The sequence below is a fragment of the Triturus cristatus genome, chromosome 9, assembly GCF_964204655.1.
Source record: "Triturus cristatus chromosome 9, aTriCri1.1, whole genome shotgun sequence".
In the NCBI taxonomy this organism is placed as follows: Eukaryota; Metazoa; Chordata; class Amphibia; order Caudata; family Salamandridae; genus Triturus; species Triturus cristatus.
This window is the reverse complement of record NC_140592.1, coordinates 661,432,306-662,424,789: the sequence shown is the minus strand read 5'-3', so window position 1 is coordinate 662,424,789 and position 992,484 is coordinate 661,432,306. Positions and strand designations below refer to the sequence as shown.

The following is a 992,484-nucleotide window of genomic DNA, read 5'->3' as shown; positions in this document are numbered from 1 at the left end:
GTGTTGCAAGGTTGACTTAAATTATGCAGAAAGAAAAGGCAAATTATGGGGCATAATGTGGTACATTGTATGATAGTATTACCTCACTTTTTACACGTTAACACTGTCTGGGGAAAGGTTTCACCTCATTAATACCAGTTTGACGCCTAAATACAGCAATAAGAATGAGAACGGGAAAAGCCTCACAGTAGTGAAAAAAAAATTTCAGAGTTTTTCACTACCAGGACATGTAAAACTTAAAAGCAAATGTCCTACCTTTTAATTACATAGCACCATGTCTTATGGGTTACCTAGGGCCTACCTTAGGAGTGATATATAAGTAATAAAAGGGGAGTTTAAGGCTTGGCAAGGGGTTTTAAATGCCAAATCGCCTTGGCAGTGTAAACTGCACACACAGGCTCTGCAATGGCAGGTCTGAGACACGTTTAAAGGCCTACTCAAGTGGTTGGCACAATCAGTGCTGCAGGCCACTAGTGCTATTTAATTTACAGGCCCTGGCTACATATAGTGCACTTTACTAGGGATTCATAACTAAATTATATAAGCCAGCTGTGGATAAGCTAATATTACTACGTTTTAGGGAGATAGCACAAGAACTTTAGCACTGGTTAGCAGTGGTAAAGTGCACAGAGTCCTAAAGACAACAATAACAAATTCAGCAAAAAGGGAGGAAGAAGGCTAAACATTTTGGGGTGACCCTGCAGAAACTTCCAACACAACCCCCTCCAGGCTAAAGCCAGGGTAGACTAATCACTACCTTGATAGACTTCCCAGCTGAGGTGATTGAACTTGGACAAATGCCCACTACTGCAGGGGCACTTGTCAGTTCTACACCTCACTGAACTCCGTTGGATCCTTCTGTCTATACTCTCCTGAGCCACTAAACTGACCCATGGGTAACCCTTCTCCTTACCTGTGGACCTCATTTGTGCAGCACCTAACCTTAATTTGCTCACAGATGTATCCCGGTAGGCAGACAGTACCACAATGGCCAACAAAGTGATGTGGCCCGTTCCACCCCTTGGGTATGACTTCTGTCTCCAACCCAGGAAAAACTCTGTCCATAAGGACAAGAACCAACAGAGGCCACTGGCAGCTGTCATTGTGAAGATCCAGACCCCTAGCCTTCCAGGGGGCTCTGACCTTTGTGGTTTCTCAAGGTGGGGGGGAGGGCAGTAGTCCCAGGTACCTTGCACCCTTTTTCCACTTCGCCTCCCATCAGTTATGGGATGGTTTCATGAAACTGGCTCTTCAACCCAGTGTCTGTACCCTTAGAGTAAACATGTGCCTTCCAAGGGAGTACCACTACCCCCCCTCAAAGGAGCCACACTGTGTGTGTGTCATGCAAGAGTCTGCCTGACGTAGGTCCCCAGCCCTCTATCCCTTTGACAGTGCATGGAGTCCCTCCAGCGAGAAGTGGCCTCACCATGCTTATCTTGGGGTGTTCTGTTCTCAGAACTGTCACTTTGGGGTAAGTGCAACCCTTGACTTCCACGACAATAGTGTTACACTGAAGAAAACTTCTCAAATGAATACATTCCAGTTTTGATTAAGATGCTTCAGAAATGGTGTTTGACGACATTGAATGGCCATACTTGTTCGCTGCACTGGAAAGGTTGGGATTTGGCCCTAAATTTTGTGCTTGAGTTCAAGTCCTGTACACAAATCCACTAACTAGGGTGCGGGTGAATGGGGTGGTATCAATGACAGTCATGCTACACAAAAGTACGAGACAAGGATGTCCACTCTCCCCTATGCTCTTCGCCTTAGCATAAAAGCCCTTGGTGGCATGGGTCAGAACAGACCCACTAATCCAGGGAATTGCGGGAGGAAACAAGTGGGAGGAACAAAATATTGCTATATGCCGATGACATCTTGCTATATGCCACTGATCCAAAATCCTCGATTGGTCGAGTGCTCCAAATATTCTAATTGTTCTGACGTTATTCAGGATACAGGATAAATTTAAACAAATCCCTCCTCTATGTGTTGGCAGGGGAGGTTCCGAGCCTACTAACCAGTCCACGAACACTAGTGATAAAAGCTAAATTTAAGTGCCTGGGCATAGTAACCTCAAAGACACCCAGGGAGTTGTTTGGAAGACAATTTATTCCCCCAGCTAGATAGAATGCGTAGGGAAGTAATGTATTGGAGAAACTTACCACAGTGCTTAATTGGGCCTGCTGCCTTATTCAAAATGATGGCATTGCCCAGATTTTTATAAATTCCTCAAAACACCCCCTGTAGAATACCGCCTAGGTTTTTTTAAAAAATCAACAGCGAACCAGGGGGAGATTTTCAAAAAAGTTGCGCACTGCAGCGCAGCCCCCCGCGAGGCTGCGCCGCGTTGTGCAAGAGGGAGGGAGCAGGAGAGCGCTATATCTTTGGAGATATGGCTCCCTCCTCCCCTTTCCCTTGTGCCAGCGCTGATTTCAGCTGCCGTGCGCCGTGCACACACCTTAGCGCCGCAGCCCTAGGGTGTGTGCATGAGTGTAGCATAGGTTTTGTACAGGAAGGATACCCTTCCTGTACAAAATACTATGCAAGGCATGATGCAAAGCTTTTCCCACTTTGCATACGTGCTGCACAGTGCAGCACCCATGGAAAGTCGGAAAAAAGCACGGAGAAATGAAAGCATTTCTCATGCTACCGTTTCCTTTGAAGGGGCGTTAATTTTTGGTGCAAAACCATGTTTGAAACCTTGAAAACAAGGAGAGGGAGCTCTCAAATCCAAAAGGTTGGAGCACCCAAAAATACAAGTATAAAAGTATATGTACCTTTTGGAAACTAATCTCGAGTTGTTACTTGTCACCACACATATTCACATCCATACTTATTCAACCCCACCTCTCGCTAAATATGTTTGAAGCACTTATCATGAAGCCGATTTATATCAAATATATCTATTTTTTAATAGTCAATACAAATTCATATAAAACATAAATCATCCGGAATAAAAACAATGTTAATAAAAACACAAAAAATTTTCACATTGAGTCGGTTATGTATCCAGAAAGGAGAACACTGAGAGACAGACAATGTGTCATACATATGTTAATTTGGATGCACAGTAGACGGTGTCAGACACAAATCTCCAATCCCTGTCTATCGATAACTGAACCAAATTTAACTTAAAGCAAAATGAAACAGGCGTCGACGCGTTTCGGTGGCAGAAATCCACATAGGACCACCTTCTTCAGGACACAAGATTTTTTCTCCTTAATGTGTATATTCAAATATGGCACCAATTTCACCTATTAGAAAAACATATTTATAAAAACTATAAAAACCCACAATGACCAATAAAATTCACCCAATTCAATATATACAACTTATTGCACATTCAGATGTATAATCTTCATGAAAGTATTCTCTATCAATGTTAAAATCATAAGTGCTCCAGACACTTCGGCGAGATCCTCATATATCCAGAGATAATACCTCCCTCTCTATTTTAATAATTTCTTCCTCATTCATCTTGCTTACATTCAATCAACAATTTGTTCTATTTTGTTTTACAACTCTGTCAAAGAACTCACCGGTGCTGCAGCACTGAGGTAAGGATGTCTCCTCTCATTGGGAGTGCATTTGAAGTGCTTCAGGGGAAGCTGAAATGTTGCAATAATAGCTGGAATGATAAAACACTGAGGTAAATTCCTTCAATATTGTGCGACTTATAGTACCTACAATAGTCTATCTGGTTTTACATTGTTTATAAGTTGTTTTATCGTACACTTTAAAGGGAAATTGTACCCCTATTTTTACCTATTGACATTATATTTCAAATTTTGTTCTTATCCAATATATAAGCTATAAGCATCCCTATTCACTTATCCTCCATATCGATGTCCTCTGAATAATAGGACTAGATTTAACATGCCCGTCTCCATTAAACATGACTATGTCTCTATATTTATACTCGAGGATTGAGCCTAGTGCTAAAGCTTAAAACCCACCTTGCTTATTCACAATTGAAGCATAAACGATATTTTCTTTATTCCTCTTATTCTTTCATCAGTAATTTTGTTGGCCGGATTCAATCTCGGTCTCTAAGAAAGTATGATCAAAAGGTTTTGGGGAACAGCTGTTATTATCTCTATTTTTAATAATACGCTCCTCTAAATAGTACCCCTTGATAAATGTGCCTTATCATAAATCGCTCACCTTTTTTGTCTGGAATCCCACGCAATCTCTCTGGGTTTAAAAACAATGTCTCTCGTTTCCTACAATATATCATTGATATATTAGCACAATCCCTTATCTATTTTGGAATTTTTATAAAAGGAACTTTAGCAAACACCCCTCTCTGCTGTGTCTCATCTTATGGCATCTAGGGGCGATCATTCAATCTATCGTCTCCCTGGATCATCAATAAAATAGATAAATATGTGTTAACTACCGTGTTTCTAAACTTCTTCATTCTAGTAACTTATTGCATATAATCCATCGAAATTTATACTCGATACTATATTGTTAATATGCTGTGACTGTTTATATTACCTGCCCCTCGACGATACTACCCATATCAACATAATCGCTTAGTAACTATTTATCAGTGTTCACGCTTAGATTATTCATCTCTTATTGAGTTGCCCCCTTCGTTTTGTTTAAAACCAAAAAAGAATTCTATATACGTCATACTGCTTCTCTCATAAATATTTTTAAAATATGGTCATATTTTCTAAACACACATCCAACGCTAACACGTTGACATGCTATGAGTGCTTAAGTTGTCCACCCATAATGGAGCATTACCTATACCGACACAATTTGTTAAAAGGTAGCGCCCCTTATTTTAACGCCAACTCACCGGTCGTCAGGATCGCCTATCCGTTCCGAAGTTTGTATCTGGTCGTGGAACTTAAACCCGACCCATTCAGAGTCGCTCCATTTTATCTGGTGGCACAACGTCACGTTCCGTTGCGTTTGCCGGTTACGTGTGTGTCACATGATTCTGACGTGACAAACGTGCCATGCGTCACTGCCATATTGGAGTGGGGATACCTATTTTATATGTTTGTTAGTCATTTAAAATATACGGCCCCGTGTTGTTATGGGTATTAATATCACCTATGTTCCTTATCTACTGTCCCTTAGTTTATATACAGATCGCCGCCATATTAAAATACAGTTCAGAATATTATGTGCTAATTCCAATTTGGACTATATCGCCGCCTTATTGAATTAAATCTCTATACCTCAAATCGATATCACGGTCCCACGTTTATGTTCCTAACTTAAATCAGTTTCATCCTACTACCACCTCAACATTAAAATTAACTCAGCTCGCCCTGTCCCCGTGTTTGCAGTTTATTAGGATTTCTATTACAAGGATCAAACACTTAATGAGGAATTTATACAACAAGTTTCATCCAGTCCTCTTTGGAGTTAAGTCCCTTTTGGACAGTGTCTAAAGTGAAAATGTACCATTGTTCCCTATTTTTTCTTTTTATTTCAAGATTACCTCCTCTCCTATTTATGGTAATCCGTTCTATAATGAACCATTCAAAATCTGTGTATTTATGATTCAATGCATTAAAATGATCTACAAGAGGGGCATTAGGTTTATTCGTTTTTAAGGCCGATCTGTGTTCTAACAGTCTTAGTCTTAATTCCCTCCCTGTCTCACCCACATACGCTAATCCACATGGGCAGCGCAAAAGGTACACCAAATTCTTGGTTCTACAGTTGTTTAAATGTTTCGAAACCATTGTGTATCCATTGTGTGTTAAGGATTTGGTAACCAAACAATTACTGCATATGGAACAGGTACCACATTTGTAGTTTCCCAGAGCCATATTCCCTTCAATGGTTTTCTGTGTCAAAGGGCGTTCCTCCCTATATGTCATCACCAAATTTTTCCGTATATTATCGTTTCGTTTGAAGGCAAACAATGATTTAGGTAACTTAATCTCATTATCTTCATTTAAAATACACCAATTGGAATTGACTACATTCTTTAATTTATTTCTTATATTTGAAAATTGTGTAACAAACACGATTCTATTTTCGGTGCCTACTTTCTTTCTCTCCTTGTCATTTGCATTGGGATTCAGCATGCTATTTGAGGTATAGAGATTTAATTCAATAAGGCGGCGATATAGTCCAAATTGGAATTAGCACATAATATTCTGAACTGTATTTTAATATGGCGGCGATCTGTATATAAACGAAGGGACAGTAGATAAGGAACATAGGTGATATTAATACCCATAACAACACGTGGGCCGTATATTTTAAAGGACTAACAAACATATAAAATAGGTATCCCCACTCCAATATGGCGGTGACGCATGGCACGTTTGTCACGTCAGAATCATGTGACACACACGTAACCGGCAAACGGAACGTGACGTTGTGCCACCAGATAAAATGGGCGCTACCTTTTAACAATTTGTGTCGGTATAGGTATTGCTCTATTATGGGTGGAAAACGTAAGCAGTCATAGCATGTCAACGTGTTAGCATTGGATGTGTGTTTAGAAAATATGACCATATTTTAAAAAAAATTATGAGAGAAGCAGTATAACGTATATAGAATTCTTTTTTGGTTTTAAACAAAACGAAGGGGGCAACTCAATAAGAGATGAATAATCTAACCGCGAACACTGATAAATAGTTACTAAGCGATTATGTTGATATGGGTAGTATCGTCGAGGGGCAGGTAATATAAACAGCCACAGCATATTAACAATATAGTATTGAGTATAAATTTAGATGGATTATATGCAATAAGTTACTAGAATGAAGAAGTTTAGAAACACGGTAGTTAACACATATTTATCTATTTTATAGATGACCCAGGGAGACGATAGATTGAATGATCGCCCCTAGATGCCATAAGGTGAGACACAGCAGAGAGGGGTGTTTGCTAAAGTTCCTTTTATAAAAATTCCAAAATAGATAAGGGATTGTGCTAATATATCAATGATATATTGTAGGAAACGAGAGACATTGTTTTTAAACCCAGAGAGATTGCGTGGGATTCCAGACAAAAAAGGTGAGCGATTTATGATAAGGCACATTTATCAAGGGGTACTATTTAGAGGAGCGTATTATTAAAAATAGAGATAATAACAGCTGTGCCAACAAAATTACTGATGAAAGAATAAGAGGAATAAAGAAAATATAGTTTATGCTTCAATTGTGAATAAGCAAGGTGGGTTTTAAGCTTTAGCACTAGGCTCAATACTCGAGTATAAATATAGAGACATAGTCATGTTTAATGGAGACGGGCATGTTAAATCTAGTCCTATAATTCAGAGGACATCGATATGGAGGATAAGTGAATAGTGATGCTTATAGCTTATATATTGGGTAAGAACAAAATTTGAAATATAATGTCAATAGGTAAAAATAGGGGTACAATTTCCCTTTAAAGTGTACGATAAAACAACATATAAACAATGTAAAACCAGATAGACTATTGTAGGTACTATAAGTCGCACAATATTGAAGGAATTTACCTCAGTGTTTTATCATTCCAGCTATTATTGCAACATTTCAGCTTCCCCTGAAGCACTTCAAATGCACTCCCAATGAGAAGAGACATCCTTACCGCAGTGCTGCAGCACCGGTGAGTTCTTTGACAGAGTTGTAAAACAAAATAGAACAAATAGTTTATTGCATGTAAGCAAGATGAATGAGGAAGAAATGATTAAAATAGAGAGGGAGGTATTCTCTCTGGATATATGAGGATCTCGCCGAAGTGTCTGGAGCACTTATGACACTTAACATTGATAGAGAATACTTTCATGAAGATTATACATCTGAATGTGCAATAAGTTGTATATATTGAATTGGGTGAATTTTATTGGTCATTGTGGGTTTTTATAGTTTTTATAAATATGTTTTTCTAATAGGTGGAATTGGTGCCATATTTGAATATACACATTAAGGAGAAAAAATCTTGTGTCCTGAAGAATGTGGTCCTATGTGGATTTCTGCCACCGAAACGCGTCGACGCCTGTTTTTTTTGCTTTAAGTTAAATTTGGTTCAGTTAGCGATAGACAGGGATTGGAGATTTGTGTCTGACACCGTCTACTGTGCATCCAAATTAACATATGTATGACACATTGTCTGTCTCTCAGTGTTCTCCTTTCTGGATACGTAACCGACCCAATGTGAAAAATTCTTGTGTTTTTATTAACATTGTTTTTATTCCGGATGATTTATGTTTTATATGAATTTGTATTGACTATTAAAAAATAGATATATTTGATATAAATCGGCTTCATGATAAGTGCTTCAAACATATTTAGCGAGAGGTGGGGTTGAATAAGTATGGATGTGAATATGTGTGGTGACAAGTAACAACTCGAGATTAGTTTCCAAAAGGTACATATACTTTTATACTTACAAAACCATGTTTACAAATATTTGTAAATATGGTTTTGCATCAAAAGGCATGGGTGGTTGCATGGGAATGCCCATGTACCGCCCATGTACCACCCATGAAACGCCTCATCGGCGCAAAGTAACGCAAAGCAGTGCCTTGCGCTACTTAAAGAGTGCTTTCCAGCACAAAACAAGTTTTGCGCTGGAAAGAAAATAGCAACAAAAACATTTTTTGCTGCTTAGCGGCATTTTTGTGACGCTAAACCAGCGCAATAGTTTTGAAAATCTGCCCCTAAGACAGCTATTATGGGATGTAGGACAACCTAAAATAGCAGCCCTATACAAGCTACAACGGAGTGTACTTGAGGGTGGACTGGCAATTCCTGATATCAGGAAGTATTACTGGGCAGGGCAGTTAGTAACTATTAATGATTGGGTGTTCATGGGACAGAAGGATCCAGCATGCAGGGTTGACCCCCACTCAGTGGGACAGAGAAGCTACCAGGCGGCACTGTACCGCTTGGCAAACGGGAAATGTGCACACACAAACAATTATAAATATATGGAGGACAGCAACACTATTTCTGGACTGAATAGGGAAACTGATGGGAAGGACTCGGCCGTGAAACAGTGATCTCCTACGTGAGGTTGGCCAATTAAAGGGCTTTCGTAAATAGGGAGTTATAGGGATCAAATACTTTTTGGATGTATAGAGGGGACAATAGCTAATAGATTTTGAGAACCTAAAACTGGAGTACCAGATGGCGCACTCTGAACATTTTCAATATCTACAGCTCAAATGTGCTGAGGCGGCACATTCCAGATGATGAACAGTTAGCGGAATACGCACCACTTGAGGACAGACTAGTTATAGACCCCTTGAGAGCCAAAGCTACTGCCCTAGTATACAGAAAGATAATGAACAACTCCCCAGACCCGCTCTGGACTCTAGGAGAAGCCTGGACAATCGAACTGGGTGCACTTGATGACAACTGGATAGAAGCACTACAGAGCCCTAGAGAGGTGGCTACTAAAGCAAGGTTTTGCCTTATACAATTGTGTATATTACATATATCATACACTTCAAGGACACTACAACACTGAATGGGATGTAGTGACATAGACCAGTGCGTAAGGGGCTGCAGGGAGGTAGGCACCTTCTTCCATATAATATGGTCTTGCCCCCGAATTTAGCAATACTGGAGAGAAATAATCAGGGTAATGTCGGAAGTGATAGACCAAGAGTTCACCCTGGGGGCCAAATGGCACATTCTATGTGTGACTGGAAAAGATAACTGGCCCAGATATTCCAAGCTAGGGCTTATGCTAGCAGATATAGTAGCAAAATAAATATAGCAAAGGCGTGGGGGCGCATCAACCTCTGAGTGTGGAACAGTGGAGCACAAAAGTGGTGTTACAAGGCAGGGGGTGCCAGAGGAAATAGGACAAAATCTGGGGTCAGTGGGTGGGCATGCTTTTGAGGCATCTGAGGTTACTCTGGTGAAGTGGGTAGTGGGAGGAGGGTGGGATACAAACCCCTGCACTACATAGGAATGTACCTAGAACTGATTGCATTGATCCAGTTTGAATTGTGATCTGTTAAGACTCACAGCTGTTATGATGGATAACCTAGAGGAATATGTATGGAAAAGATTTGTTAATGGATACACTGCTAGGTTTGTTTGTTTATTCAATTAACAGATTTATACATAATAAAAAAAGTGTTTGACATTCACTTGATTGTGGGTCTTTCTGCCCCAATCCTTTGGTGTCTCCTAGAACTTTTGTGTCCTGATGATGGGGTTGAAACGTCGAAAACTGACATATGTGGACTGTGTTTTAAAAAAAAGTTTGATGGTAGATATCAACACTCGTTACACGGGTGTTGACTTCAAACATTCTATTATTACAATCTGCCACATGTATATATTTTTATACATAGCATGTATGCACTTTCTATTCACTATATATCACTTTCATTGCGCCGTCACTGTTAGGAGCACCTTATTTCTAGTAAAGTATGAATACTGCATTATACTATTAAAATCGATCCATAAATTCTGAAATGGGACATGTATAAATGCACTAAATGCAAAACTGGAACTTACTCATTTGAGAAGTTTTCTTCAGTCTCTGGTGTAATACTATTGCCGTGGAAGTCAAGAACTACACTTTCTCCATAGGGACCACTTTTTTGCTAATAAATTGTTCAGCCCAGATCCCTGGGTTACTGGGTTGCCTCTTTTGCTCTAATAACCTGACTGTTCTTAGAGCTAGCATCCCCTGACCCACTGGTCTTCCCACTGTAGACTGTTTCCACATCCTGCTCCTCTATCTGGGCCTCTGTACCCTCCACTGAGGAGTTCACTCCCAGAATTCTACACTGGCAGGGCACCTGTGGCGGCCGCCCTACCTGCTCTCCTGACATTGGAGCGCCCATCAGTGAATGGTCTCTTGGTACAGACCAGGTTCACCTGCTTGTGGCCCAACTGAGAGCAATCCAAGCACTGGGGCTGGAAATAGGGCACCCTAGGTCTAAGTCCACCATAAACTCCCCTCCTATTCTTAGAAGAGACCCCTTTCCCCCACACAATACTGGGACCTGTCTGGGTCACTGTGTACCTCTCCCTCACCCTGATAGGGGAACTTTAGCCACCCTTCGTAGGATAACTCTCCGATGCCTTCCCAGACACTTTGCTACTCACCCAGAGGTCTGCCGCCTTTGCAAAACTTGCAATCAACCAGGTGTTGGCGTAGCTCTGGAAAACAGTGACTGACATAGGCTTTCTAGCAATCAAATTGCACAGCCCCTCTAACGTTTTTACCTCACTACCCTTCACCAAACCATCCAGTGCCTTGCAGAAGTACCCCACAAAATACCCCCAGGACTGGTGGGACAGTTCCTGACTCCCCCTGAATCTCAACAGGCACTCTTCTGGGGTGAATCCATATCTCTTTACAAGGATCTCCATCATGGTGGGATGCCTCAGCCTTCCCCCTTCTCTAGGGCCACTAGGGCCTTCCTACCATCACTAGGCATATGTCTCCAAATGCTAACACCTCAATCCTCCTCAGGGATCCTGTGAACCTCTAGAGTAACCCCATATGCCTCAAACCACCTTTCTAAGTCACCCCCACTTGAAGTCAGGCGCAAAGTTCATGGGTGTGTGGATCCTTCCTCCACCACTGGACACTGTTGTTTCACTGCCCCCATTCCTCTTAGACTCTACCAGCTGTTTAGCTTTCAAGTCCAGCTCTCTCAGACTCAGTTCATGAGCCAGCAAGATATTTTTCTCTTCTGAAGCTCTTTGAGCCTCAGCTGCCTCCATGGCAAGTTTTACTCTGGCTAAGGCCCTCTCAGCCCTCCTCTCCTCCGCCAGGGCTTTGTCAGCCTCAGCTCTTCTCTCCTCTGCAGCCTGTTAGGTCAGCTACAGCCTCAGGTCCCTCCCAGTCTATCTGTCCTTTAACTCCTAAAGAGACAGGTTTTGGGAGGAGACACTGCTTCCTGCACTGGATCCAGCAGGGGACTCTCTCTCTGTGGGCTCTCCTTCCTACTCTGGAGCCTTTGGTAAGTCATTTTTGTGTTCTCCTCTTCCTCCTTGTCAGGGCCACTGCCCCTTGGAAGTCTGGCGGTGAGTCCATACATAACCAGGGCGCTGCATTCTCTAGTCTTCGAGCTGCCAATAGGGTCCTCCTCCTCAAGCTCTTCCCAAATGGTCCTCTGTTGAAGCCTTTCCCAGTGTGCCTCCTCAAAAACATACAGGGATGCCTGAAGATCCTGCTTTGTGGCCCTCCTATTCGCAGCCAGCCCCCTCTCCAAGCAGAAATCCTTCATATTGTATAATGATAGGAAGTTGAGATCCAGAGCTATTTCCATTCTGGCAAGGTATCACTGGTGCAACAACAAAAAAGAATCCCGAGTTGACGAAGGTGAAGTAGGAGTCATATTATGAAACATGATCAATTGAAAGAAAAGGATAATTTAAAACTCAGTGATCTTGGATGTGAAATAGTAGTGCACACCAAGTTACTGTATTGTAACTGCACAAACACAAATCCTATCCCACCGCTGCCACCAATGTTAGAAACTGGGTTGTTCATTGGCAGGGGTAGGAGCTCAAGTCAGGCAGCAACCACAATCCTAGTTGGGGTAAGAAGCAGGCAAACCCTAGATCAACCAGTGCTAACTCTGTAGTAGCTTAGCACAGAACAGTCAGTATTAACTTGGAGGCAGTGGCGGTTTCTGAGTGAATGCGTCTGGGCTCATCCTCTTTTACTTTCACCCCCGCCCCCCCCCCCCCCAGGGTCGACCATTGTAAAAGTGAAAACAAAGTCTTAACCTGTTTTAAAACAAATTGATGACACTCCTCTTGCTTGGGGCCAGAGCTTGTTGCTGTGATGACAGATGAGTCTCACACACTGCCAGTGACACTGATGCATTGTATTACCTATAGGTGGGCCCTGAGTCCACAGTATTAGCCGGGCTGACAAGCTCACAGCCCTGAGGCCTGTGCGGTCATTAGCTCAGCAAAGACATAGCCTTGAGGGCCAGTCTTCACCCCCTCCTAACGTGAGAGTAAAATTTGTCTTGGGCACTTCCAGCTGAAGCCTTGTAGCACCAGGGGCCTCACGTTGGTCAGGAAGTGGAGAGGATGGTCACCCCACTCATTCCAAACTCCTCACAGGTGGTGGGTCTTGCCCTGTGACGAGTTAGAAAAGAGTGTGGTAGAGGTAGCAGGTAGACAGGAAGCTGAGAAACCGTTCTCTGCAGCCCCCAACCGTGTAGAAGACCACGGTGATGGGTACGTTAAAAAAAAATCCTAGCAGTTGGCCCAGCAGAACTGAGTTCCAGGCTTTAAGTGGGCTGAGTCCTTCCGGTGTAGATCACCAACAGTTCTGATAAACAGGACTCCAGACAGGTCGCTTTTGGGCTCTTTTGGTTTAGACTTTCCATTTGTGCTTCTAATCAAAAGTACAGTCTAACCAATCTAGCCAAATGTGCCCTAAGGTCGAGTGGCAATCAGATAACAGATCTTATAAAAACTCACACTGAGCTTATTCTTATCGCCAGCTGCAATGAGTAGGGCAGTGCTTCATTTTTGCCTATAGTTTCCGGTGCTCAGCACCAGCACTTAATCGTCAATACCAGTGCTTATGACACTCTGCCACAAGGTGGTGCTGGCTGGCCAACTTGGAGATGACCACAAAAACAGTTCATTATTAATTTAATATACATTAAAATGGCTCTTAGCTGGGACCCAAGTCATTCTTTTGGTACCTGGAATTGTCTGAATTGTCACACTTGTATGTGATGGTTAGTAGTTGTGTTGTTACTATCATTGGCAGCACGACGGGGCAATGTGTGGTGCAAGCTGCAGTGGCCTCCTGACGCAAGCCCTGGCACTAATTTTCTTTTACAAACTGAGCACTGGAGTAGGTAATTGTGTTTGTGCGCACTGCAGTACTGACCTGGCAGTGTTTGTAAATAGCTAAGCAGCAACCTTGTCCAGTAGGACATTTAACAGACCTCAAAGTAGAGCAAACTCCCTAGTTTAAAACAAGCATTTGCAATACAATAGGTTTTGCATTTGCGAGAGTTTGAGCTATTGGCATTGTAAATGACTGGCCCACATGCATCGAAGGAAATACCGGTCGCAAACTAGCAGATTCGTAGAAAAAAATTGCGAATGCATTTAAGGAATCGCAAATAGCGATTCCTTAAATGCAATGTAAGATGCCTTTTAAAATAGCGATTTCGGTATTTGGGTCCGCTATTTACCGAGAAATTAAAGCAGATGGTAAATAGCGGGACATGGGACATGTGTGTGCGCAACATGTGTGCACATGTGTGCACAGATCAATTTTAGGGGTGCATCAGGGTGTCCTTTTGACACCCTTGCACCCTTGAAATTGCATGCACAATTTGCGAGTACCTATTGTGTACTCACAAATTGGGCATGCAATTTCCCATTCATTCCTATGGGCCTGCAGGCCCATAGGAATGAATTGGAAGCCATTCCTTAATTGTGACTCCCAATTTGCGACTCGCAATTAAGGAATATTTAGGAATCGCTATTTTTATAGCAATCCCTACATGCATAGGCTTTTGCGATTCCTTAATTGCAATTCCTTAATAATCCCAATTAAGGAATCACAAAAGCCTACCTTGATGCATGTACCAGAATGCCTTTTATTTATGTGTTGATTTTCAAAACAGATAAATAAAAGCCATTGTAATTTACGATGCCAATAGCTTAAACTCTTGCAAATGCGAGACCTATTGCATTGCAAATGCTTGTTTGTAAAAGCGTTCCGTGCCGCACTTTCATGTTAATGCAAGCTGTGCCCCTTTCTTTAGACGAGCCGTATATAAAGAAAGGGGCGCAGACGCTATTAAAGTGAAATCGCTGAATGGGACGGTTGTAAAAAAACAAAACATTTGTTTATGAAGGTAAATACGGCGAGCTGCGTCTAAAGAAAGGGGCACGGCCACCATTAAAGTGAAAGCGCATCATGGTGTGCTTTAAAACAAAAAAATTTATAAATAAAAAAATAAACGCGCCCACAAATCACACACCAAAGGCAAGGCCCTCATTATATTAGCTAAGGTGTGCCGTGCTATGAAAAAAAAACTTTGTGAGTGAGAGTGTCCTGCCTGCAGCAGGCAGGAGAAAACCATTTAACAAAGTAGTGGTCGGCGGCTGTAAATAAAGCCTACCGAGTAACAACACATGTAACAGAGGGTGTCCTCATGGGAGGTTACAAGACGAGAAAAGGTGGTACTAAGGAAGGACTGCTAAGCTTATTGATCTATGAAAAGCCACAGTTTACAAAGGAAAGTGACAGGAGCCAATTAAAAAGATGGGCGGAAAGTGTGCGGAGCTTCAAGCCCAAACCTGAACACAGCATGTCTCGAAGAGACCGTGCAGGCGCTGCCTAGGCGAGAACTAAAAAAGGCCAATCTTTCTGATAAATTCCTCAGAGCTGCATTTGATTCGCAAATGGTCTGTTCTGTTTAATCATTTCCATGTCACCCTGAAGTGGCACCGTTTCTCTTTAGAAATGTAATGTTCAGTAAAACAACAAAAGAGTGTTCCTTCTTACAAAGAAGAGCAGGCATGAAGAATCTTACTAGTAAGGTTCTTCATGCCTGTTCTTCTTTGTAAGAGGGCACACTTTTTTGTTGTTTTCATTACCTTGATTGGTCCTTATATAGTTTTCCCTCCCTCTCCTGTTGATATTCAGTATTTGAGCTGGACAATTATTTAGATTTTTTATGTTTACCTAAAGTCACAGTTATAAACCCATGATTGAAAAGTTTGATGGGGTGATAACGTTTCGTGAGCAGTTTGCAATCACATTTTCTCTTGTGAGTTTGGATGCATGGTAAACATGAATTAACGCTCATGGCAGTCATATAAAATCAGTTCACAACATGTATTTTCCAATTCATTTATAAAGGTTGATCCAACTAGTTGCCACAGCCTTTTTTGGAAATAAAGCTGTGCTTTTAATGTTTGTACCTTTCTTATTCTGTCACTTTATTTTTGGATTGACACCATTGACTTATAGCCGAGGAGAGACACGGGCACGGTTACAACAAATATAGTCCTCATTTTGTTTTTACTGTGTCTCAGAAACACATATGAATACATGGCTGTGCTTTGCCCCCTAGGCACTTCACCCTTTCTTAACACTATTATCCGTGAAGGTCTGGGTCCTATTATTATAAACTGAGGAGGGCTTCACATGAGGTGAGCCCGGAGCATCAGTGTCTCCTTTCACCTGAATAAAATCAGGAGATTTAAAAAACTCGAGCCTTCAGAGTCCATAGAAGCGGCCTTTGATGGGTTTGAGAAAAAGATTTCCTTTAATGACTGCTGCCTGTTAATCAAGCCTAGCATAATTCGCCATAAAAGCCCGGTGATAATTCATTATATATACGTGGAGAGTTTTATAAAAGCAAATGTATCCATTTAATAAAAAAGATAAGTGTTTTGACCCAAAAAGAAAGTTTTTAGCCATTATACTTTTTTTAAAAGCTGTGATACTTTTTATAAGTAAATTAGTACTGGAACAGACTAACATTGAGGGGCAGGGTATATCAGTGAGACACTGCTTGTCTTAAGATGTGAAGCTTGAATCTGCACAGTCAGTGCTCCATTGTGTGAGACTCTAACACCCAACAATTAGACTGTCTCCATTGTCTAAGACTCGGTGGCTGTGACTCACTGGTTCATGTTGCGAGTTTGAGCTCCATGAGAGACCTGACGGAGCCCCAGTGTGTGAGAATAGGAATCAGGGGGTGATGCTATGCACTGAGGTGTGAGATGCAAACTCGCTGCATGATCCTGTACTAGTGAGTTGCAAATTGGTTCGAGGTAACTCCGACCATATCCAATCGTTCAGACTTTTTCCCAGGGAAAAAATACGTGAGTGAAGCTGTACCTTAAGGCGTAAGGCTCTACACTCTGCACCATAAGGCGCACTAGAAGGTAGTGTCTGCCTCGGTTTCTGAGAGCAACATCATATTTTGAGGACAAACAGCTATTTTTAGGCACTGCACACTGAAATAATTTGAGGTAGCTGTCAATGTTCACTCACCGATCACATATTATTATTTTTATTACTCTTTGTATTATAATTATCAAATGACATGGAATCGTATGGTGGTGAGAGAAAAAGAGTCAGAGGTCAATAGAGACGAAAGACTTAAAATTGACAAAGATGAGACTGGCCCCAAGAAAAAATGCACTATATCAGAGAAGAGGATTAAAATGCCTCCCCCCGCCCTTAATTTGTGACAATAATTATTTTGTAAAATCAAAGCCCTCTATTCTGAGAGGTTTCTACTGGCACAGAGTTGGGTTCATATTAAACTTGACAATATGTCATGAGGAAAAAAAATCACAGCTCAATTTTTAGGAAAAATCTATTGAATAGCAAGGCTACACATTCACACATGCTTTATATACTTTTTTGCTTTCTCACTAAATTCTTCATTACATTTTGCTTTAAAATTCAGCATTTGCCATTCTTTTCCCAACATTTTGTAAGGGTGTAGGATGAACTAGAATATCCTACATCAGTAGGGCTCGCTAACTTCGCTTGCTACTCATCCCCAACTTTGTATGCCCCACCACTTTGAAATGTCACCAGACATCACTGCTTAGAGGCAATGTGTAAAGTTTGTGTGCAACACTTGAAACAGTAAAATGGTGAAAACACCACACAAAAAGATTTAACACCAGGTTAGAAAAACAGAACCTAATTTAATAAATAAAACAAGACCTAAATGACAAAAATCCAAAAGGTAGAACGCAAGATATTATTTTTTAAAGAATAAACTGTAAAACAAGACTTTGAAGTAATAAGGGATTATCTGGGATATCTGGTCACGCCGGAGGCGGTCAAGGGAAAAAGTGCAGGCCAACCGCGAGGGAGTGCGGGCCAGATACAGCGACCCAGTGAGGCCCGCTGAATGAAAGTACCATAATCCAGGTTGCGTCGACAAAGATGCGGGATGCAGCCGAAGGGATGCAACGGTGTTGATCCCGCAGCAGCGGGGAGGTGTCAATTTTGGGGGTAATGCGCTGGTTCCGAAGGTGATGCGTCGGGTCTGCTCCAGCAACAGCAGCATTGATTCTCTCCTGCTCTCGCAGCAGAGGATGCATCAGTTCCAATGCATTAAACACCTGGAAGTCTTTTATGTCCCTGAGACTTCAGATCGGGAGACCAGCTAGATAGCCCTTGGAGTCATTCTGGGTTCAAATGATGTAAGTCAAGTCTTTATCACCCAGTCCAGAAAGGCAGCAGACAAGTCAGCACATCACGAAAGCAGTTCATTCAGAGCAGCAGTCCTTCGAGTGGCAGTCCTTCGGCAGCACAGCAGTTCCTCTTTCTGGCAGAGTATTCACAGGTCTAGAAGTGTACTGAGTTAGAAGGGTCTGAAGTCCAATTCTTATACCTAGTGGGGCCTTGGAAGTGTGGGAGACTTCAAAGAAGGGCTTTGAAGTGCACAGAGGTCGTCTCTTCCTGCCCTGGTTCCAGACTCACTACGGGGGGTAAGAAACCCTTTGTGTGGGGGCAGGACATAGCCTATTCAGTTATAAGTGTGAGGCTGTGCCCAGCTACTCCCGTTCACCCTCCCAGGATGGCCCCTCAAGTCACACCTAAACTCCCATTGTGTGTGGCTGTCTAGAGGGAATACACAAAGCCCAGACATGCAATCAGATACAGGCTGCAAGCACACAGGTATAAGAGCAGGAACATGGCAACTTTCTAAAAGGGGCATTTTCAAAATTGTAATGATAAATTCAACTTTGCCATTAAAGAGGATTTATCATTACAATTCCAAAGGTACCAAAGGCCTACCTTAGGGGTGACTTGTATACAATAAAAGGGGAGTTTAAGGCTTAGCAGGGGGTCGTAAATGCCATGTCGACATGGCAGTGTATTCTGCACACACAGGCTCTGCAATGGCAGGCCTGAGACAGGTTTACAGAGCTACTTAACTGGGTGGCACAATCAGTGCTCAGGACCACTAGTACTATTTAATTTACAGGCCCTGGGTACATGTAGTGTACTTTACTAGCGGCTTATAAGTATATTAAATATGCCAATTGTGGATAAGCCAATGTTCTCCTGTATATGGGAGAGAACACAAGCCCTTTAGCACTGGTTAGCAGTGGTAAAGTGCACAGACTCCTAAAGCCAACAAAAATGATTTCATTAAAAAGGGGAGTAAGGCAAAAAGGGTGACCATTCAGAAAGGGCCAATTCTAGCACCTCCGGGAAGTTAAATAAGATAGGAGAGGGCACGTTGGGGTAGACAGCATAATGTTATGCTATGTTTTGTTACCGGAATTTATTGAGCGCACGTTCACCGATCGGTTTCTTGGCGCTGGTGATGCAGCGCAGCTATTATAAAAACCTTCCATTATGACACCAACCTAGAAAAACCCTAACACCACTCATTCATCGCTGGGCCCCATAACACCGAAACACACATCCACTCAGTTTTCTGGATCAGTGATAACTAATTGAGCTGCAAGACATACGGGGTACCTTGTTAAGATGTTTACCTAAATAATAACTATATACATTATTTACATTTGATTCTAGAATTGTCGGTTCTAAACATCAAGGTACTCCGCTATTTAGGTCGATGGACCAACTAGTAGGAATCAGTTGATGGTGATTAAGTCCAGCTCAATCACAATTAAAACCTTTTAACAATTATTGATCATAACTTTAATTCTAATAACCACAGACTCAGTTTTGAGTTAGCATGAAATTTTATCTAGATTCATTGAATAAATTGAAAAAGTAAAATTTTATTCTACAAATATTCTAGATATTATTTTCATAAGCATTTTAAGTAAAGATTCAAATTGAAACGGAAAAAACTCATTACCCTTGGCCTTAAGGCGATGATGAGAATGGTTCACCAGAAAATGAACCGAAGACCACAGGATAGGTTCCCAATACTGACTGACTGACTGTCCCTCTAACCTCCTCGGATGTATTCCCTCCCAGGATAGAATCCCGCGACGGTCTCGTTCCTTTTCCCCATCAATGTTCAAAGTTCAAAATTGTCAAAGTCTTTTCAGCATCAGAAGGAAAATCCCCTCAACAGACAGCGTGTCGTGTTGAATAGATCAATGTAGAATAACAAGTGACACACGTCATGGTAAGCACAACTCTTTTGTAACTTTTCACTAACTTGCTGCTATACCCAAAATTGAAACCTTTTTAGGGGCTACATTTATTCTGATTGGTCCGTTGGAGGGGTGTTGATGGTCACCTCATTGTCCTCCTGGCCTGAACCGGTTCTGCAAATAATCCATTCACAAAAAATTCTCGTGATTTATCAAGTCCAAATGTTCTTTAACTTTGTTAATATATTTGCAACATTTTTTGATAGTTATGAATTGGTTCATCTTCTGGAGTTCGAGTCTCTCATCCGTTCCCAGGCATTCATGCAGAAATGTTGGCACAACTCTAGTCTTAGGTCAGTCTGACCTTGACATCTCTCACTCCGGACATAGGCCACACACTCGTGACTGGAACTTCCACTCTGCTCATGCGCAGGGGCCATCTTTATTCTGCGCACGCAATCACGTCTCTCGACAGCAGCCATTTTCCCAGCGAGGTCTAACAGGCCAGAACGGAACTAATATGAAAACAACATAGCAGAAATTAGACATAGAAAATTAGCCTTTCTGTTTACCACCCACCATTCTAATGACCCGTGTTAGGTATTACCTAGCATAAGCCACATTTAGAGCCATTTTACTTACCATCTGCATTCTTTGCCACAATATAATTTTACTACAAACGAAATACATGCAATTTACGTTTTCTTTTTATACGAATCACAAACTATGTTAATTTAATTCCACATTTGTAAATACATTAGATTTTTTGGAATGCCAGTTAGTTTCCTGTGAGTAGTGTCTAATTAAAGGTGCATTTATTGATTAATTCATGCATTTAAACAGTTAGTATTTTTAAAGTTATGGGGTCATTAACTTCGATGGGGGTACAAACATTTTTGTATTTTCCCCTGATCCATCACTGGCGCTGTGCATAAGGCACAGAGTTAGGTGGAGACTGATCACAGCTGGTGTTAAGATAAGGAAAGACAACACCTGTGGCACAGAGTGGAGGGATTCATTGAAGCAGTTGTTGGTAGACAGAGAAGAGAGATGCTATCTGTGGCACAGAATGTCTGGAACACTTGGACGATTCAGATTGTGAGGGAAAAGAAAACGTATGAGGGAATGAATGAATTAATACATTTGTTGTATTTAAACAAATTAAATACAATAATTAATACAATTAAAAACAATGAAAAAATGATTCAAAGAAATGTGGGGATTTCTATATACAAAATAGCATCAATCTTATATTCAGGTGCTACAATAGTGTATCGCCCACAGGCACTTGGATAAGGCAGTTGGGTTGGCGGTATAGAGAGGGTGCAGAAAGAGATGCATACTGGTGGTAATTAGTATAAGGTATAGGGATATCTAGGGCTTGGGCAAATGGGTTCTTAATGGTAATTGGTGGTGTCAACACATTATCCCCAGTGCCTTGAGACAGGTGCAGATAGAGGGATGCATTGGGATAAACAGCAGTCACATGCATGGGGGCATCGAAAAAAGGCATCTAAGGCCTGGTAGGGGATACCAGAAAGCACTTAAAGAAGGGAGTTAGGTGCAGGTGACCTGGTGAGGTGACGTTTGGAACATGGAAAGTGGGCATTCAGAAGCACTTAAAAATGCCAACTAATAGAGGAGGCAGCAGTGGCAGACAGCAAATAGTGACAAAGTAAACTTAAAATAGTTCTTTAGTGTTGTATGGACACAGACAGAGAGCTTGTATAGGTTAGTAAAACATTTAAAAATATATTTTTTGCTGGCGAACTATGGCCATCCGACTAAAAAAAAAGTGTGAGCCATATTACAGCCTACATGCTAGAAACATGATTGACTTAGGCCCAGAGGAGATAGATTTAATGTACGTTCTAACAACCCTATTTACCTACCTGCAAATAAAGACCAATTTATTTTCTATGTAATAGCACTGACTGGACATTTAGTTTATTGAGGTATATCAGGGGTAGCAAGCACTATATAAATGCAATCCTTTCTCCCTTCTCTATCCCTCCACTATCCTTTTCAATCCAAATAACTGACTAACATATCCACCACTCAAATCACTTTCATACTTTCACTATACTAATTCACCACTAATCCTTTATCGGTTTTGGAGTAGCGTGCTACTTGCCGAAAAGCGCTTCGATGCCTCGACAGGGGTAGTAAGTGCTATATAAATGCAATTACAATTACATAATTGCATCATATATGTATGAGTTTGTAACTCCCACTAGTTTTTAGGTCTTGCCTGGGAAGCGCATGCGATGTCTATCCGAGACATGGCGTATCAAATTGTGGGGTTCAAACACTTCCCATCATTATGATTGGTTCCTGTAAATGCCATTCGAAAATGCTTGATTTTGTTTGGTGAATTGCTACTCGCTGAAAAAGCACTTCAACACCCCATCAAGGGTAGCATGCGCTATATAAATGCAAACCTTTTCCCCTCTTCCATCCCTCCACTATCCTTCTCAATCCAAATAACTGACAAACATATCTACCACTCAAATTACTTTAATATTTTCACTATACTAATTTACCACTAATCCTTTATGGGTTTCGGAGTAGCGTGCTACTCGCCGAAAAGCGCTTTGATGCCTCGACAGAAGTAGTAAGTGCTATATAAATGCAATTACAATTACATAATTGCACCATATATGTATGAGTTTGTAACTCCCACAAATTTTTAGGTCTCGCCTAGGCAGCGCAAGCGCTGTCTCTTCGAGACATGCTGTATCAAATTGTGGGAATTCAAACACCTTCCATCTTAATGATTGGTTCCTGTAAATGCCCTTCGAAAAGGCTTGATTTTGTTTGGTGAATTGCTTTATTAGTCCCTCGTTTTAGTGTTTTGGAACCTCCCATGGTGACTGCCCTGTTACTCTTTTTGTTATGCATTTTACTTTGTGTGCAGTACTTTTTTGTCTCTACTTTTGTAGTGATTTGTTCGTGTTTTGTTTACTTCGCGCCGGCTTGAAAAAAGAAGCGGCTGCGTTTAATCTTTTTTCACAGACGCCAAGCTCTCTTTTTTACTTTGGGTGCCGCGTTTCTGCTTCACTCATCCTCCCCCATGTCCATCCCCCCCAGTCATTATTTGTTACAGTAATGCCTCTGGTACAAGAGATGAAGACATGATAGCGTGCATTCCGGAGTTTCAGTGGATAGCATATTTTGCGCATCACATCAACCAGTCTTGGCTAGTCATTCATAAATCTCTTCATGTTCCTATTTATACAGGAAAAAACACAGGAGGACACCTTTTAATCCAGTTGAGACCTGGGTGACATGTGTAACGAACAACGTCTAAACAGGTAATTTTAATGGAGAAATAAATAGAACGAAAAGAACCAACTGCAACACAAAGACAGCAGGGAGACAAAACAATTATATTTGAACAAAGTGGTCTGTATTGACATTTCACAATTATAAACGATGAACTTTTTATCAGCACTGTTATAATGTTTATAAATGTAATCCTAAATAGTGTGCACAATGTGCTTGAACGGAAGGTGAACGGCGCAGGTGAACAAGTGAGAAAGGGAGAAAACAGTGACAAAAAAGCATAAGGATATGGCGGTGTGTGCTAGCCTCTCCTATTCACCTAAATCCCTGCTCGTCCTGAACCATCACCTCTTTCTTCTCCTTTTCTTCCCACTTTCACCCCGTTGCTATTTACTTATTTCATTGCTTATCTCTGAGCAAAGCCCTGCATACTTTCCTGTATTCTGCTTAACATATGGTCCTTTCATAGTTACTGCCACGAAATCCATGCTTTAGCGTCCACCCCAGAATGGATATTTAGTTTGCCTGCAAATCTTGGACCATAATGCCTCTGAGCCAGATTTTGCGCTAAGCTGTTAGCCCAAACTTTAAAGCCATTCACTTCACTCATTTGGGTGAAAAAGGGGGCAGTGTAGCTATCTTTTATAAAAATGTCCCTCAGCCCACCAAGGATAAACTTGGTCCTTTCTCTCTTTGGCAATTACACCGAGCTGCAATCTACTCTGCCTGCTTCTCTACTGGCCCCTAGGTACCTTCTGTTCATTTGGTTCCTCCCTCAGATTTCATTTTACCCCATTTTCTGACCTCCTCACATTTCCTACTTTTGGACGATAATAATGTTTGGGTGGATGTTTCTTTTTGCCCAGATACCACCCTGCTCTTCGAATCTTGAAAGTCTTCTCCAATAATGAGTCCATCACAGTTTCCTCTTGTATACCTATCACCTGAATGGATCACTGTGCTATTCCTTGTTGTTTCTCCCCTGCTTCCTCTTACTCATCACCCCTCATTTTCTTTCACTTTCACAAAACCCGTCACTGGGTATACTTTGCCCCAGCACTTTGACACAAATTCTCACCTCTACCCTTCCCACTTTATGGCCTCACTACTGGAAGCTTATCAAGTCAACTCTTAGATCAAATCTTCACTTGACCACCTTACTCCTCCTACATTTCATATGAAGAATCACAGCTGCTGTTCCTCTGCACCTTGGTACTCTCAGGAGTCAACATCTTCCAAATAAATTACTTTGTACATAGGCAGACTGTATTTGGAGACACTACTGCTTCCTCTCTACATGTATTTCTTTCCAGTCTCCCTTGTGTTCTTATATGGCTCTTCCATTTACACAGGCATCTTTTTACACTGACAATGAGATAACACATTCCTCCAATTCAGCTAGAGAAGTCTTTTCTATTTCGAATTCCATTGCTAATCCAGAGTGCTCCTCTCGGATTATCACACCATCACTGCCAGTCTTTGATTTACTTTCCTTCTTCTTCCATGACACCATCACTACAATTTACCAAGCTTTTCTTCTGTTGTTTTCCACAGCTTTTTCTAGTGCGGACTCAAATCCTGTTCCTCTCCCTCCCGATTCTGCACTTTCTCAGTTCTCTCCTTAGTCTCTTGAGAAACGATTAACCTTCTCCTTTGTATTAAATGTGGCTGCCCATTAGATCTGTCCTGCCACATTGGGCATCTTGACCCTTCTATAATAAGCTCAACATTTATAGAACTCTCTAATTGTTCCATCAGCTAAGACATAGTCTTCTTCTGTTCCAAACAGGCACTACTTGTTTCGGCGGTGTCCCACAGCGCTCCTCCCTCAGCCCTACTCTTTTAAAAATGTATGTTGGTCTTCTGTCTCAACTTATATGTTCTTTGGGCTTTTCGCTTTCATGCTGACCACTCCCAAATTAATTTCCACCTTGACAGTCTTTCTTCTGCTAATCTTCATTAGTGCCTTCTCTCTATGGTTGCTAGGGCGACCGCTAACCCCCTGAAAATGAATACAGACAGAACAGAAACTCTCCTGGTCAGCACTCTCCAGCAGTCATTTATCACTTCCCTTGTGGCTATTTAAAGTAGCTCCCCCTCTGACCCTCTTTGGGTGTCTGGTTCAACAATTCTCTCTCCCTTTTCACTCTAATAAATTATTCTTCTCCTGCTTTCATCATCTTTGTTACCTAAACAAAAAAGTCTTACTTTCCTACCTTTATCGTTCCATCAACATGAGGTCCAATCTGTCATTCTTGCCAGGCTGGACTACCACAGTTCTCTTTATCTTGGTTTACTTTACTACCTCATCCATATCTTACTTGCATCCAACTTGTGGCTTCCAGACTCATTATCAACCTTCAAAAATCTTCCCAGATTTCCCGAGCTATTTTCAATGTTCATTGGCTTCCTGCTTGCCCACATACTTTAAATCCATGTGCTTGGCTCATAGAACCATCATAGATTCTGTCCCTCTCTTCTTAAAAAACACAGTTTCTCCCTGCTGTCCCTTAAGCAATTTTCGATCTTCTTCCTATTGTCTTTTGACTACCCACAAAATCTATCATTTTAGGAGAGGAGGATGGCTCTTCTTCTACCTTGCACCCAAAATCTGTAACTCTTTCCTGCTCCCATTACATCTAATTGATAAACCTTGTGCCTTCCACAAAGCTCTTTAAACCTATTTCTTTTCATCTCTTTGATCAATTGCTTCTTATTACCAGTTGTTTCCTCTTAGCGCCATAATACTCTGCTGGGTGATAGTGAGCTTTATATGTGCACTCATTATTACCATCTGGGAAGAGTGAGCTATGGAAAGCTCAGTAAGCTGTACATATTGCTGTAATGTGGTCTTTGTTACAGGGAGCCGGTGTTGGGAAAAGAGGCTAGGTGTGATTTGGGAAACAAATAGTCGGTTAAGCAGCTGTTTGGCAGCTGCATTTTACATTCTCTGTAGCTTCCGCATTATTAACAGAGGTGCCCCAAGGTACAGTCAGTCCATTGATGTAGTCAAGGCGGGAGAGTACTACTGTGATGGTAGCTTGGATCTCGTGTGGGAATACTATGAATGGGAAAACTTGTCAGAGTGAGCTCATCAGGCAAAAACTTTGTTCAGTTATTTCATTAACTTGTGCCACAAGGAATAGTTTGGAGTACTTGATCACCCGAGGAATTGTTACTTTAGCCAAGAATGGAGGCAGGGATCCTAGTTTTTGAGGACACTTGGTTGGAGTGCGATGATTCGTCCAGCTGCTACACAAGACCTTCTCTTCTCTGTTTTGGGCTGCTGAGCTGCTTGAAATAGCAAACATCCAATGGTCGACTGATTTTAAGCGTTTCCCTAAGGAACAAGCATTGAGGGCAGTTGAGCTATTAAGCTTTAGAATAATCTGAGTGTTGTTGGCACAGTTATAGTAGCTGAGATTATAGGAGGATAGGACGTCTGGTAGTGGACTGAGAACAGGAGGGAAGCAAGGATGGAGCCTTGTGATACACCAGCTGTGGTGTGGAATGGATCAGAAGAGAAAGTGATACATGTAATAGTGAGCATGTATTTGAGGGTGAATCCTTAAATTCCTAGGTTGTCAAGTCTCTGGAGGAGAGTGGGTGTACCATGTCAAAAGTCAATAAAAGATGCAATATTATATCTGCTACTCCTTTAAAGCCATCTGTAGTTTTGGTGTTAGTTTTGGTGTTATCCGATGTTGCTATCAGTAATGCCTCAGTGCCATGTCCAGGGCGGAATCCATTCTGGTAGTCTGAAAGCCAGTTATTATCTTCAAAAAATAACTACAAAGGGACATTCAATGTTATTAGTTATTAGGGTCTACAGGATCAGAGTCAGGCTTTTATGTTTGATTTTCTTTTATTGAGTATTAAGACACTCCAGTAAATGTATTGCTTCCTTCGGATGATAATTCGGCCTTGAGATTCATGCGACTGGTAACCTCCCGTCCCTCCCTGCAGCAAAGATGTCAAGATGGTGCCGGTATCAGTTTCGAGCAGACAGTGGGTGATACTGGTGTACGGTATTAGGTGGTGGAAGTGTGTGGGTCCGGTATAGGTGATGGGTCTGCCAAGCGGAGGAGCCTCAAGTACTTGGGGCACGTGAGTTCTGTGAATTCGGATGTCAGCAGCGTGAGGAAGGGTTCCCATAGGTCATGGAAGGATGCTCCAGGATGGGCTAAAGAGAGTGAAATTTTCTCCATCCCCAGTATCCCCACAGTCTGTGAAGCCAGCCTAAACGCGTGGGGGGCGTCGTGTTTCCCCAATGTGTGAGTACATTCTGGACCGCCGTCCCTAGTGCTAACGCTGTTTCCCCCGTCGGGGTTTGAGGGGGAACATAAGAGCGTTCGGAAGTCCTAGGACGACATACGCAGGGAAGCGTGGGATTTGGGTATCAAAATGGGAGTTCACCTCGTCCATTATATGTTGCCAGTAGCCCCCAGGGCCGGGCTCTCCCAAAGGAGGTGTGTAAGTGTACCCAGAGAGCCGCAAGATCTCCAGCAGTGTGGGCTGCGGGAGGGGTTGCCGCTGTGCAGTCAGACCGGGGTCAAATACCAATAGGTGGCCACTTTAGTGGCCGTTTCGGTCACGGCCACATTGTGGGCCGTATGTCGGGCCCTATAAAAAATATCTGTCCACTCTTTCAGACTCAGTTCCCTGCCTAACTCCTCTTCCCAGCGGTGCTGTCCCAGAGTCTTCCCACACGCGAGAACCAGAATTTGTATAAATCTGAGGTCAGACGAGCGTCTGCATGTCGCGTGAGGAGCCATTTTTCAAAGGGGGTAAGGTGTCTCTCTGCGCCTGCCCGCACCTCTCTCTGTAAAACCCAGTGCCTAATCTGCAGATAGCAGTAGCGCTCAGTCTCTGGTATCACTTGGTCTCTCTTACATGTCTGTTAGTGAGCGTGGGCCCTCAAGGTCAAAGAAGTGGCCAATGGAGCGGCATGTTTTCCCCGCCAATGTTGAAAACTCAACAGGCCGTGACCCGGCGTAAAGTCGGGATTGTGCACTATCGGTGTAATAGGGGATGGGAAAGTCGTTAGTCCTCGGGCAGTGGCCACCCTATCCCAAGCCATGAGAGTGGGGCGACTGACCTCAGGGAGGTACAGGTTCGGAGGCCGTCCTGCACGGGTAAGGAAGGGGACACCCCATAGCGACTGACCAACAAGAGAGCGGTCCATAAAAAGGGAGTGCTTTTCTGATTCCGGGCACGACCACTCCACAAGGGTTCGCAGCTGGGCTGCTCACTAGTAGGCCACCAGGTCAGGAATCCCCAAGGCCCCCTCGTCTGGGTCCCTACAAGCCAGTTCTCTTCTCAACCGAGCCCTCTGATCGTGCCAGACAAAGCGTTCTATGTCCCCCTGCAGCAAATGCAAAACGCCCGTCGGGGGTACCAGTGGCAATGTGTGAAAAAGGTAAAGAATTTTGGATAGGATCACCATCTTCACAGCCGCAATGCGGCCTAGCCACGAGAGCGAGTGGGGCCTCCATTTTCGGAGACATTCCCGAATCTGTTGCAGCACCGCTGTGCAGTTGAGCGTTCTAGTGGTGTGTCGCACAGATTTGCAGCCCCAGATAGGGAAGGGACTCCCGGGCCCATTGGATAGGGTACGATCTTTGCAGCAGCACTAGTGTGTCTCGCTCTAAAGAGAGGTCAAGGGCTTGAGATTTGTGTACATTGATTTTAAATCCGGACACTGACGCAAATCTATCCAGCTCCACCAAAAAGGCTGGGATGGACTATCTAGGCCGTTTCAGCGTGGCCCCCACTTCATCCGCGTACAGGCAGAGCTTGTGTTCCGTCCCCACAAAGAGTGCCCCTTTGATGGCGGAGAAGTGTGGCTCAATGATTAGAGCGGCAGACCCTGATACAGAGGTCTAGCCCGGGACCAGGGTTCAATTCCCCGCCTCGGCGGGTCTTGGGCTCAAAAAATTCCACGGACATGATAATTCTCGCCTCGGTGCCTATTCCAATCATGGAGTCCCACTCTGCAACTCTGGGCAATAGCTTGCTTAATCTCCACAACGGCCCCCACAATGCTAAGGATGCCTGGCCTCCATATGTGGGTGCCCAGGAGTGGACGCCTCACAGGGAAAGCCAGGATGGGTTCCACAGCGGACGCCTCACAGGGAAAGCCAGGATGGGTTCCACAGCGGTATTCGTACAAGCGCCTTGAGACCCTTGCGGGTGAATAGTGCGCTATACAAGTATCAATTTACATTTACATCACAAACCCTCTGAGCCATAGGCTCCATATACAGAGCGAACAGCAACGGTGACAGGGGGCCACCCTGCTGCATCCCTCTGCGCATTGGGAAGGATTTCGAGGCGGTCCCGTTCACTCTCACCGTAGCCGCGGGATTCACATAGCTACAGAACACCCATTGGATAAACCGGTCTGGGAGGCCGAAATGTGACAGCGTCGCCAGGAGATAGGGCCAATGGACTCTGTAGAACGCTTTTTTAGCGTCGACGGAGAAGATTATGCTTTCCGCCGGGAAGCGCTCAGAGCGGTCAACGAGATGGAGAAGCCTTTTGGTGTTATCCGAGCACTGTAGCCCGGGGACAAACCTCGATTGGTCAGGATCAATCAACCCAGGTAGGTGAGAAGAGAGCCTCTGTACTAAGATCCCCGTGAAAAGTTTTAAATCCACGTTGAGAAGAGAGATGGGCGAAAAGAGGCACATAGACGTCGGTCTTTGCCGGGCTTGGGTGTGACCATAATCAAGGCCTCCAACATGGCAGGGGGTAGAGATGACTCTGGGGACCCCCCCAATGGAATTAAAAAGACGCGTCAGGAGTGGGGTCAATATCGGGCAGAACATCTTATAAAAGACGGAAGGGAAGTCATCCGGGCCGGGTTACTTATGAGATTTTAGGCGGGAGATAGCCGAGATAACCTCTTCAACACTAATGGGCGCCCCGAGCTCATCAGCTTGCCCCGACCCTAGCTTCGCCGTGGAGGCCCCCTGTAGGTACTGCACTAAGCTATCAGTGGGTAGTGTCTGGGCGGCATATAGGTCCTCGTAAAAGAAGCGAAAGGCGTCCGCAATGTCATGGTCATTTTTCAGCTCTTGTCCCTGCTGGTCCAGGATCCCCGACAAGCGGGATGCCTGACGCTGTGTTCGCAACCTGTTGGCGAGGAGTCTCCCGCATCTATCCCCCACCAACATAGAAGGCATGCTTCAGACGGAGGGCCACGTACTGCGCCCTGTCTATATCTAATCCCGCCAGCTGTGCCCGTGCCGCTTTAAGCTTCTTTCACACTCTAGGTGCTCCCGTCCGTTGGTGTATATGCTCCAATTCTGTCACCTCGCCCATAAGGCGTTCCCTCTTTTCTCTCCTGCTTTTATTGCCCGCGGCTGCAATGCCCAGAAACTCCCCCCGGAGAATGCCTCCCATAGGGTGGTCGCCGATGTTGTGGGGATCTCATTAAGGTCGAAATATGTAGCAATACATGAGTTAATCTGTAGTACAATCGAGGGTCGTTAGAGCAGGGTCTCCCGCAGACGCCAGAATCTGCGGGTTGGTCTACCGCTGGGAAAAGCACTGCTGAGTGGTCGGAGAGAGGGCATGGGAGGATCTCAGTCTCTTGAAGCTGCTGGGTCAGTGTGTCCAATGTGAGGATATAATCGATCCTGGCATAGGACTTGTGGGGGTGTGAGTAGAACGTGTATTTCCTGGATTGCGGGTGTCGCAACCTCCATACATCCGTGAGACCTGCCTCTCCAAGTAAGCGCTTCCCTGATGGCGACAAGGCCCCCGCCTGTGCCCATCTCTGCACTGTGTCGTCAAGCACCAGGTTGAGGTCCCCCCCCAGGAGCATCGACCTATCTGGTAAGCTGGTCAGCTCATGTATCACCCCTCTCAGAAATCCCTCCAGGCCCTCATTTGGGACATAAACAGTGGCGATCAAAAGTGTGTGTGTGCCCACCGTGAATGTGTATGCCAGTAGTCGACCCTGTACCTCGGCCTGCTTGCTACCAATGCAACCAGGAAATTTAGCAGATACTAAAATAGCCACCCCCGCCTTTTGGTCGCCCGGGAGGAGAATAACTGATGGGGAAAGGCTCGGGAGCGTAACCTGTGTGTGTCGGCGTGGAGAAGATGTGTCTCCTGCAGCAGGCAGATACGAGCATCCAAATTCTCCAGGAAGGATAAAATGGCCCGTCGTTTGATGGGATTGTTACGCCCCTTTACATTTAAAGACACCACTTTGATGTCAATCGTCATTGGGAAGACCACAGGAGCACCACGTTGTATGCATCGTTCCCAACTGTGCTAAGCCATGTGTTATGTGACCCACCATATCCGAGTCCCCGCTAAAGCAAGAAGACGGAGGAACAAGAGAACCCCAAGTTAACTTGAACAAACATAAAACCAATATTGGAAGTAAAGAAAGTTTACCATTGTCCTTGGCACTCAGCCCCATGGAGAGACGTGAGATGGATCGCAGGATCCCCCGCAACCCCAGCCCCGCACCAGGCCCAAGAACTACAACAACAGATTGAATCCCGATGTCTCAATAGCTATAATGCCAGATTCCAATCATCTCAGTCAGCCGTGTTGGAGCCGTCCGCCAGTGAATCCAGAACCGCTTTGCGCTCCTATGCCATGGTCTCTGGATCGGGTCGCAGACGAAGTGGGGACCTCCCCACCCGCTGCCACCCTGCTGCTCTGTGTCGCCGTTCCGCGGGTTCCTCTTTCTCTGAAGCGGCCTGGTCTACGCCCGGTAGGTGCAAGAGAGATGATGCCTCTCGGAGAGAGCGAGCTTGGCGCAGCTTGCCTTCCCACTAAAAGATGAGCCTAAACGGGTGCCCCCAAGAGTAGGCGATTTCCTTTGCGAGAAGAAAGGTTGTGACGGGTCAGCACTCTTGCCTTTTCTGCAGAGTGGAGGCAGCTAGATCTTGGAAGAGGAGAGGCCAGCAAGGGTGAAATTCGAGGGGGTGCTTGGCTCTGGCTTCGTGCAGGATGCGTTCCTTAAGTTGGAAATTGTGGCCACAAGTCAAGATGTCTGGGGGTGGAGCAGTCGCCGGCCATCTGGGACCGACCTGGTGTGTTCGATCAAGTTTGACCCGATGTTCCAAAGGCACCCCCAGGATATGTCTGAAAAGGTCCTCAACAAAGCCCTCAATATCCTCTCCCTCCAGGTCCAGCGGAACCGCCCGGATCCTGATGTTGTTTCTACGGAAACAGTTCTCAAGGTCCTCCGCGTGGGACTGGAGGTCAATTTGCTGCTCTCAGAGGCGCAGCAACTCCTGTTGAAGCTGGGACACCTCCTCGTCCTTTGCCGTCATTTGTGTCTCCAGCTCATCCACTCACTCCCCCACAGAGTCAATGTCCCTGCGCATTTGCGAAAGCTCGGCGGTCAGTTCCCTCTTCATGGTGTGGAATTCGCTGGTAAGGGTGGCGAACAGGGATTTGAGGACGCTGCGCGTGACCGGCCCATCAACTTCACTCCGACTCTGATCTGTCGGGAAGCCCCCTTCACCCTAGGGGATTCTAGCCTCCCCATCCCAGGCTTAAGAAGGAGTTCCTTCACTGATCGCTCTTTCCTGTGCTTGGCGGCCGCCGCCATCTCGATAGCACCGGGTAAAGGCAGTACACTGACACCCCGAGAATGCTCCGCCCCAGGCACCAGCGGTGACCCACCCCGGAGTCCGCATGTCTCAGTGGGATTCAGATCAGAGAGGGTGCCACGACGTCTTCTGGTGCATATCCATGCAGAGCCCCCCGGGGCCGCCGTCGCCGCTTCTGATTAAGCCCTCCGGACCCCTGCCGCCTCGGTGATGGTGTGTCAGTGCTAGCACGCAGTCAACTCTCCAGCACGCAAATAACCCCTTGTTGTAGGGCGTCCCCCTGCGAGTGCTCTCTCCCACACTGCTGCCACTCGCCAAGCGGGCTGTACGGGGCTGGGGTAGATCCCTTCTCCGTCAGGATGCCAGTGGAGGTGGGCCCCGCTTATGGCGCCGACTGCCGTGCTCCTGCACCAGTGAGTAATGGGGGCTGTCGAATCTCGCGGCGTGGAGGGGCCAGCAGGCCTCACCTCGAGGCCCCGTGAGGTCAGGTGCACACCGCCAATCTCTCGGTGAGAGGCCCCGAATCCGCGACTCTGCTTATCGCAGCAGGGGCGATGCCTCTGCTTGTGGGGGCCCGCCGTGTATCCCAGGTGGCCCGGGCTCAGCGGCCTGCACCCGGCTGCCAGTAGGCCTCTCCTGTTGGCGGTGCGCAGGAAAACCGACTCACCGCTCCCTTCGTCTGCTCACACCGCTCCTGGCACCAGTAGCTGTTCGCACCACGGTGGGAGGTTTCAGTGCGCCCCGGGCGATTTCCGGACTCCGATGCTCCCCCGGGTTGCCGCCGGACTCGGGCTGCTGCTTTTCGGGATCCAGGCGGCGTGTGGTGGCACCTCAGCGCCCGATGGCTCTCCGCCACCCGGGCAGGTCTCCGGCCGTTCCGACTCGCTGTAGGCCTCGCGCTCCACGCCGGATTGCAGAGGCGGGATGCAGGCAGACTCCGGCGGTCTCCGGGGACTCCCCCAGCGTGGGGCTGTATCTGGCGTGCCGAGTAGGGGATTACTCTGCTGCGATGATGGTGCTAAGGATCCCGGCCCTAGGTCTAGAGCCGGAGCGACAGGTAGGCACGTCCTACACTGTCACCATCTTGGCCACGCCCTCCGAGCCAGGCTTTTAAATATAGGTTTGATATGTGTCACTTTGAGTTTATATTTGAAGGCTCCAGTCGCCAAAGAGTGATTGATTATGGATGTTGCCAGAGTGCTTTTAAGGATTGTGTCCTGAAAAATATGTGCATGAATCCTCTGAGGAGGCACTGGCTTTTGTTGTGTCTTCTAATGTGAGGGTATTGCAGTGGAGTAGTTTCAAGCCATGGTGTACTAGGAGGTTAGGTTGTGGGTGAGGCATTTATAAGATGCTTTTTTTTTTTCTTCAAGGATGCAGCACATCAGCTTCCCTGGCCCTCAGAGAACAATTTATTTCAGGTTCAGACGTTCCAGGCAAAACAACAATTTATGCTCCTTCACTCTTCACCAAGCAGTTGGAAATTCTTCCAAGCAGATCGTCTTCTTTCTTTTCAGTCCCTCTCATCTTGGGAATGGTTGCAGCAGTTTTTATAAGGAGAACCCAACTTTGAGTGACAAGATTCCCCAAGTGAAGTTTTTTACACAACAAAATTACCCAATTGCCTTTTTCCAAGGATGATGTACTGCACAAACGTCCATCATGTTTTGCTCTCCAGTTTTCCAAAGTAGCAGAACGAGGTTTAGCTTATGATTCAACTTCCTCCTCTGTTTCCAAGTTATTACCAAGGTCAACCCACTACAGCCCCACAGGACCAAGCCCAACCCAAGCCTTCTAGGCACATTCGCTGTCCTCACCTGCAGAGAAAGGCTACTCCACACATACATGATCCCTTCCCTTCAAAGAAGGTAAATGCCATGGGCCTCAACTGATATGATGGCCAATTTACAGAGATGCTCTTTAATCTTAATGGCATACATATTTTCAACCGCTTGTCTTTTTCATATCTCGTCAATGCATCTCAATCTCCCTTAGGGGCAATTCAAAGAGTCAGCAGATATGTGAAAATGAGAAGTGGTTGGAAACATGTCAATAAACTGATTTTAATAAGGAAACTACTAGAGGCCAATCAAATTATAAATCTATTGCGTTTGACACCCATGGTTTGATTTCCTGCCATCGGTGAGTCTCAATGATTGGAGCATAGTACCGAAATGGGCAATTATGTTATGAATATTTTGGTTATAATTTTCGAATTTGTGACTACTGCATATATGGGCTTCTTTCATTTTTATTTTTTTTATGATAAACGAACAAGTTACTTACCTTCGGTAACGATGTATCTGTAAGAAACATTAGTTAGTTATATTCCTCACCTTAGAATATCCCCTGGCGTCAGGCTGGATCCGGAAAGATTTTTCATCAGCAATACCCCTTGCGCGTCGCTAGGCGTCGTGTGTGGCTCCGCATCCGTCGTCAGCGCCATGCGCCGGAATGACGTCAGAGTACTAAGACGCCGCCCTAGCGCGCTGACGTCAGTTCTTGTACATAGCTTTCCGCGCCAGGAACGCAGAGCCATGCAAGAGACCGACACTGGTGCCAAAAAAGTCTAGGGCCCTGAAAAGGATAACCTTAACCCTAGATGTCGGTTCACAGAACGGGGAGGATGGGTGGGTCTGTGAGGAATCTAACTAACTAATGTTTCTTACAGATACATCGTTACCGAAGGTAAGTAACTTGTTCATCTGAAAGAAACACGTTAGTTAGATTCCTCACCTTAGAATAGATACCCCAGCAATACCAACCCCGGTGGTGGGTCTGCGAACCAAGATCACACCAGAAAGTCCTGGAGAACAGAACGGCCAAAGAAGCCATCTCTCCGGACTTGGCTGTCCAGGCAATAATGCTTGGCAAACGTGTGCAGCGAGGCCCACGTTGCTGCCTGACAAATGTCCTGCAAGGGAACGCCCCGACCCAGGGCAGTCGTCGCCGCCGTGGCCCGAGTGGAATGGGCCCTCAGCCCAACAGGAGGTTCCTTTTTAGCTAAGGAGTAAAAAGCTTTGATGCACAAAACGACCCACGAGAGATGGTCCGCTTGTGCACCGCCCGCCCCTTCTTAGCGCCCACGTAGCCAACAAAGAGTTGGTCGTCCACCCGGAACTGTTTTGTGCGGTCCAGATAGGAGAGCGCACGTTTTGGGTCCAGACGGTGGAGCCTCTCCTCCTCTTTCGAGGGATGCTGTTAGACCTGGCACCTTGGCGTGAGTCTCCCTTCCTCTTTTTGTCGCTGTGCCTCATGTGTTTTTATGGTGTTGGCCGCTCAGCGCGCTGTGCCACTGCCAACCAGTGTCACGGTGCGAGTGCTCCCTATGTAAATTGTATATGTTGGTTGGATTCCATGATTGGATTGTTTGATTTACTGTCAGACCCCAGTAAAGTGCGCCGGGGGCGCCAGGGCATGTAAATACGAACACCGCTGGTGGGCTTGCAGCACTGGTTGTGCCACCCACAGAAGCGGCCGGTAAAATATATCCGAGGTCTGCCATCGCAGAACCTGCGTGCAGTCTGGTACTGACATGCTGACCGGCAAGTGCCCACACTTGCCAGTCCCTAAACCCTTCCCTTAGCTGCATGTTAGTCACCCCTCTGGTAGGCCCACGGGCAGGGTGCATTGTACGCCTAAGGTAGGACAAGCCTGGATGCGTGGCATGTCCTAGTAGTGAATTACCGCCATCTTATTGTTCACTACTGCAAGGCTACCCTGTTCCCATAGGCCAGTATGGGCGGCCTGGATTATTACACCCTATGATCCTAACCGACCCAGGGAACATGGTAGGAGATCGAGTTTAGTATGCCTGAACTCGGAATAATAAGGTACATCTTTTCGCAAGGTTTATTTTAATATTCCGGGTTTGCAAATGCCGCTTTTAGAAAGTTGGCCTTTGCTTGCCTAAACCTTTCAGCCGCCTCTGCGTGTTGTGTATCTGATGTCTGGCTGGTGTGAGTGACAGGGCTGGGGGAACCCAGATGGGCAGGGCTAGGTAGCCTGGTATGAATAGGACGATCGACAGGTAGATGGGTGGGAGGAGTGCTCCTAGGTTCTGAATAGGACAGTGCTCCGCTACCTCGATGCCGGCTCCACCCCCTGTGGAGCGTCTGATGACTCTGCCCTGCACTCTGAAAGGAGAAGCCTGCATCACGTAAACAAAGTGCTCAGAAACCGGACTGAACTAGGCAAGGGCCCCCCTGGCCTGCGAGAACAAAAGATTTGTGGTATAAATGGAGGAGCCCTGCTCCTAAGAAACTAGATCCGCTTTTGACCAAGAAGAATCTCTGCCTGAGGAGGAGGCACCGGGAAAGCTGTAGGAGGAAGACTGTCCCTATCCTGGGGGATTGGCCTACAGTGGTGACCTTGCTACCAAAGGAGAGAAGAGAAACTGTTGCTGAAGACTTTTACTTTACTTTTACTTTCAAGACTTGTGCTTTTCCAAAACGATCTCCAAGGGCTTGGAACTGAGCTTGCCCCCTGAACTGAGCCCCAGGACCATTGGGCTCTACCTGATCTTCACTCGCCTGCTGCTGGACTGTGGTGTCCTTTCCCTCGCCGGAGCTGTGACCCTCGTGCCCCAGTCCCTCCTTGAGCCGTGACCAGGACTGCTTAGCCGCCCCCGCCTTGGGAAGAGCCTCGCTCGATCGGAGCCGCTCCCCCTACGCTGTGCTGGGCTGCCCCGTCACCTCGCTCGTTGGAGGCTCGCTGTGCACCTTCACCCTCCCGCCGGAATCGGCGTTTGTGAGCATCTCCAAGCCTCGGACGGCCCGGACGCATCTGCGTGCCCGGCTGCCCCGCTTTGTTCACCCGCCACCTGCAACACCCCGCTCTTGTCGTGAGCCTGAAGATCAGACCCCCATCGTGAAGTGTGGGAGCCCCGGACGCCGCCTCGCTCTTCGGTCGAAGAGCCGCTGAAATCCCGCACCCGCCTTTGCGTCAAGAAACAAGGTACTGTACTTACGAACTCGACCGCGAGCTCGCATCGGATCCAGGGTCCGCAACGTTCTTATTTCCCTGTCATCTGCTGTGTGCTCCCTGGACGCTGCCTCAGCACGAAGTACGCTGAGGCCTACAGTTACCTTGTGCCCGCCTAAAGAACTTTCCGTAAAACCAAGAGAACTTGACCGTATTTCCGAGAATTGTGGCCCCATCAGTTCAACGTTACTGGGCCTTGTATTTGAATCTGCTGAAACTACATAAAAGCTTATTTTTATATACTTCCTGATTGGTGTCCGTTTGTGGTGCATGCAAGGGGTTTACTGTATGTGTAATTGCATTTGCTTAACCGTGTACGCCTGAGACTTAGCCTAGACTGCTCGCGCCACGCACCTAGAGGGTGAGCAGGGGTTATTCTGGGGAGTCATCCTTCGCCCTGACAAGAAGTAAAGGGTCCCTGCTTGTTGTGGGTTCACACCTGCGTCAACCAGAGCCCCCTCATTTCTAACATTGGTGGCAGCGGTGAGGATTTACGGATTTGCATTTGTGGTTTGCGTATAGTGAATCACTGATCACCACGTAGTGAGAGCAGACCAGTAACACAGCCACAAGGCTAGCATTTGTTTTTGTTTTGCCAAGAGTCTCCGTTGCTAGAGCCATGCCTGGTTCACTTTGAGCCGGAAGGGCGGCTTCCATAATCTCTGGATTTGAAGACGTAGATTGGGACGAAGACGCACTTCAGAATCGTACCAATGACGACTTGAAGGGTCTTTGCTCCAAGTTCAGGATTGCCCAAACTGGATTGAAAAAGAAGGAACAACTTGTGAAAGCGCTGAGGGCCTGGTATGAGTCAAAGGCACCAGAGAATCAGGTGGAAGTGGTTCCTCCAGAAAGTGTCCATGAGTTTGGCAAATGCCTGTCGCCAGAAGAGTTGGCGGACAGGGCTGCAACCCGGGCACACGAGGTGGAAATGGCAAAACTTCATGGGCAGATGGATATGGAAAAACAAAGATTAGCCATGGAAGAAAAGAAACTACAATTAGAGCATGACATGAAGCTGAGGGAGCTGGAGCTGAAAGCAAAAAGTTTGGAGCTTAATCCCTCTGGTGGCAGCACACCGCCAGTACCGGCGGAACCAAGAGTTTATATTCCCAAGGATGTAGTGAAGGAGTTCTTCAGGAATGACGACATCGGGCAGTGGTTCAGAGCCTACGAGGTAGCCATGTCTTCCCACCGGGTCCCTGAGAAAGATTGGGGAGCGGGGTTGTGGGGAAGGTTTCTGAGTGAAGGGCGGGACACACTGTTAGATTTACCTGTTGATGTTCGTAATTCTTATGCCCATATGAAGGAAGCATTGATGGCTAGGTATGGGTTGACCCCTGAGTTATATAGACAGAGGTTCAGGGGTTGCACTAAGATTCCCCATAGTACGTATGTGGAGTATGTGACTTTCTTTCGCAGAGCACTGGACGGTTGGGTAAAGGGTAGTAAGGTAAATGATTATCAAGGGCTTCTTGATTTAATGGCATGGGAGCACTTGTCCAGTAATTGTTTTCCTGAGCTACGCCAGCACCTGATCGATAGTAAGCTGACTAACCCGAGGAAGCTTGCTGAGGAGGCGGACCGCTGGGTCAGTACCAGGGTCCACAAGGGTACCGTGGGAGATTCCGCCAAAGGTGGGCAGGGTCCCCAGCAGAAGAGTGGGGGGGACAGGGGTAAACAGAAGCAGTTCCAAAAAGGGCCCCAAAATAGTCCCCAAGGGAACCAAGGGAAGGGTTCTCAGCCTCCCCCACCCCAGAAACCGACCGGGGCCCCGACAGGTCCTCCTGTTCCAAAGGGGCCCGTAAGATGTTACAGGTGTAACAATTTGGGGCATTTTGCCTCTGATGTAAAATGTCCATTGTTTGGTAAACCAGCACCCACTGGTGCTCCATCCCGGCAGGTGACTAGTGTAGCCTTGGGGGAGGAGAGGGATGTCCAAGGTGGGTGGGGTCCCGCAGAGATGTCCCTGGTCTCGCTAGGAGACCGTGAAGTGGTCCCTCCAACCCAGCTGCCTGAGAACACTAAGAAGTACAGGCAGTGGGTGACCATAAATGGCCATAGAGTGGAAGCTCTTAGAGATACAGGAGCCAGTGTGACAGCTGTCAGGTGTCACCTGGTGTCTCAGGAGCAGGTGGTCCCCAATGCATTCTATCCCGTTGTTGCCGCTGACAACACAGAGAGACACTGCAAGGTGGCTCAGGTTCCCTTTGAGTGGGGGGGGGTCTCTGGTACTCTTCAGGTAGCTGTGAGGCCCGCCATGCCTGTAGACTGTTTGTTAGGGAACGATTTGGAGAGCTCACCTTGGGCTAAGGTGGAGCGGAGTGCTCACCTGGAGATGTTGGGTATGCCGGATTGGGCGTGTGTCACCACACGGTCCATGGCAGCCAGTAGAGGTACTCAAGAGGTCCTGGAGCCTGAGAGGGAGGCCCAGGAACCGGCCTCAGAGAGAAGGAGCAAGGGGCGCGGGAAGCCGGCCCCTGAAGTTCCCACGGTCCAGGAGGAAGCAGACCTTGAGGGGGATGCCCTGGAGCCTACAGGGGAGCAGATAGCTGAACTGGGAGACCTGCCGGAGCTGACCCATTGGCAGCAGGAAGGTGGTCCCACCAGGGAGGACTTTTGCAAGGCACAGAAGGAGTGCCCTTCTCTCGTGGGTATGCGGCAGCAGGCTGCAGACCAGGCCGCAGGTGATCAGTCAGGATCACATTTCGTTTACTGGGAGAACGACCTCCTATATACAGAGCCTAAGGTTGCTGAGCCTGGGTCAGCCCGTGCGCTGGTGGTACCCCAGGACTTCAGAGCCTTCCTACTGGGGCTGGCTCACGATGTGCCATTGGCAGGGCATTTGGGGCAGGACAAGACCTTTGAAAGGCTTGTCACCCACTTTTATTGGCCTCAAATGCGCAGGAGTTTAGATACTCACTGCAGGACATGCCAGACTTGCCAGGCAAGTGGAAAGAGTGGAAGGAAGCAGAAGGCTCCACTCCAGCCATTCCCTGTGGTCGGTACCCCATTCCAGCGAGTGGGGATTGACATTGTAGGGCCACTGGACCCCAGGACAGCGATGGGCAATAGGTTCATCCTGGTCCTGGTGGACCATGCCACCCGGTACTCGGAAGCCATTCCTCTAAGGACAGTGACGGCCCCCGTGGTGGGACGGGCACTGATGGGAATTTTCTCCCGAGTGGGATTCCCTCTAGAAGTGGTGTCTGACCGGGGTACCAATTTCATGTCCAAGTACATGAAGTCTCTTTGGCAAGAGTGTGGTGTAACCTACAAGTTCACCACCCCTTACCACCCCCAAGGAAACGGGTTGGTTGAGAGATTCAACCGAACCCTCAAAGGCATGATAATGGGCCTAGAAGGAGCCATGAGGCGTAAGTGGGACGTCCTCTTACCATGCCTTCTCTTCGCTTACCGTGAGGTGCCACAGAAGTCTCTGGGGTTCAGTCCCTTTGAGCTTCTGTATGGTCACCCAGTCAGAGGACCTCTAAGTCTGGTCAAAGAAGGCTGGGAGCAATCTCCCAGGAAGCCTCCCCAGAATGTATATAGTTACATGCTGGCCTTCAGGAATCAGACTAGGCGATTCAGGCAACTTGCTGAGGCAAATCTGGAAGCCAGCCAGGAGGAGATGAAGCGGTGGTACGACCAGAATGCCACTCTGGTAGAGCTTCAGCCTGGACAGAAAGTATGGGTCTTGGCCCCCGTGGAGCCGTGTGCGCTCCAGGATAAGTGGACCGGTCCCTTTGAGGTGGTGGAGCGCAAGAGTCCTGTTACCTACGTGGTGGACCTGAAGTCTCCTAGGAACCCCTTAAGGGTCCTACATGTCAACCGCCTCAAGCCCCACTTGGAGAGGTCCCAAGTGGGCATGCTCTTGGCAACAGATGCTGGAATGGAAGAGGAGACAGAACCTCTTCCTGACCTCCTGTCAGCCAAGGAGCAAGATGGGTCAGTGGATGGTGTCATCCTCTCTTCCACCCTGACCCCTGAGCAACAGAATGATTGTCGCCAGTTGCTGGGACAGTTTTCTGACCTGTTTTCCCTGGTCCCTGGTGTCACTGATTGGTGCATCCATGATGTGGACACTGGGGATAGTCCACCTGTGCGGCACAAGGCCTACAGGGTGACTGACAGGGTGAGGACATGCATCAAGGAGGAGGTCTCCAAGATGTTTGCCCTCGGGGTAATTGAGTCTTCTAGCAGTCCTTGGGCCAGCCCCGTGGTCTTGGTCCCAAAGGCTGCAGCGCCGGGAGCCACACCCGAACTCCGGTTCTGTGTGGACTACAGAGGACTCAATTCGGTCACTAGGACCGACGCACACCCCATCCCCAGAGCTGATGAGCTCATCGATCGGCTAGGGGCTGCCAACTACCTCAGCACGTTTGATTTAACGTCTGGGTATTGGCAGATCGCCTTGACCGAGGGGGCCAAAGAGAGGTCAGCATTTTCCACCCCAGATGGGCACTACCAGTTCCGGGTTATGCCATTTGGGATGAAGAATGCCCCTGCCACCTTCCAGAGATTGGTCAACCAGGTGTTGGCTGGGCTGGATTCGTTCAGTGCAGCCTATCTGGATGACATCGCCGTGTTCAGCTCCACTTGGGAGGAACACTTGCGTCACCTCTGGGAAGTGTTGATGGCGCTGCGCAAGGCGGGCCTCACGATCAAGGCGAGTAAGTGCCAGATCGGGCAGGGTTCCGTGGTGTACTTGGGACCCCAAGTTGGGAGTGGCCAGGTGGCACCCCTTCAGCCCAAGATAGAAACCATCCTGAATTGGGAGGCGCCCAAAACCCAGACGGAGGTGAGAGCCTTCCTAGGTCTCACCGGGTACTACAGGAGGTTTGTCAAGGGGTATGGCAACCTGGTTGCCCCCTTGACAGCGCTGACTTCGAAGAAGCAGCCCAGGAAAGTGATCTGGACTGACACCTGTCAGAAAGCTTTTGAGGCCTTGAAAACTGCTATGTGCACGGCGCCCGTGCTCTTGGCTCCCAACTTCTCCAAAGAGTTTATCGTTCAGACAGACGCTTCAGAGCATGGTGTGGGGGCTGTTCTTTCACAGATTAATGAGGAGGGCCTAGATCAACCCGTAGCCTTTCTTAGCAGGAGGTGACTTCCACGGGAACAAAGGTGGAGTGCTATTGAGCGTGAGGCATTTGCTGTGGTCTGGGCGCTGAAGAAGCTAAGACCCTACTTGTTTGGGTCTCACTTCCGGGTTCAGACGGACCACAGGCCCCTCAGATGGTTGATGCATATGAGGGGTGAGAATCCAAAGCTGTTGAGGTGGTCCATTTCCCTACAGGGTATGGATTTCACGGTGGAACATCGCCCTGGTACAGATCACGCCAATGCTGACGGTCTGTCCAGATTTTTCCGCCTTAGTGATGAGGAACTCCCTGGGGTAGGGTAGTTCTCCCCACTTTTCAGCTGGAGGGGACACGTGTTAGACCTGGCACCTTGGCGTGAGTCTCCCTTCCTCTTTTTGTCGCTGTGCCTCATGTGTTTTTATGGTGTTGGCCGCTCAGCGCGCTGTGCCTCTGCCAACCAGTGTCACGGTGCGAGTGCTCCCTATGTAAATTGTATATGTTGGTTGGATTCCATGATTGGATTGTTTGATTTACTGTCAGACCCCAGTAAAGTGCGCCGGGGGCGCCAGGGCATGTAAATACGAACACCGCTGGTGGGCTTGCAGCACTGGTTGTGCCACCCACAGAAGCGGCCGGTAAAATATATCCGAGGTCTGCCATCGCAGAACCTGCGTGCAGTCTGGTACTGACATGCTGACCGGCAAGTGCCCCCACTTGCCAGTCCCTAAACCCTTCCCTTAGCTGCATGTTAGTCACCCCTCTGGTAGGCCCACGGGCAGGGTGCATTGTACGCCTAAGGTAGGACAAGCCTGGATGCGTGGCATGTCCTAGTAGTGAATTACCGCCATCTTATTGTTCACTACTGCAAGGCTACCCTGTTCCCATAGGCCAGTATGGGCGGCCTGGATTATTACACCCTATGATCCTAACCGACCCAGGGAACATGGTAGGAGATCGAGTTTAGTATGCCTGAACTCGGAATAATAAGGTACATCTTTTCGCAAGGTTTATTTTAATATTCCGGGTTTGCAAATGCCGCTTTTAGAAAGTTGGCCTTTGCTTGCCTAAACCTTTCAGCCGCCTCTGCGTGTTGTGTATCTGATGTCTGGCTGGTGTGAGTGACAGGGCTGGGGGAACCCAGATGGGCAGGGCTAGGTAGCCTGGTATGAATAGGACGATCGACAGGTAGATGGGTGGGAGGAGTGCTCCTAGGTTCTGAATAGGACAGTGCTCCGCTACCTCGATGCCGGCTCCACCCCCTGTGGAGCGTCTGATGACTCTGCCCTGCACTCTGAAAGGAGAAGCCTGCATCACGTAAACAAAGTGCTCAGAAACCGGACTGAACTAGGCAAGGGCCCCCCTGGCCTGGGAGAACAAAAGATTTGTGGTATAAATGGAGGAGCCCTGCTCCTAAGAAACTAGATCCGCTTTTGACCAAGAAGAATCTCTGCCTGAGGAGGAGGCACCGGGAAAGCTGTAGGAGGAAGACTGTCCCTATCCTGGGGGATTGGCCTACAGTGGTGACCTTGCTACCAAAGGAGAGAAGAGAAACTGTTGCTGAAGACTTTTACTTTACTTTTACTTTCAAGACTTGTGCTTTTCCAAAACGATCTCCAAGGGCTTGGAACTGAGCTTGCCCCCTGAACTGAGCCCCAGGACCATTGGGCTCTACCTGATCTTCACTCGCCTGCTGCTGGACTGTGGTGTCCTTTCCCTCGCCGGAGCTGTGACCCTCGTGCCCCAGTCCCTCCTTGAGCCGTGACCAGGACTGCTTAGCCGCCCCCGCCTTGGGAAGAGCCTCGCTCGATCGGAGCCGCTCCCCCTACGCTGTGCTGGGCTGCCCCGTCACCTCGCTCGTTGGAGGCTCGCTGTGCACCTTCACCCTCCCGCCGGAATCGGCGTTTGTGAGCATCTCCAAGCCTCGGACGGCCCGGACGCATCTGCGTGCCCGGCTGCCCCGCTTTGTTCACCCGCCACCTGCAACACCCCGCTCTTGTCGTGAGCCTGAAGATCAGACCCCCATCGTGAAGTGTGGGAGCCCCGGACGCCGCCTCGCTCTTCGGTCGAAGAGCCGCTGAAATCCCGCACCCGCCTTTGCGTCAAGAAACAAGGTACTGTACTTACGAACTCGACCGCGAGCTCGCATCGGATCCAGGGTCCGCAACGTTCTTATTTCCCTGTCATCTGCTGTGTGCTCCCTGGACGCTGCCTCAGCACGAAGTACGCTGAGGCCTACAGTTACCTTGTGCCCGCCTAAAGAACTTTCCGTAAAACCAAGAGAACTTGACCGTATTTCCGAGAATTGTGGCCCCATCAGTTCAACGTTACTGGGCCTTGTATTTGAATCTGCTGAAACTACATAAAAGCTTATTTTTATATACTTCCTGATTGGTGTCCGTTTGTGGTGCATGCAAGGGGTTTACTGTATGTGTAATTGCATTTGCTTAACCGTGTACGCCTGAGACTTAGCCTAGACTGCTCGCGCCACGCACCTAGAGGGTGAGCAGGGGTTATTCTGGGGAGTCATCCTTCGCCCTGACAAGAAGTAAAGGGTCCCTGCTTGTTGTGGGTTCACACCTGCGTCAACCAGAGCCCCCTCATTTCTAACAGATGCGGAGGCGGAAAGAAGCTGGGCAGCGTAACAGACTGCCCGATGTGAAAGGCAGTCACAACCTTAGGAAGGAAGGAAGGGCGAGTGCGGAGCACAACCTTGTCCGGATGGATAGAAAGGAAAGGAGGCTTAGAAGAGAGAGACTGGAGCTCGCTCACTCTTCTAGCAGAGGTGATGGCTACCAGGAAAGCAGTCTTAAGCGTCAACAGACGAAGAGGACAATTATGAAGTGGCTCAAAGGGAGCGCACATCAGATATGTCAAAACAAGATTCAAATCCCACTGAGGCATTACGAAAGGGACAGGAGGAAACATGTGAGTAATGCCCTTAAGGAATCGAGAAACAACAGGGGATTTGAATAGAGAAGGCTGATCAGGTAGCCGGAGAAAGGCAGAGATAGCAGAAAGATAACCTTTAAGAGTGCCCAGAGCAGAGCCCTGCTGGGCCAAAGAAAGAAGGAAGAGAAGAACCTTAGAAAGAAGGGCGGAAAGGGGATCCACAGCCTTTGCTGTGCACCATGCCACAAATTTGTTCCACCTACAGGCGTATACCGTTTTAGTGGAGGGACGCCTGGCTCCCAGAAGCACATCGCAGACTTCAGGAGGCAAGTCAAATGGCATCAACTGTTGCCGCTCAATCTCCACGCATGGAGGTGGAGACTGGACAGGTTCAGGTGGAGGACAGTCCCCTGCTGCTGCGACAGAAGGTCCTCCTGAAGAGGCAGTCATATCGGGGGATCGATTGGCAGACTGAGTAGCTCGGGATACCAGTACCTTCGTGCCCAATCCGGAGCCACCAAGATGACTTGGGCCCGGTCGCGCCTGATCTTCTTCAGCACTCTGGGCAGAAGTGGTATAGGCGGAAAGGCGTACAACAGACCGCAACTCCACTCGCGACGAAAAGCGTCCCCGAGCGAGTGCCGCCTTGGAAACTCCAACGTGCAGAACTGCTGACATTGCGCGTTCTCTTCGGTGGCGAATAGATCTAACCAAGGCTCTCCCCACTGCCGAAAGAGGCCTTGCGCCACGTCCAAGTTGAGACGCCATTCGTGATCCATCATGCACCGGCGGCTGAGTTTGTCTGCTCTGGCGTTCAGAGAGCCCGCCAGATGTTGAACCACCAGGGTGGTGCCCTGATGTTCCAGCCATGTCCAGAGGCGCAGAGCCTCCTGACAAAGGGTCCACAACCCCACCACGCCCTGTTTGTTGCAATACCACATGGCGGTGGTGTTGTCCGTGATCACCTGCACCAGACTTCCCCGGACAACGGGAAGGAATGCCTTCAGTGCAAGTCGGATCGCTTTCAGCTCCAAAAGGTTGATATGGAGCCGAGACTCCGCCGGAGACCAGAGTCCTCTGATCTCCGCCTCCCCCATGTGGCCCCCCCATCCCAGGAGGGACACATCCGTCACCACTGCGTGCTCTGGGTGGGGTAGGGAGAGAGATCTGCCGCTGACCCAATCGCGGTTCGTGAGCCACCACTGCAACTGTTTTGCAGTGCCCTCCGAGATCAAGACATGGTCGGACAAGTTGGCCCGATGCTGGGCCCACTGAAACTTCAGGTCCCACTGCAGAGCCCGCATTCGCCAACTTGCGTGATGCACTAACAGGATGCAGGAGGCCATCAGACCCAGAAGCCGCAGCACCAACCTGACTGAAACCCGGGATAGAGGCTGAAAGATGGGAATCAGAGCCTGAATATCCCAGACCCGCTGCTCCGGAGGATAAGCCCAGAACTGTGCAGAGTCCAGAACCGTCCCAATGAAAAGCAGCTTCTGGAAGGGACTCAGATGCGACTTCGGCACGTTGATGGAGAACCCCAGCAAATGCAGGAGGTCGTCCGTAGTCTGGAGGTGGGAGACGACTTGCTGGGGCGAGCCCGCCTTCAATAGCCAGTCGTCAAGATAGGGGAAGACTGGAACCCCTGATCTGCGCAGATGAGCTGCGACCACCGCCATCACTTTCGTGAACACCCGAGGGGCACTGGTGAGGCCGAAGGGGAGCACCGTGAACTGAAAATGCTCCTGACCCACCGTGAACCGCAGGTAACGCCGGTGGGCCGCCAGGACGGGAATGTGAAAATAAGCGTCCTGCAAGCCCAACGCTACCATCCAGTCTCCTGGATCCAGGACAGCCAGAACCTGAGCTAGGGTAAGCATCTTGAACCTCTCTTTCCGGAGGAAGGCGTTGACGCTCCTGAGGTCCAAGATAGGGCGTAGGCCCCCTTTGCCCTTCTTGGGAACCAGAAAGTAGTGGGAATAGCAACCACGACCTACTTCTGGACCAGGAACGTGCTTGACGGCCGCCTTGGCCAAGAGGGCTGCAACTTCCTACCGTAGAAGATTCAAGTGATCCCCCGACATGCGGTGGCATTGCGGTGGCATGGCTGGAGGGGTCGTCTCGAAGGGGAGGGGGTAGCCCCTTTGGACGATTTGCAGCACCCACCTGTCCGACGTGATGGAACGCCAGTGGAGCAGGTGATGGCGAACTCTGCTTCCCACTGGCGTGGAATGGGCCTGAAAGCACGGACTAGGAGGACTTTGAGGCGGATGCTGCAGGGGTTGATGTGGACTGACCGGCACGTTGACCCCCGGTACCGCCTCGGTGGAATCCACGTCCGCGACCGCGTGCAGGTTGGTTCTGCGGCCGGTGGCTAGGCGGACGTGAGGGGGCGCCCCTTCCTTGGCCACAAAAGGGACGAAAAGCGGAAGTTTGCGGTCGCGGCCCCGAGAGGCCCAATGACTTGGCCGTAGCCCGGGAGTCCTTGAAGCGCACCAGCGCAAGGGTATATCCATGAGGGTGCTCTGGACATCCCCTTAGAAAGACGTAGACCGCAGCCAGGCGTGGCGGCGGAGCGCCACCGTGGTTGGCATCGCCCTACCCAGCAAGTCCGTAGTGTCTAGTCCACATCGAATAGCATGTCGCGCTGCATCCCGCCCGTTGGCAAGAGCCTGGGCGAGCCGCGTCCGGGCCTCCTCCAGACACTGGGGCAGCACGTCCTCCACCGTATCCCACAGAGAGTGAGAATAACGGTCCAAGAGGCAAGCGGTGTTCAAGGACTGCAGTCCCAAACTAAGGGAAGAGAACAGCTTCTTACCGAACTGTTCCAGCCTCTTGGATTCCCGATCCGGGGGAGCGGACGGGAAGGAGAATTAAGAAGTAGAGGCCTGGATAACCAGGCTTTCCGGCGTGGGGAGTTGGGACAGAAAACTGGGGTCGCCCGGAGCAGAGTGGTGGCACCGGGCCACGTTCCGATCCACAGGAGGTACTGTGGAGGGCTTGGACCAGGTGCCCTTCAGAACATCCACTAGTGCCTCATTGAACTGCAGCAGAGGCTCCGAGGAGCTTGCTGACGGTTGAAGCACTTCAGTGAGGTTAGTCCTCACAGCCACAGCAGGCAGCTCCAGCCCAAGGGCTTCGGCCGCCTTGCGCAGCACCACGGAAAATGCAGCACCTTCCTCCGAAGCCACAGTCGGCGGAGAGATGAAACCAGTGTCCGGGGAGGTGTCCAGACCACTGGCATCCCCCAGCTCATCTGCCCAGTCCTGAGATAAGTCGGCCTGCATGGCCAGAGAGTCCTCAGACCCCTCCCAGTCGCCCCCGTCATCCGATTCCTGATAAACAGGGGGAATAATCGGAGCTGGACGGTAGATGAAATTGTCATCCGTCGGCTGCGGCGCCGGGCCCGGACCGGGTCTGAACCGGGGAACGGCGTCGTCCGGAGACGGCGATGAAGGTGGAACCGGTGTCGGCGCCGGCGGAGGAGGCGTCGTGAGGTCGACCGGCACCGACTGAGATCCAGGCCTGGATCCCAAGGGGACCTGCGGCGTCAGGACCGAAGTCGACGATGGCGCTGGAGCCGCCGGCTCGTTAGACCGCCCAGTCGAGCCCACGGGGCCCGGAGGCACACCGGCAGGCGTCGACGGCATAGCCAGGCCCCTCATGGCCGAGAGGAAGGCACTGATCTCCGCCGGAGTCGCGTCAGTCCCAGGGACCGGTGGGTATAGGGATGGACGCGGCGCCTACGGAGCCCGGACCCTCGACCTAGTCGCGCGACCGGCGAGGGGAGTCCGAAGAGCGGCGTCGTCTCTTGGACTTCTTACCATGCTTCGACTTACCCGAAGACTTGGGACCCGACGAGCAGTGATGGTGGCTGCGGCTCCGCGACCGGTCCTTCGACCTCCTCCTGAACCGGGACCTTGAACGGCGTGGAGCCGAGTGTCGGAGATCGAGCAGCTTGCGGGACCGCTCCCGCCTAGCCTTCGAGGTCAAGGCCTGGCAGTCGAGGCACGACTCAGCATCGTGGTCGGCCCCCAGGCAGTAAAGGCACCGGCGGTGGTGGTCCGGCACCGACATCAGTCGGTGACAGGAGTCACAGGCTTTAAACCCAGGCATCCTACCGGCACCAGTTTTGAGTCGGGTAGACAAAAGAGTCCAAAAAGTTTTAGTCAAAAAGTGACTAAAGGGGTAAGCTCTTCCGGATCGGTTCTGTCTGGCACGGAAAAAAGAAGAACTGACGTCAGCGCGCGAGGGCGGCGTCTAAGTACACGTCATTCCGGCGCACGACGACGGACGCGGAGCCGCAGACGACGCCTAGCGACATGCAAGGGGTATTGCTGACGAAAAATCTTTCCGGATCCAGCCTGACGCCTGGGGATATTCTAAGGTGAGGAATCTAACTAACGTGTTTCTTTCAGATTCTTATTTACTGCGGCCATGGAAGTTCACATATGTATGTAAATTGATCACCTTGTGGTAACAACGTGATTACCTATCACCTAGGATATGTTTTGTGTGACTAAAGCCATCTTAAAAATAAAGTACGAATAATGAAATAAATCAAGGTCAGCATCTGAAATAACTACAGATGGCCATATTTTCTAAGCAAAATCAATCTGTGGCACAATGAAAGGCTATTTCTTTCTTTTACAATATTTGCAGTCTATTAAACTGGACCAAACTCCATACTTTTATAAGCTAATATTTGCACAAAACAGCACTCGTACTGCTGCTATACGGTGTTATACTTGCCATTTAAAATTGGTTCACTTTTCACATCTAACACCCAGACACGGTCTCCCTGTGCTATCTGTGTGCATTTTACAGCTGGTGTCTACTAAAGTGAAACGTGCAAACTTAAAATCAAAAACGGCTTCCATGTATTAGGGAAAGGCTGCCTGCAGGGGGGAATTGTTTACAAGTTTCTCTACACCCAACAGGCCAAATGTAAGCTAGCCAGGGTCAGAAGCAATTAAAATATATTTGTGGAAAACCCTTAGTAGTTTTCAAGTAAAGGGGCGATTCCCTAAAGTGAAATCAAGCATGGAGACTTCCCATCAGGGAGAACCTAATGTCGGTGGAAGCTCAAATAGAAGGGTTGGACGGACCATGATGAATAAAGGCAATTACATTATTTGGTGTGCCCCTAAGTATTTTTTTCTACTGAGGGAGCTCTAAAATCTTCCTTCACTGTGGCATTATCGCATAAGTTACTTACTTGTGAAACGATATATCAGTAAGAGACATTAGTCAGACTGGATCCGGAAAGTTTTCGTAAGCCGTACCCCTGCGCGTTGGTAGGCGTCGTCATGCCGCTCCGCATACGTCGCTGGCGTCGTAGTCACCAAAATGACGTCGTCGGAGCTACTTAGACGTGCCCACGCGCGCTGACGTCAGTTCTGTACATGACTTTCCGCGCCAAGAACGCAGAGCCATGCCAGAGACCGACTACTGGTGCATTAAAACTAGGGCCCTGAAAGGGATGACCTCAACCCTAGAGATCAGTTCGCAGAACGGGGAGGATGGGCGGGCGGTAAGGCATCTATTACTAACTAATGTCTCTTACAGATATATTATTACACAAGTAAGTAACTTGTGCATCTGAAAGAGACACGTTAGTGATAGATTCCTTACCTTAGAATACATACCCAAGCAATACCAACCCCGGTGGTGGGTCTGCGAAGTGCGATTACACCAGAAAGTCACGGAGAACAGAACGGCCAAAGAAGGAGGTTCTCCGGACTTGACTGTCAAGGCAATAATGCGTAGTGAAAGTGTGCAGCGAGGCCCACGTGGCAGCCTGACAGATGTGTTGCATCTCTTGACTGGGGGAGAATGCATGCATTGTCAGCATTCCGTCCATCATTTGTTTGTTGTAACGCTTTTCGCCCTAAGTGGGATGGGTATTCCCAGACGTGGGACCCGTGCTCACTACGCCACTGGAGTCAAGCTATCCTGGCTGATGACGGCTGATAGCCAGAAACCGGTCCTAGGATGCTTGATTCCGGTCCAGGGAAGACATGGCTTGGCAGTTCGGGCTGGACTGTTCCCATGAGGCACAGGGTCAAGACTGATTTGCATATGGCCATGTCTGAACTGGGGTGGTGTAGTGGGCAAAAGAACGATGGATTTAACCCAGATCTCTTGACTGGGGGAGAATGCATGCATTGTCAGCATTCCGTCCATCATTTGTTTGTTGTAACGCTTTTCGCCCTAAGTGGGATGGGTATTCCCAGACGTGGGACCCGTGCTCACTACGCCACTGGAGTCAAGCTATCCTGGCTGATGACGGCTGGTAGCCAGAAACCGGTCCTAGGATGCTTGATTCCGGTCCAGGGAAGACATGGCTTGGCAGTTCGGGCTGGACTGTTCCCATGAGGCACAGGGTCAAGACTGATTTGCATATGGCCATGTCTGAACTGGGGTGGTGTAGTGGGCAAAAGAACGATGGATTTAACCCAGATCTCTTGACTGGGGGAGAATGCATGCATTGTCAGCATTCCGTCCATCATTTGTTTGTTGTAACGCAGTGGGACACTGCGTCCCAATGGGGTAGTAGCTGCTGTCGCCCTTGTCGAATGGGCGTGCAACTCTACTGAAGGTTCCTTTTTAGCCAAAGAGTAATAGGCTTGAATACACAAGACAACCTAGCGTGAGATAGTTCATTTGGCACCCACGTAGCCAACAAAGAGCTGGTCATCCACCCGGAACTGTTGTGTACGGTTGAGGTCGAATGAAACCGCACGTTTGGGTCCAGACAGTGGAGACTCTCTTCCTCTCATGAAGGGTGCGGAGGCGGAAAGAAAGTGGGCAGAGTGACAGTTTGCCCCAGTTGAAAGGCAGTGACTACGTTTGGTAGATAGGAGGGATGTGGTCGAAGCACAACCTTGTCTGGATGAACCGCCAGGAAATGAGGTTTACAGGAAAGATCCTGGAGCTAAGTCACACGCCTAGCGGAGGTGATAGCCACCAGGAAGACAGTTTGTAAAATTATGAAGAGGCTCAAAGGGAGCGCACATGAAGAATGTGAGAACCAGGTTCAAGTCCCACTGAAGCGTCACAAACAGATTAGGTCGAAAAAGGTGAGTAATGCCTTTGAGAAATCTATTGACTACAGGGGACTTGAAAAGAAAGGGCTGATCAGGCAGCCTGAGAAAGGCTGAAAGAGCAGAAAGGTAGCCTTTACTAGTGCCCAGAGCAGAGCCCTGCTGGGCCGAAGAGAGAAGGAACAATAGGACCTCAGAAAGAGGTGCAGAAAGGGGATATACAGCTTTCGCTATGCACCATGCCATAAATTTGGCATAAAAATGGCAGGCGTATACCGTTTTAGTGGGACGGACGCCTGGCTGCCAGAATGACATCACAGACCTCAGGAGGCAAGTCAAAAGGAATCAACTATTGCTGCCTAATCTCCACGCAAGGAGGTGGAGGCTGGACAGGTTCGGGTGGAGGACCGTCCCCTGCTGCTGCGACAGAAGATCCTCCCGAAGAGGCAGCCGGATCGGGGGATCCACGCTCATACTGTGTAGCTTGCGATACCAAACTCTTCGAGCCCAGATCAGTGCCACAAGAATGACTTGGGCCTGGTCGTGTCTGATGTTCTTCAGCACTTTGGTTAGAAGTGGTATATGCGGAAAGGCGTACAACAGACTGCAACTCCACTCGCAACGAAAAGCGGCCGAGCGAGGGCCGCCTTGGAAACTCCAACGCGCAGAACTACGACAGTGCGCGTTCTCGTCGGTGGCGAAGAGATGTAACCAAGGGTCTCCCCACTGTAGAAAGAGACCTTGCACCACCTGCGAGTGAAGACGCCATTCGTGATCAATTATGCATCGACGGCTGAGTTCGTCCGCCCTGGCGTTCAAAGAACCTGCCAAGTGTGGAACCACCAGGAAAATGCCCAGGCGTTCCAGCCACTTCCCGAGGCGGCTGAGCCTCCAGACATAGGGTCCACGATCCCACCCCGCCTTGGTTGTTGCAGTACCACATGGCGGTGGTGTTGTCTGTGAACACCTGCACTACTCTCCACTGGACAGAGGGAAGGGATGCTTTCAGTGCAAGGAGGATCTCCCTGAGCTCCAAAAGATTGACATGGAGCTCGGATTCCGCCGGAGACCAGATGCCTCTGATCTTCGCCTCTCTCATGTGGCCCCCCTATCCCAGGAGGGACGCATCCGTCACCACTGTTTGCTCCGGTTGGGGAAGGGAGAGGGATCTGCCTCTGACCCATTGCTGGTCCGTAAGCCACCACTGCAAGTCTTGTGCAGTGCCGTCCAAGATCTGGACGTAGTCAGACAGGTTTCCATGATGCTGAGTCCACTGGAACTGCAGGTCCTACTGCAGAGCCCGCATATGCGATGTGGCATGATTGATCAGCAGGATGCAGGAGGCCATGAGACCCAGCAGCCTCAGTGTCTTCCTGACCGCAACCCAGGACAAGGGCTGAAAGAGAGAATAAACCTGAAATTGCGCCGTGTCCCGAACCGCTCCGATGAAGAGGAGCATTTGTGAGGGGATCAGATGCGACTTCGGCACGTTGATGGAGAACACCAGCAAATGCAGAAGGTCGGCCGTTGTCTGGAGGTGGGAGACGACTGGCTCGGGTGAGCTCGCCTTTAACAGCCGGCCGTCGAGATAGGGGGATCTGCGCAGATGAGCTGCGACCACCACCATCATTTTCGTGAACACCCGAGGGGTGCTGGTAAGGCCGAAAGGGAGCACGGTGAACTGAAAGTGCTTGTGGCCGACTATGAACCGCAAGTGACGCAGGTAGGCCAGCAGGATGGGGTTATGAATATATGCATCCTGCAAGTCCAATTGTACAACCCAGTCCTGCGGGTGTAGGGCAGACAAGACCTGACCAAGCGTGAGCATTTTGAACTTCTCCTTCCGGAGGAAGCGAGTGGCGTTCCGGAGGTTTAAGATAGGACGTAGGCCGTGGTCCTCCTTTGGAATTAAGAAGTAGTGAGAGTAACAACCATAACCTACTTCTGACGTTGGAACATACTCAATGGCCCCCTTGGCCAAGAGGGTCGCATCCTCGTGCTGGAGAAGAGTCAAGTGATCTCCTGACATGCGGTGGTGCTGAGATGGCATGGCAGGAGGAGTAGTGTCGAAGGGGAGGGAGTAGCCCCTTCGGACCATTTGCAGAGCCCACCTGTTCAAAGTGATGGCACGCCAGTGGGGGGGGTGATGGCGAATCCTGCCGCCCAGTGGCGTGTGGTGGGCCTTGAACAGTGAACTGAAACAGCAGACTAGGAAGGTCTTTAGGACTAATCTGGCCGCTAGGCCCGGGACCCATTGGTGTGGGTCCCCTGTTCGCGGCTGCGCTGCTGTATGCAAATTGCCCTGCCTATGGAGGAGGCAGGGTCAAGACCACAATGGATGGTGAACCTTGCCGCATCATTGCCCTTGGCAATTGCTTGGGAGAGCACCTTGCAAGCCTCCAGTAGATACTGAGGCAGCACCTGCGCCACTGTGTTCCACACAGAGTGTGAATAGAGGTCAAATGGCACTGGGAGAGGCAGAGACTTGGACAACTAGCCACTCTGACGTTAGGTGTTGGGTGATGAAACTGGGATTGCCTTGTATCCACAGGAGCCCCGGTGTTAGATTTAAGTGCGTTATTGAAGGGTAGTAGAGGCTCAGTGGAGGAGGCCGCTGCTGAAACACTGCAGTCAGGAGAGCCCTGATAGGCTCTGTAGGGAATTTGAGGTCAGGGCCTCCCCTACGCAACACCACAGAATGAACCAACCACCTCCGTAGCTACGGAAGAAGGGGACAGTGTATTAGGGTGTGGAGATAAGTCCAGCTTGCTTGGACTCTCTGTGTTGCCAACCTAGTTTAGTACATCCTCCCACCGAACAGCGAGAAGGTCCTCAGACCCCTCCTAGTACCCCCCTTCGGTCCCTGGCCATCTGAGAGGCCGAGAAGGACGAGGGGCTCGGGGAAGGTGAAAATATTTCCACCCTCGGAATAGGAATTGGAGAAGGGAGGCTCGATACAGTCTGGCCCTGGAGGCAACGAAGCCGTGTCCGGCGTCGGAGGCGGCGCCGAGGTGGGATGCAACAGAGTTGCTGAGGCCCATGGCCGACAGGAAGACCTGTATTTCTTCCAGAGTCGCGTACAGCCCCGGGAAAGGCGGGTAAGCTGCAGGCAACAACGAAGGCTCCACCGGAGCCGCGGGGGAGTGACCACCTGCCCCCTCCACTGTGTACCGCAACCGGTGAGGGGTAGACGAAGAGCGACGTCGCTTCTTCAGCTTTTTATGGCGCCTGGACTTACCTGTCCCCGATTCCGACAAACGGTGGTGACGGCCTCGCGACCTATCTCCCGACCTTCCTTAGGAGCGGGATCACAAGCGTCGCGGAGCCGAATGCCAGGCCTCCAACAACTTTCGGGAACGCTCCCGCAAAGCCTTTGGCGCCATGGCCCGACAATCGGGGCACGCCTCGGGGTCATGGGCGTGCCCCAAGCAGAAGAGACACACGGTATGTGGGTCCGCCACCGACATGTTCCGATGGCAATCCCGACAGGACTTAAACCCGGGCATCTCTACTGCACCATAAGTCGAGAACTCGACAAAACAAGAGAAACTAGTCTCAGAAACCAAGTTAAAACACGAACTAGGGGTACTGCTCTCTCTCGGATCTGCGCTTACTGGCGCGGAAAGAGAAAGAACTGACATCAGCGCGCGTGGGCACGTCTAAGTAGCTCCAACGACGTCATCTCGGCGACTACGACGGCAACAAGGTACGTGGGGCCGCACGACGACGCCTACCGACGCGCAGGGGTACTGCTGACGAAAACTTTCCGGATCCAGTCTGACGCCTGGGGATATTCTAAGGTAAGGAATCTATCACTAACGTGTCTGTTTCAGATCCCTTTTACTGCAGGCACATGGGTATTCAAGTCACAAGGACGGAGGTGTTTGCTTAAAGCTGCAACAGAACTCTGTACACTTGACACTTGTGACAGATCTTGGGTTGTCTTTCGCAGGGCAATTTGAAGGACGTTTAGTAGTAGGGGTGCAAGCACATACCCATTGTGAACATTTAGCAAGATCAGAATATGGCCCATTTGGACATTAACCTGCCCAAGCACTATTATTCCTATAAATGTTTTTAAATATTTTAATCAAGGGTCTGAAAGCCATGGTTCATGAGCCATGCCAAAATCAAACCAAGTGATGTAAAATCCAAATTTTGCTGGCATTTATCAAAGGGTAGTCACAGAGAGAATTATTTTACATCACACATCTAGCAAGTATTAGGTTAGCATCATACACTTTTCCTTAGTATCAGGCTCTTCTCTGAAGCCCGTCAGCACATTCTCCAACATACTCGCCTCTTTCTCCCCCACAGCTGTATCCTGGATAGCAATACCCTAGCAAGCACATTGGAATGAGCATCCAATCGAGAGATTGGCCAGTAACAGGCCTGGTCAGGCATGTCCCCTCTTTATTAATAATGGTATTATTATTGCCAATCTCATCAACCGGTAGGAGGGCAGAAGGAGATATTCTCATTGCAACACAGAATTTGATACAATGGTCAGGAACAGCTCTCATAGGTCAGGGTTTGTCTTATTCAAGTCTATAGTAAAATCAGATTTACTAGGTCTTGAACCCTTGTAGACGTCCTCCACCTCCCTTATGGTTTAGGGGGCCACAACACACAGAGAGCCATACTACTCTTTATCACATCATCCTCCGGCTTAATTTGTTCATAGAGACTAAAGAAAGGTAAAATTCCAATATCAAACGGCACACTAGTGGTTGAATACTTATTGGGGACTACATCTCCTGTGCCCACTCTTCTCTAAAACATTATAAATCATTTCCAGCAACTACGTCCCTCGATCTTTACCAAGTCATCTGTTCAATCTCAACCTTCATTGTCTTAACTAACTTGTGGATGCCTGTCTCAGGCCTCCCATCATTTCAGATTGTTTTATTTTCCTCTACCACTGGCTGCAGAAGGTTTTCATTCCCTGCTATCCCGATCATTCCACCCATCTAAAGATATCATTGCATCACTGCCTCCATTCTTAGTGACCTCCTGAAGGCCACCAGAATAATCCCTACATATACTGTCCATATTTTACTAGGGTCTGTCTGAAATATCAATTCCGGATCCATGCAGGCGCTAATAACAATCCATAATATTGATAACATTGTGCCCATTAATGCCCATTTAAGCGGACAGCATGACTATTCTGCACCAAAAAACAACCTGTATCTTTCCTCTATCTGGTGACCCAAACAGTTACTTCCTCAATACTAGAACTAAGGAGTTGTGTTCAAATTCAATCCTTTTCCTAACCTCCAGTGCCAAATTAGCATTCATTGGGCAAAAATGTAATCATCCTAATAGCCGGCATGCTGGAAATAAATTCCATGGAGGGAACCTGGCCAGGCCGTTTGGGCTACACTGTTTCTATTCCACAAGGAACAATGTCGATTTGCACAGGGTTGATCACTATCTTAAGTGGCACATTGGGAGAAAAAGAATGGACGGGCATGCACCCAGAGACCTCACCAGTAACTACATTTCATTTAAGAATGGTTTACATCATTTAGTTGCTTGTTGGAGTAGATACCCTAAGTGTGACTGATCATGTTCTTATTGGTGGTCTTCGACTTTTAGCATAAGATGCAAACCGGGCTGAATATAGCATATGAAGATCCCCCACCCAGCTCACCCTTTCCATATTTGTATGTTTGTCTGTATATGCATATAATCACATGAATGTTAAATGCTAGCTATGTTTTAATGGTGGAAATTCCTGACAGATTGTGGGACTCCATGCTATGATAATGCACACTACCAACCCTTGAAATAATGATAGCCCCGGCATGATAGTAGTAACTCCTGCCATACTGGGGGCATCAATGACGTGATGGCGCCCAGCCCCAGAATAATGCTGGCCCTTGTATAATGGTGGACATTTCGAGTATAAATGTGATCCTAGCATAACAGTTTTAATCCATTGCATGAGACAATAAAAGAGGGGCATAGGAGCCAGGATCTAACAATGTTTTATACTAGTTATTGATAAAAATGACTAAATGATCTTTGGGCACCGAACATTTATTTGCTAAAATGCAAAACTGTTTAGGCAGCTGGAAATTGGTCAATCTGTAACAGGATCATGGTTTACCGAGTTTCGTACCCAAACTGACCACCACAGCATTCATTATTGTGCATAATGTGAAAATTCAAACATCATTTATTTGTGAAGAGGCAATATGTACACAAGTGAGATGTCAAAAAGATATAAAATGTATCCTTTTGTACACACAAAGGCAAAAGAAATACTCTGCCTGAAGGTGGCATACATGCCTCTGTATCATCATCCACTCCACGAAAATGTAAATCCCTTTAAATGCTGTATTTTAGATACAACCATAATCTGCTTTGAAAATCGCACACAGAACCCTGAATCTAATGTTCAGAATTATTGCCAGCCAATGAAATCTCTTCGAGAGCTGGGGATATGTGGTAAGACCACTTCAAGCTAAGACAGAGTCTGGCTACTTGGGTTTTCATCCACTATTCTATGAGAATGTCTTTTGTGTGTGCTACTGAATAAACTGCCTTCCAATAGCCGAGCTATTAGAGGATCACATCAAGTCAAAGTGGAGTCTTACATAAGAATGGGATGATCATTAAAAGGATCATGAGTTGGAAATTGATATTTTTTACAGTTGCGGCCGCTGCAGGTAAGAGCGGTAGGGCCAGGTGGGGGGGATTTCGACGGATGAGGACGAGGGAAAATTAATTATTTATTTAATTTTCCCTTGTCATCGTCCGTCGAAATCCCACCGCACCTGGCCCCACTGCCCCATCACTCTTACCTGCACCGGCTGATTTTTGATGACTATTGCAACCTGCTGTGCAAAAAAGAGGCCTTGGCCACACCACACACAATTTGTTTACTGTTAGAGCTGGGATGCTTCAAACTCCATCAGCTAGTGGAACGGAAGATTACTTGGAACAATATCACAGGTTCTCAGGATTTTACCTTTTATTCCATTCAAATGAAGACAGCTCAACTTCAACCAAGGGTGGATGAGTTTTGGGGACATTGTTTTACTGACATCCTCATCTGATTGATTTGCCCAGGTGGAGTAAATTTGAATGTCATCAATGTACATTTGGAATTGTCAGTAATAGGTCATGATTTGAGCTAGAAGTCTTGTGTAAAAGTTAATAAATATTGGAGAAACTGGAGACCCTTGCCTACATTGGCTTTCCAAGTGGAGGAAGATGATCCCATTTTAATGTGGTACTGTGCTGGATTCTTGATAGCAGTTAACAGGCAAGTAGCAGTAGTTTTGCAAATATATTCTTTATTACTTCATGTTTCTTGGTACTTTTGCCTTATCAGCAATGAAGCCTCTGCCCTTCTATTTCTTAATAACCCTTTGATTGGGATTTCAAGTCTTTTTACTGAGGGGGGGGGAGGGGTTAGATTATTATTCCTCCTGTGAGCCTCACGGGCTGCAGCCTCCTAATCCTTTGCTGTAAAACAGCACCTGCACCTGATGTGTGGTGAACACACCAACATCCACGTTTTAGAGCAGACAGGCATCTCCAGTGTACTTTTGCACATTTATTTATTTATATTTATTTTGGTGTTTTATAGAGCGCGAACTTGACCCGTTAGGGTATCAGAGCGCTTTACAGAATCATAGAGTTGAACAAAAGGCATGGAATCATAAGAGTATACAATCGATTGGGAGGGTGCTGGATATATAAGGGATAGAAGGATACATATGTACAGTTTACATTACAGTTACTCAAGCAAGGCCCCAGGTTTCTTGGTGGGGTGACTAGGTCATCAGAGGGAGGCAATTGCCGGAAATTGATCAGGGTCTCTGTGGTGGTTGAAGGTAAAAGTTTAAACGAGGAATTTACCCATAATGAAGGTTTTGGCCTCCTTTTTGAAGCATGTCAGAGAGGGGATTCTTCTGATGGCGGGTGGGAGAGAGTTCCATATTCTTGGCGCGGCCCCAGCGAAAGCTTGATTGTAAGTTTTTTCCCCTGACAACGTGCAAGCTGGAGCAAGAGGTCTCTGGCGGACCGGGAGTTTCCGATTCCTCCGGATACCACAACTTTCTGTGCAAGATATGCAGGGGACTTTGAGTATAAAGCCTTGTGTGTGAGGCATACCAGCTTAAGCTGTATTCTGGCCTCGAGAGGAAGCCAGTTCAGCGCTTTCAGGTGTGGAGAAATGTGATTGAATTTCCTTGTGCCGGTAAGTAGTCTAGCCGCCGCTTTAAGGCAGGCTTTTAAAGGTGCCAGGGAGATCTTGGGTAAACCCGAGAGGGTAGAACAGCCATATTCAAGTCTAGAGATGACTAGTGCTTGGACTGCTATTTTTAGGTCGGGAGCATCAAGGAAGGGTTTCAGTTTCCATAGGTAGCTCAGGTGGAATCTGGCTGATTTGGCCATGGAGTTGATGTGGTCCCACATGTTCAAGTTGCAGTCAAGGGTTATTCGCAGTGATTTGGCAGAGTTCACAATGGTTGGTGGCCAATTTAAGGCTGTGATGGCCTTAATCCATATCTGAATCTTAGGGTTGGTTTTAGGAGGGGAAATTAGGAGAAATTCTGTTTTCTTTGCGTTGAGTTTGAGTCGATTGGAGGGGAGCCATTGGACGGTCAGCTTCAGGGCCTCATTCAGGGAGAGAATCTCCTCGAGGGATGAGATTTTGATGTAGATCTGAGTGTCGTCAGCGTACATATGGTAGGAGATAGTTGCAGTACGTAGGACTTTGGCAAGCGGTTCTAGGTAAAGGTTGAAGAGGGTGGGGGACAGCGTTGATCCTTGAGGGACTCCAATCGTGACCGGAGAGGGAGCAGACAGGTTGCCGTTAATAGGAATTTCTGTGTTCGGTTTTGGAGGAAGGATCTAAACCATTCTAGGACAGAGCCACCCAATCCCATCCTGAGTTTGAGGCGTTCGAGTAGCTTTCCATGGTTGACCGTGTCAAAGGCCAAGGATAGATCTAGGAGGATTAGGAGAAATGTTTTGCCTTGGTCAAGGGCTTGGAGGGCATCATCAATGATGTGGAGCATGGTGGTTTCAGTGCTGTGTCCAGGTCTGAATCGGATTGGAAGTCATCGAGTTGGTGGAAGTTGTTGATGTGTTGACTTAGCTGCAGTTGCACACACTTCTCCAACACTTTAGCTAAGAGAGGGATGTTGGAAATAGGTCTGAAGTTGTCAGGGGAGGCTGGCACATGATTTCTACCACAAAATAAAATAAATATTAAAACTACATAACTGTAGTCCTATATGTCTAATTTCAACTCTTGCTACCAATATACTTAATTTAAATTCCACCAGTACCAACATTGGAAATTGTACCTCTGGTATCAGCCTCTTGATTTAAATAGTTTTAAATTATATATCAATATCTTTCCAGGTGTCTGAAAAAGCTGGAAAACATGTTTTTGCGTTTGGCCTTTCGTAATCTTATGAGAAAAGCATAGTTTCTACCACCTCCTGCAACATCTATACCATCTTCAGAGAAGTCTCCTACCATACAATTTCTTCCAGTGGTTCCCTTTTCGCAGCACATCCATCTGATGGTGTCTTCTTTAAGCAGTTAATCTTTCCTTTTTCAACCTCGATATGCAGCTTATCTCCCAAAATTATTCCCAGACTTTCTCCTGCAGAAGTTCTCTTGGGTGCTCAGGCATAAATTCTGGTTTCTCATAAAAAAAGAACTTGCCCCTTCTTCACACTAGGGTTCCCTTTCCTTCCTTTCTCCTTTTGGTTTCCATTAAAAGCAGTTCTCCATCGTCACACCAGTTTCTTGCACTCTTTCTAGTTTCAGGAACAGGAATCACAACAATATTCTAATACGGTATTGGAAGTTTCCACCACTCTCTGGCATCCTTTCTAGCAAATCAATCTTTTAGGGAGATCCTTCTTTTCTTTTATACACCACCATCCAATAAAAATGTAGCTTGTCTCCTTTTATGACCCTGACTCTGTAGGTCTGTGCTGGACCTTTCAATGGTTAGCAAGACCATGGACATTTGGAATGACCGTGCATTCCATTCTGGCAGACCCCCATATTTTCCTTAAATACCTGTTTTCCTCAAGGCTTCCATAGTATGCTCCTTCCTTCATTCTTAGGCACTGTAGAGGTTACAGCTGGAAACGCACCATCTATATCAAACCAAAAAAATCGAATTTCACTTTGCAAAGTGCTCTCTCTTTTATCTGGGCTGCTACGGATCCACAAAGAGCCATTCTTGAAGGTATGACTTCCCCAAGAGGCATGCACAATAACCTCCTCTAATACATCTATCAATAGACTTTCCATTGTTACTCTAAATAAATCTTAAAAGGGTGATAAAATGAAGGTATACAGGATTAGGATTATCAAAGAAGTTGAAGGGAGCCATTTTATTTCCAATTTAGACTGCAGAACAAATCACATTGTAGCGAATACAAGATTGCCCCAGAAAAATTCACCACTGGGCATCACGACCCTATGTAATGCTTTAGTGCAATTATTTTACACTTTAACAACATCAAAACATGAACTGCCACTAAGTTTTTTAAATGACTTTTCGATACTGTACATTTCGCAAGACATGCTCCTATGTTGGTGGTTCCGAAATTAAATTGTTTACCCATGTAGATTCACCAATAAAAGCAGCAAATATTTCAGAGTATACATTGTTATCACGACCGTAGACAAATAAAAAGTCACAAGCAAAATTAAAGGCGCCCCTTCCTTGCTTGTATCATAGGTGATTGAAGTTACTATGATTCAGCAAATAATTGGCTAAAATAGCTATACCAAAATGTCTCATGAAAATAGTAAAAGCTTATTAATGAAGGCGCAAACATTGAAGTTTTTTAGGTGCGAAAGGCCATCTCCTATAAAGCGGACATTAAGTTCAGCAGGGGAAAATAAACCCTTCATATTCTTATAGCGAGAAAGTTGCTTATGATACTTCCAACATGCACACACAAGCTTAACTGGTCTACACATGCTTACTTGGCTTACTAACTCACTCTGGAGGAATGCGCTTTGAGGACCAGTGTGACCTGCGGTAGGTGAAATGGAAACACCCCCCCATTATAGGGTTCACTTGACCAAGTGAATGCTAGAATTATGGAATAGCCACCACACTTGGCACTGTCCAAATACTCAAACTAGTGCCCCATAAGCTAAGCGCGATAGGGATCGTCAAAAAGCAAACACAATTTATTTTAATTCTGCTTGACAATAGAGCCATGCAATAGACAAACTCGAAATGAGTGCTTATTTATCCCATCAAAGAAGATTTGCCAAGTCAAAGGGATGACAATGGTGCTTTAAAGGTTCAAGCAAGGTAAGACGCAGTAATTCTGACACAAACATTACACACAGCACATGATCTTGAGACACTCCAGGAGAATGCATAGTGTTTTATCCAGGGCAACGCAGAAGGTAAGCTGGACTCGATCATTTAATATACAAAAATGCTTTGAAACCAACAGTTAAGGATACACATTGACAATTTTCTCATTAGAGTCCTAATGTGGGAAGCAACATAGACAATCCAATTGTAAGTGGTGCCCAGAGAGACTAGGGAAAGAGCACCAATCTTCCTCAACGGTAAATAACACTAAACACAGACTGTTGAGTCTATCAGCCAGTGCACAAACAATGTTACAGGCAGCATCATAACCTCAGGCAAGACACCTGAAGCATTGAGGGACCAATTCTTCAGTATCGTTTTGGGTTTAGTGTAATTATTGGCGGAAGTTGTTCATGTGTGCTTTAATGGTCAAAAGGCTGTGGAGTATTTGAATCAGTCATCTTTACAGGTGGTAATGCTGAGTAGAGTAGGTATGCGAAAATACCTGGAGGGCAGTCCCAAAGACAAATGCCGCCTCTGCATTTCCTTAGAGTGGGACCTTCTAGTATCTGGTTATAATTATCTTGCCTGCAAAAAGCTGAGTCCTCTTAGCTTGGATTGAAAAACACACATCTGGAAAACCACTGTGGTTAAAATGAACATTTTTAAAGTGCTATGCAAAAAAAATAGAATGCCCCCCCCCTGAACAAAATGCATAGTTCCCGATTCTAGTGGATGACCAACAAAGACAACAGAGATGGGAGAATATATGTGAGAGGGGCAGGGGGATGATTACATATTCTACTCCAGCAAACATAAAATGTTTAAGCATTCAGAGTAAGTGCAGAATCTAACACAATGAGCTATACATCCTCAGCAAGTTGGATAAGTTAGAATACATGTGGAAATAAGAGAACGGAGATAAAACTACTGCAGACCAAAAGAAGGTGGTTTTGATAAGCAAGTAGAAAGTCACCACGCCAGGACCCATATAGCTACGGTTCACACTGCAATCCCTACATATATACATTTTAGTCTGCTGATTGTCTAGGATGATCATTTGCTACCATGGCTTATCAAACTACTTAGGTGTGATGAACAGCAGCCAGCTCCCTTCCTTTAATTAATAAAGCATACATATTTCATTGAGTGCACTTAAAAGTTGTGGCCTTAATGCACTGGAAATGCACGTCCTTCATTTACCCGCAGTACAGGCACAACACATTCAGGCACAAAACCGTCTTTCCTCCTCCCAACGTTTTTTTATTCTTCTCTGGAGGGCTCAACACTACCGATAATAAAGGCACTTATGGTCCCTTTTAAGAGGCAACATTTCAGCACGATAGGGAAGGTTAGGGATATGTCTAAATCGTGGCCTTCAGAAGAGAACAGTTTCATCTCCATTTTCTTCTTCCTAAGTTTTCAAATCTGTGTGTGCCTATAAATACGTTACTGGAAATTATTAAATTATTTTAATTTAAAACTGTGATCGAAGACATAAGGAAACAGATCTTAAGATCACAAGATGATTAATAGCATATACATATAGTGAACACACAGAAAGGAAACAGCAAATTTACACAGCCTAGTAGCTTGCAGTGATCCTAAACAAAGATCTGAATAGGCCACTGAATGAAACACAATCCAGTAACCAATTTCCATACCATGTACTGCCCAGCAAAGTAAAACCTCCCATCACCTTGGCCAAAGGGGCTTATGTTCCCAGGTACTTTGTACTAATTGTACTGAAGGGAAAGCTTCTGTCTCGGGTTAGCGTTTTGGTAGTAGCCATAGCGGCAGTGAGGTCATAGGTGAGCAGCTTTGGAGCCACAGTTTCACATGCAGAGTTGCTATTGCTACGTTAGTTCCTTCTGTTCTTGGTGCTCCAGGCATGGCTGGAACTCACAGTCCTCCATCTTGTACTGACTTAGAAACATGCTGTTGGCTATGAGGCTTCCAGTCTGGAGATGATCTGCATCACTGTTTAATGCAGTGTTCTGGGAGGATGATTCCATCCCAGGAAGAAGACACTGGGATGGCTCAAAGTCCAGAATGAAGTTTTGAAAGGATCCAGGGAAGTTCCTCATTGACAAATCCAGGTCAGAGCTCAGTCCGTTGTCTTCAGAGTGATAAAGGTTCATGTGATCCGAACCGGAGAAATCGAGGAAATCCACTGGCCCTTGGTTCATAATGTCCTCAACATGGCAGAAGGCGTCTTCATACCCTCCGGAATTAACTGGAAGTCCAATAGATGGCAAACACACTGAATACAAGAAAGGAAAGAGAAGAAAATATGAGAGAGTGGACAGACAGTAGTCATATATTATTAAATCGTGCCTGGAGTAATTGCAATGTGCAAAGGACCTTGAATAATAAGACCTGTATCTGCAGCCTTCACAGAAACATTGACATGAATTACTAATGACCTGATCATGAGTGGGCTTATATTACCGCTCGTATTAGAATTCAGAGCACCGGTGGCTGTCACTACTGTACCCCATCTGCAAGTTTTCCCTGTCAACTTTTGAAAGGTCAGTCTGCAGACATTTACCAGAGGAAAATACCAGGTGCATGCCGATACATGTGAAATTCAATAGGGTAAGCACTAAACTACATGTAATGCCCCATTTTGCAAGTGAAAACTCAGAATACAAGGCATTCCCTCGAGGTGTCTGTATTTACGAAGTGCACTAAATACCCTATTCACCTCATTCGTGATCATGGTCGAAAACGTGAAAACTACTCAAGCAAAGAGAAGGGACGAAAAGGACGCCCGTTTAAAAACATACATGGCGAATGAACAATGAGCCACCTGCACTTGCGTCCAATGGAACATTCTGCCTACATTCTGAAATCTTTAAACCTAGGGAATGAAAATGTTACTTACTTTGTGAGCATCTGTTTGTAACACATGCTCTGCAAAATCATGCCATCTAGTGTTGGGCTCAAATGTTTACAAGTTGTTTTTCTTCTAAGACGTTTTTAGGTCTCGCCTAAGCCAGCACATGCGCTGTGAGATATTTAGTAGGTGGGTTTTCAAAGTGCTACCCCACGCTTTGGCTGGCCTAGCGCTTGCGTTCACGCGAGCATGCACGTGCGCAGCCGCCATGTGGCTTTCATGGCTCATTAAGCCTTGCTCTCCCAAGCGCCTCGCTCTGCCCCTCCCCACCACAGAGCGCGTCCTGCCATCACTTTCGCTTTCTCTGTGTGAAAGTTCTTAAAGATAAGCAATGAAGAGAATTGTTGCTGATTTTAAAAAGGGGCTCCTATTACCAGATAAAGTTTCACATTTTGATTAACGCGAACACACCCGGGTGGCCTCAAGATCTGGGAGGTAAACAATGCTAAATCCACAAAACAAGGAGGCATTTTTACAGTAAGCAAACTAAGGATGGGGCCTGTGTAAACAGGCATTGTTTAGGGGGATAGATTAACATTTTGCATACAGTGTTAACTCCAGGAAAACACATTAAGGGATTAACACCTCTGATTTATGAAACTGAAGGGTGATAGGAGGAACAATAGACTGACAGCTTTGTATAAACGGCAGAGATTCACCAAGGAAAGGGCCTGTTAAACTGCTCGAAATGAAGAATTACACGGAAGAATGGACTCTCAGACACTCTCTCACAGACACTCGCAGACACTCTCTCACAGACTCTCAGACACTCTCTCACATATTCTCTCAAAGACACTCTCTCACAGACACTCTCAGACTCTCACACTCTCTCAGACTCACAGACACTCACTCACAGACACTCTCTCACAGACTCTCACAGACACTCTGTCACAGACTTTCACAGACACTCTCACAGACACTATCACAGACACTCTCTCACAGACTCTCTCACAGACTTTCACAGACACTCTCACAGACACTCTCACAGACTCTCACAGACACTCTGACTCTCACAGATACTCTCACAGATACTCTCACACACACTCACTCTCTCACATACACTCTCTCTCAGACACTCTCACAGACACACACTCACAGACACTCTCTCACTCTCACAAACACTCTCACAGACACTCTCTCACAGACTCTCAGACACTCTCTCACAGACACTCTCACACAGACTCTCACAGACACTCACAGACACACTCTCTCAGACACTCTCACAGACACTCTCACATACACTCAGACAGACTCTCTCTCAGACTCTCAAAGACACTCTCTCACAGACTCTCATAAACACTCTCACAGACTCTCATAAACACTCTCACAGACTCACAGACACTCTCACAGACTCTCTCTCAGACTCTCTCTCACAGACACTCTCTCACAGACTCTCTCACAGACTCTCTCACAGACTCTCAGACACTCTCTCAGACACTCACTCACAGACTCTCTCTCACAGACACTCTCTCTCAGACACTCTCTCACAGACACTCTCTCTCAGACACTCTCAGACTCTCTCACACACTCTCTCACAGACTCTCACAGACACTCTCTCAGACTCACAGACACTCTCTCACAGACTCTTACAGACACTCTCTCACAGACTCTCACTCTCACAGGCTCTCAGACACTCTCTCACAGATTCTCACAGACACTCTCTTACAGACTCACAGACACTCTCACAGACTCTCAGAGACACTTTCTCACAGACTCTCTCAGACACTCACTCTCACAGACACTCTCTCAGACTCTCACACACACACTCTCATAGATTCTCACATGCACTCTCACAGACACTCTCTCACAGACTCACTCTCAGACTCTCACAGACACTCTCACAGACTCTCACAGACACTCTCTCACAGACACTTTCTCACAGACTCTCTCTCACAGACACTCTCTCACAGACACTCTCTCACAGACTCTCACAGACACTCTCTCACACTCTCACAGACACTCTCTCACAGACACTCAAACACTCTCACAGACTCTCACACACACACACTCTCACACTGTCACAGACTCTCAGACTCTCACAGATACTCTCTCACAGACTCTTACAGACACTCTCTCACAGACACCCTCTCACAGACTTCCTCTCCCGCTCACTCACTGACTGACTCACTCTCACTGACTGACTCACTCTCACTGACTGACTCTCTCTCACTGACTGGCTCACTCTCTATCACTGACTGGCTCACTCTCTATCACTGACTGCTCACTCTCTATCACTGACTGCTCACTCTCTATCACTGACTGGCTCGGTCTCTCTCACTGACTCTCTCACACTGACTCAGCGCCACCACAGCATCACTCAGCAACATCACAGCATCACTCAGCAACATCACAGCATCACTCAGCAACACCACAGCATCACTCATGGCCAACACAGCATCACTCACGGCCAACACAGCATCACTCAACACCAACACAGCATCACTCAGCACCAACACAGCATCACTCAGCACCAACACAGCATCACTCAGCACCACCACAGCATCACTCAGGGCCACAACAATATCACTCAGCGCCCCCACAGCATCACTCAGCACCACCACAGCATCACTCAGCACCACATCAGTATCACTCAGCATTGCCTTTGCAATAGTACACCACCACATCATCACTCAGCAAGACCTAAGTATCATTCAGCATCGTCTCAGCACCAGTCACCACCACCACTACCACCTCAACATCACTCAACACCAACTCAGTCTGCTTTTGGAATCTGCCATCTGTTGATTCTCCCCTAGCGTCTGGCCGCAGCTAGTGTTATAATACAGGTACTAGTTCACAACCTTCAACCTCCAATTGTTTATGCCCCCTCAAAAAAAAAGAGGAATTTTTTTATTGTACATACATTTTTTAATATGGTTGTTCTGTTGAACATAATGCCTTCTTGGTCATATATAAGGTAACAAAAATGCTTCTGGCACTTTTTTATTACAACTTTTCAGCATGCTGCAAAGCAGCCACACTTTTCTACAGCACAGCTTAAACACATTGGCAAAGTCCATCGCTCTGCCTAAACACTTATAAGGCCCCAAAGGCGAGACCTATTGGCTATGCCAATGCTTGTTTGTCATGAAATGTGCTATCACTCCACCCTTGGTTCTCTTGGTTCACAATGCACATGAGCACCAACTCAATCATGGATTGTTTTTCCACAGAGGGTGAGTGTGTGTATGGAGTGTGAAATGGAGCATAGCTTGGTGCACCACACATATTGTTCAGTGAGAACTGGGTAATAAATTAAGAGAAATGCAATCATCACTAGTTTCTGGGGAAAGGTGTGACAGAATGTGAATGTACAGCACTACGAACACATGCTTAGAGGGTAAGTACCATATTCCATTCGTAGCACGTGTGGCTGTGGATACACATGCTCTGCACTGACGGTAAATCTGTGCCATTCGTAAGGGGTGATTTGCAAATAAATAATGCACGTCTGGAGGAAAGTCATTAAAACTGTCTAACCAGCCGTAGCCTACAGTCAGACTATGATGCCCATGCAATAGTGTTTGGTAAAAGTGTGTGGTGTTGCCCAGGTGGCCACTTGGCAGATGTTAGCTACCAGGATGTTCCCTGCTATCCGGACCTTACCTGAGAGAAAGGCCCCGGGTCCAGATGGCATTCCGAGGGACCTGTTCAAATATGAGGCGGACTTATGGGCACACTTGCTTATGCAGCACTTTAACGCGGCCGCTAGAGGGAAGTTGCTCACTAGCTGATAAAGTTCCATTATAGTACCGGTTTTCATGAATGGGTGCAGGACTGATCCTGCCTGTTATCGTCCTTTATCTTTGGTGGCCAGTGAGGTCAAGGTCCAGGTAAAGGTTTTGTTGGACCGCTTGGCATCGTGGACTAATCGGAATATTCTCACAGAGATTCAGTATGGGTTTAGACATGACCGGGGGACAGTAGATCAAACCCTTGACCTCATGTTGTTACAACTAAGTATACTAGAGCAAGAGGTGGGTCAATTCACCTGGCCTTCATGGACCTTAGTTCAGCCTTCGATAGTATTAACAGATCTAACCTGTGGGCTGTACTTGGGTCCATGGGGGTCGAGCTGGCTGTGCTCTCTTTCTTGAATGCCCTTCATGAGGGCCTGTCCGTCACGGTTAGATTTGGACCGGAGGGGGAGTGCACTTCGCCCCTGGAATTGAATAGAGGGGAGCGCCATGGGGTGTATTTTGGCCCCCTTTCTCTTCACTCGTTACTTTAATGGTTTGAAGGCGGCTTTGTTGGATCAAGAAATAGATGTTCCATTAATAGGTGCTCACTGTTTACCAGTTCTTTCATATATTGGATGATGCTGTCCTCATATCTAGGACTGCTAACGCATTGCAACGATCGATAGAGCTGTATGTAGAGTATATGGAAGGTCTGGACCTCACCACAAATCAGTTTAGATCCCATGTGATGGTGGTGCGTCCTAGGAACATCAGGTCTAAAAGCTTTGCATCAAACGGTCATCCTATTTCTAGGGTGGAGCACTTTTCTTATTTGGGAATTCTGCTAGACTCCAGGCATTCATGGCAACCACTGATGAAGATAAACTCGCTTAAATTCAAATCGGCTACTGGGGGTGTTGCCCTTTTAGCTAGACGCTTGGGCCAAACTAACGTAGTAACAATGTTAAAGGTCTATAAGCTCAAATGTGTGACACTGGCCAGCTATGGTTGAGATTTGGGGTTCTGTATCGTGCCCTCAGCTTCAGGTGGTTAAAAAAACTCTTTTCTTAGGGGCCTTCTCAATGTTCCTCTAAGCACTCCTTCAGAAATGTTGCATGAGGAAGTGGGTGTTGGTTTGGATTGCCCTTAGTCCCCTAATTTTTTGGCTATCAGTCTGGTTGAAAGAAGAGCTCTCGCTTAACCCCTTCAACACGCATGACGGAGCGGTTCCGTCATGCATGTCGGTTGCGCTGTGCGCATGACGGAACCGCTCCGTCATGGCCCCGCCCGCGCACAGAACCTTCAGCGTGGCGCGGAAATCCGCGCCGCGCTGAAGGGGTTAATAGGCTCATAATACAAGACCATATGGTGTTGGTTGGAGCAATGAGTATTACTTTGTTAGCCTATATCAAGCATGCTTTTAAGTCTTTGAGTCGACCTGAGCTGTTCTCCAACCCTGAAGGGATAGTCAGGAGGGATATTCCCTGGGTAAAACAGTATTTTTTCGAAAATTGCAGCTTCAGAGTGGGAGATCCTAGCCCTACATAAGCGCTTCATGCATACATTTATTATAATTAAGACAGTGCAGGGCATGGAACCCTATTTATCTCGGGAAATGTCTAATTATCATAGGAGGCTCCTGACTTACTCCAGGTTTAACATGTTTTATCAACTATTGTTTTCTAGAGGGGCTTGATGTACCGCCTCGGATCTTCCTCCTTGCTCCTGCGATACTGTGTCCCTCCCTGATACTTTCCATATTGCTATGCTATGCCCCAGATTCAACCAGTTGCACCATAATCTAGTCCAGCCTCTTCTGTTGAACCAGAATTTTCATCAAGTTCAGCCAGTCTTAGGATGCTTGTTTCCGGTTCTGGGAGGACCTGGCTTGGCAGTTCGGGCTGAACTGTTCCCATGAGGCACTTGGTCAAGACTGATTTGCATATGGCCAGGTCTAAACTGGGGTGGCATGCTGAGCAAATAAATGGTGGATTTAACCCAGATCTCTTGACTGGGGATGAATGTTTTGATATGTTCTGCATTCCGTCCATCAATTGTGTGTCTTTTGCTTTCTTGCCCTAAGTGCGCCAGGTATGCCCAGACGTGGTTCCTGGGCTCACTGTGCCACTGGAATCAAGCTATCCTGGCTGAAGAGGGGTGAAACCCCGAAACAGGCTTGTTTCCAGTCCAGGGAGGACCTGGCTTGGCAGTTCGGTCTGGACTGTTCCCATGAGGCACAGGGTCAAGACTGATTTGCATATGGCCAGGTCTAAACTGGGATGGCATGGTGATCAAAAGAATGATGGATTTAACCCAGGTCTCTTGACTGGGGGTGAATGTTTTGATTTGTTCTGCATTCTGTCCATCAATTGTGTGTCTTTTGCTTTCTCGCCCTAAGTGTGCCAGGTATGCCCAGACGTGGGTCCTGGGCTCACTGTGCCATTGGAATCAAGCTATCCTGGCTGAAGAGGGGTGAAACCCCGAAACCGGTCCTAGGATGCTTGTTTTCAGTCCAGGGAGGACCTGGCTTGGCAGTTCGGGCTGGACTGTTCCCATGAGGCTAAGGGTCAAGACTGATTTGCATATGGCCAGGTCTAAACTGGGGTGGCATGGTGAGCAAAAGAATGATGGATTTAACCCAGATCTCTTGACTGGGGGTGAATGTTTTGATGTGTTCTGCATTCCGTCCATCAATTGTGTCTTTGGCTTATTATTTTCTGCAGATGTTAAAAACACCCACTATTTGTTATTATTTAGCCCATTTTTTATCAGGGGTTGTTAATGGGCATTGACAATGTATTATAGATTGCTTCTTTTAACAGACAGGAGAGCTGACCTTTTTAATTGATGAGATGGTTTATTTTAATTTTATGTTTTTATATTTTTTGTGACTTTATGTATATACTGTATTAAGTGTTGGGAGATTTGGGATACTGACCGTTTAAATTGCCTGATGTATTTTCTATGTACTTTTTTGATTTGGAAGAAAATCGAATAAAGTTTTTTACTTACTTACTAGCTACCAGGATGTTCCCTAAAAAGTCAACATTGCCCCTTTATTAAGGACAGGTAGGACTTTCCCAATTTAGAGAGCAGTGAGTGCTAGCCTTTTGCTACACTAGATCTTCCCAGTGACCCTGCCTGTAACCATTGCCTTGGAAAGCACTCTTTTAGTGGGTGCAAAGGGAGCCTGGCATGGGCTACGATGAAGATACAGTAGACAATCATTCCTTGGAGACGCATCACCGTGAGCTGATGACTGGGCTGAAAAAGTATCAGCAATTTCGATTGTTTGGGGTAGTCTTTCCCTGCAATTGTGTTCAACACATATCCCAGGGAGGGCTGAACCTGCTGTATTAGTAGGTAGAACTTGGTGACATTTAAAGTAAATCCCAAGCTGTGGAGCATGGAGATTGCTGCTCGAGTGTGGGCTAGGTATTGCTGCCTGCTATCATTCTTGACCAACCAGTCTGAGGTAGGGAGATGACGCATTAACTGCCTTTTCACATATGGGCAGCCACTTCTGCTAGGAGTTGTGGTGATCCCAAAAGGAAGTACTCTGAATTGGCAGGGATGTCCACTTACCAGAAAGCGAAGGTACAGCAATCAGCAAGGTGGATGAGTATATGAAAGTAGGTGTCTTTGAAGAGATCATTTAAAAAAATATCTGGAGTTACAGAGGATGCCTAATGGTGCCTTCTGTGATGTGCCCATCACTTATCTCTACAATACCATAAGGTTGTCTTCTAGAGGATGGTGAGGCAGGATTTAGGTAAGGTGAAAGGGACAGAGAACAGGCATGGTGATCTGATCATGGATACTTCGAATTGCATAGGGTGCAACTTTGTTCAATCACCATTTTGGTTTACATTCTCCAGTGCTGATTTTCAAAGCAAGATACACAGTCCACAAAGGACACGGGAGGCCTGGGGTGTTGAGCGGTGGTCAGCATTCTCCTGAAGGAGCTCAGTGCAGCAGCACGATGGAGAGTCATCTAGACGTTGACTGTTCTGAAAATGTTTGTATCAAAACTGAACTGCATGGTTCAGAAAAATGTGTAAGGAACACAACAAAGTTGGATTCCTCTTTGTGTACATCCAAACCTGATGGCATACAAAACAACATAAGATAGAGTCGGCACCCTTGCACGTCGTGAACCAAGGGAGGAGCCACAGACTTGGGACTGGAAAGACTTCTTTGAAGAAAAACATGTTGCAAGCATCCATGGCCCAACACAACATGGCAGGAATATGTAGAGCCTGTGTATCTGCACCCACACATGCTACGAAGATATATTTAGCTGGAGTTGAACCCTGCAAAGTAGGAGATCTCTCTTAAAGTGAATTAATCCATTGACAAGAATTGGCATATTTATTGTGAATCGGGATAATTTACTTCACTGTGACATTTTTATCAACCTGGAACCTTTCATACGTTCTCATGTGTTGCATTACACCGCTACCTTGTGGGTCAATTGAGAACAGCCCTTTAAATATTTTTAAATAACCAATCAGGGAATTTCTGTGATCAAATGTGTATTATCTGATAGTTTTATTAACTTCAAATGACCGACCTTGACCTCTGCAGTGGACACACAATCCATAATGTAAAACACACTCAATAGTATCTCCGAGTTTTGCAGTGTACATTTGTTCAGAGGCATGACAGCTGGACCCACTGAGGTGATAGGTTGGATGGATTATTTACTATTTAGATTTCCTCTGCATGCTTGAGTCCACAAGAATGTCTTGGAGGAGGCCATATCTCACAACAGTACCAGATTTAATACGCTATATGATGATGGAGTCAAATGGCTAATGCTGGTCACCTACTCTGGAAATGGGGAAGGAAAAAGAGTGCATATACATATGTAGTTCCCAGTTTGGAAGACTAAACACCTTGGAGCTTATTATGTCGTCGGGCGGACAACACCGTCGCGATAAGGGTCCGACCAACTGCCTATTTATGATGTGACCGCACCACTCACATTGCCTTATGGAAGCATGTGCAATGGCTATAAATGGCTGTAGCAAAAGCTCCCATAGGGAAATGGGAGGTTGTGTTCTTCCATGCACCGCGTGGCAGGCATGTCAGGGTGCCTGCCACACAGTGCAGGGATCAACAAGGGTGCACCCGGAGGCCGCAAACAGAAGGGGGCCCTGCTAGGGGCCCCCAAATTCGCTTTCCAACTGGCTTTCCATGTTTGAAAGCCCGCATGGAAACCCTGCCGGAAATCGAGCATCGTGATGCGGACGGTGTAAAACGCCATACACATGGATTACGGGCCAGTCTCCAACTGGCTGACAGGCTCCTTGAGCTTATCGGAATCCAGCCGGAATGGCAGGTCGGTTTCACTTCCGACCGCCTAAAATGTAATTAGGCGGTCGGAAGTGAATCCACGATCTTGGTCAGAAAGCCTCTGACATAAGGTCGGAGGCTTTCCAACCGAGATCGAAGTCAGCCCCCATGTGTTGTTTTTATGTGCTTGGTAATAAAATTAACAGGGGTACATCGATAATGCAATTCCTAAAGCAGGAACACCAAAAAATAGACAGACGTCTATAGAGTACTAGCTACAACAACAGATAGAAGTTACGTTTTTAAACCTGATATATCTAATATCATAGTAGGAAAAGGAAAACAAGCAGATCAACCTTTACAATTATAACCAAAGATTGATAACTTGGGCCGCTCTAGGGCAAGGCAGTACTAGACACCGGTGTAGCGCACCACTAAAGTAACAATATTTGTAGGGCGCATAGAATAATCCAAAGTACATCAGTAAGGTTAACTCCTTTTATTTGAAATATAGAACTCTTATGTATAAACTATATATTATTGTCATTAAATTAAACATTCATTCTGGTATTAAAACAGGTAGCAAACCTTTATGAGTACAACATGAAGATACCTTAGTATCATACTTTCTATGGAGCCAATTTGACAGCTTTCAGCTAACATGTTTTTTAGGCAGACTACGCCGCTTCTTCGGGGCTAGTTACATGTCTGTAGTGTATCATATGAAAAAGGTTTCCCAATACACATAAACAAAGAAGTTGTGTGTGGATAAGTTAATTATATGTAGAGTTCAAAGTGGTTTCCCAGGTACTCTCAATCTAGGTAAGAAGAGGTCAGCGTAGATCAAGAGGGATTCAAAGTTCAAATCAGGATAGAGGCGGAAGCTTCACTAGGAATCGTCCTTGCAGCTCGAACTACAGTTTATATGATGGGGTGAAACTCCTGGTGAAATTCCTAGCAGTAATGCTCAAAGTGAGGACGTATGTGTTTCTAAGAGGATGGGTAACCGTAATAGTGCAAATCACTTGTAGACCAAACGTACATCAACTGGGGTATAACAGGCTTAAGAAAATATAGAAGGAATGTTCTCTAAGGTGTCCGTAGCGATCCGGTGCTTCACTAGCTAAATGGCACCAGAAGCCCACCAGGGAATAAATGAGCCCCAAACATTGGAGGAAATTGGAGGCCGAGTGTCACTTCACCATTGAAAATCCTAGCACCATACCTGTCCCGCTAGAGGCAACTAGGAACCAGAAAATCTTTTTGTAAAATTCAAATAAACATTAGCACATCAACCCAATATTTGAGGATCTAAATGCCAGATGGCAAAGTTTATTCGATGCACCTTTGGCATACCAGGATTGGCTGGATCTGGGAGAGGATATACTTTATCAATCCTCTCCAAGAACCACCAATCCTCCCCTTCAGCAACAAATGTATTGGGGGAACAGCATTAATCTGGTTGGTCACAATAAATTAATGAAAATCCTATTTATTGTGCGACTGGACCAATCACTTTTCCCAATAATGTGTGGAACACAATGGATCCAACTTGAATGCGAATAGAGAAAGTCTGAAGCCAAACAGTGAAAATCCAAAGTGTTCTCTCTTCTACAACCTCAGTGAATGCAGGTGCTTATGGTTCTCTGCTCCTTCTAGCTACATCTCCCTCAAAATGTTAAAGTGCTTGCAGTGTTAACATCCTGCCTTGAAACTTGATGTAATTGTGATTTTGAACACTACTAAAGACTGCATATATCAGAATGCGTTGGGAGGAATGGTGCAGGCAGACCAGATGTGTTTTTTTCCTGCCCTGATTATTTAAATTTCTTAAATTTCCTAAAGAATGTTAGGTTGACTAACTCTGGGAATGCACCTGAGTTTTTTTTTTTTTTTTTTTGAAAAACCTTTATTTGTGCATATTAAAAGAACAAATACGGGCCTACAACCATCAGGCCGGCCACAAAACGGTTAAGCACTGAGACAAACATTACATCCCCTGTGCATCAATGGTCAAGATTAGCAACGATTCAGGAGTTATACACTGGAGAGATCCTTGACACCAGGGGAAGGAGAAGTAAAGGTTAATTTTAAGGTTTTCAAAATGATTTTATCGAGGAAAAAAAAAGTCAGTAGAGGATAGAACCAAGGAGATTCGAGTCCGCAGGATGGCTTCATCACAGAGGAGAGCAGCAGCATCATTAGAAACGGCCATAGAAAATCTCAGACAGTGAGGCGTTGCAATTATATAACAGGATAGTCACATGAGTAAAAACGCACCCCTCCAAAGCCGCCCCCACTCAATCCACCCCACACCCGGACCCCGAATCGGAAACAAGGATAGCGCAGAGACATAGAAGAAAAAGGCCCATAGAACTAAAAAGAAACAGTTAATTACCCCCCCACCCTACACCAATGCGGAGGCTACGGCCTGCCCCCCCCCCAGCATAGTGCCTGTCGCCCAATGAACCCGAAATATAGACAAGAGAGAAAGTAGGAATAAAGGAAAGAAAATAAGAAAACAAAGAAGAAAGCGGGGAGGAGCCCACGTAACCTCGGAGCGCCCGAAACCACCGGCCAACTACGTCTCCACACACTGAGAACCCACTACACCCAAAGGCGGTCGTGTGAAGATAACGTGTCACAACAATATAAGGAAGGCAGACAAATCGCGACGAGTGCGCACAACCTATGCAGACAGTTCCAGTCCCAGTCCAGCCCATCCGTGAAACCATGGTGATAGAAAGCAATCTAGCCCTGGCCCGATCGCGGGCGTAAGATTAGACTAGCCCCCACATGAAGGCCCCGCAGCCCGTGCAAACAAAGACAATATGGCCGCTTGGGAGAAGATGGAGAAGTAGAGTCACAAAATGGCCGCCGATCATCTATTGAGGTCCCCTTGTGCACCATATAAAATCCAGACCTGGCCTGTAAAGTACAGGAGTTCCACAGAAAAGAAGCCGTAGGCCACCGTGAACAGTTCCTCGAGGACGTCAGGTGTCGCTCGGCTGGATACTCTTGCGGGCGCGGTGAGGCAGGCAACAACAAAGCAGGCAGCAATGAACGGGGAAACAAAGTGTCCACAATTGAGCAGGAGATCGATTGATCCTGGGTGCCGGGAAAGCCAGAGGCAGACACCAGTGCAGCACGGTTATACCCAGTCGTTGCGTCCCCGCAAGAGGACAGAAGCACTGGCAGACCCACGTCTTGTTGAGAACAAACGGGGCGCTCACGACCCGCAGCCGACAGTATGGAGTCGAGCCGCTCACTCAGCGTTTGCACGCCAACACACAATTGCAGACGAAAGTCCCGCAGGGCAGCCAGAACGGAGCCGTATGTCAGCGGAAGCTGCGCCCCCACATCGGCAGCAATCCGGGACGGCACTGTGGAGCTGGAGTCTGGTAGAGGGAGGGCGAAGCAGGCAGCGGGCGAGACCGGAGCATCACCCCCCAGCAGCGAGCAGGCAATCAACGCCATGTTTTACCGCTGAACGGTACAGTGGCCAGGGGGGGGGGGTCGTAACAAGGAGGCAATTCCCCGCAGGTCTGCGCCGCAACAAGTGAGAGCCAACAGTCGCTTCCCCTCTCTCGGACTCTCTTTGCAGCCGACTAGGCAATAGAAGAAGGGGGTCTGCAGCCTTCCACAGCGCGGGCCACAGAGCGGGGCAGGAGACCCGCCACACCGGGGCTTACCCTGTAGCTCCAGCCCGTCAGGTGAAAGGTGAAGGAGGTGTCCGGACGTCTCTCCCCCAGCTCGTCTGGCGACAGTCCGTGGTGTGAGGCGGGATCGGGGCCGCGGGGCTCTGATTTGCGCCGGAGGTCCAGTGACTGCGGAGCTTCCAGGGGGCCGACCAAGGCCACAATGGAGCAGGGGTCCAGCGCGGAGAACAAAGGCACCAAGAGCTCCGGCATCCGGGCGGGCTCAGACTCCGGGAAAGCGGCGGCGCGGTCAGCGCGTCGTCGCGCACGTTGCACCTCGAAAATCGGCGAGGATAGGAATCAGGATGATAGTCCGAGGCCAAGGGCCGGCGGAGCCGGGCGCTCAAGCGTCTGCTCCGGTCGCCATCTTGGCTCCTCCCCTGCACCTGAGTTTTGAGTGGGACAGAACTTGAAAGCGCTTGCCAAGAAACTACAAACCAAAGGATTGCTCCTTGACGATGAGTGCCAATAAGCACAAAAACTTGTTCAAGAATTTCCAGCACCCCCTGTGCCAATTCTGGATGGCAAACACTTGATTAAGTGTGAGTATGAACACTATTGAGTACAGCATCTAATGGAATGCACTCAGAGGAACGGTGCCTGAAGGCAGTGTACCCCTCCTTCACTTCTTACATTTCTTAAAGGATGGAGGGTACACAAACCCAGGGAATGCATCTATGAGCTTGGAGTGGGACAGCACCCAATATACTGAAAGCAGCTTCCCAAGCTCCCCCAAACTAACGGGTTGCCGCTTACTGATTAGTATAAATTAGCATGAAACACATGTCCAAGGATATCCACAACTGCTGTGATAAGGCTGGGTGGAGAACACTTGATTAGCTCTACTGAGGACTGCATCTACCAGAATGTATTGGTGCACGTAGACAGGCAGTGCACTCCCCGCCACTGATAAAAATGTGCATATTGGTGTATCAGCTGTGAATGGTTGGTGAGAAAACAGGAGCACCAAATCAGAAACTGACTGCATATTAATTCGCTGCTCCAAAATAGAGATTAGGCTGATATGATCAACTGTATTGAAAGCTGCCAGGAGACAAAGTGCTACGAAACGACAGTTACTCCCCAATACAATACTTGATGTACACTGTCTTACATTTTTAGAGTGGCTACCTGTAGGAAGGTAGGATCCTTCTGCATGGTTACCCCCACTTTTTGCCTGGTGTTGTTATGGTTTCTGATTAGTCCGACTGGGATCCTGCTAATCAGGACCCCTGTCTCTGTGCTTCCTCCCTAATTTGGACATGGTGAGTACTTTGGTACACTCCAGATTGGCTACTGGTGTACCCTTGTAAGCCCCTAGTATATGGTACTAAGGTACCCAGGGCATAGGTACACCAGGGGGTCTCCCATGGACTGAAGCATGCATTATGCCACCCATGAGAGACTTCTCAAATTGTGACTACAGGCCTGCCATTACAGCCTGTGTAAGCTGGTGCTAGCACCGCTGACGACAGTTATAGGTTTCTCTATACCTGAGGTCACTACACTTAAATCCTAAAAGTCACCCCTAAGGCAGGCCTTTCAATCCTGAAGGCAGGGTGCTGGGTCCTAAGTGCGAGGGTGCCCCTGCATGATCGGTGCACCCCTACAACCTTCGGAGTCCATTCTCCCGGGTTGTGAGTGCAACAGCCATTAAGACATTTAGAGGGGCCACGCACCATTACACGATGACCACCTCTAAAATGGCTGTAACAAACCCTGTCATTTTTGTTATCAAACATGTTGGAATTATACCCCCACACCGTGAACGGTGTGGGGGCATGATTCCATGCACTGTAAAGCTCCTACGGGAGGCCCTCAGTGCTCCTGGTACCAGTCTCCAGAACACGACAGCAAGCTAGGGCTGCTGCCGACCAGAGACACGTTTCTGCCCTCCTGCTGCTGAGCCAAGCTCGACCAGAAGAAGGCAGGCATAATAGATATCCAGTCACGAGGAGGTATGACCACCTCCCAGACAGGGTTTAGTGTATTGGGACAGGGTGGGGGCTCTTGCCAGTGCCACTAAGACTGCTTGAAGGGCACATTTGGTTCCCTCCTTGCATACTCCAGTTCAAACCAGTTCAGGGAGCGTTTGGCTCCCACTCTGGTGCAAAACTGGACAAAGGATATTGGAGTATCCTCCCCACTGTCCAGCTCCTCCTCTGGGAAGAACCCCTGAATCGTCCCAACGCTTTCCTAAGGGTACTTAAGGGCTTACCTCTGGGTGGGTCCCTAGATTCGTCATGGGATAAGATTCAGAGCACATACCACTTCAACTTCGACCGTCTGCACAATCAGGACTTCGCTTTGGGAACCAAGACTGCACCGGGGAATATTCCTGCTGCTCTTGGTCTCGTTGTCCTGCTGATCTTCTGCAGTGTTTGTGTCCATGCTCCACATGGCTTCTTCACCAGGCCCCTGGACATCTAACACACCCTAAGGAATACCCCTTGGAGTGAAGGAGTCACTCCTCTGCATCTGCAGGCAACGCAACGCAGGTGACCGGTCTGCTGATCCTGGGCTCCCACGGACTCCGAAATGCTCAGCAACACAGGTGGTGGTTCTGCAACTCCCTCAAGGCCTGCACTGTCTTCATATCGAGATTGAGGACAGTATCCCTCGGTGGAACCGCTGGAACAGAACCCCTGTGCACCATGTCGACTCGGCCTTGCCAAGGCTTTTTGGCTCTCTCCTTCAGAGATTTTCGGGCTCCAAGAAGCTCCAGTCTCTAGCAACTCCTGCAGCCAAGATCTTCACCCTCACCGCTTCCTCGGCACCGTGGACCTTCTTCATTGGTGAGCTGCTCGAGGTCCTCTTCTTTGGCTCCAGTGGGCTCCCCTTCTTGCTAGCGGCCTGCTCTGACTTAGCTGGTTGTGGTGATTCACTTGGACCTTGCTGTTCCTGACACTGCACCTTTTTCATCCACTAAGTTGTTTATTGCTGCCAAGGCTTGTTGGGGCCCCTGCTGGTCACTGACCTCCTAACTCTCGACATCCGATGTGGGACAGCTCGTAAACAGTTCCTGGTCTTCCACAGCGTCGCCTGGTCCGCACAGCTACAACTTGAAGGGCACTGTCAACCTCTCCTGCATCCCGACATTGGTGGGCATTCGTCTTCCGTGCCAGCTGGTCACTCCTAAGTAGCATGGACTCTATTGAGTTGAGTAAAGGTAGAGAGGAGACAGTGTACATTTTAAGTTGGAAATCAATTGAAGTATATTTTGCCCGGGATTGTACTGCACTACCCTTACATGTTTACTTATTGATTTATGATGTAATAACTTTCTTCAGAGTGTAAATCTTTCTATTCTTCTTCTTTCAGTTGTAATAATACAGCAAGTACACAGTGATACATTTGTCCTTTGGTGCTTTATAAACAGCTTCTTGCTATATACAGACTCCTGTGCCTTTTGCAGAATGGACCATTCCTCTCAACCACTCATATATAAGAGGAGCCTTGTATAGTCCCCAGTGGCAGGCAAAGTCCCTCTTAAGCAGACCCACTACTGTCAGTAAGCAAGAACAGTAGGATGCTTCCCAATTGTCCATTAGTCCCATAAGTGCTGTTTTAGAGTCTGCCATTATTGGTTTCCTTGTGACCTGTGCTAATGTATTGTTTGTGCATTCCCAGTAGCATTTAATAGTGAAACATTTCCATTTTGAATGAACGCAAGTGCACATGACCATTTTACATTTCAAGCAGATAGGTGTATGGCATCTACCGATTCCCCAGAGTCTTTCGGGATTATAATAAACTCTATGGATTGTCTTAAATTGGATCAATCGAAGATGACAAATATCGCTAATACAACTTGCTCTCTGAGTAATTAAGATTGGGTGGTAGTGATCAACGATTAAAGGTCGCACATCACATATAAGGGTAAGTATAGAACCAAACAGAAAGGAACGTGTGTGCTATACAGGGATTGGTTACACTATACCACCAACCTAGTGTTGAAAGGTATAAGGTAATCCCAATACTTAATACATAATAGTTCATCCCAAAGCACCACCAAATTTCGCAGTCTTGGTCTGTCAAAACAACAGGTACAAGTGGTAGTTGACACACACAGAAGACAAATTGGAATTATGCAAAAGATAATCAAAGTCCAAGCACATCTAGACCTCTGTCAATTTCTCCTCTTCCAAATTGTGCAGGTTCTTCTCCTAATGGGCCCAGAGATCTTTCAGGGGGAAAGGAACGTTTAGTACTAGGGATTTATAAAATCTGCAAATACCTTACTTTCAAGTCTTTGCAGTTTTGGTTTAAGTTTTAGGGGAATAAATTGGGGTATAGCTACAGCTCGGTCCCTATATGCATCAAGGGCATGTTATAACTGTAAGTATCGGAAACATTTACATATATAGGGAAAGAACTCTATCGACAGCTACTAAAAAGATTTACCATGAATGAGCCTTGGTATGGTGCTTTCAGGGTGCCAACGATTTGGGTGTATGAAGACTCCGCAGAGTTCACCCTAAGTCCAGAGGCATCACTGACCTGCAACATTTGCATCAGTCTTTGTGCAGTACTGTCAGGTTTCTTAATGAAAACGAGCATATAATTTGCAAATAATGATGCCATATCCTAGTAACTCTTTTTCCATTTAAACTCCCAGGTCTGAGCATCTCGTCTAATCCACTCAGTGAGCAGCTCAATGATGAGCATGAATACAATATATGATAATGGGTAACCATGGGTGGTACCTCACTCTGTGGGGAGAGTGGAGGAGAGTATTCCAGGATCTGAGCCATAGACGCTCTATGTAGGATCCAAACCAACGCAATAATGTGGGATCCACAGTTAATTTTTTCTAGACCCTTGTGGAGAAAGGGCCAATCAACCCAGTCAAAAGCCTTACCAAAAACCACCAGGAAGGGTGTGGTGGATTACTGAAGCTCTTTTGCTTTTCCCAGTGCTTGTTGTAGGTATCTAATGAAATAGCCAGCTATAAAGCTATTTCGATCTCTGTGGATCAAAGATCAGATTATTTTAATTAGCCCACAGGCAAAAATTTGAGTACAATTTGAATTTCTATGGTAAAGAGTCATATGGGTCGGTACAGGACACATTCAGTTCGGGAGTGCCCAGGCTCACTTATAACAGGAATTGTGGCTAAACGGAGATCACATGGCAGGGGCCTAGTCAGCAGGGTCTCCTCGAATACAGCCAATAAGTGTTGGGTCAAAAACAATATATATGTATGCAAACACACACACATATTTATATACATACATACATATAGATACATATATATTACCTACTGGCAGTCGCCAGTAGGTAGTTATAATTAGGAGCTATTTTCCATAGGAAATCTGCAACATTCTATTAGGAATAACGTTGGCGCCGATTGACAAATCTTCACGAAAGTTTCCAAACTTTTGGCCAGCTCCGGTCCGCTCCTATCCTGCAAAATACACGGTGATTCGTGTAGCGGGAGCAGAGAAAAAAGGGGGGTCCCAAAACGCATTTTCCCCATGCATTTTCCCATAGGACCTGTTGACGCAGCTACAGCCCGAACTGCTGAACGGAATTACACCAAATTTGGCAAATATGTAGTCCTCAGTTCAGACTCGTGCCTTTTGCTTAAATAGTGTAAATCCGTTTAGTATTTCATGAGAATATTGGAGTTAAAAAGATAGATATATCTGGGTGGAGCCTAACCACACATCTCATCGTGAGATCTGATTGGCTGTCAGTACTTCATCCAAGAAGTGTTGACAGCCATCTTGGGACCAATATACATGATAGCACCTCATTAAAAAGCATTGCAGTTAATAGAAGGCTTTATGACTTTAGTTACATTATAAATCATTTGTTGATTGTACCATACTCATTTTAGGAATTGTGGTGTGTTCTAAGGTGATTTTACCATGTGAAAAAGCCTTCTGCTGTGATATCATGAATCATGTTTGAGAGAAAACTATTTTCTCATGCTTTTCCCACAGAGGTTTGGAAGGTGATCTATAAGCTAAACTGAGAGCATATTTTTTGTAAATTCACATTATCTTTCTCAGTCATGTGATAACGAAGTCTGACATTCTCAGTAAAACATGTACATCCAACAAGGGCAGTTGATTCCTTTGTGTTCTACTGCAGCTTCCCAGAGTGTTCTAAAGGACAACTAGAGCGCTAACAGTCTTACTTATGACAAACGTATTGCACACCTGAAGCCATCTTGATTGGAATAAAGTGGTAACTCTTAAAACATTTAATTTAAAAAGGAACAAAGTGAGGGGGTTCATTTTGCCATAGAAAGTATGATTAGTGCTGCAGAAAGAAAAATTAGGGCACATTTTGAGTGACTTCTCAAATCCTCTTCTATTTCATTAAATAATTCTGACATGCAGACTGAAACATGCAGTTAAATATACCAGCAGCAGACTTCCCTGGTGAGCAGTAGCTTTACTACAGTGATCTAACGAGCAACTAGAGTGCTAACATTCTGAATTTATGGCAAATGTGTGACACATCTGAATGCCTTCTTGATGGATTCAAAGTACAAACTGAAAGTATTTCCTACTGAGGAGACTGTAGTAAATGAGGAAATTAGGAAACTTCATAACAAATAAGTCTCCCAAAATGGCCACCAGAGACAAAAGAGCCCAAATGTAGCACAAATATCACCCAGATGTAGCCCAAATATAGCCCAATGACAGAATGTCCCAGAGTGTTTTAACGAACAACTAGAGCGCTAACAGTCTTACTTATGACAAAAGTATGGCACACCTGAAGCCATCTTGAGTGGAATAAACTGGTAACACTTAAAACATTTAATTTACAAAGGAACAAAATGAGGGGGTTCATTTTGCCATAGAAATTATGATTAGTGCTGAAGAAAGAAAAATTAGGGCACATTTTGAGTGACTTCTCAAATCCTCTTCTATTTCATTAAAAAAATTCTGATATGCAGACTGAAACATGCACCTTTAATACCAGCAGCAGACTTCCGTGGTGAGCAGTAGCTTTACTACAGTGATCTAATGAGCAACTAAAGTGCTAACATTCAGAATTTATGGCAAATGTGTGACATATCTGAATACCTTCTTGATGGAATCAAAGTAAAAAACTGAAAGCATTTCCTACTGAGGAGCCTGCAGTAAATGAGGAAATTAGGAAACTTCATAACAAATAAAACTCCCAAGATGGCCACCAGAGACAAAAGAGCCCAAATGCAGCACAAATATCACCCAGATGTAGCCCACATGTAGCCCAATGGCAGAAGTGTGCAAAACACTTATTTTTTGGGTATTTGCAGTTTTATATAGTGCAGACTTGTCAGGTATTGGAGTCCTTTACATGAACATTGGTTACATCACACAAGATCAAATTCATTTTGGTTGTAGACATGGGGAGATTAAGTGATTTGACCAGAATCATAGAATGTTGAGCTGAAGCAGAAACTCCAACCTGGTTCCCCAGTTGCAAAGTCTGCAGCTCTGGAAGTAACACCACATCCTCTCCCCTAAGTGCAACATTTAATCAAGTGGTCAACTGGATAACAAAACATAAAAATTACAAATAATTTAAAAGTTCTTTGTCTCTATTTGAAAACTCAGAAAATATGTCCTCATTTTAGTTTTTTAGAGCACTAACCATAATTTTGATGCAAATAAGACCCTCTCATATATGTAATTTCTAAAGGAAATGCTCTAGGTATTACAGTTCTGATTACATCAAGATGACGTCAGGCGTTCCACACTTTTGTAATAAATATAGAATGTTAGCAATCTAGTTGTTCATTGGGATACTGTTGAGAGGCAGAGGCCAGGGGCACGGACTCCGAAAATTGAAGGCAGGTAGGAGAGTGCAGAGGCAACAATTTGACCACACTGGGCAGGCAGGAAGGGCAGTGGCAGCACAACAGACTATGGAGGGCAGTAGAAAGGGGGGCAGGGGCAACAAACCAACAATACAGGACTGGCAAGAGAGGCTGTGGCAATATAATAGACCATTGTGGGCAGAAGGAAGAGGCAGTGGTAGTACAACCATACATGCCAACAGACCCGTTTCAGCCAGGAAACGTCCAATGTTTTTAAGCTCAAATGGGCTTTATTTCATCTGTCTCCTGTCAACAATCTCCTCTTTTTCAATGTAACTCAAAGGGGAAAATCAATACCCCAGTTTTTTTTCAAAATCTCCCTCTTACCATGTTCAAAATGTTCGCAAGTATGGTACATTGGATCATGGTAGGCAGGAGGAATTGGGTTAGGGACATGGACTCGGATAACAGAGGACAGGAGGGACATGGAGAGGTGCACCAAACTTACCCTACAGGGCAGGCATCAGGGTTTGCAGCAGCACAATACATGACACAGGGCATGCGGGACGGGAGTGCAGCACAACAATCCATAGAAAGCAAGCAATAGGGAGGGGACAGGACCATGCACATGGACAACAGAGAACAGAGGGGAAAGAGGCAATGGTAGCTATCTGACCATAATGGACAGACAGGAGAGAAAGCTGCAGCATAACAGACCATAAAGGGCAGGAGGGACGGATCAGGGGCATTACAATGGAACAGACAAGCCAGGAGGGAGGGAATACGGGTCTGCACATGGGAACAGAGGGCTGGGCAGCAAAATGACCATGGAGGTCAGGCAGGATGGGCACTAGAAGCAAGACACACCATGGAGAGCAACAGTGAGACTATGATGGCATACACACAGACCATGGAGGGAAGGTGGGAGGGGGTCAGGGGCAGCTAGCTGACCACACAGGGAAGGTGGGAGGGGCGGTGGCAGCACAGAAGACCATGCATGGAAAGCGGGAGGGTTAGTGGCAGCACAATGGGCAAGAAGGAGGGTGCAGGGGCATGCACAAAGGACCATGGAGGATAGAAGGGAGGGTCAGGACCTGGGCACAGACAAGATAGTTCAGGGGAAGGGGCCTCACAACAGACTGTGTGGGGCAGGCAGGAGGAGCAGTTGCAGCACAACAGACCAGGAAGGGCAGAAGGGTGTGGCAGTAAAATGGACCATGGAGGACAGGAGGAAGGGGATAGGGTATGGCATGTGGACAGGCAGGGTGGAGTTGGCAGGGACAGGTTACAGTCATCTGACAATGCTAGGCAGGTGGGAGGGGAGTGGCAGCTCAACAGAACACTCAGAGTAGATAGGAGTGGCAGGTCCATGGAACATGGTGGGCAAAAAGGATGGAGCAGGGGCATGCACAAAGACATCGGAGGGCAGGGGGAAGGAGAATAGGGGCAGCAAGCTAAGCATAGAGGCTAAGCAGGAGGTCAATGATGGGCCATAGATTTGGGCAATGGAGGGCAGGAGGTGTGGACTGGTACATCCTGCTAAATGGAGGGCAGTGGCAGCACATCAGACCATGCATGGCAGGAGGGAGGAGGCTTGTCCATGGATTCAGTCAACAAAGGATAGGGAGGAGGTGGATGGGGCAGCAAGCTAACTGTTCAGAGAAGGTGGGTATTAGGAACTTTATTGTTTTAAAAATCTGTGTCTGTGCGAACTACTTAAAATATGAACAAGTATGCAGCATAATCTCACTTTTATTCAGGAAGAAGAGGATGTTTGTGACTGTGACTCCGGGCTCACTTGGCAGAAACACCCTCTGACCCTCCACCCCCATCGCAAAATGTAATGCCCGTGAAAAGGGTAGGTGGACGCAGTGTTATATAGAACATAGTCTTGAGAGCACGATTGTAAATGAAAACTAGATATAGTATATGGTATGAACCATGCACCAAAAAGTGTGATATAAGATGAACCGGGGCGTGAAATATAATATGCAATACATTGTGCGCAATGACAGATTCATTGGAGAGCGCGAGATAGCACAGGCACTAGCGCGTGCTATGCGATATGCGCCTTGGAGTGTAATATGCACAGGGCAGTGTTGTGTAACCTAACTAGTCTCTAAAGTTGGAATATAAAATATGTGCTGGGGAGTGTAACGTTGCATATGCACTGTGACAAAGATATGGATCCCAGATTGTAATATGTATGGCATAGCGCTGTGCATTATAACATAGGCATCGAGGAAGGCACGTTACATGGGGCAATATAACCCGTGCAAAGGCAAGTGTGGCATGACATATTCACGGGGTGGTGTTACAGTGCACATGGGCTAAAGAGTGTCATAGCATCTGTACTAGCTGGTGGAATACAACACAGAGGTGTGTGGCACTCGGCGGGCACTGGTGGGTGTAACACAGCATTGTGCTCAGCCAGGAGCACGCTGTGACTCTCAAGTGAGGTTCGTCTCCTTTCCAGAGAGTAAAATAAAAAGTATTACACATCCGGCGGTGGATGTGTGTTTTATTAACCGTGAGGGGGGTTTCTTGCATAGTTTGGTCGAATTTTTGTCGAATCCCCTTTGAATGGCTTGGTGTGCGTGTGTATTAAATGTGCCCGTCAATAGCTACCCAAGTTTGTATAAATAAACGACAAGGGTGTCTACTTGGAGATTACCCACCGGCGGGGGCGCCGGGATTAGGCACGGTAGGGCATCAGACACGTCAGAGCTTCACTAGCGGTGTAAATACATTCCACGTGAATTCATTGTATGCATAGTCAGCTTTTAATGAATATCACGTAAACCGTCATGGTGATTGGTACATACGGTTTGTCCACCATGTCCTAGGTGTTTCTATAAATATATATTTTTAAAAAATAATAAAAAACAAAGGCCGGCCCCGGGGGATGGGGTCCCCTGGGCCATAAGTGGCCTGAGGAGGGGGGCAACGCAGCCCCCCTCCTAAAGAATAATAAAAAAAAAAAGGCCATGACCCGGGGGTTGGGGTCCCCGGGGCCGATTAAGGCCTTGGGAGGGGGGCCACGCGGCCCCCTTCCAAATCTATTTTTTTCAACAAAAAAAATTAGGGTGCAGGCCCTGAGGGATGGGGTCCCCAGGGCCAATAAATTAGAAAAAGAAGGGGGGCCTCACAGCCCTCCTTCTTAAAAAAATAAAATAAATAAAAGACCGGCATCGCGCCGGAGGCCACGCCCCCTCCTTGCAGCACTCTGCAAACGCGCCCCCTGGCCCGTTGTAAGTTGGGGAATTAATTCCCCTTCAATACTGAGGGTCTCTAAGGGCCAATTAGCCCAACTGGTATCTCCAGTATGCGCCAGGGAGCTGCGTTGCAGACAGGTGTTCTGAGGCCACGCCCCTTTTTACACCTCTATGCAATGCAGCTCTGTGGCGCTTACTGGACGTACCTAGTGGGCTAGTTTGACCCTAGGGACCCTTAGGATTCAAGGGGACTTAATCTCTCAACTTAGAACGGCCACAGGGCGCGTTTACACAGTGGTGAAGGGAGGGGACGGGGCCTGAGGTGACGTGTGCAAACACGCCCTGTGGCGCGTTTTAAGTTGGGGAAATAATTCCCTTTCAATCCTGAGGGACCCTGGGGGCTAACTAGCCCACCAGGTGCTTCCAGTAAGCGCCACTGCTCTGCGTTGCAGAGAGGTGGTGCAGGCCGTGCCCCTTTTTACACCTCTCTGCAACGCAGCTCTCTGGCGCTTACTGGAGGTACCTAGTGGTCTAGTTGGACCCTAGGGACCCTCAGGATTCAAGGGGACTTAATCTCCCAACTTAAAACGGCCACAGGGTGTGTTTACACAGTGGGGAAGGGAGGGGATGGGGCCTGAGGTGACGTGTGCAAACACGCCCTGTGGCGCGTTTTAAGAGGTAGTTTTAATCCCCTGCCCTATTATATACTAGGGGCTTGCAGAGGAGGTCATGCTAATCACAGGAGGACCCCAACGCATAGTGTTCCCTAGTGTATGTAGATGTATGTAGATGTCAATAGTGATGTCACTGACCATGTCATGAGTGATGTAATATGTGACGTCATCAGCAGTGCATTGCGGGCGCGCGAGTTATAGTTAGCTGAACTAACTATAACGGGGAATTTCAATGGTTTTGTACGAGTGAAAAGTCCAGCTAACTATAACGCCCCTGAAACCTATGGTTTCTTCAGTGAATTTCTAAGGTTTTTTAAATGCTAATTCCTAACTATAACGTGCCTGAAACCTATGTTTTTTTCAGTGAATATATATATACACATAAATATATATACATACATGAGCGGAGAAGCAAACAAACACAACGACGGATGGGAGAAAAAGAAACCACCACAACAACCATGGCGATGAAAGGAGCAATAGGTTACAGGGACCATACTGTAATTAATTTAACACCTACAATCTTGAGCAAAGCAGAGAATCAAATATTATCTTTGGGCTTACCTTTCTGTCTAGAACGCTCATTTCAATATGGACAATCCCGTATTGATGTGTTTAAATTCATTTGCAAGTTAAAATTGATGGAGGTATATACGTCGAAACAACTCAAACCCAAAGTCAAATGACTGTGACTAACCTACCTATTCATCAAAAAAGTCTGATAACATCTGATATGTCCCTGCTTAAGGAACTAACTGACCTGCAAAATGAGCATCTGGGTCTTGATAGACCGGTCGAGGAACAAGAGCTAGCTATCTAAGAAGAAATTGAGATATGGGGAAAAGCAGAGTCTCCTTTTAAACACACATCCAGCCAATAGGAAGAAAACTAGCTAAAAATCCTGGTAAGCATAAAGGACAACACCGGAAATACTTTACCCTGATTGATAAACTTAAGAAACAACATCAGAAGTTGTATCTAAAGCTGACAAAGGAGGAAATATTGTTTTGGAGACTTAAATAACCACATGGAGGAAATGCAACAACAACTAAGTGATGCCCAATGTTATATTATGGTAACCAAAGATCAATGGACTAAAGTAAAAATTGAAACCAAAGAATTACTGCAGGAATTGCGTGAGGAAAGTCTTCTAACACAGCAGGAATATAATTACCTTCGCAATGAACATCCAAAATTGCCAGTCATATATGTGATTCCCAAGGTACATAAGAAACCAGTTAAACCTCCAGGAAGACCCATATTTTGGCCTTAGGGGGATTATATGAAAACATATCAAAATATATTGATTATTTTTTGCAGCCCTATTTACAGAACTTGCCATTTTTTATTAGAGACACAGGGGACTTTCTAAAAGTGATTTACGATATGCAATGGGAAGATGAATTTGTATTGATGTCACTACATGTTCCATCCCTTTATACCAGTATAGGCCACCGAGATGGTTTGAAAACAGTGGAATCATATCTAGGTAACAGGCCTCTAGCATTACATCAACACACAAGGATGTTACTAACTATGATATGGCTGGGTCTAGAGAACAACCTGTTTCTGTTTAATTATCAATTATACTGACAGATACGAGGAACCATGATGGGTGGCTGCTTCTCCCCCAGCTACGCGTGTCTACACGTGGGCTAGTGGGAGGAGCGGGTTCTCAAAGTGACTCACAGCAAGCAATGGGGAAGAACATGTGGTAGCTTGGTTACAATACATTGATGACCTCTTCATTATATGGAGCGGATCAAAAGAATGTGCTGTAGAATTCATAGACACCATCAATCATAATGATCTTAATCTACACTTTATGGGGGAAACCAGTAAACAGCCAATTAATTTCTTAGCTCTAGAAATATTTGTGCAGGACGGTAAAATTGGAACCAAACTATTTAGAAGAACGAAGGCAGGCAATTCCATATTGCATGTGACTAGTTTTCATCCTAAGCATGAAATAGCGGGGATCCTCAATGGGGAGTGAATGCTGGCCAAAAGAAACTGTAGTCTACCTCAACACATAAAATCGAGTCAAGAAGAAATTATACAAAGAGTCACAGATAGCAGGTATAATTCACACACATTAAATACAGCAGTGAAAAAAAATCAATAACATTTCAAGAGAACAGCTACTATTTGGAAGTAAGAAAATTGGGGACAAAGATAAAAGTGCGAGGTTAGTTACTACATATAGTAATCAACGTAAACAGTTTGAAAGAATATTTAAGAAAAATTGGCATATTGTGTGTGCTGACCCAGTCCTAGGTAAGAAAGTACCAATCAAACCCTGTATCACATACCGAAGAGCTAAATCCATTAGGGATGGTCTGGTTAAAACAAGTCCAGAAAATATAAGATCAGGTGACTGGCCTGAAGGGGTTTTATAAATGCTCCAAATGCAAAGCATATAGAATAGGTAAAAACACTAAGGAATATACTTCCCCATTTGTAAACAAACCAATACCTTTAACCCGTTCGACGCGCTTGACGGAACGGTTCCGTCATGCACGTCGGTTGGGCTGTGCTTATGACGGAACCGTTCCGTCATGGCCCCGCCCGCGCACGGAATCTTCAGCGTGGCGCGGAAATCCGCGCCGCGCTGAAGGGGTTAAAGGGCAGAAACACATGCAAGAGTGAATTTGCTATCTATGTACTAACTTGCACCTGTAACAAAAGATATATAGATAGCAAGACTTTACAAGTACATAAGCGCATCCTACAACATATGTGTGCTATTAAGAACAAAGATTTGTTATACCCAGTAGATAGACACTGGCCTGATGTACATCCGAGTGATGAGACACAAATGTCCTATTTTGTGATTGATACGATACCAAATTCAAGTAGAGGGGGGATAGAATTAAAGCCCTTCGAAGGTTGGAAAGTATGTATATCCTAAACCTTGATTCTCAATACCCTAATGGATTGAATATAGAAGAGGATTTACATAATTTTCTATGAAGGAATAATAGAAATTATATCCACACTCTTGGCTACAATGCCCCACATAAGTTTGTAGAAACTGTACTTAAGGGATATGTTTCCGTTATTGTGTTTTCCTAATTGGTTTGATCTATTATTAGATCTTACACAGTGGTTGGTTATGATGAATATGGATGAGAAGTATTAGTGGCATGATTAGGAAGTATAAGATGAACTACATTGGAAAATGTTCTAGAAGCTTTGATACTGCCACAATAGGCGATAAACATACAAAATCAAATATGCTCTATAAGCAATATATACCTAGTTGCAAATGTGAGTTATCCCAAGACAGACTTAAGATGTGTAGAAATACATAGAGTGATGTCACAGTGGTCATTATTAATATGGATTAATCAATCCTATAAAGTTAGCGCCACAGTGTGTGACAACAATGTATTATCAATTATGTATATGCAATCTGGAAAGTTTTAAATGTTTTGGGAATAACATGTGCAATAGAAGGCATTCAACAATTTATATATTGTTTAAAAATAAACGAACAATAAACAATAGGTGGGGGGAGAGAGAAAATAAAGAAAAAAGTAAATACAAGAAAGTATGTTGTTTATGTTTCTGCTTAATTGTGATATAAAGCCTCAAAACATGGCCCGCCGCAATTGTATGATCAAGGCTGCGGCTGCAGCCGAGTCGGTCTTGGGCAACAACCAATAAACCACTAATAGCATCCCAGTTGGTCTGTGTCATTTTCTGTGCCTGGATGCGCATTGAAGAAACTGGAGTGCTGTAATATATACATAAACATATATATATATATATATATTCACTGAAAAAACCATAGGTTTCACACATGTTATAGTTAGCGGAAATTTTACTGATAAAAAACCAATGAAATTGCCCCGTTATAGTTAGTGCTGGCAACTATAACTCACGCGACCGCAATCCTCTGCTGATGCTAATACTGTATTTAGACACTTATTTGCCCATGTCTTCTTCCATATATTTTTAGCTATACATATATTACAAATATTTTTTTTTATAAAGACACATATGTCATCAGCAGAAGATTGCGGTCGCGTGAGTTATAGTTGCCAGCACTAACTATAACGGGGCAATTTCATTGGTTTTTTATCAGTAAAATTTCCGCTAACTATAACATGTGTGAAATCTATGGTTTTTTCAGTGAATTTGCAAGGTTTTTTAAATGCTAATTCCTAACTATAACGTGTGTGAAACCTATGGTTTTTTCAGTGAATTTGTACGGTTTTTTAAATGCTAAGTTACTTTACGCCATTCGAGGCGTGCGCGCCCACTTAACGCAGTGCGTTCCGTGCACGGTTTTTATCAACTTTAATAAGCCCTGTATATTTGGTGGCCTTCGGCCACCAAAAGCACAGGGGGTGGGGTCAATGTGGATAGTGTTTTTTTTATTTCGATTTTATAATTTCATGTTGCCAAAATATAGTTTTTTTACTGATGTAATACGCCCTGTACATTTGGTGGCCTACGGCCACCAAAAGCACAGGGGGTGGGGTAAGTGTGGATAGTGTTTTTTTTATTTCTATTTTTTACCGTACGCTTACGGTAAGCGTACGGTAAGCGTACTCGGCGAAATTGCCGAAAAAAAAATAAAACCGTTTTTGCTCTTGGGGGATGTTTGGGGACTCCCTCAACATGACTATGTGGGAGGGAGTTGTCAAAACAGCCCCGTAACATGTTTTTGGGCATCATGTTTGATAAATAACACTCAGTGCGAGAGACAAAATGGCGGACGCCGCTTCCTGGTTTCGGCCGATTCGAATGTTTACTAAGATCTAAGAGCCAATCAGAATCGCGCTCGCGCACGCCACCGTACGCGTACGGTAAGCGTACCGTAAGCGGGCTCAGATATATATATTGATTTAAAGGCTATTTTCTCAGAATCTACTGAACAGATTTACACCAAACCTACAAAAGGCACTTCCTTGACATAGGGACTACCTCTCTGCCAAATTTCTAGTAATTCTGTTCAGCCGTTCGGGCTGTAGCTCTGTCTAAAGGTCCTATGGAAAAATGCATGGGAAAAACGCGTTTTGGGACCCCCCTTTTATCTCAGCCCCCGCTTGACGAATCCCCCCCGAGACTTTCAGGGTAGGAGCGGAGCGTAGCGCCCCACCTATTTTGAGAAATTCGCGAGGATTCATCGACCGGCGCCAAAGTTATTCAAAATAGAATGTTGCGGATTTCCTATGGAAAAGGGGTCCTAACTATAACTACCTACTGGCGACCGCCAGTAGGTAATATATATATATATATATATATACACATATATATATATATACACACATTTATTTATTTATGCAAAAAAAGAAGAAGCAGCAGAAAACTCTGGGTAGTTCTCAAGTTTAGATGGAAAGCAGCTCCAAAATAGAGCACTCTCAACGGTAAACAGCCTTTTGTTCGCATGCTAAATAACGCATGCAATAACAACGCGGTTGTTACAACGACCGCGTTGTTATTTCGCATACCGTTACAACGCATGTCGGAAGAACGACATGCGTTATGGGGAAGAAGGTGTTGGATTTAAAATCCAACACCTTACCTAGTGTACGCAAAGACTGGAGTTGGAATAGTAAATTATACTATTCCAACATCCAGCGCCCCCTAAAAGCAAGTCGATCTTCCGACTTGCGTTGTAACAGTATGCAAAATAACAACGAGGTCGTTGTAACGACTGCGTTATGGCATGCGTTGTAAATGCATGCGAAAAAAGGCCTATAGTCCTCTCAACACCAGCAACACTCTAAATTTTCTCCCCTCAAATGTCTGCTTTTCGATCCATCAAAGTCTTTTAGCATAGGATTAGCACAGTGCCATCCGCGCCGAGATAGAAAGGGACAAAGTCTTTTGCCATTTACACAGCAAAGTCTTTAAGCGTTAGTATTAGCACAGCGCAATCCATGCTGAGCTGTAAAATTGCCAAAGCCTTTTACCACTACAGGCACAGTATTACAGCTTTGGATTGGTAAAATATCATCCAAGCCATCCTGAAATGAATAAAAGCAACCCCTGACACGTGTTTTGCTCTCATTAGAGCTCTTCAAAGAGGTATAGCTTTGTCCAGACACAAGGGAGCACCCAGTATAAGTAAAAAAAAATAAAAACAAACACTTTCAGGCACAGAGTTATGCATAAAATATGCAAGAAAAAGAAGCTGGTGCAACCACAACGCCAGTCCTTTGTGGCCACCAAGCGTAGGCTATGAGACCTCAGCCTGCAATATATGCTGCTATACCCTGCCAGGATGCGCGTCATATATAACTCTAAGTCCTTCTTTTGTGACTCTCCAGAGGCTGTCTTTGCATGGACCGATGAACATCGACACCTGAAACCGCACACGCCTCCACCATGAGATTCGGACTCCTCCCAAAGTTCGCAGCGCAACAGGTCTCGCAGGCCCAACTCAAAGCGGCGCCATTGTTCCAGCTCCGGCAGGCAGTCCTCCAGCCTTGAATGCCCTCCCTGAAAAGGGTTGAGGTACCTCAGGGACAATCTTTGCCAGTCATGGACCTTTCATGCATTGAGACAATATTGATGTTTAAGGTCCTCTAATTTGGCGTGGGTGCTCAGCGGTAGAGCAGCTGCACGCCAGATATTCCTATCCCCCATAGATAATGTGTTGTGGGAGGGTTGGGTATAGTTGGAGTGGGGTCCCTCCGTTGGGGGCCCGGAGCACCCTATACCGCGACAGATGCTCCTAGTTTCCGGAAGTGTCGGGAGGGTTTTTGTTTTTTGAAATTTAGTTGTATTGTTTCAAGTTATGCAGACTTCTTAACTCGATTAATGGATGGATTAAAACCATGATCTCTTGACTTGGTAAGAGTATTCTGCATGATTCAGAAACTCTGTCCATCACCACCCCCTTTTTCCCAAATCGTTTTTAACCACACTCAGTGTGGGAGGGTATGCTCAGACGTGAGTCCCTTGCTCATTGCACCATCAGGATTCAGGCAAGCCGGGCCGACGAAGGCTGTGATGCCAGAAACCGGTCCCCGGAAGCTTGTTTCCATCCCAGTATAAGAATTGGCTTGGTAGTTTGGTTTGCCCTGTTCCCATCATGCACTGGGACAGGTACAGACTAATTTGCATATAGCCAGGTTCTGAGCTGGGATGGTGCAGTGAGCTAAAAAACGGTGATGGATTAAAACCATGATCTCTTGACTTGGTAAGAGTATTCTGCTTCATTCAGAAACTCTGTCCATCACCACCCCCTTTTTCCCAAATCGTTTTTAACCACACTCAGTGTGGGAGGGTATGCTCAGACGTTAGTCCCTTGCTCATTGCACCATCAGGATTCAGGCAAGCCGGGCCGACGAAGGCTGTGATGCCAGAAACCGGTCCCCGGAAGCTTGTTTCCATCCCAGTATAAGAATTGGCTTGGTAGTTTGGTTTGCCCTGTTCCCATCATGCACTGGGACAGGTACAGACTAATTTGCATATAGCCAGGTTCTGAGCTGGGATGGTGCAGTGAGCTAAAAAACGGTGATGGATTAAAACCATGATCTCTTGACTTGGTAAGAGTATTCTGCATCATTCAGAAACTCTGTCCATCACCACCCCCTTTTTCCCAAATCGACTTCTTAACTCGATCCAGACAGTACCCCAATGAAGCATTTAGAGATGCAGGATGATGGCACAGACAGGTACAATCCCCACCGGGGACATTGGGGAGTTTCATGGAATGTCAGGGGCCTATTAAACAAGATTAAGCGAGGTGCGGTCCTACGTCAGGCCAAGCGATATGGGGCAGACGTCCTGCTCCTGAAGGAGACTCATCTTATGGGCACAAAAGTCCCCTGTTTGGCTAGATTTGGGTTTCATCAGGTATAACATACTGGGTTCGTCAGAGGATCGCGCGGTACTGCCATCCTCATACATCGTAGGATCCCCTTCCAGCATGAGCGCACCTGGGTAGACGATGGGGGCAGGTATGTTGTGGTCACGGGCACACTATTGCGAACACATTACCTTAGGTAGTATTTACGCCCCCCCCCCCCCCCCCCCCCCCCATTAGGGGCCACTTTTATGGATAGGATTACCAGACTGGAGGGAATTACCGGAGGGCTTCTCTCTTCTAGGGGGGCGACTGGAATGATACCAAGGGCCCAAGTGATAGGCAGCGCACCTAGGACCGCCCTCTGCCAGCAGGTCCCACCAAATAACACACGTTAATATCCACCCTAGGATGGGCTGATGTCTGGCGAGAATACCACCCCGTGGAACTCGGTTTCACTGTCCAGTCCACAGTGCATGGATCCCAGTCCCGCCTCGACCATTTCTTTATACCCCACATATTCCTGCACAGAGTCTCACAGGTCACGCATCTATCCAGAGGGCTTTCTGATCATTCTCCCATCTCCCTCAAACTGCATACCAGCTCCCGCAGACTCCCCTTCAGATGGCATATGTCCCCATGGCACCTCCGTAATCCTGTCTACCAAGAAATGCTCCGCACCACAATAGAGAAATTTCTAGACATGATGCCTCGGCCCCGTCTCCGGGTATCCTCTGGGAGGCCCTGAAGCCCACTGTGCGAGGTGTTGAAATTAGCTACCGCACCAAAGAAAAGTGTGAGTTACATAAACAATTGGCCGACCTTGAGGCGCGCCATGTGTCTTTAACGGTACAGCTCAATCAAGGCCCAGATCCATTGGTCAGGCGCAATCTGCTGCAAACGCAGCAGGAACTACAACAATATCTAATGGATGAGGCCAAGGAGATCTGGGTAGCATCACAGCACCAAATATACCAGTGGGGGGATAAATCGAGAAAGATGCTTCATAGGCTCTGCCAAGCCGATAAATCCCCTGCTGTAGTGCCTATATTGCGGGTCGTCGACGGGTGTCTTTGCTCCTCACCAGACCAGGTGGCTCAGGAGTTCGCTCGACACTTTTCCTCCCTATATGACTGCCGAGAGCGTCTCTCCGCGGGTCATATAGCGGAATTTCTCAGGGATATACCTCCACATAGACTCACAGACCACGCACAAGACCTACTAGAAGACCCAATCACATTAGAGGAGTTGTCCGTGGCATCACATGCCATTCGCCCGGGGCAGGCCCCATGGAATTCCTGCGGCCAAACATAAATGTCCTAGGCCCTCACCTGCTCGCAGCCATTCATGACGCAAATGACCAGGGTGTTCTGCCCCGAGACTGGAGACATGCAGAAATAGTCCTATTCCTCAAACCCGGACGCCCCCCAGAGGACCCATCATCATACCGTCCCATAGCCCTTATCAATTTTGAGCCTAAGTTTCTGGGGAAGGTTCTCGCGGACCACCTCCGGACATGTGTGGCCGACTTAATCCATCCAGATCAGTCGGGCTTCATGCCACAGAGGGCTACCAGTCATAACTTACGACGAGTACACAATGCCATAACGATGGCCCATACCTTGGGACGCCCCGCTGCCCTACTCTTGGCAGACATAGATAAAGCATTTGATTCGCTAAGTTGGGTCTACCTGTTCCAGCTACTTGAATCGGTGAACTTCAGCCCTCGCTTTATGGCATACGTCTGACTACTCTACACTACCCTTACAGCTTCAGTCAGGATAGCTGGGCGTCACTCAGATCCTTTCTCTATCCATAAGGGCACGAGAAAGGGCTGTCCGCTATCCCCGCTACTATTCGCTTTGGCAGTAGAACCCTTGGCGGCCTGGGTCTGCGGGGACCCGGTACTTAGAGGGTTTGAGTGGTCCCGATCACATTCAGACTGTATTGCACTATATGCGGACGACGTCCTCTTCTTCATGACAGACCCGTGGTTTTCAGGACCGCGCATTCTGCAAATCTTAAGAGTGTTTGGGGACACTACTGGTCTTCACACTAACCCTGCTAAATTAGTACTTTTCCCAGTCTGCGGCAACCAGGGTCGTGGCACCTGGGCGACGCAGCTGTCACACGCAACTGAGGGCTTCAAGTACCTAGGAATTTATATATCACCATGCCCCAAAATTTCCTGGACGTACAATATCAGCCCGCTGCTGGCGAGTCTTACTAATGAAACCAAAATCTGGTCTTCCCTTCCACTATCATTATACGCGGCAGGTCCGCCATCTTCAAGATGGTTTAGTTGCCCCGAATTCTGTACAAACTGCAAAACTTCCCTTATAAGATTCCCCAATCCTGGTTCGCACAAGTGAACGCCATCCTCAATAAATTCCTCTGGACCGGGGGTGCGATTAGAGTGGCGCTCCACACCAGCACACAGTCCACATACTGTGGTGGAATCGCTGCAGCTGACGTCTATGCACATTATGTCGCCGCGCACGTTCTAATAATTTATGATAGGTGGTACAACTCCCCATCTGATCCGGCATTCACGCTTGAACATGCCGCCATGGACAAGACCCCTCTTCTCCAGCTCCTTTACAGTTATCATTCCCTGGAGTCGCTGCCCTCTGCGGGCCAAGTAGTGATCCAACTTTGGTGGTCTACCGTCCGGCAGATAGGATGGAGCGGGACCCTAACTCACACGACCACTCTGTGGCATGGTACATATCTCCGTCCTATGGCCGTCTTGCCCAGTTTTCGTGGGTGGGACATGGTGTGTATCTCGACCCTGGGGGACGTAATGAGGGGCACCACATTGAAATCATTTAAGCAACTTCAGAGCAACTTCCAACTGCATAAGTTCCAGTTCTTTAAATACCTTCAATTCCGCCATGCCTTGACCCCCTGATCCAGGCCCTAGAGTCTCTGCCAGAGTTCCATCCCCTCGAAGGACGCCTCTTAATGGGCGACCTAGGCCTACATAAAATCAGACAAACATATCAAACACTGACGACGCACACACAGACTACCCTAGACAGGACCAGACGTGCATGGCAAGAAGATATTCCAGACTTAACTGACGATGACTGGGCAGAGGCCATAGCTAGCCCCTGAGGTGCGGCGGTTTCTACACAGTACCGGCTCACACAATTTAAATACCTCCACCGCGCATAATATACCCGAACCAGACTTTGGGCAATGGGCACAATTCAATCACCTACATGCCTGAGATGCGAATGAGAAGATGAGACATTTATCCATACAGTCTGGGTGTGTTAAGCACTGCAGCCCTTCTGGCGCAGGGTCTCCTCGTGCCTCAGCACAGTGTTGGTATGGGAACTCCCACACGACCCACATCTTTTCCTTTTACATAGCACTGACGGGATCAGGGGCAATAGATATAAGTAGCACCTACGCTTTTTAGCCCTCACCATCGCTAAACGAGATATAGCACAGCTGTGGAAGGGGACATCCCCCCCAACTCTGGGCAAGTGGAAGAGCTAGATAAGTGTATGGGTGCGGAAATTGCCGTGTTTTTGGCACGTGGCTGCCCCCAGAAGCACCGTACAATTTAGACCCGCTGGGCAATGTACCGTGGGATTGAGCTCCCCCCCTTACCATCGGAAGACCCTTGAATGGTATACCTCAATAGGCGCGTTTACCTGGTTCTCTTTAGTTCCACATTGGGCTTTGCTGACTCCCTATATTTTGATCCAGGGGTTTTGTTTGGCTGAATCTGGATCTGTCTGCATACTGTTGTTGATTTTCCTGCATGTTTGCAGGCTTTGCACAAAATGTTAAATGACGGTGTCTCTGTTAAATAATGCTTTCTTACAGATATATGTAAGGCTCATGCCCAAATGTCACAGGAAATACCAAAAAAAATTTGTTATGAAAAAAAAAAGAAGCAGTGAACTCTGGGTAATTCTCAGGTTTAGGTGGGAAGCAGCTCCAATATAGAGCACTCTCAACACCAGCGACACTCTAAATTTGCTCACCTCAAATGTTTGCTTTTCTATCAAAGTCTTTAAGCGTAGTATTAGCACAGTGCCATCCACGCCGAGTTAGAAAGGGACTTTGCTGTGGAAATGGCAAAATACTTTGTCCCTTTCATGTAATTAGCAAAAGTGTCTGAAATTTCAAGAGAGCTATCAACTAGAATTTCGAAGGGTTCTGGATTATGGTTATTATCCTGGTTTCCACTTTCTTGTTAACAAGCTAATCCCATAATTTGACCTACCTTGTCTCTTGCCTTCTAAATTCTGTATGTGGACGTAGTCCAGGCTAGTCTGCACAGATGCTGTTAGAGGGACAATCTGGCAGTCTCCAGCTGGAGGAGGACGTGGTGGTGGTGGTGCACTAATGTGAGTTTTCTCTTCAGAGCATTAATGATATTATACTTTCAAAATATATGAATTAGCATTCTCTTTCTGTAGCTCTTCTGGGTAGAAAGGACAACATTCGTTTTATAGGGTTCCGATAATGCGGTCTGATGGCACTGTATTTAGGAATAGAGCAAAGTAGGCCCCAATTTCTTCCCGGAAGAACACCAAGAGCTCATCTTCTAAAAGTCAACATGCAGTTATATGTCAAGATCCCCAAGGATCTCTTCTTGAGGACAGGGTCATCTCTATAAGTGGGTGGTCTGAAAGACTTCTTGGAAGGATGCGTCAATAAATCAGGGAATTGTAAGAGCGCTACTCACCCGTGGGGGTCTAAAGGCACTGGGGGGGGGGGGGGAGGGGGGGTTACACAGATCTGTTTAGCCGAAGAGCCAGGTCTTGAGAGACTTCCTGAAGGTGTTCAGGGAGGGGGCGCATCTGATGTCTGCTGGTAGCTCGTTCCAGGTCTTGGCTGCAATGTGAGAGAACGATCTACTGCCTGCTCTGGCTCTGTAGATGCACGGGGTTTCGGCCAGTGCAAGGTTGGAAGATCGGAGGTTTCTTTTGGGTACATGGAAGTTGATTCTGTCGTTGAGGTATTTGGGTCCGTTGTTGTGTAGGCATTTGTAGACGTGGGTGAGGACTTTGAAGGTGACTCTTCTCCACGGGGAGCCAGTGGAGTCTCCGTAGGTGTTGGCTGATGTGTTTGTTCCGGGGGATGCCGAGGACGAGTCTGGCCACGGTGTTGTTTTGGCTGGAGTTTGCGGAGTAGGGACTTGTTGATGCCGGCGTAGAGTGTGTTTCCATAGTCAAGTCTGCTGGTGATGAGTATGTGGGTGACTGTCTTTCTTGACTCAGTGGGGATCCATTTGAAGGTCTTGCGAAGGATGCAGAGTGAGTTGAAACAGCTGGAGGTGATGGCGTTGACCTGTCGGTTCATGGTGGGTGATGATGCGAGTACGATGCTGAGGTTTTTGGCATGGTCTGAGGGGGTAGGTGGGCTTCCGAGGGCGGTGAGCCACCAAGTGTTGTCCCATGCTGATGGAGTGGTTCCAAGAACGAGGACTTCTGTCATCTTGGCGTTGAGTTTGAGGCAGCTGTTGGTCATCTAGACTGCGACATCTTGCATTCCTTTCTGGAAGTTGAGTTATGCGGTGATGGGGAAGAGGATGAGCTGGGTGTCGTCGGCGTAGGATACGATGTTGAGGCCATGTTGTCTGAAGATGTCTGCGAGGGGGGGCATGTAGATGCTGAAGAGGGTCGGGCTCAGTGTTGACCCCTGTGGGACTCCGCAGGCGATTTCCGTGGGGGCGGAGAGGAAGGGTGGTAGTCTGATCCTTTGGCTTCTTAAGGTGAGGAACAATCGGATCCAGTCCAGGGCAGTTCCTTGTATGCCTGCGTCGTGAAGTCTGGCGACTAGTGTGCAGTGAGAGACGGTTTCGAAGGCTGCTGACAGGTCGAGTAGGATGAGGGCTGCGGAGCAGAGTGGCCTTGGTCCAGGAGGGTGCGGATGTCGTCTGTGGCGGCAAGTAGGGCAGTCTTGTGCTGTGGTTGCTTCGGAATCCGGATTGGGACAGGTCTAGGATGGCGTTCTTTTCGATGAAACGTGTCAGGTCCCTGTTTGTTCTCTCTGCCACTTTGGCTGCGAAGGGGAGGAGCGAGATGGGCCATTTCTTGAGGTCGGTGGGGTGAGCCGTGGGCTTCTTGAGCAGGGGCCTGACTTCTGCGTGCTTCCAGTCGTCTGGGAAGGTGCTTGTTTTGAAGGTGGTGTTGATGGTGCACTGTAGTTAGGGTGCGATGGTGTCTGCGGCTCTGTGGTAGATGTGCGGGGGCAGGGGTCGGTGGGGGCCCCCGAGTGGATGCCTTTCATGGTCGTGGCGGTGTCATCGGTTGTGATCGGTGTCCAATTGGAGATGGTGGGCTGCCGGTGCCTCTGGGGGGCGGGGGGCTGGCTGTGGCGTCTTGTGGGTGGTCGATGAAGTTGTCGTAGAGTGTTTTGATCTTGAGGTGGATGTAGGTTCCAAGTTTGTCGCAGAGGCCTTGGGACGGGGTGATGTCTGTGGCTTCGCTGCGTGGGTTGGTGAATTCCTGAATGACACTGAAGAGTTCCTTGGAGTTGGTGAGGATTTTGTTGTGGATGAAGTTCCTCTTGATGGTTCTGATTTGGTTGTGGTAGTCCGTCATGGCATCCTTGTAGGTGGAGTAGTTTTCTGGTGTCTTGGTGTTCCTCCAGTTCTTCTCCAGGCGTTTGCAGGTGCGCATGGCTTCTTGGAAATCGGCGGTGAACCAGGTGGCTTTCCTGGGGCGCTGGTTGCTGGTATCTACTACCTCTATTATCTCAAGAAGCAAAAATAAAGAAGTAGTCTATTAGTGAGAAGGAACAATACAAGGTGGACTAATGTATTCGTTGTTTCCTAATTGAATCATATGCCACAAGTTCAAGTCACTAAACCCTAGTGGGACCACCCAGATGTTTTGGTGGTGTTTTTGATTGGCAGAGGGGAGGAGGTGGGGGGGATTCAGCCCTGCCCTGAGGCTAATTCCTTTGTGTCCATTTCGTGGGCCATTACTGATTTGAAACCATTCCCCCACCACTGTCATCCCAGGTGGTGACGTTGTCAGTAATTCTGCTACAGGTTAAAAAAATTAGCACAGATGGTGCATAGAGGCTAATTACGGTGCATACGTCAAGCAACCCGGTGAACATCACAAAACTCCTCAACCTATCATTGTGTACTTCCTTGACTGTCATTAGAAAGGATCTATAGTGCATACCCCACTGGATTCCTTTGTGTAGCTGGAGAGGCAGACTCTGGTGTTCTCATGATGACCGAAGGAAATCACAGTTTATTACCAGTAGGTGGGTTTCTTATACTAGGCGTACCTCTGTGAACTGCCCCTCTTAATTACATTATTAAGGACATTCACATTCCAAGATACTAATCTAAATTCCCCAGATTTCCTATTCTATGTTGATGCAAGTGTGCAGTAGGCTTGCCATGTGGTCTGTGTGCATCCTCTGTGTGCTGCAGTGAACTTGGTAACTGTGTGAAGAAAACAAATACCCTACCCTCAAATACCACGAACCCACACTCTGGACCCTGTCACTCATATATACTCTATTAATAGTATTACATAGCTGGGTTAATTCCTGTGGCACTTTGTCAGTAACATTTCCATGAATACTGATACCAATGCAAAATTATAAATATTTCGCCCAGTGGACATTTATAGATAACCTTTAAGATCTGACTTTGCAAGCAGGCCGAAAAACACAGCAAGGGGTGCCCCCACTTAGCAATGGTTTTAAGCGTAAACATAGTAAATAAAATGTGTTACAATTCTTTGAGTCACTGCATTTGATAAGCCATCTTAAACATTCAGATTGTAAATTGCCTGGGGTCTTCCTCCCTGCTGTCACTGATTCACACGGACTCCACTCCTCTCTCTTTTGTGCTTTCACACGTAGTTTTCCTTTAGCAGCAGCGTGTCTTATCCGCCAGTCTTTAAGAGAGGGCATACTCATCAAACCTCAGCCGGCAGGCAGAGGTATTGGGTTCTGATCTAATTTTGATACTTTTCCTCTTTTCAATCCATTTACAAGAACCTTCAGGTCAAAGTAGTATGACTTGCCCTGGTGCATTATCTTTTATTTTGACATATATAGCAACATACTAGTAATTTGCATTGCTCTGACTTGTTGCCTAACCACCGGAAATATTTGTGCAGCTGATAAACCTGTGATATGTAGTCAGGGAATACCATGATTCTTGAGGATTAGAGCCTGAAAATGTAATTTGTGGCATGGTGCTTTAAGAATTGCATCTTTGTCTAGACAGTTCAGTAATTAAGCAAATTGAGGGGAGGGGGGAGCCCGGTGTAGGTTTGTGTCAAAGCTCTATCGGCCCTTTCAATCACAAATCTTAAATATAGTTGCTCCACCTGTATCCAAGTTTTAAGCCATTTAGTGAGGAACTGTTCTAGTCATGGACTATTGAGACCCTTTGGGATACCAAAAACTCTGAGATTATATCTACGGGACTTCCTTCTGTATCTTCAGCTCACTTTTTAAGTAGTGTGGCAGTTACTCATAAACGTAAAAGTTCAAGGTAATCTTCGACCCAGAGAGATTATTTTAAAAACAAGCAATGATGGAGGTGTGTGAATACACACTGAGCTGTGTGGCTCCAGTGTAGTTATGCAGTAAACAGAATGCCTGCAGTCTAGATATTCACTGAACAAAGTGTCTGCACAGTACATGATTAGGATGAATAGTTTGCCTTATCTGACTGTGAACCCTAAGCATTAGTAACACTGTGCATTATGACTAGTTTAAGAACTGAGCAGTTTATATGTAATAGACTGTCAAATGGAACTCGAAGTAAAGTAAAATGCGTGTTTTCAAGTGATGCAAGTATGGTGCAGATCCAGCAACATTATCTGTGTGGTGGTATTTAAAATATGAAACATAAGGAACTCGAGTCTGTACTTTTAATTATCAATGTAAAGCCGCTCAATATAGATTTTGCTACTGATAGCTGGATCACAACTGGAAACTGAGATCTAGCTCTACACTTCATATGATACATAGGCACAACGGGTGTGTGGGAGCAGCTTGTTACAAGTGTGCCGGCAATCATCTTACCTTCTTCAGGGACTAGATTGCAGTGATCTTTATAATGTGGCTTCTTTTTTCTCCTCTTTGCTTCAATACCATGTGGATCTAAGGTGGAAGAGAAAAAAGAATTAGTACACATTTGACACAGGCAGTATGCTTTAAGGTTGCTACTTGAAAAAAGATTGCATTGTGATCTTATTGATAAGACAGAAATTAAGTCAGTGTGATGCAGGGCTAGGATTAGGAAGACACAAATATGAATGAATGACTTTTATATAGAGCATAGTTACTCGGAGAGTGTCCTGGAGCTTGGCACAAGAATACAGGTGAGGAGGGGCAGAGTTCCCAAATGTCCCAGAGTCCTTAAACTTAGATAGATATGTCTTCAGAGCCTTCTTGAAGCTTGCGTCCTCAGGTATTAATCTCAGTGGATCAGGCAGCTGGTTTCACATGCATACTGCTCTGACCATGAAGGAGGACCCCCCCCTCCGGTGTTTTTTTAAACGAGGGATTGTTAACAGGCCGGCGCTACTGGAGTGTAGCAGTCATCCTGGTCTGTAGTCCTTGATTCTCTCATTTAAGTAAGAGGGACCCCTGTTGAAGCGGGCTTGGTGGGCCAGGGTCAGTGTTTGAAACTTTATGCACTTGCCCACCCAAAACTAATGAAACATCTCACGGAATTGAGATACTGAGGCATTTTTAGGTAGCCTATAGTATAGATGAGATTCACTGCCATGTTCTGTATCACTTGTAGATGCTGGACTAAGTAGTCAGGAAGACCCAGATACAGAGTGTTGATATAATCCAATTGAGACAAGATCAGTGCCCTGACCACTGTGACTTCACTGGGCCAAGCTCCAGTCCACCTGAAAAAAGGGTTCAACCCAAACAACAGGATCTCAGTTTTGTCTGGGTTGCATTGTGGTTTATTAGACTGGAGCCAGGTCATCAGTGCCTTCATAAAGAGGGGTCAAAAGACTTTTTTGCGCACACTGAATCCCCTTTATAAGAGAGCAAGAGCTGCGGATCATCCACATACGATACGATCTTGATGGCAAAAGATTCGACCAGGCGGGCTATTGGGGTCATATAAATATTAAAAAGGGTGGGGCTCAGAAAGGATCCCTGGGGAACACCCCATTTCAATGATTTGGCTCTGGAAGAGCAGAGCTTCATCCAGACAACCTGTTTTCAGTTCTCCAAAAAATGAGCTCAGCCAGCCAAGGGCTGACCCAGACACTCCTAGATGTTCTAGCCCTTGTAATAGAATGCTGTAGTCCACCATGTCGAATGCTGCTGACAGGTCCACCAGTGCTACATTGAGGCCAGAATCCAGACTAGTCTTGATGAATTCAGGGAACTTATGGAGCGTTGTTTCTGTACTGTGATGGGCTCTGAAGCTGGATTGGAATGGGTGTGGGATTTTTTTTTTTTTTTTTTGAAACCGTTTATTGCAGTTCGTAAGAGTTACAGGTATGGGCCTACAACCATCCGGCCGGCCGCTAGAATGACAAAAACATATTGCACACATACAGTAAAAGTCTCTAGGCAGTGCAGAGCAGTGAAACAGGAGTAATCAATGGTGCAGGCCACACAGCTCCAAGCCCACAGTACGGTTCCCTTTTCTTAAAACAAAACAACACCAAAAAACCACACCCGCAAGGCAACCCGCGATCCAAAATAACAGCACGTGCTCCATAAGTGGGGGATCCAAACCAGCAGCAGAACTCTGGAGAGGGGAATGGGAATAGATCAGGGACTGGGGGACCGCGCGCCCGCGGGGGGGGTGTGGGATTATTATCTATCAAAAAGGTAGTGAGCTGACGACTCACCACCTTATCCAGAACTTCTGCTGCTGCTGGCAATAAGGAGACTGGTCTGAAGTTTGCTGGTACTTCCAGGTCCGCATTAGCCTTCTTAAGAAGGCGGCCACATTCGCCCTCTTACAGGAATCAGGCGTGACACCTGAGTGGAACGATATGGAAAACAACTCCTGATAAATTGGGGTAATGTTGTTAGCTATGGTCTTCAGGATGTGAGGTGGACAGGAATCTTTCGGGGAACCTGATCTACAAAGTGTAAATATCACCCTCAATGTATCACTTGTAGGAGGGAGAAAGCAAGTTAGCTTGGTTTCAGATGAGGGTTCTGCTAAAACACCCAGGCTTGGTATCAGATCGAAATGCCGACTAAGACTCCCCAGATTGGCCTGGATTTTGGTGATCTTTTCCTCAAAGAATTCACTGAGTACATTACAAAGGACATGATTGTTATCCAGTTGTTATCCAGTGGTGTGGCCATCATTTTAGGGTCAAGGAAGCTGGAACGGATTTTAAAGATCTCCTTCGCATTATTATCCGCCTCTATGATCTGATGGGTATAAAAGGAGCAGCAGGCTCGTTTTAAGTTATTATGATAGACACTGAGGGCCACTTTGTAGCATGTTTTGTCTGCTTCCTGATAGTGTCGCCACCAGGCTCCCTCCAGCCTTTTACAAGAGGCTATTTCCAGGGCTAAGTCCTGGGTAAACCAGTGAGCTGAACAGGCCATCATTCCTTTCTGTGGGGCCCTCATGGATGGGTGCCACTGCATCAGTGGCCACAGGAGCCAGGAGCTGATAGTCGTCCTCAGTGACCCTGCCCGTGCATACTGTTTGGCACCGGGAGAGATATCGAAGCCAAGGGCTTCTGCGCCTTTCAGTTCTTCAGCGTTACAATGAATGGAGTGACCCAGTATACAGCAGAACCTGGGAAATCAAGTGGTATGAGCAACAATTGGTTCTGTAGGGTATTTAATTCTAGTCAGATTATGTACTTAATCTATTCAGTACAGCCACCTCTTTGGCTAATTATCAACACACAAATAATACATCACTGACGCCAAAGACTTTTAAGGAAACAGGGAAGGTATATTCATTTTCATATACCATCAATGCTTACTATAGCTTAAAGGCCATTGGATTTATATACACATTGAATGAACAAAAAACACAAGTACACAATATACAATAAGTGCAAGGTGTCACAAATGTATACTCATTAAAAACACAAGACATTACATATGTTACATAACAATACAAGACAAAGAGTTTCTTGCAATGGTGGTGTCCGTGAAAATGTATTAAGTGATTCAAGCCTACATCCTTTTGCTAAGATATGAGGGTCCGCTTGATCACATTATGGAGCAACAGTAATTATAGTTGACATTTCGGCTCAGTTAAATCATGTCCTCATATTAGGCATCACAGCGTGTCTTCATCAGGACAAAAGAATATGAAAAGATGGCCTTAAGTGTAGGCTCCTGTTTTGACTCCAAAGTAAGTTTCCTTGTTTTTTGAAAAAATATATATATGGCCTCTCCGAAGTAGGGGCTTTATACAGAAATGCCTAGGGACAAACTAGCTAGTTCACGTCCGAAGGACTAAGACTTCACTGAACCGCGGTCCCATACAATTATAATTTTGTGCATTTGAGCATCCTTTGCGGATCTCAGGGCTTTCAGGATTTTTGACGCTGCCTATTGCACTAGGGCTACAAGGCGTCCTTCACAGGTACCTAGATAACCAATTTGGTGCCCAGGCATTCCTGTATATGGACCCTACTTCGGGGAGGCCACATATATATATATATATTTTTTTTTAAACAAGGAAACTTACTTTGGATTCAAAACACAAGCCTACATATAAGGCCATCTTTTCATATTATTTTGTCCTGATGATGAAGACCCGCAGTGATGCTTAATATAAGAACACAATTTTTAATTGGTCCCGAAACGTCGACAATAATTACTGTTGCTCCGTAATGTGATCAGGCAGACCCTAACATCTTAGCAAAAGGATGTAGGGTTGAATCACTTAAAACATTTTCGCGGACACCACCATTGCAAGAAACTCTTTGTCTAGTATTGTTATGTAACATATGTAATGTCTTGTGTTTTTAATGTGTATATATTTGTGACAACTTGCACTTACTGTGTATTATGTACTTGTGTTTTTTGTTCATTTCATGAGTATATGAGTCCAATGGCATTTGAGCTATTGTAAGCATTGATGGTATAGGTAAATGAATATACCTTCCCTTTTTCCTAAACAGTCTTTGGGTGTCAGTGATGTATAATTTGTGTGTTGATAATTAGGCAAAGAGGTGGCTATACTGAATAGATTAAGTAAATAATCTGACTAGAATTACATACTCTACAGAATCAATTGTTGCTCCTTTCAGTTCTTCCAGCCTAAATGTCAGGTATTTAAAAGCCTTTCTGTATATGATGGGGATGACTCCCCATTTTTTTCCCATCCAATCGGCATGTACAGAAGTGAAGTTGTCACGAATGGCTAACTGTAGGGTGGGACAGGGGGCCTCATTCATCAATGTTTCTGTCAAGAAGAGAGCGTCCAAATCATTATCCACTAGCAGATTGTAAATGTATAAAGCAGGTTTGTGTAATAAACCGGTATTGATTAGGGCCACCTTAAACCTGCCCATGTTCATGGCTGGGCCTGACAGGCTTATATTCATCCTATTTAGAGGGTGAAACCCTATATTTACAGCGAGGATAAGAGATTGGGCCTCTGCATTCTAAGAGGAATGGGGAGCATGTTTTGGGGTTCCCTCCCCTCATACTTCTCAAATTGGACAACATGTACACAAGTCTGGGGTGGGCATCTGAGGCTACATGGGCATAATGCTTGCGCTGGCCGCGGTCGGGTCTTTCGGCGCACCACTGGCGCGTCCACGCTATGAGCATGTTGATATAGGAGGGAAGACTTCTCCTCCTCACTTTAGAGCCCAAGAGCACTAGAGGTAGTCATCTCAAAAATGGCATAGCTCTGTGACTTACACCTCCTTCTTATCTGTGGACTTCTACCTTCCTTGCACAGCTCTGCCTGGTAGCTGCTGCCCCCAAACTCCCTGCAGCTGACTGTCTTACTCTTTGGTCGTGGTTCGAGGTCCTCCTTCACTCTCAGGCTGTCAGGGCTCACTGAGTACGCACGCACGCACTGACTACAGCAGGGGAGGCGAAGGGGACCGGTAAACTACATTTCCCGTCGTCCTCCGGTGCCGTCACACGTGCGTGATGACGCGGCACGCAATAGACGTGCCGCCAGCTGAACACTATAATTCAAGATGGCGCCTTCCTGCAGACGCCGATTATTCAGCGGACGGCCGGAGGGTTTGAGTTGCGGTCGGGGTAAGGGTGCGACATCGCACCAACTCTTGTGCCTATTTCTGTCCAGTGCTCGCTTCCTCCCGTTGGAGAGATCCGCATTTTCCAGCGGTCTTATGCGGGAGGTCTTATTGCCTTGATTAGGTGTAGGAATTAACGCTGTGCATTTCTTGACGAACAATTATGTTCCTCCCGTTGGCGAGACACGCATTTTCCAGCTGTCTTATGCGGGAGGCCATTGTTGTACTGTTTGTGATTTGGGAAGTTAACGCTGTGCATTTCCTGGTACTCCATTAACCCCTTCTGTGCCACGCCCTTTCCCCCTCCTGTGCCGGGCGTTTCATTAGTGGGTGGAGTTCATGACGAGATAGTCTCGTCATGGGCACAGCGCGACCATGCTCCATGACGAGACTATCTCGTCATGGGCACAGAAGAGGTTAACGTTCCTCCCGTTGGCGAGACACGCACTTTCCAGCTGTCTCATGCGGGAGGCCATGTTTGCCTTATTTGAGTGGGATTCAGCACTGTATGTCGGAAGGCGCGTAGTGGTCCCGCTTTGAAGTAAGAGCGAGACCGCTCGAGCTCCTTAAAACGTTTACAAATACGAGCGAGGTTTGGAAAACCACAAAGTACCCCAGATCTTCGCTGCATACCAATACACACTTCAACCTTTGGCTTCTTGTTTTATGTTCCCATCTTTTTAGGGGAGATCAGTTGAGGGGGGTCCGGTAACAGCCAGCACGATTCATATGCAAAGGTAGGGATTACAGGGGCTGCATGTGATTGCTATTGCAGAGGGTGTCTTTTTACGTGCAGCAAGTGACATGTTACTAACCATGCTCCTTTCCTCATTAGAATGAGTGTGCAGTTACTTCGTCCTTCCCCTCACCTTTCGCCAAGCAGTGAGGCAGCAGTATTTTCCTTTACAGGTAGAAAGAGTTCCCTTCAGCATACCACTCTTCTGTTAACCCCTTGTTGAACCATTGAATTATGTTGTGATCTCGTTCTCTCTCTCTCTTTGTCTTTTCTTAGGTCTCCCTCTCCGCTGTTCCTACCCTTTCCTTCCCTCGCTCGACCATCCCACTAGTCCGAGGGGATTAATTCTATCCGGACTTGGGGCTGTCGAGAGGTGGACCCTTACTGACTTCGATCCAATCCTGAGGATATCTGGGGACCGTGACACAGGCTCCCGCCTACACCTCATCCCTGGTGGTCTAGTGGTAGAGGATCACTGCTCTGCTGTCCTCTTGTCTCTCTTTTCTGCCTTTCTCCGATTCCTTCTTGTCTTTTCAATTGTTCACTTTTTTGCACTTTTTGCACCTTTTTTGCCGCTTCTGCCCCTGCAATTCCCTGCGGCCCGCCCCCCTCCAGTGTCACTTTACCGCTCCCTGAATTTCCCGTTTCCTAGCTGTCCAGCCCCCGCACACTACTTAATGGAGCGCGGTGAAGGTGGAATCAAATGATCTTATCAGTGGACTGCTCCCTTCATTGCACAGCTCCGCTTGGTAGCTGCTGCCCGAGCTCCGTGCTGCTGACCGTCTGACCCTCTGGTCAGTGGTTTGAGGCCCTCCTCGACCCGCAGGCTGCCGCCTAGCCTCATCTCTGGTGGTCTAGTGTTAGAGCATCTCTGCTCTGCTGCTGGGCTGCCCTGTGACTCTTTTTTATGCTTTTCTCTGATTCTTTTCACCACTCCCAGCATTTCCAACCTACCAGCTGTCAAGAACCCCACACACTTCTTAATGGCGGCCGTGCCGAAGCAGCGCCAAAGGCAAGTCCGTCTGTGCCTGGACCGCACCAAGCGCTACGGACACTGGTTCTCGGACCCTCTCACGCTACGACGTCAGCACCCTCCATGCCCTCAACACCGGACGCCACTCCACCAGTAGCTGGGCATCGCCGATGGACACCCAAAGCCCGTTTTCCTACTGGAACGGTAGCTGAACCTTCGACTGCCGCCACACACCAGCCCAGTCCACCGCGCAACCGACAAACTCGGTACCTGGCCACCTCAACTGCATCTTGGCTCAACACTCGCTACCTCCACAAACACGCCGTGGAGATCTAGGACCTGCTTGACTCAGTCGACCCTAGCATACCTTCCTCACGGAAACCTGGATGAAATCCATCTCCACCCCAGACATCGCCACCGCCAACCCGGAAGGCTACAAGATCATCCACAAGGACCGCATCAACAAACCGGGGAGAGGGATCCAAATCGTACACAAAAGCACCCTCCTCCTCACCACCCACGCGGACTACCTCTCGGCCAACATGGAGCGCCTCCACTTCCAGACCAACCCTAACACCACCCTCCGTGGCACCCTCATCATTAGACCCCCCGGATCCCACCAACCCTTCTGTTAATCCATCATCGACTTCATCGCACACCACGCTCTCGCCTCCACAGGCTACACCCTCTCGATGACCTCAACTTTCACGTGGTCAACTCCAACAATAATAACACCTCATCCCTGTGAGAGAACCTCACCACCGTCTGACTCTAACAACTGCTTATATCCCCAACCCACTCAGCAGGACACACGCTCGACCCCAGCTTCTCTGCCAGTGATAACATCACCTTCAGCCACACCACCAAGCTCTAGTGGACCAACCACCGCTGCGTCCCCTTCGCCTTCACCAAACCCACCTTACACCACCACTTTCACCGCTACCCTTGCTGAAGCTGGAAAAAGATCACTGAAGAACAGCTCATAACCGCCCTCAGCAAAAACACTCCAGCGACATCCACAGACACCAACACCGTAACAAGCAACCTCCACTGATGGATCTCTGACTGCACCGTCACTCTGGCTCCCCTGAATAAAGCCACAAGCAAGCGACACTCCAAGAAATTCAGCTAGTTATCTCACACCCTTCATGAGCCCAAACCCACCTGTAGACGGCTCGAGAAGAGATGGAGGAGCAGCAAGACCCCGGAAGACCACTCAGTCTTCAAAACTGCCATTACCGCACACCACTGCCTCATCCGAACAACGAAAAAAGCGGCCCTACAAGACAGGAGCAATGCCAACGCGCTCAACAGCAAGAAACTTTTCACCGTGGTCAAAGAATTTGCCGGACCCAGCACAGACACAATAGACAACCCCCACACCCTCCCAAGACATTTGCAACAAACTCAGCACCTGCTTTCACCATAAGATCCAGGAGATCTACGACAGCTTCGATACCCAGGACCCTCCCACCCGCAACCACCACACCCTTTGATGCCGGACACCAAAAGACCCTACTCAGCTGGACCTCCCTCACGGTGGACGACACTCGAGATAATGAAGAGCTTCCAAGCTGGAACAACCTCGGACACCTGTCCACACATCTTCAACTGAGCAGGCACCACCATTCCCCCAAACTCTGCTTCACCATCAACTGCTCCATCAACCTTCCCAGAAGACTGGAATCACACAGAGATCAACCCCCTGCTGAAGAAACCCTCTGCCGACCCAATGGACCTTAAGAACTTCAGACCCATCTCTCTTCTCCCCTTTCCAGCCAAGGTCATCTAGAAGGCCGTCAGCGCCCAACTCTCTGAGTTCCACGAAGTGAACCACATCTTGGAACTCTTCCAATCCGGCTTCTGAAGCAACCACAGCAGCGACACAGCTCTCCTCACCACCACAGATGACGTGTACGTCCTCCTCAACAGAGGTAAAACTGCAGCCCTCATCCTCCTGGACCTCTCAGCCACCTTGGATACCGTCTCCCACCGCACCCTGTGCACAAGACGGCGGCATTTGCGACAAAGCCCTGGAATGGATCCGCTCCTTCCTCGCTGGCCGAACACAGAATGTCAGACCACTTCCGTCCCTCTTGAATCCCACAGAGATCAGCTGCGTTGTAGGTCAGGGCTCCTCCCTGAGCCCCATGCTTTGCAACATCTAAATGCCCCACTCACAGGCATCGCCAGGAACCATGGACTCAACATTGTCTCCTATGCCGACGACACCCAGCTGATTCTCTCCCTCACCAACAAACCCAAAGTTGCCAAGAACAACTTTCACAAAGGGATGAAGGCTGTCGCTGCCTGGATGAATAACAGCTGCCTCAAGCTCAACTCAGAAAAAACAGAAGTCCTCATCACGGGCTCCACCCCCTTTTATACTTCTTTGCCAACCTACGAGTGCTCATCCCCACCCCCTTATTCAAATCATTAGACACACTACTATTGGATTTTATCTGGGGATCTGGATGTTGTACTGTGAGCCTAACCAAATTACAACTAGAAACAGATAAAGGAGGTCTGAGGGTGCCTGATCTCCGTGCATATTGTTATGCGAGCCAGCTCCAATGGCTATCATATTGGTTGGCTGGGCGCAACCTGCACCAAATAGAATACATGATTCATGAGGTCCACCATGGAACTTTGCACACCCTGTTACTACCTCGAGCCATGAACCCCCCCGGGCACCCTGACGCTACTGCGCACGGTGCTCGTATACTGGAAAAAGACGTTACACTACACGCAACAGTGCTCCCCATACGCAGATAACATACCGCTACTGGTCATTCCCACACCTACTGGCCTAATTACAAAAAGTAACATTCTCAGCTGGTCTGAGGGCAGAGTCACCACAGTAGGGGCGCTGTTCCACAACGGAGCCTTAATTGACCAAGGGAACTTTTGTCAGGGCAAATGGGGTACCAGACAGCCTATATTTGGCACATGCTGCAATATTTTACTATGTCGAAAAACACTGGGCCCCAACCAGATAAGAACCCCCACCACACGAGTTAGTGCGGGCGATCTACTTAATGGGGGAAGGACGTCATCTCACGAAATGACTATATAAAGGCATTAGGGCACACGCAAGGAGTCCCCTCACCGAGCTATGCAACAAATGGTCTGGGAATCTATAGAAGGATCTAACCAATAAAGAATGGCTCGATATGTTAGAATACCCCAAATTCAAGTTCATCCAGTACATGATTTTACATAGGAGCTACCTCACCCCGCATCGCATGTTTCCGGATACGCAACATCATTGCCCTAGATGCAGGGAGACAGAAGCTGATATCATACATATGCTATGGTCCTGCCCTGCGCTCACTGAGTTTAAGCGGAACATCAAAATGGCGACAGGACTACCTACAAGGGAAACGGCCAGTGACCGGCGCTCAAAATCACAAAAAGTGCAACTAAGTTTCACTGACCTATCATTACTTCTAGCTAATCGCTCCATAACAATGCGATTGAAGTCAGCAAGGACCCCCAACAGTATACATGTGGCATCGGGAAGTGATGAAGTGGAAGAGAACGCTGCCATAAGGCAGGGGGAAGCCCGAGGTCTACGAAAGAATCCCATATCGATGGATTAGGACCTTATAGTGGAGGCGTTCAGGGCCCTTGAACCTGTGCCCGTCCCTGCAGTGCAGGAAGCATAGTGGAAACCAGTATGCCAGCCACTGCATATTAATTGAAACCCAAGAATAGTCTAGATGTACAGCATTATCGCACATATATAATGCCCTTACGCGCAGCACCAAGGGGACCAAGACAAAACCAGACTATAACACTACAAGCCGACCTAGAGCCAGCAGAGTTGGGTGGGATGGGTGGGGGAAATTTTGGAAGGTTAAGAGTTTTGTTAAAGCACTTGCAGCTATACCTAGTTATCATTTTGTAGATGCTTACGGAAGTCTATGTATTGTGTAAAACAGCAGAAAATATTCTCAGCTTGTCCACTAAAAAGCATTGACTAACATTTAATGTATTTGTAACGCATTCTACTATAACAAATGCATCAAATGTACATATTTCTGTACAAGACTCAAAAATTGGAAAACCCAATAAAGTGTGTTTAAAAAAAAATCATGGTCTCCACCCCCTCTGCCTGGGATGACTCCTGGTGACATGCAGCACTTGGAAATCCACCCACAGAGAACGCGTGGAACCTCTGCATCATCCTGGACTCCTCGCTCACCATAAACCGCCAGATCAACACTGTCTCACCATCCTGCTTCCACACGCTACGCCTGCTCCAAAAGCTCTTCAAATGGATCCCCACCGAATCCAGAAAGACATTCACCCACACACTCGTCATCAGCAGAATCAACTACAGCAAGGCACTCTACGCCGGCATCTCCCAGAAACTCAAGAAACTGCAGAACAACCAGAACGCCTCAGCCAGACCAATCCTCAACATCCCCCGCCACAGCCACAGCCACCTAAGAGACCTCCACTGGCTCCCAATCAACAAAAAAATCGCCTTCAAGCTGCTCACACATGCCTACAAAGCCCTATACAACGTGTAACCTGCATACCTAAATCACCGTCTCACATTCCACACACCCACCAGAGACCTCTGCTCCATCCAACTGGCCCTGCCTACTGTCCCATGTATCTGCAAGACCACAGCAGGAGGAAGATTATTCTCCTACCTCGCAGTAAACACCTGGAACCCCCTCCACATCAGGCAATCTGTCACTGCCTCAATTCAGGAAGGACCTCAAGACCAGACTCGTCAACTGAACAACAACACCCTCAAAGCACAAGCAGCTACCCCTCCCCAGCACCTTGAGACCCTTACAGGTGAGTAGGCAGCCTTTGATTGATTGACACCTCCCCAACTTCTGTCCACAGTAATTTTGTGCTGCCTGAATTTTCTGCCCTGCACAGAATAACATTTTAAAAAGCGGTGAAAAGGTGCTTTGTGCAAAGAAAATAATATGATAAAAAGCCTTCATGAAAGGTAAAGCGATGTGCTAAATAATTCAAATTCAACACAGTGACACAGTCAAATTCCTTACATTTTGGTTTACAAGCAGTTTTAAAAGCCTATACAATATCTGGGAGACACTAACTGGGACCCCCTCTGCCGACCTAATCTAGGCCTAAGCTAGCATTTCCAAGCTGCAGGCATGTAGATATAGGACAGAAGACTCTTCCTCCTCACGTTAGAGCCCAAGAGCACTAGAGCGCATCCTTTTAAAAGTGGAGACGCTCCGTGCCTCAAACCTTCCCACATTATCTTGCTTTGACCGTATTCACCGGGAGAAAAATAGTCAGTCCTTACTTCTACAATTATTCATTAAATGTTACAATGTTGCAAGGCCTGAGGCTGGTCTCAAAAGACCACTCTTGATCATTTTTTTTCACAAAAGAGGTATCAAAGCTTAGATCACTTTGAGAACAAGGCAAAAAATGAACAGTTGGACACAGATTAAAGATTTCTTCTTAAGAGCATAATAGTTCATTAATAACAATTTCCTAACAGGGTAATCGGTGACCACTGCACCACTGGGATAATGATTATGCAGTCAGAAGAGGCATCACAAACAGAAAAAATTCTACAAGCAGTGGAGATTCCAGGAGAGGTGGGGCATGGATTTGTCCTGTGGTTTAGCTCAATCTACCTGCCATGGGTAGGGTGGTATACAAGAGAGCTAGAGCTAATCACTTGCACCACCTGTCACCATCTGTGCCCACTTGATGGTTACGTCAGAACGAGCAAATGACATCTGTTACATTGTGTGTAATTACATCATAGTAGATATCTTACATTGCAGTACTCACGCAAAAATAAACTCACAAACCTCTTTGACAGAAGAACGGAGCGCACTGACGCGTGAAGTTTTGCAGCTTTTTTAATCCATTTAGCTAGTTTCACGGGCATAGTTCCGCCAAACAACAAACGCGATTCGGTCTCCCGAAGACCTTGATCACAGTCAATTTTCGCGGTTCCAACATACTCATTAAATTCAAATACATGGTCATGTGACTACCTGTTATTTCACAAGCTTTCTGGGACATGTAGTTTTCAACAAAATTGAATGAAATGCATTCTGCTTTGTATCATACCCCATTGACAGAATAATGTCATGAATATTTACATTGATTCTATTGCACCTATTCTTTTAAGTGATTAACTTCTGTATCAATTAAAGGTGAATCACAATATTTCTCTTACTCCATTAACTCTATTTTCAATACGCAAATTAATTTAGATAAAACGCTCCAGTGGGTAAATTCTAACCAATTCAAATGATAGTTCTCCTACTGCCTTTTTAGTGGTAGTGTACATCTAAAGATATGTTTCGAAGCTCTTCAGCTCATTCTCATCACCTTGCTCTCCCCACCAGTGGGAGTTATTGCTTACGTTCTCACTAGTCATGCCTATATTTAATTGCACAACATATTTTCATCATTCCTTACTCCTGAGTACTCCATATTATCACCAAATAATACATTTAAAAAAGAAAAAAATGCTGGAGGGAAAAATTATGGACTTAACATTCAGTTTGGAAGATTTTTCCAATTAAAACGAGTTCATCATTCGGGAAGCGTCCTGTTTGAGCAATCTTATTCCAAATGTACATACAATTCCTCGTCTTGGTTCAACCCGTGCGGGGTGTATGTTCGTAAAGCCAATATCTGTTGTGAATCTTTTTGGCGAAGTTTTCTTTCCCGTTTTCCGCGCTGGGCATGTTTTTCCACGGTGACTATTCCATAGAATTTCAACAATTTCCAGTCAAGTGCATGTTTCAGTTCCATATGCTTTGCTACTGCAGTCTTTATTTATAGTAGCTCGTACATGCTCTAAAATTCTCTTTTTTAGTTCACAGATCGTACTTCCCATGTACTTGAGGGGGCATGGACACTCCATAACTTAGACCACATATTGGGTTTTACATGTGATTCTCCACACTTTTTTTTTTTGCCCATGTAACTTCTTTTGTGTTTTTTGCAATTTGGCAAACCTTGCAATTGTGGCACTTCACAAATCCCATGGTCCGTAGCCACTGTGATTGTTGGTTCCGTTCTTTCTAAAAGTGGGTCGGAACCAGTGTGTTCTTTAGATTTTTCGCTCTCCTGTACGTTACGTTGGGATGATTTCCCATGATTGTTGCTACCGTTGGGTCGAGTTGTAATATCTTTCAATTCTTTTTCAAAATGCCTTTGATTGTCTTAGCTTCTTGTGAGAAGATTGTTATTAGTCTGATTGTATCGGATTTTTCCATTGGTGTTTTTACTTTTATGATTTCTTCTCTTTTTTTCTCTACTGATTTGTTCCAACCTTTTCTAATCACATTGGGCGATTATCCCATACATTTAAATCTCTGGGCTGTCCAGTTGCTGTATTTTACTCATTCCTTATTTTCAGAGCACATTCTTCTGATTCTTAGGAATTCTCCGTATGGGATATTTTGAAGTAGGGTATTTGGATGGAAGCTATTTGCATGCAGTACTGCATTTGTAGCTGTTATTTTACAATGTAAAGTAGTCTGGATCTTCCCTTCAATTATGTAGATCTCCGTGTCCAAAAGAAATGACTCGTTCTTGGCTGATATTGTATGTAAATCTTAGATTTGCTTCTGTAGAATTTAAAATTGCGAAATATTTCTTGAATTCTTCTTCTGTTCTGTCCCAAATTATTAGAAGGTCATCAATAAACCTTAACCAGACAATTGTTTTACTGGTGTACACATCGTTATCCGGATGCCAGGCAAGGTGCTGCTCCCACCAGCCCATTGTCAGGCAAGCGTAGCTGGGACTGAAGGAAAATCCAATTTCTGTAACGTTGGTTTGTATATAGATTTCAGCTCCAAGCAGAAATACATTTTTCGTTAGCCACAGATTTATCATTTCCAACAGCATTTTATTATGTTGATTGTAATGTATGTTTCGTTTTTCAAAAAATAATCACATGCGGTTATGCCTATTCTGTTTTCGATGTTGGAATAGAGCAAGATCACGTCCATTGTGATCAATCTATACGATTTTTGCCATGGTATCTCCTGCAGATATCTGAGCACATTGCTTGTGTCTTTGATAAATGATGTTAAATTTTGGACAAATGGCATTAAAAAATAATCCACATAGTTAGCTACCGGTTCATATAATGAACCCTGTGCCGCAATTATTGGTCTTCCGGGTGCTTTTGTTGGATGTTTGTGGATTTTTTGCAAAAAGTAAATGGTCGCCATTATTGGATATTCAGTTGTTAGATATTTCACTTCATCATCATCCAACAGGTCCCTACTTTGCCATTCTTTCAGTTTTGTGTCTAATTCCATTTTAAAACTTGATGTTGAATTTGTCTTTAGTTTTGTGTAGTACTCCAAGTTCCCCAGTTGATGATGGGCTTCTTTTATGTATTCCTTCTCCTCCCAGATGATGATATTGCCTCCCTTGTCTGCAATCTTTATTATGATTTGATCATCTTGGATTAGTTATTTTAAAGCCTTTCTTTCTGCTTCACTCAAATTGTCCTCAAATTTTGATGGTTTATATTGTAAATGTAATGTACAATGGCTTCGTGAAAAGTATCTATTTTGTTCCCCGGTATCAACTGTGGATAGAAGCGTGATTTAGGTCTCATTCCACTCAGGCCGGATCCCATCTGCGAGCATACTGTTGTCAACTCCACATTTTCCTCATTATTTGTTGCATCCAAATTTATGAGAGTGAGGAGTGGTACCGCATCATTTACTGTTAATTCCGATATTGGTATTGTCACGTCCCTTCTGTGTTCTCTCATTTTCTGATTTTCCATAAAGATTTTAGCCAATTTTATTTTCTTGATGTATTGGTATAAATCTATCCTCACTTGGGCTAGATCCATTTGGCTTATGGGACAGAAGTTCAAACCCCGCTTCAGTAGTGATATTTCTGCATCTGATACTGTTCTTTTTGATAGATTTACAATTGTTAGATCTTCCATTTCACTTTCTATACTTGCCTCTGCCTCATACTACCGGTTTGAGTACCCACTTTTTCTTGTCCCTCTGTTCCTCTTTCCTCTCCTTGTCCGTTTCCGCCTCGTCCTCGTGATCGGCCTCTTCCTCGATAAGTTTGCGGCTGGCTGCTCATCTCCTAAAAAAGTTTTTTTTAACTCTTTCCGCATTTTGGTCTGTTTCCCCTTCAATTCTATCAGTTGATGCTAAAGAAAATAGACTTGTAGAGGCATTGGATTCACTCACGGCTTTTTCACGTTGTTTTAACATGTCAAATTTTCTGGTGTACATAAAAATACGTCCCTCTGAATAATCCTCCTTGTCCCGTAAGAATTTTGATTGCTTTCTTTCTTGTACACTTTCTTGGTGTTTTTCTATTTGTTTTTCTAGTTCTTCTTTGAACTTTTCCATTTCAACATTTAAATCCATAGTTTTCATTTCCCTTTCTATTTTTTTTTTACTGCTCTTTTATTTTTTCTAATGCAATTTCCAGAAGCTTTACCAATATTTCCATCAGTCCCATGGATGCATTTAAAATAAATTCACCCCATTCTTGGAGTAGTTCGTTACTTGTATCCTGATGGCTTGGTATTAAGGATATCCTCAAACCTCTTGGCAACCGTCGCACTTCCAAGTATTTTTTCCGTGACATCACTTCCCACCATTTATTTATCTCTTTTTTTTGACAAGTTTTCCCACAGTCTCAGCTTACTTTTCATATCCATTCTATTTTACAAGGTTTTTGACACCATTCCCTTAGTGCTACTTGGTGGTTGATCAAAAAAAGATTCCAGGAGCTCACTACGTTTAGCTTCCCGTTTTCTCATATTGGCGGTCTTCTTACTTGCTCCGTTTTCAATTAGGTCAGAAAGTTACATTTCCAGCAGTTTATACACCCGTCTGTATATTTGTTTCATATTTACAGTCCCTCTGTTATCGCCTACAGTTGATACTGTAATTCTACCTGGCTGTTTTTTCAGTAAATACGAAACGATACAGGCTATACAATACAGGCTAGCTGGTATGCAATAATTGCTACTATTTTACAGCTTACCTCCCACTGATTTCACATTTCCTTACCGCCCTCCAGCTTCGGGATCGTGGTCTCATTAATAGGGTTCCAATCCACGGTAAACAATTCAATCCTCCGGCGATCACTGTTCCAGCTCGAAATAAATCATCACGTCAGCTCCCTTTTTCTGGATCTTTGGCGCTTCGGAGTGCATTAACGAGTGAAGTTTTGCAGTTTTTTAATCCATTTAGCTAGTTTCATCTAATGAGTATGTGGGAACCGCGAAAATCCACCGTGATCAAGGTCTCAGGAAGACTGAAAAGTGTTAGTTGCTTGATGGAACTATGCCCGTGAAACTAGCTAAATGGATTACAAAAACGGCAAAACTTCACTTGTGACTGCGCTCCGTCCTTTTCTCAAAGAGGGTTGTGAGAATATAATACGGCTTGGCTCTGGCCATGGAGTGTGCACCGCGTTTGGAAGCGCCAAGATCCAGCAAAAGGGAGCTGAGATGTGATGATATATATATTATCTACTGGCAGTCGCCAGTAGATAGTTATAGTTAGGACCGTGTTTCCATAGGAAAACTGAAAATTCTATTTTGAATAACTTTGGCGCCGGTTGACGAATCCTCGCGACATTTTCAAAACTAATGGGGCGCTCCGCTCAGCTCCTACCCTGAAAGTCTCGGGGTGATTCGTCAAGCGGGGGCTGAGAAAAAAGGGGGGTCCCAAAACGCGTTTTCCCCATGCATTTTCCCATAGGACCTTTAGTCGAAGGTACAGCCCGAACGGCTGAACAGAATTACTTGAAATTTGGCAAAGAGGTAGTCCTCAGGTCAGGCATGTGCCTTTTGCATATATGGTGTCAATCTGTTCAGTAGTTCCTAAGAAAATTGCAGTTAAAAGCACATAAATATCTATAGCCGCGCACCGTGCGCGCACCGTGCCGTGCGCGAGCGTAATTCTGATTGGTGGATTCATGTCAGTCAACATTCGAATCGGTGGAAATCAGGAAGTGTCGACCGCCATTTTGTGTGTGACAGTGCAAAAGAAAGGTGGAGAAAGGTGGAGAACGTGAAAAGGGGGCAGGGTACAGAGTTCCTGACCCCCTAGCTTTTGTCAGGGGGTCCCTGAAGGACCATGAAGGGTGGAAAAAAATTTTTTTTTTTTTAAATCGCGGGGTGCGCGTAAGGTGCGCGCACGGTACGCGCACCGTCGCGAGGTTCGCGCATGGCGGAATCATAAAAAAAATAGAATAAAAAATCAAATTTACGTGTTTAGATGTTAGGTGGCTCTAAAAAGAGCCGTTGTGTTAATTGAGGGACAGAGGAAAAAAAAAAGACATGGCAAAAATTATAGGGTGCCGCACGTGTGCTGCTGTATCTTGCTCTCTATTAGCGGAATGCTGGTGTCCGCATAAGAGAGAAGAGCATTGCACGCATTGCACCGTATATGCACCGTCTTAAACAGAGGGTGTATATCCAGAGGAACCGAACCAGGTGAAGCTGCCACCGCAGATGAAGTGCTCAGCTGAGCTGCCGATGATGTGCTTGGCTGAGCTGCTGCGGATGTGCTCGGCTGAGCTGCTGGAGGGTTTTCTTTAGCAGCTCGAGCATAAGCCACAGGATGTACATCTCTAACGTGCCTGATCATAGTGAAAATACTAAAAGAGTATTTCTTTTTAGGATCTCCTCTTGATAAGACACGATCACAAAGAGTGCAGGGGACTTTTTGGAGCATTCACCTTCTTCTGCCCCTGTGGAAATGTAAAAAATTGCCATATAAAAGAGTCTTTCTGTTTCCTCTGTTTCTGTCTCACAAGGGTCTCCTGCTCAATCCCAGAAGATGACTGCTGCTCTGCCATTCTCAAGTACTGGAAAAGCTGCTCAGCTCCTTCTCCCAGGGAATCAGAAGTAATAATGAGGGGAGTGGGTGTGGTGTTGGAAGTTTCTGGAACTGAAAATGCTATAAACCAATGAAAAGTGTTGTTTCTAAATCACATGACTTCTGTGCGCGCACAGAGCACGCACGCATGCGCATACGGAGCACGCGCGCACGGAGCACGCGCGCATGCGCGTAATAAGCACGCGCGTACGGAGCACGCATGTACGGAGCACGCACGACGTACGCATGTGCACTCTTAGGTCTACATACACCTCCACTCATTCACCTGTACAGTCACTCATACTTACAGTCACAACATACAAAACTATCATATGCATTTATACACCTATATAGACACTCACACACTACCAATCATCCACAGAGGTACTCTCACACCTACTCAGTCATGCAAATAATCACACTCCCATTTACTCACCTATGTGGTTATACACACTCAAGTTCACTTACTCATAAAAATAGTATCACATTCTTACGCTCTTATAGAATCATTGATGCAAGCACACACTCATCCATACAGTCATTCTCACAATCACACACTCTCACATCTACCCACTTATATACTCTTACACGCACATATACTGCCTTTCACATATGTAGTTAGTCACAAATGTACCACTGAGATATACATTCAATCCCTAACACACCCATACATACACTCACTCAACCATACAGTCCATCACAGATGCACTCTTAAAACCATGCACCCATAGAATCACCCACTCACACATCTATGCATAGAGTCACACACACCCTACCCACACAAACACTCAGGGACCCATACAGATACTCAGACAAGCAATCAATAACTCATATAGACACTCATATAGGTATTCACATAACAATGCAGCCACTTATACACCAACATACAGAAACATACAGACATTTACACAGTTTAGTCACTACTCTGCAGTAAGATACATTTAATGACTCACTTACAGAGTTAGTTACGCACCACAGAAAATCATCCATTTACACACTTGTACACCCACTCATTCTTCAACAAGCCTTTCCCTATATATATTAAACATATTAAAATTGTTAAGAAACACATACTCAATGGATGATGTCATCAGTGATGTCATCAGTGATGTCATTTGAGATGTCAGTGATGTCATGAGTGAGGTCACTGACCATGTCATGAGTGATGTAATATGTGACGTCATCAGCAGTGGATTGCGGGCGCGCGAGTTATAGTTAGCTGAACTAACTATAACGGGGGAATTTTATTGGTTTTTTATGAGTGAAATGTCCAGCTAACTATAACATGTGTTAAACCTATGGTTTTTTCAGTGAATATATATATATATATATATATATATATATATATATATATATATTCACTGAAAAAACAATAGGTTTCAGGGACGTTATAGTTAGAAATTAGCATTTAAAAAACCATCGAAATTCACTGAAAAAACCACAGGTTTCAGGGATGTTATAGTTAGTTGGACATTTCACTCGTACAAAACCAGAGAAATGTTGCCATTATAGTTAGTTGGGCTAACTATAACTCGCGCCCCCGCAATGCACTGCCTATGACGTCACATATTACATCATTCATGACATGGTCACTGATGTCATTTGTGAGTGAAAGCTTTGCAAAAGACCTTGGCAGAGTGAGAACTTAAAAAGTCAACTTTTACTAAACTATCTTTTACATTGAGTATCAATTGTTGAGGAAATGACATTTAATGGTACAATCATAATAGTTTTATGTACAATAAAAGAGTGGAACATTTATTTATTATTGAGTAACTTTTTTTACCAACATAACTGGTTTGATTTTAATAACTATGTGTGCAATGGTTTTAATTAATCAAGCCTAATAAAAATGTACTTACTTAAATTTACTTACTATGGTTTTTTCAGTGAATTTTAAAGGGTTTTTAAATGATAATTTCTAACTATAACATCCCTGAAACCTACGTTTTTTTCTGTGAATTTCAAAGGTTTTTTAAATGCTAATTTCTAACTATCCCTACAGAGGTAGGACATGTGCAGAAAGAGGAAGAAACGAGCAGAAAGAAGCAAGAGAAACTCAGAAAGACGCAACAGAAGTCCAGAAAGAAAGGTGCAGAAAGAAGCAAGAGATATGCACAAAGATCAACAGAGGTGCAGAAAGAGGCCGTGTTGCAAAGTCATCCTATGCCTACAACATTTTGCTGACTGGTACTGGTGGTAACTGACTCTGACCAACCAGGCCCGGAGCAAGTACTAACCTGAAAGACACTTAGAATACAGTGAAAACACCTACATACACTAGGGTACACTATGGGTTGGGGTACCCGTTTGATTGGCATGACATCCCCTGTAAGGCCCTAGTACATAATAGGGCAGGGGGATTAAAATTACCTCTAAGTCAGAAGTGCAGAAAGAGGCAAGAGAAGTGCAGAAAGAAGCAACAGAGGTGCTGAAAGAGGCAAGAGAAGTGCAGAAACAGGCAAGAAAGGTGCAGAAAGAGGGTACAGGGGTGCAGAAAGAGGCAAGAGGGATACAGAAATTTACAACAGAGGTACAGAAAAAAACAAGAGCAGTGCAGAAAGAAGCAAGAGAAGTGCAGAAAGAAGCAAAAGGGTTGGAGAAATAGGGAGGAAGGTGCAGACAGAGGCAAGAGGGATACAGAAATTAGCAAAAGAGGTGCAGAAACAAGCAAGAGAAGTGCAGAAAGAGGCAAGAGAATTGCTGAAAAAGGCAAAGGAAGAGTAGAAAGAAGCAAGAGAAGTGCAGAAAGAGACAACTGAGGTGCAGAAAGAACCAACAGAGGTGCAAAAAAAGGCAAGAGGGGTGCATATAAAGGTAGGAGGGGTGCAGAAAGAGGCAAGAGAGGTACAGAAAGAGGCCGGAGGGGTGCAGAAAGAAGGAAGAGAAGTGCAGAAAGAGGCAAGAGAATTGCTGAAAGAAGCAACAGAGGTGTAGAAAGAAGCAAGAGAACTGCAGAAAGAGGCAAGAGAATTGCTGAATGAAGCAACCGAGGTGTGGAAAGAAGCAAGAGAAGGACAGAAAGAGACAAGTGAGGTGCAGAAAGATGCAAGTGCAATGCAGAAAGAACCAACAGAGGTACAAAAAGAGGCAAGAGGGGTGCAGAAAAAGGTAGGAGGGGTGTAGAAAGAGGTGGGAGAGGTACAGAAAGAGGCCGGAGGGGTGCAGAAAGAAGGAAGAGAAGTGCAGAAAGGCAAGAGAATTGCTGAAAGAAGCAACAGAGGTGTAGAAAGAAGCAAGAGAACTGCAGAAATCGGCAAGAGAATTACTGAAAGAAGCAACAGAGGTGTAGAAAGAAGCGAGAGAAGTACAGAAGGAGACAAGTGAGGTGCAGAAAGATGCAAGTGCAATGCAGAAAGAACCAACAGAGGTGCAAAAAGAGGCAAGAGTGGTGCAGAAAAAGGTAGGAGGGGTGCAAAAAGAAGGAAGAGAAGTGCAGAAAGAAGCAACGGAGGTGCTGGAAGAGGCAAGAAGGGTGCAGAAAGAGGCAAGAGAAGTGCAGAAAGAAGCAACAGAGGTACGGAAAGAGGCAAGAGGGGTGCAGAAAGAGGGAAGAGAGGTATAGAAAGAGGCAAGAGAGGTACAGAAAGAGTCCGGAGGGATGCAGAAAGAAGGAAGTGAAGTGCAGAAAGAGGCAAGAGAATTGCTGAAAGAAGCAACAGAGGTGTAGAAAGAAGCAAGAGAACTGCAGAAAGAGGCAAGAGAATTGCTGAAAGAAGCAACAGAGGTGTAGAAAGAAGCAAGAGAAGTACACAAAGAGACAAATGAGGTGCAGAAAGATGCAAGTGCAATGCAGAAAGAACCAACAGAGGTACAAAAAGAGGCAAGAGGGGTGCAGAAAAAGGTAGGAGGGGTGCAGAAAGAAGGAAGAGAAGTGCAGAAGGAGGCACGTTGGGTGCAGAAAGGAAGAGAAGTGCAGAAAGAAGCAACAGAGGTACAGAAAGAGGCAAGAGTGGTGCAGAAAGAGGGAAGAGAGGTGTAGAAAGCGGCAAGAGAATTGGACAAATGGGGAAAAGGGTACAGAATGAGCCAAGGGAGGTACAGACAAAAGCAAGTGAAGTGCAGAAAGAGGCAACAGAGGTGCAGAAAGACGCAAGAGAGGTGAAGAAACAAGCAAGTGAAGTACAGAAAGAGGCAAGAAAATTGCTGAAAGAAGCAACAGAGATTTAGAAAGAAGCAAGAGAAGTGCAGAAAGAGGCAAGTGAGGTGCAGAAAGAAGCAATAGCAGTGCAAAAAAAAACAATAGAAGTGCAGAAAAAAGCAACGGAGGTGCTGAAAGAGGCACGAGGGGTGCAGAAAGAGGCAAGAGAAGTGCAGAAAGAAGCAACAGAGGTGTAGAAAGAGGCAACAGAGGTGCAGCAAGATGCAAGAGAGGTGCAGAAACAAGCAAGAGAAGTACAGAAAGAGGCAAGAGAATTGCTGAAAGAAGCAACAGAGGTGTAGAAAGAAGCAAGTGCAGTGCAAAAAGAACCAACAGAGGTGCAAAAAGAGGCAAGAGGTGTGCGGAAAAAGGTAGGAGGGGTGAACAAAGAGGCACGAGAGGTACAGAAAGAGGCAGGAGGGGTGCAGAAAGAAGGAAGAGAAGTGCAGAAAGAAGCAAGAGAGGTGCAGAAAGAGGCAAGAGAGGTGCAGAAAGAGGCACGAGAGGCGCAGAAACAGGCAAGAGAATTGCTGAAAGAAGCAACAGAGGTGTAGAAAGAAGCAAGAGAAGTGCAGAAAGAGGCAAGTGAGATGTAGAAACAGGCAAGAAAGGTACAGAAAGATGGAAGACAAATGCAGAAAGAGGCAACAGGGGGGCAGAAAAAAGCAAGACAAGAGTAGAAAGAAGCATTGGAAGTGCAGAAATAAGCAACAGAGGTGCAGAAGGAGGCAAGAGAGGTGCACAAAGAGGCAAGAGAGTTACAAAAAGAGACAAGTGAAGTGCAGAAGGAGGCAAGAGAACTGCAGAAAGAGGCAATAGAGGTGCAGAAAGAGGCAAGTTAGGTCCAGAAAGAAGCAACAGAAGTACAGAAAGAGGGAAGAGGGGTGGAGAGAGAGGCAAGAGGGGTGCAGAAATAAGTCAGGTGCAGAAAGAAGGAACAGAGGTGCAGGAATATGCAAAAAAGGTGCAGAAACACATAAGAGGGGTACACAAAAAGGCAAGAGAGATGCAGAAAGAGGGAAGAAGGGTGCAGAAAGAGGCAAGAGGGTACAGAAAGAAGCAAATGAGGTGCAGAAAGAGGCAACAGACATGCAGAAAAAGGCAAGAGAGATGCAGAACGTATAAGAGATTTACAGAAAGAAGCAAGAGAAGTTCAGAAAAAGAAAAATGTGCAGCAAGAAGCAACAGAAATGCAGAAAGAGGCAAGAGAGGCGCAGAAGGAAGCAAGAGTGGCTTGCATACCATTAGTACCAATTTAACACCCACATTTAGCAATAAGTAACAGGTGACCATTCTAGGTTTGCAAAGGGCCTTCCAACACGCTATAACACTTGTCGCTGCAGTTTCGGTAACGTTTGAGCCGTTTGAGCTAGAAACAAGGTTTTTTTTGTGCAAATCTACAGATTAGGGAGCAGATGATGAATTATGTGGCTAATATGGAAAATGTATATTTGAGCGGTGCAGTGCAGCTAAACGGTCGCATAATTCCAGTGGCCCTGCTCATACCTCTGACTAGATCCAGAAGTGCTCCTCAATGATTCCTTCCTTTTTTTGTCTCATTGAGTTCATAGTTGAGCTTAAACCTGAAATTACCATTCCACAACACAGACTACTATACCACATTATTACTCTCCATAACACATAATCCCACTCAACATAATTCCTATAAAATAAATACTACATACTTTCTATCCATATAATTTCACTGCACAACTTACCACATAATTCCACTACACACAATGTACATCCACTCCACTCCGAAAAACATTAAAAAACTTTTACATTTACATTGTCAATAGCTCTAACTCTCGCAAATGCGAAACCTATAACATTGCAAACACTTCTTTAACTAGTAGTCGCGTTTGCAGAGTGGTGGAGAAAGGGTGCTGGGCCTCTGACCAGCGTTCAGGAATTCCGCTGCGTAGGACTTACAGGAGGCACCAGGAGGGCTTCTTGGCCCCCAAAGTCCCTCAGGAGTAAATTGGACTTCTTGCCCCATCCCGTACTTTGCCAAGAGGTGCGTTTGCAGAGTGGTGGAGAAAGGGGGACAGGGCCTCCGGAGACATCTTAGCAATCCCAACGTGTGGGACTTACTGAAGGGAACAAGAGGGGTAGTTGGCCCCAATGACATCCTTGGGAGCCAACTACTCCTACTTTTACCTCCAGTAAGTCCCACACAGCAGTATTGCTAAGTTGTTATAGCACGCCACGCCCCCTTTCCTCCCCACTCTGCAAACGCACTTCCTGGTGCACACTTGGATGGGGATTTAAGTCCCCTTCGCTGCTGAGGGTCTTTAGCGGCCAACTAGATTACCTGATACCTCCAGTATGCCCCAGATAGTGGGACTACTGAAAGCTGGACACAGGACATGCCCCCTTTCTCCACCACTCGGCAAACGCCCCTCCTGGCACGTTCTAATTTGGGGGATTAAGTCCCCTAAAATACTGAGGGCCCCTGGGGGCAAACTAGCCCACCTGTTACCTCAAGTAAGCCCCATAAAGCTAGATTGCTGAGTATGCTTAAAGGCCACGCCCCTTTTTTACATGACTCTGCAAATGTGACTCGTGGTGCACTGCTGCTCGGGGGATGAAGTCCTCTTGTGTCCTAGGACCTCATCACCCCACCAGCAGTGCGCCAAGAGGCGTGTTTGCAGAGTGATGTAAAAAGGGGCGTGGCCTCGGACCACCTCTCTGCAATCCAGCTGTGTGGCGCTTACTGGAGGTACCTGGTGGGCTAGTTGGCCCCCAGGGACCCTCAGTATTCAAGGGGAATTCATTCCCCAACTAACAACGAGCCAGGGGGCACGTTTGCAGAGTGGTGGAGAAAGGGGGCATGGCCTACGGCGAGATACCAGCTTTTAAAAAAAAAAATGTTTTAACAAGGGGGGGGGGGCTGTGTGGCCCCCCTTCTTTTACATTTTTGGGGCCCTGGGGACCCCATCCCCAAGGGCCTGACCCCTTTTTATAATTTTTTTGTTTGTTTAAAGCGGGAAGGGGGCCGCGTGGCCCCCCTCCCAAGGCCAATTTTGGCCCTGAGGACACCATCCCCCAGGGCCAGCCTTTCAGTGTTTTAAAAAACAAAAAAATGAATTAGAGGGGAGGGGGGCCTCGTGGCCCCCCTCCCGGGCCACTTCTGGTGCAGGGGCCTGGCCTCACAGTTGGGGACCGTGGGGGGAGCGCCAATGCCTGCCGTCTACCCACCTCCTGTGGGAGCCGGCACTGCTTTTGAGCAAGGGGAGCTGCATGTCAGCAAAAGCAATTATGCTTTGCTTCATTGAAGCGAGAGCAGGTTTTCCTGCTCTCGTTTCAATGAAGCAAAGCAGAGTTTGCTATGACAGGGCGGAGCTGAGTAGAAAACAGCAATGTCCCGGAGGTGGGCACCCCGGGACATTGCAGGTGCCGGCCCTGATAAAAATGAGCGGGGGGCACGCGGGCCCCCCCGAGCCACAGGGACCGCCACCTCCCCGGGGTTATAGAGAATAATTAGTGTGGGGACTCATGCCCCCCCACACTGCCCCGGGGACCACCACCTCCCCGGGGCACTTAATTTTTAAATACGGAGGTCTGTTGCGGACCCCCGTGCCCAGAGACCACCACCTCCCTGGGGCTTGGAAATAGAGAGGGGGGCCATGCAGCCCCCCTCCAGGAGCCCTCGATGGCCCTGGGGACCGCCACCCCCCAGGGCCAGCTCCTGCAGTGTCCCGGGGTGCCCACTGCTGTTTGCTATCGCAGGGCGGGAGCTGTGCGGCTCCCGCACAGCCATAGCAAATGCTGCTTCGCTTCCTTGAAGTGAGAGGAGAAAAACCTGCTCTCGCTTCAATGAAGCAAAGCAGAATTGCTGTTGAGCAAGGGGAGCTGCATGTTAGGGCCTCCCCTTGCTCAAAAGCAGCTCCCCTTGCTCAAAAGCAATGCCGGCTCCCGCAGGAGACGGGGAACCGGTGAGACCGTGGTGGCATAGGGGCTCCCCCCACGGTCCCCAACGGAAAGGGCCGGCCCCGGGGGATGGGCCCCCTTCCTGTTTTTTTAGAACTGTAAAAAACAGTTCAGGCCCTGGGGGATGGGGTTCCCAGGGCCTCAAATATTGCAAAAGAAGGGGGGGGCCACATAGCCCCTTCTAAAAAAATAAAATAAAAGCTGGTATCCCGCCGCATGCCCTGCTTTCTCCCTGCAGCACTCAGCAAACGCGCCCCCGGTGCGTTGTAAGTTGGGGAATTAATTCCCCTTGAATACTGAGTGTCCCTGGGGGCCAACTAGCCCCCCAGGTACCTCCAGTATGCGCCACAGAGCTGCGTTGCAGAAAGGTGTTCTGAGGCCACGCCCCTTTTTACACCTCTCAGCAAAGCAGCTTTGTGGCACTTACTGGAGGTACCTGGTGGGCTAGTCGGCCCCCAGGAACCCTCAGGACTCAAGTACATCGATAGGTCGCAAGGAGAGACCTCATGTGATAGCATTTTCCCAAGGGCAGGTTTCATTCAAACCCTGGGCAACTACATTCAGAAAGTATATGCAAAAGACCTCCCTTTTCCTTCTAATGGTGGTTGGGTCCATTTAAGATCTTGTTCTGAGTGGCCAAGCTCAATCCAATGAGAGACCAGGGGGGCGCCAGATTTTTTTATGCGGATATTGGACTTGTGTTCGCCCATCCTAAGTCTGCATTCCCTACCGGTTTCGCCAATGTATGTCAGGTCACAGGAGCAAAAAATCGCATAAATGATGTTCGACGTGCGGCAATTAGTCATATCTATCAGATTAATAGTACGTTTGTTGATATTGATGTTTTGCCTAACCAACGCATTGGGACAGGCTTGACAGGAGCCGCATCGATGATTGCCTGTGATAGGATGGAGGCCAGTGATGGAAGTTTGGCGAAAAGATGGAGAAGGCTCCGGTATTTTGCCTTGAACTAAAAAGTTCCTGAGGTTTTTATTCCTTCTAAAGGCAAAAAGAGGTGTGTCCAGTAAGCTATTGTCAATTATGCACGCAAATTTGATGCCTGTTTAAGTTTTTATATCTTGTTTTGTTTCATTAATGTGATGATCACTCTATAGGTCCCGTTGTGTCCCTCACGTTTATCATCGTCGTTGCCCTGATGAAGGTGTAGCCCCGTGTTTGGGCAAACACCGAAACGTGCGTTGGCGTTTACTCGTACGTGCCCACCTGGGAGTGCACGAGTCCTCTTTAATCTTTATTATGTCAAATTGTACATTCTGTTGATGCCAATTATTTTTAAGTCAATTGTAAAAATTTGTGTTTTTGTGTAAATATGCTCTCTGTTGAACTCATGAGTATGTTGTATGAATGATTGTGTGTATGATTGCTTTCGTGTGGGACCTTCTTATATCTGAATTGTGGAATTTATTGCTCCTGACTTACTTTGTGTACAAAGATTATTATCCTGACCTTTATTTATCCAAATAAATATTGTGTTGATTACTTTCTCTCATCTGTTTCGCTGTCTTTTTGGGTCTGTTTTTTAGCCTGTCATTTCCATGCAACTTAGACCCTAACTTGGGCTTATGTATATCACTCTTGTGTAGGCAGTTGGTTTCTTTTCTCTTTATTGGTTCTAGTTGTCCCCTACTCCTCCTGCCTACCCATCCAACATATAGGGGCCCCCCTTCTATTGATTACTCACACACCTAGTCAGTCATGCAAAGAATCAATCACATTTCCATTTACTCATCTATACAGTTATACACACACCACATCACTTGTTCATACAGAAACAAATGCATACTTACTCTCTTATACAATCACTGATACAAGTACACACTCATCCATACAGCCACTCTCACAATCACTGACTCCCGCGTATAGTCATTAATATACTCCAACTCTCACATACACTGCCTTTTACATATGTAGTTACTTGGACATGTACCAGTGAGACATCCATTCACTCATCAACACACCCATACACACACTCATCCACCCATACAGCTGTTTCCACATGCACTCTTGAACCCATATACACAACGAATTGACCACTCAAACATCTATGCACAGTCACACACCTCCCACCCACCCACACACACACTCAAGCACCCACACAAATACTCAGGCAACCAATCGATAACCCAAATAGACACTCATGTGGCTACTGACCAAACCATGCAGCAGCTTATACAACAACAGACAGACTGATACGGACATTCACACAGTTTAGTCACTAACCCATGCATTCGGTAAGACACATTTAATCACTCACTTAAAAAGTCAGTTACGCACCTACTAAATCCTCCATCCAGACACTTATACACCACTTATTCTCCAATACACCTTGGCATATGTATAAAACATATTTAAACTTTAAAGAAACACACAGCCACTGGATGATGTCATCAGTGATGTTATTTGAGATGTCATCAGTGATGTCATCAGTGATGTCACTGACCAGGTCATGAATGATGTAATATGTGATGTCATCAGCAGTGCAATGCGGGGGCGCAAGTTCTATTTAGCTGAACTAACTATAAAGGCGGAATTTCTCTGGTTTTGTACGAGTGGAAATGTCCAACTAACTAGAACGTCCCTGAAACCTATGTTTTTTTTCAGTGAATTTCTAAGGTTTTTTAAATGCTAATTTCTAACTATAACGTGCCTGAAACCTATGGTTTTTACAGTGAATATATATATATATCTGATCCATTTAAAGTCCCAACATGAACAAGGCTGTTTTTGTCAGCTGAAACATTGAGTTCATCCAATGTTTGTGGTATACTTAATAAACTGCTGGAATGTTTTGCATCGTCTTCATGGAGTGTCATGTCTGTTTTGAAATGTAAATGGACCTACTTGACATTTAAAATACTTTTCGCAAATATGGGCACCTGTTGTGTTCAGCAGTTCTCTAGAATAAGCAGAGTCTTTGGTTTCAAGAACTGATTTACCAGAGCACCCACCCCACTCCCTTCTTTGCTTTTGAATTTACAAGCAAAGCATGTTGGAAGCAATGTATGTTCCCAATGGTCGAAAGTACTGGGGAGGCCTCTCAGAATGAAGGTACGCGACTATATCAGTGCTGAGTATCACTATGTAATACATAGGGGGGAGTAGCTTTTAATAAACATTCTTTTCTTAATCATGAAGTGCATGACAATATTGTTTATATTACATGCACAATCATGGTTGTGGAAAATGAGGGTGAGATGGCAGTGGAGAAACATTTTTCATAAGTACACATAGTATTGAAATTAATGAGAGGTTACACACCAAAGCAACAGAGCACAATAAAGAGAATTTGCGGAAATTAGAGAAAGTCATGAAATCTGAAATGACGAATTGGTGAGGAAATACCTAATTGAAAAAAAAATATGTTGATGTGGCCAGGTGCCATGAGCCCTGAGTAGCTTATTGAGCCCCAGTTATGAAACCCCTAACTAGTTAATGCTACATGAATGGGCATAAAATAATACATCTGCCGTAACCGTAAATGCTAAAGATTTTAATCAAATATGTCATAACAGACAGAAAGCAAATCCTGGATGAAATAGCAAAACTAAGACAGAACTCAAAAGTTATAATGTTCAGACCATAATTGAAATATTTCAAATAGAGATGCACATAAGACAAAAAAAAGAAGAAAACAATAATTGAACAGAACAAGCCACTGAAGTACGTGAGGGCTAAACAAGATTATAAGCATGGGCACGTTTATACCTTTGCGAAGTGATTCACATCATTAAAGAAGAAGAAGAGCTTGGAGATGAATTAACTATGTCAGGAATCTACTAATACAGTTACATTCTGACAACAGCTCTGGGTCTAAAACAGATCCAGAAGAGTGGGGTTTGGGATTAGAAATTCAAAAAAGAAAAGTGACTTTTTTAGGAAGAGCTCAAAGTGTTGCTGTTGGCCATCACTACCAGACAAAAAAACGATGGTCAAAATGAAAAGACGCAGGAGGGAACAAAAAGAAGGAAGGAAAAACAACAAACTATTAGTACAGGAAGAGAGCCAAGGAGAATTAAAAGACTTCCTAAACTTTAAAATGGTAATTAATTTCAGTAACAATGAACTGAACTCTGCAGGTCTTGATTCACAAAGGTAAACTTACACTTAAGATTGTTTGCTATTTACAAAGATATTTCACTAGTAGCATCTTTACCCACTAAGGACACTTCACAGTCATAAGAATACTACTCGTAAAATACCCTTTGAATAGCAAACAATCAAACTTACACAAAAGTGTAAGTTTACCTTTGTAAATTAGGCCTAATATTGCTACATACAGGGCTATCATACTGTCGAGATAATTAATTTGAATACACACAAACCAGGGTAGATGTACATACATTTATTAGAAATTTGAAACAGATAAAAAAAATAATTCTATGGCTAAATCAAAAGTAAAGCAGAAGAACAAATGTTCTGCATCAACACAAAAAAGATGCATGAATGATATTGAAGGCCCATACGATTTAACTTCTTTAGAACAGTAATCACTATAGGTAACAATGTCAAAATCAGGTTTGAAATGGATGATTCTGAGATTACCAGAGAAATGGCTTTTGAGACTTCAGACAGTGCTGATACACACTTTCATCCTTCCTCTACTTTTTTTTCTCATTGATTACATATGAGTCAATTAATACTTTTACTAATCTAGCAATATCTGACATGAAAATATTATACCAAACATTGGAAAAAGACAGCAATAAGCGAGAAATCAGAAACAGAAGGACAAATTCAATTCCATTGTTAGATACTTACCAATAGATAAAAGTGTACTTGTGAGGCCAGCTGATAAGGGTGGCAACATGGTGCTTTGACCACAAGAATTATATTTAGAAGAAGCCATATAACAGATTTCTGAGACAGAATGTAGGTTGAAATACCAAGACCATATCATGTTGAGTTAAAACAAAAGTTTCATACAGAATTGCAGACTTGGTGAGAAATACATCTCCTTGAAAGAGATGAATACTCTCTCAGGAATGTCCAGGACGACCATCTGAGAATACCAGTTCTATAGCTTTTACCAAAGGTACACAAAAAATAGGAAACTCCCAGGTAGACCTATAAACTCGGCTATTGGAGGATTGCTTGAAAATACCTCTTGCTATGTAGATTATTTTTTACGCCTACATGTCGTAACACTACCCCCCTACATCAAAGATTCTGAAGATTACTTTAGAAAAATCTTTGGTGTAAGATCGGAACAGGAGTACATAATGGTCTCTATGAACAGTACATCACTGAATACAAGTATTAGGTTCTAAGTTGGCATGAGAGCTTGCCTATATTTCCTCAGGTCGCGACCTGTAAGACTTTTTGATCATTCAATGATTTTGCGGAAAATTACATGTTGGCGTTTAGCAGAGAATGATTTTCTTTTTAATTATGTACAGTAAGGCAATTGAGGGACTGCTATGGGTGCCTGCTTAGCCCCCGGCTATGCACATTTTCATATGGTCTGGTGGGAGGAGAAGGTACTCTACACAAAAGATTGGTTTGGATAAGATACACTGATGATCTATTTTTATGTGGAAAGGTCAAAAGGAAGAGGTGGAAATTTGTGGCTCAGTAGAATGAGAATGTTTAAAATTTAGAATTCGATAACCAAATATGTGAAAAACTGGTGATTTTCTTAAATACCTTTGTAGAGGACAATACGATCCTAACCTCTATGTTTAGGAAATCCTCATATTTCATACATATCATCATATGTAAAAATAATTCTCTATGCAAAGATCTTAGCCCTCAAAAGTGTAACATACCCTAAAGTGAACTGTTAAGGCCCAAACTCAACTCTAGTACAGAAACAAGGTTTGAGGTGGAGATTACGATGATAATAACTAGGTTAAAAAACTAAGGGATACTTAAATAAGATATTTTGTTTGTAACAAGATTGTAATTGAAATACAAAAACAGATCTAAAAATCAACGTATGGCAATCATTTAGCAAAGCCATTAAGTGACACACTGAACAATGCGCATAAACTATATTATTCAAATTTTCAAGTTTTCCATTCTTTCTTTTCATCACTCCACCCTAAATGTACTTATCTGAGCTGTAATGTAACACATTTAATCATATGTTCCAAAGTTTGCTTCAGCTTCTTGCTTTGCTTATTACCCTCTAATATTCCCATCTGCCTATCAGCAAAATTGATAAATTGATACCACCATTCTCTAACAGTTGGAGGATTCCTTTCTAGCCATTCATGGACTATTAGTAATCTAGCTGAGATTATCACAAACCCATTATTATGTGGGAGGACTGTCTGTGCTGATCCAAGTTTATTGGGTGCCAGTGTCAAAAGAACGTTCATATTACTGAGCTTACTGATTTCTTGAAAAACCGGCTTGAAAGACTCTGGATTGCACTAAAGTTAATAAAAATGTGTTGGGGGGGGCGTGGCTTGCTGCCGACGGGAATGGCCGCGCAGTAGCGAAGCTCTGCAGCGCCACTCCCGAAAAATCCTGAATATCTGCGCCCCGAGGCCCCGACCCGAGCGAAGAGCTGACGCCGGTGGTGCTGGAGCCCCCGCTGACCGGGCGGCGAAGTTTGGTGGCGATCGGAGGTGGAGCCACAACTGAGCTCCACTCCGCGAGAGCTGTTGGACTGCCGGGCGGCCGAGAGGTGCGGCCTGGACAGACGAGGCGGCTACGTGAGGCCGCGGCTGCGGCCTGGGACTTCCGGTGCAGAGTGTGCTGGGGCGCGGTGCCCCGGGTGACTCGAGGGCTGCTTCCGCGGGGCCCTTCGATCAGCCCGACCCCTCTGAAGCCCCAACGGAGACAGAGGCTGCAGGGCTGTACACACCCAGTGCTGCCGGTGGACTTTTGGGCCTGGAGGTGTGGCCGGATTGAGGCCGGTGGCGGCAGAGCTCCGACAAGGAGGGCGACGGAGGTGGCGCTGTGGGTCCCGGTCGTCGCTCTGAGTGGTGGGATCTCGGGGCGAGCCCACTCCTGGCCCCGGGTGCCGGCGATCCCCAAGTTGAAGGAAGGGCGACCCAGGTAGGCGTGGGGACAAGAGCGGGCGCGGTGGCGGCCTAGTCTGCCGGGGAAGAGGCAACGTGGGATGCGGCGTCTCCAGCGGGGCAGAGACGTGTCTCGAGTGACTCTGCGGCCCCCCCCGTGACACCTCAGAGACCCATACAGAGTACTGGCGTGATCCGTACCGCAATCAAGGCAAAGAGACGGCGGAGTGCTGAGGCCGACGACCTGAACCCCGTGCCACCGGTAAGGGGTGCGCCCAAGTGGTGGATTCCAGGACCTACCAGGGAGTGGGGAGCCAGATCACACAGGGAACCCTCGGACTCCCGCTTCGGCGGATGAACGAGACTTGACCGCTGGGGCTATCCTTCAGACGACCGGCGGCGGGAGCCGGGGTGCGGCCTTACTGAGTGGCGGGACCCGAGGGCCTCTCTACGAACCCTGATGCCGGGCCTCCACGTGCAGGGGCGCCTGGCTGGAGAGCGACTATCCGGCCACGGTGAAGCAGTAATGGGGAAGGCGGGGACCGGCCCTGGCAGTGGTCCGCCCCGGGATTTTGGAGCCGGAGAGGGCGCCCTGGCGACTGTGGTGCAGCCTGCGAAAACCGACAGGCCGGGTGGAGGTTAACCACCGCAGGCGGCGGCGCCCCATAGCTGAGGCGTGCCCACTGTAGGGCGATCATGCCGTCCGGGCGGGGCACCAAAAACAGGACGCAGGCCAAGCTGGAGAAATTCGCATGGCACCAGCAACAGGGCGGTGATCGGGCTGGGGCACCGGCCTCAGACGGTGGGAGTGACCCGACGAATAAAGACATCCTGGACGCCATCAAAGCCGTCAAGTCGTCCCTTGAACATCAGATCGATACTGTGGCCACCGATGTTGGTCTGATTCGCGAGGACGTCAGAAAGATCGCCGACCGGGTGGGGGCAGTGGAAGCGGTCACCAAAGAACTGTCAAACGACACCAGCCTCCTTCAGCGTGAAATCACTGACCTGCGAACATCCCACGAGGTACTTGCTCGGCAGCTGGACGACTATGAAGGCAGGATGCGCCGGAATAATGTACGAATTATCGGTGTGCCGGAGCGGGCGGAGGGGCAAGCGGCGGACCTCTTTGTCGAAGACCTGGTCCTCACTCATTTACAGCCTAGGGGTCTCTCCAAGTGTTTCTCCATTGAAAGAGCCCATTGAGTGCCGGGGGGGCGCCCTAGGCCGGGGGCCCCTCCCAGACCAATTCTGGCCCGAGTGTTCAACTACCGTGATCGGGACATTAGTCTTCAAACGGCGAGGGCGGCTCCACCCGTCACCGTGGAAAACAGCAACATCACGTTCTTTCCGGACTTTACCCTACGGGTTCAGAAACAAAGACGCAGTTTCCTGGAGGTGAAAAAGGCCCTTCGCGAACATGATGTTAAGTACGCCATGATGTTCCCGGCCGATCTGCGAGTGGAGGCCGAGGGCAAAGCGTTGTTTTTCATGCGCCCGGAGGATGCTTGGGACTGGCTGTATGGTTGGCGCACTGTAGACAAACGTAAGAAAAAGGGTCCTTCGGCGGCGGATGCGGCCGTCGATTGGCGCCAGCAGAGACGCTCTCCGGCATGTTCGGATTCTGGGGCCCCCGGCCCAGTGGGTGATCATTGACTCTGGACGATGGTAAGAAGGTATAGGACCTCCCATGGCCACACAGTGTCCCCCCCTGTAGAGGTCAAGAGGCGGACTGCTATCCTCACGGGGACAGTACATAATGTATAGATGACACTTCTGTTGGGGAGTGAGTTACATCCTCTGCTCTGTTGCTAGCATGGTCCCCCATTGTAGGCTTCGGAGGGTCGTGAGCCGAGCTCATACTAATATTGGTGGCCTCCCCTCAACTGTGTGTTTACTGATGGGAATGTTTGATGGAGGGATGTGGGGGAGTTCGAGTCCAGCACGTAGCTATGGGGTCGAGGAGGGCTCTGGCGGTTCGAGCAATGCTCAAGCAGTATTCTTCGACTTGTTTTGAGTAGGGTGGGGGGGGGGGGGAGGGGAGGGGTTTTCTTTAAGTTGTCATTTGTTATGATGGGAGTGGGGCAGCACACGTTTCCTCGAAAGATTTATGGGGGGGCGACAGGCACTCTGCATGTTGGGGGAGGCGGGCGGTTGAAGTCCCGTTTTGCAGGGGAGCAGGGAGGGTTGGGTAGTTTATTGGATTGAGTTGGTTGGGGGGGGATGTTATTTATTGTTTTTTTGCAGCAGTCCGACACAGTAACTTTTGTCAATGCACGGCACGGGCTAGTCTCCTCTTGATTTCTGATCTCCTCTCAGTTGTCTTTGGGCTGGGCGGGGGGCGGTACTGAGAGTGCTGGCTCTGAGACCCCTGTACATTGATCACCCCGACTACTCCTGCATGTTGCTGTCCAGATCTTATGGCTATGGCTCAGAGGCTTAGTCTAATGACCTGGAACGTTATTGGGCTGGGCGATAAAATTAAACGGAGCATAGTGCAACAATATATACACAGAAAGCGCGTAGATGTGGTGCTGCTCCAAGAAACTCATCTCATAGGTAACTCCTGCCAGGCCCTAGACCGGAAGGGGTATCGCATGTTTGCGCACTCCGGATTTACCTCGGGATCCAGGGGGGTGGGGACCCTCCTGAGAAAGGGCTGCCCCTATGTGATCTACGCCACTCACACCGAGCCTCAGGGTAGGTATGTGGTTTGCTCCGGTAGCTGGGAAGGGAGGGCCCTTAACCTAATTTCAGTATATGCGCCACCTGGCCTACAACGCCAGACCCTGGCGGACGTAGGGACAATCCTAATGACCCTTCCGGAGGGTGCGGTGGTTTTGGGCGGTGATTTTAACCTGGCGGTGATTTTAACCTAACTATGGACGAGACCCTGGACCACACTCTGCCCCGTAGGGGCGATCCGAGGGGCTTGCAACTGAGTAATTTTGCGGATGCATTCGGCCTGGTAGATATTAGGAGGTGGTCACACCCCAGAGACACGCTTTACACTTTCCATTCTGGAGTACAAGGCAGTCACTCGCGGCTTGATTATCTGTTCACTCAAGCGCAGTGTATCCAATACTGCACAGACTCCTCTGGCTTAGCTAGGGGGATATCTGATCACTCCCCGGTAGTATCTTTCTTTGGAACGACTATACTGCGACAACCTGGTCCCATCCGGATTCAGCCGTGGCTGCTGAAAATCCTGCATATCAGAGACTCCTTGCGACGCGACACGGATTATTACTTTGATGAAAATGCGGGATCGGTGGACTCGGCGGTAACATTATGGGGAGCGTACGGGGCGGTTATCAAGGGACGAGCACCGTCCCTGATGGTGGGACATAAAAATGAACGTAGAAGACGGGTTAGCGAGCTGGAGACAGAGCTATTGCAACTCGAGCAGGAGACGTCACGCACCCCAGCGCAGGGGACCCAACACTTACTAGACGTTAAGAGACGGGACTATAAACAATTGCTCTGTGAGGAGGCAAGCAGACGGTCCCTCGCCACCAGACACAGAATTTATGAAATGGGGGAACGTACGGGTAAACTGTTGGCTTGGCTAGAGCGTAAAGAGTTGGCGGCGCGATGGGTGGGGGCGATCAAAGGACCCGATGGGGTACTGATCACTGACCCTCAAAACATTGCCAAACTCTTTGCAGAGCACTATGGGCAAATATACACCCCGCCACAGAACTCGCAGGCATGTTGGGCGGCAGACCTCCTGGCCACCATAGAAATGTGATGTCTCTCCCAGCAAGACCGAGAGACTCTGGAGTCGGACATCTCGCTCTAAGAAATTCAGACGGCCATCCGGGATACCCACTCCGGCAAAGCCATGGGTCCTAATGGAATCCCGATAGAATTAGTGAAATCTATGACTCTGAGGCTGGCGCCCCACCTGCTCAACTTGTACAAGGAATTCTATGAGACCGGTACTCTCCCAGACGAAATCCGTGAAGCCACAATAGTGGCAATCCGCAAACCTGGTAAGCCAGCGGATGAATGTGCATCATACAGGCCTATCTCCTTGATCACAGTGGAGGCCAAAATCCTGGCTAAGCTGCTGGCCAACCGACTACTTCCGTATCTCACGGGCCTGATCCACCCGGACCAGTCGGGATTCATGCCTGGCCAAAATACCGCGCGTAATCTGCGTCGTGTCCACAGGGCCCTGGGTCGGGCGGGAACACTCCAAGAGGAGGCTCTATTGCTTGCCCTCGATGCCAAGATGGCGTTCGATACGGTGGCGTGGGATTACCTCTTCGCCATCCTTGCCCGTGTGGGGTTGGGGCCTCGGCTGATAGGATGGATTTCGACTGCTCTATACCCTGCCCACGGCTCATGTATCAGTCAATAATCACCGTTCGACATCCTTCTCCCTCGGCCGTGGCACGAGGTAAGGCTGCCCCCTGTCGCCGCTCCTTTTTGCCTTGGTACTTGAGCCACTCGCGGTCTGGATCCGGAACGACCCAGAAATCAGGGGCCTTAAATGGAGAGCGGATCATGAAGATCGCATCTCTTTATATGCGGACGATATTCTGTTATACCTGGCCTCCCCGGCACGTTCGATCCGTCGAGCACTACATATTTTCCATATCTTTGGGGCTCACTCTGGATACCAGATCAACTGGTCCAAATCCCAGATGTATCCCCTCTGGGGTGACCCGCCGCTTAGCCCTCGGGGATATAATATACCGGTAGCGCTACTGGGTTTTCAATATCTGGGTATTTTCATAACAGCGGACTCAGCATTATTCTATGAGCGAAACTTGGGGGGCCCATTACAACGGTTCAAATCCGACGTGATCCACTGGAAAACACTGCCACTTACCCTCCTGGGAAGGGCAGCCCTTTTTAAAATGCTAGCTCTCCCCCGTTTTCTTTATGCCCTTCAGAACACACCCGTACCGGTCCCTGAGTCCTATTTCTTAAAGATCGACGCAGCGCTGCGTGGGTTGTTGTGGGAGGCCGGGCCACCGAGCATCGCAATGCAAAAACTGACTATGGGCTGGTATGACGGTGGGATTGGACTGCCGGATTTACGACTTTATTACCAAGCGACGCCATTGATTGCGATTAACCAGTGGGTGTTCGGGTCACATGACGACCCAAGCTTCCGGATGGACCGCTGGCTCATGGGGAAGGGAGGGTACAACCAAGCGCTGTACTCCAACCCTAAGAAACTAGGCTTGACTGGCCCCACGGCCAGAACGGTGGAAATTTGGCATCTACTCCAGAGGCGTATGGGATGGTGCGGACGGCTGACTAAGGCCACCCCACTCTGGGAACCTGACTGTCTGGGCCGGCTGAGCTCCTGCGTAGGATTCGATAAATGGGATCTTATTGGCATCTCTAGGGTGGGGGACGTGTGGGGTAAAGGTAAGAAGGCGACCTTCGCAGAGCTTCAGCTTAAGTACCAACTTGCACCTTCTGAGCACTTCCGCTATCTACAAATAAGTCATGCTATTGACCGCGCCCTACCCGCTGGTACTCCCCTTCCAGATTACTCGCCTTTGGAAGACAGATTGTTGCTAGATCCTATGGACCGTAGGGTTATCTCCTTAACATATAAAAAGTTAATTAATAATCGCACTGACACAATGCAGAAGGTACGGGCCAGGTGGGAAACCGATGTGGGCGACTTGTCTGACGAAGAATGGAGGGATGCGCTGGCCTCCCCTCGGGAGGTGGCGATACCAATGCGGCTCCGGCTGGTTCAGCTCAAAGTTCTGCATCGAGTGTACTTTGATGCAACCCTGCTGTGTAAATTAGGTAGGCGTACCGATGAGCTCTGCCTGCGAAATTGTCATCAAGTAGGCACATTTACACATATCTTGTGGGCCTGCCCCCCCCAGTACACCACTTTTGGATAGAAATCACTCGGCAGATGGCGAGGGCCATCGGGAAGGTGGTCGCCCCCTCCCCACAGCTGTGCCTCCTAAATGTGTGGGATGCTACAGACCTTACCCCGGCAGAGCAGGAGTGGGCGACGTTGGGTTGGGCCATAGCTAAAAGAAATATTGCCCAGAAGTGGGGGGTAGCTACTGTGCCATCGCTGCGCGCATGGGCCAATGATATGGATCTATCGATGGTGGCGGAGAAAACAGTCTATAAGGGTCGAGGCTGCCCCAAAAAATGGGATCACAAATGGGGACGATGGAATAAGTATCAGGGGGACATTTGCATTTCTCCCACAATAGAACTCCGACGAGAGAGACAGGCCATACTAGACAATCTGGAAGTGGGTGCATTGACCTGAATGCTTGGAGAAACCTTGCCGAGGTACCGTGTGAAGGGACCCCCATGGTCCTAAACTGTTCCGGGGATCACCTCTCTAATGTGTCGCTGCTTGCTGAGTCTGTGCCCTAAATGTCCTTGATGTACTGCTTATTGTCTCAAATGCCCAACGTGTATTACGTCTATGAAGGTGCTATGTATGTGTCACGATTGCTGTATTGCTGCATATCTCGTTGTTAATAAAAAGAGATTTAAAATATATAAAAAAAAAAAAAATGTGTTAGTGTCTACGTCTGGGCCAAGACATCAAAAACAATCTACAGTGCCATTTGTATAAACCTTTGGGAGAAGAACAGATGTTCTGCACAAGTTTGGAGTGATGGACTTTTAGTCGGGATATGATTAAAGTGACAATAAGAGATATTAGTTCTTCTCTGGTAATAGGCTTAGATACCATATCTCATGTTCAACCGGGCGTTATAAAATATCCTCATGATTATCCATTAAAAGCTGAAAGACACAGCAGATAATGCTTTTATGGACAGTGGATGAAAGAAAATCTAACTGTGGTATACGCAAAAGTGAAATACCTCCGCTATTAATTTCTTGCAAAAAGAAACAATAACATTTGCAAGTACTTAAGAACCCAGTGGTTGGAATTTAGAGGAAACAGCATTAAAGGATTTGAGTTTTTTATTGTCACAGATCTGACCAATGCTATTTAACTGCATTCTGGACACAAATATTTGATAGGAGAAACTAGGAAGAGTAAGGTTGTGCCAGAGTAATGTAGAGCTTTTAGGTATCTTTAACTTCTTGGATATAAGCTCACAGATATGGACATAAATGGACAATGTTTTAAAGTAGAAAAAATAAAAAAAATCCAGTGTTGCTATGTAAATCTGGGTAAAAGCCTTGGAGGGTCCATGGAGTGTTGCTGATTTGGTGATTCGGAGCACTTGTGACAATCTCGAGGAGAAGGAAGCCCAATAATAGCAATTTAATGAGGCAAGAGCCCAGCCGTATTAATTATTAAAATGGGTAGTGCTCGAAATACAAATCAAAATTTAGTTAAAATTGTGGTTTTTATGACATTACATCGAGGAACCCTAATTGCTTTCAGATGCCTTGGAGAGCTACTTTCAGGATTATCAGGAACAGTCTGCTGTGTACCTGGAACAATAAAGTGGGGCCACATACCGCCATAAGCAGTAGCTTTTTCTCCCACAGCACAGGACGCACCTAAATCAAGAGAGGTCCGTCTGCACTTGTCCGAGGCTGACCGAGACCTAAATGGGCAACAAAAAGCTATTTAAGCCTGTAATGAACCCAAGGACAAATCCCATACGCCCCCTATTATTTCTGTTTTCATCATAAAAAACTTTATTTTGGTCTTTATGCCCATAAAAAAGCAAATGTATACAGTTAAAGAATACAGGATAACAGGCATACCAAACTTCATTAGCTGCAAATCATCAAGTTTGAACTTAATTAGCTTTCCTAGACATAGATGTAACAAATTAAAATTGCCTTGTAAAGCGATTAAAAGCTGTGTCAGCAAGAGCTAATGCCGCAATGGAACTGAGCAACATGGCCCGCGATGCAGACACAATGCTAAAGATGGTGGTATAATCAAGGTTAAGAATCATATAATTAATTAAAATAGGGACTAAAAGTTTGATTGAGAAAATTACAGACAAATACATTTTCAAAACGAACCTTCTGATGATCCACATTTTGCCAGGAAACTTGGCAACTGCGCAGGCAACTACGAGACTAGAGACAGATTTTAAAATGTGCACAGCTTTGCGATGGCAACGAGTGCCAAGCCCCCTACAAACAGGAGTTAGCCATTTGGCTCTTGGTCAATAGTACATGGGACACAAAAAGAAAAAGTGGATAATTTACTCAGCAACAAGGGGACAACCTGGACAAAACTGCATTGTGGTGAAGGGCTGCCACCAGGAGGCTGTAGAGGTATTCTGTGGGAGGGAGCCAAATCTAAATTGCATATAAAGCTTCCTATCCTGCTGGATCGTGATGGCCACCAAATGTTGTTCATAGACACCTAAGAGTTTGAATTGCATAAAATCCATTTCAAGGCGTCCCCAAGAGGAGTAAGAAATAGAGGAATGGGCCACCCAATTGCAATACTGTTTCTTAATCAGGTCTTTACTAGGCAATAATGCTGGGTCTTTTATGTCCCATGATCCCTCCAGCCCTATAGTAGTAAGCAGGGACTTCACCTTGGAGAGCAAAACAATTTTCTTAAAACAGTCAAGAGCAACAACAAGAACAACAAGAGCAGCAGCATATGAGTGCAGCTCAGGACTGGATTTTAAACTCAATCAAAACAGTAGGAGACGTAGCTTAGCTTTTTCCACGATTGAGGATCTGCCCTTATCCAGTCTTAGTGGGTGAAGGGGGGGTACTCTGAGGAAGTGAGGATAAGGCTCTCAAACATTTGTTCTCTGTCGCAAGAGGGCCATCCAATTTTTCAAAGCCCTAAAGTTCAGCCCCATACAATGCTGAACCCACAGCCCTGTGATCATAAATATGGAGTGGGGCTGCTACTGGTTTGCTCAGGGAGGTCCTATGCTCTTTAATCAAGACCCCAAGTGTCTGCCTATGCGGAAGAGTCTGTTCCATTGCATGGTGCTTCCAGGACAAATCCTCGGAGAGAGTGACACCCAAATAATCAAAGGTGTTCACTCTCTCCAGGGGAATACCACCCAGTGTCAACTTGCCTTTAAATGATTTGTGGGGTTCAGCATTAGGAGTTTGTTCTTTGAGGTATTAACCTCTAAGCCTCTCATTGCGCAGAAGGTCTTTAAGCGATCTAAAAGTAGCTGCCGACCTCTAGGGGTCTTGGAGACTAGCAACATATCATCAGCAAATTTGTCACCGTGACCCCCCCCCCCCAAAAGTCGGTGCATCAGCAGGAATATCAGTAAGATACTGAACAACTCCCTTTATAAAAAGTGAGAAGAGAGTAGGAGCCAATACACAGCCCTGTCGAACCCCCCTTTCGACTCCAATTGGGTCTGTCAATTGGCCTTGGCTACTCCAGCGAACCCTTGCGTAATTGTCCTCATGAAGACTAACAACCAACGCCAGGATCTCGGAGGGGAGACCCATCTCCTTCAGGATGCACCAAAGCTTGTATTTGGGGATAAGGTCAAATGCAGGCCTCAGGTATGTCGGAACTTACTTCCAGAACAGCAGCCTCTATCTGTCTTTGTGTTTTCAGAACATCTAGTTCTGATACTGAACATTGGTTTTCCGTTTTTAGAATTCTAAGCTCAGTCTGTCGATTTACTGCAGCGGCTGCCAACTCATTCATAGTTGTTTCCGTCGTCTCAATAGACAGGGAACCATCGATAAGCACGTCAAATGTGGCTCCCTTATCCATCTTAGCTTAGGGGATATGAGTATACTTGGGCTTGGCTTTCTGTCGGAACTTACTTCCAGAACAGCAGCGAACACCAGTATCCTCTGGAGCGAAGACAGGGCCCCAACTCTCACCTGAGGTATAGTCACCTTTCGTAAAGGAAAGGAAACCACAATAGTGTCTAATACCCCTTAGGAGAGAAGAAACAATCACAGGACCACCGGTAAGACCTTCAGCAGCGCCAGCAGATCAAGAGAGTGAGAAGTTGGATAATCTGTCCACTAAACTACAGTACATGAAAATAACAAAAAAGAGAAAAGATGCAGGGACAAGTGTTAATCAAATATGTCATAACCGTTACTAAGAGGGATACAGGGTAAAGCAAAAGATCAAGAATTCAGGTTGTGTACCATCGCATACTTACAACTGCTCTAAGGTGAGTTCTGTTTAAATACAAGGTTTCTTCTGTGAGTGAGCAAGTAAACACCCAAAGGAAAATAATGAGCCACGTCCCGCTGAAGAGCTTGTGAGGAATCAAACTTAAAACAAAGGCATACATCTGCCTATCTTGCCAAAGACTGCATGTGCAGAGCAGGAAGGTATAGACTCCAATGTCCACTTCTCAATAAACAGGATTGTTAAATAAAGTTTGTTGAAAAGAACAAAAAGTCAGTAGCACTGTCCTTCAATCCTCTGTGACTCAGACTGTGCTCAAATAACAAAATTATTTCTCTAATGCGCTTTGCGCTTGCAGGTCAAAGAAAGTAAATGTTTCCAGGTTTTAAAAAATAAACATCTCATTACGATGCTCGCCGTTATTGAAATACCACTTACTGACAAAGGGGGGGGGGGGGGGGGGGGGCACTCGTCATAGAAAGCGGTCTCTTTGTAGGGAATGCGGTGCGTCCTGGCGCTGCGGGAAGTAAGGAGCTACCAGGAGAAGGAAGCTGCCTCACTCAACCGGCTTCAGGTTTACAAAAGTAAGGTGAGCGAGCGATCGGCACATCCAAAAAGGCAGACCAGGCGGGGCCAAAAACGCTGTGGCGGAGAGGCGAACCAGAGAGCCTTACTCCAGGTGACGTATAATCAAGAATCCAAAAAAACAGGCTGACACGTTCCATATCCAGGAAGGGGGTTCTCTCAGCGCCCCAGGGAAGGTACATGGAGGACAAGACAAGGGAACGAAGGTTCGACACAAATCACGTCAGTTAACAGGGCGTGGTCCACCGGACTTCAGTAAGCCAAGCACAGAACTCACGGACGGGCTTCATTTTAAGGCTTACTCCTCGCAATGCAGCATGGGACGGCACACAACCCAACCTCCAGAAATAGTGCATTATGGGAGAGGTAGTGCTCTTATAGGAAACAGGGGCAGGGTGCAGGTATCCTGACGGGTAACAGTTCTCCCCCCTAAGGGTCTATTCACCGGTCGGGGTTTGGAAGGGTGCAGGGCATGAAATCTGCGCACCAACAGGGGTGCATGCACTTGATCAGCGGGTTCCCAAGTACTGTCTTCTGGAGCGTATCCCACCCAATCTATTAAATATTGTAGTTTTCCCCTATGTCTGGGGGAATCCAATATTTGCCTGACTTCAAACTCCAGTCTCCATCTATAATAATGGGGGGAGGTGGTGGTTCTGGACAGGAAGGAGGTTCATATTTCTTGAGTAAAGAAGTATGAAAAACGGGATGCACTTGGATTTCGGGTGGTAGTTCTAGTTTGATGGCTACAGGATTAATGGTTTGCAAAACCTTAAATGGCCCTATGTATCGGGGTTGCAGTTTTCTGGGTCCCGCTAACCTGAGGTTTTTTGAGGCTAGCTATACTTGATCTCCCACGACATATGCAGGTGCAAGGCGTCTATGTTTGTCGGCCTGTTCTTTCATGTGTTCCTTTGCCTCTTGTAGTTTTTGTTTAGCCTGGTTCCATATTGCGGTGAGTTGTGTGTGATGTTCCGAGACTGTAGGTATCTCTGATATAGTGAGAGGAAGGGGTAAACATAGAGCTTGAAATCCATAAGAAAAAGGTAAAGATCTGTGTGGCTGAATGATTTGTATAATTGTAGGCAAATTCAGCTAAGGGAAGGGCTTGTACCCAATCACTTGTAACCATACTCAACAGACAGTGCAAGTATTGTTCCAAAGTCCGATTGGTTCTTTCTTTTTACCCATCCGTTTGGGGGTGATGTGCTGAAGAGAGGCGGTGATCTATATGTAAAGCCTTACACATGCCCTGCCAGAACTTGGACACAAATTGGGGACCCCTGTTGGACACAATTACAGAGGGTAACCCATGTAGCCGCACTATGTGTTGCATGAATATTTCTGTGAGCTCTTTTGCCGTAGGTAGTTTCTTAAGAGGGACAAAGTGAGCCATCTTGGATAACATGTCCACCACCACTAATATCGTGGTGAAACCCTGTGTAGCAGGTAAATCAGTAATGAAATCCATGCTAATGGAAAATTAGGGTATGTGAGGGACGGGTAAAGGATGCAACAAGCCGGCGGGAGCGCAATGCAGGGATTTCTGATGTGCACAGTTCGGACAGGCTTTAGCAAAGTCATTGATGTCCTGGGTCATTCCCTTCCATCAGAACCATCTCTTTTTTTTTTAATATATATATATATTTTTTTATGTACGCTATCTAGACTTTTATTGGTTGGCTTACGACTACAAGTGCCTTCAACATCTACATAGCCTCTGCACAAAGAAAAGTTTACAAACATTTACATCAACCCCCAGAACCCTTACAAGAGAAACATTTTCATTTTCTAATAAAGACAATTTTAATTAAAGGAGCAGTATACAAACATATTTATGTGATGAGCTAAAGGGAAATAAATCTGCTAAATGTAATCAAACTTTTTTTTTTTTTTTAACGTTATTTTCAAATTTTCTTTCACAGCAGTCAAATAGAATGAGCGGTCTACTTTTTAAGAGCATATCACGTAGCCATCATCACATGTATACATTTTGACAAATAGCAATTAGATACAACAGCAGGAATGATATCACAGCAATTGTACAGATTGTCACCTTACCCTCAGTCTGTCTTCTTATTTTACCTCACTGGGCTATACCGGACCATTGTTCCCTCACCTCTGCACTACCTCATTCCATAAAGCCCCAAAACCAGCCACGCACTATTGAGTTGATATCCTAGATGTGCATCTAAGTAGAAGGTAGTGTAATGGTTGGAGTTGTGTCCCCTCACCCCACTCCTTGTGGAACTAAGCCGCTTGCTCCTTGGGAAGCGCCGGATTGGCACACGGTTTGAATATATACCTTATATGGACCCCAAATGTCCTTAGGACGTGATAAACTAGGCATAAGGGTAGCGTAGATCTCACAGTTCACGTTGCCCATCAAAACCATCTCTGACATGTATGCAGAGTCTTTTCCCCTCTGGGATGTCCTGCAATGGTAAGGTGCGACACCAGCTCATGATTAGGGCACGTAGTTCGTCTGAGGGACTATACAAACGACCGTCATGGTAGTACAGGTCATCTACTACTTTGTTCAAAGGGTCTGCTAATCATTCGTTAGGATTAAGTGTGGCATACTCAATAGCTAGTTTCTTGAAAAAGGTGTTTTCTTTCAGTAGATCACCTACTGCTACTATTTTGTTCTCTGGGATGATGGGCGGGGGATTTTCTACCATGTGTTTTTTCTCTTTTCCCAAACGCGATAACGCATCAGCTTTCCCTCGTTTCGCTCCTGGGCGAAATGTTATTGTGAAATAATATACGCTAAAGAAGGAAACCCACCTCATCTGCCGAGGAGTAAGAGCTTTGGCCAACATGAAAAACTGGAGATTCCGATGGTCAGAAAATATTGTTAATACATGCGGAGATCCCAGTAAGTAATGTCGCCATTCCTGGAATGCCAGTTTAATGGCAAGTAACTCTCGTTCTCCTATGGTGTAATTTAGTTCGGCAGAAGAGAGGGTCTTGGAGAAATAAGCCACAGGATGGGGACTCCCCGTCTTAGTGTCTCATTGAGACAGAACCCCGCCTACTGCATATTGAGACGCTTCAGCTTCCACATAAAAGGGTTGAGTCCCGTCTGCATGCCGAATGATGGGAGCAGAGACAAACCTATTCTAAAGAGCTCGGAAGGCTTGTTCTGCAGCTTCATTCCACTCAAATACCACCCCTTTTTTCAGGAGTCTAGTGATAGGGGTGATAATTTCAGAAAAGTGATCGAAGATCCTCCTGTAAAAGTTGGCAAACCCTAGAAAGGATTGTATGTCCTTCACAGTTGTGGGACTGGACCAGTTGGTTATGGCAGACACTTTAGAAGGATCCATATGGATCCCTTCGGGAGTGATAACAAAACCCAAGAAGTCGACCTTCATAGTATGAAAGAGGCACTTGTCGAGCTTGGCAAAGAGATGGTTGTCCTTGAGACGTTGGAGAATGATTTTGACATTTTGCACATGTTCTTGTTCAGATTGCGAGTAAATCACTTACTGCATTTGCTAAAGCTGAGAATCTGTGTTTACATACTATAATAGGATCAACCACAAGAGGGCAGATATCTCTTATCTCAGTATTGGTGTTCGGGGTTACAACCCCCCTCCCCCCCTGTATTATTTCGCTCTTGGCCTTTATTAGGATAGTCACTCTTATTCCTAGCTACAAACATTTCAGGGACCACTGGGCCTTGTTTTTTGACAACCCTCGATACTGTGACAGGATTTTTACACCCTTTCTCTACTGACTTTCTTGGGACGGGGTTGGCTATAAGTAGGTCTCCACATTCCTCAATTAAGTCATCAATACGGTTCATAACACAATTGTTCCCTGCATGTGTAGCTAGCTTCCTTGTCTTCCTTGCTTTTTTTACCTTGGTCAACACACTTAAACCCTCATCCCCTCCCTCAATGCTCTTCCTTTTTCCCATGATATAGATCTTATTTAAGCAACTGGGCTTTTTCAGACTGGAAGAGTCAGTATCAATTAAGTCTCTTTGGGAAGGAAGAGTAGCACAACAACAGTACCTTTAGATCATGAAATTGGGGGTGGCCCAGCCCGGCCTCATCCGGTCACAGACGGGCAAGGACGGCCCGCCCTTGGCCCGGACGCAGCCCGCTCGCGTCCCGCGCTGCGGTGCTCGGTGTCGCTTTTGAGCGCAAGGGCAGTGATGGCTCCTCCCTCCTGGGAGCAAAAGACTCTGGTTCAGGGAGTCCCCCCGCAAGCAATCAGGCAGCAAAATACAGCGCGTCCCGCGCTGCGGTGCTCGTGGCGCTTTTGAGTGCAAGGGCAGTGATGGCTCCTCCTTCCTGGGAGCAAAGGACTCTGGTTCTGTGAGTCCCCCCGCAAACAATCAGGCAGCAAAATACAGCGCGTCCCGCGCTGCGGTGCTCGGTGGCGCTTTTGAGCGCAAGGGCAGTGATGGCTCCTCCCTCCTGGGAGCAAAGGACTCTGGTTCTGGGAGTCCCCCCGCAAGCAATCAGGCAGCAAAATACAGCGTGTCCCGCGCTGCGGTGCTCGGTGGCGCTTTTGGGCGCAAGGGCAGTGATGGCTCCTCCCTCCTGGGAGCAAAGGACTCTGGTTCTGGGAGTCCCCCCGCAAGCAATCAGGCAGCAAAATACAGCACGTCAATCAGTATATCGTCTATATAGACGATTACAAAAAGGTCAAGATAGTCTCTCAGGATCTCGTTTACAAGAAACTGGAAAGCTGCCGGGGCATTACATAAGCCAAAAGGCATTACACAGTATTCGCAAAGCCCAAATTTAGTACGAAAGGCCGTCTTCCACTCATCTCCTTCTCTAACGCGAATCAGGTGATAGGCCCCCCGAAGGTCCAGCTTGGTGAATATCTTTGCTTTGAGCACCTGATCCAGAAGGCTGAGTGGAACAGGGTATTTGTTTTTGATAGTAACCTTATTTAGGGCGGGGTAATCCAAGCAGGCTCTTAACCCACCTTCCGTTTGGGGATAAAAAAAATAGGGGAGGAGACCGGAGACGTGGAATGACGGATGAACCCTTTCTTAAGCACGTCTTGCAGATATTCATAAAGGTACATGGTTTCAGGCTCAGTGAGAGCATATATCCTGCTGACAGGCAAAACCGCCCCAGGGATTAAATCAATTCTACAATCATAAGCACGGTGCGGAGGTAAAGCCACCGCTTTCATTTCATCAAAAACATCCTTGTAATCGCCATACTCAGGGGGTAGAGTTGAAGCTACATTTCCTTCTGTGACACAACAGATAGGAGTCTGCCAATTAGAGGCTTCCTGATAACAATGTAACATACAGTAATGGGAACGTAAGGTTACTCTTCTGGAGACCCAGTCAATGTGTGGGTTATGTACCTGTAACTAAGGTACCCCTAAAATGGCACCGAAATTGGGAGTGTCTATCAAATCAAACCTGATGGTTTCAGAGTGTCCATTGTCACATACCATAGTGAGTTCAGGGGTTTGGTAGGCCAGTGAGCCTGACGATAGTTCAGTACCATCAACCGCCCTTATCTTTTCTGGCTGAGATTTTGGAAGGAAATAGTGATGTATTAACAATCATTAACATGAAATGTTGCCACTCCAGAATGTAGTTTCATTGGCATATTGGCATTGTGGTAATTGCATTTAGGCAGTACAATTGAATCATGTATAGTGCTAAGATGGCCACTATTTTTCATTTTCTATTCACTTTTGGTGTGACGATTAGTCCGTTTTCTATGTTGTGAGCACTAGTTTAAATGTAGTTGTCACAAAAGTTTGCTTCAAGCGTGACCAAGGCGAAAGCTGAAACGCGTTGCGTTCTTGCAGTCAATAAATCTGCTTAACTGCAATTTTCCAAGGTATCCGTGTGTTACTTTTCAATCGGAGAGTGTGGTGCAAGATATTTGGGACTGCCGGTTATCCCTGCACGGACCGCCCTGCCAGACAGCCTTTATCCTTGCCGGGATTGCGCTGTTAGAAATTGTGAACGAAGGCTGACCCCGTCAAGCTCTGCTGCCGTGTCATCTGGGAATCCGGTATATTGAAAGGATTCGTATGATCATTGGGCAACCGCAATTCAGGATTGTTACGCGGTGAGTGACTTCGGCAGTGTGGGACTTCTAATATCCACTGAGAGACGCTGCGGTTTCCTAGCTCGGGCTGGTTGATTTACTCGCATTTGGGGCGTTGTTCGCTGTCGGCTGACGCGAATTGCTCCGTGGTGCGAGCTTAGTCACTACGGCCTGGGTTTTTGTTTACCGCGCTGCCTCTTCAGCTAGCTTTGACGGGAAGGGAGCTGATATTACATTGAAACTGAAGGATTTCATTTTCAGCACTGGAAAATTGTAGCAGGTTGAAATAGAATGGCTGCAGCTTTGGAAGCAAAGCGGAAAATAACAGCAAACAAACTCTTTGTTGCACAGACAAATGTATGTGGTGACTTGACCAGTCCAGTTACAACCATCACAGAGGAACTTAAAGTACAGCAACTATATACACAACTGGAGAAACTATATAAAAAAGAACTTTCCAAATGGTGGGAGGCTGAGTCCCTGCAAAGGTATATTGATGTGGCCCAGGTACCTCGAGGGCTACGCATTTTTACAATTCCAACCTACGAGGACCCTGACCCGGATATGTTAGAAGAGTGGTCTAACAATTCCGCTGCTTGCTCCATTACAATGATGCGTATTCTGGTCACATTTGCTGTAAAAGATCGTAGCAAATTATTGGCAGAGATTGATATTGTGTTCGCTGAGTTGGAAAAATTGGTTGCTAAGGATGTTCTGGATGCCATTATGAAATCTCTGTTACAACGGATGGATAAATTAGAGGAAGATATTACGGCCAAGAAACAACGCAAGTTTTTAAGAGATTATAAAGACTATCAATCTGGCCGTACTCTTACCTTCCATAAAAAATACGATTATTTGTTTGACAAGGATGGAAGTTTATCTATGCCACTTGTAACAGTACCAGTTAATGTGGATATTAGCGAGAACGATGTCTCTGATGGGAGCTTATCAGATGCACCTACATCAGCAGTTGACATCATGAGTAGTCAAGTTCATCCTAAGAAATCGAATAGTTTTTTAGCCAAATTCCAAATGATGAACCAGGGACGGACAGAACAATACCAAGAGCAGAGTGGTCAGAGAGGCAGAGGGCGAGGCGGCAGAGGAAAAATAAGAGGAATAAGCAGGCCAAACAGAGGAGCAAGAAAAGAAGCAGGAATCCCGATGGGAATGGTAACCAGGGGCAAAAAAGCTCAAACATGACTGTCATCAACCTCTCCAAGCGAACTCTCTCTGAGGAAGAAAGAGAACTTCTTGGCCTAGGTTTGTCCTTTTGCCCCACTTCTAATTTTAATTTTGTACAAACAAGGATAGATCTGTTCTATTTTTCGCTTAAATTAAAATTAAAGAAATGGTTTGATACTAAGCATAACAAAGCTGAACTGGTATATGAAGGCATACCTGTGAGTAAACTTAACATTGATGATATTGAAGTTTTACATGCTATGTCAACTATGTCTGATCTAGAAATGGGTGATGATAATGAGATTTTGAATTTAGAAGATTTTGATATTGATCTCAATGTCAATCCAGGGAGCCGTTTCAAACCTAAATCAGTTTTTCTACCAAATATTAATTGTGATGCAACTGAGGTATTTGAAAGGGGTGTCATTAGTGACCTGAAGAAAATGAGGTATATCAAAACTCCTGCTTTCAAGAAAAACCTGAAACGGGATCAGATAACAGCATTAGAGAACTTAAAGTCAGACAATACTATTGTGATTCGCCAGTCTGATAAGGGCGGTAATGTTGTTGTTCTAGATGAATCAGCATATTTGAGTGAACGATACAGACAGTTAGCACATCAAACCTGTTATTCCATCTCTGATTGGAGTGCAATTACGCAATCTAATTTGAAATATGGTGAGCTTTTGGTTGAATGGAGAGAGAGGGGATTATTGGAGTGGGAGGAATTTAATTATCTCACGTGCCCCCATCCCAGGATCCCTATTTTGTATCTACTTCCTAAACTACATAAGGACCCGGTCAATCTTCCTGGTAGGCCTATAGTTTCATCTATTGGTTCTTTGTTAGAAAATACATCTTGGTTCATTCACCATTATTTACGGCCCTATGTGGTTGGATTGCCAGCGTACTTACGAGATACTACACATTTTTTAACAATAATTGATGGGACCCATTGGGAGACTGATTACACTTTGGTCACTCTCGATGTTGGCAGCCTATATACCAGCATACAACATCAGTTAGGTTTGAGGGCTGTCAGACACTTTTTAAAGACCCGTTCCATCTCGTTACTCCATCATTCAGAAATGATTCTCGCTATGATTGAACACTGTCTGACAAATAATTTTTTCTTATTTGATGATGTCATCTATCGGCAGTCACAGGGCACAGCCATGGGCACCTGCTTCGCCCCCAGCTATGCCAATTTAGTCATGGGCTGGTGGGAGGAGCAGGTGGCCTCACAGTTGGTGGAATTTGCTAACTGTGTCCAGTGGCTGCGATATATAGATGACATCTTTTTAATTTGGAATGGTGACATTGATTCTGCAAGCGCATTTGTCAATAGACTCAATGATAATGTGTATAATTTGGTCTTTACAGAACACATCAGTAGGACCGCTGTTGAGTTTCTGGATACTGTAGTGGAAATAAAAGATCACATCATACATACACAACTATTTCGCAAAGAAACAGCTGGCAATAGCATTTTGAATGCTTCTAGTTCACTTCCTCGTTAGCTGATTTACAGTATCCCTTATAGCGAACTATTACGCGCTAAGCGTAATTGTAGTACTGAAAGCAGCTATTTAAGGGAAAAGGAAACAATGATGCAACGCTTCAGAGAGAGGGGTTATCATCAAAGAACTATCCCTGAAGCTTGCAAGAGAGTTGACGAGGTTACACGTAACCAGTTACTGCATCCAGTGAAACGACACACTGAGTCTGAGATTTTGCGGTTTATTACCATGTATTCAGGACAAGCGCATGATGTGCGCCACATTTTAAAGAAACACTGGCATGTATTGTTAACTGACAGTAATCAGCAGAAATATTTGAATAGTCATCCACAAATCACTTTCAAAAGGAACAAATCACTAAGAGATGAGTTAAGCCCCAATTTGGTGACTAATACCATCAAACCTAGGATTGGTGGCCGTCCTGGCTTCCGTTGCTGCAAAAATTGTAAAGCATGCAAAAACAGCATTGACTGTACTTGACTGTACTGTAGTGCATATTTCCAGCATTAGTAAGGAATTTATCAACAGGAAGGCCCTTACTTGTAACACAATGTATTGTGTTTATGCACTGATTTGTCCATGTAATAAGGCATATATAGGTAGCACAATTCATCGTGCCAAGAAAAGAGTGCTTGAACATATTAGAGCAATACGTCATGACAACAGACAATATCCTGTTGCTCGACATTTTTCTGATCAGCATTCTCAGAATGAAAGTTTGCTGAGAATGGTGGTAATTGATGCTGTTTTTGATGATGCCCGCGGAGGAAACAAATTACTCCATCTGAGACAATTGGAGTCTAGATACATTGTTGATTTTGAGACCATGTCTCCGAAGGGGCTGAACTCAAGTGAAGAATTGTCTGTACACTTGCATAACTAATAATTTTAAATGTGTCAAGAATTCCTGTCATGCGAGGGGAGGAAAACGGTAACCAGCGAAAACGGACTACATCTCCCAGGATGCTTAGCGGTTGAGAGGTTATGTAAACAGGAGAGCTGTTACATAACTCAAGGAAAACACGCCCTATAAAGGGAGGAACCGGGAGGTACAACGCTGTCGGATATTGTGTTTACACCGACGTACCTGCTTAGTGAAGAGCAGTGTTCCGGAGTGGTGCTCCAGTAAGGCAAGAACGGAGGTAGGTCGAGTCGTTACTCCCTGGGCCGTGTCTTGCCCCATCGTCACCTGTGAAGGACTCGGAAGCTCTACCGGATAACCATTGAGCTTCGCTTTTTGACTCGGCTGAGTCAAAGCGCAGTGGCGCTTTTGCTGGTTGGAGTCGTAACTCCCAGCCCGACCAGAGATACAGGGACTGCCAGCTGTAACGCACACCAGGAGGTGTTTGCCGCGTTACAGACTCGGAAGTCCACAGGATCGATCGAGCGGCTGCTCTCGGTTCAGTCTTCTTTGCTTGTGATTGGGGTATCGGTGACGCATCACCAGGAGGTGACTCCGCGTCCCGGTGCAGTCTGAGGAAGAGGTTGAGCGGCTGCTCCCTTCAGGTAGAGACCCCGGCTGGGTGTTTCCCTGACTCCTCGATTCTCCCCAACACTCTTCGTGCCCCTCACAGCCTACCGATTGGCATTGTCGGCCATTTCATTTCTGCCCTCTGTTGGCATACGCCGGGATCGGCGTATATGCAGAGGACGGTTAGGACCATCCGTGCTGTGGGCTGGTAACGTACTTAGCCTGGAGGATTCCAGTGACTATAACCTTTGTTTATTCCTTGTATTATTTTTGCCTTCATTAAAATAACTAAACCTTCACAAGTGGTTGCGTTCTCATTATCGTGTCTGTTAAACGATCCTGAGACGTTCAGGGCGTTACAAAATGCTATGAATTGTGCAATTTGTTGCTGTTGTAAATACTTTTTATACTAAAATGTAATTAATTTTTCTTTTAGGTATTGGTATCTACTTTTTGAACGGGCCATCGATGTATTTACATATTACATCTGCGCACACTTATATTACTGATTTATTAGCCCACTTGGGCAGTTTGCCAACTGTAGCTGGAGTGTGATTGCAATAATGTACATGCTACTTGTCCACTAGGGCATTATGTAGGTATATCATTAATTTTGTGAGTATGATTTCATTCACGAAATTTTATATTTTTGTAAATAGTGATGTATTAACAATCATTAACATGAATGTAGTTTCATTGGCATATTGGCATTGTGGTAATTGCATTTAGGCAGTACAATTGAATCATGTATAGTGCTAAGATGGCCACTATTTTTCTTTTTCTATTCACTATTGGTGTGACGAATAGTTCGTTTTCTATGTTGTGAGCACTAGTTTAAATGTAGTTGTCACAAAAGTTTGCTTCAAGCGTGACCAAGGCGAAAGCTGGAACCCGTTGCGTTCTTGTAGTCAATAAATCTGCTTAACCGCTATTTTCCAAGGTGTCCGTGCGTTACTTTTCAATCGGAGAGTGTGGTGCAAGATATTTGGGACTGCCGGTTATCCCTGCACGGACCACCCTGCCAGACAGCCTTTATCCTTGCCGGGATTGCGCTGTTACATATACATATACATATATATACACACACAGGAACATGAGACCCAAAAGATCTTTCAGGGATTTCGTTACATTCAATTTATTGGGGTGGCGGGCCACAAGCAATTAAACACTATGTGCACTATATAAAAAACTAAAGCCATCTCATCACTTGTGCTATTGAATTCAGAGAAAGTGAAGTGTAACTAGAAAAGCCTCCCTCAACACCATTCTCCTTAATGTGATTCAAATCTAAAGTGTGACAACCCGACACGGGAAACAACAAAACTATATATACCACTTCACTGCGGTTGATAATGATCTCTGCGTTCATCCAAATCCGTTATTTCCTTACATGGAGGCGTTGAAAACAAAATTACACTATAATCAACTATATTGCACCCAGGAAAAACCAATGTCTGATGTGATTACGTCTGCTATAATGCAACATGCATTTACCTAGTATTTATGAAATGGAAAACCATCTCACTTACCGGTCACCGGCGGATCATTTAAATCACTGCAGCGTCTTGAAACTAAGAGCTTTGAGCTTCTTTGGAGCGTAATCTTTTCTACATCGAGACCAAAGAAACAACAAGGAAACCAAATATAAGTGCCTCTTCTATTGTGCATAACGCCCTTATTTAAAGTGTGTTCCACAGCGATTCCTACCTTCAGTATTTTCGGCAATTAAGCCGTGTCTTGATACGACGCCATACCATGTGCTACACACACGTTTGATCACGTGACGCGGAAGCGATGTTTATAAAGAAGAACCCTCGACAATAACGAGGTGCCTAGCTTTTTTGAAGGAAAGTGAAAACAGACTACCGGTTTCTATGTATCACACCGGCTGGTTACGAGAAAATCTTTCAAATGGAAACTAAATACTCAAAAACGCTAAATAAAGACCTATTATTTTTAAAAAAATCATACACTATAAAATAAATAAATAAAGTGCAAGTCAAGTCCAAATTAAGTGATTCAAGACACCTTATAACCCTCTATTGTACCGCCACTCCTTACAATCTTCTCATATTTATTGCCTAACTGTTAATAGTTTACAACAATACATACATGAATATTCAGTTCAGGACTGTAAGAGGTTAGGGTATTATTTTTACATATCTCTTGAATCCCACCTACTGTAACTGTGTATGGTCTTATTGTAATAGTGCCCAAATTTCATCTTTATCGTTGAGGCCAGTTGTGGCTGTATGGTACTTTTCGATTAATCTGGCCTCCAATCTGTTAAATTTAGTTTGAAGCTCCTCTCTTTCAGCATTTCCAATCACACATAATACCGACCATTTTGTATCATTTTCAGAATGAATTTGGTTTTGACAATGGTGTACTAAGGGAGCCCCCTGTATTTTACACTTTACCCCTGATTTATGTTGTAAAATGTGTTTTTTTACTGCTTGCGTAGTTTGGCCAATATTTATTGCATGGGCATTTTACACAATACACAGTGGTCTTAAGAGTTGCAGTTCGAAAAAACTTTTTGAATGTGTATCTGGCCATTAATATCTTGTTGTTTAGAGTCTTCTGTTAGCCTACATACTACACAATTTTGACATCGGAAGTGGCCAACTACAGGTGGTAGACTAAGTAGGCCCCTCAGGTCTCTTTTGGGGATTCCGTGTGTCTAGCTGCTCTCACCAGTTGTTGCCGAATATTTTTTCCTTTTTTGAAGGCAAAGAGTGGTCTCGGAATTCCTAGAGTTTGAATTAATTTCCAATTATTTTGAATAATTTTCTTGACTCTATTTGCTTTCGGATCATATGTGAGTACGCAGGTCAAAGGAGTATTCTTATCATGTTGTTTAGGGATAAGTAATACTTCTCTGGGTGTATACCATGCTCTTTTAAGTGCTGATTTCACCAATTTCTTGGGGTAGCCATGTGATGTCAATTTATTCTTACGTTTTTCAGCATTGGCAAAGTAATCTTCCTTATTGGTACAATTCCTCCTAACGCGAAGGAATTGTCCACATGGCAGATTATCCTTTAGCGTTCATGGGTGACTACTGTCCTCTCCATCCCAAATCATAAATATGTCATCTACATAACGACACCAAAACCCCACCTGGATCTTAAAGGGGTTGGTGTTGTTATATATCCATTTCCTTTCGAATTCTGCCATGACCAGATTTGCTATCTCTGGTGAAAAACTACACCCCATTGCTACTCCTGATCCTTGTAGATACAAAGCCTCTTTGAAGTTAAAAAAGTTGTTCTTAAGACACGGGTCGCTAGTGATACTATAAAGTCTGTAGGGACTTGGTGGGGACGATCTCGTTGGTCCAATGTATACCTCATTACCGCCAACGCCTCATCTTGAGGTATATTTGTATACAACGATTCGATATCGAAGGATACCAAAAATTGATTTTCCATATTGTAAGGTAAACCTTCCACCTTCAATATCAAATCCATTGTGTCTCTTACGTAGGACCGAGTTTCTATTACCAAGGGAATTAAGAAAGGTGTCTATGTATTTCGCTAGTGGCTCCAATATGGACCCACATGCGGACACTATGGGTCTACCTGGTGGATTAGTCATAGATTTGTGCACCTTTGGTAAAACGTATATATTGGGTGTCTTGCTGTTGTCACTGTTGAGAAAATCAAATTCATTTTGGCATAGCCAACCCTCTTCTAGTCCTTCTTTAGTGATCTCTAAAATTTCTGATTTCATCTCAGGTGTGGGCTTCATTTCTATTGGTCTATAGTGTAATGGGTTAAACAACTGGCACATAACCTCCTGGTCATATTTATCCTTGTCCCATAGGACAATTCCTCCCCCTTTGTCCGCCGGTTTAATTATTATAGCCGGGTTTTCAGATAAGTCTTTTAAAGCTCTCATTTCTTGCTTGTTGCAATTTGCATTGTAAAATATCTTCTTTTTGTGTAGACTATCTAGTTCCCGTAGAATCTGTTCTTCAAATATCAGAATTTCTGCTGGTAGTAGTACGCTTTCTGGAATAAACTTTGATTTATTTCTCAGTCCACTCACATTAGTCTGTTCTCTCATCTCTCTTTCTAGGAAAAAAGCTTTAAGTCTTACTTTTCTCAGCAAATGTAAAACTTCTGTTTTTGTACCTTTGGATTTTGTAAAACCGTAGGTACAAAAGACAACCCTTTGTATAACACTGATAATTCCATTTCAGTTGGTGTATAGTTAGATAAATTATAAATAGGTATAGGCTCAGATTTATCTATCACCCCAATGTTATTTACATTCATCGTCTGTATGTTTTCTTCCGGGTTCTGAAAATCTCTGGGTCTGGTTCTGATATTGTTCTGGAGTCTGGTATTGGCCATGTTGCTGATATTGGCCTACTTGGTGGTTGTAGCCTCTCCATACTACTCCTCCTCCTCTGCCTCGATGTCTGCCTCGGCCAAAAAAGGTTGGGCTCTTGGGTACTGGGGATATGTGTGATAGCCACTATATGACCCTTGATCAGAATCAGAGGAAGTATCCGAGAAAGTAATGAATTTTCTCCATGATCGTCCTCTATACTGGAGATTCAGTGAACTTGGATTGTTGTTCTGATAAAAATCTTCTTTCAGATAGGGATATATTTCTTCTAACTTGAAGTTCTTTATGTCCCTAGCTACTTTTGTAGTTTTTTGGTTTGTAGTGTGTACTTTGAATTCCGCAATTGTTTTTTCTACTGATTCTAATAATGCTTTGGAGTCTTTAATAGTTGTATCTCTTAGAATTTCCTGTTCCAATGCTTAAATTTCTTTAAGTTCTTCTTCGTTTAATCTAAGGGCGGTTTCTATTGATAATGCCATCCAATCCCTTGAACATTTTGTTCCCACACCACCGAATCTACCAAGGTAAGCTTTGTCTGTGATGAAAATTACTGGAATATTTCCCACTTGGAGTCCTACCGGAATAGTATTGTTTTTTTAGATGTTCTAACAATACTTGTGCGTGTAGTTGGGTTTTTATATTTTTCTTTTTTAATTGTTTTAATCTCTCTATTTTGTCCACATTTATGACTTGTGTCACTGGTTGATCACCAATCTATACTGAGGGAATTTGTAATAAGGCACTAATTTCTTCTTCGGTGTAACTCACTATTACAGACTCCGACATGTCAATGAGTATCTATAAATGTTTCTGTGTGTACTAATAATTTACAAAACAATTATTCAAGTCGAATTGCCGTTTGAACAAAGATATTCTAATTTTCTTACTTCTAATGCAGCTTTAAAAGACTTATCTGAAAACCCGGCTATAACAATTAAGCCGGCGGACAAAGGGGGAGGAATTGTCCTATGGGACAAGGATAAATATGACCAGGAGGTTATGCACCAGTTGTCTAACCCTTTACACTATAGACCAATAGAAATGAATCCCACACCTGAGCTGAAATCAGAAATGTTAGAGATCACTAAAGAAGGACTAGAAGAGGGTTGGCTATGCCAAAATGAATTTGATTTTCTCAATAGTGACAACAGCAAGACACCCAATATATACATTTCACCAAAGGTGCATAAATCTATGACTAATCCACCAGGTAGACCCATAGTGTCCGCATGTGGGTCCATATTGAAGCCACTAGCGAAATACATAGACACCTTTTTAATTCCCTTGGTAATAGATACTTGGTCCTACGTAAGAGATACAATGGATTTGATATCGAAGGTGGATGGTTTACCTTACAATATGGAAAATCAATTTTTGGTATCCTTCGATATCGAATCGTTGTATACAAATATACCTCAAGATGAGGCGTTGGCGGTAATGAGGTATACATTGGACCAACAAGATCGTCCTCACCAAGTCCCTACAGACTTTGTAATATCACTAGCGACCCTGTGTCTTAAGAACAACTTTTTTAACTTTACAGAGGCTGTATATCTACAAGTATCAGGAGTAGCAATAGAGTCAAGAAAATTATTGAAAATAATTGGAAATTAATTGAAACTCTAGGAATTCCGAGACCACTCTTTGCCTTCAAAAAAGGAAAAAATATTCGGCACCAACTGGTGAGAGCAGCTAGACACACGGAATCCCCCAAAAGAGACCTGAGGGGCCTACTTAGCCTACCACCTGTAGTTGGCCACTTCCGATGTCAAAATTGTGTAGCATGTAGGCTAACAGAGGACTCTAAACAACTAGATATTAATGGCCAGATACACATTCAAAAAGTTTTTTTGAACTGCAACTCTAAGAACACTGTAGGAGGAGGCGTTGGTGGTGGAACTTCAGGGGCTGATGTCTGATGCAGGGGGCGAGGGGAGCACTTCTGACCGACAAGAGGAAGCGGCGAGCAGGGAGTAGGAGGGAAGCAGTGGTGAGAGCTGGATGCATGAAGTGTGGGTTGACATGGGGGACAAGCCCGAGTTGCCTAGGGAAGGTTGAGCACCCGTACATGATTCATTGTGAGGTGGGGGCACATCAGGAGGGAGAGAGGCAGAGGGGGGCACACTGACGTGGGTGGTGGGAGGGAGAGGGAGGGGGTGCTCCACGTGGGAAGGGTGAATGATCTTTTGCATACTTGGTAGCAATGCTACATGTAACAGTCTCCGTTGGAAGGGGGGGGGCAGTGGAGAGCTGTGTTGAGTTGTTACGAAAACAATAAAAAATGTTTAAAAAAAAAAAAAAACTCTAAGAACACTGTGTATTGTGTAAAATGCCCATGCAATAAATATTACATAGGCCAAACTACGCAAGCAGTAAAAAAATGCGTTTTAAATCAAGGATAAAGTGTAAAATACAGGGGGCTCCTTTAGCACACCATTTCCAAAACCAAAATCATTCTGAAAATGATATAAAATGGTCGGTATTATGTGTGATTGGAAATGCTGAAAGAGAGGAACTTCAAACTAAACTTAACAGATTGGAGGCCAGATTAATCGAAAAGTACCATACAGCCACAACTGGCTTCAACGATAAAGATGAGATTTGGGCACTATTACAATAAGACCATACACAATTACAGTAGGTGGGATTCAAGAGATATGTAAATATAATACCCTAACCTCTTGCAGTCCTGAACTGGATATTCATGTATGTATTGTTGTAAACTATTAACAGTTAGACAATAAATATGAGAAGTTTGTAAGGAGTGGCGGTACAATAGTGGGTTATAAGGTGTCTTGAGTCACTTAATTTGGACTTGACTTGCATTTTATTTATTTATTTTATAGTTTATGATTTTTTTAAACAATAGGTCTTTATTTAGCGTTTTTGAGTATTTAGTTTCCATTTGAAAGATTTTCTCGTAACCAGCCGGTGTGATACATAGAAACTGGTAGTCTGTTTTAACTATCCTTCAAAAAAGCTAGGCACCTCGTTAGTGTCGAGGGTTCTTCTTTATAAACATCTCTTCCGCGTCACGTGATCAAATGTGTGTATAGGGCACGGTATGGCGTCGGATCAAGACACGGCTTAATTGCCGAAAATACTGAAGGTAGGAATCGCCGTGGAACACACTTTAAATAAGGGCGTTATGCACAATAGAAGAGACACATATATTTGGTTTCCTTGCTGTTTCTTTGGTCTCGATGTAGAAAAGATTACGCTCCATAGAAGCTCAAAGCTCTTAGTTTCAAGACGCCGCGGTGATTTAAATGTCCCGCCGGTGACCGGTAAGTGATATGGTTTTCCATTTCATAAATAGTAGGTAAATGCATGTTGCATTATAGCAGACGTAATCACATCAGACATTGGTTTTACCTGGGTGCAATAGAGTTGATTATAGTGTAATTTTGTTTTCAGCCCTCCATGTAAGGGAATAACGGATTTGGATGAACGCAGAGATCATTAAAAACCACAGTGAAGTGGTATATATAGTTTTGTTGTTTCCCGTGTCGGGTTGTCACACTTTAGATTTGAATCCCATTAAGGAGAATGGTGTTGAGAGAGGCTTTTCTGGTTACACTTCACTTTTTCTGTATTCAATAGCACGAGTGATGAGATGGCTTTAGTTTTTTATATAGTGCACATTCAGGTGTTTAATTGCTTGTGGCCCGCCACCCCAAGAAATAGAATGTAACGAAATCCATGAAAGATCTTTTGGGCCTCATGTTCCTGTGTGTATATATATATATATATATGTATGTGTGTAAATATTATTGTTTATATTGTATAGGTAAAAAAAGCATATTTGATTTCCTAGGATAATCTTGGAAAAGTTATGCTTAACTGCCCTAGTCCTGATGAGGCCCGATACCATTGGGGCTGAAACGCGTCGACCTGTAAATTGAAGACACCCATATGAATTTAAGGCATTGTTAAATAAGTGGAAAGTACTGCAAAAAAGGTTGAGGTTGGAGTAATATACCTCTCAGTACTCCTTAGAAGGGTGATCCTCTTATAAAAGGAATGCTTGTTCTTAAAAAAAATTTAGGGGGAGCATCCTTATTGACTAATAGGGCAATGAGGAAAAGAAGATACATGTTTAAGTGTAAATATTGTAAATATTTTATGTCACGTAAGAGTTTGTATGTAAGAATAGATGAATGCACATGCACACACATATTGAAAGTTGTAAAATAAATACAAAAAAGTTTGCTTTAAAAAAATTAGCTCCTAAGACTTTTTGTTTGAATTGCTTTTTGATTTTGATTTGAATAAGATATAGATTTTTTCGAGAGAATAAAACTCATAGGAAGGGATAATTGCAATATCTCTTCATCTTACGGTAGATTTTGGATATTTGTCCCCAGGCATTACTTGTATATAATTCTCCTCACTAGATAAGAGACCTCTAATCCCCCCTATTTGCATGGGTTCACTGGTGTCTTTTACGTCTTACTTCTCTTCCCTTAGTCAACAAAAAACGGGGGTATTCTCCTTTCGTCTTTTCACTCCGTCTTTCGTTTAGACGGTGGTCCAATTTCACTACCAGGTCTATAAATGACGCACAATCTTCAGGAGGGTCGACTATCTAGGACAAAATGTCTTTGAACTCATCCTTTAAGCCTCTATAGAACAGGGAAGTCCTCTTTTCTTCAGGCCAATGGGTTTCTGTGACTAGTCGGTTGAATGTGGTAATGTAGGTTAGCAGATCTTTTAACCCTTGTTTAAGTCCCAGTAACTTATCGCTTGCCTGCATATAGGAATGACGTGCAAAAAAGACTCTTCATTCTATCCTTGAACTGCGACAAATTGTATAAGACGGGGTCATCGTTCTCAACAAGGGGTGCTGCCCAAAGTGCTGCGTTGCTGAATAAATAAGAGATAATAAAGGAAACCTTAGCTGCATCGTCTGGAAAGGATGCTGCTCGACACAAACTGTAGGTGACATTGATTCATGAACACCCCGTATTTGCTGCTATCCCCGTTGAACCTTTCTGGCATGGCTAAAGGTGTTGGGGACGGTGACATAACAGTTACATTAACGGGAGGAGCCCCACCCCCCACAGAAGTAGGAATAGAAGAGGAAAAAGGAACATGGAAGTGAGCAGGTTGTATGTAACTCTTTTTATGTTTAGGAGTTATATCAGCTACTCTAGCCTCTATCTGCCTTTGTGTTTTCAGAACATCTAGTTCTGATACTAAATGTTGGTTTTCCGTTCTTAGAATTCTAAGCTCAGTCTGTAGATTTACTACAGCGGCTGCCAACTCGTTCATAGTTGTTTCCGGCGTCTCAATAGACAGGGAACCATCAATGAGCGCGTCAAATGTGGCTCCCTTAACCATCTTAGCTTGGGGGATATGAGTATACGTGGGCTTGGCTTTCTGTCGAAATTTACTTCCAGAACAGCAGCGAACACCAGTATCCTCAGGAACGAAGACAGGGTCCCAACTCTCCTCTGAGGTATAGTCACCTTCAGTAAAGGAAAGGATACCAGAATAGTGTCTAATACCCCTTAGGAGAGAAGAGACAATCACAGGACCACCGGTAAGACCTTCAGCAGCGCCAGCAGATCAAGAGGGTGAGAAGTTGGATAATCTGTCCACTAAACTGCAGTACATAAAAATAACAAAAAAAGAGAAAAGATGCAGGGACACGTGTTAATCAAATATGTCTTAACCGTTATTAAGAGGGATACAGGGTAAAGCAAAAGATCAAGAATTCAGGTTGTGTACCATTGCATACTTACAAATGCTCTAAGGTGAGTTCTGTTTAAATACAAGGTCTCTTCTGTGAGTGAGCAAGTAAACACCCAAAGGAAATTTAACGAGCCAGGTCCCGCTGAATAGCTTGTGAGGAATCAAACTTAAAACAAAGGCATACGTCTGCCTATCTTGCCAAAGATTGCATGTGCAGAGCAGTAAGGTATAGACTCCAATGTCCACTTCTCAATAAGCAGGATTGTTCAATAAAGTTTGCTTAAAAGAACAAAAAGTCAGTAGCACTGTCCTTCAATCCTCTGTGACTCAGACTGTGCTCAAATAACGAAATTCTTTCTCTAATGCGCCTCGCGCTAGCAGGTCAAAGAAAGTAAATGTTTCCAGGTTTAAAAAAATAAACTACTTGTTACGATGCTCGCCGTTATTGAAATACCACTTACTGACAAGCGGGGGCACTCGTCTTAGAAAGCGGTCTCTTTATAGGGAATGCGGTGCGTCCTCGCGTCGCGGGAGATAAGGAGCTACCGAGATGTTTCCAGGAGAAAGAAGCTGTCTCACTCAACCGGCTTCAGGTTTACAAAAGTAAGGTGAGCGTGTGATTGGCGCGTCCAAAAAGTCAGAGAAGGCGGGGCCAAAAACGCCGTGGTGGAGAGGTGAAACCGAGAGCCTTACTCCCAGTGACGTATAATCAAGAATGTAAAAAAAACAGGCTTACACGTTCCAGATCCAGAGAGGGGGGGTTTCTCAGCACCCCAGGGAAGGTACACGGAGGACAAGACAAGAGAACAAAGGTTCGACACAAATCAGGTCAGTTAACCAGGCGTGGTTCAACAGACTTCAGTAAGCCAAGCACAGAACTCAGGGACGGGCTTGATTTTAAGGCTTCCTCCTTGCAATGCAGCATGGGACGCCACACTACACAACCTCCAGAAATAGTGCATTATGGGAGAGGTAGTGCTCTTATAGAAAACAGGGGCAGGGTGCAGGAAGCCTGACGGGTAACAAGGTCAATGAATGCTACATATAAGCTACACTGTCCGATAGACAGTCTTCCAGGCCAATAGGAGGAAGCGAAAAACATGGTCGATAGTGCTAGTTTTCTGTCTAAACCCTGCTTGAAAAGGGGACAAGATGTTATTGTCGCATGTCCAGGTCTGAATCTACATAAGAAGTGCACAGGCAAAGACCTTTTGAGCACTTTCAATCACGCTAATGGGCCTGTAGTTGGAGGACATTGAACAATCACCCTTCTTATAAACCGGAATCACCTCAGCTCCCTTCCAGGAAGGTGGTATTAGGGCACCTTTAGCAATTCCATTGGCTAGTGCCAGAATGTATATTGACCAGTTCTCAATGTCACTAAGAAAGACATCACTAGGAATGCCATCTGGCTTTGGTCCTAACGATAGAATTAATGCTGGATCTAATTTCAGCTAAAGAGAAGAACCTGCTAGTCTGAGGACAATTATAGTCTGTAATAGGGGCATCAGTGGCTGGCTCACAAGGTCCAGTATATAATGAGGAGAAATGATCATGCTAGGTAGCAATGGCGATGTTATTAAAGGGTGGCCGAGGTCTTTCTGCATCTTCCCTGGGGACTAAAAGCCAGAACCATTGTGAGTCATTCTTATGGCAAAAGTCACTAATTGACAGCCATTAATTTTCTTCCCATTCCTTTTTCACTCGAAGCAAAGCTGCCTTATAGGACCTCCTAGTTTCTCTCAGTTCAACCACATTGTTTGCTCTAATTGCAGTGGCCAGTTTTGATCTGAGGCTTCTACACACCTGGTTAAACCAGGCGAACTGTGGTCAAGTATTCTTAGAGGTGCCCTGCGGGCATTGCGGCATTCTAAAGTGAGAGGCCAACTGGTTAAAAAAGTTAGTATGGCAGGCTGCAATCTTAGCCAAACCACCCAGGCACTCAGATAATCTATATATCTTTTAAGTTTGATTGATCTAATTTCCCAGTATCCATAGCTACACATGCCCATTTAAGATGACTATTATCATTAGTTGGGCATACCTCTCTAGTTGCACAAATAGAATTTGGCAGGCTTGAGCGTTTGATCCAGGGTGATATAAGAACAAGCTCAAGGGGGTTATGATCACTAACTGTGGAGGTCCCCACTGCCATATTGCCCAGTCCAAGCCACAGTCTCGAATCTAACATGAAGTAGTCAATACGACTTATGTTGGTGGTTCTATTATAGGTATTTGCCCCCGTTTTATAAGATTTTGTACGGTCATTGGAGGTCCTGAAGCCATAATCAAGAATTAAAGCATTGAGCTGCAGTGCCGTTTGGGACCATTTTCTAATAGTTGGTAAGTCAAGGAGGGAACGAGCCTCAGCTCATCTTCCTCCCCACTTTCACATAAGTCCTCCTTTCCTAGGGGTTCAAAGGTGACATTAAAGTCAGCAGCTACAATTAATGGGGACTGAGTAGCCCTATCATAAAGAAGATCTTCCAACTCTTGAAGAGTGGATGATCTGCATTCAGCCTTGGTTCCTCTGGCATATACATTAAAGAGGTCTACCCCATAGCCATTCCCACCCATAATTCGGATTGCTACATTGTCGGGCCTATTGGTCGTAAGCTTTTAAGCTCTTGAATAGTGCATTGAAGCGCAATTTTTACCCAAATCAGCAATCCCCCAGAAGGTCGACCAATTTTGCTGGCAATTGCTGGGCGATGGACGTAATGTAGCCGGGAACAAAGATAGGGGTAGTAGGCCAGGTTTGCTGGAGGTACAGATATCGCATTGTTCGGTATATTGGATCCAGTGCACAAGGGGCACATTTTACCTCACCCCAGCCATGTTCCAAGATATTAGACTAAGCTTTGTGAGCTGTCCTTAATCAGCAAGATATAAAGGCTGGTTTCCATCCACCATATACCCTACTTGTACTTCTGTCAGAAGTGCTGCTGGAAAAGAGTCTCCTCATTATGTCTGTTGTTGACGGACAGATGATGTTCTGAAGTCCCAAGACAGATGGATGGTGGGGTTATTAGAGATGTGACAATAGAATGGCTAACTTTATTTGTAATGTAATATGTATTACTGGAGCTAGGCAAGTGTGATATGCTGCCTGCGGGTAAAGTTTGGTGTACAAATCAGTCATTAGCAGCGAGGGGCGAGTCAGAACCCAGAAAAGTGTCAGAGCAATGGGTAGGTAGCGACAGTGGTTGTGTAAAAGGTCTGTACTTCAGTTGGATACCAGTGGGGGTTGATGAGCTAGTCCTAGCCTCCACTGCTATGAGGTTATGGGCCACATTCCCATCAACTAGGTGCAGTTCCATACAGTCCAACTGGGAGTTGGGGTGGGTTAGCCTTTTTGCCCATAAGTTGTCTTCCCTAATCACTGATCGACATCCCCTCACATGGCGGATCCAATGTATGGATTTGTTAATTAGGGAATCTTCACTTATGTGCTTCACGTGAGATGGAACCTAGGGCACATTAGTCATATAAATGCTCATGGTGGGCCATTGGGTCTGTTCTTGCCTACTACTACAGTTATGTTGAGAACCTTCAACAATGGGAGAAAAGAGATCAGGACCAATGGTCAATGTCGGGCCCAGTAATTCAAATCGGCAAGTGCTAGCATACGACCTGGCGCTTCTAAAGACTGGTTCAGGGGTATTCTTGCTAGCAGTGTTTATGGGGTGCTGAACAGGTACTGACAATAGGGGGTCTAAGCTACCAGAATAGCTAGTTGGTTCCATTGGTTGTCTAATTGTCTGCTTAAGTGGTTGGACTTCAGAGTCTCCTCTAGCTAATAAAAGTTTAATCTGATCAGTTAGGGCTAGGACTACTGTTTTTAAAAAGTTAACTTCAGTCCTCAGATCTGCTATGATCCTGGAGGCGTCCTGACCCTTCAAGTCTGTCTCGGCTGGGAAAGCCTTACCCTTATGAATAGCTATTACTCTTTCCCTAGCCACCGTTACCAACCCCTTTTTAGTAAAATCTAACAACTCCCCAGTCCCTTCTCCCTGTAGGGTACAAGTCATATGCTGGAGTGGGAGGAACCTATTAGATAAGACAAGGTCAGTGTCAATGTCAGCTGTAACCCTGTCTGCATCAGTGGTAGAAGGTGTAGGAGGGCTTGTCACCACTTCATCTATGACGGTTGCTAATTGAGGCACTGTGAGAGCGTTACGATTAGGACTAATAAGAAGGGCAGACGTGATAGGAGGGGCGGGAGAATCCATCGAGGCTGGGTGAATAGCTGGAACTAGAATTTACTCACATTTGACGAAGAGATCGTCAATGCGATCAAGAACAAAATTACTCCCTGCAGACTTACGGGCGTGCTTAGCTTTGCTAGACTTTAGCCGAACCCCCCCCCCCACTCCCACCACCACCCTCACAGTCGGTAGATTTCCTTTTCTACCCATAAAAGTAATTAAAACCTAGTTTACAGAAAAAGTTAAATATGATGTAGGCACATACAATCCCACATCAATTCCAGCGAGCTCTTGCACCAAATACCCTACCACTCCAATCCCCCTGAGCTCCAATAGGTCATTTCAGCAGGAGCCCAACAATAATGACCTTAATCACACCTATATACAAAAGTTACCCCAATGAGGGCTAAGTGTGAGTCAGTTGCGTAGCTGAAGGGCTCAGTTCCAAAACAAACCAAGGAGGGAGGCCAAGATGCAAAAAAGTTAATCGGGTTCAGTATAACTCACAGTTTTGCCACCAAAACCAAAGAACAAGGAGAATGGCCCTGCCCTACCTCTTCCTGGCAATGACGGGTCCGACCTTTGCACGGGCGCTTCCCGCACGGTGGGGGCCTGTGATTGACTTTATGCGCCGCTTGGGGCGTCCGTGCAGCAGCAAAGGTGTGGCAGTGAAGGGGGAGCCTGGGGGATGTAGTCCTGCCCCTGGCTCCTGATCCGGCAACAAGAAAAGCAGGTCCCGCGCAGCGAGGGCCCACGGTTGACTTCATGGGCCTCCGGGCGCGTCCGTGCTGCGGCGAAGGTGTGGCAGTGAAGAGGGAGCATGGGGGATGTAGTCCTGCCCCGGCTCTCAATCTGGCAACAAGAAAAGTGGTATTTCTGTTTTAACTTCTGCTGTGGGGGCAATCAGTGAGGAAATCACATGTGTGGAAGAAGAACTTGGTTTATCCTCTCCGGGCCTGGGAAGTACTATTAATGATGGAGCAAATATTGTTTACCAAAAGACTATGCTCTGTACTTGTGCAAGTGTTCAAAATCTATTAAACACTGCAGCAGAAGTCCACTCTTCTAACTTGGAGGAGTTAACTAATCTTGTCCATCAGACTAAAAAGAAAAAATTGATTCTTTTGGATGGGGCCCAATGAAGTCAAATTCTCTTGCGCTGGACTGTAAACACTCAGAACCCATTCCCACAGAGCCTGCATTCGATCATTTTTCTAGTAAACTTAAATCTTTAAAGGCAAATTCTTTTGACTCTTTGAATAAGAGACTTTCAGTGATTGAATGCAGATTTGATTAAAACGATTACAGGGCTACCTGCTGTAATATAAGTCCTCTCACTAATCCTCTCGCTAATACTACGACAAATCTTTCCACTCTTTCTCAACATAGGTTTATGGGAGGTTTACCCCCAATGGAAATTTCAATAAAAGAACTGGTCACTGTTCCTGGGAGGAGAGTTCAGTCGAGGGTGCAGTTAGCTAAGGCCTTGAGTAATGTCACTAGTACTTCCTCTTGTAATAATTTTCCTGTACGCATGTCCTATATTGCCGCACTTTTCTGAATCATCACATACCACTTCTCGCAACTCTGATTCGAGGACCAACCCATTATCTGCCACGTCCACAACAATATTTTTAAATCTGCCCCCAGAGACAATAACTTTCGAAGTTGTATTGGCTAATGTCCCCCAGCTTAAGAAAGGTCAATTATAGCATTATTCCTAGCTCAAAAATTACCATAATATAGGGGATAGCCACACTCTGTTTCTGCATACTAATATGGTGAGTGCGTTCCATGGATTATTAAATCACAACTGTTTGGATGGAGACTATAATGTGGTAATTTACACTCAACCAGATATTGCTGGTCAGATGATGTCACATTTTTCTACTCATTCATTTTCATCCACAATCCAGGTGCTGCCTTTGGTTATTCTCACAAGCCCTGCTCTTCGCAGACTTGTGATTCACTTTTAAATCCAGGTTTTCTAACAGGAAGGCCAACTGTCAATATTTACAATATTCCTTCTTCAAACCGATATGAAAACGTGAACACCAAGGATAATAATGATTGACTTATATCAGAATCCTATTATCTGCCACCCCATTGACAACATTACCAAAGTGGCACCCCCCCTCCTTCCCAGTTTTAACATCAAGAGCTGGAATAAAACTGTTTTTTCAAACAGAAGAGATAATACTGAATGGCTTGATTTTATTAAGGCTTTTGATATAATCTGCTTCCAGGAAACCGGGCCTGAGTCAAGTTTGTTTCTGGACAGTTTTACTTTAATATCTATCCCTGATGTTCCTGTAGCTTTTGGTCATACGGAGGGTGGCTTACTTACTATGGTGGCTTTGACTGTAAGTAGTAAAGTCTCGGTAGCCCACATAGGCTCACCTTATATTTCATCCACTTTGATTACAACTGAGTCTTCATACAGACTGTTGATAATCAATTTCTGTAACCCTAACACAAATTTTGCTAATGGTATGTGAAGGCATTTTAGCGGTTTAGTATCTTTTTTTAACTCTTCTAAGGCCTACCTTACCAAAAATATTTTTCAGGTAGTGTTGGGAGATTTCAACCTTCAATTACGTAAAGATAACTGTTCTCAGCTTAACTGACTTTTAGTTGGTGCATCAAATAGTACCTACATTTTGATCAGCACATGCAAGGGGAGTTTATGAACACTATTACATGATTTTGATCTTTCATTTACTATGAATTTGGCTGTTAATTACACTACCAAACAACGACCACCCACCTTGACTGGGACGGGGTCATCACCTATTCTTGACTATATCTTTGTCTAAACATTGCTCTATGAACCGCTTGGTTATTTTAAAATGCCACAGAGAATATTTAGGGATGACAACCCAATTTCCATCTCACTGACTTGGGGCAATACTAAAACCCAATTTGCTAACCCTCATAAGAGAGCAGAGACTACCTGTGAGCAAGGCGGATGGCTACAATGGGCTAATTTTAAACCAGATGCTTGTTTTTTTTTGGTTTTTTTTTTTTACAAAGAATAGCTTACGGGACGCCTTCCTGATTTTTACCTTTTTCTGGATGACTCCTCCTCACTGACTGGGATACATGCTTCCTTTCAGTCGATCTGCATTAGTACCAATACATTTTTGGCTACAGATTAAAAGTCTAGTTCAACAAATGTATGCAGGTGGTTTGATCATGAATGTTCTCTGTTGCTTGACATGATTTAATAATGGCTCTAAAAAAGATTCCCAGAGTTGGATCAGAGGTAGTCACTTGCAAAACTAGATATAAAACAGTGGTGACACAAAGAAAAGGAACATTTTACTTACCCTGTAAGCATCTGTTTGTCAAACACAAATGGCTCTGCACTCAAAGCAACAGGTAGGTTATCAGTAAAGGCAAATTATTGTCCATAATCAAACATAAAACATATAAATTGGTGTCTTTCCAAATGAAAAGAACAGTGATTGTTTTTGATTGTAGAAAACGGTTCCTTTTATTCTTTCAATCCATAGAAAATTTCTTAAAACACAGCACACAATGGACAAGACTGCCGACGCGTTTCGTCCTCCTAAGGACTTCTTTAGGGCTTAATAGGTCAATGATAAAGATTCTTTGAGGTATGGCTCTTATGTAAGCCATCAGATTGATACTACAATGAGTAAATAAATAGTAACTCTCCCAATATCATACAACGGTGTCCGGTTCCCGAACTTGAAGAAATATGAGCACCCAAAATGCACAGTGTGTATGTCTCCAGAAGTAATACGGGATATGTTTCTCCCGTGCGTCCGTAATGGTGTCCGGTTCAAAAAATTGAATCGATTTACTCGTCGTAGTATTGATATGACGGCTTACATAAGAGCCATACCTCAAAGGACGAAACACGTCGGCAGTCTTGTCCATTGTGTGCTGTGTTTTAAGACATTTTCTATGGATTGAAAGAATAAAAGGAAACCATTTTCTACAATCAAAAACGATCACTGTTCTCTTCATTTGGAAAGACACCAATTTATTTCTTTTATGTTTGATTATGGACAATAATTTGCTTTTACCGATAACCTACCTGTTGCTTTGAGTGAAGAGCCATTTGTGTTTGATTTGTTTCAGTGGTTTGTATACCACTTTCTTGTGACATATGAAGGTCACGTCCCAGGTTCATTGCACCTAGTTTTAATCATAACCATAGCCATGAGATAGTATAACGATTAGTGCAGGAATTTCTTGCCCTGAAAGCTTTTTTATTATTTTTTTAAACTTTATTCATGATTTTTCAGAAAACAAAAAGCAGGAAATGTCAATACAGCAGGAATTACATGATACACATTGTATAGTTGTTACAGCATGTATAGTAAACAGTGCGGTAGTTGCATGACTATAGTATCACATTACTTACCTCGTGTCTGTAAACCCACAGCTTAACGACCATAGGAAATACTGTGCTTCACGGAAATATCATCCTTTTACTGATTGCAAAAACCATCTGTAGTAGTCTAAACAAGCAACATGACATGCAATTCCCACATCAGCGCACTGATCAGCCCACCCCGGTACGAGCTTGCTCCATCTGGGCTCCATCCACCACGGCTGTTTCCTGTAGTTATTTTTGAAATGGCCCCCAAATATCTTTAGGTGTAGATTTGACAGGCATCAAAGCACTGTAGTTTTCAGATTCTGTGGAACAATACGCTAAATCTGTGTACCAGTCCGCAATGGTGGGCAAAGGGCCCCTCATCCATCTCATGGCCACCCTGCACTTGGCCAGAAGTAAGCCAAATGGCGGCCAGTTTGTGCACGCCCTTCGGTATTAGTTTATCAAACCCCAGTAGGGCGACTAGAGGTGTTTCTGGCAGTACATAATCCAGCATTTTAGACAGGACAGTGAATACCTCACCCCAAAATGCCCGTATCCTGGAGCATTCCCATGCTAAGTGTGCAAAGTGTGCATCTGGTGCAGCGCATCTCATGCATCTATCATCCTCCCTCAGCCTGTATCTGCATAGCCGCACTGGCGTATGATAGCTCCTAGGGAGGTACTTAAAATGGAGCAGTCGGTGCCGACCATTCTGTGAGATCGATTTGATTTTGCTGAAGCACCAAGACCACTGCACCATAGTAATTTCTATTCCGAGGTCTTTCTCCCACTCCAACTGAAAGGAATATGCTACTTACCAGTATGCTTCTGTTCTTGGCATGTAGAGCTGCAGATCTACACACTTTTGCATAGATCGCCATCTGGTGTTGGGCCCGGATGTTTGCAGTTTGTTTTTCCTCTTGGAAAGTCTTTGGAAGTCACGAGGTCGGTGACTTCTCCCTTGGATCGTATTGCGCATGGGCTTCGGCTGCATCCTTAGATTGTTTTTCGCCAATAGGGAAAGATGGAGCGTAGTAATAACAGTGAAGAAACCCATGTGTGTTGTATCTAAATAAGATAGACTGGAACAGATACAGGTAGCCGGGGAGGCGGGTGGGCGTGTGTAGATCTGCAGCTCTACATGCGAGGCATATGAGCTGCAGATTACACACTTTTGCATAGACTATATAGCAGTTCCCAACCTTAGCGGCGACCACCAGTATCTGTTGCAGTGGTTTGAAATAGTGTTTTTAGTACAGCCTGGCCCACACTAGCTTGTTGCTTGGTTTGCACATCTACACAGTAATGTTTAGTGAAAGTGTGCGGTGTTGACCATGTAGCTGCTTTGCAGATATCATCTACTGGGATGTTCCCTAGAAAAGCCATAGAAGCCCCTATCTTTCGTGTAGAGTGGGCTTTAGGGGGAACAGATAGCGTTTGTTTTGCTTTGTGGTAACAAATCTGTATGCATTTTACAATCCACCTAGTTATCCCTGATTTTGAGATGGGGTTGCCCTTGTGTGGTGGAGAGAAAGAGACAAATAGTTGTTTGGTCTTTCTGAAAGGTTGTGTTCTCTGGATATAGTAAAGTAAGGCCCGTTTAACATCTAGCGTGTGTAGAGCCCTTTCTGCAACAGTTTGAGGCTGCGAGAAAAATACCGGTAATTCTACCGATTGGTTTAGATGGAAGGGGGAAATGACTTTGGGTAGGAATTTTGGGTTGGTACGGAGAACAACCTTGTCCTGGTGCATTTGGAGAAAAGGTTCTTGTATAGTAAGTGCTTGTATCTCACTGACCCTTCTAAGGGAAGTGATGGCTACAAGAAAAGCTGTTTTCCATGTGAGAAATTGCAGTTCGCATTTATGCAAAGGTTCGAAGGGCGGTCCCATTAGCCTTGTGAGAACTATATTTAAGTTCCACACAGGTGAGGGTGGTACTCTGGGGGGAATTATTCATTTGAGGCCTTCCATGAAGGCTTTAATGGCAGGCACTCTGAAAAGTGATAGGTGCTGTCTGTTCTGTAGGTAAGCGGCAATTGCTGCGAGGTGTAGCCGAATGGATGTATATGCTAGGTTACACCTTTGTAGATGGAGCAAGCAGCATATGATGTGCTGTATAGATACGTCTAGAGGGTTAATTGTGTTGTTATGGCAATAAACAACAAATCTTTTCCACTTTGCAGCGTAGCAGGCTCTAGTGGTAGGGCGTCTAGCTTCTCTGATGACGTTCATACAGTCAGGCGGAAGGTTAAGGTATCCGAATTCTAGGATCTCAGGAGCCAGATCGCAAGGTTGAGCTGAGCTGTGTCCGGGTGTCTGATCTCTCCATGGTTCTGGGTTAGGAGGCATGGTGAGAGGTGTAGCTTTTGGTATGGTACTACAGAGAGTTCCAGCAGCGTGGTGTACCACGGTTGTCTGGCCCACGTTGGAGCTACTAGGATCAGTGTGAGTGAATGCTGTTGTAGCTTTCGCACCACTAATGGAATTAGTGGGAGAGGTGAAAAGGCGTACGCAAATTTGTCTGACCAGTTCATCCATATCGCATTGCCTTTGGACAATGAGTGTGGGTATCTGGCGGCGAAGCTTGGGCATTTTTTGTTTTCGTGGGTGGCGAAGAGGTCTATCTGTGGATGCCCCCACATCTGAAAGAACGGGTGAAAAACCTGTGGGTGAAGTTCCCACTCGTGGATCTGCTGCGTCTGTCTGCTGAGCAGATCTGCCATGGTGTTTTGGACTCCTGGGACATGTTGGGCTAGGAGAAAGATTTTGTGTGGAATTGCCCATCTCCATATGCTCTGTGCTAGCTGAGAGAGCTGTGGAGAGTGTGTGCCGCCTTGTTTTTGAATGTAGTACATGGCCGTCATGTTGTCTGTGCGAATGAGGACTGCCTTGCCTAAAATCTGTGTTTGAAAGGATTTTAGGGCTAGAAAGATTGCCAGTAACTCCAGATGGTTGATATGGAGTAACTTTTGTTGCGGCGTCCATGTGACCTGTACTGTGAGGTGTAATAGATGAGCTCCCCAGCCGGAGAGCGATGCGTCTGTTGTTAGTATTATTTGTGGAACCGGGTCCAGGAACGGTCGACCTCTGGAAAGATTTGTGGTGTTCCACCACTGCAGAGAGCGATGGGTGCGACCGTCTACCAGATCTGTCAGTTGCCCCTGGGCCTAGTTCCATTGGTGCGCTAAGCACTCTTGGAGTGGACGCATCTGGAGTCTTGCGTGAGGCACTATGAAAATGCAAGAGGCCATCATCCCTATTAGTTGCATAAACACTCTTGCTGGAAGAGAGTGTTGAGGTATGAATCTTTGACGCAAAGCCTGAATGCTTGCAATCCTGGCCGGATTGGGGTAGGCTATGGCTTTTGAGGTGTCTATGGTGGCACCGAGGTATTGCTTTATGTGGGATGGTGTTAGCTGGGACTTTTGGTGGTTCACTGTGAAGCCTAGCTGGTGAAGTAGTTGGATTGTAGTGGCGGTGTGGTGTACACATTGGTTGTAGGACGTGGCTTTTATCAGCCAGTCGTCCAAATATGGGAAGACGTGAATGTGCTGTCTTCTGAGGTGTGCCGCCACTACCGCTAGGCACTTGGTGAATACCCTTGGTGCTGTTGTGACCCCGAATGGGAGCACCTTGAACTGGTAGTGTTGCCCGTCCACTACAAATCTGAGGTACTTTCTGTGAGCATGGTGTACCGGAATGTGAAAGTATGTGTCTTTCAAGTCCAGAGTGGTGAGAAAGTCGTTCTGGGAGAGGAGCGGAAGTACCTGCTGAAGTGTTACTATGTGACAATGGTCCGAATGTATGTATGTGTTTAGAGGCCGGAGATCTAGAATAGGTCGTAGAGTCTCGTCTCTTTTTGGTATTAGAAAATATAGGGGGTAGACCCCTAAATTTTGCTGATTGGCGGGAACTTGTTCTATTGCCTGTTTTTGTAGGAGGGAGATTACCTCCTGTTTTAGTAATGTGGAATGTTCTCGTGACATTGGGCGTTGCCTGGGTGGAATGTTTGGGGGGGGGGGTAGATGTCAATTCTAGGCAGTACCCTGAGCGAATAATTTGGGTCACCCATTTGTCTGAGGTGATGGTCTCCCAGACTTGAAGGAAATTTTGTAGCCTACCCCCGATCGGAGTGGGATGGTCTGGAGGGAGCGGGGGGAAGTCATTGGGTGGGCGGTGTGGCAGAGCGGGCGGTATTTGTTTTGCCTCTGCCTTTATTGTTATTGCCTCTATAGCCGCCTCTTTGATAACCCCTTGTGAAGGTGGACTGAGCAGGGGATTTGTAGGAAGTGGATGCGCTATCCGAGGAGTAGCCTCTAGCCATACCCCGAAAGGGAGAGCGGCGAAAGGAGCGCCTAGGAGGGTGTGACTGCAGGGCTCCCATAGATTTCGCCATATCCGTGTCCTTCTTCATTTTCTCGAGGGCCTCATCTACCTTTAGACTGAATAGGTGTTCTTGGTCAAAGAGATTATTTAGAATGGAGGCCTGTACCTCAGGTTTGAAACCTGATACCCTCAGCCAAGCATGGCGACGGAGGAGGACGCTAGTGTTAATGGCCCTGGAGGCTGTGTCTGCTGCGTCTAAGGCACAGCGTATGGAGGTGTTAGTCATAGTCTTACCCTCTTGAATTAATTCATTGGCCCTATTTTTGTATCTTTCTGGGAGGTGGTGCATTATGGTTTCTAATTCATCATAATGCGCTCTATCGTATCTGGCCAATAGCGCTTGAGTATTGGCGATACGCCATATATTGGCTGCCTGTGACGCAGTGCGCTTTCCTGACGTGTCCAGTAGCTTTGACTCTTTGTCAGGTGGTGGTGCTTCGCCTGACGCCTGGGAGTTTGACCTCTTCCGCGCAGTGGAAACCACTAGGGAATCTAGTGGCGCTGGCCCTTTGATATAGGCAGGATCTGCGGAGGCAGCTTTGTACTTTTTCTCTATGCGTGGGTTAATGACCCTAGCCCTGACTGGGTCCTTAAAAACCTCTGGCGCATGTTTTATCACCCCCTTGAGCATAGGTAGTATGGAGGTAGACCTATGTGCGGTATCAAAGGTGTCGAGGAGGAAATCCTCCTCTACTGGGTCAGTGTGTAGCTCTACCCCGTGATAATGTGCCGCCCTCTGAAGTAGGTGGTGGAAACCTAATGAGTCTTCCGGTGGAGATGGCCTGGAGGGGTAAAGGTCATCTTGTGGGACGTCTGGAATGTCTGGATTAATGTAGTTGTCCCATGGGTCTGGGGATCCTGTAGGGGTGGGGTCTTGGGGCACATCTCCTGGATCGTAATATGGGTCCCCCTGATCATCAACGTCTGGAGACGGGGTCGGGGAGCGATGAGGTGGGGGTGGAGAAGGCGGAGGGGGTGGAGGTGGAGAGGGTGGAGGAGGTGGGGAAGGCATTCTTAAAGGGGAGGTAGCAGAGTCCTACCTCTTTGGAGGTGGAGGTGGAGCCGGTTTGTCCAAATGTCTCTTTTTAGAAGAGAGTGCCAAATGTCCAGTTTTTGGATCCTTGGTAAGAGTCTTTTGCAATGGATCCGGTGTAAACAGTTCCTGTGACAAGGTTTGTTCCGTCGGCGCCGAAGGTTTCGGGGCGATGACTTTTTAGGCGTGTCCGTGCCGTGCTTAGCACTGGGCTTGTGAACCTCCGATTTCTTGGTCGGCGCCGAGGTGGGCTTCGGCGTAGATGTGTCGGTGCCGAGGTGCTTATGGGGTTTGGTCGGTACCGAAAGGCTGGGTTTCGACACCGAGGACTTTAGTGCAGAGCTCGGTGTTGAGGTAGAGGCCGGTCTCTTTTTCGGTGCCGAAGTGTGTTTCTCGGCACCGCTGGAGGGCTGGCTCGAGCCTGAGCCGCCGGAAGGCTTATTTGGCTTCTTCACCGGGCCCGAAGGTGGGGTGTTTGAAGCAGTGTCTCCGGTCTTGCCTAGGCCCGGAGGCAAAGGCATGACCGAAGCCTTTTTGGGTGTCGGCGCGGGTGCGGGAGGGGGTATAGTACTCATGACCCTCTGAGCCGCAGTGATTCCTCCACATCTGAGTCATCGGCTTCGGAAGCGCTGACGAGGTCCTCTTCGGTGTGCTGCTGTCCCGGATCTTCGACGTCGTCCCTGAAGATGTCGACTGGAACAGAGGTCGAGGAGTGCGCCATGTTTCGTCTGGCCCTTCGATCTCGAATCGTCTTTTTCGATCTGAAAGACTTACAGGCCGGACAGTCTCGAGCCTCGTGTTCCGGGGAGAGGCAGAGGTTGCACACCTCATGAAGATCGGTGTGGGGGAATTTGGAAACACATCGAGGGCACTTCTTGAATGGAGTTCTTTCCATCAGCCGGGACTGGAGCTTGGGTAGGCCCGAAGGCCGCCGTGGACGACTGGAATCGAAGATGTGTCGAAGAGAAGGTGATTGAGGAGATCTGGATCTGAACAATACCGCGATGAGCGAGGATTCCGCTTCGATCGTCGAACTGGAAATGTTCGGAACCGGAGCGCGAAGTATTACATCCGAGCCCGATGGCGGAAAAAAACAATCTGAGGATGGAGCCGAAGCCCATGCGCAATACGGTCCAAGGGAGGAGTCACCGACCTCGTGACTTCCAAGGGCTTTCCAAGAGGAAAAACAAACTGCAAACATCCGGGCCCAACACCAGATGGCGATCTATGCAAAAGTGTGTAATCTGCAGCTCATATGCCTCGAACCTTTAGTTTAGCTTGTGCACCCTGCACTTTGAAAAGCGTATAAAGAATTGTAATACTTCTTTGTGGAGATTGAGTTTGCAACAAGTATATCAGTGGTTTCATTTCTGGCAGTTCCTGCATAGCTGGGCCCAACAGCTCGCACAGTGCACTACGGACCCTGTGGTACTGAAATGCATCCAACGCTGTAACCCCCTCTGCCCGTATGGCTACCTGGTACCATGTTTTAACAATTCCATTCTGAAACATGTCGCCCATGCACCTTATGTCCAATTTGGCAAGAGTCAGCATCGTAGCTCTGTCATCACTTAGTTGAAGCCAGTCACACCATGCACTGGCAATTTGGAGGAATATATTAAACGTTGCTGAAGCTTCGCAGGTATTTTTAATAACTGAAATCGAGTGCAATTTACAGGGTCTATCACGAGCAGCGCATTCTGTGAAGCCCCGGTCAGCAGCTTTGGCAGTGGGGAGGGGGAAACCATATTATATTCTATTAGAAGTTGCTGCATGTTACTAGGGCCATGTATCCAACCATGGGCGTGCAGCGTCTGGGCAGCTCTATAATACCGTTCCATGTCAGGGGCATTTAATCCGCCTTTCGCGTATGGCTTTGTTAGGATGTCCCACTTCACACGCGGCAGCTTACCAGGCAACACTAAACGGGACAGCAGAGTGCACAAGCTGCGGAAAAAGTACTGAGGAAGGCTAATGGGTATATTCACGAAAAAAAATAAAAAATGAGGAAGCACCACCATTTTCACTAGAGTGACGCGACCAATAAATGAGAGCGGAAGCTTTATCCACTTATCTATGACCTCTGTTAGCCTGTGCAGTTCACGTCCGTAGTTCTCGGATAGAACAACCTCGGGATCAGTGTGTATCTTGATGCCCAAGTACCTTACTGGGTCTGTGGTCCATTCCAGGGGTTAGGCGGTTTGCACCGGTACGGTGGCAGCAGTTAACGGAAAAATAATGGATTTATGCTAGTTAAAATATAATCCTGAATGTTGCCCAAATCGCTCCACCTCTTGTAGCATTGGAACCAAGTTTTGCTCTGGGTTGCGAATATACAGAAAAGTATCGTCTGCATATGCAGAAATAGTGAGATTGTAATCAAGGACCGGATACCACGGTATGCGTGATATTCGTGTATTGCGCATGCCAGCGGCTCCGCCACCAAGTCATAAAGAAGGGGAGAGAGAGGGCAACCTTGCCTTGTACCCCTGGTTATTTCTATTGGTCGAGACAAAGACCCGTTGATCCTGACCTGGGCTATCGGTTGAGCATACAGAACCTCCACCGGTTGCAAAAAAAGTCTTCTACTCCCACCCTCCGTAGAACTGCATATAAAAACCTCCATTCTACCGAGTCGAACGCTTTCTCGATATCTATAAACAGCACTGCTGCCTTAACCTTCGGGTGGATATGAGTCCCAAAGAGAGTGCGCAAATGATTGGATAAGGAACGTCCAGGAACAAACCCAGCCTGTTCTGGCCCCACTAACCGAGGTTATCAGGGGGGCTAGCCTGTTTTCCAGCACCTTTGCAAAACTTTTAGTGTGTTTAGCAAAGATAATGGTCTATAGGAAGAACAATGCTCAGGAGGCTTCCCAGGCTTGAGTAGGGTAACTATAGTAGCTTCCCTCATAGAAGGTGGCATGGTGCCTGATTTAGCCATCTCTTCAAACAAATTAACCATGTGGGGAATTAGTTTATCTTGATACGCCTTCTAAAAAGCTACAGTCAGTCCGTCCGCGCCAGGGGCTTTTTCGCTAGGCATATCTTTCAATGCAGCTTTTATTTCTGTGGGTCTCAAAGGGCCTATGAGTCTTTCCCTATCGCTATTTTCCAACTATGTCATTGCTATGTGGGCTAGATATTCCTCATCCGATTCGGAGGCAGTGGCCCCCTTGGAGGTGTAAAGTCCTGTATAAGAGTCAGGGAAAGCCTCCAATATAGCCGGTGTGCTAGCTACCAGTTCATTTTTGCATTACAGACGCTGGTGATATAGCTATCCTCTCTAGGAGGTCTAACTGTCGCAGCCAAGATAGCGCTAGGTATGTCACCCTCCAAGTAAGTCCTGGCAACAGCAGATTTCCCTAGATGCTTGACTTCGGTGTCAGCTAATTCGTTATATTCGTCAATTAGTGTCCTGATCTGCGCATGTATCAGCGGGTCGCCCGTTTCGTGAAGCCTGTCCTTTAGTGTCTTAAGTGTAATCTCCACTTTCCGCAATTGGGTGCGAATGGATTTGAGAACCCCTGTGTGCTTAGAGATCGTAATTCCCTTATGTAGAGTTTAAAACCTTTCTATATGGAACCAATAGTCGTGACGCTGCCCAGATTAGTGAGGAAGAAGTCGTCAATTGCTGTGCCTAGCTCCGTACAAAAAACTGTATCTAATAAAGAATATTGAGGGAATCGCCAAGCTTGCCTGTTAACATTCACCTCTGTAAGCCCTATCAGTAATAGCACTGAGGAGTGGGCAGACAGGGTACGTGCCATGTGTGAGCAGTCATGTATTGAGGAAAGTAGTGTGGTGGAAGCATACCAGTAGTCTATCCTGGTGTGAATGTCGTGAGCCGCAGAGTAGTGTGTGTACCCCCTAGTCAGAGGGAATAGTTGACACCAGACATTACGCAGCTCTTCAGTTTGGACAATATGGCTATGGCTCTAGCGGCACGGGACGGAGGTCTGGGGGCCACCCTTGACCTATCTATGTCAGGATTCTGGATACAATTGAAGTCGCCACCCCAAAGTATGGGCATATGGGAGTACCGTATTATCTTATGGTGCAAGGAGTGGTAAAAGTGGGGGGCATCATAGTTGGGCCCATAAATCCCAACCAGAAGAACACTAAAGTGCTCTTTACGACACGTTGCCACCACATACCTGCCATCTACATCAATTTCCATGGCCTGTATCTGTATGCCTGAATTTCTACCGACCCAAATGAGCACCCCCCCTAGCGTGTGAGGTAAAGCCAGGTGCAATGCATGTTCCCTTCATCCGTCTCTGGGATAATAGCCCAGTCCCTGGGGTGAGGTGCGTTTCCTGTAGAATGGCAACGTCTATAGTGTCTGTGTAGTTATGCTACCACTTTGCGTATTTTTCTATGGTCATTTAGACCCCTAACGTTCCAGGATAGGAATCGGATGTCAGCATGATTCTTGATTGGGAAGAGGCATGTGTAAACCTACTTATCCAAACTAACATATCGCACAATACACACGCAACATAGCATAGCACAATATATCTTTCCTGCTGGTACAAACAAAGCAACCAATGTGTCACCTAGAAACCCCCCCAACACCACATCCAAAGAAAGAGACATGATAAGTTGTAGAGTCCCCTAACTAACCCCCATACCACCTGAGAATTACCCATCCTTCGTAGAACTGAACCCTTACAGAAAACACCCATGTGCAATACACACGAAGGCAGTGGCAGACAGACCAGCGGTGTTAGTAGGTAGCTTGCTGCCGCCCACGCTCAATGTTGCCATCTAGAGATCTGGATGATTATACTACACCACCCGGCAGTGACAGCACAAAAAGTAAAAATTACAATGTGGTTACTGCATAACATTTACGACTCTGGCGGCATAGAATAATACATGTCCAAAAAATACTTTAGGCAGAGTCCGGTGCACTTGAGACAATTACGTAGGCGGTGTACCTGACCCCGGTAGGCTCTCTGTTTCAACATCCCAAGTAGGAGTATTCTTCTCCGCCGACGGTGCTCTAGTTGACCTGTTGTTTTCCCTGTGTTGTACTTTTTGAGGTCTCGCTGGAACTGATTAGGGTCAACATACACTTTAGCTTGGCCATCGAAGGTAACCCGGATCCGGGTATAGCATTGCGTAGTCCAGTTGAAGTTCCCTTAATTTGCGCTTCACCGGGCCAAATTTCTTACGTGCCTCCTGGACGAGAGAAGTAAAGTCAGGGAAAAGGGACAATTCAGAGCCTTCAGACTTGAGCACTTTCAAATCTCTTGCACGGTGCAATGCAGCGTCCCTATCCCTATAGTTCAGTATATGAGCAATCAGGGGTCGCGGCACTGCACCCGGAGGTGGTCTAGGACCCAACGTGCGGTGAGCCCGCTCGACAACAAAGACCTCAGAGAAGGTTTCACGACCCAACAACTGCACCAGCAGCTTCTCCACAAAAGACTCCATGTTGGCAGTAGATGTGGACTCCACCAGACCCAGTATGCGGACGCTGTTGCGCCGAGAACGCACTTTGAGATCTTCGGCCTTGACTTTCATCGCAGCCACCAGTTTCTCTATTTGTTTCTGTGCTGCCCCCATTTCAGACTGAGCGTCTTCAGCCTCTGAGATCCGCCGCCATATCTAATCTTTCTGCATGCTTGTCCGCCCTCTTGGTCATACGGTCCATGCAGTAAACCAAGGAATCTATCTTGGCATCTATGGATGACAGGCTCCGCTGCATGGCACCCACTATTTGCCTTATATCTCCATCAGGAGCCGTAGGGTCCACCTCGTTCTCCGCCATAGTGGGGTAGTGGTCCTCGTCTCTGTGTCTGGATGATTTACGCTGTTCAAACTGGAGTTTCGATTGCGTTTTGTCAACTTTACCCATTTCCCCCGTTGCAGGTAGAAACCAGTAGACTGGGAATCAGGTGTGTAGGACCCAGCCGCTGTCGGTAAGTTAGCAAATATCAAATGGGGCGAGCGTCCGCAGCACGTTAGTACACTACAAGGGCTGCACTCAAAACCAATTGATGATAAGCCACTTGGTGGCAGGGCCAAAGCAAGAGCAAGATGGGAGACCACCCATAAGAGGCTCTGCGGGGCGCAAACAAATTGGCTGCCCGTGTCCTGGACCCGGGTGGGTCAACACCAATTGCAGGCCCAGATGGAGCTTACCCAACCAGGGTAGCCGACAAGGATAATGTTGGGACGTTCTAGAAGATCCTATGTGCCGGTATTCCCCGGGCTCATACTACAGCCACAGCCACACGGGAACCAGCACCAGGTCGCCAGACAATGTGTTGGGGTGAGCGTTGTGAAAGGACGTCCCGGGCAAGAAGCACAGGTCTCAGAGAGGCAGAATGCAATTGTGCGCGGTAAGAGTCTGCGTTTAGTGGGGCCCAATAGCAGCTACACTCGCGGGCCGGGGTCGAGTAGAACGAGGCTGGCGAACAGCGCGTTCAGATCTCAGCGATGCAATGGGCGTTAACTGGCCGTCTCGCTCACTCCGGCACACATGCAAGGGCTCACCGGGACTTCGCTCCTTCCGATGTCAATGCCGCACCTCGGACGTACAGCACAGCGGGTCCATGTGGGATCCAGCCACCGTACACAGACTAGTTTTGGGGCCCAGGATCAGTGCGGGAGCCCCCACTCCACAGCCGCCAGCACAAGATGCACGCAGTAGGCCTATGCAGTAGCTCTGCTACGTATCATGGCGTAACTCCGTCTCCATGCCGAATATCCACACCGGACTGCCACCAATCGTGCACCGCCTCAGAAGTCACGTCTGCCACTGCGGGTCATGCCATCAACTACCCAGATGGAGCAAATAGATGAAGGATGTTTTGGGCGGCTGCCGGAGCTCGCTCAGGCTGCGGCCATCTTCGAGTCAGGCATGCCACGCCCCCCCCCCCCCTCTATGGAAGCTTTAATGAACGGTATCCTGAAGAGAGAGATACGTTATCCATTCTGAAGGTAGGCAGACAGTTGTAATCGTATAGAGGTAAACCCTGGACCAGAAACCTGCAAGTAAATTAAGTAACAGGGAATGTCCTGTACTGTGCCTGTCAAAGGATCAACATATTTTTAGTGACAGTAGAACAGAATTCTTTTCCACTTGGTTGCATAGCAGGTGTGGGTGGTAGTGGTAGGTCTGCGTGATTCTTTGAGGAATGCCAGATCGCAAGGATGAGGTTTCTAGGTGCATGATTTTTTAAATGGTTCTGGTCCGGCTTGTTGGAGATTTTCTCGTGCAGAACCAGAGAGAGTTCAAGCAGAGTCATTAACCAAGGTTAGCAGGCCGACGTGGGAGCTACCAGGATAAGAGTGAGGAACGTCTGCTGAAGCCTCTGAACCACAAAGGAAAGAGGAGGGAGGGAGAAAACCGTAGGCAAATATCCCTGACAAGTTCATCCACAGTGTATTCCCGCGGACTGTGGATGTGGGAAACTGGAGGTGAAGTTTGGGCATTTGGTGTTTCATGCTGTTGCAAACAGGTCTATCTGTGGGAACCCCCATACGTGAAAGTAGCGGAGGACTTGTGGGTGGAGTTCCCTCTCGTTGACTTGTTGTCACATCCTGCTAATGAGTTTGGCAAAATCGTTGTCCATCCCCGGAAGATACTCTGCTAGCAAATTTATTTTGTGGCAGAGAGCTAAACACTCTTGGATAGCTGAGACAGTTGTGGAGAGAGTTTCCCCCGTTTCTGAAGGAAATACATGGCTGTCACATTGTTTGTCTGGACAAGAACAACCTTGCCTATCGGATGAGGTAGGAAAGCCTTAAATGCTAGGTGAATGGATGGAAGTCCCAGTTAGTTGATGTGAAAGCCCTGGTGCTTGACTTCTTACTGACTCTGGACAGTCAGATCTTGTAAGTAGGAACCCCAGCCCGTAATGGAGGCATCCTTTGTAACAATACTCTGTGGAAGTGAGTCAACGAAAGGTCACCTCTGCAACAGGTTGTTGGGGTTCCATCACCAACTGTAGAGATCGATAAGTGCGGCAGTCGATCAACACTAGATCGTCCCAATTACCTTCCACCAGAGACCACTGTTACGCTAAGAATTCTTGCAGCGGACACATGTAAAGGCTGGCAAAAGGTACAATGGCAATGCAGGAGGCCATCATGCCAAGGTGGCGCATGACTGTTCTGACTGTGAGTTGTTGATTTGGTTGGAACAAAGGGAGAGGTGCCTCAAAGGACTTGATCCTGGCAGGGTTTGGATAGGATAGGCTTTGCCTACTTACAAGCACAGAATGGTCTCAGGTAGGGTTGTATCTGGAGGGGCTGGAGGTGGGATTTTGTGACGTTGATGGTAAAACCTAAGCAATTAAGGTCTGTTGTGACCGGTGTGCGTTTGCGGTACTGTCGACAGGTGGCATGTTTGATAAAAAATGGCTTTCAACTTAAGTGGGCTCAAATTGATAAAATTAAGTTGGTCCCAGAAATTGTTTTGACTCTACAGGATAATATATTCATTTGCCTGGAAGTCGACCCTCATCCAGGGGCAGTGGTGTCCTCTTTTAGTGGTCTTTTAGAGAAAGTAAAATTGGCTCTCACATGCTTTAAATTGCCAAATGCTGGACGAGGTAAGGGCTGGTTTGACTCTCCTCGTTCAAAGGCGAGGAAGGCGTTAATGGCAGCCCTGAAAATTAAACACAGAATCTTGGACCAAATAAGATCACTGCGGGCCAATTATAACCTAGCTAGAAAAAATAGGGAAAGAGCCATCAAGGACGAGGTCTGGACAGAACTTGAAGTTGCAGCCAATATGGGTAACAGTCGAGATTTTTGGAAGATAATTAATGCACCCTGCTTCAAAAATTCTAGAGACCCCTCATTAGATATTAATGTAGATGAAGATGCATGGGTGGCCCGTTTTGTAAACATCTTTGCCCAAAGTATCCACCCTGCCACATTATCGTGTACTAGAGAGCCAAACCCACAGGTTTCACTGTTCTTCTCACTCATCGAAGTGAGAAGAGGCCTGATGCTGTGTAGCCCTGGAAATGCCCCAGGACCGGACGGGGTCCCGATTGATTTCTTTCAGAAAACCCCGGACCTGTGGGTGCACCTACTAACAAATGTTCTTAATAGCATAGCTCAGGTAGGCCCTCCCCCCTCATGATCAACAAGTGTAATCGTCCCAATATACAAAAAAGGGGATAGTGCAAATCCAAAGAACTACAGACCAATTTCCCTGTTGGACACCACAGCAAAGCTCATGGGCAGACTCCTTCTTTTTAGGCTAGAGGGGTGGGCTCAGGAGAAGAACATCTTAATCCAGGCGCAGTATGGGTTCCAGCAGTGAAAGGGTACTGTAGATCTGTGCTTGAATTTAGCGCTGATAATAGATAAATATACTAGAGCGAACGAAGGGACGATCTACATGGCGTTCATGGACCTGTCAGCAGCGTTTGACTGCGTGGTGCATGCCAAGCTATGGAACATAATGGAGGAGATGGGGGTTGAACCAGCCATAATTAACTTCATTAGACAGCTATACTCAAATGCCATGGCATCGGTCCGCTATGCCAAAAATGGGGATTGCACCCACCTATTTAAAATCGCCAGGGGGGTAAGGCAGGGTTGCATCCTCGCCCCATTCCGCTTTTCTATTTACACAAATGGAGTCAAGGCAGCCCTTTTGGGGGCTACATGGGATTTTCCCGTGTTTGATTCGCACCTGCTACCTATATTGGCCTATGCGGACGATGGAGTTGATCGCAATAACAAGGCTAGCCCTCCAAGGCCTTATAACTGCGTATGTATTCTTCATGGATTCAATAGATTTGAAAGTTAATCAAACTAAATCTTTTGCCATTGTAGCAGGGGCTGAAAAAAGAGACAAAACCTCGTACCTCCATGCGGACTCCGGAAGAATAGAGGTGGTTGATACCTTCCCTTACCGGGGGATTCTCTTTGACAGAAACCTAACGTGGTCAAAGTTGGTGGAGGGAAGGATGCTGGGAATGGAGAGAAGCCTTTCGGCTATAAAATCTTTTTCCAAAAAGCTAGGAACCAGACCATTACTCCCTATAAAGAATATTTATCAGGCCAAGACAATGGCCACAGCAGCGTATGGGGCAGGCATCTGGGGAATGACATTGATAGACTCACTCCAAACTATTGAAAACAGCTTTTTAAAATCTCTAGTGGCCCTCCCCCCTCTTCCCCAAACTATAGCTTACACATAGAACTGGGCTTGCTCTACATCTCAGACTCAATTCGATTAGCCCCGATCCTATTGTGGCACTCAATCTGGCGGGGGGATACGGTGAACCTGACGCAAAGTATAATAAGGAATTGTTTAAAACTCGAAAACCACAGAAGCATTAGGTGACTTAATTATGTTGAGTCAGTGTTGAATGATATTGGGTTCCCCGACTTATACAGAGATCCATTAGAATGTAGAAAGGTTTCAAAACAAAAGTTAATTAATATGTTTTTATTGCGGGTAGAATACAAACGGATGGAAAAGAATCAGGACAAACAGGCAGTCCTTACCTATCGCCTGAGCTCACCGCTGATAGAGGGAGGGTACTTCAAATTTAGCAAATGTCACCACTGCACAACACAAATTAATATTATTAAGATTTTGCATGAATATGATACCGCTGATGTTGGGTTACCCAGAAAAAACATATAACCACTCAGATCTGATCTTGTGCCCTTCTGATAACCTTTCCTCACAAATTGAGCTACATTTAGTATTGTTCTGTGGGCTCCATAAGAAAAAGGAAAAACTGTATTGTACCCATTTTAAAGCGCCAACATTTTAAACAATGTCGGGTTGCACTTTATTTTTTTAAATTATTGTCTGACCCCTTAGTCTGCTTCTCGGTAGCTACGTTTTTATGGGCTTGCATAACAAAGAGGAAGGGGGTGGGTGGGTGTAAGTAACAGTGATTTTTATCATGCAGTAATTTTGCTCAACACATTTTGGCCCTTTTTAGGTCGAGGACCGCCGGTCTGCCAAAGGCAGAACCGGAAGTCGGAGATTTAATGACTTGGATAAGAGGGGCTTGAACCCGCCCCTCTTCTCCCCTGTTCTCCATTGGCTGGCCTCTTGAATCCTGGCCAGCCATTGGAGAAGAGGTCCCGTCACTCCGATCAGGCCCCGTCCTTTTCGGATCGGGGGGCGTGTTTTTTTCAGAAAGTCTAATTATCTCCTCCAGCCAATGGCAAGAGGAGATAACAGACAAACACGCCCCCGAATCCGAAAACGCCACTGCGTTTCTCCGAGGCATTTCTGCTTCGCCTCGGAGAAAGGCGGTGGTGTCTTCCGGTGCCCTCGGCTTGTTACAATTATAATGTGTGCATCTATCGCTGACATTCCCACACATCATCCCGCAATGCATCCCATAACACAGTAACAGCGCCCCTGTGGTCATCCCAAACAGCATGATAACACTTCCCACATAGGCTCAACAATAAAAAACAATACCCGTCCAACCACTCACATTCTACAGAGTGTAGTTTGCCAACCGTATTTCAGCACCCCAGAGAGGTAGTAAGCGAAATGCAAATACTACACTACAATTCAAACATGTGCAGGTTAAAAGGATGCAAATGATGCCTAAAATGTCTTTTGTGCAAAAGTTAAGAACCTTTAACTGCCTCAAATGTCCGTGAAGGTCTCAGTGCTAGTGGGAGAGCAGAGTCCTTAGCAAGTAAGTGTTTAAAATGCACCGGAATCTGCATGTTCTGCCTTTTTCCGGGTACCCCGACAAATTGCAGAAGGTTCGACGTGCCGAACTGTCAGAGGAAGACAGTGGAGGTGTGATTACGTTTTTTGTCGGCATCTGAATTTAACCCCGAGAACGTATTTAGAGCCTCGTACTCTTAGCCTTAACACTAAGAAACCTCCTCATTGGTGGAGATTAGTCTGTAGTTACAAACCTCCTAGATAGTGCGCCATGTGAGCTGATCGCGTGCATTAATTACCGGATCACCGCATAATTCCTAATGCCTTTTCTTCCCACATTTCTATTTCAAGTACTGAGCTGTTGTTCAACTGTTGTTTAAGCCTTTAAAGGGTCTAACATGAAGGTTCAACAATAGCACCAACATGCACCTGCCTGGTGCTCCCTCCCCTGCCAGATAGCCGTGCTTCGGTGCCTCCTAATGTAATTGTAGGTGTTTGATAACAAAAATGCACAGCCAGGGTGAGAGATCTGAAAATAAAGCTGTATTGGTTGAACGAAACGAGCAGTGTTTGTGTTAAAATATAGATTTTAAAAACTATATTAAACTTAGGAACGATGGCACGTGTTAGATTTACATTTCTTTAACCATTTCTTTGGCAGTTTCATGTAAAGCACACTTGGCCCAAGGGCATGACTTGAGCACCAGATTACATTTACACAAGGTCAGGTAGTTTTTGCTTGGTTACGGGCGATTAAATGGTTTGCCCGGGAACACAGAAACCTTCAAGAAAATTTTGGAGCACAAGACAATTAAGGATCTCTAGGGGCCTGAATGTTTATGGTTGTTATATTGGATGACACTGTGTATACCACACATCAGAGAATGATTATTGTTCTTTCCTACAGTCCAGTATAGCACATCATTAACCAGCAGTTTATTTTGCTTTTTTTGTCTAATGTTTTCAATCAGAGGTCAGGGCCAGGCTTCCGTATCAAGTAACCACTCATCCTTTTTTATATGCAACAGGATTTGTTCATTTATTTGTTGAAACAGACATTTTTAGGTCTTTAGGTTTATACTCTGTCGCTTGCAAGACATTTTATTTTACTTACAGGGGGCTTAAAGCACTGCCATTGCTTACCACTGGTAGACTAAATCATCACTTGCATTTCCTTCTTTTTCTGTTTGGTCAGCACCTGCCGGCTTCACTTTCTCTTTATGTATTTGTCCCGCCCCTTGAGCATGAGCCAGGTACTGCTTCTTGTCCAGTGTCTTTCCGCTGTTGCTTTTAGAGCTATTTTTGGGTCTCGTCTCGAAGGATGCGCTTGCGCAGTCTCGATCTGAGATTTAATGTTAGGAGTGGGGCTTTAACCCGCCCCTTTTTTTTACCTCTTCTCCATTGGCTGGCCTCTGAAATACTGGTCAGCCATTGGAGAAGAGCATTGTCTCTCCAAACAAGCCCCGTCTTTTTCGGATTCGGGGGCGTGTTTTTTACTTTCTTTCTCTCCTCTGGAATGTAAACATTCCAGCCAATGGCAAGAGGAGAGAAAGAAAAACATGCCACCGAATCCGAAAACGGTGCTGCGTTTCTCCGAGGCATTTCTGCTTGACCTCGGAGAAAGGCAGCGGTGTTCATGGCTCTCGCCAGGTAAGGCGCTGGGACGTGAGACACTTTCACCCGTCTCACCAGTAGGTAAAAAGATAACATTCTTTAATATACTTTTAAGAATCGATGTTAATACCGATGGCCCCACTGGGGTATTTACCAGCATTCAGTGGCCCGTCAATATCTGCCGTCATATGTGTTATGCATATCAGAATACGCCTGTAGTTGTTGCGCCTTGGCAGCCCCTGCATGTATTACTTGCCCGACCCAGATCTGCGTCATTATGTGTACCGTTAGAATCTGAAAGTGTGAGTCGCAGCGGCTTGGCCTCAACAACTCCCCGGTAAACGGCAACAGCAGCTGTCCGATGTCTTTCCCCTCCAGCCAGTCTCTGTACCATACCTCAGGGGCTTTTGTCTATGACTGCAGCAAGTTCTGACACAAACGGGCTCTGCAGACTTAATCCTTGTCTCATGCATGTCTTGGTTTGTTTAAAAAAAAGAACAGTGTTAACTCCAAAGAACACGTAAGTTTCTTCATGCTTTTGTGTTATTTCAAAAGTATGGTGTTCAGTGGGGGAGACAATGTGGCACTATGGCCAGAGCTGCTGAATTTGGAACTGGGGAAGCAGGTTCAGCCTTAATAACCAGTCCACCAGACGACTCTCCTGAGAGAGCACAATCCCATGCTAGACCTTAGAAGGCTGCGCAAGACCTTCGAAGTGCTGGTGTCTTAGCACCAGCAGGTGGACCCTAGCACTGGCACGTCTGGGTTAACCTTCAAGGTTTGTCCACCACAATCCATACTGAAGTTCACCTCTAGTCTTGCTAGCAGGCCTATGAAGCAGCACAGCCAAGAACAACAGTGACTCTGTCACTGAGGTCACAGGACCCTTGAGCAGGGCCAGCTCTAGGGCAGTGCAACCAGTGTGACCGGGCGCTGACTTTGGGTGGAGACATTATGTTTGCAAGTAAATTAATGTTTTAAAAGCGCTTGCTGCCTCCTTCCTGGCCTCCAGCAATTTTCGGCAACAATAAAAATGTCATGATGACTCTGGTGTTTAATGTTCTTCCTAGAGAGAGATCGGAGTTTTGTCTAGTGGAAGTTTTGACTCCTGGAAAGGTAGCACATAGGGTTAATGTGCCTGCAGCAAAGAACATGTACCATGCAGATCACAAAGTGCACATAATGTAAATAGGTCAGTGGGCTACTGCGTGTGTGTGTGTGTAGGTGGCTCTGTGGGTGGCTCTATTTGTGTTGTGAGCAAGTCCAATGCTTTCCAAAAGCGCCTTGAGGGGAGGGGTGGGGGATTTACAATGGAATAAAACAAAAATAAACTACTTTTGACTACTTTTGATTAGTGCGAATTTGGGACCTTCCACAGCTGAGGGAATGATGGGAAGACGTAACCAATAGTTCTAGAACAAAGGCCACACTGAGTGCAGTGGCTTGATTTTAACTGCCCTCAACCTCCTGTAAGGCAGCCCCCTAGCCTGCAGCCCACCAGGAAAATGACAGAGTGGCATAATGGCCTGTCCGGCCTTGGTGCCAGGCCATGTGGTTTCTCTACTCATGGGGAAGCTTGGAATGGTAGCTTTATAAAATGGTGGGAGCATAGACACATCCTTATCCAAACACGCATAAATAAACAAACTAGGCATAAAGACATGCACGCACAGTCAAACATGCACAAATGGACACACAGAAACCCTACCCACATGCAGTTGTCTTACACACACACATATGTATACAGAAGCAGTTTGTGCACATAGACATAACTCAGCTCTGATTGTAGAAGCTATTTACTCACCTCTTGCACTACTCTCGTTTTATGGAGAATGCCCTTGCCATTTTCTTACTACTAAGTACATATCTGATGACAGCAGCTAACAGACCTCTGTGTGGTTAACATTACAATATATCCAACCCCAGGTTCTGCTTGCACAGATGTCTGTCTCAGAGACATTGAAAGACACTCTTTTGAATTGTAAGGATGCCACTCCTCTGAAATCAACAGGATAGATTGCATCCCTCCCTCACTCACCAAGTGGACAGGCCGTGGCCAGATGAAGTGTTTTTGAACTAGCTGAACAAGGTCAGAACTTTCAGTGTCTCTCACAACAGACTTGTGCAAAATGTTTCAGTTGTTTTTGCGTGGCCTTTATTACCTAGGAGGATCACTAAGTGTATTTTTCTAAAACTGTATACTTATGATTGATGTTTAATGTTCTTCCTAGAGAGAGATCGGAGTTTTGTCTAGTGGAAGTTTTCACTCCTGGAAAGGTAGCACATAGGGTTAATGTGCCTGCAGAAAAGAACATGTACCATGCAGATCACAAAGTGCACATAATGTAAATCGGTCAGTGGGTTACTGCGTGTGTGTGTGTAGGTGGCTCTATTTGTGTGTGGGTTGCTCTATGTGAGTGGCTCTGTGGGTGGCTCTGTGTGTGTGGGTGGCTTTGTGTGTGTGGGTGCAAATGCAATAGGTCTCACATTTGAGAGTGATTAAGCTATTGACATTGAAAATAACAATGCAGTTTTTTTAAATGTTTTAAAAACAAAAACATAAACAAAAATAATGTCATGAGCAATGCCAATAGCTCTAACTTTAACAATGCCGAGACCGTTGCATTGTAAATGCTTGTTTCTCTTTCAGATCGTGTACCTTGAAGGATTACTTAAAATAATCTGATAATATGTGAAAGGAAATAGCAGTTATTGTTTTTTATGTAAGATTAATTGGAATTTTAAACTCAATTTATCCTGATTTTATCTATTCTTTTATGGTCTTATGTTTTGACTCGAATAAAGAATTATTGATTGATTGATTGCTTGATCAGTCAGTCATCCAGATATGGGAAAACGTGGACGCCCTGTCTGCACAGGTGTGCAGCCACCACCACAAAGCATTTGGTAAACACCAGAGGCGCAGTACTGACCCTGGGTCTTTGGATGGGCAATGCTTTCCGCTAACCAAAAACCTGAAATTCAGGCGATGAGCCGAATGTATTGGTATGTAGAAATAGGCATCTTTTAGGTCGTGTAGGGCCATGAAGACGCCTTACTGGAGAAACGGAATGACATCCTAAAGGGTAACCATTTGGAAATGCTCTTGACAGGATGTATTCGTTTAGGGGCCTGAGGTGCAGAATGGGCATGATGGAATCATCTTCTTTGGGTATGTGTAAGCATAGTGAGTACACTTCTGTACCTTGCTGATGGCGGGGGATGGGTTCTATAGTCCCTTTAGGGAGGAGAGCTTTGACCTACTCCTTGAGTAGCATTTGGTATTCTGGTGAAAGTCTGTGTTGGAATGGTGGCAGGCATGTGAGTGGGCTCCAGACAATAACCATGTTGGATAATATCCAACACCCACTGGTCTAAGGTGGCGGTTTGCCATGTGGGAAAGAAGCTTTGCAAGCACCCCCGACCAGTGTTGTGTGGTCAGGGGGAAGACGGGGCAAATCAGGGTTTGGTGGTGGGTGTAGCTCCTTTTGGGGAGCTACCCTTGCCTTTAGAATAGTTGCCCCCATCAAACCCTCTAAAATAACCCCTGGAGGAGACTTGCGGGCCTTAGGTGCACTGATAGGATTTGGAGGCTTCAGAGGTGGTCTTTGAGCCTCCATGGTAAGGGGTGCGGTGAAAGATGCCACAGGGAGTGGATGTTTGAAGCACCCCATCACTTTGGCTGTTTCCATATCATTTTTGACCTTCACTAACATTTAGTCCATCTGTGGACCAAAGAGATGTTCACCACCAGACATACGGAGCCAGGCGTGTCCGTATAGCCGAACACTGGAATGTATCCCACTGGCTGGGGTGTGTGCTGCATAGGGGGGCACAGTGAATAGATGATTTAGATATCAGCTTGTCCTCAGAAACTATCTCTTGTACCCTTTTTCTATGCTCCTCTGGGAGGTATTGGAGGAGCTTCTCCATGGCGTCCCAGTGGGCATGATCATATCTTGCTAAAGTGGAACCTGGAGAAAGATATCCAACAGTATTTTCTGCTGTTTCGATTGAACATTCTGCCATTAAATATTATTACAGGTGCATGGCGCCAGAATTCAGATTGTGTTTTGGTACAAACTTTAGAGCATGTTCTTTTTTTTTGACCCGCATTGTTGTACAATAACTATATATATATATATATATATATATATATATATATATATATATATATATATATATATATATATATATATATATATATATATATATATATATATATATATATATATATATATATATATATATATATATATATATATATATATATATATATATATATATATATATATATATATATATATATCTCTCTCTCTCTCTCTCTCTCTCTCTCTCTCTCTCTCTCTCCAAGGTGCCACGAAAGCATTAGGAAGGCACTCAGTAAACAGCCGACCATCCGGTCTTCTCTCCGTGACTCTCCTCGTAGTCCCGAGTAAATTATACTGCCTGACGCGTTTCGATGTAGCAGGACATCTTATTCATAGGCTTGCAAGGTAGGTGCCAGAGACGCTCCTCTTTTAAAACTGCCTTTGTTTAATTGATTAATTACCATCAGTTGGTTTCTGCTTAGTGCATCAGTATTGTCAGTGGCATCATGGGACTGGTAGTCCGAATTTGCATGGGACTGGTAGTCCGAAATTACGAGCAGTCTTTATCCCTAAGTGGGTTTCTGTACACTTTCCATTATAAACATATATTTCTTTCCTTAGTAGGAATTCAGGATTTTCCAAGAGAGTCTTTATTTTCATTAAGGCTGCTTACGCCATGCGGTTGGAAAGGATTGCAACCACGGCCTCTCTGCTGCATTCCAAGAAGAGATGGTGCTGCCTCCCCACGGCGCGGGCCGCCGCGTTAACAATGAATCTCCAAGGTGCCACGAAAGCATTAGGAGGGCACTCAGTAAACAGCCGACCATCCGGTCTTCTCTCTAGCTGGACATTTCACTCGTAAAAAAACAATGAAATTCCCCCGTTATAGTTAGTGCAGGCAACTATAACTCACGCGACCGCAATCCTCTGCTGATGACGTCAGATATTACATCACTGATGACATATGTGTCTTTATGAAAAATAAATATTTGTAATATATGTATAGCTAAAGATTAATAGAAGAAGACATGGGTAAATAAGTGTCTAAATACAGTGATGTAATATCTGACGTCATCAGCAGAGGATTGCGGTCGCGCGAGTTATAGTTGCCTGCACTAACTATAACGGGGGAATTTCATTGTTTTTTTACGAGTGAAATGTCCAGCTAACTATAACATGTGTGAAACCTATGGTTTTTTAAGTGAATATATATATATATATATATATATATATATATATATATATATATATATATATATATATATATATAATATATTACCTACTGGCGGTCGCCAGTAGGTAGTTATAGTTAGGACCCTGTTTCCATAGGAAAACCGCAACATTCTATTTTGAATAACTTTGGCGCCGGTCGACGAATCCTCGCGAAATTTTCAAAACTAATGGGGCGCTACGCTACGCTCCTACCCTGAAAGTCTCGGGGGGATTCGTCAAGCGGGGGCTGAGATAAAAGGGGGGTCCCAAAACGCGTTTTTCCCATGCATTTTTCCATAGGACCTTTAGACACAGCTACAGCCCGAACGGCTGAACAGAGTTCCTTGAAATTTGGCAGAGAGGTAGTCTACAGGTCAAGGAAGTGCCTTTTGTAGGTTTGGTGTAAATCTGTTCAGTAGATTCTGAGAAAATAGCCTTTAAATCAATATATATATCTGAGCCAGCTTACGGTGCGCTTACCGTACGCGTACGGTGACGTGCGCGAGCGCGATTCTGATTGGCTGTTAGATCTTAGTAAACATTCGAATCGGTCGAAACCAGGAAGCGGCGGCCGCCATTTTCTCTCTCGCACTCTGAGTGGGGATTAAAAAACAAAGGCCAAAAACATGTAAAGGGGCTGTTTAGACAGCTTCTAAGCACCTAGCCATGTTGAGGGAGTCCCCAACGATCCCCCAAGGGCAAAAACGGAATTTCAATTTTTTCGATAATTTCGCAGATTACGCTTACGGTACGGTAAAAAATATTTTAAAAAAAAAATTATCCATACTCTCCCCACCCCATGTGCAAATGGTGCCCGAAGGGCACCATTTATGCATAGCATATCACCCCTGAGAAAAATTAAAATTTTACCTTTCACAACGAAGCGCATCATATGTCCTCCATGTGCGCACGGTGCGCGAAGCGCATCGTGCGTACATGGCCCATCTAGCGTAACGTGGGCACGCGGTGCGCATAGCGCACCGCGTGCCCACCGTGCGTGCACGGCACTAACTGTGTGAAGTGGGCGCGCGGTGCGCGAAGCGCACCGTGCGCGCACGGAACGAACTGCGTTAAGTGGGCGCGCACGCCACGAATGGCGTAAAGTAACTTAGCATTTAAAAAACCGTACAAATTCACTGAAAAAACCATAGGTTTCACACACGTTATAGTTAGGAATTAGCATTTAAAAAACCTTGCAAATTCACTGAAAAAACCATAGGTTTCACACATGTTATAGTTAGCGGAAATTTTACTGATAAAAAACCAATGAAATTCCCCCGTTATAGTTAGTGCAGGCAACTATAACTCACGCAACAGCAATCTTCTGCTGATGACATATGTGTCTTTATGAAAAAAAAATATTTGTAATATATGTATAGCTAAAAATTTATGGAAGAAGACATGGGCAAATAAGTGTCTAAATACAGTATTAGCATCAGCAGAGGATTGCGGTCGCGTGAGTTATAGTTGCCTGCACTAACTATAACGGGGGAATTTCATTGGTTTTTTATCAGTAAAATTTCCGCTAACTATAACATGTGTGAAACCTATGGTTTTTTCAGTGAATATATATATATATATATATATATATATATATATAGTAATCTATAATCTTCGTAAAGTAGATCTCATTGTAGATCTGCATCTTATAAATAAAATTGAATTGCAGTTGGTAACTCTGCCGGTGTGCAAGAAAGGGAAACAAAATTGCACTCGCTGTTACAGGCCAATCTCATTAATTGTTTCAGTACTTGAAGTAAGTTGGCGTGAATAGGTTGACAACTTGGGCCAAGGATCACCATGTTATCACAGGATCACAGGGCTGCAGTATAGTTTTAGACCGGGGTTGGGTACTCTTGACCGGTGTCTGAATCTCCACAAATCATTATTAAATACACAGTGACCAAGAGGGGCTCTTTACGTTTGGCCTTCATGGTTCTCTGCTTGGTCTTTGACCCGTTTACTAGCGATAAACTTGGTCTATCATGTCTGGTTTGGAGTAGACTACAATTTGATTTGCTGTCTTACGCTCTTTATCTCGATTTGGCAGCTCCTGTGAGGTTTGGAGCAGGTTTCAAATGCACTCTTTTTTAAAGAAAATTGAGCATGAGGTCAGACAAGGCTGTATTCTGTCTCCCTTCTAATTTATGATGTATATAAATCATTTGGAAACCACTCTATGAGGGAGGGTCATGATGTGCGCCTGATGGGTAGATGCCCTATTCCGGCACTACTGGATGTTGATGATATGGTATTAGACTCCAGAACTGCTAATGGCCTGCATGGATTATTAGACTCTTTTGTGCCCTTTATGGACTCTTTGGATCTTATAACTTTAGTAAGTACCACATAATGATGGTGGTGTCTAGATAAACAAAAATGTGTGCCTTTACTGTTAAGGACGTGAGTTTGTACAAAAGTTGATAAAAGCTTAGTCAAAAAGTGACTAAAGGGGTAGCTTTCTCCGGATCGGCGCTAGGCTGTTGCAGAAAAAGAAAGAACTGACGTCAGCGTGCAGCGTCTAAGTAGGCACTGCGACGTTATACCGGCGACCACAACGCCGATGACAGACTTGGAGTCGACCGACACCACCTAGCGATGCGCACAGGTACTGCTAAGAAAGAACTGTCCGGATCCAGTCTGGCATCCGTCGTCAGCGTTGTGGTCGCCGGGATGACGTCGTGGTGCCTACTTAGACACCACCCCTGCGTGCTAACGTCAGTTCTGCCATGACTTTCCACACCAGAAGCACAGAGCCATGCAAGACACTGACCACTGGTGCGCTACAACTAGGGCCCTGCAAGGGAGTCCCTGTCCCTAGAAGTCAGGTCACTGAGATGTGACGATCAGTGGGGCGGTAAGGAATCTATAACTAACCTATGTCTCTTACAGATATATCGTTACCGAAGGGAAGTAACTTGTTCATCTGAAAGAGACAGTTAGTTATAGATTGCATATCTTAGAATAGATACCCCAGCAAATACCAACCCCAGGGGAGGGCCTGCGAACCAAGTTCACACCAGAAAGTCCTGGGGGACTGAACGGGCAAAATAGCCATCCCTCCAGACTTGGCTGACCAGGCAGTAATGTCTAGTGAACGTGTCATAGAGCTAAATCACATTGCATGGTGTTCCCTGTCACCCAGTACTGGGCTGCATGGCTGAGGGATGGCCAGTCTTCATTCTTGGAGAGCATTCTGAAAAATCAAAGCAATGAATACACCAGAGATACTGCGCATATGAATGTCATGCAAAAGAGCCAACAGGCGGGCGAACAAGAAAATCGAAAAATTATCTGATACCAGAGTATTGCCTTTTTAGAAATCACTTAGGCAATCAGCACCTCATGCAGAATTCTGGCCGATAAATCCAATTCAGTACAGTTATTCCCAATGCGAGGCATTTAACTTCTTTTTGCAGGACTTACATGTGAAGATTCCAGACGATAACAATAATTCTAGCTGCCATGTCTATCTGGGAATCTCTGCACATAATTTTTTAGATCAGAGGCCTATAGGGCTATTGCAACGAGGGCTTATACTTCAGACTGAAAGCAAATAAGTATCTAGCCCTCATACACACCACCCCGAAGATGAGAGGCAAAGGTCGAATAAGCAGATGAGCTTACCAGAGCTGGAAAGTTCTCCAATGACGTCAGGAAAACCTCGCTTCCTCTTCAGATTAACTCCATAGGCATCTACAGAACAAACAAATAAATATTACATATGCAAAGCTGAGCACGTAGATGACTTTGGTGGCAATCTTCTACAATAACCTCCTTGCTTCTTGGGACAATGGAAAACCATTTAAATGCAATGATATTAACACTGGATTGTTTGCAATTTTCACTGTACTTCTACATAAGCCTTTAAATAAGTGATATTCGGGCAATATTTAGTTTGACATATGAACACATAGTTTACACCAACCCCCTAGTCGACTGGATGTTTGGGATATATCTGATGAGCTTCAAAATCATCCCCCAGGAATACTATGCAAGAATCATGATCTATTCATAACATGTATAGTTAAGCTTCTGAGGGCAGTGATTTAATTCACGGACCTCCTGCAATCATCATAAAGTGGAAGGTCAATGAAAATAAGTCTGCATTAAGAGTTTAATCTGAGGAAATTGAAAACGAAGCTGTATAAACTTGTCCTGGGTACATGGATTTCAAATGTTTTCTTTTTTGGCAGTCAGAAGGAATTTATTTCTAAACAAACATTAAAAATGCAATAGGTCTCGGCTTTCATCAAGTTAAAGCCATTTGTTTTGCTATACAATACCATTAGCAAAGCAAATGGCTTTAACTTAATCAAAGGCGAGACCTATTGAATTTTCAATGCTTGTTTTTATATTCCGAAAGAGACATATGTGATTTAAGCCCTAAGTATTGGAGTGTCTTCTTTAGATTCATCACCTGAACAAGAGCAGTGGTAGGAGGTAACAAATCTAAAGGTCTTCATGGTACCACATAGCTTGCGCGTAGAGGCAGTTAACTCAGAAATGGGTGAGTTGTTCAAGTGTACATACTCTCACCTCGAGACATCCAGCAACGCAGGTCGCCATAAGTAAGAACACATGAGGGGAAACTGGGCCATTTTACGTGTGACCCTTTACCCGGAGCAGTAGCTTCCTGAGCTCCCTCTGATTTACACTGTTTGTGGTGGCTTTGGGCCTTGCCAAGAACTCCCGCTCATTGGTAATCAGCCGCACTGCTTGCTCTTGGTCATATTGTGCCCTGACATCTTTTATGCTTCTCACTAACTTGCACCGGGGCGCGGGAGCAGAAAGATGCATTTGCAGATTTGTCCAATTTACATCTCCTCTGAAATGATCTTGCAGCTTCTAAGCGCCTTATATTTCAGTGGCTGCATGAAATAATGCCCACTGGCATTTGGAGGTGAAGTGATTTGCCTAGGATCTCAACATTGTATCAGAGGAGAAGTTAAGATTAAAACTCTTACGGTCAGCAATTTAAACCGCAAGGCCGAAGAGAATGCAATTGTAAGACTAACAGAAAACAAAGCAAACGTCGTGAGGTGGAAATGGATGAACAAAAGCAGAGAACACACATACAATGTACCCAGTACGATAGTCACCGAAACACCTAAAACACAGCAGAATAGGATCATTCTTTGAACGGTGATCTGCCGCAGATCTTTCGTGTGTGAGACAGGGTCCCGGTGCTAAGTGCCCTGGTCTTCCTCCTCAAGGGTGGATGGACAGAAGGGTGGATAGATGAGTGAAGGAGTGAAAGGGTGGATGGATGAGTGAAAGGATAGATGGATGAGTGAAAGGAACGATGAGTGATATGGTCAATGGATGAGTAGATGGATGGTTGGATGGAAGGATGGATGGCTAAATAAAAGGGGGATGAGAGAGAAAGGGAGGATGGATGGATGACTGAAAAGGTGAATGGGTTGAAGGATGAGTGACCGGGTAGATGAAGGAGTAAGTGGAAGGATGGGTGAAAGGGTAGATGGCTGGATGGATGAGTGAATGGATGATGAGTAGAAGCGTAGATGGATGAGTGTACAGATGGATAAGGTGAAAGGATGAATGGAGGGATGGATGAGTGAGTGAAAGGGTGGATGGAGGGCTGGATGAGTGGATTGATGGATGGATGGATGATGGATAGGTTTTCAAATGGTTGAATATTGATATGGATGGACACACAGATGGAAGCTACCAGTGATTCAATATAATTCCAGCATTCTCTCCCTCTCAGTGAGCCAGCCTGGGCCATGTGCCAGGAAGTGGGCACCGTAGCTCGCTATGCTTTGAGAACTCAAGCTATCTTCATTGGTGAGGTCAAAGAAAGCCAAAACACGCCCAGGGTTCTTGTTCCCCCTATGAAGACAGAGGTTCGGGCCAGGCTGCTCCTCTCGGAGGCAGGCCATGATGGTTCATTGGTATGCGGTCGGTCCTTTACTGCAGTGCCGGCCACAACAGGCATACGTGCTCAGATTCGTTTCCATTTTAAGGAAAGTTTCCTGCGTGGATCAGTCGGATCCACGCAGGAAACTTTCCTTGAGGCAGTTCTGACAAACAGGGGTTTCCCCTCCCCTCCTCCCATGGGGCCAGTAGCTTTGGTTTTTAGGGCTTGAATCTAGGAGCCATCCAATTGTGGAGTGTGACAGTGATCACGCCCACACAGTGGTACACTCTTGCCACTTTTGGTAAGAACGGAGCCCCCATTTACATATTTAGGTCCTGATGAATGCCCTGGACCCTCTTGGGCCAAGACGGCAGAAACATGTTGACCGCTAAACACAGCGGTTAGGGGACACTAATTCCCCCACATACCGTCACCTGCTTTTAAACATCATATAGTTACCTTTCACATTAAAAAACACAATGAGGATAATGATTTTTAATCTCACTCACTCATACACGGGCCCCCACTTAGTTTAGAAGTGCATCCCTGTCGTCAGGTGTATGCCCGCCCTCTATCAAACCATGGTTTTAGAGGGCGAGGACTGGTCAATGATGAAGCATGACACCAGCTGGTGTGTGAGACCAGTCCGTTACTTTTTGTGAGATGTCCACACTCACAATACAACTCAAACCTTATAGTGGTTATCACTTTAGGAGCAGCTCTTTTGTGGTTAAACAGTCATAGTTGGAGGCTGCTAGCTCCTAAAACCCCGTGCCTCTTGTTCCCTCCTCCACACAGTGTGGAGCTCATGTGTTTTTGGTTAAATTCATATGCCATTTATAATTGAAATCCACACTTCAATATCTTTCTTCTAGGAACTAAAGTCTGTGAGATAAAGGATAATTGCTCACTATCTGGGAGGACGAGCTGAACCTGACTGATCGTTGCTGCATCTCTCCTCATTGCATGTCTGACTTTAAAATGAAGGACTGAATTGAATCAATTCCATCACTTCATTTGGACCTGGAGTCAGGCTACCCCTTCACCATCTGGGAGGTGGTCTGCAGTTGACTGCTCATTCCTGCACCCTTACTTGCCTTCGGGCCATGTCTAACCTCAAAATGCCTGCAGTACTAAAACCAGAAAGACTGCAGCATTTCCAACCATCCGGGGGCTGCATCTAATTACGTAAAATCACAAGGAGTTGTGCCAGGCCTCCACTCACCATCTGGAAGGTGCCCTACAGTTATCTGTTCAGGTATATATCCTCTCTTACATAGTCTGCATCGCAGCAAATTGTACCAATGCACTCCTACGTCAATATCGCATTTATGTGACTTGAAGCTATTATTTGCTTCCTAATAAATATAGTTAAATGAAGCAAGATAAAGCACCCACCTCACAAAATTCAACATGATTGGAGTGCTCATTGCTAATATGGCTACACTCTAACCACTCAGGAGTAGCCTCTCCTGTCAATCATAATTACCTAATTCAAACACAATGCAACACTCCAGCATTCCAAATGACAATCCCATGTGCATCATCACCCACTTAAACATTCCCTGACCCAATCCTACAAACCCATCAGAGACTCAAACACAACTGCAGACACAAATCCACTAACCCTATATGCATCGCAACAGAATGTTAAACAAGGCACCCACACATATCTACATCTCTCCCTTATGATCATCAAATCAAATTCCACACGAAAATACTAAGGTGACAACTTTCCCCCCCAAAACAAACCCAACATACACTTTAATATTGTGACTTGACTAATAACTCTGAAGATTTCAACCCAAAAGGTTACAAAATCCACAAACAACTCACCCGCATAAAATTGGTGGCGGCCTTGCCATCACCCACAAACTCATTATAGCCAATCCCACAGATCATGCAGCTTCAGATGTACCTCAACAAGTCTCTCCCTCCCCTCTTTCCCTCTCACAACACAACCTACATATTATCCCTCTGGTCATTACAGCAAACGCATAGAAGGCTTCGCTGACTTCACTGCTTCAACAACCTTCTCAATCACTAACAATACCTACATAGCTGGGTTCGATCTCTATGCAGCTCAAAACACAAAGACAGTCGGAGACTTCCTGCTAAATGTGATAGCATAACTCTACCTCACACATCTAGCGTACATCCACATGTCAACCTTATATTTCAAATGCCTCATCCCTTGCGTGCTCACCCCCTCCTCCCTTTTGATGGCCCACCATACATTGTCCAAGCCTTCTCACAAAGGACAATCGAAAAACCCACCAGTCAGATCCAGTTCCTTTAAAAAATATTCAAGTGAAATCCCACCAACATAACTTTTCCGCCTATCACTTAAATGACCCCGATATTGATACCATTCTAGAAACACCTAACTCCACACAAATACCATTTACGGATACTCATGCAACCATTCTATATCGAAAATATTGAAACCCAAGTCCAATGCACAATTGTTCTCCAGTGCCTGGAATTCATCTATATGCACAATCAAAAAGCTAGAAAAGGATTGGTCATCATCTTGGTCTCTTGAAGACCTTCTTGAGCTCAGAATCACAAACTCTGCCCAAACATTCTAAAGGCCATGCAATCTCAAAATAGAATTCTAAATTCATTACTGATAGTGAGAACAAAAGCAAAGATTGAGTCAAAAAAGTTTCAGTTCTGCAAACGTAACGCCCTCAATTATTCAACCCTCAATTGAACAGGCAATTAATATTGAACATTTCTTCACCTCTGAAACAGAAACCATAAGTAATACCTCCCTAACTCACATTACTCCCCCACATATGCGCTCGGGATACCCACCCAAAGAGAAATGAAGAAAGGGAACCTCTTATCTGACCTGTCTTATTCTGATAGAATTAATCTCTTGTATACTACACAAACCCCCAAGAGTGCAAAGTTACTCAAAAAACATTTTCATTTTTTTTAATATAAGATATTTATTATTAACTTTTTTTTTAAAAAATGGAGACAAAGATATACATGACAGAATATTCATGATTATTAGGTAGGCATCTAATTCATATGTTGAGCATACACTTTGTTTCCTCATAAGTTAAATTTCATAAGTGCTTGTAAACATGAATCAAAAATTATATAGAGACAAACTTTTGTTTAGAGACCCCAAAAAAAAAAATCAAAAAAACCGTCACATCAACATTCTCACCTATCATTCACTCCTGCATACTAACAAACATTCTCCATAGGTAAATTTTCATTAAAAACCAACAAACCATCTCTGGAGAGAGATCCTACTTCAATTCTAATACAAACAAAATTAGTGTCTATCCATAAGTTTATGACAGTTCTTATTATGTCCTAGAATTCTGAAGTCATGACGTTTTAAATCAAATTCTTCTGAGGATCTCCCAGAGTGTGGTTGGTGTTTCTGGTCGACGTACGTTTCGGAGACTGACTATGAGTACCACGTCTCCTTCTTCAGGACCAGTATGTTCTTCCAGATATCACTTAATATCTGAACGGTGAAAAATAGGGGTTCTCTGTGTATTGATCGACTTTGCCTCTGATATCCCAACACCTGTTCCGGGCTCCCACTGATATAATGGGTACGCAGGTATTCTAAAGGTCCTTTATGAGTTTATTACGTATATCTTAGCATGTGGGGCCATTGCGCATTCTTACATGCTGTATGTTCAAAAACACAACGCAAACGATTGATTCCACTGTGTCTGATAGTTTGTTTCAATTTCATCCAAATTGTTACGGTGCATGAGACCTTAGACAGATATGCTGCATGTCAATCCTGTTGGCTTGCACAGTTTAACGCGTTGTATTCAGGGGTACAATCTCCTAGCTAGCGTCGCTTGTCGTATTCCTCATCGCCGAGTTCGAAACCTTTCGCCTATATGTACCCACCCAAAGAGAACAGTGAAATGTGTCAGAGCCCTCAAGTGACATACATCCCTCACATCATCAAATTCCTCTCTTTCACTGTCAGCTCCCCTTCTCTTAATATCATGCACACTTGCAGTTAGACATGCCTCTCTGTAATACTGCTGAAAAACAAACGCTCCTATTGACAAGGTCGAACATGGACCTGGGCAATGCCACAAACTATGCGTCCATCTTTCCTGTCAAAATTCTGGATAAATCAGTATTACTGAAGCTCCAAATCACACTGAGCAACACAACCTACTATTTGCTTCTCAATCTGACTTCTGCTGTCAAGACAGACCGCTGTCCGAAAAGTGATCAGTGATGTCCTTTGAATTACAAAGTTACCCCCTTCCTGCATTCGCGCCTCGTTAAACTATCAGCAGCTTTCAACAAAACCTACCATTTGGAGGTCTATCCACATGTAAGGGCATCTATTTTACATTATCATCACCGTCTTCACTTGGCTCTTCACAAAAAGGCATTATATTCAAATAGACACCTCAAAATCTCCTTAACCCCTGACTCACTGAATCTCAACATGGAGCGTCTGGTTAATGCTTCTAGCCAATTAAGATATCGCCCTTCACTAACATCATTATAAGATGAGCTTCATTTTAAGAAGTCCTCCCCAACGATAAGTTTGAAGAAACCTTTTTGCCTTTCATATATACATTGTGACTACTTTGATGCCACGTAGTCATGTAGTACTCCTTAAAGATTTTCCGAAGTATACCACGTAGACGCGGTTACGCCAACGTACATACTAGGAAGGACCATTCGGGAATTTGTGGTTTCACAGAGAGACGCTAACTTGGCAGGCGGGTAATTGTACGGAGCCAGTTAAGATTTTCTGGAAGTTCAAAATTATTTGACAACTCTGGGACTATTTTTGTCCCCTTATTGCATAGAAAGTTCTTTACGCATTGTTGCTACATTGCTACCACCCAGCTAGACCCAACATTTTTAAGTACAGAGTGAGGCTAAACTGGCACGCTCGTGTAAATGGGATTCTAGATATAGCAATGAGGGTATCACTGTTTTAACTGACATAGTTCCTTCTTGAGTTAAACTGTTAATTTTTTATGAATCTTATCTAAGTGCCTTTCCTAATTGTGTTCTTGCATTACATATAATGAACTCCACGTATTCACATACAACTGGAGTAAATACTGGTCTGGAGAGTTCTATAATAATAACTTTAGTGCGTGGTACTCGCAAGTGGTAGGAGTATACATTTGATGTTTCTATGGAGTGCCCAGTCGGGTTGCTGGTACACGTCACATTTACCTATTAAAGTAGACGCAGGCCCGAATTTTATACCCTTAACCCACTTGATATTTTATTATCTATTAAAGTGGACGTGGGCCCTAGTTTTATACGCTTAACCCATTTGATGTTAGAATTTTGGTGAATATGGTCGATTGGACTGTGCTCAATATAGTATATCATCATCTCATAAATTACCTTTGATGACACATATTATTGATTATTTATAGGTGCTGCTCTGATTGATTGATACTCGGGAAGAAAGATGGGAAGTATACGCCCCTAAGCATATGGAGCCCCATTGAATGAAAGGTTAATATCTATACCAGGCATTTACACAGTCCGAACATACTGAATTACAGCTCGTTTTTGGTTACCACATCCAGAACTTTTGGTATTCTTTTATGTCCTTTTTTTCCATTCATGCTGTACTGACAGTTTTATCACCTGGTATATAGGTAGCCCTTTTGCTGAGACATCCTCCTATCATGGTGTGGTTACGTGTTTCTACTTACTATTCTTTTTACTTATCCTAGCCGTCATGCCGCACTGATTTCATTGATGTTCTGAATCGTACTGAATAGGTGACTAAACAAGCATGATCTACTGAACAATCAGCATTTCTACTAGTTATCCACCATTATACGCACGTTGGGATGAAGCACATCCCCTACATTGCTTCTAGTATTAAGAGTGGCCAATTAAGACAATATCTTTCCAATGCTGTTCCAATGTATTTTTATGGGTTGAAGGAAACAGCACTTTGGCCCATCTTTGAAACAGCTTTACTATATTTAGTGTCTTTATATTTATTTTACATTCTTTCCTTCTATATTTGAACTATTTCTTTCCCTAATCTACTGTGTCTCTGTGTCCCTGTAACTTATCTTGAACGATTTTTAACATGTGATTGTTTATATGTTTTTCTTAATTGTCATAAGTGTACATGTTGTATTATCTGGTTTTATATTGTATGTATTTGTATGTCATTCAGCCCTGGGGAAGTCCGCATGTAGTGGACGAAACGCGTTGGCTGGTCTGCGTCATTTTCTATGAAAAAAGAAAGGATAATGTTACTTACTCAGTAAGCCTCTGTTCTTGGCATGTAGAGCTGTAGATTCACATGCTTTGCATACATACTCCTGCCATCTCGTGTTGGGTCCGGATGTTTGCAAGTTGTTTATTCGAAGAAGTCTTGTCTAGTCACGAGGTAAGGTGACTCCTCCTTTCGGTGAGAGTGCGCATGGACATCAACACCATTGTTAGATTGTTTTCCAGCAAGAGGGTGAGAATGGAGTAAGTAAGTGTAGTATAGAGATGTCTATGCGTATAAATGTATAATGAAGAACTGCAACAACTACAGGTTCCCGGGGAGGCAGGTGGGCGCATGTGAATCTACAGCTCTACATGCCAAAAACAGATGCTTACTGGGTAAGTGACATTATCCGTTTGAGGCATGTGTGCTGTAGATACACATGCTTTGCATAGACTATAAAACAGTATACTACCAAAGCGGTGGCTAACCTGTAGATGCTGCAGTTGTTTGAAATCGTGTTTTAAGTACTGCTTGGACTACATTAGCTTGTTAGTGTGCCAATACATCTACACAATAGTGTTTAGTAAATGTGTGTGGTGTAGACCATATAGCTGCTGTACATATGTCAGCTAGAGGAATGTTACCTAAAAAGGCCATAGAAGCCCATACTTTTGTGAGTGGAATGCACTCTAGGGGGTATGGATAAAGTTCTTTTAGCTTTAGCGTAGAATGTTTGAATGCTTTTAACAATCCATCTTGCAATACCAGATTTAGAGATGGGATTGCCTTTGTGAGGTGAAGCAAATGCAACACACAGTTATTTTGCTTTGCTAAAGTCTTTTGTTCTATCTATGAAGTACAATAAAGCTCTTTTAACGTCACACGTGTGACAAGTGCGTTCTGCTACAGAATAAGGTTGAGGAAAAAAGACTGGTAACTCAACCGATTGGTTTATATGAAAAACAGAAAGTACTTTGTGAATGAATTTAGAGTTGGTGCGTAGAACTACCCTGTCTTTGTGTAGCTGAAGGAAAATGCTACTTACCAGTATGCATCTGTTCTTGGCATGTAGAGCTATAGATTTGTATACTTGTGCATAGATCGCCATCTGGTGTTGGGCTCGGATGTTTGCACTTTTTTTTTGTCTTGGAAAAAGTATTTTGTAGTTATGAGGTAGGTGACTCCTCCTTAGGACGATAGTGCGCATGGTCATCGACTCCATCTCCAGATTGTTTTTTTCCGCCATCGGGTTCGGATGTGTATTGCTGCGCTCCGGTTCGGGATCGTTTTCGAACCTTTCGACGAGCAGTCGTTCCCCTCAACTGTACTGTTTCGATCACGGTTTTCCCACTGTTAATCCTGCAGCTCACCAACTCTCCTCAGTGATGTGATCGCAATGAGGAAAGCAACCTTCCATGAGAGACATTGCAAGGGGCACTTGTACAATGGTTCAAAAGGTGGACCCATGAGCCATGTGAGAACAATGTTGAGATTCCAAACTGGGGCAGGAGGAATCCTTGGTGGCATTACTCTTTTCAACCCTTCCATGAAAGCTTTGATTACTGGAACTCTTAATAGTGACATATGTTGCCTGTTCTGCAAGGTGCAAACAAATATATATATATATATATATATATATATCTGCTAGTCCAGTTTGCTTTAAGTGTAACAGGTAACAGATAATGTTTTGCATAGAAGCATCTAAAGGATTGATTTTGTTGTTATTGCAGTATACAACAAATCTTTTCCACTTTGCTGCATTACAAGCTCTGGAGGTAGGCCTTCTTGCTTCTTTTAGAATATGCATGCAGTCTGGTGGTACATTTAAATAACCAAACTCTATGACTTCAGGAGCCAGATCGCTAAGTTCAGTTCTTTGGGATTTTGATATCTGATTTCTCCATGGTTCTGTGTGAGGAGAGTGGAGGCGAGGTGCAGCTTTTGATGTGGAACTAGTGACAGCTCCAACGGGTGGTGTACCATGGCTGACAGGCCCATGTAGGAGCTACTACAATTAGTGTGAGGGATGTTTGCCTGAGCTTTGGTACCACACATGGAATGAGTGGGAGAGGTGGTAAAGCGCAGGAAAATATCCCTGACCAGTTCATCCATAGGGCATTGCCCTTTGAGAGTGCGTGTGGGAACCTGGAGCCAAAGATTGGGCATTTTGCGTTTTCAGCTGTGGCGAACAAGTCTATTTGTGGAAATCCCCATTGTTGAAAGTACGGAAAGAGAACTTGGGGATAAAGTTCCCCCTCGTGAATTTGCGGTCTCCTTCTGCTGAGAAGGTCGGCAATTTAGTTGTTAACTCCTGGGAGATGTTCTGCCAGAAAATAAATCTTGTGATGGATCTCCCAACTCCAAATGGCTTGAGCGAGTCTTGACAGTTGGAGAGAGCGTGCCCCCCCTGCTTTTGCACATAATACATTGCTGTCATGTTGTCTGTTCGGACTAGGACAGTTTTGCCTATGAGGTGAGTTTGAAAAGCTTTGAACGCTGGAAAACCTGCTAGAAGCTCTAGATAATTGATGTGGAGGCTTTTGTGTTTGTTGCTCCACAGGCCTTGTATTGTGTAATCTTGGAGAGTAGCATCCCAACCTGTCAGAGATATGTCTGCTGTGAGCACGATCTATGGAATAGGCTTGATGAAAGGCCGTCCTTTTGATACTTTTTGTGGGTTCCATCACTGCAGAGAGCGATGGGTACGGCCGTCTACCAACACGTAGGGGTCCATTAGGATGTAGGGCGGATCGCCACCGCCCGCATGGTGGTGGCGATCCACCCTACATCCTTCCCCGCCCGCCACCCATTTCCACCCGCCATATTAGTATGGCGGGGGGTACCGCGGCGAACGGGAAGACCGTCTGCCGCTTTTCCGCCCGGTTGACGAGTCGGAAAAGGGTTTAATATAGTGGCGGTGTCTGCTAGACACCGCCATCCATATTAGTATGCAGGCGGGAGGCAGCCATTCCGTTGCGGCAACGGGCATGCGGATTTGGAAGTTGGGGGCCCGTTGCGGGCCCCCAGGATGTTGGAGGGGGGGCACATGGGGGGTACCTATGGTATCCCCTTGCATGTGCATGCACAACATGGCAGGCACCGCACGGTGCCTGCCATGTTGTGCATGCATATGCACAACATGCATTTTTGGCATTGCGGCGGGTGATGCTGAAAGCACCGCCCGCCACAATGTTAAAAATGCAGGATGCACCCGCCAGTGTGGCGGGTGCATCCTAATCACCCCATGAGACCGCCGCACTTATGGCCGGCGGTCCCTTTTCACGTCAGGATGGCGTGCGGACAAAGTTCGCCCACCATCCTAATGATGCCCTAGATCGGTTAATTGAGCGTGCAACTGATTCCACTGACATGCCACGCAGTCTTGTTAGGGGACACATGTGAAGTCTTGCATAGGGTACAATTACGATGCAAGACACAATCATTCCCAGCAATTGCATGAACACTCTGGCTGGTAAAGCTTGGTTGGACTGAAACTGTAGTATCATAACCTGAATATTGCGAATTCTGGCTACATTGGGAGAAGCTACAGCTTTGACTGTGTCGAAAGTGGCTCCTAGGTAAGACTGCATATGTGACGGATGCAGGTGAAATTTTGGTGCATTGACCGTAAAGCCCAGTTGATGAAGTAGGTCTATTGTGATCTGTGTGTGTCGTAGACAGCTTTGGTAAGTGCTTGCTTTGATGAGTCAGTCATCTAGATAAGGAAAAACGTGCATATGCTGTCTTCTGAGATGAGCCACGACTACTGCCAGACATTTGGTAAATACTCTGGGCGCTGTAGTCACTCCAAAGGGAAGTACTTTGAACTGGTAATGCTTGCCTGCTATTATAAATTTGAGGTATTTGCGATGAATTGGAACATGAAAATGTGCATCCTTTAAGTCTAGAGTAGACATAAAATCTGCCTTTTGTAAAAGTGGAAGTACCTGTTGATGGGTCACCATGTGAAAGTGTTCTGCCAGTATATAATGGTTAACTCTCTGAGAACCAGAATAGGTCTTAGGGAACCGCCCATTTTGGAATGAGAAAATACAGAGAGTAAATCCCTGAGCCCTTGTACTGTGTTGGAACCGGCTCTATAGCTCCTTTTAGTAAGAGAGATTGCACTTCCTGTTCGAGCAATTGTGGGTGTTCTGGGGACAATTTGTGAGATCGAGGTGTAAAGTTTGGAGGATTACTAGTAAACTCTAGGCAATAACCATGTTGGATAATTCCAATCACCCATTTGTTTGTTGTTATAGATTGCCAAATGGGGAGTAATTGTTGAAGTCTACCCTTGACAGGTGAGGTATAGTCGGGGAAAGCATGGACAAGTCACTGCTTATTAAGAGAAGGGGAGCTACGAGGTATGTTGCCCTTACTCCTACCTTTAAAGCTGTTCCCTCTATAACCTCCTCAAAAAAAGCCTCTTGAGGGAGAGGACTGGTTATTACCTTTGTAGGTTGATGTATTCTAGTCTGTGGGTGTGGTTTTGGACCCCCCTCCCCCCCTTGGTAAAAAGAACAACAAAAGGAGCCTCTGTTTGACAGAGACTGGAGCTCTCCCATGGACTTGGCCACTTCAGTGTTATTTTTCATCTTTTCTAATGCCTCATCTACGTCAGGACCAAAAAGATGTTCTTTATCAAATGGCGTGTTAAGAATGGATTGTTGGACCTCAGCCTTAAACCCAGAGATCCTTAACCAAGCAGGTCTCCTAAGCAAAATGCTAGTGGTGACCTCTCTAGCCGCGGTATCAGTAGCATCTAGAGGACATCTTACGGAGGAATTTGAAATTAGCTTTCCATCATTTACTAACTCCTGCGCTTTAGCTTAATGCTCATCTGGGAGATATTAAAGCAATTGCTCCATTTCATCCCAGTGTGCCCTGTCATACCTGGCTAAAAGGACCTGTGTATTTGCAATGTGCCATTGATTTGCAGCTTGAGCAGCTATGCGCTTGCCAGAAGCGTATATTAACTTAGACTCCTTATCTGGTTGAGGTGCCTCCCTGGATGTTTGGGAATTAGCCCGCTTACGAGCATTAGACACTACCAGTGAATCTAATGGGAACTGGCCCTTGATAAATACTGGGTCTGTTGGGGAGGCCTTATACTTTTTGTCAACCCTAGGAGTCAAGATGTGTGCTCGTACTGGGTCCTTAAAACTGTCATCAGCGTGTCTCATCATCTCATGTGTGGATGCTAAAGTCTCAAACAAAAAATCTTCTTCTAATGATTCTTTGTGCAGTGCCATGCCATGATATTGTGAAGCCCTGGCGAAGAATTCCTGGTGAGATATATTGTTGCCTGGAGGAGAAGGCTTGGCTGGGTCTGGGTCATTATCTGTTGGAGTATCAATTGTATAATCCCTCCATGGATCTAGTGGCAAATGTGTCCCTCCATCATCAGCATCATCGTCATCATGGTGAGATTGTGGAGAATCCTGAGAAGTGATCTGCAAAGGATTTGTAGTTGTAGATGGAGGTGGTGGAGGGGATGATGGTGGTAGATGAAAAGGACTGGTAGCAACAGATATCCTCTTTAAAGGGATTTTATAGAGAGTGTCTTCATCAGGAAGCTTATGTTTCTGAGGCAGCTTGGTATGAATATGACCAGTCTCAGGGTTAATATGTAGTCTCTTTTGCTTGAGATCCGTTTTTGGTGGGACAATGTCTAAATTCAGATCGGAAGGGACATCTTTTGGTTTCGGCGCTGACATTTTCGGTGCCGGCATCTTCGGTGCCGGCATGGGCTGGCCTTTCGGTACTGAAGATATTGGCTCCAATGGCTACTTGGCTTTCGGCATGGAGGATTTCGGCTCGGAGACAGATTTCTGTTTAGAACTGTAGGGCTTCGGTTCTGACAAGGGCTTTTATCGACTCATTATTGAGCCGGAAGGCTTGACTGGCTGGTTTGGAGCTGGGCCTGGAGGCGGGGCGTCGAAAACGGCGTCTCAGTGCCGACCTTGGCCAGAAGGCAGAGGTGGTGCCGAAGCCTTGTGCTTTTTGGTAGTGTTTTGAAGGGGCAAGGGTTCTTCCATACTCACGTCACCTTGTCCCTGAAGCAGTTCTTCGGCATCAAGGTCTTTGTCAAACTCTGAGTCGGAGTCCTGCATGGAGAAGGCTTCTTCCTCCTCTGCCGCTGATGTCTCAACTACTTCTTGACTGGAATCTTCCCCGAAGATATCCGGCGTTTCTTCAATGCTCTGACGCTGCATCTCTCGATGCCGAGTTCGACGATCGTCAAGAGTTTTCTTCGATCAAAATCATCTGCAAGCATCGCAGTCTCCTTCCTTGTGCTCCAGAGACAAGCACAAGTTACACACCCTGTGTGAATCAGTGCGCTGATACTTCGCGTGGCACTGAGGGCAGTATTTGAATGGAGTCCGTTCCATCGACTGAGAGCTGATCCGACGCTGTTAGGCCCGAAGGCCGTCCACGAAGCTTTCCGATCGAAAAGTAGATTCTGTTGACCGAAATGATACGTAGAGAAGTGGGAAACGTGTATGAAACAGTACCGTCGAGGGTAGAGAGGATTGCGCGTCGAGGGGAACCCGAAGAACGGTTTCAAACAGGAGCGCAGCAATACACGTCCGAACACTATGGCGGAAAAAAACTATCTAACAATGGAGTCGATGACCATGTGCACTATCACCAAATGGAGGAGTCGCCTTACCTCGTGACTAGGAAAGACTTCTTCAAAGAAAAACAACTTGCAAACATCCAGACCTAACACTAGATGGCAGGAGTATGCAAAGCATGTGTATCTACAGCACACATGCCTCGAACATCAAGATTTTTTCGGACATCTCTTGCAAAGAATGGACTACATTTATGTGGAACTTTGATTGTGCGGTGCACTTCACATTTGTTTATACGAATCCTTTATCTTGTAAAGGGACTCAGGTCTTTCTGTGAAGGGTAGATTCAATATGACCCAAAGAGACTGATACCTTATCAGCACCTGACACAGAATAAAACATTTTCTCCCAACACTTGCCTATCACATGACCACACAAATCCTAGAGCTACCCTACATTGAGGCAAAACTGGCTTTCTTGATCTGATGATCATCCCATTCAAAGCAGTCCATCAAAGTCACCACCTGACCAATGACAGAAGAACAAAACGTTTGCCACATCATACTTAGACTCCAGGAAATTCCAGAGACTCCAAATACCAACAGACATGAAATTTAAATCATTGTGCATCAACAGTAATACCGAAGAAACATATATGCACACAATATAAAAGGTGGACTGCCTAGCAGAAAAAACATGCCTTCACTGGCCATGCATGGTCAAGCCTGGCCACCAACAGAGTGCTCCTGGATGTACCCAAAAACTGAAAGGAAAAAAACAAGGCGATAAGCATTTTTCTTCTTCAGTTCCTCCATATTGAATAGGCTTATCCACCTAAGATCTCATCACCATTGGTAGCATTCAGAAAACAACTCAGGACCTATCTCTTCTCAGTGCATCCTTTGCATCTGACCCCACTTCCTCATTCATCCACAACATAAAGAATGTGAATTATGCAAATTATATAATGATTGCAATTTATGCTGTTGTTTATTCTGCCTAAAGGATAATGTGATTTGTCCTGCTTCTATTAGGATTTTATAAAAGTCTGCACATGCTCTGGTAACCTGTGGTGACAAAATATCCTGCTTTCTGTAAAGCTCTCCATCTCAGCTGTGTACTGAGATTGCAATTACCAAAAACATACTTTTAAAATGCATAATAGTTGCCTATGTTAAATGACTCAAATCTGAAGGTAACTTAGTAGTCAGTTATATACTAGTAACACTAGTATATAACTAGTTGTGACTGTAAGATTGATTTACGACAACCCCATACAAGAAAGGATTCACAAGGGGGCATACAACTTCTATAATCTTCAAATATGTGTTTATGAGGCAGTTATTCCATGAAGTAAAACTGACTTAAAGGAAACGACTTATGGGTATTTGATGCCAATAGGGAATAACCCTTTGACAGAACAGACACTGTCATCTGATTGGTAGCTGTACAGATCCAAGTGCTAGATGAGCTGGGGTGAAATTATCCTTTAAAGCATTACAGGGTAACCTTAAGCACATCCCTTTGGAATACTTGAAACACTTACCATGGTCTTTCGGAAGATACGTGAAATAGAAGCCTTCACTTCGAACTTTGTCAGTTACTCGCTCTAAGCACACCTCAACGCAGACCGGTTCACTGATATCAAGATCTTGGTAACTGGGAGTCTTGAAAACAATAGCAATCTGTCGGTGTACATCTGCCTGGGAGAAGTCTGCTTTGGCCTCCCAGGTCTCTTTGTGAAACACCACAGCAATGTCCTCTGAAAAGAAGGAAGAAGAGAAATCATTACTCCAATTCAACAGGCAATTTTTTCTCACCAAGCAAGAGAGTAACAAGGCCGATTACTCGTTTATCAATTCAGCTTTCCAATTCACTGAGAATGCTTCAAGACAGGAACTCTAAAGTTGACCTTGCTATTCAAAAAATAACAGATGCTGTATGCAGTCCTCATATATCATCGACTCCCTTAGCTGGGGTTAAGAAGAGGGTGCTGGTAATTGGAAAGAGGCTTATGCTTAGAACCATTCAGATAACAAATAATTTTACAATTACAAACAGAAGCATGTCTGGGCAGTGGTTACAATAAAGTGCCAAGCAAATTACAGAATGGTTCAAAAGCAGAAGTTGTGGCGCATTGCTAGGCCAATCCTCAGACTATAACAGTAGGGTTTCCATTTGACACGAAGAATCACTCCTGAAGCTATTCTACACATTTTCCTGAAACAAATGGGGTTAAAATCCTAAAAAGGCCTTGTTTTAAACTCCGGTGCATTGTGCCTCAATGTCCTTTCTAAAATTTAAAGCAAAGAAAAATACTGGAGTCTGTATTTACAATAATTGTCAGTAGCATTGCAGACATAGGGGTAGATTCCGATCTTGTTCGGAAAGCATACCGAACGACTCGGTTCAGGAATGCTTTCCGGATGACTCAGATTAGGAGAGTCTGACTAAACAAGTTCGGTGCATCCGTATACATCCATGTACGATTCGGTCAGACTCCCATTGACTTCAATGGGAGCCTGTGTACCGAACATTAACACAGGCTCCAATTTAAGAAAGGGGTGGTTCGGGAAAACCTTGAACCCTGTGGTGGACACCGCATGGTTGGAAAGGGGGGACCCGTGGGTACCCAGAAGGGCCCGATTCGGAGGGCCCCGGGTGAAGGGGAGCCTGCTACGGGCCCCCAAAGGCCAATTCTGGCAGCCTTTTCATTCCGGGCGAACCGATTTGAAAAGCTGTCCGAATCGTTCATCGTACTTGCTCGCTCGGAAGCCATAGAGTCCATAGAGCTGTACGAATCAGCTCGGGAAAGGCTCGATCTCTCCGAATGCATTTCAGAACCGATTTCATCAGCGCTAAGGGTTTGCAGGCATCGTATTTGGTCGTTCAGAATAGGGAACAAATTGTTCAAGAACAAGGGCTCCGGATTCGTTTGGGCAAAGCCGAATCCAATGCAAAGCCCTCCCGAACAAGATCGGAATCGATCCCTAAGTTGTGTTTTATTTTACTACTCCATGAAAATGCAATTTCAATCAAACTGCAAATTGATTGTCATCCAAAATTGTAATGCAATCTTAATAATATCCTAAAAGTGTTGTAATTGCATATATCTATGTAATTCAAGTCTCAACTAATTTATTTGGTCAAGTTAGAATCAGCAAGTAGCACTTAACAAAATCAAATGTAAGCTTTAGAATAAGATAATAAATGCCTCAAACCCATTAATGAATGCTAGTATGTTATTGTTTCTTGCCCGGTGCTTTTTCATGGACCAAAATCTTGAGAAATTGTATATATTTGTACTGCAGTTATTGCTATTATGGTCTGCATATTGTCAGGTGGTTGTCTTGTTCTACTCCTTCCCATCTTGTATCTGCCCTATTTTTCTGCAGGCCATGGCATAAAGATTCTGAACTTATTAAGGGCTGTTTGAAATAGCTAAATTGGAATCTAGTGATCTGGTACAGCTTGCTGCCAATTGTCAGAAATGCTTTGGTGGTCCCATCACACTGATAAAGGGTCCAAAGCCAAGGGGTTTGAGGCTTTTTGAGCTGATGTCCCATTGCTGACCTTCTGTTATGGAAAACTGAGCACCAAGTACACGCTTTCAGCACTTGTCTCTCAGGGTTGCGCTACAAGCACTCAAAGGCTTTTCAGGAGGGCTGTATGAGGGTAGAAACACGGAGCTCACTGATCACATCATAAAATTCACTTATGGATGTCTAGCCCAGTGCTTTACCTCTATGAAAAAGGATAAGTACGTTACCATGCCAATAATAGTAATACAACTCAAATTCATTATGCAGGGAAATACAGGGTGAGTGAAGGTCAGGAAAAAGCAGTTTTTTAAGGATAATTACTGGCTCAGACTCACAGCAGGAAGTACATGCAGATTACTGTCCCCTTTATCTTTGAACCGTAGGTCAATTTATTATTGGTACCAGGTTTCTTAGCAGTGATACATTACGCCTAAAGGTTTAGTTCTAAGCCAATGGTAGCTCTTGGGCAGTGCTCAGTTAACATTTAGCTTTTTACGTGCAACTGGTTCTCAGTGAAAGGTCCTCTCTGGATGCAAAGCAGTTTCCTTTGGGACCAACGGTGAAACCAAAGATGCTATGGATATTCAACGGGGAAGGATGCAATCTCCAGTGGTGTAATTCAGGCTCAAACACAACACCTTCCTTCCCCAAGAGGTGATGAGAACCCATCCACAGTTACTAGTGAGTCCAACAGGGAGCCCTGGCGTGTCAAAGTTGGTGCCAAGACACATCCAAGTTCTCAGAGGCACAGTAGGAGCACGACCGAAGGAGGATAGGCATGCTTCTTTTTGTGAAGTGGTTCCTGGGGTGTTCATTCTGGTTGGGAGTCTCCCCCATCTCTCTGCATGACAAGTAGACTCCTTTCTAAGGCATATCAACAGATCCCCTCCAACAAGCAGTAAAAGACTTTGAGATCTCCTCACCTCTGAGAGATTAGCTGTCAGTGACACTAGCCCTGGATCTCAGGAATGTCTTTGACACTCTACGGAGTATCTCCTTCAGTCAATGAGGAATCCTCAAAACATGTGAAGAAGCTTCAAGCTTTCTCTTCTAGTCCTTCTCCAGACTGAAAGTCTAGAGCTCATCTCTAGTGCCATGCCACAGTTCACTACAGTTTTTCTGTCTCCAATCTACAGCCAGCTATGGTTTGTATTATTAATATTATCACTGAGGAGGGGTAGGAGCTAAGGCTTACTATGGCCATTAAATGCCGGTAGCAGTGCGGGAGCGGGCACTCTAAGATTAGTGCTGCTGCCCAGCGGATCGAAACTGCGACCTAACTTTTAAAATATGTTTGAGATGTTTTAGCATTTTAAAATTGTACTGTATTGAATTTGGTGTGATTAGGAAACTCACCGCGCTACTGCATAATCGTCCTTGAATCGGCCCTGCTCACTTCCTGGTGCTACGCCCACTTGGGGCGCCAATCACTGAGGAGGGGGGAGGAGCTAAGGCTGACCATGGCCATTAAATGCCGGTAGCAGTGCGGAACCGCAGCGGACGTGCCAGCGGCGCGCTGGCGGCGCGCCAAAGGTAAGCCCGTCTGCGGCCATACGGGGCCACTAAGCCTAATTTACAACCTATTCACCAGCTGAACTGAAACTGCTCCACTATGAGAAAATTCCACTCAATCCTCATATTATTGGTGTCTGAACAACCGGACATCCTTTTGTTAACAGAGACCTGTCTATCACAGGATTCCTCCCCTGACATTCTAACTGCACTACCTAGTGACTTCTATATCCTTCAAGCCAACCGCCCTCAGGGGAAGGTGGGGGGAGGAGTAGCAGCCATAAGACACCATAACTTAAAATTCACTGCACTAACTCCTCTTGATCTACCGTCAGTAGACAATCTCTGGATCAAACTAGAATCTGACTCTACCCCCGTGGTTTGTGTATTACTCTATCCCAAGAACATGCCACTGTTCCCACAATCTCTGGGTGAACAGGTAGCCCACCTAATAACAAATCACGCAAAAAGTTTACTGATCGGTGATTTTAATTAATGGGCCAACGACACATCAGGTGGTCCTCATTCTGCTGAATTTACTGATCTACTCAGATGGCTAAATCTCAATCAACAGATGACTGTTGCTACACATATCAAAGGGCACACTCTCGACCAGGTATGGACAGCCAGCCTTGCTATGTCTAACCCAGTGGTTGTTCCTTGCCCATGGTCTGACCATCATCTGATCAAATTTATCATCAAAAATCTCACTAGGGCCAAAACCCCCATTTCTGATGGTGGGGCAGCGAGGAGCTGGAACAACACCGACAAAAGTTAATTCCTCAAGACAGTGACCAACATAGTCCCGCCCGCCCAATCATCTATTAACCGCAGTGAGGAAAACTTAACAGCTTGGCTACTAGCAGCAAGTAACAAACATACACCCCTTAGGAAAATACATCGAGCCCGCTGCCACGAGGCAGAGTGATGGTTTTCCTCCGACCTAAAAACCTTAAAACTAGTCCTTCGGCAATCCGAAAGGAGGTGGAGAACTAAATACCTACCTGAGGAAAAATGCATCTACTTAGCTGCGTTAAAAGACTACAAAAAAGCTATTCTGACCACAAAAAACGCATATCTCTCTTCCAAAATTGTGACCTCCACAAATCGGTCCAATCACCCAGGGACTGCTGCCCCCCAAAATCTTAAGGGAAGCCTTCTCTGCTCTCGCTGGCCCAGCCCTGTCCCTCCTGAATGATTCACTGTCCCAAGGCTATGTTCCCGATAGCTTCAAGGAGGCCATTGTCATTCCCCTCTTGAAGAAGCCAGGGGCTGACCCGAACTCTGAAGAATTACCGCACTATCTCCTTGTTGCCTTACATGTCCAGGGTACTTGAAGCTCATGTGGCCAGATGTCTGTCTGCCTTTCTGGATCAGTCTGAATATCTTGACCCCCATCAAGCAGGGTGTCGTCCAGCACATTCCACAGAGTCGGTCATACTGACAGTACTGGACACTCTTCGGAAGAAGGCTGATAGGGGCTCTCCGCAGGCCCTGGTGCTGCTGGATCTCTCTGCAGCATTCAACACGGTCGATCACAACATACTGGTCGACTGTGTCGGATGCTCAGGAATCCAGGGTTCAGCTCTCAAATGGATCTGCTCCTTTCTAGGAAACCGATCTCAAGCGGTCCGCATAGGTCAGTTCACAGCCCCCAAGATGAGGACCATTTGCGGTGTCCCGCAGGGTTCCTCACTTTCCCCTCATCTGTTTACCTATACCACCTCCCTCTGATCTGCGTCCTGAAAGAAAAGAAAGTGTGCACCTTCAACTATGCGGACGACTTTCAACTCATGTTTTTCATCAGCAACTCCCCTGAATCTATTCACGAATTTCAGACTACTATACTACTCAGCCACGACTGGATGAATAGCAATCAGTTGAAACTTAACCCAGACAAGATGGATGTGATCCTAACGGGGGGATCACTGAACCCTTGGAGTCCTCTCTTTTGGCCAAAGGAATTAGGACAGCCTCCCGCCCCGTCCTCCTCTGCCAAAAGTCTGGATGTAACAATTAACAGCGATCTTACAATGACCCAAATTGGCTCTGTGATCTCAACGTGCTTCTTCCAGTTGAGAAAAGTACGAAAAATCAGTAGATTCCTCACACAGGAAGCTAAAATACAGGTAGTCTTAGCTATGGTAATCTCCCACATAAACTACGCCGATTCTCCATACTTTGGCATCCAAGCCTACCTAATCTATCAACTACAATTGGTACAGAACCAGGCAGCAAGACTGATTTTTCCACAAAACAGGCATCAACATGCCACGCCCCTTATGAGGAAGCTGCACTGGTTCCCTATAACTCAGAGACACGCCTTCAAGGTGGGATGTCTCATCTTTAAATCCCTGAATGGCAGGAGCCCTAGATTTGTTGACAGTCTCATTCAAAGGTACAATCCTACGTGCAACCTGCGATCTGCTCACATGCATCTTTTATCTACTCCCCCATTTAAACTGAAGCGCTTCGGTGGAATTAGGTTCATCGTACTAGGCCCCAGATACTGGAACTCCCTGCCTCTCGAAATTATATCCTGTACAGATCTTATGAACTTTAGGAGGCTCCTCAAGACATGGCTGTTTAGACAGGCATATGAGTAAAGTCCCAGGGCTCGGCACCCCTCTTAGAGCAGCGCCATGAAACCAATTTGGTGTACGTGCGCTTTATAAGCAATATTTAACATAACAGAACATATTTTGTACACTCCTTCAGCTTTCTACAGTTGCTTGTGTCTAGTGCCTTGCCAAAGCCTACACAAGTTTGCTGGTCACTTTTTCTATTGCTTTTTGTAATTATACCTTGCCTCTCCTGGTCTTTGCTTTCCTCTGGATATTTGCATTCAGGAAGCAGTCTATTAACAGAGCCAGTTCTATGGACATGCAAAGTAGGAAAGCCCTTGTATAGCAAGGGAACGTGGAACTATGGGAGTCTGTGTACACCCTGTTCGATCATACTTTTTTCGGACCGGTCCTGGATTTTATCCCAATGTCCAAGTCCACTTGAGATACTCCATGTTCTAATGACATACAATTAGTCCAGCACTGGGCTCTGCTGATCCACAGGAGCCAGCAATATGTAAAACCATTTAAGTTAGGGGCATGGGCCTCTTTACATGTACTACTGGTGGGATGTAGGTCTAGCCCCTCCAAAAACGTGGATCTTTATTTTTCCAAAACTTGTGGTGTCTGGAGTGGATTGAAGTGGAGTGTGTTTACTTTAATTCACGTTGCACAGCAGCCCACACTGCTGTGTAACATATTTACAAAACAATAACAAAGCCAAATAGTTCTGTGAGAGCTATTTGGTTTTGTTAATCTTAGTGTGGAGAGCATCAACACACGTGGTGGAGGGGTAGGATCACCAACAATGGACAGTGGGAAGGGGGGTGTTGGGTTGGGGTGCTGGGGAATGCTAGATGATGGTGCAGGACGCGGGTGGGACATGAACTGCAGACATGCACTCTACAAGAGTACATGTTCAAAAAAACATTTTAAAACATGCGGGAGCCTGCTGCCAGTGAAAGGACACTGGCTGCGGACGGGAAACAGTAGTTGGTCCATGCTCCACAGCAAGGAGTAAAACTTGAAGCCAAAGAAGAAGCAAGAAGCTCAGGAAACCACTGACCAACAAAAAGCTAGGAAACAAAAGCAATGTGCAACCCCACCAATGGTAAGGGTAAGGCTCTAAGCCTCTTTTAAGCTTTTTTTTTTATTTACAAGAGGTTTCGCAAGGACAGTGGATGCGCTGCATGCACTGTGCAGGAGAAACCTAAAAATGTAACTGAATGCCTTTGTGGTAGAGGGCTGTTTGAATTCTGCATGCACCGCAAACAATTCGTTAGTGATATTACCTAGGTCATTGCAAACAGAGAGCAGGCATGTACAAAAACAAGCATTGGAAGAGTCAATTAGTCTGGCATTGACTGGTAAGATGGCAACTTTCTTTTTTGATTGCAAACATACGTCACAAAAATTAAAAAAGAGAACAGAAAACAAGTTGCCTAAAGGTGGCAGACACATGCTTGTAATAAAAAATGACATGAAAAAAATAACCACTGCATATAATTTTAGCAGTACAGTAAGGGTGCTTCCTAGCAGGTAAGTGTAGAGAATTTGTTTGAACACTCTTTTTATTTTTAATGCAACTCCCATAAAAATATAATTCTTATTGTTCTATACAAATGGTAATATTAGATTTGAATTTCTGTAACCAGAAAACAGAGTTTCAACACACACATACATGACTAAAACAAAAAAACAATAATGAATAGAAAGGAAAAAACCACCAGGCAAGTACTGGCCCAGAAGCTCTGGCACTGAAGTTCATTTCTTTTTAGGCAGATGAGCACAGATGATAAGGCAAAATGTGGTCAATCGTAAGGCAAGAGAACAAATGGTTGAAGCAGGATTTTGCTCCATGAAGTATGCTGTGGTGGTCAGAAGCAAAATGCGAATGGCATTTGAACAGGCCAATTTATGAAAAGGACTGCGCAAAAGCCAGTTATGTGTGTATACATATGTATTTTTTATTCATGAATTTTCTGATTACAGGAAGCTTGTGAAGCAGCAAGAGCTGTCTCTAGGTCAGAAACCAAATGGAAATCCAGGAAAATTGCAGTACTGGATCACTGAAACAGAAGTAGGTTCAACCCCATGCAAAGCACTGGAAAAAGGCTGCTGGTGCAGGTGTAAAACTGGACAGGGCAAGAGAACGTGACCACGAATGAAGCCTCATGGGATAAAAAGCACTTTTTAGTCATTCAAGTAGATGGCAGGTTATGCACTGATTGGGAACAAGAGTGATTCAAGATGTAAGAATAGGTAAAACCATATTGCAATCTCACAGGATGACATTTTTGACTTGCAAAAATGTAAAATCCCACAATACATCTCCGACTTGCCTAATTTCTAACATTAAAGGTTCCTAACTATTTCTGTAGATATCAAAGGCTAAAAAATATGACAATCACAATGTAGCAGCACCAATAAGGACTCTATTGCAAGTAAGCAAAATAGACCGTCCTGCTCCACGGTTTAGTACTTAAATATAGCCATATATGGAATACATAACACTCCTCACACTCATGGGCTCCTGTGCTATTGCACCTGCTGTACGATTGACAGCTACGTCTCTGCATACACAAGTCATGGTGTAGAACTGAGCTGTCTACCTTTAACAAAAGGAGGGCATTTCATTAAGCAGAAAGTTAGAAAATAAACTAGTGTTTCCAGAGCCCGCTGACAAAGTGAGCCATGTCCTCAAATGCCATCGTCTAGAAGAATGTTTTCTAGTCGGCTACTGGATGGCATGCTTTTCTTCTGAGAGATCTAGGTGTTACAGCTGAGTGTCAGGCACCTGAATCTTAAACTAATCAGATGAGAATACAAAGATTGGGAGAGAAGCCTCAACTAACCTGGGCCAACCATAGAGATTTCTGTGTGAACAAATTGTCATCACAATGCAAGCCGGTCAAAAGAGGAGTCAATGACATTTCAAATCGTCCTTCTTGCTCTGATGTTATGCTGGAGTATTGACATTAGAAGTGTTAAATAAAGACATTCGCATGATTAAGACGGAATGAGACATCAACAGAGGCCTCATATTTTCTAATTTACGATGTGAAAGAGGGCATTTGTAATGTATACAAACGGCTGAAAATACCACTGCATAATGGAAATACCACTTATGTGCCACAATAGGTAAGCAGTTGAGCATGAGTAATTCCAAGTTCGGTAAGCCCAGTAAGGCCCAACTATAAATGGTCCGGTGCTCCTGCAGCCAGTAGGCAAGGAAAGACCAGGCCTGAATTTACAGGTCAGTGAAATCACATGATAATCAGGCTGAAGAAGCAGCCGGGGCTCGGCCCAGGCCTCTTCCGAGCCACTGGAGGGAGCACATAACATCCACTCTGCCATGCATAGCCACCTACATTCTGCTCATCTTTAATCGTGGCTATAGAGTCCTATGGAATGTAAAGTGCCACACAGGATTGGTGATTGACAGCTTGCATATGCACATTAGACATTTCAGAACGATGATCTAAGAGACACTCGATTTCTCTGAGAGCCAGGAAGGTAGGGTTAAATACAATTATTTTAATTTACTTAAGTTTCTTATATTGCGCATTTCTATCTTCAGGGTGTCAGAGCGCTTTACAAACAAGCAAGTGACCCGGTGGAGTCCAGGGTGTACACACAACTGTAAGAAGTGAATAGCAGATGGTTATCGACAACAAGGATTCTTGAGCAAGAGACAGCCTATGGATGGAGGGGAACATTTGGTAGAATGTAAAAGAGCGGGTCGTCTGAAGTGAAAGGTTTTTAGTTTTTTCAGGAAAGCTGTCCGACTGTCATCTCATCTAACCCATTTCACGGAGAAGTTCGAAAATGTGGGGGCTGCACCAGAGAAGGATTGTTATGAAGCCTGGTAGGATTTACATTTCTTGCTTTCAAAGCGGAAGGCTTTCTCGCTCCTCATACATCTTTCTCCACTGGGTAGGTGGAGCAAGGAGAAACTCTAGGTTTGTTGCCCTTGTTTCAAAGCTTTGAAGGTCAAACAGGCACCTTCATAAATAATCCATTTCTCCATCAGGATGCAAAGGAGGTCCCTCGAAATAAATGGAGATAATGTATCCAGCTGTTCTAGTGTTTGGAGGTAGGGAAGCAGTTGAATGAAGAAGGGCTTTCAGAGGTGCCAGCTGGATTATTAAAGCTCCTTTGAGTAAGGCATTACCACAAACAATTTTTTGATATGCCAAAGGCTTGGATTATGGAGCGAAAGTCGGACTGACTGAGGGCAGTCTGAGGCATTTTAGGGAGAATAGAGCTGCCTGATCTGATTTGGTGATGTGGTCGATATGAACGTTTTTGGAGAGAGTGTAGTCAGTCCATAAACCCATAGGCTTACCCCCTTGATTTTATATGGGTGTAAAGCCCTCAACTTCGAGTTCAGTTAATTAGTTGATGTCAATTTTAGGCGGTGATTCTCTGCCAGAATTCCGAATGAATTCCGTCTTCTCTGGGTTTAGTTTCAAAAAATGTAATAACATTCATTTTTTAAGTTTAGTTAGGGAATTTTTTTAGAGTGATGTTCAAACTGGTGATTTTTATATAGTGTGTATCATCTGCATATTTATCTAACACCCAGGAGTCCTTCATCAAAGCCCCTAGTAGATCCATATACTAGTAGAAGAGCGTGGGGGACAAGAATAAAGGTTTGTGGTGCTTCATTGGGACTGGTGGATTTCAGAGGACAACTAGCCAATTTTCACCAACCATTTTTTTAGGTGCACGCAAACCTTCGTAGAACATCTTCCACTAAATCCATGCAAGATACCAGGATCTCGGTTTAGCCACAGGCTGCCATTAAGTTGAGATGGACTAGAGGACAGGCGTCTCCATTGTCAAACATTAGGGATGGCCTATGATTTTGAAGTCGAAGATGTCTCCGCTGCATCCTTTATGGAGCCGGACTGGGAGCTTTGCAACAGGTTTTCTTCTTTTATGTATGCATTGAGCTGGTTTGTTACACATCTTACAATCACTCTGCCCAACGAGGGAAGATGGGTCACTGGTCTATAACCAGCTCATGATTTCAGGGCTACTCACATATTTTTTTATTAGAGGTGAAAAATGTCTCACTGTCAAAGCGTCTGGGAATTTTCCTTCAGAGAGTGAGAAACTGACAATGGAACACCAAATTTAGGAGGAGACCTTCATCATTTGGATGAGCATTGCAGCTATATGGCCGCCAGCACAGTTTTTAATGTGTACTTCAGTTATTGGTGTAAAATGAGACCATGTGTTCTCTGAGAAGGAATTACGAACTATTTCTTGTTCAGGTGTGGTTCCGAATTCAGCTATTTGCATGTAGTACATAATTGGTCAGCGAAACGTTTCACAGATCTGCTACAATTTTCAACTGAATTTTCTAGAAAGGAAGAAGCAAAGGGTGTCATTTGTTTCTTTTCAATTGTGTAAAGTACGTTTAGTTTCTCTAGAGAACTGTGGATCTTTTGTTGTAGGAACAAAGATTGTGTATAAACAAGGTACTATTGTTGCTTCTCCCTTCTTCAGTTATGTGAAACTTCTTGGGTCTAAAGTTTTCCTTCAGTTGCATTTAAGTTTCATGCGTTTCGATCTTTGATGGCGTCAAGTGTCTGAGAACCACATATTTGTCCGATTTGCATTGATAATTCACTGTCTAAAGGGAACAAAGGTTTCAGAAATCCTTTGCACAGGATGACCAGACCAACAGGCATACAATGCCAATTGGCCACATACACACGCACCCCCACACACACAGTCACTAAAGAGAATTAAATGTAATGTTTACACACACAGTATCATCTATGTTAACTAAATTGATTTTTGATTGAAGCCGCTAATTCTGTACTGGAACATATGAGCATGTGCCTCCCACTTGTGTTCAGTCAACCCCCTCTGAAAACCGTTACAGGGACTAAATTTACTGAAATCTGCCAGGACAGATAGTGAAAATCAAAGACTTCCCCAGAATATCCCAGACACTCGGTCACCTTACCTCGACACGGTGCTGTTAAATTGATCAAACATTTTATTGACATCCGATATTTGTGTGCTGTGTATGAAAGATCAGTCGATGGCTGATTCAAGAGTCTCAGAGGTGATTTATTTGAACGATCTTCTGTGTTCTGTTTTCATCTGCTTATTTGTGATGTAAGTTTGAGATAATATTTCAGACAAGATGACAGTGTGGCCAGGCCGGTCAAAGTGTATGGGAACTGTACAATTAATTTTTTTTTTTTTTTTTAAATAATTCAGTCCAGGATTTTTTCATTTATTGTGGGTAGGAAGAGCACAGAGTTGGTTCAGGTTGGTGCTACAGAGGCAGTCATAGAACTGTTTGAAGAAGTGTTCCTTCTCTTTTCCCAGAAGATGTTGAAATCTCCCATGTAAAGGCGGGGTGATATATTTGTTTATTTCAGTGATGATTTTTGTGACGCTTCGGAGGTCAGTAAATGGTATGGATGTACAACGTTTCATTTAATGAGATTCTTATGACAGTTTTAAGAACTTCAAAAGAGTCAAATGAAGATATTGATATTTTTTGGTGGATAAAAAAATGCCAATAGATGACATCAGTCCCCCCTCCAGCTGTGTAACTTCCACCTTCCCAGATGAATATGTATTCGGAAAGGAAGAGTAAATCCAGGATTACCTGAGAGCTTGAACTTGGTCAGGATTCGTGAGGAATGACGGATCAGTGTTGAGTTGGGTAATGCTATCCACACTGTCAGAGAGGTGAGCACTTCAAGACATGCAATAGGGAACACTGTTCACATCAGAGGACTTATCATTGATCTTGTGGCAGTTTGGCATCAGTGAGACAGATTTTAGTCTGGTGAGTTCATATTGATATTTTAAGACTGTCTTCTTTACTGATGGGGATCCTAGAACTTGTATCTGCCAGGTGCAAATGCACATAGTTAAGGTGGGGATGTCAGCTGCTGAAGGCTGAAAGGAAGTCATAAATAGTGTTTTTGCTAGTTTTGGAGTTAACAGAAGTTGTTATCGTTATATTAAATGTAAGAGATGATGTAATATACGGTGCGGGCTACAGTATTAATGTTTGCACAGTTTTGAAATTTTTCAGGAATCAATGAAGTAGTAGTTTTAATGTGAATATCCTTCGGAAACGAAAAGTACTAGGTAGTCAGTTGGTGTATTTAGGCCACAAGGTGGCTATAGTCTCTACAACATAATGAAGTAGTTGGATTCCTTCAAATATTGAGTCCCTGATTAAGAGTTGCAAGTAGGTGTGTGCGGAATTTGCTGAATTTGCTTTAGCGTAAATATGCAAAATACATCTCACACTCAAAAAATTACCCAAACAGTTTGTCATTTTGAGTTGATTTCAGATTGTCAGTGAAGACCTGCCACTCGTGTTTGTATTTGTAGTTGTGCGCTCAGAAATTACCCGAATAGTGCGCATGAGTAAAATAACATTTTAGTGTTGTGCTCCAATTAGGTAAAAAAGATGTGCCTAAAATGCTGGTCGCAATAAAAAAATACTTGAACAGTATATCTTGTGTTAAACTTTCTCCCCAAAATTATACGAGCGTAATGGTGTAATCTCAGTAATGTTGCATAAATTCTGGCAATCAAGTCCGCATATTAAAATTTCACTCAGGCCCAGTTGTAAGGTCCTGGGGTAACAGTACATTTGCATGCACATCACCATTACTGTGCGGTAACATGAGTTAAACCCCTGGAATGGGATTACCATTGGGAACCTTTTTTAAGGTAGTAAAACCATATGGAATTCCCAATTCCATGGCGTTGATCGCATACATTTACCATCTTCGCCGAAAAGGGCAGAAATGTATGCATTGATCTCTGGGCAGGGAACAGGGTGAGGAAGATGGGTAGGGTTAGTAGGGACGGGAATGGGAAGTTAATTTCTTACAATTTCTACTTCCCCTTTACCCTGGTCAGAAAAAAAGGGGAATGAGAGTAGGCTGCCCCTGCTGCAGCTAAAGTTTCATGCTTTTTCCAGCCAGATTTACCACCCGGAAAAATCAGCTGCAATTTTCCTACACCAGCAAAAACAGGTGTGGAAAAACTACCACTTTATACTCAGATTCAGAGGAATTCCATGCGTTAGTTTCACTCTAAATGATTTGTAATCAGGGCCAAAGAAAGAAGCTCTCTGATTTGTTTCAGCGAGGGCTATGGGCAACCCGCAGACATGTATCCAAGATGAGGTATTGTCAGCTCTGGATAGGGTGCTATTTTTTAATCCGTCTAGCACCCTAGGGACCGTCAGGGCTGCAGTAAAACTATCTGTTTTGTAGGGCATTTAAAAGTTTGAACATCTTAATGATCTCTTTCTGTATGGAATCTTTCCATGGCATTTTGATTCTACTCAGAGAATTTGGGAGCTGTTTTCAAGAAGGTATTAAAAGGCCAGTGATTAAAATATGATCACTGCAGCCTTATGTGTTAAGATTGAAGTGAACAGAACTCCAGAGCTCTCAAGTGTCATTAGTTCATCGGAGTGTGAATCATATAGTATTTGATGAAATCACAGAAAGTGATGTCACACAGACTCTGAGATCTATGATATCACGAATAAAACTGCCACATATATTCACTCAATTAAAAAGTAGTGAAGCTGCATTCTTATGGGTTTAAAGCAGTTTCTTACAAAAACTGAAGCGGTGTTTGGAAAGGTTTCCACTGGGGTGGATTTGCATCTTGATGTTTTTTCAGTTCCCACAAGCTGATCTGTTCACAGCAGAGCTTTAAAAATGGGTGCTTTTAGAGTTGAGATTCTAGCCCTTATTACCAGGGGTTATATTTACCCTGTTCTGAGGGAATGCTCAACATAACCTCCAAATGTGTGATGTTCATTCTCAATAAGCGAGACTTGTGGTCTCTGAAGATCTCCACCGTTAACTGATCCAAACCAGTGACGCAATCGCAATCAGTTTGGCTTTAGGATCCTTATCTTTGAGGTGGAGCAAATAAAGGTTCAATTCCAGCATTTGAAGTCCGTTGAGAGGAACAACATGAACACAGAGACCAGGTGGCCCAGAACTTTTAGCAGCAACCAACCAGTAGTTGCATTGAGTTTTTCAAGCATAGCAGTGTTTTCTTGAATTATTACATTGCCTTCAGAAGGGGGAAATACCTGATGGTTGACATGAAAACGTCAATAGCTGAGACAATACAATGTACTAGGTACACTGCATTGTCTCAGGCCCAAGGGAAGGTTTATGGGCTGTGTTCAAGAGATGTAAAAATACAATGCAGTTCACTGAATAGGAAAAGAGTGTAATTCATTAAGAAGGTGGTTAACTAAGTATCCCCGTCATGATGTTTGAAGATACTCTAGGTCCAGAATAATTAACAATATGTACCAGTATTTAGTAATAATGAACTTCCCCTGCAAATGAAAGAAACGTCCTTGTGGTTGTGAAACAGGAATGTAGAAGTATGCCTTTTAAGCAGCTGTGGCACAAACTGAATGATTTTCCTAAAGGGTCAAATTCAAATCATCCAAAGGCAAGAAATGGTTGAAATTGAGTGGTAGGGTATGGTGCAGCTTTTACCTTTCTCTCTATTTATCGGGATTTTGAGCAGAATTCCTAACTTCACCCACACAGACTTGCTGTGCCAGAGGGACAAAAACTGCATCTCACTGACAAGGCCCAACAAGACTGAAATGTGTCGGGAGTTTATTATGTTCTAATTCTGAAAGAAGGCAGCCTAGAAGTTCGGTCTGGAATGCATTTTTAAAGCTGTACTATAACTTTTTTTAGCATGTGATTGACTCCCCTTCTATAATGGAGCACAGAAGGAATGGAGTGCTCCCACAGCAAGTACCAGTGAATCAGATGAATTCAAGCATTTTCACCCGCGAATTTATTGCTGCCCAATAGAGTAATTGTATGGGCTAGGGAAGAACCAAACCATTTGCTGTGTTCTTCCAAAGGTATAGCGATAGTCAAAAAAACACAGCACAAAATGGCCCACTTTTATACCACCATAGGATGTGAGGGAGCAAGGTAATCACCATTTCGTCAGCTGGTCCTTACTACTGTGTGCTTGGGACAAGCCGCAGAGGTTGTACACCCATATAGTGCTGAATGGGTATTATCACTGTTCTTGGAGATTTACAGTGGACTTTAAACCATTCTGATCTTCCTCACAACACTTGCATGAGGCTTCCAGCCCCTGCAGAAGATTGGACTTTAGAGACACTTCCTATGCAAATAGTATCAATAGAAAATGCACCTCTAAATAGGGAGCTTTCTGTTAATGCTAATTTTGTAACTGTTCAGTGATGCTTTCCTTTCAGCTTTCCAGAAAAGAGTGGACCACTAGGTACAGGCCTGTGCATCTGGGTGGCAATTAGAGGGAGAAGTGATAAGTGTTGACTTCACCAATTACCACACACGAACCTTGGACTCACACTCTGTCATTGAAGTGAAGGCCATCTCATTTCTTTGAAAGACAGAACCTAGGTACACATTTAGCAAGAGGTATATCTAGGTTCTCAATCATATATACCTTTATAGACATTGCCACAGAACAGGTTTCTTTTTTCAGTCAATCCTGCTCACCTTTCTGCACCTTGTCACACAAGAGATAGACCTCATCACCACCTAAGCACTGTCCCATATTTTTATTAAGCCGGTAAATCTTCAGTTCTGAAGTGTTTGTGGATTCTGTGAATAGCGGGAAAAATAAAACAGAAAAATTAGGTGATGAGATATAGGACTGATTTACATAACAGGTTTTGCCCAGACTTTGGTTCATATACATTTAATAATGTTGAATGACATTTAAACTGGGAAAATGTGTCACTAGTGCACATAAAATGATGGTTGTAATCACAGTATGAGGGCACTACAACACAAACTAGAAACCAGAGAGTTGTCTAAAGAAGCAGGTCACTTGAATGCAAGGCTTATTACAGTTAACGTGACCTCAATGGGTACACTCATTGCAAATTGTCAAGAGTGGTGATGAAAGTCAAACATCAGGAATTTGCCATCATCCATGGAGGTCACCAGTGAGGTGCCAATAAAGTACCAACCTTCGCCCATTCCTGTATACAGACCAAGCACTGTCCATTTTTTTAAATTCTAAGCTTAAAGATCCTCTTCAAGTTTCCACCGATGGTGGTCTCTCCAAGGGACAGTGAAGGTAGACATTGAATAGGAAACTCAATTCCAATCTATCACCCACAGTTAATCCATTCTGGCAGGCCGTATTTAAAACAGGAATTGTGACACATTTGGCCTCTCATCCTTATGGTTGACTGCTTTCAAGTAAAATCCCATAGTAAATGGCAGTGACAAGTATACTTCCCTTCCTCTTCTCTCTCTAGAATGTGACCTTTTGCTCTGGTGTCTGCGAGAAGCTTGCAGAGTCCAATCTCAAAGTCATGGGGGATACTGGAGTTCCCAAGGACCAGCCCAGTTGTGCTCATCAACGCATGTCTTCTGGTTTTGGAGGAAGACTGGATGTATGAATGATACACTAAGCTGCAAGTACAACGGTGCTACAATGTTCCAGAAAATGAGTTGGTACATTGAAAATAGTTTTATTTATGAAGGGGTTGCTTGAGACCACTTAAATGCCACTCTCTGGTGAAATGACACCAGGTGACTGTCACACCTCAACTACACTACCTTGATATTCTCTTTTTTCGAACTGCAGGGTGCGCTATACAGCAGGAAACCGTTACCTTGCAAATAATGGTCTGCTTTATTCAGAAGTACATTCCATTTTGCAGATTTCACACAACCACAAGCAAATACATATCAGCCAGCTTACTCTTGTCGTAAATGGGATCTGACAACACCGGCTCCAGTTGGTGCATCTGTCCGTTGCGGTCCTGGTAGGAGGCCTGAAAGCACAGCCGTACAACATTCATATCCACCTCCTCTTGGTTCTTCCAATGACCAGCTGAGAGAGAGAATGAAAGTAACACATAGTTTATTCAATCTGAAATAAAATGGAGAGAAAGTAATGTGAATCTGGAGAACGAAGGGTGCCGTTCTACTAGAAAGGATGGTTCTTAAAGACTATGAAAAGCTCAATTAATGAACATGACTAATGGAGAATACAGAACAATATCCATGCTGGTGGTAAATCCAACCGAAATCCTATATACGTTCGCTCCTTTCGACTCTGTATCAATTTAGAAAACTTGTAATAGAAAGATTTCCATAATTATGTGCACACCGACAAGCCAACAGAAGTCTTTTTCATCCAAGAATGCACACCATAATAAATACATAAACGGATGATGATGCAGACATGGTAGCAAAGGGAAATCTCATTAGGGAATTCAATACAAGGATTTCAAGCAAAAGAAACGTCTGGAAATAGTTCAAGCATTTTTTAATGAAATCTAAATTTAGTGCCACATTAAACGTGACTTTTCTCACATAAAGTCCGGCATCTCTCAAATAAGTTGAAAAATGAGTGTGTAAATTATTTGTACCTAGCAGACAGCTATATAAGTTCACAGAGATACATGTACACCCATATACTTTCGTAAGTATATATTTACGTAGCTGTATACAAACACATACAACTTATTTAAATATATAAACCTTTATATTACACGGTTGGCCAATATTGCGTAGCAGTCAGTCTTTTCAAACAAATACTTCATGAAAATGACATCAGATCCCTTCGAATTAGGTTGCTGAATTCCGGGTATGACGAAATTCAGGTGATTGACAAGTTACCACCAGTGGGGTAAAATACAAAATAAAATATACAGGAGGGCAAATTATATTGTGTATTGATTCGGATTGTATCATATCACCCCACTAGAAGCACTGAAGTGTTCTATACTACGATAGAACAAAGTTGCCCAAAAGCCACGCAGCGTGGAATCTAATCATGTTATTTACTCAGTACAAACAGGGTGCAGATGCATGGTAAATAAGGATACAGCCCTCTGTATGTAGGCTACAAATGTTGTCTGCGCACCATACCTTGCTTATTTTGGCCTCAATAATTAGTGCGACTCTAAAAGTCTGCCTATTTCAGCCCACTTGAATTAGCAAAGATCACTGACTCAGTCAGACACCTTTTCTCACTTAGGGAGAAGGGAAATTTGTTTAGTTCCCTCCCACAGGGATCAGTGAACATATGTATACTAACATTTACCGCACATCCATGGAATGCTACGGGGTAGACTGGGGGATTGGTAAGGTTGGTGGATGTGTCTCATCCAGCAAGGAATAGATCTTTGCCTTTTCTGTTTGGCCTTTTGAGTCGTGTGGCCATGGATGTCTATTTCTAGTTGGTCACTGGACGGTTACCACAGGCGTTATTTGTCACCATGCCCGTTTAATATCTACATAGAACCTCTTTACAAGTTACTTCAATCAGAAGGCAGAAAAATTCACACATACATCCATGACACATACATTATATTCAACAGTAAATCAGCTGCAATTTCAAAATATTTGCTGTCGAATACAGGTATGGGTTTGAGAAAATGGTCTCAGTCTGAAAGGTTGAAAAGCAAAACTGCAATTCTGCATTTGCACAAAAACGTTATCTGCTATCAAAATACTTTATCCTCTAAAGGGGAGTAGCAAAATTAGAGCCCCACACTTAATGAAATTGAAACTTTTGTATGAGGTGTAATACACTTATATCTTTTGACAATATATGCTCTGATGCGAAAATGTATTGGTCAAGGCACACTGAGATGGTTATAAATTGGCTTAACAAACAATTAAGGAATCATGGTTAAGACTAAGAAGGCAAGAATCTTTTATTTGACTTACAAGTCAGAAATCTCTTGCAGCATGAAGAAGGAAAATATTACTTACCCTGTAGCACAAGTTACTTACTTGTGTAACGATATATCTGTAAGAGACATTAGTTAGTGATAGATTCCTTACCTTAGAATATCCCCAGGCGTCAGACTGGATTCAGAAAGTTTTCGTCAGCAGTACCATTGCGCGTCGGTAGGCGTCATTGTGCGGCTCCGCGTATGTCGCTGGGGTCGTAGTCGCCGAGATGACGTTGTCGGAGCTACTTAGATGCGCTGACGTCAGTTCTGTACACAACTTTTCCACGCCAGGAACGCAGAGCCATGCCCGAGACCGACTACTGGTGCAATAGAACTGGGGCCCTGAAAGGGATGACCTGAACCCTAGAGAACAGTTCGCAGAACGGGGAGGATGGGCGGGTGGTAAGGAATCTATCACTAACTAATGTCTCTTACAGATATATCATTATGTAGGTAAGTAACTTGTGCATCTGAAAGAGACACGTTAGTGATAGATTCCTTACCTTAGACTACATACCCAAGCAATACCAACCCCGGAGGAGGGTCTGCGAAATGAAATCACACCAGAAAGTCACAGAGAACAGATCTGCCAAAGAAGACGTTTCTCCAGACTTGACTGTCAAGGTAATAGTGCTTAGTGAAAATATGCAGTGAGGCCCACGTAGCTGCCTGACAGATATCTTGCAGGGGGACACCGTGTCCCAATGCCGTAGTAGCTACTGTCGCCCTGGTAGAATGGGCGCGCAGCCCAACCGGAGGTTCCTTTTTAGCCAGAAAGTAACAGGCTTTAATGCACAGGACAACCCATCGGGAGATAGTCTGCTTGTGCACAGCCCGACCTTTCTTGGCACCCACGTAGCCAACAAGGAGCTGGTCATCCACCCGGAACTGCTGTGTGCTGTTGAGATAGAATGAAATGCACGTTTTGGGTCCAGACGGTGGAGCCTCTCTTGAAGGATGCGGAAAGAAAGTGGGCAAAGTGACAGTTAGCCCGAGATGAAAGGCAGTGACTACTTTCGGTAGAAAGGAGGGACGTGGTCGAAGCACAACCTTGTCCGGATGAATCGCCAGGAAAGGAGGTTTACATGAAAGAGCCTAAAGCTCACTCACACGCCTGGCGGAGGTGATGGCCACCAGGAAGACAGTTTTTAAAGTTAGTAACCTCAAAGGACAGTTATGAAGAGGCTCGAAGGGAGCGCACGTTAAGTATGCGAGAACCAGGTTCAAGTCCCACTGAGGCATCACAAAAGGAATAGGAGGGAAACGGTGAGTAATGCCTTTGAGAAATCTATTGACAACAGGGGACTTGAAAAGAGAGGGCTGATCAGGCAGCCTGAGAAAGGCTGAAAGATAGCCCTTGATAGTGCCCAGAGCAGAGCCCTGCTGGGCCAAAGAGAGAAGGAACAATAGGACCTCAGAAGGAGGGGCACAAAGGGGATCCACAGCTTTTGCTGTGCACCATGCCACAATTTTTTCCACGCCTGGCTGCCAGAATCACGTTACAGACTTCAGGAGGCAAGTCAAATGGAATCAACTGTTGCCGCTCAATCTCCACTCAAGGAGGTGGAGGCTGGACAGGTTCGGGTGGAGGACCGTCCCCTGGTGCTGTGACAGGAGATCCTCCCGAAGAGGCAGTCGGATTGGGGGATCCACGCTCATACTGAGTAGATCGGGATACCAAACTCTTCTAGCCCAGTCTGGTGCCACAAGAATGACTTGGGCCCGGTCGCGTCTGATCTTCTTCAGCACTCTGGGTAGAAGTGGTATAGGCAGAAAGGCGTACAACAGACTGCAACTCCACTCGCGATAAAGAGCGTCTCCGAGCGAGTGCCCCCTTGGAAACTCCAATGGGCAGAACTGCGGACATTGCGCGTTCTCTTCGGCGGTGAATAGATCTAACAAAGGTTCTCCACACTGCTGAAAGAGACCTTGTGCTACGTCCGAGTGAAGACGCCATTTGTGATCCAACATGCACCTGCGGCTGAGTTCAGAGAAACGGCCAAGTGTTGAACCACCAAGGAAATGCCTTGACGTTCCAGCCATGTTCAGAGACGCAGTCTCCTGACATAGGGTCCACGACCCCACCCGGCCTTGCTTGTTGCAAAACCACATGGCGGTGGTGTTGTCCGTGAACACCTGCACTACTCTGCCCTTGACAGAGGGAAGGAATGCTTTCAATGCAAGTAGGATCGCCCTGAGCTCCAAAGGTTGATATGGAGCTTGGACTCCGCCGGAGACCATAGGCCTCTGATCTCCGCCTCTCCCATGTGGCAGCCCCATCCCAGGAGGGACGTATCCGTCACCACTGTGTGCTCTGGTTGGGGAAGGGAAGGGAGAGGGATCTGCCGCTTACCCAACGCTGGTCCGCGAGTCACCACTGCAAGTCTTGTGCAGTGCCCTCCGAGATCTGGACGTAGTCGGACAGGTTTCCCCAATGCTGCATCCATTGGAACTTCAGGTCCCACTGCAGAGCCCGCATATGCCACCTGGCATGATTGATCAGCAGGATGCAGGAGGCCATGAGGCCCAGCAGTCTCAGGGTCTTCCTGACCAAAACCCAGGACCAGGGCTGAAAGATCGGACTCATAGCCCGTATGTCCCGTACTCGCTGTTGGGGAGGATAAACCCGAAATTGCGCTGTATCCAGAACCGCTCCGACGAAGAGGAGCTTCTGAGAGGAAATCAGATGAGACTTTGGCACATTGATGGAAAACCCCAGCAAATGCAGGAGATCGGCTGTAGTCTGGAGGTGGGAGACGACTGCCTGGGGCGATCCCGCCTTCAACAGCCAGTCGTCGAGATAGGGGAAGACTGAATCCCCTGATCTGCGCAGATGTGCTGCGACCACCGCCATCACTTTTGTGAACACCCAAGGGGCGCTGGTAAGGCCGAAAGGGAGCACGGTGAACTGAAAGTGCTCCTGGCCTACCATGAACCGTAGGTAACGCCAGTGGGCCGGCAGGATGGGGATATGAAAATAAGCATCCTGCAAGTCCAGCGCTACCATCCAGTCTTGCGGGTCTAGGGCAGACAAGACCATGGCAAGCGTGAGCATCTTGAACTTCTCCTTCCGAAGGAAGCGATTGACGTTCCGGAGGTCTAAGATAGGACGTAGGCCCTTGTCCTTTTTTGGAATCAAGAAGTAGTGGGAATTACAACCACAACCTACTTCTGGCGTCGGAACGCACTCGATGGCCCCCTTGGCCAAGAGGGTCGTAACTTCCTGCTTGAGAAGTGCCAAGTGATCCCCCGACATGCGGTGGTACTGAGGCGGCATGGCTGGAGGGGTAATCTCGAAGGGGAGGGAGTAGCCCCGTCGGACTATCTGCAGAACTCACCTGTTCGAAGTGATGGTGCGCCAGTGGGGGAGGTGATGGCGAATCCTGCCACCCACTGGCATCTGGTGGGCCTGAAAAACCGGACTAGGAAGGGTTTGAGGCAGCGGCAGCAGGTGCGGTGGTGGACTGACCCACCTCGGTGGACACCCCGACCCCGGCTGCGCTGAGACTGCGGCTGCGCAGGCCGGCGGCTCTGAAAGGAACGCGTTTGGGTGCCTCGACCCTGACCTCGAAAGGAGCGAAAAGCAGACCCCACGGGAGTGCGCGTGGTGGCAAGACCTAAGGACTGGGCCATAGCCCGGGAGTCCTTAAAGCACTCCAAAGTGCTATTCACCTTGTCACCAAAAAGGTGTGTGCCATCAAAGGGCATGTCCAACAAAGTGTTCTGGACAACCCCTGAGAAGCCAGTAGTTCTGAGCCAAGCGTAACGGCGTAGCACCACCGTTGTGGAAATTGCCCTGCCGAGGGCGTCGGCTGTGTCAAGACCACAACGGATAGTGAATTTCGCAGCATCCCTCCCTTCGGTAATGGCTTGGGAGAGCACCACCCGAGTCTCCACTGGACACTGAGGCAACACCTGTGCGACTGCGTCCCACACAGAGTGGGAATAGCGGCCCAACAGGCACGCAGTATTCACCGCCCACAACCCAGAACTGGCAGAGGTGAAAATATTTTTCCCAAACTGCTCCAGTTGTTTAGATTCCTTGTCTGGAGGTGCAGAAGGGAAAGCGCTCGGAGAGGCAGAGTCCGTGACCACCAGACTCTCAGGCGTTGGGTGTTGCGTGAGAAAACGGGGGTCGCCCGGGGCCGGGCGATGACGTCGTGCCACACTCTTATCCACAGCAACCCCTGTGTTTGGCTTGGTCCAGGTGCTTAACAGAATATCTGTAAGCGCGTCATTAAAGGGCAGCAGCGTCTCTGCAGAGGAGGTCGCTGGCTGCAGCACCTCAGTCAGGAGATTGGTCCTGATAGGTACAGATGGGAGCTCGAGGTTAAGAGCCTCAGCCGCCCTATGCAACACCACAAAAAAAGTCTGAACCTCTTCCGTAGCTACGGAAGCAGGGGACAGTGTACCAGGGTGTGGAGAGAAATCCAGATCGCCTGGACCTTCATATCACCCTCCCACTCCAGTTCATCCTCGCATTGAGCTTCGAGAGGGTTCTCGGACCCCTCCCAGTACTCCCCTTTATCCACCGGCCGTGTAAGAGGTCGGTAAGGACGAGTGGCCCGCGGAAAGGGAATAAATTCCCAACCTGGAATTGGAATTGGGGGATAATAGACCAATCCAAGGTCGACGTAGTCCAGCCCCGTAGGCAACGGCGTCGTGTCCGGTGTTGGCCCCGACGGAGCCACAGGGTATCGTGCCAGCGTAGCCGGGGCCAAAGGTGGCGGCACGGGGGCAGAACCACCCCACGGGTCCACGGGGCCCGAAGGCATTCCGGAGGGATCTGATGTGGGAAACAAACGGTGCATGGCTGACAGGAATACCTGTATTTCTTCCGAAGTCAGGTGCGGGCCCGGGAAAGGCGGGTAGGCCGCAGGCAACAACGAAGGCTCCACCGGACCCGTGGGGGAGTGACCACCCGCCCCCTCCACCGCGTCCCGCGACCGGTGAGGAGTAGAACAAGAGCGACGTCGCTTCTTCGACTTCTTATGGCGTCTTGACTTACCTGTCCCCGATTCCTACGAACAATGGTGTCGGTCCCGCGACCTGTCCCTCGACCTCCCACGGGAGCGGGACCTTGAGCTGGGCATCCAACAACTTTCAGGAACGCTCCCGCAAAGCCTTCGGCGCCATGGCCTGACAATCGGGGCAGGCCTCGGGGTCATGGGCGTGCCCCAAGCAGAAGAGACACACGTCATGCGGGTCCGCCACCGACATGGTCCCACGGCAGTCCCTAGAGGACTTAAACCCAGGCATCCCTACTGCGCCATGGCCCGACATTTGGGGCACGCCTCGGGGTCATGTGCATGCCCCAAGGAGAAGAGACACACCTCATGCGGGTCCGCCACCGACAAGGTCCCACGGCAGTGCCTACAGGACTTAAACCCGGGCATACCTGCTGCACCAGGAGTCAAGTACTCGACAAAACAAGAGAAACAAGTCTCAACAAGCATTGGCATAGCCAATAGGTCCCGCCTTTCGGACCTTATAAGTATTTAGTTATGCAGCACAATATCCTTGGTGAAACAACGTCAACTGTTGCATGGCTAAACACTTATAAGGTCCCAAAGATGAGACCTATTGGCTATGCCAATGCTTGTTCATTATGCACCCCTCCCCTAAAAATAAGGAAACAAATGACTGCATGCACACACCTACAAAATAACGCTGCAACCATTTCAAACGTTTTAGCATTTTATTAAATTCTTTAGCCATTCTGTACAGCATCGGCGATGCTGTGCATCACGGCTCAAACCCATTAGCAAATCCAATAGGACCCAAAAATGACTTATTCTTAGCATTATTCACACCCCAATTTTGAAGTGTATCTTTCCAGACTTTTTTTTTTTTTAAATGACACTTTAGTAAATGTATTACAGCGAGATGTGCATCAGGATTTTTAAAAGAAACCTAATGGAATGGATTAAAATACAGTTCAAAAATAATAATCTTAGATAATTTAAAAAGGATGAGCGTAGCACAAAAGTTACCGAGGGAATGCATAATTCAGTTAGGCACTAAATGACACTGGGCACATTCTGTTTTTTTCGCTCAGCTCCCAATTAAAGAAGAGGCTCAACAATATACAAATCATCTTTGGCCCCAAAGAAATGGTCTATATCAAACTGCTAACTAAGGTTCCCTAATGAGTACAAGCTGAGGTGAAGCGTGTTGTGCTTTGTTTTCCATTTCAGTGAGTATTTGGCCTGCAGTAATTAGAAGTATTTGCGTGCTGTCATACACTACCTCTTTTACTGTTCAAGTCTTTTTAAAAAGGTACAGCCGATTAATTCTAAATTTACCAAAGCATGGACATTTCTAAGCACCACTAAAAGGGACACAAACTACCAAGGAATAGAAAAGTCCTCGGTCCAAAAACCACACAACATGGGAAACATGACAAAAAATGTGCTACAAAGAATAAAGATAGGACTAAGTAATGATCTGCCCGATAACCAAACTGAAAGTGAGGGACTGTAGAACTTGAAACAAATTTTGCCCCTATGTTTGTCTGGAGAAGGCAGCAGTGGTACAATTACAGATGTGGACGATGAAACAGAGGAAAGACTAGATCAAAGTTCAAATGCAGCCCGAGAATCACTAAATTAGAGCGAAAAAAAGCAACAAGAGGGAAAGATGTGCTCATTTCTGCAAGAAAGAGTTGGTAGAGCCCAGCAGAGATGTCAACCTAAGGGGATAGAACAGGAAGTAGCAGCAATAAGTTGGCTCAAGAGAAGAATGCCACGACCTAAGAAACATTTGTCAGAGTTATCATTTGGCTTCTACATTGATTGGGAAGCCCACAACTCCTCCGCAATCACATCATTAGAAGTAAGAATTTAAAACAAGATCATTTGAGAACTCGGCATTACATTGCAGAAGTGTATTCTTATCATGAATAATTGTATATTAATGTATGTGGTATTCACATAGTGGGAACCTATCTGAAGAGGCAGTGCTGTATAGGGTCAAAGGAAAATACACAGTGCACGAGAGGTACTTGTTTATTGCATTATTGCTGCATTGTGATGTAGTGTTCTTTAAAGGGGTGTGTGTTCAACTGTTTCCTAAACTGGCGCAGTATTATAGCAGTCCTTGTGAATACAGGGAGGTTGTCCCAGATCCTAGTTACATAAATGGAAAAGCCTGCTGCCGTGCTTTTTTTTTTTAAACACTTCTTCGGCTGCAGTATGAATGTGACCTAGCTGAGGGTGTGCCCAGGGATGGCGAGCTTGTCTGCAAAGCCATCATGACCAGCACCCACCTTATCTTGCAAACGATGCAGCCGATTTTGAAGATAGGGCAGGCCAGCATGGGGAACCAATTGAGTTCCCCCTGTATAGGGTGATGTGGTCATATTTCATCCAGACCTGGATGAGACATGCTGCGGCATACAGGATACCCTACAGGGGGTGTGAGGGGACAGTGTAGAGTCTGGGATGCCAAGGAATAGGGCGTTACCACCATCGAGGTTTAAGCAATGTTCAACGTTTTACCTTTTTCTTCAACTGGAGACAGCAACATTTTAGGTACTACCCCCCTGCAGTCTTATCTGCACTACAGATTTTTAGAACACCGGCAAAGTTTCAAGATGCAGATTAAATAATCCCTATAATTTAGTACACAGTCCGATTTACTTGCTGCAAATGGCATAGCCAGCTCAACAATAAATGTACAGACAAAAAAGGGAAGCCAAAATACGGATGAAAACTCGTCTTTGATCTAGAATAGATAATGTAGCAGGAGCGAGATTGTGGGAGGGGGGATGCAGGGTTCAAAAAGCTTCTAGGGCCCAATACTCAGGGCATGGTTCGTTTCAATCTTTGTGGGCATGGTCCATTTAAATCTTTGCTTTTGATGGAGCATGTTAAATGCAGATTAACGAGATCAGTGCAAGGAAAAAACAAAAATGAAATTAGTGGAGTATTGGTTTCGGTCTGTACATGCAGCACAAAAATGTATAAGAAACATATCTCCGTTTCCTAGCTAACTACACCAAGAAAAGGACAAGAAGCGATTCATCCCCAATTTGTGCAACGTGTAATGCTGGGGGTTTTCATGGTCTACCAAAACGTGCTCTTAATGCCCAGCTTTCATCTGAAGGAGTCAGAAATAGATGTGCCAGGTCAAGTAGCCTACATTTTCATGCGCCTATTCATCCACATTTTGCCTACAGCAACACTGCAGATGCATCACCTGACCAGCACATAGGCCTCATGCAGGCATCTTCTTTGAAGCAAACCAAGGCAGACACAAGACTTGCTTGTCACAGGGTAGATCGCGGAAGATCCCAACAGAAAAAAGAAAGGGATATATTTCCCTGTTGAAATTTACCAAGCAGAGATTCTTTCCTAAAATGGGCAATGAGAAAAATAGGGCAATTATAAATTTCAACATCTGGATTTGTATTAATGAATGCCATATTAGGCAGTACAATGCAGCAATGTTGAAATGATAAAGTCATTAATAAGGCAACATGTTTTTTTTTGCTAGCTTTCATGACTTCAAAGAGTCCTTCAGCAGCGGTCATACAACTGGGCTTAAAGCACATAAGTACTATGTGCCGAAGGAGGCAGCGTGATGTCAGTATTAAGCAATTCTGGAGTAGTACGCAAATGGTTAGTACCACTAGGAAAAAAAAGGCATATTTTTCTGTTGCGTTCACTCCTCGCACCTCTTCAAGCTAAGTTGTCAGATTTGCTGCTCCCTGTTAAAATACAGAGAGCTTTACTGTCCCCTGGTGGTTGATCCATAAGGTGGGTGCCGTAACTAGCCTTATTAACATCATACCACTGCAGTGAGCTATACAGTAGCAAACTCCGTCACCCCTAAAAACAAGGTTTGCAACTCCCAGATGCCCTTCAAAGATGAACCGCCCTGAAACATGAAGCTTCACACCTAATTAAAAAGCCGCTTTTGAAGCCCGTGGAGTGACGTGGCAGGGAAAGAATGCAGTCGTTTGGACATCGTACTGTGTGATTTGTGAATAGCTTGCAGACAAACATATTTCAGACTACTTTACACCTTTCAAAAAAGTATTTGACCTGAAGGAATGCGATATTCAAACCTTGTTTGTTTTCCTAGCTCTTTGAAAGCAGGAGAAACAGTTTTTTCAAAGTCGTTTCATATATTCGTTTTGAATCTGTAACGCTTACGGTCCAATGGGAGTGTACAAAGTCATTTACTGCACAAAGGAAAGTATTGAATCGCCCATGCGGCAGTCGGGCAATCGGTCTTCAACGTCCCATGTTACAATCACGCTGCATCTCGCCCAAACAAGGCCTCTCACCTTCCACACCTAAGGGAACGCCAGGGATGACATGGTTCTGTCCAGCCTTCAGTACACAAGCATGCAGGAAAAACACATTCTATGTCAAGGCACAGGTGATCTCCATGCAGTGACGCGTCAGCGTCATTACCGCAAAAGTGAAAGTGATCGCGCGATGCGCTTAATGAGCATGACGAGGAAAGCCAGATGGCGCCTCTGCTCGTAAGCGCGCGCCCACGCGCATAACCGCAAGCTCTAGGCCGCCACAAGCAAAAGCGTGTGGTAGCATTTTCTGGAGCCACACACTAAAAGTCTCGCAGAGCAGCGCATGTGCTGGCTCAGCGAGACCTAAAAACCAAGTTAAAAGATTAACTATGAGTACCGCTCTCTCTCGGATCTGCGCTTGCTGGCGCGGAAAAAGAAAGAACGGACGTCAGCGCGTGCGGGCGCGTCTAGGTAGCTCCGACGACGGCATCTCGGCGACTACGATGCCAGCGACGTACGCGGAGCCTACCGGCGACGCCTACCGACACGCAAGGGTACTGATGACGAAAACTTTCCGTATCCAGTCTGACGCCTGGGGATATTCTAAGGTAAGGAATCTATCACTAACGTGTCTCTTTCAGATAGCATAGGTTTGAGGTATGGAGTGCTGGAGAATCACATGCTGTGCATACTCCTGCCATCTAGTGTGCAAGTTGTTTTTCTCAAAGAATTCTTCTCGAGTCATGTGGTAGTGGGACTCCACCTCTTGTATGTAATACGCATGGTCATCAGCTCCAATGTTAGATTCTTTTCAGCACAGTGGGTAAGGATGGAGCTGGAGCAAAGAGATACAGGGGAGAGAAAGAAGATGACCATGCAAGAGAAGAAATAAGGAAATATAACGGCAACAGCCATTGGCCTCCAGGGAGGAGGATGGGCGCATGTGAATCTACAGCACTACATGCCTTAAGCAGAACCATATGCGGTAAGTGACATTTTCTGTTTGAGGCATGTGTGGCTGTAGATACACATGCAGTGCATAGACTGTAAAGCAGTCCTCCCATATGTGGTGGCTAGCCTATGGGTAATCGCTGAAGACTGAAAAAGGGTACGGAGTACAGCTTGACCAACAATGGCATGATGACGTGCTAGTACAGCCACACAATAGTGCTTAGTTAACTTGTGTGGTGTAGACCAAGTAGCTGCATTGTGAATGGCAGCTATGGGGATGTTTCCCAGCAAAGCCATAGAGGTCCCTTTTATCCAAGTATAGTGCTCTCTTGGAGGAACAAGCAATACTCTCTTAGCTTTTGCATAACATGTCTGGATACATTTAACTATCCACCTGGCTATGTCTGACTTTGATAAGGCTTGCTTTTTACGTGGTTCGGAAAAAGCAACAAAGAGTTCTGGAGTCTTTCAAAAGGATTTTCTCCTATCGGCATAATACATCAGGACTCGCCTAACATCTAAGGTATGAAGGGTTCATTCTGCAACTGAGTCGGGTTGCGGAAATAAAATTGGGAGTTCTCTAGACTGATTAAGGTGGAATGAGACTGCACCTTAGGAAAAGGTTTAGAGTTAGTGCGAAGGACAACCCTATCTCTATGAGCCTGAAAGAAGGGTTCTTCCATTTTTAAAGCTTGGAGCTCACTAACGCCTGAGTGGGGTGATAGCCACAGGAAATGTCACCTTCCAAGACAGCAATTGAAGGAGGCATGAATGGAAGGGCTCAAATTGAAGCCCCATGAGTCTTGTAAGGACGATAATGAGATTCCACAAAGAGGTTGGGTGGATCCATGGAGGAATGACTCTCCTGGGTCCTCTATAAGAGCTTTGATGACTGGAAACCTAAAGAGAGACACATGTTGCTTATTTTGGAGCTAAGGAGCCACAGCCAGATGGAGGTGAAGGCTAGTCCACAGGTTTGAAGGTGTAGTAGGTAGCAGACAATATCCTGGACGCTAGCAGCTAAACGGTCAATGTGTTCTGAGAGGCAGTACTGACAAATCTTTTCCATTTGGAAGTGTAACAGGCACAGGTAGTAGGCCTTCGTGCCTCCTTGAGTATATGCATGCACTCAAGAGGTAGGTTGAGGTAACAGAACTCTTAAGTCTTTAGGAAACAAATTGCAAGGTTGAGACTCCTGGGGTTGGGGTGCCTGATTTATTCTGCGGCAGAAGATCTGGCCTATTGGAGAGACTCTTGTGCAGAACCACTGAGAGCTCGTTGAGAGTGGTGAACCATGGTTGTCTGGCCCAGGTAGAGGCCACTAAGATGAGGGTGAAAGAGGTTTGTCGAAGCCTCCGAACCACAAATGGTAGGAGGGGGAGAGGCAGAAAAGCATAGGCAAATATCCCTGACCATTTCATCCATACTGTGTTGCCCATGGATTGATGGAATCTGGAGGTGAAGTTTGCGCAGGAAACCCTCATCGTCAGATGTATTGGGGGAGGAATTGCGCGTGGAGTTCCCACTCGTGGACTTGTTGCTGCTTTCTGCTAAGGAGGTCGGCCAAGTGGTTGTCCTCCCCGGAAAGTACTTTGCCAGAGACTACCTCCAGATGTCCTGGGATAGCTGTAAAAACTGGAGAGAGTGAGTGCCTCCTCGTTTCTGTAGGTGGTTCGACAAAGCACCTAGCTACTAGAGACAGTAACCACCGGTGAATAACCGGGGTTGTAAACTGTAGCACTTCGCTACTTGAGACACTGACCACTGGCGTATAAATCAGGGTTGTAAAAGGAATACCTTTGACACTGCAAATAGTTCGTAGAGTGGGGAGGACGGGAGGGTGTTAAGGGATCTGCAGCTAGACTATGTCTCTACCAGATAATGCTTGACAGAAGGTAAGTAACTTATCCATCTGATAGAGACATCAAGCCGCAGATTCCTTAACTTTGAATCAAATACCATAGCTATACCCACCCGGAGGTGGGTCTGCCAACTAATTCTACATAAATTCTCAGAAAGCGCCAGTCGGGCAAAATTAGTAATGGACCAGACTGGAGCAGGAATTAGATGAAAAGGAGCAAGAGCTCCTCATAAAAACTGTGGAAAGGACTACAGGCAATGTCAATGAAAACAACCCTAAGGGTATGGATCAAAGAAAACCCCGTTCCAAGGGTGGCGGAACAACACTGTGCCAGAAGGCAACAGTCAATAGCATGAGCACAATACCTGACCACAAAAGGGTGAAATCAGCCTATGGACAGGAGGGCCAGAGGCAAGAGCGAATGTTGTGAACTCTACATTCTCTTTCTCCGCATGAATAGTTGAGGGAAAAAGGTCATGAGAACCGGAAAGGCAGCTCTCGAAACCCATCCACACTAAACGTAGGGTAACAACGTATTCACCGCAAGAACAGGAAGAAGAAAACAAGAATAAGATTGAAGAAAAACTCCAACCTGTCCTTGAAAAAAAACATTATTAAGTCTAGGATCATTACTAGGATCCCTATCCTTGACAAAGAACTCACATCATGAGATAAAAGAGCCCTACAAGGATTCACACTGCATAGAATGGTAGAGACTGAAGGATGGTAGGTATCTAGATAAGAATCTGCCAAAAACAATGAGCAACAATGCTCAAATCTCCATAGCTCATACTGTGGGATGCATAGACAGTCATACCCCTCATACGTGTTTCTAAATATATATATAGATATATATATATATATATATATAAGTATATATATATGCGCAACGGCACAATATCTATATACACATACATATATACATGCACATACACATGTACACACCTAATATATATACACATATATATTATATATATACAAATATAAATATACATATACACACACACACATATATATTATCTATCGCCAGTAGATAGTTATAGTTAGGACCTATTTTCCATAGGAAATCCACAACAATCTATTCCCAATAAGTCTGGTGCTGGTTGATGAATCCTCGCGAAATTTTCCAATCTTTTGGCCAGCTTCGCTCCGCTCCTACCCTGAAAGTTTAGTGGTGATTCGTAAAGCGGGGGCCGAGAAAAAAGTGGGGTCCCAAAACGCGTTTTCCCCATGCAATTTCCCATAGGATCTGTTGTCGCAGCTACAGCCCGAACCGCTGAACGGAATGACACCAAATCTGGCAAAGAGGTAGTCCTCAGTTCAGACTCGTGCCTTTTGCATAAATGGTGTAAATCTGTTCATTAGTTCCTGAGAAAATTAGGGTAAAAAAGTTAGAGGATCCGCGGACCCTACCCGCACCGTAAGCGCACCCTCCCCGAATCGAGCGCGCACCCGCCCGATCGCGCACTGAATGCTAATTGGCTGTCGAGCGTCTCTCTACATTCGAAACCAGGAACTGTTGGCGGCCATTTTCTGCCTCGGTAGAAGCGAGGCTGAAGAAGCAACGGGAATAAGTGTGTAAAACATATAAAGGGGGCAGAGTGGAAATACTCTGACCCTCTAGAGGTGCTTAGGGGGTCCCAGAAGGACCCCCTGGGGCCCCCTTTTTAAAAAATAAAAAAACAGCGAAATGCGCGCATGGTGCGCGCATCCTATCGCGTTTGGTGCACGGACCCTCTCGTGTTGGGTGCGCGGATCCAAGGAAAACAAAAATTGAAAAAAGACAAGAAATCATTGGTTGTATGACAACTTTCTACACTGAAAGGTAGGGTGTATATTTCTGTTTTTTAAACACATGATTCTTATTGGTTAACAAAAACTGATTGTAAGGAACATTATATATGATAAGCTGATATTTTTAAAAGTCAAGCACACCTGCTGTCTTGTTTAGCAACATTGTGTGCTGAACTTGTGACCTGTGTGCTCAGTGCAGTGTTCCATGACCTATTTCTATGGTAACAGGCAGAAGGCAGATTGGGGGAAGGGTTGAAATGTATTTCATTTGGAAAGGGTTGAAATGTTTAACCAATAGAAATGTGTGTTTGCTTTTGAATTTATGTGTGAAGGCTTGTGATTTGATGATTACATGTATATGTGTGGAAAATGAAAGGGAAACTTTGCCATTCTTTGTTTTTGCTGAGAGGTGCACAGTGCAGAGATTCTGTATAAGAAAATCTGGTGTGTGACTGATATCTGGTGTGTGACTGATATACTTCTTAATCTACAAAACAACTTGAAAGGTGAGTTATTTAATTGTGAGGGGATGTATGTGGACTATTTTGATTTTAATCAGACTAATGTATTTCTCCTGCTAAAGTGTAGGGAGTACATTTTTTCTCGACAATCTTATTGACAGTGTGTGTGCATGTAGAAACCATTCTGTGATAAGCATTTGTGTTTTTCATGTGTTTGCAGACAGATAACCTTGCTGTTTTTATATTTTGGTAGAATTAGAAACCAGTCATTGTTTATGAATTTGTGAAATGAGTTATGTTTCTATACTAAAATGTAGTACTCCTTCTAGATGAAGAAATGTGTTTTGGTATAGTGCAAGGGATAGTGTTGTTTGTCTAGAATCACACAGTGAGTATGTGTGCATTTGGGAACCACTGTGAGAGAAGCATTTGGTAACATTGTGTATTTGCTGAAAAATAACTGTTTTAAAACCTGTCATGTTGTCAAGTTTTAGTAGCATTAGAAGCCAGTCTTTGCTTATGCATTGATAAAATAAGTAATGCTTTGACACTTAGGTGTTCTACTTTAATATGTAGATTGTGTGTAGTCTCCTTACCCCTTGCACAGTAGTGAATGAGTTTTTGTAAGCTGCTAGGGATAGTGTTGCTTGTCTAGAATCACACTGTGAGTCTGTGTGCATTTGGGAACCACTGTGAGAGAAGCATTTGGTAACATCGTGTATTTTCTGACAGATAACTTTTTAAAAACCTGTCATGTTGTCAAGTTTTAGTAGCATTAGAAGCTAGTCTTTGCTTATGCGTTCATTAAATGAGTCATGCTTTCACACTAATGTGCTGTACTTAAATATGTAGATTGTGTGCAGTACCCTTACCTCTTCTAGACTAGTGAATGAGTTTTGGTAAACTCCTAGGATAGTGTGGCTTGTCTAAATTCACACTGTGCGTCTGTCTGCATTTGGGTAAGGATTGTGATAGAAGCATTTGGTAACATCGTGTATTTGCTGACAGATAACTGTTTTAAAACCGGGCATGTTGTCAAGTTTTAGTAGCTTTAGAAGCTATTCTTTGCTTATGCATTGATACAATGAGTCAGGGTTTGACACTAAAGTGCAGTACCATGTACTATTCTCTTCAATGTGCCAGAACTGAAAATTTAAAAGTTTTACCCAGGCACTGTCCTAGCAGTAGTCTGATGATTTAGTCAGTTTCCAAGTACTCATGTTGTGAACCATACATTACCACAGTCTTCTAACATACTATACACTTGTCTTTCACACCTAGGCTTTAGGGCATGAACTGCTTCAAAGTAGTATGCACTATGCATGTAGTGTTTTAACCATCGTCACACTTGTGGTTCAGGGCTATAGTTTTTAGTCAGTTTTTATATAAAATGTGTTTGTACAGTAATATACATTTATTTGTGATTCTTTTGTACAGATACTGTTTCTCAACGTAAAAATAGAGAAATCATGCCAGAAAAAAAAGAAAAAGAAAAGAAACTCAGAAAGGCGCAGGAGTGTTTCTCATCCGTTTGCACTCTTCTCGTGCAAGATTGTTTGGATGAAGGGTCCTTAGGTGTTCATCATACTTGCCGTACGAGTATTTCTTGTTAGGATCCCCTCGCGACAGAACTCTTTTGCAAATCTTGCACGTGACCAAGGTGGCATTGGTCTTTGTTTGTCCCTCGGGAAAAGTAAAAAATGTCCACACCACTGAAGAAAAACGTTGTGGGCGTGGTGCCTTCTCCAAAAATGTATCCTCAGATTCGGTGAATATTTTAAAGCGGCAACATTTACAGTTTTTGTAAGTTAAACTTATAAAATTTTGTTAGCCATAAGCATTTTATATATCTGTGATTTGTATCTTGTGGTATTTTTTTAACAATCTTTCTGATTGTTTTTTTTTTGCCCGCTGTTAAGTGATGAGTACGATTGAAATCACTATTTTTAGTGAAATTCAATATATTCTGAGAACAGCAAAAAAGGCAAATTATGCTGTGTGTAAAAAATGTATTACATGTTATAATTTTTTTTTCCTTTTCTTTCACAGATCCAAATTTTAAAATAAGCAATTTATATGAATTTAGATTGCAATGAAAATCTGAAAAAAATGTATACCATTTTTTATTCCTATTACTGTGAAGGTAAGTTTAACAGTATCAATATGCAGAATGAGGTCTGCAAGAAGCTACAAAGTTGAAACACGTTTCTAAAAACACTCTGTTTATACCTATGTACTTTTGAAATCTGACCATAATCAGATATCATGTGACCTGCAAAAAAAAAAAGAGATTTGAGGGGTTCATAATATTTCCCATTGTACCTATTGAAGGACCACAATCATTTCAATCATTCTTCTTTGAACATCTTTGCAGACAAAACTCTGTGCTTACCTTCTATCATTCGCAAGGAATTTTAAAACCGGAAATATGTCACTTTTTATAACATAGTTATTGCGCAAGACACTCTTTCATATTTACAAAGAGAGGAAAAGGCACTCTGTGCACATTTTATACTCCATGTAAATACAACCTCATTATGCACACCAGTTTGCGTTGAAAGGGTGTTCTATAAGTGTTGTTGTGCATGATTGCATTGAATACTCATAGAACAAGACACATGTCTAGATTTATCAGAAATCATAAATCTCGATATGTGTGTGAATGCTGCACCATTCTAAAATTGGTGTAGGAAAGCACAACAAGGAGAATTGTTTTCATTTCTCCACATTTTTATATCTTCAATGCATGCTACAATGTTCAGCATACATTGAAAGAGAAAAATGAATTAACTGATTATTTTTGTACAGGATGGTGTGTCTTCCTGCACAAAAACAAACAGCACATGACACAGATATCCTTGCACTATGGTGCAAGGGTGCCTGTGTCACCACATGGCTGCAGTTTAAGCAGCCGTGCAGAGAGAAGCATAGATTTGCAACATATTTATGTACATATGTTGCATCCCTGTGCTTCGGAAGTACTACAGCACACTGCAGTTAAAGAGGTTACTGTGTGATGCTGCAGCACTTCCTCATAGTTCTGCACTTATACATTCACCATACGCTACTAATGCATTCATTCAGTCAATTACATACTACACATACATTTATCTAAACTTTCACACACTTACAAAAAAATGTAGCTCTTTTTTTAAACCAGGAAAGTTAGTTCTTACAAGAACTTTTTTTTTCTTCTTTTTTGTTTTTTTATTTTTTGGGGGGTTTTCTGAACAATTTGTAATTTTTTTAGTTTTTTCTGCAAAAAAGAAAAAAAAAAAAAAACAGGAGGAACCAAACAATGAACTTCATGGACCAATAAAAAAAAAAAAAAAAAATAGCAAATGTGACTTTCTTGCCGGTGGCACATTAGATCGATCGACTGCTCACCGTAGCACAAAGTCGCATTGCACTTAGTCCAGAGCACTTTTAAAAATTGAAATTGAGGGGGCGTGACTAAGATGGCGACGGAGTAGGACGTGCTTTCTGTCCCTCCGCCGCCGTGAGTGCTCAGCGCCTTCCCTGGACCCTGCCGGCTGGCCCAGAGTTAGCGCTTTTACTCCAGATGCACTAGAGGAGGTCCGGTGTCGTTTGCGGACCCGGTGGCGGCGAGGTGGACCCCCGGCAGCTTTGGGGCCTGCGGCGTGGCCGGACAGCAGGAGCCGGGAGCCTTGCGTGGAGACACGGCTGGGGGCGGTGCCATCTGCAGCGCCGCGGTAACGGAGCCGCTGTCTGCGGAGCGGGGAACGACCCCTGCAGAGCGAGATCCGGCACCCCCGCGGGTGGAGTGTGCCCTGCTGGACCCGCTGAAGTGCAAGACACGTGAGAGGAGCCTTGGGGCGGAACGTGGACGGACCGCTGAGCCGCACTGGAGGCCGGAGGCTTGGGCCTAGGTCCGGACCGCGACCTTCACGGAGTGACCTCCCGGGGGGCTGCTAGCCAGGACCGCGACGCGGATATGGTGGTGTGCCTGCCACTGCCCCAGCGGCGGACGGTGTGGGGTCTGTATTGAGCCTTCCCCCCGTTCTAGAGCGGAGTGACCCGGAGGCCTGAGGCGGACGGGCTGAGCAGAGGCCCCGCCCGCGAAGAGTTGCGGAGTTGCGTCAAGCGGGCCGGAGGCCGGGACCTGAGGTGCAGTGCGGGTCCATGGGGCCTTTGGACTGGCCGGGCCCGCGGTGAGCTGTAAGATCTGAGGTGTGGTGCGGAGTGGGGCCACTGAACCGGGGCTCTGGGCTCGCAACTGCGCCAGTGGAGGAGTAAAGGAGGGCCTACCCAGCGCGAGGGCGTCAGGCCGAGAGTGGTGCAGTCTGCCTGCGGTCTTGCATGGACTATATCCACCGTACCGGACACAATGTCTAACAAGCCCCGCAAGGAAAAGCCGGGCAGGGAGGGGCCTCCTAGGGGTGCGCGGCTGACGACGCCACCGGGTACCAGCGCTTCCCCCCGGCAGAAGGACGATGAGGCGCCGGCCACCAAGGCCTTTATGTTGGAGCTCTTCTCTGCCATCAAAGAGGACATCTCGGAGCTCCGCTCCCAACTCACCTCGGATCTCAGATAGGTGAGGAGGGAGGTAGATGGCATCGGCGAGCGGGTGGCAACGCTGGAGGAGCATGATCTGGGTCTAGCGGGCGACGTGCATCAGCTCCAACAGGATGTGCTTCGACTGACGGAGCAGAACCTAGATATCCAGGCCCATGCGGAGGACCTAGAAAACCGGACTCGCCGGAACAACATCCGCATTCACGCGGTGCCCTGGGATGGAGAGGCGGGAGACCTACGTGGCTATGTGGAAGCTCTCTTTCTGCAGATCATTGGCGAAGACGATCTCCACGAGGTCAGGATGGACAGGGTCCATAGAGTGGGTCTGCCGAGAGGTACGGGGGCTCCTCCTCCGGACATCCTGGTCTACGTACATGATTTTCAGCTCAAGGAGCGTATTCTTCGGAAGGCGAGGCGTATCACCGATTTGCTATTCAGAGATCATCACCCCCTACTTTTCCAGGATCTTGCGGCGTCAACGCTACAGAAGAGGCGCGCCTTTAAGCCAGTGACGACACTCCTGCGCGATCGTAACGTGACGTACTCCTGGGGCCATCCCTTTCGCCTCATCTTCAGATGGCAGAATAGACTGGTCCAACTTAGATCCCTGCAGGCTGCTAAGGACCTCCTTGGGTTGGACGACGCTGCCCCTTCGAGGGCTGGACGCTCACCGTTGCGGCGACGACGGCGCTCTTCCTCCTGGCAAAGAGTGGGGCGACCCGCGGCGCAGAATAGGCCGGATCCCACGGCCAGCCAGCAAGAAAGAAATGGTGCAGTGGCCTCCGTGGTGAGTGTGACGGTGGCGCCACCACAGGACAGCTCGTCGGCTGCTTGAGCGTAGAGGGAAGGCTGTTTGGCGTCGGAGGAACACCCCCCCTCCATTCAGGTACCGTGGGTAATTATGTACTTTTGGGGAAGACGCCCCGGGCCAGAGAGCGAATGGGACACTGACTGTTACCTGGGACCCTGCTCTCTGTGGGACTCAACACTAGCCCTCTCTGTGGAACTATTAGTTCTATTGTTTCTCTCACTTTGGGGTTTGTTTGTTCTCTTATCTTTTGCATTTTGTCCTTCTTTGGGTCCTTGTTGGGGTGGTCTTGGGAGAGGGAAGGGGGGGCGTGGGGGGGGGTTGGGTGGGGGCGGGGTGGGGAGGGGTCAGTGGTGGTAGCCAGATGTTGCCTGGGGGTGTTGTGTGTGAGTCGCGACTTGCGGGGGGACTGAGGGGGGGCTGGGGAGGGTGGATGTGGGCTGTCTAGCGGCGCGGGTGGGATTTGTGACCTGCTCGGAGGGGGCTTCAGTTCTGGGCGAGGTGGAGGGATGAGGGGCTGCTGTTGTGTGGCAAGACGACTGATATACTTTGTATGGGGGGGGGCCGGGAGGAGCTGGGGGACGTGATGTGTGAATCATGCCTGTTACCCTAGGAACTTGGAATGTGCAGGGCCTGAATTCTCCCCAGAAACGCCAAAAGGTCTGGAAGTACATCCTGGATCACCACCTTGATGTGGTTGGCCTTCAGGAGACCCACATGGCCCGAAAGGATGAGTCCCGATTGAAACATAAGCAATTCCCCCTTATTTATAGGTCCTCGGCGGCTTCAAAGCATAGGGGAGTGGCCCTATTGATCCGCTCGACGCTGCACTTTCAGCCTCTGGGGGTCCGGGGCGACAGGGAGGGTAGGTGACTTATTGTCAAGGGTGTGCTACTCGGTAAGACTTGCTTGTTCCTTGTGTTATATGCCCCCAGTGTGGGGCAAAATAGGTTCCTCCTGGAGCTGCTGCGAACCGTGGAGGACTTTGTGGAGGGGGCACACTTCGTGATGGGAGATTTCAATTTGGTATGGGATAAGGACTTAGACAGCTCTCACCAGCAGAGAGCAGAGGCCGGTCTCTTCTCCGTCGAGACGCGCCGGAGGTTTGAAGAACTAGGCTTGTTAGATGGATGGCGCTCTCTGCACCCCCTCTCTCGGGACTACACTTTCTTATCTCATGTGCACCACTCTTATTCCCGCTTAGATCACATTTTTTATAGTCAATCCCTCCGGGGGTCCCTGAGAGAGGCTAAAATCTTTCCACTTTCTGTCTCTGACCATAGCGTATTCGCGCTGGGCCTTCAGTGGGCGCTGGAGGGGAATGCCCCGCGCAAGTGGTACTTTCCGGCTTCCCTGGTGGGGGACGAGTCCTCCTGCAAAGAGCTCCGTAAGGCGATTCAGGAATTCTTCGAGCTCATCCCTGTGCAGGACACCTCGGTTTTCACTACCTGGGACGCCTTCAAGGCGTCAGTGAGGGGTAGCTGCTTGTCCCTTAACGCGGCTCTCAATAGATTGAGGAGGATGGAACGGGAGGCGTTGGAGTTGGAACTCTCTGCGCTGGAGCAAGCGCGTAAGGCCAAACCTTCCAGACAAACGTTGCGGCCGCTGACTGCCCTTAGGGGCAAACTCCGGGCTCACTACAACAACAGGGCGGAGTTCACTCTCCTGAAGCTCCGCCATCTCTCCTACTCTCAGGGGAACAAGGTAGGGAGGCATTTGGCCCGCCAACTTCGCCATAAACGGGAGAGGGATTACATAGGGGGCGTTCGAGATGCAACTGGCTCGTTGCGGCATTGTGATGCTGCCAAGGCTGAACTCTTCGGGGAGTTCTATGCGACGTTGTACTCGGGAGATACCCTGGACTCCGTCGCCCAAAAGGACTATCTGAGCGCGCTCCCGCTCCCTCGTGTCTCTAACGGATGGAATGAACTGCTCTCCGCCCCCATCTCTAGGGAGGAGGTGCTAGGTGCCATCAGGTCCCTGAAACCCCATAAGACGCCTGGGGCGGACGGGTTCACGGCCCTCTTCTACCAATCTTTTGCCGCTGACATTAGTGGCTTCTTGGTTCAACTGTTCAATGCTATGGCCGACTCGGGGGTTTCCTCGGTCTTCATGGCGGAAGCGGTCATCTCGGTAATCCCCAAGCCTGGTAAGGACCCCTCTGCGTGTTCGTCGTATAGGCCGATAGCCCTGCAATCGGGTTTTATCAAGGGGCGTCAAACCCATGATAACACTAGGAGGGTGATCCACCTCATCGAGAAGGCCAACCGCTTTAACATCCCGGCGATATTGATTGGTTTAGACGCCGAGAAGGCATTTGACCGGGTGGACTGGCAGTTTCTATTCCGAACCTTGGAAGCATTTGGATTCTCGGACAGATTCTTGACCATGCTCAAGGCCAATTATAGCGACCCCCGTTCTAGAGTAACGGTCAACGGATATTTCTCGTCTTTCTTTTCGCACTCGCGGGGCACGCGGCAGGGGTGTCCCCTCTCCCCCTTGCTATTTGCTTTGAGTATTGAACCCCAGGCTTTGGCGATACGGGAGCACCCGGACATACGAGGATTGCCCTTCACGGGCGAACAACACAAGATCTCCCTGTTTGCGGACGACGTCTTGCTCTCTCTTGCAGACCCTGCGCACCTCCTCGCCATGTGCAGACGGCTCTGGCGTGTTTCGAGGCGATAGCAGGTTTCAAGGTGAACTACGACAAGTCTTATATTCTTAACCTCACGCTTTCAGCGGCAGAGGTGGACCGCCTCCGACCGCTTTCGCCCCTGCCTTGGACCCATTCCTCCTTACTGTATTTAGGGTTCCACTTGACCCCCACGGTGGGGAAACTGTATTCGGCCAATTTCCCCCCTCTACTGGCTACAATCCAGGCTGATTAGAATCGCTGGAAGCCGTTATTTATCTCCTGGTTGGGTAGGATCCATGCGATTAAAATGACGCTCCTCCCGAAGCTTTTATATTTATTCCAGGCTCTCCCTATTGTCTTGGACAGTGATTTCTTTCGTCGCATAAAGACTCTTATGCTCCGTTTCGTTTGGAGAGGGGGACGGGCTAGATTTTCCTTTGCCGCTCTCCGGCGCCCTAGGGGGGAGGGTGAAGTGGGCCTTCTGGACCTGCACCTCTATTACAAGGCAGCGCAACTGAGGATATTGGTGGAATGGACCCAACCCCTCTCGGAGAAACACTGGCTGCACATGGATAGAAGTGTGGCGGGGCGAATGATATGGGACTTGGTGTGGAAGCCCAAGGGGGATAGGCCCAAGAAAGCACACCTACCGGTACCACCCTTAAGGTCTGGGATTCGGTTTCTGGAGATGAGCGGTGGACTACGTTCCCGTCGCCCTTTACTCCCATACACTTCAACCCGGCCTTCCCGCCTGCACTACGAGAGGGGCCTTTTGATGCCTGGAGAGAAGGGGGCTCCCTTGCTCTCACGCACCTGTTTCATGGCTATGCCCCGCTAACGTTTGCCAATTGTGGGCGGGATTATGGGGTCCCCCCGTCGGAACAGTTCCGCCACACTCAAATGCTGCACTGGGCATTGTCCTCGTCAGTTCGAGAAGCGGCGACTAGGCCGCTCACCCCCTTTGAGGCCTTTCTTTCCCGCACCTCGACCATGCGCGGTGCCATTTCCTTTATTTACAGCCACCTCTTGGCCACTGCTATCTCCCCGAGACCGCGCTACATGGGCCTATGGGAGGACATCCTTGGTCGCGCCATCTCATGTGAAGAGTGGTCCCATTTGTGGAGGGACATGGCCAAGCATAATCACTCGGTGGAACTGCGGGAGGCGCATCTCAAGACCATGATGGACTGGTACCTCTCCCCCGCCAAGTTACACCGCATCTTCCCTAACTCTTCGGACAGGTGTTGGAGGGGCTGTGGTCTACTGGGGGACTTTCGCCATATCTGTGGGACTGCCCGATCATCCGCCCCTACTGGGAAGAGATCTTGTCCCATATTAAGGAGATCCTGGGGTACCCGATCGTGGATTCCTTGGCTCACGTGTTGTTGGGCCTTCGGGATCCACTCCTCGAACATCAGACGCGAGCGGACAAAAAGATCCTCTGGCTTTGTGTGGGGGCGGCCAAGATAACCCTGGCGGCGGCCTGGAAGAAAAGGGAGGCTCCGGGGATCTCTTTGTGGCATGCGAGATTGTGGAAGTTGTTGAGCATGGAACGGATGGCGGACATCTTTCTGGGGAACTTTAAGAATTTCATTTTCCGTTGGGGACCATTGGTTCGCTTTCTTTCCAAGGGATTGCCGGCAGCGGTGTGTCCACCCTTGGTTCGAGCCCTCCATCTGTTTCAGGTATGAGTGTTAGCAGAGGATTGTAGTACGTATGACTGAGAGCTACCACCACTGGGGGGGAGGGTGGGGTGGTTGGGGGTAGTTGGGGGGTTTCTTTTTTGGTTTTGGTTCATTGTGGCACCCCTGGACGGCGGAGGGGGGAGCCTGAGCGTGCTAGGTTTGGAGTGACCGGCCCCAGTAGCTTGAACTCTGCTGAGCCTTAACGATGAGCGGGAGCTGGGCTCCTCTACTAGCTTTGTATTTATGGCTTGGATTTGGACCCTCTGTATTTTTGTGGCTTGTTGATTGGCAGGGCCGGAGGACTGGACACTCTTTACTCTCTACGGCCTCCCCTCCTATTTTGCGTACCCCCTGCGAGGGAAGTTGTGCGGGATTGTCGCATGTTTTTTCTTCTTCTGTTTGATTATCAATAAAAAAACACCTTTGAAAAAAAAATAATAATAATTAAAATTGAGGACGAATGTCCAAATTTTGGGCTGATGGATGCACTCTTGAAGTGCTCGGCTGCGATGAGATGGAAGGCGCAGGAGCAGGAGTGTTTCTCATCCGTTTGCACTCTTCTCGTGCAAGATTGTTTGGATGAAGGGTCCTTAAGTGCTTCATCATACTAGCCGTGCCGCCCGAGTATTTGTTGTTAGGATCCCCTCGCGACACCACTCTTTTGCAAATCTTGCATGTGACCAAGGTGGCATTGGTCTTATTCTGCCCCTCGGGAAAAGTAAAAAATGTCCACACCACTGAAGAAAAACGTTCTTTGAGTGGTGCCTCCTCCAAAAATTCATCCTCAGATGTATGAGGAGATGCAGGTGATGCCTGCTGCCCTGACGCCATTTTTAGTTGAAAAAAGTTAGAGCTAAGTGTAAACTTAGTCTAAAAAAATCTTCTTCTCTGCAAAGAGATGCTCCTCCAAAGGTCAAAGAAGAATGATTGAATTGGTTGGGGTCTTTCAATAGTTAGAAGAGGAAGTGTAATGAACCAATCAAATCTCTTTTTTTGCAGGTCACGCAGCACGCACCCAGCTCGCATCCGCGAAATTGAATTAAAATAAATTATAGGATTAGATGTAAAAATATATTAGTTTTAAGACTAGTTTAGAATTTGCCTTCAATTAATATTCACATGAAATACATATATATATGTTTTTTTAAATGCTAAATATTTTGCGGGATTCGCGCACCTACCGCGTCATAGACGCAGATGACGCATCGCGGAAGCGCGTAAACATCGAGTAGACATGAGTGATGTCACTGACCATGTCATGAGTGATGCAATATGTGACGTCATCAGCAGTGCATTGCGGGCGCGCAAGTTATAGTTGGCTGAACTAACTATAACGGGGGAATTTCAATGGTTTTGTACGAGTGAAAAGTCCAGCTAACTATAACACCCCTGAAACCTATGGTTTTTTCAGTGATATATATATATATATTTTTTTTCCAAAAGTTGTTCTGCAGATGAAGACGCACTCACGGCAAGTCCGATTCACAGAATCCTTTATTCAGAGGGACCGGCACATTTGTCTTCCCGATTGATAACAGCTACGCGTTTCGGAGCCCCCAGCTCCTTCATCATGGGTGAAAGCGATTTTTCAGGCAAACTACAACCTTATTTTAAAGTTCCATGCACCAATCATCGCCCTCTGATGGGTCTAGCAGGTGAGTACCTTTTTATTGCATGACGGTATTTGTAGTTTTAGCAGTCTCGCCGATTACACCCTTCAGTGGGTTGCCTGCAAAGTCTCTTGCTTTGATTAATGTTTTTACAGCCCTCCGGTGGGCCTCAGGAAAACAATTGCCCGGTGATTTTGGAGGAAATGCCGTGCCCGGTGAAGTAGGAACAGTTCCGACTCCTGGCCTCATATTGTATTTTGCTTGATGGTGCGAACTTCCGCGGTCAGAACATGCCGCGTAAACATTTTCCAAAAGTTGTTCTGCAGAGGAAGACGCACTCACGGCAAGTCCGATTCACAGAATCCTTTATTCAGAGGGACCGGCACATTTGTCTTCCCGATTGATAACACCTACGCGTTTCGGAGCCCCCAGCTCCTTCATCATGGGTGAAAGCGATTTTTCAGGAAAACTACAACCTTATTTTAAAGTTCCATGCACCAATCATCACCCTCTGGTGGGTCTAGCAGGTGAGTACCTTTTTATTGCATGACGGTATTTGTAGTTTTAGCAGTCTCGCCGATTACACCCTTCAGTGGGTTGCCTGCAAAGTCGCTTGCTTTGATTAATGTTTTTACATCCCTCCGGTGGGCCTCAGGAAAACAAAACAATATATATGGAATATGCTACTTACCAGTATGCATCTGTTCTTGGCATGTAGAGCTGCAGATCTACACACTTTTGCATAGATCGCCATCCAGTGTTGGGTCCGGATGTCTGCACTTGTATTTGTCCTGGAAAGTCTTTGGAAGTCACGAGGTATGTGATCATAGTGCGCATGGGCATCGGCTCCATCCTCAGATTGTTTTTCGCCAGCAGGGAAATGATGGAGCTTTGTAAGAAACAGGAAGATGCCCTTGTATAGTGTATCTAAATAAGTTAATACTGGAACAGATAAAGGAAACCGGGGAAGCGGGTGGGCGTGTGTAGATCTGCAGCTCTAAATGCCAAGAACAGATGCATACTGGTAAGTAGCATATTCCGTTCGAGGCATATGAGCTGCAGATTACACACTTTTGCATAGATTGTATAGCAGTCCCACGTCTAGCGGCGGTTCCCATTATCTGTTGCAGAAGTCTGAAATAAGGTTTTGAGTACAGCTTGGCCCACACTGGCTTGTTGTTTGGTTTGCACATCCACACAGTAGTATTTAGTGAATGTATGTGGTGTAGACCATGTAGCTGCTTTGCAGATATCATCTAATGGAATGTTGCCTAAGAATGCCATAGAAGCCCCTATTTTCCTTGTAGAGTGGGCTCTAGGAGGAACAGTTAAAGTGTGTTTTGCTTTGTGGTAGCAAATTTGTATGCATTTAACAATCCATCTGGCTATCCCGGACTTAGATATGGGATTGCCTTTGTGTGGTGATGAGAACGAAACGAAAAGTTGTTTGGTTTTCAGAAAAGGTTGCGTTCTTTCAATGTAATAAAGTAATGCTCTTTTAACATCTAAAGTATGGAGAGCTTTTTCTACGACTGTGTGTAGTTGCGAGAAGAAAACGGGCAACTCCACAGATTGATTAAGGTGGAAGGGGGAAATGACTTTAGGGAGGAATTTAGGATTAGTGCGGAGAACTACCTTATTATGATGCATTTGTAAGAATGGTTCTTGAATAGTTAGGGCTTGTAGTTCACTAACTCTTCTTAGAGAAGTTATGGCTACTAGGAAAGCAACTTTCCATGTTAAAAATTGTAGCTCACATTTATGTAGAGGTTCAAAAGGAGGCCCCATTAGTCGTGTCAGCACGATATTTAAATTCCACACAGGTGAGGGTGGCTCTCTGGGAGGAATTATCCTCTTGAGGCCTTCCATAAAGGCTTTGATGGCGGGCACTCTAAATAGCGATAAATGTTGTCTATTTTGTAGGTATGCTGCTATAGCAGCAAGGTGCAGCCAAATAGACGTGTAGGCTAAGTTGCACCTTTGTAGGTGTAGAAGGTAGGTTATGATGTGTTGGATAGACACATCTAGAGGATTGATGGTATTGTTATGGCAATATATCACAAATCGTTTCCACTTGGCTACATAACAGGCTCTAGTGGTAGGGCGTCTAGCCTCCTTAAAGACGTTCATACAGTCAGGAGGAAGGTTCAGGTAACCAAATTGTAAGATTTGAGGAGCCAGATCGCAAGGTTCAGCTGAGCTGGGTCTGGGTGTCTGATCTCTCCACGGTTCTGGGTTAAGAGGCATGGTGAGAGGTGTAACCTTTGGTGCAGGACTATTGACAGGTCCAACAATGTGGTGTACCACGGTTGTCTGGCCCAAGTTGGAGCAACTAGAATTAGAGTCAGTGAGTGTTGCTGTAGTTTGCGCACCACCAGTGGTATGAGTGGGAGAGGCGGAAAAGCGTACGCAAATCTGCCTGACCAGTTCATCCATATCGCATTGCCTTTGGACAATGGATGTGGGTATTTGGCGGCAAAGCTTGGGCATTTGGAGTTTTCGTGGGTAGCGAAAAGGTCTATCTGTGGTTGCCCCCATATCTGAAAGTATGGTTGAAGAATTTGTGGATGGAGTTCCCACTCGTGAATCTGTTGTGTTTGACGACTTAAGAGATCTGCTATGGTGTTTTTGACTCCTGGTACATGTTGGGCTAAGAGAAATATATTTTGAGGTATAGCCCACCTCCATATGTTTTGTGCTAGCTGGGAGAACTGCAGAGAGTGTGTCCCGCCTTGTTTTTGGAATGCTTTTAATGCTAGGAATATGGCCAATTCCAGGTAATTGATGTGGAATAACTTTTGTTGAGGTGTCCACTTGCCTTGTATGGTGTGATGTAATAGGTGAGCTCCCCAGCCGGAGAGCGATGCGTCTGTTGTCATGACAATCTAAGGAACTGGCTCTAGGAACAGTCGCCCTTTGGAAAGGTTTTTGGTGTTCCACCACTGCAGAGCGGTGAGTGCGACCGTCTACCAACACCAGATCTGTTAGCTGACCTTGAGCCTGGTTCCATTGTCGTGCTAAGCACTCTTGTATGGAACGCATCTGGAGTCTTGCGTGAGGCACTATGAAAATGCAAGAGGCCATCATCCCTATCAGCTGCATGAACACTCGAGCTGGGAGAGAGTGGTGCGGCTGAAATTTAGGTAGGAGAGCGAGTGCTTGCTATCCTTGGTGGACTGGGATAGGCTAACGCTTTTGAGGCGTTAATTGTGGCGCCCAGGTATTGTTGTATGTGAGAGGGTTTCAGATGAGACTTGGTGTGGTTTACTGTGAAGCCCAGGTCGTGGAGTAATTGGATAGTCGCGTGAGTGTGATGAACACACTGGTTGTACGAGTTGGCTTTTATGAGCCAGTCGTCGAGGTATGGGAAGACGTGAATGTGTTGTCTTCTTAGATGGGGCTGCGACTACTGCTAGGCACTTGGTGAATACTCTTGGTGCTGTTGTGACTCCGAAAGGGAGTACTTTGAATTGATAGTGCTGCCCGTCCACTACAAACCTGAGATATTTTCTGTGAGCAGCGTGTATGGGAATATGGAAATAGGCGTCTTTGAGATCTAAGGTGGCCAGGAAGTCGCCCTGTGAAAGTAGAGGGAGAACTTGCTGAAGTGTGACCATGTGGAAGTGGTCTGATTGTATGTACCCGTTTAGTGGCCTGAGGTCTAGAATAGGTCTCAGAGAGCCATCCTTCTTTGGTATGAGAAAATACAGGGAGTAAACTCCCTTGTTTTGTTGGTGCAGGGGAACTAGTTCTATTGCACTTTTTTGTAGTAGGGAAAACACTTCTTGTTAGAGGAGTGACAAATGGTCTGCTGACATTGGACGCTGTTTGGGTGGAATGTTTGGGGGGGTAGAGGTAAGTTCGAGACAGTAACCTGATTGCACAATTTGTCGCACCCACCTGTTTGTGGTGCTGTTGGTCCAGACAGGAAGGAACTGCTGTAGTCTTCCCCCGACAGGAGTGCAATGGTCCGGGGGAAGCGGAGGGAAGTCATTGGGCAGGGGTGGAGGCAGAGCGGGTGTTGTTAGTTTTTCCTCTGCCTTTGTTATTGTTGCCTCGGTATCCTCCTCTGTGGTAACCTCTTGTGAAGGTGGATTGGGTGGAAGACTTGTAGGAGGTGGATGGGATATCAGACGAGTATCCCCTGTAGGGTGAGCGACGAAAAGAACGTCTGGGAGCTTGCGATTGCAAGGCTCTCATTGATTTGACTGTATCGGTGTCCTTTTTCATCTACTCAAGGGACGCATCAACATTAGGGCCAAAGAGGTGTTGCTGGTTGAATGGTTGATTAAGTATAGCGCTTTGCACCTCAGGTTTAAACCCGGAAATGCGTAGCCATGCGTAGCCATGCGTAGCCATGCGTGCCTACGAAGAAGGACGCTTGTGTTGACTGCTCTGGACGCGGTATCTGCTACGTCAAGAGCACACCGGATAGAGGTGTTTGTGATAAGTTTACCCTCTTGTATTAGGTCGTTGGCCTTATGTTAGTATTTGTCGGGGAGGTGTTGGAGCAGGGACTCTAACTCATCGTAGTGAGCCCTATTGTATCTGGCTAACAGGGCTTGAGTATTTGCGATGCGCCAAATATTAGCTGCCTGGGACGCTGTTCTTTTCCCAGAGGCATCCAGGAGTTTAGACTCTTTGTCAGGCGGAGCTGCATGACCTGTTGACTGCGAATTGGCCCCGTTTCCTAGCATTTGAGACGGCCATGGAGTCTAATGGAACAGGGCCACTGATGTAAGCTGGGTCTGTAGGGTCAGCTTTGTATTTCTTCTCAATTCTAGGATTGATGATTCTAGTTCTGACAGGGTCTTTAAATACTTCTGTAGCGTGTTTAATCACCCCTTTGAGCATGGGCAAAGTGGATGTGGACCTTTGGATGGTGTTGAAAGTGTCCATTAAAAAATCATCTTCGACTGGATCTATATGGAGGTCGACCCCGCGGTACTGGGCAGCGCGGTGTATTAGCTGATTGAACCCCATGGTATCGTCTGGTGGGGAAGGCCTAGAGGGGTAGATGTCCTCTTGTGGGGCATTAGGGACATCAGGCGTATTATAGTCATCCCAGGGGTCAGGGGAGCTTGGAGGACAGGGGTCATCTAGTGGTATGTTGTCACCGTCCCCTGTGTCATCATATGTGTCGTCGTCATCTACTGGTGGCGGGGATGGCGTAGTAGACGGAGGTCGGGGAGGTGGAGGAGGTGGTGGTGGTGGTGAAGAAGGTAGCCTAAGAGGTGATGTGGCTATATCTCTTTTTTTAGGTGGTGGGGCTGGTGCAGGCATGCTCCGTGGTCTCTTTCTGGAACTGAGAGGCAATTGACCGGTTTTACGGTCTTTAGTTAAAGTTTTTGTTGAGGGTCTGGTTGAAAAAAGCTCTTCCAAGGAAGTTTGGGTGTTCGGTGCCGACGATGTCGGCATCAAGGCCTTTTTCGGAGTTGGCTGCGGAGCTGTTTTGGGCTTGGAGCCATGCCCTTTGTCAGTCTCTGTACATTTTTTCGGTGTTGATGCCTTTTTCAGCTCCGAAGAGCGCGAGTCCGAAGTTTTGGGGAGTGGCTTCTTCATCGGCTCAGAGTGTTTTTTCGGTGCCAGGGAGTCACTAGTTGGAGTCTTCGGTCCCGAAGGTTTCAGGGTGGAAGTCGCAATCGGCCCCGAGGGTGGGTGCGGCTTCTTTTTCGGTGCCGATGATTGGGTATGGGCACCGGTAGCAGGCAGACTCGAGCCAGAGTCGCCGGAAGGCTTAGCAGGCTTCTTTGCCGGGCCCGAGGGCGGGGCATGGGAAGCAGTGTGTCGGTGTGCACCTGAGCCCAAAGGCGAAGGTGTGACCGAAGCCTTTGTTGTTGTGGGGAGTGGGTCGGGATCGACGTCTGTACTTACGACCCGTTGAGCTGGAGTGACTTCTTCGACGTCTGAATCATAGGCTTCGGAGGCGCCGATGAGCTCTTCTTCGACCCGTTCTTCTGGCACATCGACACCCTCGTGGAAGATGTCGTCGGGGATCGAACTGGACGAGCGAGCCATGGTCCTTCGAGCTCGTCGATCCCGGATCGTCTTCTTCGAGCGGAAGGAGGCACAAGCGGGACAGTCTCTGGCCTCGTGCTCGGGAGAGGGGCAGAGGTTACACACCTCATGCAGGTCGGTGTGGGGAAACTTCGACCCACATCGAGGACACTTCTTAAATGGCGTCCTTTCCATGAGCCAGATGCGAAGGCTCGGTTCGGCCCGAAGGCCTTCATCGACGACCGGAATGGAAGGTTGGTAGAGATGCGGGCCGTTTAGGGATCGCGATCGAGACAATACCGTCGAAAGGGTGAAGGATTGCGCGTCGAAACTGGAATTGGCAACGGTTCCGACTGGAGCGCGAGAAGCACATCCGAACCCAATGGCAGAAAAAAACAATCCGAGGATGGAGGCGACGCCCATGCGCACTATAATCCTAAGGAGGAGTCACATACCTCGTGACTTCCAAAGACTTTCCAGGACAAAAACAAGTGCAAACATCCGGACCCAAAACCAGATGGCGAGCAATGCAAAAGGGTGTAATTTGCAGCTCATATGCCTCGAACATATATATCTCAAAGGGATTGTAAGGCACCAAAAAGGCAATTGCGTAACACAGAAAGACGATGTCCTGAAGAAGGCTGAGAACATCCCACAAAACTTGAGGATGTTCTAAAGGAAGAGAAGATTAATAAAAGTGAACATCCTTCGTAAGAAAAGCGATATTCCTCTGGAAAATGCTGGGCATGGCCGCCAACTCCTCGGGGTCAATATTTTGACACTGCCCTCCAGACCACATAACAAGCAGTGCACATAGCACAGCCAAATTCTAATAATGACAGCAGGCCACAGAACCTCCGTAATGGAGGAAACGTTAGTAAAAGAAACATCCAGAAAAGACTATATAACTTGAACCTGCTAAATGTAGCATGTCTCAAAAGAGGCAGACATCTCAAGGAAGGCAGCCCCGTACAGAGGCAAAGAAAGCACAGCGTATCATTACAATAACATAATCACCCGGGGGGGGGGGGGGGGGGGGGTGAAAGGCAACAGGACCCCCAAAAAGGGTACCACAAAGGAAAAAGAAGGACCATGAACCCACCACAATAGCCCTTAAAGAGCATATAACAGAGTCCAAGGAGAACTAGGCTGTACAGCTGAGTGATGCCCGCACAGGCAGGGCACTCAAGGAGCTATACAATAGGAATCAAATAGTCCACATAAGTGGAACGCAGAAAAAAGCTATACAATAGCAAACAAATACTCCACGTAGAGTGAGACGCATACCAAAAAGGTATAAACTCTTGAGAACAAGCTCCTCATCAGTATAAAATAAAAGAATACATGAACGTATTCATAGAATAACAAGGAAAACAAAAAACGACTATGCAACTGGAAATACAAACCGTAGAGCAAAATAGGTCAATTCGGAGGCAAACATCCTCTACATCCATGACCGTGGCTATACAAAAGGAACGGAAAAAACACTTCAAAATAGGTCTATCAATAGAGAGACCAACAACGCGGAATATGAATAGATATTAACATGAAGAATCTTCTCAAAAAGAAGGCTTACGCCACCTTACAAGCGACCAGCCATGAGGCATTGTAGTGCAGAATCTGCATGGCTGTCAAATGAACGGACACCATCAAATTCATATCTGTTAAATTCTCTCGAACAGTGTCAGGGAAATTCGACTCACGCAACCAAGTGTGTCTGCGAAGAGCACAGACCTAGTCATGACTAATAGAACCGGTGGTGTCCATCGTAGACTTAATGGTAAACTTCGCCATATCACGGCCATCATGCACAAACTGAAGGAGGTCAGTCCTGAACCCTTCAGGAAGGGAAGGAAGCAGATGGGCAATAGAGTCCCATAAAGGGTAAGAAGCTTTTCTCAAGACACAAGGCGTGTTTAATGACCTCAAGGCTGAATTAGCTGTAGAAAAGATATTTCGGTCACACAAATCCAACCACCTGAATTCTCTATGCAGAGGAAGCAAGGGAGTAACATCTGGATGTGGCGAAGCCGTAGCAGCTAGCACCACGAGCCCCTTAGTAGTAGAGTGTCGAGAAAGACAGACAGGGTCATCCGGAGCAGGACAATGGCAATGGGAAATCGCAAGATCAACAGGGACCCCGGTCACTGGCCTCATCCAAGTTCCAAGTAAAATATCATACAGAGACTCCCCATTGAGCAGTAAGTGTTCAACACCCGTCGCACCCTGATGAAGTACATCCGCTAAGAGATCAGATGACAAAGTTATGGAAGGAAGTTGTAAGTGCAAGATATCAGCAGCTTTCTTCACAACCTCTGCAAAAGCTGCACTAGCATCAGTCGCCATTTGTAAGGGAGAAAGCAGGTCAGAAACAGGAGCCTAATGCAACCCAAGGAGCCTCCATAAGAGGCTGAAGAGGAGGGCAGGGATACGCGCCTCCCGAGACTGCACACATTGCGGCCAAGCTCCGGCCGATTTCTATCACATGGTTTGGTTATGTCCTGTCATCGCTCCATTTTGGTCGGGCGTGGAGTCTGAGCTTGTACAGCCTCTGGGGTGGCAAATCCCTCATGATCCTATACGCCTTCTTCTGGGAGTTTTCAATGGCCTAGACGGCTCCAGAGCCAACAAACGCTTTCTGGGCACAGCATTGGCGGTGGATAAGCGAGACATAGCAGTGGCCTGGGTTCAGTCCAAACCTCCTACCGTACTAAAGTGGCAGCGGGGGGTGGATTGGTGTGCGGCTCAAGAAGAACCCCTCTTTGAGGCCCGGGGATTTCCCGAGAAATTTCAGAAGATTTGGAGCAAATGGCTGAATCTACTGTCTTGAGTCATGTGCCTCTTCTTTCTCCTATATTGTTATATTGCTTTCCCAATGATGGGATTGGCTTGAACAGTGTAAATTATGGTTGGGATTTTTGCTGTCTGCCGAGGATGGACTTTGACTGATTGTGTAATCACCTGCTGTCTTTTGTAATAAATTTGATTATCCCAAAAAATAAAAGAGGCTGAACAGGACCAACCAAGCGGTCACCGTCCCCGGCGTCACCGGCTCCAGAACAACTTTGCAACTCTGAGGAAACAGCAACAGAGACGGCACCAACTCTGGAGTGCAAGGAAGAAGATGCGGGAACCTGAGTGTCTAAAAGCGGCATCTCCGGCACCGACCAAAGTAGGGGTGCGTTGTATCTACTTCAACCTCTACGACCTTGTCTGCCGTCAGCTGAGTCACCGCCGGAAAAAGCACTGGGCAGTGCAGCGACCCAGTGACGACTCTAGGAATGGAGGAGCCGGGGATCTCAAATGGCACCGAAGGCAAAACTGCCGGCGTAGGCCTAGTCAGAGTACCCTCTACCTCCTTGGGGCCCAAAGGCGCTCCATTGGAAGGCATGGAACCAAAAATGGCATGTAGAGCATGGTAGTATGGTTGCACCTGGGTCATAGTTGCACCGGCTCCTGGAAAAGGAGGGAGGTCCGGAGTCGACCCTTTTGCGACTTCCTCCGCTAAGGAAAGGGAGGAGCCGGCAGAGACTGTCACGACGCAGTGAGGCTGAAGGCCGCCGTGACTTCGATCCCTAACGACAGGATTTTCACGACGTAGGTGAGCGACGCCCATAGGAAGGGCTCTGTGACTGGTCCTGGGCGGGAAGGAGACCGACCTCGCTTGGACTTAGAAGACCGGGAGAACTGCACCGTCAGAAGCTTCATCCTCCTCTCCCACAAGGCTTTTGGCTTCAGTCGCTTACAGCAGTCTTGGTGCTCCCCCAGGCACTACATAAAGATGAAATGGGGGTCCGTAGCTGAAATTTGTCGAGCACAGGACTCACAAATTTTAAAACCTGAAGGTATAGGCACACTGTCCCGACACCAAAAGGGTGTCAAAGTAGGCCCAAAAACGTCCTGAGAAACTGCTGTTCCAGATCCGTGTTGCAGCAAGAAGGAACTGACGTCACACATGTCGGAGGGGACTTATATGACTCCAGTGACCTCACTCCCCACGCCAAGGTACTGCTGAAGAAAGGTTTACGGATCCAATCTGGCACCTGGGGAGTTTTCACAGTTAAGGAATCTGCAGCTAGATGTCTCTAACAGATGTGGATATATAATTGATACCATTCTAGTGAGTTGTTATGATGCTAAAGGTAATACACCTACCCTAAGCTTTAATTACAGTCTCCAGGGTTGTATTAATAAGTAATTTGGCACCATGGTGGTTTTAGATGCTGACTCAAAAAGAGTAAAGCCATTGGTTTCTCCGATATGCTAGCTTCAAGACTTGATGGTTCCCTATATATTCTGGCCAAAGCTACATATAGGCCAAGTTGCAAACTCTAAAAGCTGATTAAATATGTCTTAACCAAAGTAGTCCAGGTGTTCCAGTAAAGGACAGAGTTTGAGCAATATGAAGATTAAAGTCCTCTCCATTAGAATTCAACCAGAGACTGACACAAAATAGACTGGGATTAGTGCCGCCATCATTCCAATATTATAAACAGCTAGTTCTATCTTCATACAGGCAACTGGAGCATCCTGTTGAAACTGAAGGCAGCTCCTCAAAACTCTATTTACGGGATTAACAAGGTGGGTAAAAGTTATGTATCTCTGAGCGAAGCATCTAAAGTGGCAACAGCTACAGGTTTAGATGGATACTTGAACAACATGATGGAAACCAAGCAGCCCCCAAATCGTGATTTGGTATTTCAGGATGCCATACATTTTATGAGACAAAGTCAGCTCACTTTTTTCTAATTGAAGATTCATTGAACCCCAGATAGAGACTCTGATAACGAGATAGTGAAAAAACGTAATGAGTTATGGCTGCATTGCATATAGTTTAAATGAACAAGTGTATGTTGTACCCATAATCATAATTTTGGTGTGTGGTGAATTGATGACTAACAATTTCTACTTACAATACTTTGAAAACCTTTCTAGGAGTGCGAACAGCACACTTTCAGTTCGAGCCATCGGAATCACATTATCTTTCAACAGCAGGATAGGAACAAGTGACTATCCAAATTGGAAGAGAATTTATCAGGGAGGGCGTATTAAAATGTATCAGAAAGAATTGGGGTAAGGGGACATACCAAATGCACCCAAGCTTCAATATTTGACCAAACCTGACGCAGACAAAACTGTTGCTATGAATACCTGCTATCAATTGCACCAAAGGCTCACTATCACAGTCCTCGGACAAGATTTTCAGGAAAGACCTGTTGACAGAGTTAAAATCAATCAATCAATCAATTAATTAATTTGTAAAGCGCACTACATACCCGTGAGGGTTTCAAGGCGCTGGGGGGGTTGCTGTTGCTAGTGGTGAAGAGCCAGGTCTTGGGTTGTCTCCTGAAGGTCAGCAGGTCTTCGGTTTGTCGCAGGTAGAGGGGGAGGGTGTTCCAGGTCCTGGCGGCTCGAGGGGAGAAGGATCTGCCTCCGGAAGTTGTTCTCCGGATGCGTGTGGTCAGCAGAGCGGAGTTTCCTGTTGGGTACGTAGAAGGAGAGCCGATTGTTGAGATGGGCTGGTCGGGTCTTGTGGAGTGCCTTGTGTGCGTGGATCAGGAACTTGAAGGAGATTCTCCTGTCGACGGGGAGCCATTGCAGGTTCCTCAGGTGGGGGGTGATGTGGTTGCGGCGCGGGACGTCGAGGATCAGGCGTGCAGAGGCGTTCTGGATTCTCTCCAGTCTGTTGATGAGCTTGAACGAGGCTCCCGCCTAGAGGGCGTTTCCGTAATCGAGTCTGTTGCTGACTAGAGCCTGGGTGACAGTTTTCCTTGTGTTTGTCGGGATCCATCTGTAGATCTTGCGGAGCATGCAGAGGGTGTTGAAGCAGGTGGAGGAGACTGCGTTGACTTTTTTGGTCATGGAGAGTTTCGAGTCGAGGACGACTCCCAGGTTGCGTGCGTGGTCGGTGGGGGCCGGGTGGGACCCCAGTGACGTGGGCCACCAAGAGTCGTCCCATGCGGAGGGGTTGGACCCGAGGATGAGGATCTCCGTCTTGTCTGTGTTCAGTTTGAGGTGGCTATCCTCCATCCAGTCTGCGACGGCCTTCATTACCTGGTGGAGGTTGGATTTGGCGGTGAGGGGGTCCTTGGTGAGGGAGAGGATCAGCTGAGTGTCGTCGGCGTTGGAGATTATGTTGAGGTCGTGCTGTCGGGCGATGCGTGCTAGTGGTGCCATGTAGACGTTGAACTGCGTCGGACTGAGGGAAGATCCTTGAGGGACGCCGCAGATGATCTCGGAGGCATCGAATCGGAACGGGGGGAGGCGGATTCTCTTGAGTTCTGCCGGAGAGGAAGGAGGTGTTCCAGTCCAGGGCCTTGTCTCGGATCCCTGCATCGTGGAGGCGAGTGCGTAGTGTTCAGTGGCAGATGGTGTCGAAGGCGGCGGAGAGGTCCAGGAAGATGAGGGCCGCCGTCTCGCCGTTGTCTAGCAGGATCTTGATGTTGTCTGTGGCGGCGATGAGGGCGGTCTCGATGCTGTGGTTACTGCGGAATCCTGATTGGGACGGGTCCAGGATGTTATTGTCTTCGAGGTGACGGGTGAGCTGGGTGTTAACTATCTTCTCGATGACCTTTGCTGTGAATGGAAGCAGGGAGATGGGTCGGAAGTTCTTGAGGTCGCTCCGATCCGCCTTGGGTTTCTTTAGTAGGGCGTTGATCTCTGCGTGCTTCCAGTTCTCAGGGAAGGTGGCGGTCTTGAAGGAGAGGTTGATGATTTTGTGCAGGTGGGGTGCGATGGAGTTGCTGGCTTTGTTGAAGATGTGGTGCGGGAGAGGGTCGGACGGGGATCCGGAGTGGATTGTTCCCATGGTCTTGACTGTGTCCTCGATGCTCACGTTGGCCCAGGTTGTCAGGGTGTCGTGGGCGGTGGGGTGCGGTGGGTTCGGTGCGGCGAGGTCTGCAGGGGTCGTCCGGGGTTTGAAACTGTCATGGATGTTGGTGATTTTCCGGTGGAAGAAGGTGGCGAGGGAGTCGCACAGGGCTTGCGATGGTGGGATGTCGTTGGCGTTGGAGCTGGGGTTGGAGAGTTCCTTCACGATGGTGAAGAGCTCCTTGCTGTTGTGTGCGCTGTTGTCAAGGCGGTCTGTGAAGGAGGTCCTTTTGGCGGTCCTGATGAGGTGGTGGTGGTTGCAGATGGCGTCTTTGTGGGCAGCGCGGCTGTCTGGCGTCTTGTCGCTGTGCCATATGTTTTCCAGTTTACGGCAGGTGCGTTTTGAGTCGAGGAGTTCCGGTGTGAACCAGCTGACTCTTCTGCTGATGTCTCTGTTGGTGGGATTTTTCAGCGGGGCTACGGTGTTGGCGCAGTCGTTCATCCAGCCATCAAATTCACAACTGCAAAAAATAGGTGACATTTGTTGAGCTATATATTTTACCTAGGATAAATAAAGTCTTAAATTGAGTTGGAGGTTACCCATCCCCTCCTCAAGATCTTCTTTAACAGGAGTAAATATTTCCCTTTCATTGAGGAACCCATTAATGTTAGATAAAACTAATTTAAAAGTACTTTTTGTCATTATGTCCACTAAAGGAATTGGGCAGCCTTTCCCAGGAAGATGTAGATCCCCTTTCTTAAAGATGGGTACAATCTCTGCTCCTGGTGACCTAGCCTGTGCTTAGGATGGCACTAAAACTAGTGCATGATACAAGGATCAAACATTGCTATTTGGCAATTATTTTATTTTGACAGAAATCACTCTGACATTTATTACAGAACATGTAAAGATGTTTTACAAGTGAAACATACATTTAATTTTTATATGAATGAACTGTTATATTCATTACCTTTTTTATACAGTGAATGCCAACTGACATACTGTTATTTGAACTTTCTGCTACAAAGAGAAAAAAAAGAGAGAGAGAGAGCAGCCCTAATAAAGGAGATGTAATACACTGTTAAATGAATTGGCAAAGATATATACTTTCACGCTAAAGTCGCTGATCATGGAATACAGAGTGCAACTGGAAAGGCAATAAGATTAACACACAATTGAGAATACTTTGTTAGAACAAAGAAACATTGCTTGGTGAGGTGGACTTCCACCACTATTACGCACTTTGTAAGCTGGCCTTAACTTGAAAAATAGAATTTCTGATCACTAATGGCCGGTGCCCATAGGAATACCAAGGAACCATCTGTGACCTTTTCTTACAAGGAAACAACTTTTGGAATCGTAGATCTGAGACTGATGTAGGTTTCCTAAAAAAAACGTTCAGAGTTGAACTGCAACATAAATCTATTGCAACATTCCTATTGTGCAAAAGGTGTCAAGCATCTATACTTTTTAAATCTGTCTCCTATGGCTTCCTGTCCCTGATTGTTGAACAGAAGAATTATTATTGTTTTGAATCAACAGAAGATGGTGACAAAGAACTAAAGCTTCCAGCACCTAGTAGTCTTTAACTTCCTTTCTCGCACCTCCATCCCCAAGAACTACTTGGAAGGGAGAGGGGCACATCAGCAAGTCATTGTTTTGGAGAATTAGTTTTAACGAGGGACCAGAAGTGTCTGGCCCTCAATCCTGACCTCTAGAAAGCTAAATGTAAAACATTCTTTTTTTCTGTCTTTTAATAGAAACTATTTCATTACATGCAATAGCAAGATCAGTGCAGGAAGACAAAATTAAATATTTATAACAGCTTTGCAGGAATCATCTCTTTGAATCATTAAAAAAGGCATCACTTCAAGAGAAAGCACGTATGAACAGTGAAGCACATTTCACATCAAGAAACCACCCGCCTTACATTATCTTTTCCGTTCGAAGCATAGGGCCTCTATCACACAGACCATCATTAATCTAATGTGGGTGGGGTCAAATTGATCCCTAGTTGAGCGCTAGCTATTCTAGCAAGCAGAAAGGCATTGTAAACAAATTATAAAATGCCAGAACTTAGACCAAGATTATGAAAGACAGTAGGGGGGAGGTGACAGATATCCAATATCTTTCTACGAACACCTTCCCTCTCATGGTAAACATTTTTTTAAACAATTTTTTATTGTTTTCCATTTGCTCAAAATCTTATCATAAACAGTAAAATAATATATATTGATTACAAAAGTAGAATAAGTACCCTCCTTTCCCTACCCACCAACTGCCTTCAACCTGCTTGTTTATTCGTAGTCAGAGTCTTTTCCAAAGGATTGCAGTCTAAGGTATTTGATAACTCTCATGGCACAATTGTAGACGAAATGAAGGGGACTTGCATCCTCCTGATTGTAGTGCCAGCTGGCAGAAGGTACATAGTCAATCAACAAATGGGGGACTAATGGGCTTTTTTTTTTATAAATGGAGGTCCAGCATACATGCCCAGGCATATACTTAGAAGAAGGGGAATGCAGTTCCTCTGGGTGGTCAAAGGAGAGAGTGGGAATAGGGGAGATATGTTTGAAAGTCACACTGAGTGCTTGTCCTGGACCACCTTTGTAATCAACAACGAACTCCACTGTCCTGTCTTCTGAGTTTTAATAATAATGTTTGAATAAGTTGCCTATACATGTAGTAGGCGTTTGCTTCACACACCTGCTGCTGTCACTTAACTCTTGTAATGTGACGGTGTCTTCCACTTTTTGCACACTATGTGTTGGTCATGTTCATGTTCTAATGTGAATGGTTAGAAAAATCATCATAAAAAGTACATATTTTAAAACACAGAAACATACATGATTTTATAATACATCAATATCAAAATTAACCATCTAACATCCTGTTAAAATTCAAAGAGTCAATATATTATTCATAATAGGTTAGTCTCTGGTATTTCTTAGTTTTACTGCCGCTTTTAGAAAGCCTATTACTGAGCATAAAGTATGCATATCATTTGCTTTCTGAAGAAACAGCAGGGCTATTTTAGCATGACGAAATTTTCCATTTTTTAAGATTTCAACCAGAAACATACGCCTTGGGTAACGATAAAATGGGCATAATAATACAAAGTGAAGGGTGTCCTGTGGAGACATATTGTCGCAGCCGCAGGCACCCTTCTGCTCAATAGTTGCAGTAAAACCAGACGGATAAGCTAAAATATTTTGCATCAAATTGAGCCTAAAACGGCACATTAAAAACCTATCCTGCTGATTATGCATCAGAAATAGGTACGGTTCCATACCCGGTACCTCTTTGACTAAAAAATGTGCTACCACTGAACGTTTAAGTGCAAAAGCTTTATTCTCCCTTAGCCTCGCCAAATTGTCAAGCAACAGTCTTTTGATTTGTAATTTGCTATTCTTTGTAATTAGGGCAGGGGTGCTAAAAAGGGTCTGCTGACCTACGGACTCTAAAGTTATTTTAACATATTTCAACCAAGGGATTAACATCCCTTTGTCCCTTTGTATACAGTCAGACAGGATTTCTTGGCTTAATACAGCCTCCGGGTTAGCCCAAATACTAAGCCAAGCCAAGACCGGTCTAATCTTGACCTGATCTACAATATACGGAATCCCGAGTTCGGAGTGTGCAATTTCAGCTGGTATTGAATGAGGGATCTTGAGGATTCTACGAATGAATTTATCTTCCTCTAGGTGTAACTGTTTGACATCCCTAAAGCCCCAAACCTCGGCTCCATATACTGCTTTGGCTGTGCTTATTGAGCGATTTAAGCTCATTATCTGCTCTGGGGACCAACGTCCCAATCTCTGGGCAAAGTTCATAATTGCACCACATGAGGAAGCCAATTTAGTACAATGTTTCTCTAATAACGTGTCAAATTGCATCTTGCCATCAAGTAATAGACCTAAATATGGGAAGGTGTTTACAATGCCCATAGTGTGAGTCCCAATTTTGAACACCGGTTTTTTAATGGGTTTTTTGCCTGCAATCAGTGCGAAGGACTTGGTCAAATTCATGGACAGATCTAATTTTTCCATGAAGACCACAAATCCATCAATCAGAGATTGGAGACTTCTCGGTGTCCGAGCAAGCAGGACTGCGTCATCTGCGTACAATAGTACTGGTATATGACGCTTCCGTACCTTGGGACAATCCACTGCCCGGGCTATGAGGCATGACTCCAGATCATTAATATATAATGAAAAAAGGAAGGGGGCAAGAATGCATCCCTGCCTTACTCCGCTCGAGCATGGGAAGGAGTCAGTTTGCCCCCCCTCTGTACTAAAGCGAACCCTGGCTGTGGTATTCCAGTGTAGTTCTCTTAGAATATTTATAAGTCCCTGGTCAATCCCCAAAATGCTCATCCTTTCCCAAAGTTTGCTTCTATTCACATTGTCAAAGGCCGCCGCCAGATCCATAAATCCCATATAAATGGTGCCGTTACTCGCTCTGGTGTATTTAGCGACCAATAAGTATAAATTTAAACATTGGTCACTGGTCGACTTTCTTTCTCTAAAACCATACTGGGTATCCACTATTGTGTGGTGCTCTTCTGTCCAAATCATTAAACGATTTAGGATCACCCGCCCCAGTATTTTGGCCGAGACGTCAATCAGAGATATGGGTCTATAACATTGAGGATTGTCCCTATTTCCTTTCTTGAAAATGGGTACAATGAAGGCGGTGGACCACGACTTAGGGAGTCCTGTCTTAATAGCTGCATTTAACACCCTTGTTAAAATTGGCGCCCACAAGTCAATATTACTTCTATATAAATCTGGCGGGGTGCCATCAGGCCCAGGGGCTTTATTTGGGGTCAACCCTTTGATTGCCTGGATAATCTCGGAAAGTGTGAAATCCTGCACCCAGCTCCTATTACCATCCCATTCCCCTTTATATTTAGGATCTATAGAATGATTATAAAGGCTCTCGAAGTGGGTCACCCATTGCTGCGAAAGGATGTTTGTGCTAAGAACCGGGGCATTTTGGTCGTGAAAACAGGGCCTATTTATGATTTTCCAGAATTTGATAGAATCCCTGTTTTCACCGGCCTCTCTTAAGTCAGCCCATAGTTCTACTTTTAGGGAAGCCTTCCTTTCTTTGATCTTGTTGTTATAAATTTTCCTACACTTTGCCACTTCCACTGTGTCCCTTGTGATTGCTTTAAGACTTAATTTTAATTCCCTTAGTGCTCGTGCACAGCTTGCGTCAAACCATCTAGGTTGGATCCCAGATTTTCTAGGACCTTTTGCCTCCAATAATTTTTCGGCCAGTTTGGTTAATTCGCTGAAGGCAGCTACTAAGTCAGCTCCTTCTATTTTAAAATCTAGACACTCATCCACCCACTTTTTCCCTTTCACTATCAATGCGGAATAAAATTCCAAAGCATTAATTTTTGCCCATTTTAAACGTCTTCCTTGATCTGAAGGCTGTATAACAGTATCCAGCTGTTTATTCATTTCAGCATAACCCCTGCAGAGTATTTCTATATATAAGGGGTTATGATCACTAAAGGGACTCCATTTGGTGCATACCCTCCCAACCCATTGTTTAGCAAAGGCGGTTATCAGGATGTAGTCTATAATGGACGAACATCCCCTGCCTTTAAAAGTTGGTACCAAGGTGCCCTTTGGCCCTGGGATTACCAGATCCATGGTGTGCACTAATGAGTGACTACCTATTAGTTTTGTGAGTGATATGCCCTCCGAGCTATGCTCAAAGTGTGGCCCTTTGCTAACTGGACAAAGATCCCAATCTGTAGTTACTGAAGACAAATATGGGCATAAATGACAATTTAAATCTCCCATTAAGAGGACAAATGAGTCTACCCCGCCTCTCCTTAAATCGGCTTCCTGTTTTAATCTAGTGTCTAGTTCCTCTAATACGGCTTTAGTGCCGCTTCCAGAGCCTGAATTATAAATGTTAAATAGTTGTACCTTCAGCCCATGGCCATGAAATGTTATTGCTTGCAGGTTTTTTGAGGTCCAAGATGGCACTGTCCATCTCCCCTTTAAATTAATGTCAGCATAAATTATTAAGCCACCTTTGGCTCTGCCTGCCCTACTCTCTTGTGCAGGGACAAAAAATAACTTGTAGCCCTCCAAATAGTAGAGGTCGGGCTTAACTGCCCAGGTCTCCTGTAAGGCTACTATCTGGGAGTCCTTTAGTTGGTTCCTAAAATCTACATTGGCAATTTTTCCTGCTAGGCCTGCTATATTCCAGGATGTAATTTTTACCTTTCCCCCCTGTTCCCCAATCAAGTTTGATCCACAGACATGGAAAACATCTGCCTCCCTCTCTTCAGGCCGGGGGTCTTGTATCTCCCCATTCTGATTCTGCTGGGAGCCTGCCTGGGGGTTCAGTGTACATCTTCCTGTGGGAGTTAAATCAGTATTATCCCCGGTCATTCTTATTGCTTTCCCCGCAGGTTGTATATCTAGGTTGGTTAGTCAGTCATTTTCGTCCAGGTATTGAAGGGGACTGAATCTATTCCTCCACTGCAGGCCATCCGTGTCCAGTGATGAGAAGTGACTATATTCAGGTTTTCTTTTCCTATAACCATCCATACCTCCTTCCCTCCTGCCCTGATTTTGGGCCAAGGGATATGTATCTCTACTTCTCGGATAGAAATAACCTAGTGGCATAGATTGTACAGTACTAGTTGAGTTTTTATTGAGGTTACCCAATATGTATTCCACTAGACCCGGATTCCTAAAATTTACAATGACACAGTCCTCTTCAATATCCTTCTCCCTGATCCCCAGCCATGATACTCTCCTCACATGGATAATTTCTCCCCTTTCCTGCCCCCGAAGAGGTCTGTGGGTGTTAAGCCAATTGATGATCTTATTTTTTAAATCTAAATATGGCTCTTTTTCACCCATCCTGAGTACGGGCACCCCAGCAAATATCACAACATACGGGCATGTTTGGGGGGGTAGGTTTACATAAGGGGGGGAAGGGATGGTTTCTCCTTGTCTCTCATAATCTTTTTGTTGTTTATTTACCTGACGATGAGAAGCGACCTGCCCTAGCAACGTCTGTGCACGACTTTGCGGAGCCTGGGGTTTAGCGCTAAGTTCTTTCTCATTTTCGTTAGAGCCTCTGTTCTGCGGGTGGGCTATAGTTTTAGGCGGTGCATAGACCTGGGCAATAGTACATGGCTCATTGCTTACGCAGTTGTTGTTCGTGGGGAGTATCCTTAGGGAGGGGGTTTCAGTTAAAGTTGAATTTCCAATAGAGCTGGAATTTGTATTTTCCTTTAGTCTCCCTAACTTTTGCAGTTCATTTGTGATTTTATCTATTTTACTAATTAAAGGTTTTATTTGGGAGACTATGAAGGTTTCTAAGTGTTTTTGCAAATCACTTATTACCGGTTGAAGCCACCCTGGCGGGATTAATGGGCCTTGCACATCTACTTCTAATTAACTACCATATGATTTCGCTGTGGTTTTTATTCTCTATTTCTCTTAGGTCGTCCTTTGATGCTGTAGGTACCTTACTCGCAGCTCAGATACGTGGTAGGTAGGTTGCCCACCAACCACATTGTGTAGATAGTTATCCACTAGGTCCTGATGAATTGCCACTGATCCTCCTGACCATTCGGCATGAAACATGTTGACCCACAAGAGCAATGCGTAGTTACCTTGAATCATAACTTCAGATAGCCGCCACTCTTTCCCCTTTTTTAATCAGGTGGAGAGCCAGTTTGAATAAAAGTGCTTTTTGGACTACCCAACCTGTTTTAATCACTTCTCACTACATCTACACTTCCTAGGCCCCTCACCCACACTGCACCAAATGGCAAGGAACAAAAGATCTCCGCCAAAGAGCCCCTCTATGTGTGCCCGTCGGGTATTGCAGCGCCGGCCCGATGAGGAGCAGGCCCATATGATGAAGCATGACACCTAGCTGGCTGGGTGTGTGAGGGCCCTAGTTCCGACAGGAGGAATTCCCCTCCTTTCGACCTAACCAGGACAAGCACCCAGCGTGCAGGGGCGGTGCGTCCATTAGGGCGCTTGGGCGTTGCCCCACCGTCCACCGAGCGTTGCCGTCACACTACCTCTGACTCTCTCACTCACACAATGCAATCCCAGGGATTGCATTCATGTGAGTGAGAGTCCGAGTTAGAGATGAGGCAGTCGGCTTAGAAGGTGCGGGGCAGCACTATAGGAGTTCAGCTCCATTAGTCACAGTGTCTGAGATTGACATCGCCAGATTACACACGCATTACAGGTGGTCGGCGGAGCGCACAGCAAGAGTGTGCATGTTGTGTTTTGGGCTTAAACATTTTGCGACCAGCCCAGAACATGCGCACACTAGGCTGCTCATTAGAAGAGCGAGGGTTGTTCCATGCCGCTCTTCTAATGAGCAGTGTTCGGGCTGGTCGCAAAAAATTTTAAGCCCTAAACAGAACATGCGCACTACTGCTCAAGCCAATCCTGGCGCTGCTGCAGGAGCAGCGTCTGGATTGGCTAAGAGCAGGCGGTACTTGCCAAGGCACCAACGCGGGAGTCGGACCCCGGCCCAGGAGGACTCGCAGAGGCAGCGCGGATCCGGTAAGTTTAGTTTGTTTTCTTAATAATGGTGATTTATGTTAATGTCCCCCACGCCGCGCCCGTCCCCAACCCCCTCCCCCCCCCCGCGAATATTGGAGCGCGAGCCGGGACTGCAGTGATTATTAATCGCCACCAGCATTATTTCTGCTGATATTTTCTTAACAAGACCCCTAGTGTGTGTTTTTGTTTAGTGTCGGTGGTTGCAAGCTGATTTTTGTGCAGTGCTTCTGTCCATGGCTCTCTAGGAATGTGAATAGGTGCCCACAATGTTGCGTGTGCATGGCCTGGTTACAAATGCACGTTTGTGTGTGACTAGAACTAGAAAAACAAACATTTGGTTCCCTCGGTCTGCTCCAGCGCCATTTACCTCCCCGAGCTGCAATACAAATAATTCTGCTCAACATTCGTACAGCACCTATCACACCGTGCGTTTATCTGAGACAGTTACAAAATGCTGTGCTTTATCTAACGTGTTCAAACGAAAGATATTACAGACAATCATTACATTTTACATGATTGCATTTTATGTTATTTCTCTTTCATGGGAGCATTACGGCGTAAAAAAATATATTTGTTAGAATGCATTTCATGCAATTAAAGGTAGGCTGGTGCATCAGGTTTTAATAATTTTCAAAACTAACAAACCGTGACCTGGCGCTGAAATCATGGTATAAATGTGAATGAGGAGGTGTGCTTTGTGAACTATGAAGATGGTGAAAAAGCATAAAACCCCTGCAGAATAATATTATATGTTATTTATAGAGGATTATAACAGAATTAACCCCTTCAGTGCCCATGACGAGATAGTCTCGTCATGGATCGCGGTTGCGCTGTGCCCATGACGAGACTATCTCGTCATGAACCCCGCCCGCTAATTCAACGCCCGGCACAGGGCGGGGAAAGGGCGGGGCACACAAGGGGTTAAAGGTTAGATCTGGCAGTAATCAAAAAGGAAACACCCCGTGGCTCGTCTGCCAGAGTGGCGCAGCAGCACCATGTAAAGCCATGAGCAGCGCTTTTGAGGTAATGTTAACATTTGTTGAATAGCTTTTTATTGTTTTCCAAGTCATAAACAGGGACAGTGTGAAGAGTTGTTTCGCTGACTAATAAAGGCGTGATGCAGAAGAGGGCTCTAGATAACTTTTTCCTATGTGCCTGGGTTGTCCAATCCTCCTGCTTTCACCTTTTGTAGCCTCAACCCTGCTTCTCACCTTATTCTAGAGGTATGTTTCTTCATGCTTGCAAAACACCAGTTTCTAGATCGATGTTTGTTAGGTGCGCAGGTACAGATGCATTTCTTTGCATTCTGTGAGTTGAACTCTGAATTCCTGTAGTAGTAAGTTCTTTATTTGTATTGTGTTTGAATACTGGAATGTTCAGTTTGTGTGTTCCAATATTCCAATGCATGACTGATGTACTAGGAACTGTTATTATGTTTTGTTTCTATTTGAATGGAGGTTCAGTATTTGGAATGCTATTTTGAGCAGTTCTCTCACTCCCATGCTGCAGATATGATACAGATTTGTGCGGATGGTGTAGTCCACATTTTACAGTATACTTTGGCATTCTGTTATTAACCACGTATCAAAGGAAGCAACCTGCTTATAGTGACGCTTTAGAGCGAAACGAAAAATTATTGGTCCATGCAGTTGATACACAGCACGCATTTCGGTCGTTCTTGATTCTTTCAGTGCATAACTCTCATTAAAGTCGAGTTGACCTTGAATCCTGGGAGCACAGGTAAGTGCTCAGTGTGCAATAAATTGAATATAATTTGCAATGAAAGGCGTAAAGAAAAATATAGAAATCAAATGTTCCATGACAGACAAGAACCATAGACATTCTGCCTTCATAGTTTTAATTTCTCTGATTCTTCTTGCTATGCAGAGGCTTGGACGCAAGCAAGTTAACCCTTGGCCACTCAATTCTATTCTTATCCTATTCTTATCTCCATTTCTGTAAAGTAATTTCTTCTTCTGTCGCCCGTGTTACCAGGTTGATCAACAAATTCCCTTTTATTTCCATGGCAATAAGCAAGTGCGGTTCACAAATAAATGCAATAAACTACGTACAGAGACGGTGCTTTATGTTAATCTCCCCCGTGCCGTGCGCGACCCATAACACTCCCCCCTCCCTCCTCCCCCCCCCCGAGTATTAGCGCGCGAGCCACGACTGTTTATTACCCAGTGTCTTCTGTGGCGTTGAGGCCTCGTTTAATTTTCTGAGCAATATAATCAATTAAGGAACACATTTTTTGCTATTAAACATTATCATGCCACCTTTTTATTTACGCACAAGCTTTATATGTGGAGAACGTTTTCCAATAGCTGTACACTTTCTGCCCATGTCATCGCTCAACAGATTTTAAGGATATACATCAGATGTGATGAACGCCATTGTTTGTTCATTTTCATGCTTCAGGAATTTGGGTGTTTTTTTATGCACGGTGTAGCAAATGCCACCTATGCCTTTAAAGTTGTCCTGAACTCTATCTGTATTGTATTTTTAAAAACTTTGCATAGTGAAAAAGGGATGCCTTTCATCCTCTTCACTGCGATTTGGAGTACCACAAATAAGGATGGCTGGAATGTGTACTCGCATTACAGGGATGTCACCCCTTTGTTAGCATCATACACCTCCCTCTTTAAAGAAACGATAGGTTTTCAGTTGTGAGATTTTCTCAGTGCATTGTGTATAAAATGACTTGCACCTGCTTCCACATGTAAAATGCGTAAGGGATGTCCTCTGGTATTGAAATAGTGGTTAACGTGAACTTTCTATTGAGATGCAAACTATTGCTACTGTATTGGTACGGCAGCTTGCATTATGATATACATTTGAGAATGTGCTAGCGTGAAAGCAATTAACTCAGCCTGCACTAAACCCACTCAACCTTCGGAGGTCAAAATGTTGTGCATTGTGAAGGTTGGTTTTGATAATATATATGGGTTATATTTATAGTGCCACTAAACAGCAGCACGAGCGCTACTCAAAAGTATATTAGAATGTCCTTTAAAAACAAAACCGCTAACCTCAGAATGATGCTGTGCCTGCAAAATGTCCTTAGGTGATTTCATTTTGCAGCATTACATTGGCAGTTGTTTTAGGCACAAATGTGTAAGGGTACCTTACTAAGGGATGTCCTTCGTTGTCCTGTGACATTGAAATTGTGGCTCAACATGAACTTTCTATTGAAATGCAAACCATTCCCAAAGGACTGGTAGGGAAGCTTGCATTGTGATGTAAATTTTAGAATGTGGCTAGGGTGACAGTAATTAGCTCAGGCTGTATTTATGTCAATATCATATGAAATCTCTTTATTGATTTCATAACCACACTTTCACAATTTCATTATTAACCTTCTTGCTTTCTCAAATTCACTTAAAAATGCACCATTTGCCTACTTTTTAAAAAAACTTTTCTTAGAGAGAGGAGAATCCCCTAAATCCCCCTCATAATGGTTGGGTCGCCTGCTATGCTCGCTCACCATAGGGCCCTCATACCAAACTTTGTTTTCACGCCTCACCAGCTTAAAATATCACCAGCCACCACTGCCAGCATGACTTTCCAACATATCTCCCCTATTCTCACTTTCTCCTTTGACCACCCAGAGTAACTGCATACCCCTTTTTCAAAGAAGGTACATAGTGTCATGACTAATTTATTGTTTTAGGCCTATTTCTGGTTTAATTATTCCAGCGGCGGCTCCTCCGCTATGACAGAGGAGCGTCCCCCAGTCATCACCATCAAGAACGTGAAAAATAAAACAGGTTTTAAACCAGTTTTATTTTTCTTTCTTTCTTTTCTTTTAAGTGAGCCGACTCGAGTCTTAGGGGCGGGGCCAGGGGATGACAGGCACTGAGGGGGAGTGTTAGATGCACATCCTTCAGTGCGCATGTGGGTTTGGCTGGCCGTCCGTCTCAGGAGAGCCAAACCCACATGCGCACTGAAGCAGTCTACAACTTCAGCAGAGGCCTTATAGACAGGGGCCGTGAATTAATAGTAAAGAGAGGCCTGAGATTCATCTCATGGAATACGGCTGGTCTGGCAAGCAAATTTAACAATCTGGAATGGAGAGAATATATGGGGCAGTTCCAGATAATTAGTTTGCAGGAGACATGGGTGACCGACAACAGTCCCTTTCATATTTTAGGCTACAAATGCTTTTTTGTCCCTGCCACGAAATCTAGTTCAGGTAGGGCCAAAGGTGGGTTGTCCACATATGTAGATTTGAGGGTGCAAGGTGTATGGACAAACATGACTGGGTCTTCCCAGCACATTCAGTCACTGTGATTCAGATCTAATGGGTTTAGGTTAACTATGTTCAATGTCTATAATACAGGAGGAGGAGGGGAGAATAACCCCATCCTTAGGGAACTAGACTTTCGATTAAGACATGAGCATCCCACAACAATAGGGGCAAAGACCCCTTTGTATATAGTTATGGGAGATTTTAATACCCATTTGTGCCCCCTTATGTTTCCTGTTGAGACCGAATGGTCCAATTGCCAAGCTAGGAAAGGTCCCCACTTTGACCACACATTGGAGGGGAGGGCCTGGAGTAAGATCCTGGATAAGCACGACCTGGAACATACGGTCAATATGATGACGGTGGAGAGTGATGGCTCCCTCCCTCCTACCTTTAAGGGAAGAGGGTGTGCATCAATCATTGATTATATTTTAGTCTCCAGGCTCCTAAAAAACTGGGTTATGTCAGTGGATATTGAGTGGAGTCCATTCAGTGACCACAATCCCCTCATAATGGAGCTTTTTTATCAGACGGAAGGGAGAAAGAGTCATACGGATGGCATTGCCATGAGTGCGACTGACCAAGGAAGGCGCCTCAGGTGGTCAAAAATAGATGGCACAGAATTTTATAAGTCCCTAATGGTCCAGGGAAAACAACCGATTGAAGATTGTTTAGACCTGGACATTGAGGGCCTCCAATTAATGAAAGCATTTGGCCATTTAACCAACTTGGTAGATGGGCTATTATCAACAAATGCGCCAAAAAGAAGGGGTAATCAGCCAAGGTGGTTTAATAGTGAGTGCTCACAAGCTCTTAGAGATCTCAAAGGTAGTCTGAAACTTAAGCCGAGGGATAATAAGAAAATAAGGCAGCGCAGATTGGTATATAAGAATGAGGTCCAAAAGAGGAAATTTGCACTGCAGGGTGCAGCATGGGCAGACCTAAGGGAGGTGGCTGAAAAAAAGGATTTCACCAAGTTTTGGAGTTTAATAAACAACTCGTGCTTTCAAGACAATGCCCCTGAGATCGGACCAAATATTTTGCCTGAGCAGTGGCTGGAACACTTTCAGGGTCTGTACAATTACTGCAAGGACCCCATTATAGAGGATGAGATGGTGATCCCAGATTTACAGATAGTGGATTTTACCTTATCCGAAATCAGGGTGGGCATTGAGGGCTTGACCAAAAACAAAGCTCCGGGCCCAGATGGGACCCCCCCCCGGATCTATTTTTGAGTAATGTAGACCTATGGGCTCCAATTATCACAAGGGTCATAAATACAGCAGTCATATGTGGTCTACCTAGGTCCTGGTCTACGGCAGTTATAGTCCCCATTTTTAAAAAGGGTAATAGGGACAACCCCCAATGTTATCGGACAATTTTGCTGATCGATGTAACAGCCAAAATTTTAGGAAGGGTCATTTTGAACCGACTTATTGAATGGTCTGAAGACAATAATATTGTCTCAGATATACAATACGGTTTCCGATCTGGTCGATGGGTAAGTTACTTACCTGTAATCCTAGTTCTCTTCCAGGGGTATCCTCATCAAAGTCATAAGCACTGAATATTCCCGCCCATGTGCGGGGACCCCGGAAATAATAAAATCATATATGTAAAAAACATACATATATACAGCTCTGTATATGTATAAACATATATTATTTTTTCCCAAGCAAATGCAGCCCCTAAAAAAGAAGGCTAGGCAATGTATAAATACACATCCAATAATACATATAGGTATAATAAAACACCTAAATCTCTTTTTTTTTATTTTTTTTATTGAGGTAAACACTCATGAGAAAGCAAAAAAGAGAAAACTGTGGGAAACACAGATCTACAACACATTGCTAGCCTGCAGGCTGCATTGCAATACAATACCATAGAGACTGAAAAGCCCTATATAGGTAAAAACTGGCACCGTGCCTTTAAGGCAGCCCTGGCTTCCATATCCCATCATGCCTCAGGGGTGACAGTTAGGTCAGTTGTTCTTTGCGGGACCGTAGTCCTAAACACAAAGATATATCCTTTCCATAATGAATAATACACTTCTTCTCATTTGCCTGGGGAGGTGGGTGGGTTGCTTATGACTTTGATGAGGATACCCCTGGAAGAGAACTAGGATTACAGGTAAGTAACTTACCCTTCTCTTCCAGGGGATCCTCATCAATAGTCATAAGCACTGAATAGAGTAGCAAGCTCACCTTCCACCTGCAGGCAAATGAAAAAGATTGTACCACACATGGAGTAAGAAAATCATGAAAATGATTATGTATGGAACAGATTCCTCAAGGAGGCTTGTCCTACTTGAGTGTCTGCTCTGGTGTCCGAATCCAGACAATAGTGTCTGGTAAAGGTGTGGACAGATCTCCAAGTGGCTGCCTTGCAGATCTCGGAGAGTGGGACATTATTGAGAAAAGCAGCGGTAGCCGCTTTTCCTCTTGTAGAATGCGCTTTAGGGCGCGCCCCCAATGGTTTCTGAGCCAGTTGGTAGGCCAATGTAATACTTGAAACAATCCACCTAGCAATGGAACGTTTGGATGCAGCAAAGCCCATACAGACAACCCCGTAGTTCACAAACAGTTGATCAGATTTCCTAACATTCTTAGTCCTATCTAGATAGAATTTTAGGACCCTTTTGACTTCTAAAGAATGCAACGCCCTCTCTGCCGGAGAGGAGGGGTTGGGAAAAAAGGTTGGCAAGGAGATGACTTGGTTTACATGAAAGTCCGATACCACCTTAGGCAGGAATGAAGGATGAGTCCTCATCACTACCCTATTGAGATGAAACGTAGTGTAGGGTTCTTTAGAACAGAGGGCCTGTATCTCACTGACCCTCCGTGCTGAAGTGATGGCTATTAAAAAGGCTGTCTTCCATGTGAGGTGCTGTAGGGTAGCCTTATGAATAGGCTCAAAAGGAGAACCCATGAGCCTTGACAGAACCAAGTTTAGCTCCCAGGAAGGAGAGGGAGGTCTAACAGGGGGATAGACTTTCTTGAGACCTTGCAAGAAATCCTTCACCACCTGCAACTTAAAAAATGACTGCTGCGAAGGCGAACGCCTGTATGCTGTTATGGCTGCTAGGTGAACCTTTATGGATGAAAATTTCAACCCTGCCCTCGCTAAATGAAGAAGATAGGGCAAAATTACATCCTCCTGGCATTTTGTTGGATCATAATGATGCTGAGCACACCATATGTAAAATCTTTTCCACTTACAGAAGTAGGAATGTCTTGTCGAAGGCCTCCTGGCTTCCTTAAGTATGGACATACACTCTTGAGGGAGGTTCAGATGTCCATACTGGAGGACTTCAGGAGCCATGCTGTTAAGCTCAGCGAGGGAAGGCTGGGATGGTAAATCTTCCCCTGCATCTTGGATAGCAAGTCCGGCCTGCACGGCAGCCGTTTGTGGGGGCGGATCGACATGTGCAGGAGATCCGTGTACCACCACTGCCTCGGCCAGTCCGGTGCTATGAGGATCATCTTGGCAGATGAATTCTGCAGCTTGGTCACCACCTTGGGGATTAGTGGGAGAGGCGGAAAAGCGTACACAAATGTCATTGACCAATTGATCAAAAGGGCATTCCCTAGGGATCCTGGTCGATGGTATCTTGAGGCGAAGCCTCGGCATTTTGTGTTGTGCTCGTCCGCGTAGAGGTCCACTTGCGGACGCCCCCATTCCCCGAAGATGTCTTCTAACACCTCGTCGTTTAGTACCCAGTCCTCTGGTTCTTGAAAATGACGACTGAGTAAGTCCGCTTGCACATTGAGTTCTCCTGGTAGGTGCACCGCTTTCAATGAGATGTTCCTTGCTAGGATCCAGTGCCACAGGGACTGAGCTTCCAGCGAGAGCGTCCTGGATCGAGTACCCCCCTGCTTGTTCAGGTAGTACATTGTGGTGGTATTGTCCGTCTGTACTAGAATGGTACTCGTCGTGATCGCAGGCAGGAACGCTTTGAGGGCTAGGTGGACTGCCCTGAGCTCCAGCATGTTGATGTGGTACAACTGCTCGCTGCTGGACCACCGTCCCTGAGTTTGCAGAGACCCGAAATGCGCACCCCAGCCTTGAAGGGATGCGTCGGTGATTAAGGTCTGAGTTGTGGGTTCTTGATGGAAGGGGATTCCCACTTGTAGATTCAGTGGCTTCAGCCACCACTTGACTGACTGCCTGGCCGCTGAGGAAAGGCAAACTTTTTCTTCCCACAGGGAGTTCCTTTGATCCCATTTGTCCTTGAGATCTTGCTGGAGAGGACGCATCCTTAGCCTGGCATTGGGCACTAGGAAAATGCAGGATGCCATGGCCCCTAGCAGAGATGAGATTTGTCTTGCCGACGACAGATTGTTGGATAGAATCTGCCTGCCTTTGAGGATAATGGATGACTGTCTTTCCACCGAAGGAAACACTTTTCCTACTACGGAGTCTATAGCTGCACCCAGGTAGTGGATCCTCTGTGTTGGTGAAAAATTGGACTTTTTGGCATTCACTCTGAGACCCAACTTGCGACATAAGCTCAGGCAAAGCGACAGCTGCGATCGAACACTCTGAGGCGAAGGACCCTTTATTAGCCAGTCGTCTAGGTAGGGATAGACGAAGACTCCTGCCCACTTCAGAGCAGCCGCTACTACTGCCACGCATTTTGTGAATACTCGAGGAGCTGACTTCAGGCCAAATGGAAGCACCTTGAACTGATAGTGAGAGTTCCCCACCGCAAACCTGAGAAATTTTCAATGATTCCGTTGGATGGGAATATGGAAATATGCGTCCTGAAGGTCCAGCGAACACATCCAATCGCCCAACCGGAGAAGAGGATATATTTGGTGGAGCGCCAGCATGCAAAATCTTTCCTTTCTTATGTGTTTGTTCAGTATCCGTAGGTCCAAAATGGGTCTGAACTCTACCTTCGCACTCCTTTTTTGAATCAGAAAGTATCTGGAGTAAACTCCCTTTCCTCTTTGGTTTTTGGGTACTTTTTCTATTGCAGATTTGAGCAGAAGAGTCGCCAACTCTTCTCTGAGCTGCGTTAGATGCTGGGCCGAATGAACAGGAGGAATCGATGGAGGGTGGCTTCGGAAACGAAGCGAGTACCCATGCTGCAGTATATTTAGAACCCACTTGTCCTTTGTGATGGATTGCCACTCTGGAAGATGATGCGCAACACTTCCTCCCACCGGAGCGGTGGACAGCATCGGAGGAAGCGGTTCCTCATTGCTTCCCTGGAGCCTTGTGTCCAGCGTTTGACTGCCTGTTGTTACCACGTCCCCTGGATGGTCTGCGGGACTGGTACTGCTGTTTCTTTTGACCTTGCTGGTCCTGGTTCTTCTGCCACTGAGGGGTTTGAACCCTCTGCTGGTAGTTACGCCTGTCATTTCCCCTGCGGCGTCGAAACTCTTTCCTCTTTTCAAGCCCGACGGCTTTCATGGTCTCCAGTTCTGCTTTCATACGGGCCATGTCTTCGTCTGCATGAGACCAAAAAAGTGAACTGCCCGAGAAAGGCAGATTTAGTATTCTCGCCTGCGCTTCCGGCTTCAAGGCCGTCAATCTGAGCCAAGATGATCTTCTGGCTGTGATTCCATGGGCATAAGAATGCGCTGCTAGTGTTGCCCCATCTGCCGCTGCACTTTTGACCTGGTTAGAAACCAGACTTCCCTCGTGCAAAATTTCTTCAAAGTCCCGTCTATCCTCTGATGGAACTTTTTCAATGAACCTCTGGAGAGAGTCCAACAATGATCTATCATAGCGCCCCAGAAGCGCGGAGGCGCTGGCCACCTTTAAGCTAGAAGATGCCGAACCGCAAACTCTCCTCCCCCAAGAGTCTTGCGTCTTACTGTCTTTATCTGGGGGCACCGTTGAAGACCCCGCTACTGCATGCGTCTTTCTGGCAGCAGCGGTGATGACAGAATCCGGTGGAGGATCTGATCTTAGGAACAGAGGATCTTCCGGAGCCGGACGGTACTTTTTTAGAATCCGCGCCGGTGCAGATTTTGTGGTCGCTGGCGTGAGAAAAATATCCATTACTGGTTGTAGCAAACCAGGGACTAACGGCAACAGTGGGCGTGACACTGCTCGTTCATGAAGAGTTTCAAAGATTATGGAGGAGGTTATCTCCTGAACCGGCATAGGGATATTCAATTTTGTAGCTCCTCTACACAACACTTCCTGAAAAGTAGAGATATCATCCACCGGAGATACCCTGGAGGGTGGTGTCTCCGAGAGTGTCGGCGAATAATCCCTTCTGGATGATCTAGATGACGGGGAGGAAGAAGGGGCCCTACGGCGCCTTCTCTCCGATCTGGTCGACTCTCTCCTGTGGGAGGAGGATCTGGATCGCCTCCTTGGTGTTCGAGAGCGACGTCGAGATTCTCTTCCCCGAGAACGTGATCTGACCGGTCTCGCTGGGAAGTCCATGTCTCTTAACCTTGTTAGTGAGGCCTTAACTGCGTAAGACATAGCCGAGTCCTGAGGTATCTCTCTTGCGGGACTTTGAGGTACAGCATGTCCCTCTTCTAGCGGACTATTTTCTCTTGCAGGTACTGGAGATTGATTCACAATTTCCGGTGACTCGAACCTTGAACTCGAGCCCTCTGATCCTGAAGGCGAGATAGATATAAGACGTGGTGAATCATGTTCCGAAGTTGTATATACCAGTCTATGAGGGGATTTGCGCCTTGAGACTGGCCGGATCGTAAGGCGAACATGCGACACCTCCTGAGAACCCTCTGCAGAGGGCCGCCTCGACGGCGATAGGCCTATCACCGGAGACCTGGGACTTGACTCCTCGAGGATCAATGGAGATTTTTCTTGCCTCGACGTCGAGAACCTCGTCGTCGACGGAGGACTTGGTCTGAACGGAGGTCTAGACCCCGACGGGGAATCTCGCCTCGACGTTATGGACTTCTCCAAAGCCTTGGAGACCTGCGAATACGGAGGCACCTGCCTCGACGTCGACTCCGACGGAGGCACCTGCCTCGACGTCGACTCCGACGAAGGCTCCTGCCTCGACGTCGGTCTTGACGGAGGCGCCTGCCTCGACGTCGAATGCTCCGACGACGAATGCCTCGACGTCGCTATTCTCTTCGCCGACGATCGATCGTTCCTCGACGGCGAACTTGGTCTTGACGGCGATCTTGGTCTCGACGTCGACGTAGACTTCGGAGTCGAATGCCTACGAACCTCTTGTGACGTCGACTGATCTCTCACAGTCCTCGGCGTCGAATGATGTCTCTCTTAGACGTCGAAGTCGTCGACGACGAACGCATCCGCTTCGTCGCTGTATCTAAAGTCGACGACGATTTTCTTTTTGCAGCATGACTACCCCTGGACTCCTCACCTCTCAGCGACGATCCCGCCGCTGGAGTCTTCGACGCCGAGCCCGACGCCGATGGGGAGCAAACAGGGACCAGCTGCCTCGACGTCGACCGTTCTGATAAGCCGTAGAGTCTAATCCTCTCTCTCTCCTTTAAAGTCCTTTTAGAAAGGTCTTTACAATGATGACATGTTGCTGGAGAGTGAGAATCCGGCAGGCAGACAATACACACGTCATGTGTGTCTGAAGAGGCCTTCTTTTTTCCACAAGATGGACATGGAATAAATAAAGAAGGCATATTTCTGACAAAAATAGCAAAAAATACAGGATACTGACTTCTTCCCAGATATTAATAAGAGAAAGTCCAAAAAATTACTATAATGCAAATAATTCTTGACTAAAAAGTCAAAAAGAAGAGAGCTGAATTCCAGGGTCCTGACTGAAGGAGCCGGAAAGAACAACTGACCTAACTGTCACCCCTGAGGTATGATGGGATATGGAAGCCAGGGCTGCCTTAAAGGCACGGTGCCAGTTTTTACCTATACAGGGCTTTTCAGTCTCTATGGTATTGTATTGCAATGCAGCCTGCAGGCTAGCAATGTGTTGTAGATCTGTGTTTCCCACAGTTTTCTCTTTTTTGCTTTCTCATGAGTGTTTACCTCATTAAAATGGTGTTTTATTATACCTATATGTATTATTGGATGTGTATTTATACATTGCCTAGCCTTCTTTTTTAGGGGCTGCATTTGCTTGGGAAAAAATAATATATGTTTATACATATACAGAGCTGTATATATGTATGTTTTTTACATATATGATTTTATTATTTCCGGGGTCCCCGCACATGGGCGGGAATATTCAGTGCTTATGACTATTGATGAGGATCCCCTGGAAGAGAACTACTAGTGACCAATGTTTGAACCTGTACATGCTGGCCGCAAAGTATACTAAAACGAGCAATGAAACTATTTATTTAGGGTTCATGGACCTCGCGGCCGCATTTGACCATGTAAACAGGAGTAAACTCTGGTCGATGTTGAGCAAGTTGGGAATAGACCCAGGGCTGATTAACATACTGAGAGAACTACATCGAGACACTACAGCCAGGGTACGTTGCAACACTGATGGGGGGCTAACAGAAGCCTTCGCATGTACTAGTGGAGTAAGGCAGGGGTGTATCCTTGCCCCTTTTTTATTCACCCTCTACATCAACAACCTAGAGCAGTGTTTAATTAATCTAAACACTGACTGCCCAAAAGTAGGATCGCGTCACATTCCGGTCCTATTATATGCCGATGACGCGGTGCTGCTAGCCTGCACCCTGAAAGGTCTACAGATACTGATTGACGGCTTTGTTAAGTTTATGGAAGCCTTAGACCTCTCGGTTAATCTTGGTAAATCTTATGTGATGTCAGTAGGCAATAAATCACGCCCCAACTTTGTGTACAGGATTGGGGGCCACATATTGGAAAAAGTGAAGTCCTTTTCCTATTTGGGGCTACGATTCAATGAGTCATTAAAATTTTCCCCTCTAGTGGAGGAACGATGCGGAAAATTAATTGCCTCGAATGGAGCCATAGCGAGTTTTGGGAGGAGATTGGGCAGATGGTCCCCGGAACAAACCATGAATCTCTATAGTTCCATCTGCTGTTCAAAAGCTATGTATGGTGTGGAAGTGTGGGGATATGTAAATACGGATCAGCTGCAGCGCGAGGAAAATAAATTTTTCAGGTCAGTCTTAAAACTACCCCAGAGTATTCCAGCTGTTATTGCGCACAGAGAATTGGGGAGGCCTTATATCGAAGATATGGTCAAGTTTAGACCTATTTTAACTTGGCTTAAAATCTGGACAAATCCAGAAGCCGTACTGAGTAGGCTCATTTTAAAAGACTGCTTGACCAGATATAAAAGTATGAATATCCCATGGCTAAAATATGTTGAGGCTAACCTGGATAGCCTAGGCTACAAAGATTTGGTTACAAACCCAGAAGCAATCACCACTCAAGATAAAATGACACTAAAGAGATCCTTCATGGCCCAAAGAGACAGAAGGAGAACACTAGAGGAAGTGTCCAAAGGTGCGGTGATTGCTCATAACACGGTTAAGACCACCGAGGGGATGGAACCCTATCTCTATCTCATGCACAACGCCCAAGAGAGGTTTTTAATGTGTCATTTTAGGCTCAATCTTTTACCACATTTACTGGCAGATCCGCCAGGTTTTACAGTGTCAATTGAGCAGAAGGGTGCCTGCGGCTGCGACAATAGGTCTCCGCAGGACACCCTTCATTTTGTATTTTTTTGTCCTTTTTATTTAATGCCACGGCGGAAGTTTTTAATAGAAATTTTAAAAAGGGCAAAGCTGACACAAGCTAAACCTGCTCTGCTCTTTTTACAACAAGCTAACGAGCCGTTGACATTATGTTGTATGATGAATTTTATTAAAGTTGCGCTGAGACTAAGAGAAACTAGAGGGGAGGTTTTAATGTGATTATTATGGTATGTGTGGTCCGCCTTTTCCTGTGGTTCTAATGTAATATGATTTTTAGTTAACGGTCCGAGGGTGAGTCAACTGTGTCTCCCTTTGATGAATTGTAATTTCAGCCAGGGTTCTTAAGATGATTTAATTGTGTTTTTAAGGATAAACTAAATTGTCTGTATTTATATGACTTTTATGGTGTTTTTTAATCACCGAATAAAGAACTACTGACTGACAGTCTACAACCCGAGCAGCGTTGCCGGGTTGGAGACAGAAGTCACAGGTTCCCAGTCTCCCTGGGAGCGCAAATTGAGGGCGCTCAAACCAATCCTGACACTGCTCTCATGCTGGGACAGCAGCATCAGGATTGGCCACAGAGGATTCTGGGAGCCTGTCTGCAGAGGAGCAGAAGAGCGTGAGGCACCTGAAGGTAAATTCTTATTTTCTATTCTTATTTTTTCTGTTCTAGTCTCTCCCTGCCCGCCTCCCTTCCCTGCCCCTAGCGGCCACTGAATTATTCCTCTTGTGGAGAATGCATAACATCTTCTGAAATAAAAGGTGAACTAAAGAAAAGTCAATCAGGTATTGTAACTTGACTTTAAATCTCAAGACCACAAAGGCAATAGCAGAAAAATAACATAATTACTTTCTGCAGTTTCAGCTCCTTGTCCAAGCAGCTCAGAAGCAAACAGGATGTTTCTGAAGAGCTAAGAAATTAACCATGTGAAGTCATCAGGCTAAAATGGAGCATGAATTTACTTCTGCTACCGGTAGTATAGCTGCCCAGGCAGCAGCGAGAGGTTAAGGTGGTAAAAGTAAATTTTTTTAAAATTAATATTTATATAGAGTGCTACTCCACCCAAGATGAGTATGATTACACTTGACATAATAAGTACCATGGAGAGGTTAATTCCCATTTGCAGATATACCGAAAAATCACTAAGTGCTATAGTGAGTACACATGGAGGAGGGCTGTGCCGTAAGAGAACAGAAGAAATTAGGTTAAGAGTTCATGGAGGAGAGTTAAAATAATAGTCTCATAAAAATTGTTAGGGATGGGCGAAATTCATGGGTAACTGGAAAGTAAGGAGCAATAGAACTATCACATTAAAAGCGACTGAGGAGAGTTTTCATTTTTTTTAAGCTGAAGGAGATCATCTGGATGCGTAAGGTGTTCATGGAGAGTTCCATAGCTCACGAGCTGTCCCTTAAAATGTTGAGATGTAGCCAGACGAGATCTTTTAGTAATGAGCTGATGTTACAAAACTTTCTCATTCCAGGGTGTTGTCTTACTGCTGATTGGAACACACATTTTAAGGGGCGTAAGTAGGATGGTGGAGAGGGATACGGCAATCACATAGAGGAAAAGAAGTATGATGGAGAGGGACAGGAGAAAGACAGATGGTGGAAAGGGAGAAAAGAGGGGTGGAAAGAGAAAGATACAGAGACAGCCGGACTTTGGAGCGAGAGATACAACAATGAAGATGGAAAGGATGGCTGTGGAGAGGAGGATGGTGAAATGGGGATATTGGAGGGGTGAGGATAGTGATGGAGCAAAAGGAAAGGCAAAATAAAAGCTAAATTAAAGAACTTCCCCCCATTTGATAGGTAAACCTTTGGGACCATGTTACATTGAGACTTCGGGAGCCAAGCGGATAAAAGTACAGCGTGTATTTTGTTAAGTACAAGGTAATAAATAAGGAGCCCACATGCAGCCTTTTCCTCATGCATCAGACGCCCAACAAAGACTGAGCAGCCGATACAGGACAGCAGTGCAAGCCATAAAGCAGAAACTTAAAAGGAAACATAGCAACCAAAATACATTTACTTTTGACAAGTGAGCTCATAACAAGCTGTTAAAAGTACTGCGCACACAATACATTGCTGCAATGTCTTATGGCACAATAGAGCACTTTTAAAGTAGCACACAAAACAAGCATTGGCATAGCCAATAGGTCTCGCCTTTGGGACCTTATAAGTGTTTAGCGAGAGATATTGACTTTGCCGATGGCTTTAAGATGAGCTGTACAGTCGTCTGCAGCATGCGGACATGGGACCCGGGCGCACTTCTCTACAGGGTGTATTAGAGTGCAGCGGTCTTTCCGCCATGCACGCATTAACCCACTAAGCTGTTTGTATACCTTAGAAGGATGAGAGGCAGATTGGCCTACCTAAGAAATAATACTGTGGCCAGCATGCTATACAAAAGTTTCGGTGGTGCATGCATTAACCCACTAAGCTGCCTATATCTTCAAGATCTTTCCCCATGCCTTGGCCTCCATGGGACCCGGGCGCACTTCCCCACAGGGTGTATTAGAGTGCAGCGGTGTACCTTACTTGGCAGCTGCGCCAAGTCCCTGAGACGTTTCTCAATGTTTAATGAAGTGGCCCCCGAAGGGTGACCTAAATATTATAAAGGCGTGAAAATGCTGCTGCTTTATCTCGAAAACTGCAACATGTGGCGAAGATGTACTGGTATTAATGAACACTACAATGCTGTGGCCAGCATGCTATACAAATGTTTCTGCAGTGCACACATTAACCCACTAAGCTGTCTGTATACCTTAGAAGGAAGAGAGGCAGATTGGCCTACCTAAAAAAAATAATCCTGTGGCCAGCATGCTATACAAAAGTTTCGGCGGTGCACGCATTAACCCACTAAGCTGGTTGTATACCTCAGAAGGATGAGAGGCAGATTGGCCTACCTAAGAAATAATCCTCTGGCCAGCATGCTATACAAAGGTTTCGGCTGTGCACGTATTAACCCACTTAGCTGCCTATATCTTTAAGATCTTTCCCCCATGCCTTGGCCTCCATGGGACCCGGGCACACTTCCCCACAGGGTGTATTAGAGTGCAGCTGTGTACTTTACTTGGCAGCTGCGCCAAGTCCCCGAGCCGTTTGTCACTGTTTAAAGAAGCGGCTCCCAAAGGGTGACATAAATATAATAAAGGCGTGAAAATGCTGCTGCTCTACCTTGTATTAATAAACACTACAATCCTGTGGCCAGCATGCTATGCAAATGTTTCTGCTGTGCACGCATTAACCCACTAAGCTGTCCGTATACCTCAGAAGGATGAGAGGCAGATTGATCACACTATCGGAATAAAAAAGACATTTAGGATTAACTTGCCTACTTTTTTACATTTGTGGTGTTTTTTCTACAATTAAATTTTCACTTTCAGCAAGCCTGGTCCGCGGTCCCTTAAGTGAAACCAGTCGGCTGCTCATAAGAACAAACAAAGAAGAGTGGGAGGGGGTGCAAATGGCACGCAAGATGCTAGCAAAACAAGCATTTGCAATGCAATAGGTCTCGCATTATAAAAGTGTGAGCAGTTGGCATTGCTAATAATAATGCAACACTAGCTATTGGCATTGTAAATGATGCCATTTATTTTTTGTGTTTGTTTTATAAAATAGATAAAAAAGGCATTGGCATGAACAATGACAATAGCTGAAACTTTTGCAAATGCAAGACCTATTGCATTGCAAATGCTTGTTTCAGTACTGCAGGCTTTTTTAAAATTTTAGTCACTACTCAAAATGAAATCCATGTTATCAGCGTTGCCAGTGCTCCTTTATGTTTAATGCCCTAAATGAAACACAATGTTCTAAGCAGATTGCTAAACAGCATCTCCAGCCCCGATCACAATGTCTCACTTCATGCTGGACAGTGGGCACCCTGTTTTTATGCAGCGCCAAGATGGGGTGAACTAAAGCACAGACTGAGGTCTGTCCGCCTCCGAGGCTCAAAGCATTCCTTGCAACAGTCCGCTGTGTCAAGGTATTGCCATGTGTACAGCACACACTCTGCAACAGCAAGTGGTTTCAAAGTTGGGGGTGACTTCCCAAACTTTCCCGAGGTTTCATCGTGTTTGGTGACAGCGTATTTATGCTGACAGCCAAAAAAACGGTTTGTGGTTGTGTGTGTGGTTGTGTGTGTGTGTGGTTGTGTGTGGGTGGTTGTGTGTGGGTGGTTGTGTGTGGGTGGTTGTGTGTGAGTGGTTGTGGTTGTGTGTTTGTGTTATTGTGTGTGTGGTTGTGTGTGTGGGGGAGTGGGGGTGGTTGTGTGTGAATGTGGTTGTGTGTGTGGTTGCGTGTGTGTGGTTGTGGTTGTGTGTGTGGTTGTGTGTGTGGTTGTGTGTGTGTAGTGGTTGTTTGTGGTTTTGTGTGTGTGTGTGAGTGGTTGTGGTTGTGTTTGTTTGTGGTTTTGTATGTGTGTTTGTGGTTGTGTGTGGTTCTGTGTGTGTGCGTGGTTCTGTGTGTGTGTGTGGTTGTGTGTTGTGGTTGTGTGTGTGGTTGTGGGTTGTGGTTGTGTGTGGTGGTGTGGTGGTGTGTGTGGTTGTGTTATTGTGTGTGTGGTTGTGGTTGTGTGTGTGTGTGGTTGTGGTTGGGGGGATTGGAGAGGGCCGAGGTATGGAAGGAGGAAAGAAGAGGAAAGGGGATGTAAAATTAGTGAGAAGTGTGCCAGGAAGGCAAAGAGAGAAATAAAGAGAACAGGAGGTTCAGTGGGGATAGAATGTGAGAGAAGAGAAAGTGAAGGGGAAGTGAAGTGAGGACAGCAATAGGAAGGTGTCGGATTTATGAGGAGACTAGATAGGGGGAAGGAGAGTGGAGGCATACTAGAGGAGATGAAATGGGATCTAAAGATGATAGAAGGGCAGGGGGAGACGAGTGAACATCGATGGAAAAAGAGGAAGATGGAGGGTGGAGACCTAAAAGGTGATAAGATGAGGCAGGATAGGGAGGGGCGAGTACAGAAAGAGCAGAAGCTGTGGAAGGAGAGAAAAGAAAATAGAAATGGAGAAGCATGGGGAGGGGGCAGGAAAGAGATGGGGAGGTGAGTGAATAAAGAGTGGGAGAGAAAGACCAGGAGAAAAGGATGGAAGGTGGAGAGAAGAGGGGGGGAGTGGCTGAGATAAGGGTGAGGATGTAGGTGGAAGAAAGAAACTAAAAGAGATGGGAGTGGAATGAGACTAGAGGAGAGGGAGGCAGGAGAAGAGAGGGGCAAGAAATAGATAAGGAGGGCGGGGGGAAGCGAGGCCAGAGGAGAGGGAGGCTGGAGAGGGGGCAAGAAAGAGATGAGGAGGGTGGGGGGGTAGCGAGGCCAGAGGAGAGGGAGACTGGAGAGGAGGGAGGCAAGAAAGATGTGGAGGGAAGCGAGGCGAGAGGAGAGGGAGGCTGTAGAGGGGGCAAGAAAGAGATGGGGAGGGGGTAGGCCAGAGGGGAGGGAGGCTGGAGAGGAGAGGGGCAGGAAAGAGAGATGGGGGGAACGAGGCCAGAGGAGAGGGAGGCTGGAGAGGGGGCAAGAAAGAGATGGGGGGGAGCCCAGAGGGGAGGGAGGCTGGAGAGGAGAGGGGCAAGAAAGAGAGATGGGGAAAGCGAGGCTAGAGGAGAGGGAGGCTCGAGAGGGGGCAAGAAAGAGATGAGGAGGGTGGGGGGCAGCGAGGCCAGAGGGGAGGGAGACTGGAGAGGAGAGGGGCAAGAAAGAGATGGTGAGGGGGGGCGAGGCCAGAGGGGAGGGAGGCTGGAGAGGAGGGAAGCAAGAAAGAGATGTGGAGGGCAGGGAGGGAAGTGAGGTCAGAGGGGAGGGAGGCTGGAGACGGGGCAAGAAAGAGATGAGGAGGTTGGGGGGGGGGGGGGTTAGCGAGGTCAGATGAGCTGTGAAGCATTCAGACTGTCCTGAAGGAAATAAGGTGCGAGGTCGGGGTGAGGCCAGAAAGAGTTGAGAAGGGAGGATGGAGAGGGGGGAGATTAGATGAATATGTGGCGGTGGGGACGGAAAACGTGCTAGAAGCAAGAGAATAAAAGAGGTGTGGAGAAGAGAAGGGTTTTTATGCAGGTAGAGGGGTAGAAGGACGCTGCAAGGCGAGAAAAGAACATCGGAAGATGAGAAAGAGGGGTGAGGGAGAATAGAAGGAGATGAGGATGGAAAAGCAGAAGGAGAGAAAATAAGGACAATGAGGCGAGAGTGGAGAAGATAACGAGATACAGTTGAGACGATGGTGGTGGAGACGAAAACAATGAGATACGGATGAGAGGATGAGACGGAGGCTGGAGAAGTGAAGGGCGGGAGAAGGGTGGGGGAGCGAGCATAGGAAAAGGGAGAGGAAAGGCTTCCGAGGGAATAGTGGAGAGGAGAAAAGGAAGGCCGTGAGGCGCAGAGGGAAGAGGTGAAAGAATGAAATGTGGAAGCGTAATAAGGGAAGAAAAGAAAGTGAGGGAGGAGGCTCAAGGGTGGGATATTGTAAGAAATGGGTGGCAAAGAGAAGTGATGGGAAGGAAGAAAGTGGAGGAGAGAACATTAAAAGAGAGTGCTGCTCTAGATGGGACACGAGGAAAGGGAGTACAGGGCATGAAAAGGGTGTGTGCACACTTAAGAGTGTGCACCTGAAGATGCGTAAAGGAAGTGAGAGGGAGCAAAGGGAGGGCTGGGGAAGTAATGATGTGGAAGAAGTGAGACGTAGGCTGAGATGGGGAGTAGAGGAGTAGGTGCAATGGCATGGTATAATGAGGGGGAGTGACGTAGGAGAGAAGGAGCGTGAGAGAGAGGTTAAGAGAGGGACATGTGGTGGTGTGCATCAGGAGGTACTGGGACAAAGGCAGTCAGAGAACGAGGGAAATGAGACAGACCACGCGTAGAAAGAGACAGCAAAGTGGGGAGGATGGTTATAGGATTAGAGGCGGCGCAGGTAGAAATGTGGGGAAAGAGGTGAGACGCGGAAGGACTGCATGGTGCACGCGGGAAGGAGGGGAGGAACAAGGGAGGGGAAGGAAGCACACTAAGTGGAAAGGGGGCAGGGGATATAACGAAAAAGGAAGAACAAAAACGGAGGTTGGATGGGCAAAGGAAGAAAGAGGCGACACGCGAACTGGAATAAATGAAACTAAAAAGGAGGAAACTGGAGGAAACAAGCATTGGCCACAAAAGTCATCGCGATCACGATCGCTGTGAAAGCGAAAGTGATCGCGATGATGCGCTAAAACACGCAAGGGATGCGTGCGCAAGCACGCATGCTTGTTGCGCGTTCTAGCAAGCTGGCTAAAAAGCTGGGGGGAAAAATGCTACCGCCGGCCACAGCTTGTGCGCGCCCGCACACATGCACTGCAAGCTGTAGCCGGCGGTAGCATTTTTTGAAGCCCTCACTTAAGGTCTCGCCAGACCAGCGCCCAAGCGCTGGGTCAGGCGAGATCTAAACAGCAGTTCAATAGAAATAGTGGGGGCGGGCACAGGAATGCATCTGCCAGAGTGGGAGGGGGGTGCAAATGGCACGCAAGCTGCTAATTAAAAACAGTAGCTCAAGAGAAATGGTGGGGGTGGGCACAGGAATGCAGCTGCCAGCCTGCGTGCCGCTGCTTGCTCCCGAGAGCAAAATGCCGTGGGAGTGACACATTAGAAAAGAGGTGGGACATGCACCCACCTTTTGCCATTTGCTTGCTTTCATTATTGAAAGACACACACAAAGGCCAATCCAATGTCATCCAATGTGTGTGAGTTGCCAAACAGACACGGAGAAGTTCGGAGTGCTCACAAGAAGCCTCCCATAGAGCAGCCTAGAAAACCAAAAAGGGGGTTCTGGCTCGTGTGGCAGCAAGGCCAAACCAATTATAATATAGGAACAAAAAGACGAGCCAATGCTACGTGTAGATTTACCTAAAATTTTTCTGTTCCCAGAATAAAACAAGGGCCCAGACAACCAATTATTCCGTTGGATTTAATCTTGTGACTAATTTTTAGTTCACATTTAGAAACATTTTGAGTCTTAGCAATACATATACCTTACAAAAACATGAAAAGCACATAACTTAATAATGACAATATTAGAAACAATTAGACACCACTATATTCATTCAAACAATCACCCATGAGGACAACATTCATACTACTCATACTGCTCATCCAACCAAACTAACGTACAACATGAGACAAAAAATCTTCATTCAATAAATCTTTTACAAAAAAGGGCCATCGAATCAATGCTGTGCATAATAATGAAACTTAAAGCTGTTTTTTCGCACGATTGGCCGTAGCAAACACCAGGGTCTACGCGTTTCGAATCCCTTTGTTGAGGGGATTCTCGTCAGGACCAACACTTGACTGCAAATAAAGCAGAGAAACAAAAATTTACTAAGCTGGCCCACCATGTGAGTGAAAGGCCGCATTGTCGAAAAAATCTTACCTTAAACTAAGGCACAGGGAACTCTGCCCAACCCTAAAGAAAGGGAAAGTCAAAATTGTTATCTATTTCTATAGCAACACTAGTTTCAAAGAACCAATAGTCTAATGACAACCACTAATCGAAAACACCTTTCTACATCCGTTTTAACCAACATATTCACGCAACATAGAAACGACATGAATACACAGTCTAGTTTTGATTTGTCAGACTTACGGGTGTGTGGAACGGTGTCAGGGTGTCTGAAGGGATTTATTTTCAAAAAAACAGGACGACCACAGGGTGTTCCGACTGCAAATGGATACTAACGAATATCTGAAAGCACCCATGCGCTTCCCGCGCATGGGTTAAAGGTGCTCCAATAGGCAAACAGGTACCTTATGGGTGATCAACCATCCGAGAACAGACACACGGACCACGCCGACTCTGCAGGTAACCGCTCCTCGCTTTCCAAACATAGCTCGCACAAGCGGTTGGAGCGTTCAGGCATTCAGTAATCTGACGGAACCTATTCTCTCCTTTAGCTGTCTCCAAATCGGCCGACTGAGTTTACGCCGCGCCAGCTCCTGCTACGGGCAGGAGACGATCGAGCAGTGGATTGATTCCTTTCTCCGGAGGTAAGCGCCCTGAGAACACTGCGCAACCTTTTTAAACCACTGCAGGCTAAACATGGTAGGCGAAAGAACGCGCCTTGATTCCCCTCCATTCATGCTTTCAGATATTCGTTAGTATCCATTTGCAGTCGGAACACCCTGTGGTCGTCCTGTTTTTTTGAAAATAAATCCCTTCAGACACCCTGACACCGTTCCACACACCCGTAAGTCTGACAAATCAAAACTAGACTGTGTATTCATGTCGTTTCTATGTTGCGTGAATATGTTGGTTAAAACGGATGTAGAAAGGTGTTTTCGATTAGTGGTTGTCATTAGACTATTGGTTCTTTGAAACTAGTGTTGCTATAGAAATAGATAACAATTTTGACTTTCCCTTTCTTTAGGGTTGGGCAGAGTTCCCTGTGCCTTAGTTTAAGGTAAGATTTTTTCGACAATGCGGCCTTTCACTCACATGGTGGGCCAGCTTAGTAAATTTTTGTTTCTCTGCTTTATTTGCAGTCAAGTGTTGGTCCTGACGAGAATCCCCTCAACAAAGGGATTCGAAACGCGTAGACCCTGGTGTTTGCTACGGCCAATCGTGCGAAAAAACAGCTTTAAGTTTCATTATTATGCACAGCATTGATTCGATGGCCCTTTTTTGTAAAAGATTTATTGAATGAAGATTTTTTGTCTCATGTTGTACGTTAGTTTGGTTGGATGAGCAGTATGAGTAGTATGAATGTTGTCCTCATGGGTGATTGTTTGAATGAATATAGTGGTGTCTAATTGTTTCTAATATTGTCATTATTAAGTTATGTGCTTTTCATGTTTTTGTAAGGTATATGTATTGCTAAGACTCAAAATGTTTCTAAATGTGAACTAAAAATTAGTCACAAGATTAAATCCAACGGAATAATTGGTTGTCTGGGCCCTTGTTTTATTCTGGGAACAGAAAAATTTTAGGTAAATCTACACGTAGCATTGGCTCGTCTTTTTGTTCCTATATCCCATAGAGCAGAGCATGCGCGCTGCGCTAGGCTCGACCTAAAAACTATGGAGGCTAATGGCCAAAAGAGGAATCCTTGACCGGGTCTGAATAATTGAAGAAAATCCCAAATTTACTGGCATCGAGCTTCAACCAGTTTTGGGAAATTCACAATTTGACCAATCTGATGAAGGAAATTAATATAGCGGCCTTGTAAAAAACAAATCCACACTCAATCTGAGGAAGATCTGTTCTCATCAGCGTACAAGATTATGGGGAAGGGAAAGGAAGGTAGCAGGGAGGCAAGATCCTGTGTAAATAAAGGTGAAACAGCAAGGGCAAAGCAAGGACCACTGAGGAGAGAGGCAGATCTGAATATGTGCAGACAATGATTTGTCCTGGGTCATGAAAAATGAAGAAAGCCAGTCTAGAACTTGACTCTACATGCAGATAAACATGAGGTGCTTGAGAAGGAGTTGGTGGTAGACTCTACTGAATGCCAGAAGACCCATTGTGACCTTAACTAGGGATTCTCAATTGCAGACATGAAAATATATATGGATGCAAACACAGACATAAACACAAACACACTTGTATATAAACATATGTAAGTATTCCTTCACAGCACTATAACCAATGATGTGGTTCCATACCTTTGAAGGGATCAAATCCCATGTTAATCTTTTTCTCTACAGCAGTTTCAATCTCCCTTTTCTTTACACACTGGATTCCCAGGTTGCTGTAGCTGTTGAGATAAGTAAAGAGAAACGTCAACCTCAATGGCCACTTTCTGGTTCATCTCAGTAGTCTAAGAACAGAAAACAAAGTTTACTAAGCTATTAGATGCTAAGAGATGGCTCACATTCGCTAGTCAAAACGCATGTTTAGCTGTCAAAACCCTTCACAAATTCCCTTGCATCTGGATGAAGATAAAGCTAAACAAAGCAGACAAGGTCACAGGCACACCTACACATTGCAATGACTTGCCTGAAACATGGAGTGTTTCTAAAAGGCCATATTAATCATGCAGTGGAAGTATCTGTTAATATGCGTTTTCCCCAGCCAGAACTTGCATAAAAATCCCACCTCATACACAATCCCACCAACATCCTCCTGAAAATATAGCTAAGGTGCATGTGAAAGGAGCAAATCACAATTACCAGGCTCTAGATGTTGACTTTTCTACCTTTGAATGACATCTATAAAGCGTTACTTTTTACTTTTATTTCTTTTTACACTTGCGATTTGATGCTTTATCCTGAGACTCACATAAATTTATCAATCCAATTTCCCGATTACCATTCACCTGTTATTTTCTCCACCTCCATTTGCTCTTTATTGCCCTCCCTTTACCAAAATACCTATATGTCCTGCTCTCTTTGTCCAACTTCCTCCTCCTACCTTAAGACTTTTAGAGGCCATATGGATTTCATACATCATTGACAAACAGTAATCTAAGCTATTTTTCACTTGATTTATGTATGTATGATATATGCACCTGAGTGGGTATCCAGGTACTAGGGCAACTGTGTAGGTGTGTGGTCCCCAAGGTGCTTATATGAAGAGCCATGTTTTCAGCTTCTTGCGGAACTCAAGAAGTGAGGAGGAGACTCTGGTGTGTTAAGGGAGGTTGTTCCATGTCTTGGGTGCAATGTAGGAGAACGAGCGACCTCCAGTCTTGTTTTTGCGGATGCAGGAAGTGAGTGAGAGTGAGGCAGAGCGCAGGTGTGTGATGGTGTGATGAAAGTGTAAGCAGCTGGAAACTCTTTAGTGCTTTACATGATATGAGAAAAGACAAAACAGCAGTCTGCTTGTCAATTTTCAGCACTACCAGAGTTGCAATACATACAAAACTGCTTGAGTTCAAGCAATACATGTAAACCTTTAGAAATGTCAACACTGCATTATGGTATTGGACTGATCTGGCAGAAAGGAAAATGCTACTTACCCAATATGCATCTGTTTTTGGCAGGTAGAGCTGCAGATTCACATGATTTGCATAGCCCGCCTTCTAGTGTTGGGTCCCGATGTTTACACTTTGCTTTTGTTCGAAGAAGTCTTTTCCAGTCACAAGGTAGGTGACTCCTCCTTTCGGTGATAGTGTGCATTGGCATCGACTTCAATGTTAGATTGTTTGCCGCAGAGGGTGATAATGGAGTTAGTAAGAGTAGTAAGAGATGCCCATGTATGTGTGTATCTAAGTAAGATATTACTGCAACAGGTATAGGTACCCGGGGAGGCGGGTGGGCGCATGTGAATATACAGCTCTACATGCCAAGAACAGATGGATACTGGGTAAGTAGCATTTTCCGTTCAAGGCATGTGAGCTGTAGATTACATGCTTTGCATAGACTATATAGAATATATAGAATCAGTACATTGAAACGAGAGGAGGATATGCCGGACGTTTGCGGAGCACGTTGGTATTAAAAAGAATTTGACCTGAGATTACGAAGAGTTAAACGAAGAAGGCCAGGCCAACCTTAGAAGATGCAAGGACATTGAGGATTCCGATACCGATGAATGGGGCCAGAGTAGAAGCCCACCTGTTCTGAAGCGAGACTGGCTTAGCTTGGATTAATATACAGATTATATCCCCGTCCTGAGGTAGCCAAAAAGAAAGTGGAGGCTGAAACGTGAATGCGTCGACACATAGACGAAGGAGGAGTCCACCTATTGTTGGTATTAAAACATGAGTTTTATGGCATAACAAATTAAGATAGAGTGCTAATACCTTTTTTGCCAATAGGACTACCTTCGAATGTATCACTAGGATCGAGAAGTGTACATTTTTAGGAAATATTTTAGGGGAAAATATTTTGGATTGAGTTATTTTATACATGAGTATGTATATATGGATTATTCTGTAACTTATTTTTGTATTTTTGTAACAAATGTGTTTAGTTTTGTGTACCATTCGTTTTGATGCTCACCGATGGATATTTGTGCCGTTAAAAAATAATTATCAAATTTGCCATAAGAAATAGGCTATTGCCAAGGTAATTAATAAACTCTTGTGCAAAAACAAAAGAATGATCTATCCCTCTATACCATCTGTTTATATATTCTAGATGTTTCTATGTCCAGGTATAGGAGGGTCATTTGGGCATTCCCCGTAGTGTCCTTTTTGGATTTGCATAGACTATACAGCAGTTATCTTCCAAAGCGGTGGTTAACCTGTAACTGTTGCAGTTGTCTGAAATAGTGTACGTAAAACTGCTTGGCCCACATTAGCTTGCTGTCTTACGAACACATCTACACAATAGTGTTTTGTGAATGTGAGGTGTAGACCAAGTTGCAGCTTTGCAGATATTATCTATGGCTATATTCCCTAAGAATGCCATAGAAGCCTCTAGTTTGCATGTGAAGTGTGCTCTAGGGGGAATTGTTAGTGTTCGTTTTGCTTTTGCATAGCATGTCTGAATGCACTTGACTATCCACCTTGTAATGCCTGATTTTCATAAAGGATTGCCTTGATGTGGTGGAGCAAAAGCGACAAACAGTTGTTTTGTGTTGCGGAAAGGTTTGGCCCTTTATACATAGTAAAGGAGTGCTCGTTTCACATCTAAAGTCTGCAAAGCACGTTCTGCCACAGAATCTGGTTAAGGGAAGTACACAGACAACTCAACAGATTGGTTGATATGAAAGGCAGAAATTACCTTTGGTAGGAATTTAGGGTTAGTCCGAAGAACCACTTTGTTTTGGTGTACTTGTAAAAATGGTTCTTCTATGGTTAGTGCCTGAAGCTCACCCACTCTCCTCAGTTATTGCAGTATATTACAAATCGCTTCCAATTTGCTGCATAGCATGCTCTTGTGGTAGGTCGCATAGCCTCTTTGATAATGTTCATGCAGTCTGGAACAAGATTAAGGTAGCCAAACTCTACGATTTCAGGAGCCTGATCGCAAGGTTGAGATGACTGGGATCTGGATGTCTTATCTCTCCATGGCCCTGAGTAAGAAGATTAAAAGTGAGGTGTAGTTTTTGATGAGGAACTACTGAGAGCTCCAACAAGGTTGTGAACCAGGGTTATCGGGCCCATGTGGGAGCAATTAGGATCAGTGTCAGGGATGCCTGCCTGAGCTTCCGAACCACTAATGCAATGAGTGGGAGAGGTGGAAAAGCGTAGGCAAATATCACTGACCAATTCATCCATATTGCATTGCCCTTGGACAATGGGTGTGGATGTCTGGATGCGAAGGTTGGGCATTTTGAGTTTAGGTTTGTGGCAAACAGATATATGTCCGGAAAACCCCACATTTGGAAAAATGGGATGAGAACTTGAGGGTGGAGTTCCCATTTGTGGATCTGTTGTCTTTGACGACTGAGCAGATCTGCAATCTGATTGTTTACTCCTGGAAGGTGTTCTGCAAGGAGATACATTTTGTGACATATGGCTCATCTCCAGATGGTCTGTGCTAGTTGTGACAGCTGGAGAGAGTGTGTCCCTCCCCCCTATTTTTGTATGTAGTTCATTGCTGTCATGTTGTCTGTACGGATCAGGACAGCTTTGCCTACTAGATGAGCTTAAAATGCTTTGAGCATAAGAAAAATCGCTAGAAGCTCTAGATGATTTTTGTGAAACTGCTTTCGCTACAGGGTCAACATGCCCTGAATTGTATGCATCTAGATGTGTGCTCCCCAATCAGTGAGCAATGTGTCTGCTGTTGGCAATATCTGTGGAATCGGGTCGATGAAGGGCCGCCCTTTTGAAAGGTTTTGTGTATTCCACCACTGCAGAGAGCGATGGATGCGGCCGTCCACCAACACTAGATCTGATAACAGACCCTGAGCCTGGTTCCACTGACGTGCTAAGCACCCCTGAAGGGGACGCATGTGAAGTCTTGTGTATGGGACTATTAGGATGCAAGACGCCATCATCCCTAGTAACTGTATGAACACTAGAGCTGGCAATGAGTGCTGAGGCTGAAACTGACCGAGTAGAGTCTGCATGTTTCGGATTCTGGCCGGATTGGGGTAGGCCAAAGCCTTTTGTGTATTTATTGTGGCTCCCAGGTACTCCTGTGTGTTGGATGGCTGTAGATGAGACTTGGACAGGTGTACTGTGAATCCAAGATTGTGAAGCAACTGCACTGTTTTGTGAGTGTGACGTAGACAGCTTTCTTGCGAGCTGGCTTTTATAAGCCAGTTGTCCAAATATGGAAAGACGTGAATGTGTTGTGTTCGAAGATGAGCTGCGACTACTGCCAGGCACTTGGTGAAAACTCTGGGTGTAGTAGTTACTCCGAATGGGAGCACTTTGAACTGATAGTGCTGTCCTGTTACTATGAACCTGAGGCACCTGCGGTGAGCAAGATGTATTGGGATACGAAATAGGCGTCCTTTAAGTCCAGAGTGGACAGAAAGTCGCCTTGTTGAAGGAGCGGGCGCACTTTCTGGAGTGTGACCATGTGAAAGTGGTCCTACTGAATGTATAGATTTAGTTCTCTGAGGTCTAGTATAGGCCTGAGAGAGCCGTCCTTCTTTTGGAATCCAGAAGTACAGAGAGTATACCCCGGCCCCTTGATATTTTAATGGAACTGGTTCTACATCCCCTTTCTCTAAGAGAGAGAGAACTTCTTGCTTTAGAAGAGTAAGATGTTCCTGTGACATTGTGCGTGATCTTGGAGGAATGTTTGGGGGAGTTTCTGTAAGTTTCAGTCTGTAACCATATTGGATAATTTGTATAACCAATTTGTCTGAGGTGATTATGTTCCAGACAGGGAGAAATTGGGAGAAACGGCCCGACAGAAGTGGAATGATCGGGGTAGCGGAAGGAAGTCACTGCTTGCTGTTTGCGGGGGAAGTGCATGTGGAGTTGCCTCTGCCTCTTCCCTTACCATTGTTTCCTATAAAACCTCCTCTGAAATAACCTCTTGATGAGGGCGATTGGTTGTTGCCCTTGTAAGAGAAGGAGGGATTTTCTGTGGAAATATTTTTGGAGCCACCCCTGTTAAAGGAGTGCCGAAAGGAACCCCTATTCGCAGGCAACTGCAAAGCCCCCATGGACTTTGCAACCTCAGTGTCTTACTTCATCTTTTCCAGCGAGGTGTCAACTGCTGGAGCAAAGAGGTGTTCCTTGTCAAATTGCTGGTTGAGAATGTAGGCCTGTACCTCGGGTTTGAACCCTGAAACTCTCAACCATGCATGTCTGCGTAGCACTACGCTGGTGTTTATTGCGCGTGCTGCTGTGTCTGCTGCGTCTAGGGCGCACTTGATGGAGGTATTAGTGATAAGTTTGCCCTCCTGGATAAGATCGTTTGCCTTAGATTTATGTTCATCAGACAGAAATTGCATACGTTTTTCTAACTCATCATAATGGGCCCTATCATTTCTGGCCAACAAAGCCTGAGCATTGGCAATACACCAGTGATTAGCTGCTTTCGAGGCTAACCTTTTGCCAGAGGTATCAATTAACTTGGGCTCCTTGTCAGGAGGAGGGGCCTCACCTGTGGTCTGTGAGTTAGCTCTCTTGCAAGCATTAGAAACCACAAGAGAGTCTAAGGGCAGCTGACCCTTGATGTAGGCCGGGTCAGTAGGTGCTGGTTTATATTTCTTTTCAACCCTGGGTGTGATGATTCTCGCCCTTACAGGATCTTTGAAAACCTCATCTGCATGTTTAAGCATCCCTTAAGCACTGGCAGTTATGTGTCGTTTTTTGAGAGAAACTAAGGGTCTCAAACAAGAAGTCCTCCTGTAAAACCTCCTTATGTAGTTCTACCCCATGGTAATGAGCAGCCCTGTTAAGAAGCTCAATGTATCCTATATTGTCATCAGGTGGTGATGGCCTGGACGGATATAAGTCAGGGTCAGTATCTGTGTTTGGGTTAGAGTCATAATCCTCCCATGGGTCAACATCTTGAGGCCTATACTCATCCCCTTCATCCTGTGGATCAGGTGATAGTGGTGGTGGTGAATTAGTGGGTGTGATAAGTAATTGAGGATTAGTAGGTGAAGGAGGTGGAACATAAGGAGGTGAAGGGTTAGTACCCACATTCCTTTTCTTTAGGGGTATGTGGTGCTCATCCTGTTGGCTAAGTTTCCTTTTTTCAGGCAGTTTGGCATAAATATGTCCAGTATCTGGGTTAATAACCAGTTCCTTCTGTTTCGGATTTAAAGGTGGAATTTCGGACTGAGGCTCTTTTGGCTGAGTATTTTTATCTTTACTTGTCATTTTCGGAGTCGAAAGTTCCTGCTCCGAACTCTTCGGTACCGAAGATTTAGTCTTCGACAAAGATGGAACATGGACCAGGAAATGCTTGGATTTCGACGCAGAGGATATCGATTCGGCACCGGTATGGGGCAGAATAGAGCCCAAGTCAGAAGGCTTTGCTTTGTGTTTCGGCACCGGGTCCGCGGGCAGGGTGCTCGAAACATTTTCTCAGTGCCGACCTTGGCCTGCAGACAGAGGAAGGACCAGAACCTTTTTTGTCTTGTGTTTGTTGGGGCAAGGGAGTTTCTGTACTCACGGTATGCTGACCCGGTGTAACTTGCTCCTCCTCTTCCATGTCTGAATCGGCTTCAGACACAGAGATGTGTTCTTCTTCCTCGGCTCCTTTAGCTTGTGTTTCTTCTCGGTCGGAATCTTCACCGAAGATGTCCTGTAAGGAGCCGCCTCGGTGTTGCATCTCGTGACATCGAGCCAGACGGCCACAAAGCATCTTCTTTGATCTAAACAATCGGCACGCGTCGCAGTCTTTTTTGTCATGTTCCAGGGACAAACTGAGGTTGCAAACTTCGTGCAGGTCGGTGCGTGGAAACTTAGCGCGACACCCGGGACAGAGCTTGAATGGAGTCCGTTCCATCGACTGCTAGCTAGCCCGGTGCGGGTAGGCCCAACAGCCCTCCACGAGTTTTCCAATCAAAGATCCTGGAGTCGAAACGATACGCAGAGAATGGGAAACACGATCGAGAGAAAATACCGTCGAGGGTAGTGGGTTGCACATCGAAGGGAACCTGAGAACCGGTACCGAACTGGAGTGCAGCAATTCAAATCCGAACCCGATGGAGAAAAAAATACAACCTAACTATGGAGCCGATGCCCATACGCACTATCACCAAAAGGAGGAGTCACCTAACTAGTGACTGGAAAAGACTTCTTCGAGCAAAAACAAAGTGCAAACATCCGGACCCAACACTAGATGGCGGGCTATGCACAGCATGTGATCTACAGCGCACATGCCTCGAACGGTTACTTACCTTTTAACCTAGTTTCCCATCATAAGTATGCCCAAGCGCTGCATCCCGTAAAACACTACATTATTTTTAATATAACATTTTGTTTAATTCTATTAGGTGTCCAATTGCAATTTGCATCTCAACACTATGACTGACATTTGGTTGTGAAAACCCTCTTTTTGTCAACAAGAAGTGTTGGGATGATGGGGATCATACAATGCTTTCACATTAACAACTGCATGAGAGCCATTGTAGACTGGATGAACAACCAGTGGCTTGAACTAAACTCTGATAAGACAGAGGTGGTCCTTTTTGGGAATGACACGTCTTATTGGAATACTTCCTGATGGCCTTCAAATCTTGGCCCTTGGCCCACACCGTTCTCCAAAGTGAAAAACTTTGGAGTCATCTTTGATTTGAAACTCACCTTCTCTGACTGACTAATCGGCTTATTTCCTCCTGTTTTTATCTTCTAAAAACATTGAAGAAAATTCCCTCTTACCTCTTGTAGGTCCTTCAGAAATCGAGGTTGGACTACTCCAATGCCCTATATTTTGGCATGCAGCAAGACCTCTTAAAGAAACTTCAAAGGCTGCAGTACACTGCTGTATGCCTGCTTAAAAACATCAATAAATTTTAATCAGCCTCTAAGACACTGGAGAAGCTACATAGGCTCCCCGTCAAAAAGAAGGTGGCGTTCGAAGTGCTCTGTAGTGCATATAAAGCTCTATATCGCATAGGTCCAGAATACCTCAAGAAAAAAATTCTCCTTGAACACCACTAGCAGGTATCTGCGGTAATCTGCTTCTAAAATGATGGTTCATAAAATCAACACTCCTGGGGAGGCAGAAGTCTGGTCCACTCTACTTCCCTGATATGTAACCAAATGCCTTGGCACTTGAAATACCAACATAATCTGCAAATTTTTAGAAAAGATTTATAAACCTCACTATTCTCTTCATCTCTGTAGTTATCCTGGGTTATGCTTCCTCAGCAGAACTGTCCTTGCGGACACTAGAACAAAGATGCTTTCAGGCATGCATTGTGCTCTACAAATAAAAAATAAAATCAAGCTACTGAGAGGTTGTGTGTGAGATGAGATCCCACGACTTCCACAATAAGTACCAGATTTGGAAATTTTTTATGGCGACCCTGCTTGGATTTTATTTTCGATATTAGTCAGGAGCGGGCTACCCATGCAATTCTTGTTATTTTGAGTAGACAAAAAGGAATCCAAGGAGAGAATGCTGCTAGTGGGCATACAGTTCTTTTGAAATTTGATTTACTAAAGTAAAAAAGTGAAACCCACAGCTAACAAGCATTTGCAATGCAATAGGTCTCGCATTTAGGCGAGTTTGAGCTATTGACATAACAAATAATAATGCTTTTTTTTTTTAACATAAATAAAAGGCATTGTTATTTACAATGCCAATAGCTGAAACTCTCGTAACAGCGCTCAAACTATTATTCTATTAGTCTTTAAGTGGGCCAGGTCCTGCCGGTCTCAGCACTGGCAGTTCTTAACAGCAGGTGCTGAGACGGGTCCCTATCAGGCTCTCCATTTCTACCCTCACTCTCAGGGTGAAAGAAAAAACTTAACTCTGCAGCAGTACCACCCTTCACTGCCTTTGATGTAACTTCAACAAGACTTCTTATACTTCTTTCAGAACGTCATCATTTCAAAACTGAAGCATTTGCAATATTACAAAGAAGCCCTGGTTGATGCTTATTTATCTTATGCAACTAACAACCATTGACAAAACCAACAGTCCTGACTTGTAGGTGTAATGTTACTTGTTGTATTATATATCTGGATGCAATGACACAAGCAGCAAAATACCAGTCGGTGGCACACTATGCTAAGCACAGATGTTTTGCCTACTGTGTTTTAGGCCCTGCCCTTAATGACATCAGCTACGCCCCTTCGAGAGACCCCCAAGTTTTTTCATCCCACTTAAATCCCCGGTACTAGTGGAAAGCAACGCCGCTCCTTAATTTTTAATAAAACCATGTATTGCACACATACATCTCCATCACCCCATCAGATTCATATGAAAGGGCCATCCCACGACGCCAAGAGTGTTTTCAGCATATCACAACTGCAACGTGTTTGCCAAACCCCCATGTGGAGCAAACTAAGCAAAACACTGACTTCCTAATTTTTGACCAGCTCTGTTGCATGCCTGTGAACAGACATAATTTCATAATCCTAAAATTGTGACTTATTTAGCCGTATTTGTAGGCCGAACCTAGAACAAAGTATCCGAAGCAGATCACCCATGGTGTCAGCGGGTGTGCCAACTAGTGCACAGTTCTGCTTTGAACTCCACACCATAAATACGGTAATACGGTAATTAGGACGCCAAAAGATTCTAGATGTGTGTTGTCCCTAAGGAATTAGAAGCGTTACCTAACACAACTCTATAACAGGGCGCCTTTTTCCAAAAGTCAAAGACGCACAGATATAAATAGGGACGAAATCACCTGTACCTGATGATTACACTCCACAGAAGAATCAATTAACTTTAGTGCAACTGCCCAATGAGTAAATGGCATGGGTGTGCGGGTGGCGACACCTACCTTGGCGAGCATAGCGTTGCAGGTGGCTGCGGCTAGGTCCATCAGGCTGGCGGCCCTGGGGTGCAGGGCCGACGAGCCCCCGCCCCCCAGGCTCCGGCTCAGGCTCTCCGAGGAGCTCCCGCCGCCCCCCACCCTGGGGCCGTTGTCGGATGCCGTCCAGGAGCCGCACCAGCAGGATGTTGGCCGGCAGGTCGTCCACCCCGTATGCCACAAGGACCCGGCACTCCGGGCAGCGCAGCTCCCGGTGGGAGTTGACAATGTTCTGCAGGCAGCGGCGGCAGAAGGTGTGCTGGCAGGGCAGCACCCGGGCCGTGGTGTCCAGCCGCTCCAGGCACACGGAGCACTCCAGCAGCGACAACTCGTCCATCTCTCCGCCGCCGCCTCCTCCGCCACCTCTCCTCGCTCTACCACCCCCTCTGCGCTCCCGTCTCCTCTCCTCCTCCTCTCGGGTGGCTCTCTGCGGTCCTTTGGAAGTGCAAAGCCAAGATGCCCGAGGAGCATTTACACCAGCAGCCCAGACCAGGCACCAGGTAGGGAGACCAGGGATCACTGCCAGTGCCATGCCAGGCACCACCGGTGCGGCGGGAGACAACTCGGAGCAGAGAATCACCCAGAAAAAAAGCACATGACGTATGACGCCAGGACGTATTTGCTCAGCTTTTACTGCCGGGGACGGCCTCGCCTGCTAAAAGGTTTCTTGTCTTTATGTCTTTATGGGGCCATGTGTTTGGCCCCATAAAGATAAGAAACCTTTTGCGACGAACGCAAAGCAGGCGAGGCCGTCCAAATAGGACGGCCGAAAAAGCCGAGCGAATACGTCACAAAAGCTCTTTTCCAATGGCTGGCCACCGTTTAGCATAAACGGTGACGCCGGCCAATGGAAAAGAGGGGCGGGGCTTAATGACCTTTACTAAAAAATCCCCATATCATTAATTCTCGCAAGCGAGACTGCGCATGCGTGCAGCCTACGCCAGGCGAGACCTAAAAACTGGGTGCCATGCGGGACAGGAGTAACTCTTTAGAGGACAGAACAAATTCCATGGAATCGACTAACAGTACGCTTTCTTTTGATCTAAAATGGCAGTTATGACAGTGATGAATCAGGAGGACATCTGGAGGCCATGGAATTGGCCAATAGAGGTGTGTGCAGAGGAATTTATTCACAAAACACTCCCTCCAGCCTATCAATCAGGGGTGCTTATCAAAAACCAAAGGAAATGATGGACGGAGTGTTGAACATTGCAAGCACTCGCCCCCAGTCAACTGATCTGGGTTTAATCTATCACCGTTCTTTAGCCCACTCTGCCACCCCAGTTGAGACATGGCCATATGCAAATCAGTCTGACCCTGTGCCTCATGGGAACAGTCCAGCCCGAACTACCAAGCCATGTCTTCCCTGGACCGGAAACAAGCTTCCTAGGACCGGTTTCTGGCATTTCAGCCGTCTTCAGCCAGGCTTGCTTGAATCCAGTGGCAAAGTGAGCAAGGGACTCACGTCTGAGCATACCCTGCCAACTTATGGTGAACAAAGCAAAAACCAAACGAAATGATGGACGGAGTATAGCTGAAAGTGTGCACAGAACCCATGGGGCAAAATGAGTTCAAGGCACTAACACACAGCCGATTATCACTGGATTCCTAAGTTACCAGTTCAGGGACAGTGCACTATAGACAATGTGCAATATCACAGCTCTGGGATTTGTTTCTATGATTTCACCATCGCTGGACAAAAAGCAAGAAAAATCTTAAATCTTTCAAACCCCAGGAGCCTAGCGCGCAACCAAGATGGCCGCGTAGGCTTGTGGCTCCCGAGGGCCTCCGCAACCTCCCACGTCTATCCTGTCATAATCCTGATTTTTTCGACGGGCTTTTGTTTATGATCTTGCGCTAAGGTGCCACTCGTTTTCCGAATCGAAATTGGACTCCGGGAACCGTTTTTTTGGTGGTCTGAAGTTTGCGGCCTTCTCCGGCCTTGGTCCCGGACTCGGGTGGGTGAGGTGCCCGGCTGTGAATTGAACAACAGCGGCATGCCAGGCTGGGCCTGCCCCGGACCCAGCACTTTCACTTTCGGTTTCGAGTTGGTCTACTGACACTGATGAGGAGACATTGGGAGAGCTGCGCCGAGTACGGAGTGCAAAGCCTAGTCTTGACCTGTAAACGGGCCTACTTCAGCTAGCGGCCCGGATCTCCTAGCCTTCCTCCGGGTGCTGGAGGGTGCTGACCTTGCTGATCGCTGACGATGACGACGAGAGTGGATGGCGACAAACTGAAACCCAAATCTACCCGGAGGGGAGCCTATTCCCAGGCCAACAATATGGACCGCTATGCGCAGCCAAAGTGATCCCCTAGTGGATCACGTAAATCGCCTGAGCCGCCCAAGGAGGCCTCGGGCGCATCACCCGAATTGACTCTGCTGGATGTCATGGGGGCCATTGAGGAGATGAAGGTGACTGTGAACCAACAACTGGATACTCTGGCCAACAAATTGGACTCGGTGCTGATTGATGTCACCTTGGTCAGAGCGGACCTGTCGAAAACCAATGACCGGGTCGACTCGTTGGCCCAAGCGTCGTCGAGCCTAACGGTTGATGTGGCCGCTTTGCAGACGACGGTGCGGAGGTTACAGCTCACTAGTGACCTGACTGAGCGTCGCCTCGAGGACTCTGAAGGCAGGGCCAGGCGGAACAACGTCCGCATTATCGGCGTGCCCGAACGATCGGAGGAGTCTGCTGTGGATCTCTTTGTGGAGGATCTAGTGGTGACTCATCTAGCACCCAAAGGGCTGAGCAAGTTCTTCGCTGTTGAACGGGCCCACAGGGTTCCAGGGGGTGTGCCTAAGGTGGGGGCCCCCCCGCGGCCGATCATTGCCCGACTTTTTAATTTTCGGGATAGAGACGCTATCCTGCAGGCGTCGAGGGTGGCTGGGCCATTACGATTTGAGAACTCTAATGTTAGCTTTTACCCAGACTTTACGCAAGCGGTTCAAAAGCAACGGATGGGTTTCTCGGCCATCAAACGGCGCTTGAGAGACATGGACTTCAAGTATGCGATGCTATTCCCGGCTAGGCTGCGGGTCGAGCTAGATGGTCGCTCACACTTCTTCGACCGGCCGGAGGCGGTGGGAGAGTGGCTGGATGCCCTGCCCAAGAGTCGGGAGCCGGAGGGTCGGATGACGGAGAGCGGAGAGGGTCTGACGGAGTAGGAATGGACCAGTGATTTTGGCGCTGGACTGCACTGGTAACGTTTTGCACCTGTGGCTGCACTGGACTCCAGTTTGTGACACTTTGCCCCGTGGTGTTTGGAGGTTGCGGGGGGCTTGCTGGGGCCCTTTCCTCCTTCTGGGGGTTCTTTTTTGTCCTTTCTGTAGTGAACTTTATATTGGGGCGACAGGCACACTGCAGGTTGGGGGGGCTGTTCGGGCTCACGCAGGGGTGCAGGGAGGGGGAAGTTTTGTTGGGGTTGATGGGGTGGGGTTGGGGGTTGTTTGTTCGTTTCACAAGGCGGGGTAATATTTCATGTTGTGCTACTATGATTGTGCTCCCCGGGAGAGGGATGTTTTGTGTTGGGAGGGATGGGGGGTAGGGGGCTGAAACTTCTTTCCTGGAATGTGAATGGGCTGGGGGACAGGATAAAGCGGGGGGTAGTCCTGCAGTTCTTGAAACGTATTTCGCCTGACATTGTGTTCCTGCAGGACACGCACCTCATAGGGAACTCTTTCCATGCCATGAACAGACGAGGGTATCGCCTTCTGGCCCATTCTGGTTTCACCTCTGGCTCGAGGGGAGTGGGCATTTTAGTCAGGACCTCTCTCCCGTTGGTGGTGGATGAGGTGCTCCACGACGACAGAGGGCGCTACACTACGCTGGTGGGGAGGTGGGAGGGTAGGTTGATTACGCTGGTCACGGTCTATGTGCCGCCGGGCCTGCAGACGGCCACCTATGCCGATTTGGGACGCCTGCTGCTTGGGCTTCCGGGGGGGGTGTTGGTCCTGGGGGGGGACTTTAACGCTGTGGTTTCCGGAGTTGAGGATCGATACCCCCCTAGGGACCTCCCTCGGGCCCAGAACTGGCTGGGGGGCTTTCTGGATACCCTGGGACTGATAGATTGCTGGCGGTTGAAACACCCTGGACAGGCGCAGTATACCTTCCATTCCGGGGCCCATGGTAGTCTTTCGAGGCTTGACTATATGCTAGTGCCTGCGGCCCAAGCTGGGATGATCGGGGAGGTGCGACATTTGGCACGCGGTATATCAGAAAACTCCCCCCTCTTGTTACACCTAGATATCGCCCTGGGGGCGGAGGGGAGGGTGGCGCCGATCAACCCCTGGTACCTACGAAACCCCATGATTCGTGCAGACCTGGTTAAGTCTCTGGAACACTACTTTAATGACAAGGTGGGGTCGGTGTCTTCCGCCATCTCCCTTTGGGAGGCCTTTAAGACGGTGCTCCGGGGCCAGGCCCTGTCTCTCATTTCCTACACCAAAAAATGCGCTGCGCAGGAGGTTGTTCGGCTAGAAGATGAGATCACTGAGTTGGAGAGTGATTTGGAGCAAGGTGTTACGGATGATAGATTGCATGTGTTGGAGCTTAAGCAGGCCGATTATAAGGCGCTGGTTACTGAATCTGCTAGGAGTATGAGCAGGGAGCAACAGGGGCGTTTGTATGATATGGGTGATAAGGCCGGGAAGTTGATTGCTTGGTTGGATAAGAAGGAGAGAGCGAGTCGAGTGGTACCGGAGGTTGAGAGGGTGGACGGTGTGTGTGTGACGGACCCCGGTGATATAGTTGATTGCTTCGCGGAGTATTTTCACGGGGTCTACTCTCCGGTCTCAGAGCGCTCGGAGGAAGACTCCCGACTGCTGCTTCGAGACATCGCTCTGCCTTCCCTATCTGATGAGGATAAAGTATTGATGGATGCGGCCCCGTCGCCAGATGAGATTGCTTTGGCCATTCGCTCTATTGCCTCGGGTAAGGCCATGGGTCCTAACGGACTTCCCATCGAATTATACAAGTTGCGCCCAGATGTGATTGCGCCTTATCTCCGAGAAATGTTCCTTGAGGCTAAGGCGGCGGGCTCCCTCCCCCCTGACCAACGTCTTGCTACTATTGTGGTTATCCATAAGGAGGGGAAGCCGCGGGATCGGTGTGCTTCTTACAGGCCCATCTCCTTGTTAAACGCGGAGCCCAAAATCCTCGCCAAGGTACTGGCCAATCGTCTGATCCGGGTTGTGGGCGACCTGATTCATCAGGATCAATCCGGCTTTATACCCCACCGCAATACCGCTTTGAACCTGCGGCGATTGCATGGCGTCCTTGCTCGCGCTCCATTCATTCGTGAGCCGGCCATTTTGGCGTCCTTGGACGCTACCATGGCGTTTGATACCTTGGAATGGCCGTACATCTGGGCAGCATTGGCGAAGTTCGGTTTTGGCCCGGGTTTTATCGGTTGGGTGAAATTGCTTTATGACAATCCACTGGCACAGGTGGTGGTCAACGGACGTGTGTCGGCTCCCTTTGTTTTGGGTAGGGGCACCCGACAGGGATGTCCACTGTCGCCTCTTTTTGCGCTTTGTCTGGAGCCCCTTGCGGAGTGGTTGCGGTGGGAACCCTCGATGCGTGGCCTTAGATGGACGCCTGAATACGAGGATCGGGTCTCCCTATACGCGGACGATATCCTTTTGTATCTTGCATCACTGCGCAAATCGCTCATTGTGTTGGTGGATGTTTTGAGCTCCTTTGGTCGCAATTCCGGATTGGTCATCAACTGGGCTAAGTCCTGTGTATACGTTCTTTCTGGGGAGGCCCCCCCCATCCGCGGGGGTGCCCTATCCAGATTGCGCCGTCGGGATTTACGCATTTGGGAATTTTTATAACACTGGACCCGGTGGCCCGCTACGAACGAAATCTTCTCCCCCCCCACTTCAGCGCCTAAGGGCGGATGTGGCGGGTTGGCGGCGGTTGCCGCTCTCGCCACTTGGCCGGGCAGCACTGTTCAAAATTATGTCGCTGCCACGCTTTTTGTACGCCCTGCAGAACACCATGGACGTAGTGCCGGCCCGTTATTTTCGGGAGGTGGAGTGTCTCCAGCGTCGATTGTTTTGGGATGGGCGGCCGCGGATTGCTCTTGCCAAACTAACTCTACCGTGGTATGATGGGGGGGTCGCCCTCCCTGACATTAAGCGATATTACTGGGCCTCCCAGTTGGCTGCCGTCAATCACGGGATGTATGGCCCTGCTTTGAACCCGGCTTTTGAGATGGACAAATTGCTATTGCCGGGCGGAGACTATAATCGAGCGCTATACTCGGGGCCCATGATGCGCGGTTGACGGGCCCGACGCGGGTCGCGGTACAGGTGTGGCATGCAGCAAATGCAGCGATGGGGTGGAGGGATCGTTTGACTCGGGCTACGCCATTGTATGCGTCCCAGCGTTTGGGTTATCTGTATACTACGAAAGGCTTTGATAAGTGGGATACGATTGGTATCAGCACGGTAGGGGACCTCTGGACGAAAGGGAAATTTAAGACGTTCGACATGCTGAAAACTGAATACCAGTTGAATGATAGGGAATACTATCGGTATGCTCAGGTCCATCATGCCTTGTGTTCAGTGTTTTCGGACGTGGCGGCTATTCCGGAGCATTCCCCGTTGGAGGACAGGATATTGGACGGCTATGTGCCGGATAGCACCATTTCGCTGATTTATAAGAAGCTTATTAATGATCAGATGGGTTTGCTGGCTTCATTGCGGGAGACATGGATTGCCGACGGCTTAGAACTGGACGACGAGGATTGGGTGTCGGCGGTGGCCTCCCCGAAAGAGGTGGCTATCCCGGCCCGGTTGCGGTTCGTCCAGCTTAAAATACTCCATAGAGTGTACGTCACGGGGCCTGCTCTGATGCGTATGGGGTATTCGGTGGATGGTTTGTGTAAGCGAGGCTGTGGACTCCTGGGGAGTTTCCTCCATATCCTGTGGGAGTGTCCGGAGGTGACTCGGTTTTGGTGCAGAGTGCATGCGGTGTTAGAAGAAGTCACGCATGTTGCCTTGTTGCCGGAGGCACGAAGATGTTTGCTGAATGTCTGGGAGCCGACTGATTACAATGGGACGCAGACGCAATGGGTGACTCTGGGCTATATGGTAGCGAAGCGTGACATTGCACAATTGTGGGGCTCCCAGAGGCCACCCACGGTCTCCGAGTGGAAAGAACACATGGACTGGTGTATGTTCAGAGAGAAAACGGTGTATGTGGCGAGAGGCAAGCCTGGGAAGTGGATTAAGGTGTGGGGTCCCTGGAACTCCTATCGTGGAGGTATATGCGCCCCGCCTCAGATGCGTGAGATAGATGCCGCTCTGTCTCCCTAGCCTGCGCATTCCTGTATGCTCCTGCGACATGCGAATTTGGTTCCTTCGGCCTTGCCCCCCCCCCCCCCCTCTGTTTATCCGGGTTGGATTACTCCCTCGATACGAGGGGCACATGCTACTGCTAGTAATTTCCTCGGCCTTGTGTGTTTGCTGTTTTTCGTTTCCTAAAAATATGACACCTTTTTTGTTTGTTTATGGACTGCGGCTGCGGCCGACTGCGATGATTAACTCTCCAGTGACTCCTTTTTTGTTGGCTCATCGATCTGAATGTTCAGCTGTGCCTAGGGGTACACTGCATTTTTAGCGGCCGGCCTGTTGGTTGTAGGCCCATACTTGTATTTCTCTGAAACTGTAATAAAGGTTTTTAAAAAAATTTTAAAAAAAATCTTTCAAACCCACACTGAGACAAACACATACAATACGCAATGCTTCGCCATCCCAGACCAAAGATTATGCCTGATGATGGAGCGCACCTCTTCACAGATCTTCCAGTCTCCATTGAATTCATGGGCAGGAAGCCTCCTCATCCCTACTAAATCGCAGCCGCCAGTGCTGGGCTCACCTACTTGACTTCCTACTCCTGTTTATCTAGTAAGACTACTGTCTACCATGATTATCTTTCAAGTTCCAACTAAAAGAGGCTTCACTGTTAGGCTGCGCTACTGGCACACAGAACTGTGAGGTTTCTGTTCTAACATTTAAGCTTCAGCCAAATTGTCCTTGCTTAAGGGCTACAAGTTAAGTGGAAATTGATCTAAGGCACTTAAATGGAGATTCCCTATTTATGGCTGTGGTTTGATTGACATGGACAAGTACTTTTGTCTAAGGTTTGCCACTTACTGACGGTGGCAGACTCTGGGGTCATAGGACAATGATTGCTAACTCTAGAGCTCCAAATGAGTACAGAGTGGTAACCACAGATTGTCTTTGAAAGTTACGCACCCAGGGATCAACTTGAGTGGACTATGACCACTTATTAGTTAAAATTCCTTCTTGTTCTCCATCTACAATTGAATATGGATGTGAGAAGTTGGCCTGATATATGATGTCACTAGTTCTAGTGTACACCTTGTATCAGTCCAAACAACCCTTATGGTGATTGGTTGTAAAGTCAACCTTATAGACCAGCTATCCTAGTGGTAGCATGGACAAGAGCAGTCTTAGGCTAAACTCTGTATGGCATGTGAAGCCAGCTGTTATACCATTTGTAATCCCTTGAATACCAAATGAAAGGACACCACAACAGATGTATATAAAAATAGAATGTATTTATTCTAGTCAAAATACCCTCAGCACTCTTTATGAGATTCGAGGTAAGTACAATACAGTCTTATTTAAGCATACATTAAGTCACACAGGTAAGTAATACAGTTAGGCCCTAGGGGCCACGCAAACCATATACTAAGTAAGTGGTATAAGAACCACTGTCACGAACACAGGATAGGCCTAGGCCATCGCTGGGGCTACACTATACTACCAAAGGTTAGGAAGTGGGAGGCCCACAGGATTCAGGTGCAGAGTGGAAACACTCATGCGTAATGCGTAAAAGTCGATAGAAATAGTAACAATTAGAAATTAAGAGTTTTAGGACACTTCTGGAGTAACTAGGAAGTCGAGACTTGGAAACTAGACCCTAGGATAGTCAATACCCTTGTGAGCACCGGAGTACTCAAGTTACCTAGCCCACGGGCTGCGGGTGCATAGGTGTGAACTTGCGTCGGGTTTCGTCGTTGACTCCTATGGATGCCTGAAGGAAAATTGCTGACAGGCAGTCAGTGAAGAGGGTCCGGTGGATCCCAAGGATGGAATCAAGAAGGAAGGATACCTGCAAGCAGAAGGGACAGAGTCTAAGTCACCAGCCAGGAGCCAGGAAGGAACCAGGCGATGTTGTGAAGATGCAGGTGAAGAGGTGAAGCTTGTCGCAGCAGCCACGGGTACCAGGAGGCGTCGAGGGCGACCAGGACCAGGAGGTGAGCTGTCCCACGAAGGATCTTGCTGTCGGCGGCGGCGAAGTCGAGCTAGGACCCAACAAGCCTTGGCAAGCGGAACCCACGCAGAATGGAGGACTTGCTTCTGGTGCAGACCAGGGAGGTCTGGGGTGCTTCTCTTTCACAGAGGAGCGAGTGCCAGTCTGGAGGAGCCGGACCAGCAAGATAGAATCAAAGGTTCGTCGTCGCAGAGGTCACTAGCCAACGGGCCAGCAACCGGACAACACGTCGAACAACTCAAGTGCAGAAGGGCCCCACGCAGAACACGTGAAGTGTGGGGAGCTGATCTTCTTTGCAGATGGTGCTCGGGACTGGCGTTTCTCAATTTCCCAAGCACAGCCTCGAGGAAGCCTCAGAAGTCGCGCTAGTCAGTTACTAGCCACTTTTCCCAAGTCGCCGGTCCCACGTCCCTCGTCGCCTCCATGGGTCTCAGCTTTGCTGTCGATGTGGATCTGGTTCAGAGGTGTCTGAAAGTTACGGCGCTGGTCAGTCTCTGCAGTCGTCCCTCGTAGGATCAGTCGCAAAGCAAGCAGCGGTCGCTGGATGGTGCCTGGTTGCCCAGGGTGGTCACTCCTTGGCCACAAGGGAGATTCTTCAGTCTTCTTCCTGAGGTCGAATGTCGAAGGTCCAGAGTTTCTGTTCAAGTTGCAGATTCAGGATAATCTAATCCTGCAGGGCTCAGCTACCTACTGATATACTGGGCTAGTTGGCTGGGCTACCTGCAAGGTCCCTCCTATGGGTGGGACCAGGAAGGGGGGTGGCTACACCCCCTTTCCTTTGTCCAGTTTCACGCCAGAGCTGGGGCTGGAGTGCCCCAGCACCGGTTTGAACTGGACTATGCATGGAGCACCTTGTGTGCCCCAGGCATGTCTCATTCCTTTCAGCCCTCTCTGCCCCAATACACTAAAGTCTGTCTGGGGAGGTGCTAGCACCTCCCCAAGCAGGAAACCTATTGTCCAGGCCTCCCTGGCTGGGAGGGCTCCCAGCTGCAGGAGGTCAGACTCGTGTCTGTGGCAGCAGCATCCATTTTGTGATGCTGAGGCTTTGGTGAGAGTTAAACAACAAAGTAGGATTTTAACATATCTCTCCCTCTAGAAGGGAGGAATAATATCCTCATCACCAGAAATGGTATGGGGGTATTATTCCAAAGTGTTAGACACCTTACACGACATGTTTTGATAAAGCCAAACCATAGTTACCATAACCGTGTAAGATTATAAGGTACTTTAAGAGTATATGGTAGGCTATATCATAGAACAGCTATAAGGACATGGTTCCGAAAGCTGCAGACAGGCTCAGCTCATGCTAGAGCACCATCTCACATGTTACCAAGCACGCTGCCTCCAGGATTGTTAAGGCCTGCCATAGGAGTGGCTGATAGGTACACATGTGTCTATATATAAGGTAGGTATAGGAATACTACACCTAAGCAAGGGGTGATTACACGACCTTGCCCCAGCTGAGTGATCAGCCAGTTGTGTCATAATGGAAGGCCAGGCCAGGGGTGTCATAATACATGCTGCAGCCCCTGGTAGGCCTAGGGTACACCTATGCCCTGGGTACCTAGGGTACACAGTACAGGGTCCAATAAGGTGATCCTTACCAATTGGGTATTTACCTAGGGTACATGGAGTCATTTTTAAAGAGAGCAGACAGCCTGAGACCCTGAATGGCAAGATCTCAGGCCAACTAAGTCGAAAAACCAGCTAGACACTAGGCAAAAAGTTGGGGGTAACCATAGTCAGATATTCACCTTCCTACACAACCCCCCCCCCCCAAACGAAAGGAAATAAGGCTGTCCTTGACAAGGTAAGCCTATATTGCCTAAGTGGCCATATAAGGAAGAACCAGCACTGGCATGGTTACCCCCTGTCTCATGGTCCACTAAGCAATCCCTCACCCTAAAGGTATTATAGGGTCTCCACCATATGGAATCTCTACCTTTGGTGTGTCTTTGCAAAGTAAAAGGCTGGTGTTGAGATGGAGTACTGAAGTGAGTGTCCTCAAAGTGAGGCCTCAGCTTCCTCCAATCACCCTTCACCATGGATGCCTTTCTTTCTTTAACTGAGTTGCACTGTGCTCTCAGGGTCAGCCTCTGGCTACCTAAAGCTGGAGGCTGGGCCCCTTTTGTGGGCTTACTGGAGGGACAGGTCAGGTTTGGAGCCCTAAGGTCCCATGTTTGCCTGTGCCCAACAGAATCCCTCTGGGGGAGGTCCCTAACTACCTGTAAAGGAGATCCCTCAGGAATGTTTTTAACCATCACCTGGCTAGGGCTACTAGCCAGGCAATCCTCATTCTTTTGATGGGGGGGTTCTTGTGGACAGGGGACCTCTTGGGGTCCACTGGCCTCTGCAGACCTGGGCTGACTGAGGCAGGGTAGAGAGAGGCAGGCTACCTGCACCAGACTGGGTCCCACCTTGGAAGGGTCTACTGACATCAGAGGCTCTGCCTGGCTAGACCTGGCTACCTCTGGGGCAGTTCTTTCACAAGGGGTGAGGTCAGATCCCTGAGGAGGCTGACCTTTTCCTAATGTCTGGGGAGAGGGAGACTTTTCTTCCTCCCCACTACTCTCTGTTTGTGTGGAGTGATCCATAGTTTCAGGCTTCACTACACCTATGTCAGTCTGAGTATGGGCTGAGACCATTACAGTCCTGCCAACCTTTTCAGGGAGGCACTCAGTTTGGGTTTGAGCTGTGACTGTCACAGCTCTGCCAATCTCTACAAGGAAGTCTGTCTTTGCCTGGGCTGTGGCTACCACTGCCCTTCCAACCTTTTCAGGGAGGAAATCTACTTGGACAGGGGTTGTGGCTGGCACAACCCCACTACCCTTTTGTGAAAGGCCTACCATTTTAGAATGGGTGTCTTGTTCAACTCCAGCCCAAGCTGAGAGTTCTAAGTCATTCCCCAGTAAGCAGTCTACAGGCAAGGTTGGGGACACTGCCACCCTCTTAGGGCCAATGACACCTCCCCAGCTGAGACATACCTCTGCTATGGGATGACTGTTCTATTTGCCATCAATGTTAGTTACCTGGTATGAGAAACCAGGCAAAAGCTGCTCAGAGGGAACTAGCCTGTGGGCCACCATAGTGATGCTAGCTCCAGTGTCTCTGTAGGCCTCAGCTTTTCTACCATTGATGTAGGGCTCCTGTCTGTACCTACCCAAAGTGTTGGGACAGGCAGTGAAGTTGGCAAACCCCATGCCACCATCACAGACACGAGTAGCTGCTGTAGGGGACTTGGCTAAGCCAGGGTCCCCCTGTGTTCCCCAAGAAAACCCAACCAAATTTGTGGGGCACTCCCACCACCTGGGGGATTACTGCTGACAGTAATAGGTGGTGTTACAGGAGTAATTGGAGGAACAGTTTTGTTTTTAGCCTTTGGGCAACTGGTGTCAGTTTTCCAATGCCCAAGAATTTTACATTCATGGCAGTAAGGCTTTTTAACTGTGGTAGAGGAGGGAGCTTGGGACCCACCACCCTGTGTGGAGTTTTGGGGCCCTGAGGAAGATTTCTCTTGTGTTTTATCCCCGCCCTTCTCGTGAGGCTTGGTGGTATCTTTCTTTCGGTCACCACCCTGATTTTTAGGCCTAATCCTGGTCCTGACCCATTTATCTGCCCTCTTTCCCAATTCTTGGGGAGAGGTCAAATCTGAGTCTACCAGGTGTTGATGGAGAAGCTGGTTTTGACAATTACTAAGGATCTGCTCCCTCATAATCAAGTTGTACAATCCTGTATAGTCCTGCACCTTGCTGCCAGTTAACCAACCCTCCAAAGCCTTAGTGGCACAATCCACAAAATCAGACCAGTCCTGTGTCTGTGTCTTCTGGGTGTCTCTGAACAACAACCTATATTGCTCAGTGGTTAAGCCAAACCCATCTATCAGAGCACTCTTCAGGACTTTGTAATTGTTAGCATCCTTATCACTAACTGTGAGGAGCTTGTCTCTACCTTTGTCAGAAAAGGAGAGCCACAAGATAACTGCCCACTGACTCTGGGGTACCTGTTGTACTTTGCAGGCCCTCTCCAAAGCAGTCACCCACTTGTGGATGTCATCCCCATTCTGATATGGGGGGACTATCTTGCTTAGGTTTTTATGGTCATAAGACCTATCCCTATCTCTAGGAATGTTGCTGCCACCGGTGGGTTCCAACCCACACAATTTTTTCTCTCTGGCCAGGGCAAGTTTCTCTTTGGCAAGGGCAATTTCTTCCCTCTCAATCCTAAGATTAGCTTCTGTCATCCTGGCCTTATGCTCTCTCCTCTGGGGGGAAGTCATCCCCCTATGGGATGAAGCATTGGAGCTTCTTGAGTGATAGGAGTGGAGAGAGTCCCCTGAGGGAGATCTACCCCTTCTATCTCTCTTTTTAAGATTACTTGGGGGCCTGTAAGGGAAGCTCCCATGCAAGCTCCCATGTAAGCTTAAGTTAGCCGTACTAAGTTTTCTGACTGGGGTCTTGCTACCTCCCTCTTCCTCTGAAGTCTCTCCACCTGATCCTTCTGTCTCATCTGGATCAGTTAAGTCAGGGGTCTCTTCTGTGAAGGGGAGGCCCTTATCTACAGCCCTGGCACCATACTTGGCAGCTCTTTCAGCATCATAGGCCTCCAGAAGCTCCACTAGCTGTCTAAGGGTAGGGTTGGAACCCTGTTTTAATCTCCTGGAGGTACACAGTTGTCTCATCTCCTGGAAAGTGAATGCATCATATCTAGAGGGAATCTGTCTAGGATTCTCCTCTCCTGAGGAAGTATCAGTGTGATCTCCATTCAGGGACATGATTCTAGTGAGGGTGTGGTGTGTGCACCTACCTACACTAGTTGTATCTACTAAACCTCTCTAGTAGTTGTAGTCAGGGTGTGCTAGGCCCTTCAACCTACAACAACTAAGTCCAGTAGGACTTAAGTATTTATAATCTATGTTATATGTACCTAACAATATCATTGTGATCTTTCAATTTAGTATCTAAAGATTACAATGGTATTAACAACAGCAAGCTCAGATCCCAACCGCTGCTCACCAATGTGAGAAGTTGGCCTGATATATGATGTCACTAGTTCTAGTGTACACCTTGTATCAGTCCAAACAACCCTTATGGTGATTGGTTGTAAAGTCAACCTTATAGACCAGCTATCCTAGTGGTAGCATGGACAAGAGCAGTCTTAGGCTAAACTCTGTATGGCATGTGAAGCCAGCTGTTATACCATTTGTAATCCCTTGAATACCAAATGAAAGGACACCACAACAGATGTATATAAAAATAGAATGTATTTATTCTAGTCAAAATACCCTCAGCACTCTTTATGAGATTCGAGGTAAGTACAACACAGTCTTATTTAAGCATACATTAAGTCACACAGGTAAGTAATACAGTTAGGCACTAGGGGCCACGCAAACCATATACTAAGTAAGTGGTATAAGAACCACTGTCACGAACACAGGATAGGCCTAGGGAATCGCTGGGGCTACACTATACTACCAAAGGTTAGGAAGTGGGAGGCCCACGGGATTCAGGTGCAGAGTGGAAACACTCACGCGTAATGCGTAAAAGTCCATAGAAATAGTAACAATTAATTAGGACACTTCTGGAGTAACTAGGAAGTCGAGACTTGGAAACTAGACCCTAGGATAGTCAATACCCTTGTGAGCACCGGAGTACTCAAGTTACCTAGCCCACGGGCTGCGGGTGCATAGGTGTGAACTTGCGTCGGGTTTCGTCGTTGACTCCTATGGATGCCTGAAGGAAAGTTGCTGACAGGCAGTCAGTGAAGAGTGTCCGGTGGATCCCAAGGATGGAATCAAGAAGGAAGGATACCTGCAAGCAGAAGGGACAGAGTCTAAGTCACCAGCCAGGAGCCAGGAAGGAACCAGGAAGGAACCAGGCGATGTCGTGAAGATGCAGGTGAAGAGGTGAAGCTTGTCGCAGCAGCCACGGGTACCAGGAGGCGTCGAGGATGACCAGGACCAGGAGGTGAGCTGTCCCACGAAGGCTCTTGCTGTCGGCAGCGGCGAAGTCGAGCTAGGACCCAACAAGCCTTGGCAAGCGGAACCCACGCAGAATGGAGGACTTGCTTCTGGTGCAGACCAGGGAGGTCTGGGGTGCTTCTCTTTCCCAGAGGAGCGAGTGCCAGTCTGGAGGAGCCGGACCAGCAAGATAGAATCAAAGGTTCGTTGTCGCAGAGGTCACTACCCAACGGGCCAGCAACCGGACAACACGTCAAACAACTCAAGTGCAGAAGGGCCCCACGCAGAACACGTGAAGTGTGGGGAGCTGATCTTCTTTGCAGATGGTGCTCGGGATTGGGGCTTCTCAATTCCCCAAGCACAGCCTCGAGGAAGCCTCAGAAGTCGCGCTAGTCAGTTACTAGCCACTTTTCCCAAGTCGCCGGTCCCACGTCCCTGGTCGCCTCCACGGGTCTCAGCTTTGCAGTCGATGTGGATCTGGTTCAGAGGTGTCTGGAACTCACGGCGCTGGTCAGTCTCTGCAGTCGTCCCTCGTAGGATCAGTCGCAAAGCAAGCAGCAGTCGCTGGATGGTGCCTGGTTGCCCAGGGTGGTCACTCTTTGGCCACAAGGGAGATTCTTCAGTCTTCTTCCTGAGGTCGAATGTCGAAGGTCCAGAGTTTCTGTTCAAGTTGCAGATTCAGGATAATCTAATCCTGCAGGGCTCCGCTACCTACTGATATACTGGGCTAGTGGGCTGGGCTACCTGCAAGGTCCCTTCTATGGGTGGAACCAGGAAGGGGGGTGGCTACACCCCCTTTCCTTTGTCCAGTTTCGCGCCAGAGCTAGGGATGGAGTGCCCCAGCACCGGTTTGAACTGGACTATGCATGGAGCACCTTCTGTGCCCCAGGCATGTCTCATTCCTTTCAGCCCTCCCTGCCCCAATACACTAAAGTCTGTCTGGGGAGGTGCTAGCACCTCCCCAAGCAGGAAACCTATTGTCCAGGCCTCCCTGGCTGGGAGGGCTCCCAGCTGCAGGAGGTCAGACTCGTGTCTGTCGCAGCAGCATCCATTTTGTGATGCTGAGGCTTTAGTGAGAGTTAAACAGCAAAGTAGGATTTTAACATATCTCTCCCTCTAGAAGGGAGGAATAATATCCTCATCACCAGAATTGGTATGGGGGTATTATTCCAAAGTGTTAGACACCTTTCACGACATGTTTTGATAAAGCCAAACCATAGTTACCATAACCGTTTAAGATTAAAAGGTACTTTAAGAGTATATGGTAGGCTATATCATAGAACAGCTATAAGGACATGGTTCCGAAAGCTGCAGACAGGCTCAGATCATGCTAGAGCACCATCTCACATGTTACCAAGCACTCTGCCTCCAGGATTGTTAAGGCCTGCCATAGCAGTAGCTGATAGGTACACAGCCGGGTCTGCTGGCTCAGTAGACTAATGCGTCTACTGCAGGGGCCTGTGTTCGACCTCATGGTCACAGGTTCAAATCCCGGCGGGTCCACTCAGCCTTTCATCCATCTGAGGTCGAAAAAATGAGTACCATTGAGTTGGGTAACAACAAACATCTGTTATTCAGCGCCAAAATACCCGTAGTGGTGAACGTGCGCTTTACAAATACATATGTTATGTTATGTGTCTACATATAAGGTAGGTATAGGAATACTACACCTAAGCAAGGGGTGATTACACGACCTTGCCCCAGCTGAGTGATCAGCCAGTTGTGTCATAATGGAAGGCCAGGCCAGGGGTGTCATAATACATGCTGCAGCCCCTGGTAGGCCTAGGGTACACCTATGCCCTGGGTACCTAGGGTACACTGTACAGGGTCCAATCAGGTGATCCTTACCAATTGGGTATGTACCTAGGGTACATGGAGTCCTTTTTAAAGAGAGAGCAGACAGCCGGAGACCCTGAATGGCAGGATCTCAGGCCAACTAAGTCGAAAAACCAGCTAGACACTAGGCAAAAATTGGGGGTAACCATAGTCAGATATTCACCTTCCTACACAGGACACCTCCACCCTCGCAGCTGGTGGGCAAGTAGGCCTGGGAGTACGGTAGAGGAGGATGTGGCAATGTCATTGCCTCCTTTTTGAGGACTCGCTTGACTAACTGGGAGCCACCGAGGTAATGATGGCAATGCTCCTCCTTTTGCTGTGGTTCCTTACAGTTGTGAGCTGTGAAAACGCTGAAAGTACCGGTCTGTGTTGGAAGTTGTAGAACAATTTTCAGGAGATTCACAGCAAGTTTCCAGCAAGGGTGGAGGCAGTCAGGCCAATATTGTGTCACTGGGGAAGGTTAAGATGTTGTGGACTCCCTTTTAGTGGCAACATTGCAGAGGAATGAGATCTCATAAATAAGGTACTGTAAATGAGACTCGGCAAGTGACAAAAAAATTAGGCCTGGAGAGCATTTTGGGTTAGCTTCCTTCTGTCCTCAGAGTCAAGCAATTTTGCTGTGCACTGCTCGCACTACGGACACTTCTGGGCATTTGGGTTCTGGTGGTTCCATTGATGTGTGCTTTAATCTGACCATGTCTTTAGTTATGAGCTTTGAGTGGTCAGCTTATGGCCTAAACATACTTTATGAGAATGTAGGAAAGGTATCTTAGGGAATTATGTTATATGTGTGGTGTTTGCCTTCTGATACCACTTTTCAAGATACTTGGACAATACTGGGTACTCCACAGGATGCAAGGCACCAAGCCTATGGAACCTCTGACCTGTAAGAAGGTAGGGGACTATATACATAATCAGTGGTTCAGACCAGTGTGCAGTTTCAAGATGTGCAACAGGGTTAAGGCTCAATTTCTTGATAGCCTCATGAGTGGGTAAACATCAGCATGGAGGCAGTATTCCCAATACCTTTTTGTGGGACTCTAGTTCTGAATTACTTTTATCTTTTTCACAGGTTTTATCATAGTGGAATGCCATTATTGCCTGGTAGTATGGGTACTAGGCCAAAGTGGGAACAGAGGTTGTGCAGTTGGATTACATCAGATGAGTGTGTGGTCAAGAGTTGGCATGGATACACAGGTTTCTTGAACGGCATTAGGATTGTGTCACCTTGAAGTCCAAAAACAAAATAAATTGAAATCTTGATTCAACTTGCCATAAAGGGAGCACTGGGAAGGGTAAAGTTCTTCTCTTGGGACATTAGGGGCTTAAACAATATTGTGAAAGAGTGAAGGTGTGCTCCTTATTTAAAATGACTGGGGATAGATACAGCATTCTTGCAAAACCCGTACTCATTCCATGATGGCCATGAGCTGTGAAATTTTGGAGGCATTACCAATTCCATGCCTCGAACTGTACCAGTAACTATAAAGGGGCTATCATTCTGGTCAACCATCCAGGCCTGGTTAGATGGTGCATGTTTGGTCGCACTGTTGCTTGTTGACCATAACAGCTTGTACCATTTACTCCCTTGAGTATTTGAAACTGCCTTTGATTTAGGGCTGGGTTCCCTGGAAGAAGGCCTGACTGGGGCCGTGGTGGTGGTGGGGGGGTGAACGTAAGCTTAAAACCGCCCTAAGACTGGGATTTAATTGCTCCTCCCCCAGAGTCAAAATGGCTTACAAGTATGCTGACAAAATGAAAGGACTGGGTGATTTTTAGATACTACTTGAAAGAGTGGCCGAGAAGAAAATGTATTTACTAAGGTACTCTTCGCAACTCTTCATCAATGACAGATGGCATGCTACCAGTGAAGGGTGTAGGGATTCACCATTGTATCATGTGCCATCATCAGCTGGTTAAACACCCTCCCAGCATGCTCAATAAAGCCTCACTGCTGATTAGTTGAAGATTTAAGCAAGACAAACTTACTGATATTGGGCCCGAAGTATAAGTTTACTACTTTTTAGTATTCACACTAACGTAAGTTACTAATAATAACATTACTACTAGTAAACTTACTAGTAGTAACGTTACTACTAGTAACGTTACTGCTAGTAGGTACTAATAAGTTACTAGTAGTACTTTACCTTTGTGAATAACAAAAAGTAGTCAACCTAAACTTAAGTCTAAGTTTACCTTTCTGAATAGGGCCCACAGTGTTTGCGATCTTTCTCCCAGATGACATCAAGTGATATTCCATGCGTATTGTTCCAGATGACAAGTCATGAGTAGTTGTCCAGAATACAATCAAGGCATTTATTTGGAGATCAACTTAATACTACAGGATGTTGTTTTGCACTCTGAGAGTGGATTTAACCAATATAGACGTCATATTAATCTCTATGGAAGAATCTTTGTTAGATAACATAAGCAAACACAAAGATGCATGTGGCGCTACTGTGGGATTGGAAATCAAGTTTATACATAGAAATATAAGTCACGCCCATGAGGGCCCCTGGACAGGACACAGCCTTCGCTAATGGTGGTCGAGTTGGGACCCACATAAAATTGATGTCTTCAAGGGTAACGTGATACACACCTTTGTGCTTTTGAGGAGCTAAATGGCAAATTGAGTAACTTTTATGAAAGCCTGAATACTTCAGTTGCTCCCCCTGAGATGATCAAGATGGCATAAACCTTGTAAAGGCTGAGTTAACCATATTCTCGCCTGAGGTTTTTAAAAACATTTTTGGGAGTTGGTGTTCCTGACTGAGGATCGTCCTCAAAGTTTGTTGTTACAAAACGGGCATCTTCTATTTTTATCGGTGGGGGGTTGTACGGACTAGGGGATGTATGAAACTGAACTTCAGCTAGATGAATGTTTTGCGGCCCGGGCCCTCCACGCCCTACTGTATTCATGCAGTTGCCTTGGCTTTTGATTCTCAATTAAAAGAATTTTGACAAAAAAATAAATCCATTCATTGGATTAGGCACGTAAGATGGTCAGATCCATGATTAAACATGACATCTTAAGACCTAGGAGGTGTGTTTTATGTTATGGCCTAGTAGATGCAATAGAACTAACCTTGGCCGATTAGAGCTTGGTGCACAATTTCATCGTTTGAGAAGTTAGGACATGCCCTCCAGCAAAGTCACGCATTCAATTCAAGCGACAGATGGTAAACAAAGTTCCTCAGAATACTCCCAGTTTGGTATCTAAAAAGCCATCTCCTTTAGTGGAAAATGACTGACTACAGTCCAGCTTTGCACCTACATCTATTGAAGCCAGTACCCCTAGCCTTGCTTTAAATACAGGTTCACTATCATCTACCGAGATAACACTACCAGCAATTTCTACGGCAGGTTTAAAGCCAACCAATCTTTCAATACAGTATTATTTAGGAGAAGAAGCCCATACCCAAACTATGGGATGAGAAAAGGGGGGATTGATTCAATGAGGGTAACAGAGGCCGGAATCAGTTATATACTTATATGAATATATGTTTGCCTCTGACCCCATAAATTCACACTTTGTTTGATCTATCAGTCCTTTTTATTGACGGAGAGTAGCAATCTTATTTTTCTTTTTTACACTTGCTTTGAACAGAGTAAACTCTTCATCAATGAACTTTTTGTATCTTACAGTATTCACACGTTTATCCTGTACATGATATTTACACTTTTTTTCAAAAACTTAGACATAGAACAAATAATATAACATTTGTGTAACTTAAATCTCCACTAATTGTTTTTCAGTGCTTTATGAAAATGTCCAATACTTTACAACTTGGGACCTTAAACAACTTTGTCCTCAAATTTATTAACCTCTTTTGGTCCTAAGCAGTGTCAGAAACAATCGTTGTGGTACTTATCAGAGGGAACCTTATATTTGTTAAATTTCTTTTCCTGGGGAAGCAAAAAACTTTTTTAGCTGTCCCTGTTTGTTCTGGTTCTCTGCTTGTCTGTTTCCGTAGCCTACGCGTTTCGACCTTTATGTATGGACCTACAGGTTCTTGGTAAGGTCTTCTTCAGGGCTTGTTATATTGGTGTGTGGACATCTTTCTCCTGTGAAAATAACAGTGAGCCTTATTTATAATGTGCATTCTTAAAAGTGCGTTTTATATAGTGGGTCAAATTAAGATGAACTTACGTACCATAAACTTTACTGTGCCGGTGTGGCTTGGACCGGTAATGTCCTTTATCCTGTAAGTATGTATATATATCTTAATTAGGGTAAAGTTATCGAAATGAATATGGAACATATCATCATGTCGTTTTTAATCAATTGCAATTTTTTGTGTTTGTTGAGCACCTACCCGGCTAAGTTCCAAATTATGGGGAGTGCCGGTCCGTTTCCTTACTGGCTTTCACTTTGATTGTTTCAGTGATTTCCGGTAACTGTCGAAGTATTCTAGAAAAAGATCTATAGTTTAGAGATTGCTCTAAAAGTAACTCGTTTCTACACTTTTCTCCTTCATTTAACTCGTGCTGCACCTCCCGTGTTTGGTCAAGGGATCTGGTTGATTTTATTTGTGCTAGGGACTTTTAACGTCTCGTGTGTCCATCCTTAACCCTGCATTTAGCGTTAGTTTTAAAACGGTGTTGGCTAAAGGTTCTATTCTTCTTTTTTAACTCTGAACTTTCGTCCCCCGCCGTGATGTTAGTATTTGATTTTGCTTTTGCTGCCAGATGGAACTTACATATTTTGAAGAAGGTGAAACCTCGGTTTTCGTTTACTTGTTCTTCGTGTTCTCCGCGTCTTTGCCACTATGGAGCTTCCGGTGTTTCTGAGCCGGGCTCATTTGATTGGTTTGACAAAAGCGTACCTTGCCTGCGTCCTACGTCATGGCGTTGCTGTTGCCCGGGTGATGATTAAGCCCTTCTCTTAGCAATACGGGAATTGGCGTCAGTGTTGCTATGACGATGTGTTTTTGAAGAAACAATAGAGTATTGCAGGCACTGTCTTTGATGGTGACTAAATAGTTCATTTATCTCCGGGTTTAGACTGGAGACATCTGAGCTTCTATGTTACATCATTTTGCGCCAGCGTACCGTGCCGGCGTCCTACGTCATGGCTTTACGGTTGCCCGCGTGATATTTTGGCCCTTCTCTCTGTAATCCAGGGACTGGCAACAGTGTTGCTACGGCGATGTTTTTTGTGAAAAACAATAAAGTTGTACTCGCGCTGTCTTTGGTTGGGACGAAATAATTCGTTCTTCTCTAAGTTTTTTGGAGACATCTGAGCTTTTGTGGTAATACACTAAGCGTTTCTTGGCACACTGGATTACTTTTTAGTGTAGATTACTCCAATGTAGTTGTAGACTTTTCTTATCGTCATCTATTAGTATGCTTTGTGCTGCGGGTGATTAGACCAGAATTTTGGGAGGTAAAACATCGGAGCGTGCATACATTTGCTCTATAGTATATTTCCGAGTTCTGTCATTTCGTTCAAACCATTTTCGATTGTACCCAATAGCATTATTATTTTGGCTTCAGTCTTGGACAAGCGGGATTCCGTGTTCCTTCCTTTTATGTGGCGTTAACACTGTCCATTTTATTTCATTAGGTCCATGATTTCTTTCGATACAGTGTGCGACCATAGGTGCGTTGGGTGTCCTGCATCTGATTCGTGACCTGTGCTGAGAGATCCTGTTTTTGACAGCTTGGGAAGTCTTACCAATATATGCTAGTGAGCACGGACAAACCACACAGTATATGACATTGTGGGTGTTGCAGTTTGTGAAGTTATCATGATTTACATACTTGGTGCCATATGTGAATTTTGTTCCTTCAATGGTGCTTTCGCACGAGGTGCAGTTCCCGCATTTTCTGTGTCCTTTTATTGGCGGCAGAGACCACAGAGTTCGTAGAGTGGTTTCTGGTTTTGACATGGTTGTATTTGCGTGTACTAGTTTTTCTTTAATACTCGTGTTTTTTTTCAGAGCAAATATGGGTATTTGTTTGAATGGTGGCAAATCTTTCACTGTATTCCAATTTTTTCGGATGATTTTCTGTATTTCACTGGTGCATCCTGAGAAAGTTGTTACACAAACCAATGGTGTGTCTTCCTTCTTGTCTTTTGGAGTGAGGAGGGACTCACGAGGAGTGTACCAAGCTCTTTTCATAGCTTTTTTCAGGAGTTTTTTGGGATAATTTCGTATTTTCAGTTTTTCAAGAAGATCTGTCGCATTTTTAAAGTAATCTTCCTGTTTTGAACAGTTGCGTCTTATCCTTAAAAATTGGCTGAATGGTAAGTTTTCACGTAGATTACGCTGATGGAAACTTGAGAAATCTAAAAAAGTGTTTCTATCGGTTTTCTTTGTGAATAATGTGGTATACAAATGGCCATCTTCATGTTTCACCAGGATGTCAAGAAAATTCATCTCTGTTTTGTTCGAATTCATGGTAAATTGGATGTTGTGATTTCTGTCATTTAGCCATGTCACAAATGCATCAAGTTGTTCTTCATTTCCTCTCCAGAGCATGAACACATCGTCTATATATCGACGCCACATTTTAATGTGTCCATTATGGGGGTTGTTATTATAGATCCACTTCTCTTCAAATAATGCCATAAACATTATGGCCATTTCCGGCGCGAAGGGACAACCCATAGCGGTTCCCATGGTTTGTAGATATTGAATGTCGTTGAATCTGAAAAAGTTGTGTTTTAGACATATCTCTGCTAGTTGTAATATCGCCAAGGTGGGTACGATATGTGGTCTGGGTCGTTTTTCTAGAAAGACTTCTAGGGCTTCAATACCGTCTTCTTGTGGGATATTGGAGTACAAACTCACAATATCCAACGTCACTAGTATTTCATTGTCTTCATCAAAAGATTGATTTTCCAACATATTGATTGCTTGCATGGTATCTTTTATGTAGCTTGGGGTCTCCCATATGAGGGGTTTTAGAAACGTATCCACATACTTTGCTGGGCGCTCTAAAATGGAGTTGACACCCGAGATTATGGGTCTTCCTGGGGGTTTCTGTGGATCCTTGTGTATTTTGGGGAGGACATACATGACCGGGGTCCTCGGATTTTCATTGATAAGGAATTGTGATTCTTTTTTGGATAGCCATCCTTCTTCAGTTCCGGTTTTTACAATTGACATAATTTTGGTTTTTATTATTTGATTCCAGTCTTCATCTGTTCTCCGGTAGTATTTTTCATCGGATAGTTGACGTAATACTTCCTGTTCGTAACTGTCTCTGTTTATTTTCGGAAAGATTGTCTAGAGCCTGTTGTTGCTCTTTCGTCAGGTTCCATTTAATGAAAACTTTTTTCTTGTCTAGATTGTCTATGTCTCTTAAAACGTTCTTTTCAAAAGACAGCAATTCGACCGGCATGTTTGTTGAGTTCTTACGTCAACTATCCGATGAAAAATACTACCGGAGAACAGATGAAGACTGGAATCAAATAATAAAAACCAAAATTATGTCAATTGTAAAAACCGGAACTGAAGAAGGATGGCTATCCAAAAAAGAATCACAATTCCTTATCAATGAAAATCCGAGGACCCCGGTCATGTATGTCCTCCCCAAAATACACAAGGATCCACAGAAACCCCCAGGAAGACCCATAATCTCGGGTGTCAACTCCATTTTAGAGCGCCCAGCAAAGTATGTGGATACGTTTCTAAAACCCCTCATATGGGAGACCCCAAGCTACATAAAAGATACCATGCAAGCAATCAATATGTTGGAAAATCAATCTTTTGATGAAGACAATGAAATACTAGTGACGTTGGATATTGTGAGTTTGTACTCCAATATCCCACAAGAAGACGGTATTGAAGCCCTAGAAGTCTTTCTAGAAAAACGACCCAGACCACATATCGTACCCACCTTGGCGATATTACAACTAGCAGAGATATGTCTAAAACACAACTTTTTCAGATTCAACGACATTCAATATCTACAAACCATGGGAACCGCTATGGGTTGTCCCTTCGCGCCGGAAATGGCCATAATGTTTATGGCATTATTTGAAGAGAAGTGGATCTATAATAACAACCCCCATAATGGACACATTAAAATGTGGCGTCGATATATAGACGATGTGTTCATGCTCTGGAGAGGAAATGAAGAACAACTTGATGCATTTGTGACATGGCTAAATGACAGAAATCACAACATCCAATTTACCATGAATTCGAACAAAACAGAGATGAATTTTCTTGACATCCTGGTGAAACATGAAGATGGCCATTTGTATACCACATTATTCACAAAGAAAACCGATAGAAACACTTTTTTAGATTTCTCAAGTTTCCATCAGCGTAATCTACGTGAAAACTTACCATTCAGCCAATTTTTAAGGATAAGACGCAACTGTTCAAAACAGGAAGATTACTTTAAAAATGCGACAGATCTTCTTGAAAAACTGAAAATACGAAATTATCCCAAAAAACTCCTGAAAAAAGCTATGAAAAGAGCTTGGTACACTCCTCGTGAGTCCCTCCTCACTCCAAAAGACAAGAAGGAAGACACACCATTGGTTTGTGTAACAACTTTCTCAGGATGCACCAGTGAAATACAGAAAATCATCCGAAAAAATTGGAATACAGTGAAAGATTTGCCACCATTCAAACAAATACCCATATTTGCTCTGAAAAAAAACACGAGTATTAAAGAAAAACTAGTACGCGCAAATACAACCATGTCAAAACCAGAAACCACTCTACGAACTCTGTGGTCTCTGCCGCCAATAAAAGGACACAGAAAATGCGGGAACTGCACCTCGTGCGAAAGCACCATTGAAGGAACAAAATTCACATATGGCACCAAGTATGTAAATCATGATAACTTCACAAACTGCAACACCCACAATGTCATATACTGTGTGGTTTGTCCGTGCTCACTAGCATATATTGGTAAGACTTCCCAAGCTGTCAAAAACAGGATCTCTCAGCACAGGTCACGAATCAGATGCAGGACACCCAACGCACCTATGGTCGCACACTGTATCGAAAGAAATCATGGACCTAATGAAATAAAATGGACAGTGTTACGCCACATAAAAGGAAGGAACACGGAATCCCGCTTGTCCAAGACTGAAGCCAAAATAATAATGCTATTGGGTACAATCGAAAATGGTTTGAACGAAATGACAGAACTCGGAAATATACTATAGAGCAAATGTATGCACGCTCCGATGTTTTACCTCCCAAAATTCTGGTCTAATCACCCGCAGCACAAAGCATACTAATAGATGACGATAAGAAAAGTCTACAACTACATTGGAGTAATCTACACTAAAAAGTAATCCAGTGTGCCAAGAAACGCTTAGTGTATTACCACAAAAGCTCAGATGTCTCCAAAAAACTTAGAGAAGAACGAATTATTTCGTCCCAACCAAAGACAGCGCGAGTACAACTTTATTGTTTTTCACAAAAAACATCGCCGTAGCAACACTGTTGCCAGTCCCTGGATTACAGAGAGAAGGGCCAAAATATCACCCGGGCAACCGTAAAGCCATGACGTAGGACGCCGGCACGGTACGCTGGCGCAAAATGATGTAACATAGAAGCTCAGATGTCTCCAGTCTAAACCCGGAGATAAATGAACTATTTAGTCACCATCAAAGACCGTGCCTGCAATACTCTATTGTTTCTTCAAAAACACATCGTCATAGCAACACTGACGCCAATTCCCGTATTGCTAAGAGAAGGGCTTAATCATCACCCGGGCAACAGCAACGCCATGACGTAGGACGCAGGCAAGGTACGCTTTTGTCAAACCAATCAAATGAGCCCGGCTCAGAAACACCGGAAGCTCCATAGTGGCAAAGACGCGGAGAACACGAAGAACAAGTAAACGAAAACCGAGGTTTCACCTTCTTCAAAATACGTAAGTTCCATCTGGCAGCAAAAGCAAAATCAAATACTAACATCACGGCGGGGGACGAAAGTTCAGAGTTAAAAAAGAAGAATAGAACCTTTAGCCAACACCGTTTTAAAACTAACGCTAAATGCAGGGTTAAGGATGGACACACGAGACGTTAAAAGTCCCTAGCACAAATAAAATCAACCAGATCCCTTGACCAAACACGGGAGGTGTAGCACGAGTTAAATGAAGGAGAAAAGTGTAGAAACGAGTTACTTTTAGAGCAATCTCTAAACTATAGATCTTTTTCTAGAATACTTCGACAGTTACCGGAAATCACTGAAACAATCAAAGTGAAAGCCAGTAAGGAAACGGACCGGCACTCCCCATAATTTGGAACTTAGCCGGGTAGGTGCTCAACAAACACAAAAAATTGCAATTGATTAAAAACGACATGATGATATGTTCCATATTCATTTCGATAACTTTACCCTAATTAAGATATATATACATACTTACAGGATAAAGGACATTACCGGTCCAAGCCACACCGGCACAGTAAAGTTTATGGTACGTAAGTTCATCTTAATTTGACCCACTATATAAAACGCACTTTTAAGAATGCACATTATAAATAAGGCTCACTGTTATTTTCACAGGAGAAAGATGTCCACACACCAATAGAACAAGCCCTGAAGAAGACCTTACCAAGAACCTGTAGGTCCATACATAAAGGTCGAAACGCGTAGGCTACGGAAACAGACAAGCAGAGAACCAGAACAAACAGGGACAGCTAAAAAAGTTTTTTGCTTCCCCAGGAAAAGAAATTTAACAAATATAAGGTTCCCTCTGATAAGTACCACAACGATTGTTTCTGACCCTGCTTAGGACCAAAAGAGGTTAATAAATTTGAGGACAAAGTTGTTTAAGGTCCCAAGTTGTAAAGTATTGGACATTTTCATAAAGCACTGAAAAACAATTAGTGGAGATTTAAGTTACACGAATGTTATATTATTTGTTCTATGTCTAAGTTTTTGAAAAAAAGTGTAAATATCATGTACAGGATAAACGTGTGAATACTGTAAGATACAAAAAACTTCATTGATGAAGAGTTTACTCTGTTCAAAGCAAGTGTAAAAAAGAAAAATAAGATTGCTACTCTCAGTCAATAAAAAGGACTGATAGATCAAACAAAGTGTGAATTTATGGGGTCAGAGGCAAACATATATTCATATAAGCATACCCAAACTATAGCAAATACTTTCTTTAGTCCAACACCTTCCCCAGAGGAAGATGCACAGGATGTTCTTTTCTATCCCAAGTACCCATTGTTCACAGACCATTACTTGCTAAAATTGGTTTCATGGGATGTGGCTGGAGTTAGAAGTAAATTGTGCCTCCCTCAATGGGTAAAGCTCACTATATATGCATCTTGTAAGAAACCTGGAGATTAACACCAACGTTCATGTCTGCTATGGGACATTCCACTCGCCCGCAATTGCATCTAAACAGGGTCGTCCATCGGGTGGAATGTTGAGGATCAGTATTGCGTTAAATTGTAAAATTGTAGAGTTACCCACCAATAGCTTAGATATTCTAGCTGTCTAATTGAAAGGTGTTAGAAATGGGGGTCTGTAGTTGGCAGCGGTAGGTACCTCAGACCAAATAGGGACCCTTGCTTCTAGTCAGAGTAAGAAAGATACACGCTTGTCGATAACCTCTGCTCACTCCCTCGGTAACTTGGCTCGAGCAGACAGGTTTATCTTCAAAGACAATGCGTAAAGTGTTTGTACCAGCACTCAGAGTAATATAGCGATAGCACCACAAACAGACCAACACGGCAAAAAGAGCTCACATAAATAAGGTTACTTGGTTGAAAGGTTCTTCTTAGAAAGCTAGTTGCGAATCAAGATTACATAGTAGAAACAGGTAGCTCTCCCGGGGCTACCTCTGCGTCAACAACACCCACAAAGTCCAAAGTTCAACACTGCCTGCGATACTCACAGCGGCAGGTGCAGAGTCGCACGGACCCTCGGCAACAGTACCTCGGACAGAGATGGTGATGACGATGCACGGCGTCAGGGGAGAGCGATGTTGTCTCCGGCAACTTGCGACGTCGGCGGTCCCTTTGGGAACGAAAAGCAGATTCCGCTCCTATCGTGCTTACACAGCTCTTCGGTGACAGAAAGGCCTTACTCTCAGCTTCAGCCCCTCCTCACGACTGGAACTCCCAGCAGGCGGTGAAGTCCTTTTGGGCCTGGGACTTCGTAACAGGAGACCAGTTCTACTCTGGTCCTTGAAGATGCTTCTCCTTCAGCTGGACACTGCACTTCAGCAAAAGTCCGTCTTCAAGTAGGGGGACACAACTCACAGCTACGTCCCTTCATCTGCTCTTCAGTGGCAACAACAAACTTCAGGCCGACCCCAGACACACAGCAAGAGCAGTCTTCTCCTGGGTCTCTTCAGCAGTACCTCTTCGGCAGGGATTCCTCTCAATCACGAAGGTAGTCAATTCAGACTTGTCTAATTCTCTGGGGTTTCGGTTGGTGTACTTGTACCCCATAAAGGCTTTGATCTCTTTGTGTGAGGGGTCCAGGACCCAGCTCGAACCAGTTCGGGGCACCCTCAGCCAGGACACGTCTTCATCTCTTTGTGCAGGTGTGCCAGGGTCCTCAGACGCAACACAGGAGGTGGAGCCAGCTCTGTGGAAGGTAGGCACAGCCCTATTCAGGCCCGCACGCTACTCCTCCTACCACTCTAGGTTTCGATCGGCCTATTCAGTCCACCACTGGCTTATCCGGCCCTCCCAAGTATCAAGCACATCACACCAGACCCTGTCACTCACAAACCCAGACGGTCAATACACACCACAGGCCGAGGCACATGGAACAGTCCAACTCGATAACAGCCACTTTCTAAAAGTGCTATCCTCAAACACAGAATTCAAAAACCATCCAGCCTAAAAGATGCGTTATCGAATCCTGAGTTCAGGGGTACCAGACTCCGACTCCGTATCTCGCTCCTATGAGAAGATAGGCGGGTAACCATGATACGCAGCCTTCCCCATTCTATCCTATGGGGCAAGATAGCCCCTCAATAGTGAAAGATCATTTGGTGGTCTTTTACTACCAGGACATGTCACCCACACTAGGACATGTCCTGCCTTCCTCATGCACTGCACCCTGCCCAGGGGGGTACCTCGGGCCTACTATAGGGGCGACTAACGTGCACAAGAAGGGAAGGTCAGGCCTGGCAGGTGTGGACACCGGCCAGGTCGTCGGTGCAGTCGACAGACTGCGCATGGGCACAGCGGTGGCCGGCCCGAGACATCGTTTCCGCGCTACTCGTGTGGGGGGCACAACCAGTACTGCATGCCCACTAGTAGCATTTGAGTTATCAGCCCTGGCACCTGTAGTGCACTCTACTAGGGGCCTACGGATAACACAAATCTGCCAATCATGGATAATCCATCACATACACTTTCTCCAGGGAGCACTTGCACTTTGGCTCTAATCAGTAGTGGCAAAATGCCCAAAGCGTCTAAATCAGCAAAAATGTAATCCGGCACAGTGTCAAAAATAAAGGAAGTAGGGGCCGAAAAAGTGAGAGGTAACCAAGCCAAAAGATGCCAGGTCTAACAAAAGGTAAAACTGGCCACACTATACACATTTACATAGTCCTACGCTAGAGGTACGGGGGGTAAATATCCAACTATACAAATCTTAGATGATCTTCTTGATATAAGGTGGCCCGCATAGCCCCTGATTGTAGGGGTGACTTCAATGTGACTTTTGAGCCCTTAGACAAGGATGATATCCACAATGTTAACGAGGAGGATAAACTATGGTCTGTTTCGTCTCTAGATTTGCCTCCAATTAGGAAATAGAAAGCAAAAGACACACAATTGATGGACGGAATGCAGAACAAATCAAGACATTCACTCCCAGTCAAGAGATCTGGGTTAAATCCATCATTCTTTAGCTCACCATGCCACCCCAGTTTAGACCTGGCCATATGCAAATCAGCCTTGACCCTGTGCCTCACGGGAACAGTCCAGCCCGAACTGCCAAGCCAGGCCCTCTCTGGACCGGAAACAAGCATCCTAGGACTGGTTTCGGGGTTTCACCCCTCTTCAGCCAGGATAGCTTGATTTCAGTGGCACAGTGAGCCCAGGACCCACGTCTGGGCAAACCTGGCGCACTTAGGGCGAGAAAGCAAAAGACACACAATTGATTTTTTGGTCCTGAAGAAGTGCCGTACGACTTTTTTGGGGCTGTTGAGTCACAAAACATGTTGACCACCTGACACACAAAGCTATCCTAGCACTTTAAAACCATATGATAGCACCACTGTTTTTATGTTAGACCGGGTATCCTACCTCTTATAAATTTTGTTTATAGGATACCCGAGCCTATTTTACTCACCACTCACACATATCATTTACATCACTAGGTACACTGTTAGCTAGCCCCCTCACATGCATTAATCTACATGGCAATCTCGGATCAAAAGATCTCCAACAAAGAGCCTTCAGGCCTGTCAAGCATTGCAGCGCCGGCTGGACGAGGAGCGCTCCATGATGAAGCATGACACCCTAACAGGTGTGTGAGGGCAACAAGATCTGACCTACAGGTCTTTCTGCGACAGGACAATCAGCCACTTGGATAAACTTTGTATGACCGTCTTGGCTAAGAAGGAACTACCCCTACCCTGACAACCATTACAAAGTATTTTGAATAGCGAACTACATATTTTGTCGATTATTTCCACTGCTCTAAATATAGACGGGGAAAATAAATAAGAAGAACCCCTGGTTCTTATGCGAAGGCAGATCACTAAGGCGTCAACTCGCCAAGGCTTTTAAAACTAAGAACATGTCCTTGGTGCAAGAACTAAGGAGGTCCTATAAACTGGCTATAGCCAAGGCCAAGAGGAACTAGGACGAGAAGAAGTGGAGGCAAATTGCGGAGGCTTGTTCTCACAAAGATCTTAGGAAATTCTGGGCCCTTATTGGGAGGGGGAACCTGGATAATCAGCCCCTCTAGCCAATAACATCACAGCTAGCACTTGGTAAGAACACTTTGGTGCTCTATACACCGGTACCATCTTCTCTACTACAAGGATGCCTCCCCTTGATTTATCTTCAACTACAGCAAAGGTTCTTTTTACTAAGGAGGAAATTGTGACCTCAATCGAGGCCATTGTACCAGCAAAAGCACCTGGACCTGATTGAGTCACAGGAGACTTATTTTGCCATGATAAAGATAACTGGTCAGCTTACATATTGGAACTTTCCAATGGCATTGCAGGGGGTACTCCAATTCCGGAAGGGAGCGGAATATATTTCTGTCTTCAAAGAAGGCGACAAGAATGATCTGATTAACTATAGGTCTATTAGCCTGATAGACTGTATTCAGAAGGTATTTTGCCTTCTGGTGAGGATTCAGGATTGGATGGTTGAGAATAACATACTGTCTCCTCAACAAGCAGGATTCCGGTAGAGAACAGGAACAATTGATCAGGTTTTTCGATGTAGGCTCCTTTATTGGAAGGTGGTGGTATTGGGCTAAGGGAGTCTATATGTAGCCTTTATAGACTTGTCAGCATTTGACCTTGTGCCTCATAATAAGCTCTGGCTGGTATTGAAGGAAATGGGGATGCCCCTAGAAATCTTGTCACTAGTTGTTCGTCTTCATGAGGATAACCATGCCAGGGTGCGATGGGGTGATCAGGGCCAAGTTACTGATCCCATTAAAATCAGTAGGGGGGTCCGCCAAGGCTCTGTTTTGGCTCCAACTCTATTCTCCTTATAAATCAATAAAGTTGTTGATCTTCTAGCCAGAACCCCAGCAGATGCTCCATCACTAGGGAATGTGAAAATTGCAACACTTCTTTTTGCAGACAACACCCTCCTTGTTTCTAAAACACCTAGGGGCCTTCAGACGTTATTAAACCAATTCAAGGCTTTCTGCAATGGGAGAGGCCTAGAAATAAACACTACTAAAACAAAGCTTATGATGCTGAACCCAAATAAATCATTCATAGGATGCCTAAATCTAAATAATATTCCCTTAGAGAGGGTGAGTTGTTTTGAATATTTGGTCATTAAATTGTCAGAAGGCATGTCCTGAAAGCAAGATCTAATTAAGGCAAACCTAAAGTTCAAGCAGATAACTGGGACCCTGTTGTATGATAGTTGTAGTAGGCAGCAAGACACTTCTTAGTAAGTTACAAGATAGATTTATTAAGACACAGCCGAGCACTACACCTCGCCAGCTGACCAGACCATCAACTGACAAGTGTAGAACATTCAAGTACAAAGTAGAATGCACACAGGTATTCTGGGTGGCTTAAGAGGTGAGAACATAGATAAAGGTCTAATGACCAAAGGTGGCCATGTTGCCAGGAGCATAAGGTTTACCACACATCTTCCTCCTTTACATGGAAAAGAAAAATAAACACACAAAACATAAAACGAAAGCATAAAGCATGGGAGACAACGACAATTAACATCAAAACAAGTAGAAGGTCAGCGACCTCATGGACTTTCAGATGGTGAAGGCAAAGAAGCATTTAGTTTCGGGACAAGGGTGAAGAAGGGAACAGGATTATCATGACCACCTACTCCCCTTCGATTGACAAAACAGGAAGAGACAGTCTACTCTCTGCAATCCATCGTTGACCAGCAAAAACAGGAAGAGACAGTGTATTATCTCCAAACAGTCCTTGTCCGACATGGCTTCCCGCTCATAGTTGAAGATGCACAGTTCAACGGGTGCCTCCATGCTCAAAAAGTTCTGGAAGGATGTTCCCGTATCTAGTTCTCTTTTTCGGGTTATGGGCTTCTTTCTGTGGTTCGGGCCTCTATGTGTCTTTTATTTTTCTTCTTTTATTTTTCTGTGGACTATCTGTCTCAGTACTGTGGGCTATAAAGCCTGGTTCTAGACGCGGAACATTCATCCCGGTTCTGGAAACCTCCGTGTCACGATTTTCTGTTGTGGTACTGGAACTTTTGTCCTGGTTCTGGGAACTGCTCTGTCACAAAACTGTGTTGTGTTTAGGAACTCTTGTCCTCTACTGGTTCTGGGGCCTTTGACTCTCAGTCCCATTTTTTTTTTTCTTTTAATTTTCTGGTTCTGGACTCTTTGTCTCAGTTCTATGGGCTCTCAGACCCCGTTGCGGGATCATCTACCCGGTTCTTGACTCACTGAAACCTCCCCTCCTGGTTTTGGGACATTTGTCCCCTCTTGGTTCTGGGACATTTGTCACCTCCTGGTTCTGGGGCCCTTGTCCCCTCCCAGTCCTGGGACCTCCTTTGCCCTCTCCCGGTACTGGTTCTGAGACCTTTGTTCCCTTCAGGTTCTGGGGCCTTTGTCCCCTACCGGTCCTGGGACCTCCTTTGTCCTCTCCCGGTCCTGTCACCTCCTGGTTCTGGGGCCTTTGTGCCCTCCCAGTCCTGGGACCTCCATTGTCCTCTCCCGGTACTGGTTCTGAGACCTTTGTGCCCCTCTGTTTCTGGGACTCCTGTCCTCTCTTGGTTCTGGGGTCTTTGCCCCCTCCTTGGGACCTTCATCCTTTCCTGGTTCCTGGACCTGTGTCCCCTACGAGACGAGCAGGTACTAGTTGTGGGACGTTTGTCCCTGTTAAAGGTCTGTTGACTTGCTACTGGGTTGCTGTCGCGGTTCTAGACTCTCAGCTCTACTTTTAGGTTCTCTGCCACGGTCTTGATCTCTCTCTCGACCGGTTCTAGGCTTTACGGGTTCGGGACTTACTTAGACAGAGATCTTAGACTCTAAGTCCTGTTTCTGGTTTTGTTTCAACAGACTTTACATATCAAGTTGACAAGACTGCTGCTGAACTAGTACGTCTTTTCTCACAAAGAAACGTTATCTTCCTATTCCTCATTTGGTGAAAAGGAACAAAATATAAAATACGTCAAAATCCACAAGGTTGCACTGTTGTCAAAACTTTGACACTGTAACTGGCTTTAAACACACTTACAGTCTTATACACAAGTTCCAACGACGTCTCTCACACAGGTATTTAATTAATAAAAGTTCTGGTAAGTTAACAGTTTATTTTCCTTTGATGGGAAAGTACAGAACGCATACTCTTTTTTCCCAATATTCTACTGTGCACAGACGGATGCGCATCTTCTCGGTGATAATGTACGAGCCTGTTTAAAGCATGTGCTAGCTTACCTTAACTTCAGATGAGTGCCAGCTTCACGGCATCGGGTTCAGAGACGGGCAAAAACTTACATTGTAAGTGGGAGCGCAGCACAATCTGACAAACGATACTCGTGCTTAAGTCATGTGTGATGCATATACAGGCAGACACCTTTCTCTCAGGCTCTCCGGCGTTTGTAATCTAGTGCTGAAGTTTTTAGCGTAGCGGTAAAGTTGACAAAACAACTCTCAATATGGCCGCTGCACGTTGCGCGATGACGCGCTGAAAGCCCTTCTCTGATTAGGGGGTGGTAGCCCGGACAACGCAAAGACACTGGACGTTGTGGAAGTGTGACGATGAAGACACAGCCTCTTCGCTAGTACCCACGGAAATTCTATGACGTTATCATTGTGAAAATGACAGCGCCAATGGAGGATCGCTCAGCTGACTAAAAGGAAAGACGGAACGAGTGAAACATTTCACAGCAAACAAACGGGGAAGACAAGTTCTTGCGATTGGTTGCGGGACAGGTACTAGTGATTGGTTTTTACTTTTGTTTTTCTTGTTTCTTATAGCTTTCGTTTCCCTCGTTTTTTTTTTTCCAGCGGTTGAGACGTGTGAAATGAAAATGACCTGCAGTTGATTTCATCTGATTTCCGGCAGCAGGTTAATATGTTTTCTGAGTTTCCTTTCATTTAAGACAGCAGACTGGGGTACTTGCAACCATATTCTTCTATCTTTGTTTGATTTTCTTGGGTGACACAGGTCATTGGTGCAATTTGATCACCTTATTAGCAGTAGTTCTGAGAATCGGCACTAACCAGGAAAACAGCAACTTCACACTGCTAATGACTCATAATTGGGGTACTTGCTGCAGTTTGCTTTTAGATTTCCGGCATTTCACAGGTGTACAATTTCTTTTCCCTCTTGCTTCTAGCCGCGGTTGGGTGACACGCTGTCTTGGGTTCTTGGTTTGGTTCTTTCTTTTACTTGCGGCTGCTTTCTTCTTATTTGCTGGTAAATGGCGGGATTATAGTTTCTTTTTTTCCTTGTTTCTTGCCGCAGTTGGGTGGCCCGCCGTATTGGGTTCTTGGTGCGTGGTGCTGCTCAGGCTGTGATTGATTGTTTCCTCTCTGGTCCCAGTCAGCTAAATCGTCGCCAAATTGTTGTAGATAAATGATGTAGATAGATCACAAGATACTTCTAGTTAAGTTACAAGATAGATTTATTAAGACACAGTGGAGCACTACACCTCGCCAGCTGACCAGACCATCAACTGACAAGTGTGGAACATTCAAGTACAAAGTAGAATGTACACAGGTATTCTGGGAGGCTTAAGAGGTGAGAACATAGAGAAAGGTCTAATGACCAAAGGTGACCATGTTGCGAGGAGCATAAGTTTACTACAGGCCCTAAGGAAGGAACATTGCTGCTTGCACACTAAACCGGTTCCATCAGCCTTACAGATCTACAAGAACAAGGCCGTAAGCTGCGCCCTTTAAGGGGCTGAGTTGTTGGGCTTTGAAAAAGTGAATGATTTATCAGTGACGGAGAACAAGTTCCTTAGGAACCTAGTGTCACTTCCTTCAAGCACACCACTTCATCCTCTTAAACTGGATATGGATGTTAAATCTGTTAAAGATCTAGCAAAACTCCGCCCACTTCTCTTCTGGCAGAGATTAGTTTCTACCCCTGAACTGTCCTCGTATGTTTTAGGTTTCGACGAAGTTTGTACCCTAGAAACATTTAAGAAGATAGGTTGGAACAGGAACATTAAAAACCTTAAAAACCTACTTGATAGTTTTGGGATAAAGGGTCAGTAGGGTAGCACTAATTGTACAGGACTGCCCACAAAAAAGCAACTAAAAGCCATGTACTGGGATTGGGTAGCCTAGAACGAAATTAGGGTCAGTAATCTGGGCAGATTAACAGAGGAATTTCTCGATTTTAAGTTGTTGTGTTCCTTGGAAGGTTATCTTGACCTTATCCAGCTGCGGGCTGATAGAAAGCTTTACATCCAATTTAGGCACGGTAACTCCCCTTGAACACATTTACAAACTCATGGTTATGCAATGTAGCTCAGAACAAGGGATGACCCGGTTTCCTTGCTCCAACTGAATCTATTGGCCACGTTCTCTTTGGTTGCCAAACTTACTCTGGCCCTAGAAGTAAAGTGGTTAACACCTATCTGTAAACAGCTGGGAAGCAGAGACTATGGTGTAGCTTTACGCATTTTAAAATCTGATGCAAGACCCTTATTTGTTTGTGCGCTTGCAAAGTTATTGGGCCATATGTGGGGAATCAGAAGGAAGGCTCAAAAGTTACATTTATGACCCTTCACATTAGGCCCAATAGCATGAATTTTATCAGGCATTGCCAGTGGGAAAACTTATTTATGCCTCTATGAAGAGCAGACAACTGAGTGGACCCTATAGACCTGAATGTTAGGTCCCTAGTAATGATTGATGATTTACTAACTAAATGTGAACTTTTTTTTGGTATAGTTTTTAATGGTTCGTATTTTTATATAAGAAGTATTATGAAATGACCAGATATCGTTTTAAATGAAAAATAACGAATTCTTGTACATGTGAACTTTATTATATTGTATATATGCACTTTGCACTTTTATGGTCTGATGACCGAAATAAAGTTTATTGAACTGAACATCCCAGGGCCACATTCTAGGGTCCACAAACTGGGATACCTCCTTGGGAGCAATGCCCTTGCACACCGAAAGCCGGCCAGTGAAGGAATACAGACTAGGGCGTGGAGTCTTGCCACGGTGCTGGTGAGCTCATGTAGCAATCCAGGATTCAGCCACTTACAAGAGAAGGTGAACTGTGGACAACTGCACAATTGCACACAGCAGGCAATGTGAGGGAACAGTGGGATCTCCCACTAACGAATCCGGAGCCCTTACAACCAGCCCGCCAGGGGGTGGTCCACAGAGACACCCCCTGAAATAGTTTTCATACCTAGGAACTGCCCAAGGGGCCTCATGACATGCTTAACCGTGGGAACCTGCTGAGATTGTGTAGGCACATCTCTGCTCTCAAGCATATTACCTTGGAGCATTTGTTAAGAGGGTGAAATTTGACCCTCCACTCAAACTCCACAGGGGAAGTCTCGAGAACAGCATGAAGGAGTGATGACCTGAGAGAAGCAGTGTGGGGAGAAAAAATTACCTTTGCGGATTAAGTGATAGACTTGGATAAACCTACTCCCCCAAAATACCTGTACGTCCTACTGAACCCATCTATACGGCATACAACACAAAGCCTCCTTAAGGACACATCAGGCGGAAACGAAAGCTGGGAAATAGAGGACATCAAAGATTCAAGAGCTTTAAAGATTGTACACAGCTTAATTAGAGAGAGGTGTGATTCGCCCCCACAAGGGGTGATCACCAGGAGGAGGGGCAACAGTAGCATCATACGCACAGAACTTCGGGCCATATGTCTCAGCCCTGACTGGAGTCCAAGTCAAACATCATGAACGACAAAATCTAGACTCCCAATAAGAACACGGAGTTCAAGTCAAACAGCACGAAAGTCAAATTCTACACTAATAATAATTTCATGGAATGTGGCAGGGCTTAAAGAAATCACCGAAAATAATGTTGGGCGTTCTTACCTGGATACAGGCGACATCCTCTGCCTCCAAGAAACTTGGGCTTTGGCCCCTACGGCTTTGTCAGGTTTCTACGAGACGTTTACTGCAGCATCCTGCACAAGTCTTTATGGGCGCCTGCCAGGGGTGGGGGGGTGTCTATTGATCTTTATTCAGCATACTTCCAAATTAAAAGTCACGGTACTCAATAGCAAATGTAGGGCAGTCCAAGCCACACAAATTCAGGGCCTGAAAATCAGCTGCAAATAAATGGGCCTAATCTTAGTCAATTGCTAACTGAACACTCCAAGGAAGGCATTGAAGAACTCCTTTTAGACCATCCATGTCACAAAGTCATAATCAGGGGTTTGGGGAGTCCATAGCGGGAGCCTCACAGTCAAGAACAGGATCTGCCATTAATGATGTTCTGAAGCTCCATAATCTAGTATCAGCTCACACGGAGTCCGAGGTGAGAAATAAGGAGCGGGTATTCCCCCCCCGCCCAACCTGTAAAGATATATCGACCATTGACTACACATTTTTATCTGAGGGTTTGGCCGCCCGGCTGGGCCACTCTGATATATCAGACCAGAAAGTGACCATAATCCACTGAAGTGTACTACGAATCTCGCAGTACAACTTGCGGACAAAATCAAAGAGGTAAGCACTTCAATGGGGGAAGAGACCGTGAAATTGACAAGAACAATTAAGTGGCAGCCCGATTACATACCTAAGGTCAGTACCTGGCTAGGGTAACTGGAGCTCATTTTAAAGTCTACTTAAACAGTATGCGCCCTAAAGGGGTGGGGAAGTTATATGAAGGATCTACGAATACTTTTACTGGAACAGGAGCACAAGCCCAACTTCCAACAGGCGGGCCGGAAACAGATGATGTTTGAGCTCTACAGCAAAGCTATTACCCTCTCGAAAAGATCACTCCGTAATGTCCAGCATGCTCACCAGCATAATCCATCAAAAACTATAGCTGCTGCAGTAAAAATGGCCAGAGAGTCACACAAAAAACCAGTTTGGGAGCATCAGAAGGAAAGACAGGACAAAAAATGGGCGACAGTCTTTCAGTTACTAAAAGATTCTAACCAGGTTCGCTTCTGGGCCCACATCAACAAATTAACAAGCATTGGCATAGCCAATAGGTCTCGCTTTTTGGACCTTCTATGTATTTAGTTATGCAACACAATATCCTTGGTGCAACAGCATCAACTGTTGCGTGGTTAAACCAATGCTTGTTATTTTTTGTTCTTGGGGGAAACCGGGCTAGCGCCAGGAGGGTCAAGGGTGAGTGGCAGGGAGATGAGGAGTGAATGCCAGGAGGGACAAGGGTGACTGTCAGGCCATGGGGGTGAAGGGTGAGTGCCAGAGAGGTGAGGAGTGAGTGCCAGGGAAATGAGACGTAGGAGTCAGGAGGGTCAAGGATGAGTGCCAGGGAGGGGAAGGGTGAGTGCCTAGAAGGGGAAGTATGAGTGCCCGGGATGAGGGGTAGCTGCCAGGCCAGGGGGGTGAAGGGCTAGTGCCACGGAGGTGAAGGTTGAGTGCCAGGTCAGGGGGATGAAGGGTGAGTGCCAGGGAGATGAAGGTTGAGTGCCATGGAGGTGAGATGTAAGAGTCAGGAGGGTCAAAGGTGAGTGCCAGGGAGGGGAAGGATGAGTGCAAGGGGTGAAGGGTAGCTGCCATGCCAGGGGGATGAAGGGCTAGTGCCATGGAGGTGAAGGGTGAGTGCCAAGGGGGCAAGTAGTGAATGCCAGGAGGGACATGGGTGAGTGTCAGGGAGGTAAAGGATATGTGCCAGGGAGGGGAAGTATGAGTACAGGAGGGTCGAGGGTGAGTGTCAGGGAGGTGACAGTTGAGTGTCACGAAGAGTCAAGGCTGAGTGCCAGAGAGGGAGAAGGGCGATTGCCAGGTGTGAGGAGTGACTGCCAGGCCTGAGGGGTGAAGGGTGACTGCCAGGGAGGTGAGGGGTGAGTGACAGACTGCAAACAGTAGTGAGCTGGGGTCTAGAAGGAGGAGCAGAGATCATCAACCGGTGTGTGCCAGGCTGGGACGCACCAGTGCCAGGCCAGACTTGAGTGGATGCAAGAACCTCTGAAAGGCTGGTGCCAAGTCACTCGTAACCTTAGTACAGGAGTGGGGAGCGCAGGAGAGAGTAACATCTTCAAACAAGAAACTATTCAAAATCCTGAAAACTCCACTTTATGGTCTTGCAACCTTATGTGGAAAATAATTAGCAAATGAATGGGCTTCTGTAGCGGACTTGCAGCTTGTTACAGAAACTTATTGAGATAAAGTTTGCATTGCAAATAAGCCAAAGCTAACACAATTTGAATTAGTAATGGTAAGATTCGCAATGAACTAGCAACAAGTTGAAAAAGCACCCCAGAATTGAACCAAGGATACAGAATAATAAAAATGGGGGCAAGATTGGTCTCCTTTTCACAGCTGAAAGCCAAAAATACAGGGTGCTGTGGAGCACTCGGAATCTGGTGGAAGCAGAATTTTTAAAAGAGTCAATTTATCATAAAACTGCCATGCCAGTGCCACTGCCCTTCTCCTAAGACACAACCTCTGTGAAACAAACCGATTAGAATAACTGTTTGCTGTTTAAAACTAAGTGGGGCACGAATGCAGTTTAGTATTCTGGTTATTGCTTGAAGGAAGGATAAGAAACCTGGTTACCTTTGTCTGTATCACTGATATCTATGTGGATCGGAGAAAATGCATGGAGTGGTATGGTTGACAGGAGACGTGCAGGCTTCTTAAATATTTTAGAGATTGGATTGTCAAGCACTAGGAAACAAGAGTGAATGCTGAATAAAACTAGAAATGCGAACACTTTCACGGCGAACGCGGCCGCGAAAGTGAAACTGATCGTGATCGCGTAAAAGTGAAACTGATCGTGATTGCGCTACCTGGCTGAGAGGAGGCTGATAGGCAGTGAGTGGCCGGAGGCGGGGTGTGTGTGTGTGGTTGTGTGTGGTTGTGGTTGTGTGGTTGGGTGTGGTAGTGGTTGTGTGTGTGGTTGTGTGTGTGTGTGTGTGGTTGTGTGTGTGTGGTTGTGTGTGTGTGGTTGTGTGTGTGGTTGTGTGTGTGTGGTTCTGTGTGTGATTGTGGTTGTGTGTGTGGTTGAGGTTGTGTGTGTGGTTGAGGTTGTGTGTGTGGTTGAGGTTGTGTGTGTGTGGTTGAGGTTGTATGTGTGGCTGTGTGTGGCTGTGTGTGTGGTTGTGTGGTTGGTTGTGTGTGTGGTTGTGTGGGTGGTTGTGTGTGTGGTGTGTGTGTGTGTGGTTGTGTGTGTGTGTGTGTGGTTGTGTGTGTGGTTGTGTGTGTGTGGTTGGGTGTGTGGTTGTGGGGGTGGTTGTGGGTCTGTGGGTGTGGGGTTGTGTGTGGTTGTGTGTGTGGTTGTATGGTTGGGTGTGTGTGGGTGTGTGGTTGGGTGTGTGGTTGGGTGTGGTTGTGTGTTGTGTGTGTGGTTGTGTGTATGTGGTTGTGTGTGTGTGGTTGTGTGTGTGGTTGTGTGTGAGGTTGTGTGTGTGGTTGTGTGTGTGTGGTTGTGTGAGAGTGGTTGAGTGAGAGTGGTTGTGTGTGGTTGTGGTTGTGTGTGAGTGGTTGTGTGTGGTTGTGTGTGTGGTTGTGTGTGTGTGGTTGTGTGTGTTGTTGTGTGGGTGGTTGCGTGTGGGTGCTGTGTGTGTGTGGTTGTGTGTGGGGTTGTGTGTGTGTGTGGTTGTGTATGTATGGTTGTGTATGTGTGGTTGTGTGTGTGTGGTTGTTTCTGTGGTTGTGTGTGTGTGGTTATGTGTGTGGTTGTGTGTGAGTGGTTGTGTGTGTGGTTGTGTGTGTGGTTGTGTGTGTGGTTGTGTGTGTGGTTGTGTGTGTGTGGTTGTGTGTGTGGTTGTGTGGTTGAGGGTGTGTATGTGTGGTTGTGTATGTGTGGTTGTGTGTGTGTGTGGTTGTGTGTGGTGGTTGTGTGTGTGTGGTTGTGTGGTTGTGTGTGTGTGGTTGTGTGTGTGGTTGTGTATGTGGTTGTGTGTGTGGTTGTGTGTGTTGTGTGTTTGTGTGTGTGGTTGTGTGTGGTTGTGTGGGTGGTGGTGTGTGTGGCTGTGTGGTTGTGTGTGGTTGTGTGTGGTGTTCTGTGTGTGGTTGTGTGTGTGGTTGTGGGTGTGTGTGGTTGTGGGTGTGGGTGTTTGTGTGTGTGTGGTTGTGGGTGGTTGTGTGTGGTTGTGTGTGTGTTGTGTGTGTGTGGTTGTGTGTGGTTGTGGGTGTGTGTGGTTGTGGGTGGTTGTGTGTGTGTGGTTGTGTGTGTGGTTGGGTGGTTGTGTGTGGTTGTGTGTGTGGTTGTGTGTGTGTGGTTGTGTGTGTGGTTGTGTGTGTGGTTGTGGGTGTGTGTGGTTGTGGGTGTGTGGTTGTGTGTGTGGTTGTGTGTGTGTGGTTGTGTGTGTGTGGTTGTGTGTGTGTGGTTGTGTGTGTGGCTTGTTTGTGGTTGTGTGTGTGGTTGTATGTGGTTGTAGGTGGTGGTGTGTGTGGTTGTGTGGTTGTGTGTGGGGTTCTGTGTGTGGTTGTGGTTGTGTGTGTGGCTCTGTGTGTGGTTGTGGGGGTGTGGGTGTTTGTGTGTGTGTGGTTGTGTGTGGATATGTGTGTGGTTGTGTGTGGTTGGGTGGTTGTGTGTGGTTGTGTGTGTGGTTGTGTTTGTGGTTGTGTGTGGTTGTGTGTGTGGTTGTGCATGTGTGGTTGTGTGGTTGTGTGTGTGGTTGTGTGTGTGGTTGTGTGTGGTTGTGTATGTGTGGTTGTGTGTGTGGTTGTGGGTGTGTGTGTGTGTGTGTGAGTGGTTATGTGTGTGTGTGGTTGTGTGTGTGTGGTTGTGTGTGTGGTTGTGTATGTGCTTGTGTGTGCGTGTGCTTGTGTAGGTGTGTGTGTGTGTGTGTGGGTGTGGTTGTGTGTGTGTGTGTGTGTGTGGTGTGTGTGGTTGTGTGGGTGGTTGTGTGTGTGTTGTGTGGTTGTGTGTGGGGTTGTGTGTGTATGTGTGGTTGTATGTGTGGTTGTGTGTGTGGTTTTGTGTGTGGTTGTGTGTGTGGTTTTGTGTGGGTGTTTGTGTGGTTGTGTGTGTGGTTGTGTGTGTGTGGTATTGTGTGTGGGGTTGTGTGTGTGAGGTTGTGTGTGTGGGGTTGTATGTGTGGTTGTGTGTGGTTGTGTGTGTGTGTGTGGTTGTGTGTGTGTGTGTGGTTGTGTGTGTGAGTGGTTGTGTGTGTGAGTGGTTATGTGTGTGTGGTTGTGTGTGTGGTTGTGGTTGTGTGTGTGGTTGTGTGTGGTTGTGTGTGTGTGTGGGTGGTTGGTTGTATGTGTGTGGTTGTGTGTGTGGTTGTGGTGTTTGTGGTTGTGTGTGGTTTGTGTGTGTGGTTGTGGTTGTGTGTGTGGTTGTGTGTGTGTGGTTGTGTGTATGTTTGTGTGGTGTGTGTGTGGCTGTGTGTGTGGTTGTGTGTGTGGTTGTGTGTGTGGTTGTGTGTGGTTGTGTGTGTGGCTGTGTGTGTGTGTGTGGTTGTGTGTGTGGTTGTGTGTGGGGTTGTGTGTGTGGTTGTGTGTTTGTGGTTGTGTGCGGTTGTGTTTGTGGTTCTGTGTGTGTGGGTGGTTGGGTGTGGTTGTGTGTGTGTGGTTGTGTGTGGTTGTGGTGTTTGTGGTTGTGTGTGTGTGTGGTTGTGTGTGTGGTTGGGTGTGGTTGTGTGTGTGTGGTTATGTGTGGTTGTGGTTGTGTATGTGTGGCTGTGTGTGTGTTGTGTGTGACTGGTTGTGTGTGTGTATGTGGTTGTGTGTGTGTGTGTGTGTGTGAATGTGGGTGGTTGTGGTTGTGTGTGTGTGGCTGTGTGTGTGGCTGTGTGTGTGTGATTGTGTGTGTGTGTGGTTGTGTGTGTGACAGTAATACTAAAAGCATCTCAAAATAAAGGAACACAAACATCGAGTGTGTGGAAAGAGAAAGCACGTTGTAAGTCAAACGGGCGCAGCAAAGCATTAACACAACAACAAAACAAGATCACTTAGCGAAGACTGAGTGCTGTAATGGATACACACAGCCCATCATCTTAAGAGTTCGATTGCAACCATTGTGCACTTAAACCTGCCCCCTCCTTGTGAGTTGCACCCCATATTTCATGAATTATAACTACTGCACCCACCATAGCGCTTTGAGATCTAAAGCGCTACATTGGTCTTATCGACTAACCAGTCGCCAACATGCTGTGCTTTTAAAGAGAATGTGCCAAAAGTTTCCAGCTTCCTCCTCATGTCGTCATGAAAGCGCCAACGAAAGGACTGCCTGAATGGTGCAAAGGACATAATCGGAAATAAACACTGTGAACGTTGTCCAGTTTCACGGTAACATTTCCTTAATGTTCCTTAAGTCACAAAACAGTAACAACCATTGGCCGCGCGGCTAACTGAGAACATCAAAGGGGCTCAGTGAAAGTGATCGCGGGCGCTTAATGAGGGCGCCTCTGCTCCTAAGCGTGCGCCCACGAACATGCACTGAAGCTCTAGGCTGGCCATGGTAGCATTTTCTGAACCCTCACTAAAAGTCTAATCAGACCAGCGCATGCGCTGGGTCAGGCGAGACCAAAAAAACAACAATACGATCAAGAAAAACAGACTTCCTGAAGAAGCATGGGTGCGGCATATCGCCAAGCTGTATGTGGATCAGTTAAATATCACACCAGGTGCCAGTCCGTCTGAAACCACAGTTCGAAAACCAATTCTTAATACAAATCCAGGAGGTAGTGAACCTAGGTCATATAATCGAGATGATCCTACTCACAAGCAGGGTCACTTGGTGGAGGAGAACCAATCAGACTTGGAAAAGTCTGACAAGGTTCCAAGAGGTGCAAAAATACTTAAACAGCTGAAATCAGAACGAGCCCTAGGCCCGAATGGCCTTAGAGCCGGCCTATTTAAGGAAGTCTACACAAGTTGGGCCAGGGTGCTGCCTGTGCTTTATAGTTATTACTTTCAAAATGCAGTCATGTCTGAGGTTTGGAGAGGATACATTTTATGCCCCATCAGGGCTCGAAAAATCTACTTAGCCGCTAGCTATGGCGAGCCAGATTTCATCAGGACTAGCTATTTTTAGGGCCTACTCGCCTGTTCTGGCTAAAAACAGGTGTTCTGCTTGCTCACAAAGTGAATGAGCAATAAAGATGCCTTTAAATACTGTTATCTTGTCACATTTGCTCCGCTTTGGGTCAAGTACATTAACAATTAGGTTGAGTAGCGTATTCAAGTTACTAGACCTGCAGGTCTAGTAACATATTTATGATTTTTCAAACCCTGCCTATATTTAAAAATGGAGATTGGACACTAGCTGCAATTTACTAGATATTGAGGCAAAAGTTTATGCCTGAACTCTAATAGAACATCTATAAGCCTGGGTAGCAGAGGAGGTCATCATGCCTTTTTTCCAATAAGGCTTCAGGGCCGGGCATCAACTATAGACAACATCCAAGAACTATCAGTCCTCAGGCATTGTGCCCTTCAGAAGAATAGTTTACCTCTCTTGTGCTGCTTTATAGACTATTGCAAAAAGAACAATTGCTGGACAGAATGCTTCACAATGTCAAATATTCACCCCAGTACAGAGATCTGGGCCTAAATCAATAGTTTTTTGCTCCCCATGCCATTCCAGTTCAGACCCAGCCATATGCAAATCAGTCTTGACCCGATTCCCATGGGAATAGTCAAGCCCGAACTGCCAGGCCAGGTCCTCCCTGGATTGGAAACAAGCATCCTGGGACCGGTTTCGGGGCATGACCTCTGGACGCCTTGAGCAGATTTAACATGGCTAACCACCTACTGGTGAACCAAAGCAAAACTAAAGTCGTGATAGTTGGAAGTTATCGGCGTAAGAAGACGGCAACGTGACGGTTGAGGCACCAAAACCTTCACTACAGCTTGGCATTATAAGTATCTGGGGTTGTGATTTAGCTAAAGCGGCTCGGCTGCAGCCCAAATAAATGATCTTAAAAAGAAGACAGCAGTTTTCAAAAACGGGAGAGGTCTACTAAATCATTTACTAAGCAGCGTCTCTACGGCCCCTATTTTAAGAGTGGACGCCACCCTGGAGCTATGCCTCAGTACAGCATATTATTTCAGCAACTGTGATATGCTCGATGCTCCAGATTAAGACTAGAGTTGGGGTTATTAACTCAATCTATTGAGTAAGGCATCCATGATAAAATATTACATCAAGTTCAGGATGGCTCCTAAGAACTCTATAAAAAGCCTTCTTAAAACCATCTATGAAAGCCCCGGGAACCCTTGGTCTAACCAATTGAAGGATGCGATCCTGGCACTCAAGATTGAAGTTGCTGCTTTTGGGGACAGTGCCATCCCATACTCTGTATGGAAGACAGCGATTAATACACAAACGAAAGTAGCCTCCTGGGAACAGGATCCAACTGTGATTGACAGGTCTGCGATGGCGCCGCCTCTAAAGGACTTCATCATGTGGGGAAAGCATCTTATCTCATGGACCCCATTAACGCAGTAACACATGCCCAGATCCTCTATATGTGATTACATGCTCTACAAATAAGATATTTTGATTCATGTTGGGCAGGCCAGGGTGCCAATAGTACCTGCAGGTTAAGCCAGAAAAAACATGAATCAAGGGTTCATTTGCTGTGTTGCGGTCTCGTTTTAGACCAGCAAAGGAGACTCTTGCTCAAACTGGCTTTTCTGGCCAAGGGAGTTCGCACTTGTGCACAGGCATCCTCTACTTGTTTTAGCCGCAGATCACCTGGAGTGCTAGGGAGATGAGCTAAATTTGTGATAATTTAAAATCAGTTCTCAAAACTAAAGGTTACAGTACCTCATCGGGAAAGGAGACAGATTGAAATTACATCATTTGCCTTGCACGCTGGGCCACCTATGTGATAGCTAGGGTATTACCAGTAGAGCAAGATTCTCCAAATCTGAATCTGAATAGCCTGAGTGTTTCTCAACAGTTTCAAAACTTTATATCATGAATTGTATAGCTTTTTGTAAAATGCACTTTATTCCCCTCATAAATCAGGCCAGTGTATACTTTGCTCATTTAGCTCACGGTATCAACTTCTTATTTTTGCACATTGAACTCCATTTTGTGATAGTTCTAGATAGCACAATGCACTTTATATTTCACGTAATACCGGCCAGTGCATACTTTGCTTTCTGTGCACATTGAATCAACTTCCTACCTCTGTACATTGATCACCAATTTTAGATGTAATGTGTATTTTGTTCCATTTTAAGAATGGAGTCGGAGTTTTCTATTTCCAGCTAGCCTCATGTATTTTGTATTCTTAAATAATGTATACTGCTGGGACTTTTTCAACATAAGGACGTAATGCTTAACGTGATGGTAATTAAGTCCCTTTTCATTGAGAATCATGTTGTATTCTGTCTATTTTATGCTAAATTGTTATGGTTTTAATTAACTATACAATAAAACTATTACTTACTCACACATAATGTTGGAGTTTTTAACAGCTACTGTCCCTTATAACTGTTGATGGTAAATTTGTGTCTCTGACTTCGGCTACACTCCATCCACTGGGGATAGTTGGTTTATACTGAGGTGCTCAGCAGTGTGATAGTGACAGATTATATAATGTGGAATCAGGCACAGAATTACAGATCCCTTGGTAATTCCTTATGTTTTTTAATCAGATATCTTTATTGAGGCTTTTCAATGTTTTTATGAGCAACAATAGCGAGACGCAAAGCCCAACCATACCTTGAATCTAGATGCAAGTACACTTCAGTATGTAGAGGCTTTTATACAATCATGTCTCAGAGAATCAGATCAAGCATAGCCATAATTTCTAATTTTTAAGGGGACCTCAGGGGCAAACTTGTAATGGCTCAGATCTTTGCAGCCTCTGAGTTACAAATACCCTTAGAATTGATAAATCCTAGGGTGAGGAAAATCATAGCCATTTTACAATTAGCTTCTAATGAAGGTCGTAGTCTGCAAAGATGAAGTCGATAGGACAGCCTTCTTTCTCCCTTGCTTTTTGCTTTGGCCTTGAGGGAACTAGATTCTGTTGTGACTGGCAGGGATAGGCTGCTCAGAGATAATGGCACATGGAGTTAAATCTCTGGTGTCTCCAAATGCTCATGATGTAATCCTATATCAGATTCTGGTGGTAATTTACCTCGGTTGGGAAACTTGATTGGCCAGTTTGGGAAGGTTTATGGAGTCGTCAATAACTGGGACAAATCTGAGGTCATGCTGCTTCTCAGTGCCTGATGTTGCCATGAGAGGCAACTTCCCTTTTAAGGGGCTCCCTGACACCATCATACCTTTACTTTAATAAATATAGAACTATTGAAGTTGACCTGACACAATCTGCATAGCTTGCTAGAAGTGTTTAAATTCAAACATAAAATCTTAATCATCCTAAACACGAGCAGGGTAGCTCTCAGAAAAAAAGGATTGTTTTTCACAAGCTTCTCAATGTCTTCTTTAACACACACTGTATTACCCTAGGACTTTCCACGATAAGATTATATATCTCTCTTTGGATAGCTGGCTTGGCCAAGTATATTGCTGAGAAGTTAATTGGATGTATTTACCAGGAGTCTTCCTAGGGATGGTTTTTACGATCCTAATCTATACACACACACTGCCCAATTACAATTTTTTCACCCTTGGTTGGATGAAACAAACAATGAACCTTAAATTGATATGAAGTGGTTCCCAGAATCTGTTCCTATGGATGTTCCGCTGCTGCGTCACTGTGGAAAGCAAAGAGGTCATCAGTGATTAGGCAACCGAGGGGTGGTGGTAGTTGTTAAATGTTTTATGTTTCCCAGAGCTTCATCACCCTGACATCCCAGATTCCAGTTGCCTCAATGATACTCAATTGCTGGCGTAGGATTGCTTCAGGTGGGTGGCACGTGGTCAACAGCTTCTACATGTGTGTGCAGATGGCAGCTTCTTCTCCACTTATGTATTGAAAGGTGTGGTGGGGGCTTCCCTCTTGTCTAGAATGCAATGCGCTCAAATGAGGGTCACCTTTACAAAGAGAGAGAGCTCTGTTCTCTGGAGAAACTAAGTGCTGACTGAATGTCTTAGCTATTTACTGACTGCCGGGGTAATGTAAGCCAAATACAAAAAAAGTTGCCTTTGCAGAACACACATTCACAATTACATGATGAAGCTTTGAGAAATTAATTCAAATCAGCCAAGAATTTAGTCTAATATGCCCACCATGCACAGCTGATAATAAACACTTTATATATCTGCTGGTGTGAGAATTCCTACCTACAAAACCAGTTTTGCCACACAGTTATCGCAGAGATAAATCCTAAACTTGCGATCATGATTAAGGCTCCAAGTTTCCAGATTTTAACAGATAAATAAAGACAGAAAACAATGTGTTTCCTTTCTGTATTTATTTTTAAAAGCTGAAAAATACATAAAATTTGACTTCTTTTGAGCAGTGTTCCATGCTGACATTCATGAATTCAAAGCCAACAGCTGAGCAGAATGACAGCATGGAGAGTAAAAAAACTGGTTGAGATTTCCTTCAATCAATGCACATATCAAATATTTGTTGTATGCTGCTAATATTTTCATCTAGATGTATTGTTTTATTATATTTTGCCATTTAATTTGTCAACACCTGACAGGTATCAAAGTATGAGTGCATATTTATCAATTAAATAAATGTGGAAATATCCAAATTCGAACTTCATTTATTCGGAAAACACAAAATAAATATGGATAAATGCCAATAAGATGGCAAAAAAATAAATATGGATAAATGCAGACGGAAATGTTAAAAAAACAAAAAATAACATAAAACCAGGAGCCCTATTCATGATTATTTCTTTCCTAAGGGCCTGGTTTTTCTACTCACCACAGTGCAGATTATATTCTAGGAGTTAGCTCTAGTATTAGCCAAGTGGGGCATTGCCCCCAGAATTGCAATACTATACTCCTGATTCGGTACCTAGTCTAAGGAAGCTTTTGGTATATAATGTACCAGCACTATTACCTAGTCCATTACCCTACTAAAAATTCTAGCTATTGCTAGGTGTGTAAATATTTGTACACTGAAGGAAAATTGAAGGAGAGCCTCTCCAGTTGATTGTATGGAGGGTACACCATAAACCACACTGCACAGGTGTAACCACGGTTCACAACCTCTTGTGCTAACAGGATATGCCTTTAAACTGTTAAATCCCGACAAAGGCTAAGTAGCTCAACACTAGACCAAAGCAGTTGATTTTGGTCTTCAGTCGAGGCGCCAGATTGCATCCAGCAATGTCGAAAACCAGCTTTTGCCCTGATTAAGCAGATCCTAAGGACCTTAGAAGGCTCCTTCTTTACAGTAGTATTACTCACTGGTTCATGTCACTATAAAAACTGAGGGCTCTGCAAGAATCTAGGCAGTGCAGTCTCTCCTCCGCTTGGATGAGAAGAGTAAACAGGTAGAATGCTGACAAAGTGATGCACCGGCCCCCTTGAGGTATAACCTTCAGCAAGAATCTGGTTGTCTGGAACAAAATCTGGTGAAAGGAGGATGAACAGATAAAACCTGCAGCTCACCAACACGCCGGGCCAAAGTAATAGTGATCAAGAACATAGTCTTCAAAGTTAGCAACCACAAAGGACAACTGTGCACTGGTTCACAGGGTCACCCTGTCGAGTATGTGAGCATCATTTTGAGGTCCAATTAACAAATGGAGAAGGGGAGCAAGAAATGGGTCAACCCCATCAGAAAAGGTGTAACTAGAGACTTAAACAACAATGGCTGGCCAGGTAAACGAAAGCCGAAAGGGGGGACAAATGGCATTTAACAGTACCCAAAGCAACCATTGCTAGGCAAAGGAAGTGGACAATGCAACATAGACAAGTGCACCTTGAGGGGGATCATAATCTACACATCTGCACAAGGAAAGACAAAAGGAACCCAATGTGCAAAATAACCTGATTTGGTAGAGTGGCGACCAGCTGACAAAACCACACCCACCAACTCAGACTACCCTGCTTAATCTCCAGGGGTGAAGGGAGAAGCTCTTGAGGTTCAGATGCAGAATCTGCATCTCACATTGTGAGAAGAAGTATGTTCTGACCAGAAGAGACGGGCACAAGGAAGCAGACCAAATCTAAGAACGATCCCCGCCACTGTCACTCCCACACAATCGAGGTAATTTGTGTACGGTACTGACACACCTTACTCAGAGACCAATAAATAAGAGGACTAGGAGGAAACATGTAGTGGAGATGGAAGTCTCACCTGAAATGGAAAGAGTCTCTCAGGGCTCTTCACAGAGGAAACTAGAGGCCACAGAACTGAGGGCAATGCTTGTTCTTGTGAGTGGTAAATAGGTCCACAAAGTAGTGTCCTAGAGGTAGAAGAGGGACTCGACCACCTCCAGCTCAAGAACCACTTGCAGGCAACAAGATTGTGAAAATTAGGATTCTTCGCCCACATGTTCAGTGGCCTGCCAGATGGGTCTCAACCAGCCATACAGCATGAGCCTGAATCTAAGACATCTTGCTTGCTTGTTGTGCACAGCATTGCAGTTGTGTTGTTCATTTAGTTTGCATATATGGGATGCAACCACCAAAACAATAATGAAAGCACAGTGATTTCAAGCATGGTAGTAATATCACTATAACAGAAATAAACTAAATTAGATTTGTTTGTTACCATGAAGGGATGAAGCCCTTTTTCACTGGCTGAGAATTTGATTAAAAGCCACCTCCATAATTGTATAATGTCTTCATGTTAATAAAAAAAACAGTTTAATGTAATTCTCTTGTTGTGATAGTGTCCTATACCTGAAATCACAGTGCTTTCATTAGCTTTTTAGTGGATGCATTACATATATTCATGCTTTTAAAGTACTGGGATAGACAGCCCTACCCGAACTACTAGTGATGCACAAATACACCCAACAGACATTCCCATTTGCATAAAAGGTAACTGCTACTAAGTGGGAGATCCAGATTAATGGGGCCCTATAACGCTAATTCCTCTGTGTTGTCAGTTAGGACCAGAACCAACTGACCATAGACTGAATGTCCTGAACCTGTTATGGAGAGAGGAAGGCCTTGAGGGCGACGGTAGCCACACGAAAGGTCTGGAGGTGCACCTGAGGATGGTTAATGTAAAATCCCAGGTTGCAGAGCAGAGAGATCATGGCCTGCTGATAGTCATAACAGGTAATACTACAGGGGGGAATTAGTACAGGGTAAATTAAATTATAAAACAAGCATTGGCATAGCCAATAGGTCTCGCCTTTGGGACCTTATAAGTGTTTAGCCATGCAACAGTTGCATAACTAAATACTTATAAGGTCCCAAAAGCGAGACTTATTGGCTATGCCAATGCTTGTTTGACATTTGGGACAGCTTCTGTTTAAACCTTCGTAACTTGTTGACCACAAATGAAACCTAGGCCAAATTGGGATCTTTTTGCCCCACGTGTAGTGGATTGTAAAGATGATCAGGGTTTCAATTTACTAGAGAGAAGTCTACAAAAATTGCCAAAATATGGGCTTTTTTGAAACATGGAAATATGTGCTGTGCAAAAACATTGTTTGTTGTAAGCTGTAAGTTTCTAGAGCGAAACATAATTCTGAGTTCAGCCTTAGTTTGCAAAATTAAAGACATAAGCTGGCAAACTACAGCCTGGCTGTCATTTACTCTGTCCTTCCTAAAACCGCATCCTTCCTGCCCCTCGCTTCTGTCCCCTCAGTATCTGTGGTGTCCGGCGTAAAAGTTTTCAATTTTTCACATCACAGAATATAAAACCAGTAAAAGCTATAAAAACCCAATCACAAGAGTATTACTGAACACCACACCAGATATGTATGAAGAAAATACATTTCCCTCTTAACTATTATCGTAAAACATAATGCTGTCAGTACGTGACAATTTGACCTGGTACTGCTAATATATACCACGGGGCTAGTCACCTACTGCAGAGTTCTGCCTATAGTACAAAAGTGCTGTTCAATATATCAGGTGCTGCCAATAATACAGCACTGCTGCTTTAATATTCCAGGATGCTGTTAATAAATTGTGATGTTGCTAAATACTCAGAACATCAGATCGCCAGTAGGCAGCTCCACATGCAATGTTGGCTTCTAAATGTGTCAGGGGTGCTGCTCAACATGTCAGGCTGAGGCTGAATATACCAACGGCGATGCTTAATATGTCAGAGGTGCATAAACTGGCAGAATTCAGCAAGTGAATGGCAAGGCAGGTGAATGCAAATGAGCTGCCTAGAAATCTACTCTTGAGTTCACGAGTATCCTAACCTCACAGTGCAGGATCAGTCTCCTTGATGAAGCCCTCAACCTAAAGTCCTTATTAAATCCAGAGGTCGAAACACAGCAAGATGTTTACTCAGAGGTGAAAGAAAGGATGATCAGCACAGAAGTCACATTTTAAAGATGTATCATATTGGAACCCACAATCAAAAAAGTACAGCACAAAAAAAATCTTACATCACTGGATCAGAATTGAGTCTTGTACAAAATCATTTTTGAATCCCAACGATCCAGTGATTACTAAAATTGATCTTTTTTATCACTTTGACACACGGTGGAAGGGCAAGCAACACTGTTGGTAGTCAGATTTATTGAAACCCGGAGAACAATGATTTATATTAAATACTCTACTTAAAGGACGGCAAAGTGAGGAATGGGTCTTCCCCTATAAAGCACATATTGAATGATGGCTAACTATCTTCATTAAAAGAATAACTAGGCATTACTGGACTCACATCCACATGGAGTCCATTCTTCCAAAAACAAACACTGGGCGTTTGGTGGCTGAGCAAATGGCTTTTTATACATTAAAATATGTGACTTTGCCAAGGTGATGCTCAATATACCATGGGTGAGGCCGAATAGATCAGTGATGCCACTGAATGGGCCACTTGGCTCAAAGAGCCAAAGGTCATACCTGGGAGAACCGGCAGCTGGTCTCCTATGTCACCCGCTGATCCATTTGATTTGTGCTTGAAAAATGTATACTTTAAATAACAGTGAAATAGGGTAGCAGATGCAAATGTGTATCAATTTATGTGAAAACTGTCACTCTGACAAGTTCTAATTGGCTTGATTACGTCATTTATTTGGTATCGCCCAAATAACAAATCAGGGGGCAAGACTTTAGGAAGACGTTAACCTCTTGCCTCAAAAACCTATACTCCAGTCCTCTGGCTAACAAGGGTCAAAAATGCAAATTTAAAGGGCCACTGACCCCATGGCCCAGCCAAACAAGCATTTGCTCACGGAGAAGCTCACGGAGAACATGAAAGCGGCCGTGTGGATGCGAAAGTGAAAGGGATCAAGCGCAGCGCGCGCCCGCACACATGCACTGTAGCTCTAGGCCGGCCGGTAGCCTTTTTTTTTTTGCCCTCACAAAAAGTCTTGCCAGACCAGCGCATGAGCTGGGTCAGGCGAGACCTAAAAAGGCGAAAAGAAGAAAAACACCAGGGGTTCACTAACATGGTCTGTATAATAAATTTAGACAGCAATTTTACAGTTATTCATACTTAAGTATAATCAACATAACTGTGCACACACAATGCTCGTGAAAAGGTGAACAGCGCATGTGAGGCACGTGGCAAGGTGAAGGAAACAGCGAGAGGGCGTTTACTTAAAATGGTACATAACATGAATACTGGGGGAATGATTTAACAGGTGTATGTCAAGTGCCAGAAGCCGTAAATCTGCTGAATTCTGTCGACGGCGTTTCAACCTGTGTTAATTCAGGTCATCATAAGGACAAGATTACACAAATCACTTGAAATTGTTGTTTGAAAGCGAAAGAAAGAAGGAAGGAAAAATTTAAAAAGACCCAAAGTAATTAAAAAGCCAAACGAGGATCACTAATTTGGGAAATAGCTACCTGTATGTAGTCTGTAAGGGAAATAAGGGGAGTCCAGAATTAATTACTAGGAAAAAAGAACTTAAGTTGAACCACACAGACAGACTTCACCTGGGAAGAAATAGACCAACCGTCCCTCCCACTATGTGGTGCTAATTTATCCCAACTACTACAACCATGTGAGTGTCGGTAGATCACATGCTGCGACTTTGTAAAGTATGGACTAAATACATTAGACTTACGGCCGCTGGCATTAAACATGCTCCTGTTAAATCATTTCCCCAGTATTCATGTTACGTACCATTTTAAGTAAACACCCTCGAGCTGTTACCTTCACCTTGTCACGTGACTCACATGCGCCATTCACCTTTTGACGAGCACTATGTGTGCACCATTATGTTAATTACACTTATGTATGAATAACTGTAATATTACTGTCTGAATTTACTGAATACAGACCATGACAGTCAACCCTTGGCGTTTCTTCTTTACGCCTTTTTTGTAATTTAATCCACCATGTACTAATTGGCTCTACAGTATTATCTATTGAGGAATTGTTGTTTGTTATGATAATCACCCAAGTCTCAACTGGGTGTACAGGTTCCCTTCTGTTGTATTTAGTGCTGCTGACAGTCTGATATCAGATAAGGCAAGCCCACCTTCAGCAACCAGCCGTCAAGGTATGGGAATACCAAGATGTCTGGCCCGAGAAGATCTATCACAACCACCAATGTCACTTTTGTGAGGAGTCAAAGTGCATATGTTAACCCTAGCAATAGGAACATGATTTGATTGTGGGTGGTACCCACCAAAAAGTCTGGATACCCTTTGTGCAACCGAAGACTCGATATGTGAAAATACTTGCCCTGCAAAGTGAGAAATGCCATTGAGTCTTCCAGGTCTAGGGCCAAGAGACCCTGCACCAGAGACAGAATTTTGAATATCTTGCAAAGAAATGCATTGAGTACACAAACGTTCAGAATGGAACGGAGGCCCCAGTCTTTGTTGGCATGATATAATGAAAAACAGGGGAGTAGCTACCAGTTGTGCAGCCAAAGCAGTGGCATTGGGGCACAGATGGGTGGGAGTCCCAGCTTGCCCTGCACTGATAGAAGGAGACGTATCAGGTTATCCATGTTTTTTTCAAGTGTGCCTCCCTAGGGTCTGTCTGTTCAGTGTTTATACTTGGAAAAGCAGAGGGGATTGAGGGAGGTAGGACGCTGTGAGGACACAGTCATGACGAGCAAGAGAGGCCCAAGGCAGGCATGGGAGCTCCACATCTCTGGCAAGCAGATACTTCTTAGAAGGCACATAAAACATAATAGCTACAAATGCAAATTCACAATAGTGACTCAGTGAAGATTTTCAGTTCTGAAGTAAACTTTCCATCTGCTTCTCTCTTCCTGTCTATCAAATCTTACTGTATATATCAATTTCGCTACACTATCTATATAGCATTTGCCAATCTACCTACAACTATGTATCTACTAATATCTATATTCACTGAAAAAACCATAGGTTTCACACATGTTATAGTTAGTGGAAATTTTACTGATAAAAAACCAATGAAATTGCCCCGTTATAGTTAGCGCAGGCAACTATAACTCACGCGACCACAATCCTCTGCTGATGCTAATACTGTATTTAGACACTTATTTGCCCATGTCTTCTTCCATACATTTTTAGCTATACATATATTACAAATATTTTTTTTTCATAAAGACACATATGTCATCAGCAGAGGATTGCGGTCGCGTGAGTTATAGTTGCCTGCGCTAACTATAACGGGGCAATTTCATTGGTTTTTTATCAGTAAAATTTCCACTAACTATAACATGTGTGAAACCTATGGTTTTTTCAGTGAATTTGCAAGGTTTTTTAAATGCTAATTCCTAACTATAACGTGTGTGAAACCTATGGTTTTTTCAGTGAATTAGTACGGTTTTTTAAATGCTAAGTTTTTTTCCCTTATAATAAGCCCTGTACATTTGGTGGCCTACGGCCACCAAAAGCACAGGGGGTGGGGTAAGTGTGGATAGTGTTTTTTTCCATTGTAATAAGCCCAGCACATTTGGTGGCCTTCGGCCACCAAAAGCACAGGGGGTGGGGTAAGTGTGGATAGTGTTTTTTTTATTTTTATTTTTTTACCGTACGCTTACCGTAAGCGTACGGTAAGCGTACCCCGCGAAATTGCCGAAAAAAAAATAAAACCGTTTTTGCACTTGGGGGATGTTTGGGGACTCCCTCAACATGACTATGTGGGAGGGAGTTGTCAAAACAGCCCCTTTACATGTTTTTGGGCTTCCGATTTTAAAAATCTCTCTCAGTGCGAGAGACAAAATGGCGGCCGCCGCTTCCTGGTTTCGGCCGATTCGAATGTTTACTAAGATCTAAGAGCCAATCAGAATCGCGCTCGCGCACGCCACCGTACGCTTACCGTAAGCGTACGGTAAGCGTACCGTAAGCTGGCTCAGATATATATATTGATTTAAAGGCTATTTTCTCAGAATCTACTGAACAGATTTACACCAAACCTACAAAAGGCACTTCCTTGACCTAGGGACTACCTCTCTGCCAAATTTTGAGTAATTCTGTTCAGCCATTCGGGCTGTAGCTCGTTCTAAAGGTCCTATGGAAAAATGCATGGGAAAAACGCGTTTTGGGACCCCCCTTTTATCTCAGCCCCCGCTTGACGAATCCCCCCGAGACTTTCAGGGTAGGAGCGGAGCGTAGCGCCCCACCTATTTTGAGAAATTCGCGAGGATTCGTCGACCGGCGCCAAAGTTATTCAAAATAGAATGTTGAGGTTTTCCTATGGAAACGTGGTCCTAACTATAACTACCTACTGGCTATCGCCAGTAGGTAATATCTATCTATATGTACCTAGATATATATCAATGTATACCTACTTCTCTATATCTAGCTATTCCTCTCTATATACCCATGTCTCTTAACCTCTATGTCTATCTATCCATATCTACCTATACATATCAAACCTTTATACCTATCTTTCCGTATCTACCTATACATATCTGTACCTATCTATTCGTACCCATAATTATCATCGATCTCTACCTGTATATCTCTTTCTCAAATTACCTATCTACACATAGCCATATATCTATCTTTCTGGACATATCTATAGGTCTCCATTTATATCAATACTTCCCTTTGTATAAATATCTGTTCTTATCTATGTATACCTATCAATACCTATCTGTCAAACTCACTCACTCCACTACCTCTTCCTCTCCTCAACCTACTCTGTACCTCTCTGTCACTGTCCCTCTTTTTGCCTCTGCCTCTCTCTCCGTTCCTCTCTCACCTCTGCCCTCTGCTTCTCCCTTTCTTACTCTTTCTGCCACCTTTACTCTGCACCCCTTCATCTCTGTTTCTCAATCTAAGTGCTTTAAATCTATTAAATCAACACAAGCATCTGTGGGTGTGAGAAATTAGGTTACTTGTTTGGCGGGGGAAATACCCTACTCAAGTAGCAACCACAATTCTTGTCAGGGTGAAACAAAAGCAAACCCCAAATTAACTTGTGCTCAACCCTCTGGTAGATTGGCACAAACGCAGTCATCTTCAACTTAGAATCAATGTGTAAAGTATTTATGAAGCACACAAACAATAACATAGTGAAAACAAAACAGAAGAAAAATCCCACACCGAATTAGAAAAATAGAGTAAAATGTAATTAATTATTTTACACTAAACTGACAAATACAATTTATAGAAATGGAGATATGCAACTTTAGGATTTTTTTTTTTTATTGTTTTTTGCAGAAGTAAATAAACCAAGTAACATAACAACTCGCCTACATCAGAAGGCCGGCGATTAGAGAATAGGGAAAGCGATAAAGAGCAAGAAAAAAGGGGGGGGGTTGGGGGTGTGGGTGAGGAGGTACAAGAGGTTCACATTTTTATTAGGGAGGTGGGAAATTGGGGGGAGAAATAGGAAGATGCTCACACAATTCGACTTCTCACATTCCTAGGTCATGTACCAGCCCCGCCAAAAAGGAAAGGCTAGGCTGCGTCAAGATCTCCCACTGTAAGGCAAAGCACTTGCAAGTATGTTCGGCAGGTGAGTTCTCAGAAGCTTTGGGACAAGAATCTCAAACAAGGGCACCAGGTCTTCTCAAACTGGGGAACGGTGTGTTCCACAAAGGTCGTTAACTTCTCCATACTGAGCAGATCCCAAAGTTTATGCAACCAATCTGCATGCGTGGGCACCACGTCTGTGCCCCATTTTGAGAGGAGTACTTGCGCAGCTGTACAGAGTTACAGAGTGACGGCTCTCCCTCTTGAGGATCATAAAGGATAGGTCATGCATTGAGGAGACTTAGGAGGATATAACTGGGGAAGCGTGGTAAGGCAGTGTTAAACATCTGGTCGATATCTGCAAGTACGTGAGCGCAATAGTGGTGTAATTTGGGGCAGTGCCACAGTAGATGGGACAGAGTACCTGAGTTGTTGCTGTGACGCTAACAACGATCATCCCCTCTATGTTTCCACCTAGCCGTGTGTGCAGGTTTATAGCACCAATAGTGGGCACCTTTAAGAAGAGCCTCCCTTCCTGAAGCGCTGCAGGTAGAGGTCCAAGCCGCAAGATATCTAACCATTCTTTATGAGAGAACTGTTGCTCTCACTCCAATTCCCATTGGGTGCAGGCAGGTGAGGCAATGGCACTGTGGAGAGTATTAAGAAAAGTGTAAATGTCAGAGAGGATACACTTGTCGACATGCTTAGAGAGGAGCCACTTCTCAAAAGGCTTGATTGGCCTACTTGCATGTGGGCGTATTAGCGGGTGGGTCACCCAGTGTTGGATAGTGTTGTAGTGTCAATGCTTGGACTCAGGCAATCCAATGATTGCTTTCACTTGAGGAAAGTCTAATAGGCCCTGAGCATCCAAGAGGTCCCCTATTCGTTTACAGTTGGCTCCCAGCGGGAGAATGACATGCCGTGTAATGTCGGGGGAAAGTCTGGATTCCCTGTGATAGGTGTGAGTGGAGAGACAGGAGTAGAGAACTGCTTAGACAGACTGACTTTATCCAAAGTACCCACCGTGGCTCTAATCACTGGGGAGATACATACCGCTGTCAGGCAGTGTTTCTGACTGAACATGGGGATTTTCCAGATATTTATACCCACAATAGCCTGATCTACAAAGCACCAGTGTTACTCTGTGCTCAGGCGCTGACACTCTACTAGGTACCTCAATTGCGGTGCTTGGTAATAGCCTATCAGGTGGAGGATTACCAGCCCTTCCTCCGCCATCATAAAATGTTATCTTTTCCTGGCCATTCTTGTGCATGTACTGTTACAGATGAAAGTTTCTATAAGCTGCTGAAGCTTTATTAGGACATGGGGACGGGGCTGGAAAGACCGTATCTGCATAAGGTACAGGATTTTAGGGAGAAGAGACATCTTAATGGCTGCTATCCTCCAGAGACATGATATGGGTCCCCCATGCCAAGACAGAACAGTGGAGCGAGAAGTGTCCAACAAGGATGCATAATTATGCTTGGCGATCTTGTCTAGAGAAGAAAACAATTGAATTCCAAGGTATTGAACCCCCTGGTTCTCTCATGAGAACAAAAAAAGGGCCTCAAGTTGGGCTTTTTCAGTTTGAGGAATAGTGAGGTTGAGGGCCTAAGATTTGCATGCATTCATCTTAAACCCAAAAGCTGTGCCAAACAGCTCAAGCTCCACCAGCAACAGGGGCAATGGCTGATGGGTCTAGGTAACAAATAGCAACACATCATCTACGTAAAGAACTCTCCTGTGCATTTGACCACCCATGGTGAGGCCCTCTATAAAGGGGTGCCATCAGATCCGCTCAGCCAGAGGCTCCATGTAAAAGGCAAACAGGAGTGGCGACAATGGGGACCCCTGTCGCGTCCCACAGGTAATAGGAAAGGAGCAGGACAGCAACCCATGAACTCGGACCGATGCAGTGGTACTGGAGTAGCTAGACCACACCCATTCACGAAAATGGGGGCCCAGTCCAGTCTCCAGAACAGATGCAGGAAGGGCCAGTGCACCTGATCAAATGCTGTCTCAGCATTGATAGATATCAAAAGGGTCTGTACTCGGAAGCGGGTGGTCTTGTCGATTAGCTGGATTAGGCGCTTAGTATTGTCACTATAACCGTGCCCCAGGATAAAGCCCGTCTGATCTGGGTCTATCAATCCAGGCAATTACAGTCCCAGGCAGGTAATAATAGCTGATTTCATTGTATCGGTGAGAGTCCCTTGTATGCTAAAGGAATTATATTGCCCAGCCAGCACTGGGGCCAGTTGTGTGGTAAAATTGTTATAATAAGCAGCCGTAAACCCACCTTGAGCCGGCGCTTTATCTGGCTGGAGTTTCCCTGTAGCTCCCAAGACCTCTTCCACTGTGATATCTTTATCTAGGAGGTGTGTGTCTCTCTCTCTCAGCTAGTTTGGCCAGGGGTGCCTGTGCAATGTAAGTGGCAGCAACTTCAGAGTGAAGCGGGTCGGCAGCATATAGACCGGCGTAAAAGCATTCAAATTCCATGGCATACCATTTGGTCAGATGGTCCGACCTCTGAGATCCATTGGCTGTGTGTCTGTGTACGCAGTCGGTGGGCAAGAAGAAGCTCCGCTTTGTTACCCCCTGCATAGTATTTATATGTGGTGCAGAGCAAGGCATGTTCCACTGTGTCCATATCCAAGGCTTTGAGTTGCTTCCTAGCTAATGTGAGTTGCTTCCACATCTTGTGTTAACCTGTTTGTCTGTGGGACGTTTCCAAGGTCCTCACCTGATCCTTCAGAGTGGAGCACATATCTTTCGTGTGTTTATTAAACTTCGCAGCCACCGCGAACTAGGCCCTCCTGACCACTGCCTTAAGCATGTCCCACAAGAATGCCACTGGTGTGTGAGGAGTGTCGTTAGTGGTGAGATACCCCTGGATTACACCCTGGATTTCTTTGACTGTGGATTGATAGGCCAGCAACTTAAGGTTGAGCCGCCATAAACGTAATTGTGGGCAGTTTGTGTGTAAGTGTAAAGTGAGTGCTATTGGGGCATGGTCCGAAAGGGCTGCCACCCCGGTGTTTGTGTGTGTAACTGCTGATAAGAGGGATGTGGTAACCAAGAAATAATCTATTGTGGCATATGTTTGGTGTGCAGCAGAAAAAAAGGAATAATGTTTCGTAGATGGCTTCTGGGACCTCTAGACATCCACCAAGCCTCTCACCGGCTGCACCCCGTGAAGCACAGCCCCCATGGAGCTATGGACACGGCCCGCAGGTGCAACACTAGGCCCAAACTTAAGACTGCTGCCTCAGGGTGCCCCACCATCTAATCTGCCACACTTTGCTGGGCCCACAATGCCTCCACAAGCTGCCTCCAACCGGTCCTGGTGCCCTTTAGCCTAAGCATGTCCCGCAGCTCTCAGCCGCCTCGTATCTGCCACCAGCTCTCAGCAGGTGCGGGTGGATGGATTGGGGTCAGAAAAGCTCCTGAGTGGCTGGTCCGGTCGACATCTATTTTCACCCGGGGGCCCGAAGTGACGGCCACCATCTTGGAAGCGGAGTCTGCCGTGTGGCCTCTCAGGTGGTGAAAACTAGGGCTATCTCGGTCAGTGGAGCAGTCAGGAAGGCCAGTGCACTCTTCTAGTCGCGAACTCATGCTCCTGCTGCATTGGGTCTGCAAAGATGATCACGGTGTGCTCGACCGACTGGTGAAGAGGAGCTAAGCAATCCAGCTCCTACACGGGCGCTGTCATGGACAGGCCCCCAGATATGCAATTTTAAACGTTTGGTGAAAATCAAGTGCTAAAACCAAAAGGCAACAACCGTGGTTATCTGGTCATGGCAGACCAGGTCCAAGTTACAAGTTCAGGCCAACCGCAATGAAGCGCGGCCAGATACTGGACTGAGTTCAATCCGATGACAAAGTACCTTGTGGCCTGGGTGTTGAGATGAGGCGTCCTTGCGTTGAGATGCACAGGCCAGCGTCAAAGAGCCGTCAACAAAGAGCTGCGATTAGAAGTGTTGTGTCGCGTTGAGGTAGCCAGTGGGACTTGTCGAGACGTGTGCTGCGATACATCACCCCAGGGGACGAGATGCATTGCGCTGGGCAGATGTCAGCGTTGGGTTGCGTCGAAGAAGCTACCGGTGCTTGCGAGAAACTGCGCTGAGATGTCGGCATCGAGGACGAGCTACGATGCGCTGGGATGAAGTCGATGGTGGCCTACATCTCACTGCGTGGAGCTGTGTCGATGTCTATGTAGCATGTTATGTCCCTGTGGCTAGAACGGGGGCCCAGCCAACTGACCCTTGTAGATTTCCTGGAGCTCTGGGTCCACATAGGCAGGCTGGATTCAGCAAGCAGCTCACAGCAGCAGAAGAGTCCTGGTGTAGCAGCACCTGGCCTTGGGCAGCAAACCAGTCCTTAGTCAGCAAGCAGGGCAGACTTCATAGTTGGACAGTCCTTTTTCCACAGGTCCAGATGTGATCTGAAAAGTTGTATATGACGGTCCACCACTTATACATGGTGCCCACTTTGAAGTTGCAGAAGCACCTCTCTATATAGAGGTGTCTGGAATTTCCTGTCTCCCTGTCCTGGCCCCAGCTTGTCAGGGAGCCCAAAAGACCAGTGTGAAGCCCCTTGTGAGTGTGCTGAGGCAGAGTCTTTGTGAAGTGCAATTCTGATAGGTCACAGCTCACACCAACCACCCCCCCCAACCCCCCCCCCCCACCACCACCACCACCATCCCCATCAAGCCAAAGATGGCCGATCTTGCTAACACCTATTGTGAAACTTAAAAATACATGCCCAACATTTTGAATACACTGCACCCTGCCCTCTGGGCTGTGTAGGGCCTACCCTAGAGGTGACTTGCATGTATTATAGAGGAAGGGTTAGGCCTAGCAAAAGTTTTATTTTGCCAGGTTTAAATGGCAGTTTAAAACTGCACACACAGGCTGCAATGGCAGGCCTGAGACATGGTTAAAGGACTACTTATTTGGGATTCTCAATGGCTGCTGCAGGTCCTCTAGTAGCACTAAAATTACAGGCCTTGGGTACAGGTGGTAACACTTTACTAGGGACTTACAAGTAAATTAAATGTGCAAAGTGGGTGAAAGTCAATTTTACCATGTTTAAAAAAGAGAGCACATTCACTTTAGCACCGGTCAGCAGTGGTAAAGTACACCAAGTCCTAAAGGCCCACAAAAACAGGTCCAGATGATGGGGAGGTTGAAGGCAAAAAGTTAGGGGGTGATCCTGCAGAGAAGGCCAAGTCCAACTAATTGCAATACAGCTGTGCAGACTGTATATTGTTTTGAGTACACAATATGAGAAGACGGGACCAGAAATTTTGGTCATGGTGTCAATGAGAGTACATGGAAATCAAAGAGGTGGTATTGCTCTCAGGGGATGGGCAGCAAGGTACTTGGGGAAATAGGAGGCTTGGATATAAGCGAATAAACAGACATATAAGTCCAAGAATGAAAAGCAAAAACCTGGAATGGGTGAGTTATGAATGGACCTAGGTAGACTTGAGTGCTCCAAAATTGCTTTTGCTTTAGCTGTGTCTTTTGGTGGATCGCTTTGAAGCACACTGAAGAATTCATGAATCCTGACACAGAAACAAGTAAAGCTCCAAAAACCTCTGGAAGTATTTATGCTGGATTTTACTGTGTTTTGTCTGACATTCAACGTCACAAACAACTATCACTTTAAGGGTAGTAGAATTAAAATTAATTGAGTAGGTACTAGGAAAAATGGGGGCTGCAGAGGTGAACAGGCGGGACTACAAAGGAGAGTAGCTAGAGTGAAGAGCGAATGAGTATGATGGTAAGATACAAAGATAAGAAAAGAGACAGAGGAAATCATAGAGAGATAATATGATGAATGGCGAGATACTAGGCAGTGGGCAGAAAATGAAGGGGAGGTAAAATGTAGAAAATCAGCAAACAGGAGGGTGGATAGACAAAAGGACAGATCGAGAGAATCTAGAGCTTGATGACAGAATAGAGGGACACGGGTGAATGAGAGGTATAGTAGAGAGTGAATCAAGGGGTAGACAGATACAGGAGAGGGAGTGATACAGCAAAGCATAGTTAAAGAGGAAAATTGAGAGATAGAGGGGATACAAAATGGAAAGATGGAGAGATACAGAGAGGAAAGACAGGACTGGGAGGAGATACCGCAGAGAACTGAAAGTTGGGATGGAGTGGAGAAATCTAGGGTAAAAAAGCAGCAGTAAGAGTGTGGAGAAACAACAGATGAGAAAGACTGATGAGAGAACAGTAAAAGGAGAAGAAAAGTGGAGAGGTTAAGGGGGAAGTGGGAGGAGGATTGAAAAAAGAAAAGAGTCACTACACAGAGGAAGCGAGAAGAAGGTAGCATGCTGATACACATGGAAGGCTGTAGAGATTTAGAGAGAAAAATAAGAGAGGAATAAAAGCCAAGAGATGTAGGGACAGGGGGGAGGTTGAAAGTTGGAAGACAACTAGATGCAGATGAATGTGGAAATACACAGGAGATTCTGGGAAATAGAAGGGGTGTAGAGAAGGGGAGTAAGAAGGGGTATACAAAGGACTTACATTATGTAGTAGATAAAAAGAAAGAGAAAAGGTTAAATACAGTGCAGGATGGGAAATTAATTGCTGAATTTAAGTACACAGTTGGGGCAGGTGGAGCAGTAGAGAGAGGCAGGTGATAGTTTGGGGAGAGTGAATGCAGGAAAAGGAAGCATGAGGAGAGAAACATGCAGATATAAAAGGAAGGATAGACTGCAGAATTTTGAAGCGGATTGTTTTGTACAAGCCAAAATCATTATAAAGTATTGCATGCAAAAAAAGAAGGATATAGACATATGGGTAGAACTAAGAAGAGTATGGGTAAATGTGAGGAGGTGAACATAGAATACCCCTAAAAGCAAACACTAAAAGGAAAAGAGTGTGAGACAGGAGAGGGAAGGAGGGGCAAGAATTTGCCAGAAAGTTCCTCCACCAGTTACTGGAAGGGGAGGAATAGAGAAAGGAAGGAGGTGAACGTGGGGCTATAAAAGCCAGGTAAATATAAGTGGAAATTGACGGGGAGAAAATGGTCTATTGTTGCGGTCTGTAAAGGCTCCTGGAACAGCCTCGGTCCCCTGTAGTGCTTCAGAGCTCAGTGGACTGCTGTACAGCCTGGGCAGGCTGACTCTGCTGAAAGGGGGGCAGCAAGAATAACCCCTGACCTGGTGGGACTGATGTGCGATGGAAGCTAGTTCCAAGGATCAGGTCACAGCCTATCCCTATTTGAAGCATTGAAGGGCCAAGTTTGCCTTGTCACCAAAACGGCAGGAACCACCGAAGGGCATGTCATTAGGATTTATTTGAACATCACCTGAGAATCCCGCAGCGCACATCCAACCATGGAGGTGGATGGCAATCACGGAGACTTTGGTTCATACTACTGAATGCATGGTATGCCATGCAGAGAGCTGGATTTGTTTTGCCACATCTTTACAGTCTCACACAACCTCTGCAAAATGGTGACAAGGATGATCAGGAATGTTTGGTATAACCAACTTTGCCAATTCCCACAGTACATGGGAGGACTGGGCTAGGAAAGCAGTTGCACTCGTAGAGTTCAGGGCAAGGCTCTCCAAACGACAGACCTTCCATAGTGCCTCAATTGTCTTGGATTCCCTATTGGAAGTGGAAGGGAGAAAGGAATCAGGGTTCCTCTTGGAGGCAGAGGACGCATTCCATCCTTCACCTTGTTGTTGTTGCAGTAAATTATTTTAATCACCGAATCTGTGTAGAGAATTTAGGCCATTTTGCTGTCCTCTTGACACTTTGCCCAGGAGAACTGTATCATCAGCATACTGAGGGATGCAGATTTAGGCGGATACAGATCTGCAGTTCTTGTAGCATCACCCACATACGTCTGACATACATTGAAACACAGATTCACACATATACAGCCCTTCTTAAGGACTCTGTCAGTGAAGATCTACTCTGGCACCACCAATATGAATCCAGCCACAGATCAACATGACCATTCACTGTCAAGAGCTCAATTTTCTCTGCACTGAATTTCAATCTGTTGTGCCCCAGCTAATTTCAGATGGAGCATAAATGTTTTTGATACTCAGTGCTAGATTCAGTGCATCTGTTATTGTCTAATTGGAATAATAACTGTGTGTCAGCAGTAGCATGCTTTGGCCCCGAGTTCCGATGCATTGGGAAGTAGTATGTAGATATTAAACAGATGTGGGGATGCCATCACCACTTGAGGTAGATCAAAGCAGAAACTCTTCTTCTGAGAGAACTTTAGACAGCACTACAGCCTGTGATCTGCTTGCCAAGAATGACTGAAACTACTTTAGTGGCATGCCCCTATGGAGACTGTCTTCACACGGTACAGTAAGACATCATGACTGACCTCTCGAAGGGAGCCAACAGATCTAGCAATAATAACACACACATTTTTCCTACATTAAGATCCAGTCTGAAATCATCTAATAAGGGGACAAAACTGTCTCAGTGCTATGCACAAGATGAAACCCTGCACTGAAAAAAGTCAGTACTAAAAAAAGGTCTTACTTCTTTACATAAGGATATAACGATGTTATTGAAGTATATATGACTTTGACCTTCTTTTCCATACCAACTTTCAAAAGGATTATGTTACTTACCCTGTAAGCATCTGTTCTTGGCATGTTGAGCTGTAGATTCACATGCTTTGAATACTCCTGCCATCTAGAGTTGGGTCCGGATGTTTGCAAGTTATTTTTCTTCGAAGAAGTCTTTTACAGTCACGAGGTAAGGTGACTCCTCCTTTTGGTAATATTGTGCATGGGCATCGACTCCATTGTTAGACTGTTTTCCCACAAGAGGGTGAGAATGGAGTAAATAAGTAAAAATAGAGATGTCCATGCGTATGCAATGTATATTATAAGAACTGCAACAACCACAGGTGTCAAGGGAGGACGCACATGAATCTACAGCTCTCCATGCCAAGAACAGATGCTTACAGGGGGAAGTAACATAATCCGTTCGAGACATGTGTGCTGTAGATACACATGCTTTGCATAGACTATATAGCAGTACTATCACAAAGTGGGGGCTAACCGGTAGGTGTTGCAGTTGTTTGAAAAAGTGTCTTTAGCACTGCTTCTCCTACATTAGCTTGTTGACGTGCTAACACATCCACACAATGTTTAGTAAATGTATGTGGTGTGGACCATGTTGCTGCTTTACAAATGTCAGCTATGGGAATATTACCTAGAAAGATCATACATGCTCCTATTTCTTTAGTAGAATGTGCTCTAGGAGGTATAGATAAAGTTATTTTAGCTGTACCATAGGAAGTTTTAATGCCTTTAACAATTCATATTGAAATACCCAATTAAGAGATAGGATTGCCTTTGTGAGGTGTAGCAAGTGCAACAAACAGATGCTTTGTCTTACAAAAAATCTTTGTTCTTTCAATAGAGTATAATGACGTGCTCTTGACATCAAGTGTGTATGTAAAGATATCTTTCTGCTACTGAATCAAGTTGAGGAAAGAACACAGGTAACACAACTGATTGGTTAATATGAAAAGCAGAAACTACTTTTGGAAGGAATTTTGGGTTGGTGCGAAGAACTACTCTTTCTTTATGAAGCTGAAAGAAGGGTTCTTCTAAGGTAAATGCCTGTAGCTCACCAACTCTCCTGAATGAAGTGATAGCAATGAGGAAGGCAACCTTCCATAAAAGAAACTGTAATGGACAATTGTGTAATGGCTCAAAACGTGGACCCATGAGTCATGTAAGCACAATGTTCAGATTCCAAACTGGTGCAGGAGGTACTCTAGGTGGTATTACTCTTTTCAGGCCTTCCATAAAGGCTTTAATTACTGGAACTTTGAACAAACATAAATGTTATCTGTTTTGCAAATATACGGCTACTGCTGCAAGGTGCAATTGAATGGATGTGTAGGCTAGACTAACTTGCTGTAGATGCAAAAGGTAACAAATAATATTTCGAATAGAGGCATCTAGCAGATCAATATGGTTGTTGTTGAAATATACAACACATCTTTTCCATTTTGCCGCATAACATCCTCTGGTAGTAGGCTTTCTTGCTTCTTTAAGAATAGTCATACAATATGGCAGCAAATTTAAGTATCCAAACTCTATGACTTCAGGAGCCAAATCGCTAGATTGAGCTCCTTGGGGTTTGGGTGTCTAATTTCTCCATGGATCTGAGTGAGAAGGCTGGAATTGAGATGCAGCTTTTGATGTGGAACCACTGATAGTTGCAAGCGTGTGGTGAACTAAGGTTGCCGGGCCTATGAAGGAGCCACTAAAATCAGTGTGAGCGATGTTTGCCTGAGCTTCCGAACCAGTAACGGAAGGAGAGGGAGAGGCGGAAAAGCATAGGCAAATATCCCTAACCAATTCATCCATGGGGCATTGCCTTTGGATAGAGGGTGTGGGAACCTGGAGGCTAAGTTTTGTTGAAAGTATGGAAGGAGAACCTGGGGATGAAGTTCCCACTCGTGTATTTGTTGCCGCATCCTGCTGAGGAGGTCGGCAATTTGATTGTTCACTCCTGGGAGGTGCTCTGCCAGAAGATGAATTGTCTGAGAGAGACATGATAGTTGCAGAGAGTGTGTCCCCCTCTGTTTTTGTACATAGTACATAGCTGTCATATTGTCCGTGCGGACTAAGACAACTTTCCCTTTGAGGTGACACTGAAAGGCTTTCAGTGCTAGATCCACAGCTAGAAGCTCTAGGTAGTTGATGTGGAGACTTTTGTGCTTGTTGTCCCAGGATTGTCAAGTTCTGTAGATGGGCACCCCAACCTGTGAGAGATGAGTCTGCTGTTAGCACGATCTGTGGAACAGGGTCGATGAAGGGCCGCCCTTTTGATAAGTTTTGTGTGTTCTACCACTGCAGAGAGTGATGGGTGCGGCTGTCTACCAACACTAGATCTGTTAATTGACTCAATGACTGATTCCACTGACGTGCTAAGCATTCTTGTACAGGACGCATGTGTAATCTTGCATGAGATACTATTGTAGTGCATGATGCCATCATTCCTAGCAGTTGCATGAAAGTCCTGACTTGTAAGTATTGGTTGGTTTGAAACTGTCGTAAAAGAGTTTGAATATTTCGAATTCTGGCTGCATTGGGAGAGGCTAGAGCTGTGCGACTGTTTAGAGTCGCTTCCAGATAGGACTGTATTTGTTAAGGCTGAAGATGAGATTTTTGCGTATTGACCGTAAATCCCAATTGGTGAAGTAGGTCTAATGTGGTCTGAGTGTGTTGCAAACACTTTTGGTGTGTACCGGCTTTGACGAGCCAACCGTCTAGGTATGGAAAGACATGAATCTGTTGTCTTCTGAGATGAGCTGCCACTACTGCCAGACACTTTGTGAATACTCTGGGAGCAGTAGTTACTATGAACTGATAGTTTTTTCCTGCTATCACAAATCTGAGATTCTTGGGATGTGCTGGGTGAACTGGAATGTGAAAGTTTGCGTCTTTTAAGTCCATAAGATATAAAATTGCCTTGCTGTAGAAGTGGAAGCACTTGTAAGTTTAATCATATGGAAATGTTATGACAGTATGTGCAGCTTTAACATTCTTAGGTCCAAAATTGGTCTTAAGGAGCCGTCCTTTTTGGGGATCAGAAAGTACAGAGAGTAAATCCCTGAACCTTGGTACTGTAATGGAACTGGTTCTAAGGCTTCTTTTGTTAAAAGAGCTTATACCTCCTGTTTGAGGAGCGGTAGGTGCTCTGACGAGAGTTTGTGAGCGTGAGGTGGAATATTGGTAGGAATGCTGATAAGCTCCAGGCAATAACCATGTCGGATAATGTCTAACACCCATTTGTCTGATGTTATTGATTGCTAAATGGGGCGAAATTGGTGAAGTCTTCCCCCGACAGGTATTAAATAATCTGGGGAAATGTAGGTATGTCATTGTTTATTGGGGGAAGGGGAGTTACGAGTTGGTGTGCTTTTACCCCACCTTTGAAATGGTTTACTCTGTATCCTCCTCTATAGAAAGCTCTAGCGGGAGAGGGTTGTGCGTTTGATTTGTAGGAGGAAGCATTAGGTTCTGAGGATATATTTTTGGGCCCTCCTCTATAAAATGAGCAGCGCAAAGAGCCTCTGTTTGATGGGGACTGAAGGTTTCCCATGAACTTCACCACGTCTGTGACTTTTTTCACTTTTTCTAGGGCCTCATCTACTTGAGGCCCAAAAAGGTGTTTGTTAAAAGGGGTATTCAGAGTAGACTTCTGGTTTAAAACCTGAAATTCTAAGACATGCATGTCATCGTAGGAGAATGATGGTGTTAATTGCTCTTGCTATCATATCAGCAGCATCTAACGCACATCTAATGGAGGAATTACCTTCTTGCACCAATTCCTGTGCTTAATTCTTATGCTCCTCTGGGAGGTGTTGAATTTGGTCTTCTATTTCGTCCCAGTGGGCTCTAGCAGTGGTTAGGTGCTTGAGCAGCTACTCTTTTACTAGATGCATCAATAAATTTAGACTCTTTGTCTAGGGGAGGTGCATCTGCAGAAGTTTGCGAATTTGCTCACTTACGAGCATTAGAGACTACTAGTGAGTCTAAAGGCAACTGTCCTTTAATAAAAATGGGATCGGATAGTGGAGGTTCATATTTTTGTCAACGCTAGGTATCAATATGCGGGCACGAACAGGGTCCTTAAAGATTTCATTGGTATGTCTCATCATGCCTTTTAACATAGGTAAACTCTGACTTGTCCTATGTGTAGAACCTAGCATCTCAAATAAAAAGCCTTCTGCTAAAGGCTTTTTGTATAATGTAACCCCATGGTAAGCTGTAGCGCTTGAAATTAGCTCTTGGTAAGCTACATTATCATCTGGAGGTGATGGCTTCACAGGATATAAATCCAGATCATTATCCACGGGTGGATCAATATTATAGTCATCCCATGGATCTGTTGGTAAATGACTATTGTCATCGTCATTATCATCCACTATACCAGGTTGTGTATGTGGAGACCCCTGAGGTGTTATGTGTGAAGGATCTGAGCCTGGCAATGGTAGAGGTTAAGGTGGTGGAGGGGATTGAGGACTAGGGTAAATAGAGCTTGTAGCCATGTCCTCCTTTTTCTTGAGAAGAATTTAATAGCTAGTGTCCTCTGAGCTAACTTTCCTTTTGGAAAGTGTTGTAGCCGAAATATGTCCAGTATCTGAGTTGATGTAAATTGTCTTCTGCTTAGGGTCTAGCTTTTCCTTCATAAGGTCTAGGATCGGTTCTGGAGGCTTTGGATGGACATTTTTCGATTTCAGCACTGTATATTTTGGTGCCGAACCGGACTTGTCTTTCGGAGCAAAAGGTTTCGGTTCCGAAGAGGGCTTTTCTGGACTCAGTCCAGAGCTGGATGGCTTGACTCGTTTCCGTGCCGGGCACGAGGGCGGGGTATTAGAAACATTGTCTCGGTGCTGACCATGGCCTGAAGGCAGAGGTGGTCCTGAAGCCTTTTGTTTGGTCAAAGAGAGTTTGGTGGGTAAAGGGTTTTTAGTACTCACTGTACCCTGCCCAGGTGGAACGTCTTCGGACTCCAACTCGATTTCTAACTCGGAATCTGATTCTGGGATAGAGAAGGCTTCCTCCTCTTCCGCTGCCGAAGCTTCAACCTCTTCGTGTTCGGATTCGTCTCCGAAGATATCCGAAGTATGTTGTATGTTTAGTCGCTGCATGTGTCTTTGTCGATCCCGACGATCCTACAGAGTCTTTTTCAATCAGAACGACCAACAAGCTTCACAATTTTCTTCTTTGTACTCCGCTGAGAGGCACAAGTTGCAGACTTTATGCAGGTTGGTGTAAGGGTACTGGAGTGGCACCAAGGACAAAATTGAAACGGAGTCCGTTCCATCGGCAGAAGGCTGGCTAGTACGGAACGGAGTAGAAGCCAATCGACGCGGCTAGGCCCCAAAGGCCATCGGTGAAGTCTTCGACCGAAGATGAAAAGTTTCCCCGATCGATTCGATACGGAGTATAGTGAAAACACGAACAATAACAATAACGTCTAGGGTACAGTGGATTGCGCACCGAGGGGAACCCGAAGGATGGTTTCCAACTGGAGCGCCGCAAACCACGTCCGAACTCGATGGCGGAAAGAAAACAATCGAACAATAGAGTTAATGCCCATGTGCGATATCACCGAAAGGAGGAGTCACCTTACCCTGTGACTGTGAAAGACTTCTTCGAAGAAAAACAACTTGCAAACATCCGGACCCAACACTAGATGGCAGGATTATGCAAAGCATGTGTACCTACAGCACACATGCCTCGAACCTAAACTTTCACTCATCTGCCTTGTTAACCCCAACAGTCAAAGCTTAAAAAAGATGCACTTTACTGAGCTTGCAGTAGTAAAAATCTCATGTAGTACAGCTGCAACTGTCAATTCTTGTCACAGGGCCTGCACAATTGCTCTTCATGCACTTGGGGGTTTCTAGCTGCTGGAGATTTATTCTCTTAGTGCCTTCGAATTTGTTCTTCTACCTGTAGAACTCAGTTGTCTTCTAGTGCACCTTGCTCTCATGGTACCGAAATAAGTTGGGCGGGGCAATGCTTAATCATCCCTCTCAGAATCCAATTTTCAGAGCTCTGAAACGCATAGCCAGAAATATCTCATGGTGATGTGATGGCAGTACCTTGTGTTTAAAGGTTTACAACATTTGATGTTCTCTTATTACTTGCTTGTACTTCTACTTTGTTTATTCGGGGGTTAGAGGTGCTGGTCAAAAGAAAATAATATGATTGAGTACTTCTTATACAAGACTGGATAGCAAGTGTGGGGGCTGGTTTCTTCTTAGAAAGAAAGGATCATGTTCCATAACTCTAGTTTTCTCCTGGCTTTGCATATTATTACTGAGTGTTAAAGTATGTCCATGTGCCTCAAACATACTTAGCTCTAAGTGAATGAGATGCTTTAAATGTCCGTGTAACTGATTCAGAAATGTAATAGCATCTGCTCTTGAGGAATGATTTCAGAAATGCTGAACTGAGAACCGCTGCATTCTGACTTCTTTAAAGGTATGAAGGTCAGCTGAAGTTCAAATCGTTGATGGAATCATTCTGGAGAAGAAAGAATATGTGCACCATCTACAGTGCTGAAATTGTAGTATGGTGTTTTCTTGAATGAGGCAGATGTCTTGGGGCCTGGATTCCCTAGAAGAGCCTCTTAGTATTACTGAAGCAAGACTCATGCAGTGTTCTGCTCTTCCTTCTGAAAACAGAACATTCCTAAAGGTTTTCGTCTGGGCAGATGACCCTAAAGTTCAATTGAGATAGTCTGAGCATTCTTATAAGCAAACCTAAAGGGAAAAGCAGAAATAGACTCCAGATAATTCTGAGCCTGGTCTGGTTAGTCTCTTGTGTATGGTTTAGAGTTTTTGGCATGAAGGTCTTTAATGTCAACTGTGGCGTCGTTTTACACCTTAAGGCTTTTGACTGAGTCCCAATGTCAAAGCCATCAATGTCAAAGAAGATTTTATGCTGTAGTGATGAGCATGTCACCAGTCAGGCAGGTGGGGTAGGCCGGTAATGACCGTGGTGACTGCAGCACTTCGTGGGATGACCCTTGGAGGTGTAAAATTGACCCCAGCAAGAATGCCTCTTAGTTCTGTTAGCACCCTGACCCTAAAAAGATCACCACTCTGATGTGAAGAAGATCTGCAGCTTCCCTCCATGTCTCTCCATCTTCCGATATGTAAATTCTTGACAAACTGAACACTTATTCAAGGGGTGTTTCGTAGACAAATAAGCAGAGATCGTTTATCATTCAGCAGGAATATCAATTTTTCAATAAGTGTTGAGACAGAGGATGAGAAAGTAGCAAACAGAAAGAGCAAAGGAAAATTGTGTTAAAAAATTAATGCTATGTCTTCAAAAAAGGGTCAAACCTAAATAGATGACAAAAAGCAGAAATTACAATACAAGCACAACATTGTTTTTTGAAAACCAAATTCATGACAGGGCATGCCTCATTAAACATTTGTCTTAAGAAGTGTTCCAGGATCTTGCACACTGGCAAATATCCCAGAGTGCCAGAATAAAAATTAACATCTCCATAATGAAAGGCTAAAATGTAATCTTATCTGAGGGGCTAAAAACGTTTAGACAGTGAGAAAGCCAATGGAACAAACGTCCGCTGGGCATCCTATCCTGCCACAAATTCAAGACTATAAAAAGACGTTTTAAGACGTGGCTTTTTTAAGCAGTGGTTTGGGTAGGGCACTATCTCTGGCAGAATATGATGTGTTGCTTAGCACTGGGATGCTCCGATGGGAGTGACATTAGCGCTGTACAAGAAACCTAAAACATAATATAACCATAGAATCATTTTGTAATGCCTGTTAATCTAGCAAAAAAAGGAGAGAGTACAAATCACTAATGAGGCCTTGTTGTGACTTCTTTCCAGTTCAGCAGGCCAAACCTTTAAAAAACACAATGATAAATCCGACACAGACTAGAAAAATATGAGGGTTATCGAGATGGCACAAGGTCTTCTATAGAACTCTTATGAAGAGAAGCCTCACATTGATCATGAATTGTTTATACCTGGCAGAGTAAGGTTTAATATTTCAAAGACATACAGATTTCAAATTTGTGTTGGTCTATTCAAATAAAACCCCATAAAACCATTAAACTTTACTGCAATCCATAATGTAAATAAAAGAATTACGAAATAATAAAAAAACAGGTAATGGAGTGAATGAAAGAACGGAAGTATTACTGGAATACTGAAATTAGCATGCATTTGTACAGGAACCTTTAGATCAAGTTTGACTAAGTTGTGTAGGATTGTGGTTAGAACCACTAGTGAATGATCCTGGACTGCCAGCTGCTTTGTCAATAATTTGACTACCAGGGTAGCTTGAACTTCAATCAAAGGCACAGGCAGAAAAGATGAAAGGAGATCTGTAAGGTAATAGAGGATGGATAATGCCACACAAGGTGGGATTTTCAGCAGAACTTCTCATTATTTTACTGAGAGGCTTTGTTGAACATACAGAGAAACGTCTTGCAAACCTAGCCTCTGTGGGACATCATTGTTTACCAAATCCCATGAAAAATCAAGTGGTGGGTTTATAAGTAAAAGGATTAAAAAAGGCTTTCTGTTCCCTGAAGGGAGAAATTGAAGGCGCTAAAATAAGAAGTTAGAGTCTAATTATGCTCATTCATATAGCCTTATAACCCACTGTTGAAGGCTAAACCGGTTGCTGAAGGACCTGAACCCGAGTTGCGGCTCGGGCCTATAACAAGGCAGAGGGCCTTTAACAACCAGTATAGCCCAAGGCAGAAGGGCTATAAGGCTATTAGGACATTCCACCCACTGAGGATAAAAGGTTCTAAAATAAAATGGGAGAAACATGAAGAGAAACATTGGAAGATTTATACCAGCCACTATAAGCACTTAGCTAACGAATCTTCAGTGGAGCTCCCAGCATTCCAATGTTCTATTATGACGTTAAAACCCACAGTCTCGATAAAGAGTCAAATTCTGATTCCTGACCAAACACTTTACTAAAGATTGGAATTCCAAGTTGTGCAATAATTATCGCATCACGGTGAACCAAACCAACTTCGTGACAACCCTCGGTTGCCACCAGATTAGCATGTGTAAATTGCACAGCCTCATAGCATCTTTAAGACTAGATATTTTTAAACCAGCTGCTGCACAACTTCAGCATGCAGCATGCTCACGTATGTCTTTACTGCATCCATAGGTACCATCACTTGGCAGATCCATTCGGATGACCACAGCACTTAAGATTGCATTTTATAATTGCTGAATACCACTATATTCATGTTATCTATTCGTGATATGTATATACATGTTGTGTGCTGTCTCTTTTTTTCCCTACAGGTTTTTTCGCATTGGTGTCAGCAAGTAAGTAGACACCTAGTCCACACACCTTAGCGCGTGTGTAGGTACGAAAAAACTTTTTGATTGTTTTCACTTTCCACGTGGCACTACTCACTTTGCCACTCACCACTTTCACTGGTCCTAAAGAAAGAAAGCCCCACCTACATTCCTTTGCGGGCTGAAACATTTAGACCCATCACATAGACAACTACAAGATAATTTTTTTTTTTTTTGTTGCATCACGAATCATATCCTGAGCCGCCATTAATAAAATTAGAAAGGCAAGGATTCTCAGAGATATTTTTAATCCACATCACATCACACCTTTGCACCACACCAGCTCCACTGTAATCAGGCGTCGCAGCACAACCAGGGGGCATTCGGCAACCCGGTTGGGACCCCAATGATGAAGCATGACACCAACCAGGTTGGTGTGTGAGGGGTCTTTTAACAAACCTAGTGGGTTCCCAAACACTGCCTAGTAGTGATTGTACCACACATACTTGGGTTCGTCCACCATTGTTTACACAATAATTATCGCACTCACTGAAGTCCTTGTGAAGTCCTTGTGAAAAAGATGGTTCACTAGCAAGAAGGCTTATGTCATTCTTGATAAAGATTATATTGTGACTCCGAAAGAATGCAGGCAGGCTCTTCGCTCAAGGAAAATTGCTGCGATGAGTTCACAGAAATGTATTGTAATTACAGTACATGGAGTTTCAATAGTAAACAGACATTTGCAACCTCGTAAATTGCATTCACTTTATTGAATTAAATCTCTATCTACCGCTTCAGCTATTTTCAGGTTTTATAAAGTGTCAAGAACACATCACCATGAGTCTCCAACCTTGCATTTGCACAATGCTTCACCAGTATACATACAAATGTCTCCTTAGCTGCTCTTCTAAATAAAATGTACATGCAAAAGATCATGAACCAGTAAAGTGCACACCCTGCGGGCGAGGCACGCTTGGTGCTGCGGAACTTAGGGATTGGCACGCGGCGGATATACACACACTGCCGGACTTATTCCAGGAAGGGGGCCTTCTACCGTTCGCGACCCTGGCGGAGGAGACGGGGCTGGCGCAGGGCCAGTTTCTCCGACACCGGGCTCTGATAGAGACGCTGGCGGGTCACTGGGGGGACTTACGGGAAGAGCCGGAGCAGCACTTAGTGCTGCAATACCTCCATGTCATGGGCCGAGGGGGGCATCTAATCAGATGGTTTGCTGCGGCCCTGCGGATACACGCGGCGCCCAGCCTAGAGGCACTACGCGAGAAGTGGGAGGGAGTTCTTGTCCGCCCTATGGTAGATAAAGAGTGGGAAAGGGTGCTGCAGGGGCCGAGGAGGATACCTCGAAACATGAGATTTCGTCAAATACAGTTTTTTGTCCTACACAGGGTCTACCTTACGCCGGCTGCCATAAATAAGTTTTTTCATCACGTAGACGCATGCTGCCCCCGCTGCGCAGTGGTTGGCGCCGATCTGCTCCACATGCTGTGGGGCTGCCCAGCACTACAAAGGTACTGGCAGGCGATACATAGGGAGCTCCGCAGGTGCACGGGCCGGGACATTCCGTCGGAGTGGCCCACTTATTTGCTACATCTCTTTCACCGGCCATCCCCGGCTAAGGTGGCCTCCCGATTTCTCGATCTGGGAATCATAGTGGCTAAGCGACTTATCACCAAACGCTGGAAGGCAGACGCGGCGCCGCATGTGCGAGCATGGCGTAGCTCTTTACTGGCGTGGGCAAAGGCGGAGGAGGTGGCACTTCGGCGGGAGGAGACTCTGGGCCTGAGAGTGACGCCCATCGCATCCCAATGGGGGGAGATGCTGCAGACTTTGCTGCATTCGGAGGAGGGGACCCCGGGTGATGGCAGGGAGGTGATGTCGGAGCCGCGCTAGGTAATGGGGAGCGGCCAGCCAGGTGGAGATGCTGCGCTGGTGGGTGTGGCAGGCTTAGAAGTGAGGCCAGTGCATGTTGCGGACCGAATTTTAGGGCTTGAATTAGTCCTGACGGGGGGGGGGGCTGGAGAGTTTGGAATCTGACGGGGACGGGGATCAGAAGGGAGGGGCCGTTTATACTAGGGCTTGCGAGCTGCTGTTGGAAGTTGTTTTGGTTGCTAGGCTGTCGGGGAGACAGCTACCCAGCCACTGAGCGGGGAGTTTAGCACTGTTTGTATAACTGTTTGGGGATGCACCGGGATTTGCACGTAACTGATACAGGAGATGGTGAGCGGATGCTTTCCACCAGGGCTGCGGCCACAGCATCACGCATGGCGAGCAGAGTTGCCCAGCACCTCACGGGTGGTATATTTGGACACAGCCGCTTACTATTCAGGTCATGTAGCGCAACCGGACTACATGCGCTGTGCACTGACACTTGCCGAGTGATGTATGTAACGATGCTCCCTGATTAAATATGATGTAATGTGTGATTCCACCTGTAAACTCAATAAACAGATTTCTAAATAAATGAACCAGTAAAGTGCACATAACAACATTTTCTCTTCTTGCATTTCCACATCACTTAATGTCAGCATGGACAACATTCACTCTTCTGTCAATCCTCTCCCTCCCAGCCCCCTCAGTAAACTTTAGCTTGCTCTTTCTCACAGTTCGGTCTCTCTCAATGTATATTTGATTTTAGTGCACCCTTCTCCTGAAGTAAAGGATAGGCATGTTTCTCCAACTCTATCTTTCAGTTTTAGAGCTAAAGAGATCATAATTTTGGTTACATAACTTATCCATGTGACTTATTTACCCAACATCTTAACTGGAAGATCGACAAATAATGCAAAGGATTGGTAAAGGTGGGCAACAAAACCTCCAAAATAAATTCTACTGATACATAAAAACATAAGATTACATGAGTGTCTGCATTAGATTTATTTTGAAGAACTCAAACATTTCTGAAGAAACACTCACCTGTGCTTTTTGTTAGTTTTTGGTTTAATTGTAATTTCACAGATTCCGTCGTGGCAGTCTTTACCCACAAGTCCATGTGGATGTATCCTGTAAGGTCTGTCCTTCCAAACTAAACAGGTTATCACTTTCACCTCAGGGATGCCATCACAATCACTAAGCTGTGAAAACAAAACAAAGGCGAAAATGTAAATTCAAGGCCTGACTTTACAAATACAAGCATTCCACAAACCTTCAACAAACAAATTCGACTTTTATTCACCATAATTACAAAATTTCATGGGCAAGTAGCCTCCAAAAGAATCCTAAATACCAGCCGCACATGTGCACAATATATATTCTTTTAAACTGTTTTAATTTTATTTTAAACATCAGCCAACATATCAGTAGGTGAGCATTATGTACAATGGATTCAACAATGACACAATCCATGGTTACTTTCAGGGATATAGAGATTACATTTGGGAGATCCGTCCTCCATTACCACTCCCGCCTCTCTTTCCCTAGATTGGCCATGGCCTTCCCCAGCTACATATATCCACACCGTGTGGGAGAGTCCATTTATTGCATACTACTCTTGAGTGGTGTGTTGTATACTATCCAGTCCAGGCCTCTCAATCTCTAAATTATAATATCTCAGCCATGTTTGCCATATTTTGGCAAATTTTGGGGCAATCCTCTGGCTGTGTACGTTGCCTTTTGGCCCCCCATGTACAGATCCATACTGGCGCGCCATTCTGCCAGAATGGGCAAGCCCTCGGCGCCCCAGTGTTCAGCAATATCCCTCTTTGCAACTATTAATCCTAGGTTACTCAGAAGGAGTTTGTATCTACGGAGGTCAATATCTGTTGAGATGCACAATAATACATATTTAGGGTCTATAGGTATCTGCGACTCTAATATGTTGTTAAGATCCTTCACTATTCGTGACCAATAACATAGTATCTGCCGACATTCCCATATGGTGTGTATATAGGTGCCTTGGACGGTTTTGGATCACAAGTAGTAGGGTGTTTCTGCCTTGCCCATAGCATGTAGTCATGCTCCATCGTAGACTGGACTTTAAATTGGACCAGCCTTAGTCGGAGCTTAATCGCTACCTCTCTAGGGTGTATCAGTGCTCCCTCCCAGTCAATATCCTCTAGCTGGCCTGTGGCTTCCTCCCATTTAGACCTGATGGCTGACAGTTTGTCGGGGTGTTATTAATTAAAGTTTTATAAGTCCAGGAAACCGCTTTGAGGGTATTTCTTCAAGTAGTAATCTGCCTTCAAGCGCCGCATACTCAGGTATGTCTGTAGTGTCAATTCTTTCCGCCCTACAGGCATGTTGTAGTTGCAGGTATTTATAGCATTGGGTATGTGTCAATTGGTATTCCTTCTGGAGGGCTCCAAAAGTAATTAAGCCCCCATCCTTCAGTATGTCGCCTAATGTTGTGATCCCAACCGTATGGCACTCCCTGAAGCCCTGCAACTTCGCTAACTCTGGCACCCTCTTGTCCTCCAATAGTGGTATGGCTCTAGTTAAATTTGTATCCCATCCCATCTGTCGTTCCGTCCCCTTCCAGGCCTTAATCGCTTTTTGGTTGACTGGTAGTAGATCTCTAGTTCCTGCGTTCCAATACAGATAATGAAGATAAGTATACTTCCTCAATTGGAGCCTTTCGAGTGCATACGAGGAGTGGTCTCCCGCGGCATGGCCCCATTCACTGATCACCGTTAGATGTGCGGCTCGGTAATAAGCCTGTATGTCTGGCAGAGCGATTCCCCCATTATATTGGTTACGCTGTAGTGTTTGTAGTGCTACTCTGGGGTGCCCTTCATCCAGTAATAATTTGCTAAGTTCGTCATTAACTGTCTTGAAAGTTTTCTCTGGGATTCTGTGGAATGTGTTTTGGAGTATATACAGTAGTTTGGGAAGTGTTCTATTTTATACATGGCCGCTCTTCCCAGCATTGTTAGGGGGAGCCTTCTCCACCTGGTTACATCGTCCTCGAATTCTGTCAGAACAAGTTTGATGTTTTGATTGAGGCATTCATTTTCGTCAACGGAGATATTTAAAGCCCCCTTCACTGATGTGCAGGTGTCTCTGTATTAAGTGTGCATACATCGACCCTCCCACAGGGTTAAGGCTAGATTTTTCCAAATTTATATTATAGCCTGCATATTTACCAAACTCCTCAAATAGCTGGAGCATCAGAGGTAGTGTAGTGTCGGGAGCCGTAATGTAGAACAGAATGTCATCTGCGTAAGGAAATATCCGTTCATCTTCAAGATGTTTCCCTATGTCTTGAAATCCCCTGAGATCTGGGTAGGCTCTGACCAGACAGGCCAGAGGCTCCAGGACTAATGCAACATGTGCACAATATTTAACCCTCAGCCTGTAAACTTTTTTTAAAACTTCTGGCTTCCCCCATAAGTGACTAGATGTCAGGGTGTCCCTACCCTGCCCCCCTTATGCCCTTTTAAAAAAACAAATTCAGTACACAGAAACAGAATCCTGTAATGGCAGTCGTAACCTTTTCTTCAGAGGGTCGGCTACCCAATCAGTCTGCTCGGTACTGTGATACCAGCACCATTACTACTGTTCAAAAATGGCAGGCAGAAGAAAAAGCTCACTCAGTTAATCAGAAAGTCCTATTTTGGTACCAGATATACTTAATTTTGTAACCCCTTCATAACTAACCTGTGGCCACTTTAAACACTAATTTCTCAAAGACAGCTGAATGTATTTACACAAAATCACAAAAAGCATGCTTTCGCGTAAAGTTCTAACTTCCAGCCAAATATGGTGTAATTCATTTCAGCAGATTTTTGTTGTTGTATCAGAGAGCAAAAGCTTCCTTGGTGAATTGACAAGGGAAATCAATGATTTGGCACCCCCACCCCTCTTTTCCTTAGCCCCCTGCTTGACAGATCTGAAGTAAATTTCTATAAAGGAACAAAGGTGGCTGAACTTTATTTTTGGAATGTTGTGTGTGGGTTCATCAAACTGCACAAAACTTATTTAAACAAAAAATGTTCTTCCTATGAAAACTTGGACCCAACTATAACTACACAGAGGCGACCACCACTGTCTAATATATAAATAGCAAACTTCCTCAAGTGAATGCCTCAAATGGACCCATACGGGGACAGAGCACTACACTGGGGGAAACATGTTCAGAATAATCAACTAACATAGCCTGCTTTCTGAGGCAATTAAAACACAATAGAGAGTGATGGTTCACCCTGGTATCGGGCAGTACCTCCAACGCCTAAAGGCTCCAACAGTCTTTCTGTCCCTGTGACCTAGAGCATCCTCAACCCCATGGCAAGCAACAGGCAGTTCGGGTTCCAATGGGCAGTTTTTGTTTTAAGATATAGGACGGGAAGAGGAAGTTAACCCTACCAAATCTGCATTTCCTAGGAGGCAGAAAGACTTTCTGATCCCCAGTGTTTGGATAATCAGTACTGTGCCAGGGTGGGAAAACCCTGCACCCCATTATGTTCTCCTGTATCCCTGATGATCTGTTGGGCTTTCTGACTCCAATTGATATGGCAGATAAGTAGAAAACACCCCAACCTGCCCTTCCATATGAATGAAAACTTACTAGTCTACCAGGGGAAAAGTGAGAAAAAGAAGGGGGTGTATGCTAGAGGATCTTAGCATCAGGTTTCGCCCCAGGTACCAGACAGTATTTCTACACTCACTGGAAAGTAGAATGGGGGGAATTACTCCCTCTCTGTCAGCCTATATATAAAAACTAAGATGACCAAAGAAATTTTAATTTCCTCTCATTTGCCATGGAGAATGGGTGCACTATTTGGGCTCCGAGTCAGCTGGGCATTTCTGAAACCTAGAGCCCCGGGGATTCCAGGGTGGTGTGGTTTGTGTGAATCCCATCACATCTTCTTAAGTAGAACGCCCTGCAAAAATCAAAGTATTGTTCAAAAAAGGCTATTTTTCCCATACTTATTTGACAGAAAACATGGGCACTTCAAGGCAACGTCCAAAGTCTTACCATCCTGTGTTCTCACACTTCTCCAGATTAAAGTGCTGCCTCACATGTGTGGGTGGAATCGACACATGTCATCGAAACAAATCAAAGAAGACAGCATAAATGTGCACACTTGTGGTTCCTTTATATTTAAATTATAATTTTTGTGAAAACAAATGTGAAACATACATTGGTGTTTGCAATTCACATTTTACATGAATGAGGCCTCAAAATTAAATTAATAAGTTGAATTAGCTACACCCAACTTTTCCACCCTCCTCCTGCCCCCCCAACTCCCTCGAGGCACATTGTGGACCACCTCCTAGATCATGGTCTACTGATGCCAGAGTGTAATCGTAAGGCTTAGTAGATACATGGAAAGGCCTAACAAGGCTAGCCATGGCTCATGTATAAATCCACATTTCTGCATATTATAAAACAATGGCAGATTTAGCAAGATGTAGCCTGTCCGCCTAGTCACACATCCATTAAGTATTTCATACCAATGCACTTAACTTATCATGCCTTTGGTTCCATCCAATTTCACTTCCAAATCCAGTACGAAGCTCCGACCATTCAGAGATCTCTGTGTTTGTTTAGTTCCATTTATGCACAACTAAACTAAAAGGTTACTTTTTTAATTCCTTACATACTGCACCAAACTGAAAATTTCAGTGTAAGGCCATCATAAGGTTTGTTAGGATATTCTGAAAGGATGAAAGAGGAATCTTTCCAGATTCACGATAATACAATATCCAGGTTGACCTGCAGCTTCTCTGGACCTTCAAAGACCAGTCTGAACGTCTGCTGGAAAATTCGGCTGTGAGGTGTGGGTATATTCTGGGCAGCAAGCCTTCTACCTCTGTGCTACGTGACTGTGTATCATGCAGATGACTTCTGTCTTGAAAGTGTCATTAGGGGCATACGTCGCGATTGATTCCTGAAGCTTTTGTTGGCTGTGGAAAAGACATTTCTCCCATCACTAGTTGTACTGATTCACCTCTTGAACCATTGATACCAGGTGCCTCATTTTTGCCTACTAGCCCCTAAGTAGGCTCCTTGAACCAGGACTATAGTTCACTCTTTAGCAAATTGATTGGAATGTCTCATCACAGCACACATGTGGTTAATAGAAGAACAGAAGCCACCAGATTCCAAGTCACACTGTATATCTGCACTCTGGGAGTCTGGGAGCTAGTGTGACAAGAGCCAGTCCTCTGCTTTCCATCATGAAGCAACCTAATCAGTCTACTAAATAAAACGGTCTCATTTAGAAGTATCGCAAGGAGTTTTACTTTCAAAGACTAAGGCCCCGATTTACATCTTGGCGGAACTCCAGTTGTCCCTTCGCAGCGGAGTTTACAAGTACTGCGCCAAACTGATGGTATCCCGTCCGCCGTATTTAGATGTGGGCTGGCTGAACCACTGTCTGCATCAACAGACTGTTTCCTGTTGCGTAAGCGGCGCACCTGCGTCGACGAGGCAGACTACTCTGCTGACTAACAGTACTCCGTTGCCGCCAGGTCTGCGAATTTGCGCCAAGCCTATTTAGATTTCCCTGTTGTGCTGGCATTGTCCTAGCAGCGGTTTGCTAACGGAGTGAGTTCCTGGTCGAGTGGAGACTGGAAAGTACTACTTATAAATGTGTCAATACACATACATCTTGTGTCTGCTTCAAAAATATATGTAGGTAATGTGTCAAGGCACTTTTTTTTTTTTTTTACATATTGCATAGTACACAAACAATACACACACATTACTGAATCCACACCCAGAGACACCACAAGCACAACACCCACAAAAACATAATTTTTTTATTAAGTGTCATTGCACGTGTGTTCATTTTAGCTTGATAATTTGTTAAATGAACACTAATGCATTAAACAAAAGAAAAACTTTGCATGTAAGAGCAATATAAAAATGCAGGGGTCTAAAGCAATTGTCAACCCACGATTTATTGTCTTATTGACAGGTGTAAAAGAAGCTTGCCTTAGATCTCGATGACAAGATAGTTGATTAGACTCGTGGACAAGTAGAAGCAGCAAAGAAAGGTGCAGGACAATAGGGTTCAAGATGGAAACGGAAGTGGGAAACAGAAAAAAGGTATGTTTCTACCTCCTTTCCTTCAATTCCGCCAACTCAAAGTAGGAGGTATCCCTGCCACAGCTTCCTCAATGGAAAGGCATATCATGATTGGCCCGGAGGTAATCTTGGTTGGACTCCCTCCAACTGCCGCTTTTGCCTGTGTCGTCATTGACACAGGAGAAAACTTCTGGCGAGGACAGCAGCAGTAGGACCTGCCAACATCTAAATAGAGCGGGTGGACCGCCAAGTAGGCAGGTGGGGAAACTGTCGAAAAAGTGATGGCAGGTGATTCCATCTATTGTCTTTGCCGGACTGTACCTTTATGTCGAATTTGTTAATAAAAAGATTTACAAAAAAAAAAGAAAAAGTGATGGCAGGACTAGCTCTGCCAGGATCTAAATTAGGCCCTAAATGCAGAGCGTCACAGAAAAAGAAATAGAGATCAAGTACACTGCAGACGAAAAAGAAAGCCTACTTCACCAAAAGCCAAATAAACAGATCACTTAGTCTACAGCACAGAATATTTTCTATTTAGAACCATCCTCAAACAGTTCAGCAAGGGACTCGACCAGACAATATCTAGCGTACAACACATCAAGTGATACTTTCTCTCTAGAGCGGTTTGAGTAGCTTAGGCTTATCGTAAGTGAGGAGAATGTATTTTCATCAGTTTAACTAATTTATGTATTTTATTGATTGAGGTTGCACTAATACATTATTTCCTTTTTAAAGTTTATTATGTATTTAACTGTGCATGTCTATCCTTTTCAAACGGACTTGAACTTCGGCTTTTCCGGCTTTCAATGACTTAGTCAGGGTTACTGAAAGAAGCCACGGTTCTTTCTTTTTGCTGGCAGTCAATGACAATGTTTCACTTAGGTTTTGCTTTCGTGCCCATCTACCCTTCATCCAGCTTCTAACAGAGCTGAATAAATTAAGCAGGAGTCTTACGTGGTCTTGGGGCTATAGCTTCTGTATGGTCACTAGTAACAAACTAGTTTACACGTGTCTTACCACTAAGGGAAACAGATCAGTGAATATCTTTACAAAAACAATGAAATACAACCTTGCCATTTACCTTTGAGGGACTGTTTCTTTCTTTATTGGCTTTGGTATGACCTTAGTGACTGCTTGGAATATTGGATTTCTTAAAGGCACCTTTCACAGAATGTTTTTGTATAATTTCACAAATTGTGGGTTAGTTCTGGATGAGATGTTATATAAAACTCTCATACAATGCCATTGCAATCTAAGACCTTCTCTCAAATAAGATATTAAAACATACTCTTAATGTTTTCTACAATGACAATGCGGTAACAGTCATTGAAAAAAGGACCTCCGAGATGTACAATATTTTTTAATGTACACCAATTTCTCAAATTATATTTAAATTACACTCATTATGCTACAAAGTTGCACTCTGTTTATATTGGTTAGTGCCTGCTCCTGGTTTTAAATGGGCTTTACTAATTCTAAGAAGGAGCTCTTTGCCTTCTATGCTTGTCTTGGCCTATAACAGCTTTCTCATAATGTTTTGTCATACATTTTCCCTACTTTCCTAATCATTACTTCAAATGGCTGCATCTCTCATTGTGCTTAATTATCCATTGAGCAGTGTGTGATACATAACCCTCTCAGTACGATGTACCCGCTTTCAGATGATAAGTGTTAATTTTATTTACTCAACAATATTTTGTGACACGTCTGCCAGGAATCCTTTCTTTTAAGGGAGTATGGATTTTTTGGCCTATTAGCCATACAGGTTTTGCAAAGAATCCAGAACGCCGCAGCAACATCTCTCCCGACGCAGCTACATCACCAATCACCTGAGAAACCTGCACTGGCTCCGATCAACAAATGAATCACTTTCAAGCTCCTCATGCATGCCTACAAGGCCCGCCACAACATCGGACCTGCATACCTCAACCACCACCTCTCCTACACTCCCACCAGACACCTCTGCTCCGCCAACCTGGCCCTGGCCACTATCTCACAGATCTGCAAAACCATGGCCGCAGGACGATCCTTCTCCTACCGCACAAACAAAGACCTGGAACTCTCTTCCTCTACATCTCAGGCAATCCCCCTCACTACCTCAATTCAGGAAGGACCTCAAGACCTGGCTCTTCAACTGAACTGGCTTTTCGATTAAACTGCAGAACCCACCTCCCAGCGCCTTGAGACCCTAACGGGTGATTAGCCGCGTTCTATAAGAAGCCTGACTGATTGTGGTTTAGTGGCTGTTGCAGCAGGGGAAAAGGATTTGGAGGACTGATGCACCTGCTGGCCCACACGCTGCCTTCCAGACGTACATTCCCTGCCTTACAAGGACAGGGGTGCCTGCTTCACTGGTTGGGAAGGCTGTCTCGGTCTATACACCAGCCCTCTGGAATAACCTCTAAACATTTTGAATTAATGCGGAAACTGTGTAGCAGAAGTCAACCTAAATCGCACTAATGCAGTCAGCCATCTCACTGATAGGGCGGAACTCATCAAAGAGCATGTCTATGAGTGAAGCCTGCACAATACTGGAGACTCCCGTGGAACTAATCCGTCATGTCAACAAAGTACAACACTATTACCTAATGCCCTTCCCATGCAATCTGTAGTATCCAGATCTGCATGAATAATACTTAGCCATATTCTGTTCATCATAAATTGCCTTAGCTTAAGAGGCCATAATGTCTTAAGACACTCCTGGCAAGCTCTTGCCCACCATGTCCCACAAGGCCCGTGTGTAACAACCCAGAAAACAGACATCATTCACAGACCGTAAAGCTAGACTGCTAAAGAAAACATGCCTCAATCCTCTTGGGTTTGCTGTCCAGAGAACTAGTTGGAAATGAGTTAAAATTCACCTTAACACCCCCCTACCCTGAGAACGTTGCGCCGAGGAGAGGGCTGGTGCGCGGCCCAGGAAAAGCCCCTGTACGAGGCACGTGGCTGCCCAGCGAAATTCCAAAAGGTGTGGAGTAAATAGTTGAATCTGCTGTTTTGAACTCCTTCCTATGACTATCATGTAATAATGTGCTGATTTCTTGCTTGGTTAGTTTTATCAGATATGTGGTTTCCACTGCTTGTTGGTAGCTCTTCCATGCTGTATCTTGTATGAGATGTGCTGAAGACTTGTTTGTTTTTTCCAAATAATAATAAAAAATTGATTATCAAAAAAGATTCACCTTAACGTTCAAGGATTGCACAATAATGTTCTCTAGGATGGTTTGCTTGATGAGAAAATTCGAGTCACGAGGTGCCAGTCTGTGAGGTCTGGTCACTTGTCTATGCATAGGCAGGCAAGAACAAGCCTTTGACCAAATAGCCATCAAAGCATCAGTGAGAGCATTGTTAAAGAGAAGCAAGGGCTCAGAAGCATCTGGCCCAGGCAGTAAGATCACTGTAAGTACATTTGTTTTAGTCTCAATGGAGAGTAGTTGTAATTTTAGTGCCTCAACTCACCTCCACAAACAAGGCATACTTTTTCACTGGTGACCCAAGTGGTGACTCAAGCTCTGTCTCAGATGAGGTTTCAAGCTCTCTGGCATTTTGTAAATCAACCTAAAAGGCATCATCAGTATAATGAGGGGGGAGCACTTCATCCGTATCATCATCAGTCTCATCAACATCTTGGGGTTCCCCCTGATCTGGCATAGGATTAGAGTCAGAACCAAAATGATAATGAAGCCTCTGCTGACAGGTGTGACCTGGCAGAGGTGCCAAGTTTGAGTATGGTTGCAAGACAATCAGTTGCACTTTTGATATTTCATAAAGAGGTATCAGTCAGGCTAAAACCGAAGTCTGTTCGGGGTCAGATATTGGCATCGGCACTCGGTCCTCTTCTGGCGCCAGTGTAGCAGGACCCAGCAAGAATATCGGGGACGTATTGTAGGTCTATACAGGAATCAGTACTGGTCCAGTAATGGGCTCCAGAGGGACAGACAGCATCAGAGATGGACTCTGTAGAAGTAACCCAACTGTGGACCCTGTGGTCCGTGGGGCCCGATGGAACATCAGAGAGAGCTGGAAGAATACCCAATATTTGCAGTATGGCCTCCTTAAAGGCCTCAATATGCTGCAGGGTTGACAGCCTGGGAAATTCAGGGCAACTTGGGACCAGCAGCTGAGCACTTTGTTCGGTAGCAGGAGACCTCCAAGAAGTGCGACTTACATTGTGACACCCTTGCACCGTTTCTCTGGCGTCAGAGTGGCAGGATGGAGTTTGAGTCCTGTTTCGCTTTCTTATGCTTTGGCTTGGACTTAGCAGAGGACTTCAAGCACAAAGTTAAGTGGTTGTAGGAATGGCCTGGGGATCGGGACAGGGTTCAGACCCAAAACATGCATTTAGAGTTGGGCCCATATGAAGGATGCAACTTCTTTTGTTCAGTGACTTACAGCTTCACCTCCCGCTCTCCGGCTGCCCTCGGGTGCATTTTTTGTACAGCCAGCCCGACACCAAAAGAGACACCTTGTGCAGGTCTGTGACCATCTCCTTCCTGCAGTCGCTGCATTTGTTTAAACCTGGCATTTTGAGCATTTTGAGTTATGGCAAATGTCCCGAAGCTGCACCCTGAAGCGAGTGAGTCTACAGTGGAACTCATTAATAAAACCATATACTAGATTAAGGGGAACTCCAGGGTAGCTTATTGTCTGAGGATCTCATGGCTAGAAGGATGGGATGAACCGGGAAGATGCTCAAGAAATCTTTAGGGATTGTGTCATTATTACTTTTAGGAACCCTAGAATTGCTGGTGATCTAATTTTGGGCGCTCAGCGAGGTAATCTCAAAAGTGGTAACATTAAGGTCCTGCCCTTTACATTCTTTTATAGATATCTGGCTCAAGCCCCCCATTTCCGGAATCGTTTCCCCCTCCTCCCGCCCTATGCCACACCAACTGCCTCCTTTCAATATTTCTGTTCACAATCGCTTCTCTCCTCTGGGCAACTTGTCAGAAAACGATTGACTCAGTATCCGCAATGAGATTAAATCTACCTTTATTCAGGAGGCTAGCTGTTGTCAGGGTTCCATAGTCGCTCGTCTTTGTACACGTACAACATGTTTTGAAGAACCACTTGAATCTTATAGATACAGAGTGCAAAGAGTTATCAATCTATGTCACCTAATGAGGTAAATTTAACTACCCCTGCGGACCCTGCTCATGAGGTGAATATCCTTTCCTGGAATATTGCTGGCCTTGCCAGCAAGATGGGCTGCGAAGAGTGGGGTCACTCCATACGCAAGCACAATATAATTTTTTTCCAGGAGACCTGGGCTACAGAGGTCATCTGCATGGATGGCTTTATTTGCATTTGGTCCCCGCAGTTCATTCTTTGTCGGGCATGCCCAAAGCGGGACGAACAACCTGGTTTAACATCACCCTGGAATGTAGTATCACCTTAATTCCCTCCAATAGTAACTTATTTCAAGGGTTTTTATCTATGTGGTCTAATGGTCTGAACATTGTTTTAATACATTTTTATAACGGGTACTTTGAATCTGACCATATTGCTAATTTTAATGAGCGGTCTCAATATGTTCTTGAACTTGAAGTACAACTTGCTTATTTACACAAAGGGTTTTTAATGTCAAACTAGGGTCAACCCAGGTGGAAAATGAACAAACTACGTTTGTCTTAGTATAGGGGGCGACAGGCAGCCAAGGGATAAGGGGGCAATGTCCTTTCCCAAATTATCAACATGTTTGATCTTTTTAATGTTATTGAACTTTGTGATCCATTTTACCTGACTAAAGTCACGTTTGAGAGAGGGGAGCGCTCCTCCGTTAAGTCACTAGTGACCTGTTTGTTAGGGTCTCTAGGGCTGCTATTAATGAAGGCCCACACAGCCACCATAACCCCTTAAGTCATGGTTTACGTATTTTTAGGAAGGGGGAGGCCATAAGAGTGTGGCCTTTCAGACTTTATTAGTCAAGACTCAGGGATTGTGTTTGGCTTGGAAAAATGCTGACCTGAGAAGTATTTTATAAAACCTTGTTCAAACCACCACCCTGTGGTACTTGAATGTCTCACTTCTACTAATGATTACTGGGCTGTGGCTGACCAATTTGTCAAGCTTAGCTCTGTAGTTAACAGTCTGCTTTTGAAACCTAGCAGATTAGGGATCCAGCAGGATAAACGGTTTGACCAACCCTGTAGAAAGGTTTCAGTACGATTATATGAGGCACTGAAGGAAACTCCTAAGAATATCAATAAAGTTCAACAATGTAGAGCCTATTACAAGGCTGACAACGACCCAGATGCAAAGAACTTCACAATGAATAATGGGGAAAGTTGGCTATGGCCGGTAGGGTGAAAGACACTAGAGCCTTGTGGGCTGCTGCAGCAAAAATTAAAACTACGGATGTAAACACTAATATTTTAATCACCTCCATCAGCCAATAAGCCTGTGTTAACCATTTCAAAGTAGTCTATGGATCTAAAATCTTAGCCCAGCTTGCTGAGGAGGAGGTGGGCGTCCCCTAAGCTCTGGAATTCAACCTAGATGAGATGAGGGAAGCGATCAATAGAACCACCCTAAAGAAGGCCCCTGGGCCAGACAGGGTACCCATGGACCGGTATAAATCATCCCCAGATGTGTGGGTTCCACTGTTAGGTAACCGTTTTCATGGTGTAATATAACAAGGGTACCCCTAATTAAGTTTCCTATCTCAGGGTTTGAAGCAAATCTTTATGAAACAATATATAGGAAACTTATACGAATAAGGTGAGGTGGTATGCAAACAAAGTGTACTGAACAAATATATACAAATATACATACATAACAAATCATTTCATTTTCCTCAATATCTGTTTTACAATGTCTTTTTTTACAAGCACTTCCTGTTCTATAAATTTTAATTTATATCAAAGCACAAAAAAGAAATTATTATTGAACATGGCTCTATTCAATCAATTAAAATATAATCATTTGACCAAATAGGCATTAACGCAGTATCCAGAACAGGAATTGCTTGTAAAAAAAGACATTGTAAAAAAGATATTGAGGAAAATGAAATGATTTATTATGTATGTATCCATAAATAAATGCAAAAAGTAAAAAAATAACAAACAAATGCAAAAAGTAAAAAATAACTAATAAATGGATAGAAACGATTGAGTCTTAATTGGTCAATGAGATAAAATTCTATGCACATTTGTAAAAAAAAAAAATGTTATGTATATTTGTATATATTTGTTCAGTACACTTTGTTTGTATACCACCTCACCTTATTCGTATAAGTTTCCTATATATTGTTTCATAAAGGTAACCGTTTTCATGCCATTAGTAGGAGTGGCTCCCTTAATCATGGTGATCAGCCGTCATTGTGCAGATTTTCAAAAAGGGCAATCCTCGATCCGCAGAGTGCTACTGGCCAATATCCTTGTTGAGCTCCACAGTTAAGCTGGTGGTGAAAGTAGTTTTAAAATGCCTATTAGCCTGGGTCAGGGAGTCTGATTTAGTGTCGGAGGTACAGTATGGGTTCCATGAGGGGCCCAGCATGGTGGAGCAATGCCTTAACTTGTACCTGTTGATCAGTAAATATACTCTTGCTAAGCAGGGTGCCATCTGCCTGGCCTTCATGGACCTCTCCCCTGCGCCTTCAACAGTGTAGTGAGGTCCAAGCTTTGGGAGATCCTGACCAATTTAGGGGTGAAAGGTGACTTGGTCCAGTTCCTGAGATCTCCGCATTACGACCTACCTGCTTTAGTCAGGTTTGGCCCCTTAAGAGAGTGGACAGATTGCTTTAAACTGTGAAGAAGGCTGCGTCCTAGTCCCATGGTTGTTTTTATTGTATATTAACGGCCTAGGCACCGGCCTGTCTAAACAAGCATTTGCAATGCAATCGGTCTCGCCTTTGGGACCTTATATGTATTTAGCTATGCAGCAAATTAGCCTTGGTGCTGAAACATCTACCTTTTTTTAACAAGGAGGGAAAGTAAGCACCAAACTGCGTGCCACGCTAGGTATGGGAACATATGGAGAGTAATATTGCCTTTCAGCGACATTGCCTTTTCCCAACATATTTCACTCAGGACTCTCTACCTTCAAGCTTTCTGGGAAACTATTTTAAGGTAGGATTGATAAATGCATAAAGACAGGTGAGGTTATTTTTACTTGCCAATATTGGATTTTTATGGTGCATACTGACAGTAGACCAATAAGTGCAATAAATGTTATATTAAATAAAGTAGGAAGCACTGCGAAGTCCCCCTTTTAAAATATATTTATGGGCTTTAAACAGGTTGTGGAATTTGTAAATAGACACTAGCTTTGATCAGCAGTAAAGAATAGAGCTAGAGATGGATTAATTATACAAATGTTGGCAACATTATAGAAAGCCACAGTAACAAGGAGAGTATTTGAAATGTGCTTTAATCTGAAAGGGCGAGCACCCCCAATTTCAGATCTGATGCAAATACCTTTAATCGGAGAGTACCAACACTTCTCAGGAGCAAACGATTACTCTGAATAGTACCTGCACTTCTGTATATCCATTTAAAGCACTGAGCAAGGGTAAGAGGAAGTGCTAAAGGAGTGTTAACAAGAAGTTAATACGAGGACTCTACATTTTTGGAACCATCCTATAGCAGGGTGGAAATGTACAATTTACGAATATGAACGAAAGAATTGAGCAAGTAAGGTTGCTTGATTACTTTGAAGTTTAATATACAGCACCCCCAGAGATAAGTATGCTGGGGTTCGGACGGTGAATGAACAATAAAGATGCCTTTAAATGTTATCTTTCCACTTTTGCTGTGTGTCCAAAGACAGAAGTCAAACGTCTATAAACAAATTGCTGCTTATTCGTTTAACATAACATGTCACATAATGTATATTTGTAATGCGCACGGTCACCCAGAAGGGTATATTGTTCCTGAATAATAGATGTTTATTGTTACCCAACTCAATAGTCATTTTATCGGCCTCAGAAGGATGAAAGGCTGACTGGACCCGCCGGGATTTGAACCTATGACCAGGAGGTCGAACACACGCCCCTACAGTGGACGCATTAGTCAATTAAGTCACCAGACCTGGCACATGGAGAACGGTATTTACTTTTTATTCTCTGAAAACAAGTGAGACCAACAATTAAATATCATCAAATAGTCTGTATAAATATTTCAAAAAATAATCAGCAGAGGAAAGCATACATTAAGCATTTTTTTGTTCTTAAGTGTGATACACACACATTTTATTAGGATCAAACCAAATCAGGACACTTTACTTAGTGATGTGAAATGATAATTAGTTGGTGAAACCCTTATGCGGTATACAGCTTTACTAGCAAATTTAGTGGTCATTTCAATGAAACATGTGCTGTCTGTAAATGACAGTACCCTACCACACCACACCTTAGTAACATATTGGCGACTGTGTGCTCCAAAGTTAACACCAGCTGGCTATATACCACACCTTTACCACTTTTGCTTAGGTCACTTTGGTGATGCAGAATTTTTGGCATCGAACTCCACTTTGAGAATTGTTCCAGTACCAATGTATATATCTGTCCAAAACTCCCGGCCTAACGAAGACGCCTCCTTAGGATGCATTTAATAACCCTTTGGTTCCACACCTGTAGACGCGCTATCACTGAGTGCATGAAACCAACAGACCTGGTACTCGACGCAAGCTTCGTTAAACTCCTGGTGTTTGCTAACCAGACTGAGGCTGTACGCCCCAATTACATCCAGACATGACATGTAGTGACTTGCGAAACACTGAGAAATGGCATAATTGCTGTGAACTAACCGACAGATAGAACTGAAACTAGAACCTGTTGTTTCACAACTAGTTTTACACTGTATTTGTTCTGCATTGGGGGCCCCGTTTCATGGTAAACAAGTTTTAAGACTGCTCAACAAGCACGCATTTTATTTGCTCCATGACAGCACATATTCCAAAGAGAAACATGAGAAGTGACCCCGTCCTCGGCAGGAGTAACACTATCCGCACATTATTACCACTGCCCTTGGCACTGGAAGCGTTAAAACCTCATTGCAAGCAGAAATTTGGAAAACATTTTAAGCTTTTGAGTCGTCGCTATTTTTTACTGCACATGCACTTGGGGCTTGAAATTTGTACAAGATTGAATGTTGCCCCTTAGAGATCAGGTACCAATAGATTACACAGAAGAACGAGTACTGCTTTTCCAATCTAAGTTTTGCAAAACGTATGCATGCAATTGTTGTATTTTATTTTAGAGCAACTTAGGCATTTTAAAATAAGTCTAGGCGCATGCCTGGAAAGCAGCTTCCCAGGAGTGCTTACACATATAAACATTTATGCAATTCTCAGGAGGACGGCAATACTTTCAATAGGAGAATACTGGCACTGCTCAGTAGTTCGATATGTCCATTTAAATAATTGAATTGATGTATACACTCGCGTTTTATTATGCCATAATGAGAGCACACTGCCGTTCGACCTGACCATTTGCAGATTAGGGTCAAGTAGAACAAATGCTGAGAGCATTAAGCTGTTCATAACATGTTACGACTCAACCCACAGTTAATCATCGAGCATTATTCTTTTTGTTATTTTAAACGGGATTTCCGCACACACAAACTAGCAGGAAGAGAGTTTGATTAATGCAGGAGCTTTTTTCCTGCTTCATACATTTGCACGAAAGCGTTGTTTAGCACTGCAGAAAGACAAACGGAGCGAAAGACGTTTGTGATCATTTGCAGACCCAAACACATGCGCCCTTAAGAAAAACTGATGAGGGTATGAAAAAAAAAGGCTAAGCCCTGTCCACCATGCACGCCCCTCCCTTGAGCAGCCTCAGAGTGAAACTATGGGTCACAAACACTTCATAGTGAAGACGCTGGTCAGAACAAGTGACAGTGTTTGGGCCCCGGGCAAACAGATAACCTTCCCCATACCTAATGAGACGGAGCCTGCTGACAAGTCCCTGGCAGTGCCATTCCCAATAGCAGGCAGCCACCGAAGCCATCCCTGAGATCTGCTTCGGAGAGGCCTCGGGGCACGGAAAGCCATGCTTGCCGTCCGTCAGCGGCGGAGCTTGGCCCTTAGATGCTCTTCTCCTTCTTCAGCAATCACTCGTGCTCTATTCAACAGACGCCATTCATTTTTGCTTTCTCTCGCTGAGGTCCATGGGAGATTTTGGCGAGGCAGGTCCCTCAGTATCCACTAAGAACCGGAGACGGTCTGCTGAGCAGCGGCCGAAGTGTATTAAACAAGCATTGGTAATGCAATAGGACTCGCATTTCCACAAGACCTATTGCATTGAAAACGGGAGTGCAGGCAGGCACGAGAAGGAACAAGCACGATCGAGAATGTGTGGTCGGGGGGCGGGGTCCCCAAGAAGTCACTGACTGTGGGGGGGACGAGGGGGGGGGGACAGGAAGAAAGTAGTCTGTGCAGAAAGGGGGCCGATAGCCATGGAAGGACACAAATGACTGACATGGCTGTCATAGGGAGGGACAAACAAGCTTAAAACCAATCGGAAGGCAGCATTTATAACCTAAGCCATGAAGAAGATGGGCCGGAGAGTGGGCGGAGCTTCCAAGAAGCTTACACACTATAGTGTATACTGCATGCCTCGCAAAGCGATGGCAGCGCATTCACGCTGCAACGCTAGGCAAGACCTAAAAAGGTTTCTAAGCCCCCATCATTGGCAGGAAAAAGGTCCCTGTTCTACTATATGCAGACAACGCAGTACTACTTTCGAGAATCCCCAACCGTCTTAACATCTTATTCCAAGAATTTGTCAACTTTATGGGGTCACTTGGTCTGATTACTAATCAAACCAAAACCTTTACCATGGCCTGTAATCTCTGGCAAACTAAGATGCGGGGTATATCGCTACAAGTTCATCCCGTTGCTCTCACCAAGGACTTTTCATATCTGGATGCTGTTTTTAATGCGAGAAGTAAGTTAGGCTCATACACTGCTAAAGTCTGCCAGAAATTTGCCAGCTCGGATGTGTATGTTTTTAATCTTTCCAGCCGCATTGGTTAACAAACTGTGTTCCCTTTGCTAGAGGTTTACAGAAGGAAGTGTCTTCCTATTTTAGCATATGGGTCAGGCATCGAGGGATACTCCAACATGGTGAACAAAACAGGGTGTTGAAGAGACTATTGGGTGTCCCACCACCGTTCATATTACACCAGGAGCTCGGGGTGGATTATGTGGAAGTTTTACCAAACTGGCACCGTTCTTTCTATGGTGCTCGATCTGGACAAACCCATATGCCTCTTTCAACAGGGAAACCGTTAAGCATTTTCTTTCATGTGAGAGATGTCTGAATATCCCTTGGTTTAATTATATTAAGGCAGAGCTGACAAATTTGGGTTGGCCACACCTTTTTTACCAGCCTTCCGCTATGACCAGATCTGATGTGGCCTGGGTGAAAACCACCTTCAAATCGAATAAGCACTCTCTGAGAGGATCATGAACCTATTAAACCCTCTGTAAGGGGTCTCCAAAATCCCTAACCTTCGTAAGCTCAAGAAAACAATTAACAAAACATTACGCAGACTTCGGCGAACAGGACAGGATCCCATTATTCTAAAGTAGCTAACACAATTAAAAGTAAAAAAGAAAAAAGCTATTTGGCAGGCGAAAGGGGAATCAGATGAAAACCTTTGGGCTAGATTATTGTACGATTTAAAATCTAACAACAGCGCAAGATTCTGGCGCACTATAAACATCTTAGACAACCCGAACGTACAAAGAATTAACTCACATCTGACAGAGGAAGCTTGGGCCTCCCACCTGCTGCAACATTTTAATTCAGATCTGAGGCAACTCTCTCCGATCTATCTTTCCCAGTAGTAAACAATCATCTTTCATTTACATCTCACCAGATTAAGAACAGGATAGCTAAAAGGCAAGCTGGAGGGAGCGCCGGGCCTTAACGGGATTCCACTGATACTATTAAAAAAAGATCCGGAGTACTGGGCTCCGGCACTACTACCGCTGTGGTACATAGCAGAGTGAGAAGCTATTACACTGCAAAAGACAAAAGCACGAGTGGCAGCAAGAAGTAGTAGTCCAAGCAGTGAAAGGGTGCAGTTGAGAATCAGAGTTACTAAGAACCCCAAAGGAAAGAAAAAGTTAATTGTGCACTGTAGGCTGGGCAGACAGGACCACGACACAGGAGATGGTGTAACTTGGGATTTATTAAAAATAAATAGCAAGATCAGTCGAGCAGGCAGACCCCGGGGATGTGTAATATACCACTGCTCTTGAAGCTCCGAGGGCTAAGATAGTGATGCGTAGGTCGCACCACCGGGAAGTGAAAGGTATACGGTGCGTACAGTGTTGACCGTTAGTTAAGAAGGGTGGGGGGGGGGAGTTTTGACTGTTAGATACATTTACGCCTGTTGGGGCACATGCTTGTGTTGAAAAGTGGTTCTAAGAGAAACTAAGACCTAAGACCTATGTCCTTCTTCCCTACAATTTGATACACTTGTTTATTAACGCCGCCGTACCCCCGGGTTGACGGCACAGGGCTGTGTTATTTGGCTACACGTACAAGATTACTTCCGCTGCCGGCCCATTGGGTTGTAGGTTGTCAGCTGTGTACTGTGTATCTCTCAATAAAGGTCTTTAAAAAAAATAAAAATAAAAAATAAATAGCAAGGGTGATATATAATGTCACTCTTGGGACCGACGTTCTCTTCAGGGGGATAGGGTCTTTCTCCTCCTTAACGTCTCTTCAGCTTGGTAGGGGCGCTGGAACTCCGGCAGGATTTCAGGGAACAATATGAAAGAAAAAGAGAAGCACTATTAGGGAAACTTCTTCCTGCGTCTCCTGTCCTCGCGTCTCCGGCTCTCGAGGGACTGCTTCCGTCTTCCGGCTTTGAGACAGTTCTCCATAGGCTCCTGGCTCCCTTTCTGCTGACGACGCTTCGCTGTCCCACCTCCAGGGGGCGCGGTCTATCCACTCCTCGCCGGGTTCCTTAAAGGGCCAGAGGCTAGGTGAGTCCTTGTTGGTAGGCAGGCAGAATTCCGATTCAGGTAGCTGGGGAGGAAAGAAAGGGCGGCTCCATCAGGAAAAGGGGCAGGGTTGCGAGCCACAGGAGAGGAACCTTGACACACCCCTCCCCCAGAATCGTCCCGCTCGGGGATGATAGAGAACCGAGAGAGAAAGTCAGCGTTTGCGTTCATGTTCCCCTTACTGTGACGGACCTCAAAGGCGAAGGTCTGGAGGGACAGAAACCACCGCATCACGCGTGGGTTGTTGCTTTTGTTCCTGCTCATCCAGACTAGCGGAGCATGGTTGGTATACAGTATGAAGTGGCTTCCCTCCAGATAATACCTACGTTTTTCAATGGCCCACTTGATCGCCAGACATTCCTTCTCTACTATGGGGTAGTTCCATTCCCGGGAAAAGAGTTTCCTACTGATGAATAAAATGGGCCGCTCTGTACCATTCTTGGAGATTTGGGAGAGTACAGCCCCAAGACACACTTCCGAAGCATCAGTCTGTAGAATGAAGGGGCGGTTATAATCGGGATACATCAGGACAGGACAGCTGGTGATGGCCTCTTAATTTACGGATGGCCACCAGGACAGAGGGGGTTAGGTGTCGTATAGCGTTTCTGGGGGTGTCCTTTTTTAACAACTCCGTAAGGGGAGCGGCGATTTCAGAAAACTGGGGTATGAACCTCCGATAATACCCTAGAAGACCCAGGAAAGCCCTTACCTCTTTCTTGGATGTGGGTAGGGGCGTCTTGGTTATGACCTGGATCTTCTCTTCCTGAGGCTCTATGCTCCCGTTCCCAAACAGGTACCCTAGCTATTTGACCTTCTGGAATCCCATCAGGGATTTCTTTGCGATTACGTGTAAACAGGCTTTCTGAAGACCGTGGAATACCATGTTGCAATGGAGGAGATGTTTTTCCCCAACTGGGGCTGAAGATGACAATGTCATCTAAGTATGCTGAGGAAAAGGTCTGATGGGGTTGTAGTACCTGGTTCAACCACCACTGGAAGGTTGCAGGGGCACCGTGTAAACCAAAATGTAGGACTGTGAACTCAAAAAGACAGTCGGGAGTGGAGAAGGCGGTCTTTTCTTGATCCGACCATCGAAGGGGTATCTGCCAGTAACCTTTGGTAAGGTCATGGGTCTATAAATAGCAGGCATCCCCGAGGCGTTCAATGAGTTCATCAACCCTGGGGAGGGGGTAGGCATCAAGCTTTGACATGGCATTCACCTGGCGGAAGTCAATGCAAAAGCGGACTGAACCGTCCGGTTTGGGAACCATAACCACAGGGGAAGACCAGTTGCTTTGGGACGGACGTATAACGCCCATCTGTAGCATGTTTTGGATCTCCTTAGACATTGCCTCCCGTCTAGCGGCTGGAATCCTATACGGTCTTTGCTTGACTATCTTCCCGGGGGTTGTTTCTATGTGATGTTCAATTAGAGAGGACCGACCTGGGAGGTCTGAAAACAAAGGGGCAAAGGGCTCCAGTGTGTCCAGGAGCTCTTTCTGTTGATTTAAGCGGAGATCCACATTGACGACCAAATTCCCTAGAGTGGATGTACTCTCTAAGGGGGAATATGCCACAGAACGCGGAAGGGGTCCTATCCATTTCTTTTGGAGGTTGATGTGGTATGTTTGAAAGCGATTGGGGCCTAGTTTTATTTGATAGCTTGTCTTACCGATGGTGGACACTACTCTATACGGCCCTTACATTCACTCTTGACTTTGGAGGGGGAGGAGGGCAGGAGTACCAGGACCCAATCGTTTACGTGTAATACACTCAATTTTTTTACTTTATCATAAAGGGTTTTCTGACGCTGTTTGCTCTTTTCTAAGTTGGTATGGACGAGGTCACGCAACTTGCCAATGCGTGTGCGGAGGTGAAGAGAGTAGTCCAGGAGATCAGAGCTGTTATCGGCCTCCTTTTCCCAGCTCTTCCTTGTCATCTCTAGCAGAGTCCGGGGTTGCCTGCCATAGAGCATCTCAAAAGAGGAACACCCCAGGCTGCTCTGGACCTGCCTTTGAATGACAAAGAGAGCAAGGGGAAGGAGGCGATCACAGTTGTTTCCCTCCCCTGTCAGCATTTTCTTAAAGGTTAGTTTTAGGGTTCCGTTGTACCTCTCCACTAGTCAATCAGTCTGGGGGTAATACACTGAGGTCTTAATGGGTTTCACATCCAAGAGTTTACATACTTGGGCCATGAGTCGGGGAACAAAAGGGGTTCCTTGATCCATAAGGATTTGTCGAGGGAACCCGACGCGTGAGAAGTACTCCAGTAACTTACCCGCGCTGTTGGCTGTGGTGGGGGCCCTAAGGGGGAAATCTTCCGGAAATCGGGTGCAATAGTCCACTAGTAATAAGACATGTTGGTACCCTTTTGTGAACTTCGGTAGGGGACCTATGAGATCCATCCCTACCCTGTCAAAGGGACGGCCTATAATGGGTAAAGGTTTTAAAGGTACCGATGGAGGCCTATATGGGTTATTTTTCTGACATATAGGACATTCTTGGCAATACGGTTTTGTATGGGCATAAATTCCTAGCCAGTAAAAAAAGCCGCATCAGGTTTTGCGTGGTTTTGTGTGTCCCAGAATGGCCTGCGAGGAGATGGTAATGTGCAAAAAAGAGTATCTGGTAAAATCCTTAGGGACTAAAAGCTGGGGCATCGCATCCTTCTCTGCTACCATATACAAAAGGCCACTGGTGATCTGGAAGTGGGGGAAGACTCGGCTTGGTTGGCCTTGGAGGTGTAGGGCTTCTTGCCAGGCATGAGAAAGGGTAGAATCATTTTTCTGGGCCCATCGAAAGCTTTTATCACTCTGCCATGGGTCTTGAGACAATAGGGTTTTTTGATAGGGTCTGCAGAGGTTTTTTCTTTTAGCAGGTTTGAGAATAAGGACAGGAAGTTGGGGTTGTCCGTACCAAGGATAAGGTCCTCGGGTAGGGATGAAAAGACGCCCACCACTACCAAGGTGAGGGGACCCCCAGGACATTGAAGGGGAATGCGGGCCGTCGGGGAGGGGCGAACATCCCCGTGTACACACCTTATGAGGACCTGCCTCCCCGGGATAATCTGTTCTGGCCTAACCAATCCCGCCCTGATAACAGACTGACGACATCCTGAATCAAGAAGAGCTATGACAGGGGCAATGTTGACGCTTAGACTTACATAAAAACAGGTCCCCATCTCCTCTGTGTACATGAGGTGTCTCGGAACATAACTTATGTCCATGGGTTCATCCGTCTTCTTCCAGGGACAGGCGCGGGCGATATGGCCCCATTCCCCACAATCAAAGCACTGGGGTCCTTTATACAGGGGTGGTTCCGTTTTCGGTATCCTGGCTTTCTCCAGCTCCTTGATAGGTCTGAGTGCTTTTCGGGGGTTGGGTATTGACCTGGAAGGTTTCTCTGGCTCCCATGGGTTGAGCCGGGGCTGGGCTCTGGCAAAAGAAGTGGCCATTTCCACCGCCTGTTCTGCTGTCAGATTAGAGTGCTGCCTTAACCATCGCTGGGTGTTGTAAGGCAGGGACTCCAGAAACTGTTCCAAATATATGGACTTCATTATCTCATCTTTGGACTTATCATTGGGTCTTAACCACTTGTCCGCTGCAAGTTTTAATTTAAAGTAGAGGGTTTTGGGATTGTCCCCCGGTGCGCCCTTCTCTTTCCTCAACCAGAGCCTGTAGGCTTCCGGGTTCATGCCCAAGTGGTCCAGGATCACTGCCTTGATTTTTTCGAATGGTGTGACCACCCCCCAGAGTTAGCGGTGCCAGGAAGAAAGGCCACTTCACCAAGGGCCATCACGCAGCCCTTGCAGCTCGCTCAAAGTTTAATAAAAAGGCATCCGGGTCCTCCCCAAGGATGTACTTTTGAAGCGATATGTTAGGAGTTGCCAATGCGCTTCTGGAGATTTTCTGTCCAGAAAACCCAGGAAGAGCCTCCTCTGTTGTTCGTCGCAACACCTCTACCTGGGTTTTCATAAGTTCCTTTAAAGTATCCCGGTCAGCCTGGGCAGAGTTCATTTGGCGCTCTACTGCCCACTCTAACTTTTTCTGCCCTTCCACAATGTGCTGTATAAGCGCTTCCATTTTAGGGCTCCCAATGGACCTATACTGCCTGCATTCTCCACCAAGTGTCGGCTGGGCAGACAAGACCACAACACAGGAGATGGTGTAACTTGGGATTTATTGAAAATAAATAGCAATGTGATATATAATGTCACTCTTGGGACCGACGTTCTATTCAGGGGGATAGGGTCTTTCTCCTCCTTAACGTCTGTTCAGCTTGGTTGGGGCGCTGGAAACTCTGGCAGGATTTCAGGGAACAATATGAAAGAAAAAGAGAAGCACTATTAGGGCTTCGGGTATCTCGAACTGTTGTGGGGGAGGGAGGTGAAGGGAAGCAGCACCCATCTCTAATCTAAGATGGTGAGGAGGGGGGGGTAACCGTCACTAGAGGGAACCAGACTGCAGCGTTTAGGCGTCCAATACAGAAACCCCCTGTCACCCGCTTCCGCCTCCCGTAGTACTTGAAAATGCCCTCCTGGGTCCCCGGAATCAGGCACGCACCTGATCAAGCCACGTCCCTCCTGGAACGTGGCTTGGCGCAGCGTGAAAACGTTGGCCTCCTGGCACTTCCGCTGTGGCTCCTCCTGGTCCTCCGAGAACTGGCCGTTCTCCGTCTGGGGAAACTTCTTCCTGAGTCTCCTATCCTCGCGTCTCCGGCTCTCAAGGGACTGCTTTCGTCTTCCGGCTTTGAGACAGTTCTCCATAGGCTCCTGATGGTAGGCAGGCAGAATTCCGACTCAGGTAGCTGAGGAGGAAAGAAAGGGGCGGCTCCATCAGGAAAAGGGGCAGGGTTGCGAGCCACAGGTGAGGAACCCTGACATGCACAAATCAAAGTTCTGCTGAGAATTAAGAGACAAAGATTGTTGACAAAAGAGAAAAGTCTGAAGGAGATCTTCTGAGGGAAAGAACTTGCAAAAGGAAGCATTGTGAGCCAGAAAAAGAAAAAAAAAATCAGAGAGAGAATTAGATTCTGAAACTAGTGGAAGTGAATCGCCAGTTGCTAAAAAGGCAACACGAGAGTTCCAAATGAAAAATACGCCTTGCCTGAATGGGTGTATTAAGCTACTGTTTCTGAAGAAGATTACATTTCAGATGGTTATTAATTGGTAAATAAGTGCTGGTACAAGTTTGAAAGTGAATCAGAGACTGAGATGGAGATAGAAGAACCAATTCGAATGTGAAATAGTGACTGTCGAATAAATGTGAAATCTGAAACTGATAACCAAAAGATTTTTAGTAAGAGGCTTTTAAGAGACTTTGACAAATTTGAAGAGATATTTTCCCTATTGTGAGCAAGTTGAACATTTAGCAAGCTGGTTTTGATTAACTTTAAAAGAAAAGTTTTGAGACGGATTTAAAAAAAAAAAAGAAGAACTGAGAAGATTTATTTTAGGTTTTTGATTTGATTATTGTTTTAATAAAATAAGATGAAAATATTATTGTTTTACAGAAAATTATTGCCGATTTTTGTTTTTTGCCACAATAAGAACTTTTTGTCTCAAAAGAAGATAGAGTTCAGCAGTTAAATTTAGGGTTGATAATACTGATAAAAATATTAATAGTTTTAGTGTGACTGCGTGCTTAATGACTCCTGAGGGATAGGCTTCAGATTGTGTTAATAATGCTGTTGAAATGACTACTAAGAGAAATGTATTGAAAAATGATGTACCAATACATTGAGAGTACTTAGTGGTTTTAAAGATGTCTATAATAAAATGATTAGAGAATATATAGACATTATGAAGGTTAGTGGATGTTTTGTGAGGCCAACTTTCCTACTACTGTCTGCTGGGGAGGGTTCCAATTATGTGCAGATACGGATTTCATATTCTTCATCTTGAAATTTCTTTACTGCAATTTTTAACCAGGATGAATTTCTTTTGCCACACTTGATGGATTGTAATGTGTATTTAAAGAATTTGCCTATCAGGCAAACTAACAAAGACATTAAATATGGTAAGTTTTTTAGAATGAATGCACAAAACAGGTATGATACTAACCTGATTAAAAGTTATGTGTGTCTTTTGAGTAGAGAGGAACATGATTTAATTAGAGAATATAATGAAAGAGGAGTAAAGGTGTTGAAAAACAGGGAAGAATAGGAGATTGCATTGGAAGAGATAAAGGCAGAAGAGGAATTTAAATTGTCAGGTTTGCATCCAAGATTGAGATGGAGCACAAGGGGAGAATTGAATTGTGTACGGTAAGGCGAATTACCTCAGAAAGTGGAAAGGCGGAAATTGTGGAGGACAGCGTGTATGATAGAATTTATAAAGTTAGAGGAGATTATTTGCTTGGTGAAGAACCCATTCTGAGAATAATTTATTCTTTTTGTGGGAAGATTGCTTATTTAACTTTGCCAAGAAATTGGGTTGGCTCACGTTATTTAGCTTTAGTGTTTCCTAAAGTTTATCCTATGGATTAATTAAATGATGAGCATAGTTTGAGAAGGGTGAAACGAAGTTTTGGACAAATAGTCTTAGCTATATCAGGTGCTATTATTCCTTCTATGGGAGATAGCTCTGAATGGTGTGAAAATAAAGCATTTGTACAATTACCTTGCATTAAATAATATTTTGGCAAAAGAGGGCAGAGTCTGTAAAAATTGATTAAGGCAAAGAGTTGTTGTACATATATATTTGATAATAGGAAGGCTATTGATTCTTTTATTACTAATATGATTAATTTAACTCATGAGATTCGGTCTCTAAAGGAACGAGGTTTATAGGAAATGGTAGGCTTTTGGTTTAGAGAGATTTATAGGAAATGGTAGGCTTTTGGTTTAGAGAGTTAAGGAGGAGTTTTGGCAAGGTTGGTGAGAGGTTAGGTAATAAGGGTGGCGGTGTCTTCCAGTCAATTGTAGCACCTATAATAATCTTAACGATTTGCGCAATTATTATTTTTATTTGGCTAAAACTGATAGAGTGTATGATTAGTAGATAAAAGAATAATAGAAAATGTGAAAATAGAATGATGAAAATATCAATCAAAATGCAAATGGAGGATTTTAAGGATCGGATTTACAGCCAGTTAAAGATGGTGGAGGAGAATGTTGAACAACCAAAGAAAATGAGGACTTCTACTACTTGATGGTCAAAAAAATAACATCTATTAATGAGTTCTAGGTGACTATTTAAAAACAAGCATTGGCATAGCCAATAGGTCTCGCCTTTGGGACCATATAAGTGTTTAGCCAGAGCTCCCAGTCCCTGACTAGTGTCGAGAAGATTGTCTGGCCGCGCCCCACACTCGGAAGCATGGGCTGCCAGTTAACAATCAAACGGCAATAAAATTGGAATTATTATTGTTTTTTATTTCATTCCCAGTAAGGCGAAGCTCCTCCGCCATTACGGAGGAGCCACCACTGCCATCCCCAGACTCGTTCCGTGCATGAAGTGTTTCCAGGAAAGCCGTGTGTCTCCGCATGGTTAAAGTTTCCTACAAAGGGCACTGTGCTAGCAGAAGGGACACAGATCTGAGAGGGCAGTGGACATACATAGGTGGCAGGGTGCAGAAGGCAGTGAACATACACAGGTGGCAGGGTGCAGAGAGGGCAGTGCACACACTCAGGTGGCAGGGTGCAGAGAGGGCAGTGGACACACAGAGGGGGCAGGGTGCAGAGAGGGGAGTGGACACACACAGGTGGCAGGCTGCAGAGAGGGCAGTGGACACACAGAGGTGGCAGGGTGTAGAGAGGGCAGTGGACACACAGCGGTGGCAGGGTGCAGAGAGGGCAGTGCACACACCCAGGTGGCAGGATGCAGAGACGGCAGTGGACACAGGTGACAGGGTGCAGAGAGGGCAGTGCACACACACAGGTGGCAGGGTGCAGAGAGGGCTGTGTGTAAGCAGGCGGGGCAATTAGCAGAGAGTACAATGTTTGAGGAGAAGGTGCAGGGAGCAGAGAAGAAAGGGTGCAATTTGTTGGAAGGGTGAATGAACTGAGAGGACAGTGAGAATGCAAAGAGGGCAGGGAGCAGAGAGGGTATTGCATGACCCGACGGCGCTGGCAACAGAGGGGGCTGTGTGCGAGTAGAAGGGGCAGTGTTTGAAGGTAAGCAGTTGGGTGCAGAGGGAGCTGTGCAAGAGGACAAGCGCCAGGAGCGGAGAGGGCAGTGAGTGAGCACAGGGGACAGGTCGAGGGGCAGTGTGTGAGCATAAGGGGCAGGAGAACAAGGCTATTTGTATACAGAGGGGGTCATATGTAAGCATTAATCGAATCAGGAAATGTGATTTTACAGTGAAATTTACCGCATTGTCCGATATTACAAGCATTAAATTGCATACCGTTCACAAGTAGATATACCTCCCTAGTCCAGCACCACCAGCAAAGTTTTCACATGCCCATTCAAATTTGGGACATCTTACCGGGGCCCAATCAATACTTTTGCGACCGTTGCCCAATTGACAGCTTGTGACAAGTGTAGTGCCGCCATGCGAGGTACAAGAGGCAGGAGGAGGAGTAAGGAAAAAAGGAAATCGAGGGGTACGAGAGAGAAAGAGAGAAGATAAGGAGAATAAAGAAATTGAAGCAGACATACTGTGTCCGTCTGCTATGCCAATGCAACAACAAGGTGGCGAGAATTTAGAATATGCGGTGTTTTGGCTCAAATATGGCCGTCCTTCTTCAAAGCAGGATGTAAGGAGTATCGATGAATACTGGAATAAAAGGGCCTAAGGCTTGGCGCTAAGAGATGGCTCGGTTTGTCCAACGCGCTACATACATCGTAAAAAATAGTAATGACCTAACATGGCGGATACCTGTTCACTATAAACAAAATGTGCTCCGGCTTATTATCCAATAATAAGTGATGCTCCCAGATAATGTAGTCTTTCGTCTCTTGTGTTTTTTTTTGTTTTTTTTAGAAACGTGTTATCACACTGTCTACATATTCCAGTATATTTTCTGAAGCTAAAATGGCTGACTTTACCTTTTCAATTGAGCTGAAGTGCACCAAATAATTACAGGCAACCATATCCCTGAGAGTGTGCATAAGGGCGTGGCCGATGTAATTGAGGGCGTGGCCTAAAAACACATTAAACGAAAAATCTGTACTTAGCCTAGTGTGCCGCCCCACTGGTATTTGGATGTTTCTGTCCATTTATCCAGCTACTTAACACAAGTAACATCACACCTACAACGAGCCAGGACTATTGTCAATGGTTGTAAATTGCATAAAATAATTAAGCAACAGCTATTACCTCATTGTATATAATATTGAAAATGCTTTCAATCTTGTTGGCGAAGTTGTGGCATAAGGCTTTGGAACCTCGAAAGCAGATTCGAGCCTCATGTCAGCTCAAGAGCCTGTGATTCAGAACATGAATGTGTGCTTGTGTTATGTAAGTTGGCGCCACATAATACTGAAAAAATAGTCTTTTTGAAGGCACATCAAAAGCAGTGAGGGATGGTGCTATCGCAGTTCATTTTATTTATTTTACATCCTGAAGGTAAAACTAGAGAGCTCGATAGGGACCCGTTTCGGCACCTGCTTTTAAGAACAGCCAGTGCTGAGCACCGGAGAGACCAGGCCCACTTAAAGCATGAGGGCCTATCATTTTACGTTACCTACTGCCTTTGTCAAGCTGTATGCGTTTTAAAAACAAAAAAATGACAGTGCTGATGTTAATTTGCAAAGTATTTCAGAATTTCTGGCATTGTGAAACCTGCCGGAAGTATCCAACTCTGGTGTTGTGTTGGTAGAAGCAATCCCACATTACATAGCAGCATTTTGCTGTGACATTTTCTGACAGAAGAAACTGCACTGCACACAAAGCCGCACACTCTACTCGTGGGAAAGTGCAGGTGATCCGGCTCCTCCCAGAAGTAGTGTATGGATGTTTTCCTCCCTTAGGCACAGCACTGTTGCAGACATGGAAACGGCCTGCAGTTTTGCCCAGTCATGCGGCACGCTACAAGCCAGTGCTCCATTTTCACCCAATAGCCCCTTGTATTCCGACACTTGCAATGTAACGTTTCCTTTTATAAATGTTAGCAGAGACACATTTTTAAACTGTTGACTCTGGAATTAGAAGGCCAAGCCAGTGCACAGCTTTATGATGTGCGGTGTCCTTGTGCGCGTGCCTGTCCCCCGCTGAGTGAAGTAGGCATGAAGGTAAGAGGAAGAGGAGCGGGGAAGTGAGCATGGCAGCGTGGTGAATGCGCGAGGGGCGGGGGGAGTGAGCACGGCAGCGTGGTGAACGCGCTATTTAGAACAAGATGGCGTTAGACTGTCCACAGTCCGTACGGACACGCGCATGCTGTCTGCTTTGGACAGATGGCGAGAGCAGCCATCTTTGTCCATGCAGATGCGTGCACGTGAGCCCACGGGGAGAATTGATTCCAAAAGGTCCTCTCCATGGCAAGAGCAGCGCATGCGCTGCTTTCGCCAGGTGAGACCAAATATTTAGAGTGGGAAACCTTTTAAGTATTTTTCACATGTGCAATTTTGGGTAATAAATGATTTGTGTGTATTTAATTTTTATGATTAAAATAGTCGTAACTGATGAATCGAGTGAATAATAGTGTTTAGAAGTGTGAATAATAACAGTTTAGTTAGTCCCCTTTTTCGTGAAGATACCATTTAATAAAATGGATGCAGTTTCTAGTGTTTTTTCATTCTGCTTCTGCTCATTTGCTCTCCCACTCAACATCCCCCTGTGAGTCTTTTCTCCCCACAGTTTCTGCGGAGCACAGTACAACGTGACATAACAAAAGATTCTTGATTATTCCTAGAAATGAGGCCACTTAAGATCCTTGACATGGCAGAGGATGCAAAGGCCTCTGGTTCCCTTATTTCCCCTGAAGTTCTATCTGGATGAGCTCAAATTGTGCCCTATCCACAGAAACAAGACGTTCCGTGCTAATAAAAATTAACCCCAAGCTGAGGGATCTAGCCACCTCAGAAACGGGCCCCAAATCACAGGGCGACTTGTTTGGGAAGCCCTTCATCAATCAATCAATTAGGGTTGTTAAAGCCCAACTACTCACTCGTGAGGGTCTCAAGGTGCTGGGGGGTGGCTCTGTTGAGTGCTGGGGTCATCTGAAGAGCCAGGTCTTGAGGTCCTTCCTGAACTGTGGCAATGTGGGAGATGGCTGAAGGTGTATGTGGAGGGTGTTCCAGGCTTTGGCTGCGAGGTAGGAAAAGGACTTTCCTTCCATTCTGGGGGAAACACCCATTACAACGACGGTCTTTTCACGTGCTACCATCGCAACGAGACTTTCACCTCGCAGGAGGCTTTACATCGCATGCTTTTAAAACGCATGCTACTAATGCGCATTCACATTTACATCGCTAGCAATGACAATGCGTGCTGCGATGACATGGGAGATGGACAATAACTTTTTGGGGCTGCGATGACATGGGAGATGGAAAATAACTTTTTGGGGATGCTATGACATGGGAGATGGAAAATAACTTTTTGGGGGGGATGCGATGACATGGGAGATGGAAGATGCCGGATTATGACATTATGCGTGCATGCAAGATAACAGATGACAGAAGACATGGGAGATGGAACATAACGGATGGCAGGTGGAAAATAAGTTTTTTGGGGGGGGATCAGGAACACGGAAGATGACAGATGCACGCGTGCTGATGGGAGATGGAAGATGCCGGATTATGACATTATGCGTGTGTGCAAGATAACAGTTGACAGAAGAGATGGAAGATGAAGGATGGCACATCACGCTTGCTGCGATGAGATGGAAGATGCCGGATTATGACATTATGTGCATACAAGAGAACAGATGACAGAAGACATGGGAGATGGAAGATGACGGATGGCAGATGGAAAATAAGTTTTGGGGGAAAGTTTTGGGGGGGATCAGGAACACGGAAGATGACAGATGACATATTAGCAAAGGATGGCACTATAGCACATGATACAACATGATGTGCTGCGATGAAAAACATATTGACAAAGGCTGGCACTAGATGCGGAAGATGACATATAACATGCCAGATACGTGCAGATGACAGATGCAGATTATGCATAGCCACGGGAGATGAAGATGCAATTAGCATAGCCACGGCAGGTGGATGAAATATTAGCAAAGGCTGGCACTATAGCAGATGATGCGACATGATGTGCTGCGATGAAAAACATATTGGCAAAGGCTGGCACTAGGTGCGGAAGATGACATATAAGATGCCAGAGGCGTGCAGATGCGACATGAGCACTATAGCAGATGATGCGACATGAGTGCTGCGATGCATGCGTGCAAGATGACAGATACGTGCACAAGATTATTCAAGTGACTTATAGACAAAAAAAAAAAAAAAATCGCATTGCGCGACACAAACATACAATAATGCATGCATGGTAACTTTATCTCCCTGACCAGTCACCAGCTTGGATCTAAGCAACAGTAATACACATTATGCTATGCTGCGACATGACCTCATAGCATAGCCACAGAAGATGACAGATGGTAGATGGCATGGACAACGAGCAGGTCACGTCCAGGTAGGTGACTTCAACCCTTACATATGTACGTTTTAAATATTACATAGCAAGGTGACAGTCCGTTTTTCATTTCCACAATAGGCGGTTTATGCGGTTACGATGCCGCGCAGACGTTACTGACGTTGTTCCGGGACTCGACCAGAGACAGAGAGCAGGTGGAAGGCAGACCTCCGTGAAGGTAAGAACTTAGAATTACCTATATACTTTTGTATAATAATGCGTTCAGTTTGGGCAAAACACGGTTACCTCCCAATCTAGGGTAACGTACTGCATGTTCCACAGTTGGGAACACTTTCACTTTATTACAAGACCAACTCACAACCATTATACAAAAGCAATGTAAAGAAAGTATTCTATTAAGTAATAATGGCAAAAAGCAGTAGAGCTCATTCGGTTTTGCAGTCATACTTTTATGTTGTGTGCCGCTTCATTACTAGCTGCTTGGATAAAAGCACGTGAAAAAATAAAAATGCCATTGCTCGATTGAAGCATTCTTTTTGGGATGACGGACAGGCACTCGAATGATGAAGTCATAGTTTGGTGTTGTGTGTAGCTTCATTACTAGATGCTTGGGAAAAATCACGTGAAAAAAAAAAGGAAAATTGGCCGATAGAAGCATTCATTTTTGGCTGACGGTCCGGATCTGATACAATACAACCCGCCCCAGAGTGGAAAAAACGATGTAATAGCATGCGCTTTAGTGAACTGCGTTGTCTTTGCCTAAAGCAGCAGAGACACTACAATTGCGTGGTAACAGCATGCGCAGTGAATGCGTGCGATGTAATGCCTTTTACGATTTAAAAACTGCGTGGTAATTGCTGGCGTTGTAATGGTTGGCGATGTATCATCATACATCCCATTCTGGTCTTGTTGATAAGATGGACAGTGGCCAGAGAGCTGGGCTGATTGGAGGTTTCTTTTGGGTGCATGGAAAGAGAGGCAGCTGTTCGGGTATGCAGGTCCGGTGTTGTGAAGGGCATTGTATGCGTGGGTGAGGAGTTTGAAGGTTATTCTTCTTTCGACTGGAAGCCAGTGGAGATCGCGGAGGTGTTGGGTGATTGCAATGGGGGATGTCAAGGATCAGTCTGGCTGGGGCGTTCTGGACAGTCCGGAGTTTGCGAAGCTGTTTTGCTATTGATTCCGGCGTAGAGAGCGTTGCCGTAGTCCAGTCTGCTGCTGATGAGCGCATGCATGACAGTTTTTCTGGATTGTGTTGGGATCCATCTGGAAGTCTTTCGAAGCATTCAGAGGGTGTTGAAGCAGGTCGAGGATACGGATTTGATCTGGCGGTAAATTGTTAGTGAGGAGTCTAGTAGGATGCAGAGGTTTTGTGCATGGTCCGTCAGGGTGGGGGGATATCCGAGGGCAGAGGGCCACCAGGAGTCGGTCCATGCGGAGCAGGTGAAGCCAAGGATGAGGACTTCTGTCTTTTCTGACTTGAGTTTCAGGCAGCTGTTCTTCATCCAGGTGGCGACGGCTTTCATCCCTTCTTGGAAGTTGTGTTTGGTGATGTTGGGTTCGTTGGTGAGGGAGAGGATCAGCTGGGTGTCATCGGCATAAGAGACGATGTTGAGCCTGTGGTTCCTGACGATGGTTGCTAAGGGGGCCATGTAGACATTAAAGAGGGTGGGGCTGCGGGAGGAGCCCTGGGGCACTCCACAGTTGGTCTGTGTCGGTTCCAAGAGGTAGGGGGTGGGGGAGTCTGACCAGCTGGGTTTTACCAGTGAGGAAGGAGCGTATCCAGTCAAGGGCCTTGACTGATGGCGGCGGCGTGGATTCTGGTGGCTAGGGTGCGGAGGGAGACGGTGTCGAATGCAACCAAGAGGTCCAGGAGGATGAGGGCTGCCATTTTGCCCTGGTCGAGGAGGGTGCAGATGTCGTCGGTGGCGGCCAGTAGGGCGGTCTCGGTGCTGTGGTTGCTTCAGAATCCGAATTGGGAGATGTCCAGGACGTTGTTGGCTTCGATGGAGTTTGGTAGCTGCGTGTTGATGACCTTTTTGAGGACGTTGGCTGCGAAGGGTAGCAAGGAAATGGGCCTGAAGTTCTTGAGGGTCGTCGGTTCAGTGGAGGTTTTCTTCAGGAGGGGATTGACTTCGACGTTTTTCAAGTCGTCGGGGAAGGTGGCGGTTTCAAAGGAGCAGTTGATCGTCTAACTTAGTTCTGATGCAATGGCAGAGGCGGCTCTGTGGAAGATGTGGTATAGGCAGGGGTCTGGTGGTGCTCCGGAGTAGATGCTTTTCATGGTCCATGCCCCTCTCCTAAAAAGCAAAAGAGGAACTCCAATGGTGGCTAGCCCACATGGAAGCGTGGAATGGCCACACCATTTTGGCTCTCAGACAGACCTTGTTATAGAATAGGACGCCAGCCAAATAGGCTGGAGGGCAAGGTGTGGGGTCTTCACCACCAGAGGAAGATGGTCAGAACTAGAGACCTCTCTTCACATCAACTGTTTAGAGCTGATGGCAGGTTCATTTGCAGTCAAGGGCTGGATAAAAGACAGGATCCAGTGCAATATCCTCTTAAAGTGTAGCAGTGGTCAGCTACATCAATCATCTCAGAGGGAAGTGATCCAAACCCATGTCTGACCTGACCAGTGGCTTCTGGGAGTACTGTCTAGAACACCAGATCGCAGTCACGGTGGAGCATCTTCCGGTGGTGGAAAATCAAGTGGCGGACTGGTAATCTCACCACTTGAGGGACCTCAGTCTCTGGAAGTTGGACCCCTCCATATTTCAGGAGGCGAACTGACATTGGGGCTCCTTCTTGGTGGACCTCTTTGCATCCAGACTGGACCACCAGGTAGACAAATACTTCAGCTGGAGACCGGATTCCTCAGCTCTATTTAGGGATGTATTCACCCAAGATTGGGGAAAGGAGAAGGGATATGCTTCCCCCCTTTCTCGATGATAGCGAGGCTGTCTGCTCAAGTCCGGCGGCAACAGGCAGAGGTGGTGTTAATAAGTCCCAGATGGAGATATCAAGCATGGTTTCCAGTTCTGATGGAACTTCCTTGGGATTCTCTAATCTGTCTACCCCATATCAGGCTCTTCTCCATGATCCCTCCAACAATGCCCATCATCTCTTCCTGGAAGGTTCCCTATGGCTCATGGTGTGGAGGATTACATGGGTCGCTGACATGTCCAGGGTTTTTTGCGCTAGGCTGCAGATCTCCTCTTGCTTTGTCTGATTTCCTGTAGGAGGGTGTTCGATGTCTGGGCTCTGAACTCCAGAGTGCGTAACTTTTCAGGTTTCGAGACAGACTAAGACCAATTCCACGGTGATCTCTTATCTGATATTTCCGCACTCCTCCAAGCTATGTGTAGTCATATACATGAAGGCTTATGAAGCTGCAACGGGTGACTTCCGACCTCAGGTAAGGGGACAACTCCTTATCGCCCTCACAAAGCCACATAGGTCAGTCTCTTCACCTACCATCGCTCGATGGGTCAGATGGTCGATGCAAGAAGCAGGCATCAACACAGACATTCAGGGCTCACTCCATCAAGGGAGACATGGCTTCAAAGGCTTTTTCATTGGGAGGCAGGCAGGATGATATTATGAGCGCGGCTGACTTGTCCTCGAATCAGTGTTCAAGAACCTTTATTTTAAGCCACTTCATAGGATGGCATCGGTGGTGGTGGATGAGCTTTAAACAAGCATAATCCTCGCCTCCGGTACTGACATAGAATATAAAATTTCAGAGCTATCGTTAAGGAAAGCTTTAATTCTATTAAGGACGTAGAGACGAGGGTTATCTCAACTCGAGATCATGGTCTGACCGGAGTCCCTACCCTGGATCTATGTAAGTCTCCGTAATCAGCATGAGAAAATCATCTCAATTCTATATATTTGTTCTGCTCATATGATAATTTTGCGAATGTTTTCCAATAATGTTGTTATTAAATGCTAGGTATAGTCTTGAATTTATTGTTCAAGCATTAGAATCAAAGGACCGAAGTTTCATGATACGGTCTCAATCCTCTTGTCTCTATTACAGGAAACAATTCGGGCAAACAGGAATAATGGTTGATTAAGGCGTTTGCCGCACGAAGAAAGAGGAAGGAAGGTTTTAGTGGAGGAGCTATGTTGTTCTTGTGATGTCCTAATTAGTTGACACTTGCGCTACTCCGTGAACTTAACCCCTTGTGTTGGGGGCGCTAGGTGGCGCACGACCAAGATGGCCACACGCCTGTGAAGCTCCAGCCTTGCCGAGCAGGGAAACATACTTTATCCCCATCCTGCAATGTTTATGTGAATATTTGGCATTACCACGCGACGCCTGAATAGCTGCAGATTCCGGCGATATCAATTTTGTATGCCCCGTTGGGAGTGGAAAGTACAACGCTGCCGATATACTATACAGCTGACTGCCTTGCTCCCGACTGGAGCCTGCGTGCGGGTGCTTGTGCTGGGAAAGCCCGAGGCCGTGGAGGCGGGAGAGCCGCAACTCCAGGGAGCGCGCAACGAAGATTGCCTTCCCTCGTCTTTCGCTCCTGAGTTGCCAACTCCCTGAGGTGGGTGCTTGCGCCGGAGCGTGTGGAGACGCTGCTGCTGTACGTTGCTGTCTGGAGCCGTGGGCGGAGCTGCTGATACGGGCGCCGCGGCTCAGGGACACGCAGCGCTGCGGAGCGGGCGGCTCGCAGCGCGCCATTATCGCAAGAGGCAGCAGTCGGCTGATTCTTGTGGGGGCCTGAAGGAACTCGCTGCTGTGCACTCGCTTGCTCCCTGCGCTCACCTGGTCTCTGTGGACTGAGTTTGGGGCCGATATTGATGTCTGGATGTGCGCGCTGAGGGGGACGACCGCCATTTTGTTCTTCAACCAAACGAGATTATTGATTGCCGGGCGGGACCCCCATCCAGATGCCTGTGATGTGCTTGAACTGTGACCCCTGCTGCACATAATATATTTCCTATACACTTGTTTTGTTGCCAATATTGGAGCCGGTGGCCATCTTGTGGTGGTAGGTGGCTGAAAATCTGCAGTGAGCTCGTCCTGCCTGGTGGAAGGAGTTTGGTTTCCGTTGATTGTGGCGGGGAGCCTTGACATTTACTACCTCTCTGGGGCCCCCACGGTATTCTGAGCTTCCCTGGCGCGCCTTTGTCGATTGGGGCTCCTTCCCCTGCATACCTGGAAGGCACTGCACCACCGCTGGTGTAGCCGCCTAAAACGAGGATTGGCCAGATACTACTTATCTCGCCACAGTGAGTATTGCTTTTGGACACAAACTCGCCGGCACTGGCAGCCTTAGTCTGGAAGTGATAATCGCCATTCCTGACTAGCTGTGGTCACTGACGCTGGTGACATCCCTGGCGCTCCTGCTTTGAACCTCTGCTTTGTGTAACGAGCTGTGAGATGGGGCGCACAGACACCAAGCAAACTAAACTCCCATTTGAAATGCGCAAGGCACCCAGATCGAACTCGCTGGAGCAATTGGAATCGGATGCCACTGACGTGCCTGAGGATGACTGGAAGGCCCTCCTGCTGGGCATGAAGCAAAGCCTCACGTCTATAGGTGCTAAGATCGACACGATGAACATGCGCATGGAGGCTGTAGTCAACAAATTGGATCAGCATGAGCTGCGCCTAAAGGAGGCCGAGACTAGGATATCAGATCTCGAAGATGGCGCTACCACCAGCAGGGGGCAACTATTGCAGATGGACAAGCTGCTCAAGATTATCACTGATAAAAACTAGGACTTGGAGGCTCGCTCTCGAAGAAATAATGTCCACATCCTTGGCCTGGCAGAATCCACCAATGTGGGTCGCATGGAGGACTTCATTGAGAAGTTGGTTGTGGATATATTCGCAGGGATTCCTTTTCAGCGCACCTCACGGTGGAAAGAGCGCACAGATCCCTGGTGGCTCATCCACACCCGGGGGCGCCGCCAAGACCGGTGATAGCCCGCTTTTTGAACTATCGCGACAATACGGTCCTGCGCATGGCTCGAGAAAAGAAGGAGGTTCAATACGAAAACACCACGCTGGCGTTCTTCCCGGACTTCACGCAATCAGTCCAAGATGCTAGACGTAAATTTTCAGCTGTCAAGAAAAAGCTTCAATCGCAAGACATCTCTATTGCTATATTGTATCCAGCGAAGTTGAGGATCACGCATCAGGGTAAACAGCACTACTTCCAGACCCCGCAGCAGGCTGAAGAATACCTTAAGAGAAATCGACGGGTGACGTCCAGGGGGGCGCTCCAGATTACACTCTCCTTTGTCGGACCCTGACTAAGACATGTAATTGATATTGGCTCTCCTGAGCCTCTTCTTGATCCTTGGCTACTGCTGAATAGTTCGAAGCTGGTGATGTATTCTTATTTCTTATGCTTTTTGTAAAATATCCTGCTCGGTAACTCCCCTCTGTCCCGCGACGACTGCCCGCTTCTAAGCGGAGTGGTGGGTGGGTGAAAGTAAGGCGGGTGAGGGCGGTTTGTGAGCCCCTTGCGCTTCCCCATGAGGGCATACCCCTAATTCTATGTTAAAATGGGGCAGTAGTTGTGATTTACTGGTGTTTTTTTTGGGGGGGGGAGGGATAATGTGCCCGGCGCGTTGGGGGAGCCGGTGTGGGTGGCGGGAAGGAGGAGTACGGTTACAGTTTCCAATTTTGTACAACCACTAGGGCTTACCGATGCAGGGTTAAGTACAGCTTTTTATAGGAGTTACAATGGCAGGCACCGCACGTGATATCAGTGGTTTTAAAATTGCTTCATGGAATGTGCGGGCCTGAATAACCCCAGGAAGAAAAGGCAGATCCTTGGATACTTTGATAGGCATCAACATCACAGTTGCTATGTTACAGGAAACGCACCTTAGCCCTGGTGCCGTGCCCCTGTTTGCCTCGCGATGGACCTCGCACCGCTGCTTTGCATCCTATTCCAGTTATTCCCGGGGAGTTGCTATCTTATTCAAACGGGGGGTACCATTTGTGCCTAGTGGAACAGACACTGATGTTGGCGGTAGGTTTCGCCTAACCTGGGGGAGGCTCCGATCATATGATGCGACGTTTGCTAATTATTACGGCCCCAATACTGATGACCCTCAGGCTCTTCTTCGGTTATGGAACAGAATCCAGGAGATTGGCACTGCCTATGTCATATGGAGGGGGGGGGGGGGGGGGGGGGGACTTTAATACAGCGTGTCACGGGGTCAACGGGACAGACGGAACCAGATCGGAAGGTGATTGTCGTTCTCGTCCACAGGGATGGGAGGGGCCCCTTAAGGACAATCCGGACCCGTCGGAGGTGGAGCTCGCCCCCGTGACGTCAGCCTTCGCCAGCCTATCCCACGTATCGGCGGTGGAGAAAAGGGTGGATGCGGAAGACGCCGGCGCGAAAGCCTGGAGTGAAGACGGAGAAGCGAAGAGAGAGAGAGGGAGAGAAACAGAGAGAAGAGGTGGTTGTCGGCCAGAGGAGGTATCGACTGGCAAAGAGCGTTGTGGGAGTCCTGTGGAGGGAGAGCCAGGAGGCCAACGACAACACTCATCGCCCAGCCACGCTTCAGGAGAAGCGTGGCTAAAACAGGTACGGAGGAAACTCCGGGGACTTCTATACACCATGGGAGGGAACGGGTAGCTGCAAGCAGGTGGTCACGTTGTGTTGCGGTGACCTTAACTCTCCCTACTGGCTGGGGTACGAGGGTTGCCATCTTTCCTACATCTTTTGGTCTACACATGGCGACGGCCGGTGCATTTTTGCAATACCCACACTCCCCTTAACGGTAATTAGATCGGAGGACACTCGACTAAATCCCGTTCTCATCTTTCTTTTTGGGCTGAGTCTGATGACCTAGACGAAGAGCCTGGGACTCTGGGGAGAAGAGGAACGTCGGAGCCGTTACGCACACGATCATCCCTTCATCGTACTCATCATGGTGTTTTCTGCCTGTCCTTATACCTGTAATTAAAGGACGTAAACGCAGTAGTCCTTGAGTCTGCTTTCTTGCGGAGGCCTACCCTCCTTGTATGCCCTGCAAGGCTACACGGCGTTACATCCACGAATGGATAGATCCCGAGTCACCTCGGCACACTCCACAATCATCCATAGAACACTGAGAGATATTGTAACCGATAATCGCTTAATTGATTCTTGGAGGCATATACATCCTACGCTGCAGGAAGGCACACACTACTCTGCGGTCCATTCATCTTGGGCCAGACTAGATTACATGTTTATTTCAGTAGGAATGGCGCACTGGCTGCGTGGAGCTGTCGACGCCCGAATGTATTCGGTCCACTCCCCAGTTGTTGCGGAAATCCACACCCCCTTGCAGTACTCCCGGTACAGTAGTTGGCACTTCACCTCCTCACACTTGCAGGACACGGTGTTTAGAACGGAGCTGGAACAAGATATCTGTGATTTTTTTTAGCGCAATGTCAAATCCGTTCCCAGCATAACCACCGTCTGGGAGGCGTTCAAAGTTACGGTTCGAGGCTGGTGTATTTCCAAAGGTGGAAGCATTCTTAAAACATTGCGCAATGACCTCTCCAAACTGGAAGGGGAACTTAGAAAATTAGAACAGGAAGTTAGCATCAGCACTGATGGCCATGCACTTAGAGCCACCATACGCAGCAAGCTGACCGAGTACGGTGATATTGCTGACAGGGAATGCAAATTTCGGGGGAACCACACATGGGGAGGAAATATGGGGAGGGAGATAGGTCGGGGAAGGCACTGGCAGCTGCGATCAGACCCCCTAAGTTCTCCAACCATATAACGGAGATTCAAGATGCGCAGGGTGACATACACTGGAACCTACCTGAACAACTGTCCACTTTCAGAGATTTTTATAAAACTTTGTACTCTTCCCAAAGAGGCACCTCCTTCACTTGTCTGAATATTTGGAGGATACCGCTCTGGCCTGGTTAGGGGATAACCAGTGGAAATTTTTAAACTTAGAATTGGAATTAGACGAAGTCACTGATGCTATCATGCAGATGAAGTCTGGACGAGCCCCGGGGTCATATGGTCTGCCCATAGAATTTTACAAAACTTATGCTTCGGTGCAAGCTCCCATTTTGAAAGAGGTGTTCTATGTGGCATTGGAGGAGGGTCGCTTGCCTGGAACTATGTGCGAGGCCTTAATCACCTCGTTATTGAAGCCTGGGAAGCCCCTCTTCATTGTGATTCGTATAGACCACTATCTCTATAAAACTGTGACACTAAAATACTTGCTAAAGTCCTGGCGACTAGGCTTGGTCTGTTGATGCAGCGGCTCGTACTTCCTGACCAGGCGGGGTTCATTCCTAACCGTGCCACGTCGCATAATCTCAGAACCCTTGCCGCAGTTCTACAAGATATTGACCCTAACTGCTCAGCGGTGGCTGTATTCCTCGACGCTACTAAGGCGTTTGACTCCCTGGAGTGGGACTACTTGCTTGGCATATTGGAAATGGGGATGCCCTTTACCTTCCTCCACTGGATACAACTGCTCTATAGCCAGCCGGTGGCATCGGTGCTCTTAAATGGTGCCAAATACTCCCCATTTGCTATCTCCAGGGGAACGCGCCAGGGGTGCCCCTTATCTCCCCTATTTTGTTCGCTCTTGCCATTGAACCCTTAGCAGCGAAGCTCCGACAACATCATAACGATAAAGCACTGATTTACCCAACTAGACGGCTGCTTATTTCCTTATATGCAGATGACATGACACTATATGTTGAGAAACCCCAAGTCAATCTGAACCCCATATTACAGGAGATTACTAAATTCTGTGCTATATCCGGAGTACAAATAAATTGGTCAAAGTCAGCGGTTTTCCCTCTAACAGATAACACCCTGCCATACCAGCTGGATTATCCCCAAATATGGGAATCTGACAAATTGAAATACCTGGGCATCCGTGTTACTAGAGACAAAGACGCGTTAATGAGAAGCAATTATGGTACGGCCATAGATAAGATAACTGATAATGTCACCAAGTGGCTGCGCCTTCCCCTTTCCATGGCGGGTAGGATCTCCTTAATTAAGATGGTGTTTACTGCCGCAGCTTTTATATCTGTTTGTAAATATACCATATCACCCAGGGAGTTTCTTCTTTAGTACTCTCAACTTACGAGGCTCATATGGGGCGGGAAGCAGGCACGCCTTAACCTTACCACGCTTATGTTGCCATATCACCAGGGGGGGTTTGAGGTCCCAGATTTTGAATTTTATTATTATTGTGCACAGGCCCATTTTGCTATCTACTGATTCCATCCGCCGCCTTTTATGCCTCATCTGGCGGTTGAAGATGGTTACATGGCCCGACCCCCCCCCCCACCCCGTCAGGCTACCTTTTCACTGCAGTGAGGGAGCGCGCTCGTGATCCATCCACTGTGGACAGTACTATACTGGCCTGGCATCAGATAGTCCGCAAGTTGGGGAACCCTATGTTATATTCCCCTAAAATGTCCCTGTCACGCAATCCCTTGTTACAAGTTACGTGTGAGGGAATATGTCGCAAGATGCTAGAGGGCCTCAAGTATTCCACCTGGGGGGACCTTTATATAGCGGGGCAGTTCCGTTCTAAAGAACGGTTCTTTGGAACACACACGCCAACGATTATGGACACATTTCTGTATACCCGACTCCGACAAAGTATTAAGGTGGTGACCCCCGATTTTCCTGCAGAGCCAACTACACTAGCTCCTCTACACACCTTCTTACAGGCAGAGCCCCCCCAGGCATGCTATATCCCTACTATATAAGCACACACAGAAAGCACTGTCACCCTACCCTGTTCGTGCCATACGCGAGTGGGATAGGGATTTGGATGTCCCATTGACGGATGATCAGTGGAAACTTAGCTGTACCCAGACGTTGGCCATTACTAGCAACAGCCGGCTACGACTTATTCATTTTCCGTTTTTGCACCGATTATACCATACTCCGGCTAAACTTTACAGATTCCGACTCAGGGATAATGATGTATGCGCGCGCTGTGGACGGGAGGGGGCGGACTTCCTTCATTTGGCGTGGAATTGCCCCCCCCGGTGGAAGAATTCTGGGTGCAGGTGTTTGATGGGATCTCGGACATGGTAGGTGTTCGGATGACGCCATGCCCACTCCTTGCCCTCCTGGGACTGATTCAAAATGTTAATACACGACATAAAAAATTTCTAGCGATGGGGCTGCTATTAGTGAAACGGCAAGTGGCATGTCGATGGGGGAGAGGCCGTGCTCCCAAGTTTAAAGACTGGATTCACTCGATGGCCACTTGGCAAGAACATATGCACGACTATGCAGAACTATTACCCTCTAAGTCACGCCCGAAAGACATTTGGGGCCCGCTAACCTCCTATCTGACTGCGCAGGCGGCGAGGAGTGAGGAAGCAGAGGGTGAGGTTGCTTTGGAGACAGGTTGCGGGGCTAAGGCGGATTCCTGTTACCCAGCCGCACAGGAGGGTCCACCTGAGAGGTAGCTCTGTTCAGTATCAGTGTGGGGACGCTGGGTCCAAAGTTTAAGCGAGTTTTGGTCTCCTGGTTATGTTCGCTAGTGAAGGACTTGTGGTGCCAAGCTAGGGGCTCTATCATCTCTGTGATAACTGAGGAACTTGTGATGCTTTGACCTCGCACATTCTGTTGTAAAAGGTGAACTGCATCAAATGCTGATATACTGTGCTGCTAAATATCGGATTGTACAATGAGATTGTTGGACCTGCATCGAAATTATTGGGGGGGGGGGGAAATTAGAGTCAAGTTTATTCTGGTACGGGAAGGTGTCATCTGCATATGCGGAACCATTTGTACACTATGTATAGGGCATATATATCCCCAAAGAAACTTATGAAATTCGCTAATCTAGAATATCATTGCCCAAGATGTAGACTCCTGTCTGCAGATGATGTGCATATGCTGGCTGTTTGTCCAGAAATAAAAAATTATTGGGATTCAGTACAGGGCTTTCTGGGGGATGTTCTCCAGATACCAATGGTAATAACAACTAGCACTATTTTTTCCGGACTAGGAGTAGCTTATAATACTGATGATCTCAACACAAGGTTCATTTTTTATGTCATACTCCTTGCCAGGCGCGAAATATGCAGAGCCTGGAAGGATCCAATACCTCCTTCCTTTTCGAAATGTCTTAAACATGTTATTTTTACCAGTAAGTCAGATATGGCATGTGATCCCACAAGTTTTGATAAAATTTGGAAGCCCCTGGTGGTATGGCAAGACAGGTAAAGGTAATTTGGTGTTCCTATGATTTATCCTGGGCCCTGTCGGTTCCTAAATCTCCCCAGTAACGCAGGGAGCCAGTTACGGAGTGAAAAGGAGTGGATTGGGAAAGCAGTGGCAACTTGAGGGATCAGGCATGGCTCCTTCTGAACTTGGTCGCTTAACATCAGGACCGGGTAGGATTGACCTTTTCAGTTTGAGTTGCCTAAGCTCCCTTCAAGAATTCCACAACGGTATATGAGGAAACCAAAAAACAAAAACAAAAAAAAGGTGAACTGCATCAAATGCTGATATACTGTGCTGCTAAATATCGGATTGTACAATGAGATTGTTGGACCTATATCGAAATTATTGGGGGGGGGAATTAGAGTCAAGTTTATTCTGGTACGGGAAGGTGTCATCTGCATATGTAACGATGTACAATATGATACGTGGATTTTCGCCACACTGATGTACCGTACAATTCCTCAATAAAGGTTTTCTATAATGTAAAAAAAAAAAACTTAACCCCTTGTATTAATGGGACTTGTAGTTTCTAATGTTTTTGCTTGGCTGCTGTTAATAAAAAAGCAAAGAAAAAAGCATAATCGTCGCCTCCGCATCCTTAATAGAATTGAAACTTTCTTTTATGATAGCTAAAACAAATATATTAGCTGATAAACACAGTTCTTCTTGTGCCACAAAAACACAAAATCAACAGTTAAATCAGATAAAAATAGTTATAGCATTAAGAAAGGCAAAAGTTGCATCGCTAAGCAGCAAAAAAATAATCCTTACCAGCTTGGAATAAGCTTTAGAGAACAATAAAAATGAGGACTACAAACATACAGAAGAGTACATGTGTTTTTCCTATCTTCACCTGACAGAGACAGTGCTCTACTCTTTACTGGCCTCCTCAACTTCACACTCATGTCACTCAAAGATACCTTAATAGCAACAGCCAAACTAATCTCGGAAGAACTATATTTTTACTGCATCTTCTTTACAGTCAAAAACCTCGCTCGCTCCCTTTGATAGCCTGTAAGAAATATTACTCTATGGGCATTATCTACAAGGCCGTACATATGCAAAACCCGAAAACCGGCAGAAAAACATTTCTTCACTGCTGTGCTCATACCACCTACAGTACCAACTTACTGATCCTTGAAGTTCCCAAAATCAAGAAAAAAGAAAACAGCAAAACAAGCCTCTTATTTCTCCACTCATTCCCTCTAGAACAGCTTTCCCCACCTAGGATTAACACATCAGTCCTACCCTTCAAAAGAACTCACGCCCTGCTAATGTCACAACACATGCCTTCATTCAATTCCAACATGCCTTCATTCAATTCCAACCCCTCATGGAACCTGCAAAGTAAAGAAAATAAATTATGTAAATTCAGTAATCATGACCCACTGTAAAGTATGCCTTATTGTAACACTAATGCTTCCAGCTACACCTCTGCTTTTGTAAACATCTGTCTATGCTCCTATTGCATGCATGTAGTGACACGTAATGCCCAGCTCTCTGTAAGGTGCTTTTCTGAAATAAAATATTAAAATAACTGTCATTATCTTAAACAAAAGTACTCTAACATTTGCTTCTAAGTTCAGTATACTGAAAGTTCGTCAGATATAGGCCTGTGTCGAAATGATGCATCTTGGGTTAAATGAACATGTCTTTTTTCTCACCTGCTTGGTCAGCACATTCATTTGTATGGAACATACCCTTCCTGGAAGAGTCCCTGTATTACTGGTCCCTGTATGCTATTGTGAAGAATGGTAGCCTTCACAACATATAGACGCCAGAGTATAAAAGTCAATTTTCTTGTGAGGAAATCCAGATAGAATCCCACAAACTCTGTGCTGTCACCAAATCAATTGGAGAATTCACGTTGGTTACTCTCACTGATATGAAACTATTTTAACATTAAACTGACAACATAGAGAGGAATACATCACTATGTCACTTTTATGTTACATTATATCATTCCCGTAGACTACTGCTTATTTCCTAATTTTCACCCCTCTTCAATTTCAAGTATTATGAAGATATGGGGTATTTTAAGATACCAGGTACGTTTACAATCATTCACCAAGGGTAAACGAGCTTCAACCCGCATCCGTAACCCCGCATGCTGTCACAACGCGGTCGTACCAACGACCGCGTTGTGACAACGCATACCATTACCCCGCAAGTCGTTACAACGACTTGCGGAGGGGGGAGAAGGTGTTGGATTTAAAATCCAACACCTTCCCTACAGTCCACACAGACTGGAGTTGGAATAGTAAATTTTACTATTTCAACATCCAGCGCCCCCCCTCCGCAAGTCGTTGTAATGACTTGCGAGGTAATGGTATGTGTTGTCACAACACAGTCGTTGTTATGAACGTGTTGTGACAGCATGCGGGGTAATGGTATGTGGGGTGAAGAGACATATTCGTTCAGTTGAAACCCTAATCAATCAATTTTTAAACTTGTTTAACTGGTTTCACCCCCGGCTGCTATTGATGGAACTGATGCGTTTACCCACCCCCACCCCATGCTCTTCCATGTCCTAATAAAGCAGCAATTCATTCTCTGTTAGTGAGCCAGTCCTCTGCAGTCGGGAGAAAGTCAATCAGTGTAAATGCAACATGCATTGGGTCTGAGACATGCTCATTTATCCATCACAAGCAGATTGCTCCAGTCTCCCATTTTCCGGATGTAGAGCTTGTGGTTAGTGAGTGTTATTTTATCAAGCCAAATGCTCTTCCATTAAAATGTATGCCATGGAATGTCGCTGGAATTTCAAAACTGGTACCTGACTTAGAATGGGGTAATTTCATTGATTCCCATGATTTTTGTCTCTTTCAAGAGACCTGGGCTTTGCCCCCTATCCATAAATGTGGGTTCACACCTGTAAATGTTAATGCAACCCGGCGTGGAAGGTATATATAAACAGAAACTATGGTTCCTGTGGACAATGTAATTGATAGCAATAGAATAAACGACCATATACCACACAATGTTTGTAATCTCAACAGCTTTTTACATGAAACATCAAACTGTATTAAAAAAAAAGGTGCATGTGTCCCCAGTGAACATGGAACCTACAAAAATTGTGACATGTTGTGACATAGAAAAAGTGGTTTTCAACAATAATAAAGTCGACCATCAAACTAATATAAAATGAACACAGCCTTCTAATTCAGTAGTAGAGGCTGCTGAATGGTTCGCTTTAGGTTTTGTCTACGGCGTTTTGACCCCCTGAACAATAAGGGGTCTCTTCAGGACCTAGTGATGTAGGGACATCTGATAAGAAGGAATCGCTGTCAGAGTGACAATAGTGCACCAAGAGGAAGTGAAAGTATAGAAAGGGTACTCACATGGGACCCAGCTGGGCACCCAGTGAGGAGGAAGGGGCTGACAGCCTGGATATGTACGACGATCTGCAAGACCACTTAAAAAAGTGTGTCCGGAAATCTATGTCCGAGGGCAGGAGTTGTACGACAATTCGTGTTATGGAGCTGGTCTCGTTTTTCGAGTAATCAAGGCTGGATTCGATGCTTCAAAATTACCCTATGGCACCAGCTGGGGGTGAACCAGATGTATAGCAAATGAATGCAATCCAATTAATGGAGCTCGCAGAATCAGCAATAACACGTCAGTCCGTGAAGGATACGTGAGGTTTGTGTTTTGGAATGAATCAATCAGACCCTCAGGTGGGCTAGGGATTTGAGTTAAAACTTCCCCCACAATGGGGGCGTGGTCGAGTCAACGACCAAGATGGCCCACTGACTCCGAAGCTCCACAGACGCCTACAACATTATAGGCCACCTGCCGCTCCACTGCTTCTCATTGGACGGTTATAGTGAGAGGATCAGATGCCTCTTTGTTGGAGGCACAGTTATAGCTATAAACGGGCTCGATCGGCCTGATGGAGACAGCGCTGTCTCCGAGGCCTGACGTGGCCTTAGGAGGTCCCGAGACGTCAGGGGTCTCGGGTAAGCCCTTGGGCAGGGCCGTGGGCGCTCGGGGCTACGGTGATTACGGCCTCCGGCTCCAGGTGAGCCTGCGGACCACTGGGGCCTGCAGTGTTCGCTTTGGCCCCCATTGAGGTCGCCTGTCAGTGAGATGAAAAATAATGACGGACTCAGCGAAAGGGCCGCGGCAGTGAATAATCCTGACTGCGGTGATCGCCAACATAAAAAGTGCTGGGAGGTGGGATGATGCGTAGAGCACCTGCTGGGCTCAAATAACTGACGGTAACCTGCACCACGACCCCACCTTGGAAAGTTCGGCATAAGGGGGGAAAACAACTAAGCACAGATAGTACACAGATAACGTAGGGGGGAATGAATGCTGCATCCCGCCCCTTGGATGCCATATACCCGTGGCCAGACGGGCCCGCACAGATACGCATTGGCAGACACCCCTGTAATCATGCACGGAGCTGGTTGCCTCAGTCGGCATGGCCCCCTGGCGAGGGAACTGGAACTCCATCCCTGGGCTTTACTGCAGGCTTTGAGGCACAAAGAACACTCCCTGTGCTGATACTGCTGTACGCTGCCTCACCTAGCGATTGGACACGGACCCAAAACAGCACCAGCAGCATTTGACGTCACGAAGACTTCGAGGTGAGAAGAGTTGAGGGACCTACGGGAGCTGAAGCCCCTATGCGCAGCCAGTATAAAATAAACAACCTGTCAAGCTAAATAAAAATATGAGGAATCAATCCAGACTGAACTCTTCCTGCCTTGTCGAAACAAAAACTCAAAATGTTTCTAGATAATAATAAATAGTTTGAATAGGGGCTCGGGAGGACTATGAGAAATGGAAACAAGGTCACCGCAGAGAACTGGACAATATATGTCACCACCCTGTCTGTACAAGGCTACAACTAAAATGCCCGACCAACACTTAGTCCCTAGCAAATAAAAGTTTGCACAACAGAAATCTGTGGAAATTGTTGAAAAACTTTGCCAATATGCAACAACTTTCAATGCTACCAGAATAGCAACATTAACTGGGAAAAGCTGAGCTGACAGTGCCCCAGGTCCTAACCACATGCCAGCATCAGTGTACAAACAGGACATAAATATTGTCCGGAGCGCTAGAAAATCTGTTAAATTGTTGCATAATCAGTGAATCTGTTCCAACTTCCTGGCAAGATTCTATTTTACATCCCATTTATAAAAAAAAAGGTCGCGTCACGCTTACCAACAGCTATCAACACATCTCACTGTTGGATGTTGAGGCAAAATACTTTGGGTCGCAACTGTTTGGTCAGAAAAAGATAAGACGGGGCCATTGGCACCTTAACAACCATCGTCTGACCATCTCAAATAAATATAAATATTTGGGATGCTGGCTAGACGACAAGGGAGGTCACTTTTTACATCTAAATTCACTAAAACACAAATTGGCTTTATTACAATCCGCCTTCCAAGCAATTTTTTAAAGCACAAAAAAGTTCTCCTTTGAATCGATGCTGAAAATAGTTACTGCCAAACTCATTCCAAGGCTGGCATACAGGACAGAGGCTTTCCCAGGGAAATCAAGTGCCTTACTGAACTGCTCACACAGTACAGTGTTTAGATCATTATTCAAATTACCTCATAACACCTCACCAGCCCAGATAAGGATGGAATTTGTATTAAGTAACCAACTAATTACACCGAAAGCTTGTATCTTAAATACATGCACTCCGCACACGTAGCAGAGCCAGGATTTTTGAAAAATCTCATTTGGCTGGAAATTTTGTTCGCCAACATTTCATATCAACCAAACGTTTGGGCCTACGCCCTTTCTGACACACTGGAGCTAATGGTGCGGCATGGCTGTGGACGTACCGCATCCACAGTTCAGAGCAGCCTTGAACAGAAAGGTAACAAGCATTTGCAATGCAATAGGTCTTGCCTTTGCATAAGTTTGAGCTATTGGCATTGTAAATGACAATGCCTTTTATTTATGTGTTTTGAAAACCTGCAAGCGGTGCGTAAACACGCACTTTGTACTTATAGTCGCTGCTTACGAGAAGCAAAGCTGGCAGTAACTGCGCCTCTTTTACTGCCAGCCTTGCTTCTCGTAAGCAAAGACTACAAGTGCAAAGTGTGTGTGTTTTCAAAACACATAAATAAAAGTAGGGTGTAGTAGAGAGTAGTAGAGAGTAGTAGAGAGTGAGTAGTAGAGAGTGAGTAGTAGAGAGAGAGTAGTAGAGAGAGAGTAGTAGAGAATGAGTAGTAGAGAATGAGTAGTAGAGAATGAGTAGTAGAGAATGAGTAGTAGAGAATGAGTAGTAGAGAGTAGTAGAGAGTTAGTAGTCGAGAGTGAGTAGTCAAGAATGAGTAGTAGAGAGCACCAGCTACGAACGGGGCTACACAGGGAGCGGGCCGCCTCGCCGTACTGGGTAGAAATCCCATGTGCTAAGGGCTCATCTCCAGGTCTTATATCGCCCGATACTACCCCCGCTCCCCCATTCCATGTGCTAAGGCACCGCAGGATGTGGTCAACATTGGTAGTGCGGCATGTCTCAGTGCAGGAAGGATCACTGTGGATCCCTTTAACTCTTGTGAAAATAAGTGTTTTCTCAAAACTCAGATCGTGACTCCAACCTCTTCTGATGGGTCCAATCGTCAAGGAAGTTTCGTCACTGCAAAAGAGACACACGCGGGAGCCAATGTGGGGACCCTCAAAGCGTTCTGGGACCGTGGTGCTGCTGTCCCCTAGAGCTCCACATACAATTAAACCGAAGCATGCAGGCAATCGACTCCGCATTACAAACTAGCCATTTACTGCTTCTGTATCACCCAGTTTCCATAGTGTCGTGTTTTTCATTTAGATGCTTTCGCTCCGTATAGATAACTTTTTTTTCCTGGCGAAAAAGAGGGCTGCATATCTCGCGTTGTGCAAGAAGGCACAAGTTCTTGGGAGGGGGGTGACTTGAGGTGCAGGTTCTCCCAAGTCCGGAGAGAGGCAGTTCGGAAACTTCTGGACAACTAATGCAGGCCCGCTCAACTCTGCCGAGCCCAGGGACAGGCAGAAGCCTTGATTGTGCGCGAGATTTGCAAAACGTTGCCTTAAATTCAAGTTTTCTTTTGCCCTGGGTGGAATCACGTATTGAAAGCCAAGGAAACACCTAAAACAGCATATCGTAACACTCGGCGCGCAGGGGGGAACGTGTGATAGTACTGTGCATGTAGGTTCATGTCCCCCAAACCTGCCTGCAGTCAGGGTGGGTTCCCGAACCTCTAAGTTGAAGGGGCACTTCCATGCCCCTGACTCCGGCATTCTAACTCGATAACCAGCCGTGTCTTCACCCTGCCTTAACTTGCCCCCTTCTCGCTCCTAAGTTCACAAAATAGGAACACCCCACACCTTTGCACAGACTGACCCTTGGGGACTGCTACCAACGCTTCAAATTGCAACACGCGGAGAAGCAGCGAGTTTTACAAACATAAACAATCTGTTTCACGCCTCCCCGCTCAGCAGTTTCAAAGGCACGTTAGGGGCACCGGCAGCTACGGCCCCACGCGAGTCAAACAAAACGAAAATCCACAAAAAGTACAACCCCGAATAATTATTCTCACCCCATGTTCAGCAACCACCGCATGCCTTACCCACTCAAGAAGAAAGTGCCATCCCCTAAAAGATAGTGTGCTCCGGACACAGGGGAGGAAGCACAACGTGTGACACAGAGTCCCCCCCCTAGGGCTCCTAACTTCAACAAAAGGCTGCCTCCCAATCGGCTCCCACTCACCGGGCCTCGGTCAGGACTTCCTCTAACAAGCTCGGCTGCTTTCTGCGGACTGGCCAGAACGACGCGGGGCTCTCTCCTCATCCCGGGAGCCCCGCGCTGCCATCGGCGGCCTCGGCCGCCTCTGCTGCACTTCCCGGTCTCCTCTGATGCGGCACCTCATCAAGCGGGGCTCCGTCCTCCTCACAGGAGCCCCACCTGGATTCTTCTTTGGGTCGCCAGTGCAGGGTGGTTTCCCGCCTGGCTTCAGCTGCACCCGGGTCTCCCCCAACTCACGGGAGGCCCGGTTACTACCTGCTTCCGTCGCAAGGCCTCGCCCACCTCCAGGCTGCACTGTGCCTCACTTCCGGGCCGCGGCGGTGATTCCAGGCAATATTTAGAATGCGCAAGTGAAAAATAATGCAAAGGCGGCAATATCACGGGGTGGGCACCCGCTTCTCAATTAAAGCCGCAAAGTGGGGTGGGCACCCGCATTTTTAAATAAACAATGCGGCAATGAGGGGTAGGCTCCCTTTCAATTTAAAGCAAAAAGCGGGGTAGGCACCCGCTAGGGAACAATTAAATGCTCAATGCGGGGGAATCCCTACGCTGGAGATTACCCCCATGATGATCGCATCTCCAGGCTGCCAGGGATGTCTGGCTTGCACAGCCTGCACTTCTGCTCTCGTCCTCCCCCTCTCATTTGGAGAGGGAGCTCTTTCGCTTTTGGCCGAGGGCGGGGAGGTTCCATTACTGTGCCTGTCCCCAGATAAAGAACAAGAGCAGCAGAAACTTACAACCTGCGATGCTGGGCCAATCCCAGCGCGGCTCAAAGTGACGTAGGAGCTCACAGCCGATGAAGCTTCCGGCGGTGATCTATGGCACCATAAAGATAAGAAACCTTTTGCGACAAAGCAGGCGAGGCCGTTCAAATGGGACGGCCGAAAAAGCCGAACAAAAACGTCACAAGGAGCTCTTTTCCAATGGCTGGCCACCGTTTAGCATAAACGGTGACGCCAGCCAATGGAAAAGAGGTGCGGGCGTAATGCCCTTTACAGAAGATATCCAAAGTCATTAAATCTCTCCAGCGAGACTGCGCATGTGCGCTGCCCACGCCAGGCGAGACCTAAAAATTAAATCTTTTGCATCAGATCACCCATCCTTCGCTATAAGAGAACATCACCAGTTATGCCAGAAGAGGGCTCAAAAAATACATCAGGGAACTGTTTTCACCATATTATAAAGTTTAATTATGTCAACTCAAGATGGGCTGTTTTTCATCATTAGACTTATTACCCCCATGGGCAACTAAACCTGAAACCAAAATATGTCGACATTGTGGCCTGTCTCAGGAATCGTTATCACACCTGCTCAGCATTTGTCCTACTCTTCTCGAGGATCGCAGAAGATTCCTTCAGCATCTGTTGATAGAATGAGGGAACAAGGACACTACCAGAGGCCGTTAGTTATTTACTTAACATTGGAAATCACCTGCGGCTGAGCAAACTTATAAAATTCTTGGACCTTGCAGTCAAATCATTAAGGAAAAAGCCAGCGTTATAAAGGCTGCAGCATCTCAGGGCGAGCTTTTAGAGTTACCGTCACAAATTATGAAGCTAAGAAGTCTGTTATAGATAATTTGTTTTATTCAGACCACAGGTTTTAATTAACCGCACTGCTAACTCAAAAACATACAGAGAAATAATAGGGTCGCCTATATTGTTCACTTACTAAAGATTTTATTCTTTGTTTATTAATAATGTGCCTAAATTATATGGCTGCAATTAGAAAAGTACAATGACTATAATGACATGTTTACCTCAAGATGAGCAGCAAATTTAGCCCCAAAAGAGAAAAGGATCTGTTCTATACGGTATTGTTCAGTTTACATAGCACAAGTCTCTTATCAAAACCTGCTTTAAAATATCTTCTCTACATGAATTAACTGAACCTGTATGATTGAGAAGCTGGTTTTCGCTGATTAATTTTTAACAGAACATGGCTAAAATTATGTAATGATTCTTGTTTTAATCTTTTTATGGCACTTTAATGGACTGGATTGTCAAAATAAAGTATTTGCGTTTGAGTATGCTGTTCCTAAAGGGAAGGCTAGGTCCGTCAAGAAGGGGGTTCTCCTTTTAGGAGCAACGGCCCTTAAACACCCCAGACGGTGTCTTGCTTCATCTTCTGGCAGCTTCTCGTTGGGCTGGCGCTGCAATGCCCAACGGGCCCCGCAGGGGGGGCTCCCTGCCAGAGGTCTTTTCTTTTTGTCAATGTAAATGCTAGAGGAAGGTGGGGCATATGGTGGTAAATTCTGAGTAGAAGTGGAGGGAGGGAGTGCCAATAAAAATAACTCAAGGGACCCAAAAGACTCTTTATTCACTGGGTTCTTTTGTTATGATTAAAAAGTAGAAAGTCGGGGCAAGAGCAGGTTGTGATGAACCTCTCCAGCTCTTAGTTCATGTGTGTGAAAAGTATGGGGCTCAACATGTTTCATGCCTGGTATTGCCCGGTATTGTCCGGAGGATCATGGCATTTCATCAGGACCAAAGGAATCATTATCTACTCATGTATGGAAGGTAGATGCGTGAAAGTGGATTATACCATACCCTAATATATAATACATAGTATACCGTCTGGGGGGGCCTAACTGAGAGGTCTCGTGGCCCGGTCATAAAAACGTGTTTTGGCAGGATGAAGGTAGGTCAGCGAGCAACAATGAATCGCCAAATTAACAATTGAGACATCAGGGAGCATATGCCCTAGCCTTTATGAGTGGGGCATGGTTGGTGTTGAAAGTTTTCAAAAATCTACTTGGCCAGGGGACAAAATGTTACACAAATCTACTTGTCCTGGGAAGGTAGCTGCTTGCCCCACCTATTCAATAAATCACTAAGGTAGGTCTGCACGGAGAGAACCTGCTCTGCAATAAGTGCAACATACTGTGCAATATATATTTCAAGTGCAAATCCAATTATGCAGTGTGTGGTCATGCACTTTTAAAAGCAATTGTTGTACTGGCTGGATGTACAGCATGCATGCAGATGTGTCCGTGCACACTGCACCCAATTATCAAATAGTTTGCATGTAACACATTTTCATATGTGAGTGATAGCACCTAAAGGCAGAGTGCAGAGTCATAATTGACTACATTTCTTGAGGTGTCTTTGGCAAAGACTGTGTCGAAATATGAACCTGTAGGACAGAAGGGTGTTCTCCATCATGTGGCCAACTCATAGTTGTCCAGCCTAAAAAATACTCATATGTGATGCTCTGATAAACTTGTGGATGGGAATAAATGCACTTCTTGGCAGAGTTTCCAAACTTTTCATGGGGCAGCAAAATAACATAGCAGAGGTGCAATGGTTCACTGAGGCAGTATCCACAAATACACAAGAGGCAGTAATGGGCAGTTAAATCAATCTCTCATTTTACACTTCTGGGCAGCTGTGGGATGATTATATTAATGTGCACTTGCTGCTACATCTCCACATTCTTTGCTCACACAAAGAGCATATGCAGCACTGGCAATAGCAGTACAGATTTCTGTCATGCACAGGACTGGTATAGTAAAGGCAGCAGCAGAGTAAGCTACCCTAACATGAAGAGGCACAGCAATTTATGTTCAAGTGTGTATCCCTCAGATATGTAGGACATGTAACAGCTGTGAAATCTTCACACTCACACAGCTGGAAAACAAGCATTAGTCTCACAGCGAAAGGGGGGGCGTGAGTAACTGCAACCTCTCAACATTTCATGTCATACCTAGCAATGACATCTAGGCTAGGCCACAGTAGAGTTGAAAACACAGTCCTGGCCTCTCGGATAGTCAAATGCTATCTGGCGAATTAAGTTTGTTTATTCTTCAGCTACCAGGATTTAGAAATCCAATAATAGCTGAACAAACACCCAAAAGCGCCACTACTTTATTTTACTTTTCTCTAGTGATACTGGTGGCTTAGTGGACTAATGCGTCCACTGTAGGGCCTTGTGTTCGACCTCATGACCACAGCTTCAAATCCTGGCGGGTCGACCTCAGCATTTCATCCTTCTGAGATCGATTAATTGAATACCATTGGGTTGGGTAACAATAAACACCTGTTATTCAGTGCCAAGATACCCTTCTGGGTGAACATGCCCTTTACAAATGCACGTTTTATGTTATCAAGCCAGGACAGGGGCCCTAAACACTGAGGCACTTTCTCTGCACCTCTTGCACCGATAGTGGTAGAGTCCGAGTTCAAGATGCAGGATTCTTGCCTTTCACCTTTAAAGCTTGTCATGTAAGCCTGGAGTGGGTGTTTCTTTTTTGCAGTTTTTAGGTCTCGCCTGAGGCAGCGCATGCGCTGCTCTGGCGAGACTTTTAGTAAGTGGGCTTTCAAAAATCCGACCATACTCTTTTTGTGTGGCCTAAAGCGTGCGGTTACGCGCACTGTTACGCGCACAAGCGCCATCTGGCTTTCCTCTCTCTCATGGCATGCACCCTTACAATGTGCGATCATGATCACTTTCACGGCCGCGCGGCCAATGCTTGTTCTAAATAGCGCGTTCACCACGCTGCCGCGCTCACTCACCCCCGCCCCTCTCTTGGGCCTTCTCTTGTTTATTATTGCCACGGCCCACGCCGTTTCTCGCTTGCCTGCTGCAGCTCTCTTCCCCTTTATGAGTATCAATAATCTACTCCGAGCGCTACCGTCCGTGTTGCCGGGGATGCCTATGGGTAACCAGGCACTTTAGAAATCCTGTTTTCATTTCATTTCAGTTTGCATAACACTGGCGAAACGCGTCCATTTCCTTTTTTTTTTAGAGTTTGATACAGTGCGAACTTGACCCGAAGGTATCAGAGGCTTTTCATGAGCACCGGTTGCATTGCAGACGGCCGCATTCATTTTTTTGTTAGGCAGGAGGAGAATAAGTAATCCTTCCCAGGATCACAGGATGTTGACCGTCCCTGCCGAGTTTCGAACCCGGTTCCCCCAGCTTCGATGTAGAGCGCTCTAGCCGTTAGGCCACATCCTCTCCCTTCCTTATGCGGATACCCTGGCTGCAGCAAGCAGCCTTGTATTGCCGCAGCGCTTTTAGTGTTCTTAGTGTGTCATAGCGTGGCACTGCCTCATATATGGAGAACATTGAGCAGCTCCCTTGAGTGAGGCCAGTTTAATTAGCAACCAATTCCTGCTGTGTACTCTTGTTGCTTCTCTTGCAACATGCCCCCTGCCCTAGACTAATTACTGAAATCGCCTCAGCCCGAACACACTTCACCTGTTGTTCATTAACCAGGAGCTCATTGGCGCGCCTCCTCCGACAATATATAGGTCAAAGCACTGGTGGATCAAGTCGCCCACCCCACCCCCTTTGAGGAGCGGAAATCCTTAGTCACCTGGCAATACTTTTAAGAAATCTCGGGAGATGACCTCATCAAATGCATCCTTGAAACCAAACCATCCAACCACTCCACTGACCCCATCCCTAGCATCATCGCCATCGATTTCTACACCCATACTCTCTCTTACTGGACCGGGCTAGTTAATCTCTTCCTCAGTCAAGGCTCCCTCCCTGTTGCCCTTAAATCAGGTCAGGTTACCCGTCTTCTAAAAAAAACCTCCGCTGATGCAACCGATCTCAACAACTTCCGCCCTATCACCAACCTCCCTTTTCTTTCGAAAATCACTGAAAAATGTGTTGCGAAACAACTTTCCCTACATATTATGGACAATAATCTCCTCGATGTTTTCCAACCTGGCTTCATCCAAAATTGCAGCACTGAAACAGCCCTGCTGCAAGTGATTGATGATGCGTTGCATATACTCGCCTCCGGGGAATCCTGTCTTCTGATTCTTCTTGACCTCTCTGCAGCCTTTGACACTGTTAATCACAGCACCCTCCTCAACACTCTACAACAGAGATTGGGATTGGATGGCACAGTGCTTAAATGGTTTGCCTCTTTCCTCTCAGACAGATCCCAAATGATTAAGATAGCGAACAGTATTTCATCTCCATTGGCTGTAGGTCAAGGTGTCCCTCAAGGCTCTATCCTGGCACCCACTCTGTTTAATCTCTACCTGGAATCATTAGGGAACCTCCTAAGCAAATCTGGGATCCATTACCATCTTTATGCGGATGACACTCAAATCTACCTCAAGGTGTCTTCCGCACACAATCTCTTTACTCGACTCTACTCTCAACTCCATCCACAACTAGATGTTAGCTCACCAACTCATTCTAAATCCCGCCAAAACTGAATTCCTCCTCCTTTCGACCTCTCTCTCACCTCCTCCTGTTCAATCGTGGATGGATCACCTGAACCTGCTCAACAACAAACCCATCATTGTCGACAGCGCTAAATCTCTAGGTGTCATTCTTGACAAAAGACTTAACTTAATCTCCCACATCAACTCTATTGCCAAGAACGCACGGTACCAGTTGCGCCTTCTATGGGGGATCCGTCGGTTCTTCCCGGAGAATGACTTAAAAACCTTGGTACAATCGCTGGTTCTCTCAAGACTGGATTATTGCAATTCTCTTCTGACGGGCCTACCCAAATCCCACCTCTCCCCTCTCAAATTCTCCATTCAGCAGCTCGCTTCATTTCAGGGTCTAAACGAAGCGACCACATCACTCCTATCCTGTCCTCTCTTCGATGGCTTCCGATTGAGGCAAGATCTATTTACAAAACTGCCTGCATCACACACAAAGCCCTGGCAAATAAATTGAAATTGTCCGGAGGCTCTCGACCCTCTCGTAATGCGGAAAAAGCTTCTGCTTGAGCCCCCCCGTCTTCAAAAGGGAAAGATCGATGGCGCAATCCTTCTCAGGCAATGCGGTGAGAATATGGAACTCACTTCCCCATTGCTCTGTGCCACCTCCTCTACCCGGATCTTCAAAGCTGAACTCAAAACTCTTCTCTTCCAAAGACACTTTCAGAACTAATACTTTCATACTCCGGCCCCTCTTGGAAATTCGCTCTTCATTGTAAATTTGTATTTTTTCCTGTGCATCCCTCAACCCTGCGTGCTGTGTTGGATTTTGTGTTTGTACACCCTTTATTCTCAGGCCCCTCTTGGAAGTTCGCTCTTCGTTGTAAATTTGTATTTTTTCCTGTACATTCCTCACCCCTGTGTGCTGTGTTGGATTTTGTGTTTGTGTACCCTTCATTTTTAGTCTGTGTAATGTTATATTCTGTACCACTTTTCTCTTGTAACGTAACTAGCTCTATTGTACAGCGCTCTGACACCTTTGGGTAATGTCAACGCTTTATAAAAATGCACTAAAAATAAATAAATAAAATATACAAAATATTTGCATATTTTGCTGTGACTGGGAGTGCACACGCGGCTTCTCTGCTTGAGAATACGGAGCGTGCTTCCACGTGGTTGGAAGCCAGTGCTTTTACAGTGGCTTCACCAGTGACATTGCTGTTGTCAAGCAACTCTTCCCCTCCCCCACCGCTACGCAGCAGGCCGGCTATCACTGCTGCGTATTTCTAGTTGTCTGTAAAGGTATGGCGAGCCGGTCAGCCACGTGCACCTTTCTTAGTCTGGCAACATTCAAGACCCTCGCTGTGTGGGGTCATAGTGTGCCCCGAGTTCAGCTTTATTGACATGTCTGTTGAACTCCCTGGAGACGTTAGAGGGGAGCCCGTACAGAAATCTGTCTTGCACGAGTGAAAAGTCTCAGAGGATTCGTTCGAGCCATGGGCTAAACAGTGAGTCCCAGGCTTCTCACAATCCGCTGTTCTGAGCTGTCAGTCTCTCTCTCGCATCCTGTTGTTGCACTGCCCAGCTAAACACTATGGTTGCGTGAACAAGAGTGTTTTGTTTGGCAGTGACCATAGCATTTCACGACCTGTGACTTCTGTTTATTCACTTGGGAAGGGTATATTTTTCATTGTACTTGGTAGCTTCTTATTTGTCACGTTTTTCTTTTTCTGTCATTTATATCGTCCCTTAAGACTATCCACCTTTGTAATATCTTTAAGAAACTGTATCGGTTTCACTGTGCAGGAGTCCAGGAGCAGTTTTAGCTGTCCAGAGTGGGCCTCGTAAATGTTCAAAATTTAACACATGGTTACATTTAAGCGTGATGTCCAAACCACTTTACCCCTCATTGTGCCACAAAAAATATAGTAACCCTTTTCACCAGCGATAGTACTGCGTTAAACATTTTTATATTCTTTTTTTAATAAGGTTGTTCAGTTATACATATCATCTTAATTATAGAAAAGGTAACAAAAATGCTTACAACACTTTTTACTATAACTTTGCTACACACAAGCCACACTTATCTACAACATAGCTTAAACATAATAGCAAAGCCAATAGCTCTGGATAAACACTTACAAGGTCCCAAAGGTGAGACCTATTGGCTATGCCAATGCTTGCTTAATATAGCACGAAAACGACCCAAAGGTATTTGTAGGAGTCACAGTTTACAAGGCTGGAGAAGGTGCTGTCTGCTGAGTGGTTGAAGTGCCTTAAAAAGGTATAGGAACTGTGATGCTGCATGAAACGGGGCAGGCAGGGTGAGTGAGTCTGGGTACGGAGTCAAAGCAGTGGCTAAAAAAAATAAAAAAAATATTTTCTAACTTTTTGTGGTCTTTCACCTTCAAGTAACTACATATATAACAAGCATTTGCAATGCAATAGGTCTCGCATTTACACAAGTTTAAGCTATTGGCATTGTAAATGAAAATGCCTTTTTTTAACATAAATAACAGGCATTGTCATTTACAATGCCAGTAGCTTAAACTCGCGTAAATGCGAGACCGATTGCATTGCAAATGCTAATTTTCAAAGTGCTGCGAAACTACCAAATGGGCCAAATGCGCTGGTGGCTTTTAACCGCATGGAGCCCAGAGCGATGCGAGAGTTTATTGGTGTGGCTGTGTTTTCAAGAGAAGAGTGAGGGGGGCTCTCAGTGGACTGCAGGGGGGATCCGCTCTCACATCAAAGGGAAGGCCCTTGCTAATCCCTTTTAATGAATCGCCATTTGCATGAGGTGACAACATGCGCAGGGATAAACACGGGTCATCTTAAGCAAACACTTTTGGTTGCCCACAACCCCCTCTGCGCCCCCCGTTTCCTAAAAAAAAAACTTCCATCTGATCTGCTTAGAAAACTATTGCGGTCTGAGAGCCTTACCTTGCGAGCTTGTTTTTGTTTTAATTCTTTGAACTCACTCACCATTCCCTGTACTCCTTAATTTCATGCATCGGGGTCAACAGATAAATGTTAGTTCTGCACGCTGAAACCCACCCCTGCAAAATAAAAATAAACAAGCAGAACAGTAATTTTTAAAAAAAAACAGAATTTCCATGAGGCATTACTCCACACAAACGAGATTTCATGGCAGGATGTTTTCAGTCAGATGGTCTGTGCCACTGAAACACAGTGCACAGGTCACGAGTGTGAATCCTTGTGAGGCCCTATCAGCCTTCCATCCTGCCCAGCTCGATAAAAGAGTGCCATTAAACTGGTTAACAGCTACATGGTAACATTTACACCATTATAAAAAGTGTAAGTGAAGCAACAAGCACAAAATTTAAAAATCAAAGTACAACTGCTGTTTTAGTCAAAGTGGTGTTTGGCAATGACCGGCAGTGAGCGCACCCAGTCCATTATTCCTCCTGTATGGCCAGCGTAGAAACATGCGTATCCCCAAAACAAAGCTATTACGAAACTAATGGCAATCTACTACCCAGCGAGAATGTGGCGTAACATACAGAGCTACGGACTTCGGGCCTGGGATACCAGGTTCGAGTCTCGGTTCTGTCTGTGCTTATAAAAATATGTCGATCATAAGAATGAAATGAAACAGTAACAGACTTGTTGAACTCCCTTTAATTGCTGAATATTATAACCGCAAAGCGAAGCCGCTCATAACACTGAAAGTAAACAATGGCATACCCAGAAGCCGGCAGTGGTTGAACTCAAGATTGATTTCTAGAGCATGGGCTCCGCATTTCAACCACAAGTAAATATTGATGTGAATGGAAAGACAATGGAGGGCCGAGAGCACTCTGTAGGCAACTATTAAAAAGTTCATAAATTATAATCTCCCGAGCCCTTAAGGGCACATGTCTTGTGATTCCAGCTGCCGCCCTTCGCCCCAGATGGAGTCACTTGAGTCAGACATACCTTCGCAGGTTAGCAGACTTTCAAACATTGATTACTAGAGAGACAAACATGGCATCCAAGCAGAACGGTGAACTTTAAAACAAGCAGGAAGGGGGTGGCAAATGGTGTTCACGGGCACTTTGATGTCCTCAGTGGCCGCGCGGCTCACTGAAAACATCAAAGCGCCCGCGAAATGTAAGTGATCGCAATCGCGATCACACTTCAAAGCGCGGCTGTGTGACAGGCGAAAGTGAAAGAAAACGAGTGCTTTCAGGCCTCCAAATGGTGCGCGCGCCCGGCACACATGCACTGTATTTGGAGGCTTGAAAGCACTCGTTTGCACTTCCAAAAGTGCTTACTATAAGTCTCGCCAGAACAGCGCTAAAGCACTGTCTCAGGCGAGACCTAAAAAAGACGTCAGGTATGTGGGAATGGCGCTGCGCCTGGTAGGTGCAGAGTGGCAATGGCTTGGTATGGAAAACATAAGCCACCTCAATCAGATTGGTTGAAGGTACCTGATCACCTGCTATGACCGTTCCGAACTTTATGCCTCTATACAGCCAAATCGGTGAGATTGCAGCCATGAATAAACAGGAATCAGTAAAAACGGGACAAAGCTTTCATGCATTTTACGACGATTGGCACAGGAGTCGGGTTTCCGGTCATGGCAGACCACTATGAGCACGTGAATCCATTAGGCATTTTAAGGACTGTCAAGTTGCTACCATTATCACGGTCATGAACTGGTTTAATAAATTATGAGGACGTTATAGATGCATATGTCTGGGGTTCTGATGTTTTGTTTACCCACCATTATAAATATTGGTCATTCTGGAATATTGTATTGGTAATCGGGTGTTGTGTAATACACCATATTGAGAGGGATTCGCCACAAGGGATTGTGGGACACGTAGTTTTAACAGTTTGAAAGGGAGAATGAGGGCTAACGTGCAATATGCAAATTCCGTCGTTTAGACTTTGGTCACAGTGTTTTTACAGATGCACGTGATTAACCACCGGGGGGCAGATGGGAGGGTTCATAAACAATGAACAGGCTCTCAACTAGTGCTTCAGTTTTCACTTAAAGGGATATGCGCGCCTCGGCACGCCATGAAATATGAATGTGACGCCATGGAATTCGTTATAAAAGAAGTTGGCTTTTCGCAAGTTTTTTTTTTTAACAAGGGATGCAATTCACCATATGTCACGGTAAGTGCGCCGAAGACTATAGCTGCTTAACGGATAATGAATAGGCGATATGATGCAATATGAGAAAGGTGTTGGGTAAACCCAGGAACGTTCATCAGTTACACATAGAGTACTGAACAACGGCATGGGTCCTGTTGAAAAGGGATCGTTGTCGTAATTAATGATTGTCCAATGCAATTTTCATACAGTTGGCTGTAAAAATATGCAGTGTTACATTGATTGTTTACCGAGAAAATATTTTTTAAGTAAAGTAGATGCAATTTGTTGGTTAATCGTATTGGAAGTGTAGTGATGTGTAAAATATGGCATCCAAGCAGAACGGTGAACTTTAAAACAAGCAGGAAGGGGGTGGCAAATGGTGTTCACGGGCACTTTGATGTCCTCAGTGGCCGCGCGGCTCACTGAAAACATCAAAGCGCCCGCGAAATGTAAGTGATCGCAATCGCGATCACACTTCAAAGCGCGGCTGTGTGACAGGCGAAAGTGAAAGAAAACGAGTGCTTTCAGGCCTCCAAATGGTGCGCGCGCCCGGCACACATGCACTGTATTTGGAGGCCTGAAAGCACTCGTTTGCACTTCCAAAAGTGCTTACTATAAGTCTCGCCAGAACAGCGCTAAAGCGCTGTCTCAGGCGAGACCTAAAAATGGAAAGCTTTAATTACAATGAACTGAAAGTTATGTTAATCAGTGGGAAATGCACTACAAGACATTATAAAACCTCTATTAGTTAATAGGCTGACCAACCCATGTACATTTAGCACAGCAGGCAGGAATCTCTCTGACAGACCTACCTAGGCACAGGCACCTACACGTGCGGCTGTTCAAGTTTCGCTGCAGACTACTGATGCCAGTCACAGGCAGCCGTCTTGGAGGCCACTAAACTCCGTCAGAGACAACTTCAAACTGCCAAAAGAGTCAGGCCAGCCCTCGAGTGCCTGGGATGGAGGTGGAGGTTGTGAGATGCCTGCATACTGGGTCTCTCTGCTGAAGAAGGTTCTGGTCACCGGAGGTGGGAGGGGTGAGTTCTGATCACATGCAATAAAACCGCTCTGTATCCGCAGGGGCCTGTCCGGGAGACTTTGATGCCACCCAGTGGTGACGCTGAACCAGTGACAGTGTGGGGTTATGACCCTGAGATCCTCTGAAAATCATTTCTGTAGTCAGAAAAAAAATAATGTAGAAGGGCGGGTGCAGGCATCGAGAGGGATTTTGGGTTGGGCATGAGCTTCAGGGGCACCAGTAGGGGAGGAGGAGGACGACAGTCTAAATATTCTTCATGTACCTCTAACTTACCCAAGCATTGAGGGCTCTTTGCCTAAATAGAGCTTGAGAAAATCTTATCACATCACAGGCAAAAAGTGACACTTTCTGATTACAGCCCCCATTCCCAATAGGAGGACAGCTAAGGAGGTCGAAAGTATGCTGCAGTGATCTGTTTCTAACCTACAGGCCATACATAGATACCAGTATGGAGGTTTGGTGGGCTATTGCATCTGCTACCACATACAAAGTAAAGAGACACCAGCAGGTCCCCAGCTTCGATTCCAGTGTGTTGGATCAGCAGGTGGAGTGTTTTATTCAATAACCTGTTTGCAATGTGCTTGTCCCAAGCTACAAAGCCAGTATTCTAGCTTGAAGGGTTGATGCACCTGCTGACAGGAGAGGGAGCGAGAGAGAGAGAGAGAGAGTGTGAGTGAGTGAGTGAGTGAGTGAGTGAGTGAGTGAGTGAGTGAGTGAGTGAGAGAGAGAGAGAGAGCGAGAGAGAGAGAGAGCGCAAAGGTGAGTATCTATTGGTGCAAGGAAGTGTAGAGTCGATGGTTATTTTTATTGCCTGTTCAGTAGTTGATATAGTCTAACTCTAACTCCCAGGAGCAACTGGGGGATAACAGAGAACAATTTTTATAGCAGGAACACCCTAACTTGAGGTGCTTTAGCAAGAACCGAATTGTGTGCATGGAGTTTGTGAAGAGGGTGCGAGGACTACTAGTTAGTGGGGCATCACTGGGTTGTGCACTCATGTACAGTTCGTTTTGATAATCAATTTTTCTCTTTTTTTTAATGACACACATAGTCTGAAAAACAGGGAAAGACGTTTTAGAGCATAATTTCACCTGCTAAAGCCAGTATATTACCAAGGTGTGTGGGTTCCAAGACCGAAAGGAGTAAACTCATTATGATAAAGTACTGGAGTCCGGCTGCTGCGAGGCGACTGGGAGCTCATGGACTGTACTACAGAGTGTTGGGGTATCGCTTGAAATCTCTGCAAGCGTATTGTGCAGTCTACGTGCAGGACATTCTGTGCCAGGGGACGGACGGTCACGGGTAACTGCCCAATTTTCAATGCTAAAAAATTAATTCCACCAGTTCCAGCGTAGCTCATAAATGCATACAATTATCACAAATGACGTTAGAGCACTAGTTGGAAATGCTTTTCATTGTGGTCTCCTGGAAGAAAGCAGACAATGTGTTCCTCCGAACACGCAACATGTAATGTGCCAAAGGGGGAGGGTGCCAGGCGTCCTCTGATTGGACTAATGGGGTTTGACCCAAACAAGTCAAACAGTTAAACTGCAAGTAAGGTGCGAGAAACGTCTTAGGAGGGGGCTTTGGGGAGGAAGAGACAGGGCCGAGGCACTTGCAGCACGTGGCAGCACACAGCACTCACGATCCTCACGAACCAGGCCATTATTTCAAGATGTCGTTACACAGGCACACGTTCCGTAAAATAGCATGATAGAACATGAAACATGGGCACGTGAGAGAAAAATAAGGTGAGGGCGAGAGGAGACAGATAATGTTAACTCATGTCACATTGCGTGCAATGCGAGGCGCACACTCTATTAGCCCACCGATGATGACTGATTCGGGACACTGAATTTCAACATCTCTTCGTCTTACCAAATATTATGTAACAGCATACAGAGGCAAGTGGACAATTGTGATCAGGCACTTTGCAGGTAACGGATAGCAGCTTCTGTCCCAATGTCTTATAAAGGAAATTATTGCAAATCACCTATCCGCCCTACCATTTTTAAAATCTACTAGCCGCCACTGGCAATACCATCCACGATGATATGAGGTAAAACAAACATATTGCTCATTTGATTTAATGCTAACGTGTGGCGATGCTGAGATACTGAGCATGGGAATGCTACATGTTTAAGATCCGGTACAATTCTTTAATGCCAAATTTAGTACAATATGTGTCGCAGCATAAGCATCCAGCTTAAAGAACAGTCCCCTTCGAACTCCAAGTTAGCGCGCTCTGTTTTCGCTTGTGGAATCTGAACTGGGCACTACAGTAATGCCGTTATTTTGACGGTAATCTGTTCAGCAGGATGTTTGCATTTCTTCTTCTCTTTAAGAGCAGAGAGGATAAAGCTAAATGTATTCCTACGCCCCTGATGCCACAAGCTCACTTGGCATCAGCCTGGTAACATTAATACCACCCTTTCTCCTCACATCAGTCTCAGGTCGCGCCCCCAGCAGCAAGATATTTGTGTCTTCATCTTGTGATAAAATGGAGACAGCTTCCTCACGGTTCTGCAAGTCCACCCCATTGATCTTGAGACAGAGAGACACCTGCTTACTGAGACTGCTGCTTATTTAGACTGACGTTTCAGTCTCCAAGCCAATTACTTGCAAGAGCCCAGTCATGGGCTTCTAGCCCATCAGAGCCCTCCAAAGCGTCTCCAGCTATCTGCCAGCCTTTCTGATTGGCTGTGAACCTCAGAGTGCCCACAGTCTGTATTATGTACGCGATTTAATGTCTACTTGTCTGTCTGGCAAAATATCCATTAAATCTTCTTGCCCATTACAAAAATCAAAATGGTTCGGGCAATATGATTTTCCTACCCCTGCTGGGGCCATGAGACCGCTCAGTTAGGTCCCCCCAAAAGGAATACTATAGATTATATTTTAGGGTATGGTATAATCCACTTGCACGCATCTACCTTCCCTACATGAATAGATAAGGATTCCTTCGGTCCTGATGAAATGCCATGATCCACTGGACAATAACATGTTGAACCCCATACCTTTCATACACATTAACTAAGAGCTTGAGAGGTTCATCACAACCTGCTCTTGCCCAAACTTTCTACTTTTTAATCATAACAAAGGAACCCAGTGCATAAAGCGTCTTTTGGGTCCATTTAGTTATTTTTATTGACACACCACCCCTCCACTTCTCCTCAGAATTAACCACCACATGCCCCACAACACCCCACCATTCACAATGGCAAAAATAAAAGACCTCCTGCAAAGAGCTACCCTGCGTGGCCCATTGTGCATTGCAGCGCAGGCCCAACAAGGAGCTGCCCGATGATGAAGCATGACACCCTCTAGGGCAGAGGTCTTCAAACTTTTTTATGCCGAGACCCCCTTGTCAAAATCTTTTTGGTGTAAAGACCCCCTCCTGAAATTCTAGAACTTGGTACTCCTCATCATTGACAACTATCGACAACCATAAACACCCCCAATTCCAACTACAAATCATTTTTACAGTGGGGAAATAATATTAAACAGTGTTTAGCAAAGCAAAGGTCAATGATCGTGGGGGCATGGTCAAAGGTCTGTCTAAAAACAAAGGGCCTCATTTATGAGGAATTGGCGCAGGGCAGCTCCGCAAGTCTTCTTGCTGCGCTGCCCTACGCCAATGTGAAAGGGCAGGAATTCACCTTATTTATGAAAAGTGGTACATTCCTGTCCTTTTCCCCTGTGTTGGCGCACAAATTGCTGCCTACCGCCAACAGGCAAAGTTGTTTTTGTGCAGGAAGGGGCACCTTCCTGCACAAAAACAATCCAGAGAGGGGCTTTCCTCTTTCTATGTGTGCTACAGAATCCAGCACACATGGAAAGTGGAGCTAATGAAGAGAAATGAAATCATTTCTCCCCGTTATGCCTGCTGTGTTGAGGCATACGGTTTTGGCGCTGCCCCAGGTTTACATGGTTTTGTAAATCTGGGTCAGCGTCAAAATCCGTGGGCGTTGCGTGGGAACACCCACTGCAATGCCATGGAACGCCTACTTGACATAGAGTAAGGCAACGCAGTGACTTGCACTGCTTTGTCTTACTCCATATCTATGAGGCCATGCAAAGCCACGCTGGGTGACTGTGCGTCGCCACATAGATATAATTGAGACGCCTGCGCTACCGGAGCTTCTAAAAAAGTGACACTCCAGTGGCACAAGCATCTCATGAATAAGCCCCAAAATATTTTGTTTGCTTTTTAGAACTTTCACAATTAGGTAGCTACATATAAAATAATGGATAGATTAAATGAAAAATAAATTTTAATAAGACGTAACTCAGTGGGAAATGCACTGCAGTACATTATGAAACCACTATTAGTTAATGCACTGCAGAGGTCTGTGTCTTGTAACCAGAGAGCCACAGATTTACATTTGGTTGGTGCAGTGGAGAACAGGGACGTGTAATTGTTTGTGCTACAATGTCACAGCCTGTGACAGAAAGCACTGTGAATGCATAAGTCAGTATTTTATAATATTGTAGGATAAAATGGAGCTTTCAAAACGTAGATTTTAGTAATACCAGTACATAAGTAATGCAATTTTTTTTGCACAACTGTCCCTTTAACCCTCCTCAGGGGTACTAAGCGCTGTGTAAATACAGGTACAATTAAAAACATTAACTTTACAGCCCAGTTATTAACTCTTCCTACTACCACTGAAAAAAAACAAATCTTTGCAATCACAATGCTTATAGTGATTACCACTCCCAAGCACCCTTTACATTTGCAGATTAACTCATAGCTGCATTTGCATTTCATTCAGCCAAGCAGGCACCCTGGTGTGAAGGATTGTTTTACCGGTCTGCCCTGTCTCTTTTTTTCACAGCACAGGAGACTCCACATCAGCAGAAGCATTTTACCGTTCATAATAAAGCGCCCGAACTGGTGTCTTTTTCCAAAAGGAAAAGCATATTTTGGATTCCTGGCAGAAGTGAGGCCTGGAAACGTGCGACCCCCCCATTCCATGACTCCAGGGCCCCCCCTGGGGGTCGCGTCCCACAGATTGAAGACCTCTGCTCTAGGGTGTATGAGGGCCCTTGCTCATAAAAGAAGAACCCCCTTCTTGACAGTCCTAAACTCCCCTTTAGGAACAGCATACTCTTTGTTTGGCTAGCTTCACATAGTGGCACATATGTTGGACCTTTCTCAAGCCCCAGTCCCCCCAGTCCCCCCAGTTTCTTTGGCTTTGATGTTTAAACTAAAACAGATACAACATTTTCTCCTTTATGACGACATTAGTGAACAAAATATCACTGCCAATTAAGTCACTTTGCCATCACAAAAAACGATGTTCTCGTCTGTTTATTTTTTTATAATCAAGTATGCATATCTGTAGTCTGAGGTAATTGTACCTAATGGATTAAGATTTGGGGTAAACATCAAGTGTCAAAAGGGGATTCATTCCACACTATGCACTGTACACAAAATAATACTTACTAATGTGGGGAACAAGGATATTGTACTCTAATATAATTTGCTCTAACTCACCTCAATTGCGGGCAGAGTTTTGTTCTCATCTGTGCTACTGGCTCCAAGTATGCTGCCAGCGAATCGCCCCTCACACTCGTAGCGAAACCGCATTCCCCGCTGCTTTGGTTGCTCCTTTATATGCAACTTTGGTGTCTTCTTCTGAAGAAATTCCTCAAGTACATTGCTAGCGTTCACAGCATGGTGCACCTTGGAAGCAGAGGGGTTATCGTGTGGGATCCACTGGCCATGACTAAGTGGTGCCGTACTCCGTGGAACAAGAGTTGGAGAAATTGAATTTGAAGTTGGGTTCAGGAGCGTCAAATTGTTTATCATTTTGTTGATATTGGTGACCGGATATTGAGCTGTATAATTACACATATCAGGAACATTATGACCATTAGAGGACACTGTGAACTCCTTTTGTTGAATAGAAGGCCCAGGATTCGAGCCTCTGGGCACCAAGAGTGCGGTCTTTTCTGCTGTAACACTCCCTTGCACTCGGTGGCTCGTAGGAAGTTGGTGTGCTTCTCTGGCCTCTTGTTTTATGAAGTTCTTCATCTCAGGAGTACAACTCTTGGTTGACAAGTTTTGGCTGGGTCTGGTATCTTCTTCAATGAACTCTGCAATGAGTTCTACAGAAAAAGGAAGGTTATATAATTTCAAATTGCACCAAACTATCCACTATGATGTGAAGTAAAGTTAAGTTTTGATCACCTCATAATAAACATTGTTCACTGATTTAACAATCACAAATAGAATTCTAACCATACGAGTAAACTAACCCCAAAGACAGAAAAACGTTATTGGCCTACTGTTGGAAATACTCCACTCCCACACCGGAAAGGGTTGGTGGTAACGGAGTCTTTCCAGGACACACTGTGGTAGCTTGGCTCGAGTGGTCAGGAATCAGGCACCGTGCTAAGCATACGTCATACCCATACAATAACCATGCGTGCATCCGTTCCAAAAACGACTCTACACCGTAAAAATTATGAAAATATCTTGCTTTATCTTCTTTTTCTCTTAGTTGCTGATTAGATAAATAATACACAATCACAATATACAAAGCTTTTTAAATAGTGCAGGTCAAATAAATACTGTCTTAAAGATTCAATAAATAGGGGTGATCATAAATAATAAAGGCATAAATATAAGTGCAATACATACAGGCAATTAAATATTCTGAGGCAATAAATACTGTAAACCAATAAATATTGTGCATCAATAAATACTGTGGAACAATAAATACAGTGAAGCAATAAATAGGTTAAATACAATAAATACAGTGCCCTCAATAAATAATTAAAAGCTGACAGTGACACTTATAGAATCAGATCACATTTGAGATTACTATGGGCTGATTTGGCCCAGGCACAGCTTGTGGGGATGTGGAGGGCTTGAGGGTGTCTACTCCCTGGCTTGGACAAGGCTGAGGCCTAAACTGAGGTAGATCAAGGGGGGAATACCAGAGACCTGGCTCTCTCACTCTACACAACCCCTCTAAATTAGTCTCAGCTCACCCCTGGCACAGTCCAGCTGGTTCCAGCACCTCTCTAACCCCTAGAGTAGTCTCTTAGGATTCCACAGGGCCTTTGGCGCCCTCTATTCCACTTACTGCCCTTTTTCTGAAGCTCCGATGCCGCTGAAGTCGTGTCGACACCGTGAGGCGGTTCCGGTTCGATGTCGGCGGCCTCGGCACAATGTCAGTTCTTGACGACGCCGGTAGGCGGTTCCGGTTCGATGTCGGCGGCCTCGGCTTGATCTCGACCTCCGATTCGATGGCGTCGGGCAGTCTTGACTCGATGTCGACTTCGGGCGGCTCCGGTCCGATGGCGACCTCAGCTTCGATGACGTCGGCCGGCCTTGGCTCGATGTCGACTTCCGGCGACTCCGGAGTGCGATCCTCACTCCCGACCTCCGGTGCTCCTCTCCTCAGGTTCCGGCGACTCCGGAGTGCGACCTCCACTCCCGACCTCCGGCACGATTCTCTCAGGTTCCGGCGACTCCGGAGTGCGATCTCCACTCCCGACCTCCGGCACGCTTCACCTCGGTCTCCGGCGACTCCGGAGGGCGGACTTCACTCCCCCGTCGACGCCGCTCACTCGACCTCGGGTGACTTCCTCCTCGACCTCTGGTACTTCTCCGACCTCCGTCGGCGCCCTCTCTCGACCTCTGGCGGCTCCGGGTACGACGTCTGCTTTTCCAGTCAGCGCCGCTTCTCCACCTCGGGCTCCAGGTCTCCAGGCTACTCGACGTCAGACTCCAGGGAAACCAGTTTCCAGGTCAGGATCTTGCTGTTCTTGGATTCTAAGGCCTGTTCCTGCTGTCCAGGTCCTTAGGATGTTTTTTCTTGCTTCTTCCCACACAGGGCTTCAGGCTGGGCTCAGTCAGTAGGGACTAGTATCAAGGGTGGGTTTATGGACCCCACTCCAGGCACAAGTTTCCACCCCTGCTGCCTTACTCCTTCCTCCTTCAGGTTTCTGCTGCTCACTCTTCACCAGTCAGGTGCCAACTGCCAGCTCCAACTGCCAACTCTCTGTCTTAGCTTCCCAACATTCTAAACCGCCTCCAACTGTCACAGGGTTCTGGAATGTTCTGGAAGGTGCTAGTAGGTTCCAGTGGGTGCTGGTGATGTCACAGGTGGCCACCATTTTGTGCTCCAGGCCCTCAGACAGAAGTTTCAGGGGTAGATAAAATGGCTCCCTGAATCTGCAGCAACACTAAAAAGTCTGGTGGTTCCCAAAAAGGAAAAATTCAAACAGGGTTTGAGGCAAAAGTGGGACAAAATAAATAATGATGAGGAGGGACCACCCAAAGGGCTGACAGGTCTAACACGCGTCCCCCCCAGCTGAAAGTGGGGAGAGCTACCCAACCCCTTGGGAGTTCTCATCACTAAGGCGGAAATACCTTGAGAGACCGTCTGCATTGGCGTGGTCCACTCCAGGCCGATGTTCCACCTGAAAGTCCATTCCCTGTAGGGAAATAGACCACCTCAACAACTTGGGATTCTCCCCCTTCATTTGCATCAGCCAACAAAGGGGTCTGTGGTCGGTCTGAACCAGGAAGTGCGAGCCAAACAGGTATGGCCGCAACTTCTTCAGAGCCCATACCACTGCAAAGGCTTCACGCTCTATTGCACTCCACTTCTGTTCCCTGGGGAGTAGTCTCCGGGATAGGAAGACCACGGGTTGATCCAGACCCTCTTCGTTGAGTTGCGATAACACTGCCCCAATGCCATGTTCTGATGCATCCGTCTGGACAATGAACTCCTTGGAAAAGTCTGGGGCCCTTAAGACCGGGGCCTCGCACATGGCTTTCTTCAATCTCACAAAGGCCTGCTGACAAGCCTCCGTCCAGACTACCCGTCGAGGTTGTTTCTTGGACGTGAGCTCCGTGAGGGGGGCTACGATGGTACCGTACCCCTTCACGAAGCGGCGGTAATATCCCGTGAGGCCCAGAAAAGCTCGGACCTCAGTCTGAGTCTTGGGGGGTTCCCAGGCCATGATGGCCTCGATCTTCGCCTGGAGGGGTTGCACCGCTCCCCTACCCACCAAGTGTCCAAGGTACACTACCGACCCCTGCCCGATCTGGCACTTGCTGGCCTTGATCGTCAATCCAGCTTGTCTCAGGGCCTGGAGAACAGCTTGCAGGTGACGCAAGTGATCCTCCCAGCTGTTACTGAAGACGGCTATGTCATCCAGATAAGCAGCAGAGAAACTCTCCATTCCGGTGAGGATCTGGTTTACCAGGCGCTGAAACGTGGCAGGTGCGTTCTTGAGCCCAAAGGGCATCACACAGAACTGGTAGTGGCCATTGGGCGTGGAGAAGGCTGACCTTTCCCTTGCTCCATCAGTCAAAGAGATCTGCCAGTACCCAGAAGTAAGGTCAAAGGTACTTAGATATTGGGCAGCTCCCAGCCGGTCAATCAATTCATCCGCCCTAGGGATCGGATGAGCATCAGTTTTGGTCACTGAATTCAGTCCCCGGTAGTCCACACAGAACCTCAGTTCCGGTTGGGCACCCGGTGGTGCAGCTTTTGGTACTAGTACCACCGGACTGGACCAGGGGCTGCTAGAAGGTTCGATCACTCCTAGCTCCAGCATCTTAGTGACTTCACTATGAATGCTGGCCTTCACCTTGTCTGACATCCGGTAGATCTTGGACTTCACAGGTGGGCTGTCTCCTGTGTCCACGTCATGGACGCACAGGTGAGTCCTACCCGGGACAAGGGAGAACAACGAAGAGTACTGCCCCAGGACCTGGCGACAGTCCTCCTGCTGTTCAGGAGTTAGAGATGGGGAGAGAATCACTCCCTCCACCGACCCATCCTTTTCTTGAGACGCAAACAAATCAGGGAGAGGCTCGCTTTCCACGTCCTCTCCTCCGTCAGTCACCATCATCAAGATGACTTCGGGCCTCTCGTGGTGGGGTTTGAGGCGGTTGGCATGCAGCACCCGCAGGGGCTGACGAGGGGTTTTAAGGTCCACCAAGTAGGTAGCCTTACCCTTCTTCTCCAACACCTCAAAGGGTCCTGACCAGCGATCCTGGAGGGCGCTAAGCTCTCCTGGTTCGATCACCCACACCTTCTGGCCAGGCTCCAACTCCACCGGGTGAGCATTGTGGTCATACCACGCCTTCATCATTGCTTGGCTGGCTTCCAAGTTGTCAGAAGCTTGCTTCCACAACTTAGCCATTTGGCTCCGGAAGGCCAGCATGTAGCTCACCACATCCTGGGGAAGCTTTCTGGGAGTTCTTTCCCATCCGTCTCTCACCAGGTTGAGAGGTCCACGTACAGGGTGCCCATACAGAAGTTCGAAGGGGCTGAAGCCCACTCCCTTCTGTGGCACTTCCCTGAAGGAAAAGAGTAAACAGGGTAGGAGGACGTCCCATTTCCTCCGCAGGCTTTCAGGCAGACTTCTGATCATGCCCTTCAAGGTTTTGTTAAACCTCTCCACCAGACCATTTGTCTGGGGGTGGTAAGGAGTGGTGAACCGGTATGTCACTCCACACTCCTTCCACATCGCCCGCATGTACGCTGACATGAAGTTGGTCCCCCTGTCGGACACAACTTCCTTGGGAAAACCCACTCGGGTAAAGATTCCCATCAGGGCACTAGCCACAACAGGTGCTGTTATGGTCCTCAGAGGTATTGCCTCTGGGTACCGTGTGGCATGATCCACCAGAACCAGGATAAACCTGTGACCAGCTGACGTTGGCGGATCTAACGGACCCACAATGTCGATGCCCACCCTTTCAAAGGGGGTGCTAACGACAGGAAGTGGTTCCAGGGGAGCTTTCAGCTTCACCCCTGTTTTCCCACTGGCTTGGCAAGACACACATGTCCGGCAGTAGGTATCGGACGACACTTTCATCTGAGGCCAATAAAAGTGTGGGACAAGACGGGCGAAGGTCTTGTCTTGCCCCAGGTGTCCTGCCAATGGTATCTCGTGAGCCAACTCCAGAAGGAAGGCTCGATAACGTTGAGGGACTACCAAGGCTCGTGAGGATCCGTGTAGGGGTGCCTTGGGTTCACTGTAGAGGAGGCCATCCTCCCAGTAAACACTGTAGTTCCCTTCAACGTTCCCTGCTGCCTGGGCTTCGGCCTGTCGCCTCAGCCCCTCAAGGGTAGGGCACTCCCTCTGGCCCTGGCAGAATTCCTCCCTGGAGGGGCCTCCCTCCACGTGCCACTCGGCCGGGATGGGTAGGTCCTCCAGTTTGGTAACGTCCCCCACCGCAGACTCCTGGTCCACCACCTCCGATGGCCTATCCGTCCTACGGGGTGTGGACGCCGAGGCAGGCTCCTCCTGTCCTCGGTTCTTCCCTTGACTGGCAGCTGGCTGGGCCTTTGTTCCAGGCTCCAGCCGAAACGAACTCCCTCTCCGGGTAGTCGCGGACCTTGTGCTCACACAGGCCAAATCAGGTGTACCCAGCATCTCAGTGTGAGTCCGGTATTCCACCTCCTTCCAAGCGTTGTGCTCCATGTCATTCCCCAGCAGACAATCGACTGGCACGGCAGGGCTTACGGCAACTCGAAGTGAACCTGCAACCCCCCCCCATTCAAAGGGAACCTCGGCCACTGGATAGTGGCCTGTTCTGCCGTCAGCCATCGCGGCTGGGTGGAGTACATCGGGAATTACCTGCTCTGGAGACACCAGTTGACTACGCACCATAGTCATACTGGCTCCTGTGTCTCTCAGAGCCTCCCCTCTTTGGCCGTTGATGGTGACCCACTGCCCATACTTTACGGTATTTGCGGGCACCTGGATCTTAGGAACCATCTCCCGTTCTCCCAGGGACACTAAAGTGACACCCGCCCACTCCCTTCCCTTAGTTAAGGGCATCTCCTCCCCGAGCACTACACTAGCTACTCCGGGGGTCTTTCCTCCAATGGGAGGGGGTGGTCGTTTCAGGCACTTCGGATCTCCTTTATAGTGTCCAACGCCACCGCACTCGTAGCAATGGACAACCCTTGGCTGCTGACTCTGGCCAGGATTAGGGTTTCTGGGTGGGTTAGCCCTAGGGGTGAATCCTGTTCCCTTCCCTTGGAAGTTATTTTGGGGGCCTTTGGAGAACTCCTTTTTCTTTTCCCCTCCCTCTTTCTTCTGAGGGGCGCCCTGTCCGGCCTTTTGAGTATCCCCTCCAGTCCCCCTTGTGGACACCCGGGTACTAGCCCAAATGTCCGCCTCCTCAGCAAGCTTCCGGGGACTGGTCAGCTTGCTATCCACCAGGTGTTGACGCAGTTCAGGGAAACATTTCTCGAGCAGGTGTTCCTTCAGTACTAGATCAAACAACCCCTCGTAGTTCCTCACTTCACTGCCCTGAATCCAACCCTCTAGTGCCTTCTTTGCATAGTCCAGGAAGTCCACCCAATTCTGTGTGCCCAGTTTGTGACTACCCCTGAACTTCTGTCTGTACTTTTCGGGTGTTAGTCCAAACTTCCTTATGAGCGCCAGTTTCATGGTGGGGTAGTGGGTCTGCTCATCCTCCTCGAGGGCCAATAAAGCATCCCTACCAGCTGGAGGCATGTACTTGTACAATCCCGCTCCCCAGTACTTCTCTGGAACCCCATGGGCCCTTAACGAGACCTCATAGGCCGCTAGCCACTTGGCGATATCGTCACCCACCCCATAGCTAGCTACTATGTCCTTTGGCAGGTAGGGTTTGGGTTCCCTGGTGTACTCTCGTTCTTCGCTGCCACCGTTAGGTACAGGGTGGGCCCCGATTCTCAGGATCTGAAGATCTATCTCTTTCAGCCTTATCTCATGAGCCATCCTCTGTTCCTCCTTCTCCTTCTCCAGCCTTGCTAAGTTCCATGTGAGCTGCCTTTTCTCCCTCCGGTCTGTTAACTCCACTTCAGACAAGCCACCGCTAGAGGCACTGCTGCCCTTCCTGGAAAGTGTCCTGGGCCCCACTGACAGGTTCCCCACCTCAGGTTGGTACAAACCAGCTCCCTCACTGTCGGGCTCTCTATCCCTGTCCTCCTCCTCAGCCTTGCTTTCTCGGCGTGCCTCCCCCCAAGCCCTTAAGCTGGTTTGGAGTGCACCCTTCTTTGCTCCTGGGGGACAATACACCCCCTCCCGCTGACAAAACTCCCTGAGTTGGGCCACAGTGTAAGTTTCTAAATTCTCCAGTACAAACTCCATCTTGCCCACTCAGGTCAGAGGACAGTTATTTGCAGTAACTATGCAGGGGGGTACCTTTAATAATACCTCCTCCCACCACCAGAGTAAATTTGGAAAAAACAAAAACCCACAATTAGGAAGGCCGCTTTGAGAAAACTCCCGGTGTAGGCCTATGGACTACCCACAGTTATTGTTGAGTATACGTAGGCACAGCTCTATCCCACCACTGAACACCAATTAATGTTGGAAATACTCCACTCCCACACCGGAAAGGGTTGGTGGTAACGGAGTCTTTCCAGGACACACTGTGGTAGCTTGGCTCGAGTGGTCAGGAATCAGGCACCGTGCTAAGCATACGTCATACCCATACAATAACCATGCGTGCATCCGTTCCAAAAACGACTCTACACCGTAAAAATTATGAAAATATCTTGCTTTATCTTCTTTTTCTCTTAGTTGCTGATTAGATAAATAATACACAATCACAATATACAAAGCTTTTTAAATAGTGCAGGTCAAATAAATACTGTCTTAAAGATTCAATAAATAGGGGTGATCATAAATAATAAAGGCATAAATATAAGTGCAATACATACAGGCAATTAAATATTCTGAGGCAATAAATACTGTAAACCAATAAATATTGTGCATCAATAAATACTGTGGAACAATAAATACAGTGAAGCAATAAATAGGTTAAATACAATAAATACAGTGCCCTCAATAAATAATTAAAAGCTGACAGTGACACTTTTAGAATCAGATCACATTTGAGATTACTATGGGCTGATTTGGCCCAGGCACAGCTTGTGGGGATGTGGAGGGCTTGAGGGTGTCTACTCCCTGGCTTGGACAAGGCTGAGGCCTAAACTGAGGTAGATCAAGGGGGGAATACCAGAGACCTGGCTCTCTCACTCTACACAACCCCTCTAAATTAGTCTCAGCTCACCCCTGGCACAGTCCAGCTGGTTCCAGCACCTCTCTAACCCCTAGAGTAGTCTCTTAGGATTCCACAGGGCCTTTGGCGCCCTCTATTCCACTTACTGCCCTTTTTCTGAAGCTCCGATGCCGCTGAAGTCGTGTCGACGCCGTGAGGCGGTTCCGGTTCGATGTCGGCGGCCTCGGCACAATGTCAGTTCTTGACGACGCCGGTAGGCGGTTCCGGTTCGATGTCGGCGGCCTCGGCTCGATCTCGACCTCCGATTCGATGGCGTCGGGCAGTCTTGACTCGATGTCGACTTCGGGCGGCTCCGGTCCGATGGCGACCTCAGCTTCGATGACGTCGGCCGGCCTTGGCTCGATGTCGACTTCCGGCGACTCCGGAGTGCGATCCTCACTCCCGACCTCCGGTGCTCCTCTCCTCAGGTTCCGGCGACTCCGGAGTGCGACCTCCACTCCCGACCTCCAGCACGATTCTCTCAGGTTCCGGCGACTCCGGAGTGCGATCTCCACTCCCGACCTCCGGCACGCTTCACCTCGGTCTCCGGCGACTCCGGAGGGCGGACTTCACTCCCCCGTCGACGCCGCTCACTCGACCTCGGGTGACTTCCTCCTCGACCTCTGGTACTTCTCCGACCTCCGTCGGCGCCCTCTCTCGACCTCTGGCGGCTCCGGGTACGACGTCTGCTTTTCCAGTCAGCGCCGCTTCTCCACCTCGGGCTCCAGGTCTCCAGGCTACTCGACGTCGGACTCCAGGGAAACCAGTTTCCAGGTCAGGATCTTGCTGTTCTTGGATTCTAAGGCCTGTTCCTGCTGTCCAGGTCCTTAGGATGGTTTTTCTTGCTTCTTCCCACACAGGGCTTCAGGCTGGGCTCAGTCAGTAGGGACTAGTATCAAGGGTGGGTTTATGGACCCCACTCCAGGCACAAGTTTCCACCCCTGCTGCCTTACTCCTTCCTCCTTCAGGTTTCTGCTGCTCACTCTTCACCAGTCAGGTGCCAACTGCCAGCTCCAACTGCCAACTCTCTGTCTTAGCTTCCCAACATTCTAAACCGCCTCCAACTGTCACAGGGTTCTGGAATGTTCTGGAAGGTGCTAGTAGGTTCCAGTGGGTGCTGGTGATGTCACAGGTGGCCACCATTTTGTGCTCCAGGCCCTCAGACAGAAGTTTCAGGGGTAGATAAAATGGCTCCCTGAATCTGCAGCAACACTAAAAAGTCTGGTGGTTCCCAAAAAGGAAAAATTCAAACAGGGTTTGAGGCAAAAGTGGGACAAAATAAATAATGATGAGGAGGGACCACCCAAAGGGCTGACAGGTCTAACACCTACTCATCCAGTTCAATGTTATTCACTTGACCCCACCACCCTTTGCACTCTCCTGATTATCTCCCCTTTTTAGGGCTCAATGTTCACACTCCCAACACTGGAGCCAGGATGAACAAGTTACTTACCTTCAGTAACACTCTTTCTGCTGTGTACTATGCCCAGCTGCAGATTATTCAATTTTACAATATCCACCAGGAGCTATACTGAATTCGGAGAATTTTTCGGCAATGCTCCATAGTTCCAAAGGTGGCATGGTGCAATTCTATGCTGGCTCTGTACCGCTCCAGAAATGATGGAGCAGAGTTGCTAATAAATGTCACCCCTGTGCGCAGACAGCAGTTTATTTGCCTTTTCCCTTTCCTTACCCTTCAGCATGAGTGTAAAACACAACTGTTGGTGACAGCGTGCGGTCCGTTAACTTGGAACCTCTTTAGATGTTAAAGAGATCACTCCACAGAATGGGGAAGTTGGGGGGCAGAGATGAATCAGCGGTTAGATAGAGTATACATCACACAGAGGGTTACCAAAGGTAAGTAACGTATTTTCTGATTGATGCTTGTAACCGCAGATTTATCACTTTTAAAATAGACACAAAAACAATAGTTGAAGGTTTACAGAGGGGTCTCAAATCAAAAAGTCCTGAAGAACCAAGTGGGCAAAATGTATTTTCTGTCAGACCTGGCCATCAAGGCAATAGTGCTTTGTGAATGTATGCACCGACAGACATATCACAGCGTAGCCAATGTCATGGGCAGGCACCCATCTTGCCAATACCATCGTAGCGGCCTTGGCGCTGGAGGAATGGGCCCTCTAACCTTCAAAGGGGCTGGTTCGTGGCCAGTGCATAGCAGTTCTTGATTCAGGTTATTATCCACCTCAACATGGTTCTCTTTGGTACAGCTTACTGTTTCTTCACTTACTGACATAGCCACAATGAGGAAGACAGTTTTCCGGATCAAGAGATGCAGCAAGCAACTATGCATAGGTTCAAGGTGCACAAGTTACTACTTGTGTAACGATATATCTGTAAGAGACATTAGTTAGTGATAGATTCCTTACCTTAGAATAATCCCCAGGCGTCAGACTGGATCCGGAAAGTTTTGCTAGCAGTACCCCTGCGCGTCAGTAGGTAGCGTCATGCGGCTCCGCATCCGTCGCTGACGTCGTAAGCGCCGAGACGACGTCACGGAGACTACTTAGGCGCCACCCATGTGCACTGACGTCAGTTCTGTACACGACTTTCCGTGCCAGGAACGCAGAGCCATGCAAGAAACTGACTACTGGTGCCAAGAAACTAGGGCCCTGAAAGGGATGACCTTAACCCTAGAAATCAGTTCGCAGAACGGGGAGGATGGGTGAGGCGGTTAGGAATCTATCACTAACTAATGTCTCTTACAGATATATCAATACACAAGTAGTAACTTGTGCATCTGAAAGAGACACGTTAGGGATAGATTCCTTACCTTAGAATAGCTACCCCAGCAATACCAACCCAGGTGGTGGGTCTGCGAACAGATTACACCAGAAAGTCACGGAGAACAGAACGGCCAAAGAAGCCGTCTCTCGGGACTTGACTGTCAAGGCAGAAATGCTTGGTGAACGTGTGCAGCAAGGCCCTCATAGCTGCCTGACAAATATCCTGCAAGGGAACGCCGTGTCCCAAGGCAGTAGTGGCTGCAGTGGCCCTGGTAGAATGGGCACGCAGCCCCACAGGAGGCTCCTTCTTAGCCAAGGAGTAACATGCTTTGAAGCACAGAACGACCCACCACGAGATGGTTCGTTTGTATACGGCCCGACCTTTTTTGGCGCCCACGTAGCCAACAAAGAGCTGGTCATCCACCCGGAACTGCTGTGTACACTTCAGATAGAACGCAAGGGCACGTTTTGGGTCCATACGGTGGAGCCTCTCCGCCTCCCTTGAAGGATGCAGAGGCGGAAAGAATGTGGTCAAAGTGATGGTCTGCCCCATGTGGAAGGGCGTGACAACCTTTGGCAAAAATGAAGGACGGCTCCTTAACACCACCATGTCCGGATGAACAGAAAGGAAAGGAGGTTTGGAAGAAAGAGCCTGGAGCTCACTCACTCTTCTGGCAGGGGTGATAGCTACCAGGAAAGCCGTCTTGAGAGTGAGAAGACGTAAAGGACAGTTATGAAGGGGCTCAAAAGGAGCGCACATCAGATAGGTCAAGACAAGATTTAAGTCCCACTGAGGCATTATGAATGGCACGAGAGGAAACGTGTGTGTAATGCCTTTCAGGAAACGGTTAACAACCGGGGACTTAAAGAGAGAAGGCTGATCTGGAAGCCTGAGAAAGGCGGAGATGGCCGAAAGATAACCTTTCATAGTGCCCAGAGCAGAGCCCTGCTGGGCCAAGGATAGCAGGAACAGAAGGACCTCAGAAGGAAGGGCAGAAAGGGGATCCACAGACTTTGCTGCGCACCATGCCACAAACCTGTTCCACCGGCAGGCGTATACCGTCTTAGTGGAGGGATGCCTGGCTGCCAGAATGACATCACAGATTTCGGGAGGAAGATCGAAAGCTGTCAACTGTCACCGCTCAATCTCCACGCATGGCGGTGGAGGCTGGACAGGTTCGGGTGGAGGACCGTCCCCTGCTGCTGCGACAGAAGATCCTCCCGAAGAGGCAGTCGGATTGGGGGATCGATCGCCATGCTGAGTAGCTCGGGATACCAGTACCTTCGTGCCCAATCCGGAGCCACAAGGATGACTTGGGCCTGGTCACGCCAAATCTTCTTCAGCACTCTGGGCAGAAGTGGTATAGGCGGAAAGGCGTACAATAGACCGCAACTCCATTCGCAACGAAAAGCGTCGCCTAGCAAGTGCCGCCTTGGAAATTCCAACGCGCAGGACTGATGACATTGCGCGTTCTCTTCGGTGGCGAATAGATCTAACCAAGATTCTCCCCACTGCTGAAAGAGGCCTCGCACCACGTTCGAGTTCACACGCCACTCGAGATCCATCAAGCACCGGCGGCTGAGTTTGTCCGCCCTGGCGTTCAGAGAACCTGCCTGGTGTTGAACCACCAAGGTAATGCCTTGATGTTCCAGCCATGTCCAGAGGCGCAGAGCCTCCTGACATAGGGTCCAGGACCCCACCCCGCCCTGTTTGTTGCAATACCACATGGTGGGTGGTGTTGTCCGTGAACACCTGCACCACACTTCCCCAGACAGAGGGAAGGAAGGCCTTCAGTGCAAGTCGGATCGCCCGAAGCTCCAATAGGTTGATATGGAGCCGGTACTCCGCCGGAGACCAGAGTCCTCTGATCTCCGCCTCTCCCAAGTGGCCTCCCAATCCCAGGAGGGACGCATCCGTCACCATTGTGTGCTCTGGTTGGGGAAGGAAGAGGGATCTGCCATTGACCCAATCGCGATTCGTGAGCCACCACTGCAATTGTCATGCAGTGCCCTCCGAGATCTGGACATGATCGGACAGGTTGCCCTGATGCTGCACCCACTGGAACTTCAGGTCCCACTGCAGAGCCCTCATATGCCATCTGGCATGTGTCACCAGCAGGATGCCATCAGGCCCAGAAGCCGGAGGGTCATCCTGACTGAAACCCGGGACAGAGGCTGAAAGATCGGAATCATAGCCAGAATATCCCGGACTCGCTGCTCGGGAGGATAAACCCGAAACAGCATCAAATCCAGAACCGCTCCGATGAAGGGGAGCTTCTGAGAGGGACTCGTGTGCGACTTCGGCACGTTGATGGAGAACCCCAGCAAATGCAGGAGGTCGGCTGTAGTCTGAAGGTGGTTGACGACTGCCTGGGGCGAGCCCGCCTTCAACAACCAGTCGTCGAGGTAAGGGAAGACTGACACCCCCGACCTGCGCAGGTGAGCTGCGACCACCGCCATCACTTTCGTGAACACCCGAGGGGCGCTGGTAAGGCCGAAGGGGAGCACAGCAAACTGCAACTGCTCCTGGCCTACCGTGAACCACAGGTAACGCCGGTGGGCTGGCAGGACGGGGATGTGAAAATATGCGTCCTGCAAGTCCAACGCTACCATCCAGTCTCCAGGGTCGAGGGCAGCCAGGACCTGAGCCAGAGTCAGCATTTTGAACTTCTCCTTCCAGAGGAAGCGATTGACGTTCCGGAGGTCCAAGATGGGGCGCAGACCCCCTTTGTCCATCTTGGGGACCAGAAAGTAGTGGGAATAACAACCACTCCCTACTTCCTGCCCAGGAACGCACTCAATGGCCCCCTTGGCCAAGAGGGCCATGTCTTCCTGCTGGAGAATGACCAAGTGATCCCCCGACATGCGGTGGCACCGAGGTGGCATGGCTGGAGGGGAGGACTGAAAGGGAAGGGAGTAACCCCTGTGGATGATCTGCAACACCCACTTGTCCGATGTGATATTGCGCCAGTGGGGAAGGTGGTGGCGGATCCTGCCACCCACCGGCGTGGGGTGCCCCACAAAGCTCGGATTAGGAAGGTTTTGGAGGTAGAAGCAGCGGAGGTGGACTGACCCCCACACTGATTCCCAGACCCGCCCTTGCGGAAGCTGCGTCCGTGGCCGCGCTGAGGCTGGTTCTACACAGGCTTGCTGAAGTGGAAGGTGCCTGGGCGCCTCTGCCGTGGCCACAAAAGGAACGAAAACCAGGAGTGGCCGGGCTCTTTGCGGAAAGACCCAAGGACTTGGACGTGGCCAGCGAGTTCTAAAAACGTTCCAGTGCACTGTCGGTCTTATCGCCAAACAGGCGAGTGCCATCAAAGGGCATGTCCATGAGCGCGCTTTGGGCATCTGGCGAGAACCCGGTAGATCTCAACCAGGCGTGGCGACGAAGCGCCACAGTCATAGAAATCGACCTACCCAGTGAGTCCGCGGTGTCCAAACCACACCGAATGGCGAACTTAGCCGCATCCTTACCCTCAGCAACCGCTTGGGACAGCACAACGTAGGTCTCCTCAGGACGCTGAGGCCACACCTGCACAACCGTATCTCACACCGCGTGGGAATAGCGGCCCATTTAGCAGGCGGTGTTCACTGACCGCAGCCCCAAGCTGGCCGAAGAGAACAACTGCTTACCGAACTGTTCCAGCTTCTTAGAGTCCTTATCAGGCGGAGCCGTGGGAAAGGCACTCTGCGACGTCGAGGCTTGGATAACCAGGCTCTCAGGCGTAGGATGAGTGAGCAGAAAAGCAGGGTCACCAGGCGCCGGGCGGTGACGCATGGCGACATTCTTATCCACAGGGGCCCCTGTGGCTGGCCGTGACCAAGTGTCCAACAAGAGGGCAGTGAGGGCGTCGTTAAATGGGAGCAGAAGCTCCGACGAAGTGGAACGGCGCTGGAACAAGTACCGGACCTCCAGCATCTTCCGGCGCCGCTCCCTCAAGGCCTTCGGGGCCATGGCCCGACAGTCCCAGCAGCACCAGGAGTTGTGGTCGGTCTCCAGGCAGTAGAGGCAAACATCGTGGGGGTTCGACACCGACATATTGCGACGGCAGGCCCCACAAGACTTAAATCCAGGCATCCCTTCGTGCACCAAGGAGAAAAGGAGACAAAAAGTCTCAAAAAGGGTAGTCAAAAAGTGACTAAGGTACGTGCTCTTACCGGATCTGCGCTTGCTGGCGCTGAAAAAGAAAGAACTCACGTCAGCGAGCATGGGTGGCGCCTAAGTAGACTCCGTGACGTCATCTCGGCGCTTACGACGCCAGCGACGGACGTGGAGCCGCACGACACCACCTACCGACGCGCAGGGGTACTGCTAGCAAAACTTTACAGATCCAGTCTGACGCCTGCTGATTATTCTAAGGTAAGGAATCTATCACTAACGTGTCTCTTTCAGATACTTACACTATAACACAATGGTAACAGTTTTAGGAACTGTTACCATTTTGTTATAGCATATTGTCTTAGGAGCACAGGTACAGGTCCTTCCCTTCTTTTTCAAACTTGCTCCTAGTCCCCCCCTCTTGTGATAGTGTTTATTCAAGGTACTTACACACAGGAAATGTCAAAACATAGTTAAGGACCCACTGAGACATCACAAACGTTTTGGAAGAGATCATGTGTGTCAAACCTTTAATACACAGCATCACAACTGGTTATTGAAAGAAGGGCGGCTGGTATGGCAAAAGTATAAAAGACAAAAGGGTCGACAAATAGTGTTTTATTATTGCCCCCTGCAAATTCTTGCATGAGAATGCTGGAAAACTCAAGAGGAGTCAACAGCCTCCTCTCAGTCTCCATACACGAAGATGCAAGTTGGAGAGGTTCTAAAGAAGGGCCCTGCCCTCTTGCTGAGACAAGAGGTCTTACTGAAGTGCTAGTCTCATCTTTGGACAGAAGCTCATGCTCATGAGTTCCAGGTATCACAACTCTCCTGGCTCAGTCTGGAACAGTTAGAATGACTGTGGCCTGGACTTTCTTGATCTTCCTCACAACTTTGGGCAGGAGAGGTAGAAGTAGTGGCTAGGAGGCGAATAGGAGATTCTCATTCCTTTCCAGCTGGAATATGTCTCCCAAAGAGTGCTCTCGCAGAAATTTCAATGTGCAAAATTGTTGATATTGCACGTTCTGTGCAGTGGTTAATAGGTCTGGCCAGTGCTCTTCCTGTTTTTCAAATACACTTTGTGCCACATCAGGATGTAGACTCAAATTGACTCAGGAAACATCTGCTCAGTTCATGTGCTCTGGCATTTAGGCATCCTAGCAGGTGGTTGACTATCAGAAAGATATTTTGCTGCTCTTGGCACTCAGGATCTACTCCACTCTGCTTGTTGCAGTAACCCATGCTGGTGGTGTTTTCTGTGAGTAACAGCACCGGACTACTCTTGAGGAATGGCAGGAGAGCATTCTGGGCCTAAAGAAGGGGTGAAGCTCTAAAGGGCTCACTCTCCTCAGACCTCCACCTCTCCTAGATGACACCCTAATCCAATAGCGATGTGTCTGTCACTACTGTTCGCACTATGCAGGGGACAATGGTCTACTGCAGGACAAATTGGGATTGATCAACTACCACCGTAGATCTTGGATCTTCACCATCAAGACCTGGATAGAGTGGCAGTGGCAGCCTTGATGCTGGGCACACTGGGATTTCAAGCTCCATTGCAGGACAAGCATGTGCCTTCTGGAGTTGCTGACGAGGATGCATGAGGAAAAGTGATCAAGAACCTTCAGAAACATCCTTCCCAAGATCCAGGACTGAACTCGAAACATCAGGATTATAGCTTGAATGTTCCAGACTCACAACGGCAAAGAAAAGGCCTAGACCCTCACCATGTCCTGGATGGAAGCAACTAATGAAAGCCTCTGTGGAAATCAGGTAGAACTTTGGGTAGTTTACAGTGAAACCCAACATTGCTAAGAGTTCCACCATCATCTGGAGGTAGTCCACAACTGACTGCGGCAAGCACCCTTCAACAAGTAGTCGCTGAGGTATGGAAATATAGCAACTCTCGACCACCGAAGATGGGGAGCAAGCACTGAGGATCTTAAAGGTCAAGGTGAGGCTGAAGGGAAGCACTGAAAATCGAAAGTATATTAGGCCTGCCTTGAACAACAGGTTTGGCCTGTGGAACTGCATGATGGGATTATAAAAATATATGCCCTGCTTGCCCAGGGACACCATCTAGTCTCCCGGGTCCAGGGCAGACAAAATCTGAGCCAATGTGAGGATTTTGAATTTGTCCTTCCACACAAAGACATTTAAATGATAATGCCTTAGGATAGGCCTGAGGCACCTTCCCTTTTTTGGAATGAGGACGTAGTGTGAATAACATTACACACCTCCCTCTGAGACTGGTACGTATTTGAAGAAACCCTTAAAAGACTAAGAGATATACACCCTGCAACAGAATGGAAGATGCTGCCCTGAAATTCATTCTGCTAAGGGAGGAAGATGGGTTGAGGTGGAAATGAAAGGCATCGCATAGCTCCTTTGAATAATCTGTAAAACCCATCTGTCAGACAAGATGAATCACAGCCCTTGCAGAAAGGAATGATTTATTGCTGCCCCGTGCTTGCGTTTGGATTTCTATTTTGACTTCTCTGAAGATTCAAAGCAGGAAGTGGAGCAGTTGCAGAAACCGGTTCAGGACAGAGACCAGGTCAACAACTTGGACCGGGAGAGTACGACCTGGGCCATGTCCATGACTGCTTCTTATGCTCTGCGATATACAGTTTTGACTCCTTGTCTTGATTCAACTTCGGGTGAATGAGGGCTTACTGGTCACACGCTTTTTGAGTCATTAAGGAAGACCAGGCACCAAAGACACACCTGGTGGTGGTCCATGTCTGACATCTGCTTGCAGCAATCTCAACACAGGATAAATTTGGAGGAGACATATTTTCTAGCACACTGTTTGAAAACCATTTTGAAACGTTAAAGAACAAAAACAGGAGCGGAGCTACAGCTTTGCGTCACATGGCACAGAAAGAAAATCACTCATTAGTGTGAAGGGTTGAGTTCAAATGCAGCTCTGCTCTATCATTTCTAAGGTGGTATGGAGTCAGTGAGGAGCCACGTAATGCCACCTACCAGCACACAGGAGTGCAGCTCAGAAATTATTCAATCCAGTCTGGTGCCTGGGAGATATTCTAAATTCGAGGAATCCAAGGTTAAATATATTTATTAGAAATTTCTAAAACTATTAATGCCCCCAACAAACTGTCCAGATGGTAGCATAATTTCCTTCTTTCTAATCAATGAAACATACTGCTGGTTGTGCTTCTCAATATATCTGGACTCAAAAATAATTTTGGTGCCTTTTCTTTTTGTGGCCATCTCCACTCATGCTTCTTAGGTAGTGCCAAGAAACAGTAGGAGAGCTACAGAATTCGAAACAGGTTTTTCGCCATAAATCTACCCCTCCTCTATGGTAACAGTCTACTTGTTAACAATTGTAAGTTTATTTGTGGCTACTGTGAAGAAGGATAACCTACCCCATCCTTTGGTGCACAGGCGTACTGCTTTTTAAGTATACCCGAGCCCCAAATAGACTTCTTGGCAGACCTCAAAGTCCAGTCATCTGCCGTGAGGCATCCATCAGTAAAGGATAGACTTTCAGCTGTACTTCTCAGTTGTGCGATTAGTGGATTGTATCATGACAGACATTTAAAGAAAAGTTAAGAACTGTTTATTTTTCTTGCTGCAAGATGAATAAGAGCCCCAACTTCAGAGTGGAAACATTATCCAACTAGTTTTCTACATCTAGTTTGAGGCTTCTATGTGCTCCTTCTTTTCCAAACCAAGACAACACACTTATTCATCTTATGATCCAGCATTCCCACCACTCCTATGATATATGTGGTGACCATCCTCTTCTTCTCCTCAGTCCACATGGATGTCTCTTTGACAATCTGGCCCCCTCTTTAATACACGTGTAGGAAGGATTTCTTCCCTCTGGTCCCAGTCACACAAATCATTTTTGAAATTATTTATTAGTTTATCAAGACAGCGTTTGAAGCACACATTAAGCAAACCTCTAACTTTCACATTTTCCAATCTATATCCATAATAAAAGAAGGCTAATTTCCTGTGTCTTTGGCACCCAGAGAACCACCCTATTCCAACATACATTCAAATCCTAGACAAAAAAGTTAGTTCATATAACTTGTTCCACGGTTATATTCCATATAGGTACCCCAATATAGGCCCAGGCAACATCACAATCTTTCACCTATAGTCATCCCTACATTACATACATAACGGCTGCTAGGACTGACCCTTTACCTAGTTACAGTACTCCTTACAGAACGTGGGGTTTTCCCTGAACAATAAGCTCATACATTATGCATGAAGATTCAGGATTCTCGGAAAATCAGCAGGACTATCATCTCCCACATAATAACTATGTACAAGGTTCATGCCCGACGTCATTCCTTAGTCAGCCAGTGGTACAGCAAGGTAGAACCCCTGGGGATACCTTCAGGAGCGGCCGCCTGATCTGGTCTTTCTGATGTGGGGGACCATGGCGTAGGAGAGCTGGGCTGATCGTAGGGTCCTTTGGGGTGCGTGGAATTTTAGTTGGCTGTTCAGTTATGCTGGTCTGGGGTCGTGGAGGGCATTGTGAGCATCTTGAAGGTGACTCTAGCTTCGATGGGGAGCCAGTGGAGTGTGCGCAGGTGTTGGGAGATGTGGCAGTGTCTTGGCAGGTTGAGTACCAGTCTTGCAGCGGCGTTCTGGATGTTCTGTAGCTTGCGTGTGAGGTTTTTGTTTATTCTGGCATAGAGTGCGTTGCCGTAGTCGAGTCTGCTGGTGACCAGGGCGTGAGTGACGGTCTTTCTGTGTTCGAGGGGGGTCTATTTGAAGGTCTTGCGCAGGATGTGGAGGGTATGGAAGCAGGAGGACGAGACGACGTTGATCTGGCGGTCCATTTTGAGTTCGGAGTCCAGGATGATTCCCAGGTTGCGTGTGTGGTCCGTGGGGGTGGGTACATAGGTAGGTGTAGGTAGGTACATCTAGTTAGGATTGCATCATAGGATGCCCTCTCGGAGTGTGTGAGAAAATACTTTTTAAGAGTAGGCAGTGGTCCCAGGGACCACTGCCTGCCCTTAAAAAATGAAACTGAAATGTTAAATTTTTCTTTTTTAAATGCATCTTATTTTCCTTTAACGAAAACGGGATGCATTTTTTTTTAAAAACTGCTTTATTTAAAAAGCAGTCTCAGACAAGGTGGACGGCTGACCCCAGCAGGCCACCATCCCTGGGAGTGCTAGCCATTCCCAATGGGGTCGCAAATTGCACTTGACTCATGAATATTGATAAGGCATGCACTTTGCAACTCCTTTGGGAATCCCTAACAGTGTCTGTGTGTTGTACATCTGATCTTTTGCAGGTGGGTGACCCTGTTTTGTGCAAACCTATGGTACGGGTGAAAAATGGCAGAAAGGTGTCAGAAGGCTGGGAGGTGGGATAGGGGTCTCAACAAGGGTGGCAAACTTTTATTTGTGCTGACTCTCGAGCCTCAGGCTATAAAGCTTCAAATGGAGCTCAGAGAATGAGGGATCAAGGTTGGGGATGTTACGAATGTAGTCTTCCTATTATGCAGATGACACACTGTTTTTGCAGCTTCCTAGGAATTCTGTAGCCCTACTACGGACGAGCCTGGAGAGGTTTGTGTAGGTCTCTGGTCTGAAAACAAATTAGTGGAAGAGTTTTCTTTTTCTAATAGTCCAATGGAGAGGCTGCCTGATTTGAGACACACCGGATAAGCTGTACAAGTCTGGCTGAGTACTTTTTGCACGAAAACGCTAACAGGTCCATCTGGAGCCACCTCTGCAGTGCAAACTATTTTAAACAATGCTTTTCGTCAAACGAGTTTGCGGCGCATCGCTTGATTGTCCTTAACCTCGTGCTGACTCGCAGACTTTGAAATCTGTTCTTTTTTTTTTGCTTTAAATTTTTTATTTTTACTGCGGTGTATGGTCGCTTTCCTTGCTGCTTGCTCATGCTCTTCAAAGCGGTTGACTCATGATGCGACATGCTCAGGACCACCGCGCAGCCTTTCCCGTAGCCTCATTGAGCCTACCAACGGGATCATATTAATGATGCACTGAGGTCCAGGTTGTCCAACAACAACACATGCATATGCGCTAGCATCAGGTCCTGAAGGACAGGCAGTGTATGAGCACCTTCCGGGCTTGTCTAATGGTGATACCTCCTGTCTAAATGAATTGGAAATATGCATGAAAAAGCTGGACTTGCATTATCTTCCTAGGATAGGTACGGTATTAGAATGCTATCACTTTGGAAAGCGCATGTGGAAACCAGGTGAATCTATTGAGGGGCATGTAACATTGTTAAGAAAGTTAGCATTTACTTAAAATATTGGCTCTTTATGTGAGGAGTGAGAAAGACGCGCTAACAGGAGCTTCACACTTGCCGTGAGGGGGACGGCTTTGCTGAACATCATACCGCCGTGAGGGGAATGGCTCTGCTGAACACCATACCGCCGTGAGGGGAACGGCTCCGCATTCACTTTCACCGCCGCGAGGGGAACAGACTACACCACCCAGCAGCCCCTGGCCGGCGCGAGAGAGCAGTGTCATCCTCGCATCCGGAGCTTCTCCAAAAGCGGTTGCCCTCCCGCAGCGCGGGACGTGCGCGGGCAGCACCCGGCCCGTCCTTGTCCGTCATTGCTAGGAAGAGGCAGGGCAGGGCCACCCCCTTTAGCCCCAGGTCTTGGGCTCCTGTCGTGCACCAGAAGTCGGCTGAGAGGTATTGTGAGCTCCCTACTTGACCGTCCCCACTATTTGTAACTGCCATTAGCATCTGCATCTCAATACTACTTGCAAAACTTGTGTGTACTACGGCCAATCTGACCGGGCATGACTACATTTTTACACTGAACTTGGATCGATTGGACTCCCTGGTTCTAGCCTTTTACAAATCGTGGCATTGCACTGCACGTTGCACTTTAGTGACAGTACTCTGTTCAAATGCCCTTACTGCTTTGCTGCTAAAAACTTATATGCACGTTGCACTTTTCCCTGATAAGGCAAGGCTTTCCGATAATCTTAATAACTGGCACTTTATGGTTCGTGATATCGTACTGTACTGTATTTACTGCACATTGCACTTTAGTGGTTTATTGGTAATTACTGGAAAAAGCATGTTACACTCTGCCTCTTGTGGCCTGTTATTAATATTGAAAGCACACTGTACTTAACTGTGTGAGGGGAATACAGTGAATCAAACAGCGAATTAAACCCCTGAGGATTACTTAGCCCTTGATTGTACTACTAAGTTGCTGACTACTGAATATGGGGAAAAGGAAGTTAACAGTAAGGCATGTATCCAAACTACCAAGTAACCATATAAAAGTCAATATGACTTTGCTTAACTACTTAACAGGGGCAGTTGGAGATGTCGAAAGACATAACTTCTGTAGAAGAAACCCTAAATATGGACTCAACCAATTCATTAGGCCCTAAACCGAGGGATAAAACTAGCATGTTAGTAATAACGACTGACGAAACTGGTACTATGGGAAAAACACACATTGAGCAAACAAAAATGGATGTATCCAGATTATTCCTGATGATATCTCCAACGGTGACTTTGGTACTGACCACTTACCCCCTTCAAAAAAAGCTTGTAAATCACCAAGCATAGAAATATCTGACTCCCAACCGGATGGAACATGCACACGGCAATCCATCCCTAGATTAACTAAGACCCACTCAAAAAAATTACAAGGAAAACCACAGGGCCCTAAAAACAAAACTCAGACGAAAACAGGCAACACCAATACACCACACGTGTAAAAAATAAATGGAATGCACCCCCAGCTGAGATTGCAAACTTGCCCATGGTGATAAAAGAACTAACCGAGTTCGTCACTAAGTCCATTAACACTCTTACTGGTAGACTGGACAAAAAAGAAGCAGGAATAGAGAAAGTTCTTGCAATTCAGAATATGGCCGCTCACGAAGGGATAATGCAACCTAAGAAGCCACTTAGTACCATCACACAGTCTGAAAGGAAAAATACGAAAGCTACCCCCTTAACAGTAAAGGGACAATTAAGGGTCAGAGAAAAGGGCGAGGGGCCCGGAATTTACCCGAACATAACAGTAAACGCGAAAAATACTACCACTTTAAATGAGAAAGATGTACGCAGGAAAAATTATACAGGAAGGATGGGTAACCCGGTGGGTGAAAGACGGGAGGACGAGAAAAGCACAAGAAGAAACCCAATAAATAGTAACACATCAGAGGGCGTATGCAGCACACAGATTTTAAATTTGCCACCAGCGGCTAACCCATACACTGTCATATTGGCCAACGTTCCCCTTTGCTCACCAGCTGAAATGGAAACCGGGACTGCTTTAAGAAATAAAACCATATTCCGGCTTGGAAATAGAACAGGCTTGACCAGTGCCCTTTTCAGAGAATTTAAGATGGTGAGGAGAATTGGTTGGGTGGGTAATAGTAACAAACTCTACCACGGTGACTGTGTTGTGTTCTCATTTGGATCACCCTCACTGGTAAGGGAAGTCTTACTAAGAACACAGGATCCTAATCTTAGTTACACAAATATACATGTTTTCCCATTGGGCTTTTTCTATCAACATAAGCGCCCAACAGGAAAGAACAACTCCTACCCACCTAGACAGTTGAAAGACAGCTCCCTCTTTAACTTAGAGACATCAAATAGATTCGGACCTTTATCGACCCTAGATGTAAATGATTGACTACTTACTAGTCAGAACTTAGCAGGGAATGACAATAACTCCTGTACTGAAACCCTATGCGAACCAGTTCCGAATAGTTCAATTAGAACTGAACTAATGGATGAGGGGGACAGTAAGTCTAAAGGCGAAGAAATATCTGGGTCTGACCATACTAGCAGGGTTCATACTGAAATGGAAAGTGTTGGGGTCTTCAACCAAGCATTACAAAATGCGTTTGAACCAACAGAGCAGCTTAAATTTGTCCCTGCAAAAATTCACCCCAAAATAAAAAATGTTAGTGTTCTTTATTGGAACGTAGCAGGCCTTAAGAATAAAGTGAAAGACACGGCTTGGAAGTTTTTATAAATAATTTTGACATCTTGTGTGTGCAAGAGACCTGGGCCATTAATGAAGTACACATTAATGGATTCAGGACATTGCACACACCAGCAATTCATTCTTTGAGCGGAAGACCCAAGGGTGGAATCTGTGTATATGTCTCAAATCTGACTGGGGCCCTAAAGATCGAAATGATTAGCTCTGAAACTTATTACCAGATTGTACTGATACATATAGATGCGAAACGTATATTGGCTGTAATGAACTTTTATAATAATGTTGAAAAAGAGCAATTGGGTGCTATTATGAAGAAGCTTAGCCAGGATATTAGTAAACTAAAATCAAATAGCGAGACCGAAATAATTCCTATCTGTGGCGGGGATTTTAATGTTTGTTTATGTTCGTTAGCCGGGCTAGGAAAATGCGGTTTAACAACTGTGGAGGACGATCCGGCGATGCATTTCTCCTATTCAGATAGAGGAGAGATGTTTATTGAGATCTTATTCCAGCACGATTTTCGTTTCGCAAATTGTTTATGTTCACCCAGGGTGAATTTTGGGCATACCTTTATAGGCAGAGGAGCCAAATCCACAATAGACTTCATAATCATGCCAAACCGATATGCAAGTTACGTTATTGATTATACCATCCACCAAAGTGTAATGAGTGACCATCTGCCCCTAAGCGTAAATATAACCATTCCAACTACTGCAGCAAGGAAATATTGCAATCAAGTAGCAGGGGTACAAAACGTAACACCAGGAAGACAAAATGGCTATACATTACGCTGGTCTAGTCTGGACCCCTCAGAGTTGAGCAAACAAATTGTTACCAAGGCATACGATTCAATCCAAATGTGCCTGAACGATAGTCCTTCGTACGATAGTATCCTGATTGCTTTTATCCATATAACTAAGGCAGTTAAAAATCTGTTGCAAGTAGAAAGCAAAGGTACCCGCAACGTTAGAAAGGGTTGGTTCGATAACAACTGCACAAAAACATACACTAAATTAAAAGAAGCCATACATAAGACAGTAAGAGACAAGGAGGAAATTGGGAACTGTAGGAAGCTGTACAATGAAGCCAGAAAAACTAGGAAAAATGTAATGAAAGAGAAGGCCTGGGAGAACCTTAAAAACGCTTCAACGAGTAAAGACAGCTCCCTATTTTGGCAGGCTGTGAATGCGCCCTTTTTTTCTGCTAATAAACCCGAGGTGCGTTCTATTGAGGTAGCAATAGAAGAAAAAATCTGGGTGGACTTTTTTTCAATAGTTTACTCCCTACAGAATGCCACAGAGATGGAAAAAGATTGGAGGCAAGAGCATGGGGGAGACCATCAGGACTTTCAAGATATTCTGCCTATTGACTTTCATATCACTCTGGAAGGTGTAACCAGGGCTGTAAACGCAAGCAGGTAAGGCCCCTGGCCCGGATGGGGTGGCAATTGATTTATTTAATTCAATTCCGGAGCTATTGTTCCCAATATTAACGTGGGTCCTACAAGCATTTTGTGCAGAAGGATTTATAGATACATGGTCAGAATCGATTATTGTCCCAATTTTTAAGAATGGGGGGGTCGGGAAAATCCCACCTGTTATCGCCCAATATTTTTATTAGATTCCCTTATGAAGGTGGCTGGAAGGATTGTTTTAGATCAGCTGCAAACATGGGCAGAGAAAAATAATATTTTAAGTGATGTACAGTATGGTTTTAGATCTGGTCTAGGTGTCAACGAGCAGGTTGTTAATCTTAGTATTTTAATTGGAAAGTATACGCAGGCTAAATCAGAGAAATTTTACTTGGCTTTCGTCGACCTTGCAGCCGCATATGACTGTTATACACAGCAAATTGTGGGGCATTCTTAGTGATCTTAAGGTCGACCCAATTTTAATTCAGTTTTTAAGACAGTTATACTCTGGAGCCACAGCTAAAGTCCGTTATGGGCTTAACGGAGAGTGTACCGCACCATTCAAAGTGGAGAGGAGAGTGAGGCAAGGGTGCGTTCTAGCGCCACTCCTGTTCACTCTTTATACTAACGCATTGGAACAGGAGTTGGTGTCAAACGCTAGGGACCCGCCATATGTAAACAAGCGCCCGATAATCTCCCTCCTCTACGCGGATGATGCAGTACTTATGGCACGCACCAAGATTGGCTTACCGTGGGCTCTCACTTTTTATACTAGCTTTATGGGCACCCTGGGTCTGAAAATGAATGCAAAGCAAAGCTTTCTAATGACTTGCGGGAGAGGGAAACAAAAGTGTAGACGTTTTCAAGCCGGGGGAAGCAGGGTAGAATCTATTAATACTTTTACATACCTGGGTGTTTTATTTAACCGTACTGGGTCGTGGACACAAGCGATCAAGACTAGGAGTCTACTGTTCATGAAGTCCACTGCGGCATTAATTAATTCCTCCCAAAAACTGGGCAAAAGGCCACCCGAAATTCTCCTGAAAATCCACCAGGCTAAATGCGTGAGCATAGCAATCTTTGGGGCGGGTATATGGTGACTCCTGGTCCTAATAGAAAAGATATTATGGTTTTCTTAATTAGAGCAAACACTATGTTAATAAACAAATAGGAATACTCTTGGACTGGAACCCCCCTTTTCACCAGACTCTTTAACGTAAATAAACTCCATAAACAGAGTGTAGAAGAATGTAAAAACTGCCTTAAGTTCAGGCGTCTAAATAATGTATTTCTTTGTATGCTTGCAGGTTCCTACATTAGTTCAGTAAAGGATGGGACGGAAGCCCACAGCAACAGGAAAATCCAATCAGATAAGTATTCAAAAGTTCATTAATCAATTAGTAAATGACAGTGCAAAGCGCTGTTAACGTTATGCAGGCTTTATAAAGCCTTTCTGTCCTTTCTTTTCTTGTTTGCAGGATGACTCAACCGGAGGTGAAGACGAAGATATGAAGGCAAGGGCGGCGCACCGAAGAGTGGAGCACTGTCAGCAGTCCGAAATAGGAAGGCGGCACACCGACTATGTCAAAGGAGGTTCAGGAAGGCTGGGAGACCACGAAAAGGACCTCGATGTGCGACGACTTGAAAGAAGACGAGGTGATCGGAAGGTAAGTCCTAAACCAAGAGACGCAAAGCGATGCGGCTCAGGAATGGGTGCGCTTTAACCTTTCCGGTCATAGCACATGCGCGTTCCCCGGGCGGCGGCCATCTTTGTAGTTTTTTGCTTTGTTTCGGCTCCCGATCGTTCGGCAGCCGTGACAGTACACCCACCCCTATGGCTCCCCCAACAGGTTTTGGTTTATCAGGATGACGCCTGTGAAACAAACGTACTAAGTGAGGAGCTTGTACTTGACTAGCTGGTTCCCAAGTTCGTTTTTCAACACCGTATCCTTTCAAATGTATCAAGTACTGGAGCCATCGTCTCACTCTACGTGAATCGATGATATCCCCTACCTCATACTCAGGTTCGTCATCTACCATTACTGGGGCTGGGATTGTAGGGAGACGCGTACCTGGTACTACTGGTTTCAGAAGAGAGACGCGAAAAACAGGGTGAACCTTCAAGGAGGCTGGAAGGTCAAGTTTCATAGCAACAGAGTTCACCGCTTTCAATATCTTGTATGGTCCTATAAAACGGGGTTTAAATTTGCAAAACCCTTTCATCGCGAGATTTCTTGTGGAAAGCCATACCTCGTCTCCTTGACTATATTTAGGCTCTGTACGTCTGTGGGAATCCGCCTCCTCCTTATATCTGGCTTTAGCCTTGTCTAGATTCACCTGAGCTGCTCTGTGTATATTCTGTATTTCTGTCACTAAATCTATGGCTGCAGGGGTGGAATTTGTGGAAGGAAACCGAGACAGCATGGTTTGTGGATGAAAACCGTAAGTACAATAACAAGGGGAATAGGCAGTGGAAGAGTGGTAACTGTTATTGTATGAGAATTCGGCTATCCATGCCCAATCATCCCAATCGGAAAGTGAGTGTAAAACTTGGCACCTGATATACTGTTCGAAACATTGATTTACTCTCTCGGTTTGCCCATCTGTCTGAGGGTGGTGGCTTGAGGCTAACCGAACGTCTATCTGCAACAGGGCTCCCAATGCCCTCCAGGATCTAGAAATAAACTGAGCCCCTCTGTCAGTTATCAGAATTGAAGGAAGACCATGTAAACGTACAACATGTCGTACGAACACATGAGCTAGCTCTTTGGATGTGGGAATAAAATGGACCATCTTGGTCAATAAATCAACTACAACTAGGAGAGTAGTGTTCCCTTGATGTGTCTTTGGTAATTCTACTATGAAATGTAAAGAAACTGTATGCCAGGGACTAGGCGGAGTGGGTAATGGCTGTAACAGTCCCACAGGGGCTTGGTGAGAAGCCTTGCCTTGGGCACACACATGACATGTTTGCACATACTGTTTTGCGTCCCTCCCCATGCTAGGTCACCAAAAGTATCTCTGTAGTAACTCCAGTGTTTTCTTGTACCCTGGGTGTCCAGCAAGAGGATGAGCGGGACACCACTCTAAAGCTTGTTCACTCAAACCGTGAGTAGGAACCACTAAACCCCCTTGAACATAGTACAGGGCTTGTCTTTTGGTGACTTCTTGGGTACCTATGATTTCTTTCATGTCTTCAGATACCTGTACCTCCTTAATCTTCCTCACAAAATCATCCTCTGAATAAAGAGCGCCAATTATTCTTTCACTGGCTATTATAACGGGAGGCTCGCCTTGTGTTCTATGGGTTCGTAACCTAAGCGGTATAATGCATCAGCCTTCCCGTTCTTTTTACCTGCTTGGAACTTTGTGATGAAGTCATAGTCACTAAAAAACTGAGTCCAACGTAGTTGTCGCATGGATAAAGCTCTTGCAGATTTCAGGAACTGTAAGTTACGGTGATCTGAGAGGACTGTTATTCTATGGTTTGCCCCTAACAGGTATTGCCTCCACTCCTCAAAAACTCTTTTTATGGCCAGTAGTTCTTTATCTCCTATTGAATAATTTATTTCTGCTGGAGCCATTTTCCGTGAATAATAAGCCACTGGATGAAGATATCCTGTGATAGGATCCACCTGAGAAAGGACCCCTCCAACTGCCACTTGAGATGCATCTGCCTCAACTATAAAAGGACGTGAAGGATCTGGATGTTTTAATATGGGAGCTTGTATGAAGGCTTTCTTTAACTGAAGAAAGGATGCATTTGCCTCGGGAGTCCATTGAAACTTAACCCCTTTTTATAGGAGCATAGTTATCGGAGAAACCAAGTCAGAAAAATTACAAATGAAACGTCTATAAAAGTAGGCGAAACCTAGGAAACTCTGAATCTCTTTAACAGTCTGTGGTGCTTGCCAACAAGTGATGGCTTCTACCTTCTGAGGGTCCATACTTATTCCCTGGGGAGATACCATGAATCCAAGAAAACATACTAGTTGTATGTGAAAATAGCACTTCTCTAATTTACAATATAAATGATTATCTCTCAAACGTTCGAGGACCCTCCTAACGTGAATTACATGTTCTTGCATGGATGAGGAATAAACCAAAAGGTCGTCTATGTAAGCAATGACAAACAGGTCCAACATGTCCTTTAGGACTTCATTGATGAAATATTGTAAAGCCGAACGGGCATTACACAGCACAAACGGCATCCCTAAATATTCATATAACCCATACTTAGTACAGAAGGCCGTTTTCCACTCATCTCCTTCTTGAATTCTTACAAGATAAGCCCCTCGCAAATCCAATTTGATGAACACCTTAGCCTCTTTTATCTGGTCAAGAAGGGAAGATATCAAAGGCAAGGGATACCTATTCTTGAAGGTTATGGCATTTAAAGCCCTATAATCTATACAACATCTGAGACCCCCTTCTCCCTTCGGTATGAAAAAGAGAGAAGACGCTGCCGGTGACCGAGAGGGACGGATGAACCCAATCCTCAGCATTTCGTCAAGGTATTCACGCAAGTAAACATTCTCCTTTTCAGATTGGGAATACACCCTATGCAAGGTATGCGAGTTCCAGGCATTAAATCGATCCGACAATCGTAGACCCTGTGGGGTGGGAGGCTAGTAGCCTTTTCTTGACCAAAGACTTCCTTGAGGTCCTGATAAATGAAAGGTAATACAGAGTCACTTGCACTGGTGAGAGTGATCATTTTCTCAGGATTACTTGGGTTTGGCAGAACATGGTCTCTACAATAGTCGTAATTAAAGGTAAGCTTCATTGCCTTCCAATCAATGGAAGAATTATGTTGACATAACCAGGGCAGCCCCAAAATAGCCGGAAACTGAGGGGACTGTATTAGATCAAACGTAATGCGTTCATGGTGTTCTTTTTCAATGACTAGGGTTAACTCAACAGTAGCATGTGTGATGGGACCTGATTTTAGATTGCTACCATCAATAGTTGTAAATTCCTCCCAAGAGGATTTAGACACCCAGGGAATCTTTTTGCTCTGAGCCCACTGTGAATTCATGAAGTTGCCTGAAGCCCCGGAATCTACCATTACTTGCACCTCTGCAACTTGGTTTCCCGAGGAAAGAAAAAAGTGACAAGACTGAGATGCTAAAACCTTCATTTGTGAGACAATCAATCCTGAATTACCCGAAGTCCTTGTCTCCGGAGACTCCAGGCTTACTAGTTTTCTGACTGCCTTGTCTGTCTTGGTTTTACAGGACACTCTCTAGGGAAATGGCCTTGCTTACTGCAATACAGGCACAACTTCTAGTCTTGCCTTCTCTGTCTCTCTTCTTCAAAAAGAGGCCCTCTGATACTCTCTATCTGCATTGGTTCTGGTTCTTCAGCTGTGTTGTCGGGGTCAGGTCTTTTTCCCCTATAAACAAGGACTTGCCCATCTGACCTGCCTCTTTCTTTCTTCCTCTCACTGATTCTATGGTCCAATTTAACCACCAGGTCGATAAGAGCTGTGCAGGACTCAGGGGGGTCAACAACCTGTGCTAACAGATCTTTTAAATCCTCTCAACCCCTTATAAAACAGGACACTACGCTTCTCCTCGGGCAAACCAGCTTCTGCTACTAGTCTATTGAACATGGAAATATATGTAGCCAAGTCTTTAGTCCCTTGTTTTAAATTCAAAAGCTCAGTGTCTACTGACTGTGTGAAAGTGTGTCTGTCAAATAATTTTCTGAGTTCTCTTTTAAATGCGTCATAGTCCTGTAGCAGTGGATCGTTTCTTTCTATCAACGGAATAGTCCAATTAGCAGGGGATCAGCAGCGGATCCCCCCAAATAGGACATAACTAATGCCACCTTTGCTTGGTCAGTCGGAAAGCAAGTGGCCTTGCACATAAAGTGAAGCTGGCACTGACTGATAAAAACTGCAAACTTAGCAGGATCCCCCAAAAAACGCTCAGGAGGAGCCAAAGGAATGGATGGTGGGGTTGTGACTTGTATAACCGGGAAACTAGTACCAGGATTCGGAGTCCCTGGACCTGGGTCAGACCTCATACCCCGCTGTATGGAATCTACCCTGGCCGATAAGGCTTGGGTTTCCTTCTGAAAGCTACCCAACATGTGTGCTAAATCTGCTAGGGTTACCTGATTCATCTCCATGAAGTCAGGGCGGAAGAGAATTTTTTTCTCTGGCTTCGCGTTCTGTTAGGTCTCACCTTATCCCATGTTATTTTCCGCAGGAACGTCATGGACATGAAGAAAAATCCACTACTTCTCCAAATCACCAATTGCACCTAACTAGGTCAAAGTGACAATGGTAATTCGGGGAAGAAGGGAAACAAAACAAGAAAGGATGGGGACACACGTTGAACTCCAGGTTACGACAGGACCAAGCAAGGACAAGGCATAGCATCTGCATAAGAAAGAACACAAAAACTGGTAAGTATGGAAAAGGGTGTCAGAATGTCTAAGCTCCCTAATAGGTGTATTAATTACCTAATGGTTTCCCTCCTTCGTGAACCGTCAATTAATCATGTAGTCGTGTGGTTGAAGAAATGCCTGGTCCTAATAGAAAAGATATTATGGTTTTCCTAATCAGAGCAAACACTATGTTAATAAACAAATAAGAATACTCTTGACTGGAACCCACCTATTCACCAGACTCTTTAACGTAAATAAACTCCATAAACAGAGTGTAGAAGAAAGTAAAAACTGCCTTAAGTTCAGGCGTCTAAATAATGTATTTCTTTGTATGGTTGCAGGTTACTACATTAGTTCAGTAAAGGATGGGACGGAAGCCCACAGCAACAGGAAAACCCAATCAGATAAGTATTCAAAAGTTCATTAATCAATTAGTAAATGACAGTGCAAAGCGCTGTTACCGTTATGCAGGCTTTATAAAGCCTTTCTGTCCTTTCTTTTCTTGTTTGCAGGATGACTCAACCGGAGGTGAAGACGAAGATATGAAGGCAAGGGAGGCGCACCGAAGAGTGGAGCACTGTCAGCAGTCCGAAATGGGAAGGCGGCACACCGACTACGTCAAAGGAGGTTCAGGAAGGCTGGGAGACCACGAAAAGGACCTCGATGTGCGACGACTTGAAAGAAAACGAGGTGATCGGAAGGTAAGTCCTAAACCAAGAGACGCGAAGCGATGCCACTCGGGGATGGGTGCGCTTTAACCTTTCCGGTCATAGCACATGCGCGTTCCCCGGGCAGCGGCCATCTTTGTAGTTTTTTGCTTTGTTCCGGCTCCCGATCATTCGGCAGCCGTGACACCTGCAAGTGCTTCAGTTTTTACCTGCCACAGCGAGTTAGGTGTACCACACATTTCAAATTCAATTAAGGTACAACCTGTGCTGCTTTGGCATAGGATTTGGACTTCCACAAGCACAGGGCTAAACAAGGAAATCCTAACTGATACAATGAGATTGGATCATGCCAATAAGATCACCTGGTTAAGATATGTAAAAGATTGTAGGCAGGATATAGGGCACCCAGAGTATTTCTTCCTACCAGAAATGATGAACCCCATACAAAGGAAGGAGTTCAAAATAGTCTACATGACTGTCCTGGAGGAAAACAGGCTAGATTTGGAAATTAATAAACCCATGGTGGTGCAGCACCAAATAATTACTATTACGTATAACATCCAACCGTATCTATTGTGTTGTATGGGGGATACGATAGATACATGTTAACACATTTTAGATTTGGAACTTTCCATCGCTTGATCAGTCACCCAGACATGAATAATTGGTCAAGGGATTTAGGCCTGTGTCCCTGTGATAACATATCTTTACAAACAACTATCCATGTAATTCTATTCTGTAAATTCTATGTAAATGAAAGACGCAGATGGATTAAACCCTTATTAAAACAGGGGGGCTGGAGACAATTCCACCTTGCTTTATAGTATCTACAGATGTTGGATAGCTATTACTTCATTGCAACTAGGGTGGGTTTCCTAAAAAGCATACTGAGAGCAAGGAAAACTCTAATTGCATATAAGTCGGAGGGAACACATATGAGAAATCTTAATACTGGGATGGAATATTTTTAGCCTAGATGTTAAGTGTCACAATGTTTAATCACTAGAAAAAGCTGTAGCAAATTGAACTGTTTTTATGAACTTGCATAGATTTATGTTGATCATTGTATTTTTAGAATTGAGATGAGATGTTTGTATTGATTGCTTTTATGATTTTATATGCCTAAAATCTAATAAAGCTTATTTTGACTTTGAGTGAGAAAGAGACCAGTTCATGCTGGGTTGTGCCACTGATAAAGCAAGGGAATCTTTACGGCAAAGGGACAACCCTTCGCTGAGTGAAGTTTTGACGATGGTTAAGACCTTAGAGCACTCCATGATGTTTGTTAACACATTGAAAAAGGATTCTGTGTCACAAAAGGAGGGTAATGGTGACAACGTTAGGAGAGTGAGGGCCTAGGATAATCAAAAAAGATGGTTTAAAGGAGTTTGATAAAAGGGATAATGCTAAGGAGTATAAAAAGCAACTTTGTTGTTTTTTTCGTTGTAACAGTACTTCACATTTAGTCAATAGTAAGGACTATCCAGGATGGAAAGCTACATGCAAAAGCTGCGGTAGGTAAGGTCATTTCTCAACAATTTGAAAATCAAATGGAGATAAAAAGAGAAGTGGAGTACGAGCAGGTGGATGATTGTGACATCATCCTCCTACAAGTGAAGGTCAAATGCGGAGATGGACCCATGGAATTGGTGCAAATAGACGGGGCAAAGGTGAAAATGTTATTTGAGTCAGGGGTTAAGATCACTCTTGTTCCTAAATTGTTTTACGAAAGAGAATTAAAAGGAAAGATAAAGCTATTAAAACCTGACATATGGCCTAGAGGTTATTTTGTGGGTGAAGTTGAGTTTCAAGGGAGGTTTAGGTCTGGCAAGGTATACACATCGATCAGAGGGGATTCTCTTACTAGCTGGATACATCAGAGAGAGTTCCTTGACCCTAATGAATCTCCTGCAGTAAGGTTGAGCAAGATAATTGGAGAAGTTAAGACAGGTGTCTCACCAAAGAATGAGAGGTCTATGAGAGATTCCACAGGTTTGGAAGGGAGACCGAATGTTGTGAAGTTGAATGCGAAAAGAAGCAAATATGAGGAATTATTCCCCAATGTTTTCAGAAAAGAGTTGGGATGTTTGAAGCATTATACCAATTTCATTAAAATGACACCAGAGTCAATTCCCAAAGGCACGCAAGGTCAGGGGTGTTCCTTTATGTGTGAGATGAGATGTCCCATGAGTTGGAAAGATTGGAATCAGTGGGCATAATTGAGAAAGATTAAGGATCAGAGGGGTTGTCCCTGGTAGTAATGGCAAAGAAGGCAAGCGGGGACGTGTAGCTGTCTTTGGCCTTTACATAACAGAATCGCCGCATCATTGTTGATCGGTCCCTTTACCCAATATAACGGAAACTTTGTCCTCATTAGGGGATTCTAAGTATTTTTAATTGCAAGACTAACCGTCCGTATATCGTCAAATCAGGTTACATCCATTATCGTAGGAGCTAACATCATTCCTCACTCCAGTTGGTACATTTAAATGTTAGGATGTTGTTGGGGCTGATATCTGCTTCATCTGTATTTCAGAGGATGATGGAAGATGTTCTAAAAGGTGTCCCTGGGGTCAAGATGTACCAGGATGAGTGTGTTGGTGTTTGGGAGCATGGTCGAGGAGCACGATGAACGGTTGTGAATTGTTCTTAGAAAACTAGATTTGTGTGGTCTCACGCTAAAGTTGAACAAGTGTAAGTTTAATGTAGACTACATAGAGTACTTAGGTTATCAAGTTTCAGCGTAAGGTATTCGGTCCAGGAATGAGTTTGTCACTGCAATTAGTGAGATGCCATCTCCTACCAATAAGGATAAATTGAAGTTCATTAGAATGGCAGAGTACTATGGTAAATTTATAGCGAACTTTGCTGAGAAGAGTAAATGTAAGAGTTCTGCCAAAAAAGGGGTGGAATTTTTATGGAAGAGTGAGTGCGAAAAGTAGCTCAAGCGTTGAAGGCAGACTTGAGGGAAGCCCCTAGTGTGTCAAGTTTTGAGCCGAGTCAGGAGACAGAGTTGGTGCCAGATGCCAGTTCAAAGTGCTTAGGAGCGGTCCTAATACAGGTAATTAATGGGCTAGAAAGAACTATTCTATCTATTTCCAGAAGTTTAAGAGGTGCTGAAAATTTCCTTGAGGGAAGTTTTCACGTCAAAAAGAATTGATACTATTTCCATCACAATTTGCAGGAGAGTCATCGCATTGCAGGAATTGGAGTACAAGGTGATTTATGTTCCAAGGTCTGAGAATATTTTGGCTCATTGTGTCTCTCACTTGTGTAAAGAGACTGACCGTTGTGAAGAAGGAGCTACTTTTGGTGGTGAACTCCACGAGGAGGAGCTTAAGGTGTGTGAGGTTACTTGTGGAGCCATATTAGAAGGTGAGTGGATGGAAGAATTGGCGAAGGAACAAGAGTTAACGCATGTGATTAAATTAGTGTCCTCTGGTTGATCAAGGATGTGGGGTCGTGATCAGGTAATGAGGAGCTACTGGGAGGTGAGAGATGAGTTATTCGTCAGAGATGGTCTTCTTTTAAGAGGTAATAAGCTGATTCCTCCATTGATTTTGAGAGACTATGCAATTTCGTTGGCACATAACAGTCATCTCGGAATTTCTAAGACTAAAATGAGAATCCAGGCTGATTTCTGGTGAAACACAACACACACACACACACACACACACACACACTTGTAGTTTTCTTGGACTTCTACGAAAAGAAAAACTTTTGCAAAAGTTTAGGAAGCCAAAGACTGACAATGTTTTGTTTAAATGAACACTGAAGATATACTATACACAAGTGTGAAACATCATGGCTTAGCAATTTCCACACGATTGTTAAGGCAAGGGCATTCTCAATAATGGAAAACAATTTTAGTACCAATAGTTCATACAAGATATAGGGCCTCATGTAGGTAGCGAAATACCGGTCGGTAACGGCCGATTTTCGGTAAATATGCCGTTACCGACCGGTATACAGACAAGTGAGATGTAGGAGTCCAAAAACCACTTTTCGGTAAATATGAGGCGGTAAATACCGATTCATAGTTACCGAATTCTAAAATACCGATTCATACTTACCGAATACAGAATTAACGAATCGGTAAACATGAAGTGGTAAATATGAAGTGGTAAAAATTTAAAATGACATGTAGGAGCAGTCGGTAATTAAGAAATCCATTAAAATCGGTAATTAAGAGTCGGTAATTAACACGGACTAAAAGCAGGTGGTAACCATCAACAATGGATAAAAGCAAACCCAAAATTCAACAGCGTGGACAACATGGCCGCTATGTACGTCATTGCAAGGCGCCTACGTCTACAGGCAGCAGGACTGAGGGTGTGGCGACGGGAGGAACAAATCTACAGACAGCGCATCACACTATTCCAGCTGACTGATGCAGAGATACATGAGAGGTACAGGCTACACCCCGAAACCATCATGGACTTAATCAGGGACCTACACCCACTCCTGGACCAGCCAGTTAGAAGGGCGCACGCCATACCCCCACATGTGCAGGTGCTCTGCAGCCTACATCTGTTGGCATCCAGCAGTTATCAGGTGGTGATAGCTGCGGTGGGTGGGGTATCCCAAAGTTGCCTGTCCCGTTTCTTCAGGAAGTTCCTGGATGCCATGATGCAGAGAATGCACCACTACATAAGCTTCCCGAACTCACAGGCTGCACTGCAGAAAACAAAAACTGACTTTTATCACATGGCACAGTTCCCCCATGTCCTCGGCTGTATTGATGGTACCCACATCCCAATCTGTCCACCAGCATATACAGAGCACATCTACAGGAACAGGAAGTCCACCCACTCCATCAACGTGCAGGTGATCTGTGATGCAGGGAACATCATCACAGATATTGTTGCAAAGTTTCCTGGGAGCACCCACGACTCTTACATCTTCCAGAATAGTGGGATTTACACACGACTGAGTGCCGGAGAATTCGGAGAGGGATACCTGCTAGGTAAGTAACAGTGACGCCCCTTGAAACATGCAAACATAGTGTATAGAGGCATGTTACTGATGGTTCCCTTTCACCCATTCAGGCGACAGTGCATATGCATGCCGGTCATTCATCCTCACTCCCTACCTACACCCAGCTACCCAGAGTGAGAGACGATACAACGTGGCACACAAAACAACACGCAATGTGGTGGAGCGCACGTTTGGACTACTGAAGAGCAGGTTCCGCTGCCTGCACAAGAGCGGAGGCGCACGCCAGTACAAACCCATCACCTGCTGCAAGATCATTGCCACTTGTGCAATGCTGCACAACCTTGCCACGAAAAAAGGTACAGATGTGGAACTAACATATTTTGAGGACAACGAGGATGAGTCAGGCCAGCCAGAGGGCAACGCAGCTAGAGTGCCAACTGCAATCGATGGGAGAGAGAGACGGGCAGAGATCACATCCAACTATTTCTGAGTAAGTAAGGGGACACAGCGAGTTGTGAGCAGTCATGACGTAGTTTAATGTGGCACCACGCCATGAACACATGATCAGGCCAATCTGGCAATATATCATCTATACAAGGAGTATGTCCAGGGTTACGTCACCCATTGTGAAGTGGCTAGGCAGGGCGACATCAATGTTTGCGCATACGCGCTGCAGTGGTGGATTGCACGGCCTGTGCATCCTCACTAGAGCCAACCCCAAGCCGCCTGCTGCTCCTGCGTGTTTCTGGGACGGGGGGTGTGATGCTGCTGGTGGTGTCGATGCTCTCCGCAGGATCCCCTGCAGCAGTTGTCGACGCCTGACTCGTCAATAGCACCCCTAGTGCACTTGTCACCTGCACCATCCCCCGAGACAGGTCGCTGCAGCACTGTGTTAGGCCCTCCTGCATCGTCACAGAGCGCCGGCACAGTAGGGAAGTGGCAGTTGCCAGACGGTTGAGTGCCCTGCTGGTAGTGTCCCTTCTCTGGCGTTCCCGGCGCCGTGCTTCGATGTCAGCATCTAATTTGCTGCACAACTGCTGGATAGACTGGGACATGTCCCGAATGCCCGCAGCCATGCCGCCAATGTTTGTGTCCATGTTGACTATGCTTGTCTTCATCACCCGCATGTGCCTCTGGACTGACATGACTGCCTTTGATTGCAGGCGCTGTTGCTTTAACATTTGGCCCTCGAGCCCCAAGAAGACACCATGGCCGTCAGTGGGTGCTGGTGGACTCTGGACACGCGACCTGCGGCGCCCTCTTGTTTCCGTCTGTGCTGCCTGTGAGGTGTGGGGCACAGTGGCATGGCTCCCTTCCTGGGGCCCGGTGCGGTCTTCAGGGCCCATGCTGTCGTCTGACGAGGTGTCCAAGGCTCGTAGCCTGGCTGCTGGACGCCTCCTCTGTCTCACGCATGCAAGCGGAGATGTGGCCGGTGAATCGAACATGAGTGGCGAGGCTGGCTCTGGTGGTGGTGATGCTGGCTCACGGTGAGGTGATGCTGGCTCTGTGTGCGGCGATGCTGGCTGTGTTGGTGGTGCGGCTGCCAGTGGGCCTGCTCCCCGGTCTGTACTTGTGCTGGCTGGAGGTGTTTGATGTTGCCGTGGTGCCGTCTCTCCTGCAGCATGCCCTGTCCTGCATGATGTCACATCTGTGGACAGAAATACAACATTGGCTCAGTGTCCCCGAAGGGCTGCATTGCAAGCGGCACAATAAATAATTTCACATTCCAACATGTCCCCTGTCTCCTTGTGCCTCGAGTGCGTGACATGCCTTGTTGCCCTGTAACATTTACGTCATGGTTAGTGTTGCCCTGACTACATCTCCCGAAATGCATTGCCTGTCTGCACTGACACGTGTGGACTGCAGTGTGATTCTCGTTTCACATTTGGGGGATGTGGGATGGGGTAGGGGGGGATACATTGCTGTGCTTTCGTCTTACCTTGGTGTGTTGCGGCTCTGGCAGAGCTGTCGGCGTCCCCAAGACCCACGACGCTCTCTTGCTCGATTGTGGCCGCCACCAGCTCCTCCAGTTCGGTGAGGGCAGGTGCCCTGTTGGTTCCACCTCCGGTCTGGCTGGCCTCCTTCTGGATGTCGCCCATCTTCCTCTTGGTTACAATCCTCAGGTCATACCAGCGCTTTTTGAGGACCTCAATGTCCCTGTGGGTCACTCCCACAGCATTGACCTGCGCCTGGATGGCCAGCCATATGTTGCGCTTTTCCACCTCAGGCACTTGCAGGGATTGCCTGCCGAACAGCTTCTGGTGCTGCTTCACGACCTCCTCCACCAGCACCTGGAGTTCCTTGGGGCTAAATTTCAGCTTCCTCCTCCTTTCCCCTCCGTCTTTCTGTGTTCTCTGGCTGGACATGCTGTTCGTTTACCCGCTCGCACATGCAACTGCTCCCTGCCTCTCCTCTGCACTCCAAGCCTCTCCAGGGTCGGCTAATTATGTCCACCTGCCTGGGTGTGGCCACTTCGGCTAATTGAGTACACCTGCCTGGGTGTGGGCAGTTCCAGGTTGGGTGGGCTGTCGTTGCACTGGATTCGCTGTTTCGTCAAGTCATGTGATTTTCTTTACCGACTCCGTACATACCGAATCGGTATTTTCCGAATCGGTAACTACCACCTCGGTATTTTGCGATTCGGTAACTTCCACCTCGGTATTTTCCGATTCGGTAAATACCACCTCGGTATTTACCGATTCGGTGAATTCCGATTCGTGATTACCGAATGTTACCGAATCGGTAACTGTTACCGAATTTTTACCTACATATAACTTACCGATTCTAATTAACCGATTCGGTACGGCTCGGTATTTACGAACCGGTAAAATTTATTTACCTACATGAGGCCCATAATGAGAAAGCTCCACTTGCTGCTTTTACCCTGAAAAAGGACATCACTTACTGCTGAGATTATTTCCTGCTTGTCCTGGAGGTGCCTTCCTGGGGGTTGCTGTTCACATCCTCACAACATGGAGTTTCCACAGTAGACAACACCAAGTTTCACAAACTTTAAAAGTTACTTTTAGTTGAAGGATAGCTTATCTGACTACAGAATCAGAAAGCCTCTTCAAGACAAAAGATCAAGGCATCTTCCCAAAATCATGGTGTGCACTCTCCCGCAGTGCTATCGTTCAATTGTACATTTTAGTATTTTTTTGGTTAAAGAAAGTGATTGTTGTCTTTTGCTTTGCAACAAAATCCCTAGAGAGTATTTTCGCCCCCAACACCAGCGAAAATTATTATAGCTAGTATTTACATTCTAGTGAATAGTGTCTGCCAACATGGTAAAGTGATTGATCAACTAATAAGTGTTCACGCTTTGACACGGACCCTTGGATGGCACACTGAAAGATGAAACATCCAATGCGCTTGAGCATTGCTGGCTCTATCTGCTCGTGCCTTAATCCTCCTCTTTTCATCTAACATCATCTCCTCTGAAGTTAAGGCTGGGGTCAAGATATTTTGCTTCTGTCCATCCACTCTTTGGCTTTTTATAAGTTTACCTTTACCTTTAATGCTGATACAAAGTAGATTTAAAGCCTTTGTCTTTGTCTAGTCTCCCTACCAAAAGAACACCCAGAGATTAGTCCTTATTTCTGTCTCCAATAACCTCCTTCCCCCGTCAGCCTTCAAGTATTACATATTTTCTAAGTTTAAAGGACATAAAATAATTTTCCAGCGGGGACTTTACCTTGCAGTAGTGTATTCATTCATTCCTGGCAAGGAGAAATGTCAGCACTCTCAAGTCTTATCACTCTCTTCCTGTAAAGTAAAGGTAGATACCCTGGGCTCAGCTGACATTGCCTTCCGTGCAAGACGACTACTTTGTTGTCACTTTTTAACCTCATGTTTTGACAGTAGACTATAAATACACCAGTGCTCACTGTGGGCCTCAGTTTCTAGACTACAAGAGGTCCCCCTTTCAAATAGTTAGCCAGGAAAACATATCTTAACATTGTTGGCTAATTTTAAATGTATATTCTGGACTTTGAGGAACTAATCATTATCTGGTGGTGATCTCGCTCTTGTTATAATTTCCTTGATTCGTATTGCACTTCTCTGGTGCGTGTTATTTTATGTTTTGCTCTTCGTGTTCGAGGGCACCGTTTATACCCCCAACTCTCAACCTGAAAGTTGTCCATTAGGTTGTAACATCACCTACTTTCACATTGTATTTGTACCCTTGCTTGCGCCAACTCTGTACAGCGCTCAGATACCCCTATGAGTCTTGTTCATGCTTTATAAAACTACTCAAATAAATAATGCATGTGATAGTGGAAATGTTTTACTGAAACTTAACAAAAAAAGAATAAAGTGTCTACAGAACTCTAAACACGTTATTATAAATGCAAAATCCCATGCAGAAAAAAACACTTAAGAGCTAGAATTATTTTGGTACTAAATTTTGTTTTTTTTGTTAAGTAAAGATATGCTGACTTAGAGTCTCCGTCATCTTTACAGACAGTTAAAAGCAAAATATCAAAAGCTGTTCAAGTTGGACAATGAAAGTAAACTGCGATCAATGTATTTAACTTGCAAACGTTCACTGTTACAACGTCTAACTGAAAACTTTCCTTGCTTATGCACCTCACTTCCAAAACTTTTCAGAAGACCTGAAAGCAGCTGGTCAATTCTGCACCACAGGGGCCCGACAAGAGGATGGAGTCTCCCCATCGATCTAGGATGGCAGTCTACTCACCTAACTCTGCTGCAGAGGGATAGAGGGAGAGAGAGAGAGGGTAGGTGTAGGAGAGAAAAAGGCAAGAAATTAGTATGTCATCACACAAACAGATTCAAGTAGAAGATAGCTATACACAACTGTACATTGTATTATCTGCTTGAAGCCTAACATCTGATATGAGAAGTCCAAGCTGGGTCTCAGACATTCATCATAACTATTCCATAATCAGATTCAGGGGCACTGGCTGAGGGCGAAGTTTAAAGTCATTGTCAAACACAAAATAAACAAAACTACTGAACACTGCCCCCTATAGCAACTTATCCAGAATCTACAATAAGAGCAGAGGTAGTGTAGTCTTTTCCCTTCTCTCTCAACAAATGCATTTAATAAAACCTCTCTGGTGGTAAAGGATAAATCATACTCTAAGTATTAATTAAAGGTCCTCTTATGATGACCCAGGTCTCCATATGTGCTGGGACCACAGGATTAAGTTGAAGGGCTTCTTGGGCCTCATGTTCTATGCCCATTCACAAACCAGGGATATGAAAACTGCACACCAAGTGAGTGGTTTTCAAATGAGATGTAATTTACAATGCAATCAAGCCACTAATAGTTTGTACCACAACCTGCCCATTTAGAGACAGTTGCAAAATGGCCTGCCTAACGAATATTATTAATTAGGCATGTCGAATTTTGTGATCCTTGCAAATGGCTGTGAATGAAGAGATGGAGGAATGAAAAGTACAGCACACCTCGATCCCCGCATTTGCTTTACCAAACAGGGAACATTTTTTGTTAAAAGCAGCCCATGTCCATTAAAGAGACAGATGCGGCTTTACAAAAAAGTTTCGCGTTTGGAAATACATCAAACCCTGCCCCCTGCAAAGTCCATCTGACACAATTCCAAAAGAGGACTTCTCCCACTGGGACAGCTTTTGCAATTGTAAAATGTAAAAATGTGTTTTGCAGTCACAAAGCCTGGTTCACAGGCTTTGGAACCATAGAAAAACTCTAGTATATGAAGTCCCTGCAGTCCTCACAAAGGACGGTTTGTGTTATGCTTATAAATGGGGACCAGGAAATAATAAAAAGTGATAGATGAACAGACTGAGCCAGAATATGTGAGAAATGGGAAGCTATGGAAAAAACAGCGCTGATAAGAGATGGTGAACTCATATAATGGCAGGCTAGATTTGGGTACCTGTTCTCTCAGTGAGGACCAACAGAGACACCAACGTCTGAGGGAAGATACAGGTCTAGTGATGGTGCTCTTTAAGACAGGGGGCCTCGGCATGTAAGAAGAAGAGAGGTCTGAAGTCCAAAGGGATGCAAATCAGAAGGAGTATGCACGAAGGAGCGGGACAGATGGAAACTACACTAGAGACAAAAGATGTAAGGCGGGATGTAGAGAAGACTAAATTAATGTCATACCTGAAGTCTGATCTTGAAGCATCTCTTGTGCAGCAAGGGCGACAGGGATTCCTGCTGAACAACACGAACAGTATCACAATATTGACTCCATAATTATTAAGGGCATACTTTAAATCCGAATATGAATAACCATAGAATATAACACAAATCAGTGTCCATTATTTAATCTGTAACTACTAACTCTCAATTATAATCTCAATCGCAAAACTACAGACACATTGACTTGAATCTTTCATTAGATTCCCCGTTACCTGATGGGAAGTGAAACTCCTGTTAAGGACATGCGATACAGTTTTGCACAGATATCCCACTGACCTAGCAGATTTCCCTCAACACTGATGGTTGGCTATGCCCAGGTCCAGAGTTCGCTCCAGAAACGGAAATATAGGGTGTTGTTGCAAGGGTCCATCTTGGTGACCACAGTGCCTTATGTTAGCTATTCACAGGAAGCACTAGTGCTACTTCAACACAATGAGTCAACTCACCCTTCATGCACAAGTTATGGGGAGCCTCCTGGGCTAGTTCAGGTCTTAATGCAGTGGTCTAGGCTACCAGGTACGTGGTTAGATCACAGACGAAAACCACTTGTGCTTTTGCCCTAATAACAAGCTGTCAGCTTTGTGTTCTCTGATGTCAGCTGCTCCTTTTTAGGTCTCGCCTAGCGACGCAGCACATGCGCTGCCCGCTTGCGAGACTATTGTCGTGGGTTTTGCTTCCGAAGCGGGGTGGAAGCTCCACCCAAGCTTCTGATTGGTGCGGGTCAAATAAGTGTGCTTTTGATTGGAAGGGAGGCATGTTTGGTTCCCTCCCTGTCTCTTGTTTGCTGTGCCTGGCCGGACAGGAGACTTTGCAGGTGTACAGCGTCTCTTTCTCAGAACAACGCGCGCATGTCAGCACAACGCGTGCATGGCGCGATTTCTCTTTCTTTTGTGTGCTATTCTCTTATCCAGAGTCTCACGGGCGTCTCTTTTGCTCACGGCGCATGTAAACAGTTAGGGCAGGCAACAGCAGCCGTCAACCCCTCCCCCCGCCCGCACTCCCCTGTCCGTGGATTTTATGTAAGTGTGATCACTGCGTTTTCAAGAAAACAACAACGCACACCTGAATAGGACAGTCTCACTGCACCAGATTTTTCGGTTAGACCCTAGACCACTTCACCGCCCTTCACACGGTAGCCTTTTTAAGACACATATCTTGTAAAAAAAATGTTCATTTGTGTGAGGAAAAAGGTTGTTAGGGCGGAGTGATAATGCCGAACGAGGAGGGGCGGGTGGGAGCTTCCTGCTCCCGGGGACGAGCACTTGCGTGACCAGCGACCTCCCCTGGCCTAGGAGCAGAGAGGTCGGGCCGCTGCTGCCTAGCGCCTGCTCCCGGCAGCACAGGAGGATGCAGGAACCCTAATTGGATTCCGTCCACTTGCGCTCGCGTGTCTAAGCTGACTGATCTTTAGTTTGAGCTTCTATAAAAAGTGGAGCTAATTGGATTTACAGGACACCGGCAAGCTGGTGTGCCCGTTTACAATGAGGCAGGGAGGGGCCCAGCACACCCTGGCCCTGCCCCGGGCCACGGACGCTCAGATCCCTCCATCCAGCGCCCACCCTGAGCCCCACTGAAGAGTGAGGGAGAGGGCAGGGCATCGTAACATTACATCCGGACGTGGATCAGGGAAGGCTTTGTTGGAGGAAATTGCAGCCTGATCTGCTTCCTAGAACTATCACTGCTGTAATTCTACACACTCATTGGAATCACCTCATAATTTCTGTAAACCAGTCTTCTCCGAAAAAAACCGAAAGATCACACTGCTCACTCTGTGTGCAGCACCTCCGGTATCAGTTCGTTGTACGACAATAAAAATATCCATACACAGGTCCGTAGCTGTCTTAAGCGAGGCGGCGCTGCATTGGTAGCATTAAACACATCCCCAAACTCCAGGCCCTTCAATATAGTCTAAGTTACTGAAGCCCACTTCCGCTCTGTCTGCCCCTTTTAAACCATGCAATGGCCGCCGTGCATGGAGTCATGGGTTTATTTTAAGTGAGCACATGAACACTTGATCAAATAAAGGGGATCAAAATAAGAGCCTCGAACGCAGGCAGTATGGCAGTATGGGGTGAAGCTGGCCTAGTGCTGCCCGAGTCTAACCTCTCCTTAACGTGCCTTGAAGCTCTGTACTATTAAGAAGCACATGCAGGCATTAATACGTGTTTTTCTATAACTGACCTCTGTTCAGGGACACCGCGCTCTGTCTGAGCAATGTGCAAGCTGAGAACTGTTTCTCTGTATTTTCATCTAAATTTTTATAGTTTTATATTTGAGCATGGTCGGTGTTGGCAGCATTTTCTGTGTTTTCTCTTCAGGATTAACTTTATTTCACTTCAGGGTGACGCTGGGACGTATAATAAAACAACAGATGCATGTTTAGGAAGTCAGCCGGGCAGTGAAAACATGTACGGACGTCTGTTTATTGTTAAGCAGCCCTTAGCCGACACACGTTGGTTACTTTCACAATCTCTTCAGTTGTAGTTAAAACATTTACAAACACAATACTTCAATGATAATCCCCTCCACAAAATTTTAAAACATTCTTTAACTTGAGCATAAGCTGTAGGCTGATGTTTTTCCAGGGGTGGGAGGGTGATGGACCAAAATAACAGGTCCATAGAATAGGAAAACTGTTCAATAGTAGGGGTTATTCTGTTTTAAATTCAATTACACCTCAATGTACATTATGCGCAGATTACAAAGGAACAATGGGGAAAGTACAAACCCGCATTCGGCATTTTGATAAAACAGTGAAAATCGGCTGATTTAGGTGCATTCTGGAAAACATCGTCACAAGAGGCTTCGAGAAAAATGGCTGTTCGCACTATACCTCCACAGCGTTGCCTCTGCAAAGGGAACGGCAAACTTACACATAGCACTTGATGTCAATAAGTATACCATTAAAGTTCATATTTAAGGTCAAAAAGGGTATCCAGAAATACAAAGTGGTACGCCTTTATTAAAACACCAAGGGCCTCATGTAGGTAAATAAATTTTACCGTTTCTTAAATACCGAGCCGTACCGAATCGGTAAATTAGAATCGGTAAGTTATATGTAGGTAAAAATTCGGTAACAGTTACCGATTCGGTAACATTCGGTAATCACGAATCGGAATTCACCGATTCGGTAAATACCGAGGTGGTATTTACCGAATCGGAAAATACCGAGGTGGTATTTACCGAATCGGAAAATACCGAGGATACTACCACCTTCCCTTTACTAAGAAGCTAATATTATTATTATGCTAATAGAAGGTCTCTTAGGCTTGAATAGGGGACCCCATACCTCAAAGATCAGCTTAGTGAAATCACATCACAGGAGCATCAGGAGTCTTCTCGCAGGAAGGCTCGTCTTCGGTCTGAATCATAAACATGATGTCTGTGACATTAAAAGCACCAACTTTCAGGTATTTTCAGCTGCGCGTGTGTTATGGCTAAACAGTGGGTCGATCAACCTAGAGTGGAAAACATGCATTGTGTAATATTCCAGACTGTTTGTCACACCATGTACAGACCAAGGTCGCTGCGCAGAGCTTGGGATGGTAACAACAGATTGCTCTCGTGTGAAGCAAGTCTCGAGTCAGCAGTTTATTTAAGAAATAACATGTAAACGCAGTGTCGTGTGCAAAGACAAAAAGATGGCATTCTAACATTTAACGTGGTTATGCTAACTTAACAATGTATGTACGTATTCAGGGAGAACTCACTACACGCCCCCTTGATCGAAGCACTATTCAATAGGCAAGAAAAGAGAGAACGCAGAGTTCAGTTTCGTCAGAGCAGAACAAGGCGTAACCAATGCTGCGCCAAAGTCCGAAACTACAAAAAATTGCAGCATAGAATTCTACAAAAAAATGCAAGTATATAAAAAAACTCAAAACGACCATCAGGAAGAGAAAAAAGAGATTCAAAAGAAATAAATGTTGCGCCAGGGTGCTGTCCAGTAGCACAGGCGCAATGGACGACAGTCCAGTTAATCCATGAATGTATAGGCAGCATATGTGGCCACTGCTTCCAACAAAAAATCGTTTGCAGGGCCGCTAAAAGTCTCAGCCATCCAATTAAGTAATGAAAAGGAACATACGTGTTCTCCAACCATCGGAGCCTCTACCACAATCAGAGGGCACCCGGAATGTTCCTCCAAATAGCTCATAGCCAAGAAGTCGTAGGCGGCCGCTGAGATGTCCCAATTACCCAGGATACCATGCGCCGCACCACAGGCCATAATCCGGACACCAGAACAGGCCAACTCGTGAGACACTAAGGGCCTCATCAGTCGATCGAAATCCGGCACCGGAGACACCATGTTGGTCAAGCACAAATCCAGAGGCCATTCAAAGGGACAATCCAGGCAGTGAAATACAGGTTGTACGCAGGTGAAGTAGGAATACCTGAAGGATAATCCATAAGCCAGGCTCAAAGTCGCCAATGGCAAAGTACCATAAAAGTCAAGCATCCTATCACGAAGAAGATGCAGACGGGACAGGTGCTCGTGTGGCACAGAAGGAGCAGCCATTCCGGAGTATCAAACGGAAAAGCAGCACACCTGCCAGTAGCGCCAGAAGCAGCGGGACACCTCCAAAGATGCTCGAGAAAAGTGAATGAAGAAATGCCGGAATCACACCAAAAATAGTTTGGAAAGAGGTCACGAGACCCGAGCCCACAAGTTTAAAAAAATGAGCCAGGCCGGTCGTGGACGTGGCATTGAAAATAGTATGGATCAAAGAGCCGAAATGCAGGGGGAGGTCAGTATTCAGAAGCGCCTGTACCTCAGTGCGCGTATTAGCAACGTGAAGGACAAATGTTTCACGAGAGGAAGTCAAAGGCACCTCTTTTTGGGACAATAGCGCTCTTATTCTGCACAACTTGTTGAACTCTGCTTTCAAGGTTGGAATCGAAGGCCAGATGGAAACATCCAGCCGCCCATGCGGGGGTGGAAAAAGAACATTATTGCAGCAGACAACTTTCTGTCTGTAGATGCGTTCCTCCCGTCGCCAAACCCTCAGTCCTGCTGCCTGTAGACGTAGGCGCCTTGCAATGACATACATAGCGGCCATGTTGTCCACGCTGTTGCATTTTGGGATTGCTTATATGCACTGTTGATGGTTACCACCTGCTTTCAATCCGTGTTAATTACCGACTCTTATTTACCGATTTTCTTGGATTTCTTAATTACCGAGTGCTCCTACATGTCATTTTAATTTTTACCACTTCATATTTACCACTTCATATTTACCGATTCGTTAAGTATGTATTCGGTAAATCTGAATCGGTATTTTAGTATTCGGTAAATATGATTCGGTATTTACCGCCTCATATTTACCGAATGGTCGTTTTTGGACTCCTACATCTCACTTGTCTGAATACCGGTCGGTAACGGCATATTTACCGAAAATCGGCCGTTACCGACCGGTATTTGGCTACCTACATGAGGCCCCAAGTTATTAAAAATTAATTGCACACAAGGAAAATGACACGACGATAAATACGGCATTTCAGTAACAGGGAAAGCTATAGTATTGTGTCAGCTCAAATGCAAAAAATACAAGTGGAATTCATCTTGCCCCTGTTTAATTCCATATACCTAAAATATATGATTATAACAGAAAATGTTGTTAATAGCAACAAGAATAATATTAAAATATTGTTAATCATAATTCCTACATACATTTTTATTGTTCTGGGATTCCAATGGCGCGCTGTAGCAACATAAAAATACGCAAATATTTTCCAAACTCCACAAAGTGTAATTTCAACACAAATTGTACACCAGCAGGTTGTAACGAGTTGCCTAGAGTGATGCACCCAAGGTTTGGGGTTTCTCTGAGCCTGGACTTATCAGGTCTGCAATCTCTGGATCTGACTAACCGGGCAAGGAGTCTAATGCAGTTGAAATGCCACCTCAGCCCGCCCTCCTGCATACAGCACCATGTAAGGAGCAGAAAAAAGCTTCCTCCCGCGGAATTAAGGAGCTCTTCTTTCCCCCTTCTACCCTCATCACCCTTCGCCTGCCCCCTGACAATGAAAACAAGCATTTGCAATGCAATAGGTCTCACATTTAACGAGGATTGGAGCTATTGGCATTGTAAATGACAATGCCTTTTATTTAAGTGTTGGTTTTTAAAACAAAAATAAAAGGCATTGTCATTTACATTTCCAAAAGCTTAAACGCTCGCAAATGCGAGACCTATTGCATTGCAAATGCTTGTTCCTAAATGTCTAAATCTTATGCTCCAAATCAGGCCAGTTTCTACTCAAGTGCCAGGGTCAGACTGCACCTGCAACGTAGACTAGAAAAGAGAAGTGCAGACAGCTATGTTATTACAAGGGTTGAGCTAAATACACTCACACTATTCCCTTGCCTGTGCCCACAGTCACCGTTCACATTGTTTTCACAACTTCCCTCCACTGGTGCCGGCCCCACTAAATGTATTTCTCCTCTTTGTATCCATTAACTGGATTCTAGGTCTACGTTTATTATGCTGCCATGATTATCGTTGGGATTGGCACTCTACAGATCCCTGGTTCGTTTAAGATTAAGGTTAACAAGGTATCAGATTCCCACTCTTTGGTACAGAAAATGCATAATCTATATCATTAAACACTTAAGGACTGAATTACATTTGTAATAGACAGAGCCCTTCTTTATTAGGATGTCACTATCAACCACTGATATAGATTATATAGCAGTCACAATACATACCAGTGTCAAAGTACTCTGTCGAAACTCCTTTTTTCACCTGTGCCACTTAGTCTCTAAGAGGGCGGCCGCCTTAGTGCCACAGGAAGGCACAGGGGTGGGAGGTCTAGTCCCTGGGTCGCACCAGGGGAGACCCCAGCAGATGGCTGCTTCCGGCGGGGGCGGGGAGGAGACAGGGGTATTTATACTGTCTCCGCCCCCTCCTCGCCCTCTTGTCCTCTCGTTCGCCAAGTGCAACATCTCTCAGTGTCCACTGCTTTACCAGCCTTTTGTGTATGTCGTTCATCGCCACCGGCCCAATATCGTATTCTGGTGGTTATGCATTGCAGATGTCCTTAACGTATTTGGTAACCCAGTAAATGTTGTAAATAGACCTGGGGAAGCAATGATCTGCCTGACTTTGCCTGGGCTCACCAATAATGACTACGGCTCTCACTGTTGGTAATGCACACCCTTCATCGGGATGGGCTCGGGGCCCGTAGGTATCCCTTGTGCCTTCTGATTCAAATAATATTCACACTGAAAGGGCTTTGGAGTGTAAAACTTTAGTAAGTTTGGCTAGTAGTGTTGGTGACCCAGCCTTACCATGCCTGAACGGAGGCATTTTTCAAGAGGATATGCCTGTTAGCCACAATGATGTTTCATTATCCTATGCACCAAAGAGGCATAGTCTAGCCAGTACTGATGCGAGATGGGAGGTTGATTGGTAGTATTCCTGCCTCAGCGGTTCGGGGGGGGCCTGGTTGCAATGCTTTGTTGCATTGGCAAATTAGGCCGAGTGGACTTGGAACACCTATTAAATGCGCGGTGTGTTGGTGGCCGGTCTGTATGCCATAGCCAGTGCCGGAGCATGCTGGGTAGCCCTGCAGTCCAGTTTTACTCTGGAAAACACTTGTAGCTACGCAGGGCTCCCTCTGTTCTGTCGAGGTCTTTTATATTAGCCGAGCACTCCTGGGACTCTTCACCACTATGGTCGGGAGTAGGGGGAGGTGTCACTTTGCATCCAGCACCTAGGCTAAGCAAAGAGTTATGCCTAGTGTTGAGTGAGTGTTAATGTTACCTGGGCGTTCATTGGCCTCCTGAGGGTAGGATGACCTAGCGGCAAGGAACAGCTAGGGTGGTTTTCGTGTGCTTCAGTGATCAAAAAAAAAAAAAAAGTATGCAACGGGGGCCCTGGCTCACACGGTAGTGGGCAAAGATCACACACGCCACAGGTGCCGAGGCCTGTCCTGATGCCTGGCGTTGGGCTCCCAGGTTACTTCTGAAGGGCTGGGCCTTCAGATGCTGAAAGAATGTCCGTGGTTATTTACTCGATTGTTAAACGATTGGTTATTTCCTGGGTCATCCGCGGGTGTAGAGCGTTAGGCGCTTGTCTTTCCATCGAGCCGGTTTGATGCAGGATGGTGGTTTTGGGCACAGCCACGTGGTGGGTCTTTCTGTGTCTGACTGGGGTTAGCCTTCCGTTAATCTCCCTGTGTGTCGCACACGGTTGTAAGACGGGGGGGCCACTAGCCCAGTTCTGATTGAGTTGCTACTACTGTTATTAGTATTAAACACATCAGGTACTCATTTGAACCCAACTATAGGTACTCTAGGACGCATGTCCTCCATCACACACTTCTTCAGACCAGACTGCCCCTCCTCCCCCCCTCCAATCCTTGGAGCAATAGGGGTCCAAATTCTTGTGGGGTTGGCAGGCTTGGACAGAGGTTGGTGGCGAGCTCCCACATCATTCGGTAGGAGGATTTCGAAGAGTCTTTGGGCAGGTCATTGGTCGCTCCTCCAGCTGTATTTGCTGTCATCTTATTCTCACTGGAAACCCCTACTCCTTCACGCCATTGTAAGCTGAGGAGGCTGGTTGACGCTGTTAGACCTGCTATTAGTTATTACACACACCTGTGTGCCTTGGCATGGTTTGTTTCGCATCAGGGCCAGTTTGGGGTTACTGGCGAATTGTTTGCTCCAGGGCTGAAGCGGGCGCTTCTAGAACAGGGCTAGATTGCTTAGGCCAGGCAGCAGGACAAAGATCTTTTCGGCACTGGCAGAATGGTGCAGGCTGCGAAGTAGTGCCATTGCAGAACACAGATTTGTCAACATTCTGCTAGGAAATGATGAGCAGCAGTAAGGTATTGAACCATGGTGAGAAATTGATACAGGTCTAGTGATGGTGCTCTTTAAGACAGGGGGCCTCGGCATGTAAGAAGAAGAGAGGTCTGAAGTCCAAAGGGATGCAAATCAGAAGGAGTATGCACGAAGGAGCGGGACAGATGGAAACTACACTAGAGACAAAAGATGTAAGGCGGGATGTAGAGAAGACTAAATTAATGTCATACCTGAAGTCTGATCTTGAAGCATCTCTTGTGCAGCAAGGGCGACAGGGATTCCTGCTGAACAACACGAACAGTATCACAATATTGACTCCATAATTATTAAGGGCATACTTTAAATCCGAATATGAATAACCATAGAATATAACACAAATCAGTGTCCATTATTTAATCTGTAACTACTAACTCTCAATTATAATCTCAATCGCAAAACTACAGACACATTGACTTGAATCTTTCATTAGATTCCCCGTTACCTGATGGGAAGTGAAACTCCTGTTAAGGACATGCGATACAGTTTTGCACAGATATCCCACTGACCTAGCAGATTTCCCTCAACACTGATGGTTGGCTATGCCCAGGTCCAGAGTTCGCTCCAGAAACGGAAATATAGGGTGTTGTTGCAAGGGTCCATCTTGGTGACCACAGTGCCTTATGTTAGCTATTCACAGGAAGCACTAGTGCTACTTCAACACAATGAGTCAACTCACCCTTCATGCACAAGTTATGGGGAGCCTCCTGGGCTAGTTCAGGTCTTAATGCAGTGGTCTAGGCTACCAGGTACGTGGTTAGATCACAGACGAAAACCACTTGTGCTTTTGCCCTAATAACAAGCTGTCAGCTTTGTGTTCTCTGATGTCAGCTGCTCCTTTTTAGGTCTCGCCTAGCGACGCAGCACATGCGCTGCCCGCTTGCGAGACTATTGTCGTGGGTTTTGCTTCCGAAGCGGGGTGGAAGCTCCACCCAAGCTTCTGATTGGTGCGGGTCAAATAAGTGTGCTTTTGATTGGAAGGGAGGCATGTTTGGTTCCCTCCCTGTCTCTTGTTTGCTGTGCCTGGCCGGACAGGAGACTTTGCAGGTGTACAGCGTCTCTTTCTCAGAACAACGCGCGCATGTCAGCACAACGCGTGCATGGCGCGATTTCTCTTTCTTTTGTGTGCTATTCTCTTATCCAGAGTCTCACGGGCGTCTCTTTTGCTCACGGCGCATGTAAACAGTTAGGGCAGGCAACAGCAGCCGTCAACCCCTCCCCCCGCCCGCACTCCCCTGTCCGTGGATTTTATGTAAGTGTGATCACTGCGTTTTCAAGAAAACAACAACGCACACCTGAATAGGACAGTCTCACTGCACCAGATTTTTCGGTTAGACCCTAGACCACTTCACCGCCCTTCACACGGTAGCCTTTTTAAGACACATATCTTGTAAAAAAAATGTTCATTTGTGTGAGGAAAAAGGTTGTTAGGGCGGAGTGATAATGCCGAACGAGGAGGGGCGGGTGGGAGCTTCCTGCTCCCGGGGACGAGCACTTGCGTGACCAGCGACCTCCCCTGGCCTAGGAGCAGAGAGGTCGGGCCGCTGCTGCCTAGCGCCTGCTCCCGGCAGCACAGGAGGATGCAGGAACCCTAATTGGATTCCGTCCACTTGCGCTCGCGTGTCTAAGCTGACTGATCTTTAGTTTGAGCTTCTATAAAAAGTGGAGCTAATTGGATTTACAGGACACCGGCAAGCTGGTGTGCCCGTTTACAATGAGGCAGGGAGGGGCCCAGCACACCCTGGCCCTGCCCCGGGCCACGGACGCTCAGATCCCTCCATCCAGCGCCCACCCTGAGCCCCACTGAAGAGTGAGGGAGAGGGCAGGGCATCGTAACATTACATCCGGACGTGGATCAGGGAAGGCTTTGTTGGAGGAAATTGCAGCCTGATCTGCTTCCTAGAACTATCACTGCTGTAATTCTACACACTCATTGGAATCACCTCATAATTTCTGTAAACCAGTCTTCTCCGAAAAAAACCGAAAGATCACACTGCTCACTCTGTGTGCAGCACCTCCGGTATCAGTTCGTTGTACGACAATAAAAATATCCATACACAGGTCCGTAGCTGTCTTAAGCGAGGCGGCGCTGCATTGGTAGCATTAAACACATCCCCAAACTCCAGGCCCTTCAATATAGTCTAAGTTACTGAAGCCCACTTCCGCTCTGTCTGCCCCTTTTAAACCATGCAATGGCCGCCGTGCATGGAGTCATGGGTTTATTTTAAGTGAGCACATGAACACTTGATCAAATAAAGGGGATCAAAATAAGAGCCTCGAACGCAGGCAGTATGGCAGTATGGGGTGAAGCTGGCCTAGTGCTGCCCGAGTCTAACCTCTCCTTAACGTGCCTTGAAGCTCTGTACTATTAAGAAGCACATGCAGGCATTAATACGTGTTTTTCTATAACTGACCTCTGTTCAGGGACACCGCGCTCTGTCTGAGCAATGTGCAAGCTGAGAACTGTTTCTCTGTATTTTCATCTAAATTTTTATAGTTTTATATTTGAGCATGGTCGGTGTTGGCAGCATTTTCTGTGTTTTCTCTTCAGGATTAACTTTATTTCACTTCAGGGTGACGCTGGGACGTATAATAAAACAACAGATGCATGTTTAGGAAGTCAGCCGGGCAGTGAAAACATGTACGGACGTCTGTTTATTGTTAAGCAGCCCTTAGCCGACACACGTTGGTTACTTTCACAATCTCTTCAGTTGTAGTTAAAACATTTACAAACACAATACTTCAATGATAATCCCCTCCACAAAATTTTAAAACATTCTTTAACTTGAGCATAAGCTGTAGGCTGATGTTTTTCCAGGGGTGGGAGGGTGATGGACCAAAATAACAGGTCCATAGAATAGGAAAACTGTTCAATAGTAGGGGTTATTCTGTTTTAAATTCAATTACACCTCAATGTACATTATGCGCAGATTACAAAGGAACAATGGGGAAAGTACAAACCCGCATTCGGCATTTTGATAAAACAGTGAAAATCGGCTGATTTAGGTGCATTCTGGAAAACATCGTCACAAGAGGCTTCGAGAAAAATGGCTGTTCGCACTATACCTCCACAGCGTTGCCTCTGCAAAGGGAACGGCAAACTTACACATAGCACTTGATGTCAATAAGTATACCATTAAAGTTCATATTTAAGGTCAAAAAGGGTATCCAGAAATACAAAGTGGTACGCCTTTATTAAAACACCAAGGGCCTCATGTAGGTAAATAAATTTTACCGTTTCTTAAATACCGAGCCGTACCGAATCGGTAAATTAGAATCGGTAAGTTATATGTAGGTAAAAATTCGGTAACAGTTACCGATTCGGTAACATTCGGTAATCACGAATCGGAATTCACCGATTCGGTAAATACCGAGGTGGTATTTACCGAATCGGAAAATACCGAGGTGGTATTTACCGAATCGGAAAATACCGAGGATACTACCACCTTCCCTTTACTAAGAAGCTAATATTATTATTATGCTAATAGAAGGTCTCTTAGGCTTGAATAGGGGACCCCATACCTCAAAGATCAGCTTAGTGAAATCACATCACAGGAGCATCAGGAGTCTTCTCGCAGGAAGGCTCGTCTTCGGTCTGAATCATAAACATGATGTCTGTGACATTAAAAGCACCAACTTTCAGGTATTTTCAGCTGCGCGTGTGTTATGGCTAAACAGTGGGTCGATCAACCTAGAGTGGAAAACATGCATTGTGTAATATTCCAGACTGTTTGTCACACCATGTACAGACCAAGGTCGCTGCGCAGAGCTTGGGATGGTAACAACAGATTGCTCTCGTGTGAAGCAAGTCTCGAGTCAGCAGTTTATTTAAGAAATAACATGTAAACGCAGTGTCGTGTGCAAAGACAAAAAGATGGCATTCTAACATTTAACGTGGTTATGCTAACTTAACAATGTATGTACGTATTCAGGGAGAACTCACTACACGCCCCCTTGATCGAAGCACTATTCAATAGGCAAGAAAAGAGAGAACGCAGAGTTCAGTTTCGTCAGAGCAGAACAAGGCGTAACCAATGCTGCGCCAAAGTCCGAAACTACAAAAAATTGCAGCATAGAATTCTACAAAAAAATGCAAGTATATAAAAAAACTCAAAACGACCATCAGGAAGAGAAAAAAGAGATTCAAAAGAAATAAATGTTGCGCCAGGGTGCTGTCCAGTAGCACAGGCGCAATGGACGACAGTCCAGTTAATCCATGAATGTATAGGCAGCATATGTGGCCACTGCTTCCAACAAAAAATCGTTTGCAGGGCCGCTAAAAGTCTCAGCCATCCAATTAAGTAATGAAAAGGAACATACGTGTTCTCCAACCATCGGAGCCTCTACCACAATCAGAGGGCACCCGGAATGTTCCTCCAAATAGCTCATAGCCAAGAAGTCGTAGGCGGCCGCTGAGATGTCCCAATTACCCAGGATACCATGCGCCGCACCACAGGCCATAATCCGGACACCAGAACAGGCCAACTCGTGAGACACTAAGGGCCTCATCAGTCGATCGAAATCCGGCACCGGAGACACCATGTTGGTCAAGCACAAATCCAGAGGCCATTCAAAGGGACAATCCAGGCAGTGAAATACAGGTTGTACGCAGGTGAAGTAGGAATACCTGAAGGATAATCCATAAGCCAGGCTCAAAGTCGCCAATGGCAAAGTACCATAGAAGTCAAGCATCCTATCACGAAGAAGATGCAGACGGGACAGGTGCTCGTGTGGCACAGAAGGAGCAGCCATTCCGGAGTATCAAACGGAAAAGCAGCACACCTGCCAGTAGCGCCAGAAGCAGCGGGACACCTCCAAAGATGCTCGAGAAAAGTGAATGAAGAAATGCCGGAATCACACCAAAAATAGTTTGGAAAGAGGTCACGAGACCCGAGCCCACAAGTTTAAAAAAATGAGCCAGGCCGGTCGTGGACGTGGCATTGAAAATAGTATGGATCAAAGAGCCGAAATGCAGGGGGAGGTCAGTATTCAGAAGCGCCTGTACCTCAGTGCGCGTATTAGCAACGTGAAGGACAAATGTTTCACGAGAGGAAGTCAAAGGCACCTCTTTTTGGGACAATAGCGCTCTTATTCTGCACAACTTGTTGAACTCTGCTTTCAAGGTTGGAATCGAAGGCCAGATGGAAACATCCAGCCGCCCATGCGGGGGTGGAAAAAGAACATTATTGCAGCAGACAACTTTCTGTCTGTAGATGCGTTCCTCCCGTCGCCAAACCCTCAGTCCTGCTGCCTGTAGACGTAGGCGCCTTGCAATGACATACATAGCGGCCATGTTGTCCACGCTGTTGCATTTTGGGATTGCTTATATGCACTGTTGATGGTTACCACCTGCTTTCAATCCGTGTTAATTACCGACTCTTATTTACCGATTTTCTTGGATTTCTTAATTACCGAGTGCTCCTACATGTCATTTTAATTTTTACCACTTCATATTTACCACTTCATATTTACCGATTCGTTAAGTATGTATTCGGTAAATCTGAATCGGTATTTTAGTATTCGGTAAATATGATTCGGTATTTACCGCCTCATATTTACCGAATGGTCGTTTTTGGACTCCTACATCTCACTTGTCTGAATACCGGTCGGTAACGGCATATTTACCGAAAATCGGCCGTTACCGACCGGTATTTGGCTACCTACATGAGGCCCCAAGTTATTAAAAATTAATTGCACACAAGGAAAATGACACGACGATAAATACGGCATTTCAGTAACAGGGAAAGCTATAGTATTGTGTCAGCTCAAATGCAAAAAATACAAGTGGAATTCATCTTGCCCCTGTTTAATTCCATATACCTAAAATATATGATTATAACAGAAAATGTTGTTAATAGCAACAAGAATAATATTAAAATATTGTTAATCATAATTCCTACATACATTTTTATTGTTCTGGGATTCCAATGGCGCGCTGTAGCAACATAAAAATACGCAAATATTTTCCAAACTCCACAAAGTGTAATTTCAACACAAATTGTACACCAGCAGGTTGTAACGAGTTGCCTAGAGTGATGCACCCAAGGTTTGGGGTTTCTCTGAGCCTGGACTTATCAGGTCTGCAATCTCTGGATCTGACTAACCGGGCAAGGAGTCTAATGCAGTTGAAATGCCACCTCAGCCCGCCCTCCTGCATACAGCACCATGTAAGGAGCAGAAAAAAGCTTCCTCCCGCGGAATTAAGGAGCTCTTCTTTCCCCCTTCTACCCTCATCACCCTTCGCCTGCCCCCTGACAATGAAAACAAGCATTTGCAATGCAATAGGTCTCACATTTAACGAGGATTGGAGCTATTGGCATTGTAAATGACAATGCCTTTTATTTAAGTGTTGGTTTTTAAAACAAAAATAAAAGGCATTGTCATTTACATTTCCAAAAGCTTAAACGCTCGCAAATGCGAGACCTATTGCATTGCAAATGCTTGTTCCTAAATGTCTAAATCTTATGCTCCAAATCAGGCCAGTTTCTACTCAAGTGCCAGGGTCAGACTGCACCTGCAACGTAGACTAGAAAAGAGAAGTGCAGACAGCTATGTTATTACAAGGGTTGAGCTAAATACACTCACACTATTCCCTTGCCTGTGCCCACAGTCACCGTTCACATTGTTTTCACAACTTCCCTCCACTGGTGCCGGCCCCACTAAATGTATTTCTCCTCTTTGTATCCATTAACTGGATTCTAGGTCTACGTTTATTATGCTGCCATGATTATCGTTGGGATTGGCACTCTACAGATCCCTGGTTCGTTTAAGATTAAGGTTAACAAGGTATCAGATTCCCACTCTTTGGTACAGAAAATGCATAATCTATATCATTAAACACTTAAGGACTGAATTACATTTGTAATAGACAGAGCCCTTCTTTATTAGGATGTCACTATCAACCACTGATATAGATTATATAGCAGTCACAATACATACCAGTGTCAAAGTACTCTGTCGAAACTCCTTTTTTCACCTGTGCCACTTAGTCTCTAAGAGGGCGGCCGCCTTAGTGCCACAGGAAGGCACAGGGGTGGGAGGTCTAGTCCCTGGGTCGCACCAGGGGAGACCCCAGCAGATGGCTGCTTCCGGCGGGGGCGGGGAGGAGACAGGGGTATTTATACTGTCTCCGCCCCCTCCTCGCCCTCTTGTCCTCTCGTTCGCCAAGTGCAACATCTCTCAGTGTCCACTGCTTTACCAGCCTTTTGTGTATGTCGTTCATCGCCACCGGCCCAATATCGTATTCTGGTGGTTATGCATTGCAGATGTCCTTAACGTATTTGGTAACCCAGTAAATGTTGTAAATAGACCTGGGGAAGCAATGATCTGCCTGACTTTGCCTGGGCTCACCAATAATGACTACGGCTCTCACTGTTGGTAATGCACACCCTTCATCGGGATGGGCTCGGGGCCCGTAGGTATCCCTTGTGCCTTCTGATTCAAATAATATTCACACTGAAAGGGCTTTGGAGTGTAAAACTTTAGTAAGTTTGGCTAGTAGTGTTGGTGACCCAGCCTTACCATGCCTGAACGGAGGCATTTTTCAAGAGGATATGCCTGTTAGCCACAATGATGTTTCATTATCCTATGCACCAAAGAGGCATAGTCTAGCCAGTACTGATGCGAGATGGGAGGTTGATTGGTAGTATTCCTGCCTCAGCGGTTCGGGGGGGGCCTGGTTGCAATGCTTTGTTGCATTGGCAAATTAGGCCGAGTGGACTTGGAACACCTATTAAATGCGCGGTGTGTTGGTGGCCGGTCTGTATGCCATAGCCAGTGCCGGAGCATGCTGGGTAGCCCTGCAGTCCAGTTTTACTCTGGAAAACACTTGTAGCTGCGCAGGGCTCCCTCTGTTCTGTCGAGGTCTTTTATATTAGCCGAGCACTCCTGGGACTCTTCACCACTATGGTCGGGAGTAGGGGGAGGTGTCACTTTGCATCCAGCACCTAGGCTAAGCAAAGAGTTATGCCTAGTGTTGAGTGAGTGTTAATGTTACCTGGGCGTTCATTGGCCTCCTGAGGGTAGGATGACCTAGCGGCAAGGAACAGCTAGGGTGGTTTTCGTGTGCTTCAGTGATCAAAAAAAAAAAAAAAAGTATGCAACGGTGCCCTGGCTCACACGGTAGTGGGCAAAGATCACACACGCCACAGGTGCCGAGGCCTGTCCTGATGCCTGGCGTTGGGCTCCCAGGTTACTTCTGAAGGGCTGGGCCTTCAGATGCTGAAAGAATGTCCGTGGTTATTTACTCGATTGTTAAACGATTGGTTATTTCCTGGGTCATCCGCGGGTGTAGAGCGTTAGGCGCTTGTCTTTCCATCGAGCCGGTTTGATGCAGGATGGTGGTTTTGGGCACAGCCACGTGGTGGGTCTTTCTGTGTCTGACTGGGGTTAGCCTTCCGTTAATCTCCCTGTGTGTCGCACACGGTTGTAAGACGGGGGGGCCACTAGCCCAGTTCTGATTGAGTTGCTACTACTGTTATTAGTATTAAACACATCAGGTACTCATTTGAACCCAACTATAGGTACTCTAGGACGCATGTCCTCCATCACACACATCTTCAGACCAGACTGCCCCTCCTCCCCCCCTCCAATCCTTGGAGCAATAGGGGTCCAAATTCTTGTGGGGTTGGCAGGCTTGGACAGAGGTTGGTGGCGAGCTCCCACATCATTCGGTAGGAGGATTTCGAAGAGTCTTTGGGCAGGTCATTGGTCGCTCCTCCAGCTGTATTTGCTGTCATCTTATTCTCACTGGAAACCCCTACTCCTTCACGCCATTGTAAGCTGAGGAGGCTGGTTGACGCTGTTAGACCTGCTATTAGTTATTACACACACCTGTGTGCCTTGGCATGGTTTGTTTCGCATCAGGGCCAGTTTGGGGTTACTGGCGAATTGTTTGCTCCAGGGCTGAAGCGGGCGCTTCTAGAACAGGGCTAGATTGCTTAGGCCAGGCAGCAGGACAAAGATCTTTTCGGCACTGGCAGAATGGTGCAGGCTGCGAAGTAGTGCCATTGCAGAACACAGATTTGTCAACATTCTGCTAGGAAATGATGAGCAGCAGTAAGGTATTGAACCATGGTGAGAAATTGTTGTGTGTTTTGTGCTCAACAGGAGCAAGGGAATTGCATTCGGTTCGCAAGCTACAGGTACGGTCTACAGCACCAGAAACTGTAAAGCTGCTATGTTCGGCCGGGACTGGGCTGCCAATGTCATCTAACTTTACATCCAGCCACTAAGTAGGCAAAGACATACTTGCGATGGTGCAAGGGGCACTCAGCAGTAGAGTTAGTTGAGTGTCATCATACCCCGATATAACGTCAGTGATAAAACGTAGGTTGTGGCCACACACGACCAGGCACTCTAGGGCAGCTGGGGCGGGAGTGTGCTAGTGCCAAGAGGGTGCGGGTTGCCTGGTTAGGGCGGCTGGTTTGGAGGGAACATTAATACGGATCGCCACAGAGCACATTTTGCATTCATAGAAGGCTGAATTGATACTTTTATGGCATGGTGCCAGTTGCTTTAGTTATGCGCATGTTTCTTGGCTGTGTCAGGAACATTCAGAATGCGCTGCTGGTGGTTAGCCTGTTGTCATGCTGTTCAGAGGTGTTTTAGCTCAGGCATGGCCAAACTTGGGTCATAGGCCGGTGGTCTGCCCTGGGATTCGTGTTAACAGGCAGGTGAAGCAGCAGAACTTGGAGGGGCTTGGTTTTGACCCTGGATCAAGGGCGGAGCCTGGTTGGTCACTCAGCAGCCCGTCCTTGAGTTCGACGAAACAGGTACCATTGATGCCAGTACCGGTACCGGGTAACTTCTCTCACCCTCCAGCACTGGCTGGCAGCTAGGCAGGTGGTGGAAGTGGCCTTCCAACGGGGGCGAGATGGTCCATATGATTAAGGGCTTCCCCGGGGTGACACTTTGTGCTAGAAACCAGCTGGAGAACATTTGGCTTCCCCAGTATTAAAAATAGAGAAGAATTTTACTTGCTGGTTCTCTTCTGTGGTCACTCTGTCCTGTCCCTTCCTGTTATACTAGCAGAATTTTGGGAGGGCAAGGCTTCACATTTGGTGGTGACTGATGGAATGCGATGGACGCACTCCAACGGAGTGAAAGGGGAAGTAAGGCGGGCTTGTCAACCCTTACCCCCTCCCGCATTGGCACGGCCAGGCAGGAGTGTCCTGTCAAAGGGATTGTTCTTCAGCCATGCAAAGGCAACTTTGGACCATCGCCTAGTTTAGGTTTAAGGTCATTTCAGTCAAAAATCCCGGGGGAGTTTAGAAAGGATGGGGGAACCTGTCCTGATGGTGCATGCTGGCCGCTGGTCCGGTTAGGCGTAGACTTGTTTTGGCTGGACCTGGGAGAAACCCGGTTTCAGCATGCTGTAGGTAAAAAGGCCTACCGGGAGCCATGCGCAGTTGCGCAGAGCAAAGGGTCTTGGCTTCATCATGCATGGTCTTTTACACGTCAAGTCCACAGGGTGCCTGGAGGGAGATGGGGTGCACCTCTCTAGTTTAGGCATGGACATTCTCCTACTGGACCTAGGGGAAGCTTTGGCTGCAGCAGGTTGTAAGTAAATAGGTCTACCTTGGTGGGGGGCCCTGGTAGTGACGGTGGCCACTCCCAAGGCTGTGGAGGAGTTACAGGGCGATCCAGGGTCTGCACATACCAAGGGGTACATCATGCAGCAGCACCGCGGGGTGCTAAGCCAGGATACCCAGGGATGGTTTAGCGTTGTCCCCTGGAAGAACAACGGCGCCCCATTAGCCGACAGGCGGTTGTGGGTCTGAGCAACCGGGGCCTGCCATGTATGCTCCGCCCACCCCTCACGGGGCAGGGGGCGCGTGAAGCAAGTGGACTGGGGGTCCACGAATGGGAGGGGTGGCCCCTCCCATTAGTTGGTATACACCATCTGGCGTTGCCATGGTGACTCTAGGCTTATCAGACGGGCAGGCGGCATAGGGGCTGGCCTGCCCTGGGATCGCCCGTAAGATAACCCACCATGTTTGCATATTGTTTATGCTAATAAACCTGCAGCAATATTTCTCCACTTACAATAGTGTTGTGTGGTTTATTTATGTACTTATGTGTTTTGTGACAACTGTTGCCGATATTGGCACTAAGATGTGTGCCTTCTGTCAGGGCTGTGGAAAGATGGAAGATTGGATGCTTGGGTGGATGGATGAATGAATATGTATATGTGGAGTGAGTGGATTGATGAATGGATGAGTGCGCACACGTTAGTGTATAAATGGAGAGAGTGAAATGATCATCGCCGCGCAGGGGGTTTAGAAACGGACCTAGGAAATCGCGCACGCTCGTGCGTGTGCTTTTCCTTTTGGCACAGGCTAGTGACCTTTGCGTGCGTCTTTTTATAAAAGACAGCACACAATTGGCCAAAGGCGGGCGCATTGCTTCGCCCATGGCCTATTGGTGTCTGTTACGAGCACCGCTGTCATGTGGTTTCAATTATCATGCCCAGACACAGGTGCGATAATTGAAAGCACATGTCTCGCTGTGGCACGCGCGCATGTTTGTTTTGGATCCATTTCATTTTTTTACATTTCGGCGTCGAGCTGGAGGCCTCTGGTGCCTTCTACTCGGTGCATTGGTGTCCCGAAACCCTGCCATCTCTTATGAGCCATCCTGGTTCCGTTGTGCTCTCAGTCCAGTGCCTTGTGTTTCGCACCCTGTCTTCTCATGTGCCCCCACGATCTTGCGCAGTGTGTGCCCATTTCTGCTCCCTCTTCATCCTATGACCTGTCTTGCCCTCTCTTTGGTGTCCTCTTCTGCCCTGGTAATTACCTGCACAACCCGGGAGCATCCATCACCGTGCATCCTTTCTTCTGCTCTTACAAACACCATGCTGTACCCAAGTTTTCCCTCTAACGTATGTTCTAACCCGTACCCTGCCTTTGCATGATACATGTTACTGTCCACGTGAATGCTTATCCAGTTCGGTCCCTTTTATGCCTTGCCCTTTACCGTATCCGTGTGTCCCTTTGTAACCTCGACGCTCTACCTGGCTTATGCGTTGTGCCCAGAACTGCTGCTTCACCTTTTCGACCCCTAAACCCCGCTTGTCCCCTTCAGCACCCAATTATGTACAGTTCTGTTCCTGAAGGGAGCTTTGTCACCCTCCAGTTCTGTGTCCCATTCCTTCTCGTTTTCTGCTTGTCTCGTTCTGCCAAGTCCCGCCGCCCACCCAGACAGCTTGTGGGATGCGCCCTGTCACCAGTCACAGTTTGGTTATTCGGCCTTGCCCCCGACCGTCGATTTGTCTCCTTCGACATTGCCACCTCCAGTTGGTTCGGAGCCTGTGGCTCCATTCGTGCTTGCACTGCTTAAGCCAATGTTTTTATCTGTCCTCTGAGTGTCGCGCCGCTAATGTCCCTTTTTGTGAGGGAAGCTTTCCCAGTTGATGTCCAGTGTGCGCTTGTTTTGTATGTTTGGAAATGGAGCTTGCACTACTGATCACCACGATGTTCTTGTTATGTGAGTAGGAGTGAATGTAAGCCTACGAGAATGGCTAAGAATGGGCAAATGCAATTCGGTCAAGAGAGGGGAATGGCAAACGTCTTTGAGGAGGGGTGAATGTCATGCCTATCAAGATGGTGACTGTCAGTCTGTAATGTTGGATGAATTTCAGTAAGTCGGGATGGGTCCGTTTTTAAAAATTTAGGACGCGTGAGTGTCGTGTCGGGTTGACTGAATGTTCAGGAGGTGGTTGTAAGCCTGTTCTGTCAGGATGGGTGATTTTGATCCTGTCAGTATATGGTAATAAAGCGAACCTCAATAGAGGTAAACGACATTATGTGAAGATGGGTGAATCGGAGTGGATGGTGGCCAAAATGGGTGTTTGAAGGATAAATATTAGCCTGACAGGATGAGTAAATATAAGCATGTCAGCAACATAAAATCTCGTCTGCCAGAAGGGGGGTATGCAGGTATGTCTAGAGGGCTGAATATCAGGATTTCAAACAGCAGTCTGCCACGACGGGCTCATGGCATAAGGACTAAAAGGCAGTCCAAGAGTCATTAATGTCAGTCTGCCCTGATTGGTGAATTTCAGGATTGTGAATGCCTGTTACAGTAGGCAATGACAACGAGGGGTGAATTTCAGTCTGATAGGCGGGGTCAGATATCAGGCATCTTTTATCCTTATGCCAATCCCCTGAATATTCCCCTTGGATACAACTGATCTCTGCAGATCAGCCAAGAGGCGTGCACGACTAGCCTATAAAATCAAGTCATGTCTTACTGTAGGTTGAGGACAGCGGTTGGCTTGCTAGGCTTCCAAAATAGGGTGTGGCATGCACATTCTAGTTTTACAAACTAATCTATGAGACTAAAGAAACGTGAGATAGACTCAGTTAAAACAAGCATTTGCAATGCAATAGGTCTCGCATTTACGCGAGTTTGAGCTATTGACATTGCAAAAAATAATGCCTTTTACTTTTGTTTTTGTTTTAAAAACATATATAAAAGGCATAGTTATTTACAATGCCATAGCTGAAACTCTTGTAACTGCGAGACCTATAGCATTGCAAATGCTTGTTATAGTTTCCAATTATTTCAAGTACAAAGTGTTTTGCACAGAGCCTCTTCCTATAACATGCTGTGTAGGAGGGGTGTTATGCTGTCACAATGCAATGTGATAAAAGCAGAGCTAGAATTTAGATCACCGCATATTTTTACTTCAGTTAGATTCCGGACACTTTAATTGTGATCTTTCTAGCTAGCTAGCTAGGTTTTCTGAATAGAGTTCAGTAACAAAAAAACTGCTGTATCACCGATAGCTGGTACTATCTGTGACTACTTAAGTGCTGCTGCAGGTGCATGTTGACTTGTGTGGAACGATGTAGGCATACAAGTATAAACAAGGAGGCATCCGGTTACTCTTATAGTGAAGGATGTATGTTTTGTATGTTGGTAAAGCCATCAGAGGCAAATAATGGCACATCCCGATACTACTAAAAGAGCTCGCTGACCAGTTGACTAAAAGGTGCCCCCGCTAATTCACTCAGTTGGTCAGGTCCAGAAGACCGGTGTGTGGAGAGCTGGGGCATTGTCCATCTTATTATCACCAGCATCTTGTCACTGCTGCCCAACCACCCCCAGTAACCAAATAGCTTGGGAGGCAGTGAAGCTCTGTATAACGCAGAAACAGCCCGAATGGCACTCGGCACTGGGTGGCACTCAGCACCAGTGAGAGACGAGCATCGCCAGAGATGTACACCACCCCACACTGTAATGTCTCTAGCCTCACCAAACACATCACAAGGCAGTACCATGGAGGTGGGTGTTGGAGTGGATGGAAAGACAGTGGTAGTGCTTGAAAATGGATTTCCTTTGTTGCTTAGTGCTGGTGTCTCTGCACAACCTCACACAGGTGCTCTACCAATGAAATGGCCATATGTAAATAAATAATAAACACTCTATGTTTTATGACTGACAGTTATATACAACCAATGCCCAGAGGGCTTACATTGTATCCTCTCTAGGCGTCAACATTGTAAGCTATTGCAAGGCTCTGTCCACATCTAAAAACAGAGGGGTACAAAAACAAATACAAATCAAACAACCGCAAGCAATGATATTGCACTGGTAATTTTGCACAAACCGACTGTGACCTTGAACAATTGCGTGAGCCTCCACATTTTTGGGTTTCGATTCTCCTTGCTACCAAAACTCTGCAGTTGCTTTACCCCTTAGGTAATGTAGACTAATGCTAGATCAGAAAGCAGGTGGCACAATCAAATCAAGCAGAATAGTCTTACCAGAACTGCACCATTTGACTTAGCTTTGTAAACATTTCTTGGACGGCCAACCAACCAAATTCATACACCCCGATGTACTTCTTGCTCACTACTATACGGTGTCACTGTGTGAGTGGCTCACTGAAGAGGTTAAAATGTCAGTTAGCTTGAGAAGGCAGAAGCAGTGTTTTCACTGGCACTCTGCCCATCTCAAGGCTCATTAGCTTTCTCGCTCTCATCACCCTGATCTCCGACAGGTGATCAGTAATCATTTTCCAGCTAGCTCTACAGATCTTAACACGCAATTGTTTTATAACAGCTTTACACAACGTAGTTATGGTTACATAAGAATTTTTAGTTGCCTTTATCCATTAGGGGAATTCCAGTCAATGCTGGAGATCCCCTTAATACAAACACCTTACTCACTTTAGAGTAAAGCCTTGATGACTTTTAGAGATTCGACCTGAAAAACAAAATAACAATAGAAATATTTTTCAAACCTCTGTCTAGAGAAGGTGAAAAGACAGTTCCATTCTTACACATGCACGCATATATTGAAAGACTACTTTGACACATTCACTCGCTGGCTTCTCAGTTTTGGTCAGCTGTAGCGGTGAAGAAGTACACTTGGATCTTGGGCCATTAAATCTATGCTTTCATTCTGGAAACAAAGCATTTTTCGATTAATAGTGATAGCACAGATTGCTTAGTTCTTTTTATCTCATGGGAAGGTTGACCTTTATAGAAAAGCAATTGCCTCATTTTCTATAGGTTTTTTATCCGCTGCTGCCAGTGAGTGGTTTTCATGCAAATGATCCCCTTATGTCCGAGTAACAGTTTCAGGCAATTTACTACATTACAAAGGAGTTTTATCATAATTATTTCTAAACAACTATTGTGTACTGTGCATGTAGCTGTGTCAGAACCCAATCACTCTACCAAAACACTATAGGCTAAATAAATATAATTGATGCAACTCTTTCAAGTCAAAAAAGACAAAGATCTGTAAGGAGACTGGTCACACTTTCTGGGCAGGATGTAGTCATATGGTTTCCCTGCTTCAATGCAGCACAGCTGACCGATCATAACAACTCAGAATCCATTCAGGATACCCTGGCGGGTAATAGTATGTTTCACCAACTATAAAAATAGAAAAATAAATATGTAACCTCTACAAAACCATTCCTGCATTCCCTCCAGCTTTAAGAGCTCAGTGGTTGGCAACTTCGTAATACTAGAACTAGATTACATGAACTTCTTCTCTGCAGGGATGTACAAGGACCAAGACGGACATCATAAAAGTGTAGACAGAGAAGTTTTCAGGTTGAAAAAAAAAGAGAACCCATTCCAAAATTTTCAATATCTCCACTAACTCTTTATTAGAAATTCTATCTTGTATAAGCCAATTCTGATCTAAATCAAGATTCTACTCATCCTTCCTCTTCACCGGGAGGAGGTGGAGAGGGCATAAAAACCTTCATGCTCTTCTAAATTCTCAGGAGAACTAGATTGGCCCGATCCTTTTCAAACATAACCAAACCAAAAAGAGCATTCAGTTCCTAGCAGGTGCATTATAATAACCGACATCTGTACCTCACTGCAACAAGAAAAAGACGTGTTCAGTACAAACATATAAAACTGCTCTCACAAAGAGCATTTATTTAACGTTACTTTATCCAACGCTTACTATGAAGATGACATGAAATGACACTTCACGCTAACACACTTTACAACAAAAAAACTCTGGCATTACACCACACAACCAGCTAAGAAGGTGATCAAGCCTGGCTTGCTAGAGTCGTCAGAGGAGTCAGTATTTAACCAATTTATGACCTGCAATGAGCAACTTATCAGACTTACAGAGGGTACCTTAAAATGAGTCCACAAGGTCCTTAGGATAAACTGTGGTGCTGCTGCTGTTGGTAAAAAGACAAATAGTCTGTTGGATCACGGCTGAAGGTGAAGGACTGGGCTAAAGATGTTGCCACATGCAACTTAAATGCTAAAATGTTTATGAGTCACCACCCCAAAAAATGAAGGTCCAAAGATTTATAGGGCCCTCTATGCAAATTCCTAACAGCGCAAGACCAGAACTGGGACTGGTCACGTTCACTGAGGTATACAACACCATGTAACAAATTCTATGTCAGGACTGGAGGAGAGGATTATGCCTTCTTTCTTCACTTTAATGAATAGCAGCGAATATTAGAACAGAAGACTACATTTCCCATGATCCAAAGGGAAAGAGTAGTCGAAAAACAAACACATGGTAACAACCAATCCTCATTCGGTCACAGTGTCCAATCAGGGGCCAGCCAGCCCAACATAGTCCATCAACAGGGTCCTCACTTACTCTTTCTTCGCTGCTACGCAGCAAGATAAGTACTCTTCAGTTTTCTACATAACTGTTTAGTGCTTTGGTATCTTTAGTATGTGTTTGGCTTTGATATGATTGCTTGTAGCGCTACATCGCTTTGTACTGTTACGCGATAGCGTTTCCATGGTTTTTTTTTTTCATTGTGCCGGTAATTTGGTTTTGTTATGGTCGCGCAATGTGCTAGATTCTTGTGTTCCCGGTTCTCTTTCAGGACGTGCTTGGGGCGCGTATACTTCATGGTTGTCCCCTAGGCATGTGGGCCGCGCTGTGGGGAGCCTGCCGCAGGTACGGTTCTTCCGTCCCTACGCGGCTTAGCGACTGGCTTCGCTCCTGAGTCCTCCCGCCGCCAGAGGACGCAGGAGGCTGTGTGACCGCGTCGCGTTGTTTGATCTCTCTTCAGAGAGTTTCAAATGTCGCACGCGCGGTGAGAAGGAGCCTCTGATCTAAGGTGAACGCCGGTGGACGGTTGTAAGCGGCGGTGACTGCTGAAATCGTCACGCTGCCCTAAAAATTGCCTAACGCTCTGTGCCCCGGCCCAGTCTTGTGAGGGGCAGAGCCTGTATTAATCAGTTACCGAATGCCTCTCTGAGGTCCTGTATTACTGTAGCACATTTTTTCCAAGGGACTTTGCCCAGATCAATTTCACCCTGTTACCGGGTGTGTTGCCTTAGATTTTCCTAGCCAGCAATCAGTCCCTCGGGCTAGAACCCGGTCCATTGCGGTGTCTTTCCTCCTAAAAAACTACAGGCTGACACCCAGCCCTGAAAAGGCCTTTCCTTCCAGGCCCAGTGGGTTACCACTTGTCTCACTTCACGTGAGTATTGTATTGCCCCCATGGAGTATTATGATGATTATCAGGAGGAGGAGGATTCCCTCGCCGACATGCCCTGGGGGAACGCCTTTTACGAGGCGATGGACTCTTCAATCTATCGGGCAGTAGACCAGGCCATTTCTCCTTTAGAGACTAGGCTGCCCCATCAAATTCAGCAAGCATTTGCCCAGCTTTCCCAGCAGATTGCTCCCCCCCCCCCCCCCCTCAGGTCCCAACCACTATCCCTCTTGATCCCCTTGGGTCCCCACCGCCTAAGTACTCCAGCGAAGCAGGTGTGGACAGGGATGCTTTTGATCGCCTTAGACAGGCTTTCCTTGATAGTCACCAGACAGTTCCTGCCGGCGCTCCCCTCCCTGCAGCCCCGGTGCTTCCTCCTACTGATCCAGTCCCTCCATCTCTCCCTAGCATCTCTCAAAACCCTCCGAGTACCTCAGATATGCTGGAACCTAACGATATAATCCACCCACGGTCCTCGGACTGGGCGCCAGCTGACAAGGTAGCTGCATAAGTGGCGGCCCACATCAGGCGTCCCCTTGAGAAGGAAGCACGCAACTGCCTGAGGGCGAAGTGTCCTCGCCCCACCCTGGAGGGTAAAGTGTCCCTTACGCCTGAAATTGACCCTCGGATGGGTACCTTTCTTCAAAAGTTCATAAGAGACCCCAAAAAGGGGATTGATAGATCCTGGAGGGCCTGCCAGGATAAGCTCCTGGACGCTCTCCGTCCCATCACCAAAATTCTAGATATGGCGGAGGAAGCAAAGGAATCGGGCTCCGTAATTTCTTCCGAGACTTTATCAGGATGGGCAAAGCGAGTAGTGATCTTCATGGGCAACGCTAACTGTGCCCTTTCCACCGAGCACCGCCGGTCCCTCCTTATAAAAATTGACCCGAAGCTAGGGGACCTGGCAGTCTCAGAGGCGGGCGCTATTGCACAAGTTGGTTTATTTCGCGAGCCCTTCGTCAAGGAGCTCGGTAAATTTGTGAATACCAAAACATCTCTGGATCGAGCCCAGTTTACCATCAAGAAGGTGTTTCCCCGTGTTTTCCGCAGGGCCGGCCGAGGCAGGGGCCGCTCGGCCGGTTGTCAGCAACGCCAGACAGCTCAAAGAGGCTCCGGACAGTACCAGGACCAATCCCGGTCCGGATACTTTTACCGCACACGCGGACGGCGGGGTAAGGGGAAAGGATTCTGGGGAGGAGCGGCAGCCTCTAGCCCAGGTGAGAGTTCTCCCTTCTTCCCCAAAAGGCATAGGGGGGCGGTTGGCAGGGTGCTTCCACGTTTTGTTGACCATCACACACGATGCCTGGGTACTACAAACTGTGAGGGGTTTCCACATAGAGTTCCAAGGGACCCCAGTGCAGAAAGCCCCTCCCCGTCCTATTCAGTTTTCGGCACAGGACGCGCTTCTGGTGGACCCTTACTACCCCTCACCCCGGGGTTTTTTGTGCAACATTTTTCTGGTCGACAAGACCGATGGCGGCAAGAAACCCGTGATAAACTTGAGCGAGTTCAACAAATGGTTGGTTTACCGACATTTCAAGATGGAGGGAATCCATCTTCTTCGGGACGTCCTGCGGCCCCTCGATTGGATGGTCCGTTTGGACCTCAAGGACGCCTATCTGGTAGTCCCGATATTCCAGCCCCACCGTCGGTTCCTCCAATTTATCTGAAGTCATCGCACGTACGAGTTTACGTCTCTCCCTTTCGGCCTCTCGTCAGCTCCTTGGTGTTTCACCAAATTCCTCAGACCGGTGGTGGAATACCTTCGGTACAGGGAGTCAGAATGATCGTTTACCTCGACGATCGGCTCTTGATGGCAACCTGTCCCCGTCGCCCCACAAAACACCTTCAGATGGCTGTGTCGCTTCTTGAAGAGCTCGGGTTTGTCATAAACGAAAAGGAATCACTTATACAGCCTACACAGAGCCTTACATTCTTGGGGTTCGTCATTGACTCCACGTCATCCACTCTCAGTCTTCGGAACAGGAAGGTCTCCAAGATCCATCACGAGTTATGCCGCGTGCTAACCAAACAATGGAGTTCCCTCCGCCAGTTGGCTCGGGGAGTGGGTCTTCTGTCGGCATCGATCCAGGCCATCTTCCCGGGCCCCTTCCATTACAGAGCACTTAAATGTCTTAAGGGCTTCTTCCTGCGCAAGGGGTATCCGTATTCTCACAAGGTAGGTTTGTCTATGCAGGCAAGAGCCGAGATTCAATGATGGTTGGACCATATGGAGGCGTGGAACGGGAGGGCAATCTTCGGTTCCACCCCAGACTTGGTTATAGAATCGGACGCAAGGAGGCTCGGTTAGGGTTCAAGGAGTGGGGACCTCTCTACAGGAGGGTTGTGGTCACCCGAAGAACAGAAGTTACACATCAATTGCTTGGAACTTCTGGCAGTACGTTGCTGGACGAAGGATACGGTGCAGTCTTGTGTGCTCCTGAAAATGGACAAAGTGTCGGCGGTCCGTTATGTGAATCATCTGGGGGCACCAGATCGAAAGCTCTCTCGGATCTGGTGGTAAGTTTCTGGCAGTACTGCCTAGACAATCAGGTCTCTGTCACGGCAGAATATCTTCCCGGCCGAGACAATTTGAAAGCAGACTTCCAATCGCGCCACTTCAGGGATTCCAGCCTTTGGCGCTTGGATCAGTCCATTTTTGCGAGGTTGAACGACCTTTGGGGCCCCTTCTCTTTGGATCTTTTTGCATCCCGACTGGACCACCAGATTCCGCGGTTTTTCAGTTGGCGGCCGGATCCTCTGGCAGCCGCCACAGATGCACGCAAGTTCGGCGGCAAACGGTGGATCTGGTCATGATCACCCCGCTGTGGAAGTCTCAAGTGTGGTTTCCGATTCTTCTGGAACTTTCCTGGGATTTTCCAATCCTACTCCCCCAGTTTCCATCTCTTCTCCTGAGTCAGGATGGAAATCCGCACCCTCTAGTGTCCACGAACTCACTACAGCTCATGGCGTGGCGGATTTCCGGGGTAGATGGCAAGCCCCTGGCCTTTCACGAGAGGCTGAGTCTTTCATCTCTAAAGCGTGGACGGACAGTACTGTCAAAAGGTACAGGTCCGCATGGGGCAGATGGACCCGCTGGTGTCTGCGACGGGGTTTCGATCCCTTGGTCACGGATGTCACCCATGTAGTGATTTTTTTGGCTCAGCTGGCCTCTAAAGGTTTGGCTAATCGGTCGGTGAATACCTTCAGATCGGCCGTTTCTTCTGGCCACGTCCCGGTGGATGGAGCACCTGTGGGTGAACACCTCCTGGTTTGTCGACTGCTGCGGGGCATCCGCCTTTCCTTGCCTCCGGAGCCTCGTTATTCCGAGCTCTGGGATGTGAATCAGGTTCTCAACCTCTTTTTATCTTGGCAACCGAATAGGTTTCTCTCAAGGAAGGAGCTTTCGGCAAAATTGGCCATGCTTCTGTGCCTGATATCTTGCAAACGGGTGTCTGGCGTGCGGGCTTTAGACATTTCTGGCAGAGTCTTTACCCCTGATGGTGTGACGTTCACATTATTGAGACGCACAAAGTGCCATTCCAGGATGATTTCCTACCCACAGTTTCCTGATTCCCCAAGACTCTGTGTGGTTCGCTGCCTAAAAGCTTATGAGGAGATGACAGAAGAGTTTCATCCTCCAGGAGAGAGGCAACTCCTCATTTCGCTTCGGAAACCTTTTAAAGCAGTTTCCTCACCCACCATCGCCAGGTGGGTCCGCTGGGTGATGCAGGAGGCCGGCATCAGCCTTAGCAGGTTTGGGGCGCATTCCACAAGAGGTGCGATAGCTTCAAAGGCCTTCAGCTTAGGGGCGCGTTTGGAGGATATCCTCAACGCAGCTAATTGGTCATCAGACTCTACTTTCAAACGGTTTTACTTCTAACCGATTCTGAATATGGCTCATTTGGTTGTGGGCAAGCTTTAAACAAGCATAATCCTCGCCTCCAGTCCTGACATAGAATGAAAAATTTCCTAGCTAACGTAACGGAAAGTTTCAATTCTATTAAGGACTCTGAGGCGAGGATTATCCCTCCCTTGCCTCCTGGAGGAGACCCCTCCCCGTACTACTGTAAGTAATTGGTTTTTGGGCATTTTTATGACATGATAAGTCACTGCTGTAAGTAATTGGTTTGGACATTTATATGGCATGTCAAGTCAGGGTAGGCTGCAATGTATGTTGTTTTGCAGTTTCTTTGCAATTGTCAATTTGCAGTTTCTTCCTGCGGTAATATATTCTTCTTGTCCTCAGGCTCGGATACACACAAACAGGATTCCTGAAGGGACGAAGGTTGCTGGCTCCGTGCTCCGAAAGAGGAAGAGAGGACACTGTTGATGGACTATGGTGGGCTGGCTGGCCCCTGATTGGACACTGTTACCGAATGAGGATTGGTTGTGACCATGTGTTTGTTTTTTGACTACTCTTTCCCTTTGGTTCATGGGAAATGTAGTCTTCTGTTATAATATTCGCTGCTATTAATTAAAGTGAAGAAAGAAGGCATAATCCTCGCCTCCGAGTCCTTAATAGAATTGAAACTTTCCGTTACGTTAGCTAGGATAATTTTTATTAGTAGGCTAAAGAAATGCTACAGTGCATGTATTTTTTATGTGCGAATTTTATGGTTTGCTAAACCGAATAAAGTTTGTTGCTGATGAAGATTCTACGGTGCATGTCTAACAAGGCTATGTAATAGTATGTACTGAAGCATTTATTCACGGCTATGCCGGTATTATTACCATTATTATTTTTTCAGATTTATACAGCACAATCTCGACCCAAAGGTATTGGAGCGCTTTACATGAGCACCAATTACGTTGCACAAGGACACAATTATGAGCACATTGCTACAATTCATTTTAAGTACTAAACACAATGTGAAAGTACTGTGGTTTTTATAATACCCCGTATTTCTGTGTCAAGAACATGCACCACATTTGATGTTTTAAATGCTGAAAATTCATGAAACTGTTGAATTATTAATTAGACAATGCTGTCTGCAAAAAAGTAATTCTGCAGTAATCGGCCGAAATACAAAACAGCAAAAAAGAATTGAGTATGTTCGAGCCATGATTTTGACTTATCTCCTGGAGTTTGGGAAATTTCCGTAATAACTAAATGCATTCTGTTGCATTAAACAGTCCTTTCTCAAGTTCTCTCTGGAGTTTCAGCCCTCAATAAAAACAAGCATTTGCAATGCAATAGGTCTCGCATCTGCAAGAGTTTGAGCTATTGGCATTGTAAATGAAAATGCCTTTAATTTATGTTTTTTGTAAACCTGCAAGCGGTACATAAACACGCACTTTGTTCTTATAGTCCTTGCTTGCGAGACGCAAGACTGGCAGTTAAGAGGCGCAGGAGAGGGTTTATATGTCACATAATGACTGAAATGTATGTACTGTTGAGGTTGCAAGAACTTAGAATACTGTATGGTTTGGGGCAATCTTGTGCGCATGAAGGGGCCAGGAGTCGTGCAAAAATTTGTATTTTTGATATAGGGTGAGGTAGGAGCATAACTATAGCTACTATAACTACCAGCTGGATATGCCCATGTGGTAGTAGACTCCCTAGCTAATTATGTGGCTCGGAGCCACATTGTGCACATGACTGTGCTGGGAAATGTGACAAATATGAGCTGTTGCTGTAAGGTAAAGTGTGAGTATAATGTGAGCTTCATTTAATGTTGAGGTGGCAAATGCTTAAGACAAGTGGATAGATTGGAGCCATGTTCTGTGCATGTTGATGTAAAGAATTATGTCTAAATTGTAATATGTGGGAAAGGGCTTGAGAGAGTTCTCTGGGCACTTGTTTTATGGTAAGTATTCTGCCAATTGCATGGTTACTCATCACTGTTGGACATTAAGGATCTGAATAAAAAGACACATTACCATACTCCCCAATGTCCTTCTCCTGCCCTGGCCCAGAGGCTCTCCTTGTCCATCTAGCTGGCTGTCCAACCAGCTACTAAACCTCTATGATCTTCCTGCAGATCTGGCCTTTCCTCACTCCTACTGCCAGTCTTCTTTGAAATTACTTCTCACTCTCTATAAACAATAATACTCTACCACAACTAACCTAATTAGACCTTCTCAGTCCCTCAAGGAGATAGTACTACAGAATATTGATACCAGAATTCAAGAGACAAAATATTGAAGAGGTAAGTGCACAGAGGGAGGTGAGGATCTGCTGTGCTCAAGTCCATGAAGATATATATCGCCAAGGTACGTAGCTGTGGAGTTAGGTATAGAAAATCTACAGAAACATACCTTTTGATAGTTTGTCCTATGATATTCTTCTCACAATATTCTGCCCTGTCTTTATTCCGCCTTCGATATTCACAAGCTACCGCCACAACTGGCATTATGTGTATGTACGGAGATATTACGCCTTAGGTCAAACAAAATTGTTAATACATCTCATAACTTCTTGTCCCGTATCACGAACTCACCTAAGTAATGTTTTTAAGTTAAGTAATCATTGCTGCTAATGTCACATGGATTGGTAGAAAAAACTTGCAGGAAAAGGATCTGGACATCGAGAATCTCGCCAACAAAGCAAATGCCAATGGCGTGATTGTTTCTTATCTAGGCCTAGAATATAGGGGATTTTCGTCACACATTAGGACGTATTATACTAGGCCTTCGGGAGACAATGGCTATCGGCTTCTGCTGAGCAATGCTTAACCGTCAAAAACAGTAATAACCAACAGGTAAACCAAACATACATTTATAATTGATGTAATTAAAAATATGGCAATTAAAGTTATCCTAAAGTTTTCATGGCCTTGGTGGGGGATCTCAATGTGACGTTTTCTCCCAGTCACCATCAAACTTTCCAGCACCAGGGGCATCTGGCTGCCCAGAGAGTCGCACCAGTGGTTGCCCTCTCTTTCTTATTTGCCAGCCTACTATGTATTCATTCCACTTTTGCCAATTCCCTGCGCGCCAACATGGAACATATTTTATGGCGCATGCCACCTCGTGGGCTCAACAAGTAGTAATCCCATAATTTGAATTTTTTTTTTGTTTTTTTTTTTAAGTTTCAAAAACCTTTATTGACAATATAGGAGAAACATAAGGCAGTTGCCCCCCCCCCCATAATTTGAATTGTGTTAGCAGTTGACAGTGTGGAGTTCGAGACAGACCAATAACCCACAAACCACGCATCACACACAACATACCCACTTTTCATGAATGCGGCATTGCAGTCTGTGAAAATTTAGCTCGATGCAATTAAACAGATTTATTTTACTGAAAATGACTGCAAAATGCAATCGTGCATTTTACGTGACATCGCAGATGTGTGCAGTTAAAATCCGAAGAGGTGGAATACGGCAGGTAGACTTTACAGAATAAAATGATACTGGCAAAAAAACTAGCATTTTTTTTTTTTTTTACAATTTGCTTTCTTTGAGGAAAAAACGTGCCTAATTAACACTTCGATCAAAATGTATTTTCATTTTTTTTAAACAAATGATTACCGCGATCTCCCTCTTAAATTTCAAAAGTTTCTAACAGCCATAAAGGACTTCAACAGCAGGCGGTTCCATTTTACGAGACCTAGCGCCTACTTCAAAAGTGCTAAGTGCGGAGGGTGGCTTCCCTGACCACTTGTTGGGTAGTAAATTATAACAACCAACCAGGTTCAGTGGGTCACTGGGTGCAGGAGTTACTGCACCTGCTGCACCATAGATAGCTTCGCCCCTGAGCCTTACTGTGTTGGCTTCAAAGAGTGCAAGAGGTTTGTCTTTAGTGAGCAACGATCAAGCAAACAATGTGGCTTTGTTGACTGCTGCAAAGTACTAAAAAGTTCTGCACATTTCCTCTATTATCCAAAACACACTTGGCATCGGTAATGAGTATTCTTCCTCAGTCCATGTCACAGTAAAAACAATACTAGAAGCTGTTGTGATCTACAGCCAAAGCCACAGCCAATTCCCGCCCTGGTTTGCACCGTTTTCTCTTACATCGCCACATCATTTTCTATTTTTTTGTGTGCAACTAATCAAACCATTCGGTCACACTGGGATTAAACAGATATATGTACAAGACAGCTGCATGCTGTAAAAAAAATTGTCATGTAGCTGTGGACACACTTGCATCTGATTAAATGAAGTGTTTATGTGTCTAGCATGGCATCCAATTTTTCAGAAAGTAACCAGACATTGTGCTAGGGATGCTGCTGGCTTTAACAAGCATTGCATTTCTCACTTACGCCCCCTAGAGGATTGGCTCTACTGCCCCCGGGAGAATGAGCGCACCTGGCCGAGCAACTCAAACTGCGCTGACGTGGCTCGTGCTCTGTGAGGCCTAAACAACGTGAAACAAAGATGCTCTTTCTACGCACTTCCCCCTTACGCCGGGACAACGACTAATAGCAATTTGTACAAATTGCAGCCAAATGCTCAAGTCTGCAGGCCAGATGAGGCCGGGCCAGGAGCAGTCCTCGTGCGCAGCGCACTGATTGACAGCCAGGGTCAGAATGTGGAAAGCATTTGTTGGACTCTGTCAGATCAGCGCGAGCTGCTGACAGCTCACTCTTCAGCATGCTCCCCTCTCGTCCTGATCAGATCTACGCCAGAATTTTAAGGGTGCTAATTAAACTCTGCTTCTTATGGTGCATTACATATATTTTGAATGAAGCGTTTTTACAGACGTTTTAATACATGTGTTGGGGAATTATAGCAATCTATAGAACAAGCCGCACGTGAGTGGTCCGCGCATGCGCACGCCACAGCGAGCCTTGTGTTTTGCATTATCGTGCACGCGTCTGCGCATGATAATGCAAACCACATGTTACCCTGTGCGGGTAACAGATATAAATAGGCCATGGGCGGAGCAACGCGCCCGCCTTTGGCCTTTTGTGTGCTCTGTTTCTGAAATACACGCACGCACAAGCCAATCCCAAAACAAAAAAGAACAAACATTGGCATAGCCAATAGGTCTCGCCTTTGGGACCTTATAAGTGTTTAGCCATGCAACAGTTGCATAACTAAATACTTATAAGGTCCCAAAAGCGAGACCTATTGGCTATGCCAAGCGGCCGCGAAAGTGATCGCAATCGCAATCAAACATCAAAGCGGCCGCAAAAGTGAAAGTAATCGCGGTCAAGCGTGGCGCGTGCGCCCGCGCACATGCACTGTAGCTCTAGGCTGGCCTGGTAGCACTTTTTAGAGCCCTCTCAAAAAGTCTCGCCAGACCAGCGCATGTGCAATTTCGAGGTACAGTTTTAAACCCCCTACAAAAGGACTCTTGCTGCGCGAGCCCTAAAAAACAAAGTCCAGGAATCACGTTTGCTTTAGTCAGCTTCTCCCTTTTCTGCCTTTCTCTATTTTTGCTCTCGGTCACAGTCCAATGAGGAAATATAAGCCCCAGTCTCCAAAAATGAGTGGCAGTGCCCACCCCTGAACAAATTAGATACTGCCTGTTATACGTATGCACGTGGAAGTGCCTGTCTGCTAAAGTGCACGGGTCTCAGAGATGGAGCCAATTGTTTATAAAACCACAAATGCTAAAACTGTTCAGCTGGACAGGGGATGCACAAACTTGTGAGGGAACACCATCATAGGAAGCGGCAAAGGAGATCGGACACACAATCCAAAACTTTGGGATTTTTTCTGATATAGGCATTGCTCCATAGGTAAAGACAGTGAGCAGTCACGGAAATCCAAATGAAAAGTGCTAGCCAGATAACACGGCTCATCACCCATCTAACATAGAGGCTAGGGGTCCAGTAAAGGATGATCTCTGGTTGATAAAGAATAGAAACTGAGCTTCAGAATGTAGGATACGTGGATAAAGGGGTCTACCATCTCAGCGTAAAGTCATGAACCAACAACAGTCCGAAGTTCAGAGTCTATGACTCAATCGCCAGCCACCTCCCAGAGGGAACTCCACAAAGTAATGCTTTGAAACAGAAGAAATGAAAGGGGTACTCTGATATGTCTGAGGATATGGACCCAGGACAAATGTAGTCCTTCAAATGTCTCAAAGACAGCAATTGGAAAATTACTTATTTGGTGTGCTGTATCAAATAGTTCTTACACGAGCCAAACCAAGCTTTTCAGTCATATATAAAAGATAACTGGTGAGGAACGCCTTTCTGTAAGGACCATTACCAGCTTCTGAGACACTTGCTTACTGTACTGGGTTTATGTGAATTGCTTCAAGCTAGCCTCTGGTAGTATAATATTTAAAAGAGAATGATTCAGATAATGTAAAAGGAACTAGGAAATTTGAAACAAATTGTTCCGAGTTGAGAAATGAAATAGGGGGATGATAATATTGTACGAAAGGATGTATGTAGTGGCATCTGCACAGCACGAACATAGCTGGAAAGAAACAAAGCACTGGAAAATGGTGTGAGCCTGTAGAAACAATGCAATTATTTACATGAGGTAGAGGTAGACAGCAACTAATTCAGTTTGTATATTTTTCGGATTCTTTGATGCATAGATGAAAGGCCTGTCTTCTATTTGTTTTCTTTCTTGAACTTTTTCATCTTCAGTCTGGCAAAGTCTTGTCTCCTGTTGTGGCAAACTCCACCAGAGGTCTTTACTTTCATAGCCAGGTATACAGAGGTGTGATTTCGCTTTGTAGGTAGGGCAGCTAGTCTTGAAGTTAATATGGGCCTGGAGAGATAACTAGTCATTCCTTTTGCATTGGGTGATGTGGCTAAACTTCTTTAACTGTTTGAGAAGACATGTCATCGTATATAAGACATTTTAGGGGTGCCAAAGTGGTGTCTGTGAGGCACATAGTAGAGCATTTCCACTATAAAGTTGAAAGAGGAACTACACTTGTTTCCCCGCTTCTGGGAAAAGCTTTCACTTGCTCCAGAAGTACCATCCCAGTATTGTGTGGTCTGAATGTGGAGTCTGTTTTAAGAGTGAATCCAAGGGATTTAAATTGTCTGCTAGATGGGTGCCGAAGCCATCCATGTTTGTGTCGGAAAGCCAGGGTTGAATCTGTGGTTCTTTGGCCCTGTTGGCAAAGAACAGGATTTAAGACTCATTTGGGCTGATATTAAGGTGCGTACTTTAAATCTAGTTCTGGATGAGTTTGGGGCAAGATTTGAGTCTCTGCATGTCCTTCATTGAGGATAATCATACGTAGAGTTACAGGTCATCAGTGCATTGATACATATTAATGCTGTTGTCAGAGACAAGAGGTCTGACAGTTTCCACCTATGGGTTAAAGAGGATTGATCCCTTTGGTACTTCACATGTGAGAGGGAGTTTTTAAGAACTAGCTTTACTAACTGGTGATGAATGGAGGCAAAACACATGCAATTTTCCAGGGTTTGAATCGGTGCTTGACGGTCGACTGAACTGAAGGTTACAGCGAAGTCAAGCAGGACCAGGAAGCAGGGGTTATTTCTGTCACTTAAGAGGACAGTGCCTGTAACTCATTGAGGAATAGCTTTCACCCTGCTGCAGCATTGGTTTTAGCATAATTGGTAATATTGTAGAAGACTAGACTTGATGACATGGTAATGTAGTTGGTAATGTAGTTGGGTGAAAACTGATTATTTAATGTTCACTCCAACGAAGGGTAGCTAGATGATACGACATGCATTGGTGAGATCATATGGATCCAGGGCTGGTTTCTTTACAAGGCGAGGATCTGTCTTGGCTTGGGGGCATATGGGAGGTTACCTGTTTGAGGGAGAAATTGGCAGTAGTGTGGAGGGATTTGAGGCATCTGTTTTGGAGAGAACTGAAGGCTGATAAGTTTGCCTTGAGAGAGTTTACGACGTTAAAGACTTCTATCTGGAAAACTATGTTGAACACAGTTCAACTAGGTGTTTAGTGATGATGAATGGAGGTAATATTAATGTCTGTATTGTTTTGTCAATATGAGCTCTAATTTTGTTGACCTTTTCAGGTAAGAAGTGAATGATGGCATTTGTCCACTGAGTGAGGGATCGACAGGTCTGGTTTTGAGTTGATGCGGTGCTTGACATCTGCAATCAATCAATTGATCAGGGAATTTTTAGAGCACACTACTCACCCGTAAGGGTCTCAAGGTGCTGGGGGGAGGGGGGTTAATGCAGCTCCGAGGTCACCCGAAGAGCCAGGTCTTGAGGTCTTTTCTGAAAGCTTGCAGTGTAGGGCTTTGTCTGATGCGGAGGGGGGAGTTCGTTCCAGGTCTTGGCTGCGATGTAGGAGAAGGATCAGCCCCCGTTCTGGCTCTGTGGATGTTGGGAATTTCATCCAGGGCTAGGCCGGCGGAGCGGAGGTTTCTCTTGGGGGCGTGGAAGGAGATTCTTTCTTTGAGGTATTGGGGTCCGGTGTTATGGAGTGCTTTGTATGCGTATGTGAGCAACTTGAAGGTCACTCTCTTTTCAACGGGGAGCCAGTGGAGGTCTCGGAGGTGCTGGGTGATGTGGTCGTGTTGTGAGATGCTGAGGAGGAGTCTGGCTGCGGTGTTCTGGATGGTCTGGAGTTTGTGGAGGAGAGATTTGTTGATTCCGGCGTAGAGAGCATTTCCGTAGTCCAGCCTGCTGTTGATGAGAGCATGGGTGACGGTCTTCCTGGATTCGGGAGCGTGGGGGATCCATTTGAAGGTCTTGTGGAGTATGCAGAGGGTGTTGAAGCATGTGGAGGATATGGGGTTGATCTGTCGGTTCATGGTGAAAGAGGAGTAGAGTATGATGCCGAGGTTGCCGGTGTGTTACATGGGGGTGGGAGGGAAGCTGGGGGCCACCAGCACTATTTAAAGCCCTCTTTAAATAGTGCTTTACTTCTGTTAGTTGCTTTGTTGGTGGTGGTCTTGTAGAATACAGGCTTTTGTACAGGTCATGGGAAACTCTGGAGTGCCTTGACCTGGGTGAGGTCCTCCGGAACACAACTGCATCTCCATTTTGTTTCTCGTCTGTGTATGGCACAGTTGTTCTTGGAGAGTTCTTGGGACAGCATGGTGCAGAGAGTTTTATTTAGAGGACCAGGTTTTCAGTGGAGCATAGAGTTCTACATAGTTCTTCAGGGTCATGGTTTAGGTGTGAAGGAGTGTGTTGAGATCTGATTTAGGCTTGCAGACACTATGCAAGTTGATGAGTTATTCTTAGAGCACCTCCATGCGAAGGTCTTTGTAGGAGAAGAATGTTAGTTTATGATTTTTTAAGTACACCTCGATGCAAGGGTACAGTGAGCAGGATGGAAAAGGACCTGGCAAAGTTATATGTCGAGTGCAGAGATATTGAGGTATTCTAGTGAATAGTGGAGATGGCTGACATGATAGGATTAAGGGTGTTGCCTTTAGCATGAGGTTAACTCTGTGAAATGCGGCTTTAATTCCAGAGTATTGCGGAGTGAGTGGAAGGATGCCATTATACTCTCTGTCCAGATGTTGCTTGATATGTAGAAGTCTATGATGAATGTAGAATTGTGTGCTGATTGGTGGCAGAATGAGGAGTTCCGAGTTGGTTTTCTAGGAAGTTTTTGTTAGTGCCAGAGGGTCAACAGATCATGTGAAAGGAGCGATCTGGGGTCATGAGAGGGGGAAGCAACAAGTGGGAGGCTTAAATAACCTTATTGTTACTGTTTTGGTGAGAGTGCAGGACCAGAAGGGCTTGTGTACGACTTAGAGTTTCCGGCCTTATTTGAGAATGTGGTTTATGTGCTGGATGCTGTAACCGGCAGGGATAAGTATGTCGAGGATGCTTTTAGAGGTTGTGAGGGAACTAAGTTTTAATTTCGACAAGTGCAGCTGAGTTGTCTTAAGTGATAATGGCAGTTGCATGGGTGACTGTAGAGTGTTTAGTGACAAGCAAAAGTTGGGAGTCTTTGAGCTATGGGTGCAGTGTATCTGTTAGTGAATGGCATGTAGATTAAGCTATTTGAGTGAAACGTGCACCAATGGTGTTTGCGTGGTTAAGTCTTAGTACAGTTATGTTGAGTTCGGCAATTAGCAGGTAGGTGACTGATTGGCCTTTTTAATCTTCCAGGAGGGTGAGAAAGGAAAGGAGCAGTCTCACTGGGTGGTGTGATAGTATTGGCTCTCCAATCTCTTTCTTCGGAAACTGGAAATGTGTATGGGAAATTCTAGCAACACTACCTGTTTACAGAGGCATGAGATGCCAGAAATACATTTGTGAACACGAGGTTCGCGCCATTGAAACAAGAACATTTGCTCTGTTTAATTTCAGAAAGAGTGGCTCATTGGAAGTGTATGGCATTCATTCAGAATTTCACAAAGGATGCTTCTCCCATGTTGGATGAATGATTCCACACCTACTAACCCTCCTGCTGTTGTTTTGTGTGCCTTGCCTGCCAAACAATGGCATAACCCTACATATTGAGGACAAAGGGACTATTTATAAAAAAAAGTTTTTCAGCCTTGCCTTATTAAAGGAGTTCTAGGTAAATTAACGCTTCTGGGATCAAAGTGCTAAAGAAAATTATTTTATATAGCACATACTACAGCAAAGTACAATTTTGAATCACTCAATCAATATTCTATAATTCAGCGGTACGTCATAAAAGTACATATTTAAATAAATCAAAATCACAATCACAAAAAGCAGTATAACATTTATAAAATTGCAAAAGAAGTCTACAGGGGCAGGCAAGCAGCATATAAATTCAGTTAAAACAATTATGAAAGTCAATAAAATGCTATCCTTCACCATATAAATACAATAACACTGATTGTGCAGGTTTGAAATAAAAAAAACATTAATTGCCAGAGATAGGCTATTAGCCAGTTGGCATGGTGTGGGACTCTAATGGACACAGTAGGTTAATGCAATCATTTATGTTTTTTCAGAGTCCTGAGAGGTGGTTTGGGAGGTGTGTGTGCCCAGTTCCTGGTGGGGATGAAGGGTGAGTTTGGCATAAAAGCAACTCAGTAACTGCAACCCTTTGTGCGCTAGTGGTTGCCCGTTTGTCCTCCTCTGTTGCCACATAACAAATAGGTACCTTGATACTACAAACACGATGTGTTTGCTAGTGTCTGTTTGTAGGATTCTATGAGCCACCACATGCTGTCTGGTTCCTAGATTCCTACAGATTGTGATTAGCCATTTAGCCCTGGCCTTATTATAATGAGGGGAAAAAAAGGGGGCATGGGTCACAGTTTCTTCTCCATAGCCACAGGACGGGCAAGCATCTTGACCGAGTTATCAGGGTGCGCCCATTTCAACATATATGTACTGAGTGGAAGAGACCCATGCTTGAATTGAACATATAACTTTCTGACCAAAATCGGTTTATTTAATCTAGAAACAGTTCTATTTTATAGAACTATTTTACCGTTAGAAAAGAGTTGGTTAGCTTGCCCAGGGCTGGTCTTGAGGTGAGCATGCATAATTTAAAGGTTCTATAGCACCTTTTGAGCCCCAATTTGATAGTTGACGGGGACGCGCACACCGGGAGCACTCTTACTTGTTTCCCTGTTTTCCAGCAAAGCGAGGGAATCGCTGCAACTGACCCTCTTGGAGTACCTCGTTTGGGAAGGCACGACTGAATTGGCGGGCCGGGGCGAGTGTGTAGGCATACTGGGCTACACTACAACTCCCAGCAGCCCCGCTCATTCCCCGCGCACGCTAGTGACATCATCAGGACCAGACCGAGGGGCATAAGACCGAGGAGCGCTCTCCGCACCGCGGGATGCGCGCGGGCGGCGCCCGGGCCAAGGGCGGGCCCGTCCTTGCCCGTGTGAGTCCGGACCGGGCCCTCCCTCGTGGCCTTGCTCCTTCTCTTCCATCACCCCTTCACCCCAACCGATTTTCTTCCACGGACCGGAGTAATCCTGAAGGTAATCTTCTGGTATAGTGGGAACAGCTCCGGAGTTGAAATCAAATGACACATATCATAGTAATTTGCTAGCTAGAGCTCAAACAAGCTGATATCGCATATTGTCCCGACATACTAATAAGGCCCTTCTCACCATGGGGAAAAGGAAAGCACTGAGCTGTGAGCCTCCAGAAGGATTGGACACTAAAAAACCTAAAAAGCAAACTCTCCTAACATATCTGACTGGGGCCATGGGGGCAATCGAAAAACAAATTTCTACAGTAGAACAAACTTTAGCAGCAGGGACGCTGACGTCTGGAGAAGTTAGAGAGGCCGATGAGCAAGTCATTCCTACCCAAGACCCTATTCCTAACGTGGAGCTTGTTACCGGTCCACCAGCCAATGGCTGTATCCAACAAACTGCCTGTGACATTATTGTGCATAACAACCATGGCGACATAATTTCACCACAAACGAATAAGAAAAAAATAGTCAGGAAACAGTTTGGCAAATCAGGAAGGGGTACGAGGGTTATGAGTAAACCAAGCGCACTCAGTGATAGAGAGTACACAGTAAAGAATAAGGGCCAAGATAAGCCATCCAGCATATCACAAACCCCCTTATTATCATTACCAACTGCAAACACAACAGAAAAATATACTAAGGGGACTGATTTGGAGAGTATTCTCTTATCCATAAAAAGCTTAGACTCCTTTGTGAGAGGAGCAGTTGAGTCCATTGGCGCTAGATTAGATCGGATCGAGTCCCTTGTGGCAGAGCTCCCTTCTGGTAACGACATCAAGGTTATTCTATCTCCTAGTTCTAAGCCTATTAGAAGTGAGGTGACCGATATCAGGAAAACACGAGGACTCCTGCCGCAAATTGACTTAACCGGTAACACTACTACAGACGAACATAGCAATCAATCTAGGATACCCAAGACACAACAAAATCATACCATCATTGGTGATCCAATTGCTGATAAACATATCCCTCCTGCCTCGAAAACGACATACTTAAAGTCAGTACCCCCCACACACTTGGATCTTCCTCCAGCCTGTACTCCCTATACAGTGATTTTAGCAAATGTACCTCAATTAGGACAACATGATCAGGAGACTTGCGAATCACTAAGGAACAAAGCACTACATTGGTTGGGGGACAGAGTGGGTGAGACTAGAATTTTGTTTGAAGAGTTCAAGATGGCACGTAGGATAGGATGGATAGGAGGAACTAGGAAACCCTTTAACGGAGATTGTCAGGTTTTGACCTTCCGCTCACCTTGGCTAGTCGAAAAAATCTTGGGGAGGGCGGGTAGGAGTACTCTTGGAACGGGGATCAATATTCTCCCCCTGGGTTTCTTTTATCGTCCTCCCCAGGACTTAGCGAAACTGGCCCATCACCAGATCATGTCCAATCATAAGTTTACTGTTCCAGTCCATAATCGTTTTAGTGCACTTAACTCATTAGAGGATCCCGACTGACTACCCCCGAAGTTAATAAACAAATCAGAGACTTTACTTGAAAATTCGGGTATTGGCCCCCTTAGTTTATCCCAACGGGGTATATGTGAGCCAGAAAAACAATTAGAAGCACGAGATGACAGTATTTACAGTCAGGCACAGAATAATTCATTGCCTGAGGAAATATTTGTTCCTGTTACAATCGGAGAGGAACTAACAATCTTTAATTCATCTAACCTAGATGTACCAGGATCAGACCCCCAGCCATCTATAACACCCTGGAAAGAGGAAGGGTATTACAACATTACATTTTGGAATATATGGGGTTTATATTCTAAACTTCATAACGAACTCTTCCTTGATCTTATTAAGAATATGGACATTTTTTGTCTTCAAGAGACATGGTCTCAAAACGAAATTCACATTAATGGCTTTAAAACCTTCCATACGCCAGCCTGTCCTTCTACTCATGGAAGATCAAAGGGAGGCTTATGCATCTATGTCTCCAACTTGATGACAGTAAAAAAAATTACCCTTGAAATCTCTGATTCTTATTATCAAATTCTTTCCCTCACAATGGATAGGAAAGATATAATAACGCTTGTGAATTTTTATAATAACATCTCTAAAGAAAAAGAGTCTGAAGTAATTGACCAACTTAGACAAATCATCCTCAATATTCAGATGAATAGATCAGGGAAAGCCCAGATTGTCTGGGTAGGGGATTTTAATGCTAACCTGTGTCCTAATAACAACAAACAGCTATGTGGTCTGATCGACGAGGAGAGCTGTAATCTAACGCACTTCTCGCATAACACTTTTGGAAATGCACTGAGTGAGACTGTTTTCATGCTGAACCTGACCTTTGCTAATGAAATAGTAACTCCTCCCATCCCTTTTTCACCAACATATAATGGGAGAGGTGCAGGCTCGGTAATAGATTACATTTTGGTCTCAAACAACTTAGCTAGTAGGGTAAAACAATTTACAACACATAAGATTGCTATCAGTGATCACTTCCCTCAAACAATAAAGGTTATGAGTAAAAATCCCACCACTTACAATAAAAATATAATGAAAAAATCACATCATACCTGTGCCAACTTGGCTATTGATAGTATGAATGGCTATTCTCTGAAATGGGAACTCGTAGATCCTGACACTACCACATCTTCCGTAGTGAATAAGGCCCTAGCCCATATTTTGACAACTTTAAACGAGACTTCTCCCCCTTCATTGGTAAGAGAAAGTTTTAATCATATTACAGCAATAATAAATAACTGCCTGTTCGTGGAGAAAAAAATGGGAGACCATAAGAAAGCAGGTTGGTTTGATAAAAATTGCACAAAAGCTTATCGTGCCTTAAAAAAAGCCATCCATAATAAGGAAAGAGACAAATATGCTGTCCAGCAAGCAAGAAAATTATATAACCAGGCTATTAGGACTAGAAAAAAGACAATAAAAAATTCCTTGTGGGAAGACCTACATAGGCTGTGAGATGCACCCCCAACATGGGGTGTGTCCCCCTGGCACAGATAAAGGTCCTCAAAGGAGGTTTCTGTATTTAAAGAAAGCTGTTGTCAAGTTTTTTTAAACACACAAAGCTTTATTGTTCATTTGGGGTTTCATAAAGCTTGAAGAATTGTAGCAATTCACATACGTTTTAAACGATTGTTTGAACTTCCATATTCTGTTTCCCAATGCATTTCGGCATTATATGCCTTCGTCAGGGGAAATCTAAAGAGGACAAGAGTAAGTATAAGAGAAGCGTGGGGACTGTTGATTGTTAGTTTAAAACGATGAGAGTCTAAATGATAGGTGGTTGTGAAGTTAACATTGATGTATCCACTTTTGTGCGTAAATGTGGTCCACCGAAAAAGAATTGTGGAGTATACAAACCAATTTAATAAAGGTGGAACCCTATATGGTAAACTGAATTCGGTAACTCAAAAACACCCGTGGCTAAAAACATTAAGAGTGCAGAATGTATGATAACTATTAATTAACGGACTCAAGTGATAGCGTTCAACCGAGGTGATCGAAGATAAAAATCTAAAGCGTGACGAGATAGTCTTTAAAGGATAATGGGTGTGAGCTCGTTACTAAACTCTTACCGAGTGTCAGTGAAGTCTTCGTTTCGACCGGCGGTGCGCGGGAAAGGTACTCACTACGAATCCCAACTCGGAAGTATAAGTGATTCATTACGGAGTGACGTGGGGGGTGTGATGAAAAGTGTAAACAGACTATGATGATATGTCAGAGAATGAAAACAGACTCAGTCGGAGTAAATAATATGAACAGTTCTAAGAATAAGTATATAGGTGTTAGCTAAAAAAGATATCATATTATGAGAAATGTATCAAGAAAGAAAATAGGAAAAAATATATGTAAAGGTTTCGAGGAATGGGACCATAATATAACACGGGCGAATTAGAACATCCATAAACAAGAAAATCACGTGTGTTCAATGGTTAAATGAACCATAGTTAAAATTATTGTGGGTCTGAACAATGGTGGTAGTGTTCTTTTGGAAAAAGATAAGAAATAAAAAATAAAAATGTAAACATAGGAAGTCAATGCAAAGTCTCTGATTCGATTCGGGCAAAGGAATTGAATGATTAAAGATAACATATAAATTCCATACGGTCATTCATTCCGAAAGGTTTCATAGAGTTCAGTTGGTAAATCCAATGGTTTTCTCTTTGCAGTATGAAGTTGTGATTGTCTCTGCCTTCTTTTTTTGTGATTGTTTCGAGGATGCAAAATTTCAATTGGCTAACGTTATGTCCAGCTTCGGTGAAGTGTTGAGCCACTGTTGACTTGAGTTGTTTGGTCCGAATGTTAGATTTATGTTCATTGAGCCTGGTTTTTATTTTTCTCTCTGTTTGTCCGACATAAATTTTGCCACAGGGGCATTTGAGCATATAAATAACATTAGAGGTATCGCATGTTGCGGTGACTTTGATTTTGATCTTGTACCCCTTCATCGGGTGTGTGATGAAATTGCCTTTTATGATGTTGTTGCAGTTGTTGCAATTCAAACATGGAGTGGTCCCTTTAAAAATGGGTTGTGCAGTTGATAGTTGTGTAGATTTGAGTATTTCTCCAATGTTTTTATTTCTGGTGTAGGCGAAGACTGGTTCGTTGTCAAAAATGTGATTGAAATCTTGTTCCAATTTCAAAAGCTGCCAATGTTTTTTTATGATGTGTTTATAAGAAGCGCTCATGGTGGAGTATTTAGAGACTACTGTGATTAGATTTTTGTCAGATTTGGTTTGGGTCCTCAAAAGTTCATTGCGAGATATAGTAGATGAACGTTCTTTTGCTTCATGTAGTACCAGATCTGGGTAGCCACGTGATTTGAATCTTTGTATTAGGGTGTTTAGTTGATCGGTGACTTTGTTGGGGTTTGAAACAATCCTTTTTACTCTAAGCATTTGTGAATATGGGAGATGTTGTTTCAGAGGGAAAGGATGGAAACTTAGATAATGCAAGGTGTTCTTTCTATCCGTGGTTTTTCTGAATAGGTCTGTGTCAAATCCTGTCAAGGTCTTTGTAATGTTGACATCAAGAAATGTGATTGAATGTGGATGAATGTTAAAAGTAAACTGCAGGCGTTGATCTATTAGGTTTAGTTCGTTGAGGTGATTTTCAAGAATCTGAACAGGTCCGTTCCATACGATGAATATATCATCAATGAATCTTAGGTATAGCTTTAGATGGTTCATCCATGTAGGTGTAGTGAGGATATGATCTTCTTCGAAGTGATTCATGAAGATATTAGCATACGCAGGGGCGGCGCAATTGCCCATAGATGTACCTGTGAGCTGTTGGAACCATTCATCGTTGTATTGAAAATAGCTGTGCAGTAGGGTAAATTGCATCAATTCCATCAAAAGTACTTGTAGATCCTGTGGATGATTTGACCGTAAAAGAGCTTGTTCAATAGCTTCCAGACCTAGTTTCAAACCCCAACAAAGTCACCGATCAACTAAACACCCTAATACAAAGATTCAAATCACGTGGCTACCCAGATCTGGTACTACATGAAGCAAAAGAACGTTCATCTACTATATCTCGCAATGAACTTTTGAGGACCCAAACCAAATCTGACAAAAATCTAATCACAGTAGTCTCTAAATACTCCACCATGAGCGCTTCTTATAAACACATCATAAAAAAACATTGGCAGCTTTTGAAATTGGAACAAGATTTCAATCACATTTTTGACAACGAACCAGTCTTCGCCTACACCAGAAATAAAAACATTGGAGAAATACTCAAATCTACACAACTATCAACTGCACAACCCATTTTTAAAGGGACCACTCCATGTTTGAATTGCAACAACTGCAACAACATCATAAAAGGCAATTTCATCACACACCCGATGAAGGGGTACAAGATCAAAATCAAAGTCACCGCAACATGCGATACCTCTAATGTTATTTATATGCTCAAATGCCCCTGTGGCAAAATTTATGTCGGACAAACAGAGAGAAAAATAAAAACCAGGCTCAATGAACATAAATCTAACATTCGGACCAAACAACTCAAGTCAACAGTGGCTCAACACTTCACCGAAGCTGGACATAACGTTAGCCAATTGAAATTTTGCATCCTCGAAACAATCACAAAAAAAGAAGGCAGAGACAATCACAACTTCATACTGCAAAGAGAAAACCATTGGATTTACCAACTGAACTCTATGAAACCTTTCGGAATGAATGACCGTATGGAATTTATATGTTATCTTTAATCATTCAATTCCTTTGCCCGAATCGAATCAGAGACTTTGCATTGACTTCCTATGTTTACATTTTTATTTTTTATTTCTTATCTTTTTCCAAAAGAACACTACCACCATTGTTCAGACCCACAATAATTTTAACTATGGTTCATTTAACCATTGAACACACGTGATTTTCTTGTTTATGGATGTTCTAATTCGCCCGTGTTATATTATGGTCCCATTCCTCGAAACCTTTACATATATTTTTTCCTATTTTCTTTCTTGATACATTTCTCATAATATGATATCTTTTTTAGCTAACACCTATATACTTATTCTTAGAACTGTTCATATTATTTACTCCGACTGAGTCTGTTTTCATTCTCTGACATATCATCATAGTCTGTTTACACTTTTCATCACACCCCCCACGTCACTCCGTAATGAATCACTTATACTTCCGAGTTGGGATTCGTAGTGAGTACCTTTCCCGCGCACCGCCGGTCGAAACGAAGACTTCACTGACACTCGGTAAGAGTTTAGTAACGAGCTCACACCCATTATCCTTTAAAGACTATCTCGTCACGCTTTAGATTTTTATCTTCGATCACCTCGGTTGAACGCTATCACTTGAGTCCGTTAATTAATAGTTATCATACATTCTGCACTCTTAATGTTTTTAGCCACGGGTGTTTTTGAGTTACCGAATTCAGTTTACCATATAGGGTTCCACCTTTATTAAATTGGTTTGTATACTCCACAATTCTTTTTCGGTGGACCACATTTACGCACAAAAGTGGATACATCAATGTTAACTTCACAACCACCTATCATTTAGACTCTCATCGTTTTAAACTAACAATCAACAGTCCCCACGCTTCTCTTATACTTACTCTTGTCCTCTTTAGATTTCCCCTGACGAAGGCATATAATGCCGAAATGCATTGGGAAACAGAATATGGAAGTTCAAACAATCGTTTAAAACGTATGTGAATTGCTACAATTCTTCAAGCTTTATGAAACCCCAAATGAACAATAAAGCTTTGTGTGTTTAAAAAAACTTGACAACAGCTTTCTTTAAATACAGAAACCTCCTTTGAGGACCTTTATCTGTGCCAGGGGGACACACCCCATGTTGGGGGTGCATCTCACAGTTTATATTGACACTCACTTTCGGAGAGTGATACCCCGGAGCACGATTCAACAACAAAATTAATAATCATCTAAACGGTTGTGCGCGCACTACACCTTTGCTTTATAAGACCTACATAGGGCCAGTATCCAGAATGACAGTAAAGCATTTTGGAAAGTAATTAGGTCCCCATTCTTTCTATCCGATAATTCTCCCTCTATAGAGGTAACGATAGATGAAGCTCAATGGGTGAGCCATTTTACAAAAATCTTTGGCCCTCCGGAGGTGTCAGAAAGCACGGATATATCATTACTACTCCCTCCTGAACACACTGAGGTCCACCCAATTGAGATATCTTTTTCATTAGACGAAGTCTTAGTTGCATTAAATGATAGTAAAGGCTCTAAGGCCCCAGGACCAGATGGGGTACCTGTAGATATTTATAAATACAACACAGACCTGTGGGCTCCGATTTTAACACGCGTCCTTAATGCGACTTCTTCGCAGGGCCTTATCAATAGTTGGACAGAAACCATTATGGTCCCTATTTTTAAAAAAGGTAATAGACAGGATCCCTCCTGCTACAGACCTATCTCACTCCTAGATTCACTAGGGAAAGTAGCAGGAAGGATTCTCCTTACGAGGTTGCAAACATGGGCCACAGAAAAGAACATACTCTCTGATCTACAGTTTGGTTTTAGGGAAGGCCTGGGGACTATAGATCAGGGCCTTAACCTTGCTATCCTGTTGGCTAAATATGCGAAGGCGAGGAGAGGTAAACTCCATCTAGCTTTTGACGATCTCTCCTCGGCCTTCGATTGCGTCTCTCACACGAAATTATGGTGTATTTTAAAAGAAATGCAGGTAGAGGAACACCTAATCGACTTCCTGAAAGCGCTCTACAGTAATGCCTCAGCGCGTGTCCGATTTGGTAGAGCGGGCGAATGTACTTCATCATTTAGGGTCCATCGAGGGGTGAGACAGGGGTGTGTCCTGGCGCCATTCCTTTTTACCCTATATACCAACGGTCTCGAGAAGGCCTTATTGGAGGGAAGTCAGGATGTCCCCCAGGTCCAACTTAATTCGGTTACCAGACGCATACCAGCATTGCTCTATGCGGACGATGCCGTTATTTTAGCAAGAACACCCTTAGCTCTCCAGCAGGCATTGGAATCCTACAATAAATTTATGCAAGGCATTGATTTGAGAATAAATGTCTCAAAAACCTTTGTGATGAATTGCGGCAAAGGAAATAAAAAGGTAAAGGATATCTATCTAAATGGGAGTAAACTGGCCACTACTCCCACTTACTCATACCTGGGGATTCTAATAGATGAAAAGGGCTCTTGGAGTCAAGCAATCACTTTAAGAAAATTCCTTTTCATGAGAGCCACTTCCGCACTTGTTAATTTTTCTCAACAATTAGGAAATAGAGCTCCCTTGGAATTACTAAAAATATATAATGCAAAATGCAGGAGTGTAGCGACATATGGGGCAGGGATCTGGGGACACCGCAACGTTCATGACCTGCAGAAAGTGGAAAACGCTTTTTTACGATATTTATTGGCGGTTCCACCTTCTACATCTACCTTTGTATGTCACGCGGAGCTGGGAGTCCCCTATCTTACAGACATCATAAAGATCCAACCCGCTATCCTGTGGCATCGTATCTGGAAGTCAGAGACAAATCGATTCAATCAGCTAGTCCTACAGGATGCTCTTAAACTGGATCACTCCTGTGACATAGAATGGATAAGATATGTGAGGGACTTCATGAAAGACATTGGGAATCCTGAATATTTTGACAACCCTTTCTCCATGTTGTCTGTTTCAAGGAAAGATTTTAAGAAACGCTGTCTGAATCACATGGAGAGATTGAGATTTACGAGTGAAGCTTCAAAATCTTCTGTCAGCCATAACCTTATGATTTCATCCTCAATTGGCATACAACTCTATTTACTTAAAAGTGAAAAAGGATATGACAGATTTGTTCTTACTCGTTTTCGGTTGAACATTTTTCATAGGCTGGTGGCATTTCCAACTGTCAATAACTGGTCTAAAACTTTACCAAAATGTCCATGTGATTCTGTCTCTGATCAATCAACCATTCATGTCATTTTATTTTGTAAATTCTATAAAGACCTGAGAATGAAATGGTTAACCCCAAGCCTTAAAATCTGGGGCATTCGACAATGTCGCCCAGCATTTCTGGCTCTCCAATGTCTTGATAATGAGTGTATAAATTTTAATGTTACTATTTTTTTGAAAAATCTTATCAAAACCCGAAAGAGTATTGCTTTAGACTCTTTTTAATAGTGATAGCACACAAGTATAATTGAGGATAGAGCATATTGTTTATTAGAGCTGTTGTGATGAAGTATTGTAAATAATAGGAACCAAACGCTGTTTTGGAGTTAGCCCCCGATGCATCCTAATACTGCAGACGTGGGTTATTTTTCTTCTTTCCCGCTCTAAAAACATTATTAATCTTTTCTATTATGTCTGATTACCCAAAAAATAGTACTTTTATAAGTTGTATCGACTGTTTTAGAGCTGTTGTGATGAAGTATTGTAAATAATAGGTACCAAACGCTGTTTTGGAGTTAGCCCCCGAAGCATCCTAATACTGCAGACGTGGGTTATTTTTTCTTCTTTCCCGCTCTAAAAACATCATTAATCTTTTTATTATGTCGGATTACCCAAAAAATAGTACTTTTATAAGTTGTATCGACTGTTCTATTTCACTCTTTTCTTAATTGAAAGCCAAACTCATAAATTTATAAATTAAAGATGAAATTACTCCATGCCCATAGATTGTCATTTGCACATATACTAATCAGTACTATCTACATGAAAGTCTCTTGCTACCTAACTTGTACATATATTTTTAAAGTTATTTGTTTTTATTGTATAAAATGAAATATAACATTGTATATGCTTTTATGGACTGAAATTAACTTTCCGAATAAAGCTTATTTGATTGATTGATTGTTGATAGACCAATCCACCAGGATATTACCAAAGACTATCTTTCCCCATACTAAGCAGGGTATCTTTTATATATTTAATCCAGGGGAGATCGCCCGCCCCTTGGAAGCTGAGTATCTCTTCCAGCCCTTGGCGATAACAAAGCAATTCGGGGCTGGCCCAAACTCTTCTCCAATACAGTAGTGGTCTAATTGCAATTAATCCTTGAATTAATAATGTTTTTTAATGCAGCTTCAACCTCTCCATTTCCCCTTAAATTCTCCTTTTCTGTTTCAAACCAGGATTTTAGTTGGATAAACTTAAATCTTGAAAACCCAATACCAATTCTTGCTTTCAATACCTCCCAAGGATGAATGCCATTTTCATCCCCCAACTCAGACCAGATCTCAACCCCAGCTCTTTTAATTGGAAGGGCCAAACTATCCTGGAGGCAAGGGGGGGTCCCCGGGGAGTCCCAAATTGGTGCCTGATCGGAGTAAAAGCCTATCCCACATCTAGAGCGAATAAAATACCAGACCTCCAAAGCATTTTTGATCACCTTCAGCCTTACTGGTTTAAAAAATTTTGGTGAACCAAACTTGTAGAGAAACCCAACTCTATTTCCACAGCATTCTGAGTTAACCAACTCTCCCAACAGCCTTCCCCAAGAACATGCAGTCGGTTCTACTAGGAGCATCCTAATGGCCTTAAACTGAAAGGCGACCAGGTAGCACTGTATATCTGGGAGAGCCAATCCCCCTTTGGCTAGGCGACGTCTTAGTTTTTTCCAGGAGAGCCTAACCCCTTTCTCCTCCCAGATAAAGCTCCCGATTTTACTTTGCGCCTTCGAGATAAAGTGTTTAGGAAAACCTAGAGGTATTGCATTAAACAGGTAGGTTAATTTCGGGAGGATTGTCATTTTGACTAGATTCACCTTCCCAAAGATGGTCAAAGGGAGGTTCCTCCACCTTGCAAATAACTGATCAATTTCCCTTATTGTTTTTTCTATATTGATAGATGGAATTTTTTCAAGATCTTTTACGATGACAATACCAAGATATTTAAATTTTTTGCTGGTGGCCCCACTCCACTGATCTATGTTCCAGCACATTACCTCCGTCTTCGCGGAGTTAGCTAAATATCCGGAGATTGCCCCAAACTCTTCCAGTAGAGCCCCAACCTTTGGCAGTAATATCTCGGGGTTATCTGTGTAGATAATTATATCGTCCGCATAGGAACATTGACTGCTTATTTACCTCTTAAAATCTGGTAGTAGCAATATATGGCAGTTAAAATTCAATGACACATCTAGGACTTTTAATTTTAATGCTACCGTGACAAGCATATTATTTGAATCATGTTAAATAATGTAACCATTTAGGCTGTTGGGAAGATTTTAGCTACTTGATAGCAAAAAATCAAAGACCATGTTGAAAGTCCAGAATAGGCCCAAGTCTAAAGTGGACAAGTCACAATACTGATGCCACAGAACTACTCTTCTAGTTGGGGCAGACAATCTACCATTGCCATCTCAAACAAACGGTCTCAAAATACTTTTTCAGACTAACTTTAGTAGTGCAGCAGGCTAGTATAAACATCAAATGCAGCTACTATAAGAATTTTATCATAATACAAGACTCAACTCATGTAGTGATCAACTAGCAATGTCAACAGTTCATCATAATGATGGGTGAGTTTCGAGGTCCAAATTTAATTAACAAACTTCAGTTTAAAGAGACTTTGATGTACAGATTTAGTTGATATGTAATAATCTCAACAGCAAAAAAATATATAATATTAAAAATAGAGGAAATTAATGAAATGCGAAAGAGAGCAAAAGCTTTCAAACCCAGGGACATAGAAATGCGGTCCTGTGATCAAAATAAACATGTACAAGGGACTATACTATCAAAACGGACAAAGACCTTATTATGAAGAAGGCTGCAAAGAACTGGGAGGGGGGTGGAAATGTAATTAAATGTTTTCATTCTGGCATCCTTACTACTCCTGTGCAAACCCACATGTAGTACAATTGCCAGTTTCAAAAAGACTTTTATAACGCGCAATTTTTCACAATGTTCAAGTTTAATTCTTGTTGATATGGTGGTGAGCTCAACAGAAAGTTACATTACAGGTCATTTTCATGAAGTGAATTTCTGAGCCAAAGAGACAAGAAAATGTCATTAAACTGTAATTCAGCCAGTCTCATTGTACAATTTCCTTACTGTCACTTGATTCTCAATTTGACTAAGTCTTTACGCAATATAATCGATTGGCTAGTTCTTTTTGTCAGCCAGTTCAATACCTTTTTTAGCGAATCATAGGGCTCCCATTTACACACTTTAGGTACATTTGGTATTGAACAGACCTTGAATGTCCTTGTATATTTTTATCTTATAATGGTTAGCCTCTCTATGATGGGGGAGTAAAGGCACGTATGCCTAAATACAAAATCTCTGCGCCTGAAATGAAGTTCACTTTCTGGGAAACATGTATCAGATGGTTTAGCTGGAGCAAAGCTTCACTGCAATTCAAATGCACCATGTTTTCTATTTGTGCCTTTCAATATGGATAGCACTGGGTTTGGGACTGATGGGTTTGCCAAAGCAGATTTCAGGCCCTTCAACCAAAGGTTTGACTTCTCTATATTTGTCAATGATGGAGTTAATGTCCTATTCAGCTCCTCCTTTAGGCCCATCATGTCACTCTTTAGCTGCTCTAGAATTGTGATCATCTTATTAGCCCATTCAATGGCTACCCATGTCCATTTTCTATTTGTACCACCCTTCTTCTGTTTGTCCCTCCCCTGGAGCACAGATTCTTTACCATCAGTTTATTGGGTGATTTGTATCCTTCCTTTCACTGCTCACATTTAAGGAACTACATTTTTCTTTTTGTTTCAGCAGTCCAGAATGTATTTTCCAGCTTTCTCCTTCGTAAGCTGCTCCAAAAACTCCTGCCCATACGAGCTCCAAGTTGCTTCCTCATCCATCCTCCGCAAATACCGTCATTGCTTTCTCTACCCCTCACTGGCTTTAATATGGTTTATGTCCCTCCCCTGGTCCGGCCTTCAGTGCCTACATTGCTTACTTGCACATCACCCACTCCCCTTTACTTTGCCCACCTGCTGCTCTCACCCCCTCCTCTGTTGGTCACTACAGTTCACACAGGTCACTTTTTTATTTGAATTGTTTTCGAAGGCCTGGCTGCAAATTGCTCCACCGTACAAAGAGCACTTTTGCACTATTCAAATAAAATTTCTTTTTAGTTACTGATAAATCTTGGATGGGTAATTAAACAGAAAAAAGACGCATCATTTTGTAGATGAGTGCATAAGTAGTGATGCATACCAAACATACGTCATCACACATGCATGCATCTACTAAATGATGAGGCCACCAGCAGCAGTCGAGTAAATGCGCATAGTAATCATTTTTTCGTTTGGATTATGCAGCACAGTATTGGCAAACCGTACTGCAAAGGTTTGAAAATGTTTGCTGTCTATGTGTTCAGATCATTATCCCTCTTTTTTCCACTTTCATCTCTCCTTGGTCCTTGCAAGCCTTCTAAGCATTGGCAGCTTCTTAATTGTACACTTATATGTATCACTCATGGTGGCGCCATTGCTTCATTTAAGATGGACATTTCATGCAGGTCTGTGATATGCTAGTCACCTCTAGAGACAAGTAAAAAGAATCATATATGATAAGCCACGATCAGATAGATCGATTTTAGAAAAAAGAGAAAAAAATATTCTAAATGGAAAGGGTAAAGGAAAGGAGAAGCAAAATTCAAGTCACCCCGAGGGTATAGAGTCCAAACATGCAAAGTTTGTGGTCAAATTGACCCTGTTCCAAGTTGACAGGCCACAGCCTGAGAAGTAGCTCACCTCTGTTTATCTTATTAACGTCCTAATTCTAACAGAAAATGGAATTCCATGTGCAGTTTCTAGATATCTGAAAAAGGAAACCAATGTACATGATTTCTCCTGATATCTTTCATATCATCTGTCTATAGTAAACTACCAAGCGATGTCTCACTCACCACAGTATTGGCCTCAATCCAAGATAATATAAGCTTTAGAGTGGAATATTAAAGGACTTCCGGAATCTACAATATAAATTATGATCACATGTCACCAATTGTCATAAATCAGGAGTTTGCCAAATGACGAGTAAAGTTAACAAAACAGGGCCCCTCCCACACCATCACGGCCAAAGGCAGAACCATGAATGTCCAAGTCACATGTAACTAACACAGTAGATGGCCCGCTACGTTACATTACACGGGGCAGGGAAATACAAATGTATACAATCCTAGCCTAAGCCAGCTCCGATGAGTTAAGTGGGGCAAAAAGAAAAAAGGATAAGAAAAGCAGTGTTCCAAAAGGGCATACCTAACCGTCAAAGATGGCTACACCACAAGCGAGTAACATATGAACATACCAAAGCGGGTAGGGAAAAGCATTAAAACGACAGACAATACTCCTTACATGTACCCATCATATATCATAAACTTCCATCATATGAACATGACAAGCGTACTTGACCATGCCTAATAACTGTTACTCTCTCTACCATTAATGCAGTAGTATTTTCCTTTCACTCTCCTTGGTAACTAATCATGATAAATATTGAATTGGATGCTTTTCGACTATTAACCACTTAATAGTAACTTTTCTTCTAAGTAGTGTTTCACTCTCCTTGGGACACCTTGTGGGCACGTACCAAATATTTTGATAATCCACTATACAATAGCGTATGGACTAAGATGGCCACCATTAGGATGTCGTTCGAAAGTCTGATATACAATAGTTAAGATATTGGATTGTAGTAATCTATATAGGCCAATGAAAGCCATCACCAACTCTATTGATTTCATGATATTATATATTTGTTTACTGACGCATTTTGGGTATGGTTAATAAATTTAGTGACCGCCCTATGAGTAAAGGGTTGTATAATCTTCCGCGATACTAAATTTGTAATCATGATATATGTGATGGCCATTGGAAATTTCCCCATCGGTTTCTTTAAACAGTTTGAAACTAAATGAATTTTGAGCGTAATATAGTGTATATCTTGATATTCATCTGAATATTCCGCTAATGAGATCACATTTCAAGATGGCTGCCATGGTTTTGTGGTTATTTGAACTTACTCTAATTTATAATACTTTGGAGCTGGAGCGCATAGAGATTGATGATAGACTGTATGAAACTATGACTGCGTGACCCGCACATTTAATATGATGTGGACAGATATTAATCATTTATAGGTTACTTTCTGTTAGCGGCCTTTTTACTGTGAACTATGGAGTTACTTGTTCAATACATATTTAAAGATGGCCGCCAGGCTAAGCGTTTACCTGCGATTCCGGTTTATTTCGGCTACATAAGAAGATAGCAAGATGGCGCCCATGCAGAACGCCATGAATATGGCTTAAGATGGGAATACTCTACCGATCGGTAAGGTTTGCTTCAGTTGGCAAGTCGGAGACAATACCACAGTGTGCTATTTTTAGGATACGAGTTATAAAATGAAGGCAAAAGCCTAGCACCAAACTTCCTAGATAAGTGCGCTCTCCTACAAATACCAAATTCAATTAAAAAGCTACAATTACTTTTGGCCTTTCTCAACTTTGGTAGAACTTGCATACCAGACTATGCACGACGGGTGAACCCGTTTTATGAATTAATTTGTCCAAACTTCTCAATCACACAGTGGACACCAGAAAATACACAGAGTATTAGAACACTGCAAGCAGACATGCTTGCATCCAAACATTTGCACACATGGGTCAACACCACAAATGTGATGATCCGCATAATTGCGGGAGCCACTGGATACATATGTCACTTTCAACAAATGTGATACAGTACCGATTACATATAAATCGCATTTATATCCAAATACTGAAATGCGTTTTTCACCAACAGAAAAAATTCTGATTGCAGTTCAAACAGCTGTTTTAAAGGAAAGATCATTGGCTCAGGGAAAATGCATAATTGCGGTTACTCCTCTTTAAGCCTTAGAGGTCGTCACAAAGGCCAGCGTCCTTAATGCAAAAGCTTTACATAGCTACTCCTGCCCAAAAAAATTAAATGCTTTTTACCCCCTGCGGCACACCCTCCAGAGGCCTTGGGGGTCAGGACACTCCTACACTGTCCCCTTCTCATTTTTTAATGTTTTTTAAAGCCGAATCCCAAGATGGCTGCCAACACTTCCTGGTTGAAGTATTGAAAGTCAATCAGATTTGAGTATGGGGACTGTTGGATCCTCGGAGGAGCTGAGTCCCTAAAAATACAAATTAGATTTTTTTTAAAATCTCTCCAAAACGACTTAACGCATTTACACCAACATCTAGCTTTCTGCCAAGTTTGGTTTAATTTTGCCAGCGGTTCGGGCTCTTGTCTTGTTCAAAGTTCCCTATGGAAAATAACATTGGAAAACACGTTTTTTTCTCAGTTCCCGCTTAACAGATCGCCCAGAAACTTTCCATCCACAATAAGACTTACTATAACACTTTTTTTGGAAAATTTGGTGAAGATTCGTCAAACTACACCAAAGATGTAGGCAAGTCCAAAAAATGCTTTTCCTTTGGAAACACAGTCCTAACTAGAACTACCTACTGGCGACCGCCAGTTGGTTGTACATATATGAGAGTATGTATGTGTGTATTATATATATATATATATATATATATATTACCTACTGGCGGTCGCCAGTAGGTAGTTATAGTTAGGACCCTGTTTCCATAGGAAAACCGCAACATTCTATTTGGAATAACTTTGGCGCCGGTCGATGAATCCTTGCGAAATTTTCAAAATAGGTGGGGCGCTACGCTCCGCTCCTACCCTGAAAGTCTCGGGGGGATTCGTCAAGCGGGGGCTGAGAAAAAAGGGGGTCCCAAAACGCGTTTTTCCCATGCATTTTTCCATAGGACCTTTAGACACAGCTACAGCCCGAACGGCTGAACAGAGTTACTTGAAATTTGGCAGAGAGGTAGTCCTCAGGTCAAGGAAGTGCCTTTTGTAGGTCTGGTGTAAATCTGTTCAGTAGTTCCTGAGAAAATAGCCTTTAAATCAATATATATATCTGTGGCAGCTTACGGTGCGCTTACCGTGCGCTTACCGTAAGCTTACCATACGCGTACTGTGACGTGCGCGAGCGCGATTCTGATTGGCTGTTAGATCTTAGTAAACATTCGAATCGGTCGAAACCAGGAAGCGGAGGCCGCCATTTTCTCTCTCGCACTCTGAGGGGGGGGAGGAAAACCAAAGGTGGAAAATATGTAAAGGAGCATGTTAGACAGCTCCTAACCACCTAGCATTGATTAAGGGGCCCCACAAGACCCCCCAAGGCAAAAAAAGCAATTTTTTTTTTTTTTGAAAAAACGCCGATTACGCTTACCGTACGCGTACGGTAAAAATTAATTAAAAAAAAAAAAATATCCACACTCACCCCTCCCCCGTGTGCAAAAGGTGCCCGCAGGCCACCTTTTGTGCATGGCATATTGTTAAATTGAACAATTAATAGATTAAGTTTCTCAACGAAGCGCATAATATGTCCTCCGTGTGCGGACGTACATGGCCCATCCAGCGTAACGTGGGCACGTGGTGCGCGTAGCGCACCGCGTGCCCACCGTGTGTGCACGGCACTAACTGCGTAAAGTGGGCGCGCACGCCACGAACGGCGTAAAGTAACTTAGCATTTAAAAAACCGTACAAATTCACTGAAAAAACCATAGGTTTCACACACGTTATAGTTAGGAATTAGCATTTAAAAAACCTTGCAAATTCAGTGAAAAAACCATAGGTTTCACACACGTTATAGTTAGCTGGACATTTTACTCGTAAAAAACCATTGAAATTCCCCCGTTATAGTTAGTGCAGGCAACTATAACTCACGCGACCGCAATCCTCTGCTGATGACATATGTGTCTTTATGAAAAAAAAATATTTGTAATATAGGCATAGCTAAAATTTAATGGAAGAAGACATGGGCAAATAAGTGTCTAAATACAGTATTAGCATCAGCAGAGGATTGCGGTCGCGTGAGTTATAGTTGCCTGCACTAACTATAACGGGGGAATTTCAATGGTTTTTTACGAGTAAAATGTCCAGCTAACTATAACGTGTGTGAAACCTATGGTTTTTTCACTGAATTTGCAAGGTTTTTTGAATACTAATTCCTAACTATAACGTGTGTGAAACCTATGGTTTTTTTAGTGAATATATATATATATATTATCTACTGGCGGTCGTGAAATTCTCCAAACTTTTGGCCCGCTCCGCTCCTACCCTAAAAGTTTTGCGGTGATCCGTGAAGCGGGGGCCGAGAAAAAAGGGGGGTCCCAAAACGCGTTTTCCCCATGCAATTTCCCATAGGATCTGTTGTCGCAGCTACAGCCCGAACCGCTGAACGGAATGACACCAAATTTGGCAAAGAGGTAGTCCTCAGTTCGGACTCGTGCCTTTTGCATATTTGGTGTGAATCTGTTCAGTAGTTCCTGAGAAAATTAGGGTAAAAAAGTTAGTGATATCTATGGCCGCAGAATATCCGCGGACCGTACCCGCACCGTAAGCGCACCCTCCCCGAACAAAGCGCGCACCCTCCCGATCGCGCGCTGAATGCTAATTGGCTGTCGAGCGTTTCTCTACATTCGAAACCAGGAACTGTTGGCGGCCATTTTCTGCCTCGGTAGAAGCGAGGCTGAAGATGGAAGGGGAATAAGTGTGTAAAAGATATAAAGGGGGCAGAGTGGAAATACTCTGACCCTCTAGATCTGCTTAGGGGGTCCCAGAAAGACCCCCTGTGGCCACCCTTTTAAAAAAAATAAAAAGCGGCGAAATGCACGCACGGTGCGCGCATCCTATCCCGTTGGATGCACGGATTCTCTCGCGGTGGGTGCACGGATCCACAGCAACGTTTTTTGAAAAACAACAAGAATTCATTGGTTATATGACAACTTTCTACACTGAAAGGTAGGGTGTATATTTTTGTTTTTTAAAGGTATGATTGTTATTGGTTAACAAAAACAGATTTTAAGGAACATTATATATGATAAGCGGATATGTTGAAAAGTCAAGCACACTTCCTGTCTTGTGTAGGAACATTGTGTGCTGAACTTGTGACCTGAGAGCTCAGTGCAGTGTTTCATGACATGTTTCTATGGTAACAGGCAGAAGGCAGATTGGGGGAAGGGTTGAAATGTATTTCAGTTGGAAAGGGTTGAAATGTTTAACCAATAGAAAATGTGTGTTTGCTTTTGAGTTTATGTGCGAAGGATTGTGATTTGATGTTTACATGTATATGTGTGGAAAATGAAAGGGAAAATTTTCCATTCTTTGCTTTTGCTGAGAGGTGCACAGTGCAGAGATTCTATAAAAGAAAATATGGCGAGTGATTGATATACTCCTTAATCTACAAAAGAACTTGAAAGATGAGTTATTTAATTGTGAGGGGATGTATGTAGACTATTTTGATTTTAATCAGACTAATGTATTTTTCCTGCTAAAGTGTAGGGAGTACTTTTTTTCTCTACAATGTGTGTGCATGTAGAAACCATTCTGTGATAGGCATTTGTGTTTTTCATGTGTTTGTAGACAGATAACTGTGCAGTTTTTATATTTTGGTAGAATTAGAAACCAGTCATTATTTATGAATTTGTGAAATGAGTTATGTTATGTTTCTATACTAAAATGTAGTACTACTTTTAGATGAAGAAATGTGTTTTGGTATAGTGCAAGGGCTAGTGTTGTTTGTATAGAATCACACAGTGAGTCTGTGTGCATTTGGGAACCACTGTGAGAGAAGCATTTGGTAATATTGTGTATTTGCTGACAGATAACTGTTTTAAAACCTGTCATGTTGTCAAGTTTTAGTAGCATTAGAAGACAGTTATGGCTTATGCTTTCATTATATGAGTCAGGCATTGACAGTAAATTGCAGTCGTGAAATATGTAGATTGTGTGCAGTTCCCTTATCACTTCCAGTGTAGTGAATGAGTTGTGGTAAACTCCTAGGGATACTGGTGCTTGTCTAGAATCACACTGTGAGTCTTTGTGCATTTGGGAACCACTGTGAAAGAAGCGTTTGGTAACATCGTGTATTTGCTGACAGATAACTGTTTTAAAACCTGTCATGTTGTCAAGTTTTAGTAGCATTAGAAGCCAGTCTTTGCTTATGTGTTGATTAAATGAGTCAGGCATTGACACTAAAGAGCAGTCGTGAAATATGTAGATTGTGTGCAGTTCCCTTATCACTTCCAGTGTAGTGAATGAGTTTTGGTAAACTCCTAGGGATACTGGTGCTTGTCTAGAATCACACTTTGAGTCTTTGTGAATTTGGGAACCACTGTGAAAGAAGCGTTTGGTAACATTGTGTATTTGCTGACAGAAAACAGTTTTAAAACCTGTCATGTTGTCAAGATTTAGTAGCATTAGAAGCCAGTCTTTGCTTATGCATTGATTAAATTAGTCAGGCATTGACACTAAAGTGCATTCGTGAAATATGTAGATTGTGTGCAGTTCCCTTACCACTTCCACTGTAGTGAATGAGTTTTGGTAAGCTGCTAGGGATAGTGTTGTTTGTCTAGAATCACACTGTAAGTCTGTGTGTATTTGGGATCACTGTGAGAGAAGCATTTGGTAACATCATGTATTTGCTGACAGATAACTGGTTTAATACCGGTCATGTTGTGAAGTTTTAGTAGGATTAGAATCCAGTCTTTGCTTATGCGTTGATTAAATGAGTCATGCTTTGACACTGATGTGGTGTACTTAAATGTGTAGATTGTGTGCAGTACCATTAACTCTTCCAGAGTAGTGAATTAGTTTTGGTAAACTCCTAGGATAGTGTTGCTTGTCTAAAATCACACTGTGAGTCTGTGTGCATTTGGGTAAGGATTGTGAGAGAAGCATTTGGTAACATCGTGTATTTGCTGACATATACCTGTTTTAAAACCGGTCATGTTATGAAGTTTTAGTAGCATTAGAAGCCAGTCTTTGCTTATGCTTTGATTATATGAGTCAGGCTTTGACATAAAAGTGCAGTCCTGAAATATGAAGATTGTGTGCAGTTCGCTTACCACTTCCACAGTAGTGAATGATTTTGGGTAAACTCCTAGGTATAGTGGTTGTTGTCTAGAATCACACTGTCAGTCTGTGTGCATTTGAGAACCACTGTGAGAGAAGCATTTGGTAACATCGTGTATTTGCTGACAGATAACTAATTTAAAACCTCTCATGTTGTCAAGTTTTAGTAGCATTAGAAGCCAGTCTTTGCTTATGCATTGATAAAATGAGTCAGGGTTTGACACTAAGGTGCAGTACCATGTACTATTCTGTTCACTGTGGCAGAACTGGAAATTTAAAAGTTTTACCTAAGCACTGTCCTAGAAGTAGTCTGATTATTTAGTCAGTTTCTAAGTACCAAATAGATTGCTTCAAATAAAAGTGTTCTGACATACTATACACTTGTCTTTTACACCTTCAATTCCCTAGTCAGTATCCATACACTTCCAGGAAACATCCTGTCACTTCCTTTGCAGTCCTCTAGAGACCCATTCAACAGCATGTACTAATCCATTGACTGTGCCAAAACTCAAACACTTATAAATTCACCTAGACACTCTCTTTCCAGTACTCTAATGATTCAGTCACTGCCTAAGTATTCATGCACTGAGCCAGGTCTTAGCACATGGACTACGTCAAACCCATATCCACTATGCATGCAGTCCTCTAACCACCTACACACTTGTCTTTCACACCTTTAATTCCCCAGTCAGTATCCGTTCACTTCCAGCAAACACCCTGTCACTGCCGTTGCACTCCTCTAGTGACCCATTCAGCATCATGTACTAATCCATTCACAGCGCCAAACCCTAATAAATTCACCCAGGCACTCTCCTTGCAGTACTCTAATCATTCAGTCAGTACCCAAGTACTCATCCAGTGACCCAGGCCTTAGTATATGGACTGCTTCAAACCCTTATCCACTATGCATGCAGTCCTCTAACCACCTACACAATTGTCTTTCTCACATTCAATTCCCTATTCAGTATCCATACACTTCCAGGAAATACCCTGTCACTCCCTTTGCAGTCCTCTAGTGACCCATTCAGCACCATGTACTAATCCATTCACTGTGCTAAAACCCAAACACTTATAAATTCACCGAGATGCTATCTTTGCAGTACTCTAATCATTCAGTCAGTGCCTAAGTATTCATACACTGAGCCAGGCCTTAGCACATGGACTGCTTCAAACCCCTATGCACTATGCATGCAGTCTTCTAACCACCTAGACACTTGTCTTTCACACTTTCAATTTCCTAGTCAGTATCCATACAGTCCAGCACTTGACACTGCCTTTGCACTCCTCTAGTGACCCATTCAGTACCAAGTACTAATCCATTCCCTGTGCGAAAAGCCTAGCACTTATAAATTCACCTAGGCACTCTCCTCGCTGTACTCTAATCATTCAGTCAGTACCCAAGTAGTCATGCAGTGAGCCAGGCCTTAGCACATGGACTGCTTTAAATGCCTATGCAGTATGGATGCAGTCCTCTAATCACCTACACAGTTGTGTTTCACACCTTCAATTCCCTAGTTAGTATTCATACTCTTCTAGCAAACACCCTGTCACTCACCCAGTGTGTCTCCTTATAGTACTGTAATCATTTAGTCAGTTAGCATGTAGTCTTTTAGTGAGGTAGGCTTTAGGGCATGAACTGCTTCAAAGTAGTATGCACTATGCATGTAGTGTTTTAACGATCGTCACACTTGTGGTTCAGGGCTATAGTTTCTTAGTCAGTTTTTATATAAAATGTGTTTGTACAGTAATGGAATAGTATACATTTGAAAGTTATTAATATACATTTATTTGTGATTCTTTTTTACAGATACAGAACAGGAGTGTTTCTTATCTGTTTGCACTCTTCTCGTGCAAGATTGTTTGGATGAAGGGTCCTTAGGTGTTTCATCATACTTGCTGTGCCGCACGAGTATTTTTTGTTAGGATCCCCTCGTAACAGAACTCTTTGGCAAATCTTGCGAGTGAAGAAGGTGGCATTGGTCTTTGTTTGCTCCTTGGAAAAAGTAAAAAATTTCCTCACCACTGAAGAAAAACGTTGTTGGTGTGGTGCCTTCTGCAAAACATTTTCCTGAGATTCGGTAAATATTTTAAAGCGGCAACATTTACAGTTTTTGTAAGTTAAACTTATAAAATTTTGTTAGCTGTATGCATTTTATACATCTGTGATTTGTTTCTTGTGGTATTTTGTTGAGAATACCATGTTGTTGTTTTTTTAACAATCTTTCTTATTTTCCAGGTCTGTCGTCGACATCCATTGTCCCCACAGTAGTGTTCCGCCTTGTTGTTTTTTGTTATTGTTGTTACATTTTGTTTATTAGTTTATTGTTCATATATATGTTAATAAAAAAATTAAGTTTGAAAATAGTTTTTCGTTTATATATTTATTATTATAAAAAATAAAGTTTGAAAAAAAAATTAATAACGTTTCTGGTTGTTCTCTTAACTGCTGTGTGACTCTTTCTTGTTCTTATTACTGTTATTTGATGGAGTCCACCATGGTGTTTAAATTTGGGGCACTTATCGCTGGAATACTGGTGATATCTGCAGTTTGCACCAACTTCTGAATAGTGTGTTAGATTTATGTCAACTTTACTTCCGTCAAAGTGCTGATAATGAAATGGAGAGTAGCCATTCCCGTGCAAAAAGACACGAGGTGCACCTTTGCGATTTATTCTAAATACTAAAATCCTGTATTGTATTGCACTGAGGTATTGGCTGCACTTACACACAAAATCTATTAAGAAATCTCATTGTATTTATATTGATTGGGAATAGTGCGTCAGGTGCTGGATCTTGACGAGATACACTGCTCAGTTCGTATATTGTTGTGCACATGAAAAAAATCACATCACAACTTTCACACCAATTGCAATGCGAAACAAATTCCGGCGATAAGACACGTTAGCACTAGGGATTTTACACCTGCTTTCTGCTGGTATTAAGCAGGACAACTACCTGCACCATGAAAGGGAACACAGCCAAGAGCCACACCAGAACACCCACAGGTGCCATAGAGTCAATGAGCATGATACAGGGATACCCATGAGGGCCAGAAGACTCATCTCAACAACTCCAGGACCGCCAATGCCCCCCAAACCCACATCTTAGTAAGTGTGTCCCTGTGGTCATTGTCTTAGCATGATAGGCACGAGCCCTGCAACATCACAGTATACTGTCACCTCAGCGTTGGCAGTGAGCCTGAATGTGTAGCTACGTACGCATCATCCTGCATGCACAACTGGCGTGTGCTGGTCTGTTGTTCACAGGTCAGTGCAGTGGTGTGCCTATCTGGCAATGGGAACGGGGTGTCTCGGACATGTCCGTGTACAGGAAGTGCTGTAAGTGTGTCTCTGTCTTCTGGTGTGGCCTGTTATAAGAGCTGCAGCAGTCGATGTTGTAAAGTGGCATGCACCACCTCCAAAAGGCACTGTGATGTTGTAGTTGGAATGTAGCAGGACATGCGCAAATAGGCATTACAATGGCATGCCGTACGAGTGCACGAGATACAACAGCTCACCGTACAAAAGTGTGGGGGCTCGTGGGAGGGAGGAGCAGCCGTTTGGCAACATAACACACAGTGAACTCGACCATGTGCCACATGCTGGGCATCTCATCCATGATGACCACGGTCGCAGACATCCCACAACACCAACGACTGGCCTTTGTACATATCCTGTATGAATGCAGCGTGGTTTTCACTTCTATGCTCGTTCAGTGGTGTGATGTTGGCAGGTTGTGTGACTTGTGCTCCTTGTTGGTGTGTTTCATTTTGGCCAGTTAGTCTATATGTGTGTTGTACTTAATTGTGCATGTGTGCCATTCTGCCCATCTCCCCCTCTCCCCCCACTCCCTGCTTCTTCCTCTTCCTAGTGCTGTTGTGTCTATAATTTTGTTGCTGCACACATAAATACATGTAAAGAATAAATTAGAATAGTTCCTTGATTCTTTTAGGTTTCAAAACTTCTCTATTGGTTTCTTTTTAATTTTCCATATGAACCGTTTTTTTAATATTCAACAACACATAGAAGTCAGAAGTGCAACGTATTCTATCAACACACTTTCTAAAACATTCTACAATACGTGCAGGTTAAAAGTTCATCAATTTTTTAAAACTTTACGATATTTTTTTGTAACATTTTCTTGAACATTTAACGACACGTGCAGGTTAAAAGTTGATGATTGTTTTAAGTTCGAACAGTGCCTTCAAAATGCAAGTAGCAGGTGTGGTTGAGCTGAGCAAATTTTATCCTATGATATATACTCCACGTTGAAACTGCTTTTTCTTAACCAATCACAAAGATGCTTTTCCACAAAACTAATGTGCACCCTACTTTTAAAAAAGAATGCTTTTCATGATATCTTTAGAGATAAGTTATAGATAGGAATTAGCATTTAAAAAACCTTTGGAATTCACTGAAAAAAACCATAGGTTTCATGCACGTTATAGTTAGGAATTGGCATTTAAAAAACCTTTGAAATTCACTGAAAAAAACAAAGGTTTCAGGGGCGTTATAGTTAGGAATTGGCATTTAAAAAACCTTAGAAATTCACTGTGATGTCACTGACCATGTCATGAGTGATGTAATATGTGACGTCATCAGCAGTGCATTGCGGGGGCGCGAGTTATAGTTACCTGAACTAACTATAACAGGGGAATTTCTAGGGTTTTGTACGAGGGAAATGTCCAGCTAACTATAACGCCCCTGAAACCTATGGTTTTTTCAGTGAATTTCTAAGGTTTTTTAAATGCCAATTCCTAACTATAACGCCCCTGAAACCTTTGGTTTTTTCAGTGAATTTCAAAGGTTTTTTAAATGCCAATTCCTAACTATAACGTGCATGAAACCTATGGTTTTTTCAGTGCATATATATATATATATATATATATATATATATATATATATGTATATATAACCTACTGGCGGTAGTTATAGTTAGGACCTATTTTCCATAGGAAATCCGCAACATTCTATTTGGAATAACGTTGGCGACGATTGACAAATCTTTCCAAACTTTTGGCCAGCTCCGGTCCGCTCCTATCCTGAAAATTTCACGGTGATTCATCAAGCGGGGGCCGAGAAAAAAAGGGGGTCCCAAAATGCGTTTTCCCCATGCATTTTCCCATAGGACCTGTTGACGCAGCTACAGCCCGAACTGCTGAACGGAATTACACCAAATTTGGCTAAGAGGTAGTCCTCAGTTCAGACTCGTGCCTTTTGCTTGAATGGTGTAAATCCGTTCAGTAGTTCCTGAGAAAATTATAGTTAAAAAGATAGATATATCTGGGCGGAGCCTAACCCCACATCTCATCGTGAGATCTGATTGGCTGTCAGTACTTCATCCAAGAAGTGTTGGCAGCCATCTTGGGATCAATATACATGATAGCACCTCATTAAAAAGCATTGCAGTTAATAGAAGGTTTTAAGACTTTAGTTACATTATAAATCATGTGTTGATGGCACCACACTCATTTTAGGAATTGTGGTGTGTTCTAAGGTGATTTTACCATGTGAAAAAGCCTTCTGCTGTGATATCATGAATCATGTTTGAGATAAAACTATTTTCTTATGCTTTTCCCACAGAGGTTTGGAAGGTGATCTATAAGCTAAACTGAGAGCATATTTTCTGTAAATTCACATTATCTTTCTCAGTCATGTGAGAATGAAGCCTGACATTCTCAGTAAAACATGTACATCCAAAAAGGGCAGAGACTGTCAGTTGATTCCTTTGTGTTCTACTGCAGCTTCCCAGAGTGTTCTAAAGAACAATTAGAGCGCTAACAGACTTACTTATGACAAACGTATTGCACACCTGAAGCCATCTTGATTGGAATAAAGTGGTAACTCTTAAAACATTTAATTTATAAAGGAACAAAATGAGGGGGTTCCTTTTGCCATAGAAAGTATGATTAGTGCTGCAGAAAGAAAAATTAGGGCACATTTAGAGTGACTTCTCAAATCCTCTTCTATTTCATTAAAAAATTCTGACATGCAGACTGAAACATGCACTTTGAATACCGGCAGCAGACTTCCCTGGTGAACAGTAGCTTTACTACAGCAATCTAATGAGCAACTAGAGTGCTACCATTCAGAATTTATGGCAAATGTGTGACACATCTGAATGCCTTCTTGATGGAACCAAAATAAAAAACTAAAAGTATTTCCTACTGAGGAGACTGCAGTAAATGAGGAAATTAGGAAACTTCATAACAAATAAATCTCCCAAGATGGCCACCAGAGACAAAAGAGCCCAAATGTATCCCAAATATCACCCAGATGTAGCCCAAGTATAGCCCAATGACAGAATGTCCCAGAGTGTTCTTAAGAACAACTATAGCGCTTACTGTCTTACTTATGACAAAAGTATGGCACACCTGAAGCCATCTTGATTGGAATAAACTGGTAACACTTAAAACATTTAATTTAAAAAGGAACACAATGAGGGGGTTCATTTTGCCATAGAAATTATGATTAGTGCTGAAGAAAGAAAAATTAGGGCACATTTTGAGTGACTTCTCAAATCCTCTTCTATTTCATTAAAAAATTCTGATATGCAGACTGAAACATGCACTTTTAATACCAGCAGCAGACTTCCGTGGTGAGCAGTAGCTTTACTACAGTGATCTAATGAGCAACTAGAGTGCTAACATTCAGAATTTATGGCAAATGTGTGACATATCTGAATACCTTCTTGATGGAATCAAAGTGAACAACTGAAAGCATTTCCTACTGAGGAGACTGCAGTAAATGAGGAAATTAGGAAACTTCATAACAAATAAATCTCCCAAGATGGCCACCAGAGACAAAAGAGCCCAAATGCAGCACAAATATCACCCAGATGTAGCCCACATGTAGCCCAATGACAGAAGTGTGCAAAACACTTTTTTTTGTGTATTTGCAGTTTTATATAGTGCAGACTTGTCAGGTATTGGAGTGCTTTACATGAGCATTGGTTACATCACACAAGATAAAATTCATTTTGGTTGTAGACATGGGGAGATCAAGTGATTTGACCAGAATCACAGAATGATCCAGCACCCTCCCAATCGATTGTATACTCTTATGATTCCATGCCTTTTGTACAACTCTATGATTCTGTAAAGCGCTCTGATACCCTAACGGGTCAAGTTTGCGCTCTATAAAACACAAAAATAAAGAAATAAATAAATAAATGTTGAGCTGAAGCAGAAACTCCAACCTGGTTCCCCAGTTGCAAAGTCTGCAGCTCTGGAAGTAACACCACATCCTCTCCCCTTAATGCAACATTTAAACAAGTGGTCAACTGGATAAAAAAACATAAAGATTACAAATAATTTAAAAGTTCTTTGTCGCTATTTGAAAACTCAGAAAATATGTCCTCATTTTAGTTTTTTAGAGCACTAACCATAATTTTGATGCAAATAAGACCCTCTCATATATGTAATTTCTAAAGGAAAGGCTCTAGGTATTACAGTTTTGATTACATCAAGATGACTTCAGGCGTTCCACACTTTTGTAATAAATATAGAATGTTAGAAATCTAGTTGTTCATTGGGATACTGTTGAGAGGCAGAGGCCAGGGGCACGGACTCTGAAAATTGAAGGCAGGTAGGAGGCAACAATTTGACCACACTGGGCAGGCAGGAAGGGCAGTGGCAGCACAACAGACTATGGAGGGCAGTGGAAAGGGGGGGCAGGGGCAACAAACCAACAATACAGGACTGGCAAGAGAGGCTAGGGCAAAATAATAGACCATTGTGGGCAGAAGCAAGAGGCAGTGGTAGTACAACCATACATGCCAACAGACCCGTTTCAGCCAGGAAACGTCCAATGTTTTTAAGCTCAAATGGGCTTTATTTGATCTGTCTCCTGTCTACAATTTCCTCTTTTTCAATGTAACTCAAAGGGGAAAATCAATACCCCAGTTTTTTTTCAAAATCTCCCTCTTACCAAGTTCAAAATGTTCGCAAGTATGGTACATTGGATCATGGTAGGCAGGAGGAATTGGGGTAGGGACATGGACTCGGATAACAGAGGACAGGAGGGACATGGAGAGGTGCACCAAACTGACCCTACAGGGCAGGCATCAGGGTTTGCAGCAGCACAATACACCACACAGGGCATGCGGGACAGGAGTGCACCACAACAATCCATAGAAAGCAATAGGGAGGGGACAGGACCATGCACATGGACAACAAAGAACAGAGGGGAAAGAGGCAATTGTAGCTAGCTGACCATAATGGACAGACAGGAGAGAAAGCTGCAGCATAAAAGACCATAAAGGGCAGGAGGGACGGCTCAGGGGCATTACAATGGAACAGACAAGCCAGGAGGGAGGGAATAGGGGTCTGCACATGGAAACAGAGGGCTGGGGGCAAGGGGGCAGGGCAGGAGCAGCAAGAGGACCATGGAGGTCAGGCAGGATGGCCACTAGAAACAAGACACACCATGGAGAGCAACAATGAGACTATGATGGCATACACACAGACCACGGAGGGAAGGTGGGAGGCGGTCCGGGGCAGCTAGCTGACCACACAGGGAAGGTGGGAGGGGCCATGGCAGCACAGAAGACCAGCTCTGTGGCACTTACTGGAGGTACCTAGTGGTCTAGTTGGACCCTAGGGACCCTCAGGATTCAAGGGGACTTAATCTCCCAACTTAAAATGGCCACAGGGCGTGTTTACACAGTGGGGAAGGGAGGGGACGGGGCCTGAGGTGGTGTCTGCAAACACACCCTGTGGCGCGTTCTAAGAGGTAGTTTTAATCCCCTGCCCTATTATATACTAGGGGCTTACAGAGGAGGTCATGCTAATCACAGGGGGACCCCAACGCATAGTGTTCCCTAGTGTATGTAGGTGTTTTCACTGTATTCTGAGTGTCTTTTAACATAGCACTGGCTCTAGGACTGGTTAGTCAGACTCAGTTACCACCAGTAGTATCCGTCTGACAAAGTTGAGGGTACAGGATGATTTTGCAACAAGGGTTCTTTCTGCTCTTCTGTTTGTTCTTTCTGCACGTTATTCTTCTTCCTGCACTTTTCTTCGTCTTTGAGGACGTCTGTTGCTTCTTTCTGCATTTCTTTTTTTTCTATCTGTGCATTCTTTCTTCTTTCTCACATGTCCTATCTCTGTAGGCATAGTTAGAAATTAGCATTTAAAAAACCTTTGAAATTCACTGAAAAAAACCATAGGTTTCAGGCACGTTATAGTTAGGAATTAGCATTTAAAAAACCTTAGAAATTCACTGAAGAAACCATAGGTTTCAGGGGCGTTATAGTTAGCTGGACTTTTCACTCGTACAAAACCATTGAAATTCCCCCGTTATAGTTAGTTCAGCTAACCATAACTTGCGTGCCCGCAATGCACTACTGATGACGTCACATATTACATCACTCATGACATGGTCAGTGACATCACTCATGACATCACTGATGACAGAGTGTTGTAAAAAGGGGCGTGGCCTCTGAACACCTCTCTGCAACGCAGCTCCCTGACGCATACTGGAGGTACCTGGTGGGCTAGTTGGCCCCCAGGGGACCGCAGGATTGAAGAAGAATTAATTCCCCAACTTAAAACGCGCCACAGGGCGTGTTTGCACACGTCACGGTGTTTAGAAACTTGTATTGCTGTGTCAATGGTTTTAAATCTGGCACTCTCTAATTTACAGTGAGTGATGAAAGGTTATACTAGCGTATGATGAGTTGTATCTGATTGTAACGTGGATGATGTCATCAGTGATGTCATTTGAGATGTCATCAGTGATGTCACTGACCATGTCATGAATGATGTAATATGTGACATCATCAGCAGTGGATTGTGGGAGCGTGAGATGTAGTTAGTACAACTAACTATATTGGAGGAATTTCAATGGTTTTGTTCGAGTGAAATGTCAGCTAACTATAACACCCCTAAGACCTATTGTTTTTTCACTGAATTTCTAAGGTTTTTTAAATGCTAATTCCTAACTATATCAGGCCTGAAACCTACGGTTTTTTCAGTGAATATATATATACATACATACATACATACACGAGTGGAGATCGACACGGGGTAGTTATAGTTATTTATTTATTTTGGTCACTTATATCGCGCACGAATCATCCCCAAGGGGATCTCTCGGCGCTGGAAAAAGAGATCAGCGGTCAATGGGGGAGAGCCTTAGAAAAGCCATGTTTTGAGTATTTTTTTTAAATAGGGCCGGGTTCGAACATTGGCGGATTGGTTCAGGAAGGCTGTTCCACAGCTTGGGGGCCAGGTAAGAAAAGGAATGACCCCCCATCCTTACCTTCCTAATTTTATGATCACACAGTGTTTTACGATTACTGGATCTAAGCTGCCTTGTGGGCTGATACCATTTAAGTTTATCTGTAAGATAAACCGGCCCCAGTCCATGTAGGGACCTGAAAACCAAACACAACATTTTAAACATGGCCCGTTTCCTTACTGGCAGCCAATGTAGTTGGCGTAGAAGCGGCAGAGAGGGAGTTTGCGCAGGCTTATCAAGAGCAAGGCGAGCAGCGGTATTTTGCACTACCTGCAATTTGGAAAGAAGATCCTCCCTGATTCCAACCAGTAAGGAGTTGCCATAATCCAGGCGACTCATTAACAGTGCCTGGATGAGGGTCTTTCTAGCACTCAGCGGGATCCATGGAAAGATTTTCCTCAACATCCGCATGGTCCCAAAACACGAGGAAGCCAGTGTTTTCACTTGAGTCTCCATTGAGAGCTGGTTATCTAAACTGATCCCTAAATTCTTCGCCCAACTTCTAGGGATGGGGGCTGCACCCAGTTCTGGTGGCCACCAGTCTGGAGTCCATAGATCCGCAGCTTTGACGAACAGGTGAATCTCGGTATTAGAGGAATTTAGTTGTAAAAAATGACTCCTCATCCAGTCAGCGATGTTAATCATACAGGCTGCAAACTTAACTTTCGTTTCGGCTGGATCATTTCTGATGTTTATGATCAACTGCGTGTCATCGGCGTATGAAATGGCCTCAAAGCCACAGTTCTTGATGATTGAGGCTAGAGGGGCCACATATAGATTGAATAATGTTGGGCTCAAGATAAGAGCCCTGTGGCACCCCCTTATCCACCAGTACTGAAGATGACACACAAGACCCCAATTGAACAGATTGGGATCTATCAGACAAGTAGCTCTGAAACCACTTGAAGGCTGAGCCGCCGACACCCACCTCCCACAATCTGCTTAACAGTATACTGTGGGAGATGGTGTTGAAAGCCGCAGACAAATCCAGCAACACCAGCATGACTGGAGAGTCCCCATCGAGCAGCAGCCTGATAGAGTCCGTGACTTCGAGCAGAGCAGCCTCAGTGCTATGTGATGTGCGAAACACTGACTGAGTAGAATCTAATAGCTTATTCACTTCTAAATAGTTAGAAAGAGGACAGTTTATAATAGATTGCATGATTTTAGACCAACATGGAAGAACAGAGATAGGTCTATAATTTTGAACCTCTGTAGGGTCGGCCGATACCTTTTTGAGCAGCGGCTTAACGCGAGATAACTTCCATTTACTCTGGAAGGTAGCTGTCGCTAATGACACATTACAGATGACTGCCAAACATTCTGCAAGAAAAGGAGACAATTCCTTCATGACCCTAGGTGGCAAAGGGTCCAGGAATGATCCTGACTTGGTTTTGGCCAACAGAGCCCCCACCTGAGCAACTGTGATGATAGAAAAGTCATCCAGGCTAGGTGAACAAAAAACTGGCCTAAGGGCCTGACTATCATTTAATTATCATCAGTTATGTCAGTGTTTCCATAGGAAATGCCTTTTTAGTTTTGCTAATAGCTAATAGGGTTTACATTTTGTCCCCATTTTAGTTTTCCTTTTTTACTTAGCATCTTTCCAAGATGGTAGTTTGAACATATTTTTCACTAACATAACAAATTGCCACATATGCATTTATTATTGATAGATTATTGGGCTAATTACGTAATGGGGCGGACTGGAGTCCGCCCGACACCGTCTCGGTACTGGGACTGACCGACCTCTGTTCAGAAAGTCCCGATGGCCAAATTAGGATTCGGGCGCATTCCTACATTTTCCTATGGGAGCATGTATTACGGCCATAATACATGCTCCCATAGAGAAATGGGAGGTGCAGTTCATCCCTGCACCCCGTGGCAGGCACCTCAAGGTGCCTTCCACGGGGTGCAGGGATCAACAGGGGGACACCATAGGTGACCCCTCGGACCCCAACCAGAGGCCGCACACCCAAGGTGGCCCTGCTGGGGTCCCCCAAACACACTTTTCAACATGGTTTCCATGTCAGACAGGCCGGCATGGAAACCATGCCAGAAACAATGCATCATAAACCCAAGGGGCAAAGGCCAGCCCTTTGGGATTGCAAACTGGTTCCAACTGGCCAACTAGCTCCTTGAGCCCGTCGGAAGCCAGTGGAATGACCGGCCGGTTTATTTTCCGACCGCCAGCATTGTAATGCGGCAGTCGGGCAGTAAACCGAGGGGCCGATTACGATGCAAATCGGAAGGTTGAGACCATCGATCAGAGCGGGCACCCTCATAATCGGCCCCATTGTTGTTCTGTAGTCTGCACTGTTAGTTTCAATGACACATACAAGAACGCAATATCCTTGCTTTGTTTTGTGCTCGTAGGAGACAACTCTTTTCTCCAGACCAAGTAAAGCTGTTTTTCTGCAGCTCATGCAGAATGAGATAAAGCTGGTGCTTTATTATTTAAACAGCACCCATTTTGAATTCAGGTGAGAGGTACTTCACATCGGATTTATCATGGAAACTGTGGAGAGCTGTGAATGAGATGCAGCTCTGCAGGCCCCGACACACATTCTAAGATGGTACATAGCTGCGGAAGATAGCTGCGCTGGCAGTGATGTGTAGGCTTGCACACTAAGATGGGGAGTATTTGTTAATGCACCGAGGCCGGCTTCCTGAGAGATTATACCGAGGTAGTGTGGGGTTATTAGTGTTGGATAGATCTCCAAGGTTAAGATCATTGATTTGTTAATTGCAGTTGCTTTTCAACAAATTACTGTTAATTGGAAGGATTCTACAAAAATTTCCCACAGAGCATGGTGGTATGCTGTATGCCATAACCACAGGTTGGATACGGCTTTTGTGTATCCCGCACATCTGGCGCCAAAACGACTGGCGTTATGGTCCCCTGTTACACAGTTTCTTGATAGGAATGCTAAACGTTTTTCCCAGTTGCAACCGTCACAACAAGAGGTTCTCAAACCCCCTTGATCCCCCAATTGTTCCAATTCTTCTCTTTCCTTTCTATATGTAAATGATACTCAGATTTTATGTCTATTATGAATTTCTCATTTATTATTGTTCACTGCTTAGTTTATGTATTTTAGAATATGTTTATATGGATATGCTGATATGAGGCAAATGTAATGTTTTTTTTTTTGTTTTTTTTTTACGGACACCTGTATACTTCTTAATAAATACTCTTTTTTGAAATTAAAAAATTAGTGTTGGATAGAAATAATATTTGAAATAATCAACATGGTCGAATTACTCATATTTTTCACCATACTAAAAATGCTTATAACAATGATGCATCTCATCTGTCTGAAAATCGCAGATCATGTTTTAGTTACAAGGATTTGATCTTTTCAATAAACATTTGAAAATGCATTATTGTCTCTTCTCTTTGTGAAACCTTGGGCATGCAAAAGTGACAAACGAAAGGGTGGGATTTGTTTCTACAAATTCTTGGGAATAAGTGTAGTCATGTTCAAGGTTGCCGGCAGCATCTACAACTCTGGAGGTTTAGGAGATTGATATGGTATAGTGAGCGAGCCGTTCCAACATATGCTGATGATGTAAGAAGACTCAGTCCCTATATTATGAAGTTTTGTTGATCCAATCCACAATCCTACCACATTCATAGGAACTGTAACATGGCGCCACAAACGTTTAAGGTTTGGTACTTATTTAATGGGCCTACGAACTAGTTTCCTGAGTATGCCCAAGTGTTCTCTATTGTCTTTATACGGAGACATCCACTGTAATAGGGGTTTGGCCAACAAACTAGTTTCCCCGAGTATGCCCATAGGTCGTTTATTGCCTTTATACGGAGACGTCCATGGTAATCGGGATTTAGCCTCCTCCGGTTTAATAGGAAGCACCTACTTATTTCTGCAGGTTGATCAAGCTTGGTCTTTTCTGTAGGAAGGTGGAATCTGACTGCATGGTTACCCCCATTTTTTTCCTGGTGTTTTGCTGTTTTTTAACTAGTTTGACTGGGATCTTGCTAATCAGGACCCCAGTTCATCTGCTTTCTCCCTAAAATTGATTGCATGTACTTTAGGTATACTCCAGATTGGATTATGGGGCACCCTTATAAGTCCCTAGTATATGGTATACTATGTACCCAGGGCATAGGTACCCCAGAGGCCTCCCAGGGGCTGCAGCATGTATTGTGCCACCCCTGAGAGACCATTCAAAATGACACCACAGGTCTGCTACAGCAGCCTGTGTAAGGTGGTGCATGCACCCCTTACTTAGATATAGGTTAACTATATCTATTCTATATCACTGCACATATAAACCTATCAGTCACCCCTATGGCAGGCCTTATCAATCCTGAAGGCAGGGTGCTGGGTTTTATGTGAGAGGGTGCACCTGCATGAGCAGAGCCCCTTTGCAGCCTTCGGAACCTATTTTCCGGGGTTGTTTGTGATGCAGCCAACCATATATACTTAAGTGCATTATAACCTTGCGGTAAATGCTAACTTTAAAACGGCTACATAGAAATCGTGTTTGGAGTCAAACACCTTGGAATCATAACTCCCCGCCAGTAACTGGCGGGGGAGGTAGGATTCCACCCTCCTAAAGGGACAAATGTGACATACCCGGCTACCCTGTACCAGCTTCCTTGACCTGGGCATCACAAAATGGATGCTGCCAGCCACAGACACGAGTCTGCCCTCCTGGTGCTGAGCCAAGCTCGAGCAGGGGAAGGCTTGACAATAGGCTTCCTGTCACAGAGCGGTGTGACCACCTCCCAGACAGGCTTTAGTGTATTGGGGCTGGGTGGGTGCACTCAGAGTGCTTTGATGTCTGCACTGGGGGCACATTTGGTGTCCCTGTGCATAGTCCAGCTCAAACCGGTTGCAGGAGCCATTTGCTTCTGCTCTGGCATGAAACTGGACAAAGGACATGGGTGTAGCCACCCCTCTGTCCTGACCCCAGAGTTTGTCCTACCCATTCCTTGGGTATAAAGTAGGAACCCCTGATTACAGGACTTTAGATTTTACCTGGACTAAACTCTGCTACAGAAACAAAGTACTTCCACGACGCTGGACGACTGAAGAATCTCCCTTGGAGTAAAGGAGTTACTACCCTGCAAGGCAGGCACCTAAACGCATCTGACCGGTTTGCATCTCCCGAGCTCCTGAGGACTCCGAAGATTTCTGCAACACATGAGGTGGGTTCCCGAGGTCTCTGAGGTTGATCTGCGCTTTCAGCAATTTTGAAGCCCGTATCCCTCGTGGGGACCGTGCAACCTGAACCCCTGTGCACCGTGTACGTTTGCAGCAGCATATGCTTTTCGGCGATCCCTGAGGCTGTGCTTTGGGCTACTTGTAGTCCTGACCCCGAGCAGTAATTCCACCGAAGATTCCCGGCCTACACTCCACGAGTGTTCCGTGGGCTGGTATTTTGTGATTCAGCTCGAGGTCCCTTAGCGATCCCTGGTCTGTTGTCCTGTGGGTCCCTGTGAAGGTAACTTTGACTTTCCGTAGGCTTTCCTGGTTGCTCCAGATGTGCCCTGACTCTCCATAGTTTGGAGAGTCCCCAGGACCTTGCTGGTCCTCACCGAAGCATCTTTCCTCTGACCGCATGGGTTGCAGTTGCCAAGGCTTGTTGATGTTCAATCCGGACACTGACCCCCCAGCACTCGACATCCTTCGTGGGACAGCTCACCTCCGGACTTTGGTCGTCATCGACGTCTCCTGGTCCCTGTGGCTGCAGAGTCAAGTTTCACCTCTTCTCACCTGAAACACCCGACATCGATGGGCATTTGTCTATCGTGCCCCTGGTCACTGTGAAGTGACCCAGACTCTGTCCCTCTGTTTTCAGGTTCTGCTCACCTCGGATCCAGGCTTGGATTCCACCAGACACTTTTCATCCTCCCGGCAGCCGCACTTTTCCGCATCACGCCACTGAAAACTACAAAGGTTTCCAACATCACTTGACCCCTATGCGCCCGGCTCCTCTGGGATAGGTAACATGGCCATCTCGGTACTCTCAAGGGTGCTGGCCTTAGAACCGTCCATGTTTAACTGGGTTTGCTTAAAGTCCTCTCCGAAGTCTACTTAATCTTTAAAATTCCAACCGCGACTTTCCCATAGAGTTGTATGGAGCTCGCGTCTGTGTTCTCACACTGCACCCGTCCTCCGTGGGTCCCCTGTGTCACAGCTTTGGGTGGTTCCTTGGGGTCCCAGCGATTCTACGTGCTCTAGACACTGTGTCTAGTAAAGTCGTGGATGCTATACCACTTTCTTAATATATGGTTTGGTCTCCCCCTGGAGCCCACTGTGTATTGTACTATTTACTGTCGTTCTAGTGATTTAATATTGTGTGCTTTGTTCTCTAATCTCATAAAGAGGTTAGTAGAGAGTGTTTAGTAATAAATACATATATTTGATATATTCATTGTGTGGCTCTCCTTTCATTTGGTCATTCAGGAGGTTCTGATCTGGTAAAACAAACCGCTTTACATTCCTTTGAGACTTAGCCTGAAGGCTGCTCTCCATAGCTACCACTAGGATAGCTTTCAATAAATGTTGTCTTTAACCTAATCATCAATAAGGGTTGTTTGGACTGGTACAAGGTGCCCACTTTAATTAGTGTTCAGCATATACCAGGCCAACTTCTCACATTTTCCTATAGTGTTTCCTTTCTTTGAATTTCCATTTCTTAATACGGCAATGCAACCAGTGAATACTGCTGTTAATTGTAGACCAGCAGTACCTAATCATTTAAATAGATATGGGCTTGCCAATGGCAGTGGAGATGTTACCTTCGTGGTTGAAATTTCAGGAACATCATAATTGGTCCTAAGACGCCCTCCCACATACCCCTCTGAATGTAAGAAGAATGAGGCCTCTCATTAATGATGGAGTGACCTGGTCGGTCATAGCAGGCTATACGCCATTTCTGCATATAAATCAATTGACACAGCCAAAAATGCTTGCTCTCTTAAATCATTTGGTTAGGCTCCATCAATGTCTGATGCATTATATAATGCATACATTAAATACTGCCCCAGCAAGGGTACCTGTAACTGGATCAGCACAGTTAGCCGTTAGTCCAGTTACCATTAACGCTATTATGACCCCAGCCAAATGTGCTCGGATTACTTTTTGGATAGCACAAAAAACAAATCAGCTTAAGGCGGTTTTCCCCATACGGAACCTCATGACAAGTTTGGAATTCTCACTATGTGTCTCCACCTTGGTATGGTTCACCCAGTTGAAGATTGTAATACGTGGGGTACTGTATTTGCATCCATTTACAACTTATATAAATTTTTGTCAGTAAAGCCAACCCCCAACCACTGAAGTTTTCTTAAATCCTGAGTTTGTGCTACTCCAGACAATTGCTGTTTTGCCTGAAGTGCTTAAACAAATTTAGACTGAACATGGACCAGCCCCTGTCCTGGATTTGGGGATGGAACTAATTGGCAACTTTGCCACAGCATCCTCAATTATTTTAAGTAATATTTGGGGGAAGGCAGCTTCCTAGGTGATACGCCAACGGCTCGTGTTGAATCCTGATGAGAATTAGTAACGGGAGCTGCCTAAAATAATTTCTGAAACCTGTACCTCTATAGGTCGAGATAGTTTGGGAAGCAGAGCTAAAAAGCCACAAATTAAAGGCAAGTCAGAAGCCAATAATACCAAGCAGACTTCTTATTCTTCTTAAAATCGCTGGGATTAAAGAAAAGACTAGACCTAAAACACGGACTTGATCTCCACAACCAGAGTCTTTCGAAAAAAGATACAATTTACGTAAGCGTACTAAAATAAAAATGTCTGATAAGTATCAGTATTCAGATACATGTGCTTCTCATTCCTTGCAGGACTCTACAGACAAGAGGTCGAAAAGCGAGAGGGGGGGTGGGGTCGAGGGGATCGTAGACAGGAGTATGTGAAACTAAAGATGGACTAACAAAGCTTCTCTGATGCCACTATAAAGAAGGAACACAAACTTCCACCATAAAAAGCGCAATTAAAAAACAAAAAGGTGGTGGGTATTTCCACTAAAATGCTACAAATGCTCAGAACTCTTCTTCAGAACAAGACCTGGGCGATAACCCTTCTCTACAGTGCAGCAAAGGTCGAAATAGTTCACCAGACTCATCAAGAGTTTCTGGTGGAGAGACCAACTGATGAACATGTACAAGTTGAAGCTGCTAATCTGAAGCTTCAACTTGTACATGTTCATGGGTTGAGGGACGAGATTTGGGGAAATGCAGCAGATGATGTCCTTGGGTTCCGAGGTGAACAGTGGTAGTCGGACTCTGTGTTCTTCTGGTGAGGAAGGAGGTTATCCAATTGAGAGCATCTACTTGGCTTCTGATGTGATGTAGTCTTTTGATCAGGGTGGGTGGGATATGGTGTTAAACGCTGCTTGGAGGTCAAAGAGGATCAGGGCCGCCGTTTCACCCTAGTCGAGGAGGATTCTGATGTCTCCATTCATCGAGGAATGTGGCCATGGTGATAGAGGCATTCAAAAGGTTGGAGTTCATGATTGCTGTGGTGTTCTGTGTGGTAAGCTGGTTCCAGGTGGGGAGTATGCGGTTGTGTCTGCTTCAGTGGGAGCAAGGAGGCTAAAGAAATCGGCACGGGTGTGCTGGCGTTCAACGTTCTAGTGGATGGTGGAGATCTTGTCGTGGAAGAAGTCTTCCAGGGTGTCGCTAATTTCCTGGGAAGGGGTGATAATGTTTTCGGTGGCTGAGGGGTTGGAGAGTTCTTTGCTGTGGTTGGAGATGGCTTCCTTGTTTGCGCATGCCTTGTTTATGTGCCATTTTCTTTCTAGTTGCTTGCAATAGCGTTTTGCAGTTCTCAGCTCCATGGGGTACCATCTGGCATGCTTGGTGGATCTTTTGTGTTTGCTGAGCTTGATGGGGGTGACTCTGTCGGTGCAGTTGGTGATCCAGGCAGTGAAGTTCTTGACGACTTGCTCTAGGTTGTGTGCGGTGTCAGGGTGGGGGGTTTTGAGGGCGTCGGTCCACTGGCTCTCTGACATTTTGCTCCAGCTGCGGTGGGAGGCGATGGGGGTTCTCGAGGGTGATGCCGAGGGGTCTGGTGATGATGAAGTGGACAATGGCATGGTCTGTCCAGGTGTGTTCGGTGACATGACCATACTTGACTCCGTCGCTGGCCGTAAAGAAGGGGTCAAGGGTGTGTCCTGTGATCTGTTTGGGCTGGTGACTAGTTGGGTGAGGCCGATGTTCATGATTTCGAGGAGGTTGGCGGGGTTGGTATTGTTGAGGTCGTCGAGGTGGAAAAGGAGGTCTCCGAAGAAGATGTACTCCTCAGAATCCATTGCAAGCAAGTGAGGAAGATGACGTCCAGGGTGAGGGTGGTGATGATGTCCCAGATTTCAGTGGTGTGCTTGCAGAGATATTGTGAGTTGCTCTGAAGCAGTCGTGGTCAACATTGTATTGGTTGTGGTGTGGGTGCTCCAGTGTCGCAGAAGAAGAGACAGCGCAGGCAGGGGAATGGTCCTGTTGATGGTGGAGAGGTGAGGCAGCAGTTGTTGTTGCAGAGTCTGGAGTTCAGAGCTCAGCGCTCGCTGCGGTGTATATACTGTGGGTTGAAGAACCAGGGTTCCTTGCGCTGGGCGCGGAATGGGTGCAGGTGGGCATGCATTTGGTATGACTTCAGCACACTGTAGGCACGTCAGCTGAGCAGCGGCGTGGAAGCCTCCATGAAGTTGGCCATGGGAGCGAAGGGGGCCATGGGTGGCAGTGGGCAAGGCTTGCGGGAGGCAGGAAGCGGGACCACAAAGAGGCGACAGAAAACGGTCGGGAAAAGCAAAGCATAATGAACAGAGAGAGGGCAGAAATCAGTAGAGAGGCAAAAAGGCAACAGAAATTGGCAGAAATCAGTAGAAAAAGGCAAAAGGCAACAGAAAAACAGCAGAAATCAGCAGAAAAGAGGCAAAAAGCAACAGAAAATGGAGCAGAAAGCAATAGAAAAAAGAAGCACAAAGGAAATGAAAGCAAGGCAAATGTGGTGGAAAACAAGGCAGAAGGCCCTAAGGCAGGGTTCAGCAGGCGGCCAGCAGAAGACCTGCTGCTTGGGGGAGCAAGGGAGAGCTGGTTCAGAGACCTGCTCAATGGGGTTACGTTGCGGCCTCCATTAAGTAGGTCCTGGGAGGAGGGAGGGGAGCTAAATGGTGGTGGGCATAGCTTACGGGAAGCAGGACCACAAATAAACAGAAAATGGGCAGAATCAGTAGAAAGAGAGGCAAAAAAGCACCAAAAAACAGGCAGAATCAGTTGGAAAGAGGCAGAAAGCAACAGAACAAGCATTTGCAATGCAATAGGTCTCGCATTTTCGAAACTTTGACCTATTGGTATTGTACATGACAATGCCTTTTATTATTGCAGATTTTTTAAACACATAAATAAATGGCATTGTCATATACAAAGCCAATAGCTCAAAATCTTGCAAATGCGAGACCTATTGCAATGCAAATGCTTGTTTAAGTTAGCTGTCCATTTTAGCCATTTTAAACCAAGGAAGAACTCCAAACATGGAACAGTTTAGTCCCTGGTAACATGCACACACACAACACCCTGCCCGTGCACAACGGTTGCTACCTCCACGACGGGCCATGCATTATTTTAAATTATTTTGGTTCAAGCTGTGTTCTGATTGGCCGGCCAGTCGCTGTCGAGTCACTAGTACATCAGTAAAAACACAAGGGGAACCCCAGGTTTTATAACGATACAGGCCACAAACACGGGCGCCCACAAATAGAAATCATGGGTGTTACAGACAGTTGGACAACTCAGTGGGACTCATTTAGAGCGAATGAAGGCCGGCCTTGTCGGAAATCTGCAGGTAACGCACAAATTCCTACCGCAGACGCTCAACACACTGAGCTATCTCACTGTTGTAAAAACAATGGGATGCGTTTTAAAGTATGTTTATGTCTGTAAAAAGATGACAGTTCTTTAATCAGTGTGCAAGCCTGTACGTCAGTCACTCCCAGACACGTACATTTTTGTTGTAGCAGGGACGTCCTAAACACGAAGCGCTGCAGAAGAAGGGTGTGGGGCCTGCCTGAGACCGGACTGCACATCCGGCGATGTGAAGATGGTCGTCGGGTGTTGGACTGTGTCTTCAACAGAGCACCAGATGGGCCACTTGACTCCTAAAACACCCCTACAGCCCCCCTCACTGGACATACACAGGCACTCAACTAGGCTGAACCACAAGCCACGGCTGACGCACGTTCACACACGTTCACAACGCATTGTTCATAAATTGGAATTTTTTGCTCTCAAATAAACAAAGGCTGAAGGAGGGGAAAAGTCGGTATTGTGACTTCTTTTGAATAAATTCCCATTGGGTGTCTGTGGGAAAGGGTGCACATGTTTCAGAACGACCCGCACCTTACACGGTCTTACTGTGGGGTTTTAGTAAGGCATTTCAGTTCAAAATCCTCATCCTTTTCACCAAAGAGCACCTCTTTTTGTCTCTTGGGTAGTCCAGGCACGTCCACAGATGAATGCTGCCCTCTGACATCAAGGATGCCAATAGGAAGCTACTGGCGACTGTTGGAGGAAGGCCCTGTAACCGCACATACCTGAACAGCCAACACTCATTTTTCTGTACACGTGCCCTTTCAGACTCTACGACGCCGAGCCTGCACCAGTGGCATACTGTGTGGTCCTTGTACCGGCTCTGCCTGCAGGGACTCAGACATGTCGCGTGCCTCCTGTGGGGCACAGTCCAGTCATGCTGCCCGCTGCAAGTGGCGTAGAGACCAGGCCTTGTGGCTGCCCCTGTCGCATAGGGTCCCCAAAACTCTGCCTGTCTCAGTAGGGCAGGATGCAGTGTAACACCTTCCCCTGCAGCAGGCTGTCCAGCCATCATGCCAGGTGCTCTTGTTGCTCAATGCCCTCTCGCCATGCCCGCTCAAGTGGAGAAAATCCAGTCGCCGTGAATTCTACACTGCCAGGTCCACTCAGTGTGCCGGGCGACCTCTGGTGGTGCAGCCAGCGCCCAGTTACTGTGCTGGTTCCAGTTGCCCTCGAGCCCCTCTTTAGCCCCTCATGTGCGACATGAAAACTCTTCACACTTTGAGTCAAAACAAAAACACAACACCCTAATAATCATACACGGGTAATATTTATCAAGCGCCTCACAAAGGGTTGGATAGCGCCAGGGCTTTAAGTGGGTTGGGTCCTGCCGGTGCTCAGCACCAACAGTTCTTAAAAGCAGGTGCCGAGACGGTCCCAACCGGGCTCACCATTTTTACCTTCAAGGTGGGAAAAAAATAATAATAAGCTCAACAATAGTACCATCCGTCACTGTTTTCGATGTAACTTCAAAAAGATTAATTTCTCAGTTTTATATAGGGCAAACATGAGCACCAGTTACATTATACAAGGACATATTTGTGTCTTGAATCACAGGATGTTGAGCCCACGTGAGGCTCCAACCTGCTTTCTCAGCTCAAAGGTGGGCAGCTCTAGCCTTAGGCCACATCCTCACCCACAAGAAGGGAAGCATTCTCAATATTATATACAACGAAGTCATAGCTGTTGCTTATTTATCTTATGCCATTTACAACCATTGACAAAACTAATAGTCCTGGCTTGTGGCAGGTGTGATGTTACTTATTGTATTAGATATATGGATGCAATGACAGAAGCAGCAAAATACCAGCTAAGCACAGATTTTTAGCTTATGTGTCTTAAGCCACGCGCTTAATTACAGAGGCCACACCCCTATGAGAGACCCCCCCAGTTTTTTCATCCCATTTAAAGTCCTGGTTGGCGCTATATAAAAGCTACAACTGTGGTCCAGCACCAGCTCTCTGCTCTGCCTACTGCAGTGGTGCAGAGTCCAATCACTGTCCTGGTTCAGTGATCCAGCAGACTGATTAGTCACCATGCCTACCTAAGTGGTGCACGGTCCATTCTCGGTGCCTGCTCATGTGTAGCTGTTCCAATAGCAGAGTCGTAGTGCCTGCTTAAGAGGCCCAACGCCCAATCACCGTGCATGCACCAGTGCAGAGTGTCCAATCCCTGTGCCTGCTTCAGAGGCACAGGGCAAAGTCACCATGCTTCCTTAAGAGGCTCAACGCAATGCCCAGTCACCCTGCCTGCACAGTCTAAAGTGCCCGGTCACTATACCTGCTCAGGAGGCACAGGGCACAGTCGCCCAGTCACGGTGTCTGCTCGAGTGAACCCCTGGCCTGCTTACTCTGGCTGCATCAGTGCAGAGTGCCTTGTCAATATTCCTCCCAAATTGGCACAGAGGCGAGCTCAGTCACCAGGACTGTTGAAGAGACCCAAGGTGCGGCCACTGTACCCGCACCCGTACACCTGACAAGTGACGTAACAAAACTGGACCCCCTCCTCCGAAAAGTGCACAGAGGCCCCAGTCCTCCCCTGACGCACGACCAAATACTTTTGCTGAGGGGGGCCTAGAGTTCGCCCCCCCTCTCACCGCTGGCTTATGTTACGCCACTGCTGCCCAGTTACTAAGAGTGCCTACGCGGCCCAAGGTACAACTACCCTGCCTGCCACGGTGTCAGTTGCTATGCCTGCTCTGGTGGCATGGGCCTAGGCTCTGTGTCTCATCCAGCAGTCATTACGGTCTACAGATGATTATTTTCTCCGAGTTCGTCCTGCAGAGCGCTGCAGACACCGTTCATAACCTCAATAAATTCATACAAAACCTTCTTTGAACATTTTTCGTCTTTGTCACCAGCGGTGCACATGAAATGGTGTGTGCGCCGGAAGCCTTTATGCTGAGAACATTTCTCACTCAATTAAATCACCAAACTGCCTTTGAACGGGGTGACTGTGCTTGCACCTCTCCCAGAGACATCTCATCAAGCAGAAGAACCAGCAGCGGCATACAAGTATGTAGGGACACGCTGTGCTGAAACGCCGCGAAAGTGAAAGCGCACCATGCACGCGCTGTGATGAAAAGAAACGCCCGCGGGACTGGGGAAAATACAATGCAAAATAAAGTGGAAGCGCCCCATGCGCGCACACCATACGCGTACACATCTCCTGTCCGGGCAGGCACGGCGAGCAGGAGACAGGGAGGGAACAAAACATGTCTCCCTTCCAATAAAAAGCACGCATTTGGAAGCCGCGCCAATCACAACTATGGGTGGAGGTTCCACCCCCGCTTCCAAAGCTAAATCAACGACAATAGATCTCGCAAGTGAGCAGCGCATGCGCTGCGTCACTAGGCAAGACCTAAAAAAGGGCAGATATCAGTAGAAAAGGAGCCAAAACGTAACCAAAAATGGAGCAGGAAGCAGTGGAGGAAGCAACAGAAAGCAAGGCAAAAGTGGTGTGGCTCCATTCAAAGATGCTTCTGGACTCACTAAACATAGATCGCAAATACCGCGATTACCACACTTGTGGTTCCCTTTAACTCTCCCCCCTTCTATTTTGCTTTGTGTCTCATTCTGGTCGTTTCTATAAGTATGTAATAATGTGTTTTTTAGATTTCTATTTTTCCTGAAAGCATAGAGTGGTTTGGGGAATCTTGTATTACTGTCTTGATTGAGAATTTTCCAATTTCGATTCACTATATTTTTCAGTTTGTTACTAATACCAGAGAATTGACTGACCAGGACTATTCTCTCTTTGGGTTGATCACGTTTACCGCCATTAAGAAGGCTGTCCCTGGGGGGCGTGGCTTGAGCACACGGCAAGATGGCCGCTCACTAGAGAGGTTCTGCCCAGCTGAGCCTACAATCCGCCAAAAATTCGCCTATAGCACTGCCAGTAAGCGCTGAAAACCACAGCGACTCCTAAGCCCTCTTGAGTCCTGCCTACTTTGACGCCGAAATTGCCTCCCGGAACCACCGCGGCATAGACCGGTGCGGAAAATCGATCCCAGAGATTATCTCCCAAAATGGCGGCGCCGGCGTGGCCTGAGGATCACTGTGCAGCGGCCTGACCTGTGGCTTGCAGCGTTGGTGGAGTCGTCCAAGAAGACTGCGCGCACTCTGTGCTTCCCGGCGACCCCTTAATTGAACCGCTGGTCTGCAAAAGAGGACTCACACCAGTCCCCGGTGAAACGACAGCAGTGGGCCAGGACGGTTCGATCTAAGAGGCCCGAAGCTCCGCAGGAGAGCAGCGCGCTCGGTGTCGGTTGTGAGTGGGGGCGGCCTACCCTGTGGCCCGTGACCGCGGAGGTGGCGCTGGTTTGGGGAAGGGCTGCGGCCCGCGAGCTGTGAAAGAGTTGGGGTGCGTGGGAGAGTGGTGGACCGCGCTGGTAGTATCCTCATGAGGGGGCGGCGAGGCCCGGCCTGGGGCCCGAATTGACTTGGCGCTTATTGAGAGAGGGGCCTGAAGTGATTACATTGCGGCACATTGGCGCTGTCTGGGGGCGCACTGAGGAGGGTTGCATCTGCGTGTGGAGTGAGGCTCCCCATTTGAAATTTTGAGTATTTACCGGAACACTGCTTGGGAAGGCTACGTCCTAACCGACCTCGAGGGCCCCCGCTGGGGCCTGTACAATAACATCATTTAAGCTGTGACCTGCTATACTTGGAGGGGGCACTTGCATTTGGAGGCCTACTATCCTGTTGGGGGCAGTGAGGTTCATCCCCCTGGTTAGGTGGACTACACGACAGGGGATTGTAACGCAAGGAACTTAACTGCAGAGATGGGTGACTCGCTGGGCCCTCGCGAGGTACGTCCTGCTCTGTCTGAACCCACTGAGCCTACGAGTCTGGCCTGTATTCAACCATGGGGCGAACTGACAAATCACAAGCCCGCCTCACGTTTAAGGCACGCAAATCTACCAAGTCCTTACAGAGAGCGGCTTCAGACTCGAAAGCGGATGCCCCGGCAGCTGAGACCCCCACTCTTAAGACAACACTTCTGGCCATGCAGCGTAGTCTGCAGTCTATAGAGGGGACAATGGCTGCGGTCAATCACCGACTAGATCACATGTCTGTGCAGCTTGAAAAGCACAGTGCCCGTATGGGTGAAGTGGAGCAACGCGTGTCGGCGACGGAGGACTGTCTGAGCGAGGTAACAGGGAGGGCATTAAACATGGAGAAGGTGTTCCTGATACAGGCAAAGAATGAAGATTTGGAGGCCCGTTAGCAACGAAACAACATTCGCATAACGGGCCTTCCGGAATCTACGAACGTCGGCAAGATGGAACTATTTATTGAGAACTTGGTCAAAGACATTTTTGGTGATGAACAGCTGTCCCCCATGTTTATAGTTCAACGGGCGCACAGATCCCTCGCGACGCGGCCTGTACCGAGCGCCCAAACCCACCCAATTATAGCGCGACTGTTAAATTACAGGGATCGCAATGTGATTCCCAGAATGGCCCGTGACTAGGGTGAAATCATACACCAGGGCAATTTTCTTTCATTCTTCCCCGATTTCACAGTTGCGGTGCAGGCCGCAAGACGGAAGTTCGGGGCTGTAAAAATGTTTCTGCACTCCGAGGGGGTCCCGTATGCTATGTTATACCCTGCTCGCCTGCGCATAGGTCCAGAGGGGGACTCCAAAATGTTCACTAATCCTAAGGCCGCACTTGAGCATGCCAAACATTTAAAACTAACAAGGCGAGAATCGCAGGTGGCCTCTGACACTGAGGAGCACTAAGGACTCAATGGCCTGTTTCTGCACTGTAGTCCGATGGTTTGATTTTGCTTGAATTGCCTAATACTATCACTCACCATTATTATTCTCCACAGGTTAATTTAAATGGGAGTACTTGACAATATATGCTATCCTTTGACTAGGAGTAGGGGGGATGATGTACTAAGAAGTGCAGGGCATAGCTACCATGGTTGCTCAGCCACCTCCTACTAGCTGGGAGGCTAGAAGCGTTCTGACGCCCCCCACATGGGAGTATCCCATCTGTATTGGTTTACTTGTTTCCAGGGTTGGGCAGAAGGGGACGTCTTTGGGTTAGTCCCATGGGGGGGGGGGGGGGGAGATGTTACTTCTTCACAGGGATGGCTTTGGCTAGTTGGGGTGGCCGAAGTGGGTGGGGGGTTGGTGGGGGGAGTGGGCACAGTTGGCACTATCTGAATGGCGTAGTCCATGACCTGGCACAAGGTTTCGAGTATTACAATTTACCTATCTATGCAGGGATATACGGTGGTCTCCTGAATTTCCGATTAGGCATGGATGTGACCTCGAAAGTCCACAGTTGTTTGGCACTATTGACACATGCTGCAATGTACATCATAATGTATTTAAAATGCGTATGTATTTTTACTAGGTATGGGCCCTACGAGCGGTAATTTTAGATTTCTAACGTGGAATGTACGGGGCCTTAACAGCCCTAAAAAAATACGAACAGTGATAGCGAGCTTGGACAGGCTCAATATGCACGTGGCCATGTTACAAGAGACACACCTCACTACCCTCTCTGTACGGAACGTGGGATTAAGGTGGGCGGGGGTGCGGAGTGTCTCATCCTATTCCTCATACTCCCGGGGGGTGATGATTCTCATCAAGAAAGGGGTCCCATTGCAGGTTCATGGTACCGACACGGATGATCAGGGTCGGCTTGCCATTGTGCACGGAACGCTTGGGGGTACAAATGTGATCTTAGTGAATGTATATGGTCCCAATGTGGATGATCGCCCCTTTTTTGCAGATGTATGGCGGCGTGTCTTAGCCTTCCCCACAGTGGAAATTATCTGGGGGGGGGGGGAGGGTTTAATACTTGCTTGGATGCTAACGCCGACAGACTGGGTGTGGGGGCAACGCGACATAGACTGTCCACTACCTCGCTGTTGGGTATATTGGAGGCTGGGAATTTACAGGACGTGTGGCGCATGAGGCATCCAGGGGCCAGGGAGAGTATGTTTATCTCAGCTGTGCATGGTACTTGGTCCCGGCTGGATTATTGGCTGCTTCCTGAGAATGCATGCACCTGGGTTATGGATGTGAAACACTTAGTGAAGACACTGTCCGACCACTCTCCCGTCCTCCTGGAGCTGAAGGTCCCGGGCTATGAAAGACCTCCTTTTGCGTGGAGACTACAGACATCATCCCTGATGGATCAGGTATTCAGACACACAGTGGGGGAGGCCATCCACAACTTCTTTCGGGAAAACGAGGGGACAGTTGACAAGCAGGGAGTTTTGTGGGAAGCCTTTAAGGTTACAATTCGGGGAGTGTGTATTGGCGCCCAGGCAGGGGTCCTTCATGACCTACGCCGCAGAATCCAACAGCTGGCTGAAAAAATAGCAGCACTGGAGCGAACCTACACCTCCACACCTGCCCTTGAGACATTGGCTGAGATCCGTGATCTTGTAACGGAACTTAATGAGACCGTGGATCAAGAAATGGCGCATAGGTCCCGAAGGTGCACTGCTCGTTACTACGGAGAGGGAGGATGCCCTAGCCACTCACTGGCACAAAAATTGGCGGCCCCACATAGTCAAACACATATCGAACTGCTGGACGGGGAGGGTGTACCGCAATTTGGCACTACTGAAATTAGCAAAGTGGTGCTGGACTATTATTCAGACCTATACGGGGACCAGGAACAGACGGGGGTGGATGAACTTAACGCCTACTTGGACGATGTGGCACTAGGTTGGCTCCCTCCTAGCTACCGAGAATATCTTACGCAACCGTTCTACGTGGACGATGTCAAGCAGGCCATAATGTCCCTCCCGACCTGCAAGGCAGCTGGGTTGGACGGGCTCCCTAGTGAATTTTACAAGGCATATGTGGATGCTCTGGCGCCGTGCCTATTAGAAGTATATGCTCAAGCGTATGACTCGGGTGACCTGCCTCCCTCCCTGAAGGAAGCTCTACTCGTTATGTTTCTGAAACCAGACAAGGTAGCTAATGTCTGTGACTCCTACAGGCCCCTCTCCATTATAAACATTGATGCCAAAATATTGGCCAAAATGATAGCAACCAGGCTTCAACCACTGGTCCCCAAGTTGGTACTACCTGATCAGTCGGGGTTTGTGCCCTCCCACTCAATAGTGCACAATCTCCGCACAATTTTTTCAACCCTTCACTACTTTGAGCAAGATTTCCAAGCAGTAGCCGTGCGCTTAGACGCGGCTAAGGCCTTCGATTCCCTAAGTGGGAGTTTATGTACACTGTCCTCCTGCGGATGGGCCTTCCACCATTCTTTTTAAAATGGCCACAACTCCTGTACACAGTGCCGGTGGCACGGATCCGTGTGAATAGTTGGGTCTCCGATCCCTTCTTTATCAAACGTGGCACGAGACAGGGCTGCCCCCCTGTCGCCTATGTTATTTGCAATGGCACTGGCGCCTCTGGCATTTAAGCTGCGGCAATTGCATGCCCAGGCGGCGCTGCGGTTCCGACAGAGGCCTTTGGTGGTGTCATTGTACATGGACGACATGATGCTTTATGTCCGTGAACCAGCCACCTACCTACCTGCGCTTCTACGTGAATATGTCAAATTTGAGAGGTATCAATTGGATTAAATCTATCGTATTTCCGTTAACGACAGGCACTGCGGAATTTGACTTGGATTATCCCTTGAAATGGTCCATCGACCCAGTGAAATATTTGGGCATATGGCTGCATAGGGACCCGGAGGTAGTGATAACAGCTAATTAGGGCCAGGTCATTGATAAGCTTACAGATCAAGCTGCGCGCTGGGCCAGGCTTCCACTTTCGCTTGCGGACCAAATGGCGGTCATTAAAAAGTCATTCTTCCCTAAGCGCCTATATTTATTTGTCAACATTTCTATTCGTTTGAATAAAGCTTTATTCGCGACATTGCAGTCAGCCCTCTTAGCGTTTCTCTGGGAGGGTGGGAAACCCCGCTGCAGTTGGAAAGTCCTGACTCAGCCCTTTGACCGTGGCGGATTTGAGGCCCCTGACTTACGCTTATATAATTTGTGCGCCCAAGTGCAGTTTGCGTATTTCTGGTATTTCCCACAGAAGTTTCAACCACACGTTGCAATCAAGACGGATTCTGTGCTGCCAATGCCCCTGAAAGCGGCGGCGTTGATGGGCGGGGGAGGAGGTCCATGCTCGGAAATTAGTCCGGTTCATTGCACTGCCTGGGCATGGAAGGCCCTTGCGGATAGGGCACAGTCAGACTATATGTACGCATCAAATTTACCGCTTGCCGCACACCCTGGTATATCGGCCGCTAGGGATTCTGCAGCCTTGAAGACATTAAATAAAGTGGGAATTGTTAATATTGGTGACTTGTATAAACTGCAGGCGGGTCTGGACCTTGGAATGATGTTGGGATTTACCTATGTGAGGGTGCGACAGGCGATTCGGGACGTTTATCCAGAGTTCCCTAATGAACCGCGAACGCTGCTAGCATTACGAGCGGTCTTAGGAGGGAAAAACCTAAGCGGTCTCATTACTAAATTATACAATGCCTCTCTCCGGGAACAAGAGATAATCAAATCCCCTTCTTACACAAAGTGGAATGACCTCCTGTCCTCTCCACTGACGTTGGAGGCTAGGAAATCTTGCTGTTTCTTAACGGGGCGCCTGACGGCAAATTGCAATCTCCGCATCATCCACTTTAAATATTCACACCAGCTTTATTACACACCGACTCAACTGTACAGATTTGGCTTACGTGAGAGTGCAAACTGCATGCGCTGTGGGCAGGCTGATGCAGATTTTATACATTTGGCGTGGTTTTGTGCTGGTATCTCACATTTTTGGGCTCGTGTGACACAGGTGCTAACGGATATCATTATGGAGCCTGTTGGGTGTGGGCCTGAGGTGTGTTTGCGGGGGTGGGTGCAGAAACTTAAGCCCTGTAATAGGCGATTAGTGGCAATAGCGACTCTATTTGCTAAGAGGGCTGTGGCATGTTGCTGGGGTGCACGAGCTGTACCAACGGTCAAGGTGTGGCTCAAGGATTTAATATATTGTAGGGACCAAATGGAAATGTATGCAGAAGAGCTGCCCGAGGCTTCTCACCCAAGGGACTTTTGGGCTACCCTCACTGGATTCCTTCTTACACATCCAGATTTGTCATACGCCATTCAACGAATGATTATTGTATGCTTGCCGGGAGTCGTGGGACTATCATATGGGACTATATAAACCACGCTGTATCATTACTGGAAACCATGAATGACTATAAAAGTGCCGGGGTAGGGTGGGGTTGTGGGGTGAGGGTTAGTTTGAAGTATGATGATGTTTTATATGTAAACTAGCTTGTGCTGGATGCAATGTTAAAGAAAGAACTGCAATCCCGCCCTTACGGGGAGAACTGATTGTACTGTTTAACAAGCTGCTCAATAGATCTGGGGGGGGCGGCTTGGCGCCGGCGGAGATGGCCGCCTGAACGTAGAGCTCCGCCGGGGAAAGCTCTAACCACCCAAAATCCGCCCTAAATCCGGTAGGGAGGACGTTACTGTACCCTACACAGCACCCGTTCCAACTTTGGAGCAGTTTGCCGCAACATTGGGCCGCGGAGAGACACCCGGGGCGGCATCGCACTTAAGAGAAAAGCCGCGACTGCCGGGCCAGGGATAGCGTGCTGCTGCCGCCTCCCGATCCCCTTCCTGCCGAGAGCCCGCTGGGGTTGCCGCATCGGCGCCAGACCCACATTCCTCAGAGCCCAGCATCCTTCTTTGTCCAATGACTTCCAGCTCACAACGCCGGCGGCCTCAGTGAGTTTCTGTACCTGGCGGGTGAACAGGCACACGCGCTGCCGAGAGCCGTGTCCCGTGCGTCGCGGGGCCTAAAGACTTGAATGCCCCGCTGTCTCTTGGGTCCCGGCGACATCCAGATTGAAAGCGGTGGGCCCTCCTCAACGTTGGGGGACTCCACAGAGGATGCCTGCACCTGTTGCTGCGTAGGTGAAGCTGAATGACTAGAGGAGGCACCCTACACATCCCGCCGAGCGGATATAACCTGCCCCAACCCCGTAAACGCCTGGTAAGGAGCTGAATGCATGAGACCTGGCGTGCTGCGGCCTATCGTAGCAAGCTCGGTCCGTAGATCACGGTCGGTGAGTGTTGGTGTGCAAGGTGTACCCACTGTAGAGGACTGAAAGATTTTCGAATCGGCGATGCTGGCGCTGGGGTGAGAGGGCTGGGGCCAGTGGAGCCCTTCAGTGCAGGCAGCCCCTGCGGATATCTTGGGGAGAAGGGACCGCCGGACCAGTGACTGACTGCTGTGTGTGTGGGCTGCCTCGGGGGGCTAGACTCACTCAGCGCCATTTCTCGGGGACAGGTGCCTGGAAGGTCCCGGGGTCAAAGACTGTTTTGGCCGGCCTTAACTGTCGTGCATCGAGAGGGAGTGCATTCTAATAGCCCCTCCGCAGCTCATCCAGTTTGGGTGATCCGGAACGGAGACACAACAGCGGGGCACCTGGCGCGTGCCTGGCCCTGTGCTTTGCAGAGAGGGGTCACATTGGTGTTTCCCTGGAACTGAGGGGGAGGGTGTGTCACGGCTCCGGTCCCTGTACATCGACAATGCCGCCAAGCAAGAATACAAGCCTAGTGGCGTCTAAAGCGAAGAATCGACCCTTTCTGTGACCCAAGGGCAATAAGGCTATGATCGGCTGTATACAGGACTGCCTCACGCTAGACCCTGGGTGGCGTACACCAGCCACATAGCGGACGGACAGGATATTCCTAATTTCCTATTGTTGGGCCCCAAGGAACTGTGTCTGTTGCGCCTGTTCTTCCCCAGATTACAGAGGGTGGCGCTGGTGACGCGAACTCGCACCATTGTTTAAACTCGATCTCTGTGACGGTGACGCCATAGCGCCCCCGCTGGATCTATTGGGCACGATCACTCTCACAATGAAACCCAAGGGCAGCGCAGCGGTACAGACGAACAAACTCAATAAATATGCAGTCCCCAAACATAACACCGCCGATGAGGGAGCTCGAGGCGGAAACAATGCAGAGAATGAACCGTCCCTAACCTCCATCATGGCGGCCATCCAGGTGCTGGGTGCCACACTCAAGACTAAAATTGATAAAGTCTCCATTGAGATGAACTTGCTGAGAGCGGACAGGAAAAAAACCACGGACAGAGTCAAAGTCACCGAAACAAATGTTCAGGAATTCCAAGTCTCCACGAAAAAGCTTGAGGAGCGGGTACAACAGTTGGTACACCAACACCATCAGATGGCACTCAGGCTCAAGGAGGGAAGGGCCCGGCGTAACAACATCATGGTAGTTGGGGTCCCGGAGGGGCCAAGTATGGACCTCTTCCTGGAGGACCTAATCCTAAAAAACATCAAACCGAAGTGGCTTTCCTCCCTATTCACAATCGAACGAGCTCACCAGGCTGTAATCCCCAAGCCCAAACCGGGAGCAGCACCCAGGACTATCATTGCTAAAATTCTCAACTATAGGGACCGTGACACGATCCTCCAGGCAGCCTGTGTGCAAGGAAATCTACTCTATGAAAATGCAACAGTACGATTTTTCCTGACTTCACGCTCCAGGTCCAGCAGGAGCTGTGCTCCTTCGACTGGGTCAAGCGGGAGCTCCGACAACAAGGAATCAAATACATGATGTTCTTCCCAGCAAAGTTCAAATTCATAGCAGACGGCAAATCCCTCTTCTTTACGGCCCCCTCGGAAGTGCAAGATTGGTTGGATAGGATGGTCACTCGGAAATCGCAGACGGCTGCGAGTAATGACTGGAGAGACACTCGCATCTTATCGCCGGGATCGGCGGACGGCAGATCCAACGTCGACAAACAGAGCCAGTGCTCCTGGAGTTCAAGGTCCAGAAGCCCGGGGAGGCGTATGGTTGAAAGAGACTGAAAGTGCTGGAGTCTGTCCTCCTTCTCCAGCGGCACCGCTCCAGCGAACTGTAATGTATATGCTCCCAGGATGGGGGGGCGGGTAGGGGTCGTACTGTATTTTGTGATGTGGGGTTGCCCCTCTTTGAAAATTGTTCTACTGTTCCCCTCGATGAGCTGGCATAGGGGTGGGGGCTTTCCCTGGGCGACCGGAGTCGGTGCTAGTGCCTTTTCCCCCCGTCAATTGTTTGATTTGTTCTTGAGGCAATAGGCACTCTGCAAGTTGGGGATGTGGGTAGTTTCAAACCTACGTGGCAGGGTAGCAGGGAGGGGGGAACGGTTTTGGGTGATGAATGTTATTGTTAGTCAATTTAAGCATTCCTACTGTCAAAGTGGGAGGGGGGAGGTTCTGAGGATGGATTTTTGGTCATGCGGGAACTGGCATTATACGCTTTGGTTGTACCACATCACTCGCAGGCATGGTATCGCCCGGATGATTTTTAACAGCGATTATGCTGTGGGATAGAAGTTTGAAACTCATCAGTTGGAACGTCAATGGGCTTGGTGATACGGTCAAAAGAAGCATAGTGCTTCAATACATAAAGCGTCATTCCCCGGATGTTGCCTTGCTCCAGGAGACTCACCTAATTGGCAACTCCTGTAAGGCTTTAAACAGGTGAGGCTACACAATGGTGGCGCATGCCGGCTTCCCCTCCCGTTCCCGTGGAGTAGGTATCCTTTTTAGATGCGTGTTCCCATTCAGCATCCCACGCACATGGACCGACCCACTCGGGAGATTCGCTGGGGTCTCGGGGCAATGGGAAGGGCAAACCCTCACATTCCTAGCAGTATATATCCCACCAGGTCTTCAGACTCAATCATATAGAGACTTAGGGACGCTCTTGCTCTCCCTCCCTGAAGGGCAGCTCATACTGGGTGGGGACTTTAATGCGGGTATATCAGGAGTTCTAGACCTCCACCCGCCCGAGAGATCAACACCGGCCACACATGGCTTCCCACCCTCACTGAGGCATTTGGCCTCACTGACCTCTAGAGAATGCGCCATCCACACCTCCAACAGTACACCTTCTTTTCGGGGTCCCATCACACATTCTCCAGAATAGATTATATTCTTATGCCCATACAACACAACACTACTATACAAGAAATCAGACATTTGGCGAGGGGTATCTCGGACCACTCTCCCCTGTGGACGCACCTCACTATTGGCAACAAAAGAGTGGGGTGTGTGGCGCCCATTAACCCGTGGTATCTCCGCAATCCGGAGGTTAAAACTACACTGATCCAAAATATCGACCAGTATTTTCAGGAAAATAACGGCACAGTACACTCTCCCTCTATCCTGTGGGAAGCGTTCAAAACTGTGATCAGGGGCCACCAACCTCTTTTGTTAAAAAGTGCTTTCTCATCTGATTTTCAGTGGAGTCCTTCTGCGGCGGACTTTGGAAGAATTGTGCACAGGACATCTACTATTGTACATACTAGGTTTGAGGTGCTGAACTAGAGGTCAGCCGTGGTGGTTTCCTTTTGTCAAGTACACTTTATTGACCGTTCTTGCACTCACCTTACATATAAACTATAGTGACTTATTATTATATGTCCAAATTCAATGATGGTCGGGAAGAGATGGCATACAATCTCTTCTCCCTCTAAATGGGCCAGCGTTTTCCTTGTTTATGCTACCGTGAGAGCTTCATTTGGGTTTGGCAATTGTTTGCCTTCTTAAACAAGTTCAGGTGAGCGGTTTTGTCATTTAGTTTATCCCCTCTGGTCCTTATTTAGAAACCCTTCGAATGCATTAGGTCTGTGTCCTTTTATATACGCATAAAATTAGTGCGCTATAAATGGCTTTATTCTCATTTTGTTCTCTTTTTATTTTGGTAATCGTTTCTTTTAATTGTTTGCTCTCCTAAGCGATCTCAGGTGAGCGTTTTTTTCATTTAGCCTATCCCCTCTGGTCCCCATTCAGAAATCCTTTGACTGCATTAGGTCTGTTTACGTACGTAATAAATTACCGCGCTGTGATTGGCTTTGTTCATTGTTTATTTTTCGTTATAAATCTGATTGGTGTTTTATTTTTATTTTACTCTTCTTCGTTTTCACTAACGGTTAATGATTTCAGTTCTTACAGCGGGTCAGCCATTAAAATGATATCTTCGCTCTCTGGGCCCCTTTTGTTTTTGTCTTTCTGATTTTAGATCCTTATAGGACCCGTTTGGATTTATCCACTGTCTATTAAACTGAGGATAAGACAAAGTATTAGGCTAAGTGGGAACAGCGCTTAATCCACCCTATGCCAATATTCGCCTGATTGAGCCATTCTTTGAACGTTTAGCTCACTTCTCTATCGTTATACAGGTAAGCTCTGATATGTATCTATACCTCTCTACTGGTTTATGTTTATGTTTTTGTTTATTCATTTATTAGTTTGTATTCTTTGTGTGTATAAACTTTGGATAGAGTTTTTTGGATTTGTCCATTCTATTGTCTGTTTTATTAGTCTCTATCTCTTCTTTTTCTATTTTTTATTCGTCCTTTTAAAAAATGAAAAAAGAACCTTTTTTCATTTATTTTTTCAACTACTGCTTTGGTGCCTGTTTATCACCTCTCAATCCAAATGGTATTAAATAAACCTATCATTCATCGTTTAGGGTCTGACACCCATATTGGAGTTTATTAACCTCTGGTTGCTATATGGCATACATTTTTCTGATTTTGAAATTTTGTCACTGTTTTTGTTGTATATTTACATTTATGTGTACCCTTGTTATTTTTTAACAGGTCCCACTTCTATGGAAGTTTACCTTTGTTACGCCCTGAAGAAGGTGGTACTCCTGAGTTGGAGTTGTCTCACCGAAACGCGCGTCGGCGTTTGTTTAGTTTGGGCCCTCTCTATTCCCACTGATTATGCACTCTAGATGAGTGTTTTTCAACATCTATTTTGGATAATCATCATAATATTGTGGGATCATTGGTGTTACTGCTTCTAATTGGGTCCTTAAGAATTTCTTTGATCGGGTGCTGGATGAGTTATGCAATGTTGTATGAATGTGGACTGTCTGAATTTGAGTGTCTGTAGCTCTGATCAAAAAAAACATTCCTTCACAATTTTCCCCTGTACTTGGGAACCTGTTTTCTGTTGTATTCTGTACTGTGCTATATTTTGTTCTTGCACAAAATCCAGTTATTTATTGTGTGTGTCTAATATCTTTATTCATTCATACATTTCACAATAATGTATGTTGTTCTTTGTCTATTGTGACCATCTTTGTATAAAAAAAATCAACAAATTATATATTTTTGTATTATAAAAAGTGACACTTATAAATGAAATAAACAAAAAAGTTGCACTATCTGTTTTCACGTGCCTGTATGCCATATCTCTTTAATCTGATCTGGGTGTCATTCCCTTTTTGTTTTCTATATGATACATTGTACATTTTTAAAATTATAAGGGTAGAGGTTTCTCTGTTTTTGCTTGATACAATCTCTTTGGGACAGGTACCTCAAAGGAGACAGTTACTCAAGAAACTACACACAAGACCAGCTTAAAAACATTGTTTATAAGACTTGAGCGCCTAAAAAAACAGGAATTAAGCAGGTGGTGGGACGGCGTAACCCTCCAACAGTACATAGAAAATGGTAAAGTACCTAGAGGATTACACATTTTGATTTTCCCCACTTTTGAGGATCTAAGCGATGTGTTACTGAATGAATGGGAATGCAACTTGGAGGGGGCATCACATACCATGATGAAAATCTTGGTTAAACATGCATGTGAAAAAGGGGAGAAGTTGCGAGAAGAAATTGCAGTTATTGAAAAACAGATTAATGACATGGGGGAGAAAGGTCTCATTGAAAAGAATTATAATATTTTGAAAGAAGTTATTGACAAACATCAGGTATATCTTAAAGAGAAGAAACTTAGAAAGATCAAGAGAGACGATCGAGACTATCGAGATGGTAGAATCTATACCTTTCACAAGAAATTCGACAGTGTACAAGGCCTGGAGGATAAAAAAAGAAATAGAGAAGATAAGGGAGAGAGTGATGATACAGGCTCAACTAGTAATATATCTATTTCATCACAAGGGAGCACTGCATCATCATCTTTAGTACAGGAAACCCCTTTAGGGGAAGGGGCCTCGTCCTTCCAAAAGGAACTTGCGAAATTACGCATTTCCAACAGACTCCAACAAAAACAGGAGCAGTTAAGATCAGGCGCGGTGGGAGGAGGTCCAAAAATAAATCCCAAGGTTACAACAGGAAAAGGGGATATATCGAACAAAGCCAAAAAGGGGAGTATGAATTAACATCTGATGACAGTATTGTGACTGATGATAAATATTCTTTGAAAATTGTTAACCTTTCTAATAAAGTACTTGATGATGATGAGACTCATATCCTTAGCAAGGGTTTGAACTTTTGTCCCACCCAGTGTGGTGACCTGGTCAATACACATGTAGATCTATACAAGTTTGTTAGAAATCTCAAACTTTGTGATTACTTTTCTAATAGACCGCATGAAGAGGTTACTAATATACCACCTAGTGATCCTAGTTCTCATACCATTGCGGATATTAGGAATGTACAATGTTTATTATCTATTTGTGATGACACACCAGGTGACATACCTAGCTTGTTGAATGATTTTAATATTATCCAGGATACACATAGTGATAGTGGTTTACGCCCCAAATCTAAATTTGTCCCTACTTTTGGCTATAATCCGAATATAGATATTTTCTATGAGAAAATGACTAAAGAACTCTATGCCCTTGAAATGTCTAACAAATACAAACCTTTTAGGAAACAGAACATCTCCTATAATGAAAGACAGGCCTTACAACATCTTAAAGATGACAATAATATCGTCATACGCGAAGCAGATAAAGGGGGGAATGTTGTCATTATGAATCGCATAGAATATCTTGACGAGATCAATAGACAACTTAATGACAACACCTGTTATAAGAAGATTACTACTAACCCTATTCCCGCTCTCTCCATTATGATCAATACCAAATTGGGCGAGTGGAGAGATATGTCTCTTATCTCAGAAGATGAGTATAGATTTTTAAGGGTTGAAAGTCCTTCCTTCCCCTGTATATACATTCTACCAAAAATACACAAGGGGGGGTCATTCCCCCCTGGAAGACCCATCATTTCGGGGGTGGGCTCACCCACCGAAAAACTCTCACATTTTGTAGATTTGAAGCTACATAAATACGTATTGGATTTACCTTCATATGTCAAGGATAGTAAGGACATCCTTGTCAAACTTAAAGATTTTCAATGGTGTGAGGAACTTCTTTTTGTGACACTTGATGTTGAGAGTCTTTATACTTGTATTGACAAACATTTTGGAATAATGGCCATACGTTCCTTCTTGGATCGGGAGGGTGCTGAACTTTTTGAACATAACGAGATGGTTGTTGAAATGGTCAACATTATACTTATGAATAACTTCTTCATGCATGACAACGCCTGGTATCAACAGACTAAGGGCGCTGCGATGGGTTCCAGGTTTGCTCCTTCGTACGACTGCTTCTTTATGGGGTGGTACGAGAGGGAGCATGCCTGGGCCAGATGTGCCTCCCCCTGGACCGATTTCATTGTGTTCTGGGGGAGGTACATAGACAATATCATCTGTCTCTGGTCAGGCTCTGTTGAACAATTGCAGCAATACTTCACTTATCTAAATGATAATGTGTTTAATGTTAAACTGACCATGTCTTATCATACTAACAGTATCAATTTCTTGGATATCAATTTTTATGTGACAAATGATAAGATTGAGAGTAAACTCTATAGAAAGGAGACTGCGTGCAATGCTGTTTTGCATGCTTCTAGTGCCCATGCAAGTTCTGTTATTAACAACATCCCCTTTGGGGAATTAACACGCATTAGGAGAAACTGCAGTGAGGAGAGTAACTTTCTCTCTAATGTTAAAGAAGCTAAAAAAAGATTTCAGATTAGGGGGTATGACAATAAAATATTGGATAAAGCTGAACAAAGAATCCTGTCTACGACTAGGGACTTGACACTACCCGATAACCCTACAACTAACAATAGAATCAACAACAAAGCAAGATTCATTACACAGTATACCACACATAGTGATGGTATCTTTAAAGCTCTTAAGAGAAATTGGTACCTTTTAACTTCTATCAATGGATTGAAAGATTGTATTGCTACTACACCTGCCATTACATACAAAAAAGGCTTATCATTGAGAAATGAACTTTGCCCGAGTTATATTACTACTCCTCGAACTATTGGTACCTGGCTCCCCGAAAAACCCAAGGGATTTTTTGTCTGTGGAAATTGTAACATCTGTCCCATGGGCAAGCATAAAACCAAGACTTTCTCCTAGAACAGTGGACGCAAATTTAACATCAACCAATCTATTAACTGCAATACTACCTACGTTGTATACATTCTTGGTTGTAGTTGTGGCATCATCTATGTGGGAAGCACCATTCGCCCTTTAAAGATGCGTATACAGGAACACAGGCGAGCTCTTCTAAATGATGATATAAGATACCCCATAACTGAACATTATAGGACCAAACATAATGATCGCTCTTCTTTTTGGTTTCATGGCATTGAACATATCCCTATAGGCAAAAGAGGTTCAAACAGGGAATTGATCCTTAGACAAGTGGAAGCCAAATGGATATGTCGCCTACGGGCTACTACTTTGGGACATAACTCTGACACAGAGATGCACTACTTTTTGTAACTATGGCTAACTACTTTTTACTTTATATCTCGAGATAGTTTGTGTCACCATAATTGGCCCGATATTTGTTAGGTATAGATCGACTTTAATCCTTGTTCGCTAATACCTTCTATATATATGTACATGCTTTATCGTTTAACACTGCTATGCTGTACATTGTTTACGTAATTATGTATTTTCCATATGGGCCCTTTTCCATTCTATACATATCTATATACCAATATCCATCTGAACATATTGCTGACACTACTCAGAGATGATGTCCCTTTAGCACCCTCTCAAGATTTATTTTTTAGCTATTACTTTATTATAGTTTCGTCATTACATATATCTTCTCTTATTTCTGTCCGTTTTCTGTTTTACCTTTATTGTTATTCCTTCATATATATTACTATGCGCTTTTTTCTATACTCATACGGACTTCTTATATATGTTTTTTGTATTTATTTTTTACTTTGTTTATTTATCTTTAAATGTTTTCTTTATTATTTACTTGCCGCCTTGGGTATGTGAAGTATACATACAGCTCGACCACTTGGTTACCATCACTTGACCTGCGGTTACTGTTTACATATTATTTGCTTATATATATTTTTTATTCTCTTATTTTGTAATTGATTGTTGCATGATTTGTGTACCTTTGGATATAGTCATGCGTATTGGATTAGTTGTGTAGCGTTTATAGTTTCTTAAGGTATACCATATAAAAATATGTAAATATGGCGACTATTTGCGTTATATTTATATATGTGGTTTAATTGAACTGCGTGATATTTACTCAACACGCACGGGTATACTTTGTTGTCCGTATATGTTGTTAGTCTTCATTCTCTGAGCAAATTATTCGGCATGCCCGAAACACCATTTAAATATGGCGTTTGTTTCGATCTCCATACTCTTGACGTTGTTCGTATAGGTTGTTAGTCTGCTATCTCAGAGTAAACTTCTCGGCATGTCCGAAACACCTTCAAATATGGCGCTTTTTTCAATTTCTTTCTTTTTCGACGTAAGGTGACGCTCTTACATTGGTCAGGTGATATAATGACGTGCTTGCTCCGCGGCTCGTTTGAAACTGCATTTGCCGATCTGACTACGTTATCGGTCCCACGCCTTCTCGCATTTGAATTGGGTAAGTCTTTCTAAATGTTGCTTTTTAGTGTGCTGCTACATATTCACTTGTGTTTTGAAGATCTCCTTATCGACCTTGGTGTGGCACTCTTAATTCACATGTTTACAATTTATCGAGCATACGATTGGGACCTTTGAGGTCAGTTAACACGAGTCTTTTTTACTGCTGAAACCCTTTCGGTTTTTAGGGTTACGCATGTATTATGTTGGTTCTTTTTCTGTTAGATTTGACACATTGAGCCTGTCATTTGGATCATTGATTCTTGGTAACCTCTTTTTCGTTATTATTGTTCTTGAAGACTAGCAATAAGTGGATTATATAGTTTATATTAATTGCATGCAGATATATACTTTTCAACTAGGAACCTTGGATTTATGGGTCGTTTTATTACTAACGCCCCTTTTTTGTATGAATACATATAAACAGTTATAATACTCTTTGTAGCAATTCCTGGTATATTCTTTCCCCCCTTTTTTATCTCTTTTTTTATCTGTTGTGTCATTCTCTGTCTATTCGTAGTACTTTATTGCTTAGTTTATTTCTGCTTCCTGTTTTTTGGTTTCCTTTAGTGTGTGGAATCTACACATTATGTACACTCGAATCCGTATTATGGGATCCTGAGGATATGGACTTACTTGTATCTTTCGCCGTGCAGGGATTTGTATTTATTAGCCCCTTCCTACTTTAGGTGAGATACATTTTTACCTCTTTGGTTTTGACCTACATTTTGGCACTTATGCAGATGTTTTAACTTCAGAAACAACCTTTTTTTGAATATATACATATTATATTGTATTCTTTACTCCCCTTTTTTTCCTTTTCATTTCTGTTTTCTCTTTTTTGTTTTTTGTCCATTTCTCTTTTCCTTCTTTTCCTTTCCTGTTGTTTTGTCTCTATTTACATTACAGCATATTGGAATCTCTACAAATTATACATTTGAATTTATATTACGGAATATTTCTATTATCGATTGCACGGCGACATATGAATTACAGACTGATGGATGACCACTTTTATTTATTCTACTACGTGTAGACACCGGTGAGATATATATATATAGTTTTGGGCTTTTATTAACCGGTCAGTTTTTGAGATTCTCTAGGTCCTGCGAATTATGGTTATTACCCTCTTTCTATAATATGTGTGTGTTGAATATATTCACACCAATCCTATACTTACAAACATTTGTTTATTGTATTAGTACCTTTTGAATATGAATGAGATTTTTCCTTCTTACTTTTTGTAAATGGTCTATATATGCAGTCTTCTTACTCTACTGTTTTTATGTATATTTATATTACTCTCCTTTTATATGAATATTGTTGTATATTTTTGTATATACATATGCATTATTGTCTATATTTATATGGAATAGTGTTTTTTTGTGCATGGTCTTATGTGGTGTATGTAGCACTTTGGTTGTATATATATATGTATATATATGTTGTATATACATGTAGTTATGTCTATATATTTGTTTGTTACTTATTTCAGCCCTGAAGAAGTTCTTATCTTAAAGAACGAAACGCGTTGGCTGATCTCTTACTCTATGAAAAAACATATATGAAAATTAAAAGGAACTCTAAGGACTTACTCAAGTTTGGACTTTTCTCTGGTGCACCTTCCTCTTTTGTTAAAAAGCGTTCAATACTGTGATCAGGGGCCACGCCATCTCAGCCATAGCTGGACTACGTAAGGAAAACACTAAACAGATGGTCGCATGTGAGCGCGACCTGCTTTGACTCAAGGAGGAGGCAAAAGAAGGGGGGGGGGACCAGGCCACTCTCCATAGACTGCAGCTCAAAGAAGCCGAATACAGAGCGTTAGCAACAGAGGCTGCCAAAACCCTTGCAAGAGATAAGGACGGTCGCCTCTACGACCAAGGCGATAAAGCAGGGAAATTGATTGCCTGGTTGGACAAAAAGGAAAGGGCCAATAGGTTGGTCCCGGAGCTTAAGAGCAATACGGGTGCTATAATAACAGAACCCCATGACATACTGCATGAGTTCGCCACTCACTTTGCACAAGTGTACCGAAGCAGCTCGGCTCTCCCGGAAAAAGACTCCATAGCCCTCTTGGCAGACATCCAACTACCTACCCTTTCTGACTCTGAAACAGAGGTGTTAGCGAGTCCTTTCACAACCGATGAGATAGCCATGGAGATCAGAGCATTAAAGCCAGGGAAAGCTCTGGGCCCCAATGGTCTGCCAATTGAACTCTACAAGCTTAGACCTGACAAATTGGCCCCCTATTTAAAAAGCATGTTTGAAGACAGCAGGGACATGGGCAAGCTCCCACGAGATCAGAGTATTGCCACGCTGGTGGCTATTCCCAAAGCAGGGAAACTTAAACAGGACTGTACCTCGTATAGGCCCATCTCCTTATTGAACGCTGAGCCAAAAATCCTTGCGAAGCTGTTGGCTCTTCAGCTACGGCGAGTAATTACTAAACTAGTTCACCCAGACCAATCGGGCTTCATCCCGCACAGAAACACCGCGCTTAATCTCAGAAGGCTTCATGGGGTGCTGGGGCGACACGCCTCCATTCAGGAGGACGCTATTGTGGTATCGCTGGATGCAACAATGGCTTTCGACACCCTGGAATGGGCATACCTAATGGCAGTTCTGCGGAAGCTGGGATTTGGGCCCAATTTAATAGGATGGGTGCGGCTCCTTTGTAACGAACCGTTGGCACAAGTGGTAGTTATTAACAAAATATCAACCGTCTTTACCCTTGAAAGAGGGACACGACAGGGGTGCCCCATCTCGCCACTCCTTTTTGCGCTTTCCCTTGATCCGCTGGCGGCCTGGATACGGAGAGACGCATCCATTAGGGGACTTAGGTGGGCAGCAGATTGGGAGGATCGAATCTCCCTATATGCAGACGACATCCTCCTATATCTGGCCTCCCCTCAGAAATCACTGACAGTGGTCCTTGATATCTTTACGAGTTTCGGAAGAAACTCTGGCTATAGAATCAACTGGAGCAAATCACAGATCTATGTCCTGCAAAGTAACCCCCCCAGGGTCCTGAATGGCTGCCCAATTCAAACAGTAACGGACGGATTACAATATTTAGGTATCTTCATCTCCACAGATGCCAAGCTCCGTTATGAATGAAACCTCCTTCCAACTCTACAGCGGTTCAAGAGGGACACTGATGCTTGGAAAACGCTTCCGATATCTCTGTTGGGTTGTGCAGCCCTCTTTAAAATGATGGCACTCTCTGGGGAGGCTCCTGTCCTTCCGCGGGGTTGTCCGATTCAGATTGCCTCTCAGGGGTTTCGATACCTGGGTGTCTACATTACTCTGGACCCAGAGGCTCGCTACGAGCGGAACTTGCTTCCCCCTCTCCAGCGCTTGAAGGAGGACGTCGTGCGCTGGCGGCGCCTGCCGCTTTCGCCGCTCGGCCGGGCGGCGTTGTTTAAGATGATGTCGTTGCCACGTTTCTTATACGCTCTCCAGAACACTATGGACCCGGTCCCGGCGCGCTACTTCCGTGAGGTGGAGAGTTTACAGCGCCGCCTGTTCTGGGACGGGAGGCCGCGCATTGCCCTGGCGAAGTTGACGCTCCCATGGTATGACGGGGGGATTGCCCTCCCGGACATTAAACGGTATTACTGGGCCTCCCAGCTAGCTGCAATTAACCATGGCCTCTATGGGCCCGCCTTGAACCCGGCGTTTGAGATGGACAAGATGCTACTGCCCGGTGGCGACTACAATCGAACGCTCTACTCTGGCGCGCCCGATGCTCGCTTGACGGGACCTACGCGTGTCATGGTCAGAGTATGGCATGCGGCTAATGCAGCTATGGGGTGGAAGGACCGTTTGACCCGGGCGTCACCGCTGTATGCGTCTGAGAAGCTGGGCTCTCTCTGGACCTCGAAGGGCTTCGCGAAATGGGACATGATAGGCATCAGTAAAGTGGGGGATCTCTGGTCGAGGGGAGGATTTAAAACATTCGAGATGCTGCAGACGGAGTTTCAGTTGCAGGGTAGTGAATTCTTTCGATACCTGCAGATCCGTCATGCACTGGGCTCCGTCTTCCCAGACGTCGCCTCCATCCCGGAGTCTTCCCCCCTGGAGGATAGAGTGCTAGATGGCCACGTCCCAGATAGTACGATCTCCCTTATTTATAAAAAACTGATTAATGATCGATCGGGCTTGCTGATTGGCCTTCGCGAGGCTTGGGTTGCCGACGGTCTGGAATTGGACGATGAGGACTGGATCTCCGCGGTGGCCTCTCCGAAGGAGGTGGCTATACCGGCTCGCCTTCGCTTCGTCCAGCTCAAAATACTCCACCGGGTCTACATGACGGGGCCAAGGCTTCAGCGCATGGGCTACACTGTGGATGGTTTGTGTAAGCGTGGTTGTGGTGCCGTGGCGACCTTCCTGCACATTTTATGGGAATGCCCGAAGGTGGAGCGACTCTGGCGCGGTGTGCACGAGGTCCTGCGAGTTGTTACGCGTGTTGCGCTGCTGCCGGAAGCGAGGAGATGCCTGTTGAATGGGTGGGAACCAACTGACTACTCGGCTCCGCAAACGTGGTGGGTGACTCTGGGATATATGATTGCTAAGCGTGACATTGCGCAACTGTGGGGATCCCAGAACCCCCCGACGGTGTCGGCCTGGAAAGAGCACATGGACTGGTGCATGTTTCGAGAAAAGGTGGTGTATGTGGCGAGGGGTAAGCCTGCGACATGGGTGAAAGTGTGGGGCCCCTGGAACGCCTACCGTGGGAGTATTTGCGCGCCACCATTGCTGCCTGCTGCCTCACCAGCCCCGTCCCCTTAGCTGACCCCTTCCCCTAGCCCCGGGCACAGGTTCCCCCAGTCCTCGCTCTGTTTCCTTTCCCCTCTTTGGACTCCTCTAATAGTTGGGGTTCCCCTTTGGGGAGCACGTGCTGTTACTTTCGACTGTAGGGTAGCCTTGTGGGTGTTGTTTTTTTGTTGTTTGTATAAAATGAAACCGCACTGTGACGTATTATGGCTGTGGCCCATGATGTTGATGACTCCTGCTTATGCTCCTTTGTAATGCCAAGGGTTCTATGAACGTATGCCATATGTTTCTGCCATTCCTAGCGGCCGGCCGGAAGGTTGTGGGCCCATAATTGTATATTCTTGAGATTTGTAATAAACGGTTTCAAAAATAAAAATAAAAAAAAAAAATCTGGCACGAAGTACAGAAGGACATGGGATGGGAGGGAGTCTTGACGCAGGCAACGCCGCTCTGGGACACAAAGAAACTAGGTAGGCTAAGAAACACGACGGGGTTCCGACAATGGGACCTGATAGGCATCTCAAAGGTGGGGGACCTGTGGCAAAAGGGGAAGATTATCTCGTTTACACAATTGCAACAAAACTATGGCTTGGCAGACACAGAGACGTATAGATATCTGCAAATAAGACATGCACTGACGGCACTAATCCCGCAAGGCACGAAAGTGCCGGAATCGTCGCCCCTCGAGGATAGACTACTAACTGATCATATGATGGGAAAAGCCATCTCCCTCACATACAAAAAAATTATAAATAACCAACCGGACCCGACAGAAACCTTGAAAACTAGATGGGAGGTGGACTTGGGCGAGCTAGATGAGACGGATTGGCAGGAAGCGGTGGCTTTCCCAAGAGAGGTGGCGATTCCGGCTAGATTCAAATTAGTACAACTGAAGGTGCTGCATCGCACATACTACACCAGGACACTCTTATATAAATTACACAGAGCAGATACACCGCTTTGCATCAGACAATGTGGGGAACCAGGTACATTCTGGCACATACTATGGGAATGTGTAGAAATTAATAACTATTGGAAAGCAGTCATGCGCACAATCTCGCAGGTCACTGGGATAACGGTGGCACCTGAACCAAAGCGATGCATACTAAACATCTGGGAGCCCACAGACCTCAATCAGGCAGCGCAAACGTGGGTGTCGCTCGGTATGACATTATCAAAGAGGGATATAGCGCAGCTGTGGGGCGCAAGGCGAGTCCCTACACTACGAAAATGGTGTACTGGTATGGACGAATTAATTGTAACGGAAAAATCAGTATACGTCCATAGGAGATGCCCCAAAAAATGAACGTGGATATGGGGGAAATGGAACGATTATCGGGGTAACATCTGTGATCCCCCACGGGAAGAAACACTATCAGACAACTCCGACTAGCCAAGGTGTATATAGGAGATAGTAATAAGGTGTATTTTGATGTGGGCAAAGGGATGGTTGCGAAATGTTATGACAAAATTGTAAACAGACCCTTGATATGTGGAAAAAATGACTGAAAATTCGGGGGCGTTGTATATGTAATGAGAGAATCACATCATATGGTATTGCAGATTTTGTTGAAAATTGAAAATGTTAATAAAAACATTTTTTTATAAAATGATGGCACTGCCTCGTTTCCTTTATGTCCTCCAGAACTTCTCGGACCCAGTCCCGCACAAATATTTGAAAGATATCGAATCCACCCAGAAAGCCCTACTCTGGGACGGTAAACCGCGTATATCGCTCCAGAAATTGACGCTTGGCTGGTACGACGGAGGTATAGCACTCCCAGATATCAGAAAATATTATTGGGCAGCCCACCTCGCAGCCATAAACCAGTGTATTTACTGTGATGACGACACAGGATACAAAATGGACAGGTGGATACTCCTGGGCGGTAGCTACACAAGGGCACTACACTCCAGACCAAACAAATTCCCTCTGACAGGCCCCACACAAATCTGGCACATAGCAAACCGCACTCTAGGATGGGGAAACCGACTTACACTTGCCACCCCACTATGGGACTCTAAAGCCCTGGGCACGCTGGGTCGTACTAAAGGGTTCGACAAATGGGACCTAATCGGACTCTCATGAATTAGGGACCTTTGGGGACGCAACGGGATGGTAATCTTCGCCGCATTGCAACAGACGCACGAGTTAGCTGCCTCAGAGTATTTCCAATACGTACAGGTCAGACACTCCCTTCAGGCTAACATCCCGGCTGGCTCCGACTTACCAGAGTCCTCCCCACTCGAGGACAGGCTGCTGGACGGACACCTAGCGTAGAAAGTTATCTCACTCACATATAAGAAATTACTGCGCAATACCCCAGACCCTCTGATAGCACTAAGGGAGAATGGCAGGAGGCGCTCTCCTCACCGTAGGAGGTCGCCATCTCAGCAAAACTTAGGTTGGTTCAAATAAAAATCCTGCATCGTGTATATCTCTCCGGTCCCAGACTAGTTCTCATGGGCAGGAGCGAAGAGGGGATGTGTAGAAGGAACTGTGGTCAGGAGGGATCCTTCCTCCTCATTATTTGGGAGTGCCCTTTGATACTTACATACTGGAAGGAGATACATAAATGTATGAGTGATGTTTGGGGGGCTGACATACGGCTTGAAGCCAAAAGGGGTCTTCTAAATGTATGGGAGGCAACGGACCTCTGCACCAAAGACAAACTCTGGTCAACGCTCAGCCAGATGGTAGCTAAGCGGAATATTGCCGCCTATGGGGAACAACAACACCACCGACGCTTGCTTCATGGAAAACCGATATGGGCTGGTGTATGATAAGAGAAAAAACTGTGTATGTGTCACGTGGCTGTTCTCGAAAATGGATAGCACTCTGGACAAAATGGAACTACCATGGCAACATATGTGAACCCACTTATGTACCCCCCTCGACGAACCAATGACTCCTTGATGTGTATTTCTGCTATCCTAACTATTCTTTCTCACTGTCCTAATGACTGAAGCAACCTCTCACTGGCGTTATGGTGCTACACCTGTACTTCATGACCTACTAAATGTATGCATTGACCGCTCCACCTGTTTGTTAATAAAAATATATTTTTTTTAAAAACAAGCTGCTCAATAAAAATTTTTTACAAAAGAAGGCTGTCCCTGTCATAATACCTCTCTCTCTTACACGACCGGTTAATACGTTTTCAAGGGTAACCACGTTCTTTTAACCTAGTTTTCAGCTTCTCAGAGTGGATGTTAAAAGTCCTGGATGGAGGTGCAGTTTCTGGGTGGGGTATTCATGTCTGTTAGGTTGTAGCTTGTCCATCGACTTGTCTTAAAATTATTTTAAGGGGGCTAGTTTTTGTTAAGGGCCACACAACTGGGAACATATCTTTATCTCTTCCTTATTTTTATTTTTCTAGATTTATGTTAAGGGCCACACAACTGGGAACATATCTTTATCTCTTCCTTATTTTAATTTTTCTAGATTTATCCATTTCTAGTCTCTCTAAAAGGAAGGTTTTTAACCCTTATAAATCTTTTTGGTCCTGAGGAAGTTGAGGCTTATAGTGCCAAGACCACCGAAACGCGTCGGCGCTGTGTTTCTTACTGAATCCAACTACAACAAGCATTGGCATAGCCAATAGGTCTCGCCTTTGGGACCTTATACGTGTTTAGCCATGCAACAGTTGCATAACTAAATACTTATAAGATCCCAAAAGAGAGACCTTTTGGCTATGCCAAGCGGCCGCGAAAGTGATCGCGATCAAACATCAAAACGGCAGTGCGGCCGTGACAGTAACCTCGGTCAAGCGAGGCTCGCGAGCCCGCGCACATGCACTGTAGCTCTAGGCTGGCCTGGTAGCACTTTTTGGAGCCCTCACAAAATGTCTCGCCAGACCAGCGCATGCGCTGGGTCAGGCGAGACCTAAAAAAGGATGGTGCAAAAACAATGATGGACAGCAACAAAGATATGAGTTCTACGCAATAAGTTGGATCAGGCTTTGTAACAGTATCCCTCTACACTGTGCAATAGGGTCTCCCTACTAGGTTTTTACAATTCTTTCACTGAAAAGTATTTTCTTGATTTATTATTGCATATTTTTGTTTCAAATGTTTGATTTTAATTGACAACTTTGTTATATTTTAATGTATATGTGTCACAATTTAAGTATTAAGTAGGTCTCAAATGTATTTTGGACATATTGTGAACAATATGAAATATTGTAATGTGTATTAAAGTCTTTGCTTTGTTAGAATTGTCAGACAATTCAAGTTTTTAAATGAACATTGTGGTACCTAGAACAGAAATTCGTTTTTAAGATTTTATAAATAAAGACTCTGCTACTACATTCTTGGGCTAGGTGGTGTTTCAGTTGAGTGTTTTGAATATATATGCATTCCCTGTTGTTCGGGGTCGTTTGTATGCAACTGAAGAGTTGCCTGATTGAATCTGAGTTAATCTTTCTCCCTAAGGGACATACATTTATTTTTCACTATTAAGTAGTGCCTTGGTCCCTTGGGTTGGTGGGGCTTCCTCTCTTCCTTACTCAATACTAATTTAGAGATCAACATTATTGCGGGTTCCGGTAGTTACACATGTTTTATTTTAAGGAGGAGAAATAGAGCTGATTGCTTAAAAATCGCATTCATATTCCAATGCGGAAATGCGTTTTGTATCAATTGAGAAAGTTTTGACTGCAGTTCAGATGGCCGTACTGAAAGAATGTCCACAGGAACAGGGGAGACGTATAATAGTGGGGTCTCCTGTTACAGCCCTAGAGGCCATCATAAAGGCCAGCATTCCAAATGAGAAAGCCTTGCATCTGAGATTAATCCAATGGGCCTCTTTCTTGACAGCTACTGATGTATAAACCCGAGGCGCCGGCTGCCCGTCAAGGGCCGAAAGAGGCCGGGCTGGGCCAGGCCCCTGACATCTTAGCTGTTGGATTGTGTGGGTTGGGTGGGTTGTAGTAGGGACCAGGTGTAGTGAATCAGCCACTTTTGTGGTCTGACACCCTATGATGACCCTCAACCACCACCATTCTGTACTGACTTAAGTGTGTTATGTTACCTTAGCCTTAATGTAGGATGGGTTTGCATATGCCTGCTTTTCTTATGCCTTTTAGTGGAATAGTCTTTCCAAGAATAGAAGGTATGGTATGTTGAGGTGCAGTGTTGTGGGTGGTGGTGCACACATGTGCTCAATGTTATATACTGAGGGATTAAGTGTATAATGTTATTTAGGTTAGGTGAATTATGACTTTGACCTATTGGCTTTGACGTGGTCTAATGTCATTCTGCCTTCTGACTTTACCTTGCTTCAAACTTTTCTGTGTGCACAGTGGTGCTTGTAAGTTGTGTGGATGAGAATTATAGGTGCTCCTTTGACATGGTCTCATGTCATCTTGCTTTTCAATTCCATCCTGCTTTGGGCCTTTGTGTGCATGACTTAACTAACTCTGAAGCCATTTTCTGTGTCTGCACGAAGCTGCAAAGTGGGGAGGGCATGGTCTGCTCTTTTTTCCTGTTTTTCGCATTTTACTGACTAGAGAGAACTGGTTCTTATCAGCGGAATGTACATGGTTTGACTCGTAGCCATAGCGAGGGCCTGATCAACACTTTGCTGTGACCTTGAAGCAGGCTGGTACGGGCTCTCATGAGAACTAGGGGGCGGAGTTTGCTAGAAGCTTCGCTGTGTTTGAATGTGTATTAAAAAGGGGAGCCGACACTGGCCTGGTGGAAGTTCATCCGTGGAGCAGACGTGCTGTCATGGAACAGTAGAGGCTGGTGTCACCTCTGACCTTCACCCGGTTCAAGCAATGGACTCCCCTTGAGCAAAGCGGGGTGAAGTGATGGAGCATTAGGTGAGGTGTCTCTGCTACTAACTGTCTCTTGATTCTTTTCTGAATTCTTTCCTTTCCTTTTTATTTCTGATTCTTATATCCATACATATATATTTCTCATATATATATTTTCCTTGATTGTTTGTTCAACCATATTATTGATATGTTAGAGTCTTGTATGTTAGGTGCATTTGGCTTACTGTGTGATGCTATTTACTAATAAATACATCCCAGATATACCAATTCGTCTTTTCCTTGTAGCAGGAGGTGTGGACTCTTCTTGGCCAAGTATTCTGTTGTAGAAGGATGGGTGAATTCCCTTCTAGCAGGTAATTGTGTTATAGGAAGTTGGCGCTACTCCTCACAAGTGATGCGCAAATTATTGTTTTCTTGCCGTGCCTTTGGGGGAGTGTTGAAAGTTTGCCCACCTTAGGAAGTGCTGTGTATATGTTATATTCCATAAGTTTGGAACTGATATTCTCGCCCTGGGAAAGTGACGGTACATTCCTTGGTCCAGGGGAGATCTAAAGTTTGTCATTACACCAGGGTAAGCATAGTTGTGGTTTATGGACATTATGAGTAAACGTAAACCAACAGCAGGGACAGGGTTGTGGGGGCACTCGATGCATTCCTCATTAGGGCAGAATCAGTGTTAATGCAAGAAATTGAGCTCACTGAACGCAGGCTATGATTAGAACCAGTAGCTTCCAGTAGCACCCTTTGAATCTTCCCACTTCACCCCCGCAGTGAGCCAGTCACCATCGAGGCCTCTGTCCAGCATAGTGGTCCGCTCTCTACGCCCCACAGTAGTCCAACAACCCCCTCCTCCCCCAACGTAGGAATTTTGGAAAACTCCCTTAATACCACCCTGGTTATCCCGAATGGTCAGAAGCCTAGCCATGCTAGTATTGTCGAACCACCTTCCAAAAAGAGGAAGGCCCGAGGACCACCAAAAACAAATCATATGCCCCTAAGATCTGGAAAACGCAAAGGGGAGTCCGCAGCTAGCACTAGTAGATCGATGGCTAGCAACGCTGCAACTAGCCAGCCACGCTCAGCGGATGCTTGTGTTTCCTCCCATTTGTATACTGAGCTAGACCTTTGCACCAGGATTGAATCCAAATTATCGGCACTGATCAACCCCATATTAAAGAAGTTGTCCCTGATCGAAGAAAGATTAGATAAAATAGAGTTGGGTATCTCTAAATTCCCCCTAACAGCTCTAATGAGACAACGGTGGGAGGGGGCACGACACATCTGAGGGAAAGGCCAGAGGAAGTCGTTAGGGGACCGGTTAGCAATCCAAGTTGCTCTATATCTACGTTCGGCCCTGATACACAGGTTGTACACCCTGACAATCCGTCTCAAACCACAAATTCTACATTCCCCCTATAAAGCAGGTCGAGAGAGCGAGTAGTCACCGGGTCCTTCCGCCCCATTCTCCCAGCCTTTTGAGCACCCAGCCTTTTCTTCACCTACCCCCGGAAGCTACTCCTTATACAGTTATGACTAAAGTCCCAGTGCTCGACCCTGGTGCGCGGGAGCACTGGTCAACGTTAAGAAACAAGGCATTACATTTGTTGAGTGGTAGGACAGGTATTAGGGAACCCTTATTCCATGAGTTTAAGATGATCCGCCAAGTCCCATGGGTGGGACAATCCCACAATTCCCTCCCAGGCGATTGTGTGGTCCTTAGTTTTAGATCTCCTAGATTGGTACAGCACATATTGGAGAGGGCGCGCAACTGTCCCATCAAGGAGGCTGACATTAATTGTGTCCCTTTGGGATTCTTCTATAAAACAGAAGTGACCATTAGACGTAGAGAGAGGATGGGAGAACCTAACTTGTGTGGCCGTGCTATCCGCCAGATCCCCGCTTTCCTGATTCCCACTAATAATCACTTTGAAGCCTTAACCTCCATGGAAGAGTTAGACTGACTTAAAGCCCCTGGTGGCCTGATCTTAACAGGAGTCTCAGGAGCCAGGGGATCGCGCAGGCTGGCTCTGAGCCCTCCCGACCAAGCTCACACTGGGCCCCCTTGTACTTGGGATGTCTCTGACTCTGGCTCTGCCGTTTGTTGGCCTGCATACCTAGAGACCGCTTGTGGCACTGGGTCAATAATAACAACTGAGTCGGCACCAAGGGACACTGTCACTATTCCACTGGCCAAGTATTCCTGTACCCACAGTGCCTCCAAACAGCATAATATCTCTTTTAACAAGCCAGTGGTTGTGACTAATACCAGGGGTTCATTTGACCCTCCTAATACCACCGTAATATAACAAGTACAGCCCCTGATGTCCTTTTCCTCCTGGAATGTCGGGGGATTGCCAACTAAAACTGCCTCAAATGACTGGGCAGTGTTTATTGACAAATATTATATCTGGTTCTTCCAAGAAAACTGGTCACTGACTCCCATCTTTTTCCCAGGTTATCTTAATTTTTATAAACCAGCGCAAGGGGGCCAGAAAGGCAGGCCATCTGGCAGACTCACGTGTTGGGTCAGGCAGTCAGATGGATTGGTGGTGAAGGAAGTTTACATTGACAGTCCTGACATATTGGTTTTGCGTATTAGGAAGGCTGACGTGCTAGATGCTCTGGTATTTAACGTCTATGCCAGAGGGATGCCTGGGGGTAGAGCTTCAACAGTAGTTGCAGACCTTGACCAGTTTTTAGGTAGCCTGGGAGGCGGCTGCGACTTGATAATAGCGGGCGATTTTAATTGCACCTTTGAGCCCCTTGACCATGATGATGGAAATCTCAGTCTGGAAGAGGACGCTCAATGGAACATTCCGCAATTAAATTTAAGCTTCATTAAAAAGTGGACTGAGGCTGCATTACAGCTCAAAGGGTTATGTTTGGAAAGGAGCCTCAGAGCAGTCAACGGGAGGACGCTTTCGGATAGCAAGGGCACCCACACGTTCAACATTGGAACTAGAAGTAGTATCGACTATATACTTCTTAATGTTGAAATTTGGTCCCTTATGCTAGACATGGAGATCCAGGAGCGGAACGAAAGCGACCACAATCCGCTAATCTTAATCCTTAAGGTTCCTGGCCTATCGAGTAGTGGTTCTAGGGTTGCTGAGGAGAGGCTAGTGGAGACCGTACTCTCCAATGATATGAGGAGAGTCAGATGGGCTGGGATGGTGGACAACATGGGCAATGTGGCTGAGATGAAATCCTTGGTTGGTCACTTACTCTCCATCTTACATGATTGAGACTCCCAGGAGGAGGTTAACCGTATTATCCCAGAGGTTCATAACGAGCTGTTTGGGAAGCTTAAAAAGCTTTTTATCAAACCCAATAAAAAAACAAGGGCCCTATCCACCAAGTCTTCTGCCTGGTATAACAAAACCTGTAGGGAGGCATACAAGTTATTGACTAAGGCCATTAGATCACAGGTAACGGGGGACATAAGAAAAGCCAGACTTAGGTATAAGGCATCCCAGCAGCAGGCAAAGAAGGACTGGGATGAGTCTCGATGGCATGATTTGCTTGTAGCAAGCAACGAGAATAATATGAACCACTTTTGGCATCTTGTTAAATGGGGCAGCGGAGCGACTTCCCAAGTACCCACAAATCATGTCGCCCCTGAGGTGTGAGTGTCTCACTTCGAGGCTCAGTTTTCAGCCACTAATTGTAATGTCCCTCCCATCTACCAACCCGTACCCGATATCAGTGCATCTTTTACGCGCCTCGAGGTGGAAAATGTGCTAAAATCAATCCCACGAGGTCGGGCACCAGGGCCAGACTGTATCCCAGCTGACCGGTTTGTTTCGGACCAAGAGCACTGGGTCCCCTACATAAAATACCTTGCAAATGCAGTAGCTAGTGGTGCATCTACTCCCGAAACGTGGTCCGGTGCTGAAATTCTACCTATACACAAGAAGGGTGATCGTTCAATACCAGGCAACTATAGGCCAATAAGCCTAATCGACTCAATCCAAAAAATAGTCGCAAGGCTTGCCTTAGTAACAATACAGGCTTGAATAGACGAGAAGGATATTCTGACCTCATTACAGGCAGGGTTCCGTCCCCACATAAGAACCACTGACCAGGTGTTCAGGTTTGTTCTTGTGTATTGGAAGGTAGTCGCCATAGGAGGTGGTACAATCTATGCGGCCTTTGTAAATCTTAAGATCGCGTTTGATCTAGTCCCACACACAAAACTGTGGAGTGTCCTTCAGGCTCTGGGTATGCCCAATGAATTACTGAGTATCCTGGTCAAACTGCATGAATCAAATTACACGCAGGTCCGATGGGGGAAGCAGGGGAATGTCACCAAAAGGTTTGCGGTAACTAAGGGTGTCCGTCAAGGGTGTGTACTGGCCCCAACCATGTTCTCACTTTTTATTAAGAGGGTGGTCGACTATTTTACATCCCAGCCTACTGACGCTCCTATGCTGGCAGGAATGAAAATACCACTGCTCATGTTCGCGGATGAAACCCTGTTGCTCTCCAGGACCCAAATAGGCCTGCAGGTTGCCCTGGAACGTTTCGGGGTTTTCTTCCGCGAGCATGAGCTTGAGGTAAACGTGGACAAAACGAAGTTCATGGTGTTCCACAGGTCAAAGGCTGTGAGGGAGAGGGTACATATGAACAATGTACCCTGGGAACAGACTGACACCTTCACTTATTTGGGGTTTACTCTGGGGAAGAAACAGAGTTGGAAATTCCAGACTGACCTGCTGACACTCAAACATTCCCAACTTGCAGGAACATTGTTAAAAGAGCATAAGCTTTCCAAGACTAAGCCCATAGCCCCCGCACTTAAAATATATAACCTTCAAGTAAGTTCTTCAGTGTAGTACGGGGCGGAACTATGCGGTTTTACCGACTTATCCTCCTTGGCGGTAGCCCAAAACAAATGTTTAAGAGCTTTGACTGGCCTTCCTCAGTCTACTCTACTGTGGCCTTTATATCTGGATTTCGGATGTAACGTCATGGACCAGGCACGGTTTAGACCGGTAGTTTTCTGGAGAAGATTTTGGACCACTCCGGAGCTCTCCCCGTATGCCCAAGCTTTTTCCGAAGTCAGGGCGTTGGGTTCCACAGCTAAAATACCCTGGATAAGGAATCTAAAGCACACTCTGATTTGTATGGGGATGAGCAAACTGTGGGAGGGTCCAGAAAGTGCCGCTTTCCCCACTAAAAATGACTAGAAAGCAGCCTATTGGAGTATGGTTAGATTGCACCAATTTACACAACACCATTACAGCTCCTTGACACGTGTTTTTATCGATCACAAACACGAGCCAAAACTAGAACCATAATGGGACATCATTACAAGACCTACTGACAGAAAGTTGTATCATCAGTTCAGGGTGGCTTCTCTTCCTACCAAAGTGTTTACCAAAAGCTGGTACCCCCCCACAGATGATAAATGTCCTTTTCGTCCAGCCGAGATTGAGTCACTAGCTCACATTTTCTTTGTATGCCCTGCCTATAGGTCACCTAGGCACAAATGGCTGAAACCTATTTGTAAGAACATGGGCATCAGAGTAGCTATGGAGGCTCTTAGGATTTTGAAAACCAACACTAATGACCCTATTGTCATAGCAGTGGCTAAATTTCTGAGTTGGTTGTGGGTCATTCGAGCGAAAAAGTTGAGGGTTTGCTAACACAACCTCATACTTAATATATAGTCTCTGCCCCCCCCCCCCGTAGCAGCTACTTCTAGCAATTTGCCATAGTCTACAGTAATTCACATGTATCATGCCCAAATTCTTTTATTGTCTTTTATGCCGGTTGTAAAATTTCTGTGATTTTAGCTATTTATATGAAGTATGATCCGTTTTACAGACAATCTGAGGTAATATCACACTGTATGCATCTCTTATCTATTTTATTTATTAGGTAATTTTAACGGTTTTACTGTTTATTGGTTACAGTGGTCATTGAGGTACGGTGCTAGGCCATATGTTTTATTGATGCACGTTGTCTTTTATGATTTTTTGTTAATCAAAATAAAGACATAAATAAACTGAATATAAAACTGATGTATAATATGTTTTGCCCCTAATTTGAGAACACATTAACTCCAGTAGAATATGCTTTCACAATCTATATTGATAATTAGCCCAGTTGTGTTTGGTACAAAGTACAAGTAATCAGCCATGAGTGTTACAGTTAAGGGGGTCATGAAAGATGGAGTTTTCAGGCACATTGAACATATACAGAAACTCTAGCTTTGTTTTTTGCTTTGCAGAATACAGATTCGGAATTCCCCACACTTATAGTGTGTGATTCCTATTACTGCATCGAGACCTTTAACGTAATTTACCTTAATGGTAATTCAGGGATTCTAAAGTACATACTATTAAGAAAAAGCTTCTTTGGAGGAAAGTAGCGGCTTTGAAAGATGCTTTGTCATGGGCTCATGTGATCTACACATTGAGTCATCAGCGTGTTGGTGTAAACGTTGCAGAGGATTCGTGGGCTAATGAAGCTCCCAAGGTGGCTCTTCCGACTACTTGTGGCTGCTATTACTTATTCACATACAAGAACAGGTGAAGACATTATGGCTGCAGTCACTGAATCGGTCAGTGGTGAGCCCTTACCTAAAAGCTATTCAGAAGAACTCCCATCTATTGAATCCTCTAAATGTTCCCTTTGCCCACATTCCTGGGGTAGGTGATCTAGTAATACCCAGCAGGGACCGCAGGTGCCTACAAATATATCTTTGAGGTAGTTGATTCTTGTTCTTGATTTCTATGGTAGTGGCCACAATTTGCAAGTCTTTATCAGTAACATATGCAGTGGCAACATTCCATTCAGACCAGGGCCTGGCTTTCGCCTTTAAGGCCTACTGGGACACTATGGGCACCCTTGGTGTTGCTGTGCATTATTCCACCCCCTTATCATCCTGAGGGAAATTTGATAGTGGAAAGGAAGAACGGTGACTTAAAGCAGTCCTTAACAACTAGATTAATAGGTTCAGGTTGTAGTTGGATTCATCACCTGTAAGGTGTACAGAGAGTTTTGAATAATCTGCCTAAACAAATGTTGGGTGGTCGTACTCCATATAGAGTTTTGTTAGGTGTACCTTTATTTGTACCAGATCTTGATATCTCGAGCGCAGTGGCAGAAGATGTACCCTGTAACATCAATGAACGTTTCAATGTCTTACAGAAATTAAAAGACTTCCAAGATGAACACTTAAATGTATGTTCTAAATAATCTGCCTCTAATGAAGTGAAATTGTGACCAGCAGTTTCTGGCTGGATTTCATAAATTGGGGATCTAGTCCAAGAGAAGATTACAGATTAACAAAAAAACAGAGTTTGGCCCGTCCTATTATGCACCAGTGCCTGTCCTTGCCAATCAAGGTCGACTTGAACTGTGATTTTGCCACCACTTCCTGGTTGTAAGTTTTGGTCAAGTTACACCATGTGGCTGGTTTTTAATAGTAAGCCACAAGGGTACCCTTAAATGTCCCCTCACCCACAAGGGAGACCAGTAGGCCTTGGCCTCCAGTCTTTGTCACAGGCAGACATCTTGCAGAGCTCCCCTTCCCTTGGACAGCCCGAATGGCTTCTTGACAGTTGGCAATTTTTGTGGTCTCCAGCTCCCCTTCTTATAGACATCAAATGTTATTTAGAGACTGCGTCTTTGAAGTTTCTGTTGGGGGTCTGCTTCTTTTGAATTTCCCAACGCTCTGCCCTTTTCTTCCTCTTGAAAGGAGTATGTCCTGGCTGGAGTGACTTCAAAGCAGGGAGCTCCACTACACAGTCCATTGAAGTTACCAGAGTTGACACATGAATGACAGCCACAGTGATAAGTGTAAGTGTATCAAAAGGTTAGCCCAAGGCCACAGCACTACTCTTTATGATTCTCTTATCAGCCCCATCTCCTTCCCGAGATGTGCCCTGCCTTCCTTTTGATCTTTCACTGAATCAAAGAGCACCTTTTCAAGTGTAAGGGGAAGCCTGGCTCTCCCTTATACAGTGTGTGTATCATCCAGCTTACATGAATGCAGAAATACACAAATCTGACAGGGGGAATTCCTCTACCTCCTCATGTTTAAATAAAAACAGGTCTGGGTCTCCCTAAATAGAACCCATGGCCCTTCATGCACTAGATCATTCACAGGCACACATACACCCAGTGCATGTGTTAGAAATGAGGATCTCTAGTTGGCAGTAGCTGGCGCCGATGTCCAAATAGGTATCCTTCTTCCTAAGTCAGAGTAAGGGGCTACACCCTTTGACAACCCCTGCTCAACCCTGTGGTAACGTAGAACGAGCAGACAGGCCTATCTCAGAGGCAGTGTGTGAAGCATTTACGACCATACACAATAACGCAATGACACTACAAAGGGACACCACACAAGTAGCTATAGAAGGATAAGTATCTTTATATAGGCTTAACACAAGGCTCAAGAGCGATCAAGAAACCACAATGCACATAATTACAGATTCATTTCAAAGCAATAGAGGCCCTCAAAATGCGTGCGGAACGAACTTAGTTCGAGGCCGGGGCCCACGCGACCCGGTGATGCACAATGTACCTGAGATTTAAAGGGGCACGGCATGCAGCCTCACAAGGAAGCCGCGGTGATGACAGGCGGACTTGCAGCGGCCACAGCTCCCCGCTGTAGCAGTCCGAGGTGTGCACTCACGATAATCCTGGGACGGGGCTTAAAGGCGGGCACCCACAGGTGATAGCAAGATCCTCGAAGTGGTGACTAGCGCGGGCACAGCTCCTCAGCTGCAGCGGCCCACAATAGCGATACCGATGATTCTCGTAGGACGGCAAATGCGGGCACTCAGCAGCACAGCCCCTCAACTGCAGCGGCCCACAATAGCGATGATTTTCGTAGGACGGCAAATGCAGGAACTCAGCGGCAACAGCTCCTCAGCTGCGGCGGCCCACAATAGCGATCACAATGACTTTGGTAACACAGGCAAATGCGAGCTCTCAGCGGCAACGGCTCCTCAGCTGCGGCGGCTCACAATAGAGATCACGATGACTTTGTTAACACAGGCAAATGCGGGCTCTCAGCGGCAACGGCTCCTCAGCTGCGGCGGCCCACAATAGCGATCACGATGACTTTGGTGACACAGGCAAATGCGGGCTCTCAGCGGCAACAGCTCCTCAGCTGCGGAGGCCCACAATAGCGATGTGATGACTTTCAGCCCACGTTCCCCGCAGTAGAACCAGAGGCTCTGGAATTCTCAACAGAGGTCTCAGCTGTGAGTAGAATACCTCTCAAATCGGAATCCGGATGGCTGATGGGTGAAGTCTAATGTCCCAGAGACTTCAGCAGGAGGCAAGCTCAAATCAGGCCCTTGGGTAGTTGCTTCAGCAAGATGGATGAAAGTTTCAAAGTCCTTTCCCTCTCGTTACACAGACAGAGGTTCGTCTTGACATCCAGAAGTAACACACCATGTAGGGGTTTTTGCACAGATCTTTATATCCCAAAAGTCTTTGTTCTCAAAAAGTCACAAATCACTGAACCCTGCAAGAACCAGTTTGGTGTCGTCCTGGAGCACTTTATTTATGAGGCTACATCCTGCCTTTCAGGGAGAGGGGGTATGCCATCAGACGCACAGTGGGAGGTGGGGAAATCATTCCCCTTGTCCGGCACAGCCCTGCTCAGATCAAAGAGTCACCCCTCCCCATACTCCAACTGCAGATCTCTCTATTTAATCCAGGTCAGTCTCAGCCTGCCCTGACCCTCCAAAACCAGACAGCCAATACAAATAACAGCAGAGCACACGGTAAGGCTTAGGCAAGAAAATACCTACTTCCCAAAAGTGGTAGTTTTAAACACAAAATGTAAAAATAATCATCACTAAAAGATGCACTTTAATATTTGGAGCTCAGGCATACTAAATTCAACTTTCCTATCATGTACCTTGGGTCCATTAGGATTATACCAATTCATACAGTCAATTTACAATAGGGAGCATTCGCGCTGTGGCACTGAATGGCAGTGGCACAGCACCCAGAGCATCTAACACCAGCAAACAGAAGAGACAAAAGCGAAAAATGGAAGGGGATCCACGCCAATGGTGCCAGGTCTAACACTCGTCCCCTCCAGCTGAAATGTGGGGAGAACTACCCACCCACTTGGGAGTTCTCATCACTAAGGCGGAAAAATCTGGACAGACCATCAGCATTGGCGTGATCTGTACCGGGGCGGTGTTCCACCGTAAAGTCCATACCCTGTAGGGAAATGGATCACCTCAACAACTTTGGATTCTCTCCCCTCATCTGGATCAACCATCTGAGGGACCTGTGGTCTGTCTGAACCCCGGAGTCCCAAACAGGTATGGTCTCAGCTTCTTTGGTGCCCAGACCACAGCAAAGGCCTCACGCTCAATTGCACTCCGCCTCTGTTCCGTGGAAGTAACCTCTTACTAATGAAGGCTACAGGTTGGTCTAGGCCCTCCTCATTGATCTGTGACAGAACGGCCCCCACTCCATGCTCGAAAGCGTCTGTCTGGACAACAAATTCTTTTGCAAAGTTGGGTGCCTGAAGTACCGGTGCTGTACACATGGCAGTCTTCAGGGAGTCAAAAGCTTTCTGACAGGTGTCAGTCCAGTTCACAATCTTTGGCTGCTTTTTAGAAGTCAGCTCAGTCAAGGGTGCAACAATGTTGCCATACCCCTTGACAAACCTCCTGTAATAACCTGTGAGTCCTAAAAAGGCTCTCACCTGGGTCTGGGTCTTTGGGGGGCTCCCAAGCCAGGATGGCTTCAATCTTGGGCTGTAGGGATGCCACCTGGCCGCTCCCCACCTGGTGCCCCAAGTACACCACAGAACCCTGCCCAATCTGGCACTTACTTGCCTTGATTGTGAGGCCTGCCTTGCGCAGGGCCATCAACACTTACCAGAGGTGGCGCTGCTGGTCCTCCCATGAGGAACTAAACACTGCAATGTTATCCAGGAAGCGGCACTGAAATCTTCCAGCCCAACCAACACCCTGTTGACAAACCTCTGAAAGGTGGCAGGGGCATTCTTCATCCCAAAGGGCATCACCCAGAACTGGTAGTGCCCATCTGGGGTGGAGAATGCAGACCTCTCCTTTACCCCATCAGTCAAGGTGATCTGCCAATACCCAGACGTCAAATCAAAAATGCTGAGGTACCGTGCAGCCCCTAGCCGATCTATGAGCTCATCGGCTCTGGGGATGGGGTGCACGTCTGTTTTCGTGACTGAATTGAGACCTCGGCAGTCCATGCAGAACCAAAGTTCTGGGGTGGCACCAGGCGCTGCAGCTTTGGGTACCAGGACCACAGGGCTGGACCAAGAGATGCTAGAGGACTCACTCACCCCTAAAGCAAACTTTTTGGAGACCTTCTCCTTAATGCATGCCCTGACCTGGTCAGTCACATGGTAAGCCTTGTGCTTCACAGGAGGACTGTCCCCAGTGTCTACGTCATGGACGACCAATCAGAGACACTAGGCCCCAGGGAGAACAGGTCACTGAATTGCCCCAACAGTTGGCGACAATCGCTCTGCTGCTCAGGGGTCAGTGTGGTGGAGAGGACCACACCCTCCACTGACCCATCTTACGCCTCTGCACACAGGAGGTCAGGAAGAGGCTCACTCTCCTCTTCCATTCCAGCATCTGTGGCCAGAAGCACGCCCACTTCAGACCTCTCAAAGTGGGGCTTCAGGCGGTTAACATGCAGGACCCGCAAGGGGTTCCTGGGAGACCGCAAGTCCACCATGTAGGTAACAGGACCCTTGCGCTCTACCACCTCAAATGGCCGGTCCACTTATCTTGGAGTGCACAGGGCTCCACTAGGGCCATGACCCAAACCTTTTGACCAGGCTGAAACTCAATCAGAGTGGCATTCTGATCGTGCCAGCGTTTCATCTCTTCCTGGCTGGCTTCCAGATTTGTCTCAGCAAGTTTTCTGAAATGCCGAGTCTGGTTCCTGAAGGCCAGCATGTAACTAAACACATCCTGTGGAGGTTTCCTGGGAGATTGCTCCCAGACTTCCTTGACCAGACTCAGAGGTCCTCTTACCGGGTGACCATAGAGCAGTTCAAAGGGACTAAACCCTAAGGACTTCTGTGGCACTTCAAAGTAAGCAAACAGCAGGAATGGCAAGAGGACGTCCCACGTACACCTCATGGGCTCCTCCAGGCCAATAATCATGCCCTTAAGGGTCCGGTTGAATCTCACAACCAGCCCATTACCTTGGGAGTGGTAAAGAGTTGTAAACTTGTAAGCCACCCCACACTCCTCCCACGGAGACTTTATATATTTGGAAATGAAGTTAGTACCCCTATCAGACACCACCTCTCTGGGAAATCCCACACGGGAGAAAATCCCTATCAGTGCACATCCCACCACAAAAGCCGTCACTGTGCTGAGTGGGATGGCGTCAGGGTACCGGGTGGCATGGTCCATCAAGACCAGGATGAACCTGTTGCACATGGCTGTCTTGGGGTCCAAAGGCCCCACAATGTCAATGCCCACTCACTCGAATGGGGTACTGACAACTGGAAAGGGCTGGAGTGGGGCCTTGATCTTCCCCCACTCTTCCCACTTGCCTGGCAGGTTTCACATGTCCTGCAGTGAGCATCTGAGCTCCTGCACATCTGGGGCCAATAAAAGTGGGTGACCAGCCTCTCGAAGGTCTTGGTCTGCCCCAGATGTCCGGCAAATGGCACATTGTGAGCCAACCCCAGTAGGAAGGCTCTGAAGCGCTGGGGTACCACCAGCATACGGGCTGACCCAGGCTCAGCAACCTTAGGCTCGCTGTAAAGAAGGTCATTCTCCCAATAGATCAGATGTGACCCTGACTGATCACCTGCTGTCTGGGCTGCAGCCTGTCGCCGCAGCCCCTCAAGAGAAGGGCACGTTCTCTGCTGTTCACAAAATTCCTCTCTGGTGAGTCCTCGTTCCTGCTGCCATTGGGTCAGCTGAGGCAGGTCCCCCAGTTGGGCTACTTGTTCCCCTGTAGGCTCAAGGGCATCCCCCTCAAGGTCTGCTCCCTCCTGGACTGTGGGAACTATGGGGGCCGGTTTCCTGCGCCCCCTAACCCTTCTCTTTAAGGCAGGGGCCTGGGCCATACTTTCAGGCTCCAGGTCCTTCTGAACATCCCGACTGGCTGCCATGGACCGAGTGATCGCGCACGCCCACTCAGGCAGACCCAACATTTCCAAGTGAGATTTCCTCTCCACCGTAGCCCACGGGAAGTTCTCCAAATCATTGCCCAACAGACAGTCTACCGGCATGGCTGGCCTCACAGCTACTTGAAGAGTTCCTGAGACCCTCCCCCCACTCAAAGGGAACTTGAGCCACCTCACACTGGCTCTCAGAGTTGTCTGTTGACACTACTGGGCCGAATGCATGGGGGACAACCTGCTCTTTGGAGAACAAATGGGAGCTGACAGCAGTCACACTAGCTCCTGTGTCCCTCAGAGCCTCCACCCTATGACCATTTATGGTCACCCACTGCCTGTACTTCTTAGTGTTAGCAGGCAGTGCAGGGTTAGGGACCTTCTCAAAATCTCCTAGCGAGACAAGGGTCAATTCTACAGGATCCCACCCACCTTGGGCACCCATCTCCTCCCCTCCCACGGCTACACTAGCAATCTGGCGGGGGCGCACGGGGTAGTGCACTGGAGTCCCTCTGGGGACACTGGGGATCGTAATACCGGTGGCCAACTTGACCACACTTAAAACAAGTAAGAAGCCCCCTCTGAACAGGCCTACCTGACGGGGGCACTGGCGTCTTCTCAGGGGGAGGCTGGACACCACTCCTTGGTTCCCTTGGGAAGTACTATGGGGCCCTCTCTGGAACTCCCTCTGTTTACCCCGTCCCCCCTACTTTTCTGCTGGGGACCCTGCCCACCTTTGGCGAAGTCTCCCACCGGACCCTTGCGAACCCGGGTACTCACCCAGCGGTCGGCCTCCTCAACAAGCTTCCTAGGGTGAGTTAGCTTGCTATCAATAAGGTGCTGGCATAGCTCTGGAAAACAGTTACTAGTCTAGGGCATGTATTTACCATGCATGCACTGCACAGCCTACATCCTCCATGTATTGTACCACTAATAGGCACACATACATCCAATGCAATTGCCTCAGTTAACACAGCATCATCAAAGCTGGTCCAGATTCAAAGAGGAGATCATCATATAATCATTGTATTTCATCTGCATTTATATGGAGCCATTCATTATACACAACCTTAAATCAGCTTCTAAACCCTTGGTTAGAACTACACATCTAGATATTAACATCACAGATTCTGCTGATGACTAAGTATCCTTGCCAGCAACAGCAGAATGCATAAACACTGGTCTGGAGTCTGGATACAAACTTAAATTAACCAAAGCTCAAGTCTTAGAAACATCACAGAAATCAGTTCTTCTTTGTATCGGAGATGGGTAAGTACAGCTCCTTACTTTATGAGGCTAAATTAAACATCTTTTGGGATCCTTGTTGCCCAAAACTGTCCATCATATTTACTTCATGGATCGCAATTTGCATCATCATGAATGTACACATGCAATATGTAAGATTGCACTGCTAGAATGCAATCCACAAGTTGCAGAATGCCTGATGTCACTATACGTAGTTGCTATGTCAACTGTTCTGTGTTAACCCTAATCAACAAGAGTGATTTAACAGAGTTAAAAATGTTGTCTTACAGTTAAGATGCTATTTGTTTGGGAACTGTGTTGCTATTGTCAAGTGTTATACAAAGAGATGCAGGGCCACAAACAGTTACTAGACCTCTTACTGTAAACCAAAATGTGCAATACATTTTGAAAGATGAATACAATCTATACAACTGTAGGATTGTATGTGATTGAGAAGGCTAGGATTTTTGTCTTTGACCAGTTTTGTATACTACATTAGTTTATAAGCACAAAATGACTTACCAAAATGTGTGTTTCTTTGTTGGCTCTTGATGAACTGAATCTGATGGGTCTATATCAGATTCAGTGGAATTACCTCCCCGTATGAAATGATATTGCTAAGCAGCAAAGAAGTGCACCTCTCTAAATGAATCCGGGAGGATGGTTAGCAAATGTAAAGAAAGGAGGCTCGCCTGTCAGATGAGCATGTGGCCAAGGTATCAAACTAACAACTTAATAGGACTGCATCTCCACGTTTGCTTTTTAGTGGGCTTGAAAATGACCCCGTTCTTGGTCTGGCTGTGAAGCTCATACGTCCTCTATTCATTTTTTTTCATTCTCTATTTTACCAGTAAGTAGAACTCTAATATTGGCAACATCAAAAAGAAGACTCTGTAAACAGACAGTAATTTTTCTTTTGAGTGGAGGTAGCCATGAGACTACTAATGGCTGGTGGCAGATGATCATGGTAGTGAGGTAGAGGCAATTTTAGTTAATCCTCTGTATGGCGCCTGCCTAGGAGTTCTTCTTGAAATGTAGTATATCTTGGCTGAGTTCCCTGGTTGCCTTGTTAATTTTAAGTGTGCCTGAGAGTGCCTGGGTACAGGAGAGATTGGCTGCCGAACGTTATGTCCCTCAAAACTTATGCAGCCCCTAATACTGTGTGGTGCCCTATAGGGTTTAGTCGTAGTCAGCTGTATTGCTCCCACCCCTACATTTCTGTTCCCCTGCTTCACTGTTTTCTGTCAAATCATGTGAAGCCTGGTGCATGTGTCTGAGCTCTGATACAGAGCTACTTGATAAAGAAGACAGCACCTTTTTAAGTTCAGTGCGCCTAGACCAAGTTAGTTCTGACCACTCAGCCTGTTGCCTGCTGCCTGTTTTGCACCAGGTCCTGAAGAAAGCCCACTTGACCCCTAGGGGCTGACGAGGGCTGAAACATGTCGACCTTTTTTGGACACAACTTTTAAAAAGTGCACTTGACCATAATAAGTCGGATACGTGCACAACTAGAATACTCTTTTTAAACTCATCCCGAATCCAGTACCAATAAAGAAATCTACTGGCTTTACGAGATTTTTAAACAACCTTTTTTCTTCACCACAATCACTTCACTCTTTTTGATTCACGATCACTACTGTGATTACCAGTGGTAAAAGCCTCCGGGTGGAGGAAGCATTGGATTAACCCAATGATTATGCGATCACGTTAAATACCACATCTAGCGGAGAATCAAGATATACCGCTAATCTCGATCCCGAACTAAACGTGAATGAGGGTTTCTTAAAAAGTACAAAGTACTAACCATGCAATACCCTGGTTTCCCAGGACCAGTGATCCACTCTACGACTGATTTTTTGATATATTGAGACAAGGAAGCTGAGTGGATCTAAGCCCTTCTTTCTCCCTCCCATTTGATTTTTGAATGAAAAGAGCAACACCTGAACAATACAGTGCCATGGTCAAAAACCTCATACAAAGAAGATGGGCTATTTATTCGACTAATGCATCCTGTGTTCTGTATTGTTGGGAATGATAAGAAGCCAGATTAAGCATCCACTTGGCCAGAGAGAACCCAACAGACAAACAAGAGTGACGGCTCCCCTGTAGCATGTTGTCAAGGAATTGTGGTACGCCTAAAAAGAAACTACATTTGCTCTGTTTGGTTAGTTAGTAACGCTATGTTGGGATGAGACTGGTGTTCTTTTGTCGCAGACCTGCCCCACCAGAAGATGTTAATTCTCTTGAGTGGAGTGCCCCATAATGAAAATAATCACAGGAGTGAGGTAGGTCATGTAACAGTGCTGGAGCACCTAGTCTTGGTGGCCTATCTGCTGTAAGCCCTTGCAAACTGATTCCAACTCATCCTAAGAAGATCCATGGCAGAAGAAAAGCCAGTTCGTGTGATCCTGCTGCACCATCTTGTCTTAATAGTCCCTCACCTGGTGTGAGCAGCAGATCCTAAACATTGTTTGGAAGGCACCTGGCTTCGCTGTTCATCAGAACTGCTCCTCCTGGAGTAGAGAAATAGTGATTTGCACATGGCCAGTCTAAAGTGGCATAGTGGACAAAAATACAATTGGCTGGAATGCGGCCCAAGGAATTACCAGAGGCTGACTTTAATTCAAGTACAACCATTACTTTTGGTTTTTCTAAGTGAAACACCCTAAGTGCAATACATCTGCCAAACCGTAGACGTTATGCCATAATAAGCCTGACGTATCAAGTGTGGAACTGAGCAAGTAGGCTCGAGTTCCGGCGTTGGCTCAACATCCTGTGATTCTGGAAAAATAACTTCGCTCACTATGCAAAAAAAAAAAAAAAAGACCTCTGTAATGTCATTTGGTGCTCATCTTAAAGCGCTCTGATGCCTGTGGGCCAATTTCACACTATATAAAATTGCAACCAAATTATTTTTTTAAGCAGGCCACTTGTTACTTTTTTGTTTTTTTAAGTGAGATGTCCTAGCTATGACAAGTATGGCCAAACGCGAGGTCTGTGCTCACTGTACCACTGGGCATGAACCCCCTCTCCATGACAAGCAGTGCTTTATTTGAGCTAGCGGGTCTATCTGCACTCATTTTTGGGGACTGGCACTAATTTTTCCTCATCAAATATTTACTGAGAGCAAGAGGAAAAAAACCCACAAATGGGTAAGGAGGATGAACAGAAAGACAGAAAAATATCACAAAAGGAGAAAGAGCAGGCAGCCATAATTGTGAAATGAAGGAGGAGGAAATGTTTGGTAGCACATTAAAGAGGTATGAGATGGATTCAAGATTACTCAGCCTTTGCATTTGGTACGCTAACATTTTATAGCGCGGCTGCGGGCTTCTAAGCAGAGCATTAGGCACCAGCACTGTACAAGGCGCGTGCTTAAACTGGTCTGGGACTGCTTTTGTTCCAAGCTGGACGGGAACTCACCTGGAAGTTCAGTTTGCACTGTTCCTCCTGCAGCCAGACCAAGAAAGATTTGCATATGGCTGGTCTCTTTCTACAGTGTCATAATGAGTAGATAAAAAAGGCAAGGAGTCAACTAGAAAGCAACCCGAATAATGACTGAGATACATTCAGGCATTCCACCCATCACATTTTGTTTTTCTAAGCACCTGCAACAACGCTAATCATAAGCGAAGATTCCTCCTACGACTTCACCGCCACGGAGAACTGTATCTTGTCTGTGGATTGCCAACTAATTTCAAATAGTGGAAGCACAAAAGGTCAAACGACAACACAAGGCCCTTACATCACTATTCTAAACCTATGCAATGACATCAATTACCCCTGCCAGCCAGCAGCTTGACACAAAGCAAATTAAGCGGGAATACAATACTCCAGTCAATCATTACGAACAGATACCATTGAGCTGAAAGTCCGATGAGTGCATACCCAACCAGTGCTGTCTCTCCGTACACACCTCCCCTCTGCGGCGCACGAGAGACAGATGCTAACTTGAATCGTATGGTGAAAGCATTGTGATGCTACAAAACTCATTAAAGTTACTGAGCACATTACTTTAATAATAGCAGTCTTTCACCTTTTATTCAAGCAAATAATACTATTTGGTCATTACATTTATTGACAGTGATACATGTGCTGTGAAAACAAGATAATCTACTCCACATCTTCCTCTAGGATCATGTTTCCAAAAACAGCTATAATACTTGTCACAAGGACTGCCCATCAGTCCTATAGTGAGCCAGGATGCAAGACTCTACAATTTTTGGTTTAGCAATAAAAGCCCAGAAGCTGGAATACTTAAAACTATGGCTGAATTTCTCATGTTCTGGAATCGCATTAATATGAAAGTAGTTGATAAATGAAACTGTGACATAAACCAACGTATCATCTACCCCATAACCTGCCAGGGCTGGTGAGCATGTACCTATAAAAAACCAAGTCCATCCCTCGTCCATTGCCTTCCGTCAACAAACATTACATAAGCCAATTATAGAATTACCAAAACAAACTAATTATAAAACTAGCAATATCACTATAAAATCTAATTCAGAAATAATGTATTTAATCATGTCTGAGTGTATATTAAACATGTCTAAGCTTAAGACATGTTCAAAGGAAGGCATGGGAGTTATTGCTATATAGACCAATAGAGTAAAATCATTTAGTTGATTTAGTTTATATGTGATAATACTAAGTCTAAACATGGCTTAAAATTAAGTAAGAACATCAGTTGCTTTGGTAGCATATACCAATAACCTAAATCTATATATTGGGAGAAAAGCATCATTTTAAATCAATTTTAAGTATGCGTAAACAATAATGACCAGACATTATCAGCTTAGCTGCATTAATAAATATTTTTTCATAAAATACATTCAAGCAGCAATACATGCATTCTTAGGGAGTTCCAATGGGTCATCACATGCAACTGATGAACTCTGAAAAAAGAGAAGGGTTGTAAATCGTTATCCTAAATGTGAATAAGTATAATCATCTCTTGAACTAAAATCTGGGGGGCAAACCAGGTCAAATTGTGTCTTTCTCAGCACAATTACACAAAGAAATTTGAGAAAAACATTAGTTTTGTAAGAAATTTAAAGAGGAACCCCTGCATATTTATTTAAATGGTTGTAGTTTGTAAAGAAAACCTACTCCGTCCGATAGGAAATGGAGGGAGGTATTCACAAATCCTGTAAACATTTTAAAAACTAAAATAAACGACGTATGTGGCAGCACATTTTCCTACTAAATCCGCTAAAAGTAGAGATTTCCACAGACTCACAAAGAATAACTAACATTAACTAGTATAAGCAATGTCATATGATAAGATAAGATAAGAATATTCAGAGCGTCTTGTATTATAACAACACATTTTGTTTTTTCAATACGCAAGGTAATGCGTGCATTTTACGTCCCTGAAAAGTTCCAGTCACCTGTCATTTCACAGACTGCCTATCTATCAACATATGTCTTTAGGACTTCCGCGCTGCTGATGTACTTTCTGTGGGTAATGCAATGTCAGATACTAAGTTTATTTTAGATTGCACTCTTAGGCAAAACAAACGGAGCAAGCAAATTTTGGTGGTGTCCAATGTACATCTGATTCAAACAGACCAACTTAAAACACTGCAGAGTCAGTAATGCGTGTACCCGCGCTTCCTTCACCCGGGCAGCTTAAAACCACCACGAATTTTTACGCTATGTTTAGCGAATCATAATTCTGGATAAAGAAAGATACAGTGCCCAGCTGCACTTGATAAAAGATGATGACTATAAAAACATTAACAGACAAGTGACTCGGTGGTTACTTCGAAAATGCATGCACCTCCGTCACACACATCCCAAAACAGAATGTATTTTTCCTGCCATACAGGAGAGGGCCAGAGCAACAATCCGTTAATAGAGCGGTATATGGGGGTAGGAATGTGAGCCGGAATGTTATGTTGGTGCAGGTGTAAATCTTCACGTGTTTGTGAAAGAAGTGGCCCAATACAAACAAACCTTAAAATGCAGAATTTGAGTTACTTTGTTGACATCACGAGGCACGCAAGTTCTGCAGCTCTTTTGTTTTTTAGAAAGTGGACTAGATATGGCCTGCAAAAGGAGAAGTCCATGCACAGCCGCCAAGTGGCCGCATGTAATTTGAGACAACCTGAATCAAATTCTTTTTTGAGTAACGTCGCTTTACTTTCCGAGACCTGTAGTTTGACTTTCCTGTTACACATAAATATTTAAACATTTCGGAAAAAGTCTTGGACTAGCTAAATATGTCAGATATGGACAGTTTTTCGCCATTTGTACATAAGTTATTCACCGCCCGGGGAAATATCCTTTCACATCATTCTACCGTCACTATTCTAAACGTTAACAATAACGTGCATTCTATTAATTAGACCAAATAACAGTTATTCAAATCAACAGCTATCAACATCGCAAATACACTCTCGGGGGATTATTGCGCTATACAAATTAACATAAGACCGTGTTCACTCTCTCTTTGCAAAGTAATGTTGTTTGTATAGTCGCTACGTCTTGCATGCTTGTCTTTTAAACTTTTTCGAGACTTGCTGTGTGGAATTTACCCGTTACTGTCGTTCCAAACCACTGAAGGGCAGAATAAATAATTGTTTGTTTACCTGGATTGACAGGAAGCGAATTTAAGAAGTGACAAGCAGGGGTTATCCCTGTCTTGAACAGACCCTTCCTCGTAGTGTACGACTACCCTCCTTAGAACGCACATCCCCGAGAACTGCGATTCTCATTGGTCGAAGTCCAAATCTAGTCCCGCCCCCGAAACACACTTCCGTGCGCGGGCTCGCGAATCGTGATCGTCGAGTAGTGGCTGTCTGAGAGCTTGACGGAAAACCGGAGTTAGCTGATGGGAGAGGCTTCGCTCCCGTTAGGAGCAGCCAAGGCACCGCTGCAGCCCGGCGTCTTTGTCTGAGCACATGGCGGGGAGATGGGTGTTGGTCAGGGTCAGCAGGGATGACATGTGAGAAACCCATTAAATTAAGAAATGGATACTGAATGATCGGTACATAACACAAGGTCTTTGGCAACTCAGTTTTACATTGCCAATTATTACTGAACTTCACTTTGTCGGCTTACGTTTTATCTAGTGCACTGGATGCACGAAAAGAACTGGAACTTTTATAGATTAATTCCGACTTGTAGGATGCGCTGGAAATGTAAAAAAATACCCGAGATCCCACAAATTGGAGTTAAAATGGTGGAGGCAAACGAGGAGAGTGATGTATTTGCTGGCCACCAAACGAGGAGAGTGATGTATTTGCTGGAGAGGTCTTTGTGCGATTTAGTCACAGGTTTACTTCATCATAAAATACCGCCGAGAGCTAATTTGCCTTCTGCAAATCAGTTTACAACATGTAGGCCACATATTTGTATTTTATGTAACAGCTCTGCGGGTTACTGCTACACTTCCAGAGACGTTTGCAAACTGGAAAGCGTAAGTTTAGTACCTTGCAGTTTTTAGTCAATGTTTGTTATTCTAAACTGGCTAAACAGGACCCCTTCGGGAAGTAATAAACACTTATTGGTAAGTTTATATAAAAGGTTATCAGTGTAATTATGTATCTAGACCGATAGATATATCTGACATTCTTACAGTGCATGGATACCTCTCACACAGTCACACTCCGATTGGAAAAGTAAAAATCTGTAGCATAGTTTATTTTTTATGTAATTGGATTCTCATTATTTCCACACATCAAGATGTTAGGCTCTAATTTGCTCCCATCCAGGATTAGTTTAAAACAAAAAGGAGTGTTTATGGCTCTAAGTGAGGCAGGTTGCTGGACTGGATGCAAAGCACACAAAGTGCAGGTGCTGCTGAATGCGCGTCAGTTTTGGAAAGTTGCTCCAGGACACATTCAGCACTTTTCACTGGGGCCTGCAACAATCTAGCATCTAGTTTAATGAGGGATGCTGGACCCCCAGCAAAGATTGCAGGGTCTCCGAGGCGGAACTGGATGTACAGTTCGTCAAACGTAAGAGGCATTTTTAGAAATCCTTCCTTTTCATTATATTTTTTTCTAAAAAAATCTCTTGAAACCTGATTAGTGTAGACCCCACTCTTAATAAGGTTGTTGATTTTTTTGGAGCCTTGACGATTTTATGAGCTTGGTATTGTCTGGTTATTTATGTATCACTTACTACCTCTGACAAAGTGCTTTACGGACAGGAAGCACAGTACTCTGGGAGCCCAATGTTAGTGACTCAGTCATGCTTGACAGTTCTGATTTATTATAGTTTGTTATGGAGTTTGATACAATTTAATTCATGCAATTTTATTAATTAAACTAAATATAGAGGTGATAAGGTCAGATATTTAGGTATATGGATATTTGTATTATTAGTGACATTGGTTGCATATATGTACTGATGTTGTGAAATTATTAACTAATTTATCCTACCATTACCTGAGATTTTTTTTAAGCAATTAGTTAAAGGTCATTTAACAATTAAGGTTCAGGAAGTTGGAGAAAAGCTAGATACACAGTAAAATATTAAGGACCACATATTCATAAGTTAGATTGCGGTTCATTCTTGATAAACTCATGCTAGGTGTGTGTTGCATGTGGTTTTCCAGAATCAATCACTTATAGAGTTTACGTTTGGTATAGCGATTCACAGGTACAATTTTGACTGCAGGGTTTTTATATCTTGTTGCACCGGAATAGGAATTTATTACAGTAGCTTGCTAGGCATACTTATTTACACTAGGACCACATTCAGATGCAGCATAATTAAGGTGATGAAAGAGATTTGGCCTGGAGTCATGCTTGGTCTCTGACTGTCTGTCATTCATTGAAGTTGAAAACTTGTTACTCAAATAATATGAAGAGCTGAGAGTGTGATGATGTATCCAAATTTAGGGCAAATAGTGTGCAGCCCATACGTAGCGCTGTTTGGTAGATGGTCAGACTTGCTCTTAAGCCAGAATTAGTAACTGCAATAGATCTGCACTTGACATTTTGATTATCTGCGGGTTGCTCATTTGCTCAACAGTTAACATACTTGGCAGTTGGTAATATGCTTGTTTGACAATAACTGTTTTGTCACTGTTTATTGCTTACCACGATTTCCATTTTGGTGTATCGCATATTTGCCACAATTTCTTGGTTCTTCATTTTCCACGTATTCAGCAAATGTACTTCTCTTTATCAGAAACTGTAGGAAAATTCCCCTTTCTGGAGGGTCACCCTGGATTTTTCATCTTTTGCAGGATAGTTTATTTTTGATAGCTGTAGAACGATTTGCACTATATCCCTGCTAACAGGGATAAAGTGCCTTTTCTCAAGATATCCTGATTGGCATATTTTATTTATTTATTTTTGTGTTTTATAGAGTGCGAACTTGACCCATTAGGGTATCAGAGCGCTTTACAGAATCATAGAGTTGTACAAAAGGCATGGAATCATAAGAGTATACAATCGATTGGGAGGGTGCTGGATACATAAGGGATAGAAGGGTACATATGTACAGTTTACATTACAGTTACTCAAGCAAGGCCCCAGGTTTGTTGGTGGGGTGACTAGGTCATCAGAGGGAGGCAATAGCCGGAAATTGATCAGGGTCTCTGTGGTGGTTGAAGGTAAAAGTTTAAACGAGGAATTTATTTAACTTATCTATGCTGTTACAAAGTGTACCCAGTCTTTGTAAGTTGTCACTAGTGGACAGCAACACCCGCTGTGCCACCCACTACTGTGACCATGCAAAATTGCTGCAGGCCTACCATTTGGCTGTTGCAGTTTTAAACTGCAAATTTGACTGGTCGAAATAACCCGCTTTGGCGGGTCAAAACTTTCTTTTTAAATATTAATAAGCCACCCCTATGTAGGCCTTAATGCCCATAAGGTAAGGTGCATGGTATTTAAAAGTAGTACATGTAGGAATTTAATAGTAAACATGTCCCTACAGGAAAAAATTCTTTAAAACCTACTTTCACTGGAACAAGCTGACTGTTTCATAGGAAAACACTGTGTTACACTAATTTAACAATGGTAATTTTGGTAAGAAAACAGCTAGAAAAATAATTAAACAACTATTTTTAAGTTATTCAAAGTTCAAGCCCTTGGTGGAATCCATTTTCTCTTAATACAACTCCTTGAAACAAGCCTGCTGGTAAACTCCGGAGCTCAGAACCACCAAGCGCAACTGCTACCACCTCGAGAAGGGATGGTGCGCCAACAAGGATCTCTTAGACAGAGCCACTCACAAAGCACCCCTCAGCAATTACCACCTGCGCATTAAGGAAGCCAAGAGAGCAGCCATCACCGTCCGCATCAACACTGTGGCCAACCATACGAAGGAACTCTTTAAATTTGTTAAGGAACACTCCAACCCAACAGCCACAGAGAATACCATCCACCCCTCGTAAGAGCTCTGCAACACCCTCTGAGTACTTCCACAGCAAGATTGCCACCATCTACAACAACTTGGACCCCCCAACCCCCTCAACGAACACCAGCAGAATGATAATCACCTGGTCTCCACTCGCCACCCAAACCATCATGTTGGCCATCCACTCCCGGGTGCTCAATCGACCCCTGCCCCCACTATTTCTTCCCCCACAGAGCCAAACCAATCAGCACAGAACTCACCAGCCTCCACAACATCCTTCCCAGACGTATTGAAATACCTGAAGGTCAGACTCCTCCTAAAGAAGCCTTCTGCCAACCCCAGTCACTTCAAAAACCTCCGACCAATCTCCCTACTCAACAATTTGAGAAAGCCATCAACCAACAGCTCACCGAATACCTGAAGCAAAACCACCTACTCGATGCTTCTCAATCAGGATTCTGCACAACCACAGCAGAGGCCTCTCCTGTTACACGCAAATATTAGATGACACCTGGACAGGTCCTTCCATTCCCACCCACTAGCTCGTGCCAGGCATTAATTAGCATCTCCAGAAAAGCTGACGCACCTAAGGCAAGCCCATCTGCATCCGGAATGCGGCCATGGCCAGAAATGCTGCCGGTTTCAAACCAGATCTCTCATACTCGCGAGGCATTACTAGCACTTAACACACAAGCAAGAAAGTGTCAAGTTCACCTACACCTTGATAAAAGAATAGACCCACTAACCTGCCAAAAATGCAGATACAAGCTCAACCAGGAACTCCCCAAGCAAGCCTCCTTAGCTGACCCTGAGCAACTAAGAGGCGTCCTAGTTAATGCCAGATCCCTAGCCAAAAACGCGCTACACATATACAACACTTACCAACCTAAAATTAGATCGCCTCTTTATAACAGAAACCTGGCTAAAAGACTACTTAACCCCTTCTGTGCCTATGACGAGCTGGACTTGTCATGGAGCACAGTCGCGCTGTGCCCATGACGAGTCCAGCTCATCATGAGGCATTCCCTAGGGAACCCCTCTGGTGGATTCCCTTTCAACCAAAATAGCCTCGGGAGCTGGGGAAGAGCATCGCCAGCTCCCGAGGCGCCCCCCCCCATTTTCACTGTAATGACGATCGGCGCGCACGTCGCGCCGACGTCATTACAGTGAAAGTGAAACTGAAATGAAACTGAAATGAGCCAAGAGGCTCATTTCAGGTTTCACTCTCTACGTGCTCAGGGGGCTATCTCAGCCCCCTGAGCACGTACAAAGACGGGAGAGGTATCGTTGGAAAGGGGAGAATCCCCCCAGTGGATCCCTGCTTGGGGATCGCCACAGAGGGCGATCCCCAAGCAGGGATCCACCCACTAGACACCAGGGAGGGAGGAGCGGCCCCTTGGGCAAGGGCCTTTGCTCCCCCCATGTAAGTTTGGCCAAATTTAGTCTTTTTGCCCCCCTGGGGAGCAGATGGGGGCATTAGCCCCCAATCTGCCCCCCCGGGGGGGGGCAAAAAGCCCACTAGACCCCAGGGAAGTTTTTTTGCAATGAAAATAGGGGTGGGGGCTGCCCAAAACAGGCAGGCCCATGCCCCCACCACACCCCCAATTACTACAGTCTTTCTGCCCCCCCGGGGGGGCAGATGGGGCAATGGCCCCTAATCGGCCCCTTCGGGGGTGGCAGAAAGCCCACTAACAACCAGGGATTTAGTTCTACTTTTTTTTTAGGGTGGGGGCTGCCCGCAAGGGGCTCGCCAATGCCCCCACCCACCTGCCACCATTACAGCCTTTCTGCCCCCCCTGGGGGGCAGATCGGGCATCGGCCCCCAATCTGCCCCCCCCCGGGGGGGTAGAAAGCCCACTAGACCCCAGGGAAGTTTTTTAGCAATAAAAATAGGGGTGGGGGCTGCCCAAAACGGGCAGGCCCATGCCCCCACCCCACCCACCAATTACTACAGTCTTTCTGCCCCCGGGGGGCAGATATGGCATTGGCCCCTAATCTGCCCCTTCGGGGGGCAGAAAGCCCACTAAATACCAGGGATTACTTTCTAGATCTTTTTTTTTTTTAGGGTGGGGGCTGCCCGAAACGGGCACGCCAATGCCCCCAACCTCCCTCCCCACAAAAATGACAGTCTTTCTGCCCCCCAGGAGGCAGATGGGAGCTGTAGCCCCCAATCTGGCCCCCCCTGGGCGGCGCAGAAAGGCCACTAGAAACCATGGATTTTTTTGTTTTATTAGTGTTGGTGGTAGGGCTCCCCAAAATGGGCATGACAATCCCCCCCACCCCCAGAGAAACTCCAGTCTTTCAGCCCCCCTGGGAGGGTAGTTGGCGGCAGCGGCCCCTGATCTGCCCCCTGCAGAATGCCCACTAGGCGCCAGCGAGTACGCAGGCTTTTTTTATGCGTGGTGGTGGGGGCTGCCCAAAATGGTCATACCAATGCCCCCACCCCCACAAAAAATAGCCACAGTCTTTCTGCCCCTTTAGGGGCATATCGGGATGAAACCCCCTTCCCCGATTCCCCCCCAGGGCGGTAGAAAGCCCACTGGGCGCCGCCTTTTTTTTAGCAATGTGCATACCTGTGGATTTTGGGCCCTAGCGCAGTTGGCACGTAGGCAAACCTGTACATTTTTTAAAACTAGACACCGAGGGGAATCCAGGATGGGGTGACTTGACTGGCTCTCACCAGGTTCTGTTACCCAGAATCCATTGCAAACCTAAAAATGTGTCCAAAATAACACATTTTCCTCACATTTCTGTGGTGGAAAGTTCTGGAATCTGCGTGGATCCACAAAATTCCACCCACCCCGCGTTCCCCAAAGTCTTCCGAGAAAAATGGTACCTCACTTGCGTGGGTAGGCCTAGTGTCCGCGTCAGGCAAGGGCCCAAAACCAATTGAGGAGACATCAAAATTACCTATCACAAAACAACCTGGTTTTGCAAAGGGGGTCCCATGAGTTTTTGGCCCCGGGCTTAGCGGCTATCTAGGGAAACCTACCAAACCCACACATTTCTGAAAATTAGACACCTGGGGGATTCCAGGGAGGTATGGCTTGCGTGGATCCCCCAACGTTTCCTTACCCAGAATGCCCTGCAAACCTCAAATTTAGCTGAAAAAAATAACTTTTTTCACATTTTTATGTGGGAAAGTTGTGACATCACTGGGCTGACACAAATTTCCTACCACCCAGCGTCCCCCCGGGTCTCCAGATAAAAACGGTGCCTCACTCGTGTGGGAGGCCCAAGTACCCGCGACAAGCAAGGGCCCAAAACGTATTGAGGCGACATGAAAATTGCCTACCTCAAAACGACTTGTTTTGCACGGGGGTCACCTGGGTTTTTGGCCCGGTGCTCAGCGGCCACCTTGGGGAACCTACCAAACCCACACATTTCTGAAAACTAGACACCCGGGGGATTCCAGGGAGGTATGGCTTGCGTGGATCCCCCAATGTTTCCTTACCCAGAATGCCCTGCAAACCTCAAATTTAGCTGAAAACATCACCTTTTTTCACACATTTTTGTGTGGGAAAGTTGAGGCATCACCGGGCTGACACAAATGTCCTACCACCCAGCGTTCCCCTGGGTCTCCCGATAAAAACGGTGCCCAAGTACCCGCGACAGGCAAGGGTCCAAACCGTAGTGCGCCTCAACAGGCAAGGGTCCTAAACGTAGTGCGCCTCACTACATTGTGGGCCCTTGCCTGTCGCGGGTACTTGGGCCTCCCACACGAGTGAGGCACTGTTTTTATCGGGAGACCCGGGGGAACGCTGGGTGGTAGGAAATTTGTGTCAGCCCGGTGATGCCTCAACTTTCCCACACAAAAATGTGTGAAAAAGGTGATTTGTTTTCAGCTAAATTTGAGGTTTGCAGGGCATTCTGGGTAAGGAAACTTGGGGGGATCCACGCAAGCCATACCTCCCTGGAATCCCCGGGTGTATAGTTTTCAGAAATGTGTGGGTTTGGTAGGTTCCCCTAGGTGGCCACTGAGCACCGGGCCAAAAACCCAGGTGACCCCCCTTGCAAAACCAGGTCGTTTTGAGGTAGGCAATTTTCATGTCGCCTCTAAGTTTTGGTGCCTTGCCAGTCGCGGGTACTTGGGCCTCCCACACGAGTGATGCACCGTTTTTATCGGGAGACCCGGGGGAACGCTGGGTGGTAGGAAATTTGTGTCAGCCCGGTGATGCCTCAACTTTCCCACACAAAAATGTGTGAAAAATGTGTGAAAAATGTGATTTTTTTTTTCAGCTAAAATTAAGGTTTGCAGGGGATTCTGGGTAAGGAAACGTTGGGGGATCCACGCAAGCCATGCCTCCCTGGAAGCACACGGGTGTCTAGTTTTCAAAAATGTATAGGTTTGCTAGGTTTCCCAAGGTGCCCGCAGAGCTAGGGTTCAAAAACTACAGCTAGACATTTTGCCAAAAAAGGGTCATTTTTCACTGCGAAATTGAGGTGTGACCACGTTGCGTTTTGCGCCGTTTCCTGTCGCGGGCATTAGGCCGACCCACACAAGTAAGGTACTGTTTTTCTCGTAAGACTTTGAGGAACACGGGGTGGGTGGAAATTTGTGGATCCACGCAGATTCCGGAACTTTCCACCACAGAAATGTGGGGAAAATGTGTTTTTTTTGGACAATGTTAGGTTTGCAAGGGATTCTGGGTAACAGACCCGGGTGGGAGGCAGTCAAGTCACCCCATCCTGGATTCCCCTGGGTGTCTAGTGTTCAAAAATGTATAGGTTTGCTAGGTTTCCCAAGGTGCCCGCAGAGCTAGGGTTCAAAAACTAGAGCTAGGCACTTTGCCAAAAAAGGGTACATTTTCACTGCGATATTGAGTTGTGACCACGTTGCGTTTTGCGCCGTTTCCTGTCGCGGGCACTATGCCTACCCACACAAGTGAGGTACCATTTTTATCGGGAGACTTAGGGTAATTCAGATTTGTAAAGGAACTGTTATTGTCTATTGACTTTCGATGCATTTCTGCCTTCCAAATGAAAGATATTGTGTAAAAAATAAGTTATTCTAAAAAAGGACTGATAATTCTCATGCTAGTATGAGTATTCCCAATTTCAGAAATGTGCAAATATCTATTGTTTATAAACTCTATATTTTGTTCCCATTTCAGAAATACATAGGTGTCTTTCATACCGATTTTTCCATGTACACATTTTTACAGAATAATTACTATATACCCGGTACATAATAAAAAACCATTGCAAGTTGCTGCTCAGTTTTTGGCTCTGTGTTCTTGGTGAACCTACACGTCCTATATATCCCCACAACCAGTAATGTCCAGCGCATGTAATGGTATATTGCTTTCAAAGAGCTGTCATAATTAGACGAAGTTACAGGTGAAAACGTTGACACAAAATGCAGTTTTTTTCAACTAATTTTCAATTTATCCTATATTTAACTGTTAGTTTCTATAAGAAAACCTTGATGGAGGACTGCGATCAGCGAGATATGGGTCAAACGTGCACAGACCTTGCTACGGAAGGGGGTCGTGCCACAGACGAGGACATCAAGGGGTAGTTAATTGAAACTAAGTGGTAGCTGAGCCGGCGACACTCGGCGATGCCCGGCCTCCGGGATGTGGGATAGCCAGTGCTGCTGGGTTACCGATTGCGACATTGTGGCCGGCCCCAGGGTTGTAGGCGCAGAGTTTTGTATGTGAAAGTGCTTTTGTGCAGTCAATAAAGAGATTTATAAAAGTGAAAAAAAAAGAAAAAAAAGAAAAAAAGAAAACCTTGATGGATCTACACAAATGACCCCTTACTGAATTCAGAATTTTGTCTTCTTTTTGAAAATGTATAGCTTTCCAGGATCCATTATTGCTTTTGTACCCATTTCTGCCATTAACTGGAAGGAGGTCAAAAGCACAAAAAATAGCAAAAATAGGCTATGTCCCAGAAAAATGCCAAAACTGTGTAAAAAATGTTGGGTTTCTGACAAAAGTCTGGTATCCCCGAAAAGCTGGGAAAATGGTGATTTCAACCCCACAAACCCTTTTTTGATAACATTTGCAGGGAAAAACCCAGATGCTTTCATTTGCAGCCCGTTTTTCCCATTTTTCCGAAAACCTCCAAAATGTTGCTGTATTTTGGCTCATTTCTGTAACCCCTCTAGGAGAATCCACAAACCCTGAGTACCTTTAGAATCCCCATGATGTTGGAAGAAAAGGACGCAAATTTGGCGTGGATACCTTACGTGGTCAAAAAGTTACAGGGGCCTCAGCGCGCACTACCCCAAATAGCCAAAAAAGGGCGTGGCACAGGAGGGGTAAAGGCCTGGCAGCGAAAAGGTTAAACCCAGACGTTGTGCAAGCCCTCCCCAGGCTACACCATATCCAGACAAGATAGAACTATGCAAAGAGGAGGGGGCTTAGCAATAATGTACAGGAACACTCCACATTCAACATCGCAGAATTAAAAGAGGCAGAAAGTCTTGGCTTCTGCCTCCAACCAGATAGCTTAAATTCCTTTGCTGGAGCCTTGATATACAGACCACCGGAATCCTGCCTCAAGTTCCTAGATACCCTGGGGAAAGCATGAGCTCGCTGGTGGTCAATTACTCCAACATCACCATTCTGGGAGATTTTAACATTCACTTGGAATCAGTAGATACCCCAAGTGCAAATAATTTTGGGGATCATAAATACACTAGGACTAAATCAACAGATTGAGGGGCCCACACGCTGTGCAGGACACACCCTGGATGGACTCTGTACCAATTCCACCAGTCTCAAAGCGGACCCCGCAGTCACTATAACGTGGTCAGATCACATGCTTATCCCTTTCAGGATTGACTGCTCCAATAAACAACCCAGAAAAAGTTTCAGTCAAACTGGCCTCACAATGGGACGAAAATGGAGTAAAATGCTAACAAACCCTAACCTGTCTGTAACAGCAGAATTAGATAAACCTATCCTAACAGGGGACCCCCCCCGACAGATACCCACATGTTTAATGACTGGATGGTCTCACTAGCCAATACCCTGGCGCCTCTCGCCTTACCCAGAAAAAGCCTACCAAACAAAAACTCTGCCACCTGGTTCACCCCTATGCTTAAAGAATTACAAGGCCAATGCAAAAAAAAATGGAACGCATATGGAGAAAAAACTTCAATCAAGAAGAGCTCACCACCTTTAAAGCAGTGCTTCAGCAATATCATCAACAAATTTGAATAGAAAAAAGGGCATACTACTCCAATATTATCAACCAGGCAGCGTCCGATCAGAAAATGATCTTTAACATCATAAAATCCTTCACTGACCCTAAAGTGGTAGAACCTGAAATTCCGTCACAAACCTTATGTGACCAGATATCTGAATATTTTACAATTAAATCAAAGATCTAAAAAACAAATTTAAGACGAGCAACGCCCCCAGAAGTAAGAGCCCTAGAAAATGGAGCAGGGCTGAACTGTTTCAAGGAGATTAGCCTGGAACAGTCTCAACAAGCTATTCTAGCATGTAAATCGGGGTCCCATTCTTGACCCCTGCCTTCCGAAAATTCTACATGCTCTCATTGATAGCATAAACCCCATCATCAACAACATAATCAACTCCTCTCTCAAACTAGCAAAAGTACTGGACAACTGGAAAATTGCAACTGTTAAATCCCTCTAAAAAAAGAGACTACCAGACCCGACGACTCTCTCCAAACTCAAGACCCATCTCACTGCTTCCTAGTCTGAGCAAAATAGCTGAGAAGCTAGTCAGCACGCAACTAAATGCCTACTTGCAAGAAGCCAACAATCTTCCCCCCTAAACAATTGGGTTTCAGGCCTGGCCATTCAACAGAATCAGTGCTTCTCCACACATCAGAAACCTTAAAATTTGCCTTAGATCAAGGAAAAAAAGCAGTATTGATTCTGTTGGATCTATCTGCTGCCTTCGACATGGTCTCCCACGACATCCTGGCAGACAGACTCGTGGAGAGTGTCATCTCTCAAAGCCCTAGCCTGACTAATTTCTTTCCTGGACAACAGGAGACAAATAGTAACTTTAGGCAACTTTAAATCGACCGAAAAACAACTGACCTCTGGAGTCCCACAGGGCTCCGCCCTGAGCCCAACACTTTTTAATCTTTACAGGCCACCGTTGCTTAACCTGATTGCATCCTTTGACGTCGAGTCCATCTCCTACGCAGATGGCACTCAGCTAATTCTCACTTTAGACAAAAATTCCACAGCAGCGGAAGAAAAACTCCTGAACTGTCTATTAGCAGTCATGGACTGGATGAAATCAAACCACCTCAAATGCATCAGTAAAAAAACGGAGATCATGCTGCTTGGCAAATCCAACATCTTCATGCCCAAACAATGGTGGCCGACTGATTCAGCACAACCCTTAACACAGTAAACACTGTGAGAAATCTAGGGATTCGATTCGATCATGCCCTGTCCTTTCACTAGCAAGGTCTCTCGGTTGCGGGCACATGCTTCCATTTGATAAAGACCCTCAAAACATTTTTTGATCAACTTCCTATGACAGCCAGGAAAACAGTGGCAGTAGTCCTAATTCTGTCTCGTTTGGATTACTGCAATAGCCTATATGCAGAAGCAAACAAGGCTGTGCTGAAAAGACTACAGATAGTCTAAAACGCAGCAGCCCGGCTGGTATTAAAACTACCAATGAGGTCCTCAGCCACAACAGCACTCCACTGGCTGCCCAGACATGAAAGGATTATTTTCAACATCCTAGTAATAATAGTTAGAACCCTCAAGAATACAGGACCCAAATACCTCAAATCAAGAATCAAACCATACGTTACCCAACAGCCTCTGCGATCATCCTCAGAAAATCTCCTTACCCCTCCCCGCTTTCCACCTCTCATCTAGAGGAGGAAAGTCAATGGCAGTCCTAGGAACAAAAGCATGGAATACCTTGCCCAAATATCTGAGACTGGCACAGTCTGAACTCATGTACAAGAAACTCTTAAAAACCTGGATCTTTGGGACCCCAGACCAGTTAGTGCTATCACATATCTGACGGCTCTAACTAATTCCTTTTTGCACAGCCTAACCCCAGTTTCCAATAGCACCAAGATGCTCCCCGGAGTGAACATTGCGCTCCATAAATACCATTCATTCAAAAAGGACCATTCCACTGAGGGCTGGCTGAACAATGAAAGTGAGGGGGCAGCACAAAGCTGATGAGGGAAGGCAGTCCACAGGAATAGGCTGAGTTAATAGAAAGACCAAAACCACAAGGAAGTGTAGGGAGGTTCCAGAACAGTGATTAAGCATTGGTGAGTAGAACATATTGTTCAGGTCAGGACATGTTAGATGAGTAGCTGAGCGGTATGAGGGTGGCATGTTATGCATTGAATTGAACATTAGGGTAAGCAACTTGTACTAGACCTTGTGTTTAGCCTAGACAGAGCCTGATTTATTCTATCTGGATCAAAATGGGTGATCACCTGGGTACGTGAAACAGACCTCTTCTGGCAAATTCATACTTTTGTCATAGGGGACACACATTTCCCACTAGTAAGCTATCGCACAGTTCAGTTTACTCAATACAATGTTGCTGATTAGTAATATGGCCATATTTGAGTGGACATGAAGATAGTATTTTTAGGTCTCGTGTGCGTTGCAGCGCAAAGTGCTGCTCTGCCTCCGCAAGAGATTTTGTAGGAGAGGATTTTCAGAAAAGGGCTTGAAGCCCCACCCCTCATTTCCATTGGCTGGTGTCACCGTTTATGGTGAACGGTGGCCTGCCATTGGAAATTAGCTTTCTGGGTTGCCTCCCTTTGGCTTTTTGTTCCGGCCCACCCGGACTGGCTCGCCTGTTTCACGGCTGTCGTGAAGACTTTTATCTGCTTGTTTATTTAACAAGCAGATAAGAAAAGTCTTCACAACAGCTGTGAAGCAGGCACAGAGCTCAGAGGCGCACAGGGTCACGGGGAGGACAGGGGGATCCCGGCAGACTCTGTGTTTTCCTGCCGAGGCAGTAATTACATTTCCCGTCATATCTAAATGCAGTTGTGCACTGATGACGTATTGGCTTGGATTCCAGATTACAAAAGTACTCATCCGTCAGCATGTTAAATACTCGCAGGTATTAGTTGCAATCAATTGACCACATGAACCGAGCTTTCAAGTTGTTTACGCGTGCATTCCAAAAGTATCGAATGTCTCCTTGCATTAATGATGGCTCAGACTGACCCGAATGCGGACTGCACGCGCAGCTCAACGCGACAATAGGCTCGGGTTGCAGGCAAGCATTGTTTGGTGACGTGACATGTCTTATCTTTCTGCTCTGTGGCATAAACACTTGATAAAAAAAGAGACATCTTCTACAAATAGTGCAAGCTTACAAAAACCTACATTTCGATTAGGCACCAGTAGACATTTTTGCATGCAAGTGATACAACACTTTTTACAAAACCTGCATTGACAAGGAGGATTTGTATTGTAGTGCTGTGTACACAGTAAAATGCAGCTTTTTATGATGCTCTCTTTCTCAAAGTACCAACAAACAGACAATTGGGATGGGTGGCAGGCCCTGTTCTGCCTTAGCCCACTCCTGCCCCAACCCTTAGAACACTCTTCTACTGACAAGTGAGAATTCATTTCTTAAGTAACTCAAAAAATGGCTATTTTCAAGAGATCAACCCAATGTGCATACTTTTAAAATACAATAACACTGCAATTTCTGCTGTTTGCTGCCATGAGGCCCTGTGGGTGTGGGCATAGTTTACAAAAGCATTTCACATAGCCTAGCCTAATACAGCATAACATAACAAAACATAGCATAACATAACCGCATAACAAAACATAGCCTAACGTAACATAACATAGCCTAACACAACATAACAAATCAAAACATAGCATAACAAAACATAGTATAACATAACAAAACAAAAACATAACAAAACACAACACAACCTAGCCTAACAACATTAGCCTAACACAACATAACACAGCCTAGCCTAACATAACACAGCCTAGCCTAACATAACACAGCCTAGCCAAACATAGCATAACAACAAAACATAGCATAACACAACAAAACATAGCATAACACAACAAAACATAGCATAACACAACATAGCATAACGAAGCATAGCATAACAAAACATAGCATAACACAACAAAGCATAGCATAACAAAACACAACAAAACATAGCATAACAAAACATAGCATAACAAAACAACACAACAAAACATAGCATAACAAAGCATAGCATAACAAAACACAACAAAACAAAGCATAACATAGCAAGACATAACAAAACACAGTATAGCATAACAAAACACAACAAAACAGAGCATAACAAAATACAAAACATAGCATAGCATACCAAGACAAAGCATAGCATAACAACAAAACACAGCATAACAAAACACAACACAACAGAGCATAGCATAACAAAACATAGCATAGCATAACAAAACACAACAAAACATAGCATAACAAAACATAGCATAACAAAACAGCATAGCAGAACAAACCATAGCATAACAAAACATAGCATAGCATAACAAAACACAACAAAGAATAGCATAACAAAACATAGCGTAGCATAACAAAACATAGCATAACACAACAAAACATAGCATAACACAACAAAACATAACATAGCATAGCATAACAAAACCTAGCGTAACAAAACATAGCATTACAAAACAAAGCATAGCAAAACAACAAAACATAGCATCACAAAGCATAGCATAGCAAAACATAACAACAAAACATAGCATAGAATAACAAAACAAAACACAGCATAACACAACACAACAAAACATAGCATAACAAAACATAGCATAACAAAACTAAGCATAGCATAGCAAAACACAACAAAACAGAGCATAGCATAACAAAACACAACAAAGCATAGCATAAAAAACACAAAACATAGCATAACAAAACATAGCATAGCATAACAAAGCATAGCATAGCAAAACAACAAAACATAGCATAACAAAACACAACAAAAGAGCATAGCATAACAAAACACAACATGGCATAGCATAACAAAACACAACATGGCATAGCATAACAAAACACAACATGGCATAGCATAACATAACACAACAAAACATAGCATAACAAAACATAGCATAACAAAACAAAGCATAGCATACCAAAACACAACAAAGCATAGCAAAACAAAATAGCATAACAAGACAAAGCACAGCATAGCAAAACACAACAAAACATAGCATAACAAAACAGAATAGCATAACATAGCATAACAAAGCATAGCATAACACAACATAGCATAACAAAACAAAGCATAACATAGCATAACAAAACATAGCATAACAAAACAAAGCATAACAAAACAAAGCATAACATAGCATAACAAAACATAGCAAAACCAAACAGCATAGCATAACAGAACATAGTATAACAAAACATAGCATAGCATAACAAAACAACAAAACATTGCATAACAAAACAACAAAGCATAGCATAACAAAACATAGCATAGCATAACAAAACATAGCATAGCATAACAAAACATAGAATAACAAAACAAAACATAGCATAGCAAAACAACAAAACATGGCATAACAAAACATAGCATAACAAAACACAACAAAACATAGCATAGCATAGCATAACAAAACACAACAAAGCATAGCATAGCATAACAAAACACAACAAAGCATAGCATACTAAAACAAAGCATAACAAAACATAGCATAGCATAACAAACATAGCATAACAAAACACAGCATAGCATAACAAAACAGCATAGCATAACAAAACACAGCAAAACATAGCAGAACAAAACATAGCATAACAAAACAGCATAACAAAACATAGCATAGCATAACAAAACACAAGAAAACATTACATAGCATAACATAAGAAAACATAGAATGAAGTTTGATAAACTCAGAGCAGCGGGTTAGCTAACTTTAACGGGCAGTGACTGTAAGCAACTCCGTCAACCCAGAAGCAGTCAACCAGAAGCAGTCACTCGGTCACCTTTGCTCTTGTATTGCAGTGGCTTCGTTTGTTAAACAGTGCCCATATTTATACTGTTAGCACTTCACTAGATTTCAGGGCTCACAAAACGTTGATGAATCGAAATTCACAACTGAAGTTGTTAAGCTCGCGTTATATAAAACCCCAAGGATAAATAAAAAACATTGCCATTTACACAATGTGAATAGCTCCAACAAATACAAGACCTATTAAAAAGTACAAAACATTGCCATTTACAATGCCAATAGCTCCAGCTCCAGCTCCAACAAATGCGACACCTATTGCATTTCCAATGCTTGTTTAGTTCTGTAGTTGAAACCTAGGTGATGGGGCAGGGGAGTAGATAAAGCACTCAAGTCCTATGGTAGAGGTGACTGTACACCAAAGCTCCTGGGGAGGATGGAGGAGTGAGGGATTGTAGGCAGGGGAGCCAAGCCCTCAATACAATATTGTCAGGGCAGGAGTATCAAAGAAACAAATAATCTCTGTTGTAAAAAGTGTAGCACCAGGAAGCCATACTGTCTAGCTATATGACAGAAATGTGATTGTGCTGCAGCTTAGGTTGAGTGTGCAGTTAGATTAGATTCCTAATTTGAATGCTTGGGGTGTGTACATTTTGGATGGGGTATGGTCTGTGTGAATGTGGTGTGCGCTTTCACTGAAGTGTGCATCCTTGGGTCCAGCCAAAATCAACAAGTGACTAAAAGTCCTATCGGAATGATGGGACAGGGCTGACTGAAAACTGCGTGAGGTACTTAAGAAAAGGGCTATGACTGAACCTGAATAGTGAACGGAGCTGTATACCGGGCCTCCTGAGAAAGCTTCATTGATGTGATCCTGGGGTGGACTTTTTTTATGTTGGAAAGCTACCTGGACGCTTTTCATATTAAATTATGAGATGGCATTTCTCATTCCTGAGACCGAAATGAGACAGATGGGTCGGGCAGCTGGACGATACTGACTGGTCCTTGGCATGAATGCCCCCTGTGAACTAGCAGTATATCCTCGAGGCTCCGCTTGATACAACTTAATTATCTTCATGCCACCTATCTCACATGGCTTCTGCAGGCCAGTAGAGTTAACACTCAGGATGCCCCCGATGTCCCTGTACCAATGCAGACTTCTTCCAGATGGTGTGGCATTGCCCCCCCCCCCCCCCCCAATAAAGGCCTACTGGCAGCAAATTATGGCTGCCTTAACTCAAATACTCCAAACCCACATCACCCTTCCACCCACTCAGGCCCTTCTAGGTGTTTTGGATGGGGTCGGGAATTCTCAGGGCGGCTGATATCTGGTTGGGATGGCAACAGTGGTAGTGAAGCGTGATATTGCCCGAAAATGGAGGTCAGAGGCAAAACCACTCCTAGGGAATGGTAGAGAGGAATGGGCTGGTGTCCACAACTGTAAAAAAAAAAAAATCTACATGGCCAGAGGATGCCAGCAGAAACACTTCTGGATAGAGGGGAAATTGGTGAATTGTTATGCTTTAAACACTTGATCTCTCCTAGACCTAGTGTTGTATGGCAGATATGTCCCATGGGGTACTGGTGCACTTGTTTGCCCTGTTATTGTGTTATGTTGATTACTTTTGAAAATAAAAATAAACTATGAGATGGTTCCCAGCCCCTATGTTTTGCTTGTAAGAGCATTTTGAAAAAGTGCACCGACTAGAACAGCTGTGTGAAGTGAAGCTGAAGGATTTTGATAAACCCACGAAAACTGGTTTTATTCGCACTGTAGGTAAGACTTAATGCTAATGTAGTACTAGATGACAGTTCAACCTAGTGGTGTTTCAAAGGAAGATTTCAAGGTAAGGCTGTGATGAAGTCATGATGTTTTGTTTTGAATGTGAGGAGAGAAATATTTTTGGATCATTGTGCTGTTAAAAACTAAAGGAGCAGATTAGGTTGCCAAGATAGTTGGGGCAGCAGGACTATGGACAGGCGGCAACAACACGTTCCTGGGGAACGCAGACTCGCATGCATGGCAGAACTGGCCGTGCCGGGCTTTAGGCACTTCCCCGGGAGGCTGGAGGGGTGGGAGGTTGGCTTTGCAGCAGTCATGCACTATTGACCCCCAGTAACAAAATAAGCAGGACTGTCTAGCATAAGGACTCACTTCTCACACTCACTGCAGAGTTCCATGTATACCAGCAGTTTTCAGGCAACAATAAAAGTGTCAAGATTGATATCTCTGGTGGTTTATCTTCCTGCAGTTTTGACTCATCCAATGTAGTGCAGAGGGTTATTATGCCTGTTGCAAAGAGCGTGTACCATACAGATCACAGAACTGTATTTATTGTGCATAGCTCAGTAGGTTACTGCTTTTATCACAGAGATCCTTCAGTTACTTGCAATTTATAACTTGGAACCGTATTAAATCTAGCACAGTGAGCTTTGAACTGTAATCAAAGAGCTGCATGCAAACTGCATGGTACAGATTCTAAAGTTACGTTTTCCCCAGTCTTTCATTATCCTAATGTTGCTAAAATGTGTTTATTTGTGTAGAAATACATTCTTATTAGTAAATCCAACCACAGTTAAGTTTTGAATCCTGGGTTTATGCTTCTACATACCAAGCACTCTTAAAACATGTTTTGTGCGTGATGTAAAGTGCTCCAACTCCCTACACTGGTATGAGAGTTTCCATAAAACAAATGAAATACATGTAAGGGGCTATGGAGAGAAGAGATGCATTGTTGGAGGCCCCAACAAGATTGTCATATCCTGGTACAGTACACTGTAAGGTCATGATTAAATGTGCTCTACAAGCTAATACAATTGACTATATAATGAAAATGTGTTGCCGAATGCACCATTTTTGTTAATTTTTTCACAAAATGTTATTGAGCAGAGAATGCCCCCCACGCCCCGCAAGACCCCATTGCAGTGATCAAGCTCGCTTGCTGTTCTCACTCGCTACGCATTGTAGGGGGGCTGGTCTGACAAAATTTGGCAGGGTTGCTTTGTGTCTCCAGTCCAGCCCTGCTTGCATGTGTGTGGGCAGAAAGAGGGATGAGCACCAAGTGCAGAGAAAGAGTGGTTGGAGAAATAGGATGCACCCCCCCAGTAATATGCGGGGCAGGTTAAAAGCAATGTGTTTGACTGTGTCCAAGGTAGCATAGTAGGGAAAAAGAATGAGCATTTAAGACAGCGAATACATGGACAGAGCAGTTTGCAATGTGCCCTGGTGCAAGCAAGGACAATGGCCCCTTTGACTGCTGTTGGGGAAGTAAAATACAGCATTGTCAGAGTTCAGTAGGGCCCTCTGGCTCCTGGTGCCACTGCATCTACAGCACCAAATGTATCTACACCTCTTGGACAGAGGATATTTTTTAGTCTATTTATTAGTCAAAACTTGGGAGAATTGTAGTTTACATGTGTGGCTTAGTTTTGGACTTTCTATCTTATACAAAACCAGGATTTGTGTTTTCTTGCTTTGGTTAACTTTTCCACATGCAATAATCCTCAAAGCCTTGCACAGTTTGCTTGATGTGAGCAATAAGCCCAGGTTTGTCAGCGAACATCAGTACTGGAATACACAAGGCGGGGAGACCGTGCACAAACTTATCTGCCTCCCATTGTAACTGTTGGCATCCAGTTTCTATAATTTGCCAAAGAGAACTGGAAAAAGTTTTTCTGGTAGAGAAATTAACGAAAGGGAATAAGAAAAGAGTCCATCCTTTATGTTACCGTTGATCCCCATAACAAATCAAAGTCAACTGATTCAAAATGCTACCCCCACGTTAATGACCATTAAATAAAATGTACCCTTTTCATTGCCACATATTTGAAAGTACTTAACTTTCAGCATATTGACCTAAAGTGTTCTCTACAGTGCAGATAGGGTGCCACAGATGTAGTTGTATATCCATAGCAAGAATACCTCGCGGAAAATCATGGATATCATGGAATCTGCATGTGGATGCCACATCTAATACTACTTCAGTGCTATGCAGTTAGTCATAACAAAGGCAGTTAGGGTGAAATCCATTTTCTAGTGTTTATCCTACTTAGAGGTTCCCATCGCTTGGCTGTTTTATCTTGTTCACCTTTTCAAAATAACTATAAATAGAATTTGAGATGGAGTTCTTCTAAAAACAAAATAATAATAATTAGATCAAGAAATAACCTTCAGCAATTTTTTTTAAATATTACATTGATAACAAGATGCCTGTATTTCGCAGATAACACGTTTTTTACCCCATACCAAGTTGGGGGAATATACTCTAAATTTATTACAGCGTCAATAAAATGTTCAAATGTCGATGCCCAGAGAGACAGATTTTGTACATATAGATGCAAAGGGAGCAGTGTGTAGTCAGGGGCACTATCTTATTTTGTGCTATTAGTATTCATGTATTGAGTGACAGCGAGTTGCGAGACTCCTAAATAAATGTAAGTAGGTCTTGCAGTTCTTGTGGAATTAAGTTAGAATATAAGCATTTCATATGTGTTGCAGTCTTTCAAACAACAATTGAATGCTTTTCAAAAGAATATTCTATCATTTGTTGCTACATTGTTGATTGAATCGTCCAATAATATTTGGCATGCTTCCTTCCTTTGACCAATAAAGGAGTACAGATTTTTTGTAAGTTTAAGAATGTCAAGGCCCTGCTTTAAAGGAAAGTAGCAGTTTCAGCACGAAAATTGCTTGTCAGAACCAGATCTATGTATTTTTACGATCATGTGCCTTTATTATTTATGCCAACAAATGATTCATTCTGTATTCCCAAAATCAATGGCTCTATTATTACATATTTCTGCACAAAGAAACTGTCTTGTAATTTAGACCATTTAATGGTGTGATCCTAACTAAAATATTTTTTGTTCTAGGTTAACCTTCCTGCCAATGGACAGCCCGGTATGCAGTAGATTGTCATTGGTTTGTAAGACACTTTGGGCATACTGAAATACTAAAACACAAAAATTCCACTCTCCCCAGAGCAAAGTCACTGCGTTTTTAGGTTCCAGACTAAAGCTTTAGTTGACAAAGATGTGAGTTATTTTGTTCTGTTTGTTCTTTTAGGAAGTAAAGCTTCATTGATCTGATCCAACTTGTCTTCATATTATTGCCAATACCTGTACTGTCTTGATCAGAATATGCAGCATTGAAATGTCTTACATTTAAAATTGATTTTGGTAATCTGTTTTACCCAACCATCTGCAAAAAACCCCACGATTCCCCCTCACCGCCTCCCTCCATTATGTTTTAGTGCTCAATATATTAAACAGAAAAAAAGAGAATTGTTTCTTTGTTGCCACCTACGGTGGATACAGTACATCAAGGAAAACAGTCAAAACGTGGCTGGCCAGATGGAAAGTGAGTGTTTCATCCAAATAGGAGACTTGCAGATGTTTAAACTTCAGGGTAAGGGTGAACCGGTATAAATAACCTTCTTTAAACATCTTTTGCGCTATCTACATTGACAAGAAATTGAAAAGTCTTTAGGCATGTTTGAAAGTCCTAATTGCAAAGTCTTTTTTGATCCCAGTAATTCAAACTAAAACGCTGAATTTTTGGAATGCCATTTAAATACTGCATTAATTGGAACTCTCCTGGTTTGACTCGCAGCTTCAGGAACTCTGGTCATATCTCATTGACAGTAGGGTTTTTTCAGGCCACCCACATTTTTTCACAATACATCCAAATATAATTACATTACCCGCTTCAATTCTTATTTTTACTTCTCTGCAAATCATTTAGGTCTTTTATATAAAACTTACACATGTGAATTTTGGATATACATTATGTTTAACATAAAATTATCGCATGTATTCTATTAGAAAATGCAGTTGAAAAGTATACAAAGGTTCAAAGAAAACTTGACCCGTGAATATATTTTAGTCAAGTGCCTTGAATAGCTTTGCAGACAATGTGATGGTGCATTAAAGCTACTGCAATCAGCCCCACTACCATCATAATGGCAAAAACACAGACCTGCATGGTGCTGCAGCTTATTAACGGTTTAATATTTTCTCCAATCCAGGACAGTCCTTTTTGATGCTCCACCCATGACCTCCTCCATGGATTCCCTCATTACCACCCTTCAACTGTGCCACTCATGACTTGCATTTCATTTGTTTTATAGCACTACTTATACTAGTGTAGGGTGTCAGAGCACTTTACATCACACACATTATACAGAGAAAATAAATCCTACGTGTGTAAATCAGTCTTTGGGAAATGTTACATCAAGACAATGAGGATTACAAGATTTAGGAATCGCATTCATCCATATTAATAGGCAGTACATTTTAAGAGAGTGTTTAGTCTGGAGAAGTACAACCTCTGGATTTAAAAAGTACCACAGAGGTTGGATTTGCCTTACTAAAAACAATGTATTTCTACCCAGCCCTTTTTAGCTACATTAGGATACTGAAAGACTGAGGAAAAAACTAGAGGGTCGATTACAATGCTGTTGAAAAAGCCACCGACCGTTGGTCGGAGCCTTTCGACAGCATCCTAATTTGCCAGTCGGATTTCTTTCCGCCCGCCTCATTACAATAGAGGCGGTCGGAAAGGAATCTAACCTGTCATTCCGACTGGCTTTCGAGCCCGTCTGCCAGTCGGAATGCTGTCAGTAATGCCAAGGGCGGCTCTTTCTGCCCTTGGGATTACAATGTCCGGTTTCGGCAGCCTTTCTGACACAGAAAAGCTGTCGGAACTCGACTTTGGGGGCCCCCAGCAGGACCCCCATGGGTGCACAGCCTACAGTTGGAGGCCAAGGGGGCATAGGTGCCCCCTGCACCCTGTGGCACGTGAGGTGTCTGCTTCGGGGTGCTGGGATGAACTGTATTCTGGGCAGAATACATGGCTCCCATTGTAAAGTATAGGAGTGTGACCGAACATTGTTCAGTCGCATCCTAATTAGTCGGTTGGTCCCATGACCGGGACGATGTCGGGAGGAGGAAACTCTGGCCGACATCGTAATAGGGCCCATAATGTTCAAACCTATACCATGCAGTTCGCATGCAGCTCTTTGATAATAGTTCATCATTCACTGTCCTATGTTAGGATTGTAACTTATGAACTGCAAGTAACAAATGGATCTCTGTGACAAAAGCAGTAGCCCACCGAGCTATCCACATAAAATATTGTTGTGCATGATAAACATTTTTTGCAGCAGGCAAAAAGTGCACTACTTTATGATGAGCTAAACTGCCACTAGACAAAACTCCGATCTCTCTCCTGCAGGAACATTTCATCACCAATTATCTTGACATTTTTATTGATGTCTGAAAACTGCACAAAAAAAACCAAGAAAATCTGCAACAGGTGCTTTTAACCCGGTAAATTATTTTAAAAAACACAGCGCCCTTCCTACAAAGAGAGCTGGCACACTAAGGTCATATTTTTTACTTCAGTGTAATCCTCAAAACATTTTTGGAGTTGAGGAGTGAGCCAATTTCTGGATTTTCCGTCATCTGGGTTCACCGAGTTTCTCCTTACACCGACGGCTACTGAGAAGCTACAGCAAAGGGCAGACATATCATAGCAGAGTTGTGCACCATTGACTGGGTTAGTTAACGAAGTCTAGATAGTAACAGCTCGAACAAGCTCAATGGATTGCCCCATTCATTTCTGCTCCAAAGTAGTTTACTAACAGGTACAGTCGCCTAGGTACTTTCGTCTATTTGAGGGAATGGGGTTGGGTTCAGACACGGAGAATGTGCATCACTTTCCTCTCCTGTCCCAAGATTACTGTTACTTTGTGTCTCCCCAACCCCTTCTTGAGTCATTGCTGTTGTCTCCTTCCAGGAATTAATAACGTTTCCAATTCTATCTCTCGCCCTCGATGAGCAGTGGTGCTGCTCTCCCTTACCACGAACGTCACTTTTCCCACTTCCATAGTTACTGCTGTTTACTCACTTTCATGGACAATGTTGCCGTTTCCATCCTTTTCATGATTGACCCTATCTTTTTCCTCATGGTCAGCACTGTTACTGTTGACCCTATCTTCTTACTTATGGTCAACACGGTCACTGTTCTGCTTTCCTGGATTAGTGTTGTAGTTTCTCTCCTTTCCTGGGTCAGCAATCGGGAGTATAGCTATCAATAGTGCAGCTGGTGCAGTGGCACCAGGGCCCATGACTACACCCCAATTAGTGGCTTTTTTTTACTACAAAACTAGGGGATTGGGGAACAATTGTGTTGCTTGCATTAGAGCCTATTTCACCTTTGCTACGCCAATGGAGATAACACCCCCCCCCCCCACACCCACACCTACAACTGTACAGTACTGTTCCATCAATCCGCACATTCTCCAGGGCCTTCTCTGTGATGATGTTACGCCGTCCCGTTTAATAGCAACAGATAACAGATGCTAACCCCACCAAGGGGTCATCGCTGCAACTCCTCCCACAACATTTACCAACATCACTACGATTGCTCGACTTCCCACCAGGATTCATACTGCTGTTTGTACCCACCGACTGTCCAGATTACTATCCAATTCTCTACCCCTCTCTCAAGTGAATGATGTTGGTACACTCTCCAAAGTCAGTCCGAAACCCCTATCCATAGTATTTAGAGCCAGTTCCGCTACTCCTTGAAGCCTATCTGGAGCGATGACTTTCCACTTCCCTCCAAATCCCCAAATTCAATGTCAGTTCCGCTACTCCTTGCAGCCCATCTGGAGTGATCACTTTCCACCTCCCTCCAAATAACCAAATTCAGTATTGCTCCTCACCGGGACCCGAACGGCCGATCCCCGCAACATCCCGCTGGTTCCTCATCGCTCGACTCTTTTAACTCCACTGCCTTCTACTTTCTGAAACCCAGCTGCAGCACTTACCAGCCTGGAAATCCCCTGCTACCGGCTGTGTCCTTCATTGGCTGCCTCGCCCCGCAACGTCACACACAACAGAATGGGGAAGCCCCTGTCAAGACACGTGATTTTCAGAAAGTTCAAGCTGAACACTAAACAAGGAGCATTCGCGTTTCTAAATGCGCAAGAGCCGTGGTCATGTTAGGGTCAGGCACAAGTCTGCAATAGGGCGGACGATAGAACCTAAAAGAAGCGTTTGCCTGACCCAAATATGGCAATCGTGTTGAAGAGAAAACCCTAGTATCCTCTCGGTAGTCTAGTTCGATGTGTCATCACTCAGAGGTGTGCCCGTCTTATTTATTGGCTGTAGGTTCGAAAGGCGTCATTGAAACTCGTGCATCAAAAATGCGGCTGCAGTCTGGCGTTTTGGGTGATCCCATTTGGTTCTGTTGCAAATGAGCACTGTTTTTGGTGGATGATGTAAGTTTGAAAGCGCGGTACTCTGTTAAAAGACTTAGAGGCTTTGTTTGACAGTAATACAAGTGAAAAGCAAGCAGCACAAGTCAGATGCGGGTGAGTTGATAGATACGTGACAACAGCCAAGAACTTGCTTTAGCAGTGTCTGTCTGCATTACAAAATTGACTGTTTTTGGAGTCACCTAACTGGATGCCATTCTGATGCCAAACGGACAGTTAAAGAACAAGCATTTGAACTTTACAAGGGATTCTATAGTGCTATGTAAATGCAAAGACAATACAATTGTGGTGTTGGGCCTCAGGCCCACATGACGAGTAATGACAGACACGGACACCTGGATGTGTAGTAAACTGGCCTCGAGCACGTGCACCCGGGTCTTTTTATTAGCGGTGCCACGTCACTCGTGACACCCGTGATGGATGGGTGTGGGGTGCAGTGTGTCCAGCCCTCAGGGGAGTGGCTGGAAGTACAGCTTCCTGCGGGACACTAGAACGTGTCTCGCAGGACACTACATTCCTCCCCAACTTTATTGAAGGACAAAGTGTCAGTCCAAACTGTGGGGAAGAAACAAACGGTTAACTAAATACCACAGGGTCCATAAGTCTCTCGAGTCAGGTGGCAGGACGACATCAGGCATGGGCTGGTGAACTTGGCTAGCCGCAGCAACTTCTCGGCGGACACCCGTAATTTAACGTGAGGGACTCGGACACGACTGCTGGCTTGGAGACGTCCGCTGCTTACCGTCAGTACGCTGACAACGCCATGTCTTGCTGTCTTGCATGGCTTCCTCTTGGCTGACGTCGGTGATGGTCTGTGGTGAGTTCTAACAGTTGTTTTTAGGGTGCTGCGTCATGATCATGGATGGAGTCTCAAGGGAGAATTTACAGAGGTGTTGCCAGACCGACTATCCCTGTTGAACCGCTTGGCTGTGACCGGTACCCTGTCGGTGGGGCAATGTCTCTCCTCGCTCTCCCGCCTGGGGAGGCCCGTCGTCGGGGTTGCTGCGGGACTGTAGGAAGACTGCGCTGGAGCCGCTGCTTGTGTGCCGTCTGGGGGCAGCTGCAGGACCGCCGAGGAGCCGTTGCTTGGTCGCACGCACAACCCTCCCGGGTGGATGAATCTTGGCCAAGACTTGCACTCGCTGCCGCGGTTCCGGTGTAGGCCAGGTTCACAGGTGGTTTCTGGTTCCATTTAATCGGCTTGTGTGGCAACGGTTTCGGACTCCAGTCCATCGGTACTCGTGGAGTTGTGTTTGACGCATGTGCTGATGATGGCTGGCGTGGTGATGGTAGCCAGCCATGTGGCGAGTCGGAATGACAGGTGGTGGTGACTTGCTGGGAGAGTTTGGATGTCAGGATGGACCTGGGCAGCCACGTGCCTCTGCCTTGCTGATGTTGAGTGTCTGTGGCGGCTTACCACGTAGAGTGTGTGGATCCTCTCTTGCCTGGCTTGGGGCCACTGCCGACTCCATCTTGAGGCGGTGTGAGGAAGGACACTCAGAGCTGATCTTCACCCGTGGCATCTGCGGACAGGAGCCGGGATGCCACTTGACTTGGACTGCCGACACTTGGGGAGTGGCCGTTCACCTGGGGAAGCGTTGTGGAGAGACGCGGTTCGCGACTGCTGCGGCTTACATTCGGTTCTCCCGTGAGGCTGTGTCCAGGGACGTTGGTCCGCCTTGGTGGCTGTCGGATGTGTCAGGGTGTGCTCTTGGCTTGCTCGGAGTCCTCGGTCTTCTCCCTTTTTTGGTCTGTTCAGCCCACCTGTGTTTATCCGGTTTTCAGGGTGACAGGGATGTCGCTCCCCTTTCATCGAGGGCGTTGTGCTTAGACCTCGAGGCGGCGCTGTCATGGCGCCGGCTTCTACTTTCGCTCCAGCGCGCTCCTTGCTTGTTGGGCGACATGACGTCCAGTCGCGTGTCGCTGGCATTGGAACGCCTGTTGCTGTGGCGGCCTGCCACGTGGTGTGTGCGACTCCTCTCTTGCCTGTCGTGGGTCACCGCCGACTCTATCTTGAGGCAGTGTTGAGGAGGGCGCTGTGTCACTTTCGGGCCACTGCGGGTGCGACTCTGCTCTTGCCTGTCGTGGGTCACTGCCGATTCCATCTTGAGGCAATGTTGAGGAGGACCCCGTTGCTTTTGGCCCACTGCGGGGCTTTGCTGTGGTGGTGGAGATGTGGGTGCTCGCCTACCGGGGCGTCTGCCTGTGCTGTCGGATTCACTAGCGCGTCCTTCTGCGCGCTTTGGACCAAGTGCGCTCCGTCTTCTTGGGCGCTCTCTTCTCTGGCGGTGGCGTGGGACAGCCACTGGTGGTGCACGATCTGCACCAGTCTTTCTTGGGTTGTCAGGGTGGAGGGGTATCTCATGACGTTGCTGTCTGTTCGGCTTGCTGCCTTGGGGCCTTGCTGACTGATGGGCACCCCTGGTCAATGGTCCGGGGTTTCCGAGTTTCTCTGGCAGCGAGTGAAATGATGCCCTCCTGGGGGTGTACAGTTTCTCTTTTCCTGGTCTTGGCTGCTGTGTCCGTCCGGCTCTCTTGCGGTGATGGCCGTTCGCCACTCGGGGTGGGTGACACAGTTTCTTTGCGCTGGCGGTGGCGTCTGACAGCCACTGGGGGGGGGTTGTGCGCCACACTCATTCTGTTTGCGTCTTTTGGGGGCGTCCTTTGTCCTTGTTGCTCTCACATGCAGTGTGCAGAGGGCTACTCTCTGGGCATTCCTCTCTGAGGGCACGTCTCGCTGTGCCTGGTGCAGTCTGTCCCAGCTCTTGGGATTGAGCAGGCAGGCTTTCTCTTACTGTGGAGCGGCGCTGGGCTTCTGGTCGCCCTTTGTTCTGAGGCGCCCTTTTCGCTAGCACTGCTCTCTCTCTCTGCTGTCTCAATCGCCTCTTGGACCTGGTGCCAAGTGTTGGGGCTTGGAGGCATTTACTGTGAGAGCACCTGTGATGCTGGTGCAGAGTGCCAGTCACCAGGTATTGCTCCAACTGTCGCCTCTCGCAGGCTGATGCAGCAGTGTTGGATCTTCAGGTGCATTGTGTCTGGTGCCCTTCTGGCCTTTTCCGGTCTCCGCGCTGAAGTGGGAACCGAGTTGGGGTAGGCGGGCGCTGCTCAGTCAGTGGTGGGGAACACGGCTGCCACTCTTGTTCATCTGTGCTGGAGACTGTAGAAACGAACCTTGACAGTAAATACAACAGAGACAGAACAGGCATCGGCCCTTATTTGCTTCCTTTGCATGGGCGCAGTTTTCCGTTTGCCGGCTCTGGCCGTCTTTCCGAGGGCTGTGGGCCTCTGCTGATAGAGGCGCTGGTGCTGGGCTGTGTGCTGCTGTGACGCAGTGTCCCGACCCAGTAGGTGGGTGGCGCTGCAGCTACAATGGCTTTGCTGATGCTCCCAGGAGTTCAGGCAGGCACGGTGCAGAAGGGTGCCAAAGATGCAGACGGAGGGACACACAGCGCCAGTGAGGTAAGACGGCTCCTGTAGTGGTGGGCTCTGCGCCTGGGCTGCGGTGTGCTAAGCGTCCTTTCTTAGAGGCTGTCCGACTCTCCCGCAGTTGCTCCGTGCAGGCTACTGCCTTGGGGGTCTGTTCCCTTCCGCCGCACCTCGTGGTTCGCTTGAGGCCGGGGTGTGACAGGGCCGCTGGCCTTCTCGCGTGGTGGATACCCAGGCCTACCAGTGGAAGCACGCTGTGCCGGTCATGGCAGGGGCCTGATCGGGTTGGGTGCAGTCTTTGTGCTTTCCCGCTTCTGGTCAGTGCCGCCTCCTCTTCTTTGCCGCAGGGAGGATGCCAGTCGGGTAGCACTGGGAGGCTGTGGGGACCCGCACAGCAGGCGCCATCTGTATTTTTCCTGCATGCGTGGGCACAGGGGATGCGGTCTCGGGGCCTGCACGTGCATTTCTGCCCACAATCTTCTTGTGTAGCCCACGTTGGCCTGGGGGTGGGGTGATCCACCAGCAGCGCAGAGTTCACCGTTTATTCTGCTGGAGCAGGCTCAGTCCCGGCTTGTGGGGGCCGTACCAGCAGGGACTGTGGCCGATTGACCGTAAGGGTAGGAGTCCACTCACAAGGGCATTGCCAGGAGCGCGCCTCAGTGTGCAACTTGCAGACTGCGGCAGGGTAGCTCGTCTCCCCTGAAGTTCACCTCGCAGGGGCTGCCACTTCCCAGGCAGGCCACGGGAGCCTTTCTGTCGCTTCGGACTGTGCGTGGCTTTGCAGGTGCTATGGACGCGGCTGACTCCCCTACAGCTTGCAGCCTTGCTGATCTATGCTCTGCTCACCTGCAGGCACCGTGGCCGTTGAATGCTTGGTGTAGGCTCTGCGCCCACATGGGCACCGGAGGAGCTCCGGGAGGAGGATCCTTGTTTTTGCAGTGAGGTTCAGCAGCGGGGGCTCCTCGAGCGTTGTGTGAGCTGCGATACTGTCCTTCCTTTACCTCGCACTCAGGACATGTTCCGCTGACAGTAGGGGGTGCCCTAGACGTGGGCTAGACTGTCCCCCTTTCAGGCGAGAGAAAGAGCTGCCAGCGCACGCATGGGTGTCGACCCGCTCGTCGCCAATGTGGTGTTGGGCCTCAGGCCCACATGACGAGTAATGACAGACACGGACACCTGGATATGTAGTGTAGTAAACTGGCCGAGCACGTGCACCCGGGCCTTTTTATTAGCGGGGCCACGTCACTCGTGACACCCGTGATGGATGGGTGTGGGGTGCAGTGTGTCCAGCCCTCAGGGGAGTGGCTGGAAGTACAGCTTCCTGCGGGACACTAGAACGTGTCTCGCAGGACACTACAACAATAACGCTAACATCACAAATTCACTAGGGCAGAGATTTTTTTTTTTTTTAACTGCAGCAAGTAACAAAAGGGAACACAGTCATGCACAGGTAGTAATTTAACAAGTACCTGCCACACATCTGTAGTGTAGCTTGTATCCCCCATAAATAGAATAGCCAGCCTGAACAATAGTTTGAAGTCCTGACTCCCTACTCACGTAATCTCGCTCACAGAGCTTCTGTTATGGGCAAGTATGTAGAAAACCCAGCTTGGTGGCGGAAACGTACAGCTGAATGGAAGCCCCTGTGAATATATTAGGTAGATAATACATACATACATTAAAACACCACAACAGCTTGCAGTGTCCACGTACAAAATATCCTTGCCAATGATGTCGCTTTGCTTGCAGCACTGGCTGGGTTTCTTTTTAACAATAATATACAAAACTGGAAAAAGTCTGCACCCTGAGGCATTGTAACGAGATAGTGTTAGTCAGCCTTATCTTTAGAGCCCAATATGGTAGAATTGTGTCTGCAAGTTTCACTAACAGGCTGCTGTATCAGTGCGACATCTGAAAACGGGGCAGACAAGAATGCTGGAGGGGAGTGTGAGGTGGGTGGGGGGCAAGCAAAACACAGGAGTGTGACAAACCTCAACAGGGCAAGCAATGATGGGACAACAATGACGGGGAAACAATAACTGGGAAACAGCAACGTGCAGTAGTAGGAGGGAAACAGCCTGCAAACAAATGCACTCTTAAGGAGTGTATAAACCAAAATCTAAACAAGTTTGCAGCGGAGTCTGAGCACCACTGAAGTTGCTGGAGTTTAGGCAGACTATGTTAATAGAAACACATACATGTTGATTTGATGTTACTGGTGCAGGAACACACACACAAAATTCTACATGTGCATTATTACTATTAGTGTCACAACTTCATCGAAGAGTGAAAGCATTAAACTGATCAGTACATTTCACAGATACAAGACGTGACTAGGAAACACTCCCAAGAATCAATAAGTGCATGACTTATTTGTGGTTCTAGAGTCTGCCTGTCCGGCCCAGCTCCGCAGGATCCAGTCGCAGCAGAAAAAAGGTCCACCTCCTGATATTACCAACACCCCGAAATGTGAACATGCACAGGGTATTTGAATGATCAGGCGAGGGAAGGGACAGCATGGGAATAGAACCTGAAACAACAAAACATACAGGTTTAACAAGGTGATAAAGTCTACTCTCATATATATCTCGCTAGAGGTTTGTACCTATATACCTGGATATAACTACTGCTGTAGGTACCTTCCGTGGGCATCCTCAAACGTTATGCAGACAAAACATTTGACCTGAAATGAAAAAACTCAAAAGCATTAACTCTGGCATACTACTCCCCTTCACCTCATAATATGTACCAGCATAGATCTCATACATACCAAAAGATAGTCCTATACTAGGGCATGAAATCTTTGTACTGATGCAATGAAATTATTAGACTCCCACATATTGCTAGCAATATAGATTTAAAGCCAGTAGGTAGAATCGGTAGAGCCCCGGGGTGATTGACCAAATGCACATAAACTCCATCCTATGGGGTTGCCTCACTTCCGTATAAAGTTGTAATAAGTATCATAGAAGTATGTTTGCATTAATACAGCCAATGGTTCATAGGTTCAAAGTTAGCGGTGGGTTCCAGCTGAATTGTAGCCCTAAATATGTTGCAACCTTTCCCACAAACTGAATATCGATGAACAAAGGATACAAACGGCAATACGCAGTTATTCACACCGCTATACTCTGCTGCTAATCAAAATCCGAAATGAGATGATGGGAACACAAACGGCAATACGGGGTTATTCACACCGCTGTATTCTGCTGTGCCACCAAGACAGTAATTCACCAAAACGATCATAGAACCCAAATAACAAGAAAACGGCAATACGCGGTAGCACCGCTGTATTCCGCTCCGAAAAAACAAGAAATCCTTTCTCCGGGTGAATATTAAGCCGTACTCCAGACTTCAAAACCCGTTCTACAAACTCACGGAAATACACCTGTTTCACAAACTCACGGAAATACAGCTGAATAGCTCCAACCTGGTATCTCGAATCCAAGAGATCTCCAATGACGCCTCCTTGCTTCCGACCTCCCTAAGCCGAGAGAGTGAATAGGCAAGCAATCAGAATTACGTGCAACTTCCTGCGTGACGCCGTCGCCTAAAACCCCTTCCGAAGGCAGGTATCATGGGAAAAGAAGTCTTTTTAGAGAACTCTGTAGGCGCTGCACGCACGAAGCCTGACACTGCGAGTGTTAATTTCTAAATCTTTTCCATGGATTAGGACACACGTTGGTAAAAAAGCATCCCAAGACAACTCTTTGGATTAACTCACCTTGAAGCAGATGCTCAAATGATTTAGGCCTTATCAATAAATCAATGAACCTGCCTCTCGCAGGGCTAGAAGGTTAATTTACATAAATGCTGGGGACGACGAAAGCAATGTTTTTGTTTTTTACTAGGAACCAAAATTTACCAATCTTGCCACAATGTCTTTTCACCAGTTTCTATCCCATTGACACAACCAAATTCAATCTGCTGGCTTCTCCATGTACGGCTAACTAAATTGAGAAAGTCCAGTCAACCAACATCTTTGTGCTGACGTCACTTAACACAGGCCATAGACGGAAGTCAGGGGGAGTAGTAGCTAATCACTGGGCCGCTGGCATGTGCATTCTCCGAATTTCCGCACCTAATGAAATAGCTGGTATCACAAGCTAATCACTCTACAAGAGTTTCTCAATCAATGCAAGTCCCCACAACTTCCCGCTATTGTTTGAATATGTTTCCATTTATCTGATTGTATTTGTAAGCCCTTTCTGGCATTACAGGACTAAGGGGTTTATTCAAGATGTTGGTATCAAAGGCATGTGGATTTAGTTCCAACCTTTGGTTTCAGGAGCAGGTTAAATGTAAGCAGTAGACGTTGGCTGGAGCAAAGGCAGGCGGTATATTCCCGCAATTTCACACTACTCGTCTAGAAACATAATCGGCTGAAAAAAATATAGAAGTAGCCATGGTAAGCATAGAGTAATATAAACACGTATATTAGACATAGTTGACAACTTAAAATTTCACGCCTTAAGTAAGAAGAGGAGCATCGCTAACAAATCTCCTGGTTAAAACGGTAACTGCCTCTACTTTAAAAAGGCCGCCTGAGTAGTGTAATATGTAATAGAAGGTAAGCTTGTACTTCCCACTCTCATTGAATGCCTGTGGCTGTTTTGATGCTCCATGTGATGGCTTGGAGGCGGAAGTCTGTACCTGCTGCTTTGAGGTTGGGATATGAAATATTGAACAGACACCTGAAGTAATTATTTGGGTAGTTCATGAGTTCTTTGAAACCAGTCCCAGAAGTGTTGTCTTTTTAAGTCTCTTGTTGAGGCTGCTGCCTGTTTTCTTCAATGTTTTCGTGCTCAATATGAATACTACAGTGCAAACAAGAGGATAAGTATCTGTGTGAAGAGCGGCATGGGAGGTCAAGCTGCTGCACCTGGGTAAGAGGTCTGGGGGAGGAGGGGACAAGCAGGGATGCTGGAAGCATGGGATTGGGAGAGCTGGCAAGCGCTGTGCAGGCAAAAGCTAAAAACAATAGTTCCACAAAAGTGGATGAAAACAGTAATTGGGCCATGGGACACTGATAAGAGAAACACACAGGGGAACAACAGAAAACAGTATGCTACAGCCAATAGCAACTGAGGAAAAGTAAGTGGCAAGCACACCAAGCAATGAAAAGTAAGGGCAGACGTAAGCCCCTTTCAAGGTTTATGTTCAATATAATAGATTTCAGAAGCACAGCGCAAGCAAAACCTAAAAAACAAAAGCATACACGTCAATAGACCTGTTTTGGGCAGGAGATTACCGATTTTTGAAGGCACACGTTGCTTTAGTTTAGCTTTTCCTCCTCTAAAATTGCTTTCCCTCCAATGCAAGCCAGTGGGGAAAATAAAGTCCATGCAACCCTTATGGTGATTTTATTGATCTTAGACAACCTTAGAAAGCTCTCTAAGTGGTAGCTGTGGAAAGCAGCCTTAAGGCTCTGTCCAGAAGGAGTGTAAAGCAGCTTGTTTTACCAGAGCGTAATCTTATTGGTATAGATTAAGTGAAAAAGAACCACACAGTGCATTTATAAAAATATGTATTTATTATAAGACACTCACTAATACATACAAATATCTCCTACCCTGAAATATACAAAATGGACATAATACTTTGAAAAGTAAACAGGTAAGAAGCACGTATTAAACAGCGGTCACCAGGGGGGTAGAGGGATGTGACCCACGACTCAAGTGAAGACTACTCAGAGGACGTAGAACTGCTGGGGACCCAAGGAACCACCCGAGGTAAGTAACCAGGAACCCCATGGAGGCCATGTGTAGAGTGGGAACATGACCGCAGGCTCAATTCAAGCCAATGGGTAAGTTGCAGTTGCAATTTTAAAGAAGGACCGTTCCCAGTGGACCCTGAAGAAACCCAGTGAAAGACAGAAGGCTGGAGAGCCACCCCATCCGTGGATACCCTAAGAACCAGGATACCAACACCAGGGAAGCCTGGTGCATAGGTGTGAAGTGGCATCAGAAACGGCCGTCATATTCATTGGAGGACTTCAGGAAGATGCAGCTCGCGAAGAAGTGGAAAGTGTCCAGTGGAACCCGAAGGTGGATTCATGTTGAGAAGTACCTGCAAGCAGAGGGGAAGGAGTCTATGCCACTCTGGAGTGACCAGGATGCACAGAAGTCTAATGCCCACCGATGTCGGGTGTTGCTGGATAGTTGATGGTGACTTTAGAGCTGCAGCTGTGAAGACCAGGCGATGCTGTAAAATACCAGGAGCCGTTCACAAGTTGACCCTGTCAGATGTCGAGAGTTGAGGGGACGGTGTCCGTCGGGAGCACCAACCAGTTTTGGCAATGGTGCAAGAGATGCGATGAGGATGGATGTCATTGTTCCCCGTACCCTTCGTTTCTCAAATTTCCTCCTCATGGGTGACTTCAACATCCATGTAGACTGCCCGCGGGCTTCTGATGCCAGGGAATTAATGGATCTGTTTGATCTGGCACAACTGACCCAGTGGATGAAGTCCCCCTCTCATAAAGGAGGACATCCGATCGACTTGGTATGTTCCAACTTTGCCTTGTCCGTTACTGACCCCGTTCAGGTCACTTGGTCTGATCACTATCTGGTCCGGTTTTCCTTGACTATAGGGAAGTCCCCTTCCTCTATTGCTTCGGCCCAAAGCAAGCCTTTACGGAAGATTGATAGCCCGGCCCTTTCTAAAGGCCCTTATACTTTCACGCCCGTCGGCATCCCATGATCTTGAATGTGCGGTAGATAGCTTTGCCACCTGGATCAGTCAAGGGGTTGGCTCCGCTTCTAAACTCCTTTCTAATAGGCGATCGAGACTTATTCCACCTCAACCTTGGTACTCTGGCACTCTTAGAGAGCTTATGGGATGTAAAAAAACTATAATAACGTTGGCGTCGGTAGTATTGTTCTCTGGCCAAAACTGATCTTCGCAAAGTCCAGAGACAGTACTATGCAGCCATTAGGGAGGCGAAAAGTAGCTTTTATGCGGAGCAGATTGCCAAGGCTAATAACAATAGTAAGGAGATTTTCTCTATTATCAGAAGTTTTCTGGCACCCTGCGCTGAACAAGCGGCCCTTCCAGCTTCATCGCAATGATGTGAGGAGCTGTCTTCTGTATCTTTAAAAAAAAAAAAAAGATCATTCAAGATAGCCTGGGGACGGTCTCCCGGGTGCCGAGGGATCCCTCCCCTTTGAGCCTTTTAGCTTCTACCCCAGCGGCCTCTCCATTTATGAGGTTTTTGCCCATAGTTGGGTCGGATACATTGGCCATCGTCAAATCACTTAAGTCGGGTTCCCTGACAGACCCATGTCCATCTAGAGTTCTGGCTGGAGTCGCTGAGGTTGTCTATCCAGAAGTAACTACGATTATCAATCTATCTTTACAGACTGCTACTGTACCTCTGAATTTGAAACAGGCAAAGCTTTTGCCACTTTAAAAAAAACCCTCTTTACATCCGTTGAAACTTGCTAATTATCGCCCCACTCTCTCCTTCCGGCACTGACTAAGGTTTGTGAAAAGGTGGTTTTTCGACAGCTTGAGGCCTATGTTGAAGCATCCTGTGTTCTCCACCCGGCACAATCCGGTTTTAGGGCGTCATAAAGCACCAAGACCGCACTGGTGGAAATGGTTGAGGCGATTAGGGAATGCCTGGACGCGGGCGGTAGGGCGGCCTTGATTTTGCTTGACCTCGCTGCCTCCTTCGATACGGTGCCCCATCAATTACTTCTCACTCCACTCTCAAACATTGGCATCGTTGGCCCTGCCTGGGATTGGATGAAATCCTTTCTGGAAGATTGCACTCAGCAGGTCTGGATGCCATCTTTTTCATCGGCTGCTAGGAAAATGTCTACTGGAGTCCCACAGGGTTCTACCTTGAGCCCTCTGCTCTTTAATAACTATTTACCTGGAAGGACTCCGACTTGTCGACAGAAACTGCCCAGAATTGTCTCTCGTCTGTGTTTCAGTGGCTTGCACATGCCCAACTGAAGTGCAACGAGGACAAGTCGGAGGTCCTTCTGTATGGTCAGTTTCCGCCTGCGTTCAGAGAAACTTTGTGGCCACCAGACTTCCCTTGACCCAACTTGGAGGGCGTTCCAGCAAAGAACTTGGGGGTCTGGTTTGGAAAAGACCTTTGGTTTTCGGTGCAAATTAAGAGACTCACCGGAGTTTGCTTTGGCACTCTTAAATCATTAAGAAGGTTCTTCCCAATGCTTCCAAGGCCAGCCAAGGAAATGGTCGCCCGCGCTCTCATTCTCTCCCGCATTGATTATGCCAATGCTTTGTACATTGACATCCCTGGATATCTGTTAAAAACACTGCAGACTATACAGAATGCCGCGGCTAGACTTCTGTTTAACATCTCTGGAAGATCTAGCGTAAGACAGCATTTACGAGATCTGCATTGGCATCCTGTGGCCCATAGAGTGCAATTTAAAGCTCTCACTGTGGCCAATAGAGCCCTGCATGGTCTTGGACCAATGTAGTTCAGGAAGCATTTTGCTTTCTATGTCCCCAGTAGATCTTTGCACTCAGTCACCCGATGCAGGATGCGGCTGGGCGGTCAGTCCCTTTCCGTTAAAGCAGCTACAGCATGGAACTCCCTTCCTGTGGAATTACGCCATATTCAGGATTTCAGACTTTTTAAAAAACAACTTAAAACATTCCTTTTTAATCAGCTGACTTAAACTCTTCGTTCCACTAGGCCTTGGTAACTGTGCGCACCAGGACACTCTTGAGTATTTGAGCGCGGTATAAATCCATTTATAACATAACATAACATGAAGATCTTGGTCACAGGCGATGCTTGAGGTGGAGGCTGCTTGGAGCCCGAAGATCTCTGAGGAAGGGAGCCAACAAGCCTTTGCAACGGCAAGTCGACGCAGTGCACAGGGGTTCAGTTCCTGCAGCTCTGACAAGGGATACTGGCTTCAAACTCGGTGAGAGGACAGGGTTGGCCTCAATGGATATGAAGAACCACCACCTGTGTTGCTGAGCCTTTTGGACTCCGTGGGAGCCAAGGATCAACAGACCGGTCAGCTTTGTTGCGCTGCCTACAGATGCAGGGAAATGACTCCTTCACTTCAAGGGAGATTCCTTTAGGTGGCTTGGATGCCCACAGGTCCTGGAAGGTTACTGTATGGAGCATAGGCAAGGACGTTGCTGCAAACGAGCAGGGCAACAAGACCAGGAGCAGCAGGAGTCTTCCCAGTTGCAGTCTCCATACCCAGAGCGGTCTCGATACCCAGAGCGAAGTCCAGAGTGCCCAGACGGTCAAAGATGAAGTGGTGTGTTGATATAAGTCTTGTCCCACGACAAATCTAGGAACCCACCCACAGGTAAGCCCTTAAGTACCCTAAGGAAAGGGTTGTGACGATTCAGGGTTCTCTCCCAGGGGAGGGGTTTAGACCGTGGGGAGGATACTCCCATGTGCTTTGTCCAGTTTGGCGCCAGAGCGGGAGCCAACGGCTCCCTGAGCTAGTTTGAACTGGACTATGCAAGGAGGGCACCAAATGTGCCCCTCAAGCAGACTGAGTGACGCTGGTAAGCGCTCCCACCCTGCCCCAACACACTAAACCCTGTCTGGGAGATGGTCACACCTCCCTGTTACAGGATACCTATTGTCCTGCCTTCCCCTGCTCAAGCTTGGCTCAACAGCAGGAGGGCAGGATCGTGTCTCTGGTCAGCAGTATCCATGTTGTGCTGTCCGAGTCTAGAAGACTGGTACGGGGAGCACTGAAGGCCTCCTGGACAAGCTTTACAGTGCATGGAATCATACCTACCACACCGTTTACAGTGTGGGGGTATGATTCAAACATGTTTGATACCAAGCATGACCGGGTTCGGTACAGCCAGTTTAGGGATGGTCATCGCGTAATGATGCATGGCCACTCTATGTGTCAAATTGGCTGATGCACTTCCAACCCGAGAGAATGGACTCCGAAGGTTGTAGGGGTTTTCTGCTCATGCAGAGGCACTGTTACACTTAGAACTGAGCACCCCGCCTTTAGGATTGAAAGGCCTGCCTTAGGGGTGACTTATAGGTTTTAAGTGCAGTGACGTTAGATTTAGGGAAATCTATATCCGTCGTAAGTGGTGCTAGCACCACCTTACACAGGCTGAAATGGCAGGCTCGTAGTCACAATTTGAGTGGTCTCATGGGTGGCATAATACATGCTGCATGGGAGACCTCTGGTGTACCTATGCCCTGGGTACCACACTAACATATACTAGGGACTTATGATGGTACACCAGTAGCCAATCAGGCATGTACCTAAATACTCACCATATTCAATTCAAGGGAGAAAGCACAGAGACTGGGGTCCTGATTAGTAGCATCCCAGTCAGTCTAGTCGGAAACAGCTTAGCACCAGGCAAAAAGTGGGGGTAACCATAAAAGCAGATCCTACTCTCCGTATCAAAAGGGAATTAGTTTGTCACAATACAGAATACACTGGGACAAACCAGCCTGCCAGGCAGCCACTTTTCTCTGGAACACGTACTAGTGCTAGACATCGTGGAGGCCTAAAGGCTTAATTCTCTCCAGCCCTTGACACAGTGGTGGCTGCTGTCAAGGAAAAGTAGTGGGTCAACGCAGGGGAGAATAACAAAACCAACCTAAAAGAGAACTTATCTCCCCCCCCCTCCCCCCCCCCCCCCGGCCTCGGTGCTCTTCTGCTCCTCTGGTCTTGGCCCAGCAGTCCATGGGCTGGTGCACAGGCTCCCAGACTCCCCTATTCCAATCCAGATGCTGCTCTCATGCTGGTAATACTATTTATTACTCAGCATGGGAGAAGTGCCATGAGTGTACTGGTTTGGCGCTCACTCAGGGATAGGAACCCTGTGCCTGTTCTCCACCCGCTGTGCAACACAGCTGGGCTTGGAGAAATCTAAGTGCGCAGGACAGTTTGGCCGTCCTGAGACAGCCTGCAAAACCAACATGTGCATTTTCAGTGCCCACCACTTCTCCCTACTGCTGTCTGTCAGGATGGCCTCGCCCAAAAGACTCCGCTCAGTGACAGTGATGAAAAATGAAATGAAAAGAATTATTATTATTTTTTTTTCATGTCTGCATCTCAGCAGTAGGGTGATGCTCCTCCACCCTAACGGAGGATCCACCACTGCCTGGACGTTCCTTATGTGGGGTCTTCCTGGTCTACTCCCAAATGATGCACAATAGCGTAACGTTTTGAAGCAGCACAAGGTGGCATGATCATCAGTCCTGTGCTGCCTGAGGTTGCATGCCAGTTATCAATACCTCACCACCACCTCCCTTTCCCAAGTTATCATAGGGAGGGGTGGCGTCTGCGAGTATCCTGGACCCTACCCCGCCCTATGACAAGTTGGGAAATGGTGTTGTTACAAAGAAGCAGGAGACAGTCTGTGTACAAGGTGGTATGGGGGCAGATTATCAAGTGGGCATGTGACCTGAATTCACCTATGCACAGCACGTTTGGGCTCTAAGAGTTACGATTCTGAGAGACATCTGTTGAAATCACACATTTTGATGGGTTCACCAATCTTGGTACAGGTTAGGATATGCTCTTTTCTGTGCAGTGCGGTGCAAGGACTGCTTTACTTCTGTCTTTTCTTATGCAATAAAGTAGCATTTTTTTAAGTGGTATCCTTCTGTCACCGTGTGCTCCTTTCTCAGGGTACTGCCTTTGCCTGTCTGCTCTGTGGCAAGAAAGAGCTTTTGTTTTAGAATACTGTGGCAGCATTCGGGATGCCTTTTCTGTGAGTGGGTAACCCTCTTAAACAAGAGGGCCAGAGAGAAGAACCAGTGAACATGCGGTACAGAGTCGGAGGGAAATGGCATTCAGTTTATTTGCAGTTTTATATAGTGCCCACTCTACCCCGAAGGTATTGGAGCACTTTACATGAGCTCCAGTTAAATTACACTAGGACAAATTCATTTTTTGTGTCAGCAGGCCCATTGTCATTTTCCCTATGTTAGCATGAATATGTTGCAGACTGCCCTCTGCTTTGTGCACGTTACTATACAAACTTACTTTGCTTTGTGCCACACTGTACTTTCATACAGAACCTGCCATTGTATTCACGTTCTGTTCTTTCCTGGGATTTAGTCTACACACCATAGACAAGGTCGAACAACAATGCCCCTTGTTATTTTGTTCTGTTCAGGCCTCAGCACCTAGACAAAACACACACATGCAGCTGTTGTTTGAGAACACCTACTTCTGCCATATAGGTATGCGAGAATAGATAACACACTTTGGGCCTCATGTAGGTAAATAAATTTTACCGGTTCTTAAATACCGAGCCGTACCGAATCGGTAAATTAGAATCGGTAAGTTATATGTAGGTAAAAATTCGGTAACAGTTACCGATTCGGTAACATTCGGTAATCACGAATCGGAATTCACCGAATCGGTAAATACCGAGGTGGTATTTACCGATTCGGAAAATACCGAGGTGGTATTTACCGAATCGGAAAATACCGAGGTGGTATTTAGCGATTCGGAAAATACCGAGGATACTACCACCTTCCCTTAACTAAGTAGCTAATATCATAATTATGCTATAATAGAAGGTCTCTTAGGCTTGAATAGGGGACCCCATACCTCAAAAATCAGCTTAGTGAAATCACATCACAGGAGCATCAGGAGCCTTCTCGCAGGAAGGCTCGTCTTCGGTCTGAATAATAAACATGATGTCTGTGATATGAAAAGCACCAACTTTCAGGTATTTGCAGCTGCGCGTGTGTCATGGCTAAATAGTGGGTCGAACAACCTAGAGTGGAAAACATGCATTGTGTAAAATTCCAGACTGTGTGTCACAGCATGTACAGACCAAGGTCGCTGCGCAGAGCTTGGGATGGTAACAACAGATTGCACTCGTCTGAAGGAAGTCTCGAGTCAGCAGTTTATTCAAGAAAGAACATGTAAACGCAGTGTCGTGTGCAAAGACAAAAAGATGGCTACATAATATTCAACGTGGTTATGCCAACTGAACAATGTATGTTCGTATTCAGGGAGAACTCACTACACGCCCCCTTGAGCGAAGCAATATTTAATAGGCAAGAAAAGAGAGAACGCAGAGTTCAGTTTCGTCAGAGCAGAACAAGGCGTAACCAATGCAGCGCCAAAGTCCTAAAGTCCAATTAATTGCAGCATAAAATTCCAAAAAACACAATGCAAGTATAGTAAAAAACTCAAGCCGACCATCAGGAAGAGAAAAAAGAGAAATAAAAGAAATAAATGTTGCGCCAGGGTGCTGTCCAGTAGCACAGACGCATTGGACGACAATCCAGTTAATCCATGAATGTATAGGCAGCATATGTGGCCACGGCTTCCAACAAAAAATCGTTTGCAGGGCCACTAAAAGTCTCAGCCATCCAATTAAGTAAAGAAAAGGAACATACGTGTTCTCCAACCAACGGAGCCTCTAGCACAATCAGAGGGCACCCGGAATGTTCCTCCAAATAGCTCATAGACAAGAAGTCGTAGGCTGCCGCTGAGATGTCCCAATTACCCAGGATACCATGCGCCGCACCACACGCCATGATCCGGACACCAGAACAGGACAACTCGTGAGACACTAAGGGCCTCATCAGTCGATCGAAATCCGGCACCGGAGACACCATGTTGGTCAAGCACAAATCCAGAGGCCATTCAAAGGGACAATCCAGGCAGTGAAATACAGGTTGTACGCAGGTGAAGTAGGAATACCTGAAGGATAATCCATAAGCCAGGCTCAAAGTCGCCAATGGCAAAGTACCATAGAAGTCAAGCATCCTATCACGAAGAAGATGCAGACGGGACAGGTGCTCGTGTGGCACAGAAGGAGCAGCCATTCCGGAGTATGAAAAGGAAAAGCAGCACACCTGCCACTAGCGCCAGGAGCAGCGGGACACCTCCAAAGATGCTCGAGAAAAGTGAATGAACAAATGCCGGAATTACACCAAAAATAGTTTGGAAAGAGGTCACGAGACCCGAGCCCACATGTTTAAAAAAATGAGCCAGGCCGGTCGTGGACGAGGCATTGAAAATAGTTTGGATCAAAGAGCCGAAATGCAGGGGGAGGTCAGTATTCAGAGGCGCCTGTACCTCAGTGCGCGTATTAGCAACGTGAAGGACAAATGTTTCACGAGAGGAAGTCAAAGGCACCTCTTTGTGGGACAATAGCGCTCTATTCTGCTCAACTTGTTGAACTCTGCTTTCAAGGTTGGAATCGAAGGCCAGATGGAAACATCCAGCCGCACATGCGGGGGTGGAAAAAGAACAGTATTGCAGCAGACAACTTTATGCGAGACAGTTATGTACGGGATTCCCACTCACATCCCGCAGCAAGCTTCATTATTCAAAATTAAATGACTACCGTTTGCAAGCAGAGTGAAAGAAGGTGTAATCACAGGCACTGGGATACCTCGTAGGACGGACGCCAAATTCGGGGCTTGTACATTGCATGCGCCGTGTACTTGCATGTGCCTATTGTCTCATGTATGAATCCTAGAAGAGAGAGTGCTAAAGCTATTATCTATGACGGCTATAGCCTTCTCCATGTTTGCTTGGTCAATAGCTCTCAATCTGGAAGCCGCCTCACTGTGCGACAACTTGCAGACTTCGTTGTAAATAGCATACGCCCACGTTTTGGTTCTGCCACCCACAGGACCATTCACAAAATCATTCAATTCGGTATGCACATTGATGGAGTGGGTGGACTTCCTGATCCTGTAGATGTGCTCTGTGTCAGCTGGTGGACAGATTGGGATGTGTGTACCATCAATGCAGCCAATGAAATGGGGGAACTGTGCCATGTGAGAAATGTCTGGTTTTTTTTTCTGCAGTGCAGCCTGTGTGTTGTGGAAGCTGATGTAGTGGTGCATTCTCTGCATCATGGCATCCAGGAAATTCCTGAAGGAACGGGACAGGCAACTCTGGGATACACCACCCACCGCAGCTGTCACCACCTGATAACTGCCGGATGCCAACAGATGTGGGCTGCAGAGCACCTGCACATGTGGGGGTATGGCGTGCGCCCTTCTTATTGGCTGGTCCAGGAGTGGGTGCAGGTCCCTGATTAAGTCCATGATGGTTTCGGGGTGTAGCCTGTACCTCTCATGTATCTCTGCATCAGTCAGCTGGAATAGTGTGATGCGCTGTCTGTAGATGCGTTCCTCCCGTCGCCAAACCCTCAGTCCTGCTGCCTGTAGACGTAGGCGCCTTGCAATGACGTACATAGCGGCTGTGTTGTCCACGCTGTTGCATTTTGGGATTGCTTATCTGCACTGTTGATGGTTACCACCTGCTTTCAATCCGTGTTAATTACCGACTCTTATTTACCGATTTTCTTGGATTTCTTCATTACCGAGTGCTCCTACATGTCATTTTAATTTTTACCACTTCATATTTACCACTTCATATTTACCGATTCGTTAATTATGTATTCGGTAAATCTGGATCGGTATTTTGGAATTCGGAAAATATGAATCGGTATTTACCGCCTCATATTTACCGAAAAGTAGTTTTTGGACTCCTACATCTCACTTGTCTGAATACCGGTCGGTAACGGCATATTTACCGAAAATCGGCCGTTACCGACCGGTATTTGGCTACCTACATGAGGCCCTTAGAGAGGAATCTTTCCAGGGAGGAGATGGTGACAGCACCTGAGATGTAGAACCTTCATCTGTGCATGCTAAGGTAGGGGTCTGCAGCAAACACCAGAGATCTTCAGATATTTAATCACTTTGCTTCTGTAGAAGGGGAGGAGGTTAGGCTACCCTGTCTTGAATAATGACAGCTCCTTTTATGATATATGGACTACTTACTATGCTGACCACATTTGTGTTAGGCGTTTCCTTATCGTTCTGGCAGGTATACTGCATACTAGAGCACGATCATTAAAATAAATATTTTAAACTTTTCTTGTGTCTCCGTCAGATCTTATTGTGGACTAGTACGAGTGTTAGAGCATAAGGGTGTGTCCTGCAACCGCGATTCCTGAGAGCGTCGAGATTATTGTGTTCTAGGGTGTCTAATCACTTGTTCCTCTGTGAGTGAGTAGGAGGGCAAGTGAGACACTATATCTAGTCGGTCCCAGGCTCATGGGTACTCAGGTGGTAGGATGACTCAGTCCCTGCCTACTAAGGTCCATTGATCCCAAGCATAGTTCTGTCACTCCACAGAATCCCTGCAACATTTGTAGGCACGTTGAGATTGTGATTTGCCCAGAATAACATGAAGTTGAGTGGATGCCAAGACTCAAACCTGGTTACCCAGCTCTGAAGCCGGCAACTCTGGCCGTTACGCCACATTCTCTCCCCAATCATTTTATTGGACTGTTCTTGGTACCCTAATCCCTCCTGTCCTCTGGCACCTTCCTGGCGACACTGGCATTCTTGTTTGCCAACCTTGCAATACTCTCTGATTTCATAAAGAGCTGGCTGGGTTGGAGCCATTAACCACCCAGACCCACCTCGCTCATGTAATTCGATTAATCAAAATCCCAGGGGTAGCGGAAGTGACATCACACGCCATGTGACCCCTGCCTGATGTCACGGGAAGTGATATCACATGAACTTTGACCTGATGACACCACAGGAAGTGACATCACCTTTACTTTGATCCAACCCGGTGACATCACAGGAAGTGACATCACACAAACTTTGACCTGGTGACATCACATGAAGTGACATCACCTGCCCTTTGGACCCCCATGAAATCAAAGGAATCAACGCTGCATTACCTTTTTCTTGGTACTATCACATGAATGGAAGCATCTAACTTTTGGTTACTTACATCACACACAGAGGCTGGAAAATCTCTACAGATACAAAAGAAGTACCATTTAAACATAAATAATTCAAATCCTATTGAAAATGCTGCTTCATACATGGTTTCAGGTAGTATCTTCCGATACACAATTAAATATAATGTAGCATTGATTGTCAAATAGTGTACAACAATGGAGAATGCACTAGTCAAGTTGAAATCAGCCATTATCAATATCAAATAACTTATAAAATGGGAAGCATGATGGGCCTATAATGCTAAAAAAAGTTCACTCTAATTTGTTTTAGAAACTAAGAGTACCATGTAATTAAATCTAAGTCTTGGAATGTAGATAACAGTGCTATTTAATGCAGGTCAAGTTCTCCCAGCAGCCCCCCTTTCCATGATATTGTATACATACTTCTAAACCTCTGGAGCCATTGAATCTTTCCAGGTTTACTATCATTAATCTCGTCTACAGAAAACATGCACATGACTGGTATAGTACACTTATGTTGATCATTATATCTGCATTAGCAATTTAAAGTGTGTTCCAATGATTTGGGCAGATTTTACTCACATGAATGAAGATACTGGCTGTCATGTTGATACTGCATTACTGATAAGAAGAGATGCTGCTGCTTAGCTTCCTTGGAAAGGAGAAGGCGCTGACTGGGCGGATAGAAAGAAGCCAATAGTTCTCTTGTCCCTTAGAATTGTATCTGCTGGTATGAGAAGCAACTGGTTCAAGTGATGATTGAGGCATCCTCCCATGTAAAGACTGACTTGAGAGTAAGTTGATGCTCAGCTAATATGAAATCCAAAATAGGCTGACAGTGCCACAGATACGATATACAGATTTCTGAATAGGCTACTGGCTTGTACAAAGAATAGTTGGTGTACTGATAATTGCCATTGTTGATGAGAGAACAAATAGGTGGACAGCAAGTACTCAGCTCCAGGAAATCAAGGTGGCTAACAGTGCTTTGTAATATAGCCTTATAGCCCGCTATGGCGGGCTATACCGGCTATTAAAGGCCGGAGCTGTGTTTGATTCGCAGGGGTAACAAGAAAAAATGCATCAGGGAATTTTCTTTGTTACCCCTGCGAATCAAACAACGGTTGATTTCATACGTTATGACACTTAACTGAATTGAAGAATGAACTTAAACAAATTAATGGAAATTTCACTATTGGAATATGAAGCTTAATAAACCCAAGTGAAATACGTTTAATGGAATGTTGACTTTTTGAAGCGATTTTTTTCGCATAGGAGTGCTCACATGAGTTTGTTCTTCCAGTGGTGAAGGACCTCACATTAGATTTCCTCAGGTGGCATAGGCCTCAATGGGAATAGAGATTGATTGAGGTGTACTTGTTGTTTGCCGGGCAGAGTGTGACCCATGTTGTCTGTAAATTAAGCATCAAACTCATTTACAAATCTGTCCAAAGTAGAGAAATACATTTCCAACATTTAAGTGCTCAGACAGTGGATTTTGACTCTGAGACATCAAAATGTCTGGATCTTTTCCCTACAGAGGTACTGAGAAAGTAATCTGTCAGTTTGTCGTTCAATTTATGGTGTCTCAAAGGTGGAACCCTTGGATTAGATTTTTCTTGAATCTCAATTCCGCTCTGCTAAGTCCTTAGCCTGACTTAACAATTCAGTCCACTGACTGTCTTGATGGAGTTTCAATAAATCACTTCTTGTTGACTTAATTAGATCACATGCTCTCTGCAAGTCAAGGTTTTTGCTCTGTAGTTCTTCAGATAGACTGAATCTTTCCGAGAATGGGTTTCCTACACTGCAATGTAGGCAGGAAACCACAGTTTTCAATGTTCTTAAGAAGTCCTTTGGCTTCTGATCTATCCTCTTTGTCACGTTGTTGTGGTTCTATTACACGGAGAACAATGATAATAGACTCAAATCGCATCTGTACTTTTCTAACCCAGGAGTACCAGTAAAACCACCACATACCTGAGAGTCTTTCTAGCTCCATTACATGTAGATTACTCTCTTTCTGAGCTGTCACAAAGAGCTTGTGCGTTGGTGAACTTTGTGAAAGAAAAACATAAACTGCTTGCAATGTTGAAGAGTAATGTTTTACTGGTTGTGTGTTCGTTACTGTTTGCACTAGCGCAAGGTTTAGGCGGTAGGCATGACAATTTATATAAATTGCTTGTGATGCGATCTCTTATTTTTGCTTGGACACCATTAAAACTGCCACTCATAATGGATGCCCCATAGTAGCACTGTGCAACATATTTCTTTCAGTAAAATCCAGCATTTTTTACTGCTTCAGCAATGCTGGAGGCATCTAACCACCATATGGTAACACCCTAGTGCATTTTCTGAACATTTCCATCACCATCAACAAAGTGGATAATAAAACCCAGCTGCTCTTTATGTAAGACATCTTTGGTTTCATCAACTAGCACGCAAAATATTTTGGCACTTTTTTGAGAATGTGCTCACGGACAAGCGCTGCAATGGCAGCAGATGATGTTTGAAGGATGTCATAATAATGTGAGTATATGCCTTCACTGCTAGACAGGGCAGCATCAGACAACTCTTTTGTTCTCTTGCCTTCATGAAAACTGTAGGTGGGTCTTCGGTAGGTGGGTCTTCGGTACTCATTAATCTCGTCTACAGAAAACATGCACATGACTGGTATAGTACACTTATGTTGATCATTATATCTGCATTAGCAATTTAAAGTGTGTTCCAATGATTTGGGCAGATTTTACTCACATGAATGAAGATACTGGCTGTCATGTTGATACTGCATTACTGATAAGAAGAGATGCTGCTGCTTAGCTTCCTTGGAAAGGAGAAGGCGCTGACTGGGCGGATAGAAAGAAGCCAATAGTTCTCTTGTCCCTTAGAATTGTATCTGCTGGTATGAGAAGCAACTGGTTCAAGTGATGATTGAGGCATCCTCCCATGTAAAGACTGACTTGAGAGTAAGTTGATGCTCAGCTAATATGAAATCCAAAATAGGCTGACAGTGCCACAGATACGATATACAGATTTCTGAATAGGCTACTGGCTTGTACAAAGAATAGTTGGTGTACTGATAATTGCCATTGTTGATGAGAGAACAAATAGGTGGACAGCAAGTACTCAGCTCCAGGAAATCAAGGTGGCTAACAGTGCTTTGTAATATAGCCTTATAGCCCGCTATGGCGGGCTATACCGGCTATTAAAGGCCGGAGCTGTGTTTGATTCGCAGGGGTAACAAGAAAAAATGCATCAGGGAATTTTCTTTGTTACCCCTGCGAATCAAACAACGGTTGATTTCATACGTTATGACACTTAACTGAATTGAAGAATGAACTTAAACAAATTAATGGAAATTTCACTATTGGAATATGAAGCTTAATAAACCCAAGTGAAATACGTTTAATGGAATGTTGACTTTTTGAAGCGATTTTTTTCGCATAGGAGTGCTCACATGAGTTTGTTCTTCCAGTGGTGAAGGACCTCACATTAGATTTCCTCAGGTGGCATAGGCCTCAATGGGAATAGAGATTGATTGAGGTGTACTTGTTGTTTGCCGGGCAGAGTGTGACCCATGTTGTCTGTAAATTAAGCATCAAACTCATTTACAAATCTGTCCAAAGTAGAGAAATACATTTCCAACATTTAAGTGCTCAGACAGTGGATTTTGACTCTGAGACATCAAAATGTCTGGATCTTTTCCCTACAGAGGTACTGAGAAAGTAATCTGTCAGTTTGTCGTTCAATTTATGGTGTCTCAAAGGTGGAACCCTTGGATTAGATTTTTCTTGAATCTCAATTCCGCTCTGCTAAGTCCTTAGCCTGACTTAACAATTCAGTCCACTGACTGTCTTGATGGAGTTTCAATAAATCACTTCTTGTTGACTTAATTAGATCACATGCTCTCTGCAAGTCAAGGTTTTTGCTCTGTAGTTCTTCAGATAGACTGAATCTTTCCGAGAATGGGTTTCCTACACTGCAATGTAGGCAGGAAACCACAGTTTTCAATGTTCTTAAGAAGTCCTTTGGCTTCTGATCTATCCTCTTTGTCACGTTGTTGTGGTTCTATTACACGGAGAACAATGATAATAGACTCAAATCGCATCTGTACTTTTCTAACCCAGGAGTACCAGTAAAACCACCACATACCTGAGAGTCTTTCTAGCTCCATTACATGTAGATTACTCTCTTTCTGAGCTGTCACAAAGAGCTTGTGCGTTGGTGAACTTTGTGAAAGAAAAACATAAACTGCTTGCAATGTTGAAGAGTAATGTTTTACTGGTTGTGTGTTCGTTACTGTTTGCACTAGCGCAAGGTTTAGGCGGTAGGCATGACAATTTATATAAATTGCTTGTGATGCGATCTCTTATTTTTGCTTGGACACCATTAAAACTGCCACTCATAATGGATGCCCCATAGTAGCACTGTGCAACATATTTCTTTCAGTAAAATCCAGCATTTTTTACTGCTTCAGCAATGCTGGAGGCATCTAACCACCATATGGTAACACCCTAGTGCATTTTCTGAACATTTCCATCACCATCAACAAAGTGGATAATAAAACCCAGCTGCTCTTTATGTAAGACATCTTTGGTTTCATCAACTAGCACGCAAAATATTTTGGCACTTTTTTGAGAATGTGCTCACGGACAAGCGCTGCAATGGCAGCAGATGATGTTTGAAGGATGTCATAATAATGTGAGTATATGCCTTCACTGCTAGACAGGGCAGCATCAGACAACTCTTTTGTTCTCTTGCCTTCATGAAAACTGTAGGTGGGTCTTCGGTACTCCTTTTTTTAGTGACCAAATCCAATATTGATCTTTGATTTAATCTTTGGGTTTTGTAGTAGGGAAACCCATTTTTCTGTGTTTCTTTATTAGCAGCTGAACTCACCAATTCTACTGCTAAAATGTCAAACAAACAAAACAAGCATTTGCAATGCATTAGGTCTCGCATTTACGCAAGTTTGAGCTATTGACATTGCAAATAACAATGCCTATTGGCATTGTCATTTACAATGCCAATAGCTCAAACTCGCGTAAATGCGAGACCTAATGCATTGCAAATGCTTGTTTAAAATAGATTAGGAGTTTAAACTTTCAGATTTTTGTGAATCTCCCCCAAAAGAGTAAACAAACACAAGCATTTGCAATGCAATAGGTCTCGCATTTATAAGAGTTTGAGCTATTGGCATTGTAAAATTACAATGCCTTTTATTTATGCTTTGGTTTTAAAACAAATAAAAGGCATTGTCATTTACAATGTCAGTAGCATAAACTCGCATAAAAGCAGTGTGTGGAGTGCAGCAGTGTGCGGCGTGCAGCAGTGTGCGGCGTGCAGCAGCGTGTGGCGTGCAGCAGCGTGTGGCGTGCAGCAGCGTGTGGCGTGCAGCGGCTTGCAGCGGTGTGCGGCATGCAGCAGTGTACGGCATGCAGCAGTGTGCTGCGTGCAGCAGTGTCGTGCAGCATGCAACAGTGAGTAATGCAGCAGTGTGCAGCAGTGTGTGGCGTGCAGCAGTGTGCGGCATTGTGTGGCGTGCAGCATTGTGCGGCGTGCAGCATTGTGCGGCGTGCAGCATTGTGCGGCGTGCAGCAGTGTGCGGTGTGCAGCAGTGTGCGGTGTGCAGCAGTGTGCGGTGTGCAGCAGTGTGCGGTGTGCAGCAGTGTGCGGCGTGCAGCGGCATGCAGCAGTGTGTGGCGTGCAGCAGTGTGCGGCGTGCAGCAGTGTGTGGCATGCAGCAGTGTTTCGTGTAGCAGTGTGAGGCATGCAGCAGTGTGCGGCGTGCAGCAGTGTGCGGCATGCAGCAGTGTGCGGCATGCAGCAGTGTGTGGCGTGCAGCAGTGTGTGGCGTGCAGCGGCATGCAGCAGTGTGCGGCGTGCAGCAGTGTGCGGCGTGCAGCAGTGTGCGGCGTGCAGCAGTGTGTGGCATGCAGCAGTGTTTCGTGTAGCAGTGTGCGGCATGCAGCAGTGTGCGGCGTGCAGCAGTGTGTAATGCAGCAGTGTGCGCAGCATTGTGCGGCGTGCGGTAGTGTGCGGCGTGCAGCAGTGTGCAGCGTGCAGCAGTGTGTGGAGTGCAGCAGTGTGTGGCGTGCAGCAGTGTTTCATGTAGCATTGTGTGCCGTTCAGCAGTGTGTGACGTGCAGCAGTGTGTGGTGTGCAGCAGTGTGTGGCGTGCAGCAGTGTGCGGCGTGCAGCAGTGTGCGGCGTGCAGCGGCATGCAGCAGTGTGTGGCGTGCAGCAGTGTGTGGCGTGCAGCAGTGTGCGGCGTGCAGCAGTGTGCGGCGTGCAGCGGCATGCAGCAGTGTGCGGCGTGCAGCAGTGTGCGGCGTGCAGCAGTGTGAGGCGTGCAGCAGTGTGTGGCGTGCAGCAGTGTGTGGCGTGCAGCAGTGTGTGGCGTGCAGCGGCGTGCAGCTGTGTGCGGCATGCAGCAGTGTGTGGCGTGCAGCAGTGTGTGGCGTGCAGCAGTGTGCGGCGTGCAACAGTGTGTGGCGTGCAACAGTGTGTGGCGTGCAGCAGTGTGCGGCGTGCAGCAGTGTGCGGCGTGCAGCGGCATGCAGCAGTGTGCGGCGTGCAGCAGTGTGTGGCGTGCAGCAGTGTGAGGCGTGCAGCAGTGTGAGGCGTGCAGCAGTGTGTGGCGTGCAGTAGTGTGTGGTGTGCAGCAGTGTGTGGCGTGCAGCGGCGTGCAGCAGTGTGCGGCATGCAGCAGTGTGCGGCATGCAGCAGTGTGCGGCATGCAGCAGTGTGTGGCGTGCAGCAGTGTGTGGCGTGCAGCAGTGTGCGCCGTTGAGCAGTGTGTGGCGTGCAGCAGTGTGTGGTGTGCAGCAGTGTGTGGCGTGCAGCAGTGTGCGACGTGCAGCAGTGTGCGGCGTGCAGCGGCATGCAGCAGTGTGTGGCGTGCAGCAGTGTGTGGCATGCAGCAGTGTGTGGCGTGCAGCAGTGTGTGGCGTGCAGCAGTGTGCGGCGTGCAGCAGCATGCAGCAGTGTGCGGCGTGCAGCAGTGTGCGGCGTGCAGCAGTGTGCGGCGTGCAGCAGTGTGAGGCGTGCAGCAGTGTGAGGCGTGCAGCAGTGTGTGGCGTGCAGCAGTGTGTGGCGTGCAGCGGCGTGCAGCATGCAGCAGTGTGTGGCATGCAGCAGTGTGTGGCGTGCAGCAGTGTGCGGCGTGCAGCAGTGTGCGGCGTGCAGCAGTGTGTGGCGTGCAGCAGTGTGCGGCGTGCAGCAGTGTGCGGCGTGCAGCGGCATGCAGCAGTGTGCGGCGTGCAGCAGTGTGCGGTGTGCAGCAGTGTGTGGCGTGCAGCAGTGTGTGGCGTGCAGCAGTGTGTGGCGTGCAGCAGTGTGTGGCGTGCAGCAGCGTGCAGCAGTGTGCGGCATGCAGCAGTGTGTGGCATGCAGCAGTGTGTGGCGTTCAGCAGTGTGTGGCGTGCAGCAGTGTGTGGTGTGCAGCAGTGTGTGGCGTGCAGCAGTGTGCGGCGTGCAGCAGTGTGCGGCGTGCAGCGGCATGCAGCAGTGTGTGGCGTGCAGCGGCATGCAGCAGTGTGTGGCGTGCAGCAGTGTGCGGCGTGCAGCGGCATGCAGCAGTGTGCGGCGTGCAGCAGTGTGTGGCGTGCAGCAGTGTGTGGCGTGCAGCAGTGTGTGGCGTGCAGCAGTGTGTGGCGTGCAGCAGTGTGTGGCGTGCAGCGGCGTGCAGCAGTGTGCGGCATGCAGCAGTGTGTGGCGTGCAGCAGTGTGTGGCGTGCAGCAGTGTGCGGCGTGCAGCAGTGTGCGGAGTGCAGCAGTGTGCAGCGTGCAGCAGTCTCGCGTTTGTGAAAGTTAGAGTTTTTAGCATTGAAATCTAATGTTTTTTTACTTTAGTCTGTTCATTTGCAGAGGAGTGATTATATTTGCATAGTGCTATTGCCATTTATTTTGACGTTGTGGCGCTGGAGAACCTGGAAATAGGTTATAAGGGAGGGGAGACAAGAGTGATAGGTGCGTGAAAAATAAGTAACAAAATCCTTGAAAAAACAAACACATAGGTAATGCAAGATTAAGTAAAGCATGTGAAATCTAGTCAGGAACAACATGTTTACTTTAAAGGTTTTGGTTAGTTAGAGCCAAACGCAATTTACCGGCAGAACTGCTCGCCTCTATCTAATGTGCTGAACCACCGTAGTGCGAGCGGACTCAAACTGTGAATTCACTCCAATATACGATGACAATGACAGCGACATTAAAGGAGGAGGGAGTGGGAGGGGGGAGTGGGGGCGGGCCGCAGTTGTAAAAGGCAGGGAGAGGGTGAGATTGAAGGGAAAGATAGGGATCAAAGGCAAAAACAAGGGGGTGGCAAATGGTGTGCACTTTGATGTCCTCAGTGTCCGCACGGCTCACTGAGGACATCAAAGCAAGTGATCAGGCAGTGCTTTTCAGGCTGCCAAATGGTGCGCGCGCCTGGGGCACATGCACTGTATTTGGAGGCCTGAAAAGCCACTGTTTGCACTTCCAAAACTCGCTTACTATAAGTCTCGCCTGAGCAGCGCTAAAGCGCTGTCTCAGGCGAGACCTAAAAATGGGTTTGGCATGGTACACTGCACATAACAGTGAGGAAACATAGGACCATGCAGGGCGGAAGGGAGGGAGCAGGCGCATGGACTTGGACAACAGAGGGTAGGGAAGAAGTGGGTAGGGGCAGCAAACTAACTGCAGGGCAGGTGAGAAGGGCAGTTGCAGAACAACAGGGCTGGACGTGGTGGAAGGTGTATAGACTTGGACAATGGAGGGCACGGAAGGGGGCATTAGGAGCAACAAGTTGGACAGGGGCAGCACAATGGACAATGCCAGGTGAGACCCTGGGTCCAGCCCCCTTGCCATACATTACAATGGACATCTTACTTAAAGTTACAAAAACCCTACAAATTCACGGAAAAAAACAAAGGTTAGAGTGACATTATAGTTAGGAATTGTAAGAATATTTTACTTTACATTAACAAAAACTTAGAATTCCACTAGAAAAAACAAACGGTTAAAGGGATGTTATAGTTGGGTGTCTCGTAGAAAATACCATTTGAAACTAACAAAACTACTGACATTTACTCTAAAGTAACTTTAGTTTACATCCTTGCCATACACTGCATTTGCCCTTAAAGGAGAAAGAGAAACACAGTCTGACATAGCCAGAGAGTGGGAGAGAGATATTTTTTAAAGAGTCGGAGGTGAGAAAAAAAGAGTGAGAGAGAATTTTATTAAAAGGGATTTCGGAAGGTAGGGGTCTTTGCAATTGTCCACATTGCTCATTCTTTAAAACGTCTCCGGCTGTTTTTTTTGCTCTGGCAGGCTGGCGAGTGAGGAAGGTGACCCACCCATAGTGAGGTGAGGCGGGAAGCTTGAATGTCCCTTACTGCTGGAGATGAGATGAGAACCACAAACTTCACCCAACATTATTAAGAGCCTTATTAGAAATGCAGGTATTGCCCCATTAAACTATTACCAATGTGTTTAAAAGGGCCCTTGCAGTCCTATTAAAATTCCCTTTAAAGTGGCAGTCAGTGCTACTTCCTTAGGGGTCTCAAATGACCTACCTCATGAATATTAATGAGGTAGGTTGCAATTTGCGTCTTCCTAGGAATCGCAAAAACCACAGGAATGGTAGCCTGCTGAGATCAGCAAACCACCATGTCTGTGATTGCTTTTAAATAAAGCAATTTTTTTTTTGTAAAGCAGCCCGTTTTCCTTAAAGGAAAACGAGATGCTTTACAAAAAGAGAAATTAAAAGTTTTCTCTTTTCATTTTTTAAGAGCATGCATTTGGGACCACTGCCTGCTCTTAAAAATGCTTTTACAAACATTCCAAAAGGCGGAAGGGGTCCATTTGGGAATGGTTTACCACCTACTTGAAGTAGGCCTCTGACATCATCAGATCAGATCACTTCTGGAAATTAGGAAATTCTACCAGGAAGAAGGACTGCTTTGCAGTAGGAGGGACTGCCACTTTGCTGAACTGCTTTGCTGTGTTAGTATGCTGCCTGCTGCTTCTATACTGGGAGTGAGAAGGACTGGACCTGCATCTCAACATCCTAAAACCTAAGTAATCTCCAACGGCTTGTCGTCTTGCTTTCTGTTTCTAAAGTCTCAATGATCTCAAAGACTTCGCATCTTTTCTTCAACTCAGCACATGGACTTTGTTTGCTATAAGTCTGACCAAGCGGAACAGATGCAACGCCTGCTGTGAGAGCGGATCATCGCATCACCACTGCTGCGTGGACTGGGACAGTTTCATTACCTCTGTAATCACCACTTCGGAACCAACGCATCACTACCACTGTGTGGAGAAGATCGATGCATCGCCCCTCCAGGGTGGATTAACCTGGCGCATCGCATTTGGAACCGCCACACTCTGGAATTGATGCTTCGTCCACAGAACCGACGCATTGCCTTTTCTGCGTGTAGAAATCTGGTAGATCCTCTCAACTACGTGGGGATCATCGACGCTCAGCTCGACTGCACCTCGCATTTCGTGGTGTGACGAGGATTAAGGTGCTTTTGTTCAGCAAACCCAGCGGACCCTGTGGCCGGCGTGCACTCCATCGCAGGCAGACTGAACTCATAACTTTGTCTCGGTATAGTGTGACCAATTAACTCTTTGAGTGCTATTTGTTTCTAAGTGCTATTTTGCTTTTAATCTTTAGAAATTCATATCTCGACTTCTTCTGATTGGATTTTTGTCCTTTTGGTCTTGTTTTATTTATAAAATAGTAATCTGTTTTTCTAAAGTGGTGTGGAGTCTTTTTGTGGTAATTTCAATGTGTTACTGTTCTGAGGTGTTGCACGAATACTTTACACATTGCCTCTTAAGTTAAGCCTGACTGCCCTGTGCCAAGCTATCTGAGGGCGAGCACAGGTTAATCTAAAGTGTGTTTCTGACTTACCCTGACTAGGATTGTGGTTCCTGCTTGGGCAGGGTGCATATCTCTGCCAGCCAGACACCCTTTTTCTAACAAGGGAGGACATCGTTATTCAAAACTATGAATGAAATAGTACTAGAATCTGGGGATTGTGTGCTTACTGGAAAAAGGATGTGTTTTGTGTACGTCACAGTGGAAGATAGGGATGAAATGCCTACTAGGAACGGACGACGTGCTCATTGAAAACTCAGAATCCTGTTCTATTGGTAAATAGAAATCATGTGTTTGCTGTAAACTCAATATAGTCACATCTGGTGGTCTTGGATAGCTTTCACTGGACACAGTTCAAATTGATCTATAACCGGAATATCTAGCAAAACACATTCATTTCAATTGTTCTGGAAACTACAAACTGGTAGATGATTATAGCTTTATGCATGTATGATTAAACTGTTATTGTTTAGATAGGAATGTCTAAATATTGCTTTCATTTTAAATTTACAATTATAGTTTCTCTCTGCTATTTTATCACTTTTGGTTATTTCTCAATTAATGATTATTTTTTACCTTTAAGGTACTTGTATCTGAGATTGTAATAAGTATTATCTTATAATATGTCTTTTAGATATTAGTTTTTATATTGCCTCATATTACTTGCAAACATTAATAAACTCTTTTAGATTTCAAAAGCTTTATTGGTTTTTCAGACACAAAATTAAATAAAAGAAACAGAACAGAGGGGTAGAAGTACAGGATTCCATCAATACACCTTGGATAAAGATATATGATTAGTTTTACAAGTATTACAGTGCTGTCGGTTAAATAAATTGACTAACTGATCTGACGGAGGTACAAATAATGCATGGTGAGCTAAGCAGATAGTTAATGTTACCTTGGGACCACCAGTTACAGAGTATATAGCCTGGAATGAGAACTCGTAATGGCTTAACAGTTGCATACTAGTGTACAGTAGGTCACATATGTTTACGTAGTGAGCAATGATTTGTAGACCAATTGTATCCAACTAGACCATGTTAAAGAAGAAATAAAGACATGTATGTACCCTAACCTAGATAGTTCTGTTAAATATCCCTATACTCTTATCAGCCTGGGGAAAGTCATATCCCTATCCTCTTATCAGCCTGGGGAAAGTCAAGAGAGAGAAGAAACAACAATACTAATACTATTACTACTAACTGAAAAGATAAGGATAGTAAAGGAGAAAGTAGGAGAGAGTAAGAATATGAGAAGAATAAGACTATGCTCGAGGTCAAAGGTCCTGCTTATGATTTAGCATACTTATGAACTGGTGATGTGAGGTTTATCAAATTTACCTTATTCTGGTAAGGAGCCAACACACAATCCTGGTCGTTCAAGTGTATGTGGTGAGGAGACTACAGTTAAGCGAGACTATATCTACTTCTAAGGTTGGTAAATCATGGGAGTTTAAAGACCTGAGATGCAGATTCACGTGCTTCCCATATCTTCCTGTGCCTAGGTTTCCAAGGAGAAGTATTTAAGGCGATATTAATCCGCACCTCTTAAAAAAGTTAGCCATTCTTGCCATTTCTTGAAAGAGATTTTCTCAAAACTCTTCCAGTTACACAGCACTATCTTACACGCCAGTGTTAGCACTTACACTTGATTGTCCACAAATACATATGCCTTTCAAACACAAAATCTCCCCCACTCTTTCTCAAACAAAATTCATGATCATAAATAGGAACTATTAATAAACTATTTTAAACAATAACTTGATACTTACAGATTGAGCCTAGTCCAAGGACTATGGTTTGGTGGGTGGCTGGCGAATTGTTTGGTAGTGCATGTTCAACAATCTTTGACTTGGGGAATGATTCACTGAAACCTTGCCTTCTATAGCAGCGACCACATTGAAGTCTCTAATGTTGGTGGTCATTTTATTGTTCTTTATCTATCTCCTTTATCTAGGTCTATGAAAATCTGATCACCATACATGTGTGGTAAATTTAAATTACCTAGACTTAATTTATGCGGTAAAATTCAATAAGAATAACTCAGTAAAAATAAGAGGCAGAATCCGTGGTATTTGAGGTTATAAAAGGGAATTTATTCCTTACAAAGGAATTATGGTTCGAACCAGGCAATTGGGTTCCGTCACCACGAAGGTTCAGGAAGGGATCAGCAATACATTATTGACAGGTTATCATATTTATAGTAAATGCATTACAGTAAAGACATATGCAGAAGGCGTTACAGCTGAGAAGAGAGATAAGAATACACATACGTAATGAAAAAGGCGTTACAATAGGCGTGCATAAAGGCGTATACTAGAAACGTCATTATGATGATGACACAAGTGGGTGGATCCATAAGAGAATCCTGCAAAGTCAGCAGAAATACATGGCAGAGATGCGCGCGCAGCCGCATGACGTGTGATTGACGTGTAACTAGAGGGTGAAGGGAACTTGACATTTAGCCCTACATGAGGAGACAGAAGTCTGGGATGTCAGGACAACCTAATCCCAAATCGTATCTAATATCTTGTGTTTAAGGAACTATATTATCTGGAAGGGAAGGTCTCTCAGGCAGAGGCTATCCTATACTAACTACTAGTGCGTGTATAAGCGTCTAAGTGTCTACATGAGATGCGAGGGGGCATGGGCCTACCATGGTAACGAAAGTCATGAATTACTTGCACGGAGACAGTGAGGCCGGGCCCTTTGCTCTGCAGCTGGAGGGATGTTTACCTAAGCTACTAGACAGGAATGCATTTCTCGAGGAGCGGAGCAGATAACTTGAAGGCTGAATACAGTTTTGGCAGGCAACAGGCCGGGCTAGGCACCGTTAGCCGCGCAGGGAGTAAGACAAAGTTCATGGATACAGACACAGGTCCAGGCTGGAGCATTCAGAGGCAGAAGCAGGAAAAGCTCGATGGCAGAATTCAGGGCCTACCTTGCCAGAGCTGGAAAACGTGAAAAACGTGAAAAGTATACCATATAAAGACGGTGGCAAGGCATACTTAGGAACGGAATATCTGACCCATTCATGGCAGATCTGAAAGAGGACATATTAACGTTGGACACAATTGTATTTGCGTCTTCATAGCTTGAAGTGGAGGGAACATACATGTACTTGTAGCATGTACATGGAGCCGTTGGGGTCTAGATAGGGGACACAATTGATCATAAAAATTCATATTTCCTCATTCCCTCCTTGTCCCCTACGGACCCTTCATGAAATATCGATCTTCAGGAATCCATCAATCTGTTCATGTAACATCATTTGCTCTTCTTTCTTCTTCCGGGATTTTGAATGAGAACTTGAACGTGGAATACACGATGTGGCACACAGGCTGCAAATCGCTGGTCCACATTGTAGACACAGGCAACAACTGAATACTATGAGAAGGCCAATACCTAGGAAGGATAAGACTTTCCATCCCCAGGCTGACAACAAGCTCCAGAACCAACCGGACCATGTCCAGGTACCTGGATTTTGATGTATCTGGTTTGCAATCTTGTGAAGACGAGTTATGGCTTTATATACGGATGGCGCGTTTTCTGGAATGAAAACACAGCAAATTGATCCGATGACCCTACAGGCTCCGCCCCTATCGGCTAGGATGACGTCAAGGACAAGACGATTTTGGAGAACAACAATCCGCATCGCAGACTGCTCCTCTGTTAAGTTGCCTAGGGCGGAAGTAGTTTCATTCACTACTGCTTCAAGGGTTCTGGTTAATCTACGTATCAGTTTACTATTTGAGACAACACCTATGTAAGGAAAGAGACCTTTATTGAAGTCTGTATATTGTTCCCATGCTGTTTCAGTGTAGTCAACAATCGGGATATCTCTCTGGGGTCTACGGTGTACTAGATTGGTATTTCTATGATAATCAGGAGGGGCTAGGAAAACAGGTGGCAGAAGGAATGCAATGTAACAGGTACCATCCCAATCTAGAGGTAAACGTATATATGCGGTATGACCACATATGAAGTAAGAATGACGGGAAGCTCTAAATGTAGACTTGCCTTGATCACTGAATTCGATCACAGTAGTACATTTACTATGACCCAAGTGTACTGAACCATTCTTTCTTACACATAATTCACCTTTGACTGGTAATACTGACATAGCAGGCAAGACTAGTGCAGCTTCAGATTCAACATTCAGAATCATGAGGTTAAGTGTAAAATTACCTAATCCATATACTTCATTTTCTAGGTCAGTTCCTGTTCTTGTGGGAAGTCCCTCCTTGTTAGGGTAACAGGCTTTAAGCAAAACTAAGTTCAGGTTTCCCCATACCCAGTTGCTCTGGTAAACTACAGTGTTTGAATCTAAAGAGTTAATCAAACTAAACCATGCTCCACAGGAGCCATTGTGTGTGAACGGGTACGGAAAGAGAGGCAGAACTCCTTTGTATTTCTGATAGGGAGGGAGTCGGCCACATATCCAACAATTTGTAGTATTGCTGGTCTGATGAGAATGATGTAACATACTAATGAATGTGTTGTTGCGCAGCGCAAATCTGTAGGACAACTCATGTGGAGGTAGTTCACTAAAAGAATGTTCGGCAGTAACATTGTAAGCAGAATGAGCACGCTTGAAAATAGGATAGTACATGTGCAACAGTATACTTGCAGCAATAATCAAAAGACTTAGAAAAAACATAATCAACAATGTCACTATACAGTGACTATGAAGTGATTTACAATATGCACGTTTCTTGAGCTGTTTCTGTCTATCTCTCTCTCGATTTTGGTCTAGAGGATACATGTCAGAGACTAATTCAACCGATTCACCTTGGAGAGGACTTAAGCAATCAAATTGTCTGACTTGTTAGACCTTAATTTCAATTTGTATTCCTGTGATTCGGTTTTCTCAACCAGGGGGAGTTTTGAGTCAGTCTGTGGGGGAAGGCAGGGCTGAGAGTTCAAATCAGATGGTAGTCCATGAAATTTCTTGATATGGCTCGAGTGTAGCCAACCCTTGCGACCCTCGACCTTCACTGCTGTCCTCGTGGTCAGAAGTACCAGTTTTGGCGTTTGCCAGCGAGGCTCCAACGGGCTCCTCCTGTCGAAATTTCTTATGAAAACAAAGTTTCCAGGAACCACTTCATGGGGCTTCACCTCGGTGTTGTCGGGAAAGGCTGCAGCTACCTGTGAACGGCAAGATTGTAGTGCAGACATCAAGGAAGCAAGGTAATCTGTCAGCATATTACAACCAACATCAGTGATTTTACGAGGTATAAGCGTCCCCCACATATTTGGTGGCCTACCGAAGACCACCTCGTACGGGGATAGCCCTGTGCGAGAATGTGCTACCATTCTCATGTAAAAGAGTGCAACTGGTAAGGCTACTATCCAGTCGACACCTTTCTCTCTACAGATTTTTGAAAGTCGAATTTTCAGGGTCTGATTATGACGTTCCACGAGACCTGCTGCCTCGGGATGTCGGACACAGTGGAATTTCCATTGATAGCCTAACAAGAGTGAAATGTGTTTCATTAGCTCGGATGAGAACGGCTGGCCATTATCTGAGTACACGATACGGGGCAAACCATACCGTGGGAAGAATTCACGAACTAACTGTTTGGCAGTAGTCGGGGCAGTGTAATCTGAGACGGGATATGCCTCTGTCCAACGGGAAAGAGCGCATACAACTACGAGGACATATTTGAATCCTCAACATCGTTCCATCTGGATATAATCCATCTGGAGGACTTCAAAAGGGTGATCGGGAGGTTGAAATCCACCCTGCTCTACAGGTACGCCTTTACCTGGATTGAACTGACAACAAATCATACAAGTTCGGACTTTCTGTTTGGCTGCAGCTCGTAAGTGTTTGTTGAACCAAATGCGTTGAATACTGTCTAACATAGCTTTTTCTCCTAGATGTGCTCGACTATGTATTGTGTTAATGATAACTTGAACCATTGAGTCGGGGAGAAACCATATAGATTTTCCCTTCGTCATCCATCCCTGATCTGTTTGGATCCCTCCTAATTCAGTCCATTTCTTTATTTCCTCTGGTGTAGCATGTGTCTGTATGTCAATTACATCAAGGGCGGGATCCCTAACTGTCATGCAGTGTGTCGGGACTATTGTCTTTGTCAAGTCAGTTGCATGATTCCTATTCTGTGCTGTTTGCTTAGCTGTTCGGTCTGCTAGGTCGTTACCCTGGGAAATAATATCGGTAACTTTTGTATGGGCCTTACACTTCATGATAGATATCGCAGTAGGTAGATGTATTGCATCTAACAGAGCTTGAATGAGGGGACCGTGTTGAATGTTGGCACCGTGAGAAGTCAAATAACCTCTCTCTCGCCAAAGGACTCCGAAGTCGTGTACAACTCCGAATGCATAACGTGAATCTGTGTATATGTTGACTCTTTTATTTCTGGCTTGAATACAGGCTTGTGTCAGAGCAATGAGCTCTGCTGCTTGAGCTGATAATGTGTCAATACAATTTGTTTCAATGACTTCGGTGTCTGTCGTGACTGCATAAGCGGCCACTAACTCTCCTGTACTTGTTCTCATACATGAACCATCTACATAAAATGTCAGGTCTGGGTCTGGTAATGGGATGTCTGTCAAGTCTTGTCTGGGTTTCGTCGTAATAGTAATGACTTCAATGCAATCATGTGCCAATGGGTCTGTTCCACTTAATGGCAAAAGTGTGGCAGGATTTAATGTACTGCAGCGTCTGATTTCTATGTGTGGCTGGAACAATGTTAGTTCGTAACCTGTCAGTCGTGCTATAGTCAAGTGTTGTGTTTGTGTCCGGTTCAAGAGAACCTCTACTGCGTGTGGTACTTGTACTGTCAATTGATGTCCTAATACTATGGAATCGCTTTGTCTGATCGCTAGAGCTGTCGCTGCGACTGATTTCAGGCACGCAGGAAGAGCCTGAGCTACGGGATCTAATGTGCTAGAAAAGTAAGCACATGGTTTGTGTGATCCTGCTTGTTCCTGAGTGAGTACTGACAAGGCAGTACCTTCACGTTCTGTAACAAAGAGTGTAAAAGGCTTACTGTAACATGGTGTCGCTAAAACAGGTGCTTGGCATAAGGCTTTCTTTAAGTCTTCAAAAGCTTGTGTATGTTCTGAAGTCCAAGGGAGGACAGTCGATGTCGCTGCCTCCTGGGTTGTCAACTGAATGAGTGGTTTTGCTAGAAATGCGTACTGGGGGATCCACTGCCTACAGTACGAAGTGAGGCCTATGAAGGCCCGTACCTCCTTTTGTGTCTTGGGTGGTGGCATGTTTACAATTAACTGGACGCGGTCAGGTGTGAGCTGTCTCCCCCCCTTGGACAGCAAGTGCCCAAGGTACACAACTTGCTGAACACAGAATTGTAGCTTCGAAGGGGACACCTTGTGCCCCTTGTCGGCCAGAAAATGTAAAACCGTCAGTGATGCTTTTTCACATTCGGGTTCACTTCGGGCGGTGATCAGCAGATCATCGACATACTGAAGCAGTGCAGTGTTAACTGGCATGTGGATACTGTCAAGTTGTCTTTTCAGTGCTTGGCTGTAGATGCTAGGACTTTCTGTAAATCCTTGAGGTGCGCGTGCGAATTTAAAGCTTCGTCCATTTAAACTAAATCCGAACAAATATTGGCTTTCCGGATCGATTGGGACGCTAAAGAAGGCGTTCTTGAGGTCAATTACAGTAAAGAACGTTGCTTCTGAATCAATAGCTGTTAGTAATGAAGAGATATCTGGGACCACGGGATATTGTGGTACAATGCATTTATTCAATTCGCGCAGATCAATAACTAATCGATATACTGTGGGTGCTTTTGGATCAGTTCGTTTAAGAATCGGAATGATCGGAGAATTACATACATTGGAGTTGGTTTCCACAACCACTCCTTGTGCAATGAGCTCGTCAATGATTTGCAGTAAAGCCACTACAGCATCTGGAGGTACCTTGTATTGTCGCATTCGTGGTAATACCACTCCTGCTTTGAGTGTGACTCGATATGGTGTAATGTGCATACAACCTACATCAGTGGGGCCTTGTGCCCATAAATGTGCAGGTAGATTCTGTAACCGGTGATCCATGTCTTTTGACACGTAGTGACCTTCAAAGTCACGCAAAAATAGTTGTACTCCGTCCGGAGAACAACATATTACAGCTCCTAGAGCTTTCAATGTTTTTATACCTAACAAGTTTTCTGGGCATGATTTTGTAAGCAATAGATCTGTAGTCCGTGTCAATGGACCAACTGTAAGTGGAAGCGGTTGCGATACTTCGTTAATAGTAGGCTTTCCTGAAAAACCAAGGGAAATATTTTGTGAGCCTGAGAGGGGTGCCCCTGGGACTTCGTCGTGACTTATAGTTGTTCTGCTTGCCCCTGTATCAAGTAAAAACTTTCTGTCTTTCCCTAATACTTGACTCTGTACATAAGGACCCTCTTGATCTACAGGAACCTCAATAAGGGGTAAGCCAACTTCCCTCTCTAGGCTATTTCATGTGTAGCGCTGATAATCTGGATAGTCATTTTGTGCATACTGGTACATCTGTTGTGTCGTGTTTTGTGTTGCTGCAATAGGCTGTGGCTGTGGTACCACTACGGTCTGTTGTGGAACCGGCATAGGCTGTACATGTTGAGGTGCTTGTTGTTGGATCTGATCCTGTCTAGGCGGACGTGGTCTCTCCTTGGTTTTACCCGTAGAGATATTATGTTTCAGAACTGCACAATCGTTTATATAATGACCTGGCTGTTTACAATAGTTGCATGTCCCTTTAACGGGAACCGCTGAATTACTGGACTGTGTCGCACCCTTTTTATGACCGTCAGCTGGAACTGACTGAGCGACGAGCATTTTCATTTTCGTGTCTTTCATACGTCTTTGTTCGTGTTCTTGTTCTTCTCTAATTCTATTCTGGTGATACTGTAACATTTGTAACATTTGTGAAGGAGTGTTAGCTTGCCAAGTGCTCTCAACTTTCAATACTCTGTTTTTAACCTGTGGCAGGGAATTCTCGACTAGTTTTGTTACAAAAAGATGTGGATATGAATCGCTACTTGCTTTCAGGCCGCTATTAATACCAAAACATTTTTCAAATCGGGAATAAAAATCACTAGTGTCTTCATCGGGTTTCTGTTTGCAAGCTGAGATTGCTCCCCAGTCTTCCTTTTTCGTAGTTAATAAACGTGGCAATACTTGTACTAATAATCCTGGTAATGCTTTAGTTTTGTCCCCAAGCCCTACGCCTGCAGTTCGGGCATTTTCTTCGTTTTCTAATGCGGTCCAATCAATCTTTTGGTCTCCCACTTCCCACTCTTTTTCTTTGAGTTTCTCGTAAATACCGGCAGGCAATAATACTTTCAATATTTTCATAATGTCAGGATAGGTATAATCACCCATGAGTAACATGTCCTTTAGTTCACGGTGAAAACCTGCTGGATCTTTGTCATGGCTGGGCACTAATTTTTTCATTTCCAATAGTTCTATTTTAGTTATGGGCGTGTACACGAACACGCGTCTAAACGTATTATCATCATTTCTAACTGGGTGTACTTCGCGTAAGGGATTCTGTCTGTCTATGTAATACGTTTTTCTTTCCATGGAGGGAGCTGGATCATGTTCTGGACACAAAAAGGCACTATATCTGTGTCGGTATTCTAGAATTACTTTAATTAGATCGGTACCTAGACCTCTCCATTTATTCAGGAGTAGTTCTATCAGTATATCAGGTAGGGGACCAGGATCGGAGTGTTGGCCTTTATATAATATAAGGAGATGTTGTATCATGTATATACCAGCTAAACGCTGCTCGTCGGGTGCAAGATTCAGAAACGTGTGTGCTAGCGCATCATCACTGTATTTTTCAGAACTGTCAGCCCATTGTACTGCTGACCTGGCTAATTCTTGTTCATCCATAGAATCGAGCACATGGTACCCCCTTCGTTCTCGGAGTATTTTATCAGTAGCCTGGAATAAGTGTTCAGGGGTCCTTGGATTTGAGATAGCTGTTTGAAAAATTCTGTTACATTCTGGACGTATCGGACGTATTGTTTTATTAAAAGATCTTCCCTTACCTACATAAGCTATCATTTCTCTAGCTGGTAATTCTAATTGTCCTGTGTTAATTTCTGACTGTTCCTCCTCCTCTTCCTCTGATTCAGTTTTATCTGCTTCTAATCTTCTTTCATGTATTCGTTCTACTTCTTTTCTGATCTTTCGGTGCATGACTTCTATACCCTTCTGTTTATCATGTTTTCCGTCTGCTATATTCTGACCCCATCTGGTAAGTACATGCATTTCCTCCGGATCTACCTCAGGCCTATCTCTGTTTCTGATCAAGCAGTTTATGAAAAAGCGTAACAATAATTTTTGCATGTCCACCTTCTGGTATTCCATGGCCTCGCCAATACTTTCAGGACCTTGCCCCGTTTGGACAAAGCGATATATTTTGTCTAGATGTTCAACCATTCCTGGTAATGTCATTAAATAGTTTGCAACTCGTCGTAAACGTACTGATGATAGCAACATTCTGTCGTGTTTACATGGCACTGGATCATATCTACAATCTGTAAGAGGCTCATTAAATATATTGTGATTAGCTGTTTGGGGTGTACGTTGGTGTGCTAAATCCCTATAAGTCAATCTAGATGCTGGCGGTGGCGTGGAAAAACCTCCTGTCGCACCTCCTGAGGTGCCAAGTCCAAAAGGATTTGTTGGGTGTAGGGTAGAGAGTGTAGATGCAGGAAGGACTGTAGAAACAGGTGGAACGTTTAGAACGTGAGGAGGAGTTTGTTGCTGCGGAGGTGGGGGCAGCTGATCTTGGGGTTGAGCGTCGTTAACAGGTGGTGTGCGTGGCTGCGCACCATTAGCATATTCGGGGGCTGCATCATCTAAATAGGAAGAAAGGAAAATGTCCTTTGCGGTCTTGGGATGTACTTTAATCGGGAGTAATGGAGGTGGCAGATCTTTTGGTACCTCCATGGTGGCCTTAGGCAAACCCTCGGCCAGAAGAGGATACATACCATTCATAAGAGTGTTTCGTTGTCTGTCTACTTGTTCTGTTTTTACTCGGATACCTTCGTCAATTAATATGTTTTCTCGGGCTCTTTCTGAATCTTCCCTACTTTTCTCTTCTTTTCTGAGCGCTTTCTCTGTGCGTCTATGCGATTCTTTACGCCATAGTTCAATGGCATCTTTCTGTGACTGTCTGGCTTTCTTTTTCCATAATACTTCTTCTACTCTCATGATGCAATCTGCATCCCATGTCCCAGCAGCGGGCCATCTCTGACTCTCTGCTAAATCCTTGGTGTAGTCCACCCATAGATCAAGATATAATACGGCATCTACGCCATGTTTATGGTACATAAAGTACCCTGGAGTGTCCCTAGGTGGAATAGGAACAGCTTCCTCGAGTATCCCTTTTCTAGTTTTTATCTGTCTTAATTTTGAAAATAACGGCATCTTGAACCTTGCTACTTAATTCTTACTCGGTCTTGAACACAATAATTACAATAAACACAATAATGAAGATCGAACAATCACTCATACCACGACATTTAAAACCTATCAAAACATTTTTAGAAACGAACAATAATAATTAGAATAAAACTAGTTAACTGCATAATACTAAATATATTGGATGTACTGCTAAACAGTACAGATACACTGCTGAAACAGTGCAGACCAGGTCTGTGTACCCAAACCCGTCTTGACCGGCACAAACTAATGTGCACGTCTAGATGCGTCCCCAGCAACGGTACTCACCGGGAAGCACGGAACGGAAGGCCTCGGAAGTCTGGACTGGACTAGACCAAACTGGACTGGACTCGACTCGTGACTTAGATACTTCGGAACTTCGGAATCTGGTGGGCCTCTGTATACCTCGGATCTTACTCTCTCAGCTAGGCTCTGGTCGGGATTCTCCGCACTCCTCACCGCCTCGTCTGGGTGTTGATCGCAGCCTCAGTCGCCCCCGTTGGCCTGAGGGAGATACAGGAAATCCTGCGGGTACGCGTAATTGTCCGTCCGGCTGTGGCAGGAGACCGGGTCTGCAACGCACCTCCGGCGCGTGGGGTGTGAGAGGTGTCCCTGTTCGGGCGCCAATTATGTGGTAAATTTAAATTACCTAGACTTAATTTATGCGGTAAAATTCAATAAGAATAACTCAGTAAAAATAAGAGGCAGAATCCGTGGTATTTGAGGTTATAAAAGGGAATTTATTCCTTACAAAGGAATTATGGTTCGAACCAGGCAATCGGGTTCCGTCACCACGAAGGTTCAGGAAGGGATCAGCAATACATTATTGACAGGTTATCATATTTATAGTAAATGCATTACAGTAAAGACATATGCAGAAGGCGTTACAGCTGAGAAGAGAGATAAGAATACACATACGTAATGAAAAAGGCGTTACAATAGGCGTGCATAAAGGCGTATACTAGAAACGTCATTATGATGATGACACAAGTGGGTGGATCCATAAGAGAATCCTGCAAAGTCAGCAGAAATACATGGCAGAGATGCGCGCGCAGCCGCATGACGTGTGATTGACGTGTAACTAGAGGGTGAAGGGAACTTGACATTTAGCCCTACATGAGGAGACAGAAGTCTGGGATGTCAGGACAACCTAATCCCAAATCGTATCTAATATCTTGTGTTTAAGGAACTATATTATCTGGAAGGGAAGGTCTCTCAGGCAGAGGCTATCCTATACTAACTACTAGTGCGTGTATAAGCGTCTAAGTGTCTACATGAGATGCGAGGGGGCATGGGCCTACCATGGTAACGAAAGTCATGAATTACTTGCACGGAGACAGTGAGGCCGGGCCCTTTGCTCTGCAGCTGGAGGGATGTTTACCTAAGCTACTAGACAGGAATGCATTTCTCGAGGAGCGGAGCAGATAACTTGAAGGCTGAATACAGTTTTGGCAGGCAACAGGCCGGGCTAGGCACCGTTAGCCGCGCAGGGAGTAAGACAAAGTTCATGGATACAGATACAGGTCCAGGCTGGAGCATTCAGAGGCAGAAGCAGGAAAAGCTCGATGGCAGAATTCAGGGCCTACCTTGCCAGAGCTGGAAAACGTGAAAAACGTGAAAAGTATACCATATAAAGACGGTGGCAAGGCATACTTAGGAACGGAATATCTGACCCATTCATGGCAGATCTGAAAGAGGACATATTAACGTTGGACACAATTGTATTTGCGTCTTTATAGCTTGAAGTGGAGGGAACATACATGTACTTGTAGCATGTACATGGAGCCGTTGGGGTCTAGATAGGGGACACAATTGATCATAAAAATTCATATTTCCTCACATGTGGACCCCCTCGCCGCCTTTCCTATGAGTTTTCTCATAGTAAACATTTAGAAAACCAAGCATTCTATAGCTTATTGTGCCCATAACTGCCAACATTTTTCCTATGGCATTTCTTCTGTATTGTGGAGGTGACATCGGTGAACAGTGTAAAACTATAACATGCTTCCTGTTATAAAGTGTACCCTGATGGCATGTGCACTATATCAATGTGTCTTTATCAAACTTGGATGAAACGATGCATCTTATGGTGTGGGCCGCTACAGAGCTAGCCATGCATGGTACAAGGCGCCCTTTTAGGCAACTGGCAAGCGGCTGCTTGCAGGCTGGATGAGTTAAGGAATGTGCAGCATATTGAGGCCCGTAAGCAGACATAGAGGTGCAACACATCAATTTCCTACAGGCTCATTCTCTTATGATTTGCTGCTCCAGAACATTTATGTTCCTGAGTACATGGTCAGAACCTAAAGCACTGGAATATTTCATTATTAAACAAAAAGAAGAAGAAAAAAATAGACATTGGGGAGGAACACCAGCAGCGAAACTCTCACTCTTGGAAAAAAGATTGGTATTAAACTGTCTATAAGGTCTGCTTTAACCTGCAAGCATAAACATGTTCAAAGTTATCATATTTTTATATTTTGGCCAGTGCCACTAGTGTACCAGAAATAAAAAGAATTGGGCAATTCAAAAACATTTATGATACTGGTACGTTTCCAAAGGACTTCATAATACATTATTATTTTGTTAAAAAAGATATCTCTATATATAGTGCAATATTGCAGTCATGATAGATATCTAGACTATTATGATGGTCAAATGATTTTTACTTTGCTTCGCTCAAGGTATGTTTTGAAGTACCTAGCAAATACTAGATCCAATCAAACAATGAAAATCATAGAAAACAGGCATTAAATCTCCATGTGAAAAATGTATTTCCAAAAGCATTTGACTCAGAGAGCACACAAACTTTTCTCATTGCAGGGCATTTTGGACAGTATCCTTATTCAGGCAAGGCTCAACAAAAGATGAGCTTTTAACATCCAGTCTAGTTGTAATAGTCGGAGATATCTTTCATCCCAAAATATAGGAAGGATTGACAAACACAAGCCAATGGTTTTGTCTATTTGTATAGTGAGAGGATTTGGTGTTGCTCTAACAGTACCTTAGCTTTGGCCCACAGGCACTGTACGCCTAGTGCCAGGGTCATTGGGGCATCGACTCTTAACCAGTCAAAGTTGCAAGAGAGCCCTTTTTTGGCCTTACTTGTTGAAGATGCCCGCCGTCTATCAAAATTGAACTTGTGTAAAGTTGTGGAAGGACATTCTTATTCCTAAAATCTCAGACAGCTAAAAGGTATCATCTGGGTACTGGTCTTAATATATAAACTTAGAATATTTATGACTCGTATTAGACTTTGGGTACAGGTAATGAGCCCAAACTCAAAAGCTATTGGCAGATTGGTCTGAAAGGGTCAAATATACAGTCAAACGTGACATAGCAATTACATTTATATGCTTTTAAAATATGCAATATCTCCTGAGGACACAGCATAATGGCTTAAACCTTAAACCCTTTTTCACATATTAATGGCCCTACCAGCTAAGTGGCAAGGCTCAGTGAAATATTATGAGCCATGAGTTGTGGAGGATGCAAAAGGTTAAAATTCAAATTAATCGGTTTGTTGGGTTGGGAATTTCTATGGCCTCAAATAATGCCCTCTTTAACATGTAGTCTATTGTCCAATTTAAGGGCTACGCTAGGAATAATCAGATAATCCATGGGAGATGGGCGGTTTCAGGTGGGATAGGAATGTGTTTTTTTTAAAACCTTTATTTTTCAGTTTTTCATAACAAACAGCAGCAGTAATGTTAGAACTCTGTAAAGTACATGATGAAGCTTGATGAGGTGTACAAACAAGTAGCTGATCAACTTTCGATTGCATAATCTCCAGCACACCCCATTACCTAGTGGCACACCAAGCTCGCGATATCGTGCAGACTACGTACAACTAGGGACAGTGTCCTCCTGCACCCTGATCAATATCCTCATATACACTGTTCTCCATATCATCACTGTCATTCAACACCATTCCCACCTGTGGGTCTAAACACACATCCCGCTACACCTGGATATCTTACTCCAGTTTTTAATCATGTCTGCTCAGTTTCATGTGCACTTTCTCAGCCAGTGCACACTTCTGTAAATCTCTATACCATTGCTCAAGCCTGGGGGCACTCTGACCTAACCATGTAATAGCCACTCTGTTTGGCCAGGGTTAGTGCCAATTGCAGAAATTTGTAGGCCATTTTACGCCTTTAGAGCCTGCAGACAGATCCCACCAAGCATTTGCAATGCAATAGTTCTCACGTTAATGAAAGTTTGAACTATTGGCATTTGCAATCTTTCTCACATTTTTTGAGTTAGAGCTATTGGCATTGTAAATGGCAATGTCTTTTACCTATGTGTTATGGAATGTATGTATGTATGTATTGTGTAGTGGGATTGTGTGTGTTGGATTGGATTAGTTAGTTGTGTAATTGTGTGGCATGGAATTGTCTAGTATGGCATGGATTTGATTTGTATACTGGAATTATGTGGCATGGTGTGCAGTAGAATTATATGGATAGTAAAATATATTGCATATTCAGTTTTTGCATATGCGGACGACATCGCGATAGCAACGATTGATCCTGGAGAGTCTCTTGGTGAGATTGAACAATTAGCCAGAGATTTTGGTGTCATGTCTGGTTACAAATTAAATTCAGCAAAAACTCAAGTTTTGTGTACACAAAATATTCAATTTAAGGATCCATGGGTTATAAATGTGGTTACATATTTAGGTATAAAAATTAAAACTCAAATGCAAGAGATAGTAGATACTAACTGGGTAGAGATAACATCACAAGTTAAGCAATCACTAGAGAGATGGGGCCGATTGCAATTATCTATAATAGGAAGAGGGAACATCATTAAGATGAATGTTCTTCCTAAGATATTATATTTATTTCGGAGTATTCCATTGGAATTTCCACTTAAATATATATTGCAACTTCAGACTATCTGTGGGGAATTTTTTTGGGCCCCGGGAAAAGTCCGACGAGCTATGAAATGGTTGACGCTACCGGAAGAAAGGGGTGGACGTGGGTTACCGGATTTTTTGCTTTATTATTATGTTTGCTTCTTACTAAGAATGAGGTGTATGCTGACAGGTGAGCCCGTAGAGGATGAAGCGGAGGCACCCTCGATATTTTTTTTGTTATTAGGAGAACAGGCAAAAGGTTGTTTATTAAAGGAACTTTAGGGTAATTACTATAAACATACCCGCTTCAAGGTACTGGACTCTGCCTTTAAAGTATGGAGAAGGGTCAGGAAAATAATCAATTTGGGTAGAATTACATATTATACTCCCTTTTGTGCTGATAAAATACTCCCTTCCGTATTCTGGGACAATGTGGCAAAAAGCTGGTCAAGAAATGGCGTATGTAGAATTGGAGATCTATATGATGTAAATGGCATATTTGTTACATATGCAGAACTTCTAGATAAATATCAGTTGCCCCATTCTTCTTTTTTTAAATATCTCCAAATTCGAGATTTTTGTTTACAAAAACATATCAATTCCTCTCCCAATATATTAGTGGAAGGGATTCGCCTTAAAAAAAGGATTGGTTCGCTATACTTGATTTTGATGGAGTTTAGAGAGGATGATATGCAAAAATATAACCTTTATTGGCAAAATCAGTTAGGAGAGCCTGAATTGGATATTCAGGCTACTTTGGTTATGTCTAAGGAGATTTGGTTGGCTGCAAATTTAAAAGCTCAAATTTATAAGACGGTTTTTATGTTACACTCCCAAGCGGATGGCAACATGGGGCAATAAATATGATGGGAAATGTTTTCGATGTGGGGATGTGGACGCTGATATGTTGCATATCTTTTTCAACTGTACCAAATTGTCGCATTTTTTGACCAGTATTGAGGTATTCATATCAAAGGTGCTGCATTGCCCATTTAAGATCTCAGCAGCATTTATGTTATTGGGAGTAGGACAAAATGTATCTAACAATTCTAAATTACATGAGCACAAATATTTTTTATTTCTCGCTTTGACTGTTGCGCGTTTATGTATAGCAACGGAATGGTTATTCCCTGAGGCTCCGAAATTTGAATTTTGGAGAGCTAAGCTTTATAATATTTATGAATTGTAATGGAGTCTATATGCTTTGAAGGGGGCTAGAAAGAAACGAATTGGATTGTTAACTTGGGGTGCTCTTACAGACTATCTGGGGACATGATGAGCCCCGCAGCATTTATTATTCTACTTAAATTCTTAAATGTTTGAGGTCTATTCAACTGTCCCTTAAAGATGCTTTTTGTTTTGTGTTTCCATAATTGTCTCAAATGTGTGAATTGGAATGTTATTTTTAATTAACTTGTATCAATGGTATGAATCTAATCTGTATCGTCACCGGAATCTTTGTGGAAATAAAAATATATAAAAAAAAAAAAAGAATTATATGGATAGTAAATATGTAGTATTGAGTATACTGGAATTGTGGGTTATGGAGTGTAATTGTGTGAAATGGTATTTTGTGTTTTGGAGTGGTATGTAGTGGAGTTTAATTATGTGGTGTGCTGTTGAATTTTGTGGAACAATGTGGAATTGTGTGGTGTAGATTAGATGTATGTGGTGTGTTGTGTAATTGTGTTGTTGAGTTGTACTATGTCGTTTGGTGTCAAATTATGTGGTGTGGATTGCAAATGTGTGGAGTTGAATTGTGTGTTGTGGAACTATGTGGATAACATCATGTATTTGGTGATGAAAAAGAAGAAATAGGTAGGAACTAAGCTTCAGATCTGTGTGTTTGGGTGTTAAAAAAAATAAAGAGAGGGAGAGCTTTTGGCATTGTAAATGTAAATGTCTGTTACTTATATGTTATGGATTGGAGTGGATGTATGTGGAGTGGAGTGGAATTATGTGGGTTGGATTGGGATTGCTAGTTGTGGCATAGTGTGGCATGGAATTGTGTGGTGCAGAGTGGATTTGTGTAGTGGAATTATGTGGCATGGTGTGCAGTTGTATTATGTGGATAGCAATTATGTGTTTGGATTGTGTTGGAATTATGTGGAGTGGGATTGTGTACAATGGCGTGTAATTATGATGAACGGTATTTTGTGTTGTGAAGTGTTATGCAGTGGAGTTTAATTACGTGGTGTGTTGTTGCATTTTATGGTATGATGAGTTATGTGTTGTAAATTGGATATATGTGGTGTGTAGTGGAACTGTATTGTGGGGTGGAATAATGTTATTTGTTTTTTTAAATTATGTGGTGGCATGGAATGGATCTGTGTGGAGTTGAATAGTGTGGCATGGGACAGGGTGGTATAGAGTGAAATTATGTTGAGTGAAATTATGTGGAATGGTGTGGAGTGTGTTTGTGGTATTGAGTGGATTTATATGGTATTGAGTAGTGTTTAATTAGGTGGAGTTGAATTCTGTGCTGTTGAGTGGTATGTGGATTGTGATTATGTTGCATGGTGTGGTTGTATGGATTGGCATTGTTTTGAGTGATGTTGCGTGGAGTGGCGTTGCGTAAGGTAGAGTGGTATAGCGTTGAGTTGAGTGGAGTGGCGTAAAGTGGAATGCAGTTGTGTAGCATTGTTTGGAGTGCAGTTGGTTTGAGTGGTGTTCCATAGAGCAGAATGGCATTGTGTGGAGAGGAGTGGGGTTGAGTGAGGTGGTGTTGTGTAGAGTGGCATGACATTGCCAGAAGGGGCATTGCGTGGGTGGCGCTGTATTGAGTGGTGTGGTGCAGAGTGGAGTGCAGTTGTGTAGAGTGGGGTGGAATTGCGTAGAGTGGAGTGCAGTTGCGTGGAGTGGCATTGTGTGGAGTGGCATGAAGTGGCGCTGCGTGAAGTGGCATAGAGTGAAGTGGTGTAGAGCTGAGTAGAGTGTCATTGCATGGACTGGCAGTGTATTGAGTGGTGTGTGCAGTGACATTGCTTAGAGATGAGTGGTGTGGCTTAGAGTGGAGTGCAGTTGCGTGGAGTGCAGTGGCATGGAGTGCAGTGGAGTGCAGTGGCGTGAAGTGTAGTTGCATGGAGTGAGGTAAAGCAGAGCGGCATGAAACGGAGTGGCGTGGAGTAAAGCAGAGTGGAGTAAAACAGAGTGGAGTGGAGTAAAGCAGAGAGGCGTTGAGTGGAGTAAAGCAGAATAAAGCAGAGTGGTGTGGACTAAAGCACAGTGGTGTGAAGTAAAGCAGAGTGGAGCAAAGCAGAGTGGAGTGGAGTAAAGCAGAGTGGCGTTGAGAGGAGTAAAGTTGAATAGAGTGGAGTGGAGCAGAGTGGCTTGGAGTATAGCCGAGTGGCTTGGAGTATAGCCGAGTGGCTTGGAGTATAGCCGAGTGGCTTGGAGTAAAGCTGAGTGGTGTGGAGTGAAGCTGAGTGGTGTGGAGTGGAGTAAAGCAGAGAGGCGTAAAAAGGAGTGGGGTTGAGTAGAGTGAGCGGCTTGGAGTGGAATAAAGTAGAGTGTGGTAGGTAAAGCAGAGTTGATCAGAGTAAAGCAGAGTAGCGTGGAGTAAAGCATATTGGAGTGGAGTGGCGTGGAGTAAAGCAGAGTGGCCTGGATTAAAGCTGATTAGCATAGAGTAATGCAGAGTGGCACTGAGTAAAGCAGAGTAGAGTGGAGTGGAGTGGAGTAAAGCAGAGTATAGGAGAGTAAAGCAGAGTGTAGGAGAGTTAAACAGAGTTAAGTGAAGCAAAGTGGAGTAAAGCAGATTGGCATTCAGTGAAGTAAAGCAGAGTGACGTTGAGCAGAGTGGAGTAAAACAGTGTGGAGTGGAGTAAATCAGAATGGCATGGGGTGAAATAAAGCAGAGTGGCATGGAGTGGAGTAAAGCAGAGTTGCATAGAGTGGAGTCATGCATAGAGTGGAGTCAGGCAGAGTGGTGTTGAGTGGAGTAAAGCAGAGTTGAGTGAAGCAGAGTGGCATTGAGTGGAGTGGAGTAAAACAGAGTAGCATTGAGTGGAGTAAAGCAGAGTGGTGCTGAGTGTAGTATAGTAAAGCACAGTGTAGTGGGTTAAAGCAGAATAGTGTGTAGTGGAGTAAAGCAGAGCGGTGTTGAGTAGAGTGGCGTAAAGCAGAGGTGCATTGAGCGGAGTGGGGTAAAGCAGAGTGGAGCTGAGTGGAGTAAAGCAGAGTGGCGGTGAGTGGAGCGATGCAGAGTAGAGTAAAGCAGAGTGGCCTGGAGTTGAGTGGAGTGGAGTAAAGCACAGTGGATTTGAGTGGAATTGAGTAAAGCAGATTGGCATGGAGTAGAGTAAAGCAGAGTGGAATAGAGTGGATTAAAGCAGAGTGGCATGAGGTGGAGTAAAGCAGAGTGGTGTTGCATGAAGTTGAGTAAAGCAGAGTGGCGTGTGAAGTAGAGTTGCGTAAAATAGAGTGGTGTTGCATAGATTGGGATGGCATTGCATGGAGTGACATTGCATAGAATAGAGTATTGCGTTGTAGAGTGCAGTGGCGTGCAGTGAGGTTGCATGGAGTGGAGTGCAGTTGCATGGAGTGGAGTGCAGTTGCATGGAGTGGAGTGCAGTTCCATAGAGTGGCGTTGCGTGGAGTGGCATGCAGTTGTGTGGAGCGCAGCGGCGTGGAACGGAGTGGCATTGCATGAAGTGGCATTGCATAGAGCACGTTGGCGTGGCTTTTTCTTGAGTGACATTGTACTGAGTGGTGTTGCGAGGAGTAGCATTTCTTAGAGTAGAGTGGTGTGGCGTAGAGTGCCGTTGTGTAGAGTGGAGTGGGCATGCAGTTGCGTGGAGTGTGTTTGCATGGAGCGGAGTGGCGTTGCTTTGAGTGTCAGTGCTTTGAGTGACGCTGCATAGAGTGGAGTGGAGTGGATTGGTAGGGTAGGGTGAAGTCAAGTTGTATGGAGTACATCTGCGTAGAGTGAATTTGTGTTGCTTGGAGTGGCGTTAGTGAAACAATTGGTTTGAAAGGAAATATCAAAATCAGAAATACATTAAAGGATTGTACTTCAACTGCATAAGGAGGAATACCAAAACAGTGAAAATGTGTGTAAACAGCATTAGCAGTAACATAATGCCACTAATCTGTTACAAATCCTCATAAAAGTCTGGTTTGTTAACTATCCCCTTTAGATCAGAATTGCGAATGATGATCAATAAAAAAAAAAATCTGCACCTTTTTATTTGTTGTTATGTCCTTTAAAATTACTTATCAAAGTGCGAGAAATGCTTGGTTTTCACTCAAGGGAACTGCCAGAGTCAGTTATTTGTGCCAGAGCTTGTGCTACGGTTTGGGAGAGACGTCTGCAGTACTTTAAGAACCGGCTACAGTCTTTGAGCTATTTCAGACTTGTCTCACTATCACTTCTCATTGTCAGGGTGTTTATACCACCTTGTTTTGATAAAGGAGAAGGTTGAGAAGCATATTTTCAAAGATTTAAGAACCAACTGAGCGCTTCAAAGCCTTGTCAGGGGTTGTAAGCGCTATATAAATACAATTGCAAATGGAGCGTTCAGATGTGAGGGCCATCTGGCTGGTTTGGGATGAGGCGGGAGGGAGAGAGGGAGGAGAGGTTACAGGAGAGAGAGAGAGCGAGTGAAGAGCCACATATTTTAAACATTGGCCACGGCATGCACTGACGATTCACAGACCTATCAATCAGTTTAACATAAGGACAGGGGAAGCATCAATGGCAGCGAGCACAAGGGTAAAACAAGCTCAAGATGCAGTTCAAACATGCAAACTGTTCAACTTAATGAACAGGACAAAGATGGTAACAACCCACAGAATCAGGCAAAAGCATACAGACCACCACTGAATTGCCCATACAAGACCCGGCAAAATTGAAATCTCAGAACAAATGCATGCAACCTCCAGTGTGCGCAGGCTTCTACTTAAAGCTATGATTTATTAAAAACCTGGAGCACATGCCAAAGTGCAACCAGCTAGATGCTTTAGAACAGCAATAAATCGTAAGTGTAAGTAGTGAACATCAGGCCGAGGGGCTTTTTTGCTCTAAAAGATAAGAATACAGCTTTTGATCAGCCTTCCCTTTCCGTCCCCCTGGCTCCACTGTTCTGCTGTGAGGCAGGCCAGGCTGGAGTCCCTTAACTGATTGAAAGGGCGGGTAGGGGGAGGGAGAGCAGAGAGAGTGGGGTTAGGAGGCGGAAGATAAGACAGGAGAACAAAACCAGCGCTGCGCTCGTGAAACTGGTGCAGCGCTCGTAAAGTATGTCCACAATTATAAAACAAACAAGCAATAGGGCAGGAGGCTGCAGTTACACAACTGTGGCATTAAGGGGAGGCGGGAGGGAGGAATGCTATATTTAAATATAAGCAGTTAGGGCACTGCAGCTAAACACAGGCAAACAATAACAAAGCAGGAAACCAAGAAAAAAAATAGTCCCCCAAAGAACAGTTAAAGAACCATAGAGGAATGGGACAGGACTAAGTCCCTGCTCTGTGGGAGGAACAGAAGAGCGAAAGGAGAGACAAAGAGGCAGGACTGAACACTAACAAGCCGGGATTTTTAAAGGACACTGACTTAGACAAATAAAAAGCAATGCCAAGAAAGGGGATGGACTTGAAGCCCACAGACTGATTACAGTAGGTCTTGAAGAGACAGCACATGCGCTGTCTAGATCGACCTAACAAGCAGGGTAATGATGTGCAGTCTAGTGGTAAGTGTGTAGGCCTCTGCAAATCCGTCACCACCTGTGCCCAAAAGTCTTGTACCAGCTAGCAGCGCCACACCAGATGCAGGAAGTCTGCCCGCTATCATTGCATTTTGGGCAACATCTGACCGTGTACGAGATATGTAGCGGAGGCTCTTTGGAGGGGATAGGAATGTGTTTGAAGGTAATACAGTGGGGGCGCTAGAGAGCCCACTGCAAGATGGCCGCAGTCTAGTGCAGCTCTGCCAGCTGGGATTCAATATCCGCTCATAATCCTACTTAACCCTGGACGGAAGGGCAAAATGTACAGGAAGATACGGTACACCTGACTGCCCCAAAAACAGCGGAAAACCACGCTGTGAAGTGCCCAACAGCGAGTATTTGCAGAGCCGCTGGGTGCAGTCCTATAGGCTCAAAATGGCGCGGTGTAAGTTGCGGCATGGCTTGAAGATGGGCCAGATGAGTTCAGAGTGGTGGAGAGGCAAGAATAAAGTATTTTAGCAGCCTATTTTAGCAGGATCATATGTAAGATTATATCAAACATCTCCAACAGAGATATTGTATGTTATGATCTGAGCCATATTTTTCCACAGATTTCTTGTTATCTCAGCGCAATCTACAATACTCATATAAAGAAAGGTCGGTTCTGACATCTCTCTCCTCCACCATCTCATCAGCTTTGGTAGTATTAAAGACATGTAACAGAACATCAACAGGTGTAGGTATAGCAACTAAACAGGTAGAGATAACGTAGAGGGTGCTCTTAATGTTCCACAACCCGAAATAGGATATGTTGTGCACATTTTATGCCAAATAGGTCCACATGTTCTCCGGCTGCTGTAATAATGTTGTTATTTGATACTGGCGGTTGAGTCCTTGGCCATCCCTGGGTCCTCCCGGTCCCCTCTGGTCATGCCCAAATACACTCCAAACAGTGCAATCGGGCATAAACACGCCATGATCTGATCTAGAACCAAGAACAAACAAGTATGATAATTCTCACAGATAATATTTATCAGCAGGTACATGTTCCCATTTCTGTTCTCCAGGTCTCATTACAACTAGGATGTTGTCTTTTCCTGTAGCTACGATTTTAGCGGGTTCAGGAGGGTTACTGGGGGATTCGATCCATACTTTGGCTCCTGGGTTCTTGTCAGTGGAGTCGAACCCTCCCTTTCCACGTACAATGAGAAGGGCTGGGACATTCCCTTTCCTAACAATTCCTCCATAAACTGGCATGATGATATCTAAGCAACTCTATCTCCGGGTTGCACTATTAAATCAGTGTCTCCACTGTTCAACAGTATCAATTTTATCTCTCCTTGGTAATCAGAGTCTATTACCCCTCCAAAAATGTGGATGCCTTTTAGGCAAGTCCAGATCGAGGGGCAATCAATCCTAAATTCTCCGGGGGACTCTGTATTCCAACCCAGGTTTCAATCAAAGCTATAAATCTCTGGGGGCGCTAGAGGGCCCGGCAGCAAGATGGCGCCATCTGGTGAGGCTCTGCTGGTGGGGCAGAAAATCTGCAATTTATCCGCATTTCGCTGTCAGCATCATCGTCTACAATTGTATGTGGGGAACCCTACAGAGTCTGACGACCTGAATGATGCTTGTTTTGAGGCTGGTAAAGCCCCAGCAAAGTGTTGCAACCTGGCTGGTGCGGCCTAGCTAAGCAGTGCGGCATGGCGGAGCTTTGTCTGAGGGGAGCCCCCCCGCCCTGCACCACCCACCTTGAGCGCGGCCTCGCAAGCGGCCCTTTTCTAAAGTGGCGGTCCGCATGGAGAAAACTGCTGTGTGGCTGCGGAGTCAAGAACCATCCGGCCGGAGCCGCTGCTGAGGATGACAGGAATGCATCTTGAAGTAGGCAGGCCCGTGCAGGGTGCAACTGCAGCAGGAGAGTGGGGGGCTGTGGGGTGCCATGTGTGCTCCATTCTGGTTGGCCTGCCTGCGCAAACTGCCTGGCTGAGATGACGCGGCACTGACGGAGTGTCCGGTGAGTCGGGAGGCCTAGCCTGCAAGGTGGTGCGTTGCGGCCCTGTCCAAAGATTAGAGGCCGTCTACGTGCGGGGGGCCCTGGAGGACTGAGATATCAGCGGTCCAGACAGTGGTCGTCTGTCCCCCTCCTAGCCTGTCTCTCAGAGACTCAGTGTTAACCTTTGGTGCAGGGACGCAGGGAGGTGCCCCGTAAATGTAAGTGCCCCAAAGACTGGTCTTAGAGCGAGCAGAGGAGAGGACTGGGGAGCAGTTACCAGCATTCTAAGGCCAGAGCACTAACATCCAGACGCCTTTACACACTGTGCCAAACCTGTAAATTTGATTAAGAGGCAGACCGAGGCACTGGTATACAGTACCCTCTGCTCGCTCCCCTCAGTTTACGGTAGAGACCCCGGGGCGGGGAAGACAGAGGGGAACTCATTCCACAGCCCTGGGGGAGAGCTACAACCTAGTGAACAATAATCCCTGCCTCACTCCATTGGGCCTGGTGTCCATGACTTCAGGTGCATAATCACCCTATTAGCAGGCTGAGAGCGTTGTGTGGGTGTGAGAGGCATGTATCCCCAATCGAAGTCAGAGTGAATCCGGTCCCCTCCAGGGGAGGTGACGATCTTGCTGCCCCCGCAAGCAATATAAGGTTGCGCCGGCCTTGGGCAGCGGGTGTGCCTTGGGCCGCAGGGAGCTTGGCCCGATCCGGTGGTCCCTTTACTCGAGGTGACTGGGAGAACGGAGATTGGAGGCCCCTCCGGGTGCAAGAGTGTGGCCCGGCTGGGCCTGGGGGTGCATCGACAGAATGGGCATGGCTGACACCAAACAGGCGAAACTGGTCTTCGAGCAGTGCAGGCCCGTCCAGGGCCCCCGCTGTGGAGGATGACCAGCCAGACTTGGACCTGGGTGGCGCAGCCTCTACTGAACCGGATATCCGAGAAATGTTCAGCGACCTTAAACAATCCCTCACTGCCATTGATAACAAGATCGATTCCCTTGTGGACAGCTTTGAACACCTCAAAGTAAAAGTCACGACCACAAGAACGCCTTGAACAGGTTGAACAATGCACCTTGGCGCTGGAGGATGAGAGTGGGGCCTCCCGGGAAAAACTCCTCAGCATGGAAAAGGTTCTAGAGGTGATAAGGAACAAAAACGTAGATTTGGAGACCAGATCCTGATGCAACAATTTGCATATCGTGGGAGTAATGGAGTCCACAGCAACGATGCGAGTGGAAGATTATGTGAAGGAAATGCTGCGAGCTCTCTTTGGTGAAACGCTGTTACCAGTTTGCATTGTGGAACGAGTGCTCAGATCATTGGGCCCCCGGCCCTCTCCAAGCACGCCATCCAGGCTAATCATAGTGCGCCTCTTGAACTACTGGGACAGGGACACGGTGCTACGGCAGGCAAGAAACCAACAGAACGTAGTGTACCAGGGGACTTCGGTCTCTTTCTACCCGGACTTCACCTTAGCAGTACAGGTCCCAGAAGAGAATTTCTTTTTTTTTTTTTTTTGAAAACCTTTATTGACATTTCAATCAATTACACGTATGGGCCTACAACCCCCGGGGCCGGCCGCTAAACAATCAGAATAACAGAAAGCAGGTCTATCACAGTCAGTACCTCGGGGAGCAAAATCTCGACGCTAGCATTCTCTCAGTCTCTGAACAGCCCAAGTAGGAGACCAGGATAATCAAGGTTTACATTTTATAATAGAAAAGGATGGAAGGATCAGGTGCCAAACAGTTTCCCAGCAGCGAAAAATGGCAGGCAGAACGATGAACGTAAACAATACACAGCAGTCTATCTAAGCAATGGCGCTGAAACAGGAAGTTCAGGACGTGGAGGAATGACACGGCCATTTGCGCCCGCAACCCCCTGCCCCAAGACCCAGGAAACTCCACGGAAATTATGGCACTCCGGAAACAGCAGTGATTAACAACAAAGGAGTACTACCATGCTGATCCCAGAAAAAGACAAAGGAGAATAAGAGAAGAAAAGGAGGCCATAGAAAAAGGAGGTGAAAGACTAAAGGATCCCCCCCCCCAACCCCCCACCCTGCACCTCTGCAGATGAGTACGGCCCCCCCCCCCAGCAGTGTGCCTGTCGCCCCGGAACCAGACCCGAAATATAGAAGAAACAGAGAAAAGAAGTGGGAAAAGAGCCCCCACCAGACGGGGGGGTAGAGAGAGTATTAATAAACTGGAGGAGGGCCTGCAAAACACGCCCCCGGCTTCTCCCTCCCGCACCACACGGTTTCCCATAAAGCAAACAATAAAGAACACAAAATCGACCCTGTCAAAGAGGAGTAAGGAGCATTACGCACTTGGTACACTAACAGTTATGCCGTGAGAGCACACAACTCCCGAGCCCGCCCGCCTAGTAGGTGACCACCTCGGAAGGGTCAGCATCATCCTTGGCCACTCTTTGCAAACCCACCCATGCATACCCCCAGTCCCAGTGCCATGTCCAATATTACCAGGAAGAGAAGTGTCCAATAAAACTCAGGAAGCGACACACACAGGTAGGGTAGAGGGCTCTGAAGATCGACACAGTCAGCTCTAGGGAGGATCGTCTTTCCCGATGCCGAGCCAGGATTTACACTGCACACCAGGCCCAGGAAGGCGGAATCAGCCAGGGCGGGCGACCGTTGCTTGGACGTTGCCTGGGTCGTCGGAGACAGCGCACGGGACAAGGCCACCACCCCCCACTCAGGTCCGAAACCTCCGGGACAGACCAAATCCACAGCCAGCTGATCGCACGTTAATATACTGTCCGGAGAGTCCAGGCGTGCACTATTCACAGGGGCGGCCACGACACTGTCCCCCCGTGCGCGGCGTGAGAAGTCCCAGTGTACCTGGGGATAGGCAGGCGGCAACTGTTCCGACGCTGATGTCACTCCATCGAGCTTGCTCCCCAACACCCAGGCTCCGTGAATCAGGGTGGAGTGAAGGGCACCGAGAGCCTCGAGCAGGTCACCGTACCCCAGTACAGCTCCCGGCGCTCGCTCTGCTACGCTCCTCAGAGTCGCACCCTCCCAATCCTGCTGCAACCCGGTGTACAGGATGGTGGACTCTGGCATACCAAAATGGCCGCTGGGTGGGTCCATCCCAGATCGGGGCCGGGGCTCAGACACAAGCGCCTCGGGTTCCATGGCACTGGTAACTGGGTTCCGAGGGCAGGCAAACAATGTGTCCGGTGTGTGGTCACGGGCCACAGTCGTCCCCACCACGGACCAGCGCCCGCGAAAATCCGGGAGCAGCCCGCAAGAATCGGGACACGTTACGGGCGGCGTCCGGGCAGCTCACCGGCGAAGGCTGAAGCAATCACCGGAGAGTCTTGGAGTTGCCACCACGGGCACGCACTCGTTCAGCTACGCTTAGTGGTAGGAGCGACCACGGCGAAGCGCGGTCCGATATTCGCACCACTCCGGCAGTCCGACCCCACCCAGTCACCAAAGGCCGTTGTTGTTGCACTGCCACCCGGCCACGGCGTTCACTCGAGGTCCCGGCTCCGGGGCTGCACAGGCCGCAAACTTCAGACGGTCATTTCTCCGGCGGTACCGCTGCCAGAAACTTCGGGGTCACACGGCCGGTTGCCGCTCGCGTTCACCAACACGGGTAGATGGCGCAGGCTAAGGATCTCGTGCAGGATATCTGTGCGGGGTGCGGAGGTTCACGGAGCCGGGAGCCTACGCTGCCGTCCCGGTCGCCATCTTGGCTCCTCCCCCCCAGAAGAGAATTTCAATCAGTGAAACGCTCCCTGCATTAACTGGATGTTAGATATTACTTGTTGTACCCGCAAAACTGTGTTTCATGCAGAAAAGACTTTAATCTTCACTGATCCGAAAAGTGCAGCCAGGTTTGTAAAAGATCTTCGGATCACCAAAAAGACATCAAGCCCAGTAAAAGACGTGGAGGAAGGGGGCTGCACTAGTGACAATGAATAACTAGGCCTAGGCTGCGGATCCATAACTGTCTCTACACAAAGAATGCCATGCGGCGGCAGGAGCTTCCGTAAAGAACATTGACTTTTCCCCTCGGCATTCTTCTGACAGTATATTTGCTATTGGTGCTGACAAGGGCCCTGCTCTTAATATTTGCCCTACCGCCCAGCTGCTCTCTGCCAAACCAGCTCCAGAGACATATGGAGCCCGCTGCAGCTCTACATGCGGTCCAGCGCAGAGACTGAGGAGCCTTTTCAATCCCCTACCTTGAGCAAAGGTGAGCAGGACGGGGAACATCAATAGAATGAACCCATAAGACCCGTCTTCCTTTGTGTATCAAGTGATCCAGGCCAGTCACCCTTCCCCTCTCTCTGCCCCTGTTCTTCCTTCTCTTTCCTCCCTTAATCAGTTTTAACACGAAATTGGTTGTTTGTTTCTCCTAATGTTACATTGCACCTTGCTATGCTGCTCTGTATTCCTCAGTGGCAACGTTTCCCCTCTGGACTAAGTGCGCACAATACATGACAAGGTTGCAGACCTAATGTGCCAGGTCCAGATGCTCAGTTGGTTTCTGTTGGAGTGCACTGCAGGGTTGATTGTATTCCTTTATACATGAAAATGCTGAATTAAGAGAATGTATTTAAAAACAAAAAGCTATATATCTCTGGATTTTAGTCTGTGCATCTGTAAAGCATGTAAATCAAGACCTGCAGCCTCTGGGGTGGTCCGATATGGAGCTAAGGCTCAGGGAATTGTCTCCCAGTACAAGATAGTGTTAGCGGCCATGTGAGGCTAAATCTGCAAATCTGGTGTCAACATTTGCACTAACGGAGTTTCTGTATTTGTAAAAGGCCTGTTGTTCAAAATTAACAATGCATCATGCAAGTTAACTCTCTGACCTTTTAATGACCCAACTGACATTTTGTTAGCTGAGCTTTCAACAATCCATTCATTCTCTCAATCAGTCCTGCAGCCAGTGTATAGTAAGGGATATCATAAATCCACTCTATGATGTGCCATCCATAATAACCCTGCACCAATTTGCCTTTGAAATGAGAAGCATTGTTACTTTGGATCCGTAATAGAATATCATAATACAAAATAAGTAGATTCGGTGTTTTCAAAGTATTCTACTGAGTGGTGCGTTTACACGGAAAGGCTATTAAGTAGCCAGAATAAGTATCCACCACTGTACCTGACAACCCCGACTAATTGGCATTGGCCCAATGTAGCTGATCAACCATATTGCCCTGGCAGCTTCCCCTACCTAGCTGACCTCTCACCCCCTGTGGGACTGGTTTGTGTTGTGTATGCTGACAAATGGGAGATTGCATAATCAAGGTTTTGATCAAATCTAGGGGAATATGCATCCATCTATTCTCTGCTCACCTGTTAGTGGCTTTCTTTCCCAGGTGTCCACACTTTTGGTGTGCCCACTAAGCCATTCCCACCAAATCAGAATTCTGTGTCACCACCTCAGTCTCCAAAGTTTTGGCTTTTTCATCTGGAAAGGAATTACACCACCGTTCTAATGAGTCTGTTGGGCAGTGGACATCTATGTGATATACAGTAACTGTGCTTTGTGGTAACATTTCCCAGATCTCATCCAGTTATGGGCATGGCATGTGGGCAGCAGGAAGCTAACCCATTGGCAGTAGCCTAAACATCTGTGTAAATTGACACTTTCCAGGTAATTCTTGTTTCAAAGCTTGATACATATCATATAGTTCTGCAAACTGGCTACTCTTGCCCTTTCTGGTAGTAGTTAACAATTTCTTGGTCACAGGATGGTATGACACGCTTTTCAATGCCTCTTAGCCCCCCATAGCTGGCTGAGCCATCAGTAAAGCATACATGCCTCTTGCCTTCTGAAGACAATGCTGCAAGCGGCTCACCCCACTTCACAGGGGACTCCTGTATCTCAGGCACATCCTGTAACACCTCAGTATCTTCCACTGTTGCCTGCGCCACCTGCTCATGCAACACTGCAGTACCTTTGGGACCTTCATGTGCCCTGTCTTGTATGTACAACTTCCACTTGATTATGCAGGCTTCCTGCGCATACCCTATTCTATGAGTCTTGGGGGAACTCATCACCCAACTCGGGTCTCAAAATCACATTGGGCCCCAGGGTCAACTTGTCAGTGTCCAACAAGGCCTAATAACACGCAAGCAACTGTTTTTCACATGGAGTGTACCGCGATCCAGCATCTGGTAACTGCTTTGCCCAAAATCCTAAAGGCACCTTCCTCTTCCCTTGGTTCTGCCACAAACTCCAATTGGCATACTGCCCCTGGGCTGTCACATTCAGCTCAACATCCCCCTCTCATACTGGCCACAAATCCAAGGCATGCTGTACAGCCTCTTTTGCTGATTGAAATGCATTCTGTTTCTGCTCTCTCCACTCAAATTCATGTTTCTTTTGCGTAACCTTATACAAAGGGGCCAAAATCTGACTTAAGTGAGGGAAATGCTGTCTCCAAAAACCAAAAAATCCAATGAACCTCTGTGTAAGAATCTGGTACTCCTCAAGGTCCGGGCGATGCAATAAGGGGTCCACCCCTTGACATCCCCAAATTCCAACAGAATGTACATGAAGTATTAGGGCGATCAAGTGAGGGAAAGGAAAGGTTGGGAACAGCAGGGAGGAGAACCTATAAGACAAAAAAGAACAGACATCAAGAATACATATACATGCAATCGCTTCTCTCAATATGTCCCACTACTGGGCTATACATACCTTATCCATCGGAGTGTCATATCAAGCCTGCTTCAAACCTCTGAAAACAACCAGTTCCCTTTTTTGTGTGGATAATCCTACAAAACATAACACAATATGTAAACCACACTCATACCACATCCATATACCAGAACAATAGGACCTGGTGCCTGGCACCCCCCTTAAATCTGTATCCCACTGCGTGCCGGTTCTCCAGGTTCAGCAGAATAAAAAAAGGTGCCAATTGTTCAAAGTCTTGATACAAAGTCATAGAGTAACAAAACCTAAATATTCCTTGGATACTGCTAGAGTGTTATTTGTAGCACACTCTTTAGTCATTTGAAAGTAGTCACCCAACCTCATTTGAATGCTATGCTATCGCAAGTGACTGCCTGATTGGGCACAGTACAAACTGTAAGGAAAAAGGAAAGCAAGGGGTCAGGCCCAGGTTTGAGAGGCTGCACAGTTCTTGGTGACATAAGTGTGGACACAACGTAAACACCTACAACACCATAAGTGAGAAATCATATCGCTGCCATTATACTTGATGTGCGCTGGGGTAGGCTACACATGCTGAGCAGTTTTTCTGCTCCTTGCTGAGTAGGTGTTGTGTGCCTGCACCAGGACATGTTCCCTATATAGCCTCCATGGGAGGCTACCTAGGTGCAGAGGATTAATACCCATAGAGCACTGCTAAGCACATGAGTTAGCACATCTGTTTGAGTGCTGCAAAACATTGTCTTGGCATTATCTGGATCCCATAAACTTTAAGGAGAGTCATATTTTGTGAAGCGTTGAATATTACTGGCACTTGGATTTTATTGACACAGTTGGAGAAAGTGTAGGCCCTAAGAGGTATTCACTGAGAGATACCTAGATAGAAGCAATCAGATTCAGAAACCAAGTTGTTTCCTCCCGATTATTAACCGCCTGCACGCCTGTCCCCATGATGGGTAAGACAGATAGAAACCAGCCGCATCTCACTTTCGAAACTTGGCGACTAACTAAATCTCAGTCTGAATCTGTGCAGGCACAACAATCCTGGAGAACACAATTGCCATGCAGCAAAGTCTGCAATCTATAGATGGGAAGATAGACCCTCTCAATCTTCGTATAGATCACATGGCAGCCAAGTTGGAAAACAAACTACACGTATAGCAACTGCAGACCAACAAATATCTAATGCAGAGGATGACCTGCAATCTGTCACATCAAAGTGCCTAAATATGGAAAAGGTATTGGCTTCAAGGCCAACAATTTAGACCTTGAAGTGCGATCCCGCTGCAACAACCTGAGAATTACAGGAATACTGGAATCTACAAAGACAGACCCAATGGAGCACTTTGTGGAAGATAGGCTTCAAGCTATATTTGGTGCAGAGAATCTCTTCACCATGTTGGTAGTAGAGCGCACCCACAGATCTCTGGCAACAAGGCCTCCCCCAAGGACGACACAGTGACTAATCATTGCCAGAGTTCTCAATTACAGGGATAGAGGGGCGACATTCAATATCAAAGTAATACTGTAGCGTTCTTTCCAGACTTCATGATAGCAGTACAGGCGGTGTGCAAGAAATTTACTCCAGTAAAAAAGAAGTTACAGCAGCTAGGGATCAAATGTGCTATGCGATACCCAGCCAGACTTCAAGTGGACCACAGTGGGTCACAACAAATGCAGACGACTCCCAAGGCAGTTCTGTCATTTGTAAAATCTCTAAATTCCCCATGTAGTGAAAAGACTACATCAGATTTAGAGGACCAGGATGACTACCAATGTCCCTGAACAATACAGCTCAATACCATATGGCATTTCTAACATGTTCTAGCATAGTGTTGGTACCCAGGGTACACCAAGAAAAATTCGCACCTCCACTGCATAAATGCAAGCGCCATGAAGTTGGTGGCAAATCTCTGACAGTGCCGCTCAATTTTCTAGTATCTGCAATATGAGGTTACACACTGGTTTGCTGCGAGCCCTGAGCAGTAGCGGGAACATATTATCCCAGGACTTAGCACTGGGAACCCTGATATCCCCTATGACATAACATTAAGTGGCCAGTATATAAATATTCTTAGCCACCTCCTGGCCAATGGGAGGCTGATGGAGCCCTGGCGATCCCCCCACATGGGCACACCCCGAATACCCCCCCTTTTGTTTCTGTTGATACTAATGACAATAATTCATACTACTCATGTACTTGTTTCTGATCTATTAATGGAGGTTGGTATGCTGAAGTGTTTAGCACATTTGGGTTGCTAAATTGGGTGGTGGGGTAGTTTCCAGTTGTTTATTTTTATGTTTTCACCATGCTACAGTCAAAGATAATATGCATGCACTAGTGTTGGAGGGATGGGCGGAAAAGATGGGAGGAGGCTTAATCTGTTTCTTAATGGTGGCATATTTTATTGTGATGACAGTTTAAGGGTGTGGTCTAGATGTTTAATCACAGAGAAGATAGTCTTTCAACTTTTTCTTTCTTCTCTCTCCTTCTAGGATGTCCACGTCACCCAGGAGGGTGTCACCTATAGGCTCAAAGTAAAATAACAAGAGGGTAGCTGTAAGTAAATGTACTTCCTTTAGATTTTGTCAGGATAGGTCCCTTCACCACACCCGTGGAACTGTGCGAGCCCTGACTATTTGTTAAATGGATAAAGGGAAAAGAAAGAGCCTTCAAAATTGATTAGTCATCTAGTTGTTCCCCGCTTCTTCCTGGTATTCTTCTTGTTTGGGAAAATAAATAAAAGCAGATCAGGTGGACTGTAGCTACCCCTTTTAGGTCTCGGCCTGGCGTGAGCAGCGCATGCGTAGCTCTCGCCATGGCAAGGCCTTTTGGAATCGAAACGGATTCCAGGCGTGCACACAGTGGGACAGAAGATGTGTACGCGGGGACTGGATGCTTTACTAGCGGCGTGATACTCTGTGGACTTTTTTTTCCGCCGCCAGTAAAGCCAGTCCCCGCGTGCACATCTGTAATAACACTCAGTATTCATGGTAACCCCTTAATCCCCTTCACTGAGCTTTTTTGTACTCACAGTGACATGCCGCGTAAAGATAAAAACAAAGCATAATAATTCGATAATAACGAAGGAGAACATAAAAAAATAACTCCCTTCCTCCACCTAGTGGTTACACTTTAGAATGATTTGCAAATTAGTGACAGTGGATCATGCCTGGCAATAGGTTGAACGAACAAGGTTTTAAGGGTACTGGATTACTGTTTTTGCACTGTGAGACCATAAATGTATATTACACATAGTTCATACTCTATACAACGCCCACGCAATGAATGGGCCTGCGTTTTTCAGTGTAGTGTAGTTCCTATTTCCCTTATAGGCTCTGCGCATTGGAATAATATACACTATAGTTTTTGCATAGGACCAAGGTCAGTATGCTCCTATCGAGTACATTAAACTTAATTACTTTATGTGCCAGCTAACTCAGAGGTCACTAGAAACTTCTTGAATAAACAAGAAGGGATTAGTTTCTGACAACCGCATAAACATGACAACTTTGTTTCCCTTAGAATCGGAACGCGTCTCAGAATCGTGGAAACGATAACAGTTTCACTCAGTCAATTGCGCATGCTTAGTTTCTTCAGAGTTTCACAGAAATAGATAGACGGGCATTTCAATAAAAGGATTTATTGAACAGTCTTGTTTCTCGTGTAAGAGATATGAGCTGTTACAATCATTAGACAGTAAGCAAGTTATAATACGCACGGCGTAAGAAATAATACTGCAATAGCATTGTCTTTTAGCTATGACATATATTCATATACACATACATAAATAACACAGGCTAAAAAGTGAATACTCGTCTGATGCTTCTAAATAGTTCTACCCCAGTGTTCTTAGCCTAAGTGTAATGCAAGGTGAGAAGTAGGTGCTGTTTTCTATAGTATGGTATATACTAAGTTTAGTATGCCAAGAGTCCCTCTAGGTTCTAGTCAGCTCCATATCTCAAACTCTAACACCCCGCGAAGGGAGTCACAACACTGGAAGCTGGATTCTCTGCGAGCAGGGATGACAGCGTCTGGTCAGTGCGTCAGGCCAGGATATGGTCTCTTCCGAACTTGCCGTGGCGAACCGTGCAGCCAAGTCGTGCCGAGCCGTGCCGTGGTATGCCATGGTAAGGGAAGGTATATTTATACCTGGAAGGTGCTTACGAATTCTAGCATTGACGCTAAGTCGGGCAGAGCAAGACGTCATGGATGAACCCCTAAGGAATAGTAGTTCATGCATAATAGATGAGTTCTTGGAGAAATCAATAATCCTAGCTAGGGAAAGTCCCGATAGCTTAAGGGTCTGGTTTATAAGAACTCATTGGTTTTTTTTTAAACAAACTTTATTGATGACTTCAACAGTTTGAAATGTAATAGTCATTCCACAGAGACAGTCTTTTGCCTTTATATGAAAAACATTATACATATGACTTATAATGGCTATATGCGTCATTTCCTGAACAATAAAAGCGAAGATGATAATTTCCAATGGCGTTGGGAACATCAATACAATTTGATCTGACAATATAAATCGACAATCGAGGACAACTACATTCCAGTCAACAAGGAATCTGCATTAAACCATCCCCTATAAGAACTCATTGTGACGTGGGATGGACGGATGTAGGTGACCATGCCTGTATTCGGATAGCATGGCTAATGCCTAAATAAGGACTGGGATTCTATGCCCAAATAGGGGCAATGCGAATTGTGCCTATATAAGGACATGATTTAGGGAAACCTATGTACGGGCATCTAAATCGAAACACAACACCCCCTCCACTGATGAATGATGGATATTGCTAAATGTTAAACATGCTAAACACATAAAATTGAGTATCACATGTTCACTAAAAACATTTGTAAAAAGTAAGTGGCCTGCGTGGGTTCAAAACCTGGGACCTCATTGGCATTACGCAACTTGGGGACGTTTGGGCTAGAGGCCATATACTTTCCTTCCAAGATATGCGAACTCGTTATTCCCTACATCCCTCCCAATTTTATAAATATTTACAATTACGACACTCCCTCTAGGCACATATCACTGACGACACTCGGCTCCCTGAATACAGCCCCACGGAGGCCCAGACTCTGTTGGGTGATTTGGGTAGGGGGGCATCTCCCGCATATATCGCACCCTAATCAACAACACTCCCACCTCACTGGACAAATTGAGGGATCAATGGGTAGAGTGGGTGGGCCCCCTGGACGCTAATCCAACTATATTAACTACACGCCGCTTACCTCACTCCACTGCGCCACCACTGAGCGGGCTTACGCTCCGACGCGTCCTGCGCAAGGTGTGGCCAGGCCCCGGCAATTTTTTTTTCATATGGTCTGGTCCTGTCCTCAGCTGGAGAGATTTTGGGAGGCCATTGAGGAGGAGCTTACAGAGGTCCTGGGGTGGGCGGTTCCCCACGAACCATGTTATTATTATTACTATTTTTATTATTAGGAGCTTATAAAGCGCACTTATACCCGAGGGTGTCCTGGCGCTAGAACACTGAGCATCCCTGGAGAACGAGGGTCTAGTCCCTAAATAACCAGGTCTTCAACCCCCTCCTGAAAGAGAGGAGCTCCTCCGCTTTCCTAATATGCACTGGCAGGCTATTCCAAGCATTGGCCACACCATAGGAAAACATCTTTCCTCCCCAGCTGGCCTTTTTTATCCAGGGCACAACTACCAGATTGCTTTCAGCGGAGCGCAGTGCTGTCCCTGGCACATACCACTTGAAGCACTCCATCAGAAACTCTGGGCCACTGCCTTTCAGTGCTTTGAATACCGTGCACAGCGCCTTAAATTGAGCTTGTCTGCGTACCGGCAGCCAGTGCAGTTTCCTTATTCCTTCTCGGACAGAGGCATAACTAGGAGTGCCTGTTAGCAGTCTCGCTGCCGCGTTTTGTACCATCTGCAGACTGTACAGATGTTTTTTTTTCAATTTAAGGTACAGACTGTTACAGTAGTTCAAACGCGACAGAATAAGTGCTGTGACTGCTAACAAGAAACCATCCATGGGAAGAAATATTTTTACTTTCCTCAATATCCTAAGGATATGGAAACATGATGAAACCACTCCACTGACCTGTTCCCCAAAATCCAATTTCTGGTCCATAATACCGCCCAAATTCCTTGCTTTTGGCATGGGCACTGATGACGTCCCAAGAGCATCGGGCCACATATTCAGAGTCCAGATGTTCGGATTGTTCCCGAATATCATGACCTCGGTCTTCTCTGCATTTAATTTAAGGCAGTTCGAGGCCATCCAGCTCGCAATGTCTTTCAGACAATCATGACACCTCGCCGCCATATCCATATGTCATTCATTATTAGGGATCACGGATGGGCTAGATGGGTCCCGAAATGACAAAACCTTTTTTAACACAGCTATGATTGTAGCTAAGCGCGACATAGCGGCGGCATGGAAATTGTCCCGATCCACCAGACCTGGGAAAGTGGCGCAAGGGAGTGGATTGGTGCACGACCCAAGAAAAAGCTCTGTACATGGCACGAGGATGCCCTAAGAAATATCGGAGGGTGTGGGGTAAATGGCTGGGCGCTGTGGAAGAAATTGAGTGATTTGCTAAACCTTTTTGCCGATATACATTCCATGGGTCGTGGAACTATGGGTTGCAATGATTTTGAAGATGTAAATGATCATTTGCCTTCCGTGTTTTTGCTGATTTGCTTGTATGTTTTAAAACCAATAAAATTTGAGTGTAAAAAAAACATTTGTAAAAGTATATTTAAAATAAGTACATATTAAAACTTTCAGCTAGACATGAAATGCAAAAGTGCTGTACATATCAAAGCAATTTTTCATTCTAAGCATATGTTTACAGTGGATGCTAAATGAATGAACATACATATATGCATATGATGAAATGGTTCGTAATTACAGGAAAAAAAAATTCAAAGCCGAAGCATGGTACATAAATGCAAAAAAAGGTGACGATGTGTCACTGGAAGTGTTTCAAAGAAGTCTGTTCTCTATGAATAGTTCTACTGTAAGCAGAGTTTTTAGCCATAAAAGAAAAAGTCAATATTCACAAAAGTGATCGTAGGAAAAATTTTGTCTTTTGTTTTTAAAAAAAATGAAGGCCGAATTCATAGATTACATGGTACACTGTGAGCCAAATCAAAAGTTTGGCAAAAGTTATTTGAAGATGCTGGAGAAAACATGAAATCCTCTAATCCTGTAGACAAAAATGTGTCTATCGTTGTTGGCAATAGGTCGATTACCTTGTTTAGAAGATTAACTGCACATAGATGTGATGCATCATCAGTAGCAGTGTTTGTTGCCGATGTTACCTGTGTGCCTGTTGATCCATCTCGTACCTCAGCAGTAGCATGTTGCGTCTGTGAGATCTCCATTAATGCCGTCATCAGGATCGGTAGCCTCTGAGGACAACACAGAGCATGGGCCGTTATCGGGTTCAGCAGAGTATCGATATCCGTTGGCATGACTGATGGGAGTGTCAGACAGATGTCTAGCACGCATTCTTCACCACACAGCAGGCAGCGGAGAACAGGTAAGATGCAATCTTGCCAGATTGGTCTGAACTACAGAAACCATGTGGTATTTATTTCTCGTAGACGAGGTAAACCCAAAGTTGCACTATGCGCTCACGACACTTCGTTTCCAGGAGAGCATTCTCCAATGCGCAGGGAGTGACGCTGCTGGATTGGTTTGCCATAGCGTAGCAGTAGAAATAAAAATAGGATTCCTGCGACGATTGCTAGAATTATCAGCAGACCACCAAACACTGAGTGCATGAAGTTTGGAATGATTCCGAGGACTGCCTGAAAAGGTGTTAACAGTCCCGAACATATGGTCTTAAATACATGCACAATACCGCTCGTATGAGACATAGTTAAGATACATCCCAACATTTCTTTGAAATGTGTAGGGCAGTTTGTAGATAACAGAGCCTGTATCTCAGCCGAAGTCCTTGCAATTTGTGGATCATAGGTTTCTTTGGGCGAGGTCAAAGGCACGGTTTGTTGTAAAAGAATGGCTTTTATTCTGCTTAAAGTATCAATTCGTATAGAAGAATGTTCAGTGAAGGCCATAAAGGCGACTCCCTGACTGTGTCTATTTGGGGGAACAAGACTTGCATAGAGCAAGTGACCCTGGAAGAAACCGTTACTAGATATGGGATACCTGGCAACATGCCACAACAGCTCTAATCATTCAACATGAGATAACTCCCATTTGAAAGTTGTCCAAACGTTGGATTAATCACAGCGGTTGGCAAACCTTGCAGGTGGCAGGATACATTTGCAGTGGAACCGCTACAGGCCCCGTGTAAACTAATATCCCGACATATGAGTGAACCGCTCAGTGCATTTTCACAGTGTGTCCGCTAATAAACACTTTATGCCCCCACTCCAACATCTGTGTGTGTAAGGTAAATCCCAGGATGTCCTGATGTATTCTTTACCCAACCTTTCATATCTGCCTACTGGCATGTGTTTAATGCAATACTGAAAATGGAAAGTTGTAACATGCAGAGTTATTTTGCCATGTATGATCCATTCCGTAGCTGGTTTTTCTGCTACCGTAAATGGTAATTTTTCCAGTTTTTCAATGCTCAGCACTGTATACTTTGCTCCCCTTTGTGTCAGTTTGATCTGTTTATCAGTGAGATTGTAATCAGAAAAAAGAGAAGACGTGTGTGAGAAGTTGGCCTGATATGTAGTGCTCACTATTCTAGTGATCACTATGTATCATTCCAAACGACCCTTATTGATGATTGGTTGTAAGTCAACCTTATAGACCAGCTATCCTAGTAGCGTGGATACGAGCAGTCTTTAGGCTAAACTCTAGAGGGCGTGTTAAGCCAGCTGTTTACCATCACATATACCCCTTGAACACCAAGTGAAAGGACACCACACAAGCTGTTATGAAAATAAAGGATATTTATTTATAACAAGACTACCCTGGCTCTTTATGAGTCAGAGAGCTAAGCACACTACAAAACTCTTATGAAAATACTTCTGGTTGCACAATTTACACAAGTGCCCGGAGGGCACGAAACCATATACACTGCAAGTGGAATGGGAAAGGTTAGATAGTTTAAAGTCACTGATTCCGGAGGAATCCGATCAGTGGGACTAAACGAAAAAGGAACTGGACACTTGTAGAGTGAACCTACGGTGGAGCACCGAGGTGCTCGAGTTACCTAGCCCAGAGGCTGCGGCTGCGTGGGGTTCAGCAAGATGTCGGGAGTCCTCGTTGTAGTCTCAGGAGCCTGAAAGAAGAAGTTGCTGGCAGGCGACCAGTGTCGATGTTCAGAGAGATCCAAGCCTGGATCGGTGATGAAGGAAACCTGAAAGCAGAGGGGACTCAGTTCTCAACCGCTAGCCAGCGATCGTGTGGGTACCAGGAAGGTACCGGCTGAAGTCACCTCGACCAGGTGAATGGATGACGTCGGACTCGGCTGTTCCTTGGACCAGGAGGCGCGGCGGCGACCCGGAGGGAGGGCGAGCTGTCCCACGAAGGTGTCTGCTGTCGATGATGCTGGGCCCAAGAATGGGACAGCAGGTCTTGGCAGTGGCAAACCCACGCGGTGGAGTCAAGATGGCGTCTGGAGTGGACCAGGAGGGTCCGGGGTACTCCTCTGTTGAAGGGGAGCAAGAGCCGGTCTGGAGCAACCAGACCAGTGATGAAAGTCTGTCGTGGTGCGTCGTGAAGAGGGCCACAAGCCGGTTGGCGAGTGGTCGGACAACGCTGTGAGCAGCAAGGAGCAGAAGGGCCCCCACGCAGATCTCGTGGATGCTGGGGAGGCAGACTTCGGTGCTGGAGCCGCTCAGGGTTAGGGCTTCTCAAACCCTAGGTGCACTCACTCGAGGGTCCCTCGGTGGGTGTGCTACATAAGCGTCGTGCAGGTTATGAAGATGGCCGGCCCCGCAGGTCTCGTCACACCTACGAATCTCAGCTGAGCCGATGATGTAGGTAGAGGTCAGAGATGGCAGGGAACCCGGGTCTCGTCGAGCTGGGCAGTCTTGATCCGTGGGAGAGACGTACAGCAAACCGCAAGCGCTTAGGTGGTGCCTGCTGGTGCAGGGTGGCTACTCCTTAGCCACAAGGGAGAGTCTTCAGAAATAGTCAAGAGTTCCTTTCGTGGAAAGTAGTTCAAGATTCAGAATTATCCAATTTGGGAAGGGGACCCGCTCCCACCTTTATTCTAGGAAAAAGGGGCTGGCCCGTGACTAGGTCCTACCTATGGGTGGGACCAGGAGGGGGGTGGTTACACCCCTATCCTTTGTCCGGCTTCGCCCCAGCTCAGGGGCTGGTGTGCCCCCGAAACTGGTTTGAGTTGGGCTATGCACAGTGAGCACCGGGGTGCCACTTGCAATCACCTTCCTTTCAGCCCTGCCTACCTGGGATACACAAACCCTGTCTGGGATGGTGCCGACACCGCCCTCGACAGGAAACCCTTTGTCCAAGCTCCCCTCGCTGGAAGGTCTCCCAGCAGCAGGAGGTCAGACTTGTGTCTGGTGGCAGCATCCATTTTGTGATGCTGAGGCTTGAGTCAACTTTAACCGGGGTTCAAGGTTACTTCCATGTCGTGTCCCTCTAGAAGGGTGGAATGCTAACCCCGTCGCCAGAACTGGCGAGGGGTTCGTATTCCAATTCGTATGACACCTTACTCGACATGTTTGGGTGACGCGATGCCAAAGTTAGCAAATAACCGCAAGGATTATAATGCATTTTAAAGGAGTTGGCCCGCGTCACCATGGAACGGCTATTAGGATTTGGTTCCGCAAGCCGTCGACGGGCTCAGCTCGCGCCAGAGCAACATCTCACATGATTCCCAGCACTCTGCCTTCAGGATTGATAAGGCCTGCCATAGGAGTGACTGACAGGAATCCATGCGTCCATTTTAGGGTTAGGTATAGGAATACTACACCTACAGCAATGGGTGATTACACCACCTTGTCCCAGCTGTCGTGCAGCCAGTTGTGTCAGATTTGGGCGGCCATCCAGGGGTGGCACAATACATGCTGCAGCCCCTGGTAGGCCCTGGGTACACCGATGCCCTGGATACCTGTGGTATGCTGATACAGGGACTGATAAGGCGGCCCGGTTCCAATTAGTGGATGCACCTAATGTACATGTGTGTTAATTTCGAGAGAGAACAGCTAGGCTGTGGGTCTGATTGGCAGGCCCGCAGCCGGGGAAAGTCGTAAATCAATGAAGCAAAAGCAAAAAATCTGGGTGATCATAGGATTGCAGACCCTACTCTCCTACATGACCCCCCCCCCCCCAAACTTTGGGACAGTAAGCTAACCTTGACCAGGTGAGTCTTCTTGCTCTAAGTGGAAATACCTGGAGAGCCCATCTGCATTGCCATGATCAGTGCCAGGTCTATGCTCCACTGTGAAGTCCATCCCCTGTAGGGAAATGGACCACCTAAGTAGTTTGGGGTTTTCACCCTTCATTTGATTTAGCCACAAGAGGGGCTTATGGTCGGTCTGAATCTTGAAGTGAGTGCCAAACAAGTATGGCCTCAACTTCTTCAGGGCCCAAACCACAGCAAAGGCCTCCCTCTCAATAGCTGACCAATTCTTCTCTCTGGGGGTCAGCCTCCTGCTAATGAAAGCTATGGGCTGGTCATGACCATCAAAATTCAGCTGAGATAGAACAGCTCCCACACCCAACTCCGAAGCGTCTGTTTGGACAATGAATGGTTTGGAGTAGTCTGAACTCTTTAGGATAGGTGCTGTGCACATGGCCTGCTTTAGGTCATCGAATGCCTTTTGACAGCTGGCTGTCCACTGAACTTTTTTTGGCATCTTTTTACTTGTCAGATCGTTTAGCGGGGTCACAATGGATCCATAATTTCTGACAAATTTCCGGTAATAACCAGTCAGGCCCAAGAAAGCTCGAACCTGAGTCTGGGTGGTTGGAGGAGCCCAGTCCTGTATGGCCTGTATTTTGCTCTCCAATGGCTGAACCTGGCCTCCACCTAGAAGGTGGCCCAGGTATACAACCTGTGTCTGCCCTATCTGGCACTTAGTGGCCTTGATAGTGAGGCCTGCCTTTTGCAGGGCCTCTAACACTTTCCTCAGGTGGACCAGGTGATCCTCCCAGGTGGAGCTAAAGACAGCGATATCGTCCAGATACGCCGCACAGAAGTCGTCCAACCCAGTGAGAACTCGATTCACCAGCCGTTGGAAGGTGGCAGGTGCATTTTTCAAACCAAAGGGCATTACCACGAACTGATAATGCCCACCCGGGGTAGAAAATGCTGTTTTGGGCTTGGCCTCCTCAGCTAACCTGATTTGCCAATACCCAGCTGTCAGGTCAAACGTACTTAAGTAGTTGGCCGAAGCCAACCGGTCTATAAGTTCGTCTGCTCTCGGTATCGGGTGGGCGTCAGTCTTAGTGACTGCATTGAGGCCTCTGTAGTCCACGCAAAAACTTATCTCTTTCTTACCGCCCTGGGTGTGAGGTTTCGGCACGAGAACTAAGGGACTAGCCCAGGGGCTGTCCGAGGGCTCAATGACTCCCAGCTCCAACATTTTCTGCACCTCTGTCTTGATGCAGTCTCTGACAGGAGCAGGCTGTCGATAGATTTTACTCTTTACGGGCAGACTGTCCCCAGTGTCGACCTCATGGGTACACCAATTGGTCTGACTGGGTGTCAGAGAGAACATATGTCGAAAGGATTGAAGAACCTGTTTACAATCCTTTTGTTGATGTCCAGAGAGGCTGCCGCAAAAGACAACACCATCTACCGACCCATCGTCAGGGTTCTGAGAGAGCAGGTCCGGGAGAGGGTCACTCTCCTCCTCCTGTCCCTCATCTGTGGCCATGAGCAAGCCCATGCCCTCCCTGTCGACATATGCCTTGAGCCTGTTTACATGGAGCACCCTGTGGGGGCTCCGGGGAGTTCCCAGGTCTACCAAGTAGGTGACCTCTCCCTTTTGCTCAATGATCGTGTGGGGCCCAGACCATTTGTCTTTGAGTGCTGCTGGGGCCACTGGCTCCAGCACCCACACCTTCTGCCCAGGCTGATACACAGTCAGGACAGCCTTTTGGTCGTGCCAAGCTTTTTGTAATTCTTGGCTCGCCTCAAGGTTTTTAGATGCCTTTTCCATGTACTCAGCCATCCGCGAGCGGAGACCGAGCACATAGTCCACAATGTTTGATGCCGGCTTTTTGAGAGGTCTCTCCCATCCTTCCTTTACCAAACAAAGGGGTACCCTTACAGGATGTCCGAACAGAAGCTCAAAAGGGCTGTAGCCAACCCCCTTCTGCGGGACCTCTCTGTAGGCAAACAAGAGGCAGGGTATCAGGACATCCCATCTCCGCCGAAGCTTTTCAGGTAGTCCATGAATCCTCCCTTTTAGGGTCCTGTTGAATCTCTCAACAAGCCCATTGCATTGTGGGTGATAGGGTGTGGTGAATTTGTAGTTGACACCACACTCCTTCCACATAGCAGTCAGATATCCCGACATGAAGTTTGCACCTCTGTCTGAGACAACCTCCTTAGGGACGCCCACTCTGGAGAACACTCCAACTAGGGCTCGTGCCACAACAGGTGCTGTAGTGGTCCTAAGGGGAATAGCTTCAGGATACCTGGTGGCGTGGTCCACCACCACCAGTATAAACTTGTGCCCTGATGCTGTCTGGGGTTCCAGTGGTCCGAAAATGTCGATCCCCACTCGTTCAAAGGGTACCCCCACCACCGGTAGTGGTATAAGGGGGGCCTTTGTCGTGCCACCTGACTTACCGCTGGCTTGGCAAGTGACACAGGAGCGGCAAAACTCCTTCGTATCTTCGGACATGTGGGGCCAATGAAAGTGTGGAACAATCCTGTCCCAAGTCTTATTCTGGCCTAAGTGACCTGCAAGGGGAATCTCGTGGGCCAAGGTAAGGAGGAAACCTCTCAGAGACAAGGGGACGACCAGCCTCCTGGTCGCGCCAGGCTTGGGGTCTCTTGCCTCGGAGTACAGGAGTCCATCGTCCCAGTACACTTTGTGGGTACCTGTGGCGTTCCCTGCAGCCTCAGCAGCAGCCTGCCGTCTGAGGGGTTCAAGTGAGGGGCAGTCTAACTGTGCCTTCCCCAGGTCTTCCCTGGAGGGTCCCCCTGAGCCCAGAAACTCAACCTGACCAGGTTCAAGCTCTTTTGGCTCAGTTTCCCTCAGTTCTTTAAGGTCAGCCTCCTCAGAGACTTGATCCACGACCTGGGGCAAGGGGGAAGGCGAAGCCTTACCCTTACTGCTCCTTTTCTTGGAAGGTGTCTGGTCCGTTCTTCCAGGATCCAGCACCTGTTCAGTGGGGCATCTTTTGGCCTGTGACCTGGTCACAGCAAGGACATGTGCTGGCAAGCCTAACATTTCCATGTGAGTCCTCTGCTCCACTTCTGACCATTGTGACGTTTCCAAATCATTGCCCAACAGACATTCTACGGGGAGGTCTGAACTAACCACAACCTTTTTCGGGCCACTTACCCCTCCCCAGGAGAAATCAACAACTGCCATACTGTGATTGGTAGTGACATTGCTGGCATTGGTCACTAGGTAATCGGTACCTAGCATGATCTGTCCAGGGTCCACAAAGTTAGGCGTCACCATGGTGACACTGGCACAAGTGTCCCTGTAGGCCTGAGCCACTTTTCCATTGATCAAAGGTGTCTGTCTGTATTTGCCCAAAGTATTGGGACTGGCACCAGGGGACATATCCATATCCCCTGTACAGACAAGGACGGCCTGAGTGAGCGTGCTGACTAAGTCGTCACTCCCCTCGGTTCCCAAGGTTAACCCAACTAATGCCTTGGGAGGCGCACTACCACTGCTGACTGTACTAGGGGGTGCAGGTGCCTTAGGGGCTGCAGTGGCAGGAGTTTGCCCTCCTTTCTTGGTGCACTCACTAAACCAGTGAGTCTTACTTTTACAGTATTGGCACCACCTTTTTGACTGGCCTTCTTGAGTCTTCTTCTTCTGTGAAGCCTGACCCCCACCCTCTTTAGTTTGTTGGGGACCTGTCGAAGACTTCTGGTCATTTTGTTCGTTCTTGTTACTACCCTTTTGGTCTGCTTTCTTCTGACCACCCTGGTTCTGAGTCTGGTTCTGCTTGACCCTTGTTCTGACCCATCTGTCTGCCTTCTTTCCCAATTCTTGGGGAGAGGTCAGATCCGAGTCGACAAGGTGCTGATGCAACAATTGGTTCTGACAGTTGTTTAAAATCTGTTCTCTCATGATAAGATTGTACAATCCTGTGTAATCAGTAACCTTGCTACCCAGCAACCAGCCCTCCAAAGCCTTAGTGGCACAATCGACAAAGTCAGTCCAATCCTGAGACTGAATTTTCTGGGTGTCCCTGAACAGCACCCGGTACTGCTCGGTGGTTAAGCCGAACCCATCAATCAGTGTATTCTTCAGGACTTGGTAGTTGTTCGCATCCTCAGCTCTAGTAGTGAGGAGCTTGTCTCGTCCTTTACCCTCAAAGGAGAGCCACAGTATAGCTGCCCACTGACTTTGGGGGACGCACTGGACAGTGCAGGCCCTCTCCAAAGCAGTTATCCACTTGTGGATGTCGTCCCCTTGTTTAAAGGGGGGCACTATTTTACTCAGGTGTCTAGTATCTATACCCCTGTCTTTTTCTCTAATGAGAGTGCTGCCACCAGTGGGATCTAACCCACTTAACTTCTGCTCTCGGGCTAAGGCAAGTCTTTCTTTGGCGAGGGCAAGTTCTTCCCGCTCGATCCTCAGATTGACTTCCCTCATCTTCGCTTCATGCTCCCTTCTCTGAGGGGACGTCATTCCTCTCTGAGAAGATGCCTGAGAGACATGTGTACGAACAGATCTGTTAGAGCCTCTGGAGAGAGACCTAGCTCGTCCGTTCCCAATGTTAGGCCTGCTTGAGCGTGGGGCCGGGGCTCCCCCGGTTCCATTCTCATGCCTGCTTAAGTTGGTCCTCGTAAGCCTGCCGACTACCACTGGACCTTTGTTTGCCTCGTCTCCTGATAACTCCTCCTCGTCTTCCTCCTCTGTATGGAGGTCGAGGTCCGGGTCACCAAGGGCTCCCTCTAAGGGAGGCATGTTCCCATCAGCATTGGGGGGACCTGTGTTAGAGGACCTTCTAGCATCGTACGTCTCTAAGAGACCTATCAGGAATGCGATGGTAGGGTTAGAACCCTGGTTTAGCTTCCTGGAGGCACACAGTTGTCTCATCTCCTTGAAGCTAAGAGCTGCATATCGTGACACGACCTGTGGAGGGTCACTGACCACTAAGGGAGTCTCTGCAGACTCTCCGTGGACCGACATGCTTTCTAGTGAGGTGTAAGTGATGCACCTACCTACACTATTTGTTTACCTACTGATCCCTTGCTAAGAGTTGTAGTCAGGGTGTGCTAAGTCCTGTTACACTACAACAGCTGGTTCAGTAGAAGTCAGAGTATTCTAAGTTAAGTTATATGTACCTGGGTACTTATGTGATCTTTCACTTTGATATTCTTAGGATACGTGTGTGGTAACCAACAGCAAGCTCAAATCCCACCGCTGCCACCAATGTGAGAAGTTGGCCTGATATGTAGTGCTCACTATTCTAGTGATCACTGTGTATCATTCCAAACGACCCTTATTGATGATTGGTTGTAAGTCAACCTTATAGACCAGCTATCCTAGTAGCGTGGATACGAGCAGTCTTTAGGCTAAACTCTAGAGGGCGTGTTAAGCCAGCTGTTTACCATCACATATACCCCTTGAACACCAAGTGAAAGGACACCACACAAGCTGTTATGAAAATAAAGGATATTTATTTATAACAAGACTACCCTGGCTCTTTATGAGTCAGAGAGCTAAGCACACTACAAAACTCTTATGAAAATACTTCTGGTTGCACAATTTACACAAGTGCCCGGAGGGCACGAAACCATATACACTGCAAGTGGAATGGGAAAGGTTAGATAGTTTAAAGTCACTGATTCCGGAGGAATCCGATCAGTGGGACTAAACGAAAAAGGAACTGGACACTTGTAGAGTGAATCTACGGTGGAGCACCGAGGTGCTCGAGTTACCTAGCCCAGAGGCTGCGGCTGCGTGGGGTTCAGCAAGATGTCGGGAGTCCTCGTTGTAGTCTCAGGAGCCTGAAAGAAGAAGTTGCTGGCAGGCGACCAGTGTCGATGTTCAGAGAGATCCAAGCCTGGATCGGTGATGAAGGAAACCTGAAAGCAGAGGGGACTCAGTTCTCAACCGCTAGCCAGCGATCGTGTGGGTACCAGGAAGGTACCGGCTGAAGTCACCTCGACCAGGTGAGTGGATGACGTCGGACTCGGCTGTTCCTTGGACCAGGAGGCGCGGCGGCGACCCGGAGGGAGGGCGAGCTGTCCCACGAAGGTGTCTGCTGTCGATGATGCTGGGCCCAAGAATGGGACAGCAGGTCTTGGCAGTGGCAAACCCACGCGGTGGAGTCAAGATGGCGTCTGGAGTGGACCAGGAGGGTCCGGGGTACTCCTCTGTTGAAGGGGAGCAAGAGCCGGTCTGGAGCAACCAGACCAGTGATGAAGTCTGTCGTGGTGCGTCGTGAAGAGGGCCACAAGCCGGTCGGCGAGTGGTCGGACAACGTGGTGAGCAGCAAGGAGCAGAAGGGCCCCCACGCAGATCTCGTGGATGCTGGGGAGGCAGACTTCGGTGCTGGAGCCGCTCAGGGTTAGGGCTTCTCAAACCCTAGGTGCACTCACTCGAGGGTCCCTCGGTGGGTGTGCTAGATAAGCGTCGTGCAGGTTCTGAAGATGGCCGGCCCCGCAGGTCTCGTCACACCTACGAATCTCAGCTGAGCCGATGATGTAGGTAGAGGTCAGAGATGGCAGGGAACCCGGGTCTCGTCGAGCTGGGCAGTCTTGATCCGTGGGAGAGACGTACAGCAAACCGCAAGCGCTTAGGTGGTGCCTGCTGGTGCAGGGTGGCTACTCCTTAGCCACAAGGGAGAGTCTTCAGAAATAGTCAAGAGTTCCTTTCGTGGAAAGTAGTTCAAGATTCAGAATTATCCAATTTGGGAAGGGGACCCGCTCCCACCTTTATTCTAGGAAAAAGGGGCTGGCCCGTGACTAGGTCCTACCTATGGGTGGGACCAGGAGGGGGGTGGTTACACCCCTATCCTTTGTCCGGCTTCGCCCCAGCTCAGGGGCTGGTGTGCCCCCGAAACTGGTTTGAGCTGGGCTATGCACAGTGAGCACCGGGGTGCCACTTGCAATCACCTTCCTTTCAGCCCTGCCTACCTGGGATACACAAACCCTGTCTGGGATGGTGCTGACACCGCCCTCGACAGGAAACCCTTTGTCCAAGCTCCCCTCGCTGGAAGGTCTCCCAGCAGCAGGAGGTCAGACTTGTGTCTGGTGGCAGCATCCATTTTGTCAACTTTAACCGGGGTTCAAGGTTACTTCCATGTCGTGTCCCTCTAGAAGGGTGGAATGCTAACCCCGTCGCCAGAACTGGTGAGGGGTTCGTATTCCAATTCGTATGACACCTTACTCGACATGTTTGGGTGATGCGATGCCAAAGTTAGCAAATAACCGCAAGGATTATAATGCATTTTAAAGGAGTTGGCCCGCGTCACCATGGAACGGCTATTAGGATTTGGTTCCGCAAGCCGTCGACGGGCTCAGCTCGCGCCAGAGCACCATCTCACATGATTCCCAGCACTCTGCCTTCAGGATTGATAAGGCCTGCCATAGGAGTGACTGACAGGAATCCATGCGTCCATTTTAGGGTTAGGTATAGGAATACTACACCTACAGCAATGGGTGATTACACCACCTTGCCCCAGCTGTCGTGCAGCCAGTTGTGTCAGATTTGGGCGGCCATCCAGGGGTGGCACAATACATGCTGCAGCCCCTGGTAGGCCCTGGGTACACCGATGCCCTGGATACCTGTGGTATGCTGATACAGGGACTGATAAGGCGGCCCGGTTCCAATTAGTGGATGCACCTAATGTACATGTGTGTTAATTTCGAGAGAGAACAGCTAGGCTGTGGGTCTGATTGGCAGGCCCGCAGCCGGGGAAAGTCGTAAACCAATGAAGCAAAAGCAAAAAATCTGGGTGATCATAGGATTGCAGACCCTACTCTCCTACATGACCCCCCCCCCCCAAACTTTGGGACAATAAGCTAACCTTGACCAGGTGAGTCTTCTTGCTCTAAGTGGAAATACCTGGAGAGCCCATCTGCATTGCCATGATCAGTGCCAGGTCTATGCTCCACTGTGAAGTCCATCCCCTGTAGGGAAATGGACCACCTAAGTAGTTTGGGGTTTTCACCCTTCATTTGATTTAGCCACAAGAGGGGCTTATGGTCGGTCTGAATCTTGAAGTGAGTGCCAAACAAGTATGGCCTCAACTTCTTCAGGGCCCAAACCACAGCAAAGGCCTCCCTCTCAATAGCTGACCAATTCTTCTCTCTGGGGGTCAGCCTCCTGCTAATGAAAGCTATGGGCTGGTCATGACCATCAAAATTCAGCTGAGATAGAACAGCTCCCACACCCAACTCCGAAGCGTCTGTTTGGACAATGAATGGTTTGGAGCCAAGGCACATAACCTGCACGCAAGTTTTGTAACGTCCAGCCTAATAACAGAATAGAACGCAATTGAGACTGGCCTTGACGCAGCAGGACCAAATCTGGTTCCACAATGTCTATAGCAGAGGATACAATGTTTCCCAATGAATATATATCCTGGATGACAGAGTCGTTAACCCATTGTCGACCACAGCGATAGATTTCTCTAAATGAATACGATCAATTTCTAGTATTCTTTCAGCGGCGCCTACTTGTGTAACCTTCCATATTTCATTATAAGCAGCATAGATGCCGGGATATATGAAACATTTTTGACGCGGTTTTCTTGGACCTAGCAAGAATTCCCTAAGGTCTGCGCCTTCTTTAAGTAAAGATAAGTGTTGTTTCACATCCTCTAGTGTAGATGTCTGTAGCCAATCAAGGCATAATTTTGCTACACTGTATGTTGTTACTACCCCTGGATGCGGTCTTTGAACATAGCGAGGGTCTGGCCTATTGATAGTTAAACCTTGTATCTTGTTCCGTAATCCTACTTGACAGATGTTTGTGTCTGTGGGCCAGAGCAACCATTTTTTCCATTCGGAATCCGATCTGTTGTTTTGTAAAATAGTATGTACATCGACCACCCCCTGTGTAGTGCTATTACTTGAATGTGTAGGTATGGACTTTGATCTTGGCAAACCCAAAGCAAGACGTTTGTTGGACAGTGTCATTCAAAAACATTATTTGCTGTGGGATGATACAGGCTCTAAACAAAACTTCTATCCCCTGTACTTGCCAATCTTTTGTACCCCAGACAGATTTTGTGTCTCAACTGTGTTTTTCCAAAACTCAAAACCCTGTCTAGACAGTTGGGCAATAAAGGCTGCGGAATAAATCTGTTTGGTATTTGTTAAAATATTTTTAATTCCTGTTTTGTTCACATTTTTAAAGTAAAACGTTTCTGTATTGGATGTATTGTACCCTGAAAAATATGGAAACTTCATTGCAAACGTTTTTGAGCTACCCCTTGGTGGTGTAGGACAATGTTCCCATTAGTTATACATAAATACATTTCTAGGTGTTGCAGATTTATGCAAGAAATGAACCTTCTGTTGAACCTTTGTGGTTAGAGAATGTAGCAGACCTTTCTAGATCAGACATCATGTTATTAACAGTCTCAAAGTCCCAATCATCAGAATTGGTACTGGATTGGTACTGGAGGTAAAAAAGTCACTTAATGAAATTTTAAATAAGTGTGGAATCTTCAAAAGTTCCGACGGGCCAAATATATCATCATTTGTTTTGTCCCAAACTATACCATCTTGTATAGGAACGGCTGTGATGTTCACTGCTGACAAATCTCTTGCTTCACGATGGGATGATTTGTGTGGTTTCAAAAGTAAGTTCACATTTTTACTTGCTGTGTCCAATTGAATATATCTTCCATTTATCAACATGCTCAGAGTCATTACTAAAGCTACCCAAAGCAGAAAGAAAAATATTCCAGAAATAATCCATAGTTTAATTCATGGTGAACCCAGAGAAGTCTTTTTCACGTGATGAAAGAAGTCTTATGCTTGTTCTTTGAAAGTTCTTTTGGCTGGCATTGTTTCAGACTCGTTTGGATCTTCTGAAAACGTATCAAAGTTAATGAAATAGCCAGAGGCATTTCTGTCAATGGTTGAGATTGCATCAGGATTCGTTGAAATCGCTGGCACCAGTTGATCACTTGTTACATTGGTGTAGACAGGTGTATCAGGACAAACTGTTATTTGGGTTTCAAGAGGAATGATTTCCATAGCATTGTTGCTTAGTCCTTCATTTCTTACTGTTGGATTCTCAATGGTGATGAGTCTTTCAGTTTGAACCTCTTGGATAGTAGCTAGAGTAGTGCGTCTGCTACTTGGTTGGAGTCCACATGGCCTACTGCTTAGTATTGGCCACATTGTGTGGTTTGATGAGGTCGATGGACACAAATCTTTTCTCCTTTTTTCCAGCAAGGGGTGGCAGAAGTACTGTTCTTGATCTTTTGATTGCTAGGACAGGTACCGGTTGTCTGTAAGAAGGCCCAAATTCCTTCTTGTCTGCGATCTACTCTCTGACTAGATCCCAGAGCTTTGGGATCCAGACAGGCCTTGCTGAGACGGCTGGATTTTCCCCAGTGGTGGTTTGTTTCAGGAACACGTTGCTTTGTTTCGATCTTAGTTCATTTAAGTCCTGTAAAACAGCCAAACGATCTTTGATATCAAATGGTTTATTTTCCACCACTGTGCCTTTACATTCAAGATCAGGAACCCACATTCTTGTCCCAAATCGGACCTCATATGGAGTGACCCCTCCTAGAGAACTTCTTGGCAAATTGTTTAATGAGCGTTGGACCCCATAAAAATGTTTAACCCACCCATCTCCCGAACCTAATACCCTAGCTGTTATAGACTGATTATATGTCCCGGTTTTTCCTTTCCACAACAGAATTTCCCTCAGGATGGAATGGAGAGGAGTACCGCAATGCAACGCCCAATCTGGCCATGGCTTCTTTGTAAGCCCGAGAGCTAAGCGCAGGGCCCTGGTCAGAGTGTAGCGTGCCTATTGCATATGTGCAGATAAAGACTCACAAATCTTTTATAACAGCTCAAGCGCCAGCCGAGTGCTGAGGCCACATCCATAGGAACCTTGAGCACGAATCCACTGCGACCATGATATATTTATAGTTACCATCCCTTTGCAAGGGACCACAGTGATCCAGGTAAACGCAAGCTAATGATTTATCTGAAATTAACAGGGGTGTCTGCGCAGGACGTTTCACTGTAGAGACTTTCATCTGTTGGCATATTTCACATTACAGAACATCGTTTTTGGTATTTTTCCTAATGCCAGGCCACCAATATCTTGGTTTTAATAACGATATTGGGGCGGAAACACCTGCATGGGCAGAGGCTATCCCTTCATGTGTTGCTAGGATTAGTCCTAATCTATGTTCCATGTTTGGAATAACCCTATCCCCCACTCCAGGGATTTGAGCAAACGGAACGTTGTTCGCATCAATTATATACACGAGTATTTGAGTGGAAATTTTTAGGTAACGCTGCACCACTGCCTTTGCTTGAAGCATTGACAGCCAATAATATCTCACTGTGTTTTCTCGTTTTTGAACGAGTAATCGCAATTACGGAAGCAGTTTGCACAGCCCCCTTTGCGGCTTCGTCAACCAATAAATTCCCTGCAACGTGACCGCCATCACGTTGATGACTCAGCGTGTGTATCGCGTGAGTGTTTTGTAGTCCATCTCGCAATTGAACTACTTGTTCCCAAAGCGTTTTATGCTTGATTGTGCCACCTTTTGCATCTTTGAAACCATTTTGAAGCCAATTCTGTAAATATTCATTATATGATTGAACACAGTAATAAGAATCATCGCAAACTATAAGTGTGGGGAATTCACGATCCGTAATTTCAAGTGCCAATTTGAATGCTTGTAGTTCAGCTTGCTGAGCTGTACAATCTCCTAGAGATTGTGTTTTAGTGACCATCGGTCGGAATTTACCATTGTGCATACGACCTTAAACGATCGCGCATGCTGCACTGTAAGCTTGCTTACTTTCCGTAGCGGGTTGTGCTGATCCGTCAGTATAAATTATAAATTCATACTGGTCAAGAGGGAGAATCTCAATAGGCAGAGGACATTCGTGTTCGTATTGCAGGAATGCTTGTATTTTTAAATTAGGATCAAAAACATATTCAACATCTGATGCAGCAAGAGAATTAACCCATTGTATCCATCTTGGATGTAAAGATTTTGCATCTGGAATGCTCGCTTTTGTAACTGCCTCTAAGGCTGGTACTGGAGTCACGACAATAATGCGTTTTCCCTGAGCTAGAGCTCTTTCTTTTGCTACAGTGGTTTGAACTGCTGTCAGAATATTTTCTGTGGAAGTGAATCGCATTTACGCTTATGTATACAAATGTGATTTGTATGCAAGTGGTACTTTTTCACCTTCATTAAAAGTTAAGTAGGTGAATCCGCATTGACCCGAAATTATTCGGATCACTAAATTATGTGTATTTACGCGTGTTTGCAAGTGATTGTTGCTAACATGTCAGCTTGAAGTGAACGCAGGATTTCTGTGTGTTCCGGTGTCCAATCTTTGTTTTTGAAAGCAGGTTTGATTAATTCGTAGAGAGGTTTAACCCTCTCTGCGTAATTTAGAATGTAAGTTCTTTCAAAATTCAGGAAACCCAGAATCCACTGTAAATGTTTCAACGTTTTTGGAGGTTGGAGCAGCGCACACTTTTCTAAAAATGTTAGCTGCCAGGCTTTTGCCTTCACTTGAAAGCTCATATCCTAGGAAAAGGACATTGAGATGGGCAATTCTAGATTTTTTAAAGTTTAATTTATAGCCCTCAGAGGCAAAGCCCAGTATAATGGTGTTCACCCTGTTCAAGTGCCTGTCCAGGTCATCGTCTGTCAGAGAGATATCATCGACATATGACAATGCCTCGTCATCATAAATTTTTAGTAACGCTGAGAATAACCCGGGCTGTTCTTGAACCCTTGTGGGAGTCAACAAAAGTGACGCTGGGTCCCCATTATTGAGAAAGTTGTCAGGTGCTATGTTTTGACAAAAGAAACCATTTGAAATGTCTAATGTGATTTTATATTTTTTACGCACAATGTTATTCATCAGTGCTGTACTGTGTGCATTTTGTACTGCAAAAGTTTTAGAACAAGTGTTCAGGTGTCTGTAATACAAAACTAGACGATATGTGTCGTTTGGTCAGGAAACAAAGGATTGTTCATTGATGAGGTGCACGTTTCAATCATCCCTTGGTATTCAAGTTGATCTAAGATCTCCCTGACCTGTTTTTTAGCTTCTTGCTTAATTGGGTACTGTCTTTGTGCAGTAGGTTGACATTTTAATCAGATTTCATGGTGAGGTGAGTCCTCATCCCATCCTACATGATTTTTGTATAACGCTGGGGCCTGGGCAACTGCCCATTTCCTTGCATATGTATATTTTAAATTTATAGGAACATGGTTGGAGAAGGCTGGCATAATGATGTCTTCGCCATGTGGGCACTCCTTGACAAATTTTGGTGGCCAGTCTTGTTCTGTTAGAAGTATGTCATAACCTCTTGAAAGTTTTTCCCAAAAGAGTGCTTTCACTTTTCTTGGTATGTCTCACTCCATTTGAAGTGTTATTTCATATAACGTTTGTGGAAAACTAACCCTGGTGTCTACAGTCTCAACTGTGATGTACTCATTCAAGTCCACTATCTCCAGAAGTTCCTTCAGGTTCTGGCGAGCCATTGTTACTTCTGCTGCACTGTCCAGCATTGTCTGAGCCCATTCTCCGTTCTTGAGGTGTGTTCTCAGAATTCTCGGCATGTCTGATCTTCAGACCTGCTACCTTCTTCTTTGTGAATTGAGGTTTTGGTTTGTTTTTCTGAACGTGTTGATCGTCTTTGGACTTCAAGCGTTCTTCTTTGTGATCTGACCGTCCTCTTCTTTCGGATGTCTGTGACGATATCTGAAAGGTACGAGAGGAACGTGTATCAGTATATTGATACCTGTCAGGTTTTCTCAAATTATCCCTATTTCTGAGGTTACACCTCCTTTCAGAGTGCTCCTTTTGAGGAGACCTACCTCAGGATTGAGAACGTTTCTCTTTTGAATGTAGCTTGTTGTTTTCCCACTTCTTTTTAGAAGATGTAGGATTGTGTTTAATTGAGTCCTTTTCAGGACCTTCAGACAGTTGTGGTTTAACTGGTTTCCCACCCAAACTATCTCTGCCTAATTCTTCATAGGATTTTTCTATTATTCTGGGTAGTTCTTGTTGATGTTCTGTTACATCAAATTCCCTTAATTGTTGGCGGATCGCCACTGATGCTGCCTCCCCTTTAATATTAGATAATATTATTGTTCAGACCTGGTCGAAGTTTTTTAGTAATTTCATACCTAAATTCAGAGCAGGCTCTGCCCCATATTCATTTTGAATTTGTTTCAGGACATCAGGTATTATCACAATAGACGGAACACCATGTGTTTTAGTATAGATGGCAGCAAAGACTGTGCCCCAAGAGGTACAGTCTTCCAGATGTGGTGTGATCCCCATTGGTAAACAGATTGTTAGGATTCTGTGTTTCTCATAAGGGCTAGTATTAGGAAATACTGCTTCGATTTGAGTTATCTTTTGATCTATCCAGAATGGAATTTGTTCACGTTTTGTGGGCATTTTACCCATGACTGCGTGAAAAGTCTGTGGAGAAATTTTTAGTGTATTCCCCTGATGAGGGGTTTGATTTGGAATGGTTATTGGTGGTTGGACTGTTAAAGTCCGCATGACATATTGTACTAACGGTCTGTACATTTTTATTAACTCCTTGAGTTGAGTGAGTAATTAATCGTCTGAGATTTCCTCGATATCAGGATGACTATGCGGGGCTTATCATAGCCTGTAAGACGTTTCGAGCTAAACAACGGCTTTATACGAGCCATCCCAAAGGTGACGTATACCTTCAACAACCACTTCACGATACGGGGATATTATAAGAGGTAACAACACATCTTTGGACTTCCTTCTTGGGTCCATTTTCACGTATTTTCCATAGTGAAGGAACATACGAGTTTACAAACAGTTATAGGGAACACATCTTTTGGAATCATCCTCCCAGATTAATTTCTGACATCTCAACATATGGATATATGGACATCTTTGACTAATTAGGAAACCATTGTATGGATTGGAATTGCGCGAATATCTTCACGTAGAAATAAATACAACATAAATCGTGAAAAAGAAATCTGTTCCAAAAGCCTTGAAAAAGTCACCTGGTGTGACGAAACACGTGTCGGCTGTTGCGCATGTGGATCAAGACCATAAAGCCATGGACAATTATTCAAAGCAGTCATTTCAATATTATGTCTATTGAATTCTTATGGTCTTAGTCTGTATAATTGTAATTTTTACTCGATGCATTTTATATATTAAAATGAAAATGTTTTTTGCACAAACCGATCTCTGTGTATTGCCAGTGAGACATTGATAAATATTAATTATAGTTTACCGGTACAGGATAAATTGAGGTATTATTGTGGAGTGCCGGGATATGTTTATGTTATAAGGTTTACTCAGTGATTGTTCGCATGATCTGTGTTTCTTGGTACCTAAGGTAGTAGGGTACTTCTTTATCCCGAGTGGCACCGTAATTAATTGCTCTTGCTATTAATGAAATGTGATATCTAGAAAAAGTTTGATCCACTGAATCTGATTGTACAATGTCTTCTGAAGTGCGACCAGCCATACATTACTATCGTTTATATGTTTTTCGAATTGTGCCGATATAAGGACATGTTTTAGGGAATCCTATGTACGGGCATCTAAATCGAAACACAACACCAGGGGTGACTTGGAAAGCGTCACCAGAGAACTGCACCACATTATACCTTTAGACTCCTGCAAATGCTACCGGGCACCAAAGTGAAAACATTCTTGAGAGCTCATGCATATGCTTCAGTGTCGTCTGTTATGACGTCATTCACTTGTCCGTACTGAAGACGAGCGCGGACCATACACTATCTAAAGTGATCACTTGCTCGCGCGGTGACAGTCTGTCTCCCTTGATGTCTTCAGTTTTACATAGTGCACTCAGCCCGTTTATTATCCTTTTAATTTAGAATCTATCTGTCCATGCGTAAAAGAAGCACCCCGTATTTAGAACATCACTTGTCATGCAGGTGCCAATGCATGCTTTTAATGAAACCAGGCTTGTTCTGCACAGTGCAAACCCACAAATTACTTCCTAGAGCACAGATCTGTTCATAATGCTGTGCACAGCATCAGCTTCAATCACTCTTAAAGGAGCTCTAGTAACATAGTTGAAAAAAATAATAAACGTCAAAATTCACATGCGACGCAGGTTTTATTTAAGCTCTTCCTTGAATCTTGGGGCGCCCAGCCGGGGAACTGGCAGCGGGGGCATTAGGCACGTGGGCTTCACGGTACCTGGGCTGGGGTTTCTCCCTTTACTCCTCCACGTGCCTGAGGCTTTTATGTCGGACGTGAAAAATTAATGAACGTGTGAGCTTATGAATCATTTGTCATTTGTCTGAGATGGAAAAAAAAGTGCTCTTTAAAATGGCCTTTCTCTTTGGATTCAGTCTTCACCACTGTCGTCAACAGGTTATTTATTACTTTCTTCAAGTATGTCAGCTTGATTTAGCGCTGTCCACCCTAACGCCTCAAATGACATATGGTTCACGAACATCTTCCTTGTTTTGTAATGTGACGACGGACCTAGGACCTTCGATGTAGGCGCGTGACAAATATCCATTTAAGATAAGGCCACAAAGAGAAACAAGCATTGAAAATGCAATAGGTCTCGCCTTTGATTAAGTTAAATCCATTTTCTTTGCTAATGGTATTGTATAGCAAAGCAAATGGCTTTAACTTAATAAAAGGTGAGACCTATTGCATTTTCAATGCTTGTTTATTTAGTGGACAGGTATTTTCGGTTGTCTGTGGTACTGACAACGGATTTTTAGTCCCGTCCTTTTATACCAGTATATCCTTTCCCCGGTGGAAATACCAAAAAGATGTAAGTAAATTCGTGTGAGAGCCCGTACATGCCCGAGGTAAAAGCAAGAGCTGAAATGCAGGAGAAAGTAGTAAATAAACAATAAAAAAAAACACAGAGAAAGTTCCCCATTCCTTTACGCTGCCTCCCCGTATCACCATAATCAACCCGACACCCCCGTTCAGTTCCCTCTCTGACCCACGTACCGCATCTGCTGCAAGTCTACGGAGTTGCGGTGGCTTGTGAGTGTCCTCCATAGGTGTCCAACACTCCTCAATCTATTTCTCAGAAGTCTCATCTGTTCCAGCATCTTCGGTCCTTGGTTCACCTGGGCAGTTGCTCTCTGAAGTCTCCAGCCTCTTGAACACGGGTTCCTCGCTCTCTGCATCTTCTGGGTTCTTATCGCCACTTCCACGATCCTCGTCTTCCATTCTCTCTTCTCCGTGACTGGTGGTCTCCTTTCCTTCTCCTTGAGGGCTTCACGATTGGCTCTCTGACTCCTCGGCACCACCTCCTGCCTGCATAGGACAAGGAGACCCGCCATCGCCAGGACACCAGGAGTCTAGCCTGTGGGATCAGGGCCAGATAAGGACCACAATATCCAGCTAATCCTAATATTTGTGATAACAATCTATTTTTGTACTGTGCTGTGGTTATATATAAATCATTTATTTCGGCCACAGCCCATAAAACGCATCGTATTGATACATCAAAAATACTCATAAATACATTAAAACTTAGACAGTTTGAAAATCATAAAAACATCATTGTACAATTATCCAGTTATAAAAGAGAATACAAATCCATATGTATTATCAATCAATCAATCAAGGCATTTATAGAGTGCGCTACTCACCCGGAGGGTCTCAAGGCGCTTGGGGGGGGGGGGGGTGAGGTGCCGCTACTGCTCGAACAGCCAGGTCTTGAGTTTCTTCCTGAAGGAGAGGTGGTCTTGGGTCAGGCGAAGGTCGGTCGGGAGGGTGTTCCAGGTCTTGGCGGCCAGGTAGGAGAAGGACCTTCCTCCTGTTGTCGCTCTTCGGATGTGGGGGACGGCGGCGAAGGCGTGGTTGGTCGATCGGAGGTGGCGTTTGGGAGCGTAGAAGTTGAGGCGGTTGTTGAGGTCGCTCGGGCCTTGGTCGTGTAGGGCTTTGTGTGCGTGGGTGAGGAGACGGAAGGTGATTCTCTTGTTGACGGGGAGCCAGTGCAGGTCTCTCAGATGTCCGGAGATGTGGTTGCGTCGGGGGATGTCGAGGAGGAGTCTGGCTGAGGCGTTCTGGATCCGCTGGAGTCTCTTCTGGAGCTTGGCGGTGGTTCCGGCGTAGAGGGCGTTGCCGTAGTCCAGTCGGCTGGTGACGAGGGCCTGGGTGACCGTCTTCCTAGTCTCGGTGGGGATCCACCGGAAGATCTTCCGTAGCATGCGCAGGATGTTAAAGCAGGACGCGGAGACGGCGTTGACTTGTCTGGTCATGGAGAGGGAGGAGTCCAGGATGAAGCCCAGGTTGCGTGCGTGGTCTGTCGGTTTGGGTGCGGTGCCCAGGGCGGGGGGCCACCATGAGTCGTCCCAGGCGGAGGGCGAGGAGCCCAGGATGAGGACTTCCGTCTTGTCTGAGTTCAGTTTCAGGCAGCTGGTCGTCATCCACTCGGCTACGTCTTTCATCCCTTCGTGGAGGTTGGTTCTGGCGGCCGCTGGGTCGTTGGTCAGGGAGAGGATCAGCTGGGTGTCGTCGGCGTAGGAGATGATGTTGAGGTTGTGTTGGCGTGCGATGGCCGCAAGGGGGCTCATGTAGACGTTGAAGAGGGTGGGGCTGAGCGAGGAGCCCTGGGGAACGCCGCAGATGACTTCCGTGGCTGCAGATCTGACCGGTGGTAGGCGAACTCTCTGTGTCCTTCCAGTGAGGAAGGAGATGATCCATTCCAGTGCCTTCTCCTGGATTCCGATGTTGCTGAGGCGCTGCACTAGGGTGCGGTGGCAAACAGTGTTGAACGCCGCGGAGAGGTCTAGGAGGATGAGGGCCGCTGTCTCACCGTTGTCCAGCAGGGCTCGGATGTCATCGGTGGCAGCGATGAGGGCGGTCTCGGTGCTATGGTTGGCTCGGAAGCCAGACTGTGAGGCGTCGAGGGATCCATTTGTCTCGAGGAAGGCGGCCAGCTGCTTGTTGACGGTCTTCGATGACTTTGGCTGGGAACGGGAGGAGCGAGATGGGGCGGTAATTCTTGAGTTCGGTGGGGTCCGCTGTTGGTTTCTTTAGTAGAGCGCTGAGTTCGGCGTGTTTTCAGCTCTCAGGGAAGGTGGCGGTGTCGAAGGATGTGTTGATGATGTCCCGCAGGTGGGGTGCGATGACAGCGTCGGCCTTGTTGAAGACGTGGTGGGGGCAGGGGTCGGTCAGAGATCCGGAGTGGATAGAGTTCATCGTGCAGATGGTGTCTTCTGTGTTGATCTGGGTCCAGGCGCTGAGGGTGGTGGTGGGGGGCATTGGTGCGGTCGTTGGGAGCGTTGTTTGTGGGCTGAAGCTGTTGTGTATGTCCGCGATCTTGTTGTGGAAGTAGGAGGCGAGGGAGTTGCAGAGGTCTTGCGACGGGGTGATGTCGTTGTTTCCGGCGTTGGGGTTGGAGAGCTCTTTCACGATGTTGAAAAGTTCCTTGCAGTTGTGTGCGTTGTTGTCCAGCCGGTCCTTGAATGCTGTTTTCTTGGTGGCGCGGATCAGTTGATGGTGCTTCCGGGTGGCGAGCTTGAGGTTGGTCATGTTGTCCGGTGTTGGTTCCCTTCTCCAGGCTTTCTCGAGGGCTCGGCAGTTCTTCTTGGAGCTCTTGAGTTCGTCGGTGAACCATGGAGCCTTCTTGCTGCCGGGTCTGCTAGGCGGGGTCCTCAGTGGGGCGAGGTCATCTGCGCAGTAGCTGATCCACTTCGTGAGGTTGTCGGCGGCCTGGCTGGGGTTCGCTGAGCTGGCGGGAGGGTGCTGGCTCAGGGAAGCGGCGAGCTGGTCTGCTGTGATCTTGTTCCAGTTTCTACGAGCAACCTGTTGCTGGTGGTGGTGGATCGTGGATCTTCTGAAGGTGAAGTGGATGCAACTGTGGTCCGTCCAGTGGAGTCCGGTGGCGTGGCTGAAGACGATGTCCTTGCTGGATGAGAAGACAGCGTCGAGCGTGTGTCCGGCGAGGTGGGTGGGGGTGGTCACCAGCTGCTTGAGTCCGAGGTTGGCGAGGTTGTCAAGCAGGGTGGTGGTGTTGCGGTCGTTGTTGTTCTCCAGGTGGAAGTTGATGTCCCCCAGGAGGATGTAGTCCGCGGAGGGGAGGGCGTGCAGGCTGATGAAGTCGGCGATGTCTTCGCTGAATTGTGTGCGTGGTCCCGGGGGTCGGTAGATGAGGGTGCCTCTAAGGGTGGTTTTGGGGTCCGTGTGGATCTGGAAGTGCAGGTGTTCGGCGGTTGTCAGGGTGTCGTCGGTGTTGGTCGTGAAGCGGATGGTGTCCCTGTAGAGGATGGCGATGCCTCCTCCGGTCTGGTTGCCTCGGTCTCTTCGGGTGATCTTGTAGCCGTCTGGGATGGCGATGGCGGGCGCTGAGGAGTCGTTCATCCAGGTTTCCGTGAGGAAGGCGACGTCAGGAGCTGTGGTGTCGAGGAGGTTCCAGAGTTCGATGGTGTGTCTGTGGACGGAGCGGGTGTTGAGTAGGATGCACTTGAGGTGGTTGCTGCTAGTGGTCGGCTTGGCGGGTGCTGGTGCGGGGCAGGTCCGGATGCAGGAGAACTTGCAGGCGTTATGTCAAAATAAAGAAAACCCCCTTGGGTATCTTAGATAGCACACATCCATTCATACACATACATTCACAAGAGTCAGGTATTAGCACCAATAGGAGTCCAAAATTTGCAGGTGTGACAGCTGAAGGGTCCATGGGTTCGTCTCGGGGTCGCTCGGTAGCATCCCGGGATTCGGCTGGTGTTGAGTGCGTCAAGGGTGGCGGTGTCGTACGTCCGGCGGGTGGGCTGGGGTCTGCGGGGGCCAGAGGTCTTGGCACTGGGCGCGGTCCAGGCGCGGACGGGCGCAGACGGGCTTACCTTTGGCGCACCTTCGGCGCTCATTCGGCGCGCACGCTGCGCGTTCGCCACTCTGCCATAAGAGGAGAGTGGGGGGGGCGAAGCGAGGGAGGGGCAGCTGGGAGGCGGGAGCGGGGCGGCGAATGGGAAGGCTCCAGGTGGAGGGGGGCGGGGCCGCGGGGGAACAGCGGCGGGGAGCGGGGAGGTGGCTGGGGCACAGCGGGAAAAACGGCGGGAAAAACGGCGGACTGGGCTAGAGACTAACAAAAAGATAGAAAGGCTGGGCAAAGCAGGGGAAAGCAGCCCCAACACAGGGGGGACAGATGAGAGTGCAGAGGCAGGAGCAATGAGCAAAAGGTCACGCAGGCAGCAGGAAGCGGCGCTGCGATCCAGAAGCTGAGATATTAGCAATAAAAGTATAAGAACTGCACCTGAAAGAATACATACATCAGGTGGCAAGGCAACCAATATAAAATTGTGCCAATGCAGTTATCACCAGTCTAGGAAATTCATATAATTGCAATAAGAGGAGTGTGCATGGTGCATTGCCAGTGCTAATATTTGGAATTAAGAATGGCCTTCCTCCTTAAGGCCCAAGCAATATGCAAATATCGGGAGACCGCAAGAGCTAAGAGTTCTTTTGTATCGCTCTTAAAAAGTCTCTCCGCCTCCCAGTAATGCCTAACACCCAAAGTATTATATACTGCAAACAACCATTTTTTTCAGGCTTTCCTGTAGTAGGGACAGAATAACAAAAAATGGGATTCCGTTTCCACTATGTTTGGGCAGTTTGAGCAAAAATTAGTCTTGGGGGATACATTTGACCATTTGAAAGTGTGAGATCTTAGGGGAAAAACCCCACACCTGTGGCGAACATACAAACATTTTGATTTGTGCGGGCACATCCTATTCATGTAAGGTTCAAACCGTGGTGCACTTTTGTGACTAAGAAACTTGCCTGTAAGGGTATTTGTTTTGTACGCTTCCCACGTTTGAGCTATGACTGCCTCCCAATAACACGGTTTGACTTTTGCAATATCACCTTTTACTATAGAATCAGGTGCTGTCCATAGATCGCTCATGCCAATTTCATGTGATAATTCTTGTATGTGTTTGAGCCACGGTGTCCTTACTTTGCTATCAAGGGCCAGAAGGTCTTTGACACTCTCTTTATAGGATACTGTGGTATTTCAATTCTACTGTTATTGTAATGTTTACCGTGGTAAGGCTTCATGTCAAGTTAAAATGGAATCTTAGTGAGGTCATTTAGTTCTATGCATGAAAAGGTTCCGATCTTGTTCAGTTACTTCTCTGTCTGCTTGCTGATGGATGGGATTTATTCTCTTGGAATAAACTTCTTAAAATAGCATTCTAGAGTGCTGAATTTATTATACAGGATGCTTTACTGGCGTAGTCGGCAGGATACAGATAAGAGACGATCCCAACACAAAGAATTGGTGAGAATTATATTTTCCTAATTGTCATTCTTTGATTCAACTTCTGGAAAATTTAATCTCACTTAACTGGCAAGCTGAGACTTTGAGAAATACACTATTTCAAATGAAAGATAAAGACTATATTTATTTTAAGCGTAAGACTTGGTCTGCTGAAGCGTAAAGGCTTTTCTTATAAACAGTAAAGACTTGAAGCATGATATGTAGCAAGCCTTTTTTTTTATAAAGAGTGAATATTGAAGGTTGCTGAACAATGGAGTGCTTCAACTGAACTGTGAGAGTCTTTTGGTACTGAGGCGATTCTGAAGCTTGATGTACAGAGGTGTTTATTCTTTTAATGAAGCAGTAAAACACTTCTATCTAACTGTGAAAACTGTATTTTTGAAGAAGCGCAGTGTTATTTCGGCTAATCTGTTAATCAGAAAGTTTCTAGAGCATTGTGCAGTTTTAACTTTAAACGTTTTGAGCATCTACTTTAATCTGAAGTCCGTTTGAAAAACAGTGCATCGCTCTGTCATTTTGAAAACATACAAGACTTCGTTAGATGCTCGAGGTACTGCGTGACCTGGATTTCAGAAATAAACATGACGAGTGTGAAAAGTCGTCATTGTTCTTACCTGAACTTGGAGTCCTTTCGAAGTTCTCATTCTTCTGGAATTTCTAGCCCTGCTCAACGTTCTTTGTCATCACGCAAATTCCTACGTGCGTGGAAGCCATTTTGTTCTGTTGCCTGGTAACATCATTCAACTTCATAAACAACCTTGGAAGGTTTCTGAAGTAAATACGGAAGCTTGTCTGTGACACGCTCACTCAAGTACAATTGCGTGTTACATACGGAGGCTCGTGTAAATAAGGAAGCTTTCAGTGACACGCTCATTCAAGTACATTTGCGTGTTACATACGGAGGCTTGTCAGTGACACGCTCACTCGAGTATATTTGCGCGTTGCCGATACTTTATCATCTCAGCAAATAAGTTCAGTGACACGCACACATAAATATATATTTTGGGTGTGTCTGCTATTTATTTATATTCTGTTGTTTGGAAACGGTGTTCAATGCTTCAATCAGCTTTGGCAGGTCGGCATATACGGAGGATCGTCTGTGAAACGCTCACTTGAATACATGTTGCGTATTACTGCCATTGCTGCACATCGGCACAAATAACTTCAGTGATATGCACACTTAAGTGATTTCATCGATTTTGCGTGTTACAGATAATCTCAGTGACATGCTCACTTGAATAACTTTATGCAACTTCTTGCACTTTGGAATTAATTAATCGCGTTTCATGTGTAATGCTACAGTTTATTAAATCTTTTCAGCTGTCGTATATGTTGCTGGGTAGTATTACAGGCGGGATCAGTAACACCCCACTCAATTTAGTTAGCGTGTAGTCTCTCGTAAGGTTATATATTTTGAGAAGTTATATTGAAAATTCAAAATGTTACAGCAGCTCCATTTTTTCTATCTTGTCCTGGAACACCTCCTATAAAATGGAAAAAGTGGAAGGTTGTCTTTGAGCGATATGCTAGGGTCTGTGGACCTTCTTTAAAGCGCTGAAAGGAAGTCATCGTTGTTACTTCATTGTTTTGGGTCTGAAGGTCAGGATGTTTTTGACCATTTGCCAGATCTTCCATCTTCGGAATCTTATAATTTGAATGACTATGAAATTTGTATAAAAAAATTAGACAAACATTATCTTCCAAAGGTCAGTACGATCCTCGAAAGATATCAATTTGCAAAGCGCATGGAAGGCATGGATGAGACAACTGAATGTTATATAACCCGTTTGAGGAAACTTGCCGCTTCGTACAAATTCGAGAATCATACTGACGAACGCATCCGGGACCAATTCATGTTTGGATGCAGTATAGAAAAAGTTAGGGAGGAATTGTGGTTAAGAGACGAACCTACTCTTGAGGAAGTTTTAACAGTTGCTAAACGTATTGAGCATTCTCTCAAGTTTGTAGCTGTTATAAAGAAGGACTCTGAGAAAGAGCTCAAAGTTCAGGTGAGTAAAGACAAATCTGAAAAACGAAATGTAATACATAAGAAAGACGTTGTTAAAACATGGACAGAAGACAGCGCTAGGTGGCGCCTGACCGTCATGGACGCCTTTCCGTGAGGCTCCCGACGCCGGTCCCCGCAAATCCTTCTGATTCCCCCCTGGACTGCCCTGGCCGGCCCGCTCTGGGCGCTGGGGTGTGTGAAGCTGCCCTGCTGCCCCACGCCTGCTCCTGGGGCACTGTGATCATCGGGGGCCTGCCTAGACGACGCGGAGCCCGGCCGGCGGCGGACGGTGGCGGCTGCGGAGCCGCGGCCCGGGCAGGCAGCAAATTTAGCCCGCGGTGCCCACGAGGGGCGCGGGCCTGACCCGGCCGGAGACGAGGACGCGGCGGCCGCCGCGGGTGCTGTGGGTACCGGCTGGGTGCTGTCCTGCTTCGCTGATGCAGTCCGGAGCGGAATCTGGTGGCAGATTAGGCGGTGAGTGCGGCGGAGTGGGACCGTTTCACCGGGGCGGCTGCGGGGGTCGGGTGCGGAGGGGAGACCCCCCCCATCGGGCCGTGCCTCGGCGGCCGGGGGACCCGGACCCCCGCCCCCCCCCCCCCTTCTCTCTCCCTTCTCCTCTTGGCTGCGGCGCAGACCCGGCCCCATCGTTCCGAGACTGGCTGTGGATTCCAGGTGTGGGGGGGCCCTCCTTGACTCGGGCCGCACATCGGCGGTCGGGGGGTGTCGGTGCTGTTCCCCCCCCCCCTCCCCCCCCTCATCGTTCGGGGCCCCAGCCGAAGATATCCGACAGGCGGCACCGTGCCCCCCCTGGGGGTGGCGAGGAGACCGCACTGGCGAGGCGTCCCCTTGGAGAGGTGGGCTGTGCACAGGAGTGGTGGCCTTGGCGACTACCGGCTACGGTGCTCTTGAGGGACGATCCGCTGGCCTGGGACTGTGAGCTGCGTTGCTGGACCTCGCTTTTCTGGGGGAGGCCTACGGAAGCGACTGCGGCCGGGGGCTGGTCTAGCTGTCCCGCTGAGGAGCTCATCAGGGATTGACCGCTGGGGCTGGTGGTGCCGGGCCCTTTACGACCGCGGGTTCCCCCCGCCATACTCCCTGCTGGTCCCACGTCAGCCCGAGCACCCGCTGACATCCTGCTGGTGTATCTCCAGTCCGCTGCCCCGCTTCGCTGACGGCCGCCCCAGAAATGGGTAAGGACAAAGCCAATAAGCCGGCGTCCGGGGCCACCCAAACCAGGATGGACAAATTCACGACCTCCGACAAGGGGTCCGGCTCCACGGCCGAGCTGGCCCCGGCCCCCGCTACAGACCTTGCTGCCATCCTGCAAGCCATCAACTCATCCCGCGCCTCCCTCGAGGGCATGGTGGGAGAGGTCAAGGTGGACGTTGCTCTTCTCCGGCAGGATCTGCGGAATGCCACTGCCCGCATTTCAGAAGCCGAGTCCCGGATATCCACCGCTGAAGATGACATCCGCCACCTACAAGACCAGGTTCGAGAGCTGACCACCCACTCTAAGGAACTACACCGCCGGGTCGAGGATGCAGAAAACCGCGCTCGGCGCAGCAACCTGCGCTTAGTGGGATTTCCGGAGGGAGTCGAATCGGGCCGGGCGGACTATTTCATGGAGCGCTGGTTCCGGTCCTGGATGCCGGCGGATAGCCTATCTACTTCGTTTGTGGTGGAGAGAGCCCATCGTTCCCTGGCCCCCAGGCCCCCAGGTGCGCCCCCACGGCCGTTCATCCTCAAGCTCTTGAACTTCCGCGACCGGGACGCCATTCTCCGCGAGGCCCGCTGCAAGGATACCCTCCACTACCAGAACCACAAAATCATGATATCCCGGACTACACCCGCGAAGTCCAAGAGCTGCGCCGCTCCTACACGGAAGTGAAACAAAAGCTGCGCTCCCTGGGACTCCAATACCAGCTCCAGTTCCCGGCCCGCCTCCGGGTCGTCTTCCAGCATAAGACACTGTTCTTCGATACCCCGCGGGCGGCCTGGACCTGGTTGACAGAGGAGCACCCCCTGCAGCGCTCTGGGCGCGGATCGCCTACGGGTATGCGGGGGGGACGGGGGAGGCCCCGGACATCGAAGACCCGTCGGCGGCACCGCACATTACCCCGGGAGCGCACAGCGGGGGAGGCGATCACCACGCGCTCTGGGGGACGGCCACGCCGGGGATCGAGAACCTCCTCTGCCTCTTCGGCCGCACACGCCAGTCCCGTGGCAGATGGGCGGCGGGCCGTGTCACCCCGGCTCACGGGCCCTGCAACCCAACCGGCCGAGTTGGTGGACACTTCGGGCCTCTCTCGCAGCCCTAACATTTGACTTTCTTTGCTTCTTTTGGGGAAGGGGGGGTGGGGGGTGCCTGGGCGGGGGGTGGAATGCTCCGCTGTCAGTGTTGCTCTTGGCCAGGGCAGGTAAATCAGGCTTGACTTTAGTTGTATCAGGGGTCCACTAGTGCTCAAGCCCAAGCGTTTTAGCTTGGTGGTTCTTCCATTTGGTTCGGGCGACAGATGCTTCTGTTTTCGAAGTATAGGGTGGGGGGGTGGGGGGTTGGGGTTGGTTGGGGGTTGTTTCTTCCTCGTTGGGGAGATTTTGTTGGTGGGGGATGACTCCCTCTTATCTGTTGTGCTAAGGTATCATGTACTATTTGACCTGCTCTCTCGCCCGATGTCCCGCTGTCCTTCCTCTCTAGGGGCCTGCTCAGACGCGCCTCCACTGGCCCCCTCTTCTGTCCTAGACTATGGCTGACCCACCTGTCCCTAGGGCTGCCATGCGCATACTATCCTGGAACGTCAATGGTCTTCTGGACCGTTTTAAACGCATGGCGGTCCTCAAATATGCGCAACGTGCAGAGATTGATGTGCTCCTCCTCCAGGAGACTCACCTGTTGGGTAACAACTGCCCCTTCCTTGGCCGTTACGGTTATGACAGGGTATGGCATTCAGGTTTTGCACGGGGATACCGAGGGGTGGCCATTTTGCTTCGCAAGTCCTTCTCCTTTGTCCTGACCCGGGTGCATTTGGACCCCCAGGGAATGGTAGTGGTGGTATGTGGCACTCTGGAGGGGCGACCCCTCACCCTGATGTCCCTCTACGCGGCGCCATCCCTCCTGCCGTCGGCCCTCTCCCACGCAGCGGGTCTCCTCCTGACGCTCCCGGCGGGTTCCCTCATTCTCGGCGGGGACTTCAACGCTGTCTACTCGCCCCACCTGGACTCGACGGGTCCGGTCTCCCTGACCCGCGTAGCCCGTGCAAAACAGCTCTCGTCCTGGGCTGAATCACAGGGCTCTGCGATGTCTGGAGGATCTGGCACCCGCAGGCGCGCCAATACACCCACACGTCGGCGGCCCATCACTCCCATGCCCGGATCGACCTCATCTTCGTACCATCCGCCGATTGCGCGGGGGTGCGGGATGTACGCATTCTCCCGAGGGGCCTTTCGGACCACTCGCCAGTGCTCCTCGCTCTCGCCCCCCCCCCTCTCTGCCCGTCCGATGTGGCGTTTGAACGCCTGGTTCCTCCACGACAAGGCTTTTCGGAAGGCGGTCGGGGGCGAGATAGCCGATTATTACTCTCACAATGAGGGCTCTGTCCCCTCCCCTGCCGTCCTGTGGGAGGCCGGCAAGGCGACTGTTCGGGGCGCCGCTAAGGGGCATCTGCAACGCCAACGGCGGGCTCAATCCCAGAAGCTCGCGGACTGCGAGGCTCAAGCCTTGGAACTGGAGCGCAGTCTGGGGGACTTGGATGATGCCGCACGGTCTCGTCGCTTGGCCTTCCTGCGGGAAGAGATTCGCCTACACTCCCTGGAGGCGGCGAAGATTCTGTGGCGCTCCTCGGTGGCCCGGGTGTACGGCTGGGGAGACAAAAACGGCACTCTTCTCCACCGACTGGCGACTTATCCCCGGGCGGGCAGGATCATTCCAGCCATCGCGGACCCTGCGGGTGGCATCCACACAGCCTCGGTGGCGATAGCCCAGGCGTTCGCTGACTATTATTCCCAGCTGTACCGTCTCCGGCCGTCCACGCTCTCCCTAGAGGAGTTGCTGGGGACGAACGGGGCGACGCTTGCGCGGCTGCAGCCTGAGGTTTCTGAGACCCTTGATTCGCCGATCGAGCTGCAGGAGATTGAAGAGGCGATCGGCCGCCTGGCGCCTGGGAAGACCCCGGGACCCGACGGGTTCCCCCAGGAGTACTACGCTCACTATCGTGAGACTCTGGCCCCGAGGCTTCGGGACCTCTTTGCGGCCGTGGTGGAGACGGGCTCGTTCCGGCCCGAAACGGACACAGCAACCATAGTTGCCCTCCCCAAGACACAGCCTCCCTCGCGGTCCTGCTCAGACTACCGGCCGATATCCCTTATCAACACCGAACTCAAAATCTATGCTACGGTCCTGGCGCAGCGGTTGCGCCCATCGCTTGCCTCCCTGGTCCACCCGGATCAATGTGGCTTTATGCCGGATCGGGGGACCAGACACTGCCTGTGGCGCCTGCACCTCGCGATGGCGCACCGCGGCCGCCTTTCCCCCTATCTGGCCCTCCTCTTGGTCGACTTTGAAAAGGCCTTCGACTCCGTGGGATGGGCGTACTTAGGTGACGTCCTGGAGCGTATGGGCTTCGGTCTCCGGTTCCGTGCCATGGTGGCGGTCCTGTATGCGCACCCGTGGGCCCGTGTGTTGGTCAATGGGGCTTTATCTCGCCCATTTCCCATAGGTCGGGGGACGCGCCAGGGATGTCCGCTCTCGCCCCTCCTTTTCGCTCTGGCCATGGAACCCCTGGCGGTGCTGATTCGTGCGGATCCCGTTCTTCGCGGATGGGAATGGCCAGATGTGGTCACCGATAAGATTGCCCTCTACGCGGACGATGTCCTCCTCTATCTTTCTGATCCAGCGACCTCGGGGCCCCAGGTCCGCCGGATCCTCCATCGGTTTGGCCAAGCGTCGGGTCTTCATCTGAACCCCCAAAAATCCGTTCTAGTCCCGCTACACCCGTCGCGGGAATGTTTCGACTGGCAATCGGATATTCCCCTCCGGAGACTCTCCTTTAAGTACCTGGGGATCTGGGTCACCCTCCTTCCGGAACTCTGCTGGGCCCTCAATGTGGCTCCAGTAGTCAACAAGACCAGATCAGATATGCTCCGGTGGCAGTCCCTCCCATTGAATCCGCTAGGGAGAGTCGCCTTATATAAGATGATGATCCTCCCCAAGTTTCTTTACATGCTACAAAACACTCCATGCCCCTTTCCGCGCCCGTGGTTTCGGGACCTGGATAAGATGGTGACCAAATTCCTCTGGGGCGGCGGTAGGCCTCGGCTGGCCTTGGACCGCTGCAGGGTCCCCTCCTATGACGGCGGCCTGAGCATGACTAACCTCTACCTTTATTATCTGGCCACCCAGCTACTGGTGATCCATGACTGGTTCTCAGGTGGTTGGGGCGACCCGGCTTATCGACTCGAGGTGCAATGCCTCGGGTTCTCCTCCATCCAAAACATGCTCTATGGCACAACGATCCCCCTGTCACTCCCCGACGTCGTGCGGGCTCCCTTTTTCGCGTGGCGCGCGGCCTTGTGGCACACCAGATGGTCGGGGACGTCCACGCAACTCACTCCGCTTTGGCACGGGACATGGCTGTGGGAGGTGGTGGGACTAGCGGGCTTTCGGCAGTGGGATCTTCTTGGTATCTCCTGTCTGGGCGATATATGGCGTGGGAGCCACATGTGTTCCTTCCAGGAGCTTCAGACCCGCTTCTCGCTGCAGCCTTCTCAATTCTACCGCTACCTTCAATTGCGCCACGCGGTCCGGGCTCACGTCCCTCTAAACTCCAGACTGCCTTCCCATAGCCCACCTGAGTCTCAGGTGATGTTGGGGTATCTGGGAAGGGGGGTATATCCCGCATTTATAAATCCCTGATTAACAATACCCCGGTGGACTGGAGCGGGCTAAAACAGCGATGGGAGGCCTGGGTGGGACCCCTGGATGAGGCGGACTGGAGGGACGCCCTTATGGGCCCTCGGTCGCTTACCACCTCCGCTAGGCTGCGGCTCATCCAACTCTATTACCTCCACACTGCTTATCTGACTCCGGACCGCCTGTATGGTGCGGGCCTCCGCGCGGACGCCTCCTGCACTCGCTGTGGGATAGCTCCGGCGGACTTTTTCCATATGGTGTGGTCTTGTTCCCATCTGGAGGACTACTGGGCAACGATCGAAGCCGAACTAGCGGAGGTCCTGGGATGGGAGGTTCCCCACGAGCCTAGAATGGCCCTGCTGGGCATCATGGACGGGATGGACGGGATGGACGGGTCCCATAACGAGAAGTACTTTCTCGCCACTGCCCTTATGGTGGCTAAAAGGGATATAGCGGCAGTGTGGTCACAGCCAGACCCGCCCAGAATGGCTACCTGGAGTAGAGGGGTGGATTGGTGTGCGGCCCAGGAGCGGTCGTTATACGCTGCACGGGGCTGCCCCAAAAAATTCCGCAAGATATGGGGGAAATGGCTGGGGGGCCTGTTTTGAAGGGTGGGGGCGCAGAGGGTGGGGACGGAGGATGGGGGAGGAAGGGAGGGTCTTTGCAATTGTTTGTTGATGCTTCCCTGATTGAAGTTACTGATGCCTTGTTCAATGCACTGATGTATATCATTCTTGATATTGTCCTTTATGCCGCAAAACACAATAAGAATTTGTTTATCAAAAAAAACATGGACAGAAAGAAAGAGTTATAGGTGTGGTAAGGCAGGGCATCTTGCCAATGGCAAGATGTGTCCAGCTCTCAGTCAAACATGTTCTAAATGTAAAATAAAGGGACATTTTAAAGCGTTATGTAAAATTAAGCTCAAACCTAAGATTAAGGAGGTAGAAATTTATGAAGGTACCATGGGAGGATCTAACTCTGAAGATTATGAATGCGGACAGATTATAGTGCAGGTGGAGAATAGATCTAATAACAAATCTTGTACTTTTGACGAAATGTTAGTGGAAGGGGAGAGGACTAGACTACTATTCGACTCTGGTGCTAATATTACTATTATCTCCAATGAGTTTTTCAATTCTAAGTTAAAGGGAAAAATTACACTTATGAAAGCTGACATCATTCCTTTAGCATATGGGGGTGAACCCATAAAGCTACACAGATATTTTGTAGGACTTAATAGAGTATAAAAATAGATTGGTATCTGGGAAGATTTACGTCTCAAAGAGAGGTAACAGTATTATTAGCTGGATACACCAAGGAGATCTGGGAGTATTTCTAGATCCGAATGCTTATCCGCCTATACAACAGAGATAAAATCCAATCTGTGGAAAAGAACAGTGAAGATAGTTATGTACATGATTTGAAAGCAGAGTTTCCTGATGTCTTAAAAGAAACTTTAGGATGTTTAAAGGGCTACCAGCATAAAATTCAGTTAAAGGGGGATGCTGTTCCTGTGTGTTGTAAAGTTAGAAATGTCCCACTCTCTGTTAAGGAAGATATGAAGAAAGAAATTAAAAGATTGGGGAATTATAGAAGAAGTTGAAGGATCTGAATGGTTGGCTCCGGTCGTTGCAGCACGCAATCCCAAAGGGGATTTGCGTCTCTGCATTGACCTGAGACAACTTAATAAATGTGTTGTGGTAGATCATTACCCTTTACCCAAAATTACCAAATTATTAGTGTTACTTGATGGTGCAAAAGTATTCCGCACAATAGACCTTACATCTGCATATCACCAGATTGAGTTAGAAGAGTCATGCAGAGACTATACATCCTTTATCACACCCTTTGGCACATTTAGGTTTAAGAGAATGCCCTTTGGGTTGTTGTCTGCTTCATCAGTATTTCAACGAGTAATGGAAAGGGTATTAAAAGATCTTCCTGGTGTATGTTTATATCAGGATGATATTTTAATTTTTGCCAAAGATGAGGTTGAACATGATTTAAGACTTAAATCTGTTTTGGAGAATTTATGCAAGCATAATCTCACAGTCAAAGCGGGAAAGTGCAAATTTAGGTCTAACACAATCAACTACTTAGGACATAACATAACTGGTGATGGAGTAAAACCTAAAGCTGATTTGATTGATACCATCATAAAAATGTGTTCACCTACGGATAAAGCTGAATTGATGAAACTTTTAGGAATGATTGAATATTATGCCACATTTGTGATGGGTTTTGCTAATGCTACTGTCAACATGAGACCATTGTTACGCAAAGGTGTAGAATTTTTATGGTCTGATCTTTGTGAAGAAGAATTTGTTGCCATCAAAGAGAAACTGAGTCAAGCTCCTTCACTAAAGAGTTTTAATCCAGCGAACAAATCCATCATGGTTACTGATGCGAGTGAGAAAAGGGTTAGGAGCAGTATTAAAACAAAGTGGTCCAAATGGAGTGCAAACCATTATGTTTTTGTCAAGGAGCCTAAGAGATCCTGAAACACGATACTCCATTGTGGAGAGGGAGGCTTTGGCAGTGTTTTGGGCAATAAAGAAACTTAAAAAATGTCTTTGGGGTTTGGATTTTGAGATACACACGGATCACCTTTTTTTAGTAAGATAGGTTTGGATCTTGTCTCTGGTAGGATAACCAAATGGATTATTGGTTTACAAGAGTATAGTTTTGGGATTAAATACATTCCTGGAATTGAGAATGGTGTTGCTGATGTGCTGTCACGTCTAGTCCCAAATGCTCAAATGCAAGAAGATGAATCTGAGGATGATTATGAACTGGTTTGTGTTGTGGATTATGATATTATTTCAGAAAAAAGATGGTCTGAAGAATTGGGGAATGATGCAATACTATGTGAAGTGATGTCTTTAGTTAAGAAAGGGTGGAATAGTAACAAAGAGGGTTCAGAATCTACAAGACCATTTTGGGTTGTACGCAATGAACTATCAGTGGACAATGGTTTGTTGTTTCGTGGGACAAGATTGGTTCCACCTAATAGTCTTAGATAGGAGTTGATTGATTTGGTGCAGGTTTCTCACTCAGGTTTATCTAAGAGTAAAGAAAGACTTCGTATGTCATATTGGTGGCCTGGAATGGACAAAATGGTGGAGAGTGTTATAAGAGATTGCATTCCTTGTACTCTTAGTGATAAGTCCAAGAGTACTCATGTACAACCTATGATTTTAAGAAGGCGTCCTAATGGGCCTTGGCAAGACATTGCTCTTGATATAGTTGGTCCTATACATGGAAAGGAATCACTAATGTTTTTGTTGGTAGTCATTGATATGTATTCAAGGTGGCCTGAGGTTTTCTTTTTATCGGTGGTTAATTCTAGTAGTGTGATTCAATGTTTAAAAAATGTATTTTCTAGGGAAGGATTACCAATTTCAATTTTAACTGACAATGGTGTTCAACTTATTTCTAAGGAAATGGAACAATTCTTATCTTCTAGAGGTATTGTCCATAAAACTTCTTCTCTTTGCCATCCCGAGGCAAATGGTATGGTTGAGAGATTTAACAAAGTTATTAAAGAAACCATTGCATTAGCCAAAAGTGTGGCTCTAGACTGGAAAAAAGAAGTCATGTTGAAAGTAGAAGAGTACAGGTTGACTCCACATGCAACAACTGGGAAAACTCCCTTTTTGTCGTTTCGTGGTAGGGTACCCAATACGTGTGTGGAACCCTATTGGGTTAATAAGTATGAATTGTTGAAGGGGAAGGAGAGTGTGTGTGATAATAAGGAAATACAAACAATGGAAGAAGAAAAGGCCAAATAAAGGAAATCATATTTTGATGCTAAGAACGTTGTAAAGAAAACGGATGTGAAAGTAGGTGACTGGGTTATGATTAAGCGTCCTGGAATGTTAGGAAGGTGATCAAGATTTTTAATAATGGTATTCAAACACAAGACCATCGCATTTGGAATTTAAATAGAGTAGTTGTGGTTAGATACAATCTAAAATATGATAAAAATGTGGATTTATCCAATGGAAATCTTACTTTCTCTCATACTAAGACCAATGTGGACAATGATTTCAAAAGTGTTAGAAGTTCTTCCAGGACAACTAAGAGACCTGGATATCTTTCAGATTTTGTTTAGTATTTCATCTTTGTTTTATGTTTTCAGATTTAGTTTCAGTTTCAAGGAAGGGAGATGTGTGGTATTTCACTTCTACTGTTATTGTAATGTTTACCTTGGTAAGGCTTCATGTCAAGTTAAAATGGAATCTTAGTGATGTCATTTAGTTCTATGCATGAAAAGGTTCTGATCTAGTTCAGTTACTTCTCTGTCTGCTTGCTGATGGATGGGATTTATTCTCTTGGAATAAACTTCTTAAAATAGCATTCCTGAGTGCTGAATTTATTATACAGGATGCTTCAGATACCAATTCTTGTGTGGACCATAACCTAACCCAATATAGCAAGGATTTTTAGGACGGCTATTAGATGGATGGGATTGAGGGCCAAATCCAGACATAATGGCGTTACGGGGGAGCTTTGGGGAAGTTTAAAAAGTGCTTTAAAAAACGTGTTTTCTGTTTTGGTTAGCCTATCTGCATCGGCATACCCCCAAATCTTGGCTCCGTCTAGTGCTGAAGCAACAGCCGTAGCTTTGTATATAGCCATGACCGGTGGTACGGGTCCTCCGGATGCAGCCGTATAGCGTCTAGCTATGGCGTAAGCTTTGTGGTGTAGGGTGGTTTTACTTTTTTCCAACTGTGTGGCCCATGCTTGAGTGTTACTTAACCTAACCCCAATGTAATCAAAATGATGGACTACCTCAAGGGGGCAACCCTCTACAGTCGCAGTACCTCTACACCTCTTATGGGGGTTTATCATCATGACTTTGGATTTGGAAGAGTTCAATTCTAGCCCTCTTTCCCCACAGAAGGTGACGAAAGCATTCAGTTGAGATTGAAGGCCCATAGGTGTACGGGAGATCAGTAGGGTGTCATCTGCGAACATTAATATTGGAGTTGGTATACCCGCTACTCTAGGGACATCATGTTGCATAGCTTCAGCCTCATGACAGCCCCATTAATAAATAGGCTAAACAATGTTGGGACCAGAACTCATCCCTGTTGGACCCCTTTCCTGATCTCTATCTTCTAAGTCATATTCCCTGTTGTGTTCCATCTCACCCTTGTATATATGTTTTCATGGAGGAGCCCAAGTATCCTTAGGAGGTCTGGGGGAATGCCATAACCTTCCCGTACCTCCCACATTGTGTTTCTGGGGACCACTTCAAATGCCACTCTTAGGTCAATAAAAGCGACATATAGGTGGCCACGCATCTAAGGGCCATATGTAGGTAGCTAAATACCGTCCGGTAACGGCCAAAAATCTGTAATTTTCCCGTTACCGACCGGTATTTAGCCCTTTCTAATGTAGGAGGCAGGTTTTAAGGAATCGGTAATTTACCGATTCCTTATTTTAAGGAATCAGTAAAATACCGAATCCTTAAAAGCTATGTAGGAGGCACTCAAGTGACTGCATTTTTGCATTCAGGATTCGTTATTTACCACCAACTACAAGTTGGTGGTAAATACCGAATACCTTTAAGAAAGCAATAATTTGCTTTTCTCAAGGTGCCATGTGGCAGACATACATGCCCTTAGGGCATATACGTGCGCCACATGTGCACACATGCACGATTCAGGGGTGACTGGTCAATATGACACCCTGCCCCCCTTAAATATGCTCCCCCCATTACTGATTCGGTATTTACCGAATCGGTAATAGTGAATGGCTTCCCATTCATTCCTATGGGCCTCCAGGCCCATAGGAATGAATGGGAAGGTGATTCCTTATTACCGAATCGGTATTACCGATTCGGTAATAACGAATATTACCGATTCGGTATTTTTTTACCGAATTATTAGCTACATATGAAATACCGATTCCTAAATACACATACGGTAAAATTCGGTATTTAGGAATCGGTATTTCATAATTACCTACATCGGGCCCAAGGTGATGTATTTCCAAGTTATCACCTTGAAGCGGAGGACCTGGTCCAGAGTGCTAATTGTTTATCTAAAGCCTGCTTGGGAGTCCTCTAGAATATAATTTTGCTGCATCCAGCTGTTTAATCTAAATAAAACCTGTCTGCAAAAGATTGTCAAGTAGGATTATCGGCCTATATTTGATGCGATAGATCTCTCACCTTTCTTGTGGATCGGTATGATAACCGCACCGTGCCATGACGGGGGAATCCTATTATTACTTATTATGCTGTTTGACAGGGCATTCAGATAGGGGGCCGAAATATCTGGTTCAGAAAGATAAAGGTCTCCCGGAAAGCCGCCCATTCCATGGTGCTTGCCCCTTTCTGTTACTGTTATTGCTTTGTGTGTTTAAAGGAGAGAAAATATAGGGTTCACTTGCAAGGCTGAGGTGCAAGATGAGGTAATCTCACTAGATGATTGAGCACTGCTACCCTCTTCTAGGTAGGTGATCTTCGGGCTGTTAATTTGCTGCTGGCAATCATAGAGGGCACTAAAGTGGGTGACCCAAGTGTCGGGCATGATAGCAGGTTCTAAGTGATAGTTGTTACTAGAATTCCCAGCTACTAATTTCCAAAAGTTTTTGGGGACTCCCTTCTCTAGGGCCTCAGCTAGCGTTAACCATTGGGCCTCATCCCATTCCCTTTTAGTTTTGGCTAAGCCATTTTTATATTCATGCCTGGTCTTTATAATTTCAGGACTAAAGCACTTTTTAATAGCACACAGGATTTGGGGCTTTCCTAGGCGACAGGTCTTATTATACCAAGTTGGCGTTTTACTTTTAAGTACTCCTCTTTTCTGTTCCCTCATGAAACATGGTCTCAAAATGTCCATGAGTTCACAGTGTAAAGTGATAAAATGAATATTATGGATGTAGTTTAGGCCAATTTGGGACATTTTAGTGACAAAGTGTTGAAGATTGCATTAATCTCTTAGCATGAGCTGAAAGCCATTTTGTACTTGGCAGCCATTTTAGTTAGCTATGTGCTGGCCATTTGCTGTTTCCCTCTCCCAGAGTCTTGCACATGCTCAGATGGGCCTAGCAAGTAGAATGCACCTGTTCCTAGTATAGAACCGTCAGGCTGTTCTAACTGATGTCAGCAACTTATTATTTCTCCTACTTGTTGACTGTGCAGTTTCTGTATGACCATCTAGGTGCATAACTCTTCTCATGTGTACTTTTACCACCTTTTTCAGCCCCTGTGTGGGTATAAAAGGACCATGCTTCTTCTGTTCAGTGTGCTACTTCACTCAACACCGAAGGGTGCTGTGTGAATGTAGTTCCACCTCATGAGGTTTATTAAACTTTGTATTTTCTATTCCAGTTTCTGTGCCAACTTTTTGATATTGGTCTGAGGACTCTGTGCAGAGAAGGGCGAACCCCATGCACTGGTAGGCCTAGCTGAGGTCACCATCAACAAAAAAAGTTATATATAAGTGCCATCACTTTTTTGTTTTCCCTCCATTTCTGTCCACTTGATGTTTCTCAAATTATTTGATGTTGTAATTGGTACGGAGAGGACAGCTGCCTTCAGTTGAAAATCTTTGAATCCAGTCATATAAAAGGATGCACTTAGTGCCTGGTGATCGCTATCTGGTCTATAAATAACTTGCATATCATACAAGTCTGGCCAGAGGTCATTATCGAGTAATATGTGGTCAATCCTGGATTTGCTAAGGCCTCTACTAAAAGTGAACGAAGGGGGACAGTCAGACCTGGTGTTACCATTTACTAATCTTAGTCCATGTTCAATAACAAGATTGATGATTTCGGTGCCCACCTTTGATAGTTTAGTAGTTTTTTTTATAATCGTAAGTACGTGAAATTTCCTGGGGTCTAGACTCTGCAGATATAGGAATGGGGGTGTTGGTATCACCTGCCACAATTTTTAGAGTTTTTGGGGTGATCTCTCCCAGAAAATCTTCTAGCCTGCTTACGATCGAGGATTACAAGTTTGAAGGTACAGACCTAATGTAAACATTCACTAGAGTTATATGTCTGGATCCTGACCGGGTTTTGATAGTAATTTGCAGGGCAAGTAAATCTTTAGATTTAGTTGGAAGCATTTTGGCCGTTGGAAACAAGTCCTGTCTTAGCCATATTAAAAGTCCACCTGAGGTTCGCCCTGCCAGCGATGGAACTGCCGTTTCACTAAAGGCAACGAAACCGGAGCAATGCACAGATTCGGTCGCTCAGGTTTCTTGCAATAGGACAATATGATTGGAATCTAAAAATTATCCCCACTCCGGGTGAGAAAGTTTGGACTCAATGCCGGCAACATTCCAGGACAGTAGTTTTAAATGTTTTCCCTCCAATAATCCCATGGGACCCATAGCGGGCTTTTTAGGATCTCCCTGGGATGTTGTAAAATCCTCTTTCTTGTTTTGAAAGGGTGGGGCCCTACGTCTTAGTGGCCCTGCAGTGTCTAGTGCAACATAATCTGGAGGCCCTTCATCTGTTGCTGAGGAAATTCAATTTCCATCTTTTGGGGGCACCTTTGCCGGAGTAGCTGGAAGCCAGGACCAATCCTCCATTCGTACATTATTTTTAGGTAGCCACTAACAACATCGGACCCCTGTTTGTGAATTGGCGCTCAACAGGCCAGGACTACAAGAATGGTACGGTGATGTACCTGAAGTACTGGATTTGGCTTCCTACTTTCGGCCATTATTATTTCCTTTTCCACCATAAGCGCCGATACCTCCAGAATAGGGGGATAATGTAGTCAGGAGTTCTCAACCTTAATGCCACATCCCATCAAGTACGGACTTGATTCTAATATTTTGGTCACAATATCATTTGAGGACCAGGTTGTGATAGTAGATTCTCGAAAATAATTTGAGTGAATTTGTTTAAACAGCACTGATACCAAGTCTGTGGTTTTAATAAATGATAATTCAGGAATGGTTGAGGTTATTTTCAATATTAGGCTCTGGTCAAGACTGTCATGGGACCCCTGAGATTCATACAAGGGATGCATTACTAGTTTTGTATCCCGATTTTTTGTACTATTATCCTGTGTGCAACATAGGGAGTTTGATGGGCCTGGATTACACTCTTTAACTAAAGTGATATTTGGAACAATTTCCAGTGGAGTTAATCTCTGGAGGACAGTGGGCTCTATCATTTCTGCAGGATTTGGTCTATTCTCAATACGAGTTGCTTGATCTAGGGATTGGAGCCTAATCTCCTGAGGCTTGCTGTCATACCTGGTCACCTCTCGCTTACTAATGTCTACTAGGTCCGACTTCATTGTACCACTAGCCATGAGCACTTTATTTTGTCCATCAACTGTAGATGCCTAGGCCTTACACCTCAAAAGCATCAATAGATCTGTGAAAGCTTCCTCACCCTTTTGAGCACCATCCTTGCTTGGACATTTCATATTAACTTGTTTGAAAATGGGATAGCAATCCTAAGGTTTGGCTAATGTGACTACTGGAGCAACTGGTTTCTTAGCCTTGTTCCAAGCTTTCCGCAGCCTTTTTAGATAGTGGGGGGCAATCGTTGAAACTGTTGAGACTGTCCTAAGAGCTTGAGCAAGGGGAGTTCCCAGGAGATCATAACCTTTATCAATTTGTGTGTCTAAGCCCGGACTGACTTCAGCCTCCCTCCCAGGCACCACTGGTCCCCTAAACTTTTCATGACACACATTTGCCTCAGGTTGTTGCTGGTTCGCATTCACACTAGGTACACTAACTCCCAATTTCTTATGACAAACTGGCGAACCGACCAGGATTGGATTGCCTTCGTCAACAAGTGATCCTACAATTTTAGGGAGATCTGACATCGTGTCCAGAATGTGAGAACATGTGCATCTTATTAATTGATCATTAACCTCAGTCTGGGCCTTGACCACCAAACCTGTCAAATTATGTAGCTTTGTGTCAATACCAGCCACATAGACTGCAAGTGTATTTAAAAGTTCCACCTGTATTTCGAGCCTATTTGAATGAAAATCAAGTGCAGTAGTTATAACATTCATTGTATTTAGCAAACTTTTCCATACACAAGTATTATCATTACTTTTATACATTGTAGGGTGCTCATCAAGAATAGGTGAAACTTCGTATTTATCTAAAAACGAGAGGTCTGCGGCTGTCAGTGAGTTATCTACTTGACATCATGTTGAATATTTATGGTTTTGCTTTTTGATGGGATTAAAATTGAATGATCATCCAATATTGGATCTTCTCCACATATCCCTGGGCCAAATGGGCTTAAACTACTTTTATTATTTGGTATCTCCAAAACCGGCAATCCTAGACTCTCTCGCATCTTCTAAGCCCCAGGCCTTGGCGACAGAGGTATCAGAGAATTTTGATTCACTTGAGTCACATGCAATTACCCCAAATAGATAACAGAGGTATCACTATCGTTTGGGGGCTTATTACAGTTAGATATGTCCCAAAGAGTGTCTTCCGCCTGGTGTGCACAGTTCAGTCCAGGCAACGTCAACATTTTGGTAGCCGTCGCGTTTACCTGCTTGATGGTGGAAACATCATGAACTTGAACTTTAACTGCTACTTTGTTACAGGAATCTATTGCAACAGATGCATTTAAGTTTGAAGGCATGAAATCTGCTGACTGTTTTCCACTATCTCTCTGCTCATCCATGAGGGGTGTAGTGCCCTCGCAAACTGCCTGGTCTGTAAATGAACACATATTATTCAGAACAGACGACGTCGGGGCCAGTTCAGCATCACGGCTACCTTCACTTTGAGCATCTCCTTTCTGTTTGAAAAAATCGTTTATACTTGGATGTGTAGAGTCCCCCCCTTCCCCAACAGATTGTTGACTTTGGGCATGACCCACCACACTCAATGAGTCCCCCGTACTTGAAGTAGGACCACGTATAGATGGCAAATCCTTAAGGGCTGTTTCATTTGCCTGTGAGTTATCCTTTTGGGAGCAGGTTTTAATTTTCTTTGCAGCTTTTCGCCTTTTTTTTAAGTGTTTTTAGAGTGAAAGTTATACTTGGCCCGAGTGCGACCTGACCTCATGATGCGGGCCTAATAGCTTCGAAGATGATGCAGGGGTAGCACAAGTAGCACCAGGATAACACCAAAGGGCTTATATCAGAGTAACTAACAAGTACGGACGGCTCCATGACCCCCTGTGTTTTTGCAAGTCTTTATGCCTGCAATGGACTACCAGCACCATGAAATCATTTGCTTACATGCACTGTATATCATACAAAGGCAATGCTTGTCCTCTGATCAGCCTTCGAGAGACTCAATCATGAGAAGCTTCTTCACTTTCTAGAAAAAAGTGCATGGGTTTCAAGGGCAATGTTTTTGAGTGGTTCCTCTAATTCCTAACCAATCATAAACAACTAGTTCGAATGAGGAACTATTCCCAACTCCTGTTCTTATAACGTGGCTTTCCTCAGAGTTCCAATGTACAGTCCACATTGTTTATAGACCCCTTAGAGTCTTGATTGAGGGGGCCAGTGTCTCCATTCAGCAATATGCAGATAATATGTAGAAAATGCTTCCATTAAAGATATACTTCTATTAAGATCATGTCTACAAAAACTCAAGTACCAGATGGCAGCTAACTTTCTTAGCTTCAGCCTAGAAAAGACTGAATATATTCTTTTATCTAGACAAATCTAATTAAACATCAGCAAGTCATAGCTCTCAGTTCAGGCTGTTTCACTCCAAATGTCTCATGTACGGTAAAATCTTTTGTCTTTTGGATTTATCAAAAATTGTCAATGGGAATTTGTATATGATGAATTGTAGGATTTTTACAGAATTCCAGTTTCCTGTGTGTTTTTATTTTTTAGCTAGCTCCCGGGGGGAATAGATAGATAGATAGAATGTGTCAATGACGGTAACCTTTGCTTTGATCAGTGCCTTGGTAGTTTAGATTGAGTTACAAGATGTGTACACCAAAATGACACAAACAATAAACTTTAAAGGAAAAATAGAAACTCAGTAAAGCAGATCAATGATTCAAAGTTTATATCAAAATTGTATTTATAAAAATAAAGGAGATATTAGGAAATGGAAACTATGAAGGCCCAATGTAGTAGTTTGGTGGAGAGATAACTAACTCTTAACCCCCCTTTTGTTTCAAACTGGGTAAACACAAAACAAATATGTTTAAAATTAACAGTAAAAAGTATCTTGAATTTAAGTCTTCAACAACCATGTGCTTAGAAGGTAAGGGTATTGGATGCAAACATTAAATACCAAAAATGTCTACTACAGTGCAGTAATACGCCATGCTTTTTCATTAGAGAACTTCAGCTCAAGAGTGTTGAGAAGCTTGAAGAATTGGGTCAAAGCCAGTTACTATGATGCACATGGTTTCTCTGTGGTGATTCTGAAGGCATTTCAAGGTGTTTGTTTCTTCAGAAATCTTTAGCCCAGCAGCCACATCTAGACTATCGGTGCAGGCAGAGGTGGGATGTTCTAACAGAGTGGACAGCTTGTATCTCTGCCGTATGATAAAGAACACACGAAAGGTACCTTCAAAGCAGGAAGACAGGAATGAAACAAGCATTTACAATGCAATAGGTTTAGCATTACTAAATGTTTGAGCTACTGGCATTGAAAATGCAAGCGATGTTTAAGGGAACGAGCCGGCTGGTGGGTGCAATTGTTAAACATTATGTGTATTTTCAAACAAAAACATATCTAACACTTGCACCCACCAGCTGCCTCGTTCCCTTAAACATTGCGTGCATTTTCAAACAGAAGCATGCCTAAGGGAACGAGCCAGCTGGTGGGTGCAAGTGTTTAACATTGCGTACATTTTTAAACAAAAGTGTGCCTAACACTTGCACCCACCAGCCGTCTCGTTCCCTTAAATATCGCGTGAAGTTTCAAACAAAAACATGCTTATGGGGACGAGGCAGCTGGGTGTGCAAGTGTTAGGCGTACTTTTGTTTTAAAATGCACGAAGAATATGAAAGTGGGCGCCATGCTTTAACAAAGCACGACATCCGTGCACATACATACATACATAAATGTTAAGAGCATGGTGGAATGTAAAGCAGCCACCATGTTGATACAAAAGTAACAGTGAAAGCGGGCGCCGTACTACAACATGAAGCATGGCACCCATGCATATTACATTTATGCGCATAGCGGCCCGTGAAGCGGCTGCTAGGGTAATACAAAGTAATTATGAAAGCAGGCGCCGTTCTTCAATATGAAGTACGGCGCCTGTGCATATTAAACTTATGTGCATGGCGGCCCGTAAAGCGGGCGCAATGGCAAAAAACTAAACGAAGTAGTCCCTAAACTAAACAGATGCAGCTCTACAGTGAACTAAAGTGTAGTTGGTCGGTGCTGCTTCCCATGAAACAGAAGTGACGGTTCGGTAGTGAAAGCCAATAAGGAGCCAGGAAAGCAGAGCAACGCCGGAGGGAACCAATGGCAAGCAGGAGGGAGGATTGTACTCTGTATACGGATTACAGCAGATCTTGCAGAAAGCGCATGCGCACTTCCTAGGCTCGACCTAAATAGACACATAGCAAACAATGAAAATGGACCTTATTACTAGGTCCCAAGGAGTAGTCATATTTTATATATTCTTTCCTTTGCATCAACAAGCATTGGCAAAGCCAACAATACCAACATTGGCAATTTATGCTAATTTATTTATTTTGAAAACATATGCAATAGAAAATAAAAGTAATGCATAGTAAAAATGCCATTGTTTAAAGGTGGCGTGGATATGTTTGCAAAAAACAAAAAAATTAGCCATCACAAAAATAACTGAAACAAAAACATAACATCAAAGCAGAATTGAAAAATGTCAATAGAATTTGGCCTGCATTCCATGGCACTGAAATTATTTTCTAGGTGGCAGAGCACCTGCCAGAGTGAAATGCCGTTACTCACAGTGAAGAGTGCCAATGCGTGGGGTGAGCTGACCCATTGCTCGTGTGGTAGACTGTAATAGGTGGAAGCATTCTGTGAGTGGCCATTCGCTGAAGAGGAGTGACCGAATGCCTCTCTCTATATAAATATATGTATTTTTATGATGATTCTTTTTAAAATATAAAGCTGACGAGACAGTTAAAGCTGTCTCTAGGCCAGCCATAAGAATTAAGATGGTTAAAGTGATCTCCATAAGCACAACCCTCGTCCATCTCAAATTCATTATGTCTATTAACTTGCATTAGAGTAGGAGGAACCGCAGTTCTATTAGGAAAGAAACTTACAAGCATGGTTTGTGAAATATAAAAATAGAATGTAGCCATCAGAATTGTGGTTAATTAAAATGAACTGCAGCAGTATTAATGAAATCCAAATTCTTATAAGGCAAGAACAAAAGCAGCAAGTTTTCTAGGCAAACCATTTGAAGGCAGAAAAATGTGAACTAACAAATCTCCTTGCATGTTTGAGGAAGATATGCAGGGCTTCTCCTTTCATTGGCTGAAACCTGCATGCCCTCCTAAGAAGCTGTCAGATTGTCCACTAAGCACGGTTGTGTTTGCTCTAGTGCCATATATAAATCACAGATAGCACAAACAATGTTTTAATCATATAGCTTAATATGAAGTACACTAGTGTGAGCACTTTATTTGGCAAAAACTGAAAAAATGATGGAGTAAAGTACTGTATTATTTTAGGCGAATGATGGTAGGATTTTCCAATGAGAAATGACCCTGGTTAAGTAGTTAAGATATTGTTTTAATACCTGGTTAAGACAGTCCGTTTGGTCATTTGTTTGGTGTGAAAAGCAAAAAGTAGAGCATGGTCAGTATGTAATCCTTGGCCCACCTTTGTTCAGAACAGTGATACAAGTTGTCCACTTCTATTAGTAATAATTTCCTTGGAAACACTGTAAAGGAATATATGACCCATTTTAGTGTCGGGTGGTAAGTCAGGTAAAGGGATACAATCTGACATATCACTAAAGACGAATCAACTAGGAGAGATGGGCGAGACCCCCTGAGTTTATCGCTCGCCCTTATGAAGGCCCACTTCCCCCCCTAGATCACCTCGGGACGCATCCGACGTACCTACACACAGTCAACGCGCCACCCACCACGACCGCTTATCCTTGCCCGCCCTACATGTACTCCCCCCCTCATGCTTCTCTTATTCATTTCCCTCCTCCCCATTTTTTGCTTTATCCTTCTTTATTGTTTTTCCTCTCCTTCACCCGGTTCATGGTTAATTACAACGGCAGTTCAAAAACCGATACACTAGTTAAACAGAATAGATGTTCACATACGTCATAAGGGAAGAGCTACCCAGACAGAAACGGGGAGAACGAGCTAACCCTAGCTATCACGTGACACACCGGTACAGTCGCAATGGTGCACAATACAGCCCATTGGAACAAACCAGTAGTGGATTTATGATCTTAGCAAGGTCAAGGGGTTCCAGGGACTAGGCAACCAATGCAATCACCCTTTGTAAACAGTAATGAATCTTTACAATTATGTAAAAAGTGATTCATCGATGATATATTTGATGTACATTATGGAATGTTGTATGCAAAACCCTAATAAAAAAATTCAAACAAAAAAATATGACATATCACTGAATGTGTTGACTGTGGCCACAATGACCGTGGACACTGTGTGATAAATGGTTTGCCACAGTCCTGCAACAGGTTCCAGGGGATAGAAAATACTAATAGGTGATTGCCTGGAGTTTTTGGATGGAGGGCATACTACATAGGAGGTCACATAGAGGGCAACATACTTTTTTAGAGGATACCACAAAAAAATAATTGGATAGTTACTTCACAGTCATAGCAGTTCATTGATTACCTAAAATACGGAGATTGCGGGAGAGCTTCACAATCCCTTGAAAAGGATGTTGAAAGTAGCTGTAAACATTTATGGACCTAGGAATGATACAAACTGATGGTGAGACAACAAGGATTGTGTTTCTCTTTAAAGAGGGCCAAGTACAGGATACTGCCAGAGCAACGCATCCACAAAAATGTTCTGTGGTCCAGGTAAAACCTGCAGATTTCTCTACTCACGTCTAGGATTTGTGAGCACCTAAGAGGGGATGTCGCCATTCTGAGCTAGTTGTATTCAAGGATAACAACTCCTTTTCAAGGAATGACTAATTTATTTCACTGTCACTTAAGGAATGTGATCGGAAAAATAGGGGTTCTAGTTGTTTTCTCTTTTTGTACCAACACCCTCCCCCCACCCCAAATTGCGCAGTCTGAGGTTTTGGTTTCCATTACAAATGTTTGGTGTTCATCACAGCTCTCATAAGGAATTGAAGAATATCACATATAAAAGACATAGGGTATAAATCCTGCTCCAAGACCTTATTTATGTCCTGGTAATCAATGAATGGCCACAATTTGGTTGCATCTGTTTTCGGAGCAAGGAACAAAGTTCCCCAATCAGCACAATTATCTATGGTCAATATATCTTGGAGGTTCGCATCTAAATGTGTCCTAATGCTTTCTTTTCAGGCTGAGATAAACAGAAGCTCCCAAATGAAACCATTGAATCCTGTAGCTAATCAATATGGCAATCCTATTTTCTTGATATAGGTAAAGTATACGTTTCTGGTTTTGGAAAGACATCTTTTAAGTCATGATAGTCTTGTCGAACACCCTCCAAACTAGCCACTGTCTGATTCTGGTGTTGCTGTGTGAAAGAAAAGAATTTGAGTAGTGACTTCCATTAATCTGATACCTGAAAAAAATTCAGCGAACAAAATTCTGACCATAAAAGCATTGTCCTTGTCCTACAATTGATAAAGGGTTTGTGCCTACTTAGCCATGGAATTCCTAATACCACAGGATATTGAGATGTAGCTATCATATCAAAGGTATAAAGGGACAGGTTTTAACAATCATTTGTCCAGAACTTAACAGGGAACTGAGTGTACTAAAGGTTTCCAATAAGCAGAGACCTGATGGCTTGCAGTCGAATTTGTGCCTATAAATAGAACCCTTGCACCAGAATCGGTTGTAGCCGAGAATGTCCTTATGTTACATGCTGAAGCAATGCTACTTATATAACCTTAGAAACTGAGAATGTGGGCATAACAGAGGTTCGTTCCTATGTTGCCCGTGCCTGAAAGAACTGGGCAGATGGATAAAGCCACACTTTGCTCCCTTTCCAGGGTGGCTTATGTTGTATCTTTGCTGTCACCTTGGACAGAGGTGACAGACTAACCTATTTCAATTATTCCGTTTTTATAGTTCAGTGCAGCTTCTAGGCTGTATGTGTGAAATTACTGAGAAACCTGAAATCGTCTTCTGAGATCGGCTCATGGCACTAACAGTGAATCTTCAAGTTAGGCACAATTCAGAGAGATTGTTAGCGGTTTCTAATAATCTGGCACTGAATTTATGACTTTCAGCTTAGTGGTAGGCAATTTTACATTTTGTTGCTGCATCTCTAAAGGTATTGATGCTGGATCTTGCTTTTGAGTCCCTGGAATCAGTAATGTAAAGACACTTTGAGAAAGAGAATTCTAAAATAGAATGCAATTATGTACACAAATTGAAGGAGAGGACCATCCTCGTGGTGGACCATGCATAATTGTGAGAAAGTGCCCTCTTTCTGCATGGTTACCCTCAATTTTGGCTGAACTGCTGATGTAGTTTGACTGAGTATGCACTGGGCTCCTGCCAATCAGGTACCCAGGGCCTATGTTGTTTCCCTAAAACTGCATTGAAGACCAAACCCAATTGGCACTCTCTGGCCACAGGTAAATGGTACCACAGGTACCCAGGGCACTGTGACCAGGGAAGGCCTCTAAGGGCTTAGGCACTTATTGTGCCACCCTTAGAGGCCCTGTACCTTTACACTCACACACTGCCTTTGCAGACTGCATGTTTTGGTGCAGAACAAAGTGAAGAGTCTACATTGCACACATCCCTGTGTGCCATGCCTACCACCCACTGCCCTCACATAGATCAGCCACCAGTCTAACTGGGTGTACTATACCAGTGGTGAGGGTACAAGTGCATGAGCCATGTACCCCTACAGTGTCTAAGCCAATTCTTAGACATTGTAAGTGTAGTACTGCCATTAAGAGTATATGGTGCTAGGAATATGTCATTACGAACTCCACCGTACAATAATGGCTTTACTGGAAACTGAGAAGTTTGGTATCAAACTTCTCAGCACATTAAACCCACACTGATGCCAGTGTGGAATTTAATAAAAAATAATGCACACAGAGGGCATCTTAGAGATGCCCCCTGAAAAATGACCTAATACTAGTGTCCAGGCTGATTGGCTGCTCCCCAGCTGCCACCACCAGACCCGTTTCTGGACCCCTGGGTCGAAAGCCTACTGCTCTCGGGGGCCTGAAACAATGCACATCCTGGATGAGGTGCCAAGCCTCCTCCCACAGGATGGGCAGGGTCCACCAAGGGAAGCGTCAAAGGCTTGCCGCCTTTGTGAGCTTTCCTAGGCCTTTTGCTGCTTCCAGCAACTGGTCCCCACCGGTTCTGACCTCCATGTTGGGTGGGAGAATAGGCGGAAAAACCAAGTGAGGAAGTGAGGTGTTCCGACCTTTGCCAACCCACCCCTCAGGTGGGGGAGGCGAGGTGAAGCGCAACTCTCCGTCCCCGCCATCTTGCAGATGGAGGGATCCAGACAACCAGAGTGAGGCATACCCTCCAACCTACTGGAGGGTGGCATAATAGGGGTTTACACACCCCAAGGAAGGGACCCATTGGTCCCAACATTTTACTTGCCTAGAACACCCCATAAATCTAGTATTTAGGGGCACCACCCCAAGTAAGGGACCCATTGGTCCCAACATTTTACTTGCCTATAATGCCCCTAAATCTAGTATTTAGGGGCACCCCTGAACCTTGCCTACTCAGACAAGCATCGACCAAGAAGAAAAGAAGAAGAATGACCAAACAGCCGTGCCGAAGCTAAGAAGAGGAGGACGCCCACTGACTTGGCCCCAGCCCTACTGGCCTGTCCGCACATCGAACATGCAGAAGAAAAACTGCGGTGTGTCATGCAGCCAGCAACCTCAAAAAAAAACCTCGAGGACCTGCCCTGCCTTCCAAGGAAAAGACAGTCTCCTGTGAACACAAGATTTGTTCACCTACAGACTCCAGCGCCGGCAAAATCCGTGAGTCTGCTCCACTCTGCACCCGTCACCCAGAGCCCGAGTTTGAGTGGCCCAACACCACAAAGAGGTCTCCCCGGTGATCCAGACCCAAGGTCCGGTGATACTTGACCTGCCTCAAGCCTCCAGCCGAACCAAGCAGCCTCAATCCGGAAGGTCCCCCCAACCGCGACCAGGAGCTGGTAGGAAGATCCGACCCTAAAAGACACCCCTGCACCCAACGCCCCACAGGCTTGGATGGCCCAACCAACAGTGTCTAGCCAACCCTCAGCATCCCAACTTACCTCTCCAAGTGGTGGTCGCTCCCAGAAGACCTTCATCCCCGAGCATGCAGTGTGTTTGCAAACCGGAGAATCCCCATTGAAAGTAACAGGGCACACGATGACAAAACAGCACCCGGCCGCCCAAGTTCCGCTGAGGGTGTACCTTTGGTGCTAATTTTAACCCCTATTTGCCCTGAGCTTTGCTCCCACAACCTTGTGGCCTGCTCGTAAGCAGCCACCAACCGGAGGCCCCCTATCCCCCATTAGATAGCAGGGGGCCTCAGCATTCTGCACCCGACCGCCCTAGTGCAGCTAAGAGTGCTTTGAGAGTGCATCCTCGAACCTGGGGGACCCCTGAGTCTAACCCCAGAAACCCAACTCCCACAACAAAGTACTTACCTCTGATCCGATAACACTATTTTCTCCCATCGGTTAACATTGACTGTTTTCAATGAAAAAGTTTTAAGTGTGGAGTTGGAAAATCTATAAAAGTCTCTAAAACTGTAAGCAAATACCCAAAACACTTTTAATTACCTGTTTACAGGAAATGTCCCAGTGCGGTATCCAGGTACACTACAGTGTGTAAGAAAAGTAATCTGTAAAGTAATTTACTTGACATCCTATTGGAAAGTCAATACAAAGTATATGTTCAATATTTCAAAGCATAGCATTACTAGTAATTCTACTGTAATCAAACCACAGTATATATACACAAGTGCAATTCAAACTGTATTATTACTGCAAAGTATAAATCACTTACCTGTGCCAGGCTTGGTTGGTTCTAGGAAATAAAATAACTAAAAGAATATTTTCATACAAAACCAATTGGTCTTAAGTTCAGTCTTTGAGTGTGTGCAATCATTGCTGATTGACTGTGTACAACAAATGCTTAACACTACCCTCTGATAAAGCATTAATGCTCGCCCACACTACCACAAATAGAGAGTAACGTGCTATCTACTTTTACCTTTGCCTACCTTTGGGGTTCCACTGGACTCTGTGCACACTATACCTCACATTGGTATAGTATATAGAGAGCCAGCTTCCTACAGTAAGGATTTAAAAATTATCCATTTAAAACAGGGAGGAAGTGTAACTTGGACGAAGCCACATGTATGTTGCTATGTGCTCTTTTTGTCCACGGTGTAATACAGAGGCCTACATGCCTCCTTCTCATGCTCTAATTTTCTGATAAATGGCAACATATTGAAACCAACTGCAATGTGTTCTCTGTGCTTTCCACAGAAGATTCCTGGACCTTAGGGGAAACTGGAAAAGGGAATGAATGGAAAGAAGCAAGACTTCTTGAAAGTTTCCAAAATCATGCCAAGGCGCATCTAAAGGACTGACTGCTGGACCTTTGCATCAGCTGGTTAGTTCGCGTGAGGTATAGTTTCACAGAATCACCACAGATATTTCAGGATTTTCATGGCATAAGAGCCTTTCTAAACACTGCTTTACTGAGTTTGACAGTGTCATTTCCATTCAAATTCGATTACCTGCAGCATTATTTCTAACATCCAGGAAGCTCAATACAGTATTAACTCCTTTAAGTGAAAATCCTAATTTTTACTTTTGATTATGGTAAAGAATAATTTCATAGGTTATGCTTCATGACTGCACCATAAGAGTGAAGTATTGTAAACCTTAAATACATAATTTTTGACAATTTACTTGGTGCGTAGGAGCCTCTTCTGAACAGGATGAAAAAATACATTCTCATTCGAAATGGTATGCCAGGGGCAAATTTTACCTTCATCCTAACTTTTCTGGTTCTAACGGTTTATGTCTGCAATTTATTTGCACCCACAGTTGCAGTTAAGCTAAACAGGAAAAACCCATGGATGCACAGAGAATATATATGTAAAATTGCTTTTATTTCTCTCATTGGGTAGTACTTGCATTGTTCCTGTTCATTACAGTGCTATATTGTTTTCTATTTGATATGTTTCCTCTTCTCTGGCTTCTTGTGCATATGTCCTACAATAACTCTGGGTTTTGGTCCCATAGGTTGAAAGAATTGAAGAATCACCATCAGGGCTGCTCCTTCGATGGCCAGGTGTTTGACATCTTGCCTTGCAAATCTCAAGTTTTTTCTTTCCATGTATTTTCAATTTCTTCTCTTCATCAAGTTGTAAATGAAATCCATCAATGTCACTGGACAAATGGTTACTAGACATACAAAAACAGTTCCAACAATTGGCCCTCGCTTTTGAGCACAGACATACAATATATGGATCACTGGCAAAATATTGATAACTGAATCGATTAAAATAACATTTCAAAAATAAAGATTGTTAACAAAAATATCTCCTTCCTATACTTAACTGATAAAAAGATACTACAAAGAAATTACTACAATATCGATAAACTACTAATCTATCAAAAAATGACAGCAATCACATACCTTGGCACACAAAAAGTAATTTTAATAAAATGACTAAACAACTCACCCAAAAATGGGGAAAATTAAATTAACCCCTCCCCCACCCCCCCAGGCCCCACTAATTGCGAACAGACACAATGTTTAAAATGAAACTAAGGCAATTTTTCCCCCCAACAGAAAAGGAGGCACCTGACCCACATTACAACACCCCCAACGGAAAACAGAAAAATAAAGACTGCAATTACCAGCAAGAATACGTCATTACGATGCTGGTTGGTCCAACCGCCGTGGCTGTGATCCAATTCCCACCGCCAAGGCCGGCCAAGTTCCCCCCAGCATATTACGATGCAGTCGCTGCTACCGCGGCTGTCTCTTCTTTCGTGGTGCACATATTCCCCGAGTATGTTGTTGCACGTGCATACAAAATCACAGAAAACATGTGAATTGTACACATATGTGGGGATATGCCTTGTGCTCCATGTACCCCATTGCTGGAGTGTTGTGGAATGTGCACAGTCCAGTCAATGGGGATACATACTGCAGAAGGACTTACTTGGATTCCCACTCCCATGGGGTCTTAGACATCGGGGTTCAGCTGCTCAGGTGTAGGGGGGGACATGGAGAAAGGGATCCATGGCGGGGACTGCAGGGGAGAACTGAATTTGGTGAGTATGCACCCCAAAACTATCATTTCTGATGACTCGAGGCATTTGGTGGGACCGCCATGGTCGGGTTGCTGGAAACCCACATCGTAATCTGGATGGCGGTCAGAGATCCCTACATCTGTGGCTGCAGTTTTTCTCCGACCACCAATTTGGCGGTCGGAAAAAAGCTGTCTGAGTCGGCGGTCTGTCAATGGTCGGTCAGAGTACATGATGCATGCATCATAATCCGGTGGTCGGACCAATCGATTCCGACAAGACCACAGCGGTCCGACCGCCTCCGAAAGGACAGTGGAAGCAGGTCCAACCAGCATTGTAATGACCCCCTTAATTTTTTGCATTATTACACTATTTTATGACATGATGACAGAGCAAGATACAGCACATCACAGGAAGGTAAACGATTTCTCTCTCGCATGGTCTACCCTTGCAGTTAAGAAAGTACAAACATGGAAACTATCAATTGGAAATGTACTGAATATTACTCTAATGCTTTCTATGAGAGGGCCACTACAAAAGATGACATTTATGTACCGAGACACAACCACCCCTCAAATGTCACCAAAATCAAAGTAAAGTATGAACTACAAGATTTAAGGGAGGCAAGCACAAGCTCCTGAGAGCCCACAACTAAAATTCTAAAATATATACTCCCTAAAGTCTCTGAATTTATCACAAGGCAGCTACCAACTATACCCACAATAAAAAGCTTAATAGCACACTTTTAAAATGTCACCAGTGATACCCCTCCTGCCCCTAGGAGATACCAAAGTATTACAATTTCTGAACACTTAACCACCACCCATAATGAGGAACCCTTCCTCTTAGATTATAACCATAACCATGATAAATTATCATAATATTTTCAACCACAGATAATTTATTAAAACTAAGCTGACATCAAACATTGATGATGGGACATTCCAAATGTGCCCCAAACTATTCACTCAGATATACAACATATATAATGAATCTCAGAACACTAATATACCATTCATATATGTCCTACTACCTAATAAACAAAGTAGCACTTACTACAAACTACCAAACCACACTAAAATGTAAAACAATATTTACTCCCCACATAAAATAATAATAGATTTTGAACACAACATGATTCAAACTATGCTTAGGGCCTTATTATGAGTTTGGCAGTCCTCCTGTGGCACCACCACCGTGCCGTCTGCAGGAGTACCACCAAAGCCAGCATATTCCTGCTCGTGACGGCCACGGGATCCTGGATCCCTGCAGACGCAGCGGTCCTGTGGCGGTCTGTCCACCACACTCGTAATACTGTGGGCCCGCAGTGTGGGGGTCGTTGGACTGCCACTGAGTATTCCGGTCCTTTGGACCTCTGTACTCTTAATAAGGCCCTTAAACTTTACCTACACACAGCCGTACAAAGCAGTTACTACAATTTTAACCAAACTATATGGAGAGACCGCCAACAATTTGCACTAAGTGCAGAATATGCAACAAATAGGCAATTTGCCCTTGAACTTAAAAAAAATGATATCATAGCCTATGCCCCTGTCACAGAGGTAGCTAACCACTAGAACATACTTATATAAGTTCCTTTCTACCAAAAAGACGAGCACAAACTAAGTCCCATAATGGGTTATTTTGAAGATACTTGGCTTGGCAGATGCCACCGCTCTGGACAGAATTCAACCCAAATTCCATGTGGAATGTCTACGATAGCACCATGGTTCAAGAAGCCACAACCAACAACACAGTAGAAGGCTGGCATTCTAATTTACACTAGGTAAAACACAACCTTTATCTACAAATTTTATAGGAGACCTACAAAATAGAACAAAGCTACCAACAACTACAAATGGAATAATCAGTAACCCAAATTAAACCAAAAGTTAGCAAACAAACCAATAGAATGTACAACATGCTACAATATAAAACAACAACAAAGTAATACACTACTTAGATTAAATAGTCAAAACCTTATTCTAAAAAACAAGCGTTTTATATAGTCCCCAATAAACCAAACAAATAATCCAGAATAACTAAAATAATTTCACTGAATATTAAACAAATTACTTGTAAAAACAAACATACACACATAAATTGTCATAAAACTGAGGAATACAATTAATATGTAGATTAGTCAAAAAACGAAAAATTCACCAACAACGAAACTCTAAATCACAAGTAAAATCAAGTAGAAACAATTAAATCCAACACTTAAAATGTAATACAACGAGTACCAATCACATGAAATGCACATACATAATAAAATATAACATTCCCCTCACAACAAATAACTTGAATGTAACTTGCTGAGCTGCAAATCTTCCCCTGTATCCATATAGTCAAAAATATTATTCATATTTTAAAAAAAAGCCCCAAAAATATAAAACAGGTCCATCTGAAATCCAACAAAGCAATCCAAACTCGGAGCAATAAAAAATGTTAACAAGAAGCGCTCCTGGAAGCCCACAAATTCAAAGGAGATCAAAATAAAAAAATGTAAAAAATTAAAAATATTAGTTTATTAGAAAGCAAAATGATTTTCTTTTTTAATTTGTTTCTCCATAAACCTGTCAAATAACATAGAATACCCACCCACAAAAACACTATCTCCAAATGTAACAAAAACATTACAATTAATCTATAAAAAAGCACATAACATAATATAAACTAACAATACATTAGCCTTTATTACTGTGGTGATCAGTTGTACCGCTGATTGCCATCTTTTTGGGCAGGTGACCATCCGATAATGTGTCGGGGGTCCCACCTGCCCAATTAGCATAGGACCTCCATGCAGACGGTCATAAAATGCTTTTCTCTACTGCGGCTTGTGCTGCGGCCCGGGAAAGGGCTTTGGATTCGTAGACACCTGACCAAACAGCACCACTGCCCACATAGGTGCAGATTCAACCCCCGCCAAATAGGTGACTCACTGGATATATTTGCTACCAACACTCTCCACCTCTCCTTCTTCTTGACTATTTTACATGTCTCTATAACTGCCCTGTAATGATCTTTGTATGTCTAAGATAGAATCTTGTAAAGGCTATGCTATTTACTATGAATGATATTTTCTATGAATAGGTCATGGATTGCTCTCACGACATGATCTCATATACTACTCCTAATGTGGCTCCTCTTTTCCACTTCCCTTCCCCATAATGTTCCAGATGTTTTGACGATTGCAAAATGCTCATAAAAAGAATTTAAAAAGTATCCTTCTCCTAGAACATAAGTACTTATACATTATAAACATGAATCCCATTTATAATAAAATGTATTTCTTAACATTTTGGAAATAACAGAAAATGTACAACACATGCTAGCACAACAATTAGCATACAATAAAATAACACATTATTGAAAAATACGAAATATACAACAGTATTTTCCCAGACTATATTTTTTACGATATTAAAAACAATACTTAAAATGATATTGTACGTTTGATATTTCTGTCAACTATATAGTTGACATCATGATATTCTTGACAAAATATTTATGCTTTACGATATTTTTTAGTCAATATTTTGCCTAAACACCCTAATATAAGTCATGGGCTATTCTTCAAAAGGTCAGCCGTCACTTGTCAAATAAATGATTCCCTGCAAACACTATGCTGCGATAGTGATGGATCATCTCTGCTAGAGCTACTCAGTGCTGCGTCACTCTGCAGTGACCCACATGTTCCTAGGGCGAGTGATGTTGGTGTAATGAGATACTCAAGAATACCTGGCAACTGCAATACTCCTTTGTCCTTTTTGGAAAGTAATATATGTCAGTGGAATATTGGCTTTCTCTGCTACTGAGTCCTGATTGGAGTAATCGTATGGAGGAAGGTGTGCTACCTTGACCAACAACAATGCTGATAGCATGCTTGGCGCTTAACCCAGTACTGGCTCAAGTCCTAAGTAGATATTGCTATACCCCCAAATGTGGTCCCATAGAACTTTATTAATCTCTTTTTCAGGTACTGATCAATGGCTAACGTGGAAAATTCTGGAGAAACAGCATGTTGCATTTCTGCTAAATTGTATTTTTTGGGGTTCCATAGAGGTGCATGGCTGGTTAATCAGGGTTTGTTCTAATCACTACAAGTACTTTGGGCATTGTGCAAATTGTATATTAGAGATGCTATGAAGTGAGAATCAGCTTTTGATCAAAGAAAAGACAAAGTTACTCAGAGAGCTTTGGATTCTAGTAAATGATGACCCTTGACAATTCCATCCGCGTTAGTGCTGAGAAGCCTGGAGAAAGCCGAATGCAACTTAAATGTACACTTCACCTCCCAGGTGTCATACGCTATTGATCAAATAGGGACACTATGACCATGGTGAGAAGGCTGGCAGACTACTAGAAACAACCATCCATAATCAACATGGGACATCCATCCCACATCCATTTGTCATGAAGAGAGTATTTTAAAAACAATTTTGCATTGTCCCTGATTTGGATCGCAACTTAGCAACAAACATAGATGAAACATTTCTAATGCAATTATAGTTGCCAAGGTGTCAGAGAAACTCCAGCATGAATTAGAAGGCAATGTACTGAGAAAGAAAGTTAGAGAGTCATTGAGGACTTGTCCCCTGGAAAATCTCTGGGATAGATGGTCTCCTGATGTAATTCTACAAAATAAACAAAGCAAAAATCCTCATACTCTTCAAAGATGCTGAATCCACAGGTGACAACTGAACTGATTTTAATTGTGCCATAATCACCCTTCTACCCAAAATGGAGAAAGACTCATGTGTCCTAGTTATAGGCCTATTTCCTTTCTCAATGCAAACATTAAGGTTTTGCTAGACAAACTGGAGGCAACATGAGGAAATTTCTGCAGGTCCTGAGGCAAGTAAGAACATTCTTATGATCAAATGGTGTTTTTTTTGTTTGGATAGAAAGAAAGCTTTTGGCTGTGTGGAATGTGGTGCGTTTAAGATCGCTTGAACACGCTGGACTGAGACACAATTTGAATCCAGCTGCACAAATCAATTGTTGGGGACTTGTATCCAATCATTTCCCGATCCTGTGAGTACCAGACAAGGCTGCCCATTGTTCCCCCAATTATTCGTGTTGCAGCTATAACCTCTTGCAGCAGCACTATGACAGAATTAATCTTTATGTGAGATATCAAAGGCTGAAGGTCAATAGAAACTAATTTTATATGCTAATGATATTCTTGTTACGCCGTCACAACCTTGGGCATCTATTTCAGTACTAGTGGATCTAATTTCACAGTCCTCATCCTTCTTAAATGAAAGAACCTTCAGGCCAAGAGTTTGGTGCTACGTATGACAAGGCCCTTTGGGAAAATGGTGATTAGTAACTTTAACTTCTCCTAGATTTTCTATTATCTGAGGTACTTGGATCTTTTGGCTAGCAGGGTCTTAAAGTCATGGTAGAGGATAAATCTGGTTGATAATTTTGTCAGATTTTCTCTGCTCGTCTGATCTCCAGCTATCAGTCAATCAATCGACAAAATCTTTATTCGTTACTCTTCAGTAAAATAAAAGCACAAAACTAAATACCAGATCTAAGAATAAATCACCACAATAAAGCATACATAATAAAAACTTAAAAACATACAAGGCACAATTCATTTAAAGATGGCCTAGTCTCACGCCTTTCTTAATTTCTAAGATCTGCCATATGTAGGAGGCCATTGCACAGCAGACCAACAGGTTGCTCAATTGTTGGAAAAATAATAAGGCTAGTCTGCATTGTCTCATGTTAAATACTCTAAAGAGGGGGAGGACACATTTTCTTCTAAGCAAACCATAAAAAGGACAAAAGAATACATGCAGGCTTGTTTGGGATGAGAAACCATCACAAGGGCACAGAGAAAGCCCTGACAGGGAATGACTATTTGCAGGATAAAACATAACTCTCACACAGGGGGTCAAAAGGAAGTAAGCGCTACGAAATAGAGTGATCTATCCTATACAACTTCCAAACAATTGTTACTCACACAAGATATAGGGTAGCAGGGTGCAACTAGGAAAAGGCGTGACAGGGAGGGGGCACAAAGCGTGTTTGGATGAAAACCCTCACTCACCCGAGGGTGACATGCTTCATCATTGGGTTCCTCCAACACACTGGGACCGCAAGGTACTCAGTGTGGGCTACAACTTCCCCACAGGGAAGGAGCAGGAGTGTTTTATATAACACAATTCAAACTAAAACTAACCTAACCAATAAAATCAAACTATAAACCACCATAACCAATAAAAACAGACACAATTAAAATCAACAATATAAAAAGCACACTCATTTTATCAACTAAATACTTCATTGACAACAAACGCTGCAAGACGAGGAAACTCTGCCAAATTCTCTGACCAGACCCTTAAAGAAGAAATATATATCTCTCAACAACTACCTGACCAAACAAGTAAAACATATTTAAACTAAAACACACTTGTAAATAAACTTTAAAAATGTAAAATTGCAAAAAAGTAACATAACAATCTCTAACGTCTATCTCATTACATGTACTTCTTAAAAGAAAACAAAAGAGATAACAAAATAAGTATACACAAAGTATTTAAAAATATAAACCCAATTGCGAGTAAAAATAAACTTAACAACAACCTCTATAAATTGCCAACAAATATACATTTAAAATTAAACAGACGTATTTTTTTCTTTCAACATAAAAGAAAGCACCTGCTCCACATTAGAACACCCCCAATGGTAAAGCTACAGAACAGTGTGAAACATCTAAAAAGAACATACATGTAAGCATAAAAGAGAAGTAATTACATAATTTTATATATAAATAAAAAACAAACTTTTTTTTAAAGTGTATATATTTATACTAGTACACTACTTTTAGATACAATGAAAGAGAGAGCCGAATATATAACATCCCACAAAGGAATGCATATACTAAATCACATGTTCTACACGCAAAAATGTGCATCGACAGATATTGTGAATTGGATATATATCAAATATTATTCTAACGCATGCTATGAGAGGACCACTACAATTAATGATGTTGTAATTCATGTAAGAGAGCACAACCACCCCACAAATTAATAGGGGCACATGATAAAGAATCACAATTGGAAGTACGATATTGTCGCAGTGCCAATCAGAGCATATGTAAGTTGCAAAGAATTTATAATTTATGTTACATAGAACACAGCTTGGGCATTTATTAACTGTACATCTTATGAATGCGCATGCATTTCCACTAAAATGTCACTAATAGGAACAACAAATCAGGCAATGTGTCACACCAATGTCACCGGAATTGAGGTGTAAATATAAATATGTAATAGATAATATTTATTGCAAACATAAAAAAATAATTGTATTATATTTCTAAATACCAACAATACTCATTTAGTAACCCACACTATTTCTATTACATATAAATACAATTTAAACAAAGTTTTTCACAGTAATATCATAAAATGAAATAATCGCACTCCAAGCAAGGAATATGTTTATTGTATGATTAACTGAAATCTTTACAATTCCATCATATAACATAGAGACAAACAATAGATCCTTTAAAATCTACAAGTTAAAATCGTGTTATACTGAAATCTTTACAATGCATTATATCATCAATGAGAGTGCAGAGTTCGATGCAGGTAGCCCCAAAGCTGTTGGTATTGGTGTCATTAGTGCCTGATTGCAAGTATGAAGGTCTTGAGACCGCCATACCATTGGTGGCGGTCCGACCACCACCTCCTTGTCGGTCCGACCCCCCGATTACTAGAAGGGATGTCGGACAGCTGCAAGACCACCGCCAGGATCCTGGATCCCGATGGGGCAGCAGTGGGGAAAGTGGCAGTCTCTGGCGGCGGTGGCAATGTGGACGCCACCGTGTAGATTATGACCTGCCTTACCGCCAACCTTTTCATGTCTGGGCCCCTGCCTTGAAAAGGTTGGCGGAAAGGTGCAGATTACGACCTGCCTTACAGCTTAGCTTTTCATGGTGGGGACCATGCCATGAAAAGGTTGTCGGAAAGGCAGGGAAGGGGCCCCCAAACAGTGCACCAGGGTGATTTTGCCCTTTGAAAAAAGTGCATGGGGGCACACGTTATGTCCCCCTCTGCTTGCACTGTCGTGCGTGCACTGTGTGCCATGCACTACATGGTGCATGGTACACAGTGCACCAACGTGCAAGCGACGCTGTCACAGTGGCGGTATATGCTTGAGCTCTCGAATAGCTGAAGCATGCCGCTGCAGTGGCACCACCAACACAACATCCCCTGCCCGGTGGTGTACTCACTATAAAGTGGTCCGGCAGTAGCACCGCCGATCTAGGAATCAATCCTTAAAACTCTTATCACACGGCTGAGGCGCATAATATCTGTGGATAGTGCACACAAAACACAGCATGAAGAATAAGAAGGTGCAAGTACAAATCAAAGTGCAATGTGCTATGCAATCAAACCAATGCAGCCATCTCATAAAGAGACACTTAAAGACCGGCCAGCCTATATGATATAAAGCAGTAAAAGCGATTTAAAGCATTGCAATGCTGACCCTGACAGGAAGTGGTCTGCTCCCCTAGGGTACAGCATGCTGGAATGTAGGTACAAATATATTTAAAAGTGCAAAGTGCTGTAAAAGCAAACCAATGCACGTGTTCTCATGAAAGCAAGTAAAAAACAGCCAGCCTATAAAAGGAGCAATAGAAACGATTGAGACAGTGCAGTGGGGGCCCTGGCAAGAAGTGGTCTGCTAACACAGGATGCAGAGTGTATCGCATGTACGTGCAAATGTTTTCTAAGGTTAGGATTCGGCTAGGATAAAAAGGGGTGTTAAAAAGGCCACGAGAAGCAATGTCACATGGTCCCTGGGGAATAGAGTCAGCAAGTCCTTAGATGTTGAACACTAAAAGAGTGACATTAACTATTCCCACACCAATCTAAGCCAATTTGGGGAAGGTGTTGAACACTAAAAGGGTGGCATTTACTATTACCACTCCAATATATGCCACTTTGGGGTAGGTGATGGTACACTAAAGAGGTGACATTTACTATTCCTACTCCAATCTAACCCAATTGGGGGACAACTAGCTATTTAAAACCATAACACTAAATCATTTGTTAAAACAGAGCAGGATCATTTCTTTCATGAATAATCAATTCAAGGCATATATCTGCCAATACAATGTGTCGTACAAGTACTTAGGGCCTTATTACGAGTACAAAGATCCATGAGACCACTGTAGGTGGACCGCTGTACTTATTGTGGCGGTCCGACTGTCACCACCCTGTGGGCCTGCCCGGAGTATTACAAGTGTGATGGTCGGACTGCTATAGGACCGCTGTGTCTGCCGGGGATCCAGGATCCCACATCAGTCAGTGAGCTGTAATATGCAGGTGATCCCACTACGGCACAGCTGAGTATATCATGAGTTGACTTTCCACCGCCCCTCTCATGGCAGTGAGTCCGCCATGAAAAGGGTGGCAGAGAGGCAACTAAGGGACTCTCTTGGGCCTGGGGTTGCACGTAGGGGGGCAACTGTTGTGCCCCCCTGGATTTGCACCCCAGTTCCTGCACAGAGTGGCATGCATGCAACATCGTGCAGGAACATGCAGTCGGCGCTCGCACAATGGCGGTCAGCATGTTAGGCTTTCCCATGAGCCTAACAGACCGCTGCCGTCAGACCGCCACTGCACCACTCACCTGTCATGGATTACAATTGGAATCCGGCAGGCAGAAGCACTACGGCCTTGGCGGTCATCCAGCAGATGGCGCAGTGGCAGCGCCACTGGAGGACCGCCAAAGTTGTAAGAAGGCCCTTAGTCATTACATCTTTTCCTGTTAGGGTAAAATCATGATATGTTACAGTTCTGCCAAGGAGTCAATCAACAGCATTCAGGATAAAACATAAAAACCAATGTGCTTTAAAATAATTTCAACGTCTGATGAAACTGCTGAATTTAAAAATATATCAACGAAAGAAAATTGGACAAATAACACCATTGAAGCCAGTACACCGAAAGTAACATTTTGGTCTGAGGGCTAAAGTCACCGGAGGGCCAGTAGAGTGATCTGAGCACTTTTTATCAGGCTGCAAGTTCCCGTCGGAGGGATAAGGATACTGATTGCAATTACAAATGGAATTCTACCCCTGGCTCGCGCTGGTCGAAACCTTAGTGGGAAAATGTTAAAGTGGGTTGTGTAGTATCATTGGCCTTATGAAGCAGCCAGGTTAAAAGAATACCTTATACAATGTTGAGGGGCCTACCAAGTCCACCTCGCCCTCATCCTAGATTCAAGGCACCTAATCCCCACAAGTCCTAGCCAATGTGTCATGATAAGGCTGCAGGCCAGTGAATAAAGTGCATAGAGCAATAACATCAGGCTTAAGGGGCTATTCTTGCCTTGCCCTGCTAGGTCCTTCCCCAGCCACTGCGCTGCCCCCCTGAGTGCCGCTCTGGTTCGCCCGCTGACAGATTTCTGATTCCCGCTCCCGATCGCTGATTCCCGCCTGTTTTTTTCCCGCTCCCCTTCCCCTCGCTGCCTTGGTTCCCGCCCCCTCCCCTCGTTGCCTGGTTTCCCGCCGCTGCTCCCCTGCGGCCCGCCCCCCGAGCATCCCATTCGCCAACCGGCTCCCGCCTCCCAGCTGCCCCTCCCTCCCTCAGTCACTTTTATGGAGGCCGCGCAGCGGACGTGCGCAGAGGGCGTGCCGCTGGCGTGCCAAAGGCAAGCCAGTCTGCGCCCGTCCGTGCCTGGACCACGCCCAGCGCCATAACCCCTGGACCCCACGCTCTCCACAACACCAGACTCCGATATGACGTCGACTCCCTCCACGCACTCAACGCCGGCCGACACAACACCTGCCTCCAGGCCGCCCCGAAACGGACCCACGGACCCTTCTCCTGCCGCACCCGCAGCTTCACCTGCGACAGACCCACCAAACCTCCAAGAACTGGACCCAACCACCTCCGCTGCATTCTACTCAACACCCGCACTGCACGCAAACACGCCGTCGAGCTCTGGGACCTGCTCGACACCTCTGACTCAGACGTGGCCTTCCTCACGGAGACCTGGTGGAACGACTCCTCGGCACCAGACATCGCCATAGCCATCCCGGACGGCTACAAGATCACCCGCAGGGACCACGCCAATGGAATCGGAGGAGGAATAGCCATCGTCTACAAGTCCACCCTCAAGGTCACCACCCACGCAGACGACACCCTCAACACCGCCAAACACCTGAACTTCCGGATCCACACCGACCCCAACACCACCCTCAGAGGAACACTCATCTACAGACCCCCCAGACCCCGGGCTCAGCTCAGCGACTCCATCGCCGACCTCGCCAGCACCCACGCACTCGCCTCCACGGACTACATCCTCCTCGGGGACCTGAATTTCCACCTCGAGAACAACAAAGACGCCAACTCTGCCACTCTGAACGAAAACCTCGCCAACCTCGGCCTCAGACAACTAGTCACCACACCCACCCACGCCGCAGGCCACACGCTGGACGCCGTCTTCTCCACTAGCACCCACGTCGCCTTCGACCACACCTCCGAACCCCACTGGACCGACCACCGCTGCATCCACTTCACCTTCAAAAAACCAACCACACACCACCGCACCCAACAGCTGCCGCGCCGCTGCTGGAACAAAGTCACCGAAGACCAGCTGACCACCACCCTCGCCCAGAACCCACCTATCAACCCCACCTGCCCTGACGCCGCAGCCCGCAACCTCAGACAGTGGATCGACGACTGCGCCAACACCCTCGCCCCACTCAAGAGACCATCCAACAGCCACGCCAGCAGGAGAGCCACCTGGTTCACCGACGAGCTCCTGACCTCCAAACGCACCTGCAGTAAGCTGGAGAAGAAATGGCTCCACAAACGAACACCAGAAAACCACGCAGCCCACAAGGACGCCACCCGCAGACATCACCACCTCATCAGACTTGTCAAGAGATCCTCCTTCAACGACCGCCTGGATAACAATGCACACGACAGCAAAGAGCTCTTCCGCATCGTGAAAGAACACTCCAATCCCGACGCCAGCGCCAATGACATCCCGCCCTCACAAGAACTGTGCGACTCACTGGCCATCTTCTTCCACCGCAAGATCGCTGACATCCACGACAGCTTCAACTCCACGACCCCACCAACGACGCACGACTCCACCCGCCACGCGATCACCAACAGCGCCAACCGCCTGACCTCCTGGGCCAACACCAACGACGACGAGACACGCAAGATCATGAACTCCATCCACTCAGGATCTCCGTCAGACCCATGCCCACACCACGTATTCAACAAAGCAGACGCGGCCATCGCACCCCAGCTACGGAAGGTCATCAACATCTCCTTCGAAAAAGCGACGTTTCCGGAAAGCTGGAAGCGTGCCAAAATCAACGCCCTCCTCAAAAAGCCCAAGGCGGACCCCAAGGACCTCAAGAACTTCCGACCCATCTCCCTGCTCCCGTTCCCGGCAAAGGTCATCGAGAAAATCGTCAACATTCAACTGACCCGCCACCTCGAAGACAACATCCTGGACCCGTCCCAATCCGGATTCAGACGTAACCACAGCACAGAGACAGCCCTCATCGCCGCCACAGACGACATAAGACGCCAACTGGACAACGGCGAAACATCAGCCCTCATCCTCCTGGACCTGTCAGCCGCATTCGACACGGTCTGCCACCGCACCCTAAAGACACGCCTCCAAGAAGCCGGAATCCAAGAGAAGGCCCTTGACTGGACCTCATCCTTCCTCTCTGGCAGAACCCAGAGCGTCCGCCTCCCACCTTTCCGGTCAGAAGCCACCGACATCATCTGCGGCGTCCCCCAGGGCTCATCCCTCAGCCGGACACTGTTCGACATCTACATGGCCCCCCTCGCACAAGTGGCCCGCCACCACAACCTCAACATCATCTCCTACGCCGACGACACCCAGCTCATCCTCTCACTCACCAAGGACCCTCACACCGCCAAAACCAACATTCACGAGGGCATGAAGGCCATCGCCGACTGGATGAGGAGCAACCGTCTGAAACTGAACTTGGACAAGACGGAGGTCCTCATCTTCGGACCCACCCCCTCAGCCTGGGACGACTCCTGGTGGCCGACCGCTCTGGGGACAGCACCGACACCAACCGACCACGCACGCAACCTAGGATTCATCCTCGACTCCTCCCTCTCCATGTCCAAGCAAGTCAACGCCGTCTCCTCCTCCTGCTACAACACCCTACGCATGCTCCGCCGGATCTACAAATGGATCCCGGCCGAAACAAGAAGAACAGTGACACAGGCCCTCATCAGCAGCAGACTGGACTACGGCAACGCACTCTACGCAGGAATCCCAGCCAAACACCAACGGCGACTGCAACGCATCCAAAACGCCTCCGCCCGACTGATAGTCAACGCCCCCCGCCGCCGCCACATCACCCCCGTCCTGAGAGACCTGCACTGGCTCCCCATCGACAAGAGGATCACCTTCAAGCTCCTCACCCATGCAGACCAAGCACTCCACAACGCCGGACCAGCCTACCTGAACAGCAGACTCCGCTTCTACACCCCCACCCGCCAGCTCCACTCCGCCAACCTCGCCCACGCACATGTCCCCCGCATCCAACGTACGACCGCCAGCGGCAGATCCTTCTCTTACCTCACCGTCAAAACCTGGAACACCCTCCCAACCCACCTACGACAGACCCAAGACCTTCTCGCCTTCAGAAGACTCCTCAAGACCTGGCTCTTCGAGCAGTAGTGGCACCCCCCCCACCCCTCATCGCCTTGAGACTCTCACGGGTAAGTAGAGCGCTTTACAAGTACCCTGATTGATTCTTAGTCTGGTAACAGCATACAAAATGCCCCTTTAACTATCCAAAGGGCTCAGGTTCAGTTATTTAAGGACTTCCCTGAGGAATTTCACAAACATAGCTGAAAGCTGTACGTCAACACTACTTAAGCATGCAGTGATGGCCTGGTTACTGTCAGGGACTGTCTGGGACACAGTCAGGGACTTGGGCAAGGACTGGGAACTGGATAGAAAAAGTACACAGAAAGAGGAGTACAGCGCTGCCCAGAATCACGCAGGGAGTCAGAGGAGAAAAAGGGATCCAAAGGGGAAGCCTGTACAAGTGAGCATGATGGCTAAGACTCAAAGGATGGGCACTCAAGAGGCAATTTAGCATTCAGAATAACTACACCCAGGATGGACGTGCAAACATATATATACACACACACACACACACAACAACATTAACAATACAGGGAATGTCAGGTAAAGCACTCGGGAGCTCCACACGGTAAGACTGAAGCTCAGTAAGTTCCTCACCCACAATTTCTGTTACAGATACTGATTGCAAATACCCACATATAGGATATGCATGCAAAGGCAGGGTCTGTGGAGCGGATACCTATGGTGATGTTATAAATGTAACTCAAAGACAATACTCACAGTGAACAAGAAACACCACCTATGTTGTCAGCTGTGCCCATGGATCCTGGCAATCAAACATGAACACACAAGGCAGTAATAGCAAGGGGATAGAACTAAATACAAACACAATAGACAAGGAGCTAGCAAGGAGGAGTGCTTAACAGGAAAGGAAGGAAATCACAGGACACACTTGGCTGAAAGCAAGTAGCAAACATACAAGGTAATAGAAGCAAGACAGCAGGAATAGAAAGACAGTAAACTAGGAACTGGAACCAAGGAAGTGGGAAGAAAAGCAGGGACTGGAAATGGATATACAGAAGGTGAGGCTACAAGGGTATACTAGAATAGTAATGAATCAGAAGACAAGAAAACACAGTAGCACTGAAGGCTGTGCAGGCGCAGAAACAAGAATTTGGCAAAGGCTCAAAAGCCAAGGCAGCACTGCAGGCAGTACTAGTTCAGGAACAAGAAATTACTATAGCTCAGGAGTCAAGGTAGCACTGCAGGCAGTGCTAGTTCAAGCGAACAGGAAATAGCTACAGCTGAGGAAACAAGGAGTCAAGAGAGCGCTGCAAGCAGTGCAAATCAGGATCAAGAAATAGCTGAAGCTCAGGAACAAAGAACTATAGTTCAGGATCTCAGGAAACAAGGTAGCACTGCAGGCAGTGCTAATTCAGGCACAAGGAATAGCTATAGCTCAGGAATCAATGAACAAGGATAAACTATAGCTCAGGAATCAAGCGATCTTAAAAGCTCAGGCAACAAGTATCGGTCTCACCGGAACACAGCTACAATGACCAACGCTGGACTGAAATGAGCTGGGGCTTAAAAGAGTTTACAGTAATCGCATGCATCAGGTGTGAGCAGGCTAGCAGCATCCAGCCACAGGTGAGCTGAATTCCTCCACCCATCCTTGGCCTGCAGGGGTGGAGACGAAGCAGTGAGCAGGGAATTCTAGGTAATGGAGTTTCAGCATGAGAAGGCTGGCTTCCACAAAACCCGGCATGGATTAGGAATGGATGTCAATTCCCAAATAGTGTCCAAATGGCTGGAAGTCAGTATATGCATGAATGGTAGGGTCCAGTAGCTTATTATGACACTGGTGAGTCCCACAGTTCAGCCCCCTGGTGGTGAACATGAGAACGCAGGGTGCAAGTCATGACAGTTACATTGATATATGTCCAAACAACAGAATATTGGCTTTAACAAGTAGCATCTTAGACTTTTTAGACAAGGACAAAGACTAACAATGTGCATTAGAGATTCCTGCTTAAAATTGCACAGTCGACAATTATGGTCAAAGGAATCTTTTCGGTCCCCAAATTTGTATGCTTTTAACAGTATTAGTCCACATCGGAGACTCATACTTTTTTTTGTTAAATATTGTTTTTATTAAATAGAAACTTCCAATCTTTGCATGTATTAATTCACAGATATTGGACCGTAGAGCATCAGTTGCAGATTATTTTAAACAGGTATAAATTCATACAATCGGATCAAAGGTACAATGAGTATTTCGAGACATTTCCATTTCCACAGTCGGAGATATACATGGATTTCCTCTGTATGAATTCCACCCATTCCACTTTTTATCCCATTTCTTGGGACATCCCCTAGATTTAAACACTTCTTTTTCTGCAATCATGCATTTATCCAGTTCAGCTGCCCAGGCATTTGTCGATGGTCGCTCCGGCACCCCCCACTTCATTGCTATTGCTCTTTTTTATGAAAGTGTAACCTAAGGTGACCAATTGTTGTTCCACTTCTATGAGATCAATCGCCTCCCAGATGTTGAGGAGCCCCAGTGGTGGAGTGAGGTCGATCTCTTTCCCAAGTGCGTCTTGTAGGTGGGCAGTTGCCCCCTCCCAAATGGATCGCAGGGATGGACAATCTCATATACTATGATAAAAGGTGGCTTCTTGCTGACACCCCCTCAGGCAAAATGCATCCTGCCTAGTCCCTATTTTTGCCAGCGTGGCCCCAGTGAGGTATGATCTATGTAAAATGTTTAATTGGATCAAACGGAAGCAATGCGAGATGGCTGCCTCTCTCGGCAAAATCAGCCCAGTTTGCCAATCTTCATCATCTATATCTCCGATGTCGGCTTGCCATCGATGCCGGAGAGCCTGAAAAGGGTCCTGCAAGTTATTACATAGCTTACAATACGTTAGAGATATAGCTTTGTTAGGGCATGCTGGATCTGTAGATACTGGAACAACTCCCCTTGAGCCATTTGATATTTCTCCTGTAACTCCTGGAACGTTAGGATTTTACCTTTGTGGACAAGGTGGCCTATGTTAGAAAGTCCGATCGCATCCCACTTGTCGAACCCTGGTTGGTGGCACAGAAGTCCTAACTTCTGAGTGTACCACAGTGGAGTAGACTTGCTCAGTATGTCAGTCCAGTCTAGACGTTTATAAGTTCTTTTTCAGGACTAGTTTTAGGTGGCTGGAAAGACATAAGGCTTTTCCCAGATCTTGGTGGAGAGGCATGTATAGATCCGCATGAGTCATTTGTGCCAGTTCTTGACTTTCCTCCTCTCGCCGATATAATTTTTGCATTTGAAAATTGTGCAATGATCAAGTTGTCTTCAGTTCCATGGCAGCTGCTGAAGCCGGATTGAGTGATGGGATTTAAAGGCCTTTGATTTGGCCCATTTCTCTAGTTTATTATTCAGGATTTATGTGAAGAATTTCCCATCAATGTCAAGGAGAACAATTAGCCTGAAGTTGGCTGGTTAATCATTTGCACCTTTTTCATGAATTGGAGTTAGTATGGAGCCTCTGCAGCTGCTTGGCACATCATTCGACATGATACAGTTCTTAAAAAGAGGGCTTACTAGGAGGCCCATTCCTCAATTGCAGAGTTAAATATTCAGTTAAGGAGGCCATTGGGTCCTGGGGCCCCTGCTGTTCGAAGAAACACTATTATTTGTTTGATCTTGTCTTTTCTGGCCATGTCTTTGCCCCACTGCTCAAGATTTTCATGGAGATGGCCAGGTTTGTCTACTGGCAATGCTTCGAGGCTCGCCCCACCTCCGCTGTGTTATATAGGTTGGAAATATATTCAGTCCACTTTGAAGCTGAGATGGATTGAGTGACCCTCCTGGTGTTTTCGTTTGATCAGTTCTAGACCAATCTCCAAAATTTGGCAGAATTGTTTGTTTTTGTGGCATCATGAAGTTATTCCCACAGTTATTCTTCTTTTCGTCTGGCAATTTCTCATAGTTTTACTCCGTCGGACTTCCTTGCATTCTGAATCGCTTCCACTATGGGGAGGGAGGAATATGCGATGTTACATCGCATGCGATTACAACGCGGTCGTGACAACAACCGCGTTGTTACAATGCAAGCAATTACGTTGCTAGTCATTTCTACGACTTGTGGTAGGGGCCGCGCTGGACTTAGGAATAGTATAATATACTATTCTAACTCCAGCGTGTGCAACAGTAGGGAAGGTGTTGGAATAGTAAATTATACTATTCCTTAGTTTGGCGTGCCCCCTACAGCAAGTCGTAGAAACAACTTGTTATTTAATGGCTTGCGTTGTAATCGCATGCAATATAAACGCTGATTCCCGGGTGGGAGAGAAAGTTGTTACGAGCTGTCCTCAAGAGTTGAGTCACTTGTTTTAGGCTCTCAGCTCTTCTGTGAGGTTCTCTCCTTGCTTGCTTCTCACAACACTCTTTGCCAGCATACCTGTCAGTATCTGTTCCAAAAACCAGCCCAATGTAAGGGTGGGGATAGTTGCTGCTCCCTTGCCCCTAGTCTCAGGGCTTCCGTCAGTTCTTCCATTTTTATGGTTGATGGGGTTGTAGACCATTTTATTCAGCGTAGCCCGCAGACACCTTCTTCGTTGCCAATTGTTTGTGTTTGTCGGAGTATAGTGGATGTCCTAGGGAGAGTACAGATTAGCCTTGCATGGTCACTAATGAGACTATGGTGGACTTGGAAGTTATACGCCAGAGTATAATCCTGCACAGAAACCTAGGAGGCCCAGTGAGTTGAGAGTAGTGGCAAATTTTTCTCTGGCCTTGTCCTTGATTTTCCCCAGGAAAATGCCAGGCAATGTCTTCCTCCTGTTGCCATATGGCAGATTCCGCTGATCCTAGTAAATACCTGTAAACATAATCCGCCATTACTCACGTAGCTACGAGATATTGATGGCTCAGGGATTTAATAGTTGTTAGAACTTAGACTTTTGCTGCTTTTTACTTGAGCGGTTTGGGATTTATGAAGATACATCAAATGCCAATTGAGGGTTCCTTCCTGCAGCTGACTTTATTTGGAGCAGGTGCGATCACAAAGATCTACACACCCAGACTGCTAGCAAGCACTTTTACCTTGAGTTCTAGGCATTTGTGTGTTAGGATGGAAACTCCTCCAGAACAGTGGCCCGCGTTTGGCCAAAGATGCGGCTGCTGAGAAGACTTTGAGGGAATCTTGCTATGGTAAAGTAGCCAACTGCCAATTTTCTTGCAAGCAAACAATGTCCTTTTTACTAATTTCGTCCATTGCGTCATTATTGGTTGTAAGGTTAGTAAGGCCTTGCATGTTTAATGAGCAAAACTGCAAGTCGTACTTCCACATGGAAAGAGTAATGCTGTTAATGATGGTGTTTTGTTGCTTTGTGTAGTAGTTTGTTGGATGTCACTAAGAACTGGGGGAAAACCAGCATGCTCTTTTGTCGGCAGCATTTTCTTTCTTCATCCGAATCGCCTCCATTCCAGATCTTAATTTGTGGACCTTTAGAGCTACAGAGGACAGAGTCCCGCTGCCAGTGATATTAACTAGCCAAGAGCCATGGGTATTTTGCTTTTGATACTATACTAATCCTGATCCCACATTCTGCTAAAATCAAGGAGTAGCAGTCCATACGACTTGCTATTTCAGGGTCACAAAACAGCACTTTAGTTGCCTCCTTCAGGCAGTCTTTGGTCCCTGGAATAGATGTAATATAATCCATATCTTTGCATTCAAGAGTATGTAAGCCAGGGAGAGCTGAAAGCAATTTGAGTTAGTTGTTTGTAATCAAAATATCTTCATACCCAGGAGAAGTATATTCAGGATGAAAAATAAGAGTTGCATCCAGGGTCTCTACTACCTGGTAAAACGCATCATGCTTCCCGGGGCAAATGCAATGGTCAGGTTTACCCTTCCAGACCAAGTTCCTGAACTCACACTAGCTGAAATGTGATCTGGAATACCTGCATGTGGGACATGGTGCTGTGGGTGAGACGTTAAAGCCCGCACTATCGATCCATCCATGAATGGCTCTGGAATAAGGGTTGATAGATTTGATGAGCAGCTTTGCAGGAGATTATGTGATCATTGTTTGGAGGTTACATTTGGTATGAGCAGTCAGAGATGGGCTTTGATACATGCAATCCATTTTGATTGGGTGAATACTTTGAAGAAATTGATCCATGCTGTATTCTTCCATTTTGTGTTGCAAGGTGAATTTCTTTTCTCCAATCCATTGTTTGGCAGAATCTATATTTTTGCAGTTGAACCAAGTTCCTGAGGCAGGCATACTTGAGCCGGCAATGAGTTCCCCTGTCTGGGCGCGACATTCATCGTTTCTTTTGGGATATATGCTAAGTGGCAAATGTCAGAGCCACCGGGATCAGAGGTATCAGTGACCTTGGTTGTTCCACAACTAGAGGTGTTTTTTAAATCCTCAAGAGAAGGTTGCAATCCACCTGGTGAGCTGCTGCCATCACCAAGTGGGGTTTCCTTCATTGGGGGTATACTCACTGTTGTGTTCCCCTGCAATATGTTTTTTGAATATGGGGTAAGTCTTTTGGTCTAGTTTCATCTGAGGTTTTTGTCTTTTATTTAACTTCCTCAGACGTTTTTTGATCTTCTTTGAGAGCTTGTTCGCGAATGGTTCACATGTGTTCGAGCTTAAAGATTCATTGACTGAGGAATTAGCTGTGTCTTCCTTAGATAGGGAGCCCCAGGGTTCAAATGTTTGCAATGAATGTTCTTCTGATGCCTAAATAAATGAGGGCTCAATACTTGGGCTGGGAGCTCCCCTGCCATTGTTGTCCAATGTTTCAGGGATGAGTCTCGGCCTGGAAAAAGTTTCTTAGAGAAGTGAGCAATAGTATGTGGCGGGTGATTTGTCTAATAGTGGCAGCCTGATTCATAGTTGTTAATGTGTTGTCTATGGCAGACCACAAACTCAGTGCTTTGAACCCTGGATTTGTATATGCCTTCGTAGAGTTACTTCTGCTGTTTTCAGAGGGCATCGTAGCCTTGAAGGCTAAGGGACTGTTGACTTGATGACCACCTGTAGCCCATGGGTCATTTGAGCCTTCAGTTGCATCGGTCAAGTATTGATTTGTAGGTGGAAGATCTAATGGGTTCATTACATTAAGGATCTCCTCATCCTCGATTTAGTCAAAAGTCAAAATACTTTATTTCCAAGAAATACATTTGTATAGAAATATAAACACAATTCATAAAAAATAGACAATGTTTTGTTTAATAGCCTCAAAAAATTAAATTCATGATATCTTTCTACCCCATGTACTTACAAATTATACAATAACAAACATATAATCATTAAAATTTCTCCATACCATGATTCAATATTGTTCACACAGCAAGATATCACATATATATTGACAGCTTCTTTTACAAAACATGATACGATTTTAGCCAATGACAAGCAATTCATTTTACGCCTATCATCATTTATAAAGTACAAAGCAAATAGCAGTTTATAGCAAATTCAATTTAAGACATACTTCCCGACTTCCAACATATTCCTTTCAGGAGATCCTCTCATTGCAATTGAGATTTCCTTACTAAGTAAAAAAAAAAACATGCCAACCTTATGTTATGATCCTAAAAAAAAAAGTAACATCGCCGGTGTCTGAGATTTTACACAAATACTGGCCAATGGCTATAGCTGCATCTCGGAATATAAAGTCATGTATCAAATCCAGACCCATTTCCCTCATTTGTATTCCATATTTCTAAACACAAGTCGGAGGAACTTTTTCCTTTCCACCATTAAGAATGCACAATCCATCAATATATGGATTTAGCTTTGAGTAGCTGCGGCTCCTGTTTACCACCCTTCTACCCTTCTGACATTCATCGTCATACCAGGTATTCCCCTTGCCTCTAAGGCTATTATTTGAGGGTGGGCCTCCTTTTACTAGCTTAAACTGGGGTCGCAGTTGTTTCATTAGTCTAGCGTACCATTCTAGTGCATCTTGTCCTACTTCTAAACAGAATGGTTCAAATTAGACTAAAGAGAGGGCTTGTAGTACCTCTTCCAAAATCTGGATTCTAATTCTCTTGGGATAAACAACCTCCAGGTCACTGGTGACATTAGGACGTTGTAGCAAAGCCTCTTTAAACTTCAAGCTAAGGGCAAAATGATGGCTGGGCCCCAAATCAAGAACTCATTCCAGATATAGTGCTCTTCTTGGCGTGATAATCTCTAGTTGCGTTCACTAAGGATGGAGATGTGTGTTGCAGCTTTTGTGGCTTGGACTAGCTTTCTATTGGGCACACTAGGGGAGGTAAAGGTGTCAGTATCCCACTCAATCAAGACACGATCCTTGTTGGCATTGCTAAAGGAAGGGAGTTCCGCAATGTCCTGGTAAATTTCTGTCTTTGATACTAGAGTCATTTGTGGGATCTTAAAAATTGCGAACAACAGCATTTTAATTTCAGGAGATTGGGGCCATAGAGGTTTTGTAAAGTGGCCCACAGCCGCCAAATGTATAACTTGGTGTTTAATCTTCTTGTCTATGAAGGCTGCACCTCTTTTTGGAGATGTTCCCTTTTTAGTTTACCGCTTAGAGCCTCTATGCAGGTGCACGGGGTCCCTTCTTGGGATGGCAGCGGTCATCCTCCTCTAATTGAGGAATGAGGTTTCCACCAGCAATGTAAGAAGTTTTAACATCTTGACTGGTGTAATGCACGATAGATGGTGCAAGATTTTGTTTTGAGTTAGACTGCTGTGGGTTGTCCTCTGTGTCTGATAATCCCAGGAGAGGGCTGGGTATTGAATCTTTTTTTGTTTTGTAGTATTTCTTTATTCCTGCAGGCGGGGATACTTAGTTCTCCATGGGTTGATTGAATCCTATGGAAGGAGATCACAGGAATGGTGTCACAGTGCCAAGTTTGTGAGTGGGGAGTTCAGCTTGTTTTCGTTTGCCAAAGGTTGATTTGATCTGTTACTCTTGTTACTCTTGTTGCGCAGGCTTTCAGAAAAGAAGAGCCTCTTGTGCACATTTTGCTTATTGGATTGTTGATGGGCTAATGCCACTTGGAGCAGATGTGGATGGACGCAGGCTCCTAATGCGCTTACTTTCTGCGTCTTCTTCTTGAGGAGACAAAGGCGGGCTGAAGCCTTCTGCCAGCTATTGGTCAGCGGTGGTTGAGGCCTGAGGCACAGAGGGGTGAGGAGGGGAGGTGGGGGCAGTAGCTGACCAGGCAAGGCAGTCACCGGAGCATGCACAAACTGCACCAGCCTAACGCCTGCCGCCTCCATGTAGTGCATGGTGACGCAGCCTAGTGCTTTCTGCGTTTTTGCCTTAATGCCAAGCTCTGTGATCCTGGGCCCTGCAGTCTCCTGCCACTTACACTATTTCTCCCACACCCTGAACCGTCTCATCTCCTGTCTCTGCTCCTCTTTACCTCTGTGCCGCTTTCCACACGTGTTTAAAGAGGCTAGCGAGCACCTGCGGCTTAAAAGATGAGATAGAAGAGATCAGGGGCCAGGTCATTCAGGGGTGTTTCCAAGCTCCCACCAAAATGGAGCCAGTAAATGCAAACACTCCGAAAACGACAGGAACACCAAAGCGAGCAAGAGGCCCACAACCCTGATCATTTGGATACTGTGGAAGGCCATCCCACAGGCCATCAGAGTACCCAGCAAGAGGTAGAAGGTGCACGGCATGTGGAAAAATGAACCACTTCATGAATGTGTGCAGGTCTAACAAAGGACAAGCAGAGAAGTCCCATGTGAACATGATCCCAGAGTCGCAGGAACAAAATAGCGACATGGACGATGATGACCAAGAAGAACACACCGTACACTCAGTATTCACAGTGGGGTCGGCATCCAGCACACACACTCGCTTGCCACAATGCCAAGTCTTAATAGCGGGACGTATGTTAACTGCCATAGTGGACACTGGAGCGACCATAAATATAATGTCGTGGAAGACGTACCAGGAGATGACATTCTCCCCCACCCCTCAGACCGGCCCAGATAAAAGTCTTTGCGTATGGACAAACAAAACCCCTTGCCATCAGAGGAAAGTTCAAAGCCATCATCGCCTATGACGCTCAGAAAGTGGAAGCACCAGTGTATGTGACCGAAGAAGTGCATGGTATGTTACTAGTGTGCAAGTCGGCGGAAGCTCTAGGCATTGTCACTTTTGCCTTCAGCATAAACCGAGAAGGAATGAGTCAGATACTGGAGGAATTCCCACAAGTATTCAGTAGCATCGGGTGTCTGAAAGGCAAACAGATACATCTTCACATTGATCCATCAGTGCAGCTAGTGGCTCTTCGTCACAGGAGAGTGGCCGTTCACCTGAGACCTCTGGTAGAGAAGGAACTGTGCAAACTCGAGCAAGCAGGGATCATCGAAAAGGTGGAGGGTCCAACCCCGTGGGTATCACCCATAGTGGTTGCGAGAAAACCTAAACAGCCGGGGGAAGTACAAATTTGTGTGGACATGAGAGTTCCCAAAACCACAATTAAGTAAGAAAGGCATCTAACTCCCACCACTGATAGGGGAACTAAGTGGAGCCAGCTGGTTCTCGAAACTTGACCTGCGAGCAGGATATCACCAACTTGTCCTTGAACAATCCAGATACATCACAACTTTTTCCATGCATGTCGGCCTAAGAAGATACAAGAGGTTGAGCTTCGGGATATCAAGTGCAGCGGAGGTATTTCAGAATACCATCAAAGAGATTCTCGCTGGGCTTCCAGGGGTAGTCAATGTCAATGATGACATTCTGGTCCATGCAAAGTCCGTACAGGAACACAACACTCGGCTGAAGCAGGTGCTCCAAAGGATACAGGATTCAGGACTGACACTCCATTGTGACAAATGTGGGTACATCTTTTTAGCAGAGGGAGTTGCTCGTGATCCTACGAAAGTTAGAGGCATCAAAGTGAACCAAGCTCCCACCAATGTGTCCGAAATGCGCAGCTTCCCGGAGATGGTGAACTACTGTGGTAGGTTCATTAAGGATCTCTTCTCATTAACCATTCCATTGAGAGAGCTGACGAAGGCTTCGGTTTCATGGGTATGGGGTCCAGAGCAAGAAAGTGTGTTCCAGGCGACCAAAGATGCGCTCTCGAGCACAACTACGTTGAAAACCTTTGACCCCCGACAGCATACACGAGTGGCTGTTGTTGCAGGTCCAAAGGGCCTAGGAGCGGTCCTTCTACAACGACCTGATGAGGAATCAGAGTAGGCTCTAGTGGCATATGCAAGTAGGTCACTGACGGACACGAACAAAGATATTCACAGATAGAGAAAGAGGCGATTGCTGTCCTTTGGGGGTGCCGGCATTTCCATTTATACGTGTATGGAAAACCGTTCGTAGTCACAACCAACCACAAACCGTTCATCCCACTATTCACGGGGACTGCATCCAAACCTCCCCCTCACATAGAGAAGTGGATGTTGCAATTACAAGAATATAATTGTAAAATTGAATACCATCCTGGAGCAAGCAATCCGGCTGACTATCTGTCTCGACATCCCCGAGAAGCTACACCCAGTAAGAGGGAGGAAGCAGAGGAAACTGAAGAGTATGTTCTGTACATATCTGACAGATCACGTCCGCTGCCTATATCCCTGGGTGAACTATGTCAAGCAAGCGGTCAGGATGAATCCTTACAGAAAGCTTTGGAAGCCGTACAAACAAACAGATGGCATGATTTCAGAGGTAAAGGAGTTGTTCTCACTCCTGAGGCCAGGAAGGTGATTGAGAGCCTACATCATGTGAGACATGAGTTAGGTGCAGATCCAAATGGGGGTCTACTCCAAGGTCACCGGTTGGTCATTCCATTAACGTTAGTGGATCGGGTGGTAGGGCTTGCCCATGCCGGTCAACAAGGAATGGTGAAGACAAAAAACAGGCTCAGAACCAAAGTCTGGTTCCCTCACATGGATGAGAAAGTTGAAGAGGCAGTGAGGTCATGCACGTGGTGTCAAGCTACAAGTGAACCGAGTTCCCCAGCTCCTATTGCCATGGAGAAACCTCCGGGAGGACCATGGGTGAGTGCAAATATGGATTTTGGAAGCCTTCCTGACAGGAAACACTCCATGGTGGTCATCGATGACTATTCCAAGTATCCCGAGGTGGAGGTGTTGTCATCCCTGAGTGCAGGAGAAGTAATACCAAAACTGGAAAAGATAATGGCTACTCACGGACTCCTGAAAGAGATAAAGACGGATAACGGTCCTCCCTTCGAGGGGCAGGAATTTGCATCATACCTCATTTCTCTGGGAATTGTACACAAAAGGATAACGCTAAAATGGCCTCAAGCAAATGGAGAAGCTGAGCGTTTCATGAGGACTCTGAATAAAGTTATCTGAATAGCTGTGGCCAATGGTGACTCTGGAGCAATCCATCTACTCCTTTTTGAAAGATTACAGGCGCCCCACACCTCAACTGGTCGAGCTCCAGGGCATTTGTCAATGGGGAGAGTGGTGAATGACTCCATTCCTCATCATCCCCGGTGGGTTCCAGAAGGGCTAGATGAACAGGCTGTGGACTACAGGCCGAAAAAGGCAAATGAGCAAGTCAGCAGACGGCGCTGAGCAAAAGTGCCATGCCTCAGAGTGGGAGATCTTGTCCTCATTCAGGATCGACACCCTGGCAGTAAGTTCAGACTTCCGTTTGAGAAACATCTCTGGTGCATTGTGTGCATCAGAGGCACACAAGTCACAGCAAGCAGAGTGCCAGGGCGCATCTACATGGCGCACACTGACCAATTCACATCGGCGATATCTGTGCAAAGAACTACATTTCCCGGCTTTCCCTACGTTGGGGACGCCCCACGTGGTCTGACGTCACGGCGGAATCTGGATATACGGGAGTGAGGGAGTCCGATCACTGCCGATTATTTTGCTGGATCCTGTTTCCTGTTCAGACCGCAAAGATGTCTTCTCCTAAGCCTGAGGCAGTAAGGGTGCTTATAGCACCGGTGTCGGCTTTTCCACAGTCTACTCTGCTGCTTTTCATTTTGTCCGTGACCCGTGGCGACCCGTCTCCTCCATTGGCGAGATCGTTCCTACGGTCTCATGCGGAGTCGAGCAGGGAAACCCTGCGGGGTTGCTTTACTTGTGGGAAGTATCTCCTGTTGGCCAGACCGGCAGCTCCCGCGGTTTCATGCAGGGGGTATTTCTTGTCATGAGGAACACTCTTTCGTGCTTGTTCTTCTGATCATAGCGCGTGCTCTATATCTCCAACAGAAAGGGAAGCGCCTTGACTTATCGTTGATTTCTCCTTAGCAAAGCCTTTCTGATTACCGTGTTTTGCTGTGACTATTGGTATTCGGCTTTCTGAAAATCCCCGACCGCCATATTACATTACTTGTGGGTGCACTGCATCATTCACGCAAAAGAGCGTAACAATTTGTACTAACCAAACTTTTTCTAGTGCACGCCCTGTGATTCGACCCACCTTTTTTGCCTTGGTATTGTGGAACCCTTAACACTGCTAAGTCGCTTCCTTTAGGATATAGTACATGTACATCAATGTACTAGCCTGCTCATCTTACCTGTTATTTTGTGTTTGTTTAAACATAGGAGAGAAAGAATAGTAGGGGGTGTCCAGGTGGATACAACCTTTGCACTTAAGGCCATTCAACACCTAATTCGGGTAGGTGGGGAGGTTATCTCACACGTTGTTACTACTAGAAGCTTGTCTCACATCCATGTACAAAGATTCACTGTTATTGTTTTCTCTCCATAGTTTTCGTGTTGGGAAAATTGCAAAATGCCCTCTCCTCTCTCCTGGTACTACCACTTTTCTTTCTTTTACAGGTAGAGTGTTGTAGCTAGTCAGAATGTTTAAGTATATGGTATAGTGTTTTGATTTGGTTACATGTATTAGGGGGTACAGTGTATTTACTGTCTTTTTTGACTGTCCCTACCCTTTTCTTCCCTCGCTTGACTATCCCACTAGTCCGTGTGTACATATATTCCGGACTTGGGGCAGTCAAGAGGGGGACCCCACTGAGCATCAGCACAATCCTGAGGACGTTGGAGATTTGACAGAGAGGCCTGGAGCTGGTCACCCGAAATGTATCAGTTTTTAAGAAATATCATGAATGTTCCGGGGCTGAGGCTGGTCTCCCCGAAGGAAGTTCTCGTAGTCAAGATGGAGAGGACTGGTCTGATGTCGAATGTGACGTGCCCGTGACTGGAGATGAAGAGATGTCAGTGAGACCTCATACTGAGAATGGAAGCTCTGCTGAGATGCCTAGGAGTGCGGAACAAGATTCTGTAGGGCGGGAAACTCGCACTCGATATCACTTGCGAAAGAATCCTGAGCCTTCCAGTCAACTCAAGGACTATCATTGGTGAACTTGCCATTGTTGTGCCTGACATTGTTGAAGCAAGGGTTCCGTTGGTTGGTATTATGCTGAACTGATGACATCTGTGAAAGTAAGGTTTTTGTTTTGTTCATTGTTTATTTTGGGGAGGAATGTTGTATCGCGCACCGCGCGGTTTGGTGATAGGCGTGTCCAGGTTGGTGATGCGTTGCGGGGGTGAGCTGTGTCCTCCCCTGCGGACGTGCTGTTAATTGGTTTTGCCCAATCAGCGCGGGCTCTGTTCATAAATATTGTGGCGCGTGCGTACGGCGTCAGGGCCAACACATGCAGGCACCGTGCAACATATGTACTGAGTGCTCGTGTGATTATTGCGCATGTGTGCGCCACGAGTAGCAAGGCTGCGGCGTCTGGCATCCGACCCGGATCAGCAGCGATCAGGTGTTCCTGACACAACATTAGTTCAGTAAGCCCCCAGCTGGGGCTGTGACATCCGCAGTGCTCGAAGCTGAGCGGCTGCGGTTCCGTGGCTCGTGGGCTCTCAGTGTACCAACGTCAATGCTTCCTCACCCAGCTGGCAAGGGACCACCACTTCTTCACTATGCTTCTTTGTTCCCTATTGGGGGAAGGTGTTTGACAGTAAATGGGTGAAATGTACTATTCCTACTCCAAACTAACCCAATTTGGGGATGGCGTTGGAGACTATTTGGTGGAATTTACTATTTCGGGGAAGTTTGAACTTGGAGCCTTACCGAATGTGTGTAACCTGCTGCTGGTCGGGGGTTGGCATCCGTGCTCTCCTAGTTTCTCTGGTGTCCTGCTGTTCTTTCACTGGGCTGCCACGCTGACATCGCCGCATCACAACGCCTTCTTGCGGCCTGGAAAGCGGAGCGTACTACAGCTCCCAGCTGCCCTAGCGACCCGTGATGCTACCTGCGCGCCCGGAGGCGCTGAAAAGGACGCTGATCTTGTGAGAGAGCGGGAAGTTTGAACTTGGAGCCTTACCGAATGTGTGTAACCTGCTGCTGGTCGGGGGTTGGCATCCGTGCTCTCCTAGTTTCTCTGGTGTCCTGCTGTTCTTTCACTGGGCTGCCACGCTGACATCGCCGCATCACAACGCCTTCTTGCGGCTTGGAAAGCGGAGCGTACTACAGCTCCCAGCTGCCCTAGCGACCCGTGACGCTACCTGCGCGCCCGGAGGCGCTGAAAAGGACGCTGATCTCGGGAGAGAGCGGGAAGTTTGAACTTGGAGCCTTACCGAATGTGTGTAACCTGCTGCTGGTCGGGGGTTGGCATCCGTGCTCTCCTAGTTTCTCTGGTGTCCTGCTGTTCTTTCACTGGGCTGCCACGCTGACATCGCCGCATCACAACGCCTTCTTGCGGCCTGGAAAGCGGAGCGTACTACAGCTCCCAGCTGCCCTAGCGACCCGTGACGCTACCTGCGCGCCCGGAGGCGCTGAAAAGGACGCTGATCTCGTGAGAGAGCGGGAAGTTTGAACTTGGAGCCTTACCGAATGTGTGTAACCTGCTGCTGGTCGGGGGTTGGCATCCGTGCTCTCCTAGTTTCTCTGGTGTCCTGCTGTTCTTTCACTGGGCTGCCACGCTGACATCGCCGCATCACAACGCCTTCTTGCGGCCTGGAAAGCGTAGCGTACTACAGCTCCCAGCTGCCCTAGCGACCCGTGACGCTACCTGCGCGCCCGGAGGCGCTGAAAAGGACACTGATCTCGTGAGAGAGCGGGAAGTTTGAACTTGGAGCCTTACCAAATGTGTGTAACCTGCTGCTGGTCGGGGGTTGGCATCCGTGCTCTCCTAGTTTCTCTGGTGCCCTGCTGTTCTTTCACTGGGCTGCCACGCTGACATCGCCGCATCACAACGCCTTCTTGCGGCCTGGAAAGCGGAGCGTACTACAGCTCCCAGCTGCCCTAGCGACCCGTGACGCTACCTGCGCGCCCGGAGGCGCTGAAAAGGACGCTGATCTCGTGAGAGAGCGGGAAGTTTGAACTTGGAGCCTTACCGAATGTGTGTAACCTGCTGCTGGTCGGGGGTTGGCATCCGTGCTCTCCTAGTTTCTCTGGTGTCCTGCTGTTCTTTCACTGGGCTGCCACGCTGACATCGCCGCATCACAACGCCTTCTTGCGGCCTGGAAAGCGGAGCGTGCTACAGCTCCCAGCTGCCCTAGCGACCCGTGACGCTACCTGCGCGCCCGGAGGCGCTGAAAAGGACGCTGATCTCCCGCGTCGCGGGACGCGCGCGGGCGGTCGCCGGGCTAAGCCCGGGCAAAGGGCGGGCCCTCTGTAGCCCTCAGGAGCCGAAGGAGGCCGGGCTGGGCCTACCCTTTTGACTTTGGTCAGTACTGTTGAAGCCTTATCTGTGCTGTTATTGTTAGCGGTTTGTTTGTGTTCACTCTCCTTGTGTTTTAATATATTGACGTATTTTAGTATTTGTAATTTGTTTGTAGAGCTTGGGGTGTCCATTGCATCATCATGACTAATCCTTCTAACAAGGGTACCCTTGATAGTTATTTACTGAAAACTAACTTAGGGTCAGATCGAGAAGCCACTCTTACAGAATTAAGAGTTAGGCGGCGCAACTCGATAGAGCATATTAAAAACATGTCTCTAAGTACAACCTCCCCTCATGAAGTTACTCCTTCAGACAAGAGTGCCCCTCCCCATCAAGGAATTTTAATTCCCCAGGATAATAATGATTCCCTAATCTCCCCTGGTAACTCAAACATGGTTGTTCTATCTAATCACTTGCCTTTACCTATTTCATCCCCTCCCATTGACATAACTAGTGAATCTATTACATCGAGTAATACATTATTGCAAATCACGGAGCCTTTATCTCAGAATCCTATCCCCCCTAAGACACCAAAAACATCACACCCGCTGCCCAGGAAAAGGAGGAAGATAGACACCGTGTTATGCAAAAGTAAAAACAAATTTATTATAATTTGTCACTGGCTCATATTGATGCAGGCTCTACTCCTTGCCTGGACAGTACACCTCTTCCTGGTACTTCTGTATCCTGCTCTGTAAACAACACCACTATTGCGGATTTAATGGGCAGTATAGATAAATTATTTAAATCTCACATGCTACCAATTGTGGATAGTTTAAAAACTATTGAAAAAAGGTTGGAGAAAGTGGAATCTCTCATGGGTGCCAAATGGGATACATTTATGAATCCTATGAAGCCAGCAACGGAGATTCCCTCTACTTCAACATTTGTTGTACCATCTTCCACTTTACCATCACCACAGGAGATAGCCCCTCAAGTTGACCGTAGTACAAATAATGAAATTTATAACTACGCTGGTAGAATTACCACCCAAAAGCCAATTCACACAAATAGGGTTTGTGATCCCTGGGAGGGTAATATCCCATCACAAGGGGGCTTAAAGCATGTCAGTAAAAGCTGTAATTTGATTCCTATGGTTAAGACGCAAGGGCCTTTTTCTATCGACCTTCCACCTGAAGCTGTTCCTTTTGTAGTGGTGCTTGCGGGTGTCCCCACTCTAAAGGACGGAACCATAGAACGATATCCACAACTAAAAAACAAGGTTATCCATTGGTTAGGTCAAAACCGCCCTCTTCCCTCGTATGTCAATGGGGAAATTTTACATGTTAGAAGACTACCTTGGTTGGGTAAAACACCAAAAAATCTTAACGGGGACATTATTATAGTTAATTTCAGGGACTCTAGAGCTGTTAGCCATATTTTAAATTGGCACATGAAGAATAGGAGTTCTTCCATCACTACTTGGGAACTTACACATTTTTTTCCTAGATCGAGGCTAGGCCCCGTCTCCAACTCTGGGGATCCATTTTGGATACAACCTAACTTTTTGATCCCGTTAAGCAATCGATATGAGGTGTTAGATAACCTTGAAGATGTAGATTGACTTGAAAACAACAAGGTTATGACAGTGAGCCCTGTTGAGCCACTATCTGATACATTACTTTTTTGTAATGAGCCAAGATACCTACCTTTGAAAGCAGGTACAGATATCTGTCCTAATGATTATACTGCCTCTGCTTTTAGTTAAAAGCCCGACCAATTTTCATGGAACCATGGGGAATTTTTTCTCCTGGAATATTGCTGGGCTGACCTCCAAATTGGAATCTGTGGAATGGACATCTTTTGTCAATAAATTCGACCTATGCATATTCCAGGAGACCTGGACATGTGAACCCTGTTTTGTTCAGGGTTACCTAAATTATTATGTACCCGCTTCAAAGGGCTCAAGGGGTAGACCTATGGGTGGCTTAACAATATGGGTTCGCCAGTGTTTAAAGATGGTCATCAAAGTTATTGATACTAAAAACTATGATATCCAACTGATCAGATTGGTCTTAGATAAACTAGGTTGCTTAGATATATACAATGTTTATGTTCGGAGTAACAGGGGAGGGAGGGCCGAGGTATTAGTTGCCCTGGATAGTCTTCTTGAAATTCATTCCCCGAATAACAAAATTGTCATCGCGGGCGACCTTAACAGAACATTTGAACCCCTAATCAGTGAAGATGATTTATTTGGTGACGAGGAAGATCGACAATGGGGTGTCCCTATACTAGAACTCCCTCCGGTTATGCGCTGGACTGCTGATGTTATTGGGCTAAACACCCTATGCTTTGAAAAGGGTCTAAGAGCTCTAAATGGTAGGACTAGTGGTGATAGGAATGGGGCAAGTACATTTGATAATGGCCGACATAACAGTAGAATTGATTATGTGTTATGTAGTCTAAAATTATGGCCTATGATTTGTGACATGGAGGTTGTAGTAAGGATCGAGAGTGATCACAACCCCCTATGCGCAACCCACAAATGGTGGTCCCATACCACCCCCCCTTTAGGCTCTTCTGTGACTGTCCCTCCTCGGATTATCCCCACAAATGATATGCGGAGACTAAAATGGGAAAGTGTAGCAACTAATCATCAGGCTATTGCTGATATCAATGGTCAGGTTGATTTATCAATACTAACTATAGAACAGTCCACCGCTCTCGGCATTGGCTTAGACAAGGTTGAGGAGTTACATAATTCTCTCTTTTGTACAATTAAAAAGTATTTCCTCAAACCTCTGATAAACAAAGGTAATAGACCCTTTAAGCCTGCAAAGTGGTATAATGAGCAGTGTAGGGATGCACGAATAGCCCTAGGAAAAGCTATTAAGGGGGGGGCAATCTGTGCTAACCCAAGCTGCCAGAAAGAACTATAAAATTAGTATATCTGAAGCTAAAAAAGCTTGGGACGAACAGCACTGGTCCGACTTAAAGGCAGCTAGCGATAGCAGGGATTCCCGGTTATTCTGGCACATTGTTAGGTGGGGAAAATCGGGTTTCCCCGAGCCCCATCATAACAATGTGCCTGAGGAAGAATGGATAAAATTCTTCAAAAACCAGTATGCTGCACCTAATAACGATAATTTGGACCAGGAAACTAGTGTAGATCTCCCCAAAACAAAACCCTTTGGAATATCTGAAATTTTGCTGGCCTTGAATAAGGTTGCTCGTGGGCGTGACCCCGGTCTGGACGGTGTGCCAGCTGATCTATTTATAAACGATAAAGAGCGCTGGAGTCAGTATATCCACCTTCTTATTAATGCTATTGCTTTGGGTGCAGCAGTACCAAAATCTTGGCAGGGTGCAGTAATCATCCCTGTCTTTAAGAAAGGTGATCGATCCTTGCCGGGTAACTATAGGCCAATAAGTCTTATAGACACCATTCAAAAGGTTGTGGGACGTGTAATCGTCAATAGGCTCCTGGATTGGGCGGAAGAGATTAATGCTCTTTCACCATTTCAGGCTGGCTTTCGACGATCTACAAGTACGGTGGATCAGGTTTTCCGTTTTACGTTGTTACAATGGAAGACGGTTGTGCTGGGTAAAGGAAGCCTGTATGCAGCCTTTGTCGATCTACGGGCCGCTTTCGACCTTGTCCCTCGATCCAAGTTATGGTCAGTTCTTAAGAAGCAGGGTCTCCCTAGCGACTTATTATCTTTAATAATAAGGTTACACGAATCCAACTACGCTAGAATTCAGTGGGGGGGATTGGGCTCGGTAACCTCGGACTTCCCTGTTGAGAGGGGAGTCCGACAGGGATGTTCGATGGCCCCCGTTCTTTTTACTTTATATATCAATGATGTTGTTGCCCGCATGACGTCTGCACAAGTAGACGCACCCCTTTTAGCTGGGATTAAAACCCCTATTTTAATGTTTGCAGATGACACACTCATCCTATCTAAAACCCCAAGTGGATTACAGTTTGCCTTGTCTATTTTTGACCGTTTTTGTGGGGAGTATGGTCTAGAGATTAATACTTCCAAAACAAATCTTATGACCTTTAATCCCCACCGTAGCTTTAAATCTAAAATTATTTTAAATGACCGTCCGCTAGAAGTAGTGAATACCTTTACATATTTGGGCATGCACATATCTAGCAAGAAGAGCTGGCGGCATCATATTGATATTGCTACGTTGAGACATAGGCAATTGGCTGGTGCTATCTGTATAGAGCACAGAAAATCACTAACCAAACCTGTAAAACCTGCCTTACAGGTTTACGAGGCTAAAGCTCTAGGCTCTGCTCTTTACGGTGCGGAGCTCTGGGGCTTTGAAAAGGTTACTGCTCTTCAATCTTCAGAGAACAAATTTTTTAGGGCAATAACAGGTGTACCTAAAAGCACCCCACTGTTGCCTCTTAAATATGACCTGGGTAGAAAAGCAGTCTCAGATTTGGTTCAACTTCGTCCGATCCTGTACTGGCGCAGGTTATGGACGACTCCTGTGCTTTCTCACTATGCTGAGGGTTTCTTAGATATTATACGATCTGATGTGTCCCACAAAATAGGATGGCTAAAATCATTGAGGACATCTTTGGTTGAGCTTGGTATGAGCACACTTTGGGACGACCCGACGAGAGCCATTTTTCCATCCAAAAGCACTCTTAAGACCATTTATTGGGAGATGGTTGCCCACCGGTGTTGGAGCGACCCGGGTGCTGGCTCTATGACCGGAGAGTTCCTAGTGGCCAAGATGTATCCCTGTTTAGAACCATACTAGGACATCATAACGAAGCCCAGAGAAAGGAAGCTCCTTTTCCAATTGAGAGCAGGTGCTCTCCCCCTCAAATTTCTGTCATCTAAGTGGGTAGAGGGATCCTGTGATAGATGTCCTGCTTGTGATACCAGTAAAGAAACCATTGGTCATTTTTTATTTGTTTGCAGGTTTTACGCGACCCCACGGCGTATCTGGCTATCCCCAATGTGTAAAAACCTGGGAACAGCCAGTGGTACCGTGGCCCTGCGTATCATATGCACTAGCACCTTGCCTTGGATCTCGGTAGCCACTGCTAAATATCTAGGATGGGCGTGGATGATTAGACAGAGATTGCTAGTTATTGGACTATTCTCTTGTTCTGGAAGAGACTGCTAGTCCTTCGACTATTCTCTCCCATGCTACTTCTTTTTCCTTCTTCTGCATTCAAAATTTTTATATCTTGGTTTTTAATCCATTTTATCTAATCATTTTATCTTTTTAAAAGATTATCTACCGCTAATAGTACAGTATGTCTTACATAGGAAATAATTAAGTCAATAATTTGTAGAAGTATGCTTTATATCTGTTGTCTTGATTGTAATTTAATTGTATTTTAATCCATTGTATGTAATTGTAATGTAATTGTATTTTGCTTTTATGAATCAAATTCGAATAAAGCATGACTTGACTTGACTATTTCGACTGCAATCTAAAACATTTATGCAAGGTGCTACAGAATAACCATCAATACTCCACAGTCACACATAATTTTAGGTCTATAAAATATTTGTCCAGTGCTTTTGACCTGGTCGAGAGGGAGAAGCTCTGAACAATGATGGGGAAAACCGGAGTAAACCTAGCACTAATCGACCTTTTGGGTAGATTACACGAGGGAACAATCACACAGGTCCGTTTTGAAGTCAACGGTGATAGTACCCACTTCTTCTTCTCTTATAAAGGCGTTAGGCAGGGGTGTATCTTGGCATGTTTTCTTTTTTACATAGACGCCATAAAGAAAACACTGATTTTATGAGGCAAAGATCTCCCACAGGTTGGGGACCTTGTCGTCCCTGTGCTTCTTTATGCAAATGACGGTCCTCTTAGCTCGTACTGAAAATGGGCTTCAGCTTTTATTGGATACTTTTAATTATTTTATGAATGATTTATTTTTATGAAAATCAGCCATGCTAAAACTTATACCATGATTTGTAGGCCCAAAAAGATGCCTTTTCGTTTACATACTATTGCTGGGACTCCCATCACTAGAACACCAAATTTAAAATTATCTTGGTATCTTGTTCTCCGCTGACTTAAAATAGGAGAAACTTCTGACAGTAAGAGAAGGTAAGATGGGGGGGCAATAGAGGGCCTATTCTGTTTCTCAAAGAAATTAGGCTATAAAAGAATTCAGGAGTTGATACAAGGCGAAGTGCATTCCTCTCGGAACATACGGGGCAGGAGTATGGGGTTACACTTTTCCAGATCCTTTACAAATAATTGATAATAAGTTTCTTTATAGGCTGTTCGCTACCTCCAAGAGCACTGCCAGGTTAATAACCCATCTGAAATCTGGCCTTTCTTTTCTCGAAGATGCAGTCCTAGTTGCCCTTTTGCTACTGTGAATTAAAGTGTGGAACCCCCCCATTTTGTTCCTTCCCCAAAGAGATTTTGAAGGACCGCCTAAAATTAGAACAAGTTGAAGAAATCCCCTGGTTGTATTAGGTAAGAAAATCTTTTTTGGAACTGGATCTGTCCCATTTAACATTTTCCCCAAACAAACCTACTGGAAGTCCAAAACATGAGACGAAAACAGCTTTAAACAATCTTAGAACCCAGTTGAGATTTTGCAATCAACATTTTTCAGCCTCACTTTTGTGCTATTTAGGTTTCAAACAAGAGGCGAGGTCGAACACGATCTCCTTTGGGTCAGTAATATAGAACATAGGTTCCACACTACCCTTTTTAGATTAGGCACAGTCCACTTTCTGGTAGTTCACCCCGAACAGGGTTCATGGTTTCCCAGTTTACCCCTTTGTCCCTGTGCTGGCAACGCAAATCTCTTGTCCATTTTATGTTTTTCTTCAGATTTTATTCCCAAACGAGAAGGTCTTTTTTATGATCCATTCTGCTGTCATTTGGGATCATAAGTTATAATGCCAGCCTACCCCATCTTTTACGACTAGAATCAAAACGGACCTGCTCTCTCCCCCTGCAGCTCCGCTGGTGTGCCACTGCCCGATGTAGGTAGAGTTCGAACTCGCTCTCTGCCTGTCTCGGGTTGTAAGACCGTATTGTGCTTTATTTACTGTATAATCCTCTGTTTTTGTATTGTGCCTCATTTACTGTATAATCCTCTGTTTTTGTATTGTTTTTTTTTTGTGTGTCCTCTCATTTTGCCAAGTATCTTGATGGGTTATACTCTAGTCTCTCTAAGTCTTATCGTGGGGGACCTAACCGGGGACCATAGAGCAAGACCGAAAAATATTAGCCCACAAGTATACACCTGTTTTTGTATTGTGCCTTATTTACTCTATAATTTTCTGTTTTTGTATTGTGCCTTATTTACTGCATAATTTCAGTTTTTTCTGTCTGTGCTTTTCCATGCCTGTGCCCTTGTCCTCAGTGCCCCTTCAAGCCTGTTTCCCGCCGCTACTGCCCCTCCCCCTGCCGTTTTCACTCTCCTGCCTCCCAGCTGCACTTCCCTCCCCCTTCTCTATTTAATGCCGGCCGCTGCGAGGGTGTCTGAGCGAGTCCCCCGGCCTCCTGGCCGGAGACCTGCTCTCTTACCCCACAGCTCTGCTGGTGTGCTGCTGCCCGATGTAGGTAGAGTTCAAGTCAGAGTTCGAACTCGCTCTCTGCCCGTCTCGTGTTGTAAGACTGTATTGTGCCTCATTTACTGTATAATCCTGTTTTTGTATTGTGCCTTACTTACTGTATAATTTTCTGTTTTTTTTGTCTGTGTTTTTCTTTGCCTGTGCCCTTTCCCTCCATGACCCGTTGACGCCCGTTTCCATCCACTGCTGCCCCTCCCCCCTGCCATTTTCCCGCCTCCCAGCTGCGCTTCCCTCCCCCTTCCCAATTTAATGCCGGCCGCTGCTAGTGTGCCTGAGCGATTTCTCTGTCCTCCTCATCATTATCCTTGCCATGCCAAACATTTTGGAGTCCATGATTGGCATCATAATCTGATCTAACAAGGTTTCCAACCCACGATAATACTGGTGTCGAGGTAAAGGCTGGGGTCCATCCAAAGTTTGAGACTCCACCTTGGAAATCTCATCACTAGTCATAGGTCTAGCGTGGGACAATGTTGGCCTCTGATCAAAAACAGCCTTCAGAGTTGGTTCCAGTGTGGACACCTTTAGATGTCGGGCAGGTGCCTGGGAGATTGTAACAGATGAGGCCTGTGGCCCAGAAGGTGAGGCATGGGTCAGCACCGGCAGGGACCTAAGCAGAGGCTCACTGTGTCAGTTAGCACCGGGGCTGGATATGTCCAAAGAAGTCCGACTGGGGGACCTTGCAGCTTCATGGGGCCTGAAGGAGCTCCAGAGAGAGGCAGCATCACCCTGAAATGTTGCAGCAGGGCCTGCCTAATGGACTATAGTTGCTGCAGGGTTCATGATGGTCTGGGGAACATGGACTGTGCTGGAACCAGTCTTGGAACAGGCTAAGAGTTAGACAATACATTAAGGGAACAGTGGTTCTGCCACCTAATCGCATTCGAAGCGTAGGAACTTATTTATAAATAAATCAGTCCAGATGGGACTAGTCATAAATGAAACAGAAAAGTCCAAACAAAAAAAAGGAACTCATATACTTCTCAATCAGTATAAGATTTTTAGTGTATTGAATTAAATCGTGTACTATATACAATTTGATTATAACACATATAAATAAACACACACAGATATGGACTATACATTTACATGTAGACTAGTGACGTGAAGTGGACCTACAAGAAACTATTTACATATCGCACCACAATCTGTACATAACATATATATTTTACGACAAACATTTAAATACAGTGCAAAGTATTTTAGATATGATTATGCCCAGCAAGAAATTCATCCAATTATCTCAGTTGTTCTGGGTGATCACAGACACTCAATATTGTACGTTGACGTTTCGATCCCTGAAAAATATTGCGAATATGTAATCGCCTGTGTGGGGTCTTCCTCAAGATTAGAAATTGAATCTGTGTGTGTCCTATTTAAGAGAAATAACAATAATTTAGAATCCTTAAAAGGTTTGGACTGTAGAATTAATGAGAGACCTTATGTCACTGCTCACCTTCTGATAGGTTCCAATTGGATACCAAGGGGCAACCCATTCGTCATCCGCATCAGGATCCACCAGCATTGGCAGCCATTCATCCCTATACTCCACAACCACTTCACCATAACCTGTGCCGCCCGTCCGTGGCGAGGGCTGCTGCAAATCGTGTGCAGTGTCCGATCGCCACCTAACTCTTCACCTCGCCATACCTCTAAATGGGGGCTACTGCTCCCTGGAGCCCTAATCCGCGCCTGATGTTGTGACACCGGTGGCAGACCCAGCCCGCCTTCGACCTGGGGGCCCTGCGTGGTGACTGGCAGACCCGGCGGCTCACCTGGTGGTGATGAGAGGGGAGCTCTGAGGCCCGAGACTGCTCCTACTCCCCGGCGATCTGAAGTGGGACGTCTGGCCGCACGGCCCGGAGTAGGGCCTCCTTCCCTCGGCCAAGTCCCTGAAGTAGCTGCGAGACTCCAAGCCATTGAAGCTGCTGCCGGTGGCCGTACGGAGGTAACACTGGGGAATCAGCCACCACTTCGGGCAGCGGGGTAGACGCATCGGCTGCTTTGCCCCACCCCCCTCTGAGTGCGGTCCTCCCGCGATCGGGTGACGATCCGGGTCTCAGCTGGGCCCACCGAGCCCGGGTGAGGTGGAGAACAGCGGGCACCACTCCAACGACCCAGACGGTGGCTGAGCGTAACCCCTCTGGGGCCCCCGTGAGTGCTGGTGGTGTGAGGATGATAGGAGCTGTGAGTTTCCCATCCTGCTATAGTCCTGGGGCCGCATCACAGCGGGACAGAGGTGGAGGGTTCGGCTGCACTGACTGAGCAGCGGGAGCTCTGGGAGGGGAGCCTTCCACCGTCCTCTCTCCCCCCTCCACTTTTCATTGACACACCTGTACTGCGGCGGCCTTGACACCCGACCGGGCCCGGTTTTGTGATATCCCTGCCATCTGCGACAGCTTAAGCGGCACCGGAGGCCCGAACCTGCTTCCCCGGATCACGTCGAGGGGTGTCGGATCCCAGGGAGGCCTGACACGAACGCAGGACTCCCTCACACAAAAGACTGGCACTGATCCCATACCGGATTTGACCCCCAGATCCTCCTTCCTAGACCCGTCAACACCCACAACTTACCATAGCCCCTGACGCGCCCTTGAACTCTTGCGGAGGCCCGTATCTGGACGCATAAAAGCACGCTGAGCCCACGCGGATCCCCCAGATCGGACCTCCTGGGGTCCCACTGATCGTAGAGCATGCAGTGCATGAGAGGCCTTCTGGACAGGGCTGGGACCGGCCCTGCTGCCACTAAGACTCCCCTGGAGGTTTAACGCCCGATATCTTAGACAAATGAGCTTGGCTGTGGCGTTGCACTGCAAGCCCACCGCCTCACAAGGTGAAATGAATGCTTGCCCCCGACGAGCTGCTATCCTGCCGCACCGGAGCCACCATCAGGGTGAACAGCAGTTAGTAGTCTGCACGCTACACACTCCATGCTGTTTTTCCCTTCAGCAGATCCCCCCCAACATCCTACACGAGAGGCGCTTTAGTTCCTTCATCAAAGCTTCTGGGCTATCTCATTCCTCTGCTAGAGGAGACCCGGATCGGCGACCCCTGCTCCTTCTACACCAAGGCCATGTCTGAGCCCGACGTCAGCCCATAACCTAAAAGGCCTCGGGCGGTAGGATCCCATTTCCCCTCGGGCCTCTGGCCGCACTCGCCCGTCCCTGAGGAAGCCGCCCTTGCAGCAAGGTCCACTCACCTGGCCCGTGGCTACCTACTCTGAACGCCGAGGCCCCACTATTGGTCCCTTTTTCTACCTGAGTCCAACAACCTTTTCTTGGCATAGTACTGTCGCGATCATCGGCCAAAGGAGGTATTACACTACAATCCCCAGAAGCCCCGAAACCCGTCATCCCGGAAACAGGAAGTTGCCCCCGCCCAGCCGGAACTACAAAGAAGCGCCGCTCCCACAGGAGGGGGCTTGTCAATCCAGAAGTTCCGGATCCTTGAGCTGCTCGCCGTAACACTGCAACCAGCGCGTCGCCAGGTGCGGCGCTTCCTCAGGCTTCGGCGTTTGCTTTCCTGGTGCCTAGCCTTCGGGATATTTGCCCACTTTCCACGAGACTCGGTCGGCGGAAGGTGTTGTCCCCGCAGGACGACCGAGTCTCACTCCTGCCACAGATCTCAGGAAAAGGGGAGCGGTTGCAGACGCTTTCTCTCCATCATCGCCCCGGTACCTTGGATTCTGCGGTGACGTAACCGTATGGAATCCGACATTCCTTGCTGCACGACGGACACTACGGTCAGGTAACGAACAGGCCCTGAATCCCCAAGGCCTTGCTGATTTTGGTTTTGTTTCTTGTTGTTTTTGTTTTGGTTTTCAGAGAAGCTCACGGGCCAAAGTCACGTGTGATACTTCTAGCGCCTGCGCTTTTCCTCCTTGCTGATTTTTGGGTGCATTGCCTACCTCGAGTTGCCTGTTCTTCCTTGATTTCACTTATTATTCCCCGGAGCACTATTCCTTCGACGTCACCCTGATTGCTGTTGGGAGAACCGGTCCAGTCATCCCCGTGCTTCATTTCCCGCTCCATTCCCAGAGCACCCCAACCTTCTCACAGGTACAGACAACCTCAGGAAACCGAGGTCCCGCAAAAGGGAGGAACGGGGGTGGGTCTGCCTACCTTCTCAATTGTTCTTCTCTCTCTCTTCCCCTGTGCAGTGTCCTTCGCTGACCTGGCTGGATACTTAAGTTACCCGGAAGACCGGAGAAACGCTGTGGTGTCACATATTATTTCCCCTTCTTCCGTACCTTCCCCAGAGGGCAGTTCCCATAGCGGAGAGTATTCCCATTTCCCTGTGAGGTGCTGCGCCCTGGGGAATCTAAGGGGTTATTCGTCAGTCATCGTTCCTGCTGGTGTTCTACAGAGGTTAGTGGCTATCACAGGTCGCAAGCTGCTAGCGTCACGACAAGTACAACAAAATCGAACGCCCTGGTGACTCTTAACTGAGGAACCTGATTCAGTGACACATCGACTCCGACCTAACGAGCCCTTCCTTCGCCAATCATGGAGAGAGATCGCAGCCCTAAATCCTGCACCACCCACACACAAACCAAAATGGACCAGTTCACCACAGTGGACCAAGTCCCCCCCAAGAAGGCGCAGCAGCAGCCTATCCCTTCCAGGTAATTACCTGACCGCAATCCTGCAAGCCATAGATGCATCTCAGACATCAGTGGAAGAGAAGATCGGAGAAATCCGTGTTGACATGTCCCTCATCCAGCAGGACCTACGCAACGCCACAGCCCACATCTCTGAGGCCGAGTCTCGCCTCTCCACAGTGGAGGCCGTCGTCCACCAACTACAAGACCAAGTGGCCCGCCTACAATCCCACTCCACGGAATAACAAAAGAGAGCTGAAGACGCTGAAAACCATTTGCGTCGTAACAACTTACACCTGGTGGGTTTTCTGGAAGGCAGCGAACAAGGTCAGATGGCCAGCTTCATTGAAACTTGGATATCATCCTGAATGCCCAAAGACACAATCTCTCCCTGGTTCACGATCGAGCGAGCACACCGTTCCCTTGCACCCAAACCACCACCTGGGGCCCGCATTGTCCTATGATCGCCTGGATATTCAACTTTAAAGACCGTGACGCAATACTACGCGAGGCACGGACCCTGGGCTCACTGAAGTTCCAGAAGTACACTATCATGGTATTCCAAGACTATACCAGGGAAGTACAGACCCAATGGCGCTCCTATACTGAGGTCAAACAGAAAATGTGAAACCTTGGCCTCCAGTACAGACTCTTCTTCCCTTCCGGCCTCCGAGTTATCTTCAAAGGTAAGACGCAATTCTTTTACTCCCCTCAGGCCGCATGCCGCCTGGACTTGGCTGACCGAAGAACACCCCCTAGGGATCCGACAAACCTCCTCTCCTACCCACTCTGGTCCACAGGCCTCACAGCCTTTGTCCCCTAAGGATGTGCACACAATCCCACAGAAGACGTGAGGGTCGTGCGGACACCCATATCGCTGAGCCTGACTACCCGTGTGCCTGGAACCGAGGCCTACCTCTCTGGATCTCACCCCAGACAAAGAAACAGATCAGCAGAAGACTCCCCCAGAGAACGTACTCCCCTGGGTATCCTAGACCGGGCGGCCACAGACTTAGACCTTTCCTGAAGCCCAGTAATCTGAAAGTTCCTCCGAGAGACAACAAGGTCGACGCGAAGGATCATCACTATCTAAAACTAAGGGCTATTTATCCTGCAATGTCGTATTGTAGAATTTGACACTGCCAATGCTGCATTTACATCCGATATGAGCAGAGGGGTGCACCACTCATTCTCCTGTACTAAACACTATTGTTTAGCTTGTTTCTATGAAGTTGTAGGGCAACAGATGCTTCAGTTCTGGAAGTATAGGGCAGGGGAGGGGGGAGGGTTCAGGACCGTTGTCTGATGTTTCGTTTTAGGCTTTACACTACACTTTCCATCTCAGACAGCACAATGCACTTTCATGTGATCACGTCACAAGCACGTGGCGACTCTGCATAATGGACACAGCTTTGAAGCATTGCACTCATCTCCCACCACAAGCTTGTCACCGGGCCCGACCTGGTGTGCCCCCAGCATCACTCACCCCACATGACACACACAACCCAATGATATAATTCTCTCCGGGTCATGTCCTGGAATGTAAATGGCCTGCTTGATCACATCAAGCGCACAGCAGTCCTGAAGTATGCCCAGCGACACTCCCCTGATGTCCTCCTGCTCCAAGAGACCCATCTCATGGGATCCCATTGTGCCTTTCTGGTGCGCCACGGTTTCGATAGAGTGGGGCACTCGGGTTTTAGCAGGGGCTCCAGAGGAGTAGCCATTCTACTCAGAAACACCCTCCCATTTGTCCTCTCTCATGTTATCGAAGACCCGCAGGGGCGTTTTGTGACTCTCTGGGATGCTGGGTGGGGGTGCCCTTCACCTCTTATCTATATACATCCCCCACGCGACACTTGCCTTAACACTACAACATCTCACTAACTAGATCTCCACTTTGCCCGAAGGTGAGATGATCCTGAGTGGGGATTTTAACATGGTTGTGCAACCCACTCTGGACACTACAGGTACCCCCTCCCCTACCAGGTTGATCCACGCCAAGAAACTGACTGACTGGGCGACCGCCCTGGGCCTCTGTGACATATGGAGGGTCTGTAACCCTTGAACCCCCAATATACACACATTTCCGTGGCGCACCATTCCCATGCCCGTATTTACATGATGTTTCTGCCAGCCCCGGACTGCCAATGTGAGACCACTGTCTCCATCCTCCTCCAGTGAATTTCAAACCATTCAGCAATACTCAATACTCATGCACCTAGGCCACGTCCCTGATGGGCTGCGCCCTATGTGGCATTTGAACGCCTTGTTCCTCCAGAACAAAGAATTCCGCAAGGCCGTAGGGGAGGAACTTAAGCAATACTTCCTCACAAATCTGGGTTCGGAGGCTGCGCCAGACATCCTCTGGGAGGCTGGTAAGGCTACCATCCAGGGAGTGGCCAGAAGCCACCTTCGGGTGCAGCAGCAGACCCAGGACGGTCGCCTCGCCCTCCTCGAAGCGCAAGCGCTCCGCTGGAGACTGACCTGGCCAGATCCCCGAATGGGACCCACGAAAGGCAACTAGCAGCCATGCGTGAAGAGATTAAACAAACCTTGCTGGAATCAGCTAAAGTGCTTGGCAACTCAGATAATATCCAAGATCCGAGAGCCTTCGGGAACTATTTGCCGCACCTCACCTGAGATTTTATGGGCTTTTGCAGGTTTTTACTCTCGTTTATACCCTGCACGCAAAGTGGACGATACTCTCGCAGACTTCCTTAGCCCCTGCAAATCCACATTCCCTGCCTGTCACAGTTGGAAGCCACTAGTCTGGACCTCCCCTTCTCCCCAGAGGAGATAGGTGCATCAATCTCCAAGCTAGCGTCTCGGAAGACTCCAGGTCCTGATGGGTTCCCCCAAGAGTATTACGCTTCCTATAGTTGGTCCCCCATCTCTCTGCTTTGTTCCACCATGTGGCGGAGGTTGGGGCTTTCCCTCCAGAGACGGATACAGCCACCATTGTGGTCATCCCTAAAACCCAACCACCTTCATCATTTTGTGTGGATTATCGACCAATCTCCTTGATTAACACCGAAATTAAAGTCTATGCCTTGGTTTTGGCTCAACGCCTGCACCTACTCCTTACCAAACTGATCCACCCGGATCAGTGCGGCTAAATGCCAGCTTGAGCCACCAGGCATTGCCTAAGACACCTCTAGTTGGCTCTCGCTAACCGCCAGGCATTCACCCCCTATCTAAAGCTTCTTCTCGTAGATTTCGAAAAAGCCTTCAAAACGGTGGACTGGCATTACCTCGAAGAGGTACTTATAATGATGGGCACGGGTCAACAGTTTCAATGGTTCGTCCAAGTCCTCTACTCTAACCCTCGGGCCAGAGTGTTCATTAACTGAACTCTCTCCGAGATATATCTAATCCGGAGGGGCACGAGGCAGGGTTGCACCCTCTCCCCACTCCTCTTCGCTCTGGCGATGGAGCCCCTGGCATGCCTCATCCGCGCGGACAATTTAATTCAGGGCTTGGCATGGGGAAGCCACCACGTGGATAAAATTGCACTATATGCGGACAACGTTTTACTTTACTTCGCCGATCCGGCACGCTCTGGCCCCAGATGTCTCCAATCCCTCCGGAGCTTTGAGAGGGTCTCGGCCCTTCGGCTGAACCCGGCCAAATCAACTCTCGTGCCTCTCCATCCCTCCAGGGAATGTTTTGACTGGCAAACTAATATACCTATTAGACGACAATCGTTGAGTTAGAATGGGCGCTGAATGTCACCCCACTTGTCAAAAGGACCAGGAAGGATCTCAGTCACTGGCAAGCCTTACCACTCAACCCTCTCGGAAAGGTGGCACTATTTAAAAGGATGATCCTACCCCGATTCTTGTATATTATTCAGAATGTTCCCTTCCATTACCCCACAGCTGGTTCCGATGGAGCGACACAATGATCGTACGATTCTTGTGGGGAACGGGAAGACCGCGGATGTCTTTTGACCGCTGCCTCATTCCGTCCTTCGATGGAGGCATGGACATGACAGATCTGTACCTATACCACCTGGTCACAAGCCTGCTAGTCTTCCATGATTGGTTCAAAGGGGGATGGTCCGACCCGGCTTACCAAACAGAACTCCGAGGCATGGACTTCCCTCGAATCCAAGCCCTCTTGTACAGCGCCCCCATCCCCAAGACGCTCCCAAAGGTGACTCGAACGGTTTTCCTGGCCTGGCATTGGGACTTGCGTCATACACTATGGGAAGCCAAACTGACCCAACAGACGCCACTTTGGCAAGGCACGTGGCTCGGCGAGGTGGCGCCGCTGCTAGGGTTTACGCATTGGGACCGCATTGGAAACTCCCAACTGGGTGACGTGTGGACAGGAGACCATATACAGACTTTTCAGGACCTACTTAGCCGCTTCTCCCTACACACCTCACAATTCCACAGATACTTACAAAGTCGGCACGCCCTAAGTACACATATCTCGATGGGCACCACACTCCCTGAATTCAGCCCACCAGAAGCACAGGTCATGATGGGGAATCTCTGTAAGGGAGGCATATCACGCACATATTGCACCCTAACGAAAAACAGTCCCACATCTCTAGACCTGCTTAGAGCCCGTTGGGAGGGCTGGCTGGGTCCCCTTGAGGATGAAGACTGGCGAGATGCCCTGTTGGGCCCCAAAATGATCACTACCTCAGCCAGACTCTGCCTCATCCAGATCTATTACCTCCACACTGCATATCTTACTCCAGAGCGACTACACGGAGCAGGGCTGCATGCCTCGCCTGAATGCGCACGATGCAGACACCATCCAGCAAACTTCTACCATGTGGTCTGGTCTTGTCCCCGCCTCACAAAATACTGGGATAAAATAGAATCCGAACTTACACATAGCTTCGGCTAGCATGTGCCTCATGATCCTATGCGCCTTCTCCTGGGCATTACGTATGGTCTCGATGGGTCCTGCGCAGACAAACTATTCCTGGGGACGACAATCATGGTGGCTAAATGAGATATCGCCATGGCCTGGACGCAGCCGGACCAAACCACGATTGCTAGATGGCACCGAGGGGTGGATTGGTACGCTGCTCAGGAGAAACCCTTATTTGAGGCCAGGGGCTGCCCAGCCAAGTTCCAAAGGGTGTGGGGCAAGTGGACAGACCAAATGGGTTAATGGGATCGGGAGGAGGGACGCTTGTTTTCATCATACTACCCCTCCGTTCGCCATGTAACATGCTTGACCATCATACTCACCTCATTATTTCACATCCGATGCTTTATATTGTCATGCGTGCAACCTTGCATACTGTGCTGTCAGTGCTAATTTTTCTGTCGCTGTGTGATAACGCCGGATGGAATTATTTCAGGCCTAATTGATGGCGTGATCTAAAAAAATTGTACCCCACAATTTTAAAATTGATGTAAAGGACGACTGATTAAATATACAGACATCAGGACCATTCAAACCCTTATTTCCTGAGATTGAGGATTCCTAACTGGATAGGGTTAAATTTATGAGAGTGGCAGACTCCGTAACCCCTGGGCAATTAGGACCTTGGTTAAGGTAACGTTGCAGAAACAACATCAGAGGTTCTGGCAACAAATCACATTTAAGGTTCTGGACCAATTTCAGGCACCATAAAAGGCCGCGGTCTTGAGAAAGATGGTATAAATGAACTGGTCACCATCGAAACGCGTCAACGCTGTGTTTCATAATCTGTGTGGTGGCTGGAACCACAGATAGAAAAGGAGATACAATCTATCGGTCTCCAGCTAAACAGTTCTTCAAACACGGATATGTACTGTCTATGACAAAGTCTACTATCTTGTTATGTACTCTCTATTGTACCCTTTATGGTAGTGTTGTATATTCTTGTGGTTCTTTTACCCGTGTATGGAATGTCAATTTGGAATATTGTTTTTAGAATAATATACTGAATATATGTTTTGTCAATGTTTTAATTCACGATTTATAATGAAAATAAATTAGACATATATTTTTCACATATTTGTGATTTAAGCTTTGGGTCTATGACCAGACTCCCTTCTGTACAAATGTGTGTGTGAGAGCTTCTGGAGCGTTAGAGTGATTAGGCAATAAGGATTAGAAAACCAAAGGAAGCTTTCTTTTTCACGGTCATTTGAACCCTATTCCTTTCGTCTAAGGGGTCCCGCTCTTAAATTGTAAGCCTGCCTCTGAAAGTCCCATTGTCTTGCCCTAATTTCACGCCTCTTGTCTGCGTTGATGCAGTGCTGATCAAGTCCACTCCAAGATACCAGCTGAGTTCAGGGTATCAGGATGTGGTTCAGCACGAGAGGCACCTTAGCCTGTAGTCTGTGTCTCGTGTCGAGTTCTGCACTGACAGTCTGTCACCACGCTCTGCGTCATTCCTTCTGTGGCGGTTGCTGCTGGCTGTCAGCCGCGCCTGTGTGCTGAGGTGATGATAGATACTGTGTGTGGCAGAACTTGCTGCGATAACACAGAACTGTGGCGGTGGCACTTGTTGAAGATGTAGGACCTGGCGGTTCTCACCTCTTCCTGAGTGTTCTCTTTTGTGTCAGTCACCTGAAATACAAATTTATAGGCACTTGACATGTAGATATTTGGCGTATCTGTTGTTTAAAATTCAACACACTCATTACCTGCCTTAAGGAGTTTCAAAAGCTGTAAGTGCAAGATTTAAAAAAATGGGCACCAAATGTAACATTAATGCACATGCCATTTGGAATCACCATAATTAAATAACATTCTTAGGGAACTTTGAATTGTATAAAAAATGTGCACACTAATTACATGTATCGATTTTGTTTAAGACATGGAAAAGCTTACGAGGATCATTGTTCGGTCTTTACACCAACAGCAATTCCTTAATTTATTAATGTATTTAATACGTTTTTATATAGTGCAAACTTTACCTGAAGGTGTCAAAGCGCTTTATATAGGACCAGTTACATTACATAAGGACTGCAGAGTACATGAGTTACATAAAAGATAAAAAGAGAAAAACTCTAAATTCACATAAGAATGGTAAGTACAAAAGTGTACTACATATACTAGTGGTTCTTTTTTTAAGAACAACTACAGCTCTTGCCAATTTTACCAGGAAGTTGGGAAATAGAGCCCCCCCTGAAATTATTCCGATTTACAAAGCCAAATGTTTATCCGTGGCTTTGTATGGGGCGGGCCTCTGGGGCTTTGTGGGCACGGATACGATCCAGAAAGTCGAAAATTTGTTTCTGAGGTTTATCCTTGCACTTCCTGGGAGTGCGGGCACTTTTGCTTGTCATACAGAACTGGGTTTAGCGCATGTGATGGACCTAGCCAAAATTGAACCACTTTTATTATGGCGTAGAATTTGGTCCCCAGACAAAGCAACCCTTACTCAGTCCATTTTGTCTGATTGCTTAGCCATGGATAATGTTCGTAGGTCCAGGTGGCTCTGGTACATTGCGAGCTTTTTTCATGACTTGGGCTGGGACAAATACTATCACAATCCCTCCTCAATACGACAGGTTTCGAGGGAGGTATTAAAAAATAAATGTCTCGCCCACTTAGAGGAACTGAGACCGATGAGCGAAATTACTAAACCTTCTGTTACCCACAGCTTAATGATACAATTAGTCCCTACAATACAGCCGTACCTTACTTTTAACATCACGAGCTACGAGCGGTATTTATTGGTAAGATTTAGGATGAATATTTTTCATCGAATGGTTACATTTCCAGAACGAAACAATTGGGTTAAGGTACTTTCTCCTTGTCCCTGTGATGACATTTCTTCACAATCGACTTTGCATACCATTCTTTTTTCTAAATTTTATATGGAACCATGGAAAAATGGCTTATCCCGCTTTTGAGGCATTTTGGTCACAGACAATGCCGCCCAGCCTTACTTTTCCTACAGTTGCTGGAGGGAGAAAAGTTGGTATACATAATAGTTAGCGTTTTGAAATGTATAGTCCGCTATCGCAGGAATTTAGTTTAACATAGAATGGAGATTAGCTATTGCTAAGTTAAATAGTAATGGATGTATTTTTCTTCCTGATTGTGAATTGCTTTTAGTATGCGATAAATAAATGTGCTGTATATGCCCTCTTAGATCCCTCACAGAAAGTGAGGTAGGGTATACATTTTAATGTGTAAATATTTTGTTTTTAATATTGGTATTTTTACTGTATGTTTTTTATGAACGATTATTTTATTGTATGCTTTTATGATTTCTATCCAATATCGAAATAAAGCAAAATTGAATACTAGTGGTTAGAGTTACATATATATATGTTGCAGATTAACTCAAGGAAAAGATACAAACAGGTAAACTCTAAATTCACATAAGAAAGGTAATAAGTACATAGGTCTACTACAGATACTAGTGGTTATAGTTACAAATATGCAAGTTGCAAATTCACTCAAGGTTACATTTCAAGAAAAGTTGAAGGGCTAGTGTTGGACAAATCTATAGTACATATTTACACAGCATGATCTTCTCGCCATTACAGGGGTTCTTGCTTTCAGCCCGGCCTTCAGGGAGTTGTTGCACTCACTGGCGGTGATCTTGGGCCTAGAGGCCAGGCAGACTGCAGGCCGGTGATGTGAAGAGCGATACAGTCATGGTGTGGCCTTGGAGTGGACAGGTTTAGGAGGGTCCTGATAGTGTCCTTGCAGTTTCAGTGCAGGCGCGAGACATCCAAGGTGTCACAGCACTTTTTGGAAAAGATGTCCCTCACTCGTCTCTGAAGGTCAGTAGAATGGTTTTTACAGTCTTTTACTGTGCATGGGATACTGGAGGCTGCAATAACATGATCCATAACTTTCTCCCATAATTTTGCCCTCACCTTCCAAGTGGTCTTCGCGATGAGGTAACCCATTACTCGAGTTATTCAAGGTTCTCACTCACTTCCTCATCCCCAGGAAACCTGCAGCTCTCTTTCATACAATGGAACCTTGCACGGTGTGCCAGATGCCACATTCTTAAAACATTCACCTGTTTGGAGCTGAATAGCGAAATCTATAGCCCAATGGAGATGGACTGTTAATAAACCTCGGTGTTTTTATAATCCAAACAAATGTGGCGGCCTACTAAAGAAAACAGTATTCCGGCAGGACCTCTGCTAAGGTGGTGGGCAATGAGTTTCCAGTCAGTGATCTGAAGCTGTAACAGGAAAATTATGGGTTTCCATCCTGAGTTTTTTTTTTTTGTCATTCACAGTTAATTCTGGGTCCATAAATATTGATCGCTGTATTTACGGGTGAAAATCTATTAGCAGCGCATGAGCAAACGTTAGTTACATAAACACAGATTACAATTTTTACAAATCCGATATTAAAATCGGATTTTATGGATGGTTTTCCGGGTGAGGTAAATCCAATACCGTCAAACGCAGAAAAATATTGGAATGCCATGAAACACACTGATTTACCAGTGGGTATAGGATTCATCAGACTTTGGGAGTAGTTTAACAAACAATCTGCGCTGGGTTAGGGTCACAAAAGTGAGGTTAACCAGCGCAAAATGTTTATTCCCAATTTACTTTCCAGTACAAAACTTGTTTTGCACTGGAAAGTATCCTAAAAGTAATGCAAAGCAGCAGAAGCACAGCTTTGCATTACATAGCGCCAAGGGGGCGTTACATGGGTGGTACATGGGCATTCCCATACAACCACCCATGCCTTCTGATGCAAAATCTCGTCTACAAACAATAGTAGACAAGGTTTAGCGCCAAAAGTTACCACCATTTAAAAGGAGGCGATAAAATGAGAAGTGTTTTTATTTCACTGTGCAGCACCCATACAAGTAGGAAAAGTTTTAAAGTGTGTCTATCTCTACTACCTCTTTCTCTGCCTCACCTATATTTCTGTCTCATTTTTCTTAATATCTCTCTCTACTTCATTTCTCTCTCTGCCTTACATTACTCTCACTGAGGCATCTTTCTAGTCCTCATATTCCCGTCTCTCTGTTCTACAATCTGACCTCTCAATTTACCACACTATTCATTTGCTCATTTGCCTCAACTCCTACCCTCGCTCACTTTCTACCTCTATTATCTCTACTCCACCTTCACTCACTACCTTAGTTGTTTCTCACTACCTTATTCCTTTCTCGCTACCATAACCTTTTCTGTCTATAAATCATTACCTACTCTCTGTATCTCACTCATTGTACCACCTTCTATATTTCAACTCACCATGTCTACTTCCCTGTCTCTCTCTATGTATGTTTTCTTCCTCTCAACCCCATCTTCCTCACCACTCTCTATCTCACCCTTTCTCTCTCACCCATTCTCTCTCTCTCTCTCTCTATCATTGTACCAACCACAACTGTCTTCTTCTAATTCACCTCTTTTTCTCTACTTCACCTCTTTTCTCTCTACATCTCATTTCTTTCTGCCATTCACTACTCCCTCTCACTATCTTTTTCTCTTCTATACTACTCGCTGTACCTGTTCAACCAACTTCTCTCTTTCTCTCTCTCTCTCCATCTCAGTTGTCATTTCGCATCTCTCTACCTCACTGCTACCCCTCTCCCATACATCTCTATATGTCTCTTATTACCTCACCTGTCTATCTATTACTCTCTCTGCATCTAACTCTCTCTAATTCGCCTCTCATTCTACCGTACTCTCTCTCCACCTCACCCATGTACACCCCACCCATCTCCTTCTCTGTACATTTCTTTCTCGCTGACTTTAGCTTTATCTACCTCTCTGTCTCATTCTAAAACCTTACCTATCCCTCTACCCCCATGTCTCTACCTACCCCTTCTTCATTCTACCTCTCTGTATCGATCTATCTGATTACCTCCTCTTTCTCTCTTTATAGTACGTCTATCCTTACTTTACCTCTGGCTCTACCCCACCTCTACCTCCTTTCTCCCTCTAGTTCACCTCTCTTGCAAATACTATTCTTTTTACGTCTCTGTCATTCTATTGCCTCATGCCCCCTCCACCCTGCCACCATTTCTCTAACTCAGCATAGCCAAATGTCACTCATTAGCCAAAACGAGAACGTACAAACAGAATTATGAGAGGAGGGACAGGGCTGGGAAGAGAATTCTAAATCAAATGTCAGATTTCATCAGATGGAATGCTGAAAATCTCCAGAGTAGTGCTTTCACTATTCCTGTTGAAGCAAGAATGACATTTGTGAAGGGAGATTTTTTTTTTTAATGACAAATATCCAACAATAAAAGCTACAATTTCAAGCACTGTGTACCTATGTCTGATTTTAATATTATGTACTAACCCACTAAGCAGCCTGAGCTTTCAACCTTTTTGCGTCTCTCCTGTATGATGTTGAACATCAATTCAGCATTGTTTGGCATCGTAATTGCTTGAATTTCCTGAAAATGGATGATAGAAGGAGCTCTTATTGCCTTCTACGTCCCAATTATTGCCACTAAGTGTCCTCATCTACATTTGAGACACACCTTCAAACTGCTTGTGAAGCTGCCGTGTTTAAGCAGGCTTGGGAGTTGGCAAAATGTATCCAGGTGGACCTCGCTATCAACAACTGCAGGGAGTGTCATGGAAATCCCCTGCTCGCTAAAACCTGCTGGCACAGCTCAAAGGGAAGACATGATTGATATCCTGACCCAGAAACTTCTTGTGAACCTGAAGAACAACATTGCTGCTTTGGCAGCTCTGCTATCTAACCCTTATGAACAACCCCATGGGCGGATAAACAAAAGAAAAACCCTCACCTGGTAATTTGGTGTCTAAGTTCAATGAAGCAGACCTATCTTTTCTGAGCTATTTCCCCTTTATGAAGGGCAGTAAAGACAGGGTCATAGCTTTGTCAGTAAAATTAGGGGTGTAAATCTCATATTTACCAACTAAAAAAGCATTGGGCTGCAGTATGGAGGGTGAGGCAACCAAGGTTCGGGATAGACTGTTTTCAACAGGAACAGGCTCAGGACTGGTTTGTATTAAGTGGGCTCTGTCTGGAGTTGATACAGTGGGCAAAAATACGATGGATTGGAATGCTATCCCGGGCCATTGCGCCTCTGATGAGACTATTTGCAATCATTTATCTCATTACCTTTTGGATGTTTGATTGTCAGTAATATACATGGAAAGTTGAGATGGGCACAGCTTTGCAAGCCTACTACTGCTGAGGTTTGTGAATTCCAAAAACTATTACATGTACACCCCTACAAGGAGTACTTCTAGGTGTAGATTTACTACTTTTTGGTAAACCAGTCGCTATATAAATTTAATATGCTGATCCACAAAATGAACAAGTTAACAAATTTGGATGAAATGGGAATGACTCAAAAAACCCACATAGACAGAGTAGAGCCAAATCAGGGCCCCCAACTACCAAACTAAGGACCTGAGGGCCATCCTCCACCAGGGCAACAAAGTAAATCACTCTGTCACCCTGGTGGAGGTCCCAATGACCAAATTTTGAAATGTCCTCTGGGCTGGCTGACATTATAAACATTGACACGAACCGCAATTAAGGCAATTCCCACCAATATCTTGTACCTTTGCTGTATGACTCCGTCAAACATAATGGAGCCGGACGGCTAAGTTACAATTTTTTAATATTTATTTTTAAAAACAACACCCTAATGCGGGATTTTGTTTTTAAAAATAGAACAAAATATATTTCTCCCTCGCCATGGGAGTTATTTCCCATGACAAGAGGGACATTTGGCAATCTTTACTGCTCTTACCGCCAGGGTTTTCATGGAGGTGTCAGGTAGTGAAAACTGATCTGTATGTCTTGCTCATCTAAATTAGGGGGGGGGCGGACATACTGGCTAACCTGTGACGGTCCTTACCCTATCAGCCCATTAGAGGGTTGTAACCATGGTGGAGATGCCTGTACACGAAAGGCCCACAGTATTTAAATAAGTAGAGCGGACCAATATATTGGTGGAAAGGGTCATTCCGTCGCCGCTGCGACGGAGTTCCATTTCTGCCAGCATATAAATTAGGACTCATGAACGAATTTGAGGGGTGTCATATTCCAAATTCTCCCGCTAAAACTACGCCCCTGTCCATCCCTCCTGGGCTTCTAGTGCTTCCTGGGAACTCACGACTACGGTAACATTCAACAAAATGGGCAGGAGTCCCTGCATTAGTATCCCTTATTTTAAATGTATTTTCACAGGATGTACTCTTCTTCGTCTCTGATATGAGAATCTTTGATGGTATAGTTGTCATATCAGGGCATGGCAGCATGTTTTGCCTTCAACTAATCATTTTATCAAGTGACCTCAGCCCCTTTTACTTAGCCTGAGATGCAAATCAAAAAGGGCGCACAGTCAAATTAATATGGCGAGCTGAGCCAGAGCTGCGCCAAAGTTTTTGCTTTCCTCTAAGTATCCGTGCACAAGTCGATCCATGAAAACATTTGGTATGTATGTCATGCAACAACCGTAATATATAAATATGATAACCTCTTTAAAAGTGTATTTTTTTAACATGCAAACGAGTTTCACTTCAGTACATCAGATTTCACTGCATAGGCAGATATATATTAAAAGTAATAGTTTTTAGAAATATTCTCGGCTAGCTCCCCCAACAACAATGCCATTAGTAAACTAAAAGGCAAGTCAGTAATCATGTAAACTCTTAGAGCCCGAATACAACTTTGGCGGTGCGGTGCCCGGTCTGCCCCGCCGCCGCACCGTCAAAGCAGTGGTAAGACCGCGCGCCAGATTAGGAGTTTCCTACTCTCTGGTGGGATTTGTTTTTGACGTTCCCAGGGTGGTGCCCTGAAAATGGGCACCAAAATGGAAACACCAAAAACTGTTCCTGCACGGCATGGACTCAAAAGTCCATGCTGTGCAGGAACTGGTGTTTATGCACACAGGGGGGCACATGGTGTGAGGCACCAGGGGGCCCTGTAGGGGCCCCTTTGTTTTCTCTCTGCTCTGGTTTTCATGGCGGTGGAACTGGAAGGACTGAGGGCATCTGACTTCTGGGATCCACCTTTCACACGACCCCCGGGATCCTGCGGCACAGGAATACTGGAAGACCTCCTGCCGGCCCCATCACCCAGGACCAGCAATCGCAGTCTGTTGATGGGCTGTGATATATGGACTGGAGAACACAGGTGTTAAGGCCCACAAGCAATGACAATCAGGAGACCAAAGGGATCGTCCTGGGACAGCAGGAGGCCCCCTCCTTCACCCTGTGTCATTCCCCTCACCCATCTGGAGACACCAGAGCTTCAGCTGATGCCTGAGGAGCCCTAACAACCCTGTCTAGAGCCACACCAAAGACACTAGGATGCAAGGCTCAACGAAGTAGGCTGTCAGGGCGCACCATGGCTTCCACCAGACCCAAATGAGACAGCATCATTAAAGAGCTCCTCTGCCAACAAATGCAAAGGGGATTGTAAGAAAGTTCCAGAAAATGCTCCCAAACGAGTATCCCAATATTGCCGCAGAGCCAGTTAAAGAAGACAACAAAATGATCAAGAGCTTCATGACCCAGATGCTTACAGACTAGAACAAGAAAATTGGCTCTGTTCAAACGGACTTGAAACAAAGTCTCTCAGAGGTCTGTTGGACCTTGACAATTGGGTCAACGAGTCAACTCCCCAAAATCAGCCCAGGATGAGAGATGACTGGATCTTGAGGATTACTGCACTCACTTGATCAACCTAAAGGATCAAGTGGTTGAAATGCAGTAAGGAAAAACAAGACTTGGAAAATAGATCCCAGTGCTTTAATAAAGTGAATCTGACGGGTCTCTCCGGGAAGAGAAGGCAAATAAATTAAGCACTACTTCCAGGGCCTTGTGGAAATGCTTCTTGAGGAAAATGGCACACAACCTCTATGTATTGATCTTGCACACAGAGCTGGTCCACTATCCCAAAATGCGCCATCTTCGTATGCTTCAATCATTATATTGACAAATAGACACTGCGGGAGGCGGCGACAGGGGGAGGCCCTATCGGCTACAATAGTGATTCCCTTCAAATCCTCCAGGATGTGCCCACTAGCTGTGGCCATTAGCACTAGCTAAGCAAATGGCCTTATGCCCCTTCACTACCTTTCTCAGAGAACATAAAATACACTATCAATGGAGACATTCCTTTCGCCTGCAATTTGAATAGAGGAGCAAGCAGTGGGCGACTAAATTGCTTACAGTAACCTTCCAGAACTTCAGAATCACACAACTGGATGGCAACTAGGTTGGGCTGGAGGAATTCGAGACCCCACAGCCCGATATGGAAAATGGTCCCAGGTACCACGTGACAGAGTTCCCCAAGTAAAGAAGACCACATGGCCGTGTGCAATGTGGCACTCAAACAGGTACAAAGAGTGAGCGGGGGCTTCCGATCCTCGAACATGCTCGTGGTCTGCCCGCGGGACATTGGCAATGAATCGGTGGAGCGCCTGCCAGCATCCTGGATTCAGGCATTGCGACTGCAAGTAAATGCAGGCAACAGTCTTCCAGACGAGGGACTACCGACAATAGACACCTTCGCTGGGAAAGAAGACACAGCGCCGCCAGAGCAGACAGAGGCCTTATGCGTCTAACCAAAATGAGGACAGCCCAGTCCACAAACGACTGGGAGAGGGGCATGGTGGGACAACCCAGGTGGGGGATACACTTTGTTATTAAGTTTTGTTGGATTAGGGTAGGGCGTGTAGGGGGAAGAAATGGGGGTGGGCAGACAGTCATCAAATTTCACAACAGATAGTCAGAGCTGGAGACACACAAGCAGGTCTTCATACAAGGTACACCTATGCCGGCACTCACAATACATCTGACCTCATATAATGAGTGGGGTTTCAACAACCCCCTTAAAAGATGATCTGTGCTACAGGAGCTCCGCAACCTTCTCACGGATATAACCGTGGTCCAAGAAACGCACCTTCTGTGTTTCGAATAGCCTCAAATGTGAGCCAAGCATTTCCCGCTGAAATACTATTCTTCGGGCGAGGAAAAGACAGGTGGGGTGGTGATATTGATTCACAACGCTGCCCACTGACAGTGGAGTTGATCTGCAGAGACACAATGGGACGATGGGTGGCCCTGACAGGCTCGCTTTGAGGGGGGCCCCTTTCAGTGGCATTGGTATACTACATTAACTAAGGCCAGGAGTGTTTCCTCACCTACACCAAAGGCACGCTGACTGCATGGTCCTTAGCCCCAATCATAATAGGGGGAGATTTTAACTTGGTCTGGGATCACACTGTGGATACAGATGGTATGGACTGCAGGATGACGGTGCTTCTGTCCCAAGCAGGTAGATCCCTGCTAGAGGAGATAGGCTTTATAGATGCCTGGCAAGTTAGATAGTCACTAGGGATGGATTAATCTCACTTTACAGGGGCCCATAAGACACATGTATATTTAGACTACTATTAAACAAAGCGCCTTTTAATGAATCTGACCAAAGCGGAGTAAGAGCTGATGATGTTGTCTGATTACGGCCCAGTGATGTCCTCACTCACATCCTGAGGCTACTGGGCACCTTCTTAAAAGCCCCAATTACTGCTAACAACATCAATAACAGCATTAGGGAATACATGAAGCTTACTGCTATGGGAGACAAAATGGCAGCAACACAATGGGATGCCCTGAAAGCTGTGCTGAGGGAATGTTTCATAGTGGAGGCATCGTGACTGAAAAAACTCCTGACCGATTTGAAGGCACTAGAGGGAGAGCATAAATGCCAGCACTCCCCGAAGGTCTGGAGGAAAATCCTCTTGACCCGAGGCCAGCTTTGGACACTGGAGATGTACAGGGCAGCATACTACTTGACAAAGCTAGACAATAAGTTTTATGAATAAGGTAACTGATTGGGCAAGCTGTTGGCTAATCTTCTACGTGCTAGGCAAGCTTGCAACACCATCACTGAAATCAAGGGCATAGATGGGAGGCTTCATACACTCGATCAAGAAAAGGCAGAATGTTTCCCGTCTTACTATGTGACATGCGCCAACAGGCAAGAAAGTTGTACCTGAAAGGGGTGGACTTCCCACGCTGCCTAGACGAGATAGGGATAACTTGGAGAGAACCTTCACGAAAGGGAATCCTCTGGAGGCAATCGCAAAAGTCAAGAGTGAAAAGTCAAGAGTGCAAAAGCCCCAGGGCGGGACAGCTTCACAGCGTCCTTCTACAAATGCTTTGCACCCACGCTCTTGCCACTCTTACATAAAGTATACCTTGAAATGATACAGGAAGGATAGGTTAATCCCTCTATAACAAAGTTCATAATATCCCTCATTCTAAAGCAAGGGAAAAACAATAATTAATGCAGCTCCTATCGCCCGATATCCCTCTTTATTATTCACGTAAATATGTTCACTAAAATTGGCTCCCTTTGCCTGCAGTCACTGATGAAGGATCTTATTCATCCAGATCAAGCAGGATTAATCCAGGGATGTCAAGCTAGCAATAACACTAAAATAGCGTCACATCTTATCGACATATGTAGAGCAAGGGTTATACAGTCAGTCCTGGTCTCCCTGGATGCTGAGAAAGCCTTCAACCGGGTAGAATGGGACTTTCTGGGTGATGTCATTCACTGCATGTGCTTCAGGCACTCCTTCAACAGATGGCTGTTGGTAGGATATAGCTTCCACAGGGCATGCATCCAACTGACATGGCAAGGCTGCCTGTTGTCCCCGCTCCTACTTGCAGCAACTTGGAGCCGCTTACCCATAAGATCAGGACAAACCCACAGAAACAGGGTATCCGGTTTGGGATACAGAATATCAAACTGACCATGTTTACAGATGACGTTCTGGCCTCCCTCACGAACCCCAGTCATTTGCTCCTCAAGACCCTGAAGGAAGTTACAGACTATCAGGTGGTCAGCAGGTTTAAAATTAACCTTAAAAAATTGGAGATCCTTAATATCTCTGTTCCCGACCAACTAGCGGGAGAGCTGCAGCTGTCCTCCCGATAAGCTGGGCCACCTCTGATATAGATAGCCCTGCCATCCCCGCTGCACAAAACTAAAGGCATAAACCTCCAGAGACCTAAATCGTCCATGAAACTAGACCTGAACAATTGGAAGCACAAATCTCTTTTGCTCCAGGGGCAGATAGCAGCGCTCAAAATGTTGGTCCTCCTAAGGATTATCGACCTCTTTTTCAATCCGCAAAGACATAGTGACAAACTACAGGAGACCGGTATGGCACACAGGGATATGTGCCATGTCGACTCTACACTTTTCTCTGCAACAAAACATACAGCCTGCAATAGCAGTGTGTTTGTGTTATGGTGCAGGGTCTCATAGGGTGGCACAATAGGTGCTGCAGCCCTTAGAGGCCTTCCTTGGTCACAGTACCCATGTACCTTTTACAAAGGGCTTACCTGTGGCCAGGGATGTGCCAATTGTGGGTACAAAGGTACAGTTTTGGAAGGAACACAGGTGCTGGGGCCTGATAAGCAGGATCCCAGCACACATTCAGTTAAGTTGGCATCAGGTTTCTGGCAAAAAGTTAGGTGTAACCTTTCAAAAAGGGGCACTTTCTTACACTCCCTAAACCGGATAGAGACCCCATACAGCTGACATCTTATAGGCCCATGGCCATCCTCCGGCCGATGAGTTTAGACATGTTATCTCCCAACTGAGGTTTCAAGTTATTGAATCTATGTGAGTACACCCCGGGATAGACATTACCAAGAATCTTCTCCAAAGAGAAATATATTGGATAAAAAATGTAAATACCATGATTCCGTCTGGGTTAAATGATCGGCTAGATACGAGTTGTTTTCTGTAATATATATCATGTATGACAATTTAGCATGATTGTGTCGTAAGGTCACTTTTTAACATTTACAGTATAACATAACATTTCACTTTTTCTATAGTGGTGGTTCACTATGTTTATGTAATGCACGATTTGGTTATTTATGGAAGATCTCGCATTACATCCAAATATAGCCCCATCAGAATGTCTTGTATTTTTGTCATACGTATTCTGCTATATCTTTTTTTATTTCATTATTCCTTTGCATACTATACTTACAAGCCTACATATCGAACTTCATTCAGTTTATCATCACTTTTTATTCGCATCACATGACATACGTAATGTCCTTGATTCATAACTTTTATAGGGACGTTCTAATACGCCTTCAGATGGAACTACATTTAGTCCATCATCTCTCTCCACTCTTATCACGTGACGCGGTATACATCCGTTCAACCTAGTTTTTCACCAGGTTTAATTTCCGCATCGCGGTAAACACAGATACTCGGTTAAAATATTCTTCGACATTGGCCGCACGAGGGATTACTAACCATTTACTGGTAAGTTTCGGTTACCACTTCAGTGAGTTCGCATTGATACTGACATTCATCACGAACTCGGTTCTTACTTTGCTTTTCTTCTTTTATAACACAGAGAACTACGTTCTGCATCATCCTCTTAAAGAGATACTTACTCTGATTTTTTATCGGGTAATTATTGATTGATAGGTAAGCTTGTGGGCATTACAGACATTTAATCATTTGAATTTTCTAATTACCCAGTTTCTTACGGGCCGTTATTTCTGTTGTTACAGTTTTTTTCCACACGTACTCTCACTAGAAAGACTTATAAAGTTTTCTATGACCTCATATGATTTATTGAGACACTGATGGAATGGTCACATTTTTTATCAGCACATTGAACTTTGGTTTTGTGTTGGTTTGTTGGGACTCTCATCAGGATTAGTGTATTATTACGCATTGCGTGAACTTTGGGTACTGATGGTTTTTCTTCCGCCGCTTTCTTTTGAGCACTCGTGGGTGAATTAACACATAAGTGAGTCACGCATTACCTCAGACTAACAGTCACAATACTATCAGCCTTATATATATTCATTTGACACATTATAACTGTTAATTATTGTTGTGGTAATGTAATCCACCTATGATATGTGTTGGACCTGGCCCTTTTGGCAGGTTCACCCCTAAACTTTTTGCATTTATCCTGGCCTTTTTCCCTATGTAGTGTTAGTAGTTTTAGCCCTATAGGCACTTTAGCACTGTGTCCCAGTGTAAAGTGCGTCCGCTCTGTGTTACATTTAGTGAGACTGGCCTGCCCTCACATAGGAATGCATGGAGGATATGTGTGTCCATGGTAGTTCCTGATGTGAGAGGAGTGCAGGGGCGAGTTTGGTGTGTGCGAACTCGTGAGAATAAATGCTGCACAATGGTGTGCGCAGATTTATTGTGACTGGTGGAGAAGTGCCACTTCTAGAAGTTGGCATGTCTGTGTGCTGTGTGATGTGAATTGCCTGTCTGGCTCGTGATTGACAGGAGCTGAGAGGGCTGGGGAATTCCAGGAGCCAGGATGAGTCTGCCCGGTGGTGAATGGAGAGATCTGCATGTAGATGGGAGGGAGGAGTTGCACCTGGGACCTGAATGGGACTGGGCCTTCCCTTCACAATGCTGGCTCCACCTCCTGTGGTGCGTCTTATGTCCCTGGCCTGTCCTGTGAATAGAGAGGGGAGCTGAGCAAAACAAAGTGCTGCTGAACCAGTTGTATTTGGTTCTCCCATTGCCTACACTTTGAGACAAAGGAAAATGTAGTATAAAAGAAGGGGCTATGACCCCATGAAACTGTTCTGTTTGTGGATCCTGAACCTGCGGGGCATGCTGCTGCTGGGGCCCAGGGGGGGCTGCCAGGAGGGCTTGCCTCCCTGGGCCCTGCATTGCCGCTTCCTCTAAGGACTGAACCTTTTTCCTAAAGAGCCCCTTTCATCTATGGAGACTTACTTTTTGATGGCTCTAGCGCCTGGTGAGCGCTTTATTTTTTAGATTGCCAGGAGAGAGGAGCGCGTGGACTGTTGCAGCGCTGCGCTGCAGATGGAGATGGAGGGAATCTCCAGCATAGGGATTCTTCCCGTGATGCTGTGATCGAGCGGGAGCCCACCCCGCATTCTGCCACCCTGAGCGGGAGCCTACCCCGCTGTAAACATATTTTAAGGGCGGGTGCCCACCCCGCATCGGAGCTTTATTTGAAGCGGGTGCCCACCCCGCAATTGAGGATCGTTTTAACGGGTTCCCACCCCGCTTCCATGTGTTTGTTTTCTTGGTGGGTGCCCACCCCGCATACGCCTACTTAAAGAGGGTGCCTACCCCTCAGTTCACCAGAGAAGAGATCACCGCCGCCGGCCCGATCGAGGCCGGAATTCAGGCATGTTCTGCCTGGGACAGGGGCGGAGCGAGGACAGGAAGTCCCCGCCCCGCCGGCAGAGTTCTTACGGAGCCTCGCAGGCTCCATGGGGAAGTCCCGGGTCCCATGAGGGGGGCCCAGGTGAAGCCAGGAAGAGACCGGGAGAGTCCAGCCTCCAGAGAGAGCCCCGCCTGCTGCCCGCGGTGTCTGGCCTAACGACGAGCGCCTCCCCGGACCAAGATGGTGAGTGGGGGCTGCAGGGGGCACAATGTTGGGGCCGATCGCAGCACCCTGACGGTGGTTGTACGGAGTCAGAGCGGCCCCAGATGTCAGCGGGCCGCTCCAACGAGGGGCCTGGTTATTGTTTAAGGGCCCAGAGGGGCCCGCGCTTCCCCGCTGTACAATGACTTCAGCTGCCCCGCTTGCAGAGGGCAGCTGCACCGGTGGGGTAATTTAATTGAATCGGCCCCAGTTTGGGACCCCAGGCAGAGTAGAGCCAACTCATTAATTGTTTACAGAGCCCCGTGTGGCATAGTTATTCTTAGAGCCTAGGTAGCTCCAACGAAGGGGGCATATTTGTATTGAGGGCCAGAGGGGCCCGTGGTTGCTCCAGTTGTGGCCTTGATTGTTTTAGAGCCCCCTGTGGCTCTAACGTTGGCACATTGAATCAAAGGGCACAGTGGTGCCAGGCCACATTTGATATTTACAGCTGCCCCGCAAGTAGTGGGCAGCTGCACCGTTTAGGTCTTGTTTTCTTTTAGGGGACATGGTTAAGTTAGGAGTGAGATGCACTCCTTTACCCCTGACATTCCCAGCTGCGCAGCACTTAGTGCTAGCTGCACCGTTTAGGTTTGCGCAGTGGCACAATTGGATTCAGCTGCTAGGCAGCGCGCCTTGACTTTGGGGACACAGGGCATTTGAGCCCACTTTCTGAGATGGCCAGTTGGCCACGGGGGATTGTTAGAGTTATAGGGCGCCAGGCCCTACTGTGATTCTTGGGTGCTAGGAAATGTAATGTATGTAGAATGATTTACGCTCCTGTGTTGATACCTCTAAATGTGCGTTATGATTATGAGGTTGGTTTGCATATAATGGTTTATGCTAGTGAGAGTTATTCCCTAATGTAGTTATGCTTAGGAGGTTAGGGTCTAATGTGTTTAGACATGTGAGAGAATTGCATAATGTGTTTATGCTGATGAGGTTGGCGTGCAATGCGGTTCGCGCCTGGTGAAATGCTGTGCATAATGTAGTTTATGTTACAGGCTGATGCTAAGTACAGTGGTTACCAGTAGTTACTGGTTGTGTTCTCTGTTTAGGATAAGTTCTACATTTACTAAGCTCGCTTTGTGATGGTACTGACAGTGGTCCAGTGGGCCCGGTCAGGTGTAAATAATCCCTTGTAAATATGACCTAGTGCCAGGTGGCACCCTGTATAATATGTGCTTACTATTCTAATGTGTTATGATAATACAAACGCTATTTTTATATAACCTTGTGTGGAGTTTCTTTTGTGGTGGGCCTGGGATGTTGTTACTGGGTGCGTGCGCAAATGCTTTACACATTGCCTCTGGGATAAGCCTGACTGCTCGTGCCAAGCTACCAAGGGGGTGAGCAGGGGTTATCTTTGGCGTGTAACTTCCTTGCTCTGACTAGAGTGGTGGTTTCTGCCTGGCTTTGGCGCACGCCTTAGCCAGCCAGAAATCCCATTTCTAACAATATGTTTATAATGATGAGTAATTATAGGCTGTTCATTACAGGTTTTCCCCTGAAGAAGGGACTTTGTAGTCCCGAAATGCATCAGGCCGCTCGCAAAAGACAAACGAATTGATCTCTTTTGTTTGTGATACATCAAGATTGATCTGTGTTATGTACTATTATATACAAAATATTGTATTTCATGTTTATATATTTAAAAATGTAATGCATATGAATTGAATAATTCATCAATATATTGAATACAACGACTCTTGAATGAACCTTGCCAGTAAAAGTGTTTAAGTCATTGTTTATATTTTATTAATGATTTGGGGTCCAGATGAAAACCCAGTGAACAGTGCATGGTACCAGCAGGTGTTCCTGTTTTTTTGATACACCTATACATATGAGACATAATATCTGACCTTATCCCATTGCGAGACACTATAGCAGATTACGCCACAGCTGCTGGACTCCAAGTCAACTGGGCAAAATCAGCTGTATACCCGCTCAGCCTTGATCAACAACCATGAGACATATATGTCAGCGACACCCAACTCAAGTGGGATACTCAGGTGACCCGTTACCTGGGGGTCTATCTCTAGCATAATACCAAGGACCTATACAAGGAGAACCTCCGAAAGGCCTGGTGGGAATTAGAACTCGCTTTAGCCAAGATGGTTATTTTACCCCACCTTTTATATTATTTTGCAAAACTCCTAGTTATTCGACCATGCTCCTTCTTTAAGGAACTGGACTCTCTCCATTGCACATTCATCTGGGGTGCCAGGCGTAAACAAGTTGCCCATGCCAAATTGCAACTGACAGTGGATGGAGAGGCTTGGGTGCTCCCTTCTTCGAGGCATGCTTACTTGCAGCGCAGCTCCAATGGTTGTTCAGCTGGACGGCTGGGCACTATCTGGGTGAAGCCTGCACCAAACATGGGGCTCTGACGATATCCACAATCCAGGGCTTTCTCCTACTGTAGGAAAGTAGGATCTGCTTTCATGGTCACCCCCACTTTTTGCTGGTGTCATTATGTTTTACTGACTAGTCTGACTGGGATGCTAATCAGGACCCAAGTCTCTGTGCTTCTTCCCTTAAGTGGACATGGTGAGTACTTAGGTACACTCCAGATTGGCTACTGGTGTATCCTGATAAGTCCCTAGTATATGGTTCTAAGGTACCCAGGGCATAGTTACACCAGGGGTCTCCCATGGGCTGAAGCATGTATTATGCCACTTATTAGAGGCCATTCAAATTGTGACTACATGCCTGCCATTGCAGCCTGTGTAAGCTGGTGCTAGCACCACTTACAACAGATATAAGTTTCCTTATGTCTGAGGTCACTGCACTTAAAACCTATAAGTCACCCCTAAGGCAGGCCTTCCATTCCCGAAGGCATGGTGCTCGGTTCTAAGTGTGAGAGTGCCACTGCAAGAGCAGGACACCCCTACAACCTTCGAAGTCCATTCTCCCAGGTTGTAAGTGCATCAGCTATTAAGATACATAGAGTGGCCAAGCAGCATTACACGATGACCATCTCTAAACGTTGGAATTCTGCGCAGGTGTGACCAATGCCTCACAAGCTCTACTCTGCACTTTATAGATGTATAGGGGGACAAATCTGATTAAGAATTGGAACCTGTTGTGTTTGGTATCAAACATGTTGGAATCATACCCCCACACCATAAACGGTGTGGGAGGTATGATTCCATGCACTGCAAAGCTCCTCCGGTAGGCCCTCAGTGCTCCCGGTACCAGTCTTCTAGAACCGGACAGCAAACTATGGCTGCTGCCACCCAGCGACATGATTCTGCCCTCCCTCTGCTAAGCCAAGCTCGAGCAGAGGAAGGCAGGGCAATAGGTATCCTGTCACAGGGAGGTGTGACCACCTCCCAGACAGAAGTGTATTGGGACAGGGTGGGGGGCTTGCCAGCGCCACTCACGCTGCTTGAAGGGCACATTTGGTGCCCTCCTTGCATTCTCCAGTCCAAATCAGTTCAGGGAGCGGTTGGCTCCCGCTGTGGTGCAAAACTGGACAAAAGACTTGGGAGTATCCTCTCCACTGTCCTGCCCCTCCTCTGGGGTAACCCATGAATCGTTCCAAACCTTTCCTTAGGGTACTTAAGGGCTTACTTGTGGGTGGGTCCCTAGATTTGTCATGGGACAAGATTCAGATCATATACCACTTCAACTTCAACTGCCTGGGCACTCTGGACCTCGCTGGTCTTTGCGTTGGGAACCAAGACTGCTCCTGGTCTCTTCGTCCTGCAAGTCTGCTGCAATGTCGGTGTTCCATATAGGTTCTTCACAGGGCCTGTGGATATCCACGACACCTGGAGGAATCTCCCTTGGAGGGAAGGAGTCACTCCGCTGCATCGGCAGGCACCGCAACACAGCTGACCGGTCTGCTGATCCTGGGCTCCCACTGACTCCGAAAGGCTCAGCAACACAGGTGGTGGTTTTGCAACTTTTTTTTAGGCCTGCACTGTCTTTACACTGAGTTTGAGACCAGTATCTCTCATCAGAACTGCAGGAACAGAACCCCTGTCCACCATTTTGACTTGCCGTTGCCAAGGCTTGTTGACTCTCTACTCCAGAGATCTTCGGGCTCCAAGAAACTCCAACCTCATGCATCTCCTGCAACCAAGATCTTTGCCTGCATTGCATCCTTTGCACCGTGGGCATTCATCCTTTGGTGAGCTGCTCGAGGTCCTCTTGCGACTCCTGTGCCTTTGGCCTGTGGGTCCTCTCAAGGATCTTCTTTGGCTCCAGTGGGCTCTCCTGATTGCTAAGGGCCCGCTTTGACTTACCTGCTTGTGGTGAGTCACTTGGACCTTACTTGTCCTGACACCGCACATTTTTCTTCAACTACGTTGGTTGCCGTTGCCAAGGCTTGTTGGTGCCCCTGCCAGACACTGACCTCTTGGTTCTTGACATCTGGCGTGGAACAGCTCATGCAAGGCTTCTGTGGATCACCTGGTTGATACAGCTGCAACTTCGAGGGCACCATCAACTCTCCTGCTTCTCCGACATCTGTGGGCATTCGTCTTTTGTGCCTCCTGGTCACTCCTGAGTACCATAGACACTGTCCCCTCTGCTTGCAGGTACCTCTCATCTTGAATCCATCTTTGTATTCCACCGGACACTTTCACCTTCTTCGCGACTACCATCTTCCTGAAGTCCTCCAATGTGGTCTACTGAGGTTTCCGACATCATTTCACACCCATGCACCAGGCTACCCTGGTGTAGGTATCCTGGTTCCTGGGGTATTCACGGGTGGGGTGACTCTCCAACCTTTCATCTTTCACTGGGTTTCTTCGGGGTCCGTTTTGAAGGGTCCTTCTTCTTTAAAATTGCAACCGCAACTTACCTATGAACTAAAATTGAGCACGCTGTCGTGTTCCCACTCTGCACACAACCCCCGTGGGGTTCCTAGATACTCACCTTGGGTGGTTCCTTGGGTCCGTGGCTTTTCTATGTCTTCTGGGTCCATTCTCGGCTTAGGTCATGGTTCGCATTCCACTATTTTAGTATATGGTTTGGTCTCCCCCTGGGGACCACTGTGTATTCTGTGCTATTTACGTATTCTATTGACCTCTTTGCTAAAGGCCATCTCCCCCTCTATGACCAACTGGCCGAGGAGCATGACCTGCTCAGTCACACCCTTTGGGACATCTCAGAGGGGGAATCCGCCGAGCATCCAGTACTTCAGACCATCCTAGCTATGGGTGTCGGTCCTCACCTTGTCACCTGGCTATATAAGGCCATTCGTGAATTGACGACCACCCCCCTCACAGCACTGCACCAGAAGTGGGAGGATGAATTCTGAAGGGGGCTACAATGACAAGGAATGGGACCAGGCACTCGAATTTCCCAAAAAGACCTTGCACAACCCGCGTTTTAAAAACATACAATTCTTTGTACTTCATAGGGCCTATTTAACTGGCTTAAGGACACCGTTACTTCACTGAGACACAGTTCATATGCCCCCGCTTCCGAGCTCCTGAAGCAGACATCATGCACATGCTGTGGTCCTATCCTGCTCTCGAAAGGTATCCACACCACCCTACAGGAGGTCACAGAGCTACCAGACATCCACACATGGGAAGCATGCTCCTTAGGCATATTTAAGCGTAAGAAACAACAAAAAGTACGGACCTGCTTTGCGGCCCTGGCACTTCTCCTAGCCAAATGCACACTCACACTTCACTGGCACTGTGCCCCATCCCCCCAATGGATGCATGGTGGGGAGCAATGCACACATGGGCGCGGCAGAAGAAGACGCTCTCCGACACAAGGCAGAACAATGGCTGCACAGACACCCTATATTCCCTCAGTGGGCCACCCTACTTACACACTTCCAGCAGGAGGCGGAAAAAGATAATCCACCCCCATAAATGCACTATGCGCTCCTCACTTACGCTATAAACATCACCCTAACCGGGGATACCCAAGTTAACATTTACATGCAGTATCCCTTTGCCCACTCCCACATATCTAGAACAATCCCATTCATCTACTCGCCCACCCTTACCACAATGCCCACATCGCCGTCTACAACTTGTCACCATAACCAAGCCCGTCCGCCTCTCACCCTCACCCCTCTTTTCACCGCCAGTTAGGCCATGATGATGATCTGTAGCAGGAAAGCACCAAGGACAATGCTGACCTCTGTGCCTAAATGCACCCAGCGCAGATGTTTTGTGTAAGGCACCCAGGCCTAATTAAGCTGATCTTCCTGTCCAGCACTGTTGTCTCATGCTGTAAGACTTCATGTATTAACGTTGTTTATGTTGTGAAAACCCTTAAAAATATTTGAAAAAAATAAATAAATGAAGAGCAGAGACAGAAAGAGAAATAGGGCAAAGGAGATCTGTAAAGCATAATGGAAAGATAGAAACAGGATGGAAAAGGAAAAGTAGAAGATATGAACGACATAGAGAATGGAAAAGAATTCAAAGTCTGGTAGGCTTTGCATGCATTAGGTCTTGACATGACACCCTTGCTACAACACTGCTCTACACTGTAAGGAAACAACACCTACTCAATAGAAGAGACGAAGCCCTGATCCCAGCTCAGCTACATGCGCACAGTGTGATTTTCATACAACATGCATTAGAAGCTGTGGGGGATTACGCATGGGCCACAAGATTCAAAGACACAAGAGTTAACAGCTTACTTGTATCAAAGCTCAAAGATGACACAAGCTCTGTCTGTAGGATAAACATGCAGGGTGCGTGTTACAGAGTGTCTTGGACACACAGGGAGTCATGCTCTCTAACTGCATCTTTCTTTATACCCAACATCACTCATGAGGCCTAACATGCCCCTCCCTACCTGCTTTATAGGCATGAGGTCACTGGGCAATGTGTCAAAGAGCACAACCAATCACTTTTCTACCAGTAAGAGACCCTAGGGTGAAATATATCAGGAAACATGGACTATTCAATAGGGGGAAGGCCTTGGAATCAGTAGCTGAGAAACCACTTTCCTCCCAGGCAGACTAACCTTTATTGAAATGCAGAGGTTTTTCAAATCCTGCTATTATGTCTGAAAGGCCAGTAGGGTTGAAGTCGAGGCAGTCATGTCTTGTAGACGGTTCCTACATATAACTTATTCTGCCCCAGCCCTACCAGCATTTTAGAGACACCAAATCTGCCAATGCCCACGAAACCTAGTGGAGAGTTACTGGTAGCGCTGTAAAACTGTGCAGAATACAAGTGCAAACAGCATACCTCCAAACTTCCAGATATGCCAGATTTCCCTCTCAAAATACTTTTAAGACAGTGACCAAAAGACCTGCTAACACTTTCTCAAGCACTACACCAGGTCTACCTACAGCTGGTAATGCTAGATTCTTAAATCAATCCTCATCATCGAGTGACAATATAAATGTGCCATCTTATAATGCGTCGATAATTACTTTAGAATCCTAAGAGATAAGTGAGATTATGCCAGATAAAGGAATACATTGCTACAAGGGCCAAGATGTTGGAGGTATTCAAATGATATTTAAAAACATTTCCATTGAATGCCCACATGGTAGATTACCAAAAAACGGGGGGAAGTAGAGGTTATAGGTTAGGTTCACCCTCCACTAATACATATCTCAAAAATCACTACCTGAACAAGTCAAGTAAACAAGAACCTAACCAGGGTAAACAGGTGGTGTCAGAAATCAATTTGATCCGGAAGAACACCGAATGGAAAGAAAGGGAAGGATTATCTCTTTCTTGAGTCCCCTCACTCACCAGGGTTTCCCCACGGTGACATGCTTCATCATAGGGGTCCTCCCAGTCCTCTACGGACTGAGGCGTGCTACAACTTGCGAAGTTACGTAGGAGCACTAAGAAAAATGAAGTATGTGTAGTGTAAGTGAAAATGTGGTGGAGTGGGATAATTAAAATAATCAGCTACTGGGCCAAGAATAAACTTTATTAGTGCTCTAAGCTGAAAAAATTAAAAACGGGGTAATATGCCAGGGAACCCTAACTATAATGGAAAGGTGTGCCTAGCATATGATCTGGTCAACTAGTTTCGAGCTTCCCCAGCTCTTCTTCAGGACTACACTGGGACCAGCCCAGGGTCGAGAAACTTGCCACTGCTAGTTAACCTGAATAAGGTGCAATAAGTGTGATGCCGTAACTATAAGGCATGCGTTTTATAATACATACGTAATGTACGTCAGCAATTAGTCTGTAGGATATAAAACAAAAGTTAATGAGGAAAAAAATATATATGATAATAAGTACTGTAATCAATGATAATTGTGAGCACACTACACCCAAGTGTTCGCACACTTTTCTTTCTGATGTGCCGCTTTGTGAATTAAAATGAAGAGAAATATAGTTTTTCACTCCATGCCGGCGTTGTGCTGAAAACGCCGGCATGGAGTGAATAACTATATTTCTCTTCATTTTAATTCACAAAGCGGCACATCAGAAAGAAAAGTGTGCGAACACTTGGGTGTAGTGTGCTCACAATTAACATTGATTACAGTACTTATTATCATATTTTTTTTTTTCCTCATTAACTTTTGTTTTATATCCTACAGACTAATTGCTGACGTACATTACGTATGTATTATAAAACGCATGCCTTATAGTTACGGCATCACACTTATTGCACCTTATTCAGGTTAACTAGGAGTGGCAAGTTTCTCGACACTGGACTGGTCCCAGTGTAGTCCTGAAGAAGAGCTGGGGAAGCTCGAAACTAGTTGACCAGATCATATGCTAGGCACACCTTTCCATTATAGTTAGGGTTCCCTGGCATATTACCCCGTTTTTAATTTTTTCAGCTTAGAGCACTAATAAAGTTTATTCTTGGCCCACTAGCTGATTATTTTAATTATCCCACTCCACCACATTTTCACTTACACTACACATACTTCATTTTTCTTAGTGCTCCTACGTAACTTCGCAAGTTGTAGCACGCCTCAGTCCGTAGAGGACTGGGAGGACCCCTATGATGAAGCATGTCACCGTGGGGAAACCCTGGTGAGTGAGGGGACTCAAGAAAGAGATAATCCTTCCCTTTCTTTCCATTCGGTGTTCTTCAGGATCAAATTGATTTCTGACACCACCTGTTTACCCTGGTTAGGTTCTTGTTTACTTGACTTGTTCAGGTAGTGATTTTTGACACATGGTAGATTGTCATGCCATCCCAACCTCCATAAGTGCAATTCAGGAGCCTATATTTGAAGCATCTATTTACATATTTCTTTCAAAGTAAGCAAGAAAAGCTGTGTGGTGCCAGTGATAAGAACACGATTGTTAAGTAAATACTATATATTGATGTAAAAGCTGAATAGCAAAAAAATGTAATAGATTAAATGATGTAGTTTGAGTGTTGCCTGTGATATCACAGTCACAAGCTGTCAATTCTATTTCTCATTTCTCCATAGGCAGCTCTAGATCAGTCATACCAAAATACCTACTCATAAACCCCGCACTTGCCCACTCAGTGCAGAAGGGGTTTGTCATCAATGCTGGCTGCGCCTCCCCAGACAGTGACTAGAAACACAACTACTTATTTCTGAAAAAGAAAAAAACAATGGGAGTTCTCCTGAAAGTGGAGGCCAATGTTGATTTTCTCTGCCAGGCATGGCACACCCTGACACCCTCTTCATCAGGAAACCCATCTAATAGAGTGCTGACCTCCCTGATGTACAGACAGCAGGAACCCTGTAGTGGATAGACCACCAAATATGATAGACTGCCGACAGACTAGGGTTCAACCATTAGTAACAATTAACTTCGCCATCCAGATTTACTGGTAACGATTGCATTAGTAACTCCAGGATGTTGAATTACCAGTGCAAGAATCGGGCCCTCAGAATAGGCCCTTAACTAGAAAGTGAAACTGCCAGTCTTGAATAATGGGAACTTCACAAATTTGTGGCCCGCTTACTCTTCACCCTTTTGTGATTAGATTTAATTTGCATCTGTACATCCCTTACAAACCTACTCCCTTAATTAAGTGTCAGTGAGGGAACATACACTCAGCACCTAAAGGTCAATTATGTTAATAAAAAAAATGATATTAAAATAAAAAAATATGAATTCAGCTGTTGGTGAATGAAAAGGTATGGGTACTGCAGAGTCACCTCGCCATTCCTTGCAGTAGTGCCCCTAAGGTTTTGTTATACCTCTGCTTCTACCCACCTCTGAACTCTTAAATTACGCATACCTCCGTTTACCTCCACCCACTCTGTAATCCTAAAATCACCCTTACCCCATTACTTGTAGCCAACCCTAAAATTACCCTATCTCTCTTTACCTCTGCCCACCTCATAACCCCAAATTCACCTTCATCCCCTTTTCCTCTACCCACCCCATGACCTTAAAATCACCCTTTATGACCCTTTACCTCTACCTGAACCTTACTCCTTTAAAAAAAAAATAACATTAAAATAATATTATTTGAAAAAAGGTAGCAGCTACTTACCCAGCCCTGACTAGATGCTAACCACTCATTCAAACAAACTATACCTTGCACCTGCTAGTGCTCTGAAGTTACTAAAAGGCAAAAGACTAAACTATTAAAAAACCCATAAATCTTTGAAGTAACCTGGTATTCTTGCATGCTTTTGTGTTACGCCTATGTTGTGCCCATCAGGTGTCCTTTTTATACCCATCTGTAAAAGACGGTAGCGCTATTTACCTGGTCGCCGGGTAAATAGTGAATTATTTCTTCTATTTACTCGCCCACTGGCTAAATAGTAGAAATTATTTATTATTTGACTGGCGTCCTTGAAAATAGTAGAGAAACTTCACTATTTACTGTACCGCTGGCTGCATAATAAAGATTCTGCACTGTTCGGCGGTGCAAAGAGCAGAAAAAAGTCACTATTTACCCGGACGCTAGCCAAGTAGTAGAAATTCTGTACCGATTGGCTGGTGGCCGTGCAAGTAGCAGTAAAGCATAAATATATTACCTGGCTGCTGACTAAATAGTAGAGATTTTGTGCTGCCGCCTGCCAGCTATGAAACTTGCAGAAACATTTCACTATTTACCCTGCCGCTGGCTAAACAGTAGATATTCTTCACTGTGCGACTGGCGGCTGTGCAAATAGCAGAAAGACTTCGCTATTAACCCAGCTGCTGATTATAAAGTTGAGATTCTGAAGTTTCATCCGTCAGCTGCAAAAAATGCAGGAAAATATATATATATATATATATATATATATATATATATATATATATATATATATATATATATATATATATTTACCCGGCTGAATAGTAGAGATTCTGCGCTATGTGACTGGCAGCCGTGCAGCTAGCAGAAAAACTTCACTATTTATCTGGCTGCTGGCTAAACAGTAGAGATTCTGCACTGTTTGGTTGGCAGCCATGCAAATAGCAGAACAATGTCACTATTTACCTGGTCCCGGTCTAAATAGTAGAGATTCTGCACTGTTTGGCTGGCAATTTTGGGAAAATTACCCACCCCCCCTCCCAAGGCTGCCAAGATCCTGTCCTAAGAGGGCTTCTTCCCCTTTGCACATTAGTTACCACCCCAACTTGGGGGTTGTTAGCTAATCAATGGTTTGTGACAGCAATTTCTGTCACAAACTATCAATAAATTCCTTTGCAAATTGGAAAGGGGAGGGAGGAAACTTCTTTCATGAACCCTCCAATTTGAAACAATCACGAAAGTTCTTTTACTAGTCTAAACATAATTCCAACACATAAAACTAGTTTTGTACTTAATGATAAGAACTTTTGTGGTCACAAACCTTGTAATTGTGCCACAAAAGGCCCTTAGTGCAAAAATTGGCTTAGATGCAGGCACTAACTTATAGGTTTAAAGGTCAGAAATGCTTGAATTTTTCCAAGTTGTTTTAACAGACATGACAGAGAATGCCGCTCCATTACACTGTGGGCCAAGACATAGCGACTTTGGAGGCCCTTTATGGAACTGTCTCATGCTCCACAAATACTCTTACTCCTTTACATTTACCTGCAGTTGTGACTAATGATAAAGATGATTAAAACCTGTGTAAGACTAGTTAATGCTGTTTATTCTTCTAAAGCTCTTACTCACTAAGCGATGGGAATGTACAAAGGGGCAAATGTAGGGTCACCAAAAGGCTCCATGTTATCAGAACAACCTTTTTCTGCAGCAAATAAGTGCATTCTATAAGTATCAATTCTGGTTTAGTTCAATTAAACAAATCAGACTAAAATACCTGGAAACAATGATTTGTAAAAGCAAAAACCAGAAATGGAAATGCTGTACCCCAGTATCATTTATCCATCTAATATTTAGGGTTATTTTCTCAAACTACAAACATTTACATAGGGCCTCTTGTGAAGTGAACAACACAGTATAATTGAGAGACTTCATTCCAATCTCATGCCAGAAGTAAGAAAAACTACGGGCCTGATTTCGAGTTTGAAGGATGGAGAGGACAATATCGCTGAGGGACCTCTGCCTGCCAAATTTAGAGTTGTCCTGTGGACAACTCTCTACATTGACAGTAACTGCTGTCATGGCGGTACCTGTCTATGCATAAAACATTTGCAGGACAGTACAGTTACTTCTAACAAGTAGGGTCTGAGGGAATGCCAGAGAGACCTGGAAAGAGTGGAGAGATGCTTTCTAAATAAAAGGCAAGGGGATACGTTCTCCTACTGTAACAATCCTAACTCCAAAAAAAGTATCCTCTTTGCAAAGTAAATGATCAAGGGAAAAGAAGAAAGAACATGTACTTCCACCACACTCAGAGGTGGGAAGAGGAAAAATCTTTTTTTTATATACAACCCTCACCCACTCTAGTAGTAGCGTGCTTCATCATTGGGTTCACCCCAACTCCTAAAGGTCAGAGTGTGCTCAACCGTATTCCAGGGAGTTTTTTTTTACATTTAGATAAAAAGCCCTAACTCACCCTAGGTATCCCTTTATTAGTGGGGTGAGCAGGGAGATTAAAAACTATGGGAAGAGGTAATAAGGATATTATGGTCATTATGACCCTAATATAAATGCGCCAACATGTTTCTGCCCAACTCTATTGGCCCATGTGGGTCCAGGGTATTCGTCAGAGCGGTACTAGAGAAGAGATCCCCCAGTAACGTCACCTTGCAATTGTTACAAATATGAACGTATGGTGCCAAAAGAATTGCTTTAGCAGGCAAACAAACAAGAAATTAAAGAAAGTACTTAATGTGTTTGAGAAATTACCCTGTGAACATAAAGTACAAATAAAACAGTAAACTGAATTAAGTTCACATTTCACTCATCAACTCTTAATCAAAAACATCTCACTGGAAACAAGCTTCTGACTTATATCATATCCTGTATCAATGTTATCATTCAGCCCGCGGGCTTCGCAATTCATAATTGCTTTGAACATATTTTACACCGGAATTTCGGGCTTTATTTTGAGAACAATGTCTCGTCAGTTTCAAGATTGTATCACTTTGCATAGACAAAAAGAACATGGTACCAAAGGATTGTATATAAAACAAGTATATAATGCAGTAACATAGTAGAACTGTGCTCATTAGAGATTATAGTGTTGTGACATGCATGCTCATGTATTGCAGTTTAAAATCTATAAATGGGCGGTGTCAAGTGCATTTAGGTTAATGCACCCGTTTAACTTACCCCAGCTGTAAACAAGAAAACGTATCGGGTGGGGGTAGGCCCTGTAGTCACACTCTGGTTTAGAAATGGAGGCAAAAGAAAGGGAAAATGAGCCTTAGAGGTAGAACGCCACCGTAGTTCAAATCATTAAAATTGGTAGCGTTGAGGGGGCGTGGCTAGCTGCCGACTGTAATGGCCGCTGCCTGAAGGAGCTCCGGGGGTGAGACCGTTCTCCCCGCCATCCGTCTACTGATCCGCGCCTTGTTGCGAGCCCTCTGTCGACGCAAATCACGCTGCAACGAAGCGGCACCCAGCGACACCGCTCCGGAGTCTCCCCGTGGCCGTTGGCGCTGCCGGCGGTCTGAAGGAAGTTCTGGCCTGTCTCCTCGACCGCAGCCGGGGCCTCGAGTGGTGGGACGCGGCCCAAGTGCTGCGCGTGATCGCCGCGCGGCGGCGCCCCCTTGCCCTGCCATCGGGCGTCCGGGCTGAACTGCTTTGAGCCTGACTGCCCTGGCGATCGCTCGGCTTGCCGGGCGGACTCACAGCGCACCGGAGGCACCGCCGGACTGTTGAGAAGGGGGCGGATCGGCGCTACGGAGCAATGGCCGCGGGGCATCTGCGACGCCGGGAGTGACCGGACTGCTCGCCTGGTGGTTCCGGGGACTGCAGCAACGATCCGACTGGCTCTCTGATGCGCCCTGTCTGAACGGACTTCAGCGTGTGTCCAGCCCATGCGATCCGGATGCGGAGGAGGTGCTGTACGAGACTAGACCGGACCACGCGACGAGGAGATCGGCGGACGGTGGCTTAGGGGCGCGCACGGCTGTTCGAGCCCTGGACTGCTGGTGAGTGGCCTGCTATTGTGCCGTCCGGGGGCAGTCTGAGACGTACCAGTGCCTGAGAGGTGGCGGTGTGGCCCCGGGCTCCACGTGCAGAGCTTAGACGTCTGATTGTAACCCCTTGAGTTGTGGTGCTGATAGCCCTCTGAAGAGCCTGGTCCCCGGCCCCATCATGAGTGGTAAAGGGAGTAAGGCGCACCAGCACGGGAAACTGGATAAATATGCCTACACTAAAGACTCTCCTAAGGTGACGGACCCAGCATTTCGCGCAGAGATGGCCCCCGTTACCACCGACCAGTCTAAAGTGACATTGGAGGATATCATGGCCGCCTTGACCAGTGTACAAACGACGGTGGGGTCGATATCCACGGACGTGACGCTCCTCCGGGCTGACTTCCAGAAAATGTCCGCCAGAGTCACGGAGGTTGAACAGGTGACTGCTACTCTGTCAAGAGACTCCAGCTTGCTGCTCTCCAGAGTGTCGCAACTAGAGGCCGAAAACAAGCGCATGGTTGAGAGGCTTGAGGACCAGGAAGGGCGCTCCCGCCGAAACAATGTACGCATTACGGGCATTCCGGAGAGCGAAGGGAGTCCAGCTATGGATCTCTACGTGGAGAATCTCATCAAAAATGAACTGCAGCCCAGGGGACTCTCTGCCTTCTTTTCGGTGGAGCGAGCGCATAGGGTGCCCGGGGGTAGGCCCAAGATTGGGGCCCCCCCCCGACCGGTCCTGGCTCGCATTTTCAATTTTCGCGATCGTGATGTCATTTTGCAGACGGCCCGAGTGGCTCCCCCCTTGCGTATCCAGAACTCACAAGTGTCCTTCTTTCCGGACTATACGGCGGCCGTGTCGGCACGCCGGAGGAGCTTCCTGGAAGTCAAAAAGCAGCTCAGGGCCCGTGAACTTCCCTATTCCATGCTATTCCCAGCCAGGCTGCGAGTGGTGGCGGATGGAAAGACCTGGTTTTTCGAATCACCTGAGGAAGCGCATGACTGGCTTGAGGGATGGCGGCAGATGAAACAATCAAGCCGTTCAGACAGGCGACACCGCCCGCCCGGAGAGGCGGCAGACCCTACTGGCCGAAATGACGCTCTGGAAGCAGCGGCCCGGCTGCAGCAGGAGGCGTAATCCACTGGCGATAAACTTTGACTCTTTGATGGGTGGTGCGGGGTAGGGGGGATGTCTCCGGGGTGGCAGGGTGACTGCACACTCCTGATGTGGCTCGGAACACTTACACGTCCAACATGGGGATGTCTCTGGTCTTCCTCGGACCTCCCGCTCCATACACGCAAGTTAGGTATTGGGGTATGGGATGCAAGCACTCTGCTGAGTTGGGGTGGCGGGCAGTTTGGGGTCCGCATGGCAGGGGGGCAGGGAGGGGGGCGAGGGGAATGGGGGTATTCTTTCGGGTTCGTTTCTTTAGTTCTGTTCTTTTGTTCTGGTTCTATAGGACATGGCCTTCAAACTTACACCACGCACCTGCTCTATACACGACCCGGGTTGCCTTTTACACTATCCGACTCCTGCATTGTCGCTTCATCCACCCACCGTGAATCTGAACTCGTTTAGTGGGATAGCCCCTGGCACTGACAGGATCCCGGTGCAGCCCCTCTCATTGCTTACCTGGAATGTTCGGGGTTTAGGAGATAAAATCAAGCGAGGCCTGGTCTTGCATAGTATCAAACGATGTGCCCCGGCACTGGTCTTACTTCAGGAAACCCATCTCACAGGCACTGCTACTAAAGCACTGGACCGCTGGGGGTTTAAGATGGTGGTGCACTCTGAGTTCACCTCTGGGTCCCGGGGGGTTGGCATCCTGATGCGCAAACAGTCCCGCCTAATCGTGCTGGGTACACATGCGGATGGGGCCGGGCGCTTCGCCGCGGCCCACATACAATGGGAAGGCCATCTCTACAACGTAGTGTCTGTTTATATCCCTCCTGGGTTGCATGCTGCGGCGCTCCCGGCGCTTAGCGAATTTCTCCTCACCCTACCGAAGGGGGAGGTATTACTTGGGGGTGACTTTAATGCAGTGATGAATGACCAGGTTGACCGGACTCCGCCTCGACCGCACGGCAGTGGCGCGACGCGTCTTGCGGGCTTCACGGCGGCGCTAGGGTTCACGGATCTCTGGCGATGGTACCACCCGGAGACGCGCTCGTACACGTTCCACTCCGGGGTCCACGACACTCTGACCCATATCGACCACTTTCTGGGCTCCCCCGGCTGCCTTCACAACATTGCCAGTATTGACATTAGACCCAGGGGCATCTCTGATCACTCCCCGATCCTCCTGCACTACAATAGTCCTCACCTAATGCGCCGACGCGTATACCCGATACGGCCCAGCTACCTGCGACTCCCGAAGATTGGTAAAACCATCGCACGGGCGTCTAAACTCTTCTTTCACGAAAACGCCGCGTCGGTCGACTCCCCTACGACTCTTTGGGAGGCGTACAAGACAGTGCTGCGGGGCCAGGCAATGGCAGCCATCACAGGTTATAAGAGAACGCAGACGACGGAGCTGCAATCGCTGGAGCTTGCGCTCCGGACTGCGGAGGCCCGCCAGGCCGAAACCCCCTCCCGCGAAGCTTCACACGACCTGCGCTTGGCTCAGATGCAGCACAGGGAGCACCTTACAGACCGGGTTAGACAACGACTTGAGGCCTCGCGACACACGGTCTATGATGTGGGCGATAAAACCGGCAGATTATTAGCGTGGCTGGAAAGGCGCGACAGCGGCGCCCGATGGATCGCGCAGCTAGTCACGGCCGAGGGGTCGAAAACGTCTGACCCGCGAGACATAGTGCGCGCCCTGGCGGGGCATTTTCGCGACATATATTCCTCCACCTCTTCCATGTCGATGGAGGTGGCACTGACGTATATCAAAGATTTACGGATGCCCGGGCTCTCCCCGGAGGCTAGCGAGTCCCTGGAGGCCGGCATCACGGTTGAGGAGCTGCAGGTGGCCATTGCCGCGCTGCAGACCGGTAAAGCACTGGGTCCCAACGGTGTCCCGATTGAGCTATATCAACGACTGCCCGAGATGTTAGCCCCACACCTACTGAATATGTACAACCACAGCCTGGAGGTGGGGGAGCTCCCCGTAGATCAACGAACGGCCACCATCGTGGTGATACCGAAGCCGGGTAAGCCGGCGGACCAATGTGCCTCCTATCGCCCCATATCGCTGCTCAATGCCGAGGCCAAGATTCTGGCGAAACTGCTGGCCCTCCGACTCACGCCTCATTTGACTGACATAGTGCATCCGGACCAGGCGGGCTTCATGCCAGGGAGAAGTACCTCACACAACCTACGACGCTTACACAGTGTGCTGGCCCGAGTGGACCGGTTGCAGGAACCGGCTGTCATTCTCTCTCTTGATGCCCGCATGGCGTTTGATTTGGTGGAGTGGCCATTTCTCTTCGCGGTACTAGCACATCTGGGGTTTGGGCCGAAATTTTGTGCCTGGATCCGACTCCTCTACACCAAGCCGCTGGCTCATGTCGTGGCCAATGGGCATATGTCGGAGGATTTCCCTCTGGGACGGGGTACGCGTCAGGGATGCCCGCTCTCGCCGCTGCTTTTCGCCCTCGTACTCGAGCCCCTCGCGACTTGGATACGGTGGGAGCCTATGATACGGGGCCTCCGCTGGTCGCCGAGCTGGGAAGACCGTGTCTCCCTCTACGCGGATGACATACTGCTCTACTTAGCTTCCCCTCGGCACTCTATCCTGACGTTGCTTAACATCTGCGAGGTGTTTGGCCGGGCATCCGGCTACACGATAAACTGGTCGAAGTCGGTCCTCCTGGTGTTGCGGGGCCCCCCCCCTCGACTGCCGGAGGGCTGCCGGATACAGGTGGCGGAGGGGTCGTTTAAATACCTAGGGGTACACATTACACGGGAGCACCAGGAATTTTACAGACTCAACTTGGGCCCTCAATTGGACCGCCTCAGGCAAGATGTGCAGCACTGGGGAACGTTGCCCTTGACCCTGGTGGGGAGAGCGGCGCTCTTTAAAATGATGGCCTTGCCGCGGTTTCTCTATGTGCTGGAAAATACTCCATACCCGGTGCCACCAGCCTATTTCCGTGCGGTGGCGGCGCAAGTCTCCAACCTTCTCTGGGGCAACAAACCGGCACGCATCGCGCAGGCAAAACTAGTCTGTGGGTGGTACGACGGGGGCATTGCGCTCCCAGATATCCAGCTCTATTACTGGGCGGCGCAGCTCAAGGTGATCAACCACTGGCTCCATGCGCCCCAGTCGGATCCCGCGTTTAAGGCAGATAGGGACATACTGGGTGAAAAGGGTCTGCTGACTCCACTATATGACGCCCGGTTGGCCCCGAAGCTGATCGGTCCTCTGCGACAGACTGTGTCTCTCTGGCATGCGGCGCAAGCCAAGCTGGGGTGGCGAGGTGTTCTGACGAAACTAACGCCTCTCTGGGATACAAAACGACTGGGGCGATTGAGGGACAGCAAGGGCTTCGATGCCTGGGATGCCATCGGGATCTCGGTGGTAGGCGATGTGGTACAGAATGGGGAGGTGGTTCCATTCACTCGCCTACAGCAGCAATACGAGCTAGCTCCCTCGGAATGGTTCCGCTATTTGCAGATGAAACATGCCCTGACGGCACAACTAACCACATGTGTGCCGATTCCGGAGGCCTCCCCGCTGGAGGACAGGTTATTGACCGAATACATGCCTAAGAAAGCCACATCCTTTACGTACCGTAAATTGGTCAACAATTTGCCTGACGCTATGGGACTGTTGAGGGAGAGGTGGGCAGGCGAGGTCGGCGAATTTGATGACCCAGACTGGCGGGAGGCGCTGGCCTCGCCGCGTGAGGCAGGTATACCCTCGAGGCTGCGGTTGGTGCAACTTCGTATTTTGCATCGCTCATATTACACCAGGAGCTTGCTACATAAACTGGGAAGAGCGCCGCACTCCTTCTGCCAGCGGGGTTGCGGGGAGGAGGGCACCTTCTATCACCTGATCTGGGACTGTCCCGTTCTCCAGTTATTCTGGAGGCGAGTGCTGCGCACGATGTCACAGGTGTGCGGGGTGTCATTGCTGCCAGAACCCAGGCGCTGCCTCTTGAATGTGTGGGAGCCCACAGATCTCAACCGTCAGGCGCAGGGCTGGGTGACGCTTGGGAACATGACGGCCAAACGTAACATAGCCCAAAAATGGGGAGCGGTGGAGACACCGTTGCTATCAACATGGAAGGGCGAGATGGACAGGGCTATGTTTGCTGAGCGATCCGTCTTTGTCAGGCGGGGTTGCCCTCGTAAGTGGGCCAGAGTGTGGGGAGCATGGAACAAGTATAGAGGTAACATATGTGATCCACCACCTCTTTCCGATGAGGACTCCTCTGATTCGGATGGCTAGGGAGGCCGTGGGGGAGGAGGGAGGGGTGGGCGGTATGGGTGATTGTCGGATATCCAATCTGGGCCTATTTGGAATAATTGTGACTGTGCACGGTGATTTTCTAATGTACTGTAAATGCGGCCTGATTCTATTTTTGTTGTTTGTCTTTGTTGCAAAAACAATAAAAACGTTTAAAAAAAAAAAAAAATTGGTAGCGTTGACATCCGTGATCTGCTCCTCTTTTGTTAAATGGGAAGGTAATACTCACTGCTCCAAGGGTCCCAACCCGCAGGCAAACCTGTATGTCCAGACCGCTCCCTTGGCTGGTAGTGTGTAGCCGGAGCGGAGCTCGTTTTAACAACCCGGCATGGGTGTTCAAGCGCCGGGTTGCCTGTCAAGCGCCGTATATGACGTCATCACGCCTGCGTGACCCGTCTCCATGCCATCACTGTACCGATCAGCTGATCGTGATTTTATTACAGTGATGCTTGGCCGCAGTTGTGTAGATTCTTATGGTGATGTCTATAATGTCTGATACTGTAGGGGGTCAGTGGAACCAGATCGAGGGTGCTTTGTGCTCTATGGTATCGTTCGGAGAGTAGGACGTTCTCAATAAATAGATACTGTGTATTTACATGAAGGGTAGATTGCCTTATGGAATCTGTAGTGCTTTATGGTATATAACACTGAAAAAGGCTATCTTCACATGCTGATATATTTTAATAGTGAGTGAAGATTCTCATACATCTAATTAGATATTGGAAAAGCGACTTCATGTAAATACATAATAAAAATAATACTAAAGAATATGTTCCGATAAATTGAGAGACACTCTTTTCTTTTGACGATATTCTTCATGGCACCCAGTAAATATTGTGTCATGTTGTATTAAGGTATAATCCATTTGCTTTTTTGGTTACTCATGTGGTTTAATGATTAACCATACTCCCCTAAACCTTTTGACTTCTTACTTTTTCTTTTGTTTATGGGAGGTGGCAACGTTTTTTGGGACAGGTGGGTCCCGCTCATGAGTTTGCACGTGTAATATTTATAGGTTTACTTGGTGCCATGGGATTTCATCGTTCACTTCCAATATATTCGTCTGTAGTTTATAAACCTATCTTTGTTCCTTTTCCAAGATTCTTCTACTGGTGTTGTGGCCTGGTGACACTTTCTCAACAATGGACCACTGTATGTCTTTGTATGAGTGGTTGCTCTCCTTGAAGTGCGCAGTAAGTTTAGTTGACTGTTTCTTACAGCATATTGTACTTCTGTGTTCACATATTCGTGTTTTAATTTTTCGGTTTGTCATGCCGATGTAGCTTAAGCCGCAGGGGCATGTGATTGTATACACAACATTAATGCTGTTACAGTTAGTACGTGTTCATTGTTCCCAGGCTTTTTTCAAGCCTAGGTCGACTGTGTGTGTATGCATGGTGAGAACGCAGGATGTACAGTTGCCACAGGGGTAGTGACCTCTCAATTGGGGTAGACTCCACAGAGTATTTTATGGTTGGTTTTTTTCATGCTGTGATCTACTGTTGACTAGTCTGTCGCACATGCTTCTATTTCTTTTATGGAACAAATCTTTTTTGTTGATTTAGTTAGAAGGCATCTCTACACTTGGACACAGCCAATCGCCTACAACCACAGGGGCCGGCGGCTAAAAGACAATGCATACAGTATGTATATACATACATAGCTTTAATGCCAACATCCCGGAGGCTGGCAGCTCTCAAAATCAAGCCTAATGAGTAAGAACAGCAGTAAGAACAGCGTAAACCAGCAAAGGACAGTGCAGGTATAGAAACGAGAACCCACCAAAAAAGGAGCAAAAACCCCACCCTCCCAACCACCTCCAAGAAGGAAAGAGAAAACAAAAGGGGGACCTGTACCAAGTTCTTCAGGAGTTAAATAGTGACCCGTTCCACCCACCAGGCCCGACCCCGGTCCTCCCGCCAACCCAAGTGGGGAACTCCTTATTCCTGAGCTGGAGGTAATAGATGTAGCACTTTCAGGACTTTGGGGCAGGTGACCTCGCGGAGGTCTTTCAATAGTAACATTATGAAAGGAGCCCAAAGTTCTGCATATTTCTCACTCTTTTGATCTTGAACCAGCGAGAGTCGTTCCGTGGCAAGGGTCATCCAGAGCCTATGGAGCCAAGCCGTGTGATTAGGAACAGTGGTAGTACCCCAATGAACCAATATCGCTTGCCGCGCCGCGAGCAATGCTAACGCCATCTGCCTGCCTCGCAATGACCGCAACGGGAAAGTGAGTGGGTTCGAGAGTCCCAGCAGGGTGTATGCTGGGAAGCGAGGAATCTCAGTTTCAAATGCTGTGTTGATATCATTGAGCACTTGCTCCCAAAATCTCTCTAGCCTCGGGCAGTGCCAGAGAAGATGTGCAAGGGAGCCCGTCAGGCCGCAACCCCGCCAACACTCCTCTGTGTGGTTCTTGTCCCATTGGTAGCTCCGAGCGGGCCTAAGATACCAATAGGATGTGACCTTGAACGCAAATTCAGTCCCAGCAGTTTTGTATGCCATGTGGTGGGCCCTGTAATGGATGTTGTCCCATTCCTTGTCCGTAAGGGCCCGCCCCAATTCTGCCCCCCACCGAAGTTGACCTCGTGAGCGCTTCCCTGTCTTGTGCGGAGCAAGGAGGACATAAAGTTCCGCTATGAGATGTTTGTCATCTTTCTTATTCGCTACCCATTTCTCAAAAGGGGTAAGCTTACGAGAGACATGTGGTAGATAGGCCCCAGAGGTAGCCCAGTGCTGGAGCTGTAGGTAATAGAACTCATTAGTTCGGGGAAGGTCGAGGTCTAGGCGAACCCAATCAAAAGGAATGATACCATTGAGGTCGAATAAGTGGCCCAAGCGCTTACAGCCTGCTTCCCTCCATCGCTGGGCAACCACAGTCTTACATCCCGGTGGGAAATCTGGGTTATCAACCATCAGCGTCATCGGGGAGGGGAAGGTTGTAAGGCCTCTCGAGAGCGCCGCAGCGTCCCACACCTTCATTGTCGCTGCCGTGACTGGGGAGGAGTAGAGACCCCACAATCGCGATCGGCGAGGGAGCCAGATTTCGCGCCAGACATTCGCACCGGCTACCGCCTGGTCCATGAAGGTCCAGTGCTTCTCGGAAATCGGGCAGTTCAACTCCAGCACATATCGAAGGTGCGGGCCTGTAAATATCTGTGGACTAGCGGCAGGTTCACCCCCGTCACTTTTGGGTCGCGACAGTTGAGCCACAGAAAGGCGTGCCTTCTTGTTGCCCCAGTTGAATTTGTTCAAGGCCAGCTGCAGAGCTCGCAGGGCTTTAGGTGGTGGTACTAAAGGCAGGGCCTGGAAAAAGTAGAGTATTCGCGACAGGACCATCATTTTTACTGCGGCGATTTGCCCGAACAAAGACAAATTGAGTTTAGTCCACCCGTCCAGCTCTTTCTGAGTCTGGATCACCAGAGTCAACTAGTTAAGCTCCAACGTACGTGGGAGCGAGGGGGTCAGGAGAATGCCCAAATAGGGCACAGGGTCGCTAGATCAATGCAGAGGGAGGGTTTGCCGGAGGACTTCTACCTGTGCTTGGGGTAAGGACAAGTTGAGCACCTGGGACTTGCCAAGATTGACCTTAAAGCCAGAGAGTAGTCCAAAGGACTCGGGTTCCCCGACCAACGTGCTATAGAGGCGTCACTGATCCTGGGGAGAAGCGCAGTAGAGACCAAGAACATGTCTAGATGTGCATAGGATTTGTGAGCCGCAGAGTAATGGGTGTAATATCGCATGCCTGAATGCTTAAGGCGCCAGACATCGTGAAGGCCGATATTGGCCAACCATTGCTTACCTTCCGAAGAGAGGGCACCCACTTGTGTGTAGCGAGGACCCGATAGGTCACAGTCATTGTCCATGACCAGGTTCAGGTCCCCACCCACCACTAAGGCAGAATCCGGGGAGGCCAGGCCTTCTGCAACATGCCTGCATAAAAATGGCTCTTGGTTTGCGTTAGGTGCGTAAATATTAATCAAAGTGAGGAGCGTGGACCCCCATTGAATCCAGAAAGCTAGAACTCTACCCTTGGACTCATAAAACGTGGACAGTACCCGTGCCTTCAAATTTTTCTCCCAGAAGGATGGCCACCCCATTCTTTTTTACTGCTCCTGAAGACCAGTATTGACGAGGGAATCGCCGTGTCCTTAGCAAGCAAGTGGGTCTCCTGGAGCAGACAAATATCCCCCTCGGAGTGTTCCAGTAAGGAAAGGATTGCAGTGCCCTTTGCAGGGTGGTTCAGGTCGCGGACATTAAGGCTCACAATTTTCAGGTCCCTAATCATAACGGGTGGGGGTTAGCGTGCGGGGCGCAGCTATAGAAATTAAGGAGAAAAGCACAAATATTGAGCTGGAGTGAGTGAGTGTGGGTCGATGGGAAGGAAATGGAAGCGCAGGGCCTGGTACGGGAAACCCCTAAAAGGAACATCAACAAGTACAAATAATAAAACTCAGCAGTTATAAACAGTAGCAAAATTACTGCGCTATCGCGGTGATGACAAATGTTCGTCAATATAGTGAAGGAAGTGGGCACTCACCCAAGAAAGTCCTCGAGAGTCAAAAGCGGAGGCCCTACCGGCTCCACCGCACCATTACCCATCATGACAGCATTACCTTACATCAAAACAACAGGTGAGAGGAGGGTCTAAGGGAAAAATAATTTACAGACCTGCCCAAGTCCAAATCCCCTATTCCAAACTAATGCAACTACAAAAAAAGGGACTGGGGGTCTACGGGAAAGCACAATAAGTGATGTGTATGCTGATAGAAGGTAACTCTTCTTTTATCCCTGGCAAACCGAGCTGAGCACGATTTCCATCAAATTGTATCGTGTGATAGAGCTAAATTGTCAAGCTCTGTAGGTCATTATTATCACGTGGTAATCTGCCACATCCATGAGGGTAACCTTTAGATCATAAGGATTCCCTCCGTGGCGAGCTCATACGCTCTTCGTGGATGCCATTCCCCACCAAGGCAAACAATTGATGCCACAGTGTGTTGAAAAAACATAGAAAAACTGTGAAAAAAACTATGTGATGCAGTGCAGTGAGATTTAAAAAGGTTATGTGAAAAGATGTTTTGACAATACCTCTTTCCTCACACCTAGTAAAAACCAAAGGAGTTAACTTAAGTCCCTGCTATTGACTCATAGCAGAAAACACTGTGACTCCTTATACATGGTCAACATGTTTCAGCCTAAACGGAAGTGATCCAGGCTTTCTTCAGGACCAAATCGCAGCTACTGCACATTAACCAGGCAACTTCTTATCTCTAAACATTGTAATAAGAAGAACCATACAACCTCGCTTGATGCGAAACCTTCATTTGCAGGATGCAATCATCACCTACAGGAAAATAAATCAATTATCATACTTTGTGCTTATAAAGAAATAGAGACCTGCAGGCATAATGTTATGTCCCAAATGGCTCTAATATTTCGCTTACCCTGAGTGGTCAAGGCCCAAACCTCACCTCCCTGGAACCTTCCTCGGGTATAGATGAGGCCCCGCTCTATAATGAAAGAGGGGAGAAAAAGGGGAAGGGCTCTTCAACCAACAAATAAACCAAAGAAGACCCTATCTGAAGTATAGAGTCCTACCAAATCACAAAGTGCGTATCAATCGCACTTCACTCCCTTCCAACTCTTTAAAACAGAAACCAGTCAAAGGTCAGTGACTTGTGAAGATCATGGGAATTACTATTATGAAAAAGAGACACAGTCGCAGGGACAGCTAGCTGTGTGTTTACTATACATCTCCTAATCTTCATGGCCATCCTGTTAGTGTCTTGTGGCTCTATATCCTCAATAGCCCACTGAAAAAATCAATTAGTTCAATGCAATAAACTCAGAAACCCACAGCGTACATGCCATCATCGCACCCTGGATACTGGTTAGAAATGTCCTTCAATATATTTCAACTTGTTCCCCCACTCGTGTGGCTTTTAGCCAAAATGGCCAACAGTCAAAATAAACGTGGTATATGTTAAGCCCCAATATGAATAAGTCGCTCTATCAGAACAGAAATAAGAAGAACGTCTTCATATTAGAAAATAGCCCAAGCGTAATGTCAACCTAGAGAGTTGTAATTTAGAAGCCCGGCGTCAGTGAACAAATGTACGATCTCACCTAACTAGGGCTACTGCACCGCTATATTAAGGGACCCTAACTAGGGGATTGAATCCTTAGCGCTACATAGCTACGTTTCCCGCTCCCAGTCAGGCACACACTAACCTGTCCGTCGGTACCTCTGGACTCCCACCGAGTTCTGGGAAGGAGGCACCGGAGTCTCATCCTCCTTGGATTTAAATAACATTTCTTTTCGTGCATCTAGTTCCGGTTTGGAAAACGCGTGCTTCAGCTACGGCGGCATAACAACGCCGGACTACAAAATGACGTCACGCGTTTCTCTTCTGTAGTTTCGAAATGCGCGCGCTTGGTATAAAGCGTCGTGGCGCCGCTGAACTACAGAATGACGTCACGCGTCACTGTCCTGTAGTTCCATGCATCATTCAAACGCAAGTCAGGCGCGAATATTTATAGTTCGAGGGTCGAGAACAATTCGAACTCCAAAAATTACTTTGGAAAAGGCAGAATAACATTCTGTGTTCACTCACAAGTGTCACTAGATGTAAGGGAAAAATTAGTAATCATAGGGCAGTAGTGATTGTTCAAGCGTCCCTATTAATCCTATTGTGTTAATCAAGGCTACAAAAGGTACATCCCTAGTAATGGAATAAACATACCCTACATGGTGTGTGCCCTCAAAGGAGTGATGTCCCCATGTGTAACAATTCGAACTCCAAAAATTATTTTAAAAAAGGCAGAATAACATTCTGTATTTGCTCACAAGTGTCACTAGATGTAAGGATTTTTTTTTTTATAGTAATCATAGGGCAGTGGTGATTGTTCAAGCGTCCCTATTAATCCTATTGTATTAATCAAGGCTACAAAAGTAATGGAATAAACATACCCTACATGGTGTGAGCCCTCAAAGGAGTGATGTCCCCATATGTATCTTATCGGAGGCGTGCCATTAGCCGGCTCTATTGTACATAGGCTTATATTGTTACATTATGTCTACGTGCTCCATCACATGTTAAGAACTCTTGACGGTCATCTAATGGCCATCATATACCAATGGTGGCCATGATGTTTACATAAGCCACATAGTGACATCAGTCAGAGCCGTAACCCCCATTAACTAGCCCATCGAGTATGTAGTGTTCTAAGACTTTTTAGGAACTGCCAACAAATTAAAGATTAACCCAGGGAATGTCATCATTCAAACCCAGAGTATCACTGTGCAATCTATACACCCATTTCTGCTCTTTAACAAATAGATATCTGGATATATCACTGACAGATAAGGGTATACTGGGTTTTTCAAGAACAGTCCATTTGAAATCTTCTGGTCCATGATGTTCATTGAAATGTCTCATAAGTTTTGTAGTAAGCTTCTTACATCTAAATGTACTTTTGTGCTCTAACATACGTGCCTTAACTTTTCGAGTGGTCATCCCGACATAGTTTGTCCGGCACGAGCAAGTGATCAAATAGATCAGATTGCTACTGTTACAGTTAGTAAATTGATATTGAACCCAAGGTTTACTGGTTCCTATATCAATTGTTGTTGAATGAGAGGTCTGTGGACAAATAGAGCATTCGCCACAAGGATGGTGGCCTGTGGCCGCCGGTAAACCCCAGAGCGTACCCAGTTGTCTCGGTAATGGTGTCTTGGGGCGTGTGTGAACCAATTTGTCCTTGATATTGCTGCCTCTTTTGAATGCAAACAAGGGGAGAGGGATCTTATCTTTACTGGAATTCAGCAAACGCCAATGGTGTCTGATACACTTCTGTATCTGATTTGAAAGTGTACTAAAAGTATGTACAAAAGTGAGTCTATCTACAGGAGGCTTCTGCATCGGTGGCTCTAAAAGGGACTCACGGTGATTGTTAGCAGCTCTCCTGCGGGCGCGTCTTATCAAACTCTGAGGGTAGTGTCTTTCCAAAAGATTGGTAGTCAGCAACTGGGTATGTGTTTTAAAACCCTCAGTGGTAGAACAGTTTCTCCTCACTCGAAGAAATTGTCCGTAAGGCAAGTTGTCTCTGAGTGCCTTGGGGTGCTGGCTATCATATCTGAGAAGCGAGTTCCTCGCCATCGGCTTTCTATAGATTTCGCTCTCTAGGCCAAATGGTGTTGCAAAAATGGACAAGTCGAGAAATGCCAACCTGGTCTTACTAGCTTCGACTGTAAAATTAAGGAATTCGTTTTGTGCATTTAACCACTGGTGGAACTCAGAGATGGAATCAAGATCTCCACGCCAAACGACCAGGACGTCGTCAATATATCGCTTCCACAAGCGAATGGATGCCAAAAACGGATTAGTGGGAGCTAAGACGTGTTCCTGTTCAAATGCATGCACATATAAATTCGCCAAGCTGGGCGCGAAGACACTTCCCATACTTGTACCGGAAGTCTGCAAGTATATGGAGTCTTCATATCTGAAAAAGTTTTCTTTCATGGCCAGGCGTGCGAGTGTCATGATGAAATGGACAGGGGTTATCGAGTGCAAATCAGTGGCCTCTAAAATGGACATGATGGTCTCCAAGGTTTCATCCTGGGGAATCGAAGTATAGAGGGACTCTACGTCAAAGGAGACCAAGTAGTCCCTCTCCTCATCGAATTCAATTGTCGGTAGTAGTCTCAATACATCCTTGGTGTCCTGAAGGTACGTCGGCATCTGTTGTACAATCGGTCTTAAGAAGAAATCCACGAAAGTGGACAGAGGCTCTAGAATAGAGCCCTGGCCCGAGATGATAGCTCTTCCGGGCGGAGGTCTTTGCTCTTTATGTACCTTCGGGAGGATGTAAAAATAGGGAGTGACAGGAAATGGAGTTCTAAGAAACTGAGCTTCCTGTGCTGTGATCCATCCCTCATTAAGTGCCTCTTCACTGCATTCTAGAATAGTGGTCTTCAGTCTGTTTGCAGGATCATCATGCAAAAGCCTGTAGGAATTCACATTATGTAATTGGCGGAGGCATTCAGTTTTGTAGTCATCAGCGTTTAAGATGACTATGGCCCCGCCCTTATCCGCCGGCTTTATGACAATATCGTCGTGTTTGGCTAAGGTTTGAAGAGCCAGCTGTTCAGAACGTGGTAAGTTTTTGTAACTATTGTAGCGTCGAGTGCATAGATCAGTGATCTCACTCCTGACTGTGTTTTCAAAGGTTAAAACCTGTGGTGGAACCAAATGGCTTGGAGGGTTGAACGTGGATTTTGTTCTCATACCTGTGTTCCGTTCAATATCCTCTGTTGTAGTCAAGTCTTTGTCCTTAAAGAAATAGTGCAGCCTGATTTTTCTAAAAAACTTTGCAAGCTCACACTGTATTTGGAAAGGATCGCCCTCAGAGGTTATGACGAAACCCAGACCCCTGTTTAGCACTCGTTCCTCATCTTTGGCTAGGGTCCGCCTACTCAAATTCACTACTAGGTTCGGTTCTGTTATGGGCCTGTCTGAGCTGAGTTCTTCCTTGTGTTGCTCCTGGTCCCTGTATGTGGGCCGGTACTCGGGTCCCAATGAACTTGGGCCTGTTGGTTTCTTCTTTTGCCTCTTGGTCTTGGTGGGCCATAGCCTAAAAAAGACTGATCATCATATGTTGCTTGATAGGGTGTCATGGGGGTAGGGAACATAGGTGTTTGAAAACCCCAAGGGGGTGGTGGTTGCCACCATTGTTGGAAATGTGGATTGTAAGGACCTCGTTGGTTAAACGGTCGCATCCCCCTGCCCCTACCTCTAAATCTAGGACGCTGATTGTTGGGTTCATCAGTATCACTTGAGATATCATCAGAACTGGATCCAGAGTAAGTTGATCCATATCTTTTGCCATTACTCTTGAATTCTGGTGGTGAGTAATCTTCACTAGTGTAAGGATAGACCTTATCATGTTTGAATTTCGCTAAGTCTTTTTTGAACTTTTCAATTTTGGACAGTAGAATTGAGTCTTTGAACTCTTTATTACTCTTATTGGATTCCTCCAGGTTTTTTTTGAAGAGGGTTGCTGTCACAGTGGTTTTTATTTGTGCCTCCAAAACTTGTATCTCTACAAGGATAGAGTCTGCAAATCGCTTGGCGGTGCTGATTATTAAAATTAACCAATCTCTGGTACATCGCCAAGCTATTAAAGCTATTAAAGACCAATCTTTCCGAAAGGTCTTATCCTCTAAAAAAAAGTCTTGGTGCATTGTTTCGAATTGGAAAAGGAGTTCGAATTGTTACACATGGGGACATCACTCCTTTGAGGGCACACACCATGTAGGGTATGTTTATTCCATTACTAGGGATGTACCTTTTGTAGCCTTGATTAACACAATAGGATTAATAGGGACGCTTGAACAATCACTACTGCCCTATGATTACTAATTTTTCCCTTACATCTAGTGACACTTGTGAGTGAACACAGAATGTTATTCTGCCTTTTCCAAAGTAATTTTTGGAGTTCGAATTGTTCTCGACCCTCGAACTATAAATATTCGCGCCTGACTTGCGTTTGAATGATGCATGGAACTACAGGACAGTGACGCGTGACGTCATTCTGTAGTTCAGCGGCGCCACGACGCTTTATACCAAGCGCGCGCATTTCGAAACTACAGAAGAGAAACGCGTGATGTCATTTTGTAGTCTGGCGTTGTTATGCCGCCGTAGCTGAAGCGCGCGTTTTCCAAACCGGAACTAGATGCACGAAAAGAAATGGTATTTAAATCCAAGGAGGATGAGACTCCGGTGCCTCCTTCCCAGAACTCGGTGGGAGTCCAGAGGTACCGACGGACAGGTTAGTGTGTGCCTGACTGGGAGCGGGAAACGTAGCTATGTAGCGCTAAGGATTCAATCCCCTAGTTAGGGTCCCTTAATATAGCGGTGCAGTAGCCCTAGTTAGGTGAGATCGTACATTTGTTCACTGACGCCGGGCTTCTAAATTACAACTCTCTAGGTTGACATTACGCTTGGGCTATTTTCTAATATGAAGACGTTCTTCTTATTTCTGTTCTGATAGAGCGACTTATTCATATTGGGGCTTAACATATACCACGTTTATTTTGACTGTTGGCCATTTTGGCTAAAAGCCACACGAGTGGGGGAACAAGTTGAAATATATTGAAGGACATTTCTAACCAGTATCCAGGGTGCGATGATGGCATGTACGCTGTGGGTTTCTGAGTTTATTGCATTGAACTAATTGATTTTTTCAGTGGGCTATTGAGGATATAGAGCCACAAGACACTAACAGGATGGCCATGAAGATTAGGAGATGTATAGTAAACACACAGCTAGCTGTCCCTGCGACTGTGTCTCTTTTTCATAATAGTAATTCCCATGATCTTCACAAGTCACTGACCTTTGACTGGTTTCTGTTTTAAAGAGTTGGAAGGGAGTGAAGTGCGATTGATACGCACTTTGTGATTTGGTAGGACTCTATACTTCAGATAGGGTCTTCTTTGGTTTATTTGTTGGTTGAAGAGCCCTTCCCCTTTTTCTCCCCTCTTTCATTATAGAGCGGGGCCTCATCTATACCCGAGGAAGGTTCCAGGGAGGTGAGGTTTGGGCCTTGACCACTCAGGGTAAGCGAAATATTAGAGCCATTTGGGACATAACATTATGCCTGCAGGTCTCTATTTCTTTATAAGCACAAAGTATGATAATTGATTTATTTTCCTGTAGGTGATGATTGCATCCTGCAAATGAAGGTTTCGCATCAAGCGAGGTTGTATGGTTCTTCTTATTACAATGTTTAGAGATAAGAAGTTGCCTGGTTAATGTGCAGTAGCTGCGATTTGGTCCTGAAGAAAGCCTGGATCACTTCCGTTTAGGCTGAAACATGTTGACCATGTATAAGGAGTCACAGTGTTTTCTGCTATGAGTCAATAGCAGGGACTTAAGTTAACTCCTTTGGTTTTTACTAGGTGTGAGGAAAGAGATATTGTCAAAACATCTTTTCACATAACCTTTTTAAATCTCACTGCACTGCATCACATAGTTTTTTTCACAGTTTTTCTATGTTTTTTCAACACACTGTGGCATCAATTGTTTGCCTTGGTGGGGAATGGCATCCACGAAGAGCATATGAGCTCGCCACGGAGGGAATCCTTATGATCTAAAGGTTACCCTCATGGATGTGGCAGATTACCACGTGATAATAATGACCTACAGAGCTTGACAATTTAGCTCTATCACACGATACAATTTGATGGAAATCGTGCTCAGCTCGGTTTGCCAGGGATAAAAGAAGAGTTACCTTCTATCAGCATACACATCACTTATTGTGCTTTCCCGTAGACCCCCAGTCCCTTTTTTTGTAGTAGCATTACCTTACAATCAAGCTGGAGACGAATGGGATGCACTGGCAGACAATGAGGAGAGGACCGCCTTACATTCCTTGGCCATGGTCTCGGTGTCCGGCTTGCATGGGGAAGATGTCTTACCCACCCTCTGCCATCGGTCTGGACTACCGCTGGATTGGGTGGAGGGCCTTCGCTGGGCCCCTGGAGATCTGTGTGCTGCTCTTTGAGTTTAATAATTTCTTGCTGCAGCAGCTCGATTTCTTCATTGCGCCCGTTATCATGGTCTTCCAGTGTAACCACACGATCTCCTAGCTCCGTCAAATCTCTCCGGACCTCCTTGAAATCCGCCGCCAGTTTGTCCTTGAGCTCTTGGAGATCTCCCCTCAGGGTGGAGAAAAGCAACATCATAAAGGCCTTGGTCTCCGGGGAATCAGGACCATCCTGCGCACCAGGACCGCCCTCCTCTTCCAATCCGGCGGGGCCCTGTGAAACATGTTTCTGGGGCATGTCTTCGACAGAGCGTTCTTTCTTGAGTCTGGCACCCTCCATGTGGACTGCAGTTAGTATCCGTCGCCCTGCTTAGGCCACCAGACATGGCTTGGCAGTTCGGGCTGGACTGTTCCCATGAGGCACAGGGTCAAGACTGATTTGCATATGGCCATGTCTAAACTGGGGTGGTGTAGTGGGCAAAAGAACGATGGATTTAACCCAGATCTCTTGACTGGGGGAGAATGTATGCATTGTCAGCATTCCGTCCATCATTTGTTTGTTGTAACACCAGCAGAAGTAAGGCACTCTGCCCCCGACTCAGTCCCCATGTAGAGCACAGCAATGTGTCCGTCATGTAAGTTGCTTCGTAGCGGGCCTCCGCCGACAGAATGGGACAGCTCGCACCGTCGACGACCCAGTACCGATGTAGCGCCTTGGAGGGAGAGCAGATGCCCCACGCTCTAAGCGGGCCGTGCGATGGGTACACAAAGGGCCCTCTATTTCGGTGGGCTATAACAGGGTCACCTCTGGCCCTCTCGATCTGCCTCTCACTCGTTGGGGACTCTGAAGCCCTTTTGCTCCTGTCAGCTACCCCCTCAGTGCAGGCGTGCCCCCCACTCACGTCACAGCCTCAGGGTCGCAACCAGGGATCACACCGCTGCTGCTCCCATGTACCTGGGGCCAAGCTCCGTGCACCAATGTAGGCCTCTGCCATCTCACCTCTGGGCCGCCAGCGTGGGCCAAGGCCTCAGAGCGCCGCCTCCTGCCGATGGAATCACCCCCGCAGTTAAGCGCCAGAACCTGTACTCCCCTGCTCATAACACTGCCTCTGGGCCAGCTGTAGTGGGCACTCCGCCGTCATCCGCACTGCCCAGCAACACGGCCTCTGTCTCCGAAGTAGGCCTCTCTCACACTTTCACAGCTGCTGGGGGCCTCAATTACGCCCCGGTGCTGCGCTGGTATGTCGCGCTCTCCGCCTCAGCTGCCTGTGCCCCTTCAAGGCGTCCGCAGGTCGTGAGTGTACTATCTATCGGCTTGCTAGGGCCGCGGTGGTGACCTCGTGGCAGCGCAGCCCGCGTAGAGCCAGCGCAACACAGCACACCCACGCCGACAGACTGTGGTTGGAGACCACGCCCCGAGCAGGCGGCCCCTTTTATTTGGTCCCCGCGGGCCACGCCTGGCCCGCGGATGTGGTGTGACATCACCTGCAAACACTAGACTGGAATACTACATCCCTATCCAATTTGGTTCAACAACAACAAACTTCACACTAGTTCACAGAGTTCGAACCACTGGAGTGGTAATACTTGCGTGCCTTCCGGCGTCAGCGTCTGGCGGTCTTCAACAGGCAAAGTCTTTAAGACGCTGGCTGGGGCGCGGATTTGGCCTGAGGCAGTAACCTTGCGGAGATCCCCGCATCCAAGGACTGGGGTCTTGCCTGTCTTCAGCCGGTAGGTTATCCGCTGACCCCCTCGCATTCTCAGGACTTCCAGGGGCATCGGTGGAGGTGCCCTCCGTGGGTTCTCCCGTGGGCCCCTCGGATTGTTCCGTGGGTACTTCTTTGAACCAGGAGATATTCCTGGTCACTTCATCACCTCCTTTCCTGGCAGTTACCATGGTCCCTCGGCTTGCGGTTACTGTCCATGGCCCCGGTTCATAGTTCGTTCTGAATTTCCCCCCCCGGGCGACGGTCCATGAGGAGAACGGTAGCTCCGGTCTGAATTGTTCTGGATGTGGCCTGGCGGTGGATGCTCGCTCGTTGGTTTCGGCGGGTTCTTCAGGCTTGCACTTCCTCAGCGCTACAGGTGGCGAGGTCCACCCTGGGCACGTGGGGAAAAGGTCTCTCCGTGGCCCTTGGAACATCAGGGCCCACGGGCTTCTTTGAGTGGTGCAGTGGGGTGTGCTTCGGTACTCCCGTAGGAATTCGTGAAGCCGTCGCTCGGGGTCCGTTTGTTCCACCCCTGCGATACGGAATACCTTGTTTAGGGTGCGCATGAAACGCTCCACGTCGCCGTTCGCTTGTGGCCATTGGGGGGTTACTCGCCGGTGGCGCACTCCTCTCTGGCTGAGGAACGTGGCGAACTCCCCCCTTGGAATGGGGGTCCATTGTCACTGCGGATTTCCTGGGGAAAACCGAACATCGCGAACACTTTCTCGAGGATGGGTTCTACTTGGGCGAATGCTGTCGAGGCCACCAGTTCCACCACTGGGTACTTTGAGAACTCATCCAGGAGCACTAGGGTGTATTTTCCCCTGGGGAAACTCCCGAAGTCCATGCTCACTCTCGACCACGGGACCGTGCTGGCATTTTCGGTGATCACGGGAGCTGGTTTTTCTGCCCCTCCGGTCAGCTGGCACAGCAGGCATCGCCGGACGTACTCTTCTACCATTGCCTCCAGTTCGGGGAACCAGACCTTCTCCCGCATCCGGGCCTTCATTTTCGTGATGCCTTGGTGTCCCCCGTGGGCCAGTCGGGTAGCTTGGTGTCGCAGCGCTAGAGGGATTACTAGCCGTGCCCCTCGTAGCAGGATTCCATCATCGGTGGCGCTGAGTTCATGCCGTACGTGCCTCATCTTTCCTGCATATTCTATCTCAGCCTGGCACCAGGAGTTGGCTGGCCGCAGATAGTTAGTCCACCGCCATGCCTGAACGGCGGTTAGGGTTCTTTGGTACACCTCGTCCGTGGCAGCCTCTTCTTTGATGTCTGCTAGGGTCATGTTTACCGGGCAGGCCGCAGTGGATACCAGGTGGATGTACTGTTCAACCTCCTCTGTTTCTTCGTGTGCCGACGCCGCCGCCGGGTGCCTGGACAGGAAGTCGGCTGGGTTCTTGGCGCCGGGCCGGTACACTACTTCCATTTCGTAGGGCTGTAGTTGTACCGCCCATCGTTCTATCCGCGGCGGGGGGTGAGGCGCTGTTCCCTTGAATAGGGGCACCAACGGTTGGTGGTCGGTGACCATCGTGAACGGCTGTCCCTTGAGGTATAGGTGAAAGTGGTTACAGGCCCATTTAATCGCTAGGGCCTCCCGTTCAATCTGGGCATACCTTGCTTCCGTGGGACTCAGTGACGTGCTAACGAACGATAATGCTGCCCACTGTCCTGGTTCTTGTTCCTGGGTCAGGACGGCGCCTAACCCCACCGGGCTGGCGTCTACTAAGACTTCGGTCTGCTTTGCGGGGTCAAAGTACGCAAGTGTAACTTCTCCTAGGAGGGCATCCTTGATGCTCTGGAAGGCCTCGTCTTCTCTCTGTCCCCACTGCCACTTCGCGTCTGATTTCGTGAGGGCTCGCAGTGGCTCCGCCCGTGTGGCTAGTCCTGGGATGAATCTCCCACAGTAGGTAGCCATACCTAGGAAACTGCGTACTTCTGTTGGAGTCAGCGGGGCCGGTGCATCTCTGATGGCTTGGGACTTCCTCGGGTCTACTTGGATGCCCTCTTGGTTAAACACGTACCCGAAGAATTCCAAGGGTGGCTGAAAGAACTGGCACTTCTCTTTATGCAGGGTCGCCCCGTGATCTCTGAGGCGCGCCAGTGTGCCGCGAAGATGTTTGTAGTGCTCTGCTGCTGTCGCAGAGTGAATGAGAATGTCATCACTGACATTTAGTACGCCAGGCAACCCAGACAGCATTTCTCTGATCGTGTTCTGAAACACTTCGGCTGCCGACGATATGCCGAAGTTGAGTCTCTTGTATCTCCTCAGCCCTAGATGAGTGCTGAACGTGGTAATGTATCGACTGTCCTTGGCTAGTGGGAGTTGGTGGTACCCTGCGTTTAGGTCAATCTTCGAAAACCACTTGGACCCATTCACATCCGCGATGATGTCATCCATTGTTGGCGTGATGTGTCGCTCCCGCCGTATTGCTTTGTTCGGCAATCTCATGTCAATGCAGAGGCGTATTGCTTCCGGTTGTTTTGGCTTCTCCGCGATGACCATCGGCGACACCCAGGGGGTCGGCCCGGTCACCTTCTCAATGACGCCTTGCTTTTCTAGGGTTTCCAGCTCTTTTTCCACTAGCGGCCGCAGGTGGAACGGGACTCTCCGGTGTCGCTGTTACTTCTCGATCATCCGCCTTGATGGGCACTGTGATTTTCCCTTTTAATGGCAGGGGTGTGTCGGCTACGTAAGCGTATATTCGTGTTTTGGACGGCCTTACCTCGGGCCGGGGCTTCAGCTGGCGGTATTGTTGCAGGCCCATGACGTTCACCGTGGCTCCGGTATCGATGACCGGCTTTATTTCCGTTCCTGCCACGTGGACGACACACGTCGGTTGTGGCCTGTGGCGCAGCTTGAGTTCCCGCGCGAACGAGATGAGGTAGGCCTCTCCTTCCTCTTCGTCCGATGACTCTCCACTCGTTTCTTGGTACTTCTTCCCTCTTCTTTTTGGGTCTTCGGGCGGCCTCGCTTCCGTCACCGACAGGTGCCTTACTGCCTTCGTCGGGGGTCGTCTGTTCCGGACCTCCCGGTCCCTCGTGCGTCTCCGGCACACCGACGAGAAGTGGTTCGGGATCCCGCAGTTGGTGCACGTCTTCCCTTGTGCGGGGCAATCTTTCGCAGCGTGCGGTTCATGCCCACAATACCCACACTTTGGTTGGGACTTCTCTGTGTTCTGGGTCCTGAACAGGCCTCCCCTTGGTTTGGCGCGAATAGCATCCGCCCGCTCTACCTTGACGTTGCCGGCCGGTGCTGGGGTCTTCGTGAGCGCCTGGTCCATCTCATTTGCTCTGGCTGCCGACAAGTCATGTGTTCTCCCCAATACGAGCATGTCCTCAAGTGCGATTTTCGGCTGCCGCAGAATGAGCCCTCTCAGCGTCTTGTCACGGCACCCCTGTATTAGTTGCGCCCATATCTCCTTTGGCTGGTCGTCTTCTGTGCACGTGCTAGCGAGCTAGCGCAGTCGGGCATGGAACGTGTCCATTGATTCCCCTTCTCTCTGCCGAGCCTGGCGTAGTTTGAAACGTTCAAAGTCTGGGTTCAGTTGGGAGTCCAAATGGCCGTTAAGGGCGGTTACTGCTGCGTCAAAATCATTCGCTGCTCCAGTGTTAGGCAAGTGCTTGAACAGCTGGAATATCTCATCTCCTGCGTAGTGCAGCAGCAAGGACCGTTTAATAGCGTCATCGGTTTCCCTGGTCACGAAGTAGTTGTTGAGCCGTTCTATCCAGATCTTCCATCTGGGCGACGCTGTCGCTGGGTCTTCTAGTTCGCTGAATGGTGGTAGCACTCCCGACGCCGCATGCTGGAATGGGGCGGGCGCAGGAGCTGGTGCTGGTCCCTGTGCCGCTCTCTGGGCATTATCAACCATTGTGTCGGGCGCGGTCGATGACGGGCTTCTACCGTGATTTGTGGTGTCACCTCTGTGGCGTCTCGTGCATGTGTGTGACGCTGGGGGTGTTGACCAGGCCCGTTGGCCTATGCCACCTCGGGGCACTGGATATTACGCTTTTGGGCCAGCGCTTAAACTGAGGCTGAGTGTAACCTTCTCTGCGTCATCCTGCAGTTACTTTCAGTTGCGCTTTTTTTTTTCTGTGTCCTCCCCATCGACGTTTTTCCAGACCCCCTCTGCCGTGGGTGTGTCCCCTTTAGCCTTGCGCAATCCCCTTCCTGCTGTGCCTTGATTTGTGCTTGCGCATTTTTTTTTGTTGTTGTTTTGCGCGAGTCCCGTGGTGATTTACCTCGAGTTGTGCTTATTTTTCTTTCCTTTTGCCTTCAAACTGCCTCCGTGGTGCAGCGGGGCTCTCGTCAGCCAGAGACAGGCAGGCAGGCTGTGCAGGGGCCAGGAGCAGCGCCAGCAGCGTGTGAGACGGCAGCAAGGTCCACACGTGCTCACTGCAGGCCTCGTAGAGGCGGACGTGCGGCCTCGTACGGGCGAGACGGGCCGGCGTACGGGCGAGACGGGCCGGCGCACGTGCGCTCAGGGGCAGGAGCTGGAAGCCGATGGCTGTAAGATCAACGGGGCTGCAAAGCTGGGATGTCGCGAGCCCCCCACCCTCGTCGCCAGTGTACTATCGGCTTGCTAGGGCCGCGGGGGTGACCTCGTGGCAGCGCAGCGCGCGTAAATCCAGCGCAACACAGCACACCCATGCCGACAGACTGTGGTTGAAGACCACGCCCCCGAGCGGGCGGCCCCTTTTATTTGGTCCCCGCGAGCCACGCCTGGCCCGCGGATGTGGTGTGACATCACCTGCAAACACTAGACTGGAATACTACAGTGAGGATCCACCGCTGCTTGCTCATCCCTGTAGTGCTCCACTCAGGGGCCGCGCCCGTCAGGGAAACGGCTGCGTCACGGCCCTCCGTAGCCTCATCTGTACCCCGGGACCAGCACTGGGTTCCCCACGAGTCTCCGGCACCTGAAGCAGGTGGCCAGCTTTCTGCCGATTAGACGCTGCAGTGAGAGCCAGCTCCGCACACGGCTCGGTCAGGCCCACATTCAGGCTCGGGCCGTCCCTCACCAAAGCTGCAGGCCGATTCTCGGTCAGCACGGAGCACGTCCTCGGCTCCGACTTGAGAGCGCAGATTTCCTCCAGGCACTTGCTATCGAGGTTACGGGTCAGCACTTTGTTTCCCAGACGATTTTCGTGCTGGATGGGAATGCGGTTACAGAGCGAATGCTTGGCGGAGCCAGAGGACTCGCAAAACACATCCTATTCGGCCTCCATCTTGGACATGCCCCCTCTTCTATGTCTTTTAAATGAGAACATAGGCTTTGATAGGTTTCGTTTGCTAGAGGAGCGTTTACTCCAATGTTTAATTACGATTTTTTTTATTTTATCTGACATAGAGTAGTAAGTGCTTGCAAAAATCAGCGAGTCCGTCTCTCCTTCTGGGTTATTATCGAGTAGTTATTTTCTTGGGATGTTTCGGGCTCTTTTTTGGGCTTTCTTCATCACTCGCTCTGGATAGGCTTTTTCTCCCAGCTTGTTGGAAGGAGACTCTGCTTCTTTTTTGTAGTCTTGAAGGTCTGTGCAGTTCCGTCGAATTCTCATGAATTGTCCTACAGGTAGATTTTCTTGTAGTGCTCTGGGATAGGCACTGTTGAAGTGTAGGATACTGTTGCAGCCCGTCGTTTATAGACTTGTAATTAGTTTTCCCTCCTTTTCAATGATGGTTTTATCCAGAAAGGTGTCTTGTTCCTGTCCACAGTTAGAGTAAATGTAAGCAATGGATTTTTCCATTAAGCCAGGTGAGAAAGCTGGTGATATTAGTGTCTGTTCCATGACAGATTACAAAGATGTTGTCAATATAGCCTTGCCACAGGCAGAGTTCATTCTTGTAAAGGTTATTGTTCCACATATTGTTATCTTCGAACTAGCTGACATACAAACACACTAAACTAGGGGTGAATGTACTGCCCATTGATGTACCGTGGCACTGTAAGTATGTCTGTTCCTCGAATTTGAAGACATTTTCAGTAAGGGCTAGTTTTGCTAGTCACATAATCCAATGTATGGGGGCTGTGCAGTCCTAGTCTTGTGCCAACAGAAGGTCGCTGATTACTCCGGGAGTTTCCTCTTATGGGATGCTGGTGTAAAGTGCCTCGGCATCTAGATATACTATGGTTTCCGTCATTGGATCGTAGTCCATGTCTTGCAGGATGTTGTGGAGGTGTTTCGCATCTTGAACATATGATGTAATATTTTTCACCAGAGGACGGGAAAACCAATCCGTAAATTGTGATAATGGATCCAAAATGGAGCCAATGCCAGACACAATGGGTCTGCCCGGTGAAGGGTTTTGGTTTTTATGGATTTGTGGTATGGAGTGAAAGGGTCTGCCCGGTGGAGGGTTTTGGCTTTTATGGATTTTTAGTAGGGAGTAAAATTGCGGTGCGCATGGTTCTTTGGCGAACAGGAAGGCCCGCTCTTTCTTCGTAATCCATTCACTCTCCAGTCCTTCATCGGTAAGTTGTTTGATTATATTGTTCAGAATTTTATAATTCCTTCTATCTTGCAGGAGAGTAAGGCAGGCCTCTCTGTAGGCATTTTGGCTCTGGATAACTATAGCCCACCTTTATCTGCTGGTTTTATTACAAAGTGGTACTTCTTCCCCACAGAGTCCAGAGTCACTCTCTCCTATCTGGTAAGGTTCTGGAAGGTTTTTCTATTTGGTTGTAGTTCTTCAACCTCCTTTATGACTGCCTCTTCAAAGGCTAGTCCTGCCAGTGGAATTGATGAAAGTGGGGGTTGGTGCCCTGATTTGTTCTTCAAATTTGTATGGCCATCGTGGGTTTCCTGGTATGGGAATTGATTAAATAATGCTTTTATGAAAATTTTATGAAAGTATTCTGCTAATTCCCATCATATTTTGAACTTGTCCATCTGTGTGGAAGGGACAAACCCTAAGCCTTTGTTGAGTACTGCAATTTCTGTTGTTGTTAATTCTTCTGTAGTTAGATTGACTACTATGTCTGTTGGCAGCTCGGGCCTGCTTGCTGGTTGTCCCGTGTGCGGCTGCGAGTGTTCACTCCTTCTCCGTCATTCATCTCCCAGTGGACCCTCTGTCCTGTTCTTCTGCTTTATCTACCTCTCCTTCCACCTCTCCCCAAAAAGAATTGGTGTGGTTGGAAGTAGGGCATAATCTGTGTGTTTGGTGGGCCTTGATAGGGATGTGGTCCAAAAAATAAATTCCCAATAAAAACAAATTGTCTTCAAAGTGCTCTCTGGAATACAGTTGAGTTCACCTTGACCTTTAGGAGTCAGGGTGAACCTAATGATGAAGCATGCCACTACTAGAGTAGGTGGGGGTTGTATATATATAAAAAAAAAAGATTTTTCCTCTTCCCACCTCTGAGTGTGGTGGAAGTACATGTTCTTTCCTCTTTACCCGTGATCATTTGCTTTTGTAGCGAGGATACCTTTTTGAGTTAGGACAGTACAGTTAGACATGATAGCTTTCTAGAAAACGTTTAAAAAATGTTTGTTTTTCAAAAACAAACTCCAAAGCTGGTGTTTGTTTTTCAAAAACAAAAAGACGAATGGTCCCACATACTGGAAGACGGTGACGGTGTCATTTGTTTTCCTGTCGTTTACAGACAGATTTTGCTTTAAATAGAGTAGATGATCTAAACTCCTTCCTTTGATGGCCTGTACTTTTTTGGGCCATTAGAGGAAGTATTCTCTGAGACGCGCGAGCGCGTGATCCAAGATGGCCGCCGCGTGAAAGTCTACGCGCGTTTTCGGCCCGTTTTTGCCGATTTTAACGCCGATTCCTGTCAGTAAACTGCCCTGGAGGAGGTCGCTGTGATTATAAAGCTCTTACCTGCACTGTGGAGCAAATTCAAGCTTTTCTGCACGGCGGAAGTGGGTTTTTACGCTGCCTAGTTCCTGCTCCCTGCACAGCTTTCAGGTACAGCCAGGCTTTCAGTCAAGGGGGCGGAGCAAGCTTCTAGGAAAGGGCCTGGCTTGGGCCTAACCACTCCCCCAGCCCATTTTAGCTGCTGCACCAGTCATTCCTTGGTGTTTTCCACAGCTCTCATTTCCTCCTTCGTCATTTTGTGTCTGCATTTATATTTTTGACTCTTTTTACCTTAAAATGGAGAATAAGAGTTCTGTTAATAAAAGGAGGCAGCAAATTTCACCTCCTCCTGCTAAATCAAAGGTAGTGGAGTCTTCTGAACCTTCGCTGTCTTTAATATTGGAGGAAATTCAGGCACTTCGAGTCAATACAGATACCATTGCCTCTGAAGTAAAAAATGTGCGTAAAGATATGGCCAGCCTTTCAATGAAAATATCAGATAATTCCATCAAAATAAACGATAATAAGGTCAAACTTGACTCATTTACCCCACTGGTGGCAAAAATTTCTCCTATGTGCTCAACATTATTGGATTTGGAGAATCGTAACAGACAATATAATTTACGCATATTTAATCTTCCTGAAAATGTTGAGGGGGATAACTGTAGATTATATTTGGAGAATTTATTACCTGGTCTTCTACAAATTAAATTCTCTGAAAAGTTTGAAATTGATAAAGCCCACAGGACTCCCTCACACAGGAATCCTCAACATACAAAACAGCGACAAATGATTTTCAAAGTTCTTCGACACCACCATTTGGTTTTAATCAGAAAAGCAGCTAGAGAAATCCCTTCTTTGATGGTTAATGGGAATAAAATATTTATTCATCAAGACTATGCCAAAGAAACTGTTTCAATTCGCAAAGAATTCACGGCTCTTCGCCCGCAACTTCGCAGTTTAGGCTATAAATATGGTCTTTTTGATCCATCGACGATGCGCATTTGGAAGGATAATTTTTCGAAATCTTTTCAACGTCCAGAAGATTTGAAGCATTTTTTGGATCAGCAGTCTCTGCACTCTATGGATACCAATGACTCTGCTACTTGATTTTTGCCAGTTATGTTTTTTCTTCTGACACAGTTATGAAGTTTCTCTTTATTGGGCTCCAGCGGTTTCGGTCATGCTTGTACAGCGTGTGTGCGTTTCACATTTCACATTTATGTCTTCTGTTTGTCGTTTTTTTCTATGTTTTTTCATTTTTTCCTTTCCTTCTTCTGTCTATGGAGCTACCTGTTTCTCATTTTCTTGATCCTCTTTTATCCTTCACTTCTTGTATTCCTTTCTCTTTTCTTCTGTTATGGCTAATATCCATGATATTAAAGTAATTTCATTAAATGTTAAAGGATTGTGCCATCCAGTTAAGCGTGCAAACATTTTAGATTACCTTGGTTGTTGCAAAGCTGATGTTTGTTTTATACAAGAAACTCATATAGATGATAAAATTTTAGATTATATGCAGAAAAAATGGGTTGATGCTATTGTCTCTTCTCCTGCCAATGGTAAAAAAAATGGTGTAGCTATTCTCTTTGCAAAAAAATTACACTGTCAAATTTTGAGTAAATCATCTGATAAGGATGGTAGATATATACTCGTTAAAATGAAAGTTCATGACTCAGTTCTATATTTATTAAATGTTTATGGTCCTACCGCAGATGATCATATTTTTTGGTCTAATCTTACAACAGAGGTTCTAAAGATTGGTAATGTTCCTTTAATTGTCGGAGGTGATTTTAATGTTATCTTTGACCCCTTGTTAGATAGATCATCTCTTACCAAGTTTCGCCCTTCTAAGGTATATTTTGCTTTCAAATCATTTATTCAAACCACTAAATTAGTTGACATTTGGAGGTTACATTTTCCTACAGAAAAATGTTACACATTCTTTTCAAACCCTCATAATTCCCATTCTAGAATTCATTGTTTATTGGCTTCCAGGCACCTAATTGGTTCAATAACTGCTCCTCATATTGGTAACATTGATATTTCAGACCATGCGATGATTTCTTTGGTTTTGAACTTGGAGTCAACTTTTACTAAACAATCTAGATGGCGAATGAACACCGGTGTAATTTTGAATGAGTATAACAAGCCCAAGCTTTTAGCTGATATTCAAGAATATTTTATACTTAATCCTGAAGGGTCTACTTCTATGATAAATAGATGGGATGCTTTCAAAGCTTATATCAGGGGCGTCACCATATCTATTATGGCCCATGAAAATAAAATCTTTCATGCTACTGTGAAAAACCTACAAAAACAAATTGCGAAATTTGAACGACTTTTTATTGCATCCAACAATCCTCAATATAAATTTAAACTACAAAAATTGCACTATGAATTTAATTCAATCCTCAGTAAAAGGGCAGGTATTCAAATTTCTAATGCTAAAGCTAGATTTAGTTTTAATGCCAATAGATCCGGTAAACTATTAGCTAATTATTTGCGCATAAAAAAAGATAAAACTCAAATCAACTCAATTCTTGGTCCTCATGGTAATATTGCTCTCTCTCACAATGAAATTGTTAATGAATTTCTACACGGCATTATATAATAAACCAGATTTTCTGGAGGTTTCCTTATTGGACTCCTTTTTAAAATCATGTAAATTACCCAAGATTTCACAATCTAATCAAACTAGACTTGATGCTCTTATTACCAAAGATGAAATCCTATCAGCTATAAAATCTCTTAAAAAGAACAAATCTCCGGGTCCTGATGGGATCCCTGCGGAATTCTACAAAGAATTTCAGTTACACCTTTTACCATTTTTGCATCAACTTTTTACGTTTTTTGGATCCACTGGAACTACTTCTGGTTCTTTTACAGAAGCTTTAATTATAGTACTTCCAAAACCAGATAAAGATCCCACCAGAGTGTCTAATTATCGTCCCATATCTTTAATTAACCAAGACTGTAAATTATATGCTAAAATTCTTGCTACTAGATTGGGCCCCATATTAGATTCTATTATACACCCTGACCAATCTGGTTTTATGAAGAATAGATACTCTGCTAATAACACGAGAACTTTGCTACATATTATTGAACAAAGTCCCACGTTATCGATGCCATCTGGAATTTTAGCCTTAGATGCTGAAAAAGCATTCGATAAACTTCATTGGCAGTTTTTATTCCATACGTTGTCCTCATTTAATTTTGGAGATACCTTTATTCGTATGATTTCAGCTTTATATTCTGCCCCTACTGCTCGTCTATTTATTAATGGCCAAATTTCAAGTCAATTTTTACTTTTTAGAGGTACAAGACAAGGTTGTCCTCTTTCTCCCCTCTTATTTTTAATTGGCATTGAACCTTTTCTTAACCTAATCAGAAATTGTGACCGTATCAAAGGAATCGCTATTAAGGATGTTACTGTTAAAACCCTTGCCTATGCGGATGATGTGCTTTTATTTGTTAGTGACCCTATATCTTCTTTTCCCTCATTAATGGATATTATTACAAGGTATTCTGCAGTTTCTGGATACACTTTAAATACTAATAAAATTGAATTTTTCCCCTTAAATGTTTATTGCACTCCTGATATGCTCCCCATGCAGGAAATTATTTGGCAAAAGAATAAGATAAAATATCTTGGAATTTTATTTTCCTCTTCCATAAAATCGACAATCAATCTAAATTGTGATTTCATCCTAAACTATATTAAAGACAAAACGTCTAAATGGTCAGCATTACATCTTTCATGGTGGGGTAGGATGGATTCTCTTAAAATGACTATAGCTCCTAAAATATTCTATACCCTTGCCATGGTTCCTACTCAATTTCCATTAAAGTTTTATAAAGATGTTGATAAACTTTTGTCAAAGTTTTTATGGAACAACAAACCTCCTCGTATTGCGTATAAAAAATTAAAAGTTCCTAAACGTAATGCTGGATTTGGTATCCCGGACTTTTTTCTTTATCATAAAGCTTTTATCTTAAAACAAAGTTCATTATGGTTTAATTGCTCCTTTTTAAATAATTCTCCTACGTGGCTCCGTATTGAGAAATCAATTACGATTCCATTTCCTTTACCTTCTTTGGTGTCCATGCATAATAATGCCCCATTTATTCAAAAGTCAGTTATTATTAAATCCACTAAAATGTTATTTAATGATCTTGACTTAATTTTTTTTTTTCCATGAATAACACTGTTGAATTATCTTTATGGTATAGTAATGTTATTAAATTGAATAGGAATGTTAATTTCTGGTTTTCATGGATTAAGGCTGGCATTTTTTATCTTAAAGATGTCTATTCTAATAATACGTTTATTTCTTTTGAAACGTTGCAAATAAGTTTTGGTTTATTTAAATCTGATCTTATTAAGTATCAATATTTGTGCAATTCAATTGTAGACTCTTTTCCTAATGCCATCCCCTCTACTGTTACAGTTGACTTAGCAATTTATATTCAAACAGTTTCAAAATCGTCTAATGGGGTGTCTATTTTATATAAAAAATTATCTGATACTCTAGGTAGCAATATAGAGATGATTTCCACGATTTGGAATAATGAACTTTCACTTTCCTTGTCCACTGACACATGGAAAGATATTTGGCTTAATAGTATATCTGGGTGGTTGCCTGTTTCAATCTACCAAACTAATTCTTATATTCTGTATAATCGTATATGGACTCCATCACGTTTGTTCCAAGCTAAACTTCTCCCCTCTCCTGATTGTTGGCATTGTAAATCACACCCTGGCTTATTACAACACATGCTTTTTGATTGTCCTTTGGTTTTTAAATTTTGGTCTGAAGTCTGGGATTTCATTAAGAAGATTTTTAAATTTCAACTTGATCTTTCCTATCAGTTAATAATCTGTAAATCTGCCATTCTTCCACAAAACATACATGATTTAGAGAGTAAACTTTTTGATTTTCTTATTTCGGCTGCTTTAAAATCCATTACTTTTTGTTGGAAAGATGTCTCTGTATTATCTGTTCATGCTTGGTGGTCATGGGTTATTCTTTCCAGAAGAGGTGATCAATTATCTATGAAGGGAATCACTCATAATTTTTTTTCTTATCAATCTTTTTGGTTACCTGTTGATGAATATTTATCCATTTAATGCTGTATGAATAATTTTAATTCAGATTTGTACTTAATATGATCAGTTTTATAATGGCATATAGTAGCTCTGTTTGCATTTTCTACGTCAATTGGTATATTTGTACCTTCCCTTCCCCTCCTTCTATTCTCCCTTTTGGTATTTTTTGATTATGTATTTTCTCATTACCTAAGATAATTTTTTCTATGATTTTGCTCTCACAGCAGTAGCAATATTGCTGGTTCCAAGCAGAAATATCCAAACACAAGGACACAATGAAGCATGAGATCTCAGCACCTAGCTGTCAACAGCATTTCTGAGAAGTCATCAGGCACAGAGAAAAAGGGCAGCCCTGTTTAGAAACTTTGAAACCTTTAACAAGAGAAACCTATGACCTACCCCTTACTTCTACCGTTTATCTTTGTCGTCTCATAGGAATAACCAATCAGCAGTCCTCTGCTAAAAAGGATCTCAGAGATTTTTAGGATAGCCTTTTCTCTATTCTCCCTCCCTTCAGTTCTGAATCTCCACCCTCTATCCACAGGGATGCAGTGAAAACACTCCTACTATATAGGTAAGCTATATCTACTCTCAATCACGACATGCTAAATACATTCCACTGGTCCAGCCACTAGGACTTTCATCACACAAGGTGTCTTACTTCTACTCACTTAGAGGCAGATTAACTAAGGGCTTGTATTGCTCTTGCATCAAGCAAGGCAGAGCAAGGCAACACAAGTCCTTAAATGCGATTTACCAAGCCATACAAAGCCACCTTGCATGACTTCAGTAAATCCAGAGTAATGCAAGCCAGCGTAAATCACTGCCCTGCATTACCCCTGTGTTGAGAAGGTGTTCCATGGGTGGAGCATGGACATCCTCATGTATCCATCTTTGGATTTTGATGCAATCCCAGATTTACTAAGGTGACTAAACCTGGGATTGCGTCAAAATGGTATGCCTTCCCAAGTGAGGTGTAATGAAGTGAAATATCTATATTGCTCCTTGCTACTTCCTCTTTATATGCAAGTTTAATTCTGCAGCACACATAGAAAGAGAAAAATGCCTCAAAGGATTTGTTTTTATGTAGGAAGGTTCCTCCTCTTGCACAAAAAGAATCCTACTCGTAATGCAGGTACTCTTGTACCATGGTGGAAGGGTGCCTGTGTTGGAACTAGCAGCACACAAGTCTACAAGTGCAGGGAGAGAGCAGAAATATGCGATATCTTAATAGTATGGCTCAATTCTGCTCTCTTCTTGCCACACAACTCAGCAAGTTGTCTTGCTGCCTTGCACTGCATTACTTTTTAGTAAATCAGCCACTTGCTGCATACTCACCTCACATGCACACACAGGGAATGGCAGTGCAAATATCTGAGGGTCACACAGAATCCCTCTTTGAGCCATCTAAGACAATCTATTTGAAGCCTCCATCGCCCCCTCTTCTGCTCATCAGAGCCTTCTTATGATCCTAAGCTTCCCTTTGCTGATCACCATATCCCTTTGCCCCGTTTGTTGGCCATTAATGATTTTTCCTGACTTGAGCCATCTGACCTTCTCAAACCCTTTCTGCCATCCTTCACAGACCACACTCATTGTCACTCATCCACCTTCAAACTCTTTTGACAAATTTCAGTCCCTGTGCTCCACCCTCAGTCTACTGTGCCAGCACCAGACTGTGTCTTCTACACTCAGAGGTCAGTGTGCAAGTTATACAGTTATATGTGGGCTGAAGAGGTGTGGGTTTCTGTGAGTTGGCGCTATAAGAGAATAGCACTCTACAACGCATGTGTTTACAATGCAAGTTGTTACAACAACGCGTTGTTACATCGCATGGCATTACAACGCAAGTTGTTACATCAACTTGAGTTAGGGGGGCGCTGGAGTTTGGAATAGTATAATTTACTATTCCAACTCCAGTGTGTGAAACAGCAGGGCCTCTGACCTCCTGGTCAGAGACCTGCTCTCCCCCCGCAGCTCCGTTGTCAAGTGCCACCGCTCCGACACTGTGCTCTGGGCGCTGTTGCTCAGGTAGGTGTTAGAGGCCCTCCTCCACCCGCAGGCTCCTGCCTGCGCCTCATCCCTGGTGGTCCAGTCAGAGAGCCTTGCTCTTCTGCTGGCCGCTGTTGTCTGTGTCTGTCTTTCTGTCTTTTTGTACCCGTTTTCTGTCTTCCTTCTAGCCTCCTCACTCTATTTCTGTTGTGTCTTTTATTGTGCCAGTAATTGTACCTGTGTTCTCTCTGTCTTTTGTTGTGCCCGTAATTGTACCTGTGTTTTCTCTGTTTTAGCCGTTTTTCCGTCTCCGTTGCCCTCTGTGTCCTTCCTGCCGCTGCTGCCCCCGTGGCCCCTCTGCCCCTGTTGGTTCCCGCTTCCCAGCTGCGTTTCCCTCCCTCTCCCCTACTTAATGGCGGCTGCTGTGCGGCCGCACCGCCGGCACGCCCAAGGCAAGCCCGTCTGTGCCCGTCCTCAACCCGACAGCGGCCAGAGCCAGGAACCCTGGACCTATGACCCCCCCACCGCTAAAACTCCGCTGCCCTCCTCGCACTCAAGCCCGGAAGGAACAACAACTGCCAGAGATCGATGCCGAACACCACACATGGCCAGTTCTCCTGCCAACACTGCCGACAATCCTTCACCATCAATGACCGCTGAACCCACGCCGGACAACCGTACCACCGTACCACCGAAGCCCTGACATGCATCCTCCTCAACATGCGCTCCCTACACAGACACGCCATGGAGATCTGGGACCTGCTCGACACCCTCTCGCCAGACGTGGCCTTCTTTGCGGAAACATGGACCAACGCCACCTCCGCCCCCGACATTGCCACCGCCATCTCGACGGATACAAAATCCAGAGAAAGGACCACCGCCCCGGAGGAGTACTCGCCAACGCACACAAGAGCACCCTCTGACTCTCCACCTCCAGCACGAGCGACCCCCCTCTCCAACACAGAGCTCCTCCACTTCCTGATCCAGACCAGCCCCAGAACCATGCTGCGCGGAACCCTCACCTACAGACCCCCCGGGCCATGCACCTCTTCCACCACCACCATTGCCGACCTCGTCACACCCCACGCCATCACCTCCACGAACTACATACTCATAGGAGACCTGAACTTCCACCTTTACAACCGCAGCGACCCCGACTCCACCACCCTCCTGGACAACCTCGCCAACCTTGGACAAAAGCCGGACACATCCTTGACCCCATATTTGCAGGAGGGACAAACATCCACTTCAGCCACACCACGCACCCCTCTGGATGGACCACCACTGTGTACACTTTACCTTCAACACCACCACCACACCCAAACCCGCCCAGCACCTGCCACAAAGGAACTGGAGTAAGATCAAAGAGGAACACCTCAACACCACCCCCCTCCATGACCCCCCGTCACACACGACGCCTACTTTGCAGCCAAAGAACTACACCACTAGATCACCAACTGCTCAGACAAGCTCGCACCCCTCCGCCACCCCGTCAGAAAATGATACTGAAGGCCGCCTGTTTCACCACCGACTTCCAAGAAGCCAAGCGCTCCTGCAGACGCCCCGAGAAACTCTGGAGGAATAAGAAAACCACTGAAGACCAGAACACATACTGGAACACCATGACTGAATACCACCAGCGCATAAGAGCCACCAAGCGGACCTTTATCAAGAACAAAATTCACACCAACGCCAGTAACGCAAAAGAACTCTTTAACATCATACAGCAGTTTATCAAACCCCCCAGCGAAGCCACGGACGTCACACCAACCCAGGACCTCTGCAACATGCTCAGCTCCTACTTCCACCTGAAAATCAAGGCCCTCTATGACAACTTCAGCAAACACCCCCCTCTCCACCACCGACAACCAGCCCACCATCACCACCTGGAAACCGTCTACCACTGAAGACATCGCAACGACCATGAAGAACACCCACTCAGGAGCCCCCACGGACCCCTGCCTGCCGCACATCTACCACAGAGCCGCCGCCGCCATAGCACCCGAACTAGGCTGGACCATTAACCCCTCCTTCGAATCCGGTATCTTCCCCAATGATTGGAAGCGGGCAGAGGTCAAGCCCCTCCTCAAGAAGCCCTTGGCTGACCCAACGGACCTGAAAAACTACCGGCCCATCTCCCTCCTTCCCTTCGCAGCCAAAGTCACCGAGAAATTCGTCAATACCCAGCTGACCACCTTCATCAAAAAGAACGCCATCCTCGACTCCTCCCAGTCTGGATTCCGCAGCAACCACAGCACCGAGACCCCCTCCTCGCCACCACCGACATCCGCATGCTACTTGAGCAGTGCCACACTGCCATCCTCATCCTACTAGACCTCTCCGCAGCTTTCAACACCGTCCCCCATGCACTCTCGCAGCCAGACTCCACGACGCTATATGAGGAACCGCCCTCGACTGGATCCGCTCCTTTCTTACCGGCAGAACCCAAAGGATCAGACTCCCACCCTTCCTCTCCGAGCCCACAGAGATCAACTGCGGAGTACCCCAAGGATCCTCGCTCAGCCACACGCTCTTCAAAATCAGCAGACTGGACTACGCAACGCCCTCTACGCCGGAATCAACAAAACCCTGCTGCACAAGCTACAAACCATCCAGAACACCGCAGCCAGACTCGTCCTCAGAACCACACGACAGGAGCACATGACCCAGCACCTACGAGACCTCCTCCGGCTTCCCACGGAGAAGAGAGTAACCTTCAAGCTACTCACCCACGCCTACAAATCCCTCCACAACATCGGACCCAAATACCTCAACGAAAGAGTCTCCTTCCACGTACCCAAAAGGAACCTCCGCTCTGCCGACCTCGCCCTGGCAGAGACCCCATGCATCCGCAGAACCAGTTCAGGCTGAAGAGCCTATTACTACATTGCAACAAAGACCTGGAACAAGCTCCCAGTCAACCTCAGACGCTCCCCTACTCTGCACACCTTGAGGAAGAGCCTCAAGACCTGGCTCTTTGACTGATCCGGCTCTGCAGCCCGCCCCCCCAGCGCCTTGAGACCCTCATGGGTGAGTAGCGCGCTTTATAAACCTCTGATTGATTGAGTGATTGGACAGTAGGGAATGTGTTCTATTGAAAATCCAACACCTTCCGCCCCCTACCGCAAGTCATTGTAACAACTTGCGTTGTAATGGCATGTGATGTAACAACGCATCATTGTAATGACTTGCGTTGTAAATGCATGCAGTATAAACAATGCGTTGTAAAGGTTGTTTCTCCTATAAGAGGCATTAATAAGAACCAAGAGATGTCATCATACATGTGGCCTAGGCTCACATAAGTGTCTGCCTGCTCCTAGTCTTCTTCCTTCACTTCCAGGTCCTTCTGTGCCTTTAGGTGTTGGTCCTCCTCTTAATCCTGTTCCAAGTATTCCTTTTCTGGATTGTTTTAGTTCTCCTGATCCTCATCCTAGCATGATCGCACTAGTTTGGGTCAGCCTGGTATTGATTTCATGAATCTGGGGTTCCTGATTGTAGTCCTTCCTGACCCTGGCCTTCAGGACCCTGCTCTGGGTTCATCCTTGTATTAGCCCTCACTGGGCCTCATGATCCTGGTACTACTGGTCCTCGTCCTGATGGTCTTCTGGGTGTTCATCCACCTAGCCCTGTTGCCCTGGTTCTCCTAGGGCTGGCACTCTTCCTCTTCCTGGTTTAGGTCATCTTGATTCTTCTTGTTCTGGTCCTTGTGGTCCACCTAGTACTGCCTCCACTGGTCCTGGCCCTCCCTATTAGGTCCTCTTGGGCTAGGCCTGGTCATTTTCGTCCTGGTCTGATCCCATTAGTCCTTCTGGCTCTGATTTCATTACAAGACCGGAGGCTACATTATGCAATAACTTTTATTCCTGCCCAAGATATGCAGCCCTTCAAAGTGTAACCATTACATCACAAATAAAACATTCTAATACAGCATAGCAAAGCGCCATAGCAACCAAGTGTCTTCCTCTTTTATTCGCTGCTCTGGACAAGTTAAGTACAACTTCTCAGTGTCTCTATGCTTTTACAGTATTCTTTAACATGTTATATCTAAGTTATTTATTTGAACTGCTTTTATGATGACTATTCATAGTCTGTTTGATAGCTGTACATGATTGACTAGTTTTTGAATCGCCTTTGCCACTTATGTCGTACATGCCTTTTGTCTGTACCTTTCCTTTCAGGGTTTTTCCCTTTTAACTGTTTCCTTTCTTCTTTCTACTTGCCCCTCCAATTTATGGTCGGGTTTCTCTATCTTTATACCGCTTCGCGATCCTCGCGATCCTCGCGATCCCCCCCCCCCCCTCATGGGCCCAGAAGAAGCGGAGAGCTGACCCTCTCCCTTGCGTGCATCTCCGTTCACACACCGGAGTCCCTTTCCACCTCTATCTTGTTACTAAAGAAGCTCCCTTACCGAGGTTCCCTTCCGGATGCGGGCACGGTGAGTTCTGTTCTTCCTCCAGGACTCGTCGGCGAGTTTCGGACGTGTGCACTCGCTGGAGTTGCTCCGAAGCAGTGCTACGGCTCCCTTTGCCTCGCCGTTTCTTTTTACGTTCCCCTTCCGGGTCCTGCCAAACAATGTGACCCGAGAGGCAAAAGAAAATGGGTCCGGCAGGCCAAAATTAGACGAAGCAACAAAGCGTTGCCATGGAAGGGGACAGCCGACCCAACGGACGCTTGTTTGCTCTCCAGTGAATCAGCTGTTCGTTACTCGCGTGTGCTCCTCTTGATATTTAGATAATAATTCATATTTCTGCCGTTCTTTTACGCCTGCTTTTGGCTTACACGCCTGCTATACTAATGCTTGGGCTGATCTAAACCTCTGGAAAACAAGCCTAAATCCTTTTAAAAAAAAAAAAAAAAAAAGAAAAGGGCAGATTATTTGGTCTTTCAATAGGTTCTTGTTTCTCTATACGACCTTAATATGTCTCAAGGTGACGCTCAGCCTGCCATTGACCCAAGCCTTACTGAATCCTCTTTAATGAACCTTCTGGAGAGGGAAATTAAAAATACACTAAAGGAGGCTGTAGAGTCAGCTCTATGTAAAAGGAAAAGAACTAATGCAAATAATGAGAGATCCTCATCTTCGGATGAAGAACATGATCCCGCTCCAATTAGAAGCGGAAAAGCCACCAAAAAAACGAAGCACATTGAACCAGCTAGCCTACGTGCTGCCTGCAGAGACAGAATCTTATCTCTTGGTAGCCTGTGCGCTACAAAAGACCTGGGTGCCCCGAGCGGCACACAAAGAAAGAGCGACCTAAATGGTGCAAAGAGTTTGGGTGTTCCTCGCGACACAATAAGATCTGGTGCTTATCTCAGCACGGTTGACCTTGATGTCGATGACGACGATTATCTGTCTCCAAACGATATGACCGAGGACGCGGACGAATACGTCTTTGATCCTCACGAAAAAATTGAGGTTGACCTCGACCAAGATTTGGGGGATTCTATCCCACATCCTAGTAACATCGTGAGAGACCCCTCTGGGTCCGAGATGTTTAATCCATCTAAAATTACACACCCAAGGGGTTCTGATTGGTGGCCCATGGACCATGTCGCAAAGTTCATCAAGGCATGGATCCAAAGACCCTTAGAAAGTAATATTAGAAACTTAATGAGGTCGGAGTGCCCGAAACCTTTTTTAGACAATAAAGCAGGCTTAGCACCCAACCTAGATCCAGAATTACTCACCTTTCTCTTCAAGTCTGGGAGAGACCCACGTAAAGGTCTGGAGCATTGTCTGAAACAATCTCAGGACAAGTTATTGGACATCCTTGGTCCCCTCGCTAGAATCCTAGATCTAGCTGAGGAATCTGCAATTAATGGCTCTCCTGTCAATACAGATCTCCTAAGAGGTTGGAGTCAGCGTGCTATTTGTCTTCTAGGTAACGCAAACGCAAACCTAACATCGGAAAGGCGTAGAGCCATCCTAATGCGGATGAACCCAAAGTTGGGAGATTTAGCCAATAAAAACATCCAAGAGGATCCCAATGGCCTTCTCTTTGGTGAGGCCTTTATCAAAACATTGGGGAATTACGTCTCAACCTTTTCCGCATTTAACAGAGCACAGAGCAATATGAGGAGATTGTTCGGCGGAAGAGTTTTTGGAAGGGCTGGCAGGGGAGGACCGTCTGCCAGCCGAGGTTTCAACAGGTCCTCTTACAACCCCTTTCAGCGGGGATCCTCAAGGTACTATCGGGGAAACAACAATTTCTACCCCCAGAGAGGCCGCAGTTCACGTTCCCGGAGCGGGAACAGTCGCGGAAGATTTCAAGGACAACCAGGTAAGTCCATGTGTTGTTTCTTCCCTCCCAAAGGTAGGGGGAAGACTTTTAGAGTTCAGTCACAATTGGTCTGCCATAACCAAAGACGCATGGGTCCTGGAGACCGTCAGGGGTTTCAAAATAGACTTTACTATAACTCCCTTCCAAGAGAGAGTGCCAAGGGAACTTTCCCTAACCCAAGAAAAATCCTCACTAGTAGACATAGAGGTCTCACAGATGATATCCAAGGGGGCGATTCGGGTCATTTCAGACACAAGTGTGGGCTTTATAAGTACAATCTTCCTGGTAAAAAAGAAAGAAAAAGGCTGGCGCCCGGTTATAAACCTAAAGGGTTTGAATTCTTTCTTTGTGTACAGACACTTCAAAATGGAGGGAATTCACCTCTTGAGGGACATCCTGCAAGAAGGGGATTGGCTTATAAAATTAGACCTGAAGGATGCGTATTTTACGATCCCTTTGGACCCCTTATCTCAGAGATTCCTACGTTTTGTGTGGAGAAACGTAACTTATCAATTTCGTTGTCTTCCCTTCGGTCTATCCTCGGCTCCTTGGTGCTTTACAAAGATTATGAGACCAGTGGTTTCATCCCTAAGGAGAAGGGGAGTTCGTCTAATTATCTATCTGGACGACATCTTGCTGATGTCCCAGAGCAAGGACGAATTGTTGACCCACATGAAATGGACTATAGACCTCTTACAGAGTCTGGGTTTCATTATCAACGTAGAGAAATCCATCATGATCCCTTCACAAAACCTAGAGTTCCTAGGGTTTCAAGTCAACACCCCTACAACTCAGTTACAACTTCCACAGAAAAAGTTAGCAAAAATAAAAAAGGAAGTCTCTTATGTCCTTTCAAAAGAATCAGTCAGCCTAAGGGAATTAGCAAGGATAATAGGTCTTTTATCTTCCTCGATTCAGGCGATCTCTCCGGGGCCTTTACACTACAGGGCCTTACAGAGACTGAAGACTTTAGGGCTAAGGCAAGGCCTTTGGTACTCAGACCTCGTTCCCCTGTCATTGGAAGCTCGGGAAGATCTTCTTTGGTGGCGCCACAACCTAGACAGCTGGAATGGAAAGGCGATATTCGGGAATATTCCGGAACACACATTAGAATCAGATGCAAGCAGTCTGGGTTGGGGTGCAAGATTAGGGAGTTTGGAAACTGGAGGGAGGTGGTCCCAGAAGGAACTTTCCTTACACATAAACAGTCTGGAAATGATGGCCAGCTTGAACGCTCTAATGAGTTTCAAGGATATATTGAAAAACAGCGTAGTTCTTATCAAACTAGACAACTTTACAGCTGTTTCTTACATCAATCGCTTGGGTGGAGCCAAATCCAAGATCCTTGCGGACCTGGCACAAAAGATTTGGTACTTCTGTTGGAATCAAAAAATAATTCTAAGAGCGGAATTCATTCCAGGCCATTTGAACACAAGAGCAGACTGGAACTCAAGGTTTCTAAAGGATTCAAGCAATTGGAAACTCAGTCCTTTGATTTTTCAGAAACTACAGATTATTTGGGGTCCTTTCAATCTGGATCTCTTTGCAAGCAGGCTAACCTTTCAGATAGATCAGTTTTTCAGTTGGAGACCGGACCCTCTAGCTCTTGCAGTAGACGCTCTCCTTCAATCATGGGACATTCCCAACTGTTATGCGTTCCCTCCTTTCGCACTAATTCAGAGAGTACTCTTGAAAGTTCGAACGGAGCGTTGCCGCATTGTTCTAATCACTCCTTTTTGGAGTTCTCAAGTTTGGTTCCCAGCCGTGATGGAGCTGGCAATAGATTTTCCACGCTTCATCCAAGGGAGTTTAGATCTCCTTCAAGGCCCAGATGGGGAAGTACACCCTCTTCTCTCAGAAGGAAAAATGAACCTTCTTGCTTGGAAGATTTCAGGGGTTCAAGAAGATATTCTGGCCTTTCGGGAGAAGCTAAAGTTCTTCTGGACGAATCTTGGGCTCCAGGAACAAGGAGAAGATATACCGGTTCTTGGAAAAAATGGCATAGTTGGTGCCTGGAACGGGATTTGGATTCCGTGGATGCACCTGTAATTGAGGTTGCGAACTTCTTAGCAGATTTATTTAAGTCAGGCCTTTGCTATAGAACGGTTAATTGTTATAGATCAGCAATTTCTGCAGGTCATTCTTTACTAAATGATTTTTCAATAGGGTCTGACCCCCTAATTCGCAGAGTGATGAAGGGAATTAAACTCAAACGCCCCCCTAAAGCTAGGTATGATTCTTTATGGAATGTAAACCTCGTTTTTGAACTTTTTTCTTCTTGGCCTGATAATTCTTCACTAACAAGAAAGCAAATCTCCATTAAGTTAGCTACCTTATTATGCCTTATATCCTTCAGACACGTGTCAGATGTTAAAGCTTTAGAGATTTCTAATTGTTTTTATTCTCCTGATGGTGTTTTGTTTGAAGTCTGTAAAAGAACTAAGACTATGTCAGAAAATATTTTCTATCCCTCCTTTTTTGACTGTCCCAAACTCTGTGTGGTGAGTTGTATGAAAGTTTATGAAGAGAAAATGAGTGTTTTGAGACCTCCTAATGAGAATCAGTTATTGATTTTGTTTGTTAAACCCTACAAGGCTGTTTCTTCTGCTACTATCTCTAGATGGGTTAGAACAGTGATGTTGGATGCCGGTGTTGACCTTACAAAATTTGGTGCTCACTCCTCTCGTGGAGCTATGGCTAGCAAGGTTTTCTGGGGTGGAGGTTCACTTTCAGATATCCTCAAAGCAGCTGATTGGTCAAATGCTTCAACCTTTGTTAAATGTTATCTTAAACCTGTAGAACATGTAAGCAACATAGCATTGCAAAGCTTTAAACTTGCATAATGTAGCCTCCGGTCTTGTAATGAAATGACGATTCTCCAATTATCATACAGAGAGAATCTTGATTTCATTAAAGACAACGTAGGCTGACATTATCCCTCCCACCGCTCCCTGGTGGTTGTTTATCTTTGACCTTGTTGTTTTTCAAATTTATTTTCTTTTTCAGATTCAACTTCCTTATAAATCTTGATCATCGTTCAACGCGGATGAAGTTGTCTCAACGTTTTTCGCAGCTCTAAGAGGAAGACACTTGGTTGCTATGGCGCTTTGCTATGCTGTATTAGAATGTTTTATTTGTGATGTAATGGTTACACTTTGAAGGCCTGCATATCTTGGGCAGCAATAAAAGTTATTGCATAATGTCAGCCTCCGTTGTCTTTAATGAAATCAAGATTCTCTCTGTATGATAATTGGAGAATCGTCATTGTCCTGGTTCCCCTGATCCACACCAGCCTGGTCCTAATATCCCAATTCTTAGCCCTCCTTCTCCACTTGGAACTTCAGGTCCTGGTCCCTTACTCTGACCTCTGTGGTCTTTTTAGACCTGTTCCCTGTCCTCCTTATTTTTAACCTCGAATTCCACCTAATCCTCACCCATCTGCTCCCTGGTCTTATTGGCCTTAGACCACCTTATCCTGACCAGACTAGTTCTCTGGGTCCTCCTCCAAAATGTTATACTTTTTACCCTGGTCTTCCTGCTCATTGTCATCTTGGACTAACATGTCCACTTTATCCTAATCCACCTTGTTCAGGCCATTCTGCTCTTAGCGGTTCTTAGCCACCCAGCTTAGGCATGGCTCCTGTCATCCTGGCCTGCCTTGTCCTGGTCCTCCTTTTCCTCATAATCCTGGGCCTGCTTGTCATGGTGTGCCAAGTCCTGATACTCTAACCCTCTGTGAATTGATCTTCCTTTTCCCCTTGGTTGTGGTCCCACTGATCCTCATTTCTCTTGTCCTCTTAGCTCTTGTGCCTCGCCATCTCATCTTTATTCTTCAGGAACTGTTCTCTGAGTCTTTCTCACTCTCAGTCTAGTTTGACTAGCAATGGTCTTCCTAGTCCTGGTCCTAACAGTCTGTGTTCTCTTACTGGTATTGTGCCCACTAGACTTGATCCGGTCAGGTCCTTCTGGCAATCCTGGTCCCTTCAGGCCCGTTCTCCTAGCTCTTTCTTTTCTTTTCTGATCCTCTTGACCCTGTCCAATTAAACTGGTCCTTCTGATTCTTCTCATGCTGCTCATCTGATTCCCAGTACATCAGTTCCTAGTCCTGTGGTCCCCTCAGTCTATCTGTCGTCTTGTGTCCTAGCCCTCTTAGGCATTGCCATCTTAGCTCTTGTTTACCTGCTTTAGATCATCCTTGCACTACTGGCCCTGTGCCTTGACCTCATGGTCCTTTTGGCACTGCACCCAATGGTCTGGGGCCTATGTCCTGGCTCTCTTTGTTGAGGTTCTTCTGAGGCTTGTCATTTTGGTCTGGTCCTCCTGGAAATCCTGATCCAGTCCCTTTAGTCTTCCTGGCTGTTTGGGTCCTTCTGATCGTCCTCACCCTGGTTCTACTATCCTCAGTTTCTGGTGTTTCTGCTTCACTTGGTAGTCTGCGCCCTGATCCTCTGGTCATGATTAGGAGGCTCCGAAAGGGCTAATACAAGGATGAGCCAGGAGCATGTCCAGGAAGGCCAGGGTCAGAAAGGACGACAGCTAGTGCCCCCAGATTCAGGTACCCAGTACCAGGGTGACCAGAACTAGTTAGACAAGGGCCAGGATAAGGATCAGGAGAACCAAAACAACCCAGAAAAGGAGGACATGGTCCAAGACTAGGAAAAGGGCCGATGCCTAAAACCAAAGAAGGACCTGGAAGTAAATGCAGAAGACCAGGAGCAGGAGGACACCTATGTGAGTCTAAGCCTCATGCATTAGAATATCCCTTTTGTAAAGGGTTCTTATTCATGCTTCATATACTGCCAAACCCTAGAAACCCCCACCTCTCAGCCCATGTATAGAAATGGTAAGTATTTGCTGAAAAATCAGATCATGCAAAGTGAATAAAAAGCTGGGACTGTTACACACTGTCCTCTGAGTGTAGAAGTCACAGTCTGATGCTGGCACAGTAGTCTGAGGGTGGATCTGAGGGCAAAGGGACTGAAACGTGATAGAGGACTTTAAAGAAGGAAGGATGAAAATGAGTGTGGTCTCTGAAGCATGGCAAAAAGGGTTTAAGAAACTCAGATGGATGAAGTCAGGAAAAAATGGTTAACGGCTAACAAAAGGGTCAAAGGGATATGGCAATCAGTAAAGGGAAGCTCAAGATCGTAAGAAGGCCCTGACGAGCAGAATAGCGGGCAATGGAGGTTCCAGATAGATCGTCTCAGATTCCCCAAAGAGGGATTCTGTGTGACCCCAGATCTTTGCGCTAACATTCCAAGTGTGTGTAAGTGAGGTGGGTATGTAGTATGGGGTAGATTTACTAAGAAGTCACACAATGCAAGCAGCACGACAACTTGCTGTGTTGTGTTGCATGACAGGAAGAAAGCAGAAATTTAGCCCGTCTACTAAGGTAAGATGTACTTCTGCTCTCTCCCTGAACTGGTGCACTGTGTGCTGCCTAGCGCCAACACAGGCATTCTATCGCAATGGTGCAAGAGTGCCTGCATTTTGAGTAGGATTGTTTTTGTGCAGGAATGGGTACCTGCCTGCTCAAATGTGATCCTTTGAGGCATATTCCTCTTTCTATGTGTGCTGCAGAATGCAGGACACATACAAATAGGAGGTAACGAGGAGCAATACAGATATTTCTCCACTTTAAGCCTCACTTTGTAAGGCGTACCATTTTGACGCAATCCCAGATTTACCCACCTTAGTAAACCTGGGATTGCATCAAAGTCCATAGGTGGATGTATGAGAACGCCCATGCACCATCCATGGAACGCCTTCTCAACACAGGGTAACACTAGGCAGCGATTTGTGCTGCCTTGTATTACTCTAGATTTACTAAGCCACACAGAGCCACACAGGGTGACCTTGCGTGGCTTGGTAAACCCCATTTAAAGGCTTGTCTAGCCTTGTGTCACCTTGCTTGACACAAGGGCAATACAAGCCCTCAGTAAACCTGCCCCTAAGTGTTTGGTAGTAAGACACCTTGTGTGATGGAGGTCTTAGTGCATGGACCATTGGGATGCATTTTGCATGATGTGATGGAGAGTAGATACAGCTTCCCTACACATTGGGAGTGTATTTACTGCATCACTGTGGACAGAGGGTGGAGACATAGAACTGAAGTGAGGGAGAATGGAGAAAAGGCTACCCAAGAAAATGCTATTAGTACCATTTTAGCAAAGGGCTGCTGATTATTTCTTTCTGATTGACAACATAAACTAGATGGTAGAAGTAAGGGGCAGGTCATAAGTTTCACTTATTAAAGGTGTCAACGTTTCTAAGCAGGGCTCCCCTTTTGTCTGTGCCACATGACTAATCGGAAAGGCTGATAGCCAGGTACTAAGAGATCTAATGCTTCATTGTATTCTTGTTTTGAATACTTCTGAATGGAGCATGCCCTATTGCTGCTGCTGTGAGAGCCATCACTTAGCACAAAGGCTGTGTCCAAGCAACAGCCAGAAAATGATATTTAAAAGAGAAACACCACAAATCAGTTGTAAATCCTCAACAGTATATCCACATCCCCTTTATGAAAAAAAGGGTTTTAAAAGGGAACTGTGAAATGATCGATCAATGGGTCACAAGAATGGAGGTAACAAAATGTCTCTGTTTATTCAGCATCTTATTTCTTACAATATTTGTAATAAAGTCAATGAAAAAATATCTCTGTTTCTTTTCTTTTGTGTCTTTGCTATATGTCTTTCTCTAATTTAATGGGAAAATTCATTCATGTTCCAATGATATTCAGTTCAATTAATAATAGTCCCATTCCTTTGCTTGTGGCTTCTCGACAGAATACTTCCCCATATAGCCCAATAAAACACAGGCTGTCGAAGGAAGGCCTTTATACCATCTACCCTATTTAGAGTAAAACCTGGCTGTAAGGGACAGGAAAAACCATAATGGCCCTATTACCATAGGAGAAAACTCCCAGCGTGTGGGATCATTCCTTTTTTTGTTTTTCAAGAACAAACTCCTGCTTTAGGAGTTTGTTTTTGAAAAATAAACATTTTTTAAAAAGCTTGCAAGCCGACCATCATGTCTGACTGTACTGTCCTTCAAATGTTCTGTGGATAGGCGGGAACTACCATGACAGCAGTTCCTATCAATGTAGGGAGTTGTACACATGGCCAGCAGACAACTCTAATTTTGGCGGGCGGAGGTCTCTCAGGATGACGGAGGTATTGTCCTCCGCCATCCGGACAGAGTTAACTCCGTACTCAAAATTCTAAATCAGTCCCATGGTTTTCTTGAATCTGTCATGAGATTGGAATTAAGCCTCTCAATTATACTTTGTTGGTCACTTCATAAGTGGCCCTATGCAATTGATTTCAATTTGATTAAATCACCCTAAATATTAGATGGCTCTATGTTACTGGGAAACGACATTTCCATTTCTGGTTTTTGCTGTTACACATCATTGTTTTCAGGTGTTTTAGTCTCATTTGTTCAATTGAAGTAAACCAGAATTGAAATTTCCAGAATACACTGATTTGCTGCTGAAAAAGAGGTGTTCCTATAAAATGGAGCATTTTGGCAACCTTACATCTGGCCCTTGTACATTCCCATGGCTTTGTCAGTAAGAGCTAGTATATAGTTTTAGTAGAGTAAACAGCGTTAACTTGTCTTGCAAAGGTTACAATGATCTTTATCGTTATTCATATCTGTAGGCAAATGTAAATGGGTAGGAACATTTGTGGAGCATGAGACAGCTCCATAAAGGGCCTTCCAAGTCGCTATGTCTTGTCCCACGGTGTAATGGAGTCACATTCTGTGCAATGTCTGTCAAAATAATTTAGAAACATTCAAACATTTGGGACCTATAAGTTAGTGCCAGCATCTAAGCTAGTTTTTCACTAAGGGCAGCATGTCACAAAATTACAAGGTTTGTGACCACAAAAGTACTTATTATTATGTGCAAAACCCTTTTCATGAGTCGGAAATTTCTTTAGACTAGCAAAAAGACTTTTATGATTGTTTCTGAATTGCAAATAGGAGGGGTCATAAAAGGGGTTTACTTCCCTTTCCAATTTGGAAAGGAGTTTACTGACAGGTTGCGACTGTAATTGCTGTTGAAAACCATTGATAAACCAACAACCCCCCAAGTTGAGGTAGTAACTAATTTGCAAAGGGGAAGGGGGTCTCCTTAGAACAGAATGTTGTCAGTCTCTGGGTGGGGTGGGGAATTTAATAAAATCTGCCAGCTAAACAGTGCAGAATCTCTACTATTTAGACAGCAGCTTGGTAAATATTTAAGTTTTTATGCTATCTGCACGGCCGATAGCCGGACAGGTCCGAATCTCTACTGTTTCGCCAGTGGCCAGGTAAATAGTGACGTTTATTTTCTATTTGTACTGCTGCCAGTCAAACAGTTCAGAATCTCTACTGTTTAGCCAGTGGCCGGGTAAATAGTGATGTCTTTCTGCTATTTGCACAGCTGCTAGCAAAATAGCGAAGAATCTCTACTATTTAGCTAGTGGGCAGGTAAATAGTGAAGTTTTCTGCAATTTACACGGCTGCCAGCTAAACAGTGCCAAATCTCTACTATTTAGTCAGCGGTTAGATAAACAAATACGTTTTCCTGCTATTTGTATGGTTGCCAGACGCACAGTGCAGAATCTCTTCTACTTAACCAGTGGCCGGGTAAATAATGACGTTTTTCTGCTATCTGCACAGGCGCCAACCAAACAGTTCAGAATCTCTACTGTTTAGCCAGCAGCCAGGTAAATAGTGAAGTTCTTCAGCTATTTGCACGGACGCCATCCAGACAGTGTAGAATCTCTACTATTTAGTAGGGGTGGGCGGTAAACTCTGCTGCTCCGGTAGAGTTCACAGGTTTTTGCCCACTCTGTGCTCCGCTTGAAGTGCGGTTTTGGAAAAACTCCACCAACCACTGCATTAAGTTGGCGAGCGCAAGCGAGAAAATTGAGCCCTAGACCACTGCCTGGGAACATTTCTCAAATCAGGTGGTTGAGGTAGGTTGCTATCGCTCGCGTTGAGAAAGTTGCTGCTCAAGTAGAAAATCTACTCAGGTGGCAGAAAGAAGCAGCGCCCTCTGGTGGTTAGTTAACGGCGCTAAAAACCACCACAAGCAGCACGATGTATTAAACTCCGCAGCTCTCGGAACTCCGAGGAATCTCACAGAGTTTTTAAGTAACTACGCAAAATTCCGCAAGTTCCTCCCACCCTACTGTTTAGCCAGCGGGCAGGTAAATAATGAAGCTTTTCTGCTATTTGCACAGCCGCTGGCCAAACAGCACAACATCTCTACCATTAAGGCAGCGGGCGTTAAATAATTAACTTTTTCTGCTATTTGCACAGCCGGCAGCCAATCACTGCAGAATCTCTACTATTTAGCCATTTGGCCTGGTAAATAGTGAAGTTTTCCTGCTATTAGCATAACCAGCGGCCAAACAGTGCAGAATCTAAATTTTTTTAGCCAGCAGTCTGGTATAGAGCGGCGTTTCTCTGCTATTTTCAAGGACACCAGCCAAATAGTAAATAATTGCTACTATTTAGCCAGCAGCCAATTTAATAGCAGAAAAACATCACTATTTACCACAGCAGCTGGGTAAATAGCCGATACCGTCTTTTACAGATAGGTATAACAAGGGCACCTGGTGGGCACAACATAGGCGGAACAAAAAGGCATGCAAGAATACAAGGCTACTTTAAAGATGTCTAGGGTTTTAATAGTGCAGTCTATTGCCATTTACTAACTTCAGAGCACCAGCAGGTGCGAGGTACAGTTTGCTTGTTGGAATGAGGGGGTTAGCGTCTAGTCAGGAGAGGTGAGTAAACATGTTCGATTGTCTTCAACATGAACCTTGCTTCCAGGGCACAAGTCCTAAAAAGAAATGGGGGGACTAATCAAGTTAGGCAGTATGCAAGTCACATTATGGCGCATGACATCACAAGCGGCATCACAGAAAGTGGCATCACAACCCATTACCTCACAAGAAGAGACATCACAAGAAGTGACATCAGATCTTTAGACATTACACATATGTTTAGCAGGTCTATCATAAGTACATTTGAGCGCAGTACAATATTTAACAAATGAGATTTTGCATCAGGGTTGTGCCAAAAAAGTGACGCAACCCCAATGCAAAATCTAAGCATCAACTTACACATTTATTTTTTAAATCCCAGCCACAAAGAATTTGGCAATGCAGAGAAATTTTGCAGTAAATCGGTTCTGCCTAATTGGTTGCAAAGTCTGCATTTCAAAATATCTTATGGGAGTTAAGGCACCTGCTGCAGAGTTCTGTGTGTGCCCAGTAAATCTCAGGGAATAATATAACTCTGGAGGTTAACGTATTTGCTGAAGAGATTTGGGTTTTGTCTAGTCCCAGTATTGAATCAAAATAGCATTAGGGTTAATGCGCCTCCCGCAAAGCGCATCATGTAATACACAGATGACAGATTTTTATTTTATTGGTAAGTGGGTTACTGATTTTAACACGGAGATCTTTATGTTATTGCACGTCATAAATTGTAATTATCCTAATACAGCGCAGTGAGCTATAAATGACATGTGACTCCTACACCTTGTAACTCTGCTGTCTTATGTAACACACCCTGCACATTGATTTACTTATTGTCAATGTATAATGTGTACGTGTGCTGTAGAGCGCTCTGACACCCTGCATTGGGATGAGTAGCTCTATACCACCATAAAAGAAATAAAACAATATATTGGTATTTCAATTATTTTTGTAAACACTGGGACAAACCAACACATCTGACAATCTTACAGTGCATTCTTATCTCTTACATACAAGGACTGAAAAAATTCTACAGCAGACCTCTATTAAGTGCCTGTGAAGCAATAAGCTGTGTGCCTTTGTATCCCCTCCATTGCATTTGCATCTAGGTGTGAGCCTCCAGATAGCTCCCAGCCAGGAGATTCGACAAAAGTAGGCCTGATGGTTCCTTAAATTCGGCCTCTGTTTTTTGTCCAGCTTGAATTTAAAATAACAAAAGCCCCTCACCTGCATGTATCTGAAAATTACACCAGGCCGTTTAGCATATTTCTGTGTGGCCCAGCTTTTTGGCAGGGTAGGTGGCGTCCAACCTGTGAAAAGAGAGGGTAGATGCCCTATGTGTACCCTCGACTGTGCCCTGCTTCCTTCTTCACACACTCGAGCCCCTTAGTTTGGAGTACAGGCTCTGTTAGAGGCGGAAGCTGAGGCAGCACACGGTCGTTTTTGGATTAAAACCTTTAGCATTTCCTGTATGTGCTTGAACAAAAGGCAATGTGATGTGCTACATTTCGAGAATCTCTTTTTATGAGCATGTCATGATCTGGAGCTCGGAAACACGAAAAGAGGAAGGGGGGACGAATTAAAGTAATTTACAAACTACTCAAAACATATACTCAGACTGACTGAAAAACAAGGAAATTCCTTTCCGATAAGGGACTCCCCAGTACATTTTTTACAGGAAACAATGCAGTCCCTTCCAATAAGTAAATCAATGTGTGACGCACTCCAGCCCCTTTACAACTCTGATTCTTGTCATTATGTACGACTGTCCCTGATATTATTTCCCGTCTGTGATGCTCATTGTGTAGGCTGATGTGTTTACTAGACAGCTCAGCTATAATTACAAACTTAAACATGCAAACTGCCTCGGGGTTTCCAAAACTCTATAATGTCTTGCCCTATGCCGGACTTTGCTAAGATAGCGCCTCAGGCGAAATCAACTTTGGTGCCCTTCTTGCTCGTCTTCCACACTCCTCTCTACCAAAGGTCTCCCCTTTAACCTTTCCTAAGCGCTATATATAACATCAGTGCTTAATTTGTAAAAATAAATAAACGGATAAATAAATAAGTACAATTGCCCAACATTTTTCTAAAAAGGTCGCGGCCCACTTTCACCACTGATGCAGCCCACTAGCACCACGGGGCCACCATCGCATTGTCCACTGTCTTCAGTGGCTGCAGAGGCCCGCTTGGAAGCAATATTAGCTGGTGATGAACCTACTAAATAGATACGGATGGGGGTTCACCTTGAAAAAAAACACATTACCAAATGCATCTTTTACAGCATAATTGTCAAATAATGCTCTAAAGAATTCAGAAGTTTTGAAGGACATTTAGGAGCTATTACAGTACTTATGTGGTGTTCTACGGAAGACTTTACAATCCCCATGTTTACTGATACTTACTCTCCCAATTTCACATGGCCTATCTCTTAAAAAAATGTAGAGAGCATCTTTTTCACTTGGCAGTGGCGGCTCCTCTGCTAAGGCAGAGGAGTGTCACTCCACTGCTACTTCAGCAGTGCAAAAAGAAAAAGAAAATGATAATAACAAGATGTTATTATCATTCTATTTTTCTGTGTGGGACTGAATCTAGACAGGTCGGGGCTAAATAAAAGTGAGGACTGGTTTTTAATCCATAAGTGAGCATGAATGTTTGGCCGGCCCTCTTGGGCCGCCCAAACATTCATGGGCACTTAGCATGTTCTCCATCTGGCTATGTTCCCACAGCCCGATGGAGAACATGCCCAGGCTCCCAGGCACTGCCCGAGCGGCCAAACAGGAAGCTCAGACTAATCACAACACTGCTCATGCAGCGTCGTGATTGGCTGGGAGAGACTGCGTCCGGTGCTGCCAGTGCAGACAAGAGGGTGAAGGAGAGGCCTGCGGCAGTTCATTTAACTTTTTTTATCCATTCCCCCCGCCCCACCATCCCGTTCCGAGGCAGCTACCACTGCACTTAAGGCCATATTTATGACCCAGTTTGCATTTTTCTTGCACCAAAGTGGTGCAAGAGTGACGCAAACCTAAAGACATATTTTTGTAGCCATGCAAAGCCACTCTGCTTGGCTTTGAATGGCTTAAAAAATATGGAGTAATGCAACAGAGCACAAATCACTACTTTGCATTACTCTGCACAAGGAAGACGTTCCATGGGCGTTGTGTGGATACAACTCAATGGTTTTTGACGCATGCCCAGATTTACCAAACCTGGTAAACCTGGGACTACGCCAAAAAGATACTCCTCCCCAGGTGAGGTGTAACAAGGAGAAATATCTTTATTTTTCCTCCTTTGTTCCTCTTTCTACTCAGCTTCTCAGGACTGACAAAAACAATCCTGCCTACAACACAGGCACCCTTGCACTATGTTGCAAGTGTGTCTCAGTTGGCGCTTGGCTGCCAAAATGGCACCAGCACAAGGGGAAAGGACATAAATGCGACATATTGGATAAATACGAGGCATTCATGACCTTTCCGCGTGACTTGCTGCACTGCCCTGCGCCACAAGGATCATAAATATGACCCTTAATGTTTTTTCCAACCTGTCTCTTCCAATAGATTCTGAGAATGTAATTTAAGGAGAAAGGTGGACATTTCGTAATCTGTTGCTGAGGACAGAGGCCCTCATCAGTTACTCCGAAAACCATTCTGTACTGCTTTTTAAGTTTCTATGTATTCAATTAGATCAGTTTCTAGTAGTTTATTAGTCAATGAACCCTGCACGTTTTACAAAACGCTCAGACCTTATGTTAGACCTGGAATCTTTTGGCATATTTCCCCTGTGGTTGTGCTTTCTGACCTCCTGGTTTTGATGGTTTAGTGTCTCTGTTCAAATTTTTACTGCTATTCATTGCTACAGTGCAAATGCTCCTACTATAAATTGTGTTATGATTGGTTTCCCATGATTGGGACATTTGATTTACAAGTAAGTCCTTAGTACAGTGCACTGTGTGTGCCCAGGTCCTGTAAATCAAATGCTACTAGTGGGCTTGCATCACTGATTGTGCCACCCACAGAAGTAGCCTTTCAAAGATGTCTCAGACCTGCCACTGCAGTGTTCGTGAGCACTTTTACTGCCACGTCAACCTGGCAAGTACACCCACTTGCCAGGCCCAAACCTTCCCTTTTCTTACATGTAAGGCACCCCTTAGGTAGGCCCTTGGTACCCCATGGTCAGGGAGCAGTGTATGTGAAAGGCCGGACATGTACTGGTGTGTGTCACATGTCCTGATAGTGAACTACTGTGCCATTTGTTTTTCACTATTGCAAGGCTATCTGTCACATTGGTTAACATAGGAGTTGCCTTGTAACACCGTACACGCATAACTTCCTATTGGGATAAGATAGGGAGCTGGAGCTTAGACTTCCTGAACTCCAAGTTCTAAAATACATCTTTTAGTGAAGATGATTTTTATATTATGTGTTTGAAAATTCCACTTTTAGAAAGTGGGCATTTTCTTGCTTAAGCATCCTTTGTGCATCTGCCATTTATGTATTCACTGCCTGGTTTTGAAGTGACAGGAGCTGGGGATGTGCATTCACACTAGACAGACACGGGGGTAGAGGTGTGTCCTTCCTTTCCACGGTGACTCAAAGCAAGGCTGAATAGACCTGGCTGCATTTAGAGTAGAGGGAGGAGTTGCCAATCGCACATGAATGGACTTTGACTGCCTTCCACAAAGCTGTTTCCGCCTCCTGGAGTAATCCTGCCTTGAGCCAGGCAGAACTGGTTTATTTATGCCAGTGGAACTTTGTTTGTGCCAACTACTTCAAAGGGAAATGTGGTATTCATTTTGGGGCCCTGACCCCAGACCTTTGGGACTCTTTGGGATCAAGAAACTTGCCAAGAAAAAGAGCCGGAGAAGCTGTGAGGAGAGACCACCACTTTGCTGTGTGCTTTTCTGTGTTGACCTACAATGACTGCTTCTGTCTCGGGCAGTGAAAGGACTGGACTGAACCTTCTAAAAACGTCATGTTTTGAGTATCTCCAAGGGCTTGAAGTAGAGCCTGCCCCCTGTTCAAGAAATCTCAGGAACAGCAAAGAGTTCACCTTTCGCTGGGCACCGCATCTGGGACTGGGGTTTCAATTACCACAGAGGGAAACCGTAATCCGCTGCAATCACCGAGACCACTGGCGGCACTGCAACCCTGGTCTCACCGATGACGAAGTCTGCCACTGAGCCACTGCTTGTACCGTAACCTGTGGGCACTGCACTCCTCACCGCACCGCCTCACTTCACTCCGCCTCCCTGGTCTCACTGACATCACTGTGAGCTGACATTGCGGCCACTGCCTGCACCGTTGTTTGGGGGCAACGCTAGTAAGTTACACAACGCACTGCCTCGTCCCACACCACAGCCTGGGCCCTCCGACGCCAGCCCTGTCGACCCCAGATCCACAACGGTAGTCGTTGCCTGCACCGTGACCATCAGCAACGTTACAGTCAGTACCACGATGAGCACCGCCCCAGTTCGCACCGCAGCCCTGGTCTCACCGACACCGCTAAACAAACGCCACCGAGCCGCTGCCTGTACCGTGACCTGTGGGCACCGCACGCTGCACTGCTCTGCTCCACACTGCAGCCTCAACGCCTGCCACAGACGTCCTGCACCGCAGCGGTCGGCCAGAACCAAAGGTACTGTTTGAGGGTCTTCCAACTCCGCAGCTGTCCCACATCATCGCAGTTGGCCAGAACTGTTGAATTGTTGGTTCACACCACCGTGGTAGCCCAGAACAGAGATATCCACTTCAAGGAACTATTTCTAAAGTCTATTTTTGCTTATTGGTATTCTTAAATGACTGTCTGTTGGATTATTATCGTTTTTGGTCTTGTTTTGCACAGCTAAATATTGGCTATTTTTCTAAAACTGGTGTGGTGTCCTTTGTGAGAAGGTGGCCTAGTATATGCTGTCCACTAATTAAAGCGGGCCCCTTGTATAAGTCCACACGACCCTTATGATGTATGAGGTCAAAGATAACCTTTAGAAAGCTATCCTAGTGGAAGCTGTGGAGAGCAGCATACAGGCTTAATCTTGAAGGAATGTAAAGCAGCTTGTTTTACTAGAATATCATCTCCTAAATGACTAAATGAAAGGAGAACCACACAGTAGTTATATAAAAATATATATTTATTAATATAACACTCTCTACTAGTCTCTATACGAGACTAGGGCATAAAGTACACAATACTGAATCAATAGAACATTCGTAAATAGCAAAATACACAGCGGGCTCCAGGGGGACAATGGTATAACAATAACGACTTGACTAGACACAGTGCCTAGAGCATGTAGAATCGCTGGGACCCCAAGGAACCACCCAGAGGAGTGACACAGGGAGCCCATGGAGGACGGGTGCAGTGAGGAAACATGGACGCGTGCTCTATACAACTCTATGGGAAAGTCGCGGTTGTAAAGTTACAAGTCAAGGACACTTCTAAGAGGACTTCGAGCAAACCCTTTGAAACATAGGAGGTTCTAAGGCCAACCCACCAGTTATTACCGAAGTACCCGTGTTACCTATCCCAGAGGAGCCGGGTGCATAGGAGTCAAGTGGTGTCGGAAACATTCAGCATTTTCAATGGAGAGTTGCAAAGAAGTACTGCTGCCAGGAGGGCGAAGAATGTCCGGTGGAATCCAAGCCTAGATTCGAGGTGAGAAGAACCTGAAAGCAGAGGGGACAAAGTCTGGGTCACTTCAGGTGACCAGGGGCTCAGTAGTCGAATGCCCACCGATGTCGATGCATCAGGAGTGAAGAAGGGTTGCTTGACTCTGCAGCCACGGGGACTTGGAGACTTCGAGGACAACCAGGATCTGGAGGTGAGGTGTCCTATAAAGGATGACGACTGCTGAGGCGTCAATGTCTGGCTGGAGCACCAACAAGCCTTGGCAAATGCAACCCAAGTGGTCAGAGGAAACAGGTTACGGTGTGGCCCAACAAGGTCCAGGGGACTCTCCAAGCACTGGAGAGTCAGGGCACGTCTGGAGCAACCAGGTAAACCCAAGAACAAACAAGGCGACCCTCGCCAGGATTCACAGGCCAACAGACCATGGATCGCGAGAAGACCTCAAGCAAGTTTGCAAAGTACCAGCCCACGGGACACTCGGTAAGTGGAGGCCTGAAATCTTCAGTGCAAATACTGCTCGGGGTCAGGACTACAAGGAGTCCAATGCCCAAGCTCCGGAATTGTCAACAAGTATATGCAATTGCAAAAGTATGCGGTGCACAGGGGTTCAGGTTGCACTGTCCCCACGCGGGATACTGGTCTCAGAATCGCTGAGGGGGCAGATCGACCTCAGGGACCTTCGGGAACCCACCTCCTGTGTTGCTGAAATCATCGGAGTCCTAAGGAGCTTGGGAGAAGCAAACCGGTTAGATGCGTTTAGGTGCCTGCTTTTGCAGGGGAGTAACTCCTTTACTCCAAGGGAGATTCTTCAGTCGTCCAGCGTCGTGCAGGCAGTCGAAGTACTTGGTTTCTTCTTAGCAGTATCTTGTCCAGCTAAAAATCTAAAGTCCTGTAGTCAGGTAACCCACTTTATACCCATGGGAAGGGGTTGGAAAGATTCTATGGACCCTCCTAGGCGAGGGGCAGGACAGAGGGGTGGCTACACCTATGTCCTTTGTCCAGTTTCGCGCCAGAGCAGGAGCCAATGGCTCCCAGAACTGGTTTGAGCTCGACTATGCACAGGGACACCAAATGTGCCCCCAGTGCAGACTTTCTGGCACTCTCAGAGTGCACCCACCCAGCCCGAATACACTAAACCCTGTCTGGGAGGTGGTCACACCTCCCTGTGACAGGATGCCTATTGTCATGTCTTCCTCTGCTCGAGCTTGGCTCAGCAGCAGGAGAGCAGAATCATGTCTGTGGCTGGCAGCTTCCATTTTGTGCTGCTCAGGTCGAGAAAGCTGATACCGGGTAGACCGATGACCCACATATGTCCCTTTGGAAGGGTGGAATCACTGGTGTGGGGGTATGATTCCAAGGTGTTTGACACCAAACACGACATGTTTCTGGGGTATATTTCTGGCTGCAGCACAGACAACCCCGGGGAATGGTCTCCGAAGACTGCAGAGGGGCTCTGCTCATACAGGGTCACCCTTTCACGTAAAACCCAGTACCCTGCCTTCAGGATTGATAAGACCTGCCATAGGGGTGACTGATTGGTTTTTAATTGTAGCGATTTAGATAGATATAGTGAACCTATATCTTCAGTAAGTGTTGCAAGCACCAGCTTACACAGTCTGCTGTAGCAGGCTTGTCGTGTCAATTTGAATGGCCTCTCATGGGTGGTATAATACATGCTTCAGCCCATGGAAGGCCTCTGGAGTACCTATGCCCTGGGTACATGGAGTACCATATACTAGGGACTGATAAGGGTACCCCAGTATCCAGTCTGGAGTGTACCTAAAGTACACGCATATCAATTTAAGGGAGAAAGCAGATAGACTGGGGTCCTGAATAGCAGGATCCCAGTCAGACTAGTCCAAAATCAGTGCGACATCAGCAAAAAGTGGGGGTAACCATAAGAAGCAGATACTACTTTCCTACATCCTTTTGTAGTGTTTTCACTATATTACTGTGAGTTACGGCAAATACTTTACACATTGCCGCTGAGATAAGCCTGACTGCTCATGCCAAGCTACCAAGGGGGTGAGCAGGGGTTATTTTAGTAGAATATCCCCCTTACCCTGAATAGAAGGAACTTGGTCAAGGTGCACACCATTGCCAAATAGAGACCCCCATTTCTAACATTGGTTCTCAGCAGTGATGATAGGACTTGCATTTGTACTTAACCTACAGTGATGGGTATACATTACTACCATATCGCAGTCCACTACGTACCACATACTGTTTTCTTATTGGTCTATTTTTTATCTTGCCATTTGCTTTGAACTTGAACTTTCTACTGCATCATGCCTAAGTCAATAGCAGCATCATTTGGATCCAAAGAAGTGGCCTTTGAGGAGGAAAGGTTGGAAACCTACAATGAGAAGGATTTGAAGGCTATTTGCAAAAACCTGAAAGTCCAAATCAGAAGCCTCACCAGGAAAGAGGAGCTACAAAAAACGCTGAGGGTCTGGGTAGAAGTCAGACACGCCAGTGGGCAGTCTGGATATCTCAGTGTGGAGGTGGAGGAGCCTGTTTCAACGGTTGATGTGAGGGAGGGACCCTTCAGGTCAGGCAGAAGTGCCTTGTCCCCAGAGGAGCTAGAGGACAGACGGGAGGCAAGGAAAGAAGCAACGGAGCTAGAGGGACTCAATCTGCGAATGGAAGAGAAAATAATGATATTAGACCATGATCTTAGAGTAAATGAGCTGGATTAGAGGAGTAGGTCCAGCTCAGATGGTGGCAGCAATTCCTCAGTGCACTCAGATAGTACACGTTCCTGAAAAAGAAAGAAAGGAGTACAAGAAGGCTGATGACATACAGAGGTGGTCTCAGGGCTATGAGGAATGTATTATCATGAATGGGGTCCCTGAAAAAAATTAAGAAGCAGAATTGTGGCTTCCTTTCTCAGAACAGGGGAGGGACACATTGATGGCTTTGGGTAAAGGGTATAACCTCACCTACACTGACATGAAGGAGGCCCTTCTCACTAAGTATGGCCTCACTCCTAAAAGTACATGGACCAGTTTACAACCAGTAAGAAAACTGATTCCCAGACATGGTTAGATTATGTAGATTCTTTTTGCGGGTCAATAGATGGTTGGGTGAAGGACAGCAATATGACAGATTTTCAGGGGCTGTACAATTTGATTATGTGGGAGCACTTGTCTAGTCTACGTTTTGCAGAGCTGCACCGCTACTTGACAGATAGAATGCTCACTGGCCCCAGGAAGCTTGCTATGGAGGCGGACCGGTGTGTGAATACCAGTGTCCACAAGGAAGTGTATGGGGGGGCTCCACCAAAGGTTGGAAGGGTCCCCAGCAGAAGAGTGGGGGGACAAGGGTAAAGTAAAAGAGTTCTCAAAAGGGCTCCAAACTAGTACCCAGGGTAAGGATTCCTACTCCCCCGGAGATAAGAAGCAATGGGTCTCTTCAGGGAAGCCTGCAGAGACGGAACCCCATAAGTGCTATGCATATGACCAGGTGGGCCACCTGAAGGGAGATCCCAAATGCCCCAAAGGGGCACAGCCACCCACCAGTGGGAAGTCCAAGGTGATAGCAAGTCCTCCCCTTGGGGAGGGGAGGTTCCCAGAGGAGGGTGGGGATCCCGCAGAAATTGCCTTTGTCTCACTAGGGGGCAGTGAGGTGGTCGAGGGAAGCCAGGAGCCTGTGACTCGCTCAGGCGAACCTAGAAGCCAGCCAGAAAGAGATGAAACACTGGTATGACCAGAATGCCACTCTGGTAGAGTTTCAACCTGGCCAAAAAGTGTGGGTCGTGGCCCCAACAGAGCCTTGCTCTCTTCAGGACAAGTGGACAGGGCCTTTTGAAGTGGTGGAGCGCAAGAGTAATGTCACCTACCTGGTGAACTTGCAGACTCCCAGGAACCCTATGAGGGTTCTGCACTCAAACCGCCACAAACCTCACTTTGAGAGGTCTGAAATAAGCATGCTCTTTGCGACAGATGATGGGGTGGAAGAGGAGAGTGAACCTCTCACCGACCTCCTATCTACAAAGGAGCACGATGGGTCAGTGGAAGGTGTGAACCTCTCCCCTACACTGACCCTAGAGCAGCAGAGTCACTGTCGCCAGCTGTTGGGGGCAGTTAGCCACGCTGTTCTCCCTGACCCCAGGTGTCACCCACTGGTGTACCCATGATGTGGACACTGGGGACAGTCCTCCTGTTAAGCACAAAATTTACAGGCTGACTTTTAGCCAGCATCAAAGAAGAGGTTTCTAAGATGTTGGTGGTAGTAGTGATAGAACCCTCCAACAGTCTTTGGGCCATTCCAGTGGTCTTGGTCCCAAAGGTTGCTGCATCCGGTGCCACTCCTGAACTTCCGTTCTGTGTGGACTACCATGGGCTCAATGCCGTCTCCAGGACTGACGCGCACCCCATCCCCAGAGCGGATGAGCTCATTGATCAGTTTGGAGCTGCCAAGTTGCTGAGCTCGTTTGCAGTGGGCGTCGCGGCCTGACTGGGCTGCGAAAGGAGAGCGGCTGTGAACTGTGGGCTGTCTGGCTCCAAAGTAATCAAGGGGAGCGAGCTGGCACTGTGACCCCCGAGCCAGCGCCGGGGAAGAAAGGAGGCCACCAATAGCAACTCGCCGAGACGAACGTGAGGGGCAGATGCAAAATGTATCAAGACTGATGTGATGGCGGCAGACGGAGCCTTTACGCTACCGTGCATGAAGTGTGGCTACTGTTCCCTCTTGAACAGACAAAGCGGTCCAGAGAGAGGTGGGAGCCGATCGACCTTTGGTGTGGCTGACACTGGTGAGCCCAACTGTCTCCGGGAAATAAGGCTCCGCAGCGTGAGGTGAACGCACAGCGGAGTGAATGCAGGCCTGGCTGTGGTTGAAATTAGATCTCCGGTTGTGTGATCTTGGTGTCTACAAATATGAAGAGGTGTGGTGGAGGGCTTGATGTGACTCGGCGAAAATGAAAAGGTGAGAGTGAGGGGGATGAGATACCAGAGTGAAACAATAGCAGCCGGAGTCGATCGCCCGTACCGCAGGAATAAAATGGGCCTTGCGCTGCAGGATTTGAGATAACTAAGCCGGCGCTGCCATGAGTAGATATCCCAGAGAAGGAAAGATCGCACCAGTGACGATACCGGGAGGAGTAGGGTGCACATAGTTAACAGTAATAATAAGGTGCACAATGGGGCCTCCAACGGAGAAGTGCTACAAGGCCCAGATGCCCAAGTAAGCAGTGGGGTCGGGTGACTCCTAGCAGGGACTAAACGTGAATCCATGCCTCCAAAAAAGGCCACAACAAAGGTATCCCAATTCTTTAAACCCACAGAGAAGAAACAAGTGCCTGAACAGGGGTCCAGCATGGCACTGACCAAGGAAGACCTGTTGGCTTCCCTGTAAGAATTTAAAATTTAGCTGCGCACAGAGTTAAAGGAGGACCTCCAGGCTTCTATGGAACAACTAAAGGTTTTTCCTGCACAAATGCCCAACAGTCACTACTGCTTCTGGGAATGGGAAAGATCTGCTGACTTTGGATCAGTGTCTTCCACCTCTCCTCTCATGGGGCTCTGATACCTCTGGGTCTAGCCAGCGCTATATAAAACTCTGCAAATAAATAAATAAATTTGATCGAACGTCTGGGTACTGGCAGATTGCCTTGACTGATGGGGCATTCTCAACACCAGAGGGGCACTACCAGTTCCGGGTGATGCCCTTTGGGTTGAAGAATGCCCCTGCCACCTTTCAGAAGGTTGGTCAACTAGGTATTTGCTGGGCTGGAGGATTTCTGAAGGCCCGCCTACCTGGATGACATCACAGTGTTCAGTTCCAGCTGGGAAGATCACCTGCACCCTCTCTGGGAAATGTTGAAAGCTCTGTAGAAGGCAGGCCTCACGATCAAGGCCAATAAGTGCTAGATTGTGCAGGGATCAGTGGTGTTCTTGGGACACCAGGTACGAGGCGGCCAGGTGGTGGTGTGTTAAGCATTTATTGTATTCACTCAGACAAGAACTGATGGCATACACTCAGATACTAAATCCAGACCACTTAGGTAAGTATAAAAAAGGTATATATATGTTTTATTTCTAGAACCAAGCAAGACTTGGCACAGGTACGTAGAATATGCTTTCAAAGGTAAAACCTTACAAGAAAATATAACTGTGGTTGAAATTGGAATCAATACAGGTTTGTATTTGCTTCAAAAAGTTCAAAATACAGTGAAATTACTGTTGATTAATTTTGGATTACTTTTTTGTTACATCGACTACTCAGGTTGCTATGCCTTGATATCACACCGTGGGTCCTACAATACAAAGGTAAGTAAGACAATTTACTTTTCATCGACAGAACATTTTCAGAGGAAAAAACCACACCTTGGGTTCCTATGGAGAAAAAGAATGTTATTGGTTTGCAGGTAAGTAAACGACTTACAATGCTGGGTGCCTGGGTCTAGAACCAGGGTTCCCTAAAGTTCAAGTTGGCACTCAAAGTGCACCATCAGCAGCACGAGGACACCTCTATTGGGGCCTGGTCACGGGCAAGCCAATTGGTCCTGGGAGCCAAGCTCCTAGGGTTAAGGTCAAGGCAAAGGAGGTCCCAGGGCAGCACCAAGTCCACACCACCAGTGGCGCAGGGGATGCCAGGCGCAGGGTGCTTAGGAGCTGTCAGGAGCCCAATGCAATCCTATAGAGGTTGCCGGATTTGGATTTTGGCTGAAGGCTCATTCCAGGAAGTCTTCAGCAAGGATCCAACAACAGGGCAGGCAAGTTGGAAGGCTCGGGGATGTAGGTGCACTTCAGGTCCTCTTCTCCAGGGTGCAGGGCGGGCGGACGCAGGTGTGCCTTTTGAGGTTGGATTTCATCTTACCAGGTCACAGGCGGTTGGGGGGGGGGGGTCTCCGTGCAGATGCTGCAGGCAACGTCGGTGAGTCATGGAGGGGTCAACCCATGGTGGATTTGGACTCTGGAGCGCTGGGGGACCTCGCTGAGACTGGTGAGGCGCTTGGGCTGTAGGCGACAGGTGTAGTGGTGGTTCCAGGCGTAAAATTTCTTTGTCCTCAGCAGGCTCTGTGTCTTTCTTTGGCGTTTCTTTCACACAGAGCTGCTGTTAGCAGGTGATCCGGTCTTTGTTGAAGGCAGTCAGTCCTTCCAGGGGTACTGGAGGTTGCTGGCTGCAGGAGAAGTTGACTTTTGGCACAGGATCGCTGGAAACTGCAGACGGGCTGGGGTCAAGTTAGTTCTTCTCTACAGTCTCCTCTGCCGTGCTATTCTTACATCCTTCTTTGTAGGTTGAAGGAATCTGAGGAAGTAAGGTTCAGGGTCGCCCCTAAATACTAACAATACTAAATTGAGGGGCCTTACAGGGCTTTGCAGGTTGGAGCCAATAGGTCCCTCCTTGGGGTGAGTACACCCCCTATTATGCCAACCTCCAGTGGGAGGGGGCATGGCCATCTCTCTAATTGGCTGTGTCCCCTCATCTTTGAGATGTAGGGGACTGAGATGTATGCTTCACCTCACCTGCCCCACCTGAGGGGTGGCGTTGGCAAAGGTGGGCGCACATCTCTTCCTAACTAGCTTTTCGTGCTGATTCTCCCACCCAAAGTGGGGGTCATAACCAGTGGGAGCCAGCTTCTCGGGGCAGCAAATGCAGGGTCAGCTAACAAAGGCGGCAGGCCTTTGAAGTTTCTCCTTCATGGATCAGGGCCATCCTGGGGGAGAAGGCATGCCACCTCTGCCCAGGATGGGCTTTTTTGTCTGGAACCAGGGAGCAGAGGCCCTCTACCCAGGGGCCCAGAAACCTGTGTGGTGGTAGCAAATGGTGGGTAGCCATTCAGGAACCACACCAGGGCTGGTCGTTTTTCAGGGGGCAGATGCCATCTGAGTGCATTTTGCATTAAATCCCACACTGGCATCTGTGTGGGTTTAATGTGCCTGAGAACTTTGCTACCAAACTTCCTAGGTTTCAGTAAAGCCATTATGGAGCTGAGGAGTTCGTAATGACAAACTTCCACACCATATGCTCTTTATGGCTTTACTGCACTTACATTGTCTAAGAATGGGCTTAGACACTGTAGGGGTACAGTGCTCAGGCAACTGTGCCCTCACCTGTGGTCTAGTGCATCTTGCTAGAGGGGTGACTCACCTAAGCCAGAGGCAGTGGGTTGCAGGAAATGGCACAGAGATGTGTGCCATGTCGACTTCACTTTTCTCTGTACCAAAACATGCAGCTTGCAATGGCAGTGTGTGGGTGTTAAGGTACAGGGCCCCTAAGGGGAGCACACTAGGTGCTGCAGCCCTTAGAGGCCTTCCCTGGTCACAGTGCCCTTGTCACCCATGGTACCTTTTACAAGGGGCTTACCTGTGGCCAGAGATGTGCCAATTGTGGATTCAAAGGTACGATATTGGGAACAAACACAGGCCCTGGGAACCCGATTGGCAGAGACCCAGGGCACACCAAGTCAAAGTGCATCAGAAATCTGGCAAAAAGTAGAGGGGTTACTGCAACAGAAACCCACTTTCCTACAAGACCCAGACTGAGGTAAGAGCCTTTTTAGGTCTCACCGGTTACTATAGGAGATTTGTTGCGTCCTTGACTGAGCTGGCTTCCAGGAAGCAGCCCAGGAAAGTGATCTGGACAGATGTCTGTCAGACAGCTTTTGATGCCCTGAAGGCAACCATGTGCACGGCGTCCGTGCTCAAGGCACCTGATTTCTCCAAGGAATTCGTAGTGCAGACTGATGCTTCAGAGCAAGGTGTGAGAGCGGTGCTCTCAACTGAACAAAGAGTGCCTAGACCAGCCTGTAGTCTTCCTTGGCAGAAGACTACTCCCCGGAGAACAGACCCACGTAACTCCCGTGGTTTCTGACGCATGCCTATATTACCAAATCTGGGACTGCGTAAAAAAAATACTCCTCCCCAGGTGAGGCGTAAAGAGGAGAAATACTTTTATTGTGCTTCCTTTTTTACTCTTTCTATGTGTGCTATGTTCTAAAAGAATGTAACTTAAGGAGAAAGGTGGACATTTCAGAATATGTTGCTGAGGACAGAAGCAGTCATCAGTTACTCTCAAAACCAGTCTGTACAGCTTTATACATTTCTATGTATTCAATTAGATCAGTTTCTAGTAGTCTATTAGTTTTCATATCATCATAATCTTTATTCGGTTGTCAAGAAATAAAACCATAAAAGCACATATTACAATATCATAAAACTAACCTCACAGGAACATGTCGAAGGAGATGATAACAGACTAAAAATAAGATCAGGAAAACAAAGACTCCAATATCACAAACGTTACCAGATAAAGAGAGATCATTCTGGTTGACGCTGTTGATCACATCTGATAAAAGCCTTTGATGAACAAGAAGTGAGCAAAGCAATACAAAGTGTGTGGTGCCATAAGTAACATACAGGAGACAAGGTAATGGGTCACAAATAGACCTGAGACTGACAAAAACCATAAACGTGCACATTAAAATATCATAAAACTAACCTCACAGGAACATGTCAAATGAGATAATAATTTAGATAAAAATTTAAATCAGGGATACAGACACTCCAATATCTCATAAACGGTACCAGGTAAAAAGAGATTGTTCCGGTTGACGCAGTTATTCACATCTGATAAAAGCCTTTGATGGGCAAGAAGTGAGTGAACCAACACAGAGTGCATAATGCCGTAGTAACATAGAGGAGACAAGGTAATTAATCACAACTAGACCTGAGCCTGACAGCCGATTTAAAATAGTTAAGCACATAAAATAGAGTGCTTCCCGTGAGAATTTGTAAAAAGATAAAAGCGGGTTTCACTTACCTTAAGTTGGCCTTTTTCAAGATCGGAACTAAAAAGGTCTTTCTGGGTATATCATAAAAACTGCGGAACATCATAAAATGGACCATGTCCTGTGGGGATTTCTCATCACAACCACAAGACAACAGACTTTAGCCCTTGCACTGCCCCTTTGGATGGGCGAGAAGGAGATTGAAGAGGGCAAACCTAAACCTGGTCAACAAGAATCAATCGTATGAGTTGGCGAAACCCAATAAGTACGACTCCACCGTCAAGGTGGTGTAGGAAGCTGGCTCTACATATACTATGCTAAAATGAGGTATATTGTGCACACAGAGCACAGTGGCCCCAAAGGTAGGCAGAGGTAAAAGTAGATAGCACCTTACTCTCTATTTATAGTAGTGTGGCCGAGCAGTAAGGCTTTATCAGAGGGTAGTGTTAACCGTCAGTAGGGCCACACAAGGCCGTGGGACTTCAGGTGCAGGGGTGTCTTTAGGTGTTGTGTTTTCCTTACCAGCTGCGGTCGGGAGGATCCTCCAGAAAGAGGCTGCAGGCTTCGCTTGGAGATTTGAGGCAGTCCAGAGATCACCAGATCTCAGATCAGGATCAACCAGAAGACATCCTCGTGGTGTTGGGCCACTCGAACTCTGGCCGTAGGCGTCGGGTGCAGACTCGCGGATTTGGCCAGAGCCAGAGTCTGTGGGTGAACAAATCCAGTCCTCACTGGAGACAAAGTATTTCTTGTGGAAGGCAGGGCAGATCTTCGGGGTTCTTGAGGTTGCTGGCTGCAGGCTGCAGGCTGCAGGACACACCGAGATTTCGCTGGAGCAAGTTCGAGGTGGGGACAGGCCGGTAGGGCTGGGGCTAAGTCAGTGGGCATCCTCCTCTTCTTAGTTTCAGCACGGCTCTTCGGTCCTTCTTCTTCTCTTCTTCTTGGTCGGTTCGTGTCTGAGGAGGCAAGGTTCAGGGATGCCTCCAGTGGGAGGGGTCATATGTTTCACTCTGGTTGGCTGGTTCCCCACCTGCAAGATGGAGGGGACTGAGAGTTGTGCTTCACCTCGCCTCCCCCAACAGAGAGGTGGGGTTGGCAAAGGTGGACACACCTCCCTTCCTCACTTGGTTTTCCCGCCGATTTTCCCTCCCAAAGTGGGGGTTAGAACCGGTGGGTCCAGTTGCTGGAAGTTGCAAAAGGCCTGCGGAAGCTTACAAAGGCGGCAAGCCTTTGAAGCTCCCCCTTCGTGGACCCTACCCATCCTGGGGGAGGAGGCTTGGCACCTCCTCCCGGGATCTGCTTTGTTTCAGACCCCCGAGAATAGCAGGCTCTCGACCCAGGGGCCCAGAAACATGTCTGGTGGTGGCAGCTGGTGAGCAGCTACTCAGCCTGGACACTAGTGTTAGGTCGTTTTTCACGGGGCATCTCTAAGATGCCCTCTGTGTGCATTTTTCATTAAATCCCACACTGGCATCAGTGTGGGTTTAATGTGCTGAGACGTTTGATACCAAACTTTCCAGTTTTCAATAAAGCCATTATAATACTGTGGAGTTCGTAGTGACAAACTCCCAGCACCATATACTCCTAATGGCATTACTGCACTTACAATGTCTAATAATTGGCTTAGATACTGTAGGGGTACAGGGCTCATGCACCTGTACCCTCACCACTGGTATAGTGCACCTAGCTAGAGGGGTGGCTGACCTATGCCAGGGCAGTGGGTTGTAGGCATGGCACACAGGGATGTGTGCCATGTCGACTCCACTTTGTTCTGCACCAAAACATGCAGCCTGCAAAGGCAGTGCGTGTGTGTAAAGGTACAGGGCCTCTCAGAGTGGCACAATAAGTGAGGCAGCCCTTAGAGATCTTCCATCGCCACAGTGCTCTTGGTACCTGTGGTACCATTTACAATCAATGCATTTGTAGAGCGCACTACTCACCTGTGAGGGTCTCAAGGCGCTGGGGGGGGGGGGGGGCTGACCTGTAGCAAAAGAGTGTCAATTGGGTTTTGTTTTTAATTGCAGTTTAGGGAAAGAACATAGGCCCTGGGTACCTGTTTGGCAGGAACCCATGGCACACTCAGTCAAAGTACATCAGGAGTTCAGCAAAAAGTGGGGGCAACCATGCAAAAAGAGGGCACTTTCTTACAGGTGGTTGTTAACATGATGAAGCGACGTACACTGGGTTTCAAAAGCTCCCTCTCTTCCCTGGCCAGTGACTGCTGCGCAAAAAAGGCAACCTTTATATTATTCAGGTCCTTCTTGCTGGCCTGGTCAGGATTAGTGAAGCGGTCTCCTCTCCCCATGCTCGAGAGACATTCCTTGATGCATTTAAGCCACGGAACTCAGGAGGCGTGATCAAGAGCGAGATAGTCCTTTAAAATCAATTTGTTTAGCGATGACCCATTGCCATTCTAGATTTTTAACCACAGGGACACCGGGCGGTAGGCTATTCAGTCAGTGATATAGGTCAAACCAAGCTCCTCATGTACAGTGAAAGAGGGGGAACAGACAAGCTATCTCAGGAACTTGTTTTCAGCAATTCAATCATCATCAATGGTGATGTACCCCCAGATTTCACTGCCATAGAGTGCCCTATAAAGCTGTAGGAGGGCCCCTACAGGTCTTTTTCCTAATCTAGATGCAAAGTTAAAAATAGCTGCTGACTCCCGAATAAGGTTGTTTTTCTTACGAGTTATTTAAGGCCCCCATTTCATTTAGGCATCATTTTGGCATCTAACAGAATCCCAGGTATGAAATAGTACTCATCCTGGGGACCGGGATAGACCGTATCTTAAAGGTGTAAGGCCTGCTTGGGAGAAGGCCTACTTGCATGACATAGGACTTTGAATTATTGACCAACAGGTCTTGATCCCCCATGTATTGGACAAAAGAATTGAAGAGCATTTGCAGGCCCTGCTCAGTCCTAGCCATCACGGCAAAAAAGGGAGGCCGTGCCGTCCCTCCTTGGTCTCTGTAAGGATCTTCTCTAGGTTGTTTATGTAAACATTGAATAAAAAAGGGGCCAAAATGCAGCCCTGACGGACCCCTCTCTGATTCGAGAACAGGAGCGAAACCTTTAAGTCCCCCGAGTAGCGCACGACCGCCTTCGTATCACGATGAAGGTCTTGGAGAAAAATAACCATGTCTCTGTCCGCCCCTTAGGAAAGCAAAGTCTGCCACAGCTTGGTTCTTTTCACGCAATCTAACGCTGGAAGAAAGGTCTATAAAGGCCAAAAAAACAGTGCCAGAGTGGGTGACTGTATACTTATTCAGGATCATGAATAAGTACAGACATTGGTCAATCACTGAGCGGCCAGGACGGAAGCTATACTGGACATCTGACAGGATGTTGTACTCTGAGGCCCAGATAGATAGTCTAGGCAAAAGGATCCGTCCAACCACTTTGACCACTGAGTCCAGCAAGGAAATAAGCCTATAGCAATGAGTGCTATCTCTGTTCCCTTTTTTTAAAACTGGAACGATAATGGTGGTGGCCCATGAGGCTTAACAGAAGCATTAATAACGGAGGTAAGCACAGGGGCCCACAACGGGGGGAGTCAGTCCGCTCCATGGGCTTTGTTACGCATCAGCCCAACTATTCCAATCCTGACTTCTCCCTCCGAGAATAACATGGTTGACTTATCAGCAGACGTTCTTCGAGGAGCGCAATGAGCTGGGATTCCCCCAAACTTATCCTTAAAGTGAGTAACCTAATCGGACTCTGTGATGTGGACATCCAGGGCATTGGTTGTGTCTACCCCCAAAAGAGGGTGAATGATCAACAGATGGGGGGGCGCTGGGCACTGCCATATCCCCACACAGTCCGTAGACACCTGCTGTTACTTTTCGCATCAGAGCACACATTGGATAGTAATTATGCACCCTAATCAAGCCTAGACGTGTGTAAAAATAGACCTGAAAATACGCTTTATTCTCAATACTGTATGCTGTAAATTGTGACATGCCATTTTTGTTTTACTATATTGCCATGTAAAGTGTAATTTTATATATTTATCATCCTCGTTTGTATTCTCAATAAAAACTTAAAGAGAAAAACAAAAAGAGGGCGAATGATGAAACTCCAAAACTTGGTGCTACTCTTAATTGGACTAGCTTCCATGAGCCTGCTCCAGGCATCCTCCTTCAAAGCCTCCTTGCGGCTTCTTTGTACTTCTTTCTGCAAGTTCTAACTCGGCCATGATCTCTAGGGGTGGCATGCAGGGATTCCTTTAGCTTCCTAGCCGCACGTGAGCATGCTGAATCAAACCATCTAGGGGTCCTGTCTAAGTGCCTTTTAGGAGTGGGAACAGTCAGTAGGTCAACGATAGTACGAGAGATGGTTAAAAAAGCGTTGACAGTAATATCTTCGGTATACAACTGCACAGTCAGACAGGTCTGGATCTCGTTCTGACATTTATCTAAGACAGTCTCGTGAAAAGAGACAGGGGTGATCTGAGCCCATTGGAGCCTTCTGCCCCCATCTATGGCCTGCAATGAACCCCCTCTACCTCCCCCTTCTTTGCACCCAAAAAAGGCCAGCTGGCTTTAAGGCATAGCAGGTTGTGATCACTATAGGTGCTTGTTGTGATGGAAAAATCCGATATTAAATAAAAGAGGGGAGTAGAGCCAAAAATAAAATCAGTAAAAGAAGCAATGCCCTGCCCTGCCCTTTGAAGCTGGGAGTAATTACCCTCTGACCCGGATCCAGTTTACCCATTGCTGATAAAAGATCAAATCACATACTAGGGTATTTTGTTTATCTCCCTGACCACTGTGTTCTAGGTGCATGCCAGGAAGAAGAGGACAGGATAAACCTCCTTTAATCCACTGACTTATGTCCCCTCATAATGAATATTAAAATCTCCCACCAGTACAAACTGCGTGAAGTGGCGAGTGGAAGCATTAAAATTGCTCAAAAATGTACCCAGCTGAGACATATTACAAACCTCCAGGAGAGATGAATAGCATTGTAAAAGTTCAAGAGCAGTATTCTATTAGACCCTCAGGTAAATAGCAAAGCCTGCAGGCATGAATTAGCTATATTCAAATAAACAATACTGCATTTAAACCTGAGTGAAACATAAACGGTGAGTCCTCCCTTAGGTCGGTCAACCCTCGAGGGGGAGGTGGGCACGCAAAAAGACTTATACCACTCCAAAAAGAAAGAATTATAAATTGCCCATGTCTACTGCAGACATTTAATGTCAAACTGTTGAACAAGACAGCACCACTCTGTAAACATAAACTTGCTTGCCAGACCAGCTATATTCCATGAGATGAGTTTACAAAATTCAATATCCGGGGGATAAGTTCCATGGTTGCCTCGATTCGACGGAAGGGTAGGGTCGAGTTGCAAAGAGGGAACCGTTGGAGTAATTGGCACAGGCCCGTCAAGTCAATCACAGTTATCTAGGAACCCCAAGAATGCAAAGGCATTGGAGACTTCAATGGGTGAAAAGACCTGTTGCCACTCCTGGGAGGCTGGACCGGAAGGTTTCCAAGGGTGCCATAGGCTTGTGGTTACGGCTTGGGAAGGGGGTCTATAGAAAAAGCCCAGGCAGCCAAACAGTATGGCCGCATCTTAGAGGAGCTCTGAGGAAGGCGCAAGTTCCCCTAACAATCCGGCACACTATCCGCTCATTAATCATGTCCCAAAGACGCACACAGAATTCGGAGTGTGTGAGGCATCTTCCAACCCCACTTCTGGCCAACATCTACACTCCGCACTAATCTGGAACTGAGTTGAAAGGAGCGGCCTGGTCTCGCGCCAAAGCTGCGACCTAAATTAGTTAAGAAGGCCCGAGTGAGACGAGCGCGGCCCAGCGAGCTGAAGGCAGTGTGGTGGGCTACACAGACAGCGAACAGAGTCAGGGAGAAAAGTGGTTGCTCTGCACGTGCGACCCTACCATCGGTGAAGGGTGATTCACGGTGGGGGCCAGAAACGCTGAAGCACCGCAGGTGACGTGCAGAGTTGCGCGGCACATGGGAAGGCGCCGGGCGGGCTTTCGCGCTTAAGATTTGAGGGCAGGTCGGAGGACACGATACCCCTGCCCCAACGGCTCACTAATTAACACCCGCAACAGAAGTGCTTCCAAGCACGGAAAACGCCCAAGGACACACGCTGCATAACAAGAAGACCCAATAGTTGCGGGCTTCGGGACCCCGAGAGGGCCCCCGGGGAAGGAATGAGCAAGACCAGCACCAGTGTTGCCTTGCAGTGGGCCAGCCACAGATGGCCCCTGCCACCACCGTTCGGCCCTATTTACCACGAATTAGTGGAGCGGCGAGAAAAACGACAGGCCGCGCGTGGCTTGCAGTCACGTGGCAGGTGGCGGCGAGTACCGGCCAGTGCCTCAACAACTAACCATAGATGGGGGGCAGAGGCACACGCACGACCGCCCAGGTCAAGCTGGATAAATATACCTACTCAAAAGACTTTCCAGCCCTGCCTGAACAACAGGCCCCATCGGACAAGGCCCCTGTGCTGGAAGGAGCGGCCAAGGTCACGCTGGAGGACATTATGTCCGCACTCACCAAAGTGCAAACAACAGTGGGATCGAACTCCTCTGATGTCTCCTTCCTGAGGGCGGACTTCCAAAAAATGGCCACCATGGTCACTAAGGTTGAACAGGTGATGAAGACCCTTGCTAGAGACACTACCACCCTGCTCAAGAAGGTCAGTCAGTTAGAAGCCGAAAATAAACTCATGGCGGCAAAGCTTGACGATCAGGAGGAGCGCTCCAGGCGCAATAACGTAAGAATCACGTGTGTTCCGGAAAGCAAGGGAGGCCCTGCCACGGATCTCTACATAGAGGACCTCATAAAAACCAGACTTCAACCCAGAGGGCTCTCAACCTTTTTCTCCGTGGAAAGAGCGCACAGGGTGCCGAGGGGCAAGCCGAAGCATGGGGCTCCCCCTAGACTCGTCCTGGCCCGCATCTTCAACTTCTGAGATAGGGATGCCATACTACAAACAGCAAGGGTGGCCCCTCCGCTACGTGTTCAAAACTCGGTAGTCTCTTTCTTTCCGGATTACACAGCGGCAGTCACAAAGCATCGCAGATGCTTCCTTGATGTAAAAAAAGAACTCAGACGCAGAGAGCTATCCTATTCCATGTTGTTTCCGGCGAAATTGCGGGTAGTAGCAGATGAAAAAACTTGTTTTTATTAAACGCCTGATGAGGTCCATGACTGGCTCGAGGGATGGAGAAGGGTGGAAGGATCCAGACGGTCGGAGAGACGCCAACATCAACTCAAAGAGGGTGACGAATCCAGGGATCGCAGACACGAACACGAGGTAGAAGACACTCTACAGACTGAGGCCGGGATGTGAAGTAAGGTGACATTGCATGGTCGGGCCTGGCCCGAACCAGGGGGCACACACACAGCTTGAGCCACCATGAGGTGCGCATCCAGATGAAGGCGAGGGGTTTGGCCAGACTGGTCTCTCCCCCAGAAAAAAGACCTGAGGCAGCATAATCAGACTCTGAGACGTTACGTTCCACAGCTGCATAATTGTCTTTGAGGAAGGGGTAGACTGAGACGTCTCTCGGAATTCTCTCCCCCACACGCAAGTACTGTTTAATGGGGTCGAAGCACTCTGCAATGTTGGGGTGGCGGGTAGTTGAGAATCCGTCCAGCAGGGGAGCAAGGAGGGGGGTGGTGGTGGGGGGGCGGGGGGATTTGTTTCTTGTTTATGGTTATTTACTTTACATTGTACACACAAGCTCAACTACAGCAAGCGGAGATAGTTGCGCGACCGTTATTATCTGTACTCCACTGGTCAAGACCCACTGCCATATGACTGTCAGTCAATTCCCGGAACAATGGCGTCAGATGCCACAGGTTTGAGATTTCATAACACACCAACACTGGGCTCTCCCATAACCATGTTATCCTGGAACGTGAACGGCCTAGGTCACAAGATAAAACGTGGTCTAGTGTTACAGTACCTCAAGAGGCACACACCATCAGTCAGCCTGTTACAAGAAACACACTTGCTGGGCACGACAGTTAAAGCACTGGACCGATGGGGGTTTAAAATGGTAGCCCACTCTGAATTTACATCTGGCTCTAGGGGGGTCGGGATTTTGATCCGGAAGAACTGCCCTCTGGTGGTGACCGGATCATGGACAGATGACCAGGGGCGATTTGAGGCGGCCTCCTGTCAATGGGAGGGGAGGATATATAACTTTGACTCGGTGTACATCCCTCCAGCACTACATACGCTTGCATTCCCTGCCCTGGGTAGGTTACTACTCGATTTGCCCCCCGGTGAACTTATAATAGGGGGCGATTTTAACGCCACGAATGGGATAGACACCCACCGCGGGGAAGAAAATCGAACTCATCGCCCTTGCAGGACTTCACTGAGGCACTGGGTTTGGTAGATATATGGCGCATGAGAAACCCAACAGAACATCAATACACGCATCACTCTGGTGTGCACAATAGTCTTTCCCGAATAGACCTCTTTCTCACAGCGCAAACGGGGTTAGATAAAATACAAGATGTCAAACACCTCCCTAGAGGCATTTCAGATCACTCTCCAATATTATTAACATACGCATCGCACATCACGGGTCGCAGACGTATTTTCCCTATACAGCCCGGATACCTCAAAGTCCCCCACATTGGGAAGGCCCTGCATAAAACCTTGACGCAATATTTACAGGAAAACACACAATCAGTGGCCTCCCCCATTGTTCTTTGGGAAGCCTACAAGACAGTCCTGCGCGGGCAAGCCATCTCTGTGATTGCAGCCCACAGACGTGACATAGCACAGCAGGTGGTGGATCTGGAGCGGGCGGTTGACCATGCGGAGGATATACACGCTACAGACCCTAATGAAACCAACACACACGCTCTAAGTCTCGCTAAACAAGCTTACAGGGACCATGTATGGGAGGCAGCCAGGGAGCGAATCACGAAAAAGCAGCACACAATTTACGAAGTAGGGGATAACGCCGGCAAACTGCTGGCGTGGTTAGACAAGAGGGAGAGGGCCGCCCGATGGGTAGGGCAACTCAAATTATCTAACGGGGAGACAATTACTGACCAGGACGATATTGCTAAGGCTTTCGCACGCCATTATGAATCAGTCTACACTCCTGCTGCCACGGTTTCCGTGGAAGAAAATGTAGACTTCCTGAGAGACATACGTCTCCCTAGATTGACAATGCAAGAAACACAAATACTGGAAGGGGACCTCACGAGAGAGGAATTCGCTGGAGCCATCAAGGGACTCCAACCAGGGAAGGCACTGGGACCTAACGGAGTCCCAGTAGAACTATTCAAAAGAGAGGCGAAAATACTGGTGCCACACTTGCTAAAAATGTTCCTAGCTAGCTTGAAGGAGGGGATACTACCTCGAGATCAGAGAGTGGAGACAGGAATGTAACTCCTACAGACCGATATCGCTCCTCAACGCGGAAGCAAAAATACTAGCTAAGGCGCTAGCGGCCAGGCTACAGCCCCATCTCGCCACACTCATACACCCAGATCAGTCCGGCTTTATGCTGGGCAAAAATACGGCTATGAATCTGCGACGGTTGCATGGTGTATTGGCGCGAGGGCCCAGTGTCCAAGAAGAAGCGGTTATTCTCTCACTTGATGCAACTATGGCCTTTGACCGGGTGGAGTGCCCTTCCTTTTTGCAGTGCTGCAGCATTTCAGTTTGGGGCCGAAATTCTGTGCCTGGATACAATTGCTATATAATCAGCCGCTGGCACAGGTAGCTGTAAATGGAAGATTGTCAGAGGACTTTCAGCTGGGATGAGGAACGAGACAGGGCTGTCCCCTCTCCCCACTCCTGTTTGCCCTGGTGTTAGAGCCACTGGCGGCGTGGATACGGAGGGACCCAGTGATTCACAGCATGAAATGGGCAGAGGGCTGAGAGGACCGCACCTCCTTATATGCGGACGACATATTATTATATTTGACACAACCGAGCCATTCCATTATCTGCCTATTAGACACCTGTGCATCCTATTGGAGGGTATCAGGCTACTCCATTAACTGGGCCAAGTCGGTGTTATACATACTCAAAGGCCCGCCCCCACGCCTGACCCGGGGAGCTGTGATACAGATAGCACAAGACGGTTTCAAGTATCTCGGTATAAACATCACACCCCACCAGGCACAGTTCTTGGAGCGTAACCTGCTCCCGCCTCTGAGAAGACTGAAAAATGATGTTAAAAGTTGGCACTCCCTCCCTCTGACACTGCTGGGAAGAGCGGCGTTGTTTAAAATGATGGCTCTCCCTAGGTTCCTACACGCACTACAGAATACTCCAATGCCTGTTCCCCAAACATACTTTAAGGCCATTGAGGCGGAGGTGGATTACCTCCTATGGGAAGGAAAGCCACACCGAATTGAAGTACTGGGTAATTTAGACCCAGCGGTGCAGGGGCACACACCCTATGACTTCTGGGTTCACCCTGTTCCGGACCTACAGAAACACAGAGTCTTCTGGGTGAAGTCAAAGAATCGTTTATTGGCTGCAGACCAATGACAGGTATCCTAGAAGTACAACAGCGTGTATGTTCTCAGGAGACTGCTGCAGATCATAGGAACGGACTTCTCCTTAAGTACAAAATATCATGCTCCAGGCACACATTCCTTGGTTTACGATATGGCCATTATAAGTATACATTACAAACGAAAAAGCAGAGTCATGATGACCATCCCACATTCCAGTTCGGCCAGCCCACAATGATTTACACAGTAAGTTTCAGATCCCACGTTTGAAGTAAATAGACCCCCCAATAAACATGAGCATCTCCTGTTTTGGGAAACAAGTCATAAAGCAGGAACAAGCAGGTGTGGAAGAGATTAGCCGGGGGATTGTGTAGAATGAAAGGATTTTATGACGGGTCAAGCCCTGATGCTAATCACAGGTGGACGGAGGAAGGGGAGCTCGTGAGACCGGTTTGACCCGGGGCAGCAGAGCCAGCTGCCCAGGTCACAGAGAAGTCAGAGGGAAAGCCCATGTACTGTGAGGCTCGTATTTACTCCATTATAGCCTATGTGAGGGCAATGACAAGATGGCCACTGCTTCCAAAATGGAACCCGCGTAGTGAAGCAGAATAACGTGTACACAGTGCATTCATAGCTAGAACGATATATAAAGCACTCGTACATGCCGCATTTACCATTTGCGGTTCGCTAATACCAAGATAGACAGGGGTAGGGCCCTGTCCCCTACGCGGTCCCGAATATTAAAGTACGACAGACCCTCCTTTTGCCCTTACATAGGCAATCACTATACTCATCTTAATCCGAGTCTAGGTCAATGTTCACAAAGTCATGGAGATGTTGCTGTAGCATCATCCTATTACTTAGCTCGTCCCTCGATACAGGTTTCCTTACACATAAGGTAGTACAGAGGCCACATATCGCGGGAGCACACTGTATACACAGACAGAACAGGAAAAGAATGGCTAAGATCATTCCAATGACCATCAGAACTTTCCAACCCCAGGCAGATATCAACTCCCAGAACCACCCCACCAGTGACCAATCTCCCTTATCCACGTGTATGGCTTCAGATATTTTATGGAGTTTGGAGATGGCTTGATACACTGTTGGAGCATTATCTGGTATGAAAATGCAGCAACTGGATTGGATGACCTTGCATACCCCACCGCGGTCTGCAAGAATAACGTCTAGAACCATGCGGTTCTGCAGAGTCATAAGGCGATCCGCTTGGAGCTCAGCTGTCAGATTACTAAGGGCACCAGCCGTTACATTGACAGTGGATTCAACCACACGAGTCAGCTGTCTCAGGTTCCTACTATTGACCATAGGTCCCCAAAACGGCAGGAAACCCAAGAAGAAGTCTCCTGCTTCCTGACCGGCAGTATCCTCCTTACTAATCACACCTCTCACAACTCTGGTCTTGTGATAGTCAGAGGCAGCAGTAAATGTCGGCGGTAGCAAGTTCGCAATATAACATGTGCCCGAGAAATCAGGGGGCAGCCATGTATATGCTCGGTCATGACAGATGAAATATGTGCCCTTAGCAGCCAAAAACGCAGGGCAAAACTGTGACGGAAAAGTGTACGTTTCAGTACAGTCACTTCTTCCCAGTTGAGCTCTAGGATTCTGACCATTACCCTGTAAGCAGAACCGACCCATGTGGGGTACGACCCAGATTGGAGATGAGATTTTTCGCTGTCTTTCACCCAGACTAATACTATACCCCGTCGCGTTCCATCCTACATAAGGTCTCAACTCTTCTTTGGGAATAGATGAGTATGCATCGATATCCCTACTCATATCGGCAACTCCTTTCATCAAAGCCTTATTATTGGTGATAGGTCTGATGGAACGCGGTTGGCGAGGGGAGTATGTATCTAGAGCATAGAGAAACATGGTTTGGAATGCCCATGACGATCCATTGTAACTGTACGGCAGCACCAGGTAGGGAATACCCTTGTTAATGGTATGTGGCATTAACCCACACACCCAGCAATTGGTCGTATTCATTACCAGTTGGTGCTGGTGCAAGAGCTGGATAAACGAGTTATTTACGAACTCTGATCGTCTGGTCTGTTCGTGCTCAGGCAAAGGGTGAAAAGAGTGAGAGGAGGCAGTAGAAAGAAATATAGGCTGTTGAGTGGGTGCAATGGGCTTTTGAGCGGAGAAAAACACAAATCCTACAATAAATATCGTTATGCTACACAGTGTAAAAAGGCACAAAAAGACAAAACATTTACTTTTTACAATTCTACACATCCTTGCGTTAAAGTTCATTTCCTCAATTGGTCTCTCCATCTTAAAAAACTCCATCCTCTACTCGGGCCGCTCGCGGTGGATGAGTTTCTTCTGCTGAGGGGCACGCCTGTCAGTCCAGGGAAACGCCCTAGACTAACCAGAACCGTCGACCTAGCGTCTTCGGCCTGTACCCCAAAGTCTTGGCACCGCGACCCTGCGGCAGAACCCGGATGGTGGTTCGAAAAACAAAAAATCAAGAAAGTCCTTCAGATGGGAGAGCAAAAATGTCAAAAGGGAAATAGTGAGGAAATCTTTATTTGTCCATGGGCCTAGGTCTCAAATTATAGCGGAGACGGCCAGGTGCTGTTTGGTCTCGGAACAAAAGTTCAGGCTCAGTGGTGTCCAATCGACTCGATGGTGGCACAGCTTCCTGCAGAATATTGTCACTCTCTTGGTCTGAAACTGCGCCTCTTAAGCGTGCGTCACTGAATGGTACAAAGCGAGGTACAATGTCTGTCTCTGAGTCGGCGATACCCTCCTTGACCCACTGGTCATATGGCAGAGGCAAGGGGACTATTTTGCAGTGGGTACCATGGATCCAGTGCTTCTTCCCTTTCACTCGCACTGCTGATCTTGTTGAAAGAAGAACAAGATGAGGGCCGATCCAGCGAGGCTCGTCGTTGCTCTTGCGCTGGAAGTTTCGGACTAGCACCCACGTACCAGGGTTGATAGGGTGTCCAGGAGTTTCAGAGGCTTGAGGGAGAGTATCATGTACCTGTTGGTGCAAAACACGCAGTTTAACAGTCAAATCATACAGGTAATCGAGCAGTACTGGATGTTCTATTTCGCTAAATTTCGCCGGTCTTGGCACGCCCCATACATTAGCCGGGCGGCCAAAGACGACCTCATAAGGGCTAAGTCCCACTCGTGAGTGTATGGTCATTCTGGTGGACAGGAGTGCTAGGGGCAGAGTGTCGGGCCATTTAAGACCGGTGCTCGCCTGGATTTTAGCCAGCTTGAGCTTTAAGGCTCCATTGTAGCGTTCTACTAATCCAGCTGATTGGGGGTGATTTGCAGCGTGGAACTTCTGCTTTATCCCTAGCCCTTCACATACATTCTTCATCACTTTACCCACAAACTCACTTCCGTTATCACACCACACCATTCTTGGCATCCCAAACCTAGGGAAAAACTCCTTCACAAGGGCTTTGGCTGTGGATAGGGCAGTGTTATCTTTCAGAGGATAAGCCTCAATCCATTTTGAGAAAGCACAAACAACCACCAGTGCATATTTCAGGTTGTTGCATCTTTCCATGTAAATAAAGTCCAGCTGCAAAACTTCAAATGGACATGATGGGGGTGCAAAGTGACCAGCCGGAGTTGGGGTTCCCCTACCAGGGTTGTACTTCAAGCATACTATGCAATTCTTGACCACGTTCTCTGCACACTTGGGAATCCCAGCATTCTGCCATACTGGAGCCAACAACTTGCATATACCTTTCGTACTAATATGTGCCATTCCATGTGCCATAGTAACCACTGGAAGCACATATGCATCAGGCAACAACCATCGCTTATGTTCTGTCAGATCAATCCAACAACCATTCTCATCCAACTTACCCATACTTTCTCTCCACTTGCTTAACTCTTCCTCTGTGGCTTCAGCTTGAAGCAACTTCACACTCTCTATTGTGTTCTCACACATTCCCACATCATTAACCCATCTTGCCGGACCTGCAACATACATTCTAGTCTTCACATTCTGTGCCGTTTCTCTCGCGGTCTCATCAGCAAACGCATTCCCACGTCCAACATCATCTGTGACTTTCCTGTGCGCACTACATTTCATGATCGCAACTTGCAACGGTAGGGTCAGTGACTCAAGGAGATCATTCACCAACTTGCCATTCTGAATTTTAGCTCCATGTGACGTCAGGAACCCACGCTCCTTCCACAAACGCCCAAAATTATGAGCCACGCCAAAGGCGTACTGGCTATCTGTGTATATATTCACTCTCATTCCTTCAGACAACACACATGCTCTCGTGAGGGCGATTAATTCTGCTGCTTGGGCCGAATTATGTGGCACTCGTGCAGTTTCCACGACCGTGTGTAAAGTCGTGATAGCATATGCAGCAGTCGTGTCACCATTAGGGAGCTTGAAACAGGACCCATCTACCCATAAAGTGCCATCACACTCAGTCAGGGGAGTATCTTTGAGATCTACTCTCCCTTTCGTTTCTTCTTCTGTTCTGAACAGACAGTCATGCTGTTCAATTTCACCTGAGTCTGCTGGAATAGGCAACAATGTAGCTGGATTCAGCGTATTACATCTCTTTATGTGTATGTGATTAGCTAACAGTGTAAGTTCGTAGCCCGATAATCGTGCACTAGTCAAGTGTTGTGTCTTAGTTCTATTTAATAATGTGTCTACAGCGTGTGGAACCATAACAATCAATGTGTTGTCCATTACCAAACCAGCAGATTGTCGGATAGACATCGCTGCAGCAGCTGTCGCTCTCAGACAGCTTGGCAATGCCCTCGCTACAGGGTCCAAGGTGGATGAAAAATATGCGCATGGGCGCGGTCTGTCACCAAAAGGCTGTGTTAACACTGACAACGCACATCCATCTTTCTCGTGAACATACAATGTAAAAGGCTTACTGTAGTCGGGAGTACCCAACACAGGAGCTGAACATAATGCATTACGCAATTCCACAAAACTTTTCTGGCACTCTTCAGACCATGGGATAGGATTCGGTGTGTCTTTGCATGTTAAGGCTAACAAAGGTTTTGCCAACAAAGAAAAACTAGGGATCCAATGCCTACAGTATGAAGTGATGCCCAAGAAAGCACGCACTTCTCTCTGTGTTTTTGGCACACTCAACTGTGCAATGGCTTGAATTCTTTCTGGGGTCAGTTTCCTTCCCTCCTTCGATAAGAGATGACCTAAGTAGGTCACTTCTTGTCGACAATATTGCAGCTTAGAGAGAGACACTTTGTGATGGAAAGCGGATAAATGGCGCAACAGTGACAATGTGGCTTCTTTACAGATCTTCTCAGTATCCGCGGCGATCAGTAAATCGTCCACGTACTGAATCAGGATAGCGCCACTAGGTAAAACAAGTGCATCAAGCTGCGCTTTCAAAGCCTGACTGTATATGGATGGACTCTCACAGTAGCCCTGGGGAGCGCGTTTGAAGCGGAAGCTTCGGCCTCCCAGACTAAAACCAAAAATATCTCTGCTCTCTTCTGCAATTGGAATACTAAAGAAAGCATTCTTTAAATCGATCACTGAAAACCACGCAGCAGAGGCTGGAATCATCGTTAACAAGGCAGTTATATCAGGGACAACCGGAAACTGTGGCACAACAATCTTATTAACCTCTCTAAGATCAATCACAAATCTGTAAACAGGTGGCTGTGAGGGATCCGTTCGTTTTAAGACAGGTAAAATCGGACTATTGCAAACGTTGCCTCTTGTCTCTTCAATCACACCCTTATTAATCAGGTCGCTGACAATATCTAACAATGCTTTCTGTCCTTCATTAGAGATCTTGTACTGGGGAATACGTGGCAGTCTGACATTAGCCTTTAAAGTCACCACATATGGCGGTATTTCCAAGAGGCCCACATCATTGGGACCAGTAGCCCAAAGGGCATCCGGAAGGGATGACAATTCAGGTGGCATCGTGTTTTTAGACAAATACATTGGGGAAATCACTTTCTTGCCTAATGTAAGTTGTACTCCCGAAGGAGAACAATACAGTGTAGCGTGCAATCTTTTCAACAAATCTAATCCCAGCAAATTCTCACCACAACCTGTTGTCAGGATCAGGGGTGCTTTCAGCTTGCAAGGTCCAACAGAAAGTGACATGGGACTGGAAATCGGGTTCCTAACTGGGGCGCCAGAAAAACCTACTGAAACATTTATATCGCCAGACAAAGGTGCGCCAGGGAGTTTTGAATGCATGATTGAACTCTTTGCAGCACCAGTGTCTAGCAGAAAAGGCTCCGTTACATTTGCTGTAGTCACCTCAACATACGGTCCACTCTGATCCACTGGCACTGAAACAACTCCCTCTCTCTGTCTATGGCTGTCCTAATAATCGTTATTCTCTGCATCACCGTCCTCTGCATAATAATCATTATTATAATACTGTGCCGTATTACTAGTCGCGTTAGCTTGCTGATCAAAGCTATTGATGGTACTTTGAGGCGGCAGAGGACGCGCGTTCTGGGGAACACCTCCACGCCCTCGGCCTCTAGGAACTTGCTGACCACCCCTACCTCTTGCGCCATACATATTACCGTTCCGCTGCATTAATTTAGGGCAACTGTATTTAAAATGACCTTCCTCTTTACAATATGAACATTGGTTGGGACCTACAGGGACACGTGGTTGGTAATACCCATTCATTTGCTGATTTGTCTGAAACTGTTGGGGTTGGTGATAGACACCTTGGGGTTGCCTATAATTATTACCACCTCCACGTGGCGGATAGGCCTGCTGTAAAAGGACCTTTGTCTTCAGTTCCTTCGTTTTCTTCTCCATTCTATCTTTCTCGTCTTTATCTCTATTTTCATAATACTGTGCAGTAGCCAGTATTTGCGCTGAAGAAGAAACAGCCCAAGAGCTTTCTGAATCTTTTAACTTTTTACACAGGTCAGGAAGTAAATTCTGCACGAACTTATCCACAAACAGCCGTTGGCCACCCTCAGTACTCATATCTTGCCCACTGTGGTCAATAAACGTTTCTTCAAACCTAGTAAAGAAGTCTGACACCGTCTCATCCTTCTTCTGCTTGCATGCAGATAACTTGTCCCAATTTACGCGCATCGCAGGCATTATTGTCTTCATATACGTGATGATTCTACCAGGCAATTCAGCTACTAAAGGTTCTGGTTTCGCACCACCAGTTTGTCTCGCATCAGCAGCAACAATGTTAGTCCATGTATCCCCTAGTTCTGCATTGTGATCTACATTACGAATTGATCCCCATAGAGGCTGTGGAACAACATTACCAAACAACATGTCTATATCGGCCAGATTCATAATACATGACCCTGCCGTCTGTGACAACTCTTTATAATAACCTGCTGGGTTTTTACGGGGATCAGGCAAGGACTGCTTAAGTGCTAACACCTCAGAGCGCTTCCATGGAACATGCACCCAAACACGCTGGAAATGCGCTGCCACAGCGGGGTTACCACCGGCAGCTGCAACCGCTTCCTTCCATACCGGGGGAACTTCTCTCATAGGGTATTGTCGCGCTTTTGCCTTTTTCCCCACAAGGACCTCTTGTTCAAACAATGACTGTTGGCAATCGTCATTCCTTAAGGACAATACAACCGCAACTGCTTTATCTACTTCGCGGTCCACAATTATACCAGTTCCAAAATCGAACCTCACTCTACACAATTCCTGCGGGTTCGGATTTCTACCACTATCCTCCAATTCTTCACAGAGAATTTCGCACATTTTCTCAAACACATATCTCTGTTTCGGGGCATCCCATTGATGGAAAGTGTTAACAACTGATTCCACATTATACAGTGAAGGGAAAACGATCCATCTACGCGCCATGTGATCTATTACCTTTTTCTCATCGGGGTTAGGCAATTGGCTGCGCAACTGCTTACGCTGTACACCAGGAGTTGCACCAGATGACCCAAAGAGAGGAGACATTAATGTAGTAACCACATTAGCTAAGCGCTGTCGCGCTGAAGGAGAAGCTGAGGCGAGAACAGGGGGAAAAACAGAGGGAAGAAAAGAGGATGTAGAGACAGGTACTGGAGTGGTGGAAGGAAGAGTGTTAGGGGAGGCAATTACTGGATTAGGCAAAGTCGCAGGAAGTACGGGGGCAGTTGGAAGCACAACTGGAGGCGCTTGAAAGGGCTGCGCTACAGGGATAGCAACTGGCTGCAAAGCAACTGGCGGTAGCGGCAAGGCTTGCAGTACATGCACTGGAGGCGGCATATTTACAAGCTGGGGAGGCGCCGTGGCAGTTTGAGCATACGGGGGTGGCGAACTCAACAAATGTGACATCAAAGGATCTTTCTCCTTTTCTTCTGACTCATCCTGCTTAGAATGTGGCAAAGCTGGGTAACATTTGTCAATCCCTAACTTACGCTGCCTGTGCAATTGCTCATTCATTTGCTCCTCTTCATTGTCTTTAAATTGTACAGCTGCTTGCATTACTGACATACCTCTCTCTCTCTTATTCTTTTTCGCTAACTTAATTTCCTTCTGTTTGGCTTCCTTTCGCCATAAGCGGAAAGAGTCAAACATCGCCGGCCGGGCTTTCTTCTTAAACAATTTAATTTCCAGATTATCTAAAATATCAGTATCAAAACTACCATTTTGGGGCCATTTTAAAACACCATCTTTCCTGGTGTAGTGGATCCACACTTCGTTATATGCAATGGGGCCTACGCCATGTTTTACATAGAGCTCATAAGTTGGAGTTCCAACCGGAGGAACCGGACATGATTCCTCTAGCTGGAAATCTTTTCCACAACCCAAACAGAATAATCTACCAAATAGTCCAGAACCAGGCATCTTCGCTCACTAGTCTAGATCCAAACGTCAAAGGATTATCGATTACGATAGCCTCGTGAATACACGAGTCCTCTGGTTTTGGCGTTTGCAAACTCCAAAGTACCAATTCAAATGATCCCGAAGGATACCAAAACAAATGGGAGACGCTCCACTTATACTTAACTGAATATTGCTGATCGATGGCGTCACCAGAAGACTCTCTCGATTGTTTCGCTCTCTCAAACTCGTCAAGGGTCCAAAACAGGTCGATTAATCAGGGCAGCAGTCTTCGTAGCCGTCGGGACGCGGAGAACCTCGCAGAAAAGACTTTCGGACCACGTCGACATGCAGGGGTCGATGAAGTGGCGGCCTTCCTCCGGAATTTCCACACGAAGCTCCTCACGAACCTCTGGCTTGGACTGGTACCGCTGAAATCGTTCCGAGTTGGGCGCCAAACTGAAGTACTGGGTAATTTAGACCCAGCGGTGCAGGGGCACACACCCTATGACTTCTGGGTTCACCCTGTTCCGGACCTACAGAAACACAGAGTCTTCTGGGTGAAGTCAAAGAATCGTTTATTGGCTGCAGACCAATGACAGGTATCCTAGAAGTACAACAGCGTGTATGTTCTCAGGAGACTGCTGCAGATCATAGGAACGGACTTCTCCTTAAGTACAAAATATCATGCTCCAGGCACACATTCCTTGGTTTACGATATGGCCATTATAAGTATACATTACAAACGAAAAAGCAGAGTCATGATGACCATCCCACATTCCAGTTCGGCCAGCCCACAATGATTTACACAGTAAGTTTCAGATCCCACGTTTGAAGTAAATAGACCCCCCAATAAACATGAGCATCTCCTGTTTTGGGAAACAAGTCATAAAGCAGGAACAAGCAGGTGTGGAAGAGATTAGCCGGGGGATTGTGTAGAATGAAAGGATTTTATGACGGGTCAAGCCCTGATGCTAATCACAGGTGGACGGAGGAAGGGGAGCTCGTGAGACCGGTTTGACCCGGGGCAGCAGAGCCAGCTGCCCAGGTCACAGAGAAGTCAGAGGAAAAGCCCATGTACTGTGAGGCTCGTATTTACTCCATTATAGCCTATGTGAGGGCAATGACAAGATGGCCACTGCTTCCAAAATGGAACCCGCGTAGTGAAGCAGAATAACGTGTACACAGTGCATTCATAGCTAGAACGATATATAAAGCACTCGTACATGCCGCATTTACCATTTGCGGTTCGCTAATACCAAGATAGACAGGGGTAGGGCCCTGTCCCCTACGCGGTCCCGAATATTAAAGTACGACAGAATAGCCATGTGCAAACTAACCCGGAGCTGCTACGATGGCGGCATCACCTTACCCAACATATGACTATACTACTGGGCATCTCAGCTAACTGTAATCAATTAGTGGCTGCATGCCTCACAGGACGAACCAGCGCTACGTATGGACAGGCATAAACTGGGCACGAATGGTCTACTGGGTGCTCTATATGACAAAACAAAACAGAACACATTAAAAGGACCCATGGGCCACACGGTGCAGGTCTGGTTAGCGGCGCAACGTGCGCTGGGATGGGAGGGGGTGATAACTCAGCACACACCGCTGTGGGACTCCCCCAGGCTCGGCAAGCTACGCAAGAGCAAGGGCTTTACAAAATGGGATCTGATCGGCATTTCCAAGGTGGGCGACTTATGGAAAAAGGGAGAGGTGATTCCTTTTACACAATTACAGGCAACGTACAAGATGGCAGGGAGGGAACAATACCGATATATTCAAATCAAACACGCCCTGATAAAGGCCATACCTTCGGGATCTGAACTGCCCGAGTCCTCTCCACTCGAGGACCGTTTTATTAACTGACTCACTAACTAAAAAGGCAATCTCACTGACGTATCGAAAGTTGCTCAACAACCAAAAAGATCCCACTCAAACCTTAAAGGAGAGATGGCAGGCAGAGGTGGGGGAGATGGACGAGCGGGAGGGGCAGGAGGCGCTGGCATCACCACGAGAGGTGGCGACCCCCTCCAGGTTAAAACTTGTGCAGCTCAAGATACTACACAGAACATACTTCACGAGAACTACTCTACACAAAATAGGGAGGGCAGACACGCCACTTTGCTTGCGAGGGTCTGGGCTCACGGGTACCTTTTATCATACAATATGGGATTGTCCTTACACTACACAATATTGGAGGGAGGTCATGGCTACGATTACCCATGTATGCAGGTTTGAGGTCCCCCCAGAACCTCGGAGATGCCTGCTTAATGTGTGGGAACCCACTGATCTCATCCATGCAGCACAGGATTGGGCAACCCTTAGTATCATAATAGCCAAAAGAAATCTCGCACAACACTGGGGAGACCCAACGAAGCCCTCCCATCGACATTGGTGTGGCGACCTTGATAGCGCCATGGTTGCAGAAAAGGCAGTTTTTATACATAGGGGATGCCCCCGAAAGTGGACACGGGTATGGGGAAAGTGGAACGCCTATCGGGGTAATATATGTACCCCTCCACCCGAAGACTCGGAGCCGGACTTAAGTGATTAATAAATGGAAAGTAAACACATCATGAGCAGTCCACCATGTGGGGCATGGGAACCTAGAACTTATATGGCAACGAGATGGGTACAAGTGTATTCTCATCTACATTTATTATGTACAGTTATAACTTTCAATATATTATATCTACTACTCAATGTAACGGTCAATACCTGTGAACTGTTTCTGCTTGTGATGTATAATAAACACAATAAAATGTTTTTTTAAAAAAAAAGAAAAAGCCCAGAGGGTGGGCCACTATGGATGTAACGGGGCCCATGGTGGTGTGAAAGCTGGCTGCCTGAAGAATTCTCTCTACCAAGTGAGGTCCGGTGAAATTGATTTTCACACAGTCACCACCACTCCTCTTTATGGATCCTTCTATCCAGGCTACACCCCTGGACCATGTTAATATGCCTCTCCACTCTGAAGCCCAAGATTGTATTTTTGTTCAAACAATGCAACAATTTTTAACTGATGAAAATCTTCAGTGGTGCCAGGCATCAGAACGGGTACATTTCCCAAGACCACAACATACGAGGTTGCTTCTGGAGGTAAGTGGAGGGTCATTAAGCCCTGCGACTGCATTTCCAGCTCACCATTTGCAAGATTAGGATCCCCTCCTTCCCCGGACTACCTCCCAGGAGTCCTGTTGCTACATTGATGGGTCTTTATCCTGGAGGACTCCCTGGAAGTTACTACCTGCTGTGATCTTGCATTTGAGGGTGGAAGCGGGACGAGCCGGGATGGTGGAAGGAATGGTACACTCCAACGAAGGGGGGGCCTGACGATGCAACCTCCCCAACTGTGAGTTGGGGGCCAGGCTGACTGTGGCCCTTGTGTCCACCACTGACCAGTGGGGCCACAGGACCATTGTTGAAAGTGTTGCTGGTCTTCTTATTGTGCTAGGGCAGGTCAAGAAGTTCTCTCTCAATAGAGGCCGAACTTTGCATAATCACCTTCAATTTAGAGTCCAATCCTTCTAGGAGGGAACCCACACATCTTGCAGCATTGCTTCCAAATCATCTTTTGAAAAGGGTGCCACTCCCGTGGAGGTGGATGTCAAGGTGTCTGCTCTGAGTCGCTTAGCCTTGGCCCCTGGCAAGCAGCGTTTGCGCTTGGCCCCAGACTCACTCCCCTCACTGGGTTCCACCACCGGGCGCCAGGGTGGATAATTACCAGCTGAGCAGTAAATATCCCTGGCACGGTCACTGGGGGTGCTTTTGCCCTGCAGGCCCCCCCTGCATCGACCTGGGACTCTGCCGCCCTGCCGGAGGGTTTACCGGAAGATCTACCAACTCCACCAGATCAGGGGTGCACCGTAACGTGGCCCGGAAATTTATGTGCTAGAAGAGTGTGGGTGCAGTTGATTCACCGGGGAGTGGGAGAGGCGACGTGCCACCAACTCTATTTCCTTGTCAAGCACCCCCGTTGCTCTCTGTAAGAAACAGTCCATAGTCGTTATTGCAGGTGCCGCGTGCACTGCTGCAACTGTCGAATTTTTCCCCATTTGGACCAGGGTAAGTGATGACGATAACTTCTTAAAAGCGGAGCAGCAGACAACCTAGGCTCGGTAAGGCGAGACCAAGCTAATCCAGAAATATGTGAGAACAGGGGACGAAACAGGGGATGACGTGCTCAAAAGAAACTAGCACACCGCATAAAAGGGAAAAGATTGTAAAACCACTTGATCCCCAAGCTGTAGTAGTTCTGCAAATGATATAGCTACTAGGGTCCTACCTTATTCGAGGTGGCGGATAGAGTCCAATCCAGACCTAGAACTCACCAATTACGTCCTTCTGTTAATAACTATTTGAGGTGAAGGGAGAGGTTTAAGTCAACAGACCAAGAGGAGGGGCCCAGCCCAGCCTCCTCCAGTCTCTGACGGGCATGGAAGGGCTCGTCCTTGGCCCGGGTGTGTCCCGCACTGCGGGACAGTACTGTGCTTTTAGAAGTGCAGCACAGGTTAGGCTCCACCTCCTCCACCGGTCAGGAACAAACCAGGAAGCACACTGGGACACCGAGTCCCGTCAAACAATCCGCTCAAAGCTCTCCTGCATAGCAGGAGCAGTACTGTGCTTTTAGAAGCGTGGCGCGGATTAGGTTCCACCTACTCCACTGGTCAGGAACAAACCAGGAAGCACACTGGGACACCGAGTCCCGTCAAACAATCCGTTCAAAGCTCTCCCGTGCTGCGGGAACAGTACTGCGCTTTTAAAAGCGCGGGTTAGGCTCCACTTCCTCCACCGGTCTGTAACAAACCAGGAAGCACACTGGGACACCGAGTCCCGCCAAACAATCCACTCAAATCTCCCGCGGCGTGGGAGCAGTACTGCGCTTTTTGAAGCGCGGCACGGGTTAGGCTTCACCTCCTCCACCAGTCAGGAACAAACCAGGAAGCACACTGGGACACAGAGTCCCGTCAAACAATCCAAACAAAGCTTAGTCAACCAGTCCTGCACATTTCACAAAACGTTCAGACCTTGTGTTATACCTGGCATGTTTTGTATTGTTTCCCCTGTCTTTTTGCTTTCCGACCTCCTGGTTTTAAAGGTGTACTGGACTTCGTTTTTGCTGGTTTAGTGTGTCTGCGCACTTTTTCACTGCTATTCAGTGCTACAGTGCAAGTGCTCCTACTGTAGATTGTGTTATGATTGGTTTTCTATGATTGGGACATTTGATTTACTAGTAAGTCCCTAGTACAGTGCACTGTGTGTGCCCAGGGCTTGTAAATCTAATGCTACTAGTGGGCTTGCAACACTAGTTGTGCAACCCACACAAGTAGCCTTTCAAAGGTGTCTCAGACCTGCCACTGCAGTTTTACTGCAATGTCGACCTGGCAAGTGCACCCGTTTGCCAGGCCCAAACCATCCCTTTTCTTATATATAAGGCACCCCTCAGGTAGGCACAAGGTACCCCCATGGGAGGGTGCCGTGTACGTGAAAGGTAGGACATGTACTGGTGTGTGTTACATGTCCTAATAGTGAAATATTGTGCAATTCATGTTTCACTATTGCAAGGCTATCGGTTTCATAGGTTAACATGGGAGTTTCCATATAACACCTTACAAACATAACTTCCCACTGGGACAAGATTGGGAGCTGGAGTTTAGGCTTCATGAACTGAGAATTTATAAATACTTCTTTTAGTGAAGATCATTTTTATATGGAGTGTTTGAAAATTGCATTTTTAGAAAGTGGGCATTTTCTTTCTTAACCATCCTGTGTGCCTCTGCCATTTGTGTATACACCATCTAGGTTTGGAGTGGCAGTAACTGGAGCTGTGCATTCACACTAGACAGACATAAGGGGGGAGGGGGATGTTGAAGTGTGTCCTGTCTTTCCTGGGTAACTGATAGCCAGGCTGAATAGACCTGGCTGCATTTAGAGTAGTGAGAGGGGTTGTGCACCTGAATGGACTGTGGCTGCTTTCCTTAAGGTTTCTCCACCTCCTGGAGTGAACCTGGCCTGAGCCAGGCAGAACTGGTTTATGTATGCCAGTGGAACTTTGTTTGCGCCAACTTCAAAGGGAAATGTGGTATAAATATTGGGGCCCTGACCCCAGAGCTTAAGGACTCTTTGGGATCAAAAAACTTGCCAGGAAGAAGAGCCGGAGAAGCTGTGAGGAGAGAATACCACTTTGCTGTGTTGGCCTACAGTGGCTGCTTCTGTCTGGGGCAGTGAAAGGCCTGGAATTAACTTTCTACGCAATTCATCTTCTGAGTATCTTCAAGGGCTTGAAGCAGAGCTTGCCCCATGTTCAAGAAGTCTCAGGAACACCAAAGACTTCACTTTCCTCTGGGTACAGCATCTGGAACTGGGTGTTTCAATTGCCAAAGAGTGAAAACGCAATCCGCTGCCATCACCGAGAACGCTAGTGGCTCCGTAAACTGAGGGCACCGCCGCACTTCGAACCGCAACCCTGGCCTCACGGACAACGCCGTCCGCCATGATCCACTTCTTGCACCGCGACCTTTGGGCATCGCTTTCCGCGCTGCCTTGCTGCACTCCGCTGCCCTGGTCCCAGTCAGTCAGTCAAAATCACTTTATTCGGTTATTCAAACCCATAAAAGCATGTTAAAATACCCATCACATAAAAACCAAATATTACACAAAATCCATCATAGATAAAATACATCTCTAAAAATTCAACAATGAGATATAAAATACATGTTATAAGGGGGAGAATCTGTTACACATTAAAAAAGAAGAGACCAACCCCTAATGAGAAAAAGCATTCTTACATTATAAAATACATATGGGATGAAGAAAAGATATTTCACAATTAAGGGATAGATATACATTTAAAAGATCGAGTCCCGGGAGCCCTGGTCTCACCGACGATGACACTGCAAGCTGACATCGCCGCCATTGCCTACACTGTGGTTTAGGGGCAACGCTTGTAAGTTACACATGCACCGCCCAGTCCCACACCTCAGCCCACCGGTGCCAGCCTCATCGACCCCAGATCTGCAATGGACGTCATTGCCTGCAAAGTGACTGTAAGCACCGCTACGAGCACGGCCCCACTTCGCACTGCAGCCCTGGTCTCACTGACACCGCTGGACGACCGCCACCAAGCCGCTGCCTGTACCACCACCTGAGGGTACTGCTCTACTCCACACTGCAGCTTCGACGCCCGCCGCAGCCAGCCTGCACAGCTGCGGTTGGCTGGAATCAAAGGTACTGTTTGAGGGTCTTCCGACACTAAAGGGGGCCCGCATCACCGTGGTTGGCCGGATCCAAAGGTACTGTTTGAGGGTCTTCCAACACCGCAGTAGGCTCGCATCATCACAGTCGGCTGGAACCTTTGGATTGTTAGTTCACACTGCTGTGGTAGCCCCGGACCAAGCTATCTACGTCAAGGAACTATTTCTATTTTAGCTTATTGGTATTCTTGAATTATTGTATGTTGGATTTTTATTGTTTTTGGTCTTGTTGTGCAGATATAAATATTGGCTATTTTTCTAAAACTGGTGCGGTGTCCCTTTGTGGTGTTTTCACTGTATTACTGTGAGTTATGTGCAAACGCTTTACACATTGCTTCTGAGATAAGCCTGACTGCTCGAGCCAAGAGACCAAGGGGGTGAGCACAGGTTATTTTAGAAGTGTATCCCCCTTACCCTGACTGGAAAGAAGTGTCACTACTTGGTCAAGGTACAAACCATTGCCATCTAGTGACCCTCATTTCTAACACCTTCCAAACACTGTATTAGAAAAGCCTCATGTGGAACAGAATACTCCTTATTTGATCAATGTGAAAGGCACATCCACATTTAAAGCCTGTGTAAGCACTTAAGAGAAGCGTGTAAGATAGCTCACCAAGCTGAGCACCACAGCTTGAATCCACAGCATGCCCAACTCATCCCTTCATCCTTCGGGGGGCGATAACACATTTACCAAACAGTTCAGATCTCTCTCTTTCTCTCTCGCTCTCCGCTTTCTCTCTCAGACAAAATGACAAATTTAAAATGTAGACTTTCTTGGTGCTGCTTGCTTATATTATGGACATAAAGAACAGCATTCCGTAAACATTTCAGCACCCTTATTAAGAGGACTAGATTTTCTGCTTCAAGAGGGTCTAAGACTGGTTCCAATAGTATGCAACACTGAAGAAATATAAAAAAATGGAGAGCCGAAGTATAATACTTTACACCCTAATCCGGATGCTTACTGGACGGTATGTACAGTGCACACTTTTGTTTTTAAAGGATACATGAAACCAGTGGCAGGGAGTGTGAGTAAGGCAGCAAGCTTAGGGTCACTACTATTTATTTGTTTTTATACACAGATCTCTACTGGTAATCTCTCACTACTCTATACGCAAGAATGTGCTCTCCTCCCGACCCCCTCACCTGAATTGGCAATTTAGATGCTAAATTAGAATTAAGAGGCCCTGGGAGGGAGTGTGAGAGAAGGAGGGAGAAGGGACGGGGACTAAGTAAGGGGAAATTAATAAGTTACTTATATTCAGTAACGCATTATCTGATAGAGACAACAGTTGCAGATTCCTTACCTTTAAATTCCCCAGGCGTCAGGCTGGATCCTGAACCTTTGAATAAGAAGTACCCCTTCGCGCTGTAGGGTGGCTCCATTTGGCTCCACGTTGTTGACGTCGTTAGTGTCAGTTATGATGTTGCAGTCACCTATATAGGTGCCACCCAGGTGCGCGGACGTCAGTACTTTTCACTTTTCCACACCAGAAGCGCAGAGCACAGTAGTAACTGACTTGATTGTGTGTCATTACTAGGTCCCTGAAAAGGGAGCAAACCTAAACCTAACAAATGAGTCCGCCGAGCGGGGAGGCATGGGTGGGTCTGTAAGGAATCTGCAGTTAGAGATTGTCTCTACCAAATAATCGGTTACCGTAGGTAAGTAACTTGTTTATCTGATAGAGACTTCTAGCTGTAGATTCCTTAGCTTTGAATAGATACCCAAGCCATATGTTATTGTCACTAGAAAGGCTCTCTTGATGTTAAGCAGCCAGAGGGGACAGTTATGCAACAACCCGAAAGGAGCGTACATGAGAAACGGGAGCACCAAATTTAGGTCCCAGTGAGGCATAACAAAGGGCATAGGTGGAAACATATGTATAAGCGAATTTAAGAATCTATTTACAACAGGAGATTCACACAAAGAGGGTTGGTCTGGCAGCGGCCAGAAAGTGGACAGAGCAAAAAGATAACCCTTGAGAGTACCCAACGCAGAACCCGGCTTGACAAGATTAAGAAAGAAAAGAAGGATAGTAGATAAAGAGGCGTAAAGATGATCAATAGACCTTTCTGTACAATATTTTACAAACTTTTGCCAAAAGCAGGCGTATACCATCTTAGTGGAGGGCCACCTGCCCGCCTAAATAACCTCACATACTTCAGGAGGAAGGTTGAAAGCTATCAACTGTCGCAGCTCAATCTCCAGGTATGGAGGCGAAGAGTTGACAGGTTTGTGTGAAGAACCCTCCCATGCTGCTGTGACAGGAGATCCTCCTGAAGGGGCAGCCTGATCGGAGGATCAATGCTCATTTTCACAAGCTCTGGATACCAGACTCTTCTTGCCAAGTCCGGAGCCACAAGAATGACTTGGGCCCGGTCGTTCTTGATCTTCTTGAGAACCCTTGGTAATCTGAAGATCGACTGTGCTCTCCCAGAGAGTTTGCCGTGGTTCAATCAAACTGCTTATGCATGCCACATGTGCTGCAGTCGAAGGGAGGAACCAATGCTAACACATCTGGAGTCAAAGAGCAACTCCAGCTGCTGTAAGGAAGTTAAACATTACAAAAGCATTACAAAGAAATCTTTGTATTGATGATCGAGAACCTGCTGGTCAGATCATAGGTAAAGGCACAGCACTGCTACTCAATATACAGTCATATGGAATCCGGAGTGTGAATGCTAAAGGCAGATACTACCAAGTTTTCGAAGAACAGCTACTGACAATCACAAAGTGCAAGATAATGTTACAATTTGAAAGTGGTGAATACAAAAAGTGCACAATGAAATGCCTAAGAACAAAACAGTTATTTACTCACCAGAACTGGAGTAAAGTGAGCTGATACGACTGCAGTGCCAGGTGCCGCAACTCAGGCCAAGCACCGAGGTCTTGTTTATGTTACTGGCGAGTTTTGTCAAGCCAACTGAAGGGCCGTGAAGGCAGTCCGAACAGGAATATAGCAGTGGGCGACAATCAGACTGGTCGCGGATATTTTTTTAAATTGATACATTGTTTTCCAATGGAGGGAAAGACTGAGGCGGTTTTTCCAAAAGTCATCAAGAATGATCCAGAGGCCAGCACATCTCAGGGCCTTAGAGATGGCTCACACAAACAGGTTTAAGATGAACAGCCAAGGGAGCCGGAGAGAGCTCAACCCTCAATGTCAGCCATCTCAGAAATTGCTACCACACTGCTGTTTTCCTATTTGATACTGCCAAAAGCAAAATATTTGTGATAGATGAACTGATGGATAGAGACATTTGATGATTTCACCGATGCACCTGAATAGACTGAGAGCAAAAAGATTATTAAGTATCTCATAAATCTTGCTGGAAATGGTGTAAAAGAAGTCATAAAGAGAATGCCAAGATCCGATGAAGAAGTCACATATCGTCAGATTAAAGAAGTGTTGAATATGAAGTTGAATCCAATGCCAAATGTTGATTACGAAAGATACATCTTTAACCAGGAACACAAGAAAGCTAGTGAAACCACTGATGAATTTGTGGAGAGATTCAACACACTCATCAGACATTGTAAGTTCAATTAATATAATAATGAAGGTATGCGTCTGAGAGTGATTGAAGGATGCTCGTCAGATTCATTCAGACGATAAATAAATCGAGTGTTAATGTCTGCCAGAGCTGAAGAGCATGCTGATAGACAAGCTGTTTAAATGGAGGCCGGAGGTGCCCAGAATGAATCAGTCATGAGTTTAAAAAGTATGTTGAAGACAAAGACTGAGGGACACATGGTGATGGTCACTGTTCCAGATAAGGGCTCCATTGAGAGACTTGACCAGAAATAATGTTTCATTTAATTGATCACATGAATGTGAGAAAAGTTTCAAAAAAATGTAAACAAACCCTTGAGAATGCTCCTGAAATGGCATATTTCAAGCCGAAGCTTCAGACAGAGATTGTTGTTGACATTAGCTCAGTCGGGTTCGGTACTATCCTTGCAAAGAGCAGTGGACACCCGAATGCTCAAAGGCATATTGTGGCATATGAAAGTAGAAGTTTGTCCCGAACCGAAGGTGCTAACTCACAACCTGAGAAAGAACGCTTAGCTGTGGTATGGGCTTGTGAACATTTTCATGTATTTCTGTACGGAAAACCTTTTACAATGGTAACTGACCATCAAGCTTTACTGGCTAGATTTGGAAATCCAAAGGCCAAAATGCCTCCTTGCATTGAAGGATGGGGACTACAGTTACAAGAGTATGATTATACCATTGCGCATCATCCATGGAAGGATCAGAATCCTGCTGACTACTTTTCCAGAGTGCCTATACAAGGTACACAATCTAAGACCACTGAGGCTGATATCACCTTCATTGTAAAATCCAACACACCATCTGACATTTTGTTAGCCCAAATCATCACTGCCACGAGCCATGAAAGTGACCTGTTTAAGGATGTAATTACACATCAGTCATGGAATCAACACAATCGACTGCTCACCAGTGATGGTGAATATCAAAAGGTCAAAAATGTCAAGGATGAACTGTCCATAACTCAGGAAGGAGTTATATTATGAGTATGCAAAATGTCCTAGCTTTCGTAACGAAAGTTTCAATTCTATTAAGAACACGGAGGCGAGAATTAGGCTTATCTTTCTTCTTTCATTTTACCAGCAGCCTTAAAAACAACATTAAATCATCAAAAAGACTTAATTTCTCATGAAGCCTAGAGAAAAACCATCAAGTTCATAACAAGTCCATCAGCCAATCAAGCGCATCCTGGGGCGATAACAGTCAACGATCCTTGCTGGACGTCCTCTTTCTTCCTGCAACAAAGCCGACTGCGGAAGTTCTTTAATCCTGCTTCGAAAACTCTGTCCCTGCGGGCAGAAAAAGTAGTCATAATAACCTGTGTGAGACAAGACTATCGAACACATCGTTATAGCAACACCCTTAACCGACCAGGGAAACGTTTTACTTAAGTCTGATGGACATCTGATCAACCCGGGTGGGTCCAGGTACTCCCTGAGGGAGGGCTTATCCTCGCCTCCGTGTCCTTAATAGAATTGAAACTTTCCATTACCAAAGCTAGGACATTTTTCATTCTATGTCAGGACCCGGAGATGAGGAGTAGGCTAGTTCAAAGCTTATCTACTACTAGGGCCGCAATGGAGGAGACTGGTTTGAAGCAAAACCTCTTGAAGGTTGAGTCCAACCACCAGTCTGCCGCATTCAAGATGTCCTCAATGCGGGCCCCTAGCATGAAAGCCTTGGATGCCATGGTACCTCTCGCTAAGTGTGCCCCGAAAACCTTGGTATCAATGCCGGCCTCCATCATCACCCAACAGACCCATTGTGCAATGGTTGGGGATGAGACTGCTCAAAACGATTTCCTCAAGGCAAATAGGAGTTGACATTCCCCATGCAGGCGCACATCCTCCATCATGGCCTCGTAAGCCTCGATGCATCTGATGACGCAGAGCTTAGTAGATTCAGGAAAGGCCGGGTAGAAAATAACCTGAGACTGACTTTTGGTACGTCGGGACACATGGAAGATGACCCTGTCCGGGGTGAAGGACCTCCCGGAAATGTCCAGAGCCCTGACATCCGAGACTCGTCTACAGGCATCCAAACATAGCAACATCACCAGCTTAAAAGAAAGAAAGTTGCGCGTCAAGTACTTGTTGCTGGGCCATTCGGATAGCAGGGGCAAGACCTTATTTACATCCCAGAGAATTTAATATCGTGGTTCTGGGGAAGGGAAAATCGGATGCCAGGAAGGAGCTTCCTTACCAGCGGTTGATCTCCCACCGGATGATCCGCCACCACTGTATGGCCAGCTGAGATTGCGGACCGGAAGGTATTAGTCGTTCTGTATGCCAGGTCTTCTGAAGCTAGATGGGCTAGGAAGTTGAGGATGTGGTCAACATCTGCCCCCACGGGATCCAGACTCCGTTAAAGACATCAACCCATCCACCAAGACCAGGCTGACCGGTAGTGTTTAACCGTACCCTCTGCCCATGTCCGAGAGAGGAGCTCCGCAGCATGTCTCGAAAGTCCCAGGACCTTCCATCGAGTCCGGTAATCCTCCATGCCATCAGGGATAGTGAATTGTTCACTATCAGGGGATGAGGGTTGCCCGCTGGATCGAGCAGGAGATGAGGGAGCTGGGGTAGACGGATTGGAGAAGCCCAGGAAAGTTCCATCAGATCTTGAAACCAAGCTTGCACTCTCCAGAACGGTGTGATCACCACCAACTCCGCCCTCTGCCGACGGACCCGCATTGTCAACCGCATTATCATGGCGAAGGGGGAAAAGGCATAACCCTGCTCCAGTGACCAATCCTGGAGGAATGCTACGGTGGCTGTCGCTCTGGGTCCGGTCTCCAGCTGAAGTTCCTGGGAAGCTGGTGGTTGAGGCGAGAGGCAAACAGATCGACAGAGAAAGGACCCCACAGACCCTGAAGGGCCCGGAACATCGGGGGGAACAGCTTCCATAGATTTGAGCCTCGAAGATGTCTGGATTGCCAATCTGTCATTTTGGTTGACCACTCCCAGAAGGTGTTCTGCTATCAACGACACCTGGTGGGACAGGCAGTATTCCCAGAAGTCTTTGGCCAAATCTGCTAGAGCCTTGAAGCGGGTCCCACCCAGGTGATTTATGTAGCGCACAGCTGCCACGTAGTCCATCTTCAGAAGGACACATGAGTGAGCTCTGTGAAGGACCCTGCCATGAGTTCTAGGCAGTTGATGTGAAGGGAACGCTCTACGGCGGACCAACCTCCTCACAACGTGCCCCCCAGCCTGAATCACTGGCATCTGACTCGATCACCAGGTCGGAAGGGATCAGAAGATAGCCCACCCACTCCAGGCCTCCATGTGGGAAAGCCACCACTGGAGCTCTTCCTTTTCCTCCTCTGACAGAGGAACTCGCTGAGCGTAGGACAAACCCCTGCGCAGGTGAAAAGCCTTGAGTCTCTGGAGAGCCCGGAAGTGTAGCGGACCCGGAAAGATGGCCTGGATCGAGGCTGACAACAACCCAACCACCCTGGCGATGCTTCGCAGAGAAATCGGAGGCTTCCGAAGAATTTGCTGTATCTCATGGCAGATCTTCGCCATCTTTCTGGAAGGGAGACTTAGGGTCGCTTCCACAGAGTTGATCACGAACCCTAGGAATGTGATCGAGCGAGTGGGAGTGAGGCAGGAATTTGTTTGGTTGATTACAAATCCCAGTGACTGAAGAAGAAGTACTGCCGACTGGAGCTGTTGCGACAACATTCCTGGACACTGATGCACGAACAGCATGTCGTCCAGATATACAATCATCCTGACGCCTTGGAATCTCAAACTCTCCACCACCGGATGCAGGACCTTGGTGAAGCACCAAGGTCCTGACGACAGGCGAAAGGGAAGAGAGTTAAACTAGAAAGTTTGTCCCTGCCACTGGAATTGCAGGAAATGACGGTGCGGTGGAAAAATATGGACTGTCAGGTAGGTGTCTTTGAGATCCAAGCGGACCATCCAGTCGTTGGGACGCAATAGATGTCGGAGAAGGTGAATGCCCTCCATCTTGAAATGGCGGTAGACCAGCCACTCGTTGAAGTCTCGGAGGTTTATCATCGGGCGTTGACCCCCATCCTGTTTCTGAACCAGGAAAAGATTGCTTAAGAAAGCCCTTGGGTGGGGGACGCATAGCAAATCGCCCGTTTGCCCAGGTGTTCCTGGACCTCCTGCTGTATCAGTGCCGCCTACCTGCCCGAGAACTGGATTGGTGTCGGCGGGGAGACCTGGTCGGGAGAGCCAATAAACTCTATCTGAAAACCCTACACAGGTTGGGGAACCCAAGCGTCGGTTGTAAGGGCACGCCAATTGTCTATAAAGTGAGCCAATCTGCCCCCCAAGCAACGACATGAGATGATAACAGAACTCACCGTGAGCGGGGGGAGCACCTCCACCGCGAGCTCCGTTGCGCTGGCCTCTGCGGCAGGAACGACCCCTGGTGGGATAGAACCCACCAAAGCATGAGGAGTCCTGGTATTGTCCCCTCTGCGACTGCTGTCCTCTACCGAAAGCTATCTGTGAGAAGTTGCCAGCCGAGCGCCCCCTGCCACGACCGTCCATGCCGAAAACCCGCGCATTGAAAATACGCTTCACGTGGACTGAGCTTTGTCCAAGGAGTTGAACGTGGAGACAAATTTGCTCAGTTGCTTAACAAATGGGTCACCGAACAGGCCGCCCTGAGCCACCTGACCCGCCTCCGAGGTGGCCAGTTCACCGAGTTTCGGGTCCAGTTTGATGAGAAGCGACCTGCGCCTCTCAGTAAAGATGTCCCAGTTCACGTTCCCTAGGAAAATAATCATCCTTTGGACCCAACTAGATAGAACCTCTGGCGGTATTAGGACTCATGACGCCTTGGCGTCCTCAGCCATGTTGAATATTTTGACCAATGGTGCAGTGATGTCCAACAATTTGTCCTGGTGTGCATGCCAGGACCTGCCAATGCCCTTCTTCGGGTCTTTGATATACTTGGTTAGGAAGGTCACCATTTTTGGTGATCTCAGGAGTCACGGCTACCTTGCCGTTGAGGGATGGGCGAGGGCATTCCGCCCTAAGGCAGGAGCGGACCTCCTGGTCTAGGGGTTTCCGCAGATAACTCACTACATACTTGGCCACTTTCTCGCAAGGCACCCACTCCACTTGTAACAAGTCCTCCGGACACATGTGGTCTGACTGGGAATCGCTCCGAGGAACCGGGGCCTGGGGAGGGTCCAGGGATCGAGAGGGAGAGGGGCGCCAAGACCTTCCACGATCAGAATCCCCGTCAGACTCACCCTGGGAATCATCTGAAGGTTGCGGGAAAGCCACTGGTCCGTGAGTCCATGAAGGGGGTGGATCTGGTGGAGTTGGACTCGTTGGCGTAGGGGGGGCCTTGGTGTCCAAAAACGCCTGCTTTAACCTATCAAACACATCCAAATCCACCCCTTCAGGGTGGGGGCATTTGTGCGGTTTCTAAGAAGGAATAACGGAGCCCAGCTCTGGAGGTTTGGGGACTGAAGGTCCCGGAGTCTCTTCCCTCACAGGAGGGGTTGAAAGTACCTCCGCACCAGGTCTATTAACCTCTTCTCCAGAGTGGCCACCTCCTCCGAGACCGCCATGACAATGGAGCCATCAACTGTGTCACAGAAGTCATCTGTGAGTGGGAGGTATTGGCTCTCCTATTCCTCCTCGTTGTAGTCGTCGAACCCCTCCATGCCCCTAAGAACAGGAGAAGCTGAGGACCTGACGTAGGTGTCAGGTAAGTAGGGTAAGTGACTTTGGTGGCCACCCACCGAGTGAGATGGCTTGCAAGGACTGGGGCGGTGCCCAAATAGAGTTTCAAAAGGGGGATGTGTTACAAAGTCAAAAGCAGGTAAGATTTATGACTTTATTTGGTACACCACCAATACAGTCCACACAATCCCAGTCCTTAAGAGTACTCCTCACAAACCCCGGGAGGCAGAAATAGAATGTTGGGACAGTGGGAGGAAGGTACCAAGGAGGCATGAACAAGAGGTGGGGAAACCAGAAGGAACATACCAATAGGTTACAACACATCTCCCTGGGCAGGAGGAAAAACAGCAACAAAAG

At 46.0% G+C, this 992,484-nt stretch overlaps 1 protein-coding gene across 14 annotated transcripts; it reads right to left on the bottom strand.

Moving 5' to 3' along the window:
• Positions 1 to 63,217: 63,217 nt before the first annotated feature.
• On the bottom strand, positions 63,218 to 684,537 carry RELB (RELB proto-oncogene, NF-kB subunit). 14 transcript variants are annotated; one of them, XM_085625725.1, is made up of 12 exons: positions 684,350 to 684,464; positions 530,659 to 530,712; positions 521,584 to 521,634; positions 477,710 to 478,323; positions 407,466 to 407,623; positions 316,901 to 316,992; positions 243,497 to 243,628; positions 242,278 to 242,382; positions 225,656 to 225,871; positions 209,058 to 209,126; positions 108,219 to 108,296; positions 63,218 to 66,457 (listed from the first exon to the last, which is right to left on the bottom strand). In XM_085625725.1, the coding sequence occupies exons 2-12, from the start codon at positions 530,678 to 530,680 to the stop codon at positions 66,051 to 66,053; spliced, it is 1,944 nt and encodes a 647-aa protein (XP_085481851.1). In that variant the 5' UTR covers positions 530,681 to 530,712; positions 684,350 to 684,464; the 3' UTR covers positions 63,218 to 66,050. The 14 variants fall into 14 exon arrangements, with proteins under 14 accessions (XP_085481851.1, XP_085481858.1, XP_085481845.1 ...); XM_085625732.1 differs by lacking the exon at positions 530,659 to 530,712 and adding an exon at positions 520,059 to 520,179 and having other exon boundaries at positions 521,584 to 521,637; positions 684,350 to 684,404; XM_085625719.1 differs by having other exon boundaries at positions 521,584 to 521,637; positions 684,245 to 684,365.
• Positions 684,538 to 992,484: the final 307,947 nt, after the last annotated feature.

Bases quoted from the DNA above. Each gene is read 5' to 3' on its own strand.
- RELB (XM_085625719.1), bottom strand. From the start codon at position 684,290: ATGAGGAACCAGCGGGATGTTGCGGGGATCGGCCGTTCGGGTCCCG. The intron at 521,638-530,658 runs GTATGACATTAA...CGTGTTGTTCAG, and splicing joins GCTTCAAGATCAGACTTCAG to CAGGAATCCCTGTCGCCCTT. The intron at 478,324-521,583 runs GTATGACATTAA...CTTTTTCTGTAG, and splicing joins GCTTCAAGATCAGACTTCAG to AACTCATTGCAGAGTTCATT.